We start from the raw sequence: 1,116,944 nt of genomic DNA, 5'->3' as shown, positions 1-1,116,944 counted from the left end.
AGGGCGTAAAATGCAGAAGGATCATGCTTTCTCTCCAGTTCCAAATAAAATCCCCAATACAGACATGCTGAATGGTCCCAAGGAACAAATTCAGCAGTAGCTGGGCCTGAGAGATCGCAGCCATTAGAAAACTAGAGTGCAAACTGAGCTGCAGCAGCACAGGATTTATTTCTCCCTGACATCATGGGCTACCGTAGCTGCACGTGCCCTCAGCATAAGACTGGAAATGATCTTTCCCAAGCGCACTGGTGCTTGTCCTGACCTCAGTTCCCCTGCTAGGGAATGCATATGGCAAGGGGGATGCTCAATGTGCTCCATGTAGAGCCTAGATTTTAAATGCTGGAAAGCTCATAGCAGGGCCATCCCATCTGCCTGAACTTCAGCCCAGGTACTTTCCTCTTGTGTAGACAACTTGAGGACGAGCACATCAATATTTTAATCAGACTCCGCAATACTCAGCTTCACTGAATGTTTAGAATTGGCACAGGGAACAATAAACCAACAACACCCTGCACGATCAACGTTGTCAACTTTTGCAATACCTAATATTTTATTCAAGATGCTGCTCTGGCAGTCATCTTATTTTGCGAGAAAAAACAGTTTAGCAGTTACAGTTCAGGAAGGCCTTGGGAATGGGAACTAACAAGCCCTAAGAGATTTAGAAACAGAAAATATAGAAAAAGGAATTTTGTTTTAATTTTTCAGTCTTTGAGGTTCTGGCTTACAGTTTCTAAAGCACTAGGGACCCACAATACTTACTTAAGACCTTGCCTGATTAGGAAAGTATCAAAGGCAATGTCAAAGTTAAAGTATCAGGAGTCAGTTTTAATTGTTCCTAAGGGGAAACTTCAAGACAAGGAAGAAAAAAATTAGTTCCTTATTAACTGAGGGAATTATCCCATTAAACTTCAATAACTGTGTAGAGCAGATCACGAAGCAGTGAAACCAAGCAGTTTGAATTGGGAATGATACATGATATGCATTACTTAGCACAATTTGGAACGTAGGCAGTTCTCAAAGTCTAGTCAAATACAGACAAGTCCTAAGTGCAATGTTCACTTGCTTGCCTTTGGAAGGAAATACGTATCCACTGCTCTATAAAGAAACAAGATTTCTGCAAAACAAGAGTTCACATTGATGCACTAATACTAAGTTCCATTGTCCTGAGCCACTGGCAAAAGAACTAACCTTCCATGCCCACGTTAACATTTCCCCTACTGTGCACTCTTACATCCAGCACGCAAGTGGGAAAGCCACGGACTCACTGTCAAAACCAGAACCCACAGATTTATCTGTGGAAATTACAGCTCCCGTCACCATGAAATTATCTGGGAACCAATTAGTCTTTGGCATACTTTACTCCTGCAAGGCTCTCTGTCGTACAGAGTGAAGGGAGGATGCACAGCTTTTGCTGCACAAAAGACGGGTCTAAGAAAAGGGAACAGTACCGCTCTCTCCTGAGCCAAAGTTATGAAATATCGAGGCAATCTTCCTTCCTGGTATTCTGGCAAAGCAAGTGCAAGAGCAATCACAGATGTGTCCTGAGCACAGGGCACTCCTGTGACTGGCATTACTCTTAGCCAAAATATTACTAATGCAAGCGTGCTGAGCAACCACAAGCCTTTGTTGGTATTGATTCATGGGTGGGCAGATGCTGAAGGAAACATTCGTCTACATCTACGCAGGGTGGAAAGAGCAACAAAAATGTCATAAGAGCAGGGAAGATCAAACAGGAGTAAAAGTACTTAGATTATTCATTGCTTCTATTTTTTGCCTCCATTTGTAGTTAAGCTGCTAAAGCCAGAAGAAAGATCTTACACAAAAAGAACCTACAGATTTTAGCATCTGTCCTTGTCTTTCCTCCCAACCACTAACAAAAGGTTCTGCTGAATAATAAAGTATTTATGTATAAAATAGAGTTAAAATGCCATTATGACCATTGCTCGAAAAAATACAGCAGATAGATCTAAATGAAGGGTCCTAGGGAATTTGAGGCCAGTTCAGAGACCAGAGAGAGGATGGAGGTAGAGCCCTCCCTTCTCCTCCTCGTGTGATTAGGAAGTCTATGTGACACGGGAGTCCTCTGAGATGCAAACTCCTCCTCAACCTGATATAAAACTAAACTTCAAGTTGGTTCTTGTGTGTCCTAGAAGGGCTGCTCACACATCTGATATTCTGGCCTGGGCCTCTTTCCACAGCTCCTGGTCCTATACAATATAAAAAGCCATAAATAGCTGTCAGAACAACATTTGGAAGCTCCCATACCGCAGGACTATATTTAACCAGTAGGTTAAAAAGAGCTGTGGCACCTTCTTTCATGAATTGTGGGCTTTGTTTTTAGCTGAATATACTCTCAAAATGGCTAAGTGATCCGTTTTAGCTGTTATGGGAAGAATTTAGTTCAGTTACCATACAAAACTTCGCCACCAGTCATTCACACTACCTGCTCCTCATGACCAACAGCTTTGCTCACAGTCACAAGCCAGTTGATGGTTTGTTGGCCCCCCATATGTACACAAATAGGACCATTAAAATAAATCCTTTTGCCCTGCCCTGTTTCCTCTGCTGTTCTTACCCCACAGAAAGGGCTATAAGAAAGCAAGCTTGTCAGTGAAATCATCACAGGATCAGTGAAATTACTAGGAAATGGGCCTAATAAGACTGCCACAGTAACTGGCAATCAACTTTAAGGGCAGAAGGTTTTATCCTTTCTCTTCTGAAGCCACTGGGTAGATGCCTCGCAGTGGACTGGTGTTGCAAGGTTATCAGTTTCTCTTCAAACTGAGGGGTAAGCTTCTCCTGAGCTTCCCACTGCTCCAGAAGCAATGCAAACGGTACACCCAGAGCCAAACAACACACACTAACGAATTTTTCCACATGCTGAAACTCAGTTTGAAGGAGCTGTTAGGGCTCCTAGAAATAGAAAGCTTCATTACCTGCCTTGGAAAAGTTTGCTCTGTGCTCTGCAGTACAGTCCTGCCCATGTTTGTGAGGACACTTGAGGTCATGAATGAAAAACATCAGTGCACATTTCTGTTCAATTCTGTGAGGAGCGAAAAAGCAATGTTTAAAGCAGACTTGTGATAAGAGTACCACACAATCCCTGTGACAATCCTACCAGGGCAGAGTACTTCCCACGGCGTAAGGTGTACAGAATATATTCAGCATATGAACAGCCTGACCAAAGAATTGCCACAACTCAGTGATCGCAAAACTACTCCTCCGTGTGTGTCTCCAAGTTAGAGTGCCTCATGTTGTAAGTGGGTTGAAGGTTTAAGTGGTAGCAGATGTTGGCAGTACGCTCCAGACCTTTGTTTCATGGATTCCCAGATAACTGCTGCTTTTGTGCTAGCCCTTCTCTAGTAATAACAATAATTAAGTGCCATTTATACAAGGTCTTTCATTCAACAATCCCAAAGCGCTCAATAAATTTAACAAACCATTAATACTCAACAGATGTATCACTTTACATTTTTAAAGAGACTGCATACATCTCAAGTAATCCTCCACACTCCCGCAAATGGTAGGTACCATAATTACCTTCAGTTTGCAGACAGAGAAGCAGAATTAGGGAATGCCAAAGGCCACAGTGCACTCTGCTAATAAGAAAGGGATTTAAACAGAGTTCCTGGCTTTTAACTCTGTTCCCATTGCAAGCAGGAAACCACCCTGCCTCCAGAAATTCACACACACTGATAAATTCAGCGTTTTATCCAGAACACTGAACTGAAAAGCAAGGCTGCGTTCCCAGAGCACATGAAAAACACACTGGCTAAAGCCAGTCAAGTCCAATCAAAGCATCAAGAATTTTTTCACTAGCGCAACTTAAGCTAGCTAGAAGCAAATTTAGCGGCCCAAGCAGGACATTGGAGAGAAATCCAATCGTCACCAAGTAACTCTAATCTTGCTTGTACATCCCACTGGAGGGCAGAACAGCAGAACTCCCCCTAAGCACACACATCACAGGAGACGTTGCTTGAAGAATCGTCCTTGCCAAACAGCAATGCCATCCTGACACCACCTAGATTTCATTTCCATTAGCTCACAATATAAGCAAAATGCATGCAGGCAGCTGTTCCTGGTGATGAGAACCAACAGCACAAGATGAAGCAGACACCCGATTGCCACTGATACTTCAGATTCAGACAAGGACGGACTTTGCCATGCCTCCCATCCCTATCATGCGGCTAATACAAGCAGAGTGCAAATGCACAAGGGTAATACCTATCTATGAGCCAGTAGCCAGAGTACAGCACTACCACGCAGGCTGCCCAGATTATCTTCAGCTCTGCTGCTGGGTGCTCTTTTGACTTTCTGCACGGGCCAAGGAGACAGGGTTGTGAAGTGTGCAATTCCTGCACACCCACAAGCTTCATCAGTATTGGCCTAAGCAAAACCAGCATCCTCTGAAGCATGAAAGCCTTCTCTGCAAGTCTGCATCTGTGAAGTTATTCCTGACTTGAAACCTTCTGATAGACAATAGCTGGACTTCAAGTATTCCAGCTAGTTAGCTACTGTATAACGAGGTCCTGCTTCCACCTCATCAAAATGGCATCACTCGGGACATCCTACTATTCAGTGTCCAATCAATCAAGTTACCATGTCTCAACCACTTACCTCCCCACCAGCAAAACCACAGTAACTGAGCATCCACGCCCAGACTGCACAAAACACAAGTAACAGGTTTCAGCTAAGGCACTGGACAACTCACACAATTATCAACTGTTACGGTGTGCACAAGCAGCAGCAATTCCTTCAGCTGCGTCCGTGCCCTAACATAAAGCACAGCATTCCTTATTTGTTCTTGTGAGATTGTCTGTTCACCTTTTACTCTTACTATGCTGCTTCTACTAAAGGCAGTTTGAGCTCTCTGTCACACAATTTGAATTATACTGCATTTGTTCATATTTGAGGCAACATAAAGAGGCATTTGCAGAAGTCTCAGATAGTTTGAGACCATGGCTCATCTATGGTCACAGTAATATAAACTGTAACTTAACTGTGTATCAGTTCATAACTGCAATAATTAGATTCTTTTTTTTTGCCTAATCTTTACCTACTTATGAAGAAAACTGCAGACCTAAAACCACATCGAAATCACTTTGTAACTGACCATAAATAATGGTCAGGACAATAAAACCTAGTACTTCACTAGTGCACCTTATGGTGGACAAAAAGTGAGAATACTCACATCCTCTCCTAAGCTTCCTTGCTTCTAATTATCTGATACTACTTCTCCTGTTGATATGTTACACTCTTGCTCTGCACCTGAAACAGGAACCATGGCTATTAGAAGTGCTTCCTCCTCTAGTTTCTACCAAGCATACCTTGGACAACTGATCAGCGATGCAACCAGCTGACAACACAACCAAATGTAGACACTGCCAAGCTCTCCTCAGCTGAATTAAAATAACAGCAAATAAGTAACATGGATTGCATTTAGAAAGTCACAAGACTAGTGCTTGGCCCTGACTGGGGGTGAGGGAGAAGGCCCATCCAAGGTGACGCCCAATTCTTTTCAGCTGAAATAAATTGAATTTCTACCAAGGGGAGCCAGGTTTCATAACCTATAATAGGGAAAGCGTTCACTGGACAGAGATTGTGTGAGTGCATAAGAGAGGCTAGACAGGGGCCCGTTTTTTATATCATGCAGAAATGTAACAGCTTTTTATTTCGTTTTATGACTCAGTGTTCCCAATGGAAAGAGCACACACATCATGGGTTTGGCACTGCACACCACTCAATTTCCTACCAGCCCCATCCTGTAACGTATCCAACGCAGCCATTTCGTTAACCTCTTCAAGGAGGGGTTTGTGCCAGTGGCGGTCTCCAGGAGCAGGAGGGGTGCAAGGCAGAGATGTGTCAGAGGAAGACTGCTCTCTACTTGCACTCCATACGGCGTAAACCACCACTGTAACAAAAACAAATGAGCCCAAGAGACAGTCAGGGGAAACCAGGGAAAGGTCTCCTCCTGGCGTGAGTCAACACAGCTCCAAAATAGTTGAAAGAGCTATTCTGTTTTGCATTGGGTAAAAATTGTCTACCATAACCTATTACAGCTCTTCTCCCCACTGATTCATTCCCCAACATGCTACTGGGCTACACAGACAAGGATGCCACAGGTAATCGAACAAACTCAGCATGCAGGCTACAGCCAGCCTTCTCTCTACTTGAACATAAGCACGATCTAGAGTTTTAAACAGAAGGTTGCCTTTCATGTTTCTTCGTGTGTTGCAAACATGGCAAAGTATCCCTGAGCTGCTAAACTGCAAGGGTTTCTATTTGGTCCACAACGTGCACCTGGGAGGGTTGCAAAACTGCGAAGATCCTCATGACCTAGTTTAAAAAAAAAAGGAACCAGCTCTAAACCAAATCTCAAACTTAATGCAAGCCTTTGCTGAGTTAATAACCTTGCCAAAGAGTTTTGGGTCCATACTGTCTTACCTTCTTTCCAATTCTAAGCTCCTTTCCCAGGATCTCTTGGCTAAATCCATCTCACCTATCAGCTCAAGTACATCTTTCCATAGGGTCCAGAACAATTAGGCACACAAATAAGTGACATATCACACTAAAAAAGCAAGGGGGGAAATGTGGGGTAAGTGTTCCAAACTATGGGATTTCTTAATATTTCCCTTTCTGCCTCTTCTTCCCCCCAATCACATACTTAATTGTGAATATAGTAAGTATCATAGCTCATCCTCAAGTCCATCTCTTTGCCTTTGTCTGCAACTATTATTACATTTTATGAATTTTTGTTAATTCGGGCTACCTGAATAAGCAATTTCCCAGGCCAAAATACTAAACCTATAACGCTTTAAATGTGGCAATTTGAATTTCCCCAGTTATTCCTCCTACTGACTGATTTTGCTACTACAGAGCTGACCACTCCACACATGGCAACACAAACCCTGCAGTGGCAAGGGCTGATATCAGCTCCACCACCAAACACAGGAGAATACAAACAGCTAAAAAACCATTAGCTTTCAAACATGCATGTTGAAGGATGTCAGAGCAGCACGTCAAATTCTATTACAAATGCTACAGGGACAAGAAGCTAAGAGTTGTTTAGGGTTTGCCAACTGCATCTGTGACATACAAGGAGAGTCCTCCAATAACTCTGAGTAGGAAGACTTTTCTTGGAGTCAAGAGCTTTTTTTTAAGCCACCCCTCCCACTGCATGACTGCTGCCCAAGAAGGCTATTACTGGGAAAAAGATCATTTGCCACTGTGTTGGATACAACAGGGAAGAAAGTGGTCCTGCGGTGTGCTGTTGAATTGATCAGACTCTAGATATGCCAGCATTTCTGGAGTTCAGCCTTCCCTCACTGAATAGTTTTGGTGCCTATATCTGGGAAATTTACTCATTTAGTAGAATAGAAGTTCTGTACTAGGTGCCTAAAGACAGCGTGAAATTCAGAGGCAAGGGGGAAAGCAGCACCGCCTTCTCCCTCATATGAAACATACCGAAAAATAGAGAAATACATTTGAATCAAAGGTGAAACATGCCCATATCCGCTTATTTTTCCTTCCCCCTCTCTGCTGTTTTCTATGCTTTAGGCAGTCTTGTTCTCAGTAGCTTCCAAGCAGAGCCTGCGAAGCTCCTTACCACAGTTCTCCTCTTACCCTCTGGCTAGATGTGTTCTCTAGATGTTGTGCTAGGCTTGAGGTGGGATTCTTGTCCTCTTTGAAGTCAGTGGGAGATTTCCCATGGGCTTCAGTGGGAACAGGACTCCATCTTGTCTCACATGCTCTCAAAGATTCCTATTATCTGGTTGGGTCTCAAAATATAAATGGTGAAGCCAACTCCCAATTCCTATTCTCTTCCCAAAAAGAGGGGCACAATAAAGCACATCTATTACAAACATCATAGCATAAGTAAACATTGGATCATTTTTCTAAAGTGTTGATGCTAGGTATCCAAACAGCTAAATAGATTCCTTAATTCCTGTCTAGTAAGAATAGGATTTGGATTATATCCGTGCATAAATCAGGACACTGCCCCTTACACTTACCTTGGCTGTGTGACTGCTTTTTTTTTTTTTAACAAAAGCTTTGAGCTAAGGTTTCTTGACTTTTGTTTATAGTAGCCTAGATCACTGTAAAAGAGTCTGGAGAAGATCCACACTGCTAGCGGGACACATCTTACAAAAGTCTGGGAACTCTTAACCACAGGAAAAATGACAAGGCTTCAGAATGACTCACTGTCAATATTTGCAAAGATGTTGGAAGAAGCTGGGTAACAAAGACTAATCACCATAATGTACTTTCCCCCTCTTTTGTAGATTCCCATCTGCTCTGCCTCACTTTCTGAAGACCTTAGCATACACATAACTGTTTCTCTGCTTGTAGACACGCTGCATATCTAGCACTGGTGCCACTATCATTCCTTTTCTTTACCAAGGTGGTACTGTGAAATCAAAGCAGCCTTGGGTCACTTGGCAATGCGGGGATGCCCACCCATCTGGTACAGGCATTGCAACCAAGGTACCTCAGTGCCTCCCAGGACAGGCACTAGGGCACACTTGGGGTCACAGCTTATGAGCAGGCCTTCCTCTCTGAATTCTTTTAAACATAACCCCTTGCTAGATGCAGAGCACTCCCACCATAATTCTGTCATTCTGGCCTCAAGACAGAGGCACAGCAACTTGTGGAGCAGCTGAAGAGCAGGACATTGGAGCCAGATGCAGGAGCCATCTACCCAGAGCACGGTGGCTTGAGATCTACATATGATCCAGCTACCCTCTAGTGAATCCACAGCCAATACCAGTGTCTGGCAGTTTTGCCTACTTTGCCACTTAGTGGCATACGAGTTAAAGCTTATAGGTGAATGCTGGAAAAGAGAAAGGATGGTTTTCAGCGGTGATGGATACAGAGAAGCAGGCACAAATGCAGATTCAGATACATACATTATTAACTGGTCTTAGAGACCCTCTCTGGGGATGCTGCTAACAGGGAAACATCTTGCCCTCAGAGTATTTCACCAGACATCCTACAACACTTCCTGAGGCTTTCCTACCTTCTTCAGGTAGATCAGCTACTGCAGTGACCTTCCTACAGTCCGGTATTCTGAGTACTAACTATGGAAGGTGGATAAAGCTAAAATAAACTGGAAATTCTTTCTAAATGGCTTTTTCTTGAGACTATAAGAACATTTTTGCAAATGCTGCAGAGAGTCATGTTCTAGTGAAGAACCAGTTATGGCTTCATTAAAAGCTCTTCAGATACCAACAAATACCTGAAAACTGAATAAGTACAAGTTACAGTAAGAATTTTCTAAAAGGGAAAAAACTTCTCTCAGCTTGACCAGAGTCCCACATCCTTCCTAGCTTGTCAGCTCTGGAGCAGTGCCTCATAGTGGGATCATTCAACTCGCCCTGAAATGTTTTTTCCCAAAGTAAAGCAAAGAAGTGAACTTGCTTATAAAAAAATAGAGCATTGTGGTAAAAATTTATACCCTTCTATGGAAAAAAAAACAGGGAAATTTTAGTTTCCCAGTGGACTAAACCAAGTACTGAGAATCTGATCATCCGTCACTTCTAATGACAATCAAATGCCAACAGTGAAACGAAAAAGTTTCAGAGTCAACATTACTGCTCATGTTCGCAGCAGCTGGAAGAAAAAAATTCCATTTTACTTGCAGCAGCAAAGCCTGCATGGCCCTTGTTTTGAAGGGTTAGTCATTTCTACTAAACTCCTCCACATTGTTAAAATTGCATATCTTGATCCCAATCAACTTGCACTGAAGTCAGAAGACTTGTAACTGACTACAGTGGGAACTGGATGAAACCCTGAAGAGATAAACTGAATGGGAAATGGTTTTTAAAGAGAGACCTCTTGCCCCCAAGGCGCGACAGTCCTAGGAAACTACAGAAACACATTGTTCTTTTTCAGCCTTTTGCTGAAGCCAAAAGATTTAAAACAAACATGGATCTAAGACAGCAATGGAAAAGACTTCCATTCCTCCCCCAGACATTAGCTCAGTTGAAATATCCTACTGACTTTTTGCTATCACTGCAGAGTATTTCCAGCTTCAGCTAATAGTACAGAAGAAATGACAACTTGTATTTTGCAGCATGTCTGGCAATGAAATCCCTAATGCTCTATGTGAATCAGTTATTCACAAAAAGGGTTTCAAACCTCTCAAACATCCACTCAGCACTTGCATTACATTGTGGGGAATTATCAGAAAAATTGAAAGACTTCTAAGCTTATGAGAACAAAAAACGGAGGGTTTCCATCAACACAGTGACAACAAAATCTCCAAGTAAATATTAAGGGATCTCTCAAAATGGAAGTAAAAGCCATGTGAGCATGCAGATCTGAGAATCCAAATCTTTCCCGTTTCTCAAGAAAAACAAGTGTTCAACATGCTAACTCTGAACAAGGCAAGCACGTGAAGCTGCTCTCCAAAGAAGTCCAAAAAGATTGCATATTAACTCTAGTGATCTGAATCTCACAAAGCATATAAGAAATTCTCACAGGACCCTGCCTTCCTATCTGCACCAGAACAGGGAGAATCTGAGCAAATGACATTTCCCTGTGCTAACACAGAGGAGAAAAATCTCTACACAGAACTAGATTGCTCTGAACATAGCCAAGCTAGGCCTTGTTTCTATAAACAAACTGCATTCCCAGAACCACGCTATAATCCATGGATTTGCTGTTCAGTCTTTTTCTACTCAACAAGATGTTTTCACTTCTCATTCGAGGCCAGATCTCCCTCTGTTTCCTCAAGCTGGGCTTGGTTTTCTTTCACATCAACATCTCTTCTTGTGGTGTGAAGGCACAGGCTGCAGGATGGATGAGGACTAAAAGATCTGGCTGCCCCTAAGATTTCTCACTGGGAAGAGTAAGTCAAGTCCTTGCGGTAAACTCTCCCTCATCCAGCTTAGGGTTCAGAACTGACTTCTTGCCTAGACAAGTATCTGGGTACCTCTTCTCCACTGAGCCGAACATAACTACTCCAAAAAGGGCTGCTTGAGGGAACAGGCAGAATTTTGATCAAGACAACAGATTAAATTCAGTCCCTCCATGAGTATACAGAGTCTCATGTCATGTTTTTCCTTTTCAGGTTCACCGACGGTACCACGACTTTTCTCCTTTAGCAGCATCCAGAGGGAAACATTGAACTCTTTACCACCATGAAATTTCTTCTTCTGATTCTAATCTTGCTATCTTGGCTCTTTTACATTGGAGCTGCTCCAGAAAAAGTCTTGTCAGCTTGCAACTCCCACCCGTGCCTTTTCTGCACATCCTTTCCATCCATGTCTGCACATCCAGGAACTAACAAGCTTAGAAAAGGGTCTGCCATGGTGCTTATACTCTCATTATGATCACCCAGCATGTTCTGTCAGGAAAGAAAGAGTCCAAAAAGGGAGAACAACACTCCCTGACAGCTTGCCTTCACAGATATTTAGCAAGAGAAATTTTGGCTGCTGAGAGCAATCCTCTCAGTCTACACAAAATCACTGCTTGTCTGACAGAGCCACCACAGAACCTTCTCCTATGTCCTGCTCGTACATCAAGCAGGAATAAGCACTAGACTTGGTGGCAAAAAATGGAGCCTTAACTATAAAACTACTGACTGCAACAATCAAAAAAACCCCAACTTTGATCATTACCAGGACGGGGAAAATGAGTAGTGAGTGTACATTCTCATTTCTACAAGCACATGGATAAACATCTGCTAAGACTACACTCAGAAACATCCAGTATAAGCCAGTACTTGAGGAAACCAAATTTAGAGCGTGACCTTCTGGACAATAGTTTTAGTGATACAGTGGTGTGACCGCATTATCACCCAAAGATACTTTTCTCGATACTGGAGCAATACTCATTTACAGAGGTGATACCATGGCACTTGCCAGTCAGCTGTGGTTTCTGATTATGCGAGCACCTACACTCACTCAGATCTCAAAGGTAAGAAAAGAGTTATGCTGTATCCTGAGGAGGTGTAAACTGCTTGAGATCCAAAAAAAAAAAAAATCACACAGCCAAGAGCCTAGCTCTTCTTCTGGCACGCACCGTTTTCCACACCAAGTCCAGCAGCACTGGCTGTGTCACAGCACATCCACAGAACAACACGCAGTCACAGCTCTACCACCAAAATAAATTCTCAGACTTCTCTGCCTAAGGCAAAAAAGCCCCATAAACCACATTTGATCTCTAGCCTGCTTCCAGCGATTAGATCTGGTTGTTCCCCTGGCTACTAGGCTAAGCCAAACAAACATTTACTGATCTCATCTTCAGGTAAACACTCAAAACCCATAGTTCTGGTTTTTGTTTTAAAAGCCAACTTACTCATGAATCAACTAACTACACCAAACTTAGTGAGGCTGCAGATCTCACATCTTCAGGTCACCAGATGCCCTCCAACAGAAATAGCCCTGTTGCCCAAGCTCCTCTTCCTTTATTCTGTTGCCTCCCAGGAAGAACATACAACAGCATCTGTATGTAACGCTCAGGGGAGCAGGACCTTCTGTCCCATCATGAGCATCTGCAGTTCATCAACTGCAGAGAACCCAAACTTATTCCACCTCTCCTTTCCCCACCCTTCAGCTCTTATTCCTTTGAAAAGGAAGCGGGTGGTAATAAATAAACTTTGCAAGCCATGGTTTGCATCACTCTGCCACACCACGCTGTGCAAGCCTTGCCTCATCATAGCTTTAAATAACCCATCCCCACCCTGAGATGTCTGCACATGTACTCTGCAAATTCAAGGAAATGCTGCTTAAAGGTGACATTGATTCAAGAGAAAGCCTGAAGTTCCCTTGAAAGAGCAGCAGACTAGCTGATGTTATTTATAGCACTTAGCTGGCACGTCTGCAACGTCCCACAAATCAAGGAAGGGGAGGGAAACCCTCCGCGCAAGGGGTAGCATGCTACAGAAAGACATGGGAGAGCAGTTAAGGCACATAACTCAATGTCCGTTTGCTTCATGCACATAGTCAGACTCTCCTAGGCCATCTGGGAGTGATCCATCAAGGCAGGTGGTTAATCACTCTACAGCTAGCCCTTGTGTGAGGAGGAAATAGCATGTTCTCACCATCTAAAAAAATGGGCAAGGGTGAGAGCCTCAAGAAGGTATACTCAGAAAGCTGTTGGTAACATCACCTGTCACTTCTCTGGGGCCTGTGGATTTATTTGCAGACCATACAGGCTCACAAGCTACTAGAAGAGTGCTAATTTTTTCCTTTCCCCAGGCTTTGCGGTCACAGGCACTGACCCTTCCACAGGGCAATTTGAAAGGATACCATTTAGTGCAACCCTACCAGGTTTACTTGTCAGCCAAAAAGAACTTGAGCTTTTCCAGTCTTTTGCAACAAGCGCTGAAGATCATCCATCTTTCAGATTCACAAATTCAGACTGAAGTTGGCTGAGTTTTGAAAGCCTTGGCTGAATTATGGTACTTGGGCAGGTCATGAAGATAGGAAGAGCTACTTGTTTTGCATTATTTTAACCTCCAGATCAAGCAAAACTTGGCAGTGTTTGGTTTGCAAACTGTCTTCAATCACAAATTCTATTAAGGGGAAAAAGCTCTCAAGGGATTAAAGTTCACTTTAGTGTTACAAAAGCACCCCAAACTGAAATAAGTATGTTGCAAAAACATTAATCCTCCCTCTGGTACAGAGATATCTGACTGGCCAATAAAGTACAGCGCTCTCCCCTTCTTCCCTGGCTGAGAATCGATACTGCTAACAGAAAAAGAAAAGTCATATATATTTTTCTGCACTCCATAACCAAAGCTGTGCAAAACTACAGATGCTGCCTTCAGCTGAATCAAATTCCAGCCTAGGCCTCTCACCTTCCAGAGATGAGCAAAGCTAATCTCCCTCCCCAGGTCAGAGACTTCCTACAAACTGCTCAAGCACTCGCAGTAGCAAGCTATCATGCCTGTCATCCTCTTCCCTGCTGGTTGGCTGATTTCAGTGTCTTTTAAACTCCAAGGTGGGGCCGAGGTGCTAGTTAGGAGATACTACAGTGATGATGCATGCGTCTCAAGGTAGACAAACATCACTGTGACTAAACTTTGGGGAAAATTAAACCATCCAGTAACCACATAAGGTGAATGCATCTCTCCCTTTCTAGGTAGCAAGGATGTATCTCAACTGAAAGACAGATCCAACAGGCTTATCCATGTTAATAACCCTCCAAGATTTCTCCTCCAAATCAGAGACCTAAAACTTTCACTCAGTTCTAGTACTGCTGGTGGTCTTAGCAGCTTTTCTGGCACGTACCTAAAGGCAGTAAGACAAATCCTGTTCTTGTTGAATGAGAAACAAGTTTTCCCTCAAAGTTCTGAAAGAGCACAAAATTACCTCCCCACTTCATCCTACTTCAGGCAACCTCAGACCATCAACTAGTTGACAGTTTAGTTTCAAAATTATGCATCTACCAGCTCTCAGGTCATTCCTACTGCAATCTCCAAGCTAGCCTTTGTACATTAAAAAAGTAAAACTCTTCTCTTTCCTGTTCCCAGAGGTGTGCTCACCTCCAGCATCCAAAGAAATCTCATCACAATCAATTAACAGCTCAGCTGTACTCTGTTAAATCCTCAGAACTAGGTGAGACCTGGACAGGCAGCCAAAAAGCAGGACAGAATGAGTCTAGATAAATGCTAATCATCTGAAGGGGGGGGTTAAGAAGGCTGTCCCATGGAAAGCAACTATTGCAAAATCAAGTAACAACCAGACACACAACACGTGGTTTGGATGAGTCACTGAGCAGCAGGGGAAAAAAAAATTAAAGTTTTCTGGCATATCAGACAATTCTTCCCACTCCCAATTCCACTCCCACATGCTTCCTCACTTTTTATAAAATGTTAATTGGAACCTAAGCAGCCCAGGAGTCAACTACATCATGCTAGACGCTGTACATATAAGATGGCCCATTCCCAGGAGACATATGGTAAAAAAGAGGAGTAGGGGAAAGCAAGAGAAAGGAGGAACTGGTAACTCCTGACAAACAGCCCCAAAACTTGTGTTAAAAGCTTAAATAATTTCCTGTGGTCACAGAGAGTTTTCCCCAATGCTAGGACTTAACAGAGACGCTCCAAACCTTTGGATGGTATCCGAGCAATTATCTTTGACCTAAATTTTCCTCTCCAAATGTCCAAAGTAGCATACAAAAGGTTCTCACACTAACTGTACTTGAAGTTACACAAAAAAGTCTGCAGTAATGAGACTGGGCTGGAAATTTAAACCAAGACAAGACCTTCAGCATGGATCCAAACTGTTAATAGAAGTAGGATCTTCCCTCATAAATAGACATTTTTCTTGTAATCAAATCAGCTAGTATTTTAACATGAAAGCAGAATTTGCTCTTCGGGACCTCATGGGAGCATTTACTAATCCTGAGCTTTACTCACCAGATGTTGAAGGGCCACGAACATGTGAGGGCCGTGGGAGGCAAACAAAATGCTGAGTTAAGATGCACCACGTAAACCGGGGATCATTTGTGTCCTTTGGGTCTGACTGTTCAAAACAAAGCTTTTCATCCACTGACTGCTTGGACATATAGCAAGATGATGCTTTTTGCCTGAAATTTAGAAAATAATTCCCATTCTGCTTAGAAAACAAAGGAGGTTCTCAGATCTGACAGAATGTAAGTGCACACTTCATTATATACAATATCCCCAAGGACATCAGAAATTCACAACTCATATTTCAATACCAGTTCTTTCATAATTATACTGAAAAAAATCACAGGCCCTTACCCATGTCATCCAAGTAAAGTGTCAAACAACACTTGGAGGACAGTAAAAGATGAGAAGATGAACATACTACCTGTGAGAAAGGGACTCAAAGTTAGGAACATATGAAATACTACACTGGATCAGAACAAAGGTCAATGGAGCCCAACAGCCTGCCTAGCATGGTGGCAACTGGAGATGCTATTTAGGCCAGGCTCATCTCAAGAATCCTTTCTTTCCTCAAGACTCCTCCAGCATCCACTAGAACAAGGATGTTAGAAGGCACATCTTCGCCTATTCTTTTTATTATCTATTTACAGACCTGTTACCTGTGAATTTGTAATCCCTTTGAGTATACAGACACACTCTGCCTCTACCTCCTTCTGCAGTAACAAGTTCCAGAAGCTCACTATATGCTATTGTGCTGGTTTTGGCTGGGGTAGAGTTAATTTTCTTCACAGTAGCTGGTATGGGGCTATGTTTTGGATTTGTACTGGAAACAGTGTTGATAACACAGGGATGTTTTCATTACTGCCGAGCAGTGCTTACACAGAGCCAAGGCCTTTGCTGCTCCCCACCCCACCAGCGAGGAGGCTGGGGGTGCACAAGAAGCTGGGAGGGGACACAGCCGGGACAGCTGACCCCAACTGACCAAAGGGATATTCCAGACCATAGGACATCATGCTCAGCACTTTATAAAGCTCGGGGAAGAAGGAGGAAGGGGGGGACATTCAGAGTGATAGCATTTGTCTCCCCAAGTAACCGTTACGCATGATGGAGCCCTGCTTTCCTGGAGATGGCTGAACACCTGCCTGCCGATGGGAAGCGGTGAATGAATTCCTTGTTTTGCTTGCGTGCATGGCTTTTGCTTTACCTATTAAACTGTCTTCATCTCAACCCATGAGTTTTCTCACTTTTACCCTTCTGACTCTCTCCCACATCCCACTGGGGGGAGCGAGTGAGCAGCTGTGTGGTGCTTAGTTGCTGGCTGGGGTTAAACCATGACAGCTATACAGAAGTATGCTCCTTCATCTGCTTTAAACTAATGTCCAAGTGTCAGCTACCTCTAGAATTGTGGGATTTACCGAATAAGCTTTGCATTCAGCTTATCCACTGCCTTCATGATTTCATAAGCCTCAGACATACCTCCCCTATACACTCTCTCTAAACTGGAGGGTCCCAGCATTTTCATTTTCTACCAGAAGGCAGCTGCTCTATCCCTTTCATCATTTTACAGGTCCTCTTCTGCATCTTCTCTAACTCCACTCTCATTCTTAAGAGGTGGAAGTCAGAACTGCAATACTCAAGCAAAATTTTGTGCAAGTGCATCAAAGTTTCATATAACAAGAAAATGACTCCCTCTTGATCTCAGTACCCTCCTTGATGATGCTTAGCACTGTTGGCTTTTTTTTTTTACTCTCACACATTGATAATGATTTTGGACAACTATTGATAAAGACTGTCCAATCTCCTTCCAGAGCTACAAATGCCAGTTTCAAGTTCAGCACCACATAATTTTCCCCTAGATGCACTGTCCTACCTTTACCTGAAACTAACCTGCTACAACATTGTCCACCCAGTCAGTTTTGGGAGATTCTTCCCGTTTTCTTTGCCATCAGTTCTGCAATGACCACGTGAAAGAGCTTCCTACCATCAACAAACTGGGAGATTGTTGCACATGCCCTCCTCCGGGACACCAGTAAAAATACTGAATGCATTGGTCAATAAAAATAATGAATGCATTTAATCCTGGGGCCCCAAAGCTGCTTCATCTTTACTGCAAGAGTAGCCAGTAAGCCCTACCCTTTGCTTTCTACCCTTTAACCAGCTTTCACGCCTTAAAGGAGCTTTCCTCTGATCCTGCAGCAGTATTATTTCCCAGTGTTTGGTGTGGGGCATCCCAAAATCCATTACATTCACTAGATCCCCTTTATCCACATGCCTGAAGATACACTTGATAGAGTTCCAGCCAAGGCAAGACTTTTTTTTTTTACAGAAGCCATAGTGGTTCTTACCAGACTGTTTTATCTATACGTTTAGTAGTTCACCATCTTTACCACTAATATTTTTTTCCTAGCAAGATGTCCACCAGTTTGTAGTTCCCAGGCTCTCCCTAGAGACCTTTATGTGAAAGAGTTACACTGACAACCCACCAGGCCTCTGGTACAGTAACTGTTTGCAATAGAAAATTAGACACCATTTGCCTGCAACTTTCTAGTTTAATATCAGAGTTCTTTCAGGACTCTGATAAATACTGTTGTCTTGGCAGTTTCCTGATACTTACTTGCATATACAGTCTAATGCTTCCTGTGTATTTACTGTAAATTGATCTAGGTACCCTGGGCTATCCATTGCCAAGAACATGTCGGGGTGGGAATCTGCCCAGTGCCTGCAACAGCGAAGACTGATGCAAAAATCATTGTGCATCTGCCATTTTCCCCATTGCCAAGGACAATTCCTACCAATTCTCTTCCTGACTTCCCACTTGCAATACATTTAAGTAACTACGACCCATCAGTTTGAGCACCCTTTGCAAAATACTACTTGATTCTGGTTTTGCCCTTTTCATTTCCTGTTTACATTTGATCTTCCATGTTTTACAGGCTTTTCTATTCTCCTTGTTTACGCATGCTTTCTGCTTTAAGTGCCAATCTTTTCTCCAAAACACCTCCTCAGCTCTCGCATGGAACCAATGCAGGGGTGTTAGGCTTTTACTTGCAGTGAGGCATGTTTCACCCGGCTTCTAAAACAGTAGGTGTAAGTCTCCAGGTGGTACATAGGCATTGTAGGCATCTTGCTTCAATTGTTCCTTTTACAGTTTTTTTGTTTTTAAACTGCTTCATTTTTTTCATGGATCCCTTTCCTAAAATATAATTTCCATATAGAGAATGTATTTGGCCAGCTCTCTCCAACCACACGTGAAACCTAATCATATTATGACAGCCAGAGTAGTTCTCCAGCTAACACCTATCCCAGGCAGCACTGAAAACCAAATCAAGAGCCTTTTCTTGTCTACCACTAGTTGTTCTAGGCAGCAACGACCATTGCATTCAAGTTCTCTCTACATCTCACCCCAGCCAGGCTTTGGGGTCTGTCTACATGAGGTAACTAAAATCTCCCACTATTACTACTGTTCCAATCACAGACCCTTCTGATCTTGAGAAGGATACCATTGTAATGTCATAGTAACAAAAACGCAGTACAGGATTTCCAACTATGAAGATTTCACAGCAAGTCTCACCCCAAAACACACCCAATATTTTTACACTGTTATACTTTGTATCCCATCTGCACATCCCACTTTGTCCTGTAACATTTGCAGCCTGGTAACACTACTATGATTGTTTTGGCATGTTATGTCAGGGTGACTGCTCAGTGTCCAGCAGTTGACTTACCCTGCCTTTCTCAGGTTTTCCACCTGGTGTAAAAGCACTTGCAAGTTTTGCTCCTGGCTCCATCACTCAATATTCATGTGCCAGTCAACTGATACTGTAGGTGGTCCGATTTGCCTTCTGTTTTCATTGTAATAATGCTGTTTGCTTCAACTCTAGCGTCTGCAGAGGCAGTGCAAACATTAACAATGATGTCCTTTGTGTGGACTGTGTTAGTCACAAGCAGGTGCTCTTCCACACAACAGGAGAGAAGTCAATCTCCAGTGTTTTCCACACTCCTGAAGTTTAGTACACGCCAGCCCGGAAGACCGAATACATAAGAAGCTCCATAGGATCTAAGTCAGCTAAGTCCCAAGAACCCAACTCTGAAAGATCAAGCAGTGCTGATGCATCAGATCAAGGCTGAACCCATTTGCCATTGTGATTTACCACAGAAACAGCGTTAAGCATTAAATATCTGGGAGCAGTTAGTATTTATGCAGCTAACCAGTTTGTAAAAACATAAAAAACCCAAAGGTATCCATTATTTCCAAATACTAGCTCTTTCAAGGGCAGGGTAAGCTGAATACTCACTCCATTTAGCTTGTATCAGCTGCACCGTACTGACAGGCTGAAAACTCAACACATGAGTTGGAACTACAGTAAAGTGTTTGAACTAAATACAGTTCCCGTTGTTTGCTGTAGGAGTAAGTTATGCAGCAAGACTTTCACTGTGTATGGTACTTAAGTCCCACATGTTTATTCATAAACTCAGTCTAAAAACAGATTCCAATTAGCACAGGAAAGTACAGTGTGTCATCTTCCTATCCTGAGTTCGTAAAGCTCAGGACTGCTGTCAGAGCTGGTATGCTCTACCTCAGACAGGCTCAAGTCCACATAAAGAGACAATGCAATAAAACGGGTTTCATACCTCAAACATGTCAGTTTTAAACACCTACAAGAGCGTGTCCTACCTTGTGAATCAGAGGCCAAGTCCTGTTCTCAGTGCAGTCAGTGATCTACAAGTCTTGTCACCTCAGATGGATTCTCATCACATACTTTTACACCAATCTCAGCTTTGATGGGCTGTTATAATACACAAAGTAAGATGCTAGTCATGATTCAGCACTGTTAATTCAGCACTGGTTGCTCTGTCACTTATTCTAGCAAAACAGAAGGCTCACATGGAAGAAACAAATTGGGTTCCTACTTCTAAAAAAAAAAATCTTCATTTCTTCCCAGTATCTTACTTTTATTCAGCCTCAGAACACACTCAAGAGAAAGATATCCACATTTGCTGCAATGCTTTGGAACCAACTGTAAGCATCCTGATTACTAATGTTCAGTAACACCTACTCTCACTTTATTTACAGCCCTAGCATTCCACCTGGAGTTCTTTGCTGTGAAAGCACAGAAGAATCTAGCATTTAATAATCAACCCTAAAAAAAGGAAACTAGGAATGCACATTACTTTCCATTGCTCAACACAAATAGATTAAAAAAAGTAGCAAACTTCCCAAGCTAATTGGTATGATCTGAGAATGTAAAATATTTTTAAGTTTGCTTCCCATCATAAACCAGCAAGTTATTTGCCTTTCACTTGTCACAGACCATTGGCAGTGGATTACAAAACCATATTCTGACAGCTGTTCGACACTTGACAGAGGCAAGGGGTTTTTTTGGTTTGTTTTAAAGAAGAGTCTACAGCTAACAGTGTGAAACTACAAAACCTCAGTGCACTCGATTGACAAAGAAGCAAGGTGGCTAATGATAACTGGCATCATTTCCCAGCGACACCAGCTCCAAAATAAGCAAGGCTCATCAGCACTCAGTAGTATTCCTCAGATTTAAGATAGCTGATGTCAAAGTACAGTAGGCTATTACTTCAATATTCAGGTGCTTTGAGGTATCTTGGTAGAATAACCATTTACTCTGTTTCCACTGCATCTGACAGACAAATATAACAAATTATAACAAATAAACCTAGGCTTTGATTTTAGCTTTCATAGTCTGCAGGAAGCTTATCAATCATTTACTACATTACAAAAAACCTCCAAGAGATTACATATTAGATGAGAATTTAAGAAAGGAAATGGGAACAGATTTGTGACATCAGCTGGGACCTGAAGAAGAAAGCTTCACTGTGGACTTTCACAGTGACTTACAAGCCCTAGTCTTCACAAAACTCAGCCTATTCAGAGTAAAATCTTGCGAGCCCTTTCTTTTTACTATTACTTTAGTCACTCTTGGACATTATGGATAAACGCATATTAATAAATACTTTCAGACACCTTATAAAGGCTTCGGGACTGCTTCTCTCAATGCAGGAAGCCAGGCTCTGGGCAGCAGATGCTTTGAATTGCTTGTGGCTCTGGAACTGGAAGGGCCAAGCCAGCCAGCCCAGATAGTCCTTCCTAGAAGTAAGAAAACACCAACATGCTGTCCAGCAAGGCAGGACACAGGCAGAACAAACCACCCACCCAAGATCTTTTTCCAGATTTCCCCTACTGTCTTACACAGGGTTTTATTGTATGTACATCAGGTTGCTGGAATACAGACTTAATGACAATGCTATTAGCTCTCTCCTTGCCTAGGCAGAACTCTTACGACTAACTTGCATAATCAACCCGCAGCATCCATTTTGGAAGCCCTGAAAGACACTGAGGGTGAGAGGAAAGCAGCTAACAAGATGTACAGAGCACAGTGGTTTACATCTTGTGCTTGTTACTACTGTAGTCAGTCACCTGAATAAACTCAGGCCACCAGAGGAATAATTAGCACCACGCTGAGCTCCTTCTCACCCTTAAAAGGAGCTTCTCAAATGCTCAGTAACTGGACTGGCCAGTTTCTGCACATACTTTATAGATCAGCAACGCAGAAAAACCTCCATTGGGTTGCAGAATGAATCCAGATTACTAAAACAAGGAAGAATATTATCTAAGCATGGTATCTGCAGCAGGACTGATCAAAATGCATTACAGCAACATCAGTACCATTCTCCCACAATGCCCAGCGAGACATTTTTCTACGTATGCATTCTGCTTTCATTTTCTTAACTGACTTACTGACAGCTCTGATCAGATACTAGAAAATCGGCTAGGCTTTGTTATGAAAGCCTATGGAAGGTTTCCATAAGGATCTTCAGCAGGGAGGCATACTCTACTGTTCTGCCTCCATACCCAGTTTCTCCTTTTTTAACCACGTTTGAGCTGAAACAGCTTTCTCTACAGAGACTGAAACTGCAGGTAAATGAGCATCACTGACCTATACAGGAGAGGCTAATAAAAGGCAAAGAAACAATGTTCGATTACATGTGGGATGCAGATGAAAATGGAAAATTTTCACTGAACTGAAATGGAATTTCTTCAAATCCTTCATGAACCTCTGCTCCCAACTGAATTCTTAATGGTTTCTTAACGCAAAGGTCCTCCCACTCCAGCACTGTTCCAGCACTGCGGACGGAAAAGCGTTTGGAAGAACTCCAAAACCCACATCAGTTCCTTCAAGTAAAACAGCAAATAAGACCACAAAAATACTTCCTCTTTGTTGAGTTGAAAGCACAGGGTTAAAGCAGCCCAGGTAAGTATTCAAACACTGAAAGATCTCACTTTAGGAAATAATTTACACAATCTGTTTACCGAGACAGAGCTCTGGACAGGGAAGCACAGAGCTATGCTAGGCTTACCAGAGCAGTGAAAGCATAAACTGAAATCCTTTAACACAGATCATGTCTAAAATACACTAACGTTTCCACTCAGCAGAATTTTTGTTATTGACCCCTTTGAGACTGCAATATTTTAGCACAAGATAGGCCCAAGCGAAAAGAAAAACTGTTCTACAGATATGTCTGATTTTGGCTTTTGCAATGCCATGTATCACAAAGTTGCTTACACTTTTCCATAGCATCAAAGTACACTCAACTGAAGACCATAATACGAGTTAGAGCAAGCCTAAAAATAGCTACCGTACTGAGACTACTCACTGCCTTCAGGAGAACTCAACTCTCCTACCTTTTCTATCAAGCTCATCGTATATCTTTGCTTGCTAGGTTAACCACAGCTCTATGGACAGATTTCTCTCTACATTTCAGCAACTGGCTAAGTCTTCTTCATCTAATTAAACAAACTATGCTATACAACAACATCTGTCTTTCTACCTAGTGACCCTCTGCTGATAGGGAAAAGCTGCATTTGTCTTCAGCCATTAAATCCAATTGTGAATTTCATTAGTGACCTACTATAACTCCAAACTTTCTGATCCAATATTTTTAAACAGAGCACATCATTTCATAGTATTTTGAGATGGCTCTCATTCCCATTTTGAGGATCCATGGCACAGTACAGTTCAGGAACCAAATCGATCATGACAATGTATCACACGATCTCCGCAAAGAACTACAATAAACTTGCCACTGGATGTAAGTTTCCTATTTATAGGTACCGTGAACCAGCTGATAGCCCACTGCAGGATAAAATAATTCGCTAATTTTAAGAACATGTTGGAAAAGTAGAAATTTGACTTTATTAGCTCAATACATGCCAAACAAGTCCATTAAAGGTCTCATGACAGTTAACAACAACATCCCTCAAAGCCATTTGTATTAAGCTGTATCATTGGCAGTAGATTAAGATCTATTTCAGTGTCACTTCAAATTAACATCAATAAAGCAACTTGTCCCATTTGCCTTTCCCAGACACGAAGCACAGCATTCCATTTGGCTGTAATACCCCTACTTCTCCAACATTTAATACTCTAGCTCCTTTACCAAGTCTTAAACTCAGCCTGCTCCTCACCTGCCTGTTTAAAACCCCAAAAACCAAGATGAGTGTCTAGACAGGGGAATCAGGCAGCATTTTTGTTAGTAAAATGGACAAATACTAAAAATACAGAGAAGAGTATTTGAGGAAGTGTGGTTTGGTTTTGTAGGCAGCTTCAAATCTACCAACTTTTTCTACAAAGAATCAACAAACGTGGATTAAGTGCTCTACTTCATATACAACAGATTTTTCCAAAACTGCACAAACTAGCAGACTAAAGGGGAAAGGACTGGCTAAGGGTAAGTAGCAGGTAGTCAGTTTTCAGAGTGGAGGAGGCTACCATAAATTACTGTAATACCTGTTATGTTCAACATTGATAAAGTTCTTTAGGTTAGCAAGGCAACAATGCCAAGATTATAAAGTTATTCAAGAAGTCAAAAGCAAGTCTGATTACGAAGACCAGGAGCGGCTTACAATACTGAAATTTCACGTACTGTTTCACTGCCCATTTGTTATCCAAGCATGCACTGCACTAACCAGAGGGGAAAACCCTGAATAAGGACATGCAACAGTACACACCAGCCCTCACTGCTGATAAAAGATACTCAAGTCATTGTCATTACTACACTGAGAACAGGGCAGTGCTCAAGAGATGTTAGAACAGAGCCAACCTTAGAAAGGATCAGGAACAAAGAGAAGATATTCTGCTGTTGTTAGAGTCATGCTATGTCCACTACATGACTAGTAAGAGCGGTAACAAGCAGCCCATCTGAAAAAGGGTATTTATGAACCAGAAACCATGATAGAGGGCAACGAGGATGAAAAAGATCTGAAACAGCTCGGATTCCAAAGAAGCACAAACAAAAAAATATGGCTGGGAGCACAGTACTCAAGGCAAATTATGAGTTAATGCCACACCCAAAGCTCAAAGCCAGCTTAAATTTTACAGCAGACCAGAGATCTCAAAATTATGAACTTGTTAGAACTGGACAGAGAAGAGTCAAACTCACTATATTTGACATAGATTTGATACCAGATTGGAGATAAACACAGATTACCAGTGTCCACATTGCTCCTCTTGATTACCATTTAAGTGCAAGTGGTTAGTAATCCTTCAGTCATGTCTAATTTTCCCTGCTGCAAGCAGGGTTGTCCTCATGTGCTACCAACAACTGCAGAGTTGCACAATACATACCCAGAAGGGGAAATTTTCACTTAGCTCTTCAAGTACTTTACACCTTTGCATATTTTAAGACATCTGAAGGGTACCAATGTTTTTTTAATATAAAACCATACACAGCACACAAAGCTGTTCAAAATACCTGTCTAGGCATAATGTATTGCATTAATCTTTAACTAGCCCTATCCAAATTAGACCAATAAGAATTCATTAAAAAACTAGCCAAACCAGAACTGTACTCTAAGGAAAATTAAAAAAATCAAGTAGGCAGGGTCAGTGTAAACATGTTCTTTAATTTCACTGAAGATAAATTTAGAAATCCAAGTCTCAGGTGGGTTTCAAATAAATAATCATTTTGAGTAAGTGTTTACATATAAAGGGAGCTCTCAAAGCAGCAGTGCACAGTTTATAATTCCTCCCTGCTAACACATCCCCCGGAAGAGAATGTACAGTAGGTAGTGCACACCAGAAAAACAATCACAATGTACAGCACACTTGCCATCTTCAATGAAACCACTGAATACGATGTTGAAAAGGGGGGAGAAGCAAATGAAGGCATGCACTGCCCTTTAAAGCACCACTATTTTCCCACAGCCTTTTTACCAGCATAATACAAATAAGAAGCCTGGGAATACAAGTCATCTTTCTGCTTCTAAAATCCACCCTCAACTCAAAGATTAACACAGCAGTGCTCTAATCTAGAAAATGTATTCCTCAAACTGACATTGCAGCGTAACATATCATCCCCATGCCAATTGGTCTCTACTCAGGGACACCTACTCTAATTTTTAAATTCTTCAACAACTGCAGAGGTAATCCAGAAAGCTTAAACATCGGTCAGAGTTGTTTCTTGTAGATCCTGGCCCAGTGTACTGAAAAGAACCAAGATGTGACAGGTCTCAAGAAGGTGTATGGTTACCCAGCAAAATATCTGGTGTCCTACATCACTCAAAACCTTCCAAAAGTAAAAATTCTTCCTCAAAGTGAAGTTTTGCCTTTCTTAAATGACCTCAATTATTCTGCTGTAAAAATATGCCCGATGTGAAATTTCTCACATCAAAACAAGAAGAGTTAACAATCCAGAAAGACCAACAAGAAAAAAGATCAATTATAAATATGCCACAAATATACTTGCAAAAGAGTCACTGTAAATTGTTTTCTTCTTTAAGTTACTGTTTCATCAAAATATTTTCTCTCTGCAGATACGGGTAGGGCAGTCTTCTGCTCTTTGTACTTTAGGTCAACATGCAATTGATCTGTGATAAGCACTGCAGTACTCACCATAGAAGCACATAACCTACTAGCATAAATTCCTCAACACAGTTAACCTGCTTCATTACTCATTTTTTTTACTTCTTCATTTCTAATACACCTGAAAAAAGTTCAGCCTCTCTCTGCTATGAGTCAATTAAAAAAAACTTACTATGTAATACTGCTGTGTACCTACTGAATAAATATTACAGGAGTTAAAGAATCATTTCAGTTGCTAGCTTGGCTTTGGCAAAACACAAATTGGGCTAACATACACTGTATACTTCACACATTTGAGTAGGGGATGCTGCAACGTTTAACAGATACGAAATAAAATAAATCTTAGATTTCTAAAACTGTCAGTACACAGGATTCCCAAGTTGTTCTGAATACAGGAGCAGGGTAATCAATTTTCAAGGAAAGCCACATAGTCAGTCAATCTGGCCAACTGCTGTTCATTTGGAATTGGTGGAACCGGAGCAGGTTCTACAAAGATAAAACAAATGCATAATTAATGAAATTAAAGCAAATCCATCCGCAATACCATCCACCACAAAAGGAAGGAAAAAATTAAATGCATCAGACTGTTTAACTGTCTTAGGGGGGCACACCTTAACTGTATCTCCTACCTATGCAGCTTTATACTTTTCTGTTATCTGCAACATTAAGTAGTCCAAGAGTTACTAACAGCAAAGATAGCTGTAACAAGTTCCAGTTGTCAGCAGTCTCCAGAATTATTTTTGCATATACTGGAGTCTGAATTACGAAGACCGACAGTACTTTCACTTGACAAAAAGGCTCCTGGAGCTCTTCAGTTGCTCCTTTCCTTACAAGTTGCCTTACTGAAGATACCAAATAAACCTACTGGGTTATCTAACAAAACACAGTAAAGTACTGCATGGGTTCCAGAAGACTGCAGTGCGCATGCAGATCCTTACATAAATGCCAGCTAACCTGAGACTACAGTTTAACAATAGGTTGGAAGACAAGTGACTAAAGCCAGGGAGGTAAGTTAGGAATTAAAAATCAGAAATAAAAAATAGCAGGAAAATTCTCATTTACTCTTCCTGAAGAGTTAACAGACTAGCATTCAGGATATAGTCAAAGTAGACATACTGCTTAGGGCTGCAAGTATGCAATAGGGGAGGTTGACAATCAAAAGAAAGTTTTCAAAAAGCAAGACCCCAGCTCTTGAAATTGGCTTGGAATTAAACTTGTAGATTTAAGACACTTTTGGCAACTGTTAGACACAGCAAGCCACCAATTCAGATCTGCTGTCACTATCTTGTGAACAATAGAGACAACAGCGTTTTGAGAATCAGCACGACATAACATATTACACCTCAATCTATAGTGGAGCTCTGAGGAAAACCAGAAGACTGCTTTCTTCTACAGGGAAGACTTCAGAAGTCCCACATCACACAAAAGCAATGAAACCTACTCAGAGTTGCTTTGTGAAACAATTGCCTCTAAGTCAGAAGTTTTAGCCAAAATGGTTTTGTTTTAGAGGGGCTGTCTAGCCCTGCTTTGGATTCTGCTCCCTACTTCAGCTACAGAAGCGGGAATCTCAGGCACTCCTTAAAATGTGAGGGAAAGAAGACAGAGGGAGAAACATGTTCACATAGCACCTGATTGGGGCAGGTTTTTTTGAGGGGGGAATGACAACATTCACTTCTCTAGGACCCAATTCCCATTCTGTGGTGCTGTTGAAATTGTGTTTATACTAATCATGCAAGTTTACATATAATGCTACTGATATATCAAACAGAAAGTACCTGATGAAGGAATAAATCTGTTAAAGGAAGCTTCCAGCACACCTGAAGAAAAACACATAGAAGTTAGCCCAGTGGACCAATTGTAAACAGTTCTATACAGCAAGCCAAAACTGGATGAAAGGTAAAGTTAAACCTGCTCATTTATTCACGTTTTACTTCATAGCTAAAAAGCAGAATACCCAAGACTTAGCTGGTTAGACATGCAGCTTCAAAACAGATTACAATCTCCTGCCTCTTTCTTTTGCCTCAGTAGTAGTTCTTGCACTCACTTTTGGAAAAGAACCACATGTAACTAGTTCCCAGTACTTGTAAGCACTGCATATTTTGCAACCAGTTCATAAAAAAACTGATCACATACAAAAGCTCAGGGCTCTGGTTGGTTATGTGCCCCGAGGGATAAATTTCAACACCTTGCCTGGCACATGTTTATTATAATATTCTGGGCTCTGAACAGCTAAAAATTCTGCCCATACAAACAGTATATTTTTTTAGCCTAATAGATGTTGCCCTTTTAGATACGCTGTAATTTGGCTCCTTCTGCCAGAGCTGCTCCGTGCAGTTTATAAGCAGTCATTTCATCCTGCCTTCACTGCTTAATGTTTATTTTTGCCTCAGCCAGCCACAGATACAGCTTCAGCAAAGGAAAAAACAGCCAAGTATTTCTGCAGGCTGAGCTTTGCAGGAACAGATATTCTGTTATCAACATCATGACAGTGAAGAAAAGATCCAGTAGAATAAATTTTAAAAAACAAAGGGAACTGTATCAACAACTGGAGCTCCTCAGAACACAAAGATCCACCAGATCCCTGCCCAAAGAAGTTCTACTTCTCCTAGAGAAATTCTCAGGTTCAAAATGGTATATTTTTTTACTCATCTTTATTAGATTAAGACATGTCATTTGAGGTCATCCAACTTATGTTCCACTGAGTCAGAGCTAAGAGCAGAGGAGGAGCAAGAGAAATCACAGCATATCCTGTCTGCTTTTGTTTAAAAAAGTTAATTTGAGGATGTAGTTTAATCCAAACTACTTGTAACCCCAAACCAAACCCACTGCTTTCTACTTCCTACATTTTATAAGCATTCCATGTTTATAAGTGGCATAAGCCCCCATAAAAATATCTAAAAGAATATTGTGCAAAATTTTAATTAAAAACACCTAATTACTAGAAAATGCTAAACTCAGTGTCTAATGAAATAATAGCTCCACCTACCTGGCTTTTTAGGCATTACCATACGCGTTGAAAAGTCTGCTTGCCAGCCCTGTTCTAATACACCTGAAAAGGCATTTGCACATTCGTAAGAACAAATATCTTATACGATTGCTAGAAATGCAAAACAAGGATGCTCATTAAGACCAGTAAAAAAAAGTATCTCAGTTCATTGCCTGTATGCCATAACTCCGAGACATACTTCTTATAAAAATGCTTATATTTAGACATGTAGTTCAACAAATAACATCATGAATGTAATAGCACATGGAACTAGCTTAATCCATTACCTTCACTCTTCCCTCACCACTGAATTGCTTTAACATTTCCACATATAGAAGGGGAGGGTAACCAATGGTAACTAGTGGCAAATAATAAAAAAAAAATCAAACACTTATCCAGAACCAAGACATTTTTCTCTACTCACTGCCCCATCACTTCTCTTTCTAAGAGTCTCTCAATTTGTATACATGTTCCTATTTACCACCACTTACAGCTCCCTGATCTCAATCATCCATAGAAAAACTATTCAGTGAATAAAAGCAAAGTACCTTTCACAGCTTCTTCTACAGGAAGCCCAACAAAGGCTGCAAAATCATCTGCAACTATTGAGGTATATGCCTGAGAAACCAGTCCAAAGGCTCGTCTCCTAGTTGCATCTAAGAAGAGAGAAACACTGTAAGCAGACAGTAGACTAATCTCCATAACTAGGAAATCTGAGAACGCTTTCCAATTCTAACACATTTGGAAAACCACTACCACCCTTAAAGCTAGCACTTTAGAAGTTCCCCCTCCCTTCCCACAATTCACTGCAGTACCACAGTCAGGAGCCAGAGACAACAGCTTGCTCTATGCCAGGACAAAACCCCTCAGAGACCACATTTAACTTCCAAATGCAGTTTGCAGCATCTTGGGTACTACCACCAGTACATAAACCAGTTTAGGAAACTCTGCTTCTGATGGCTTTCTCCATTTGCAATAAGCTTTGTGTCAAATAGTTCAGAATCAGGAAAAAAATGAAAAAACAATTAGTTAAACTATTCATGCCTTCTCCACCACATCTGCTTTGATACCAAGGCATCTAAAAATCAGTTGTTTCTAAAGCTACAGAGAACTTGTCATTGCAAAATACCTTGAAAGACTTTTTGGCAGCCTGTACTGCCCTCTAGTAGCAAGACTTTGCATGCTACCGTTACACCGTCTATAAAACATTTGTCTGAAGCCACGTTTAAAAGAAAAACCTTTTCGTGTCACAAGGTTCTGAAATGCCAAGCCAAGTTCCCTACATTACTGGTTAAAAGTCTGATAAAACTGGATAACTAATGGTCTGTTTTGCTATTACAGAACAAAACATACAGCATATGAAACCCCAATATGAAAGAATATACAATCACATACACAATCCTGATAAAAACAATTTAGTTTGTTTCTACAAGTTTTTGTAGTGAGCTTTTTATTTACACCTGATACCTAAAACCCTTTAAGTAAAACCTGCAAACACTTGGGAACAATCTTCCTGACCACTTCTGATTTTTCAAAATACGTAGTCATTTGTCTACTTGTCTATTTGTGTTTGAGCACACAGAAATAATTTAAGGCAACATACAATTCCATGTTACCTACAGAAGTTTAATTTCTACCTCTAAGTGCTTCCATGATTGGTTGAATAGTCTCGGACCACTGATGCGCACTGATTGTTGTATAGATTCCTGGAAAGTCTCTCTGCCAGATTCTTTGTCCTACTGACCAAACAGCACCAAGTTCAGCATTTGCCTGTTGTGACAAAAAAAAACCCAGTTAATCCAGAACAGTGCATTGTCTACAGTGACCATACTGTATAAATCCATTTCCACTCCCTTCCCTTTCCCATTGCAGGAGTATATCACAACATCTGTAAAGATGAACATACAAGCATTGGGAAACCTTCTTCTAGCAGGTATCACTGCTGCAAGCTCCCTGATCCATCCTCTGCCAAAACTTTATCATCCACATAAGCAGAGTCTGCTCACATGTCAGTTATACCAATCCAGGCTGACATACCAACTAAAACAACCATGGAGGATAATCTGCACCCAGGCTACTGACTGGAGTTGCAAAAAGACAGGCACAGCTTATTTTCTGCTTGGAGAGATGCTTGCCTCTTCAGTAGAAGCTGTTTTAGAAAGTGCAAAGGCTGTTTGCACAGTGAAAGCAATTTTTAACTTGAGTCTGGCAACCCTGACAATAGGTCACGTTTAATATGGTGCTATACTCGCTACAACTGCTCTCCCACTACTGGTTTTAAGGGCTACTTTTACTGTGTTACACATTGTCATTTGGTCAACTAGACTCCAGAACACCCAGTCAGAACAGCAACCAAACACCAAACTGGGTAGTAAAGTAATATTTTCAATTGTAAGGAGAACCAATTTGTTTCTGAAGTTAAGACTCATACTAATTATTACTTGGTTCAATTAGCAGAAGATTCATCAACACATACACGTAAGAAAATCCTATGCTTTGAGGTGTAACCTTCCCAAAATAATTCATGCAATGAGTTTCCCCCACCAAGAATGATCCTTCACATGAAATGCAAGTTACACCAAAAGATTATTCACAGGATATTGCTGTGCAACAGATACAGCAGGTTTCAGAGAAAGGCCAACTAACATTTGGTCCAGATGACTGTTGACCCAACTGATGTAACTACTTTTTTCTCGAAAGAAAATTATTTCAGAACAATCTCAAGTCCCGTCTTGACCGTGAGGTTTCTTAATACAAGACTACAGAACATGTGTTTCCTTGTAAAATGATCTCAAACTAAAAACCTAACGACAGTAAAGTCTGGAAGCATTTCTGGTATTATATTTAGCTGAACCCTCAAAATGCATCTTTGATCCAAATGCAGTGCAAAACAAGTGCCTTCAGAAAGTTAATCAGTTTGAAGATGCATCTTATCTGAAGTCACTTTTCACTGCACAAGGTATTCTGCACCCTCATGTGGGATGCGGCCCCATCCCAGAGTCAGAGCCATTGCTTTCCTCCAGTTGACTACCCTTTATCGTGAGGCTTTCTACTAAAAAGTCTACAGATGTACTGAATTCTATTGCACCAGATTATTTGTGAAGGAAAAGAGCTGAGCAACTGGGAGATCTTAAAGACCAATATGCCATCTGCTGGGCAAGCAGTTCACAGCACAGAACTGAGCCCAGGGCCACTCACCAACAGAATCCTTGGGGGGGTGGGAAAAAGTCATTATTTGCAAGCTTATGTGAAACCCTTCTAGTATCAAATGGCATTTTATGAAGTACTTACAGATTTGATAGCAGGAGGGATTCTTTTCCAAAGATACCGTGCATTATTCCTAAAAAAATTAAGTTAAAAATACTTCAGTAACCAAATGGTTGCTACAAGGAGACACCAAAAGGTTTGTTCAGATGCTATAATTCACAGTGTCAGTGCTTTAAAGTATTCCTTCTATGTCTACTGAAGTAGAAAAACAAGTTACTCTCAAGTAGACAATATGACTGCCATAATACCACAAAAAGTTCATTAACCACCTCACTTAACGCCAGTTTAGAAAAGGTTTTTCATTTACCTACCCTAGGCAGCGTTTCACAGAAGTTAGTTTTGCAGTTTTATTTTTGGAATAGCTGCATCTTTGATGAACACATGTACAAACAGTAACTTTTCATAGTGTCAGCAGTCATTTAGACCAGTGGTCTCCAAACTTTGATTATGCGCTTCTAGCAGAAGAACATTTTTGAGTGTGCACCCCCACTACAGGCATATGTATTTATAAATTATATACATGTACTACTGTATTAATATATCATGTACATTATAAAGCATACAAACACGGAAGTTAAAAAGGATGAAAAACACCATTTAAAGATATTTTTATTTTACTTATTAATAGTACAAAAATACTTCCTTCATGTGCCCACACCCCATTTTGCATACCAAAGATTTAAGACTGTTTTGTGCATGTTCTTCCCAACCCGGCTTTGTCACATACGTTCTGGAGATTTGGACATATTGAAATATTTAGTCATTGATCTTTAGAGCACAGAAGTCAAACTCCAATGGTTACAAATTCTCAGAAAGATTTAAAATGCAGAATAGAGAAAAAGACTCACTGCTTTTCATCAAAGCACAATTCTAAAACTCCAAATTCATTTGAACCAAGGTTACCTGCATTAAACCCAATACTCAGTATCAGCGTTGAGGGAATTTGCCCTGAAAGAATATACATCTACAGCGCAAGAAAACACTCCAATCTTCGAATCCCCACACCAGTGCTTACTTTGGCTTGGTAATCAAACATAGCAATGTCATTTATTCTGCCTGAATAAATAATCAGCAATTTCTCAATAAAACCCTAAACACAGCGAATCAAGTTCACATAGGGACACGGTAATAATCCACCAGACCCAATTCAAAGGATTACTGCTTCATGCAGATTTAGCTCAGTCATGCCAACAGTATCCCTCATTTTTAACATGATGGGGTTTAGAGCTATCCTGCTGTAATTTAAACACAAGGAGCAGCATGCAATCTTACTCAAAACAAATGCAGCCTTGAAAAGCTACAAATCAAAACACCAAAGTGTTCAACGCTTCCCAAAGGAGACAATTTCACTATTTAAGGAACTTTCTTCCTAAAGCCAATCTGTTTCCCTACAATTCAAAAGGGTGGGCAAGAGCAAACATAGGAGAATAATTTTCCTGACAGACCAAGGGGTGACAGACTTAATTCCGTGAATATTTTTTTTTAAAAAACACAGCCCTGCCTACATGCATTTTGTTAGTCACACAACCAGTTACTAATATTCTGGCAACTGCAGCTCAAGCTAATAGTGACAAATTCAGTATCTGAAGTTAAAGATTAAGACAAGCCACTTACATGTCATTATGCAACAGGTATAAAGCTAGAAGTTGGCCATAAACAAGGGGTGTTGCAATTCCTCCAGGGGCCTAAAAAACAAGTACAAATAATTTGGTTACATATTTTAAAAGCGGTATCTAACAAAATACAGCAGGAAGCCAAGTTTAATGAAAACTGAATGCTCCAAGACAATTGATTTTTTTTTTTCATATCACATAATAGGACTGGACAAATTGTCAGAGTTGCTATGTTATATCAATGCAGTTGTCTCTTACAATGAAGAGTTAACTTGCACACGCCAGAAGTTTTACTTAGGAAACTTTGTTTTGCTGCATGAATAAAGGAGGGTTACCTCTTTCATTACTCTAATGTTCTAGCTTGTGCTTACACAAGTGGTAACTATCTCGCTTTACAGTTCCTCACAAACACTTGTTTTTAGGCACTCACAATTTCATTTATCTTGAGCTGAACTTCAGTTCAATTCAGGGCACTCCACCAGAGTAAAGCTTCTTTGCTCACTTTGCTCACAAACCAAACTAAGCTTTGACACTTGCCACACTTCAGCAGACCTCACAAATCATATAAGTAGAAAAAAAAGAATTATAATAAAGTTATAAAATTTTGAAAGTCTATGATCATTTAAAAGCCAAAAAGATTTCCCATAAGGTTTTAGCAATTTACTAAAGGATAGTGCAGCAAGCACTCACAGGAAGCCAATTATGCAGCTATTTGATTTAATTACACATGTGATTTATAGGCTCATCTAAGCCAAAAGCAGGTGACTAGCTGTGCCGTCGAGCAGATACCATCCTCCTCTGCCATTCTTACACTGTTCCCAGGGCTCATCATCTACATAAAAACACAACAGTTTCTGCAACTGTTTCTTGGATTATGACCAGTAAAACAAAGCCAAGTCAATACCACCTGTTTGAACTGTATAAGTTCACCTTCGGTGTGTCTCTGTACTAAAAAGAAAATTCATTAGTTTCTGTGCCAGAAGACTAGTGGAACAGAAGGGAAAGCTAACCACCACCACCAAAACAACTAGATTTACAGTCTACAGTCTTACTGAAGGAAGCTCTGTGGCTGCTTCTATCCTGCAAAAAAAAAATCAGCTTACATATCAACTCATGATCTGAAACTTGAAGGCTGTCAGCATATTGGTGTGTCCACAAGGATCTTGATGTGGATGTAGACACGCACAGCAAATAACTTACCGCCTTTATCAAAGCATTTGGGCACAGTTTGCCAGGGGGCATCTGTTGCCATTTACTCTAGGAGACTCTGCTGACAGACACAGCAGAAACCTTGAGCAGAGCACAGTCTAAGTTCAGTGACTTTGTAACAGCTCCCAGTGACCCACCGAGGTGCAACACCACACGCTCTGCAGCAAGGAAGTGAGCAGGATATGTTAAACTTCCTCAGATGGCTGCAAAAGCAAAGACCAAAGCCTGCTGGGCTCCATCCCTGACACTCAGAACTCAGCCTGACACCACCCTCCCACCACTCCACAGAGGCCAAAAAGGCAGCCAAAGCCACCGCAAGTCAGGTTCAGATGGATTGGCCAGCAGGAAGGGGTAGCCACACTCAACTCTCCCACATGGTACAAGGGCACTCTTCTGCTTCTCTATGCTCACACGCCCATCACTTGAGGCAGCAGGTAGCTCACATTTTCAGCACAATCTCCCTCCAGCTCCATAACACTCTTCTACAGGACTCAGGGCATACCAAGAAACTGCAGCACCATGCTGAGAATGTGAGAGGCACCTGGGCTCAGCACAGAAATACCACACAGAAACATCAACTGAAGCTTGATGATTGTCGTGGTTTAACCCCAGTCAGCAACTCAGCACCACGCAGCCGTTTCCCCCTCCCCCTCCCAACAGGGTGGGGAGGAGGAAAGGGAAAGAAAAGAAAAAAAAAGTAAAACTCATGGGTTGAGATAAGAACAGTTTAATAACTAAAGTAAAATATAATACTAACAATAGTAATAATGAAATATAATAATAATAGTAATGAAAAGGAATGCAACAAAAAAGGAAGGGATGGGAGGAAAGAAAAAAAAACAGTGACGCACAATGCAATTGCTCACCACCCGCTGACCGATGCCCAGTTAGTTCCCGAGCAGCAATCCGCCCCTCCCAGCCAACTCCCCCCTGTTTATATACTGGGCATGACGTTCCATGGTATGGAATACCCCTTTGGCTAGTTCAGGGCAGCTGCCCCGGCTCTGCTCCCTCCCAGCTCCTTGAACACCCGCTTGCTGGCAGAGCATGGGAGACTGAAAAGTCCTTGGCTTAAGGTAAGTGCTACTTAGCAACAACTAAAACATCAGAGTGTTATCAACATCATTCTCACACTAAATCCAAAACCCAGCACTGTACCAGCTACTAAGAAGAGAGTTAACTCTGTCCCAGCTGAAACCAGGACAACGATGCACACCTGTAAGTAAGGACCCCTTCCACTTAAGGGTTATACTTTCCACTACAAAGCTGTGTGGTTTGTCAACACCAAAGTTCTGCTGTTGCAAGCAATCACATACAGGATCAACTCTCTCCCTTCAATGCCTAGGGTAGCAAGATCTAAAAGTCAGAATTACTAAAGAGCGCATGAAACAAAAATTCAAATTTTTCCCTTCTTTCAAATCGCTACAGTGGGATGCATGAGCTTCACATTTAGAAAAGCACTGGAAACTCCACAAGACAAGAAAGGGTCTACAGATATTACCCAGGAAGAGCTTTTAGCATTAACATGGCACCTCTTGAATTTGCCACAGGCTACAGTCTGGTACACTAACAGCACACACAGTCAGACTTGAAAACTCATCAAGCAACAGAATTTAAAAGAGCACAGAGGAAGCTTCCAGTGTGAGCTCCCATAACAGGTGCGCCACTGATTTAAGAGTAATTCAGCGCCCCACTCCCCTTTTCAACACCTTCTTTTCCCAACCACGTGAGACACACGGAGACACACGAGCTTCTCTCTCTCACCCCCCCCCTCCAAAAAGACTCTAACATTCATACTAAAAGACACTCACTTATTTGCCTGCAGCTTCACAAGTTTCTGAAAAGCTTTTTTGGCGGGCTTTTCCACAAGCGGCAAGCTGAAGCACCGAGCCCTCACCCACCTCACAAACACCCACAGAGGCAGACAGCCACGAACGTCCTTCCTTGCAGGATCCGGCGAGACTCTCAAAACAGCGCTTCCACGCAAAAGCCCGCACTTACCGAGACTGGCGTTACCGGTGCCTCTAACCCCCACCGCCAGAAACGCTTGTGCCCACACCCACCCGCGCTGCGGAGCGGCACCCAGCCCCGAAGCCTCGCCACGGCACACGGGGCCTCAGCCAGGCTCCCGGCACCCCCGGGCCCGTCCCAGTAGGGAGCGCGCCCCCCACCCCGCGGTACCTCAAGCTCCTGGGTCTCGCACTGCTCCAGGAGCTTCTTGAAGCTGAAGGAGTTCTCTGCCATCACCGCCACGGGCATCTTCCCCTCACGGCGCCCCGCCGCCGCCAGCCAGAACCGCCTCCCCTCAGGAGGCGGCCGCGCCTTGACTCCACTTCCGTCGCCAGCAGCACGCACTTCCGCCCGCCACTTAATGCGCGCGAGCCTCTCTAGCCCCGCTCTTTTATGTGCTGGAGGACTGCGGGGGCGGGGAGCCAAGGGCGGCCTGATCAGGAGGGGCGTGACCAAGACCTGGGGGCGTGGCCAAGGGGGGCGGGGGCGGGGTTACGAGCGCGGCGCGCCGGGGGGGTTGGGCAGCACGTGTGTGGAACCCGCATTTTTTAAGGAACAGGTAGATTATACCTTCCCCCCCCCCCCCCCCCCCCCCCCCCCCGTTATTTCTGTATGTTTGTGTGCAATAAAGAGATTTATGTTTAATTTTTTATCTGTGTATGTCACATATTCTGTGATGTATAAGATACATACCCTACGTCCTTTATTACGCATTACACACAGAGTATAATATAGCATCTGTGCCTGTACGGTCGTCTCCTATAAAACAGCACATACACCAAAACAGCACACACTACGCTAAAATGGCACGTAACAGCCTATGGGCTATTCTATAGGTAGGACCACCCCTCTGCCGTGGCCTTGCTGTGGCTCCGGTTCCCATCCTCGGCGAGGTTCCCATCTGCGGGGAAGCACTGGGACCCCCCCGGTCCTGCCCGCCTGTCCCCAGCATCGGGCTCAGGAGCCGTGTTTGGGACCCGGGAGGGGTTCGGACACGTTCGCAGCATGGAGCGCAGCCCCGGTTTGAGGCACACCGATTGGCGGAAAATGGCAGGATTCTCACCAGATCTTTGCCATTACCAGGGCCACAGATGGAAACTCTGATTTTTTAGGGTAAAATTAACCTGAGGGCCCAGTTTTCTGCAAACCCTTGCTTTCCGATACACCGAATCTGCTTTCCACCGTCATCCGCAGCCCCGTATCCCTTGAACAAAGCCTGACCCCAGCACTCCCCCGCCACCTTCCATCCCCGGCGCTACCCCAAAACACCATCCCCAAAACCATTTATTCTTCATATTCGGCCAGGGACCCCCTCCAGCCCTTTACAAGAGAATTTCCCCCAGCCGTGCTCAAGAGCTGCACCACCTCGAGGCAAAATTAGGGTGCCCTGGGCAAGCCTGACCCAACGGCGGCAGGGTGCTCCGGAGGTGTTCCCCACGCTTTTGGGTTGAAAAAAGGGAAGAGTAGGGACGCTCGGCCTCTCGATGCTTTGGCATAAGGGAAGGCTTGGCCCCTTTGCTGGGGAGTCTCCACGCTCTGGGAGAGTTCTTGGCTACGGAAAAATAAAAAATAACGTGTGTTTGTGTCCGCTTTGGGATTTGCCCGGAGGAGAGCATCTTGGCGGAGGGCTCCAGGCGATGGCACTGCTGCTCCGCCGGCTCAGGCATCGCTTTTCCCAGCAACCGACCTCGCATCCCGCTCCCGTCCCCGCCGGCCGCATCGATCCCGACGGCTCTTTGTTGCCCCCAGCTCCGTGCCGGCGTCGCTTTGACATACGGACATCTGAGAGGAACATTGTCCTCACCTTTTTGCTCCCATTCCCAATTATCTTGTGCTTTTCGGGAGGCGAGGGGAGGGAGCAGAGCGGATGGCAGCTTGTGGTGGTGCTGGCGGGAGACCTTCCCTTAGCACCGGCGGGTTTGGGGTCAGAGCATCCTGGATTGCCTCCATGGAGCGCGTTGGCTTGGGAAGGCTTCATCTCGTGCTGGGATGTCACGGGCTTGCTATCCTCCATCCCAACGTGGTCCTCCTTCCCGGTGCCGGGTGGGAAGGGACGAGCTGGTCCCCAGCACCGCTGGCCATGCTGGGCCTGGCCAGAACCGCAGCCTCTGCGCGTGCTCCTTCTCTCTGCGGGGCAATCATTTCATTTTTGGGGAAAAAAAAAAAACAAACAGTAAAAACGGAGCAGATGAGAGGTTTCCACGAGAGGGCACTAGCTGCAAGAGAAACTGCCTAAAAATTCCAAGGAAACTGGAGCGGGGCCGTGGCTGCCGCCAAACATCCCACTGTCCCTTTCGTGCGAGAAACTTTCCATTTTGGGGGTGGTTAAGGCTTTTTTTTATATTTTTACTTGCAGGATTTCATTACGCTTTTGGGACAACGAAGGAAGCGTTGCTTTCCAGTTTGGTTAGCTGAGCCTCCCAAAGCCACCAGGACCTCTCTGGAAGCAATGCCTCGGCGTGGGGGCAGCCGGAAAAGCTCTTTCCTCTCTATTTTTTAATTCTTCCCTCCATCCCTCTCCGCTCGCCTTTCTTTAACGCCCCAGGGGCCATCTCCCTGCGAGCCCTGGGGTGCTGTGCTCACCGTGCTCCGCTCACGCTCTGGCTCGGCCAGCGTGATGCACCAAGCCGAGCCGCATGCTTCGGCGGCCGAGGGGGGATGCGCTTCCCCGTGGGGTCTCCTACCAAGCCGAAAAAAATCCCTCCTCTGATGGAAACTTGCTCTGTGCCACCGATTTCAGTGCCCCGCGCTGGCTTGCCATGGTATTTTGTTTCCTCCATGTGCATGAGCTGCAAACCCTGTGACTGCGAGAGCTGGGGAAGCTGCCAGAGCAGCTCGGCAGGGTCTTCAGACCCCTTCCTTGTCCCATAAGCGAAGAGGAAACCAAGCATCATGGCTGGGAGGTCAACCCTTCAAGCAAGATGCTCTAACGGCCTCTCTCGCCTTCCTGTCTTGAGCAAGAGCGATTTCCACACCATCACCAACACAGTTTCGCTCAGCCCCGGGGCAGAGACCGGTTGCAGAGGGCTTTAACCGGTGTCTCGGCGGTGGGTGAGGAGATGCCGTCTGCTGGGGATGTCCAAAGAGCCCAGATAAGAGGTGGCACAGCCGTACCCGGCGAGGTGTCACTGGCGGGTTGGTTTCGGCGTTAGGAGCTAATCTCATTAAGACAAATTTCACCGCAGAGGTTTGCGTTTCGGTCACGGGCCAAGAAGCCTGCGGGTATTTTAACGACGACAAATTAAAAAAGACTCAACTTACAGCAAAACCAGCCCTTTGCAAACAAGGAAAAGTCCCGGGTACCTGGGCGAACCGTGGCTCTTGGCTCCCACAGAGACCAGCTCCCCATCCCGTCCCAAAAACGGCACGGACCTGCTCCGGCCATCCCACCTGCAGACCTCTTTGCGTGGATTTGCAAAGCCCGGAGCACGGCAGGCTTCAGGACCAGAAAGCGTACGTAAAAACACCACACCAGCACCCCGACGTCATTGCATCACCCCCTTCTGAGTAATTTTCCTGCAGATAAGGGTACGGCCCTTCGCAAGCAGAAATCATCGAGCCACGTGGCTCGGGCTGGTGTCCCACTGCCCTGCCGGCACCGTTTTTATCCCGCGGAGAACGGCTTCTGTTCAAAAGTTTCTTGAAAAACGATGAATTCAGCCCAAACCTGCCCTTTTGCATGCACGTGCTGCATCCTCCCTCTCTCTTTTTCCCCTTTTTCCAAAGCTGTTTAAGGCTGCGATAACATTTTCAGGGAGGGAATATGCTAGAAGGGAATACGCTTCTTTTTTTTTTTTGCATCTTTCAGGCTTTTTGCATCACCAAAACCAAATACACCAGATGTGGTGTATTTCCAGGATTACTATAAATCTGGGAGGTTTGGATGCTGTTCCTGGCGTTGTCTGGAGCCTGTGCAGGATGAGCTTGGCCCCTCTATGGTGGCATCATCCAGCACCTCCGGACAGTGACTGAGACTGGCCGAGCTAGCATCCCGGGAAATCACGGGGTCATTTATTTTATTCAGGAGCTTCCCTTCAATTTAAGCACCAAAAGAAGAGGCTAGACTCAGAAAACAGCTGCGCACGTTGGAAAATCTGTCCCACCGGCAAAGCCAACCACGTTAAATTAACGGGAAAACTCCTTGACTTGAAAGGACCCTGATTTTTCTTTGGCCCACGGGATCGAAAAGCCCTTTAAGATGTGGCCGCCAGCTGTTGCAGAAGTGTAAAGTAAATTTAATGTGGTTTTTATTCCGCTCCTGGTGACGATGGCATGAAAATCTCAGCAACTCGCTTGTGCCTTGTACGAATTTTAATGTGGCGACAGAAATGGACGCTGGTTCTGCCGTCCCGGACGGTCCCAATGAGCCACCGGTTGTTTTCAAAGTAATCCCAAAGCATTTCCAAGAAAGATTAGCAGAGATGTTGTGACAGGGCTTCATTTTCCCAGTCGTTTCCATGTGCTGCCTGTGATCTGGAGGTACCCTCTGGAAAGATGATTGCGAGAGGTTTCCCTTTCTCATCTGCTTCAAAAGCTTTGCAGGGGAACAAAAGAATCATGATGGGGAAAATAAGATGTAGCGCGGCGATATGGAACAATAGGAAAGTTAATTTAATGTGAAAGTTAAAGAAAACGGTGCTGAAGGGTCAAGTTGAACCTCTCCACACCCTTCCTGATCCCCTCAGTACCCTGATTTATATTAGCTGTGCCTGATCTGAGCAAAGGCTGTCTCTAAATACATTATTTCCTTCCATGACATCAAAGCTCGTTTTACACCAGCCATCAAAGGGGACAAACGCCTCATTTTTAGGAGCTGCGCCCAGCAGAAAGGAAACGGCGAGCGGCGGATGGGAAATTATCATTTCTTTTTCCCAAACAACTTTTTTTTCTTTTTCTTTTATCGTTTCATTTTGATAGGGGCGTTGGTTTCAACTCCAATAAACAAGAAGCTCTCTGGGATATCACTTCTTTTTTTTTTTTTTTTTTTTGCCTTCCTCATCCTTGTTTTATCGACTCAAACCCGAGGTCTCGGTTATACAGGTTTTTACTGCAGCGTGGTGGTATAATTAAAGGCAAATCCCTAAATCAGGGAGGCTGGGGAGCTTGGAGAACGCGTAGGAGACCACAGAGGCCATGGCAAAGCGACCGGCGTGATACGAGGTGCTGAGGGTTGTCCACCCGGCTGGTCCTTGCCTGTGTGTCCTTCTGCTGCCGCTCCAGAGCAAATCTCGTCCCCCCCTCCGACCCCGAGCTGAGATCTGGGGGTCAGCTGAGCCCCTTTCTGTCCACCCTGCACACCTCCATCCACCTCCTCTTGTTTTCCCCGGGAATAAGCAGGAGCGATGGCTTCCGCCAGCAGCTCTGGAGGCAAAGATTGCCCTTTCTTAACCTGCCGAGGGGAAAAGAGACCCTGTGTGTATTTAACCTAAAGTTTGTTTTTATGACTTTCTAGGCATGTCTGTGCATTTTCCTGTTTTTGCTTTGTTCTACAGGATCCTCAGCCAAGTTTCTGTCCCCTCCCTGGCTCCTGGGCCAGCAGTTCTTGGTCTCCGCATATTTTCATCCACTACGGCGAAGAGCTTCGGTATCTTTGAGCAACGTAACAGCTCTTCTCCTCGCTGTGTCTCCCACCGTGCTGCTCCCTCGCTTGGAAATCCCTGAAATCCCCCAAATTTGGGGGGACAAAGGGAGGAGGGGGGGATCCCCAGTCCAGTGTAGGGTGTTTGGGGGGATCAAGCATCCAGCATGGGACATTTGGGGGGACGGAGTGGAAGGATCCCAGGTCAAGCAGGGGGTGTTTGGGGGATGGAGCGGAGCGTCCCTGGTCCAATACGGGGCATTTGGGGGATGGAGCAGGGAGTCCCTGGTCCAACATGGGGTGTTTGGGGATATGAATTGGGGGGGGGGGGGGGGGTCCCTGCTGCAGTAGGGAGCATTTGGGGGATGGAGTGGGGGTCCCTGGTCCCTCAAACGCCCTAGCTGGACCAGGGACCCCCACTCCATCCCCCAAATGCTCCCTACTGCGTTTGAGGGATGGAGCATCCCTGTGCAGGAGCCCCCGAGTAGGCTGCAGCCCCTCTCCAACCGATGCCCTTAGCAGCAGGATGGGATGCACAGGGCATCCCAGGGGTGCTGCTCGCACTGTGAGCCCAGGGGCTTCCTCGGAGCCCTGTGGCCTCCTTTGGCCTCCCGGCTTGTGCTGGGAGCACGCCTCTGCCCCAAGCTGCCCCATGGCATCGGCCGCCTGCGAGGTGGGATGAACCTCCCGTGCCAGGGAGGGAGACGCTCCTGCAGAAACCTCCCTGCCCGGCTCGGCATCCCCCATCCTAACAGGAGCATGATGCATTGCCGTGTCTCCCGGGGCACGCTTTGAAATCTGTTAATCTCCTGTAATCGCACGCACGTTAAAAAAACACCTGTTCCCCCTGCAAAGCCACCGGGATACCGGGCGAGGGGTTTGGGTGAGGGTAATAAAAGACGCAATTAGAAAGGCGGGCTTTGATCTCCGGGAGGTAAGGAGTTCAGGCAGCTGTGCCGAAACCTCTCCCGCCGTCACTCTTCTACTTCGGTAACATCCTAACAAAGAAGATCTTGTGTCCGCGACGCCTTGTTACGGTCCTTCTTCCCAGCCCGCGGCCACCTGTCCTTCCCCGCCACCAAAGCGCGCTGCCATCGGGGTCCCTTCCCCATCGCTGCTAGCGGAGGGGCGCGAATCGGATTTCACGGCCCCGACGCTTGCTGAGAGCTGCCGGGCTTTGCTCTCGATTACTCAAAGCCCGCGTCTCGCAATGGCCCCTTTGTTCCCGCAGGCCTGCCTCCCAACAGCTGGCTTCTCCGTCCAGCTGTGCCGGGATGCAGGCGAGGGAGCCGGGAGGCAGCCGGGATGCGGGTCGCCGCACAGGACCCCCCTGTGCACATCCCTGGGGACCCTGAGGGAGGGATGCTTCCCATTCTGTGCGGGGAGAAGAGCCCCCGCTCCATCCGATCCGCATCCCGCGCAAGGATGCTGTCAGCTAAAGAGCTGGCCCAAAAGAGATCGGGGATTAAAGCTTCTTCTGATGAGATGCTTTTGTGAGACTGGAAGAGGAAACGTGTTGCTTGTTTGCTCTTTGATTTCCAAGGATCAGCTCAAATCTGCGTCCTGAGAGCAGGACCAAAAAGCCAGAAATGGTACCATGATGTCCAGGGGCCGTAGAAACTGTTCGATCAGACCCTGGGTATCTCTGGGTATGGAAGGAGCAAGAGTGAGATGCTGACGCCTTGCTGCACCCAGCAGTTTGCTGTCCATTTTCAGCGTTAGCTTTTCCCTCTAAACCTTTCCAAGGTGATATAGTTATATCGCAGCCCCCCTGGGCTCTTAGCCCCCCGCAGACACCCCAGGCTGTCACCACAGGGTCCCGAGGCAAACCCTGCCTCGCAGCTGGGCCACCACGGGGCCCGTGCATCACGCCAAAGATTTCTTATTCCCCTATTAACTATACCATCTCTGCATCCAAGGATGCGCTGTCCCGGGCTACAAGCAGCTGCTCTTTCAAAGCCTGTGGCGAGAAAGCAGAGCAGAAACGAAAGTCGTATTTAGCGTGTTTAGCAGCGGAGCTGGGGCGCTGGTGGCCCAACTTCTGTTCTGCAAGCTGAGAGCTGGAGAGGGACACGGCGGGACAAGGTTTTTGATTTTTCATCCGAAGAGACTTGCTCTGGCTTTACGCCAGCGTCGGTAAAGCAGAATTTAGCTTTGGGGGAAGGTCGCGGCTCCTCACGTTGGCTTTGGGCGTGAGCCAGCCCCGTTGGTGGCCACTGTGTTCCCCAAGGAGCAAGAGAACGGCAGCCCAAAGCCAAGCCCAGGCCACCGGGCTGCCTTTAGGAGAAGACACGCTTGTCTCTCCCCGTGCCTGTCCTGGAAAGCCTGAGCTTTCGTCTCTGCATCAGCAATACACCTGGCTCTGTTAAACCTCGACTAACCGAAGCGCTAGAGATTTCATCGCTCTGGAAAGTGTCACCTTGGCAGGAGAACAAAACCCAGCCTCACAGGTCCTTTCCATCCCTAATTTCCACGGCTCTTTGTCAGCAGGATGGCGAGGGGAAGTACTTCTTAAAACAAGGACGGGGGGTGGAAAAAAAAAACCTTCTGGTCTTTTGCCACATATTTTCCATAAAGACTGGAATAAGGCGGGTCTGAAAAGGAAGAGAGATGGATATAAAACAAGAGGGGGGAAAAAAAAACTTGGAAAAGAAATCAAGCATGCCACAGGATAAATATTTCACGGCGCAGGCAGGCGTGCCTCAGGCTTTCGGTCCGAGCCCCTGTGATGGAGAGATTGCTTCCCATCGCTCGGTGGCTTCCTGCGCTGGGAGGAGAGGATGTCCCCAGTGCTCCCCTCCCATCTCGCACGGGACACGTCCCTGCGCTCTGCAGCGGCCAGGTCTTGAAGAGCCCACGTGCCTCGAAGACCATAATTTTGCAGCATCTTTGCTTCGAGCCCAGACGTGCGTGGTGGGAGGTCCTCCTTCTGCTCCCCAGCACCCGCACGGGTCTGGAGAGGGTCCTGCCCCGTTTCCTTGCTGGTGGGGGTCTGTCACCTCCATGGGGACGTGGGGAGGGGGATCAGAGCTGCCACGCTGCATGTCTCCAAAGGGACAGGGGAAGGGTTGTGGCCGCCAGACCCTTGCAGCCCACCACCGCTCTCTCACGTGGCTCATGGTTTCCTCAGATTGTCCCTAAAGTTTGCTTCAGGCAGTGCTTCCCAGGTAAAAAAAACAAAACCCACTCTTTTTTTTTTTTTTTTTTTATTTTCATGGAAAAACCCAGAAGAAAGGGAATCCAAGAAGGAAAGACAAAGACACCTTCCACTCGTGGGAAAAAAACCATGTTTCTTACCATGATCCAACATGATTTTCACTGGGCTCCTGGTGCAGAAGAAGGGTGGGATCTCCTCCCCATGCGTCCCATCCGCCTGCCCTTACCCGGGTGATGCTCCTCGCTGGCTGCAGGAGGAGAGCAAAAGTTTTTCATTAGAGAACTTTGGGACTTATACCAAACTTCATACATTTTTATAAATATTTTATATCTCAAGGAGGGCGAACGCGCTCTGGGAGAGGTTTTGTTTAGCTGAAAAGCAAGTCTTCCATCAACCGCGGGGGATCTTTGCCTATTACAAGGGATGGGGATGCGAGCCGAAAATCTCCCTGAGCCGCCCCGCTCTTCGGGGCTGTGTTTTGTGTGCTGAGCTGGGAATTTTTCCTTGGTCTCTGAAATATCCTCTGCAGTATCTCAGGCAAGTGCAAATCTCCCCCTCAAAGCTGGAAAGGCTGTTGATTTCTGTGGAAGTGCCTTTATCTGCGGCACGATCGGGTTTTATTCTGTATTTATTTCTCCTGGGAAGGACAGGGCAGCCAGTTGGCCCTGGGTGAGATCACGATTTTGTGTAAAATGATGTTTTCTTGGGGAAAAAAAAGACGAAGGAGAGTGAAAAGGTGCAGACACAGAGACCACGAGCTGGGCAGACCCTGCACCAGGGAACGTGCGCCAGGACCAAAGCCACCTCGGCAGGGCTGGAGATGCTGCTCTACAAGTCGCTGCCGATGCCGCGGGAGCATCCCTTGATGCGGGAGCATCCTTGATGCCGGCGATGCAGGACCATCCCTCCACCTCCTCCTGACATTTTCTCAAGTTCTTAGGCTTTTGCAGGATTTTCGTTGTGGCGTTGGATGCGCCCCCCAAAAAAATAATAATCAAGGGAAGCCTGAGCAAGCTGGGCATTTCCAGAGCCCACCCGTTCTGCGCTGCTATGCCAGTAAGCACCAGTCTCTGAGCGAGTTACCCGTGTCCCAGAATAACAGTGTTGCTGCCAAGGTGGCCAACACAGAGGACCTGTGCCGGGTGCGGTGGGATGCGGGAGGGATGTCCCGGGAGTGCAGTGGATCTCGCCCGTGGCCGGTGCGAGCTGGGCGGCAATGGCTACCGTTCGCTGCGGCCGTTCCCCGCTGCTGGCCGTCACGGCGCAGGGCTCCGAAGCGGGTGAAAAACCGTCTCTAAAACAAGTCACTTGAGGAGCGTAAAACCTGAGCCTCAAAGAGGAGGTTGAGCCGGAACAAGCGCAATTCATACATGGACTAAGCGTCGTCAGATGCATCTGTGGACTAAGCATCGTTAGATGCGGATGAGGAGCAAAGGGATTAAAAAGGAGGTTAAATATAGGTCTTTAAGGGCGGGTTTCCCATCGCTAGACAGACGTGAGCCCGCTAGTGCTGCGGGACACCCCGCAGGAGCCGTTTGCAGAGAGCTGGCAAGGGGGGCAGCGAGCCGCAGCCGGCGTAATCCCCCTTGTAAATCTGTGTCGGAAAGGATAAGGCTGGACGTAGCCAGCTGGAAAAAAATCCCCGGAGCGTTGAGGAAAAGCTCGCCAGGCAATCAGCATCGCTCGTACACGTCGTCTGCACTAACGCAGCCCGGGCCGGGCGCACGGCACCGCCTTGGGGCAAATTAGGCTGCTGCCATCACCGCCCTTCGAGAGAGGGGAAACTGAGGCACGGCGCTGGCTCAGCTTGGTCTGAAGTCGGGACTTTGCTTTTCTTAATAATTTCCTAATGGGCCTGATGGGAGGACATATGTACAGGATTTTGGGAATACCAGCCCCGGTCCTGCGCTCTGCTTCTTGCTGGAAACAGCCCTTTTTATATCAGTAACGTGACAGCAGTGTAGGGAGATGGGCTTTTAGCACAGGCTGGGCCATCAAATTTAAAAGGAATATAATAATCAATGGAGGAAAGTCAGTTGTCTAAAAGACTGAAGCAATATCAGTCAGCATTGAAATCATTTTCTAAAAAAAAAAGAGACATGCACACTCCATAAATGAGGAACTGGACGAGCGTACGACAATAACGGTGTCAAGAATATAATTGTTTGATCGATTTTCCTTCGAACGGTTTCCAGACTAATGGCTGGAGCAGGAGACCAATAAACAAGATCCCCAAACTCAGCTTTCAGTTCTGCCTCTGAACTGGCACATAACATCGCAGCAGCCCTCCGGAAACGCCTAACCTCCAGAAAAGCTCAACGCAAAAGTCCGTCTGCGCTTGGAAAAACCAGCCAACTCCATCCGAGCCTCCGCTGTGTCACAGGAGATGTCTCCCAGTCGTCAGCAGGGACAGCTGAGAGAGGAAATCCTTTCTTCACCTGCCAAACGCTGCATGCAGAATTACCTTTCGATGCAAGCGTTTCTGCTGATGCTTTGGGTTTTTTTTTTTTTGGCTTATAAGAGCTTCCGGAGAGCAATGCCAGCAGAAAAATAGCCACTCAAAATGAAACAGAAAGTTGTTCTGTTTCCCCTCCTTTGTATAAGCTTAGCAAATTATTGCTAAATCCCCACATTCCCAGCTTCTTTGAACGTCACTATTGCTGGGAAAGGCTTTCCCTGTGTTAGCCTGCGTTTTGCCACTCTGATGGGGTTTAGCCTAGCAATGTCATCCCCGTCGTACTTTAATTCTGACGAAGCCTATTTGGAGATGGCAATGAAGCCGCCACAGTTAAAGATGCGAGCGCTCCCCGATGGGGATTGCTTTCTGCACCTCCCATCCCGCTCTCCTCCCTCTTCGCACCCTTCCCTTCACAGTTACTGGCACTTAAATGCTCTGAGCGGGGAATTTCTTCATGGAAAAGGTGTCCAAAACTAAGCTGAAACTGCCCTCCGAGCACATCCATCCATTCCAGAGGGCTGGGTTAGGGGACACACGGCAGGGAGGACCAGCCCCACCGCTGCCCAGGATGGGACCCTCCAGGAGCTCTTCTCAGGGGGGATATTTTGGGATGCACCCAGCATCTCCATATTTCGCTTCACCATTTCATTTAAGCCGCGGAGCTATTTATTCTGTAAGAACACTGCGCTTTTATTAGCCATTTATTTACAGTACGTGGCATTCCCCACGCGCATGACCTGCTGGCGAGCACAGGAGGAGGCTATTTATTTTGCAGCCTTGTCCGATTTACACTAACCACGGAGCAGGGAGCCATAAAAAGGCTGGCGAGCGGAGCAGAGCCAGCCCGTGGGCTCTGACAACACGGCCTTTATAAGGTCCTGTGCATCCCTCCCCCATAAACGTGCCCTCCGGATGGCCCAGACGGACGCGGTCTGGGAGCAAAGCTGATTTAGGTGGGTCTTTTTTTAACGTACGTCCCACGGGTGGGAGCTAGCTGGGAGGCATAGAGCCGGCGATGCCACGCCACCGGTCCCCATCCCCTTCTTCCCACAGGGCGTGCAAAGCTGGGGGAGAAGAGATGCAGGAACATCTCAGTGATGGACATCCCTCCGGAGGGATCCGGTCGTAGGCACGTGGAAAGCAATGGCTTGGGGATGGAAAAGAAGGGTCGCTCCCGTGTTCGGGTTCGTTTGGCACTGCGGGATGTCAGGTTTCCTCGGCGTGCCTCAGTTTCCCCCCTCCGCGAAGCAGGACGGTCCTGCTTTGCACAGAGCCCCACAGGCAAAAAGACACGATGCAAATGCTCACCAAACGCTCAGCAGCACCGTCAGCTCCAGCAGAAACTTGCTGCTGTTTCATCCCATTCACAAATACTCATCCTTTTGCTTTGCGAGGACAAAACTAAGGTTTAGGAATTGTTTTACAGGATGCATTTCCCTCTGTGGCACCCCGAAGTGCTCTTAGGGAACCCTGAAACACCAAACATCTGGGCACAGCAATAAATAATAAGAAACAACAGTACGTTCATTGTTCAGCAGCCTTTTATGATCCATCCAATGATTTTTAAATAAACTAGATGGAAAATAATGGAAATTTCAGGCCCTGGAACCCATTATTCCTGCACGCCAAGCCCAATGCCGCTAAGTGCAACAAGGACCCTGAAGTTAATGAAATTCCTGCCTGAACAAACTTTTATCATGCTGTTCAGTAAAATGACTTGGGCATCATAAAAGCAACATCACTCAAGCTGATAAAACGTCTTCTGTGGAAAGTAAGGCAAAGGAGCAGGAGGAATATATTTGTTAAATTACATATAACCAGTAATATATATTTAAAATATATCTTCATTACGTTGCTGGAGGTTGTTGAGTTTAAAGCACGAGGGTGAATTGATCAACCGCTGTGCCAGCAATTGAAGTCTCCCGTTTGAATGGGAGGCTGAAAAATTTTAACTGATTTTCATACAAAATATCCATCCATCCCCCCACCGCGCCTGGAAAGGCTCCATTTCTAGAGCAGTTCTCTGTAAAAAAACGTTTCATTGACAGTCGAGTGAATAAATAACCGAATCACTTCAAAGCCCCCAAAGGAGTACTTTTTTTGAAGAACGCATTTTAGATGACAGCGTCTGCCTCGTTTCTAAAATTCCTAATAATCTTCCCATTCTGCCCAAAGATCTGCTTTGCACGAGAGGAACTTTGCAGAGAAAAAACCTTCCAGCCGGCCCTAATTAAGTGCCGCTTTGTCCTGATGAAGCACATTTCTAGAGCCGGCTTTTCGAAGCCCTCGTATCTGCTCCAGTTTCCCTCCAAACGGCTGCAAAACGCCCTCCGAGGGCTGGTGAGCCCTGATTGCTTTTGGAAGCCTTCGCAGGTGAGATATATTGATTATTGACACCGCGTCCTGCTCTTTCCCAGGGGACACGTGGGACCAATTTATCCTTGTTCTGCTGGCTAGGAGTTGGAAAGTCTGGGAGTGTTAATTTTAAGCTCAGTTTACTCCGCCTCCCCACCCTCCCACCCCCCTTAAAGTTTTTTAAAGAATTTAGCTGGAATTTATTTTCAAGGTCACTTAGCACGGTGCCCGTGAGTAATCTACCCTGGCTGGCTGGATAACTTTGGGTGTCATTTATCATTTTCCCTCTTCTTTTATTTATAGAGCTGATTATAGAAGTGCATCCAGAGCCACGGGCTCCCCTGAAGTCGACGAGGTTGTGCCAGTTTACACCCGCGGAGGAGGCGAGGGAGATGACATAACCCCGACGCGTTTCCAGAAGGACTCGTTGATGCAAGGAGCCTTCTCCTGCTGCGAAAGGGCATGGCGGGAGGTGGACAACGTCCAGCATCGCCTGGCTTTAAGCACCTGCCTAACCCTTAATGACGGGCAGGGGATTTAGACCCGGGCCCGCGTGCTTTTTGAATACAGGTATGCCCGTGCAAGCCTGGATCCAAGCTCGGAAGAGATGTAAAGGCACTTGCTGCGTGGGTAAGATTGAGGTGAGGGCGCCCAGGAGCCTGGAGGTGGTGCAAGAAACTGTCATCTCCCTGGCATCGTTGTCACCAGGGGCCTGGCAAGCTTGAGGGCACCTGGGATAAGTGATGGGAGGCTATTCGGTGTGGGATGAGGTAAAGAGGTTTCTAGATTTCAGGCTGGGATGCCTCTTAGCAAACACCCCCAAAACCTGGCTGTCGCCCACGCCTCTCCCTTCCCGGTGAAACCGCTGCATTTCTTGGGAAGAAAACCATCTCCCCTGGAGAATGCTGGTCTGCCGTTGAGCAACAAAGGCACAGAAAGTATTTTGGACGGGAGGTTTAAGGGAGGTTTCTTGGAAGAAATCACTTTTTCTCCTGCTGCTCCGCTGACGTAAGCCTGGAGGGCTTGCTGCGTTTTCTCCCCCCACTTAACATCATTGGAGTTGTCACTTCCAAGCCCGTGCCTTGGAAGATCCCAGCGCTGCACAGTCCCAGACCCAGCTCCATCCCACCTGCGGGTTATTCGTGTCTCTGGGTGCCCCAGCAATGCCCCGTTACTCTTCACACCCATCCTACAGCTCGAAAAATATGAGCTGTTGAGCGCAGGCAGATGGAAAAACACCAGCAGGAGGGTGGTCAGTTGATGTCTTTAACACCTGCAGAGGCTTCAGCCTGGAGGACGGGTGGAGGGATGAATACCTTGTGCCATTCCCGGGCGGAGGGAAGGATGGAGCGTGCCTGAGATGACGGCACGGCCATCTCCCAACAAGTCCCGCTTCCCGTGCAGGTGTCTCTCCAACACATCGTAATTTTTGCCATGGGCTTAAGCCACCGGCGGGTCTTTTTACAGTCTTCTCCATCACCTCTGAAACTACCTGAGGCTGATATTGAGCAGTCCTCTTTAGAGAACAATCTTAAAAGGCAGAGGAAGGTCTCTCAGAGGATGGGAGATCATCATCTCCAGGATGATGTCTGTCTGAAAAAAAAGAAGAAAAAAAGCTGGGCAGATGCCTCCTCCCGCACTTCTGGAGGAGACTGCTCTCATGGGTGGTGGCAGTCACGGGAGCCCAGGGGCTGCTCCTATGGGACCAGCGACAGCCCTGATGCAAAGCGGCGGGGCAGCTCACCCAGCTCACGTTCCCCACGCACCGAAACCTCGTTTGCCTCAAACAAGCCCTCCAAGGCGCTTGTTTTTCCAGGGGACCAGTTGACTCCTCCATGGGGTTGGCACGGTTGGCCGTTCCTCCACGTTTGCCAGCAAGGTTAAGGGTTTATTAAGTCCTTGGGAGCTCAGCCTGCAGATGAGTGCTGAGTTTGACTTAGTCCAAGCCCGAGGCTGATTTAGACACAGGTCAGAAATCCCCAGGAGGGAAGGCAAGAAGATGGGCATGTGTTTACATATGAATGAAAAAGCATCTTTGATGCTGCCTCTCCCCGTTGCTGTCAGTCCCGGTCCCCTCCGGACTGCATCAGGCGCCAAGCATCGCAGGAATGCCTCGGCTTGCACCGACCGCAAGATGTTTCGACCCTGATGTCAGTCCCCGGTGTAAAGGCAGAGCATGGCCGGGGCGGCTGAGCTCACTCACGTCCCATCAACCGAAGGCGAGGCAGCCAAGTGAAGGAAATAATTGCCTTGTTTTCCAGCTCTGCAGGCGAGGGGACTGCGTGCAAAGGAGGACTGTAAGGGCTGACACCGATGCCTCTGACCAGCTCCCCCCAGGAAAGCTGCCAAGAGCTCGGCTGAAGAAAATATGCGTTCTATCTCAGTTTGAGGGGAAAAAAAAAAAAGATGTAGACGCTGTGTTCAATAGGAGTGAGGAGCCCTCACCTCAGACTTAAATTCAGCCCCTTCTTCATCAGGGAAGAGTCAGAAAAATGTACTGAGTCCTTAACAGGGCTGACACACCAGCTCCTTTTGGGGATGGATGGATGGATGGACAGACAGACCCTAATCACCTGCTGTCCATCCTCCTGCTAGTCTTGGCTCTCTGTGCAAATGTGGGCGCCTCTGCGTGTACCCGTGTAGGTCTTGAGTCCGGCTGAGGCCGTGCCCTTTGGGATGCAACGTCCCGGGCATCCCCTCTTTGCACTGGGGAGGGGTCCTGCTGCCCCAAGACCTGTCCTGCTGCTTACTGGCACCAAGGGACAACGTTTCCCCTCCTCTAGCTAGTTGGTACCACCTGAGTCCACCTTAAACGCTAACCGCACGTAGGTATGAAACCTCACAAAGCAGACGGCTGAGCAGAAAACTGGAAATACAGTTGCAAAAAAACCTCCACAACCCCATGCAAAACCCCCCCAAAACATCAGCGGATACCTGAAACCTTTCTCCACTCCCAGCTGTCTCCTAAGGTTTCTCTGAATCTCATCTCCCTGTCCCTGAGCGCTGCCTACCTGAACCCACCCCATCCGTGGGTTTCTGGTCCCTGCTTCTCCTTGGCACTGATTGAACATAAATAAAGCCTGGAGCCCCCTCCCGCTGTTTCCCTTCTCATCCAGGCCGTGCCTGTCCTGGAAAGGCAAACGGAGCCCCTTTTTGTGTGCCCGGCTCTCCTCAGCTGTGAAGAGCTGACTTTCAGCCCCAGCCATCAGACACGCCGCAGCGAAGGAGCCCACTCCATAGGATTTTGCAAGCCGTTATCTCATGAGGAGTCGTTTATGTCCCTGTTCCCTTTTAAAAACAGAGAGCACACGTGGCATTTAACGAAACAGATGGCTGGCTCGGCGCTCGGACCGCTCCGTCCCCGCCGGCCCCCGGCACACGTGGGCTTGCAGCAGTGTTGGGGGTTCACGACCTTGCAGATGGTCTGGGTAAATGCGGTCCGGGGAAACGGGAGGGATGGATGGATGGACGGGGTAAACGCTCCCAGTCCACCCGCCTCGCACGTGCCGGTGGCCAAGCATTCGGTACTCCATGAATTTGGAGGGAAAAAAGGGCTCCATCTCGCAAGGACTTAGAAAATGAAGCAACCAGCCACCGCGCTGCAGCTTTATTTTAAGTGAAGGCAAGAGTTTCAGCCGGGATGTTTCACACCTGCACTGAAATCCATCAGCGTCCAGACAGTGGAAGAGACTCCAGCAAGGGCAGAGGAGGAGATGAAGGTACTTATGGTGGTCCTGGAGAGCATCAGGTTCAGGGATGGGAGCCTCCTCTGGTTTTCTTCTCCCCTATCCCTTTGCTGTTGAGCTTGTGCTCCCATAGCAAGCACGTTTGATTGCAGCCAGGCAGAGATCCATCCTCAGGCCAGATGTCCAGGGCTTCCCAGCCTGACCCTTGGCTGTGCCGAGCAGCAATCCGTCCTGGCTCCAGGGCAGGTGGCGAAGACAAAAACCGCTCACCCTGCACTCTCCTTGTGGTCCCCCCAGGCCCTGCAGGCAGGACCCGGTGTTACCCGGACAGCATGTTCCCTGGGTCAGGGTCATCCCTGGTTTTTCCCAATCTGGCCCAGATTCGCGAGGCGGGTCCAGAAAGAGGGGCCAGCAGGGGAAGCAGCTGAGCGGGCTTCTTTCCAGACTGGTGCAGCTGGGGAAAGTTTATTTTGCTAAGCTGCTACTGTCCCAAGGTTATTAAAGGCACACTTGGTGCATTAGCCCCTATTTAAGTCACGGTGGTGAAATGCAGGACAGGCCAAGCATCACGGCAAAGCCAGGAGGAAATGCTTTGGTTTTTTTTTTCTTAAATGAGCCTCAAAAAGACGTGCTGCCCCTTTGCCCCGAGGGCTGCTGCGTCTTAGACCCATCACCCACAGCCTTGCCGCCGGCACCGATCCCAGCACCCCGAGCAGCCGATCGCAGGGGCTGCACCCGGCTGCGTGGATGCCTTGGCCCCATATCCCTGGGAAAGGGGCAGCCCCACGAGCCCCACGCTGGGAAATTCGTGGCAGCAGCCTCCCCGGGTGGGATTTCAGTGCCTGGCACGAGCATCCACTGGCCCACGGATTAAAATCATGCATCAGGCTTTAATTAACGTAACTCAATCCCAGCAGGCTCTGGCGCATCGGGAAACGGCATCCCCTCCCTTCCCGCTGAGTGATTTACAGTGGGGCTGAGCAAATGGTCACACGATCCACCCCGGGAAACCCCTTTACCGGTTGCAGCATCCTTCGGGGCTCGCAGGTGACCCCGGGGGCGGCTAAGACCTTGCAGAGGCATTGCACTCAGGGCACCGGCAAGGAGATGGATTTGTTTGCTTGGGGCTTCCTTATCTGCCGCCGGCAGCAGGAAGCTCCCGGTGCCGGGGCCGCCGCAGTGCATGGTCTTGTGGCTGCCGTCAGTGAACCCGCTGAGGTCATTTTTTTAATGTGTTTTTAACGGCTGTGTTGGAATGTGCTGGACTGAGTCACCCTTAGCCCAACCTTTTGCAAAATCTGCCTTTTTGGATCAAGATTTTATTGGTGGCGTATATTTACAAACTCTGTGCATAGGGCTTCATCCAAAGGAAGCCTTGGTCCTCTCCTCAAGTGTGCCTGTACCAAACCCTTGGGTACCTTATTAACTGTGCAGAAGATTAATAAGAAAGAGCAGGTATCAGCCCCAAAGGCGAGCCAGATGCCTTCTCTGATAACCCCTGTATTATTTGTGTTTTAATCAGCCTATTGACCAAGTCAAGCACCTCCTACAGCCTACCCCGGGGTAACGCCAGGAGGGAGTACAACCCCTCATCTCCATGTAGCACATGCTTTTAATCCTTATTTCTCGAGTATCTTCAAGTGCATGTGTTCTCCTGCCCTCCACAGTCCTGCAGCTTTTCTATTAGCTAAGGGCTGGACAAAGCACATCCAAGCAGGTTTAAAATACTACGGCTCAGATCCAGAAGCAAACAACCATACAAGGCCAGACACTGCTGGAGCAGATCCTCAGATGATGGACACCTTTGAACCAGGACGGTGACGCAGGCAGAGCAGCAGATAGATAATATTTACAGAGGCACAAGCTGTTCAGAGGAAGAAAATGAATGCTGGGCCACATAATACATCTTAGGCTGCCCGCATCATGCAAGGAGCGCCAATCCCACCGCAAAAAAAAGTGGCTGTAGCCGTGAGACAGCAGCCATTCACCCCTCATTTCAAAGGATGAGCCTAAGAAAAGCCCCTCAGGTAAATACATCCACTGCCAGAAATGGATAGCTGGATACGTGTAAATACATGTAGGGATTAATGGTAAGTCTCTCTGTCTATGTATAATAGTTCCATAAATCACTTTGTTTTCTTGTTCTTGCTGCCCTCTCCACGTTTCATTCATTGCTGTGTTTTCCTCTCACTTTCTGCCTGCAGTTCCTCCAGCAGGGCTCCAGCGCTGCCTTTACCAGCATAATAATAATTAGGAAGCCTTTTCTTTGGTAAAATTTAGAAATATTAAGTATTTTACCATTGCTGTTTCAGTACATAATATTCTCTTTTTGACTACATTCCTTCGAAAAAAAAAAAAAAAGTCAAAAATCAAGCACTGTGGGTGGGTGGGAGACAGCATCTGTCCCCAGCCTTCGATCCGGCTGTGGCAGCTGGTATAACATCCTGGTCCCGTCCTCGCTGCGGAGAAAAAAGGATTGCAAGAGCTGGCCGGGGCCCAGCTCCAAATGTAACTTCGGAAACGACTTGCGAAACTCCTGTAAATGAAATTCAGGGAAGAGGGCTGTGTCTGAGTCAGTCCTGGCAGAGAGGAATCTACCTCCGAATGGGGCTTTTCCCTTGTGTTTTTCCGTCTGGCATCCTTCTAATATGACAGCAATTAAAAGCCCTGAAAAATGGATGGAAACAATTTGGAAGAGGTCTCTATTAGATTTGCTCTCATTAGCACTGCAGGCTATTTTTTCAGCTGCTAATTGACAGCTGCCTTCCATATGTGTCAAAAATAAAAGCCCCGAGGCATTATACCAGGGTAATTTTAACCGGGGCTGTCTTGTTGGGCATACGAAGAAGCATGCGAAGGGAGACGGCCACACGAGCCCACCACGGCCAAGCTGATGTCCGATTTTGGGGATGCCGTGCCCTGGCAAAGCAGCGAGACAGGGGGTGCACAAGGACTTGGGACATGCCAGGTCCTCCCACCGCCTGTGGGACCACGCTTGGGGGCATCATATGCATCCACAGCAAAGGAATGCCCTCAAGCACCCAGGGGGTTTTGGAGCCTGCATGTTCAACAGCTGCCATGAAAGCACCAAGCATGGCTCCAGGCGTTTGCCTGGCTGCCTTGGGGCCGTCGGAGCAAGTTTCATCGTGGTGACAAGGGCTGCCACCACTCTCTGGACTTGTCCTGCCTTGGGGAAGCCGCGGGGGCCCTCCAAAGCCAAAGGTTTCCACCTACAAAGCGACCCCAGGAGCAATTGCTGCATCCAGGCGAGTCCTTTGGGCTCCTCTGACTCGGAAGCAGCGGTCCCTCACCTGTCCCCACCATCTCGTGGCCACGAAACCTGCCCTTGCTCTGCAGCAGCTTTGCCGAAAGAGCGCCCACCCAGCAGCACTGTACGGTAAGGTAGATAGCATCTCTGACGCAGACCCAGCTTTTTTTGTTCGCCTGGAAAAAGCAGTGAAATTCTTGTGCTGAAAGTCAACCGAGTCAGCTAGAAACATAGTTTTAGCAAGAGAGTGGTGGAAGGAGGCCCACGTTACTAAGCACTGCCACCATTTCTCAGTGAGCTGAAGGAGGAGAGAAGAAGGATCAGCCCTTTCTGGCACGCCTTTTGCCCGCTGTTGTGCTGCCTGTGGGTGTCATGTGTGCTCTTTCCCGTTCTGAGAAAAACATAGGACTACGCTGAATACAGCCAAGGGACGAATTGCCATAAATTTTTGTGTGGGATGCTTACTTTGCACTGAGAACCCATAGAGGTGGGTTAGCCAGCAGAGCTGGACCTGAAAGGGAGACGGAGGCACCTGGACAGATGTCCAGACTCTGGGACGCCACGCAGTGAGCGGTAACGTGAGATGTTTGCTCAGCGGATTTACACAGCAACAGCCTTGGAAATTACTGGAAAGCCAGGAAATGGAAAAATGACGGCATGCCAAGGTGGGCATTTCACTTATTTGTTGTTTAAACTGGTCCTTCATGAACTGTTGGTTTTCCTTGGTCCCAACCCAGACTTCCTGCTTACTGAGAGCATTGATCGCAAAAGATTTTTACAGAAAGGGCTGAAGATGTTCCCAAATTTCGGCATGGGAGCCCACGCTGTCATAACTATCAAAACAGTTATGTTATGTTCTTAGACATAAGAAGCTCCTGGACAGCTGAACTTGGACTTCCTTCCTTGGATAGCCCAGCTATTGGGCATGCCCCACCAGGATGCCCCTGCATCTGGCTGACATCCCCTCAAGCTGGAAACTTTGATTTTTAGCTTTTCTTCTAGCTGAAACTGCAGAGGTCAACAGTGGTAGGAAGAGGGAGGGGAAAGCCATCAGCTGGGGACAGTGATAATCCAGCCCAGCTCTGGTGATGCCCTAGGAGATATGTCAGGTCAGTCTGCCTTTTCTTTGGAAAGAAATGAGATGATTGGTATGGGAAATGCACGCTGAAATACTCTGGCTCCGTGTTAAATAGCTGCTTTCAACTGTGCCTTTGATCTTTGGGAAATTATAGGTCTGACCGTAGCTGCTGGCTCCATTAAGCAAACGCCAGCGTCACCGCGTGTCTCCCATTTCCCCTTTGAGCTTTCTAGGTCACCCCCAAAAGGGGAGGGCTCTGTCCTCAGGCTATGGGGTGACCCCAGGTGTCCGAGCCATAGCACCGTCACTTGTCCTGGTCCCCTCCAGATGAAGGATGACTAAAGGCAGATGAAAAGCTAGAGGAGCAGAGGGGCATGGATGGTGAGCTGGAGACCACCACGCACCTAAGTCATTGCTCCGTCCCCCAGCCAATGCATCCTGGGCAAATTCCCTCCCGGATACGTGATATTTTCAGGTGCTAAGAGAAGAATTTTTTTTTTTCTTTCCCCACCAGAAACTACAGCGCCACCAACACAGAAAATCAGGTCGCTCAACACTTGGGTATCTACAAACAAGCTTTTTTCATCCACTTGGAGTGATGTAGGTTAGTTTTCAGGCTCTGGCTCGCAGGCGCTGAGCACTCACTTCTTTTGGCCCGTCAGCACCGATAACCACGACTTTTGCCAGTGGGTGGGAAGAGCCCATCAGCCCAGCGCACGGAGCCGGCTGTGATTTACGGACAGCCCGCTGAGTGTAGATCTCACGTCACTTCAAGTAGGAATATTTTTTACTGTTGCTCCACGTTGTAAATTTGTCTTCGCGTGACATAATTAACAGCATCGCCTCATGCGGGCAAGGTGATTTACAGGCGTGGAAAGAGCTGCAGGAAGGTCATTGCTGGGGAATTCAAGGAGAGGCGGTGTGGGGGCAGGAGAGCAGCCTGGACCGCATGGGTGGGTGTCCACGTGCTGCCCCACGCTGTGCCCAAACAGCCACGATTTAGGGCCGTGTCCCACAGTACAGTGAGTAGAGCGCTTGCAAGACACGGATGCAGCTTCTGCCACCTCGATACATTATTTTACGGTAGTTATGAGATAGAGAGACTATTACATTAAAGAAATCATTCCTTGGGCAAAAGGGAACAACAAAGGTTTTGCCCAAACAGAGGGCAGGGATTTATCTGAAACATAAGTAACCACTATGTCTGTCGATGGCTCTGTTTCTATTAAAAAGAAATATGTAAGAGATCAAATTCTGCAGTTAACTTAGCTAATAGTTGGCTGCATCGCTGACATCTCTACATAGGCTTGCCCCTAAATAACTGAGTTTCGGTGCTGGCAGGGAGTTCTCCACTGAAATAGCTCTTTCGGGCAGGCAAATGAAATTTCTACAAACTTTGAATTTTCTACAGGAAACCATTTCAGAGAATCCATTTTCCCTTGGGAGCAAAAAACAAAAAAAAACCAACCCTGCAAGCCAAGCAATATTTAATTTCAGTTCAGTTTCCTTGGGATGAAAGCCCCGCAGTTTGTGAAGCTGAACCGAGATGCCAAGTTTCATCCATTCGGCATTAACCAGATATCTGCAAATTTTTGCTGGGGTGCCATTCGTGAGCGGTTATTCAGGCTAGGTTGATTTCCTATGATAATTTCCATAGCCCCGTTTATCTGGGGTGCTTGCGAATTAGGACAAACATAGTATATCCCAGGAATCTGAGGTATAGGGGATACCAGGTTTGCAAGCCCTTCACTGCTACAGCCTGTTAAACCCTGAGCAATGGCCCTGAGGCTCCCAATTTCCTAATTGCTAAATGATACCGAATGACAAGATGTGATGCAAAGAGCCACAAACCATGGGAGTGCTGGAACAGAGACTATTTTATTGTGTTTAACTAGACCCACAGCCTTGAGAAGACTATGTAGATCGGTTGATAGCAACGCTGTAAGAATCATACACTGGTCCCACACGTTGCCAAGTAGGAAATTACTGTTATTTAAAAAGATATAAGCAACCAGTAACAAGAAGAGGAGCCATAAGACACTGTTTTTCAAATACGGGTAGCCTCATTCAATGTACAACAGAGTGCACGGGATGTCATCTCCGTGTACTTGTCTAGATGGATTAGCTAAATGGATCTGGGATGCGAGTTCTCGGTCATCTGCACGTACCAGCGTAACTTCCCACATGGACACTTTTATCCTGGTGTACAAACACCTATTTTTATGCAGATGATCTCAGTTCGGAGGAGTTTAAAATAGATCTCTAATCCTATCCTGGAATGAGCATTCCCCTGTGGGACTCCACTCATATGATTGGTTTGGGTTAGCTACCAGCATAACAGAGAAAAGAGGTCTACTTTTGGTGAGGAAAATATGCTACGCTGACCCATAGCCCAGGGAGCATCCACGGGTGGCCAGCACCAATATAAAATAAGATGCCTATTCTAGTTGCCGCTTGTTTCCCCATCACCCTCTGCAAAACCAAGCTCTGGTCAGCACCTGACCTATCAGTCACTCAGGTTTAACTCTCTAAAACGCAGAAAAAGTGCTCTCCCTTCTAATTTATATCTCTAACGCGAGAGCCAGAAGTTCTGCATGCTCTCTAGAAAAGACCACTCCATTAACAGCATTTGCTGAAGAAGTGATCAGAGAACAGTTTGCATCCAGAGCAGCTTTTTCCATCCATACTAGAAGAAACTCACTGACTACTAGCCCACAGCACAGGCTGCCTGCTCAGTACTAACTAGCAGTAAGCCGTCTGTACATTAAGTAGCCTCCAACCACCCTCAGGAGCCCCGCCACCCTAAGCATGGGTTGTAAGGTCCCTAAAAACTCTGCCAGTAGAAAAGTACCCTCATCTGGTCAAGCCTCGGCTCAGGCTAGCATCCTGCCTAGCATTTTTTGGTAAAGCAAGTGGGAGAAAAATCCAGTAGAAAATTACTGCTCTGAGCTTGCTCTACTCACATCTGTCCGTCCATCCGTTTGTTCATCTGTCCATCAATCCTTGCTTGTTTCCCTGCTCATCCAACCAGCCAGCCTGCCTGCCTGCCCAGCCAGGCTTTCATAGGCAGCTGCTGCTGCCTAATGGGCTCTGCCCAGCCCTGCCTTCATGCAGAGCACCTGGGTGAGGTGCAGCCACCTCTTCCCTCGCTGCTGGAACAGGGTTTGCTGCGTCAGACAGCCACCTAAAAGAGCCCTGCTCACGCCAGAGTTTCTCCAGGACAGCTATCGCCGCTCTCCCAGGGGCTTGTTTGGCAGTCTTATACTCAAGCACATTCACAACTGTCTTCTTGGTGCTTTTGCCACTGCTTTCTGCTCCGTGGAACAAAGTCCCTTCGTGGCCACCAGTCAGCTGGAGAGAAGAAGCAAGGATGTCCCTGTTCACGGGGTCCCATCACGCTCAGAGGCCACGGTCACGCCAGTGTCGCTGACCCACTGGTTTTGTTGCAAGTGCTGTCACTGCAAAATGCACACATTGGAAGAATGATATTTCTTCCTTTAATAAATAATAATTCAACAGCCATGAGGCTGTCCTGGCACTCTGAAAAGCCGGACTTCCCCTTTGGCTCTCTAACCAGCTTCCACCTTTTCCCTCAGTGCCTGTCCTCCCATACAGCTCTCTTGACCCGTCGTCTTTGCATTGGCCACACTCAGTTCTGCAGAGAGGCTGTGAGCTGGTACCACCCTCGTGTTGGGTTAGCGTGATCAAACACGCAGCCGCAACGGGGCTTGATCAGTAACAGGCGGGGCCTATTTGCCACCCCAGCTGCTCATTCCAACACAGCACACCCAAAGCAGCGGCTCAAAAAGCAATCACAGGACTCCTCCGGGAGTCATCTCCCTCCCATCTTCCCTACGAGTCAAGTAGCGCTCACCACCACGTTGCGAGACTTGCATCTTCCACCAGCCAGCAGAGAGAAATCAGTCCTGAATCTCCTGATGGTGATAGATCAGAAAGGGGTTTGGAGCTCTTCGTTTCTCAAGCATGATGATGACGATGTTTTCTTCGTTATCCCTCTGAGACTTTGGGGACTGGGTCCGTGAAGGCTAATGCACCGGACTTCTCAAGCAGGGGAGTTTGAAAGGATGACTTCATCGGGCTTTTTGTAATTCTCAAACCGTGAAGCTTTGCAGGACATGCCATGGCATTTGCAACAACACACGATACTTGGGTGTAGCCTGAAGATTTTACTAGCAGTCCCTTGGCACAGCTAGCATTAGTCCGTGCTGCCAGCGTGCGAATAAGTCTGGTAGCCTTGGCTCATATATTTGCAGAAACCATTTATTATGAAATAGCTGCAGCTGCACGGTTAGCTCTGCTCGTACAGATTTCCTCTCTAACTGGGAAATGTGGGGGAGAGGAGAACCTGAAGGTAACCCCCACTTCCCTGCATTTGCAAACTTCCTTACAGAAAAAGCAGAATTTCCCAAGACAGAAATTTCTGACCAGGAAAGCGAGGGTTTCCCGTGGAAATTTCCATGAGAAAATCCCTAGTTTTCTGGTGCGCGTTAATGGAAAAGCTGTTGTGTAAGAGGATGATGTATTTTATCTGGTTCAAGTAGGTCAACGGGCAGCAGGAGAAGGCCTGGGCTCCGGCCGCGACTCCGCTGTTGGGTGACCTTGGAGAATCGCTACCACGCTGTGTTCCCATCTGCGAGATGGGGATAAGAAAGTGTCATACAAGAGCTCGCCGGGTTATTAATAGAGGCCTCCGGCTGGGATTTCGAAACAGCCCAAGGGGCTGAGAAGCCCATTTATTCTTTACAATTCAAAGCAGGCAAGTGACTCAGATTTCCTTGACACTTTTGAGCATTAAAGTTGGGAAAAAGCACTCTCAAAAGCATTTGTCTTGAGGGAAGCAAGCGTTTGAATATGTGACTTTCTTTTTTCCAAATACAAATGAGAGCAAATTACCAATGAAGCTGAAATGTTTGGTTTGGTTTGACTTTCACACTAAAAAATGTCAGATAGAAATCTGTACATCAATTGCATGTTATAGCCGTGGTAGAAAAACAGCCAATGCAGTGGTCAAAAGGAAATATTTAGACTATATGGGATGGAAATGTTTCCATAATTTCTTGTTGAAACTGTAGGTGAAATTGATACATTTTCCCAAAATGTTTGGATTTCATTAAATTGCCATTTTTGGCCAGATCCAATAGTAGCAGCCGTGTGGGTTTGGTTTGAACATCTAATAGATATAAAGGAATTTCTCCAGCATTGCTAGAAAATACATCCTAGGTCGTCAACTGGTAAAACCCTGGTTAGAAAGAGGGTGACAAACAGGACACGGGAAGGTCGTGGCAGGATCTTGCGTGGGATCAGGACCGGAGCAGGGCAGGAGCCTGGGACAGGGACCAGGGGAAAACCACCGAACGGCATCTCGTGCAAGGGGCTGTCCTCCGGGATGGGATACTCTAACGCACATTTATAATCGTGCTAATTTGGGTCGGCTAAAATCCAGAGGGAGCAGAGGGCATGTAACGTGCAGTAGCAAAGCGATGCGAAAAGGGAGATTGCAGTTTGGGGAAGGGGATGATAGCAAGGCAAAAGCAATGTCAACATTTCTTGGCGCTTCATCCGTATGCTGAAAATATTCGATCCCATGTAGGGTCAGGGGAATGGGCTGCATAATCTCCCTTTCCAGCTCTGTTTTTAATGATGAAATGGATACATCTTGTTTTCATTCTGCCTTTTACAAAATCTGATATGGCTCTATAACTTCATTAAAAAGACATTTGGAAACAAACAAATGAAAGACTCGACCAAAATCTTCGTAAGCTGATTTTTCTCCTGGAAAGTTTTCATTTTGACAAAGGGGAGTTTACCACAGGGCGGGGGAAAAAAAAATCATTCCCTTGGAAAGCATTCAACCACTTCTTGTTTTCCTCAGCTCTGTGTTTACTGCAATCATCTCAGACGCAGCAACACAGTGCTGAGATGCCAGGATTATACTTCCAAGTCACTGTTGTGTTGACCCCTTATCTTACCCGTAGACCTACGTCCCTGCTGCCCTAGCTGTGAAGATGCTCTTTAACCTAGGCTGGGTGCAATAACACTTCACCCACGTTGTCATGCGTGAGTTCAGCAGATGTGCTGCTGCTTCCTAATCGAAACCCCATGACTAAGTGGAATTCAAGGTAAACATTTCCTTCCAGCCAGAACGGGCAGCGGTGATAATTGGTTCTTGCCTGAGATCATTTTTCTTCTGCAGGCCGTTGGGCTGATGTATTGGAAACCCTAAAAAAAAAGACGAGAGAGAAGAGGAGACCAAGAGTTCCATTTGCTAATGTTAGAGAACTGGGATAGATTACTTTCGCTTGGATGCAACATAATTAAAAGGAATTTGTGAAAGAGACACACACGGGGAAATTCCTAACAACATAAAAGGGAGGAAGGGATGACTCATAAAAGAGTGATTCCCTCTGTTTTTTTTGGCAGCCCAGCCAAGCTCCCTAAACGCAAGGTTGTAAAAGGACTCCACGCTGGGCAGAAGACAATAACAAGCAGGTGTTATGGAAAATGACCCTTCCCTGAGCAAACAGATTTGATACTCCTGCCATCTCGCTGCATCCTTCATCTGCTTCTTAAATCTGTTTTCAATGAGCAGATGCAGCCTTAACCTCGAGTCCAACAAACGTCGCGCTCAGCGGCCGTGTTTCGGCAGCAGAGCTTGTGTCTCGGTGTCCGTGCCGCTGGGCACCACACCATGGATGTCTACCCACCACGGCTTGGCCAAGGTGCCCACCGCCTGGGACATCCATCCAGCAGTCCATGCTCCAGGCAAGGGAAGCTTTGCATCTGAGCCTGCACCAAAATCATTAATTTATACCCCAAAAAATGACGGGTCGAGCATGAGTTCCCCGGCTCTCACAAACACCTCAAAGCATACAGGGATTTCCATTATTACATTTAATAGAGGCTGTATCAGCACCAAAAACCACAAATAATGTTTTCCTGCCCCGCGTCAATGTGAAGTGAGTTTAAAAATGCTGGGGTTCCTCCTATGAGGAGGCAGCTGACCTCAGGTAGAGGTTGGTTTTGAACATGCGAAATGTGAAACTAGTCTTAGGCTTAATTTGACTAAACTCAAATTTTGAGGTGTGCAATACTCAGGTTTGATTTTTACTCTTCAATCCAGTATCGCTATGAAACATAATTCAGTATCAGAAAAACGGAAAGGAGGAGGGGGACATCCTGTCCTTGCAGAGCTATGCAAAACTCAGTTATATTCAGTCATGGTAGTGAATGGAAATCTTCATAATCTAATTCAGTTTTTTCTTATTCCTGCGTTTCCATGTTGTTAAGCAAAAACACCAAAAATGTAACAGCAATTGGAATCCAGAAAAAGGAAGACCAGCCAAAATTAGCAAGTTTGGCTTGGAGTCACGCTGCTACTCTCTTTTCCAACAGTTTCTCCTGAAAACCACAAATTAGCACGACACGACTCGAAAACACACTCCGCCGACGGGATCCCGGTGGTAGCGATGTTCCTGCAGCCTGGGGGTGAGCTTTGCAGCAGAAGCTGGAGCGGAGCAGCCCAGCGGGCTGATTTCGAGTGTCTCCAGTCCCAGAGGTCGGGGAGTTTTGCTTCCAGCTTTTCTCCTCCCCTGTGGCGGCTCTGCCCAAGGCAATAACCTAAACCAGAGGGAGAAATCTTCCCTCCTCCTTCACTTGCTCCGGCGCTGTGTGTTGTTCCACTGCTGCATAGACAAGTCAAAAAAAATAAAATCAAGATTTTTGTTATTTTTATGGCATCTGAGGACTTTGAAAAGATCTTCATCCTGTGCCTTTAGGATGTTCTTGCCTGCCACTGAGCTCCTGGGAAAGGAGGACAAAACCTTTGGACCGAATGGGAAGTCCTGGGTTGGAGGCACTGGCACAGCTATTTAAAATGGGAGTTATGTGACATACGGCTGGAATTTGCCTGGAAAAAAACTGGGGTTTAATGGAAAAAAATTGAGGGGTGGGGGAAAGGGCTTGAATAAGCCCTGCATTGGTCTAGGACTGGGTTTCTCAGAAGCTCCCCAGGACTGGCCTAAGCATGCTGCAATCAGTGACAGCCCAGCTATCAGCATCACTGGGCGCAGAGTCAAGCCAAGGCTGAATGCTTCGCTTCTCGTTTTTCTGGGTTGGGTTTCCATCCACTTCCTACTCAGCCCGGGCTGCTTATTGTTTTCTGCAGTCCATGGAGGATTTCTCGTACATGTGCAACATCCCTCGTTCTACAGCTAAGCAGCGGAAATAATAATAATAAAAAAAAACTCCAACCACTAAACCCAACAGTGAAGCACTTCTTGGAGAAATTTGCTGATCTGCTGCAATCAAAACATTCCCCCAAGGTGGGATGATGAAACTTGGACAGAGCCCAGGCAGGTTCCTGCCCAAACGGCCTGGTGGCACCTGCCCAGCAGCCAAGACGGGGAGATGCCAGCTCCCCTCTTGGGGACCCCGCCTGTCACGACCTCTGTGGCTCCCCACCCAAGATCTGGGGACTTGCGCCAGATCGGGGCACTGCGAAGCAATTTGAACTCTTTTTTAACTACTGCGCTTCAAAGGTTGGTTCTGGTTTGGGTTCAGCTGCGAACCGGGTTGTTTGGCTGCGATCCTCTTTGAGTTCGGTTTCCGTTTAGGGGGGGAAAAACCCAGTGGGTTCGGTCTGCATTTGCTTTGACTCGTTGCATCAGCTTTAGTTTCTGCGTAGGCAGGAAATCACGGCGAAGCAGAGTTGAACACGGACGCCTGGGTATTCCCCACCGCGACTGCGCCACCCGCATAACCCCTCCTGCCGCAGGTGCTTTTGCAGGAAACAGCCCTAATCCTGCCTGCATTTATTTGGCAGAGAGGCTTAGATCGCACTGAAGTCAGGTTTAAGCGTGTGCTTAAGTGTACTCGAGCTAAAGCAACAACAACAAAAGATATCGTGCAAGGACCATGCACTCCAGGTCCTGTCATTCCTGGGAGTTTATGTGCTGACAAAGGTTAAATAGATGGAAAATAAACCATTGGGCCATTGAACGTAGAACAAAACAATGAAAGCACCGAGAAATCAGAGCAGGAAAGAATTTGGACAGAAACAGCAATGTTAATTGCAGTCAGCTTGGCTAACGCACCTAGCTGCAATGAATTATTTTTTTTTCTTGTAAAAAGCAACCAGTGTTCTGAATTTGCTTTTACTTGAAATGGGTAAGAATCGTTTACAGGTTTAAAGCAATGAGATGGTTTCACTATGACTAATCTTTTTAAAAAAAACATGGAAAATATTGTTCAAATAAACTAAAAGGCTATAGCGAACCTTCAAAGCTGAAATGAATCTGTCAGAAATGTTCTCTTTGGCTCCGAGAACTCATGGAAATGAGGAAATTTGGAGTTTGGAACAAAAGTTGAGTTATTAGCCCAAGGTAAGTGGTTAATGAGTGCTAAATATACATGTCAGTGAAAGATATACAAACTGCAAGTGGCACTTCTCAGAGATTATGTAGGGCAGGAATAGCCATACATGAAATCTATCAAGCTGCCCTTTGGGACAGATTTGCAACATAAAACCCAGCAAACTGGAGTCGTGGTCCCAACGCTTTTCCTATTCCTACCTCCTCTCCCTCCAGGCAAGTCCTGCCCTACATCCACCCAGGGCTTGAGACCCACTTCTGATGGCTTATCTACTCCCCTTCTGTGTTTTAAGAGGGCTGAGGGATGGGCTGGAAACACACGCCGTCGAACATCCCAGCTGCCGCGACGCCAGCTCCTTTGAACGGCGATTTATTTGCGGAGGAGGATGAGGGACGCCTCGGACGCGGTGTTTGAAAACCAGAGCTGCCAACCGGCCTTTCGTTTCGGCTCGCTTTGCCCATCAGACTAAACAGGTTAGGGCTCGGCTGAAAGACATTGCCCACGCCAGGTGATTTATCATCGTCTATGGAGCCTGGGGAGTACAGGTTCCCCCCCCCCAGCACAAGCACAGCTCCCATTTGAAGCACCGTGCAGGGTAAGGGGTAGAAGGACCTCAGGCGTTGTTGATTTTGGATGTCATGTAATAGTAATAAACAAGGCCAAGAAGCAGCACGTGTTAGCCCTGAGTCAGCTTTGGACGCCAGCAAAACAGATGATCTCAGAGCCGGAGGGGACCTCACGGGGGTGGCTCTGCTGGTTTCTCCGGGGTGGGATGTCATGGCAGCCTCCCAGGACCCTGCCCACCGAAGCCGATCTCTGCCTGTTGCTGCCTTATCCCTAAGCAGCATTTAGGACATCTCTTCTGCATTTGATTTTCTGACGGACATGGTGAAAATCGCTTTGCCTGGGAGCAATTCCCAAGCTAGACAGGATGCCCTCACAGTCCAGGGAAGGGCTTTTCAGCTCTCCAGCCCTTGAGATGTTCACTTCGAGAATGAGAGACTGTTTGTACTCCCAACCCCTTTGAAACAGAAAGGGGTACGGGGCCTAAAAAGGGAAAAACAACATTTACAGGCAGAAAATTACGATAGTGAAAATTTTCCAGCAGCAATCATTTTGATGGGAAGTGCCTGGCTGCTTCCATTTCCAGTTCAGGCTCATGCTGAAACATGGTATCTCAAATCGCCTGAGATTTTAAGATGATCAGGGCTAGCAAAGCGCAGATTATTAACTGTAGTAAGCAAGCTGGAAAACAGATCTGCCCAAAAGGGGGGTTTGCCAGCTCAGTTTTGAAACTGATTTTCGAGCTCTTTCAAAACTTGTGCAAACTTTCAAATAAAAGAATTGAAAAACAGAATGTTTTCCATTAAAAAATTGACAGCAAGCCATCAAATGAGAGGGGCTGGGAGGCTGAGGGCTGGGAGAGGGTCGCATTGCGCATCGCTTGTCCACCTGCACGAGTACGCAGCGTGTCGAGCTTTGCCAGCTCGTCACAGAAACATTATTTTCCTGGAAGGGAAAGTCTCCAAAGAAATGCTTCCTCCCCAAAGCACAAAGCTGTCACTCCTGGGAAATGGTATGGAAAAGCCTCCCCTGTGCATTAGAGGTTTAGGAAAGAGAGGGTGCAAAAAGGATGCTTTACCGCCTGGACTGGGAGAGACCTTTGCCACTAAAAGTCCCGGCTCCCGTAGTACGGATGTAAGCAGGAGCAAGGAGACAAAGCACAGCGATTTGACTTGCTCCTGCTTTATTTAAAGGGCAGGCCTGCCTAGGAGCAGCCTAGGAAGGTTTCTTTTCTTTTTTCCTCATTTTCCTTTTTGGAAAGGTGTGGGTGAGGAGTAGTATTACTCACCCTGGGTAACTCAACACAGACGGGACACACTGGAAAGAGGAGAAGAGCGCATCTGGCTGGGGGAACCACAAAACACCTACCCCTCCACCCTGCCTGCCTCTCCCGCGTGGTAAACCTCCCTCTCTTTTTCAGAAAACCCCGTTTACAAACCTGGTGTGGGATGTCACACGTAATTTATTATGTTTACACAAAGGAAGGGGAGCGGAAGGGAGCCTGCCAGCACATTGTCATTGCAGCGGGTATCGATCCTTCACCGTCCATGCTGTGACATGTCATCTTGCCCATGACCACGGGGCTGGGATGCCCCAGGCTGTGCATGCTGTGCGTGGGGCAGAGCCGGGGGCACGCAGAGCCCCGGGCAGCAAGGAGCGATCCCGCAGCAGCGACAGGGAGCCCAGCGGTGTTGCCTTCCCGCAGCGTGGTTCGACATCACGCGGTGCTGGGTACAGGGCAAGAAATACGATCAAAACCCACCTCATGCTCCCGCCACGTGTTCTCTTTTTTTCCATATTAAATAGGATTTGACATTATTATACATCCCCTACTAGAGCGAGAGTCTTTAGCAGAGAAACCAGATGTGCTCGGAGTTTAAAAACATGAGCTGAGAGCCTGAACTTTTAATTTATGGAAGGGGTTTTACCAATTAAATTAGTCTGTATTTTCCTGCTCTCCCCTCCAGGCTGAGGAGCCCCGGTGTCAGGCTCTGCGTAAACTGCGGCTGAGCAGCTGTAAACTCAGCGAAGGGGGGCAGGCAGCCATCCTAATTGCGCAGGGAAGTAAAGGGTGAGAGAAGGGAAATGTTATCCCGGTTTGGAGCTGGGGGGATTAGCAGCTGGGTAGGATTCAAGAACGAGCTTCGGTGCGCGAGTAGCTACTCGCCTCTCCTGTAAGTGCCCGAGCTGCCTGCGGTCCCACGTCCTCCCGAGGGGATAATGCTGGGGTGCTCTCCAAAGGTTGCAGGGTAGGGAGACAGGTAATTCAGGTAATGCACAGGGCTATTGACTTGAGCTGATACAGGGCTATGCAGGCTCCAAGTGCTCGAGGAGTGTGTCTTAAGCCAGCTGCTGAGAAACAGCATCCCTGCCTGCTTCCCTCCCTCTTCCCCAGAGCTTAAGCTCTTTGGGGACCACGCTGACCTGAAGGGACCACCCCAGCAGAGAGAGACAGAGAGGCAGGGGATGCACCTACCCACTTGGCCAGCAAAAGCGACTGTAACATGCTCGCGTGCTCACCCTGGCTTACGCTTGTTAGCAGAGGGAACAAGAGTTTGCATCACGTACGTCACAGGCTTTTTGGTCGCTAAAGTAGGGGTTCCCCGCGTTGGCTGAATTATGGCACCACGGCTGTGCTGCTGTCACTTTGCTGCATTGAATAAGGCTCAAGGTCTGCAAAGATGCCTGGGCTGCAACGCCGATCCCGAGCCCAGCTCTCCCAAGGCCCACTGCGGTGGCTCCAATTTATCTTCTCATTCTCCATCCATCTGCCCCATGCCCCCCAGCCCGGGAAACCACTCCTTGGAGCAGCCCTGTGGTCACCAGCGCCACCGATCAGCTTCCTCATATCTCTCTGGGCTCACACCTCACTCACCCTTGTCACACCCCGTGTTGGGTCCTCTCCTCGGGAGCGCTCACCCAAACACGCGCCCAGCCTGCATGTCCACTAAAGGACATTTTGCCACTGGTAATGAACAGCTCAGCACTGAACCGCCGACGGTGACCAGCCCTGGAGCCTCTCCTTCCCTTGCAGATGACGTGGCTGCAGCAAGCAGAGCGAGGCACGCATGGGAACCAGCGGAGGCAAGGGAAGAAAGCGTGCAGACCTTTCATCTCTGGAGAGGCTGAATTTCCACCTTAGCCTTGACTTGGCCCCTGAGCCATTTTGGCGGAGACTGCCATCACAAACAATGCGCTCTGTTTTCCTGACCAGTGTCCGAGTGAGAGTTGAAATCCCCTTCGTTAGCAGGCTGGGTTTTCTCCTCCTGTTTTCAGGAAAGAAAAAAGAAAAGGAGCCCAAGGGCAGACCACAACAAACCGAGTCCCCTCCATCTCTCTCCCAAATCCTCCAGAGATATTATTTCATCCTCATCATGATATAGAAATAATATTTATCTCAGCTGCAGCCAATATACAGCATCTGTAGCGTGGTGCGTGTGTGTGTGTGTGTGTCTGCCACACATCTGGATGCCTAGGATGACGGAGAGGAGTTCAAACACAGCCCCGTAACATGAATCTAGCAGGAACTGCTGGCCGTCACCCAAGGTAAATGGCCAGGACTGTCCATACGCGGAGCGAAGGCGGTGGTCAGCTGCTCATCTAACTACGCTCACGCCACGCTTACCAAAGCAAACGGGCTGTGTTGACCCCGACTGAGGTTCCCAGCACAACCCTCTTCAAGCAAGCCACGGCGAATCTTGAATTATCCCAAAATACAAATAAAGTCCATGAGATGGGAAAGCCCCAAGAAAGCATGCTGCGTGCTGAACGTTGGACAGTTGTAGCCTGGTTTGTACCCCCTCCTTCCTGAAGATACTCATATTCTCTGCAGCAGATTTGAGAAGAACCGAATCCTTAAGACGAGAAACGCTACACAACTCTGCAAACGTGGTTTTTTTTCCAGGAAATGAGAGGTACTCGTTGGGTTGGGGGAAGAAATTACATACCGTAGGCTATCGATGCTAGTCAATACTGTTCTCGTCAGAAAGTTTTCTACTGGGAAATGATGTTCTGTGGAGCTACCTTGCTTTTTGAGAGCATTGTGTCAGTACTGCTTGATTTTATCAGAGTTTACGGGCTTGATTTTATCAGAGTATTTTGTCTTTTTCATTTAAGTTTTGCATAAGCTTAGATAATTCAAATTAACATAAAAGAAGTAATTCAGACAATTTTTATCAGTGAATGATTTTTTCTCACTGAAAAAAAGAATCACTTTGTGGGCATATTTCACAGTCCATTTTGACATGGAAGGGAAACAAATTTTCCTTCAAATTCCTTTTCAAATTATGAAAATTTTCGTAGAAGACAACATCTGGTTCCCACATGTATCTGATTTTTACCATGATGAAGCCTTCAGTATGGTGTCTCTTCACATCACACAAGATTAATTCAAATTGGCTTGGATGGGAACAGTCCGTGAAGGCTAAGAGCTAGATGGGAGAAAAAGCAAAAAGGCAACCAACAGAGTATACTGTTGGCAGAGCTGGTGGATTCCATTGGGAGGTCAGTGTTAGGTCTGGTATTTTTTTTACATCTTTATTGACAACATGAAAATGCAACATAACATGCCAATAAACCAAGGAAAAAAGAGGAGGGAGGGGGAAAAAAAAAAGCTAGTGAAGCCGATAGCAAAAAAATAGTATTTCCATGAGGTTACTGGTTAGACGACATCTGAAATAGCACGGTCCTTTCTGGGCACCCAACACTATAATTTGGAGGGAGTTCACAGCAGAGCGACAGAGATGGTGGAGATGGAGGTGTTGAACTTGGCTCAAGGAAAGGTTGGACAGAGTAACAGGCTATGAGCGCTTAAAGAAAATAAACACCCAGGGAGAAATCCTGACCTTGTTGAAGCTGATGTCAAGACTTTCATTGACTTCAGTGGAGCCAGGATTTCACACCGAGGAGGAAGAGGAATTCTTTAGTGGCGGAGAAGGCTAAATGCAGGAACCATGGAATGAAAATAGAGGAGGCAGACTGCAACTTCAATATCAAGGGAAAACAAGGCAAGAAATTTCAGTTTTGTTTAAAGGCAACAAAATCCAGAGTGCCAGCTAACTGATGCAGAAAGAGCCAACTGCAGTTTTGTAACCCTCCAATTAAAGCAAGGTTAAATAAAACTAGTGTTACATATTCAGCTCTGACGAGAGAGGAAAATTGAATGCTAACGAAAGCAACGCGACACCCCCTGCAGCCAAACTCCCAACTGTAGCAAGAGACAGCATCTCCCCAGTTCAAGCACAGATGGTTTTATATGGGAAATGTAAATAAGACGTTACCATCTGGCTAATAAAACGCGCATCTACGCTAGATTTCACTACATGCCCCCAGATGTAAAAATTTAAAAATATATTTTTTTTTAATGCATTTTTTAAGGTTTTCATCCAGAAGGCCCATGGAGGAAGAATTTCCACTGACATCAAAAGTGTTGAACAGAACCACAAAATGTCCTGTCTGTCCTATAAATTATGAATTTACATTAAATCTCACCGCTATCTGTGCAGAAATATAACCAGGCTCTACTGCCAGAATGTATAGTATACTGCGCAATAGCTGATGAAATCTAGAGGCTATTGGAGAAGCTGGCTTCCAAAATGTATAGCATATGTAAAAAATAAGGCATAATGCAAGCTATTTTCAGAAAATGGTAACTTGCCTGGAAAAGTCTGCTTTGGAGATGGAATCTATTCATGCATTTGAGTTGAAACTGTCAACCAATTGTTTGTTATAGAGGGAAACACATTCTTGGGGAAGTGGAAACACTGTTGGTTATTTTTTCAAAAGTCTTCTTTCTTCCCACACTGACATATTATTAAAATAAAACTCAAAAGGACTAACTAACCCTAACATCAAAGGAAAATGCTTTACTCAGGTTGCACAGAAAGTTTTGAGTGACTGACTTAAAGGAAAGGTTTTTGTCTTTCTCCTTTTCTTGCAAAGAAACCACGGAATTTCAAGTTTGGCTTGGCCACCTGCTCAGGTGGCCCACTACATCCATCTCTCCAGTGAATGCTAAGTCCAGCTCCGCCAACACCTCCTACAGTTCTCCCCATCAAGAGGGGTTTTTACTCATGATTAACGTTAGAATAAATGGCTAAAATGAACGATAGGAAACCATTTAGATCAAGGAAAACGGGCATAACGCTCTCTAAAGTCAGAGGAGAGAGTCCAAGTGATTGCAGGGGATTAGACTAAGTCTGAGGCAACCAAACAGAAATGGGAAAACACAGCCCCGAACCCCGACTCTTACCCCACCAGCATACTAGCTGTTGGAGTCTGCTGCCAATTTTTATCTTTATAAAGAGGCTGAGGTAGCAGGAGGACTGCCAGAATGCAAAAGAAGGTAAGATAGCATCGCTCAAAGTCTCTGTGTGCATGCAAAGAGGAAACACACTTCAGCAACAATATTAAGAACCTGCCAGTTTCACATGAGATAAATAAGCAGGGTTACCCTCCTGTATGTGTGTTTTGGAAGTAGCTTTAGCGCTACACATACCAGCATTGTCTGTTATAAAACTTTTCCCATCTTACTCAAGCTTTGTATGACCAGGGTTTTTTAATCATCTTTCCAACCACCGTGAGTGGCAAAGCTGTGGAACAACAGCTTGTCTCCTCTGCGTGTCTCATCGACCCTCGCTGAAATTGAAGCAACAATAATTTGGCTGTCCAGGTGGAGAAAGCAAGAGGAAGGCAGGAGATTTCTCCTGAGGACCGCACTGGAGGTTTTTAGCAGGGCATGATTAGAATCCAGACCTTCTGGTCCACCACCAAGGCCACCGCGATCTGTTTGTCTCCCTGGAGGTGTAAGGTTTATTACTGTGAGACTATGTTACCAGGATAGGACAAAAATCAGACGCTTCCAAAGCCTCTAGTGGAAAGGCACAAGGAATCAACGCTGCATATTTATCATATTTGTAAAAATATCCTCCGGTTTTATTTCCTTTTTAAATAATCTTAATGCTAAGAATAGCACACTGGCATCGTTCTACTGCTTTTAGCTATAAGCTCTCCATGTGTTCGAGAGGCATCAGTGAGGGTCTCAGGCCTCATGATCAAGTCCAACCTCATGGTTGGACTCGATGACTTTTAAAGGTCCCTTCCAACCCAAACCGTTCTATATGATTTTAAGAGGTGTTCAAAGGTTGGACCTGGTCTCTCCAGGCAGACCTTGGAGAGCTCCCAGGAAACCCTGGTACTCGGGTGCCGGAGTCGGCATTTTAATTCTCTCCTTTCAATAAAAATCTCCGTTTAGACATCAGAACTTCAAGAGGAGATATCAATAATCCAACAATGCCGTCGTTCCAGCGGGGCGCACAGTTTGTTGAGAAAAGTGGGAAAGAATCCAACAACACAAGGGTTGACCTGAAGCGTGACTAGCGTCCAGCTGAAGTCCATCAAACATCAGGACCTGCATTTCTGGCTGGGCCTCAAGGAACCACTGCAATGTCACCAGCTCTCCCTGAACCAGGTGAAACACTACTGAGGGCTTGCTGCTTTTGATCACTCAGGATATTTAAAGCTAAATCATGAGGGAAAAACCCCAAAACCTTACTCTTGCTTTGCTGGTAAAGTAGATGAAAACTTTTTTCAAGACCAAACTGCTCTTTGAGTCATTGTACATTTACAGAAAGTTTTTATCTTTTCCTTTAATTTTTACAGCTGTTACACTTTTTTTTTTTTTAAAGGAAGCTGAAAATGTTTACTGACATGAACCGTACTTGCTTTGTGCCTTTTCAAGTACCAGGAATGTTCCATTGCAGGCACCCTTTGAAATGTCTTCCTTTTTCCTGCACGCTCTTTAAGGTTATGTCAAGTTTCCTCATTAAAATTAAGAGGTGATTTCTTATCAGCTGGCTGGCATGGTGTAATATTTGCAGTACGTAGCAAGACGGATATTGCATTTTATTTAAGTCCTCAAAATCGTGAGAGCGGAGAGGAAGGACTGGGGCCAAGGGACTGGCATTACCGCGGGGCAGTCTTCCTGCCTTGGTCACAGCCAAGGACACACACACACAAGAGCTTCTCTAGCCTTCTCCAAAAGAAAGGAATTTTTTTGTTAGTAACTCAGCCGCACAGGAACCATGGCTGGACTGAGTACCCATTTAGCCTGTCCCTTCCCAAGTACCACAAAGAAATCAGCCCGTTCTAATGAGGGGAACTGCATTCCTCTCTCTTTAACAGCTCCCAAGCTCATTTTCCTTTTCATTCCCATATGTCTCCCCAAAACACTTCACCAGCCAGTGCTCCTTTTGCCTCCGAAGCCAGCTCGCTTGAGATGGTGGAACCTGGCTGGCTGCACTGAGTGTGCCACCAGTGGACTGGCTCAACCCCTTTGCTTACCTTCTCACCAAGCTCCACCAGGACCACAGATCTTTGCGGTCCTCCGCAATATCATCCCCTAGAGCCGTTTTTTGCAGCGAGGTGGTGAGGGAGGAGATGACCTGAAGGGTTTTCTGGTTTCTTTCCCATTCCTCCGGCAAATGATCTCCAGACTCCGTCTGGCAGGGCACGAGCAGAAAGTCCTCGTGAAGCAACTCAGACGACACCAGAGCACACACGGAAAGAAAGCCTGGAGCTGTGTGCGGAAGAGGAGAGGCATGGAAAATGTAAGTGAAGACAGCAAAACTGGGAAGGGAGAGGAAGGAGCCCTCCCCTCCTGACTGCTGAATCTCTGTGCATTGGCAAAGACTACGGACACTTGTGCCCAGAAGGAGAGGACATGGACAACCACCTCCAGCTGAGGAGGGAAGGGAGGGTTTGTGGAGCATTTCCCGGTGCAGGGGAACAACAGGAGACCTGCTTTTTTGGCCCGGTGGCCAGTCATGGCACGCCTGGTCCCCTGATGTGCTCACAGGGAGTGATGACAGTCTTCAGTGGCATGGGCTGGGTTTTAAATAGCCTCTTGTGGTGCTGCGAGTCAAGACTATGGGGCCTTCTGCTGAATTTATGGGACTAACATCTCAGGTGCAGACAAGCTGGAGCGGAAACAGTGAATCTGAAAAAACAATTAGGAGGGGAAATGGGCTTGCTCTTTCCTTAATTAAGGGGAGTGCGAGGATCGTTAGCTCCCCTCTCCCATGAAAGCAGTGCTTACTAACACAGGTGCTTTCCAACTCCTCTCCCTGCTCTGCTCTGGGGCTGGGCATGAGCTGGTGGTGCTGGTGTGCACGGAAAAGAGGGATTTTTCGTGTGTTTTCAGGGCATCCCAGCACGTTGCACAGAGCCCTGCCTAAAGGTCCATGCTGGGAGGTACTGGTAGGTTGGGCAGGTTGGGGCGAGCAGCCCACCGGGTGCCCGGGGCACGTTGGGCAGAGCTGGGAGAGGCTGGTCACTCAAGCACCCACCACCACCCAGCATCACACAACCATGGTGGTGCAATGGCAAAAGCTGTAGTTAATATGGACAACGGCTGAACCCTGTTCCTGGAAATGCAGTGCGTCATAAGGATCCCTAGTAGCAACACACGAGGTCCACATGGTGACCGTGCACCGCCTCAATTTCCTGGAGGAGTTCAAACCAGCCCCCAAGTGTTATTTTAGCACAGTTTCTTGTGTATAAATATTTATAAAATGCTTGCTTCGAATACCCCTTTTAAAAAAAATTAAAATGAAATAACCCTCCAAACCCCACTACAGCTTATTGCATCTTTAGCAAAATATTTTCTTAACCTTTCCTATCTTCAGCCCTGGGGCTTTCGCTAGCTGAGCAAACCTCTCTCCTCCCCTTAGCCCAGCCTGCCTGTTCTCCTCCTGCAGGGCAGCAGACTGCTTGCTTGGTGGTTAATGAAGTTACATAGGACCGTAGGAATGTCAAGATTTGGGGGCAAAAGAAGGTGGAGGGAAGAAAAGAAGCTTTTCAAGTTCATACTCCTATCATGAGCGCTCGGTTTTCATCCACAAGGGTCAATGGGAGAAGGAAAAAGTTCACAGATGCTTTACGGACATGCAGCATATTTGACTTGCAAGGCTTGGGACCTTGGGCAGGACTGAAGGGCTGCTCTGGGTGTCCTGGGCACGAGAGACCTCTGTTTTCTGTAATTCTGCCAGTTATCAGCCAGCTCTGTGTTGGGAGTGGACTGGACATCATAGCAGAAGGGCCACGGGGTCATTTCTTTTTTTCCTTGGGTCTGGGCTAGCTATGCAGGTGTCCCGACACGGGAGCAGTACCACATCAACCCCAGAAGCACCCGAATTTCAGCCCCGAAGGCAGCGGAGAAAGCATCCGAAAGGCTCAAGCTCATGGATGAAGGTACCACCTCTAGCTGGAGAGTGCCGCAGTGAGGAGAGACCTTTTGGGAGGCTCTTGGGGTGGGGAAATAGGGTTACCTATGTGATGCCCAGAGGTGGACAAAGCTTCCCTTGGGGACGAGGGAAGGATCTCTTCCCTTTTCCTCCTGGGTGATTACCATCCCTGGCCTGGGACTCTTGTTCTTCCCAAACCGACCACCCTCCTAGCTCATCCAGGGCAGCAGGACTACAGCCTGCGGCCAACGAGACTCGACACCTAAAACTGAATCAGCCCATTTTTTAACTCATCTTGTTACTTGGGATAATATAACTCATTTTATGTCCGTAGCGTTTGCCCCCTTTTGTTCCTAAAATCGTCTGGTTAGCAAATCCCAAGATAGAGCTGTCAGTCTGCCCCCGGCCATCTCTGCCGCTGCACATGAACGGGGACAGACTCATTTTGAAGTGTTCCTGGGGTACGGGTGACCTACTTTCATGGCTGCGGTAGAGTTCATTACGAATTCCTAATGATCTCATTGTTCCATTAAATGAAGGTTGCCACCTGTCCCGAAGACTTTAGATCAAGCTGGGATTAACATATCTGCTGACCCATTTCTCCCTTTTGTAGGACACAACCCCATGATCAATAGCGGGGTTTTGGTTTTTTTTTCAGACCATCCAGGGTTGAACCTCAGCAGCGATGTGGTGCTGGGTCTGATTAGCAGGGGATGCTGAGCAGCGGGGCTCCTGCTGAAAATCCTGCTCAGCTGATTTGGGCATCAGATTCCACCTGCCTAGGTCCCACCAGAAAAAAAGGTCAAACCCTTTGAATAATTTACTACGGGGGCGGAAAAAAAAAAAAAAAAAAGGAGAAGGGAATTGCCGAGGTTGCATTTAAGGCAAATGAAATTCTTCCAATTTAAGAAAGAGTCTATCAGAAACTCTGTTAAGGACCTGGAGGCTGCCTGTGGTTTTGCTCTGGGCAGTCATCCCTACTGCAACGTTATGGTAACAAAAAAGCCCGGGTTAGCACCCAGCGGCCGTTCTGGCTTGCGGACTCTCGCAGGGACGCTCGTTCGGCAGGCTGTCCCGGTGCAGGCAGCCCCGGCTGGGTTGGCAGCGGGGTGCAGGCAGCCTCCCTTGGCCCCCCGCCGAGGAGAGAGCCCAGCGGCCGAGAGGGCTGGAGATGGCAGGTTGGAAGCACAAGCCGTGCAGGACGAGGAATAAAACAAATAAAGAAAGAAAGAGAGAGGAATAAATTCCCATGGACAGGCTCAGTGAGCGCGTTGCAGCCAAATGACCTCAAGTGCACCGCTTTCTTCTCTCGCTTGAGGAAGGCAGAAGTACAGCTGCATTTTTCATAAATAGGAACACCCTAGCTTGATGTTTTTTAAAGCTGTCTAGACAGTAGAGCAAGACCTTATTTCAAGTCACATAATCACTTTCCCATTTTTCTTTGCAGCAGAGGACGTTTTCCAAGATTAGATAGAAGCTGGTGGAGCAACATGTTATTAACCTTGGGTGTGCCTCCCTGCTTTAGGCTCTCCTTGTCCGAGCTGGAGGTGCCTTTCTGTCTGATCACGTCTCCCCTTTATTCCTGCCCTCCCCTTTGACAGAAAAGCTTCTTCTCTCACTAGCTTGCAAAAGTGAGATAAAATTACACATGGGCTGCAGACAACTGGGAGCACAGAGGGTGCTGCGGTAAAATGCCGGCTCCCTTTAGCAGAAGGCAAACATTTTGTGCTTCCCAGCACGGCACTGATGCCTCCACTTGAAAATAGCATTAGAGGAAAAAAAAAATAAAATCAAAAGCTTTGTGCTGACATCCGCCAGGCCAGTGTGCCCCAGGCCGTTGGAAGGAGGTGGTCAAAGCTGCTAAATGTGAGAGGTGGTGGAAAAAAAGCACTGCCAGGGAAGGACGCTCTCAGCAGAGACACATCCCTCCGGCAGACCTTGCATTACGCAGCCTGCGCCTTCCAGGGCGGACCGTCCCTGGGCATTTTTCTGCGCATTTCTCAGTCCTTTTGCTTTTCTACGTTAAGACTGCAGCCCATTCCCAAGGAGCAGAGAAGGCAAATAAAATACCCATGTGCCATTTGACTGCAGCACGTGGCCTGACCCAGCAGCAACTGGCTCGTCTCCATTGCCTGGGGGGATAAGGAGCCGCCGTGGAGATGTTGCGCTGGGCACTTTTGCTGCAGAAGCTGCTCCTCTAGGGCCAAGGACGAGGCTTTCTGAGCGTGAATGGCATGATACGGGCGCGCGATGAGCATCCTGTACCCGACACGGACCATTTTTTTGCTGCGGTGACGTGCGGCGATCTGTGCTCAGGTTATCCGGGGGAAGCAGAGTCCAGCTCCGCTTGTTACATTGAATGAAGTCAGCAAAAGCTGAAGACAAACAGACCATCACAAATGAGATTATTTCAGTTTAGACAGCCGGGATAAGAGGTCTGCTGCCCTGCCGGAGAAGCACTGGGGCAGTAGGATAGAAAGTTTGTGTTTTCGGGGGAGGCGGGTAGGTGTTTATAGCCGAAGCAAAGGGCGCGTTGCTTGCCTGGTGTTACAAGAGCGATGCTGACCCTCTCCTTGAGCACTGTGTACATGGGGTTACCCATCAGGAGTAAAACATGCAGGCTGGGAGAAGAGGACTGCCCTCCTCCCTACCTCTTTGCAGGACTGCCACGTCTCCCCGCGGCTGCTAAAGTGATTAGCCATGCACAGTAGCAAGCCCGGGCACGGATCTCTCTTTTTTGCTTGCTTAGCATTTTGCTTTAGAGGATGCAGAACCTGACTTTGGGAATAATTTCGGCTTGAGAGTATCCGGTATTTCTCTGCTCTCTGAAGTAAGCAGTTAAAATCATCCAGGGGAGCTGCCTTTCCTTAAACAAATTCTCTACTGCTATGCAGAAAGAGAATACATGAGCTGCCTGATATTAATGCTTTACTTCACAATATACATATCAAGTGCTTTAATGAATTGTTTTCAGTATCGTTGTCCCTACCATGAATAAACTTAAAAGTAATAGATTTGTAATTAATTAAAGTTTAATTACAATAGTTTGTCATTTTATTATTTGCAATTATTACCATAAAGGTAATAAAAATTGCAGGATATCACAACTGAATACAAATCCCTAATCAGAAGCAATCAGCTCGCGCCGTAACCTTGAACAAGGGTGATTTTATTAATGCACCAACCCTGGAGCCCGAGCCGCTGCCTTGCAGGTGGCTGCTGCGGTATCCTCAGCCCGGGCTGGGGCCGCACGGTGCTTTGGGCAGTCGGGGTGGGATCCTCTTGCCCCTGCCCTTGGGCAGCCCTGGCCGTTCCTCCCCTTTGAATCTCTTTCTCCACAAGCTAGGCAGTCAACCACAGACTAAAGAAGCTTTCGCCCACCTCCTGTATGTTCCCCTTGAACACACTGATTTACCAAAACAGTTATCCACCATAATTCTTATTAGCTATCGTTTCTTCCAGGTCCCTTGGATGAGTTTTTCATTTCTATCAAGTTTAAAACTCTGCATTAAATCCTAATTTCTGCATCATATTCTTCTAATATTTAATTTTCAAACATTTTTTTTTAGTATTATGAAAGGTCATTCGTAAACCACCCCAGTATTCTGCCTCTGACTTGGTGACCCCTGCGGCAGCAGTTCTTTGCTCTGAAGCACGAAGGATAAAAGGAGAAGGGTTAAATTATATCTGTGTTTGCTGCTGCTGCTGTCCCCATGACTATTTCCAGGACTCACAATACCCGTGTTCACATGCAGTTAACTCTTCCCACTTGAGGGAACCAGATACGCGTTTCCTCATCCCTGCATCTTGATAGGCTCCAATCATACCCGTGACTCCCTGGCATATTTCCTTTGGCTTGGCCCGATATCTTAAAAAAACATGTTTCAGAGCAGTTTTCCACTGGCCAGTCTCAAGACAGCTTCAAAAGGCATGAGAACTGCACCCAGAGCAGCAATTAGGCTGTAATTAAGCAGAGACTTTCCCAGTGAATGCCCCCAAGGGGCTACATTCGTGATGTGGGAGGGGGTCTTCAGGTTGGCTTCTCCCATCCTGCTAAATTTATCCCTTCTCACCATCCTTTGCCAATCTTTTCCACAGCCCGAGCCCTCAGTCCGGTTTGTTCTTTGAAGTCCATTAATTTGTTGGGAAGGAGTAACTCCATTTTGACCTTCATTTCCTAGGGAAAGCGTATGTGCATTTGCCTGTCTTCCCTTAATCATTACTGAATGTATTGGCCAACTTCATGCGAAACCCAACAGAAGGAGAGAGGCCTTGTTGCCACTCTCTGGCTACAAGTCACACGAAAAACAGGCAGCTGGGGAGAGGCAAGAGAAACCCGTTCGATGTCCCCAAATCAGTGGGTGACTTTCACCAGGCTTGAGAAACCCAACACACGTACGGACCCCGGGCAGACCGCATGCCTTCGAGCCGTCATATTTCAAATGCAAAAGGTTTCTGCTGCTTCTGGTTGGGAACTCAGCCACCACTTCATAAATCAACACCCCTGCTATCGCCTTTGCTCTGCCAGCAGATGGTTTGATGTGAAACAATAGAGTACTGGAGGCGTCAGCTTCCTTGGGTTATCTTAGTGGAAGGCTAACATCAGAGACCCGCTTTATTTGCTGGGACGGTGGTATTTTCAAGCTCCTCGCCTCCAGCTGAAATTCCCTTGCACGACACCTTGAGAGCTCTAAACAGCCTCTATTTTTAAGCTGTGATGCAACAGCATTTTCAAAAAGCTTAAGATCTCTTATATCTTAGCACCTCCACCTTAGAGAGGTTTGCAGATACGTTCAGCTTCAGGCACGCAATCTTTCAATTGCCTTAGCAGGAGCTGAGACTTAAACGTGTACATAAAACCTGCAGGATCAGGGGCTCAAGTTAGGCGAAGGGTAGAAACTAAAACCACCGTAGTCCTGGGGTATTTGCATTTCTCGTAAACACGCTTGCAAAACCACTTAGCAAATGAATGTTAATTGTTCTGCAGAAATCCCACCCTGTTCAAAGGAGAGGGGGGGGGGAAAAAAGTCCTAGGTAGATGTTGCCAATTTTTCCTTTGGCCCCCCAAATAAAATTCAGGTGATCTCATCCCACATTGATCAGCAGAGACCAAGTAAGAAAATAAAAAGGAAATTACTTCATCTTAAGTGCCTATTAACTGATGTTAAGCGATTAAAAAAAAAAAAAAGCTCCGTCTGACAGTAAAAATCCATGTGACGAGCCCACGAATGCCAGAACAAGCTGGATATGGCTGGAGCTGTCAAAGGCATGTAACTGCAAACCTTTAAACCAATTTAAGTGCCTTCAGTTGGGTTTGCAAAACAATTATGCCCCGAACAAACATTTACATGAAAAAGGCTGCGGGCCTCCGCTTTTGTTGCTTTTCCAGCCCAAGGCTGGCGGAGCCGGGAGTATTTTACACACACTGCAGCTGCTGGGGTAGCAGAAATAGATAAAACTTGACAAATTAACACAGCATACGCCAAACAAAGAAAGAGACCTTTGAACTTCAGCCTTGCGGCTGCAAGGATGCTGAGCCCAAGCTGAACTCATAGCGGTGCTCTGGCTTTTAGACTTGCCCCCACCATTGCATCTGGTCTCAGCGAGGTGAAATGCAGCAGCGACGCTGGCCGAGAGGCCAGGAGCAGGGATGGATTTGAGTGTTATCCTTACCCGGGGCCAAAAGCAGAACGAGCCTCAAAAACTAAGCGTATCTCTTGGGATTCAGGGATTATCGAGATGATTCAGAAACCTCCACTCCAGAAACGCCTTAACTCCAGCACTTTTGCAGTTGTTTCAGGCGTGTTTCCGCAGAGCAAAGTAATTATGCTGTATAAAAAAAACCCTGAAATCATTATCGTAAGCCAACGTGGACGTAAGAACAAGAAGTCACTTTGGGGAGAGTTCAGGCATTAACTGCTGAACTTGATTTGACCTACTGACTGCACGGACCAGCGACTCCCAAAGCAGCCGAGGCTGAGGACGAGCATCCCTCCGGCTCTTCTTTTCTCTCCTTGAGCCTTCCTACAAGCTCTCCTCGATTTTTTAAAGCCTTCCTTGGCGAAGGTGACTTCTGCCTATCTTTTGCCTTGCCCAGCAGCCCCACATCAGATGTTCTTAAGGTGGGAGGGAAACCTCTTCCTCCCTCATTTTTCCAGGGCTTTCTGCGTCTGTAATATATTAGTTAATCCGTTGTTCAAGCCATAACCTTAGCTCTTGTTGTGGAACAAACAGGAACTGGGGTGGCTTGACAGCTCTGCTCCTTTCTTCTCTTCAGATTTAGACTTTCATAAATGACCCTGTCAAAGCTACGCCTCGCAACGCCACAATGCTCATTGTTTGGGGTACGGATTGATGATACCGTACTAAAGCCACTTGGCAGGGATAAGGTTTGACTTTTTGTGTTCAGATGAACAGCAGCGTGGATGCTGCAGCAGAAAGAGCATCGCTTGGCCTGCCTCCACATCTGGTCACCAGCGCTTCCGCAAGCCAACGTCTCTGTGGTTGAGTGCATAGCATCATCTCAGGGCATCCTGGAAAATGGAAACTGTTCTCCTTCCTGAGATAAACCCTCTCTTTCAGACCTTCTTCTTTATATGGAAATACTCATCAAGTTCCTTAAAATACGAACAAACAGGAAATTCTTTATATGCCACTAAAATAGAGTCAAAATCCCCACTAGATTGACACAAAGGTAAACAAAACATGGACTGTGTAAAAAAAATAAAAATTACTGCAGATCTCACCAAATAACTCAATTTTTTTAAAGTAAAATAGATTCATCTTTCCTTATTTTGCCCTTTATTGCTCCAAGGAAAGCTTTGCCAAACTTTGTGGCAGTTCTTATTTTCAAGAAAGGACCCATATGACAATCTCTTCTTATTTTTTTAAAAAGCAAGTTTTGTGACCGCTCCCTTTCTGTAACATCTTCGATTCATCACCAATGTCATTCAGTTTCCAGGCAGTAAAAGCCAAAAAGAGGAGCCGTAAGCACATAACCCTCTCCTGGCGATTCCTGCCCTGGGAAGGTGCGACCGGGAGGGATTGCACAACGGCAGATGGAGGAGACGGACCGGCCGCAGGGCCGGGAGGGGTCCGGGGAGCATCTAACTCCACGTGTCCCATTACATCTCTCAGCACTAAACACTTCCAACGCATGGTCGTCACGCTGTGAGGTCTGGACAGGTTCATGCAACAAGGAATCTGCTGAGGGCTAGTAAATACAGAGCAACTACCAGACCCAGAGCAGATGTTTTTGTGGGATAATGCTGTAAAAGCAACATCACCCCTTCATGGTCATCCCCACAAGTCCTACCAACCTTGGCAGGGGTAGCACAGACTGGGGCTGGGTGTTTCTGAGAGACCTCGCATCACCATAATCCCACAAAGATCTCTTCTTTCTTTCTTTTCAGTCTCCTCCGCCAAAACTACGTGAGGTTTTCACTTTCTTTCGGCAGGGAAATTCAAAGACCTGTGCAGATTCCCTCGTGCCGTGCCGGGAGAGGGGAGCGATGACTGATTCATCTAGGTTTCTCCCATCAAGAGCACCAAAGGAGGTACCGAAAGTATCCGTCTTCTGGAAGAAGGTTAATTACAGAAGCTCAGCTTGCACACAGGGGTCCCACCAGTCAGCACAAGATAAGCAGCCTTGGGAGTATAAATTATTACAGATGATAAGGCAGAATTTCCCCTTAGACAGCCTTGTACATATGTTCCCAAGATTGACTCCAGAGACGCCTGTCATCGGATGTCAAACAAGAAGCAACAAAAATTTCAGAGAATTAATTTCTTGTCTTTTTTCTTGCAAGCATATGACACTTTCTCCCTTGTTGAGATTAACCGAATGACTTCAGATCCTAACAAGATGTGGCTAGATGACAGGACCTGGGAATCGGGACTGATGCCCGATCACCCATGCTCGATCACAGCAGGCGGCGAGAGCTCCACCACTCCGTCGTGTCTGCAGAAACGGGGGCTGGTTTTAGCTCTAGAAATAAGATAAATTACAGGCCCAATCGCTACAGTTTTTGTTGTGACTCTCTCTTCTGCAAGCGGTGTATAAACAGGAAACCACGGCCACATGGCAGGGAACTGACTCAATACTGGCGAATACTGATAGAAATCAGGTCATATTGACATCCTTTGTTTACGCGCTGCTTTGTTAACACTGTTTATCCTTAGCGTCTTGGCCACATATTTGGAGAAACTCCCACTTCGCCACCCATCTACCGCTCTTTTGTCCCCCAAAAACCGTGCCGCTGCAAACCCCTTGCTTCTAACCATCACCAGTAGCAGCTCCTTCAGACCCGTCCCTAAGGGGACGGACTTTTAGAGTACAAACCGACTTACTCCACTCTTCCAGGAAGATTTCTTTCTGATGCCTAGGAGCTTGCTACTAGCTTTTGCCTGCAAGTGGGAATTTCTCTCCTACCAAGGAGCCAAATCTCTTTTAAGCGACCAACGTGCCGAAACACAGCCCACCGCAGGACAAATCTGCAGCCTAACTGCGCATTGCACAGCAAAGATCAACCTACATTTGGCTGTCGGCTGTTTATCTCTACCTGGTAGTTTATTCCAAGCCTGAATTCATCGTACTGGAATGAGGAGTTTACATGCATTATAAATTTCCTCCAACGTTATTAACATGCCAACATCCGCACCGTTGCAAACATGACTCATTCGCAATGTTCTGTGTTTTACAGCAGCAGTTCATCTGTTCCTAAACACTTTCTCCTCCAGATATGCCAGAAATATCAAGGTAGTGTTCCCACTGTCAGCTCTGAGACATCAGAAATAGATGACATGAGAAGACCCTCGAATTCCTGCACTCATGTTTTAGGGATTTCTTTACCCAGCTGAGTCCACAGCAGGTCACAGGCTTCTGCTAGCGGCTCCTGCTTTCACATACCCTTGGCTTTAGAGGAGGAAGGCTACTGCAAAAGCCAAAACTGGTGAGCTGAGAGGAGAAAAAGATTTCGGGTATAAACTCTTATTATTCCACCCCCATTTTTACCAGCTAAGGAGCTTCTTCTCCACCCCCACATTTCTGCCGTATCGCATTAACTCATGGTCTTTGCAATCTAATCCGATTCATTTTTAAGCACTGCCTCTATCAAGGGAGTTTTTATCAACTACACAGCACGAGGAGTTTAACGTTTACTGTGGGTTAGCTGTACGCTGAATTCCTCCCTGCAAATCAGCCCCTCTCCTCTACATTTACCACGAGTCAACCAGGCTCAGCCCTGGGGATCTGCCCAGCCGGACCCTCCGCAGACGGGCGACGTGTTGCACGTTGGCACCCGAAGCCATCGACTGCGTGAGGAGGACCTACGCCCGGTTAGTGATCGGGGTCACAGAGCCCAGCCCCAAAGCAGGGAGTTTGGGACTAAACAGCTCAAATGCCTCAGGGGTGGTAGGGTGAGGGAGAGGATGAAGGCCGGGAGGCATTTTGCCAGCTAATGACCTACTAAAATTAGTGAGCTGGGTCAGCGAGGACATGCAGAGAAAGGCTTTGTTCAGGGGAATTAGCGCCTGGGGAAGCCTCTATCTCTGTCTCCCCATATATAATACTGGGAGATTAACTGGCCATGGCACGGTACTATGAATACCTTGCAGGGCTTCACGGGGGGCTTTTAAAACATGAAGAAACAAGAAGAACCAGCAAAGTTTGGAAAACGAGTGCTAAGACCTCTGACTTTCAGCATTCAAAAAGAGAGAGGCCATCTCAGGCTTGAGGACTTAACAACACGGGAAATACCCTACTGGTCCCTGCCAGCCCAAGGGCCCACCTAGCCCAGCACTCAGTCTTCCACGGCAACAGGAGATGCTGGTTTTGGAGGTCCACGAGCCCCGCTTCTCTCTGCTGCCCTTCCCCTCGGATGCCTCCAGCAGCCCCAGCTCCTGCCTGCATCCATCGAGGAAGCAATATTCCCCCGTTTGCTTTTCCCGCTACCGTCGCCATTTTGCAGACCTCCATCATCCCCTCCAGCCTGAGCAGCACCCAGCATTTCCAGTCTGTCCTGGAAGGGCTCCGTCCCCTACGTGGTTTCGCCTGCCCTCGCTGGTACCTCCTCTACCTCCACTGCCCTCCTCAAGATAACGAAAAAGAAAAAAAAAAACCAAAACCCCTTATTACAGCTCCGAGCTGACGCAGTTTGGGGCAGGATCTTTCCAGTTCTCATGGATAACCACACACAGTTAAAAATCTTGCAGCTGGTCAGAGCAGCCAGATGTTATTGCCGGAAATTTCCTCAGCCCCGTGCTCCTTCGGTAAAGGGAAAACTCTGGCTTGAGCTGCAGCCCTAAAAGGGTCTGCTAAAGATATAGGGTGGTTTGGTTCCATGCTCCTTCAAGGCCGTGCTGGCAAGAGCAGCTCTGCAGATGCTCAGATATTCCCAGCCGAACCAGTGTGAACTGGGAAGCCGGGCTCAACAGGGCCGTGTCCAGCCTTCGCCCTGAGCATCCTGAAAGGTTAAGAAGGGCCATGCCACCGCGTGGGGCAGGGTTTCATCCTGTCCTCAATTTGCCTGTGGGATCCGAAAGGAATTTTTTCCTATTTCTCTGCCAGGCAGGAAAAAAAAATAAAATAAAATACTTTGTTGTTGTTGTTTATACTGGACAGGATTAAAGGTTTCAATATTTGTTATATTTAGAAGTCTTTCAGACCCAGATTCAGGGAAACATTATGCACGATTCTTGCTGTTTACCCTTCGCTCTGTTCCCTTGCTTTTATTGTTCTTCCAATTTATTCCTCTTCCAATTTAGGTGACGTTTCCCAAGGACCGCGCCATAACCCCAGATTTCCCAGGGAAACCAGCACCTCTCAGCAGCAGCGACCAGTTTTGCGGCTCCAACCAGACCACCTCGGTCCTGCCTAAAGCGAAGCGCGTCCTCGCAGCAGAAGTTTTATTGCCAGCGATCAAGCCAGGCAGAGACCGGGCAAATCACTCTTTCCTGAGTCACAGCCTAAACGACCCCTTAAAGTGGATAATTCACCCCAAGATAAAGACATCTATCCACTTGAGCACGAGGCTTTGTCTAGGATCCCCCAGCCTGCCCTTGCTCCCCCCCAAAAAGGGGTTCCCGACGCCCACGCCGCCGCAGGGCTGGGACCAACGTGCAGCACAGCCCTGGCTTCTCCAGGGACCGAGGAATTGTTGTTTCTCTTTCCCCTTGAAGTTCTTGAGGAGGAAGGGATGCTGATCAGCCCTGCCACGAAAGACTTGCGAGCAAAGCCCAGGCTGCAATATATTCTCATAAAACCTCCCCAAAGATGAGCATGCGAAAGATCACTTTATAGACAGGGCGGACGGGAGAGAAGTTTACATCCAGTGCCCATTTTCCAGCAAATCATTCCTTTCAATGTAGCTGAAAAACGTTGGGGTTTTTTTTTTGGTTTTTTTTTTTTTTTGAACTCCGTGTCCACTACAGTTTTCCAGAGCAGACACACGTTTTGGTGCGCTCTTCCTTCACCCTCCCTCGCAGGCGAGGCAGGACAGCGCGCCTGATACCCGATCTCTCGGCTGTGCCCTGGCTAATGGAAAAAAGCTGCTTGCTTGGAGCTGCTCTGATTTATTCCGTAATAATCTCTCCGACGGGGAGTCTTTGACCTCCCCACAGAGGCTCCGTTAAAACAGAGCCTGGTAGCTGGGTAAGGACAGGTAGTTACTTTCTCCCGATAGCAACGGTTGCGCACAGTAACGTGCCATTCCTGCGCATAGTCTTCACCTTAAATATAAAGGCAGCCATCGGAGCAGAAGCCAATTTATTTGTTTTTCAAGGTCTGGTCCAGCACCCGTTGTTTGCTTTAGCTCACAACCCTGCGCACGGATCCTGGCAGAGCTCCTGCGTGTGTTTAATTTGAAGAGCACAGACTATCCGCCTGCTCAAAGCTGAGCTTGTGCAGAGCTGCGTGGAGGAGCAGGATGCAAAAGGCACTTTGACTCCGGCTAAGCCTGACCTATTCCTTCTGGCCACGGGAAACCCAGGAACAGATGTTTGGCGCTGGGATTTTTCTCCCAGAATATCTCTGATGTTTAATTCACATTTTAGAGATTTGCTATTGCCGCGTATAGCACGAAGGAGAGCACGCTATCGGGTTGCAGGGAGGGGAAGAGAAGTATTTAACAGCTTTCCTCCTCTTTTTAAAGATGACTCAAGAGAAGTTTTTGTAAGCAATGGGTAATTTTTCAAATGCGTTCACACTATGGTCTCCTTGGAAGTCTTCGCTATCTTCCGCATTTAAAGCAGTGTTATTATAGCCTGAATAGCCGAGCGTTGAGCGTTTACAGAGGGGTACACTTTCATTAGCCCAAATTATGTCACTGGGTAAAATAACCAGGTAAGCTTTCACGCGCAAAAGTCCTTCTGCAAGTCTTACGTCTGACTGTTTGCCCAAAGATCACCGGATTATTTGGTTGGGGTTTTTTTTCCCCCCTTCAAGCTTTATGCTGCCTGCAGTGATGAAGTGATTTCGGACAAGATTTTTGCTCGCAGTTGGTTGTCACATTTGAAGGAGTCTCCGCTACGGCGAGTGTGGCAAATTTTAAGACCTCCCCACTCGCTGCATCCCCTGATTTATTTCATTTGTGCAGAAGTCCACATCTAAGCTGACATAGAAATATTAAGGTGCGTGGCTGGTTTTACTCCTTTTTGACCCAGAAGGGAAAACTATCTGTGTGCACTAACAGCTACGGAACGAAGCCAGAGCATTCAATCGGAAGACAAACGATGTGCAGGAAATCTCTTAGGTGACCAAATATTTACTGCGTCAATGAAACTCCCCCAAAAAAGTTCCCACTCAAAAATACTTGAAATTATCAGACTTTTTTCCAATTTTTCGCTACATGAGAAGTCAAAAAGTTTCCCCTGGGAAGACCTCGCAGAGCCGCAGCTGTGTTCCCCTCCCGCCGAACAGCCGGGAGCATCCTCTGGACACGGGGACCCGGAGGCACAAAGAGGTGCAGGACCCCATGCTTCTGCTCCGAACTTGTCCCCCAAGGACAGGGGAATCTCACAGTCCTAGCTGGGTTTTTCATTTTCTTTTTTCTTTTTTTTTCCTAATGTAAATAAATCAGTGTTCAATTACAATCAAGTAACTCGAGGTCGGATGGAGCCTTGCTGCACCTTTCCATCAGGGCTGGAGGGAGTGTAAAGCGGCAGTGCAGAGGAGCGCTGGTGGGGTGACCGGGAGCTCGGCCATCCTGCTCCCTCCGTGCAGAGGGTTTCTTTCCAGCGTGTGAATCAATGAGGGTTGTTTTCCCAAGCATTGCAAAAAGCCGGTTGTTTTTATGCCCCTCAGCTCTCTGATGAGGAGAATAACGCCATCAGAGTGGGGAGTGACCAGCATCCGCAGCTCTTGGCTCCATTCAAAGGTCCCATGGGACTACAGATGTGCTTTAACCTCCACGGCGAAGGCACTGAGCACCCATCCCGGCTGCTCAGCTTTTCAGGCAGCCGGTTACCGTCCCCGGCATCGCTCAGGCTCTTCGCGGCCGTGCCAGCGCACGGCCCGGCACCGAGGCAGCCGCCGGGGCGTGCATCCTTGAGACGCCTTTCCTCTCGTTTGGGGTGGGAGAGGTTGCGGGTGTTTTTCAGACCGTGAATTCCTTGCGGGCTGGGCAGACTGTCTGCAATTATAACATTTTTGCAGGGCATAAAAACCATTTTCCGCCAAACCCTGGGGACCACAGACGCCAGCCCTGCCGCGGGGGGCTGGAGCGGCGATGTTTCCTGTCCTCCCCTGGCTGGAGGGGGGGGGGGGGGAGCGCTGCTTTTTTTGATGGCTGAGCTCCAGAGAGGGCTGACGTGACAGCCTTTACATGCCATATTATCCACACGGAGCTGAGCCGCCGGGGATCGAGCCGGGGGGACCCCGGAGCTACACCCAAGTGCCCACGGGGGTGACGGCGCTGCGGCAGCCGGATGAGTTGCTGCCTGCCAGCCGTCTGCCTGCGTGCCCTCCGCTGCTCCCCGCGAAAGCTTTTGTCAGCCTGACATGCAGCGGGAGGGGGGGGGACGGGACGGGACACGCGAGCGCAGGCAGCTGCCGGCACCCACCGCGGCTCCGCTGAGGCTTGGAAACTTGCTGAAGTGTGTTTGAGCCTCGACAGCCAAAGGCAAGAAAAATAGGAGCTGTTTTTCTTTCCCAGCTGCTCCGGTTGGACAGCCGGTCGTTGCTAGCTCCTTCCCCTGGCTCCATCCCCGTGGACGGCCTCAGGCTGGCAGCTGCCGCAGGGTACGTGGTCCCCTGCCCGCTCCAGGGTGCCCAGGTGGCATTTCCTTCAGGACAAGGTCCTGACTCTTCATCAGCCTTCAAGATCCCAAAGCCACAGCATCTCGCCTCCCGCGAAAAGTGCCCAGACACCCACGACCTGGCTTCTCACCCTACCCTGGACCCTGCAAACAGAGGAGTCCGGCACAGCCAGCCAAAATGCCTAGACCCAAAAGCAACTAAACACCCCTGGGGCCAGAGCAGCTATGCCAGGAATGCTCCGGTGGGCCGCCAGCCAAAAACGTGAACTCCTCCGGCAGTGCGGTGCTAGGTAGTTTGAATTGGATGTTTTGCTCCTTCCATTGCAATTTTTCTTTTTCACGCTGGTTTTGCCTCGGTTCTGCTCCTCAGTAGTTCAAGCGTGCTCATCCCTTCTTTGCAGTTCCTATATGCACGTGATGGACTCATATTTCCAGCGATCAAAGTGAGAATAAAACAGAGTTAAAGAGCTTGTATTGTGCAGGTGAGTAAATGCAAAGCAGAGAGCAAGGGAAAGCTCAGCCCTCCTTTGCTCCTTGGCGTGACTATAGGTATGGGACCTTACAGCCAAAGTCTTTGGAGCTTGGGAAAACAGGGGATTTAGGGACCTAACTGAAATAGAAGATGCCAACAGAAAACCAAACCCTTAGCTCTGAGGATCTGAGCTCAAAGGCGGGACCCTGAGTGCCATCGGAAGCAATTTCCCGAGGGAATTCACATCAGCCGCATCACGGCACTGCACACGACTGAGCCCTTGCTGCACATCTCGCCCCACAGCGAGGGGGGAGATACCGCTTAAGGCCATGTACAGACGTGGGGATTAACACCCTGATCTCCCTCCATCCCGACAGAAAACCTGTCCTGCCAGAGAGCCGCACAGTCCTGCTGCCGTAATGCCGACCTAAGATCATCTGCTAAAAGTTCCACCCCTCCCCACAAAAACGCTGCCTTTCAAAGCAAATCCTCCTGCCAGCATCTCTATTTATACGGTATCAAGCGCTGATGCCATTTAACAACCCCTTCCCTTTTCTTGACATTATCTTAAACTGCACTGCCAAATTAAGCAAAGCCGCTGCCCAGCATGTGTCATGTCTCATGTTTTTCTCCTCTCCCCCCAACCACTGCCACTACCATCCCTCAAAGGGACCAAGTACAAATAATTCAGCCTCTGCCACTTGGACTGGTTTTAATCAAAAGATTTGCTGGGTTTCTACCGCGTGGGACACCTCATTAACAACTTCACACCTTTAAGGAGGAAAAAAAAAAGCGGTGTTATCCATTTCAGCATCGCTGCGCTTAATGCTGGTACCCGGCGTTTTACACCAGGGTTCACCTCCTGGGACAAGCTTTATTTTGGTGGGGAACAAAACAACAACAAGATGAAAAAAAAAGAAGAAAAAAAAAAAAGCATTGCTGGCCTGAAAGGGCTTAGAGATCGGCAGGAGCGTATTCGTCAGAAAGGAGATTAGAGCCTAATGAAATTTGTCTTTGTGCGTGTGTCTGTTTCTCTCTTTTTTTTTTGGGGGGGGGGGGTGTCTTTGTAAAAAGCCAGGCTTATTAAAATGCAGGGAGAACCCCACACAAAAGACATTTCGTAGGGTCCAAAGGCGCACTTATTAATGCAGAGGTTTTTGTACAGAGCACGCCAGTTTTGGGAGATTTTGGGTATTGTTTGGGGAGAAGAAAGACAGACTCACTGATCATTTTCTTTTCCAGTTTTAATCGCAGCAGCTGAAGCAAGCAGGTGCTGCGATTCAGAGCCCGCAGAAAAGGGCAGGAGATGGGGGGGGGGGGGGGAAGGGAAACGTCACGGCAAAAAACTCATCTGCATGAGGGATTTTTACTATTTTGGCTGGTTAAATTGCAGCGCAGCGGTGTTGTGTCCACGCTCCTAGTTTCCTCCGTGAGGACGGCAAGTAGCTGCTGGGGAAGCATTGCACGGGCCCACCGCCAGAAGTCAAAGCCTGCTTCAACCGCAACGGGCTGACGTCAACAGCCACCAATTTTAACCAAAGCATCCATTTTCCCCACGTACCTCTCTGACGATACCAAACCGTTGGCGTGAAAGAAAATAAAGGGTTGTGGCTGCGATACCGGTGTTGGAGCACAACTCTGATTTCTTCCATTCATTTCAAAGCACATCAGCAAGCGCACCTGAACGCCGGCGAGCGGCACCCGCAGCAGCGTGGCTGCATGGGGATGCTTTACCTTAACAGGGTCGTAACGCTGGGAGAATACGGTGATGGCACTGCGCACGTGGAGCTTTTGCACGGCCGTCGAGGACAGAGCGACTACGACAGCGATGGCAGCCCGAGCACACTGGGATGGATTTGGGGAAAAGGAGGAGAGGCAGAGATTTGCCCTTGTCCTAAGGAAGACCTTGGTACTCCTCCAAGAAGAAGTTGGCATAGTTGCTCACGCTTGGAAAAACAAACCCAGGGGTGGGTTGTGCAAGGGGTTGGGACTCCACCAAGTCCTCGCTTGCAAGAGGAGAAAGACTTGAAAATCTCCACGAGGCACTTTCAGTGCTTCCCATGACTCTCAACCCAAAGGGGAAAGCCCACATCTACCTTCTGGTTGGGAAACCTGCCCGAGGCTCTCGCTAACAAGTGTTTCTCGAGCGTGACCTGTTTGCTATTGGCAGCAGAGCCCTTGGGAGTGTTTACTCAAGAAGAGCAACAGTAGGAGTTTCTATTAACTAGCTTTTGATGCTTTGACAACAGAGTTGGGTCCACCCAGCTGGCTTTTTTTCCACCCTGCTTGCATGTTTCCACCTGCTACGCTATGAAAACTATGAGAAAAATCTCATGTGTTTTCTGATGAGATTTTTCTTTTCAGAAAATGTGGGAACCGGTCCCGTGCTGCCTTAGCCGAGAGAAGAGCGTACGGAGGATAAGCACCGAGGAGGACACAAACGGAGGATGGAGCAGCAAGCCCTGGGAACCGACCAGCACAGAGAACCAACGTAAAAGCATCCCAGAGAGGCACGGCTGCAAACTCCCTTGGTACTAATTTTTCTCTTTATGTTTGATGTAAGCTCATTGCAACAAAAAACAGCACTGATGCTGAGGATAAAATACCATGAGCCACCTCTGTCATTGAATAATTCACATGAATTATGATTCTATGAAGTATCTGATAGCTGTGTGGAAACACAACAAGTAATAACAATAAAATTCACTGTAATGTGTTACAGAACATCACCCGACCTGTTCTGCAGAGCCCCAGAGACAGTCACAGCACATGCTCAGCAATGTCATCCCATTAAGATATAACAAATTTGTGGGTTATATCAACTTATGTCTCCGGTCAAACTTCTGCCAACATTTCCTTCACCTCTTGCAGGTGCAGGAGCAGAGCAGACCATAGCAAACACCTTTGTTTATTTTCTAAAAAACCTGCCGTCACCCACTCGTCGCTGCCAGCCCGACAAGGCACTCCACGGGTGAGGGAAGCCGAAAGCTGAGGCTGGGCTAAAATTGCTTAATAAGTCTGACTGTTTTCACCTTTGCTCGGAGGATATTTTAATGGAAATCAGATGGACTGAGTCTGGGGATAGGAGTTCGGCTCAGAGAAGCAAGGGCTTCTGCCCCCGAGGCTGGCGACGGCTCGAGACCTCACAAAATCTTTATTGTTATTGTACTCTTCATATTGCAGCCCTGCTCGAGTGCCCCCCTCAAGCGGAGGCCCCCAATTTGCACCAAATTGCACAAGCACATAGAAAGACATGTTCCCTGACAGCTCACGTATAGGAAACATTTTGATGGATCAAAATGTATATGATAATAAGCATAAAAAAATGCCTGGGGTAGGTCATCCTTCATCATGCTGTAAAGGAGGGAGCTTTCGGTCAGATCCATGGCCAGCAGTGACAGGACAGGTGAAGGAGCTCCAATGCTAAGGAGCATCTTTGACTTGCTTTCATACAGGTAAAAGGAGGATCAGCTGCCTGGCAAAAGCCATATAATGTCTTGGGAGGACGTCTCCCACCCCAAAGCACGCCGAGCTCAGGGGTTATGCTGAAGGATCAATGAAAAGATTGAGGTTTTAAAAACGGTGCATGATTTGCATGGGGTTCATCCGCTTTTTGAAGGTCACCTTTTCTAGGTTTTGTTCAGCACAGCAAATGGAGGATCTTTGTACGAGTTAAGAGGATATCACAGGGCTCCGGACAAAATCACGAGGACCAGCAATGTCGTGGCTGGTCCAGGTAACTCAGGCCCTGCTAAGTCCCTCTCTCAGAGGGAAAGGCTACAGATGGTAACATTGAATATCAGCCAACTTAAAATGGATTTATATTTACATATATATGGAAGAGAAATATATATACAAATATATACATATAAAATCATAGACCTGTGGAACTCATTGCCACAATATAACTGATTTTAAGATTTTATCCATATTCAAAGAAAGGATGGATATTTATGGTAGGAGCTTAGTCATCCCAGCTAGGGATTTCTCCACACTTCAAGGAGCACATCAAGTTCCATCCATCCAAAGGCAGGAAGAAATGCTGCTTGTTAATTGCCGCTGTGGGGATTACTTCCACCTTCTCCTTGAGGCTGCCAGCTGGTGGCTGTGGGAAGCCGGACCAGGTGGACCACGACCACTTGACGGCTCGGACCAGATGCTCTTCTGGGTTGCTTTCAGGCCCCAAGCCCATCCTTGGCTCTGACCGCCCACATTATCCGGCCCGCAGCCCACCAGATGGTGCTCTCGGTATTAGTTAATACCAAGTTAATCCGCACCTTTTCCTTCCGCCAAGGAACTGCAGCACAGGTCGGGTGTGGAGAAACGCCACCAAGAGCAACGGACTTCTGCGTTTTCCTAGAGCACCAGCCAGATCGCGTGGCTTCGTCCCAGGCGTAACGTGGTGCAAAAAACAGAAACGTGTTTTTGAAGCATCTGGAGGCGATGGTGGGTTCTGGGTGCTAGCATGCATCTTCAAGCCCAAATGCAGTGCGTGGCCCTTGGGCTCTACCATAGTGTTGAGCCAAAACACTGGGAGAGATGGGAGAAGCAAAGGCGGCGGGGAATGTGAGCGTGCCCCGGCACTCAGGACGACGTACCACATGCCAACGGACATGTGAGCCCATTGGAAACCCTCTGGTACATCGTTTCTTGAAGGCCTCCTCCACAGGACCAGCTTCTTGAGCTTTTCTGGAGCGATACCCCACGGCAGAGAGAGCAGGCTGGGACGTTGGTGGACTGTGGTATTTCTGCTTGCTAGAGATACGAAACGTTTTCTATTTGAGGGTAAATGTTGTAATAGCAGGGAGAGGTTGCAGAGGGCCGTTGAGGGATCTCCATCGCCCAGTGTGATCAGCTTGCACCGACATCCACCAGCCGCGAGTCTGGATGAACTCTGAAGTCCCTTTCAGCCTTTGTTTCTCCCCAGTTTTCTGCAAGAGGAATGTCTGCAGTTTCCGTGCCCTTTGCAGACTGCGATGCTCATAATTATATCAGGTCTGGAGAATTGGGCTAATGTTGTAGGGTTGATCCTGAGGCTGTTTCTTTGGCCCAGCAGGACGGACTGTTTTCCTTCCGTGTTTCCGGCTTAACAACGCTTTCCTTAATTTCTCCTTAATAAAACTTGGGGCAAAGGGGAACGTTTAATGTGCAGTTAAATAAAAACCAGAAAGCATACCATACTGGCTGACTTCCTAAAAACTAAGTGCATTTTCTACGGTCATCCGTGGGACGTCAGCAACGAAATAAAACCTCAAGCACAGAAGCCTGACCGCTACGCAAACCGGCAGCTAACTCTGCGGCTTTTGTTTTTTACCGGTAATGCATTTTTATCGCTGAGAAGCCGGAAAAGGGAGAGCATTAAAGGTTGCCTGCACGGGTACGCGGGAGCGCTCCGGCCATTTACGCCCGTAATGAGTTTTGCTGCCTCTGAGCCGAGCACAGGTAATAACAGATCATAAAGTGGGTTTACCACCCGAATTGCCAGTCTCTGAAGGTTACTAAAAGCCCGTTCAAATGAGCACGGTCAGATCTGCCTGGCTGTTTCGAAATCACCGCTTTCTTAATGGTTTAGTGGAAACCTCTGTTTCTCCCTTCGTTGAAACGGGTGAAAATCAGGAGTGGAGCAAACAGAGCCAACTTGGTTTTGTCCAGGAGAAGAGTCTGGCCAAAATCACTTAAATTTTTCTGACGGTGCTATTTGTTTGCTTCATCCAGAGCTGTCCCATCAGCTCGTTGACTAGTTATAAAACTTCCCTGTTTTATGAAAACTGCTTATAACGCATCTCCACGTTGGGCAGGGTTAATCCGGCCCTGGGATGTGTTTTTCAAGCATCCTGCCTGGAAAACCCTCCGGGGCTCAGGGCCCCTTGCCGGGTGGAAAGAGCCACCACCGTGTCCCAAGGGCTGAATCTCCCTGGGGCAAACGGGGTGCCCTCCCTGGGAGCGGGGCTGATGCAGGCTCTGGGGATAAACAGCCCCCCATTCCCCTTGCTCCCCCCTGCAGGAAACTGCCCAGAAGAGCCATGGGTTAATTATCTCTAGTGAAAAAAAAAAAAATCCATCCCTCCTTTTCTTCCGTAATGGTGCTGGAGATGTCTCCAACAGCCTTTATTACAGAACCCCTCTGATTATACCGCTTTTCCAACCCAAAAAGGCTCGAGAAGGTGGGCAATGCTCTGTAAAAGAGAAAAAAGCCTCCGACACATTCGCTGCTGTGGTTTCAGTGCCATGTTTTTCTGCCCCTCCACGGGACACGGAGAGCATCGCTTCCCAGCCTACCTTCCCCCATCCCCCTGAGCTGGCATCACTGTCCCCGGTACAAGCATCTCCTTCAAACCTCCACCGAGACCAAAAAGTGCTTTTTCTGCTCAGCCTGGACCAGAGTTTCTCCTCTTTGACCCAGCCGCTGAGAGAGGGGGAAGGATTGCCTGGATTTTGGTGGGCGTCCCGGCATGGCTGTGGATGTTACAGATTGCTTCGCCTCGGGGTTTCTCTGCTCCCTCATAGAGAAGCGGGGCGCATCCTCACCCAAGGGAAAGCAGTACCGCTGCGGCAAAGTTGATGCATCAATGTTTTGCTTCAAAATTTGGCCCCTGAGAACGGAGTGGCAAAGGGCTGGGGATGCAGCTGCTTAGGTGTGAGGCGTATGAAGCTCCTTGAAGGCTCATCTATAATTTTAAGAAACAAAATAAATCTGCTTGGAGCAGTCTGTCTTTGGTCTTGCATTAACAGAGAGGTAGGAAGGCTACATGGTCCTAAGACATAGCCAGAAGGGTGTATGCAGCGTTTAGCCTGAGGGAAGATGTGCAGCTAGTTAAGAACGAGATATTAAAAGCACCAAGAGGTCAGTGAGATTAAGGGCTCGAGCTTGGACTTGCCCCGAAGGATGGTGCCCAGGGCCTTGGAGCACCTCTGCAGCATCCCATAGCGCTCTTGATGCGGGGCAGAGTATGCGCTTCTGCGCGTTTTATTTAAGAACCATTTCACCTTTTGGAGAACCCAACTCCATCTTGTGCACATGCTTTTTCATTTACAGCCAAAAAGAGGAAAAAAAAGCTGCATTTCAATTGTTCATTTAGGGCTTTGATTTCTCGCCATTTTCCTTGCCTTTGTCTGTGTGGGAACGTGCACTTGTGGGAACGCATAATATATTTTAATGTTTTCTGCAGTTGTTTAGTGGGTCCCCTTCTGAAGCCTTATGGACCACCATGGGCTGAGAAACTGGGATGGAAGACCCAGAGAGACAGCCTCGTGCAAATCCAGTGTCATCTCTTTGAAGTCCTTGGGGCTTCCACGGCAGCCAGAAGTAATTAGTGAGAGAAAGGGATTGTGAGAGCCGTGCTGGCTCGTCGTCAGCGCTTCCCGCTGACTTTGAATAAAGCGGAGCTGAGCCAATACCGAGCACTGTTGGAATTACGACACCAAATGTCCAACCTATTTATCGAGCGCGCTGTGGGGCTCGGAGACAGCTCTCCGCAGCAGGACTCACGCCGTCAACCCCGCACCACGTTAGTACCAACATGACTTAGCCAAGATACACCGGGCGTTCAGGTGCCGTGGCTGAACTAGTCACACTGTCCCTCCTACGCCACCGTCCCGTCAAGTCAGGGGCAGCTGTAGGCTCTCATTTCCTTAGCAGACCAAGTTCAAGGAAGACCAGCACAGCTACCAGCACAAGCAGGAATTACCAAGCGACTTTATGCAGCTCCTAGGTTTGCAGAGAAACTCAGTACCAGATAATCAAAATGCTCCTTCTTACCTTACTAAACTCTCGATCCGTCGAGCGCTCCCTCTGCCATGGGGTGCTGAGCTGCAGCGACCAGGACCGCTCCTCCCTCGTGATTCATGCAATGACTCCTGCCGTATGATTTGGCATTTCTGCTTGCCATTTTCTCCCCTCTCTATAAAGCAAAGCGGGTAAAGTTAAAGACACTTGCCTATCACTTAACTAGCCAGCTCTCCTGTGCCTTCCCCATTTAATGGATGCTCCCCGCAGTCGGAGATATCACCTTCCCAAAGATGCTTCACGCGCCTGGGAAAATCCCTCCTCCACCGCTGAACTGAGATCAGGTCTGTAGGGTGGCTGGAGGAGATTACTTTGGGGATATTTTGGAAGAAAAGCAGGGAAGGAATTTTAAATTTGCAGCCTGGAAAGGTACAAGTACTCTTCCTGTTTTTTCCCTTCTAGGCATGGCTTTGAGAAGCATGTTCCTCTGCTTTTTCTTCTGCTGTCTTGCTTTTTTTCTCCCCCCTTCTTCCTCCCCCATTAACTCTTAGCAAAGTTAGTGTTTTCAGTGGCAAAGACTGTGGGCATCACCGAGGTCAGAAGGTCTCTAGTCCAACCTCCTGCTCCAAGCAGGGCCAGCCTCAAAGCTGGATCCCACGTTTTGCATGTGGTTATGAACTCTGCGCTATAAAGATGAGCACGGATGTGACAGCAAGCTGTGTTTGGGGCAAACCACTAAAATTCCCAGAGCAGTTTTTCAACAGTAAATTCTGATTCACCCAAAATCATTTGACTTGCGGGAGAATTTTGATTTTGAAGGAGTCTGACAGCAAAACCTCAGAAACATTTGAGTCTGAAACCAAAAGCTTCATTTCAGCTTTTTCATGTTGGTTATTCTACCCTTTCCTTTCGTTCTGACGCCCGTGTTCTGTATCGCTTTACCTGGCATTTAGACTGAAACTAAATGGTCCACTCCAACAAGGTTGCGCCCATGTTTCTGACGCTGCATTTCACAAGAACTTCCGCTCAGTGAAAAAACTTTGACTTTTCTTCCTGATCTGGAACAAAAGCAAATAGAAAACCATCAGAAAATTTCATTCCATGTGACGGGAATTCAACTTTCTGGACAGCTTTCGTTGCTGTCAAGAAGAAGGGTGGCTGGCTGAGACAGCTCATGAAAGCTTTGAAAGTTGAAATACAAAGGCTCTAAGCTGGCAACGCATCCCCCATTCCTTGCATCGATTGCCAATATCGTGTGGATGGGATTTTTCAGGGTCCCCTCAAAGAACTGAATATACGGCTCCCAAGATGCCTGAGGTCTCTAGTTCTGCTAGGCTGCTTTTGAAGAGTCCTAGTCTTTTTTTCTTTTTTTTCTTTTTTTTTTTTCATTCTGCTTTAGATAACCAGAGTGGGCCTCTCACTCATGGGAAGCATTGTTAAACGTGTCACCTCCCACCAAGAGAAGCAAAGAAGGGGGGGGGGGGAAAAACCACATGAAGATATTAAAACAAGAAACTGGAATGTCTACAAACTGCTCGGAGAGTTCGTTCTTAATTCACATATCCCTGTTTACTATTGAAAACGGCTATTTAGCTATTTATGGCATTGTAAGCAATCGCTCTTGGTTTCCGCTTAGCCTCAGATGGATGCTTGGCCCATATGTCTCATGCTGTACTTAAGTAGGATGGGAAAAAAAAAAAAGAGAGAAGGTATAGAAGTGAACAGACCCTTTCGGACGGCCACATCTGGTCCCCATGTGTAAGCCCAGCCTCGTGGAAAGCCTGCTGACAGAGAAAAGCTGCATGCTGTGGTTCTAGACAAGCTTCTTTTACAGATATATTATATATACACATAGACATCCATTTTCGATAGATGTGTAAATATATATATACAGATAGATATGGAGCAAGAAAGAGCTTTCAATATTTTCTTTCCTGAAGCTTGCAGAGCCCACTTGGCCAGATGCGGACCAGTGGGCAGCACTGATTTATTGTGAAGCAAGGCTGCTATTCCTATCGCGCTGCCGGACGGCGAGAGGCTGGGGAGCAGAGAGGAACTCCGAACACTCGTGAGTTTGGCAGGGAAGGACCTGGGACAGAAAGCAGAAGGACTGATGTGAAGTGTTGGATAGGTTTACGCGAACTTTCTAACCCGCATCCCTCCGCAGAGCACAGGTCCTGCGGATGGGTGAGATAAACACTTGGCCATCCAGCCAGATCCACCAGCCCATGCCCTGACACCCAAAAAAGCAGAGCTGGTGCCACTTTTTGGCCAGCAAAGTCTGCCCTGCTCCGCTCCCGTGGAAAGGGGATGCCTGGAGATGCTTCCACTCGGTTTCAAAAACACCATCAGCATTTATGCACCTCCTTCTTTAACTCAAGACCTCCAATTCACTTATAATTTTCCCCCCATTTGCTTTTCAGCCGTCTTGCTCTCATCTGTTGGGGAAATCCACGCCACCGGCTACGAGTCCATTTTTTTTAAGGCCGCTTTAACGCTGACACCCCTTTTCGTAAGACCAGAAGCCTCTCCTTTCTCCATGGCAGAGTTGCTGTCTTCTTTCCTTAGCACCCCAGGACCCCGATCTCGACTGTGACAGAACAAATAATGCTGCTGGGATGTTATGGCTAATCAGCAGGACATCTTTAACCTATTATTAATTTGGACAGCAAACAAAATAAAGAGGAACAAAACCAACTTGTCTCCCCGCTCCAAACATTCATCTCCCAAGGAACCCATGCTCAATACGATATTAAGAAGGGAGCAAGCCATGAATGTGCGAGCACTGCCGATGACCTGGTGCTTTGCTGAATTAGGGCCAACATTAAATCCTTGTCAGAGGAGAGATCGCTGTTGGGACCAAAATACACTTAGCCAGGATAAACTGGAGCACGAAACGGGCACTTGAAGGGGTATTTCCCCTTGGCGAGACCGTAGATTTGTTCATTGCAAGGCCAAAAGGCATCCATGTATTTCTGTAAATTGGAATTTTTGTGGCAGTCCGGGGAGGAGCGGGATAAAGCACTTATCTCCCTTTTTGCTTTCGTGCTGGAGATAGGTGTCTGATGTCCTGCGTCTTGAACCCCCGTCCTCGGGAGACCTTCTGCATGGCCCCATCCAGTGATTCCTGCAGCAGAGAGAATTAATCCTCCCTGCCACGCAAACGCACACAGCAAAACCCGATAAACCAGCCCTGAGCTAGCAATTACGTTTGGAAGAGCACATCAAGCACCGAGCCAAGTGATCTCAAGTGATGGAGCAGCCTCCAGCCCCCAGGGCAGCTGACTCGGGAGCTATTTACACTCACACTATCAAAACCATTTCGTCTCATCCCCCAGTTCTCCACGCGCCGTGGCTTGGAGGAGGCTCTCAGCCCTCCCTGTGGAGGGAGCAGCTCCTATGGATGCCATGAATCCTCACCCCAGCCTTTGGGGATAGCTAAAAGCATCAGCACGAGCTCCTGTCTCCCCACCCCATGCGACAGAATGCACTGGGTGCCTGCTACCTTGGGAGATATTTTTTGGTGGGATGAGGATGCCACAGCCCAGCTGCTGCCCTTTGCAAGGGTAGGGATCTCACCGGTATCCTGTTTTCCAAACCCAAAACAGGATGGGTGGAAGCATGCGCCAGCTCTTTGCAAGCCCAGGGGACAAACTGGTGTATATCGAGACTCTCACGCGGGAAAGAAGATGGACGGAGAGTAGAATGGGAGCTGGCAGTTGGAAAATAGTGGAAAAATTAAAAAAAAATAGCAGAATTGGTGGAAAATATTACAAAACACCACCCGCTTCCTTCCACAGCCAGTGACTACAAGACTTTCTTCCCCATCTGTCACATTTGCTGGGATTTCTATTCATCGACCTATCCTCAAACTGTGCGGCAATGACTTGGGGCAGGATCCCTGGAGGACCGGGTCTGAACAGGCTAGTGTTGCTTGCTCCGACACGGCGATGCTTGCCTTACGTTCGCATGCACCAGAAGGGCCAGCCTGCCTGCAAGGCGTTTTCTCCATCCCCGGCAGCTCTTTCATGCTCCTGAGCTACGGAAACTGGGTCAGGAATTCACATCAGCGAGGACGCGGGCTTATCCATCATCTGCTTTTTCGGGAGAACCCTGCTCACAGTACCTCTTTGTGTCGTATTGGAGCAAAAGGGCCCAGGACTGATAACTGACCTGCTTTTCTCTGCTGGAAAAAGATTGTCACATCTTCCTGTGAAAAGCTGCCACTTTGAGGCCCCGATTTAAACCAGAAACCGTTTTTTTTCCCTGCTTTTTTAAAGGACCTGAAAACGATCTTTCAATAAGACAGTAATAGATATCAACGAGTCTCGAATACTTGCATTACAAGCTGCCGTTTGTTGTAGAAACAAAGAAAAAAAAAATCCCAATACATGCTCAAAGCCTTTATTTTCCCCCTAGCAAACCCCAGAATGGTTTTCAACATTTTCTTTAAGTTTTACAAGTCAGATCAGTCTGGTCTGAAATACCGTATTTTTGCAGCATCTACCGATATCGAACATGCTGTTTAAATAAGCCTGCTCATCCTCGTAAGTGAGCAACGTGTATTAACTGCTGCTGGCTTTTTCCAGGGACAGGAGCACGGTTCCGCAAGGGCATTAAAGCAAACATTTCCCAAGTGTTTGCTCTTTTTTATACTACAGAACACCAACTAAATGACTGAAAAAACATGTTGTTAGGAAGTTACGGAAGTATTACATTTTCTTTTTCTTTAGATCAGGCCATCTCTTGCAGCAGGGAGAAATTTCTGTGCCTAAAAATGATACTGAGAACCAAGGTTTGAATAAATGGTCCTTACACCCTTGGATGGATGCTGTAGACCCTCTGCTTGGGAGTGGAGGGGTTTTTTAGGAGTTCATAAGAGATAGGCTTTGTTCATATGCAAATTTCTTTGCATTTCCAAAGAACACGTGCAACTTTTTTCCACTTTTCTCTAACAGTAAGTTTGACTCAGCCGAAAGCAGAAGCAATTGGATTATGCAGAACGTACATAGGAGTTGAAAAGATGTCAGGTTTCTGCCCCTGCTCTACGCTATGCACGAATCTGGAAACCGGCGGTTTGCAAGATAGAGAAATTCCTGGGGATCATCCAAAATAAAAGTCGTTTTCCCATTATAAGCGGACTGAAACTAGAGCTGCAAATCCAGCCCTCTTAAAAACTGGGCTGTGGTTTGGATGAGACACCTCGAATCTGGATCAGCTGACTCCCATTTTGATGTGGGAACCCAAATCAGATCAGTTTCGTAATATTGTTTCAGATGCGGCTGAAAAACTCACGGAAGCGACAGATCTTCCCGTGTTTTCCTGCTTGCAAAATGGCTGCAAGTCCTGGGCTGAGCCAAGAAGCATGAGTACCGCTAGCAAAATCTGTCAGCGTCAAGTCTAGGACCGTTTTTCAATGAAGTTACGAGCCTTTCTGAAACCTAATTCCCAACCAAACTACACCGCGGCAGCTTTCCATAGCTTTCTTGGAGGCTAGCTCAAGCACAAAGTTCTGCATCCTTTTGGAAAGATGGTTTTGGAGGCAAGCATTTTCTTCGTTTGCTTGGCTCTCCTTCCAGCGACTGCTGTTAACGTTCCAGTCTGTTTTGCAAGCAGCAAAATGTTTCCCATTTGCAAACTGAGCAAGTTTTAATTACTCCCATAATTTTGCCTGGAAGGGAAGAGCCGACCGTATTAATCAGATAATGAGAGCAATTGCTCTGAATACCATAATCCCAAATACACAAGCCAGGCTACGCTCTCAAAAAATAAACCTAAAGCACTATTTGGATTGAACGAATGTGCTGTCAAACAAAGGAAAATTTACTTTAGAGCCTTCTCTCCAACTTTGGGTCTTACAGACCCTTAGGGCTGCCTGCATATAACCCCATTACTTCTCTGTCCTCCAGCCCCTATCTCTGCAACAAGAACCTCTGCCAAATAATACTTCTAGCTACATCTGAAGGATAAGGCATACAAAGCTACAGTACACTCAAATAAAGATTGGAAATCATTTCCTTACAGGAAGGAGCTATCCCAGTTTGTCTTCCCTTCCTTTTGATTATACAGCTCAGATGAGGGATAGTCAGGAAATTACATCGTCTTCGGAAAAAAAATTAAAAATTAAAAAGAAAAGAGAAGAATATCAAGGAAAAGGAAATTTTTTCATTTCCTGCCAAAAACAATCCCACAACTTTTTTGAGGTTTCAAAGGCTCGGTTGCATTTCTTTCTTTCTTTTTTTTTTTTTTTGTAAAGTTTTACTATAACGAATACCACTTCGCACATGCTCCTTGTTTTTAAACAAAACATGGCTCGACTTAATATTTTAATATTGAAGACGGATAGATACTGACAACAGAGCCACCAAAAGCCAACATCTGCCCCATGATCTAGAGTAGATCCTGAGCACTATTGAGCGGTCTAACTTGGCTCTGTGTATTTATCCCCAGAAGGAAGAATTTTTGGCTTCTGTAGCAAAAGTTTATCCCTGGTGCTTTTTGATAAACAACTGACCTAGCGAAAAGCACATTTGTCACTGCAGTGTGTGACTTTTGTTTTTTCTAACCCGAAAAGCGAGGAAGCTGAGCATCCTCTGAGCAAAGGTAAGCCTTTCTAGGTAATAAAGTAGGAAAAAGAGAAATCGCCGTGAAATATGTTGTGCTTAAACGCAGCACCTATGATTCCGTGATCAATCAATCGTCGGTCAGTCAGCACGGACAAAGCTGTTGTTTTACCTCTGCTCCTGACAAAACTCAGTGGGGAAGAGGGAGGGAGCAGAGCTTTCTGATGGATGGAGATAAAACGCAACTGAATTATTTACTTCCAGTATTAGATTAACCGCGCTATGGGAACGACGGGACCAGGTGGTTAAAATACTTGCATCAAAACTATTTATGTCTGGCTTTTGTAAGAAGATATAATATGACAGGCTATACCATGCTCAGTTTAACTCAAACCTGAAGGGTCTTAGCACTGCCGATTCCCTGCAGTTTACACATATATCTGATTTTTCTTTTGTACCAATGTGGCAAAAAAAAGCAAGTCAGCTGCGTGCTTCTGCAAACAGGATCTCTTGGCTTTCCGTCACCCATCTGTAATCATTTGCAGCCGTCACTCCCACAGACCTGTGAAATCTGCTCAGAGATGGTCACCCAAATCCTTCCTCCTCCTGAGAACAGCACAAATTAAACCTGGCCCCAGTTTTCGGGGCTGAGCCTGCAGAGAGGCAGGACAAGCCCCCTGCAGAAAGTGAAATGAGGGCGAGCCATCAGCACTGAGCTGGCGAAGGAATAAATCTTCCTTACAGAGATAATCAGATCAGTCTCATCTGACAATACGAACTCAAGGGTGGCACGCACGAGGCCAGCCACACATGGCAGAACCAGGAGCAGCAGGGACTGGAAACACAGCAAGGCTCGTACACAGCACCCATTCGTATTTTAGCAGGGGATCGGAGCTCAGTATAATTCCCCGATGGGACTATGCATGGTGTTTGCCTTCAGACCTTTCCCTCCGGGCAGTAACCATTTGTATATCACAGCCTTGTTTACATCCAGCCTTAAATACGTGCACCAACACATCACGGGAATTAATTCCTGATGTGCCGCTGGCGAAGGGGATGCTTTTACCCCTCAAAATTGAAACCTCTTTTATTGAGGCTGGGCACAACACCAGCAAAAAAAAAAAAAAAAAAAAAAAAAAACCATTAAAGTATATCCGAAATTTCTGGCGACAACATCACTTTTCCACGCGTAGGGCAATGAATTTGTCTGACACGAACCGTGACTCCCTTTAAGAGCAAGGTACCGCTTTCATTGCAAGCTGCTGAGGAGGCAGAGCAAGCTCAGCGAGCTCCCGGCTGGGCAGCAGAACAGGAGAGAGCAGCTCCCCAACTTTCTGATCAACTTCCCGGCTTAAGCTTTTGCAGCCGCCTACACTTGAAAAATATACACCCAAAACCTTTGATGTTGCTGCCGCCTCGCCCTTTCTAAGGAGAGGAATGCCATCTGAGCATCCCAGTCCTGTGGAAGAGGGGTGCCTGATCTCACGGCTTATCTAAAATCCGTGGGCAACCCCACTCGCTGTGGCTTTGGTAACGGTTCTTTAGCATTTCCTGGTAAAAGAAACAATCTCAGTTGTGCGTTTATCATTGTATTAAGGCCTGCGCTTTGCAGGGCTCTGTGTGCTGGGACTCTGTGTCCTGGATCGATGGGGGATGCAGCCGCCTGGAGGGGGCTGGCTCCTGGCTGAGGTGTTCTCCCCAGCTGGATTTCTCTCTGCAAAGTGTTCCAGCTCATTCAAGGCTCCGGTGGGATGCTTTGTTGTCACTTGTATTCGGGAGAATGACAGCAGCACAGTGACCACAGCGAGATCCTTCCTTGCCAGGCCAGCAGGTGCCAGCCGTACTGGGGAAGGAAGGAGCACGAGGCAGAGATTTCACATCAGGAGCTGCAGAGAAGACACTAAATCTTCCTATCCCTTTTTTTTTATTATTATTATTATTATTATTTTTGCCCTGCATGAAAAGGACTGAACCGAGAGGGGCCCCTTGAAACAGCAAGGCAGAGGGAGCAATTGCTCTCGAAGTCCCACCTCACGGGGTAAAGTTTTCCCCTACAGCTCATTTTCTTGCCCAAGGGCTGCACCAGCCAGACCCTCCCTGTGGTCCTCAGGCTCTAAGCACGGCAACTTGCGCCCTGTTGGAGAGCAGCCCCAGCCCTCTGATCCCACCCTGGTTTCACACAGCTTTGCGCTAAGCCTCGGTAACCTATAAAACACCCGATTCGGCAGAGGTGGCGATTCCCCAGAGGGGAAAACGCGCTGACGCCAGCACGGTGCTGTGACAGACAGTGGTGGCACGGCGGCTGCTCAGCAGAGACGTGGGATGGCACGGCACGGTGGCTTGCCCTCCCTGAGCAGCTCCCACCTCCTCCATCCCATCCCTCCCTCCCCGTGCTCCTCTCCTAGCCCTGCTGCTGCAACCCACTGCCCAAAACAACCCCTTTCAAGAAGCTCCTGGTTATTTATTTTAAATATCCCCCCCCAGGGAGCACTCATTAGATACGAATCTTAGAGCAACACCCAGCACAGCCTTTGCGAGCTTTGGCACGCGGGCGTTTGAGACAGGCTGGAGAAAATCCGTCTCTCATCCCCAATCTAACAAGCATCTTCAGGCCGGGGTGAACGCGAAGCATCCGTTTGTTTTCTTTTGTTATTACTGAAGATCAAAACAAAGCCAGGAGCACGGCAGAGGGTCCCCAGCGTCAGCAGGAAAATAGGAAGGGGTCAAAGCAGCATCACTAGCAGAGCAAGGCACCACACGCCGGCTCCCACATCCGAAGCAGGGTGACCCAGGCCGGGAAGCCCCTCTCCCTCCATCCATCCCCTCCGAGAGGAGCCCGCGGGGGTCCCAGCTCCACCCCAGAGCTGCAGGACCCTCACCACGCCAGCAGCCCCTACACCACCTGCAACGACCCGATCGCCACTCTGCTGCAACGGAGACAAACCCGCTTTCATGAAACATCCCAACGCAGCAAATATTTTGGGCTAGCTCTTCAGCGGGGTAAATCAGTGCGGCTTCTAAGCGTCAGTGGAACCACAGGGTTACTTCTGATCTGGTGACGCAGCTTGTCCTAACCTCATTTGCCTCTTTGAAACATCAGCATCAGACAGCAAATCATGCTACGTAGCCTATAGAGCAAACCATCGCTTCAGCTCCTGATGGCCAGAAGACGATGACAGGTTTAGAGCAGCAGGCACCCTGCTGCCTTTGACCCCGGGGGGCTATACGCTGCCATGGCTCATTTGCCAGAGCCCTCGGGCACCACCGGGCCGGGGGGGGCAAGTTCTCCCCGGGACCAGCCCCTCAGTGCCCAGCCACCCTTGGTGCTTGCTCCCAAGCCCGGCCAATTCTTTTTTCAACGGGTCATTCACCACATCCTGACACTACCAGGTTGGCATGCAAAACATCTCAGCCATCTTTAAAAAGCTCAGCCTTAGGACAGGCTTAAATCCTAAAAATCTTGCCAAGGAGAGGCTGAATTTCCATATCCATCAGAAACTATTTTGGCTGCCTCGTGGGGGAGGCAGAAGACTATCCCGCAACCCCTCGCGGACCACGGAGAAGTGCTCCTACCAAGTGCACCATCCGTCCTAACGTCATCACTCAAGAACAGCTAGAGCACTGACATATACTCGCAAAACATCTCTTTTTTTTTTTCCCCTACTTTAAACATTTGATTTAATATTATATATTATTTTATATTAATGTAAGTATTACTTAATATTCCACCCCTCCCTTTGAGTAGCATCATGTAAAATATATGAGCTGGTAGATAGCAGTGGTTTCTTGACCTTCTCTGCACCTCTCGCTATTTCATAAATCCCACCCAGTCATCTCTTACTCCGCTCCTCACTAAATTAAACAGCCCTAATCTGTTTAACCCCCTCCTCCTCCTCCACGTGTAGAAGACTTTCCAAGCTCCTCATCATTTCTGCCTCCCTTCACTGGCCCCGCTCCAGTCGCGTTTCCCTCTGGCTTGGGCACAGGAGAGCTCCCCAAGGTGACGGTGCTCCTGTCTAATTTATGGGATGTCATTCAGATACCCTCAGGATTGCTCTCCAGCTCTTAAAGCAGTCAACCACCTCCTGGGATGGGAGCCAGGCACCACCGCTCCCGGCCGTACCACCGCTCGGTGCAGCGTCTGGGAATAACCATTGCCAAGGCTGGTGTCGCAAATTATTTCAGGAAAGCGTATTTCTACTTAGAGGGCGTAAAGCTGGACATTTCTGCTGTGGGAGGAAGAGGCGAAAGAGTTAAATCTGCCTCTGGGACTGACATTTTGGGGTTTGGAGTTAAAGGTTGATGGGGAAATTACCATCTCCCTTAAGTCCTCTGCCATAGATACCGAAGATCCCAATTTCCCCCATTTTGGGTGTCCTTAGGACATGCTAATGGTGCTCATCACAGCCCTACAGCTGGAATTGAAATGGTAGCTCTGGAAGGTCAACACCACAGCACCAATGCACTTGGCAGCCTCCGTGCGGTCCTGGCAGCTCCTGGCACACGGGGACATTCAGGGACTTCGGCTTCACGAAAAGGAAGGGTTTGGCAACCCTTCAGTCCCCGGCGGTGGCTCTGTCAAAAGTATTTTACCATGCAGCATCCCTATAGCTGAGCGAGAAGAGTATTTCCCTCTTCCACGCTAATCATCTCTGGTTTTCCACTAAGAAAACAAACCACTTTTTAAAGAATAAAATGAAAGCAAAAGCTAAATGATTTTGCTTTTCTCACAAATCCCCCTTCCCCTTTTTCTGGTGGGGAGATGGAAAATTATACATGAGGTGGAAGGAAAATAAGGAAAAAAAGTGTTATTTAGAATAATATTTTTTCCGCATGAAAAACTGAAGAAAACCCCAACTTAATCAAAAAGAGCTGAATTGCCATGCCTCTCCTGGGGTAACCTCATCCCTCTCAGCCTCTCGCCCTGCGGTGATCCAGATATTTGCATGCCTGCTCACTCTGCCGCCTTTGGGCTTTCCTGCAGTACGATGATTTAAACCGAAAAGGCAGAGGCTGCGGATGGAGGAAGGGGAGGAAAGAGCGAATTGGATCCCTCCAAAGATAAATACTGCCTTGTGGAAATTCGGATGGCTGTAAGCCTCTCGCAGCTCATTGCTCCAGAGCAAATGAGCTGGTGGTCACCATCCAACGATGGGCAAACATCCAACCTGCAGACTCTCCGTTCCAAAACGATGGCAACTGTTGAACGTCCTAGCAGTGTCTGTTGGACAGGGAAAGCACCCGGAGATGCGACACATGCACAAGACCTCGCCATCCCCGAGGAAGGGCAGAGGAGGCCAGCACTATTTTGGCGGTGCACAGTAGCCCACAGCATGATGAAGACGGTCCCTCGGACGCGTGCCAGCCGTTCCCTTGACAAACTGCTGTTTTTCTTTAAAGGGTAACAGATCTTCCCAAGAGAAGACCATGCGAAAGAAATTAAGGACCGAGTCCAAGACCAGGCAGGATCTAATCAGCCCAGCTTAAATTCTGATGTCACATCCAATTGGCCTTCATCCCAAGATGGGATGTGCAACTCAATCAAGCCAAACCCCGGCACGTCAGCGGGGTGGGCTGTCCCACCTCAGACGAGGCAGCACTCCCAAGAGCACACCACCAGCGGACGGGCTAGCGCTGCCTATGGCTCTTGGGCCAAGCTGGTGATAGCTGCTGCATCCAGCCGTGAGACACCACCGAACAACCGGAGTGATTTTTCCATCCTGTCGCCAATCTATTTCTCAGTGTATGGGGATTTCTGTAACTTTTCACGCATACGGAGATTTTATTTTTCCCTTCTTTTTCAATTACATGTTTCATTAACCGCCTGCACCTCCTGATTTGCCAATGACTAGCTGAGGTTTCCAGACTGAAGAAATGAAGAGGGAAATAAAGCAATGATCTATTACCACTTACAGCTGCCATGGGATGATGCAAAACTTAATCAGTTGTTTGTAAAATGCTTTCACTAACAGGGAAAAAGAGCTGGGAAAAAAGCAATCCCTTGCTGAAGATAATTTCCACCCCATCTCCCTCTCAATTCTCTTTTAAAGAAATGCCTAGGGAAGTGGAAGTCCTCAAAGTGTGTCCCACTGATGACAGCTCTAGGTTTTCTGCTAGAGAAGGCTCTCAAAGTCCTTCCAGCAATGCCATCGCTGCTGGCCCTTCCCCACTGGTCACCAGACCACGGGGTCACTTTTCTTCTGGCCACACACAACCTCACTGCAGGCAAAAGAGCCATCCTTGAGGACCAGAGGCCCAGGAGATCTCCCTCTGGCTTTGCCCAGCAGTGAAGCAAGAGCCGTGGTGGGCTCTCAGCAAGACATGGTGTTATTTGCATCTGAGACAGTGCTCTGAAGTCAATCCCTTCAGCCTTCCCTTGGTTTGCCTCAGGTTCAGAAGTCCTCTCTGGTCACCTCTGCCCATGACAGATGGGTTTAGTCAGCACTCCTCGGATGGGTTTTTCGAGGGCGAAGCCATCAGCCCCATTTCTGACAAGACCAGTCCCAATGAGATTTGCTGACCCGATGCAATCCTGCCGGGACTGACAGCTCCACATGGCTCTTCCTTGAAGAGATGGACAGCAGATAGATACGGACCTCTGAACAAGACAGCCCCTTCCAGTTCACCTCTGCTGAACCGTACGAGGAGCAGCTTCAGCTCACCGTCAGCCATCACCACCATCCCAGCAGCATTAGAGGGATTCGGCTGGTCCCACACTCTCACGTTCCTCCCTGATAATAACCTCTCCGCTCCCCGACTCAGCCCACGTTAATTGTGTATGACGTCTTAAAGACCACCCAGCTTGAGCTGCAGAGCATTCAGCGATGGATAAAAATAACAATTGCATTAAGCGAGGCTACGCTCCTTGCCAAAAAGATTAGCAGTGGGAAAATTCCTCCTTTAGGGAGCTTTGCAGCCAAGGACCGGCCCGTAGGGTTCATGACCGACAGCATGCCCCACGTACGTTTAACAGCTATGGGTAAAACGTGGGAAGAATTATGAGACTGGTGACTTCCCCTAAATCTTGCTTTTGTCCTCATTCCTAAAAGGGAGAGCGTGGTCAGGTCAGTGATCCCGGCAGGACGGTAGGCAACCGGCACCGAGGCTCATTTATCAAAGATGTTATAGGGGGAGCTGGTGACGGGAAGGCTGTACCAACTGGAGCATCATCTTTCCCTCCAGTTCATTTGTTGTTAAAAACAAACCAAACCAAACCGAGGATATTAGAGAAGGAGGAAGAAGCACCTCATTTGTTCGTCACACAGATTTCCACTGAGCATCTCCGAGGACAAGTCCATAGGCAGCCACCCCAATGTGCCGGTGAAGAGTGCGTTGTATAATGAAGAGCCACGAAAAAGCATGAGCCAAACTATGGATTACAGAGAAAAATATTCCCTGAAGTTGAAAGATGAACACTGACACACACACTCGCCTTCAAGTATTTGTCTTTTGCAGAAATGCAAAGAAAGGAAAAATAGGCCTGAGACTTTTTGTTAGATACAAGTGAATTAGCCTGTCACTGCACTGACAGAGATACTGCTGTAGTACCCAGAAAAGTTATCGTGATCTTATCCATTGCCTAAAAAGGTGAATTAGAGACCTAATACCTTTGCTAGCTTTGAATATTTGGAAATCTGTTCAAAATGCTTCTCTTCTCGTGTATCTCAAAGTTAAGGACTGTTGAGTCCAGCCTGTTTAGAGAAGGTATTTTGAAAGAGTCAGTTGTTCTGATGTTTGTAACTTTAACGATCGTGCTGGAGGAAGGATTTGGGGTGGGCACAGAGAAGCTTGTCCTCTACACAACCAATTGTTGACTGTTAAAAATCCCCTGTGAGGCTTAAACGATATATCCATTCTCCAACCCTTTCCAACACTTGCTCTCAAAATAACTCAGGGAAGTCTACTATATGGTCTTATACCTGTTTTTGCTGGGAAGAGCACTTCAACACTGGACCACTGAGGACTTTGTGCTTTATGCACAGAATTGGATTTGTTTGGCTGCCTTTCATCCTTTAAAATCTAACCAGAGGTTACTTAGCTAATTTTACAGTGCAGTGTGGTCACCACCTTTATGTTACGTAAAAAAAAAAAAAAGACTTGTCACATCAGAAACACAGCAAGGTCTTGCAGAACCATTAGCCTAAGATGCAGAAGCCGATGCATGCATGAACTACTTAGCATTTTGTTTGTTTTCTCCTTTTCATAGATAATAGAGTTCTCTTTCCCCATCTCCAGCCAGTTTCTAATTACTGCTAAGAAGCCTTGAGACCTTGTAAAGGAACAGTAAAATGTTGGGACAGGAGAGCAGGCAACAGTAATGTTTAATGATTAAAATAATTTCTCTGAACCTCAGACTATTAGGAACCTGCCAAAAATTCTTCCAAGTGAGTTAAGAATTGCATGGGATGACAACTGTGTATAGATAACCATGACAAAAGAGGCCTCAAAACACCTTCCAAATTAATTAATAAGTTCCTCCACCACCAAGCCTTCTCCTGAGAGCCCCAGGGCCCAGTTTTCCTGCTTTTGATTAATTTTACTTAATCACAGAGCTTGTTAGTCCCTAGCAAGCACCCTGAATTACCGGGACCGCTGCATCGTGCTTGACCTCCTTCGGATTCCACACCTGGGATTCAGTGCTGGTGCCACCCAGCCAGAGGCTTCCAGCACCTTTTGAAAAGAAATGCATCTTCTCTTTTATTGGACACCCTGGCAAGAGAGCCCACATGGAATGTAAACTCTGTGTGCAGAGATATATATTTTCTCTCACTGTTTATAAACATATAGAGTCCAGTTCTTCCCCCACTGGGGTTATATGAGCCCAGAATTTATCAACGTTGGAGAACATACTCCTGATTTACACTAAAGTGAGCGAGCAAATTGTTTGCAGGAGAAAAAAACAGATTAGGCAAGCAATTGCCGCTTTACATATAGATTTGAATGCATATACAACACAATATTTAGATTACTTGCGATAAACAAACTTGCCTCGATACCCACAAGAGCAAACCTCGGATCCAGAGGGAAAGTCAGGGAAAAATTCCCTCATCTTCCCCAGCGGGAAGGGATGCTGCTCAGACATGGAAAACGCCCTTGGCAACACCTTGATTTGGCATCTGCTTTGACATCCCTGAGCCAGCCCTCAGATTTTCTTTGCTAAAAGAGCAGGGACAGGGTGTCACGAACCGCACGCCCACAGGCCTACAGAGGTTTTGCTGGCTTCTCACCGCCTTATTCTTGCTCATCTGCAGCTCCAAGCCCCCTTTCCTTGCTGCTTCTCCTACCTTGCTCCTTGGTCTTGCTCTGCTCCATCCCGTGTTTGCTGCCCCACAGGGACCGCAGGCTGCTGAGGGCAGATTGCTAGGCTGGGTCTATCTTCTCCCACCCAATTGCTGGCCCAGCCTTCAGGACCTGCAAAATCACCCTGCGATTCTAATGGAAGCAGGCGTGTGGTTTCTGTTCACAGGCTAAAAAGCACGAAATCAAAGTACGTTAATTTGATAGCTGGCATGCATATGGATGAGGTAATAAGGATGGTTAGCATCAACTGTCCTTACAAGACATTAGAGAAGCCACTAATGTTTTGACATCAAAATATTTATGATACTTGTAAGGCTGAGTTCTGATAATGATGCTTTTTCTGGCCCCAGTACTGCTGTTATTGTTGAAATAACATGAACATACTGGTAACAGAATAAAGCATTCTATATATACATCTGTTTACACACACTCATATTTCTAGATGTACACACACGCATATAGGAGGGGATAGATAAATATCTGCAGTTCAAAAATGAGAGGTTTTAGGAAACTGCAGGACACTAGGGAGGATTTTGTTTAGAGTACAGTTTCCCCCCTTCCTCCCTCCAAGACGAGATCTCTAACATCTGTCGCCCATCGCCTTCCAGCCAAGCCAAAGGGGTCGCGAGCGCAAACCAGACACGGCACAGAAAGGTCGCGCTTTGGTAGGGTATTCGCTTGATTTCGGATGGATGAGGAGCGCTAACTGCGCTCATCCCCTGCAGCTTCTGCCTGCTGGGGCTGCAAAGGTCTGGCAGGGCGCTGCTCCTTTGCCGCACTAAAGGGTTGGGGACGCCTCTCACAGCACTAAAGGGTTGGGGACGCCTCTCACAGCCAAAACTGGCCAGAGGTAAGCTTAATCACCAACGCTGGATCTCTCTCCCTCCATCCTCACCATTTCATGACTGTATCTGAAAATGGGTGGAGACGCCTCACTCCTTTAACCCGTTTTTTTAATAGTCTTATGGAGGGAATTTGGGATCATCAAGCTTAATAAAGCTCAACATGTTTAGAAAAGCAGAGGAGGGCAGAAAAAGGGTAGATAAATATACGTACATATATACACGCACAAATAAAATCCCAGAGGGGGAGGAAGGGAAAAGCTGTATCACAGCGAAGGAGCCCTGCTAGCACAAGACATGGGTGCACACGTTTGCAGGAGCAGGGGAAGACTGAAAGGTGCAGCTCCCAAGTACAAGTGCAACTGCGTGCTGGGACAGCATCCCTCCAGCGGCAGGCAGAAAAAACCCAACTCCTTTAATGGTCGAACTGGACCAAATTGGTTTCTGAAAGGGCTCTTTGGGGGGAGAACATGGAGAGGGTCTCCATGGCCCAGGGACTCACCTTGAGCTCTGACTCAGGCCCAGAGAAGCCCCAAAGTCAAGTGCTGCGTTGGAGCATCCACCACCACTGTGCTCAAGGGACCTCTCCTGGAGAAGCATGGATGCAAGGCTCCCCCACGTCACTTGTGCCAGGGTCCCTGGCCCGTTCATTTGTTATTTGCCAGGCAGCATTTGAAAAGCACCCAATGGGCAGCACCCAGCAGAGCTTTTTGATGCTTGCAGGGCCTTAACGCTGGAAGGGTTTGGGTGGCTCCTTGTGAACTGACTGCTCCAGACTGCTCGTAGCTGGGGGATGCAGGGCTGAAGCAGTTCAGCATGGAGGGTTGTAGGCAGTAACACCAGTAACCCCAGCTAAGCCTTTCCCCCTGCAAATGGTACGGCCAACGCATCCCCCACTGGACACGTGCGTAGGTACAGGTGATTTGCCCAGGGTGGCAACAGTCTGAGTATCCCAACATCTGGTGGCTTCTGGTGCCGCATGACAGGATAAGTGGATGGCCATCAGCCAGAGGGAGAGGGCTACCACCAGAAGCAGAGATTACATTAGCAAAGGCGGGTACGTGTTGCACCCCAAGAAGAGGAGAGCTGTCACAGCTTGACTTCAAGCCCAGCCACTCCTTCGGGAGATTAGATCCTCACGGCGGCAGGAAAAGATTGATATCAAACATCTTCCCTTGCTCTGGGATATTCCTTCAGGAAGGTGGGGCCAAGCCACGTGGAAGCACACCCTTCCTTCACGTCAAGCCGCAGAGGACAGCCTCCAGCGTGGCTGCTCAGAAATCCCTGCTCGGGCTGAGTGGCGGTCTGAACCACGAATCATACGTGCTTAGCAAATTCCTATCGTACATGTCCGGCAGCTTAACTTCTACTGGGCTTCTGCAGAATGAGAAATGCATGCCATTTTCCTAGGAATAAAATAAAATGAGGCCTCCTTCTTCCTTCCATTATCCCTTTGAGGGGAGTTTGAGCTTTCTCTTTCTGTTCCAGGCTGTCTAGAGGCATATGGTGGGACAAAGATGTGACGATCAAAAAAAAAAAAAAAAAAACCAAACCCAAACAAAAAAACCCAAAACCACACACTATCTCTACTTATGATACTCCTTCTTTGCAGCCGACTCTTGATCCTAGCCCAAGACCCACCTTCCTTTTAGCCCAAGAGGACCATCGCAATGAAGTCGCGTTAGGTGGTCTATTAAGAGCGCAGACCAAAAGATGAGCTGAACAGACATGGTAGCTGCTGCCACAACCATTTTGTCTATAAGGCTGGCTGTTCTCCAGTGCCTTTGGATAGCTCTTCACAAAAGCCCAGAAAGGGCAGATAAATTATCCCACAATACTTTGGGATCTACCACGAGTCCTTGGCATCAAACGTATGCACCAGGGACAGGGTGGATGCTGTAGTCTGAGGGTTATTTTGCAGTATGTTTGCTCTCATAAGCTAGCCAGACTGATGTGAAAGATCAGGGGTGTAGCTCGCTGCAGCAAGCCGTGCTCGGGGGCACTGCCAAGCACCCCCAGGAGAGGTGGCGAGAGCAAACTTGCTGTGAAAGCCAGCTAGAAAGCTTCTGCGGGAGAAGTTTTCCGACTTAAAAAGCATAAAATCAAAATCCTTCCCTGGACAATATCCCTTTTGTTTAAGGGGGAAAGTAGTCCTGAAAAAGCAAAGTTTTTCTGTTGGAAAACTCGAATAGCCAAGCCCCGGGAGACTGTTGAACTCACTTTCCACAGCCATCAGGAGGAAGGTGAAGCTGAAACCCTCCATCTAGGAAAGGCCCTCGGGAACACAAAATCTATTTGTTCATTGCCGATTTTCCTCCTCTTTCTTTATTGGGAGGAAGAGACCCTCTTGACACAATCATCCACATGGGGAGCCGGGTCCTTTTTCCTACTCAAATCCACCTGCCACCAGTTTACACACCCACGCACAAAATCCTTTCCCTGCCAACACGAGCTGCACCCGTCCAGCCCCGTTTCTGTGGCATGCGAAGACCCCTTTCCTCCGGGTCCAGCCGCCCGACGGAGACCACAAGCGCGGCGAGGCAACCTTTCCCCATTTAATTAGCGTAACCCTCCTCGTTCAAACCCTCTGACCCCGCCGCAGCAACAGCGGAGCGGAAAAAAGAGCCAGAACAACGCGATTAGCTCCCTCGTGCTCGAGAAAAGCCCTTGGGGGGAGTCAGGAGCTGCAGAGCATTGCGGTACCCAGCCACCGGAGACATGCCCACGTTTTGAGAACTAGATGCAAGATTCGGGGGATATTTTTTCCATGGGATGAAACAAACAGCACCACCTAAATACACGGTAGTTAAAATAAATAAATAAATAAATAAATAAAATGTCTTTCCAGACCAGCTCAAGGTGGAGCTGGAGATGTTCCTCTTCCAGTTAAAGCAGGGAATGTGGTGGAAGAACCTGGCTTTTGCATGAAGCCGAGCACCACACGGGATGATGTCGACACAAAACTCTTGCCCGCACATCGCAAACACCCCAAGGCCAACCATGCCTCTGGGGCAGACGGGACCTCTCGCCCCCTAATCCCCAAAAACCAGAAACAGAAGAGCAGGCGCCATGGGAGGGAGGGAGCAGAGCAAGGGAAAGGACCAGGAACCACCACGAACCGAGAAGGATTCGCCCCACCAAAGCTCCTACACAGCAAACGGACTAGGACTCAGCCCAAGCATCATTTGCTCAGTGACACCCCAAATTCGGGGCAGCCGAAGGACACGCACCGCAGGTGGTCCTGCCCTGGGTCCACTCCCTTTTGAAGCCAGCAGAACTTTTGCCAGCAACGCAAATAGCAGCGGGCTCCAGAGATGGGCTTCTCATCCAGACACTCAGAGCTGTTTTAACTCACAAACCCAGCAGGAAAAAAAAAAAAAAAAAAAAAAAAGAAAAAAAAAAAGAAAATCATTCGGTGTTTTTGTTGGATCCCTTTTTTGCCAGGTTAGTGAGTTAAATCAGGATCTGACAAGTGCTGAAGCCAGCACTAGATAAACAGCAGGAGTGCAGGACTAGAGCAAGGATGATAAAAAAGGGAAACCTCCACTTTCTTTTTTTTTAAGGCAGTGCATTGTTAGATTGCCTCCAGCTGCCTTCCCAAACCCAAACCCTGGGAGCCAGGATGGCAAGAAACAGCCAGGTGCTACCAAACCCACCAGCCAGTAAATGCAAGGATTAAGAAAGAAAAGAAAGAGAGCAAAATACAACCTGCCCAAGAATCACGTTCTGGGTTGGGCAACCTAAGAGCTTGATAAAGCCAGCCAGAAGAGATAGCCCATACAGACACATTCACAAAAAAAAAAAAGGGCCTGTCTGGAACCCATTGCACTTGGCCTCAAGATCCAAATTCCAGCCCAAAACTCTGCCTGTGGGAGGAAGAAAGCAGCCAGCCAAAAGCAGAAGGTGGAAGGCTCTTTACATTTTGCAGGTTGACCCTCAGAAAAAGAACGTAGGAAACCCTAAAATGCCCCTCTCAAAACATCCCCAGGCACCTACTCACACGTTACAGAGAGCTGATATCTGATGATTATGATGGAGACGGTCTTGCACAGGCTCCCGGACCAAGGAGGGAACGAGGAATCCAAGAGGTACTCCTCTTCCAGGTTCTGGCACCTGCATGTGTGACAGATAAGCATAAAATAAGTCTTCCCGGGCGGGATGCAGACAAGACGCTCTCTTGTAGCGCTTCTTCCCACGAACAAGAATTGCTAAGCTGTATTCAAAGCATCAGCTGTGACATGGGAGTGGGTGAAACAGGAGAGAAGCAAAATAAAAATGACTGAGAAATGGTGAAATAACTTCAAAAACAAGGTAGAAAGAGCAGAAGAAAAGCGTTCTCGGAGCAGATGGAGCAAGGTTGTGTCTCCTCCCTGGCACGCTCTGGTTTCCCCAGGTGCACCCACGTATCACACACAGGGGCCAGCAAAGGACAGGCCCGCATCTGCCTTTCCTGCTTTGTGATTTTGTCAATCCCCCTCCTTCCCTTCTCCAGACTGAGCAAATCCAACCTTTCCAGTCTCCAACTGCCTGCCTTCCACCATTTTACCTGTCCCTACCTCCACCATGCTCTTCCTCAGATGCAGAGGCAAGAAATGCCCTCAAGTGCTCAAGACCCAGGAGCACCAAAGCTTTATTTATTGGCAAAAAGGCACTCTCTCTTGTTCTCATCCTCCTCCTCCTCTGGGAGTCTAAAGGTCTTAAAGCACCTGGTCCCAACACCTGAGGCCCCATTGCATTTGCTACTACTGAGCATCTCTCGGACCAACACCTCCTCACCTAGATCTTGGATACCACCAGGACCCAATCCAGAAAGGCATCTTTTCTTGTGGGTTTTAGGACTGTACAGGTTCTTCTCATTTCTAAAAGATCCCCGGTTCCTAACACAGCAATATCCCTGCTCTCTACACCAAGCTCAGGCTTACCTTGCGTGCGTACGCAGAGCCTTCCTATGCGCAGGTGATCAGACGCACCACGGGCTGGGCGATAAATAGGGTGATCCCCACTGTGTCGGGGTTTTCTGCCTGCCTCCTGAGCCGTGGATGTTTGCTTTCCGTAGCTAATTAGCGTAGCTTCCCCTCTAATGAAGATTACTGCTGTCTTTCCCTACTCTATGCTTATTAACCTAAGCGGGGAAAAAGTGAGGTGTAGCCTAGCTGAGACAGCGTAGACAGAGATGGGCAAAGCAAGCTCAGCTGATATCCCCATTCCCAGACTTGCTGCTGGCTCAGCTCCTGCCATATATCCTCTCCTGAGCCAGCTCCACCCCATCGTTAGGATGAAGTCCCACCTTGCTCAGCCCCATCACTCCCCTTGAAGGGGCAGCCCCAGAGCGAGCACCCAGAGCTGCCCCCCAGCTCACCCAACCCCAAGCCCCGTGCAGCTAGCGTGCAGGCCAGGCAAAACTGCGGGCAAAGTCCCTTCCTTTGGGCCAGCTCTATCAGCCACATGTGGTTTGAGTTAAGATTAAGGTATGTCTCCAGTAAGTAATGCCCACGCAGCCTCCCAAGTAGTACCCCAATCTGAGATTAATTGCAACAAAAAGTCATCCATTTCGTACTGCTGTTAGCAAGATTCAGCGCTTAACTGAATTGCAAGGTCCCTTGAAAGCTCAGAGGCAGAGTATGACTGCAACTCCCAGCCTTTCCTCGGGAGTCCTGCAGTGCCACGCAAGCAACAACGTCATTGCTGCCGTTTCAGCAACTGGGGAAACTGAGGCACGGGAGGTGATGTGACCGTTCCTGCTCATCCAGCTGGCCCACGGCAGAGAATCCATCTCCCCAGAGTTATGGTCCAGTTTGAGACCCACGAGACCAGACGCGGGGTCATCTTCTGCAGCTACCTGTAGCGAACAGCCCATGGGGGAGACTCGCTCCGAGCGGACCACCCCCGATCAAGCCGTGAGGATTCCTCTTTGCCAGATGTTCCTGCGGGGAGGATTGGTCGGATTTTGCAATCTCTACAAAGCTGAGAGGCTCAAAGCTTCCATTCCAGATTTAAGGGAAAAGAGATATACTTCAGTTAAGATTAAGAGGGGAAAAAAAAGAGGTACTTAGAGGGTTCTTTATCAACATTCGACCTACGGGATGTACCAGAACGATTTTGGCTCCCAAAAGCAGAGTGCCTGTTGATGGCTAGGGGAACCGTGTGTGTTCAGCTAGCACCGGGACACATTTTCAGAGGGCAAAACCCTCTCCTCTCGACCCCCACTGGACCCTTATTCCATCCATCTTTGTCTTTGAGAGGAAGATGCTGAGCTTTGCAAGCATGGGCTGTCATCCGGACCAGGCTTGAAGATACCACTGCAGCCCAAACGGCAGCCACCTCATGCTTCCTCGCCCTGGAAATAACCTCTCTGCTGCATCCTTAGGGATTAAAGTTCTAATTCCCTAGGAGATGCCTCTTGCTCGGCTCCTGGTTGGTGCAGTTCGGTTTGCACCGAATAACACACTCGCTTCCCTCCGGAGCGTGCCGAGGTCCGTTGCCACACGTCAACCCCTGAATCGCGTTCCCCTGGGTGCCAGCCAAGCGCAAGGAGTTAATTGATGGGATTTTCCGGGGGGTCCCCGCGAAGGGGACTGGAGTGCCCCCGTGTGAGCCCGGCAGCAGCAGGTACCGCTGCTCTCTGGTCTCCCAGCATCTACGCAGAGAGGTTTAAGGCAGGCGATTCACATTTCATCCGGGAGAAAGGTGAAAAGCTAAACATCTCCCCCCTTGGTAGAGTGATACATAGGCCTAGAATTCCTGTTTATAAAACTGCAATCAGTGCAAGCGCAAATTAGGTAGAATCAGCCAAGAGTAGGAAATTGCCGTCAGAATTTCTTTTTTTTTTTTTTAACCAAAAAAAAAAAAAAGGGCAATTTAAAACCGCTCTAGCTGCTGAGCTTTCATAAAAGCTTTCCAAGACTGCATTTCTATGTTGCATGTCTCCATGGAAGGCACCCGAGATGTAGTGAATTCCCTCAAGTTAATTTGAATTATGCCACAAAACAGATGTGTTCTTTGGTGCACAGAGAACCTTCTCCTTCAATTTCAAAACGACTGCTGCCGCATCCGATCAGCTTTTATTATCCCATCGCATCATCTGACGTGACATAACGAGCCATGACACCCTTGTATATCATCAGGAGAGACGGTAGCAACTCCACTTGCGTTGGGAAGAGCAGTTATAGCACTGTTGTGTTGTAGGAGCAGGTTTGATGGGAAGCTGGGGCTACTTGAAGGTATTTAGGAAAGGAGAGATTCCCCTTTCTGCACCAACTGAGACCTCGCAATCAGGCAGCGTGCAGGAATGAAGGTGGAATTAATTGGTGAATCGTATGGAATTTCACCCTCTGGGCTCAGCTCCCAACTTGTGGGAAATAACACAGATTTAATCAGAAGCTTTGAAAGCAGGAAGAAATCATTAGGAACACCCAGCTTGGCCTCCTGCGTTAGAGCGGGTTGTGCTTTTCACCCAGAAATTCCTCCATCAAGTCCAATAACCCAGGGCTGAGGAGGAATCTGCCACTACATGACAGATACAAGCTTGAGACAAAGCTGAGAAAAAAACACACAAGATCTTTTGGGCACCTCTGCCAATGGTTAAAATCCTCTCATCTTTAAAAAGCGTTTAATCTAATACCCGTTTTCTGACTTCAGCTTGCAGTCGCTGTACCTGGCTGGGTCTTCTCCTGCTCGGTTGAGGACACCTCTACAGCCAAAGCTCGGTGATGTGCAAGTGGCTGATCCAGGCGGCAGATTTGCGGGGCCACGAGTGCAGGGACGCCCAGCGACATTTTCCAAGTGCCCCGTGAAGCTAGAAGCAGCACCGTTCCCTCCTACAACGTCCTCCTCTGAGATCTTTCCACCTCTAAGTGGTAGTTCAAGGACTGCCACCAACCGCGATTTTCTGCTATCATTCCCTGGATGCCTTTAGAGCCCAGGTAACAAACGTTTTGCGTTTGGTGCTTTTGCCTTGTCTGATCACCGCATTTCCAACCTTCTCCATGCCTCCAGATAACCTAATCAATTGTAACATCAAGTTTCTCCTTCCCACTCTTGCCACGCTGAGTATAGATAACCACGACCATGGGAAACGTGCCCTTCGGCATGACCTAATGTTGCTTTAACCAGTTCTCTCCCATTAGAGCCTATAGATCCCCTACATAAGCCCGTATCTCTCCATTTCTGCTGTTACCGTGACTCAAAACAACCCTACGTATACAAAGGTACATTTGCACGCCCACGCTTGCAGGGCAGCAAATGCACAGGGTCACGTCTGATTTTCCCTTTAGGTAAGCTGCTGTAAGAAGAGCTCAGTGCTGAGCTGTAAGGTAAATTTTCCAGATGTGAGTCACTCTCTGCATCACATACAGGGGAAAAAGTCCGATTTTACAGCACGTCTGGTAAAGGAATGCAGAGAATGTGTCGTAAACACTCCCCCCATCAAATAGGTGGTAAATTGAGCCATGAATGTTTGAAACACTGTACTTTGGCGAACCGGTGGGAATGATTTGGAGTTTTGAGGTTCTTTCAGCCAAACTGTTTGTCCTTTCCATTCCTCAATTTCTTTTTATTGTATTTGAGATGATGAGGAAGTTTTTTTTTATGCCTTACTCTCCTGGTATGCCATGCTGGTTGCTTGTAAGAAGGCTCACCATAATCAGTAAGCAAGAAAAAACTTATTTGGCTATATATATCTTTTGTCGTTGGCTCCACGATTGCTCCCCTAGGAAATCACAGCCCAAACCATGCCCAGGGGCTGCACCGGAGAGCACCTTTCTGCCTGTCAGATGGAAGACGGGTGTTTTCCCACCTTGGGAAGATCTTTATCCAGAAACAGGCAAACAAACAAACCACCCAGCAACCTTTCTTCCCCTAGTGAAAATATTTTAACTATCCCAGATAAAAGAGCCAAGCTTGACAAGGCATTACATGTGCTTTTTGTGAATTTTTGCAGGAGGCGGTTTCTGGACTGACTTGAGGAATGCACTTAGCATGCTGTTTCCCCTATATAAAAAACACCGAATTAGCATTTCTCCCTGTGATTCTCAGCATGATATTGCTACGTGCAGAACAATACAGGATAAGTAAAAACCCATAAAAAAAGGCTCTCGTAAAATTGCACAGCGCTCGGTTTTCTTTCGTTAATCCCTCGACTTCATCAGTTGTTCCGCCTGCTGATAGGAACGAGGGTCTCCCCCACAGTGCTCTTATGTTTATCAAAAATCTCTGCTCTCCAAGATACAAGCGGACTAGGTGGCCATCAGCCAGCTGAAAACAACGATCCTGAAGAGTATCTGGAGATACTATCCCTGCTCGGTTTGAGCCATTATCAGGCATGGGGTTGGCAACAGGAAGACGAGACACCCCCTTTGACCCTATGGGCAAGAATGTCAGCTGGGAGCCGGTCTTCGGGGTCCATCTAATTATTCCTTAAGAGCATTTTCATTCACAGCCGGTTCGGTTCCTGTTTAGTACCTGGCGTCTAATTTACGGGGCAATGTTTCTTTAAGACTGGCATTAAAGTGCAGAAGTAACAATCTAGGGTTAAGAAGGTTAGGCATTATGTCCAGATTAGTATTATCAGATGACCTGAAGCAGGAGTTATATTAAAAAAGGCCTTAATTAAAAAATACAGGTCAGAACCAGTTTAAGCTCCAAACCTCCGGTTATATTCACTAATTAGAAGGCTTAGACGCATGCCTCAGAGTGATGGATGAGCCGTATCTGCCTCATGGCATCACATGAAGAGATGGGACACGGCTCCCCAGGCATGGGGCTCGGGCAAGATTGCACCAGTTTTCTTCATTTCAATTCACCTCTCTTTCTTTTTTTTTCCCCCAGAAATTAATAGACCGCAGGCATTCAGGAACCAGAAATCAGCAGGGCACTAACTCCTCTCGGTTGCTTCACTCTAAACTTCAACTTACGCGTTGAAGCCATACCAGCTGTTTTCTCAAGAAAAGCAGAGAGCGGCTATAGTTTAAGACGTTATTAACTTACTGCCGAACCTCCAAAGTGCCTATGCAGGAGTCAGGAGATGTATTTTCCTTCCTTTGCCCAAGCAGAAGAGTTTCATACCCTGGAGGATGCCCTACGCCTCTGCGGGGTGTTCTCAAGGTCTTCAGTCTTGCTCTGGTAGAGGTCTACGTCTTGTGCACAGGAAAGGTTTGCTGGGAGACAGACCACAAGCAACCGCATCTAAAGCGTGAGTTGAGCAACCCTGAGCAAGAGGCAGATGTTAAGTCGCAGTCCCAACAAACATCTCCTGATTTTCCCCAGACAGCAGGAGAAGACACAATGCTGACCACCTCCACCCCGTTCATAGACACGCATGCAGATGCCCCACCTGGTTCAGATGCAGGTAGGAAGTCTGTAGTTAGGACGGAGGTTTTATCCTACTCTCCTTGGGACCACCACGCAACACAAGACCCTCACCAGAACTGCCAAGGACAGTCTTGGGCCCTGTGTAACCCCACACTCCAGATCCAAAAGAGTTCAACCAGGTGGTTTCAGATGAAACCAAACCTCTCCTCGCCAACACCATTGCAATCCCTTGTCAGAGGAGAGCAAACCCTCCCCACGAACCTCACCAGAGCAGTCACGCTTGAAACGTCCGCCTGGCACTTAGACAAAACCGCTTTTTTCACTCGGAGAAAAACCTCAGTCATTTGTACGACAGAATTGGAGAAGGCCATGGGGAAGTGTCAGGAGACAGGGCGAGGAGCTGAGCAAACCCACGCTGGGAAGCAAGACACCTACAACACCGGGAAGGAGAGAAAGCAAGCCCTTCACCAGGCTCTGGGCTAACAGCTGCAGGTTTACCCTTTCACATTAAACGTTCAGACACCAGAAACCAGATCGCGCACTCAGTAAGAAGCCTGTAAAAAAATAAAAAATAATTTAAAAAAACTTCCTTTTTTTTTTTTTTACTACAGCATATTATAATCCATTGAAAATTCAAATAACTTGCATGTTTCATTTGTTTTTCTGCTGCCGTAAGTAGAGACTTTGCTATATAGCTTGTAATTCCGTTGGGAAAGCAAATTAGTAATCTGATAGAGAAAGCCACAAACTGGAGAAGGCCTTCCAATTTAGAGGAAAAAAAGCATTTCCTTGCAAAAAAAGGTTCATTACTCGGTTATTTCAGCATGCAAGCAAATTTAGCGAGTGCTCGGTAGGTATTTCGGATAAAATGGGAAAGGGAATTGTCACAGCGACAATTGATTTGTTTGGTATTAGTTCTGGCGTGCTCTGTCAGTGTGCTTCTCCATTAAAGGACATTATTGCCGTCCTCCTGTTTCATTTACATAATGAAAATAGATGAGTTGTCAAGGCCTGCGTGGCGAGGCACTTCATCCCCTTTCGTGTTGTAGGAGGAGAAGGCGAGGTGGTCTCCATCCCACCACCTTGTCAATCTACCCGGGGCGCACCTCAAGTGACAACAGCATGCCTTTATTAGGCACAGCATCAGGAGGCACCAGGCAATCAACCCTAAATTCATCCTGCCCACCATTTCCATCACCCTCACTCATGCAACGCAAGGAATAACTCAGTAAACATCTGCTGCATTCAACAGCGGTGGCAGAAACGACCCGGAGCCCCCACGGTGAGATTAACAGCCAAGCGCCACGAGATCTGTAGGGCAAAGAACATCTCCATCGGTAGCAATTTGTACGGCCCCTCGTACCGTGTGGCTCTAATCACTGATCAGAGCCACGCGGTCTCCGGCTTGACAGATATTACATTTCTTTGTAATCCCCGTTCCTTTTGTAATCCCCATGGGCTCCAGCCCATGCCTGGGGAGCTCTACATGCAAGTGCTCAGGCGTGACGGAGGGAGAATGGTGTTTGGTGAGAGCTGCTGACAGCTGAATGCGTTAGCAGATCACTGAGTCAACGGCATCTTCCAGCCAACGCGGTCGGTAAGGCTCCAGCATCCCAAAAAGCCGCAGAGGAAAGGAACAAAGAGGCAACGTCTCCTTTTGGAGAGCATCGTCCGGGTGTTCGGTCCTTTCCCGACACACCGGGGCACGCACAGAGGATCAGAGCAGGCTTTTCTCCATCCCAGATTTATCACTGGAGAAGTCATCTCCTAGGAAGCCTGCGGAGTTTCTGGTTCTCATCTCCTCCTCCCTGCAGCTGCCGCATCGCTCAGCGCCGCAAATTGCATAAATCAGCAGTAACGGCCGGGAGGTGAAAGCGTAAATAGACCGTCAGAGAAGTTATTGACTCTACAGGGCAAATCCTGCCCTGAGAGGCACCCTGCAACCTCCCGTTCGTTAGGAGGGAGATGGAAGGGGTGTACGTCAAGGCGAACGTCAGCCCTCGGGACGCGGGTTGCATTGACGGCAGGTCCAACTGATGCGGGCGCCTGCGGCTCAGAGGGGAAGATGCTTCGAGCCCTATCTGCTTCCCACTGCCTGAGATTTGGTTTTAGCAGGTAGCCGCTATTTAATCACCTCGAATCCCATTCCCATCTCATAGAGCCCAGCGATTTATGCGCCAGCAGAGCTCGAGCAGGATGGCGGTTGCTTTGCAGCGAGGCTAAACCACGGAGAGCCTCAGACTTTAGGAAGATGCTGAGAAATCCCAAGTGCCTTCTCTGAGACGTAGCGAGGATGGGGGAGAGAGGGAGAAATGCCGAGCGCAGTGCACCAAGTCCTTTAATTCAAAACTCTGCTTTGATACTTTGATCTTAAAATCTGTTCTTGACTTGCGGGTGAGAAACACGGCTTTCTCTGTAAAAGGGGGGAAAAAAAAAAATTCTTTCTAAACTGCCTCCTTAAAAGCTGTGAACTGAAAAGGAAGAACCCACATGCATTCGTGTTTAAAACTCTGGGATTTTAAACACCGCTCCTGAGCTACGGGTAGGGAGACCAGGAGAGTCCCCAGGGGGAAGCTAACTCCCAGGGCTTCACGGCTCGGCTTTAGCACACTGCAAATTTTGAAAAAACAAGCAAAACTGATTTGAAATAGTTCTGAACCCCAAAGGGAGTTTCCAAGAGCTTCACTAGAGCATTTGCACTCAAATTGCCACCCAAGGGAGCAGCAGGACCCATGTCACCAGATATTGACACCAGAGCACCAGCTTTTCCCTAAGCAGAAGACCTCCAACTTTTCCCCTCTCTCCTATCTGGCTTCTTTTCACATCACACTTAGGCTTTGCTTGGGACTGCTTCTCCACCGTAACAGCAGACAGGAGGAATGTGGCACACCAGGTTTGTTTGAATAAAGCCAGAAGGGGGGATTACCGTTAGCTTTCTAATGGAAAACTGGCACTGCCGTTAGCTCTTAGATTGGCACGAGGTTCTGTAAATAAAAATTGGGCACGGGAGGGGGAAACCTCTGAATTCCCCGAACAGAGCGAATTACTGATACTCCAGGAGGAGCGATTAGGCAGGATGCCAAGCCATAGCTAATGTTTTTCAAAAATCCCTAAGTCAAAAGTCCATAAACGTCAGGAATTTCTAGCACAGCAACTACAGCCCGCATGTTCTCCGATAACCAGCCTAGGAGCAAGCCTAGCAAAGCCTTAAGTGACTGTGGGACTCGTGCCACTGCCTTTGGGGGTCCTGGGAGTCAGCCCAAAGGAGCTGTTTACGTGGCCTGTGTCAGAGCTAAAGCAAGCCACCTTTTGCCCGATGCCCTCCTGCAAATATTTTCCTGCCGGCGAAAAGCAAAACAGGAGAGGGAAGGGTTGAAAGGAGCTAAAGGCTAAGTTCAGCTTGCTGCTGTACGCCCTGACCCTAGAAGCCAGACCTTTAGCATACCAATAGGGAAACCAAGCGGAAAGGGTTAAATCCTCACCCATCAAGCCCACCACAGAGGCGCGTTATGCTGACAACTGCTCTTCCCGCACTTGAACTACTACCGAGCTAGTAGTTGAAGGGTTGCTGAGCTAGCCCCTTGCAGCGACTGCAGTGGGTGAATACTCTTTCTTTCCAGAGATCTCTCTCTCTCCGGCAGCACCGCCTGCTCTGCATAGCAGGGGATTTCGTAGGGAACAAAGATAAAGAAATGCAACTGTAAAACTACTTTTAAAACCCGCCAGAAACAGGCAGAGAGCTGGAAAGCTCTCCCTTTTGGGGTCCCGGTGCTGCTACTGCACGGCGGGGCAGCCGCTGCCCGGAGGGTGGGAGACCACAAAGCTACAGAGGTGGAGAAACACGAGCGGACGCTACAGCTCTTCTTACAGACGTGCATGGCATCAGTCAAGGTGACCACTGCAGAGGTTTTCTTCCTAAAGATGACAACTGCAGAGGTTTTCCTGCTCTGCTTGCAGTCTGTTCCTGCTGCCCCACATCTGGCGGTGCAATTAGATGGCAGCATTTGGGGAAAATCCTAAGGAATGCACATTTTCCATCGTGCAGTAGGCGCAGACTACACAGCCAGATCAACAGGAGATCTGTGACGTGTCGCATGTGAAACACCGGATTTGAAATTCGCACATTTGTTTCTCGCCAAGCCTGACTTTGCTTGGGCCATTGCTTGGCTGGGATGAAACTCAGGACGTAAAGCGGCTCAAGGTTTTTTTGCTTGGAGATGCAGAGTTGTCTATGTAGAAACATTTGCAAGGCTCAGTGCTTTCCCCTAAACAACCTCAGGAGGAGAGTCCAGTGACCATACCGAGGGTTTAGCACAATTGCTATATAAACTGTGTTCTTCCAGTGGTACAGTTTTGTTTTCCAAAGTGATAAACCATAATCTCATTAGCTTGGCTCCTTTAGCAACGCAGAATACCCCCTATCTGATTGGCAAAAGGAGGCGGGGATTCGGAAAGCAAGCTTGCGTTCTCATTAAAGCATGGGCAGTATTTTTTTCAGCCTTCTCCTGTTTCAACAAGACATTAGCATGTACAATGTGCGCTCTGAAACTAGTTTGGTCTAATCCTCTTCTTTGTTTGCCTTTCAGCACTGCAGCTTTTAAACTAGTATGGCATTAGCCCGACGAGGAAAATGCAAGGCTGGCTCACTCCGAGTAAGTCATAAGAGCCACAAGCTCTGGTTACGTGCGACAGCACTTCCAGAAGCAAGTCCTTTACTGAGCAAGGTCCAGGAGAAGAGCCTGGAATGGGTTTCCGTCACCAGGGCGTCAGGGATAAATAAGCCCCTTCCCAGAATCACGATTATTTTTTAACTAAGCATTCTAAAAAAAGTTGGCAGCGTTTCCCAGATTTTTCACAGCTTTCGAAAGTATCAACGTTTCAAATGAAGCTGTCCAGAAGTCTCATTATCGGTAATTTCAACTCTCTGTTAAAAAACATAATTGTAGTTACAACTTAGTTTGACATAAGTACTTATAAGAAACACTCTTAAAATTATACCTATTTCAAACCCTGGGGGAAAAACCCCAAAACTCTAAGTTTTGTTGAATTCAAATTATTCTCCTTTTCATACGCAGAAAATACTGCTGATTGACGCAGGGTTTCAAACACTTGGTAATGAGTCTTTTATGAGGCAAAGCGCAGACAAAGAAAAAGAACAATCTGCTTTTAAAAATCTATTTTTAACAGATAAAAACACCACCATAAAATAGACGTAATGACACGCAACCAGCCAAGTAAGTTTCAAAGGATATAAGATGTTGAGGCAGAGCTTGGAAGAAATAAAGAGAGAACTGGTGTTTAGCTAGAAAATAAGGATATCCGTTACCAAGCACCTGTTTATCTCTGTTTACCTCTTTCTCTTTTGGGGAGAGTTACCCAGCTTCAGTATTGCTCCAGTTTTCCTCGCTACAGGTCACTGCCGTGCTGTGGGACTGCAGACCAGAGCCACCGCTGAATAATTCCCTAAGCTCAGCTGCAGAGAGCTCGAACACGTGAATTACCTCTCTATTTAATAAGGCAATAGCTCTGCTAGGATATTCAGCCTGGAGTGAAGTTGTATGAGTAAAATCTGGAGTTAGAAGAGAATAGGGCATCTGGCAGGTGCCGCAGAGTTTGCTAGCCCATCCTCGCTTGTTCACCCCAGGGAACGCCGGGAGCATTTCCAGAGCACCACAGAATATGCACTGGTTTAGGGTTTTATTAAATGTTTTCCTCTTTAAGCAAAGTTTGCAGATTTTCTGCCTCTTTGCAACCTCCGAAATCTGGCATCCTGGAAAAAAGTCAAACGCGAGGCAGAACCGCTCATTAAGGTGGGCTGGTGTGACCAAAAGAAATGCTAATTAGCCCTAGAGACTGCCAGGAATTGCTCACCAGGCCCTCTGTGTTGGCGTGCACGCTGTGGGAGCCCTCCAGCCCCGCTACGTGGCCAACAATGAGCCGTGGGTTCGGGGAGGGTAATGCAAAGCAGGCAGAGACCCAAGCCCTGCCCTGGCTTCCAGCTGCAGAGACCTGCCGGATGGCCCGGCCGATGGAGCTAATGCGCCGTCTCCCGGGGCTCCGTCACCGCTTTTGCCTGCCAAAAGATGGTAGCAGGGAAGAAGCGAGCCTTCAGATGTCCTTGGACAAAAAGCTAAGACAGGCTCTCAGGGAATTTGCCAAGCAGCGAGATATTTTTCTCTCCAGAGTCCAACTTGCTTGTTGCCAACAAAGGAGAGGCAAATCGTTGAAAGGAATTAAAAATACTTCAAAGACTATCAAAAGCCCCTGAAGTCTTCTGCCTTCAGAAAGACGTCCTGCTCCCACCTACACCATCCCGCTGTCGCTGCGAGCCGTGTGTGATCCCATTTAGCCAGGGTCCATACCAGCTGGTGGGAGCACAGGGCTTTTCAGTCCTCCTCTACCCGGTGACGCCCTAGAGAAGAGGGGTTTCCATCCTTTCTTTTTTCCCCCTCTTCCTTTCAGCCTTTCCCTCAGAACCACAGCAGCTTTACTGAAAGGACAGCAATACCAGAGCGGTGGAAAGGAGGCAAAGCCCCACGTAAAACTCATCTCCCACTTTCACGCCAAGTCAGCCCGACTTTCTTTGGGACGGCTCCCAAAAAGGCACTCGAATCGATTTTTCAACTTCACTTGCAAAGCTAAGGAATTCCAGTCAAAGGAGGGAGACGAGCACCGCTGGCTCGTTGGAGAGCCAGAGGGTTGCTGCACATCTGCAATGCCCTTCATCCACTACTGCCTTCCCAGCGGTTACTGGAGCTGATAGACAAACCCAGGCAAACAGATAAATTCTCAATCCGGGTGCAAATCAGCACACAAATTGCACGGATTCAGCTAAGTGAGGGGGCACAACCTAAACCACGGCAACCTCTGCAGTCGCACATCTTCAGCTACAGCAGCCCCGGCGGCACGATCGCTCGCGGTCCTCTTTCAATACAGAGCATTTTCAGTAAAAACCACAGCCTACCAAAACAAATTACTCCAGTGTAAGCGCAAGCGAAGAATTATTCCACTGACCGACGCACTGGGCACCAGATGGTTCTACATCCATCTCAGACCAGCTTCTGGACAAGTTTTTGCTGGGAGGGGGAAAGAAAATTACTGAGGGTTCCAAGATGACAGGCCTCGTAAAAGGTACAGATCTATAGTCCACGATCACTTTTGTGTTTGACTGTATTTCTTCAGCTTTAGGCTGCCCAGTCCATCCATCAGCTGGGATGGTGGCTCCTCCATCAGCCCAGCACTAAAGTTATTTGTCTTTAACAAAACAACAGCAAAAAAAAAGTCAAAAGCAACTATTGACACCAGATGTCATTTGGACTGAAGGGCCAGACTACACAGAGCTGGTGGAGGGGAACCACACGTGGTATTAAACAGATTGCTGGGTTTTGGACAGCGTCTGCTATGTTTTGAAAGGGAAGCAACATTTCTCAGGATCCCAGCACGATTTCACGGGAGCTACATCCTCAAGCTGACACAGATCAGAGCTCTGCTGAAGTCAGCGGCATTGCACCCACTTTCTCCAGCCACAGGATCCGGCCCCTGAATTTTCCGGCTCAGCATCCTGTGATCCTGACAGCGCTCTACTACTTCCAAGACAATCCAAGTCTTGGCAGGAACTCCCCTCTGTTCAAGTGAAAACATTCCCAATGCTGTGATTTTTCCATCTATAATTACCAGGAGATTAAATTCCTTCATTGTGAACAAGCGTGATTGCTCCCTTAAGACTCACTGATGTGCGTGCCTTCAGAGAAGGGGAGAGGGAAGACCAGGGGAAAGGAGAGGAGGAAAGAGGCTGAAAAGGAAAATCTAAACAAAGCATTGATTTTCTTTTTGGAACTGGGTTGCAGTAACATAGCAGATTGTCCGAATTCGGAACATCCCTTAGCTCAAGAATAACCAGCCCAGTGGTGGAAGGTGAAATCAAAGCCATGTTCACCAGCAAGCAAGACAGCTCCTCTCCATTCAGCCTTCCACAAGCCACGAGCTTTATTTGGAGGCTGTGGAGCCACGTGCTCAGCTAGCACAACGCAGCACCCTTACGCTCAAGGATCCAGCCTGCCCGGCGGGTCAAATAGACCTTTTAGAGGTGGCCCAGATGCTTCTGTTTAAGTAGCCCGGTGGGAAAGGTCACGAGCAAGTTGCTCCTGATCCTCCTGCCCTCCGCTGCCAACAAGTGCATTTGAAGGTGCATGGGCTGAGCTTCCTTCCCATAGTCCTGCCCTGGATGGTTGCCTCTAAGGAGGAGTTTTAAGCTTCCAGTCTGAGCTCCAAGGCAAAGCAAGGCCATTTACCAATGGGGTTTTTTTAATCTTTTTCGCTAATAGCACTGCGTATTGGAGTGTGAATTACAGCCAGCAGTAATAATGAACTCATAAGATAACACCCCTGGGGAGAGAGCAAGGAAATTCGGGGCCAGGATACAGAAGCTCTCATCGGGCAGATGGAAGGCTCGCTAACGAAGGGGTTTGCAGCGGGGGACGGTTTGGATTCAAGCAGACCGACGCATCGAGCCTTTTACATCTCGTACGTGGTTTTTTTTTCCGTGCTTTCTACAGGCAATTCTTGCCAGAATTTTGCGGACTCCACTTGGCGGAGAAGTGTTTAATCAGCATTCAGCCTTTTTACGGGGCTGTCTCTGAGGGAACAGATTCAGGCAAGCGATAGCAAGTGGTAATTTTGGCCGCTTAATCTGGGTTGATTCATTTTAACAGCCTGCTTAACAATAGATACCATGTGGCCGCGACCAAAGAAGTTTCATGGCCTTTACTGAGATTTAAAGTAGGTGTGAAATGCTTTAAAAATGCATCATTACTGCAGGAGCGATAAAAGCTTCATTGCCCTAATGAGGAAAAGGATTGGCCCAAGTTCCAGAGCGATTATTGCTTTTCTCTGTAAGGTCATTCAGTGTTCCCAGATTCCTGAATTTCTTGTATGAAGTTGCAGAGGAAAAGAGGAGAGTCTGAAAGCTCCAGATCCTGGAGTCAAGTGATCACAGGCATCGTGCATACCCTGCTGAACTTCTGCACCAGCTAGGAAGGAGACGTTTAGGTCTCTCAGCCTCAGAGCATGACCTCTGTAAGGCAGTTCAACTAAAGGAATTACCAGTCTCTGTAAGAGAAACACCTCTTAGTCCATCCCATCCAAAGTACATCCTCCTCCCAACCCTTTAGCCAATACTCAGATGTGCAAAATGTTATGCACCTGATTCCAGCTTTGATACCATAATATATTATTCTTGCCTTGCTCTAGATTTTTTTTTTTTTTTTGAGGCAAACAACCACCATAGAACGTTCTGTAATACATTTTGCAATTCAGAATTGCAGACAGTCAAGGAAAAGGCTTTGAGATGAGATAGTAATAAAATAATTTTGCATTCCTAAATCAATGCGCGGGTCGGTTTTAAATTACATTTTAAAAAGCGATCTTTACTCCAATGGTAAAGTGGGCTATTATGAGAGCAACTGAAGGTCCAAGACCAGAGCTGGCTCAGGTATTGAGTTTCCAAGCCACAGTAATGCCAACGTTTCTGGAAAACAATGTCATCTTTACTCCAGCTAAAAAGCAAAGAACTCTAGAACTCCTACACTGTAGCAGTTTGTTTTTGAGACAATACTGCTTTTTTTCCAAACGATGTAGGATCGTCCCCCCTGACATCCTTGGCCATTGCTAACCTAAACCGGCCTGAGAAACAGCTACAAAACTGACACCTCATGTTCTTGTGAACGACCACTGCAGATTTGGGGTCGTTTATGGGAGTTGAGGGTGACGAAGGCATTTGCAGTGAAACACCTGCATGCTAGGAGAGCGTAAGGCTGCAAACAAAGCCACACCGGCTGCGGCTAGTCCATGCATTGCGCTTTGGGAATTACAGTTTAGGGTCCTAAACACCAAGGCAGTCCTACCTTACAGCCTGTCCTACTGGAAGAAGGCTTCAAAGCTTTCAAGGCTAGCCGATTTCCTGGTCCAAAGGGCAGCTGGTTTTCCAAGCTGCGGAGCTCAGCTTGGCTGGGAGACACCTGACTCAGGACACACCACGTCCTAGGGCATTGCCTGTGAAGTTCAGACCTGGAAAGTCCATCAGTGCTCGGTCCCAGGGCGGCCATGCAACGAAGCTGCCCGAGAGCTCAGGACCCTGAGGACCAGCAGTTCTCCTCCTGTTTCTCCTTCACAGAAGTTATAGTCTAAAAACTTTCATCATTACCTTCGTGACACTTAACGGGGACAAAGCCTGGAACATTTACTGGCGCATTTCCAGCTTTTTATTACAGCACCATTTAAGTCTGAACTTCCCAGCCTACTTCGAGGTTAGCAGCAAACACCAAACCCTAGTGACAGAGCTGAACTTGAAATCCCCAGCGCTCATCCACCTACAGCCCATTCAAGTGTTTTACGCATAAAATCAGCGTGGCTCCAAAGGCACAAATTGTAACCAGGTCACTCCCTATCCACCAAGGGGTTTGTTTCAGTACAGCCTAGCCGTTGTGCTTACGTGCACATATTTTCCATCATTTCTTCGAAAACATGGGCAGAGTGCACGCGTGTGTGTCAAGAGAGGAAAAGACGACAAAGGAACGGAGGAAGCTCATCTCCAAGAAATCACTGATTAAAATTGCTCCCAAGTTCCTGTTTCCTCCGCAAACAAAACAGCTTGCGAAAGTCCAAGTTGGGGTGGATAAAATATCAGCCACGTGCCTGACTTACAGCACTGGGATTGAGGTTTGGGCACCACTTCAAGACTTTCCCCTAGGAGTCTATCCAAACCCTCTTTGCTTCTGATGTGGAATAATTTGGAAGTGTTTTTAGGCTGCCGGCTGGGATAACACAAGGGCTATTGTAAACACACATGCAGCCGATCAGCACCAAACCCACACAAATACGGTCTGTACACACATAACTAACCAGTACATATTCCTTTTAAAAAAAAAAAAAAAAAAATCTAATTGAAATGTTGAATTAAAGAAAAAGACTAAATGACTGAGCAGGTCTTAAGAAAAACAGTGATCGTTTACGGAAAGAGTTATGTTTCACCTAATTTTAATAAATGAAACGTACTTAAATGCAGGCCACTAGATTTGAAGAGCTACGGATAAGATAGAGCCATAACCAGCTATCATCCAAGTGTGTGCAGTGAAGCAAGACCATAATTTCTGTGGATGCTGTTTCAAAAATACTGCAGCTAGCCAAGAAAGTTTGGAAATGTAAGAGAGCATAACCAGGGCACGGAGACCGGCGCAGGCTCAGAAATAACCTGCTGGAGATACATGACCCAGCCTGGAGCTCTAATCCTGCGTAACTGCTGTTTGCCTGACCTCTGCTTTGGGTGGAAAAGGAGAGAATTGCTCTTTCGGAGTCATGGCTCTCTGGGATAATTTTGGTTTCTTCCACTACAGTAGTCAGGAAGAAATTCATCTCACCTGTGAGACACATCCCAGCTAGCTTGAATGTAGAACAGCCTTTTGGACCTGCCCAGCTTTCAAGGCAGGCCGATGGGAACCTCAAAATGGGTGTCTTCATAGGTGGCCTCAAGGGAAGCCATAGCCAGATGTTGGCACCATTCAGGCATGGCCATACTATGAGATGGAGGAACCCTTTCCTAGGATTCCCAGGTAGCTCTCGCCGTCTCGTCTGTCTCATGGCATTACATCCATATCCTTTATTATTTCTTCAAAATTCCTCAGTTACCTCTGGTATCATCCTCTATCAGCTGGTCTAGGCAAGCAGATGAACCAACTCGTGCCAGCAGGTAAGCAAAGAAGTCAGAGGCAGGGACCTGCAGCAACTCAACTTCCCTTCCTTCTGAAACACTGAGCATTTTTCCTTTTCCACCTTCTCCGAGAGGTGTGATGTGACAGAGGTCAACACACCTTACATCAAGGCTGCTATCTACCACAGCAACTGCTTTTCCTGCAAGGAACGGAGTCTCTCCATATCTGGCCCCAAAAGGACTAAAGATCTCCAGGTGTTTCTGGGGCTGCACCAGGCATTTCTGTCCACCATGCCAAGCCTAGGCTGGGATTTAAAGAAAACAACAGCAAACCAGTCTGTCGGGTTCATAGATGTTGAGTTTTTACGTCTTGCCACCGGATGGATTTTGAGCAGAACCATTCCACATGTTGGTGGGGAGAGTGAACCTCGGGAGAGGGAAGAAGGGGAACGAGATAGCAGATTTCTCTGCAGTAATAAATCCATCTTGATAATAATGGAGCAGTGTACAACCGCATTGCGACTGCACCATCTGCAAACAATATTTCCCCGAGTAGGAAGTAGCTGGAAATTGAAGTAACATTTCATGTGGAGAGGCACAAGTTCTTTGCTCTTCCACCACCAGCGCTACTTTGACTAACCTTGTACTTGAAGCAATGCTTAAAATAAATAAAAGGAGTTATTCAGCCCTTACATGGGTGTTTGGTATCTGCTGTAATCATAGAGCTTATGGGTTGGATCCCACCTAACAGGCCCAGAAGAGAAGAAGGACTGATTAGATCCCTCTGAATGAGAAATCTTGTGATTCCTGCCCCAAGCTAAGCTGGTTTTGCAGGAAATAGCAGTACGTTGACACTGTCGTCTTAGAACAGCTTTGTTGTAGACTTGATCCAAAGCCTGTTAAGTCTGTGATTAGACTTCCTCCGCTGCAGCAGCCTCTGGGCAAAGCAATGTCATCAGCTTCTCTTGGCCCATTCATGGGGCTGGTCTGATGCATTTCCCAAAGCAGAAGACTGGTGCCAAGATCCCACTGGTCAAAAGCCACCGACAACCATTGTACAAAGGTAAACAAAGTCCCTGATGTAAAGCACATCTAAGACAACATACAGAAAATGGTGTAAAACAATTAAAACACCTAATAAAGCACCGAGGGAAGTTGAGAGCAAGAATTTTACAGGAGTTCATCATGCACAATACTTAGTTTAATTTAGTCAAGATAGCAACCAAAGCGTGATCCTCCACAGCAAAATCCTTCCTCAAATCTTTGTCCTTGACCTTGCCTGAAAGGCTTTGCTTAAGCCCTCAAGACTGTAGGCTGAGACAAAAAAAAGTCCGAATCACTCTTTGTTTGGTGACCAGTCAGGGTCACACATAGAGGGGAGGACTGAGAAGAACCTAAGATACAACCAAGCAGCAGAGAGTCCCAAAGCTTTTCTGGCAGCAGTGGAAAGCGCCTAAGGAGAACGAACCCAGTTTGCAAGGCTTGACTTAAGATCAATTCATTCAGCTTGGAGGAACTTCAGCTTCAGATGTCTGGAGGTTCACCCACCGCAGGGTGACAGGAGGCTTCTACCTGTATCAATAGGGGTTACTCAGTTGATACCACACAGATGCCAGTGAGAAATTGCATGAAATGGGAGGAATTTACCCATCCAGCTCTGCCACAGAGAAGCCCTCCCTGTTTTGACCTGTTCAGACAACCTCATCAAATGATTTCAAGCACTGCTTTTATCCAGGATAAAATTACAGGCTATGTATGAAGCAATCGGGATCTTGCTTTTAGCTCCTCAGATTCACCATTACACACTAAAGCGTCTAACCTGAACCAGGAATTAGTTCAAATCTAAGCCTCCTTTAAACTTAAGCTCCTGTCCCGAGCCAAGGTGCGGGGTGCAGTCTGGGCACTGGCTTATCTCTGGCCAGGTTCCCAGTCGGCAGGAGGTCTTCAGGACAGAGCTGCTTGCCTTGAGTTTTTTCACGCTGTGATCCATAGCACCACCGAGAAGACAACTCCTGCGAGAAAACTAGCTCCTGTTTGGGAGCACCAGAGACGTCAGGGTGGCTACATGGGTCTTGCTTTAAGCAGCAATAAACTAAACCATTTGCAGTGCACAAACATTTTGCAAGGAGAACCTGTGTTGGGCAGAACATAGGATCCGAGGACCTTCAGGGCAGCGTGACAACTGCTCTAGAAAGTGGAAGGAAAGCCAAAGACTGACAAGAAACACAGCACAGGCTGGTGCTGGGAGAAGCAGTAGGAGGTGATCATCTCTGCAGGGCCCAAATTCATTTGGGCTTATAAATAGAAACATTAAGGACACTCTCTCCAGACTTCAGTGACTTTTTTTTTCATGTGAGAAACATTAGCAGTACATGATCTGCAAAGTCATTATCACCATCCACAGAAAGATAAGGAACATTGATTCAACTCAAGGCTCAGGACAGCTGAATATTGTACAAGCATCCTTCAAGCCAGCGTTTAGAGGTGGCGGGGGAAGAGGGTGCATGCACACCCTTTGAAGGGTTGATTAGCAAGACAGCCTAAGAACATTCTCAAGGCTGGAATAAATTAAGACATGCATTTTCTTGAGATGCCTGGGATGCTCTGTAACTTTATGACATCCAAAGTGCTAAGAAAAGCAAGGTGCTGCCAAGATTGCATTGCTATTCATGTGTTAAAGGTCAAAGAGTCGCAAAAAGGTCAGTTTTGTAGGTTATGAACATCTGTAGCAGTTATAATCAAAACGCATGCAACGTCTAAAGCTCTCCTTGTGGTAAGCAACAAGCAAGAACTATAGCAATGATGTAATACACAACTTATAGCACCCACCAGTACCAACTTAGCACACGAATCAGTGTCTGGTGCTATAGATATGTTGCAGCATACAAACAAGGCCTCGCTATTTGCATAGCCCATTAAGCCTTGCCTAGCCTCGGATGAGGGGAGATGGTACAGCGTGTTTGGTAACATGAGCCAGAAACTTAGCTAGAAGTCTAAGAAGCCCTTCAGGCTTCTTAATGTTTTGTTTCTCTTAAGGTCACTAGGGGTGTCACCTGAAGAGGCTACTTCCCACCTCCTCTTCTTCCTGCCTATATGAAGCTGTACTATAACGAAATGCCAGACGAGCAGTGAGATGGCAACCACCTCACCGACAGTCAGGAGTCAGAATGCGGAGGGGGAACTTATATAAGCTCTCACGGCAACAAGACGAAAAAACGTATTTCTAATTTCTCTCAGAGCTGCCTCGTCTTCACAGACAACAGCAGAGATGACAGCCAGGATCCCACTATTCCCAGCAGTCATCCAGTTACTCACAGACAGGAGGCAGAAATGGATGTGGTTTCAGCCTCTTTTTCCTGTAATGATCCCTTTACATGATCTCAGCTCCGTTTTCCCCCCTCCTCCATTTCTGCCGGCGGAAACACTGACGGTGAGGACACACTAACCCTGCTTCGGCAAAGCCGAGCTCTGGCTGAGGTCGCTCCCAGCTGCAACAAGCGATCCCGTAACGCCAGATGCGGGTCCGAGGAAAAGAAAAGCAGCGCTCCTGCTCCTTGCTCTGCCACAGACTTCTTGTGGGACCTTGGTCATGTCACTTAGGGGAGAAGGTGGCAAAGTCAGGTTAGGAGTGTGCTAAAAGGGGTTTTTTTTGGGGGGGGGGGGATTGTTTGGTTGTTTTTTTTAAAAGACATGCTTTGACAAAAACTCTCCACTGTACGTCAACATCGGGAAATTCCTGGTCAGGTCTAATTAACATTATAATTCCAATACGAAGGGGTTTGGCTGCATGGACTTCAGTTTAGACAAAAGCACATGTGCTTCCACATCAGACACTGCTCCCTCTGAAATATACAGAAATTCCTCCTGCCCATTTCCAACTTACTTCACGGTGCTTTGGATCACAAGACCTCAGGCCATCTGTGGATTACAAGTCCTGACCCCACTGCCAAGTCCTTGCACAACACGAAAGGGAGGAAACTCCACCAGCAGGAATTCAGTTAAAAAACTTAGCTTGGGGAGAAGAAATAAAAAAAGATCTGCCTAGGGGAAGAGCATCTGGCTTGGTAGCAGGGTGGAAAGCACAATTCTTCAAACTGCCATTGCATATTTTTCACTGCAAGTCAGTGCAAAGTGAAAACACGTAGCCCAGGAAGCAAGAGGCCAGAACCCCAGTCAGAAACAATTTCACAAGATATCATCAGAAATCCGTAGTCTCGGCATACCAGAGGCACATTCCTTCCCACTTCAGAGTAAGGCATTGCCTGCCGTATAGGAAAGAGTAAGCTGAATAAAGCCAGCTTGACTTGCATATGGGCCAGGATTTCAAGAGCCGGATCAGAAATCAGTAGGAGCTACACAAGAGCTAAACCCCCCATTTTGAGCACATCAGCCTAGGCCAGTCAGAAACATCTACCTGAAGGCGTTCGACTGCTCAGCCAGCCTTTTTTCCGTGTTGTGACGACAGCACGAGCTGTTCCCAGCGCTGGCGTACCTCCACGGTTATCAGCAGCTAATAACCCAAGCATTTCTGGGCTCATCCTGAGAGTATCCGAGGGTCTTTCAAGAGTTCAGAAGCATTTAAGAGTTTGGTTTGCTTTGGCTGTAGAGAGTCCAAGCTGGAAATATGTGTGGCTTGATCCTGGACACTCCTCGTAGGGAGACATGGATGGTGCTGGGCTCTCCAAAGGGGAATCACGACGCAGCGAGCAGCCCCCTTGTAGTGCCTAGGGAGAGGCAAGCGCTCCAGGTGGTGGGAGGAGAAGGTGCTGGTTGCTTTCCTTGCCCGTCAGGCTTGCCACCTTTTTTTGCACGGTAGCCTAGTTTCAGAGGTGGAGTTGCGGTGGGGATCTTTCAGGCTGGGGAACAAAAGGCAAGTGGCCCAGGTTGCCTGTTCCCTTGGGCAAGCATTTCAACACAAGTCCTTACAGGGGGAGAGTGAGGGCGCATCATGTCCTGCAGCTCCACGGCCGATGGACGGAGCCACAGCTGGATTTACAAGGAAGTCTCATCCCATGAGCTTGTACTGGGGAAGCTGAGCCTTCAAACTGAGACATGCAGGTACCTGATCTCTCTGTCCTGATCAGCCCTGGTCAGTAGATAGACTCCGGGTTGTTGAGACCAATGCAGAGGTAGAACCTTAAGCCACCCTAAAGACTCCAAGATCAACCAGGTTGAGAAGAGCTACTCACAGCATCAGCTGGGAGATGAGTAGGGAGGCCTGGGCAGTTTTCAGTTTTGGACTTTGGCCCCTTGTTTCGTGAGGCTGTCTCTAGAGAGGATCTGTGCTGAATCATTGCGTCTTGCAGAGAGTACACTGAAGCCCATTACTTTGGTGACGGTTTCATCTGAAATACTTGCCGGCACTGCTAGAGAAGAAAACAGTTCAATGGTTACCTGCCACCTGGCCCAGCGCCAAAGGGGTGCAGCCACCAACTGTAATTAGATGGAAAACGAGGGTCCTCCGTACTGCATCGAAGCCTCGTCCCTTTTCACGTTCTGGGAGAACTAGGAGCTGAGCACCAAAGCCGCTCATAACACTTGTTTCCATTCCAGTTTTCATCCTAGAGCTCAAACACATCTGGAAAAGCAAAGAAAAACCACCAAGAAACATACCGCACTGAATAAGATGCCTTCGACCTGAGTCACCGAGTGGGATGAAGAGGAAAAAACAATCGTTTGGAGACAAGGTGAAAGGCGTTATGCCAAGGAATTGTGCAATGAACAAAACAACCAAAACCAAAAAAAAAAAAAAAAAAAAAAATCACACCCACCAGGGAAGCTGCCTGCTTCAAGGAACCCCACAAATCAGGACCGCCCACGATAGCTCAGCTATCTCTCAATGTCCCTGTAACCCGCAGAGCCGAGACATACAAGCATGCTGGGATCTCCTGGAAGAAATTTCAAGGCTCAGTGGTGAATATGAATCATGTCTTAATGCACTTAACACTTAAACGTCTCCGAAGCAGTTCACGGTATTACAACACGGTGCTCTCCCGTTAGCTTTCTAGTGGGATACATGAGTATTGGAGGCTTGGAAATGTAACCGCAGTGCATCCCTTAATCGCCACGAGGGTCTTCAAAAGGTAGCCATCAGCCCAGATCGGAAGGTGAAAAGTCAGCTTGCCATCACTTGTAGAGATGGCGTTTCTATAAGCTGCTGTCAGCCTACCACCCCAGGCTGTGCTGAGCAATAGATTACAGTCACACCAAATATAGCTATGGGCTACTTTCCATCTATAAAAAAACCCCTGTTGTGGTTTGGTTTGTTGTTTGGTTTTTTTTTTTTTTTTACATGTTAGTCTTAAAAAACATAGTTCTTCACTTCAGGGCAAATGGAAGATATTGAATCAAAAGCATTTTTAACTTTTCTCCCAAGAGTCCCCCAAAAGCCTTCAATAGGGCCAACTGAAACAGCTTTTGGTTTTTTTTTTTAATTTTATTTTTTATGGGTTTTTTTAAGTTAGCTCAGCCAACCAACAAATATTTCAACTATCTACTTCAGCTTTTCTTTAATCCGCATTTCTTCTTTGGCAAAGCTGCACGGTCCTCAAGCAGGTATCCTTACCAACTAACCGAGGGACATATCGCCACGCTCTCCAGCTCAGTAGACTTTGAATCCTCAATATTAATAAGATTTGTCAGACGCTATCTGCTTTTGTTAGATATTACTCTCATCCCTAGGGGACTCTTCTCTTTCCTTTGAATCTGGCAGAACAAGTCCTACTGCCTGTAGATTTATATGGAGGTACATCAAGTTCTCCTTCCACGGAGGGCTCTAGCACATAGGACTGTATAATCAATTCCGCATGAAGATTCGTGAAAAAAATCTATTCTCTGACAGAGCCATCCACGGCAGGATTTTTAAACTCCTTCCAAGTTGCTATTAAAAAGAAAAAAGAAAAAAATAATTTATGCAAATAATGAAGTGTTAACAGCTTTTGCGATATTTGGTGCTTTTCCCAAAGCCGCAGCTCACAGGGGTTAACATGAGAACCCAAGCAACTGCGTGCGCTCCTGGAGCCTCAATTTGCAAAAAAGAACATTTCAACAGTCCCAGAAACAGGTTAAACAAACATTTACGAAAAGTCACACAGGTATCGCTGAGCTTGCCTTGGAATGAGAGGAATCTGCTGGACGGGGTCTCTGGTGCCTATTCCAGGACTATTTTCTCCGATCCTTTTTAAGTCTGTGTTTCCGAGAGTTAAAACCACACTGGTTTTAGCCAAGCTCTCGTTTTATTTAAGACAAGAAGGGAATGGTATTTATCATTCAAACAAAGGAGACAATTCTCTCTTTCCTCCCTGCTCCTATTTTTGTCATCTGCCTCTAGACAAGAGTATCCTTTCCCTGTGCTAATTAATAGGTGGATGAAGGTTCACCTTGAGGTTGAGTGTTTTATAGAAAAATTAATTACAGATCCTGACTTTACAATTACCAGTCGAGATGCTCACATTATCTGCCACAAGATCCCTCAGGCTTTACCTGGCTAGAAAGAAGCTTGCAACGCCCCGTGAGATGACTTTGAAGGCTGGAGTGAAAGCTAAGCTCTAGAGAAAGTATAAGAGCATGGGAAGGGCCACCAAAGATCTCCATAATGATGACCATAGCTGGGGGACATCAACAGGTCAGGAGGAGTGAGAAACAATAATAGGTCAGATACATCCTGATGTACTTGCCAAAATTTAAGGGAAGGGAGACTAAGACCATAAGAAGGGAATGAATCTACTGCACTGACAACGCGGCATTCAGTATCTGCTGAGGGTGCTGGGTCCGCTGTACGTCTATTAAACAGGCTGAGACTGAGAGCAATTGGAAGAAGATGCAGGATCACAGCAGAGAGAAAGCTCTCCTTAGACAAGACATCTGAAAATGTCAATATGCAAACTGTGTTGCAGGTTCTCAGCTCAGCCTTTGGACCCAGCAACACGGAGTGGCTTAAGAAGATCAAGACCACTTACGTACTTACATCTCCGACCTGCAAACGCTTACATACACGCTTTGGTATTTGCTGAGTTGGTGCCTCACGCTCCCCGTTCCATAAATCCTCTTCCCTTTCAGGCTCCAGTGATGGAAAATGCTCTCTGAGCACACAAAATACTCGCCGAAGTCAAAGGGGAACTTCAGTTGGAGAAGTACGGCAGAAAGTCACAGTCTGGAGAATACAGAGGACTCCTCGTTTATAAAACCAAAATTTTAATAACCAGGAGACCTCGACAGAAACGTCATATTGGCACTGCGCAGCCGGGGTTGCGTGGACCGACCCGCATGGTTTTTACCAGCGCCCCGGGAGCTCGTGCTGCCGGTTGCTGCAGGCTGGGACACCCTTGCACTACGTGTTTGTACAGCCCGTGACATGTCCGGGGCCCATTCTCTATAGGCAACTTTGGGCGCGCACATAACTTCGAAAGCGGTTTAAAGTCAACGCCTGACCTATACAGGTTTATACAGCAGGACAAACATAGCAGTTCATAACCTGGTACTAACTCTCCTCCGTGCGCCCAAGGTGCTCAGAGCAGTTAGGAGCACATCTCCCAGCTTTAAGAGGAACCATTCATTAAGGATGAGCCGGTCCCTTGTAGAAAGAGCTGCATTTCTCAATGTATGCAAGGCTTCGCCAGCCAATTCTATAAATCAACTTGTTGGAAAAATTACCAAAAAGAAAAAAGGCAATTAAGCGTCATGTCAGCAACATATCAATGCAAACGGGAATTCCTCACACCATATACTCCTAAGCCATTTTTACAGTCCTTATTAGAGGCACTGTTTCGCTGTAGATAAATCCTTTAAAATTCTCTTTCAAAAACCCTATGAGATTAAAAAGAAAGAAAAAGTTCCCGAGCGACTGTCACGGGGAAACAAAGCAAGAAAAGAAGAGGAAACAGCGAGTTGTGGACCACCGTTGGTGGGCACTTGAATAGGAGCCCTGTGCTTGACACCACCACGACTTTGAACAAAACCGAAGTCAAACAGCTATTTGTCAAGGGGTACAAATGCAACACAAGCGGTGAGAACCTGGCCCTGCTGTAAAAACGTGTCAGGGACTTTTCTGTAGGGCTGTGCCGAGCCCCGTGATGGATCGTTGTACTCGGAGGACAGCATTGTGAGCAGCAATAATAAGACATCTGGTCCGTTCTCTTTCTGAAAGAATATTTTGGCTCGACTGGAACCACGTGAGCAGCTCCTCGTACAATGCACAGACGCAAGCGCCTCATCGCCACCGAGCCGCAGCGCCGGGTCCGTCCTCCCCCGCACCCGGCAGCATCCCTCCCATCACAGCCCCACCAGCCCCGGCTCCGTGACGTGCAGCCAGCATCCGCCGTGCCCTTCGCCTCTCCCTGTCTAGATGGCTACAAAAGCACCGCCGTTGCATCATCCGCCGCAGCCTCAATCACCCCACTGCATCCCTCCTTGTAGGTCTTGCCCGTTCCTCTTGCACGGCCGCACGACGACGAGCTGGAAGAAGAGCTAGGCATCAGTACCAGCTATTCCCATACGCGGACTTTCCCCAGCAAAGGGGACAACCTCTGAATAAGAAGGGTTTCTCGGCCACGATGCTCAGGACACCACGTCCAAGCTGACACGCACACAAGCTTATACGGCACAGCTCCTCTGCGTTAAATCCGCCTTGCGGCCACGGGACCGCAGCACACAGCGTCACCTTCCCAACCAGAGAGGGAAGGACGTGCAGCAGGACGTGAGGATTTTAGCAAGCTGCCAGTGCAAACAGGCTCCCCAGTGCAAACAGGCTCCCCAGTGCAAACAGGCTCCCCAGTGCAAACAGGCTCCCCAGCCACAGGTAAACCAGCAGCTCCTGGGAAGCCATCCGCTTTCCTTCCCATGCACGGGCAGGACCCAAGGTGGCCGGCTCACAGGGACAGCCCCAGGGAAGCAGGCATAAATGAGAAAGCCTAATTTATGTAAAAAGTACCAAGTTTCTATAGAGAGTTTCAGTTCTGAGCACATTTTACCAAAAAAATCCGGGAAAAAATAGGGACTTAGTGCACTTCAGCAGACCTCTCGTGACACCCTGCACCCTACGAGTGACGAGGGGAGCGGGGAGCTGGCTGGGGACGGACTCGAGACATAAAGAAAATAAGGGAAACAGAAGCAAAGAAAAGAACAGCAAAGCGGAGGAAGCAAAAAGAAGGATGTCTCTGTGCTTCAAATATTTCAAAACAGAGGCCCCACTTTCCAAATAACGTTTCACTGGGGGAGGGAGGGGGAGGAGAGGGTAGGCTGGTTTTCATTTCATTTTCACTTTGAAAAACACCCTTTTTCCACACATCTGCTGAAGCGCAAATTTCCACCGAAACCGTTTGAAAAGAGAGCATGCCTCAAAGCCGAAGTTTTCAAAACCACGTCTGTTCGAATTTATAAAGCCGCGGTTGAGAAAGCCCCCAGCAGCCCCTCGCCGACGGAGCCGTGAGCAGCATTTCCCAGCACAGCATCCGAAAACACCCCAGCACCCAGGCACAGCAAGGGAGGCACCAGCACCCAGCGAGCCGGAGCGCTGCGAGCCGGGCAGAGCAGGACCCGCCGGCTGAGAAGAGGGCTGCAGAGATGACACAGAGACCAATTTCTTCTGCTCCAGCCTTCGGCAGGGACCACACCAGTGCTGGGAAGAGAGATAAGGAGCCGCGGCTGCCGGGTGTGCGGGGGGGGGAAGGTGATAAATGGGGTGCTTGGTCATGCAGCCCCCGCTCTCCCGGTACTGACCACCACCACCACCTCCGCAGCTGCTGCCTCGTCCGGAGAGCGTGAGGCTGTCCATCTTTTCATCCTTTTGTGAGGAGCCGAGCAGCGCAGGCAGCTGCGGGCAGGACGTGGGTTTAATATTAAGGGAAGAGGGATGTCGCCCATTGCCACGTCCTTCCAGCTCCGTGCCGGATCCCAGCTCGGTACCCAGGGCAGGCAGATGGCTTTGTACAAACAGCTCACGGGGGAAGAAGTCTGGAAACCTCTCCAAATTCCCTGCCGGCGTAGCGGCAGCCTCCCCCTGCCCGGCTGGCAGTTGGCACCGACAGCGCTGCATGCCCCGAGATGCTGCATGCAGGGAGACCCTTCGCCTGCAGCTGCAAGGGGCCGGGAGGGGAGGGACACAGCCCTGGGCACGGTCCCCGCACCGGCAGCTGCAGCTGACAGCAGGGATGTCCCGGGGGAAGCAGGTGCCCCCTTCCCAACGGCCGGGCAGGAAGGGAAGGCTGGCACCCAGGGCCGACGGTGCCTTTGCGGAGATGCGACCCGCTGGCTGGGTGCCCGCTGCCAACATCTGATGCCTGGACAAAGGAGCCGTGCTTCCCCAGCGGCACCGGCCGAGGGGGCTCAGCTCCGGTGCACCCCATGAGCTTCCCCATCCTAAAAAGCCCTTCGCACGTTGCTCAAGTTGGCGGCTCCTATGGGATTTCTTCTTTGGGGGTTTCTCATCCCTCAGCCACGCGCACCAGCCCCTTTCACAGCAGCACAGCCGGCACTCAAGGTCTGTTGGCATCCCCGGCTCTGCCTCTTCTCAGCGTGCTCTGGCGATGGAGCCAGCCAGCTCACTGGCACCCCAAATCTGCTCCTAGAGAAGGAGACGTGACAGGCGCCGAGCTGTCCCCTGCCACTGCATGGTCCTCCCCGATGACCTGCGCCCCCCCCCCCGCCTTTCTGAAGACTGTCCCAGTCTGTCTGCAATGGGACGAGGACACGCAGACCCTCCCAATTCGCGTTTCGGGTAACACGGCCACCAGACCCCAATCAGGTGGCATTAGAGCGCAGTAGCTGGTCAACCTGCTGCTCCTTTCCTGGAAATTTTAAGGTCCGTGGGTTTTGCAGTGCAAAGGAGTCCTTTGACATTCAGTTGAACGTATCTAACCTAGCCTACGGAGCAAACGCACCACGGTCTGCAAACGCATCCAGAATGGCTCATAACTTTCTACTGGGAAGATCCAAAGAGGATGGTGATGCATCCCAGTCCATTCTGCTGCGGGTTTCCAAAAGCCCTGTAAGTGCAACACTGTGTTCATTTTTCAGAGTTGAATAAAGGCAATGGGTCTGAGGCACTTCTGGTGAACAGCTACCAAGGAGAGATGTGCCACTGCCCTTCTGCAGAGAGGAGGTCACTGTGGAAACATCTCATTGCCATCCTTTCAGCACCAGCCACCTCCAGCACTGAGCTGCACGTGGAGAAGGGGGACATCACAGGCCTCCCTCCCAAGGGAGGGGAGGCAGAAAGCTACGGGGGAGGCTAGAGCAGGATCCTAACTTCTGGTTAGAGGCACCCCCGAGCTTTGGATGTTATTTAATTCATTACTATTTCGCTTCCAGAAGAAAGAATGGGGGCCGGAGAATGGGCTTACACACTGATTGCCTGCGCCATGCAATTCCTCATGCTCCCCCGTTCAGTTCAGCCCACAAAACCATCTTCTTTACAAGTATACGTGTAACCTATCAATACATTTTGCTGAATTACACGACTCCCACACTGCACTCAGATTTCCCGGTGCACAACCCGTGCACATTCCCGCTGCTTCAAGGAGGAGATCGTGCCCTCTCTTTCCCTCTCACCATCACCCTGTGCCTCCGGTCTCCCCCTTTGCTCTTTGCCAGGTACCAAGAATAGCCCACAAAGCCCTTTTTTCTTTTTTCTTTTTTTTCTTTTTTTGGCACAAAGCTCCCTGCAGCCGCTGCGCAGCAAGCTCAACGTGCCGGGCTGAGCAACCTACGATTTCCCTAACCTGTGCCCTTGAAACCAGATGGCAAGCCAAAGTTTTCCCTGACAAGCAAAGGAATCAGAACTGACATGATTGGAAAAAACAAGCTCAATTCCTCTTGGCAGGATATTAATTTAGAAATCTCTGGTGTCGTCGCCCCAATTCACAATGAATTTGGATCCACGCTTTCCTAGTGCCAGACGACACAGAGGTTTGACAGAGAAGGTAATTGGAGGAAATGGCTTTGTAATCTAGCTATTGTGCTGGCAAGATCCAGCTCTCCTAACGAACAAGGTTCGCTTCCCGGCATGGCTGATTCATCATCCTTCATTCATCCCCAGTGCCTCTTGACTTTCCTCTGCCTAGCAGGGGTAGCACAGACCCTTCAAAGCAGCATCGGAGGTCTGCTGGGCATTCAGGCTTTCTCCCAGCCTGGTGAGCGGCAGCAACAGGGTGATGAGCCTTGCAGGGTCCGACGACTCCAAGCGTTGAAGGGGCAGGGTGAAGAGCACGCTTGAGCAAGCCTCAGGGTCTGCGCACCCCCCTCGGGCAGCACGCACACCCCTCGGGCAGCACGCACACCAAGCAGACGGAGCCGAGCTCCACCGGCGGGGTGAGCTTGCGCCATGCCGGTGGCAGGAACAAGGATGGGGGACGTTCAGGTGGGAGCAATCCCACCCAGAGAGCCCCAGGGCCTCCGTCCGCTCCACATAAATAACCGAGAGGGCGGGAAAATCTGAACTGGAGCAGAGTTCAGACCAAAGCTTGTAATCGCATCCTTAGTGACATCCCACAGTGGCATGCACCCCAGAAAAAAAAAAGAGAGTACCCTCTGTGGGGTTACCTGCCAGATACAGGTCCTAATTGTCGGATCATCCATTCTTATCCTTCTTCTGAAAAAGATACCGTAGACATAGGCTGCACTAGGGGGAAAAAATAAGCATCGAAGGACAAAAGAGTCTGCCCTGGTCCCACCGGGAAAGAGGGAAAAAGGGAGAAACAGGGCAGAGAAGGTCCAAAATACGTTCTGCGCTAAGCTGAGCAGCACTCGCCTAGAAATGTTCACGTACGCAGGTCCTGGATCGTCATACGCAGCATTTTTCCGCTGCTCTAATAACAACAACCACTTTATTGACCTGCGTGTTCATGCCGTTCCACTAATCACTTTGTTTTTCTAACTGCAGTTATCTAGACTGGATGGTGAGCTGCTCTGGATGGATGTCAGATCCACGCCCGAGCTGCACCTCCGAGATCCGATCATTTGGCGGCCGGGGCAGCGTGAAACCCTATACCTGCCAGCTCTGCAGATCCCACCGATGGCCTGAAGTCCCCTTTGGGAGCCCTGTTAAAATGAGCTCTTGCCCTTCAGCAGGCTCCTCTCTCTATTTAAATAAACAACTTGGAGGACGGAGCATAGCAGCAGTCTAACGCACCCTGCTATCTGAATATATCTTTTAGCTCCACGACCCGATTCCCTGATGAAGCCAGCGCCAGCACGCTGAGTGCATACGAAGCCAGTGATTTTGTGGAGGAGGAGGAGGGGAAGTGCTCAATTATTTTTCTTCATCTGCTAGCAAAAAAATATTAGGACAGTAAACAGCTAGCAATCACATAGGAATGCCTGGGAGAGCTCTTACCTACTGGCATGCAGATCTCTCATCTGGAATTCATTTATTCATGTTCACTATTGATGCTATTAAACTACAGAGGTGGCTGGGGAAGGACATATTCAAAGGAGACCTGAAGTTATTGAGGAGGCCAATCTCCACTGCCAATGTCACCTCGGGAAATAATGTAACCGAACCAGCAGACTAGCGTTTCAGATGAAGAAATGCCATTTTCAGCAGCACCAGCACCCCCTAAAAATCCAGCGTTATCAAACAGATATGGCTCCCATCACCCTGAAAGGCAGGATGCTTCCGCCTCCTGTCTGCAAATTCATTAGTGTTATCAGAAACAGAAGGCACCTCTATTACACCGCAAGTCACAAAGGTCCAAATTCATCCATGGGACCAACCAAGATGGGCTAGCGATGCGGTGCCTGGTTCTGCAGCTGGTAACTGCCCATCACACCTGGCACTGCCACTGAGCAGCCCAAGTGGGATGAATCCTGGGGGTCTCTAAACCTCCTGGAGGAAAGACTGCGCAGAAGAACGGCATATTTGCCCCGCGGGTTTTATTCTGCATCCCATTTTTGCTGCTAATTCCCTCAGAAAGCCTTCCTAGTGCAGAGGATCACCTGCATCTTCTTTAATTACAGTCAGTAACTTAAACTGCCGGAGAAAACCCGCTTTAGCTGCAATCATTTTGAGCTCTGAAGAAATCCCATAGCCTGATGGAAAACATAGATCTAATTTGTATACTCCCCTTTAGTGTCGCCTTATAACCCTTGCAACGATGCATACGTAGGCGTGCGTGAGATTCACCTAGCTTACCCTGAACGCGGTTCCTCCAGGGCCTGAAAAGCAGAAGATACGCTGCCTGCCTCCGTTTTTGGGGATGTTAAGTGGAAGGTCCAGCAGGAAAGCGGATGCCTCCCGGGAGCCCCGCACCGCTCTCCACCACGAGGTTCTACAGCCAGCTCCAGGGCTAGGCTTACGCTCAGCACTGCCCTAGGAAGGGACCACACATACTCAGGTTGAAGGGAGAAAAAAAAAAAACGCACACAAAGCTCATGGAAGTCTCAGGGCAAGTAAATTACTGTTAATTGTGAGATATTTGATTGCAAGAAGCACCAGATGGCCAGCCATCTGTTTTTTATTATAAAATTAAGCAAGATTAACCCAAACAGGATTTCCTCAGCATTCTTCTCTGACTGGCTCACAAACACATCTTTAACACCTATGCTACAGATACAGCACAATCAGAAGCTCTTCCTGCCCTTCCCTAATGTACTTGAGCTAAATAGTCTGCTGATTAATGCCCTTGCACATAAAGATTTCCAGCAGGACTGAAAAGAAGCAGGAGATGGATTAATTAAGAGATGAGAGAACTGGGAAATGTTAGCTCAAACAGAAGTAAAGTAACCCCAGCAGAACACCTTCCTTTTACTCTGTTACAACACCAAACTCAGCTTTGAAGGGCACAAGCCTACGGGCAAGAGAGGATGCTGCCAAGGGAAACAGGTTGCCAGAGGCAACGGCAGCTGGAGTACCAATCTCTCCTGCCAGCATCAGCACCCGGTCGGTGCTGTGATGGAAAGAGATAGAATAGCAGAAGCTGGGGAGAGTGGCCAGCCCCCCCCCATCCTCTGTCCATCTCCTCTCAAAGGTAGCAAGACCCTCCCGACCTCCCCTCATCCTCCTCCCCGGCTCGGTCCCCTCCATCACCATCCCTAAGGCAGGAAAGGCCGAACCTCGCACCCGAAGACTAATTCAACCCACCCACGCCGTGAGGCACCGCGGGCAGCTCAGCGCACCCGCTCGTCCCACCGAAGCCACGTGCACGACAAAGCGAGGCGGCAGCAGCACCCTCCTGGCCGGCGAGGGCGCGCACGCGTCCCGGTTTAAGCGCACGGCTCAGGCGCTACGCACACAGCATCACGTCACTGCTCAAAAAACGTCTCTCCCTACAGTGCCTCTACAAGCTCAGGCGTTTTCTTTGCCTTTCTACGCGTATGCCTACAAACTTCAGGAATTTCCTCCCTGCCCCGGCATCCTCTGCATCACCAAAACACTGCTCCTGCCTTTGTCCTGGGACGGGCAGCATTACAGAAGCTCATTTTTACTTTGTCTGATTAGTGATAACGATGTCTTTTGCAGGCTTTGGCGGCTCTTTACATCAAGATATATAAATACAGAGATCAAGCCCTGCAGAAATCAGCTCGGAGAAATTTTGCCTAGCAAGTCGGGCTTGCAGGACCCCCTAATCCAGCAAGTTTTCAGCCCTCAGCTACCAAACCTGCTCTGGGAGTCAGCTGCCTCTCACGCTCTCCCTGGAAGCTGGGCTGCCGCCAAAAAGGCCTTTCCGAGCCCACCCAGTTACCCTATGCACACATACGTTAGTACGTTATCGGATCGGATCTCGCAGCTGAAGCCGGCCGAGCCCCTGCCCTCTGCAAGCTTTTCTCATGCAGATTACGCACGCCTTCGTCGGTTCGAAGCAAATCGGTTGTGAATTGAACATAAAGGGCGTACCAGGGGAGATGTCCCCTGGCATCCTTCCCCAGCGTAACTCCCCAGGGCACGGTGCATCCAGAAACTATCAATAATACCCCACTCGCACCCTCCTATCGTATCACGTACAGGCAGACAACCTGTTGGGAGAGTTTAATTGCCCGTCGGCCGACAGACAACGGGCCAGGGCTCTAGCTCATGTAAATATGATTTGTTTGTTTGTTTAGCTTTGAATATCTTTCACTTTCAGGGCTACCCTGGAGAGAAAAATGCCACGGTCTTCTTTCTGGGATAGCAGCCAGCCAGCTCACTGCACCCCAGGCTGTTTCCCGCCCCCCCCCCCCCCGGCGCTGCTATCGGAGGCTGGGAAACACAGTGCGTGATTCCAGCTTGTGCCCATTCGCAGGGTGGCAGGGTGACACAGCTCCTCGCGGGCCCGTTCCCACGGCCACTGCCCCTTCAGCATCTTCTCCGAATGCAAAAGGAGAGAAGTACCACGGGTTTTTGCCTGGCTGCTCACCCGCAACCCAGAGACAAGCTTACTGCTGGGCAAGCGCGTGGTTTGCATCTGGACTCGGCTCTGGCCAGACGCAGCAGACATGGAAATACAGTCTGACTCCCACCCCGTTCATCTCTGACCTTCCATTTGACTGATTCATGGTTATTTTGCATGCAAAAGCACACGTCTGCTGCAGGATCGCTGCGGTTTGGGGTGGAGTCTCTAATAAACAACAGTTCGACACACACACACACACCCCTTCCTCTACAATACCAAGGAAAATGAACCCAAAAGGCAGATGCTGACAGAGCTGATCTTCCCACCTGCAAACGCTGGATGCCCTGGCTCAGCAGCAACTAGCCAAGGGGACACAGACAGAGGAACCATCCTCCCCTTTCCCAAACTGCAAGTCCCAGGCTGGAGGTGGCCCACCAGACCAAACTGCCCATCGTCTACTACACTTGGATGCTCCTTCCCTGACAGCCACACCAGTTCTTCACCAGTGCTGCTCCTTGCCAGAAATGCAGGCTGCCTCCCAGACCGCTGCAGGTCCTGCTGCCTGAACGAAGCCAGCTCCATCGTTCCAGTGGGCAACTTTGCATCCCCGGTGGTTTTAGGATGATGGACCACCCCAGGCACACCCCAGTGCGATTAGCTCATCCAGGCTTTTACCTGTTACGGAAACCATATAACTTCTTCCATTTTGTGATACGGTCTGCTTTTAAAAAAATAAATCAATAAATTTTTTAAATGGTCTCAAACACAATAAAAGCATGAACTGAAATGGATCACGTTTCCAGCCAGTTCACAGCTTCTTTTCATCTTACTGGAAGCTACCAAATGGAGACCAAGTCCCTCCCAACGACAGGCCATCCATCTCTTTCAAGCCAAAGCCCTCAGGGCTTGCGCAAACATGCGGACAGTTCTGCCCTGTATTCCTGGGTGCAGAGGAAGACATCGGCAAGATAAAACGTGGTCCACGTATAGGCATATTCAGGGAATTAACTGAAAAGCTCTAATACGTCTTTCTCTTCTTTTCCCCTTGCCTTTTCCACGAGAGAGAGCCAGGCTTGCTTCAACGTGGACCAAATTATTTGGTTTTCCACAGTCTTATTCTCAGAAATGACTGTTTCCCTCTGAGCTGGTATTTCCCCAGAAGAACTCAGTCCAAGGCAGACACCTCAGCTGGAAAACTCCAATCCCAACAGGCAAAGGTGTACGCAACTGAGAAGAGCATCCTATCCGAAGAAGGAGCAGGGAATTACTATATAAGCACTGCTATACTACACACTCACAAAGCATAGCTTAAAAAGCCAGTTTTTAAATGAAGGGAACAGATGCTCTGACAAGAGCCCTATGCAAAACGTTTCCTTTGCCAAGAGAGTAAAAGGAAACCCACTTTAGCTGAAGAATCAGCTTTTAAAGGCAATCCCTAGTAAATGAGGTATAAAAACTGAACTCGGAGCATTTCCACTACTTTCTTGTCTTTCCAGCAAAGCATCCGCTGGGCTGGGCTTTCACTGACAATCACTCCTCCACAGCCAGCTGGGGAGATGCCCCAGGAGGTGGAAGCACACAAAAAATAATAAAAAAAAAATATATAAAAGCAGTTAAAAAAATAAAAAAAATTACAAGCTTTTTAAACATGATTTATCCATGCTGGGTACTTCTCTATCTAACCAGATGCTTCCAAATGTCTGGCACTAGAGAAAAACCTGTAACTTTACCCCATGATATATTACTAACCCATATTAGACTTGCACAGAAACAACTGGCTGCTGTTGCCGCTGGGGTGGGGATAAGCGGATTACACGATAAAACAAAAGAGACTTCAAATAGCTACAAGATTATCTCAGAGGAGTTTCATAACAAGCCGGTTCAGTCTGTCAAGCGTGGATTGGAAGGGGGCTGCGTGCAACCCTGGCTCTCATGAGCTGCCTGGGGAACGCGCTTCCAGGGATGCTTTCTACCAAGAGAAGAGACCCTCGCGTCTTTGTAAGCAACTGAATAACGGCGATGGATGGGAAGCCCCCATCCGAGCAGGGATCACCTACCAAGGGGCTTTCACAGACAGAGGCGCGTAAGAATTGGACTCTACCAGATCACAGGTTGCTGCCAATAACAGGCGTATAACTCCTGCAACGTCTCACAGCGTGTGACAGCACGGGGACCACGGTGCGTGTCTTTTAGCAGCCGGCTATACGCGATGCACAGATACCGCTGGAAAAACCAGCGCCGATACAACTGGGGAAAAACAGATGTGCTTTTAGCCTGAAGAATGGCTTGTCTGGTTTTTCCCCAAATCTATCGGCTAATCTAACAAGAGATATTACTTCCTACGAACCTCGCCTCGCTTCTGGGAGCGCCGCAGGCAGCAAGACCATCAGTGCATCAGGGAGGGAGCGGGCTTGAAACGCACGTCGCTCTTGTTCCCGCGGCGGTACGGCTACAAAATGGCTTTTACAAAGCATCATCGCTTGTGCGTGTTCACGAAGGGGCCCAGAGAAATGACCCTCAACAGGAAGGGACCTGCAAGGGTAAGGGAAAAAGACGAGCGGAGAACTTGGTGCTCGCTACCAGCCCTGCTGTTAGGATTTCGGGTGCCGGCTCGTGCGGAGCTGTGCCTGCAGCACCAGAGATAGGACAGAGTCTGCTCCCGGCTGCAAGGCAGAGATAAGGCCCCTGGGACCGATGGAAACGCAGGGCACGAATCGGGCCCAGGTTTGCAGGAGGAGGAGACGATCGCAGGAGGCAGACGAAGAGTAGTCAGGCCAATCCAGCAGAATGCCTCGGATGAGTTTTACCTATCCTGACGAGTACAGTGCTGGTTAGCAAGCAGATGCTGCTGCTAAAAATGGTGCAAACCCTACCGCTTCAAGGTGGGCTCCTTGGCTCTCCCAAACCCACGCTCTCATCTTCACCCCCCTGCAAATGAACAAGAGCAACCAAACAGTGAGGCTGTGCACTACGAAAAAGCTTGAACAACGCCTCAGCTGACTCAAAAATCAGAACCAAACGTGTTTCTGGTGAAGAAGGCAGCTTAACTTAGATCATACAGCAGCAAAGGGGAAAAAACCCTCCTTACTTGTGAACCACAGGTCCTGGAAACAGTCAACGGCTTTGCTCTTCCCCCATCAGTTGTCTCCAGCCTTATTCTCCTATGAGGCATAGGATGATAGGTTACCTCGGAGTCTTGTTTTGAACCCATCTCCCTTGCTGTCTTCCTCTAATGCATAACTTCAGTTGTCAATGGAAGGGGGGGAAGGTGATTAAATGGCTAACGACAACTCCCTGCAGATTTGTGCAACACAAATCTGATGACTTGCAGTTCATTGGAAGTTCCCTTTTCCATCACTGTGCAAGTTGAAACAGTTTTAGCTCCTAAGCGACATGGACGTAATCCAATGCCTTGTAAAGTGGAAGTGGTTGGTCACTCGCCCGAGGAAAGGAAAAGGGATTTGTGAGATCCCAAGCAGTATTTCTGGTGCCGTATGTTGCCATATTCTCCACCCCCAGGACTAGCTTGATATTAGTATAAATATACAGTATAGCATGTGTGTGTATATATATATATATAGTACAAATACTATAAAGAAGCCAATTTCAGTAAGTGCTAGCAGCCTCTTTTATTGATGATCATACAATTCTTCTTATTAACGATGGCTGCTACCCTAGTACGTCAGACCGAGACCTCATTATGCCAACCACGCAACAAGCCTCAAGAGAGCTCGCTGTACCTTTGCCAGATGCTCCAACTTTCTGAACAGCTGAAGATTACAAGAGGCCACAGGGAACCCCTTGAAGGCCCCAGGGTCTGATCTTACAAGTCAGGATTAGCTGAGCAGAGATCAGCTCCCATTTGTCCATGACATCCCATTGGCTTCAGCCAGGCCAAGATTTCTTGCCCTGGATATCAGCCATGAGCAGAGGACCACCACCTGTAACTCAGGAGTGGATATCCCTTGACAGAGACGATGAGCCGCGGATGTACGGGCTGTCCCATTATTCACGGGAGCCATCTCTGCGTTGGAATAACACTCAACGCATGGAAGCGGATCAGAAGATGCATGGCCAAAGAGGAGGACCCTTCAAGCCAGGGCTGCTTTCCAGCCAGTGCGCTAAATCACCACCAAAACTTGACTCATAATCCCAAGCATTTGCTTCCTATTATATTCTGCGTGACAACAATTCATCTTTGGGGCTATACCGTCTCCAAAGGCATCTTTGCCTGCGTAGAGTTTCCTTACACGCAACGCAGATGGTTCAAAGGGGAAACGGCCTCCCCTTCCCCCCAGACACCTCCCAGGTCCAACACACACTGCAGGCAACAAGCTGCTGGTCTTGCAGAGCAGAGGAGAATCAAGAAGCCTCGTACAAAGAAATCCAGGCCAAGAGATGTCTGGGACTTTCTCACTGACATAAAAGAGGTTACCATCAAGAACAACGGCAAATTGCGGGGAGAAGGCTACGCGCACAGAAGCACTTGCCCACCCATGCAAGTAAATCCCATTTACTTCCACCGAACTACCTGGACCAGACTTGCCAGCCACATAAAGGAGTATAACCCACTGATGCTGATGGACACTGGCAGTTTCTACCCGGAGATGCTCTTAACCCTTATACAAACAGCACCCGGGGTTGAATCCAGTTTGAAGAATGGGTTTTCCGCTTTACACGAGCAAATCTACCCGAGTAAAGCGTGAGACTTCCGCAAGCCTACAATTTCAGAGGAGTCATGGAGCTGAACCTGTCTCGGGGTCTGGTTTTTGTTCTTTATTAATCATTTTCACAGGCCTTTGCACTTTCGGATTCCAGTCTGACTGGAAGCAACAAACGCTGGAAACCTCGCAAAGCTTTCCAAAGTGTGAAACTCCCCTCTCTGGAGAAGGTTTAATGCACTTCAGGTTTGCATCCAGACTTCCAGGGGCTGAGCCAAGCAGTCACCCCTCTCAGACGCTCAGGATGTTCACCTGTCAGAGAGTTTCCAACCTGAAACGCAGGCTTTCATCCTGAAGCATCTTTTGCAGGAGCAGGCCCAAGGGATCACCGGGTGCAAAGGAGCGATGGGGCTGAGAGGCAGAGCTGAGATGGTGCCCAGAGAACAGCTCATGATAGCAAGCCATCGGGGCTGCTGATGCTTTTCGCGCTAAGCACCCACTTTTCATCCTTTCCCAGGGATCTCCTAGGCTCCATCCCCCTCATCCCATAATTAGATTGAACAACAATGCCTGGCGTTTGCCTCCATAGAAAGACACAACTCTCAGGCGAGGTTTAGAAAGCCTCAAGTAACGCCAAAATCAAACGTGGCCGAGACGTGCAGAGCAAAGCTGCCTCTACAGCCAGGAGAGCTGGAGTGTGCACGAGTAAAAGCCTCCCTCTCTCTCTCTCTGCTATTTATTCTCCAGACTTACAATGAGGGCTATTCTCTGCCGGAAGGAGGAATCCAAAACGCTCCAGCTTTTTGTTGATTCGCTGCAAAGGGAAGGTATAGATTCTCCTCCGCTGGCCAGCTTCCCATTAAAGCACCCACCTCAGGCCCATGATGAACCGGTCGAGCTGAACCAAGAGGAAGCAGCAGCCGGTGGCTCTCGGGAGCTCGCAGAATCGGCGTTTCCGACTGACTGCCTCCCTCGCTCCTTCGAACCCCTCAACCAAAACCACCCAATTCACCGGGCCAGACGGGACGGGAAATGAGAAGAAAAACTTTCTCTCCATCACCACTCTTCTTTATAAAACTGCCACCCCTGCCTCCCACTAACACAACGGGGCAACCTTGAAATTCAAGCCAGCCATTGGAACAAGTTGGCTAGGTTAGAGACAAGAGCTCCGGACCACGTCTTCAAGGGCTCAGCATCCTTCGCACAGCGCAGGATTCCCATACCCTTCATCCTGCGTTGGTCTGAGAGTGAGGCCGCGTGGAAAAAGAGAGCCAGGAGGGAGCGTGGCCGTGCCACAGAGGGCTCACGGGCTGCTTCATGAAGTCACGTCCTGCGTTCAGGTGGTGTGGTTTCAGCTATTTTATCAGTCCTTGAAGAAAGGAGCCAAAAATGATTAAAATGCCCTCCAGAGGAGGTTCACATGGCTGTCATGGATAATCCCGAGCTGAGCAAACCCCACTTTGCCCCAGTCATTACCCAGGACAGCAAGTGACAACAAGGTTGCAATGGGGTGCCTGGAGGAAGGGAGATGCCAGCTCGCTGGTCCGGAGACGAGAAATCTGACTTTCCTTCCCTCTCACACCTTCTGCTCTCCAGAAACAGCATCCCACAGACCTAAACCGAAGCAGCCTGCAGCAGAGCCTGTTTGGGGACAGCCCAGGGGACGCCTTAGTCCCAGTCTGGGACCCCCCCCACCAACCAGTGCACACCAGGCAAGTGCTGGGACCAGCAGAGCTCTCCTGTCTCGAAGCCCACCTTACCCACCTTCAACAGGGTTGGGATGTGAGCTCCGTGGGTCAGGCACTGCCTCCGGCTGCGTTTGCACAGCCCGGCTCGATGGTTTCACTCTCTCGGGACTCCTGCAACCCAAGCCCTAAAAAATGAGGATATTCAAGTGTCGCGTGCCCATCGGCCTAAGACCCACAGCGTCGCCCCAATCGATGTGGAGCTGACGGGAACAGATCCTGGCGAGCTGGCGGCGATGGGAGCCGTAACCCTGAGATGCAGATAGACCCACCCTGACGCACGACGACCGTGACTTTGGCTTATTGTGCGTCCCGATTCCCTGCCGCAGAAGACATAAATGTGCCTGCAGGTGGCCCAGAAACACTGACTTATTAAAAAGAAAAAGGGGGGGGGGGGGGAAAAGAAAGAATGAATGCAGCGTCTGTCACCCTTTTGCAGAATTGTTATTTTTTGTGCGTGTAGTTGGTGCTTGTTTTCCAAAGATTTACATTTTTGTGTGTGTGTCATTCGCTTTTCATGCATTTTGAGACCTTGGAGCTTAGAAATTCAAAACACTTGTCAGTCACGTCAATCCTTCTGGACAAAACAGAGCTGCCACTTGGATGGATAAAAAAAAAACCCACAACAAACAAAACGCACTTTTCTATCAAGCTGTGACTCGGTCACCCTACTCAATGCAAGCAAGACAAAGTTTAGAGAAAGCAAAAAGAAAGATCTGAGTTTTCATACTCATCGGTGGAACTAAATTGATTAAGGTCATTTCCTAGGTAGGTTTGAAATCTTCTGCAACAATTTTTTGTAAAGAAAAAGAGAAGTGTCCCCCCAAAAAAAGGAAAAGTCACTACTGCAAAAACATTAAATCTGCTTGGGTAACTCAGAATATATGTTGGCAAGGCAACATATCTCAGCTTGAACAGTAAACCTGCTATGTCAGAGGCTCTGCAACATATGAAAGAGACTCGGGTTTCAATATATCATGCTGAATTTACTTCTTTTCAGCCTTTCACAGCAAAGTATTTGATGTCTATCCTTTCACTGTTGCAATCGATAGGGTGACCTTACTTAAAAGTTTCCTGACCTTTGCTGTTGTCGGTATCGTTCTGTTAAAGTGTAATTTAATTCTTTTTCTTTAGTCTGGAAATAGCACTGTACAGACACAGCAAACATGATAGGGGTTTGGTTTTTTCCCCCCTCTTAACCTAGAGGCGAGGGGCAAAAACATCCATCATCAGAGCTGGCTTAAAACCAGATGATGTCAAGAAGCAGCGTACGACGTACAGCGGCCCAGACCCCCTGTTGAAGCAGACCCGTTGAGTCGCACTGATTTCGTACTTCACATGGGAGCTCAGCCCACTGGCATCTGCAGAGGGTCCGGCTGGTTTCCCAGTTACTTTCTTGTAAAGATATATACCTGCTTGGCAAGGTAAATAACCAGAAAGGCTTTATTCTGATGCTCCCACTCCAGCGACGAAGAGCATCCTGCTCAATATTTTAGCCATAGGACTGAGTGGCCTCCCTGGATTCACAGCATCACTGGGATGTTGGTATCTCTTTGGGTACTATGAAGTTATAACATTTCCAGGATAGACACCTTTAGCTAAGGCCTCGCACGTATTCCACATAATCCCAGACACCCAAATAGATCAAGACTTACACAAAAAAGGGAATTGTTTTCAAACAGCGACTACCAAAAGGGAAGGAAACTGATTTTTCTCATGTTAGAAGAGTCAGCCCACATGCTTTAGGGCTACAGCTGGATTATCCATCACAGGATCTTTGTGAGCCTGGTTCGAATCATATTATAACCCTGTAATGCAAGTACTTTTGCAAAAGCAAGCTCACATCATTATTATCTGTTGTGTTGCTATTATTACGTCTTTGTGTTACGGCTGTACATGGGTATTACATTGCATTAGTGATGCAGATGCGCACATCTGCACTCACACCCATACATTTGCACAGGCTTATGGCTAAAATACCTGATCCTACTTATAAAAAGCCCTATAAATCCTGGATAGCTCCCTTTAAATCAGCAGCATTATCCTACTGTAAATCCCGGGTGTAAATCAGAGCAGACTTTGGCTCAGATGCTCTTCAGCCACACACCGTAATGGAGTGGGGAGGCTAAAAGCAAACCCTGGGCTCCGTACACCCTGGTTCCCCCCAAACCCCATCCCCATTGCATCATGCACTGCTCAGCCCCACACCCCATCACAGGGACTGAGCCCCGGCTCCTCAAAGTACCAGCCCAACTTCTTCTCATCGAGAAGCTCTCTCAAACAGATTAAGAGCCGGCTTTGGCAGCGCCGCCGCCGCCGCCACGTGCTTAAATATTGCTCACAGCTGAGTTATTTCTTGCTTCTTAGGAACTTTAAATGGCTTTTACGCTCAGTGAACTCATGAAAGGCTAGTATCTAAAGTCAGCAGCATTGAAACGATGAATTAGCCAAAGGAGAAACAGGCCAGTTAGGCATTTCTTACAATACATTATCTAGATGGTTGCCAGAGGAGCTGATTTAAAGTCACTGCGCTACACCTGAATGTCGTTTATGGCTCATAAAAGGAAATCTGTGTTTAAGTAACAATAAAGCAGGACTGTACTTTCTATATTAAAAAAAAAAAAAAAAATTCCTTTCTCACAGAGCAGATGTATTTTTATTTGCTCAGTGCCTGCCTCCGAGGCACATAGAGTCTGACAGCGCTGGGATGCTTTCAGCCATAAAGCCCAAGAGTTAAGCAGGAGGATCTGCTCCAGCATGGATTATGTCTCGATTTTTACTCATTTTTCCACCGAAGCCTTAACGTAGTGAATTTGACCTCCTTGCAAAGGCAAGACCTGAACCCCCACGTACACCTGTAAGCTGTCAGAGGAACAAAGGAGATCCCTGGGCAGGGGCGGGCAGCCCACCAGTCCTGCCCCAAAGCCACAGCCCCGCAGCAGGGACCCTTCGTAACACCCCCAGCTCCAGGGTCGGGACATTTGGCCAAACAAGGTGACAGCAGCCATCACATCAATCACTAAGTCACATCTACCTGAGAATGAGTATTTTCACTCACCTGTTATCCGCTGATAAATTCCCTCATATCATACTCCGAGGGGTCCAAACCCACTTTTTTGGTCTCAGTGCAAATACCAGCTGGGGTATTCTGTCACCCAAAACCAAGAGGAAAGCCTCCTAGAACATGCACACTTTTTTTTTCTATTATACCTCTGCCAAAGTTTGATTTTTTGAGAATTTTCTGCACAAAACCAAGTCCTAATGAGAAATATGCAACAATGCCAGACAAACTCTATCCTTCTGTCCCTCTGCACTGTTCTGCCCTCCACCGATTTCCCATCATCTGCCCACTACCACCCTTCTCACAGGGTCACGGCCACCTCGGGGCGGCCCACCTCCACACGAGTAGTGCCGATCCCCGGAGAGGATCTCGTGCACCCTTCCCAAGCTCCAGCGCTGCCGGCGAGGGCGGGGGGGTGCTGCCTCCCAGCTCCTCTTGTCCTTTCAGGGGCCAAGGAGACAAGGTGGGTGCTCAGCCCCAGGTCTTCCCATCCGAGGAGCTGGGAAGGACCCGCACGTGCGATGCTACAGCTGTTGACAGCGAGGGTCGCGGTCCCGACCTTTACCTGCTCTCTCAGTCTGACCCCGCTTTTGGAAAAAGGCATCGTCCCACCACGATTCACCTCCCCAGGGAAGAGGCCTGGAGACTTTATCGGTCTGGTCTACGCAGCGGGTCTGCAGGACCTCCCCGACGCTCGGCACCACCCGGGATATTTCCAGGGCTGACGCCGCACTGCGAGTACTGAACTGCAGAGAGAGAGGGGGGAAAAAAAAAATTTGTGAGCTTCTGCCAACTCAAACCTCCAAACCAGCTACAGCATCGCATGAAAACAACATACTGCCCAAGACGGAACCTGAACTGAAATAGTTATGCTGCTATAAACTGAGCAACGCCCTGCCAGGCACACGGGAGGGGGATGCCAGAGCCGTACCCAGCACCTTTGGTGAGGACACACAACTACACGTATGGATGCCGGGGCACGGGAAGCAACGCCCAGCTAAATCAGGAACATTAACTTCTCAGCATTAACACATCACCTCCAGTTTTAACTATCAGCATGAGGGAGCGCTTTTCCTTGCAGGTCAGCAGTACCTTAAGAAAGGCTTACGGGAAGCTCAAAATACCCATCTCTTAAAAGAAGCGTCAGCACAAAAGGCTGTACTTGTGTAGCGACGTTGTGACAGTTACGCCGGCAGCCCTTCTCTGCAACCGGCTCCTCCATTTGGGGATGGACCAGCGCTTTTTTAGAAACACCAAGTACAAGGAGGGGATGGTAGACTTTGCAGCGCTGGCAAACATCTATTTTTATAGGATCACCTTTGAGGAGGCAGCAATGTAACATGTAGAAAGAAACAAAAGACAGTCATTACAAAATTGTTTGGCTGTTGGGATCTGAGAGGGACGAGGGCATGCTTTGATTTAATAGGAATTTAAGCGTAGCCTTCACAGCAAAACAGTTAGCCCTGCGCCAGAGTTGCAAAACACACAAACCAGCAACAGCAAGTCAGCAACGGCTGTGAGACATCGCTGAGTTAACATTAGTTACCTCGTCTTGAGATGCAGAACGACCACGATTCAAGTGCTTTGCTGGCTTAAAGATCTACTTCATACATCCCGCAGCGGCTGAATCTCGCCCCACACTTTGGCAATACTGCATTGCAAATTCAACGCAAACCATAACAAAGAGAAGAAGAGATAAAAAGGGATTTAATGCTATCAGGACTGCTAACCCCCAAATTCCATCACAAGCAAAAACTGCAGAGGACTGAACCCGGATTAGTCCAAATATCCGCTCCATCTGTGTACTTCCATATTGTAGTTCCACGTGTTTAATTTCTAAGCTACAAGCACAGCCTTTCATCACTCCCAACAGCTTTCACCTTATAAATCCATCAGCTTTACCTTCCCGAACAGCACAGCCTTCCGCAGACCCGCTCCTCCCACCCCTTCCCCTCTCGCCACGCACCGGTGCAGTCTCACATTCCTCCATTCAATGGTTTCTGCCCACCCTCAACAAACATCACGAAAACACAGACTGACCTGTTTGCTCCTGCACCAAACAAAGGGGAGAAGGTGGCTTTGAGATTTTGTCTTTTTGGCTTTTTTTCTTTTTTTTTTTTTTCCCCTTAAGGAGGAGGAGGAGGAGGATGGCAAGTCAAACCACTGGTAGGCATAGATTTTTTTTTTTCTTTTTCCCAGATCTTTATTTTACAAAAATAACTTACAAATAGAGACAACTCTCAGAAGTAAGATCATTCATTCTGTGCATAAGGATACAGCTTTGTGAAGTACGGGCGTAGGAGTTAACAACTCTTACAATACTGTTAATTTTAACATGATGGTAACTATATTACACTACATACATTTCATGCTCCAGACATGTGGGTATGACCACCACATAAAGCTACGGTCGATAAAGTGTGCCAGCCAGGGAGGACGCACCTAAGAGATCATTTCCATTCTGCTATTTATCGGCATCCTCTTACCTACGATAGTTGAAACCAAATGGCAACCTAACACTCAGACTACAGCACTCTGGATACACTCATCAGCAATATACTTCAAATACATGATAAAAATATATTTAACTTTCAAATACCATTGTATAAGGTACACCAAGAGCCAGAAAATAAAGTCTCGAGCTTTTAAATACAACACACTATATATATATAACATACACAAGGAGACAAGAGGGAATCTACATGTGGAAGAAAAAGCTTATCCTGGAAATGCATGTTATCTATGGTACACAATGGCTTTCTCTGCTAGAAAGGCATTTCCATTTGCATAGCGTTGTCGAGAAGTCCAGACCGGGTTAGGAGGAGATCAAAACAAAACACACCAACAAAAGGCTTAATTTTGGTACCACTTCCATTTTGCACCTGATTCTACTCTTAAATTACAGTTTGCTAATTTCTCTTTTGTAGGCTGGAATTCATGCCCCGTTCATAACAAGCACAGGGAAAGGAGGGGATTAAAAACAAAACAAAACAAAACAAAAACAACCAACACGCAAAAAACCAAAGGTCAGGGAGTCAAGGAGGTTTCTTTATGGGGTTGCAGTCATTTAGCATTTTGCTCCAGAGCAGAGTATTCTGCTTCCGACACTCTGGAAGCATCAATAAGTTTAGTGAGACCAGTTTTGGCAGAGTACTTGAAAATAAAGGCTTTCATGAGCTCGTATCTATAGTTGCGGTTAATGAAGCTGTACAGGATGGGGTTGACGCAGCAATGGACTAGAGAGAAACACTGAGTGATGTGAAGAGTGGCATATAAGAAGTTCTCCATCTGACAACTGAAAGGTATGAAATGAAGGCTATAGAAGATGTCAAGCAGGACAGCTACATGGTAGGGTAGCCAGCAGACAAGAAACACGACAACGTAGGAGAAAATGATCTTCCCATTGCTCTTCCTCTCTTGGTCACTGGAGGCGGAGATGGTCTTCGCAAGGAGGAAATAAAAGAGAGCAATGATGGGAAAAGGGATAAGAAAGCCCAGCACGACGGAGATGAGCTCCATGCCAATCAACCACTCTTTGAAGCTCTCCTCTGGATAGACGGGACGGCAATAGGTTTCGTTGTTGGAAGAGACCGTCTTGAGATAATAGGTGTCTGGGAGAGATGCGAAGAAGGCAAGAAGCCACACTAAGATGCAGATACAGCGACGGATTATCTTCTTCTTGCGATTGCTGGAATTGGTGAAATAGGCAACTGAGAGGTAGCGGTCCACGCTCATGCAAGCCAGGAAGAAGATGCTGCCGTACAAGTTGATGGAAAATATAAGATGAGTTATCTTGCACGTGATTTCTCCCATGTGCCACTGGTTATGCTGGACGAGGGAGACGACCCACACCGGAAGGGTGATGACGACGCACAGATCGGCGATAGCCAAATTAAAGATGTAGAGGTGGGTTTCGTAGCCAGTCATTTTGGCTTGGAGGTTGACCCACACCACAACCGAGTTGGCCACCAGCCCTATGACAAAGATGAAAATGTAGAAGAAGGACAGAGTGTATAGCAGGGCGCTTTTGTTGAGCGTGCCAGGGCATGTTGTCGCATCAACTGTGATACAGTCACCGTTGTTGCACGTCCAGTTGATCTCCGTCAAGTTGGCTGTTTCCAGAAAATCAAGGATGGAAGTCAAATCGAGCGCGCTCATGTTCGCTCAGTTTGGAGATCGAGCGACCTACAGGCAAAATAGGACCAAAAGAAACAACCTAAGTTAACAGAGATATTTCTGCTGCCATCTTCATACCACAAACCACACGCAGAACACGCCGTTTTAGGCATATCCTACTCTTGTAAGGCAATTTCCATTAGAGAGATCCGTGGAGTAAAACAACCAAAACAGACACATAGCAAAACTCATCTGGTCAACAAAAGAGGAACAGCACTAGCTTTTTGTGTGAATTTTTTTTTTTTTCTTGCAGCTCCCACCTGACATCATCAGGTTGGCTATCGTCCCCGGGTGTGAAATCCGCAAAGTACACCGTGGCCAAATAAATGTCAGGCAACTAAATCTGTCTTCTCCAGCATAAATGATGATACTATCGCTTTCAGCAGGGGAATCTTTAAGCCATTTTATCTGCACTCCCTCAAGTGTAGTAGAATTGATCTGCCTGATACATGGTACTGTAAAACATTTACCACAAGCTCTGGTCAGCATCTTGTCGAGCCCAGCTCTAGCTGCATTAAGCAGAAATGGGGAACTAAGGGGCTTTGTACCCTCATTCAATTTTAAATTTAAATCCTGCTCCGTCCTCCCCCCTTCCCTTGAATTCTATTTTACAAAGCATCCCCTCCGTTTAACGATTATCACGTAGCTTTGAAAAAAGAAAAAAAAAGTCGGAGCTTGACCACTGAGTAGGTCTGCTGGGCTTAAGTTTTCTTTTTAGGAGAGCGCTTTGATTTACAAAACGCTCCGCCATCCCAACTGGCTCCACAACTGCTTCCTCCCCACCCTTTTGCTTTTCTACATCTACTTTTCTTGCCTCTTCAGCGCCTTCTTCCATCGGCAGGCAGCGGACAAAGCCAGGGGCTCCTCGTTAACTTCCTCGCCAGCAGAAGGAAGGGTCCCAGCAGACCCACACAGCTTACGTAAACTCTGAAGCTGGGCTGCTAATTACCGTTGTGCTTTTGGGGTAGCGTAAAAACACTGCCTCTCCTGCTGGGACCCTCCCACCCCACAGGGCCAACAGTACCACCCACGGCAGCAGTCGGCGTGGACCTTCGACCACCACCCTTCAGCCAAGCAAGTTTTGGAGCCCCGTGTCCGTAGGCTCCGGCTTGGGGCACGCCGAAATAAAGATGGAGAGGTGGGTTTCCAAGCGATGGACCCCACCTCATTCCCCCATGGCTTCACTTGAGCCAGAGTATTGGGTCAGCCAGCTCACCCATAGTCCCTACCGTGGACACTTCCAGCATCCTGAACGGTGGCCACCTTGTTCTTCCCCATATCCCCAGCCCCAGCAGTGAGAGGTACCCCCGATGCCGCCCCGGCCTTGGGGGCAACACCAGCATGAGCAAGTAGCCAGAGAGAGCAACGGGGGAAAGAACTCCTGCAGCCACTTGTATCTCTGAACATCCTTGACCCCACCATAGGACCTCTTGGTGGGGCTTACGGGAGCATGGAGGGGACAGCGAGCAGGCAAGAGCTTGGACAGGCTCCTGTGCTGAGCATCCTCTTCTCACCCCTGCTCCCCGAAAAGGGATGTGGGTTGACACAGCACCTCGCGCTCCTCCACCTACATAATTGGCTCTTCCCAAATTTCCCACCCTCCCTGCCTGCCAGGAATACAGGCTACGGAAGAGAAGGGAGATAAGGGGGGAGATTACCGGGGAGGACTCAAGGCACTATTGTCTCAGTGGAGGGGAAGCTGGTGGCACTAACAATGAGGGGGGCCGTGCACGCATCCAGGGGAGATCAAATCTCTCCACAAACAGGGCCTGAATTGGCCCCGCGAGGAGATCTAGCCTATCGCTTCAAATCTACGCAGCCTTCCAGGCTTTCATCCTGCTGGCCTGCTGAAAGACGGAGTTGAGATTCAAACCAAATTAAGTACGGATTTTGCTAAAACGCTGGCTAAAGAGGGAGCCGAGACAGTGGCAGCGTTCTGTCCCGGGATAGACGATCCCCCGTCTCCAGCTCAAGAAAGCAGAGGGCGATTTAACCCATGTCTACGCAGGGCAGAAGGGCTAATCCTGCCCCCCCGGCAGAGACGCAGGCCACCCTCAAGCTGCCTGTACCACCCGGTTGGTGCAGGCAGCAGGGACGCGCGCTGTCCAGGCGCAGCTCCCCAGGACGCTCGCTTCAGCCCAGGGCTGCAAGCGGGAGAGAGGGATGGGTCTCTCCTGCTAGACCTCACCCAGGGTCCCACCACTACCGCTGTGTCCCCACCGCAAATGCTTTTCAAGGCCTACTCAAGCACGGGGAGAAGCAGCACCATCCCCAAGTCCCTGTATTTCAAAACCCCATAGCAACTAAAGCAAACGCCCTAAAAGCCACAAAACTCCCAGTCCTGTGGCACGGGCCACCGTCTCCTGCTGGTATTTGCGGACAGTGAGGTGAGCAGAGCAGGAGGAACACCAGGCTACCCCCGTAACACCCCACAGAAGTAGCACGGGTGGGCCTGGGCATCTTCTGCAAAGGCACGTGGTCCAACAAGGGGAGTGGGCTCATTCCACATCTCGAGACCCCCAACTCAAGCCCAACCTCCAGGACGGGTCTGTGACCACCCACCGCCAAGCCTCCGGCACATCCCCTAACAGAGAATAAACTCAGACCTGGCTGCGGGGTGTCAGATCACCGGTGTCAACAGAGAGGGAGAGCGTGGAGAGAGCAACAGGGCAGCAGAAAGCCCTTGAAGCTGGGGCTCACACCGATGCTGGGGACACCGAGGCCGCCAGCCTAGGACAGCAGCTAGGAGAAGGCACCACCATCCCAGCTGGGCACAACCACCCCGGGCATCTTACTGAACACAAACGATGCTCAGCCCGAATCTCAGCCTGCCTCCACTCCAAAAGCAGGTCTGCTGCACGCACGTGCATCCATCTGTCCGGGGCCGCCCGCACGCCTGCGCGCTTTCGCATCCCCAGCACGGTAATAAAAATCCGAAACTGATACGGCCTCCCAGGCTCAAATCCCTGCTGGGGAGGATGGCTATATTCAGATATTACAGCCTTACGAGGCCGGGCTCTCTATAGTCCGGGATTAGCTGCTGTAACCCGAGCTCCGATTCCCACCCAGATTAGCTGGGAGGTGTGGGGGGAACCCACCGGACAAACTCAATAAAGCCACTCTGTGCTCCTAAAAAAAAAATAGCTTTAGCGCTCTCTGCAGACAGCACGATATCCTAAAAACTTGTGAAGGCAGCTGGAACTGCATTTTGTGTCCGCTGCACTGCAAAGCTCTTGCGGGCCGTCACCCCTTCACCCGGCAGGCACGCGTGCTGTGGCCAGTCCCTGCTAGTTCGCAGGAGTTACGGCACGAAGGAAAGGAGATGCACCCGAAATCCTGCTCCAGACACCCAGAGATGTCCCTGGAGCCGATGCAGCCTGCAGGACTGCACCCTCCCCATCCCACCTCCCGCCCAGGACCCGCTGCAGGCTGTGAAAAAGTAAACAGGCACGAGCATCCCTGCCTAGGAGGGCAGCCTAGCACTGCGCGGCAGCGTTCAAGCCCTCGACGCTTCTGAGAACTTCTCAGTACCCCTTCTTCCACCCAGAGCATCTTGCAGCCCGGTCCTGCCTGTACTCAGACCTGCCTCCAGGCAGCTCAGGGGTGCGGGCAAACTGGGCTTTACCCTTCCCGAGTGGAAAAGGAAATGAGCTACGCCAGGAAAAGCCAGGATGGCTGGTCAGGTTGTCACCTACACACCTTCACCCTTCCCATGTCAAAGGACCAGCCTGGTTCTCCAGCATGGGGAGGTGGGCAGCACAGTCCCTTCCAAGCCGTTTGGCCACCGCAGGAGGACACCCATGCCCTGAAGGGGCTTTGCATGACTGAGCCTGGCACATTTAAATTCTCTTCTACAGTTCTGAGTTGAAAAAAAAGATAATAGTAATTGGGGAAACCAGCGTCCTATGCAGCTCTGTATCGCACCTAGGCACGCAGGGGAAAGGAGCACCCAGAAGCAAGCAGCGCTCGGTGCTGGGACAGTCGTGGGATGCTGCAGGGGCCCGAAGCAGGTGACTCCAAAGTCTCAGACCCTCCCAGCACGCCACCAACCTCTGCCACGGCGAGGTGTGCCAGCCCGCTAACCTGCCCACGGGGAAACCAGGTGGGGTGCGAGAAGAGGAGGCTCCCCCTAAATTGTGATCCCAAGACGGGGCGGGTTGCAGCCGAGGGAGGCTGCGGAGCGACGGGGAGCTCGGGCCGAAGGAGCGAGGCTGCTGCGGCGGTCACGCTACTCCAAGCCTCCTGCGGGGGACCGGGATGACACGGACACCCGCGACGCGCCCCCCCCACCCCCCCGTCCGGGCTGAGGCTCCGCTTCCCCGGCCCTTACCTCTGACGGTCCGGGCGCCGAGCGCTGGCGGAGCGACTGAGCGGTGCCCGCCGCCGCCACCCCCTTATATCCGCGGCGGGGGACCGCCTCTCGGGGGCGGCCCCGGCCCGCCGCCCGCCCCGGCCCGGCCCCCGCCGGGGGAGCTGCGGGGGCAGCCGGCGGCGGCAGCGGCGCGGCCCGGGGAAGGGGCGGCTCGCTGCAAGCCCAGGCAGGGAGAGGGGGGTTAAAGAGGCGAGCGTGGTGGCTCTTCGGGGGTCTCCGTTAACATTAAACGGGAGGAGGGGATCGAGGGTTGCGGGGTCCAGAGCATCGGGCGGGCGGTGGCAGGAGAGAGGGAAAGGGGACTGACACCAGGACGGGAAGAAAAAGGGAAAAAAAGGAAAAAAAAAAAGAAAGAAAGGGAAAAGAGAGCGGAAAGAAAAAGGGAGAAGGGAGCGGGGGGAGAGCGGAAAGGGGAAAAAGGGGGGGACGCGCAAAAAGAGAAAAAGGGGGGGGACGCGCAAAAAGAGAAAAAGGGGGGGACGCGCAAAAAGAGAAAAAGGGGGGGGACGCGCAAAAAGAGAAAAAGGGGGGGACGCGCAAAAAGAGAAAAAGGGGGGGACGCGCAAAAAGAGAAAAAGGGGGGGACGCGCAAAAAGAGAAAAAGGGGGGGGACGCGCAAAAAGAGAAAAAGGGGGGGGACGCGCAAAAAGAGAAAAAGGGGAGGAAGCATGAAGAGCAAAAAGAGAAGGGAAAAAGAGGGGAAAAGAGCAAAAAAAGAAAGGGAAAAATGAGCAAAAAGAGAAAAAAAATAAGAAAAACAGGTTTCTAGTTGTTTTCTGTTTTGATCTGTTTTTCCCCCCACCACTGTAAAATATTGAGAAGACAAGGCAAGGGGAGGCAGCGGATTCTCACCTCTACTCCCTCACCCAGGGCAAGAAAAATTAACAGGAAGCCAGAAACTCGCTAACTAAAACTGAAAATCCACTCCTTCACACTCCTCCTCAGCACAGGAAAGGCAGGTGATTAAAACAGCCCATGGAGAGGAACCGGGTAGGTCTGTATTCAGCTCCAGCAGGGTCAGCCTGTCTGTCTGTCTGTCCCGGGAAAGATGGTAGGATTAGATGATAATCTACCTGCCAACACAACAGCCGCACGATACAACTTGCTGAAGCCTGACAATGCCGCTGACAGCTCCGAGGGATCTGACGCACGTACCACCGGGCTGCTCTGAATAACACCAGATAACCCGGAGCGGGGGCTTGGCTCCCCCCCTGCCCAAACCCTGCTGCTGGAGCACACACCGACACGTACAGCTCCGAGAGCCTAAATCATCTCATCGTTACGGAGCCACTGTCCAGCCAGGAGAAACGGGTTAGCTAACACATTTTAACCAGCACTTTTTGGAAGATACAGGGCATTTTAGCACTTGCAACCTGAGGACTTCAACACCCCCAGAAAGCACGTATTTTGTTTCCCCAGAGATGCTTAATCCTATTTCCACAGGCAATTAAAAAGCTTGCATTAAAACCTGCTGGCGAACGCATGCTTAAAAAGAGAACATGTTTTCCCATGAAAGCGCCTAGCACAAGTTCTCAAGCTTAAAGCAAGTCAGGGATGCGGCAAAACAAGATGTTTTATTCTGTGGCAGAAGGGACCCACCTAAAAAGAGCGAGGGTGCGGGTTAAAAAGAGTCCCATGCGCCAGCAGAGCAATCTTAATTCTTAAAAAGAGAGGTTGCTCATTAAGGAGCAGAGGCAAATGCATCAAATTTATACCCCTGCAAGTGAAGGCACAATTAGTTTCAGCTTTGCTGCCAGCAGAGAGAAGATTAAGCTGCAGATGTTACACCTCCTGCAGCTCCAAGTGCACGCTGAAGCTTGCTCAGGACTCACCCCGCGCATCCCCAGAGACCTCCAACATCTCCCAGCTGACACCGCCCTGGGGTGTCCTGGGGAGCACGTGGCAAAGAAACATGCTGGAGAAAGGCCCGACCTCTTGGTCGGGTGCCTCTGTCCCCACTGAGATCTTGGGCTGCCACCGGCCCGAAGTGCCACCCTGCAGCAAGACCGCAAGAGGCCACCAAGCAGGCCACTTGGACCATCCACCACCATGCTCACGACTCTGCCGCGGGTTTAGGCGCCAGGGAAGGAGGCGGCCAGAGGGAGATGAGCCCCTTGCTGTCCCGCAGACAGAGCGGGTGAGATGTAAGGTACCTCGTGTCTCTCCCTGGATGAGGTCCTCCAAACTTCACAGCTGTCGGTGAGCGAAGCGTTTCGGCATCTGCTTAAATTCTGAGTGCTCGCCGAAGTCCGTGGATGTTGGCGGAATTGAAGCACGATGAGTTCAGACGACGACAGGATTAGGTTTAAAAATAAGCATGTACTGAAGCACTTGGCTAAATCGGGCTCTGAAAATCCTAGGGAAAAAAAAAAAAATAAAGACACTCTAGCAGAACGCCAGAGTCACTTAGCCAAAAAAGCAAGTAGAGTGGTTTTGCCTTACTTGGTGTGCCAGAAAATAACATCAAGTAGTACAATCTCCTCCCCAGCTCTCCAAAAATACCAGCCAGCATCTGCAACCGCAAAGCTGCTGGCTGTCCAGGGGTCGCAGGCAACCTCCCCTCTCCTGCATTCGCCAAGAGCAGAGCCCTCCCTGCCCTTCAGGTTCCTCCCTCCAGCTATCTTTTTATAGCGAGCACGTTCCTCACGCAGGAGAGACAGAGCCCATTCCCTTTCCGTTATGAAAGCCAGATTTTGCTCAGCGTTCAGGGCTGAAACGCTTGGGCGGTAAGCAAAACAACGCAGTCTTTTAAAAAACCTGTGTGATATGAAGCCACCTCCCTAAAACACGGCAAGCAGAGCTGGGGAGAAGCTGGGCACCCCAGATAAGATCAGCAGAAGGTTGAGATGCTACCTGCTTGCCGTGATTAGTTAGCATCTGCTGCCAGTTCAAGCAGGTGTCCCAAGAGATGTGATCTCAGACAGTCCAGTGACCAGAAACTCCTTGTAGATGCAGCTATCCAGGCAAGGCGATCCATCGCTCATTGAAAATGAGTTGTCTCCAGATATTTAGGAAAGGGGGAAAGCAAAGCTCTCTGCAGCTTTTCACCCTACTATGGAGGAGTCTGCGGCAACGTGCCGGGGGAGGGACCGGTCACCTTCACGGGGCACCGGATTCGCCTTGCTGGGTTTGTTCTTGGGGTCCTTCCACGACGAGCCTCTTGCTTTCCCCAGACCATGGGCAGGACCATGGGGGGCCCTGGGCGAGGTCAAGGCTCCACCGTGCTCAGTGCTGCAGATAAACACACCTAAGGGCGAGCTCTGACCCGCGGAGATAGGTACGGCAGGAGGGGCAGGCACAGGGTGTTGGACAAAATGCGTCACTGAAAGCCAGATTGTTATTTTAACTACTTATCCAATTGTTTCGCATTTATATTTTGTTTAACTGCCTGAACTACAGCAATGTACTATTTTTTTTTTTCTCCAAAAGCACAAGTTTTTACTAACGGGGTGGGGGGAAGAGAAAAATGAGGAATTTCTCACAGGCCTCGCAGCCTCTCCCTGCTGGCACTGGGAATGTGTGCTGAAAGCATCCTCATTTTCTCTTAAGGCTTCCCTTTCCAACTGGGAGGCAGATGGAAGCTAACACCCAGCCCTGCCTACTCAAGTCAACAGAGAAATTAAAAAAAAAAAAAAAAATAGCAAGTTGGCAGCTTTAAGTGCTAGAAAGATTTTTTGGGGGTAAGAGAGAAAGCCAATAAGGCAAAGTGCATATACGTGTTGGGTGGGGGAGCATTTCAATAGCACAGCAAATATCAAAAAGGGACAAAGGGAAACATTTCTCCATTGCACAAGAGAGGATTTGCGTGCAGCAAGAGCAAGGCGGGAGCAGCATCACTGAGCGGGTGTCCAAAGGGAGCAGCCTCACGTGCAGGCAGAGAACAACGTGCCGGCCAGGAGTGCAAACACCCACATCGAGACGATAAAGCCAGGGAGAGCCCTGGAGGAAATCAGGCTGTGATCCGTGAAGTGTACGAAGGTAAAAAAGAGCTTCCTGCAGTCCTGGGAGCCAGCGCCAGCAGGCTGCTGGATGAAAACGCAGCGTTCATTTCCTCCCTCTTCCAAGACAGCTAGTTCTCTGTCCTCTCCCGGTCACGTTCCTTGCTGCATCGGTTGGATGATGGATGGAGGAACAAGCCACCGGACTAACAAAAGGAATAAATAGATGACTACATCAGGAGTCACCTCTGAAATCGCAGGCAGAAAGGAAACAAGCAGCAAATTTCCAGCAGGCAACGACTGCGGTACTGCCCAGCTTCACTTCCCTTACCAACAGAAAACAATCAAGTCATTTAATGCCAAGCCATGCCTAAAGCAGCGTCAGCAGCCCCCGGCAGCCGTCAGGAAAGCCACAGGGCTGGTCTCCTGTCCAGCTCCGTCCTGTCCGGTTTGGAAGAGATGCAAGATGAGGAAACCAAGGGGAAGAGAGTAGGGAGAAGTACCCTCCCCGCTGCCGCACTGCGGAAAGGCACTGCTCCTGCTTGCGGCAGTGCGGGAATGGCACTTGTAGGCAGCTCCAAGGAGACCAACGTCCTCCTCTGCGGAAGGATGGAGCATGCCAGAGGCGCCCCAAACTGAAGGAGCTGCTGTAGCTCGGGAGGGTGGGAAAGCCAACACAAGGGGCACGGCAGCGATGCTGGGCGGGATACTGAGCACGCCCCGGGATGCCGTGCTCACGCTTACAAACACGTGGCGTTACCCTATTTTACAGCTAGGGAAACTGCGGCAGAAAGAAGTTGACATCTTAAAACTGGAGAGCAAAGGAAGAGATGTGCAGGCAGAGGCTGCCAGGGTGACCACAACCCATCCTAGGGCAAGGCTCCCGCTTCCCCTATAGCCTAGCCTAAACCACTAGACCAAGCAATAAAAGAGAAATAGCAGTGCAGGACTTCCCTTTCTCCTCCATACCAACTACCTACTAGTTTAAAGGTTTATGAGTCTTTTTTGGGTTTTTTTTTTTTTTTTGCAGAAAGCCCCTCATGGGCTGGTTTCCATCTACGCTGTAGCTCCAAAGCTGTATTTTCAACTTCACCACTACCGCAACAATAAGGACCAAATTTCAGAGGAAAATTTTGGAGCACGAAAGCTGAGCTCCTTGGAACGTCACAGACCTCCAGCATCTGCGGTTTGAAGCACCACACGCTGAAAGCCTTGTGAAAACCTGCCGGTAGAAATCTGTGTTTTCCAGGCAGACTGTCCAGCCCGGGGACGCTGCCATCAGCATTCACCTCTTGACAAGTGATGGTGAACAGCGCTGATTCAGAGAGACAACGCAAAGCACACAGCACTTCACGTGGGTCTCAATCAACTGGGCCACCCAGTATTTTAACCGTTCTTTGTCCTTTCCCCCCCCAAAGACGCAGCAGGAGAGAGGTTAACGCTCCCGTCCAGCCACCCCGGCAGCATGCTTGCCATCAGGCCCAGTGGGACTTGCAGCCATCGTTCCCAGCGAGCTTCCCAAAAGCCAAGCACCGGTACGGCATGCATCCCAGCAGGATCCGCCAAGGAAAGGGCTGGCAGAGCAATCAATTTACCATTTTCAAGGTGATGAAAGCTTTTAAGAGAAATCAGTCGGTGGTATAATTAGGAATATTACCCATGTAGCTAATAATTATCAAAGATGGCTCTCTCCTTCACAGTTCATTTCTATCTTACCCTTCCACTAAATAAAGGTGTTACCTATGGACGTTATTTGCGGCTTCATAATCTACTGTCATAGGTATTATTGCTATTTATTTTAGAGCATGCCGGAGCGTGACCACGAGGAAGATAAAATAGGACCCTGAGCCAGAAATCCTGCCTGGAGCAGCTAAGCAGCCAGCAGCGAAGATTTTTTCAGAGGCATTGATTTTTACATAAACACTATTCATAAACTTCTCCTCTCCGCACAGCGCTGTCTCAAATTAGCAAGGTGACATTAACGTGTCGGGGGTAGGTTTTGACAGAAGCCACGCTACGGAAAGCTGGGCTCTAACTTTGCATCGGCAGCAAGGGTTACAAGTGGCACACGGGGGACAGAGAGGGAAGAAAGGAGTTTGAATTAGGATGATGGGATCCCCCCCCCGCCTTCGCTTGCTTCCATGGGAAAGAGTCCTGCAAGGTGTAAAACGACTAAATACTACATGCCGGTAAGAAATAAAAAATTCATTAAATCATAAATCTTTTGGAAAGGGGATCTACTGGGGAGATTATATTCGCTTTTCATGGACATATTAATTCAACGGTGGCATATCATATTGTTCTCTGTGGGGGAAAAGACATATTGTTTTAAAGTATGATATTCAGAGCAGTCCTTTAGGAAGGAAAGCAAATATAATCTTGGCAAGGAGAACTGACTGCATGAGCACTGAGTAAGGGACATTAAGAGCAGGGCCCAGGTCCCAGCTGCTGAAAGTCAGCATAGCTTGACTGGAGTTGTTGGAGCTAAGCCCATGCATGGGAGCTGAGAATGAAGGTCACCTCCATTTAGCTGCAACTCCTTGAAAATGTTAAGTAAATGAACACAAAGGGTAATTTTTTACTGGGCCTGTTGTGAACAGTCATTGTTTGCCCGCTAACAAACATCGACGGCAGGTGAGAAGACAAAGAAATTACAGCTGCATTCAGTCTGATGTCCGTTGGTTGGGAACTATCTGGCTATCTCCTTCTGGATTGCTTCTAGCTCAGCAGTGGAAATTGCCGAGCTCTCCTGGCTCTCAGTCCAGCCAGGCACTAAGGATTCTGGTAGAACTAGACGAGCAGCTGCAAAACATGGGCTCACCAAAGCCCTCCTTCGGCGGCTGCCCAATCTAGACTCCCTACGTGCCTGGTCTCCGTTCTCCAGGAGGCTCCAGTCCTACTGTGGCACATACCCACAAGTGTCTGCAGCAGACTGACACCTATCTCCTGCCTAAATTGCAATCAGATCGAGGCCAATAAACACCTCCCTCCCCTGAGGGACCATATCTGACAGACGTTTGAGGAGCACCCTGCACGGAGCCAGCATATGGACGAGGTCTCCTCACAACAGGCAGCTTCCACACAATGCTGGGGTGGGACTGGTCTCACAGCCCCCCTTTCACAGCTACAGTCAGACTCCACCTTTGGCTTCCCACCTCTCTCCTGATCCCACAAATCTTGTATTCCTTTGAAATGGGAGCATCCCTCCCTCCTTTCTCCATCCATACCTTTAGCATGGTGGTCAGCGCAGCCCCACGGGTGATGTAGGTTCGAATCTCCTCCAGCTTGGCTCCAGGCATGGAGGACACTGGGACGGGACTCCTGCCCACTGTGCCATGTTCTCCAGACACTCATCCCAGGCGCAAGTCCCCGACGAGCACCGCTGTCTCCTGGAGCGTATCTCCCCTCATAAGAAGGCTATGGATCGTAGACGAAAACACGTGCAGACCTGAGCTCAGATCAACTTCACACAGCACCGTAAGCACAATCCCCATCATCCCACGCAGTGTTGTTCTGCCACACGGCTGCTCTCACAATAGCTACGGGAAGGTCTTCAGCAAACATACAAGCCACTGTACAGTAACTGTTCATGACCATGTCCTTCCTCTGCGATAACTCACCATCCAAAGCAGCTTATTCCAGAGGAACAAGGGGAGAAGATAGCTTACGCTTACCGCACAAGATAACAGTGACCGCTGAGCAGCTCTTGCGCCATAACACAATTCACACCAGTTTGACCGTGTCACTCACTCTCAACCAGCTCAGGCACAGATAACTCAACTTGGCCCATCAGAAAAGATGGGATTTGCTTATCACCTGAATTGCATAGGACGCTCTGCGCAAGACAGTGCACACATGCAAACTCCTGCTGGACTTCTCACTTTTCTCCTTCCTTTTGCCAACCCAGCTATCTCGCTGAAAACTTTCCCGTCCATCCCAATGAGGTGTGAAATTTGAAGCATCATTACTCCCACCGACAGAAATGCACACAGGACTGGTCCTAGGTAATTAAATGACTCGATAAAATAAAAAAGGGCTGATGAAACATTAACCATGAACAGTCAAAACAACAAAGTCAGCGCACACAAACCACAAAGACTCTTAATGCAACATTAAGTCAGTTGTACGCTATTTATGTATTTGCCATAAGTGTATTCAACTACCTGCTCGAGATGAAAAACACTAATAAGGCTGTATTTTTCTCCATACCCGGGCCAGGTTCCCAGTTGAGACAAGCAGTTTACACTAGCCAAACACCTGGACAATTTTAGTTTCTGTAGAAACCCTTGTTGCTGGGGTCCGTAATATTGGCTTTAGGTGCAAGGCACATTGGTGGCAGCTCATGGCCCACTGCCATAGGAAGCCAGAGAGGTCTTAGACTACTCAAATTGTCCAATGCGAGCACAAGAAGGAGGCAGCCTGTGCTTTAGCTTCTGTCCAGGGCCCCTGGAAAGTTAATCCTATCCGATTACACTACCTTTTTTTTCCTCATAGAAGAAATAAACAGTCTTTTGTACTAAACATAAGGCTGCCCTTCTTTTGAAGGGAGATTTATCATCCAGGATAAATTCATGAGTTCATTCCATTTTTGTCTCAAGTCTTCAAACCAGTGTTTTTACTTCATGATGCAGTATCAGTTGGTTCTGCCTCTGTGCCAGGCAGTCCCCAAGAGATCCCACTTTTCCTTTAAAAAAAAGGAAGCAAGCATGAATGCAGATCATCTCATCAGTTGCTTAAAGCCTGCACACCACATTCCACACACGCATGTTAGAGCCATGCAAACACCTACGTAAGGAGCTAGGACCGGCTTCCCTTCAGACCACAAACACCAGGAATGCAATGGGGCTTTGAGCAACCTGGTCTAGCGGAAGAACTAGACAATCTTTAAGGTCCCTTCCAATCCAAACCATTCTATGATTCTACGGTATGAAACTGTTCAACGAAGAGAAGTGACTGGTGGATGACAAAATCTCCTGTGAGCTGCCCCAGGAGAGGACCCAGCTCTGAAATAAGAAGGATGGCTCGGTTGCCTTCCCCTCGCCAACAGGGACTCCGTTGTACTGAGCTGAAACCTTGAACTCATTACAATGTCACTCTGTCTTTGGATGCGATATCCTGGTGGGGGAATCTTCTGGGAATGTATTTTGGTTCAGACTTGGGTCAAGGAGAGTTGACTTGACCTGAAAATAAATCCAGGCGATCTCAAGCTGAAGAGCTATTGACTACTGTTTGCAATACAATAAAGTGAGGAGATCAAACTCAGCTGAAACCCGGGGTTAACATAAATCCAAGGAGAAAGGGGAACAAGAAAATTCATTCAGCACCATGACAAAGGGGACATTTTTTGCATTGGCAGAATTCAGAGCAGGGACTGAAAGCGCTTCCCAGGCAGCATTTTCAGCGTCCCGTATGGTAAGTGCGTGCTGTTTAGCTGTGCTGATATCTTCAACAGACTGACAGTAAGATAAGAGGTACGCGACTGTATGTGTGTGAAAAAGGTTTTGTGGGCTTTTTTTTTTTCCCCTCCTTTTTTAACGTCAGTAGATGGAGTTCCTCCGCTCGCACACAGGGCAGCTTTTGTGAGAGGTATTTTATATGGATCCCCAAGGAAACATCTCAGCGGACAGGCTCTGAGCGCTATTGTGTGCACGTGTACGTAATAACTCTCAGCAACTTTTGGTTTACGGTCCAGGAGATACGCTGGTTGTACTTGCTGCAGCTCCAAGATGAAATCCTGTTCCTGGCTCATACTAAGGGGAGTTGTACCATTAACTTCACTGAAGCTAGCCTTTCTCCTCTTCCAGGAGCTTTTTCTTTTTTTAATGTTTGTTGGATAAAGCAATTTTTCAACCAGCTGATACTTCCCAGGTCTGTACTGCGGGGAGCCTGAGAGATGCTCCCAACCCACGCTGCAGTATATCCTCAGAAAAAAAGTAGAAAATCCCCCCCCGACTCTCCTCCTTCCCAGACCTCAGATCCAGAAGCAGCAGTTTGACTCGCCAGCCCTTTGCCCAGACCCATCACACAGACCCCACTCGATAAATTTTCCAGCTTCTCAACGTGGCTGGAGCTGCTGGCTGTCCAGCAAATGCTCCGGAGGATCCTCTGTCCACCCAGCAGTCAAACCACAGTAATTTGGTAATTTTACCAAAGTTAAAACTTTAAGAGTGCAAAGCTGTCCTGCAAGGATCTAATGCATGCACCCCAGAACAAGCTGCGGATAATAACAAGATCTAGTGATCCTTGGACATCACCTTTTAACGTGCCTGGTAAGCGTCCTCAGAGCTATCTTCAGCTCGAGCTTGCGTGTGTTTCCAACCTAGAACAGCTGGTTCATCTCAGGATAAATACTACATGTAGTTTAGTCATTCTACTGGCATTCATTATCCACCCCATTTAGCAATAAGAATCTGGTCAAATCCCTCTAGTCTTTCCACCATCCCCTTCTCCCAAGCACACAAAGGGACAGACACCTTCCGCGCTTTGCCAGGGAAGAAGCAGAGCAGCTCAGCTCGTTGCAGCACAGAGATGCCCGGGGCTGTGCCCAGGAGCCCTGGCAACACAGACAGGGCAGGAGCTTCACTGAGGACGCATCAACCCAGACAAGGCTGACCTCAACCCAGACAAGACCGACCAGGGTAGCTGCTTTCAGGAGACGAAGGCAGTCTCTGTGGTAAGACGTGAACGCCACATTCCCCATTTGAGTGCAACTATTTCTAAACACAGCCCAGGGACCGCTGCATATTTATTTTTTTATTTCACTAAAACCCATTTTATTAACCAACTTGTGCTCTAATGTAGTGATCCTTTTATTTATAGAATAAATTATGCTGCTTCTTCCCATTTCCCCCTGTGATTGCACGATTCCTGGTCAGATTGTATAATGTTTGATCTAAGAATGTATAAACTCCACTAAACAAAGCTGCAATAGAAAGTTGAATAATAAGTCGAGACTCCAACCTCTCTAGGGAAAAAAAAGGTGAGTTTGACAGAGTAACATGCTGAGAGAGCCTGGGAATCTTTCAGATGAAATAAAAGTATTTTAAGAGGGACTCAATATTCAAACTCAGCATTTCACTTCTGCACCCTTTAAAACTGTCAGGAACTTCACCCCTGACTCAAGTGAAATCTTCGCAAATTGGGATTTCTTTTATCACCGTGTGAAAATTAACACTTTCAATTGCAATTAGCAGTACCCCAGCCCTGCTCACGCTTTTGCTCCAAAAACAAGTCGCACATGAATATTCACAGCCAACCAATGCCATCTAACAGGAACTTTCTAGTAAAGACCTTCCCAGCACACGTCTCTCCTCCAGATGAGGAATGAGAGAAGAAAGGCACGGATCAGCCTCCCTACAGTGGCTTTACGGGTGGGTGCCCAACTGCCGGTCATCTCAGGGAGCTCTGGGGCAATCACTTCTCATCTCACCTGCAGCACAGTGGGGATTGCTCCGCTGAGGACAGGTCTAGGGGTTATACACATGGAAGTGCAAGTATTTTTTAATGGACACATCTTTCCTTCACAAAAAATATCCATCATCACAACAGCTCTGCTTCTCAACCTCTGTCCTCCTGGAGACACACGTTTGCAGGACCAACCTAACCCTCCTTTTTAAAAGGCAGTTCCACCTAGAACAGCAAAAACACAAGGAAAGCCAATCCTGGAGATTTTCCACCCAGCAGCAGAGGTCACAGGGAGGAGGAGACCTGCACAGTCCTTTATCCATTACCTGCCCTTCTCTGCTCAGGTATCAAGTGCATTGCAGTCAAAGTACCTGAGCCCTTTCTGCACAGCATGGCAACTAGCACCAATAAAACTAATTGGAGGAGGGGAAGAATTATCGATTTTAATATCAGAAGCTTGATGGAGAGGGAGTTAAGTGGTTCTTTTAATGCAGCCAACAGTCTTCAAATTAAAGCTGTGGCCATTTCAACTCCATCTCTCCTGACCAGTGTAATTAAGCCTGAAGGAGGACAAGAAATGCAAGGAAGGGAAGTCACTAAGGAGGAGGTAGAAAAAACCCCGGTACTACCTCACAGATAGTCACATTTCAAAGCACACAAAGAAACCCCTAGTGAAGCAGTGAAAGCCAAGTATAACCTCTCAAAAACATAAAAAGTTATGAGCTCAGTTACAAGCCTTCCCAGTGCACGCCAACACGCTACCAACCAGACCTGGACCCGAGACTCTGCCTAGAACTTTAAAAACGCAAGTAAAATATCATCCCTTGGTGGTGTTCCATCCCCAAGCCAGTCTGAAGTCATCCACAGAATCTGATGGGTGGTGTTATATTGTGAGGCCACCCCGCTTCCACCCTTTGCAGGCAGGATGGCCCATCCTCTCCTCCTTCTGCAGGACCTTTCATTTCCAGGGTCTGCTCCATCACCTTTCAGCTGCACCGAGTTCGCGAGGCAGAAAATAAAAAGAAAAGTAATTGTTTTCCAAGCGTGATATTACTGGTACTTGTCAAAGAGACAAAGCAGATTCCCTGAGGCTCCTATCTACTCTCTAAATAGCCAAAAAGTTGTTCTCCACCAGAATAGCTTTCAAATGAAAGGCCAGAAAGAAATTTGGAGCTGATCTCAAGTCTGTCGGTGTAAATCGGTGGAGCCCTTGTTGTCCTCGAGGAAGCCAGGAGAGCGGAAAGCACAGAACCACGCTCCTCCAAGTTTAAAATATTTACTTAGAACTGGACACCAGGAAGGTGAACAAAAAAATAACGTTTGAAAGGAGAGGGTGGCTATTTAAGGCATGGAAAGAAAGATTGTATTTACAGGGTCATAGGATAAATTTAACATGCCTCATCTGAAACAAACTGAGAACCAATTAGGCACCCAAAATGAAACAAACACCTAAGCTGTTTATTAACTCCTGCTTGTGGTATTAGAGGAAATTCAGTTTTAAAGGCAAATTGCAGATAGCTCTGGAAAATGCCTTCTCACTTTGCAGAGAATTTTATAAGGATTAATCAAATATTACAGTTCTGGCCAGCTGTTGTTTTGCTTGGCTGACTTAAAAAAATGAAACAAACAAAAACCCCAACAACGCCTTGCATTGCCTAATGGAAACTTCAGGCTAGCCCTGGAAAATCCCCTGGCCCACCAATGCAGCTGGCGGGGAGCTTTCCAACAGGCAGGCTTTGGATAAAGGGAAAAAAAAAAAGGCAACAAACCACTGAAGTTTTCACGTTGGGTTTCATGGAAATATTTCAGTTTTCCAGCAAGAAAAAAAAAAAAAAAATCAAAGGAACGATGTCTTAATTTTCAGGCAAGGTTAAGTCATCATTTGGTCTAGATCAACTGCTACTCCCCACCCTTTGCGGGTGAAGCTTTCCGCTGGAGTTCCGTTAACATGATTCATCTAACTCTCTCCCAGGAGAGACATTGCTTCACTGGCATCCCTCCTGTATCTTGAGAAACACAGTCCGGCCAGAGGAGAACGGAGGCAGCTGCTCCAAGTGGATTACTTTTTTCTTGCACAGGCCCATCATGTTTCCTGCACAGAAACAGGAGGAGTCAATCACGTTCTTGACACGAAAAAGAAAAGATACATTTGTTGTTTAAGCCAGGCTGCAATGATGAGAGCTAAGATGCTGATGTCAACCACAGCAGTGTAATCAAGCACACACCCACAACTGGCTCCAGAAGCAAGGGAGGGTTATTTATGAATTATTACATGAAGCCAGGAGACAGAGCTGCAAGCAGCAGGATTGCCACCAGGCCAGCTGCAATTTCTGCCGGTCGGTCTAAATCCTCCGGATCCCCAAACAAGCTATTAACGGCCAGATGGATGAAAGCAGGGTCAAAAGGCACTTCCAATAGGTCTGCAAGATCTTCACCGAGCAGTTAATTGTTCAAGGCAAGAGGCCCACACATCAAGGATGATCGGTCTTGCGAAGCAGGCGTTGCATACGCTTTTGGGGCTTTCCTGGTTTTTCGAGGCAGGCGTTTTGTTTTATTCTTCAAGATTTGGGCATGAAGTATTTATTAGCACAGACAGGTGTTTGGTTAGCAGGGACAGCCAGCCACCGTGGGGCAAACATCTGGAGCCCATGACCAGTCGCTTCACAACTACTTCTTGTGCGAGTGAGGACACGCTGGGAGGTCATAAGCAAAACGAGAATGAATTTAGGGCAGTCACGGGGACTCATAATCAGTCTCTCAAGCATGCACAGTATGTTTGCACAGAGCAAAAGGTACGGCTTATTGCGTTTGTGCTGTAACTATCAATAACGCTTTGTGATTGCCCAGGAGTTCAGGGCAGGTCAACATGCCACGAACAATTCCTTTGCTACAGAGATCAATGTTCTGCCGTGACTGGTGTTTACTTCATGCCCTGAGCGATACAACCGCTACTAGTTCTCCGTCAGCTAATATAAGCAGACGGGGGGTACGCTGATGATATCTCAACCCTTCAAGATTTGTTTTGTCAAAGGACCACCATGCCCTGCCTTACCTACAAGAATTTGTTGGCATTCAGTAAGCAAGCCTGGAGGAGCGGTTAGCTAGAAATCCCAATATCAAGCCAGAAATAAAGACTGCTTCTTTATGTTTACTTACTGAACAGCGATCTCTTGGCATTCCCACTCAAGAAAAACATACTCCTGTAAGATTTCAACCAGCATTTACATCCCCGTAACAAATCCACACAGATTTACACAGAACTTTAACAGGGGAACGCAGCCAGATTAAGTGGCTACGAGTGTTTTTTGAGGTCATTATGGTTAAACGCTACATAATACAGATGATAAGGAGCACTGGGAAAGCAAAGTAGCAGTTTAGAGAAACCATTGAAGACAAAACAGCACATCTGATGCTCTCAATTCAAAGCCTCAGATGGTCAATATCTTGGGGGGCTGTTACACAGGGCTGCTGAGCTTCAAGGCTCTTGCACAGTTAAGTCCCTTCAGGTGCCCGTCATTTTATAAGTCAACAGTGCACTCTTCCAGCAAATTTCATGCTGGGCTTCTCTCAAATAATCTAAACCAAAGCCATTTATTTACTCTCAGCACCAAGAGGCAACTGAGGCTTTTCATCCCTTGCATACATTTGGTCATTGAGGTCTTCTCCGAGTTACACTTGAAACTTCACACTTTGGGACAGTTGCTTTTGACATCCTTTAGGACCTGATGCTACCAGCTCAACATGAAACAGCCCATCAAGTACTTAATCAGAAAGAGAGTAAAACAACACTACTAAGAGTCAAAACATGGTTCTGCTGAAGATAACACAAGTTACATTTGTCCAAGCCATCCAAGGTTAGACCTGGACAAACACACTCTTATCACCAACTGTAAAGCTGTATAATTTTAAAATACAACTGATCACATCCACAGAGAATGACACTCTCTGAGAAAAGGAATTGCTTACCGAGCCTTGCACGGTAAAACCTGAGCTGCTCTTTGCTTCCGCGGCTGAGAGTCCCCCTAGCAGCAGTTGTACTTGGCAAAGAGAGTCCTCTCCGCAAAGCCCTCTGCCTCTCAGAGGAGCAGCAGGGCCATTAAAATCTTTCACCTGTACTTCATCACCAGGACACATATTAGCACAAATTGGGGGATGTAAGCACTGATGCTAATTGGTCTTAGCAGTTTGGCTCGCACCTGCCTAGATTTTTTACCAGGTCAGGAGAGCAGCTAACTTCAGAGCATGAGCCACAAACACAGCAAGGAGAGATTCCAGTGGGGACCCCAGGAAGAGGATCCAGGAATAAAAATTACCATGTTTATAACCTTTTCAGGAGCTTCAGTGGTACACGCTTGCCACACAAGTTCAGGAAAATTTTAGACTTATTTCTATCTTCCTTTTCTCCTTCCCGCAGATGATACAAGGGTTTTCATGTGAGCCTGGTGCATGTCAGTGCCATCTGTAAGGGCCCTCATTCCTGGGTATTTACAAATGTTTTAGTGTACAGCTCAAAAACATGAGAAGAAATAAATTACGAAGCATCTTGAGTGATCACGCACTCCCATGAGGCACTTAAGATACTTACAGGAGTAATTTACAACTGCATTATGAAATCCCTTGTCCTTTAAAATGATGCTGATGCTGCAGAAAAATATAAATCAATACTGCAGAGGGCTTTCAAAACTGCTATTACTTAGGGTTTGAGTGGGCTACGGTGTCCAAGTTAAACGTGGGGGTTGCATGCCTACAAACCAGCTATGTTCTTCCCTTCTGTGGGCTTTAGGCTGTCAAATCAAATGCAGAAATAGCTTCAAAAAGGGTTCAGAAGATGTAGGCGCCAGCCCAAGAACCTGAGAAATCGTGCCTGCTCTTACAGACACAAAGCCATCTGAACTACTAAGGAGCAGGAAAGCTTTAACACATGGAGAGTTACAGGCTTATTGGTGACACGGAGCTATTGGCAGCTGCCCAACTCATTATGCCCAGCCATCCTTTGAAGGCTATCGTTTTGTGAAACAGAAATCAATACACCACGTGCTGCTACAAGCTGAGCCAGGGGGTCATGACATTATATCACCGGCAAAGCGAAGAACGAAGGGATACGTCGGCAGCCCTGGTCGCTGCCAGTTCCCCCTCGGCACGGGATAACGCGCAGGTAGGAAGCACAGCGTTGGTTGATCCTGCAACCCGGAGTGACGGAGGGGAGCCAGTGACACAATACCTCCAGGTTACCGCTGCAGATCCGGGTAGCATCAGGGAGCCTGGATTGCGGTCCCTCCAGGCTAGCACAAAGGCAGATGCTGCTGAATGGGTATTTGCAATAGCCCTGCGTGGCCAAGCTGACGACATCAGCCCGGTGTCAGACCGATGACCCTTACAAGCACTGCCTCCACTCAGAAACAACAATAACCTAACACAAGAGCATTCCTTTATCATGAGAGTATCATTACAAGTTGCAAAGGAAACGCACCTTTCAGTGAAGCGCTTTAATATTGATCAACCCAAGGAATCCGTGTTAGCAATGGATGAAAAAAAGCTTTAACCACATCCAACAGGATCACCGTCGTCCAAGTCTTTGGATGTCTTTGTTGCCCTATCAAGACACTACACCGACCCGCTGGGCTCGTACCCCTCGATGCCGGAGGCTGGCTCCAGCTGCTTTTCCTCGCTGTCTCAGAAATTATCACAGGAGACTTCATGCAATTAGGCCTCAAAAAATGGGGATGTCAGTCCTCCAGGGGAACTAAGCCTGCCTCATGAAAGCTACTTCAGCCTTTGCTTTCACTGCACAAGGTGGTTTTTTACCCTGAGGATTTATATCAAAGTAAGACACTAGTCAAGATGCGGCAAACTACTGTAGTTTTTACCTCTTTGTAGCCTGTCAAGCTGAATGTCAGTGGAAAAGAAATCTCAGAGGTGACTGGGCACAGAGATGGCCATCTAAAGTTACACACCTCGGTACAACAAAAATAAAAAACCCACCCCTGTGTTTTTAGTAAAAGCAAACCTGGTGTCTCTCAGCGACAGGACTCCATTTAAAAATCGGCAACGGGAGCGTAATGAGCTGCACAAAGCCAACCATCTCACACCTCGCCATTTCTCCCCGCGGACCAAAACCTCTCTCAGGATCCACTGCCTTTTTACGACCTGACTGAACACAGCCCGTCCCAGGGACGCTGTACCTTTCAGTCACCATTTGCACTTTCCTCTTAGCTGGCCTGGTGAAGGATTTTTTTTTTTTTAAGGCGATTTTTCTCAGGGTAGCTGTAGTATCTTATGGGATTCGAGGTACACGCTGCAAACTGCTGACCCTGCATGCAAGAAGTAACAGGAGGAGGATGTATAGGGATAATATTTGTACTGAATGTATGTTTTTCAAGAGCGTACTTAAAAACCAGCTGTGTAAGCAAAGCGAGTAAGGAGAAGTATCTCTGGTGAAGCCCAGCTCTGCAGCACGTGGGCTGGAGGTCAGCTCAAGAACGAGGTGGATGGTGGACTCAGGAAATTTAAGGCTCTGGATAGCACACTCATTTCTCCCGCTCCTTCCAGTCCTGACCCTCCCCGATCTCTGCAATCTCCCAGCTTGCAGAACAAACATGGGACATCCCCAAAATAAAAAGCTTGCAATGATATGACTGCTTTAAAAAAACCCTACTGAACCCAGGCTGCTGCATCTGGCACGTTCAGCCTGCCTGGATAGGAACTAGTGCCCCAGCGAGACATACCGTCTGAATCGAGATGATGCTTGCATTTAAGCAGCCAGCTTTTACTCGGCCCACATTGAAATCCCAGGGCTGACAAGATTAGGGAGAGGAGACGCCAGTTCTCACTTCACCACTCCCCGTAGCATCTTCCTCTGAAAAGCCTAAGGCTTATTACATGGCCAAAACATATCTTGCATTTGCTCCGGTCATGAAAAGCAGCAACAAATTGAGAGATGGAGTAGAATGGAGGTTTTCTAAAAGAATCAGCCTCGTAAAGCTTTCAAAAGTTGCAGCTGACATACCCACTGGATAGATCCAAGCCATTCCTAAAAAAGCACCCGGAAGGCAAACAGTTCCATCTAGAGAAAAAAACTACATGTTGCATTTTGGATGGGCTGGACTCCTCCAGCCTATATTTTCACAGGCAATTTATGCCTGTGCAACAGCTGTTCACCTAGAGCATCCATCACTCCACCAACTACCCAGGCATCCCAGAAAATGTCGTCCAATCCTTCCTTTTTCCTCCTGGATATGGCAGTTATTCTGAACTGAAAACAAAGAAAAGCTAAATATCTATCAGCTTGAATGACTGCAGGGTTTCACTGCAGAGGTTTTATCCAAAACATTTCCTAAACATCTTCACTCAGCAAAAGAGGGCTGAGGTTTTAACTTCTTTGGTGCTTTAAATTTTTATTGCGTCTCTGAAATGGAGACGCTGTAAAAAAAAAAACACAAACTAGTCTTAATCCATTTCTTCCCTAACTCTGTGTTCAGGGGAAACTACAGAAAGAACTAAAACAAAAATTTACAGATAAAAACCGTATTTAGCTTTATGCAGGGGTAAAGCTTGTCATTGCTGGACAACTATTTTGACCCAGACATTTCCTTACTGCAGCCGATCCAAAAAATATCTGCAAAATTTTCCTTTCATTTTTAGTCTGGATATGAAATGCCAGTGATACAGAGGATATCAACATTTGTAAAATCTCCATCCTTTCTGGCGCTCACCAACAAGCAGAAATTGTCAGAAAACAAGAAAGAAAATGAGAAATTGATTCTTGGCTGAGCTACAATTAAGTTGTAGCATTCCCTTAACTTCCAGAGCTTTATTACACGGATTTTATTTGATGAAATCAATTATACGGTACACTGGAGCTAAGTTAGTGAATTAGCTTTGTTTATGCTAACGCCTATCACTTCGGGGTGGGTTTTGCCTGGCAGAGAAGATGGGGAGAAGGTGTGGTATTTAATGTGATTTGTTTAGGCAGGAACGTGCCTCATTATTCCAGGACGGGAAGGTGGCTGCAGGGAGGCTTCCACAAAGGCAAGCTGAGGGCAGAGCTCCTCACGACCATCACCCGTGGCATCTGGATGCAAGTCCCTGCACAGCCTAACAGCAGCAGTGCTCATTTGCTAATGTGTTTTTCCAAAGCCCACAAGTACACAGAAGTTTTTTGACATTTTGAACACTGGGAGGGGTGGGGAGATGTCAATGTCTTCTGGAGTTTTTGGTTGGGGTTTTTTTTTTTCCTTGCTAGGCTAACTTTTGGCTGATGATTTGGTTTTATTATTACCAGTTCTAGTTAATATAATACCAGCACTAGAATACTGCAAAAGGGTATGGCAGAGTCAGATCTGCTTGTGCAAGTAGACAGCCATTGCTTTCCTCTCTTCTACAAATGGTGCATCCACCCTAATACAGCACCAAGGGCTAGAAAAAAAGAAAGGACAGATTTTCACAGTTGCTATTAACCTATCTCATCTTGAGATCCTTGGGAACTAATCACCTCTGGACAGGAGGGAGAGCCTTAGAGTACTCATTTGACACTGGACAAATCAAAGGCAAGTCCAAAGGCTTCACCTGCTTTCAGAAGGGGACAATTATCTGCTAATGATCCTTGCTGCAAGGCACAGAGTCACACTGAGCTGGACTCAAAGCTTAGAAAGCACAACAGCGCTGGCGCCCAAGATAGGCACCACCTCTCCTTTAAACTTCATTACCCAGAGACTGCTAATAAACTGGAGACCAGGGAGAGCAGCGCGCTTCATACCCCATCCTGCAAAATGCCAAGTACTGTGCTTCTGATCCAGCAAACATACATGTGAAACAGCTTTCTCATGCCACTGGTGCTGGGTAAAGTGATGGCCACCATGCATAAAGTATTGCAGGATGACGTCGTTGGTGACACTAAGTGCCTCAATTGCTAAATCTATAAGAGGGTCCAGCGGTCCGTCCTCAGCTGACTGGATCAGACACACAGAAATCTTTCAAAAAGAGAAGAAATTGCTTGAGTGTCCTATTGTAAACCAAGTTTTTGGAGGCTTCCTGCACCGCTTGCTAAAGCAATACATTTCCAGAAAAAGAAAAACCAAATGAGCAAAGTCAAAACCAAGGTTTTGTTTGCTTTAGAGCAAAGGAACCAACCCCCAGAAGTGAAACCTTATCTTGTGCCTCTAGTGGGCTGGATTCCTGTCTTCACCTCGCTCCTAGACTTTCCTCCACCAAGGCTGGCCTCTGGCTGTCTCTGGAGGGTCCTCCTCTGCCCACATGAAAGGCTTCTCACACCCCTCTATGGCACCAGCCTTTAATACAGCCTAAAAGTCAGACCGATGTTTAGATCCCTTCCTGCTAAATCCGAGCTCAGGCTGCTGAGCTTTAAGTCTCCAACACAGACACGGAGCCTAAATGTACCATGAAGAGATCTCGAAACAGAGGCACTTAGGGTTTTCATAAATGGAGATTTACTTAATTTGAAGCTCAACATCAGATTTCTGCTGTACCTAAAGTAAATACTATCCGTTAATGGAGGAAACACGGGATTTTTTTTTTCCCATAAAAATAAACGCACAAGAAATTTAAAAGCTATAGCCCTTAGCTTTCTAAGCATTGTTTTTAATAAATTGTACATCTACCCATTTTCAGGCATGGAAATGCATTAGACTGAAGAAAAAAAAAAAAAAGAGACAATTCCAGAGCTACGCAGCCTTTTTCTCCAGCTTCATAGAAATGATGCTGAGTTCAGACTGCCCAAAGTGAGACACATCAGGGAAGTTCCTATAGCTTGGCACTGCGTAGGTCCCTGTGCCAAGCAACCTCACACCTACCCACCGTGTGCTGCTGGGGCATGTGTAGATGAACCAGACAGACCAAGCAGGGTGTGGGGAGCAAGCATGAGAAGGTAGTGGAAATTTAAACAACAAAGAAAAATCAAAGCTTCCTGACCGGGTTCCCAGCTGATATCAAATACCAGCACCAGCTGGTTGCTAGCGGATATAGTCCATACGAAAACGAGAGGTCTGGTTTCTGTAATTCACAGCAAGAGTGAATGGACTAAGCCCCACAAACGCAGCAACTGAAGCTGTCTTTGGGAAAAGCATTTGCCAAGCAAGCTGACTCTTCTTCCGACATGCCAGCAAAGGACACCTGCTTATCGCCAGCACTTCTGCGCTGGCCAAGGGCAGCGCGTGATGGTGCACGGTGCCATAGCCTGGTGCCCAAAGACAAGGAGCGGGCGCTCGCATTTCTCTGGCAGCAGAAAGTAATACAAATCCCAACGGATTGCACCTATCTGCAACCCATTTGCAAGTGTTTTAACCTCATTTCACCCACTGCTGCAAGTTATTCTTATGCATTTCACCTTCCCAGACTTCCCCACCATCTACAATAGCGTTTCTCACAGGTCCCATTTCCATGGCCTTTCTGTTGTCCTATTCCCCCACCTGTATATATGAATGTCGCCTGTAAAATAGTCTCAGTCAGATCTCCCTGACCTGTCTGCACCATACAAAAATTCCTCATGCTAACATTAGACATGCTTGAATTAGCAAGGAAATGAAAACAGGCCACAGGAAAGAAGCGGGCTGGGGGAAAAGATGGAGATGTAATGCTAAGCAACCACGTCAAGTCACAGCCAGCCACATCCCGTTAGCCGTGTTTGAGGGTTCCTCGTGTCAAAATAGCACCTCTGTAGCAAAGGAAGAATCCTGCATGCCCTGTCCTGCAGCACTTTGGGCTCTTTTGTTGGGCACAGGGTCCTTTGAGGCATCGGCAGCCGGCGGCTACATGTCCTATAGCTCCACGGCTCCACTGCTTTACACCAGGAGAACCTAGAAACCACCGAAGGCTCAGTCGTGTAAAATCAACGCTTTGAAAGATGCTTTACAAAGTTACTATGCAATTCTGGGAAAGAAGTTCAGATAGGAATTAATGAATTTTGTTTGGTATTAAAAAAATTGGAAAGTTCTGATAAAAGTCATGAAAATTCCTGAAAAAAACCCCAAAACCCCAAAAAAACTGTTTCCAAAACAAGCTTGTTTTCACCATTGCTAGTTCTAACACAAACACCAGGAAAGATTCCAGCACTGATACAAGCAACTCTCTTACCCACCTCATAAAAATGGCTGAAAGTGAGAAAAAAAGTTCATTTTCTTTTCTTCTAATATCTCCTCAGCCTCCTTTTGTGCTTGAGGATCTCAGGAGACAGCGCAGAGGTGAAGAGAACACTGATAACCCCCTTTTAAGGTTGAGTAAATTGAGGCATTGAACAGTTTCTGTGATTTACCCAAGCAGAACCATAATCCCAACTTATTTGCATGTGAAATACTGTCTCCCAAATTAACCTAGCCAGTTGAAAATATGACTCTGCAGGGGGCAGGGGGGAACTGTCATTTAATACATGTGTATTTATATTTCCTAGCTCAAGGGGGTATAGAACTATTTCCAATACTCATTATGCCCAGCTCATTAGTGTATTTTTAATACTGTGATGTAGTTTAGTATTTTTTCATTGTTAATGCTCTTAATAGCCCATCTTTTCCAAGCACCCCTTCAGAAGAACACGAGCTGCAGGGGCGAAAACCACAACTAGAAGAGCTGGGATCCTGAACACGCAGGCTGGGCTGCAACAGCGACTCTGCAGTGGTCCAAAAACAAAAAAAAAAAAAAAAAGAGAAAAATCAGTCTTTGGCTCTTAGTAGGTTAATTAACTGAGAAATGAGGAGGACTTACTTCCCAGGACAGACTATTTGCTCCCCACCACATAAACTAGAAGGGTCTCTTATGTTAGGGGACCTTCTATCAGTTTTTCCTAAGCTCTCCAGATCTGACCACACTGCCATACTGTAGTCTTCAACGTAATATGGAAAGAAATAAAGTGACCGCCTTCAAAATAGCTCCAGAGATTATAACCCTGGGAGAAGACACTCAAGAAACATTAGAGGTCAGACATAAATCCACGAACGTAATGAAATGCGCAGTTACAGATGAAACTCCCTCCTTAACAGACTGGACCAAATTCAGCCCTGCTACAAACCACCTGGCAGATGAACCTGGCCCAGCCATGGCTCAGATCTCCAGTCATAATGAAAGCTTGTCCATGGTTTGAACCCAGCAACAATTAACCTTGACAGGGGGAGATAAGAGTCAGGTTTCAAAGCACAGAGAGTTTACTGGGTTTTTGTGTGCTTTCATGAGGCTTTGATTATTATTTTAATGCAGTTGTTTGTGGTTTAATTTCCTTCCCCCTCTCCCCCCCCCGCCAATGGTAACATTGAAAAGATAAAAGTCTATGCGCTCATGGCAGGAGCCAAAGGATGGCCGAAGTCCAACCTACCTCCACCCCACCGCACTCATCTGATACGCTTCGAGAGAAGGGGGAAATCAGACGAATAGATGCTGTGGGTAGTTTAGGACTGACTTGCCTCAGACTTTTTGGAAAAGGGAGAAGAACTCATTAGGCTAAAAGGAAAGCCAAAAGTAGTTATGAGAGCACTCTTTTAGGGGACTAAAATAAGAAGCCAACAGATCTTTACATACTTCCCAGCAGGAAGCCTACAGTCATCCATAACGCTGCTGATAGCCCTCCATGCTTGGCAAGGTTCCCACTCAACCATCTGGAGCTCATCCATCGAGGTGCAACTTTGAGGAAGGAGACTGAGCGCCTGGCAAAGGTGCGCAGATAGCAGTTGGGTAGAGGGTTTTGGCTCCTAAACTTCAGCGCGGTTTCACTTGACAGCAACCGATGGTACATCTCTTCTGCAGATGGTGCAGCTGCAGATGGCACAGGCAGGCCTACACTAACTTTAAGATAACTAGCAGTCACTGCTGACAGCAGCAGCAGAGTTCAGCATGTGCGCTGAAACCCACCCGAGAGGCTAAGCAAGTAGTTGGGCCGTTCGCCCAAGTGGCTGCTGCACTTTTATCGGTACCAAAGCTAGTGTAAAGCCAGTTCACCTCGTGTCTCCAGGAACCACAAAGCCACCGCAGCTCCTGCATCATAGAGGAATACCCACATCACTTCTATTCTCACCAGCTGACGTTTTGATCTTGCTGATGTCTTCAGCAGAGCTCCATCCAACTGAGGGCCAGGAGTTTGCTCTGCACCTCCATCTCTCCTTTGAAGGCAGCAGCGATATCCACCCTCCTCGAGGGCTGTTAATGAGAGCATGTTCTCTAGTTAGGTGGAAGTACGGCTCTGAAGCCTCTACCAGAGCTTTTCCAGACAATGCAGCCACAGGAGGTCTTTAAGTAAGAGGAAAGAATCAAAGATGGGGAGTGACCTGGTCAAATCAGCTGGGGAAGATGTAGGGGGGAGGTGGGAGAGAGCAAGTGCGCTGGAGGCGTTGCAGTTTTCTTCCCATGTCCATTGGACAGCAAATAGCAGTGGCATAAGAGTTCACAAGTGCTCGCAATATCGGCAAATATCACATAGAAGGGCTCGCCATCTACGCTGCCAGAAAATGTGCCATCAGCGTAAGAGAAAAGCAAACTACAATGTAATATAATGCATATCTGTATGCTATTTATAGCCTCTCCCGACACACATACACACGCTTGTGTCCCCGCAGTATTTTCTTGGCTGCGCTTACAACCCCTGCTTTCCATTCACACAGCATGTACTGAAACCAGCCATTAAGTTAAACACATAGCCTTTCCTTCTCTTACACTAAAGTTAACTTGGAGGACACCTTGCTGGAGGGGAGGGGAGCAGGGGGAAAAGAAAAAGCAGAGGATTGAGAGAGGGACAAGTTTTTTGCCATGAAGCCACCGCTAGAGCATGTAACAGCCACCCGTTGCAGTAATGAAAAGATAGCCTAGGTTGAGCTGTTCCTCCCCAACACACACCACCATGTTAAGATGAAGCTGCCACATCCTCCCTTCCAGCCCACTCCCATACCTCCTCCCCACGGAAGCCCTCAAAGATGCAACTCACCCACCCTCAAAGTAAGGCTCAGTCCTCTCTCGCCCACAGCAGCTCCTCAAGACTTCTTCCTGTACTTTTAGGTATTTTATTCTTTGTTGGCATGCTGTAGGCACACTCAGTTCCCTCCTTAAAGCTCCTGCAGCTCTCCAGCCCCATGCTAGGAGGGACCACTTACTCTTTGATGACCACATTCGGCCAGAACCTGGGAAGCTCTTTTTCCAAGGGCTGTATAGAGCCCAGGACTGCAACATGGCTTTTAAAGCATATTGCTTTCACTGAGACCACTAGCCAAAGTTAAAGCAGAGCCTGTTTTCTAAATAGCAATCCTACACAGATCTGCTCCTACAATTTAAATCACCTGGCAGAGGAGATCAGGGGGATGAGGAGGGCAAGATCCAGGGATGCACCTGGCCAAGCCCTGCAGAAAAGATGCACCTACAGACAGAATTCAGCCGCCCTCCCAGAGTCCAAAATGGCACCAGACCCACAGCTGAATCGTGTCTTATTTCAGATTTTCAGCCACTACATCAAAGCACAAAGGCACAAGGGCACAGTGATAATCTGCAGTCTAACCTGCCCCAGATTTTTTGAACTACCCTGGAAAGCTACTGCAAGGGCTTTAGGAAAAAAAAAACCCTCCCAATAACACAGAAGAGCCAGGTTTTAATATTGTGTGCATCATGGTCTGGCTCGCAGCAGGTCACCAACCTCGGACAAAACCTGGTTAGAGGGGGAAAGTCAGTCTAGTGGCCCAGGAGCCTCTAAAAAGGTAAAAAAAAACCCAGGACATCACACCTCCAGAAAAACAAGACACATTAACAAACTGACTGCATGCAGCTCCCAAGACATAAACGAGCCATGGACAGACTTGATTTTTTTATGAAGAAATCGGTAATGGTTTAGTACAGACCTAAAGAAATAGCTCCTGGGGCCAAACCACCAAGCCAAGACTACTTAAATATACCACAGCTTGTGAAACCTTGCAGAGCAGTGCTCGGACCTGCTGCTGAGCACGGGATGATTCAGCCTCTGCCACATCCTCCCCTTTACAGCTTTAAAGTGCCATCCGAGCATAGCTTTTTTCCTGCTGCTTGATGCTTTCAGATCCTTGACCTGGTAACAATATCACATCTGCTAGCTATTATCAGAGGAAGAGAAAGGCCCTCCCCTCCTCGCTTCCCCCCATAGGCAAGCCGGTGTGAACCCAGCGCGGCACGGTGTTGTGTCTGTGAGAGCTGAAAGCCATCAGGCTACAATTCAAACAAATCAGACCTAATCACCCTTATCAGAAGGGTGATAAAAATCAGCAAAATTGAGAGGCTACAAAAACACAAGCCGGGTTGGGGGGGGGGGGGGAGGTATTTGGCGATGGGCACAGAAAGCCAACACCTCTGAAGAACTGTTTTCCCCGTACCGATCCCACCCCACAGAGGACATCAGATCACAGTGGGGCACTGCTGAAGGTCAGTGTCCGTGCAGGTTCTCTGCCATCTTTTGCAGACCTAAAAAACGTTCTTTCCCAAACTCTGCCGCTGGAAGAGGGCTACGAGACACAGAGGGCTGTGTTCCAGAATCTCCCGTGGCTCCCAAATTTTGGACAAAGCGGTCACAAAACCACTACAGATGGATGGACACCATGCTGGCCAAACGCTTAATAGGTGCGATGATGTCCGAGCAAAATACGGAGACAGATCCAGGTCCTCTGGAGGTGACTACAAGTCTTATTTTGCTCACACACCTCCCCAGCCCAGAGTTGGACCCTGGCACAGGCACACAGCTGGAGAGGAGGGTCTTCTGAGACCGGCACCCCACTTTAGAGAACAATACAGCCCTAGATGTTCAGAGAAGCACAGTGGGGCTGTAAGCGTCAATCCTACACCTGCATATAGCAGTATCCCACAGCTGGTTCTCCTTTGCCTGGTCAGCAAGCCATCACCAGCCCCGGATCCCGAATCGGCCAGCTCAATGGCACTGTACCGTAACGGGAACAGTCCCTGGCAGGTTTCCTGCCTTGGGCTGCCCGTACTTTCTGAACGAGGGTTGCAATGAGATTTTTCTGGTTAAGGTCAGCTCCAGAGGAACCACCTGGAGTCCTTGGCCAGCTAAAGGAGAACCTCTGCCCTCGTATGACTCACCTTCCCATCGCCGAAGAGCCTGAGAAGCATTTAGGGGAAGAGCATTTTGCAGGATGAGGAGTATACGAGCACGCAGACGGACAAGGAACTTCCTGACACACACCCCGTAACTGTCTGTTAGTCACGACGGCCGCCGAGCCCTGACCTCCCTCCAGTGAGCGTGACGCAAAACAAAGCTCCACTTACCGATTTCAACACTAGCAGCGAATGTCACGCAGCGACGGAAAAATAAGGGTTGGAAAAGACCTCGGGAGGTCACCTAGTCCAGCTCTGTGCCCCATGGAAGAGTCAGCACTGTATTATCCCCGTCAGGCACACGTCTAACCTATTCTGAAAGGCCTCTGGTGATAAAAGCAACATATTCTAGGCTTTTGCTATTTATATCATGATTTTGAGCACTACTTGAAGAATGGAGGGCACAGAGGGGAATAGCTGCATAATAGCTGAACACTGCATTACAGAAATGTTGCAGGATCGAGGGGGAAAGCTGCTGAATAGATAAGCATATCTCAGCCATACATGAGTGCAAAATGTAAGGATGGGACCACCAGCAAAGTAACAAGGGCATGAGAACAGAGTGCCCCAACCGATCTGGCCAGGCCACCTGCCAGGGTTGTGACATCTGGCAGAGCCAGCGGGGACCGACCTTCCTTCACCGTGCAACGCGCAGGTACAGACCTCAGCGCGGCCTGGATCCTGCAACCACTGCCTCCCACAGAAGCTGGTCTGACACCCTTCGTGGGGATTAAAAAAAAAAAATCCAGATAAATAAAAAATAAAGCCGTGTTCTCAGCTGCACGGGACAGGGTGTCTCGGCAAGATGAGGGTCTGGGCATTTTTACACAAACACGCAGACTGTTGAAAAGAACAGTGGAAACGCTTTGCACAAAATCCCATTAGCAAATAACGGGATTTCTGGGAGCACCATCTGTGCACCACATTGAACACTCGCCCCAGAGCACGGAGACTAAAGCATGTTGCAGATAGAAACCCAGACAAAAGAATATACAATAATACACAAAGGCAGGGAGAGCACATACAGGATGGGGAAGAAGCCAGAAGAGACATTTTCCTCCCCATCCTCACAATACTCAAATCCCATTCCCTCCACAGACTTCCCACAATGGTTCCTAAGGCATCTCACGTCCCTTCTGTGCCCACTGTGAGGCCCCGCGATGTTGCCACAGAAGGGGGAAAAAAGCTTTGTCATGAATGAGAATTAGCTGACAAACCAAAACCGTTCAGTATGAGGTGACACAGAGGTCTAATATTGGAAATATTTTTTTTTTCCCCTCAGCTGTTTTCCAAGGAGGTCTCCCAGATTTCTAAGCCAAGAGGTTACCTGGAAAAGGCTGTCTCATCTGTGAGCTTCTTCAGCTCCGCCTCAGCAGAAAGGGCCCTGGGAGAAGTCCAGGAGTAGCCACACTGGGGTAACTCTGAAACAAAGCAAGAGAGAATTTGGTGTGAAGTGGGTTTTGGAGAGCTAAACAAACCCAACTTTACAAATCAGCAGCTTGAATGAGCCATCTCCAGTGACTCTCAAGCACCCCTTCTCCTCCGTGCTTCTAAATGTCTCCCTCTCTGTCCGCCCTCCCAAGGGCTCTTCAACAGCATCCTCCAAAACAGCTATTACAGCAATTACTGCAATTAATTGATTTGCATATCCCCAAAGCCCCATCATTAGTGCAACACAGCCAAGCGTGTTAGCGTTTAATAATATCAATCAACAATTATTCATAACATCCCGCCTCGGCAGACCTAAATATAGAGACAAGCATTCATGCGAAAACAAAAAGGAGGAAAAAAAAAACACAGCAGCTAAACAAAAGAATTAATTTAGAGTAGAATTAGGATCATAGAAACAAGATAGCCAAGAGACAAGGTCAGATGTCTCGCTCCTAGCTCATGTGTAACTCTCCTAACCTGCCTACTCTCAGTTACCTAGCTAGCTGCATCTAAATAAAGTGATTTTCTCCTTGTGGTAAATAGCCAGCAAGCCGCAGTGAGCATATATGCAGTGGGGTAGAAACAACAAGAGACAACTTTCACAGCCTGCTGGCCCCAGTTCAGTAAAGCACTTCAGCAAAAACTCGAGAGGGTCTCCATTCAGGACAACACTTAAGCACATGCTGAAATTTAAGTACGTGCTTAAATCCTCCTCCTCAGGCCTGGCGCTAGTAAAAGGGAAAGGCTGCTATACAGTTTTCCAGGCATTTTTAGCAATACAAGCTGCAGCTCTTAGGGACCATATGCTCTTTGCTAACCTCCAGATTTAGAGCCAAAGCCCGTCTGCTTAACGCGTGAGCTCTTCAGGACACAAGCGGTCCTTTCGTGCTGGGACGGGAGAGCACCTCACACCAACACCGGCGCCTGGATGTACCATCCACATGGAAATAGCATACGACGCCACAAGCCACTGGGAAAACTAGCACCATGGCTGCTCTTTATCAGTGCATTTTAAACAGTCCAAAACTAAACTAAGGCTTTAATTAAACCCAGGACCTTGCTCACGAGATGGGCGATTCAGTGAGGGAACCACATCTAACCAAGCCATAGCTCCAAAGAGCCAGAAACCCGTGCTACTGATACAAACCTGCCGCATTTCACACATCAAGAGGGAGACATGACCGCCTCAGCCTGGTTTCCCTTTTCTGCGATGCAGCACCCAAAATTTACGCATTTGCCGTTTCTTGTGGTCCTCTCTCCTCTTGTTATGGGACCTCCTCCCCACCAGTGCAGGAATGAGATGGTCCACAGCCTGTCCACGCACTACACATGCCCAGGACCAAGGTACTCTACTGTGGGAAGGTGAAGACCTGGACAAGGAGCCTTGCCAGAAGCTACATTTCCCGGCTGCATCCATGCAAGGCAATGTGAGGCCAGTATGAGACCATTGCCGCTGACGTGACTCCACACGCGCAGGAGGACATCAGAGAGCTGACAGAGCTTCACCATCCAGTGTTTCACATGGCTTGGATGTGCCCAGATCCCTCCGGCCCCACATACACTGCTTCGTCGCTCACTCCAGCGAGGGTCTCCATCACCACCTTCAACAGCAGGAGGAGGTCTTTGCAAGAGCCCAGCGTCAGATTACATTAACGTAGTTAACGGATACGTTAACGCGCACGCTGATCAAGCAAAGAGAGCGGCATCTCGCTCCGAAACAGCCGCCAAGCAAAACTCTGGCGTTCAGCTCCTCCGCTGGTGTAAACTAATGGAGTACAGCGGGCACCAAAGGCAATGAGTTAGTTTACACCACTGGAGGAGCTGGCATGACCACGGTGATACAAAGCCACAGCCTTGCTGCAAGTCACAGCTTTTCACCAAGCTGGTGGAGTCCCGCTCTGACAACGTATCTTATTTATTAAAGAAATTAGGCCAGGAGGGGCTCAATAGGTGCTTCCTGCTCTCGCAGATGCAGCCAGACAGCTGGTGGGGCAGTGATGTCTTCAGCCTTCGTCACTCACTACATCCCGACCATCCGGCAGCGCCCCAGGCTGTGGCTTCAAAGCCATCTTAGTCTTCCTTCATCCTCACCCAGTGCGTCCCGAGGTCCCACAGACAGCTTCCCCCGCACAACCATGGGGCAGCAAACGGTCCAGATGTCGCAGAGGGCGGCAGGGAGGAAGGACCTGGCTGTCAAGAGAAACGCCCCTGCAAGCGTGGGCATTGGGAAGGAGCAGCTCTGCCCTCGCATCTTGCCCTCTGGCACTGAGACAAGCTCTCCAGCACACGTTTCCCTCTGCTTTAGCTCCGTCGATCTCGTAGCTGTGCTACAGCTATATCCCAACACTGTAAATCACAGCAGCTTGAGAAGGACGACACCCCGCTTCCCAGCTCGGCGCCCAGGGCTCATGCTAAAAGCAACCACCAGCTACCGACTGCAGACTAAACAAAGCTTTTTTTACACTGCCCACAGTCTGGACCCCTAACTGGAGACTCATCCAGCATGAAATCTCCTATTCCCGTTCCTTTCATACCCCTCCCTGCCTCCATCGGTGCTGATGCTGGGGGAGATACTACGCCTTGATGGTAGGAAAGAATAAAATACAATGTCTCGTTAGCAGTATTCTAAATAGAAAAAGAAATAAATAAGGTTTTAAAACCCCCTTGCCTTTTGTCAGCCTTCCAACTTCCCCTACCGCCTGTTTTCACACACAGCATGCCGGGAGGTGTGCCCAAGAAATGAACTGCCGAAAGCATGAGCAGGAAGCAAGGCAAACTACGATTGCAGTAAACCACTTCAAAAAGGCTTCGGTTTTGCTCGGAATCGCTTGAAAGGAAACTTGCTGCTCATGGATGTTGATCCTTCATCTTTCACTCGTTTTAAAAGAAATACTAGTCTGATCGTCTCTGGTTTTTTTCTTGGGCAAAAAGGGTTTCTGGAAAGCAGGGTCTAAAAGCAAAACATAAATAGGAAATATAAATGCTTCCTTAAAACCATATTTAGTTCGTTTGTGAAAATACCCAGCAGCTTTCACTGCCTCCCAAGAGCAGTCGATAGATTTTAAGGGAAAAGTAAGACGTTATAGTGGCCACAATGCTATTTTGCAGAATAACGTGGAAGGGGAAATCCAAAACAAATTACACAACGCTGAAGACCTAGAGAGAGGTTTGCCTGGGGCAAACATCTCCTAACTGCTTAATTACTGTGAAAGGTCATCAAGGACACCTCCCTGTGCAAGCTAGAAAAATTCACGTAAGCATTTCATGCGGTTAGTGCAGCTTTTTTAGTAAATGTAGCAAAGCTCTGACATCACGCCATACGAGATGATATCAGCAGACATTTTTCTCAGAAAGCGTATGCATAAGAAAGCTGAGGACATTAAGCCCGTTCCGACTCCTTGCTATCTTGCTCTTAAACACAGCCATTAAAAAGAAAGTCCAACCAAAACGCCAGGTAAAAAGGGAAGGCTGCACACGCAGGACTTCGCATTGACGGAGCCACGTCCTGAAACGAGTACAAAAGAGTTCAGTCTGCAAATATAATTGGATTTAAGAGCCAAATTCCTCCCGGATGCTGGCTGCTGAGAGGTTATCGTGTCCCACCTCCAGCTCGGGAAGGTCCCTGTGCATCTCGTGCTCCAGCACAGGTCGGCTCGTGCCAGCTCTCCTGCCCGCAGTGCCTATGGGGTGGCACCCTCCTTCAGCCGGATAACAACACGCACGCTACGTACCGCTTGCTCTGCAGTCCAGGGACAGCGTGTGCTCCTCTCGCACGTCGACACACGCCAACACGCTGCTCTGCATTTTTTTTTGGCGTGGGGCTTAATTAAAGGCAGATACAAAAGGCGGTTCGCACGAATGTTTATCCTTAGGTGCTTCCCTCCCTGGGACCCCACTCGCAGGCTGGGGGCCGAGGAGCGAGAGCAGGAGGACGGGCCCCCTCCCCAACAGCTTATGGGTCCCTCCATGGCTTCATCCCACAGGTGGAGAGGTGTCCTCTCTCCTAGGACACCCCTAACAGCCCAGGGAGTGCAGGAGGACACGCGGGATGCTCCGAGCAAGGAGTCCTTCAAACCCTGCCCTCCACTCTGCACAACATCTGGGGCTGCAGAGGGGCTGGCCACATCTGTTCAAGCAGGATGAAGCCACAGCACACGCAGGTCTGGCCACCTGATTTCACCCATCTCAGGCAAAATTATTATTTTGGGGCTGGACTGCTTCCTTTACAGTCCCAGCTCTCATTTTCAGAGGTGGGGGGAGAAAGCCTTTGACCCGTTAAGTGCCTTTGTAAAGGACTCGCTTTTGGCATCTGACTCTCTCGGCAAGATAAATATACAGTAATTCAGGTTGGAAGGGACCTTTGGAGGCCATCTGGTCTGATCCCCTGCTCAAAGCAGCAGTAAATAAATCGCAGCACGTCTCCTCTGCTCGTGCAGCCACAGGCACAGGTGGGGGACGCATGAGGAGCGGGGAAGTATGCAAGAGACCTCAACGCAAGAAAAATCTCTCCTGCTCTGAACCACACCGTGGAAGACAAGTCTCTTATCTGAGAAGAGGCTGCTAAACCCCACGTTACCCTGACTGACCACCTCAACTCTCTGACCTCTCGCTCAGAGCCTAGGAGGGTCTCCTCTCCCCAAAAAGCAGGTTTTAGCCCTCAAGTCCCAACCAAAGAAACACTCAGGTGCATAGAAGGTGCCTAACTGACCTGTACCTGCAGAAACAAGTGTACTTGGTGCCTCTAGTCTAACTTTTATCCCTCTCTTCCAAGGGCTGGTGGCATTATTGTGCACCTTGTAAAGCAGTCCTGTCCCAGCAAGGGTCTACCTGACTTCATTTACCCTATGTGGCCAACCTCGGAAGAGCTGCAACTACAGTCTCAAAGGTGTTACACCATCGTACACTAGTGTCAGATAAAGAAAATGCTGCAAAGCCTCTGTTTAAACTGAGCAAATTCACCTGTTTCATGCTTTGATCTTGATGCAGGAAGCAGAAAAACCCTGTGCTACCCTTCTCCAACTCAGACAAAATTTTTCCCTGTGCTTACTCCCAGCTACAGCCCCGCATCAGTTACAAGCTGTTTCTTCTCTGGCCTTTTTCTTTCATCTCATCATACCAAAAGCAGAGACAGGCCTGGAAAATAAATTGCAGCCAACAGCTTCATTCATAAATTTGGCTGCATCCTTGCACAGTGAACTATTGTTGTTATTTCTCACCGTTTACCACCTCGAAGCCAAGGAGTATTGTTTTAATTGCTATTATGAGAACAAGAGCAGGGGAAAAAATATAATCTTAAGCTTCCCTTCCCCTCCCAATCAAATATAATGGAGAAAAAAAAACCAAACAGGGCGGATGTCAGATCCTCAAGGATTTTTTTTTTTTTTTTTAGCTATCTACAGGAGCTCAGCCTGGTGCTGCAGGTTTCTGAGTCTGAATTTTATCAATGGGCTGCGTTGGGTCCATTTGAAAGGACAGCAGGTGTTCGAACAATGAACCCGGGCTGCCTCTACATCTGGGCTACAAAAGCCGTCGCTGTGTTTACAAGAAACAGGATAATCAAGAAAACATCCTGCCACAGGCACCTAAAAAACTACAGCCCCTTGTTATTCATTTTTCTCTCACACTGCGCTGTTTATTTATAGCGCAAGAAGTTGAATCGGGAGGAGGAAAAAAAAAAAAAAGAAGAAGTTTCACACTCATTTCCACGCAGAAGTGACGCACGTGCAACGTGGAAGGGACAGCCAGCCAGGCGCTTGACTTGTATTGTTGCTTCAGCTCTAGGTGGGACATTATTAACCCTTGAGCTCTTGCTGTAACTAATAAATTAGCTGGGCATAAGTTGTCGGGTTTGCTTCATTCACGCAACCATGTCAGTTGAACCTAACTCATTCTGGGATATTCCAGATGGAAACTGAGTCCCACATACTAGATATAACATCCCTAGAGCCTAAACACAAAGAGATGGGCAATTATGGGGGAGGGATCGTGGAAATTGCTCATCCATCTTAGCCTTCAGCACTTAAGGTCGGATCCTGATAGCCAGCAGAGTAAGAGAGGCTCTTCCAGAGCTTAGAGAAGACACAGAGGGTCCTCTCCCCAGATTCCCTCTGGAGGAACCTCTTCCCCTCCACAGGCAGCACTGGCTGCCCAGCCTTTGGGGTCAGAAAAGTGAATACACATGCATCAAGCACGTTTGCAGAACCGAAGGTTGCCACCAAATTTCAGCTGCTGATGGCTTGCGGCTCCTTACAAAATCACTGTATTTTGGGGTTACTTTCTGCTGACACTTTGTTCTGCTTTGTTTTAACTTTTCAGCACAAATTAAGCAGGATGCATCCAATTTAATAAGAGGCTTTTTTTTTTTTTAATCAAATTAGTTTTCACTGAAGATGCACCAAAATGGAATCTCTAGAACATTTCTCGCCATCCTCAAGAATGACTTGGGAAGCTTGTCCTGGTTTCGGCTAGGACAGAGTTAATTTTCTTCCTAGTAGCTGGTATAGTGCTGTGTTTTGGATTGAGTAGGAAAATAATGTTGATAACACACTGATGTTTTCAGTTGTTGCTAAGTAGTGTTGATACTAAGTCAAGGATTTTTCAGCTTGTCCTGCCCAGCCAGCAAGAAGGCTGGAGGGGCACAAGAAGCTGGGAGGGGACACAGCCAGGACAGCTGACCCAAACTGGCCAAAGAACTATTCCCTACCATATGACATCATGCCCAGTATATAAACTGGGGGAGCGGGCTGGGAGGGGGGGATCGCGGCTCGGGAACTAACTGGGCATTGGTCAACGAGTGGTGAGCAATTGCATTGTGCACCACTTGCTTTGTATAGTTTAATTCTTTTAGTATTACTATTGTCATATTATTATTATCATTGTCATTGCTTTTCATTCCTTTCTGTCCTATTAAACTGCCTTTATCTCAACTCACGAGGTTTTTTTTTCCTGATTCTCTCCCCCATCCCAGGGGTGGGGGGGGAGTGAGCGAGCGGCTGCGTGGTGCTTAGCTGCCGGCTGGGGTTAAACCACGACAAAGCTCCAAGGTATCTCCCCCTTCCAGACTAATGCTTCGTGACTCAGGTCATCCTTATGTCCAGCAAAATTAAGTATTCCCTCCCCTCGTAGCCTTCTTTCCCTGCTTTAATAGTTTTGCTTCTGGAAGCCTCCAAAACACACCAGCTAGAGGCCCTGCACAGAAACCTGGGGAAATGAGAGCTGACCAGCTCAGCCTCTCAAGGAGTTTGACTTCCTTGCTTTTGAGTTGAATCAAAGAGGATTAACTCAACAGGTGCTTTACTGGAGAGTGAGAGGGAAAACAAAACAAAACACAATGAAACAACAGCCTACGTGCACGAATAACAGATGAACTTCTCCTCTTCTGGGCAATGAACTGCTAAAGCAGATGGCTAACATCCCCTTCTCCTTTAGAATCAAGTCACTCTCAGTTACTGGCTTTAAAGACATCAAGTCCCAGAGCTCAAACGCTTCCCTTCAATCAGACAGTGAGTCTGGAAGGAGATCTTCCTGATCCAGACTTGACCCCTGAACCTGCCTCCCCTGCCCCTTACTCATAATATTCTCTACCCTGGTCATCCTCAGAAACACCAGCTCCCCAGCTGAAGAGCAAAAGACCTCTCCATCTTACACGTTTAGTAGGGCAGCCAAAGCCAAGACTGCTGCCCCATAAATTCACGATAACGCCTCACAGCTTTTTTTTTTCCGTGAACAGAAAGACCATCAAACAGCGCACATATAAACTGACCACATCAGAGACCAGCATCTTCATCCCCCTCCTGCCATGGAAAGCAAGCGGCACTTTGCTGTTCTGATTTCTCACCAACCCAGGGCTCTCCGGCAGGCTGGTGCCACCAAACCCCCTGCCCGCTTACCACGGCATCAGACATGGGGGCTCAGGTCAGCTAAAATCCCGCTGCAATCGAAAGAAGCAGATAACGGCTTATGTTGTGTAGCATTTTCTCCTCGTTTGCTTAAAAACGTGAGAATTTTTGAAGTTTTCAGTGATTAATGTGCACACATAGCCAGTATTAACAGTCAAACTTTTTGTCATTTTTCCACCAAAATCGTAAGAGAAAAACATATACATTTTAAATTGCTGACTGGTGAGCCCTTAAAGTGAGTAAATGGTTGGAGGATCTATATATCTTAAAAGAACTGAAATGGGTCTGTCCAGAAGTGCCATTTCACATGCCATACTGAATACATCTTCACATAACACAACCAAAAGAAATGCTGCTTATTTCCAATATTTATTTTGCAGAATAATGTGGAAGTCACCTTTACCCTCTGAAGTGACTAAAGCTTGACATAGTGTTTGCGTTAATTTATTAAAAATTTGCTAGCTGAAGCCAAATATTCAAGCCAACCAGTTTTCTAGAACCTCTAACAAATTACTTGGATAATTACTAGAAGCCCGCGTCCGATCCCTTTTTCTATTTCTTTCTCACTAAAAAAAAAAAAACCTAGTGCGTGTTAATTGTCAATCTGTATCGACTGCAAGATTTATGCTGGTAGGCATCTTTAAGAACAGCAGCCTAGATAATTAAATAGCCAAACGGCGACAAACAATTGTCAACACAGTATAAAATCAATACGTTCCCCGATGTTTCTTAATGATAGAGAGCTGACGCTATTTGAACTGGCTTCTTTTGAAAGCTTTAATTTTATCGAACAACATTATTTCAGGAGAGATGATTTGGGGTTTTACTTTTTAACAAAGAGAGAAGTAGAGTGTGGCATGGCATTTAATATCTGGCTGAGATTTAAAACGCACACTCCTTATGAAGTATGACATTTTATACCTGAAACCACAGGAACATTTCCCACATGTAAGTGATAGAGGGAAAATTCTTCAAATTAGATTTGAACTTTATACCTTCTAATTCTGCTCCAATCCTCCTCCTCCTCCACGTACCACGCTCGGGCCTGATGAACATGCTGGTGCCATATCAAAGTCTAATAGACCTGACTGCCGACAAATCCTCTTCACTTAGCCTCGAAGCAAGCAGCAAACCTCCTGTAGATCCAGTAGTTAACTGGCAAAATAGCTCAGCAACTGATCACAAGGCTAAATGAACTGGTCAGCGCAGCCCAGCTGGCAGAGCCATCCCTCCGGGGTGTCAGCGTCAGCTGGAAGCCAGCACTGAAGCCCCCAAGCTCACAGTGAAGAACCACCCAGAGCTCCTTTACACGCTTCAATTCAAGCCTAAAGGAAAACCAAACACCCATCTGCAAGGAAGCCCTGAGCAACATCTCCCCACGCTTGCCCATCAGAAGTCCTACTTCTCATTTTCCTGGACTCGCAGGTCTGCTGTGCAACTCAATTGCAACCAGGTCCCCATCTGGGGACAGTTGCCCTGCTCTAAGTGCTGTCACAGCCACTGTCCCTTGCAGGAGAGCTCCTCTGTCGAGCCCTCCAGGATGAGCGGGACACCGGCGCTCCAGGGTAGGGCTACGGAGCAAGATGGTTTTTCAGTGTGAGACATCCAGCAAAATCCACCCTCCTGGCACTTCTTCACCACCCCAGCTTCATCCAGCTCATTAGTAGCATGCAAACGGGCCCCTTCAATGACCCCTCGCGTCAGCAAGAGAAGCCTCATAGAGCACATCACATCCTACACCCCAGGGAGGCGCGGCACAGATATCTCACGCCTGTCCCCATGGCCAAACAAGCAACAAGCTCTTTGACTCCCAAGCGGTAGCCCAAAGCCTCAGCTCATCCGTCCCATGTCATGGAGAAAGCCCTGACACACAGCCTCTCCCTTTGCATGCTCTTTGGGCCAGCAACATGCAAAAAAAAAAAAAACCCGCACTCTGCCTGCCATCCTGTGCCTTGAGGGACAATCCAGACCTTTGTAAGTGCTTTGAAATACGAGTTGCAAAGGCAGAACATTTTTCCTATTATGTTCAGTGCTTTACTTAAGCCCCTACTCAATAAGAGACAGGTGCACTAAGCTCTTTGCCAGGGACCTGCGTTTAGAGGAACAAGGTCCTCCAGTTTTATACGTTATCCCCTCGTAAGCTCGCTAGTCGCCTCTTAAGCTCGTCATAAAAGACTTTTTTGAAAAATGATGGCACCTAGTTTCCAAGGCAGCAGAACTTTTAAGCTCGTGTTTGCAAGAGCCTAAGGAATTACAGATGCCAAAAGGAACACACTGTATAAAACCCATCACCTATTCCTGCTGGGTAGATTAAATAACACAGTTTTATTTTTTAATGCAACATGATCTGGACAAAGAAGTCGCTATCAATGCTATACAAAAAACGTACAACACGTGGAATAACAACTACAAATCCCTTTAATCTCTGGTGGTACCTAGAGATCTCAGATGGTTTGCGCCTGTATGGATTATCGGAGACGTGTGATCCCGGACTGGAAAGACCGAGATACTTCATGGCGTTGACTGACCATCAATGGTCTGCCGGACTTCAGCTACAATTCAGGCTGCAGTGCTCCAGGGGAAGAGGCAAGAAGGGAGATAAAGGAAAGAAAAGGGGAAGAAAGCTGGAGATGGGGATGGAGAGCAGCTGTGCCAGACCTGAAGCGGCGATGCAGCCACAGCAGAACATATATCACAGGGCAGTCCTTTGAGGACAGCACTGTCCAAACAGCCCAGGCAGACCTGCGTCCTCTCACTTCAAATTACTTGAAAGCTCAAGGATTCAACTGGAAACCTACAGCAAACCAGAACATCTCACGCTCCCCAGTTTCTCTGTTTATAAATGTCTATTTTCTTAGGCTAAACCAATTACTTATTCTCAGTCGTACGCTACTCCCATTTCAGCTAAAAAGCAGGCTCCTTTCCCATGAAAAAAAAAAATCAACTGCTTATTTCATAACTAATTTTACTGTATGACTTTTCCCAGCAACGCGATTCATTATTTTTCTTCAAGTTCCCCACAAGCTGATGAAAATAAAAAGCCCCTCAGCTCGTGCACAGGCTCCCTGCATGCTCTCACACATATCGCTTTTTTGTAACTTAATTTCCCATTTTTAAAAGGAAGATGTTTGCTTTCCCCCAACTTTTTTTTTGGGGGGGTGGAGAAGGCGGGGGGAAGTGAGCGATGGGCATTACTTCATCTTTAATGCAGCATCCAGCACAATAAAGACCATCCTTTGCACTGTGACACGGAGGTGCTAACAGAGGGCAATAAATTCAGATTAATAACTAACATCCACATCGTACCAAGCAATCTTGTCGGTCTCATTTCAATTGCTTCAGAAAGCTTCCTACTTTTTTGTCTCAAACACTTGCAATAGGTTGCTTAGCTATTAATTTTAGAAGCTATTATTCTGTAATGCATTGCTCAAAAAAAGAACTGAAGTCATTTTCTATTTCAACTCTAGTTCCTGAGTTTACTTATTGAATTGCAAGCATTACTCCCTTTTCTCTTAGAGATTTGGGAATGGTATCTTGAGGTCTATGGGAAAAGGTACATTACTTAGGGGTTACGGCCAAATCAGTCCTTAAAACCACATGCACTGATGGAAACAGCACTGCTGGGACTCTGCGGGTAAAACTCTTGGCTGAAAAAAAAATAGTTTGGCAAAAAAAAGACACACAAATGCCCACATTAATGGAAATAAAAATGTGAGGTTCCCACCTGGGCCACGAAGACTCAGTTAAGGTATTAAATAAGAACAAAATACAAGTTACTTACTGCTTTTGAGACCCCCCTGACCTGCAGATGGATGAGAATCAGGCACTGAAAGGAAGCAGACAAATTTCTGATGTAAATTGCATCAGCGTGAAGAACTGCTTTCAGATTGACACAGCTAGTTACAAGCTGATTTTACACCATTTTCTAACCCCCCTCAAAGAAAAAGCGACAGGTACTCAGCTCGCTTACTCGCATAGCTTAAACCCACTGATCCAATACACCAAAAGAAATCGTGCACCGGCATAGCCATCGTATGGCTCGAGAAATAATCTGCCTGAGATGCTTTTTATTACAGTCTTGATCCTTCAAGGTTCACATTTTCAAGCTTTTTCTCCAAAACCACGGGGGCTAGGAACTTTATTTCAAAAACTCGATAGCCAAGAGTCTCACCTAATTATATGAGCTGGGGCTTCAAGGGGAGAAAAAAAAAAAAAGCAAAGGAACACAGACACCCAGAGATTTATGGCAAAAAATGCGATCGCTGGCAAAACACTCATTGTCCCAAACTTCTTGCTTTTTCCCTTCCCCACCCGCTCTGCAGAGGAGCACATTTTTCCCCCCCCAAAATATGAGATGTGCTGTAACCCTGTCTTGCTAGCTTTGATTTTTCCCCTTTTAAAGAAGGAACCTTTGAGGGTTCTGCAACGGATGCTTCTCGCTCTGCGCACAGGCAATAAATTAAAACACTTATTTTTAAAAACTCCAGCTTCACTACCAGCTAGACATCACTTACAAGGAGGCAAAACAGCTGTATTGCCCTCAAAGTCAGCCTCCCACCAAACCAGGGCTCAGAAATTACGGGTGTGATTTTACAGGCTGCACTGCCACATGCTCCCATTTTCCCCATTACTAATTTTTTTTTTTTTTAAAGCAAAAAAAAAAAGAGCAAATCCTGCTAGGAGTGATGAAGCACCAAGAGGTGGGATGGAGACAGACATCCCCAGCCTCAGCAGTCGCTTCCCAGCCGCCCCAGCATACAGATGTGCTCAGTTTGGGGATGCAACTGGTGGAGGAAATAACAACGCACACGGCGGATTTCCAGCTGTTACGAGGGAAAAAATAATAATAATAATAAACTGGTTTTTAAGTGGTAAGGGAATGGAAAACCACTAGAAGCTTGCCTTGATAGGTACTTGGGGAAAGAAAAAAGAAAAATAAAAAATAGAGAAAAAATGCAAATGCAACTGGGACAACCCCTTAGGAAGAGGAAAATAAAGGAAAATAAAGGAAAATAAAGGAAAATAAAGGAAAATAAAGGAAAATAAAGGAAAATAAAGGAAAATAAAGGAAAATAAAGGAAAATAAAGGAAAATAAAGGAAAATAAAGGAAAATAAAGGAAAATAAAGGAAAATAAAGGAAAATAAAGGAAAATAAAGGAAAATGACTCACTTTCTTCTCAGGACAGGTCCTGAAGGAGCACCGGGGCGGGGATCGCCCCCCTCCCGCCCCGTCTCCGCGGTAACGGCGGGGCCCGCCCAGGGCGCCCAGTTGCCCGGGCCACGGACAAGCCGCCGCCAGCCGGGGCAGGGCGGGCCGGGCCGGGCCGGGCCGGCTCCGCGGCGGCCTCGGGATCGGTGTCGGGGCGGCGTGCCCGGCGGGCCAGCCCTGTGGCGGAGGAGCAGCCCCGCGGCGCCTCAGCATGTCTCAGGCGTGAGTAGCGCGGGTCGCGGGGGGGGTGGCGGCGAGGGGCCGCAGGTGCCCGGGCGAAAACCCCGTTTAAGGGGGTAAAAAAAAATACAGCACCCACCCAGCCTCCACATACCTCCGGAGGAAAACACCTGCCGGTGCAAACGCGGTATAACCGGGTCCGCCGGGCCTTCTCCGCCGGGGCGAGGCCCGGGCGCCCCTTCCCGCCGGGCCGGGCTAGGCCGCGCCGCCAGCCCGCGGTCTCCCCTGAGGGCCGGGGTCAGGCACCCGAAGGGGTGCTGTGAAGAGGGCGGGATTCAGCCCCGCAGAGTAATCAGGTCACCTCAAACAGTGTTTAGGCCAATATTAATATTATTCCTGCTCAGCCGCTAGGCCCTTTTCTGCTTGCAAAAAAATACTTTTTCCTCTCTTGCAGAGCGAAATGTGCACATACTGTTTTTTTCTGTAATGAACTCCTCATGCTTTCAGCACAATAACAAAGCTTTAAAAGTTTATTTGCAATAACCAGACACTGATGATGGCATTGGATCAAAGTGCCTGCAAGGAGCCATGCTCATTTTTCCAGAAATATTACCAAGATACCAAGACCTCATATTAAGAAAGCATTTATTATTGCTGCACTACAAAGTTGGGAACCTAACTGCAAGCATCTTTCATGACATTACCCCTCAGTATTTTGCTGTTTGCTACCTCCAGGTCCAGCAGTACGAAACCCTGGGCAGAGCCAACCCAGTTTGGGGCAGCTCTTGTTCCCACTCCTGAGCTGGATAGGGCTTACTCAAGTTCAATACATAATAGTACATCAGGAAAAAAAAAGGGGGGGGGGGGGAAGGGAGAAAAAACACCCAACCCTCGGGCAGTATTTGCTGCCTTCTGCTGCTGCTCCTCTCCTGCATGTTCAAGCTCTGACCTGGTCAAACCCGACCATATCCAAACTGCTGCCCCAGCAGGCTGTGAGCACAGCCTCTGCTGGCTTCTTACCCCTGGTCTTCTCCTCCTCTGCCATCAGTGGTATGATGCCTCAAAGCCTCCTGTTTCTTTTGCTCAGTATCAGCTTTCCGAACTCCAACTCTTTACCAGGTAAAACCCCTCAAGACTCTAAAACATCCTTCCGGCCTCAGAACTAGAGCAGCTCTCCTTGTCACCTCCACATTGGGTTTCCCCTAGCCCAGCCTCCTGCCTCAACGCGTTTGCAGTCCCAGCCAGGTACCACCGCCAGCTCCACTGCTGTCCAGCCAGGCAGCTTCCTTTTCCTTGCTCCTTGGCTCAGGAGAGAAGGGTGAGCTGAGGAATAAAAAAAAATCACCACCAAGGGCACAGCAGAGACTGTCTGGGGGCTCTGTCCGAGGACACAGACCCAGTACAGCCTCCAGCAGCTCTGAGTTTGAGGAAGGCTTGGTTAGGTCCCTGGCTAATCCGGTGCAGGGCTTGGCTTGTAATAGCACTGATCGTGCCTCACACTGGGCATGGTGATTTAGTTAAGGGAAGTTCACAACGTAATGGATAGTTACCTAAATTGCATTGTTTAAAAGAAAAACAAAACAAAACAAAGCAAACCCCCAAACCCACGAAAGTAGTGTTTGACCTCTTCCCGAGAGAGTTATCTCAGAGAATCTGTCATTCCTACTGAGTATCTGAATCATGGCTGCTGTTATTTAAGCTAGCTTAACACAAAAGGAATTAAGTTGAGTATAGTTGAAAATACTGTTTGGCCTAACTCAGTTTAATTTTAATAGAGACAGGGCTCTTTAGCATTTCCTATAGCATTGCCAGCATTAAACAGCAAATCCGTATAAACGTGATACACATCTCTGCACAACACGACAAAAATATATACAGTTCTGTTTCCAAACGAGGTAGCGGTGCTGGTAAGGGACTCCAACCTGACATCGATGCTACTTGGCTCACTTAACTATAATCACTCTATAGCTGTGCACAGCACGGCATTTATAGCTAGGCTAATCCAGTCATTCGTAAACATAAGTCTGAATATACACCAGTTCATCAGCCTCTGCATCTATAGAGCTTGAGTTATGCAATGGGCTGGATAGTTTCATTCACTGTATTCTACACCTCAGTCCGCGTACCAAGTTTTCTGGCCAGTTTGTGCTTTTCTTTATTGCCCCAGCAACTGGATTCAGGTTATCACCTGAGAATCTCAGCATTCCTTTTAAAAAAATACATAATTTTTAAAAACTTTTAAAAACCCAGAAAAAATGCATATCAAAAATGCTCCTAAACCACGAGGAAAATAAAAAGTACTAAATTCTTACCTAAATATACACAGCCTTAAAGGTTTAATTTCACGATTTTTAAAGGGTTGGGGCTGACGGTGCCAGCAAATCCATAAAAAATTTGTCTTAGTGTTTACTGTTCACAGCCTTGTGTGTTCCTTCCCAGCACAGAGGTGAGTTGTAATCAGTGCCAGTAGTTACAAAATAGGAGCATGCTTTCCTTTTGTCCTAGGCTATCTTGTTTTGCCAGGTACAGCTGAGTAGGTTCTCAAGTAAGTTACCGAGGCTACCGTTACATGGTTGTATGAGATTATCCTGGCTGTGTACCATAAATCGTGCTAAATTAAAAGTAGTTGAAAAGCCACGTGACAAAAATGTCATATAACAGACTGCCTTACTTGAAGGCAACAAAGCAAAGAGCTAATAACACGTGGGGTTTATGAGAAAGAACTTTGGTACTTCAGGCAAAAATATTTTAGGGGACACCACCTTATCTGGCTGGGAATAAGGATGGCTGCCTATCTTGCCATGTCACGTGGAAGGTGGACTCCATCCTGCAAAGAGATAGGCATATCAGTAAGTCACAGCCAAGTCTGTAATACTGATTTTTTTCAATGCTGCACAGTCACATCCTGTGTACTGTATAGAAATGCTACACAGCACATAGCTTTTTTTGAGCTTGAGGTGAACAGCTGCTTTTTAGACATCTGGAAGAACAGCTGCTACACACAGAGAGGGAAACTGCGTGCGTCTCGTGCAGCCAGTTCGACATGCTAGATGTACCAAGTGTGCACGCAGGGCAGTTGTCTCGCGTGCACCGCAAGTCAGAGGGGTCAGGCTGGCAACTTTTGCAGCACGGAGTCACACTGCACACAATTTACGTGGCTGGGATTTCAGTATTTCCAGTCAGTTTATGAGGCCTGTTCGCCATCCTCAAGGCCCTGTGATTTTAACGGAGGTGTGGTCTAAAGCTCACGGAAGCGTTTTATTCCACTGCTTTTAAGTAAGCTTTGTATCAGGATAGAGACAGGACACTCAGAAAGCGCTCAGCTATATTCTCTTAGGGTCAGTAAGCTCCAGCAGCCAGCCAAAAGAAAAATCAGCGTGTCCAGACATGCTTGACATTTTCTAAGGACAGTTGTAGTGCTCACGAGAAAGCATACCCATTACATTTGCTGTAGGGTTAAGACGTGCTGGACGTATCGCACTTCCTAAAGTACTCAAACCCCAGCATTTGCATACAGATGTACATTCTGTTCCAGACATTGAACAGGAGATTTAACATAGATGTTTTTGCATTTATGTTTCCCTGCTGCGTTTCCTCCTCTTTTATGAATTTGTTTACCATTTACTTGACCTGTAGGATTTTGACCAGTAATTTCTTAACTTGCCCTAACACAGTCCTAGTCCAGGCACGTTCAAAGCTGAGTCTTGGCACTGTTACTGTTTGTACCAGGTTTTATTCAGCTGCAAGACATTTGCCACTGCCACCAAGGAGCTTTAAACAATCAAAAAGCTTTAAAATTTAATCTCATGTCACAAATAGAATTTATATTAATTCAGTGGTTAAATATTGATCTAAGGCAAGATCTTTAGCATCTCCCCTTCTGCTCCTGACAGAAACAACCAAAGGAGAACTATATATTTTATGTTACATCCCCAAAGCTCAGTTAAAGAAAATTAAGGTTGCAAAACCAAAATGTAAGAAAACGTCAGCACAACTTTTAATCCCGTCTTCTCTCTCCCACTTTATGTGGCTGCATTACGATGCAGTTTCTTACCTTGTGATCGTATCTTATTTTCTTCCCACGGGGCCCCAGCCTCGTTCAGCGACTGGACTGTTGCTGAATATTTCTTTTTATCCCCTCATTCAGCGTGTGGCCCCAGGCCATATTCTTCAAATTCCATCCAAACGCCACAATTATTAGCTTCCTCCTGGGCATTCCTAGCATGTTCTCTCTCATACATCTCCCAGGCATTCACGGATTCATCTTTGCCCCTCTTTCCACCCCTGGTGAGCATTAGCGTGTCATCCTACTTGTGTTAAAGCAGGAAAACAGAGACAGAATCAAAATGATCGCAACTAAGACTCAAAGCTGCAACTCCCTCCCATGCTCCCCTTCATCCTTAATGAACAGGTAGGGAAAGATCTTGTGCATTACTCGTACATTGTCTCCTTTGGGAAAAAGCATTGTCAGTGGCACTATCCCAGCAGCACTTGTGCTAGAAAACAGTGAAAGAAGAGGCTACAGTTTTCCAAAAAACCCGAGTGGACCGTGGCAACTTTGAGCTTAAAGCCTCCTGATCCTGGCAGAGATAGAGCAGCGCCCAGACAGACACACCATTTGCCCTTTATGCATGCAACTGTAGGCAGCTGGATGGGCGATTGCTCTTTCCCTTTCTAAGGAAGGAAAAAAAATATATATATAAAGTTACGCATATAGGATGGTTAATGCTGAAATAAAACTTCATTGCCACACCCAGCAAAGTGGGGTATAGGCAAATGCTGCTTGGAGCTTGAGTACGTATGGTCTCCTCAGCTCTGGCTATCCATCTCTCAATGGAGAGCTTGCTACGGTATCTGCTGCAGCAATACCACACAGTGACTGGATACAAGTTACCAAAGCTCTCCTTCCCCATCCTTTCATGTTTCCCTGGCCAGGAGGAATACTGCTTGCAAAGGAGAGGAGGCTGCTGTTGTCCTTACCTCACAGGGAAGGGCAGCCTCCAGCCCAGGCAGGAGCTGCAGCCTGATAGACAGAAGGATGGCCCTTGGAGCACGCTACAGGAAAGTTCAGCCTAGAATAACGTCTCCCCCACCTTAATTGCTTCGCAATGTCCTCCTGTAAGAAAACAGCCATTTTTTCCAGTCAGCCTTGTGAGTTTGGCTAGAGCAGGTGCTTGAGACCTGCTGAGGTGCGGCATTGCCACCGCTGCTTAGCGAAGCACGCTTCCTCTCCTTCCCTGCAGTTCCCCATTACGTTTATGACACAAAAATCTTTTATCCCCTCTTCACTTTTTGTCATAGTACCACAAACTGAAATTGGAGATGACAGAAGCATAGAGCTGTTCGCGTTAACAATGCCAGCAGGCTGTGTGTTTTCTTCCCCCGTCACAACCAAAGCCTATTGAGGTTTATCCTTTGTTTCCCCCAAATACTTCAAACTCTGTAAAATATCATGGCTAGAGCAAGCATACTTAAAAGATGTCATCTGGCAGCATTGCATTCACCACCAGCTAAGAAGTCTGGCATAACTGTAAGCCTAATCTTATTTTAGGAGCAAGGCGGGCCTGACCAAGCTCAGAACCATGAGTCTGCACTGCTCCAGACTGCAGGCTAAAGGCTTTTAAAACAGGAATTGATTCAGCCTTTCAGTCAATTTGGTTGCGTCATAAGGCCACGCTGATCTCTGTTTCTGTCTGCACCTCTCCACCCCCAAAAAGGTTTTGTCTATAAAGAAAAAAGAAAGGGTTACTGTAGTATATTTAGCCCAGCGATCTCCGTGCAATACCTGAGCAGGTTGTAGTGGGGGAACAGGTAACTCTGCTGAGCTGAATGAGCTAGCAGTCATTTTAATTCTGGTGATTTTTATAGAGAGAGAAGAGAAGAAGAAAAGCAGCAGCATTTGTGCAAGCCCCTTTTCCTCTTGGGGCCTCACTTTCCCCTCCCAACCTTTGTCTCTTGTTTCTTTATTTTACAGAGGCTGCAGGGCAGGGTTTCCCTCCCCCGTGTTTGCCCAGGGCTTAGCACAATGGCTGACCTGTCAAGCCCCAAGTATCTAGAGGAGACCCCGAGGACTGGCCCCTGCACACACTTCCTTGTCGCTAGACCCGTGTCTCATTCTCCTCTCGTCTGCTCCGTCACTGTTGGCTTGATCTGCGCAGTGGTGAATTGTACCTGCAGGAGCCCTGCTCCAGCACGCAGATCCCTGCTGCAGCCCAGCTCCGCACCCCCTTGGCTCTCACAAGCTCTGCCGGTGCTTTCTCCATTCCCTGTTAGATGGCCCAACACAGCCCAATCTCATCTTCTGAGAAAGAGGAAATGCAGGCAGTTTACAGTGGCAGCATAGATGCTTCGGAAATGTTTTACAGTACACACAATTTAGCGCTCATTTAATCAAACGGGAGTTTCTGTATTTGGTGAAGAGAGCTGGGCCAAGTCAGAGTCAAACATTTTCCCTTCCATTTCTTTACATGTGCCCATCCATCAGAAAAAACAGTAGGGCCCATGCAGTACCACACTCTGCATTTACATGGTTGGCGTGTGAAAGCGTGGGATATTTCTGTCCTCAGAGGACAGCCCAGAAAAACCAGGCATCAAAGAAGCCTGGGTTCAGCCCATATACAAATCCAGAGACAGAGACAGCTTGGAGTGCAAACTGTGCCATGTCCTGAAATAACAGAAATAGTGTTCCCTTTGGCAGCTAAGTAAAAACACCGAGACACTTTGGGGGAAAAAAAGAAAAACCCCACACACAAAGGTAACACTGATGCCAGATTCCATTACTGGCTCAAGAGTGGTCTGAGGGACAGCTTGCATGCTCAGCACAAATCCTTCCAAGAAGGGCATGCTTAAGTCTCAAAACCAGTTCAACACAAGTAAGCAGGCTAACCTCAGCTGTACTCAAAACCAACACATTTTTCTAAGTGTAAAAAGAGATGGGTCAAGGAAACATGCAGAGTTAGAGGGCCCTGGAATATTAAAATGAAGCAATGTATAATTTGGCAGGATTTTAAACATCCCTTTATAACTTGAGCAGAAAAACATATTTCTAAGCTTCACTCTAGATAAGCAGATCAGGCTTTATTTTGAGCAATAAAAGTGAGATTCAAACTAGAAGTCATGCTATGGCAAAAGAGTCTTCTTAAACCCTTGTTTTAAACTCCGTGGGAGTGAAGAGACATCGGTTAGGAGGTAAAGCCTTGACCTTCCCTCCAAGCTGTAAGCTGCCAGAAAGCACTCTGGGGGCTCCGGAGTTAAGTTACTTTATGTGGTTTTTTCCTCATCCCATTACAGCGTTGCTTATTTTCCCCATAACACTCCTATTTTGTAGTTGCTATGACAATTTGCAGCATTACTTATACTGCCATACACATGCAGAGATCAAGAGACAGACTTCTTTCCCAGGATTTAATAATCTTATGCCTCGAGTAGGAAAATTATGCTCAGTCCTGCTGATTACCTGCACTAGTAGTCTAGTTAGATGCTCTAATCCAATCTAACTCTGATGCAACGTCATCCTCAAAGACGCAGCTCACAACCTACCCATTACAGAACGGGAACAAGCCTACGAGTTGAACCAGTGACAGTAAATAAAAAGCCAGCGCACTCAAGGCTGCGTTGTACTCCCCCTTCAGCGCGTGGAAGCGATTTTGAGGGAGTTTACAACTTAATGCAAAGGAAGACTGAGCAAATAGGCAAAAATTCAAATAGGAACTTAGGGGTCGCATGCCGTCTGATTAGCAAGCAAGGAGAGTCCTTTGCTTCTAACGCGTAACCTTGAAGACATGCATTGCTCCTTCTGACTACCCTTGAGCACATTTGTCTCCAAAGCTGAAGGGCTCCTCAGGATTGTAGCAGCTCTGCCAAGTCCCCTAGAAAGGGTTATAAACACCAAGCACATCTGATCCTTCGAACTAGTCCAGACGGGCTCCTATTTGGGCACTAGTAAAACCTGAAATAATTATTTTAATCCTGTTTTGGGGAGGGAAAACAAATGGCTGTACATGTGTCCTCTAGTTTTTAATCAGGGTGAACCAAAGAAACACTCAAATTGCATTTCTGCTTGCACTGTCCAATTATCAAGTATCTGCTGTTCCCCATTACATGCCTAACGAACTGAAGCCCTAGGGCCAGGTCCCCCCAAGGTGTCAGTCACCCTGACTGCAACAGGTACACAGGAGCTATCAGCTTATCACAGCTGAAAATTTAGCAGTTGCACATCAATCTTTTCCTTCAGTACTTCATTTTCCAGTGGGCCTGTCCCTTCTCTTGCCCTCATTTACACAGAATATCACTGCTGCTACAAACATACCATAATATCCATAGTCTTAACATCTGACCCACAGCAACATGCTTGCAATCATCTTAATGCTTATCTGATAAACTAATGCTTTATAGGAGCAATTATGTTCCATCTACATTGCCTTATGTTAACATACTCTGAAGGGCTAGAGCAGTCCGTCCCCCTCCTCCCTCAAAGTCATTCAAAATATAAAAAGAAACTGGATATTAGCTAGCTCAGCAGGAGGAACCACTTGACATTCCTCAGTCAGAGGAGGCAGAAAGGGAGATTATTGTAAATTGGAGTGGACAATCGTGGAGTCGGTTCTCGTTGCGGTACAATCTGTTGTCTCCGTGCAATAACCTGCATTCGAAACGCTCTAGCCCGAGGATACCCGCTGTTCATAAATCAGCGGTATGGTTGTGGGGACAATCTGCAGGGCTAGGCTCCCTCAAAGATTTACAACCTCCCCACTATCAAATGGTCTGTGAGTAGGCACAGCTAAGTAAGTACAATACCGCGTTGTTTCCTTCTGTGCTGGAAAACCCCGTGAACCTCACACCAGTATACGTTCTTCCCTGTCCGGACTTCAGAGGAAGCGTACAAAACTCCCATTGATCAACCGGCAGAGCTGTTAGGCCAAAGCTAACGCTGGTCTTGTTTGTGCCAATCTTCTCCACTCTGCTGGTTTTATTTTGTTTATCTCCTGCACCTGGGTTAATTGCAGCAATTGAGTGATTCGGGTGGTGCAATGGGATGTAAATGAAGTAGGAAAAAAGGAAGGGGAAAGACCTGGGTGGGCTACAGAGGCATTAGGAAAAGCCAGGACCAGCTGCATCCTGCAGAAACCCAGGTCAGCTGAAAAGTATAATACACACTTTAAAAAAGTTAATGGTGCAAATTCAATAGGAGGGTTCGGATTGTTGATGTTTTTGCTGGCTGTTGCAGGGAGTCCCAACAGCCCCGTCAGCATCCTGGATGTGCAGCAGTGCACACCCCACGCTCGGGGCACTTGTGGGCTGGAGTTTGTCCTGTCCACCCCACTGGTCCCTCTTGCAGCACAAGCCTCGGGTCATTCTGTACTCCTGAGATTGGGAGTGATAAAATCAGCTGACAGAGCTCCAACTTAGGCATTTATTATCAAGCATGAGCAATGTTAACAGCTGCCCAGCTTTCTTGTCAGAATTAATGCACAAGCACTCCCTCAATGCTGCTCAGACCAGCAAGAGGTCTGCTCTGAAAGCTCATCTAATGGAGGCAGGGCTTTTTACTGTCTTCATCCTTCTTTGAGAGGCTCTAGGAACAGCAAGCAATAGCTTGGTTAAGCACGCAGATGGGTCTAGATTGCACCATTGAGGCCAATGGCCTTTATTTCTAGGTCTAAGAAACAAAAGTCAGCTTTCCCTGTTACCTTAAGCCCAGTTTTCCCCTCCTCCTGCAAACCTGACAGCGTGAATCAACTGTTTTTCTCCCAGCATAACAGTCTCGGTGCAGAAGAAACTTCTTAGCTCTGCTGGTAGAGAAGCATTTTCAAAGACGTAGGATTTTTTTTGATGCCTGTCACTCCCAAGAGAGAGTCTCCACTTGGCAAAGAGAGGTTACAAAGTAGAACGGGACCTAAAATTGTCTTTCGCTACCACAGACATTAGCACCTTTCAGTGACAAACCTGCTGTTTGAGCTCTTCTCTGAGTAAAAGCCTCATTGCCCAGAGTCCATTTCTTGCTCCTTTAGGATGATTTCCCACAATATTCTGCACTGATCTGCTTTTACCATGAAAAGCCACTGACAGCCAGTCCATGCTCACATCAGAGCTCCACCTACTCCTACCAAAACTACCAAGTAAACACCATTATCGCTTCTGGAAATGTAGCTGGCCTTAGGTGACATCTTCCACGTCTCATAATCCTCTAGCCACTGGACCAGACATTTAGCAATTGCTTGGAGTGCAAGAGTTGCTGCCACAGAAATAAATTATTTTCCTCACTTCACATTCGAAATAGTGCCCACAGCTACGCTCTAGCGTTAGCACCAATACAGCCTTTACCCTACAATTGGCTCTGAGCAACCACTTCAGAAAGGCAGAAAAGCAACACATGCTTTAGAAACATCAATTGGTTCTCATCCGAAACATGGAAAGACCTAAAAGAGACGTTCCCCCATCATAAGGGCTTTCAGGGGGAGACACCTTTTCTATTAAGTCATCATCTCAGTTAACATAACTGAACGAAATGACCTATCAGGGTTGCAGCTTCAAGCGTATGTTAAGGATGAAGTCGAAAACTTTTTAACTTTTAAGCTTTCATTAATAAAACAGCATTTTAAGATTCCTGTTTTTAAAACAATCAAAAAGAGACATTTTTGCTAATAGTTTTTGAAATACATTGTAGTTAAAATCTCTTTATAAATATAATGGCTCACATTGCCAGGCTTGCTTTTTTTGAGAAGTCCACACACATAGAGAGCCCTGGCATCATTGTGTGCTAACTCTTACTTGCATGTGGGGTTAACATAGTCTCCTCTTTTCAATTAGCACTTACAATAAGATGTGGACAGATGCCCAGAAAGACCTCGACATCCAGCTCCAGAGAGAAAGAGAAGAGTTCCTCCAGCCAGAGAAGGACCGCGTGAAAGTATTCAAGATGTTAGCTGCTTCCTACGTCAAATACATGCAAATCTTCCGTAACTTGGAGACGGCCCACGACCAACTCGTTCACCGGCAGAAACGGACAGTGATTCGGCAAGTGCTAGATGGCGTGATCGGCCGGATCCTGGAGATGAAAAAAGAGATGGTGGAGCTGGAGAACTCGGAGTTTCATTACATTGATAATATCCTGGAAGATCTAAAGCTTCTCCCGGTAGGTCTACCTCTGTTATGAGCACATTCATAGGAACTTTGCCTATCCTGTGTTTTAAGGACAGTCACGTTTACTTGCAGTCTGTGAAGTTCCACCAAGTGATTTAGCTTCTTGCACATTCACTAGTGTAATGGGTGATCAGTAATTACAGCATTTTTATTAAAAATCAGAGTATATTTGATCTATGATGAGCATTATATATTGGAGCAAGATTTTAAAAGCTGATCTGCTTGATCAATATATTGCATTTCTGCATCTCCGTAGCAGCACAGGCTCTGTGGAGTTTTCACTTGCACATGTCCTAACATGAAGTCCTATTAGCTTAGACAGCTTCACTGTTAGCAACAGCAGCTTGATTCTGCCTGATTTTAGTATGAGATTAGATAGAAGATGGGCAACTGATAACCAAGGTACAGTCCGCCTCAGTCTGTATTTTGCATTGCTGTGAATCAGCCCGGCCTCAGGCCTCTTCCAGAGATTACAGGTAATGCTAAAAGGGGCATAGTCTGGTCTACTAGTTCGTAGTACAACAAACTACTAAAATGAGAGATCTGAGACAAGTCTTGTGTTGTAAAGGAGGCAGGAGCTGGGAGCATATTCAACGGCCAGGGTTCAGGACTGCCTGATGTAAAAGCAGCCCCTGACACACAGCCCACTAAACCAGATGAATATGACAATAAAGCAAAGTCTTGAAGCTGTGCTCTGAAAGCAGTATGAAAAATTAGGTGCAAAAAGGGGGTTACTTCTCTCGCAGAGAGCTCCACCTATTGTCAAATTCAGGTACCGCTGCTTGTCTAAAGAAAAAGGGTTGGAGCTTAAATTACTGCTTTTTTTTCAGGGTCCCAGTTATAACGTGAGATAAATCGCCTAATGTCATTATAGCATTATTTTGAGACTTGCAAACATGTTTCTGTTTGCAATTGCATGTGTATTTCACTCTGCAAATTTAGGATAATAATTGCCATGAATTTTCACCAGCTCTTTACCTTCTATGTTAATCGCAGCAGAGAACTATTTTAAGCTATGAGAAGGCATACTGGAGAGTATAAACGCATCTCTGGGGAAATTGATCCTTCAAATCATGTTTTAAAATCATTAAGCACTACTATTTTCATGAATTATCGGTAAATCCCCCTGCAGCAAAAAGTTGGGAAGTCTGAAAAGTCATGCTTGACATTATTAAAAAACAAGCATAAATTCAAATTCCTGCACCACGCCTTAATTTTAAGAAGGTGTGGCATACCTACCTACTAAAAAAAAGTCACTGAAGAGATTTCAGGCTTTTTCAAAGGAAACATTATTTTCCATAGTAGATAGGAATACAGATTTATAGTTTTTTTTAATAAAATAATCACATATTCTTGGTTACAAAACAAAATTACTGGCCAGTACTTGACAAATAACTTCTGTTTCTTAAAGAATCTGCCCAGAAAGTATCTCTCTAGTCCTTCCTTTCACTGTGTTATCATAGGCTAAAATCCAGCATGACTGTAGGCAGAGAACGCAACAGAGCAGTCTCATTTTATATCTTATGCAACGATATTGTGTACTTTTTTAACTATGTCACCGTAAGGCCAAGCTTCATCTTTCTTTAGTTCTGTGCCTGATGTTTTTGTGCGGTTGCCTTCCAACACTCAGTCACTCCATTTCCTGGGATAATTGTAAAGGTATTTGGATCCACAAATCCCATGTGGAGCCAGGAGTGGCTAAAAAGCTGCAAATTTGACTTGAGGATAAACATCACAAGCCTAACTTTTCAATGCTGGGCCCCAAAAAGAGATTATGAAGAGAAGCAGGCTCCCTACTCCCCACCCCTTCCAGCTCCAGTATTACGACTTTGATCTCATCTTTACAGTCAGTAAAAGTCACAGTCCAGAATCACTTGTAATTAAAGCCCAAGTTAGGCATCAGAGATACTCATCACCCCACACTGACTGACTCGCACTGCTCCCTAACAACGTAAAAGCCTTCTCATCCTACATGAGGGTGTCCAGACAAACCGCTTGATTTCTTATACCTAAAGACAGACGGATTTGTAATCCATCCTAGAGTGATTTGCACTCTTAAAAGTACAATGTATAATCATTTCCATCAACAACCAAGGATGTTGGAAGGTGCAAACAGGGAGCTTAACAAGACAAATATTTAGAAACTTTAGCAGACCAGACCTCTGCATCGATAAAATCAACAAGGATAAACACAGTCCTACTTGGAAGCTTTCTTATGCTGCCATAATAGGGATGTCCCGGTCTGCACAGTGTGCAGCTGAGGGATTTAGTAATTAAATCTTTAAGTTGGCAGTTCACGGGGGCTGTTTTCATTGGCCACAGCCTTCCCTGCAAATTCTTGCTCTAGGAATTGGAAGGCCTTAGAGCTCACAAGCAGCATGTTTACCATACACCTGTGTCAAGGCAGGAGCAGTGCTGCTTCTTTACAGCCAGCACTTTTCTTCTCCCTATCTGTCCACAGCAAAGCTGGCATTGAGGCTGCAAAGGATCAACTCAAAGGTCTCCCCTGAGCGGGTCAAAGCCCACCAGTTTCCATAGCAGACAGAACAGAGAGCACTGACAGCGCAGCAAGGCAGGTACAAGCCTCGTACCTGTCTCAGGCTCCTTAGGCAAAAGGACCAAGTGTCCCCATATACCTGGGGACAAATTGTCGTGTGACTTGACCGTGCAACTCCTCGTGAGTAGCGCCACAGGGTAACTACTGCCTGTCTCCCCCATCTCTCTTTCTATTCTTCTGGGTAAATCATTTGCTTGAGGAGATATTCTAGATGTTCCTGCAACAGTATATAGGGAACATGGCACCAGTATGAACCAGACCTACGAAGACACATTCCTCCCCCCAAAGAAATATACTTGCCAGTAATTATTCTTGAAGAGTTGTCTCCAGTCTTCCATTCGATACAAAGAACAGGTTATGTCACTCTGCAGCATCTTAACTTTTGGGGAGTTTTGTCTGTGTCTTCTTTCGTTTCTCAACAAGAGTGAAATTCTACAGGCAAAGAATTGGTAGAAGTGTTAATCAGTTACATCTTTTTAACGATGGAAACGAGTAAAGACAGCCACTTCTAATCACGCCTGATTTTGAGAAGTAACTGAGATATCACAGTCACAGACAGTGACAGTTTGTCTACAGATAGAAATACCTGTAGATGAACAGAATTGTGCTTTGGTTCCTTGTAATGGTTAAAAGAAAAATGCAAGAGAACGGATCTGTTTTTCATGTTGATTAAAAAAACAAGTAGGATGATCATACAACGAGAGGTATTCAGTTCGGTGGAAATCATGTTTAAATTTCCGGCAACCCTGCCAAATATTTTAACAGTTTGATAATATAATTGAGCCATTATAAAAAGAAAGATTTCTGGGCTCCCATGGTTCAGAAAGTGGGTCGATTTATTTGTTTTTGTTGAATTAGGCCTTAAGTAATTGCAAAGTAACAGCTCAGCAGCTGTTACAGAGGTCAAATTCCCCAACACTGCAAAACATTCAACAATCTCAGTCCAATTTAATTGCTTTGTAAAGGTGTTCAGTTAATAAGTAATGTGATTTTTAATGCAGTTATAAAAAGCATCTCATGACTATTTCTTCTGCTAGGAAGACATAGAAATACCTATCCCAAGGTATTTCATTAAAGAAAAGCTGGAAGTCCTGCAGCAGAGGGAGAAAATTCTCGATCAGATTTTGCTTAATGCTGGATTGCAAACACAGGTAAGCGTACCACATACCTACATAACAACATGCTTAACTTTTTTAGTTTATAGCCACACGTGTCTGAACACGAGGCCACTGAAGTGAAAAGTACTTTTATAGCAGTTAGCAAGTAAAAGCCTGTTTACAGATAAGACACAAATAGAAAGTAACATTAAATTTTCCTGTCTAACAATGTCCAGTCACTTCTTGAGCCTGGTTAAGACTGAAATGAATCGACTCTGCTTTATGTGTGTGAGAGTGTCAGAGAAAGGGCAGCACTTTGGCCAAGTTCAGTAGGTGCTTTATTTGCCTAGCTAACTCTCATCACGTAATTAGTCCTACTGAAATCAAGTTGGACTTAAGTTTTACTGAACCAGGATTCCTAACTGGAACGGGCAAAACTCAAAGAGTTCAGGTCAGCACAACTGTTAGCATTCAGTTGTTTATAACCTCTGAACAATGACTGCAGTCTCTTCTGTACAGCAACAGAGCTGCAGCTGCTAGGAGGAGCAGACAATTGAGTTTTGGCAGAGCAAAAATCGTTACAGAGAAGTACATGAGCGGTCCAGTGAAGACTGTTCTGGATTTGATATACTTTTGACCTTTTAGAAATGGCGCATTGCCTGCAAGCAGTTGTTGCTAACCCCTTGAAATAAACAACTGTGCCTACGTGTCTAAATGACTTAGATTCATAGATGTTATAGCCATAAGAGACAGTCCTGATCAGACCACTTAGTCAAACTGCTGCACTGCCCCAACTGTTGAATTCTCCACCAGTAATTGTGCTGGTGGGGGAAGTCTGCGTATTGATCCCACAAAGCAACAGAGGGAAGGTTCCCAGGGAAAGAAACAGCACCATGTCGGAGGCAGTCTGCAGAGACAGAGCACAGGCTCTCTACTAGATTACCTTAATGGGCATCTGCAGTCCTCTTGGCCTCCACAGTAAATCTCTGGGTAAATTCTCTGCTCTTCTAGTCATCTGATGTTGGTCTGTGGAGATCCTCTGTTTCGGCACATTACATCTTGAAGCCTTTTTGTTTCCCACAGTTCTGCTCTCGCCCCTTTTCAGCGTGGCATCCATTACGGATGAGACTGTCTGGTATGCAGCCAGCTCACCTGGGAGCACCAGGCTTTTGCACTTCAGGCTCTGGCAGGGTCCAGGTCTCCCTTGCGAGGATGCCACAAGAGAGGCACAGGATTCAATAAACATGAATAAAATAGTCTCACACAGCATGAGTCCAGTGCCCTGTGCTGCACTTGCAGTTCAATCACCGCTGGGATTGCTAGAGGGTTGTCAGCACTTCTGCATGCATCGTAGCAAGCCATGTACACTCAGGAAATCCTAACTGCTGTGTAACAGACCACTGTATTCTTCAGTGTCCGTATCAGCACTGTTACAAGCAGTCTAACATAAGTCAAAAACAGTGGAGTTCAGAGGAGTCTGCTCTGCAAGTCATTTGTCCTTCTATGTAATTCTGTTATAGAAAGCCCTACTGAAAGTGTAGTATAGTGAGCTCCACACAAGATAAATAGAAGCATTAAATGTGAACTGCCTCCAATTGGGGGTTTAATGTCAAGAAAGGACAATAATTCAGCTTTTCCATAGGGAGCATGAGGGGTTAACAAGAGTTCTCAGGAGTGAGAAGGTGGAGTCCCTCTCTCCAGATGCACTCTTCTGAGATATTTTTCCCCAAGCCTCTTCTACTTGGGCTGGGCTGGCTCAGAGCAGCCTGTCCTTCCATTCAGCAAGAGAGCTGGGGTCCCAGCAGCCCATCCAGAAACCCATCCCTTCAGAAAAGTAAAAGGAAGACATTCCATAGCCTAAGAAATTCGCCTTTTAATAGGACAAAGCCCTATAGTTCTTTATGTCTTTTTTTTCCTCAAATGGATAAAGTTCAGCAGGATGAATAAGCCATATAGAGCTGTTCTTGCTTCCCACTATAGCGTCAAGCTTTCCTTGTCACACAAACACGTCAGGTTCACTTTCTCCTAAAGGTCCTCAAGAAAAACACATCTCTCAAGATACCAAACTTCCAAGGTATTGCAAGATAGCACTGAGACAGGAGTCTCTGCTGTTTGGTGACAGGGATTTTTTTTGTCTTCGAAAGTTTCCCTAAGAAGTTCATTCGCTGTTTCATTTGCTAACTGAGGTAGGCAATTAACAAAACGTATAACTAATACTTTGCTTTGTCCATTCCTTTTTGGCTGTGCTGTTGAAGAAACCTGTCAAGGCCATGACATTTGAAGAAGCCATTAAAGTGATCCAGGTTGCAGAACGGGCTCGCCAAGGCCGTTGTCGAGCAGCATTCATGAAGCAAATTTACCTTGAAGAGAAGAGAGAAAGACAGACTAAACTTCAGGTCCAGATGGGTCCAAGTCCAGACGATGCTGCCACTTGCATTCAAAAGGTGAAATCTCTGATTTAACAACAGTGCTGGCAGAACCAAATGACAATGTTTTGTTCGGAAGAACAGCAGACGACAGAAACACAGCTCATAGGATGGGAAGCATTCTGAAATGATAGCTTTCAGGGTGTCTAGCAAGGTGAAATACATCATTTAAACCACTTACCAAAATGAGACAGGACCCTAGATGCGAGATCAATGGAAACAGCCCTGCACTGGCAATGCAGGATGGCTTTATAACCTACATGTTGTTTTTCCATTCTGATTTTTATGACCTCAGCTGCTCTTTCTGGCATCCCTTTGGAATCCAGTGCATTTCAGAGAATTCATGCCTTTTCCTGTGATCTCCAGAGAAAGAGTTCATTCCGTATCTTGAAAAGATGGCAAAGGGAGATCACTGCTAAATTCCAGAAAAAGTCCTTACACATGAATAGTTCAGATAATTCAGCCTGATGAGAACAGGAGCTCAGTCTAAATCTTAAGTCTAAACACTTTTTAAAACCCTGATATTGTTGTGTTTAGAAGCTAGATATACCAGTGTGAGGAGAGAACAAACCTCAGAATTTGTTTAAAAAAAAAAAATAGCAGATGGCAACCTGTTAAAGAGTAATAGTTTCAATTGTATATTGTGCCTTTCCTTCCTCTATTTGTTTTTTCCTGTGTCTGCCACAGTAAAGGAAGCTGTAACAAGGCCCATTTATCTCATTAGAGTTTTGTTTACAATTCAGGTTTGGCGTGGATATATCCAGCGCAAGAAAACAGAGAAAATGAGAGAAGAGGAAACGATATTTCTGGGGATGGTAAGTAGTGCTGCCTAGAGAATATAAAATGCCACAGTCTGTTTGTTCTTCAGACTTTCGTAATTTAACAGAAGATGAGAAATTAATTTCTAAGATTCTTCCTATTTTAAAAGGAGTCTCTAAGGAATACAGAACTAAACTGAAATGATAGATGGCACAGAAGTAGCACAATTTGTCTTATGCCGCATGCTTTTGTGCTATATATACATAGTCCAATGTATATGGCAGATGTGAAAACAGGCGGTGTAGTATTTGCCCCAGGTTCTAGGGAATTTGACCCAGGCATGACGGAGCAAGGAAATGTTATTAATTTTTAATTCATAATTCCAAGACACTTGAGCTGCCTTATTCCTGGAGTAGAATTAAGCAACAAAGTCTTCTTCTCCCACCCCTTTGCAAGCCACTGCATATGTATGTCAAGAGTAGGGAAAAGGGACATTAGAACTGCCATATTAGTACATCAATATTTCCATAAGTCCATATAGAAATAATCAAAATATTCCTCACATCATAGTCAGTTAGAGTGCATGGGGCGAAAGAAAAAATAATGAAAGCACCCTTTCCAGAAGGAACGCCTTCCTCCCACAATTAGAGAAGGTACATCTCCTCCTCCCACCAACATCTTCCTTCCTAGCAAGTACCTGAGAAAAAAAGGATAAACTCTTTACAGTTGACATTTTCTTTGGCCACCACCAATTCTTTGGGTGCCTTCGTTAGGCACTAACGGGTGTCAAGCCTCGCAGCTCTCTCTGACTCCAGCTACAGTAGCACAGCCCTTGTACCAAGTTCTAGCAAAGCTGCTTCACAGCACCACATTACAGGAACATTCGTCACTGCTCTAATGTTTGGTAGGTTTATTTATACTTCCATGTTTTACAGTTCTTAAATGATTAATTTATAAACTAATGACTGAATTTTGAATTAAAACATGCTTTCAGCTTCTCCCAGACAATTTGGATGATTTTCTTGCCCAGCAATGGAATTGCCCTTAGCTACATGATAGGTTTCTGAAAACTAATTGCGCCTATGGCATCTGACAAACACGTATCATCGGTTAAGAATGACCTTAAAATCTTATCTTTAGGAAGTAACATGTACATTTGCCCAAGCTTTGCCATGTTCAATACAGATAACACCTTACGGATTATTACCTTTAATGTCTGCTGGTCGTTAACAGCAAACGCGGCCAGCATAGCTAAACAGAGCTTTGGGTGCCGATTCTGCCTCTGTTTAAGACAAAGAAAATTCCCAGAGATTTTAACTAGTGCAGACCTAAAGTAGTGAGTATTTGGGATGTACTGAAAATGAATTAGAAATTACACCTTTTGCAAAACAAGGGATCGTTTCCTATCAAATCCCATGACGGTTTCTGTTGAGTCTTAAAACTAGAGTCTTAGGAAGGAAATCTAAGTCTGGTATCAGTTATTGGAGAGTTTTGGAGGGTTCACAGCCAAGCACTCTTTTCATGGTGGCCGATGGTAGGAGTAAGTGATAACTAGGATGTAAATAGCCTAGTTTATGGGGAGGACATCTATATGATCATAGGGATGAAGGGAATTAAAACCAAACACATATAAGTGCATTCATTTCCTGACCTCCGTTTAGGAGCAAGAGAATTGATGTTTGCAGCTCTGCACTCAGACTCATTACTCTTTATCAAGTATATAATCAAAGGATGTAGGGAAAAAATTGATACCTCTAAATAAAAAAAAAAAGTCTGTTCATCTTTCTAGTGTTTTTATATTCCCCATTCGTGTTTCCCTTTTACTTTTCATGCTGCATTCCCTTCCGTGGTCTCCAAAGGAAGTGAGTGGCAAGCAGACATTGGTTCACACTGATAGATAGGGAGCAAACTCCAAAGGTCAAGTCCCTTTGATGTATGATCGCGTCAGCCCTCTAAAAAATGACCGCAGATCTTCATGTGTAAATATGTTGAATTTGCTTTTCTAATGCTGCATGACTTAGATAAATTAGAAGACCTAGCCATCCATTACTCCAAGCCCATCCCAAAGGAGACTTGACTTTTACTGCAATAAATATAATTTCGCTTATGATTATAACTGTTTTAAAAATGTCTACGTTACTTTCATATAAAGACTGCTTTGCAAAACAAGCTAGTCCATTTGAAGTTCTGAATAATGATTTTTGGAAAAATTCAATTTTGTTGGCCTCAAAAATATGGAAATATGTGCAAAGACCAAGATTTGTCCAGTCTTTTCCTTAATTCAGTATTATTTTCTTTACTGTCTACTTGCTTCAGAAAAATTTATGTACCTTTTCTGGAATTCGATTCTGTTTCATCTTTTGCTTGATGACAGAGTAGAAGCCTATGTTCCAGAGATTTTTCTTGGCTCAAAAGTAAAGCCTCATTATTATTATTATTATTTATTAAAGCTTAATTGCAGAAACAGCATGATTCTCTCAGCACATGTTTTTCTAAATCTCCGATAAATCACAATTTGCAATACCGGTTTAATTTGTAAAGAGAAGCAAGCCTCACTAAGAGCACATATATCTTGATAACTGTATCCTGACCTGTTTCCTGATCTTCCTCACATTGCTGCCACAATGCTGTTTACTGCCAGCTCCAGCATGACCACCATAACCAATGTTCCAGGCATAGGTCTGTGTTAAAGCCACACCGACCACACTGATGTTGCAAGAAAACAGATTAAATTGTCTCAAAAACATGCATGTACTGTCCAAACAAACCTGTATTTCCTTGCTCTGACTATTTTACCGTTACAGCCCAATTATAACATACCATTTTTTTCAGTTTTTAAACTGGTGCCTGCTTCCACTTGTCTGTTGCTGGCATTTATAAATTCCCTGTCGTTAAACACCCCAGTTAGAGGTTGCTGCGATTGTTTCATTTTGCTGCAGTGCAAACTAGCTGTCAGCCTGGTGTAACGGGATGTGTGAACTGGTTTTTGGCAACCGCTTTGTCTCGGGGTGGTGCAAAACAGCCCAAGCCTAATAATGGATCTACGCTCAGCGCTCTCCCTTACAGACTCTCCTAACAGGGTAGACCCCGCAGGAAGTTATAATCTCAGAACACAGGCTACTGGAAAGAGGAAAAGCTGTTTTTAGCATAAAATGTTAGGATAAACAGTTTGCAGTCAGACTGATTTATGGAAGGGTAGGGGGAGTCTAGGAACAAGGAATACAAAAAGATGAGACAAAATCCATCCCAATTTAGGGGCTCAGCCTACTGTTGCAGCTTTGAAGCAGGAGTACTACAAAGGCCTGGACATCCCCTTGCTCATGTTTTCACTTAACGATCACAAGTAATCAATCCCGTTGGAGCCAAGTGCTCTACATGCTTTGACAATTTATAGGACTGAGCCCTGCACGCTGTGGACATGCACACACGTAAACACCTTCTTGTCTCACAGATACATCTATTGATTTACAGTTACACAGCTCTCACACTGCTCTGTTCCATAGTTTCAGCCCTTACCAAAAAGTTAGTGGCACATTACATGCTGATCTAAGATTTTCTCATATAGTATCTCCACCATTCTTCCTTCCTCTATATCCTTTTGACATGAAAGGATCCATGTGGTCTTCAATAAAAAACTGTTCTCTCCTTCTTACCTCTTTTAAACATACCCTAATTTAGGCATGTTGTCTTGGATAATGCTTTTATTTATATCTGAGAAAACAGTCTGCCCAACATTCCTTGTTCTTTGAATTCCTGATAAATATAATTCATTTCATCCAGTCAGAAAAAAAATTAGCATTTCCCAGAATAGCCTTCTGTGTAAACATTATAGACTATGGCTAAATAAATATTATATGCGATTTAACAAACTGCAAACTCCGTAAGTGAAATTTAAGCTATTTCTTCAGCTCTTGAAAGTGGGCAGTTACAGCAGTGGTACACACCAGGCCTGTTTTTATCAAGCATAAGGTTAAAATGACTTTTGTTTTACTTGCAACCTAGATAGCGTTTAGATGTCAGCACAAAGTTATATGTTATTTCACCAGGCATACATATACATCTAAACAGCGATAACTAATCTGTCCTGTTTTCAATAGAAATTTTAAACCTGCTTATTTTTGAAATAGAAGGACGCTGGGAAGCAAGAAGCCAGCTAAATAATTTGGCTTTCATTGGCTAGAGTCACACTAACAATGAAGTCACTGCCTTTCAGAGTCCAAAACATACTTGCCATTTTTAGAAGTAGTTTGACAGCACGCCCAGGTATAATATCAGAAATAAACATAACCAAACTTATATAAACTTATATGGTCATGAATATAACTGTTTTCTCCACTATAAATTTTCTTTTATCTTATTAAAAAGTGCTGCACGTCAATTTTTTTATATATATTAAATAAATCTATAAAACAGCCATTTTCAATATTTTTCTAACAAGGCCTCTTACTACAAATGCTTTGTTTGAATGCATATGACGATTACTTTAATTGGCAAAGCCATTGAACTGAATCATATAGTAGGGAAGCTTTAATGAATGCAATATATTTTGCTTAGTTGTTCCTTTTTTTGTGCCTAATTTAGGAATTCAGCCATATAATTGATGTGGCTATCACCATTTGCGTACCATGGAACCTACATGAATACAATCTTCATAAGACAAGAGACCTCTTCAAAATACATTCTTCCTGCAGGCAGACAAAATACGTGGAGGAAATGAGAAAACAAGGACATAGCTAACTCCTATATCAAACTGTGATCCAAATTATCTTTAAAAGTTTAAAATTCAGCAGAATAACAGTCATAAGTAAAAAGCAGGACCCCAGTTGCTTAGGTGGTAAACTTTTTTAGTCTACTAGTAAGGAGTTACCTGCCCATGTAGTCCAAATGTAAAAAGATCTCGCTTTCACTACTAGTGAAAATAAAAGAGCATTAAAAAGACCTACTTTGCTTAGGAAATAAAATCACCCAGAGAAGCAAACTCTGCTGCTTCTAAGCAAACTACACTACTACTGAAAATAAGCAGTCCACAGCAAAATGCTACACAACTAGTACATCTATCAAAACATTACAATTACGGACAATACCGTCTGTAGCAGAACGTATACTGAAGAAGTCCCATAAAACCATGCAGCGTGTGTTTCAGCTGTGCTGTTTCAGGTCTAAGAAAAGAAGCTGTCCTAAATCAAGCACCCAGTAATAAAAGCTGCAGTAAATCTACCTTTCAGGCATAATATGAATGTTAGCCTTAGAACGTGAAGTAAAATGAAATGTATTTATTTCATTGAAACGAAGACTATCTTTCCTTGTAAGTGTAGTTGTAATGGAACAATTGAAGAGCAGTTAGTTCCACAGCATGGGGCCTCCTATATGTAGAACTGTAGCCTTAAGCATGTTCAGCCAGCCTGCACACCTCTAAGTGTTTTATAATGAACAATAAAGCAGTCTGTGTTGGAAAGAGCTGTTGAGCTGACTAAGCAGAAAGGCAGGCTTTTCAAGCTAGGAAAGAGTGACCCGTGCAGTTGAGTTCCTAAGTCAAAAAGGGAAAAATGTAAAGACTTTCATCACATTGGCTTACCTGGGAGGTGTAGGGAACTTCTTCCTTCCTTCTACTGGTGGGTCTTCCACTTTCATAAAACCTAAATTCTCTTTGGGGAGGATAGGGGGAGGAGAAGTAAAGAACAGAAGAGTCTTAACAGCGCGCTCATCAGTGTACTTGTGACTGATGAGTTGGAATAAAATTCTCTTTTAGACAAATGTCCATTTTGCCTTATTAATTTAAACAAGGATTTTAAAGACAAAGCCCATCAAACATTAGATAAGCATTTTAAGTTAATGGACCATGTAGTCCTATTTTCCCACAAACTCAGGAATCTTCATATTATGTCCTATTTTTACAGCAACATCAATTATTAATATGTATACTTTTGCTGACAGAGAACCACACTAAAAATGTGAGTTTCGTTATCCAGTTCTGGGTCATTAACTGTGAAAAGCTTGTAAATATAATGGTTTATTCACATGGGAAGCCTTCATTAAGATGCATTATTCTACAACTGATGTGGCAGCATTGCATTATCAAGTTCACTGTCTCCATCTAATATTTGTAATTTGTTTCTAAATGAGTTGCTGTTTGTAGGGCAAGTTAACAAATTTGAATTTCACATGGCCAAAGAAATTTCTTAAAGATGGGAAAATGCTTCTTCCCCCAAGGAAAAGCTATTTATTAGTGTCTTACTGTAGAATGCCTCCCTTTGATTCAGAAGCAGAAACATTAGAGGCGCCGAGAGAAGCGATGTTAGAAATAAATTGGCTTTTGTCTTCCTTAACGTGCACATTAAATAGAGAGGGCTATAAAAGCAGCACTCATCATATTGTCTCAGTATAACTCTTTAGAGCTCCAGAACAAGCACGTAAGCATATGGAAAGTTGATCTGCAATGCTGCAAGGCGCAGGTCAAAGACTGGCCAGCAAGGAGGCATTCCTGCTGGAGCTGTTTGAAACCATCTTCCCATGCTGTCCATCTGTCTTGGCGTTTCAGTACCTATTTTCTCTTGCATCCTCAGATGGCCAAAGCTTTTTCAGACACACTTTCTTCTGAAGTCTGCTCCTTGACAAGAGAACACAAACTCCACCAGGGCTGTCATATAGACTCCGTCTCTGTTTGAAGACCGGGAGTGCTTGAAGATGACTATTAGGTCCCAGGTTTTGCAGTTGTCTCCTCATTACTGAGGCAGGGTTAAGAATGCGGTAAACTCTGAAGCTGGTGAGGTTTAGGATGGCACATACTTTCGTGATTAGGACAAGAGCACTGTGGATAAAAGAAAGCAAGCTTAACATAGCAGCTTTCTTCAATTGCAAAGCAAGAAGGTAGAAGCAGCGTTCTCTATTTCATATCACCTATGCTAGTCACAGCCTTTTTTAATGTGTTGCAATAGTCTAAAACATTTCATTAGGTGCCTGAGGATTCAGTTTTCTTTCACTTGACAAAAGAAAAGCATTTTCTATGAAAACACATCACAAGTGCACAACAAACAGTAGAGAACTGACAGCTAGAACAATGGTACAGTTACATCCTCTAGACATCTTGTTATATCTCTTCAGCAGCTCCTGCCGCTAAAGTGTCTATTTTTAGGTTATGTTGCTAAATTCACTTCCACACTCAACTTTTACGTAGTTCATCTTCTTATTCCCTGCCTGTACTTTACCAACCGAATCCTTTCCTTGATCGTTCACACCCTTAAGTACACTTGGATCAGTTCTTATAGGCCAGGGAAGCAGTTTTTAAGATTGCCTCCGTTTTACTTGTTAGCCCACGTACACGTCAGTTCTTTTGACATTTCCTCATCCTTGTTTTCCTCAAGTCCAATTCATTTTTTGTTGACGTAGCTGCATTGATTTCAAAGAAACAGAATAGAAAGTCAGGCCAGTTGTACATTCACCTGTAATGTTTTACTTACAAATCAAATAACCATGGCATGATTTCCCTGCTGCCATTCACCGCTTGTCTCCTCCTCCTCCCCCATAACAGAAGCCAGCCTTCAGTTCCCGACATGCATCAGCCTCTGGTCTTCACTCATAAACAGGGCGCGCTGCGTATGTTCCACATTAGATGGCCACGAATCCTTCAGGACTCATTTATCACAGCCAGCTCGGCTCTTCATTTCATGCTCTCCCTCACCCATCTGAGCTGGAGCGTGTTATTGCCAAAGCTTTTGCACTGCAGGAGGAGCCCCAGGTTTGGCAACCGTCTGTCCACCGCTAGGCCAACTTCAAAGGATGCCATTTGTTATTAACCTGTCTCCCTGCTACTCATCGCAACAGCTCGCCTGGCAGCGCCGACTCCCGCTCAGATCAAGTGTCTTCTTGTACCTGCCATGTCATCCTATCTTGTTGGCTTCTCTCCAACACCTACCCTCCTCCCCAGCTTATCTGGCCGTCTAGGTCTGAGCCAGCTCCGCTTTCCCAGCGATGGAAGCAATCAAGCAACAGCACATTTCACATCAGCAACGGCCTTTTCCTCCATGTAAATAAACCCTTTTCCACGTACGTTAATTTAGAAAATATTAATAACAAGAAATCAATAGGATTTGGAAAAGAGACAGTCAAATGAGAATACAGTCTTAGCAACTTTCCCTGTTCTCTTTCATTCCTTTCTTTAGTGGGTTCTCAAAGGTGGGTAGCTGGACTCTTGTTGGTAGAAGCAGTTCCCATTTCCTTTGTTTTCTTGTAGTAAAATAGTCTTAGGAAAAGAAAATGAAAAAATATAAAGGGCAAATACAACAGAGCTTCTTTTCATAAGCTGTTCAACAAGGTTATGTCTGTACTTCAGCCTTAGGGCCTTGAGTGCAACTCAAACTAGTATTAGCAGATATATTGATAACTGTATGGTGCTCAGGCAGGTAGCTGCACAAATATTTACTCAGGGCTTGGCTGGATTTTGCCAACCACAGCATGTTCTGTAGCCTTGTTGCTATCAGCATCTGAGCCAGCTGGTTTAGAGCTACCTGGACTGTGTCCACACCAGCTTCATGACTCTGGACTCAAGTGTGGATATGGTCTGTATTAATTCACTCAGAGATAAGAATCTGCTACTTCTGGTCTTGCTCACGTGGGCACGTTCTTGCCAGTTCAAACAGTTCTTACCTCGTCTGGCTTTGGTACTGATGAAAGACATGCTGATAGTAAACATGCTGATAGTAAATTCACAGTGACGAGTAGCTGGTCATCAAAGGCTCCCTCAGGACTCAGTGGAGAGCAGTTCAGAGGAGGAGCTGAGTGGAGGAAGGGTTCAGAGATGGCAAAGAGGAGCTCTCCTGTCTGTGCTGCTGCTGCATGGGCCATCCTGCTCTCCACGTTAGTCTGGTCCCATGCTTACCCACCACTTCCCTTGCCATGGCTCTGGCCCTCAGCTGCCTCCTTGGCTAGCCGATTCACCTCATTATACCAGCAGACAATTAACCTGAGGAGGTGGGGGGGGTGTGGGTGTGAAAAAAGACAAGAGGGATTATTTTCCACTTCTTAGAAAGCTGAACTGGTTCACCACAGGGTCAGGTGAGTGCCAGAGCCTGTGCAGGAGAAGGGAGGGACCGCACATCCAGCAGTTGGGGTGGAGGGGGAACTGCCCCTTCCTAGCACCAATAAGCTGTTCATCTGGCGAGCCATCTCATGACATTTCACCCTTAAACGTTCAGATGCGTGCTGTAGAGGAGCCTGTCTTTCTCCATCAGCTGCAGATCAGCCTCACTCAAGCTGGAGATATCCTTGCACCCCTCACACCGAGTTGCCTAGGCCTGACCATTGATTCTGTCACTTCCCAAAGGAGACGGGGCGGGGGAACCTTCTGCCCACCCAGCAAGACATCATCGGCATTCACTACAACTACCTTTGCTCGTGGAAATACTCGTTCAGTCCCCGCTCTTGTGCTCCCAGGTTTCTTTCCCTTATGCCTTTTCTTCTCTCATATCTTCAGCTAGAAAACATATTTCTAAATGAAACAGCCCTTCCCCAGCTTCCCCTAGTGAGCATCTAGTTAGGAAATCTAGTAGGTTTGTCCTCCGCACGTGATGCGGTGTCTGTTCAGACTGTGCTACGGCAGTATACAAAGACGTGGAAGAGTCGTGTTGGCTCATCTCTTCCGTAGCAGCCCTGCTACCAATACCTCTAGGCAGTAGTACTCTGATGGGAACTTCTCAGAAAAGCAGTCCCTTGAGCATTACTGTAGTGAAGCAAAAGTTGAGTGGGAAACTGCCTGAGGGAAGTGGATCTTGTTTCTAGATCTCAATCTGGGAAGCAGGCCTCGTGGGTCCTCCTCTGGTTTCCAAATGAGCCCTGAGAAAGCATCATCACATCTGGCTATTCTGAGGTTCATGTAATATTAGTAAGGCAGACAATGGTGAAATCCAGGTGAAATACAAATAAATAGTGTTAATATTAGTTGTGCTATGCTTAAAAATAGGTGCTAGAGAAGGTGAAGATTGGAAACGCTTCTGTGGAAACCAAAACGTGAGTGAAGGTAAAACATCTCAGGGTGAAAGGCAACATTTTGAGTCATGTATTCAGGAAGAGAGCACGTGCAGCCGCCTTTCAAAAGCATTGCTGCTCTTCTTGTTTCCTCCTGAATATTTTCTCACTGGTGGCCTTGACCAATTCCTTTTGCATAGTGCGAGTCACGCATTGCAGATGCAGGGAAGGCAGTAAATTGCTTTCCTGAACAGGGCCTCTGCGCTTACTTTGGATAGTGTGCAATCCCACTGTGTTCTTTCTGAAACCAAGCTTGCTTGGCACTAGTTAGTGATTTTTGGAATCTGGTCGAAGCATGGAAAAACACTGAATAACAGATCTTAAATATAAGCTGGCCAAATCTTTGATAGAAGCTTTTTTGTCTTTGCGGGAGATCTCTGGAATTAGGACTTGGAGCACACTAGAAAATACATCACCAGAGCAAGGAGAATGCATTACTAGATTAGTCTGAGATGTGCTGATTAAGGACAGTTTCTATACATTCTGAAGGTAGAAGGCCAGAGCAGATTGTATAGGTTTTTTGTCATGCAAACCAACAGTCCTAGGCTTTTGTTCACATATGCTGCCACCTATATGTCAGACAGTCACTAACTTTGAAGAGTAAAACACACCATATTACAAAAACAGATTATCATATTTTCTCATCTTTTCCATTCTTAAAGTTGATATACGCTATCAGACAATATGATTAGTACTTCCCAAGTGTGTGGAAAATACTTTGTTCTAAGAATTGAAAAAAAAAAAAAAGCTAATTTACAAGTTAATTTTTAAAATATATTTTTCTCTACACTTACAAGGTAGTAATAGCTTGTAAAACACCGAGACCATCTTAACTTTATCAACCATTGCAAACTAAAAAAATGCAAAGTTTCAGACCACCCACACAGACGGTACTTTTCATGCTTCTGTATTTGCATACCAGAAAGACTTTCATTTTTCTCTCTCAAAATACACATGTAAAATCAATCACAAGGCAGACATTATTGTAAGACTTTAAACTGGCTTAGAAGCCCTTCTTGCCAAGGTTATCAAATCATGGGAAACTCAGGGAGCTATAATTTTTATTACAGCATTTGGGGGTTTGTTTATTTTTTTGTTGTTGTTGTTCCTCAAGGGAAGTTGATTTCCTAAAGGAATATGACCAGCTGCAACAAAATACCAGGAAACCACTGACCAAGAAGTGCATATAAAAATTTAAGTGAACAAATTAAAAACAATACTGGCTAATTAAAAAGTACCGATGGGAAGTCCAAACATTTGAAAATTCAATTAAAAAAATCTCTGGCACCCTTCTGACATGAATAAAGTTGGCATTTGCAGAACAGCAGCTTTCTCACCTGTCTCATTGAGATCCCAGGATCCCACGCTGGAAGGGTTGTTTTTGTACATTGCAATGTTGTTAATTAATGCTGAAACACTAACAATAGACCATTGTGTGCATCCAGGCACTTTTTATGAGCAGAGTGTTTTCCTGGCTTCCTGCAAATAAATTAAGGCTTAAGCTCGGATTCACTGTCAACCTGGCATTCCAGTTTATATTAAGTTTCTCTCAATTCATACCTTTTATTTTCTCCTCTTGTCGTTTTCAGAGCCTGCCTCCTCACTTAAAGGCAACGAGTATTTTGCAGATGCGTGCTGGGCAAGGTGATGCCCTGCAAGGTGAGGTCCAGGAGAGACACGAGGAGGCATTCATCAAGGACAAGCTGAGAGAAACGGAGGGGCTCGACATCAAGGAAACTCTCCAGGATCAGATCGGCCAGTGTTTCATCGAGTGCCGGTGAGCGGAGATAAGCACTTGCCCCTTAATAAGTCTGTCTGCCCCAAGGAGCCTGATTTTGCAGTTCTTACAAGTTGCAAAAATCCATCTTAAGGTGGTGATCCCAGTCCCAGCTGCAGAGCTAAGTTCCTGAGTGGCAGGACTCCTAATTGGCGAAACCAGAATAGTGCATCGCTCCTTGCACAGTCCAGCGGGGATCAGAGGTGCACCTTGAAAGACTGACTGCAGAATCAGGTCCACAGACATTAAAGCGGGGACACGTTCAGATTGCATGTTAGCTTGGGCTCCAGCTTTGTAATTATAAGAAGCATACTTAAAGTTTAGGAACACTGACTTTTTTCCCTGTCTGAATACATAAGGTTTAAGGGAGAGAACGCAGTCTTCCGTAAGACAGAAATATAATTATTTGCCATAACAAATCACATCACGTCACTGGTACTGCAGTCCAGGTGCCTGCTGCTGGTAGTATCCAGCAGCCAATATGAATCTGAAGTACTTTCGTACTTGAGGCCTGACCTTCAAGACACTCCTCCAAATGTAACTTTACTAAGTAGTGCTGCTGATCTCAGTGAAACTTCACGTCTCAGTAGAGTTAAGCACATACTTACACATTTTTAAACTGAGTGCTGACACCTATAGTTCTCTCAGGAAGTTTACTTCAGCTGAAGAAGTTTTGAGACTAGCAATTTTAATATGGCAATACTGTAGAGCCACGTACTAAGGAACATAGGCTGGTTTTATGATATAGGTCATTTTTTCCAGGATTTACCCCATCTAGTGGGTTAGTATGTAAAAGTGAATTGGGAAGCAGCACCCAAAAGTTCCAGGATTTAGCAGCAAGGTTTCAGCTGCTCTACATAAAACTGCTCTGGAAAAACACTTCCAGTGTTTTTGTGTCTTGAGCTGCTTGGTGATGTTACGGGGCTCGTATTTGTCTTGTGGACTACCCTCATGTCCATGAATCGTTCAGCATTTTTTCACTGTACTGGACCTGCCTTCAGCATGCAGTTTCCAGTTGGAAACACAAATGCATTCTGATGAAATCCTGCTCTATTTATTCCTTGACTACTTTAATCAGGGTTTTGGTAGCTATACAACAGTGTAGTGTTTGTTAAAAAAACAAAAACAAAAAAGCAATCAAAAATAGCACTCTCACAGGTCTGCCACAATCTACTTCTTTCTTGTACTTTTGCCTCTTACAGACACTCAAGACTCTAGTATATTTTTACCATGTAGCTCTCCTTTAGAAAGGACTGCTGGTTTCACAAACCTCAGCTATTACAAAGCACTGCCCCGTTCCCTACATCAACCCCGTTCCTAGGGACTGGTCTGCACACTTCTTGAGCTGCCATTTCCTGCCGCTCCCCACAACTCCCAGCATGTTCTGAGGTACAAAAAGATCTTATTTCCTTTGCTTAATATTACTCATCTAATAGCAATTCTCTAACATAGGTCAGTCGTGTCCAATTAACTTGACTCTAGAGCTTGAGGAGGACTAACTGAAATACTGTGTGAACCAATAACAATGTTTCTATAGGAGATTAACAGAGAACAGTCAGTGTCCCAGAGAATAAGGCTGAGCCATAAACCTCTTTAAAGACAGTTATGAGACATTATTAAAAGTAAAATCCATTCCATGGAGACACTTAACGCAGAGCCAACCAAGAGCCTAACCAATCCAAAGGATCATTTGGAGGAAGCCGAAGCCATCGTTCGATCAAGGGAGGTGGAGAGGAATGGCTGAATGAGCAGTTCATCAAAACCCTTGCTACCTAATGTATAAGCGACCTCAGTCTCATGTATCTCTGAAATACTCTGAAGATGTAAGGTGGAGTGTAAATGCTGAGCTTTCTTATTCAGGAGCCCTTACAAGTGAAATGGGACCTCGTTGCTACATTTATATCCCAGATGTGCCCAGGGGCCCAACTTTAGGTGAGACTTCAAGGCTATAGGCAGACATAGTCGGTATCCCAGCATATAAATACGTGATTAAACAAGTTCAGGAGTTCTTTAGCTAACCTTTAAGTTGTCTGGTCTAGTCAGGTTCAGTAGTCTTGAATTTCATCTAGACTTAAAAATTAACAAAGATTAAAGCGGATGTTTGAATATAAGCACCACATTAACTGATCTTGGATAGCTTTATAGGTATGTTTTTCCTGAGGAAGTGATTATATTAAATGGGACTAAGATATACTCACACACAGAGTTAATCAATGACACCACTGCTTATAGACAAGCCTTTAGTCAGACATCTTATTCTGCTGCAGCAGAGAGAGACTGAGAAAACAGCTTCCCTCCAACCTTGCAGCATAACCAGAGCAAGCTGCTTCTCAATCCACCTATCTGAAACAACCCGATATTAAAAAAAAAAATTAACCAAAAAGTGGTTTTAAGCTAAATCGGACCATTTTGATAGAGCACAGTTAAAGAGATGCTGTATGTGCAGTTATGTGGTGTGCCTGAGTGCAGGGTCACCTCTGATGGCAGAGGGGCAGTGACAGACTTGGTGCAGGCAGAGCAGTGCATTTGGTTGTGCTCTCTGTTACTCTCTTCTTTTAAATTAACTGTCCATCATGATCTCTAAAAATCAGTAAGGCATGTTTCAGCCAAAACTAGACAGATCTCATTGATAAAAAAAATATTCTGGTGATTTAGTAGTATGGTAGATAAAATTCTGCCCCCAGTGAAGGCAGTGGGAGAGCTGCCATCAGCTTGAGCAAAGGCTGGACATCACCCAATATTTTAGTTCATTTGAATCTGGCTGAGTGATGCAGTGATTTACAGGACTGAGAGGAGTCAGAGTGAGCTGCCTGCTGTCCTGCTCTTCACAGGAGGCCTCTATTCAAGTGACCAAAATGATTTTTCCCCCAGACATATTCACTTGCATCCAAAATAGGTTAAAAAAAAAAAATCAGGAAATTTCTACACATGGGGAGCATGTATCATGCAGAGCCAAGCTTTCCGTGTGGTGCATGCCAGAGATACTGCAGAACTAGCGGGAGTTGTGTCCTGCTCCTGCCTGGCCTACTGAACAGCAGCCAGATCTGAAGTGTCAAGGTTTACATTAATTATTACCTGCCAGGATATATTTTGGCTCTCCCCTAAGCCAGTCTGTGAGATCAACAGCTAAATGTAGCTTATAAATTATTCTTTAACTAGGCTTTTTGACAGACTTTACCATTGGCTATAGTCTATTAAATAAACAGATAGCTAAAGGGGAACAAAGATTCTTTTGAATAAATTTTACTGTATGTACTAAAAATAAAATAAACCCAAACTTCCATATTTTATCCTGCAATTGGAAAAGGACGTGATAGGAAATAAAATTAGCAGGTATTGTCTTTCAGCACAGCTGCTATTAGATTACAAAAGCAATGAGCACATATTAAATTTCTCCACTTGTAAGAACTGCTATAAATGTTTACCACTTTCTTTGCACAAGGGAACAAGGCATAGCTTCAGTCATTTCAAGACCCAAGACAGCTTCTTATGAAGACAGATTCTAAAAAAGCAAAATAAAAGCAAAACCCAAAGGAATAAACGAAAACATTCCAGTTGCTTATAGCAATCCCACTGCAGAGAAGACAAGATATTTTTGGTGTAACGCTGTGCATTTCACAGCCTTACCATCCATCGTTCTGTTTATCTGTATTGACTTCCATAGAGCTATTCTTATTTGGCTGGCAAATTATTCACACAAAGCTTTCTAGATTTCTATTTGGCCTTGTCCCTATGCACCATACTAGAAAAGAAAGATAATTTTTTTTTTAATGCTTTTTTACAAAAGCATTGTGTAGTATACCTACAGGCCTCCCTTTTTTTCCCCCCAAGATAGCTATATGAGTCGTAGAGCAGGAATACAAATGTTCCAAAATTAATAGTTGCTGTGATCATATACATCTGAGTCTGGATTCTAATCACTTGACTCCTACAGATTCCATCCATTACATTAATAACAGACTTTCATATTGAGATACAGCAATTGCGTAGCTGGCGTTTTAGTTTCAATTTCCTGTACTATTCCAGACCAAAAATATTTTTCTCTAATTTCACATTTAGGATTTTGCACTGCATATGCAAAAACTGTCATCGTCATCATCTCCACTCTTTACCCACTGTACATACCAACAGTGCTCAAATTACAAATCTTCCTTGGAGTCATCCCTAAAATAAATTAAAAAAAAAAAGGGTGGGGAGAAGAGGGAAGAAGGATCTCCTTATTATACAGAGAAATATAGTAGCATCTTTGTCTACAAAAAGTCTTCTCTGACAGAAATCAATACAAAGGATAAGAGATCAAGATGAGGTTTTTATTACCAGAGATAGCCTCAAGAATCACAGGGGAGAGCCTGATACACAGGCTTTGCTGTAATGTGTCTTATGCCCTCTAGCTGTAACAAATTATGCTGTGAATTTCTTGGAGGATTTATATATCGCTGCTCAGTGCTCTGGGGAGCATTTCATCAGTGGCATTGCTGACCTAATAACAGGGGATCTAAGTAATAGCAACTTTTATGTACGTTATGTGTTATTCCCACAGATTTGGGGATTGGTTTTCTGGAGGAAGGAGGAGGCGAGGGGTAAATGTGCTTTCATAATAGGTTTACACTTTACTGATTAGCTTTGAATGATCTTCTTGCTCTGCCTGCTGACTTGAGTACTGTCAGAAAAAGAATTGGCCAAGCTTCATGGTGAGTGAATGAGACTCCTTCTGAAGCGGGGGGTTCCTGCGCTTTATTTATTCATTTGAAACATTCCTGACAGCCAGCCCAGGCTTTGATGCGGAGAAAAGGAGAAAGAAATAGGAAGCGATCATGTTATATTTCCCTTTTTCACAAGACCGTTTTGTTGAGCTGAGTTCACTGCCAATACGCCTGTTCACGGGGCTCCCTAGGTAGCAGGGGGCAGGGAAGGAGGAGGCAGGAGGAAGATGAATGGAGAGAGAGGTTTTGCACTGGAACTCCACAGAATAGGGAAAGTATTCATTTGTGTCAGGCACTGCCCGTATCACATTTCACACTCTGTACACACTGCTTTTTATGAAGTTAACGTTAACGTGCGTGAAAGTTGCCAGGCAATCCATCAGCAACTGAAGCCTTGCCAACAGGACAGAGACAGATGACACCTCGGCAGTGCCAAGCAATGGCACCCCCTCCCCGTACCGCCTCAGCTCTGGTTCGGAGGAATTGTTGCTCTAAGACCATCCAGACCCGTGTTGTTTTTCAGTCCCGTCTGGCTCATCATACATGGCCTCAGCCTTGCCAGAAGTGCTTTCCAAGTAACCAAGGAGCATGGATTGCGGTCTCTAGACAATATGGCAGCAGTTCATGAAACAGCTGATAGGAAAATTCCTTAATAACCAGCTTTAGTGCGATGAACCACTATGGCAGGCAGTTCTCTTAAAGAGCAAGCTCCAGTCTGGAAATCCTCAGAACGCAACCAGAGACATCACCAGCCCCTTAATCACAGTCCTCTTTCCATACAATGCCCCGTTACTCTGGAAAATGCATTCCCTTCTTCTCTGCCACCCCTGGAAGGGCATTTCTCCTGTAGGAACCTACCAAAAAATGCCTCTCTGGTATCTGGCACTTTATATTCAGCCCAGACAGGAGTTACTGCCCACAGGAGCCATTTATAGATGGGTGATGAACTGTTCTCTTTCACCTAACCCATACTGTCATTACTTGTTTTCCCTGTCATCATTAAAGGATGGTCACACACTCACAAGCTACTTGTATGTGACGTTCCACTCGGGAGCAAAAATTACCAGCCAGAAGCAGCTGCGAGCTCAACGTACGAGTCAGGATATTCTGCAAATGGGGATAAATAAGTGGTTGTCTGCTAATTCCACCAGATGAGGATGAGCTGAACTAAATTAGAAAGAGGTCTGTATCTGCACCATAGTTTTCTCCTGTCCTTACCTGTTCACTGGAGCTGAATGTATCTTCTCCTACCCTCTTGTACTTTGTACACTGACAGCCTACACAAACCCAATTCTTTAGGGAATGGCAGGAAAGAAGTAGAAGCTCCTTCTGAATCACTCTGCAGCCAGTCTGGGTTGTGTCTCTTCTCCGAGTCTTCTCATTTTCCTCGGGAGAGCGAAGACTAGCCCTGAGTTGTGGAAATGAAGGTCTGAAAGACGATGGCACAGGCTTAGGTGTCCTTCTCTGCCCAAATACTTTGTCTTCCTGCAAAACTACAGAAACATTAATAGAAGAGACAATGTCCATTTTCTCTATCAATAGTTTCACCTCTGTTTTCTGACAGAGCTAACAACTGCAGATTTTGCAAAGGCAGTAATCTCTGTAACAATTAGTGCTGGTACAAAGTGCGCTCTGAATGCCTTTCTCCCATGCCAAAAGGCCATTCTGCAGGAACAGCTTACATTTAACATCAATCTTCCTGAACCCGGCTCAGCCTGCTCCCAGATGTTTGACTGTACCTCGTGTAGACAGTCAAAGCTAGCTTCAAAATCCAACAGGAGCAACACAGCCGTGACAGCACATAGCTCTGGCAGCAAAACCTGTCCAGGACCCTGCATAAATATTCTGGCAGCTAGACCACGCTGAGCTCCTCGCTGCAAGCAGCCACGCCGCTGAGTTAAAGTACATCTGTGGGAACTAAAATCCTGCCTTTGGGCTCCCGGGTGAGACAACCTCTAAGACTGATTAATTAACATAATTAGGAGCTGTAAACATTAATGGGTAATGTTCAAGCCTTTCCTAACACATTCCTAAAGCTTCCACTGAGTAGTTATCTATTGACTAATTTTGGCAGACATCTTTAGGGCTGGAGGGAGCAAGGGAATGGAATGCAAATACATCACTGGCTTACCGGAGGAGTACCAGAGCAAACAGCCCACCGGGTTTCTTTGAACAGAGGGCAAATAAGTTATCATAAACAAGAGGATTGTTTGTGTACGGTGGGAGAGAGTGGAGCTCACAGTTCTGCAACCTGTTTTCCCATTGATTAGAATCAACGGTCTAGCTTTGACAGCCATTTAAAAAAAAAAAAAAAACAAACAAAACACAACAAACCTTCAGTCCTTGTTTCTTGCTTATGGGAACACCACATTGTCCTCTTTCAAAAAGTGTGAACCCCTCTAATTCCAAAGGAGGGACAACTGTTATTAAGTCCATCTGCAGTTAATCTACTTTATTGGGTGTCCGTGGATTTACAGGAGGCCAGGGACACCTCTGGAAGCTTCTGTGCAGTGGCAGAAGTTGCCTACTTCAGTGCATGCTAAAAATTTACGAGTGTGCTGACATTAATGGAGGCGGCTTGATGGCTTTTGGGGGGAATCAGCCGGAAGCCCCTGGATTCCTATATTTCTCATACTTGGTGAAACACAGATAAATCTTAGTGGCGAGTATCTGAAACAGTAAGACCAGTTGAACCCTGGTGTCACGCCTCCAGAGAGGTGCTGATAACATCACTAGTTCTGCTTTCTAAATCACTGCAAACTCTGAAATATGTTGCCTTTCCAGTTTTGTAAGGCTCCTTGAATTTATACTTCAATTTATGACTGCTGCCTCTATACAGCAATTAAAAACATATGCAAAGGGCTCTGCTGATGATCCTTAGTTTTGCTCATTGAACTATCAAAAGTTTGAAATAATTAAGGAACAAAGAGAAGATTCTTAAAGTATCACAGGTGCAAATGAAGCTTCCCAAGGGGTTTTCAACATAACTCATTGTGCTGGTTTGGGCTGGGACAGAGTTAATTTTCTTCACAGTAGCTGGTATGGGGCTATGTTTTGGATTTGTACTGAAAGCAGTGTTGATAACAGGGATATTTTCATTATTGCTGAGCAGCGCTTGCGCAGAGCCAAGGCCTTTGCTGCTCCCCACCCCACCCGCGAGGAGGCTGGGGGTGCACAAGAAGCTGGGAGGGGACACAGCCAGGACAGCTGACCCCAACTGCCCAAAGGGATATTCCAGACCATAGGACATCATGCTCAGCATATAAAGCTGGGGGAAGGAGGAGGAAGGGGGGGACATTCAGAGTGATGGCATTTGTCTCCCCAAGTAACGGCTATGCATGATGGAGCCCTGCTCTCCTGGAGATGGCTGAACACCTGCCTGCCGATGGGAAGCAGTGAATGAATTCCTTGTTTTGCTTGCGCATGCAGCTTTTGCTTTACCTATTAAACTGTCTTCATCTCAACCCACGAATTTTCTCACTTTTACCCTTCTGATTCTCTCCCCCATCCCACCGGGGAGTGGGCAGGTGCATGGTGCTTAGTTGCCAGCTGGGGTTAAACCCCAACAGTCACCCTCATGAACTATGATTTAATCACCAAGTGCCCCAACACCACACATAAGCACATCTTCACCAGCTTTCCAAACACTACTATTCCCTTCCAGATAGACATTCAGATATCTTAAACCACAAAGTCATTAGTGATCTTCCCTGAACGATCTCTCCCTTTCCCTGATAGTTTGCTTACTGACTTCATTACTAAAAATAGGGTCAGGTCCTGATATTAACAGAGCTAAGTCCTCATTCTAAGCAGACTCCCATCAACTTCCAGGGGGATTCATAGAATAAGACACTTGTTTCTGAGCAAGTTCATCAATATCAGGGCTTTTTCAAGGGTGTTATAGACAGGCAAAAGCACATACTCTTGCTCCCCAAGCAGTTCACCACCAGTGCAAGATCAGGGAAAACTATTTCAGTGCCATGGCACTTTGGGCTTTTCAGCAGAAAAGCCCAATCATAGGCTTTCTGCCTGTGATGGGGCTTTTCCTCAGCATCTCGCAGGAATGCTCAGAACTTCAAGCATCTGCAAGCACATATTCATCTCTTCATCAGGCATGATTTGCATTGCACACCTCTTGCCATGCTTGCATATAAATTACGCATTAGCAACATTAAAAGCTCATTCAGGTCTGAACAGTCACACATTAGCAAAGCCATAATGAGCACGGTTCTTCTTCAGAGCAGGCTCTCCTCCTCCACTTTTCTCCTCAACCTGCTTGCTTCTAAATCACTTTTCCCAGAAAGACTTAACCTTTTCCCCACCCCATTTCAGTCCCAGTTTCTGTCTCTGCAGTTTTCAACTGTAAAGCTCTAAACGCTCTGGTGATGGTAGACCAAAGGCAAAATTGTCCAGAGCCTACTAGCTCAGCCTGTGGAGGTGGTATTTTCACAGGGACAACAAAGACATTTCTTTTCCAAAAGGCAAGATGAAACTCCTTGTTCTAAATCTTGGGAGCAAAAGGATGGGTCCAGTTAGACATTTTCATTTATTTAGCATAAGCAAAATTACGTCTTTAACTAGTCTCCATCTTGGAAAAACCTGAATCATGTGAGCCAGAATTTTCAGACCTGTATATTGCAAATAGAACGCTCAACATCTAAACTTCCAGTCCAAATGGTTAATAGACTGACAAATCTGTGATCAGCTGAGAAACAGAGCTTTGTAATGGATAGTGTCAGGCAGTGGCACTGGGGAAGTGCTAAAAGCAGAAGGGGAAAATTAGTACAGCTGTTTTGGTGCTGGAAGTCCCTGCCCAGTGCACTGCAGAGAGTGGACAGCTGTGTACGCAAGACAAGAACCGAGATAAGGTTAATCATCAGAGGTTAGAATGCAAGAGGGACAAGAGTGGTCAGATACTTGAGCACCTGAGAGACACATCCCCCATGAAGCCCCAGATAAGGCACCAACAGATGAGCGGAAGCAGGTCTTGCACCACCTTCCCCCACAATGCTGCCAATAACTGGGCTTTCCGAGTCGCATTTTTGGTGCATAACTTTTCCAGATATTTTCTAGGGATCCATAGCCTCCCCATTACAGGGCCAGCTCCAGCAAGTTAGGCAGTGTGGTGTGGAGACAGCCATAGGTGTCGTTCTGCACGTACAAACAGGACACCTCTTTATTCTCGCTCTCGCATTCCTAAGAGCACAGTATGGGACGTGGGAGTAAAATGGATGCAACGAGTAAGGCCAAAGCAATAAGCCTCAGCACACGTATTTGGTGGTACAGCTGCTGTTCAGCAAGAAGAAATTAGAGGACAAAAAACACCGTCTGAGTGCAAGTTGCTCTGTCCTATCCTGCTAGTCACTTCTAGCCCTGTTCTTACAGACATGTGCCCCTCCTGAGCACTATTCTGTAGGACGAATTCCTGGCTTCATTCATTTCCTACTTTTTGATTTGTAGCACTACAGAAGCAACACTGACTGTTACAACAAATTTAGGCTAGATTCCCTTTTCTACCTTCTTCAAATGGCTGAAAGTCACCCACAGATAACCCACAGTCCGTTGACCTTGAGTCTAAGCCTGCCACTTAGCTTTAAAGCTCCTAAAAATATTCAACTCCTTTGTATGTCTAGAAGTCTGGAATCAGCTAAAGTAAATCGCATTACTCTGAGTTGGTCCCATTTGCAAACAAGAAAAAAAAATCTTGTAACTAATTAGTTCATTTTCCTAAATTACTCATACCCATCTATAGTAATACTTAGGAATTAGAAGTCTGAAAGTGCTAAGTGTTACCGACATAATGCAACAAACCCCCCACTGATATTCTCAAGGACACTTCCCAAACATTAGATTTATTTGTTGTCATAGATACTCACACAGACACAAACGTCGGTTACATTCAGGGACTCACACTTGCCAGCAGCTTATTATAATACAGCTCTACATGTGTTAAAGACCAGATTAGGCTTTTTCTGGAAAAAGCTGCAGCAGTGTGCCCTGTTCAATGGGTATGTTAGGTTGCAGTTCTCCCACACCATGCTTTCTTTATTCCTTTCTCAAGTAGAGTCCTAACGCAGCAGACAGGATTTCTGAAGGCAGAAACAGACAAATGGGGTGTTTAACACTGATAACTGGGGCCTGATTTTCACCTCAGAGCTGGTTTCTGTTCCAGTAATCCAGCCTGATACCTACTATGCTTGGCCCAGAGGGCCCTGCTCTACTATCTGATCTATTCTTGGTTTGACCAGCATAGTATAGTCCTAATCAATGAGAAAGGAAGAAGGGAATGAATCCCAAGGGGAAGAGGAAGAGACCCAGCCCAGCTATTTTTTTTTTTTTTCACTCCACTGTGATAGGGAGAGGTATCTTCTCCAGCAAGTTAATACAGAGCAGGTGGAAGAACCAATTTTCCCACTTCACCATTTCCAACAAGCAAAGTGAATGAAGATCTGCTGGGATACAGGAACAAGAAACAGGCAGAGAAAAAAAGAATCAGGAGTCCCACTGGTGCCTGGTAGAAGGACAGAGAGGCACTGAAGAGCCAGTGGCTGGCAGAGGAGAGGCGTTTGAGGGATATTCTGGGAAGAGAAAGACTAAGGAAAAAGCTTAGAAGTAAGGAGAATAAAAATGAACATGAAGCACAGAGCAGTGGCTCCCAAGCTACAGCCCTTGCTCCAAAGATCTCTTTGGAGAAGCCAGGAGAGGAGGTAGAAAAGACATTTTCAGCCCTGGCTCTGTAGAATGCAAAGAAGAAAGGAGGCGAGTGGGGAAAAAAAGAAATATGGCATGGACTGACACAAGCAGAGCAAAGGGGTAGCAGAAACAGCCACGAGGAGCTGGAGAGGCAGAGTCAGAAGAGGAGGGATGAAAGAGGCATGTAACTGGGGGAAAAAGAAACCCTATAAGTTACCAGTTTAAAAAATAGGGACAGTTAGAACCAAAGACTGGTGGAAAATATTAAGTGTGTCCAAGGCAAATACAAAAGAGCAGTCCCCCAAATGTGTATGCCAGCAAGCAAGCTCAGGTGGATATATATATAAAAAAAGACTTGATTGTCAGGAAATCCGATTTGACTATGGAGAGGATGAAGGCATGCAAGTTATGGCTAGGAATGTGGCTGTGAATGACAGCCTGTTATTTTCTCACAAGAGAAGAAGGATATGTTTATTTCTGAAACACAGTTGTTTCACTGTTTTCACTGGCAGTGGGTTTTTCAGAGTTTACATACTGGGGACCATAGCAGCAGAGCGTCTGATGGAATATAAGGCTGATTCAGGGCATTGCGGCTTCAGTATGCCAACATGTTTATTTAACAAACTGTTGACAAGTTACTGAAGCGCTGAATTTCAAGTGAATTCCGCACCCAGGAGAGTTGCATCATCTAGCATAGAAAATCCAGGCTTACACTGGAAATCAGTGTAACATCTACCATACTGCAGAGAGCGCTTCCCCTCCAGTCTCGTTTCTCCTTGCCCTCCCTCGCCTCTACCTTGGACAAAACAGCTCATCTCTTTTTGAGTCAAACATCAAATATGCAATTAGACTCAAACTCAGCCTCTGTAAGGTACCACTAAGGTTGAGAGCACAACTTCAGTGAAAGCAGGTGGAAGAAGGTGGTTAATAAAACATCCAGAGGCATTGAAATAGAATGAGCTTATGCCCTTCGATTTGGGGCATAAGTCAAATTCCAGTAGGGTTAAGCAGAAATGATGGGCAGTTGAGGGGGGAGGAGGACACAGGCAGCAGAAGCAGGTTATCCCATCAGCCTCTAGATCTCCATAGGGGACTAGCTGGTACAGGCTCCAGGTGACACCAGTACACCAGCTGCAATCCCAGGGTTGGCAAGCATATCAAGGGCATATGAGGCAAGGCATATTTTTTTCTTTGAGCTGATTATTTCCCTCGAGAGCACTAGACTACCCCTTTGTTAGGTGGGCAGCGTGCTGCATCGTTTGGTAAGCATCTAGGTAAACTCTTCCCAATGCAAAGTTAGCATTAAAGTCGGTCCATCCAAATCCTATACTTGGATTGAATCTCAACTTAACACTGAAAAGGTTTGAAGATAGTATTTCTGTAGGCAGAACAAGAACTTGCCTGAAACCTGAGTCTCATCCATTCCTTCCAGAGTCAATGTGTTTCAGTTTTACTGAGAATTTCAGCGCGGGGGAGATTAGTCAGACTCCATCAAGCAGGTTGTTTTTATTATCCAGGTCAGAGTCCAGGATTTTAAGTCATGCTACATTTCAGTCCTGTGCAGATACAACAGAAAAACTAATTACTTGTAGTAATTTACTTTAGACACACCCAGCTATTAGCATCACAAACTAGCTATGTTTTATCTGCTGTCAGGCATCCTTAGGACTTACGTAAGAGCAGTATTAAGAGTTACCATCCTAGGCTGAATAGGAGACATTTAACAGTGCATATAAAGGGGGTTGCTAGTTCTCCTTAGGCTCCACTTGTACGAAATAACTGTATCAACATGGTACCATTCAGTAAGATACCATACCAAACACAACATTTTTTACTTCGGCAAAGAGCGCAGAACCGTGAAAGAGCTGGTTCAGTATTTACACAATACCAGGAAACTGCATTACCCTTAATTAAAATCTGTTCAAATACTCCCCTCCCTCTTCTTAGGGCGTCTGACTGTAATCCTTTGGTGGCTTGGAAAGGAAGTTTACTCTCTTGTTTTGTATTCCCCATCACACAGGGAGACTGGCTCTTTCCTGCCGATTTTTCTGAAAAGTGTCTAATCCAGCAACCAATTTTGAAAATACTGCTTTAAAGCATGGCTATAAGTTAAAGGCTACAGTCTGTGTAGCTGCAGGAGTCCTCAAAGTATTCCAAGTCAAAATACAATTGCTCCGAGGGAGCAAATTCCAGAGCCGGAGCTCTGCCATCTTTCGTATTGCATACATGTGCTTCCCATCATTGGCTCAGCTCTCATAGCTGCTACAGAGGGGGTAACGCTATGCCCGAAATACCATTTCACCTTCATCCTCTTCTGGGAAATCACGTATAACGCATGGTTTTATTCTTTATGTGTTGCAAGGTTTGCAGTTGCGGGAGGCCTGGAAACTAGTGGGAGCAGCTGATTGTAGCCTCTCCCACATATGTGCCTGTATTTCATTCCTGTCCAAACCTAATTTTTTACATTCTTTACCTGGGGGAACTCTGCTATCCTATAATAAAGCCATTCCAGACAACTGATCCTCTATACAGGCCTGTGAAGCAATACATTTAGATCTCCAGTACTGAAGGAAAAAAAAAAAAATTACAAGAGAGCCCTAAGATTTAGCAAGTGAGTAAACCTGCCCTTCAAGTCTCAACCTTCAAATTGCGCTTCCCACATCACCTTACCTGTTACCCCACTTTAGTAGGGGGAAATTACCGATGTTTGGGCACTTTGCTTCTACCAAGAGTGGGCTGCAGGTCCGGCTCCAAATTCCCAGAGGACATCCCCATGCCTGTCCCTGGGTCTCCAGCCAGGTGTCCACCTCTTCTGCCACATTGCCAGCAACTCTCTGCAGCGCTAGCCCCATCTACCAAAGAGATGCTTAAAAAGCACATTAAGCCGTCATGTAAATGAACAACAATTTAAAAAAGCTCCATTTTGTGCTTATAAATGGATTAAATTTGAGCGCATCCCCCTGTGAGTAGCACGTGCAGAAGAATTCAGTCATTTAAAGAGACAATGGCAGAGTCCTACAAAAGGCATTTGATTCTTTATCGGTCTCTAAGATTGTCCACGTTTTCAGCCAATTTAAGGAGACGCACCAAACAGGTACAGAAATGCAGCACTCCAATTTTTCTTTCACGGAACTAAAAGGTGAGGGTTAACAAACTTGGCATCTCAAGGCATTACAGTGTGTTTCTTGGACTGCAGAGATGACTGGGTTTTTCAGTTAACACTGTTGATAAATGGATGCTCTTAATACCAGCCTGACACTGGCTTCTAATTGAGCTCATCTGGAATGTTTCTCCTTGTCTTTTCTCACACTTTTTTAAATTGCCAAAGCAGATATTCTAAATTATTTTTCTTGCTACTGAGCTACTTGGTTATTAGCATTGACCAGGAGTCTGTAAACATTTCTAACTTTATATACGGATTCTCTGCAACATTCTTCAATATCAGTCTCTGTTTTTTCCTGGTTTTACACTCTGTGTACGCTTGATTGTGATTTATTCAAATAAGGCTGCACAAGCCAATTGGTATGAACATTGAAAAATCAAGCACTGTGACTGCTTTCATATGCATGAAATTGCCTCCGATTTATCATTAAATAGTTCATTTAAACGCTCATGCAAACCACAGAGAACTGGATCTCTTGAAGTGGACGAGAACGTTCGCAGCAGTGAAATAGGGAGCAGCGTACTTGGCTTGCCTTCTTTAAAACTTAGGAACATACTATGTGCCATTTTCAGCTTCTCATTCCCCACTGAAGTTTTTCTGCTGCATCACAAGTGCTTTTCAAGGAAGTGCAGTCTTAGCTACAAGTAGTGCCATTAGCACGGCGCTACGGTATCGGTCTGAAATGAAGTAGCAAGCCACTCTCCCAAGCAGTAAATGTGATGCCTTACACATTGTCCTTTACAAACGCTTAAAGTCAAATCACGGGCAGGCAGCAGGTCAGAGGCACAGTGATCCATGAATGGGACAGCCATAACATAGTGGTTGAAGAGGACAGTATGCACATACGGATCATTTTAATCCAGGGAGGCAAAAAACAAGGCAAGTTAGAGTTATGCCAGACTGGACTGTATTTCTGCATTGATGTCCTAGACATAAGGCAGACTTAGAGATCTAGCTACTGAAATGTGTCTGATGCCACCTTCCATATCACCTCAGATTTACCCATCTTCACCACACTGTGAAATGATGCAAGCAGTTACAAACCAGATAAAAAAAAAAAAAAATCACATCGTTCTACTGCACTTGAATCAGGCAGGCTGGGTTGTTTTAACCACCGACACAAAAGGCTACGTATTACTCTTACATGCCATGCTGTATTTATTCCAGTTTTTAAGTAAGGGTAGATCAAAGCATAAAGCTTCTCTGTTCATTTTCAGGCTCTTAGTCCCCAATTTTCTGGGCAGATATAAAGGGTGTGTATGCTGCATAGCACATCCAGGGAGTTTGACACGCCCCAAGTGCGTCGAATTTATTATGCATGCACACAACTATCCATCCAGCATAAGAGCAATAGGTTCGGGGAGAGCGCAGTCATTTCAGAGTTTTTAATCAGCTAATACTGCTAATACCCTTGAAATACTTCAAGTACCTTTCACAGTCAGGTGGTGGCAGAAGAAATACAGCATACGCAAAACCATTTCAGAACAAGGAGGATGGCAAAGTTCCGAGAGAGCTGACAGAGAGCTTGGGTGCAAGTGGCACTTTTCCAGGTGGGCGACCTGTCCAGGGCACCATTTCTCAACGCTCCCCAAAGCATTATCTTCAGGTTAAAGTGATGGGCCATGGCAAAACAATTTCCAGCGGCCACACCCGGTTTACAGCCTTCTTTCCGTTCCATAGGGATGCATTTTGTTTTGCTAACACCTTGACTTCCAAGAAGCAAAAGCGATTGCTCGAATTTCTCATAAACAAAGCCGTTGAGACAAAATGCTCTCTGTACTCCATTTCACTCCAAATCCCAAAGAAACTTGTGATGTTGGAGGGCAAGGTATTTCTTTTGGCTGGCCTTGCTACAAAAGTCGCATGCTTTATTTTCCTCTTTACAGAATTCATATTGTGTTAATAAAGTACTGTTGATTCCCTCTGGCTGACTCTGCAGGAAAGCTATTCTCACAAAGCTTCTAGTCTGAGTTAAAGTAATCTTGCTTAAAACTGGCCATAATTGTTTCAGTCTCTTAAGTTTAATGCTAAGCACAGGAAATATTGCCAATTTGAGTCAGGATTCGGCATTCTGTGAAGGCGGGATAAGCTGACCAAAGGTAAGGAATTCAGTAAATGCAAGGGGAATTTGACCTGGCGTTTCTTTGAGCCAGCTTCTGTATTTTTAACCTCACTCTAAAGAGAATGGAAAGATATAAGAAAATCAAAACAGATGAGAGTTTAATGAGAGTTGTGCGCTCCAGAGCGCTCATTACTCCATCAGCCAAAGTCCCCCAGACGTGGCGCTGGGCCCCAAGGGGAGTTCTTCCTCCGCAGGAAGGATAGCTCAAACCCGCTCTCCTTACAGCCGGGTTGACAGGATCGCATTCCTCGAAAGGCTGTAGACAGTCAACAGGAAGCTGACACTGGAAAGAAGCCTGGGGACAGTCTGACTGTGAAAGAGGGGGCGCAGCCCTTCACCTTTTGAGACAGGAAGATAGCTGGCTTCATGGCTCCGGTGAACATGGGATGATGAACAAGTCCAAGAGAAGGACAGGCACTAAAAGCAGCGTAGACCTAGAACACAAAACATGGGTGCAGCATTGGATGCCGGTATCTGTTCTGTAGCTTTCAGAGAAGCAAAAAGGCAGGATTTCTGGGTCTCTCAAGCCTGTTTCTGATAAGCGAGATTTTACCCCAGCACAAATACGTACAGTCAATTTGATGAATTCCTCACTAAAGGCAGTTAACTGGTAGGCCTGGCAAGGCCAACGGCAGAAATACTGCAGACTAGAGACTGCTGGGTGACACCATGACGTGCCCTGCTCCTAGCTCAGAAGCCGTTCCCTCCAAGGGCAGGGATGGGACAGCCAGGTGTCTTTGGGTCCACCAAGAGATGCTTTCACTGTTACTGCAGAGCGCCTCACACCAGGCTTGCCAGCAGCTCTGCCCAAGACTGTTCTGCATTGCAGGAGTCAAGCCAAAAAAACCCTAAATAACCTTACAGGAATCTGCTTTCCCGTCCCTTTAATCTCATTTCCATTTCCATGCCATAGTGGGTAAATTTAATACTCATCTTCTCTAGGTTTGTCTAAGCTTTCAGTACGGGTTGGATGTTATTAAGCTCTTGCAAAGGAGTTCAGTTACATAGGTCAGGATGTGATTTCTCCCAATCCTGAGTTAATTCAGACTTGAGCTCTGAGAAAACTTTTAGCAATATTTTTTGAGGGTAGGGAGAGACATGCAAAATCAGAGCACCAGAACATTTTGAGGGTGTTGATATTGCCAAATTTTTGTTCTGATTTTTCCAGTTGGTTTGTTTTTTTTTAATTTAAGCTAATATTGGAACTGTAAAATAAGTCTTTTTGTTTCTTCTTGGCATTATTCATGCCCATATTGCCTTTTATTTTCATTCAAAAACTTAGCAGTAATTTGCAGTGCTACCTTCCCATGTCTCTGATTCAATTCAAGGAGAAAAACCTATTGCCATTTTAAACCAGGAATAATTTGTCAGAATTTTGAAGGTACCAATAGCTCAGAAAAATCCTTTTCCCCCCCTTTTCCCCTGTGGTTTACAGCAGGATAACCAGGAGTCCTAGCAGAGAAAGCTCATGCTCAAGTCTGTCTGAAGGCGAACAGAGATTCCCTTTTTTCCAGTGCACTAATTACCTATTGCTATCCTTAAAAGACCGGGAGGATCCTTGAAAAGGTAAAATAAACTTTATGACAAAGCAGAACAGACTGTTTCACTGTAAGAACTCAAGAAGCTTGAGAACAACTGTACTGGGTCAGCCAAAGGTCTACCTTTCCTGGCCAATACTACTACATGTAATGAAACTATCAGAGAGAACTACCACATTCCACATTTAGGTCTGTCCCCTCCAACAACTGTTCCCAACTATTACTTGGCTTTGAAGCTCACTTCTGCCATTTCAGATCTAAGGCAGGTATTGGGTACCCAAAAGACCATCTATTGTTTCTAATTACGATAGTTACTGTAATAAAGGATATCACCTTTCCCCACAAGCCTTTCACACTCATTCCTCCATGGGAACGTTTCTTCTTGCACATTGTTGGCCTCACAACACTTGATGTTAAATTTTTAAAAGCCGAATATTTATCCTGAACAACAAAGTTTCCAACTCTGCAAACACTTCTCCCTGCAAGTCACTCCACTGAATTACTTCCATGCATAACGATCACACGTACAAGCAAACACTTGGAGTATCAGGACCTTAGATAAAACATAAGTTGTAACATGTCATCTTTAATGGGTTTGGACACAGACAAGAAGCCTGTGGAAATTAATCTTGCTTTATAAGCGATTCTATATTTGCGTAGGTTATTTTTTCTGAAAGTGATTTTCAGAGAGCTAAAGAAAGCACACACACAAAAGGAAAGAAGATGCTGCAGCAAAGACACCTAAAATAAACCAACACTGCTATTTAAGTAGTTTGATAACACCCATATCAGGTGGGATTACAGAAATAGGCAAGAACTACAAAACAACGAGGGGTTTATTTCTTTAAAGGGTTCCCCCCGCCCTTTGTTTTTGTTCTTTTTCTGCACAGAACACTCTGCTGTCCCTCCGCCTAGAGTATACAGCCATCATTCATGCCTTTTCTTCTGCACGCAGCCCACATCCTTTCTTACCCTGAAAAGAGTTAAATGCTCTTTTTCCTCCAAAGAACAATTTTTTATTTTTCCCGACAAGGCCTTTTATGCAATTAGCTAGAGAAGCCGTGGCCAAAAAGAAAGAATAACACATGTAAAATCATGCCAGAGAACAGAGTAGGTAGTAACTTGTTGAGTCTATTACCAGACAAAATGTTTAAATCAATGGTGTGTTCTCATAAATCAACAGCCATATTTAGCCTTAACTATAACCATCCCTGAGCAATGTGGAATAGAGAGAAAACACTTAAGAAAAAAAAAAAAAATGGTGATGGCTCCTGAAATGAGGAGGGGAGGAAGCAGCAGATGAGACAAGCACAGCATAGGGTCACCTCCCAAGACAAGGAATTTATTTTATAGGTCAGAATCGAGGTGCCACAGCATTCAGGGCTGAGCAGAGACTTCAGCAGACTGCCAATCACACCGACTCATACCAAATCTGGTGGTGATTTGGAGATGTTAAAGGATCATTCGAACCTAGTTAAAACTTGGACATTTATGTGGCTTGTGCACTAAAACAAAAATTGAGCCCAGAAGAGCCAGAACTCTCTGCTACACGATCGGAGACAAAAGGGTTCGCGTTGCAGACCATAAAAGATCATTCTTTTTCAATTACACTTGACAGACCTCAGTTATTATAAGAGGAATAGGTTTGGAAAGGGCGAGAGCAGTAACAGTGAACCAGAGAACAGAATGTAACTTGAGAAACAGGGCAAAAAATCTCATCAGATCCTTTTCTTTTTTTAGCTGGGAGTTGAAGATCATCTCTTTTCACTCCTCCATCTTTGTTCATCCCCTTACTCTTCCGGTTGAGCTGGTTTGATTCAGATTTAGGGCCCCCATTCATTCCAATTAGACGGCTTTTCTGTAAAGCTGTTTACCAAACCCATGCTACACTCCCGTTGACAGGATTTCATTGCTTTCCAGAAAAGTAATGGATTTCTCACATACCACAGTTTCTAAAGGTCCCTTCTTCAGCAATGTCCTCCGCAGCACAGAAACATTTAGTAGTTCTGTTAAAGCAGTGGCTCTGACCCAAAGAAAGATATTTTGCCTACCGTGAACTCTGGCACTCATCAGTTTGATTTGCAGCTGGCGCAAGCAAAGCTCTCAAACACAAGTTTCTGTTCAGCGGCCTGTGAAAACACACCAGGGAGCAGGTCACCCACAAGAACCATCCTCAGCTCCTTGCCTGCACGCTGGGAAGCAGCAGGCTTTGGGGTCCTTAGTCTATAAGGGCTTCCCTAGGCTACTGCTAAAGTTTATCATCTCACAAGGTGGAGGTTTCTTCCTAGCCCTACCCTTCCATCTCCCCTTCTTTGCAGCCACCGAGTCCAGTCCTACCAAGCAGCCATACTTTTTTTTTTTTTTTTTTTTTTACACAAATTTCATTTGTTCGTTTAGGCAAACGGTTTTACTAGAACCGCAGCCGCCATATGAAATCCAATAGAATTTGCTTCTGCTTTTGCTTGCGGTCCTTAACACATTGTCAGCACTCCCACTGAAGCCATCACATTGAAAGTAAGAGTTGCTTCTTCCAGTTCTGGCATTCGTGCATTTTTATGAGATGCTGGAAAAGCACAACTGGATTTTTTTTTTCCCCGCTGCAAATGCTGAGACAATAATAAGTAACAGATTCATTGAGTTTTGACTTGCCTTGGAACCAGGTGTTTCTGACATGTACCATGTCTCTCAAATATATTACACACTCCAATACTCTTCTTATCAAGAGCTTCAAGCTTTTTACATTCTTCTCTCCGCATCAACATGCAACAAGAGTTTCAGACTTTCCTGACCACCAGTTTAGTTTTTGCATAGTACTTCCTTTCCAGTGACATGCAGAGAAAGCATCAGGGCGTGTGAACTTTGTGGGCAATCTGTCAGCTAGATATGGTGACTGACGTGCAAAGAAAGCATCAAGGTACTACGAATATCAAAAATAAATGCCGGGCAGATTAGAGGAAATGCAGACCGAGTAGTTTTCTTCTTTCACTCAACCAAGAGAGCAATCTAAATAACAAACACCAGTCTGAAATTCACGCTCAGTGATCTCCAATGGGCTAAAGCCTTACGGTGACTGTAGTTGCAGCTCAACTTTTGGAGTCAATGAACAACGCAGGTATAATGCTCTTCTACTCCCCAGTTCAATTTTCAGGCTAGTTGCTGACTACGGGAACCTCTGCAGCTCCACCTTCTGTAAGTCTTGGTTTATAGCATGGTTGTGCCCTTAGTGCCACATAGGCGGAACAAAGAAGGATTTCCACCGTAAAGCTCTCCTCTACACTTCCAGCAAAACAAAACAGCGTGCTAGGCTCGAGTTTGGAGCAAGTTCTAGCATCATCTGGATTAATTTTCTTTCAGTATTATTGCCTTAGAACTGGCTCTGAATACTTCATTGTTTCTAGGAAGTGTCAAAAGGGGAGGCCAGTTTAAAATGAGTCGAACAGTTATTATTGTAAAGCAAGCTCAAAATCATTCTGCACGTTTGGGAGACCCTCCTAATTCAAGAGCTGTTCACTGTTCAACGTGGGACATGCCTGGTGGGACCCTATTGAGCCACAGATGACATGTAGCTTATCTGATGGAACAAAGGTATAGGAATATCCTTGGCTGTTTGTAGAGTGCATGCTGGCTGCTCATTTTATCCTGGTGTTTTTTCCATTATCAACAACTGTAAAACAAGCTTATACAAATATAGTTTAGGTCCAGCTGAATCCAAATTAGCATCTTATGACAAATGCATGAGACAACCCATTGTGATGGTTCTGAGTACAATGCTACCAAAAAGTGAATGGAGAATGAAAATTGAGATTCATTACATTTAAAATGGACTTTTGACCAGGAAGATCAATGCCTGCATTTTTCTGTGCAGATTTACGGGCCAAATGAACCCCTGGTTTAACATCTGAACTCAGAGGGTTTCATAAAGAGAGGAATTTGTCTATAAGGGTCATGCATGTGCACGCTTTCCAGGCATTACGAGATTGAAGTTGTAGTCATTTAAACCTAGAAGAGAAAGAGGAAAACCCACAAGAGGTCGGACAGGGAAACGAGACTTAAGAATACTGCTCCCTGACCATCGGACAGTGAGCGATACGCTAAACAACAGTACGCAGGAAAGGATGAAGTCCAGAAAGAAAAAACAGATGTCCATAAAGAATTAGCATGACTGAAACTTGTGGTAGCTGTCTGCCCTCAGGGTCACTGATGACCATGGGAAGTTACATTCTGCATTGCCCTCAACCAAAGACCCAGTCTCCTTGGGCAGCCGACTAGTTAGTAAATGGTTGACGCTTTTCTTCCACTTCTGTGGAAAGATTGGCATTGCCTTCTCCTCACCTCAAGTTATTTTTCAACATAAGCACTTGCTGTAGCTGCTACAAAAAGATGAGATGAGCTATGTCATCCCAAACAGCTGCACCAGCTGCAAGCAGAAGAATCACACAGAAAATACAGATTATTAAAAAAAAAAAAACAAAAACAAAACAACCAAAAAAACACCCCCACAAACTGGAAGCCACTTCCAAATTCCAGAATTTGATAAAATTTCTACAGCACTCAGGTATACACTCATCATACATGCCCAAAGGGTAAATATTCCCATCTCCAAGAGCTGTAAATGATTTAAAAGTGAAAAAGCTAATACAACTACCAAATCTAACACTAATAAGTATTGAAAGCTGGCACTGATACCAGTGGACTCCAAACTGATTCTTCACCTGCAGTGCATATTTGCCTTTCCTTCCTCCCAGCTGGCATTAGTAAAGTAGCAACAGCCTGAATATCAGATTTTGAAAAATTTGTTACTGTAAGCCAGGCTTGTAGCAGCATTTAAAACAAGACTGCATTTAACATAAAACTGAGCTATTTTCTGGCTGTTTGTAAAAAATGAAACATGATCTAATGTTAAGTAAACTAGATGATGCAGGTTTTTGAGGCCAAAATCCCATTCTTACCAGATTTTTTTTTTTTTTTTTTTAAATACACTAACATTGACACCCCTTTGTTCACGCAGGTTCATCCTAGGTTTCTGGGAATGCAATGACCAAAGTTTTGCATCTGTTTGCATATAGAACTAGTAATTGTTGAACGTGCAAGTCAGAGCTTACAATCACAGATGAATGTGTTTATTCTTTTGTAATTGGTATTACATTAATACTAGCTAGGGACCCAAACCCTACACATGGTACTAGAGAAACATAACAGATGCTCTGTTCCAAGGACCTCACTTTAAAATTGAGTCTACTGCTTAACAGTAGACTAGGAAAGTCCCTTAAGGTACCAGTTGTTTTAAAAAAAATGAAAGCAATTTTTATGAATCACATTGACCTTTCTGAGCTATTTTCTTCTCAAGGGAAATTTCATTTCATTTAGAGGAAACATTACCATTCTATTTGAGAGCAGCACAAGGATTTTTCTGAAGTGTCAGAATTTTCTTTGGAACAGAAGATCCTCCTGATATTACCAAACAAACAGAAAATCTTACTGATACAATCCAAAAAGCTACAAAAGTGAGAGAAGTTAAAGAGTCTTATCAATATAAATGGCCTTTAGACTGTAGTTGTTATTTATATCTTTTAATCTCTTTCTGAAAGGTCTGGAAGCACCCTACGTTATCTGTGCCATCCATGAAACCTTACCACAAAGTCACTTACAGCCCCCTCACCAGCTTCCATCACCACCTAATTGTGCAAGTACATCAGAAATTTTTGAGGGTGGAGATCCTCACACGGAACTACAATCTGGAATTTGTAGATCAAAACCTGATCTAAATAGTTTTTTTTAAAAAAGCTGGACATTGAAAGCAGAGAGCAGAGCTATAAACACAAGCACTTTAAGCTAAGTCTCTCAGCTATGAAGTGATGTGCAGGCCTAAGAAATTCCCTAAGAACTTTCAGTGTTTGATGGGCCATGGGACAAGAGACATAGGTTGGTAACTGTTTGAATTAATTTACTCGACAAAAAACCACTGTCATAAGAAGTGATCCATCTGTTTTTGATTAGGAGGTGAGGGAGGGTATGCTTCCCCACCATCTAACATCTTTGTCAACCAGATGAAAAATTATGGATTTTAATTCCTTTTCCACTTTTGTTTCTCACGCAGGCATATCATAGGCAAGTTTCCTGACTATCCTACTGAAGAGGCAGGAGGTTCAATGGCTATTCTTTCCCAAAAAACTCCAGAGCAGGTACTGTCACTCCTTTAATGAAAAAAGGTTAATGGGATTGGGGAAGGAAGTGCCACAAAACATATCTGTTTAAGTAGCAATTTTTCATAACAATGGCCTCTAGGTACTTCAGGAACCTTATAGTTAAAAAGCTTTTTGCTGCAAGTGGAAAGGATTGTTTTCTTCCAGGGTAAACCACAAGAGTCACGTACCAAAATTTGTTCCCTTTCAGGATGTGCAGCCACTTAGTCATGGCGGCAGGTGCTCAGGCATGCAAGTTACAGACAGATAAATGTCTGAGGGAGCTGAGAGGAAAGGGCTCAGCTAGAAAGAGTTGCTCTCCTGTTGCAAAATCCAGGTAGACTGGTGCTAGCTGCTAGTAGAAGTATATATTAAACAGTTTAAAGAGCATTGGTTTAAAATAGGCCTCCAAAGCTATGCCAGAGGCTGAAATTGGTTCCAGTGTGTTTGCATTCAGTATCAGCACAGTCTAGCAATAACTGGTTTAGTTTAAGCAGGGAAGAGTTTCTTATGCAGGCAGGCCTAAGCTTTGATTTACTGGCAAGGATCATTAAGCAAGCTTGAGCATTCAAGTGAAGGAAGTATCTTAGTTTATCTTATGTATTCTTGTAGCAAACTCAGTTGTTTTTCCTGGTAAAATCCCTCTTCTAACTTCTCTGGCTACTAGAAGTGGCTGATAATCTCTTCCTCTGATCATCTGGGTGTCACACAGAGAAAGTGATTGAGACCGGTTGAGATGGTGAAGGCAGTGGTTGGCACTCGGAGCCATTTCCACCCACCACAATGATCTTAGCAGGATGATGAGTCTGTTGAGGGAAATTATAAACAGGAAGCCCTGCACACAGGAGCAGGATTTGGCCCCTGAGTGAACCAGGCGTGGTGGCTACTAGTGGGCTAGGAAAACTAAAGGGTCAAAAACTGACCCCTGTGGCCCTTAAAGCTCCCCTGTTGAGACAGACTGTTGTGGTCATCATCTGCCTGCAACTGATGATCTAACACGGGTATGGTAAAACAATATTTTGGATTCAGTCCTTCCCGGAATCATAGGGAAAAGCCTGGGCCATACTAGCAGTCTTTGTCTGCGTTTACATCCCCTCAAACCACACTAGCCCAGCCTAAAGCAAAATACTCTAACCATTAGTTACTTTGCATACAAAAGTATGCAAGAAAACTGCTACAAACAGCTCTCCGTACCTTACTAAAACTGAGCTCAGGGCATGCTCCTGGTTTTAGCCAAGTTCAGAGCGTGCTAAGGTCAACTCTGCTGGCCTCTGTATTTAAGCCACTCTGTTGTTCAGTCCCAGACAGAGTGAAGGAGACCAGTCAGTTAAGTTTTCAGCTTCTAAAGTAGAAACACATGGCAGAGTCAAGGCGGCTTTGTTGGCTGCTCTGAGCAGCAGGGGAGCCACCCAGCAAGTATGGCTTATTGCTGGAGGAGGCTTCAGGGAACATGATGCTAATTAGACCCGCTACCAACAAGGATAAACACAACTCAGAAAGAAAAGGTTACAAGAAATTATACTGAGCAAAACTGGACGTGGTAGTAGATTCTAGAGAAATATATTCTTCCTGTCCTACTTCCGGCTTTGAATTCTCTCCTTCAGCTATTTTGCTGTCTTTTCTGGGCATCTGCTTTCTCTTTGCATAAAAAAAAGAAAATAGAGGGAGCCAAAAGTCTAGAGAGATTGTTTTACAGCCTGTTTTTCCCTGCATAGAAGAAAAATACCTGGAAGAAAAAAAAATGCAACTATTTTCCCCACCGATTTTCACTAGCAATTATCTGATTTTCAAAGATTTTTCAGGCCCATTTTTTCTCCCTTTTTAGCCAGCACAACCAAGAGCAGAACGTGTTTTATGTAACCTTAAAGATATTCAGGGTGCAGTTGGCAAAAGAAAGTTCAGTACGTTCGTGATTTTATCTGAATGTCAGACAAGTAAAACATTTTTTGTTCATCTGAGTCAGCCTGCATATTAAAAATCCCTAAGGCAACTGGTTTTGCTCCACACTGGTCTACTGGGCAACATAGCAGATGAAATCCTGGCCCCATTGAAGTTAATGAGAGTTTTGTCCTTGACTTCAGGGGAGACAAGATTTCACCTCTTGTCTGTATTAGCTTCTGTGAATGGGTTGGTTACTCCCAAGTTAAACTCCATGAAAAATCAAGACAGAACTGTATTTAAAAAGCAAGCATTTTATAAGACTTAGGTAAAGACACTTTGGGGAAAATAAAATACAAATTAATCACTTCACGAACCATTGCTGCATTATTATACATTCTATATTTCTTTATCCTTTGACAACTCTGACCTTACTTGACTTTGTAATGTAGCTGGCCTTCTGCACAAACTGCTTTCATGACATTTTACAAATACCTTTCGAAAGGATATGCCAAAGAGATCCCGATGCAAAGTACTTGGTGGTTTAGTCAGAAAAATATGTACTGTCTTTTGACTGAAAAGAAGCTTTTCTCTACATACTCTTCAAGAGAAATTTAAGATTCTGAGACATCAGGGTAATCACCCTGCATCTGTTCCAGATGTCTATCCCTAATGGTTTTTTATGTTTTGCTCTGAAGATAATCATCAGATGTGACAATTTTTAAGCTTTGCCCTTATACTGCTGCCAACAAAATTATGATCTCTTCCTGTAGTTCATTAAGTCTCATCACCATGAAAATAAGCCAAGAGAGTTGCCATTTAGCAGGCACATTCCCCCTCATTTCCAATATTAAATAACTTATCAGAAAAAAAAGATGCTTACTTACCAAGATTTTGGTTGTACGTTCAATTGCTGCATGGAGCACAAAGTCATTTCCACATTACTATAATCGCAGTATCTGATCCAGCAGCATCTAGAGAAACGGTGAGGTGAAAAAAAAGTATGTGTTAGCTGCTGTGCAAACATATACTGCTGATCCTCGCTTGGCACTCTGTGCAATGCTATGCTGCTCATTAGTATTCGTTATTACCAACAGCTAAAAATCCCCATGAATCCCAGTAATCAGTTTGATTGTAAGTGGCAGCGCAAGAGATCCCCAGTAGTTAGTTAATATTTAATTAGTAATCCTGACTATTTCCCAGGTAGGGACAGTAAAACGCTACTATGCGATCGAGTACTGCAATATTCACACACACCCCCCAAATATAATATCTTACTCACTTTTACCAAATGAACGTGTCACAAGCAGCTTTAAAGTGTCAGAGAAGGACTTGAGGCTCTGTGGAGTTGTACTTTTTTTGTATCCAGCGTTTTGCAAATATGCTTTTATCCTGACAGCAAATACACCATGTGTACTTTTCAGTAATAGAAATCGAAGCCTACAGTTATGCTCACCTTTATTTCCCCTGTTCCACACTATTCTGGATGCTCCTTCTAGAGGTTATCAGGCTGGATTTTCGCAAGTGCTAAACACAGTGCCATCAGCTGGAGCTGGGCACCTCAAAGCCTTAAAATATTCTGATTATTTCAAGTTAACCATGAAGGAGGACAGAAGTGGTACTCAGTCTCTCTTAAGCTACACAACAGGCAGATGTATTCACCTCCAGACAACGATTCACTGCAATGAAGCCATTCAGCAGGTAGACTCCTAGTCCAGCAGCTCTCTCCGCTGCCTATGATCATGATCTCTGATGGCTGAAGTCAGTAGTCTAGATTGTATGCCTAAAAGCCAGGCAGTATCAACAACCCCTTTTCACCTCTACCACCCACCTTCCTTAAAAACAAACAAAAAAACCCTACACCAAGCAAAGCTAACAGATTTTCATAAACACATTCAATGGAGACTAGCATTTTGAAGCATTTGCCAGAAAATGAACAGAAGAGTGAGGGAGTTTAACTGGTGAGTTAAACCACATTTGGGCAACATCTGCTAGATGGAAAAAAAAAAAAAAACTAGAGCATGTATCAATCACAGACTGAAATGCACGACTGTCTATAAAAGCCAACCATAAGATTTCGCAAGATCCCATAAAGCTATGAAATCCCACCTAACATTTTGAATTCATTCCTGCAAGAAACAGATCGCTGGGGTTGTTTTTAACAGCTTAAACTTTGCTTGCAGGTGCACACCTGAAAGTAAACACCACTCAGAAATGCCCTGCCAGGAGAACACTACATTATTAAAAGCTACACAAATGGATTTGGCTGTAAGAGGGAATGAATCCAGAACCCTGGCCCTCAACTAGCTAGATGAGACAGAGTCCCAGGCCTACCACGATGAAAATAACCTCTCCTCCAACTGAGAAAAAAAGTAATATCACCTTACGGGAGATAATCAGCCTATAGAAAGAGTTGTAATTAAGTGTCCTCAAGCTAGGGGGGCAGGATGGGGGAAGCACATTTACAGCATGCTGCATGTTATCTACAAGTGATGCAAAAAGGCAATCCCATGTTTGGCACGCTACTCTGGGACATGGGGATGGCATCTCTTCCCATCTCAAACAGTCCTGTTTTCTTGAAAAAGAAACTTTTCTTTTCTTAGATTCCAAAATAGCTTCTTCCTGCAGAGTTAATACTCAAAGGGAGCAAATTTTCTTTCCAGGAATGCTAGGCTATGTGCGTATAAAGTGTTTCTGTTCAAAACAGTTTTAGAGCCAGGCTCCGAGGCTGGCTCTCACCTGCCACCCCTGGAGATCCAGAATTCCCAAACTCGCTCTGTCGCTGCTTTTCATGTATGTCCACAACACTGAAAGGCAAGAAGTTCAAGTAAGGTCTTCTTTCAAGGGATGAGGGAAGGGCTTATTCTTGAGGAAGAACATTTACCTCAGGTATCAGCTTGCCTGAGCCAACACCAAGCTTTCCATAGCTGAGGACAGCAGAACATGAGTCTTACTGGCAGCTAGAGGCTTTCATATACTTGGCTCATATAAACCAACATCAGGCATTTCCATTCATAGGCTGCACTCTGGTTTAGTGCCCCTCTCTTTCCCAAAAAAGGGGATCTGCACTGCAAGAGCTTAGAAACACACTTGAACTCGTGTATGAATGGAAAAGTCAATTCAACTTTTGTGGGATATCAATTTAGGGGAAAATGTCTTTTCAGCCTGGGAAGAAAACGTTACTGCATAAGAGTCATCACTAGCACAACAGGAGTCCTACATCAAGACTGGGGGGGGGGGCAAAAATTCATCTGCTTTTACTAAGCAGATTGTCTTCCTCAACGTTAAAGAGTTTTCTAAGTGCTTTCAGCATCATTTCAAAAAGAGGCAACCTAGCAAAGAAAAGGGCAGTCTAAAATAATTTAGGAAGACATCTGCTTTTATTTCCACTATGAAGTCTTCTTCATGGGGGAAAAAAATGTATTATAATGTGGGTGAATTGCTTAGTATCTCAAACTAACCTTTGCTTGCCCTTCACTTTCTTTCCTCCTCTTTTGTCAGATTCTTCAGGCATCTTCTTGTAGCTGGAGTAGAAATTCTTCTGTACAGAAGAGTACAAGCCATTCAAGGTTAGATAACACAGCCAGCTTCACCCCAGCTCCCAGTCCTCTGCAATTATGGACCTGCTTAGAGCAGAGGTGAAAGCAGAGCTGGAGAAACTGCACCAAAGTAGTATAGAGGAGAAGGTGTATCTGACATTGGAAAAGGAAAAGTTATATTTCCTCTGTCATTCTCTTTTGGGAAGCAGAGAACCACTTCAGAAAAGTCAGGCTCCACGTATACTGGCAGCATTGCCAGCTGCATGGCTTTAGAGCATTTCACCAAAACTACTTGGCATCTCAGACTACATATATGTTGCCAAAGCATCCAAGAGAAGGACTGTACAGGTGTTATTTGGATGCACACAACCTCTGCCCGCAGTCACTGTGCACGTGTCTAGATGTGGCTTCTTGTGTTACTGTACATTTCATTCAGTGCTAACTGCACGCACTGTTTTTCTGTTCCCTATATGAGCAGTTAGTTCAAGACTTAGCGCCATAGCTCGTACTGCAGTTCTGAAAATAGCAACCGCGAACTTTTTTCTTGCCGCCTTACAAAACAGAGGAAGACGAGACAGAAGGATAAGGACAGTTCAACAATTCAGTCCCGTTATAGCAGGTTCATGAGAACAGAAACTCTATATAACCCCTTTCAGTATCATTCATCTGTATAAAAACATGAAAGCAAATCATTCCAATCAGAGTCCAAATATACTTAAAATATCACCAGTAGACCTCAAAACCACTGCTTAAAATTAAAAGCTTTTGTCCATCGCATGTGTGCTTGCAGGTATCCTGCTGGGTAAAGCCACCCCAAGATGCTGGAAACGGTTACGGTTACCCGTTGGTAGGCAGTCAGAGCAGAGGGTGGAGGTGGAGGTGACAAGGTTGGATTTCTGGCAGGGTACTAGCGCTACAGTAAAGGATACACTTTGCGTAGCTCTGTTGGTTTTGGATACAACAGGCCTGCTGGGACACTAAAAAACCTATTTTGAACTCCAGTCAATCTGTTAATCTATCCCAGGGAATGAAATGCTTCGCTGCTTATCTCCGCAAGATATGACTGAATGGTGCTTGGGGTTTAAATTACCATATTTAATTAAATGTAAGATACTGAAATGCTTGGGGAAATCTACTAATGAAATTTCACTGGCTGCAGAGTATAGCCCTTGTCATCATCTCCCTTCCACTGTCCAATCTTCAATGCATTAAAAGGCATTCTTTAGAAAACAAATACTTTTACTGTTACAGGAAACATATCTTGCAATTGAAAATTTTTTATTTTCTACTCTTTCATGGTGCTGCCAATATTAACGGTCCATTAATAAACTTCAGTGGCCACAGATTTTCTGATTTACACTCAGCAGTAGATGATCTTACAAAAGAGCACAATGAAAGGCGCCTAGGAACAAGAGAACAGTAGAAGGAGCAAATTTCACCCTCCACCTTTTTCAGATAATAAGGTACAAATGGCCAGGAACTAAAATTATGGAAAATTATGTAGCCGTACCCAGTTATCAGCTGCTGCTGGCTTGCAGGGATAAAGATGCTGGGCGATCCATGTATATCTGTCAGAGTTTGTCGCAGTATCTCTATCTAGTCTCTCTCACCTACTAGAACAATTTCAGTCTTTAGCCACATATTGAAATTAGACATGCCTCAGGGCGATCTCTCAAAATCCATCTCTATAAAATCAATCTGCCTTAGAAACACTAAGACAAATTCATAATCTGAGTCCAAGTCCAGAGGGAACTTTAAGTTATATGTCATTAGGATATTGTGCTTCTGGGTGGTTTCAGGAATTGGTCTCACTCCATAAAAGCCCTCACGGTTTGGGACAGAAATCACCTCTTTTCCAATGATATATTGGGAGAGTCAGCATCTATGTTAAAGTTTGCAGGTGGGAGTGCCCTCAGCGTAAATTAAAAGGACTTCTCTGTAATGGTCAGCCACTCTGGAGTTCACGGAGAGCTACCAAGCAATGTAATGGTTATCATGTTTCCCCAATATCAGAAAGATGAAAGCAAGGGAGGAAAAATACACACCAGTTCATAACTCCTACAAGCACATGTCTAACACACCTTGCACATGAAAACATTTGACCAGCTCTTCACATTCCTTTCTGTCTCTTTCAGGTCGCTGCAGAACTGGCTGCCAAAAAGGAGATGGCTTTGCAGAAAAAAGCCCAAAAGGGGAAAAAAGAAAAAGAAGAAGGGAAGGAAAAAATGAAAGGAAAAAAACCACAGAAAGCTGGAAAGAAAGTAAGACTTCCTGGAGTAAAAATAGTTAGCAGTTTGTGAAAACGGAGCCAAAGTCCAGCCTGTTAAGCCATGTGTAGGCAGAGGCCGTTAGTTTACATTAGACTGGTCACCAAGGCTTCAGAAGACACAGGAACTGCCCAAGGCCAGTCCCTCTCAGCCTTTTAATTACCTTGACAATTCTAGGGAACTGAATTTTACCTCTCATATTTTAGGAATGACCATTTGCACGGCCGTGACTCACCTCAGTGGGAAGAGCTGATGTAGGTGCAGACTGCCAGCGACATAGATGAAGGGAAAAAATACACGTCATGGCTGTGACGTTGTTGCCAAGACAGTGCGCGTGCACTTTTCAAAGCGCTGTTGCTTTTTTTTTGTGCGGATAACAAAATGGTGCCGAGCTATCTAACCAAGCATTTGCACTTTTAGCCTTGGGTACAGAGAAGTTAGTTACTGCCACCCCTTCCCACAAGAACTAGGAAATGAGAACCTTAGTCTCAGTCAGATACCTACATCAGAACTTGCATGCATTTCAAACTAATTTATAGGTACAGTTCCATATAGGCCAGCTGCGTCTCTTGTACTGCAAGCCAATGTTTTGTAAGCCTGTAAATAGCAGTCATGCATTTTCAGTCCACATTCTTAGGGTATGAACTCTTTTTTGCTTCAAGTCACAGTGGACACCACTTAATGTGATATACTGCCTGAAATCTTTGATATACTAAGGTATGGTTTCACAGAAGGTATGCTTCCAGATTATTTCAGGAGCAACCTCACTGAGGAAAACACCTGTGAAATAGACCAAAGGGCATCTTCAAAAGCTATGCAACAAAAATTGTAGGCTTTTGCTGAAGCAGCACCTTTTGTTTCTCATTTACTTTATAGTATAAACAAAGTTGAAACAATATTTTTTTTTAATAAGGGTCATTAATCTCTCACCAAGTATGTGGAGGAGAAGGGTGAGTTTTCTGGGGCAAAGCTTACTCTTCACTGCAAGTTTTACACAAATTAATTTTAAGTCCTAACCCTAGAACAACCATGTAACAAAAAAAGATGCTTTTCTTGGACAACATCCATTAATCTGGCCAAAGCTCTCATAACAGCTAGCCAGGAACCTAAACTACATAAACTTAGGAAGCATCGGTCTATCTAGTTGGGAGGATAGTGTTTTCAACCAGCAAAGATGCTGTTTGGGTCATACAAAACAAAGTTTGGCGTTTTGGAGGTGGTTTTTTTCCCCTTTGTAAATGAAGATGCACAGCAGGCTGAAGGAGCAGCAACCATAAATGTGTTTTCCAAGCTCTTTAAACCTGATCTCACATTGCCGACTGGGAAGGGTAGTGGCTGCTCCTGTGCAAACAGGAAATTTTTTTAAGTTCGTCACACATGGCTTCAGGCAGTTGTTTGCCATCAGGGTGACGCTATCACAGGGTGCCCTGTCACAGCATTAGTGAAGGCATAATGCTGCAAGCAGCGGAAGGTGATTACTGGCACCACTTCATTGTATCTTAGTGGCAGAGCAGAGCCAACCTGGGGGAGCAACAGAGGAGAAAGTGTAATAGCCTGCAGACCTAAGCCAAATAATACTGATACCAAGTTGGTTGTTGTCCATAAGACTTCTGGTGACTTGTACCAGTGCAGAGGTCAACTCTGTGGGACCACTTCATGGTGTCACCCCTTAAATCAGCACATACGCTGCAGAACTTGATGCGAAAGATCAGCTAAAAGTACACATATGAACGCAATAGCTTAGAAAAGCTTTCAAAATTAGAGGCTTTAAAGACCGTTGTCATTCACAGTTATAGAACCCTGTAGCATCTCAGACAGACCAGTTCCTTTGGGGAGCATTCACGAGGGCGTCTTCTAATGGCTTTGCCCTTGTCCTCGCTCCTTCCCAACTCGGCTGGCCCAGAACAAACCCCTGTGATGCCTCTGGTCTCCCACAGGCAATGGAAAAGGCTGTTCCAGACACTTCAGTCTGAGTCAAAGCGAGACGTTAATGTTCAGGCATGCCGAAAACACCAAACCCACCGCAAACTTCTGAAACTGGATAGCAACTCACTCACCTGCTTAAAAAACTGACTTTCACAGGATAAATTGGATTCCGTGTTGGTTTTGCACATATCACTAGATAAGAACTAACAATACCAAAAATTAATCTCAATCCCCTCACAGCCTCCGCAAGGTTGTTTTGAAGTGGGGTGAAATACCAATACAGAGCTCTGGGGCTTTATAACTTGATGTCGTTCTCATCTCTTCAGCCATCACAAGTCCTGTCAAGTAAAATTCTGAGCCATTATATCAGGTTCTCTATGGTTCATTGAGAAAGAACAAAGGGAACATTCTCTCCAAGGTTATAATACTGACAGGGGAAAAAAAAATAGCATCTAAGACCAGTTGGGAAGTATTTGGAAAAGTTCTAACAGCAGGACTTTTATTAAAATAAGTATAGGCTATAAGTCATAGTGATGCAGGCAGAAAAGCACCCTGCTCCTAACTTCAGTTCTTAAAGAAAACAAGAGTTTAATCCCAGAAGGAAATTTAAATATTTCTGAAAAGCCCGATAGCAATCTTTAAAAAGGCGTATCTGACATCAAAGTAACTTCCTTTTCTTTTCTCTGTAAGGTGCTGATTTGATTTCCCATTGGGCACCTAAGGAAAGGAAAAAAAAAACCACCACCCACAAAAACACACAACACCAACTTCAGCACCGTATGATCCCTCTTTTCAATAGCAGAACGCGTGTTAGACCAGTCTGGACTGCTTCGCCTAGTAACGTGCTGCAACCTGTCTGTCTCACCGAACATGAGAAAGGCTGCACATCCCCGGATTTCATCCAGAGATGTTTAACAGCCAGACACGTTTTTGTCCTTAGCGAAACCCATTAGCAAAATCTCCATAGCAAAAGGTGCACAATGGAGTCAATTCAAAATTTCCCCTGTTGTTGAATGAGAATCACCTAGCGAGGGCTAGGCTTTGGAAAGCTTCAGAAATATATTCAAACTGTTATTTCCATATCTCCGCTTAGATTGAAACGGATATCGTTGGTTCAAAGTGCCTTAGCGCACTTAACGCAGAACGAGCGTGGAATCAATCAACTGAACATAGAAAAATACATCAACTGACTTCAAAGGAAAAGAAGCTCTTTATATTACGTTGACTCTTACGCTGTTAATAGAGGCAAGAGGGAATACAGAACAGCATTCTGCAACTGTCCTTTAGACATGGAGTGGTTTTGATTAAAATCAATGAAACTGACACAACAATATTTTTTACATCAGTGTGTGAAATCATTGAAGCTAGTAATTAAAATGATTTATTGGCTTATTTGTAACAATAGAAGAAACGTTAATGTGTCCTATGCTATTAGGAGGCTAAAAATGAATAACCCATTTTTAGGCTGTTTTGGGGGGAATTTTTTTTTTTTTTAAATAGTTAGCAATTATCAGTATTTCCTCTTAGAACATCACGTGTTAATCATTTTCTGTAAAATATCATGAAAAACCATTAAAAGAATGGATTCTGCCTACTGCAAAAGATCCAAGGATGAATCTCAAAATGCCACACCCTGCAAAAACTGAGAATACATTAGAGTAACCGGGAATTTGAGCTCTGGGTGTCAAATCCTCAAACTCTTGCTTATATTTTACCCAAACGGTTCTTGATGTTTAGTCAGGAAACTCCTGAATCTCTTTCAAATACATCTATAGAGCATAGGGTAGAAGTGATAAATGTATTTAGGTTTGCATGTCCTTCTGGGCCCAAACTTTAATTACTGTAATAACACTTTAATTAAAACCAGATATTTAATAATTCACATGACCTGGCTGCAGCTGTATCTGCTGATAGCAGGTATGCAACAGCACCTAATTACAGAGGCATATATAGGGGTTTTTTTTTCATTTTACTTATTCCAAGAAATACACTTTATATCTTACTGATAATCAGTGGGTTACAGACTACACATTGGTTAGCAAAGTCTAATAAAACTTGTGTTGTCTTGCACAAATCCACATTCACCTCCTCCCCAAACGGTGATCTAATTTCCCACTAATACCTATTACCTTAGAACATTTTGAGGATTTAGGACTGATACAACATGAAGAAACTTTCATCATTTTCTGACAAGTTTTTCCATCAGAAATACTGGTTCAATGAAATTAAACTATTTCAGGACCACGTCAATGTCATTTACTTTAGAGAGGAAAATATGTCAAAGTGTTTTGATAAAGTTGAAACAAAATATTTTGTTTTGCAAGATACACCAAGATCACTATTTTTCTTTCCGATTACAGAGTAAAATGAGGTTTCAACAGTTTTGAATTACCCACGAGCTGGGAATTCCTTTTCAGGGGGAGGGAGCAGGCCTACAATAAGATTAACTGAAAAAATAGCAAGGTAATTTCATTTACATGTTGCAAGTCTCCTGCCTATATTACATGTTCAAACAAGCCTAAATTTAATTCTTGTGACCTCAGTAGGTCAGCTGATGAACAGACACCCCCTCTCTTCTCTCAATGGGATAAAACTTCCTTATAGCCTGCTAGGAGGATTTTTGGTGAGGAGACAACAGCATCTTATTTCTCAAATTAAAACAAATCTTTAAAAATTCCAATGAAAGTTATGACTTTTTTCATACTAGCGAAGTCTCTACATTGTAATATTCTGATTTTTCTTTTCACCCCGATCTAGGAAGAGGAGGAAGGCTGGAAAATGGCTCCCAGTAATTTCCTTTCAATAATGGAGGAAGGAAACAGTCAATACAAAGGTCAGTAGAAAAAGATAACAATTACATCTGGAATGTTCTTCTAATTCAGCTTAATCTGAATGTCATTCCTATAAGGTCAAACAGGGCAGCTGCCCAAACTATGGAACATTATAGACATGAGGATGTTAGATAAAAATGGTATTTAGGAAGGGAGTCTCTCAGTACTTCAAGTCTTCTTAGGAGTCCCTCAAAATCATCAAGCTAATCATACAGGAAGGTACAGTTCTATAGGAGTGAAAGAGGCCAAGCTAGAACCAAAGTGCTTTGATGTTCATATGCAGGAGCTTTCTTGGATTTTCTGAGAGCAACAAAATGACAACTGAATAGCAAATAGTTCAAAAGCACTTTCTGTACATCAGGCTTCAGCATCAATGTTTTCATGCTCCTGTAACTCTTTATCCTGTCTTACTCTCATTCACAGAAAGTGTCCATGGATTCATTCACCTACACAATCTACACCTAGTCCAATCATTTTTGATTACATGTTTTAATAGGAGGATCATCTTTTCAAGGAAAGGCACAAAAATGCTGCTGGACTATGAGTATACTTGCCTCATTCAAAGTGTGTGCAACTTAACAAACATAACTCAGACTTATAGCTAGGAGACTGGCTGGTTTTTCACTTTGAGAAAGCATCCAAAAGGAAGGCTTTTCAAATTTAAAAAGTGGTGTTCACAAAAGGACACCTTGCTCTTTTCCATATCTCTTCTACCCTCTCCTCTACACTTGATGCCTTTATCTCCTAACCACTTGTCTTCAGTGTGCGCCCTAGATACGCAAGCAAGTTAGCAATCACTTCTGCTGGGCCTGGAAGTGAGCATGGAAGTCATGCACTTGTCCGAAATGGAAAGGAGCACCTGTCTCATGAACTATAAGTGAACAGCACGATAGGACTCCAAAGGTCAAGACAAGCCAAGTTGAAGTCCTCTGTCACAAAGTGTGCCTGATCAAAGCTTTTAGGGTTTTGGGGGGTTTGGTTTGGTTTTGTTTGTTTTTGTTGTTTTTTTTTTTTCTTTATTTCATGCAGATTTTATTCTCAATTATTAAAAGTCACTTTTCTTCTCCCCACCCTGCAGTGTTAGGGGCTTGCTAAAATTCCTTACGTTAAAAAGTCTCCATTATTTCCTCCTGCTGACAAACTATTGGCATCAAGTTTTCTGCCTGATATGGGTTGGCTGGAGAGAAAGAATTGTACAACTTACTTTCTAAATATACACCAGCACAGTTTTGCCTGACCTCTGACTTCTAACAATTAGGATTTTCTTACACGTTATAAATCATAAAGCAGTTTTATGGCTAAAGAGGAGTTCTTCATCCCAGACTCTACTCTTGAATGCTACATCAGAACCCCACTGAAGTCAGCAGGAGTTTTAGATAAGGATCGAATTCTTCCGTGCTTCTTTCCTTAACTGGCCAAGAACATTACTTCTGCTTCTCTATCCATTCAGGACGAAATGGCACCTTGCAACTGGAGACCAGTGTTTCCCATCCAGCAAGTCCCAAGAGCAATAAAGGAGCAGTGCAGAGGCTGTATCTGTTGCAGAGTAGCAAAAAGAGGGCAGGAGGGTTTCGCATTGCTACATAGACTTGGCAATATGCTCATCCAGCACTCTGCTAATGAGTAGGTGATAGAGTAGCTGCGCTTTCCAGTGCTCCCACAGTGCTGCTTAGATCCCCTGCTGAGGCTTTACAGTCTAACAGCCTTAAATACAGTGCTGAACTGTGAATTCACAAACTCCTTGTATTTGTGCAAATAACTCTCCTCCAGGTTGTAGAAAACATGTTTGGCTGTAACCTCACCCAGAGGCTTTAAACAGCGCTTCCCAACATGGCAGTGGATGCCAGCATTAGGAATAAAAACACCGCAGAGGTCAATAGGTTAGTTTAATAGGAATAGAGACTCCCAAATTTCACAACTATCTCAACTAATAACAAGTCAGGGGGTTTATGAGAGGATGGGGGACACGTTTATCACCCAAACCGTATCTAAACACCAGTACTGCCGTTCCTAACAAGATACTGCTTTGAGCTCTGCAAGTATATAACATTTTGGGGTTACTCACGCTAACTTTGTGCGTGAAGGTGGGTACTGAATTGGGGGTGTTGTGTTCCTGTATGTCTCACAAGGCCTCCCAGGGGCAACTCAGCAGCCTATTAACTGTCTGTGGAGCCTACGTTCCTATTCAGGCACCTGAATTGGATACCTAAAGCCAGTCAGCATGAGTACTTCTATCTTCCCATTATGTACTGGCAGCACTTGCAGGTACACTGCAATAATGTGCTCGGGTAGGTCAGGCACAGGCAGCATCCTTTTGTGGTAGATAAAGACTCCAGCCTGGCATTCAGAGTTAAACACCGATGCTCATCTCCAGCCCATCCTGCCGGAGCTGACAGCTACTCCCCTAGCTCTAAAGGCACATAAGAAGGAACCATTTTCTGCAGAGAGCACAACCAGAAATCCTCAGAGTGGAAAGAACTCTCTTGCAAGCTTCAAAGAATAGCTGCAGTTCTGTCTCGTGCACAGTAAGAGTCTATAGCTGTTCAGTTAAACTTCAGGTGTTTTTTTTTTTTCCCTCCTAGTGAACCAAGTCTATTTGACACCATATTTATTTTTAGTAAACAGCTGTTAATTCCTCCACACAGCACAGTCCCCTGCCTCATTCACAAGCGCTTAGTGCTTTTTATTGCAGGACACCCTTTATCACAATACTACCTGGTAGTTGTTCAGAATAATTTTACTTTTAATCTGGCCACGCGTAAGGTTCCTTTTTTTCAAGGCTTCCAGAATCAAATCTAGAACAACTTCTGACCAGAACACAGTGTAAACAGTTTCTTGTATTTTTAATTTTAGTCTGCTTTCATTTCAGTAGCAGAATTGTTTAGAAAAAAAAAAAAAAAAAAAAGAAGTTTGAGTTTGGTCTTTCTACACTGGGAACTTTTTTCTATTCTTATGTTGGAATAGCTCAGTTACTATCACAATTTGCACAGAAGTTCAAATTTATTAGTGCATAAATCTTGAAAACATCATTGAAGTAAGGGAGCTTGATTAAGAAAGGTTTTTATCCGATGCCTACAATGGAATCATTTAGAGACCCTTATGAGTGCGCCTAAAGTTTACCTAAATGATAGCTGACCAAACAACAAACGTTTTTGTTTAGTCACACGTCCCCCCCAACACTTACAATTAAGAAAGTCTTCCCATCCCCTGAAACTGGTTGCTTTGTTCTTCAGGTACTTAAATATTTAAAAAGATGTGGATCAGTTTTCACAAAGATCTAAGCATTTCAGTTACAGGCTTTTCCAGCCCAATTTTTTTTCTTCTTCCTCTACCAAGCTAGAGCTACTACCTAAACTTCACTGGAATTCATGAAGACTTTTATTCTTCTAGAACTGTATCTGGCAGTTTTGCTAGTTGCTAAACTACATTTGCCAAGCTCTAAAACACTTATTTTATATACTGTTATTGGAAACAGCCAGTTTCTGTGTAACATCTACTTTTACACTGAAATAGCAAGAGTCTATGTGGAGCAAATGTAAGCAGTCTGAATCATTACCTCCGTCTTCCTGGGTTTTATTTTTGCAGTACCCTGTGCTGCAAGGCAGCAATGTGCTATTTCCCCCATTATACAGACAGCCACTTGATATTTATGACTTGCTTGGTGTTGCAGGGAATATTTTGAGTTCAACCCAAATACTCCATGGCCCAAACTTTAAGGTGGGGCGATAGTATTTATTTTTAACCAGGCATCAAAAGATTCAAATCCTTTTGCCAGGAGGTTGAAAATAGCCATTTTAACAAAAGCTTCATGCTTCAGATAAATATATTTCAATTATTAGTCACAAGCTGTTCTCTGAAATCCAGGGATATCGGAATTACCTACTGGTCTGCAGAGTGAAAACTAATGCCGCTGAGATGGTGATGTTAGCGGTCACGTTAGTGGACTGGACTGTCTTTTGAGTCCCGAGCTAGAGAGGTATGCATATAAAATAATCCAAAGATAAGCGTGCGCTCTTTTAGAAGAGATGATATAAATTGCACTGCATACACACACGTGCAGAAATAGCTCCCGTAGCTGGATGACCCTGTCTGTAACAAAATACCAGACTCTTTTGACCAGCCAGTGAAAACATAACATCCTTAGCCTCCTGACCTTACTTTAAAAATAACTTTGAAACATTTTGTTGATCTATAAAAGAACAACATAGCATCTAACACCTATGAGTTATTCATCTTTTCTAAAATTAGGGACCTCTAACCTAGTGGCTAATATAGCACTCTGAAAGCTCATTGCCAGGTAATATCAGAGGCAGCTGCCTAATCGGTGGGGACTGTCACTGGTTTGCCTGCAGTGGATATTAACCACTAATCAATTTACAAAACGACAATAAACAATTATGAAAAAAACAGAATAAAAATCTGTGGATCCCTCTATGAAAAAATAAATGTCTAAAACCTAGTACTCCTGTGAAAACATAGCACTTGCAACCTGTTGACCCAGTCAGGAAAGTGTTTAAAAATTCACATAACTCCCATGTAACATCCCCTTTCCCCAAGGCTGAAATTCCAGGCTGGTAACCCTGGAGGAGGTACCTTTTAACTAGGGCAAATCAGCTTTCCCCTCTTGAAATATTACGTGACTTCTGTCACGCCATCTGATGACCCGCAAGTAGTTTAAAGAAATTAATGTCTATACCTTTGAGTTCCTTTCCTCATTACCAAAAAATCCACTGTCCTACTCCATCTCTACCATTTTCAGTTATGAAATTAAGACTACTCACCTGCAAAAACTATTCCCTATGTGTAAAGCCACAAATACTCTCCACGTAATTGGACTCTGAAAATTCGTAGGGGATGGAAATAGCAGCCAGTATTATATTAACTGGACTAAAACTTGAATGATCTCCTATGGGCACTGTGAAAACCTTCCTGAATTTATAGTGCCTTAGAAACGGCAGTGGGTACAGGAAAGAGTACCCTGTACAAAACAGATTCATAAAGGAGCCTATGTCTTAAAGTGGAAAGCTGTCATTTTAAATCGCCTGGAAATTGAATTAGCACATACTGCTGGAGATTACCTGTCATTTATAAAGATACTGTTGGGGCTTGAAATGCAAGGAAATGAAAGATATGAATTGTCTTCCTTCAAATTAGCTCAAAAAAAAAATGTAGAAAGAAGAGAGGCGTTTCCATTAAAAAAAGGTACCTTTTGCTAATAGCGGAGAATTCAGATACTCACAGAGCTTGCCAGACTTCATTTAGTTTTCTCTCTAAAAAGCAAATTGCAGTTTGCCTGAACAAAAATAAAGAACTGCACCTTGGGATCATTAGCTACTTTATCATAAACAGGGGGGTTTTTTTTGATCATCAGTTTGCACAAGCTTACTTTGTTCCTGGAGTTAGGTCTCCTTATTACTTATCCTTTGCACGACACTAAGAAACAGAGGTGCGGTATCAGGTGGGCCTTGTCTCTTTTTGGAAGAAGGCTTCGACTGCCTCTCAATTACTGCATCAAGCTTAAGACTCCCCAGACAAAGTTAAAACTCCATGCGGCCATATGTCACTTGTGGGTTGGATACAGGTTATTGCTCTGTCAGACTCACTGTCCCCTCTCACTCCCATTTCCACGTGCTCAGTGCAGGCTTTTATGCCTATTCCAGTGCTCCTGGCCCATATTTCAACCTCATCTGAATTACTACAAAGGCTAACTCGCAAGGTTGCAGCAGCTTTAACTTAGCATTAAATAACTGAGCAGGAGAGAACAAGGAAACTTCCTGGTTCAAATTAAACACCTTCTTCTGGTCCCCAAGCCTACATTACACCAGCCAAGAGACATGCATAGAGAGCACACTCCTCAGGACAGGAGTCATCTTTGTGACTTCTTCACGGTAAAGATTTAAGCACTATGCCATTAAACAGAGAGAAAAAGAATGCCAACATCGGGCACGATATGGTTCGGCCAATACTATTCTGCCTGCTCTTGAAGATGAACAACGCTCCAGGCATTCAGCTTTACAACCAGAAAATGACAACCTCCATATCCCATTATCCTCCTGAAATCTGATACCAATTTACAGCCCAAGGCAAAAAAAAAGTTAACCTCAAGATTTACAGATCCTAACACAACAGGGCTCTGAACTTGGTAAGGGTCCCTAGAGCCCGTTACTTTCATACAGCTAATAATTTAATAAAAGCTGGCTACAACTACCTATTTTTTGCCTCCAGAAGCAGTTGGAGAAACCAATGGCTTCTGTAACTTTTCTCCCCTTTTTTCTTTCTTTTGGATAACAGCCGTTTGGCAGAACAGAGACGAGGGATGGGATTTTCTCCAGGATCATGACCCGGAGCTGATCAAAGAAGAGAAACGGGAAGAAGTGGAGGAAGAGATCAGAGTGCAGGTGTGCTTACAATAGTAAGAGGACACTAATAATGTGCATTGCCTGTGTATATTTCTCTACAGCTGTAAGAACTGGCCCTAGCATAGACCTTACCTCCTTCCAGAGTCCCTACTATCTGTTCTTTGCTTTAACACTTGTTTAGCCGAACATTTGTCTGAGGTGTGGTGGCAGAAGACTTAGATTCAACTGTATTTGTCTGGGTAGGTTGATGAATTGATGCAACAGAAACTGGAGAATCTCAAACTGGCTGTGGATGGAGAGAAGAGTGACAAACAGAAAAAAGGAAGAAAAAGTGAAAAGGTAAGAGCAGCGAGTTGGGAGAATTCAGGGTAGATCTCAATTCTCTGCCCAGATACAGGGGTATCCTAGTCTCACAGATACCAATAGCAAAGTGTCCACCCTAAACATTTACTGAATCTCAAGTCAGAAGCATTTAAAAGTCTGTTCACCCGTGGCTTTTTTCAGAGCCTTTTCTTTTAGCTATTATTATCCTTTAACCTGTATAAATATTGCTTAGGACAAGTTGAACTATTCCAGAGATAAATCATTACAAGATAGACCAGATTTTCAAGAGGGATACACACCCTCTTGAAATCCTCTGATCCAGTCAAACAGGAAAATCCAGGCAATCCCTCTCTTTAAGGTGACGGGCTCAGATTAATACATTCTTCCAAGGAAGGAACCCTGGATGTGGGTGCCAGTAAGTTTTCCAGCTGCTGGCTGTTTTCCTCCTAAATGAGGATTGGTTAACGCGTTTCAAAACTGTACACCAAAAAAATTCATTTTGAATGTTTTGGTGTAACCTTTCATTTATCTGTAACAGCACACAGATCACATACAGCCAGACACGCATTAATTGTGTTGCTACTTACTATTGAAGTGTTTGGGAACTTGCAATTAAGCCAAGTTTATTTAAGCATATAAAATAGGTTAAAGACATACATTATTTTTAATGTGTTACTCACTGAAACACAGCACACATCATGTTCACATCTAGTTTCACAGCATTACCATATGCAGAATTCCACAGCTCGCGGGTTCCCTGAATTCCTTACCCGAGCATTTAAACTATAGATCATGTCAGTGCAAAATAACTCAAAGCTTACAGACCCTACCATTCAATCAGCAGATCCACTTAAAATCCTCAGGGCAAATAGCCAACCCTAATCTCACATTGTATTTCATTTCTATAATCCTTTTAGCATGCAAATACTTGCTGTTGCTGTACTACTTCTCAAATTATCTTTAAAAATGCTCTTTCACCTGACAAAATGTGCAGGGGCAATTTAATTACACAAGTCTGGAGCGACTCTGAAAACTGATACCAATTGGATTGCTAAATCTGTTTCAAAAATAGGGAGGCTTAAGATACACAGACAAAATATTGCAACAATCTTCCCAAAGTTGTCATGGGCAGATGCATTTAGATCAGCTGGTCAAAACTGCTTCAAAATGTCACACTGGAATTATAAAGCTTTATGCTAGGGTTGGTTTTGTTGGTTTTTTTTCCGCTTCAATGTAGCATTGGAATGGTTTTGGGTGGAGGAAGGTTATTTAACTTTTGTTTTCCCAAGTTGTGCCAGTAGCCTGAGAGAATGAGGTGGGGGGAAGAGGGGAAAGTAGTACTAATTAAATAATACAAATTCCCTAAAGATTTTAGCTGAAAAAAAACCCAAAACAGTTCTATTTTAGGGGTGGGGAATAGGAGGAGGTATCCAGTTCTAGTCAAAACACATCTTCCCTGGGCAAAACTATTTGAAATGTCCAATTGGCATTGGCAAAGGCTTTTTCTAATTAGTTATTTGCATAAATATCTCAAGTCCATAAACCAACACAGTGTGTGCATACCTGTGCACACAGACTTCAGGTCTGCTTTACAAAAATCTGGCCTATATAACAAGAATCATATGAGCTGGAAAGTTTTCGAAGCAGATTATTGATTTGTTATTCAGCAAAAGTCCTCTAGTTTTTCAAGGCATGTGTTACCGCATCCTGGCTCCCATATGTCTCTCCCCAGCTATGCAATGTGAAGTAACGGTGGGTTTGGATTCTCATTGTAGCCATGAACACGTCTGGAGCACAATATAAAACGTTCCCCCCCCCCCCCCAAAAAGGGATATTCTGCAAAGAAAAGCATTTTCAGGAGGATTCAACATTCTTCAGAGAAATCAAACCTTTTTCTGTGCTCTGTCAGTGGGGAATGGGCAAGGAAGGGTAATTTCCTTAAGTGAACTCTTACAAGTGGAATTTTCTGTCTAGGGGCAGTTACCCCAAATTCACGATGCCACATTTGGCCATCCCCTCTGTTATAAGGAAGGCTTTCTTCTACTTTCTTTGCAGGAAGACACCACAGTGGAAACTAGGGCTTTTTTTGTTGTCAGGGAGTAGTCACTACCCAGGGGTAGATGTCCCCTCTGCCTTTTCAAGCGCACCTCAGGATAAGTAGTTTACAACTCTAAAAAATTCTGTCAAGTCCATATTAAAAAAAAATCTGCCTGACCCACAGGAAATAATTTGAGTTTGAAATCCTGTTTGAAAGTCCCTTTTGTGGGGAATTCGGTGAGGATGTTTTGGAACTGGACTCTAAAGGGAAAGCATAAAGAAGCTAACTGCTCCCTTCCAGTCGGTGTTTCAGATGGCTCAGGTCTTAGATAAACAAAATTTAACAGCTCCAGGCATACCAGTAGGCCGCTCCTTCATTTCCATGCACCGTACTTTCTAGGCTGAACTTTACCCCTGGCTCCCAAACCTTCAAATACCACTTCATGGTAAAAGCTGACACTTAACCCTACCAAGAATTGCTGTTATTGCCCCTGAAGATAAAAAGCCCATTTGCCACCTTTGTGGAAGAATCATCTTGGGTGGAAAGGCAAATTGCTCTTCTCATTACAAATGGGTCTCCAGACCAGTAGGCTGGTCTGGAAATACCTGAACTAATTAGATTGCACCTAATATGCAACAAGCCACATTGCTATCATCTGAGGCACAGATCCTGTACCTCTGTCCGTGTTGGAAGCATCTCACCGCACAGACTGTCCCACTATTATTTGTCCTTACGGTCCAGCATTGATAGGGTATAGAGCACAAGTGTCCTTGTTAAGAGACACGCTGTGCTGGGCTCTGATTGCTCCAGGTAGCTCCGGATCTGCTGACTGTCACAGGAGAGGGGATGAGGATACAACAGAAACAAAGGAATGTGGTTCAGCTCTGCTGCAAATTGCATTTTTCTTCACTACGCCCGGTGGCAGCTTGTCATCTGCCCAGCCATGGATCAGCAAGCTGGGATTCTAAGTACCTGTGTAAAAACAGGCTGAGGAGAGATTTGAAGGGAGATTGCCTTCTAGGGAGGGATATGGCACTGATGTCTAGGAAGGCTGGCAAAGAAAAGTCAGGAGGTCTAAGTCCCCAACCCAGCCTAGAGGAGCCTGTTATAAACCACCTGAAGTGAAAGGGCTAGCATTTTCCAAAGTATTTGATTTCTAAAATGTTGGTGGCATCCTCGTGCCAGCGCAAACTTTTTAGTGAAACGTTGTTGTTCTGAGTGCACCCCTTTCTGCTGACGGCCCAAGCTTCCGATTTGGGTGGCTCAACACAACCCACTAGCTTTGCACGAGTATTTCTTTCTAGGTGGGTGCCATGTACCCAGAGGGCTTAGCAGCCAAGAGTGTTTCTCTTGGGAATCTGCAGCCAAGTAAACCACCACAGACCTAGCTTCTTTAAACTGGCTTTCCACCCAACATAAGAGCTGACACATCAGTTTTCTGCAGTTACTGACCTGGAAGTTACATTTGAGTGCTTATCAGAGTGCTTTTTATCAAGCCCATTGTGCTGCTTTTCCTGCTCTGCTCCTCCAAGGATTTGTTTCCGATCCAACTGCAGGTAAAGCAACCCATTGCAAGTGAACACACCCACACATACACAAAGGCATGGCCAGGATTCAGAAAAAACAGAAAGAGGGGACATGGGAACCTAAGCGTGTAAAAGTTGCTTCTGAAATAGGCCTTGCTAGCATCTTGGCACAGCTTTGGATATCCCTTGTTGATGCAGCCGGGCAGAAGCAAAGAAAACCACAGGAAGTTAACTATAGCAATGGCTTTGACAAGACTATTGATATCAGTCTAAAGACTTGATAAGGGTAAAGCCATAGTGAATCAGGCCAGAAGACAAGGCTGGGTCAGAATTGAAGAAAGGCTGGGTTTGAGGACAGTGATTCACAACCCCTGTTGGATTTTGTGTAGCTGATGGAGATCAGCACCCAGAGCTCTCAGCCAGCCATGGGGGCTGTAACCTCTTTGGATGCTGTAGTTAAATCCAACAGGGTTTAGAGATCAGAGCCCCTCATTTAGTAAGAGCTTAATAATCAGAACATCTTTATCTAAGGACTTTTTCAGTACAAGTATCAGCAGCTGCTCTCTATATCTTGGCATTACCAGAAAAGACTTCTCAGTCCGGAGCAGATGCACACACGGTGCAAATCTGCACTTGCTCAGCCTCCCATCCAAGCATCACACATGATCCAAGGAATCCACCCAAACGCTTCATAGACTGCTGCTTATACACTTTCATTTCCCTTAAACCACAGGGGTACTTCCCCCTCGTTACTTTTCCACATACTAGGTGGCAGTAGCTGCGGACAGCTGATGGCAGCAGGACTTGCATGATCACAGCCAAAGGGTGACACAGATCCTGCAGTTCCAACATGGGACAGTTTCCTCAATGAGACATTTTGGCTACCCTCTCCCTTCTGGTGCCAGAGACGCTCCGCTCTGGAATCTGGTCTGAAATCTGGTCCGTGTTTGCTCATTATCAACCTCTGAGCTACTCAAAATATTTTCATGAGCCCACACAGTAAGACAAGATACCACACTGAGCACGGAAGAGAGTCTTCTGTCATCTGCCAACTAATAGCTCGTGCAGTTCACTACATGTGACTTATCAAAGCAGAAAATAGCCGAGTAAATGGATGGCTACACAGAAGCTAGACTGACATTTCAGAGATAGAAACAAGGAGATTTCCATTATAAATGATGAGCATGTTCACATTCATTAAACATTATCATTTTCTAAATAAAAGCAGTTCCCAATAAGACATTTTGGAGGAAAGCCATTGTCTACAATTCATATTTCCCCTTATCGCATCTCATTGTTTGCCAAATTTCCCATGAATGCTGATGTTAATTAGGAAAACACATTTTTCCCCTGCATAGTTCATTTTTGTTTTGCTCTTGAGTTACTTTATCGGTGAAGCTGCCTTGAGGACACAATACCAGTTGGCCAATAAATTCAACATATGCTTAGTGTCTTTACATAGGTAGAAATGAGCTTTTCTTCCCAGTCAGAGCCCATGATATGTAATTTCTAGCTTGTTGGAATAAAGGTTAAAGAGACAAAGCTGGAGGAACAGCAGAAATAAACCGTTGACAGTCTCAGTTTCCTCAGTTGTTAAAACAGCATGGCATATGCTTTGTTCTTCCCATTCCTTTTCTTTAAAACAAAACCCTGCTGGCACATTCTAACGAGCATTTGCTGCCAAGCTTATTTATGTAAAGAAACCCAAGGTGTAGTTCTGCAGATACAGAGTTGTTTGCATTATTCTACTTCAAAACTTAAAAACATCACCCTTTTCCCCGTTAGCTTATCCATATAGTTCTGGGTTTAATTTACATTTTCATCTAGATTATCTTTGTTGCATTGTAAACAGTAACGGATGATTGAACTATAGGTTATTTACATTGCGACTGTCCTTGAAGACTTACAGTTGATATATATCTGAACACTACTGATCCATTCTAGAAAAAAAAAACCACCAGCATTTTCCAGATAATTGGATAGGATTTTTTAAACTCAACAACATAGTCTCTAGAGCTCTGCAGAAGTATTCACTATTCAAAAAATAGACTAAATGACTGTATTCCCAGGAAAGTGAACATAAACTTTTGGAAAGAATAAGCTGTCTTGATCAGCTAAGCATTTAAGCATATCCTTAAATTTAAGCTGTTGAAGAAATCGCATGGTGCACAAATGTCACTGCGTAAATAGTTCCACTGAAGTAATCCTAAAGTGCTTTGCAGAACTTAAGTATGGACACCAGTGGTGGGCACTAACATGGATTAATGATGCCCTCTCCACTACTAGTTATCCCTAACCACCTTTATGGCTTGTGAGCTGGAGGAGCTTGACATTACTGATTCACATCTTTCTCATTTATGTTTTTCCATGGGTTTTTCGCAGTATGTAAAGAAACTAGTCACACAAGTCAAAATCTTCCCATAGTGAAAGTGTGGTGAAGATATCAAGGGAAGAGCAGGTCGTGTTTTTCTGACCTCTTCAAGCTTCTTCCCTGAGGCATTAGGAAAAAGAAGGCAGAAAGGATGGTTAGGAGGCTAGCCAGGCACTCAGGAGGGTTGGTTTCAGGTCCTGGTCCAGCTGTAAGCACCCTGCGTGACCCTCAGGGAAGCTGCTTATATATTTTACGCCAATGTAAAAAAAGAAAAAAAAAAAAAAAGCATGAACAGTCTCTGGAGCAGCTACTTGGACCCCACACCCTTTTCCTTCCTGCTTCCCGCTTGGGTAAGGGCCATACCCACTCAGCCACAGAGTCGTGGCCCCAAAAAGGAAGGAGAGAAGAGTTTTCTCTCAGAGCAAATGACCCTGGGATTCTTTTGTATGCAACCTCCACTGGAAGGAGCGGGACTGATCACGTTGGAGTACGGCGCTGTTGGGCGCTCACTGGTGATGGTTGCAGGTCAGGTATACAGGCTCCCTGAGCAGCTGGATTCTAGAAGGAAGCAGCAGCAGCCCCAGGTTACTTCATGCAGAGTCCATTCAAGAGCATCTGCCACAGGATCTGCATGAGACTTGTAGGCTGGACACAGCTTCTCAGCCCAGGGGTGCTTCACCTCTCCCGGGCCTTGGTGAGGCACTTATAAATGGGAACATCTCCTGTGCTTTTGGAAACGGGGACATGACTTCCTTTCCCTCAGGGCATTCAAGGATATGATTTTTCCCTTTGGGTTCCTTCAGTAACAAGGGCCACATTCAAACACTGAAATATTTGCTGTTCCAGCCCTCACTTTGCTTCAGTACATTAAAAAAAATTATATCTATATCTATATATATATCTGTACTGAGGTCACTAATTCCTGCCTGTTTTTGTGGTCCTCAGAAAAAAAAGACTACCATGAGGAAAAAGATACCCGAGATGGAGGAAGATCTAACTCCTGACAGGTAAAGAGAAGACCTGTTTACCTGAGATTCAGACAATGAGACTGCATCCTCTGCATTAGATATGCTATCAACCCTTTTAGCTCTTAATTAACACAAGGAGCATCTCAGCACTGCTACACTTACCAGCATCAGGAGCCCTACAATACATAAAACCTTTTTACTAACAGCTATAAATACCCATTAAAAGCCTAGATGATAAAAAAAAAAATCTTTTACGAACTCAAAGCACATACACTTTAGCTAAAACCTTTTTTGCATTCCCAGTGAACGCTACAACCTTCCCACTGCCCCTCCCTGACCGATGGCTTCGCAGCACCACAAATAACAGGGCAACAAAACACTGCTTTAATGCTACACAGCACAGACCTTGTTTTTCCCCATCTTCAACAACGCATACAAATTAAGATCCCCATTCTGCAACAGCACACCACCAGGGCCAGTCTCCATTAACTTCAGTCAGGTTAATTCCAGTATGCAAAGCTAAGCACATGTGACATTTCGGCAGGATCTTGGCCCCATTTGCCTCTCTCCCATCCTCTCCGCAGGTGCAGAAGCACCTGGCAGTTCTGTTGACTGTCAGATTTTCCATCCCAGATTTTCCATCCCAGCTGAAGCCTGATAAGGGAGGCTGCAGACAGGCCCCTGTACTCTGTAAATCACCCTTCATGTCTGAGGTATAAGGTACATGTCATAAATCAGTCTTATTTATCAATAAGAGTTCTAGCAGACCGGCAATTTCTTGTGTACCCTTGCTCTTTTAAGCACCCTATTTTATTTGGAGGATTTGAGAGGATTTCTTCTTTTGACATTACATTTTCAGTGAGCTCGTGATGCATTCACTGATAATCCGGCCGTTTTTCACCTGTACACATAACACAGACACCTACGCAGAGATATCGCCGCTGGGACCTGCTGACCCAGCAGCAGGCAGGCAGGAGCAGACCCAGCTCCCAAGAGAGCAGGGCTGGAGAACAGCATGAAGACAAACACACTCAATCACCGCAGGAGGAAGCACATAGGATTCACCCCACAAATCCATTTGTACAAGACATGCACAGCAAGACCTGGACTAGATCATTTGGGTGCTAGCGCTACACAATCAGTCAATGATCTCTTTACCTGCTTTGTAATAAAAGAAAAAAAACCCTCTCCAAGCAAATATTTAAAATAAACATGTCATGGATTATAACAGAGCATAACCTCTCTTACAAGAACAGTGCCAAAGTCTAACAAGGATGCATATATTCTGTGCTTTTAAAGTTACTCTTGCACATACCTGCTTCTTCATATATAAACTTAGTACATCATACAGCCATTTAAGAACACAAGCTTTTTAGTAGCTGGCTTTTAATCAGAGTTTAGGTGGCATTTTGGCTCCATGCTTTGCTTTTCCTTGCTGAGCAGGGAAGGAGGAAGCATTTCAGAAATAACCAAGAGAAGCTCAGGTTCATCTCTCTTTTGGCATGGTGGAGGGGACACAGGCGGCTTTAGTCAACAAAGACCGATCACATTGCACTTACTTGGAGGAGACTCAGGGCACGCATCATTAAGCTTGCACAGTAAAAATAATAAGACAGGAAAAGTAGAAGTCATGCTCCCAAAAGAACTGTCAGGTTAGTCCCATTCTACCTTCTGCTTGTTTTATGATGCATACTTGACATAAAAATAACCGAGAATGAAAGCAAGAGTCAGAGTGGCAAAATCTACGTTGTTGAAAGTGCATTCAATTTTGTATTTGCTTATTACTACTCCTATATTAATTGTGCCACTAACTGTATAAACATAAAACTTCCCAGCTGAAATGGAAACAGGCTGCAGACCTCAAATTATGTATGTAGTTTTATTAGCCAGCTGAGAGTCGCTATTAAATATTTTTAGTGTAGCCATACCAGAACATCCCAATTAAGATAGGTGACAAAGACAAAAAAGCTCAGATATTGAAGGAAGAGGATGTGAAAAGCGCACAAACAGTGAAAGACCTAAAAAGATTTAAAGCAGTATTGTTTATACTAACAATACAGCAAGAATTTCCAACAGGCTTATTCATTTTATGTAATCCTTGAAGCAGTATCAGTCTGTCGATCCTAGTGCCAAAAGTGTCATTGACACTAATACTTAGATAGAACTGCAAAAGAGAGAGTGTGGAGAACATCCACACCAATAGAAAACTGGGTACAAATGTAAGTGTATTAAATCCTCAATTACTGGGAGCTGTTTCCAGCCCCTCATGGAGATAGGAAGAAACCATTCCACTGGAGAAGTTTTGCCTGTTTCCACTGTACGTTTTTCCCCTGATCCTCCTTTGGCCAGCATGACCCTAACACTGCAGTGGGTGGACCGCTGGTTGCTCTGATCAAGTCATTCCCAGTATGTTCCTGACGAGATGAGGCTGTCTATTGCAAACAGAATAAATTCCAAGAAGAATTAATGAATTACTACTAATTGGAGAGCTAAGTGAATAGGTATAGTAATGTTAGGATTGCTATTATTGTATAATTTAAAAATAATTTCCCAGTAATTGATATTAATGAATGAGTCTATTACACAAGTCATAACTGATCTTGCATCACCTGGAAATGGGTAATGGAATCGGTGTGAGAGGGAACCACGCAGTGTGTGAGGTACTAAAAGAGATTCCTTGCCATAATGCAGAAAATGGTACTTATTGATTTCATATTGATGGCACTAACTACCTCTGAGCTACAAGATACATTTATAAAGCTGAGGAAACATAAATAACTCTCAAGCTAGTTCAGTTATTGAAGGACTGAGCTTTTACTTACAGTGCCCTAGAATTTCTGAGTGATGTCTCTTGTCCGTAGGACCATCGATTCTCTGTACAGGGAACTAGTGGAAGAAGGATTACTAATAAAAGCCAAGACCGTGAATCTCTCCGATTATGTTGGTAAAGTACACATTTTACAGCTAATACGGTGTTTAATCTAACCACAAACCTCTAGCCATTCAATGTTCACTGACCCCTAGTTCCAGTCAAGAGCGAGTTCAAGAGTAATTACACTTTCAGGACTTTCAGACTTGAATATCTAAAGCCACGTATGCAAATCAAGTCTGATTCTGCAGGGTGCTTAGTACCTTTCACTTCTGCTACTGAAACCAGGACCTGTTTGTAAAGCTGGTGCTTAGCTCCAAGCACTAACACTTGGAAGCCTTGAACGTTTTCGGATGTCACAAGCCACTCTGAGGTGGAACCAGGACATCCTTTAAGGAGCCCTGGCCAGGCATTGGCAAGACAGTGCAAGTCTGTCAGACTAGGGGTCGTAATCCATGCAGACTATTTCCCAGAGAACAGCAAAAGCCATACCTTCAGCATTGGTTCATTCAGCAGAGAAGACTCACCCCCTTACCTCCACCTCCCTGACTGCCCATGAACTTTGAGCAGTGCTTTGAGGCGTATCTGGCCCTTGATTTGAGTAAGATGCAACTCTGCCTAGTTCTGCATTTCACAGTCCTCTTGCCCAGTTTCTGTTACCTGCAGCTGCAGTCAGACATGCTTGCCTGTGCTCTACCCAGAGAAAAAAAAAAAAAAAACCAAAAAGCCCACTTGCAGGCTGCACAGAGGTCTGACACCACCTCCAAAAGCATTTGGTGACATACAGTAAAATCACAGCAACCTTAGCAGCAAAAAAACCCCAAGATTCGGTTGTTTCAAAGGCCACCATTATTTGAATTTGCAGACATCCAGAAGCCACAATGCCACTGGCTGTTCGTACAGTATGTATCTGAGCCAGAAAAAGCTAGATTCTTGTACATCACCTCTAAATGCCATGTTTATATAAACTCTTAGAAGCACCAATTACTGCCTTCAGAGTCTTTGCCCACTCTGTTGAAGGCTGAATTAACAAGCATTCCATCCATTTTATGCTCATTAAAGATCACGAAGTAAAGTAATGGAAGATTTTCATTATTCCTTCGTTCACCCAGCCAGCACCATCAAGGTCGCTTTTGTCCAACAAACATTCCCTACCACAGATGTTTTTAAAGCACATCTTAGCCAGTGGATAATAATTAACAGCTGGTAACATCAAACTTGGAAAAAGGCTGAGATGGCTTTGGGCCATCTTCCCTTGACCCTGAGGTTTGGAAGCCTTGGCTTCTCTACAGCTTCGAGCAACACAAAGGCTGCTCCAAGTTACACTAGGAGCCTTCACTTCCCAGCAGCATACTGGGAAGAAGATACTGGGCATAGAAGCGCAGAGCCTAGCAATATTCACCTGGCTGCCTACACCTCTGCCAGGTCCCCTGTGTGTCCCAGCACAGATGCTCGCCCATGCAGACCAGGCAGCAAGGAGGTGGCCCAGACCGTCAAAGCCGGCTCTTCCCCACTCAAAACTCAGGCATGCTTCTTGAGCTGTCAGAACAAGATACAGAAGGTATTTAAAGCTGGCCTAGGATCTGGACCTAGCTTTTTTTTTTTTTTTTAAATCAAAAACAACCCCTCCCTTTAAGGGTCTGAGGACACAGTCAAAGCCTGCAGAAAAATAAGTCCTCATCTGCTCAGCTCTTACAGGACTGAAGTCTAAGGAAGGTCACTGACTCCCAGTTCCTGGCAAAAGGACAAAGAGTGGAATTGTGCTACACAGCGAGTAAAGGCACTGAAATGTCCCCCTTCTATGACAAACCGACATCACTGAACTAATTTTCTTGGTGACCTTATCTAAATTAGTCAGAGAATATCCACTGTGATTTATGTTCAGTTGCAATTAAACCCTTTGATGCCTTCTAATTAAATCTGTGAAGATTAATTCCTATCCAGTTCTTTTGATTTCTCCTTAAATAAAAGATAAAACCTGAAATGAATTTTATTCTTCAGAGGGGAGGGGGGCAGTTGCACCAGGGCTTGTCTACCTTTTTGCCCCCAAATGACAACTCCACTTTCTCTCTTAACCATTGCTAACATACCTCTGCGCCAGAGAGCTCTAGTGCTCTCCCTTTTTATCGCCAATAAAACATAATATACAATTATTTTTTCAATAATATTCACCATAACAACATGTAATTTATGCTAAAAAATAATCATTGACTACGTCGTCACAACTAGCTTTCCTGCTTGTGGCCCATCCTTCTGGATCTTTGTTCTCTAACATGTCTTGCATATGGACTTTGACAGGGCAAGCAATGTGATTATGGCTCTGTAACAAGAACTGAGGCAAAATTAGATCGTTTCAGTTCATGTCAGGGATTTTTAGTTTTCTTGGGTTGTTTTGTGGGGTTTTTTTTTTTTTGAACAAAGAAGGTGAACTGCAAAGCAAAGAGCCCCACCAAATTAGGTGACACACTTAAACATCTAACATAGTGAGAAGCTGAGATGTGATGCAGCCAGGGGAAAGCTTGTTAAAAAAAGTCTTTCCCCCCTTTTTGAATCCTTTTGATAGAGCATGGTTCACTGGGATTCCAGCCCTGCAAAATCCCAAATCTAGAAATCCTTTGCCAGCAGTGTGATTTATGGCACTACTAATGATTCTTCTCCACAAAGTTTCTTTAAAAGGTTACTCGAGACCGACTGCTCCGCTGAACGCCTTCCACAGTCTGGAAGGGAAAGTCCACAGCGTGTTTAACTTCATTTTCCTTTGCAGTTCACCTTTCAAATTTCTCAGGGCCACATTCCACAACAATATTGCCCTGTTTGAGTCCCTGTCCCTTGACAGTACTGGGTTTGCTGAGAGCACATGATATTGGTATTCTATGGTAGTTTTTCATTACTTGAGTTATGCATTTTATAACAATGCAGTGTCACATTTATTAAGCCCATGCTTCCTCCCTACAGGCGAGTACAGCTATCTGGGGACCACACTTCGTCAGGTAGATATAGAGCCAATGCCCTCTCTCGCAGATGTCAGACAGCTAATAGCGCTGTATGGAATATTGCCATTAGGTAAGAGCACAGCAAAAATTACTAGAGGGCAGAATACAATGGCTTTGCTTCCTGTCACTAACATGCATTTTTACTAGCTTTGACAGGGCTTGATTAATCGTAATCTAAAGCATTTTGCAGTATAATTGTTTTTCAATTAAGCCTTCTGAGTGAAGACCGTATCATTTTAATAGTGCATAAAGGAGCTTGCACATGCTATTGTCAGGTATTGCGTTTCCATACCATCTCTGTTTGCATGTTAACAGTTTGTGAATGGCAGCACATAAAAGGAAATCACTTGGGAAAGATAATAGCTAAAACAAGCTCCAGTGATCAAAATTAATCAAGTTAAGGGAAGGGCTAAGGTTGCAATTTACCTTTTACAAGCTGGCTAATGTTACTCAGTACTAAACAATGCAATCATTTAAGGAATTAGTCTGAATACATTTTGTACATCAGAGAGAACACTTTTAAATGCCCTTGCAGTTTTAGTGCCAGACTTAGCCAATATCTAACAAGGCTTTGCTGGGTCGGGTTGATGTAAAATCTATCCCATATTTTACTTGGAAATGGCATTAAGCCAAACTCTAGTGATTGCAAGAAATGCCTGTCTCAAGGGCCTCTACTCATACTTTGCTTGCAACCTTTTCCATTCCTGATTGGATTTCGGAGGATTTTAACTAGGCATATCCTCCCCCAGGCTGTGTCATTGTCTGCTGATCCCCTTTATAGGGCAAAATAGCTGACGTGTCCCTGCCTCCCATTCCGGCAAATGGAGCAGAGATGACACAGAGCTTCTGCTTTTCCCTCCCCTTTGCACACCTTCCAGAAAGGCCTGTGCTCGGGCTGTTCTGTACATACGTGCTCTGTGGCTCTCCTCAGGCATTTCCTGGCTCCCCCTGCCCCCAAAGCGGGCTCGATGTGTTGTAGAAAGCTTGGTGCAATAGTGCACAAGTCTGCTTCGTTCGGGTTTCGGGAAGAGAAGAGTGCTCCTTCTGCCCTACAGCTCAATCTGAAGGGTCAGGTTAACAAACAGGATGCTAGCAGCATCCCTGCCTGCAACCTGGATGGGGCTCTTCCCATCAGAAACACTCTCAGCTGGTTGTGGGTAAACCCTCAGGGGTTGGCTGCAAGTTTGACCGCAGTCAGCTGAGAGCTCAGCAGTTATCCCTGTCTGCACTGACTGCAATGTGGTCTTTCGCATATCGGATAACTCCTCCAAGGTTATGTTTTAACACCATCTAATCTAGTGAAATCAAGCCCCGAGACACCCCCCGAGGCAGGAGGAAAGAGAATCCATAAATTTTCTGCCATTTATACAATTGGCAAAAATTCTAGGGAGAAGAGACCCTGGACTAGTTAAAAAAAAAAAAAGTATTTGCAATAGCAGTTTGAAAAATGCCTTTGAGTAAAAAAAAAAAGAAATTGCATGAGCCAAAAAAATGCACAGGAATGGTTTCACCTTTGGGGTGATATGTTATGGATGACATTTTACTTAATTGGTCTCAAAACTAATTAATCATTATATAATTGTGTATGTGTAGAAGTGAAGTTTTTCCTCAAAATAGTCACCTGATGGCAAGGAAAGCTCCAGCTTAAATGGCATTGAGAAAATTATAAGCAGCTGAAAGGAGAAGTAATAGTAGAAGATATACTTCATCTTTAACCACAGAGGAGTCTGCTGCTCCCCTCATAATAAATCTATGTGTAATAGTAATAGATTGGTATGGAACGACCAAATATTAATAAAGCCTGGGTGGCTGACAACTTACTACATCCTGCACAGTGCTGAAATAATGGCATTCATCTTAGCACTCAGTCCATTGTCATTTATTTGGGACCTTAAACCATTAGGACACAGATAGGCAGCCTGATTGGATTTGTTTTTAAATACCATTCTTACCTAGCTGTCCCCCTTAACCCGGAGAACTTTTCCAGGTTAAGCCATAGGCTCCCTCCACAGCCCATCACTTTTGGGGCTGGCTTCACCTACAAGACCCCTGGTCTGATAGACACCAGTCTCAAAGACCTGCAGAAGTAGTGGATGCTCCCAGACGTTTTCAAATCTGACTTTAACAACCACCACTACTGACACAGGATGTTTTTAGGCATCGAGACAGTGATGTTACTGGACTACCAGTGCATGTGGATAAAGCATTTGACATTTCTTGCTACTTCCATCTCTGGAGGTTCACCTGTACCTCATTCACACAGTGACAGAGCTGCAGGGAAGACAAATTCTGTCACCATCAACCACGTAAATCTCTCTCTGTAGTTCTGTTTTCACAACACAGGTGTTTTTGCTAGGCTTTCCCAGGTGATGGAGCGTATTTCTTACAGCCTAGAATGAATTTACCTGGAGCGACCATAGAGACAGATTTAGAAATGCTGAGCAGTCGTCACTGCTGGCACAGCAAGTGAAGCATAGCAACCCTGGCATTTGCATTTTCTCACCCAAATAAAATGAAGGGAACAGAAAAGAATCCTCCTTCTCCTAGCAGTTCTGTCGTACCTGCTCTGCAACATGCAACTGCCATGTTCCAGACTGGGGAATAACGTTGGCTCCTCAGCAGATAAGCTAACACTACCCTCAGCAGGCACACGTAGAGGGAATAACAGCAGTGAAGGATTTTGGAGCAGAGCTAGCCTAAAGTGACAAACAGTTAGAGTCTCCAATGCTTACTGAACAGCAATAACATTTCAGAGGAAAAACTACCCAAAAAAGCAAAGTGCATGCAGAAGTTAAAGGAGAGAAAATAAAACACATGGTAACAGCTGGTTTCAAAATCACTGACAAACACAGCTCCAACAGATAGTCCCATTAGTTTTCTCTAAAGATGGGGCAGCTGGAAATTCAGACAGCAGGAGGAAGGAATTCTGCTAGTCCTACGTGCAACATGAGTCTGTGCCCTTGTCCAGTTGCAGAAAGCAAGAACCTGCTCTGACAACAAATGCAAAGCTTAAAGCCACAGGTACATCTCTAACTCTGCCTGACAGCTGAGGGAAGGCAGTTGTCCCGGTGCAGAGCACCAGGCTTGTTGCCTGTACACATAACCACCAGCAGCAGTTCTGTTTCAGTGCTCTTATCTAGCGTCCGTCCTCAAAAATTTACCGATGAATTACCTGCCTTTTAGTTCACACAGATTTAGAGCTGAAGTTTGCCCCTCAGAAGGTACAAATAAGGGTGGTTGAGTTTTGCTGCAAACAGGGACGTTAACTCAACCGTGCTACGGCCACAGCTCTGGTGATATAGAATGGAACTCAAGAGCACTTGTGCCATATTAAGGAAACAATGAATTCACATTATAAATTATTTACAGTGAATAAAAAAAGGAAGAATCATTCTATTACCTTTATGGCAGACTTAAATGAAAGCAATAATAGTGCCATATGACTTTTTACAGGTTCCCAAACAGTCCATGAAAAGGCTCCTTTGGTGAAAGCCTTGTTACTAGCTGGACCCGCTGGTGTTGGAAAGAAAATGTTGGTCCACGCTATCTGCACAGAAACAGGAGCCAACCTCTTCAACTTATCTCCTTCCAACATTGCTGGGAAATATCCAGGCAAGAATGGCCTGCAAATGATGCTTCACATGGTTCTCAAGGTACTGTGTTTTATGTACTTCTCTACGAAGTTGGTTCAGTTCATCACATCTTTTGTGGAACAAACAGGGAACTGAATTGTAGTTCCTCCATACCGAGGAGGATACACACCAGTCATACGAGCGCAAAGCTGCCCAAGGTCCGAAGGACTGCCAACCCGAATCTGAAATTCTCTCCCTGCTTTCCAGTTTTCAAAACCACTTGTTGACAGCCAGTGTGCGCACCACTGTAGAGGATTTAATGCCCCTTGAGAAATCACTCGTAGTAGCCATATTTTTCACATTAACATTTGTGCAAGCTTTTTGTTACCTTGAATATGAAAAGCATCATAAAGAAAATTCTGTTCTCTGTTTATATGCACATCAGTCAGGAATGCTTGCCATGCAGCATTTAATCAAATACTAGACTAGGGGTGGTCAAAAATTTCCTCTCTGGGACTGTTGCTGTAAAACAGCTCTCCCCTATGCTGCTCTCTGTTTACCTATCAGCAAGCTTTTCAAAAGAGGGAATCCTAGTTCAGGATTACATTAACAGAAATGCATGAGAAGTCTGGAAATGAAAGAAGGCATATGAACTGTGAAGAACATATCCCAAATACTCGTCAGAAAAAAAAAAAAAAAGACACTATCCTGGCAGGATTTCTTCCACATTCTAAGTCCTCAGCATTTTTGCTAAGGAAGGAAGCTGGTAAACATTTCCAGACGAAATACTCTTAGAAAGAAAAAACACAGCACTTACACTAGAAAAAGCCAAATACAATATTTTTCCAGTGCCAGAGGCCTACTAAAAGACTGAATTCCAATTGGCTTTCCCTGGGATTTATCAGATGTATTTTATTAAATCCAGTATTATAGCAGGTTTTGTGACAGGTGCCTCCGTCCCCAGAAAAGACAGGTTTCACAGTTAAAAAGCAAAGCAATCCCCAAGGACCCCATTTCGTGCTGGTCAGAGCAGCGCCTAAGGAAAAGCGCCGGCGCTGTGATCATGCACCTTTGATGCCGTAACGCTGACACTGGGTCTAGCGCTCCCTGACACAAGCTAGTGCCATTACACTGAGCTAATACTCCCTCTCCTCCCTCCGCTCTGCAGATTTCACCCTTCTCCACTTAGTTTCTGTGCCCTCATCAATAGCAAAGCACGTGTCTGGCTGCAGGCACAGCACACACACCATCCTTTCCATCATTTGTCCCTTGTGCTCTACAAGGCCTTTAAACACAGGAGAAAGGAGGGCAGCCTTTTTACTGCTATAGAAGGTTCCAGCTGAAGATACTAAGGTTTTTTTGTATACAGGTATATATATATAAAAAAACATATACAATAACTGGAACATACATGAATGTGTGTGTCTATCTATACACATTAGATATGTCAGTATATCTACACACGCATTATATATGTACATAAGCCTAGATACAGGTATATAAAAACCCTTACTTTTTCCATATTACTTAAGAACAAAAGGAAACATTATCCAACACTTCCCCCAAAATTACGGGGAGCGGTCCAAGCTTACTTCTCTGCTGTAGCTCTTACAAAAGAAGCAATGACACTTTGGTGAACCTCCATGAGTTACCAGGATGGAAGTTGCTCGCAGTCAATCACATGGAATAAGGAGTGTCCAGGCACTTGCTTATCAAAAGGTGACTTGTTCCAACTGCAACAGCAGTACTGCTTCAAACTCTGCTCCTTTAACAACAGAGCAAACGGCACAGCACAGAGTATCTCTTGCCAAGGGATACATCGTCTGCATGCTCATTTCTGTGCAAACTCATATTGACATAGCACCGGCCTGCCTTAGCATCATTCAAATCAACTATGTTCAATTTCCATTCCTAATTCCTTTGGTTGTTTCACCTCTCCCTGCCACCTTCTGTCCCCATGGCTGAGTCAATGATTTGTCCAATCTGCTGATAATTTCGACTCAGATTCTGTAGGTTCTCAGAGCCAGGCTGGAACCAATCCTTCATCTACACGGGTTCTCATCTCTGCAGTTACAATCCCTCTTTTTTTGGTCTTCACAATGCCAAATGCGTCTCATTTTCCCTGCCTCGGGAACTCTCAAGCCCCTGCCACAGCCATCCACTCCATTTGTCCTGCCATGGTTGCTGCTTCTTTACAACATCCAATGCTCCCATCCAGTATCCCAGTCCTGCACCTGGGACAGAGTAACTCCATGCAGCAGCACAAAGAAGTCCAGGCTGTAGCCCACCAAATAGTCAGCAGCTTTGCAGGAAAGGACTGTGGGTTCTAAAGGACAGCAAGTTGAACACGAGTCAACAGCATGTCCATGCAGCAAAAAGCCAAATACTGGCCTATATCAACAAGAGTATAGCCAACCTCTTAAAGTAATTAATTATTCCCTGCTATTTGGCACTTATGGAGACCACAACTGGACACTGTGTCCAGTATTGGGCTACCCTGTTACAAGACAGGCATTGACAAGCAAGCAGGTCCAGTGGAGAGCATGAAGATAAGGGGGCTGGAGTGCATGAGATAAGCTGAACAAATCCAGTTGGTTCGGCCTAGGAGAAGGCTGGAGCAAGAGGGAGTCTAACTGCTGTTCCCAGGGCTTCATGGGGTGATACAATGAACAGAGCCAGACTTTTTCCAGAGGTGCACAGCGATAGGACAAGAGGCAACGGACACAAGTTGCAGGAAGGGAAATTGTTTCTATGTTAGGGAAAAAGTTTCACAAGGAATCGAAGGATAAGGTATCTTTTACATCCTGATTTGCAGGACTCTACTGTCACCCAAGCTGAAGCAAACACAAGGGCAAAACACATGGAAAACAAATTCCTTGGCAAGAGGAAGCTGAAGACTGGTATTTGCCCAAAAAAAGTTTATTTTTCACCATGCTAAAAAAAGTCTGGTGTAAACATATTGCAGTCTTACAATAATCCAAATATACAGTGGCACATATAGCAGACAAGCCATGAAAGCAAATGGTATCTTGCAGCTGACATGTAGTATTTAATATTCACAGCTCAGTCTGACACACCATAGTACACCTTGTTAAAGTGCCTTGCATGCAGATGATCATTGAAAGATTCACCACATCATGGTCACGGTTTTTTGCAAACAGCAACTGTGACTGTTGTCAAGCAAGCTTTCTACTCCAGCTTTCCAGAAGTGCCTTTATATAGAGTTAGTCAAGCAGAATACAGACCTTCCGCTTATAGTTGTAAGTGAATGACAGGAAACATGACAGTTCTTTTTCTGTTATCTTATGATCCATGTAACCATCGTTAAACACCAAGATTTAGTAAATAAGAATTAATGGTGCTCTGTGATAAAGGTGAAGTAACCTTGCATTTTCAATTACCTGTCACATCTGCAAACAACGGAGTTTCCGTAATGAAACTCTGGAGAGCATAAAATGACCATTAGGAAACTTTCAGGCCATAACCGAGTGTTGGCTGCTGGCAGTTGTTTCATGGGAGACACCCTAAACAAGTGAATAGCATCGGAAAAAAAATGAAACTTTAATTTGTTTCAGATGCAAGAGCCAAATTCTTTTTCGCCCCCCCCTCCCTTGTTTCAGGGAGGAGACTTGCAAGAGACATACCAGCCCTGATCCGAGAGAGAGGCTTGCGTGTTACTCAAAGCAGGCATTTTAAATGTCATACGGAGGAAATGACTTCTCATACCAGAGCAGGAAAACACCAACATTTCAATCTGCCTATTCAAAGGAAATGTAAGGAAGATTAATATTGAATAGGAAAACTATTGAAAGAAGCTGCAAACACCAAGCCTGAGCACTTGTGTTCTCCATAAAGACACAGCAAAGCCTGCCAGGTCAGCTCTGCTTCAGAGTGAAAAGAGAGGATCTGTCTCTAATATAGAAGCGCCTCCTTCCCAGCAGTCCCCAAAACAAAACTCACCCTTCAAGCATGAACCAGAACATGCTGGAATATTTCAATTAAGCCACAGTTTCCGTGTATTGAGCCAGCCTGAGCTCAGTGGAGCTCTCTGCCAGCTCGTACCAACCGGTGGCTTGGCTCTCCCGTGTTCCCATCAAGGCACAAAACCTTGCTGCAGCGCAACAGCTTATATAAAAGACGCAAAGAAGGGTAGCGAAGGATGCATAGAAACAAAAACAAATCCAGAAAGGATTGAGGAGAGAAGGTAGAATGCACGACTCCGCGACACAGAAGTGTAAAAATGCAGGTAGTTCATAAGGCTTAACTCCAAGGCAATAAAAATGACAAGCACTGGCCTTCCATTAGCAACCATAAGGCAGCCATCAGGTTAATCACTACCAGAGTGAGACAACCCCTCTCGGGTCCTTTACCAGGACCGCAGCAGCACACAGAAAGCACATTGTACGAAAAGCCACACATGGGAAAACGTTATTAGTGCAACACTGACCAGGCTAAAAGGTTGGGGAAGAGGTGGCCAGGAGGAAATACCAGCGGAGAAGTCGTGTATGTGTATCAACAGCTCAGTGTGTGCTGTGCAGCCATCTCTACTGAACAAGGAGTTTTTACAGAGCAGCAAGCTGCAGAAATATTTCAACACCATCACTGTTAGGGGACTCTTATCAGCCTATTTGGTTATGCTATTTAGCAAGTCAGAGGTGACTATAAAAGTGTTATACCAAAAAAGGAATACAGTGGAGTTTAAGATTAAATGATATAATCCCAGCATTTAGAGGCAACATAATTTTGAAGTCTGTCATTAATTTTTTTTTTCCCCACTGTATCAGGTTCATTTATTCGTAACCACTACTGTATTGTCCCTTCAGACAGGTCATTTTTCTGGCAATCTGAAGAACCAGGTACAGTTTACCCTAGTACCTTGACAGAAGTCTCCGTGTATTTAGCATTTCCGTGCCCCACAAGACTCTTCCATTACAGTTGAAATTTGGGAACAGTAGAGTCAGCCTTCCTTCCAGGCATCTCAGAGCAGTTCTTTTCTCTTGGTACAGTTCAGCCTGCTAGAAGCCAGGACCCCTGAAGCGTTAAATGTCACCAGCGCTCAAATATACAGTGTTATTTCTGTGACAAAGCAGCTTTACATTGTGTTACTCTAATGTCAAAAAATGAAATGCATCATGTTGGAAGACAGTATCCGGTAGTTATTTTCTGTCTAACAAGCCAGAATACAGTGGCATCGTCACTGTAGCACTGGAATATTTGCCTGGTGAGGCTCCCACAGATAAGGTCTAATCACAGGTTTCAGCATCTTGCTGCTTTAGCTGCTTTGAAGCATTTCTGTGAATAGAAACTCCAGAGTATTGAGCAGTTTTCAGCGGCAACTAGAGCTTCCAGAAAAATCTTAGTCTTGGGCCTTTTAAAAAAATTCCATCAAAGCCTTCAAGTTTGGAGGAGCCTTGTGCACATGTGCCCTGCAAGAATCAAGTTTCTGTATTTTCAAGTGTAGCAATTTAACTGTTAAACTCGGGCTCTCAAGTTTGAGAAGTTTTAACCCAAGGCTTTCAAAAATGCTCTTTGATGAACGTTGACAGACAACAGGACGAGAAGGCTTTTTTCATACTCAGTTTTCCTGAAGAGCAAATCAAGCCTCCGTGACCCGTCGGAGAGCGGTTTGCAGGGCAGGCGGCTGCTGGCTCGGTGCGGTATTAGAAGGGTTAAGGAGCCATCTGCTGGCAGCTCCGACAAAGTGTGGAATGCAGCAAAGCTAATAAAATTTCAATTACAAATTAATTATGTACAGTGCATTTAATTATCCATGGATTCAAACTGTCCATGGATAATTCAAATGAAGCACTTTCACGGGGGATATACAGTCTGCTACGTAGCTGCCAACAATTTAAATTAGATGCCGATGGATTCTGGGTGTCTGCTCAGTCTTTAAAAAAAAGAAACAGCCGGGCCCAAATGCAGTGTGTCGTATTAATGTGTGTCGACACCAGAAAAATATATGCAGGCCACTTTATACATTTAGATTGTTGCCTCAAAACAGAAAGCACAGGAAAGTATCTCTAAGAAAGAGCCAGAACTAAGGTTATTCATTGTATTTCCACTTACTCAGTGGGGAAATAAAGGGAACAAAAAACGTGACAGGTGTGACAACAGTGAGCATTCTTCCTTAAGAGTTAAAATGAAAATATAGTCCGATTTAAAACTTAAGGCTCCATTTTAGAGGGCTGCTAACCACAGAAGTCTTCTCAGAGCCAAATGGGGAAGGTCTGCACCTCCCTGACTGCAGTGGCCCCACTGAAAGGGCAACGTGGTTCCCTTTGAAGTACACAAGCAGAGTTCAGCCATTGCCAACAGCTTTTATAGCCTCTGTGACCTCCCCCACCCTTATTCCCCCTGTCACATCACACTGCAGCATCAGACACACAGGTATGGAGAATATATGGCAGAACAGCTACGCGGCTCCCCAGACGTCATACAGCTGCATTACCCGCACAAAGCAAAAATACCAGAAGGGGACTGTTCTCCTTAGGAAGCAAATGCACAGCCCCTCTTTGCATTAAGATTAGCACATGCAGTAGCAGAGAAGTAACCCTTGTCAGCAGCTGAGACATTAACAGGGTCATAAACACGAGCAAAGCGGGGAGAAAGCACCACAATAACAGCAGATCCTGGTGACAGAGCCTATTGGGGTGGTAATGCGTGCACACACAGTCTGTAAACTTGAGGAGACAACATGCCACCAGCCCGATCTTCCCTCGGGGGAAAGGCAGGCTTCAAGGGGAACGGTCTCCCACTGCCTCATCTCCCTCCAGACACCCTCTCCAGGCACACAGAGCAGGAGCGAAAAAATGGTTGTTATCTTATGTTTCGGAAGGTAGAAGTCACTATCAGAAAGCCCCAGCTGATAATCCATTCATTAGCAGTGCCGAGTTCAGTAAGGATCTCTGAGTCGAGTTCCCACACATCACAGTAGATTTCATAGTGGGTGCACGAAATGCAAATGCAGTTCTTTATGAAGCTGTAGGTTTCTTTTAGCAACTTAAACTATACCTATAGTTTTCTTCCCAAGTCTTAATTTTCACAAAGAATGTCAGTTATCCCATCTCTGCTACATGATCATGCCACCACATTACACTTCTTTCACCACTTGTCTCCTAGCCTATTTGCAGACATCCAGGAGCTAACTGAATTCACCTGCAAGTGCAAATCAGGAGGACTGACTTGCATTTTCTGCAGGTGTCCGAGCCCTTGACCAGCAGGATACTCAGCAGAAAAACCCTGAGTCTAAGGCTGCTGCACAGCTCAGTTCAATGAAAGCCACAAGCTTGCCCTCTCAAACGTACCTTGCAGAGTGCGTGCAGGCTTAGGAATACGCCAAACATACCTCTGAAAATAGATAACTAGGTGATAGATAAAAAAGCCTCTGGCCTTAAAATGGCAGATATTATTGCCGTACAATTTTAATCTGTCATTTCATTCCAGCTTGTATACTCAATACACTGCTGGACTGAGAAGTTACCCCTTAAGTTGTACATGCAGATAAACATTCACATAACTGCCTAGGTCCACACATCAGTTTCAGCAGGATTTTCACATTACCTTTCATGATATGTTTTTATTTTTTTAATTCTCATTATTAATGCTAAACATTTGAGTTCCTGCCTTCCAACAAAGGAAAAAGCTCAGTTTTCCTCAGTGAAAGCGTTCTGAACTTAGAGGTACCACTTGACATATTCTAGGACTGACGAGTTACCGCAAATAAAGTGTCACATGCCGAAGATGGCATTGTTTCCACTTCACCCCATCAGCAGCACAACAGAGCAAACAAGTTTAACAGCCCTCATCTACTATTCTTTTCCCCTATCTTCAATCCATTTTTACCGTACAGACACACACGCACACACTTGGTGCTTTTGAAATGCATCCATAAAAATGAACTGCGGTGCTTTGAAGGAAGATGTTCTTGACTTAATTCTTCCTGCACTGGCTGTCAATCAGACACCGAGCTTATGATGTATACAACCTATCAATTTTGTGAGCTTCCTTCTTGGAAGCAGCAGTTTCAACCGGGGGGGGGAAGCAGGACAGAAGAATGCTGTCTCTCTCGTTACCCACTGACTCCTCAAGCCATCACTTTTGTTGCCGAGCAAACTAGCACGTCTGAGAGCCACTGGAAAGTGATTAAAATTTGGCAGCAGAATGTCTAAACCACTGGCGTTTCTATAGCAATAGGGAGAGTGCAAGATGTGAAAAAGCCTGTAGCATTGCTGCCATCCTGCTGTGAACCAGAGGTATAGTGCCTCCGACTTTGGAGCTGGAAAGCCCATTTGTGTAGATCCCCCCCTTCAAATTTAACAGGTTCTGTTTTCATTCTTGGGCTAACTGCAAAGTAAATGCTGTTTTGTAAGCCAGAAGATTGCATATCGGCCTGTTTTGCTTAAAGATTAGTACCCTCACTTGTCATGCAACAGCCGTGGCTTGCTTGTCTCCCTATCTGCATTGCCCTCGGAAAACCAGGGAGGGATCCTACGGGCACGGGCAGCCAGTCTAAAGCTGCTGGTGGTCTGTCGGTTGCCACTGAACTCCAAGTCCAGGCTTCCTTTTGCAGAACTGCGACTGAATTTGGGTTGAGAAATGAAAGAGAAGCGTAGCAGGCAAAATGATCCCATTTGGGTTGGGTTCTTAATGTTAGATGCCTAACTAGAAACAGTTCGATTTGCCAAGGCTGCTGAGCAGAGCCAGTGCTATCCATGAGTGCTGAACATTTCTGGAAAAAAATAAATCGGGCTAATTTTAACTGCTGAAATGTCAATTCAAAAGCATAATTATAGGCACCCAGGTATGAAATTGTAGCCATTTTAATCAACTTCTTGCCTTCTCTCCCTCATTTTCTCTTAGGTGGCTAAGCAATTGCAGCCTTCAGTCGTGTGGATTGGAGACACAGATAAAATATTCTCTAAAGCAGTGCCGAAGGCTGAAGGAGAGGTGAGTTGCTCCTTTTTTTACTTTGGTGCAGATAATTTCTCCTGTTGCATTACAACCGACACAAAGGAACAAGTGTATTTCTTAGCTTAGTACATACCAGTATGACCAGACCTGCCAAAGCTTGCTTGATAATAGCTTGTCTCACTAACTTTTTTTCCTTTTAAGAGAGTCTTGTGACTTCTTAAGAGCCCCCAAGAGGTCACATTTCTCTCCTACACCTATACTTGCTTTATTTAAAAATAGTCCAGTCACTGCTCATCAGTGCACTGGAAAGTAGAAGAGAATAATGGAGAATTTCAAAGTATGAGGCAAGAAACTAAAAGTTAAGATAAGCTTAAATTGTTCAGCTCTATTAATTTGAGAAATTGCATGGAGCCAAAGTGAACAATAAAGGAACAAGGATAAATTTCCACTGTGAAAACAAAGAGCCTATGTTAAATAGTTACGTTTACAGATTATTTTCTTTGGGCTCCCAGGAGTCCTATTGCCACTGCTTCCATTCCTTCCTCTCTTGTGTAGCTTCCCCACTAGAAAGAAAATTAAAACACTGCCCAATAGGCACGGCAACTCAACCACCGCAGCAGAGAGCAATTCACCTGAAATCCTGATTAGATTCATGCTGCTTGCAAAATATTTTACTTTTAGAACTCCCTGTGAAAAATTACACCTTTTTTCTTAAGGCGAGTCCTGTACATTTAGACTGTGGGATGGACACAAGCCTGTATTTTGGAAGACCAGTGAAGCATCACCTCGGATGAGGCTGTTACTTCTGTGAGGGCTGTATGAGCTGATGGGTGTGCAGTGGTCAGTGCCCTCCAGTGGTCCCCACACCAAAAGGGAACCTTTCGCTTGGGCTCAAACCTTGACAGCAAGTGCAGATGGGGGATTAAAATCAAGACTAGGGGCCAAAGATTGCCTGGAGTACTCACGATCTTGGTCTGCTTTGATAGCTACCAGTGTGGAAAAATTTCTCATCCTGCCCACCTCAGAGTCAGGGGTGTATCACCTCTGCCCCTGCTATCGCATCCCAAGACCTGCAGGTATTTAACAAAAGGTCTCTGGTGTTCTTGGTGGGAATGGATGGCTCCAGGCTTGAAATCACTCATGTCCAAGATAGTTCACAACATAATCGATATTTGGAGCCAGAGAGCATGAAACAGGAGAGCCAGGCAGTGGTAACTGGCAGTCTGGGGACCCCTCCTTAGGAGCACTAGAATTTCAGAGAAGATCAGCTAAGCTCAGCCCTCAGAAGCCAAAGTGAGTGGAAGTCACCTTGCTCATCCCAGTGTGACGTTTCTGGCACCGTGACCAAGAACCTGGTAAAAAGAAGCCTTAAATTCATCAAATACCCACTAGAATAGTTCTCTCTCTCTCTCCAGTCCTCCCCAAAGGATGCAAAGCAGTCAAATAGCAAATACATTATGGTAAACCCAGTTGCCAAGGATGATGTGCAAGCAGTTCAGCCACTCATAGTTAAACAAATAGGGGTCACCTTCACAATTCACCCCACTTTTGTCCAGCTCAGGTCCACGTGGGATATCATAGCTTGCCTCTTCAACAGCCCCTCTTGCTACTGACACATTTCTTTCAAAGTGGAGGAGGTATTATTAGCTTTCAGGACATATTCCTGAAACGTGTACACTATGGACACACATTGGTTTCACAAGCATAACAGGAGCTGCTGACACATAAATGCCAGTCTGGCTTTAGTAGGCTTAACATGAGTGGAGCGTTTAGCTTCGTCTCTGATACTGGTTCAATCACTTAAAATTAAGATTCCTACCAGCTGAGCAATGAACACTTGATGTAACCAACTCCAGATCAGTGGGAATCCATGAATATCATTTGTCACCCAAAAAAAAGATGGTCTAAATGCAGGGGATAAATTAGGACTTATTTTCACAAGAGGTGAAACGGGAGTCAGACAATTGTTGTAAAAATTCTCTGTATCTCCTGATAGAGTCAGTTCTTCCAGCAGAAGATACACTGCAAGCCCAGAAAACACCATGTCTCACTTGAAACAACTATTTTCTGTCATTCGTTTCAGTGAGATGGGATTCCTCTAACCCCCCCACCTCCAAACCTAAAATAATTTCATAATTGTCACTTTTCTAGCAGTATTGATGTCTCAAAACATCTTAGAGAACATTTGTACTTCCTTCCAATACACACGAAAAGGAGGAAATCTTGAAGCCTATGAGTAGCAACAGATATATAAATCACAGAGAGTAATTTAGCCAGCATAAAATGTGTTAAAAACAAAGTAAATTCACATTTCAGTCATTGCTGTGACCACATCTCCCTGACAGAGCAAAAATGGCAAGGTTGGCTAAAACCTCCAAGGTAGATATGTAACAGCAGCTTGTTTAATCGTCAGAGAAGTCAAGTTCATTACCAAATGCTTCCCAACAAGGGAATGGCAAAGTTTGGATAAGAGCTTGTGATTTGAAGTCGTGCCCTCAGACAGCAAACAGACTGTTTGGGTGTGGACAGAGCGACGTCCTTTCTTTTGGAGCGAGAGAAAAGCCAAGACTTCTCCTTTGCTCCAGGGCAGTCCTACTGTGCTTACAAGGCACCTTCTTTGGGAGTAAGAGCAGGCATCCCACTCTCCCGGGAGCATTGGGTGCATAGGCGCGACGAGGAGGGGATCAAAAGATGACAGCTGGCATTGAGTGATGGCCACAGGAATAGTTCATCCAAGAGCAAAAGCATGAGCCGGTTGCATTGTCCTGGCAAGCCACATGCCCATGCTCCAAAGTGGGACCTAAGCCCGGGTGCTAAGACATGCTCAACTCATTATCATGATTAAGCAATTGGCAAACTTAGGAAGATGCATAGTATGACCATGAGAATAAACAGAATGAGAAAACAGACATATTGTAATTAAGACAAGTTTAGCTAGAAAATAACTGTGTGACTGCCCCAAGATTTTTGGGATTTCTTACCGATTTCCCCTCCTCTGTTGATGATTAAACCTCCTCCCCTCCTCCCCCTTCACTCCAAAGAACAGAGCTTTGTCTCCTTTCTGGCAGCTGTCTGCTACTGCAGACAACAGAAAAATTGGATCACAAAGATTATACATGCAATGTAGATTCACAGATGTTTATTACCGCCTTTCAGCTGAGCAGGTTTGCAGGACATAGTTTCTTCCTTATTGACATTAAGGAAGACTGATCTGAAATTGAAGCTCAAGTTTCTCAGGAAGCTGCCTACTATATAGTAAAAAAAAAAAAAAACCCACCTAAATCACAAGGTGATCTAGAGAGTAAAGTTTTCAAGTGAGTGTTGGTGACTTGGATGTTAAGTCTGAGTCATTTCTGAAAAGAGGCTTCCAAGTCATTAGGACTTCTCTGATACACTATCCTAACTCAGTTATTCACTTACAGCTTTATTAACAGTAGAGTGACACCACAGCAATTTGATTAAGCTTCTCCAACCAATATTCACTTGAACGTTATCAAACATAACTATCCAACAACAGGTTTTGCTCAATACTCATCTGTTCTGTAAATAGTTGTTAAATATTCGTTACAAAGTCAAATAGTAAATTATCGCACAGAAATGAATCCTGAGTTCAAAGAGCTTGCGTTCTCAGGTTAGAGCCTCAGCAAGCTAGAAATCACAGCAAAAATTAGGGAGTGTATTTTTCACATTTAAACCATGGGTAGGAGTTGGTAGACCGTAACCTCCAAGAGCTGGGAGGATTCCAGACTAGGTTACATACCCTGGCAGTTTTTCTATCTGTTAAGGTTCATCAGGTGCACAGGTCCAAGCAATATTCCTCCTTCAACTGGAAATCAGGATTTCCTTCTGTAAATGAGTTGTTTCCTTCCTGCTTTTCAATAACAGGACCAGCAAATTCAATAGTGAAAGGCACTAGCACAAACCCACCGATACGTAAGCAGAAATCAAGCGTTTACCTGACTTTCAGAAGACAGAGGCTGTCTACTTAGGTTGAGCATCTAGTCTGCCTATACTAAATGCAACTAGACCAGTAAGAAAAGCACAAAATCCTGTTGTATATAGCATGTCTACAACTTCACCTCATTAACTCTAAACCGCCACTGTTAGTAACAACTCTTTCCTCCTTGTATTTACATGTACTTGCTGAAGATGAACCCAAAACGACTGGAAAAGATCCTCCCCAAATTCCTTAAGGCTTTGAAAGCACAGGACAGAGTGCTGCTAGTGGGAACCACCAACCGTCCCTTCGATGCTAATCTTAAACCTTTCTGCAAAGTTTACCAAAAAATCATTCTGATTCCTAGACCTGACTACGCTTCAAGATTTGGCAAGTATTTCAAGTCAGCCTGATGATTGATTACGACTGTTTAAAATCCATGCTTATTGTCTGGTTATCCTCAGAACTGACTTTAAACTCAATTCGTACCCCAGGTACATATCAATTCCTGAATATTTAGGTAATACTGATACATTAAGCTTTTGTTTTGTTTTTTACACAGGGATTCTGAATTTCTGTTATTCCTATCCAGTTTCCATACTCTAAACAATACACTTCGGGGCCTCTCCCTAAACAGAACCATGTCTGAACAACTGAGTTTTGTCACTATCAAATTCCATTTTTGTACTTACAGATCGTAAGAGAAATTGTAGAGGCATCCAAGATTTTGCATGTCTAGTCTATCAAATGTTTATAGTGATAGACAGGCCCTCCCAAAGTCTGACAAATTCATTGAGTACCCCATATGCTGAGACTCAAAGCTTGCAAGGAAAACAGTGTCTTTTATTAAACCAGTTCACATGGGTACTTCCAGGAATGCAGGTTTGTTTTCAGATTTGAATCACCTTGAAGTCTGCAATAGCTTAGCATTCACTAGGAAGAAATGCTCCAAATTTAAGCTTAATAATGTGAATCAGTTACTACAAGAAAAACGGTAGTTTGTCCTCATCCTTCAGAAGCAGCTGGTAGAAGGGCTTTTGTTCCCAGAAATATATTTTTTTTTTCCCCTGTGGTTTAGTACACTTTTCTGGGCACTGAGGAGTCTGGATGTGGCGACTCATGAGCAGAAGGGCTGGTTAGGTTCAGTGTAAAGATAATATGGAAAAAAGGTTTTGGGCTATTCAGAATGGCACCAAACACTGCGAGTTGGGACGCTCAGTGGTGCGCTTCCCTACCGGCAGCTCCTAGCATGAATATCCCTATCAAGCACATCAAGGAAAACAGACTCCCTTCATGCCACTGATCTCTGATAGATCATGTCCCAGAAGAATACAGCACTAAAGGAAACCACATTCAGTTCAGGGACCTCGCTACGCAATTGTACTGTGACTACAATATTGCTCCGCGTAGTCACCTTCTTGCAAAAATCACGCAACTGTACGGTGAAGCCCAGTTTCGTCCTGCCTTTCACAGAGGCAGCCAAGGTACTGAGATGATGCACGTTTGGGCAAGCTCAAGACAGGTTTTGACTGCCTAGCACATTGTAAATCTCTCCCACGTTCAATAATTTTCATAGTGTGGATGGGAAATGGTCTCTGAGCAAGCTAACATGTGTTTCATGTTATGTTACAGCTCTGATAAATTGCTAACAGATAAAGGACATGAATAAGACCTAGGGAAAGGAGGTGATAGCAGCTGAATTTAGCTGTGTTCACTTCTGGGGATTGAACTGTCACATTCTGGGATTCTCACCGCTAATTTGGAGTCAAAAAAAGGGCCAGCTAAAGGGATTTCAACTGCAAACTTAAGAATGCCCCAAAAAGTTAACTCTTGACATTTTAAAGCAGATTAAACTTGTAGCTTTACTTTGACATTGTCCCATTCAAGACAGTGCCCGGCTTGTTCTGTAGCTCCAACCTTCCCTGAAGTTCAATGGAAATATGGTCTTTACAGTGCAGATTCCAATCTTGACAATTTTCAGGGCCTGACACCCAATTTGAGAACTAAAGAATCTTGTTTTGACAGAAAAGCCGTGACACAACAAATATTCGTAGCCACAGTGCACAGCTACCTGTCTGCTACAACCCTCCCTTTTGTTACAAACCAGAATATTCCAATCTATGCACGAAGGAAACAGTAAACTTACAATGGAAATCATTAAACTGGAAGATTCACAATCCTATACTGGTTGCTTTCTGTTAATCACCCAGTAAGTCAGTACCTCGTATTATGCGTGATCCTACCTGCAACAGAAGCTGCGGCACACAATATATGGCTGCGCAGCAGTAGCGCTCAATGTTGTGTGCATCAATTCCTCTTTTATGAATTAGCGATGCAGCCAATAATTATTGAGCATAGATATAATTCAAGTGCAAGATCACAATTTGCCCGAGCGAAAAACATAGTACAAATTTGTCAACAGTTATGGGCACAAGCCCATAGTATGGACATCACAGTCGAAGGAAGAATAAAGGCAGGTTTTCTTCACTACATGACTGCCCCAACATCCAGTACCATTAACTTTCCACCCAACATTTTCGTACCACATATGAGCATTCAAACACACGACACTCAAATCACAAATTGTCTGTCTCATTCAAGAACCTTTTTAATCTCTATGCATAATACCTTGCGTTTTTTCCAAATGTTTTCGTATAAGGCTTTAAAGGAAAGCATGGTGAGATGGCATGAAAGTTTTACTAAGTTTCTCCGAGCCAGACTGTTACTTTACATAGGATATAACAAAAGATGTTATTACTCCTATTAATTTATTTGTGGAAGCAAAATCTCAGGCACTTCACAAACATTAAGAAAACCTTCATGTCACAGAGGTTCACAGCTAAAAGATACAAACAGGTTCACCATTTAAACAACAAGCAAAATGCCAAAATTGCAGAAATTTACACCTGGCCTCTGCAACATGTGCCTGCAGAGCTGGAAGCCTTTGGCTTCCAAACCAGATACTGAGTCCGCATAGCAGCCCTCAGTTCAGCAGGAGTAACCTGTGATCAGGGTCATGGAAATAAAAACAGGCTGTTAATATAGATACTTAACTCTGCACACCCAAATGGGAACATTCTGGACGGGTTCTCTTTCTGTGTATACACACAGGCATATTTAAGTAGTTCTTTCCATTTTTACACACATATCCACCTCATGTTATGTGCCCGTAATGACTTTCTGAAAAGTACTGACTGGTAGCCAACAAATGATCACTAATGGTTTAAGAACAGATGTGCCTAAAGGCCTCTGTGCTGCAAATCTGTAGATGAAAGAAACTGCAAACAAGAAAAATTTGAATCTTGGCTTTCCTGACCGATATCCCTTGTTTTCCTGTTTCAATTTCAAAATGCAAAAATACTTCTCCTGCTTTCCTCAATGCATGTCTTTGACATTCTGTCTCTTTCTGGGTCCTGATGAACAGTGTTATGGAAACACATCATCCTGCAGAATGGTGGAGCGATCACCAGCTTGCTGAACATAAGCTGCCTAGCAAAGGTGTCAGATGGTTTCACCCAGGGACACATCGTCCAGGCGGTGCAAACTGTCCTGAGCGAGCTACGCCTCCTGCAGATGACCAGGAAGCCACTGAGGACTATCGAGTTCATGACTTCTCTGGGCAGACTGGACCCGGTGTACAAAGAGGAGGAAGAAACATTTAAGGTGACGCTAAGAGCTATGTTAACTGGCTGTCTTTCATCATCCCCTGCCATCTCCTTGTCCAGGCACATTTGATCTAGGGACCTGGTAATTCTGCTGATGGGTTGGCACATCACTGTTTGAACGATGATGTATGGCTCAACGGCACCAAACACCCATCTCCCCCATTTGGGGAGGTTTGGCAGCCCGGGCTGCTGGACGTGCCAGGCGAACGGTCATTATTACAGGCAGCGACTCCGCACAGGCAACACGCCTGGCACGCTGCTTTGCTGAACTTACTGCCCGCACCCAGCTCGTGTTGAACAGAGTGGCCTTCACATGCATGGATAAATTATGCAGGTGCCATTAGTACAATGCATTGGTCCTTTTTCTTTCAGAGCTGACGTGTTCAGCAAGCCTGGCTGTATTATCTTGAGAAGGCAAAAAACCTGGACGTGCAGGGTCTGCAGGGTGTTCCACATAGGGATCAAGTTCTGAGTCCTTATTTTAAATGATTTCAAACAAGAATTTTCTTATAAGGAGGGTTTTCATTTCAGGGTTTAAAAAAAAAAAATTAGTTTCTGCCCCAAACTCCATCCCTCTCCCCACCCTCAGGGCTATAAAATCCTAAAGGCAAAACCTAGTGCATTACATGTACCTCAAATATACATGGATCACCCTGCAAACAACTACTTTTTCCACATGTAGCTTGGTAATAATTACTCTTTCTTTCCCTAGCCTAGGATTATCTTTATGTAGTGGTTAATTCTACTTTCACTGTATTGCTTTTAGTTTTCCTATTGATGGGAACGGTTTACCAGGCTTAAGTACAGGTCTACAGTCTATTTACTGTAGTGACTTCAGTGTAGCTTAGGGACAGCTGAACTGGACTTGATCTAGCTAGTCGAGTGCAACGCTACAGCTTAGCGGCACTGACACCCCAGAAAAATGGCACAACACTCGACTAAGGCACTTCAAGCCTACTAAACGCTACTAAAAGCCTTGGCCACCGAACAGGAAAACCCTGCTGCGTACCAAGGAGCTGCAGGCAGCCCACACCAGGGGCTCCAAATGGGATAGGACTTCAGTGCTGAAGCCAAGAGACCCCAAAAGAGCTTTCTCAGTCCCATACCCCGTCGTCCCCCCCCCAACTTCTACCCAGACCTGCTTATAAACCATCCACTTCTCCTGGCTGAAAGGTTTCCTTTTCATTTTGCTCTTTGAATCCCCTCTGGTTTTGAATCCCCACAGCGCCTCGTACAATAAACAGGATGCGGTTTCTAACAACTTTGTCCAAGTCTTCTTCCACTGCTGACCTAATGATAGTGCATATTTCTCCCAGCCCTGTTGAATACTTTCCAATTTCCATTTAGAGCCATTTGGCTCACTCAACATAGGCAGCATTTGTGATATTTGGCAAATTACTCATTTTTTCCTCATGCTTCCTATCTAAACCAATATCTTTCCTCAGGGAAAGGCTAATGGTTCAGTGTTGCAGCAAAGAAAAAAAAACCCCTATCATTCCCAGCTCCAAGTAGTAATCCATTTGTACCCTGAAACACAAGAGCTAGTATTTAGTGCGAGTTTAACTTGAAAATATTATTCCACTTACTACAAATGTGCCTGTTTTGTACAGCACAAAGTCTGCAGGCAGCACTTCATTTTGAACACGGCTAAAATGATACTGTCCTCAGCATCCCATGGCAATCATTTCCTTGCATTAATTACAGCCCTTAAGAAAGTATTTCCTTTTATCTGTTTTAAATTTGTTTCCCTTAAATGTCATGGAACCTTGCCCCAGCACCTGTAATACGGCACAGGGGAAGAGGATTGTCAAAATGGCCTCGTGCATTAATTAACTCCAGCATCTCCATCTCTTCTCGCACAGAAGCCCCTCTTCCTGAGCCTCTAATCATTGCCATCGCTGGACCTTTTCTCTTGCTTTGCTTTGTCCTTTCTGAATTGGGGCGGCTAAAACGCAGTATTCAAAGTGAAGATTAGCGCTGTGATGAATCTTTGATTTCTGTTCACTGGAAACATGAATCTCCCTGTTTGACATTTATATTCTGCCAGTGTTCCAAAAATGAATATAAATAATGCAAAATTTGTGATAATGTGATTTCTTCCTTCAATTTACTCAAATTTCTGCCCTAATTATACATCCACATTTTTGAAATTATAAATTATTGCACCAGTGTGATTGATACAAATCCTTACGCAGAAATAACGGTAGTCCTAGAGGAGCAAAGGGCAGTCCAACTAGCATGCTAGTTCTGCCTGGCAGCGACTGGTACAAAATACTTGTAATACGTAAGAAAACGCATACCAAAGACTGCAGGCATCATTCCTCCAACGAGCAAACATCTTAACTGTGGTCAGTCGCTTACTGTCAGTAACTTACATCCCCAGTTCCGATGCTAGTGCGTGAGTGATGAATCTACTTTTATTTTAACCGTATCTGAGGAGCTGGCTTCATTAATCCCACGTAGCAGTTCCACTAGCTAAAGAGTCAAAAGCAGCCGTTATCGCACGCTAACAGGCGGGTTCGTTTTGTGCCTTGAAACACACGCACAAAGAAATGGGAAGAGAACAAGAGAAGACATCACGAGTCACTCGGCCTCTCCTGCCACACGCAGCCAAGTCCTTTATCGGCGACTCGGCCTGGGCAGCGAGATGCCCTCCCCAGTCTGCACCCACCAAACAGCGCTTTCCGCCCTACCAGGCTCCCAGCAAGCTGTTGGCAAAGGTTTGTTATTCTTTCCATCTCCCACTTAAGGTCTGGAGAACATTACACCCAGGACAACAAACCTGGGGCAGGGGCGGAAATAGAATTTCTCTGGCCTCACAGCCTATCACGCATGGAAGGCCAGAGACATTGCGTGATTGCTAGCTGCTGCTGGGGAAGTCCATTCCTCCCTGAGCCAACAGTCACAACCACCTCCTCATCTTTCTCATCCCACTCATGTGAAGGATCAGAAACAGCCATCTCCAGACCTCTCCCTGCCCCATCCTGTCCCAGCTGTGTCTGTTCTCCCTGACACAGGAATAGCTTGGCCTGAGACCATCTTTAGGACAGCAAAATTCAATTGCCCAGGCCACTGCACTGAGAGCCCACGTGTTCCTCCCAAACACCTCCCGTGACACCGTCTAGATGTGGATGCACGAGAAGTGGCATGATGTTTTCATCAGTGGAGTCGGGGTTCTTAGCGAATTCAGGCAATTAGAGCAGAAATCACAGCGTTCGGGCTGCCCAGCAGCCAGCTGGACATTTGACAGCTGTCAGACTGCAGTTACGTGCTGACAGTATTTAATCTGCAAGACAAGAGATCCAAATAGGGTGCCTGTCATCAGCCCCTTCTGGGACCCAGAGGAAGCCTTTAAGCAGCATGACACCAAGAAGGACCGTCTGGGGCCAGGAGAGGAACACCAAGGGTTTTTCTTCCCTATACACTTCCAATACCTCTTCTCCCAATGACTTCTCTTGCTGCTGCCTGTCTGCAACACATACTGGGAAACTGGACAAGGCAAATTCCTAGGCATAGCTTTACCAGGCTCAAGCTGGAGGCAGCATTTTGGATGGATCGTACGGAAAAGGCAGACTTTACAGGATGCCGCATTGGTAGGAAGGTTGAAGACGACAGGGGCCCAAGCGAAGGGCAGAGGGGACACAGTTGTGGCATTAAATAGTGGTCTGCAGTCAGAGGAAAGACATTCATTCCTGGGGCAGCGCATGGATGAATACAGTTAAGAAGGAAGGCATTTTATCAATCATGTCAACACCCAGCGGCATTTTAATCTCTGGTGCAGGCAGGACTTTGTTGGTAAAGGTTCCTGTATGCACGTATGGGGAAAGACTAATTCCTACACACTACTAGCTTTAAAGCATTGCCTTCTCCTTCACTTTACATTATTTTCACATGGCCTAGAACTGCCTTGTTGACATTACAGTCCAGGAGCTTGGCAAGTTTGCCGAGCAGCTATACCAAAATCATTTACAAGTCACAGGACTGAACAGGCATCTGAAAGCAATAAACAGGTTTTTAATGTTCGGGGTTTGTTTTGCTTCTTAAGCTCTCTCATTGAAATAAAAACTGTCTGGATTGATTTGCAGAGCCATGAGAAGTATAGGCTTTGTCTATTGCCAAGTTTCAGACCAGAGGGAGTTTTGACAAGAGCTATATACCTCGGAAATAGGGTTGATCATAGAAGTTCTAACATTTCCATAACTATAGCAACACAAATGGCCCAGCTAAGTATTCCTGTTAATGAGACACAGTTCAAGCAAGCAATTGCTATACTTCTTGTTATAATAATGTTCTCAAGAGATCTGAGGATTTCATTTCTGCTTCTCCACAAGCCAGCCAGGATTTTAAGAGGGGTTTGGGTTGTTTTTTTAAGGAACACTCCATTGTACTAGTAAAAAGTTTAAGTGTTCTTTCTCTTTTTTCTTTTTTTCTTTTTTTTTTTTAAGTTTTAATAAAACATACACATGCTTTTTGATTCTCCAGGCTTGGTATGCCAAGACACCGCTGGGTAGAGCGCGAATCAGAGCACTGGCAGACAGTGAGAAAGCAGGAAAAGGAAAAACAAATAAAAGAAAAGGGAAAAACTAACTTCCTCAAGAATTTTGCATCTGGCAATACCAGCCACAGCTCTGCTTCACTGAAAAGGGGGAGACGTTAGGAAAGCAGACGCATCAGAGTAACGCACCCCAAGTTATAGGTATCCCAGGAAAGAGAATTCCGTTCTGAGTGAATTTTAAAAAGTTTAAAAAAAAAAATCAGATGAGACATCAATGTGACATGTAGCTCTCAGAGGATAAAGAGTTAACGACCGCTGACTTGCTCAAGCATTATTTATTCTAAGAGATTTTAGGGGGCAGAAGGGTTCATTACTCAGCACTGTAACATGCCATCAACTTTTAGGCTATACTCATTTATTTCAGCAAGTAACTCTCCTTAAAAATTGATGTCACATTAATGTCTTTCATTACTTTAATATCCTATATGCTTTATAAAACTAACTGCTTTATATATCTGTAGGTCTAATGTGTTACAGTTCTCAATAAAACTATTACAGCTATAAAGACTGCTTTTTAATTGGGGTGGATTATAAGACACTTAATGCAATCTACCACAAGCTGAATATTTACACAGCCGCATGAGGACCAGCGCTGCTTCACCTTTTGATGCCTTATCATGGACAAATTCACATACGTGGATGTTAGCAGAAAACATTAATAAGCAGAACAAAAGCAAAAGCAAAGCAGTCAGGTGATGTTCATTTTGGTGGATGTCCTGAGAATCTATTTTGCAATAGAAAACAATGCCCAATTACCTTGTTTGCACAAATAGCAATATATCCGTTGCTTAAAAAAACCCCATATGTAGCAGAACAGCAGCGGTAATGGCAATCTGGAATAGGCCTGTTGAGCTTTCTAAAAAGGTTGTTTCATGCTGCGTTAAACCCAATCCACCTAGACCTGCTTCAGCTTCTTCTAAATCCAGTCCCGCAAGCTCGGTTTAAGCAGCCCGCTGGTGAAAGCCTGCCCCATCGCATCCAGCCCCCCACGCACGAAGCCGTGTACAGATGTAGCCTGTGGGATCACGGTGGCTAGTTCTGCATGCTTGAGCAGCAAAACGTGCAGCTCTGCGGCAGGAATGACTTCTGTGCAGAAGGACCCAAGACACTTGGAGGCAGAGATTTCCTGGTCTTGTGGTTTGATGTAGCGTCTCCTACCCAATAGGGTGCATTAGACCTAACGTCCAAGTGTCACAAGTAGCAAGCGCAGGGAACTAAACCTTCTCAGAAACACAGAGCACCGAGTAGCCCATGATAGCATTTGATAGTCTTTCAGTTGATAGGCGATCTTGTCTGCTCACAAATCAGCAATTTTGGGGACAAGGTATTTATAAACAGTGGTTAGAACACGTTACAACTTTGGGACATCCTACGTGACACTGATGGAGCCAGCACCGCCTTTACGTCAAGTACAGGATCTCAATTCACCGGGGTCTTCTACAAATAAGAGTCACAAATACCTGTTTTCACCTCTAACTGCAGCATACCTGCTTTGACTTGACGACAGGTAACTCACAATACCTATTTCACTGGAAACGCCAGGCACACCGTCCCCAGGGAGCCACAGGACCTCCCTACACCTTCACTATAGACAGGCTGGGAGGTAGACAGAGGGCTGCACTGCTGTAGGGAGCTGCTACAGGTTTCCTCCAGCATGGACCAAATGGTCCATGGCCAACCAAATGGTCCAGGCCAACCTGCCTTTGGGGGAGGGCAGGCTGAGGACAGCACATCACAGGTACTCTGCCGGTCACAATTCACTCCGAGTATAGCACTGCTCATTCAGATCTTACTGATACGCCTTCTACATAAAAGGGAATGATCAGGTTTCCAGCATTTCTGCATCTTTGTACTATCCCAACCCCTCACTCCCCCTGCTAGCACAGAGCTACTTCATCGAAAATATGGTGGCAAGCGACTTGCGGAAAATGCGCTTTTACCTGGATGGTCAGTACACAACATGCTTTAGGACAGAAACCCTGCAGAAAGACAAAAGCCCATCCAAAAACTTGCTTGAGAAGCTGCTCTAACAAAGCTTGCTGGGAAGTGGATGGTATTGAGCTTCTCCTGCTCCTAAGAAGAAATCCCATGGAAAAAGATGCTCCTGGAAACTGCAATGTCTGAAGAAAAACCCGGAAAGATTCCTACAGGCACCTAACTGCACAGAAAACGATTCAAGCAATCGTACCGTTGAGCACAGCAGAGGGAACTGGATGACTCCGATTTATAAAGTGAGTTTTGTCCGTGAGGGAAGAATAGGCTGCCGTGCTATCGTAGCACAGAGCATAGAGCCACCCCAGCTCAGGCTTTTTGTGGTCCTCTTTGGCTACGTTTTGCTGCCCGGTACAAGGCTTCCCTGGATTTCAGCCTTCCGACCTCGAGGCTGCATCTCCAGCCCTGCCAAGGGATCCAAACGACAGGAGATGACATGCTTGCTAGATCTTCCCTGTGCAACACCTCAGGACATTTCTGGGGTACACAAGTTCTTCCCCCAGCCACCCCAGCAGTAATCGGGCTGCTGGAGCCTCATCGTGACCCGCACAAGGGACCCCACGAGTAAGAGCTCTCAGCCCCCGGATTTAATCGCTTGCAACAGAGCAGCTAAAAACTTTAGCTTTCCTTTCTTTATTCTTTCTTTGCAGACGCTTGCTTGCGGCAGGCTGCTGGCTTCACAAATTTGGCAGCACATCCCAATTAAACAAAAGGTACTCTTCAACTTCATCCTCGGTGAGGAGAGCCAGACTCTCCAAAGAGGTGGCAGGGTTTGTGTTAAAAACCTCATCTCCGCTCTCGTCTGCAAGAAAACTAATTTGGATAATTCTGTCCTCAATCTTGCCGACAGTGGAATACTCCTCTCCACAACAGGTTTGACAGCAGAACGTGATGTGATGAAAAGACCGCATTTAGGTTGGACGTAAGCAAGCCCATTAACTAATATTTCAGCAGGTTCAATGCAATCTCAATAGCAAAGTAACACGCTGACTGGCAACATCCATCTCCAGGGCACGACTCTGACCCCACGCAGAAGGGACGCGTGAACCTCTCACCGTCCCGGGCGTGCTTGACAGGGCAGAAGCCTGTAGGTTTTTCTCCAGTATTCACCAGTTTATGAGGGGAAAAAAAGCTCTGGGGCAATTTATCCTTTAGATTTAGCTTGCAATGGTGGCTGCTTTCTGTGTAAACTGCATTTTTTTTTTTACCCATGGGGATCTGGAAGCCACAACTGGTGTAGCTACAAACAGCTCTGTGGGTGCAGGGCGGGGGTGACAAAGAGGCAATAAAACAGACAAGCCCTGCCCTGCGTAGCTGCCAAGCCCTCGCTCTCCTTTAGAGAGTCCTCTTGCAGGGGGGTGGGAAGAACGAGGAGCAATTCTAATGCTACTTATAATTATTATTACAGAAAGTGCAGCTACTTGAAAATGAAGCCGTTGCATCAAGCAGAGCCAACACGCAGTAATTTCGGTATCAAGGGCTGAACTATTCAATTAAGCGGCCCTGGCTGCATCTCCAACGCCCATCCCGCTGTGAGGCTAATAGTGCTCTCACAAGGAACGCCGCTAGAGATGCTCCACCAGGCCTGGGCAGAGCACCTCTACCCAGAGACCTTTCACCATAGAGGAAAAAAAAAGAAAAAAATAGAAAAAAAGAGGATTGTGGCTTTGCTAAGCCCAGCCACAGGGCAATTGCACTCTGCTTTCCAGCCACAGCAATCCCAGAAAATCTGATGAGGGAGGAAAATCCCCTTTGCTACGCCCCGTCCCCTACTTAGTTTCCAGCACGAGGTGAGCTTTGGGGGCCGGCGGAGAGGCATGCCAGGCTGCTTTGCCTCCTGGTGCGGCGGTGGGAGGTAATCCAGCAGCACCAGCAAAGTTGAGAAAAGAAGCTGTCATGCTCATTTATATATGTAAGTGATCTAGAGAATTATCGGCTAAATTATTTAAATGTCCCATTACTATTAAATTACTGGGCATTCATTGTAAGAACAGTCATAATACAGTAACTAATTTGGTATTAATGTGAGTGTCAGCGTTTCATTGCAGTTATTTTGTACTTCATCATAAGATAATTTACCAATAAATTAATTGGCTTAATTGCTTCCTCCAAACCCAGGAGAACTACATATGACATGACTTCTTAAAAGTGTTTGTGCTCGCTCCCCATCTTTCTGCTTTAACCACACCAAGCGGGACCCCCCCCCACTTTGAAACACTTGGGGAGGAACAGCTGAGAAAGAGGGAGCAAAAGTGTGACTTCACTCTCCCAGAGGCAACAAAGTCTTGGCATAACCCTGCCCTGCGGATTTTAACGTGCTTTAAATCTCGCCCCGGAGGCCGTGTTCGGAGCAGGAGCCCAGGTTTCGGTGCCAGCGTTGCAGGGTCCTGGGTGGTGGGCAAGGAGCACAGCCCCAGCACTCAGCCTCCATCCAAGGCAGGGGAAGCACCTGGGAGCCATTCTTGCCCACCTCCCTCTTGTACAAATTCCCCCACATCCCCTTCACCTCCCCAAAATACCAATAACCCCCAATCCCCATCAACTGGGCGGCAGCCAAACCAGCCAGAGCAGAGACTCAAGCTGCAGCTGACAGACCTGCTTCAGTTGGAAATAAGCTGCTACCAATTTGCCACAAGGCCAAAAAAAAAAGTGCCATAATCAGGATTTCAGGTGTGTTATGGATACCCTGCCTCAGATGAGATGTCTGCCAACTGATTTAAACCCTATCAATAAGCCTGAGAAACACAAGCAGCTTACCATAGCTTGAAGTGCTCCATACCATCCATTTTCCTTGGTGGCATGGTTTAACCCCAGCCGGCAGCTAAGCACCCCGCAGCCGCTCGCTCGCTGCCCCCCCACCCCTGGGATGGGGGAGAGAATCAGGAAAAAAAAACCTCATGAGTTGAGATAAAGGCAGTTTAATAGGACAGAAAGGAATGAAAAACAATGACAATGATGATAATAATATGACAATAGTAATACTAAAAGAATTAAACTATACAAAGCAAGTGGTGCACAATGCAATTGCTCGCCACTCGTTGACCGATGCCCAGTTAGTTCCCGAGCCATGATCCCCCCCTCCCAGCCAACTCTCCCAGTTTATATACTGGGCATGATGTCATATGGTAGGGAATAGCCCTTTGGCCAGTTTGGGTCAGCTGTCCTGGCTGTGTCCCCTCCCAGCTCCTTGTGCCCCTCCAGCCTTCTTGCTGGCTGGGCACGAGAAGCTGAAAAATCCTTGACTTAGTATCAACACTACTTAGCAACAACTAAAAACATCAGGGTGTTATCAACATTATTCTCATACTAAATCCAAAACACAGCACTATACCAGCTACTAGGAAGGAAATTAACTCTGTCCTAGCTGAAACCAGGACAGCTTGGAAGAGGATGAGTAAGAAACCAAAACCAAGCGGAGCCTTAAGTCACGAGGCATCACCTCCACGCTGCTCTACAGCACCCACCAACCACCCAGGGAAGAGCTCCTTTCCCCCCCCCAGTCTCTTTGCAGACCCCAGGCACCAGCCCTGGTGGCATCCATGCAGGAGATGCATCTGCCTCCTGGCAGCGAGCTCCTGGGGGATGCAGCTGAGCGAAGGCAGCCCCGGTCCCGCGCAGCCAGGCGGGAGGGCTACGTCCTCGCAGCGAGGGAGGGAAGGAAAACGGCCCTCGCGAGGTAAAAGGCAGCAGCCGCCGCCATGAAGTCATGCTTTCGCAATGTGCCTCGGGTATTATTAGGTCCCTGGCTTATGTCAGGCGCTCGGGTTATGCCGCTGTGGCCAAAACCCTTTAATCAGACGCTGTAACTCCTGTTAAAAGCGGTGCCAGCCCTTGTCTCCGATCCCTGCCAATTTTGCATGAGCTATTTTGCCTTGCTAGCCTGTACTGATTTAGAGATAGGGTTATTGGGAGTGCCGCTGCCTTCCTGAAAGCCGACTCCTCCAGCATCGGGATTTTTACAACCAGCGCTGAAGCTCTCTGGCAACCACAGCGAGTCTCCCCGAGCTCCCACCCCCTCCGTTCCCCAGGAGCTTAGGAAAAGTTTACTGCTGTTTTCTTCTCCAGGAGATGGAAAAAAAGCTCCATCGAGAGCACGGTGGGTAAGGACAGCTATTTGCTCCAGTTTCTTGGTTGAAATGTTTTTTAATAAATTTACAGGGCTCTTTCGCAAAGCGCTGGGAACAGATTGCACCGGACTCGGTGCTTTGGCACGTGCTCCTCCACCATCAGGGAGGGATCAGCCCAACTGCAAAATGCTGCTAAATCTTTATTTATGATAATTCACCCCAGTCCTGGGCAGCCTGCATCACGCCACGCTGGCAAACGGTCCGACTCCAGGTGGGAGCGGCCCAAGGGAATACATCTCCTTCCAGCACGCCCTGGCCAGAGACGAATCCCAACCACGCGACGCCTGTTGTCGTAGCTTATTGTTTAAGTTGCCATCAGAATTAAAAAACAACCCGCCATTTCTCAGCAAAAACCTCCCCCCCCCGCCAAAATCCGGTAATACAAAGTGAAGCTGACTGTTCTATTAACTCCCATCCTGCATCAGCAATTTTCTAAAGTGTGGAAACGTTATAATTGACTTTTCTGCTAGTAGCAAAATGTCATTTTTTTCTTAATACTTCCTAAGTCAGTAATGCATTTCAAAAGCCTCCAATGCCACTACCACAACAGGACTTACAAATTAGCACATTTTTAGCTTTTCATTAAACACAATACCCCCCCAAAAAAAAAGTCTCATCATATTAGGGTTTCTCTCCTCATTATTGAAAGTACTGCGACTTTGGAACTTCACGCAGCAAATTATAATGCGCTCAGCCTGGGTCCATTGTAAATCAGGGCTTCAAAAAAGGTGTCACGTAGGCGGGCCCTCTTTAAGCACTGAAAATATTGGAGTCTATTTGAAAACGCCTTATGTAGTCTCTCACTAGCCTTGCAAATCATCACAGCACCGGGTAGAGCTTCCTTTTATTTTTTGCCTCGTGGCATCAAGCCATTTCTATTCCGACCAGAAAAAGAGGATTATTTCTTGCTGGGATTTCAAAAAAAAAAAAAAAAAAAACCACCAAAACCTACACCTAAGATAACAAGCTGCATAAAATCCCCAAATCATTTAGGGCTCTTGTTCAGCTTCGCACGGCATCCGTGGGGCTGTCCTCTTCCAAGGAGAGGAGGTTTCTCCCGCCGGACCCCCGGCTCGCTGCCCTGGGATGCCCCTGGCCGACGATGCTTTTCAGAAGCCGCCGCGGTGCAATCAAAGGCACAGTGCCAATGCAGCCCCGGCTAATTCCCGAGCTCCGTGCTGAAACGCCGCTACCCTGGGAGGATGCTGCGGAAGAGGGGCCATTTCTTTTGCAGAGCAAACAAGCACCAGCCCATTTCTGCGTGCCGTTGCCTCCTGCAAAAGCACCGAACGCAGCCTTGGTTGGCCTTTGGTGTTACAGCCCTCGGCTGGAGTCCCCTTCCTTGGCGGAGGGGGTGGGAAATAATAGGGGATGTGCCAGCATGGGAGCAGGGAGAGGGTCAGCACCCCGCTCCCGGACCCCCCCAAACCAGGTGCCATCCCCAGGGCAGGGCACTGCCAGGCTCTGCTCCCACCTGCCCAGCAGCCGTAAGGCCAAAGGATGGGAAATGCAAACTCCACACCCTTTCCCATTTTCCTACTCCTCTGACAAAAGGCTAAAGGCATCCCTCATCTCCTCTGCGCTACTTTGAACACCACCAACACTGCACAGTTTCCCATAGGTGGGACGCCCCTCTCCTTAAAAGTATCCGTGCTTTATTTTGCTCAGACTAGCAAGAAAGTCATTGTTAACACAACGGGTAAGTGCACCCAGAAGCAAAGGGGAAGAGAAGCATGAAATAAGGCTGGTTGCTTCTCAGGAGGGCAGCTGCAAGCCAGCAGCAAGGTAAAGGGCATTGCCTAATGTCCTCTTCCAGCTCCCTTACTTTAGGCTTCTACCCTCCTCAGTTTCCCCAACAGCAAAAAGGCAACCAGCAGCAAGGCAAGGATTAATGCAAACACTGGGAAGGGGTGAGGGACATCTCACAGCACAGGCAACAGCAGCACCAAAGCCCAAAATAAGCACCAGAGAGCAAGGAACTGGAACAAGGAGGACCTGCAGAGGAGAGCCAGATACCAGCATCACAAAAAAAGCAAACACAAGGAACTCACCTTCTTTCCCTTGAAGGGTCACAGCTTCTGCACGGACACAGCTAGCATGCAGCCACCAGGAAGGAAAAAGGACTTGCAAGTGCTGCTTTGCCCATCATCGCCCAAGAAAGCATCCAAAGCCCACAGCCAGCCACCAAACCCTGAGGAACTGAGGGGCTGAGGCTTTTATCTGGCTCGGTGGATGACCTGCAAATGGGAAACCCAGACCACCTGCTGCCCTCACAGCAGGAGAAACCCCTCCGCAGCTGCAAGGGGCCGTTAGCAAAGCCAACGCGGGGCAAGCAGGGACCTCAGCTGGTCCTCCTCCACCGTTCTCTCTTGCAGGTGTCCAGGGTGAGGTCCCGACGCCCACATCAGGCTGTCACAGCATCTCAGCTGGGCCTGGCATTGGGTAGTGCCTTCTTTTCTAGAGGTTTCCTTCCAAAAGTGCCCTTTGGGAGCAGAAATCATTTTGATGACAGCAGTGAGCATACAGCTCCTGAGTGCATGGGACAAGGGGGTGTGAGGATCTCTGCAAGGTCCTTGCTGCTCCGTTGACCTGCTCATGAAAAGAAGGAAAGGCTCTGTGATGAACGGCCACGCGTGGAGCTGCCACATGGGGCAGGGACCGACATTTTGTGGGGGGGAAGGTACAGGACCTCCTCCACTTGCAGTCCCTCCTCCTCCCCTGTGCCGTGGGTCTCCATCCCTCTCCATCCAGCCGCTGTCCTGCCCTGGAGCCACAGCACGATCCGGTGGGAGAGGGTTGATCTTGGATGGGTTGGGGGTTTTCCCAGTTCTCCCAGATGAAAGCGGTTCAGGTCTGGGATCAAATCAGCCGGCTCCAGCCACCTCCAGCAGCGTTTCCATCCACATTTCAGGGCAATAAACTCATACAGAAGAGGACCAGAGGTGCTGGTTTTCAATTCCAGGCACATCGTTATTTGTCCCAGCTCCTGGTATCCTGAGTCATACAAGGAGAAGCCACCGTCCCTGCCCACCCAAGGGCTCCTTAAGGGAGTGGGACTTTTGCTTTCGGAGTGAAAATAACTCAGGATCAAACTCCAGGAAGAAAAAAAGATGGAGGGGAAAGAGAAGGGGCTGAAACAAGAGGAAAAACACCAAGAAAGGCTATTTGGAGAGCCAGGGAAAAATCTAGGCATCAGCCATTAAGACTGGATACAGCATGATGGGCCAAGCCCTAGTGAAAGCTTGATGAGAGGTTAAGGGTTGGGTGCAATCCTGTCCTCTCGTTAGGCGTAATTGGAGCGGTGAATAGACTGGAGGATTAGCAGGAGGAGATGGAAATCATGCAAATGAGCCCTTTGGCCAGCAAAGCCAACAGCCCCACCTAGCACGAAGTTTGACTAAGTTACACCCATAATTGCTTTAATTAAAGGGCCACTCAGACGGCTCCATCCCAAATGCCGCTGCTCAGACAGCTCCCCAAAAGCCTCTCACAGCAGCGCCCTTTGGGAGGGGGTGATGGGCAGGGAGAAATGCTAAAATGCGTCAGGCCAGCCTGAAATTTGAGGTCTCGGCAGCGTCGTTTCAAAGCCTGATGGAAGCCTGCGCTGGCGTGGTGGCCCCCCATATCCCACCACCCACGTCAGCCTGAAAACACCCAGCGGGGAGCAACCCCTCCTCTCCCGTCGGAGCGAGCTGGAGGGGCCGGGCACACCGTGGTGCCACCTCCCGGCCCAAAAACCTGCCCCATCCTTACGTCGCCTTCTCCAGCCCACCCAGGAGATGCCTCCATCGCTGAGCCCCTTGAGCAGGGTCCTGCCCTGAGCCAGCATTTCATTTTATAGCCTTACAAAGCCATCCCCGCTCCCTCGCCGAGATAAAGCTCCCAATTCTGGGATGCCCCCAACCCACCGGTGACGTGCCACCCCTCCGCGGGCAGGCAACACATCACCCCCCGCCTGCTAACGAAGCTCCTTGCTGGCGGGGGCAGCCCAAATCCCCGGCCCCCCATGTTGCCCGCCCGAGCCACCCTCCACGTTTGGCGGGGAAACTCCTCGGCGTCGCGGCTCGAGGAGGGCAGGGGATGCGGCGGCGGGGGCAACGTGCTGACAGCTCGCCCCGCCGGGTGCTGCCGGCGTGACGGATGGTCCAGGTGCCGCGGCCGGGCCCCGAAAACCGGCTGCCTCATCCCACCGCGGCAGCAACCTGTAATTTCCGAGGCGGCGTTTCCAGCCCGTACCCCGCAAGTGATGGGAAAGGAGGGGGGGAGAGGGCAGGAATGAAGGCAGAGCCGAGCAGGCAAACCAGATGGTTCTCTTGTTAAAGTGCAGCTGCTCCAAGGAGAGAGGTCGTAGCCGTAATGAATCGGGCCGAGTCCCCACTAATTAACGCTGACAAGCGAAGTTCAGATGTGTCCACTGCTAAGGAATAAATCAATCCCCCAGAAATGGATACAGCCAACGAGGGATAGTTGAGTTTGTTCTCCTGCGTCCCAGAGGGCAAGCAATTATCTCCATAACTTTCTAGTTAGGGTGCACTTGGGAAACACATCTTCCGATCCATAAATACCTTTCTTCGACAATTACGTTACACTTGCAGGTGTCAAAAGCTAACTTTGCTCAGGAGTGAACTGGCACGGGACGGCATGAAACCGAGCGAAGGGCTTGTTGAAGCTCGTGGTGCCATCCAGCTCCTCTGTTTCTACCTCCCGTCGCATTTTGGCAAAAAGAAAAGCCCGTTGGACGGCAGGGATGCTCCTGGTGGAGATCCGGCTGGCGAATGGGGTGAATCTGCTTCAGTTTTCATGAGTTTGGGGAAAAGGACTGGGGTTTGAGTCCTGAGGTACCCAGCGCTGGATCCTCACCCTATAATCATTTCTAAGTCCCTTTTTAGGTGGCCAGCCTGCGAGCGGTGGCATTGACACGCGGCACGTCACACGTCTCCCATCCCAGGAGGGCGTCCTGCATTACGGACCCTACAAGGAGCCTCTAATCCCTTCCACCTTCCTCCTTCCCTTTCCTCCTCCTCTTCCTCTGCAATCGCACCCTCTCTCCTCCTCCCCGGGACCACAACACCCACCCCCCCCCCCAGGGATGCCTCGATGGGACCCACTGGCCACAGGGCACCTGGCAAGTGGGGGGGTCACCCACCTTGCACCCCCCTGCCCCGGCAGCCGTGGGAGAGCATCGACTGCAGCGCTGGCTAAACTGAGAGCAAACCCGTGCCGTGGGGATGCTAAACCTTCCCCTGCCTCAGCTCACCGACAAAAACGCCTGCGTGACCTCGGTAGCATTTTTTGGGGTGCGCAGAGCCATTCCCACCTCGTGCTGCCCTACGAGCCGCTTCGGTCAAACAAGATATTTGCTCTGCCCTTCTATCCTACTCCGTTATATAGGATGACATTTTTTCACATGCCTCCTTTCCTCCTCTTTTTGTCACCAGGCCCAGGCAAACTGAAAATGAAAACGATGCTCTGGTGCCATTATACAACCGGTGGAGCCCAATCCCCTGCTGAAACTTTAATCCCAGTTTTGAAACTTTAATCGCAGGAACGAACTTTTTTTCCTGAGCACTGGAGAGATGCCTCTCGGGTTTGTGTTCTGAGAGATGGTGTGAAGGTTGGTGGCATCTCCTGGACGAGTCCCCCAGGACGGCTGCTCTCCTGCCCTTCCCCGTTGCACACAACCTTCACAAAAGAAAACTGTCCCTTGCTTTTCAGAAGAGGGTTTGTTGTGCAGGTTTCTTTTCACCATCTCCTTCATCGCTGGCTGCTGCTCCGCTCCGAAGTCCTCCCAGGGGTAACTAGAGCAGGGCTGGTGGTTTTTATAGCCGCCATATGCAGGGCTGGTGCTTAGATTGCAGCCTTGGGGTATCAAAGTTTGAGGTGGGCATTAAAAAGGAGGTGTTATGCGGCAAAGCCGGCTTTCATACGGGGAGGGACCAGCCCTTGCGCTGCTCCTGTTGAGTTAAACCTTCCTGGGCATAACCCTCGAACCATCACTACCCAGAAGCTACGGCTTTGCCGTATGCGTTCGGCCCTATGCCTTCTAAGAGAAAGGGGTAACAAGAGGAAGAGAAAAAAAAATGCGGAGAGGAACTCAAGCCCCCCACGTCCCCAAATCTAAGGCAAACCGAGCTGAGAGCTTCGTGTCTGCGCCCGCTCGCGCCGCTCACCGAGAGCCTTTTGCAGCCCAGGGCGGCGCAGGCACCGCGTCCGGCAGAGATCCTCGGTGCCGTCCTTTGCCAAAGGGGCTCTCATATTTTAGGGTAAAGGCGGGGTGCGGGGGAAACCCTGCCACCTTTACAGCCCACAAACCAGCAACCTCAAGGGTGATTGCTAAAAATAACCCTGTCTCCTCGCTGCTGGAGATGAGGGGGCGAGCTGCTAATTAGCAAATGGCATCACCGGGCCTCGTACTGTAAGGGAGCCACGTGACGGAGGGTCAGCCTGAGACGGTTTTCCAGGCTGGCACTCCGGGTGACATTTCACAAGTGCATTACTGAGGGGTTAAATAATTGGTAGGGCTCCCCTTCGCCTTTAAAAGAGGATGCACACCGGGATTGAATTCCCAGGGGATAATTACAATTCTTCAGCGGGGAGCGGGGGGAGAAGGGAAGTATTTTTAGTTAAGCTAAGAGCTATAGGTTTTTTATTCCTATAATTGATGGAAAAAAGGGGGGGGGAAAAGGAAAGCACTGCACGGTTATGAGAACTGGAAAGGGTATTTTTTTTTTTATTGAATTGAATTATTTACGTTTGACAAAGAAGGGCCACTATAAACCAGTGTAGCGCAGAATACCTTTCCGTATTATATAGAGCTGTTAAAGGGAAATGTTTCGGCACTATTTAAATATTATCTAATTTCCAATAAAAACCGGACAAAATCAATGCAGCCTTGGGACGAGTTTATATTTCACCGGGTGGCAGTTTTTAAAGGAGAGCTGGTCCAGCAGCAGCAGCAGCTCAGATGGCTCAGCTTATGCGATTGCATCGGCAAAAGTTTGGGGGGGGGGGGGGGTGCAAAGCGTGACCCCCCCCTCCCCACCCCGGCACAGAGATGTGTGTCTTCGTGGGCGTTAATCCTGCAGTCTGATCCCCTCGCTCGGGCACCAGCCACATAACTGGGCAGCGCCGTCACATGGAGCGGGGTGGGGGGGAGCGCTGAAAATATAAACGTGGGGACGTTTCGGTGGCAGGTTGGCTGTTCGCAAGGTGGCACCTGGCTCCGAGAGAGGAGATTAAACCTTCTGCCCCGCGCTGCCCGGCTGGGGGTGGTGCCCCGGGGTGGGGGGACGAGGAAGCATCGCCCGGGAGAGCCACCCTCACGCCGCCGTCCCTCCAAGGTAGGCTTGGGATGGTTTATCTCGCAGCGCGGTGGCCTCGCCATCCCGCCTGCCCACCTCTCGGTCCCCCGGCTGCGGGCACGGCATCCCCTCCCCACCTCCGCGGGGTGCCGGGGATGGGGAGGGGGGGACGACGACGATACAGCCATCACAGGGAGCTCCGCCACTCAGCCAGCTCATTTTAATTATTTTGGAGGGGTAAGAAGGGGTGCGAGCTTTATAAATCAGTCACGCATTGCAATTCGCGCTTGAGAGCAGCTGGAGGAGGCAGTGCCGCGGGCTGCCAGCCCTCGGGCTCCTTCACCGCGCTGGAAATTTCCCTGGGAAAAAAAAAAAAATAAAATAATGCCATTCCCCGCTGCCGGAGGGCAGCTGTAAATCACGGCGGCGATGCCAGGAGCTCTCGGCACGGGCACATCTGGACTCGCTGGATTTTTTAAGGCAGCCTCAGTGGTTTTTTTGAACCAGCAGGGCAAGTTATTGCGGGCCAAAATCTCCCCGGTGTGAGGACTAAGTTGTTATGTGGCAGCTTAACTTGGGGAACAAGCTCACGCTGAAGTCATTTTGCTTCTGCGTATCGTGCTCTCTCATGTGCCAGGAATGAGTTTTCCTCGTAATGCAAAGCCGGCGCAGACAATTTAAGTCATTATTAATAGATACACTTGATCTGAGGAAGTAAAATGCTTAATGTTTTGTTAAATGAGGTGTACTCTGCAAACAGTCGCATGCAGGAAGAAGGTTAAGATGCTACCCCCGTGTTAGAAATTAATGAGTACGCGGCTACTGCTAATGAAGTGCTCATCCTCGCCAGCATTTGGGGCCCGATTCTGTGCAGGAACATCTCTGCTGAAGTAAGGGCACATAAGGATGATCCCAGGCTTAATTGGTTGCAGGATCAGGCCCTCAGATCCTCAGGGTCTCGAGACACAGGGACCGGGATGCTGGGAGGAGAGGTGATGCGCCCAAGGCTGCGCAGCACGGCAGTGGCAGAGGAGAGGGTAGGGCTGCAGAGTCCCAGCCTTCCTCCACCACCCAAAATCGTCGCCCAAAGGCGACAAGTAGTTTATAAGCAGTTGAAACCCCCTATTTTCCTTCAAAACCCAACTGGGGACTTGTCCCCTTCTCCCGGCCAGCCCCAGGGTGCTCCGGAGGTGTCCTGGCTGCCAGCTCCTCTCTGCCGCAAGTCGCTCCTCCTTGTACGGCAGCATTCCCCTTAAAAACACAGAAATATCATTTCATCCCGACATCACTTTCCACCCCTGGGTGGAAAAAGCACTTGACTCGGCTGGCAGGAGCTCAGGCTCGTGCGCTTATACGTGCCGCTCAGCTACGAGAGGACTTTTTCTTTCTGCTCTTGCTGGCCCTGGCTATTTTTAATCCCCTCCGTCAGTGATGCTGTTAATCCTGTCATTACCGTAACCCAAGAAGTGAGTGTTATATGCAAATAGACGCTGATTAAAAGGCTCGCGAGAAGGGGTCACAGAGTATTTCAACACACTCTCAACGGCAGTTTAGTGCCAGACACACACACACACACCCCCCCCTAACAAAATTAGCCCACGTCTGACCGAGAAGGTCTAGGCTCCCTGCTAAACATACCCGGCTGCCAGCGCGGGAGGCAGTCCGTGCCGCGGGAAGGCGATCCCCTTGGCACGTGAAGGCAAGCTTCCTCCACGCCACCGCGAAAATATTACAGGGTTGCTAATGAGCGGAGAGGGAACGCGAGCCAGGGCTGCGGAAACACGACCCAGGACAAGTCCCCGGGGAAAACGATCCCGGTCTGTGCCACTCCCCGGGTCTCCAAACCTTCTCCTGCACCTGCTAAAGGACCCCAGGGTATAACGAGGCTATTTTTCCTACCAAAGCAATGCTTTGAGGAGGTGGTTCGGTTGATACCAGAAGGGTGAAGGGGCACAGAAAGGCTGGAGGTAGCAGAATAGCCACAAGTGGTAAAAGAAGAAAGATAGACAAGGGGATTTGGAGGTTCAAACCAACCAAGCAGTTGCAGACAGCCAGCCAGGTGGGAAGGCCAGCCTTGAGCTCAAGGGGAGAAAGAAAACAGGAAAGACGACGTAGGTTGATCTCAAATTAGCTCCCACTGCTGCTGCAGGTGAACAGGGACCTCAAGGCAGGAGGTTCTTTACACAAGGGATTAATTTACACAAAGACCCCAAGTCAGACCCCCCCCAGCTCCGCGCGACCCCATCCTGGATGGACACACCATGATTTTTTTTTTTTTGTGGCTGCGTGCTCTTCCCATGGTCTCTGGGGCCAGGCGGCTGGATGTCACTGGAGCCGTGCAGAGGAAACCCACAAAGAAGCCTCAGATAACTCTTGCAGTACGGATGTGCCGGCCCGGGGTTGACACAAGGATGCTCATGGTCACCTGCCGGAGCCCAGCAAGGTCCCCACTTGCAGGGGGCTACGGAGAAGGTCCCAAACATTTCTTCCAGCCCCGGGATGACTCCACACGGAGGGAACCACAAAGCGTTTCAGCAGTCCCTCCACGCCTGGTTGCTTCGATGTAGCTTAACGTCTTCCCGAGATCCGCTTTGATCATGTTTATTCCCGGGGGAGGTGGGGCGGGAGGGCTGGCAGGGGGGGAAAGTCATGTCACCCAGCGCCTGGGGCTGGTGGCGAAGCCACCGAGTCACAAGGTGCCGAGGTCTATTCTCGTCCCTGCCGCGGACTTCTCCCGTGACCTTGAGGAAAGGAGCCACGAGCCTCGGGGCAGCGGGAGCCGGGGGACGTTCTGCTGGCGTCCACCCCTGAGCTTAAATGGCAGCAGAGGCTGGGTGCTTTCTCTCTCCTATACAAGGCATCGGCGGGGAGAGCGGCTCCCCCTGCCAAAGCCCCGGGAGGATTTGTACCTCGCTGGCCTTTGCCAAGCGCTTTGCAGCCCTGCAGGGACGCACCGGCGTGCCAGCCCGCGGCGTGTTGGCCGCTAACGCCGTGCCCAGATTCTTCCGTGTAGCAACCGCGGCGCTGGAAACAGGTATGAGTGCCTTAAAGAAAAAAAAAAACACAGTGTTAGGCAGAGAAAAAAAAACAAAACACTTTCTCAGAGCACACGAATAAGGTTATACGGGGTTGGGCAGACAGGAGCTGACTGAATTTCTTTTTTTTTTTTTTTTTTTACCCCCTAAACGCTAGGCACCGTTTTCCTCCCAGCCTAAACACTCGTGTCCCAAGCTGCTGCCTGCAATTAAACCGGCAATTTAATCCAAGAGGTGCTGCCACAACACAGCCCAGTGACTGTTTGACCCTCATTGTATCGGGTGCCCGTTATCATCTGACCCCGCTGGAGTTATAAATACAACAACAATAGAGCCTTAACCGGATTATAATTAGACAATGAGCCCAGGAGGATGGAAACAATGAACTATAAAAGCCCGTCTATCCTCCCAGCTAGGACCTACACACACGGGAAGCACTGGAATGGGCGAGTTACCGGGACCCGTAACAGAAAAGCTACAGATTTCCCCCAAATTGGATTCGGAGCATCCTCTAACGGCTCACGCTCCCACCACCAAGTATTACATGGCCCTGGTCACGGGAGACCTGAGAAACCTCGAGGTCCTGACTGACCGATACTATCAAGATGTCAACCTGGTTTTTGAGATCAGTAAAAATGAGCTGGAGTGGCAGGCGAAAAGCCAAGCGTCTTATGGACTCTCAGGTACTTTTCCTTTAAAGGCCAGTCCGGAAAAATTTTTGAAAAAGCAGGTATTTACTAACCCTAAATAGGAGAGGTGCAGTGCTTTTAAGTGCTTAACGCTGCTTTTATAGAGCCTGTTCCCGAGGTGGCTGGTTTCTGGTTAGCTGACTGTGCCCCGCAGCCCTAGCCGTAAATACTCAGCACTTTCTTTTACTATTTTCTTCTCTTCTGCACATACTAACCCACCGGAGGGGCAGGGAAGTGTAAAAAGCGTGCGTCCACGTGATTTTTCTCAGGTTGGGATGGGGCGCTCTGAGGCTTAGGCATGCTTGCAAGAGGGCTCGCAGCCCAAATTCCCCATGCCGGGGCCCAGAAAGAGCAGCCCGGTCCTATCTGGGAGGAATAGGATGCTCCCAGGGTAGCGGTACCTGGTGCCTCCGAACCCCAGATGCTCCCCACGGTCCCAGATGCTCACCGGGCGCTGTGCATCTACTGACAGTCCCGGAGCTGTCGGGAAATGCAACGCCTTGCTCCAGCTGAGCCCAAACCCAACGCCATCCCATGCCCAGCCCTGCAGCACCCTCCCATCGTGCTCCCACCCGGCTTGGGTGCCTTCAGGCCCAGCCCGGTCCCAGGAAAGGCAGTTTTTTTCCTCCTCTGGGTGCACGTGGGGAATTGGTGAGCTGCCTTTTAGCTCCTGCCAGCAAGGTCTTGCACGCAAGCTGGTTGCGGGCAGGGTATTGGTTTACCCAGCTCGTGGCGTATGAAACCCTGCTCCTGGATGCGCACATGCCGGGGGAGTTTTGCTTCCCCTCTTGCCAACAGCGCTCGGAGCAGCTACAACCACGCTCTTTGAAACCCCTAAAGCTGCCAGGGAGCTGAAGGGGGGGTGAAATGGAAAAAGCCATGCCTTGACGTGGTTTATTCGCAAGGCTGGGTGCGCAGGGGATAGGAAGGAAGCCAGCAGGTCAGCCCCGGGGGGAAAAAAATCAGCCCCACTCCTTCCTCCCCGCAGGGCTGTGGTCGCTGGAGTACAAGCGGGAGCTGACCACCCCGCTCTGCCTGGCCGCCCGCCGGGGTCACACTGCCTGCCTCCGCCATCTCCTCCGCCGACGGGCCGACCCCGACCTGGCGCCGGGGGGGCGCGGGCCCCTGCACGAAGCCTGCCTGGGGGGGCACGCCGACTGCGTCGAGCTGCTGCTGGAGCACAAGGCTGACCCCAACCTGCGGAGCGACGAGGGTCTGGCCCCGCTGCACCTCTGCGCCACCCAAGACTCCCTGGGGTAAGGAGAGGGTCCCCCCCCCCACCAGCAACCTCGCTCCGTGTCCCCTGCACGCAGACCCCAGTGCTTTTGCCCCTGTGGGGTGCATTTAAAAAAAAAAAAAAAAAGCCATGATTCCTGGCAAGGCTTCCCGCATGCTCCCACATCTCCCGGCTGCATCAGCTGCTGTGGCACACTTAGCATAGCCAAAAAAAAAAAAAAAAGGGGACATTTCAGTGCCAGGCACATTGCACTGCCTGGCTCTCCTTCCCATGGGCAGGAGCAGCCCAGCCCTCCTCCACACACTTCTCCTTCCACCTCTGTTCTGAGGATTTATCCTTAAAAGAAAAAAAAGAAAAAACCAAACCACTATGTCCTGTATCCCACATCCAGCACACGTTCCCCAGGAGATGCTCAGGATGGGTCCAGTCACAGGGCATATAGGTCACCCCAACCTCCCGTGCTCCTCAGCCCATCCCAACCCCTTCCGCCATGGAGCTTGGTGCCAATCAGGGTACCTGCTTCTCCTCAAATCCCAGCCCCAGGGCGTAACGAAGGGATGGGAGCAATCCTCCCACCTCCTCGCCCCGCGCAAGCCACGTATGGGTGCACCTTGGTTTATAGTCGGGGTTAAGGCTCGGCCACGTGTGTCTGCTCCCTTCTCGCCCTGGGGCAGCATCAGCATCACAGAGATGGGCATAAACATTGCCTTGAAAAAAAAAATAAGCTTTTTGTGCACGCATGTACGTCTCTGTAGGACTTTAAGTGCCTGAACCATTAGACCCAGAGAATCAGGATTTGATTTTTTTTTTTTTTTTTTTTTTTTTTTTTTAAATAAGGAGCTCAGCCCCTTGATTTCCTGATGAAACTGCTTAGGGCCGTAGCAAGTTTCATTACCTGCCAGCTTCAGTGAAAAGCCATCCCAACTTCAATCCTCTCCCCTTTAAGCAGGCAGCAAGCTTAACTAGAAGTAGGTGGTGAAGGCAAGGTTCCCGCTACGGATCCAATGGATCGTGGGCCAGGTGGCAGGGAAAGAGCTCTGCAAAAGAAGAGCAGACGGAGGAAAAGGTTTGCAGATGTAAATATCTCGAGCCCGGCTTATAAATAAGAGCCTCTGTACGATGGCCAAAAGTCAGATATTAATCAAATTTTGGTTCAGCCAAAAATCCAGGGATTAATCAAACGCATCCTGGGTGTGATGAGGGTTGGAGGGAGTGGGATGGGTAAGGGAGGATGCTACAAGCAGCCCTCATCATTAATAAGGAGCTGGTTTTAATTCCTTCACCCGAGCTCACTTTTGACCTTAAAGTCTTCAGTCTCCAAACTCCAAGCCATCCTAAAAGCCCCACGGGGGTATTTTAGGCTTCACCAACTCGCTCTCCCCCCCATAGAGATGGGGCACAGAAACCAGCTCGGTGCATGGAGAGGACCCCATGGCCCACAGAAGTCCAGGCGTCCCATTTGTGGCCAGGTGCTGCCCAGCTTGGGGGGAGGGGGAAAAAAAAAAATATATATATATTTTAAAAATGAGCTGTTGTCACCAATTTACATGTTATTTCCCCCAGAAGGACGGAGGGGGATGGCAGGTGAGCCAGCAAACAGCGATGCAGGGATCAGACAGACGCAATGTGGAAACAGCCGAGTTATAAGCCCTTGAATATTGGGGCTTTATAATGGAAATGCTGAGAGACCCTTAACTACGCTACCTGGCGCTACGGGGGCTTCTACAATAACTAAGCCAACTCCCTTGAAAGATCAAAAATTAATAGACATTTCAGACAGGTTTTGAGGTTTCGACCACTGCTTTTCAATCGTAAAGACTTTGCTAAAGTTAGAGACTGAGGAGGTCAAGCTTTAGGTAACACAAACATTTCCTCTTTGATTAGGGGGAGACTACTTTACCTTGCCTTTTTTTTTTATTTTATTTTTTTTTTTATTGAGTAGTAGATTTTAGGTCATCCTTAATTTTTTACTGACAATAAAGAGCAGGTCATTGACCTACATAGAGAGCTATTTTATTTTTCTCCCTCTCGATAACAATGGCCAGAACACCTATGTGCCGGGTTCTTCTGTATTCCCATATACTCGGCAATTCACCATGGGGGCAGGACTTAAAACCTTTGAGCCTCTCAGTGACTGGGATAAAAAAAAATTATCTGGGCTTCCTTCCAGCCATTTGAGCTTCAGAATCCATGAGATTTCAACAAAAAGGATATCAGAGCTTTAATCTAGGAGCTTTTTGAAGAGATGGGAAAAAAAAAAGTTCCAGTAAAGTTCAGTCTTACCTTCTTCACTTTAGGAGCTGTTCATGCCAACGTCGGCCTATTTAGTAGAGTTCCTCTCCTTGACCTCTTTTTTACAGCGGAGATAATTAACATGGTGGGGTAAGATGAGTCTCTAAATTCACTGCACTCTCTCCCTGGCGCTCTCCCGTTTCCCTCTTAAAGCTGGGATGATTAAAGGAGTCTGCCTTTATTGGCACCCCGAAAAAAAAAAAAAATTAAAATAATTGAGGGGGAGAGGAAGAGTCTCAACTCTCCCGGCGGTGCCGGGGGGGAAAAGCAGGCACGGGGCGGTGGGAAGGCACGGGCGGCTTCGCAGGGATGCGGGATGTAGCCCCCGCCTCCCATCACGGTACCCGCAGCAGAAGGGATGGCGAACACCACCACATTTGTAGAGTCCTCCTTCAGATCTGCGAGTTGGACAAAGCTCTCTGAAGATCCCAGATTTCCCGTGCAACCAGGGAGAGCCTACCTGGAGAGAAATCCCCCAGGGCTTGCCTTCTCCATAGGGAAGAGGGCTTAGGCAAGCCAAGGGATGAGAAAAAGAAGACGTCACCCCTACCTCCATGCAACTTGGGCGCGTGGCTGAGCGATGCCCTTGCGTTCGCTTCTTCAGGCTTCCTCTCCACCCTGGGAGCTGAAAACCAGAGTTATCTTCTGGCTCCGAGCCTCCAGCTCTGAAGGGTGGGAGATAAACAGTGGGATGAGTCAACACAGGAGGAGAATCAGTGTCCAAGGGGCTCCGTGCAAGAAATGATGGAGTAGGGAGTGAGCGCAAGAGCGGCCAGCTCAGGGAGGCAGCACGGGTTTTGCTTAGGGGATGTTAGATGAGGATAGCTCATCATGGGAGGAATGAGCAGAAAACAGGAGCCAAGCAGGAAGGCAGGTACCTAAAAAGGCAACGCTGTCAAGATAGCAAGGCTCCCAAATGCCAAGGAGATGGGCACTAACCTGCCGTTGGTGGACCTGGCACCACGGCACCCTCCAGCTCTTCCAGCATCAGCCCGGACACGCTGCCCTTTCGGCTGAGGGAAATGAGCGTTACTACAAATAAAAAGAGACCACAGATTTCAAAAGCCAGCATTTAGCATCATCTAGTGCTAAACCTCGTCCTCTGCTCCATTTAGCGTTACTAAAACACAAAACTTGGAGCGTTTGGAGCCATCATTTTGGAAACTTGTGCGTCATCGTCCCCCACCAGGGAAGACCAGCTCCTTAACGGGTCCTGAGCAAGAAATAAAGAGCCCAAGAGCAGACACAGAGCACAACCCAAGGCCTGACCCTGCTCTTTGGAGAAGCTGCTCCCCAAGTCGGTGTGACAAAAGGAGGGCTCATACAGACGAGCGTCCACAGCTCAGAAAAGCTTTGGCAACGAGACGGTGCAGAGAGCGATGCTCCTGGGCTGCCGTTCGCTCCACAGCAGCGGACCAGTCCCTGCGCCGGCACGGCCAGCCCCACCGCAACCGGCCCTCAGCACCGGCATTGCTGTGGTTCACCGGTGGGCTTGCGGTGCCCGAAAAGATTTTCGTCTTTTAAAGAAAAACAGGCTTCCTTTCTCCTTCTTTTAGGGAATTAATAAGAATAATCCTCACATGCAGAGACAGGCTTGGGGAACGCTGTTTTTCCAAGCGGGATCAATCCTGCAATAAATCACAGACAGATGGGGAGATGGTCAGTCGGATGCCATGAAAAACAACCAAGCAAAGGATGGGAAAGCTTCACTCCGGCTCCAGGGAGAAAGGGGGGAAAAAAAAAAAAAAAAACAAACAGGAGATTTTTCCTTAAGAAAACTGAGGGCCTGAGTGGGTTTTGGGGACAGGAATTTTCCTCCAGCCTCCGCTGCCCCAACCTCCTGCTCCTCCTGCTGGTTATTCATCGCATCCCATTTCAAGCTAAATCCCGTTTTCCCAGCCTGGGCATTTTTCATCCCAAAATGATCAGCATCCTGCCGGGATGCTGGGAGCCGCGGCCAGCGGGAGCCACCCAGGCAGCGAGAGGGCAATGGGCACGTCCTGCCTGACGTAGCACCGACGTCTGCCCTGACTTTATTGATGGGTGAAGAAGGAAAACAAAACCCAAATCATTTTATCCCATTTATTTGAGCCAGGACCCCAGTGCAAGGCAAACCTGTAGTACTAACACCAGTTATTGCAAATCAGTGCAACTTTAACCCAACGAGGGACTTGCCCAAGCAAGGAGACATTCCGGTGTGTTACCCATCACCCGCAAAGGAGTTAGGAAGGGTTTGGAAGCGAGTTGAAACTAGTTAAAATGAAACAGAGCTGTGTGCGAGGGTGGCTCTTTGAGGGTACCGCTGCCACCGGCAAGCTGCTCAGCCAGGTCATTGGTACCAGGCTGGATGGAAAACAAACTGGTTTGCTTTGCCACCCCGTGTCTGAATTTCTGCTGAACGGAACGTGTCGCTTCTCGCAATATTCCCTGAAAACTGGAGAGGAGCCCTCAAAAAGCAGCAAGCGATCGCTGCGCCTTATTTAATGCGATTTTAGTCTCATCTGATGGTGAACAACAAGGTGTTAATAAAAAAAAAAAAAAACCACGAGAAGCCAGAAACGCTGGCAAAGTGTTAGAGCGCATGAGTTCATCGGCAGAGATTAGAGGCTAAAATAAGAGCGTTTAGCCAGCAAACATGAACGGCATCTACCCGGCACCTGCTGATGCCCCTATACATCCACCCAGGAGGCACGTGCTCCTCATGGGGGCCCGCCATTTCCATCGACCGGAGGAGATCACCCCTTGTTTATAGCCCCCCACTAACATTCCCTCTTTGCCGAGGCAGGAGCATCCAGGGGGAAAATTCGATATAAGCTGACTTGGGTTTCTTCCAACAAGTTAGCCATCGACTTTGATAACAACGAAGAATAACCGTTCAGCAAAATAGCATCTGGGAAGGATGGCACTTCCACTCTGGTATCTCTAGAAGAATATTTGGGATGGCTAGCAGGAGGCTAAGAGGAATCGAACTCCCTGTATTCAACTCCCACCTCGCTCTCGGTAAGGGAAAAGCCCATGGCAGAGCGAGGATGCTGGGCTGGAGGGGCTGGGTGCAGCTCCTGGCTTTGCCAGGCAACCCATGATATGCCACCCTTCACCTGGAAATTAAGGGCAGGGGAATATTCCCTCTGTTTTGTCTATGCAGATGTAAACCTTCAGCCTGGGCTCTCTGGATACGCAGCACTTGCCGAAACCGGTGCGGTGCTGGTGCTCAGGGTCTCTAGGGACAGCCACCTCCTTGCCTGGGAAGGAGCAGAGATGCTTTAAGCATGAGCTATTAAAAAAAAAAAAAAAAGAGAAAGAACAAAAGGGGATTTTTCTCCTGGACTGGGCTGCTGCATGTTTTGCAACCAAGTCAGAAATATTTTTTTTTCCCCCCACTGTTCCCTGCAGAACCATCCCTTGGTTTCCCCGAATACGTTATTTTAGGGTGCCAGAGCTAACCGTGACATTAGGATTAAGCTAACCCAGAGAGGTTAATCAGTATAATTAGGGCTACAAATTCCCTGCCGTCAAGGATGGACAAGACCAGTGAACACGACCAAGTCACGGTGTGATTTGCTCCAGCAACAGACCCCTCCAACAAAGTTTTACCGACCAGCAGCAGACAAAAAGTGCCAAAAAAAACGCAGTGAGACAAGCCATTGCTTGAGAAAGGGATTCAGCACGTTTTAGAGTAAAAAGGGAATTTTAAAGTAAGGATCTGAGGATTTGGGGGCTGGCACGACCCCACACTCAATCTCCTCACCCACAACTGCATCCGCAGCAGATGCCTCCGGCAAGGTCCCATGTGGGCTGGCAGCATCCAGGAGCGTTGTGCCTGCAAAGGCTGCAGAAACAGCCTGTCCCCACAGGTCCTGCAGGATTTTTTCCTGGCAAACTCAGGCCTGACATGCACGGGAAAAGTAGCCCAAGGAGGTATTTGCAGATCCTGCACCGCCAAGGACAGCACATGTCTCACCAGCTCCCATCAAACCTCGAGGGAGGTGATGCTGCAGGTCCAGAAGGATTCAAGTAGCATTATTATTATTATTTTCCCCACATACGTTAGCATTCATCTGGTCCAGGCAAAACGAGCAATGCCCTGGCACCATCCTTCCTCCCCAGGGCTCCTCTTCCTCCCCATCCCTCCAGCAGGAAGGATGAGGCTAGGGCTCTGCTCCTCCACAGCTCCCCCTCATTTCGCTTCTGTGTATCAGCCCAGAACCCCGCTTAGGGCTCTGGGTGACACCTGAGCTAAAAGAAGAGCATAGCAGAGGAAAATTAAACAAGCAGGGGGGGGTTGGTTTAAAGGCTGATGCACCTCCCCGGACTCCAGCCAACACTGCTGAGGCTTCCCGAAGGACCGCTCTTCCCACCTCCCTGGCAGCATCTCTTGGGAAACACGAGCTGGCCACGTTTTCGAGGTCTCGCTTGGATGGCGCGTGGGCCTGGCCCCCCTCCAAAAAAATAACTCCCCCGTGCCGCAGCGCTGAGCTCAGCCCTGTGCCCTAACCCGGCTGCCGACAGCCCTGCCCGGGCGGTGACATTGAGCCGCGCCGGCCCCGGCGGCTCCCGGCAGGAGACGGAGCAGTCACTTTGATTCACTTAGACTGGCTGATCACATCCATTTACTCACAAACACACACAAAATTAAAAACCCCATTGGGGCGTACCAGCCATCTTTAACCCCCGTCTGTTGTCAGAAGGATGCAGGCAGAAAGCTCTGATGGGAACCGGTGTCCTCACCCTGCGGCAGCCACGAGCCCTCTTTGCAACCACGCACAGCGACGTTAGAGGGAAGGAGAGGTGGGAGCAGCGACTGGGGATGGGGATGATTGCTTACCTTGATTTATTCCTCCTGGGAACTGCAGGTGCTGCTGCTCCATCGTCACCAGGTGCCAAACAAGCCAGCAAAACGCATTCCCGCAGGCTTAAACCACCTGCAAAGGTGTTTCTTTTCAGGATTGGCAGAAAACACAATCCTTTAGTCCTCTCCGGCGCGGGAGCCCAACACAGGCGTTTGGGTCCCTTAACAGGAGAAGGAGAATCCATTTTTATACCCAAGCAAACCCACACCGAGCTCTTCTGCTGCACAGAGGCATTGCCGAGGGTTTCCCTCCATGTCAGCTCGGTCCCAGCACAGATTAAGGTGGAGGCAGCGGTTTAGGATGTTTTCAGCTGAGAAGCTCTGTGGATGTCAGCCAAGGGGTGGGATTGTACAGATCTTCTCCATAACACCCCAGGGCTGCGCCCGCGCCGGGAGATGAAACTCCAACGAACAGGTTGATGGCACAAAGGGACCCATCACCCTGTGTGTCCTCATCATGGCCAGATGCATCCCGCACCCCTCACCGGCCAGGACAGACCCAGCTGGCACGGCTAACTGTGGGCACTGCTCCCGGCACTGCCCAACCACTGGCACAGTCAGCACAAGGATCACCATTCCCTGGTGGGTCAAGGATGGTCAAGGGTGGTCAAGGTAGTCAAGCATGGTCAGGGATGACCACTCATGAATGATGATGGTCAAGGGTGGTCAAGGTAGTCAAGGATGGTCAGTGATGACCATTCATGAATGATGATGGTCAAGGATGGTCAAAGTAGTCAAGGATGGTCAGGGATGACCACTCATGAATGATGATGGTCAAGGGTGGTCAAGGTAGTCAAGGATGGTCAGGGATGACCATTCATGAAAGATGCTGGTCAAGGGCAAGATGGAGACATTGCCCAAACCACCATCACCACCACTGCGGTGGGCACCAGGGCACAGGGTCACCCTCCCCGGCCTCTGGTGCTCCCTCCCAAAATCCTCCAGTGCCACAACCCCTGTAGGAGTCCAGCACCATTCTGACCCCCATCCTCACCTCACGCCGCCTCCCACCCCATCATCCCCCGTGGCTCCCGCTCCAGCCCATGCCCCTCCAAAACCCACCCGGGCGGTGCACCCCCCAGCCTCCCCATCTCTTTGCAGATGCGCCAAGCTCCTGCTGAGACACGGGGCCACCGTCGACCTGCCCAGCGAGGACGGAGGGGAGACGGCGCTGCACGTGGCGGCCAGGCACTGCCTCTGCGACCATGCCCGCCTCTACCTGCGGCACGGGGCGCGCGTCGACGCGCGCAGCGCGCGGGAGGAGACGGCCCTCGGCATCCTCTGCGGGCGGGCGCCGGGCGCCGGCGAGGGCTGCCTGCAGCTTTGCCGGCTGCTGACCGCCCACGGCGCCGACATCGACGCCCGGGATGAGACGCGGAGGAGCCCCTTGCACAGGGCGTGCGGGGCCGCCAACGCCGGCCTGGCGCGCTTCCTCCTGCGGCGCGGGGCCGACGTCAACGCCATCGACTACGACGGCGTCTCCCCGCTGGGCTGCGCGCTGCAGAGCGCCGCCTTCAAGAGGGAGCTGCGGCCCCACCTCGCCGTCCAGCTGCTGCTCAACCACGGCTCCCAGAAGATATGGCCCCCCTCCTTCGTCAAGGTACAGACCCCAAAAACAGCTCCCGGATATCCCCTCGCACCCGGGATTTTGCAATTGGGGTCGGGGTGCTTTGGGAAATAAAAAGTTGGGAGGGTTTGGGAGAGCCTCCCGGTCCAGGCAGGGGACCGTGGCGTCGGGGTTGGCGACGCTGCTGGGAATGATGGAAACGAAAACACCCGTACGGTGTGGCAGCGGGGAAAAGCAGGCAGGGTGAAGGGCAGGATGGAGCCAGCATGGGCGTGGGGGACCGGCAAGGAGGATTTTTTCCTGCCTGGGGATGTCAGAGACAGGCTTGGTACATCAGCCGTCAGTGCAGCCGCGTTACGGCTCTGCGTTTCATTGATTTTACATCAAACAATAAAGAAAATATTATCCTGGCTTATCATGCACAAGCCAAAAATGTAAATAAGAAGCAAGGGCCACATCCGGAGGAAGAAGTGCCACAGCAAGGCAGGTCTTCCCACCACTTCACAGATGGAGAAAGATCTCCAAAGCGTGCCAGGACGAACCCTACGCCTGCCTCATACCGACACGGGACTATCCCAGCCTGGACCGCGGTGGGGTGGGACAAGCCCCCGGTGCAGCACGTGGATGCTCTGCCCCTCTGGGCCGCGCATCTCTGTCTGAACCTCCTCGCATTGCCCATGACTAGGTGCTGAAGTCCTGCGCGGCCGTGCCGGAGATCATCGAAGTCCTCTTCAATTCCTACTCGCAAATCCCCGTCTCCGAGAAGTGGGCTGAGGCCGTGCCGGAGGAGGTGTTTCAGGTGAGACAGCGCTGGCGGTTTGGTAGGGACGGCTGAGCCCCGAGGAGGAGGTTTTACCCACCGAGAGTTTTTTTCCCCCACCCAAACTTCACTCGGGTGGGGGAAAAAAATAAAAGGAATAGTCCTCAGAGCACCGCCGCACACCCGATTCACCTCAGCGGCTTTGCATCCCTTTAGCTCCATCAACACCGCAGCCCTCATTCCTGCCCCTGGCCTGCAGTAAGATACAATCCCAGCATCTGGAAGCGACCCTGGAGCCAGACCGCTGCCCGGCGGGAGCCCACACCGCTAATTTCGGTTTTAAAAAGCTTGTCCCCAGGCCGTGCAACAGGTACGGCCAGCCTGCTCTCGAATGATCTCGGCTGGCTGCCTTGCCCCGGCAGGTCTTTGGTTAGCTTGGCTGCGAGGGGGCCCGGCTGCTGAAACGCACATAAAGCTCTTCAGCACGTTCTAGGAGACGGGAGAAATGCTTTTTATTCCCAGCTAGGGAAAGGCTGAGACTGCACAGACCGATCCCGCTTTGCTTCCCCGTCTTAGAAACAAGCGGGTCTCTTCTACGTCAGCTCTAAGGCTTTCTGCAGGGATGCTGCTGCCGGTGGGCATGAAGGCATCCTCCCCAAGCAGCACCTGCGGTGAGGCTGGGCTTCTTCGCGTGTGCTTCCACAGGAGAATTCCTCTTCCAGCCTCTGCTTGCAGGAGCCGCGTCAGCGCACGGACCCCTAACCCACGGGCAAACATCGCCGATGGGTTTCTTACCTCCTCCCCTTCGATCTTCATCTCGAAAGTATCCCTGGCTTGTTCGGCTTAATCGGGAAAAAAACAAAACCAATTGATGCTCATGTTTTTTCCCCTCCTTCTCTCTTTACAGCAGCACCAGCTATTCTACGAGTCCTTTTTCCGGCTGGTGGGCACAGTCCGGTGCCTGCAACATTTATGCCGCTCCGCCATTCGGAAGAAGTTTGGCAGCAAATGCCATTGCCTGATCCCCTTGCTGCCTGTGCCCAAGCCTTTGCACGACTACCTGCTGCTGGAGCCCGAAGGAGTCGTGCTTTGAGGGGCCGAGAGGAGCCGACCGAGGTCTGCCGTCCAGCCCTCCCTCACCTCGTCGGCCCTCGGTGTAGCGCGGCAGCATCCATTTCTGTCAGCCGAGAGAAGGAGCGCCGGTTTTCATGATAGATGGTTGTTTTCCAGGGATTTATAACGTAACTAAAATGTGCTTTCGGCTGTAACTTTGTATAGATTTTTTTCTAATTGTGCTTTAAATAGATTATAAAGAGTAATAAAATGATTAGTAGCTGTTACGAGCATGCTGCAGATATGAATAATACTCATTATAAAGGATCTCTGCGAAGCAGCGGGGCTCCTCAGGTGTGCAAAGGCGAGCACGCATGGCAGATGACTGAAATCAGCCCACGTGGGCATCAAATCCCCTTGGATAAATGTCCCCTGTGAGTGGCACAAGCAGAACTGGGACCAGAGGTGCAGCGTGGAAGCCGTTAGCAGGATGCAACATCCAGTGGCGTTAATACAGACCGTAAAACAGACCAAAAAATCTATTTTTTTGATGTAGATGCCACCAAGAAAGAGCTGGTTACTCCACGCAGGACCAGAGGCGGGGGGTGACGCAGCCCCCTATTTCTCCGGGCTCCCCATGGCCCAAGGGATGCACCAGCACCTCCCGTACCCATCCTGCCCGTCGCTGCTCCCAAGCTGGCAGGCAGAAGGGCTGGAAAGCCCGGTGGCCACCCAAAGCGGAGGAGTTCGGGCTTTCATTTCACGCGGCGACTTGGCAAAAGGTGCCAGGGAGGAGCGAGGATTTGTTTTCCCCGACCCTCAGGCTCCCCAAATTAATTTCTGTTGAACCGAAGCAAGCGCGCGCACGCGCCCCTTGGAAGAACAGCTGTCCTTATGCTAGCAGCTCTGCCGCAGCGCTCGCCAAATTGTTCCGCTGCTTAATTACGCTCACTATTTAAAAAAAAACCACGTATAAATAAATCAGCCTTTTGGCATGTTTGACTGGACTTTGCACCAGCACCCAGCGCTATCGGGGGTTACGCAGCCGATGTGCGCAGGATGCAGGCGGCATCCCTGGCTCCCAGAGCCGGTGCCCGTGGAGCAGGGAGCGTGGAAACGGGGAGGGAAAGGAAATTCCCCCCTCCCAGCTTCCACCTGCTGCTTCCGCCGCTTCCCTCACCCTTTACGTTGTATACAGACATGCCGGCGCATCGCCAAGCCCCACTGCGCTCCCCCTTCTTCGGTGCCTGAGCCCGGTCCCGCACGGGAATGCCCCACGGCAAATCTCCGCGACACCTTGAGACCTGGCACTTCGTGACTTTAGTGGCCGGTTTACTTCACGGTTTGTTTCAGTGGTGGGAGCAGGGGGGGACGGGAATTGAAGGGGATTTAGGGAAAACACGTCCCGGCTCAGTCACTGTGTGTTCGAACCAGCCGACTCGAAATTTTGGTGCCTCTAACGAGTCTTTCGCCTTTTGTGTGATCCCCGAGTGGGAAGAACGACACACGTTTTACGTCCGTGTCAGGCAAGTTTGCGTGGAGGTAAGAGTCCCCCAGGTGACCGCATCCTCCCCCAAAATCCCTGACCTCGGCTCCCCATCCTGCGGCTGCTGTCACGGGGGGGGGGGGGAAACCCCAAAATCACATTAAAGAGGGGCGGGTGGGGGGGGGAACCCAACCCCAGCGGGTCCGTGCCGGGGAACGTGGCCCGCAGCCTCGCCGCGGGGCTGGGAGGGACAGAGGGGCGGCAGGGGGGTCGGGGGAAGGACGGAAGGGCCGTGGGAAGGGGGGAACCGTCGCGGACACGCGTGGGCTGCCACCCCACGAGCTGGCTGCGCGGCACTCCGCGGCCCGCAGGGGGCGCCCTGGGCACGGCCGCCGCCGCGGGGCCGTCGCGGGGGGGGGGGGGTGCGGGGGGGGAGCGGGCCGGTACCCCGGGGGTGCGGCGGCACCGGCTCCCCACGCAAGGAAAGATGAGGGGGGGGGACGACACGGGGATACACGAGGACAGCAAAAACACCTCGGGGGCGAGGGGGGGGGAAGGAAAAAAAAAAGGAAAAATGTAAAAAAAAAAAATTACTTTTAGGGTTTTTGGGGGTTTGGGGTATTTTTTTTTTTTTTTTTCCTCTGTTTAAGCCATTCTGCCGGTGGCAGTGGGAGAGCAGCGGGCGCGGGTCCCGGGGGGGGTGATGCCCCGGGCGGGGTGATGCTCCGGGCTCGCCTGCTTGGGTTGATAAGTTTGACGGGCGGGCAAAGGAGCGTTTGGGTGTATATATATATATATATTTTCTTCCCCCCCCCCCCCCCCCCCCCCCCCCCCTCCTGCCGGCGCCTTGTTTTGATGCAGATGTTATGGGAAAGGATCATTTTTTTTTTTTTTTTTTTTTTCTCCAGCAGCTAAAGACGGGAGGTCACATTAACTTATAATACGGAGACACATAAAAATGCGATTATGCCTGCTAAACAGAACACAGTAGGCTGCTAGTTAAGACAATGAGATTTCCAGGAAGCGATGCATAAATTCTTCAAAAAATGACACATTTTTCACGTTTCATTCCAATTAAATTACTGAGGCAGCTAACACAGCGCTGCGCACACCATACATTTGGGTGAAATGAAAGCTTTTCTGGGTTGGTGGGGGTTTGGGGTTGGGTTTTTGGGTTTTTTTTTTTTGGTAAGTCTATCTGGATGCGCGTGTTTTCTGAAAGGCGGTTAGTATTAAGCCTCTATTAAGGAAAAAAATGTCAGAGACCTTCGCTCCTCGCCTTTTTCTTGTGGCGGGGCTGGTCCGTCTCGGTTTTCCACCCTGCAGCAATAAACCGCCGATGGTCCTGGCCGGCAGCGGCTGCAAAATAATTTCCAAATAATAGGAATTACCCGCCCTGATGCACACACGTCTCTGTTTGCAAGGAGCTGGTTAAACAGCCGGGGCTGGGGAGGATTAAGGAGGCCCCCCCCCCCCCAAAAAAAAAACGCTTTGCCAACCCGTCGGGTGTTTTCCCACCCGGGGTCCCTCCGGAGCAGGATCGGGCCCGGCCCCCCCGCTCCCCCCCCCATCCCCGGGGCGGCTGCGGGGATGGAGGAGGTGGTGTTGGGGACGGGGGGTGGACGGGGGTCCCGGTGGGAAGCCGGGCTTGCTCCCCACAAGCTGCTCGGTGGCTGAAAAGGGGTTCGTCAGGGTGATAATCAAGCCCCGAAGTAGCCCCGGTAATGAAGTAGCATTTGATTTTTTTTATTATTTATTTAAAAAAAAAAAAAAAAGCAGAGAGAGGCATCGCGCAGGCTGCGCTGAGGCGGGTGATCCGCAAAGCAATACAAATCAGAAATGAGATTTTTGAAGTCCTAATGAACCTGATTGCAGGAACATTTATAATCCCCCATGGCTTTAAATGAAATCAGATATAATCAGGAGCTATGGGGAAAGGGAGTGTTTACAGGCAGAGATTGGGAAGTGCTGCTGTATTAGTAAAGATGCCGTTCCTTCTATTGATGTCTAAAATGATGGATAATGTGAGAATGGCAAATATACTATTTGTCTAATGGCTCTGCAATTAAATTCCCCTGTAAATGACCCATGCCTCATTTCATCCTAATCTATGGAATTTTGATTGAATTCGTCAGCTCTAATTGAAAAATACTGCACTTTAATGTCTGCAGTGCAGTTTCAGGACCGCGCTGGTTTTAATGAGACGGTGCCCCTCTGACCTGGGAATATTTTAGACTTTTATTCGGGATTTTTAAACTGGCGGATTTCTCAACTATATTCCAAGAAAAGCCGTGAATGGGAGTGTGTGTGTGTGCGCGCGTGTGGTTTTCCAGTGCAGGAGAGAATCTCTCCGTACCGATGCGTTTTATTAAGGTCTCCTTTAGTGCTCTTAAAATATTTGGGCTCCGGTTATCTCAATACATATCAATTTAAAAGGGGAAAAAAAAAAAAAAGCCTATTCCCCCTCATCCGAACGAATTTCGGGATATGAACCGGGATTACCCAAACCAAATGTCTTCCTTTTTTTTTTTTTTTTTAACCTGCGCGGCGTTATTTTTACCCTTTCACCCTCCTTTTTCCTAACCTGAAAATCCCGAGCGCCTTCAAATTTGTTAAAAAAAAAAAACAAAACAGAAACGGGGGGGGTAAAAAAAAAAAACAAACCAAAAAAACCAACCAAACCAAAACCCCACAGAAAAAAAGTAAACAAAAAAAAAAAAGCAGCACGTCTCCCGTGGATGGGGTGGAAGTTGTGGGGAGAGGAACCCCCCCTCCCACCTCGGGAGCCGCCACCGAGCCGGAGCCGAGTTCCCAGCCTGAAATGAGTTCAAACGGGAACAGGCGAAGGAGTTAATGGGATTAAGCGACGAATGAAGGGGTTTGTGTTGGTTGGGTTGGTTGTTGTTTTTTTTTTTTCTTTTCCCCTGCTTGGAAACCGAAGGGGGAGGCGGGAGGGGGGTTTCCCGGGGTTGCAGCGGTGCCCGCGGGCACGCGTGGGGCGGCGGGGTGGCATCCCGCGGCGGGCGCCCTCCCGTACGCACCCCTCCGCGCCCAGCCAGCACGCCCCTGCCAAGGGCCAAATCCTGCTCCCCCTGCCCCATCCCTCTTACTCCCAGCTCCTGCAGCCCAAAAAAAGCTGAAATCAACCCACAGCCACGCACAAAACTGCCTCCCCGGCCGAGCCCTTCACTGCAGGGATGAGTGGGGTATAGGATGGAGAGCCCCGGCTGCATCCCGTATTTTGGCGTTCAGTGCTCACACCTAATGCCTCTCCATCATTAAGCACAGACTGATTTTTGGGGGGGTAGTTTTGCTCACGGTCTCCCCTCTTGCCTACCCCCCCTTGCCTAGAAAAAAAAAAATCCCTTTAAAAGCACGGTAGGGCGAGATGCTTTTGGCGACGTTTCCCACGCAATTAAAATGTCCCCAGCGAAGGCAGAGGGTCTTGCAAGAATTAGCTCGCTAGGATCTCCGTAAGTCTCAGTTTTGCTTTTGATAAAGTCATTGGTTTTATCATCTGCCGCAAAACAAAGCTGCCCCCCCCACACACACACCCCTCCTCGATGGCCCAGCAGCCTCGGGGACCAGCAGCGGCACGCACCCTGCTCCAAATAACGCACCTCACCAGCGCAGCCCCCCCCCGATGCCCGGTGGGAGGATGGACATGAGCCCGTGTGCCCCACGGAAACCCACAGCACAGCTCCCTACAAACAGGCTGGAGGTGCCCGAAGGAGCAGCCAGCAGCCCCCCCCGGGCACATGGCCGGTCAAGCGGCCATCCCGGGTGGAGGGATGCTCTGACCTCTGCCACCCTACGGACTGGCACCTGGAAGGGTTTGAGCACTTCCCGGTTTTCCTCTTCTTTCACAGCTCCCCTGTTTCACTTCTTCGCTCCAAAAAGCTGTACCTCCTCCCTACCCTGATTTGGGGGAAAAGCCCACGGTTTAGTTAGCACACACTCTCTCCACCCAGCCAAGAGGCTGTTGAGTCACAGACATCCCCCGCCCCCCAAATCCACCCAGTTCAAAGATACCTCCGTATATCTGATGCTCCTTTCCTGGGAAGGTTTTTTAGGGCAAAACCTGCCAGAAACCACCTGCAGTCCCTACTCCGGGTGACGCGGGAGCCTCCCCGAGCAGCATTTTGGTGCCACGTTTCGAGCTGGGGCCACGTGGGACCGGGTCTGCACCCACGCTACGGCCCAGGGGGAAAAGGGCTTTCGTGCCCCCAGCCAAGCGTGACTCCCTGAAATACCGATTTCTACCATCCGCTCAGATTTAGACCCCCCTGGGAAAGGCTCTTGCCGTGTCCCACCAGTGGTGGGGGTCCCTCCGTGGGGTGTGGGGGTGCCTGGCCGGGCTCCCCTGCCTGCCCCTTGCCTCCCTCCCGCCTGTTACACTTCCCAGGCACAATCACGCTCCGGTTGCTTCTCCGACAATCAGAGATCACCGACGTTTTTCTCCGGGAGAAAAATCAGCTAATTATGTGCCGAACAAAAAGGCTATTCTCGTCTGAAATAATACTCCCGTCTTGCAAAGGCACTTGTTTGTGGGCAAATTTTGAAGAGGGCTGACAATAAAAACAGCTGCAGGAGCTGGGTGTTGGTACACATTTCCATGCCCTGCCAGATTACCATGCCTAATTATCTCCCCTTATCCGCAATCTAACGCGGGTTCCTGAAAAGAGATGATTTTTTCTCCCCCCCCCTCCCCTCGCTTTTCTATTTAAACGAAAGCTTTGCTTCTCCGCAAGGATTTCCAGCCCGCTCTGGTTAGTTTTGGAAGGAGCGGGGATGCTGCTGATTTGGGGGGCCGGAGGGTTTAGCTCGGGTCCATCCGCCACAGTGGGGAGGAGCGGGAGGCAGGAGAGGGGCCGCAATCGGATGATGCCTGCTGGATGATGGGGAGGGAGGAAAGGGGGGAAAAAAAATGGGAGAGAAATAACCACGCGTGCGGCTACGAAGCATCCACGGGGGAGATCAAAACCTTGCCGGCGCTGTGCTGGGAAAAATCCCGAGCGCCGCACTACCGCACATATGGTGGCCTCCGCAAGACAGAGCCGGGACATATGGAAATGAGCTGTATAAGTAAACTTTTCCCAGTCCCTTGAAGTCAGAGACGGGCCCCAAAAGCGTGTGCGCACACACACACATACCCCCCCTCCCCATCCTCGGCAGCAGCTGCTTCGATGGCCATCCACCCTGTCTCGTTTGCCACATCGTGGGGAAAAATTGTTTCTCCAGCAGAAACGCGGCGATGGGGAGGGGGAACCCCAAAAGCCACCCCCACACCCCCCTCCCAGGCGCCCAACGGGGCTCAGCACCCCGAAAGCTGCGGCAAAATGGGGATGGGGAGCCAGATGCAGGACAGGGTGGTGAAACTGCGCCGAGGCCCAAAAGCAATAACCCCCCCCCCAATCGTTTCTGCCAAGAAAAGAACGGTTTCAGATGTTGGCTGGAAATGTGGAGGGATAAACTGACCCAGATATCCGGGCACGGGGCGGGGGGCAGCCCCCAGCCCCCCATTTAGGGAAGCTGCCGAGCTTCAGTGATGGGAATTAGCAGCGAATGGGTTTTTTTTTGAGGGGGGGGGTTGCAAATGCCACTTGCTGAGGGATGGGCGGGAGGTTGTAACCCCCCGGGGACAAACCCCAACAGGCACATTTTGCGGGGGGTAAAAGCCCCCGCTGCTTTGAGAGGGGGGTCCCTGGGGACGTGCAGCTGTGCCGAGGCCGGAGGGACCAGCCTCACCCCTTGCCTTGCCCCCCGCGTGCCCTCTGGGTTTTGGGGGGGGCCCAGAGAGTGGCTGGCTAAGAGGGGTAGGATTTAGGGGACAGAGTGTGGCTGTCCCCATCCTCGGCACCCACCGGCCCGGCTGCCATGGGGGGGTCACCTTCCTCCCGTAGCGCACAGCCTCCCCGGCCTGATATCTTCCCTCCTCTCCCGGAAAATATGAGCATCAATTAGCTAGAAAGGAACGGCGGGTCATTAAGAGCTTCCCAAGCGGGCAGGCCAGGCAGGAGTGGGATCTCCCGCTGACCCTCGGTTTTGGGGACCGCCCCCCCCCCAACCAGAAGCCACTTTTAGTCGGGGTTTGTGCTCAAAAGCCCCCCAAAACCAAGCCCCAGAGCCGCAGCCGGCACCATTGTCCCAGGAAGGCTTCAACTTCCCAAAGGCAGGAGGGATCCCACCCCCAGCCAACTCCCCTCCTTTTTTTCCCTCCCTTTTTTTTTTTTTTGCGTTTAATTTTATTTTCCAAACCACTTGATCTTTGCTTGGGAACCTCCATTAATTGCCTGGGTTTGCCTCTTCGCCTGGTCCCTTTATCATTATTTATGGCCTTTGAAATTGTGTAAAGTTCCCTTGACGTTCAATTTACAAGTTTGGGGGCTTTTTTTTTTTTTTTCCTTTCCCCTCCCTTTTTCCCTTCTTTTTTTTTTTCTTTTTTTTTTTTTTTTTTTTTGTTCCAGCTTTTGTCCTCGCCAAAGACGTCGTGTTGGAAAAGGCTTTGAGCCGGCCAACATGAGAGGCTCGCCGGAGAAAAGGGAGCAGCCCTCCATCGCTTTTAATTCCGCCGTGTTGCTGAATGGCTCTTTTACATAATTGCAGAAGCAATTTCAAAGCCAAGCCAGGGGCTGACTTTACCCAGAACCACATGGAGCCTATTTGGGGGCTTTTCAAAAAAAAAAAAGGGGGGAAAAAAAAAGGGGGGGAGAGAGGGAGAGAAAAGCGTGAATAAAATAAAGGTGGTGGGTTTTTTTTTTTTAAAAAAAAAAGGGGGTTTCAATGCATTGGAGGCCCCAAATTGGTGTGCCTGCTGGGGAATGTCACACGCCCTGGGGGAGCGGGGGACCCCACGCAGGTCCCCGACGGCACCGTGGGGCGTGAGTCGCCGGCAGGGCGTCCCACGCGTGACCCGCGGGGAGGGGAGTGGGCGCTCACGCGTGGGCCGCCCCGTCCGGCGGCCGGGAGGTGGTGGCGGCGGCGGCGGCGGCGAACGGGGAGGGGGAGCCGGGGGCGGGAAGAGGAGGTGCTAGGGGCGTGGTCTCACCCCTCGTCCCCGCCTCTCCGCCTTCCCGCCCAATGGCAGGCGGCGGCGGCGGCCACGTGGGGCGGGCCGGGTTCCCAGCCGGGCAAAATGTGAATGGGCGCGGGGGAGCGCGGGCGGGCAGAGCGGCGCGGCGGCGGCGGCGGCGGGCGGGCTCCGCGGGGGCGCACGGCGGCGGCGGCGGCGGCGGCGGCGGCGGGCGGGGGGCCAGCCCCGATGTGCGGGCGGCGGCGGCGGGCCGCGGCCCCGCTCCGCCCCGGCTCTGCCCCACGCGTGGGCGCTGCGCGGCTCTGAGGAGGAAGAGGAGGAGGAGGAGGAGGAAGGTGGTCGCTGCCGCCGCCGCTCCGGCATGAGCGCGGCTTTCCAGCCCTCGCTGATGATGATGCAGCGCCCGCTGGGAAGCAGCACGGCCTTCAGCATCGACTCGCTCATCGGCAGCCCCCCGCCGCCCGCCCCCGGCCACTTCGTCTACACCGGCTACCCCATGTTCATGCCCTACCGACCCGTCGTACTCCCGCCGCCCCCCCCGCCGCCCCCGGCGCTCCCGCAGGGCGCCCTGCAACCGGCGCTGCCCCCGCGCATCCCCACCACCACCAGCTCCCCAGCCTGCCCACCGGTTTCTGCTCCAGCCTGGCTCAGGGCATGGCCCTCACCTCCACCCTCATGGCCACGCTGCCCGGTACCTTCCCCGCCTCCCCCCAGCACCAGGAGGCCGCCAGGAAGTTCGCACCCCCGGGTAACTTCGATAAAGCCGAGGGGATACCCCCGGACGGCGGCGGCGACGATGGCAAAGCCTTCCTGGGGAAGGACGGAGCCCTCCTGCCCTTCCCCGCCGCCGACGCCGTCCAGGCCTCCCTCGGTGAGTGAGCACCGGCGGGGGGGGGGGGGGGGGGGGGGGGAGGCGGGGGGAGCGGGGTCCCGCTGCCCGCTCCGCGCATCACCCCCCGGCGGGGCGGGCTGGGGAGGGGGTCGGGGGAAGGGGCTGGCCCCGGGGACGGGGGAACCCCCGGGAGGAGCAGGGCTGGCCCCCGGGGGTCCGGTGGCCGCAAGGCCGAGGAGAGGGGAGGAGGAGAAGAAGGGAGGTTTCGAGCCCCCGGTGCTTGAAAAAATTATGATAAAATAAATCCGACCGAAAGACAGGCGGGGAAAAAAAAAAACCCCAAAGGCAAAATCCAACAATTTTCGGGTGACGGACCTGTGGGCCGGGGGGGGGACGACGGTGGCCACGGGACGGAGGGTACCAAACGCTAACGAAAGGCCCCTGCTTCGCTTCCAGCCGGGGCTCTGCGAGGCCAGGGGAAGGAGGACCCCAAAGCAGAAGAGGACGCGAAAGGCAAGGAGGAAAGTTTCTCCATGGACAGCGATCTAGACTATAGCTCGGACGACAACATCCCCGGCCAGGCGGCTCACAAGGAAGAGGACTCTGGCAACCCGCTGGAGGAAAACCCCCAAAACCCCCCCAATTCCACCAACACCACATCCACGGGCAAAAACCGGCGGAGGCGAACAGCCTTCACCAGCGAGCAGCTGCTGGAGCTGGAGAAGGAATTTCACTGCAAAAAGTACCTGTCCCTGACGGAGAGGTCCCAGATCGCTCACGCCCTCAAACTCAGCGAGGTGCAGGTGAAAATCTGGTTCCAGAACAGACGGGCTAAATGGAAACGGGTCAAGGCGGGCAACGCCAACTCCAAGACAGGGGAGCCCTCCCGAAACCCTAAGATCGTGGTACCCATCCCGGTGCACGTCAGCAGGTTTGCGATCAGGAGTCAGCATCAGCAGCTGGAGCAAGCCCGACCCTGATCTCTCCCTACGCTCAGAACCACAAGTTTTTGAGGGGAAAAGTTTCCAAATCGGGGTTTAAAAGCAACCCACCCGGGGGAAGGGAAAAGAAAAAAAGAAAAAAAAAAAAAAAAGAAGCAAAAAAGAACCCGAAAGCAAACAACAGCCAACAAGAAAAAAATCCCACGCGAGCGCACGGCAAATCCCCGCCACGAGCGAACTTTAAAGCGAAACTTTCCGCTTACCGAGTGAAGCGAGAGTCTGCGAAGGAAAGAGGCTTGGAAACTGTTTTGGTTCGGAGCAGGAATATCAAACCCTGGAAGAGACACACAGATATTTATTATTACGCTGCCCCGCTTTGTACATACTCGTGCTGTCTTGGCTGCGATGGGGACCACAGATGCGGTATGGTGTCGGCGCCGGGTCCAGCAGCGATTTGCCCCTTGTCCCCGTCCCCCCCCCTTCACCGGCAGAGACATCCCCAGCGAAACCCGCAGCGCGCCTTTAGCCATCTTTTGGGTTTTGTTTCTGATCGGGGGCGAAAGGTAAAAAGACGAGAGAACAAAAAACGAAAGAAAACTAAGAGTTGCATTTCTTGCCTTTTTTTTATTGTTTGATTTTATTTCCGATGGCTGAGTGGCAGGCACTGGGGGACGATTTTTTTAAATATATTTTTTGCCTGGCTTTCTGTCGATTTGGTTTGCCTATTCTACCAAGCCATGTTTGAGAGAGAGAGAGGCGGGGGGGGAAGGAGAGAAAAAAAAAAAAGTACGATCTTCTCTATTGTGTTTAATTTATTTCAATGTAGCTTATTTCCTTATAAGTTATGAAATTTAAAAGCAAACTAAGTCTTGTGAATAAAAACCGACAAAGAAACAAAAAAGACAAAAAAAAAAAAAAAAAAAAAAGCCCTCCATCCCCCGGCTGTTCTGTCCAGAATTTGGCGTTGAGCTGATTTTCTTTTCCCCTCCTGCGCTGCCAGAGCGGAGCGATGCTGCTCTCGCCTTTTTTGCGGAGCCACATTTATTGTCGGGGAGGGGGAAGACGCGGGCAAAAAGTTTCCTCCTTTTTTGGGGGTTGGTTTTTTTTTTTGGGGGGGGGGGGGAAGCTGGAAAAAGGCTTTTTGTGCCAATAAACGTGGATGGCCTCGACGGCGGGGGGGGGAACCCCTACACCCCCCCCCCCACACACACCCCCGGCAGCCGGCGGGCTCCCAGCCCCGTGTTTTGGGGGGCACAGCCACTCTCCCCCCAGCCCCGCGGCCGCTCTCGTTGCACCGCGGCCGGCCCCCCCACTCCCCCCCAGCGCAGCCGGGGCAGGGGTGCTGCGGCGAGGGGGGGGGGTGTCGGGGCCGGAGGGTCCCGCGTTTCCCCCCCCCATCCTTTTTTTCCCTTTTTTATCCCCATTTTACGCATCCCGGCTGCATCCGTGCCGCTGAAACCGTATCATTGGCGGCGGCTATTTGGAATTAAAAAGCATTAATTTCCCGAGGAAAACGGGGTGCGGGGGGGGTGGGGGGGTGTTGTCTGTTAAAATTAAACTAGGGGGTCATTCAAGGGAGCGATTCGCTCCCGAGGTAACGGCGAGGCTCCCGGAGCAGGCTCCGGTGAGTAAATCACGGCTTGGCGGTGGTCACGGCGTTCGTTGCCCTTGCACTTCATCATTTATTTATGATTATTAGTAGTATTAGTAGTAGCATTTTGTAACGCCGGGTTCGGAGCGGGGCTGGCGGCGGCTCGGGGGGGGGGGGTGGGTGGGTAGTTGGGGGGGGGGAGCGGGGGGTGTCCCTGCTCCCCTCTCCCGCCAGCCGCTCACCGAAAGGAACCGGCCCCGGGCAGCATCGCTGCCTGCCGGCCCCACGGGCAGCCGCGGACGCGCGGGGACTAGCGGGAACCCACGGGTAATTCCAGCCTTTTCGGTAGCCGCCGCCACTGCCCGCTCCTTTAGCTCGTTAAAAAAAAAAAAATTATTGTTATTATTATTAATAGTAATTTTTTGGTTTCGTTTCTGCGCGGGAGGGAGCGGGGAGCCGGGACACGCGTGGGGCGGCCCCGCCCGCCTGCCCCCCCCCCCCCGGGCTTCTCCAGCGCTGCTTCTCTTCGGAGCGCTTTTTTTTTTTTTTTTCTTTTAAATTAATGTATTTTGGTTTGCTTTTTGGTGCAAAGGGGATGCTGCTCAGAAAGCACAGCAAGCCGTGAGCCGGCTCGGGCGAGCGGCAGCCCGGCTGTACCCCCCCACGGAGGGGGGGTGTATGTGTGTGGGGGTGTTGTATTTTAGGGAGGAGCAGCTGGTCCTCACCCCTGTCCCCCCCCGTGTCCGTGTGTCCCCCCCGGGGCAGCCTTCCCTCTACAAGCCGGCATCTGCCCCAGGCGCAGGAAAGTTATTTGCTCCGCGGGTTGGGGTCCCCCATCGTGTATCCCCCCCCTCTGTGCCCAGGAGAGGGGCTTTGGGGCTGGAGGGGGGAGCCCCGGGCCGGGGGCCGGAGGAGAAGGAGATAAACAAGCGAGGGGGTTGATAGCTGTCATCATCACCATCATCATGGCTTTCATTTGGCTGCCTAATGAGTCAGATCACAGGCAGAGAGAAAAATTGTCAATCGCCCAGGCTCTAATGAATTTTTTTGCAAATTGTAATCAAGCCAGGCCGTCTCAGCTCGCTGATTAATGAGACCCAGGAGGCCCGGCCAGCACCTCAGCTTTTTATTCCATCCCGTCCTCCCTGCACTAAATTAACAGCAACTTGTCTGAGCTTCAAATTAACTCCCAATGATTAATTCTGATGGGGGGGTCTGAAGAATAGCTCGTCCTAATAGGCACTGGCCTCTGATGCTGTTTGAAATTAATACACTTCCCCTTTGGCTGCCGGCTTTAATCCAAGGTTGGGTTTTGACATCACTATATTTGTTGTTACAATAAATTCCTCTTACATCTGCAGATCAAATAATTGCGCTGCTCGGGGAGCGCAGCAGAAATGCCGGCCCGCTTCGCAGCAGCCCAAAGTCGGAGGGGAAGGAAAGCTGCCCGCTCCTCTCTGCCTCGCCTCCAGCCTGCCTTAGGAAAACCCCTTTTTTGTGTATATATAAATACGTATATTTATATATTTTTAAGCCACCGCTGTTCAGCAGCACCAGGATGCGGTGGCCGGAGGAGGCGACCCCTCTCTGGCGGGGCGAGGAGCGCGCTGCCTCGCTCTTAAATAAGACATCACAGCTTTGAAATCCGCGCCCCCCCCTTATCCCCTCACCGCAGCGACCCGGCAAACTCACCGCATGCCAGGGCTGCCGCAGAGACCGGACAAACTCAGCGCGTGCCAGGGCTGCCGCAGAGACCGGACAAACTCGACGCGTGCCAGGGCGGGTCGGGCAGGGGGTGGGTGGGGGGGACTCCAGCTGCGGCCCCCGCTTCCTCGGAGGGGGCAGCTCTGCCTTCCGCCTTCTTTCTGTTTGTATTGACTGAATTGGTTTAATTATTTCAGCTGGGACTGGCCAGGCTCAGCTTTACGCCTTTTACCTGCCCCTCCTGGCCCCGGGGATGCGGCTGCCCCGCCGACAAGGACCCCTTTGTGCCCGGGGTGGGGGATACCGGACACCCCCTCCATTGGGGTTATCCCCCGTGATGGCGGGGGCCTCCCCACCGAGCATCCCCCCCCCCCAGAGCGGGGCTGACCCCAATATCTGGAGAGATGGGTGAAGGGGTGCATACCCCTGCTGGGAATAACCCCCCCAAGGACCGAGCATCTCCCCCATTCCCCAATGGGTGCAAGTTACCCTCTGCAAGAGACACCCCCCCACCCCCCCCCGGACTCGCTGTCCTACAGGATCGCCCCCGCCCCCCCCCCCCAAGCTTCCACGGGGCCGTATCAATCTTCATCCGCGAGGAGGAGAGCGATGAGACCGGTAAGCGGCCGCCAATGCGAATTCCCGCCGTCACCGTCATAAAGCACCCGGCACCCTGACACACAAAAGCAACACCATATGTACGAAGACAACCTGTATGAATTATAAATTGCATCATAAAAATTGATTGCCTATCCCAACCCTTCAGAAACACACGCGGGGGGGGGGGAGAAACCCCTGCCCCGTGCCCCGAACCGGCCGCCCCACGGCGGGAGGGGATGCTCTGCCGAGCCACCCCGCATCCCTCGTGGGTGCGAGGTCCCTTCCCGTCCCCCTCCCCGCCGCCGCCGCCGCGGGATGCTCTCGCCCGCCCCTTGCTTGCTCTTTTCCCCCTCCCGCTACGCCTGGCCCATAGAGAGCCTTAATCTATTTATTTCAAGCCACTTCATCCTCTCTCCCGCTTTTGTCCCAGCCCCAGCCTCTGGCTTTGTGGCAGGACCGCTGAGGTTTTAAAAGCCCCTTCCCCTATAGTTTGAGGTCTCCTTGGCTGCCTGAATTACAATGGCTAAAACAGGATTACACTGACCTGATCCTATTAAACTCGCCAATCGATCTGTGCCGCCCTCCCTCCGGCTCGGCAAACTTACTCGCCCAACTTTCCCCGGGGCTCGGCCTAAGAGGAGAAGCGAAAGGCCGCCTTTCCAAGCAGGCCTGATGGAGGAAGGAGGGATGGAGGCGATTTCCTTTTTTTTCAGAGCCACGTGGATTTTAAACCTCTGCTTTAGCTCCCAGCATCTCAGCCCCAATGAAAAACGTGGCGTTTTCTTGGTCTCGCAGGTGCTTGGACTCCCAGCCCTGGTGGGAGATTAAGTCATATAGATAAATCACATAGAAAGGGGTATTTTAGCTATAGGCGAAAGGATTCTCCCTCCCTTTGGTAAGGGCAACCCTGAAGCTGCCTGCTGCGGGGCACGCAGGCTCCTGGTCCTCCTTCTACAAACAACCTGACGCAGAGAAAAACCCTGGGCAATCAACAGCCTCAGCCCCTTGCCGCGATGCCGAGCGTGCCGGAGCGAAGCCTGAGCGAGGGCTGCCCACGCTGGAGGTGCCCACGAGCCCCTCGGGTACCCGCCGGGGCTGGGACCCCCCGAAGCAGCCACGCGAGCATCTCCCCGCCGATGCCCGATATCCCCCTGCGCCCAGAGGACCGCGTCGCCGGCGCAGGCAGGGCTGACCCGGCAGCGAGTCCTTCCTCCCTTTTATTTATAAAAGGAGCGGAGGAAGAGGAGCGCAGACCCGGCTTAACGACGTTTTCCTCGTCAGCGGGTTAAACGGACCTCGAATCGGCGGCGTTATCTGCTGCCAGGGGATGCTCTGCATCGCCTCGGTGCCGGGGCACGCCACCATCTGCGGAGGAACGGGCGCCTGGAATTAATCCCCTGCCGTCCCCCGGGAAAATAATTACAAGGCAGGGGAATAATCTAAAAATGGCAGTAAAATACGGGGTGTTTACGCTGACCTGCCAGGATGACTGAATTAGTGGCAAGGGGCCTGAATTAGTGGCAAAGGGCCTATCGCCGACTCCGGGGGAGTAGTTTTAATGCTCAAATCCTATTAATTAACAGAGCAAAAGACAAACCGGGGACTCCCATTTATAATTTTCTAGGAGCGTGTTATCAACAGCGAGGAGCTGGAGCTCACAGGGTGAATGTGTGTTGCCAAGTGCCTGGAGCTCTTCCCTCTTCATGCCCCCAGGCTACTCTAAAGGGTACCAATACCCCAAAAATGGCCTCCCAAAAAGGGGCATTAGCAGTGATTCTTTTTTTTTTTTTTAAAGGTAACGTATCCTGATACTATCTGGGGTGACAAAACCTGCATCTGCCCGAGCCTGAATAGAAATCTTCGCTGTTTTCCTTCCGCTTGCGGTCCCGTTCAAGATGTCTATTTTTGCTGCAAAAGCATCCGAACTCAGACAGGACGGGGGGAAAATGTGGGTATGGCCCCAAAACCCCTTCGAGAGACGTCTGCCTCCCTTACTGGTTTTCCCAGAAAAGCCAAAAGAAGCCGGGGGCACGGTTATACAAATTAAGTAATTGCTTTTTTTTTTGCCGGCAACCTCAACTCAAAGCGAACCAGCTGGCTTCTTTGGGCAATGACAACATCTCTTTACCCAAAGCCCTCTCGCGCACATCCCTGGAGTATCCTCGGGGCATGTCCCATCACCCCAAATTTGGCAGTCGGGGGTAACGCACCCTGTGAAATATGCAGGGCCCCCCCCGCCAACCTCCTACATTAAAATCACCAGGTCACCCTCCCGCCAAATTTCAAAGCCCTGCACCAAAGCTGGAAGGCACCTAAGAGATTTTAAGTAGCAATAACTGTTCGGGTTTTTTCCCCACTGCTTGAAAAAAAAAAAAAAAGCATCTTTTTCTCAGTGTTTTTCACCCAAAACATCAAGAGGATGTGGGCTGAAATTCTCTCCCCCCCAAAAAAACACCAAGACAGACCTCCCGTATGCGGCAACATACCCCAAATAACTAAAACACTGCGCAGCCCCAACGGCAAGGACTGGTGCAAAGAGTTACCCAGTCCAACTGGCACCAGTAAAGGCAGCTTTCCGGCCACCCCCCCGCCCCAACCAACACTCATCTTTTTGCAGGGAGAGGACGGATGGTAGCAGAGACCTTCTGCAAACCATCGCCGCTTGTAGATACGCCGTCGAGCGCCGAACATTTACAAATAGCCTGTTCATTGCTAAGAAGCCACTTGGGCTTTTATGAACGTCGTTATGGCCGTGGTCTAATAGTATCTATCAAAAACATTGCCTTTCTGAATTAGGGTAATGGTCATTTTTAAGACACACATCTGTATTTTTTTTTAAACAGATGCTCGGCTCCTAAGCCCACGACTGCTATTTCTCCCCCTCCCCAATTATTTTCATATTTCCCCATTTCCAAAGCAGCAATAAGTTCCTGCGAAAGAAGGGTAATAGGAAGTCTCTCTCTAAGAGAAATTGTTAATTTGGGATTTATAAAGGACTTTCCTTAATGAATAATAGTTGAGATCGATCTGTCTTCCTGCCTCATTCTGCAAAGTAACATTTGTAAAGTAAGGTGATCCCAATTACTCCCTCTAATAACCCTCTCCAGCGAGAGATTTCAGAGCCGCAGCCATGAAACCCGCCTGCCTGCCTCTGCTCCCCCGGTGCCACGAGCGTAGCCTGGCGTCGGGGCTTCCTGGCTTCGTCCAGCTCGCCATCCCCCATCTCCCTGCCTGGCGTGGACTGGCTCCATCACCCCAAAACCCCAGGGTGGGATACCCCGGCAGCCCCCCGAGAAGGATGCTCCATCCGGCCCCACCGGTGGTCGGCACTTGGGAGGTCCCGTGCTGGGATCGTCACCCCTCGTCACCAGGGTGCCAGGGTCCGGAGGGGGTCTGCAGCCCCTCAAAACGCCCGATGCTCTGACACCCACCCACCTCCTGGCTTATCCGAGAGAGGAGACTGAAAAATGACTTGATTATTGTCCCTAAGTGCCTTCACGGGGAGAAAATACTGGCACTAAAGGGCTCTTGAATCAACAGGAGGACGGCAGCGTGAGAATCGATGCTGGCAGCTCAAGCCAGACAGACTCAAATTACAAGCAAGGCTTTTTTTCCCCCCCCTTTTTTTTTTTTTGCTTAAAATATGGAGGACCATTAAAGATCAGAGCCAACTAAGAAGGTGTGGTGGGGTCTCTCCAGCCCTCGGGGTCTTCAGCTCGGGGCTGGATGCCTTCGGGGAAGAGATGCTTTAGCCAAGTGCGGGTTTTTGCCGTAGCAAGTGCCTTCTCCAGCTGTTTTGCCATATCTCCCCTTTCATCCTGGTTCCCTTCCCTCTGGTTCCTCTCTACGGCAGGGAACAAAGGCATGGAAATCCCATTCCCTTCTTTCCTTTCCTTGGTGCCATCCCACATGCACGTCCCTGTCTCACATCCAGACACTGGCGGGACTTCTGGAGGGACAGGAGCCAAGGGAAGGGACCTTTTCACCATGCTTTAATTAACAAGCCCCGCTTCCCCTGCTCCCCAACACTCGGGAGAGAGGCAGGCTCTGCCACAGCACCAGCGCTCCCCTTTCTCCTTGCCTCTGCTCAAGAGACATCCCACATCAGCCCAGAGATGCTCCAGCAAACCCAGGGAACGCTAAGACTTGTTTCCTGGTAATTCCAGGAGAAAAGAAAAATCCAGAAAAATTCTCCTTCGGTTTTTTGTTTTTTTTTTTTTTTAAAGCAAAATAGAATTCTCTTTTCTATCGCCTTTGCGCCGCTGGAGGGAACTAAGAAGCGCAAGTTGTGAGCGGCCTGCTCTGGGTCACCTTCAAAAGAGGTGACCCAGGGACGACGCTGCCTTTGGACGCCTCGTCCCTGCCGCAAGGCCTATTTTGGGTGGTTTGAGCTCTGTTACGCTGCCGGCGTGCGAAGGCGCAGCGCGTCCCCCTTTTCTATCCTTGCCTGCAAGCGTCATCCTCCTGGTGAGCCAGAGCTGGTCCGAGCTGGGCACGGTGCTCGGGCCCTCCCTCACCCCGCGGGGAGGGGATGCTGCGGGTACCACCCTGCCCGCATCCGAGCTCAGGCACTCGCCGGGCAAATTTTGCCGGCTCCGAGTGCTAGAAACGGTGAAATCCTGACGTTATTTGTTCACCTGGCGCAAACCTCAGCGCTGCCAGTCTTAACTGGCCAGGCCGATTAGTGGCAGCCATCAGCCAATAAATAAATTGGAACCATCTCCAGACCTGATTAGCCTGCTAATTAAGCTCAGTTACGGGGAAATCTGCAGTCAATCAGCCCGGCCATTACCAGTTGGATCTGCGGAGCGGGAACTGTAGATGCAGCATCTCTGGTGGGGAGGAAGAGGGGAGCGTGCTGGGGGTGGGAAGGAAGGTGGTACCGAAATCCGCTTTCCTCAGCGGCAATCGGAGATGCTCATCCATCTGGGACGATTCCCGGCAGCCTTCCGTGCCCCCACGCTCGCCTGGGCTCCTGCCCCGATGTTTTTGGGGGGATTGCCCCTCTTTGCTTCAGTCGCCAAGCTGCTTGGCAGCACAATCCCTTTCCAGTCCACAAACTCCCAGAAACTGCAGACTGCCTCCAAAGACAGCCCATTCGGAAGGGTAAACACAGGGCTGGGGGGGGGTGGGTGTATTTTTTTTTTTGGCTGGGCCAGGCTGCTTCCCCCGCTTTCCCACGGCAACGTGCAGCTCTGACACCTCGCTCCGGCTCCCAGCTCTTCCCTCCCACACCCCGCCGGCATTTTGGGGACTCGCACCAAAATGCCGATGGACATCTTCATCCCAGCGCAGATGCCAAGGGCTCTCAGTGGTTTCTTCTTGTGGGCAAAGTAGATGCAACATCCCCCGTACGGCCAAAGCAGAGGTAGAATTTCAAGACACGTACCCATCCGTTGCTGTCAGCGTCGCAGGACAGGGTGTTTTGGCGTTGGGGGACCCCCTTGCTCCCTCCGGCTGTAGCCTCCCCGTCTCGGCAGCTGCCGGTGGCATCAGGCATTTGCTTTTCCCTCTACCTCATCCTTCCTCCGGCTCTGGCAACTCGAGGCCGCTTGGGATCCCAGCCCTTGCTTCATTAGATGAAAATACCTGGCCTTTGATTTCCGCTAATCCTCCAAAATGATGTGAACTGTTTGCTCCCGCACCAAAATGACAATAAATGGTTATTTTCTGCTGCAAAAGGTGATCAGGAGATTCTCTTCAACCGAGCAACAAGCAGCCCTCGGTTTTGGCAGCACCGATGCCGAGCCATTTCTTAAAAGGCTTGAGCAAACCCCAGGCACGTTACGTTCCCTAGGAGCCCAATGTTAATCCCCTGAGCAACGGGAAAGCCCTGCAGCTGGTTTTGCAGCTCCGCATCCCTCCATCACTCCTGTCCCACAGCACAGCATCGCCTTTTTTTCTTCCACCGCTTTAGCTCTTCTCATTCTCCCTTTGGCAAAGGCAAGGCGTCTCCCCGGCTTAAAAACAAACAGGTCTGGAAGTCGGGGAGCGGAGATCGGTGGGGGCAGAACGCAAATAAATAAGTGCTAATTGCTGGCAGCGGCGCTGCGCGTCGAGCGCGGTGATTGTGACCGCATTTATTGGCCAATTAAGGGCTTTACTGGACGTTGGGCGAGATAAACGACTGCCTGGTGGGTTTCCCAGTCCTGGCGTCGGTTTGTGGTTTTCCTACGGCACATTTAGTGGTTTCCACCAAGAGTAACCGCGTTTCCCTAATGCGCCCTCCCGGTAACTCCTGCAGTCTGTGCTCTCTCTTTACGGTTGGACTCGATGATCTTAAAGGGCTTTTCCAACCTAAATGATTCTATGATTCTATGATTCTCTGAAGTCATGTTCTGGGCATCGCTCGGGTGGGAATTGCAATGCTATAGGAACACTTCACCGGGGAAAAAAACACATTACCTGCTTCTCCCTGCAAGCATCACCTGCCTCAGATCCATCATAGAAACAGAGAAAAAAGGGCAAAAGGATGAGCTCGAAGGCAGGTGATGCTGGGCTCAGAAGAGCTCTGTGTGGGACACGCTGCTCCCCAGCCCGGATTTCTGCTGGGTTTTTACACAATCAGGGTGATGTCAAGTTTCCGAGCAGCATCTCTGGACACCAATTCCACCTCCTGCCACCAAGTCATTGAGCAACTCCGGGCACGAGCGACACGTGCTGCCCCTGGGAAGGGCCCTCAGGAAGATAAACTGGGCCCAGTCACTCCGAACCAGGGGGTCCCACCGCCCCCTCTCCTCCCCAGGGTACTGCAAAGGGAGGAGGGGAGGTGGGGGGGGAGGAAGATGGTGGTGGTTCTTCACCACCATTGCGGCTCAGCTGAGGAACTCCTCGCTGCGGGATGCTGCGGATGCTCGAAGCTTTCAAGAGATTCAGGGGATCAGCCAAATTGATGGAAGAGAAATCCACTAAACTCACCAAAACCAGGTGGCTCGGAAGTCCCTGAAGGTTAAACAGTTACAGGCTAGGGAAATACATAGCGAAAGCCCCACGTAATCTGATTTTACACCCTCCTCCAGCATTGGCTTTTGGCCACAGGTGGAGAAAAAGTGTCGGTGTGGGTGGATCTTTGACCTGGCTCTTTCAGGCTACTCTTACCTGATATTCAGGAAGCATAAAATGTTTTCTTTTGTTTATGAAAACAGCTGAATTTGGGTGAGCTTGGCTCTCTTCTGGAAAACAAAGCTGTTTACCAGGGAGGGGCAGCCCCATCCTACCATCGCATTGCATGCGATCGCCGTGTGCGCTCTCCTCAGTCGTCTCATCCCATCGCTCCCTTCATACCAGTTCGGATTTGTGTTAAAGAACAAATAAAGAAACAGCAAGAGTGCCAAGGGAAGGATTTTGAACGAGGGCTAAAAGCATGCGGTACCTACGGAGCAGGCGTCTTCTGGGCTCTGGAGCAGGTTTCTTCAGCTGGTGCTCCCAGCATCTGTCAAAGCTAATCCTTCGTAGGCAAGGGTGGGAACGCACAGCAAGGCCTTATGGCAGAGCAACAGTCTGGTCTTTACAGTAATTGCTTTTTTCTTTAAAAAAAAGGGTTAAAAAAAATATATATATAGAAAGGGGGGGTTCCCCCTACTCTAATTATGGGAATCAATAGTTTTCCTTCAAAATCTCTTTCTGACCCCTGTTGCTTTGCAGTAGGGTACTTTCTTTTCTTCCTAGGCATCTGTGAATGCCACCAGCTGAGAGCGTTTCAGGGGTACACGGGGGTGGGCTTGGGGTAGGTGAGAAACGTGGGCATGAAAGACATCCTGAAACCTGCTCCACCATCCCTGGCACCAGGATCTTCCAGGAGAGGCCAGATCTTAGAAGGGTTTGTTAGAGAGAGCGAGCAGCCAGCCACGCTCATCACAAAATCAAACCCCGTACCCCTTCAGGAGGGCGAAGGAGGGGAGGGACGGATGATTCCTAAAAAAAGCACTACTATAGCTTTACACTCAGGGGGAATCCAAAGCAAGCTCTCCCACGTTCGAAGTTCACATTTCACAATCCAGAAGGGGAGAACACAAAGCACCCACCTCCCGCTTCGGTGCTGGTCGGACGCGTGATGGGGTTAAACAGGGTGGGAAAACCTTGCAAGAACAAAGGCATACAGCTGCTGCACGACAAAACAGTGATGTAGACCCCCCCAAAAAAAGAAAAAAAAAAAATCCACAAGCAGCCCTGTAGTTTTCCATCCCCCACAGGCTGCTACAGCCTCCCTGGAGCACTTGGAGAATTGAAGAGCAGAAAAGGAAACAGAAAACCTCCCCAAACCCAAACCAATCCCCATCAGACAGGACAGAACCGACAGCTCCCTGCAGGTGGGAGACCTGATGGGATGGGCAATAACCCGAAGAATGAACAAATTTAGGCCCAAGAACAAGCAGATGTAGAAGATAAAACCAAAAAACCCCAATCCCACACTGTGGGCAGTCCCGCTCAGTCCGTGAAGATGCAAGCTCACCTTTCCAATCTTGGCCAGGTCTCCTCTTCAGCAAAATCCCGCTGCAGCGAGGTCTCCAGTCCCGTGACACATGGGAGAGCCTGTCCATCTTGGCGTTGGTTTTGACCGTGCTGCCCTTTGGTATCAGCCCGTGCACCGTGTTGGGTGCAAGACCAGGAAAAGAGACATCCCCAATCTGCTTCTTCCCCACTGCTTATCTATGGCTACCATATCACCCCCTCTTTGTTTTTGAGGGAAATTCCCCACTTTTTCCACCTCTTCATAGCTCTACTCATTTCTGAACATCCCCAATTTCTCTGAGTCTTTTATAAGGCGGGACAAGCATAGATGGCCAAACCGCAGCATTGGTTGTCTCGCTCCACGGTGCCCTTCTGGATCTTAAAATCTTACATTTCTTTCTTCACCCCAGGGCACGTTATTTAAGTCATCTCCCTTTTTTCCCCCCATTAATGCACATTTACTGATTTTTACCTGCTCTTCTCTATGTACCCGCCTTGATACCGCACAGCTCTCTTGGCCTTACGTAGTTTTTCCGCGGCCATCGGCATCACGAGCCGTATCGCCAACCCATCGAGACACACTGGTCCTGGCAGGGACCCTTCTGGCACGTGGCTAGTGGCCAGTCTGCTCGGGTGAAAAACCCATCACCTCTTGCTTCCCTCTCCATCCCGTCTCTCAACCTTCTGCACCAGGGCAATATTTTGTCTTCTCCTCGGGCCGACTTAGATTCCCCATTTCTTCTCGTGATGTACTCGGGCCAAGACCTTTAAAAATGTAAATGTCAATCAGTTGCCCATTGTTCAGGGCTTTAAATGACTTGTTCAGAGAAGCCTAATAGAGAGCCATGATTTTCCTTCAAAGAAGTGATTAGACCATACCATATCATGACCTTAAAGATGTTTTATTATTCTTATTTTAAATGATCATTTCAACCAATTTAGCAGATACAGATGTAACCGTTACTGGCCTAATTCCTTGGATCTCCTCCAGAGACTCTTAAAGCCTAGGTGCAACATTTACTACTCTCTCTTCCTCGGGGAGAATAACTGTTTTTAATGAAAGCTCGCATATTTTTGCTGGGAGATCTGTCATTCAGTTCATAAGCACTTTCAGAACTCTTAGATATACACCATTACGGTCCGGTTGACTTATTGCTTTTTAATTTATCAATTTGCACCATTACCGGCTCTTCTGACATCCCAGGTCTCGGATAATACTTCATCTTTATTACTGGCAAAGAGTGACAGTATCTCATCATTAATACGAGAAGAAAGCGGGGCCAGGGCAGGTGTATCTCAATAACACGGCAATGAAGACTCAAGCAAAGAAGCAAGCTGTGACGAACAAGTTTTCTTGTCTTTATTAGAAAGAGACCTATACAATATAGCAGCCTCTCTCTGCGGTACTTTACAACTTTTTTTCCTTTTTTATTTATTTTATTTTTTTTTTAATTATTCAGAATACTGTACAGCTGACACAAAAATCTCAACGCGGAGAGAGAGGAAAGGGAAACGTAACACAAACTGGCATACTTAATCAAACCAAAATCATATGAAACAACAAGCAAAGTGAAATGTTTGTCAATCGGTTTAATTACAGTACAAACAATATAAATAAAGCATCGAGTCATTGTAAAACAAACTTGCTGAATGAGGTAATATAAAAACAACAACAAAATATGTATTTTTTTTTAATAATTTCCACACTGTCTTGTCATCATTTATACATTACTATTTACAGAAACAGAAAAAAAAACAAACCAACACCCCAAAACTTGCTATAAAGCCTGCCACGTGCTAGGTATCTTCTGCCTCCACCCCAAGCAGAGGTCTCAGGCGTCCCTACTCACCTGGGCTCCCTTCCTCCCCATCCCAACCAGAAAGACAAACATCACAAAGCAGAAAAACCGAAAGGCTTGGGGGCTGAACGCGGCCAAACGTAAAATCTAGCCTTTGCAGGCAGTCACAGGGTATTAAGGAATAAAGAAAAAAAAACCCCAGCGTACACATCCGCTTCCCAAAAGAAAGGTGCCGGCTAGATTGAACCTCAAAATCACCACCTCGCTGAAAACGGGGGCCAAACTCCGACTTCAGAGAGGTCAGGATACAGCCCATCCGCGCCCAAGTCTGCCGCCTTCAAGCTGTTTTGCCCCCGCCTTGGGCAAAGCATTTGGGATACGCTCAAACCCTGCTGAAGTCGAGAGGTTTAAGGCAGCAGGAGCTGCAGAATCAGGCCCCCGGCAATGCCAAACCAGAGTCCGAAGGCAACAGTTACACGAAACAAGGCCCTGGCGTTTGAAAAGACACTCCTCTCCCGAACAGCCCTTCAGTTTGCGCACCCACCTATGCAAGCTGCCTACAAGTGAAAGATGCTCTTGACACTAAAACAGTAAAAGAGAGCTGGACCGAACGCGTGCCGTCCCCTGGAAACTTCGTATTCCCACAGAGCGAAGGGCTGTGCTTTCAGAGGACAGGTACGTCCTATTGTAACCGCGGACTGGCAAAACGAGCTCAGTAGATTCAACGGAGAATCCAGCTGAATCCCCGGATAGATCGGAAAAAAATGCTTGGAGGGGTTTTCCAACAGCATTTCAAAGTAATTCTTTTGTCACAGGCGCAAGAAGGGGAAATGAAAGATCCTCCCATCATTTCTGCGCACCCAGCCATGTTTCCTACCATACCTTGCCTAGCTCCAGCAAACATCCTTCTCTCGCCCTGCCGGATTTGCTCTCTTCCCTGTTGCTTTCCCCTGACAGGACTATAAACTGACAGCAAGGTAGAAATGGCCTGAGCAACGCTTGGTCAAGTTTTCCTGGACTACTCGGTACACGCAAAGCCTCAGCGCTTTGGCTGAGGTTTGTGGCTCCCTCACGGCAAAATTTTGGGGCCAGAGCAAGTGGCCATCCCAAGGGAGGGATGAGGAGCTGCTCCCGGGGAAGGACCCACCTGGAGAATGCTCTTCAGAAACGTCTCGCCACTGTCGCCCCCACAAACAGCAGCAGGACCCGCAGCATCGCTGAATCAGCTACAGGAGGGCAGCCCGCTGGTCCCACGCTTAAATTCAGCCAGTAAGCTGAGTTTCAAGCAAATTTATATAAAAAAGGGCCTCTGAGCAGCAAGTCCTCTGTCCTTTTCACCTTCGGAATCTCCTTCCCTGGTGCTTCCCACGATAACACCCCCAGGGCTGGCGGGCTGGGATTTCTTCTCTCAAGCAAGGGGGCTACTTCAGTCCCAGTGGCCAAGCTAAAGGTTTTCCAAGTTGAGTGTTGCTGCCTGAAGGAGCTGGGTTTTTCTGGAATACCTCTGAGGCAGGTATCTGCGCGCATCCCGAGCGTCCGATGGCTCGCACGAGCCACAGCAAGCCTGTACCCCGTATTCCTGCATCTCGCCATCCCTCGAGCAGGCGTCCCCCGTCCTGCTCCTGCCTCCTGCGCTCTTGGAAATGGCTGGTCTTACTCAAGCTGGGAAACTTGCCCGTTCAGAAACACCTAACTGCAAACCTGGCTCTGGCTATAGGTTTTGATTAACGCATAAATGTGCGCACGTACATTTCCACAATTGCTAATGGCAGTATGCAGAGCATATATAAGCACACATACGCACACCAAATGCAAAGCACGTGTAGTTGGTGACCTCCATGTGATACACCGCCTTTACCTTAGGACTCAAACCACCTTGACGGCACTTCATCCACCAACTCAACTCAACTCAGTCTCCAGATCTGGGAACTAGTTGCCAAATAAAAACCCACCTTCAGCACCAAAACCCTTCCTCGGTCCTGCATGAGCTTGGGGTTTGCCTTCAGCACCGATCAGATACTACCAAGTTGTCTGCTGTGAGGGGTTTTACTCCCTGTACCTTGTAATTCAAGAGGACCAGGGAAGTGTTTTGAGCTACTTCGGTTCTCAGAAACAGAAAAACACCGATCGGTTCTGGAAAACGGGGCATACACAAAAGAGCTGGTGGTGCATTCACTGCCAGCAAGCAACATGGTCATCCCAAACGCATGCCATTAGACCTCCGTAAGCATCCCCCCCACCCCCCCCCACCCCCCTTCACGTTTTGTACATAACACACAGGTAAAAATTACTAGCTCTGAAGCACTGCAAAAGAGTCAACCCTTAGCACTGGAAGCTAAACGCACATCCAGAAAGTTCATGGCCAAGAGCAAGCTGAAACTCTGCCCGTCAACAGAACTGACCGCTACCGCTCAAACATGCCACAGGGATTTGGGAGATAGGCAGACATACAGAGATGAAGAGGCTAAAACTGCTGAAATGCACAAAGACATTTTTATTTCACCTGCCCACAAGCAAAAGTCCCCCCGAACATTCAGGGAACGGTAGTAAACGATGGGAGTTAATTCACCTACATATTGCTGTCACCTGAAATGAAACACAGCAGCCAAGCTGACCAGAAGCACGCCTAGTGATTCGGGGCTTAAGACGGCTCTAAAAAAAAAAAAACCCAAACAATCTTTTATTTTCAGAAATCATGCAATCCTCCTCTCAAAACACGAACTATTCACAGCTCCTGAAAATCTTGGCCAAACCCCTTCGAACCTCCCTTTAAAACGTGAGTCGGATTCAGTCAACTCAAGGTAAACTGTCAAGAGATGAGATCACCCAATATTTACTTTAAAAACTGGCCCACGCTAAACAACAAAACCAAACCTAGAATATCGTAATACAACAAATCTACCTACCTACAGCGTTGGGTATTTTGCTCTATTACCTCTATATTTTTTCAAACAGGAGATTATTTTCTAGTAAAACCATTCAAACCAACCTTCTTTTTGTAGCTTAGAATTTAAGAAGTCAAAACTCATTGCAGAACCTTTTAATTTGGGGTAGAGTATTTCTGCCTTGAAAGGAACTTTAAATCCGGAGCGGGGTTTTTTTTCTGCTATGCAGCAAACACAAGAACATCCAAAAACGGTTTTCTACACAATAAATTTTACCCACAAATCACCAAGAACGGAAGGAGATGTTGAACCGAGGATCCAAGACTAATAGCTGGAGATCCCCCGGACGAATCGCTGTAGCAGCCACCGGAGGGGAAACGAAGACGCTTGACGATGAGATGCGGATGGGCAAGTTGTCTCCTATCCAGCCAAGCTGCCCCAGGTTTGGTCCCCAACGCTGTCCTCCTTGCGTCCCTCCAGCCACAGTGACCATTTGTTCCCTGTTAAGGTGCAAACGCGGCTCCCCGAGACATTTAGTAAGGGCCCCTTCGGAACCCCCTTGTGAAATCTGTGCTTGTCTCCACTATTACTACTTTATACTAGAAACTAAAATTACTTCATTTTTCCCGATCTCCATACAAATATAAAAAGATGAAGCTACCCAAACCCCCATATAATCTAATTATACTACATCGCAGTGCCGGGCATCATTTCTAAGCCCGTATCTGCATTCCCACCTCTATTCCTCTCCCTACGTTACCCAGCTGCTTCTGGCCGGGGGAAATCTCCAAGTGCGGCTAAAGCTTTTTTTGCACTAACACACATAATTTAAGGAAACGGGGAAAAGACAGCAAATTAAACAATATTAATGTTTACACAGTTATTATACACTATGCCCAAATGCTTAAAAAAATCCTCTCTACCTCCCAGGACCTCACCTGGCTTTCTGAGCAGCACCTAGCTGAGAATATACTAAGGTTCTCCAAAAACAGCTTTTCTTCTGCCCCCCTTCAGCAACAAAATTGGAAATCTGGTAATGGGAGCCCTTGGCCAAATCTCTGCACTGGCAGGACCCTGAATTTTCCCAAGGTTAGACCTTATTTCTTCATAAATAGCGAGGAGAAGTAAACCCTCCTCAACTCCGGGAATATCAAGGTTCAGATGCTGGATACGACGCAGCCAACTCATCTCCACTGTTCAACAGCAATTAGCTTAAAATAAATAGAAGGAAAGTGCTGATGTTAATAGCAACGGCTGACTCGCTTCTAGTGTTTTAAGTTGTCGTGGATAAAGTGCAGAGGAAGGGGAATTCAAAGGTATCTGGGATGAAGAAAAGGGTTAAATGGGGGACGCAACGAAAACCACAGCCGTGGACTCCATTTTAGGAGAAAACATCTTTAGCTAACAAGTTTCTGCTGGGATTTCTTATTGACTGGATCTCAATTTGTTTTTAATTTGCTCATAACATGCTCAAAGGGCGTAAACAGCCTGGCAAGTGGGTTCCATAAAAGCAACGAGAGGGGCTAAACGCAAGACGAAGAGCAGAAAACGGACGGGTTAACAGAGTGAAAGCAAGGGGAACGATTCCTGCAGGTTCTCCAAGTGCCAGTATATACCGCCCGTTTCCGCACCTGGACGGCTTCAAGAACATCCTTTGCGAAGTGCAAACGCATCCCCTGAAAAGCACGCAGAGCCCGGAGACCTCAGCTCACAAAGCCAAGCCCCGCCGGGCTCCAGCCACGGAGAACCTCCTCCATCCTCGCTCTCAGCTGTGGTGGGAAGGGGTTTCCTCTCCTCTCCTCCACCATGGAAGAAGGGGATGGAGTCTACACTGGCTCGACTTCCTTGCCAGGTGGCCTGTCCCACTAGCTCAGGAGGTGCCACACAACCTCTCACAGCCATCCAACCAAACCCATTTGAACAGGGGATGCTGTAGCCAACAGCCCATGAGGCACGGACCCTCGGGGTCTGTCCTCCCGGGGCTGGAGCATCACCAGCTGTCAATGCCAGCGAAGGTCTCTCCTGACTTGGGAGAGACGGCGCTGGGTGATCTCCTGTCTTTCGGAGGGATCGCCGCTGCATGCACGACTGAGTATCCTCCCGCAGACCCCCAAACGTTTGGGGGAAGTCATCACATAGTCTACGCCACTTCAACATAGGTACCGCCAACGCTTACACCTCCAACAGAAAAAAACCTCCATTTAGGTTAAAAGCAACCGTGTTACTGCTTAATTAAAGTATGAGGTTATTAGTTGGCTAGCCTGGATATATAATTTTTCCTACAATACAGTGGAATTTCCTCTCCTAAAAATATGCTGTTTTTTATCGATGTTCGCCTTCAGAACATTTTTAGGAAAGCAGTGCGTAATTCTTCTACCCGAAATCTGCACGACAGCCCAGTTGCCCTTGTTTCTCTAACATCACTCTCAGCTTTATAAGAGGAAGGTGGCCCAAAGAGAGCATTAAATTACATACAGAAAATATTTTCAATTAGGAAAAAACCAGCTCGGAAATGGAACATGCACTGAGAACTTAACGGCGGCTAAATCTGCCTACCACGTATTTGAAACATTGGAGTTGGTTTTCAGATACAGATGCCCTTGATGCTCCCAGGGGAACAGCAGGCAGCTATAGCACCTCTGGGACCATGAGCCGCGATTCCTGAATCCCCGCTGCGCCCCCCGCAGAGGTATAAAGCTCGTGAGCACCAAGACACAGCGGGCTTCACAGCATCCCCTTCAGCTGCACGTTAGGTGGGCTGTCCCGTCGCTGAAGGACCGCCCGTAAGTACCAAAGATCAGGGAGCTGCATGGGAATGATGGAGAAATAGCAATTATAACAGACACCCTTCCTCAATTAAAAAAAAAAAATAAAAAATTAAAATTATCCCAATACGAAGAGAATCAGCTGTAGCCTTACTCTGATGCAGCCAGCCTAGGCTGGTTGAAGAAAGATTTCCCTCCCAAATAGTCAAAGGTCTATACAGTAACAAAGTACAAAATGAGAACACCACCGAATAGGAAAAGCTGGTCAATATTCTCATGCTTCCACCCTGAGGCTCGCTTTTCTTCCGCAATTTGATGATTTTACATCAAATCTGTAATTTTCTCTTGTTTTTTTTCCCCTCGAGATACCCAGATTACATTTTTTCCTTCACATTTTGCCCACATATAGTTTATTTAGCAATTGCTACGCTCCTCCCATTTGTATGCCAAATGAAATCCAGAGCCCCAAGGAAGAGCACCACTGAAGGCTTGGGAAATACATACGAGCAGGTAGATTTGCAAATTACTATGCTGTGTGCACCTCACTGCCTTCACATAATTGCTCCTTTGCCATCGAATTCAGTTGAGTTTTCAACTTTCTCCGTGATATACCCTTCCCCCATCTTCACATTGCCATATGCCACTTAAAAAAAAATAAAAAACAATCACTTTTCTGCCTGCCAAAAACTGTACAGCCTGCTTCCCCGCGCCAGAATCCTGCTTCATTGAAAACAAGAGAAGCTGGGATCTGCCCGGTAATACCAAAATAATCAAATCAAGTATTAAAACTTGGAATTCAAATGAACTGTCCAGGCTACTTTCACAAGCCATTTTTCTTTCAGAAAGCAGGCAAGTTGGGAGTCAAGTGCAGCCATGCCCTGCCCGCCGCGGTGAAGGCTATCAATTCTGAACTTAATCAAATCTGATCTTCCCACAGCCAGGCTAGGGCTTTTTGTCTTGGCTTGTGAAAGCTTCGTGACTTCTGGAGTAAAATATATTTACAGCGCTGAGAAACAGCCGCTTTTTCCTTTCTAAAAGGTCTCGTACACTTTTTTTTTCCCCCCCATGCCAAACATGCCATAATCTCCTTCTGATATGTTCCTCAAAGGCTCGCGATGGAAACAGGAGTTCACTGCTGGGAATGTTTTCAATGTACAATGATCTGTAACCCACAGATCCTAACTAGTTGCACATTATTTAGTTCACATCCATTACAGTTTATAAATTAACAGAGATGTCATTTTCTGTACAAAAAAAAAAAATCAATGCATATTTATGGTTTTTTTTATTCAAATAGATTTTACATACATATAATCTAGAGACACAATACAAAAATCTGTATAAGTTAGGCAATGCATCACAGGAGTGACCAAAAACTCAACACATTTACCTTGGCAAAATGACAGAACCTATTTCTGCTGGCTGAAAAAATATTAGCCTTTAATGCGTTTATTAATTTCACTAAACGTACTTGAAATGTTTTTCCTTAGCGGTATTCATTATTCCTTTTGTGTTTCATAGTTACTCTTATTTATTTTTTCCATTTTGTTTTTACACCAAGGAGACTGCAGTCAAATAACACTCAGCAACTCATTTCCTCTCTTTGGACTGAAAAATTAAACAGATACTAAATTATGACAGTGAATTTAGAAAGGAGGGCTCCAAGGGCTTGAAAGAACATGTCTGAGATAATATGATGCTTCTAAGAATATTGCAATCACATCCAAGCAATCACCGAAGCGTGCCATGTAACTACCTCCTCAGCTAATATGCTTTTTTCTCCGTGATGACTAATCATGTTCTATTAAACAGCGGTAATGCTGGAAGAACTCAACTATACAAGTGTAATGAAGCCAGTATTCTCCCCGGACAGATTAGCTACAACTGATTTGACACATACCATCATAGGAGCTTCAAACCTGACAAACTCTGTGCTTGCTTCTGATTTATGCCGTCAAGCTCTTCAGAGAAGAGAATGAAATCCAGGCGTCGCGTTTGGTAGAGGTGAAATGTACTGATGTGCTTAACTGTCAGTTACGGAAAGTCACCATCTCTCCTTCCTTCTCCTCTCGCTCGCCTCTCCCTCCGCCCCTTCCCTCCACGCTCGGGGAGCCTGTGTCCCCCCCCTCCCCGGGGACGACCGCTCTCCCATGGTCCCGGTGCCACGCACGGCGTGTCCCGCTCAACCCACGCGCTCTCGCCCGCTTGTTTCCATCGTTCGAGAGCTGTCACTGAAACAACTGCTTTCTCTGCAGCCCCTTTCGCTCCTTCTCATCCCCTCGCGCTCTCCAGACGCGCCGTTTCCGGATGGGACAGGGATGTACCGAAGGGAAAAGGGAAAAGGAGAGTTACCAGACTCACAGAGCAGAGCTGTGATGGGGATGGAGGAATATGAGGCTGCGGATGTAATTCAGGTCAGCGAATATACGAGTGAGCTCCTCAGATGATGGTGGGCATCCTTCCGCTGCTGTTGTTCCGGTTATTGTTCTTCCTGGACAAGTTTGGAGTGGCCATGAGGACGAAGCGCTCGTCGGGGCAGCCGTACTGGAGGAGAACGTCAATGCACTCCTGGCTGGAGGCCTGCCGGGCGTAGGCAAACGCCGTGTTTCCATGGGCATCGCGTGCCATCACGTTGACGCCATACTACAGAAAGAAGAGACGCGTTGTTGGAAGCTGTGGTGCCAACAGAGCGTTAAAATAGAGAGGGCGGATTCGGGACAGATAGGTTTGAATTTAAGTGAGGATGGGAAGAGGGAGAAGAGGGAGTGGGCAGGCTACCAGCCTGACAACGGCAGCAACACTGAGCCACATATGTAAAGGTTTCTACGGGGAGAGGCTCACGTGTGGAACAGAATTTGCCATGGTGGCGTTTCAAACAGGTCCTAGGGAAACCTCTCCTTCCTCATTTCCTACGCTCTCCTTTACTTTCCATCAAGTAGCAGCAGACAGGCAGAAATATACATTTTTATCACATTGCTGTCTTTTGAGAGCATGCAGTGAGGAACATCCAGACTCGGGACACCAGCGAAGGCTTTGTGGAACCCGCAGGTCGGAGGTTTGGGACATCCTGCCGAAGGACACAGCCAAGCGAAAGCCAACCCAGCCAGCCCCCTTGCCCAGACACCGAGTACTTACCCAAATCAAGAGCTGCACCAACACCACGTTTCCCTTCCTGCACGCCAAGTGGAGGGCAGTGCGCCCATCACCGTCTCCGCAGGTCTCGTTCACCTCTTCCCGAGTCCCGTGGGCAAGGAGCAGGATGACCGTCCGCAAATCCTCCTCGGCTGTAGCCCTCAGGAGATGCTGGCCCAGAGAAAGCTCCAGGCACTGCAGCGGGGCAAGGAAGAGCTTCTGCTCGTATTTCGCACGTATCCAGCGCTCTTTTTCTTCCCTAGAGAAGCCAAAGGAGATAGGTCACTCTAACCTGGCTTCACTGCCTCTAAACGGTGGCAGTTCAGCTACCAGTAGGCTAGCAAACAGCGGTTAACCACCAAGAAAATTATTCGCCCTTCAAGTTTTTTGGCAAGAAAGCCCTCATAGAAACAGTTCATCCAACCCTTAATATTTGCAGTAACGTTTCCGTCACCCATCTCATCATCACTGAGCCATATTACTGCAATGCCCGAGATCCCCCTCGGTGGATGCTGTGCCGACGGAGTCGTAAGATCACAAGAGCCAGCAGGTCTTAAAAAAACCCTGGGCTGCCCTGAGGGCTGGCAAGAGGTCAGTGCAAGAGCCCTCACCGTCATGAAGACCACAGACAAAACAGGCAGCCTGGTTCCACGTTAAGGTTGTGCTGCAAAACGCATCACAGAAAATGCACCAGATTTCTGGATCTAAGACCAGAAGCAACCAAGCTCCTGGGCTCACATTTCAGACAGGAAAGCAAGCCCTGAGAGACACAGCCTTGCTTGCAGGCCTGCTTTTTGCTTCTACAAGTTGAGTAATGTTTCCAATGCAAAAGGCATATGGATGGTTCCTCTGTTTGTTTTTTCCAAAATGCAAACCACCAAAACAATCCTTTGAAGCACCAGTTCCTCCTGATATGTCAAAGAACTATCAAAAGCTTTCTGGACGCTATTAGGTTACAGGAGAACAAGCACTACAAACAAGTCCCTCAACTCTCCATTAAAAAAATTACCATACAATTATACGATCTAAGAGATCTAGCCCTAGACAAAGTCCCATTTAGAGGTACCTCAGGTAATCTGTTCAGCCTGTGAAAACCATATACATCACCTAAGCCAGGCAACTTGTTACTGGTGACAGATTTTCTCCTCTGGAGTACAAAAGGCAAAGCTCTGTTTACGCCTTTCAGCTGTGTTTACACTACTCCCAGTAATCTAGTGTCAGGTTAGCCCTAATCTGTTTTTAAATACTTATGTAAACAGATCCTTCCAACAGCAAATCTGGATTAGTTTTGCATCATTTCCTGGTACATGCGGAGTGACCTTGCTTTGACCTCCCTGGATGCTTTCAGGCACAGCTTCCCAAAGCATCCGCTTCTCTACCCCACCACAATCTACCTTACAAACGGGCCCAGGGCTTTTTTTTTTTTTTCCCAGAGAAAAAGTGCAAACAGAAAATTAACACAAAGAGTGCTTCCTTTAAGTCAAACCTTTGAATGACTCCTGCAAGCTAAAAGACACACCAAAAAAAACCCCACCACATTTGGGGAGCTGCAAATTAACCTTTGATGGCAGGATCTGATAAACAGAGTACCATATCAGGTATTCCAGATGGAGAGGAGGAAGAAAAGGACTTCTGTTACTATTGCGTCTTTAATTCATGTTTTTAGTATTTGTATTTTTTTAAGGTAAAAAAACCAAACCAGAACCAGTGCCATGAGGAAGATAAAGTAACACGCAATCACTTATAATAAAAAGGGCATTCTTGCAACACTGCAACAGTTCTACTTCCAGTATCCATCTAGAGTATCTTCAGGAATGTTTAGCAAACATCTCATATGTTTTTTAAACATGTATTGAGGTATTGAGAGTATAACCGATATATCCGCTACCCGTTTAAAACGTGCCAGACTGAAAAATGAAGTGATTCAACCTGTGCTGTTCTACAACAGTGGCACACATCAGGGCTTAGGGAATTTATTTCTCATACGCCCATACGTCCTAAAGGCAAAATATACCTCAGACACGCAACTAATAAAATTTTTTTCAGCCTAGTCAAGAGTCTGCAAACGAATCCCCCCTCTCCCACAGATCATCTTTTGAGTGATAGTAACTTTTGGCTCCCATCAGAGCATCGGTTGCTGCGATCACCATGGCTTGAACAGAAGTCCCTTTCTGTTTAGAAATCAAGCTGGTTTACACAAGTGTCCCACTTCTAATCACAATTCACCTTAAACCGTAATACTGACGCTATGATATGTATCGAAATAGAGACAATAAATGCCAAGTTCAGGCAGAGGCTTTCAGAGCTTTAGGCTGCTGGTTTACAAATTCATTGGCACGAATTTCACATTTGCCACGCGTCGCAGGGGAGCAGCGCAAAGGCGATCCTGCTGCTTTTGGAAGGCTGCGAGAGAGCAGGACAGACACCAATGACCCAGTCCCGCTCAGGTTTATCCTACTGTCTTAAAAGGCTAGGAAAAAAAACAGAAAACCCCTTTAAAAGCAAACCTAACAGGAAGGGGAACATGCTGCCACCTGCATTAGTGATGGAGAGGATGCAAATGGTCCTTCCTTAAGGCACTCTCCTGCAGCATGATCAAGCAACCAGTTCATTAAGGCCCCGTTCTACCTCTGGAGTCACATTAAGGGTTGTGGTGGGAACACAGCAAACACTACAAACAAAAAATAAAGGTGTTTTAAAAGCCTCAGACATTTGGGGGCAGCACATCACTGACATTGGCTATTGAGTGAGATTTAGGTCTTATTCAACAGTACAAACCGGGCACAAGAAAGATACCTCGTTTGGATTCTCTGGTAGAAAACGAAAGTTTATCACAGAGGTAGGAGGAAAAGCACGCTTGCCCACGCCTCATGGACAGCCAAAACGGAGAGGGACTGTTTTTCAATGAGCATCTAGAAAGCCAACGTCCACGGACAACCTCCCTACATCCTCTGGCACAAATCATTTCATTTTGAACGGGAAGTCCTGGGGACATTCCTGGAAGACAGCTTCATCTCCGCCGCTCGCATTCATCTCAGAAATCCCGACAACAAGACATAAATACTGTAATTGTTGCTCCAATGCCCCAATTTTACTTCTGGGATCCACAGCTTGTCTTGGTCAGGGTTTCATTTCCCCCAAGGAAGGCCAGTCCAAGAGCAGAGTTGTCAGCAGTAGATCACTTAACCTCACTGCAGTTCCCTGGAGGACCACTGTTCACATCCCCTGTTAGCTAATGAGCTAAAAAATGAATTATTGGAGCGGTCAGCAATAAGCAGGAAGAGGAGGCACAGTGTTTCATTTCAGCCAGCGCTGACATACCTTTAAATAAATCAACTGAGTAAGAGTATGAGGAAATGTGAGGAAGAGCAACTAATCAGGAGAAAGACACTGAACCAATCCCTAAAAATAAAGGAAGCGTACACCGGCTAGTAAATATTTCCCTCGTTTTCTTCCCTTAGCTGTAATCCTGGTAACCTCCACTCTAAACAACCCCCTCAACACCAGAGACTTTCAGTTGTAGTTGTCAAAGCCAAAACAAGACTCTTTTACTGAACTTTTAAAATCCAGGGGAGTCCTCTTCTCAGGACCAGATTAAAGCCAGCATGCTGGAGGGGCAACATCATCATGCGCTCAGATGGTCCCGATGATACCTAATGCTGGAGAACATGTGAGCTGCCTCTTCCTTATATGTGCTAAAATGACTTCTCTTTTTTTCAGTGGTCATGCTAGCTGCTATTTTTTCAATGCATATCCACAAAGGAATTAACAGATTATAAACTTCTAGATAAACTTAGAGAAAGAAAAAAAATACAGTTATAAGATCAGACTTTCTTTGAGCCTTTTCTCTCTGCAGCTATGCATTCAAACGCAGACTGCTGATACAAACTTCAAACCTCACCTGTTATACAAGGGCCAAATACAACAGAGTGAGACTGCAAAATACTCTGCGGTACCAGGAGATGAATGAGGCACTAAGCCTTGGCCAAAAATTACCACCAAGCTCTTTGCTCTTGCAGGAGTCTCCATCACTAGTGAACTCAAAGTACACACAGTGGTGTGAATAATGAAATCTCTGCCATGGCAGCGATACTGTACATAGGTAAAGTGTTATTAGATGAAAATTTCAGTTCTCAGTTTATTTTGATCTAATTAGGTGCTTGCTTCTCAAGATAATGTCCAATTATTTAAATTACTCTGCCAGCCACATCACATCATTATTATCTGGAAACATAAATACCGGGCACTGTAAGGGGGGAGGGCTAACTAGGTAGCATGAGAGAATATAAAAAGCAGATTTGCTTGGAGCACAGCTTTGCTCCAGGAGCTCCACTGCACTCCCCGCTTGTGGGTCCGCACCAGAGATGCTCATTTAGGAGCCCACATCCTACACAGCTCAGCCCCGTGGAGCGCATCGTGTGGCTCTCCCACCTCGGTTAACGCGGGAGGTTTTACATCCGACAAATCCGAGCAGGAGCCTCGTACTGCTGGTATCGCTCTCCATCCTACTCCTCCTCGCTCCCGTTCACCTCTGCCTTCAACTTCATTTGTCCCTCTCATATACTTGGTGGAGAGGCATGAAAGGTAAACAAGAAAAGGATGTGCAGGGTGGAAATAAAAGCCGCGTTCATACGGAGACTTAGAATGGATTGTGTAAACAGCACGCGGATGGAGAGCCTGAGAACTTGTCATCAAAATTCAACAGCTCCAGCGCAAGAGCAGCCCTGCTCTTACCAAAGCGATAACAAGGATGACAAAGATGTTGTGTCACTTGCTCGTTATCTAAAATTACTCACCGTTTGTTAAAAGGCTCAATGAAATTTTGAAAGGTAGCATTAAAAACGTAATGGACAGCAGGTATTTACCACGGCAGAGCATTGATTTCCCACCATCAGAAATACCGAGCAGGCTTGATGCAGGCATTTTGAAGGGAAGTTTTATCCTCCACACCTCTGACAACACTAAAAAGCTCTTGAAACTTTTTTTCTTCTCTCTTGCTAAAGAAAGTAATTCTGTAACTGAGGAGGCCTCTAAATGGTCTCTCTAGCATCGCCGTGCAGGTGCCATGCCATTTCTGGATGCTCACTGAAGTACAACCGTTTAACGCAGTAGTAACCTGGCCAGCTCAGCAAGAGCCCTGCCAAATTTTCTCTCCTGTTGGCCGGCTGACAAGGTTAATGTGTCTCTTCCAAGAAAATGAAGTAAATCTAACCCCCGTACCTCCCAAACTCCTGGAGAGTCCCAGAATGCGTCATTAGCTTCGTGGTCCAGCGTGCAAGAAGCATGCATCACCTAATGACCAGTGCTGGGCAGCCGATTGTGCCGGGGCTTGGCGTTCAAACAAATCCCTTCGCGATGACCCCGCACGCATCCGATAAACCGCATCGCTTTGGATAGAGGCGGCGATGCAACGTTGGGATGGGTAAAAGAGAAACATCGGGGTGGGGGGCAGACGGGATTGAAATGTTGAGAAAGGTTCATGATGTTTTTAATTGCAACTAGCAAAGGGGGGAGAAGAAGAGAAGGCGAGAAGAAAGGGCTAGCAGCAAGGAATTTCCAAAGTGCCTTCCTGCCCCAAGCAAAGCAGGAACTGGGAGGAGAGGCATGGAAGAGGAGCTGGGAACAATATGCTGAGAAAACACAGGGGCTTCCTCTCTCTGCAGGAGAAGACCCCACTCTATTGCAAAGTAAGTGCTTAGCAGTTGACTGCTTCCTAGCATGCATGCCTTCTCTCCCCGGCTGCGTTGCTAAGGGGGAAGGCGCACAAGCCCACCAGGGATATATAGGTCCCCGGCAAACAAGAGGGCTCCAGACAGCAAACAAAGACCGATGGGTATTTATTCCTTAATTACGAAAAGCTTTTAAGAAACAGGCCACTGTAAATCCCGCCTGCCGAGGAAAAGGACCAAGATTTATGTGCGCTAGGGCAAAGAGGAAATAAATATCTCTCTGGCTCCTGATCAATATTATGAGTGTTTTGCCAACCTACAGGGTGTTTTATGAGCTGTAAGGACAGAAAGGGATCATTAATAATTAAATAAAGTCAACCTATTAAGCTTATTACTTCTTACAAGTTAAACATCCCCGACGGACGAAGACCAGCCCTATAGGAAAGCCGCAGATAAGCCAACCCATGTCTTGTCTTGGACTCTGGACCAGGGCTCTCCATGCGAGCAGCGTAGTAACCCAGCTTGGAAATGATTTAATCACTGTCTTTGCCGGGGAAGTTATCTGGCTGAGGACTGCGTTCAACCCGCAGTTAAACCTGCAAATTTTTGTCCACCAGAGAGGAGAGACAGAGACAATTCAGTGCCATAAAAATATGCCAAATTCAAGTTAGTTCTCCTACCATCAGACCTATTCAAGCAACCAAACCAAAACACCAGCCCCAAGAGACACAAATAAAGGTGGCTTCCCATCAGAAGCATGCCCAAAGCCCCTTGCACTGTCAGGGAGCTGTTTTCTGAAGCCCACAGGTCAGGATCTCCTCCACCATTAGCTCTACTACTACATTTTCCAGTTTTCCTTTTATAGCTGTGTGTTTAAGGCAAAAAAAAAGCCCTACTGTGCATGACGGACAGAGATCGCTCATACGTGCAAAGCTGAACGTGCTTCTCAAATTAATCATGTCTTGCATGACACTTACCAGTATAATCGTAATTTGGATTCAGCGGAGCTTCTCTACTTTCTTTGCCCTCTCTTCTGACGCCATCCCCCTACATAGGGCTCCAAAATAGCTGCTATTTCTGCACTTCTAGGTTAGCCTTCCAGTGATGCCACGGAGTAACCAGCAGCTCTCCCTTAGGTGTTAAGACACCTGCAGGATTTATTACTGTACAACATTAATTACTAGCCTGGCCGAGACATCAAGGTTTACTGACTTCAGGCTTTTTAGATAAATATCCTGCAATTGTGGGCTCTGATATATCACATAAAATTGCAGCAAACTTATGTTTTCATTGCACGACACTCAATCTAATAATTTTTAAGGTATACTCGATAAAATATATCACACCTGAGGCTTACTCCGTATAAAAGTTAAGCAAAAGCTATGTGACATACAATGGTAGGGAATAGTGCAGATACTAAGAAAAGGCTTATCACGTTGGGAATAAAGATTCTAAGTGTGACAACTGTAAGCCCTGCAAGCTGGTTAAGTCTCTTCTCAATACAAATCCAAGCTTTTTTTGTTCCGTGCAACTATGTGAAATGAAAACAGTCCCTAGAGGTTTAACAAAAAGCTTGAAGAATGCCACAAATGGTACTTCTCCACTAACCCCGAATGCCCCAGAAGTTTTTTAAACAGCATTGCCAGCAACATTTAGGAGGAAAGAAAAACCTAACAATGGTGAACTCTAAGGATTTTAAACACTTAGCCTGGTGAAAACAATTAAAACAGCACTGTGAACAGCGGAGGAAGATGAGTTTCTGCTAAGACGTGCAAGGAGAGACCTTATGAGAATCTGGAATACAACAGCCATGAATGATCACTCCCACCCACCCACCCTCCGCTGACCAACAGAAAAACCATTGAGTTCATGATCTGATTCCTTTTATCTACATGTTGACGTACAAGCATATAAACACCCATGTAAAATTTAAACCAAAACATATCACTGTGCTGGCTACCGAAAAAAAAAAAAAAGGCTAATAAGTGAGTTATCACTGTGTGGTTCTAGATACATACATGGACTGCTTCCACTTCTTGGATGGTCAGCCTCAACACTTGGGCATACTACAAATATTACCTAAAAAAAGCCCAAAGCTGCTCTACAACAGTTGCATGGAAATGCTAAAACCAAGGAGTATATTTGCTTCTTGCTTGTTTGCAGTAATAAATATATATATATATATATGCAGAGAATAGTAACTGCAAACATGTATCTAATGCATTCCATTATTCATGTGTAACCATACTTAACCTGGTGTCCTAAGTGTATAAATCAAATTGCATTGTGCCAGTACCTAAACACAGAGTGGAAATTTCAATTTACAATTTGATACACAGTCACTCAGGTTAGAAGATTCTATTAATTTGCAATTTGTTAACACTAATTTTCTCCTATAGGAAGGCTATACTTAATGCAATAGTATTTTAAATATAGCTCAAGAAATCATTACGTATTTTTTTCTTTTTTTTTTAGGACAAAATATGAAAATTCCATTTGAAATCAATTTTCACTCAAAACGTGGCAGTAGTTTTGAACAGATAACGGAACTAAAAATGAACTATTAGGACATGTTTTGTGGAAATGAAGGTAGTCTGTTATCCTAGTTTTTAATGTCTAAAAATCTGGCTATTTTCACCCCAAACCAGGCTTCTGCTTTCATATTCATATTAGAGGAAGCTCCTGTACCGTATTCAAGGCAGGGGGAGAGGAGTGACATACAAATATTTCAATGCATAAATCTCAATAATCTGTGCCAGGTGAGAGACGGAGCGAGGTAGCCAAGTGAGGTTCCCACAGACCCTGAGTAATGTGGCATGTAACAGGGACGTACATCAGCGATGTGCTTTCCAGCGGCTCCTCCCGTGATGCGACTATCACAGCGCATTAAGGATACCATAACAGTCGCTGATGTGATCTGCTTTGGAACGTATCACATCATAAACAGATGAGAGAAGAGAAATGGAGCTTTTCCTCTGCTCATAACGCTGTAAAGTGGAGAAGTAGCGTAACTATGAGTGCACCAATGCCTTATAAATAATGAGAAGGGTGTTGGGGGGGGGGGGGGGAACCCTCCAAGGTCTACCCAAAGGGCTGACAAACTTGCAGCGTAGGCATTGAAGAGATCTCCAATGAGAGCTTGCTTAGCACACAAAGGTGGCTTCAGTGATCCAAAATGGAAAAAATATGTTGTGGGCTGCAGAATGGGAACGCAACCTTTACCTGAGGATCAGGAACTGGAAGAGGACAGTCTAATTACAACACTTCACAAAGACCTTCAAAAATTTTCTTGACAATTTTGATTCTTTGTTACCAATAACCCTATAGTTTGGTTTACAAGGAAAAACAAAAGTCCTTTCAGGGGGCTTTAATATTATCTTAATTCCAGCAGAAGCAGTAAGATGATACTCTTTGGAGTATTTGGAAAAAAAAAAAAAACCAACATCACACAGAATTTATATAAGACATAAAAGAGAAAATACAAGTAATAAACGTTGTATTTGAGCATAGATTGTGAAGAAAAACACATTTGGAGCAGCAAGCAAATAAAAACAAATGCTTGCTCTGCACAAGTCCGTAGTGGAAGGCAGGCACGTTTGCAGCTGAAGGTCTAGAGGGCTGGGAAGCAGCCGGACCATCCCCGTGGGCAGCATTTCTGTGACCCATGTTCTTCAGATGCTACAGGGACCTCCCGGCTGTCCAACTCTCCCCTCACCTTCCAACGTCTCCTCATGGGCAATTCCAATATGTCCCATACCTCCTCTTCCTCTCCAACACATCTTCCCTTCTCCACCAACACACCTTTGTCTGTTCCACTACACCACCTCCAATGGTTACTTCTTCAGCTGCTTTGGCCGCCTCTTACGTCTCACCCATGCTAAGGACTCTACAGAAATCGTTAATCTCATCAGACTCTTCCATTAGTTGTGTTTTTTAAACGACTATTTTTATTTAGTAAAAATGATTCCTGTCACGGCAAGTTAGAACTCCTAAGGTATTCTCTCCGTTCGGCAAGCAACGGGACTTCCCTCTACCTCAGTTTTACTGGGCTGCAGGTGTTTGATGCCTTTGTAAAACCACAAACGATAATTAGTTTAAAAAAGGCGGTCGGTAGGTCAGCTCACATCTCTGAAAAAGCGAACGAGATGAAGAATTAACTTGAGTAACTAAGACTAAAAAAAGAAAAAGACTTGAGAAATCCTCAGCAGTTAACATCCACAGAAATCCATGAGGTTTCCTCTGTACCTAAGAAATGAAACCCAGTGCTGGTTTTTTTGTTTGCGTATTTTCAACAACGGGACACGCAACACTGGGGTTGCCCAAATGTGCCCCAAAAGGCGAGATTAGAAATGGACTCGGCTTTCAAAAGACACTCGAGTGCTCAAGTACTGCTGAGGCATTTCTAATTGCGCACCTCTGCCTATTAATCACTTGCAAACCTTTAGGCTTTTATGATTTACAAGCCATACGGTCGGTGCTTAACAGTGGGAAACCCACATAAAACCTGACAGCAAAGAAAATCCGCACCAGAGACGCCTGCCAAAAGTGACAGCAAGTTCCACTTCGAGAGCATCTCCAGAGAGAGGTGTGCAGGGATTTAAGAAGTGTGTGCCAGAACTAAAGCCAGAATTAAAGAATTAAAGCCTCTTGCCCAAGCGCTCTCAGTGCATAAGTGCCCTCTCTCTTTCAGCTGCTTCCCTGCAAATCCCTCTTCGGGACACATTTGGAAATTATTTAAAAAAGATAAAATATCCCTAATCTGTTACCAATTAGAAGAAACATGTGAATATTATTTTCTAATTTGTGACTCAATCTTAAAAGCAAAGTCACTGAAATAATTACATCGGCTCCTGAATATTTCTATTGTGCTCCCGAAAAAAAATAAATAGTGGGTATGTCCTCTTCTGCCCGATACGCCCCAGGGCTGAATGTATCAATAAGTACATCAAAGCCCTGAACGTGAACTGCCAAAAAATTGTAATTTCTGGTTGGTGGCAGCTGCAGCCCAAGGGCTGCCAAACTGATTAGTTACCTCCTAATGGTCTTTGTGGAACTTGGGTTTGCGGCAAGGAGGTGGGAAGGAGGAACAAGCCAAGGAGCAGAGAAGTTGAATAGTAAACGCATGGCGCTCAAGTTGTCCACTACAGAAGTGACCAATTTCCAGCCCGCCGTTGACGTACAAGCTCTAAGCCAGGATTTATAAGAGCGGCGATGTAGACTTCTTTTTAAAACCCAGACACAGTGCGACTTGAGTGACTAACTCCTGAAAATTGGTAATTTCCTGGTGGTTAGCAGGCGAAGGTCCGCCAATGGGAAAGCAGAAGCTGCTAATAAATTTATAGTGCGTTATATGCCAATTAGACCCCTTCAGCCCTTCAAGAGGCAGCGCCACCAATCAGGTTATCATTCCACAAATGTACTCTTTAGAGCTGATCTCATCACAAATCAATCCTGCATTTAAAGTGCAATTCTCATTAGTATTACCCGGGAACGCACTTGTGAAACAATGCAAGCGGGTATTTTTCTTCTCCCCTCTAAGTGCCCTTCCCCAATGCCTTGTGCACACCTATTTACTTCTCGTACACAGTCACGTCTGAACTTCAAATGGTAAATAATCATTTTGAATACCACATTAATTCTGCATCGAACCAGATTTATTACACACGTCATACTTGGGAGTTTCACTGTCATTCACAAGCCAGCCGTGAACCTCTTGGTTAAATTACATCCTTGTATCTGACCATGCACCATGCAATATTCTATCAATACCGTGACTCAGAGCAGATCCCTCAGCTTCCCACCCCACGACATCCACAAGTGCTAAGACACCCAATGCTGCTTATTTGGGCATTCAGAAAAAGGAAAAATACAGAAGCAGAGAGAAAGAAATAGTCTACATGGTTTAGCATCTTCAGCATACATACAGATCTACATTAAATCTCTGGTCACAGCTTAAACCACGTCTTGGTGCTTAGAGTCTATGCAAGCAACATTGTGTTTTGGATGCTTTGCAAAGCAAGTTTGCCTTCATTTTCTGCTGAACAAGGCTAGAAACAGGCTTCAGTTTCAGCTTTGTAACCTATGGCAGTACAAAGATGCCTCCTGGTCAGGAACACAAGGCAACCCGAGTCACTGGTAACGCATTTTCCTTTTCTTTTCCTTCTCAAGCTAGGTTTAGACCTCGGAGAAGCGCACCCAGAAACCTGACCCAACCCTAGGTGGCCTCTGCATATTTTGATTCAAAATTACTTCAGATTTGTTCTGATTGAGCTAAAAGCTTTGTGATTTGCTCTCGTCAGCTGCCACAGCACGAGCAGCAGAGAAACATCGTATGATTGTAGTTGTTTTGGCTCTGAGTGCTACGACACGTTCTTGTGGGGGCTCAGGAAAAGGGTCACAGGATCGTCTGAGCTTCTGACAAGAAGAAGAAACCACTAGTCTTTCACGGCGCTTTGTCCTCCTCCTCCTACATTGAGGTGCCCAAGAGCATCAGGACAAGGTAGCCAGTGCTGGAAGCTCACCTCGCTGCACCTCCTCGACAGACGTAACATCCACGTTACGTGGATGTAAGGAACAGGAACTCTCCAATGCCAGAATTACCAAAGCAATCTTCATTTCCCTGCTCCCTCTCATGTGCAGCCAGGTAAGCTCATCGTTAGTCGCGGTAGGACCAAATTTTACTTGCCAAACTGCCCCTGCCCTCACTCATTTTAAATTTTGTGGAGGCTCTTCACAAAAAAAACCCCAACCCCTTAGGAAGAGCAGTGCACGATGCCTCAGCCTTGGGCTGTCACCTGCATCTTATTTCTACTTAACCTCTTAAATAACATTGGAATTCACTTTGTCCCCTGATGGGCGCCGTAATGAGAACCACCTGTCAATCACGGCTCCATTAGCCTGGACAGACTTTCACTTCCTGAAACAATTTATTGGATTCCCAGAAGCGAATGGACCTTCTTCCTTTTGAGCCGGGTTTTCTGGGGGGGAGCTATTCAGCGGGAGCGGGTCTCCCTTCTGTTCCTGCTGAGCGGTCATTGTTTCCCCCGTTTGCTCATGAAAACGGTTTCCTGAGTTGACCCACCTCTTCTTGTCCCGGGCAGGCCGAGTGTTTGCCAAAAACTTCTTTCGACTGCTCAGTTCACCGGCGCTATACAAAACCCACCAGCTGTTTCCAGCCACTGGGGCAGGGGAAAAAGCCAATCGTACTGTTAACCCCTTCCCAACAAAAACCCTCTGCAGAAGGAGGTCTGCTTGGGTTGGGTGGGTGGGTGGTTGCATGCGGAGAGCTAGAGGGGCGCGAGCCCGTCGTCGTCCTTACAGCAGACGAGCGGGACGCCGAGGTAGCTGCTTCTTACTTAGGAGAGAAATATCTGCTCTCATTTAGTGTGAAAACTAAATATAATTTTGTTTTCCTCTTCCTTTCTCTTGGTTACGCTCAAATTGCAGCTCAAAGAAAAAAATCTTACTAATAGAGGCTAAAACCACTTTCATTGAAACATTATCTTTAAAGGAGTATTTTCATTTCCTTGAATGTGTGCAGTCCTTATGAGGTTCATTTGCAATGCGCCTATCTGTTTTGATGAGATAATAAAATGTATTTTATTTAAAAATATTTCCATTTTCCCCCGAAGGAATTTAAATGGTCAGTTAATCTTTCTGCTTCAGAACAACCCACTGAGTAAATAAAAGAGGGCTCAAGATTATATAAACCAATATTTTTTTCATTCTAACACCGGTCTCAAAGACCAAAATACAACTGTACCTGAGCATTGGCTGTATGCCCTTTTAGTATAAATCAGTTTAACTTTTAGCCTGGGAAAGGAAAAAAAAATGGAAACAAGACGATAGTTATCTCTAGCCTTCTGTGATTCTCAAGTCAATAGTAAATGGGGAGGACTCGTTAGTGCCATAGTGATCCAATCAGGATGAAATTATGCAGTCATGTAAGAAATAATATCTATTAGGCTAATTTAATCAACGAATACTTTACAGATGAATTAGAATGCAGAATCCAATTATTTCAAACATTTGGACTGTCAGCCGCTGTGTTTTTGAAGCGGTGGAAGGGGAGAAAAGGAAGGTTTAAGGATCCTTTTAAGACGAGGGTGGCTGGGCTGTATTTATAGCAGGAGAGCTTATAGCAGCAGCAAACTGACAACTACAATCAGCACCTTCCGCGGCTCAGAGGGCTCGCACCCAGGCGCCTCTAATCTAACCCCTCTCCACGGCTCCTGGGGCACCTTCCTCCGGGATATTGGTAGGGACAGCTTGATTTGCTATTTTCAGTGGCTGATAATTACTGTCTCAAGTCTTTATAATTTCCCCTTGCCAGTCACCCTTTCAAAAGAAGGCTTACTCTCTAATTACAATAGGTCTTTTTTTATTTTGAAGATAAGATGTGTCCCTGCACTGGTGCAAAATACCCTGGCACTGCAGAACTCCATCGGCTGCCCGTAGTATTTATTCCCCTTGAAAATGAAGAGCTTGCTTTACAACGCCAAGCAAAGGGAAACAGTATACACATAATTACTACTAGAAGGGGAAGTTAGTTTAAAATGCAACTTGACTTAAATAGGAGAGGACAGAAGAACTGAGGGCTGCAAGTACACACAAATCATATCCTTGATCCAGCGCGACTCAACGTTTACTTTGCTGACGCTTTGCCAAATCACAAGAGAATCACAATACTCACCAGAAGACCATCATTCCTCCGCCAAGGAGACTTTTGGATTGGGTCCTTGCCACAGAATAAAGGCACAAGAAATCCCACATCCATGGCCTCTCCGTGGAGAATTTTCTCCTGAATCCACTGGAATGGGCATTTCATAGAGAAATACAGCAGCCACCCTCAAGCTGAGAAGTGACTGTGAGAAGTCTCCTCGTCACCCTTCATAGTTTAAGGTGGACTCAAGTCCCCCAGCACTTCTCGAGAACTAGTGAAACATCTTACACACACGTCTACACCGGCCAGCCTCATCACGTGGGGTCTGCCCATTGCATTTACTATCAGAGCAGTTATTTCAAGAACTGAAGATGGCAAATGAGTATGTTTTGCTCAAGTCTACAGGATAAAAATGACTTTTTTCCCCTCTCTCATCCCTAATAGACAAGCTACCCCGGAAAGCTATTACTAGCTTGTACAGAAGAAAACAAGGCTACAAGAAAGTGATGAAGTCTTTAACTATCTCCTGGACTATCTTCCACAGAGAGCTGAATGAGCTTCATACTGCAGCTTAAGCTAAAAAAAAACCAAAAAAACCACTCATGCCATTCTGTTGGCTTACGTATTTCTTTCGAATATTTGAGCAGTATCATGAAGAACACAGCAAACCTTGTGCCTGTTGCAGAATGTAGATGCCCCATTGCTCTGTAAGGTCTGCGCTGCGATTCCCAGCGTACCTGTGATCCAAACATTTTTCTGCCCTGTCATCTGGAGCGGTTAATGGACTCTCTCATTGACTGGCTCTTGCTTATTTAAACATTTAATGCTCTTCTGATGCCCAAATTATGCCTGTTTCATGTGATGGATTAGCACAGAATACAGCAGTGACAATTTTCTGCAATCTGTGGAATATCAAATTTTGATTACTTCAGGAGGAAAAAGTAAAGTTATAAGTAAACTGTTTTGATTGATAAGGAGCAGAGGAATACTTAATGCGGTGGCTCACTGGAAGCCTTGATGAATGCCTGGCAGGACTATGATGAGTCTCCACAGAAGACATGCAATAGCTCTGGGAAGATTTAAGATATTTATTGCTCAAATAAAACAAAACCAAGCGAGATGAGTAGGTGAAGTAGCACAGGGTGATTGCAATCCGCTGATCAAGACCAAGTGCAATTCTAATTTTTGCAGAGCAAAAACAAACTAATTTTCCAGCTTGCCTATAGAACACTGCTGGTTATTTTAGGAATTTCAGGTGCTGCTTTTCTTCAACGAGGAACTGAGGACCATTCCAGATTCAGGTCTTCATAGCAGATTACCTTCTAGTTAATGCTGGCAGTTGTTCTACTTTTGGGCTGTAAATTATTTAGCAGTACCTTTTTAAGATTGAGATATAAGATCCCCATGGGCCCCACTCCTTCCAGCAGCAGCATTTCCAGCTATAAGACTGTTGACTTCAAGCTGAGCAAGGTTTTCCAAAAGCAGTGTTCCTAGCGTGGTGATCCGGCTGCTACTTGCTGAAGTTTGTACGTGTTGATGTCTAGTAGAAGTACTAACTTTCGCTCCAAAGCAAGGTGTAGAGCTTCTCTGAAGAGACAGGCTGCTTTCTTATCAATTACAAATCTCTCTTATTCAGGGCTTCGATAGCGATAACATGTCAACAATCTTCCTTGTCTTCTTGTGATGGTAAAAGCAGACGTGACCCCTCCACTCTGAATCAGTTGCTGAACTGCGTCTTTGTGAAAATCCCTAAAGCTCTCCCTGACTGCGAGCAAGGAAAGGACTTTGTATCGAAAGCATCTTCCCAAAACAGGTCAGACTAAGGGAATCTTCTGAGAGATACAAGCAAGAAAAAAAGCCACCTGTGAAGAGTATGATGCATTTGAAGGGAGGGTTGCATCAGAAGCACCTTCTCCTCCTTCAGAAAAGGGAGCTCGCCTGCGACCACAGCGCTGTTTGGCTGTTACAAAAGACACAGTTACAGTTACACGGTGAAGAGAACCGAGTTTTGATTTTCAGTTTACTATTACTGGGTGGAGTTGATGGATGTTTTGGACAGAAGAGTCTGAAAGGAGGCTTTGCGACCCAAGATGATTAAAACAGTTGTCTTGAGTGGAGTTTGTCTATTCTGAAAAGAAGTGGGGGAGACTCCAACTAATCCATCAGCAATCTACCGCTGGCAGACAGATGCACTGATTGGAAATGGCAGCTTTGCAACAGGTTCAAAATCAAAGTGCAGTAAAACTAGCTAGCTGTCGTACGTTGTTGACAAAGCTGCCCGAGCGCTCCAACTACCCTGGCGATTTTCAGCTTTTCTAGCTTACCTAATCCAAGAACCAATATGTGGTATGATGGGAACACCAGGGGCTTTGCTGGCACTCCAAGAACGATAAAGAAGATCCTGGTAATAAAACGAAGGATGCTTACAACTGTATTTGCAGGCTGAGGACACGGTGGCTTTGGAGGGTGCTTTGATATTTCAGATGCAGAGTAGAACCCAACAGCAGGGTCTGTTATCGCTGACTATCAGGACAGACCATGCATGAGTGGAGAGTACGGATCCGTTGTCTTCCCTGGAAAATGCCTGGACTTTCCAGGGCTGTTAGGCTGGGCTACCATATAGCCCAAATTACATGTCTTCTGCTAAAAATGTTCAGGATGAGATTCTTAAGCTGGATGTAATCAAGCTATTTGTCTACTGTAAAAGGTTCTTCTACCCTCAAAAAAATAATAATTACTGATTATTCTGAGATCCAAACAATGCGACAGACCTAGCTGGTTATTTTGTACAGCTTTTACAGTGAAAAAAAAAAAGTTCCTATTATTGATGTAATCTGACAATTAAAAAGCACGTTTTAATTCTTGTCTGCGTTAGGGAATTTTCTATTTTCCATCTGACAAAAGCCAGGCAGCTCCCACAAACAGTCAGAAGGAGGTCTATCAAGTTTCTGAGCATTTTTTTTAAGCTCCTGGATCAGGCCAGAAAGGATGGACTGCCACGTCAGACCCTACATCGCATCTCGGTGGGGAACTGCTCCCAGTCCTGCCTGCGAACGTGCTGGTGAGCTGAGTGCCGGCAGTCCCAGCAATCCCGCTGTTTGCTTGCGGTCCATCTTTTGGGAATCGCTTCTGCTTCGGAGGAATACAATAACCTGGCAGCTACCTCGAATCCTGCCTGGATGCTTCGAAAAAAGCTCTCACTCCCTTAGAGATCAAGTGGGCAGCAGCCCCTTAACAGGAACTGGTCTATGAGCTACCACCACATGTCTAATTAATGACCCTGCCGGTCGCAGCTGGAAGAGCTGAGCTGGGGGTGATTAATTAAATTAGCTGGCAGAGGAAATTACAGTGGAAAAGCCAAAGTTTGATTGCTCCATAATTAACCGCAGTGCAAATAATATCTGCATCTATAACTTCCAGCGATGAGATCAGAAGCCAATTGAATTTGGCACTGATTGAAGCTGTAAATATCCTGTGGTGAAAAATGATAGGTTTGTTCTGAAGGGAAAACTTACAGAAATGGACATCCAGCGGATGCAAGAGGGGAGCAGGGGACACGGGAGGAAAGAGCACTGGAATTAGATCTTGATTTCAGCTGATTTCTGTAGTCTTCTGGAGTGATGGAGGACTCAACATGAAACAGGAAGAAATATTCTAAAAATCTGCTGCAGCTGCTGAATGCGGTGAGATTCCTTATCAGAGATTCAGTGAATCGAGAAAGTAAAGGCCACCTAGACCACTTGGTCCCTTGCCTTGCTCTCCATCATGTGTTTACTAGCAGTGAGATTCATTGCCTTCCCTGGGAGATGACTGCACAGCTTAAGGTAACCAGTCCAAACACTTCCTCTCAATTTCATCCCCTACTCCTAGGAGCACTTTCTTGAACTACAAGAACCCATCTTTCCAAGGAGCGTATCACCTCCAAATGCCTGCAAACCCCTCCATCCCCCCACGATTATTATCATTTCATTAACCCCCTTAAAATCTCCTCCTGAAGATACTTCCTGAAGACTTGAAATCTTTCTTCTCGCTCTTGTCCAAAATTCCCTTTCCATTTTGGCAAGTTATGGTCATGACATGCACCCACCTTGATCCCTGTATCAAGCTCAGTTACTGTGAGTCTTATCCCACTTTTCACCGCTGATGTAGCTCTGGCTTAAATGAAGCTCAGATTTTTAACTGAGGCCTGTGATGCCCCTCCGCCCCCGCCAAAAACGAGCCAAGTTTTATTTACGTGCTTTGCAAACTGCTACCCAATGTTCTCTTGGACAAAACCTGCATATTCCAGAAAATACCTAATTTTTCTTTTTTAAAGCATTGAAACTAGTTTTCCTGAATGTTGAACTAATAGCAAAAGGGCACTATATACATATATAAAATAATATTTCATACTTTATATATTTTGGATATTATTTTGCTCTGCTTGATAAATATATGTTTGGTAAATATACACACCTCAGACAAAACTGTACTTATTAAGATTCCATTAAAATCCCAGAATCAAATACTCTGAGGCCAGCAAGAACTGGACGTTAGCAAAAGGCCCCCAAATTATACCACAAACCCTGAGGAAACCTGGAAGCAAGCTCTCAATTGAGAGCTGATTCCTGGGTTTGGGCCAGGCGGCTTAATTCCACCTACTGCTTTCTGTGGAAAACTCAGGCTCTGCCTACACTGGCAAATAAAGAGGTGCAATAGGAACAGACGTGTAGATTGGAGGAGCTGGTGCCAAGGACCCTATATATTAACGATCCCGGGGCATTACCTTTAATCGATCGAGCCTCATCCTTTGACTCAAACATTCCCAACTATACAAGAGGTTCAAAGCACCATGGGTTGGCCCGTTATGTTCAGAGTAGAGTCTGGAGCACATTGGGTGCACACGGAGGTTCCAGATGGGTTTCTCCAAAGGGAATCCAGTTTGTGTGGACCGAGACCATCCCGTGAACCAAACTAGCGCCTTCTCCTGCTCCAGACCAAAACACTCGTGTAGATATTGGCACCGACTGCGCGATCCAACCCTCCTCACCAAGTCTGCTGCCTTGCACTGAGTGGTACAAACGGGCCCATGCAAAAGCATATTACAATTCCTCTATTTGCATGAAAACAAAAGCGCGATATTGATTGTAAACACAGAAGTCCTGCTCTGCTTTGTCATTTCTTTTTGACTGATCTGAGAGAGCCAGACCGATCATAAAAAGTCTGAGAAGACCTCTCAAAGTGCATTAATAAACAGCACAGTTATTGATTGCTGTCAAAGAAAATAGGCACATTCAAATTTACAAGCTACCCTGCCCACATACACACTCATAAGCTGTCCATTAAATACTGCTTGACAAATCGTTCTCATGATTAACTGGAGACTCAACCAGTTTCCCTGCAGAGGAGCCAGGCACTGCATCCCACTCCCCTCCTCAGAACCACATAGTCCTGTTCTTGCTCAGTGAGCCGCAGCTCCGGTGCAGTATATACCTTTCTGTAATACAAGAGCTCTGTCTGTTAGCCCAAGTTCCTTGTCTCTAATCTGAGGAATAATAAAACCAGCTTCTTTTTTCTATTACTTTATTACTCTTAGGTTGTCAACACTATTTTTTCCTTTATCCTGAAAGCCTTCCCTATACTGGGTTGATTCCTGTATGTCCCACTGCAGCAGTGAGATGGTCCGCCACATCTCAACTGTTAAAAATACAAACCCAACCTCTCTCCCCCAGGATGTCACATGCACTTGCCTCTTAATACAGTATCACATTTGATGTTGGTCATTTTTTGAAGAGTATTTTCCTTGCACTACTGAAACATCCTTTCTGAAGCTTACAGTAAAATTTACACCGTGACATCTCATGTTCTCCTCTCTCTCTTATTCCACATTTTAACACATACATTGGTATCCAACGAGCTGTCTGGCTCCACAAAAATGCAAATGTGACAACAAACGCCAGCTAAAACATCAGATTTGGACATATATTAATTTCACAAGTCCCGAAACTTTATCAGAAGAGTCACTTTCTGGACACTCTTCTCTCATTTCATTTTGAGCGCTGCCGTCACAGATTCTGCGCATCCCTAAGTCTCATCTGCTCCTCCACGCCTCCCCTCCAAACACCCCGAGACCCCTTGTAAACCACACTATGTCCTTAAAAAAAATTCAAAATGTTGGTGGCTTATTTGTAACAGAACTGCCATCAGTCATACAAAACGGATACTCTGCATTTCAAAGGGACCTTCGGCAGCTGAGTTTATCTAGCCTCCAAATATGTTTCACGGAGGCACCAGCAAACCTGTGTGCCAGCTACACGCTGCCGTACCGGTCTCGGGGCTGATCTTCACAAAGACTGGGTTTTGAAAGGACATGAATTAGAAAGAAATTCCACAACATAATTAAGAAATGTTCCCCTTCCCCAATTTTAAATTCTCTGTTGGCTTTAATTAACTTGCCCTTGAGCAATAAGCCAAGCAATGAGGTTGGCAAACTCCTAAAAGTATAAAGCAAGTTGTCTCTGCACAGCTCCTACCCCACTCACATTTCAAGCTATGGGATGTTCTTTTTTTCCCTTTTTTTTTTAAATGTGGTTCTTCAACATGTAAACTCAGCAGTATTTTACAACCTATATCCTGCCTGCAAAATGCTAGTGCCAGTGGATTTCTATTTAAATAAGAAAGCGAACAAGGAAAGATCCAACCAAATTATAATCCAACATAAGACTTACATTACACCATAGGAGGGAACAGCTATTATTTCCAGAAGTGACCCGATAAGATGAATGATTTCACTGTGCACCTGAAAGGGGCCCGATCCTTAGCTAGAACATGGGCAGCTCTTCTGACCACCACAGCCCATTAGCAGGTTGCAGATCATGGTCTACATCTCTCCACAGTCAGGAAACCTGTCCTCTTTTATGAGCTCAACCTTTCTAGGCTCACAAATACCTGATTATTTGAACAGCAAGGAAAGGCTGCATGCAATAAACCTGTGCTGCACATAGTCACCCCACGCAAAGGCAGAGGGTTGGCCATTTCCCAGAGACCGTGGGTTATCTGCATGTATGTGGATCACTTGCAGTGTGCACGCGGCGCGGGCACACCAGTAAATCCTTGTCTTCCCCCAAGGGATGCCAGACAAAGCAAGCACTGACCTACATCAATACTCTCCCACTGGTGATGGTGTCCACAGCAGCCAGCTGAAACCACAGCTGGGTGCACCTATACCAACCAAAACTGCAGTTCGGACTACTTCTCAAAATTGCAACTGCAGTAATATTTTAAATCCATTAAAACTTCTATTTCTCCTTGACTGGAGGTCTGAACAAGCAACCTTAATTTCTGTAGGTGTTTTTTTTCCCTCTTTTTTGCCTTAATGCAACAGGCCAATCCAAGCAATCTCAGGTATCTATTTATGACTGGTCTGAGCTGCAGGAGTTGCACAAGTGGCCAAAGCAGATCTGGTCTGGATCTGCTCAGACAGGAGCACACGCATGTAATTAGCAAAGGATTAGAGCTACAAATTTTTGCTTCTTGAGAGAAGAAAGGAAAAAAGTCAACTTCTGGATATTATCTCAAGCTGGAGGCTGCAGATATCCTTCAGTTTTAGTACACAGTGACACAATCCTATTCTTTCCACTTGCGGAGGAGTCTTAAAAGTGTTAATTGAGGTCGTGCTTTAATTGTGCACGCACCTCGGTTTTCCAAGTCTGGCTGGTGCTGTAGAGAAATGAAAATACAACAAAAACATCACTTAGAAATTCTGACCTGGATGAAACCAGGAAAATTTAAATCTTTTGGGGAAAAAGAAAAGTTAGCTGGGAGATTTCTAGGCCATGACATAATCATCTGTTCAGCATGAAGACTTTTTGAAGCTTATCCCATCCGTACCTTTTGAGGCTTACCAATTATTAAGAGATGGCTTCTTCTCACTACCGTACGTCTCTGCAGACTCGCACAAAAAATGCTTCAGCAACAGGACTTTGCACTGTCTGCACAATCTAGTTAATAGGCACAGTAAGGCATTTCATCTCACTCTAATTCCTACCCTCTAAAGGCTCTGATTCGTCACCTGTGTTCACCTCAACACATTTTAGCCTGCTATTTAATTACTTTAAAGCTGGAGTGATGGTGGTCTTATTTCTTCCGGTCACTCTTCTCTTTCAGGGGTTCGCTGCTGGCTCCCCCACCAGCACCCGCACATCTAAAAATCCAGCAGTAAGCGCATTGCCTCTGACAAACGGATAATATTTGAGAGCCGTGGGGAAACTGCATTTGGGCTGATGTGTATATCAAGTTTCAGTCCAGTCAAAAGCCAGCACCATCTTTTCACTGCTGCCCTTTTCATTTAGTTATCTTACTGAAGTCTTATCTCCCCAGTCCCTTGCCATAGGCTACCAGCTTCCTGCAGAGCCAGAAACAAAGCTCAGTCTTAAACAAAGGGAAAAAAAAGGAAAAAAATCACAAAAGAGAGAAAGTTGGTCACAGTTACTGTTATGGAGCCCTGCAGGTTCTGTAGCCACGACCAAAGCAAAGGCATGCTGCTGCTTCTGTGCCTAGTGTCACCGGCCAGCAAAGCCACCAGTAGCACGGCAAGGCACTGCCTTTTTTTTTTTTAAAGTACTGTTAAGCATCGCCACCGCTGGTTTTAGGCATGCTCTTTTCTCCGCTGGACCACAAGCTCAAACAAAGCGATCCGCCATCCAAACAACCTCCGAAGGCTGAAATGGTCAAAAACAATGCGGGAGGCTGAAGGGAACACAACTACCACCATCGCTAGTGACCACTACCGAAAGCTTGTTGCCCACGCAACACAACCTTCCCGTGACATCCCATCTGAGTTAAGCCCAGAAAAAGGTAACATGAGGACCACTTTCCCACCCTCTCAGCCTAACCAGTGACAGCCTGCCCTCATATTTAACCACAATTAGTTTATGTATCTCTTAACAGCAGAAAATGCGTGTAGAAATGTTAAAAATAATTTATATAATAAAGCTTCAGCAGCACAAACCAGGAATAAACTGGCATTAGAGTAAATGCTCTCATGTCACGTATAGCAACCAATTTGAATTATATGTTTAGTTAAACCGCTTCATGTTTGGTGAGACCTGACATACAGAGAGACAGCCATGACCTTAGGGCAGGAGAAGTGAAAAGAACAGGTTAAACACCAAGTCCACAGAAAAGCTTCAAATAAAATGTTTTACATAAGAATTCTTTCTAACAAAATACCTATTTTTTTAATATGCTGGATATTTCCCTTGCCAGCTAAGCAGCTCTGTTGAGCTCCTCAGCAGCAGCAAGCGCTCGACTTACAGTACTTTCCGAAGTTGAACGCATCTCATAGATGAGCCTTTGGATCTGACCCGAGGGACCGCGTAATAGCTGATGCTTGGCATTTGGCATTTTTTTCCTCAATTGCTTTTTTTTGGCCTTTTTATTATTACAAGTTTCAGCCTTGCAAACATCTGAATTTCGATAGCAACACAAGTGTTAAATGCTTTTGCTTTCGGAAATAACTGATAAAATAGCTACTATTAAAGACAGTAAGGGCAAAGGTCGCTTTGGTAAGGCTGCCCAATTTTTTATACAGTAAATTTCATTTTTCAGTCGCTTTCAGCTTGCCATATTTAAGATGAAACTCTCCATATTTACTCCTCAGGTGTTGTGGAGTGGCAGATATGTGCACGCACACATACATTGAGCAGCGTGGAACTTAATTTCAGTGTAAATGATAAAAAATGGGTTCAAGTAAGCCTAGCTAATGTAAGTATACTCCCCTGCAAACGTTCTGTTGCAAAGTTCAATCATTTCTGTGTTTTTGAACAAGGAGCTGCTCCTGGAGTCACAGAAGTATCTGTTGTCCTCCCAGGAAAAACCCATCCGATTTGATAGATGCTAACTCCTGAAAATAAGGAGCACATGAGCTTAATCAAGTTTGTGGTGGTGGTGTTTTGGGTTTAATACTCATCTACACCATGCTTGCCCCATCTCAAGAGTTCCGACTGTAAAGCTGCACTACACTGTTCTCCTAATTCAGGTAACTCATCTTAGACAGCTAAAATAAGCACCATAAATGACATCTCACAATTAGCTCCGTTTCAATCTCTAGTCCATGCAGCCAAGTCCAAGCTTGGCAAGGCAGCAATTTTTTATTTATTTTTTTTTTAATATATCAAGGAGAAAATGTACTCTAGAGTCCACCTGTTACCTATTTCAAAACTATTCACCACCAATCCATATTTTGATCCAAATGAGCATTAGCAGGGCACCGTTTCACCTTACGCCTGATGGGCTCCAGCTGCAGGCTGCTGCTGGAAGGGCTGATCTGCCTCCATCCGCCCCCTCGCCCCTGGCCATGAACTCCCACTGCTTCCTTTACATTGATATAGCGCTCATGCAGGCTGCAGGGTGGAAGGGACTGGTGGATGGAAGGGCAGCACACTATCTAAGTTGTGGAAGGGACTGGCGGGTGGAAGGGCAGCACGCTACCTAAGCCTCATGCTTCTTTCTCAGTAAAAGCCTTCCAGATCTCTTCAAGACTCTAGAGAAAACTAACTTACCTGGTCGTCTTTGCACTTCTGCAGAAGAGCTAACCATCGTCCTGGTCTGGCTTCTGGACTGAAACACGGCATTTGCTTATGGACTTGTCCCTTTGCAAGTCTGCAACAATTCTGGGTTGCAGTTAGATGGATGGGAGGCTACAGTCACCAAGGGATGGGAAATGTCACTGCCATATAGGTACCGTTGTCCATCTTTTGTTATGGCTGAATTTGCTGTGGCATGCGACCGAGTCTCAGTTCTACTTTCTTTCTAAATGCTTATAAAGGTATCAAGGAATTTTCTGGGGAAAGACTAACCCACAGTGGCTGGCATCTGACTCATTTTAAGTGGTACTGGCGTTTGGCCACTAGTTTGATGTAAGCCATATTTCCCCTCAATTTACAAGTACAATATCCAATTTTTTCTCATTTGAAATTCATCTCTTTGTTCTAATTAGCTCTTCCATTCCTCTGTTGTAGTACCAGAGTTAAACATTGGCCCAAGTAGTTTCTAATAAACACAGCGATGGTTATCTCTCTATTGGTAAGTTCTGTGTTGACCTTTTCAAGTAGCTCATGGCCAAGCAGATGTGAAGTCACAATGAAGACACTTTGGTCTTCAAATCTGAGATGCTCTCTAGCTCTGCAAGGCGTTTGGGAGAGAACGAATACAAACCAAGAAATAATCAGTCCACATCTAAACCCAAAATTAAGTTTGAAGCCAAGATCCTACACTGTTTTGAGACCTTTAGAACAGGCACTCAACCAACAGACTGGTTCTTATTCTAGCAAACAAAACCCCCACTTTTTCTGACAGCTGATCGTTGACTTATGAATACTGTTTTCCCAAGAAATCTCCCCACTGTCTCACTCATCGTTGTTCATACAATAGAAATAAATCCTCCTTGCTCGAGTCCTGAACTCGAATCCTAGATTTCCCAAAGTGTAACAGCTCATCAACTTTTTTTTTTTTTAGGGAATTTTAGCTTAACTTGGTGCTTTTCAGTGTGGCAGCCAAATACACACAAAAATAGAACCAAAAATTGTTGAGAATCTCAGCAGAATAAAGGTACCTTGGGTTGACTGTACCTCCAAGGTAAAACATTTCAGTCTCTACCACCTGTCCTACTGCAGAAACCTCAAGAGGCAAGATGTCCTCAAGCAGCTCTGATTTGTAAGCTTAATATATTCAAGGATGTCTTTCTTCAAGTCTTCTGGGTGTATTCAGAGTGGGTTTCTAATTTTTTTCATCAACACTGAAAACTACCTTGAAAAACAAGGGGTGTCTTCCACAATTCCTGGGGATGACGTTACAGAAGAAACCCACCAAATGCCACAAGACTTGTAAGAAAATGGCAAAAAGCTGCTAAAATATGGACTGTTGCCTTCCTCTTCCTCTACTGTATGAAAGCAAAGGTACTTGTCTTCTCTTTCAAGGCCCCTTGAAGGCCCTTCCCTTCTTTTTATCTTTAGTTGAGTATTCAAAGCTTGACCATTGCCTCTGGCCCACTACTCTGATCTTCATTTTTGTATTGTCACCATACCCACAAAATCTGGGTTCGAGGAAGGATCTTAGCGTCTTAGCTAGGAGGTATCTTAGCTAGCAGGTATTGAAACAAGGCCAAAACATATTGCTCTCCTCTTCAAAAACATTTTTCAAAGGACAAACAACAAATGGATGTATGGATAATCTAACACGTGAGACACATCAGGGAAAATGAGAAAAAGACAAATGCAACGACTATTTCTTTGGCTCTTCTCTCCAAAAACTCCAGACTACGCCAGCAATACTCGGGCAAACTCTCCAGAAGGTAGTTGGTAAGCAAGATGAACAGGACATACTATAAACCCAGTGTAATTGGAAACCTCTGCTGACCATGGGCCATATGGGTCCACAACATACTACATCACAGCGCCCACATAGCATGTATGTTCCATTCAAGGTACGAATGCAGAGAGCAATGTGCCAGGTCCATACACACATATAAATTAAAGATTCAGAGAATTTAATAAAAGTGGCATCTATGCTATTTACTTTAAAAAAAAAAAAAAAAGTATTGTGGTTTTTACACATTTGCTTTTTAACAAATGCTCTAAGGCACCGCAGAAGGAGACAGAAATACTTCCTTTGCAGGCTTCTCTCTCACAGGCAACGAGGAGAATAAAGATTATAATAATAATAATTGCAAACTAGGCTTCTGTTTACAAAGTGTTTGAGTTTTTATCAAAGACAGATTTGCTCATCAGAAACATGCAACTGAACTAGGAAGCATTTTATCTAAAGCGCTCATTAACTTGGACAACTGGGGTTGAGGGGGGTTGTTTGTTGTTGTTTTGTTTTTATTTTTAATCATCCAGGCATCTCCCACGCTGCTATGCAGGCACCAGTGTTCTACCAGATCAGCTCCTGGCTGACAAGGTTTGCCAAGCAGCTACAAGGACAATAAAACACATCGTACTACTCCTAACCTTCATCTTTGGAGTATTGCATTTGAGCTTCTGAGGCCTCCAAACGGTGAAATCCAACCAGCCGCCACCCAAGCTGACATTTCATTTGCCTCACTTAGTTATTCTTATTAGATACATTTCCTGGAAGCTACTGGTAAGTGACAATTTTTTTTTTTTTTTTAAATTTAATTTTAAAACAATTACAATTACTCTAATCTGAAAGCATGCAATCTAGCATGTCAGAATCAGTTCATTTCTACAGTCATATGGGGAAAGGTTTTAGTTTACTGGCAGAAATGAATCAGTCTTTTTATTTATGGGTGCGTTTGAAAACGTAATACTCTTATAACTAATAATTTATACATTTTCCTCATTATCTTTATGAAATATCTGCTGTCCAAAACAGAGCTAATATAACTCCAGCTCACTGGGAGATGTGCTGTTCAGCGTAGTTCAGCCACCAGAAAGACCAGGAGTGAGTTACGACTCTCAGGGTTTGTTGGTGGGTTTGGTTTTTTTTTTTTCCCTTTTTATTAATTCCTTCCCAAAGTCTGCCCTGTTCATAGGACTTGCTGAAATATCTTAAGTCAAACCTTAAGTCCCCTAGCAGCTGTTGGGTCGGCAGAAGCCCAGCTGTCTAAACTTTATTGGCAGTAAATGTCATTCTTGCACACAATCTGCATGCCTGGAAAACCCAAAGGCACATCTTGGGCTATCACATCCCATCACGTTCCCCGACGAGATGTGAAAACCGAAATGGAAAACGTCAACAAACTCCGGCCGCGGCGAGGAGCGGGGCATGCCCGCTGACAAGCGTGCTGCAATGACAGAAATGGACTTGGAGTTGCAATTAGTGGCACTGTCATTTTCGGGCGCTCCTGCCAATTAATTAAGCCTGTCAAATGGAAAAACAGCGGCATTCACATGATAATTTATATCGGGAGAGACTAGCCCAGCAAAGCTGCCGCTGCAGCCAACAAAATTCCCTCCGAGCGCTTAAAAAAAAAAATAATAAAATAAAAATATAAAGAAGTAGAAGGGGGTGGGGGGAGAGAAAGAAAGTTAAACTGTCCTTGTTATAATTGTTAACTCTGATCGCTCAAGTAGAAGACAGGCTGATTAAAACTCCAAACGAGCCCCTAGCTCGCTTAAATCTCAGAGTCCGGAATGATAGAATCAGAGGAGTTTATTCATACCATTAAGCCCCAGAGAACTTAATTGAAAGAAGAGCATAGCCTGGACCTTGACAAGCGGGAGGTCACAGTAATTGCTGCCGGACATATTTAACATTAAGATAATCAGGCCATTAATTACCCTTTGGATCATTAAATCAGCCAGTTGCAAAATGAAATTTCTGCCTCTATTACTCACTTGAGAGACCACAGGGGTGGCTTTTAATTTATCAGTGAGCTTGAGATACAAAGGACCAGGCTTGGGGAGGAAGGAAAGGGGGAGAAAGGGGGGGGTTTGCTTCAGCAGAGGCAGGAATATCAATCCGCCATGCTTGGTGATCGTGGCAAATTAACTAGGTAAGATAACCTCAGCTTCTAAAGGCAGAAGCTGGGGGTATGTAAATAGATGAGGGCAGACAGGGAGATCAGAGCCTGCACACCACTTAGCAGGATAATAAAGGAAATCATCCTTGATTATCAGTGCTAATTTGGACACTGCCGGTAGCTTGTTATGCGTGTTCTGAGTAGCATTTAATTAATTCAATTGCTTGTTAATGAGGGAAGTGACATGTGGGGAGCAGATGCCACCCAACTGCAGATGGGTTCTGGTCAGCCCTTCACAATAAAATCTTTTTTTTTTTTTTTTTTTTTTTTTTTTTTAATTTTTAAAAACACCCTTCCCCCATCCCTGAAATGGGAAAGGTGTCAGGCATGGAGGAGCATTCAAAAGGCACAAAACACTGACCTCATCAGGCCAAGAACCGCTAAGAAACGAGACCTGACAATCGCAGATAGAGAGGTACCGATGTTCCCCCAGGCCCCATTTGTAACGCTGCGGCCTTATGCCAGGAATCGGAGACCAACAGGACTGTAACAGCAATCTGATGGCCAAAAGGAACAAGAAATGAGAGACAGAGGAAACGGAGAATCCTTACAAGATTCAGGATACGATATTGGGATCTTAACTACTCAGTTTCCCTGGGCTTGCCCTTTATCTGTACTGTCCATAACGAAGGAATAATTATTCTTACAAAAAAAAAGAAGGCATGTGTGCTGGTTTTGGCTGGGATAGAGTTAATATTCTTCACAGTAGCTGGTATGGGGCTATGTTTTGGATTTGTGCTGGAAACAGTGTTGATAATTCAGAGATGTTTTCATTACTGCTGAGCAGCGCTTACACAGAGCCAAGGCCTTTGCTGCTCCTCACCCCACCCCACCAGCGAGGAGGCTGGGGGGCACAAGGAGTTGGGAGGGGACACAGCCGGGACAGCTGACCCCAACTGACCCAAGGGATATTCCAGACCATAGGACGTCATGCTCAGCATATAAAGCTGGGGGAAGAAGGAGGAAGGGGGGGGACACACATTCAAAGTGATAACGTTTGTCTCCCCAAGTAACAGTTATGCATGATGGAGCCCTGCTTTCCTGGATATGGCTGAACACCTGCCTGCCGATGGGAAGCGGTGAATGAATTCCTTGTTTTGCTTTGCTTGCGTGCGTGGCTTTTGCTTTACCTATTAAACTGTCTTCATCTCAACCCACGAGTTTTCTCACTTTTACCCTTCTGACTCTCTCCCACATCCCACTGGGGGGAGCGAGCAAGCGGCTGTGTGGTGCTCAGTTGCCGGCTGGGGTTAAACCACGACAACATGGTTTAATATTTTTCATAGAAGTCGCTCCCCAGTTATTCCCCAGAAACCAGTGCACACTCAGTACAGCGGATGCAAGCCTTGAAACGGCAAGCCAGGCTTCAGCTTAGGATTGTAAAACTCTGCTAAATACAGTCGAGCTGCATAATGTTTTTTCTGACATCATTAAATTCAGTTCATTAGCGAGCGAGGGATCAAACTGGATCTTACGTCGTAAGGTGAAAGTCAATTCCCAACACTGCCGGCTCCTAAGTCCAGACTTCTCAGACAGCGTTAAGAACCTCTCTATTTTCTTATAACCTTTGGTAACCAGAATAAACAGGGTGACTGCTATGCAAACAGACTACCTGAGCAAAATTGCAGCAATTCTGCTGCTTGGCTCCAACTTCCAAGCTCCATTTAAAGAGCCGCTGCTTGGGGCTGCCTCAGCAGAGCTTAAAACTACGCCTGAGCTTCTACTAACCACTCATCCCTCACTTTAAAAATACATTTTTCATGGAGTTGGAGGTTCTTCCTATTTATGAATATTCTCAAAAAGACGCCAAAATGGTGGAGCCCTTTAACTTTAAGGTTTGCACACAGCTAATGCAAACATTCAGCATCGCTTGAGCAGGAGAACAAAAAGCATGGCTGGGACGGTGCCTGGATATCACGCTGCCCTCCCTCCTCTTGGCCAGCAGCTTCCAGCTGGTGGAGGTGGCCTCTTTGCTGACACATCCCAGTACTCCCAGCGAGACAGAGATGGAGACCTTGGGAGCTCAGAGAAAGAGGGTGAGAGCCAGGGAGCAGATAATCACCTCCTGGAGCAGGCAGAGGGATGGTGGCAGCTCATCTCATTTGGAAAAGGCCAACAATATCTTAGGAAGTCGATGGTGGCAAGCAAGTCTGCACACCAGAAGCCACATGGTCAAGAATAGCATGTGGAGAAAGCAAAATATGTGAGGTGTGTCCAGAAGAAAGCTAAATATCTGGTAGGAGATCTACGTACCAGTGCAAAAGGCCCAGGCAAAACACGGCGCAGACTCCCCAAGCTGGTTTCACCACATCTCCAACATTCCTCCATGGACCGGTTCTGTCCCTGCCCCACCAGGCTACTCCTGTGTCGCACCACTCCAAATCAATGTTTTAAGAGTGTGCTTAAATAGTATCAATAGCAATTAGAGGGGAAAATCCTGATCTCATCCCCAGACTCGGTTAATTGTCGCAACATTGATTTACTCTAATTTGACTTCTCATTCCAAATTAAACCCACATTACCGAAGGAGGGACCGCAGGCAAACTCTCCCCGCTCACCCCCTCCCCTCCAAGACAATAAATTTAATATTGAATACACTTGGAAAAAAAACGGCAGTTGTTGCAGGATCCATACTGAAAGATCTTTTTCCTTTTTTCCCCTCCTTTTTTTTTTTTCTTCCTGCGAGTAATTAAAAGATGCTTTTCTTGACTAATGATCCCCCTGTTTAGAAATGGGAAGTCGATACTCCTTCACCAGCAGTCAGCTTCAATTTGTCACAGGGCTCCCGAAGTTTGAGCGGCGGTTCTCAGGGCTGCTGGTAATTGCTGGAACCAATTACCAGCCTTCCAAAGCTGACCTAATCAGGGACCCACGGACACCACTGCTCGGAGGCCAGCTGGTCCCATTTTCCCTTTCGCATTCACGTATTCACCTGCGCTTGGGTTTTCTGCCTCTTCGCCAACTTTTCGTGCTCACCGGGAGCTCGTGTTTATTCCTCTTTCCTCCCCGCAATCACGCCAAGACCCTCAGTCTGAACTTTGCCTCCTGCTACTGCTTTACTCTACGCTGCTTCCTTGGGGATCCCATTGCACCTGTGCTCCCATAACCCGCGCTGCCTTCCAGTTTAATGCTAGAGGCCATCTGAGGTGTTGCTTTTGATCCAGAGGCACCAAATGACCCGGAGATCTGCTTATTTTATAAGCTGCCTCTCAAGACTTGATGAGACCTGGCACGTGTTAACATTAGAGGACATACCTGGGCAGTGTACCCTTGATGAAAATAACAGGAGTAATGACTTTTGCTACAAAACTCTCAGGCTTTGAGTTCACACCTTCCAATCTGAGAGCCTTTCTGACCTTCAAAATATGTTTCCAGGTTTATCTTTCCCCATGAATTTCTCAGAGAAAGAGTTTTAAGTGAATTTGAGTGGACTAGGAAAGGACAGCAGTATGGTATATTTGATGTGGTTTAAGTTTGATAATGTTTATCTTATTTTTGAGTGTGCAAAATTAAAAATGTAAGCTGTACTCACAGCCTGGCATAGCTCTGTTTTTACAAATATTGGTGGCATTTTTCTGAGTAAGACTCCTTAATTATGCCGTGACCTAGAGCACCCATTTGGCAATCCCTCCTGCAAAACATCGGTCTCCCTGGGTCTCTCCACCCTTCCCTCTACTCAACAGAAACGCATGGGATGCCATTGCAATGATTCAGTGATCAGTGCCAGCTTCTCCCAAGCTGAAGGGACTGCTTTTGAAGCCATGTCAAGACTTCCAGGTTCCTTTTAGTCCAGCATGTGAACGCTCCTCAAGCCTCCCAGCCCAACAGATTCAGTATCTGTCGAGCAGTCAACCCTTTTTTTTGCCCCTAGAAAGCCTGTGGGTTTCCACCGATGGTTTCACCTCCAACAGAAAGACACAACATGAAATGGTGAAACCCATGTATGTCTGACCCCCTCTACAAGTAGTGTCCATTCACAGAGCTGTGAATCATTGTGCTGACCACTTTTGGTGCTTTGGGGGTGGCACAGTGGAGACAGAAGAGTTAAGAGACATGCCTATCATAAAGAAACACGTGAGAAGATTGTATTTATCTAAGGTCTGTTACTGATGCTTTATGCTAAGCCTTCGATCAGGTGGGGGAACGGTTAAGAAATCTTCTGTTCTTGTGTTTCCAGCACTTTGTTTGCAGGCACAGCCTGAAGGTCTGAGCAAACATGTGGAAAGCCATGGAGGGTGGATTAATGAGTATATGAAGCGGAACTGAAAATGGGAGTACGACGCAGGACAGATGTAGTAAGCGGGGCTGCAGAAGGGAATGGGGATATGAACAAGTTCAGAAGAAACTTGGAGGAAAACATGGGAATACTTCCCTCTCCCATCTGATGGGGCTTCGGTGAGAAGAGAACTCATTAAAGCAGGAGCATGTTGAGTGCGTGAACCTCTGCATATAGCAGCTCTCAGACTCCAGCTGATCCCAGAGCTCACCAGCATGGGCAGGCACAGCGCCCCGACACTACCTATCAGCTCTCTTCCCCTTCAGAAGCAGTTCTGCTGAATGCTGCTTTCTTCACCGATCTCCAAAGATCCTTGGACTCCCTCCATCCCTCCTCCACCAGAACTCCAAATCTCAGCTCCCCAACGTATTTCCATTTGCTTACTTTCTTGCCTCTTCCCCCAGTCCCTCAACTTCAGTTGCTTCTTCCCCCTGCAATCCTTAACAACAAAAAATGGGGGGGTTTTGTTTAACCCCACTTCAGGTCCATTGTAGCTGCTTCTGATAGGATTCCTCATGCAAAACTGCAAACAGCAGTGAGAAACTGGAATGCACAACTTAGATCTAAACAACTTGAACTTATTTTCTTGCCACACCTTGGACAGAAGGATTATGATGCTAGTAGAGACCAAAGTCAAGTACAAAAGGAGGCACACACTTTGAAAAAGCAGACCTTTCAGATATTTATGTGAAAAATATCACTTCAGTCCCTGCTGCAAACAGCGGAAAAAAATGGGAGTAGCAAAGCAAGATTACCATTGCTTTTTGGGAAAATTTTCACATAATCTTAATTCTATCTTTTCTAACAGCTCTTCCATCAAGTAAGTGTGCACTTGGACACACAGATGGCAATGCGTATTTATAAAATGAATCCTTGTACCTTTTGTTCAAAAATATTATAGTCCAGGGAAAAAAGTGCAATTATGTCACTGACAAACATAAACAGCTGAATATAAACACGAAGATGTACGGAAACAAAGAATAATTAAAATAAGCTCTGAGCATGAAATACAAAGAGAACAAAGTTGATTTTTTATAAGTAAAACTCACTTCCAAACCTAAAAACCTGAATAATTTAATTCAAATGGATGGCTCTCTTTTCATCACAGTCACATGTATTTTAGATTTTTCATGATAAGATCTTTATTATACCTATACTAATTTTTTTTTTTTTAAATAAAAATCCAATTGCGCATACGCCTTTTCCTTTTAAAAGTATTTAGAATTGAGGTATCTCTCCAGCTCACCTTAATACTAAGGAGCAACATATATTTGTTAGGTGCAACAACATAAGATCTCTGGATTAAAGTAATACTAATGACTGAAAGGCAGCAGTAAGTTGATTTCAATCTACCTGATGAAATCATTATATTAGCTGTCTAATAATATACACGTATACAGCAGACATACAGTTTATGTACGAACAAAACCTCTGTGTAGGTCTCCCTGAACATTTTTATATGCATAGTCATTCATCTAAGTAGCCTGATTAATGTACTGGCTTCATTCTCGAAGATGAACCAAAGGTGGCACCACAAATTCATTTTTCAGTGCTAACGAAATAATGCAATAAGAAACAGTTGACTTTATTACAGACAACAGTAGAAACCTACTCCTACAGCGTAGGAGGTGGCCCAGGTATATACTCCCGGGTTGTAATTTCACTTGATCCGACACTGGAAAAAGCAGGATCCAGAGATATACATAAACAAAATCAGTATATAATTCCCTCTGTTTGATTTCTCTCATATGCAGGAGGCAAACACTGAGAGCTAAACCTCCATCGTATCGTGTGCTACCTGGGGACCGACCAGTGCTCGGATGCCCCCCTGGAGCTCCCCCTAAAACAATTGTAACGCACTTCTGAAGACAACTTCAAAGGTTGGCCCAGCTGTGCAAGGTAGTCCAGAAGGTCTTTCTCCTGCCTGAACCCCCCCTGCTGAAACGCAGTCTGCCAGAGGTCACTCTGCTTCCCCCAAGCCAATATGTTAGTTACAACTAGCAGCACTTATGTCTCAAATCTACTAAAATCAGCAAAGTATTCTCAAAACATCTTTCTTTGACACTGATCAGATAAATTAAGCATAAAAATCCTTTAGCTTTTGGTAGGATAACATATCGCAGAAAGAAGATTTTCACTGTGTTGAGCTATGAGAGGTAGGTAAAATACTGTTCTTATAGGAAACACACCCCCCCACCAACTTATGGTTTCACACATATCCCATAAAAAAATGTAAGCAAGTCTACAGTAAGCAGGACTTTCAACATCCGTGATGAGAACCCAAAGACCTGATGGCCAGGTAGAAATTCCTGGGTGAGCATTAACTACTGAAGGCAGATTATTAATCACAAACTGATAGTCCAAGAGCCAGGAACTCCGTGGCCGACCAAAACAAAGAAACGCATTACAGTATAATTTAGACTGAGGAACAACCAGGCGGGAGGCTTCAATCTCCCACTGTTTCATCAGTCAGTCAACTGAACAAAAAAATTGTAGAGCTGCTGAGGAAACCTTCACAAGAGTGAAGAAGTAACGGGGTCGCTCAACTTTTGACACTCCCCCACCCTTTGACACACGTTCTTCCTGGGCATGCAGTGAAGATACATATAACGTAATGATTTTTACAAGGTGTACTCCAAGGGAGAATTTTAAAAGTCCACGTTGTAATACGTAACACCCTACCACCTCTGACTGCAATGCCAAAATGAGGATTTATGTGCTCACAGCTTACAGCCTCGGCCACGTGCAGTATCACATACTACCTGCCCGCTGTGTGCCACGGTGAGATGGAGTAAGCAAGCCTACCTTGTGGAGTCTGACGAAGGTTTCATATGGCCCTGGCTGTTCTCCTCCCAGACGCTGTTGGCCAGCTCGTTCCCGATAGAAGACATCACCTTGATGAGCTCTATAGGCCAGTCGTCCAGGTCGAGAGAGCGGACCCGGGAGAGGTGCGTGCCGAGGTTTCGGTGTATACCTGAGCATTCGATACATATGAGGGCTCCCAGATTCAAGCTGGCCCAGTCAGGGTCTACGAGAAAAGGGACACAAGCAGTTAGTACAACGAAACACCTAACAAAACTTTCTAGTTAATGTTTGTGGATAAAGATTTTGGCTCCCGAGGGAAAAAAAACGCAGGTGTCCTGGCCAAAAGCACAGTTGGAAGGTCTTCCAGAAGGGTCAGCTTTGCCCCGTGGAGATACTAACCCTTCTGAGAAAACCTCAAGGAGTAAAAAAAATTGCGGAGGGGGTCTCAAAAGATGTGTCATTCCACCTTCAGTCAAAAGAAAAATATGAACTAGAGAGAAACGAAGAAACAAAGAAAATATAAACGCAGTGGCAGGCAGCTGATGATGAAGTAGTGGAGAAAGCCTCTCCTTGGGAATCTAGAGCCACTCGTAGCCAATTACAAGGGAAAAAGGAGGGAAAAAAAAGAGCGACTAGATACAATGTCTCTGTTGCTAACTATATCAACTCCCTTAATAACCATCTATATCATCACCTACATATGGCTTTTACATCTAACACACTATGGGGTATGTTTTCATCTCTAAGATCAGGGAGATAAGTACTAAGATGAAAATGTGATACTTTGAACAGTTCCAGTTTTAGTGTACGAGCCAGAAGGATTCCACCGACACACACACACAAAAAAATAACCTCGCAAACGATAAGGCTGTGACAAACCTGACAGAAGCCGGGAAATTCAAAGTCATTTCCCAAGACGGTTCACTTTTTTGTCACTGTCCTGTGTTATTTAAATCTAGATTTGTATGAATCTCCCTCTCTCCAACAAACACTCATTTTAACAAATGCAATGAAAGACGTCTGGGAGGAATTTTTGGTGGCTTTTTTTCCCTCCCCCCTGCTGTCAGATCTTTTCTTCTCGCCTTACCCTGGGCCTCCCGAAGAACTAGTAGGCTATCACGAATGCCAAGTAGGAAAATGGTGATTAATTGAGAGGGCAGGCAATTTTTATTCAAATCTAAATAAAATTCAGAGCTAGTAGAAAATGAATTTCCAGTGTCCCCTTCCATTTGGGGAAATTTCATCCAAAGACTCGTTTTGACTTTGTGTAACCCAAAATTGAAAAGTTATTTTTGGCAGCCAGAGTACGTGGAAACAAAACTTTTCCTAGTTCTTTGCCATGTCACATTTGGACAAAAAATATGAAAGGAAAGCAGGTAATTTTAATTGCAAAGTCCCACATTTCATTGAAGGCTTTGATTGACATTTTTCAGTCAGTCCTTAGAAATCTAAAAATATCCCCAACAAGAAAAATCCCCCATCTTATTTCACTTGAGCAGAAAAACACTTCTTTTGTTTAAAAAGTTCCTGACCATACCAAGTCTTATACTAGGAATATACAGCATTTCAGATCTCCAAAAAATAAGGTGAGGTAAAACTCCTGCCATGCTTTCCAAGTCCTTGGTAAGACAACCATGACAAACTCCTTTCCTGAATATTTCTTCAGGTCCCCTCCACCGGTTTCGGTGTCTTACCAGTGGGTGAACCAGCAGTATATTTGAAACACACTAAAAAATCTGAAATACTAATTTGTCAGTAAAAGCTTAAACACAGCAGATAATAATTTAAAATTTGCAAACTGTGACTCGGAATGAAATCTCTGTCCCTGACCTGCAAAGGCCAGCGTTATCTTCACAAAAATAAAAAGCGCAATGAGCTCAAAGAGGCACGGAACTCAGAATGAAGCAAGAGAAAAAATACTGATTAATATTTTTCCAATTATCCTAACAGAACTGATGTTAAGGAGCTCCCAAATACCTCTGTGTACTTGAAAGCACACCTAGTCTATCTTTTACTGAATAAGTTTTTAAAGTAGTTACCTACTTCCAATTGACAGTGCTGGTAAGATTGAAGTAGTCCACCACAGCGATAACCAAGAAGTTAAATTCACTGCTCCTATCTGCATCTTCCTCTTCCCATATGTAGTTGAGCCCTTTTTTAATCTCATGCTTGAAATTTGTTATCACTGATTTATACTGAAAAGAACCACACGTGGTTAGTAAGTCGTAACTATTCAAGCTGGTTTTTTTCCTTTTTTTTTTTTTTAGATGATCAAAAATCAGCTCACTTTTCCTGCTGATACTAAGAGTAATTCTGAATTGGAGGATGCTCAGAATACTTACAACCATGTGGCAGGCTTTTCTCCAGTATGCATACATCCAGATTTGATGGCAAAAGAAGGAAAAAGCCCATTCAATGCAGCCAGAGGTGCTATAAAGCTAATTTCCCTTTGTTTTACTTACAATTTGTCAAACAAAATATGAGCTTTTTTACATCACTGAATATTCCCAGATTACAATTTTCAGCCGTCCATATTCTTAAAGGTATTTAGTTCTCTCCTTCTCTAAAAACCTCCTCCCCACTTTGACTTGCACCTCAATCAGATTGATCATTTGAAGGCAAAAGCTCTCGGAACAGCTCTTGTAGGAGAATAACTCCTCCCCACCGTCTCCTTCATCCCTTTGGACCCAAGGCGGCTGATGAAAGGCTTTGCCGTGCTAAATCCTCCTGAGTTCAGCATGTGTAAGATAGCTCTGGGTTGAGCAGAGGGAATCTCTAAAGGGAGGAGCAGAAGAGCCAGGGAAAGAAGCAGCAGAGGTGAAGGCCTCTTGCAGAGTCGCAGCAGAAGAGAGAGAAAAGTTTCCATCTTTTCTATTCTTTGAGAGTTTTTTTTCTATTCTGCATATAAAATTGAATCTTGTAATGGGTACGCTAGGCTTGCCAGGACCACCCAAATTATTATGTCAGTCTTTGGCTCTCAAATACAAAATACAACACAGTAAGTTATTAGACTCCTGGACTGGAAAACTCATGATGAGACTCTCCCTCTTTAAGCCCTCCCCGTTTTCTTCTACAACAGAAAAGACCTGATATTCCACGCTCTCCAGATATCTTGAAAGAGTGACTCATATTTATCCTCGCATCTGCTCTTTAAGCAGTAAGACTGGAAGAGCTAAAATCCTTTGGGGGCAGAAATTTAGCTGGGTTTGCCTAAGCAATTTGATCATCTTCAGTGCCTTCTCCAGACAGGAGTCAGCACTGGGACTCCAATGCTCTGGGAAAAGGCAACATCAGTTTCCTTCTGAAACATGAAATGAGATCTTGTTGGGCAAAAATTCCAGCACCTAAAGACCACTTTGCCTCATCTATTGCTCTGGGATGGGAACGTTAAAAAAAGGACTTTGAAAAACTTGAGTCTGAGACTGCCGAAGGGCCAGAAGGCTGGCGGCACACAGATGCTGCTGGTACTACTGCTGCTGATTAACATACAACAAGGCAGAAATCCCCTGGTGAAACAAAGTGCTGTGATGAAGTGCTAAAAAGGCAAAGAGCTCTAGAAAGAGGAAGAATGAGACTTCTGAAGTGGAAGATTGATGGCTCTTGAATAGAGCTGAGGGACAGCAACATCTCATATTCCTTTGCTCCCAAACATCTGGCTTTGTGAAGATGCAAACTACGTAAGCTTTCCACAGGAGCGCTGGCGTTTGTGATGCTAAATGCTCGGGGGGTAAGGACTCGCCTAGGCAAGGCAGAAAGGGAGAGAAGGAAATAAAGCAAAGCCTGGCAGAAAAAGAAGCAGGCTGAGGTTCACCTCATGTGAGTGTTTACATTTTAAGATACATCGCTTTGGAAATAGCTCAAATCTTTCAAAAGGAACGACGGTGGCCTTAAAATTAGGAAGGCCAAATGGCAAGAAGAGTCAAAGAGGGTATAAATCATCTCCAAGAATACAAACAATTACGAGGTTCCAGTTGAGATTCCAAAATCACCCCCCACCCCCCCAAGCCACACAACAGAGCACTGAGTGCTGCCAAAAAGGGCAGTCCCACCCTGCCCTCTCCCAGCAACATGTTCTTGGCACATCCCTCCTGCTGGCACCATGCACGCCTGGCCAGCTTGACCCATGAAGCAATCTGGATGAAAACCAACCTGGCTGAAATGGGGAAGAAAAAAAAAAAAAAAGAAAAGAAAGCACGCTGCTTTCTTGCATAATCATTTTCCTGATTAAACATCTAGCTCGGCTGCATAAATACTGGGGTACGTGCACAACCGGGGACAGAAACACACACCTTGGGGATAGTGTGGACTCTGGGTAGAGCTGAAACGGATCACGGATACATCAGAAGGACACGCGTGGGTGTGGGAAGTCGTCTGCAGTGAAGGGATCGCACGTTCCCCCTCCGCCTGGGTGACCAGTTAGCAGGGTCTAGGAAAATGCCACCCACAGCAGTACAGACAGACTGGAGCAGAAATCAGTAACGCTCCCATCGTGGTCTGCTCACAGACAGCAGTGAGTACTTCAAATGAGCTAAATATACATCTAGGTCACTTGAAGACCCTGTCCTTCTCATATACAGCGCAGCATCTTGCATGCCTTTTACTTGAACTATATCAAAGCTTTGGTGTAAATCTGAATGACTACCAGGTCAATATGAAAGCACACTAATAAGGAAAAGTCACTTTGGGCTGTGTATATTAAAATACCAGCGAAAGCAACATTTTCCCTTGTTTATCGCACGCTGGATTACTAGCCAGTGGAACATAAAGACCTTAATTTATCAATGTTGCTATTATTTCTCTCTGTCTGTGAAAAGTCCCTGTGAAATTTCTCTTTGGGATCTCCCTCCAGCAGGTCAACACGCTGTTTTGACAGCATCCCAGTCCCGGTGCTCAAAGCCTGGTCCAGGCAGGGCTCACAGCCCTGCGTGCTGACCGGCCGGGGACAGGGCAGCCGCCTTTGTTCTTGATCCATCTCCTGTGGACGGCTTACGAATATCTGACAGTTTACAAAAGAAGCAACTAAAACCAGTCTGTATGTGAAGCAAACTTTGATGGTATGGAAGAATCTTTTTTATTTTAAATGGCTGTTAACGTGCTAACCACCTTCCCTTCAAGCCTTCTAAGGATGAGGTGGGGGATAAGAGGTTTGTTTGGTGGATGACCGAATTAGCTAAATTGCTAACTATACAGATAGCAAATTAGTTGTGCAGCAGCACCGGCACTTCCATATGAATGTTCATTTTAAAGTTAACTGGGATGTTAGAACGGCTCAGACCAGTAGTCCAAATCCTAAACAGCAAGTCTTAAAAAAAAATTATACCCTAAGAAAAATAAATGAATATTTTTCCATTTTAAGCACATGTAAAAATCACAAGAAAAGTTCTGACTTTCAAATATCAAAGAAATAAAACCGCACAAGTTCTCAATCCTTCTGCTTCTACAACTAACTGCTTTAGAGCAAGAGTACTTCCTTTTTGTGGCTTTGTTGCAAACCCCTGGAACTAAAGAGCACCAGAATAATGACCTCAGCTGGGGTTAGTGAGGTGAACCACAGCTCAAAGTATTCTCGAGAGCACTTTTCTGAACACTAAGTATATGTTTTAAAAAATAAAAAAAAAGGACAGAAACACAAAGGGGAGAATATCCAGATATAATGAGCAATGACTTTGGTTTCTTCTGACAATTAACCCCAAAAAAACCAAACCAAAAAGACACCAATCGAGTGAAAATATTACCATGGCACATGTGCCCTCTCCATGCAAAATAAGAGGAAAATGGAAATAACTGATGTCAAACAGCAAACTTCTTTTTCCTTTTCTTCAAAGGAAAGTCAAGAAATGCTGACGTTTAAAGTGGCACGTGAAACAACAAGGGGAAAAAATTAGGACGCATCTGACACAGCATATATTAAGTATAAGTTAACATAAAATAAGTCTGATTAAGCAAACTCCATAATGAAGAAGAAACGTGCAAACAACATATGGAACGTAATACCAAAAAAGAGAAAGCCTGTGGCGGGCGTTCACCTAAATCTCAGCCAAGGAGAAGTCTTGGCCACGGAGAAGAGGTCAATTTTCTGAAGTCATGTGGCCGTACTTACTCTGTGCTTCACAGTCCACGCAGTGGGAATTGCCTCGGATGTTCTTATGGACTGAAGGGCCATGGCCTCATTCTGACTCGTCAGGCGGGACTGTGTAAATTTAAAGAAAAGCATAAGCAACAAATAAGAACCCAATAAAATTAGATGACACAACCATCAGCTGAACAAATGGCAAAACCCAAAGCTTAGACCAAGGTTGAATGAACGTGATCAAGGAACCTCAAGTCCTTGGTTTGCCACTCAAGAACTGGCGATCCTTTGGCATCTCCAAGCACTGCAAGTCCACACCTGTCAAGCAGGGACTCCTTTCCCTCCCATGTTTCTTGACAGCTCGGGATTTCTCCCAGGGCTCTCTCCACCCTGTGCAGGAGCTCCCAGTGTTTTGGGGTCTCCAGCCTGGATTCTAAGAAGCGGGGAGACCACACAGAGGAAAATCGAGCTTGAAAATGAACCCTGCTATTCACAAGAACAGTAGTCACAGTGTAGGTTTGCTTGTTGAGATAAATTAGATAAGAATATTATTTTATAAAATCAATTTATTTTATTGATGTGTATGCTTTTGCTAATGAAGACGAAGGGATGGTTCGCAAAAGCAGCTGAAACCTTTTTATCATCAAAAGGTCAGATTTAATCAGATGGCTCCCATTTAAATTCTCTCCACGATGACCTGCCACGTTGTACAAGTAGTTCAGCTCTATCCAACCAAACTGTCTTGTGGGCTCTCTGAGAAGAAAACTGTTAGCTGTAGCAAGTGATGGACTCTTTGCAATGAATCGATTAAAGCAGGATGAGGACCAGGTCTTAAGTACGACCATATGGAGATATGTCCTCCTAATCTATCAACGGGACACCTACTAAACCTGTCCAACTAACTGCACTTTGCTATTCCAGCTAGCTCTTCTGACGTGTTTGGAGACCTCAGTAATACTTTACAGAAAAAAACCCTCTCTGAGCCACTTACCAGCCGCTCTTTGTCCTCTACTGTATTTTTATATAGGTGTTAGTGTACAAATTTCCTCTTTTGTGCTCCTTTAACATACATACTGGAATGCGTAAATCCATGAAAGGCAAGAAAACATGTAAGCAGTTTCTCTATCTCAGAAATACATATTGGAAATAAATATTTTTTTTTAAACAAAAGGGGAAGTACATTATATTATGATGATGATAATTACTGGTGTCTGATCTACTCTGCGAGATCAGGGCAATGAAAGCAGGCATTCATTTCAAAATATGAGTCTCCTCCTTGCATATAAAATCATTCAAGACAACTGTTAGGTGGATAATGTTAAAGGATCTACAGGTCTGAACAATTATTGCCCACTCCTCTCCCTTGACTACCACTCAACACCTTGCTCTCCAGTTGTGAAGAGTTGGCAGACACAGAGACTCAAGAAGCAGAAGTCCTCCAGCTCTTCCAAAAATGAGCAATGGCAGAAGTCATCTCAGATTTTAAACATTTATGTGGACAGGAAAGGAGAACAAATTACTTCTGTCATCATATGAAAGCATTGCAAGGTAGAAGGCCTGTTCCTCTTACGCCATGTTGTTCTTCCCCCAAAAAGCTCTGATGAACTGTTTCTGGATTTGCTTTGTGTTATATTAGTTAAGGCAGAAAACCATAAAAAATTAGTTCAGTGTAATTAAAGAAAAGCAAAAAATTGCACATATGCTTTGATTTCTGTGATTTGTATTACTTCATCATGGCACAATCCTGCGGCTGAACATTACTGCATGTTTATGGTTAGGCCAACCAGAATGTTTAGTTAAATTTTGCCATGCGGGAGCTTAGTAGATTTAACTAGAGATTTGACTAGCAAATACACTGGTTTTGGGGTCCGCCTCCACTCTTCTCCAAGACAGGCTTTTCCTAAAGGGCCTTCTGCAGATCTCTAACCTGAACAAACCTGAATCTGCAGCAGTGACTACACTATACAACCTCTCCGTAGGGAGAGTCCGTGACCCAGCCCCAAGTTTCAGTCAAAATTTTAAGAGCAGTAACGAAGGCAAAAAAGATAATCCAGGAGCTCCATTAATTCAATTGCTGTAAAAAATAAACTGTAAAACAGGCTACAGCACCAGCTGTCTTGAAATATCTGAGCTATGCCTGCAGAAATAATGCTGCTCTGTTGTGTGTGTAACACATGCACGTCTCTAGGAGTACAGGTTTAAAATCCGGAGTTGTTGATTTTGCTTTCATCTTAATAATCACCCACCCGTTCCTTATTTTCAGTATTACTCTGTGTACCATACCTTGTTCTTGCTGCTCTCACATGACTGTAAACTGGCCAAGATCTGACTCTCTATGGCTTGTACCCAGGCATCTCTTTCTTCATATGTGGTAGCTTCAAAGTGCCAAGTCTGGCCGGTGAGAGAGACAATGATAAACTCAAAGTTTTCTTCTTGTTCTGAAAAAAAAAAAACATGCAACAGGAAGAAAAGATTAAGTTTAAGGATATCGATAACTAAGCCTAAACAATCTTGGTTGATGAGCATTTCTGCAAGGTAACAAGCAAACGCAGGTCTGGACATTTGAGGTTTGAGGCTAGATATATCCAGCTACCCTGCAGTTACACAGCGTATCAGAAAACGACCTGTGGATCCACTGCTTTTTCTCTCCAAATGTTATGCAGATAAAGTACTGTTTTGGGTAAATATTCAGTTCCTGTGTGCGTTTGTGAGTTCCGTATCGAGGCTACGCTTTTGTCAAACACCAAGTGGCTAACAAGCATTATTTAAATTTAAACCTGAGGTGCTAAGAGCTACATAATGTAAAAATCAAAGTGTGTCACAAAATAACCTAAAAGATGAACGGACTATAAAGGGCTGACAATACAGAAAATTTGACAATTTACCCTCTTCCTTCAAGCAGTTTTTACATGCACAGATATCTTAAAAGCAGATGCGCACATTTTCTTGTCTACAGCATAAATACACTGGGTTATAATACAGGATTAAAATCAGTTCAACCTATTCAACATTCACGTTCGACACGGGAGATGAGAAAATGATCTGAGAAGCTAGCAGAAAGGGTCAATGAAATATCCTTAGGGCTATTAGAGTATAAGGACAAGTATTCAGGCCAGAGGACCGCAGCATATGAAAATACCAGCAGAACTGAACTAAATGGACACACACTCTAACTACACATGGGACACCAAAGTCAAATTAAAAAAAATCAAGGAAGCTGAAACAGAGCGAGCGGAATTGGGAAGGGCAGGCATGAAGCATGAAAGGAAAAGAATAATAGAGCACAAAGTTCTGGTGAACATCAGCCATAATGGGCTTTAGAAAGAACATTTACATTTGCTTGTCTGCTAATGACTTATTATATATTCAGAGCCATGAAACTCCTGCATTACCTTGTCATCCATAAGCATGCAAAGATAAGTGACAAATCTAGCACCAGCTTTAAAGACAGTACTGCTGCTCACTGGCAGTCATTTTCTCAACCTGTGGGACAACTGGTTTTCTTTGATAAGCTCCACGCTAGCAAGGCCAGTGCTTACACTGCTTTAATGATGCCTCGAAAAATAGCAGAAGGTTACTTTGCACCTTGAGGTGAGAATAAACACGGAGGTGAAGGTTATTTCCAGGTGCATGAGGGTACCTGAAGCAGAAGTTTTACTAAAAAAATAGCGCGTGGGATAAGCGGGAAAAGAAAGATAAAAGAAACGATGCAACTGTACAGCTACAACTACTTTGCCATTTTAGCAACACGGTGTTAGAAACAAACAGGTAGACTCATTATCCAAAATGCTATGAATAAATCATGGAAAAAGCCACATTTATCAAACAGAGCTTTCAAGAGTTCACGAGGAAGATGTAAGAGGAACTACTCAACAATAAAGGAAATTACGTTCAGTCCTGTGCGCTGTCTCCTGTAGGACAACACAGCTATGGTCTTCTACTTACGTAGAAGTGGTATGGCATACCGTCAGTGGGAAGAGGTACAGGCATATGCAGGGTTATGCATATTTTGATGAAAACAGGGAATGATGGTGAAGGAAGAGAACATGAAAAACTGAATCCCACTTGAAGCAGTCCCCTGCAGAGTCCCATTTAGGAAATTCATCACTTTTAGGCCTTTCAATGGCTTTTAAGCGATAAAACTTTGTACTCCTGAAGTCTTACTAAAGGAGCATTTCCAAATACTGGTCACTAAATGTTCAGAAACGCCTTCTATATAAATTACTCTGTGCAGGTGGTACCAAGACGTGCATCGTTACAGCAGGGATCCCGCAATAGGCAGTAACACAAAGGCCCTTTTCAGCCTCACTCCATTTTCTGCACCTCATGCCCTTCTCCCTCGGCCCTTCCCTTCTCCACTCGCAGCTCTGCTCCACGCTGCATCATATCTTCCCCACACCTCTCTCCACTGACCATACGTCATACCGCTCCTACGTAAGCCAAAGGTTTGGTATAAGCTGAAGGAGCTGCCTACTAGAGAAAACAGTCATTTTGTCACCTCAAGTTAAAAATTCCCCACACCTCCTTTTTAAGCAAGGAGGAGGCCCCGTAGGGATGCAAAGACACAGAAGAGGATGACGAGAGAGGAGACTTCTCCAGCGCACTGGCAGGGCTGACTTCTCAGTGCATAACAACAAGAATATACGGTATATAACTAATACTCAACAAGTATACATGGTATATCTTCAGAGAGTCTCTCTGCAGTACTCCTGTACCAGTTCATCCCAGCATTAAGTACTAGGTGACTTTCCAGCATTACAATTCCAGACCTTAAAAGAAGTATATACAATCAAGCTGCAGCATCATTGAATCCTCCTATCTCCTATTTGTCAACAGTCCTGATCATATACACGAAGCTGGTTTGCCCAAGAAGGGCTTATGAGAAATAAACTCTGCAATTCAGCCAGCGTAGCGTTTAAAAGAGAGGTTGAAATACCGTCCTCGCGGCAATACCTCTGCAAGCTTTGCTTTCCAGAAACGCTACACAAAGTTATTCCCCTGCTTACGGGAGACCTACGGTAGAGGACACAAACCTGGCTATTCAGGTGACTGGAGAGCAATTCAGGAAACACCTCCAGCCATTTCCCGTGGTCGCTCTTTTATACGCCAGGTCTCCTTTTCCCAAAGGAGAGGCTCCCTTGTTTCATCTCCTGACCTTTTCTGCTGTGACCAGCTGACACCGTGACAAAAGCTGTAAAGACTTTGCACAGCCTTTGTGGCTCGGGATCGCGAAGTCCACGTAACATGCCGGTGAGTTTGCCCCGGTACGGCCCCACCATGGGTTACGAGGGCTGCAGCGTGTTTTAAGGCTAGGCTGGAAGGACATTTTCAGTTCATCAGTAAGTTAGCAGAAAACTTGGTCATCGCTGATGATACGTTAAGAACTTACAAGTTTTCACTCTCTGATATCCACTGAAGCTTCAGGTTTACTCCCTAAAAAGCTCAGGTGAAAAGCAACTGTGCCAGTTGAAGATACGTTCAGTAATACATTTTCTGCTTAAATACACCAGATTTTTTTTTTGTAAGTGCAATTGTGAAACAAAGCAGCAGTGCCTGCTCCACGTCACCCACAGGGCAATGCCTACAAAAGACGAGTAGCAAACGCGTACGTCCTTAACCACTGCATACGCGAACAGGAAAATCCAGGCAGTAGAATGAAATTGTTCAGTTTTACTCTTCAGTAAAATTATAGGTTGTGCTATTTAAATCCCTGTGAGCCCAATCACAAAGTTTTATTAAACAGTTTTCCATGTTTAACAGTTATTCATAGAAAGGTCCACTATAATAGTATTTTAGCACCATCAACCTGTCGAAATCAACCTGCCCAATTACTCCAAACTACATTAATAACACCGGATATTACACTAATTGTGTCCAGTTTCTATGCAGACGAGGTCCCGCGGGGCTAATTTTGCATCCTCAGGGGCAAGCAACTCAGCCATCAACCTGATTTCACTAGGAATCCCTCCTCATTACACAAGTCCAGGCTGTCAAACTTTTTTTTTTTTTAAAAAGGTTAATGGGCCAATCAGTCATCAATTATTTCCTGGAAGGCCAGCAGACAAAGGGTTAAAGTGCGAAGAACCAGCTGCAACTGATTTCCATTTGGAAGTTATTATCAACAGGAGATGTCTACAATTTTGTTGTTGTTTGCTTTGCCCTTTTTTTTTTTTTTAAGTGGGAAGGGGTGGCTAGGATGGGAAATGAGCTGAAACTGTAAGATTATGATGATATGGAATCTAAAGCATAAGAGATTCCCCCCCCCCAGTGGAAGTGGGCACGTAATCCATGAATTTTAGGAAAACCACCACACAATCATAACCACCGCACCACTTCCAAGAAGCTACGTGGTACCACCACTTATGCTGCACATACTGTTTTTGCCATTATCTTTTCATAGTAAAGTTACTGCATTCAACCCAAGTTAACATTTATTTTGCTCTGCCAAAAGACAGACATCGCTACAGCCCACCCACTTACGGAAAACAAGATATGCAATTTCTTAGAAGCGAAGGATTGTGCAAGGGAAAACAAACGTTTAGGCATGGTCTCACTGCATTCCCGTACCAATGCCTGTGTTTATTGTATGTAACAGAGATCAGATTTAGAAAACTACATTGAAAATAACTACAGGATACAATTAGTCTATAACTTGTTCCAGAGAACTCAATTGAGTCTACTAAAACGTAGGGAAAACACATGTCCAGAAACAGGTACGCCTCCTGGTATCCCCTAAGAGCGGTTCTAAATGGTGTGCATATATCAGTTTGTTCACAATTTCCACTCCCCACATCTTTTACTTGCAATATTAAGAACTGCATAAATAGCCACCGACACCTTGCCCCAGTGGTGGGTAACCACAAGCACAGTTTGAAGTCAACAGAAGACAAGGGCCCCTTTCCGCCAGGCACTCTACGGTCAGCAATCGCACCCATCCCAAAAGTTTGCTTCTAAACAAAAAATATTTCTATTTTTCCATGGGTATAAAACAGAGACTTGCCAGGCTTAAGGCATTTCTCGCAGGCATACATGAATATTTTGCCAGAATCAGAAATAAAACTGGATCTTCTGGCTTCCAAGCCAACCAGCCTCTTTCACTAGGTGTCAGATTGTGCATCTGCATCTTTGCCCAACGTAGTTGTCATCAGAGGATCCTGGTGCTGCTGCTAATTAATAGTAACTCACCGTGCACGTCTGGTGGATGATGCCACTCACACAGGAAACACTTGCCAGAAACAAGAAGTCAAGTGCAGAACCAAAAGATTCTCAATGGCGTATTTCAAACACCCGTGAAGCATCTTCAAGAGCTGAGGTTACAGCTTGAAACCTAGTCAAGCCTGCCTCAAGTAACACCGAGACCCATTTAAACTCCCTTTTTATCATGCCCTCCTCCCTCTCTCAAAAATCGCTTCCACTCAAGCACCCTTCCTTAATAACCCTTCATCTTGTCAAAAGGATGAGAATGAAAAACTGCTGAGGTGCCCTAGCAATCAACATTAGATGTTTACAATATACAATTTGTTTACAACAAAGGCATGTGTTATTTACGTACTACATAATGTTAACTATTGTTACCTTTTGCCACTTTGTGTAAATTATCCCTGTAACTCGGAAGATAAGTATGTTTATTAGCAGCCTCAATTAAGGAAATATTTGTGCCATGTCCCACTGGGCATGACTATGCTAATACTTCTCTCCCCTTTCCAAACCCAGTGTCTAAATCTAATTAGTTTTGAAAATCAACCCTATCAGGACAATATAGCTCTGCTATCAGTTGCCCACAGCTCTTGATAAAGGTTGTGTTCCACTGGAAGAATTTTTCAGCGGTACTGTTTTATATTGCTACCCGTGAGTGACAAACTGGCGATGAAAGGCTGGTTTCTACCTCAAGGGACTAAGCCCCCCCTGCCATATGTACTTGTTGTTTTATTTGGATGCCGAGACAACACGGTTTGAAGAAATCCATGAAGTAATTTGAAAATTCAGTTCATACAGTATGTGAGCCTACACTTGCATTAGGTGTTTCCTAACACGTTTCAAGCCTGCGGTTTACTTTTTAAATTATATGTGTTTCAAAGCTGAAGAGCTTGCTTAACTGAGAGGTGTTGTGAAGCCGAGTCTATCGGGCAGAGCTTATCACGGGTGCTCTGAGCAGCCTCCCCCTCCATCTGCCATAGTTAGCAAAAGCGAACTTTCTGCACAGGCACAGCACCACGGCAGCAACGGCACCACTAACTTTTAACTTTAGTTTGGGAGTTAATGAATGTGCAGAAGAATTGTTTTCTATGAGAGCCTGGCAAGTCCGACACAGCACTGTTTAACACGTCACATATATAACCGTGAAGAGTGGAAAAATGAGGATTTAATATCTTTATGCATGTTAAACCATAGCATGCAGAGCACAGTCGTCTAATTTTGTAAAGATACTCCTTTCTGCTGTGCTGCAAAATCTGTTGCTATAGGAAAAATAATTCTGTATTTTAATAATACTGCTATGATAGCAGGTACAAGCGACTCCAGCTTGTCTTAAAACCAGAGCAGGGTTTGTTTGAAGTATAACACACTGATACTACATACTTTCCCCATAGAGAATCAAAGGATTTCTTAAAGCCTGGCCGCCTGCAATAAGGAGCAGGTGGGACTTTTTCATTTGTCAGTGGCTCCCTATAGAAAAAAACCCCAAATCTGAAAACTAAGAGTTTTAGGCAAACTCTAAAATTAAAGAAAGTAAAATTTCTTGCAGTCATACAAAACTGATGAAGGAACAGCGGAAGACATAGCTGTACAATGCCCTGCTTCTCTCTGCCCTCAGAGGTTAAGAGTCCTTCAGCTGTGATCCTATACCCAGCCACCTCTGTGAAGATCCTGCCCTTCCTCACTGCTCTGTAACCAGGACAGACACAGCAGTAACGCAGAATTTTTGCTATCAAATAGCCGAGAGAGAGGAGCCACATTCAGGGAGGACTCTCAGCTTGGCATGGCGTGCAGCAAAAGGTGACCCTGCGTAAGCACAAGAGACCCGCCACGCCGAGGACCATCCACCTGCTTCTGCCAAGCATCTACAAAACAGTTGCAGCACCTGAGCTGCAGATTTCTCCATCTTAATCCGAGATTTTGCTACCTGGAAGCATACAGAATACCTAAAAATAATACAACCGGCGTTAAAAATTATTGGAGAGGCTGCTTTCTAGATCAAGCTTTCAAAAATGGGACTGTACACGATGGAAATATTTTTGGTCTGTAAAAAGGTGTAAGTGCAATTGAGCAAGCACGCGCTAAAGACCAAAGCAGATTTGTTATTCTGGACTGTCATTTCCTATCATCATTCTCTTTTTTGAAGGCATAATTATCTAAACATGTGGCTTTTAATACTTACAATGCTCATTAACTCGACATTTGCATGTCTCACCATTCCAGCTTTCACACAAAGGCTTAAGGTACCAGCTGAAAGATGCAAAGCTACGGAGAACATTGAACGTTCAGTTTTTAGTGGGGATAATACTTCCAAAAAAAGATACATTTGCCTAATTTCAGCATTTCGTTTTGATGGTACGTCTCAAAACCCTTTGGACCACGGCCATGAGGAACATGTTCCCATACGCTTATCCAAGGTGCCTTTGATACTTAGTTTGATCAGTAAGATAAAAGATTCCTCAAACTAGACAGGCCCTAAAAAAAATTAAATCTTTATCTGTAAAACACAAGGGAATTCTTTATACTTGTTTCCCTGTTGCACTTTAATAACAGGTAGATATAAAATCACAAGCTTCTCAAGCAGTAAACCTGTAACAACAAACATGCCCGCACACTGATTAGAGGAAAAATCTGTCTGGGAGATAAAAAAAACCCCAGCAAATACATAGAAAATTACAAATCATTAAGAAGTATCTAGTTAGTTTCCTATTAAGTGCGGAAAAAAACCCCAAACTTATTAATATCTGACAATCATTTTCTCTCATTTCATATTTTGCACTTCATACTTGAAAAGATAACAAAAGGATCAAAATAGACAGTTTTGCAACTGTTGCTCTGGAAGGTAATAATTTTACATTTACACCGAGAAATAAAACAAAATTATAATTAAAAAAAAGCTTCCTTAACAAGCTGCAGTAAAAATCACACTTTTGTTTCCTACGTACACTTTGTTTGGCAGCGAGAGCAAGGCATCCGACAGCAATACAGCAGTAATTGTGCAAAAAAAGGACGGTGATATAAATCACCAAAGGTTAATGATCAGGATGTGAACAGAGGGACTTGTTTACAGAAATAGCATGCAATTTAAAATTTACAAGAGATTTAATGCCACCGCTTGGCAATCACTAAAATCAACAGCCCAGAAAACAGTGACATTAAGAAAAATATTACAGTTATAATCATTCCAAAATAAGTCAATTAGTGTTAGGGCATGCGCTTGCGATTACTTGACCCATTTGGTTCGCACTTAAGTGAACAACAAAAAAAAAAATCCCCCTCCCTTATACCGAGATTACTGAGTTGTGACCTATTTTGCATTCCCTATTTCTTACACCATCCCTCTTACACGCTGTTGGAGATGGTGGCGGAGGTTGGTTTTTTTTTTTCTCTCCTTGCCTGGCTTCCAAGTAATTCTGACCTTTGACATTTGTAATAATAAAAAAAAAAAAAAAAAGAGAGAGAGAGAAGGAAGTTTATAATTGTGTTGTTCAAATGAAGTTGGAGGGAGGAAAAAAAAATATATATAAAATTCAATGTGCTATTATACAAAAGCCATGACGGCTGTCTTCGGTGGAAAAAAAGCAATGTAAGTCAATTTGTGAACTTTGGCACCAGGTGACCTTTAGAAATACAACAATATACAGAATTTACAAGCAAGAGTAGCACATGCAAATGACCCGGCACTGTCTCGCCTTTGGATTAGAGCTGCAAAGAGCATTATGGAGAAGGCTTGCACAAAACAAATTAAGACTGTTACTTAAATGTCACGGCACACTATTGTATTTGGCTACAGATCATTACACCTGATACTAACACTTTTAAAAACTGTAATAACTTGGGAAATATTACATTGAGTGCCCACATGTAGAAAGGGAAAATATATATATATAAAAAAAATAAATAAAAGAAGAAAATGGGTTCCTGAAGTAATTTAAACATCACCACTCCACGACTAGAGGGAAAGGTCAAAATTTAAGTAAGCTGAAAGGAACATGAATGGCAAAATAAAACGCACAAACAAAAAGATGAAAAGACCAACTGGAATGACTCTGCAAACACGAGATGAAAGCACGCATGCTTTGGGCAAATTTGATTTCCATGCCCACATTGGGTAAGGGAGAGACGCAAGGAGGACAATTTTTGTAAAAGCGGGTTAAAAAAAGGGATAAGAGAGGAGGTGTTCATCTAAAACGGGTGGGTTTGTTACCTTCGGTGTTGGTGCTGCTGCTGCTGTATATATTTCGCAGGCTACCAACACGGTTTAGTTTCCAAGCTTTGCGTTTGGCTGCGTCCAGAGAGCAGAAGGGGAAGAGAAAAAAAGAGAATAAAAATAAAGAAAAAGGAGGAAAAAAAATAAATGAAAAAGGGGAGAAAAGAAACATCAAAATAGCATGTGAGGTAAAATACAAGCACAAGCCCGTTAACATGTGAAGAGCTACACACAGAAAATGCACACAGGACTATACAGCCTCTCCAATCCACAGACAATACGGAAAGCCTCTTATTGAGAGTGATTTTTTAAGTCTCTACAATATGACACGATTTGACAAGATTAAATGGATCTGCTATTGGAACAGACAAAAACAGACCAGTTGAAGTAAAAAAAAAAATGCAGTAAGTATTCGTACAGAGGATACACAACTAGATAGAACAGCTACTGTAAAATGCGATTTAATTAATAACAAAACACAGCCAGAGAAGAGCTCCTTTTCCGCCAAAAGCCTATATTGATCCCTTGGTGCCTCTAGTTCACCTTTAAAACACCTTTAAACCACCTTTTTACATCATCACCTTTAACAGCTGAGGTGATGATGTAATGGCCTTAAATCCTCGTAACAACAAAGCATGTTATTTGTAGCGTTGAGCTTAGAGGCATTACTTAATTATTCTGAAGAGTGTCAAGCAGACATTGATGCAATTGATGTTTGTGGTCCTCCCTTCCTCCCCCAGGCAAATCACTGCAAAATCAAAGTGTTTATTTGGAAAGTAAAAGAAATGTATATTCTTTATATACAACACCCTTGCTTTCTTAGAATTGCCCCAAACTTTGAGATTCTCCGAGTTCCCAGCTGCCGTTGTACAATTAGCAGAAAATATTGCTCAAAAGCACTCCATTCCTGTGCTCATTAGGAGGGAGCACATTTTCACGTTCTTTAAAATCGACATGTTTTGCCTCAAGAGTGAATTCACAGCGTGAGAAGCACGTTCAATCAACAATATGTTTAGCCTGAGTTTCATCAGACAGGAACCGTATGAAGCATCCGAGTACACCATGACACTGCTGGCACCTAACAGCGACTGAAATAACAGAGATGTCCCCTCTTCTTCACCCATGGACATCCCCACATCTGAGGAGGGAACCACGTATCTGCTAAAAGTGGTATCTCTATAGGCTTTCCAGCCACCGCATCAGCTTACCTAGCTAAGAAATAATGATGCAGCACTGCTTGGCCTGCAACTATTTGGTAAAATCTGTTTTATAGGAGCAGGGAAGAGATCACTGGGGTCAGCGAGAAGTGGAAGAGCATCCAGACTTCCTTCTGAGCTGCCCTTCTCAGCAGGTCACCCAGCCCTCCTGCCCACAGACAGTGGAGAGCTTTGAGTTTGGGTGTGAGACTTCTAAAAAGGACAGCATCAGTTCCATTAATTATGATTACTTTCTAAGATGTGTTTGAAAATGGAACAGTCTTCCACTCCCATTCAGCTCAGAGTCTGTTATGAAGAAACTCATATGGTAAATCTGGAGTAAGACCATTCTCCCCCTCACCACAGATGCTCCTCACCCTTTAGGGTGACATGAATATCGCACGACGTAGCGAGTACTGTGACACAGTAATTTCAAAATTTTCTTTATATATTTACGAGAGAACTTTCTTAATGCCCCACGAAATTCAGACCAAACAGTCTGCTTCCACAGAAAAGGAACAGTGATGTGAAGTCATTCCAATCTTTAACAAAAAGCTCCATTTTCAGCTGAAGAGCTAAGGCTGGAAGAGAAATGCCTGAACACCCTAGACTGTTAAGCTATATACTGTTTTAATAAAGCCACCTGCAGGGTTTAATGCTATATATTCAAAAGGAGGACTGGATGTCTGAGTGACATCCTTTAGAATGCATCGCGCTGAAATGAAAATAGATAGCGTTATCTGGAAGGCTAAGTTAGATCTATCTAAAAATTAAAGTTCATCAAATCTTGAAATCTCTTCATTGGGTGCATCCTTCAATATGAAAAAAGCCTTCAGTTTTAAGACCTGTTTAACAAGTCCCAGCACCTAGAGAGGCACAATTTCCCAGCAGAAAACTTGTTTTTCCTGAAAAACATTTACATATAAATAGGCAAAATCGAGGTTTGGCACCCCTCAGAAAGGGAAGACGGTCTCCAGTACACAAAGACCCTTTCCCAGTCCCTCTTCATTTTTCACACTTTAATGGCACGTTAGAGTACGGCCGTATGAGCAGGAAGTGAACTCGCAGCCTGGTTTTCTATTAACCTATTGATGAAATAATCCATTTTAATGTGTTAAGTGTCATGCCTTTTTCTTCTCTTTAAACAAATGGACTTTTTCACAGTGATGCTGAGGTCCTGATACATCCGAGTGTGTCTGTTAGCATCGATTAGGCTCCAGCCTGCTTCCTCGTGGTGCTCTGCTGTCTTTGAGGATTCAATAATATTATCAGCAGCAGGGTTTGGACACTGCCAAGCGCAGCCTCCGTGGGGTGATTGATGTGCGTGCGAACACCAGGGCCCAGCTTAGCCATCCTACCCTGCCTGCCTTCAAAATTACATACTGTCTACACATTTTTGTTACCTACCAAGAAGGCCTTAACAGGCACCGGAGATCATTATTTGCCTGGTTTGTCTTTGACTTATATCCCAGGATATTCAGTCCGTCTGCTCTGGCTTCACTTGCTGGTTCAAAAGTTAATTCAAGAAAAGCTCTTGTTTCCAACTCTGGATCTCTCTCTCTCTCTCGATAGTATATATACACTTAAACAAACAAACAAACCCCAACTGGTTTCCAATAAAAAACTATAAGAAATACTTACTTCATTATTTAACAGCAAACAAATCTCCCTACCTAGAAAGATCTTTGAGGTAGATTGATTTGAAGTATTTTCTGGAAGCCTGTTTTCTTCAAAAAAGCCACCAAGAAGTGTCTCTAATAGAGATACTGGAAAAACCCAGACAAACACCCCTCTCAAACTTCAGATATCTGGAATGAAGTTAAAACTATTTCCCAGGAGACACTGGGTATTTAATTTAGCTTGTACTGAAGTGGCAACTAGTATTCTGCCTAGTATGTTGCGCTACCACAATCTGAATGACTAATGTATTTTAATAACATTTCAAGAAAATCTTTTATTAACTTTGACACTTGCCCTGATCTCTGGCTTCACTGCTGACAGAAAAACAACACCTCGCAGCAATCAAAGCAGTCCCCCCCATCCCGATCAGCGTGTAGACACGGCGTAGCAGCACAGTTCTGCTCTTAGCCAAGCTCATTAACTCCAGAAATTCAGATCGCCAAGATTAAACTCCTATCTTCGCCGGGCAAATTAATTTGTGCATCCCAACACTCGATCTGGACCAGCACAAGAAGTCATTATCTGTCACCCAACAGCACAGAGCTCGGCTTTTAACAATGCTGCAAAACAACACCAGGATGGTTGCAACCTTTGCCTCGACACTAGCCATCGCCCAGCCATTCCTCCCGGTAGCGACCACAGGAAGAAACCACAATGCACCCAACCATGAAAGCTTTGACTCTTGGAGCCCGAGATGGGTTTTTTTAAGATGAAGGGTTAAAGTGATTTCTTGAGTTCTTGCGAGGAAGCTGCTTTCAACTGTGTCATCTATGATGGGATGCATCACTCGTGCGGCGCATACATACTGGGGTATCTTGTTCAGATGTACCAGTTAAGGACCTGGAATCCACCAGACTGATTTGCAGGGAGCAAAGAATGATGCGCTTCAGCATAACTGTGCCAAATGTTACAACAGGCCGTATCTATACTAATTTTTTAATAGCAGGAGCTACTCCTCAGGTAAGACAGAGATCAGCAATTGTTCAATCCTACCGGAAAAATATTTAGCAGCTAGCTGAAAATCTCCATGTGCTGTAAAACACACACTATCTAAACAGACACGTCAGCTCAGCCCTAGAAAGTCACACACCAACCTGGGGAGTGCATTTTCCCCTCTCAGTAATGTAGAAATTATAAAAACCGTTCCCTTCTTCCACCAAAACATCACCTGCAGTGCCTGGCAATGCTGCTATGCATTTGGAAACACCTAATTCCTGGGTTTGCATATGCCTGACAAACAAGCAGTTGCTTGCTTGTTTAATCAAACCGCCTGGGTTTTGTTGGTTTTTTGGGGGTTGGTTTTTTTTTTTTTTAATGTCAACCTAAATTTCATCATAATTTTTATGGCAAATGAATGATGTGAGCAATTGCAAACTTTTGCTGTGGTAAAACTCCGCAGTTCCTGCATCCAGGAGGGAGGACTGGATGAGCCTGTTTCCTTCCCCATCAAAGGGATTATCATGGGCATATAACCACAGCCTCTCCAGAAGCCCTCCCGTTTCCCTCCTTCACGCCTCCTACTTTACCCATCCAAGACGCTCTTGCAACGTTTTTATTTTCAATCCCAGCTTTGTGTTTCAGGGATATTTGAAATGTGGTAGCTCAGATTTTTAGAGAGTACCTTGCTACCTCTCCACCTGAACACTAAAAAAAACCGTCCAGCTCAGTCAAACAGTGTAAGCCAAAACACTTCCTACTGTTCATTCAGGCCTCATCTATGACTACTTATAAGCAAAAAAAAAAAAACCCCAACCCAATCCAAAACCCAAGAATAAAGATTTCCCAGGTGTTGTCCATGACCTGCATTTTGCCTCAAGAACTCACAGAAGCCCTGGCTAGGACAGACTTGTCCTGGTGTCAGGAGTTGAGCCTGGCCTTCAGCACCCACAGGCCCTGCACTGAATTAAGACCCAGGAGATGAAATATTCCAGGCCGAACACTTGCTCGAGCCACTCGGAAAAGTGTCCTTTTGCATAATTTCTATCAGCAAACACTTTTTCTTTGGTTGCACGCTCCTTGTGCACAGCTGGGAAGCGGACACAGCCCTGCAAAGCAGTATGGCGAAATGCACAGCTACTTGGCACTTCACGAGGGCTGATAAATATTTTTCAATGGATGTGCTCTCTATAAAACCGGGCTATCGTACCTGTCGCTTCAGAGGGGGTTGCGTTACCTACGACAGCTGTCAAGTTTTCTTCAGCTCTGCACACAGCATTATATGAAAGTCAATTCAAACCATTTGCACATAACCCTTGTTCTGGCCTCAAAACCATCGTGCCGATTCACCGAGTCCTGCTGAACAAAGCCCTGCCATTTCAGGGAAGCGGCAAGGCAAACTTCTCACACCTATCCCTCTGCAGACGTAACTCAGCCTGAAGAGTTTTGAAATGGGACAGGCTGTGTTTCCAGGAACCATAAATCCCTTTTTTCTGCCCTCACTCTGCTGCATTTGCCAACAGCGCCAGACAAACGCCCTGCCACAGAAGGGTGCTGAGATGCACCCGCCTCATGCGATACAGGCACCAGAAAACAGCCTGTACAGAGGGTGATTTCTAAGACCATTGGGCAAAAGTGAATAATTACAGACAAACTGCAGGCAAAGGAGCATTGCAGCTCACCAAGCAATGTCCTGGGCATCTAGCTACCCAAAAATTGCTAACGGTGCAGGCCTTCAGGAGTTCCCTTGATTCAATAAACTCATCTTTCCAGAAAAGAGGCTTTGACCTCCTCTGGAGTTAAGGTAAACAATGCTCCCACTCTTTTTTTGTTCCGAAAAACCTTTTACTGCTTGTCTATTTTTAAAATGTATTACTCCCACCAATCTGTCCTTCTGTTTCTACCAACCACATCAGAACCATACGGCTTCCAGATCTACACTTTGGACCTTTAAAACCCCATACAAATCTGGAAGGATCAGAAGTGTTTACTACTGTGGCTTTCCTATGAAGAGCCTTAGCAACTGCTTAAATCAAACACGACTTAGGACACTTGTGGTTTGACGTGAAGAAATGCTACAGACTGGCCCTTGCAAACGGAGAAAGGATCTGTGGCTGTATATCACACAGAGCATGGGAATCGTGAAGGTCCTTGCCACGACTCTGTGGGTACTGACTGGACTCACTGTGCTTGACCGGAGGCAATTCCACTCTTTTATTTCAGTTTTCTACATCCTTACCTGCCATTTTTCAGTCGGAAGGCAGGGACTGTAATGCACACACTCTGAAGTGGAAGCTATGCAGGTTATTTAATGGCTGCACAAGTCTTTGAACATCCAAACACCGTTGAAAGAGAGCGCTAAAGTGTGAATCCAAACAGAAGATACTTAAATCTAGGAGATGATTACATGTTAGGTCTCTGTCCATTACAATAAAATGGTGGCAAGAGCTTGCCATTTCAGCTGAAGGAGGACATCCAGCTCTATCTGGAGACAGAGGCAAGCCTCCGTTTGCTGATGCTTTTGAGTACTCCGTTTCATGAGCTGAACTATACTCATTTAACATACATGCTGTATGTAAAATAAGCTTGCTTATGTGTTTTAAATGTGTATATCTTAAAGTGAAAATAGGTGTGCCAGTATACGAAGAAGAAAACTAGGCTTCGGTATAGCCTTTTGTTAAGATATGGAATAACTGGGAATCAATCAAACTTAATCACTCCCAATTACCACATATCTTTGTATTTGTTCAGGCAATAACTTTACATCTGTGACCAACCCCTTCCAGACAGAACTTCTGTGTTTGCTTTCTTTAACAGGGATGCTATTTATTCTGTGTTAATGAATCTACTTTTCCTGTCCAGTTTTGATTAGTTAGGTTTTGTAGTAAATATGTTTACCGCCACTACAATCACATACCATTATTTCTAAAAGCAATAGATGTTTTTAGAAAGCACGCTTACCCATGTGTGATCTGAGGATACATGTTTGATACCTGTGAAGTTCTCTAAGGATGCTTAAGATACTACACTCAACAAAACATCAGATTAACCCCCTTCAACTTGCTCAAATTCAGTTCTTTATATACTTTGATAAGCAGAGATATGCTTTTATTCTTAGGAGAGCCTTCATATCTACAGTCTCACCCTAAAAATCTTCCTCCACTGCTGTACTGAGAAACTACAGACGTGTTAATGTCACCTCTGGTCTCCATGTGACAGAGTTCTTTGTTGATTAGATAAATAGTCCTCAGAAAGCTGATTAAAAAATGATGTAGCCGTTAGGTTGTGTGTCCAAGCCTTGTCAGCCATGTTGGATGTTAAAGTGTGCATGAATTACATCCCTGGAGTGTGCTGAACAGTGCTGATTAAATGAGGCACGCCACAGCCCTCAGCATCAATTATCAGAAATAATAGGATCTTTTCACCTACGCTGGAGGAAGGGGGCTGGGGATGGAGCCGGCATGCCACTCGTTTCGCAGAACAGCTCATCATCATCTGCGCAAAATAAATAACACTGTCCATTCACCTAAGGACATTTGTTTATTTATTCTTATTGTGCAACAATTAAAGACCGAGAAGATATATGAGGAAAAACCTGCTCCCATAGCACAGGCCAGGGGAATGTTTTTCATAGAATACCTGTGTAACATCTATCTCGAAAAATACAAGATCTGGATGAGAGGCAAACTTGAGCATCAGAGGGGTATTTCAGGATAAACTCCAGTACCCCCTAGTTGCCACCCCACTAGGGAAAGGATTCTGCCCTTCAGCCCTCCTCCTGCTCTTTTTCAACTCACTCTGCATCACACGTGGTTTCATCAGGGGCTGTAAAATGGCAGATCGGGGATTTTTCTTTCTTCCTGGTCAGCAGAACAGCGATTTGCTCAACAGGATCATGCTCTTCTGTAAGAGGCTTGAAATTATTTCATTAAGACGCAAGCCAGGAGATTCTTACACCACGTAAACTTGTTTCTGTGACTGTGAGGGGGCTTGACACTGTCTGTTTTACCCTACGTGGAAGCAGCAATGACAAAGATTCCTCAAAAAGGGTTAAAAAAAAAAAAAAAGACCAGGCATATCTAATACATGACCATTTAGAAAGTAGAAGAATCTGGATACATTGTGTTTCTAGATCTGATCAACACTAAATTTTAAAATAAAAAAAAAAAACCCCAAAGTGCAAGAGTCTCATAAATATGTACACTACTTTTCTATAATTCCTAACAAATGCATACAGCATATCTATTAAACCAGATTTCCAAAGTAAAACATCTTTAAACACTTGCATGCGACCCTACAGTTTCCAGATTTTTCCGTTTAGTGCATTGGTGTTAATAGGACGTATATCCCAACAGACCAAAAAAATGGAGCCGAAATACAAAAGATTTAACTGCTACCAGTTATTGCGTATAGTAACAGCCCCCTTAATACTCTGGACACCAGAATACTCAGAAAAACAAGCTGCTGGGCATCAAAGGAAATTACTGAAAGTGCTGAGTTACAAAAGTTGCCCAGCCCAAACACAAATAAAACTGTATGCTTGGTACAAAAAAAACGCCCCTCCTCTCCAAAACTGAAATCCTTTCCAGTGCTCTATTTTAAACCCGCAAAACACTCTAAAAGTAATACTTCAAATCACATTAATAGTTAATTACGTTTGGCTTAGATTCAGCTTTGAACATTTCAAATGAAGGAATAAAAATGAAAACACATTCATACTTCTACTCGTGACAGGGAAAAAAGTTACTTTAATAAGACATTTCTAAAAAATGTTTTTAATTCTTTTTTTTTTCCCCCTGTAAGATTTCTCCATCGAAACTTTTGCAGTAGGTAAAGGACCCACTAAACTATTTCAGTGCATTGCCAATACACTATAAACATACAAGACTCAAATCGACAAAAGTAAATGTTAATTGGAAACATTTTTCTCAGTTTTTCATTATCTGAAGCAGAAAATTATGGGTCTTTTATACACACACAAAAATCCTTTTCAACCACCTAGAAAAATTGTCTTTTAATAAAAGCTTTAAATTATACTATCATATTTCAAAGGCAACGAACAGTTAAAGCAGCTAATCAAAGGTATAATTATTTAATGACTACTACTCATGCTATCTAACAGGGCCGTAATTGCTTGGCTGTGATCACTAGACCACCAGCTTCAATACTGGAAAACAAGTACTTTGCTTGTAGCGTTTGATCGACCAATTTCTAAGGTTAGTTTCTCCAATTGGGTTGACTTCACAAGGCTAGCTGAGTTATTATGGAATTAGAGAATCAGTTTGTCACCCTGCCTCCACTTTTTTGTACACGTCTACTAAAAAAAAAAAAAAAAACCAAACCAAAACCCCCACAACTGCAGAGGAAAACAAAATATTTTCCTGACAAAATGCGATTTGTCAAAATCATCATTGATTTTTTTTCCACTTTTAATGCCACATCACAGTTTTCTCTAAACTCCAGCTGACCCCACTCTAGTAATTGAAATGCAGAAAACAGCCAAAATGTGCTTATTGAAAATTATATTTTTATCTTAATTGCATTTTAATATTTATTGTCCATATTAATCTACTCCAGATAGGTGCAGCAGCACATAAGTGGACCTTCTGACTCCGTTCCATTGTTTATATCATGTCTTTTACAACTGGAAATATGAGAAAAACAACCTAGCAGCATCATGTATTAATTACCAGAGCTATCCAGAAGCTAAGCAAGTGTACAGTGCATGTTGGCTTATTTTTGGTTTAGTAACAAAGCACTTACAGAAAAGCGGCCTGTGTCATTATATCTTAGCATCAAATGCTAAATACGAACTACTGCTATTATATTTCTTTTGTGGTACTAAATTTTTTTTTTTTTGCTACACAATTAGATTTGATACAAGATATTGGGCCCTCTGGAATTTCAAAGATATTTGAATTCCTATCCAATTATCTAGTCAACATCTTGATTTCAAGATCAGTCTCATGCTTGTAATTAGTATCATCGGAGCTCAAGTGACACCACCACCTGGGATGCCGCTCTCAAAACCAGACACGGCGAGGAAGCCATCCTCAGCTCTGCACCTTGCAGCCAAATACGACTCCAGGATGAAAAGGGACACCGACCGAGACTTGCTCACACCGCTACACCTGACCGGAATTACCTTTGTGACAACAAACCCTGTTTGATGGGACATCAAAACCGCCTGGCTTTGGAGATCTTTATTAGCAAGGCTACCATTATATAATGTAAAATGCACCACCATTAAAAACAACCCAATGTATTTCGAAGGAGAGCTGGAAAAAGCATCGCATAGCATGGCCGAAGAGGAAACGGAGCGTGGGGGAAGCCTCTGGGACCAAAGGAGAGGAAGATTAGAGGAGCAAGAGCGGGACGTATGGGGGACGCATATTATTCGCCACTGTCCTACCTTCTTTCTGCTGTTTAGCCACAGTATTGACTCAGTGAAAAGAGACAATGCTTCCTTGCTTACCCCACAGAGAACCACTACTTTTGTGGCATGATGGATTTATTCTTGTTTCGGACCATCAGTTTCATCTATGGGTAGGGAGACGACAGTCTTGCCCGTTATAGGCTGATAAACAAGGAGCATTTAAATCCATTAACCAAAGACGCATTGTTCTGCGCCCTTCTCCCTCTGAACAAAAAGCAGCCACATTTTGTTGATAGTGTGAGCAATTACTGTCAAGAAAACAGTTACAAAACAACAGAAAGAGCTGTTTCTGCTCAAAGGAGTTATATTCTCACTGCTCGCTTTTAAAAGATATACTCAGTGCAGGCATCTTGAAATTTCCCAAGTATCTGGCCATTGCTTTCTCACAAAATTTCTTTTCCAAGGTATATTAGGTGTCAGAGTGGAAATACTGCAAACTAAAAATAAAATATACTACAACAAAGTAATATCGTTGGGCTGAATTAAAGCCAAAAAGAGCATGTTTGTTTTCTCATGTGGTAGAAAAACCATAACTTGTTTGAAGACAAAAAATATTTATGTATGAAGCAGGACGTGAAGGTGCTCTCTGCACGATGAATGTGCTTCACAGCAACTTCTGTCAAGGGATCTTGCAAGAAACAAACCTAAGCTGAGCCAGTACGCAGGCAGCAGAGAACACCAATATTTATGTAATTCTTACAGTTCTCATTTCCTTGAGATTTTTTGTAGATATAGATGATGAAGAGTTAGATTTTTCCCAAAGACCTGGGTATACTGCTTATCTTGGATTTATTTTGTTCGACATTAAATAAAATTATCTTCAAATGATAAAGGGGACTTCCCACTACCCTCATTGTTATCAAAGAAGGCATATAAGTTGTCTATAGAAGTCTTTTAAGATAGCATAAAGCTAAATTAGGCATTAGAGTCACTTTGTTAGTTCCAGCTTTTACTTATTCTGAAATTTAAAGCAATTATAAAATGGGATAGAAATCAGAATTTCCATTACTACCACCTCCCATTTTTCTCACATATTTAATCCGTACCATCCACAGTACTGTAAAAGGTAAGCTCACACCATGCAAATAAAAACTTGAATAAAAAGCACAGCTGCCTACGATTCACAAGCAGTTTCCTCTTCTGAAAAAGCAGTTGTTGTCCACATCAGCTCCTAAGGATCATTAGACAGCAAAACCGTGAAGCATAGGCAAGATAACTTCACTAGAGGATCCAAACCTTGCTCAGCAACGCAAGCCAGTTCAATTCATGCAAAAGAACACCTTGTGCTACACCATTTTAGAAAAGGCTATCCATAAGGCATCTTAGAAACGGGCTCATTTGAAGTGTTTCCATCCTTTGCAAAAATCCACCCCATGATCCAGGCTCATTAGCAGTTTGCCCTCCAGCATGGTAAGCAGTGACAGGCACGTCTGAGGAGCGTACACGCACAAATCTCTTTTGTTTGTTCTTGGGGAATCATGTCCATATGTGAGCAGACACAGCACTACTTTCCACTGGAGCTATATATAACATGAATTCTTCGTTAATTTTCATCACTTGTAAAAATAAGCACGAGCCAATCTGCCAGGATTAGGGGTTTAATAGTTTAGCATGTTACTCTGCTTGTGGTGCAACTTCCCATGTTAGTACAGGGATTCCTCATCAGAGAAATTCTAGTTGGAGAGATTTATTGTGTCAAGGTCTTTTCCTACAAACTACTAAGCCATCTGTAATGATTACTTCTCTATAAACCTGAACACTCGTGCTAAAACAGGAAGGTCACCATCTCCCCTTTTGCCTGAGCTTCTACATCAGCCTGCACCGACAGAGAAGACAACTTTCCGTTCCTTCCCTTCATCAGAAAACAACAGACCCGCAGACGTTGGGTCCTACATTGCAAGGAGGACAACCTGAGGCCCAGAGGGTTCGTTGGAGCTATGAATTAGGTAGAAGTTCCTATCTAGTAGCACACCCACACCACCTGCACTTAGGTGTGCTAGCAGTAAATCTATTAATTTGCATTTTAGGATTCCCCAAAGTCTGCAAAATTAAATAGCTAGCTCAAAGCAGGCAATGGGACAAAGAAGCACGGACCTTTCACAAGTAGTGTACGGATTAGCCAGCTTAACTACCCAAACTCACTGCTCAACCAATGGTTACTACAATGACCTACACCGTAGCCTGAAGGTCTCCGTCTCTTTGGGGCAGGTAGTCTTAACCCAGGTCTCTTCCTAGGGAGAAAGTATTAAGACTCTTCCACTTTAAACTTATGGTGGGAATAGAAAAATTCTTTCCAATGGCAGATTCAAGATTTTGTCTCTTCTCCATAGATTGCATCTGGATTTCAAAGGGCTCCACATGCAGGAAGCTACCATCACCTATGTTTGTATTGGATGGGGCTCCTCAGATGTACCGAAAGTTGTTCATTTGCACTTAACCAGTGAAAAAAATGTAAAAATCATAAGTTGAAGACATTCTTGATGTGCTATCACCCAACATCCGCCCAGACACTGTTCTGAACAAATCCAACAAGATCAGGGTTAACTTCTGACTCTCCGCAGCTGCTCTTACATGAAGGTTATCACTCCTGTAATTTGACTTTTTTCAAAAGCTGCGGTTGCAGAAAATCCCCAGGGAGATGCTGTGATTAGCTTTAGAATGAAGAAGTTGGAAAAAGGAGGATGCAATTTTATATTTGCATATTTTAAATACTGCGCGTTTTGTCAGGGCATGCACAAACACCACATGGCTGTGTGATAAAGCAAAACCGGGAGGCTCAACAAATTAAGAGACTCATGTCTAAGTTGGACTGCCTTTCATCTGCCAGTAAAACACTGCGTAACAACTGCATTTTGCCTGGAAAGATAAATATTAAATCTTCCATTTACATCAGACGCTAGTGTCAAAGGCTTCCTTACTAGCCAAAGCTCTGAGTTGTTAACTACTAAATGGCTAAATGACAATGGCTGTTACTAATCGCTTATTGAATAATGAAAGTGACACAACTGATAAAAGGTTTCAATCCTGGAAAAAAATGATTTATAGTATTTCACTCTACTGGCACTGTTATTTGTATGACAAATGGTTGGACAGACACCAGTTAATCTCTGCACACCTCCAACTCTGATGTGGCAGCTTCTGCCGGAGCATCCAAATAATCAAGAACCGCTAACAATACAGCCACGCTGTCGCGAGGGACTGAATGCCGGTATTTTATCAAGGCTGATCCCCAAATCAATTTACGCAATGGATTTTTTGGGGGGGGGGTGGGGGTGGGGAGGAGAGCATGGCGAGAAAGAGGACTATCATAAAAACGGGAAGCTGCAGCTTGCAGCTAGGTAGATCGTCCATGCTCCTCTAGCGCAGAAATGAAATCATCAATACAACTAAGGCATTAACGATTCCAGAAAGCTCAGTATAGTTTATAGATTTTTCTTGATGGTGAAATCCGAACTGCAGCATCATACAGAGCTGTCAAGACTGTTATGTTGTAGCGCAGTATCACATTGCCTGCTGTGTACCGCAAATCCCATTTTCCCCTCAGATGGGAGAGAGGGACGTGGCTGCTTTTGAGGCAGTATGAGGCAGGATTTCTGCCCCCTCCCCCTGCCTTGAGAAATGAATGAAGCTTTATATTGATAAGCAGTCCGTCAACAGTAGCTTTATCTCATTGGTTGTATCGGTATCGTCCTACTTCCTGCAGAAGTCAAACCTATTTTATCAAGCCAGTCTTTCAAAAGCAGCAAACCCCTCAGAGGGCTGAGCTTCCCGGCGTTCGCCTTCTCTTGCGTTATTTTTCAACTTTGCGCCCAAAATTTGTAATTTTTCGTATTAAAAAAAATCATGCCCGCTTCCATTTAGTGAAGAAAAACAGCCGAAGGAAAGAAAAAAAAAATGCAGTGGCAGAATAAAAGCATTCTAATTTTGCCAATTGAACAAAATGATAGACTAAAGATTTTTATATTCACGCGACGCAGTTGGACTAGTATGTACCTCACTATAGCCCACACCTTGCAAATGATTAACTAAAACCCCAACACAATCCCATTAGATTTAAAAGCAGGTTCACATACAGTAGCGGTAGTAAGACAACTTACTCCTCAACTCATTTTGCTGTTAAAATGTTAAATTTAAAATAAACAGCATATTACAATCCAACTAAACCACAATAAAAAACAGCTTTTACATAAATGCCAAAGGGTCAAGCAGTCCCATCATATTTAAAGGCTACACAACACTTGAAGTGCCCATTTAGATTACAGCCTACACAGACAAGTTTTCACTCGGTTCTCCACTATTTGCATATATAGGCCTTAATGTAGTGCAGCACTTGGCAAAGTTGCAAGTATTTTTAGGCTGTAGGAGGCCGATGGTAATGTATTTTGATCACCTGCGCTCAAGCCATGAAAGAAGAACATTTGAACAAACAGATGTTGAGGTTCACGCGAGGCAGACGCCAGCGTGGCAAAAGGGAATCGGAAAGAGCGGATGCTGCGATGGGTCTTCAAAGCGAAGAGCAGGAGCTCGTCGTTGATGCAGTATAGCAGAGGCGGCCGTTGGGAAGGACGCCAAGTGAAGGGTGACACAGGAAAAGCGACGGGCCGAGGGAGCGATCGTTGTAGCAGCATCTGGATGGAGCTGAATGGGTACTACACTCATCAAGGCCAGGAAACAAGATGCTGCAGCAACTGAGATATGAGGTGGTGAAAGAAGTCTGAGTCAAAAGGTGAAGCCCAGATCACGTACTTCAGTGACGCTCGAAGAGCTAAAGATGGCATTTTTCTCGGTCACAGTGACATGGAAGGGACATAGCATTGGGGGCTTTAAGGTAGTTGGCTAGCTGCACGAGAAGATGTGCACCCAGTGGTGAGTTTGGCTAGAGAATACAAAGCCCCACACAGATGAATCTCTCTGAGTTGGCCACCGAAAGATGAAAGCTCACTTTGCACGCATGAGATTGTTCAGAGAAGAAGAGAAGGGGACCTGACGAAGCAGAAGTAGCAAGAAGAATTTTCTTCAGAAGGCCTAAAAGATCCCTGGAGAGGTAAAAATCTTACAGGCTGCACTCCCACTAACAGGAGAAATGAGGATGGAGTATGAAGATGAGTAACATCATGGGAAGCAAAGAAAAAATCACCCATAATACCAAACAGCATGTGGCTGAAAACAAAACCCACGGCAACCCTTCCCTATGTTTGGATGATGGATACCCATTTACAACTGCTTCTTGTGATCTACTGGTTAGTCATTTCAATCCTTTTAATTTAAAGGAGATTGATTATTTTTCTAGTGCTTGTACAACTTTTTTTTTTCTTCTTTTAAAGTTCACATTATCAGGCAGTACTAACTCAATGTATTTGCTCTTGAAAGATACTTGTGATCATGTAGCATTAAAAATTGCTTAGCTTTTTATCACTTGACAATCTCCTGTAAGAGATTTAGACAACTCTGTTACTCTGCCATTGGAAATTATTTTCTGATCATATCACATATCAGCCTTCCCATTATTTTGCACAGGATCAATATGAGGTTAAATAATACACAGATTCTTCAGGATCCCTTCCCTCTTTTCAGCTACAAGCATAATACCCATTTTTTTCCAGTTCTCTGAAACATTCCCACTTCTACAAGATCCCTTCAAAATTATATGACAGTTGATTAGAAAGCTCTTAAGTCAACTTTGTAATACTGCTGACCACAGCCAATCTGGTTGTGCAGATATAAATAATAATAATAATAATAATAATAAGTAAACACACACCGTAGATGATATGTAGCTGCTGCATAACTGTTCAGAAGTACAAATTTAAGGCACGGTGAATTCTTATTTTTTCCAAAGATAGAAAATGTCTTGCTTTTCCTTTTTGAAATCAGGATTCATTATTATAGTCTCTTGTCAAGCATTAGATCCCTAACATGGCTAGAATGTATTTGTTGCTGATGAATTTAAGAAATTCCTCTTTTCATCAACCTGATAGACCTCACATTCTACAGACCATCAATTCTTTCTAATATCTTTAATTTCCTTTATCAACAATTTACATTTTCTATCTACAGATTCATATTCATTGCCATCACCTTCACTATCCTTCCCATTGACACTTTCTTAAATTGTTTCCTCCACTTCCACTCTTAATCATAATGCTTTTTAAAATACAAGCATCCTTTTGAGTGGAGAACTGCAGGTCTTTTGCACTTAATCTTTCCTAAACGTTTCCAGATTATTCACATAATTATGTTTAACCTCTCCTCCCACACAAACTCTCTCATTATTGTTCACGGTTATAGAAAGTAAGCCGGTTAAAAGCTTTGAGTTTGTGTACATACATACTTATGTATTAACGAAGAGAACTACGCTGTGTTTGTTCAAGGCAGAGGAATTAGGCTTGTCTTGTACAATCTCAACTTCGAGCACACGACTTATTGCCCAGGTGGAGTGGGACTAACGACATTTAATTATTTACTCTGCATCTCCCAAGCATCGTAAGGTATTAGCATGACCCTGCTGTATTCTTCTAACCCATCAATCAGCTCTCTAAAAGAAAGCAGAGGCTCTCACCCTTCCACGTGGAGTTAACGTGCAGGTAGTCGCACAGAAAAACCATGACACATAATAGTACAAGATTACTGTCAAAACACTGCGCAATCAAATATAATAAAGGTTGATGGACTGGCAGATTCTTTCTTTTATTGGGCATATCTGCATGTGCACACAAGTTAAGGACTGCTTGCTTGGTAGGCAAGATCAAATGGGTTTGGTAAAGAAACTAAGCATGAAAACCCAAGCAAAAGCAAGGTGCTATCATAGGTAATACAAAGCCTGCTGACAGGAAAATCAGAGCTATCAACCAGAGAGTGATCTGCTGGGTTCCCTCCAGAGTGATAAAACACACTTCCCTCAGGTAAACCGTAACGTCACCGAGAGGATACAAAATCCTTAAAAACGCTGTAACCAATACAGTCAGCTTTTCCTGCTTGAAATGGGAATACATTAATGTACTGAAAAATCATGAGTAATTGATTTAAGCTCTCAGGTTAGTGAAACCGGTAAACAGAAGAACCTCACCCTATTGATTGATCTAGTGCAGACCTGTCTGGAAGGCAGTTTCACCCAAAAAGTGGAGGGGAAATAATGAAACCTGTCCCCAGAGACATGCAGCTGAGATATAAACAGGGATTTAAAGGGAAATTTTCCTAGTAAATCTCTCGGCATTTCCACAGTTCTCATTTCAACCTAGTCCATTCCTCCCATCCCCTTGCAAAAGTGGCTGGACTTGTATTACCATTACGGAGGCTGCACGGCATTTGGCAGTACCTTTTACTTGCAGATAAAAATCTCCATCTCCTCTTTCCCCAAAGCTTTTTAAGAGGGAAAAAAGGGGATAAAAAAAAAATATTCATTTTGGATTTGTCAATCAAAATCTCAGGCTTCAGCATACTGCGTTGGCTGATGCGTTAGGACAGACCTACAAGGCTCTGAAAAAAGAGTACCTGGTAGGGACTAAGAGCTAGGGGGTGACAATTCCTAGATGCTGAACGTGGCATTGCCCTTGAAATGACAAAACCCCTCTGTACCTCGCAGGGTCTCCGCGACCTACTTCGCTCCGGAAGGATAACTGGAATGAACAAGAATCCTCTCCTCTTAACGCGCCGCAGAGTTAAGTTTCTTGTATATTCAACGTCCTCCTACAAGCAGGACCAAAGCACAGAACAATTTTCACAAGCAGAGCCTCAAAGAGGCCAACGTGCTGGCTCCTGCGTTGCTCAGAAAATCATTTTGGATTTTATTCCGGCTCTGTTCGGGCTCTGGGGGACAGTTTATGTCAATCTTTTCTTCTTTTTTCAAAAGTATTGTAGGTTAAACTTTGGGCCTAACAACCTTGACAGCGTCCCTTTACATTTTTTAGACGAGCCATTGAGTAGCATTATGACAAATTATGGGACCTGATGATATGTAACAAGAACATCTCCTCCAGTCAAAGGCTGTGGAGGAAATAAAAAGCCTGAAAGAAATATTTCTGGCAAAAAAAGAAACTTTCTCCTCTTCATTAGTATAAGGAATTGCAGATGGTGAAATACTTCAATTAACCATGAAGTAGGGCTTCCTTGTACAACGACCGTATTCACTTAAGACAGCACGTAGAAGACACAAACTCTTCTTTTGCTTGCGGAGCTATACAGACAACATGTGAAAATCTTTGAAAATCATCTTATTTAGAAGCACAGTTGCCTTTACATAGTATTTTCTGTACTTCTTCGCTAGCATTCTTCATTACAGAAATAATCTGTATTAAATCAACGTTTCTATCGGAGTCAACCTGCTTCTGCCTTTATCAGCTGAAAGCAACAGTCTGCTGGCTGTGATGTCAACTAGCTGTTGGGATATTTTGCAGGCAGAGAAGCAGCAGAGTTCATTATTAATAGATTATTTATTATTAAAGAGTTCATTTTTAATAGATTGTTTACAAATATTTTCTAAGTGTCATCAGCTGTTCGCCTGGGAATAGCTTTTTAATAACATTCATAAAATAAAGAAAAAAAGATGAACTGTATTGATATCTTTATTACTAAAGGCAGCAGATAATTATCGATATGGTTAAGAAAAAAGCAAAACCCTACTTCCAATCTCCTATCCTTTTTTCATGTCACAATAGCTCTGAACATATCTTGTACTCCTTAGTTGGTAATAAACCAGAGTACTGCACTTAAAACCTTTCGTATATATCATTTTGCAGAAGCAGATCCTGATGTAGACCTGCTCTTAGGAGTTTCAGCCATAGCTGACAATCATGCCTCTAGAAAACAGTGGAAGTCAGTAATTATGAAGCTAATTCTTACCCAAACTTTAGTCATCTTCACAGTTAAAACACCATCTCCCATAACAGTTCTAATGTTGTTTAAGATGACTGGGTAAACAATACAACTTTACAGGTAAACGTCAACTTTATAGGTAAACACTCTACTAGTCCACCATTAGACACTTTTTTTTTTTTTTTAATCGCAGCCTAAGTTGAAGCCCGAGTCTTCTCTTCCATAGCAAAAAACCTCCCCATCATTCTAGAACTTCCCATTCCTCCATGGGGCACTAATAGTCTGTTACCAAAGTTTACCTTCTCACTTTGCGTCAGGGATCAAAAGGTTATTTATAAGCAATGGTGACCTAATTATTAATACGAGTTTTGCCTAGGCAAAGTGGTATCTAACTGTATACAGAGAGTCTGAGAGATAAAGAATATAGTTGACAAATGACTAAAAATTAATCGATTTTCACATTCTCCTTATAATCACTGTGGATCCTCACACCAGATTCTTTAAGTAATCTGGCGAGTATCAACTTACATTTTACCTTATCATTAAATATGTTAAGCACATATTAATCTATGATTTATTACAATTAGGTTTGTTCTAATTTAATTAAACACCGAGGCCTCTTAAGTATTCTATGAAACTCAGGTATGTTGTCTGGCAAGTGGGGATTTTCTGAAAACAATTCTTCAGGAATCCTTGGTGGTATTTTACAGATCTTGATTGTGGACTATCTACCATTGACGAGCGCTTAGTTTTAGGATGAAAATGTAAACGTTTGTTATTTACAGTATTTCAGTGGAACCTCTCTCATTCAAGGCTCCAACTACAGAAATATTCTGTATTTAAACAGACTTGAACTCTCACAGCTTTGTTCCTAAAAATTATATTCCCTTCAAACTATTATCTTCAATCTCCGTTATTACCTCTACTATTTTATATATGGTTCTACAGGTGCCTATTTAATAAGTCAGTATGTAATTAACTGTATAGCCTGTTGCAAAACCCCAAGAGCACAGCTAAACAAGGAACAGGAGAAAATGTAAGTATCTTTGAGCTGAGCCACATTGTACACGGAACTCTCCAGCAACCCCTTCTTGCAAAGAAGTTTGAAAGGATACAGATGGGGGTCAAAGAGAAAACGGTAGTGGAAACAGAAGTGATGGAAATGGCCAAAAGAGCAAAGTTTCATGAATTTTCCTGCAGTATGCTGAGGCTCAGAATCACAGAATGGTTTGGGTTGGAAGGGACCTTCAAAGTTCATCTGGTTGAACCCCCCTGCCATGGGCAGGGACGCCTTCCACTAGACCAGGGTGCTCAAAGCCCCATCCAGCCTGGCCTTGAACACTGCCAGTAATGGGGCATCCACACCTTCTCTGGGCATCCCGTTCCAGTGCCTCACAACCCTCATGGTAAAGAATTTCTTCCTTGTATCCAATCTAAATCTGCCCTCTTTCAGTTTAAAACTGTTGTCCCTTGTCCTGTCACTACAGGCTCTGGTAAAAAGTCTTTCTCCATCTTTCTTATAAGCCCCCTTCATATATTGTTCATTTAGAGGAAAAAGGAATACTAAATGAGCACCAGCACAAGGAAAATGAAACTTCTGCAGACACTGTTCTGGTCCAAATGGCGGATGTACGTCCATGCTGCACTAAGTTTCAACTGGTAAAACATGTTTAGTACCTGCACGGAGGAGCAAGCGGAGGTTATCGCTACAGAGATCTATCAGGATGGCATTTCACGATGGGCAGACCGTACTGCACCCCAAGCTATAGGCCACAGGCTGTACCCCTTACGTGGCTGAATTACATCACACACGACGCTGAAGTGTCAACTCCACACGCAGAATATTTCCCCTTGATATACTGAAGTCAATAACTTGCAGCTGAAGTTGGAATATGAAAATCAGCACGTAAAATTTCCCAGCCCATCTTACAGGTGATGGCTGATTCTTCCAGTTGTGTAAAATTTGATTAGAAATACCCACCCACATTCCTCTGGCACTGCAGACAACACATGGCAAGAATGCACTGTGAGCCTAGGGTAACGAGTTACTGGAAATGGAAAATATGTTTGGTAACTTCGTATTCAAAATACTTTTTTTAATAATTTGAAACTCAGTGTACCCCTTAATCAAATAAGATCCAAATAAAGAGTACCAAGAAAAAAAAAAGTTATCCCTCAATTAACACTACTGACTGTGAGACACCTCCAGAGACTGCAGAAATATTTTTAAAAATCAGTAACGAGCAGAAAGACATGTATTAGTCAGTGGGTAAGTATTGTATGATTTCCTTCACTATATCCACCTTTCTAAGCTCAGACTGCTGCGACATTCATGTGATAAACAGCATGTCTCACCATAAAACTTCAATTGGTTTAAAAAAAAAAAGTTATTTATAACTGACCATTCACAGCCCACTGACTGGCAGCCATCCAACCAAAAAGTAATTATGTGTGCGACAATGATGATATTAAGCCCAATGTAATAGGACTGCTTCCAATTTTAAGGTTAAGTAAATCATGAACTGTACTTTTATGTATAAACATGTTGGTCAAAGCATTCAAGTTGTCTGGAAATAGGCTCGATCGCTTCGGTGTTTTGTTTACCACTACAAAGTATCACCTTGGCTGAAAAGCACTGGCATTTATGATGCCAATCACAAACCAGTCACCATCACTAACAATTTCCAAATGATGATTTAAAAACTAAAATGTCCTTTTCTTTTTTTCCCCCTTGAAATACTAGCTTGCATGACAATTGCACACCGTGCACACAGCCACTGAAGTCCCAAAAGGAGGAGCTTGGGAAAGGAGAAATAAAAGGGAGTCTTTGAAACAGTCTTCGAGGGAGCTGCCAATTCCTTGTCAAATGAAGCAGAGTCAGAAATACTCCAGCCTAGCTTTGTAATCCATCACCACAAACTGCAGCACTTCCTCCTCAGATTAAAAAGACAGATTCAAAGCGCTGAGGAAGGAGGCGCAAAAGAAGTCAAAGTCAAGTCAATGCCATATCAGTTTGAAAACCCCAACAAAGAAGACGCCTGTGTGGCAGTAGAAGCTGACAAGTGCCAAACAACCTCTTCTCGGATGTACCCTGGAAACTGGAGCCTACCAGGTAAGAATCATATTCTATCCAACATTATTTTTTTTAAGAAACACACAGATATTTCCCACTTTTCAGCATCCCATTCAAATGGGAAATTTGCCATGGTATGTCCGAGCCTCACAGGAGTTGTTGATGTCACTGCATACAACATGCTGTTAAATATGTTATGAGATGCTTGCAAGATATCTTCTGGTACTAAGGAATCTGTTCCATCATTGTCTCCTCCCAGCCCTTAGAGAAATAATCCTTCAGGGAAAGCATGTACTCCCATAGGTGGAGTTGGTAGCAGGCTCAAACAACTGATTCCACCACTCAAAGAAAGTCAACAGAACCAAAGATGTAGAATTTCTCCCCCTTAAACGTTTACCTTTCTACGGCCTTTACCTTCTTGATGGAGACAAATATGGAAAATTAGGAGCTGACCATGGCCCTTCTGGTTTACTACAACTTGAGCACTAAAGGCTTGGTTCAAAACCTCTCCAAGCAACAAGCATCAAGGCTCCCCAGCCTGAAAAACTCGTCTCAGTGTGGGCGGCAGAAGACTGAAGAGCACGCGGCAATCCTGGCTGCTGGTACAGGGATCAAGCACATGCAGGTCAGCAAATACATAGACTTAGGGAAGTTTCTCTTCCAAAGGAGAGGGGGAAAAAAGATTCTCATAGCTCTTGTGGGCTGCCTAGAAGTAGTAAAACGTTACTACAAAATAAAACACATAAATCTCCCCAAACTAGGATATGGAATTTCAGACAATAGCTGAACTCGAAATCATGGGAAGAAAACCCAACAGCTCTGTTTCAAAGAGCAAAAATCCACCAAGACTGACTATTTTTTTTGCTCTTAATTCTGGTTTAGCCCCTATATGGGAAGTCAGAACTGATCTTAAAGAACAGAAGAAATTAAACAAAAATTAAAGCTGCTTTTTAAGGGGTAGGACTGGCCAGCACAGGATTAGTTTTAGGGAAAAAAACCCCACAATCCAATTAAAAGGGAAGCAGTAGAAAAGGGGCAGGGTCCATAAGGAAGGTTTCTCTTGCAAGTTTAAGGAGCAACTGAGCTTTTGTTCAGATTTCACCTGTTTAAGCAACCCTGTAAATTCTGTTGGGCCTCAGAAGGAAGCAGTCCCACAAGGGAGACATTTAGTGGCAGAAAACGCCTTCAGAAAAGGCTGAGCGCCTGCCATGTCTTTTTGCGGGACTGCTTTATTATTCCAGCCAGCAGCAGGCAGGTAAAGCAGAATTATACTGACAAGCAGAAATAAAAATTTGGGGTGCTACCAGAGTATTTTGATTGCATCTTTTCACTGCCAGTCACAGCATATTCCAAGCAGGGGAAACATAAGCTTTTCATTTGATGCATGACTAATACAACGTTGTACTTCAGCCTACTATAAAGTCCTACTCCCATCTCTCCAAACTACACATTCATCCAAAAATTAGATATCGTAGTATATTCAAATGTGAGAAACAAGATTGGTGGTACTGGAACAAGAAGCATCGCTTATGATTAAATATTTTCTTATATGGTGCTTCCAGTTCGATATGCATGCCTTTAATGATTTTCTTTTCATTTTAGGAGGAATCTGAATTAAGAACGATGTGACATTTTTATAGGCAAGAAATTAACAGCAGCCTAATCAGCCTCTGAGACAAGAGAATCTAAACTAAGGACCCAGCTACCGACCCTTTGCTTCTTTTAAAGCACGCAGATTTGTCCTCATTACGGGATGAAAACAGCACTCGCTCTGCTTGGTAACGTTGCCTTCGTACCACTTGCAGATAAACCGAACGCTCGCTGGAAGAGGTGCCAAAAAAGACATGTTCTCGCAGCCTGAAGGTTAAACTGGATTAATTTCAAAAACCTGAAAATTGATACGCTGTAATTTAACATGTGCTCAACATGTGTGCTCAGCAGCAACTGAGAATGAAATATCTTAAATATTATCAAACGTTACATCATTAAATATAAATTAGATGGAAACAGGGGAAAGCTAAAAATTGACTAGGAGTTCAGCTACTCTAAATGGCTAATACGTCCATTTTTCACCTGAAGCCCTCTCCAATACAGTTTTGCCATTAAGCAAAAACCTAAAGAAAGGTAATCAATTCCAACTAAAAAGCACTTCTCCCGGAATGACTGCACTTCAAACCCCTGGCTGGCTGCCAGCCCCCCCAGACAACAGCTATCAATGTTTCTGACTATCACAGGAGCACGAGGGGCCATGCATAATTGACTAGAAGATGGGCTAAAACTGTGCCCAATCAGTGTGTGATCAAAAACGCGTGGAATATTCAGCGCCACTTGATTACATGGAGGCACGTCCTTTCGCTCTCCTCATGAAATCTCTTCAAGGTCCAGAGTACTGTAATAAGATCATTACTGTCAAGCGGTACGAATCGCAGGCAATGAGTCTTGGGATAGGAAGTCATACTTCACAAGCTCCTCTGGTCTTTTTTTTTTTTTTTTTCCCTTCTCTCCCTCTTTTTTTTTTTTTTTTTTTTGTATTTTACTGCGTGTTGAGGCAGCAAGGCGACGAGGTGACAGATAATGATCACATCACTGTGTGGCAACTAGAAAGGCACTTTTAAGAAAGAGCACAGAGAAATCAGCTTAAGAGAAACTCAAACATTTTTTTTTTTTGGCTTTTTTTTCCCCTCAAAAATTAAATAGAATTAAACTGTGCAGTATTCTCCTTTCATGAATTGTGATTTAATGTCATTGAATTTAATCATTTGATAGATTTTCATATTATACCAAAGCCTATTACCTCACAGACAAATGGCCAATTTTCTCCATCTCACACTTACAAAAGAAACCTTTATTAATTTTTTTTTTTTTTTTTTTGGAGGGGGGGAAGTGGTGGAAAATGTCAATGATGAGGCCTGTTCAAGTTTTCTTTTTACCTACTCCTTTCACTGGAGTTGCACGCTACGTAATGCATAACATCTATCTCAAGTAACCTATCTGTAAATAGAAAGGTGGAGGGATTGAAAACAGGAGATTAAAGCACAGGGTATAAAACAAACATGCAGCAAGCTCAGCACTGAAATCTCATGCACAGCACGTGTATCTGCAGTAGAGATTTCAGATGGAAAGATACCAAGTACCTGCTCACTGAATTTGACAGCTAATTTAAGGCAACTACGTGATTAAAACTTGACAAAACAACACAGGTTTTAAATGACTGGTCAGGAGTTGGAAACAAAAAGAGGTCTACATTACTGTTACGGGGTTCTCTTGTAAATGCCCGACATCAATACCACAGAGCATCAAAACTGGAAAGCTCTAGAGTTGCATTTTTCAAATGGAGAAGGCTGCTATGATCGGACAAGAGCCTACTGCTTAAGGGGAAGGAAAAGTCATCCTAGTTAAGAACACCCACCTACATCTACGGCACCTACATCTACGGCACCTACATCTACGGCACCTACATCTACGGCACCTACATCTACGGCACCTACATCTACGGCACCTACATCTACGGCACCTACATCTACGGCACCTACATCTACGGCACCTACATCTACGGCACCTACATCTACGGCACCTACATCTACGGCACCTACATCTACGGCACCTACATCTACGGCACCTACATCTACGGCACCTACATCTACGGCACCTACATCTACGGCACCTACATCTACGGCACCTACATCTACGGCACCTACATCTACGGCACCTACATCTACGGCACCTACATCTACAGAAGATTAAATCCTGACTATGGTGCTCTCCACCTGGCATTTCGCTATCAAGAACCCCACACTCTCATGTTAGTTGGTCACCCTTTCAAACACATACCATTCAGAGACTCCTCCTCAGGGCAAGATGAGGACGTCCAGCTCTTCACAGGCTCTCACAGGCTCTATCACCATGCAAGAATCAGAGGTGCACAGCACTTGCCACGCACATGTTGCTGATATTGCAACTTGTAGTCCAAGAAAGGTTGAAACATCATGCCCAGTTGACCCCAACCTACCCTTTGAAAATCATCACGTGAACAGACTAATGCCCATTAACATACAGAAATGAGACAAAAAAAATGCTTAAAAACATCAATCTCAGGATTAATAGGTAACTTTTGAAGAACCAAAATCACAAAGGGAAATTGAGAGAAGAATCACCATCTCTTCAAGGGAAACAACTTTAAATTGCTCAGGCTTTTGCACTTTGCCCAGTTTTCTTAAAGAAAAATTCCTGGGAGAAATATACGCATATTCAACAACTTATTTAGTAAAATTGTTCATATACACCGTCACCTTCCTCAGTTTTGGTTTGGACCTGCTTCTTAAAAGGTGTCACAAACATTTTGACAAAGAACCAAAACGAAAAGGGCAAAAATATTTCTTGATCTGTAGGTTATTATTAACTCCTAAAGTCTAAGAGAGCTGCTAAAAAATCCCCCCAGCATTAAAAGGGAACGGAGGAAGCATTTGGCTGCAACTGGCAAAATACAGAGTTTATCTGCGTGCAGTAAAACTAGCAAATTCCCCAAACCTGTAATGCCTACAAGGTACAAAAGAGAGTGTCAGACTCATGATGCTGGGCAAATCCTGTGTGTGCAGACTCCTGAACTGGAATCAGCTGGAAACGTCTTCTTCACTCTCACTTCCCTGTAAGCAGATGGCATTAGGTACACCTAAATTCACAAACTTTATCAAATGAGACTTTCTACATCTCTCTTGCTAGATGCCATGCCTGGAATACCTTTATTTAGAGCACAGAGGGGAGACGACCAGCAAAGCTGTGCATTTGGGAAAGATCATCACTTGTTTCACCTGGATTTAAAGGCAGACGTGGTTTCACTGCCCACTGAGGTTCTTCAGACCTGGAGCAAGGAGGCTGATTACGCAAGGAGTATTTTCTGACACTATGCTCAGATCAGTTCTTAGCCCTAGGAATGCATTGAGTAGCAGCATATATTCTTCAGGGCTTACCCATAATTGACTAAAAACGTAGGGTTCTGCAATAAAAAAAGAATTACTAACTTGTTATTTCTACATTCTGTTCTGTGTATACCTCTTGATTATGAGTTCTTTTTAGCATAACGCCAAGAGTATGTTTTGTAACCCTAGGGTAGATCAGACCTATTGACACATTCCCCCTTGAATTCCAGGTTTGAGCTATACATGGCAAACCTCCACAACCAAGCCACTGTCATTAATCTCACGTTACATATTATGAATAGAAAAAGCATGCCTGTAATCAACTGGCATCCCATCAACCTTCCCCTCAAAGCTGCCCTGTGCCTCCTAAGGCAAACAACAATTTAACAAGGCATGCCGTAGAGAAGCGGAGCATATGAACAGCCACGACAAGTTGGGGCATGAGGTCCACCTAGCCTGCTATGCTTTCATCAGCAACCAGTGGGAGATGCCTACAAAAAGCACAACAGCAACAGATGAAGGAACACGTACCCTGCTATACCTGCCAGAACAGTCCATGGTTGGGGGACTGCCTGGGAGAGGTTGTCATCTTTATTTTAAGAAACCTTCATGGATTTTTCTTCTTCGTATTTGTCTAATCTAGGGCTTCCGTTTTAGCTGCTTAAGGTCTTCTGAAGGGAATTACTTAGGACTTCCACTCTTTAAAAGCAGCTTCTTCCCAATGTACCTCTGTAGCTCAGTTCCCAATGTACCTCTGTAGCTCAGTTCCAGTAAGTCGATGAGTCCAAGTACACAGAAAGCTGAGGACAAGGCATCCTTCAAAGACTAAGTCTTCCTTCTACACCAAAATAGCCTGTTCATTTAAGTTGTGACAACTTGACTCAAGAGTTCAGTTATGTGGGGAACAGAACTGAGTTATACTTAACACAGTGATTTTATTTTAGTCTTTTCATTTACTATAGCTTTATAATGCATAATTATCTCATTTTATTTTTAAGATATTTTAATTTAGGTATATAGTTTCATAATGAAATTACACAGTCTTAGGCTCTGGAAAAACTGGCAAGGAACTTTTAAAGTAGACATTCTTATTTAAGTAACAAACTAGAACTAAATTCTCTAGCAGGATTAATATCTTACAAGTACTTCTTGCTATCTTGTAAACATCATCTTGTGAACATCAGGAAGCTTTTTCATAATCAAGGTCTCTGTCTCAGGCTGACAGCATAGTTCTAAGGACACTAATTACCTGAAGCCAGTAAAACGCTAAGGTGTCACTTGTTTTCATTCAATTATAAAGCTACTTAAAGCCTCTTCCTTTTCCAAAAAAATCAGGCCAAATCACAGCGCAGCACTTGTACTAAGGATACACAGCGTACCCTTCTGCAGTCACAACACGGAGCACTTAATGTACTAAGAGTGGGACCACTTTTCAGAGAAATGTAGGGGAAAAAAAAAGTGTTCTCTCTCTCTAGCTATCCAGATGTGCCGGTGTGTACAACCACCTGGGACTCATCCTTTCCAGAATCCCCTTTCCTGCTGACCACCACTGCGACACTTTTCCTTTCAACCAGGCAGGCGGAACCAGCAGCCTCTTCCGACCCTGAGCTAACAGTGGTTTTAAAGAGAAGAAGGAATCTTTCAACTTGTTTAGCCTGCAATGAAGTAGGTTAAAACAATAGATGAGCTTCACCTCCCTTGTCTTTCACTCCTCAGCATCAACATAAATGTCTTTCAGCAGCAAACCTTTCATGTCAGATAGGCTGTGACGACTGAGGCTGAAGGTTTCCCAACAAGTGACCTTTATGCCTTGGTTGAAAGCAAGTCTCTGAAGATTTGGTCTAGATTTTATTAATTTCTGCCCTCTTGTTTCTCAGGTGTACAGCAATCGGCCAGTACTGTATCTCCTACGAAGCAGTGAATGAAGTTACTGATGATCAGTGGAATTACAACCAAAGAGTGTTTTGACACTGAATAGGTGATAACCTCCAAGACACTTGCAGTATGCTTAAATGAAAACAAGCATTTGGCATTACAGACAACAAATATGGTCACATACAGTTGGGGTTTTTTTGTTTTTATTTTTTTTAAGTTCTCATGCAGACAGAAGAAAACACAGCTAGATATTTTGCTCATTTTTGTTTCATTTTTAATGCCAGCTAAGACCTGGGTTTTTTTCGTGTGGTGGTTTTTTTGTGGGTTTTTTTTTTTTTTTTTTTTAAAGAAATTTTTACCTACAAAGCAGCTAGAGCAGAGAATAGCTGGATCGGGCAAGGCCTACAACTCTTCCGAGATAATCCACAAAATAAGGATGCATCTACTTATCAAATCACACTCCTAAAATCTTACTAAAAGCAAGCTTGTTAAACTCCAGATTTAGTGACGATTAGCAAAACAGAACTGGGTTTTTTTGTCTGCAGTATGAAATTCAGCAAAATGCTATTTGCTGAAATTACTGAAATGTTTCATGCACAGGAGGAATACACAAATGACATTACGATCAACAAATTGTATATGAAGATAATTCAGCAGTAACCCTAAATGAATTACAAACCTATTTAAAAAAACCCCAACCTTCCTAGCTATCTGCTTATACTGCAAACCCTTCCGGTTCCAAATAAATGCTTCTTTTCCTCATTCAACATTGCAGTCAAAATGCCACTTTTGTATCAATCTCACTTCAAATACTGCTGAACATTTTTAAAGACTATGAAACATTTACTTTCTAAAACTTCAGGCACTTAAGAGACCAGAAATAGAAACAAAACCTGCTCTCGCTAAACCGTCCATCACAAGATACATAGAAATACTGCATGACAGGATGGAAACATACTCCTCTTCTGCATGACACGCATCTGCATTTGGGTTTTTAAATTTTTCATAATTTTTTTTTAGAGGGGAAAAAGCTTAAGGTCTCTCTTATCACTTCAAGGAGAGTATAACTGCAAAAAAAATTGGGCATGGAAAAAATTAAGGAACAACTGGTTTCCCCTACTGATTTATCCCCAGACTTTGTGTTATTGCTTTACCGCACGTGGGGAACCCCCCGTCCCACGCTAGCGTGCTCGGCCCCCACGTGCATCGCGGCAGCAGCAACGTGCCAGCGCAGGCTACGCACGCAGGTAGGCTGCTGAGATGGGCTCTGCAGCTGGCATGGGGCTAGATGTATGAACAGCTTCGAAATGAGTTAGCTTAAATTAACTCTGATATGTCCACACGTAGGCCGCAGGAATATGATGAAAACTCTTCCCTAATGCCAGCGCTAATGCTTTATTTCATTTTCACATGTTCACCCATCTCACAGTATCAAAAACCTGCCTTCTTACTGAAATAAAACACACTTTTCCAAGAACGCCCCCATATCTGCTCCTACTACACAGTAGGTTATAAATATTGACAGTTGATTTATAGGGACTAGGTAAAATAACTAGGATGACAAGATTACCAGGAATAACTTCTGTGGAGTTCCTACATGGACAACATCTGTTTGCCTGTACAACCGCAGTAGCATACTTAATTATCCTGTAACGGACTGGGAAGAGCTTTTACTTAAAGAAGTTTTGGTGGCAGCTTAATTCTGTGCATTACTTCAAGCAACACAATCCATACAGAGACCTTGACATCTAATAGATTTGATTCCAAAGGTTACAGACTCTTCAATAGGTGAGTAGTTTTGCCCTTGCTGCAGCTGCAGGTCAAGATATTAGATTTCACATCTTCCTTGCAGAGAAAAGGGAGTGACGATGCTGTGACTTTTTGTGCTGGAAAGGTTTCTGAACATGCTGTCCTCTCACAATGTCAGAAGGTTTCTTCCAGACCATAAAAAGCCAAAAAAAAAAAAAACCCCACCAAAAAAAAAAAAAAGAGCACCAAGTAAAAATAAATTCCTTCAGTATGGTGCTTAATTCAATGTATTATAAATAAGTATTAGCATTAGCAATGTCAAGTCCGTCTGTCAAATGAAGAATCTACTCTCCCACAAACACTATAGCTCATTGTTTGCATCTGTTTCATTGAACAGGCCTCAGAGGTGTTTCCATTAAATTTCCAAAATTCCCAATTAACTTCTTTTTTTTAAATAGATGGTTAGAGAAATTTCATTTTTTTAGTTCAGTCTGGCCACAGCGCACTTACTAGAACTATGCACCTAAGGAAATGTATGTTAAAATTCTCTGGAGAAGACTATGCACAGAGTCGTGTACAGAGCCAAGCACGTTTAAATCATTTCAGCATATAATGCCAGCAGGTAAATCACCGGGACGCTTGAGGGATTAGATTGAGGAAAGCTTCGGGTGAGAAGCTGCAGGTAAAATGCACACAGTTTTTTTTCATGCGTCATATACTGCATTTCAGTTAACAGCTGTATTGCTTCCAATTTACACAAAATATCAAATTTTCAGGTGTTATACAGATTCCAGAGACCGATGCCAAGAACTGCACTTCCCTAATTCGCTTTGTCATTCCGGATGGCTGCAAGGGGCCAAGAAGTCTTGGGAATAAACTGGCACCTCCCTTGGCTTTTTGCACCTCGTCCCACCCTCCTGGCCTCAAGTCCCCGCAGAGCTGAGAAACCAGATGAAAGCAGTGACATTTTTGCTTACTGTTAAAAGAACAAATGAGAAGTCTGACTAAACCCTGTTCTTCCATCCACAGAAAACAAATGAACGTATTTTCATTTCAAACTTAACTATAGCTCATCTTCAACGCTCCCTGAGATTTGGAACAGAAGAATGACTTCAGCGTTTTAAAGCATGCATGTGAAGAACACAAGCTTTTGAAAGATCTTTACCAGTTCACCCCAAGAAAATAAAAAAAACCCAGAATTTCTCAGTAAACTGGGGTTCATCCTTAGCTACAGGCCAGAAAGCGTACACCTAGAGTTGGGGGCTAGACTGCACAGATCAGAAAAGCACAGGGAAAAGCAATTACTTTACAAGGGGCAGAGAACAAGTATCTTTGCGTTAAGAAAACAGTTCTAAAAAGAAACATAAAAGGTCCTTCCTCGTCCATTAAAAGTTCTTTAGAAACCAGCAATGAAGAAGAACGTGGAACACGGATTCACAGAGAAAACACAAGAGTGTGGAAAGTCTACCGAGTCACTGATCGCATTTACTACTCTATCGCCAAGTCCCGTTTCTCAGCTCCATCTGCGTGAATGGGAACGCAGAGCTATGCTTGTTTTGCCTACGCTGCCGAGAGAGAAGATAAATTAACAGCGCTCTGCCTGCAGCGGCCTCGCATCTCCCTGACCAAAGGAGCAGATTCACCCATCTACCTGGACGCAGTCGGACCGGCCCTACAGCAGACGGCAACGTTGGCCCTGTTGGCCAGAGCTCTTAGTCAATAAAACACTTGCAGAGCACGAATGATCCAGATCTGATGCTGAAAGACGGCCATACATCGGGCTTTCTATAGCTTCTAAAATCTCAGAGATGGATTGAGGGCAGGCAGGTTCAAGCTGGCATAGCCATGAAGTTTTAAAACTGTCTAACAAGAGGAAGAAAAACAAACACTGGGAAAGGTCTTTCTGTGAAGCATATTTCCAAGAAAGCTTTTTAATTTTTCTACTTGTTTTCAAGCTGAAAAGCCTTCCTATTATCACTAGCTGTTCCACTAACTGCAGCAGCACAAGGGTACCAAAACAGACCGGGCTCTGAGCAGCTATTCCTCTTTGAAACACAGCACCGTATAATCCTGCTCTGAGCAAGTTTAGACCGCATGGTGGGAAAAACACTGCTGGTTGCTGGCACCTCGCCTAATGTAAGCATTCCTGCTGTTACCCTCAAAAACACTGAGAAATTTTTTCAGTGACAAGTTCTGTACAGAGAACTAAAAACCTTCTCTCTGGGTTTCATTGCACTGGGAAAATTTCACAAGAATCTGGTTTTCCAAAATAGGAATTGAATTTTAATTTTCATCCAACTGCAGCGCAGTTGCTTTAGTATTTTTGTTGCTGTCACCATTGTCTCAGAAAACCCGTAGAAAGATAAACCAAGATGAAAGAATCAATCCCAGAAAGAGAGGGCTGTGCATGTGCAGATAGTGTGGAGAAAGAAGAATCAGCATGACCTTTATGGAAGGGCATAAAAGAGATGAGCATCAGTCCTTGGAATTAGTGAATCACCCTGGGCTCACTAGTGTCCGTCATCGTGATATCTGAATACTTGGGCAGAGGTCAATGATCAAAGCAGGCACGTTCAAGGAGAAAAAAAGACCGCAAAGTGCAGTAAAAACGCTAGAGTTTGCTGAAGACCAGATTTAAACCTCATTGAACACCTAAGCTTTGCCACAGACAAAAATGAAGGAACCCAGAATTTCTGTTTGAAAGCTGACACTTGAAATGGGCCCAGACCCCAAGGAAGGCAACATAAACCCCAGAATTATCCAAATCATTTAACTGTGATCCAGTGTAACTGTCTGAGAACAGCTACTGCAGGAGGATCCTCCTCCTCCTTTTCACAGTGAGCTCAGGATTTCCAGAAGGAAGGAAGATATGGGTCTCCCATGACTATCACCACGGTCTTCTGTACCCCATTTTCAATAAGTCACCTGCCGTATCTCAAACGCTTGATCACAGTTGCCAAGGCAAAGCATGCATCTCTCAGAACATCTTCCTTTCACTGTTTAATTTGGATTTGTGGTCTTCAAAACTGCAGTAATCCTCCGAGGGTTTAAATCTACGCTTACAGCAAGTGTGGAGGAAGAAAAATCAAAAAGGAAATCTTTTAGGTCATTGGACCGATTTGTAGCCAAGTGCTGGAGAACAAGGAAATAAGCCTTTTCCTGAGGAAAGGCTGAATTATTGAACAGAAGACTGCTTTGAATTGCAAGACAGATGTGAAAATGCTACATTCAACTACTGAGAAAAATCCGTAACAGCCTGAAGCATCTCAGACACACATCCCACTAGCAGCAGACTGGCTTGTGACATAGATTGTCCCAGGACTGGAGTTATTCCCATCATTCAGCATCACAGCAAGCTCAGAGAGATGAACACTACCTGTCTGGTCAACCATAAAGCATATCAAACGTAACTTCTGGCTTGCACCAACGCCAAGTACCAGAAAATACAGACCACGTGCCAGGATTTGGAAAAAGCAACCCCCAGCCTTTGTTAGTCTTGCTAGAAAGTACTTCATGGGAATCTAATATCGTTATTACTTTTTCTGAGATGCCCTTCTTCTAAAAGGACAGGGAACTCGAGCATGCTTGATTGCCTTCTCCTTCAGCTACCGCTGACAGACGAGGCTGACTGCCCTAACTGTCAGGCACCTCCTCCCAACCTTGCTAAGGATTCAAGGGCCAGTAAGATTAGTTATCTGCTGAAGGATGCCCAGAGTTCCTCTCACACGTGGCGAGAACACTGCGTAGAAAGTTGCGATTCTGTTCTTGTGGCCAATCGCTGTTTTTCACTGGGTTGTGCTTTAAAAGAGGTGTTATAAAGAATTTAACAATCACTGTGGCCCACCCAAGACACAACCGTGAGCGCCAAGCCAGAAAAGAGTGCCCATCTCAGAAGACATGTAAGAAGAGGCAGGTCAAAGAAAGCTGACGGGCTAATGTAGAGATATAAAGATTGTAAAAGCAAGTGTTGGCACTCACTACTACTTTTAATGCTCCCTGTGTATTACTTAGTTGCTGCTTGCCAGCCAGTTCTTGCCCTTCTGGAAGCATATTTATCCCATTTATATGAGAGGTGACAATTTTGTTGAGTTATCACAAAAGGATTTCAGACTAGCATGTTACGATGCTGGAAGACAAGGAGAAGAGCAAGAGAAAACAGAGGAGGATGAAGGAGCACAGACTCCCCACTTCAATCAGAACCGGGACTTCAGGGGCAAGATGCACAACAACTTCAGATCCCCCATTGCTCGCTGCAGGTCAGAAGTCCGCGCCTGCAGACCAGGACCACACAGGCTCCAGCTCCAGTGACTTGTGAAAATAATCTCCCCAGGAGAAAGAAAACATACACATATTAACTACTTAGAAAGAGATTATCAAAGGCTCTTGATATCCAGCTGGTCTTGATTCATATTGACTTCAACAAAATAGTCTTGGACCAACGGTGAGCGCTCTGAAAAATCCCCTCTATAACTTGCCATTGAGCTATGAAAATAAGTGGTGTAAAAGGGATTGTTAAAAAAACAAAGATGACAAATTAAAAACGAAAGGTTAAAATAAAATTTGGCTTCAGGCCATAAACTAGGGGGAAACTAACAGTAAAGACAGTTAAATGACTGGAAAGAGAGCGCAACAGGAGCTATTATGAAAAAAAGCTGATGGCTTTTAAAAAAGGATTTGTATAGATAGCTGGGGAAATAAATTCCGTATGTGAAAGAAGTGCAATTGAGAAATTAAATAAATGGAAAATAAGGATGACTAAGTAGTAGTTAACATGCCCTTTCTCAGTTGTATACTATTATCACATCTATTTTTAATGTCTCTTCAGCTATCCGCAATTGTCATCCTTTTTTCAGAACTTGTTCCAACGCTCTTTGATACTGAATTAGCTGTTTTTCACTCTCCAATGCTTACAACCGCATCTTTTTCTTACTCAACACTCCCCTTTTCCGACAATGTTATTCCATTGTCTCCGTTTTTCATCTCTCCTTGTATGTTGACTCCCCAGTTTCTGAGCTTTCCAACTACCCTTGTTCATCTTTTTTTCTGGAGCTCTTTTGGTTGAATCCTAGCATGTTTCTTTTCTTCTTTTCTAAAGATACAAGCATGTTTTGTATCATATCTGGCTACTGTACACATTGTTACCCCTTCAGAAGGGCATTGAACAGCTATAGCAGTGTTCGCGTTGGAAATAGTAAGCTAAAATAAGGGAAAAAAGAAGTTCTTTTTGGCTTTTCCTTTCTGGTTCTTAAAAAAGAACCCAAACATTTAAACTCTCCCCTTTTCCTTTTTACCCTCAAATAACACAATCTTTCCACGAGCAACTGAATATTCAAACAATAACAGGCATCAGAAGTGTTCGCGATTCTAGAGCTCAGGATGTGTCTAAGCAGAAGAGATAACACGAGATTTAATAATACTGAAAAAATACACAAGTTCTAACGTGATGTATGGGCTACTGAGTGCACCTGACTTTTTCCTTCTTTTTAACTTCACAAGTATGCCTGTATCTTACCTTTACGGCTAATGATGCTCCATATTAACTTGGGGACATTTTTTTATTTATTAAAAAAATCGGTCCCAAATGTGTTTCAGACTGTTGAATTCACCATCGTGATGCCTCAGATTATCCAGCTTCATCATTAAAAGATCAGTCTTTAATTTCTCTACTTCAGTACAATTCTCTTTACCTTCTGTATGCAAAGCCAACGGTGTACTTGAGTTGTACTTAACAATGCTCTTTGGAACAATATTTTCAAAATTCAGACTTCCACCACAGAGTAAGCTTACCTTCAGCTGTGCCCGAGATACCATCAGCTTTGAAATTGCTCGTGCTTTTCTTCCTGCGGTGTTTCTTTCTGTTGGCGTGAGGTGAAGGAGGTGGATCGAGTTTGGGACTCGTCGTACTGGATATACTTGGGCTTGAACACACAGAGTCTCCTAACCCGGTATCTGCAGGTTGGGGGGGTGGGGGGGGCGAAGGAAAAATAAAAATAATGTATAATTTAAATTAATGATTGCTATAATCCAAGATATATATAACCCCTTGCTGTCTGTTAGCAGCTAACTTCTTCAGCTCATTGACTTCCAAAGGCTACAGGAGAGTCTCCTAACAATATTCATTACTTTTTCAAAAAGCTACAAAAAAGCAAGTTGGCTGAAGTTCTGATTCAAGTCCTATTAAATCAACAGGACTCTGCATCAATTTTAGAAGCAGGCCAGCTGGAACTGACAAAAAACAATGGGAAATCACTTTATTATTTCCAATTGCTCTTTCTTACGAAGATCTTACTGATCCTCAAATTAACTCATGTAACGCTAGGTCATTTTAATACATAATGGAACAGAGATATCTCAATATCCTCTGAATGCTATCTGCTTTCATTAATACTAAAGACAACACACATAGAATGGTGGTAATGGCAATAAAGGTGGGAAAACACGGTGTGTAACTCATGTATGCCTGGTACAATTAATATTGTGTGATAAAGGGTCACTTACTACCTGCTCCCAATGAAGAAAAAATAATCCCATGTTCAGTGTGTTTGGTTTCCCACTGTATTAGCTATGGTAGCATAACATGCAACAATTTTAAGAACTAATGACAGAGTCATTTTCTCCTCTCCCCCACCAATTAGCTCGCTCAGCCAAATCAAAATTAAAGGTTGATGACACCCCCCTCTCGTAAGCAGAGACCCACAGTCTCGTCCCTGGTCCATGTAATGGCTGGTAATACATGAATGCCTTCTCTTTGAGTAGTTCTTCTCGTTTTCAGTCAAGAAACATCTAACAGCCATATTTAACACGAGTTTAGCAAATGAAGACATACTTGAAATTTCACTCTCCATCTGGGTCCTTTCACATAGCAAATACTCAAGTAACGTTAATCCAGTATTTTTCCCCAAGGTTGGTAATATGGTTTTAGTTTAACTGCGGCCAATCTTTTGGCTATGATTAGTGCTAAATGCATTTCTATTTTGTTGGTTTGGTTTTGTTTTTAATTACAAAATTTAACATAACGTCCTACGTTTTAAGTAAAGTGCTTGCTATCATGTAAAGCGAAGCTGTTTCCAGAACCTTGGTTAGATACCATATTGCGCTTAAGCGCAATACCAGGATTGCACTTAAGATGAATTAATATGTCAGAACAGTATCAAGCCAAAGACTATTTAAAAAGTAGCTTTTGATTTTTTGAGTAGTTAAATCCCCATACAACCGCCTACTTGACAAAGAAACACTTATTTGGTTTTTTTCTAATAAAGTTTACTTACTAATTACCCACTAAGCACAGTTGTGCTGCAAGTTATTAGTGGGGGATAAATTATGTAGCTAATTGCCTGGCAATAGAGATAAAATAAAACATAAGCTTTATATCAAGGATTTTTGTTCTTTTCCCTGTGTCCACTATTTTGAAACCAATCATCAAGTATTTAACCACAAAAGGGAATCATGGGAACGTATTTACTGTATAACTGTATAGGAGAGTTTCAGTATTTGACCCAGAAATGCTCAAAGTGGCTATCCTGCAAAGGTTTGCTGTCTCTCCAGGTGAAGAGGAAGGCAAACCCTGATGAGAATCCACACCAGTGCTCAGCATGCTCTTGGCAAAGGGGACATGGATACCGTCGGCTCCTTGACACTGAAAGAAGAGAAGATGCAAAAGAGGATGCCAGCAATACAAAGGCACGACCATGGATGCAAGCTGGTTACTGCTAGTCCTAAATATTGACCTCCAGTTTGAAACTTGAGAAGGTTTCATACATTGGGTACTTAAAAAGAAGAAAAAAAACCACACAAAAAAACCCTCCTTTGCAGCAATGACATGAAAATTGCCATGTTGAGACAGGCCAGCCGCAGAGCCAGGCACTGGCAAGGAAAGGGCCTAGCTGTAGTGGCAAGGTCTGCCACGAGGCACCAAAAATGCATCTCATTGATTTCAATTTGCTTGCGAAAATCCAGAAAATTCATAAATATCATGGAAAAATCCCAGAGAGCACACTAGCCGAGAAGGCTTGCTCACATCTAACACAATTTCTCAAAATGCTTCACTTTTTCCCCTCAGAAAACACGAGGCAAGAGGCACACGGACAGGCCTCATTCTCAGCCTTCACTTGAAAAAGAATTATCCCATTTTACTCAAGGGGAGGAAAAAAAAAAAAAATCCAGGAAAAACGAGCTCCACCACCCTCCCATGCCTTTCACAAAGCTTGTTTCCAAATATTCACGATGCCGAGACGCGTGCCGAAAGGCTCCCTCCAGTCCCCGAGGCAGGCGTACCAGTGCCACCTGCGACTCCAGCATCAACCACGATGCCCTGGAGCCGTAAAATGGTGAAGAAACCACACCCTGACACAAAACTGCTGAATATCTTTTTCAGCAGGATCCTTGTTAAAAAACGTTAAGGTAGATCTGTACGCTCGCTGCGGCTTAGTCTAATTTCTAGGCTATAAATCGCACCAACAAAACCTGCTCGTGAGCTCTGAAAAATGAGGACGCTTATACACGTACGGTCCGACTACTCGCGTCGGAGAGCTGAAGAATTAACCTCCTATGGTAAATCCTCATGATCTGCAGCCCTTTCCAGGTAATAACCTGCTGTCCTTGGGTCAAACGGCTCTGAAGTGAAGAGCCCGAAGCTTTCCCTCCCCCTCAACCAGAAAAGAAACGCAAATCGCTCGTAAACGGGTGCCGAGCTGATATTGTTGGTGTATTAATGCCCCGTATTCCGCGTTTCGGAGACCACCCTTTGAAGATGGAAGTTATTTAACATTCTCCCGGTTTAAAATATGAGCAATCAAAAGGCGCTAGGCTTACACGCTGTGCTTTCCCATTTCCCACTACTTCTCTTGCCTGACAAGGTATTCTTCAAATTGAAAAGAGGGCTCCTGAAAGCCCGGCTTCGGAAAACTGTAAATGAGTTCAGGCTTCAGCCCGCTGAATGCAATTTCATACTCCTGACTGAATACAAATAATGCATTTTATTTTGTATCAATTACCATGCCTGAGAACAGACGACCACTGCCGGCACTATTAAATATATTAAAAAAAAAAAAAAAAAAAAAAAGGCAAGGAAAAAGGCATGCCAAATTAAAAAAGCAAGCGCCTCATTACTCCACATCTAAACCAGCTTTGACAGAGGCACTGGAACTCATAAGACGCGTTTCACTGGGTTGGGATGGGCTGTTTTGCAGCCATCCCGCGCATTCAATGTCAGCCATTAGTTCTTCCCAATCGGGCATCAATGTTCAACGCACACCCGAAAAAATATATAATACTAGTAATAATAATAACAATCTGCAGCCTCTCCGAGCTTCAATACTTGAAGTATGAGTCAAAGAAGCAGTTTCACTTTTCACTCGGGAAGCTGACAAGCATGACTAGAGGGGGAATAAAATAACATTCAGTTCGCATAAATATCAAGCGGGCTGCTTGAGACTGATGGGCCAGGAATGTATTCTTAGCCATCATTCTGGCAGACAGGCCCAAGGACACTCATAACTTATTTTACAATCATTTAGTTTCAGCTCAAGTGGAAAACGTGACAACTTATCTCTGCTGACAAGATGCCATATCGAACCTTACAATTAACTCTCCCACGATTATCTGCCCAGCCCATCATTAGCTTTGCAGTTTTTCACGGACTGTACGGGCAGCTTTCCTTGACGATGGTCATCATTTGCAGGGTGTCTATCTATATTATACAACATTAAGGACAAAACTCTCCCCTTGCCACGTAGCTTGGGGTTGTCCTGACCAGCACATCCTCGGTTCTGCAACTGCTGGTCCACATTTCTAAGTGGTGTGCAGCGACACGCTGCTGAAAAATGCCTTCTCCTCCAAAACGGAGCATCGCCGTGCTCCAGCCTACGCCTGCTGCCAACTGCAACGTACAGAAGCGAGCTAGAGATGCCCGTGCCCTCTCCCAGCAAACAGCCAGCCTTCCTCCCTGCCCTCTCTCCCCAGTGCAATTATTAACTCCTCTCAGCTGTAAGTGAGAGCTGACACGAGCCGTGTCCTTGCAGTTTACCTCTGCACGCTCACGACACGATAAGGAGGACGCTGTGAATTTCACGTGTGTGTTCGGCGACTTTCCATACTGACAAAAAATTACCATGTTTCTCATTGAAAGGTGAGTTTCTAGCTTTGCAGGGTCATGAAATAATGCCAAGCTTACACCAAGAGATAGGAGAGCTTCTGCATAATCCAGTATGAAAAGATACAGGCGCTCATTCCAGAAAAAGCAGTAAAATAGTCAATTCAGAGTATATTGAGGGTAAGTTTACATCTATGCAAGTTATTTGAGGCCATTTTAAAATGTGCAGTAGCTCTCTCCATGCCCGGGAGCAACAAGTGACACTTGGTAACCAAACCCCTTAAGTTACCAAAAGGTGGGATATTAAAAATCCCGACCACTCTGTTGTTAGTGTGGTGATTTTTCTCTATAGGTGCACGACACATGGGATAAGACAAAGATTCTGCTTGTTCAAGTCCAACCTTCATTTGCCAGAAGTCGCAAAACAAAAAAAAAAAAGCCAATGCAGCTTTTATTCCAGAAAGCAAGTTCCATCCCTGCGTCTCCCCTAGATGCATTTTGTAATTACAGTCATAAGAGAAATTCCTTTCAATTATGACAAATTCTGGTAGGAGAAATGAGAGGCAGAAGGGAAGAAGTATGTTGTCTACGACTACAATCCAGAATTATGAGACAGAACATTAAATGAAAAAAGAAACCAACCAATCCTTCTCAGAAGAGTGTCAAGGGCTGTGCTGTTGTACTGCACTTTATTTGCCATTTGAAACACATTTGATATCCTCTCGCAGTATTATACGATGTTTGTAAAAGGTAACATTCCACACAAGTCCCACTTCTTATCTTTTTATAGTTGTATTATTTGGAAGCCGCATGCGCTCCACAAACGGATCTCAAAGATAACTCCGTTTGTGCCCTCTAAGGACATCGCAAGAGTCCTCCTAGATTTGAAAGGGGTAAGAAATCCAATTCAAACCCAGCCCGTGCTTCCTTGGTGCCCCTAGCACAGTACAACAACTGACTTGCATCCCAAACTCCCAAGCATCTGCACTGAGCATGTCTGAGATTCGAACTGAAGCCATTTCTCCTTCACCACTTGCAGGGCCTGCACAGCAGAGCTGCAGAAGATACCAGCACAGGAACCAAGAAGGCAAAGAAAATTAGGGACAATAGGCAGGTATGAGTGCCCCAGGCCAGGGTAAAGGAGCTGGGGGTGCAAAAAAGGCATGAGGAAAAGAGGCAACCTAGAAGGTATAGGAATAGCACAGCACAAAGGCTGAGATACAAAAATCCAAGAGCGGAGCTTCGTTTTTGGCCCACGGTTCCTATTCTCTCTCATACACACACAACCCTTTCTCCTGTGTAACCATCTGCAGCGGAAACAAGGATATTCTGACCTCTTCTATCTTCGTGTCTTTTGATTTATTTCATATTTTTGTCAAATCACCTATTTACAAAAACTTGAAACAAACTCAACAGGTGACGCTATTCTCCACAGACCAAAGTCGAGCTTGATCTGGTTTACATTTTTCTTGCATCTTCTTGTTAAAATTTTCCAACAGGCTTTCAAAGTAAAATTAGACTTTTTTGTCAAGCCTAGCTCCCCAACGCGGCCTTATTCTCAAGTGGCTGGAGATTGATTAATTTGGGTTTTTGATTTGCTGAAGTGACAAGAAGTCAGATGTTACAAAAGCGGGCCCGGTGAATGGGATCAATTAAAGAGCAGAAGCAGCAACACAATTAATAGCACCAGGTTCAAGGGGAAAAAGAAAGCGCTGATGACGAAAACAACAGCAACAGCTCTGACTGCAGCAGGAATCTTTGCCGCGACCCAAGGAAGGCTGAATCCAAAGAGGGTGTTTCAGAACTTTTACTATGCCATTAGTGTTGAAACGAAATAAGGCAAAGATGTCGGTAGCTGGTGGACTGAATAATAAAAAAATAGCTGGACACTTTCATCTTCTACACATGTGTTTTAAATAGAGGCGAAAAAAGCAATCCTTTTATTTAAACAGGGGAAGCAATAGACTAAAACCATCTGTAGTTGTATTTCAGACCCATTTCCCCGAGCTGAGATTTTTCTGGCTGTGAAATCCAATGCTCTACAGCTTCCCTTTACAGCTATTACCATAAATGTTCTATCAAGTTCTTTATATTCCTCCTCTGCCTCAAACCGAAGTTAAAGGGATGCTGCAATTGCACAATGACTGCAGAAGGCTGGAGTCAGGCACGGATGTACAAGACTGACATTAAAATCCTGTCAAAACCGCAGCTTGGCAGAAGTCTGCAGATGATAATAAACACTCGTGAGTGGGGGAGAAGGGGTGGCACGAGATTACAGCCTACAGAAAAAAAAAAAGGCAAATATTATTAAAGTACACAGAACTCATACCTTCGGTAGGAATTAGGCGCATCCAGTCGTCGTTTAGCTGAATTCAGCTTGGACACTCAAGCTATCGAGGGCTTAAATTAACCTGCTGCACTGAATGAAATTAAAAGGAAGCTCTGAGCAGAACTGGGGGATGGAGATGAAAGAGCCTCAGGAGTATTCTCTTTCCACAGCGTCTGCCATTTTTCCAGCCTTGTGCCTAGAGCCTGTAAATCACAAAGCTATCCTGTCATGTACAGAGAGCCCCACTGAATGCCCAAGTTACTGCCCCCTTCCCTCTAATAGCAATTTCAATTAAATAAGGAAAACAAAGCTTCCTTCTTGACAAAAAAAGATCTCCCTGCTTTTGGAGGGTCTGGCTTTTGATACGTGGTAGCACGCCTCAAGCAAAGCAGACCTGAAGGCATGTTTGGCGTGACAGGATCGTTTCCACTCGGCAGCCTAATAAGTCACTTTGTGACAAGCGAGGGACATCATCCACCGACTTGTGAGACAAAGTCAGCCTCACGACAGTAAGGCAAAGGTATAGGAAGGACTGGCTTCAATAATTTTGGAGATAGTAAGACCCTTGTTACAATCCCTCTTATCTAAAGGAAAGACAAAGTTACCTCTAGCTCATTTCCTACTAAGATGCAATGTCTGGCCATTGTAAAGGAAGCATGAAAGTAAAAATGCAATATAGTGTTTAAAAAAACCCCACAAAAGTACATTACTCACTACGTTTTCCCTCCTAAGGAGGACCATATTACAGTGCTAGGAAAACACCATCCTGCTCCCTAGAAATCAAAGTATTCCTAGCAAGAAAAGAAGCAACAGTACCCTGTTAACTCCCTTTCAAAGCCATCTTATGAAGTAAGCTCCTTGTATCACGGAAGGAATTTACCATCTGACACAAGGAGAGGAAACATCTATTCCTAAGCGACCCTCCTGTGTTGCCAATACAGTGACAAGCAAAGTAAAGACTAACTGTATTTCAGAGGACCTGCAAGCCTCAGAGCATGAACTGGGAAGGAGATGCTAATCTCTCCTCCGCACATCTTGCCTAAAGCAGGTTTAGGTCAGGGGCAGAGATATTATAAACGACTCCCTGAGTTAACACAGTTTGCTAATTTATCTTATCCCCCATTACACAGATGCATCTTTGCATGTACCTCCTTTGTGCTGTATGCTGAATGTGCCCTGTGGAAAGCTCAAGCATGGCAAGTTGTTTGAATATATAAGGACAACAAACTAGAAAGAGATGCAAGTCTCAGATGTTGTAGGATGCCACTACATCCCAAGGCAAACTAACTTCATGGCTCCTGCTGAATAGATCTACAGTTTAGATGTATAAGGGATGTCTCTAACTTTTCTAGCATAACGTTTTCACTGGGCAGCATCAGATCTGTTCAGAAGATGTGATTCTTACACGGTGTCACCCTGAATTGCAACAAACTGGGTGTATGATGCCATGGGCATTGCTTCTCCCGGCCATCAACTGCACACAAAACAGAGAGGTGAGGAATATTACAAAAGGCAGCTAGTTATGGGGATTCCTTTCAGGTAACTAGTTCTTAGCCAACCTGTGAGGAAGAAAGAATATGGATGGTCCTTTTGAAGACAAACCATATGGCTGTGGAATGGTTTCAGGGCAGTATCTCCTGGTTCGATTCCAGGTCATGTGTTGGTTAGTCTATCTCCCACTTTTGAAGCCAGGTAGATAATCAGATGCCTCAAGAATAGTTACCAACTGCGGCATGCTGGACCTAGCGAACCCATCGAGACCGTCTCAAGTAACGGTGATTTGCAGAAAAATAAACACTTGGAGCACCACTAAAAGAATACATCTTGGAGGAACAAGCTACACCGTGATCAAGTACATGCAACATTGTGTGACAAATACTATTTTATATCCTTGGTCAAACTGATATGCATAATAAATTCACCTTAATTACACAGAGAGGGTGAGAGCTGCACCCTGATCTAACGATCAGCAATTGCAAAAAACCCTCATTTAACAGTATTTTGCTTTGAAATAGAGCCTTGAGGTCTCAAGGCACTCGGAAAATAACGAACCCATGCCTTATTGAATCACTTCCTACTGAAATATTTACCTTGCGTTTCAACATAGGCAAAATAAGACAGAAAGTAAGAACTTTGACTCTCTTCAAAGAAATGCTCAGAGCCAGAAAGACATCTCCTGTCTCTACTCTTATACTTTAACCTTCAGTCTGTATAACCTGTGGATAACTTCAAGCATCAAACCCACTCACTGGTAATTGAGAAGAGGTTAGGAAACTCTTCACCGTCAGTCCACAAGACTTCAGCGACAAGCCCTAATATCAGTGTTTTGGAAAAAATCAAGAGACCTTCACTATTAACATTTTCCAATTAAAGCTGAGTAACTGCTGTATCGCAAATAGGCAGTTAATTGCATCGTGCTAGGTAGGAAAAGGCTAAGGCTTTCCTGGTAACGTATGCCACGAGCACCAGCGTCAGAAAGGAAAAGAAATAACGGAAGCAACGCCAAGGATACTCTTAATCAAAGACAAAATCAAAAGTTTTCCTATTGCAGAAACCTATAGATGAAAAGTAAAGCTCTTAACATAAAGCTATGTCTTTGCTACCTTTTATAGGTGTCAGATGACACAACTGTCATTGACAATCATTTTTTTTTTATTTTTAAATTTAATCAAGCGCTCTTGCTAGCTCTTACCAGCTCTTCTGAGGGTTTAGATAACCAAAGCCAGGGCCCTTCTTTTGCTCTCACAGAATCCATGCATCAGAAAAGCACTTGTAAACTGGATACTCCTCACCAACCTGGACCGTGGGTGGCACACACGATGGCTGAATTAAGGGATGATATCAACTGTAACAAATGAAGGGCCCAGAGACTTGAAAGGAGATGCTCTTCCACCTGCAGGAAGGCCAGGTCTCTGCGCTTCAGCTGTCCCCCAACAATCAGCAGGTTGTGAAGGAGTCGCGTATCGGACTTAACACAGAGGCTTCTTTCACTCCTTGAACTGTATATGCTGTGAAGAAGCTTTGAAGTGTTGGATTCCATAGGTAACGTATACACAACGTCCCTGTACCCTGTGCTCTGTGATCTGGACTGGAAAGAAACCGAGCCTGCAAACAGACATGCTTGATGAGACAACCGCTCTCATGTGAATTGGAACAGGAACTTCATTAAGCTGGGGAAGAAATAAAAGCATCGTCTGTGTTTCTTGCACACACTTCATCCAGATCCTGGCAAAACAAAGCAGTGTGCTTCTGGATACACATTAAACAAGAAAACTAATTATTACAAGCATCTATTTGAACTTCCAAAGTATGGACATAAAAAGAAGAAATTCTGAAATTGGGAATTACTCCAGTGGTAGCTATACATTAACTTTTTACTTTCTCAACTTTGTGTTTAGACATTACTAAACTTTATCTAAATTTAGAATTTATATTATTATTATTTTTATACAAATTTAGATTATTAAAATTTAGATAAAAAGATTAAGAAAAATAAAAGCGTACTGATCTGGGAAGTTTACTCATTTCCCTCCTTAAGTCTTACTTATAAAGTCCTTAAATATGGAATGCATTGGGCTTATGAAATTTTTAAGCCACATTATTTGAATCAGAAGAGTTTATAAAGTGTCACACTTTGCTCTTGCAGTATTATGTCTTTCCTGTATGTTTACTTGAGAATGTGTCTCTCAAATTATATTATTCTCTGTAAACACGATTTTATCTTTCAAAGTTCATAAAGCCCTGTAGGATAGATATGGTGTGAATCCGGCTTGTGTACTTATTTCCTTGCAATTATCATTTATCAAGATACTTCACTCCTGAATGCATACAGGCATCCTCACATCAAATGCAGCTCTTCACCTTTTAACAGCTAGTGCCAGAAGATCCGTCCTGCTGCTGCTGCTGAATGCGGTCGATGTGCCGATGTCTCGGCCACTATTTAAGCAGTCTAAGACCACAGGTCACATTTATTTCTGAGATACCGGGGAAAAACAATCACAGCTCATCCTCTATCTCAAACTACGTGGTGACTGACCTGCCAAGAAACATCACAGCAAAACTCATTCCAAACTGCAAACATTTAAGATTAAAGCAATCTTCAACTACACACACACACACACGCACACAAAATCTTCGAAAGATTAAACCATCCTTTTATACAAATGAGATTACAGGACGGCCTCCCTGATGAAGAATTCACTTTGCACAGGGGTCCAATCACCGTCAATATTAACCCTTCCATTCTGACAGATACTAATATAGAAACAGAGAACAGAATATATTTTACAGACTTCTAAGCGCTGTATCTGTCAAATGTCAAGCATCTGAGCTACAGAGAACCAGCTTGCAGCTGAAGTTAGGCAAGGAGACAGCTATGGAGATAGATTTTTTTTTTTTTTTTTTTTTTTTTTAAAAACCACAACCTGAAGTTAAAAGTACCCCCTGTTTCTAGGGATATCAGTGCCAGGTATCCACTTTCCTTACGTGAGAAGTACTGACTTTTGGCGGTGGTTAAATACCCCAAGCGGCGTACTGCAACACACTAGCCCTGCACCTGAAAGGTCAGGAATGGGGAGCATCTCTCAGACACAAGCTTGAAGACCTGATAAAGACAACATTCACTATTCGCACTATCCTATCAGGCTGAAGTTCATGCTCCATGATAAAAATAAAGTGCTTTGGTTTGAGGTTTCTTTTTTTCCTTTTCTCGTGAATGGGGACAAACGGAGAAGGTGTGACAACCAAACCCAGCTATAGGCAGAAAAAGCACTGATTTATTGAACATTGCTAGACAATCAAGTCAGATTAATCAACATCAGTAACCAGAAAAAACAAAATCTCTTTTTCCCTATTATAAGGAATATGCTATACGCTTTCCCATTTCAGTTTAAATTTTAAGCGAAACTAAAAGCAAAATATGCATTTAAGCATCCATAAGTAAACGTCGGGAAAAAACAAAGCTTTATAGTTCCACTCAAAAAGTTAATTTAGTCACATAAACAATTTACTGACAGACATTTGGCACTTCAGGCTGTGAACAAGATTAAGATGAGCATGAGGTTGCCAATGTCAAATTATCTGAAGATGAAAACTCACATGTCTTGCCATTTTGGAAGCAAGCGTAGGATTTAATTGCTGAATGCAATAATTCTTTATATTTTAATCGAGGGGAGGGGGAGAGCAGAAAGAAGAGGATCTTAAACAAGAAAAGCAGATGGGTTTCTGGAGAACTGCAGAACTGTAAAAATCCACATAATATAGCTCAGGATTTAAACAGCAGGACTAGGTAAATACAGAAATACTTAGTTGAAACCCAGCAAAGTTGTGCAGAAATGCCCACGTACCCAATATCCTCCTTAAACTAATATCACGACACAGCTCAGTTTAAGTCTCAAAGGTTTACTGGTGCCATCTCCCCCCTCCACCACGGACACAGAAACTGAAGAACCGCTTTCACGTCTTTCTTTCTTTTAACTCATCAGGAAGCAACGTGTTCTCTGCCGGATGCAAAGTCTGGCGGGAGCAAATGGCAACGGCTCATCTACGCTTCGGCGTTCACTGAGCTGCAACCCACAGCCCGGACGACCTGGTGAAAGGCATACTAAGAGCAGTAAGCAAGCCAGCCGTATTTGAACCCATACTGCACAGAGGTAGCAGACTGCAGAGGTTTTGCCCCTCGATTACTTTTTTTCAGGGTGGCACGTTGGGCAGAATTTCAGGAACACCTCACAGTGTTCCTCACCTGTATGACAGGACAGGTTTTTCCCATCATTTTGGCAACACACACAGACCCAGAGAACACAAGGTAAGTGCCTGTATTTTGTCAACCTGGCAGGAGCCTCCCCAAGAAAGGTAATCTTAAAGTTTCCCATTCAGTTGAGATTTTTACGGTCTACAAAACGGAATGGGCAAGCATTGGGTCCTACTGCTTCTGGATGCTAACACATTCCTAAAAAACCACAGGCAGAAAGCATCGTTTAGTTTCGTGCTCTGAAACCCTTTTCAGAGAACTTATCCTTACGCTGACACCATTTTGGAGAAGAAAGCTCAGTGAAAAGACAAATGGGACATCTGCCCACATCTCAGAAACATCACATTTCCTTTCTGCCTTCAAGCTCAGGCAGGGCGCAGGCAACATGATGCTTTCCTGACTAATGCTCAAGCTGTCAGACAACGATCAGATTTCCTTGCTGACCTCCTCCTTCTAGCCGAGCACTGAAATGATATGGCTTCCTCCCGCTTTAAAAAGTTCTAGAAACCAGTATGAAACACCACCACTTCTAGGGTCTTATTTAAACATCAGACAGCCTTTGGTACCCTCCTCTTCATTACGCTGCAATGGAAAAATGATGAATGACACAACTATGAGAATAATATAGCAGAACATCTAGCTGCCAATGTCTTGTTTCCACGAGAGCAACAAGATCTCTACCTCACGTACTTCATGGTGAGGATCCAGAAGGAGATATGGAATGCTCAGGCACAATGAAATTTGCCGAAGTGAAAACTGCTGAAATTATAGTCTAAATGAGGTGGTGCTGGCAGATTGCTTGGGCAATTTGGCGAATTTCTTCAATTGTGAAAATACGATAAGGATATTCCTGTCTTCTTTCTCAAGAAAGAGGAGCAGCAACTCATAATTTGCTTTGAAACCAAGGATGAAGTTCGAGACCAATTTATTATTATAAGGAACTTATTTGTCACCCCACGCACATCAACTGCTCTGCCCTGCATGCCTGACATTATTTTTGGGAACCACAGGTTGCAAAACTGCATCTCCACCGGTATAAATTAAAATCAATCTGAAATTTCAAGTCCTGCAGGATAGTTCTTGCCATGCATTATTAGCCACAAGGAAGGCACTACAGCAATTCTGAGAAAATACCAGTTTCCTATTCCCTTTCTTGACTGAGTAAAGGCGTAGACACTACACTGGTGGGAGTCCAGCTACCTAGGACATTGTTGCATAGGATTTTTTTAGTATTTCTGGTTGACTGGGCTACTTCAAGTAAGAGCTTGTCAAAGACGTCAACTGAATTTTAATACTGGAAGTTTTTCAGTATGCAACCTCATGCTGAAAGGGGATCATTTTCCAGAAATTGCTAAAAAGTAGTACTTTATAACCCGAGTTTCCTCAAGGTATGTTAGGCTGTTTAGAAAGCACAGGCAATAGTAAGTTGTTGTTAGCAGAGTTTACCCTGCTGAACTGACAAAGTTTCCCTCTGGAAGTATTTGCCAGAAGCAATTTGTCTGTTGATCACAAAAGGGTATGAAAAGGACATGACTGTTCCCTTTTCCTTCCTATCCTTAAAGACAATGTAAACTACTTGCACATATACTGTCTTATACATGGCGAATTTTACCATATTAAATGTTAGGAAGTGCAGGAAACCCCAGAGTAGCTCTAGAGCAGCTAGAAAAAAGGAGAAAGTGACTTTATATTTGGTTTTCAGTAATGATTTCCTCCTTTAAAAAGGAGGAACAAGCTCTTCCAACCTAAAGCATCTATACACGCTTAAGACAAACAATTCTGAAATTCTGTAAATCTATTTGAAATTATGTAATTTATCCTAGTCAAGAACTTACCTGTTGAATTCCACCAACTCTAAATGATGTTTTCTGGTTCACTTTTGAAATGAAAGTGTTACGACTGTCAAAAGCAAGTTGAGCCATTTTCTTTTTCAACGTATAGCAGAAGACTCCATCATTTAATCATTCCAAGTGCTTACGATCAGAAAAGTAAGGCAAGTTGTAAGGTCTGCATTAATATAAACACTCCAGTGACCTCTCATACCCCATGGCACAGTGAGAACTCAATTTTACATCAATAAACCCTAACACCAAACTGTTAGAAACTCAAAAGACACCAGGTATTACAACTTACATAAATTACAGCCGAGATCAAATGGCCCGTACAAGCAATTGTACAGTGATAAAGCCTAAGTGGATGATATTTAAACAGATATTTGATTTACTGCAGAATTTTATATCATGCTAGAATTCAAATGACAATTTACCAGTCCAGAGCCAAGAAATTCCTATCCCATGCAAACTACTGTTTGCAGCACTGTTTCAGAAGAGCTTAATATTCTAACCTCAAGGAAGAAATTCTTCCCTCTGATAGTCTCAGGACGCAGTCTTAGAAGCTGAACTATAAAACTTGACATTTAAAAAGAGAATGAACAAGCTACTTCTTCATCCCCAGGTAGGAAATAACACCCTCAGTCTTCCGTGAGTTAAGTCTCATGAACCTAATTTTTGCAATACAGCTGGCTGTGGTTTCTTCCATCAAAAAAAAGCTCCGATGCTAAGTTTGAGGATCTGTCTCTCAAGTTCTTTAGAGAGGTTCAAATTGTGAAGACTGTAGAACAGACAGCACCATCTCTTATTAGTGGCAGCAACACCACTAGTTAGCATTAATCTGTCTTCCATCGGAAAAAATTGCATTTTATACTCAAGTTTGAGATGCCTCACAACAGTACTCCTGGCTAGCTTTTCCTCAATTCCTCAAAACAGTCCTGCTCTTCCTAGCTACGAAAATCTGCAGAAGAAAAAGAATGTATGAAATAAAATAAGAGCTGAATTTGCAGAGGAGGAAACGTGCAGATGCACATTCTTGAACCAAACTTCAACACCCGAACAGGTTACGAATGGCTTCCCCGAGACCAGACAACCCTCTTATTCCCCAGCAGCGAGCAACTATAGATAATTCTGGGTGAAAAAAAATGATCCATCAAGGAAAAGATTTATCAAAGAAAAAAAATCGCAGGCTTCCAATGCGATCCAGGAAAACCTCTCGGCCAATAGTTGCAGCAGCAGTAATTGTTCTAAATCTATCAATAAAGCTAAGCTGCTCCTTCATTGACTGCAAACACCGATTTCTTTCATGGAGGATTATAAGTTGATGTTCATGGTCTCTCTATCGCCATTAGGGTGATAAACAGTTTAAACTACATCAGGATCTGACATGTAGATCAATTCTGGGTCCATAAAGAATCTACACAAGAGGTTCCCGGACAGGGATTTACTGCCCCCAGTTTTTATTCTCTCTTGCTGCTAAAATTACTTCTGTCAAGTACTTACAAGAGTAAGAAAAAAAATGTAAAAAGAATTAATTTTTCATGGGCTGCTGGAACAGTCTTTTTAAATTTCTGAGTTTTTAAGGCAAATATGTTACTGCATTTAAAATTAGGCCGAACAGCAGGTGGTATTTAGCTAAATAGTGAGCCGGTCGCACGATCCACTCACTATCAAGCAGACAGCAATTTGAAACACTGAACTAAGCTGTCTCGATTTTCTCTGAGGGCAGTCACAGGCTTCATGTTACCACTGCCAAATTATATTAGACATTTAATTTTAAACCTCAGGTACTTAAATGTAAAACCTTACAACAGTAATAGTCATAAAGCAGTGGGGCATTCCATTTCAGAGAATGGATTTTTCTATTTTTCCCCTTTAATTTAACCAGCACCTCCTGTTTTGTGGCTCTGCCCACTACAAAGTAATTTATCTAATTAGGAGATGTTCACAGCTGCTTGAAAGACAGAAGCCCCAGGAAACCAAAGGTCTGGTTCGGAAGACTTTGAAAAGTTCTCCGGAGCCACACAAAGTATTAATTTAATGTGAAAAAAAGGTGCAGAGAAAAATTGAATCCCAATATGTTATTTTGTCTACAATAAAACCATGTGACAATAAGCAGGCATATTCTCCAGTACATTGGCATTTGAATTCCAAAAGATGCTTAGCTTCTCACCATACCTGCTGCTTTCACAGTATTATCTTTTTATGACTAAAATTCAAAAATCTTTTAATGGAGAAAAAAACCCTCTGAAATTAAAAAGGGTTTTTCATGCGTCAACTTGCCAACATAAAGGACACATCTATGAGCTTACCAAAAGATGATACAGTGATAGCAGTGAATTATTCTTGAGGTTTTGTAGCAGTTTTATCGCAATACTTCTGTTTCTGCTGACCCTTAGTTGCCTAAAACTCACCCTTAGTCCAATTTTTCCCACATATTTATTAAAAAACCCAACTTTTCTTTTTTTCTTTTTTTTTTTTTTTTAATTTAGAACCTCTGCAAGAAATTATTCAAGTCAGGCTTATTCAGAAGTACCCACCAGTCATGTGCATTTTTTTGAATAAATATTTCATAGATAATTCTAGCTGTCGTCTCTTTTGATCCAGAAGTAATCACATATGAACGGCAAGTCAGAAAAAGGTACTGCACATACTTGGGAGTACAGAGCTCGTGTAGGAGAAAAGGTTCCCTTCACCAGGAACTGAAAACTAGCTGAAGCGCAGCATCAGGAGCAAAAGACAAGTCCAGTAAATATCTCAAAAATAGAAACAGCATTACGAAGTAAAGGGGAACGGAAAAGGCAGGAATTCAGGTTATATTTCTACTTTTAACATATTAATTACATGCCACTTTTAGGAACTCACTGAATTCTGCATGTTGAAGATTTTCCTCTACTGCAGCCTCAGTTGTCACATCTGGCACTAAGGAGCAGAGGGACAGCATATCTGCTCATCTGTCTGTAGGTACGTCAAGGTGTAAAGGACCAGAGACTACATCTTGTCTTTCACTTGCCTTCCTTCTAATGCAAACATACAATATTCTTCAACTTTTCTTTGAAGAGCTACAGCATAAAAGAAGGGTGCAAAAAGCCGCAACTTGGGTATAGCCTTTTAAAAGGAAAGTAGAATTGGGGTGGATTAAAACGATGAAGCAGCTCAGGAAAAAGAGAGAGAAATAGATGGCCTTAACTGTAAAGCCAGTTCAATCTAAAGGAATCTGTGTAGGGCAATGCTGATTGCCCTAAAAGACTAACCAGTTTCCAAAGGAGTGGGTGAGTTGGGTGGACACGGAGGAGAACAGCACTGAAGCATTTAATCATGCTGCTTAGCAGGATCTCTGGCTGTCACCGAGGCTGAAATAAAGAGCGCTTGCTTTAGAAAATTCTTGGTCAAAATCTGTACCGTTTTCGTGCAAATACCACACTCCTGAAGATGTTGCCCACAAGTGTAGAGCTCCAGAAATGTACGTGCTTCAGCAACTACGAACTTGAGAGCTAAAGCCACTCAGAGCCAAGGTGACCGTGATTTTAAACCTTCCGTTCTCATAAGGTGGCACTGAAAAGCTGTCCAAAGCTGCTTAAAAACCCAGAGGCAGTATCAGGGCTATACTCAGATTCAAACCTTATACAGATATATACACACACACACACACATATATATGGGACATGTGAAATAGTTTTCATACTCCTGTAATTCTTACTATTTTAGGGATAGCCATCAGAAACAGCTTTTTCTCCCCCTTCTCCTGTCCTATTTACAATTTTTTTTTCCGTTATCCATATTCTCAATTTCTTCTCAGTTCTTTCTTCTTCCGCACACATCTCCTTTTCCCCTCTGTTCCGTGAACTTTCCATGGTTTCTCCAACTGCCTATGAAACCCCATGCTCCTGGACACGTGTGCTTCACCGCTATGAACCATCTCCGCAGCACGCCGCAACAGAAACACCCGTGGCCCAGCCCACCCGCCACGGCTGCTCCAAGGATGCTCCCATTTGCGTAGGCAGCAGGTCAGCTATAGGTGAACAGCATTAAATCTCTGTCCTTCCCCGGCACTCCGTTGAGGCCTGATGCACCATTTTGTTACCAAATATCATGCATACCCTTTAAAAACAACAATCCCTGTCTCACTGTTACAATCTAATCATTGCAAAACACCATCTGGAATAGTGTTTGCTCCTTTTAATACTGTTAAACACTCCACAGAGAAAACACGACGACTATGCCAGTAGTGTGCATACATTAAAGCAAGAGCACAGCCGAGAAAGGACATGCCGACGAAAAGATCTGGAGGATAATTTACTGCTAAAACCTACCACACAGAGTAAGGAAATAAGAATATCCAGTGAACAACCTACATTACGTACCTGAAATTAAAATTAAGCAGTATTATAATTACACAAGCTCTTCCTGCTGAAACAGTATTGTATTGATCTGTTCTCTTTTACCTAATTTCTCCTTTTTCTCTCAGATGCTAGAAGTCTGGCTTCCAACAGAGCATCTGGGTGAACAACATCAGGCTGTACTTCTTTTTTTCTTTTTAAAAAAGCAAACCACCAAATTCCCCCTTCACCCCAAAGCAGATAACCCCCCCCAGCTCCAGGTTTCTTACCACTGCTAATGCCAGAGTTTGCAATGACTGTTGCCTCACTCCACTGATCTGCACTGGAGACCGAGTAAGAGCGCTGATGCATACCATCCGGACGACTGTTGAAGGAGACTAGACTGATGCCACTTGCCATCTGAGACACAGATGTGCTAGTAGTCACGTTCCCTAGACATAAATGGAAAACAAATTGTGTCAATAGAGAAGACAAAATTGATTTGCATGAAGATGGATGGGTGCATCTTAACAGAGCAGCAAAAGAGATTACTTAACCAACACAAAAACCAATGCAGCCCTCTCTGAAACTCTGAAGACAACGGTCCTGTGACCAGCTTGGGGCACCGCAGATTTCAGCAGCCCACTTAAATCCAGCTAGGAACTTCTGACAAAAGAGCCTAAATTTTTTAAGATTTCACCTCATTCTGTTCATTCATCTTCTGGAAAACACAATCTTCCACAACCCTGCTACCAGTCACATTTTGTAGAAGTTCTCCACTTGTTACAGGTAGAGCACAAAAGACAGACTGTGCACAGAAAATGAAATTTATTCCTGAAAACCACTATTTACACGAGCAACCGAGATGAGACAACTAAGCCAACTCAAAAAGAGTTTAAACCAATCTACCTCTAAATAGTATTTCACCTAAGTACGTCCCCCAAGTGAAGCCAAGAACACAGCGATGGGGAGCAAACAACTACTAGCATTGCGAGACCAAGCAAAACCAACTTATTCGGATCTTTAATCTTAAAACAATACCGTGACACAAAGCACACAACAGGGGCTTGTTCCACTGACTGCAAATATCGTTCCTGTGTCTCGTCCCGCAGCAAGACACCCATCACAACTCTAACTGAAGGCCTACTACACGAAAGGCGAGATACAAAGAAGAATAGTCTTTACCCAGTAAACACTAGAAACAATTTTGTATTTTCATAATCATTGAGGTCTAGGACAATAAAATGCTAGGAGGTGTGCACGAGGGGGAGCAACAGGGACAGGTTTCTCGCCATAAAACAGGAGAAGCGTGATCTGGTTGAATAAATTTTAGAGTCGAAACAATTAAAACCTTTCCAGAAACTCAGGTTTCTGATGGTCTTACTCACAACTTGATATGGGCCAAAGTCTGCTCTACAGTTTTGGTTTCTGAGCACATTTTACTCTATTCCTAGCACAGGACTTGCATATTACAAAGATACAAAGATTTTACAATGCTAGTTTCACTCCTCGTGGCAGGCTCTCAAAAGGTACCCCACAGGTCTTTTACGGATTTAAGAATACTCTTTACAAACACATATAAAGGGAAAGAAACAGACACAGTTTTATAAAATACCCTAACACTTCGCATTTCCATTGCACCTTCTACTGATGAGTTCAGAAAAATTAATGAATTAATTTTCAATGCTCCTGTGAGGTTGTTAATTATCTGCTATCATTTCCCCCATTTTTCAGAGGTTAAATGACCCAGGGCCACAAAGGAAGATTGTGGCAGACTTGAAAATAAAACCCAGATCTCCTGACTCCCAGTTCTATCATTATGTCTTTTCCCAGAGCAGCCTTTGGGAAGACAGCAGAGCTTAGTGAACTACTTTGTGTTTATTAGAGTTGGCATAATTGTCCCTTTCTCTCCTCCCCTTTCCCAAGACTAAATCTCATCTTTAGTCCTTAACACAGATCCATCACTACACTATCTCTCCACCTGAGTCTTGAATGTACTTACTCAGTCTCAAGAACTTCTGCGTGGCAATCTCTACTTTGTAGACATGAAATACATACAGAAAAACTAATTTGCTCAATTATACAAAGTCTAAGGTGGATTTTGGAACCATGTTGGAACCTCCCAAGGCAGTGCTTTAGCTACTGGCATGTTAATTCCTCTCTCATCACCTTTCCTGGACAACCCTTTTGTCCAAAAGAATTCCATAATCAGAAATCAGAGCATCATCTGCCAAACTGTTGAAAAAATTTATGTCTCCAACAACTGCTCCTCTTCAGGACATTGTGTGCTTGACCCCATCAACTGAGAGCAATTTGCTAGTGCTGGTATTTTAGCACCTTCTAAAGACATCTTCCAAAGAAATGTTCAGCAAAGAAATCAGGCCTACAGAAATAAAGGTACAAAGCAGAGGATCAAATTATAGTTCGGTATCTTGAAGTCGCAATAGAAAACGGAAACACTAGCTGACAGTACATATATTTTGAGGTCTCCTAAAAGAAATACCTCCTTCCAAATGAACTTCTGTGATGCTGCTGACGCTTACTTTGAAATACCCTTTTCCTCTGGTTTTCACAATCCAGAAAAACTATGAACATTAATAAATTATTTTGATGATACACCAAATTAAAGGGAGTGGCTGACATGAATGACAGAGCTTGAGACCAAATGGACTCTAGAAACTTGAGATTTAGGCCAACATAAACACCATGTGGTTCAACAAGGAGAAGTCCTAAGCAGCCCTGGGGCAGAACAACCTGGTATAGCAGCAGAGGCTGGGGACCAGTTGGTTGAGTAGCAGCACTGCTGTGAAGGACTCAAGAGTCAACAATGGATGCCAGAACGTGTGTTAACACTGGACTCAACACAAACCACAAGCTGGGCACACCATGACGGGCATCTGAAACACTGTACTCAGTTCTGGGTCCCCCACTTCAAAAGGATTGTTGGGAAATGGGGAAAAGAGCCAGTAAAGAACCGCCAAGACAGTCAAAGGTCTTTTGTTTTTGCTGTAGCACCTTTTGGGGCATCTTTAGATTATTCTGGTAAATGGCTTTGGAAACAACTTAGTTTTTCACAAGCATCTACCCTGCCAGACTCAAGAGCAATGCCACAAAAGCGCGCTTTTAGCCTGTAGCCATCTTCCACGCTGCACCTAGTAAAATGGGAAGCTACACGTGATGAATTCCTGCAAGAGCATCTTCGTAACAAAGGCCATGAAGGAGAAAACTGGTATGTGAAAGCTGAGATGCAGTGTTTCCTAGGTATCATGGGAAAATGGAAACAATTACTGGACATCTTGGCCTGGATGACACATCCCCATTACTCTGTGCTGGGTGGCTGAGATGCAGAGAGCAGCAATATTTGTATGTTGACACCTTCCGCCTAGTTCACAAATTTTTGAACAGAAGTGTCCAGTCACTTTCTAACCATGATACAAAAGCAAAACCTTAAAAAGCTAATATCAAGACTCCTACATCATCATGTCAGCACCAAAAGCTTTACTTTCACCTTAATGCCATCTTATGAAACTCCACACCCCACGTTATAACATTAACCTGTTGAGGAAGTGACTTATTCTGCAAACCAAATACGATTTTTTTCTTTCACTTCACATTTCTGAAAGGTATGGGCTGCTAGCAAGAAATAGGTGCCAAGTCCCATCACGTAATACTTTACTGATCAACGATGCAACCCAACTCAGCTCCGTCTTTTCTATTGCCATAGTCTGACAACCCTGCTACCTGCAACCCTTGCGATAACATTTATTCAAGGTTAAATTCCACTTTGTTCACCTGCTGTAAGGTTTTCATGATATATCAGACCATGCAAGCCAGAATCCATGGGTAGATATCAGAAGGGCTGGACTACAGAAAACAGAGTGTGCCCTTTCCTCTCCCCCTCCTGAATGTGTTCAGCTCTAGCACAAACTTGTTACTTACAACCTTATTTAAAAATCATTATTTCCCAATCCATTGCTAATTTTCCCACTTCTCAGTCTAATCGCAGCATGCCCTGGACATGTATTCCACCACCCCAGTAGGCACTACTGCTGGCACACCAAAACAAGGACTACTGGAAGTCAACTGCTGTTCTTGCGCACTTTGTATGCTGCACAAAGCTTCTACAAAACAGTCCTACGGTTTTTCCCGTCTGTAACAGGCAAACCCCAATCTAGACCTCCACAAAGCGATCGTCCTTTATTTTTGCTCAAGGATAAAGCCCCAACAGCAGAAATCATCTCAGTCTTTTAGCAGACAAGTGAGAGATGGTTAAAAAGAGGAGGCCAGCAATACCCATTGAAAAGTAAACCCTGTATATATTGGGTTAGGCACATGAAGCCGTTCCGTCAAGATCTTACAAGCAATGCCTTGACGCATTCTGCATCTGTTGTCTTCCCCATCTGTACACGTATACACACACATATGTGTATCTACCTATACGCAGACAGATAGATGCCGATCTCGACATTAACATGAAATCCTTGGTCAGCTACCTGGCCCATTCTGGAGTTGTGAAAGAGTGCCTCTTCAAATACATCATATATGCATCAGCTGGTTGCTTAAGTTGATTAGCAGGGGGCAGTTAAATTACTATGCTAATCCATGTATTCTCAGCACTGTTTCCTTGATATGGATATGTGTATATGCTTACTGGGAAGCCTTGATTAGTTCAAGCTTCAATGTGTCAAAGGCTCCAGATTCTTTCCAAAGAATAATTTTAGCTGTACTCACATCCGTAAAGTGTGGGAGCTGATTTGAAAAGGTACTTACCTCTACCATATGCTATTTTTCTTTAAACAATTTGCATTTCAAAGTGAATATGGCATTTATATTTGAATGAATATCAGTATGTTGCCAGAACCGGTCTCAAATGAGCAAAAAAAGATGCTGGTCTCCTATTGAACAAAAATGTTTTCATCTACCAAAGGAGCATCAAAGGAAGAGTTCCTCTTTCTAGCTCTAGACAGCTTTATTAAAACTATCTTTTCTGATATTATAAAATATCCCATTATGATCGCGCTTACAAAACGTTCAAACAATTAAGCTCTACAAAAACCATCCAAATTAAGATGCAAGGTAATTTCCAGGTTTGGTCAATGCTCAGCAGAAGAGCCTCTGAGAAAAGTGAGCGTGCTCACACAAAGTCCAATTTATATATCCATCTATTCAGTGTAAGTAGCCGCCAACAGCAAAGATGAAGTAAAGACGGGAGACTCGGCACAAGAGGAATTAAGCAGAGGAGAGCATGCCTATGTGTACGTATGTACATATTAAGAGGCTGATGGAAACACACCCACTGGGGGCACAAAGTGTCTCCGTTTCCTATGCACAGAGGGACTCGGGCTGGCTCTTCACACACAGTTGTTTCAGATTTACAAAACAACAGACCACAAATGCAACGTCAGATTACAATACTTAGAAACATTATGAAAATAGCAAAGATCTATACAAACACAGGACCATACAAGATGCTAAGTGTGCATCTAGGCAGTAAAAACCAAAAGATAAACACCCTGTGCATTATAAAAATTTTAATAAAATATACAATAAAGTTTAACATAAATGTTATCTTACACATATGCAGTAACCTGCCCAACCAAAAAATAAACCATTCAGGGTTTTGTCATGTTGCTCTTGTAACGGAACAGTAGGGCGGACAGCATTTTAGCAATTCCTCTTTTGCTGTATTTTAACAAAAATTATACAGTGAATCATCACTGGGTAGCACAGGTTATTTTAACAGACACATCACTTTAACCTAAGCCTTCACCAACGATGCCACCCACTAATTACAAATGCAAAATGAACATAATTCACAACCGTACCCTAAAAAGTGAGATACCAGTGACTTAAATACATGGAGGTGGTCTCCATTTCCTGCTGCAGACACATTTGTGATCTCTCCCAAACAAATCAGTTACAAGAAGTTACATTCAGGAGTGCAACTAATATACTCTTGAATTTATGAGACGAGCAGACATTGCAAGAGTCGTGAAGCAGAACTATATTTTTCCATGAAGCAGCAGCCTATGAGACCTGCAGAGAGCAGCTGCACAGAAGCACAGAAAGACTGAATCAGATGAACTACAGCCTACTGCTACGCTTTCACCACGGTCTTGTTTTATTTGTGTTACGCTCTTCATGTTCACGACAAGTTTCTCTTCCAAAAAAAGAAATAAACCTCTTAAGGCCAGAGGGCTGCGCTCACCAGCTGTTAGAACTAATGAAAAATACATTAGAGTTGTGGGTCAGGAAATCCTGACTCTTGGTATCAGAGGGTTAATTGTTTCAAATCATGTTGGGTCAATTTATGTTGCAGGAATACTGCCTATTCTTGAAATGCCCTCTAATTCAGTAAAAGGCACCGTCAAGTAGATTAGATTGGCTGTTGGTCGCCCGTTCAAAACCCGTACCCAACACTGCTCCCTGAACTTTCTTCAGGCATTAGGGTGCAAAAGGAAAGTGAGAGAGGCCACTTTGCTAGCTGCAAAAAGATGAAAAGCATTCCCTTCCCGTTTCCTCAATTCTGCATTACGTTCATGAATTAATTCCCAGAGTCGTGCAAAAATCTTTCCAGTGGACAAACCTTTCCTAAGAAGTGGCTGACCATCCAAGCCGTGCCACTTTCTGCCTTCTGCTTTGCCTATAAATATGAATGTTAGGACAACTCCTGCTTTAGCTGAGGAAAATTTGGGGATGGCTCTTCTGGGTTCCATCAGTTTGCTGCCTCAGACCCCAGCATCCATCTATTTACAGATGCATCCTCCTTCCCTTGCCAACTCTGGAGATCATGCCCCGCACTGAAATCTGGGAAAACTACTATTTACAGCTCCTTGACTTTCCAACTGAGTGGAGTAAATCCGCCTTGGAAAGGAAGGTATTGCCCAGGTGTCAGAGCGCTGTCTGGCCACGTTCTCATCAGGAAGATCAGCTGTGGGACTAGGGCCGGAGAGCTCCAACTTCCATAACCATGTTCTTGAGTGGGGTTATTAATGGGGGAAAATCCACTAAAGTATTGCTACAGATTCTGTTTTGATCTGACGGCAGTGTGCAAACAGCACATCGTTTCCGCCTTGGGCTTATCAGGGACCTAAAATAACTTGAGGTTACTCTTACATGGAACAAGAAAGAGTGAGACGACAGTATCTTTTCCAGTATTGAAACTCTCCTTCAGTACACTGACAATCATTTTCAATACTGTAGCAGACAACTTGCTTGTGGGTTTTCCTTCTTTTTAAGATTTTTTTCAGAAGCATTTATTTACTGAACAAATTCCCTGAGGATAAGCAGCTATTAATAGAGGAAGGCCTTCCATCTCGCAGCCTGGCAGGGCAGCCTCTGCAAACCGGGCTTGATTAGTAGTGTACAAACCGAGAAGGGTCAATACTAATGAACAAACAAGGCAATGCCAAGAAATATCCTGGCAGTGAAGGACATGGTGCTGGGAGTATAACGAGAAAAGCTATTATTCTCAGAGCATGCCAAACCAACACAGCAAGTGTGGAGGAAAATTAAGTCATCAGAGGAGACATCTCTTCTAAAAGAAAGTTAAACCCAAGATCTTCACCAAGGGCTTCTGCTCAAGATCCCAGACCATTTATTCTGCCGGGATCAAAGTGTGCTTTCCTTTCCCAGTAGGCATATTAGTATTTTTTCAGTAGTTTTAACAAATAACAGCAATAAATAAGGTATGCTTCGCTTTCTGGACAAGTTACCTGCTTGTTAAGAAACTGTATCTGGACCCAGAGGCGACCGTTTTACACCGGCAAATGCTCTACTTTGTATTGCTGTTATTTGGTTGTAAATCCTGTTAACAACTGTGAATTTAACTTTGCAAAAAATAACAGTGCGAAATCAACCAATTCAGGGGTATTGTGCTGCTCGTGTGTAAAGCGAGGCATGGGTAGGGGCCTGAGGTAAAAGATACAAAATGCTTCCTGATCCCTTTGACTGTCTGTGGAAGTTATTAATAATGAAATTGGAGAGGGGGTGGGAGGGGAGGGTCTTACCTGCACGCTGGATCTACATCAAAACCCGGTAAGATTAACTGAACTAACTTTGGGAGCTTTCCACGAGCCTACAAACCTCCCCAAACCCTGCGAGCTGCAACCGGAGCCTCTTCAGGATGCGGAGGGATGACTGCTGGTATTCAAATATCCTCCAGACTTAAGAAAATGGAACAAAGAAACTTTATTTTCGAAAAAGAGACAATAGATACGAATGCGAGATGACTTTTTTTTTTTTATAGCTATTGCCACTGTAACAGCAGCTAAGTGAATGCATGTCTGCAGTGTGAGCAGTTTTGATAAACAGCCTCTGCGGGCCACACAACGGGGATAATGTATCCTTAAGTACTGCCAATGAGCTGCCATTCTGCACAGCCAATTACTTCTGTGCGTCTGTCACTCAAAGGAAAAATGACTGAGCCCATTAGATCAAACCTTTGTCACTGTTCCTAATGCACTCTTAGGCCTCATTAATCTGAGGGAGCAGCAACACAGCCGCCGGTGCCTCATTGCCTCCCCCACAACAGGCCCACGTGAATCTTCTCATCTCTCCCCCAAGTGCACCACGTTAATCAAGCTCTCCTTATTACCCCGGTCCCTGTCACGGCGGAGAGCGCTCTCTCTCTTAAATGCTCTCATTATGGTCCATCTTTAGAGCCGGCTGAGTGGAGGGGGAAAAAAAAAAAGGAAAAAAAAAGAAAAAAAAAAAAAGAGCCAGAGAGAAAGAGAAGAGGAAAAAGCAAGTCCGATCACATTAATATTCATGACAATAATTAGTATTCTAGGTCACTGAATATTCATGCTATTAGTTTGGTTTTTTATGGGTTTGCTGGATGTCCTGATTGCTGGAGTGTGGAGGAAAACAGCATGGTTGGGACTTTAGATGTCAACGGCAGTTCAATACTCAAAACACATTTGTGAATTTTTTTTCCCTTTTGGTAAATCAGCTTCAACCCTCTTGATGGCTTTAATATTTTAAAATCACTGGGGGAAAAAGAACGAGCAATTCTGCAGAGGTCTTAACATCCAACCGGTTAGTATTACAACGTGTAACCGTCAAAAATCGGCGAGATTGCATCGGGTGGACAGGACAGATCTGTGATTTTATTCAGGATACGGTGCAACGGAGGCATGAAAAATCAACCAGAGTGAAACAGGCACAGGCTGAGCAGCACCGACTGCATCTTGGCAGGCATCTACAGTCATCCGCCTGAAGCTTTACGACACATTTCTACCCTTTATCTACCTAATCATCATTAGGGATGGGCACCATTTGCCCACCTCAAGAAAGAATCTTGAGACAGTTTGTTGTTTCCTTCTTTCTCTAAAGAGAAAAATCGAAGCAAACTTTTTTTTTCCCCAGCATTTAACAAATGCAGTGTTTTTATCAAATATTTATTTCATTAACACTAATATTTGCCCTACTCCATTTTCCCCAATATTAAGGAACATAGGGTACTAACAGTGAAAGTTTATTTCTCTCTAGTTCTGGAAAGGGCAAATCCTAGTTCAACGGAACGGGAGAAGACGACCTTGAGGGATCCCCCTCTAGTGGGATGAAAGGGAAATCTCAGATGCCCTTAAAATTGGGCTTTTTTTTCCGTTGAAACGAGCAAACTGACAACTTCTCCTTTCATTCGCTACCGCTGTATATCACTGAACTAACAGCAAACCCAACCAAATGGAAAATTGACTTGAGTGATTAATGACAAAAGTCAGTCACAAACTTGCATTTGTGACATGTGGCAAAACCGTAAAACTCACGCTCAAGTTGAAGCGCGGAAAACGTTTCACGTTAAGTCAAGTCATCTCACGTACCACATTAGACTAGAAAATTAGTAGCAAATAACTACCAACTACCAACCTCTGGCCTCGTGGGAACTCCACCAGATAAAATCTGGCACTGTCAAGTCACACACTGCTCCAGCACACAACCTCAGTCACCTACGAGTAAGGGAGTTCAGAGCAGATTCAACAATTTAGGACTCAGTTCTACATTTATTTGCCAAGGCACCCAAGATCTACAGGCTTTGGAGCGATTGCCTACACTAGCAAGCTCTTGGCTTGATATGCATTTTTACTCATCGTCAGCCTGATCACAACATCTGAATCCTTACAGTACCCTCCAATTAAAAAAACATTATTACATGATCTGCAAAAATACCAATAAATTCAGTATACTTCGGATTGAGACTTGAATTCCCAACGCATCACAACAGAGGGGTGATCCTACCCACCGTTTTCCATCATGCTTCCCCTCCTGCATTATGGCACGCCACACTTCAGAGGGTACTGGCTCTCAGTACCGGACTTAGCAGCTATTAATTCAGATATTGTGGAAAATGGCTACCCAACGTGACAGGCAGGGCTGTAGATATAAGTTAGGCTTAAAAGGTTAAAAAAAAAAAAAAAATGCAGTGGTTAAAGAACAGAATTATTAGACAGGTACTAGAATCTGAAGATACCATGTCAGAAATCTTACTTTGAAGGTATACCGGTCTAATTGAAACACCAATTCTCTACCTTTTTAAAAGAAAAATCTGGAAGGCAGTCCATTCCAACTCAGCCTGATTCCGAGCACTTCAGTGTAAAATAAGATTACTTAATGACCACTGCATTGATTTGATAGATGATCACAATTAATAACAGATAGAAAACTCACATTTATAAAAATGTGAAGATGCCGTTCTTATAACATGTCTGAAATGTCACATACAGTTAGCAGATAACAACCTTTAGCATACTTAACGATGGCTATGTAGCTAACACATTTTAGGATAGTTCGCATACTGTACAGTCACTATTGTAAGTAAATTTAATAGCACCAAATTATTTAAATGAAGTGTTAATCAGGAAACAATTTATCGCTACACCATAAGCTATTTTTAGATGTGAACTTTCTACATCAGTGGTTCTTGCTGCAGTGCAGGCTTTGGGTTGTTTGTAGAGGAGAAGAAATAAATGACTCCTGGGAGACATTTCAGGAATAAGTTCACCTTCAGGTCAACCAGTTCAAGTCCAACTCAACTTGGGAGTAATTGAAACCCGGACCCACTCCCGCTCCAAAGTCAGCAAGAACCGAGTCAGCTTCTACAAGGCACAGAGACTTGGCCAGTGGCTGATTTACAGGACTGCTGGCCCTTAGGACATCGCCGCAATATGCTACCAACTAGTAGATAAAGTTGGAACTGAGCAAGTCCACAAGTTACCCTTTTCTGAAGTACTTCCAATGGAGACACATCAACAGAATGATGTCCGCTGCCATGTAAATTTAGTTTATATTTAAGTTACTTAAGCATCATTCAGCAACTTTAAGATACCACAAAAGTAACAGAACTTTAGATTAAAGGGAACGAACTTGCATTTCCCCCAACTCAGAGATTCCTACCAAGTTAGCATACAAGTACGAGCACCTTTCATAAAGCCACAGTTAAAAATCTGTTATTTAAAGCCTATATATAACAAAACTAAAACAACCTCCTACCCCCTCTGTATTGCCTGGGAGAAGCGGCCACACAGAATCCCAATTCTTACAGGATAAACCCCGAATTGCACCTCCAAGAACCCAAGAAAGCCCAGAGACCAGCTTTCAACTTTTAAGGTGTCATGGCAAAACTTCTAGGAGGGAAAAGTCAACCTTTTTCCAGGTAAGGTGTCTGGCTTTGCAACAGCAGAATCAGCCTTACCTTCTACTCATTTGTCTGTTTTCTGACAGAGTACAGAAAATACTCCTGTTTCCCCACTGCTGTTTCACTTCCAGTTTGGTTACTGTCCTACCATGACCATACACATCAAGGGAAAAGTATTTTTCCCAGCTCTTGTATCAGTGTGGAAACCCAGCAGGAAAGAGTCATCTTGAGGGTTTTTCTACATATATTCTCATATAGGTCTTTATTTTTTTTTTTACATCTCTGAAATGGAAACTCTCAAGAAGGACTGGAACTTGGCTTTTGTTGTTAAGGTGATTATTTCCCAGAGATATCTGCTTCCAGATGTTTGGGATGTAAACACATTTACAGATCAGGATAGCTGTCACTGAGAGATGGTTATTGTATGTCTGTTTATCAAACAGTCTTTAAAACCAGAAAAACAATCTTGTTCAGACAAGAAGTGCCACAAAGCACGACTAAATTCACTGTGCTAGGAATGACATGCTTTTAAACTTTTCCTTCTGCACGTGACACCTATGTCAATTAGACTGAACAGAAAAAACTTTCACTTACTGCTTGGCTGTTATAAATCGTATTACCAAATAACTGAATATACCCCTCTTGAATTCACAACATCATCACCCTGATTAGCCTAATTCCTTCTATTCTCCTCATAGCAACGCTACGGGAAGCAGCTTGGGAAAGATCTTCACCACGCTTAAGCATGAGGGAGAAAAAGAGTGAACGTGTTTGATGCAAACGATCACTTAGGTCCAAGAAGGCTTTAGAAAGGGAAGGTGATGAGAAGAAGGAAGAGCTCAAGAATCAATAGCTCAAGAGCTATTGAATCACAGACCATGTTGGGGATTAGAAGAGAAGCTGAATGAAGTTTTGAGCTCTCTTATGGATGGAGTGTTATGTCTTCTAGCAGCAAGCACTGCCTCGCAGAGACACAAGGTACCAGCGATCATCCCTGCAGACATCAAGCGGGAGCTAGGAGATAAAAGCTATCCCCCAAGCCTCTCTTGTGAGATGACTGCTCCTACTCCCTGACCCAAGCTATCCCAAGTCTGCCCACGTGCTCTCCCTGACACCTATGCCAAAGGGTACCAGTCTCTGAGACAGCATCCCCATGGCACGTATTCTACAACCCACCAGTTGACAGGCAAGAGGCTTTGCCTTTGCCTCCCTATCAGACCAGCTGAGGTGCTGGCAGCTGCCCAAAACACAAGAAATTCCACTAAGAGACAGAGAAAACTATCTGTTGGGCACTCGTGAAAGAATGAATTTTAAACACGTCAGTTACAGGCATTCAAATAGACATCCTAATACCTATATTTATCAGCAAAGTTGGCACTGAAATCCATATTTAAGGGGCAGCTTCTGAACAGTGTTTAATCACAGACCATTGTTGTCTTCAAATGAAGACATCATTTAAGATAAGCGTTATTTGACTGTTTCAACAATAAAAATGCATTGAATTTTTCGGTTTTGATGTTTGAATGAAAGTAAGTTCAGACATTTCTAGGAACATAAGTTAGTGGAAAACAGGTAATCTCAGCCAAGAAACGCTTTTAGTGGGCCTGGGCTATCACCATGTATAAGCAAAGACTATGAATTCTATTTCTAGGGGCAATGTTAAACGTGACATTTTAATTGAGCAGTGGTATTCTTTTAATATCTTAGCTTTTTCAGTAACCTGTACACAGTTACCTAACAGTAGAAGGAAAATTAGTCTGTTCCCGACCACATCAAACAATTAAATGAAATATTGTCCTCACTTCTAACCGTGGTGAATATTACTCCACTTCAGGTATCAAGTCTGCACTGGCAAAAGCACAGAACAACAGAAAACTTCGCTGTTTTGGGGAAGAGATAACACGTGAAGCAGTGAGAATGTAGTGTATTTGCAGGCCTAAAAATAAAAATAGCAAATGCTGATTCTTTCTGCGTTTGGTCCAAACCTCCTCTGTACAGCAGATCCGTGTACAGAAACCTCCCAACGAAAAAATAGTAACAATTTCAGCCCTGCGATCAATTTTAAAGCATCACGCAAGATGAAGACAGCATTTTGCCAGCACTAACAACTGAGAAAAAGCTCTGAGGCAGCAGCACAGACTGCAAGGGATAATTTGCAAATGTTTTTAGCTGCACGACAGATAACCGCAGAGATATCAGAAGTCCTCCCAGCACTCCAGAAGCTGAGCACCAAGTACCGACAGGTCTCCCACCCAACAGAAGCTGTGACCCTCTGCATAAAAACCACTGTCAATATACTTGACCACATGAAAGTTCACACTAACAAGCCAGGCACAGACTGTGACAGTGTCTTTTTTACACTGCTAATACTCACGTAATATTTTGAAATCACTCTCTGCAATGCAGCTCTTCAGTCTTACCTAAACACAAGAGTACTGAGTGACATATAGACTGACGCACAGGTGAGCTGCTGACAGTTATTTCTCAGCTTCAGTCTGTCCTGCTACTTTTTAAAAAATTTTTATTTCTTTTTTTTTTTTTTTAAATAATACTTTACTGATTAGCAGTTCCTTTTTTTGTTTGTTTTTAACCCAGCAATGACTGCTTGGATCAATCAGCTTTCTTAAAAAAAGCTCCTCTGTCTTGCTGCTGCTGGTCCTTCTGTCCAGTAACGCAATAACCAGACAGACCTCAAACGTGGCCTTTAAGAAAGAAAGATTCAACGAAGGCAGCTTCTTCAGAAGAAACAAATTCTGTGAAGAAAAACCCCAAAGAAGAGATACCATGGCTGATAATGCACTCAATGTACCAATCTGAATTTCAGAAGCAACGGCTGCAAGGAAAAATACTACAGTGAGTCTGGAACTACTCGCTGCGTATGCGAGTAATGAAATACAACCTTACAGAGATGCTTGCATCTTCACTGACCCTCCTCTCACACCAAAACCTTAGCCATCACCCTTCTATATCCTCCGACACCCAAAGTGGGCACGAGACAGCAGGGCGTGAGGTATGAACAGGCTGGCCGGCTGCCATGTAGAGCATAAAGCTGTTCAGTCCAGCTTGTCTTCACCTGCTCCCCCCCCCAGCAAGTTACAAAGATGCTTCAAAACTGTTATGCTTCGAGCCAGCTATAGGGGTAAGGTAATTAAGACATCAATGCTTGCTTTATCTATGGGAAGAGCGCCATGCCAAGATAAGCAGGTCAAGAACTTGCTTAAAATTAAAGAAGGATCAGTGTAGCGTCCCAGCTGCGTGAGAGGGGAAACGAAGGTATTCAAGTGGGTAATGACAGGGAAATCAGGTTCAACTTCCCTTGGATCCAACTCTTTCATACATTAGGAGGGCATTAATTATTTCAAGACTTAACCGCAGCAGATCTCTTGAGCTCTGCTAACCAGACATCAACAACGGAAAAGTCTTCCAGTATTTCTAAGCAACATCATAAAGATGCCAAGAGAGAGGACAGAAGCTCCAACTCTTCCTACCACATTATTTGAAAAACACTATCTAAAAGCAGAGCAGTTTTCCATCATTTGCACTTTCTAGCATAATTAACTTTTCTCTTTTAAAACAATTGCTGTGCGATAAAACCTCAGGCTAGCCAGGATGCATACACAGTGGCTACCACCGCTGCCAGAGCGAGCTGTCTACTGTACAGTTTCATGTAAAGAAAGCATTACATGTGCAGAGAGTCCTGAAACAAAATGAAATGTGCATTATTCATTTAAGTCACACACAAGCTGTTTCCCTCTGACCTGGCAAGCTAAGCATATGCCAAAACACGTAAATTCCATGCTATAAACTTTATATTAGTATGTATCTCTGAGTATGTTTTCAGAAATGTACTTCTCTGGAGCAATCAAGTAATTTTTGCCTGTGTTCAAATGTCTTAAAAGCAGAAATCTCTTATTTAAATGTCTTACCGCCAGTTTATTGACTCAGTCCAGCACTTTTCTTCCCTAAATCATGGAATAGGTTGAAAAACAAAAACACTCCCCACACCCAATCATCTAAATTAAATAGCAAAATGGAAAAAACAAACCAACCATGAATAATTTTCTCCCATGAACTCTTCCAGTGACAATGCCAGCTCTATGCCTCTCGAGGGGTAGGTTACAACTTGAAAAAGAGTCTGAGGAAATCATGGCTTCAGACATTTCAGGTCCCAGGCCAAACTAATATAACATGCCACACAAGACCTCCAGGGATGTCTGCTCCGTGGCACCACTGTAAAGCCACAAGGCCTTTTTTTCTTTTCCTTTTTTAAACATTCATCTCAACATGCAGCAACCGCAGTTGGAAGGAAAATCCTCCTCCCTCTTTCCCTAATATAGAGGAACGCGCATCGCAAAAACGCAGGCAATTACATCTTGACTTGAAGCGTAAGATAACTATTACTATCCACGAGAAGTCTCTTGGATAGCAGGGTGACCGAGTTCCTTCCTGCGGTTGCTCATCCCACCTGGGTAGCGTGTATTGCACAGGGACAAAAGTGTGTTTGGATGGTTTTGTCGGCACATGCTGGAGGTGCCTACGTTAAATCATAAATGCAAAAGGCACTCGGCACTTTATGGACGTCATCCCAAACATGCTGACAAAACTTCCATACCAACACTATTAAGCTGTGCGTTTTACAAGATAAATTGTCTTAAATGTTTTTCCTTAATGCAATTTTTTAAATCCACTTAGCTGTATGGACAAGTACTTCAGCGAACAATAAACTTTTTTGTTTAGAGCTCACAAGGAGCTATAAACTACTTCCATAAACGAACTAAAATAGCTTTCTAAAGAAGAATCATGCTGTTGGAAAGTCCAAAACTATGCATCCTTCTAAAGGTGGAAAGAAGTGCTGTGGATCCCACCAGGAAGCCACAAAAAGCCCTTTCAAAGGATACATCTCCTGTTTTTCCCAAGTATTAGACCTAACAGATCAGTCATAAGGCGGCATCAATTCTTCACATATGTTAATTTCTCCGAAATTATGTAGGGTTTTGGCAAGTATAAGGTAACAAATATAAAAAGATGGACGGTGAAGGTTACTCAGAAACTTAGAATCTCTTGTGGAGGACAGATCAGCAGTCAGGGCTTAAAAAGTTACACATCAGTGGTTATTTGGATTTGTAAATTATTAATAGATACCATCCCCATCCCAGTAGTACATGACAATTGCCTACAGACACTGGAAATGCAGTCTTGCCCTTTTTTTTCCCCTAGCATGGTATTCTCTTACCTGAATTTGGTGAGATGTGTAAACTGCTCATGTCCTTGGAGAGGCCGTTTGTTTTGGGACTGGAAATGGGCGCACAGGCTGACGTAGCTCGGGGTGGCCTCTTCCCGGGGACTTTCACAGTGGTTCTCAGCAAGTCGATTTCTTTCCCGTGAACGTTCTGCATATAGTCCTGGTAAGAGTGGAAAAAAAAAAAAAACCCAAAAGCTAATATCAAACAGGTAGTTCTAGAAGCAGTAGAACTAATGAAACGGGGTTTCGTAAGACTTTTGCCCTACATCACCTGCCAGCACCCACCATATGGTTTTCCCCTTCCTTCCATTTTCTTGATAATCCCTTCCACACTTCTCACTACAAATACTCCCAAAAGTCTGGAGCTTTCTAATACATCCTCCAACTACCAGCTGGATAAGAGGCAATTCACAACGTGGCTGGTTCTGAGCCGCACGTCGGAGTTCACCAGCTAGCAGGTCCCAAACAGAAGGAGAAGACAAGGCTGACTGTCCCTCATGAGCACGCTTACTTGTGTCTCCTCTCTGCCAATGTTTTATGCGCTTATCTCTTTTTCCCTCAAATTTGGCTGAAACTGGTCAGCAGGCACAAAAGTTATGAAAGGGCACTGACTGGTACAGTTTCTGCCATTACAACATTGTTGCCTTAGAATATGATCTTTCCTCCACACACAAAAAAAATCACAGAAGGGAAAAAATTATGCAAATTGTGTCTGATTAAAGTAAACACACTAAAAGCTGGAAACCAGAAGTGGAAAAGGCTTTTCCTAATTCTTGTTTGGAAAGCCCACAAAGAGGAAATAAGCATATAAACCCAATCAGCTATGGAAAGACAGCGGTCAACTGACTGGAGCCAAGCCACCGCTTCCCGAGAAATCCATGAGAAAGTTCTTCAAACTGTAAATAGCCTCTGGAAAAACAGGCTCTTGAGATTCTACTTCCCAGCTTCAAAGGCATTCCCTAGATTGTCTGTGGGCTTCTTCAGATGAAACCAGGAAAGCAAATGGACACGGGTGTCTTTATCAGAGGGCAAATGACAATTCATTAAGGTGAGAAAGCCACTGAGGCTGCAATCCTGGGATACATCAGGAGAGATATTTTCAGTAGAGATGGTGAATGTTAAAGCCAATACACAAGGCACCAAAGTTTTCATTGCCTGGTACACATGGATGTGGTTACTTGCGTTCTAGAAAAAAAAAAATTGAAACTGAAACAACTATGAGGACACTAAAAGAAACAAAGAGACTGTATTTTATGAGAAGACATGCAAGGCGGGTAGCACAGGACAGCAAAATAAAGAATGAAAAGGGGTAAGAGCATTGCACGAAAACATATCTGGGTATATGTAGCCCAAGAGGAAAACAGCAGTTTGAACTAAAGATTGGGAAAAGATCTGGGCTTAAGCTCTTGAGTTAAGTTGGAAACCAAGGGAATGGTATTCTTGAGTAATCTTCTATGCGGAGCAGCTGGGGCAAAAAATCTAATTCCTTTTCAGATAGAACTTGATCCACTTAGAGAGGCCTGGGTGATGCTGTGGGCATCTGCATGAGCAAAGACTTGCCAGCAAAGACATAACTCCCAGTTGTCCAAGTGTCCAGGGCAAGATTTAGCCAGATTACAAGGTGTTACATGAAAGACTACCATTATTTAACTAGGTTGTTTCCAAACTTGCAGCATACAGACCTGTACACCACCAGAGCATCAACTTTACAAGTAAATACCCAAATGGACTAAAAGTATACGCGAGGTCTACATCACTGCTGCCACGGTACGGGGAGCAATCAGCTCCCTCATAAAAATCCTTCCACCGTTGACAGTTTACAATACAAATTATATATTCCGCTCAAAACACATTAAAAAAAATATCTACTACCGGACCAGCATTCATTTCTTCACAGCTAACGTTAATCTGTGATAAAACCCCAAAACTAAGCCATCACACCAGCTTTCTTTTTTCCCCTAGCTGTTTGAGAATTATTAACGGTAAAAAGGAGGGGTTCGAACAATTTGTGGGGTGAGGACACAGAGCTCTGCTGCCAAAAGAAACAAAGGCAATCCATTACTAAAAATTCATTCACTAGGTGTTAGATAGAAATGAACAAAACTGTTTCATCCATAAATTATCAAGTTGGCGTAACTTTCTTGTTCAGTGTCAGTTCTTCACAAATTAAAATACAATAAGCAGAACATAATTGAGCATTTATTGCTTATGGGCTCTAAAATGAGGCTTAATCAGATAGTGACTAAACCTCAGCATGTACTCTTTTTAATAGACACATTTTATTTAACATACAACAGCCAGTGTACACCATTTAAATTTGAGAAGGAGGTGTTTATTCCAAATTCTTCAGATGAATAGCGTGTGTGATTTCCCTGCTACCCTGCCAACTTGTGAGATGTGACAGGGCATTATGAAAGCCCTTTTAATTGAGAGCAAACCAGGCTTAGGTGAGCTATAAACCATTTGAGAGAGTAAGTGAATGTTGGCAAACAGGAAATAAATGCGCTGTAGCCATACCGTTATTATATGAAAGTGCCCAAACACAACAGATGCCACATAGGTATTAATGTCAGCTTAAATATTTATAGGGATATATCAAATGTAAATAATAAAGCCTCTTTCATTGTGTGCAAGATGCATAGCGATAATCTCTGCATTTCCCCGAGGAGGAGAGAGGCAAGCACCAAGTTTCCAGTCGGCGGAGCATCCGCCCCCACGCGCGCTCCTTCAGATCTGCACTTGGGGAATAAAAGTTGAAGCTACAAAATAATGTCGCAGCTTCAGAAGCGCAATGGAGGGTTTGATCAGATTAGAACAGATGAGGGTCTTGCTGTCATCTGGAATATGCTGCGTTAAAGAGAAGACAGCAAGCCTGATTTTGATATGCAAATGTTACAGATATAACTCCCCTAGATGTTAGTTGTAGAAAATGCTGATCCGAGAAAAAAGGGGAAAAAACCCTTTAACAAGGCATGAGGGTAATTCAAAGCCAAGTACTTTTAAACAGCACTTAACAAGTCCCTAGAGCCCACTCAACAGTGGGCCACCCCAGAAGTGCCATCTTCTGCCCCTCAACAGCTTGAAAAAGTAGTAATTGCAAACCCATTTGCATTTTTCTTCTCAACTTGTCCATGTTCATCATTCAGCAACGCAGGGGGAAAAAAAAAAAAAAAAGAAAAGCAAGCAGCAAAGGAAAGGGAACCCTCCCCAAACGTGCGGATAACAGGAGAAGCCAGCGCCCCAGTCCCCCGCACCCCTGCGCTTGCACCTTCGCCATCGCTTGTTTTTTACATTTCGCTCCTAATTATGTTGCATCTATTGCCATACACTTAATTAGCTGCATTAATGTGATTTCTTTTCACATAGTCAAGCAATTAAGAGCTATGATTGAGTTTCATTCAATTAGCCTCAACAAACATGCTAATTGATGTCCCAGATGCAAATGAGGTGCAATGAGAGAAACCTGCTAGCAATTGAGAGTTGTGGCGGGGAGACCCACAGCTCTCAGCTTGCTGACAGCAGCACAGCTTAACATGGCTCCCACCTTCTGCGGAGCTGCCTTCCGAGGCGGCGGGGGAGACAAGCCATTAGTGCCTCAGTTGTCCCAAATAGATCCCTACAGGAATAACGGGCAGCGCTGAATCAAATCGACGTCGTCTCCAATTCTCACGGCAACGGCTGGTATGAGCCGGAGAAGAGCGTAGCGTTTTCCTGCAGCCGGGTAGGCATTACAGACTCTGCGAACGCCACGGTTTCGTCAGCTAAGGACTATAAAAGGTCTCCATCTAATCTCCGAGCTCGTGAAATACTACACAGGTAATGGCCTGCAGTTATCAGTAACTGGCAACTTAATCTTAGTCAGCTGTGGGGCAATGCTGCCTTTTCAAGTTAAGGCCAGAATGCATCAATCAATCAATAATCCCTAAAAATATGCTCGCTATATTGATTCTCATTGCTTTTCATCCTGAGGTTACCGTTAGCGGTTTGCTCAAATATAGTGCTGCTGAGGTGTTAATTTGACTACTCAAGGCCATTGACCATTATCTAGAGGACTAAATAAACTGTTAAAATATCAGCGAAAATCGTAAAAGCTGCATTGACTGAAGATGACACAAAATATTATTTGACAGCACCACGAAATGAATTGCCTTGAGTAAGAAAGAAACGATGTGCCATGACACAGAATAATGTAAAGTAAAATTACTTTAGTTCTGCTCTTAATACAGCTCTCCGTTTACAACAGCAGAAATTAATTTAACCAATTAACTGAACAGAAGCCTTTCAGACATGCAAATTGAGCAAACGGGTATGATGATGTTTTCTAAACAGACCTACCAAAAAGAAACACTGCTATTTTGGGGGGCCCCCTTTTGTTTTCAAATGCCTGAGGTTGTTAAATTTGCTGCCGTACATCGCAACGACTTCTGATTGCCCTCAAAGCCAGAGAAGACACTCCACCACCAAGGGCCACAAGCTGAACCCAGGCTACGTGACGCTTCCAGCTAGCTGCCTAGTTTCTCCCAGCTGAGAAGACTGAAGCCAACAGGCAAACTTCTCTTCTTCCACAGCCATGCTTTCGTGCTGCTGCTGCCTCCTTGGCCCCTTTTTCAGGGGAGGAAGGACATATGGATCAGACTGAGGGAAAGGCAGAAGAAAGTGCTGGCTGCTGCTTCCATGAAGCTGGGACTCAAACTCACATCATCCAAGTCTGCCACAGTTATCTCAAATACTTCACTAAAGGCCCACTGAGCATGCGGCAGCGTGGTTCCTCCCTAGAACTATCCTTAAATTAAAGACGTGGCTCATGTTAGGTATGTAACACTGTGGATATCAAAAATATTATGGAGCTTGAGGATTTTCAAATGTCTCTAATACAAGAGATGGTCATCCTTGTCACACACACACACACAAAAATGCCTTTCTACTACCTAGGTTGTATTTAAAAAACATAGTGTTTCATTACCAGTGTATTAAGCAACAAAATATGTATGAATGCTGAGTTACTGAAGATAATATTTATCAGTTAGCACCTTGAGAGCTAAATCCCCCATGCTTTTTTGTATAGCTGCCTGCATGCAAAGTGGGAGTACAAATCCCCGTCCTTAAAGCAGGTGTTTTCCTCTTGATTTGCACAATTGCAAAATATTTTCCAAGGTAATGGAAAACAAGCCCACGAAGAACGAGAGCCGAACCATTTTACTCAGCCAGGTTTACGCCGCACCGAAGCACCCGAGCGGGCAGGTTCTGGCAGCCTGCCCACACAGGCAAGTTCACTTCTGCTCCGGCAGCAACAGAAGACTGAGTTGGACTCTTTCTGACTGAACTTGCTTTGGACTGTACTTCTGTCCTGGGATTGCAGTGAAATGGCTAATGCTGCAACCTAGTCTTCTTGGCCAAGAAACCTCACCAAGAAGACGGAAGGATCAAGCTGCAGAAGACATCAATTAGGGCCGCCTGCGCCTGGGCTCAGCTGGACTGTGGACAGAGAGAAACCCCTTCTTACATCATGGCACTAGGTGAACGGGACTCAAAACTCACATCAAAACCACTCATCTCAGGATTGCCATGTGTCGTAACACTAACATTTTAAAAAAGATTAGCTTCCTCCTAGAGCATCCTCACGTTTCTTCCGCCATGTACCTGGCCCGCTGCCACCCTTTTCCAATGCACAACATACCAAACTCTCCGACAGCAGTGCCTTTCCATGTCTACAGTGGTACACAAGTAAGAATATCACGCTTTTTCTCATTTTGAGCTATTAAAATCTCTCAGAAGCAGCCTGTTTTTCCAACCCTAAGAACTGGTCCAGGCCCAGGATCCTTCCCAGATCTGTCCCTGATTCACACTGAGCTTCCGAGAAAAATGCCTTCATTTTGTGGCAGTTTTCCCCCACCGTTCAATCAGACAAAACACTCCTACGGCTCAGCTTACTGAGGTTGAGATAGCGTTTCCTGATCTGAGGCGAAATAAAAATTATTATGGAAAAGAAAGTTTATGGTTGCACCTCTGGATGACGTTTTAAAGACTGTGGGTGGCAAATTTTTTGAAACACAATTCCAATTTCGCGAGCTGACCTATTGGACCCGCAAAACCTATTGTTCACCCTCAGCAACAACTGCTTCCAAAAAAACAAAACCCAATCCCCTTCCCCCCAAACCAGACCAAAACCCTCAAACCCCCGGCAGACCGGTAAATGGATGGAGCCTTGACTTTTGTGCCTCTACGTGGCAGTCAGACATTTTTATTGCAAAACGCCGTCTGGAAAAGATGCAAAACAAAATTGCTAAACTGCAAAAAGAAGAAAGGGGGGGGGGGAGAGAAAAAAAACAAAAGGCCCCCTTCCCTTTGCTTATTGAGTTCAAAGGCATAACATGCAGCACCCTGCAGCAAATGGGAAGCCACACTAATTTTAAAGCCATAAAACGCTATAAAGTGCCCTGCGGGGCAGGACTACACTGAAGCTAGTTGCACCTAAATAAGACATGGTTCATTTACTTCGCAGCTTAGCCTAATGTAATCATCAGTGGATTTCTAGCCTAGAGTTGTAACAGGCAAATAGCCGATACTGCGGAGGCGACACTCCCAGCCATTGAGGGGCCTCAGCTAGATTGCTGTTGATTAGAAAATTTTTCAGTTTTGACAAGCACTTAATGAACATAAATCGCTCCTTGATTGGTTTCCATTTGGGGCCACAGGCACACCTAAGAAGAAACAAAAGTCTCCAACTCCTCTCCCCCCACTTCCCGGGAAGGACCTCAGCAACAAACCTACCATCAGGTTATGAGCCACAGTGGAATATATTCATCAAATGTTCCTGTTAAATTAGCCATCCTCCCCTCTCGCATATAAATACGGGCATAATATCATTCGGCTTCATAATATATAGTTAATCTTAAGAAAAGCAATGAAATGTTATTTTCTGAGGCGAACACAGGGATGAAAATGCATTCTGGAAAACACTGATCACCCTAAAGCACTCTGTCCTGACAAAAAGAAGGTCATCTCCAATCTGGTTTATTCACATCGGGAATCAAGAACATTAAATTTCAGTAATAAAAAGCATTGACTATATCTCTACTATGGCGTTAATCAGTTCGATCAGTGTCGCAGGGGCAGGGGAGGAAGTCAGGGCAACACTTTCAATACAAAAGCAGTTTCACAAAATGTTGGTTTTTTTAAATGGATCACTCATTTTCATAAAATTTTCAGAAAATTCTTCTGTCTGCACCTCACTTCTCATTCAGACTTTGTAACAAGAACCGCTGTAAAAGACAAATCAGAGTTTTACCATCCTGAGTAATTTATGAAGCATTTATATACACAGCAGTTAGCTCTGCTGGACAGGAAGCTCTAATTTTATAAAACCCCATGATTAATTAATAGCTTGGCTTTTGCCATTTAAATTGCAACTCATTCCAATACCAAAAATTTTCCCTGCCTTTTTGAAGGGGGAGTAGACACAACACTGAAATGTATGTTTGCTGCTCCTTACTACACACTGCAAGTTTGCACAGCTCTGCAACAGCAGTATTGTGTTTGCTACAATATCCTACGCTAATGACGTGATAAATCTTGTCATGCCCTCCGAAATGAATGGACTTGAAACTAAAAACGCTTCACGTTCGCCTTGTTTGTGCATTTGGTGACCTGTGAGTATCTGTAACAAGTCACGGAAGTGATTGTAAGAAGTTACTGTGAATAATCAGTCTTCCTCTCCTTCCCCATCGACTGGGATTACATATTTGGAGTATTTCACAGGGTAGCTTGCTGATCGTCAGTAACTACAATCTGATTTTTCACCGAGCAGAGCAGGTGCAGTGGCACTTTCAAGCAGGACTATTTCTAGTTTGAAAAGCCACAAAGCCAAGGGGGTGGAAAACAATTTGCCTTGACAGCTATCCCAAATGATAGGTCTCACTTAAGGACTGCGAACACATTTTAGCTTCTATTTTCCCCATCCGTTTTCAAGTTTTTCTCCTAAATCGATCTCCACTCCATTACATCTTTAAGATAATAAAGAAGTTTTCCAGGAAGCTAGAAAGTGAGTCATCTCTACAGCCATACCGCTTTATAAAAGCCTCTTTTGCTTTTAAAACATCGTAGGTTGTACGTTTTATGTTTGGTACCTTTACCAAAAAAAGTTACAGCAGCATGATTAACACTTATTTTTTCCATAAAGGTCAGTTATCCTCTAGCTATCACTAGAAGTAATGTAAATTCACAGTGAAACGTGCTATAATTAAGAAAGGAAAGCTCTGGGAAATTGAAGTCAATAACGTTAGACAGGAGAATGCTGCTCTGAACATGGCTTTGATGAAAAGGCTTCCAGAAAGAGTGCCAGTTGTGGTGACCAGAAAAAATACGGCGTCAACTCATCAACTGTAATAAGCAATTACTATACACATATTTTGTAACTGTTCCTATTATTCATTTTTTCTATCTTAACCAATGTTTTAGGCATATCAATGGATACAATAACTGTACTAAAAACTTACACATGCTTCAGACAGATTTATCTTCATCACCACTCAAACTATATCCTCATTTTTGCTCTGTAGGATTTGCTTTGATCACTACTCTTTCAGGAGGTAGAGCTACATCCTATGTGAAAAACAACATATGCATATCCTTTTGTCAGTTCAAATACGTATTTACCAAAGCCTGATTTGAGGATTAGTTGTTCATAGGAAAGGCCAGCTAGAAGGGCTCTCAGAGCCAGCCAATATCGAGCTTCACATTCCTTTGAAGCAAAAACAGGCAAAAAAAAAAAAAATGGGCATACACGATGGTGTTTTAGAAATATATAAGAGCATGAATATTTCTATTAAAGCAACACAAACAACACACTTCGGAGCTATTAAACAGCCGGAGGTAACGCAACCCTGAAAATCAGGCTGAACCGAAACGATGTCTGTAGGCGGTTATTCATAACCATGAAGGCGAGCGCTGCTCCCTTGGCTTAGAGCAACACGCAGCTCCGCTGCCAGACAACCCCGCCGCCGACAGGCCACGCACAAAGACGCCACGCAGCCCAGCTAGCATGGTGTTCTCTTAAAAATGAGGAGAGACGGAATACTTTATTTGCAAGCACGCTTTCCATTTTCAAATTATTCAGGAAAATCGTAAGAACTGATAATGGTCAAAAATTTCAACTGCAGCTCTAAGAAAAAGGCGGCGTATTATGGGACCTGCGAAAAGTGCATGGATCTACAACGCTGCCAGATACCAACACAGAGGACGTTTGCAATAGCCTCCTATTTCTCACCAAGTCTGCTCTTCCCGGAGGAAATGGCTGAGCAAAGAAAGCTCAACTGAAAGCCCAGTCCCCCACCGCAAGTCTCAAAGAATTTTACAGGCCCATGAATTGGGTCAGTTTTGTATTATCTTCCGAGAAGATGTGTCTGTATAATATATTGTTGAAGCTCTTGCACAAAGTTTAGCCTAGTGTTGGATACGGCTCCTTACTAGGCTGAAATTTTGCTTTTTTTAAAAAATACTTTCACTTTATTTGAGGATAGAACAACATTGCTAATGCACCCTTTGAGCTAGCTCACGTAGGCTGCTCAGCCAGTCAGCACTATTTTTAAGGAAGAGTTTTGAAACTGTGGCTACTGTCAGATGAATTGAGCAGACCAGGCGAATCCGCACACTTCTCAAGGAGATAAAGATGGGTTTTCCCCCTTCAATCACTACTACAATCCGACACACCTCAACGCAGGTTATCAAACCAGATCAGTAAGGATGGGAGCGAGGTTGAAGAGCGGCATTACTGCAATACAGGCCTCAGCAAGCAAAAATCAACCTTGCTCTGTACGTACATGGGATTTACATACCATGCGTGTTCTAGATGGGCATCAGACCTTCCCTTCCTTCTCATGTATTTAAGAAGCTACTCTTCGCCCATAAGGTGCCACAGCACTGTGCTTTTATTTGAAATAAAATCTAGAACAGATCACATAAAAGGGGAAAAAAGTGCCCTTCCTTCCCTAAAAAAGTTGTTTTCAGCTTTTTTTTTTTTCTTCTTTTCATAAATGAGGGGCAGTGATGATGATGGGGATACAAGAACAGAAAATGGACATCCACAGCTAAAGCTTTGTCATCTACTGACCTGTGGCATGATGGCAACCCTCTGGCAGACAGACAGTGGTGAAACATCATCAGCTATTCACCGGGATAAGGCTTAGATAAAGAAGCGGCATGTAATGCTGCCCAGCAGGTATCCTGGTGAATACATTTCGGGAGCCCTCGCACATGGCATTCCGCCATTAAAAGCCAAGAGATGCCTAGACAAATCCCCCCGGGTCCCTTTGGGGAGGCTGACACTGAATTTGTCAGCCAGAATTTTAGTCATCCACTCAACGGCTATACTCCAGAAGCGTAAGATGAATAGGTAGCTACGGTGAACTTTGAAGCCTGCAGGTCAAAGTTCTCTCTCATTATCCCCACCATTTTCTATCGGCATAGCTCCTCAGCATCCCAAGGGACGGGATGGTTTGAGGCTCTTGAAAAAAACTGACATGACCAAGTCAGAAAGCAGTAGGGTGCTTATGTACATATATTTTTCTTTCCCCATTTTTCTCTCCCCCCACTTTCTTGAAAAGAAAGAATATGAATTTAGCTATTGTGTCAAGCGTCAGGCTGGTGGCACCAGTAGTTACTCATTTAGCTGGCACAATACAGCAGTCATTTCAACACGCTGCCCTGCCAAACAGGCCTGACCCTTCCAGGGACACCTCCTCTGTCAGAAAGGTACTAATTTGAGTTTTCACTCCCCACCCCAAAACCTTTCATTTTGTAGCCAATCCTTTCAAGGAGCATGACAGTCCTGATTTCTGCAATACGGACACATTCGCTATATTAAAAACACTGCCTTCACGCCTGAGCTGCCACTGAACGCATCTGACAGAGACAACTGATCCACTTCTGGCCACATCTCAGGCAATATTTAATACAGTGCTCACTATCAGCCATTAAATATTACAATAGGTTCTTCCAATGCAGGTGTTATATTCTGACTCAAACCACAGACTGGGAAGACCAAATTATCTTCTAAATTTACTTCTTCTGCCACCACTAGAGGCCAGCCCACCTTTCACTTCACAGAATTACAACTGCAAAATTTTCTATAACCAAAATGACCTGCATACTTGAGATAACCCAAATCTATCTAACAGGTCAGATAAGAGCCAGGCTTTTTACAAGTTTAGGAAACTGACTTTAGATGGTTAACAAGAGTTCTTTTCTTCAATGCTATTTAATGGGAAGGTCGGTAGGAATAAGGTCCTTATTTTTCAAAACAACGTAAGAAATTATCCCAAACAGCAATGCAAGCACAGTACTAAAAATTCATCGGTTTCTTTGGCTTGCTGTGAAAAAAGCAACAAGCAGTTACAGATAAACAAAAACTAGCGAAACCAAACCAGAAACACATTATCAGAGTCCTCTTTGGGGGAAAACCCATTCACTTGGCAATACCCAAGAGGAAATTCGGACTTTCCTGCCTACAATGTTTTGTACAAACTGCACTGGGAGTGCAATTGACTTCAAGTAGCTGCTCCTGCCTCTTCCTCCCACTGTGGTTGGCACAGGGCAGAGAAGATGCTACTCACATACTACTGCCTGATGGATGATGAATGCTCTGCAGGGTATATTTAGTTAATTGACAACAAGTAGTTCATTGACAGTATGGAAACATACTGCAGAAGTAGTGCAGTGACTCTTTGAATGCTAAAGACAATAGAAATAAGGCATTAACCCAGCATCATTTATAATACAAGTCATGTCATAGAAAGATTTTAACATGAATTAGCAGAACCCTAGATACTCCTAGAGAGTGGATTCAGTAAAGGTGTCTCAAGAAGCCTCTGAACGAGTACGGCATTTTCCCCAGTAGCTTCTTGTCAGGTAGGAGCTGAGCATGGTCCCTCACCACTACCTACCCACATACAGCCAAGGGAAAAGTAGTACGTCACAAACCTCTCCGATCTACGCACGGAGGTCTGAGCAAATGGAAATACGGAGCCGTGTACCTTTTTCTTGGGGTGGGGGGCACGGTGGGGGACAGAGGGAAACAATTACAGGCTAGTAATTACTTCTTCTTTAAATGGATTCTCTCTAATCTCCAATGGATTTACCTCTAATCTCAAAGTAATTACCTCTAATCTCAATGGATTCTCACTCTGGGGGGAACTAAGCAGCTCCAGGGAAGCCTACAGAGAAGTACTCCTCTATTGTCTGCAAGAGGCAATGAAAAACTAACACATGCACAGCAACCGCCAGGAACAATAGAGCACTTCTACAAAGCGAGGAAGGGACTTGGGCGCAGACAATGGCAGCTTGCCTCCTCCTTGCTTGATGACCCAGAGTTGGCCAACACAATCTAAGGGAAACTCACGTGGGAGCTCCATGGGGGCTGCCTCAAAGGCACGCGGTATCCGTGCTTCCCTTCTGTAACCAGCACCAATATACAATTCAGGTATTTCGGGATCACTTCACAGCAGAATTCCCCAAATTTAAAGGCACTAAGAGTGGCCAAAGAGGGCAGACTTGTATAGTTTCACAAAAAGGAACAGTGAAAACCTTGCTCCAGAACACAGGGGCTGAGGGACAAGATTTCTGATGGAAAGTAGCAATGCCTTGAAGCTAGTTGTCATCTAACTTATTAAATAATTTTTAAGAGACGTGGACGTAACATCAGAAACTACAGCAAAGCATTATTATGGCAGGATCTGAGACTACGAAATCTTGTGTCAAGCCAGAGAAGGTGCTAATATTCAGCAGACAGGAACAGCAAGTTGGTGCAAGCACAGCATCAGCGTGGCCACGCTCCTCAGACACCACCCATCTAAAGCAGAAGTCTCCTGCCAGTTCCATGTGCAGGTCTATAAGCCCCAGAGCATATCTACAGAAATGCATCTGATCAAAACCTTGATTTTCACTCTTTAATGAAAAATTGCCCAGGAGCTCAAAATGACACCAATAGCTTTAGAAACAACTGGCCTTAAAAATGTTACAACTGGTCACTCTCCGGTTTTCATATGTGGTATGACGATAAAATACAAGGCCAGATACGATTCTAAAGATCTTGGTGAGGGTCACACCATGTTTTTTGTATTTTATCATTGCCTGTACTACAGAGCAAGCGAAGGAGCTGGGAATCCCCTGGGAGTTTTCAAGATCTGGAGTCTCTACATTGGCTCTGTCTTTTGAACTGCTCTGGCACGGAACGAGCTCTGACAAATCTCACCCTCTCTCCTGCTGACATGGCCGAGGCAGATGGGGTGGGCTAGTTCTGTCCTCCTTCCACCCCCAAAGCCGTACCTAGCGATTGCACTAAACACACTGAGAGGGACAGATAGGATCCTTGGGCAGAGACAACGACAGACGCCTGAACATGAAAAAGTTTTATGGCACATATTGTAATAGCTGTGCCATTTTCAAAAGGCTGCTCAGAATTACTTCTGAATAAACCATAACCACTGCACACTGACAAATACCAGAACCTTTCCTCACTCTTTACTACATCTAGGACACTATTTCTTATAAAATGCTTCTGTTTTTTAATCCTGGGATCGACAACAAGTCCATAAAAGCATCAGCACAAAACAAAGGCTTAAACAGTTTCAGCTGCCTCTTGGGACGCAAGGGAACCCCAGTTCCAGGGGATTCAAAGGAACTTCACTGTACTCAGACTTGCAACAGGGAATTTTATTTCAGATTATGCCTTTTTGAGAGGGAGGGGAATGAAGAGAGAGAAAGAAGTTCCTCCACCAAAGAGTGCATGAACTCGCTAACACTGCTTTATCAGGGTCTGATGTTGCTGAACATGCAGAGAGCACGGTGTACTTACATGTAAACTAGGATGGTAGGTCAGCACACCGTTGTCGCACAACGTCACGTATTTCTTCTTCCACTCTTTATTCAATGACTTGCCACTTCGCTTTAGCAGCATACCCTATTAGAGGAAAAAAGAAAAAAGATTAAACGCTCTTTTGCCAACGCACAACTAATTAAGACACAGAAAGAGATAAATATAATTGCCAACATTTTTAGACACGCTTTCTCCTGCAAGTTACTCATTTGCCGCTGCTTCTCCCATGATGCACGTTTCCTCCATCGGCAGCTTCAGCGTTTGCAATTTAGGAGGAAAAGCTCTAAGTGTGGCTTTCATAAAGCAAATCACGTAAACAGAAAAGACTGTGTCAGTGCTGCCTTTGTCCAACGGGTAGAGAAAACCCTTTTGCGTTGAATTCCACACCTCAGGACAACAACATTTTAATGTGACGCAGAGTAAGGTTACCCATATGCCCTCCTAGTTGATAAAGACACCACGCTCAGTGCATTTCCTAGCCCTCTAAAATAAACGATGAACCCCAGGCTGAGTGAGGATCCTACTGTGTGGCTTGTGCTCCCTTCAGCGTGTTTCTGGGGATTCCTTGTTGTCCAGGCTCAGCCTCGCCACAAGCAGGGAAGAGCACACGTTGACGTTCTCGTTCCCTTTGCAGTAAGGCAACACCACAATGGAAATCCTCCTAGCTAGTCGTTCCAGCAAAAGAGACACCAATTCCAGGCAAGAGCAGCAAATTGGAAACAGGGCAAATACAAAGTTTTTCCAATAAATTCTGGATAATTTAATGAAAGAGGTGTGATCAGAGAGGAAAGGAGGTGGGAAAGGTGATTCACCTTTCCACAAATCGTATTCAACCTAAACATCAGTGATGAATGCTAACAATCAACAGTTGAGATAAAAAGTCATCATCGTGTTCAAATGGACAAGGACTACTACTGCATATTAACCTGTTCTCAGCTTAAAAATAGAAAGTCACTAAGAAAAGCAAAATATAACATGCCGTAGCACACTGAAGGTGGTAAATCAAGCCATGCTTTAGCAAGGCACTTCCCTAGGAAATTTTAATTTCCAAAAGCAAGTCAGAAGGCAATTCCTAATGAATTCATACAGTACTTTCGTTATTCAAAATCTTACTGAAATGTCCCAGTGGAGACACTACGTACAGTACCTACCACAGGCACTCACTAGGTTCCACAGATCAAGTTCCGATAAAAGCGGACACTTATATTCATTTTATTAAATCATAACCAGGAATCTATACCAATACAAACTTCAGTTCTCTAATCCCCATGAAATGAGTTTTTCCATTCTCATTTTCCATGGAACTTAAAAAAATGGGAAAACAGAACACAGAAAGATGCACTGTCAAGCATGGTGCTTCCAACTCCCATGCAGTTGTTTTTGTTAAAGCAGGTTAAAACCTTGAAAGCAAGTTACGCTATCTGTTTTCCCATTAAATCTGCAGCTTTATAAAGCAATCCCTCCGCGGACCCAATCCCAAAGCCATGAGGGGACAAGGGGCAGTTCTGCGCAAGTAGAAGTCCTGCAGAGCTAGGCAAATTCCAGATGTTATAACTTGCAGCTGAAGTCCCTCGCCACAATCTATACGGACTAACAACTTTCCTTTTGCAACCACGGAGATGATGCCAGCACAAAAGCCAAGTTCACAACTGCCTGTTCCTGGACATGCACTTGGAATAAAACTTCAGAGAACAACCTTTCACAACTCAAAACAATTTGTGGATGGGACCATAAAGAAAAGCTTGTCTTGGATGACTGAATTACACAGCGGTACAAACTCCGAACTTTCTGACTGTCTGGGGGTCAGATTTCTTTTTTTTTTTTTTGTGATGTTCCTTGCTACAACTCAAACTTTTACAACAGAGAATGGGGTTTCTGAAACGCTTTCTTACAAAAGCTTCTGTGAGCGCGAGTCGCACATCCCAATTACCGTCTTCCAGTGGTTAGAGACGTTGTTTTCTTCTATTAAAAAATGAAAGCTTATTTCTGCCTTTGACTTGTATGTTTGTCTATAGTAGGTGATCTGTCTCTTCACCTTTCCAATCTTTCATACCTCACCTGCAGCACGTTCGCTTGCATTTAGGGGGACCCAATTCTAGTTATCGCTGTGCTGTGGGGATCAAAAATTACTGTTTCCCTGCACTGGTTTGTTCTTCAGACCTTTTAATGGGGAAAGAGCTGTAAGGATCACAACGGTGATTTCCCCCCCCCTTGCCTTTTTTTGAAGTTTTGAAGTAAAATATATATATATTTTTCACACCTTTTTAACTGTCCCTTTGCTATACAGAAAATGTGTCATTACTTATGTAATTTTCAATTCATGCCAATTATAAACTCAATAAATAGTAAAAACCTACCACCTTCCTGATTTTTACTACATAGAAGTTTTGCTACTATCTAGGTGTAAATTATGAAATTCTATTATTGGATCTAAATGAAGAAAATTATTCAAAATGAGGTTTCACCTTGCTTTTAAAGTGGAATTCTGTGCTTTCAGGTGAAAAAAACAAACCACACCTCAGCATTAAATACGGATGATGTACTCATTTGTGCCTAACAAACCAGACTTCCCAATCCATTTTCTTTAGGCACTACCTTGGCAAAAAGAATAGATTTTTCGTATTATGTGAGAATTAAAAATATCTTCCAGTACCTGCAGAGGAAACTGCTCTGGATACAAGGAGCTAACTTAAATCGTTATGAAGCAGAGAAGCCCATATAAACCACACTTTTTTCTCCCCAAGCCCAGAGACCACCACTTTGTCTGTGGTAATTTTATAGAACGGTCTGGAGAAATACTCTTAGTATTGGAGTTTAGACCGGTTATAAATGCACTTTAACATTATCTAAACTTAAAAAAAAAAAAAATAATGGCCCAGATATGACAAGAAACGTTACTTAAAAAAAAAGACAAAGCCCTTCACTTCAGTCACATTATGTCTACATTTAAGTCACATCAGCTACTCTGCCTAGGAAATGAGATACCTGGGTTCCCACTGACCTTTGGTACCTCCCAGGCAATTTAGAGGTAGTTTGGGCACGTCTCCAGTCACGGCCAAACAGGTCCCCACGTACACACAGCACATCGGAAAAATCACATTTAGTCTCCAAGCTACGCAGTAAGGGACTAAGTAAATCAACTCCTACTTCAAATACCCATCTGTTTTGTCGAAATCATTTCTGCCTCAAATTATTATTAATCGGGTAACATTATTTCTCCCGATTTGTATGAAATCTTTCATTTGTTACAGTCTTCCATCTGCAACTTCAGCCCTGCAGTTCGGTGTAGCTGACCCAAAGCCTCCAGATTCAACACCAAGAATTTAACACCTCCAATTTCCCCACAAACTGAGAAGAATTTCACACTTCAAATTAAATTTTTTGCCACCTTCCCTCCAAAATTGCAATTCTGTGTCTAAGGGAGGCACGCTTCTCCTACCAGACTGTGCTAGCTTGTACTTTTAATGAGCCACAGGAAAAAGACTTCAACCGGAGTGCACGAACTTCACTTCTCGGGTTTTGCTCGAGGAACTGCATCAGCGTACAAAGCAAACGGAGGAACCGTCTGTACGTACTGCGAGCTCTTTATTAGTAATGTGTATGCTACGTCTAGTCCCAGGAGGTCATTGCAAGCCAAAAGCAATGTTAAGTGTACAAGCTTTAAATAACTTACAAAGTTAATGTAATGAATGTAAGTGTTATCTGAAATCCATCACTCAGTGGCTTGCTGTAGCCTCAAGCTGTGATAAAACACCACTCATAAATTTATATTAAAACTCTGTTCAATAGCAATTATTTACCAACAAAGATTTATTGATTGCATTTGCTGTTAGAGACTGGGGCCCTAACTGAGTCAATCAGCTTACGTTGTTGAGCTTCAGGGCACCAGGAGAAGTTACAGACTGCCATCAGGCTCTGCATCCCGATCATTACTGCGAGAGCAGGAGCAGCTAATGAAAAGCCACCAGTGTAGGACTGATTGGACTTGAGGTAGAAAAAAAAACACCCAACACCAGTGGTCAAGGGACCACTACGCATAATATATGCAGTTCATCGGAATATGCAGTAATCGGCCAAATCTCGCCGCTCCAGACACCTTCCCGTGAGCTACAAACCTTGCTTGCATAAACAACAAATGAAGACAAATGGTGAAACAATTATGAATTTGTTTTACGGAAATATTTCAGGTTTTAAGCAGCAAATCATCAGCATTTTAAAAAGTGACCTCTTGAAGTTGCTTAATACTGCATCAAAGATGCTGGCAGGTGAGCCGCCTTAATTTTTCCGACAGGCCGGACAGATGGTAGCAGAATAGACTTACATACTTCCCACAAATAAATGTCATCAAAATGCACGTGCTGATCATCAAGAGATGTCTACAGCCACTACTTGGCCCACAGAATTAATACCGTGTGTGGAGCAACATACTTTTCATGCCCTGTTGTACTCTATTTTAATTTTCCCACTTTCCCATGTATTTTGGATTTTCCAGGGGCCACAAGATGCAAAGGGTTTCACAAACAGGATAATACCAGTGATCACAGCTTAACTGACTGCACTTTTTTTTGCATTTGCTCCAGCTATAGCACTTGACTTGAGGTTTTTGGGGTTTTTTTTTTGTTTGTTTGTTGTAATAGGATTTGGTACATTTGACTTTTCTTGGTGTGCCAAGTAAAAACAGTAGAGCCCTCGAAGTCAGCAGGGCCAAGACTGGACCTTCTGGAAAAGGAAATACAGTACTTTGGTTTCTATTTTCTTTGAGAAGTTTACACCACCGCCATGGCTGAGGTACTGGCATCATGCAACCTTTTTTTTTCCTCCCCTCCCTAATTTTTAGCCAGCCCCATACTGTTAACCCTGATGCTGTTTTGACAGAATGAAATATGTAATCTCGCACTTAATCATTAACAGCATAAATTCTTAATTTTCCACTCAGGTCTTTAGTTCTCGTAACTATGATTAGCAGCTGGCAGTGCTATGAATTTTCTACAGCTCTACCATTTGCATCCTGTTCACAAAAGAAAAACTCATGCTTGTCAGAAACACCTTCCCTCAAATAACTGCAAAGACAACCATTCATAGTCAGGATCACAAACTAACTGTTACTGTGAACTCTGGTCAATAAAACATCCTCTTCCTTTAAATCTATTAACATGGTGAACAAATGCTGGTAAATCCTCCAGGTCTGCGTGACTAGCCAACTCTAGATAGTCTGGCCAGCAGCACTGGGACTAGTCTAGCTTGTCCTAATAACAAACAAGACATTAATTCTTAATCGATATTTTTTGCTTCCAGAATATTTAACTGCAACAGTTTTCTAGTCCTAAAGTCCATTCTTCCAGCATATGGCAGACACCAGCTCAAACTATTTCACCTACAAACAATACTTGCATGCTATAGGAAGCCTATGGTCACTGCTCCCTCTTCAACAATTAATTTGAGCAGACACCGGAGTATGCAACTAATCCCCTAGGGAATAAACTGCTGAAGATGCCCAATGTATTTGGAATCCTTCCATACAAACATAACTTGTTTTCTTGATTTCCCAAACTTAAGTCTTTTTTCCTAGGAATTTAAGGGAATGCTGCTTGTCTTTTGGTCAATTCGCTATGAAGCTGTTTAAGTTTTTACAGTTAGAAACCTGTAGTAAACATCTCTTACAGTAACAGGACACAATCGGGGACCAACTGAACCACAAAACAAAGGCTACAAGAAAGTGGAGTGCCTCTAAAGAGATCTGAAAATAAGAGACCTCAGATGTTCTCAAACTTCAGTATCTAACAATAACTTTGCAAAAAACCCCCTAAAAGACCCCATATATTCTTACTGCAGCCAGGCACACAGGAAAACCTCCCACATCTTCCTTAAAAACTGGCGCTACAGCAGTAGCAGAGTTTTGCTACAGATTCAAAGACGCTTCCCCATTGAAGAAACTATTCAAATTTATCTTATACACCAGCTTTACGAGAAAATGAAATCAGAACATTGAACCCAATTCTCTTCTAACATTCCCTAAACACAAGGCAATAAGTCAGCGCAGCGGGTAATTACGCCATGAATGGTTACCTAATGCTGAGGCTGATCAGCCACTATTTCCATCTGGAGGACAAAGAAAAGAGAGGATCTAAGATCTGACTTGGAGCAAAAGATAATAGCTTTGCTAAAACTTGAAGGACAATCAACCTGCAACCCATTATTTTCCAAGCTCTCTGCACACAAGCTACTAAAAAAAATTAGAAAGATTTACTAAAATAAATCCCAGCGCTGATTAAGCAAGTCTTACAGTTCATTGTAGCACCGGCAATGAAGACTGCCACCTCCAACGAAGAACGGCTATCGAATACCTGCAAGGAACCTCAGCACTGAAGACATGGTAAATGGGAAGAACAAACTTAGCGTTACTTATTGTTACTGACCTTACCTGCCACCTGCAGGTAATGCACAAGTGCCTCTGATATGCAGCAAGTAGTTTTAAGGAAAGTTTTCACAACTCGCCAGCTTGCAGCTGCAGTTTTTTTTAAAAGGCAGGCTATGTACTTCCAACATGGCATGGACAAGGATTCCTCTAGGATGTTGCTGAGCACAGGAACCTGCTAACCTTACTTATAAGCACGATGTGGTTGAGAAGAGACAACTGCACCGCAATTTGGGGACGAGAGAACAGGAAGCCATCATCTAGCACATCACATTCACCCACCTAACGAGCAACTTACTTAAGAGGCAAAAAGATGATCATGCAAGAGCAGTCACCCTGGTGTCCACGGAATTTGAATGGAAAGCTAAAGACCCAGCCCTGCCGCAGTATCCAGATGGAGCAATAAACACACTGCTCTGGCAGAGCATTGCAAGTCCAAAGCTGCACCCGTCTGCACAACAGCCAGGATAATACTCCAGACCCCCAAACAGGCACGTCAAAAGACAATGCGGTACACACAGCTGAAGGACAGAGATGCTCAGCAAAGTAGGAGACTTCTTGAGTTCTCCTTCCATTGAAGCTTTGTGAAAGGGGCACTCTTTTGTCAGCCCTAGTTTATGATTATTTCTAAAATTAGACTTTATAAAATCAATAGCACATTGCATACTCTACAGTTATCTATGCGTCCTTTCTACAGAGCTTAATATTCAAGTGTGTTACAAAATGCAATGACGTATTTAAAGGAATGGCACATCTCTCGCTCTAAACCCAGTTTACTGCTCTGAACAAGGCACAGCACCTAGCAAGTCACAATATTTTCCTGCCTTACAGTAGTTTCTGCCTCTGTTGCCTTCCGAGGTTTGTTCCACTCACCCTGGACTGTTAAAAAGAAAAAAAAAAAAAAAAAATCACAGCCCTTAATAATCTCAAGTAGTTGGTTTATTAACCCCTTGGCATTGGCAGTTGTGGTTTCCCTGACACCATCGTCAGTGCTAATGTGAAATGCACTGCGATGCAAATCATTATCTTAGTGTCAGAGAAACCAGACGGCTGATGCCAAGGGGTCTAAGTCAGCAGTAGAGGAGCCAGAAGCGATCGGCTCCATTTGAACTCTTACCTCTTGCCGTGGCTCCAGCATCACGCACTGCACTCTAACTACGCTGGCCACAAATGAAGTTAACATCCATGCCAATCAGCTTGGTGAAATGCTGCTACTTAAGACTAAAATTAAAAGGAAAAACAATGTTGGGAAACTGATTCGGTGCAAGCAAACATGACTGCGTGGCACGGTTAATTTGGAAAAGGCTCTAAGAGCGGAAACATTTGTGGCGGTAGAAACGGCAGCAGGGTCAGGCATGAAACAGAAGTAACAAAACATTTATTTCCCTTAAGAAACAAACTGTGCGTTGGGGGGAATGATATAAAAAAAAGAACCATTGTGCAGACACTACTACTTCTAGATAGACGATACGGCTCTCGTCGTAGTAGCGCTCTGCTCCCTGAACCCTGAAATTCTCTTTATCATGTTTTATATAAAGTAGGGATTTGGGGGGAAAGGGGGGTTCATGGGAGAAAAGCCATGAAAAGCTTAAAACCCAATTTTAACTTTCTATCCTGATACTATAGTGTTTCCATAGAAACATCAGGAAGACCACTTAAGAGCAGCTTTTTTTTTGTAGCCATGTTTGGCACCATACCCCTCCCCCGGACAACCTATTATTTCACAAATGGATGCTTTTTGCAGCTTGTTCTGTGCAGGCTCCGATGAAGGGGGGAAAAGAAAAAGAATACTGGATCTTTAACCAGTTCCCTTGTGGCCCCCTCCCTTTTTTGTTGGTAATATTTCTGTCATTCTGCCAGGGTATATGGTACAAAGGGTTACACTTTAATTGAGCTGTCAGCATCTCCAACAATCCTATAAAACTCCGATTATGCACGGCGGGGTTAGTGACACACTTGTTATTGTGGATGCCCTATTTGCTAAACCCGAGCCCCCCCCCACAGGTCACATAACCCACGCGACCTTCCTGTCATTAGCCGCGTCTATTCCTACCTCACTGCTGTGAAAATCACACAAGCGAAGGCTTCAAAGCCCTTGCCAGGACTGAATTCGACCAGGAGCTAATCACCCACAAATCCAGCTCAAATGGCAATAATTGGCTAAACTGCTCACCTCTCCAGAGCTCAGCAGTAATTTGGGATAATAAAGAAAAGAATTATTCAGCTAACTGCCCTGAAATGTATGCTTTGTGACCGACACACTTCACATTTTAATAATGATGGACACAAAATCCAATTTAATACAGCATCTACTGAATAACAAAACCAAGAACACTGGCAGGAAAAAAAAAGTGTGTGTGGGTTTTTTTTTTTTTTTTTAAAAACTGTGTTCCATATTATTGTGCAGAAAGGATTCACGCTTCATGTTGTGAAATTTTGGGACCAAAAAGGTCTTCGTGAACAACCCTCAGAAACTGCACTATAATGGGATTTTTTAGAATTTTTTTTTTATTTTTTAATCAAAAGGAGTGTCCTGCATTAAAAAATAATTTCGCCGAACAGTTATACCTCTGGTCCTTAATCCTTTGTGGGGGTAAGTTAAGAAAAATCTTTTTTTTTCTTCTACAGTAGAAGGGTACCTTCTTCGTTATTCTAGTTAACAGTATTTCCTGATTGCCTCATTTTTCTTTACTTTTACACCTTGTCCTCTGGTCACAGGATTGTTGGCATCAAGGACCGCACTATATATACGCTTGCTGGATAGGTAGCGACACTCCCTGGACTGCTTCATGATGTGACCAGCCTCCCAGGACGCACTGAACTGGCTCAACACTGCAAAGATGTTCCATCACTCTTCCTTCCACCCACCCCATTCTCCTTCCTCAAACCTCTCCTAAGAACAAGGGAAAAAAAAAAAAGAAAATAAATATATATGTGTGTCTCACACATACAGAAACAATAATTGCATGCCCTGACTTGTCCTACTGTTTATATACCTGAGATGTCCAATTCACTCAGAGGAACAGAAATGAAGATGACAATCCTTCAGAGATGCAGTTAATGTATGTTGGGCGACTAGTATCCTCTCATCGTTATAGCAGAAAACAGAGTAAGGAACCTAATGAGAAAACATTCCTTCAACCCCTTTAACCAGCTCACCTTACCTGCTAAGGGAAATCGTACATATTGAATTAGCATCTTCCAGACTTATTGCTGCTTCAGGGTTATTGAAGCATTACAAAACGTACCCATAACTCCAAAACTCAGCGAGTGAAATGTCTCTCCACACCAGGCACATTTTCTTGCTGGCCTAGCACCAAGTCGTACGTACAGATGGATTTTGAGGGAAGATGTGTCAATGGCCCTGCATGCCAACTGCCAAAAAGATCCAAAATCAAGAGGCAGCAATTATGCTTAGTTCAGAGAGGGATCACAGGTGCTACACCTGTCTCAAGGAATTAGTTTAGAAATGCTTTATACCTCATTTATTTAAGGCATTCACATATCTGCAGTTTTATAAGTTAACAGAAGGTGAGTCAGAAAGAGCAGTCACACAAGCAGATACGTTAACAGGCTAAAAGGGGTTACCCATTAAAATGGTTGTGTCAAACATGACATAACTGGGTTTAAGCCAGATCCTGTTTCCTAAAGATCACAAAATCATGTTTCAAGTTCTTAAAAGAGCTGCAGAAAATGGGAAAACTCATTTAGTCATAACCATATTTCTTGTATTACTTGATCATTACAACAAGGATCACTTTGGAAAGGATATTTTAATATAGTTGTAACAGTACAGTTACAGTACAGTTTTTTATGTGAAGAGAGGAGAAAATGTAGACACTACCCTACTCCATGCTGAGATGGCATCTGAACTGGTTACACGGAGGGCACCATGCTGTTCCAAGAGGACACAGGGAAGAGCAAAGCCCCCATCTTGTGACACCTGGGTTGTAATACATACTCTGAAGACCGCAGCCCATTCTGGACACGATGAACTGCCAACTATAGCCCACATTCAAGCGAATGCATTGAAGCGCTTGTGCTCTCAACAACTTCTTAAACATGAGGAAAATATTTCGATAAATGTAGAAGATGCCCGGACATACTGTATAAAGAGGCAGCTACGACGACATCCCTTTGCTATGTGTTTGACATCTGAGTAGACATTGAGCTAAACAAACTGTTTATAAAAAATGATGGTATATTTACTAGGGGCAGCAGAGACACATCTTTTTAAATAATCCTTATCAGAACATACACCATTGTCTTTTTTTTTTTCTTGCAGTCAAATGACTTCCGACTGTGCTGATAAATCAATCTGTAGTTTATCATCTGAAAACAAAATCATTCTGTCTTCAGCTTGAAATATATAAAAATGTGTAGCTATTCACCCAAAAACCTACTAGCACTGGTCAAGGGCCATGGCTTGAGTCACACTGTTTGGTCCTTTGAGAGAAGAAATTTACTGGGTGTAAAATCTCCCTGAAAAAACCCAACACGCAACACCTCAGATGGCTTCTGCCATCCTGTCAGAAGACAGGAAACAAGGGTCTGCGGGTTTCCGCCTTTCGTCGAAGACCAACTCAACGTCTAGTGGAGAAGAAAGGAACTTCCCCAGGTCCCAGAAGCAATCCACGGCACCAGCAGGGTCAGCGAAGGAGACTGGCACCTCTCTAACACAAACTTGTAACCAACGTTTCTGAAGCCTCCTCATTGCCTACGCTATACTATATATTTGATGATTCTTCTATATCAATGTATCTCCACATGTACAACGTCTCCCTGAACCCCAGTGAAAACCTATCCAAGGCCATTTCCAGGGATTTAAGGGTACAATCTAAAGACAACTTTCAAATACAGGTTTATTACACTGTGTTCTTAAATTGTTACTATAGAAAGGCAAAGCTACTTCTACCATTAACAGCAGTAATCCATTTTTGCTATGATAGGTGTTACAGAAATTACAGTTAACAAAATATGAGACATTGCACCAGTGTCAGTCATTTGAAAGCACTTTTCTGAGAAATTATAAATCAATGCTTTTGACAAGGTTATTATTAGGATTCCTGAAGTAATAACCTGAGACAACCCAAAATTTATTTAATGTGCCTCAAACCAGTACTTCTGAGAAAAAAAGGCTAGTTTTGTCTGGGCCTGCTTTGCCTTATATACAGCATACACTCCTCCTCTCCCCCACTTACCAAGCTTAGCATTAATCAGTGCAATTTCAAAATAAAGGATTTTGCATATTATGTCAGCAAGTTAAAAATTGTAATACTGTTTTAATGTTAAAATCACTCCAGATACAATACTTCCTATGTAGTATATTTCATGGCTCATTTGCTTCAACAGATATTAAGCTTCAGTCAACAATTAACTACTGACACCTTTTTTTATTTATTTTTTAAACCAAGAAGATTTAGCAGAAAAGCTGAGGCGCAACTTGAATATATTAGATGGATGCTAATTCAATGTCACCAGTTTATTTTCTTTCTGAAAAGTATCCATTCTTGAGAACGATTGGGTCACTTAATCTACATTTCAGCGGAATTGAAATTCAGATTTGAACCACACAGCACATATTTTAGTCCAAAAATTGCTGTAACTGCATCAGTTTAAGAGACCATTTAAAGCATTAATTGTTTTTTCACTTACCATATAAGAGCATTCCCAAACATAACCATTTAAGTGAACGTTTAAATGGTGTTTCGTATACAGGCCTCGCTCTATTTATACGAATAGGAAAATAGTGCGTCAGAAGATAATAGTTTTCTGCAACGAAGCCATTGGCACTCCCTTACGCTTCAGCCTGGGTTTACCTGCAGTTTCACGGTGCTACTGCTTCAAAGCCTGGACACAAGACAAACCACCTCACTTCCTACTGTCTGAATCAAAGGACATTTTTATTGTCGTAACAGCAAAACCAAGGTGTCGACGGCAGACTCGGTCCTACCTCTCTGCCCGCTCAGAAGCACGTTACAGCGCACTTGGGATGTAAACCCCAAGCCGCATTTTGCATTTCACAAGGCACTTCCATCTATCAGAAGCCTTCAGAATCAGGAAGCAGATGATGCATTTTTGGATCGCTGGCTCATACCCAAATGATGTCAGAAAAGGCACGTTATGTGACGCTAGCTAGGGTGGTCTGGCCCACAAGCCCAGAGGAGGAAAATTAACACAAGACGTTGTAACGAAGGTGGCAGTGACTAAATTCTCTTGGAAATGTCCACCCCTAGAAATGGCTGGTATACAAGGCCGCAGCAGTGTGATGCTCCAGAAAGAGTATCCCATTAGTAAAAGCACACAGCTAGACCACGGTCCGCTTTAGGCATTTCTGGCGGCACGTCTGAGAGACATTTCTGGTAGCATCAGATTTTTCCACGTGAAGCCTTAAAGTTAGGGTCATCTCTTTACGTGTGATCTGTAATACAGAATATGGATTGCTTTGACATACCTCAGGTAATTTAATGCACTGGTCACTCAGCATTTTAATGTTTTAGAGTACTCAGTAGCGACAGCAGGTATAGCAAAGGCTATATCTTATCCAGCACTATGCGTTTCTATGAATGAAGACTTAACATCTGAAGGAGTCAATCCAGGACTTTTTAAAGCAGAAAACCAAAAGATGTTTCCAGAAACAAAGATGTTCGCTCCTTCCAAAAATCATGTAAAGATACACACAGCGTATTCGCCCTATAAGAGCAGTCTTTCACACATGTTGATCACTCGATTTTAAGCATATATGCAACATCATTAATATTTTAGTAGAACAGGCAACAGAAGAATATCGTACGAATGAGCTGCTCTCCTCCAGGGGCTATTACTGTTTTATGAGAGAGTATCTGAGAACCAACTAGCTTGCAGGCGATACAGAAGAACACTATGTTCACAAAAGGTAATTTATAAAGATCATTTATGGACTTCTCTGTGCAGTTACTTGGCCGTAGACTAGGCATGTTATAACATGTTGGAGACAATCTCCCTCCAAAAAATATAATCCATTATTTAGTTAAGTAATCAGCCACGGACAAGACTAAAGACTAATTTTTAACCACCTTTTCCAACTTTCTATAGATAAAGAACGTGTTTGTAAAGACACCAAAAAAAAAAAAAAAAAAAGAAAAAAAAGGCAAGGTACCCAGAGTGCAGCTAATGGGATTTGACGCTGGCTTTAATTTTAATGAAGAAAGTTGCCAGTAGCAACAAAACTGTCAGCAGCAGCCAAGCACCATTAATAAAGACCCAGACAACATTAGTGGCACGGCAACAGTACAAAAGGTTCCCCCCGGTTCATGCTGTGCTAAATTGGCTGCCCAATTTTTCTTAAGTGTCCATACTATTTAGAAGACAATTTATTAATTTTTGTCATCCATTGTCAGTTGACAGGCCATCATTTTGCATCCCGAATTTGAGATGAAAACTAATTGAAAAGACTGGCAGTATTTATGAGGGGTATTATTTGTCAATTATGGCTGATGATGGTACTTGGTACTACCAACTTTAATACCCTGTGCTCGGGTGTGTCAATCGGACTTTTTTTTGTCATTTCCATGTTAGTTCTACAAAAGCGGAAAAAAAGCAATGATCAAATCAATTTAGAAAACTTGTTAAGGAAGAGGGACCCATCAATCCCTGCTCTGAAATCACCAGAGTGGGGAAAAAAGCACCGGTGTCACCCAGGAAATCACAGCTTTCTCTCAATGACACCTTCCAGGAAAAAAGCCCGCTCTCTTTGTTTCCTACAAACAGAACAGATTTGCAAATATGTCATGATATAAATTATCCCTGCAACTTTACCCAGGCTGCCTAAAACAGAAGGTTTTGCTATCTTATCACTGCCCTTAAACAAATTCCTAACTGCAAAGTGGCACGTCTTAAGTCCAGGCACCCCAACTTTCCTCTTACTACATCGAGTTTGTTATTTAAAAAAAAAAAAAATTTAAAAAAGCTTTCACCATTTGAAAGCTTACATCACTGTCCCTAGTATCTCTCAGGAGAACAGCCTGTAAAACAGTACCATAATTTGAGTGTTTAAAAAGCAAAACAAAACAGTATGTATCTCATGCTGTATCCTAGAGATTTAAAAACAAACAATTAATACCCTGGAAGAGCAGAAATCTGACTGCTACAGGCGATACATCCTACCCTTCTAGGACGACAGGATCGCTCGCACGCTGAACTGCCTGTAGTATCACGGTATTAGCTGCTATCTGTATCAGTGTTGCCTTATAATCTCCAAAGGATGTTTATTTGCATTCATGACTCTTGCCCAGTCTTTCAGAAACGGTCTCCTATCTTGTAAACTCACAGACACTTAAAACAACGGCGATACTGTTATCAGCAATTAGCAAAAAAGAATCCAGGAAAATCCCAGCTTTGAAAACAGCAAAGAAAATTAGGTTACACCATCCATCTCCATCATACAACATCTTCTGTGTTTTCAATGCAACATTTTTCTTTTGAATCACCAAAGTATTTTGAGGCTTCACTTAAGTGTATCACCCCAACGCTCCTGGGACATAACGACACGAGACACCGATGCAAAGCAGATGTCAGGATTGTGGACGTACGCAGGACCAGACCGCATCTAACTGCAGCTTCAGTTTTGCAGCAAGTGTATTAGTGAAGTGCCACAGCACCAGGATGAGACAACTGTGGGTACTCGCATCATGAAAAATTTAACTGGTATTTCCCATAACTCCAGCAAAATAACGAAGTTGTTATACTGTTGACAGCAGAACCAAGAATTTTATTCATTTGACCAAAGGCTATGTGTATTGGGTTTGCGTGGCAAGGTTTTGGTAGTGGGGAGGCTACAGGGGTGGCTTCTGTGAGAAGCTGCCAGAAGCTTCCGCTATGTCCAACAGAGCCAATGCCAGCCGGCTCCAAGATGGACCCACCACTGGCCAAGGCCGAGCCCACCAGCAACAGTGGCAGCGCCTCTGGGATGACATATTTAAGAAAGGGAAAAAAACCCTAGGCAATTGCAGCCGGAGAGAGGAGCGACAATATGAGAGAGGAACAACTCTGCAGACACCAAGGTCACTGAAGAAGGAGGGGGAGGAGGTGCTCCAGGTGCTGGAGCAGAGATTCCCCTGCAGCCCGTGGGGAAGCCCATGGTGAGGCAGGCTGTCCCCCTGCAGCCCACGGAGGTCCACGGTGGAGCAGATATCCACCTGCAGCCCGTGGAGGACTGCAGGACTGGAGAACTGTCTCCCGTGGGAGGGACCCCACGCTGGAGCAGGGGCAGAGTGTGAGGAGTCCTCCCCCTGAGGAGGAAGGAGCAGCAGAGACAACGCGTGATGAACTGACCGCAACCCCCATTCCCCGTCCCCCTGTGCCGCTCGGGGGGAGGAGGTAGAGAAAATTCGGGAGTGAAGTTAAGCGTGGGAAGAAGGGAGGGGTGGGAGGATGGTGTTTTTAAGATTTGGTTTTATTTCTCATTACCCTACTCTGATTTGATTGGTAATAAATTACACTAATTTCCCCAAGTCGAGTCTGTTTTGCCCGTGACGGTAATTGCTGAGTGATCTCCCTGTCCTTATCTCGCCCCACGAGCCTTTTGTTGTATTTTCTCTCCCCTGTCCAGCTGAGGAGGGGAGCGATAGAGCAGCTCTGGTGGGCACCTGGCCTCCAGCCAGGGTCAGCCCACCACACTGTGCTCGGTGGCCGAGTCTGTAAGAGTGAGGTACCTCTCAGCTGCAGTCCACTGCTTTAAATATCCCCCCTGTGATCTTCCTGTAGATGTTACTATTTTCTCAGTTTTGAAAGGCTACGAAATTTTATTTATCTCTTTCCTCCATACTTCTCTATTTAGTATAAGTAAGCTCAGTATTGATTTAAAACATGGACATTCTTTACCATGTCCTATAACATACTCCACTTGTTTCTGAAGATCTGAATATTTGAAGATGACAGCTAAAACCTCATTTAAACATTCCTTTAGGAACAAAGCATGTCATTTTCCTTTACGAACAGCAACTAAAAAGCCTGAAACTGAGTTCACCTACTATACACACAGTTTTCTCCAATACCTATAGTAAAATGGGTATTAGAGAAGAAAATATGTCCTGTTCAAAAGAAAAAACTTGAAACCACAGCTACATTAGCTACATTAATATGTAGTTTATTAGTTCTATATATGTATGATTTATTAGCTTTTATATATGTAATATATATTTACAATAATATATATTATTGTATATATAATATATATACACACTGTCGATTAAAAAAAATCCAGTGAAAACTAAACAAGAAGAATATTCTTCTATCATAAAATCCACCATGCAATCATTAGTTCAATCCAGACCAAATCCATCCTATTAATCTACGCCCATTTTCCAGAAGACACTGTCAGCTTTGCTTTAAAAAAAATTGTTCAGGGATAGTATTTCCCAATATCTTACATTTCAGACTCAAATTTAAAGCAAATGCTTTTTCCCTCCACTGTTTCCTAGAATTAAAAGTAACGCACACTTAGTTATCCTTCTGCATGAAGTAACATAATACAAGGTTGATATTAATTTGAACTACAAATTCTCAACCTGGAAAAAATTTTGGCGCAGTTCTTACATTATAGAAGTGATCGTTACCTCCTTTTCTTCCACTGTATTCATGTTTGGTCTCCCTCATATCAAACACAACTAAGTGCCTCTGGGGGACAACAAGGCTGTTTGCTCCCTTTGATTCACTTGCAGTTGCAAGATGCAAAACCAGCCGTTCTGACCCACAACTAGGAGCTGCGTGTAGGAAAATCCATGCATGCTACGAGAGGCTCCCCTAGCCGCATTAAAAGAGGGCAGAAAGATTGCTGATCACCAGCAGAAAGATTTTCAGCTTTTCATCACAGAATTAGTGAAATGGGGCTGGAGACATTGGTCAAGGTACTCCAATATTCCAATGGCAACTCTGTCTCCATACACTACTTACAGTCTAAGAATTGAATACATAGGTTTTGGGGTGTGTGGGGGGGTTAGTCTCTGTACGTGAGTCTTGTTTTGTGTTCAGGCTTCCTTGGGTGTTTGTATTTTTCTCTCATCTGTGTATTAGTGAAAAGTGCCAGCAAGTTGCTGCCACGAAGCCCTTCACAGTGGCAGCAGTATTCCCTTCAGAGATGGGCAGAACCTGCAATGCAGCAGGACTCTGCCGCTGCAGAGGACCTTATTTTTACTCTTCTCGGAAGTGGTCCTCCAGCAATCTTCCTATTTTAACTGACCAAAGAGAAGCTGAATTCACTGAAATACAAACATGTGTCACTAGTGTTCCAGAAGTGTCAATGTCAGCAACGTATAAAACATGACTTTGCCCCTAGATTACCTGGCCACCACCTAGATTTATAGAATCAGAACAAAGCAAGTTGGAAAGACCTCTGGAGGTCATCCATTGTAGCCCTCTGCTCAGACACAGGCCAACGTGGATCAGGTTTAGGGCCTTGTCCAGTTGACTCTTGAGAAGCCATCTCCAAGGATGGAGATTTGACAGCCCCTTTAGATACCTGCTCCAATACTTGAATGCCCTCTTGGGGCGGGGGGGGGGGGGGGGAAGGTTTCTGCGTCTCTAATTGGAATTTCCCGTCTCAACTCATGCCAAAACAGAAGTCACAGAATTGCTTCTTGTACTCCTCCATTAGATCAATCAGTTAGCAGCAAGGTCCACGAAAATTTGCTTTCCCGTGCGTGGATAAAGTACACATCTTGCAAAACTGAAGAGCTTCACAAACGGCAAGCATCACAGCACAGCAGCTGCAGGGTTGTAAGACCCACTAGGACAATTGCTAAGCTATTATTCCAAAATGGAACAGGTTTGTTCTGCCATCAGTAATACCTTTTATGCAGTTACACTGTCATCTTAAATGGAGGTTAACTAATATATTACTGATTTAACTTTCAGTAAGATCCTAGAAAGGCACACGTGTGCCCAGGGAAGCTTCTGCTGCTTGAGTCCAAAAAGAATTGAAGTCAAACTAAAAACGCATATTGCCACTGAAATGACAAGGAAAAAGGAAAGCTTTACCAGTCTACTTGGAAATTAAGGAGACCACAGAAGAATAATGCTTTATATATTTTCAAAAAGAATCAAGCCTTTCTTGCATCAAGAGACTTAGTTACATTTTCTAGTGCTGCCACTCACATTAAGGAGAAACGGTGCTCATCTGAAGCCTGAAGTCAACATTGTAAGACACGGGAGTCTTCATCTCTAATTCAAAAACCCCAAATGAAGAGAAAACCCACAGACTTGTTTCTGAACATTTTTCTCCTCCAGCAGGTAAACCTGTCTATAAAAACAGCTCAATGCCACAAGCCTCCTGTAAACACAGCAAGCAAGCTCCTTTTCTCCAATGCATCCGTAAAAGGACAGTGTTTTGATAGAGGATAAATTCGATGTCCGAATCCCCTTAATCTAGCTCAACGGGCAGAGAGACTAGACACCTTTTACAATCTTGATGCTTTTAAGTTACGTGTCTAAAGTTTCTACCCTTACTGCAAGCAAATTAGTTCAACCCACAATATAAGGGAGATAAGGTCACCAAAAGAAACAGTGTAAAATCTAATTTATTTTCTCGGTATTGTGGCGGTGAATTGCACAGCAGAAGAAATTAAGGGTTCTTTGTAAGCACCCTAACTTTCTGGAGAAATGCACCATTTCTTTTACGAAATCTACCTTTTTAACCTCTTTGTTGCAAAGTGTCAGCGGCGTATCAGCGCCGGAGAGAGTGACTAACACACAGAAGCCGCTCTGCGAGCTATCGGGAGTCCAATCTGGAGTTCACCTACACGTTAACTCCTACTGCTAATTCATCATCCCAGCACCCGACAGCTAGGCTGATTGTGAGCCTTACAGGACAATAAGGGTCTCGGCTGACCACCAAAAATCAGCCCAAGGGAGGAGGGGTTGATGGGCACGGACCTGGAGAAGGCCTAAGATAAGTGCTGGCTGTCAGTGCAAGGACAAAGAAGGGCAGGCCCTGGGGAGAGAAAGGAGATAAAAAAAAATCTCGACAACTGCTTTATCTGATGAGGGTTATGGCTAATTAATTATAAACTCAATTACCTAACCCTTACTTCAGCAGTCTCTATTCATTAAGAGATAAAACCTGACTGACTGCTAACTTTCTCTTGCACACATGCACGCACAGCACGCTTACTTCGGATTTGCACACCTTAGCACACAATTTCTTAAAAAAGATCTCCAGAAGCCTTCGTACCTGTCAACTTTGTGCTCACAGGATGGAAGATTTCTCCTTTTTTTCCCCCTACCACCCAAAGCACCCTCTGTTGCACAATGGGAGGGCCAGGCCTCCATGCTGTGCAATGGCATTTAAAAGCAAAAACCAGACATTAAACAATAGACATTACGGACATCAAAGCCCCTTTTCACAGCCTAGTTTCTGCCTTCGTGGGCTTCTGATCTAGTCCACATTTTAAATTGAGCTTTTAATTTTGGGTGCTAAAAGTTTGGCGGTGTAGCTCACCGGTATCAACTAAACATTATTCTTCCAAAGTTCGAAGGTAGCCAGCAAAAACGAATTGCATTAAGGAATGAACTCTAAAAACCCTTAGCCAAGCTAACGCTTGTTAATAATCCAAACTGAATTTTGCATGTAATGTATTAAAAATGTCTGTTTTATCGCTATTCAGATTCCACCCGCATTCCTGTGGTGCTTGGCCTCTCCTCCAGCTTAAGTTCTTGCCCCCTCGCGTCGCGCTTGACACGAGCTCAAACAGCCTCGCAGAATCAATCCTGGCCATTAAAAGAAGGCTCCTCTTAATCTCTTTCCAAAGACTGCAGACCTGTCTCGCTCTCACCTTTTGAATACACAGATATTCTCAAATCCCTGTTTCACTCTGGTTGCCCTCTGCTCTAGCTTTTCCATTTCTACAGGATAATGTTTTTTACATATATTTTTTTATATGGGGTTTTCATATATATATATGTGTGCGCGTGTATATCTGTATCTATATGAAACAATAAGATGATCACACTGACATGGTATTTCACATCATCTGAGAACTTTTTCAAAGCATAATTTCTTCCAATACGTAGAATGAAGGAACCCAGCTTTGTGCCTGTTTCTCACACTAAGTCCTATTTCAAATTACTGTAAAGTACGTTTATGATATGACATTTTGGTTCATTCAAGATGTACGGCCTTTTAGGTCATTTTTTCATAGTTTGTATATACCAAATGAAATAAGAACAACACAGTAAAATAATCAGGCCAGCCGATACACATTATGCAAGCTCTTCACTGAAAAGACATGATTATATGACAGTATTTAAAACCAATATTTTGGTCTTGGTTATTATTATTTGGTCTTGGTTATTACCTTATTAAAAAGGATTTATTTTACTAATACTTATGTTTTTGGACGTGAATGATGTAGTCCAATGGTTCATTTCACTCCTATGATGCTTACACGCGGCAATGCTTTTCTGAAACTTGTTCCAGCATCTGGTTCCCTTCCTCGCTTGTCTGGCTGATACCTGACCGAGACCTTCAGTGTATACTAGCTTGCTCAGTTCAATCTCTGGAGACTTTCCTAAGAACTATAACTAAACGCTGTCTGCTTTGATAGAGCCTTTAAAAATTTGAAAAGAAAAATTCCTGAACACCATAATCACATTTAGTAGCCAAGTCAGCTTTGGCTATCTTGTCGATAAAACGTCAAACAATAATATAGCCTTCTTTCTATCCTGAGCTTCTATGTCTATTATGAATATCAATTCCATACTTTCCCTCACCATAACCAATTTTAAATCCAATTATTATTTTAGTATTTCATATTACTTCCTTGCTCCCCTTCTGCATTAAGTTGAAAAGCTTATGCCATGCTTTTATGGTCGAGTACTTGCCCCTGAAATACGTACGTCTTTCTTTTCAGGCAATAGTTTCAAAGCATGTCATATCAATACTACAGTTGATCAGCTCCTTGTGGTTCTTTTTATCTTCCAGTCTTTTTTACCTGATGGCATACACCACATTTCAAGAACATGCATGTCTGAATACTCTGTATTGTCTCTACTCACTTTGACCAACAATTCTGAGGATATTCCAAAATGTTCCATTAACGAGTTTTTTAAAGCCATGCCATTCTCTTCAGCTCTCGCCTTATTCTTCACCCATAAATGCAACTACAGGTGATTACTATATATTGAATAAAAATACAGTTTTCTGTTTGTATTCTGAAAGATAAAAAAAGGTCTGCAGTAGGTTTATTGCAAGTTATGTACCTGAAGTTGCCTAGGTAGCTGACATCTCTGGTCAAATCCAAAACTCAAGCTGTTACGAAAGGCAGATACACCCATTATCTTGCTTTTCTTTCCCATAATTGTAACAAATTCGTGAAATCCCTATTCAGCAGAAAGCGAAGGAACAAGCATATGCTAAGCAAGAAAAACGAGAACATCTCATTTGCTTTTGAGTTCCGTTCCACCACATTTCTTCCTCTTTTCTAGGGCCCTAAACTCTTCCCCATTTTGATACGAGCGTCTCCAGCACCCGAATCCAGTTGTGTTCTGACCTCCCTTTTCACTAACATGGATGGAGAAGTTCATGGCTCCCTCTTTATTCAGCTTTGCAAGTTGTTGCCAATACTGACCATTTTAAGTCTCTTTCCCCATACATAATCACTTTTATATAGTCCTATAACTTTTTATCTGAAGGAAGATGATTGTACTTTGAACAAATTACAGCTTAAAAAAAAAAAGAAACAGGAACAGAAACAGTAAAAAAATCCAATGCCATCTTCCATCAGCAATTTCACACAGCTATTTAACTTAAAAATATAAACTATGCCTGAAACAACCACGCACTCTGTGATAGTGTTCTCTCAATTGCCTTCCCATCACGCTAACAGTATTAGGTAAAAAGGAAGACTTCTCCCATTCATCAATAGAGGAGTTATTCATCCGAAGTTTATTATCTCAGGTAATTCGATCAATACACTTCACCTTTATAGTACAGTTGTCCTTGTGAGCAAAGCATTTTGCGTTTTATAGTGAGATGGTTATTATGAAGGCTATTCATAGGGAAATTCTCTGCCGTTAAAAGTTTTTCCAATTAACTACATTTAACATCATTTAAGTCATAAAATGGCGGTTACATTTCACATCATGTTGTCTAAGTGTGGCAGTGCTTAGAAAGCAGTTAGCGCACATTTGGCAAATACATCAACCAATACTTTGGAATGGAAATCAAGAAAACCCTGCCAGCAAACAGGGAAAGACCTTTTCAATACGAAGTCACGAATACGCACCAAAAAAAAAGCATGCATCAGAAGAAACCCTTTACAAAATTGCAAAGAACGGCCTCAGAGTTTCCACAGCCCAAGCAATGCTCCTCAGTATGAATTCTTCTTTTCCCTTCGTGCAATGTCAGCACTCTTTCATTATGTTTCTCTGTGAGTTTTCCTATTTCTTTTCAATTGTGGTGTTGGTAATTGAGCTATGAACTTCCAATGAATTATGGCATATGAGAACAAATTGTCTAATGTCCTTTGGGGTGAAGACCTCCAAAACCCACTATCCTCACTCCATATCTGAAGCACGCAGCATCTGAGCTGCCTCCTCAGTTGCTAGCATTCAGCATAAGGCACCACAAAAGACGGGGAAAAATTCCTCGAAACAGAAGCAAAATAACAAATTCTCATAGATCAGCTATTCTAAGGAGAGAAACCTCTAAAAACTTGCTCAAAAATAAAAAATTATTATTCCTTGTGAGACATACTCAGAACAAACTAGTTCATTAAAGTCGTATCAGCACTTGTAATTGGCCCTTGTTGGCCAATAGAAAGAGACATTTGCAACTTTTCCCAGGAAATTATATTCTAAATCCTTCACGAGGTGGACCTTGTCCTTTTCTGAGGAAACTTGATAGCAGTCTTTAGTATTCACTGGCATAATTAGGACTGCAGTTAATTTCATTAAATTCTCTTGCTGCTAAATGAAGCAGATTATGAGACATCTTTTATTGCAAGGCATGAAATTACAGCCTGTCAGCTGCCAATGGTAGAGTAAAACTAATGAATTACAGGGTAAATAACACCAGAATTAACCAGCCAATTTAACATAGCAGAGAACAAAGTCATTTTTACTTAGAGCTCTGGCGAACACCACCACCGCCGGGATACCTTTCAGCTGAAAGGGAACCAACTCAAGGAGCCTCAAAACTAAATAACCAGGGAAAAGCCACATTTACTGCGCAGCAAGGTTAGAAAGCCAACACTGCCAGTAAGTTATGAGAAATCGGTCAGATAAGTGGTAGATACCGCATCGCTAAAATATTTAAATCGTAGTCTCTCCAAGTAGTTTGTGCTAATATATTATTCTTTACACAGCCCAAGAAAAAGGGCAGATGCGCATTAATTTGTTACTATTATAACTAGTTTAATGGTGACAGCTCTTCACCGACAGTACGAGACACAATCCCCGTTAATGAGGGACAGATACACTACGGATAGATAATTAAAGAAAACGGAAAGCAAGTGTAACTAAGCAGTTCCATTTCCTACGCCTGTCCTTCCAAACCTCTAACACGAGGTACAGAGGGTGCCTTCTCTCTGCACAGCACCCCAGGCCACCCTTCCCTGCTAGGAGAGCAGGATGGATGCTCTTCTGAGCTCTGACCATGAGCTTCCACAAGGTCTGAGGGCAGGACTCTTCCCAACAGACTCATGAAGCCTGTAGGGCTGTTAGACATGCACACAGGTTTTTTTTTTTTTAGACTAAGAAAAGAGATCTGCTCTGTGTGGGCAGGTGTCCCACACCCCTCTTTTTTTTTTTTTTTTTAAATTATTTTTAGTTTTAAATTTTATTTAACAATACCTGTACAGGGCAAAAACCCCTTCAATGCACTTGTATGGAAATCGTGTTATCAGGAAACTTCCACAGGCCCCACATGTTTGCACAGGGAAAGAACAGCAAGGTACTTATCACCACTCATACAAAGAAGAGCAGATTACCTTAGTGCCTGGATAGCAGAAAGACTCGCTCTTAACAAAATCCTGACTGTGCTGGTGAAAGCAAACAATAAAACCAAGGTAGACCACGCAGCTGGTCCAAACAGAAATGTAAATACACACTTAATTTCAAATGAATGCTCTCACTTTTCTGTGTGTAACCCAAGGGTTATTTTTCCTGCTAACATAAAGTGAGAGCGTGAAGGCTGCGTTAGCTGGAAAGCAGGTTGGCCTGAGTACAGAACGGCACGGGTCAGCACCGGCGTCTCCATCTCTAGGGACAGAGTTCAGGTTGCAATAATACCTGTGACATTAGCAAGGAAAAGGTCCAGGGAGAGAGAAAGCCCATGTTATTAAAAGGGCTGATTTATTTCCTCATTTTGGCAAGCATGCCGTAATGGTTATCAGTTGTACGCAAACCAAAAGCATTTTAAAATGGTGTTTCAAGTTGCATTTTCAGCAGGTTTCTAAGAGACAACACCTGAAGTCTCCTTTCCAGTCCTTTACAACTTTTAAGTTCAGTGTCAACCAAGTTTGATGGAGGGCAGGGATACCAAAGCTATGTTCTGACAAGTTTTGTGACATTTCTTATTTGCCTATAAGACTGAAAGTCCCTAACTTAGAAAGCAGACTGCAGTTAGAGCTTGGTCTATTCTGCTAGGAGGATGGATCGTGAGCCTGCCTGCAGCTTGGTACCAGCCATAGCACATGTTGTTTCTTACCCCTCAAACAAGGCAAGGTGAAAACAATTATGTAATTTGTGCCCTTTTGTTTTTTTTAAACAGGAATTTCAGACCAGTGACAGCCGGTTTAGGGAACATTGTTGGTGGGAAGACTGGAGATGCTGTGTAGAGGGTTGAGCTCACAGGAGCTGAGATCAACATGTTAGAGAGAAACATCACACAGAAAAAAAACCCTTGTCTTCTGCAGTTTCACTGTTCATGGAGAATCTTGTTTATTCTCTCATTTGGGGATGCAAGGATCGCAACTTGTTCGACTTCTATTTTTAACAGAAAACCTAAGAGACACTCATTCATGTTCCAAAAAAATTTAAATTTAAAATTCCAAATGTAAAAGGCATATCCATAAAACCTAGAACACCTAAAAGCAAACAACAAAAGAAAAACTACACAGCAGAATTCACTGGCCAGCAAAATTACCTACTGACTGATGACACATTGTCAGAAAAACCAAGAATTTCTACATCAAACAGATCCTATTTCTAATAAAATTATGCACTCACTGCTACTTCTTCTGTAATACAAAGCATATAAACACCTGTGGCACCAAACTATTCAAAACCAGGAAACAGCAGCTGCAGGATCTTACAAAATAGCTTTGCTAAGGAGAGCAGCGTACTTTGCTTCATGTAGCATTTACTGAAATTTGTTTTTAAAATGAGTGAAGAAGGACACCTTATCCGGGAGCAAGAGTTTTCCACTACCTGGGTCAGCATAATCTTCTTTGGGATTTCAGATTTAAAAAAACTATCCTTACACATGTCTCAGTGTTAGAGCAGGAGAGGGCGAGAGCAACAGCCAAGGACAGCAAACCAAGCACCCAAACACTGCTGTGTTACAGAAGAGTAGAACTTCTGTGCCATCACTGCCAATGCCACACAAGAGCTCTTTGGGACCAGGACACCAGCACCATTCAGAAAGTCCGGAGAAGAAATTACCTACGCAAAAAAGCATTCCTGCAAAAGAGTAAAACTTAAAACAAACCTGATTTTAGAAGTTACAATCCCTGAATTAAGATAGGCCTGTATCTGCCATAAATTCAGAAATGAGATTTCTCTTGCAGACAGATTCTTCAAGCACACATACGTATTACACAGGAAAGACCTACTGCTCTCTGAAGCTTCTGTCTAGCATAACCGAACTCACTGAACTCCTTTGCTCAATCCAGTATATTAGAATTTCTGTGAACTGGTCTTGCACTGGAAATTAACCCTAGCCCATGTAGGTGTTCTATACTCCACACAGAGAGATGCTGACTCTCTTAAGTCCCTGTTTGCTCTCCACAGTTTCAAATTCCCATCATATGTATTTTGGGCAATTATTTTAACACCACCAGAACTATTCTGGACTAACGTTTATATTTCGCCTTCAGATTTCAACAGTGGAAAAAAAAAATCAGTGCTCTGACAGCACGCATGCATGCATCAATTCCAATGCGTTTGTTACCGAAATCCACAGACTGAAAGCTCTTAAGACTGTTCAATTGGCAACAGCTCAGAGGCATCGACAAGGTGCCGAAGCAGCAGAGCACCAGAGGCACCGATGCATTGCTTCAAGCTAGCAATCGATCACCATGCTTTCTGCTTAAAGACATCAGCACCTTAAGAACCAGATGCCTCCAGGCACTGGTGTGCCACTCTCTGAAAAACGCTCAAGATTTTTAACGTTATTGAAAACGTCACCTGGTTTTTATTCTCACTTCCCATCTCCTCCTTTGTTCAATATTTGCCCTCCTTCCTCTTACCTGTTTAATACAGATTTTGCTTCTCCTTGGTCCTCACCTGGCCTCTCACAGCAGCATAATTTTCCATTTGAGTTCTGTCCCTCTAATTCTGTTATCCATCGTATTGGCATTCTGTCCCCTCTTCTCTTACCTTTAAAGCCCCTTGCTTTTGTCTGCCTCCTCACCTCCTGCAGAAGCAGAGAGCTTGCAATCTTCGTGCTCCATAAACATGCGAGAAACCTCTTGCTTCACTACATCACATCGACAATAAGAAGTGTCACTTAATTTGAATTAAGTGTGACTTAATCTGTGTCAGGAATTACTTACAGAAATCACCATGCTGCAAGATTAAAGCACTAACAACAGCGATCATGCATGTATTATTTCTCAGCTACAAATACAGTATTGCCATGAATTACAAATTGACAGCAACATTTGCTGTACAAAGGACCAATTCATAAAGTACTCTGAAGAAGTTCTTAGCCATGCCATTAGCTTAAACAAAACTGACAAGTCAATCTTCAAAATGTTGAGTACACTTCAGCAACGGATGGATGCACATGTTCTCTTACGGCAGCAGGAAGGGTTTGCGCAGCTCATCCGCCAGACATGGCGCTGGAAATCTGAAAATCTAGGTACTTCAGGAGACTTAGCTCACACAAAAAAATAATATACATACACATTTTAAGAATCAGACTTGAGCATTTATTTTACATGAAGCACACCAACCATACATATTTCTATACTACTCAGTCTGCATCCTGAGAACAATTTGTTTTCACCCAGTTTGCTCAAAGCTCACTACTCTGCTTTTAGCCCAGGATTTACAGCGCCTCTTGCTCCCCACAAAAAGTTTTTTTGTTTTTCGTTTGGCCATGAAACAGCTTGTAAAATTTTGATTCCTAAAGTGATGATACCTGCCTTCTTAAACAGTCCCTATTCTCCTCCGTTCCGACGTATTGCTCACTTTCAGACAGTAGAATTTCTTAACAATTCAACCACTTTCTTTGCTATTTTAATTGATTTTTCTTTCCAATACCTCCTGCACTCAAAGATTTCTTAATTTTTCCCCCCTGAAATATTCACACGAGAAGAGAACATTAGATGTTAATCTAGCCACTTGATTTGTAGCAGTTCTCCAGTTCTCTACCCAACCATTTAAATACTGTCATTCATAATAGGGTGATATACTGTACTATAAACCCTTTTGCAAATGGTATGTCTTGGTATTTTTCTTTTGTGACAAAGAATCATATTAGTTATAAAGAGGAAAGAAACGTACTCGGTGCTCAGACTTACCTACAGAATCTCACTGTCTCAACAGTTTCCCCCCCTTTTTAAAAAAGAGGCCACCCCCCCTTTTTAAAAGAAAATCCAAGTCACTAAGCTTATATTGTTTCCTTATAGAGAACATTATATAGTCTGATAGCCCGCAAAGTCCAGAAGCTTTCTCTTAGTATCAAGCCTGAAACCATCTCCTCCTTATCGCCCCATACCTGTGCACATGCGTCTCAGAGCATAGCAGCAACACTTCTTTTTCCTGGCAAACACACTGTAGACTTCTATGTATAATTACAACTGCTCTGTCATAGCTTAGCTAAACCGTCTGTAATTAGCCCTCTCATCTTATAAGCACTGATCTGATATGGGAACCCGCATCACTACTGCTAACATGCCCTGATTACCATGATGGCCAGTGGAAAACCCCTTTAGCCAGAGACTGATCTGGCTTTACAGCCGCAGAGGTGGGATTCTCTCCCCAGCACTGCCTTGAACCCTTCGCCTAATCAGCGTGTGCCTTTAATGAGCCTGTGTGCATCTCGCAGCGTATGACTGTCAAATGGCCCACGTGTCATTCCCAGCGCTCGAGTTGGATCTCCTTTCCACTGCGATGCAACGGCTTTTTATCCTCAAAGCACATCCACCATTTGCATTCGCTTCTCAAATAGAAATGCAACTCGAACTCGCAGGCGCTTGTCATCTCCAGGTCTATCTCAGCAAGAGTACAAGACAGAAACCAGACACGGGTTTCAGAAGGAAAGCCGCCCAGTGTCCCCATCCAGCAGCCTACCACAAGCATGGCTGCAATGCCGAGTGCCTGTTCTAAACTCATGTCGCTGGGGGTTGTTGGAGAAGCGTCTTGGTGAGATATCATAAGCATATAAGGGCAGAATACCTTCCAAACTTGGGTTAAACCAGCAAAAGTTTGGGCAACTGGGTTTTAACTCAGGTTAGCCTGAGTTCACCTCCCGTTCTAGTTTATCCTACCACATTGCCCTTGTTTTCATGGTTATTTTAAACAAGGATTAAAAGACACTTTTTAAAACAGACACATAGCACTGGTAAGAGACAGCACCCAGTGCGTCGCCAAGAATTTGCTATCAATAGCGAACATAAAGGAACAAGGGAAGTCTGGCACGTGCAAGTAGTTAGGACACACCGGGATGATTTGGCTTCCATTAAGTGACTTGCGTCTTTAGAAGTCAAACCTCATTTCATTTAGTCAGCAGCTCCAGTCCTTGGCCCCTTCCTGATGTGCCCCTCTCTACTGGTGTTTCAGCTTTATCCTAGGGATGACTAACACGATTGCTATGTGTTTGCTTGTGCTTCCAACGCTATCGTTAATGGCATTGCTGAACGGCACCAGCCCTAGAGCTGAACAAAGCTCGGTCCTCCTTAGAGCCAGCTCAGACCAGGGTCTGGCTTTAGCTTTTGTTTACAATCTTACAGACCATTTTCAATCCACATCACAGTTTTTAGCCAAACGCATTTGGATAAACTCTCAATTAAGATGTAGCGAGGCGGTATCAAAATGCTTTACTAAAATCAAAATATTTTACATCTGTTGTGTTTGCTTCATGCACTTATTTTGACATTCTATCAAAAAAGCAGTCGAGTTTTCCTGGCAAGTTTTGGTCTACATAAACCACTCTGTGTATTCTCACAGTTATATTAAGCTCCTCAGGAAAACTAAATCCTGCAGCTGTGTGTTTGCATTACTTTTGTCTTCTCCTTAATACTAGTTACAAGGCTCATTTCAAGCTTTACAGCTCTAGGACAACTCTAAGTGAAACATATCCATGTCATCTAATCATATCACTCATCTCCAAGTTATCGTAACACGAAGGATCCGTTATAATAAACACAACATTCAGTTATATGATTTTTCTCCTTATTCTAACTCATGCAAAATAAACTAAGATTTTATTTATTTTTAAGAATTGCACTACCGAATTATTCCCTTTAAATTCAAAATATTTAAGTGCCAACATCTGGCCTGTCTGCTGAGACTGCTCTAAAGATGTGTTGATAATTACTGCGGTCAGAAGGTTTTTGAAGAATAAAAGCAGGATTAGAGAAAACAGTATTTTAACGAGAGTGCAAGGACTTCCACGGTGGGTATTTCAAAGATCAATAACAAAGCAGTTATAGTCAGAGTACCTACATTTCAAAGATCCCCTGCTCCCCCGCAAGCAATATTCCTTCTTCATGCCACTTACTATTTTTCATTTGCCATTGCTACTTACGCTCTGGATAAATGTGTTAAATACTAACAGTGCCAATGCTTTTTTTAAGAAAACCAAACAAAAATAAAACAAGAAACAAGGGATGTTGGACCAACACCCCTGATTCAGACTCACATGCAATTACCACACAATTAAAAGGTAGCAAAAGAATTATGAAAACATTTAGAATGCCCAAAGTTTGCCTTGTGCAAAAAATTAGGCTAAAGGGCTCTAAATGCTTGCTGTTCAGTTTACTCTTTTGATTGCTTTACCACTATGTAAATCAATTTGTTAATGTTCCTTACAAAATGCATGAGCCAGTTATACTGACAAACACACAACGCTCATTCGTAATTAGCAGTTAATTAGTAAGAAGGAACAGATGCTGTTAGAGTTTCAGCAGGCGAACAGGTTCTGTAAACAATGCTTATAAATCTAAATGAATTTATTAACCACAATGCAACTGTCAACATTTTTCTGGCAACCATACAAATATGGTGGAATCCCCAAAACATCTTTACAACATATTAATAATCATTGCGTCAACCGAAGTCTAGCAGGCAGTCTCACTTGCTAACTGTCATAAGCTTTCTACTTAATCTTCTTATGTCACTTCTCCAGCCTAATTCCTCATGCCCTCAGAGGAAGAGCTCCAGTCACGAAAGTTAGCCCAGATGCACACAGACTCACCTCCAATATGCAGCGGCCCCTCGAAACAAAGGCATTTTTGCAAGAGGAATGTCTGGTTTGCACCGATACCTTGAACAAGCTTCCATCAACTGAAAACCAACGAGCAGCACGTCCAGCTCTGAAAGCGCATCTCGGTCCTGAAGGGTTTGCAGTCATTTTCTTTACAATCATTATCACTCGATGAGAGATCACTACCATGAAGGCATCTCCAGATTACATCCACTAAAAATAACTAAAGGTCAATCATTTCCATTCTCCATTTACAAAATCATGCACTCAATAAGCTACCGAGTGATGCCGTAGGTTTTTTTTTTTTTTTTTAATTATCAGGGTAGATGTAGATGGCTCAGATAAAAAGAATGCCTCTTGTAAGCGTTTTGTAGATGCAACTACGAAAGCAGTATCTAGACACAACTACCTTGAGTCAAAGGCTTTTGGCCAGGGGCCAGTTCTTAGCCTAAGGGCAACAGTGAAGATACCTTAGTGACCTCATTGCTGTCAATCTCTGCATGTCACATTGAGATGCGACCTTGATATATTACACCATTTCAGCACTGGAAAATTCTAATAAATTTTTTAAAGTCATATTATAGCTTTCTTTATTGATGTTCTCTTTTACACCTACATTGCTTTCGATCATTCCCTCCTCCTCTCCCCCAAAGTATGCTGACACCTCTTCACCATGTTCTATACTCGCTTTCAACATGCACTCCAGGATTTGCAATACGCTGGCACACAGAACAGGATGAGAACACCCTACGCGTATTAAATTCTCCAAAGCTTCACTGGAGAGACTGCTTGGCTTGCTTTCTGCAGGCTCCAGTCCTACTCGCTGCACCGTTACAGGGACCAAAAGCATGGAGGTTGGGGGAACCCATTCTCTGCTGGCATCAAGCGCTGGGCAAAAGAAGATGAGGATGTTCACGGCACAGCCTCAGAAAAAACAAATACTCTCTCCCTTCTCTTATGAACACAACACTGGAAAACAGATCCTTGACGGGTTTATCCTAAAGAGCAGCATCTGCTCCTTTTATACAGACATAGTCAGGGGAATTTTTTTTTGCCTTTTTTTTAAATTAATTTTTTATATAAGAGAACCTCCTGCCTTATATTTCTGTAGAGGTTGATAGGTCTTCTGGCACTCTCCTCCTCCCTATTTCCATTCTCTTTCCACAGTCTCTCAAAGGATGCTTAACCTGATCAACACTATTTTCCAAACAAAAGCTGGAATATCTCCTTTTGAATCTTAATGATGTGCAAGAGCTATAATCACACCTGATGTGTCAGCTAGGAAATCATTAGCTACTAGTCAAACCCAGCAGTTTTTCCTTATCTCTTTTAAGAAACAAGTAAGAGCATTGCATTTGGGTAGGATTTAAAAAAAAAAAAAAAAAAAAAAAAAAAAAAAAGGACGAAGTTGAACACCTCTTACTGGCAATCATAGGCAATCTATGAGCTCTTACAGCGTTAACATGGATATCAAAACATTAAGCAAACAGAAAGTTTCCATATTTTTTTCCTGAAGTTGTTTTATACTATTACCTTCCACTGTTGCTCTAAAAGGCAGTGTTCTCCTTTTGCTCACTTTGGAGGTTGTGTCATACAGACAAATGGAATACTATTTTTGAAATTGTGTGCCCCTTGCCAAAATCAACACTAATAAACATTTAAATACGTTTCTTTCTTAAGCAAAATTCAGTAAAAAATAGAATACTATGTTTACTATCACATACATTGTACCACAAAGACAAATTTTTGAGCTGTGAAGAGTTATGAAGCAAGTCTCCCTGAAATGAAACAGGTTAATTCATTCACAAACCACCAGCTTCTTTCTGTTACGAGGACCAGAGGCTCCCACTAGCTTCAGGTCACAGTCATAGGCAGTCAAAAAAATGATAGAAAGTTAATTTCTCTGAAAATTTTATGAATAATATCTCATTTATAGGTCTTTAAATACACCTGTGGAGCAGCTCTAGGCTGCTCACCTTGGTCTCAGCACGCTTGGGACTATCACTGCACGATTTTTGCAGGTATTTAGAGATAAAATAAGGATGATTTATAGGATGGGAGACAGAAAACTCATTTTAGGGACTCTCAAATACTAGGAGACCAACTAAAAGAAACGTAGTAGAAATTCAATCCTTATAAGCCAAAGACCCAAATTCCAGCTTTCTCCTGCAACCCTCAGACATCTCAGGAAGGGAAACCAGTAGAAACCAGAAAGCAGGAGGAGCAGGAAGACTCGGTGGGACAGACTGACAGAGAGGGAAGAAAAAGGCATTGTCTCAGTCGGAGAGGTGCTGAGGTTCTTGCCCAGGCCTGCCTGCTGTGGCTAAGGGCCAGAAGGGGCCATTCCCTGGGACTGGCAGGCAGAAACCTTCACCTCGGGCAGGGGAGGGTTTAACGCCCGGAGCTCGCAGGGTTGTGCCAGCTGTCCAACGGAGCAGCCCACCGAGCCGAACCACATGGCATCCTCATCTCCTTCCACTGTTCGCTATCAGAGAGGTATAAATTAAAGCAAGCTTTCTCAAACTGCAAAAAAAGTCCATTAAATCTAGGAACTTTCTCATGCTATTTTATTCCAAATACTTAGGACTACTGCTTTTCTTGGGACGGTATCTGAAAATCATCAACAGTAAAACACACAAAACCAGCTTTTGCAGTCAAATGAAACATTATTCCAGGCAGGTACATGTAGCTGTAGCCGTTCCTCTGATGTAAGGGCACATTTGATCTAATTGGAAAAAATATTTCAAGTGCACTGGGAATAGTCACTGTTAACTGAATGCAACAACGAAAAAGGAAAAAAGAGCATGCAGACCCGAGGGAATTACCAAATCAATTAACAACTAATTCAGGAACTAATTTCTGTATTGCCTCTTAGCACAAAACTGTATCTTTAATTTCTCCTGCAATAAGCATCACCATGATAGTCCTAACACACTCTGACGCTTTAAATGAGTTTACAAGTATCTCTTTTTGATTGGCTATATAACATTATTTCTTCACAGTTCAATGCAACCACAGCCAAGTGCTCTGAAATATTTAATTATACTGGTAGCTACCAGTTAACAATTTACAGAACCACAGTGAGTACAAAACATTTTATAACTAGTAATCAGCTAATTAAAAACACAGCAAAATGTGTATGTTCTGATTATAAACAATTGCGGAGGAATTACACAGAAGATTTCAGCACTAAGAGTATTTGGCTAAAAACCATACCCTCGTGTTTGTACAAGCAGATCTGGATACTGATTACTGTGATTAGACAGAAGTGTGACAGAGGAAATTACACCTCACGCTAGATATAAATAAATAAAGCTATGTCATCTGCCAGTTCCTTGTAAATCACATAATTTCTGAGTTTGGAAAGCCACTCTCCGGAGACACCCATACTGGCTTGCAAACAGCTATCTAGAAGCCTACATGAACAGCAATAAATAAAAACCAAAGCAGTAGTAGTTTTGGTGAATGCTTTGAAGGTGTAGAAGACTGAGCAGAAGCAGCACCACAGTGGTTTGGGTCTCTGTGTCAGTGAAACAGGGGTTTCGGTGCAGGAGCTCTGCAGGCAGCACCTGCGCAGAAAGGCACATTACAGAAGACACATGTATAACGAAGGCAAGCAAAGCCTACAGTTGTGTGTACCCTCCAGATGTTTGCTGCCACCCTTCTTTCGAAACGTTTTTGGTCATTACAGGCATTAGCCGTTTTTATTTCAAAATGTAACCTGATTTTGAAGGCAGACAGAAGAGAGGAGCCATAGGATAAGCCTTGGCGCTCAGCAATGGGTCGCAGGGCCTGCTAAAGCACCAGCCGTAGCAGCGTGTGTCCGTCCTGCTCGTGCTATACCATTTTCTTTCGCCCCATCAAATCGTATGAATTAAGCAAGAACAGATGCTAAGATGGTTGCTTATTTGTTCTCTCTTTTGGTAGACTCAAAGTAAACATTTACAGTCAGGAAACCTGCTGCAAAAAGCATTTGTTGTTTATGAGGGTGGCGGGTCTCGGGTCTGACACTTGCCTGAAGCATTACAGTGCTCTTCTGCTAGCGAGGACGACTAAGGACATCAGTTTGACTGACTAGATGTGGCAGACGATCTCTTTTCAAAACCTATTTCCAAGCCACTGCCATACTTGTTGAAATGCTCTAACAGCCGTACCGACAGCCCTGGGTATTTTAGGGGAAAATAGATTTCAGGTACTATGTTCTTTCTGGTTCAATGGGAAGGACCAAGATAACCCAGCATTGTGTGGTATTCCACACAAGAATCGTGTAACTGTTAGCGTACACATAAACGCCCCAGCTAGAGCTAAAAATTATCAAAAGGAAAAGGAGGTTAGGAAGAGGAAAAGCACTAGTCAAGCAGAGGCAGGACTGACCTGCGCCTGTATGGAACTGAAGAGAAGAAGGCGGCTGAGCAGCATAGAGCAATAGGCACACAGGAGGTCAGAAAGATAACATGGGGCAAAGTCCATTAAAATCCAAATTAAGCTTTAAAAACCTCTTTTTTGAAGTTGAGCACTGCAGACTGATAGGGAATAAATGTGTTACAGTCCCACCTATTTGGGCTAAAAGGTTACAAAAAAGACAACTCTGGAAATTTAGTGATCAGAAAATAAGGGAAGAAATGCATATGGACAGCCTAAGCTTGGACATCCTGAAGGACGGAAGGAAAACAGTTGGTACCAGAAGATCCTGCCTCACCTTGCAGCTCTCCTCCTCGCCCTCCGCAGCACAGACGGCCACTGCAAAGCATTCGTTTGGTCGGGCTGGAAGAGGCACGTTGCTCGAATTTACTAGCAAAGCTTCTCCCCAGACACATCTCAAGAGTGAATGCTAAAACTAAGTCTAATAAAAAACTAAGTTTGAGATACACTACATTGAAATCCTCCTCTTTCAGTTGAAAGGCACTTCCTAAAGTCCTCAGGCCAGGGGCTGCCCTGCGGGCGTTGGCAATCTAAGCGAGGAGGGCCCAGGTGAGACTGGGCTGGGAAAAAAAAATGATCATTGAGAAATAAAGCAATTCCCAGTTTCCCAGAGATTCTTTCCACAGAGCAGCACACAGACAACACATTAAAAGGGTTCACTAGCAAAAAACCTTAATTAAATAAAAATTCCGTATTTTGGCTTTAAGTACATCTTAAAAAATAGCACAGATTTTTCCCTAACAGGAAAGTTTTTGACAAATTGCTTCAGTTATGTTCTTCTAAGGCTAGGACACTTGGGAAAGCGTTGAAAATTGACAATGCAACGGCCAGGCTTGAAACAAAAAAAGTTATCAGGAAACTCTTGGGAACGCACAACTCGATTTAAAAGTTACTTAAAAAAATTACTGATAAGGGATCATAAGTCGCAACACAACTTCTCAAATATATCAGAAGCTATTTAAGCCAAGTGACATTTTTTTAATGCAAAGTTTGACATTTGTTGAAAGCATTTTCAAATAGTTATCTTTGCCAAGCTTAACGCTATTTCTTATAAAATTCAGATGTACGTTGTGAAGTTCCAGTTTTGTTTACGCCCATCTTAAAGAAAAATTGCAACTTGTGCACCCAGGAACCAAACTCTTCTTCATGAAAAGCAAACCAGTGATGCCACCCCCATTTGCTGACAAAGCCCCTATCTTAGCCCCGGCCTAAAAAATATTTGCCATTTTTAGTTCAGAGTAGAAGAAAGAAAGAAAAGAAAAGAAAAAAAGACAAAATACCTGATTTCATTAAGATTATTTTAATGGACTTAAATACACCAAGCTGGTAGGCAGAGAAGGTCATTTGAAATATCACCTAAAAGTAAAGCCCGAATAAGATATTCAACTTTCTCCATTAATACAGCCATTTGCAAACTGAGAGAAGCGAATGGATTCTGAAGTTCACCTTTGCAAGTCATGGATGGCAAATTTTTCACTATGTCATCAGCGTAACATTAACCATTAGAACGTTTATTTTTAATCCAGACTTCAAGTTTGCTGTTCCTAAATGATGCGGGAATTTGGGGGGCACAAGAGGTGCAGCACCTCCCACGGTAAGCCAAGGGTTGAAGCAACCTGTCAAAATCTATTTTGATCGGTTTTTGGTAAAAGAACAGTCAAGGTTATATAGTTGGACTATATAATAATATGAGCATCTGTGATTAAGTGCAAATGGCAAATAGAAGGAGGTCTGAAAGCAGAAAGTCAAGGCCAGCTCTTACGTATTTATTTACACTCTAATCTGGGGGGGATGGGGGCAGGAGAGAAAAAAAAAATAAAAAAGAAAGAGCACACAGCTGCCATCCCAAAAACAGACCTCCCATCTGCCACCCACGATTTGCATGTCACCTTCTCCAGGCTCATTTGTACTTCATTAACTGCCATTGACTTAACAAGATTTATGCAAATGACACCATAGGAGCTTGCTAACTCCCACTGCAATCAAGTGATTATGTATGTACAATTCTCCACAGCAATGAAAAATTAATACATGACAAGCCCCCTCACCGCTGAGCTAAGCTTCTTGCTTTTATTTTTCTTGTTGTGCTTTTTTTTATTTGAATATGCCCTACTGATAAAGATTTAGCAAGGCCGCAGAAAACAAAGTAATCTTCCCAAAACACTGCAAAACCTCCTCCACCCTAGAAAGTACGTCACCCTAAACTGTACAGCCTAATACGTGCCTCAAATTATTCGCTCAGGCTACCAGGAACAAGTCCTCGTTTTCAGAATAAATGGGTTTGAACAGAGGGTACTCCAAACAGAGTAAGCCATTCACCCTAAGTTTGCCGTAAGGGTAGTATTAGCAATGCTACAGAAGATAGCTCAAATATTTTTAGTTTAAGCGCCTCTTTCTCAGAAGTACAGAACTTTCTATGGATTTTAACTTTGGGCTAATACTGTTCCAGACATTTTCTGACTCCATTTGATTAGAAGAAGATATTTAAATAGCAGACAAGTGAGACTTTTCTTTCTTTTTGGAAAATCATGGCATTTGCAGTTCTCAAAGGATGCTAAAAGCACAGGATTTAAGGCATGCTCATACTGCTACGCATGCAGAAGGTGTTTGTACCTCCCCAGGAAATTTGCCTTCCCAAAATTTCATTCACCTTAGAGTATTCTGGCAGAAGTTAACAGCCACATTTTAAAAACACGCCTGCTTTTCATTGCCTACGTTTTGGGTTTCTGCTGGGAGCAAGAAGGTTCGTCAGAACAGTTTTATATGGCTTAGCCCAATAAAACCATATTTAGCACTGCAGTGAAAAGTGATTTTTAACATTTAGAAAGGACAGAAAGAATAAGAACATTAACTCTTTTCAACCAGATTGCTTTGAGGTAAGGATAAAGCCCTGAAGGAGCGAGGTGTTTCCTTGGAAGGAAATACGCCACTTACAATTTTACCCATTTCCCCCAAACTCTCAGGGATTCAGGGACCGAGAACAGGAATTCAGGAGCAGGTTGCAGCCCTTTTGGCCAAAACCAGCACCAAACTAGTAGCTGTGCGGGTCGGTATCTGCGTCCCAGAAAGGCTGTAATACAGAATTATAAGCAACTCTTTATGCCAGCATAGCTCACTTCACAAGATGTGTATGTGAATTTAGAGAGAAACCAGGAGAGAAGTGAAATGCCCCTACAAAACCCCCACTCCTCTAACAGTTTAAACTGTCTCCAAATATACAAAAGCATCACTTTGACGACAGACATCAACCAGAGCTATGTTGGTTCAACAGCTGCAATACAGACCTGATCTATGACAAAAATTGTAGTTGAGATGAATGACAAACTCCTCGTCATCGCATTTTCTACGCTTCCCAGAGAGCTGATTTTTTCATACATTTATTCTGTGCTTTCCCCACCAAAGACAAACATACTTGACTAATATCAGCTCTTCCTCCTCCCTTTCATGTGCTCCTGTAGTACTGGAAGAGATTTCATTTGTTCTCAAAACCAGAACATTTCCAGTCTCCAATCAACTTGTTTTGGTTTTGTTTGGGTTTTTTTTGTTGTTGTTTTGTGGGTTTGGGGTTTTTTTGTTTTGGTTTTTTAAGTTGGGAAATAGCATTTCTGATTTTTGGGAGACCCTGGGTAGATAAGAACAACCCACAGGCACCACAAAATACACTGGATAACCAAGCCATTGATTTCAACATCTGAATGGTAAGACTTGTCTTTTTTGTATTCGTTTTTTTGTAATTAAATTTTTTTCAAGTAGCAACGAACTGAGAACACAAAATCCACGGCATGAGTTTCAGTCATAACTTACTTTTTTTTGGGGGGGTGGTAAATCTGCTAATAAGCTCAACCAACACAACTGAAGCACTGATCTGCAAGTATGAGCTTGGACTTCTGCCTTGCACCAAAAGCACAGCCTTGCCAGCAGCCCTTATAAAGTATTGCTGGCATGCACAACGAGTAAGAACCCACAGAGAATAAAACAAAGTACTGATATTAAGAAGGCCTGGTCATTACATGCTTTTGAAGATGTCCCAAAGACATAATAGAAGAGTATGTGCATGAAGCTGGCAAAGGCATTTTGCTCAACAGCAGCTTAAAAAAGTCAGAGGACGTTTAACACAACTGGAGGTTACTCACGATACTAGCACGGGGTAGTGCAGCAAAGTGACTTTCAGGCTAAGAGGAGGACAAACGTTGGAAAACATGGTGACAAAAAGATTAAGAGTCTTTTAATGATATAACAAGATAGCTCTCCCACAGCAATACTGTGAATACTACAATCCGCATTCAACTTCCTGAAAACAGATTTCTCTTTCTATTCCCTGACCATTTGTCACAGAAACGTATCATGATGGAAGGGGCTTCTCATTGTAAGCAGCACAGTAGCATGACATACTAAAATTTTTAGGTCAAAAAGTGCCTTTTCACATCCCTCTGCCTTACTCACAGTTAATGCATAAAATAAAAGAGACACCATCTTTTCTAGCAGGAATTTCTACTGCCTCAGAGAAACGTCCAAGTATCTGGCACCTGTAGAGCCCACCAAGAACACAGTCATATCAGCAATTTAACTTGGTGCCACCTCTACTGATAGGAGCTCTCCATCTAAATAGTGAACAGACACAAAGCTGTCCCCTGGTCAAACTTCAGGAGCCATTTCTACTTGAAATAGTGTCATTTGTAATCAAAGACCACTTCAAACTAACGTATGTTTTTAAACTGTCATGAAACATTGTCAGTATGAATATATACTGTTTTTCAATTTTTAATCAAGTGTTTCCACATCACAAAAGTGTTTTTTTCCTACTCCATCTTCTTTTGCTTCAATGGCTAGGTGGCGCTGGTCTCCTACACTTTACTGAAGACTGTCTGTCTATAACGTAGAAAACCTATGAACTCCAAAATCCATTCTCTTGACGTATAAATATGATGTGAAATACCACTGACCGCAGCCATCCTACAGCACTGCATGCCTTTCAACCTCCCTTCTTCTAGCACCCTTCCAAACCCCTGAAGAATAGGATGTATCTGCTGACTACAGACCTGCTTCAAATATTTGCTGATAATTGCTTGTACGTGACAAAATGAAATTACCGTAATTGCGATTAATAACAAAAAGTACACATTCCAAAAGATTGGTCATACTCAGTATATAAGTAGGAGTTGCAGGGAGAATTTTTCAATATAGAAATTCAAGAGATTGTAGGGGATATTTCATTACAACATGGTATAGTGCAATCACACTTAAAATGCTTATCTTACAATACTCTTCTTACAAGTGCATTTTTAATCTAATTAATTTCATACAACAGCATTTTAGAAAAGAACAGTATGTATGCCTTGAATAAACATGGAAAAGTATATTCCTCAGTTTTTCATTCTCAGCTGCATTCACAGACACTTTTGTTTAATTAGCATTACCCAAAAGAATTCCAGCCGGTCTAACCCATCTCGTACCATACAAAAGCTGTAGAAAAAAAATTGTAGCTTGTTTTAAATGCCTGGAATCTCCTCCCCTGAACACAGAGCCAAATACTGAGCTTATCTGGTTTCAAACTGCTCTTCTGAATTGCAGTCTGTTTGATTAAAATTTGTCTACTAGAGATTCACAGATACGACAGCACTTTTGCTGCCTGATAGTCCCAAAAGGTCTTTTTAACTGCCTTTAAGAAAGAAAATCACTGCAAATAGTTCAGGGTACAAAATCATCTCCCCCTTACTTCCAAAAAGAAAAAAAAAAAACCAAACACAAAACAAACCAACAAACCCATGAACCCCCCAAAGCACATAAACCTACCCCCAAACAGGAGACCCAGGGCTACCTGGCAAGATGAAGCATGGACTGAGGAAAGATTAGAAGAGGCAAGCGACCCTCTGGAGGGTAGGGAAGCCACCAAAAGAAACTGGAAGCAACCGTGTGGGAAGAAAATAAGCTCCCTTCCCTCAGCACTTTTGCTATCTCCAGCAAAGTAACTCGCACGAAAGTAAATACGTGCAAACACTACTGCAGAAACTATTTGTAAAGCATCCCGTACAAACGCTTAGCGTGCTGTTCTTAACCGCGTGAATTCAGTGTAATTTAATTTGAGAAAGTAAATTATCTCATTCGCCCAAATACTTCACATCAGATGCCGGCATTGCTTTTGCCTTTCAAAGGAGTGTTCACAGCTACAATTTAGCATTGAGTTTCCAGGCTAATGAAAGTGCATCCAGGCTAGTAAAACAGACCAAAACAAATCCTTGAATTCAAGTCCTGTTGTGTAATGAGGAAGTTTAATTAAGGCCACACATTACAGCTGTAAACGTTCTCTTATATAATAAGGTCTAAATGAAACTGAACCTAATCAAAGTTACAATTCCTTCATTAGCAAATTACAAACAAGAACGCGCAGCTGACACACCGGCTATGATTATCACAACTAATTGCCTCGTTGTTACAAACCAGCCTGAAACTGTGTTCAGATGTCCGTCTGCAGTAGCAAATTAGGGCCACATCAGGCTATTTCTGCGATCACAAGGGGCTCTTGTAGAGCGATCTGATTTACCCTGCCGACTGGCAGCACACAGCCCAATCAAAGCCCCCTCTACAAAGGCAGCTTTGAAGCCAGCACAGCCTAGAAACCCGCTCCATATGCAGGCCGGCAGACTGCACTTCATTAGGCCTGTTGTCACATTTTCCCTCTTCTTATTCTAATGATCCTATTTTAATACACATAGGAACCTCTCCTAATTGATGTCAAGTGAGTGACTTCCACATTCATCACCGGAGCACATCAAACGCGTCTTGGCACACGGGCCCGCCATCAGAGTGCTTAAGACCCGAGGTGTGTCTCCAACTATGGAAAGCAAAAAAAAAAAAAAAACCCCAAAAAACCCCCATCACCAAAAAAAAAAAAAAAGTATTTCGGCATACCTGTTTAATTGGGATTGCGCGACCGCTTCCAATGCTATCCGTTCTGCTCTCCAGGACCTTCTTCTCTTTGTCTGGGTCACTCCCTTTCCGAGACTGCAGAGCGAAAAGAAAGTTTGTGCTCCATTAAATGCAGCGGTTCACACAGAGGATGCTTTTTTTTTATTTTTCTTTTTAAAGCAATTAAAAAAAAGTATTTCGACCCATAAATACAGACTCAAAGGACGTGAGTTAGAATCTACAAAAGTACACAACCATCCCAAAATCTGAATAGTAAAATACCGCCTGTAATTTTCAACCATCCACTTGTTTGAAATGGCGTTTGGGTTTAAAGAGTTACAGTTTCACTGCCTGAAGACCCAGCAGATCAGAGGACACCTTTCTGAAGTTTCCAACAGTAGCTCCAAAGGGGAATGAAGGTTCCAGCTTCTCATTAAAAAAATCTGATATATACTTGCATACATTTAACTTACATCTGTGTGGTTTTTAGAAATGTTATCACCTACTTAGAAATGCGATTTTATGATGCTGGTTTTTGATCATATTGACTTTAACTTTTTATTTTTTTTCTACTTTTGGATGGTTAGAAAGTTGGAATTGCACAAAAAGGTAGCGATTGATGCTGAAAAAAGTTATCTGAACAAAATGAAGAAAAATCAGCATGAGGAAAATTTAACCAATGTTTAAAACCTGAATTGCCTGATCTTGGCTTTCTATAACGCTAGAACTGCCCTAGGAGTAAGCTCACAGTGCTCACTTCATGACTTTATAAAGTTATATAGGAATTTTTAAAAAGTTATTCAGATTCCAGTCCATTATTGTGAAAGAACGCACGAGCATAATGATTGTGACAGATTTATTTTATTACAAAAAGAAGACCTGAGAGTCATCCTCCTTAATAACTGAACTGACAAGTGACAACTTCACTCCATTACTTTTCAATAGGAACATTACTCACACAATATCGAAAATGGGGAAACATTTTCATGTGCTTTTCAAATCAGAGATGATATATGAAACGAATACATTTGCGATGTCCAGTACCACAATGGGAAGTTAATGAAAACCAGAGTGACACAAGATCCCGCTTTTCATTTTCAGCGGAAAGAGATGTTTGAAAGACACTGAAATTAGGAGAACAATTAGGATCGTGGATAGCTAATACTCATTTTCCATATTATATGAAGGGGTGGAAGGAAGAAAAAAAAAAATGCCCAAAGCAGTTGCCTTCGGGCGTGAGAGGAGGGAAGAGGAGGGAGAAAACCCACGGCGGAGGACTTCAAGTAACACCATTCTAAGCAACACATTTACCCAGCAGGGATCCCGTGCTGCTTTCCCCGCTCCGTCGGGAACAGGCTCCTATCACTAGTTACTATGGTTCGGGGCAATGGAATGACGTGCCGGGGAATTAAACAAAGAATAAATGAAAGAAAGCAAAACAAGTGGGAGGGATGAAATCCAATGTTCAGGATAACTATTGTTCCTCGTCCTTCAAGACAGATTTCTGAATCTGAAAGTGCCACTTCCCAATAATACAAGGCAAAACAATGCTTCAATGGCGCAAAGCGCCCGTAAGTGACATTTTAAAGAAACTCAGTGAAGGTAGCCAAATCCTTGGGAGGGAAGTTGTCAACTTGAATGTTTCTTTTTTATTTGACTTTTTTAAAGAAAGGATCCTCCCCCTCTGAAAAGCAAGCTAAATATCTACGCGCTATTTTTCATTTTTAAATCATCACATCTTCCCTTCCGTAAAAGTAACTGCATCTGGAAATAATACATTGCACATCGAAGGGAAATATCTATATGCAAAGTATTGTCAAATGCCAGAAGTATAGAAACGTAGGAATTTCTGTTAGGCAAATTCTATTCTAGCTGCTTGTAATCACAGAATACATAAAATTTTCAAGGGGAGAATCTTAGCAGGCTCCGCTATTTATAAAGACAAATCATGCAGTGAAATAGAGATATATTCTGATCTTTTATACTTTTGTACCTATGACACACACAATGCATCTTACATCCTATAGTGTAAAAAAATAGACCCTAAACCATACTGGATCAGCATTTGCTAGGACTTTTTCTGATGTCACATCTACACATTAAGTCGTTCTATTTAAAACTTCATTCAAGCGAACCAGAAAAAGTCCAAAAAAATTAAAACACCTGCACGAATATCATTTGACTCATTTCCCCTTTGCATTCAAGTCATACGCAGACTTACATCAACATAAAACCTTACCCAAGTTAAGTCTGTGAAATAAGATTTAGCCCCAGAGGGATACAGCACCTGAGTTTGGGCACAACCAGAATCCAGTTTCAGCAGCCCAGAGAGCCCCAGAAGTAAGAATACTGATCTCTAATAGTAGATACTGAGACAGAGAGTTCATTTTAACTTTTAAAAAAGTCTTGCTCGCAATTCTGCAAAGATGTAAGATAGGTGATACTGAATACGGGAAAGGAGATGCATCTTACGGCACCAGAAGTTCATTCACCCCATATGGGATTAGACACATAGTTAGAATCCGTTCTTTGCTGCAGTGGACATCATATGCATCTTAAATCCCCACCTGCGCGACACACTATTATTTAGTTGTCCCTGTTAATACACTGCACAAAATAAAGGACATTTACCCTTCTGCTAATATTTGATCTATTTTATCACTTAAGTAGAAAGTCAGCTATTGCAACAATAGCTTTACAGCAAATATTAATATTCAAAGTCAAAAAGATCAGATACTGCATTTAATGCACTTAAAGACGAACATGCTTAAAATTCTCAACCCTATTCCAACTCAAAAGCTGTAATCAATTTAAGAAAAATCATACCTGTTTTCTACTTAACCCAATTTTCTTCCAACACTAAAAGATCTTCATGTAGGAAACTAAACATATTACCTACGCTAGATAACAAGGGAAAATTTGCAATTAAACAGAAATATATTTGATTCTGTATATGATAAAGGCATAAGCAAGTAACAGGCGAGGAGAGAAGCACAGCAAGAAACCCAGAGCTAAACAGTAAAATATTTTGATTACGCACTCTGTTCATAACTAGACCGAAAATACTGGTCATCTTTTTATTCAATTAAATAATTCCACGTTATAACTTGGCTGATATGGCATGAAACCTGGGTTACAGCAGGGTCAGTAAATACTTCAGGACACGGATTACAGGGCAACTCATTACACAACATTCAATATGCCCAGATCTTAAAAGACAGAAGTAATTCTGAAAAGTCAAATTATTGGTTTTTTTCCATAGGGCTTGTTTTCCCCCCAGTCTTCCCCCAGTTATTAGATATTAAGACAACTATCAACATCCTCTCATACTAGTAAATTTGGTTCTCACTATGCTATTAATTATCACAAACCAGAGCTTTACTCTATTTGTTTATAGCAAATGCAGCTGACTTAACGTTCCTCTCAAACCTTTTCTGCAATTGTAGATGGGTATATTTTTCTCTGCTCACTTTGTCAAATTTACACTTACTCCAATTTAAAACATCCCTACTTTCCCAAATGTCAACAACATCTATGCAGCCCTTACAGCATTTTATGCATCCTTCAGACCAGAAATGGTCGGCGAACGCTTTTGAGGGATGCTGTAGCGTCTCGGCTCTATTTCCAGAGGTATTAATCTGCCGGCAGTTTCTGGGCTGACACTGACATCTAGCGGGGTTGGTAACTGCCGAGGATGCCCAAGCAGCAGCGAGTATTCCCACCAACAGGAGGAAACCCTCACAATTGCTATAATCGGCGTCAAAACTGGACGCTTTTTCACATGCCACTCATTTTTGCACATTTTATTGTTTTGCGCCTAGACATTTGCACCTAAACACAAACACACCGTTTTCATTCCTTTGTAGCAGTTTGAAGATCTCATTTTAAATCAAAATATCGCTGTCGGGATGGACACGTGAAATACAATCCCTGGGACTCCGCGCTGTCACTCAGCGCTCCAAAACGATGACAAAACTTTCCACTTGCTAAAGGCCAAGAGGTCAGATTTTGTTTAGAGTACAAGGAAATGGTTTTACCATTTTTGCATGCGGTTCCCTGGATACAACCAAGGGGCGAGCTAGCTTTGGGAAGTGAACATGACATCACCTTTGGAATAAAAAAAAATGTAAACTCTTTATGATGACAGGGAAGTTGTGGCTTTCTAAACGCAACTAACATGTAGCTACAATCACCAAGGGACTTACATGCGAGCCCACAGGGATCCTATGTTTGCTATAAAGCACGTTAAGTGTCAAAAAACTGCTTACGAAACCACAATTACGCACGCGATACAATCCCAAAGCTTTCAGCAAGACTGCTAAACTAAGGAAATCATCACTCAAGGCTTCATTATCATCTCCCAAACTACTTACGCATAACAAAGACCTATCATATTGGACCAGTCAAGCTTTCTATTTAGTACTTTTTTTTTTACCTCTCAACGAAGCAAAAAACAGATGGTTTCAGAAGAAAAAAAGTCATTTTAATCTCCATCATCTCTCTTAACCCAGGAAAAGAAAAGTGAGTTGAGACTGTAGAGTAATAAAGGTAGCATAGGGTAGTTATTTTGCAGTACCGCATGGTATTCCCATGGTAAACCCTGAGACCTCCCTACAAACACAGGAGACCTCACAAGGGGCCCCGAATCAGCACCATTATTCAGTGTAAGGGCAGGACTGGGGAGAGCAGAGGCCCAGCTTTCTCTTCGATTACTGCAAACCAGGGAATTTAAACAGATCTGAGAATTAAAGTTGGACAAAGGCTCCAGAATTCAACTGTGGATTCACTTGTTTCACTGCAATTCCCAACAGGATAACTTCACTGTATTTAGTTTCTGTTTAAGTCCTCAAACAGAACCACCCCATAGTAATCCTAAGATGTTTTTGTTTTCAAGCCTACAGATCCATCTCAACACTCCTGTCTGGATTAGACCAGCTCAACTCAACAGGGTTGAAGTTCAGGCCGTCACCACAGAGCACTACGTAAAATATAGCAACAGTCTCTTCCTTGGCTCACTCACCGTGAAGAGGTTGGATCGGCGCTTGGACTGTTTACGGACAGGAGTTGGTGTGTTGGCAGTGGGAGGAACATCAATCCGTAGCTCCTTCTGGCTGGTGCTTGGAGTTGATGGGACAGAGGAGGAATAATCACTTAAACTCCCTCCTCCATTACTGGTCTGCAAGGATTAAAGTTAGTTTTAAACAGTGATACACTGCTTTCAAGAAATTACAATCCACAGCTGTATCTTACTTAGTCCTGATACACAAGAACAGCAGCCTAGCCTCAGGAACACAGCGGGACTGCCCTACTGCCACTTTTCCACACATTTCTATTCCAAGCCCTTAAATATTTTCCCTGCCATTATTTTTTGAAAACTTACGAGAGTTCTGTTGATATGGCAGGCACATTTCCATTCTACACAATATAACCTTAACTGGATATAAACAGTTTCATTTGTTTTACTAGTGTACGAGCAAGCAAAACATTGGGGAAAGTCTGTAAATTCTGTTTTTCTACTTCAAAATTGCTAAACCAAGTTCTGCCTCAAACTTAAAAAATGCCATAGATCTGCATAGCTGGACTTAATCCTAGTCTGGAGACATCAGTTCACTGAGAGCTAATCAAGAAAATTAAAATAATTCAATGTTGTAAAATGGCTACTACAGTAATAAATAGTTCCCAACACATTTGCTGAAGCCATTGGTACAGAGATACAAAACTTTAAAAGGAAGACATTCTAATGTATTCAAAGTAGCTGAAAATGTAAAGTTACATCATAGTCTTGAAAGAAATAAAGCAGTCACTTAGCCTATAAAATAATTAATGAATTGAGGTAACAAGTTACTAATAGCAGGAAGGTGAGGAAACAGGACAGAATGGAAAGGACCAAAAGGTAATTTAGAACAAAGTCTTGATTTTTTTTTTTATTACACGTAACATAAATGAGTACTAAAAACATCATTAAAAAGGAGGTGGAAGTAGTCTGGAAAGACAAAAAGGACAGATTTTTTTCCTATCGGATACAAGTATGCCCTTTGAGGATATACTGTATGTGCCGATGGGGGACTGCGGCAGGGCAAAGGTGGAAAATTCTGCACGCTGTTGACGAAAAGCTCACCAGAAGAGCAGCAGTGGGTGAAGGGTCTGGACAACAAGTCACATGTAACTTATGAGGGGGGAAATAATGGTCTGTGATGCACACAAAAGTGTGAAAGAACATCTTTAAAGCAGCCAAGTTTCCTAAAAGAAGTAAGGAAATAAAGTAAGAGGGTATTTCCAGGATGCCTGAGGAGAAGGATTCTCCCATGACACTTAACCCGTTACTTGGTCTCATCTTAACTGCTGTAGGTAGGAATTCACCAGGTAAAGCTGCTCAAAAGGAAAAGCAGGCACTCCAATGTCTACTCTTCGGTGTTGCTCCTACGCTACTGATGGGTCTTACAGGTGCACACAGCTGCCGTACAGGGGAGGCACTCCTCTGGGGAGGCACCAGCAGCATGGCAGAACTTCTCACACACTCCTTGGAGGTCAGCGTACGGACCAGGATCTCAAGTGGCAAGCAGTCAAGATGAAACCTCTGAAGGAGAACCAAGTAGGAGACAATCCTTTCTATCATCCAGTTGAAGTCTCTTTTAATGATTTCAAGTCCTCTTCATTCTTCCAGCTCTTCCAAATTGCCCCTTTTTTTTTTTTTTTTTTTTTTTTTTTTTTTTAAATTCAAGAAGCAAAGGATCAAAAGGAAGAGGCATGAGACAAGCAGCTCATGTTTGGGCTGAAGGGCCAATCAATGCAGACAGAAATCCAGGAACACCTTCTGAAAGTCACTGTTTCCTCTGTAAATAACTACATGTTCCTCAGCTCATTTCTGTGTGACAAAATAGGACTGACAATACAGCAAATGAGCTTTTTGATGGAGAAAGTTCTCCTCTTCCAATATATATAGGACATTAAATTTCATCTTCCCTTCATTCTGACTGGAGAAGCGTGGCTGTCAGGAAGCTAGAGGTAAGGGTACTGAAAGTAACATAGGATATTGAGAGAGTTTTTCTACAACATTTTCAAGTGCACAGAGGAAGTAGTAAGCAGAATTTGGAGATGGCCCCAGTGTATAAAACAAAGGAGATGAAAGAACAAGAGCTGAAATGATCATTTTTAGTGTCCTAACAGAGAATGGTAACACTAGGAGAGATGAGCAGGACAACCTGGGAAGAAGTGACCTTAATTTACCCCGCATTCGCTTTCCCTCTCTCTCTGGCATCTTGCCGAGACACTAAGTAACACACCAAACACACAGGAGAATAAATGGCCTGCGTGAAGACAGACTGAGCCTGTGGAAGTCAGAGATTACCTCTCCAAAGAAACACGGGAATGACTCTTGCATGAAAAACACTCATGAAAAAACATGTACCTAGGGCACTCAAAGTCATCGCCAAAAGTTTGCCTAAGTTCAAACAGCCAAAGACTTTGAAAATGAGTACTCAAACCATGGGACATCTCAGTGTCATCAGAGATGAGGAGGGTGGTATGGAAGCCTTAAAACGTGGCTGACAAAAGAAGGTATAGGAGGAGAACATCTGGAAACTTAACAACCGTAAAACAGCATTAGGGAAGGAGACCAAAGACGCTGGTGTCAAGGAACGGCTTTCGGACTAGAGCGGTGGGGACCTACTGTCCACTCTGCCATGACTGAACCAAACTGGGGTGGGGAAAATGAGGGAGAAGGAAATCTAAGGAAGGATCCATTAATGGGAAAAGGCACTGAACACATTTAAGATTAAAACTACGCAGCTGCAAGGCTCACCCGAGGAGAGAGAAAAAAAGATGACAATAAGTGATGAAGATGGTGGAGAAAAGAAAGATCGCAACAGGGTTATGCCTCAAAACACTTTGAAGCAGCCTCTTCTACAGAAAGGAGAGGAAAAAGGCAAGAAGGAAAGATTCAGATGTTGTACACTGATGACAAGATGTGAACCACAAGCTGTCGAAAATAAAAGGATGCAGCTATGTTCTGTTTCATAATATTGATCAACTTGGTAACTATGCACCACCACCTGGGTTTTGTTGTTTTGGTTTTTTTTTTAAACTAAAATTAACAGCTTTCTAGCCTCAGTGCCTATTTCCCAGTCAGAGCACATAAAAGATTCCCTAAAATTTTACCTTTTTAATCTTCCGTCATTTTATACTTATATTTTATACTTTTTGCAGTGAGGCACTGTCTCCTGGATTTTTAAGTGATTTATTTTCCAGGAGTGAGTAACTCCTAAAGGAAAACACATACATGTTGGGCATTCTAGTCCCCAAAGACAAATGTTCCTATACAAGACAGCTTCTATAAAAGAAGTCCTGCAGGCAATGTTTCTTCCCACACATACTAACCCCACTGGATTTCCAACTTTGTAAATAAAATTCTGAGGTGGTTTCAAAATAAGCCATGTCAAATCCACTGGCTGGAAAAAAAATTATCTATTTCAATAAAAGACTTAGAAGTGGAAAACTTCAAGGTTTCCACAGAATAAAAGCATGGCTACCAATATCAAACAAGCTCCAGCTCCTACTGAGGGTGCCAATAATTAGCAAACATATAAAACTATATGGCTGCTCTGAAACACCTCAACAGAGAGAATCGGTTTGACAAGAAAGAGCTCAGACATGACTTCCAAGTTACAGCCTGCACAGACAGGAGCAATGAAAAACACAACCAGACAAGCACTTGGAAACCATATTCTTGGTAACATCTGAACCTAATGCACTGCTGAAGGAAACAAAAGGTGGCGAGTGGTCTCTGTTGGGTTGTTTGCTTGCACGAAATAGAAGTCTAAGGGCTTTGCCATATTAAGATTGCAGAGAGCAGTTTCCTGCCATCGGTATGCAAGCATTTAATAACAAGTTCACTGGAGTGAAGTACAGAATTTAGGACACGTGGCAATAACCGTAATTCACAGAACTTAACATTTGTCCCAAGCCATAAAAATCAAGTCAGTGAATCTGAAGAACAGTCTTCCTTACAGCACATGTAACCCAACACATATCAAATATAAACCCATTTGCTGACTGTAGACAAACTGGTCGAATTTGTGGCAGTCAAAACCAATCAAATAAGTACTCTAATACCCATTGGGACATGACACAGCTTAACATTACCTTTTCAATCAAGTTTTTCCACTAAGCTGCTCTCAAGACCTGGACATACCTGAAACGCCAGCGTAAAGGGCCATTTCCAAGTCACCGCTCTAACCAGAGTCATGGCAATAGGGACAGAGGTCAATCAAATGAGTCTAGATAGGGAAACTATTAGCCCCAGTAGAACCATTTACACGGATACATCCCTCTTTGGCTTTCTCAGGTGACAGATTTTTCCATCCTCATTAAGGCAGCATGCCCATTCTCAAACATGCTCGGCTTCTGGACATACACAGTACAATCTTGTCTTTCCCTCCTGCTAGGAAGATACACAGCCTGATGGCAGTCAATGAACTTCAGCACACCGTTAGAGAAAACCCTGAAAGTCCTTCATTTCGGGGATATGTTATTTCTAGAACGCACCTTGTGTGAATGGCCAATACTCCATTTAAAAAAATGTATACCTTTAGTATCTACTCAGGCTTCTAGCTTTGATGCCACATAGACTGATGCTGTAAAAAACTCAGGGTCATGGCAGCAAGCACAGATTTAGCAGAATATTGTCGCTACACAGTTACCAGACAAGAACAACTCAGATGAAGCTATCAGCCTGGCATACCTTGACCAAGCAGGTCCACTCAATGCAGTTACCCCAAAGGCAGACACTGCCAATGAAAGTGTTAAAGCCTCTAACAAGACTCCTGGCAGTACTTCATAAAAAAAACCAAAACAGAACAACTTTGTATACAATTTCCACAGTTCTGTGCAGAAAAATGATTGAATCAAGTCAAATCCCACGCTTTCAAAGCTTTTACATGTTTCAGGTTTCCTTAGTAAACAAACTGGTGAGTCATTTACCTGGCGTGACAGGAGCTCAGCAGTGACCTGCATTAAGAAAAGGCTGGACTTACCCTCTTATTTGCAAGGGGCATGTTCCTGACTGGCCCATCATACAAAGGCGGCAAAATATTCACCTTATTTCTTATATAAATTATCTGGTATTGCCAAATGATTCATAAAGCTTACATAGTACAAGTGTCAGGCCAAACCACTAAATGAGAACATAGGAAGAATAAAGCTGAAATTCTTCTTGACAAGTAACCTGATACAACCAGAATCAATGTTTTTTTCTGCTCTCTAGATATACCAGGATGCCCTCCAGAAAAATCATCTCGAACCACTGCTTGCGGAGAAAATGAAGGCAGCAGGTCCTACTTCTCAAACAGGCAAGAGATTACCAGAGCTTCAGGGAGCCTGGGAACAGGCGGAATAAAGCAAGCCTTGATCAAAAGCACAGATTACATACCCTGTGACAAACGCATTTGGTGTCTGCACCTTCTGTTCTTGGGGAAAGCAGGGAAAAAGGTATTTCTGTAGAAACACAGAAGCCTCATGGAAAATTCTTTAGTCAGCACACATTTTTCTTTGCCTACTTGTGTACAATTTTTCTCTTGAAAATCACATTATCTCAGTCTTTCATCTGAAAACACTATAGGTGGGAGTCCAATTTATTCAAGGGATTTTGGTGATATACAGCCACACATCCAAAGACAGATCAAGGAGGAAACTGTTTAGTCGTTGCCTCAGCAAAAGCCAGAAAGCTTTGAGCATGCTGCTGCGGAATACAAATTTGACAGCAGATTTCAAACCTAGGTCCAGATAAACGACTCCAGAGATTTCAGTAAGTCTAGCCCTCCACAGTAAGACCAAATTGTCTTGTAATAATTGTATTATTTTCACCTATTTAGCAGTTTAACCTCATCCTTTGGGACACATTAGAACTTGTCCATCTCAGGAGCTTTTGCCTTTTCTCACTGTAACAGCAAGGTAGAGGAAAGAGCAGATCTGTCCTAAGAGACAGGCCGAAGAGCACCAAGAGAATCTGAAGACAAACTAAGCTGGCACATTCAAAAGTAGTCATCTCATTGAAATCACTAATAACATTTAATTAACCAAATGTGACAATAGGCTTCAATAATACAGTGGCATCAACTGTATTCTGAACTGGAAAATCTAAGAGAAGATCAAGTCCGAGTCTGAAGTTTAAGAGATCTTAGAAAGGAAAAGGTAACAACGGGCATGACAAAAACTAACGCAGGAATGTAACTGCGGTCCTGTGAAGATAAAGAAAGGAAGAAAAAGTACACCGACCGATGCACTGAGTTTTAACATTTGAATCCTGGACAATGCACTTCCATATACATGCGTACGGTGTGTGAAACTATGCACATGAATGAAGGGGAATATATACACATACACACATACATAAAATGCTTATTTTAAACAAATGTTAGAGATCACTTAGAAATAACCCTGTAAATACAAAAGGATTATGATGTATGTTGCAATGCTATTAAATAGTTTTCACTTCTCTTTCAGTTTTCGTTTTGCAATTACATGAAAAAGCAGAAGGAAAAGCTAGTTAAGCAATGTAGTCTCTTCTTTATTCAAGTGCCCAAAATATTGCAACAGAATATTTCAACCCAAATGACCCCCACTATAAATAAGATAATTGTACCCTACTATTTAGTGCTTATCCATAATCAGATCTCATATACAGTAAAATAAGGGATGATTAAGCTGACTGCACTTTGCTTTTAATAGTTTAATTTACATATTTAGATAATCATGTTGGAGTAAAAACTTTATGGAGGCATAGTGCAAGCATAAATAATGCATCTTTACAGATTTGCAGCAGGCAGTAGGGAGCAAGCTTGTGTGCTAGCCATACCTGAGCTGCAGTTCAGTAAAACATGCATTAAGCTCTATACATTTCTCGGGTATAATACAAATCTCCTAGGAAAGTGACACTGCTGACCAGTAAACACATTTCTTTGCACTGCAGTCCACATGTATAATGATTTTTTGGGTGACTTTACATGGTAGCACTCGCTACTCACGTAGTATTTTTAAACTCAGAGCATGGAAGGTGTGGTGTCTAAAGTCCCTCTGTCACAGCAGAATACATGTAGTACAGGCAGACAGGGAAACATGGTGCCATTTCAATCCCCTCTCACAGCAGAACATAAACAGCTGAATTCCAGGAAAGACAGCAACTGTGAAAATACATGCAGACTACAGATTTCAAGGAATTACAGTCACTGGTAAATAATCTTTTCATTTTCACCTTAAAAAACTGTAGTCCACCAGTAAGCTCACACTGCTGGGGACTCCTAGCTGGAATCTCCACATCATCAACTTGTCTGAAGAGGGGCCCAAAGTCCTTCACACAAACAGCAACTACAGGTGTCGTGCCACGGGATTTTCAGATGTTTTTACAACAGTGTAAACTTAAAAACAGGCACAGCTCCAGGTAACTACTCAACAGGTTATGCAGTACAGGGCTACTTCACACAGATTTCTGATGCATCTTGAGTTGAGGTGGAATGCGCTGAGGCCCAAAGGTGGTGCCCACCCGAGCAGCTCATGGTTTTTGGAACAAGATGATCGCTGCTTTCAGGGTCTGGGCAGAGAAAAGAGCCCTTTGGAACTGTCGGATATTGGCACTATTCTTTTAAGTTAATATCTTAAAAATGCCTTCCTGATATGTCAGGTGTAAAGGACAAACAACTCCTTCAGTACAGGAATGAGTTTAGGGAAAAGGAACGCCTACATAGTTTTGTGATGTAAGGGGAACTCATGCTATTTTGATGTAAGATTTAGCATGGTCTACAAGCATATCATGCCTAGAAAGACTGGCAAGGGGCAGCGGGGTGGGGGGGAATGAAAGGTGGGATAGAGATGGGGAGGACACTAGACAGAGAAGCAACTGGTCTGTACTCCCCCGGTGTGCATTTCTTGTTGATGGCCAAAGTAAAAAGACCTACCCCGAGATGCCCTGTGGCCGATAAGAGGCCTTCAATACACTAAACACTTCTTCCTCTCAAAACAACTCAGTCTACCTCTTGAAGAGTTCAGAAAAAACAGGTGGTGAGCTGCTGACTGAAGTACTTCTCAATGCATCAGACAGACTAATTGTTTCCTAGCAGAATATAAGCAATATTGCACCATCCTTCTTGTTGACAGAGTATACAATAGTTCTGTCCATCACGAATCATGAATGATATCCTTGGATTTGCGAATCAAATTCTTTGCATGCATTCTGTGCTGCCCTGAAAGCCAACATATGTATGTGAAGTACTTGCACCAAGGGTTACTGACTCTGGCTATCAAAGGTTTCCAAGTAAAACCCTCACCTTGACTGACATACATGCATTATAAACAAAAAGTCAGAGAAGGAAAACAGAACCAGCACCTACTGCAAACACAAGTGGGTTTTGTCATTCAAACAGGAAGCATCTCATTCTGTGAAACAGCTCTCTGGAAATACTTAAGTGCATGAGCGCAGACGTATCTGAGAGCATTTTCTGCAAGGGAACGTGACTTAGGTGTTCACCACCTAGGACTACTGGACTTAAGTCTAGATATGCATCCAAACACACAAACAAGTCTTTCACATGTTGAAAACTGAAACTACTGGGTGGAGAAGCCCTTGTTGGTATTAAGCCTTAGAATTTCCCCCAAGGTATGCTAAGGACTAGACTGGGTAAGGTGACACTTTTTTTCCTCCTTTTTACCCTCTCTAAAGCCTAAGCTCTTGACTGCAGAGTTATCTGTAGAGTTTGCAGGAGTTAGATCACCAGAGTGATCCAACCAGAGAAGGAACAACACTCTCACTTTATCTGAAGTGATCTGTGTAACCACTACTTCTGAAGGCTTCAATCCTGTGGAGAATGCAAGTGGCAGGGCACTGTAACGATAATATTTTTGATTCATGGAGGAAATCTTCAGAGAAACATCATTACGTCAAAAGAGATGTTCTAAAGGGCAAGACACCAGCCAGTCTTCCAGCCAAGATCAGAGATGGTAAATCTTCCCCCAGATCACCTTAAACTTGGAATTGCAGTTGCAAAGCTCTTTTAAGTCTAGGATAAGGATTCAGCTTCCTTTCCTTAAACAAGGTTGTACTGCCTTTAAGTGTAGCACAAAGGTGATAAGACATGAAACAAATTTATGGCCTATACTTTTAGGCATGACATCACTCTCAGAAGACAGACATCTTTGACTGGTGTTGCAGTTGCCCCGTTAGATAATTATGCCAGTTGGCAAAGGCAGTAAAGAACATTGTTTCATTTTTATTGAAACAGATTGTAGGGACCCTTATCACAAAAGCTACCTTGTCTTGATTTTCCCGAACAGTCCTTATCACTGGCTAGAAGTTTGCTGCGTAGGTGAAGTACTTGTCTAGAATTTGGTTATTTGCTGTTGGCTTCCAAACCAGACTCGGGTAGGAAACTGGTGAGAACCTAGATATTTAATGTTCTCCATCAAACAAGCTTCATTAACGAGAAGGGTGACTGCAACTGCTTTAAGACAATGCAGAACATAGAGATACAGCTGGCTAAGACTGGGTTGTACAAAGCATCCTCTACCCTCCTTAGAAAGTCTTGAAAAGCTATATAGTCATCAGCAGACTGAGTAAACTAGGTCATTCTTGATCCAAGAGTAAGGTCAGTACTGGAAAAGGTGCCATTCGTTCTCCACGTTTCTGTGACAGCACATTTCCTCTTTCACCACTGAACAGAACAGGTCTCAGATAGCGCCTACAGGCAGCATAACTCCTCTCAGTCTAAAAGTATGAACATACACAACTGCCTGGAGGGAACTGTTTGGAAGAAAAGCATTTCACATAGAGGGTTAGTTCCTAGCACTTGTGGCAATGAACTGGTCAGAGAGAGAGTGGCTGAGGAAACTCTGTCAGTGTCACATACGACAAGAAAGGGGAGAACCTCTTCCATACAAGGAACTTGTACTTCACCAGAAGGTGCCAGGGTTCTCCAGAAGAGTCATGCACCTTAGGACCTGCTTTAGAAAGAGGGGGTCTGAACTTCAGCATTTTCTTCTGGCGTAATCAGCAGAAGCGAGAGTCACAGTCTGAGGTCGGTATCTGGACTCAGCTCAAGGCAGAACATCTCACAGGAAAGAACTCTAAGATCAAACTGGCATCGGCATCTTTAGAGTTAACCAAATGGTGGAAGTTTTCACTAGGACACAGAAGGAGACCAGTCACTATGACCACAGAAGAACCAGAGCCTTCATCCTGTGGGATAAATCTAAACAGAGTGCTTTCAGAAGACAGTAACATGTTAAATTAAAGAAAGGGGCAGGGGAAGACAACAAAACCTTTTCCTCAAAGATAGAACACTTCTTCACTATAATGCTTTTTGCCAAAAAACAGACACTGTCAGCATGGGCGAAAGGTCCATAGATAAAACCTCACATGAGTGGCTCAAGACTGCAACATAACCTTAGAAGACATTATTGGCATATTAATGAGTTTAGATTGAAACACGGGCCAGGAGAGCTGGTGGGTATCAGACATTTCAGACTGCTATGGTGGCAATCAGGAAACCAGGCCACAGCTCTGGCCACACACTATAAGGGTCAAAATGATGGCCCCTATACATCCATCTGCCAAGAGTGAGAGCGCACAGCGGGAACACAATCTGCCTGGCTGCAAAGGTCTTGGATCTGAATGACAGAGCTCATATACATCCTAACTGTGAATGTACACAGAGATTATCACTTGACACCAGAAAACAAAGATACTGAGGAAGGGTATCACAAGGGAAATACAGGAGAGTGTATTAACGTATGCGGGTAAAAATTGTGGAAGTTAGAAAATTTTGGTATTAACCATATGTTTCCAAAAATACCACCAAGGCCACCAGACTTTCCTGCCATACATTAAGGTAGCATTTTGTTTTGTTTTTACACATAGTATCTACAAGTCAATAGCAACATAAATCACTTTGTCATTAAAGAGGAATCATTTCAATTGAGCATAACAGAGACAGGCAATTACAGCTGCGCACAGTGCTCACAAATGTAAAATTCTAGCATGCTAACCACTGAGATACACCAGCTATTATCGCTCAGCACACAACTGAATGAGAACAATAACCAAAAACATAGTGAAGTAATTTTAAAACACAGTACAGCAAATCCTGCTATCGTAATAATTGGTCTACTCAGAACAGCAGGCTGCTGGGCATAAATCAGTATGATCAAAGATGGCTTTAAAGCCAAACTATTTTACTGCAGCGGTTTCTTGAAACAAAGTCAAGCCAATTAAAGAAAAAAAATATTGCTTCAAACTACAGATCACTGATACCTTTCAAAAAAATGCCAACTACCTATCAGGCAGCAAAAAGAGCACTGGCATTAAATACATTAGATGAAATGCAACCTATCAGTTCCTTTTTCAAGCAAGCAGTCATTATAGTCTGTACCTGGCTGATATGTACGGCAGAAACCTGGGCAGAACACACGGATGAGTGGCTTGGAGAGTTTGGTAGAGATTTGCAGGGTCCAATTGAGAGTTGCTGTTTCTTCCTTGTTGCAACAATCTTCTGAGCAACTAAAGAAAAACAAAACATTCAGGCAGGTAAGCTACAGTACACACTGGAAAATATGGTATATCAAGAAATACACAGAACACACAATCCACAAAACAGGGGTTTCCATTGCCAAAGCGTGCTCCAAAAATGGATTGTAATAATCCAGTTGAGATGACAGATGCTGGTTTTCCACAATATACTCCATGTGAGACTCCAGCTCTGTTCTCCACATGGATGAAATTGCCCCAGAACTCTCACTCCACCAGGTGAGCACCAGAGAACCAGTAACATCCAAGCAGAAGGGGAAAAGGCAGGTGTACAAGTTACAAAAAGCAATACCAGGAATGCTATAACAAGTCCGCTATATGCTTGTAATACCACACTAAGAAAGCTTATGGTAGTACACATTTTCCATTCTTCTTTGGGATGTTCTCCTTGCAGATAGAAAATAAGTGTGAGCAACACTTGCCTGACAATCTAGTTCAAGTGCATCTCAGTGCTATTTACTAGTACGATCCTGGAAGGTGTCCTATATCACAGAATGACGGTTCATCAGGAAAGCTATCACTCCCAATCCAAGCATTAATTTACAAGAAGGCATGTAGTCTCTGCTGCTGAGGAATAAGGTGGACTTTTCTTAGTTACCGGCCACTGCATCAGGACAATCCGTTTTGGAAACCACAAGTTCAAAGCGTTTGAAACAAACGCTAATCGGAATAATAAAACTGATAAAGGGTCCCTGACATAGAATACCTGGATTAGTGCTGCCACACATCACATCCCATTCAAATTCATTATGGAAAGAAGCTATATCATGATTTCTAGTTTTAGCTTTTATTACTTAGCAGCACTAGCACAGCTGGAAAAATGTCAAATTTATTTTGCAATTTAGTAAGAAATTTTCATCAACATGTAAAGAAAAGCAGCATTTATCAAACGGATACAGGGATCAGAGTCATTAACATCTCTATATACAGCTTAGCAGACTCATAAAAAAAATGGAAACAGCTGATCTGAAATGCAGCAGCTTCCGTACCTCTGCTATAATTTTTCAATTTAAAAATGTCAAATTATTTTAGAAATTTGTTCTGTGATACACTGGAATTTCAGTTCATTCCGCTATTCAGCTAAGGCCTTTGGAAAGAGCTCTTTTTAGGTCATAAATACTTAAAAATAAAATCCTTTACACTACATTTGTTGCCTACCTTTTGGGTCACAAATTAAAAAGTAATCAAAATTTCAGTCTTCAGAAACAGACACTAGTGTAGTGGCTAATCAAAAATACTACTAACTAAATTTAGCTTCCTTGCATGCAGTAATCTTCATTAAGTGAAGCACTTTATGAAACTTGTGCAAAGGAGTCTGTAGTCACTTGGCACAACCTCCACCAAAATCAGTCAGTGAGGCAGAACAGCAACAATTACTGGCATCTGCTTAAAAAGTCACACAGAAACTTGTTGTAATTAAACTAACAGCATTCAACCTGTCTTGTTCAGAAAATATAAAAAGATATTTAAGTAAATTCCAAGATTATTTTTCCTCAATACGCTATAACACAGGCAGAGATATTGTTTAGCAGTGTAAGCATACAATTTCTTCTCAAATGAATGCAATTTTAATAGCAAACTGGTCCATGGCGTATGTTTTTCATGTAAATGAATGATGGCATAACCATGATTTAGTGAGAATACATTGTATAAAAAATGGCTCATATATATGAAGAAGCAGCTTCATTAGTTACATCCCACCTCCAACAGGCCTCTTATCATCCTGAAAGGATGATATCAATTAATTTATCTTCCCCTGGTATATTGATCATAACCTTCATCAGCTAATCATGTTTAAATTACAGAGGAATATCGTAGTACTCTGTCATTTCAGACCCATTGGTTTATTGATCTGGAGACTGGGAAGCCATACATTAAAATATTTTAACACACATTAGTGAATGCAGAGAGCAAACCGAAGGTCAGATTTTAACATATGCACGTGGATTTGTCTTCATCATATGCGGTAAAGACCTAAATTAAGACCAAAACTGAATTAAAACCACACATGAATGAAAACTACCTTCTCAGCAAAAGCTTCCACTCTCACATGGGAGAGGTAATTAGTCAAGGAAAATTATTTACCTCTTTCCTTCAATCTGAATATAGGTGTGTCTGTAGCATCACATTAACATACATAATGCAGTCTTGCCAAATTATCACTCTAGGAAAGCACAAGGAAAAAAAAACCAAGACAGTCTGAACTCACCTACTCAAACGCACGACCTGAACGCTAGCTAAGTACTACAAAAGCAGATATTAAAAAAATAAATAAATTTTTAAAAGCGAAAAAAGCACAAACTGTTACTCTAGAAATGTGAAGAGTAATCCACAAAGCAACTGGAAACTAAACCTTACACAGAGCAGCACAAAGGGTAATTTATCCTGTGCACTGTATAAATGGTAAAATTGCAGTGGAAGATCTAATGTTACCTACTCAAAATTGTACTACAAATTCTAGAATAGGCCATTCTTCGCCTCAAATTCCTTAGCTCTTCCCTCCATTAGAAAAACGATGTGCCCCCTAACGGAAATCCCCTTCTGAGCTGCCAAACCTTCCCAATTCCCCCTCCATTTCGGCAACAAGTCTAATATCCCCCGCCAGAGCACGATTCCTCCTGCCTCTCCCCTCTCTTCATTAGGCAACCTGTTCTCCTTTGAGACACCAAACAGTTTTTGCTTCTTTCATTGCAGTCATGTAGCCATCACTCCATAATTAGATTGCATTCAATATTCAAGTGCTCAGGGCTACTTGCCCTTGGATATGATGGTGATACGAGCTTCAGAAGTACCTAAAGGAGTACCCTGACCCTTCAAAGTTTGCAACATATGAAAGACGTGACTGATCATCTGTGGGGCAATCGCTGGACTGTCAAAAGACCTACTGTGCTCTTTCTAAAGCTACCTTGAGAGAAGAGATGAAACCTAAATCTTGCCCATCAGAAGTCAATAAAAGGGGTTCAGCACATATCTCCTCAGCAGTGCTGCTGCAAATTCACATTTCCTATATCTTCTATTCCAGAGAAGAAAGCCCTGAAACACACAAAACTTAAAATGGCTGGCACTGAAAACCTCACAGATCTGCTAACTCCTGCTGCTGACATCTTCAGACACAGTACTTAGGGAGGAAAAAAAAAACCCATAGTTAAATGGTTGTGTAGCAAGAGAGAAGCACACCATAATTATAAGAACTAACACCAGATCCAGAGAACAGCCATGCTATGTTGCTTGTTCAGCCCCAAACCCACTTCTGTTATTACATCTTTGTTAGGACTCAAAGTGATCGCTCATTAGCTGCTTAGTTGTGAAAAAATCCTGAAACCAACATATTTTGTTTCCACAACTACCACTATATACGAGTTCACACTGGATTTATGAGCAACTTTGTCAGAGTATATCAAAATATATCCAAAAGCACGAATTTTTTTTTCGAAAAGGCTGTACCACCACCACAACAGTTTAGGCAGCTGAGTGGCTGGGCGGGACCTCTGCTGAAAAACATACAGCAATAAATATTGCTCTTCAGGAACGCCCCACGTAAGCTGTGGCCGTACGTAAACATCTTTTTGCTGTTAATGAAAGCCAACTAGTGTACTTCATTAACCAATTTAAGGCTACTCAGAGTCAAAATCTTCAGATTAATATTGAAGTGCCTGTAATTGAAATGTCAGTCCAGAGGAAGCTATACAATTAAAACAAACGTTGTTCTATAAAGTGAGTAGAGAATGCAAGAAAGCAGAAATATTTTTGCCCCAGAGCTTTCAGGTTCCATCTCATGCCAAAGACGATTCAGTGCTTCTGAATTTAATGTAAATATACTTGTTAAGATCTGTTGCTAAAACAGATGAATACTGACTTGATCTATGTGGCAGATATCAAAAATAATCAAGATAGTGACAAGCATTTCAACTATTTTTAAAAACCATTTTCATTCTCTCTACTTTTATATACTCAATTAAGCTATCAGTTTCAGAGAGATTTTTATTGTAAGCCATCTATCTGTAGTACGAAAAGCTAAACAAAATTTATTTGCAAAGTCAAGAACTCTTCTGCAAATAAACAGGGATATGCCAAGGATATTCAGAGTTATAAACCAGGAGAACTGATGTTTAGCAAATGCTTGGTCTTTCGGGAAGACTGATGCTTATTTCTTATACATCTAAACTTAATTTCACAAGCCAGAATGACTAGAAGCCATGTTTTGCTTTAAGGCCTTGTTAATTAAAAGCATGTGAAATTCCTGGTCTGCAAGATGAATAAAATGTCCAAGTTTGGAGAGAAAGCTCTTGACTTGAATGCCTCTTCTTCCATGCCTGACCTAGCTCACCAAAACAAAATTAACCTTCCCACCCCCCGCCACTTTCATCTCAAACGCTACTTTTTGTTAGTCAAACCACTCATTCGTAAGCAGCCCCTACTAACTTCTTGCCGGATCGTTTATTGGAAGGACCGTACCACTAAGCAGGAAAGCTCGGTGGTCTAGCAGTCTCCGAGCTGTAAAGCAAGGTTTCCGCACTCCAGCTCAGCAGACCTGCATGCAAACCACCACCGTTTCCATTTGCGCATAGGAAAAAAGTTACCCATACACTAATTTTCGCCAAACAAAGCTCTCCTATGCCGCTCTCAACAGCGTGGGGCTGACTATCAGAGGACTAAATTCACTCGCAGGAGGAATAGCAGGTCATCTCCTCTCCCCGAAACCCAGAGCTGCGCCTCCATAATGAACCGACTCCTCTTTGTGCTCCGTTTTGGAGCTAATCACCATTAGAAATACTGTTGCCAGAGTAACTGCTCTGACAGAGTTGTCTTTCCTTGGTTCAAAGGGCTGTTCACATGTCAACTTCTTGTGCAGTGTGAGGCTGCTTTGGCGGGGGCAGCCGGGTCTCTAAAATCTCATTAGCACAGCTTCATTCAAGTATAAGGACAAGAAAGGCAGAGACCTGGGGGGAAAATACTCCTTACAAGAAGTTCAAGACACAAGGTAAGACTGTCTCATCTAGCTCCACACCTCTTAAAACTGAAAACACAAAGGTACCTCTGCATCGCACAATAGATGCGTTCAAGGAAAACTCGTCTAGCCCGAGACCTGATCTCTCCCCGGTTTTAAGACAGGTCCTGGAAAACGTCCAGAGATATCAACAATCTGATCACTGCTCTCTTTCCTAAAAGGCAGCGAACAGAGTTACTGCTGCGCCCTTTACGTTGTTTTTTACTAAGGAACGCTTGAAATAATAAAAGGGAAGACTCCAGGCATACAATACCTGTAACATCTGGCGATATTTCTCTTCTCAGTTATCACCAGTATAAGAGTATTGCCTATTTAGGAGATGCAAACAGTCTTCTTGAATTACCACTAATTTAAACCAAAATTGGTTTCTCATAAAAACATGTATAAGACCATTTATCTCCTCCACTGTGTGCCTGAGTATGAGTAAACAACAGGTTCAGTTAAAACCTGCCACCTTGTGCAAAAGATGGGAATGCAAGAATCACGCAGTAAATTTTCTTCCACTTACTGACAGACAGAAAATAGCTTTCAGTTGAAGTCAGAATGCTCATGGCTGACTGGAAAACAACAGAAGGGACAAACATTCATGAATACCTATTTTAACTGCTGTGAGGGGAGAAAAAAAAAAAAAAAAGACCCTGAAAGTTTACACAAAGATTACCTTTCATCTTAAAACAACGCTCCCTCCATACTCACAGATCACTTTGAATGACAAACAACATTGTATCTTTAAGGAAAGTCTCTGTTCAATTCACATCACCCATTAGCGAACCGTAAAAGGTGAAGAATTAGTTTTAAATGAAACCCAAATGCTCTTGCTAACACGAAGAGCCAGATCTCTGAAAATGCATGTTGTTTTTTTTGACATTCTACAGCAAATTTTAATTCTTTTTGCAAACTTGTGGGTTGGAGTAACATTCACGACAGTTACTGATTTGATGCTTTTACAGGCCACCAAGAGATCTCTGCCTACAAAAAGCATAGAATATTAACCTTACTGCAACTGGTGTTAAACAAGATGCTTGATAAGATGACGATTGATAAGGAAGGCTAAGCAATATATGCACTGTACTGCATCTTTGAAAAGGGCATGCTCTCACTGTAAAATCAAAGGCCACAGTGGTATTTTTAAGTATGAGAAAATTAACGTTTCATCATGAGGCTTACTTAAGAAATCCGATTCTCTGTTTAAATGATAAAAATAGTGAAAAGTGAATTTGACACAAGCACAAGGTCAAAATATTTGCTTAGTGCTTAAAATTGCAAGGAAGGGAAACAGCTTCAGAAACATCACAAAATTTGTCACCCTCCATTTTCAGACACCGAGCGTGAGGACAACCGGGAACTCCACCATCCAGCTTGACCCTGCGCTGCTAGCGTCCCTTCTGGGGCCGACGTGCTCGACGCTTGCTCCCCTCTGGTTTCGTCAGAAGACGCATCACACCGAGGTTGCAGTTATTCGGGCACATCCCAGTGCTCAGCGTCTGCGCATACAGCAGCTGAAGGGCCTCTGCAAGCTGGTCTGAACAACGTGCTGGAGAGAACACACTCTTTCCATGTTCGACACTTCAAACTTTTCTCGTCGCTGCCTCATTCTTGTTGACAAACTAACACTCCCGTGGACTAATCCTTGCTTTTAAAAAGTATTTCATAGTATCAGTAGTGGTCACCGTGCTTTATTGCTGTAATTCCTACAGAACAGAGAAACTGATACAGCAGAAAGTATCCCAGCTAGCATCTCCAGCCAACAATCTGAACATCAGGGCACAAATACCATTAGGTATACCTTAACCAATTCCTGCATAAGTCCTGGTTCCTAAAAAAATCCCAGTAACCTCAACAGAACTTGGTAGGGAGCAGGAGGGGGAAAGTGGAAGAAGCATAACTAGTATAACCGATAGATCAACAAAATCATGGTTCATCAAATGAACAAAAATAATTTGCTTCTGCCCATAAGCCCTGCTGATGACCATGTATTTGTTTCATGTGAAAGGCCCTGCCTAAGGAAAACACACTGTGGGAAGTTAAGATATAGAGCAGCTTACATTTTTACGGCAGCTGCATTTTAGCTTAATGTTCCACGTTTGCAGTAAGTGTTCAATAAAAATAAACTTATTCCACAACTACATATTACAGGCGAATATGTAGTAATAACTACAAGAGCAAACACTAACCACAAATGCTTTTGAATGGGAAACATTAATGTAAGCATCCACTATTAAGGCCATTGTGCCTGTTATTTTAAATTCAACCAATTTTTTAGACTAAACAACTTTTATACTTCTCCCTTTAAAAAGGAGAGGTGGCATACCATGTGCCAGCTGTAATACTGAAACAAGTCCTGGACTCCTATAGTATTTGGGCTCGGATGTAGCAATTTCTCAAGCTACTTTCTCAGGGGGAAAAAAAGCCAGTATGTATTTGCATGTGTCCTAAATATACTGCCAATACAAAATCAACATTTTCAACAACTACAGACTTAAAAAACAAAACAAAACAAAAACCCCAAAAACCCCACAAATGCGTTAAGGGGAACTTCTTGCTGGATTTGTAGACTGACTCACTGTTCCAGGGCAAGAGAAGATTCAGGTGTCCGCACGCAGCACAGCAGTGTGATCACAGTACTGCTCTGTACCGCGACAAACATACACCGCCCTGTCCTGCTGAGGGGGACACCTCTGCCAAGGGACCTCTCCTTTAATGTCAGTATATAAAAAAACCGCTAAGTCTCATCCTCAGAATTCTTACCTGTTTCAGTTCTTTCCAACAATGATTGATCTGTTCCATGTAACATTATTAGCAGTCAATTTAACACGGTATTTTTGTGTGCGAGCATGTCATATATAAAGCCGAGGCAAGCAAATGTACAAAACCAGTACACAACGTAGTATGTAGTCGCATGAGACGCCACTTCTAGCAGGAAAATCAGCTTAAGAACTTTTTGACCCAGGCCTTTTCAGTGATCCAGTTTAACGGTGCTCATACTGGCCGATTGTTGGACCATGGCTTAAAGCACAACATACAGCCAGAAATTTCTTAAGCTTTTTTTCCCCGTAGAAACAGTGTGCTGAAAAGCCATACGCATAGAGATGAGTTACTATTCTGACTGAACACAAATCCACTTAATGTTCTGACAGACTATGGTGGTACTTGCCAGGAGAACCTCTATTTCTCTTTACAGCACGACCAACAAGGGTGGGAAAATGAAGTGTGCAGGTACTTACCTCTGACCCTGCACAGCAAGAAAAGCATCAAACTATCTGACACAAGAAAAAAAAAAATCTATAGCGCAAGGCACCAAAAGCATTAGGAAGTTTTACAGGACAAAGTGCTTGGTTAACCAATCTTTACTTCTTAAAACAATGATTACATACATTCATGATACCTGCATTTTTACTACTTGACTAAAACATGCTTTACTTTGAAGTGCTGGGTAGTCATATTAACCAGAAAGCTTTCACTCCTGTATGATTTCCCTGTACTTCTCAAGCACCTATGCCCAATCTAGAAAGAAAAGCATCTCAACACAGCCTTCTGGTTACCAAGGAAGCAAGGTATTTCACATGAGACGTGCCTCTTCCCCCGTGAGAACAAGGTAAGCAGGTAGATGTTTAAACCACTCTATACATTTTAAGTGCTATTATTCTATTTCTGCTGTGTGAAACTACCTGCTTTTGCAGGTTCGAAAGAGTCAAAAAATTAAACCAGGGATTTCAATAAAGACAAACTGCAGGAGACATGGTATTAAACAATGCCAAAGCAAATGCAACAATTTCAGCTGGCAAGTCAAAAGGTAACGTGCTATTAAAAGAGTTAGCTAAGAACAAAGGCATCTCCACCACAATTTCACACCACGGAAAGACAAGCAGCAAATATTCCTGCCTTCCTTTCCCAAACATGTACCGCTGCCAACGACAGCATAATTTCTCCCTGCAGCCTGTACCTATATTCTCAGGACATGGAAGAAACATCAAAGGCTCTGAGCTTCCGGAGCTTTATTTCTGGAGACTCAGTAACTCTCTGCTTCCCTCACTTCTCTCATTGTTAAATACTGAATTTCTGCATCGCTTTTGAAATCACTCTAACACTGGATACTGCTTTCCAAAACCTTTAAAAAGATGTGATAACTTGGTAATGCTAAATAAACCCACTTAGTTTTCTAATTTGGAGAGAAGCTATCACTCCTACACTAGGCAGGTAAAATTATGCAAATAAATTAATCTTTTGTAAGTGTTGATATATGTCTGTTGTCACAAGTAAGTTTCTAATAAGAAGCGAAATCCTTCACTAGCTGTGAATGAATACTACACACTGATAGAGAAGACTGTCTTTCCGATTAACACATTGTCTTCCTTGTGGTATCTATTTTAATACAAAGCTATAATGTAGACAAAAACTTATTTAAGATTAATCCAGTGAGAGCTTCAAAGTTGCTCCCAAAATAGGAAGACAAATTTTAATATAGGATCCAATTCTTACCTGAATTCCCTTTATCTCATGATATTAAAACAAATTTATCTTCATTTATGTCTCCATTACCTTGTAGGGCTGTTAATTTGCTGGAAATGAAGCTATTTTGTGATTGCTCCTATTACTTGAGGGATTTAAATGCCAACCGTAATAAACAGTTACCTTCAGAATGGAACAAAGTCAAGGCTACTCATGTTAATTTGGGAATGAAAAAAATTGCCAGGACAGGCAAGTATACAGCTATGAAACTAGAAATATAGCTTCTGCGAAACATGAACAAAGCAGGGTAAGTAATACTATGTACTTTGCTTATCTGTATTAGTCTTTACCTTCTCTAACATGGGATGGTTAAAACTTCAAGTCATACACAATTGTTTGATATACCCATTTATATTTTTCTGGGAATGACGGGCTAATACACTGCCCAGCAGCAGGTCTACTTGTAGCAGAGCAGGCTCTTCAAAGCAAGCTCAAGCTCACCCCGGCTGTAGTTAACCAACAGAAGAAACGTATACACTGAACATAACATACATTACAAAGAAAAGCTGGTAGTTTTATTACATTATTACACTCCTCAAAAGAGCTTGAAGTTGCATCTTATTACTAAAATGCACAATTCTTCCACCCTACTAAAACAATTTTATAACTCCTCAGATACAGATAGTTTCCAAGAACTATTAGGCTATTTCATAATACAAGTAAATAGGAAATGTATATATGAACACACGGATTTTATACTGAAAAATACTGTTTCACAATCACCACAGTTAATAATCAAGTTCAGCTACAATGGGCTAGTTCAGTGTTAATGTTTCTAAAAGATTTTAATACCATTCTCCTTAAAATAAATTTAAAACCACGCCTTACTGGTACCTTTGGTTTTTGTGACGCTTTCATTGAAATACACATTTCAGCTCTGGCTCTCAGAAATAACAACTTTTACCAGATATGAAAATACAGTTATAAATAAGTTATAAATGAGACTCAGTATTAAATATCTCTAATCAATGCCAATATATATTTTTTCCTCCACAGGTAACGATGACTAACACTGCATATCACTTATTCCCAACTTTGATGCAAATCACTGTCTCCCAAGATTAGGTAAGCAAATATGTCAATAAATGCGCTAGACAATCTGGAAAGCATCTGGCATCTAAAGAAATTTAAAAAATAAACCTATGTTTTCTTCGCTACTCGAACTGTGTTGCAAACAGAAGCATATGGCTTGAGGATTTATAAGGCAAACACTGTGTCAGACATACAGGTAATGGCTTTTGCACATGGATTTACCTAACCCGTAAATCATGAAGCTCTGTTGATCTTTCCATTACGACGGAATCAAGTCATAAATCCTGTTATTTCCCACACAAAGGTACAATTTTAAATACGAAGTTTAAAAAATGTTGAAACAAGAAAAAAAAAAACAAACAGAAAACAGCACATTCAAATACAATGATGTCAAATTGATGTTTTTCATACAATGCCCATAAATAAAATAATTGGGTTTTAACGAGCCTTTAAGAATAAAATTCTTAAGCATAGTATCATTGTATGTTATTTAATTCTATGTTTTACATCATTAATATGATTAATAATAATTCTATGTTTTGACACAGAATTAAATAACATACAACGATACTATGCTTAAGAATTTTACCAGCTCGCAAGCAACTTCATACTCACATTTTGAAGTAGCTTCACGGAAAGCCTGTTTTGTAGGGCATGCCATCAAATTATATCAAATTACTGTTTTCACAGACAACATTTCTACTTTCTAAAGCTTTAGGCACATCCAATAAGCTCACTAATAGCACACAGACAAGGACACAAAATGATAGAAAGCTTCTGGTTACATTAGTGCGACTCGGATGTATCCATCCTTACAGAAAGAAATAGACTTATTAACATTTACTAAATCTAATTCAACTTCACTTGTGCCTCATTCAGACAGTTCTATTAATTCACCTGTGAAGAAAAAGTTTACATTGTTACCAAAAAACAAGCCTTTCATTAGAATAATCAATGATTTTTTTTTTAAACTGCCAAAATGACTTAAAATTGTTTCCTAACAACCCAAAGTCTCTGAACCCAGACGTGCAACCGCACCTTGAGATCACAGAACTACATTCATACACGGCACACCTGGCCCCAAAACAAGGGTCGTGTGCCCAGTGTGGCAGAGCGAAAAATGTAACTTGGGAAGAGAAATTATGTATGTTCAAATTCTGAAGTATTGCGGCAGCCCTAAAAAGAGCTTGTTTGTAAGCAAGACAAGTTGGGACGCTGTAAGGGCAGGGTTTAGCACCCCCTTCACAGAGGATGAAAAGCACGGTGTAGAGTCAACGATCGCTGCAAGCACGGGTGACCCAATCTACGGTTTTGCTCCATCTCAAGATGGCCCACGAACTTTTGACAAACTCCCTTTCCAGCCTGAATTGGTAGAAAGCAGACAGATGCTAATCTCTGAAGTTGCAAGACAAGTACGATGTGGCTGGAAGATAGGATAAAAACCAGAATGCGCTTTAAGGGCACTCCAAGCACAAGCTACACTGGCTGTGTTTCTGATGCTCTGCTAATGGTTAATTGTGGAAAACTACCTAAATTTATTTAGCATCTAAATATCCAGCCTCACTTACGCTCTGTTACATCTAGGTATTAACTACTTCACCAGTGAATACTCAAGACTTTGCACTGTTACTCTGTGGCAATTTCGTATCATGCTTTAAAATTCATTTTCAGCCAGTATCCATTTGAAATAATCCACAGAGGTGGCTCCGCCGTCAAGAAGTTGGTTCTCTTTTGTTTCCATGTTTTTAATACCAAACTTCACATAGGCAGAGCAGTTGTAATGCATATGTTTAATCAAACCCAGCATTTTGTCTCCTAAACTGTTATTTTTATCCTGTTTTCCAACCATTGCACTTTCCCTGCCACTGTGTGATGCAAGCACGATGAGATTGCTCCATACTGCAGCTTGATTAATAAAACCCTGTAACTGAAGGCACACCTCAGTTCTGTAGTGATGGATTAAAATTAATGGCAAGCTATTTCTGTCTTCCCCTGTCCTCCTGGCACATCTGATAGACACGGTCATATGGCAGGCCAAATACTACAAAGCAGATGATTTACACATAGAGGAGTCATCCATGCTTTGGTTAGAAGTATCTGGGCATATCAGAGGTCCAGAGGACCAGCAAAACTCCCAACAGCTCTGTCCTTTTTAACCTGACTCCTGGGATACGTCAAAACCGTTATGTTCACTATATAATTTGAACAGATATTACTTCCCTCACTTTAAATATGGATATTATTCCTCAAGATGTGAATATTCTCCTCAGAAAAAAAAACAAAAAGAAATCAGGTATCGTGTCTCATGGAGAATATTTCCAGCCTCCTGACTGTCTGCCTCAAACATCAGCAGCCCTGTCTTCAAAGTGTGCTGCATCTGTAGACAAAATCAGCTTGATGGCTTTAGAGCACTAGATATACACCGCATAGCTGTTACCCCTCCTTAGCAGAATTTTTCAAAATAAAAGAATTCGAGGTACTTTTAAGACACTCAAACTTCACTACTACAATACTGATGCAGCTGCACCCAAAGGTGACAATCTCCTGTATAAAACTGAGTTACAATGTAAGAACACACACATTGCACAAAGCAAAACCAACAGTAGTACTACAGCAACATCCAAAAGATGCGCAAACACATCACCGCTTCTGAAGCCTAAGTTATGCACGTTGCACACCATCAAAATCAAGGAATACAACAATGTCCTTGCACTTTAAAGAAAAACCTTCCCCAAAACAAACCCCCGAGGATCTAAATAAGATTAAACAAACCACCTCAGCTGATGAGCTCATCGTCCACTGAGCCATCAAAATCCACCTCTCGGACACACTAATTTCCATTAGAAAAACAGTTACGCTCACTGTTACCAAGACTGCTGCTTCACTCGCAGGTGAAATAAACCACCTTCCAAAAAACGATCCCCACAAATCCAATAGCAGATATAAAGTCATCTACTCTATTACTAAAGGCTAAATTCTTTATTTGTTTTTGTGGGTTTTATGCACATTCAGCTGTCATAAAAGCAGTTACCCGCCAGAGCAGAAGCATCATATACCATTTAACATAAATCTCACAAAACATATAAGCCCCCCCTTTGCACTTTAATCATTTGCTAACAGTTACAATAAGATTGTATTAAAAATTTAAACTGCCCTACTTAATGCAATTTACCTTCAAAGGTCCATTTCCAGAGAATGAATTCGAATGATATAAATGTCGAACACTTGATCAGATTTATTGCACTGAAGAATATTTCTCTTGATACAGATCTGACGAGTGAAGGCTAATGGCTTTAGTTTTATTACTTTTTAAGCACTTAATGGGAAAATTTAGACATTTTCACAAGACTAAGCTTCAGCAAGAATGGTACATTTATAGAATGACAGCACAGAAGAAAGCTGTGCAATCTCTTTAGAGATGACCGGTTCAACGGCGTTATTAATGGAGAGATTAATGTAAAGTATTTATCCAGATAATTTGTCACACAACAGTTAGGCCTGAGTGCCTCTCTGCTAAACAGGGACAGGGAAGATAAGCAGAAACTACTGACGACAGCCGAGTTTCTGTACTGAATTGGGGCCGAAATGCACAATCCTAGGGGAAGACAACTGAAGTCACACCGAGGTTGTAAAATAAGGAGCTAAGTGATATTGCTACAGGTACAAATTAATCAGTTCCTGCAGGTGATTAGGGGATACGCACTAGTTACCCAAGCACTGGCAAATTACAAAAAACCATACCAGCTTCCCACCTTGCCATTCCAACCATGTTTTCCATACCAAAATACCACGAAGTAACAGTTTTGCTTGTCCAAAAAGACTTTTTTTTTTTTTTTTTTTTAAACTGAAAGACAGCTGGGAGTCCTCAGATTGCAATTAATGTCTAGGTACTTATCCAATCAATCATCAAGTGCTATAAATTTCCTATATTTCTCATTAGTTACACTATTGCACAGCTTAAATCTAAACATACCTTTCCACGAGACTGTAAATTATGATGCCTAAGACACAAGCAACTGTATCAGCCATCAGAAGAGGCATAAATGATGAGAGCAAGTCAATTGTATATATGCTAAACTGAAGCTGATTTACTCCTCACAATTTTTTTTTATACAAAAGTATCACCAACAGAAGCGCCACTAGCACACTACATCTCTTGGAGTTTGCATATATGACTTGAAACCAGTAATGACCTGTCTTCATTAACATTAACAAGTTTTATGCACAAAATCCAATTTTCTATGGAAAAAATATTTCTTCAGCATCTGCCAATAACGTTCCTTCATTAAGTGCAGACAGGCAAAGGTTTGTTTTTATTCAAGCTCTAAATTTAGAATTGTTTTTGTGACTCTGAAAACCATCTTCAGCCTTTTCAAAGGGCATGCATGTGGTGAGACACTCCAGAAGGTACCTAACACAGCAGTATCTTGTGTGCTTAGAATGCTTGGAGTTTATTATACTGAAACCAAAAAGAATATGCATTCATACATTCATTAACAAAACTATTAGCTTTTTAGTCTTGCACCAGCTTTATAATAACTCTTCTTCTGAATTAAAGCTCCCCCAAGTGATTAACCAGCACTCATGCTCCAAGTGAGGCATTGCTTTCTCTACAGTTGATACCAACCCCGCAAAGCCTGGCTGACAGCAGCACGCTGCTTTACTTTCTTCCAAGGAAAGCAGAAGATCCCTTGACTGAGAACAAGTCCTAGATACTACTTTTAAAATCCAAAATAAACAACATTTGTTTCACAAACAAAGCACAAACAATTCACAAACAAATCGCAAGTGTGTCACCATCACACGAAACCAAATTCCCATTTTCCTACCACATCTGCTCCATGGCTAGTTACATCAATTGTTGATTTTAATTCCACTGCGAAGGGACCACACCGGCTTCCCCACAAGGCAGGACGACAACTGCCCACGTAAGAGTGCTATGGCAGCGGGTGCTGCCAGCTCTACCCTGTGCCCATGGCCACAGCGGCACCCTCCCTTCGTCAGGCATTGCTTCATCTCACCCCGACATCGTAAGGACAAAGACCACCGTCTTCCTCAGAAGAAGCTCTACTGGAAAGTAAGGCTTCAATCATGCACGTACACGTAAGGCACAAAAGAAATTAATCCCAGTGAGAAGACTGTAAATAATTTGGACAATGCAAGGACTTTTGGTTAAGCAGTGATGCCAGCTGAGTAACAACTGCAAAACATGCATGTACTGGCACTGGCGCCAAGTGGCTGGTAAAGAGCCTCCATTTCTCCGCACAAGTTCCTGAGTGAACGCAGCATTTGCTACCAACTAGGACAGAGCGCTTGACACGGATGACTGAAATATGCTCCAAAAACCTGCCTTCTGTTTCTATCTGTGTAAGATTTCTTAAAAAGTTAATTCAAAGTTTTGGAAGTTACAGGAAACTTTCATTCAAGCCAAGGAAAAAAAAAAAAAAAGGAGAAGTCAAAGAAAACCAAGCAACAGCAAACTGAGGGCCAAAGCGCACAGCTTGGCTACATCACATTAGTTACCAATTATCAGCAGATAACGAAGTGAAGTCAGATGTGCTGACTGTCAGGGTACCCATCAAGAAACCACTTCTTGCCCCACCCCAGCCTCCCAACCAAATCTCAGATGCTAGGCAGTTCAAATGAGCAAGAAAAAGCTCTTCACGGCAAAATTTTTCTACCACACTTGAAATTTTAATCGTCTCTTCCTTACATATCCTCCACATTTTTAAATCTCATACTGGTGAAAGCCAGCTTATTGACATGACATTTGCAGTACTACAACCACAGGCATCGGCAAGAAAAGGACAAGCACGTTACATGAACCAGTTGTCAGCATCAAGGCAGGCAGTAACAGCCAAGAAAACACTGCACGGGTATTTTAACCCAAAAACTCTCAAAATGCTTTATTAACTGAGGGTGCGCACAGGGAGCAACCAGTTGACACCAAACAAGTTTGCCGGAGTCCCCAATTTCCATAATCCCTTAATAAAACTAGTTGAGCCTCCGTGCCCAACAGTCACACTTAATAGTTGAGATAATTTTTGTAACACAGAGGCAGCCCACACGGTCCCATCCATCTGCCAACTAACTTTCCAGCTTACTTCTTAAAACAAGATGGAGCGTGCATTGCTAATCAAGTCTACGTGGATCTCAGGCAGATTGTTACCTCTGGAAAGACAAAATGGATAAAATACCAAAATATATAAAGCGAGGCTATTCAAAAAGTAGTTCTACATTCTACAGACTTATCTCTGAGTTGTACAATACAATACTATACTGTATTTTCCGTTTTCCACAAAATACTAACTAGGTCCTACGATGGACAGAGTCTGGCCTTGCTGCTTTGGGCATGTGCGCGTACACAAATAACTAAGGAAAAGAAACGAAAGAGCTTGATATGAGTGAACAACGCTGATTTACAAAATATACATTAAAGATTGCACTACCCCAAGAATCTAGGCATCATTAAAGTAACGATATGAACAGGGCAACAAGCTTCCGTATGTTCAGGGGATATTTTTATCCTTAGCAAAGGATCTGGGATGCCCAGATGCTAACAGCTATCCTAGCCCAATGCTGTATCCAGCTAAGGTTTATATCCCTTAACAAGCATCTCAAAATACCCCGACTTGGTAGGCCTGACCATCTACCAGCAGTCTTAATGACTGGCAGTAAAGTTACCTGTTAAGCAACTCACTATTTAAGACTGGTCAAACAGGCCAATCCCATCTTCTCTAAAAAGTGAAATAAGATGAGTAGCTTACTGATAAAACTCACTGTGCATTTACTGTTGACGACAGTCCCCTTACAAGATTGGTGCAAATGCTTTTTTTCTAAGTGGGAAGAAGCAAAAGTTCCACCTTTAATGGTGACAAGTTTCCTTCTGCAACACCAGGGACTTACCACTGCAAGCAACCTCATCAGATCAAACTTCCATTTCAAACTCAAATTATATGCAATTAGTTTAAGGATTCTCTACTTTATAGAGAATGAGGAAAAAACACGTATTTTAAACTCGTAGCAGTGCTGGATGTTTTCTGGCATAGGAATTCAGAAGACTCACGCCAACACTTATTCTGGCTTACTACACACACCACCCCCACACATTCATGCAGGCTTTTAAACTCTGAATACACAAGTGCTAATCCCAGAGAAGCAAACAGTTTCAACAGGATTTGCATATGCATACGGATTAGTTGAAAGGGAACGATTTGCAATGCATTTCAGAAATCGCTTTTGAAGAACAATCTATGCTAATAATAAACTTTGATGTTTAAAATGTGTTTGTTACACAACAGAGAACATTACAAAAGGATTATGTTTATTACACCAGTTTTAAATGTTTGATAGCTCAGACAAAAGCATCCCTTTATTGTAAGGGGGAAAAGCGAGCTATTCTTTTTAATCAGTGTTACTAAATACACTGCAACACACCCAAGAACCGACAAAAGTTATAGAAATGAAGAGATATAAATGTAATATCAGCATTTTGACAGAGTTTTTTGTTTGACAACTCAGATGAAAGAGCTCCAGTATGCTGTATGCCAGAAATAACAAATACATAAAAGCAACAAACCTTCTCTGGAACCTCAAGGGATGGCTAGAAATACCACGGCACGATGCACCAACGGAACAGCGCACGCCACGGCTGCTTCTCAAGGGGAAGTCAGATTTTTCTCACAAGACTCCCCAGGCTTGGTATTGCCTCCTGCCTTTGTTCTGACAGCCTCTACCTCCTACCCTGAGCACAGGTTTTGTTTCCAGGTGTTCAAAAACACTCTGGTGACGCTCTGAGCAGGCTGGTGGTGTTCTCACAGCCAGTTTTCTAGCAAGGGGCAGGGGGCATTTTCCCTCACGTCTGCCTTGAGACAAGACACCTTGCATGTTAGCTCTTATTCTTTCATTCAACAATACTAAGCCAGCAAAGTCATTTTGTGCTAACAAATTTAAAGTTAAATCCGCAAAGGACAGTTAAAACCAATGACCAAGGGACAACATATTGAGAATAATTAAAGAAATCAAGCTTTAGACATTTCATGCTGCCCTCTGTATTTGAGAACTTGTTGGACAAGCTGTACAGAACACATGCTGCAGGGCAGTAGATGAGGTGTTAACATGTTTTAAGATTTGTCAATAAAATTTAAGGAAAAAAAATCAAATTAAGTGATCATACCATAAAGAGCACCGCAGTAGAAAGAGCAACAAAGACCTGCTAAAAAGGCAGACTATCCCCCAAAACGCAGCAAATGAGCCACAGTTTAGATAGGCCTCTTAGAAATGAAACAGTTGCAAGTAAGAAAAAGGTTGTCGCTGCAATAAAGAACGTGTAAACTGGCACTTTAAGGAGCTCATGCTCTGCTGAAGCCCTTTTTGGCCCTTATCTAACCTTGTGGTCAGCTCCCTCACCCTCCATTACAGCATCATTAGCAACTGCAAAAGCAGGGCTAAAGAATCATCTAGCTAACAGTATAGTACTTTTTCTTTTTTTTTAATCCTCATATATGGATACATCCCCCACAATTGAGCCCTGTTAGCAGGCGGGCTGTTACTGTGTTACTCGCTATGCAATCACGTTGCTGTTCAGGTCACTTGGCTCGAAAAGAATCACAGAAATTGTCACTGCTCTTTTCAGCTTCTGTCACCTGCTCCACCAGGAACTGCAGCACGACAAAATTTAGCAGAGAGATGTTTTTCCATAATTCAACCTCTGTCAAGCTGACAGGACATCTGACTTATTTCTATTCTGGTTTTCCTTTTTTTCCCCTCTATTGAGAATAAGGCTCTGCAAGATGCAAGACAATTTAGCAGCAGTGATATTTTCCCAAGGTACTAAACACAACAGCAACACAAACGTGCAACACAGACTGTAAAACGACAAAGCAGGAATAGATTAGAAATTAAAATCTAGGCACAAAAAATTGAAAGCATGTTTCTGCATGACATTAAAAAATGCCATATATTCAGAGAGGCTTATATCTACAATATCCTGCATTTTAAAAGAGCAGTAGTTGATTGCTATAGATTGGAAATGATACTTGATGCTTAACAAAAAAAATGAGAGCAGATACTATCATTTTTTTTCAGATATGCTTACAAAACCGAACACAACCTCCGTCTCTGGAGAAAGAACAATCACAGTCCTCAGGTTAGTGCCTATGTCCACATCAGCACACAGAACTAAGATTTAATCTATGGGTGCAATACAGACATTACAGACACATACACGTTCATTAGTAATTTTTAACATTTGGAGGAGGACAAATTAATATGGTGGGACAATAACAAAAATCACATTTTATTCATGGTACTGAGTGCATAAGCAGATGAGGCAGAACACATCCAGAAACAAAATCTCCAAGTTTACAATACTAGCTGTAGAAAAGGCAGAGGTTTTAAAAAATAAGGAATTTTCAAACTTTCTCCCTCTTCCAGAATCTGTTTTCACTTCAGTTTTTGGTGTTAATGGAAAACAACTCCTAATTGCTTACAAGACACTCCAACAAATGTGCTTATAACATTTTATCTCTCAAACACAACCTACACGATCCTATAAAATGGAATGCTTAATGCCTCTCGCCCTCAGGTCTACCACTGATAAAAAGCAATTGACCACCAAACAACTATCATGCTTCCCGCCCCAGGATTTCTCTTCAAGTTAGCATTAAAGGATATAAACCTACTGGACCAATTCTGAATCTTCAGTACTGGAAATCTTATTCTTTCATATTTTAATGAAATATATCAACATTCTTGTTTCTATTTAGTGAAGAATTTGCACTTGATGAACTAGGTCTTTCATTTATTGTACTCTTCAGAAACTGTAACAGCTGTCACCTACTCCATAGCATCAGTAGCTCTGCATCACCGTCGTCTTCTAGGTTTCATGTAACGTGCCTTACTGCATACGCTTCAAATTAAGACTTAAAGAAAGTGCCATAAAACTAACCCTATAAAATTTGTAAGTCACATGAAAAGTTCTGCAGAGATTACTGTTTCCTACAAGTAACCCAGTGAATGACACGCTCACCACAGCTAAAAACTAAACCCCCCTGCAACTTTTATTAGCACTACATGATTTGACTCCTCTGTACAAATTACAGCACTTCTTAAATGCCACAGCCTGGACTACACCTCCTCATCCCATCATTTAATTCCAAGAATGAGAAAAACAGATGCAGACATGTCATCGGAAGATCTCTTTTTCTTTCCTCCACTCGCTTTTGAATCTGAGTGCTGATTTGAAGAAATCTGACAGCAGTACAAGTCTCAAAGTCCCCAAAGCCTGCAAAGTCCCTGCAATTTTCATGAAAAGTGGCAAGCAGGCAAAGGACATGCGAGAGTCCCAACAAACAGCATTGCTGTAACATCAAACTACTGCCAAGCCTGAGAGAAACCACACACAAAAGAGACTTTCTAAGTTCCCAGGGACAACAGGAAAAAAAAAAAAAAACAAACTTGAACTGTAATGTATAGAGTGTAAATTTCAGTTAATCAATCAGAAAATATAAATCCAAGGAAAAGGGGGCTCTGGTATAGTTTGTTACATTGTTTGCACAAATACCTGACATTTTCCAGTCCAGTCCTGCTGATGCTAACTGCTCCCCAGGATGAAGACTTCTTCACACTCTTGCTGTTTCTCCAGGCAGTACTCAATTCGTAGAGCTCATTTCAAGCCTTTCTATATGATATTGATTTCAGATATTGAATAATTTCCTCCTACCAACTAACAAGGGACGCTCCCATAACCATGTGAAGTCTGATTTATGATACCAGAACTGGTGGAGAACACATCATCTAAGGGTATGGGTCCGAGAGGTTAAATGGAAATCAGCACGTCTGGGGAAATAGTCTGTGTAAACAAAAGCAGCCACTACAAAACCACCAATGAAATTAAATTCTTGTATCCAGAACTGCACATACTAAATCTTCTCATTTATTAATGGCACATAAGAGTTCAGGGCAGGCAGGAGTAAGGGCAGAGTTTCATACCAAAATAACATCAAGTTCAGAATGAAATGTATGCAGAAACAGGCTTTGCAAGACAAGTCGTATCAGATTTGTGTATTTATATCTTTTTTCTACTGACTTTCATTACTAAATTCTTTGAATTTTCTGATTCATTTATACAAACCTCAGAAGAAAATTCTCTAAAGACAGTTTATAAGATACATTAACACCTATTAAAAATTTGCTATATCTTCCCCAAGCAATACAAAATAGGAAAAGAAAGAATACCACATGGTGGCATTCAAGTAAAGAATTTATTCAAGCAGAGAATTACTGCTTCTGTGCTCAGCTATGGCATGTTCCTGGAAAGACACAGAGCAAACCAGAGGCACATCCTCCAGCAAGCAAAAGGTCTTGGAAAGGCCTGTTCCACCGCATTTGGAGCTAAAGTCCTACTGCCATGAAAGCGTATGTGTTATTCTGCTTAATTTTTTTTTTTTTTTAATCAAGGAGCACATGAGGCATCTAAAAAAAAATACTTCTCCCACATGGAATGAAGAAAAATTGAAATTTAGAACTTTCGAACACTAACAGCTTAAATATCACTGATGTTCCAATTTAAGAGCAATAACCAAACCTAGAAATACAGCCCATCGGTGTCAGGAAGGAAGCTGGTGACACAGCAAGGCCTCAGCTGACAAGGTCAAGCTTCCTCACACAGGGTGGTAAACCCCAAGTCTTTTAACTGCTTCAGATAACCTCGGTGCCCATAAAATCCAGGGCACCGAGTCAGCGCACGCAGCCAGGCTGTTGGCGAGTCCCCCCGGCCACCTCACAAGAGCCTACACGAAGCTAACTGCCCCAAGTTCTCAGCCTGGAAGACGCCGGCCGCCACACCCGGGCCTGTCGCGGGAGGAAAGGGGCTGGCGGCGAGGAGAAAGCCTTCGCTTCCCTCGGGGAAAGCCTTCGCTTCGTCTCCGGTGAGGCGGGAGGCTGTCACGGCCCGAGGGCGGGCGCGGGGGCTGCGGGCCGCCGCCGCCGCCGGGATCGCTCTGTCAACGCCGGGGGTTGTTCCCGCCCCCGCCGCCGCGGCTGCGGCGCCCCCTGGCGGCCGCCGGGGAAGGCGGGGGCGCAGGCACCGCCCCCGGCCCCCAGCTCCAGCCGCCCGTTCCTGCCGCGCTGTGCTTACACATCGAGGTGTTACCTCAAAGCGTTAATTTCGTGTTCATTTATACGCCAGTGGGGTCTTAAAATGAACGGGGTCTGAAGGTTTGTTGCTTCAGGCTAAGCCGTAGCACTAAGGACAAAAATTACATCCCTTCTATTTTTCCTTCTTTAAAAAAAAAAAAAAAGTAAAATACAAATATCTGGACCTAACCACCAAAAAGATTTGTTTCCCAGCATTGTTACAGCACGAAGGAGTGTGTCAATGTTTTACCGGGCCGATCCAGTCCGTCTTTGACTACCCTAACTAATGAGTAATCAGAGCGGCACGTCGCTTCGGATGCTGTGCCGCAGCCGTGAGCGCTCTCCGAAAGGTCACAGCTGCGCTTTACCAAAGCCAAAGGAATTGGGGGAGCAAGAGGACCTGCTCCCCGGCTCTGCACCGCGCTCGGGTCCCCACTGCTCCAGCCTCACACTCCCAAACTGAAGAAGCCTTCAAGCCTTATCTAGTGCAAGAGTGAATACTGCCTCTTCCTAAAAGAGCTGTCAGTAGAACAGGACTGAGACTTTATTTACTTCCCATTAAGACTGATTAACATTGCCTAATGAAAATACATCTATAAAAGCTGACTTGATAATACTGATTGCAAGTGACAGCCTTCCCCACAATCCAGCTGTACGAGGATTAGTTTGTCATCTTCCATCCCTGAACGGAGAATTTGTACTTCAAGGTACCCCTTTTAGACACAGTTGTTCAACACAACATTAGAAATATTATTTGGATTTGGAAATAAAATATTTCTGGTAAATGTTTACACACAACAGACACACTCCATACTAAAAAACTAGTTTAAATTGCAAATAAAGCATCCAAAAACAACGGCAACAGCACAGCAGAGCTAAAGGTCCAAACTGGGAGGCAGCAACAGCCTCTGCCATTATATACCTGTAACTCCTGCCTCAGTATTCACAGGTTTATTGCTATTTTGGGCATTTTTGTTTCAAAATTTGTGTGTTACAGCCATCCATACAAGGTAAAACCTCCCAAATCTGTGTTTGATGACTCATGTAACAGATACACATAGCCTACCGCATGCACAACAGAATGGGGTATTTGAGTTTTCACCTTCTCCCTTGTTTAGGGCACATGCCAAAGTACTAAAAACCAAACCCCAACCCTAACCAATGCCTTTTTCCTGCGACAGACATGGCAGAAGCAATGCCATCCAGGGTATGATAGACAAGTAAGCTGCGTCAAAAATCTTCCACCAAGTGCATCTTCACAGGATGCGATGTGTCCAACAGTACCTTAACAGGGAGGCTCTAAACTTTGACACTGCAGAAATCCCTTCCCAACAAGGTTCATCGGTAACGTGTACATTTTTATGTGTGTGTGTATATATATACACACACACAGAAGAAATACAATTCTATGTATTCCTACTAACTACACAAGTGGGTCAGACTGCAAGCCCTTAAGATTGGCTTAATCTCCCCAAAACTAAGACCTTTTAAAGTTACAATACTAACATGACTAAACCAGTAGGTTTTCAGCTTTTTGCCTTACACGTACAGTTACAGTAGTAACCACAGCAATATAAAGCATCTCCACACTGAAGGTTTATGCTGAAAGATGTAAATACCTTCTACGCTGATCACTAGCAAGCGTACAACCAAAGTGAACTGCTAAGCTACAGTAACAGACTCAACTCTGAATTGAAATTAAATTCAAACCCATTTGTTTCACACCCAGTGATGCAAGCTACATTGATGGTAAAATTTTACCCTCTAAATATCTGAACATTTGCTTTTCCTCTGCGACGTCAGAGAATTGCATGGCACGCAGTTAAATGGGTCAAAGAAAATCTGAACATAAAAGCAGGGAAAGATGTGCAATTATGAATACATCATGAACAAAAATAAAAGCAATTCTTATGCATTAATGGTACATCAAGCTAATTCAAGAAGGCTAAAATCATTAAAAAGGCATCCTGGGGCAGTACACAGTCACTACAATACTGTGCTGACAAGAAATATTAAAATAATCATTTCCAATGTCATTGATAAAATCCGTTCTGATAAGCAGGAAAAAAAACGCTAATTCTTAACTGGGAAATCTGAAGTAAAATGGATCTTATTATCATTTGATCTTATTTTTAAAACATGATCCCCCTGTCTGACAATTCCAAATATCAAAAGCTAAAAAATAATTTATTATCCTCCATCATTGGGCACGTTATTCAAGCTAATCCCCTGGAGCCTGGAAGTTTTCTTTTTTATTTCAGACTGAAATTCAGGGCCTGCTCGTGCAGCTCCGACTTCAAACAGCATGAGAGATTAGACCCAAGTGGGACAATGCTGAAGGTTAAAAACAGCCCTCCAAACTGTTCAAAATCCTGCTTCGCTTTAGAGTACAAACTTTTACACAGAACAGCCGATCGTCACGTCACAGGATGCCTGAATAGTTATCGCACTTAGGAAATTACAAGCTCTATCACACAACTGAAACAGTTTAATTTGTAAATTATTAGGGTATCGGGAAAACGAGTGATTCATCATATGCACATTCCAAAGGACTAAGAATAACCATCCTGACAACTGCTGTTTACAAATTACAGCTTTCAGCTTCTTAAAGCATTAAAAAACAGTTATCTAAAAATACACAGATATACAATAACTACACATCAGCCTTCATAAAAAGTTTCTGCAGACAAGAGTGAATTATTATTGTAAAGCAGTGTTCATATTACAAAATATGAACCTATGGACTCAATGATCTTTAAGGTCTTTTCCAACCTGAATGAGTCTATGATTCTATACTCTCTTACAATCAATAGTGAGCTTATCAACTGTAATGAAGCATTGTAAACACTGTCTTTGAATTTAACCAAAGAATAAAGTAGCATTCTCATAATAATAATCATTCAAGTTAAATTATTCTACCATTTAATTGTGGGGAAAACAGGAAATGAGTTATAATAGACAAAAGTCATAACAGATGACCAGTAACAGAGTTCAGTGGATGCTCGCAGGGGAAAAAATTAGAAATTTAATTTCTAATGTGTGTGCAATGAAGGAGCAAAAGACCCCTCAATGCCATTTCCAGTTTCTTCCTCCGAAAGGTAGGTCTACATCACATCAAAGCAGAAAACAGAAACAAGAAACTAGATTTTAGAAGCAGCTTGTAAAACAGCGCCTTTTGTAACAAAACTAGTAATTGGTATGTTAAAGAAAAGTCTGCTGTAACTTGGACTGGTAACAGGGGTTTGGACAATGGAAGTCTACAGACAGTTTCAGATTTACCAACTCACTGGCAATTCAAAGTTCCTGAAAAACCGAAGGGGGAGAGGAAGAACAGGGTGCATTTGGACCATAAATTATGTATGTAAATCACAGCTGATGCAAACCATTGCATACTGTTTGACTTGATTAAAAAAAAATATCAAATAGGAGTCGTCGTGTGCAAAATGAGAGCGCTAAAGCTAACATGACTAAAACAAACCCAGTCTAGCCTATTGCATCCACTGCTATGTCCACATAAAAACAAAAACAAAACAAAAAAACCCAAAAAACCACCATCCACCCATAGCAATCAACATTATTCTAAAAATTTAAAAGAAGTGAAGCATTCATCAACGTTACAAGCCAGCAAAAGCTGTGGGGCCTTGGTCGACATACTGAAATACCCTCACAGACCTACCAAAGCAAACACTTGGAGCATCTAACCAGCACGCATTACCTACCGTGGAATATAATAAATAGTGATTAAATCCTATGCCTAGGTCCCAAGAATGGATAGCCATGCAGCTGGGAGCAAAGTCTAAAACCAATTTCAATACATAAGCAGTCTTAATAGGTATAGTAGCTCCATGTCTTGCATACAGCTACTAACTGGTCAACAACTATTTTTCCTCAGCTACACACAATAAAAAACCCTGTCTTACCCATTCATCTATTAATAAAATGCAATAATTGGTCTGTACCCCCTTCAAGTTCGCTGAAAAACGCAGTTAATTCACGAAGGCTGCTGGCACTGACTCCGACTTTCCTCAAAATAATAAGAAATGCTTAAGAGCGTACAACGTGAAGACCTCTACTTAGCCTGTCCCTCCTCCCTTCATCCCTTCTTTTCCTTGTTCATTGACAACATTTACATCAAGAAATGTTTGGTTTTTTTTTCAAGTCAGACTAGGCTTTCTGATGTTGGATAAATCGGCTCCATTTATTCTGGAGAGGATGTGAACACAAAGAGAAGTTATTAACCAATGCTGCGTGCTGCTTGCTTTTGAGCAAACAGGGCTCAAAAAGTCCCTCGAGGGGGACCAAAGAGGCAGTCCCTCAAAAGGTTGTATTGCAGAAATCACTTGCATTAAAAAAAAAAAAAAAAAAAAAAAAAAAAAAAAAAAAATTTAAACCATGGGTATGGGGTCTCATTCATGCAACCAGGCAGACGTTTGGCTCCCTTGTTGAAGAGGGGGTCTGATTCCTTTAGTATAAGATGAGGAAGAGCCACGCCGGTTTAACAGCAGCTTCAGAGAAGATGCGAGACTAAGCAGAAGCCAGCAAGGTAACAGACTGGCTGCACACAGACTCACTCACAAAGCACTAAAATGTTCTGCAGTTGATCTGCCAGCGATGTCAAGTCACAAGCCATTCGGGGCAATTTTATTACATTACATCAGGTGTGGTTATATACATTTTATATTCCATGCCTATCAACACACAAAGGAGTTGGAAGAAAATTGGAGTGTGTGTGTAAAATTAGCATACGTTTCACCATACTAGCTTTTATTTCCTATTGAATACAATTTCACAAAAGATGTAACCTGGTCTTTGCTGAAAAAGTAAAAAAGCAAAGTTATTTCTCATTAGGCAAAGGCTTTCACAGCATTAATGGTCATTAAAGCAACAGTGATACAGCCAGCACCTACAGCGCTGGCTGGTGCCAAGCGACAGCCTTCCCCCACATACCGCCTGTCTCCCAGTAAGTCAGCCTCCTGATGTACGGTCCAATGATACGTCACATCCTTTTTCTAAAGGAAAGATAATTTAGAAGTTTTCTTCAAATTTCTGGACTTCTACCCCTTGCCTTTCAAAGGTCTGCATATAGACTATATGAACCTTCTGAAGAAGCCACTGAAAAACATTGTTAAGCTTACATTGAACCTGAACGTCCTGGAGTTGCACAAACCAAGCATCATTTAATCAAGTGCTCCCTATTAACAACTTGCACTGTTCATTCACACCCCCTCATTTAATGAGGTTAAGAAGTTGCTTTGTTTCCTGCTGAAATAAACAGCAAAAATTATCAGGAATTGGATCTGGTCCCAGACACGTTTGGCAACTGTAACACATTTATACAGAAGCATTCCTAATCCTAGTAGTTGGCAAATATTAAATAGTTGGTTGACTGCCATGTAGGTAGAACAAAACCTTGATATTTCTTAAAAACACAGTGTTTGTCAATTCTTTCTACTTACTACTGAAATTTAGCAGAGAGAGAAATAAGCTTCCTGGAAGCTTACAAGTTTATCACACTAGCTTTGTGCAAAGAGACTTCTCTCTCAAAAGGTCCCCAAGAAAGAAAGAAAGAAAGAAAGAAAAAAAAACGCAACCCAATAGACTGTACAAAGATCCACAAACACCACGACTCGGAATATATAATTAAAAATCTAACTATAGCTAGCACTCAAAAATAAATGTACTAACAAAAAACCCTAATGGTTCTTTGAAACTCTTATTCAATATAGAAAATCTAGGCAGCAAAAACAGTAATTTCTGCAACTAGTTCAAGAGAAAACAGTGAGCAAAGCACAAAGATACAGCTTTAAATGCTCTTCTCTGCAATCCTACCAACAGGAGAGGTAAACACACCCTTATTTGGAATTAAACCTAGTGCAGTGCACGTCACTATTTTCCTTTTAAAAATGTGAATGTTTTGCTTTCTTTTTTCCATTTAAAAAACAGAATGTGTTGCTTGCTTTCTTTAATTTTAGCTGTCTTTGTACACATCTCTGATAGGCACTGATGTGACGCTGTCTCACATAACCACAGCCGGCGCAGGTCTTTGCAATGAAAAGCTGGCAACAAAAAAAACCCCCACAACTAAGGAGCTCTGAGAAATATTTCGACATAATTAAGAAGGTTTTTACACGCAGAAGAACTGCTGCGATGAAGAGCTGACGAGCTCGGCCGCTAGCCAACCATGGTTAGAAGAGAAGACAGCAAAGCCCCAGGACACCTGGCTGAATTTCCACTAGAGGGTGCACAAAGCCCACCTCAAACAGCAAAGACCAAGTTCAGCATCGCTTCTCCAGCCACCCAAGTTCTTCCCAGGGGTAACTGCTCCAAAATAGTTACGGATGGTCAGAAAGAACTTTTGTTATTCCTTTTTTTGAGACGGTACACAATGATCCCAAGTACCTCCTACAAGGCAAACTAGAACATTGCCACTAACGATGTTTTCAATCACCGTGAAGCAGCCAACTTTACTTCTAAACCCCTACACAAAACTGTCAACTTCTAACACTCCATGAATGCCGTGAGTTACTTCTCATGATTACCCTATTCCTAGCAATCTTCTCAATTTATTCTCACCTTCTCAAATGTGCAAGACAATTTTCAACTACTTTGCACGAACAGCCTCTCAACATCGCCACAAGCACTAAATCATGACAAAGAAAACTTTGCTAAAATAAAGCAGGCACCAAAGAAAACTGAAAAATAAATAAAGACTAAAAATAGCTGAAGATGCTTAAGACTAAAGGTGCTGGTGGAGAACATAACAGTGTGCACGTGCTGTGTTCAGCATAAGGAGCCCTCTACTTCACTTAAGATAATGTAACAAAACAAATCCCTAAAAAGGAGTGTTTTCTTTAACTAAACGTTAATGAATACTTGCAAAACAGGCAAGTACCTGAGCTATCAGACATCGGTGGTTATTTAAAAAGACAGCTACAGTATTGTGTGATATGCTGGATGAAAAAAGTAATCTTTACCGTCTTGGAAGACTCTCTCCACATTGAGTCCATAAGTAGCACAGGTTTCGTAGTAAGTGCATCTCTTGAGATCATTCGATAACTTCCTCGCTCTGGCATCGTCTATGACACGTGGATTACTGGAACTTATAGCATCTACAGCAACAACAGGGAAAAAATACGTATTTAAATATAATTTGAAAACGTCATCTTATAATTACCAATACCCAAGCAGTGAATTTAAGTACAAACCACGAGACGTTTAGAATTTTTAGGAAACAACAGGGGTACGCATCACTCCAATTTTATACTTTGTTGCTAATATCACCAGCACACAGATTGATTTTGAAAACCAGGAAAAAACAAGATGCTTTTTGGTTACTTTAAAATATATTTAGGTCACTAGCTGCAAAAAATACAGAATCACATGAACGAACATGAGCTCTGATGTAAAACACACTTAGAAAAACACGTGGCTGATGTTTCTAAACATGTCAAATGATTTTTAGGCCTCCTATAAATATCAGCACTGGCTTACAAGTAACCTTCACCTGTAGCATGTGAAGCACAAAACATGACATGTTTGTAAGGACAAGAACATTTTCAGTAGAGAAACAATGGGATGGGGGGAGAAATGGTACCAGGTATTACTGCAGCACTCGGCGAAAGTGTTAGATTTGCACATAAGACATGCTTTTCTTCAAAAAAAACCTAGCCAACGCTAAGACAACCGGGGAAAAAAATCATGGTGGTAGGTAAGAAATAACAAAGCTGTATATTTACAGCCAAAAATCTAGACTCCAGTTCTTCCCTCAGTTCCTCACGTAACTCTGCCCTATGTGCTATTTTTGGTCCTTCCCATTTTTTAGGCTAGTTCTCTCTGCGTTTTGCTCAGGCACAGAGAACCAGCAGCGTGCTAGCGAGGCCAGGCTGGAAGCAAAGCACTCTGCTAAACCCCAACCCTGAACCCGTGGCTCACACTACGCCTCGATCGAGGCAGGCACTCGCCAGTTTAACACGAGACTGAGATTTTTCATATAGTCACAGGTTGCATTGTTGACCTGCCTTCCAAGTCACAGCCAAGACTGAATCCAGAAGTGACTTTGAGTCTCAAATCTTCATGTAAAGGCACCCATGAGACATTGTGTGAACATACTGCAAAGCCAATTAAAATGGTATTTTTCTAAACAAATAATAATACTTTGTACCTTTCTGCAAGAGCTACTTTGCACGCATGTTTTTTAACTCCAACTTCTAGAGCTTAGCCATAGGAGCTGAAAAAAAAAACCTTACACCAGAAAAAAAACCAACAACCCTGCTAACAGATGAAGGAGAAGTTTCTTCATTGCTACTCCATCATAGCAAAGAACTCTACAAAGGTTATACTGCTTGACTACTTAATAAAGTGATAATGCTACGAACAAATCTTAAAAAGCAACTTTTTTTCCATTAATATCATGGTAATTCTTAGCTCTGGCAAAAATAGTCTTAAGGCGAGACAGCAGTACTACCTGTTCTACAAAACTCTGCAGCTGCCATCTCGCCACCACGACAGGCACCAATTTCAGCAGTTACAGCTGCTCAGAAAGTCTTCCCAAAAATCTGCTACTTTCCGTGGCAGGAAAACTACAGTTGTTCTTTGGAAAAAAAGCATCACTTCAACGTGAGCATGAAGTCAGTGACTACTGCAGTACTGTATTTGAGGCTCGGCTCTGGGCATAACATGACCATATCTCAACCGATGTTATCGCTACCTTCTCATGAGATCTAATTAATAAAAACAGAGCAGTTATTTGGAAAGCTAACAGAAGATTTTTCTTCTTTTAATCAGCAGAGGGCGCCGAAAACATTTAACCAGAAAGGAATTGCTAAGCAACACCATGGCTTCGGAAAGTTTGACTTCTGAAGCAAATTCAGTGCTACAGCCTGGCCCACCACAGAACAACGGGGCAGAGGAGAATGTCTGGAAGCATCAGGCGAGTGCTAACGTTTTGGGAGAGATTTCATTTCACAGCTCATTTCAAGAACAGCAGTCAAAACCAACAAGCTGGATGTCAAACAGGTGTATTTTGAATATATTTTTAATAGGTATATTTATATATTTCATATATTTCATTTCACTGCACTGTTTGACAGTCAATGTAGCCAAAAAGCTGTATTTTTTTTCTGATGCTCACCCCTAGAATTAGCAGTATTTCCATCTTTAGCCACGTTTTTTTAAAAATCCCCTTTGTATCAGTGCTGCAACAGAAAACGAACTTTGAAAAATCAAATTCCTTTCTGGTAATCACAGGAATGAGATGGAAAACCATATCCCAAAGTGTCAGAAGTGCAGAAAGAAAAACACTTCACGGAAACGTTTCCCCCCTCTCAACTCCAGCTTGAAGCTGACAGCGTGGCCCTTCAAAGCAGTTCATTTCTGCTTTTTGGCTGTAGTTTCTGCTATCCTACGGCTTTTTGTGTACCTACTTCCCTTTCCATTTTTTATCATCTGTTTCCGCCCTACAGCCCGGTTGCGATTCCTCCTTCCGTGCTGCCCACGCTTCCCCCCCTGCCTTCACGTGGCAGCGCTGGCGGCACAGCTCTGCAGGCAGGCAGGGGAAAGCAAACTGCTCTCCGACCACAAAGCTGACAAAAGAATAAGCTGAGAAAGCAGCGAAAAGCTTCAACGTCACCAAAACCAGTGGCATACATTAACAAGGAAGATGCCCAAAATCGAACCTAGAAGAGCAACTCATGACACTTGTGTTCTCCCTCTAACACAGCACAGTAACCTGGTGATATACTTGGAAAGAAATGTTTCAGTGGGCTCACAAAAACATCTATACTATGCTTCCAAAACAGCAGCTCTGTAAGGTAAGAAGTCTGATGTCCGGCACCTATGCAAGAACTCCTCATTTTTGGTAAGAATTATCACAGAAGGAACATCTACATAGCCAGGTACAGAACAGCCTCAACTCTTGTGTATCTACTCCATGCAGCAAAACAACTGCAATATGGGAAACTGGTGAAATATTGATGTGATGCACTGGCAAAACAAGGCAGGGAATATCCAAAAGACAGCTCAGATGCAAAAGAAACTGAAATAACACTGGTACCTTTCCCTTGTTCCATTTCCCCATAGGATAGCTGCAGCTAGCTGCTGCTCCACAAGAGGTTTTGGAAAAACAGAATTGGGGGGTGTGGGGTGTGTGTCAGGCGGCTAAAAGCTGCATTTCTATTTGATTTTAGAAGTGGCCAACCTGAGAGACTGCACAAGGGCATGGTTCAGTTCTGCTTCTTAACACAGTGTCGGAGGTTTTCGATCTCTGATCCATCTGCCTCTTGGGAATGCCAGGGTATTGATCACTTCTAGACTTGCAAGCTAATAGAAACCAGTCTGACTTCAGAACTTAGTTACACAACTGATTCACCTGCCCAAATTCAACATTAGCATCTCCCTGCTGATCAAGAAAACTACCGTGACGAGCAAGCACTGAAAATATTTTTTAAATATTCTTGTAAGTCATCATTGCTAAAGTCCTACGCTCCCTCTCCCAAGAGTGCTGCAAGGACATTTGTCTCCCATCTCAAACCAGTCCTCGCAACGCCACGGCCCTGCAGCAAGCCAGCCGAGGAAGCCCAAACGGCAGACCACAACGCTGCTGATTAACCGCCAGTTTATCCACAAGCTCTCATCCTCAGGTGAGTGGCAGTGCTGATTACAAGAGAGGGGAAAGGACAGGACATGGCTTTGCCAGCTTGGAACAGTCTATGCGGTCACAGAAATACACTCGTAAATCAAGACTGCACTTACCCTGGGTTCCCACTAGTACCATTGGAATTTCACTAGTGTTACGATAGTTAGCCATACGGCTGTAGTAGTGGTAAACGGTCTGGAAGCTAATTTCATCTTCCAAGCTGAAGACAAATATAACAGCATCCACCCACATGGCAAACTGCAGAATAAAAATGGAAAAGGCATACTATGAGAAAAGCAGTGAAGAGGAAAAAAAGAAAGAGAGAAACATTCTTACCTTCCTTGGAGGAAAATACACATCAGAGAAACTCAGTGACAATAACCAAGACCTTAAAAGTGGCATACGTTTCTAAAATGATGAATCTCATCACTCTGCAAGCGATGGGGATCTGGGATACACAAAGGTTTTTCCCCACGCTCACAACTGCATCTCTTCTTCACCGGTATGTGACATTACAAGCCCAACTACTATCAGTGCGCATTGGTTTTGATTCACAGAAAAAGAAAACATTGCAGCCTCAGATTTCTGCATTTGTGAATTTTAAGTGACTAACACTTATCTCTAGGCACTTGAGTGCCCCATTTAGGGTGTTATTTCCCCACCCTGTGATTTACATGCATGCATGCATGCTGATGTTTCTGTTAATGCCAGGACAAGTTATTACGGTTGTGGTTTTACAAGCATTGCTAGTAATTCTCACATCTTGATCAATGTCCAAAAACATTAATTTCAGATTTCCAATTCGTCACTATACAGACACTCTTAATTGAGTAAACAGTACCGAATGTCTTCTTCAGCTTTCAGTGTGAAAGCAAACTATTCTCTCTTGGCATCAGTAATCTGCTAAAAGACATGCATGTACACAGGCCAAGGCAAGGTGCTGCTTAAGTGACCATGCAGGTGAAAAAGTTTTAGCTTACAAGTGAAATAAGATTGTTTAAACACGTTTAGCATAACAGTAAACATATACAGGACATCAAAAAAAAGACTGAAGTTAAGCTTACCTCACTGCCTTTATTTTTCCCTAAGTGACTCCATTCCTACCCAAATTTAGATCAATGGAAACAAGCTTCAGCCATCAGTATTCATGCTTTTCATTATATTATTACTACAATATGCCAGGTAGATTGGGGACACACTGAACAGACACAGAACTGCGAGGAGGTTCATTTGGGAAACTTTTTGCTGAGTTTTACACCACTAGCCTAGCTTTGTAAGCACTTACTTCAGCCCTACCAACTCCTGCAGTTTTGTTTCTGCTCTTGCAGTATTTAAACTGCTTCACTCACTAGTTTGCAGATTCACACAATCTCAGCTTTTAGTAAGGCATCCCAAGCTGGCATATGCAAAGGAAAGAAAAAAAAAGAGCCGACAGTATGAATCTGGAAAGCTCTTTACATTCGCTGAAGTTGCCAGGCTCATTAAATTTTCCTTTTTCAGAATCAGGAGCTAGTAGTAGTTCTTGCCTGTTTTTCATGTGGCAAATTAGCTGATAATTTAAGTTAATGTGCATATTCATGACTGTATTGTACTTGAAACCAAACACTACCTCACCTCTTACCGTTATGGTGTAAAAAGAGCCAAAAACATTTTGAGGTTTTCAAGCTAGTCAGGAGCACAGTCTTCTAGATGGTTAACAACAGGACTGTTTACACACAGCATAGTTACTGCCAGAATAAGGTCAATTACCCTGCTATTAAATTTGAACTATTCAAACCACATCATCTAAGCAAAGGAACCGGAGGCAGCGTCATAACTGTGGACTTGGGTTTGGGTCTTATGATACAATGGTTCTCGCTGACTGGACTCAGCAGCATCGTGCCAAGAACTCTTCCTTACAGCTACAATGTCCTTAAAGCATCAGTTTGGAAGCTAACAGTCTCTCTAAATTTTCTTAATGTTTCATCAGTGTGTAGCAACAGCCTCCTAATGAAGATTATTAAAGAATCCAGAGGGTGGTTATTCAACGCAGTTCCTCCAGACACAAAGTATTTCCAGTAATTTCTTATTTCTCTTTTTATATTAAAATAAATTTAAGCTTTGTGGATATCAGATCTGTAATATTAAAAACCAAAGGAATTTTAGAAAACACGCACAAGGTCTGGAAACCCAGGATGTCTTATCCACACCACTGTGCAGGGAATGGCTTGAAATAAGAAGGATAGGTCAGCTGCTGATACACAAATCCATCTTCAGCCTTTCTACTGTGATTGAGCCGGTCTGTTCGTTCAAGATAAGCCCAAACAAAACCAAATTATAAAAAAAGTTCTAAACGTCAAAAAAAATAGCACGTGACAGCTCATTATAGCTCCGTTGCTATGTTAATCAGGTTTTACAATAGGAGGCCACTACAGAGTAAAATCAAACCTAGTGAGCAAAAGAAATGGTCAATATTCACAAACTGAAGCAGCATCAGCTAGTGCACCTCACCATCTTCTCATTCTATGAAATGAGCTTTTTTTTAAATAAATAAATAAAAAATAAATTATTTTCATCTTTGAACAATCTTATGTTAGAGAAGAAAGAGAGAGATCATAGATCCAGCAAGTGAGTCTTCAGGTGAGTTTGTTTTCCCTCTCTTCCTGCCAAAAAGAAGGGGACAGTGAACTGAGACCTGAGCTGCAGCCTTTGCGCGGAAGCAAAGCAGCCATCACCCGGGGAACTCTCCCCACCCCGTGCCGCTGAGTGCCAAGAAAGACCGCAGTTCAGCTCGTCACTTATTGAAGTCTTAATTCTACCCTAACTATCCACAAAAATATACCGTACTGTTGCAAAAAGCAGAACCTTAAGGCTAAAATTACCAACCTTTTCTATATCGTAAGTAAATAGTGGGAGGTAAACATTTTTCTCCCGATAATGTTCTATTTTCATTATATAGATACAAATATTCATGAACCCAGAAGTCAACTTTTTATTCCAGGAATTAATAAACACATTAAAGATTTTTAATATACATGCAACTTGAAATTATACCAAAAAACCCAAAGATAATTTACATGTGAAACACGTCTTCTGAGAGGTGAAATAACACTAACATCTTAAACCTTTCCATACTCGTTATTTGCTGAAGAACAAACCTCATCCACAATAGCAATTAAAATCCCCAAATTTACCTAGCATAGATCAAAAGCAAAACACTGTGTCTGTTTATTTGTTTGCAGTTAGTGCAAATGAACTCTGCAAAACCAATTCTTCAGGTACAAAAATATTTAGATTGCTGTGTGTACCTTTACAACTCCAGTATTTATATTTTTATATGAGGGAATGTTCTCTAAGCATCAAGGCCTGGAAACTGTTGTGTACTTCAGCCAAATTAGTCACAGCCTCAAACAGAGCACTCCTTTTAGGCTCCTGCCTCACACGGCTGCAGATGTGTCAGCGACACTAATTTTTTTGTTTTTCTTTTAACTTCCTTCCAGGATGTCTCTCTTGGTCTCCATTTCCTCCACCTCCTTTCTCTTCTCCTTTGTCCGGGCACCTTCCCCCATGCTCTAATCCTCCTGCAGCTAATGAGCAATAGCAGAGCATTGAAACACAAGCTGCTGCTGCTGGCATGGCTCCCCTTCAGCTGTTTGGCGATAGCACAGTTCCTGCTGCTGGATTTTTTTTTTTCTTTTTTTTCTTTTTTTTTTTTGTTTTTTTGAAGCTGATCCACCACTGAACAGCCGAGCAAAGCAAGGCCAGCGGCAGCCAACACACTTGAGAAACCCTGCTAGTGCCCAGGTAAGAAGAGGTAGAGGGGAGACAAGGAGGATGCCTGCAGACAAGGGCGCTGCCTGCAGCGATTTAAGCATCACATAAGCAAACACTTCGCTTCACATCACTCAAAACAGAGTAGCAGAGTTAAGCACACAAAATTGCAAGTGTCTTCTCAAAGGCAAATCCCGGTGAGTCACCTTCTGCGAGACAAGGAGTTAACACACCGTGTACAGACACCAAGTCAGAAATCCGAGAACTCAGGGGTGCTGAACTGGAACTCTGCAAAGCTGAGTCTCAAACAGTACAGGCAGCAAAACGTGGAAGCAATAGGGAATGCAAAGATTTGTACACAAGTATGTGCGTCACTGTGCATACATCTAGTTGGTATTTTAACAATTTAGAGATTCCAACTCAGAAGAAAACTTATGACTATAACATGAAACTCTGTCACCAGTGGAAGCATATTGATTTGGCATTCAATATAAGTTAACCGCCTATCTTTACTACAAGGTTTCACGTTGTAATTGAAATCCCAAATAATTTCTAAACTGAATATTTTTCACCTGAGGGCGACATACACTTTTTCCCAGTAGAAAGATGAGCAGGACCCAGGAAAGAACAAAACAAAGCCAGTTCTCTTAAAGGAAGGTTTTTTAGAAGAAAGGAAACGGTGGTGTTAGGCTGATAAAGCTCTATATGCAATGCTCACCTGTGCCTCTGGAGGGCCCCCTTCATCTCTAATCAGCAGCAGATAGCTTTGTCCATCAACTACTATCTCTTTCTTGAATCTCCCACCTGTCACACAAAGTAACTCATTACAGAACAGAAAAGGTAAAACAATACAAAATAGAAAAAGGCTTCGCTTGTGGAAAAAAGGTGTCCTTAAGATCTTTTGCAAATTAATGAACTACTGCGAATATAAGTTCATATGCATAGAAATTACTTTAAAAAGTTAAGTCACACGCTTTAAGAACAAGGCTAATGTGGAAAAAAGCCAACAACTGCATTACAAACACTAACTCCCATGTCAGTTGTACTTGGTTTTGATACATATAGTTAAAAGACAGTCACCTTTGTTTTATGTAATGGTGAGAAACGTACCTCTAAGAAAGGCAAACATGGGACAGCTGCATACAAACAGTATTGTGTATTATAACTAAAATAAATTTCTTGTGTGAATTAGCATTTCCTCAAGAGAAGCCCAGTTCTTACAGCACACATGTAATGTTATGAAAATGATACTTCTATATTCACAAACCACAGTTAGGGGAAAATACTAGACACATGTTAGACAAAAAAAAACTACAATGGTGGTACCTCTGTAGAGATGTACTAAACTAACAGAGAATGTTGTGCCACTTACTAGCAGGATGAATTCAAGATCTATTTTGGAGATCTAGATAAAAAGAATGGAGTCGCAGCCTTCAGCCAAATTCTATTCCTGATCCTATTATTTCAGGGAGATGTAGAATACCGAGTGCTTGTGAAGACCAAAGAGCTGGCACCGAACCCAAGACACCAAACCGGGGCGTGCAGCTGCACCATTGCCTTCTTTCTTCACTGGCCTCATGGGGACTTCAGGCATGACCCAAGGGCAGAATCGGGATTGCTTTCCTTTGGGGTTAAGCATATTTCGGGCATCCTGCTGTGTCTCATGACAGACTTCAGATAACGACAAATCACATTTAGGGTTTCTGGTGTGACCGAGCCTAAGCCAGGATTAGCAAACTTGGCCTGCCCGAGTAGTTGGGTTGCATTTAGGCTCCTCTCCGGAAGCAAAAACACTCGTCTCTCCCCACCTAAGCCACAAAGGCCCCAAGGCCTCCGTGCTTTGCATCATCCAACCACCTCACATCTGAACTTATCGGACTAAGATAAAGCATATTAACACACCCTCAACTTCTTTCTTCACCCCTATTTTTTTTTAACTGGAATTATTTTCAATTTGAACCCTACTTCCCAGCTACACTTACTTGAAAACTTGTCATACTATCAAAACCAATGCATTTAAACACGTGATAGGTGAGCAAACAACTCCGACTTGCTCTCCAAACAAGCTCTCTAAGCAAATAAGTCAGCACATACAGGCTAACGCTGATCCTCAAAACATTTGCACAAAAATTGCTAGCCTTAGGGAAACAACAAACTGGCTTAGACCCACCATTCCCCCAGCCCAACCATTACAGCAGCTTTCAAATCAAGATCACTCAACAGTTCAGCTATGTACAATATTTAAACATGTTTAAACACATTTTGTGTTTAATAAGAGACATAAGAACAGGGGGTTTTGTTCGGGGTTTTGTTGCTGGGGTTTTTTGTGCCGTTTTTTGTTCTTTTTTTTTTTTTTTTTTACTTTTCTTTATAAACCTACCCTATTATGAACAGCTTAGCAGTACCAAACACGCAACAATTAAGACTGCCACATTTCTGATTGTTTAATTGCACAGAAGGAGTAGAAGAGCTATGCATAGATTTTCATTATCTTGCTCACAAACTGGATTTCAATTTTGCCTTCGAAGATCAAGTGGCAAATAAATACATATCATTAGTGAACTTGAAAAGAATCATCAAAACCAAGCATAAAATTTTTAAAAGAAACTAGTCTCAGCTCTCAGGAACTGAATTTCTATTAACCAGATCATTATTTCTATATGTCATCAATTAATTCTATATGCTTCATAACAAAGTGTTAAATAAGATTAATTACTTAATATACAGCCCTCCAGAGAAGCTCTTTAAAGCTGTAAGTAACAATGGAAATGCAGTATATATGTGATTGAGGAGTGAAAGTTCTGCGTAATTGCCATTTCCTATTTCCTTTTTTTAAACACTGAAAGTTCACACAGCTAATTATAAAATACCATGAACTGAACACATTTAAGAGCCAACTCATTATTCCCTCTTGTCAAGAGGACGGCTTTCAAGTCTCACTGTATCTTCAAACAGCCCTCAGAGGCATAAAGAAGGTACAGACAAGGTGAAATAAAAGGCTTAAGTAAAGCATTGGGGGGGAAAAAAAATTGAATACTGCATGCATGGATTTTTTTAAATGTATATACCCAGATCACAAACGTGAGCACTACAAGATTTATTCTTGAGAGCCACTTTGTGGTCACTAATGATTTTGTTTGCAGGAGCAGCTTTGAGAAGTGTACCATATTTAACAAATGCAGCATAAAGTTATCCAACAGATCTCTTCCTATATGAATCCACACTAAGTGACCGGCTTGTATACCTGCTCCTTACCTTCCCCAAAAATACTGTGTGGAGCTCAGTACAACGATAACGTATTTTTATTTCCAGTATTAAATTCAAGTCTTGACATGCTGTACCATTTCACTGCAGTCTGTCATACTGGAAGAGCAGTGCTGCAGTCAACCAGCATACAGTCAATTCAAATCTTTTCAAGTGGCTTCCTTACCCTTAAAAGCCGAGCGTGCTCGTTACCGAGAATATGCACTAGTTCCTTGCACATCCTCACGCATTCATTTATTTTTTTTTGGGTTTAGGTATTTCACGATAAATAGTTTAAATCTAATAACTCCCCAACCAAAACGTTTAAAAGAATGCCCTGCCTTTCCAATCTGTACTAAGCATTTCAAATCAAATCTGAAGATCCAGAAATGTTAACAGCAGACTCACGCTTATACCCCCAAATCAGAATTACTTTATGCAAATTTGAGATCAAAGCGGGATGCATCCCTATTAACTTATGTTTCTACACCATTAAAGAGCCCTTGTCATGAGCACATCATAAAATTAGGTACTACACAGGACAGAGATTGAGAAAACCTACCTCGGTATCAAGAATTTACACAAACAAAAGTATAAACAGTGAAGGACATACAGACTTCTGCCAGCATACGGAACCCAGGCTATGTGGTTGTCCTGCAGATATCTGTGGTCATATGAGCAAGGCAGACAATAGACTGATTCTGCCTTTGACTTGATGAGCCCTGACGTGACACATCTCCAGGTCAGGCACGTAAAAGGAGTCCAAGGGCAGTGATTTTGGGATGGTTTGGCTTGGACAGCACTGCATTAGTTATTTTTTTTAAAATTACCTCTTTGACATTTGTGAAGTATCACAGAGCCATCGGGAATGAGGAATCAGAGACATCAGCCAGTTCGAATATTGAACTAATGCAACCTGCCAAAGAAGTCAAGAAGTCTCCCGTGCCTACAAAATACCACTATATTTTTCTAAATATCTGTATATACGATGGAGCCACAAGGCACCATCTATGCTGATGACACTGAAAACAAAGAAATGACCTTCTTAAAGAATGAGCTCAAAAAACCACAGCACTAGTCCCAAGGGAGGCAGCTAGCTTTGTTCCGCTCCCATCAGTATTATGACACACGCAGCTTTTTAATGAGGGAATTTCTCAACTCCCATATGTACCTGCCAAAGGAGGTCACTGAAAGAGAAAGCCTGGCAGCCTGGACCACAGCTCTGAAGGACAGAGTGATCGCTCCTGCTATGTCCTAACAGGCACGTCAAAGCACAAAGACGCTCGAGTGCAAGGCGTGCAGTCAACAGCCGAACTACATTTACTTGCAGCCCCACTCCCATCTCTGAAGCCATATAAAAGACATGCCAGTGAATACCTAAATAACTCTCTACAGCCAGACAGATGGAGCTGGAAACTGTTTTCATGCAATGTCACAGCAATTTTATAAAAACAAATCATTGAAACTGTGTGGAAGCTTTAATTTGGGAGGATTTTAGTATGTGGTGTATTTATTTTCTCCAAAACTCTGTATTTATAAATCACTGCATTATTCCCTGTCTTCCAGGGTGAGATCGTTATCAATTCACACAGACTCACTTTCAGACATGCACAAAATTTCGCATAAGAAGGCAAATATTACTCCTGTGTACGAACCACACACAATACCCACCAGAAGATACAGAGCAGTGCTTCTGATGCAACCCATAAAACCACCTGGCTTCTCACGTGCATTAGGCCAGATTCCCACTATAAAAAGCTCCAGATAAAAATGCAGCTTTGATCAATATAAAGCTAAATAAATTCTGTGCATCAGCTATTTACAACCACGGCTAAAGACCTACCACAAGTCAGAATACCAGGCTGAGGGAACCAACAAAAGCTTCCTAATCTCATTTCTATGCACGTCATTCTACAAAGGTTAGTGCTTTGAATCAGCAGTAGTAAGAAACGGCCCTTCAGTAAAAATTGATACTAATTTTAAATACCGCCTACATTTGTAATCAAAGGTGCTCTATATTGTGAAAGCTTTGTATTACATAGGGAATTCCACGGATGAAGGTTTTCATCCGGCTATGAAAGCCTGGCTGCCTCTTCCTCTAGCTGATAGCTGTTTCACTGCGTAATTGCTCACCGAAGCAACCGCTGATTTTCATACTATATCCCCAGGCTCGACTGCATTCGCCAGGCTCTTTATTCAAGCAAATTGCCACGGGGATGAAGTTATTTGGCCATATGAGAAAGATAAATTCGGGGGGCTGGCCACATGACAAACCCATGCAGCAGCTGAACATCTACCACAACCACGGGGGCAGGGCAGGCAGAGGCAGGCAGGAAAGGAGAGACGGAAGATAAGACGGAAACAGCCGTAAAAGCCTCTATTTTGTATTTCCAACGACATATGAATTTTGACAGCAGTGGTCAGTTGTCTTACACACACAGATTCTCTCTCCTTTTTTTTCTTAAGATGGAAAAGACAGTGCCAAGAATCTGGCTCCTCTTCAGGGAAACACGTTAACAAGTCATTTATTCCCTCTGTTCATACATACATCATTTCAGGACCAAATACATGAAAATTGTTGGTTAAGGTCAGAAAAAAAGAAATGCTCGCAAAATCTTCTGCAACTAAGCAGAAGCACTAAAGAATGACGACTGCAACAGCCCAGTAAACCAATGCCAGTGTTGCAGTTCATCGTCACCCCAAATTTTTATTTAAATAAACTACTTGAAAAATGTTTTTCTCAGCATTTCCCAAGAAAGCATATTATTACACAAGAAGAATTACAACTAAATTTTCACCAAATCAAGTTGTGCTCAGTGCTTGATGTCAATTCATATTGGTATTAGCAGCAGAGAAGCTATCACAAACTATCATTCAGCCACATTTAAAGTCAGCTTTTGGGTATTTCCTTAATGCAAACATTGTGCTAGACAACACTTCAGAAACCAAACGTGGTTGAGCTGGGTTGGGCGTATAACCACAGAAGTACAAAGATTGGGGAACCATCGCTCTCGCACGAGGCTATAGCTGCAAGCAGGTAACTGCATCAGCTTCCGAACAAAGTACCTGCGTTAAAAACAAAACAAAACAAAACAAACAAACACCAACACAAAAACCAACAACACAACCTAGACTGAGCTTTTTAAAACCCACCATCTGCTTCTCTCAACAGCTAGGTTTATAATATATTCTAGGAAATACATGGATCAAATCATGGACTAGTGCCAGTCTCTTCTCCCAACTAACAAGCGATAGGACGAGAGGAACGACTTCAAGTTGTGCCAGGGGAGGTTTAGATTGGATATTAGGAAAAATTTCTTCACCAAAAGGGTTGTCAAGCACTAGAACACGCTGCCCAGGGAAGTGGTGGAGTCACCATCCCTGGAAGTATTTAAAAGACGTGTAGATGTGGTGCTTAGGGACACGGTTTAGTGGCGGACTTGGCAGTGTTAGATTTACACTTGGACTCGATGATCTTAAGGGTCTTTTCCAACCTAAATGATTCTATGGTTCTATGACTAGACTCTTCGAGTTCTCCCTGAATTATCAAGCGATAAGGCAAGGTACACCCACAGGCACAAAACATGTATGATATAATAATATTACATCATCTAGATAATCTTATCATTACATAAAAACTGCCAAAGAAGCACTAATACATCATCTTATAATTCCATGAAAAGAAGGTTTAGAGGCCTTTACTGTTGGAATTTTAGTAGCAGCCGCAATGACATTTAAGAACTTAATTTTGAGATACATTCATTGACATATTTGCAGTGCTTCTACAGAAGGCCAGATCTGACGGGTCCACAAAACCTGGTGGTGATCTGAATGGAGATCAACTGAATTTTAGGTTTTTAAGCTTTCAGGAAAATACAGCTTACACTTCAAAAAAGTATTAATTACTCAAGTTGCATAGAATCAGAGACCATAATCAATGTTTAGATAGAAAATGGGGGGGGGGGGGGGGGGGGGGGGGTAGTGTTACATCTTGAGGACATACCAAGGCAGTGATGCTGAACGACATTTCTGCAAAGGTATTGGTCTCATTTCCAAGTGGTATAAAATCATTAACGGATAGAGTAGTGCAGTCCTGAACTGCCTGACCGGGACTGCAAATTAAGCAGATAAGGAGGAGCCATCTGAGAGGGTGACATCCTGCTGCAACCCACTCGTGGCTCAACACCAGCCAACTAGAATGAAATACACAGCAATTGCTTCCATTAACTTTAAAGAGTTGCCAGTGTCTAAAGAAAGGAAAAAAAATTGTGGTGCTTTACAGACCAGTCTGGAAAGAGCATTTATTTGAGCCAACCACACGTTACTACACACAAATGCAGTTATTAGACATTTGGGTGCAGGGAATAGTTCCACTGAAGATTCTCTGTTAGAAGAACTTGGCAAAAGGAAAAGGAGAAGCCAGAAGCACAGTAAACAGGATGGGATTCCCATCCAATGTTATATTTCAGACAGAAGAGAAGAAAATGATGGATTAACCACCAAGATAAACAAGTAAAAAAAGAGCCAGCCTCTGAGCAATGACGTTTCCTTCGCTACATGGAGACAAGACTTAGAGAGGAGCAGTGCATGCTGTATTTTCACTATAAAGCTTCTGACAGTGGCATACTGCTTGTAAGCCAACTAGAGAAGCCTCGTCTTAATAAAATTATTGTAATGTGAGTGCAGAAGTAGAGGTAAGCCACACTTGGTACTCATCAAATGACTCATCTTAAAAAAAGTATGATACCAATGCAAGTTTCTGCAGGAGTTTCAAGCCTCATGCAAGTATTTTATTAATAAAACCTGGAAGATGGAAGTAACAGGCTATTTAATTTCTAGATAATGAAGCAGGAGGGACTGCAATTATATTAGAAAACTGGATTGTACTTCAACATGATCATAACAAGTTAGAAAAACAGAGTGGAAAAAACAAAAGCAGCATCACAGGGACAAACGGAGAGTCCTCCACCTAAGCAGGACCAACCAGCTGCAGAAAGACGGGGTAGGATGGCAAACCGCTGGCACTGCGGACAAGCAGCTGAGAATTCCTGTGGAGTGCAGACAAGCAGATGGCTTGTCCTAGCCCTCATGTCACCAGCAGCTTACAAAGCCTCGGCAAGAACTCCCTGTATCGCTCTGGGCAGTGCATTACAGGGAAGATAAGGACCAAATGAAAAGAGCTCATAAGCACTTGCAAAAAAAAAATCTGCCTAGAAAAATATTACACAGTAAGAAAGATAAGCATATGCATCGTGGTTATTTAAGAGAACAGACTAGGAAGAGACAAGAGGTGAGGGTTCTTACTAAGAAATAATCTGCTGATCCCATTTTAGGGCAACGGAAAGACCTTTACCATTTTTTCAGTTCCTATTTTATTACGATCCCAGGTAAACAGGCAAAAGTATCAAGTGGAAGTAGACATACAAAGCTCTACTCAAGAGTCACCACAATTCTAGGTTTAAACCTTGGGATCTACAGTCCAGCAGCAAAGCTGATAAGCAGAACGGGATTCTGGAAAGCACACACTGCCAATGTGCATTTTAAAACAGTTTGCCCCCAGAGCATTTAAAATCTTGTATGATTTCACTCTCCTGGCTGGACGCATCCCTGTACCTCAGGGTACCCAGTTTATCACATAATCAGTATCTGATTAGCTGTGTGACAAACTAGAGAATCTACTCTATTAAACTTGTCTAGTTTAGGGACTAGTACTTGATGTCCCTTTTCTGCAGAAGCCATAGAGGTAGCACCTCTCTCTCAAAGACAGCTTAAAAAATGTGGTTAGGTAACACTGAAGTATATGACACAGCAGAAATAGTACCATAGTACCATACAGACCTTAACATTTAGCATTACAGACAAAATTATTCATATTTAAAGCAACACACTAATTTTTAAACACATACACCAGAATTACACCTGTCACTTCACACTTGTCTGGAAAGAATCTATAGTTGTCTTTCCTCCTAAGAAAGGCACAACACCAACCTATACATGATTTTTAAATACAACAAATAGGTTTGATATTTTAATACCATTCAAGGTTCTAGTGCGAATTTGCAAAACTCTGAAACATTTTCTGCAAAGTGATAAAGCACCCGTGCCCCACATGTAAGCGCTCACATCTCCGAAACTACTCCACAAACAATATTAGACACCCGTCAACTCAACGGGATGAAGTAACACATTTTCATCTGACATCTACTGCACATAAATACACAAAAATTTTGGCACTGAGCAAATAAAAGCTGAATACATCACATGTTGTGAGTATGCCCTTTTTCATAGTTCATTCATGTGAAAAAATATTTCTGACAGTTTAAAGGGGAGTAAAAATAACCAGCAGGAACCTGCGAGGAACCCCCTCCTCCCAGTTGCCTAGATCCCTTGTATTCACTCCAGCCTCCCGAGTGCCAGGAGCCTCTTGCAGCCACACTTACCATTGCATCACCTGCAGGACTTTCTCTGTACACCGAATCCTGTGATTACAGGCTGAAAGTATTTTAAGATTCCTGCACTGCCGCTTTTATTCCTTGTATTTAGCATTCTCGCCAGCACCATAACCTCGTCGCTTGGCGCAGCTTTGTTTAAATTTCATCAGGGCACAACTATGAATGTCAGATGTTCGAGCTTAATCAGACAGTAAAACTCTTCAGATGAACATGCTCAAGTATTTTAAAAGCTATGCCTTATTAAATATTAAAATGGAAAAGAAAAAAGCTATTTGTACATTTATAGAGGTGTGACCAGTACCCCCTGCTCCTGACCCCTGGTAATATGGTCAGCGTAACTAACGCCATTTTATAAGACAAACAGCCACATATAGCGCCGTCATCATCCTGCCAAGGATCCCTAAAAGAACCTGTCTGTCTCCATAGTGTCAGGTGATAAATGGTTTAATTTCTACTAATAAGATAAGAAATCAGGCATATCCAATAGCTTTTTTCCACTTGTTTTTTACTTTATTGATTTTATTGACAGCAGGTGCAGACAGTTGCTTACACGTCACACCCACTAATTGTATATACACTACAAGTCTAATTTTAAAAGCTTATTTTTATCAAGCCAGCTGGAGACAAACAAAAACTGAACAGCAGCAGTCAACTTCTTTGGGCAGGATGTGATACTACTTTAGTACACTCCTGTTTCCATCACCAGTCTTTTCAAGTTTAAAAAGTTTACACCCCAAACCACCACTTTCCAAACAAAGTTCCTTACAAAGTTAGCCCCATGACTTAAAATACCATAGCTCTTTTTTTACTGCAGTTCCTTAAAAATTGGTTTATCACACATTTCATCTTCCAGACACTAACTCATTCAGCCAAATATTCACACAGCTTCTACCTTTTAATCAAACATATAAATCATCTCCTGCCAACATCTGCTCAAAATTTCTGTAAGCTGAACTTCGCAAGCTTCCAACATAACTTCAAAGATCTTAACATACCTGCTAACAAACCCTAAAGAGCACAACCAAGATAAGCCAAAAACTTAACTCCTATAAGCACAGAAGCATAGATTTCAGGCTTTCTTTTTTCTTTTTTTTTAAATATCCCTTCGCTTTTTATACTTAGTTTATAGCTGGCTTCTATAATATCTGTCCTTTCATTACAGTATTACATTACAAATAGTAACCCTGAAGTTAAAATTGGACTTAGCTAGCTGTGATTATACTATAATCTGTCTGAATACACAAAAAAAAAAATCATACTGAGATCTGCTAAGGAAACCCAGACAAAGCAACTATCATAATCTCTTTTTTGGTTTGTTGGGGTTTTTCGTTTTGGTGGGGTTTTTTGGGTTTTTTTTTTTTTTTTTTTTGTTTTTTTTTTTTAATTACCTCCCAAAACATGCCAATTCAAATACAAGAACGGAAGGGTCACTACACAATAACATACTGTATCTTAAGGGGTAGGAAAATCTATTTTCCATCTGTATTCTGTATTTCACTGAACACCTTTCATATTAGTATCACTCAGAACCAAGGGGGAGCGGGAGGGAGAAAAGAGAATGACAATACTAAAGTAAATTACAAGTTTTTTCAGATGGATGTTACCTAATACCACATGGCAGCCCTACGAATATACATGGAAAGTTTTAAGATCAGCAGCACTGAGGAAAACAGGTTGCTTGTTTAAAAGTGTCACTCAGAAGGAAAGCCAGACCATGAGAGTCAGGAGCTAAGCTGATCCACTCTCCCTCCATCCCTTTTTCCTCCTTTTCTCCCAACACATAACGTTGGTGGAGCAGGGGCAGCCCCGCACCTCCTGCGGAATAACCCGCCTTTCCTGCGGAATAACCTGCCTTGCCAGCAGGGTGGTGAAGATGGAGTGCAGTCAATCACTTCGTCAAGATCTAATCTTGCCATCCTGCGAGGTGGAAGGCCCTTGTCATTTCTAAAACATGTAGAAAACCTAGTGACAGCCTGCTATAGCAACAAATTAAAAAAATCTGCTGAGAATTAAACATATTGTGAAAAAAATCAGCTAACTACTATGCCCCACTTTCTGATATAACCCTCCAAAACAACATAAGATTAAATGGAAGGAAAAAAACACCAATAAGAAATCAAATACAAGCTGAAAAAGAAACATGTTCAAAGATGACATTTAAATTCTGCTTTAAGATAGAGCGCTAAACACTGGGCTATGATTTAGAAATACAACCAGAAGTAATATTTGAAAAAGAAAGTGGAAGGCAGGCCCTTCTTCCAGCAACAGAAACTCCAAACTGGCTTCTGACTCAACAGCAGCAGAAAGCAAAGAGCACTGGAGACCTAAGAGTCACTTTTATTGCTATTAAGAACCTAAAGTTGTTATAGCAGCTATAAATCCAAATTAGTTTTTACCTGGGACGCAGCCTTCAGAGGAGCTGGTTACGAGAAGGGCACAAATCCTACAGACATTAGTCACCAAAACCTTTGAGTATTCAAGGTGCAACGCATTAAAGACATCATCAGTCGATGCTCAAGGCACACAACCGAAAAGGGAAGTCCCTTCTAGGAAACTGCTTCTTCAGCACCTTCTCCCCAGGAAGAGAGCAAATACTTAACTTCTTCCTTCAATTAACATAGTTCCTTATTTGTGCAACACTTGAAACAGTAGCCAACTTGACGGCTAGAACAGAGAGGTTTTCAAAGAATTCGCTAACCCACACAGGCAGTCTCAGGGGGATGAGGAGAGGGAAGGGCTGGAGAGGGGAGATTGCAGAATACATAAACACACTCTTTTATGCTAAGCCTGAAAGGCTCCAAAAGCCCAAGAGAGCCAACTGCAGCAATACTTTAAAATGATCAAAAAGGACAAGTATTATCTTCTATCTCGATGTCAACATGAAATGCCAAATAAAAATAATCAGCTGATAGTATTATAACAAAATAGAAGACAAAGAACTGAAAGGACATAATTTTGGAACACATGTCTGAAGTCGTCATTGTCTCCTGCACACAACACAGCATTTGTCTGCGTTTTTCCAGACAAAAAAAAAAAAAAAAAAAAAAAAAAAAAAAAAAAAAAAGTACTCTGATAGCTTCTGCTGCCCCAAAAAGTGCTGCGTAAAGCTTGTGAACCACTGCACTGAGGATTTGAATTTGACATGGAAAATTTCAGCTTCCCTATGTTTTGTGGCCCAAGCGCTGTAACGGATGCAATATCCAGCTCCTTGAAAGGAACTGGACTCTAAGGTTCACGTTGCTTTTTTTGAACTCACGTGCACTTGGAATTCTTCTAAAATCTCCCCATATAAGCTATGTGTAGATTTTTACATGTATGATGATGATTTTACGGAATTCCAGGAAACCATGAGTGAAGAAGCATGAAAGCCTATCTTTAAAGAAAAGCGTGTAAGTACAACGGACCAATTTCTCTGCTATTCATTTACATTTCAGCTGGCTTGCTCACCAAGAACAGAACACACAGATTAGTCTGGGACAGAGCCTCTCCTTTTACTCACGAAAGATAAAATTTAGTTGTTTAGTAAATATGGCCTCCAGATTCCTACGTATTTGAAAAAAGTTAACTAGATAAAAACGCTAATGGCTTCTGTGAAGAGATTTGCAACCTTAGGAACCTAGTTGTTCACAGAAGGAAAAACTACATTTTCAGCCTGCACATGGATCACGGGAAGGAGGGGGACAAGGATCACTATCTCCCAGAAGGCAAAGGTCGTCCAATTCTGCTGCCGCTCCCATGTTCCAGTTAACCTGAAACACCAAACTGTGATCCCCATCTCACTGTTAAATCTCCCAGCACATCCAGGTATAAAGAATGTCAAAACATGGTATTCCTTTCCTGCCTTGCTTGTCTAAAGATTTAATTTAACATAATGCAAGCAAAGAAGAATTCCCCCCCCCCCCCCCCCCGAACAACCACCTCCATTCTTGGTTTCATCTCAGAGCCCAGCAACTGAAGCATTAGACCTTTTCCATGAATGAAGCCAACTGGAAGGTTATCTAGGTTAATAGATTATCCTTGAACTTTTGGTATATGTATTTTGTAAGAGTCTATGGCCAGACAAAAAGCTCGTGAGCGGATGCTGAACAAAAGCAGCTGAAATTTTGAAGTAGTCTTTCTCAATCCTCCTTGCATAATTACACTCTGCTGAAGCAGCATGATATGGAAATAGTTACTAGATCGAAATTGAAAGACATGGACATGCATCCCCCAATATGAAATTTCTACATGTTTTGGTAATAGGCTAGCAACTTACTCTCATAGTAATGTCATTACATTCCTTCTTCTTTAAAGGGAAGGCTGAAGGTGACACTCTGTTAGTATTTAAATAGTAAACATTAAGTTTTAGGAGCATGCCTGTTACTCAAGTGATACACTGTTCATTGTAGGTACTGAAAAAGTTAATCAGTGGTGTTGCTATAGTATAAAATTATTTTTAGGTCAAGTTTGGAAAGAAAGTAAATGATCACAGCTTTCTGGAAAGCACATTAAGGCTTTACTCTATAGTGCTTACTGGGGGAACATATTTATTGTGGCCCTTAACATGTAAGAGACCTCTAACTGAAATGAAGTGGCACTTGAAATTTGATGCATCTTATCCCTCAGGGACAGACTAAGGGTCCCAGTGCGGTGGTCCTCGGCTGGGCTTGTAGCTCACCTGGGATGCACCGGAGGCAGCGCTACAAAACCTCAGCGCCAGACAAACCGCTGCGCCTCACTCGCACTACAGCGTGGTGACGGTCACAAGACACCAACCGGAATAAAACACCCAATGCAATGGCTTTCAACCCATTCTACCAATGAGAAAAAGAACTAAACCAGGCTACAATTACAAAGAGGAAATGGGAAAGGAAAGGGGGGGGGGGGGGAAAACAAACCAAAAAACCAACCAAACCAACCCCCAAAAAAACCACCAAAGGCAACTGAATAACTTTATATAAGGAATAAAAAAATCCATAGATAAAAAAATAACATGGAGGTAAAAAAAAAAATACCTATTACTGCCTAAAATAACCCTCTGTAAGAGCTTTCAATCCCTTTCTTTTGTACTGTGTACTACAAGGGAAGCCTAAGGATTATCAACCTAGAAGGTGGGTATTGCAAAGATTCACATCCTACGTTTTCATTTATATTATATTCCTAAGTTCCTCCACACACCGATACGTGAAATCTCCACTGACTGCAACAGCTATTTGCTCCCCCAAGTCAGGGTGCTGGACTACCTTTATGCTTTTGAGAGCAAAAAAACGTTTTACTTCACCCAGGAAAAAGAAAAACAGAAAACAAAAATCTTAAATAAACCCAAATGTTTAGTTATTAACCTACTTAAAACATTTGTCCCCCATTTGAATACCAAAGTAGAGCAGATTGCCACTAGATAATCATCAATTATCCAAAAACTAGCAGCAAAAGAGGTAATTACCAATTTCAGGAAGGAAGTGAATGCTTTAAGTTACTTTAAAGCCAGTCTCCTAAACGTACATTACACTGGAGACCAGCACCCTTAGAACTTTTTCAAAAGTCACCCAAGAAGCAGCCAAAGCAGTTGCTACACCTCTTGCACCGGCCTTCTCCCTTCAGTTGTACCGTATAGCCACAGGTGCCACTACTGTAATTCCGTTTCCTCAGCAGGGAACCTGCTTTCCTTCTTAACTCTCACTTCAACTATTCTGCCTCTTCAAATTTAAGGGGATTGTGTTAACGTGATCTCAAGTTCCCCTTCGTGGTTTTCTTAAACAGAAGATATACTGGACAGATTTAGCAGGTCACGTTCACATCAGTTGGCTGTTCTAGCATCTCACTTGACTGTGGCAGTGCGGTGGGAGAGGAAAAAGCCCTCCTTTTTCCTCATCTCAGCTGAGACACCTTGGATCACAACTTACCTGCCCTTTTTTTTTTTATTTTTAAATTAGGCTCACTGGGAAAAAAAATATTGACATAATCATGACATGAATTAGGGTATTCACAGACGTACCAGAGATGTGCAAAAGCCTTTAAGTCACATTTTACACCTCCGTTGCTTTTTGGAAACAAAAACCCAAACAGTAACAGAATACTCCTGACACCCACTATTCCTGTAAACTTCAATTCACCTTGGTCTGCAAAGTACTTGGTCTCAAATTCCATGCACACCACGTTTCATTTTGTCCCTACAGGTAGAATTAAATTTTAGACAGGTGAAAAAAGATACCAGGCTGCATGCATGTTACTCGTTGTTTCAGCTACGTAAAAAACCCAGCACGCTGTTTAGTAGCAGTTTTTCTTCCAATCGCTTGGAAGGTTCTTGGAAGATCACAAATCACTAAAATACTCTATTTCCCATCACTTCCTTGTTGTATCATTACAGGAAAAAATTGCAAGTCCCAGACTACTGAAATTCCCACTTGTTACAGGGCAATGTATCATTCCTTTTCTTACATCAAAATACGTTTGCTTTAAAAGTGTGTCACACAGGAATATAGCTATATGCACGTAAAATATGCAAAGGAAGAGTCTAAAAAGCCTCTTATCTCCACAAGAAAGACTTCACGAGAAAACAAAGTTTTTCATGTTACAATCACACTAGAGACTAAAATTAATTCTGAACAGAAATAAAAGTTGGGCCAGACAACAAGAGGAAACTTCTTTACACTTTAATGTCATATTATTCCTCCTCTTGGTGGGAAGGCAGTGTCAGGCAGCAAGAGAAATGCCTTGTCTTACAGAAAGGAGCTGAAGGAAACATGAAACCATCTTTATATACTTAAGATTCATTTACTGGAATGCTGAAGCTACCTTAAAGGCCTACAGGAGATCTGGCACTTGTCTAATTCAGGGCAGGTTTCATGGTAATTGTAGCAATTTAGAAGGCAAAGGATAGCAGAAATAGCAGTCCCTGGTCATAATCACCATTTTCACATGAAGTATGTGTCCATCATTTTACCAATTAGGTACTTATTATATGATGCCTGATAAATTTTGCTGTTAGCCATTCGAAGTCAGTAAATTTTGTTTTTTCTTAAATAGTCAAGCAGCTGACACCTTAACGCCTGATATACTTACTATTCTTTATTCAATCTAACAATCCGGCACATTTAAAAGACCTCAGAAAAAGAAAAGAGGAAGATCCGCACTGGTCTCCAACATAAAGGCTTACACCTAGCCTCCATTTATCAAAAACTATGTTCCCATGCAGAATGTAAAAATCCAAAGTCCTGCACCGCAATGCAACAGAACCATCTGCACTGCTGCTCTCTTTTCTATAGAACGGCAGCGTATGGACTTACGCTTGGATGAGAAAGAAATAAACCACTAATAAAACATTAGTACAGATGTTTACTAAGGATAGGTTATATGGGTTGAATTTCCTTTAATACTAACTTGATTAGAGATCTTGACCCTATCCCTTACAAGGTGAATTAGAGCTCTTAATTATTCTGGTTTTTCTACTGTTAATGAAATGGAATGGTGTCGTTAGCGAGGCTTGTCAGCTACACTTACATGCAAAGAAATGATTTGACACTGCTTTTGTAATCTAATCCTTTCAGGAAAAACAGTCAGGACATCACTCAAGCACTGTAAATAAAAATCCTTGAAGACAAAGAGGACAGATGGCAACACTCTCAAGGAACACCATCTAAAATATTCATAGTTTACGAGGAGAGGACTGTTAACCCTGTGAATAATCAATCCATTTGAATCTTGCAAGAAAAAAAACCCAAAATATTTTCTGGTCATAAAATGAGGAGAGAGATCTGTAGTGATACTCATTTTTGCTGAAGATGTCTTGTATTCAGCGGATCTACACGCTACATAACCACTTCTCGCTATCAGCATCCAGAAGCAGCAGGCATGAATGTGATCTACATGCGGTTTTGTCGCAAGGCTCAGTTATCACCCCCTCAGTCCTAGCTACAGAGCAGCAAAAACATTTAGGGCAAGCTTATAAACTGGAAGACTTCACGGTTACTGCAATTACACCAGAAGAAGCCTTGTCCATCCCTCCCTTTCCCTCTCCTCCCATTTTAACTACAATTCAAGACTGTTAAAGTGTCAAATACTATGCTTAATAGCTTCCTTTGGTAAGAGTTAATTTGAAACAAATGTTATCATAGATGCATGAAGCTACAAACTATTGCTGAAAAGACAACTACAGCAAGAGACAAAAACAGTGAGATGTACTAAAGACTTGAAATCAAAAGGAAACAAATCAAAATGATACACAAAACAAGGGGGAAACGCTATAGTACAGAAACTGCCGTCTGTCTCTTCAAAACGAGAGCTGCCATGAAGACAATGTATAGTTACCTGCATCCATATCTGCAAAGAATGGAACAGCCAGTAAGGAAAAGAAGGAACCAGAAATTCAGTGTCTCAGAGTTGGATTTAAAAGTTCATAAGGAGAATAGATAAAAAAAAAAAAAAAAAATCAAAAAAGTATTTAGTGTAAGATACACCTCTATAAGGTACTATGATATTTTTGATTTCAAGCTATAAACTTGGATTAATGTTAAATACTACAACGTTTTCACGTATAAATTAATTTTCTATGGCATAAGAACACTTAAAAAAAAAAAAACAACCAACCAAAAAAACTTCAAGACCAAAGATTTAATATATTAAACAAGAAACAAGTTACATCTTTAGTTTAGGCTTGTGAAGTTTTTTTTAACTCTTCCAACATCACAGACCAAAGGGCCCGATTCTGCAGAAATCCAGTACTAGATACAGTAATTGTGGCTTTCAACAGCCAAATTGAAAGCAGCAGCACTACTGAGAGCACTCAGCTCTTCTCATACAGGACCAGAAGTTTCCCATATGGACACATACTGGATGCCAAAGTGTTTAACGATGCTAAGTAGTTATGAAAAAGCTACAATCATGCTCATCGTATATACTTATCTCAGTCTGGAGAACGTTAAAGGAAAAATCTCCATGAACATTGAAATAGCAAATAGGATTCTTTACTGATTCATTTCTGCATGATTAAAAATGAATAACGATGTAGTTTGTGAAAAAAATAAATGAGTAAAATTTGCATATCCACATACCTTCAGGTGATTCCTCTTGGACATAGGTGCCAGTCAGATACCGGTGTACAAGTGCAGACTTGCCACTTGCTAGGTTACCCACAATCCCCTGGAAAAAAAGGAAAAAGTTCAACTGCAATTAATCCCCATACAAAACAGTATAGTCAAGCAAAATCTTAACGCAGAAAGAACTTCTCTGCACTTGAGGAGAAAGCCCACACAATAGAAACATTCCAAAACATGCCAACGGATAAAGTATCTGCCAAAAAGCTAAGGCTACAGCAGAGTATACACGTGACAAAACATATAAAACAAAATCAGTTTATTGGTAGCATTCCTTTATTCAGCTTGCCACTAATGCTAAGTGTGAACATGAGGCAATATATAGACTTCAGGGAAGAAGCCTGAAGCTCAGAGCAAGCTTGTCATCTCTTTATTGAAAAATACAAACACCTCACTAAATTCTCATACTGGAAAAATCTCTCTGTAGGCTATCCACCAAGCGATTCACATTGTCTTGCTACTGAAGCACACACATGATATATATGGCTATAGATAGATCTTGGCATGTCCACGATGACTTGAAGTCCCTTACTTTAGCAACAAGTTTACAACTCAAGCCGTCCATGCCCAAACAACTGCAGCATTGGGAACACCTGACAATCAAACAGAAGTACTCAACCTTCAGCACATGTGATTTTTCTGTTAAGCTGGTTTGCTAGCATTTGTTTTTAAAAACCCAGGCAGAAGAAGTAGAATGTCGCCCAACACCAAAACAGTTTTCTTCCCAGAGGTGCTCAAATGCCAAAGACTTGGAGATTTGCTTTTTTGGTTGCTTTAAAAGGGGTATGAGGGAGTCATGAAGCCTGCATTACTTCCACCATACGAAACAAGCCATCCCTTTCAAGCCACAGCCTTGCATTGCTGGCCTATACAAGTCCTGCCGATTTGCCCCCGGGCCTGACCATCGAACCAGAAGTGGACTGACAGATGCAGCAAGCAAGGTCCAAGCCTGGGCGCCTGCCCTGCTCTGCACAGTCCAGGGGACAGGAGGGTTTGGAGAACATCCCTTCCCTACGTTGCAAATAAATGTCTTTTTTTCTTGCTCAGCTGTCATCTCTGAAGACATTGTACTTACTCAGTTTTGGGGGGAGGAGATGGGAACTTACTTCATCCTGTAAACAAACCTAAGCCTACTCTGTTCTTACATGTTTATATTGACCCTAACCAAAAGGTTCAGAACGTAGATCCCTGGAGAGAGGATGAACTATGCTGATCTGCTGGAGTTTGCCAAATAGAGGCAGCATGAACAAGTTACACATTAATACACATTCTCTACTCCATTTTCTTAATCATAATTGGTAAGAAACTATCCTCCTTATCGAAAATTGCTTAAACCAACAGAGCGGTGCCACCTTAAACTAACCCAATGACAGTTGGGGCGGCGGGGGGGACAATTACTTATTCTTTACAACCCAGAACAACCTTCAATTAAGACAAGGATAACAGTGCTGCAAAGGATGCCCGCTTCATCTCTACAGCTGATGTCCAAGAACAGCTCAGATAAAGCAGCAACTTAGGCAGAGAAAAAAAATGGAAGGCAGTCTCACATTACCCTCCAGCCCCTACAACAGCAGAGGCTTTAAGCGTGACGAATAGTGTGGGCTACAGTGGAGGAAAAAAGAAAAACCAGGAACCCCAAAACAGATTTCAAAAGCAAACAAGAAAAAAACATGACCTAACTTGGAGGTATGCAGGACAGAAGAGGCAGGGAAAAGAAGAGACACCAGATCCCATGCTGGCCTAACGCTACAAGAAGCTTCACCCTCTCTTTGTTCAAGTTAGCAGGAAAGAACTTGAACAGACAGAAAACAGTTTGTAAACAAAAAAAGACAAAAAGACATGTAAACCAAGAAACCCACTGTAGGTATAGCTGCTATCGAAGAGCAGTCCCACAAAAATAAAAAGGAAGCCACAGCCCAAGTGGCTAGACAACACACATCTGTTTATTGGGCTTTGCACTGACTTTGAAGAGTGTTTAAACCAGTGTACCATACTGGAAGCTTTTAATCTAACTTACACCTAAGAGAAATTACAGGCCATGCTAGCATGTACAGAGATGTCTGCATCTAAAAGTGAGTGCAAGATACACAACAGAGGCAAATGCCACTTGCTCTCTCAGACCCCGTTTCCACGGGACAACGCTCTCTGCAAACACACTGCAGAGCTTCGTTCAGGTCTGGCTGAGACAAAACTGTTAATCGGATCTGTTTTCCCCTTCAAGACTAACTAGCTTCACTTTGAACCCAGAAAAAAAAAAAAGAAGTTACAGAAGATGCCTTCTTAACAAGACGTACTTTGGAATTTCACAGAAAAGAAAAAGCGACCGATAACCTTTTTAGGGAGAAGGGTAAATTCTACAGGTGCCTGACTTGATCTACCCGATAAACCTCATCGCAGAGGATGCTAAACACCAACAGGACAAGGATATAGCTGACGCCTCAGACCTCCTAAATCATTAGTATGCTCTGCACACTCTGCTTTGCAAGCAGGTCAGACCTGCAACGCAACCAAGGCTGTTGCCTGCAAGATGCCCACAGGTACTGGCTGAAAGCAAAGGTTTTGAAAGAGTCTAGAGAGACGGACGCCTTGGTTTGAGCAACTAAACATTTTGAGTACACAGATTTTCTAAGTCCTCTGGGCAATTTACTCAGAAAAACTACCACATGAGCTCACTAACCATGACTTCCCTGTTTTGCCAACAAGAGAGAGATAAAAGTTGCGAGCGAGTGGTGTGGGCACACGCGCGGTGGGACTGCCGTGGCTTTAGTTTCCTGCACGTTCTGGCTCGACATCTTTCACCTTGAGCACAAGCTATTAGGAGAAATGAAACTGCTCTCTCTCTCCAGCACCCACATTTTCAAAATTTTTCTTTCATCTCACAGATGCATTGGGAAAGTATATGGTGTGTCACCGAAAATTAAGTGACAAGACCTAAAGAAAACTTAATACAGAAATTAGTTGCTGTACTCAAAAGAGAACGTGAAGAGCAGAGAGTAAGCAAAGCCCTAAGATTCTGTATGGCACAAGAAAAACACACTATATTGATTAGCTAATTTTTTTATTACACTGATCCCCAATTCCCCCATTCAATGTATAGGGAAGATAGTCAGAAGCGGGGAAAAACAGCTTGGGACTTCCACCTGCACATACAAAGAACAAAAACTAAAGCAATATTGCACTGACATCCAAATCCTGTATTTCCGTTCTGAATGCTGGACTTAACCACAACTTCATTTCAGCTTTCTCCAATGTTCAACTAGGTATCAAGTGAGAGGTAAGAGGAAGAAAATACTTTCTCTAACATATGTCCTTTAACCCCAAAACATCAAGCAACCTCTTAAGTGAATGACTTTTCCCTCCATTATATGCCAGTAAGCTTGCCTACGTTTCCCTAAATAAGCAAAATGTTCAAATAACCCTCCATATTTCTCAGACGAAAAAAAACATGATGCCCGAGGAAATCCTGTAACAGCTTGGGCTCTGCACCCCTCCTCTTCTCACCACAAAGCTGATATCCTCTCCCTTTCCACACAAAGCCTCCCAGTGAGAGGTTACTTCCCGCCTTTTTCCCTTTGCCTAGAACTATGCAATTTCTCACTGTTCAGGATTCATGACCACTCAAATAGTTAAGATTTAGTGTGAGAAAACTTATTTAACTTTTTTTTTAAATTAAATCGAAGTGGTCAAGACAGTTTTCCAGATTTTAACAAATTTCCAATTAAAAAAAAAAAAGATTAACTACAGTTAATCTTTGCTTGCTAGTCGCCTGTTTTCTTCAGCACATAGCTCATCAGCAGGCTGTATTCCCTACACCAGCAGCTTCACCCTGGAGCAGAAGCTGAACACCACATTCCTAAGGCAAGTGTCCCCCTCTCCTTCTTCCCCACCAGCTCTGTATTATGACAGTCTGGGCCAAAAAGGCAAGCAAACCAAAAATCCCATCTATAAATCAGTAGATTAGATGTACCTCTGCAGATAAATACCCAGGCTAAGGCCCTTTCTGAGCACCACAATTTCTGAAGAATTGGAAAGCAAGCAAGCTTCACGTGGGCTTGCTAGGAAAACACTGACAGAGAAGAGTGTTTTATGTCTTCACTTTAGAAGCAGTAGCTCTAGACCTTGGGAAACAACACACCGAAGCTGTTTCTGACCTACCTTGTAGCAAACTAGTGTAGCACCAACACATCCACAAAAAAACCTCCATTAGATCAGGAGATACGATCAGTCACGCAAACACCTTCGCAGTAGATACTGAAACCTTCACTGACAAGGGACTAGTCCCGCATGTATGCAAATTAATGCTATTTTATTTTATATCTGTGCCAAAACCGTAACCAGTCTGTGGGCAAAACTGCCAGGAACAACAGAAAAGCATCAACTTGCGCTCCAGTGAGAGCGAACATGCTACGTCCTTTGCCCATGGCTGGGATGTGTTACTGTATTAGTTAGAGACCCCAAATATTTGAAAGACATCCAGTGATCTGAGAATACAATTTTAGATTTTTTTTTTTCCCCCAAGTATCCCAAAGACCATATCAGCATATGTAATTTTACAGCACTTCGGGTTCTCCAGTGTGTTCCTCCTCATAGGCACCAAGAAAGACAAAGGTGCCTGGCAGGAGGGCATTATTAAACGTGATACTACAAACTGATGCAGAAAGCACTGATCAGGAGGAGCAAGATGTGTATTTCAATTAAGAAACCACTAACTCATATAGTAAAACCAGAGCCTTCTTCCCTTAAGATATATTATTAAAAGCCATGCACAATCCTCAGAGAAAAGCAGTGTATTTCCTCCTCCTTTCTCCTTTTATTCACTTCTATACATTGTCTCAAGATTGAGAACAAAAAGTGTTGGTGTTTTAAAGATAATGCAGGACTGATTTTCTTGATAGAATATTTCATTGTTTCTTAATAGAGAAGTTGCTAGATTTATATTTTAAATCAGTTTCAAACTACCCACCAAACTGACAAAAGTTCTTTAGGAGCTTAAATGGTGAAAAAAGCAAATGTGAAAAAAGCATTAACACCATTAGTTTTGTGTCGGAGTACTAATGTCAACTTCTCAAAAATGACACAAACCCAAAGCAAGTTTCCTCAAACCTGACTACAAAATCTACGTTTGCAGCACAGCTTTATTTTTTCCCTAGACAACTACTTCAGAAAGCATTCAGAAGACATCTACCTCCTCCTCCTCTTCTCATCTGGTAAGAGAGAGGATTCCTTAAGATCTCACCTCAGTGCCTGCATTCGAAGAGACAAAGCAGCCATCTCTTTTCTATCAGATAGCAAAACCGTACATGAAATAAGACTCTAGCAGAATCAGCCTTCTGTTGTTCAGTGCAGTGCTTGGCATTACTGCTCCGGGTCTCTGCCCACTATTAAATCTCTGAAAACGAGGAGCAATAAACTTTATACTGGAAAAATCTGACTTCTAATACAATTTCTCTCTTAATCAGGATTAATACTTGTTTTAAGGATGATCTCCCACAGTATGACAAACATGCCAGCATGTTTTTACAGTAGTCATATTCCTGTCTCCCATATTTTATATGCAAACAATCTGACTCACTTCTATTTATTTATGGATACATATGAAATGCACAAAGTTATGATAAGCATGTTACGGAACAAAAATACCACCCTAACCCAGTCCAGAAACGAAAAAATTCAGCTAACAAGGCCACAACGGAATGCTCTGTCAGTTATGACTTGTGCAACACTGAATCATTTATTTGCATGTGCCAGACATGCTGTAAAATAAATCCAAACCACTATGCCCACATCCTACTAAAGTCTGTTTGTAAAAATGCATAAATGTATTGATGGCATTTGGCATTTTAAAGCTATCCAGCACAGAAGCCTGACTGCGCTTTGCATATTTTTTTGGAACAAATTAAATGATTTTGTCCAAAAAGATGTCATATTTATTCTGCCTAACAGATCCTTATTTTACATTTGGATAAAAGGGATCCAGGAATTCCACCACTGCTCGGGAAAGGGACTGGTCTGACCCAGCTGGCCTAGCATGCTCTTGGCCATAATAGAAGCATCAACATCCATAAGTAAAACTCTGTGGTAGTATTTGATCTGCAGAAATATCCTTCTGAAAGCTGGAAAGAAATCAAGCCCAATGTGTATTGCTAAAAAAGGAGGCAGAGGGAAAGGCTGGTATTCTTTCCTCAAAAGTATTTCGAAAAATACGTCCATCAGCTTTTCTTTATTGCAACCCTGTGTGCTTCCTCTGCTCTTCCAGAGTCCATTTCTATTCCTGTTAAACTCCTGTAGAGCCTAAGGGTATAACAACAGCTGCTATTTAAAAAAAAAAAAAATAAATAAAATTTAAAAAATCAAACTACCACCTCCACTTAAGGACCTCCCAGCCTCTATAGAGAGAGCAATCTCTCCTAGTGCGCCACTATCTATCTTCTCCTGCCGAGTACAGCCCGCTCAAGCAGCTAAAGCTGGGGCTCCTTCATAACCTTGCAACATTATGCCTCATCTCCCCGTCTGCACTGCTGCACTGTACAGTGACAGGAGCAAATACTCCACACTTCTCCTACCTCTGACATCCCCAACACAGCCACAAGCTAAAGCAACGCACCCACAGTTATCCTTAGTGGTGAACGTAATGATAGCGCTGTGGCAGAACGGGCAGGTTTGGCTTTTAACATGGCCTTTTCCTTCCTCAGCCATAAGCGAGAGCTGACGATGAGGCTGGAAGCAGGGGAATGACACGGAGATGACTCACAGCACCAACTCCTTCCCAAGGGCAGATGTATAGGAAAGGTGCAGCAGATTTCAGATGGAGTTCCTAATTTGCCCTTCCTGCTGGAGCACAAATTCACAGCCACAGCTGGTGTTGCTAGCTTCAACAATTTGCAGTGGTATAATCAAATTATTATTTTTGTAACGGTAAGAGTTTTGCTTTTATCCAGGATTATACCAACTGAAGCCTTGGACGGTAATCTTGAGGCTCATGCATGCTGACCACTTAAAATCAATTCTCTACAGCAGCCGCACAGCCGAAGTTTTGTTTTCCTACCACTGGTTCAGACAACATGAGGGCAAGATATCCACGACAAGTATTCGCATAATGCAGCCATGGTATCACAAGAAACAACTGTACGCCGAGACCATTACCTAATGCTCGGCAATTGTTTGTGTTCTGTATTACAACACATAATAATCGCAGCTTTGGTCTTACCTGAAAGCCTCAAGTTTATTGGTGGGTGTTGGGAATTAGCCGGGCTAAGAGAAGGGGAAGGGATAACAAGGAAACCCTCTGTAGATCCTTCCCAGCATAAGCTAGCTAATACCACAGTGGACTGGACTCATATCCAACCAACACCTCCCAGTCCTAAATTCTTAGTATTTTCTTCTTGTGCGAGGTATTTTGAGAGATATTTGTCTTCCAAATTGCACCATCAGTTAAAATGAACCTGGTGACCCTCTGCAGGCCCTTCCCGTATTATATAGTTACATCCATTGACTACCATATTTTTCTTCTACTTACCTTGTGCACTGCTGAAATCAAAACAGAAACATAACTGTAGTCGTGAGGAAGCTGCTTCAATTAAAATGCCATCCTGCGTAAATGCATTTGTCCTGCTGAGTTTGACCTATGCTTTCTCTCACCTCTGTAAACACTATTATCAACCCAGACTTGGAAAAAGACATTTACCACTTGAGAAGTGGGCTAGTGAAGCATGGCCCCAACCGCCCATTCTAAAATTCAGATGCTTTTGCCCGATTCACTTTGCCACTCGGCAAACGGGTGCTTGGATCAGAGCAGCTGTCCAGTTACAGCTGGACAACAGGAGCGGAGCACAGACGCCTACCAAAGGCATTATCAAATTCTGTATCTTGGGTACCACAGTCATTTTGTAGGGTATGAGAAATTGATTGTGTTTAATTAAGTCTGGACTTCCACGTGGTAAACATCACAGCAATGATCTGGCCTCAGCAATTCTGTGCTGCTGGCTTGATATTCACTACAAGGAGGTTTCAGCCCTCATCGCCAGCCTCCATGTTCATAATGCTTAAAAGTGCCAATCTGGGAAATTCCCCCAATCTGTCTCTGTGTTATTTTTGCCTTTTCTTCCACCTATATTGAAAATAGCTCAGCCAAGGGAGAAGTTACTGTAAGCAGCTATTAAATCACTGTTCATTCTTATAGTAAAATGTAGGTTTTGATTTCACTATATGAACCTTCAAAATATTCTTTCTTGTATTCAGTATCAATTCAGTTAAATTTTTTTAAGAGAGAGAAAAAAAGACATTTGGTCCTTGAAGAAATTGTGAAAAATTATTACAGTGAGATAAAAGGAGCTTTACATATCACCTGCTAACTTCCACTTCCCCCTCGTACAGAAGGGCAAGACTTCCCTACTGAGACGACCACCCTAGGGAGCTGCTTCTTGTAGCCAAACAAGTCAAAACAGCAATAAAATACAAACAGATCTTTGAAGCATGATTATAAAAACAGAAGATACATAAACTTCATCAAGATAGTTCTGTTGAAGAAAAATGCTTTACTTTTTAAAATTGCTTTCTGTATTTTTTTTTCCCAACAGCAGATTTAATGAAGCTTAGAAGATTTTTCACTTGTGCGTAACATTTTCAGGATGTTTTTCAGAGATGGAAGTAAATATAAACTCACCACTTTCAGTTCTGGTACAGATCGGCTTAGCGTCCATTCCTGGCTATTTACAAAGGCATCTGTAAAAGTGGACAACATTCACAAAATCAGTACAACGACATTTAATGGTCTGCTGCACAAAATTTCATGCTTAGGCTTTGGGTACATGAGAGCAAAAGTTACACTCAATCTTACGAGGCTCAGAGTCCAACATGAAAAATACTAGGGGTTTGGATAAGTTATACAAAAACCCAAGAATACCAGAAACTACCATTCTGCAGAATGGATGTACTCTCTGCAGCAAGTCTAGCTCTGTCATCTCCACTGGCATTCAAACTAATTATTCAAGCTCAAACTAACTCCAGTCCTTCGAGGCTGTGAAAAGACTCTTCCAGTCTGTACGCGGTTAAACTGCTTCCCATCCACCATGACGCATTTCTTCTCTACAAGAAAAGCCTTGGACTGCTCACCACACTAAACGTCAACAACTGCGGTTGCCACCATCAGTAGGAACTTCTCCACCCAGGTAAATGAGAATATTTGCCTGTTCTAAAAACATGCTGTTTTTTACTGCACATCATACTTAATGTCAACACTGCAACTACCAGCGTCAGTGGTAACACCCCTGCCCAGGTAAGGGAGAACATCTGTTTATTCTAGAAACATGCTATTTTCCAGTAGCACAATCTAGACAGAAATAAACCACAGAGCCATTTACTATAAAATTAAATAAAAACTACTGGGGGCAGGAGGGGGTTGATTTTTGGAAAACTGGTGAGTTAAGTTCATCACTGCTCCCAACAGAAATGAAGCCCTTGGGGCTGCACCCGGGTCCAACCTCATTGACAATGCCACAAAAAAAAAAAAAAAAAAAAAAAAAAAAAAAAAAAAAAAAAAAAAAAAAAAAAAAAAAAAGAGAGAGAGAGAAATAAGGCTTCATTTTTCTACCTCCAAAAACATTTATCATTTTGTTCCTTCTGTAAAGGTCTAGTCAACTGAAAGCGAACAGATAATGATGTTTCCATTACAAATCCAAGCAGCATTACTCCGAATCCTGATTTAACCCTCTCCAAAACCACGCAAACCAGATGAATGACTGCGTGTCGCATGCGCAGAATGCTCCTACCGAGCAGGTCAGATGCAACTCCACAGTAATTAAACAGCACTGAAGTAGTCCTGGAGTTACAGAGTCAATTCCCAGTGCTATAGGAAATAACAGGTGAAAAGTTACGCCTGACCATGCTGTCCGTAAGCAACCAAAGTTTTGCAAGCCATTACTTCCCCTCTGAAACACCGATCAGGAGAGGAAGAAGGCTGTTTCCTTTGATCCAGAGAATAAAAAAGTTGGAAGCAATTTACCACCCCAGATGGTATCCTCACTAACTTAAGAAACTGTCACCTATAAGCAAGCTTTCCCACTGCCTAACTGAAAACAATCTCAAAGCAAACTTGTATTTTCCATTGTATTTCTATTCCCCACTAAATATATTACTTTTGCGCAATATTACAAAGACATATTAGCCACGAATTTGGAAGCCTTCTCCATCCTTATTTATCACATCGCTTTACATTTCAGCTACGAATAGAAGCTTGTGTGTACTAGCAGGACATGTGTATTTACATGAAAACAGTTTGAAAAAATAAGTATCTTGGTATATTACAACCTTGAGCTGCTTCCCACTCACTGGAAGGAGAAGGAAAACCAAAGGCTTAGTTTAAGATGCTCTGAAGACTTGGGTTAACCTTTTGGTATTCCAGCTGCAAGAGAAGACATTATGGTCGTTAGGCTCCTGCTGCATGATTTGAAGTAATCTGAGATGATCAAGAACTGAAGTCCCAGGTTGTCCTGGTTTCGGCTGGGACAGAGTTAGCTCTCTTCTTAGTAGCTGGTACAGTGCTGGGTTTTGGATTTAGTGTGAGAATGATGTTGATAACACCTGATGTTTTAGTTGTTGCTAAGTAGCTCTTGTCTTAAGCCAAGGACTTTTCAGTCTCCCATGCTCTGCCAGCAAGCGGGTGTGCAAGGAGCTGGGAGGGAGCAGAGCCGGGGCAGCTGACCCGAACTAGCCAAAGGGGTATTCCATACCATGGAATGTCATGCCCAGTATATAAACAGAGGGGAGTTGGCTGGGAGGGGCGGATTGTGGCTCTGGCATCGGTCAGCGGGTGGTGAGCAATTGCATTGTGCATCACTGGGTTTTTTCCTCCCCCCCCCCCCCCCCCCCTTTTTTGTTATATTCCTTTTCATTACTATTATTAGTATTAGTATTATTATATTTCATTATTACTATTGTTAATTTTATATTTTACTTTAGTTATTAAACTGTTCTTATCTCAACCCACGAGTTCTGCCTTCTTTCCCAATTCTCCTCCCCATCCCACCGGGAGCAGGGGGAGGGGGACGGGGAGCAAGGGAGCGGCTGTGTGGTGCTTGGCTGCTGGCTGGGGTTAAACCACGACAACATCTATACTGGATGGGGCTGTACACCAGTTAAAACAAGTGTTAGTGAGGTCTGACCGGGAAGCAGCACACAAATCATTTTCCTGCAACCCACTGCTTGTCAATCCTGGTTTACCTAGTAAAGGTTTAAGAAAGCAAATACTGCTTGTAAGTATTTTTCTTTTGTCCTCCATGATCGTATCAGCATTTCTTACCATAGAAGGAAACCCAAGGATTACTAAATATGCTTGGGATAAGCTGTCCTGGTTTCAGCTAGGACAGAGTTAATTTTCTTCCTAGTAGCTGGTATAGTGCTGTGTTTTGGATTGAGTAGGAAAATAATGTTGATAACACACTGATGTTTTTAGTTGTTGCTAAGTAGTGTTGACACTAAGTCAAGGATTTTTCAGCTTCTCATGCCCAACCAGCAAGAAGGCTGGAGGGGCACAAGAAGCTGGGAGGGGACACAGCCAGGACAGCTGACCCAAACTGGTCAAAGAGCTATTCCATACCATATGACATCATGCCCAGTATATAAACTGGGGGAGCTGGCTGGGAGGGGGGGATCGCGGCTCGGGAACTAACTGGGCATCGGTCAACGAGTGGTGAGCAATTGCATTGTGCACCACTTGCTTTGTATAGTTTAATTCTTTTAGTATTACTAGTGTCACATTATTATTATCATTATCATTGTTTTTCATTCCTTTCTGTCCTATTAAACTGTCTTTATCTCAACCCACGAGGTTTTTTTCCTGATTCTCTCCCCGATCCCAGGGGTGGAGGGGCAGTGAGCGAGCGGCTGCATGGTGCTTAGCTGCCAGCTGGGGTTAAACCACGACATAAGCAAACTAAGCATTTTAGAGCTAAACACTACAATTTCAATTAACAGGTAACAATGACCTGAAGCACTATGAAATGGTGAAAATGAACAGCACCTTCTAGTTACCACCTCACCCTGAGCTCAGAAAGCTGTTTATGCTGAAGTAGCAGAAAAGCGTTTGTCAAACATCATCACGGTCTCAGACCAAACAAAGGCTCCAAGCCAAGAAAGGGAAAGATGAGGACAGAGAGGATGGCAAGGGATGAACTGTGCTTTGAGAGTTGGGGTGGAGGGGGAGCATGTCTCAAGAGCTGTCACAGTCCTCCAAAAACATTCCTCCTTTTTAAGTAATTCAGTGCAGCTGGAATACATATTATTTACTGCATTGCTTAGAAACTACCACATCAGCATATAAAAAGGTCAGGCCAAAGATTCAGCTATGGCAGTATCCTTTTACTACAGCAAAGACCAGTAGATGACACTTAGTAAAGAACAGGAGACACTTGCAGAAGAGTGTTTTTTTCCTGCAGACCAACAGCAATTTAGTTCAGAGACTGCCGAGTCAACGGTGTCCCTCTATTTAAACAGGCAGGGACAGAGGATTCACCGAGGGTAGAGATACCTGACCTGAGCAGCCACTGCCCTGTTTTCTTGTCTCCAGCCAGAAGACAATCTAGAAACCAAGAACACGTGAAAACTTGATCAAGTCTCAAACCAGGAAAGTCAGGGAGAACTTTCCACGGCATGCCAAGCCAAAAATAAACTTAAGAGATGCAGACAAACCAGCAGCAATATTTCCATCAAGAACATAGCATAACAGACCTGCTCTAGGAGCCTTATGATAAAGTCACTCAAAAAGGACTGCAACTTGGTCTAGATGTTTTCCTTCCTACCTTCCTGTGGGAAGGAAGATTTTGCCTTTACAGCGAGCAACGCAACATATCAGATCACACCAGCGTGGGTACGAGTGCCCGAACTGAGCTGACAAGCAGTGCCTTGGCCTCAGGCTCTTCTCCTGCTGTCCGAGGGCAGAGCCAAACATACAACTACCCTTGTGACAGCCTCAGTCCAGGTCCCAGAGCTTCTCCAACAGCCCCCGGAAAGTCTGTAGAGCACCAAAACTGCAGGAATCAAAACGCCACCTCCAGAAAGTGCTATAGCCTTTCACAGAAGGGGAATCCTTCCCTAACTTGCCCTGACGGTAAACTACCAGTTTTCATGGGTTTGCTTTAAAGTATTGCTGACTCGGGAAGTAGTGGAAAAGGAGAAGAAACTGCCATCCAACCCAACTATGATATGAAAGAGCTGATCATAATGAGAAGCCAACAAACTAAACAGTTCCTTTCCACACAAACCTACTTCTTCAGGGAGCGCAGAGTACAGATTTCCCAAGCGATGCTTCTGTAACTTTACATACTTACTATTTTGGTCATCACTTGTGGAACAGTAATAAAGATTCAGTTATTTCAAATGCATGAAAACATGCAAGTGCTGATTTAAATTATATAATTGTATGTTTAACCACTACTCCCTCCCCAGTAAAGATATTGACTAATTTGCACTTACAAATCTGATGCTTTGGATTACCACTTTTTTTTTTTCCTCCTTTAAACAGAACTCATTAGTCAGCCTATAATTACACCGTTAGCCTCCATATCACAGCAACATTACAGCACAGCTAACAAGTAAAATCCACGTCTTGCCATGCAAAAACTTGAATATCAGATCAAGAAAGACTACTCCAATTAAACCCGATTCCATGAAACAGTTTTGACTAAGTATTAATTATATGTAACTGCATGACAGACCTAAGTTACCCTCCATTCCTCTTCATAACCCCAAGAACCATTTATATTCCACAGCTCTGTTCCAAAACACTTTTTCCTGACACAATTAATTCCAGAACTACACATTCATATAGTTTGATGATATGTTTGTATAGTATGATTTGAACATGCCTGCTTCTCCTTTCCCCATACCTGGGCATGCATTATTCCTTTTTTCATTACTACCTGTAAAAGATGGATAAACGGATAAAAATTAAACTTGCCATTTTATCTGCAAGACTCAGCAGCAGGAAGAACGAGCCAAGGCCGTACAGCACAAGGAGGTTTCAGCTGATCTCCAGATTCTCAGGGGTCAAGGAAAACCACCAGTCTCAGGCAAGTATTATGCCTGACTGGCGGGGGGTGAAACAAAATGTGAGAACTCTCTATTAATGTCAACAAGCTTCAATAAAAAAAAGCAGCATTAGATTTTACCACCACAGAAGATTAAAAAAAAAAAAAAAAAAAAAAAAAGAGATGAGTGAGCAGTTCACTGCTACTGCTACCGACTTGGAGAACTGCAAAAAATCTACCAATTAAGCCAAAGGGTAGACTCACAAGGGTAACAAGAGTATCAGAAGCCCTGTCACTTAAAAAAAAAACAAAAACAAAACAAAAAAACCCCACCCAACCAAAAACAACCTTTAAATATTATTTTGTGAGATCTGTACATTCCAAAAGCATAAATCAGGTAAGAGAGGCAATGAAAGGTAAATTTCCAAAAGCCAAGAAGCCAAAAGCAGAAAGATAGCAGTTGCAGAGAGGAAGAGTGATCCAGCCCGCGGGCATGGATTTATTCATCCTGCTTGGTCCTTCCTTCATTGAAATGCACCAAGAACCCACACAATGACCTTCCAAAGCAAACTCAGACATCAAGTACCCTCAATACGGGAAATACATGTATTTTAATTCTGATCAGCTATAGGATAAAAGAACTATAATAAAACTAACTTGACAAGGTGCTGGACTTCTTGACAAAGCTACCTTCTCCTTTTTGTTAAGTACCTCGTTATTGCTATGTACACAGGTTTTGAGTGTCCAAAATACTTGAGAATATTCGAAATACCACTTTATTGCAAAAATATGCCTGTTAAAAAAAAAAAAAACCTTGACCTCAACCCAACTAATTTAAACTAAAATTTCACAATACTATTATCTTCAATTTGCAATTAAATTACAGAAGGTCTTCCCACTGCCCTTTTAAAAAAAAAAAAAAAACAGAAAGCCAACAAACTTTTATTAGGAGATCTATGAGGTAATCTTCCTTCCCCAGTATAATTTACACTGGCATGTTTACAAGGAATAATGACAGTTAAAAACAGAACATGTCATGAAACAGCATCTGGTCTCTTTAGCAAAATGAGGTTCATGTACCATCATTTGTATGGACGTTGAAGTATCCAGCTAACCAATTTAGTTCTAGTCCAAATGCCTCAGAAAGGAGTGATTTATTCAGAGTTAATCCCAAGACCCATGGAAGTTAAGGTGAAAAGGTCAAATACTTGCAGATAGAACACGACAAACAAGCTTGAGGATTTGCCTTTTTTTTAATAAAGAAAACTAACTTATAGCTACAGCATAACTGTGAAACATTGGATGCATCAAACTGCAGCATGCAAAGCACAAATTGGGTAGTCCACAAACATTCGGCTGAAGAAACAAAAACCCCACTACTGCATGTTGATTTAAACATATTGGAAGAGATCTGCATAATAAATAGAACCACATGTATGAAGTTGATCAACTGGAGTCTTGTTTGCATTACTTTCCGACTTTGGAATTCAAGTGAACTCAACCTTCACATCTAACTACAGACTATACATATGAAAGGAATGACTCTTGTCAATAATTAATCACAGTTGTATGTCCTGTTCATTTAACTTCTGCATCAATGATCAAAAGCTTCAAATATCCATGGTGTCAATCATTTATTTTTAAAACATGCACCAAGAAGATAGTTTAAGCTGCATTTGCTTCGCCAAGTTTACTTTTCCACAAACTAGCCTTCATTTTTTTCATATTTTTCTTTTTTTCTTTTTTTTTTTTTTTTAATTTCCACCACTACATTTAGTGTTTCTCAGTTCCACTTACACATCACTACACCAAAGCACAAACTACAACAAGATGCTTGGCTATTTTAAAACCTCACTTCAGTAACTCAGCTCCAGCCAGAGGAACCTTCTCCATTAGTTGCAATATTAAGAATCAGGTGTACACGCTATTTTGTTTCCCCATGAACACAATGTTGTGGTGAACTCCTGGGATTTGATGGCTATTCTTGGCAAGATCTATGTACTCCACAGCACAGCAGACGACTTCCAAAAAGGTCTGACTGTTTCAACACTGTATATAAAAGCCTTGCTTAGAATAACTTTTCCAATATAAAAACAAATTTCCTTCTTCAAACCCAGGAACAATCACTAAAAACTAAATAAATATTAGCAAAACGATGGCATTAAGAGGCAACAGGATCAAGGTCCATTCGACCATCCACGATTCAGAAGAGGGGAGGGAAGTCACATATGAAAACTGGAGAATTTTCATAGCAATTATAGAAGTAACCACAGGAAAAGCCTGTGTTAGGTGTTCATCAGTCTGTTTCATCCCATACTTGATTTTTAATGCTGGAGGCCCTCCGCTAACCTAAATGAGCTCCATTTACTGCCATGGGCAACAGCAGCAAGGCAGCTAATCAGACCACAGAGTAAATACTTTTAACTGGAGCCGATTAGATTTACACCACTCTCGCCGTCCTTCGGGTCCCTCCTGCTTAAAAAAATCCCCGGAAGCCAATGAAGTCTGTCTGTTCATTAATACTTTGGGAGAACCTAAGCTGCCCCAACACTATCACGGCAGTCCACAGCCCACCACAGGACCCTCTGCTTCGTTCCTTGTACTGCACCGGCCCTGGCTCCGCTAACCTTGTTTTGTCCTTTATTGTCACCGAAATATCTCACCCTTGACTAGCAATTCAATCCAAAGCCTGAGAAGCTCACAGATTTCTTTTTGTCTGATTGAGATGAAAACCTAATGGCAAACCTGTCTAAAAGGAGAGATGAGCGAAGAGAAGGCAGATGTCTCCGCAGTACGACATGAAAAGACTTAAATCTTCCATGATTCTTGGAAAGCTTCTTAGTAAGAGCTTCCCTCAGGCCATCCCGAAGTCCCTTTGCTGTCCTTTTAAATGAGGAAGAGCTATTGAAAAAAAAAAAAAAAGCCAAGGGATTTATCTGGAAACCCTCAGCAAAAGATCCTTTTCTTTTTGATAAGAACAGGAGCCCTCAAAAACACGTGAATGAAGTTCAAGTACCAACAACCGCATCACACCCTGATCCCCCTCACTAATTTCTGCATTACAAGCAATATTTAGAGTTACTTCCTACTTTGAAATAAAAACCTGCGAGTGAACAGGTACAGAAAATATTCCTACAGGTTCCCACTTGCCCACAAAGATGCAGATAAAATCACACATCTCTCTTTTGGAGTCATATCAAAGGAGCACTTTCAGAACGTATTTCCCAAAGCTTGTGTGCTAATTTTCTCAGCAAAGAGGGAAACATGCAACTTTTGGGTTGAGACTTGCGATACTAATAAAACATGCATTTTTCAGAGGAGGGGTAATCTCTCAGCACAGGTTCTCTCCAACTCAGCCCCCAGCATTTCAGGTCAAAGCATCAACTCAATTCCAACACAGCATAGCAGAAAAAAATTCTGACATGCTTATCTTTAAGCTTTGCATAAAATATTATTTGGAAGAGTGTGTCATATTCCAAAAAGGCCCCTTTTATATATTAATTTTCTCATACCTGTTTTTAAAAAAATCAGTCAGCTTTTGATATGGATCCTCTCTGCTCATACATTCTATTCTGCATACAATTACAAACAATAACTACAGAGTAATAACAAATAAAATTTTTAGAAAACCATCCATATCAGTATTGGGAAAAGTTAAGTTTTTTCCTCCCTACTCACTCAGTTTGACAGAATTACAGATTAGACAGCTTTCCTCTATATGCCAATTAGAAATTACTGCTGCAACTACATAACTCCAAACAGTCCCCTTTTTCTTTCCCGAGTTGCAGAAGTGTCATTTATTCTTCTTACGCAGTTTAACCCAAAAGCAGAATGACAGCGTGGCCCTGTCCCCTCCCAGCCCTCCCCTTCAGCTGGGAACCCCAGCCAAGCTCTGGTGAGAGTGCTGGGAAGTCACGTCCCACCATGCACGACACCGTATTTATACTTCGTTAATTCGATTAATACACACATTGCAGAAGGAGTCATGAAAATTGCCACATCGCGATTCAATTATAATCCTAAAACAAGAGGGATTTTTGTGAGCTGTCAGTTTAAAAGACTCGCCCACCCCTCCCAGTGTTGTCAGAAAGGATAAAATCCCAAGAGCTCTTACAGTTCCAACATAAATGTTTGATATTGGTCAGATTTATCGCTGGCAATACCTACTTGCTAATTATAAGACGGAAAACTGCTCTAAGCTCAGCTTCTTTAAGGCATCAGGCACCTCAGCCAAAACTCATTAGAGCCCTACATACATCTGACATCTGAAAAACCATGCCCTGTAACTGAGAACTGTATTAAATAGATATTTAGGTCAAACCCATAATCTATCTTCCAATAGCAACTGGCAGCTGCAACGGCATTACCCTTTGCGCTGCCATGGAAACAAAAGGAGGACCGGTGATGGAAAGAGCTATACAACCTTAACAGTCAACGAGTCAGCCTTTCCTAAAATACGCTTTGGGGCTTGGGAATTCAAGAGCACTTCTCTGTCACCACGGCACCTGGGTTTGGTCTTGAATTTTTAAATTGTTGAAATTGAAAAGTATTTTGTTGCTGCTAATATTTCCACTATCCCCCTCATCTGTCTTACATCTACAGCTATACTTAACCTCGTTGAACACAGAGCTTTTGGGTGATTTCAAAGACATTATCTCCTTAGCTCCCACAGCTGGAAAAAGTCCCATGCTTCCTACAACAGGACTGGATGGTGTATAATGTTTCCGAGTATATTCCCAAAACCAGTTTCATGCTTGAAGTTTTACATCTGACACCACCAAAATATTTGTTTTGTCCTTAAATATAATGTAGCTCCAACTGAGACTAGTCATCTTAACACTCCTCCCCCCCCCCCCCCCAATCCCAAAACAAACAGAGAAGATATTTTGGCTGTAAGCTGTTTATAAGGAAAAATAAATTACATACTTAACAAGAAAAATTTCACATTCCCTGTATTTTTCACAGTGGGCTGGGTTCCGGAGCTGACGCACAGTTAGTTGAAGACAAAATAAAATCCCACAGATAAAACCACTGTTTTCTCTTGAGACAACTCTGCCATCAGAGAAGCGCAGCGCACTTCAAAAAGAGGGATGTTCTGAGCAAGGACGATCGGGATTACAACTTAATTCCAATAAAATGCATGTTCCTTAATACTCAGCACCATCCCTCAGAGAAACGTGACACTGAAAAATACTGGTCCCGGCTGGCCCCTTTTACAACAGGGCGATGATGACCACAACAAAAAGTTGAAAAGAATATAAAAAGCAGACAAAGAGAAAATGAAAGCATCATTGTAGTAAAGCTGTTCCCTGCCTCAGTAAAACTGGGAAAGTAAATGAAATAAAGGATATCTTAACAGCTGCTTTTTTTTTTTAAAGTCTTATTAGTCTTTTTTTTAAGACTTCATCTTTTTTTTTTTTCTTTTTTTAAATGAAATGTGCTACCAAAGAGATCCTCACCGAGCACAACAGAAAAACCATCCCTGCCAAAGTGGATTCATACGAACCAGCCAACCTCCACCAAGCTGGCTGTGCCACCCCCTCCATCCCCCCCCTCCCCGCCACACACACCCTGTGCCACCCTCTCCATCCCACCGCCCCCCCTTCCCTCTCCCAGGCACCCTGAAGATAGCCTCTTCTTTTCCCAAGCGTGTGCACTGGGCAAACACAGAGATATCGCTCCTCTCACATTCAGCAGAGGAGGGGAATAAAACATATCCTTGGCTTAAATTGTTTCTACGGTTATGTCAGCTGGAGCAATCCTATCAAATACACATGGCTAAAATCTACCGCACTGCTTCGTATTCTTGCAACAGGAGAAGCACCTGAAAGCAGCACTGCTCCCGTACCAGGGCTCTGGGCTGTCCTGATATCTCAAGTTACATCTGCGCCCTGCAATGAAATATCACCTTTTTTTTTTTCCAGGCAATACACAATATTTCTGTAAGCACCAATGCCTCAGAGAGCGCAGCTAAACAAGTAACCACAGTAGTATTGGACTCCAGGAAGAAAAAGAAGCCACTGGAGATTAAATGGTTGGTAAATGTCTCCTGCTGGGTCTCGCTAGAAAGCAGGTCAGTGTCAAAGGTGAGGTCTGTTTTATACCATCTCCTGTCTCAAGTGAAGGGTAGTGCCAGCGCAGGAAAGATTAACCCAAATGTAACTAAGTGAAAATCTGGTGATAAGTTTTTGAGCTGTAACAAGCCATGCTCAGGACATCAAGGGAGTGATGTGCTTCTTACAAACTGCTGAATACCAGTGGTGAAAATACAGGACTAAACCCATGTCCGAGCAAAGATGTCCAAAGTACCCCAAACGAGACACTTCAAAAATCATAGCCTATGTTGCCCTCCTTCACTACAGACACAAACAAGGAATTAGCCTTTCTTATTCAAATCTGAATGTTAATGAGAAACCTTCCTACAATGCACCAAAGATGGACAGCTAATACAGTTGGCAAAAGAAGAATCAATGTCAAAGTATAAATTAAAAAAGATGAAGTGGGGAAAATGAGAAGAACATTCCAAATGAATATAGGAAAAGATTTTATTTGGCAAGCCATAAAGAAGAAAGTCACAATAGAGATGCAAAAAAATGACCGAGATGCATTGCTTGGCAGGCTGAAAATACTTTTAGCTTTTCAGATAGATAAGAATAGCTGTAACAACAAAAAAGCAACAAATAAACAAGAAGAACTTGGTGACCACTTGGTAGAGTAAAAAATAGTTATTTTATAGGTAAAACAGCAACAACATTCAATGAAAACCAAGCATGTAGTGAAAAGTCAGGCTAGCCAAAGGATTTCCACCACTGGGATTCCACAGAAGAGGTTTTAGTGGGGCAACATCTAAGCATCACCAAAACCTAAGCAGCAGAACGTGAAATAAATAGCTGTAAATGAGCAAAACCACAGTGACCTGGGGCGGGGGGGAACGCGAAGGCACAGGATGAAGGAGATAAAGGGACTATCAAGTCATGCTTACTAAAACAGTGACAAAAGCACAAACTCTTAAGAGTGGCAAACACCAAAACCCAGACTAATAATTCATCTGCCTTCCTACTCTGGCACAGGTCGGCAGCAGACGAGAACAGACAAGGCGGCATCACACCCACCTTGCCCCTGCTCTCCCCCAACTTAGCTCAACATGCAGTTCAGACAGAAGCAGCCTCTTCATATAAATACAGCCCTTCACGTATTTTATCCATCAGCTAATAGCTGTGCATCTCTGCTAAGGACTGACACTCCCAAGGTCCTACAGGGACTCACAGCTCAATTACCTTTTGGATTATAACAAAAGAAAAAAATATTGAGCTGGTTTTTAATCTGCCTCTTACTAGTTTCACAAGATGCTTCTTAATCCTTGTGTAAGAAGGGATAATCAAGAGTGACTCCATCTTTACTCCCCTCCTCTGTCACAATGATCCCTCTTACCTTCCCCCGCCAGGCTGCACCGCCCCACTTAGCTGGATTGGCTCTTGCCTGGACCAAACTTACCACCTTTCTAATGCACCTTTTTGTTCTCCTCCACTTATTTCCAGATGCGAGGACCACAATCACCCGCCCAAAGCCTCCAGAGATGCGCACGCTACGCCCTTTTAACGGAGGCCTGACAACTTGCTCTGTTTTCTGTCCTTAACACTCTTTGCTTTGAGCCCTGCAGAGCACTTCGTTTGCCATTTCCACAAAGCTCTTACAGATGCCAAGATCTTTACTGAGACTTACAGCTCATTCAGAGCTGCGATACACACGAGTTAGGACTGCCCTCTCCCCACGCGACTCTGCACTCATCCACATTAAGTTTAATCTGCCAGTATGTCCACCGCTAACCATCGCAGGATTTTTTCTGTAACTCTGCACAACCAGCTCCTGTTTTTTACTACTCCAAACGAACCGTAAATTGTCACCCTCTTTCATCCCCTTTCCCAGGGCATTTATCAATATCTTAACCAGAAGAGGCTGCAGCACAGATTCCTCCAAGGCTTGCTGCTGGGTTTTTTCAAAGGGAAAAAATCAACTATTTATTCCTAGACACGATTTCCTACTTTTTAAAAAGTTATATACACAAGAGGACCCTCCCTCTCATCTGATGGCAGCTCAGCTCAAGTGTCTAGTGAGAGTAATTCTTTCAGTCATCAAAATAAACAGATTTCTCTTGTCCTCCCCTAAAGAACTCCAGTAAATGTGAGGCATGATTTCCCCCATAAAAGCCAAGTCCACCCTTCCCCAATACATCATTTATCCATCCATCTATAGAGTTTATTCTCAATTTCTCAGCTCGGTGGTTGCATGCTGTAAGCATGATGAATGCAGAGAGGCAAACTCTACTCCCCATCACACCCATGCATCCATGATGAAGCCAATACGGTTAAATAGGTGTGATCCAGTAATTCAGCTCGCAAACCAACACTCTTCTACATGCCTAAATGCTCTTCCCTCTCAAGTAACCTGCAAGCAAGCAGTGCTAGACAAGACTGTAAAATGAGCAATGGTGCGATCGAGGATACTTTATTCTTCTGCTGCCTTGTACCATCTGCTGCAGTCACAGCACCCAGACGCACAAATATGCAGTACCAAAGTTCAATTACTTTACAAATTGACTTATGGCCCGACTTCCTTGCTTGTCAACCAAAATCTGCGCTCTGGCATCATACAATCATTCAGATTTACTTTTTCAGTTCTTTAAATTGTGGCTACAGAAAATGGGTCCAGCGTTTTTGTACAGAAGTACATCTAGAAAAACAGTTCCCCTCTCCACAAGGGAAATTATGACTTGTTTATGCAACACATTTCTGAAAACATTTTTTAGAACTCGAGTCATGTCTCCGAGATTGCTATGCTGGTTGTCAAAACAGAGCCTTTTTTTCCCTGACTATACCATATGTAATACTAAGTCAACTTTCCCTAACTTGATATCGCCCATGCAAGATTTGGAGATGATTAGTGGAAAATACACAAATGAGACACTGTTCTCCAGAGAACAGCACAGCAGGAATAATCTGATGGTTTTTATATTTATTAGCCTGATGCACATCTAACTTGTTTAAACAAGGCTTTTGTCAAACGTCAAAAAAAATGTTAATGCAATCCAAGGCATGCTCTCAAAGGGAATTAATGCTGAGCTGGAACCAATGCGAAAGCCTTAGTTACAGCAACAAGGAAACAGTGAAAAGGGGCCCCTTTTTATTTCAATGGCAAAGAGATCCGCTAAGATAGAAAGGTTTATTTCCTAATAGCTGAGATGGAGAACCTAGAGCAGGAAATCGGGGTGGGGGCAGGTATTGGAAACACCCGGTTTGTCTCTGTTTGGCAGACTCCGTCTCCCTAACCTCATGGGGCAAGGAGAAGGCCTCCCCTGAAGGCAGCCCACCGACAGGCAGGAGCCCTGGATGCTCTCCCGTGCCCTCCGTCTCCTTCCCTGCGACTGCACGGGGACACCCAGACTCAGCTTCAGCAGCGCACGTAAGCAGTGCGGATAACTCACCTCAGATGCCCAATTAGTTTTTATTTTCCTGTAATAAGGATAATGCCCACTTACTCAATTTCATTACCATTTTGCCTAAGAGACTGTTAAACCACCAAAACATTAAACCATCACAGAACCATCAAAGCATCACTAAAAACCTGTGTCTTAACATGCTGCACAGCTGAGCAAGAGACAGCATCCTGAAGCAGAGAGAAAGAAAAGAGGGAAGGACTCAGGGCTGCCATTAACTTCTGCCTTAAAACTGTTTATAATGTAACAGTTAAAAATGGTAACATGTGACTAAATGCTCCATTAGAAAAGCAGCTTCCTTCCCCAGCTTCCTATTTAAAAAGCACCTGCTATTACAAGGCACTTCAGAAAACAGCAGACCTATACAAGTAGGAATTATTTATTTTGGAAACTCAAAACATTTGTCAGATGAACTTTAGACTCAGTGACTAACTATAACACAAAGCCTCTTTCAAGTTCCATTCACAGGTAAAGCTGCAAATTTGCAGGGAGCTGAAGGCAAGCAAATCAATAGCCGTAATCCCAAGATCTGCAATCATTCGCTATCACTCCTTCGCCTTCCCCTCCCTGTCCCACCTCACCCTTGACTCGTTCAGCGCTCTGCAGCAGCAGCAAGAGAGTCGGGCAAAAAAGATGCTGCAAACCACACGCGAGCTCACGTTAAATTCAACTTTTTCCAAACCTCAACAGTTACTGCAACGTTTGAAAGGTCTGACGCGGGGAGAGGGAGAGAATGATTATTGTCATTACTACAGTTATTGTCACCATTACACAAGCCATGCTCACAACCCATCTTCCCACATCACGTGAAGAATTAGTGCAGTACCTTGAATCGCTGGGACCTAAATCAAGGCAGAACCAGACGTGCCTTTGAGGCTACCATGACATTTTATTGGAAGAAAAAAAAATCCAGGCTATACACAAATATCAATTTACTAATACTTCTCCATTTGAGGTTTATGAGGCTGAATTTTTAGCTTTGCTAAAACTGGTAATATTATTTTTTTTAAAAACATTCACCCAGGAATAAAACTGTCCTCGGTCTTTGCAAAAATCCTGCCCTCTGGCTATATTCTCATTTGTGTTTCCTGGGTGAAGCCAAGAAACTCAAGTACGTTTTCAGAGCTTCATCAGGTTCCCATCACCTCAGGCACATAGTTTAAACTCAAATGATTGTACTAGAAATGATATCTTTAAAGAAGCCCATGCAGAGTTCAGGAATCAGAAAACAATTTAGCTACACCTGAGAGACCTGCACCACCTTCCTTACAAACCTGCTCTAATGCTTTTCGTACCCACTATTTTACAACACACAAGTGAGCCCTATTAAAAGGAGAATTTGGACAAAGAACCTATTTTTGCAAAAGTCCTCTTGCTGCATCTTCACGCTGTTCTAGCTTGACCTGTGACACACTGTAGCAAGCCACATTGCAAAATGACTCCTTGCTAAACCCCTCTATCCAAACACTTAAAAAATGACTCCCTCTTCATATTCTGTTCCCTATTAATGCCATAACCTCCTATTGCCTTTTCACGAGCTGAGAAAAGAAAGCTGGAGGCCAGTTATCCCATCACGGCTTTTATTCTTTTTCACCTTTGTACCACTTCCTAAGGTAAACTCAACCACATTAGCGACTGAAATTCATTATGAGAAATTTTTTTATGTTTGGAAATAAACTGAAAGTCAAAAACACATGAAGTTCTAAAACGTACTTCAAAGCTAACAAGAAGGGTGTCAGCCTCTACTCTAGCAACAACACTAGCACACGCTCTTAAAAAAATAATTAACACAATCAAGTGCAGCCTTAAACTTGTAATAAAACACAGCCATTTGGAAGCAGTACAATGGAAAAACAGAAAGCAAACAGCTACAGTCTACGTATCTCAACAAAACCACCCAAAAAGCAGCAGCAGAACACGCTACACTAAAGGCACCCTTCCAGCATCCTGGAAACCATCAGAGGGACCAGCTCTGCCCTCTGCGTAAAGCTGTTCTGTTGGAGCCTTGCGACGGCTGCAGTGCTACCTCAAACGCTGCCGCTCCAACCAGACACAGTGCAAGCTTCATCTTCAGGGTGCAAAAATGACAATTTCTCCATTTTTTCCACTTGAGTGCTGCCCCTCTGATTCTGCAAAACACAACTGTGCTATCGAAATCCTCTGGCCTCTCCACATCACCCTCTGTTAGACCAGACCACGGTACCAGGAGAGGACAAACCAAAGGACAACACACACCAGCCAGCCAGATCTCAAATATTTGGACAATCCTGTTCCCAGGGACAGCAGTGATGAGACTGGGTTTGGCATATTTACCTGCCTGATGTGTGCTGATTTTTTGCAGTTCAAACAAGTTTGACAATTTCTGTTCAACCTTCCACGGCGCTACCAAAAGCTGCACTTGCATGAAGAAAGGGGAACTCGAACTGTCTTTAGGACAGCATATACAGAGACCACATGTGGTCAGCACATCAAGTCAGCTACTGGTGCAGATCAAAACATTTTTTGGCTCCTCCTCCCCATTTAAACGGATTTATTTTTTTCCCAGGCAAAGGGATGAGCGCACTGCACGCTGCAGCTGCTGCTAACAGCTGTAGCAGGCCCCGTCACAGCTACAGGTTTTTTGGATTTTTTTAAGCTACAGTGCATAAGAGTTCACATCCCAAATTGAAAACAAAGCAAACCCCAAAATAAACTTCACTGTCTTACTAATTAAAGGGATTCGTTCCTTCAGGAAGGCTGACATAAACCACCGCTGTGGGGTTAAGAACATATTTTTAGTGCTCAGTCCTTCCAACATTTTTACTGAGACTGCACGAGCAAGCCAGAGCCTGACTGCCCATGCAGCATCATCAAGAGCTCTATCTAGGAAGTGGGTTTTCACATAACTTCATTTGAAATGCCACAGGACATTCGCATAAACTAAATCTCAACAATACAGGAATTTCTTCTCCAGCAGCAAGGTTTTCATTCCCTGTACAGCAGCTAGTAAGCGTTTGCAGTTGTTTTCAACCACATTGCCTCGCCACGCTGTGTCGGGCACGGACACCCGATGTGACAAGAACTTAACAAGCACAACCGGGTATTACTGATAACCTAAAAAAGTTTTCTGCCTAATAATTTTTCAGCTGGGGGTTTAGCTCTCCAACAGTGAGCATGCCCTGCATTGTCTGCCACATAGCCGTAGTGGGATGCATCTGAAATACAAGTTACACAAACTCCAGCTTTCTCCCACGATGGCCTGTGCAGAACATATCACTTACCACACAGAGCATCACAAGAGCAATAGTTTTCTTTAGCACTTATAAGGGAAATATGCCAGCAGAATTAAATTCCAATTTTAATAGAGATATACCTATTGTTATTTTAAGAAATCTGACACGGTATTAAAACCACACTTTTTTAATCGCCATTGCTGACCTTTCCACTTAATTCATAGAAGTGAGGGGTTTTTACCATCCTGCAGGTTACATTGTCAATTAATGATACTATTTATAAGATAACAAAAGCCTAAACTGAACAGTGAAAGGCATGGGGAGAAAGGAGGGGTTTTGAAACCAAAGGAAAACCAAGTATTTCCAAGTTAACTGTCTTCACTTTGCTCTAGGAAATTCTGTTCCCAAAGGTACAGCGTATGAAAACTTCACCTCCCCAGTGAGAGTTAACTGCCGCAGCATTAACTGCAACCCAACACACTACGAAAGGCTCGAAGGCATTGCCACCAACCAGCGACTGGACTTCGAGGAAGCCAGGCCAGGCCGCTTTATGAAGCACTTTCCTGCCACAGGGCTAAATACACAACTGATCTGTGGTACAGCGTTTTTTCAGTCTGCTTGTAAAGCTTCCAATATTTCAAGAACCAAGAAAAAAAAAAAACCAGCTGAATTTGAAATCTAGTGCACAAATTACACTTGAGCATGTGTTTCACAACTGCCTTAGCCAGTGCACTTAAATGGCAATCAGTGTCATGTACTGCCACTGCCATCTTAGAGCTCGGCTCTTCTAAGAAGGCAACAAGTTCCCACTTGAAACTTGGTCCCAAACGATGCTTGTAAGGTTGTTCCAACCACATTCCAGATTTCTTTCTCCTCAGGAGCTCGAGTCACCTAACCCCAAGATTAGTAAAGTAGCATCAAGTTAAACCTCACGGAGAACAGAGCTGGAAAAGCGACATGTCTCCTGGTCGGTATATTCTGTTTAGGGAAATCCAAAGCTAGTTTAATACAGAAGTCTTCAGCAGATGTGCTTATTATCCATACATGCAGGAGAATAAGGGGACAGGCCTTCGTCTCCAGTTGTACTCTAAAAATGAGATATTCCCAGCAGTGAAATCTCTCCATTCCACACAATTGTAATGTTCTTCCACGTTTATGAATAAATAAAACATTTTATATCCTAAACACCAACAAGAGCCAGCCAAGAAAACCCGCCTCATTTTATAATAGGTGGTTTGGGTGATTCACAGCACCTGAAATACAAGGCTCCAGCCCATTTAAGATAAGGCCAAGGTAACACAGTATGTATCAGCTGGCTCCAACTAACACTGCACCTTTATCACTTGCAAAAGTATTTCCTTACAGGCTGAGAACCACCCATTATTCATGTCTCTGCTGACTCACAGAAATATTAATCAGCCTTTAAAAGGTGGTGTTCCACCATGTTATGCAAATTACTGCCAACTCACGGAGAAAGGGAGACAGCAGTTAACATTAACGACTTGACAAGATGTATCTGGGTATATAACAGAATATCCACTATAAAATAAAATTAGAATGAACAGTTCCAGGAGCTCGCACTTATTTATGTTAAAACACAGTTCTTCCAGTTAGTAAAATGAGCAGTAAAAATGGCAAAAGAATATGGCTTTCAGATAATCCATATTGTCCACCTCATTTTCCTCTTATTCAGACAATAAGATGAATATCTCATGACAATTTGCTCACCTTATCTGCCTCGGTGCCAGCCTCCAGTGCAAGTGTGTAATATTTACATATCATTTGGCACTGGCCAGTTCACTGGGGCTGCAGGTTATCAGGAAACCTAATGGAATAAGAATATCAAATCATGCTGCCCGTTCCTCTGGGCAGAAGCTGTAGAACCAATAAAACGCTAACAAAAAGGTGAAAAGGCACGTAGCAATTTTATGCAGGCTCATCTCACTAGGCTGCATTACAAAATTAAACGCTGAACACAAGCCTACTGTTTCTATAAAAGAACAGGACAGCAGACATTTACAAACATGAAACATTACCTTCCACTCGGGTCAAACTGCCCTCCTCCATCAAGCCCTCGCATCACTACTGCCTCCAAGATGTCTCCAGGCCCCATAAATGCTGCCTCCATGCTGGCCAGATGCTTCTCGTAAGATAATTTTAATTAACCCTGCTCATCATTACAGCTGACGTGCATGCTTAACATGCCCTGTTCTATCCCATACACAATGTATACGTAATCAGTAATTGTTTGCATCCCAGCTTCTAAATAGCTCAGCAAGGTGTGTATATACAATCAGATACATTTGTCATCTAACAGTCTAAAGCGATTATCATCACTGGAAATTATGCCGAGGCTACATTGGAAAAAAAAAAAAAAAAACAACCTCGTAAACTACGTTACCTATTAAATGGCTTTGGGCATCATAATACGCAACAAGAAAGAACAAAACTACCTAGCAAAGAGTTAGATTAACAATGCACAGCCAGCACTGCAGCAGCAATCAGCATCATCTGAAAAAAACATGCCACACAGGCTGCCTTTCACATGAGAGAGTTTTTTTGGAAAGCTCATGCACTGCCTGCTGAAACTAAAAAAGCAAACTCAATCCTGTCCAGCTGACAAATGGCAGGATGGTCTTGGGGGGATGTCTCACAACATGTTTTTATAATCATTCCAATATACATGTATTCATGCCAATCAGTAGCACATGTGATTACTGAATTATTCACCCAATCTACTTTTAAATAATTCAAATAGTTTCTGCTTTTTCCCCATTAAAAAAAAAAAAAAACCAAAAACAAACAAAAAAAACAGGAGGCAGTCACAGAGGGGTCTCAAAGAATAACTGCATGAAGAAGTCTCTGTCCAGACAAGTCTCTATGAAGGAAAAGTCTGAGACAAATGCAATGAATAAAGAAACCCACTATGGATTTTAGGCTGAAAACTGTGCTTCTGAATTAAACATCTACTCAAGATCACGTCTAACACCTCGAGAACTGAAAATCTCTGATCACTCTATAAGTACTGTACCATTGCACCTTAAAGTATCTATTACTCACCTGTTTGCAAGGTTTTCATCTACTATTCAAGTAATCCCAAGCTTTACCACCTGTGTAGACCTTTACCTGTTTCACAAAGCCTGTCCCTCCATCCTTCCTAAGTATTCATCATCTGCTGTGCTAATTCACACCAGCAAAGCTTATTTTCCTACAACTATAGTTTACTAGAAGACTCACCTGAGCATGTTAGTAGTCGATAAATTTGTAAATACAAAGTCGCTCTACTTCCCTATTCTCTTTCAGACTTCATCATCACCTGCTGCTCATGAGCCCAAAACCTGCTGCACTGAGGAAGGCAAGCCGAGGTTCTAATTCTTTTTCTTGTTAAAGACACACACACACCCCCACGCACCAGCTTGCATTTGATCTAAAAGTTATTGCCAAGGGGAGAAGGAAAAGTACCACCACTCCGAGTCCACTTGTCACATCAAACAGACAACACCTTCAAAATTCATGTAGCCGTCTCCTCAAAGTCTAAAATATTGTCTAAATCTCACTACTCATGAAGCTAAGAGAAATATGAGTGGAAGTTATCACAAAATACAATGAGAAAAACCAACAAAACAATGTACAATGACCAGTTCTGCTGCTTATCCAACTGGATGGCTATCTTCCCACACATCCCAAAGGATGCTACGAGAAAAATTTGCCTCCAGAATCACAGGGGACCTGGACAGCTGCAGCCCAAGAGGGTTAATACAACTAAAGGAGGGGGCATTTTCATACAGAGAAAAAGCAAGCTTATGAAAGTCAAAAGGTGAATTCAGATAGCGAAACAGTCCGTCTGCAGAGTCATGCACTGCATCTTTCATATTAAATAGAAAAGTCACTGCGATCCTTATTGATCATTTTTACAAAAAAAAAAAAGGAATTACACTGAATTTCAAAAGGAACTGTTGGAAGTCACACTTTTAAAAATGGAAAGCTGACATCATCCAATTTAAATTTGGGGAATAAAATGTCAAAGATTAATCAGATTAGGAATTAGAAGATTTTCTGCATAAGCGAAAAAAATAACCAATATAAGTTTCTAATACTTTGATGCAGACGTTGTATTTGAAAGCTAGTATCTTAGCCTGTTACACAATACAAACATACAGTAAGCATTAAGTATTTTGAAGTTACCATGAAAGCATTTGCCAATTAGATCCTCAGAAAGTCAGTCATCTATTCCAGAATATGAACAAGACATCTACTGGCATTATGGACAAACATTCACATTAAACATGCCATAACACTGCCGTAAAAAAGCCTGAGTACCCATGCCAAAAATCCGGGTGAGACTGAGCCCCTCAAGCTATGTTAAAGGAGATTCTTTATCAAAAGAGCAATACCTAAACCTGAGCCCGAGCTACTCCAAACCACAAAAATCCCCCACCTCCCCCTAAACATAAAATCAACAATAAAGGAGAAATACGATGCCATTCTTTCAAAGCTCCTTCAGCACAGGATGTTTTCTCCTTGCAGCAATTCGAAGGCTGTTGAAGTTCTTTTCAGTAATTTCCAAATTATTTCCAGAAGTGATTTATAACATGCCCAGGGACAAAAGCTACAAACAGCACAAGAATCTACCGAAAACTTGAACTTTGTGTTTCATTTTTTCACATATGCTGTCCTAATAGCAGGACTAGAACATGCTGAACACATCTGTACAACTCCAGTCAGATGCCCGAGATGTCAATAAGACCTCAACCGAGCTGCTAACCTCCTGCAGGTTCAGAAACACGGAATTACAGTGCAACCACTGCAGTTCTCAGAGAATATCCTACACTTAACTAATCTCTCACTTCATATGAAGTCAAACAACCTTAGTTTCTAGCTCAAAATAGAAATTAAATGACACACTCATTCCTGAAGATTCAGGTGACCAGAAAGTCATAGACTTCAAAAGCTATGCTGTAATTCAAACTGCATTTACACGAATTGTCTCCACTTCAGGTACTAGTTACAGTGTCCCAGAGACACTCCTCAAAAGTGCTCCCAACATCTCTGACAGAAGTGGTAAAAAAACCCAAAACCCTAAAAGCCCCAGCAAAACAAACAAAATACCCTTACAACCACTTTGAGGCTCACGGTTTTAAGCTCAAGTCATCTGCTGGAAAAAACAAGACGTCAAAATGAAAAAAATGAGTGCGCTAAAAAGACTGCTTATTTCAACACCCGTGAATCTTCAGCTGATTTTATTGGTTCCACAATCATATTTTCCTAGGTTTGGCCTGTTGGGTGCATATTCTACTAAGCAAACATGACAAAGAAATGAAGGTGGTAAAACTGACTTTAAGTGATTTCATGATCTGGAGTGTAACACAAGCGCTTTTATAACTCAAAACTTCCCTGCCTCCCAAGCCCAGAAAGAGAGCGCAGAGGAATGGAGAGAAACAGAGTGCACCGACTCCAAAATCATACCACAGAGCTCACTAGCCTAGACACAACCATAAGATTATTAAATATGCACAGGAATGTGGCTGAAATAAAGACACTGCAACCAGACTTTTAATTTTTTAAATATATGTATTTATATATTATAGAAAAATTAGTGTATAAAATACATGTAAATAAGTTATACATAACATCCCCAAAATATGCTAAGCCATGGAAAAAGGCAATTTAAAAAAAAAAAAAACAAAACTCTTCTCAGATTGCCAGAAAAGGATACAAGAGCTGACAGATAAGCTAAATTCTAGGGGCCTGAGCACAAGCATAGCCTTGGTATACCAGGGAAGCCCTTTGTGGAAGTTAAATGAAGCTCCTTGAGCTCTCATTCAACACTCACAGCTTGTTAGTCAAGTATTTATTAGAGGTAGCCCTGTGAATGACTGAAAGAATATACAGAATTCCATTTTTATTAACCTTAACGGGGGGGGGGGGGAATCTATGTATTTTATGGTTTTGCTGTGATTTCCGTTCAGTTTTTACTGCACAATTCTGCAAGGAACACTTCCAGCATCCTCCCCCGAGGACTGGTGGTGTTGCCAGAGCTGTTTGTCACGCTGGTAAAACGGTGGAGGACAAGGGACAGCGCATGTAAACAGAAAAGGCCAGCAGTGTTTGTGATGACTGCAGTGACACATTCCTAGGATTATTCTGCAAGAAAGGAACTCAGATCGGGTCCAAAAAGAAATGAACTTTTTACTTTGAGTTTGAACCACGTAACCCTGCTGTAACGGAGCGCATGCACTACGCAAAAACAGTGATACTGGGAATTTTACGTACTGAATGATTTTGCAAAACTCACTCAAGTTCTGCTAGGTAACACAGCTCTCTCCTACAGATGGAGTGAAGGAACGGTTAAATTCCTCTTCCCCCCCCCCCCCCCCCCCCCCCCCCCCCCCCCCCAACTGCACCAGTGGCAGCTGTGTGAGTGGGCTGGTGAAGGAGACAGTATGCAGACATGAGAGCAGATAGGGCTGGAAAAGCCAATACGGAGTAAGAGACAGTCCTACACACACACACACACACTTCAGAAGCCACACCAGCAAAACACTTGCAGCACAACCACGCAAGCAGCAGAGTATTTTGGGACAGGATACTGACTTTGAAGAAAACTAGAACTAAAGGAAGACTGTATTAAAATCTTGTGCTTGTGGAAACAGGATTACACACATTTTTGTAAGTCAGTAGCATGTAGTAACCAGCTCCACCACCCACTACTAAACGCTGTCAAGCCCCCAACATCAAACTGGATTCATGAGCAGTACTTTCACACGACATAGGTATTGTGTCTCCTTCATATTTTCTCCACGCTATATATGGGCAACATCACATCAACTACAGTTGATGTCTCAACCTGGGGGCCCTAAAAATACAAACTAGCGTGCATGCTCGGATCACACTCGATTTCTTCTTTATTTGGGGATGGAAAGGGATTTGTTATCAGTCAATTCCTTACATACTTTGCAAGGGTAGAGGTTAAGGCAAGCTGTGACAGGAACATACTCTGTAAGTATAAAGAAGAGGAGCTTCATCCCAACACCTCTTCTTAAAGGAAAGAAGGGATAGGGGATTAGTGCAGAAAACCTTGATGCACATTGCCTATGCTTCTGCCAAAATAACTTCCAGGAGTGACACTAAGAACAATTTCCTTCAGCGCGCTCATTTCTTTTCTAAGTCACCTGAATAGAAGGATTCCTACGTGAAAGCCCACAATGTGCCCCCAAGCACATTAAGGACCTGCAGGGATTTCATAGTTAAGTTTGAATGATATAGTGTGCTTACATTAAATACTCACACGTATGATTGGAAGTTCATAATCCACCAGCACAATGGAACCTCCGTTTTCATGGGAAAAGGCATATAATCGTAGGAGGGAGTTAACGTAGTATCACTTAACAGTTACCTAGAGCAAAACTGCAATTAGCACAGCAACTAAATCCCACTTCATTCTGGAGTCTCTTATTTTAAATGCAGGTTTCTGTTTCCCCTATGAAACTAATTCCAGAAAAGTCCTACGTCCCAGATGCTCCCACGTACCACCTGGAGCCCTCAAGACAGTCAGTAACAATCATATTCGTTCTGCAGATGCTCCAGTGGTTGCGTGAAGCAGAGACAGATGCTGGAAGACAGGCAGTCGCATCACCTGGCTCAGCAGCAGTGTCACCTTCTTCCTGCCACCGACAGGGATGAACAGCCAAGTTAAGGAATTGGGCTGGGAACGAATTTCTGCAGCACACAAGTGGAAGAAAAGGGCTAATGAACAGAACTAATAGGCTTTCCAGTCTCCACATAAACATCATCAACAGTTCCTCATTCCTTGCAGACCTTCAGACTTGCTTCAGAAGGGACAAAAAGGTCCCTCCAAATCAAGCATTGGTATTTCACTGCACCCAAATCAGGACGGGTTTCAAATGCATCAGATGAAAGCTGCCCATAGACAGCTCTGGTAAAATCCACGCAACAGAAAGTTTCTCTTCCTCAAAGCAAGCATTTAGTGTGGATAATAAAAATACCGGTGTTACTCTGGCTGAGACATAGGCGGAAGATTCTGGAAAAAATCATGAGTGGTACTGGCATCCTGCTCATCTCTCCAGGAGGACCCGGACTGGGAATGCTTCAAGTGAAGCATCTATGCACATCAAGAAGCATCTATTTGAAAGATGACCACTTCTGAAAGACACACCTACAGCTGAATGACAAAACCAGACACATACTTTAATCCTCACTGTCCTTAAAGGTAAGATGATTTGTTTCTGCTGGTAAGCTGCAAGAACGAGTAGGGCATTTTGGGTTATAAACTGTTCTTACACAGACTAAGATAATAAAAAGATCTCTTCATTTTAATTTAGGCTCGGTTATAGTCTAGGCTCCCCAAAGTCCTTTTCAGAAACTGCTTTAGGTAGAAAGCCACAGCAGGGCTCTGGCTGTTCCTTGCCACCCGGCCCCACCGCTCCTGACCTTTGAGCGCAGGGCTGGCATTGGGAATTCCAGGGGTCTCCTCGCAGAGCCAGCCTGCGGGACCCGTAACACGGGGTGCCAGCTGCACACCTCGCCTGCCCGGCTTCGGCATCGGTTCCTTCACTTTGTATTTGCAAATAATTTAAGAGGGAGAAGAAATTCAGCGCCACACGAAGCTTAACCACTACAGTGCAACTTAGCAATCACGGCAGAAATACATAGAACCGAGGACAGGGAAACACAGCACAACCACCTTATGACAGAAAACAGCATGTCTGTCCAGGACCTCTGATATCTAAACCAGTTAAATTGAATGACACTGCTTGTCAAACTAGAAACTCTACAGCCTTACAATATCATTGTACAACAGCAGCCAATCTACTTTTATCTTACAGGCACGACTGAACTGAAAAACATTCAGATTCCATGACAGTAATTTTTTTTATTTTTGTTTTTTGATATTTTGAATTTGGGATTTTCTCAAAATGCTTTTCAGAAAAATTTCTTCCATTGTATGAGTTCTCTTCACTGGAGGAAGATGGCAGTTACAGTAACAACAAGTCTTAAGATGACTGCAATGCCCTGTGATCAGCCTCTACTTATCATGAAGTCTCCTCCCTGCTTCAGGTTAAAAACAGAGTCAGTTCAAAGGGCTGGAGGTCAACTGCACGAGCAGGTAATTCACTCGCACGCAGAAATCAGAAGGCCAAGCAAGTCTCTGCTGCTGCAGAGCTTCCACAAACCCAAGGTGCCTGACTGGAGAGGTAAAGCAGGTGGTAATATTAAAAGGTGGTAATAACCTCAGGAACACTTCAGTCTGAACATAAAGCAAACCAACTACATGATTTTGCTTTTCACTCCCCACCCATTATGTTCACAAGACCAGGAGATAAGAAGGGGCAAGAAAAGGGAAGGATTCCCACAACCACGTTTTCAACACAGCTAAACATACCCACAGTATTTCCATGCCTCTGGTACATACATACAGGAATAATCAAGCCTGCTTACACATCTCTCTACACAGTCAAGGCTCCAAACAGATCTTGCTTATCTGATCTCAACCTACTCTTTTTATAGTCTGTCAAACAACTTCATAACAACTTTACCTTGAGTCACCCAGGAAAGTCTGCAGATATCTAAACTGAAAATCAAGAATTTCTTCAGAGAACTTCAGGTCCCCTCCCAGAGAGGGCCCCATCCCCACCTAACCCAGCACCCAAAGTTCATCTGTATTACCTTCACTCTTCATTCACAGCAACACTATAATCTCAAATACAATCACATCTGCACTAAGCACTGACTCTTCAGCTGACTTAAAAATATCTAAGAACTTCTCAGATATTTTTAAGAGATTAAAAGTGAACACAAGAATAAAGGGTTTTTTTATGTGGAACCGCTCGCATTCAATGGCATTTAGCTAACGGCTCCGCCTTGAGAACTACAGGCCAACAGCAAGACTGACTACCCCAGAGCCATGCCTGCCATCAACAAGAAAGCCCCGAGGGTCAAGCGCTGAGAAGAGCCAGCACCATCCTTCTTGAAAGACAGTTCCCACCTTGCACTGTTTTCTTGCATTAACATAGACCACGTGAACAGCACAGAAAACTAACCACTTCTCACGTGCCCAAGCTTCTGCTTTCTCACCGATACCCAAAATGACGAGATACGTTATTGATTTGGTTTCTGGAAGATGGGTGTGAATAGCCGAGGCCACCTTTGACAGCCGCCTGGCACAGTTACGCCTGAACAGAGACAGCACTCTCTGCAGCAACACCGTAAAAGAGAGCTGAAAGAGGCCGTTCACGCCCATGGACTTTTAACCGCTGCTTTCAAAACGTCTTTTATACAGAAAAAGTCCTTTAGTGTTGTCTTCCTCCTTTGACACTTGGGAAACAATCCTGCCATGCACAACTCTACATGGAAATGAAAACTTCTCTACCGCTGCGCCACTCGCGTTAACTCTTGAATATCACAAGCCTGCCCAATATAATGCTGTAAATCTGAGGAACTTCATCGCCAACAGGACAAAAATAAAAAATAACACCTTCTCCTGAGGATAGAAACTAGCTGCTTCTTATTAAAACAAACTTTTCATTGGTAAATTTAACAAGCAAGGACATCTTTTGTACTAGGAGACTGGCAGTCAACATGCAAGGCATACTGAGAACGCTGAACCGAGCACCCTTTGTAATAATAATAAAAAAAAAATTTATGGATATTACTTCTGTGAAGTAACCACATGAAGTAATAGTTGAAAAAAATTGCACGTGAAAACACACTTGACTGAGTTACCTCAGCAGAAAAATGGGACTGCTGGGTCAAACTATGAATCAAATTCATAGTTTCTTAAAGCATATTGGTGTGAGAACGTAACACCATAGCACCAGGCTCTTTTCTCACCTGAGGAAATGACAAGAAACCATCAGCACTTTGCCCATAGCACAAAGCTACCATCAGAAGGCGGAGAGGCATTATCCTGGCTAGCTATCATACGGGGGGGGGGGGGGGGGGGGGGGGGGGGGGGGGGGGGGGAAGAAAAAAAAAAAAAAAAAAAAGGGAAAAAAAACCCCAGAACAGCAGAGCAGTTGCACTTCTCCAAACAATTGCAGCAAAGCTGGGCAACCTGAACATATTTCTAGCTACACTGTAACTTGGAGATCAAAAGTAGGCAGAGGGAAGCTTTCAAGTGCTTTTGACCCAGTATTTCAAATACCTCCTGAACTCCTAAATAAAATAAGGCCTGCCTTTCTCTTCAGCAAAAGCTTTCCACAGCAAAGAGCAATCCCCATTTACAAAGCAGTAGCAGACATTCAACAGCCGAGGTTCAGTTTTAAGAACAAGCACTAGTCACTGGGGGTTACAAAACCGACAGCCCATCTGTATGACTTTTTAAAGATAGGAAATGCAAAGATTAAGGACTAGCAAAGCCACATGAATAGTTCAAGGAAGGTTTACCTATGGAAGAAGACACACTCATACTTCTACTCAATCTACACAGCACCACCATATGTTTGGTTACCATATGTGTTATGAAGCATATTACACACACCTAGTGGGTTCCCCGACAATACACAAAATCATACCTGTTCTAAAGTAAATGTAGTTGCTTAGTTTAGCTTCAAATTGACTCTCATCAAAAGGTTAAAGCAGAATAACTTTTTCAGCAGGGAAAGCATTCGTATTGAGGTTTTCGTTGTTCAGCATCCAGAGTCACAAAAGTCTGAAGCCAGCTCCAGAAACAGGCAGAATAACCTGCTGCCCCTTCACAGGAAAATTAAAGACAGACACAGATGGATTTGTCTCCCACCTGAGCATTGTCGCTAGACAACAAGACTTTGGTTCTTTTAGCTATTTAGTGAAAAACACCACCTTCATCTTCAAGGAATGAAGATGGGAGTTAGTGTGTAAAATCACAGACTGGTTGGAAAAAGTTACTTGTATGTATTTATTTTCTACTATGACAATACTTGGGGCAACAAGGTTCTCTCTATAGAGGATGAGAAAGGGAACTAAAGTTTATTTCTTAGTTTACTTCTAAGACAGGAATTATAACCAAGTACTTTAACGGAGATACAGGACAGCCAAAGAGGAGGGGACAAGAGGATATACACAGTGAAAGGAATACCAGTGACAGCCAGTAATGATCTGCCATACTGGACTGTGAGGAAGAGCAGCCTGAGCAAGGAAACCAACAATCTGCAGCCGAGGATGTGGCAAAATGGGTGATTTTCAACTCATGTCAGGTTAGGGAAAAAAAAAAAAAATCAAATTTCTTTCCAAGTCCTGAGCACGATCCCCTGAAAGTTGTGAAGAGCAATGCACATTCAATTTTAACAGCTTTAATAATTAAAACTACAGCAAAGTTAAACCTTGTATCCTCCATGAGCACAAAATAAGATTTATCCCTGCAGGACACAGAGATCGAGACAGAAAAGCTGTTGCCTTGCCAACATAAATATTTCTGTATCACTGAACAGAAGAGCTTCTGAATTAGGATGTTGCATAAGGAACAGTTAGGTCAACATCTCAGTTTCCCAGGCAGTCTAGCCTGATACAAACACAGTAACAGCCCTGGAAGAGCAGGAGATGTTTCAGGCGGTATGTCATTCTGACGCTCATCCCAAAGAAGGCTTTGGTTTACGGGGAGACCATCATCTCCGCAAGAATGCTCCAGAATAGCAAACACCAGAGGTGCTGAGGGCCACCGATTTTTCAGGGTTCAATCCAAAAAAAGAAGTGACACTTAATAGTGAGAGCAAGCAGTAACTCATTAGTTTCACGTCATGACAAAGATGAAACATCATGCTCTTAAGACCCAAATAACTTATGCACCCACAGAAAGCAGCAGAGAAACTAAGGAGCGAATGCATCTTGATAGATGCGTTACATATCCTTACAAATACAATCACAAATACAACTGCACTAAGTGGTTTAGCACCCACTTTTAAAAATAGTTTTCCCTTACGTTTAATACATACGTGCTGCCATTAAACAACTGTTTGCATGGGAATAAGACGAAAAAAATTGCACCAGTGTTACAGAATCCTCTTCTCACAAACCACACATGTATATATATATACATGTATATGTATATACACACTAAGCCCAACACAAGTAAAGCAGTATTTTTAGGAATCCAGATTCTCTATCAAAACCAGCCAGACAAGCCGACTGACAAATACATGCAAACGAATGAAGGGGTATTATAAATAACTTGCAAGTGCCAGGAGTTGGCAGCAGTCAGCACAGTATTTGAGCTCCCCTTCATATCTAAGTTGCAAAACACCAGCATCAAACACTTCCAAGAAGGAAAGATCTGCTATGGGGCTTCATTCACAAAATGGAAGTGTAGCTCACAGGCACTCGAACTGCACTGCATTTTGGGCACTGCGAAAAACAAGAACCCTTTGCTAACACTAGGAGCTTTCCAAGAAACTTCCACGCTATTTCTTAATAAGTATCTCCAAGGCTGAAATTAACTTCACCAAGCTCAGGAGTTGAGACACATCATCAATTCATCTAAAAATAAAAGTTGATTGATGTAACTGGAACTGACATTGCTGAATTTTTATATTTAATTTAATAGTTCTCTCTATCTATAAACTAGTGAAAATAAAGTTACAAATAATGGGTCTCAGGCAATTTACAAATCACGTCTCCCACATCGATCAGATCTAACTTTGTATACCACCCAAGTGGAATATTTACAACCAGGAAATACAGATGTGCCTACCTCATAAATCACAATTACTGTATCTGACATTATGGCCAGACCCTATGGGGGTTCCTCATAAAGACCTTTCTGTAATGTCTCAATACACTTAGATATTTACTCTGTGTTATAACTTCAGACAAGTGACCTTTACATCTTCGTCTGTGCAACCTCAAAGTAAGGAAGCCAAAACTTATGAAAACAAGTACTATCCATTAAGTTAAATGTTAACTTAAGTGAACCCATGCCACAGATATTCCTTCCAAGTAGACTGATCAAGATTTTCAAGACTATTAACCAATGCAGAAAACTAACCCTCATGACAAACATGCTACCCCGAGTCCCTGCCCGTTCCAAACCGATTACAGCTGTTACCGAAGACCTGTATGCTTATTATCTTGATGGTATTTTTTGCCTGTTTTGTTGTAACAAAACATTTGGTACTATTTTGTCAATAAAGCAGAAGTATTTGTCAAACATTGTCATTATATGCCAGTCTGAAACATCAAAATCATCAAACGCCCTATTTTAAACTCCCAGCAAGATAATAGCTTTATGTTGGATGCTTTTCGTGAACAAAATAGATGATAGTTTCTCAAGTTCAATATACTGACATTTCTTTTTCCTCACACATGAAAAAACCCATTCTGTATTTTTTGGCAGAAACCGCCTTTCACTGTGTGTTTACTGCAGTTGCCTAGGGGAAATCCTAACACCAATTATCAAAAGCAACAGTATTACATTAATAGTCTGCATTAATGACTTTCTTTTAACCCTACGCAGCTCAAAGTGAAAACGAATATGCAGGCATTTGAAAGACATTTGCACTCGCTCTCCGCTTTCCAAATATCTATTTCTAAGGTTATAACCATGCCAAAGAAAACCAGAGTTACATGTTATTTCAGCTATCATCTTACACAAATCATTTGGTAACCGGATAGTTGTACTTCGGCAATCAGTACTAAACTACTGGTGGTCATCAGCACAGCAGAATCAAAATTAGCTCTGCTCTGCAGAAAAGAGCCAAACTGTTCATTCAAAATACACCCAAGTGATTCTTCAGTGGTGATCTAAGAATCCAAGATCTGAAGGCAACGCTTACGCTGCGTAGCACACGACATACTGCTCTGAAATTATATTCTGTCAAATGAAGCAATTGAAAGTTCTGGCTGCTTAACTACTAAACAGAGTAAGGGTTCAGCATCTGGTACAAGTGATTCCATTTTCCAGGGCAAAATGACCATTACGGCCAGTAAAGAATTGCCAATGGCTGAAGCAGCAAAGTTTGAAGTTCTGCTCCACATGCAGCAACTACGAGCAACTTAAACCCTTCCTTTGGTCTCAGAAAAGAGCTCACATGCTACCCCACATACAGACTCCACTTCTGAAAAACCAAATCCTCCATCATTAGCTCTAGACTCCCTAGGATTAGGAAGCAGTTCTAGAGTAACCTTATCCTTCTTGTCACACTGAGCACCCTCAAATTCAAGGCAAGTAATTAGGAGGAAAGGAACAAGAATATCATGTTTTAAATGCTTCTTTTCCTTGTGCAAATTGTGTTTTGGTCATCTACATGAGCTTCATTAGATCAACACAGCATCGTTAGCCACAGTGGTAAACCAAGCAACAGGCAGGTCTCTGGCAAAACAAGAAGTATGCTAATTTAATTTACAGAGCTTGGTTTGTGCGGGACTGGAGATGAATGCCTGCACAATGCTTTTACAGAAGTATTCAGTGCTCTGTCCCAAGAAAGTTACCCATTACTGCCATTAGGCATTTAACTGTCAAGTTAATATAGAGCAACATGAAAATTCTACTTTTCTTTTCAATTTTAACAGAAAAACAAAGACCGTGACTGCTGGCATCTGGCATACACTTCAATATTGTGCAAACATTAATCCATCTCATTCTCTAATTCAGCCAGTGACCTTAATACCAGTTCAGTTCTTAATCATCAGGCTGTATCAGTGCAGCTGGCATTCATTTTGCTTGACACAAGGCCCACCCAATAAATAATAATTAAAAAACCCTCTTAGCAATGCTGACAATGCTTAACCCCAAATGCAATCTATTTATCAGCTAGATTTTATTTTCTTAACAATGTCTAGACAACGCTCACTCACAATAACTGAAACAGCTAGAAGAAGACTCCTAGAAGACTTTTACACCATTAAAGAAAGGGACTCTCCACTGCTGAAAAAGAATATGCTTACACCAGCACAGCACCAAAAACCTGCAGCTACAAAATGGGGAACTACATGGGACCAGTTCCAATACATTCACAACATATTGCCCAAATTTCATGTGCTCCAAAGCTTTGCCTGCTCCCCCGTATGAGCGCACAGAAAGTTTACGGGCCTAGAAGAGTAGCTACCATACCAGGGCAGCAAGCAAGAGATGACACAGAACTAACAAGAATTATCCCAAGTGAAGCTTTGCAAGAAAAGACTGGAGGCCTCCAACAGAGATTACTCGTCAGCTACCCTCTACTTCCCATGACCATAAACTGCAGAGAATTTGAGATAAGAGCTTAAAACTAACTCCTCTAAAACATCAGGGGGAAAAAACCTCAAAAGAGCAGTTTATCATATTATAATGATACTCCTTTTGATAGTCTACAATTTTGATTCACAAATCTGCTTAATATATCCTAAAGAGGGGTTATTCAAACAAAGTTATCTCAAAATAAAAGCAATGAGTGAGAACCACTGAAAAAGAAACTGCTGTTTTAAAAACCCACTGCCCCGGAGCCATCCTCCTCCTCCAGAGCAGCAAGAGTTCCTCTCATTACGAAAGAATCATGAAGACTTCAAGGGGAAAAAAGTTTAGATGAGGAACAACATCTCCCTTGACAAGTTCCCCCAAACAGTTTTAAGACAAAACCAGCTTCTCTTGCTTCTCCGACTTGAAGTTTACAGAAGTTTCTCTTTTTTTTTTTTCTTCTGGGGTAGCGGTGGTAGATATGTAAGAACTTTTCTTGCTCCAAATAAATGAATTTACAGGTTGAATACCATGCCATAAGTCTATTAAAATCAGGGACAAGTGAACTTCAAAACTAATCATTTAATATTTAGATGGAAAAATACTCCAATATTAGAACAGCAGCATCGGTACAGGATTAGCCTACTGTGTAACGATTATTTATGAATGGACAAAAAACACTTACATATTCTTAACACAAAGCTAGCCGTGAAGAAAAAGGCTTGCTAACATCACCGCCATAGTCTAGAAGACGTTACATTAACATGTTGCAATCCTCACAAAAGTGGAGACCATGAACAATATCCAAAAGACAGGCACCAGTCCAGCTGGCAGATAGGCCACTTCGTCTTCCCCACTGCACCTTCAGCTCTTCTTCTTTTAAAAGTTAACTCGTAGGAAAGAAATTTGATCAACACTTAAGTGACCTGGAACTGTACTTCACCTTATCTGGGAATTAGGTGTTTGAATCCCCTGCCTGCCCATTGAAAAGGTTTTGGGAATTGTTGCTTGCATGGGACGTGAGGCCAACAATGCCATGGCAAGCGGGGTTTGCAAGTAGAAAAGGAAAATGCTTGATGCCCAAAGACGGTTTACTGACATGATGAGGAATAGCTCCCTCCAAAAATCAACCTTCACCCACTTGACAGCATAAGTCAAACTCAGTAACATCAAAAATATGTAGATTTAAAAATTCTTTACTCTTTTGCTTTAAAAATTCTGTAACTTCAGCTTGTTCAAAAGTATATTACCTGACTAATGTAGTTAGGAAGAGATTTTCAAGAAGTATCGTACAAGCAGATATTGCAATATCTGGGTGATTATTTCAAGTTGAAAATCCCAACAAGGTACACTGTTTAAAACTTCTACTTTCTCTACAGACCTTAGGCAGGCCTTGTATAGAAAGTACAAAGTCAAAACTCGTGCACAGCACCAAACGTGTAGAATACCAACGGCACAAGGGAAACAAGTTTCAAGTAACAAAACTTCTTTTTGCAACTGGTTACACCGGGGAAAAACCCACATTAATATCAAGATTCCATCTGTGTCTCCCTGATTACTCCAAAATCTAGGCACAGGACCGTCAAGAGCATACCAATTTCACATCAACTAAAAGAAGCAAAAGACAAGTCTTGGCTGAAGAGCAGCTCCTTCCAATCCTAAAATACTAAAAATCTATTTGGCACGCTAATTGTAGTATCTCACTAAACTTTTCTTCCTAGGAAACCACAGGAGAAATTAAAGACAAATTAGTTTAAACTTAACTTTCTGAAGGACACCAATAAGCAACAGCTGAAACCGTGCAGAGACTTTTTTCTGATAGCAAAAGCCTAAATTGCACTTCTCTGGAAAAGAGGAGAAAGTGGCAGAGCACACTGGACCTGCTAACCCGTAACAAAAGCCTGCAACACCGCTACCAACCTGTAGCCACATCGCTGGTCCCAGGACGCATTTTCTGGAAAACAAGCCTCAAAGCTTACTTTCACCAGATAAATTTGATACTAGCACGTACAGGAAAAACCTCTCTGGAACATCTTAACGCTGTGTATTAATGGTTACTGATTAACTGAAATCTTCAACTTATCCAGGGCTGAAAGGACTGTGCTCCGAGTATATGACTGTACGCTGTTAAAACAGAGTAACAGTTTAAGCATATTGGCACAGGACAGGCATAAATAGCTGTATGAAGTAACTCTCTGTTGTGGTTACCTCAAACTTTAACCAAGGTCAGACCACAATTTCCGTCAAGATTATTATAAGCCCACATGAATGCCTCTACATCAATAAAATATTACAGTCCTCAGTTACTAGGTCTAAATATTTGGCTTTACTCCTTGTGCCTCAAACTCTGGGCATAATCCACTCACAGCAGGACTTCTGGATCTGTAATGGGCTGGTAGCACCGCGAAGCATCTCCTGCTATTGCTTCCCCACAATAAACCACCCCGGCCCAATTCTACAACATCCTCTGCCGTACCTGTGCCTTACAGAAAGCTTAATCTTTCTAATCGAGAAATGTATTTTTAGAAAAGCAACAACTTACAGATCATTTGCCACTCTGATAAGCACTTAGTGCTCAAAGGCTACTGTAATTACTAGTTAAATGTTTCATCCCAGATACCTATTAAAGATTTGAAAAGCACAGCTAGGAAGAAAGCACTCCGTCTTACAACGAAGCTCCACAACCAGCATTTCTGGTTTAACATGTCCCAGCCAATGATACCGTGATCCTTTCAGATCCTTACAGAAAGCAGCTAGTCAGCTCTTGACTTCCATCCCACAGTAAGGTTAATTTTCGAGTTTTTCTTGTATCCTAGGGATTCACGAAGCCCAGAATTCCCAATCGGATTTCCATCTGGCATTAGCAACGCTTTGGCTAGTTAAAGATTCGTACACAGCTATATAAAATAATTCAAAGAGCATGGCTTCTGAGTTTGTGCTGTGTTTTTAGAAAAATATCAAACTTGGTTTAAGTTCTTTGGTGACAGAAGAGGCTTAGGATTTACAATACGTTTACACTAGTATTCACCTACTCCTCCAAAGCAAGCAGGCATATTTCTGACCACCGTAACCCATCTTTAGGATTACAAAAGTCTTTCCAAAAGGGGAAAGTCCCAGTGCTGCGCAGCACTGGGCCACCCAGTGACCTATATACAGCAGCACTGGAATTCAGCTTCCACTCCATAATTAAATGAGCTACACTTGCCTCACTCAGCTGTCCTAGAATGCACAATCCATCAACCCAGAGAGTGCTTTTTGGTTCAGGAGGCACACAGCCCAACCTGCCCGCATCAGAGCTGCTAGGCGGTGCACCTGAGAAGCAAGCACTATCACACACTTAAAAACACGCCATATCCACTACTGCATACGACCGTCACGTATCCCAGCGCAGCACCTCCCTCTCCTCGCACATAAAGGCCCTTTTACCCCACCATCCCTTACCACCGATGCAGAGCTTCGCAGCAAATACCCCCCCCGCCCCAGATGAGACAAGGAAGGGCACCTTTGTGGGGGGACCCATTGATGCTCTCGGAGCTAGACTGCATGTCCACGGTGGCTCTCCTGAGGCTGCTAAAATAAGCCCTGGACCTGGAGAAGCTGCTGCGGGGGGACCGCCCGTGGGGACTGCCGAAGAGGGCAGAGGTGCCGTCCTTGCGGGCGAAGATGCCGCTGAAGAAGCGCAGCAGCCGGTGCTCGTGGGCAGCGGCGGCAGCGGCGGGGCCCTCCCGCCCCAGCCGCTCGGAGAGCCGCTGCAGGTCGCTGTTATCCAGAGTCCGGTTCTTGCTCTTGCTCCGCTCCCAGCGCTCCAGCTGGGAGAGCGGGTCCGCCTGGCTCAGCACCTCGCCCACGTCCAGCGTGTTGCGCTTCTCGGGGGGGGGGACGGGGACGACGACGGCGGCGGCGGTGGTGGTGGCGGCGGGCGGCGAGCCCCGCGCCCCGGCCCCCTGGCTCGGCGGCGGCCCGGGGAGGCAGCCGGAGCTGCTGTGCCGCCGCACCCGGCCCAGCGCCCGCATCCGCGGCGGCTCTCCCCCGCCGCTCCAGTGCCTGAAGCTGAAGCTCCGCCGCAGCAGGCCCGGCTGCCGCCAGGGGCTCTGCCCCCGCTCCCCCGCCTGCGGGGCCTCGCCCGAGCGGCCTGACGGCGGGCTGCGGGCCCCCGGCCCCCCATCCTCTTCCTCCTCCTCCTCCTCGGGGGAGGCTGCGGCTTCAGCCCCGCCACAGGTGGCCGCCGGCTCCCCGCCGCTCCCCTCCGGGGAAGGGCTACGCCGCGGCCCCCCGAGGACGAGCTCGGCGGGGAAGGGCTGCCCCGCTCTCCGCGGCACCTTGAGGCGGCCCAGCTCCAGCTGCCCGGTGCTGAGGGTCCTGAAGTTGCGGAAGCCGCAAGGGCTGGGGATTCTCTCCCGCTCCTCGCCTTCCTCCTCGCCCTCCTCCTCCTCCACCAGCAGCAGCCCGGCCCTGGTGAGGCTGGAGGAGCCCGGTGCCCGGCTCCCCCCGCGCCGCCCGTGGCGGGGCAGCTCCGGGCCGGGATGGCCGCTCGCCGGCCCCAGCAGCTCCTTCTTCACCATGGTCACGGAGATGCGGTAGACGGTTTTCCTCTGGGGGGTCCCTCGCTGCATCCTCTCCGGAGAGGAGGCGGCGGCCGGCGGCTCGCTGCTCTCCAGAAGATACATGTCTCTCTCCGCTGCTCTCCTCCCTTCAGGCAGCAGCATCCAGCCCGGGCATCGCAGCGTGCTCGCCGCCGGAGATGGAGGTGCCGGAGAGACGTAGGGTTGCTGGAACCGCGAATCGAAATGCAGAAGCACAAACCACTGCAACCCAATTAAAAAAAAAAAAAAAAAGCAAAACAAAACAACAAACAAAAAAAAACACCAAATAAAAAAATCCTCCCCTGCTGGGGGAGTCACCCCGCGGCTGCGGCGGGGTTAGGCAGCCCCCGCTTCAGCGGCGGCAGCAGCTCCGCTCCGGCATCGCTCCCCGCCGGCGGACGGCGTCCATGTAAGCGCCATCCAGCCCTCCCGGCCCCTTCCAACGAGACATCGAGGGACGAGTTAAATCCATGCAGCAACCGTATGCATCCTCCTGCGGATCCCAAAATGCATTGCTGGGGAGAAGCACGGTCCGGTATTCAAGGGATTAGAGCAGCAGCAGCCTTCAATTTCATTGTTTACAGCAAGGCTGCACGTTTGCGGATCTTGCGTCCTTTTTTTTTTTTTTTTCTTCCCCCCCCTGCGCCGGGTAAATCCGATTAATATCCGTCCTCAGGCTAGAAGAGAGGCGGGCAGCGTCAGCCCGCTGCCCCGGCTGGGCTGCAAAGGGGCCCGTTTGGAAATGAAAACGCCGCCGTTCCCAACCGCAGCGGGTGCAGGAGCGCCCGGCCCCGAGGCGCACGCCCCTGGGCGGGCAGCGCGGCGCAGCGCCGGCGAGGGCGGGCAGGCAGACGGGCGGGCAGGCAGGCAGGCAGGCAGCGCTCGGCCGCGGCAGCCGGGGCTCTCCCAAGCGCCGGACTGGAGTCCGGCCCGCCGAGGAGCGGGAGGAAAGCAGCGAGGCACGATGCACAGGCGAGGGGAGGCGTTGGAAGCCGCTGGAGTGACCTGGGAGGAAGAGCAGACTCTCTTTTTCCCTCTTCCAAGTCTACCCTCTGAAGGGGAGCGATGCAGCTACGCCTCACGCTTCCCAGCCAACAGTCCCAGGATTTATCCAGGCCCACGCAAGGGCAAGGCATGCATTGCTCACGAGCTCGGACCAAGATTTAGACCCCACCTGAGCTCGGTCTGCTGTGCCTCCAGAGATCGTGGATGCGGGGTGAACAGAGGGCAACACCGCCTTCTTAACAACGAAGAGTCAAAATTACCCACAATTGATTTATTTTTCATCTGTGACAACTGTGATTGCCTTTAATAAATGTTTGTTAACCATAACATTACGCACAATTAAAAAGCCACATTACTATATGGTTAGTCATGTAAACCACTGACCTACCATACCCTTCACAACCACGGATTTCAACAGAACCTGGCTCTTCCACAGAGCTGGAAGACAGTGCGATATGCACGCCTTTCACACCCAGCTTGCCAATTCTCTCTCTAGCAGTCCAGCTCAGGGATACTGAAGGAATTAACAACCAACAGATGCCTGCATTGAAAAAAGTCATTGGTAAGCCAAGATGACAGACTCCAGAAATTAAACAATATTGGGAATAAGGTTTCTAGGTCCCATGCATAATATGCTTTTAGAAGTCAAGCTTCCAAAACTACCTTCAACTGCCTTGTACATCCCTTCCAAGTCTACAATCAAACAGCTTTTACCAATGCCAGTAAGGTTCAAAACCAGTAAACATGTAAAAATGAAGCAAAGTGAAAATATAACTCAAACAGAAGAGAACCCCAAAGCTGTCACAGCAATTCACTCCCAGGATGGCTTCAAAAATCAGACAGAAGAGAGCACTCAAGATTAAAGGATGCTCTGGGTTCCAGTTACTATACACATTAGTTTATTGATGACACTGGGATCCTGCAACAACACATGCTGCAGATCGATTACCAGTTGGAACACAGTGAATTGCTGATTTAACTCACTTTGCCAGATATGACAGATGCTGTTGTCTTTAACACTGAATAATTAACATTTATTATTCATCTTTGCTCTGTTCATCACAGAATAGATTTGTACACATATCTTCAGCAGACACCTGATCAAGACCAGGGGCAAACACAGCCCTAAAGAAAAAGTCTTAAGAATAACCCAACATGAGCTCACACTTGACCAGCCTGAAAACAGCTTCCAGCTCCTTCTAAACGCTTGTTTACTACCATAGGATGATGGTAGATTTTTCCATTTCTCTGACATCCAAAAGGCCATTTCCAATATGTATTGGGGGGGGGGGGGGGGGGGGGAGCAGAACCTGTTATGAAAAATAGGTCTAATGAGAAATAACAACTAAAAAAAAGACACACACCTTACTACACGCCAAATATTAGAAGCACTAGACTTCAGCCGCTATAACGCAGTGCAGTGGCTGACACCTACGACTTGCCGATCGCATCCTCCAGCCAAATCCGGGCCGCACTTTCCAGCGCGCCGCTCCAGGAAAGCGGGCTTCTCACCCGGAGTGGAATCAACCATTTTTCATCCTCCCGGGATGACAGACCCCTTCAGAGGAACCACTTTTAAGCGTAGACAAATAGCCGGCACATTCCTTCAACCCTCTCCGGAGCATCCCCCCCCCACATCCCTCCCCGGCGGCGGGGCGGGCCGCACCGCACCGCACCCACCCGCGTCTCTCCCCACGGGGCAGCTGCCCGGGAGCTTGCCCGTGGTCGGGGCCGACCCTCGGAGGCTGTGCTCCGGTCCCTGTGTTACAGTCACACCGGCGGTGGAAATATTTACGTCGATCATCGCGGTTTGAGATGCTGCAACAGCTCTTCTACAGGTAGTAAAACATACTCGGAGGTTGCTCTGCTGCTCGAGCTGACTACTCATCACAACTTACCACCCTGCAACTTCTTGTAAGACTTCTTGTAACGCAACCGGTTTTTGCTGGCAGTCCAAAGACCATCATCTGCAGCTCCTGTCACCTCTCCACCACCGGACAGAGAAACTACACCAGCTTTAAGAAATCTGTCATTAGCTGGCCATACAACATTGGGCTATCTCAGAGCAGGGACATAATTCACAGAAGAAGGGATTTCATGTTTAACATTCTGCAAGAGCTCCAAAATTACCACGGAGGCCTATGCAACACCTTCAACTCAAGGGATTCTGCCCGGAGCCCAGGCGCAGCATCGCTTCACTGTGCCCACCCCAATCGGGCTGAGATCCAAGCAGCTTGAGCAGCAACAGCGCATTCCCTCCTGCCCGACTACTCCTCCCGCCGTGCAATTAGCACAGATCCGGTCCCAGAACAGGAGAAGTCCCTCAGGCCCCGGGACAAGAGCAGCCAGAAGCCACGGCAGCCAACCCAAACAAGTCATTTGGCTTAAAGCCTACGCCATGTGTCCTGAAGGGCCCTCAGCAGCAGCTCCCGGTTACCTTTCATTCTGCAGGCAGCTGGAAGCACAGAGCGTGACACACACGCACAATAAATACGGGGCTTCCGAAAGGTCTCAGGTCCACCGACAGGATCTGATGACACAAGAGAGTATGACCCTTCATTTATCCCACCCAACTCAAAAACTGCAAATTGCTATACTACCTTCTGCCAAGTACACGAAATACCTCTGAAGTATTGTGCTTGACAAAGTCTTATTGTCCCTCCAAGATATGCACGCTGAAAAGCAGTACCATGTCAATCCTCCATTCAATGTAGCCGTTAAAGGGTCATATTCTCCACTTTGCATTCTACTGCCAAGGTCAAGCCTACCCACACTACACTGAAGATCTTCATCAGCAACAAAACCAAACCCCAGTGCATCTCTAGAAGCAACATAAAGCCCTTTGAATATATGGAATATTATATTTTGATTTTTCACATAGGAAGTTGGCTCATCTCACAACACTGTCAGCAAACTAGCAAAACCCAGCCCAATGACTTAAAATGCATAAACATGTTCCACGCAAGAGAAGCACTCTACTAGAATTTAGAGTCTCACAATCTTCAGCAACAAAACCCAATCATTTATTTTTATCAACACAGTGAAACCCGGGTAACACGGGTGTCTCAAATACATCTTTAAAATGCTTCAAGCAATCTTCACGTGGACTTCTGCCTTGCACAGCCTGCTTTACTATAAAACCGCAGTGCTGCAGTACCAGCTGCATCTGTAGTGAGAAACTGTGCACCGCTAAAAGGAAGCCACAAATTAAATACTGCAGATTAAAAAAAAGACGAGAGCTAAGATGATCACAAAAAGTGCAGGGGGAGCCCTGTGAATACAGCATTCATTGCTTCCCATTCTGAATGATATTCCTGCGTTGAGTTTCACACCATTGCTGACTGGGTCACCAGCACACAGCACTGACCGCTGAACGTGAACAACTGTGGAGACAACCATGCTGGGAGGAGAAGCTTTATTACTCTCCAACAACTATAAAGCAAGTTCACTGTAAGCAACTAATGTTACTGGTACTGACATTATAAAGCAAAGAATTCTGAAATCGTTAAAAGTGATGTAAAATAGGCTTTGCATTTTCTTTTTTCCCCCCAAGAACTCTTTGCAAAAACACTCTTGAATAATTCTTTATAATTCCTTATTCTTAATTCCTTACAAGGATTTAACAGCCCACCAGCAGATTCAACACAATCACCACTCAAATGTAAAAGCCCAGACAAGGAGAAACATATGCCTCATATACATCGGTAGTATCTGAGCATTCCAGTTTCAATCCTGAGACAGCCTTGACAGGTTAGCCTGTTTTGCTGAAACCTTTAGGGGTGCACAGTTCTTGTGATGCTGCTTGTTTATATGCCTATGTTTTGCTTTTTATTGGACAACTTGTAGTCATTCAAATCTTCACTGCTCCCATTGTCATTTCTTTAAGAAAAGCAGACCTAAATTTTACGTTTTTGCACACTGCACGTTAAACTCTAGACATACAGTATCATTCCAAGTAGTTGTTTCTTTAACAAATTGATTGTGGAAAATGAAATTAGGTCACCTGAACAATTCTTCTAGTAATTCAGATGCAATTTCACTTTTCTCTTCCAGAGATACAGTGCTCCATCCGCTGTTTGTCATTATAGATCAGCGCTCAACGAGGAAACAAGAGAAGGCATCTGGACGAGAACAACATTGTGCTGGAGGGTACCAGCAACACAGAGACCAAACTCAAGGTCTCTCTCAAGCCACAGGGTTTGCATTAAGCCACTGATCTGTGTTCTTCTGTCACCATGCACTTGCCCATTAAAACAGGCCTGAATTCACTGTAGGCAATTCTTTAAGACAGAGTGCATCTCAATACAGAGAATAGGAGCTACCAGCGAGAAGTCAGCATTTGCTATCAATAATGATCTTACTGTCAGCACAATGAAATCACATTCCTGACCTAAAAACACTGGATGCTGAGCAGGAAAGGGAATAAGGGTGATGGGATGTGTACTAAAAATGCAACTCAGTCATGTGTCTTGCTCTCACCAGGAGTGCTTTTTAACTCACACTGTCATACATTTTCTTTAATCCCCCTCTCGTGCACAGTAAAATATTCTGACGGGCAGCATCAATACACAGTTCCAGTCCCTCAAACTCAGGATTGCAACTTTTGCCTTTTTACACATGGTGTTTCAGTATCTCACAACGCAGGAAGATTTCCAGATGCCTGCTAGCTACCCGGTGTTACTCATTTTTAGGCAGGCCCTTTTCACCTCACATCATTTACACACTTAAAGAGACTGCACTGCAGTGAGTAAAAAAACCTATCAGAACTCAAGAAACCACTTTTGGCTGAACTTTCCTATCACAAATATTGGAAGCATGTGAATTTGTCATTAACAACAATCTAGTTGAGTACTTCAAGTCACATTACTATCTGCATGAAGCCTAGACAGGCTTCTTAAGTGCCACGAATTCAGAGGCTTCAGTTTTTATGAAAGTGTACTACTCTAAAAGCATGAACTTTAAACCATCAATGTAAGAAAGAGGGATATGCTATGACACCTGTTATTGACACAGCCATCTATTAACTGAGCAGCGTAAGAGCTAGTGGCTACACTTCTGACTAGTGACAAAAATGGTAACGTTTTAATCATGTATGCAACGTTTCTCCACAATATTAAGTGTCATAACATGTAGCATACATTTGACTCCTGATTTTTTAACTGTAGGCAACAAAATGAAGCAAGCAAAGAACAGGAATATAATGGGGAGTATAGTCTGGTCTCATCTATAGGTAGGTAACAGATGAACTCTCAGCTGTGGTGTTTGTACTACAGGTATCATTCTGGATACAGCTATTCCATATTCTCAAATTGAATGTATCTCAGGGAAGAGAGGCTTGTGGTGCCTTTAGAACTTCACACTCCCTTTTACAACTTTAGAAAGGCAGTGCTGTTTTTCACTCAAACATAAGCCTACTCCAGAACTATATATCTCTACAGTTATATATACGATATATATTGTGTATTTTGTATGTATATATCAAGTGCATCTGCATGCTAAGCCTATGACTTTGTATGGAATTACACAAGCATGCCTTCTGATTCAGTACAAAAGCAGATGGATGGAAACTGCTCAGAGCTCTAACCCTCCAGTTACTGTATTCAATAAGCCACCTATGTATTACAGAAGACTTGCATTAAAAGTCTGCTTAATGCCATGCTGCAACTAAACAAATCATGACATCTGTAAAAGCTTTTAACATTTGCTGAAACTTTTTAAAGCTTCTGTTTTCAAAAATGTAGGACAGTAGTAAAGATAATGTAACATGAAATCAACTTGAGTAGTAGTGTTTTCAAGCCATGCTGGAGCTAAGCAGCCAAAACCGTTTAGCAAATACAAAGATCATGGTTTTGGGTAGGTACTTTTCTGAAAACTACATACTGACCCAAGGGGCACTGAAGTACATAAAACAGGGTGGTAAAACGAACTATGCAAATCAGCAAACCTAAACAGGTTCAATTCATATGCAGCTTGCTAAAGTCTTTATTTACCCAGCAGCTACATCTGCACACCTTTAGCTTTACAGCTCTGCCACTTTTGCAGCTCTAGCCTGGTTCTGCCCTTCATAAATTGTACTGAACAAGCCTTTCTCTTGTCCACCACTGCGCCCTTTTCTTTGGCTTCAGCAAGTTACACGATGTAGTATGAATATTTGTGTCAAGTACAGGATTACTTACATTTCTGTCTGTAGCATGTGTATCTCAGTGTGCTCCATGCACAGCCACCAAAGAGAATGGAACTACTACCATGCATTTGGAAAAAGGGAAGAGAAGGGAAGGTTAGAATTAGACCAGAAAATAATTCTTAAGAAATCCACCCAGTGATGGGTAATAGTTGCTTATATGTACAAGGTAGCTAATAACAGGCCTGAGAGTCTGTCAGAGTTGACTTGTCAAAAATAATGCAGGACACAGGAAGTTTAAAGCCAAGGGGGGGGAAGAATAAAAAAAAAAGAAAAACCTCTGGCTAGCTTTGGCTCGTACAGGGCCATCTTCCAAGCATGCTAGGAGAGCACAGGCACACCACGACCATGCTTTTCCTGGCCCCACTCTATGAAGGGGCTGCTGCCAGACAGGGAGCTGACAGTGCTTACTACTACACCAACGGCAGCAGTCGTCAGCTTTTTGCCACCTTCTCAGCATATACAGCACCCGGGCCTCTATCTCGGTGCGCATCGGGTGTGAGAACACAGTCCACGGCTCTCCTGTATCGGTCTTCTCAACAGTGAAGCAAGGTTAGAGGTGAGAAACAAATCAAGTTACAAGCATCTGCATGCGCTGCAGTAATCTCCTCCGACACAACAGACCACATATCTTGCACCACTGAGACACAGATTTTTCCATAAGTCTTAAAGAGGCTGCGGGACCGATTCTGCACACCTTTTTAGGCGTTTAAATATCACAATGCAGCGGAAAATTTCCAAGTTCCTATTACACTGAAGGTGCAACAACATGAGACAGCAGTCAAGGAAGCTGAAAGGGCTCAACTGTTTCCTTCCAGATCTGCAGGACTTAAGCAGGTGATGGGTGGCAGGAGGCAGAGATCTGAAACACAAGTCTAAAATCAGCTGGGAAATGCTATTAAATACCAGCACCCCAGTACTTTCAACAGATTTCTGTATGTTCAGTCTGTCTCTAAGTAATAGACAAAGATACTACTTGAACACAAGATTAAAACCTGAAGAACAGTATTTTCCATTGATGAAAGACATTTCTTACAGTACCTTTTAAAAATATATATATTTTTGTCTCAATGCAGTAAGACAGTACACAAATTCACCCTTACAGATGTACCATTCCTCATACTTTTTTTTACATCATGTCGCTGGTAAGAAGCATTATGACAGATGACCTGGCTATTATCTGAAGACCTACCAAATAGGTTTAATGTAGAAGACTCATCTTTTACCACTTCAGAAGATCTGCCTGAAACAGAAGCACTTCTTAACTCAGAGACCATCAGGAAATGCAGCTCTATATGAATTTTGATTAGACTAGTTCTGAAAGGATAAGCTAATTCCCGAAGCCAGCCCTTTCACCATACACAAGACTATAAAAACGTGCCATTTTCCTCCCTGTCCTCCAGTTCTGCTCCTGCCCTCCCCCATTATTCAAATGGTTTCCATGTCATTTCATTAACAGGAGAAAAAAATTAACATAATTTTCTAACACGCAAAAAAAGGGGGGGGGAGGGGGGCTGGAAATTCACTTCCTTGCTTTTGCTGTCGTAGCTCCAAAGCTAAGCAAGCCCAGCTGCTCAGGAAATACCATTGTAATGAACACATTATTGAACATGGAAGAATCAATCGAGATTTCTGTCAAAAATTTCACATGCTGCAAACAGGCCAGCAATCAAACGGCTCTTACGAAATACTTCTCAGCCATGTTTAACAACCTGATCTTTCAAAATTCAGGCACATGATCAAAATTACTTAAAAAAAAAATTCACACATAAAAACTGAATTAGAGTAATTTCAGTAGGAAGCCAGGAGCTACACTTCATTACTAACACCTGACATAACACTACTGTTTTCTAGATATTGCATTTACTCCAGACCAAATGAGGGGGGAAAAAAAAAGTTGTAGCTAAAAATTACTTCCTTTCAAATAGCAAAACTATTCATTTTGTGACTGGTTTCACCTTGGATTCTTTTTACTGACACATTTGTTGACAACAGACAAAAGGCATTAACTATTTTAAAGGGCAACTTCAGACTATTTTGTTATAAATACTTTAATACTATGGAAGTTTCTCTTATTCAGCTGACAGCGATGAACAATTTTATGATGCCAAAGTTCCTACAGCTGCTAGGGGCTCTCCACTACAGCTATGATGAAGAAATTTCCCAGAACACTTACTCTTTTCATCTGGAAATTTTGTAATTCAACATGACAAATACTTCCATCAGTCTTACGAGGAGAAAGCTAAGGGTATATATAGCATCTGCAGCTCTCTAATGGCAAGGTGGAAGACAGAACAGGACTTTGCTTGGAGGTGCACATTGAAAGCACATGGCACAAAGCAATGCAGCTGGCAGCAAGCATAATACCAATTAGATACCAGGAAAAAAGAAAAAATATAAAACAAACACCAAAATAACACCACATTTCACCATTATGGTAGCCATATGTTGTGGTTTAACCCCAGCCAGCAACTAAGCACCACGCAGCCCCTCCCTCACTCCCCCCACCCAGTGGGATGGGGGAGAGAATTGGGAAAAAAAAAATTAAAACTCATGGGTTGAGATAAAGACAGTTTAATAGGACAGAAAGGAAATAATGATGATAATAATAAAATGACAATAATACTACTAAAAGAATTAGAATATACAAAACCAGTGACGCACAATGCAATTGCTCACCACTCGCAAACGATGCCCAGTTAGTTCCCGAGCAGCGATCCGCCCCTCCCAGCCAGCTCCCCCAGTTTATATACTGGACATGACATCATATGGTATGGAATATGCCTTTGGCCAGTTTGGGTCAGCTGTCCTGGCAGTGTCCCCTCCCAGCTTCTTGTGCCCCTCCAGCCTTCTTGCTGGCTGGCCATGAGAAGCTGAAAAATCCTTGACTTAGTATAAACACTACTTAGCATCAACTAAAAACATCAGGGTGTTATCAACATTATTTTCCTACTAAATCCAAAACACGGCACCGTACCAGCTACTAGGAAGAACATTAACTCTACCCCAGCCAAAACCAGGACACTGTAGATCAGAACAGATTGCAGGGACAAGTTGCGAAGCCTCCATGCTCCAAGGTGGCCCTGCTTTTCATGAGAGCTAGACCCAGGAACTCCAGAAGTCCCTTCCAACTGCTCCCATTCCGTGACTAAAATACCAGCTTTCACATGTCCCGATGCAACAGATTGACTTACTTATGGTTTCGCTTGTGATTTTCATAATGCTGTGCCACTCTGAAGTAAACATCTCTAGCAAGTCTGTTCTTCCTTGCATGAGCAGATGGAACATAACTGCCTATTCAGCTCCTTTTCCAAGCAAATCATTGGGATTCTTACTAATTTCCCCAAAAGAGCCTTTTGGTGGCCTTGAAAATCCTACAGTTCAGATCTTGCAACACAAAGGAGGATACTGTGAAACTGAAGTTGTTCTTGCAAATTATATATTCCTCCATTACTAAGCTGAAATAACAAAATTTTGCTGGGTTTTCTATTTTTCTCTCAACTGTGTTGACGATATTGCATTATCATCTCATGGAATTTAGTTCTAGGATGTTTCATTTGACAGTATCTGAAGTTTTTAATTTGTTTAGTATCTGCTGTCTTGTGTGGTTAGTTACTCAACTGTTCCTAGCAAAGGTGCCACCTCCTTCAAAAACTATATACCTCCACAGGAAAAACTAGTGCATCATGAAAAATGAACAACCAACCCGCAGGGCACAGTATATTGAACAGAAAAGTGCCCTCAAGCCCTATCCTTTTCTCTCCTCACCCCAGCATCAAGAAGATAGAGAGTTCTCCATGAGAACAGAGGAATACCAGAGAGCTTTTCCTGCCCTCTATTCCTCCATTGATCCCCAAAACCTTTCGCTCATACAGTGTTTTCTACAAGCTATCACACTAACTTCATATTGATACAGGCATAGCCAGGCCTTAAACTGCACTACACATTGATGTCTCCTCCAGTTGCTCATGAGATGTTAAACTCATCTAAATTCACAGAAACACCTAAGTTAGCAGTCGGTGATTTTTTTTTCTGTCATGGAACACGTGTGTTTAAAAGCACATATCCATTTGCTCATCACAGAAGCCTGATGACCCAACAGGTACTTTAAGAACAGCTTATGAAACATTTCTATACATATTCTAAGATACTTGAATCCCTTAAAATTTAATAAAAGTAAGTGTTTACACATGGACTATTGAAAAGCCTCATGAGAAGCAGAGTATCTGCCACACCTGGACAAGGAAGTCAAATAATCCTGTCAACACGGGCATTGCTTAATTATTCCACAGCTTGAGAAGCTGAGAAAACACTTTTTCTGTTATTATTAGTGCTTTGATGTTTAGGAATCAAATGTGAATTTCAAGTGAGATCCAGAACACTACAATAATGAGAAGCACTACTGAAAACACCGGCACACATACGTTAATCCACAGAAAATCTGACATACTGAATCGCTGTCATGTCCGAAAGCCACCCTGGGCTACGACAAGCACACATGCCAATAAGAGATAACAAATGCCAATTAAGCAATAGAGTCTTCAGTAGTTGTTACGACCAGGTAGGGTATGACAACTCAGAAGTTATTTATTTCTTAAAAGGGTAACACAGAAGCATTATTCAGAGAAATCCTCTTCTACGCTTTCACTCAAACAGAGACCGTGTCTAATACAGTGCAACAGAGAGCATCGTCACCTTCACCCACAACTGCTTGTTTTATCAATGGTACCACAAGGAACACCTAATGGATGCACAGACAGCTCTGCGTTATCACCTTTGGGTATTTCAGCACCAACTTCATCAGCTATGCGTTTTCAGACTTTTATTCAGGACAACAGATCTCAGGGGTTTTTGTTGCCAAATAATTTATGTAATCCACTTGACTATATCGAGGATAGCTCAGGCTATACTTTTGCTACATTCTGCTCTACAACAGTTTCGTTCCGATAAGTACACAGAGGAACAAAGCCATTCCATCACATAATTCTCTTGACGCAAACGTGAGTTTTCAAATTCATCCAGCAAGGTCAAGCATTCGGAAGAGTTCAAGTTGTGCAGCACATTCCTCATCAGGTCAAGGAGAAGACATCCCACCTCCTGGTTTGCAACTTCTGCACAAACACAGCATGCCACAGGCTTAAAGTCAGTTGCTCACCTTGAGTTACACCTCCATTCCAACACCAGTCACCCGAACTTACTCCAGTGTCACATTAAGTATTGGTAATAAAACTGCTATTTTTGGCTGCCTTGGTTATTCTGCTAAACTGACTTCTCTGTAAAAGAAATAATTACCTTTAACACCATTTTTTCAAGTTAGGAATACTTAATTCATCACTACTTTTCTGAAAAGTAAATTTGATTTATAGAATTCCTAAATTCTGCCACATAAACTGAAATATACCTGTAACGGTTCTCACACTGCTGCCCGTAACTCTTGACGCAGACCAGAGAGAGGTAAAGCTGATGACACAAACCCTTCAGTGAAAAAACAGTGCCATATCCACACTCTGTCTTCTTGTCTTTGAACTACAATCTTCAGGCTTACTTCCTTCATCACAACTGTCACCTGTAATAGCCAGGCAGCATTTTCCTAAATGAATCTTCTAAAGGTACAGGGACACTAGCTGAAACAAGGAAACAACAGCTTCTAGCTGTCAACGATACAAGAAAGAGGATGAAAGCTCATTTTAGCCAAGAATTTATTTTGCAGACTGCTAGAGCATTTCCATCCTCAGGGTATTTTCTTTGTCCTTACTCTGAAAACTTTGTAGAAGCTTCACATACGGATCTAGCCAACAAGGTTAAGATCAGTTGGGCACAACTCGAAATGAAGGGCCAACCTTATACAGATACTTGCCCTTCCTATACCTGTCACTGATCAGATATGATGCCCTTTTCTCCTTTATCCCTGAATGTGCAGCCAGGAAAGGTACAACTCCATCTGAAAAGAAGAGGAAAAATTCCAGCAAACGCTCCAGAAACAGAGGTATGTTCATTCTGATTCAGTGAGCATGTAACTATCGAATGATGCTTCAACTCCCAGTGAATGCCAGTTTATTCTGTCTTACCTGTTGGTTGCCCCAGCGTTTTTGCCAAGCTTGTTCCTACCTTCCAAAAGACAGAGTTGCACAGAACCAACTTTCAACCGTGAATGGAAAAATCACGTTAGTGACCGAGGTCTACAAATGCTTGGCTTTTCACTTGCACAACTGTATCGTATCTTCCTACAACAAGTAAAAGTTTAACAGATTTACCACACGTCCGGAAGATAGAGACAATGCTACTTCAGCCTCGGTGCTCTTTCAGGCCAGGACCTTATTAGTGATACTCACAGGTCATCTGGGAACATTCAGAACTTTGACATCTGCTGCACAATATAGTGCAGCAATTAAGTAACAGATGCTGCAATGCAGACAACGCAAAGAAGCCACACTATGCACTACAACATCTCCACACCAGAAATCTAACGGGGCACATCTCAATACCTCATATTCTGAGCTCTTACAGACAGCTTAATCAACTCAAGAGAGATCCCAGGATTCAAAAGCAAGACTCCTTAAACAAATAAGGTTCACATGCAGCTGAAAAAAGGAAATATTGCAAAAACCAGAATTCAATGCTGGACAGCCAGTCCAAGGAGAACCCTTTAATTATCGCTAGCATTAAAACAAGCTTACTGCATATGCACTAGCCAGACTTCCATGTTTCGTTTTATATTGATTTTTAGCCACTTTGAAGTCAAACTATTCCTAGCGTTAGCAACTTCCATATCTAACTTTGGCAATAGGGGGAAGTGCATCTTTTTTCTCCAATTCCAAAACAGGCATGTTTCATCCCACATCAACCTAAGCTAACATTTATATTAGTGATGCTAGTAAGCATTCTGACCTCTAGTAAAAGGCTAGCCATCTAGCCAACTATTATTCAGTAGTACCTCAAAACACTGCCCCCAATGTATATTTGAAGACTGGGTCATACAAATTGTTGCATGAGGATGATGCTACCTGTGCATCATCCTCCCATTTAACTGGCATTTATATCCCAGGCAGGGGTTTGAGTAAATTTCTTGCAAAAGCACAGAATTCCAGAAAACAGAGTACTCTGCTGCTCCTATTTTGAACTATTCTTTTAACCTGAAGTCAGAGCATCTTCTAATGGTCCAGATTACTTAGCAGAAATTAACTTCTGTCTTAACAGTCTGCAGGTTATGACCTTGGTGTGGAACAAGCTTTGTGAACCAGAGTCCTGAAGATCCTGAGAAATACAAGAAAATAAAGTGAACACAGGTTTTGAAGCTGAAGATTAAAAGGCTGCTTTTAAATTCAGATTACTCGTAACAGATGAAAGCTGAAAGATAATGCGTCTGCCTTCCTGAGTAGAGACAATGTGGTATGTCAAAACTTCATTCAAAAATTCAAGTCTTGTCCACCTTGAAAAACAATGAATGGCTGTATTTTTCCTTCTCTCCTTATCGAGAAAGGATTTTCAAGTGTGCTCCTTCAACTTATACTATGCTTTTATGTCCAAGTTAATAGTTTGCTCTTGGCATTTGTGAAACCAAATACCAACAGCTAATGACTGTAAGGAAACTCTTAATTGGATGATTTACACCCTCTTCATTCTAATGACAATTTTGTAGAAATGTTAAATCATACACACTTGCTTGCACTATGATTCCCATTTTTTATTATACTGCAAAAGTTCCACAGTAATACCTTACAATAACATAACTAGGTAGTCAGAATACTAGCAGATATGCATTAAATATTCTTTCACCAGGGAATGCCACAAGACGCAGTCCCAGTAAACACTCGGTATCTACTTCTGAACCAAGTACGCAGCATGCTAATCTCCGTGTCTTATATAATCACTCACATATTAATCTCAAAATGCACAGCCCATCTCCATTACTACTAAATAGGATATGCAGTTTTATTAATATGCTTACTATATAAACCAATTTTAATAGTAGATACTGTAAAATGCTTTACAGGTAATTCCATTACAAACAACTTGAGATACAACTCAACCAAGACTGCCTGCGCGCTTCTTACCGAATGCATATGAACTAAGATAGAGTCACTTAAATCACCACAGGAGGTGAATAAAGCAAACTGGTACTGCTTTGCATTGGAGTCGACCAAGTGCATGCATCAGGCAAAGGTATATTTAAAGCACATTTACCTGTGAAAAACTCTTCTTTATTCAAACTATGAAGTGATCTGAAATTCAGTGAATTTGGGGAACTACTTAATAAAGCAGTAGACGACACAGATCTTCTGAAGAAATACTGACTTCCAGAACATACATGGTTTGCTGAACAATTAGCATACATAATTTTGACCTCACCAGTACAAAATTAAAAAAAGCCCGCACAAATCTGATAGCCTTTAGTCAGCCATGATCCATGCAAGTAATTTTCACAACAGCCAAGGCACAGCAAATATATCCCAATCAAACTAAGTGAGCTGAGTCCATTTTGTCTGCTACCCTCTTTGTAAAGGATCATCAGATTGACGGTGGCTGTTTTTCTAAGATGTGTACACTCAAAGTTGAAAGCTGGAAAAGGATGACTTAAAGATATCTTGTCAAAGAAAGCTATACACAAAGGTGATTATTGCTTTACTTGCACCCTTGTGTCTCAGTAATACAAAGCAATATATTAAACATCTGAAACATTCACTGCAAATCAGTGATCCTAGACCTCTAGTCCGGACTATCTGTCCTTATGGCAACACAGTCCATCTTGCCAGTGACTGTAAGCACTGAAGAAACCGTGGGGTTTGTGGCTTTTTGGTGGGTTTGCGGTTTTGCGGTTGCGGTTTTGGCTTTCGGTTTGGTTGGGGGTTGTTTGGTTTTTTTAATATTGCAGGTAGGAAAGAAGAACTAATTCAATTCAAAACTACCTGACAACAATAAAAGAGCACGTGTTCCTGTCTTGAAAAACCTGTCCCTTTTCATTGTTCACTGAAATTGGGAAGCTAACAGCACAAGGAATTTACTTAGGAGAGAAAGACTGCAATTGCTGTCCCACTAAACTAGCACATCAAGAAGAAAGTTGCCAGGTGAAGAGTTCCAACTGTTTTTAGGATTTTTTAGAAGTTATGACAATTCTGGGTTTATGTATTCATCTTCAGCAATATAGCAGTAAGAAAACCAACTGAATTATGTCATTCTGTCCAAAAAGAAGTAGTGAGAATACAAAAGGCTACCAACTGCACCTTGGTAAGATGTACTTAAGTGCAAAACTCATTTACCCACATTACAGTTTCTCTGGTAGTTTCTTCAACAGCCACGGTGTGCTTATACAATGCGAAGAACCTGAAGTCAACCTATCTTCTCAATTAATATCAAAGAATATCATTACGTGATCACAAGAGGGTGAGAACGCCAAGAGGAACTGGCTTATCTAAAATTTGGATTTTCCACCCAGGAGGACTGCAGTTCCTCTGACTGGAGACCACCTGAACCTGCTGAAGGGCACAAACCCCACGACTGATTCATCAGAATTCAAAAAGCTACCAGCGAGGTTACCCAACCTACACAATGCATCTGCCATCTTAACATGAATTTGGTTGGAATTAGAGGGTGGAAATCACATTGAAGGCAGCTAGTCACCTGCAATAGTTCCGGAGACAAGGACATTTCGTGTAGGGTCTAGAATGACTAGGGCCAGCCAGCTAGTTCACTTTCACAACATCAGCAGAATCAAAGCAACTCTGTGCAGCAAGACAGATACTCAGCTCAGCAGTAGATGTAGAGACTAATCTATCAGGTAGAGGCCAATATACCAGGTGGGCAAAAACTGGCCCTCACAAATTAAGGAACAGTAACAAATCAGTGGACCTTCAGCCATGGTGAAAAGCCAACTACTATTAGGAAATATTGGGAAAACAGGCTACAGCTTCTGCAAAACATTTTACTGAATTTGGAAGGTCTCGGTTTCAAAACAACCTAAATAGATGTGTGGGGTTAGTAACACGCAGAGCATTAAGACTTTGGTTTCACCATGTAGCTGTCACCTTTTACACTTAGTTGACAGCCATGGCTTTTCCTGGAGCAACTGGGAAGAACGCACCTGATCGCTGTAGCAGAAAAGGCTGTGCAATCACCAGGCAATCTTTCTTTCCTTGCCTCCAGCTACTCTCACAGGAGATTAAGATCACATTCAAAGAAGTCAGGAAAACAGACACATCTACCTTAGCAATCCTTTAGCATCAACGCCTGCAGCTCAGACCAAGTCCCCAGTAACTTACACAAAAGCATTACTGACTGCTTACCTGGGCCAGCTGGACCTAATGCGGGTTTCATTCCTCTTCAAATCTCAGTTTGCGTGTATATTCCTGTTTATGCATGGGAGGTAAAACAATAGGACAGAAAACCTACCTGAAGAAGCTGTCTGCTTTGCAGACTTGCAAAACACCAGGGGTGAGGGGAAAGGAGAGGAGGACTAAAGAATGGAGAATACTTCCAGAAAGTTATGTCGAACATGAGTAATGTTTTTTTCCAGCTGCAGGTCACAAACAAGATATGTTTTACACAAGTTTTAAAACACTTGGTCGGACCTTGCTTTGTGCAGGAGGCTAGACTAGATGACCTCCTGCGGTCTCTTCTAACCTGAATTTTTCTGTGATGCTATGATGTACAGGTGAAGGTTTTAACACTGGTCAAATACAGTTTTGCTATTTTAAGTTTCATATCAAATGAAAACCCCTCCAAAAATCGGAATATTTATATAATGAAAGGCAGACTCCTATCTGCCCCCTTCTTAACATTCTGCATGGTATGACAAATGGTACGATGCTCCACTGGAGGGGAGAAGGGAAAAGAAGAAAAAAAAAAAAGTCAGCCACTCAGCAGATGCTTTCAAAGTACCTGCAAACCCAGAAAGATCACCTCACAAACTCAGAATCCATACCGCCTATATACATTTGCTTATCTTATACTGGCAAAGGGAATATCTGACTACTTCAATGTTCATGTTATGTAGAAGCAGCAGTAATTTACTGGTTTACTATCTTATTTTGCTCCCCTTGCTTCATCCCCTTCATGTTCGAAGACAAAATACATTTCATGTTTTTCCCACTAGCTGGTCTGCAACAAAAGATTCTTAGACATAAGCTACTCAAAAATGTTTTCTTTCCTGCTTCTGGATCATCATGTTAAATTGCAGTATATTGAACTTAAGTTCATTGCCTCTTAAGGCAAAGAGACTGCTGCACTATGAAATGTCTTCTCAACCAACTTCGTGGTTACCACACTAGTGCTTGTGAAGCATTAGCGGAAAGAAATGGCTCCCAAAGTACAAGGGATGCTCTGTTACTAAGAGTAACACTAAGGCTAAATACAGTTCCCTTGCATCTACAACGGATGCCTTTTAAAAAAAAAAAAGCCACACAAAAAACCCAAAACAAACCTCGGCCACCCTTTTCTTCAGTAAATTCAAGAATATCTGCATTACAACAGATGACCAAATCCTACAGAATAAAGCAATTCAAGAGAGATTTGCACCCCTCCTAACAAGCACACACATCTGATGAACATTCAAGCTTAAGAAATAAAAAAAAAGGACTATTCGTAACATATTAATGTTACACAAAAAAAAAAATCTCTTTGAAGCCATGGTGACATTGCAACGCCGCCTCCTGATGTAAGTAATCAAAAGTGAATAAGCCTAAACCATATTTTATTTTGGAATATCATTTACAGAAGAGAAGAACCACATCCAGAATAACATTCTTAACAGAAGACACTGAACCGGCTTCTTTAAATATTTGGAAGCGAAAACAAACAACTGCTCAGTACCAGAACTAAAGAGGCTTTACATCAAACACTAGATATTACTGTGTGGAATTAGAGGTCATTCAATCATATGCTCACCATGTGAAAGGCTGCTAGGTTGAGTTCCCATTACCTCCCAGTGAGAAAAGTGCTGAGAAAGGAAGAACTTACATACCCTTACCTTTGGAAAAGTAATATCAAGTTGTTTTGGCTATAGGTAATGGTTTTACCTCAAAACCTTTCCAATTTTCATGGAGGTACTTCTCTCTTCCTCTCGCTTCCCCCTTCGTGCCTGATCTCACTCCATTTTTCCCCAGAAAACAGAAGTGTTAAACCAGCAGCTCTAGAGCAGGGACACCATGCTTGGTTTTGATTTAACATGTAACATGAAGTATCCCTTCATGCTTGAAAGCAGTCTACCTCTTTTAGTCCTTACTTTTTATTTGCCTATTAAAAAAACCCCTAATTACTTAGCTACACCATTTTCTGCAAAGAAAACCAGTACCTATTGCTAAAAGCTGTGGGCACTCCCATATGATGTACTAGCTTGTTTAATCACTAGGCTAATATAACTATGTAAAAGATTAATCCTACCATAAAAAGCAGTTTCAGTTGTATTACACAATTGCAAGACACAACTCTTGCTGCCACTGACAAAATTAGTAAACCTAATCTATAGATCACCAATACTCTTACTTCAGGGACTGTCAAGCCTGCCTGCATCTCTGCAACAAGTTGTATGACAGCTTTCCTTAACTAGTTTTTCAAGTACTTTCCAAGTAAAACACAAATTGTGATTGTGAATCGGTAGCACTGCCTTTTTGTTTTTCTTCTTGTTTTTTTAATTGTGAACATGGTCAGCAGCTCTGAATACAAAGCAAGGTCTTTGGCACTCCACGTAAGATTCAAATTCATGTGACATATTGTGCTCTTCTACGCAGTTCAATCATAATCATACAACAAAAATCATGTTCATACAACTACTAGCACTTTCAAATCACTCCTCTTGTACAGCATTATTTTGTAAGCATACCACAAAACCTTTCCATTTCAAAAAACAGATGTACATGAAGTTAGGATTTGCTAACACTCCTTCCAATCATAACAAGATCCAAAAGACAACTTCTGAAAGCAACTCACACACTTATTCCTACAAATTTAACTAATCAGACCTAAAAGCGTTGAACCAATTTTACCATCAAATCCCTATCCCTCAAGTTTTTACATAGCTGGGTTGGCAAAAGGTCAGCTTCTTAATTCCAATTAAACTTTTGTACACATTCTCAGATTATTTAGGGTAGGGTGCTCATGCACCATGTCAAGTAAAAGCTAATGAACAATTGCTGTAGAGGAGTGACGGACACTTAAAATACACCAAGTAGGTATTTAGACAGGCAACTTCAGAAATTTTTTTCTTAAAGCTGGAGCTAACAATAAGCTTTAAGATAATTTCAGAATATTCTGAAGTTAACAACAAGATACCCAAGAGCTCAAAGTCATGCTAAAAGTTTGCACTTCTGTGAGTCACCCCACCACTCAACATGAACATCAGCTGTCAGATGTAACACAGCAGCCAATACTGCTTTTCTGTTGGGGGGATGTTGAAAGTTTAATGCAACTGGAATTTGCTACTCAGACCAAGAAACATGCAACTTCAACTCCTCCTACAAACACTCTGACACTGATTAAGCAGACTCTAAAAGCAGAAATATATCTAAATTTCTTGGCTGGTTTCTGCTGTGTGCAAGACATTTCTCCTCTTAGTGTTAAAGAGGAGTTGAGCTATGAGTCATGCTAGCTTGCTACCCAAAATATTAAAGACACCTGGCAGAATACATCACAATCCAACTAGCTTAAGAACAAGCTGTGTAGATCTTGTCCCTTCTGCTCTCCCAGTCGTATAGTCAAGAGAAAACTTGAGGTTGGACAAGACCTCTGAAGATCACCTACTCTAATTCACTACTCAAAGCAGGTCCAATTACAGCAGGTTGCTCAGGGCCACATTCCCTCAAGTTTTAAATATCTCAAAGGATGGAGATTCCACAACTTCTCTCGCCAACTTGTTCCAATATTTGACCATCCTCCTGGTCACAAAGTTTCTCCTTATATCTAATCAGAATCTCCCATTTCCCAACTTGTCTGTTACTTCTTGTCCTATTGCTGTGCACCTCTGAGTAGAGTATGGCTCCTTCTTCTCCATATGCTCCCAAAAAGCTGCAGACAGCAGTAAGATTACCCTTATTACTCTTACTCTTAGAAGTATCACACTTCTCTTTGCTAGGCTGAACGTACCAGTCCACTCCACATCTCACCATAAGTCAGGGGCATCAACTCTGTCTGGGCAGCTCTTCAATAACTCCAATATGTCAGTGGGCTTCTTGTGCAGGGGAGCCCAAAACTGGACACAGTTACCTAGATGTCATCTCAGAAGTACTAAATAGAGGCAAGGATGACTTCCCTTGACCTTCTGGCTACGCTCTTGCTAATAAGCCCAGAGTGCATTTGGCCTTCTCTGCAAGGGCACACTGCTGACTCCCATTTGGCTTGCTGTCCATTCCATCTCTCACCAACTTGGCTCTAGTTGGCTGCTCATGACTTGGACGGGTGTACGCTTCGCTGCGTAAAAAACTGGCTGGATGACCGGGCCCAAAGTTGTGGTGAATGGAGTTAAATCCAGTTGGCAGCCAGTCACAACTGGTGTTCCCCAGGGCGCAGTACTGGGGCCAGTTCTGTTCAGTATCTTCATCAATGATGTGGACAAGGGGGTCAAGTGCACCCTCAGTAAGTTTGCAGAGGACACCAAGCTGGGTGGGAGTGTTGATCTGCTTGAGGCTAAGAAGGCTCTGCAGAGGGATCTGGACAGGCTGGATTGATGGGCTGAGGCCAACTGTATGAGGTTCAACAAGGCTAAGTGCCAGGTCCTGAACTTGGGTCACAACCACCCCACGCTACGCTACAGGCTTGGGGAAGAGTGGCTGGAAAGCTGCCCAGAGGAAAAGGACCTGGGAGTGTTGGTCAACAGCCAGCTGAATAGCAGCCAGCAGTGTGCCCAGGTGGCCAAGAAGGCCAAGAGCACCCTGGCTTGTATCAGAAATAGTGTGGCCAGCAGGACTAGGGAAGTGATCGTCCCCCTGTACTCGGCATGGTGAGGCCGCACCTCAAGCACTGCGTTCAGTTCTGGGCCCCTCACTACAAGAAAGACATTGAGGTGCTGGAGCGCGTCCAAAGAAGGGCAACAAAGCTGGTGAAGGGTCTAGAGCACAGTCCTATGAGGAGCAGCTCAGGGAACTGGGGTTGTTTAGCGTGGAGAAAAGGAGGCTCAGGGGAGACCTTATTGCTCTCCACAACTACCTGAAAGGAGGTTGTAGCGAGGTGGGGGTCAGTCTCTTCTCCCAAGTAACAAGCGATAGGACAAGAGGAAATGGCCTCAAGTTGTGCCAGGGGAAGTTTAGATTGGATATTAGGAAAAACTTCTTCACCGAAAGGGTTGTCAAGCACTGGAACAGGCCGCCCAGGGAAGTGGTGGAGTCATTATCCCTGAAGGTATTTAAAAGATGTGTAGACGTGACGCTTAGGGACATGGTTTAGCGGTGGACTTGGCAGTGTTAGATTAACAGTTGGACTCATGATCTCAAGGGTCTTTTCCAGCCTAAATGATTCTACGATCCTATGATTCTACGATCTTTTTTGCCAGATGTAGGCTGGTGGAGCACGTTCATAGTAGTTTTGAATTCAAGTTTGCTTTTGCCAAGTAAACAAGTATTCTTGGTTTCGGTAGTAGAATTTCAGGAACTGAAACTGCTCTCAAACTCAATACATGTACATTTTACAGAGCTTACAGAACTAGAGGCAAAATAAGAAGTGACTGATCTAAATATTTACATTCTCTCAATTGTTTAACACTGTATTGGGTTTGCGTGGTAAAGTTTTGGTAGCAGGGGGGATACAGGGGTGGCTTCTGTGAGAAGCTGCCAGAAGTTTCCCCTATGTCCAACAGAGCCAATGCCAGCCGGCTCCAAGATGGACCCGCCGCTGGCCAAGGCCGAGCCAATCAATCAGCGACGGTGGTAGCGCCTCTGGGATAACACATTTAAGAAAGGGAAAAAAAGTTACTGGGCAGTAGCAATTGCAGCCAGAGAGAGGAGTGAGAACGTGTGAGAGGAACAACTCTGCGGACACCAAGGTCAGTGAAGAAGGAGGGGGAGAAGGTGCTCCAGGCACCGGAGCAGAGATTCCCCTGCAGCCCGTGGGGAAGACCATGGAGAGGCAGGCTGTCCCCCGGCAGCCCATGGAGGTCCACGGTGGAGCAGATATCCACCTGCAGCCCGTGGAGGACCCCACGCCAGAGCAGGTGGATGCCCCCAAAGGAGGCTGTGGCCCGTGGGAAGCCCACACTGGAGCAAGCTCCTGGCAGGACCTGTGGAGAGGGAACCCCACGCTGGAGCAGGGGAAGAGTGTGAGGAGTCCTTCCCTGAGGAGGAAGGAGTAGCAGAAACAACATGTGATGAACTGACCACAAACTCCATTCCCCGTCCCCCTGTGCCATTGGCAGGGAGGAGGTAGAAATTCAGGAGTGAAGTTAAGCCCAGGAAGAAGGGAAGGGTGCAGGGAAGGTGTGTTTAAGATTTGGTTTTATTTCTCATTATCCTACTCTGATTGGACCGGTAATAAATTAAATCAATTTTTTCCCCAAGTCGAGTCTGTTTTGCCCGTGATGGTAATTGCTGAGTGATCTCCCTGCCCCACGAGCCTTTCGCTAGATTTTCTCCCCCCATCCAGTTGAGGAGGGGGAGTGATAGAGCAGCTTTGGTGGGCACCTGGCCTCCAGCCAGGGTCAACCCACCACAAACACATACAAAGAGTTTGTTCTTCACACAGGCCTCAGACTGACCCACTGATAGAGTAAAAGCTGATGCTCACATCCGGCATTTTCATGTATTGAAAATGTATAGTCACGTAGATGAAACCCTTAATTCATGAAGGGTTTTATGCGGTGTTTAGAGACACCTAATGAAATGTTCATTGCTCATTTCAGTAACTCATACCTTTTCCAATACATACAGTCCTAGCTTAAAATATTATTCAATATGTATATTCCTACTTTAGAGCAAATTATAGTCTTGCTCATCTATTGCTTTAAGTATTTATATTCACAATGGAAAGAAAAAAACTCTAGCAGTTTCGCATGTATTCATGATTTAACTGTTCGGCAAATATAATGCTAAAGGTTAATCTTGAAACAGGGAAACAGATGTTCAGTCAAAAGGAATTTTTTCTCAAGAGGAGATACCCAGGAAGTTTGTCTTTCCAATCTGCTCCAGCCCACAAAATTTCCCACCACACTTATCCAACTGGGAAAAATGATGAATCAGCCTCCAATTTAACTGTGTATATAGCAGAAATACCAACTTTGAGGACTTTAGCACATAACATTATAAAGTACTTAAAGCATTATAAAGCATTCATAACTTATAAAAGTTATGTGAGAATCATACTAAGCATACACACTTTCTATTAACAACATAATTCTTGCTACAAGCTTCAAAATAAACTTTCATTAGTCTAAAATCTGAGCCATTGAGTTGTTTAAGCTTAAAGAATAAACAGAGCACTCATTCTGGCTTCTAAACAGCGTAGCATTTCACAGGTAAGTTAAACACCATTGGATAAGCTTGCTAAGTGTGGAAAAAGGCCTTCACAAAAGGAAGGGGCGATATTTTTCTTCTTAGCTAGTTACATGTTTACAGCTAGAGTACCTGAGCAAACAAAACCAGCCAGCAGTTCCAAAGACATTTATAACTCATAGGAATCCTTTTTACACCGTTCACAGAACGGCTGAGGTTGGAAGGACCCTTTCCACATCTAGTCCAAACCTCCTGCTGAAGCAGGGTCACAGAGCAGGTTGTCCAGGACTGTGTCCAGCTGGGGTTTGAATATCCCCACAGGTTGAGAGTCCACAACCTCTCTGGGCAGCCTGTTCCAGTATTTGACCTCTCTTGTGGTCAAAAAGCATTTTCGTGTGTTCAGATGGAATTTCATGTGTTTCGGTTTGTGCCCATTGCCTCTTGTCCCACCAGTGCGCACTAGTGAGCCTGCCTCCTCCTCCTTCATTCTTTCCCATCAGGTACTTAGACACATTGATACGATCATCCCTGAGCCTTCTCTTCTCCAGGCTGAGCAGTCCCAGCTCTCTCAGCCTCCATCATACAAAAGATGCTCCAGTGCCTTAATCATCTTTTGGTCCTGCATTGGATTTGCTCCAGTAAACCCATATCTTACTTGTATAGGGGAGCCCACAATTAATAGTAGTACTCCAGATGCAGCCTCACTGGTACTGGATAGAGAGGAAGGATCACCTCCCTCCGCCTCCTTCAGTCTTTCTTCAGAAAAGGAACGAAATTGTGCCTTTCACTTCTTACAACCACGGCAATCATCAGCAATAAGTAATCTAAGGCTGAGACTAAGTTAAGGACTGCCATATCATGGTCTACTACATATGTTTCCTATATCTAGGAAAATTTTTGTTTATGCTGAATTTAACCTCTTGTACTTGCCAGACTTTGTTTCATTCAGCATGAGAAATAAAAAAAATACTTAGGTAAACCCACGATAGCATAGCATTATCATAGCACACATTGTGAGCTCGCAAACACTGCGAAGTTACCTCTGGCTCGAGTTTAGTGTTTTCCAATTGCCAGAATGAAATATATTTCAATCTATCTTGTTTGGCAAGCATCCAACTGCAGTTGCCAACAGATGTTTCAGTTACTTGCGACAGTGGAAGGCTGTGTTTCAAAATGAGGATTAAACATCTATCCCCAAAAATGAGAGGATTAGATATTCATTTAGGGTTTCTCATATTAAAGCCAGATCCTACTAATGATGGGATGCTTTTAGAACTAAAACAGTTCTAAATCCCTTTGTGGATCTAACATGTCCTGTATTTAAGATATCTTTAAGATATTTTACAACCCAGCAGAACAGAAGAGCTCTTCACCAAGCCACCGTGCTTAAAAAGAGGAGCTGAAGAGGGCAATACACAAGCAGGAAAAATAACAGAGTTTGTGGCTAATTACGCAATATGTACTCAACTCCTGATGTTCAGCTAGTCAGTATCCAACTGCACAGAGTTCCTTAAAAAGGAAAATTTTTTGCAGAGTAATTTAAAAAGAAGTAGGATCTAATAAGCTCAAAAGTTCTTTTGTATTTAACTTATATACTGTAAAATAAAATCAAGAAGTAGCCTATAAAACAAATAAAGCTTAAAAAAAAGGCATGAGTATTCAGGTATATACATTGGAGGTACTGGCAAGGACAAAGCAAATAAACCTAAATAGGAAGAGGAGCTTGTCCTGTCCTCTTCATGCCAGCAACATTTGGCTTATACAATGGATTACAGTTCCTCCACGTAACGAGAAAATGTGAGCGATTCGAGGCTGATATATTAGCGTATGAACAATAATCAACAGCCAGAGAGTTAAGATTCAATGGCCAGCCTACCAGTATTTGTAAATCAACCCATCATGCTCACATTTCTAAGGGTGAGGATCATCAAATTACTAAAAAGCTACAAAGACTATTATTTAGGGTATGAACATGAATGTCATAACCTGTTAGTTGTCAAAAAAAAAAAGAATTTGAGAAAAGAACATAGGTTTTGCATTCTTTATACACAGTAAAAGAAGGTAAGGTGTTATAAAACAATTGATGCCATTTGTCAAAAAGGTACTGACATCGGATATTCAAGAATTCATAACTAAGGCCGCAGCATTAAACACAAAAAATGACAGGTCAAGACAACAGAAAATAAAAAACATCTCCTAAGAAGAAAGTATAATTTTATTGGCTAAAACATACAACCCTGGGTCCCACACTACTCCTGCTAGAGTTTTATTTGGTCAAATTTTGCTTTCATGCCAATCTATTAATGGATTTTGGTTGTCCCAAAATTAAATGAGTGATCTGTATCGAACGTGATCTGTGTCAATGATATTAATATGATATTAATATCATTGACAGGGGGAAAAAACCCAAAACACCACAAACACACCTTTTTTCCAGCCTGAGCTGGAAAGACTAAGTTATTCAAGTTCTCAGTAGAAGTAGTATTATTAAATGAAGAGGAATACAAGTGTTTAGGCAAAAGCATGACAGAAACATAAACCACTGCTATCATATTTTACTAACACCTGTAGCTTTATGGTTTTTAGGGGAAAAAGGGAAGCCTGTGGCATTGGACAGCTTCTAGATAGGACTTCTCTGCTAACGCAGTACATTTTGGGGACAAACACCACCAGCCTTGTGCAGGCTTTGGACGTATGTTGTTAACGGCATTATCATTGTCAGGAAAAATCTACCCAAAAGCTTCGGTTGCATTGTGTTTTTTTCTAGACTGTTTTCAGTCAAAGCATGGCAATTTCACACTATATAAATCCATCGGTGGCAGGACATGACTTGTCTCAAACATTCAGACAGACACCTAATCGATACGATATTTGGAAGCAGTATTATCATACTAAGGAAAGATGACCTTACTCACCTGGAAGAGAACTATGTTTCAATAGCCTAGTGAGTAGCTTAAGGTTGCTGATAACAATAAAATGATTAACTAAGATAGCAAAACATACCAACTGAACCACAATTCAGAGTGTAAATCTTATACCTTAACCTTTCTGAAATGTTCCAACCACAGTTAAATAAAACTGACCAATATTTAGTTTGGAAAAGCACAGGAACACATTTTACATTTCTCTGAAAAAGATGTCACTTCAAAATTCATAGCCCTTCCAGAGCTTTACGCAAGGAGATACTTCCATATCTACAAATATTACAGATATTTTCAGTTTGCTCTCTTTCCAGACAAAGATTGAACTGTAAAGAACATATCCATGCTGCAAGCATAGCAACATCAAACCATGCTCATCTACCATCGAATTCATTGTGGAAAATATTTGTTTCCAATACTTGATACACACAGAAAAGCCTCTTAGCAAGTAGCTGCTTCAACCGAAGCATCCATTTTCTTCAAATTGGTAGTATACCTGCCAAGACAAAAAAATCCTCATTTTTATATTTTCCAACTTATGTGTCAGAAACTCTATAACAGCAAGAAGATTGCTATCACTGATAGCAATTGATATCATTGATACAATGATTGCTTGTTTGCTTTCCCAGCCAAACTGTAAGACAGACATGACCATTTAGTTAAAGCTGTAAAAGTCTATTTCCCAATCGACTCACAAACTACCTCATCATGACAACACCTATATGTATATTTTCTCGTGTCCATCATGGTAATACCCATTAAGCCATCTTCCCTAAGTTTCTCACAGCCATGCACTATCATCTGACCTTCATTTCTTTTGCAATATTACATGATATTACCTAGCATCCTAAGGACTTTTTTCAAGTGCATACACTTAGTCTCACGTACAACGGAGTATTTCGAGTCTTACATGATTTTTTCAAATAAGGCAGGAAAAGTATTTCTTTTTGCATGATCAGCCCTTCAAGGCAGGTTTTTGCAATACCAGAACACTGCAGATAATTGAGATTCTCCTTCAGTTCAAAGGTTGCTACAGCGAGCACGAGGGACAGGAAAGATACACTGATGTGCCTGCTAGAATACGAAAGAGCAGTGTGACCTTCCCATCTAATGATATTTTGTATGTGTATTTCGTAATGGTATTCCACATCTGAGTATCCACAGCTACGAAGTTCAGATTAATATATCACTACCTAAAATTACTTTCTCAGTTCCTTGTCCATCATTCAAACAGAAACCAATTCTTCACTTCCTTATCCACTTTGAAGTCCAGGAGTATTCATTTCATTTTCAGGTATTTTAACTATTTTCAGCTAAACTAACTATTTTTTTCTGTCCTTCCTGCCAGCCCTTCAGAAGCCTGTTCTTCTGCAGTGAATTTCTGCAGGGAGCATTTGTAGGTTCCCCCTCTCCATAACTAAATTCTTTTAATTATCTTAGTGAAGCTTAATGGAATGGCTTCCCATTTTGTTCATAACACCCAGACAGAAGAGAAATGGTGACCTAGCACGACAGGGTTTTTTTTCCTCCCCCAAGACCTACAACCCCACTGTACGAAACTTTCTAAAGTATCTGCAGAGGAAGAAAACAAACTGCAGGAAAAGCATTTTTTACCATCATTCTTTCTTCAAGATATAAAAGCCTCAACATGTTCAAGCACAAAAAAAAAAAAAAAAAGTTGTGTGTTTGGTTTTTTTTAATTCACTCCAGTACCCCAAACAAAGGCTCTTTTTGCCAGCCGCAAGGGACAAAAGTAACACTCTTTCATTGTCTACAGGAAAGACAGTTGAATTTGATGTATGTTGATCAACACTGAACAGGAATAAAAAGCTTGCAGAAAGCCATACACTTGCTGGAAGGCAAGTGTGAGGATCTGTCGGCCAAAATAAATATTAACGTGCCCATGGACACACGCAGATGCCAAGATCAGGTGCTGAACAATGGATAAGATCCTCAGATACTCCTACATCAATTTGAGAGAACAATTTCTTAGGTACAAGTTAAATTCCAGGATTTGGAATGTGCTGCATAGCAAAGGCCATCTAAGTGTTAAAATTAAGTGACAAAACACAAGCCCAATAAATTCAAAGTACAGTTGTTTTAGCCAACATGACACAGCTAGCATTGTTAAACCAGAAGCTTGAAAAATGGATTTTCTTACTGTTTACTGCAGAAAAGTACCACCTCGGTGAGGAATAAGAGGAGGATGGTATCTGGAGCAATTGCAAACCATAGTTCTGCTTCAAACATTTAATGACAAAAGCACCAGTCTGGAAAAACAAGCAGGAGACCTGCCTGTTGGAAGACCTTGGGTCAGCCTGCACTGGCAGGGAGGCTGGGTGGGAGGGAGGGCCGAGAAGGGAAGGAAACAAAACAGGCGACTGATAAGATCGGACTCCTGCGCCCAAGAATCTGAAGCAACTCCAGCTTTCAGCCTAATAAAGACCATCTTTAAAAGCGATACTGAACATCTACGGAGAGAGAGCAAGCGCAGAGGTTCAGCCCAGAGGTCACACTACAAAACTGGCCTTAAACTCTGCTCCTGAAAAGAACGTAAATTAATGTTCTTATTCCTCTACCTACTGCTAAGACTGAAGATGCCTTCTGAGGCTTCACTGGCAATGTGACAAGGTATGATTAGGATTCATTTTTCAGAAGCAATCCGAGTGAGCAGTAAATAGACCCACTTCATCTTTTGAAACCCATTTAAGATATCGATAAGTACAGAAACGTACAATTCCAAAAATCAAAGGCATCACCATAATCCAGTGAGCTTCCCTGTCTCGAAGGATTTCATCTTTCTGGAGGACGTAGTAAGAGGATATGACTCTTCAATGAGGAGAGCTGGTACTGCTTTTCTAACAAGCTTGGGAAAGAGCCAGTCCCTCTCTTGCCAGCATGCAGGCTCCCGAAGCAGCAGCATGACACAGGTCTGTGCAAAACAGCAATACCAATGGTCCCAGAAAACCAAGCAGATGGCAGTAATGGTTGCACCAAAATAAAAATAAGTGCCTTCACTTTCCTAACCACATCAGCAGCTCTTCTGAGAGGTGTGAACAAAGGCATCAAGTCCCATTACCTTTTCGAAGTAAATGTTTTCTAATGCCCAACAGTTTAGAAAAATCATTCTAACTAGAAACAAGTCAGAAGACTTACTCCCAATTTAGCGGTTTTGATAACAAAGCCAAGTCTCTTTACCTTGTCTTCCGCTTTAATTTTATTGTTTGAGGTTTAGTTAGGCATTTTTCAGCAATCCATAAGTAAAAACAATTATCCCTTTGAGACTTGTTTAGGGGAACTTTACAATTTCAGTTATGTACCTCAGTACTCTCAGGTCTACTGAACATTTTCCATTTCCTTACTATGTAATTAGACCTCTAGTATGCTATGAATTTTTACCTCATCCCCATTGTTTTACATTAGACAATACACTTCATTTTGTCCTCATTCCATACCTTACACTAGTTTAACTTGGTAAATGACATGCTTTGCAAAAAATGTCCTTGCTTAAAACACAAGCTTCTCAAACTCAACGAACACCCACAATGCCAGACAAAAAAGTTGTGGAAGGGAAGGGTGGCTCCCCCAGGAATTTGTTATGCCCTTAAATCCACGAGGAACAGTACACTGAAATTCAAATAAAAATATGAAATAGCAAAATATTCCCAGAAATGATGGCACAAACTCAGGAACAAGTGCCAATAAGCAAGGAAGAACTAATGGGGGGAGAGGAGCAGAGTTAGGGCAGAACTGGGAATCACATGTCACCTCTAGCTAAAAGTCTGTATTTTACCGTAACCCAGCCTCGGTAAGTCATAAGCCTGTGTCATGAAATCCAGGGTTGGTAAAGTTATCATCAAATAAGCAAGAAACAGAAACTCACTGTTGTTAAACAGAAGTAGTAGTGACCTAAAACAGCAGTAAAGAAAATCTTAATATACAAAGATTTTGCTTGTAATTATTCCCTGTACTCAAGAAAGTAATTCACACAGTTTACGCAGTTGTTATTCATGCCACACTTGCTTCTGTGCTGAACACATTTTAGGGAGTAGAATAACAACTGTACAAACAAGCAGTATTTCAGTTGCATAATGCTTAAAATTACACTTCTTTCTACTTTTGTATAGCATTAAAACTGAATGAAGATTACCTTTACATGTAAGGGATCTAGGAATCCACAGAACCCGCAAAACAGCTAGAAGGCAAATGCTTCTGAGAAGTAGGTCACTCCTGCTGCTTCAAAATTATTTACAATCCCCAAACAACACATTATAAACACAGCTAGCATTAACACTGTAGGCATTATGGTCAAACCAAGCACATACACTTAAAGATAGGAAACAAAACGTTGCATTTCAGAAAACACTCTCAAATAATATAGGTGCCTGTTTGAAGTCAGTATTTCTCAAAACCACACTGCGCTAACATAATAGCAGTTAACGTTACATTTAGGCAAAACCTTAGTTAAATGAGGTACAACTGTCAAAAGCGTGTTATACAAAACATCTAGGCGTGTTCCGCAAGAATTTGGACTCGTGCTTTGGAAAGTACACATTTGGTCTCATGGAAAGGTTGTATTTGACTACTTTTCACTGTTTTCTAGACAGGAAAAAAACCAATTACTTCCAAACTTCTGATTCACAGTAGCCCAGACATTTTGCCAGCTCCCCATTAGCTTCAGCTGATCTGCACTAGCTCTTCTGGGATATCAACAACAGCATTTGAAAGACCAAGCCTTCACCACAACACATTGCTCTCAATTCTCTCACAGCACTGTGGCAAATCACTGTTTACAGACAACCATCATACACAGAAGAGCTTAAAAAAAATTATAAAAGCCTGTCCTTCACAAACCTGACATTTAGACTACTACACCTGAAATAACACTGTAGTGCAACATTCAGCTTTACTTGGAGTCCAACTCCTCCCTCCCTAGTCTTCACATCAGAGTACACTTTGAGCAGATACACTCTCTAAACCAACAAACTGAGGTCAACTCAAAAGAAACACGACTTCCTAATATTTCATTCAGCTGGCAAACTAAAATGCTTCTGCAGCTGTAATAGCCTTTGGACCTCAGTCATATATATGCTTTCACTTCCCACCTAAAAACTAGTATCATCTTTCCAGGATACAGTACCATCAACAAGGAAAAAACACGTCACCAGGACCATTTATCCTAAACAGGATGTGTACGTTGGTTTACCTAGAATGACCTTTCTTACCACACTCAGCTAGGCACCAGATGGGATTTAAGTACGATGTTCCCCCCATCCTAATACTACTTAAGCATTTCCCGCTGTGGTATAATGGATTAATGAGTACCTGCTACAGAACAAAGGAAATGCGGTTCAGACCAATTCCTTCCCGAAATGATTTTAGGTGTAAAAAACCCCTAGAACAGAACACCAACAGAAAACAACATACAATAGAGTAAGTCCACAAAAACAGTTAAAAGCAAGATCCCTCATTACTTCAAATAGCGATATTAAATGCAGAGTTAAAACTGTATGGGTAGCACCAACACGGTTTTCATTTTACGTATACATTTTCTTACAGGCATGCCAAGGCATCTGAATAATTAGTAACTTTTCTAACCTGGCTTGGTCCAAGTAGTTGGCTATAATCAACTGCAAAATAGTGAGACTTCAGGGTCCCTACAAAATGCCAGTCCTATCTGTTCAGTTGAACAAAAATCACCACAAACTTGCAAAGGCCAAAAGCTTACTCTCAGTGCCAAGAACTCCAAACTTGTTGGCTACAGCTCTTACTACTTGCCACAGAAAAGAAATTAAAAGCTACCTTGTGGTTTGGAAGGTCAGCAAGGCAAACTAGAGGTACCTCAGAAATAAAAGATGAGACCCGAATCACCACAGAATGATTTTTTTTTTTTTTTTAAATTACCACTGCGTACGACCTTATCAAAAGGAAAAAGACTTTAAAGGGACATAAAGATCAACTAAAAGGCCAGACCTGGAAAATCCAGGCCCTTTTACTATAGAGGCAGAGTAGAAGATTCATTGACAGGACGCATCTTATCAGAAAGGACGTGTTCTGGCACCAGCATCCACCCAGCATGAAGTCACGATGGAATAATGTATGCCTCCTAAATGAATCCTGAAGATTCAGGTCAGGAGGAAGACAATGATGACTTCCAGTCAATTGCACCAGTAGATAATGCAAAGACTGGATCAGCTTCTTATCAAGCCAACCATTACCTTCGCCATATCCTCATCTTCTTTAAGCTCGGGAGAAGCTGAACTCCACCAGGTGCTCAGGAACATGTTCAAGAAGACATATTGCCCAGAGGGGCTGTCCATGGAGCAAAAGTGGTGTTTCTTTTCCCATCTGAAAGAAAGGGGTTGACCTGCACCACTTCTAATCCTAGAGATGACCTAAGGAAGTTCTGGAAGTGGATCCTCTAGCTTAAAGTAACTGAGCTCTTCACCAGTTTATTCAGGGTTCCCAAAAAGAGGCCATTGCTATGTAAATCCAACAGGAGATAAGAGTTTTTGGAGGATCAACAGTTTTCTGACAAAGAGGGACTGTCTCACAGCAACTCTTCTGTTGGAGAGTTTTGTGGTAGTGTCATCTTGTTGCTCGGCCACATGAGCCTTTGAGGACTGAAGCAGCAGTGTTTGATAAAACTGAGAGCTTCAGCTTACAGAGAAAAATTCATTTCTTAAGAGCACCAACTTCACATGCTGGCCTGTGATTGAAGTCAAAAGGAATGCCCTACAGACACTGACTGGGTCTGTCAACTTAATAAGGAATATAGACCATCACCACAGCTTAGGAAGTCCCTACTAACCTAGCAAAAAAGGCTGTTTCAGGCACTTAAGTACCAATACCTTCCTGGAGAAGGCAGGACCTGGCCAGACAAGTGCCGAGTACTTATGCACAACATCAGCGCATGCATTCAAATCACACTGCCTATTTTCACTTTCACCTGCGTCCGTCCTGAGCCCCTAAGCTGCGTACAAGGCAGTCAAATTGCAACACAGAAACCAACATGCTGAACATCAAGAAGTGGAAACCACACAATGCTATCACAGCCAGCGATAGCACTGACAGCACCCTGAACTTGAATGAGCAAATACCCACAGTTTCCCTGAACCCAAAGAAAGTTTCCCTTTCTAATAGAACTCAAAAATTACTCCAAAAGCCTCTTTCCCTTTGCTTCCCTTCATTAAACACAATTCTGTGACTGTTTAGAGCTGTAACAATAGCCATCTCCTTCCAAAGTAGACTTGACAAGGTCCCTGAAAAAAGAATGAGGAAATGGATTAAGAGGCAAAGTAGTAACTATACTATGTACCCATGACACTCAGCACTTGTGTACAGGTAATTGAGCACACCACCATCCATCCTCCAAGAGGACAAACAAATAAAGTACGGTCCACACCTTGAGGAGGTACTACTGTAGAAAGAAGCCGCCAGCAATCTTTGTGAGCAAACGTCTTCATTCGTAAAGAAGGAAGCCTTCAAAAGGTTAGAGCCAGTCAAACAAAGCTTTTGTGTTATGTAAAACTTGCAGTCTAGGCAAGTTTTGCCTATGCTATGAACAGAATTTCTTCAGAAAATTGCTCAGGTATTCAAACTCTGTGATGTCAGAGCCATGGGGCTTGTTAACTCTGTCGAGTCACTGCTACAAGAGACCGAGGTACTCGGGAAAAGAAAAAGAAAACCTACCTGAAGAGAAAGGACCTGTTGTCTTCAACACTGCTTCTCACAACAGCACAACAAGAAGCAGGGGCCAATATTAGACCATGCTAGACCACGACCAGCTAGACATGATCTTACAGACTACCCACCCATAAGCTGATTCAAAAGACAGGCATTAATCATTTTGTTGGTACATATTTTGGTGAAGTCTCCGATTCAACTCAGAACTTCCATGATGCTTGAAGTTTCAAAACTGAGTGCAAATATCCCAAATCTAGGTTGTCTTCTACAGATAAAAGCAAACTTTTTACTGAAAGAAGCCTTGAAAAAATAATTTCAAAAAGAAACAACACGCAAAATAAAACATACCCACAGTATCTTGGAGAACATACATTTGGAGGCAGCAAGGAACACGGTATAGCTTGGATTTTAAACCAGTTATTTCAGATGAATATTATTGCAAATTAGCAGATGATCTGCTGAAGTCGACAGCTTTTAAAGATAATATAAATGCTTTTATCACAATTACATCTTAGTGTTTTTCATAGCAAAAGAAGTACAAAAGACTCTGAAAATTACACAACTATTCCACATTAATTTTACAAGTTAAGAATAATACACCAGTACTGTTTATATATGCCTCCCACATTACTTTCACTCTCCATGTATTTCTATGTTTTCTAAAAACAAATCTATCTAAACAACCCATAACATTGGAAAAAGGGGTATTCCATCCAAAAGAACATACTTGGACAGCGTATCTTCCACATACTTCACTAACACTAAATGTGGCAACTTGGCCCCAAGTGCTTTACCAAGAGGAAATGCACGCTGGAGTTCTGGATAGGGAAGCAACAAATTTAAGGCACTTCTGTCTATCTATCCATACAGGACACACAGGAACTGTTCTGATTCTTAGTTCATACTTCTTCAGCCTTGTTCACAAGAGCAAGCGGGTAGCAGAAAGGGAGGCTATTCGATTCCCTTGCCCCAGAGAGCTGCAATGAGAGCAACTCAGGAGGTGAATATTATACTTCAAACAAGTCAATGTAAGTGATGGCAGAAGCTTGTACGTAGCAGGGAAGGTTCAAGAAATGACAAAGCAGGGATCATACAGCAGCAATTATGTCATTTCATCCAACAGGCTTGAGTTATTTAAAAAATTAACACCTAGTTGCTTTCTACTGAAATTTACCTCTAAAGTATAATATGCTATTGTTATCATATTTCCCCATGAAAACAACAGGTCCTACTTCTCCACTATACATGGTTTTAAAAATAAGCATGAATTCTTCTGCTTTGTTAACATCACAAATCTCTTGTACTCATGCAGCACTAGTCGTTTGAGGCAAGGGACAAGGAAGCAGGGGAAGAAGAGTAAAGGAGCCCGGGGCACTCAAGTTAGTACTGAAAATAATTTTAAAGCTCAGTCAAGCACCTTGCCTTACTGAAAACATACTAGCAAACCACAGATGAGTAGTGGCACTATATTTACTCAAAACAACACCTTAAAAGTACTGTTTCACCCTTAACTCTCCATATTGCTGCAGCACATGAACTATGTAACCATGAAAGCTTTGAGATCGTTCCAAAAGCAGAGGGAAACAGAATAAAACAAGAATCTGGTAGATGTTCATCATACATGCTTGGTATCTTACTTCTAATTTCCTTCTGAAGCGCTGTTATCCCTCATCCCCTTTCCAAACAACAGTTGACCACAGTGGTAATGAGTTTGGTTTCAATCAGTTTGGACGGCCAGAAGTCAAGTGTCTTGTGCTATATTTGAAGTTACTTTAACAAAATTCAAGTCAGCTTCTATCACAGTTTTTACATTATTTTGCTTAGGTTCTCCTAGTTCTGCTCCAAGGTATACTCCATAGGGCACCTGCTCTATAAGCACAGCTGTATGTTCAATTTAAAGACCACTTTCAAGTCCCTAGAATGTTTGTTTTAGCCTTAGCTAAAATACCAACGTATTGAATTAGCACTTATCTCTTAGGAGTAAAATTTATTTTCATCATTAACTGAACCAGAAACCAGTTTCTTAAAGTGTGCCCATCAATTAAGTTTTTCTAAGAGTGAGAGCATGAGCTGAAAGGGCTTGTATTTTTTTTGTGGTGAAGTCACGTTAAAATAGACATAAAACGCCTAGCACAGTAGAAAGCCAGGTGTCCAATTTTTCCCTTAATGGCTGGAGGCAAAGAGGAAAAATAGCTTTGACCCACTTCTGCAGAAACCCATATGACCACTCCATGTTAAGCTCACATGAAAACAGAATGTGTTCCTATTTTGTTAATTCATTCTCTGCAGAAAACAGCTGAACCTAAGGGATTTTTAATTCTCTTCACTTGCCATATAGACTCACAAGAGTAATCTCTGGTAAAAAAAAATTAAAATAAATATTATTTTCAGACAAAAAGTACCATAGCACAGGCCTTACTGGAAGAGCTTGGAAGGAAGAGAAAAAAATTAATCACAAATCTCTTTCAAGCAAGAATCATAGGCAAAATCCTCGCTCTAACAGCAGCATCTATATCATTCCCACCAGGGTTACTTTGCTGCAAAAGCAACACTTACAGTGAATAATCAGCAGCATACATATGGAATACTGATAAATGCTTTTGAGAATATGGAAGCTCATCAGGATAACAGAATTACGAGAATAAAGGTGAGTTAATTATGTATATTGAGTTATCCCTTCACATCCAGCTTTATCTTTATTCTTAAAGCAACCCACCCTCCAGCACATTTTTTTCTATTACAATAGCAAAACCAAGAAGCTACCTGCATACAAGGAATGTATTAGCTCATAGGATATTTCCACATTCAAGAAAAACATTAAATCTTTTTATAGCACAGGGGAATCTGACATGTCAAGCATATATTCAATTTTTCTCTTTCAAGTTGCAGATGCTGAGAAGAGTCCCCTCAAATACCTTGCATTTGTAGCAAATCCATTCTTCTTCTCTCCATCTTAGAGACTTAAGAGCCTTACCCTTTCTTTCAAGGTCAAATACCACAGTTGGTTTCTCCACACTGACCTCAGCTGAGTTGAAGCCTCAGCAGTTACAGATAACTGATCAAAAACTCCACACCTTGATCTAAAATGATGACCAAACCACCTTCCCTGGGTCCACCTCCTCTTCTATATGTCTTTACATATATTGCACTATGTACTTACAAACACCACTGTCCTGGAAGTACATTGCCATAAATTAGACTTGTAAGGAGAGTCTAGAGCAAGGGAAAGGACAGGAGAGAAAAGAGCAACCAGAAAAATCACTGTAACCACTGTAACAACCTGTAAGGAAGAGTTATTGTGAATCGCACTTCCACATGCACTCAAATTTACTGTTCCAAACAGATATGTATATGACTGCATTAAACAAAAAGCTGACAGACATGAACATGACTAACAGCAGAGGAGAAGCACAGAATCACAAAGCTCCTAGCAGATCACTTTTGATCTTTCCATTCTCAAGGAAGCACACTGAAGTGCACAAAGCAGGTGATAATTATTTAACAAAAGTTCAAAAAAAATCTCTTCCTTGCCCACTTACATGGTGTACATTTTAAACATCCTGGAAGGGAAAAAAAAACCCACAGAACTCATCTTTAACACCCTCAACAGATCCATGCACAGAAGTCTGACAAGCCAAGCATCACGAGCAGCAGATGGGATAAGGTTCAGCAGAAGCCACAGTCATATGCTAATTTGCTATTAATTACAGAAGCTGTCAGGATTACTGCAGTACCATGCACTAAGGAAGGGCACCAGTTAAACACATCCATTAAGGAAGATTTTTGACTAATAACAGCTTTTGATAAAAACATAAATTTTTTAGTGACCAAAACAATAGGGTGTGGAACCTACAGTGATTATGTTTGCTATTATACACACAGAATCTGACATTCAAAATTGGAGAAAGACATGCAAGGCATGAGGACAAGTGCTAAACCCAGTCCTTATCGGTTTAGGGTAAGAACACTTACCATGATGTGCTCCCAAATAATCCTTCCTTGTATCAGCCTCCTTTATGAAAGTTTTGGACTGCTGACTTGAAAGCTCAAGAGCATCAACAGATTTTGAGCAAATGTTGTTACTCATCGCTTCTCTTGCACACAAGTCGGTAAGAAAAAACATGCCAACAGGTGGAAACAAAAGCTTACTTCACAACTTCTTACCTCAACATCCTACCAGTTGTGGAACGTAACACAAAGTACTTAATTTGTCCTGCCAAAGTTTGCCTCAAGGGAGGAACAAAGCTAACCAAATCTCCATATTCCTAAGAAGTTTAATGGGTATGTAAATAGATGCAGGTTTTTTCCATCAACATTTTAATGACCCTCTCAAAGTACAGAAAGACCAACACCTCTCCACATATCTATCAACTTTCCTCCCCTTCAAAGAGAATTTCCATATGGATTTTGGAAGGAGCAGGTTGTCAATAAAGCATAATTTAGATTTATATCCCTACCTATGTCAGTTCCTAGAGATTTTAACCCAGAGGTGGTAATCATTTGTCCTTCCAAGTCTTATCAGCTAGAGCTGCTCAAGCTGAGGCAGAGAGGGAAAAGAGACATCAAGAAAGTATAGAAGCAACTAGAAAACTTAAGGAATTTCCTTCCCCTCAACACACAAGTCCTATTAGCTGCTAACTAAGTACTTGTCAGTGTGAATGACTAACAGCAAAGAATATTTCATACATCATCTGGAAAGAGCCAAGCTCCTGAGATCTCATTATCAGAACCAAGTGCCCCAGCTGACATGAATTATTTACTGCAAACCAGTGCTTTTGATTATGCACATGCATTATATGCTGAAGGTGCATCTGTGCCCCAGTTTTAAAACAACCATGTGGAAACAAAGCCAGAAAGTGAGCTAAAATATAACATTCATTCCACAAAGCAAGATGATGCTCCTGGCTGATAAGCTGAAGTCTACCTATCACATGTGATAGTACACAGATGTTTTCAATACAACCTGAAGGTAAATGGTAATCGGCTGGAGAATACATGCATTTTGCTTCCTTTTCACACACTGACAGAAAATAAAATTCTTGGTCTAATCCCACGTACCCAAAGCACAAGGTAATCTATTTCATTTATCTGAGTGACAGTACACAGGGAGACACAGAGACATCAAACTACAGTCGTTCTCATTACACTCATCTGTTTTAGGCCTGTTTCTATCCTCTACAGTGTGATTTCAAAAGCAAATCTATTACCCATCTGAGACACGCACGGACAGCTTATGGACTGCAGCACTGAAACTCCAACAGTGGGATTTCCCCCATCTCTTCTCCTTCTTCCCCCATCAGAAAGCAGTCGGAAGTGGGTTACCTGACCACAGTTTCATTAAAACAGAGTGAAACCTCACTTGTTTCTCTAGGACCATACCATACACTCAGGTTCATGTACTACTTCCATTTCATTAACATCACCGAAGTCAACAGATGTCTTCATACAGCATCTTCAGGCCTATGACAGCCATCAAGGTGACTGCCAAACAGGAACATGGTATCCTTCCATTTTAGCATTAAACCCAGTCTTAAGCTTATACAGAATCATTAATTTAATGTATTAAATTTAGAATATTTGTAACACTAGTCTGAAAAACAATCCAAGTATGTATGAATACAACAGTCATTCCTGAATGGAAAATGGTCAACATTATCACATCAATATTGGGGTGCTCATTCCCATCACTTTGCTAGGCTGATTTAAGATACAAGAAGTTAATTTTCACACATCTGAATTAACTGAAGAAAATTTCTGCAGTTACAGCAGCAAGTAAAAGAAACAAGAACCAGTCCCCAGCCACAGGACAGTATTTCTTGCATCAAAACCTAGGACTTGGAGGTAAATACTCTTCTGGACAATTTGTAATCTGTTTACTTTGTTTTTTCAAAAGCTTTCATATATACAACGTAAAACTTTTGCTCCTATACAGGGAACTCTTCCTCATTGTACTGCAAGTCCTTATTCCCTTGTTTAGTAAACACCACACTGACCTGAAGGTAGAAATCATGTAATGTATACAAAAAGCAGCTCAGCTCCCAACACCTATTTTAAAGCACAACTCCACACCATGAAGACTTCAGATGCATTCAGTGCGTACATTGAAATTTGTTCCCTTTGTTCTCTACAGCAAATACTCAGATTTTTCTCGGGGGAACCACAGGGAGGGAGGAGGAAGGAGAAGCATGCGTTGGTCATGCCACGGTTTAACCAAGTGGACCGGGAAGAACATCTGTTTACAGTACCTCTTCAGAACTCCGTATCAACTTGGAGATATTTACAACCATAACACAGCATGGAGCAATTATCAAGCCAACAAGGAATAGAAACATGTCCTCTAGGGATCTGTAAGCATCCGACATTGTTAATTTTAACCACCAAACTAGACATGTCAGAGGGGATCTTTTAAAAGCAATGGGATTTAATGTCCACAAGCCCTTCTGAAAACCTACCTACAGGCTGAAAACATCAGCCGAAGACAAACAGTATATACCCAGAGAATAAAACCTCAGGTTACCTCCTGTATGCAGTGAGCGCAGGACAATAAAGTTAGCACCTGAAAACAAACCAGTACTGACCTCTGCTATCTCACTTTCTAGGTTTACGGTGTTAAGATTTATTTTCCCCTAAATTACATAAAACTACATTCCTATGTCAGACACAAAGAACATTAGTTTGTAAACATAAGCAAAATAACATTTTTAAAACTGTTGGTGCAAACACAAAATATGACTAGGTCCCTGCTCTGCTACCAAATACATCTAAAATTAGTAGTGGACTTGAGACAAATGCAGGTGACCCAACTCTTTCCTATTTTTGCCTTCCCTAAAGCCTGCCATCTTCCAAACCTTCTAATTCCCACCATTTACATCCTCGAGCCCCTCCCCAAAACACCAGCTTTCCTCTAAAAGCACTGTGCCAAAGACCCTTCCCTTCAGATTTTTATATTACACCCTCTCTCGCAACAGTCACCAGTTGTTTTCTACAAGCTTTCTCCCCCAAAACAAAGGAGAAAGGACCCTGCACATTTGGTTAACAATCCTCGCATACACAAGGTTTTCAAATCTGCGGATTTGGAAGGTACATTGCCACAATTGTTCTCATGTAATGCACTGCTTGTAGCTCTCCCAGCTATGCAGGCAAGAGAAGGGAACTATTGAGCTCAGCTCTTGCATCTGTACACGGCTGTATCTTTACACTTAACTACTAGCCTTGTTTGAATCAAAGAGTATGGTTTTAAAATTCAAGTGACCATTTCAATGAGCTTCTCAGCATTATTTAGCAGTACTGAGAAATACAACTTGTTACCAAGCTTAGATGGCCTCAGATTAATGGCCAACACACCTCACATTTCTAATCTATTACAGTAAATTGACAAACAGATTTAACAAGTATTATGAAAACAGAATTCTTGTAGGAAAAAAAAAAATCACTGTTCATAGAAAGTTTGAAAAGCTGGGACAAGCACAAAACATAAAAGTTGAGGTTATTTTGACTACTTCAAAACCCACAGCCAAAATAGATTTAGAATGAGGCGAGTCGGACACAAGCCCTCCCTTTAGCTGAGCAGGCAGCACGAGCTCAGAAACAGGTATAGTCACCAAGCATGCACCGAGATGTCAATTACTGGAGCATCAGCCCAAAGCTACACCAAATTCAAGGTCTCCCTTTGACATAATTGAGGACCATTTTTTTTCCTAGCAGCATTAAACCTACCTACCCTAAACGTAAGACCTGAATTGACAAAACACAGAAAAAGATGACCTAATAAAATAAAGCAATCTGTTAGTTTGCAATCAGAATTTCTATGCCACGCCTTGCTTACTAACACTTCAAGTCTGAATTACGTGATTTAGGAAATTTCCATGGTTTAAGCTCTGTGTGCACAAGCCAATACAACACTAAAGAGGAAAGACTTGGCATGGAAGACTTGAGAATGCATTATGTTTTTTACAGCAATAGCTTTCTTTTATTTCTGACATTTAGGCTTATTTTACTGAGCTTCTTCAATGCCAACTCACAAACCTCTAGCTTGAGAAGCTACTTGGGACATCCAGGCTCTAAGTGACTTCCACATACCCATTCCTTAATTCCTTCCTTCAGAAGTTCTCTCTCCACTATCACTAGGTGTGAACCCTGGACATTTTAACATTACTTTCACCATTAACCAAGCCATAGAAGACATTCTCAACTATCAATACATTTACTTGTTCTAGACAGTTTTGGTACAGCAACTCAAGATGCCCACAGAACACGAGCGTTACTGACACCCTGACATCCACAGAAGTATGCCAAAAGAAGCATCCTTAAGTCAGAATTACATCTTTTCCTGCTGGGTGAAAGTTACTTGCACAAACTAGTGACTCCAGATGCTATTTCCATATCAGCAAGCACTCCTTTCAAGGCATTGTCTTCCACATGGCCTTGCACAAACAAGCTTTAGAAAGCCTGCAATTGTTTTCACTGCTGTGAAACAGGAGGATAGGAGAAATACAGATGCATATCCATTTTTTTCCTAGGCATAAGCTGCTTATATTAAGTTCATTTATTCCACAGCCAGTGCATAATTGCCATAAAACAGTTCATCTTCAGTGGCAGCTTTCCACAAGGCCATATGACAGTCAATTTATGGCAAGTTCTACTTTTGCATGTAAGGAAAAAAAGAGTTAGGGCCAATGCCTATGAAATTTGTGACAGTTTTAGGGAAATGACATTTCCTTAGACATGCACTTTTTCTTTCAAAAAAAAAAAAGTATCTCTGAACTCATGCTGATACATATCTCACCAAGTAAAAATGGCCTGGGAATGTTCAAACATATTGCTCTCTTGCTGTCTGAAATCTTTAAACTCTGTTTGGTTTTTTGTTTTGTTTTTTTAACCTTGGCCTGTAAGCTGTAAGTGTCAGTCATACGTTCCATAACTCTTCTCATGGAAACAGTTTTAAAAGTTGGAGAGCAGGGATCTGAGCGCTCTCTCCAACGCATTAACTGAGCACAAGGCTGAAGTCCTGCAACAGATACTTACTTAATACCATTACCTCTGACACCTCTTGGTAATTTTCTACTTCGAACGAGTGGCTGAGACATTCAGGGGCTCAAGCCTCATCCTGCGCAGTAGCAAGATACAGGGAGCGCGGAATAATCTCAGTTTCAAATCAAAAGCCATCAGTGCAGCACATGAAAGAGTTACTATGCACCAAGTTGTCTTAATGCCCTTTGAAAGCCTTTACAAAACTATGCAATTTAAAATTGTTCACTTACAGAACTGATTGCAAGTAATTCTTTAGATATAAAGCAGCTATGGGAACTGCAACATGCAAACTTAATTTATAGGGACATCCTCAAAACCAACTTAAAAAGACTGCCCTAACACTCTTTAGGAAAATGGCAGCACCATGCTGCTGCAATTGCTATCATCTGCTAGATTAATAATGTCTAACTGTCGAAGAAAGGGGGTTATAATTGGCAGGTTCTGAAGTTAACAAGAGGATTGTACACTGTAAACTAGTCTCAGAGTCTTGTCCTACAAGATCGACCTTCACACAACTCAGACATGCACCCTAAGAGCCTGGATTCAGATAAACCAGTTTCCTTCCTTGATCTAATTTAAAAAAAAAACAAAACAGGATGAAATCTTATAAACCAAAAGGCAAACTAGAAAACTGCTGTAAGAGAATCAATTCTCATCACGACTCATAGTGTTAGAAGAGCCCCAAAACACTCTTACAGAATACTAATTACTTGGATAAACCATGAAGAAAGGAGAAAACCTCGGAAAATCCACATGATGCAGGAACACTTACACAGTAGCTTTTTGAGTTCGAGTCCTATTAAAAACAGGCCTTCTTAATTTCTTCTGCAAGTTCCATGAAATGCAAAAACAAACTACCAGTTCTCATTTCTCCTACATATCACTTAGCTTTTATTCCATCTTCAAAGGACTAGAGAATCTAGTTTGACTTACATATCTCATTACCTCCATCTACTGGTAAGAGTTGCTGCTTTTAAAAAAAAAAAAAAACTACTTCTATTTCACATACTTTTGCATTTTTTAAAAATTTTTATTTCAGTAATACCGATAATGAAAGAAGTGAGAGGGGAGAATACAAACATTTCAACTCAAAAAACCTGAAGGTACAGACTAGCTGATACACCTCACACCACCATTTTCTGATGTCTAGAATTTATTCACCCCTACCAATATATGAAATTTACCTTTGGATTGAAACTTAACAGCAGGAGTCAGAGGTATGTCCTCTTTTTTGTTTCCAGTCTAAGAATCAATTTAAGAGATCAATGTGATTTAACACTAAGCTGCACAGCCTTTACTGGTAACACATCAGACATGCTTCTCCCCATATAGTATCACTTATATCTCAGTTCCTTTTTAAACAGGAAAGCACCATTAGCCTTCAAAGTTCTTACAACTTGTCTTCCATGGTAATCCACATATCGTTTACGCTACTGAAATTACTCAGAGCTTAATTTTTTTAATTCCGGATGTTACATCGATGCTACATTTCCCAAACTGATGAACAAAACACACAGTAAATGAAACAAAGTATGCTAACCTGCTAATACTTCAGTAGTATCATACTAGAAATAACTAGTCAACGTAGCTGCTTGTCAGCACTGCTAGTTACACTTGCCAGTTCTGTCACTGGGCGTCGAAGTGACAGACAATTTCACAACCGTGACATAAGAATAAGCCATTGCTTTTTTTTTTTTTTTAAATAATTTGCAAGCAAGTATCATCATATTTATTTATTCTGCTTAATTCAAAAGCCAGGTTAGGTTGTAAACTGCTTTCACAGTGCCTTCCTTACTATATTGAATGTTTCCACTCGTTCTTAAATGTGTGTATGACAGACAGCTAAGCAAAGCTTTACATTTTCATCAATGAGCAGCACTGGCTATGAATATGCTTACTACCAAGTGCGACTTCTAAGAAACAATAATAGCTTCTATTTCAAAAAAATTCCTAGCGTCTTTCTTAGACTAGCACAAACATACAAGCTCTCCAGGGGCCGAGCGCACCTTGCAGCCGTACTTCAGCACGTGGCCTCTATTCCTTCACGCAGCTACAAGGCACTCAGCCACACTTCTCCTGCAAATCAGTTCTTTAAGAGTCAAAAAGAAGTTAACAAGAAACTAAATAACCCACTACAAGTCAGTCACATAAAAAATATTTTTAATACTACATGTGACTGGTAGTCTCCAAAATCTTACTTCCTCTACGTTAATTCTTATTAGATGTGATCTTCATATGTGCCTGGAAACTTTCCTTATATTCAGCTGTTCTTTTTAAAGTATTAGCTTATTTTAAGACATCAAAACTATTTGTTCTAATGCAAAAAAATGCATGCTTTCTTTTTTTCCAGATACTGCAGGTAATTTATTGTACTCCTCCCCACACCCAACTCTCATAGTTGCCAGTAACCAGAAGGTGGCAACATTTTAAATAGTATGTAAAAACAATACCAATTTTATCAATTGTCAAGCTATTTGACATGCTCATTCTTACAAGTAAAAAATCACCATGTTGTCTTAAAGCTCCTCACTTGTAATATTAGAAGGAAAATTTCCATTTCGTCTTTCTACTTACAGATCCAAGAATTTCAATGAGTGACTTGATTGGAAAACTTCTTGTAAGCAGTGAATTCAGTATTTCACCACCAGCACCGCAGTGCACTGCTACTCTGCTTCAGCCCAAGCACAGCAACTGTTCTGTAGAAACACTACTGTCAACTTGAAGGAAACGACTGCATTCATTATTTCATGCACTGAATTTAAGTTCAAAAAGGAGACCTTTTCTGAAGCATTTCAGATTATTTACCATACTGAGTTCCTAAATTAGACTCGGTTAGCATAGCTGCCCCAGAATGAGATTATTTTTTCATGCAAGATGCTTAACTTTCACACTAAAGTCAAAATGACGCTCCACTTAAGACAAGGGAAACACAAAACCTTTTCATCTCATGATAAATGAAGTTGAATTAGTTGTTCTTTGAAATTCAGCAAGCAAAACATGCTCCGATGCATCCGTTTCAAGATGGCACTGTTCACTGATCCACAAGCAGAGCCACAAAATTCTCTAAGAGACTGCTGCTATGGTGATGCCTCTTCAAGAACGAACAATGTCCAAAAAAACACGGTGGAGAACCACGGCAAACAGCTCCTCTGGCTTTTAAATAGTCTATTTCAATTTGGAGAGCAGGAGAGAAATGCTACCATAACGGAAAAAGAGTTTCAAAATCTACACAAGAGAAAATCCGAATGCTATCCAATAGAGTTCAACGTGGGATTCACCTGAGAGGTTTATTTTTCCTAACATGGATGCTAACAGGCTGCATTACTTGCCTTCCCCCCCCCCCCCCCCCAAAATAGGTTTTGCCTTTTTAAGCAAATCCATTAGTGGGATTCACTCACTGAATATTTTACTTATAATTCCAAAAAACATGATAAATGATAACACTGCACTCAAAATGGACCATACGTGCTGGACACATTTGAAGGAAAGAATACTGTTGTTAAAAGTCTGATTATTATTTTTAGCTGCTCCTCAACGCCTGGCACCGCTCACACCTGAGAATTAACTTGTGCCTATGAGCTTGTTCACACGGTGCTATGTTTGATCAAATCAACTACTAACTTTGACCTATTAAAAAAAAAAAAAGCCTTGCTTCAGGTTTCAAGCTGACACACCTGCGCAGCACCATTGAGGTTGGTCCTAGCTATGACAAAGCACACAGCAAAGCAGGGGGTGAAGCAAAATACACATTGCTCAAGGCTCACGGGAAACCTGCAGGGCAAGAGGAAAAAAAAAAAAAAAAAAACAAAAAACCCACTGTTTCATCATCTGGAATTGGCACCTTTCCTAACCAAGTATCTGAAGGCATTCAGTATGACTAATGCTTGCCTGACGATAGCATAAGAAATACTTTGAACTTGGATTGATCTGGGTGTGAGGATGCGAGGACATGATGCTTGGCATTCTGATACAGTATCAGAATCTTTCAAGATTTTAGCCCAGTTTTCATGAGAACTAAGCGCTTACTACATAAGTCAGGCTTATTTCCTTAAATTCTCCACAGTTTAACAGATGCACTGAGTTTTAAAACCCAGTAAAATATTTTTAAGGTATGCCATAACAAAAAGCAAATTTCACTTCGTAACTGGGGAGATTTGCTCAGGAAAAACAAAGTCAAAATTTCAGAACAGAAAAGCAGGCCAAAAAAAGGAGTCAAAAATCAAGTCACTGAAGATGAAGTGGAGAGGCCACATTGATTTCCTAATGCTGGTTTAGATGTTTAGTCCCAGTCACATCTATCCCCACTAATCCAGTAGGAAACTCCAAATACAAACTGTCCTTTTATGGCTTGGCATTATGCCAACTTATCAATACCAAGAGCTGGTGACATGAAGTTTCACATTTTTTCCCGTATGTCTGGATAAGCTGCCCCTTAAGGCCGATTAATTAGGCAGCCCTTTTAGGGAATGAAAGATCACGAACCAAAAAGATCATGAACCGAGATCAAACAGCTCAGTTTTGTACTTGTACGATCCCCCTCAGATGTTTTGCCAGAATTGCACTTCCTGTGCAGAAGCTGCTATAAGCAACACATTCACACAGACTTAAAATTTAGAAGGCAGGACAAGTGCTTATTAATAAAAAAGCTTTTAATTTATCTTATTCTAAAAAAAGTAAATATGCAATTATTTCTACAATCACACATTAATTGACTGCTGAACTGTAACTATTTATTTTTAGCACAAGTAGCATCTCAGACATCGGTACAAGGAGTATCTGCCTCACTTCAAACACTACTCAACAGCTTCATTATTGAGGTGCCTCACTCCCCAGCACATGAACAAAAACAGGTAATACGCCATCCTTATTTACTTCCTCCTTTGGGCTTCTCCTGCAACCACCACTCTTTCAATAATCAAATCAGTAGTTCTATAAATCCTGTGTCAGATATCAATCTTGATAAATAGAAGCTTTTATTAATTTGAAAATCAGTTCGTATTCTTGACTCCTCTACCAGGATGGTATGTTGTTCTTCATTTATTAAACTGAAGTACTGACACCGCTATCATCTTCCGGTACTTTTGACAAAGAGGCAGTCGTCATTAATTTAAAATAAAGGTCCACTAATAGTTAGCAATTGTTTTGATCATCAATACAAGGTATAAAACAACTACTAAGGAATTAATTTCTCTGGTCAAGTTCACCATAAGAAGATTAATTAGTTTATCACAAAACTCAGCATCTACGGTTTAGGTCAGCTGTCACAATACCACCCTCACTGGTTCTACAAGCTCCCAGCTGGGTCAACAAACACATTGCAGACTCGAGCTTGAAAAGGTCAACAGGAACAGCTTGTTCAAGCACTATTCCTTTAAGTTTCTGACTAAATCCTGACTTCACTACTAAAAATTCTCAGGGTAACCTAAAGTGCTATTCTATAGTATTTTAAGCATGGACTTACTTACAGGTTCTTTAATATAGATTGTCCCTATAGCACATACTTTTTTCCCCAAAAAGCATACTCTTAACATATTCAGAGTTCATGATCAGAACCTTATTTATAAATGTCTTTGCCTGCTATATAGTATACCCGCTCTCCCAACTAGACAAAAAACTAACTACATTGAAAACAGACTATTGTACTTTCCATCAAGCTGTGTTCTCAGATGACATGCCCAAAAATAAGACCTTCAAGGCCCAGAGCCAATATAAAGGGTTATGAGATTCCCATCCCCTGGATATCCATTAGCAAATTACGTTCTTCAATACCATGTTCCTGGAAGACTTTAACCCCGCTTGCCAGTTACCTTTGGAGTTTCACTACACCGATATCACAGGAAACTCTCACCTGAACATTCTTCTGCTTCCAAACGTCACCAGAATTATTGGTATTATAGTTCCTCGTGTACAAACCAATTCTGCATTTACTAACATACCAATGATTAATGCTAATTAACTTGCCATATACCTATTTATAGGTGGCCATACTTGAGGATACCAGAATGATAAGACTCCACAAAACTGAACCGAAAATAGATGCATAAGCCCTTGTCTTCACTTTCTTAATCACATAATTAGTACAGGTCCTGATAGTGGCAGTGGTAAAAACTGTTTAGGCAAAGATTCTCAAACTAGCATAATTCTTCCCCATAGAAGAGATGATTCACAGCAGGAATCAATATTTCACCTTCAGAGATCATAAACATCATCTGTCTTCTCTTCTGCACAGCTACAACCTACTAATCAAGAATGATCTGCCCTCAGCACAATATTTATCTTCCTACTCTGTTCGACCCATAGACACGACTCACATAAATATTTTCCAGATAAAGAAAAAAAAAAATCCAGCATGACCATTCACTTGCCAATCTCCTTATAACAAGAATATTATGAATATCGCTAATCACAGTAGAAACAATCCTGCTCCACCCGTAAGTGCAAAGTTTCATCTATACTCACACAAGCAATAAGAATTTTTTTCTTTTTTTTTTTTAAACATTAAGCATGCATATTGAAAACACTGACAAACTGGAATGTTCTTTCTCTCATTAAAGAGCTCCTTCTTTCTTTAGTTTACTGCACAGTTCCCAGCACACAAGCACTTTAATTAATCACTGAAGTACCTGCAAAAATGAAATGTTCCAATTATTGTGAAGAGCCTGAGCATTCAGAGGTTTATCAAAATTTCTCTTTTCCATTCCCAGAGCCAGGATGCTTTTAATAGCTTGACAATATTACTTTGATGCAGAAGACTTCATAAAAACCTCAGTTCATTTGTAACTCTACTACTTATGTTTGAGACCAAATGTTAGGGCTGCCTCTGTTAAATCCTTTTCTAGCAAGCATCCATCACCTACATAAGAGAAAACAAATGAAAAAACCCACCCTATAAAACTGATATTTCAGTTCCTAGCACCTAAACCTCTGCAAGTTAAAAAATTCCTTAGAAGTTGCTATCCATCTCCTAAACCATGTTGTTGAACTTATTCATCATCAAGATCTCGAGGCTGCAAGATACAAGCAGACACCAGTGCTGCCGAGAGCTATATGGACAAGAAGCTGATGAACATCAAGAAACTCTTACAGCCCCGTATCTCAGGGACTTTTATAAAAGCTCATATTGGATCGCATTATCTAGCCGCACTACCAAGCACGGTAAGTAGTACCAGCATGTATTTATATTTACCAAGAGCCCAGCAAAGAACTGTTAACAGCATTAGAGTGTCAATGGGTTTAGTTCTATTTTTTTTTCTTGTGTTATTAATCATACACAACTAACATGTTGTTTTGACTGGTACCAAGCACAGCTGAGTTAATATTGTGCAGAAGTTAATTAGTGCTTACTGCCAATGGCAGAAAAACAGTTCAAGGTTTAGATTTAGTTAGGGTTTTTGTTGTTGTTGTTGCTGCTGCTGTTTTCAAAAAATGTTTCCGTATTTTTGTCTGCACGAAAAGAAAAGATGACTTGAAGCAAAAGCACGAAGTGTTGTGTATTATCAGATCCCTCAGCAGACAGCAAGCACTGTTCATGATCACTACCCTAGCATTTATTTCCTCTAGTTGCTGCTGCGATAACAATATGCATGAGACTTACAACTCATGTGAACTCCCAGAAAATGGAATTTCTTAATGTGGATACTCCTTAAAAGAAAAAAAAATTAAGATCCTCAAAAGCAAAGAGCTCAATTTTTTTTTGACATACAGATGGTGTTTATTCATCATTAATGACAAACTTTGTATTACATCACATCATCATCATTATTCACTGATTTAAGCAAACATTCAGCAAACATTCAGAAAAATCTTCAGACATTACTGAGTCTTAACTATTGCCATTATATTTACAACTGCAGATATTTCCATATCAAAGATTTCTAAGGAAGCTCAAACTTTACCATCACTGCAAGATTGCCTCTGCTGCATAAGGAATAGTGAAATCATAGCATGCAGCAGAGTTCTGCCAGCCGAGTGTTTTGTGGTGTTGTTTTCTAACTAGCTAATGACAAAGTATAAGGACATTAAACTAACTCAGAGTTGCTTAGACCACACAAGTAACATCAGGGACTTAACTCTTCATTGCAAATACTAAGACTCTGCTATTAACAGTTATTTCACCTGCTAAACCTCATTTTAAAAAATATTCCTTTGTGACAGAACCACTGGAATATGCAGAATTGAACCGGGTGGGGGGGGCATACCAAAATGAGTATTTCACTTTTTTTCCTTCAAGTACTTCAGAAAAAGTATCTTCATCTGCACATTAACACACTTTTCTCCTAACACGCTACCCTTAAAGCATACAATTTTTAGCATTCAAAGTTAAAGAGTTTCAAATTCTTCTCCATCTAGTCCCACAAGTGATCCAACTGCCAGAATGTACACTTAAATGAACAAGGAGTATTCCCCTCCCTCCCCCCCCAACAGATCAGAATTTGACTGCTCTTTTCCTTTGAAAGCAATCATTTACATGAGTAACTTCTGTCAAGTACCAACAGACTACTTGGGGGAAAAAAACCACACACACACACACAAAAAGGATCTTTAACAGATTCTGATATACACCGTGTGTTCATTTTTGCTCTACTAGGGGAAGAAGTTGCTACCATTACAGCTACGCCATGAAAGCTCACAAAAATTAATTACAGAATACCTTTACCTGAACCACTCTAATAATGCTCAGCTGACATTACCAAAGCCCGGCCTGATGAGTAACAACCTATTTTCATTACTCTCCATAACTGACTATGGTTATCAGCACTGGAGAACTGACATCATCAGCTACAGAATTAAGACTAACACGATTTTGGGTAAAGTTGGGAAATACAGCACCACATACTTAGCTACTATAGATCATGGTCATGTGAAGTGCCAAAAATCCACTTTCCCTACAATAAAACTCTACTGCATCTTGTGGCTACAGTATACACAAGATACCCCTAAATAGGGTACCAAAAAAAAAAGTAAACCGCTTTGAGAAGTGGGGATTTTACCATGGAAATTTAGTATTTTTTTCACTCACTCAAAAAGAAATGTCTATGAACAAAACAGCTCTTTTGAAACATTTCAGCAGATAGTGTATTTTCTCCTTTTACCAAACTTTATCACAAAAAATGTCTTCAGTACGCTTCTACAGCTCTTTACTATCACAGAACTCTGATTATTTTCTAAGTAGTTTTTGCAATGTGAGGAGGAGAAATCAACTGTCAATAAACTTCCCTTTGCGGGAGAATAAGGAAAGCAGAGGTAAGCGTGTCAACCAGGAAGCTTACGGGATCCACAGACTGAAGACAAATTCATGTTTTCATGATTTTCTCAAACTGAAAGCATCATGTTTGGAAGCCTGTTACAGATTCAGTATTCAATTTTGCTTGTGTCCACTTGCATTGAAAGTCTTTTTGTATATCCAAGTCATGCTGAGGTAGTACTCAGAGATTTTTGCTAAAGCTTTAAAAATAACTTCTTTGGCCATAAGAATCCTAACAGCGTCAGATAGTGAATCTCTACCTTACCAACGCATTTTTTCCAAACATAAGCAAAGCAAGCATCCTGGGAGAACGCGATTCAGTTTCGGATCCCCCAAAATCATCTATTGATACAGAGCTAATAAGAAGAAAACACTTTAAGTAAATCTATAACAGAAGATTTAGTCTCTCAATAGCTATATTGTAATAGGAAGATAAGGAATCCATCTAATCTCTTTTACTCATGCCCTCTCCAAATCAGACTCACAGGAGCAGGTCATGAATTTTCTGTAAGGAGAATTGTACAAGCCCATCAAATATTAAAAAGCACTGCAGATGTCTGCAGTCCTTTCTAAAAGCCTTTTTCAGACAAGCAAAGAGGACACATGAATTAATTAACTGTTTCCAAACATTCCACTTCTACAAACCATTACCTTTCTTCAGATGTTTTTAACTGAAAATGAGTCTGTTCCTCCAGGGTTTTCAGTCCAGAGCTCCTTTATAACTATTAGCAGAGTGTTTGCTTATCCAGGCTTTCAAAAGACTTCATAGAAACCTATTGCTCTATGCACAACCGTAAGCAATAGTTGCGTCCCACTGAAGCTTTTCTGAAAGCCTCTTAACTCCAGACTGCATGTCAGCCACATATTCAGGTCATCGCTTCCACAAGCAAAAACTTAAATACAAACATAAAATTACATGCACTGCGTAACGAGCCTCTTAAAAATTATCAGGAATGCATATGAATGACTTCAACTTACTGAATTACTGTATCTACCCCACAATACACTTAATGGGTTTTCTTCTATTAAATCTCTTTCTGCCAAACACATCTCCATTTTACAGTGGCACCAGCTGAATACCAACAGAGAGGACTGAAATTTATTCAGGTATAGCTGCAAGGTACTCTGAATAATTCTGAAAAGATGAACTTATTGTGTTCTAAGCAATCCTTCATTAGTGCATTACTTCAGAAACAGGCATCTTATGACTGATTTTTAATAGGAAACGTGCTCAAAGACATTATTTTCGGAACAGAAACTGTACCGCAAGCTAGAAAATATCATACCTGTATTTGACGTGTTATCTTCTTCAAGTTTCTTTGCAACGAATAACATCCTTCCCAAGGAAAGGAGGGTGCAGAAATCAGCTTGTACATTACCTATATGCACATATGCTGGTTCAAACACATCGTCAAGACTTTAAATGAACTTGTCAGAGAAGTACGGAGCTCTTCAAGGTCGCAACTTCAGCCATCCAAAGATATGCAGCTCCTTTTACATTATACCAGGCAGTATTTTTTTTTCCTCTTGCATAAGAGGAAGAATTCCCAGTTACCACTGTTGCCACCGACAGCCTTGACCGTGAAGAAACAACCTGCAGTTGCCCTGCAGCCTCGCTGCGTGCCCACGCTCGACTCTCCGATGAGCTGACCTAAGAGGCTAGCAGATCAACACTTTCAGATCACAGCTCCTCAGAGGCTTCTGAAAATAGAACACCAGCTGCTATTGGAATCCATACACTCAATGTCCAGTACCGCTGATCAAGTCCCACGTATAAGACCTCCTATTCACTTAATGTGACAGCCAGGCAGATTTATATTGCACTCGATATCTGCTGGTGAAAGGCTGCCCGATATCAATTTAGTTCTTAGCCTGATAACCAGGGTAGAAAAAACAAACCTCTTTTTAGTATAACATTGCATGTCAGTTGTCACTACTTCAGACTTTAGAAGTAAGGGGGCTGTTTCAGGCTTCAAGAAGCAGCCAAGCATGCTAAAAAAAGCGCAGACCCCATTCAAATTTTACCAGCCCTACTGCAAAAGGCCATTATGAATGCACAGTCCTCACACTGACTTTACACATAACTGTCACTGAAAATCGACATTGACATTTTTGCATCTAACAACACGAATTTGTTATGAATTGAATCGGTTTTCAATTAATCAGCTTATCACCACAGCTGTGAATATATATTCTTAGGAACCTTACTCTTGAACTGTGACCTACTGTTACCTTGCACTATCATAGAAATTTCATCTGTCAAACAATCCAGTACAAAGTCCATGTAATTATATCTGCTTAAGTACAAATCCACACTTGGCAATAAGCCCTCAACAGGTACTTTTTATTCATATGTCAGTCAAGTTTCATTCAAGTAATTATAGCCTCTTTCTCACTGGAACAGCTACTGATATTTGCAAAGTCTCAAATTTCTGAAGCCCTAACAGGCAAGCCTAGCCTGGTACTTCCAATTTTATGGACAGCAAATTCAAGCAGGTACATAAAGTCAGCATCACTGAGGCTTGCTATGGATTAGCCAGCCTATACTAACTGTAATAGGCATGTTTCATTAACATTCACCACTAATTGATTCGGCTACAAAATGTAGATCAAGCTAACTCATTTTATGATTTCCAAGTTTTTCAACTTCTTCCTGTACTTTGTCTTTCCTAGATGGAGAGAACTTTATCACTACTTCCATCTTTCTAGTTTTAGTCCTGACTCCTATACATGCCTCAGATGATTTAAAGTCGAACAGAGAGGATCAGAAACAGACTGCTCACTGGGAAGCGTTAGAGAGGCACAATATAACCTAAAGCAGAAGCCATATTCTGATTATTTCTTACAAAAATCCCTAATCTAGGTCCCTTCTTCTACTCCTTGCTCCCTCTAATTCTTAGCACTACTCTCATGCAAATTTCAGCTCAATTTAAAAAGCGTATGCATCATACTTTAAGAACTAGTTCTGTAGTACACAGCAAGAAAGTAAAATTTTACCTCAGTTATAGCCTACGTGCTATTACAAATAGTAAGTGATCTACCTGTTTAAGTCAGAAAAATGAATACAGAGATCCCACAGAATTTAGCCTTCTGTTTATTCACTCCTCAGATTACAAACACCCCACAGATTCTTTTCCAACATAACCAACATTACTCAATAGCACACGTCTGACTTGCAATCTCCATTTACAATATTTTTTAAGATATACTAACCAAGAAATACACTCATCACTTTCCATCAATTTCTGAAGCTTTAAGTACAAAACACCTATCATAGTTTTACATTTGTTAGATAAATTAGATGAAACTGAATCAGCCAACTTATACAAGAAAATAAGCTCGATACAGTTCTTCAGTCTTTTTCCTCTCATTCAGTTTCTACTTATCCAGGTGTTAACGGTTCAAGTTTGGCTTTTTAGTTTCTGTAGTATAAGAGTCATGTCAGGAGGTTTATTCACTCAGCTGCTATTTATTTCCAGCTGAAAATGTGTTCAAAATGCTGTGTTTTCACCCATTTCAGGATTTTCATTTTACTCCTAACTTATGACCATTTGCTTAATTTTCAACCCTCTAGCAAGTTTTACATAATGAGTGTATTGCTTAATAGATTTTAAGCAGTCATGACCAACCACCTAAGATTTTATTTATTTTTATAATTATCTGAAGTCTAGATCTACCCAGGTCTAAACACTCTCTATATTTTTTTCAGTTATATACGTTGCTTAAGTAAACTACTTGTGCCTTTCCAAGTATGAGATAGTGATTTCTTAGCCTTAGTTATCAGTTAAGGAAGTTAATTCCTACTTGCTGGAATCGTTTTATAGCCGGTTGTTAGAGCACTACATTATTAGCCAACTCAATGGAATTAAGTCCTCATCATTGCTTAAAAGGCTTTTCCGTTATTATTATTATCTGATCAATGTAATTCAACTATTACTCAGCATTGTATACTAACTGCTTTGGTTATTTGCTAGTTTTTGTTGATGCAGCAGGGGGTTGGTTTGTTTAAGCTACAGGAAAAAACCTGCAGGGCTAATCCTTTAGCAACAGCTTCAGTTCTTCCACATATTCCCCAACCTTACAGCAAAGCTTTCTTCTCAATTTTTCATACCCAAGATATGACAAAATTTTGGACCAACTTTTTCAAGTTTTAAATTATCTCACTTTCACACATCAGCTGTGTTCCTGCTACTCAAATGGCACATAGCTCATAGCTCAAGCAAACAGGCAGCTGCACTTCCCTGTTTTAGGCCCAAAAGTAACTCTGAATTGAGCCATGGGCTTGTTTGGAGATATGCTTTTGAAGTGTATTTCCAGCCACCATCTGCAGTCCTCACTTCACACAGATGCCCTGAATATGAGGTAAACCACAAAATGCACAGTCATGAACTGAGCAGCTTACCCTCAAAATACTTCAGGTTTTAAGAGTGACCTAAATCAACTACACTGGCAAAACTGAGCAAACTTCAGAATCACCACCCCATCAGTATTGCGTCTTAGGCAAATGGTTATTACAATGCTTTCTGTATATTTTTCTTTTTACTACCAAAGCTGCAATCTCACCTTTTAAAAGCTTCTGATACTTTCTTAACAGGAGTAGTAGATAGACAGATATCTCCTTGTGTTTTACCCCAAAATTGTATGATTTTGCTTTATTTTTCCCAAAAATAAACATTCTTATTGATGTATGGTCAGCTCCCAAACTTAGTGATGGTGCTAACACTTGCAAGCAAGCTTTCACAAGCACACTCCAGTACAGTATTTACCAGGGAAAGTCTATGGCAGCTACAAATCAGCTTTTCCTATAGACCCTTTCCTCACCATCCTGGCTTATGCTTCAAGTCAATATTTCAACACAATTTTCATCTATCAACAATTGTTATGCTAAAACCTAGGTGCTAGCATAGCTCTGTTTTTCCAAGTTGCCTGCCAGAGCATGCCTCACTCAAAGCAGCCTGTCAAAGAAATTCACCCCCAACATTAACAAAGAGATATTGAAGAAGTAGTTGATGTCATTTTGGTCTTTTAATACAAGAACAAGCCCAGCGAGACAGATCTAGATTATTACAAACTGTAACATATACTGCTATTTCCAAAGCCCACCGAAATTCAAAATTCACGAATGTGCCAGAGAAAGAGTTTTGAAATCAATGAAATTATTGTATTTGGTTATTTGGTCCATATTACGTTTGGCACAGCCAACTACAGCTGCCACAGCCCATGCCTCAAAGAGCTTACCCCATTCTAACATGGGGAATTCCCCTGTAACAAAGTTCATTTATGGAGAAGATATTGGACTAATTTCCTGGTGTCTTTAGTTTGGAATGAAGAGTTCACCAATAAAAGCAAAAGACAGCAAAGACATGAGAAGACAAGCAAAGCCTGAATTCAACTGGGTTGTTCAATTTAAGGTAAGTTGAGCTGTTGAACTGAATCTTCCCCTCACTGGAACCTACTCTTAACAGCAACAGCTCCTAGTAGTTCAAGACGTTTTCTGCATTTCTGCATTTCCTCCCTACCCATCAACCAACTCATGCTGATCACCACCTTTCCACTAGCATAGAGCTACATAATGGACTAAGAAAATTTGCCTTCAATAATTCATCTCTCACACTGAACTCCTGTGCAGATGCACCTCACTTTTCTCCTTCCACACAAAACCAAAAGTATCTTTCTGAATGTGTTTATTAGCTTGGACATCCACCCACCTCCTGTTTCAGTTTTCTGCTTATCATCTGCTCTTCCATGCAAGCATAAGCACTCATAAAAGCCTGAAACATCCTAAAGATCTTTTTGGAGAACCTCTGTCCATCTCCATCATTAGCTATTAGTGTAAAGGAGGCATCTTACAAGGGAACTCATTAGAAGTTCTTAGAAGGAGAGCGTAATCAATAAGGTAGTGGCAATCAGTTACTTCAACACTTAGGAATCACAGGCAGGAAAGTAAAAGAGAGTATTGTAGGGACAGCAAGCCAGAGTCCCTTTCCATTTTTTCATTCAGGCCACTGCCCGAGCTTCACATCAGAAGTCAGACACAACTGATCTGTAAACAAATAAGCAAATTCATCTTAAAGCAACCACCTTCAACATCACCAACTTAGTATTTGTAACAAAGCAAAAGGCAACAAGCTCTTGTAGCTAAGTCTTAAAAAAAGCAAAGACATCAAATTCTTACTGACAACCTTTTCCTCTATTAGTGTACTCCCCTTAATACTAAGCGTAAGCTGAAAACATTAATTCAGAGTTGAGTATCAGCCCGTTGGCTTTTTTCTTAAATTGTATTTACCGGTGCTTAAAAACAAGCATCTGACATTCTTCCATAAGAATTCTTATTAGTCTTAGGCAAAGGTTTAATCATTATTAGCCTGATTCTATCACTCTTGAAAAACAAACAAACAAAAAAAAACCCCAGTCAAGTCCCAATTAGTTCTAGTAGTACAGGACTCTCCTGGTATCTTGACTTTTTACATTGCACTTAGGTTGCTCAAAGTCAATATAAATTCTTTCCACTGCACAGTTACTAGGCCAAAGTCAAAATGTTTTTTTTCTTCCTGCTCAGCCACAAGAGCTTGCTCTTTATCCCTTTCCCAGTAATTAAATAATTCTCATAACAACTGCTCAGAGAATGCAAGAAGATCCACTTTCTTTGCAATATTTATTATTGCAGTTATTATCTTGCAACAGTTACAGCCAAGTAAGCATCTGACAAAGGCCTAAAAAGTATCATTGTTTTGCTTAAAACCTTCTCGAAGCTACTCAGTCACAACTGATCTTAGACATGACTCAACAGTGAAGGAATTCCGCAGATCCACAAAACCTGATGAAATAAAAATTAGCTCCAAGTAGCAGCCAGCAGCAAAGTAAGATTGATCACCGCCTCTGATCTGCATACAGATCATGGTTCATAGGCACCTCCATTTTCTAAACAAGGTTCTGAAGGTGTCCAACTTAGTTATGGCTTCGAAGGGTAAAGCCTACTGAACTTGCATAGTGTTATAGTTCAGCCAATAAATAAATGACTCTTACTGTTCAATACTATGTCCTATCCATCCTGCTAAGTCCACAAACAAATCAAGCGGAGGCAGAGTTCCAGTTCTGAATTAAATACTTCCACCAGAAAACATTTCTTTTTTTGTTTACAGACAAGCATCAGACCTACTAGCTTGCTAAATATTTCTAGGAAATAATGTAGTATTTTGCAGATTTGTTTGTAAAGATAATCACTGCAAGTGATTACAGGATCAAGCATTTGATTGGGCTTAAGCGTTCAATACGCACCATCTCAAATACTCACTGTCTATTTACAAACACCTGGTGATAATCACCCGTTCTCCTAGACAGAGAGGAATAAAAAAAAAGATTCTGAACAGCTAGTATTTCTTTCTAGGTAACCTGAGAAAAAGGTTACCTTAAATTATTTGACAAATAATGAATATTATCAGAGGCAGTCACCCACAGCTGCAGGCCTGGCTCAGAGGAGCAGCACCCTGCCATACCTACCCTCTCCTCACATAGCTTTGGCTGCCACTCAGATCCCATTTAAACCAGGAGAAACATTTACGCTTCAGCTCATGCCATTAGCAAAATGATCCTATTTCTGAGGCTTCCGGATGGTAGCCCAACTACCCCGTTTCTAGTTCCTACGCAGGCAGCAAGTTCTTCTTTCAAGCAGGTACTTTTCTGTCACATAAGATAAAGATTAGGAGCATTTTTCCCACTTCAAGAATAACCTTTGAAAACCAGCTGAAAGTTTGTGGTTTGGGTTTGTTTTTTTTTTTTAATAAAGGCTTTAATGCTCAGTCTACAGAGAGAGGTGAGGACTTCTGGTCATTACCCCCACAGCAAACAGCACGGGTGTAACAAAAGCACAGCACAGAGAGCCCAGTTAAGGTGGTTGCAAACAGAAGGCGGCACAATTATCAGGACGATCAAAAGTTAGAAGCCGTCCACCAAGGAGCAGTAGAGACAAACTCTTGATTGCTTTAAATATCAAGATCAATCAGCTTATACAAGAAACTAACTCCAGTATCTGTGGCGATCAGAGACCTGAATCACCAGAGCACTTCAAGCAAAGGCTTTAGACGAGCTGAGTACTCCGGGGGTGACTATTTATGTGTCCGATCCACATTGCTTCCCATTATCAACGGCACACAGATACACACGCCAAAGGAGACTGTCACCTGTTTTTCTGTCACTGAGCTGTTCTTGACCTTTGATTGCAAGATCAAACCTTGAATGCACAGCTGTTCATCCACTGTAGGATAGCAGTATACAGGTTCGTTCTGGCAACATCTCCACCTAGCAGATTTAACAGGACTAAAAGAAACCCAAACACGCTCAAACCCACTGTTTTAGTCCTTCGCCTAACACCCCGTCTTGTTCTCACCCTTTCAAATCGCCCAGTTGTGTATCAGTGGCTCTGTTCTTTACATCAATCCTTTCCCGTTCACTGTCAGTCTGAAATAAGCCTCCATCAAAACAAAAAGGAAAGTTGTACTCTAAATGTCACATAAAACCTGGGCTGCTATCAAGAAAATTAAACAACCTGCCTGCAAAGCTGCGAAGTTCTGTAACTGCAGTCATACAGGCAATAGTTGTTCTAGCCAGGTTACATAAAAAGCTAACATTGCCATAACCCAAGCAGGAATCGCTCAAAATTATTTTCAAACGTACACCGGTAGCAACCTCCCACCATAATTTGTCACTGTTGTTCATGACAAATGAAAGTCCAAAGTTTTTTTGGGCAAACGGAGCAAGTTATTGTGAAGTGAAATAAGCTTTCAGTAAGGTGGTTCAACTTTCAGGACATACACACTGTACTAAGTCCTACTACATTTTCATCTGGATGCCAACACAAGAGTTCACTTTTGACATGCTGAACCTTTGTCCCACAGGATTAGTACTTGTAATTAATATACATTCAGGCATAGCTACATTGCTTGAAGTTTGCACAGCCTGTGCAGTTACTTGAAACAGAACAGAAACCTGAGCGCAAGTCAGTCAAGAATTCCTGAGCCTCAACCATGACAGAATTAAACACAGAACTTCTGCATAATACAGTATTTTTTACACATCTTCCAGGGAGTGAAAAGTCCCTTTATTTTCAATTTTAGTAAGTATGTAGCCACTACTGGCATTTCAAGAACATATGTTCTAAAATTAGCAGAAGCAGTTAAAAGCATGCATTTTAAAAAGGCCAACACTCCCTAGCAATAAGACGGAATGGGTTTTCATTAAGCCTCACCTAGAACTTAAGATCCAAGTCATCTGGAAGATGCTTTAATTTAATAGAGAAGAGCATTCTTTACTGAACTGCTTAGGCGTGATACTAGTCTCTAACAATGCATCTAAAGATGCACACAAACTGACAAAGTTACTTCTTCAGTCAGACTTTCATAATATTGTTTGTCAAAGCAGCAGACATGGTGTTCTACTCATACCTCCACGCCATTTTCCCATTTCCAGAAGGAACTAGGCAAAAAGTATCAATAAGAACTAGAAAATCTAAATTAACAACTACTGCAAATCTTGGGCTCGTCTTCAGATCTGTTTTTTAAAACCAGTACAGCCACACCAGCTATCAAAAAAAAAATTTCACAGCTTAACTAATAGGTACCTGGAAAAAAGTCAATAATGTCATATAAACAGATTTGTCTCAGATGTCCATTACATTCTGAATGACACAAACTCTGTAAGAGAAAACTTCCTTCTGCCTGCGTACTCTGAATATCCAGCAGTAACATATTAGTTAGAAATCAGATTAACTTGTATTTGGCAATACAGAGAACTTTGTTCAAAATTTACAACTCTTCCACCATCACAATGCTTCTGTGCTATGCTGCTTTTAGAGTTTACTTAGAGTTTTAGAATATCAACATGATAACCACAAGTTTCAGGAAGGCCACAGCCAGAACAACTAGACGGGAAAACACTTCACAGAAATGCAGCACAGGAATAGAGAACTTGTAGCAGACATACCACAGTTAGCTATATCATTTATCTCCACTGAGCACTTTTACAATAAAAAAAAAACCTCAATACATGATCTGAACTCTGAATATTTGGAAAACAAGGTAAATAAAACTTCCAAGCTTTCCTAGCTTTATTGCAAGTAGAACACCAAAGAAAACTCACTGATCTATCCTACCATCCTATGGACTGTGCATGCTGCTCGCATGCACTTAACACTTAAAGCTGCTAAGCCCCATACATTTCAGCAGAAGTCAGCACAAAACCAGCCAATTCCATGCTCTAGATGATGATTATCTTTTACTTATTGCCTGCGGCTATAGTTACCTTTAAGCGATGTCCACTTTTACTGTAACAGCCACTTAAGGAAATTCACACCAACTGGAATTGTTTCCCTCCAACATTCCTCCTAGCACATAGAGCGATTCGGCCGTCTTCTGCAGTGCCACTGCTTTGATAACTGGGTGTTTATTTCCCAGGCAATATCATTCCACATTTTCCTTCCTTTCAGGAGTTGATATTTGCAACAAATTCAAGATATACAGACAGCTTAATTACTAACAAAAGAAAGGTTCCTATTACCCTAAAAATAAAGGTAAAAACACATGGGCGATTGTTCAGCAGTGTTGAGAATCTTTCACTAAAGCTTAGTAACTTGTGATACAAATTTAACTTTTATTGAAAACCTGAAAACATAAATCCTGCGTTATTCACTGAAATACAAGATCACATTTCTTAAAAGCTTAAGATATATGTTTTGAACAGTCTTACTGCTCTAACTAGAATATATCTACAGTCGTCAGTTATCAGACTGCCGAAACACTTCAGTATCAGGTTAGCTAGGGAAGACGAAGTATTACGACAACACGAGAAGGTTGACCTATGCTGGCCCGTTAGCTTATTTTTTCATTCAATGAGATTTCCTGACAAATGTTTCCATGGAAAGTGTATGTCAGCAGAATTCTCATCTCTACAGCACTGCACGGTCTTCCACACTCACTGACAGAAGGCAGCAGTTACAGAGCACTCTGATTTTGTAGTACAAACAGACGAGGGGAAGAGGGATCGAGTGCAAGGAGACGTAGTCACATGTACTTGGTACTCAGGCACTCAGATACTTTGCCAATTGTCCAACGCAAAACTTAATTGAACGTTTTGGCCAACAGTTGTTCCTGTAAGTGCTGCAATTACCTCAACATTAACAAATTACCACAGTTACCCATTAATTTAAAGATTACTTACACTATACCATACAAAGTAGTCAACACAGAGCAGGATTAGCATAAGACAACAGTTTGACTTCAGGAATGTGCTTCTCATTTCATTCAAGCCTAGGACACAGCACATATTTACCAAGTTTCAGAAATGCTTCATTCTTCACTATAGCGGTGTCAAGTTTGCAACAACTGCCCCTTTCTTTTAAAGGTGCCTGTTCCCAACTCACAAGTCCCTAACAAATAACTTGATCATCCTCCAAAAAAGAAACAACTGCAGATAGTCAAGGTCCGTGAAAAGATTAGAGTGATTATGGCTTAGAAGTACTGAAGACAAGCCTTCCTTAATATCTGCAGACACTCAAGTTAGCAATAACTGCAACTGTGCCTCACTACGTTCAGCTCAAAATCCTAAACATCTAGCCAGCATAAATAGACTGTGCTGTATCATCTTTCAGCGCTTCTTTGTATGATAAATTTCTTCTTGCTGAAACAAAAACTGTGTTTAGCTGCATGACTTGCATGCAATACAACTCTGATGGTATTTTAATTTGCACATAGCAAATGAAAAACAAATCATAAGGACAATGCATAATAGCCTTTTGGCAAGATTAATTAAAACCTTAGACTGTTGATTATACAAGCAACTCAGGTTCAACATGTTTATGATCAGTTGCAGATAAAGGGAACATGCATATACCTCCCAGAGAAACAGGTTCAAGTTCGTTAGAGCCCGCAAGTTATTTTACAGCCTACCGATCAGTTCAGTTGCAATAGCTTCTGTGCAGCACTCTGCTACCTTGCCCCTGTTGCTTAAGGAAAACAAGGTTTAGGTGCAGGCCAGCAACCCACTGAACAGAGCCAACAGCCCTCTGACACCCTAACAAGCTGTCCCAGACCTTGCAGCACAATCCCACACCCATTCCTGTAACAGCTCTGAAGCTCATCTGCGTCTTAAGCAAGCTTATTCAGCTTGCTATCCTAGTAAAAGAATTACTTATTTTTACACTGAGTTGGTTTCTGAAGGGCTAGAACCTGTGAAAGCGAGCTGGTGGGGTGGAAGGATCCTCCTCTTTCAGCAACAGCAAACTAATCATTACAGGCTCACCCACTCTTAAGCTATACTCTCAGAAGACAGTGAAGACCTACATCCATTTTTAGCAAGTTTATACTTTGTTGCTCTGCTTTACCAAAAGCCTTTCACATTCCTAGTATTATTTTCAGCTAAATCTGAACTTGCAATCAAGAAGCACATCACCTCATTTTGAATTCAAGTTGAATGGAAGTTGTAATAATTCTAAGGCACAAAGGAGCACAGAAATATAACCCTCAGATTACAAACTCAGCTTGCCTGACTAACCTGAAGAGGCTTTACCCTGTGGGGTTTTTTTAAAAGAATTGAAGATTCTTGAAGAATCTGTTCTGAAGAACAGATTCCCCACGTGCACGGCTCCCCTCAGCCTGCCGCTCGTCACTCCGCACGCACACTTTTATATCAGCACGCACGTACTTGCCGACACACAGGTAGCCTGGACGCAGCAGCAGCGTATGCTGCCTCTTGTTCCGCTAGCCGTTTGGCTTACAGAAGGAAGCGTGCAAGACTGGACGAAAAAGCACGGGTTTGCTGGAGTCTTTACAGTGAAGCTCTCTAGGAGGAGGACAGAACCACAGGAAACCAGACGCCGTCAGTTCTGCCATTCAACAAATCGAAAAACATGAACTTACTACTTGACTCCTGCTGAAACCATCTGGTTTAGGCTAATTTGTGTCACTAAATAGGATCAGAAGTAGATTTGATTTTGAATCTCAATTATTTCAATCTTACATCACGACTTGTCATTAGCAAGGTACTTTACATATTCCTTCTTACAAATACTCCCCTGCCACATTTCACTTAAATGCAACATAAATAAAAGCAACTTGATTTACTGTCACTGTTCTCTTCAGGAAATTAATACAGTACTTTTTGTTTTTAAACACTTAAAGTTAACTGCAAATTCATACATTTCCTGACAAGTAGATGGAAGACACAAATTAAACAACTGCCATAGCCTACTTGTAGTTAAAAATCTTTGCTTTTAAATCAGATGCTCATTATGATACAGTGTTTATAAATGTCTAAATACAGAAGTCAGTCTTAAAGTTGGCAGTCACAGAGACCAGAAGCAGAACCAGGTCCAGGGTCAAAGCCCTTCACAACATCCAAGCAGATGAAAGCAGTAATCCAGAAGTCTTCGTAATTCTCTCAAGTTTTGTCATTTTAGTTTATACCTCAAAGTCTCCCAGGAACAGCTGCTGGTCTTTGAGCATTATGAGAATTTTGCTTCGTTTTATTTCCAAAAGCCAACAGCCTGCAACCACCCAAAAAGTCTGCTAGAGTAAAACCAACATACACTGTAGCCTCTATATTCCAGCCATCACCTACATTTCAATGGCCTGTTTGTCCTGCTTGGAGGCAAACACTAAGAAAAAAATGATTCTTTCAAGTTAGGAAACCACTAACTATCCCATACCTCAAGGTATATAGCTATCTTGACCATTAAATCAATTTTTACAGCTTCATAGGAATGAATTACTTTCAAGCTGTTATGGTTAAAAAATAAATCCCACACTCTCTTTCCAAGTGATGATTTCGCATGTCACATTTTTCATCAGCATCAAAGTTTCTATTTGTCCACCTTCCCAAGGAGAAGATTAAACCTATAGTTTTCTCATACACAACCCCCATGTATTCAAATTCCATTCGTTTTCCCTTATTTTTTTTGTGCTCAAGACAACCCCATCTGTATAGAAACTGTTTTAGCAACTCATTCTAGCTCCAGAGCCAGTAGCACCCACAGAATGGGCTTTCCGATCACTCTGGTGTGATGTAGAAGTGCTTATGCAATAGCTCGGCCACAGCATCCAACACACAAAACCCACTTAGGATGCCAACAAATGAGCCACTATCACTATTACAGAGTCAACATTATCAAGACGCTTACTGGACTGTCTTCTAAGACTCAGATTTGATGTTCTGCTTTAAAAGACTGGACTATAATTAGACAAAAGATTTAACTACCACTGTTTTTTATTTGAGTCTGTACAGGATGGTACTACTTCAATAATTTGGCAATACAAAATCTGAAGGACAGTTCATAATCAGTGTTATCATCTGGCCATCCCTGCTGCTTTTGCAGAGCTTTATGGAAATTTAAATCATGTATCTTCAAGTTTCAGCCCACTGCGCTCATTCTTGATTTTACCTTTTTGTACTTTAATGTTTCAACAAGTGCCTGTTATGCACACAGATAACAGTTTTTCTCAGTCCAGACGTGATCCTCGCAGAAGACCCAAACACCCTAAGAACACAAGTGTGGCTAACAGAAATCAACCCGACTAGACAAAGAGTCACGAGACAGTATAGGGTTTTTCTGGCATCCTGTAGTTTTCTCCACACACTGTCCCCAGTGAAACCTGTATCTTAATCACTGTCTGGGGAATATGTTCCCTTGAGATCAATAAATATCCTCTCTCTCTGCTGACATACCTAGCTATGAACAGCCTTTTTACTGACTTGATTAACAAGAGGCAAACAAGAGACCGATACTGAGGGAACAGACACAGTTCATATTCATGTTACTTACTGTTTTTTCAAAACAAAACTGTTCCAGAATTTGCAGGAAAACACATCTCAAAATTCATCACATTTAAAACTACAGTACTTTACATATTGGAGCCAGCTTCAGTCTAGTTAGCTTAGGTGCTAGCAACGCTGACAGCATGCAACATCAACACGGACTAACCGTCCTGCACACAGTCCCCTAACGAGTCCCACAGTCTGCACTGAGACTTCTGCATTAGCATTAACATTTGCATCCAAGCTAAACAGTTGCGTGCCAGCTCCAATATTCATACACACACATAGTCATATTTACAACCGACATGTAGACAATGGGAAAGAAGTGGCTTTTCAAAGGCATTGCTTTCTCTAGCACATTACAACAGACACACAAATAGTGCTGCTTTCTTTTTTTTTTTTAAGCTGTCTCCAAATCTTTTAAAGTGACTTGGGGAGTAAGCTAGATTGAGTACTTCTGATTTTTCACAGCAAGTACAATAGCATCTGGAGCCACCTACTGAGTATTATTAAATATAACTAAACAAAAATATACAAGTCAGGAAGAACATAGATTTATACAGTTATGTTCATACCTGTTTGTAGCAGGTTGGGTTGGTTTTTTCTACATTACAGCCTCACTGATCTTGTTTTAAAATGATCTAATCCCATTTGTAATCGGATCTATCTATCCATATTTGATTTACCTAATTGGTCATCACTGAACAGCTTTTATCAAATACCACACAAAAACAGCTGCAGAATGTCAGATAATCCAGGAGAAATGTATCAGCGTTGCACAGAACAGGGAGGTTCCTCTGATAGCACCTTTCACTGAAATTAAGGAATACGAGACAACTTCTAAAATTCCTCGCTTTAGTGTTGCTTTCTTCCAAGATGATGATATTTGTACTCAGGTTTCTAGCAGGTAGCTGGCTCAGCCTGAGTAAGCCACCTTATTTACATACTAATTTTTAAAAAAATCTGAAGCACCACCAGTAGGCTACCTTGCTCTTAACAAATTCTGGCAAAATTTATGTTCCTCATTTATCTACTGAGTTTTTAAAAAGCTACTGGACTGGCCTAGTTAGCAAATCAAGGGATATATATGTGAGCTTTAATTTTAACAGCATGTCATTACCTAACATCAAGTAATCCCTAAAGGGACATACTTGTCCTTTTTAGGTCACTGAGGTATTTTGCCTCTTGCTGTTGACAGCCTACATTCAAGTTACAGCCAAACACCAGTATTTAAAAGCATTTTTTCTTCCAAATTCACTAATTTCTTTCAGCTGTCTGTAGTCGCCTTTCAGTGCTGACTGGATTGCTCCCTCAGCAAGTCTCAAATTAGAAAACTTCATATTCATTAAAGTGTCTAAATCACCTTGAAATATTAAGTTCAAGATAGATTAATGTTCATTTTGTCAAGCCCTCACTTTAATCTACCATGTTACAGAAGCAAAGAGATCCTGCCCAGCTACCCCATTCACAGACAGCAGCCTGTACAACTCTCAAAACTGAAGAACCAGCTATTACTCACCTCTCCTCAAACAGGTCGTTCCTTATTTAAGAAAAGGTAAAAGCAATCTCTTTAGACTATTGCATGCCATAATCTAACATTAAGGTTTCCCCTATCAGCCCAGAAATACAAAAGCTTTCCAGCCTACATTACAGTTGATTTCTTTGCACAGTACGTAAAATACTTAATGCACATTTCCTTTAACAGAATCACAGTCAGTCAACATACCCTTATTACCTCAATACCACTGTATGAATTATCCCTAATTCTTTTTCTTACGTTTTACCCGCTGCAGTTTCTGCTGCACTGACTGGCACGTATACATCAACACAAATTCAAACGGCACATCATGTCTTCCGTTACCTAAAACTGAACAGTCAAGTATCATACATATTCTACCTTTACCATATAGATAATGGTAATGTTCCAGCTTAAGGGGGAAAAAAAAAAGCAGCATGCTCTGGAAAAACATTTTTCCAAAGGTTGTTTAAACACCACGAAGAACAACAATGAGACTACATTAAAGCCACTGAAGTTTCCCTCTAACATTACAGGGACTAAAATAGACCAGTACTCAGATTAGGCACTAACAAGCAAAACAAGGGCCCCCAATTGTTTACATTTGTATGCTGACCAGTTTTAAAAAACATGTAATGCTCCATTTTAAAAGCTTTTGTCAGATAATTTGGAGAGGATTAGCAAGCAAGCAATTAGTACATGCAGTTCACATCAACTACCACATCAATTAGCATCATAAATCAAACCAGCAACCCTCTAACTGAATTCACTCTATTATGCAGGAAGCAAGATGTTCCAGTAAGCAAAATATTCCCAGAGAAGTACTGTCTTTTAAGTCACGTAGGTCTCCTGACTTCAGCTAAAATACTAGCTTTAAAATGCATTAAGGAGTTATCAAGGCAGATGTCCGCTGTAAATATTTGTGCGTCTAACCTGGCTAGCATTGTTACCCAGATGATTAACACACATCACTTACTTCCCTCTCAGAGGTTATGCACCTATGTATTCAGTGCATCTTTTGCCTCAAGCAAGCTGTGCCCTTTTGGTCAGCCCCACCCTACTCAAATTTAATTTTTCAAGGTAAGTCAATAGCAAGATCCTTCCATCCATAAACTAATGTATTGTTATACATCTAGATGCTATTAAATGCCGCAATCTCATAGCGGTGAAGTATTTTTGAAGCTTAATTAATGCAGGTTAAAACTAGAATCTTATTTTGCATGAGAAAAGTAATGAAATGGGACTAAATAGATGAGTTGCCACAGGGTACAGGAATAGTTTTCCACAGCTTGTTTCTATTCCTTCCTGCTTGCATTTACTCAGCTCCAAGGGTGAACCTACAGATTCATGTTCAAGTAACAGAATTGCCATAGAAAAGCAATAAACAACTATAGGAAAGTCCCACATGCACTAAGGCTGCAGCTATAGATTTTCTTCATCTTCAAAGCATACCAGTAGCATTGTCAATTTTTCCAATTTCATACAATGCAAAGCAGCTACCTGTCACTGTCACCATCCTGTGCAGAGGGGTCAGAAGCTTGCCCAGAGACCCACAGAAATCTTTCAACCCAAGCTCGAACAGCAATCTAAAACAAATTTTCTAGGAGCAATGCACTTTGAAGGAAAATACTCACTTTATTCACGGTACCAAAAAAGAAAATAATCCTATAAAGACTTTAGCATGTATTGAAAATACTAACAAAGCTTTACTATAAAAGCTTTTTAAAACTCTACTACATCATCGATTTTATGTTCATGAAAGAAAAGGAACATTATTTTCCTTTGCTGTCATTATTTATTAGTTTTGATAGCTGACACTTGTACCCTTGGCAATACAACTACTAAGACCTTCTAGCCAGAAACAGAGATAGTGCAATTAATAACAAAATGATTTGCAACTGCTTTATCAGAATTCTCACTATCAAATGCCCATATCTATTAAGATTTTCCAAGCTGTCTTTCTAGTTTTAGTGCTAAACAGTGAATTTATCCAAGTAAGAGATATAAAGCCCATCTTTCTCTCAAGAACCTGATACTTGTTTTATAATATGCCTCCAACAGTAGCTAGAACAGCAGATACGAAGCTGTATGCCAATTTAGTGACCATGCACAGCTCCTACATCTGACTTTTGCCTATTTCTTATCAGGCCCAATTTGTCACGTTCTTCCAAGAGCATGCCATCTTTGCCTGAACATAAATGTCTACCAAGTCTACAGGTGATCGTGAACAGTACAACAACCATGACAGTATACTATGGCAGAAGTATCAGTTATTATTTAACCTTTATATATCATGAAGCACTTAGTCACTAAAGCCTAACTCATTCCTTTACATCAGGCTTACAAAAGAGACAACAATACTCAAATACAAGAATCCAATGTCAGCTCAATTACTCCTTCATACTATTTCAACATTACTAAAGGCTTAGTTTTCAACAGACTTTTTGTATCCTGCACAGTCAGCTCGACATTTTGAACACAATACAGGTAATTTAGTAGGCCAAGTTCACGACAAGAAGTGCTGTAGGTTCCTACTGCTATAGTTGGCTTCCTGCTTCTCTTCACTGCATTAGTGTGTTACAACAGTGTGTTCAAGAACTTTACTAAGCCAGCCTAGAGCCAGTGCAGTTTTGATCAGAGATGCCTGCTAACTATTCCAGGCCTTAACACTTGCACTCCACCTAACACTGACTCCATGGAGAGGAACAGGCTCTGACAGCGCAGAATATGGAAGCATATTGATGACTTTATTCCTGCACTAGACGGCCATTTCCATATCCTAAGATCACTGCGTTCATTCGTATCATACTCCAATGAGAACACAGGTGACCCTACACTCAAATGCAGCTACTTTCACATGTCATCAGTGGGAAATGTCATCTGCTGTCCAGTACCATGCTGCAGTCACCCTAACTGCTATTCTGTGTACAAGTTGTCTTTCAATAATGAAGCGTTCCATAAGAAATATAAAAATGCAAAGCAAGTGTATTGCTTCAGATAGGCAGCTGAAGTCTAACATCTAATATGTCTTCCTGCTATGCTCGCTTTGCATGTTCATACAAATTCATATGCCAGCCACCTCCTTATTCAAGGTCCTGGGACATCTGTCTTGGGTTATTGACCAAGTGATGCAACAAGCCTTGCTTGTGGTTCACAACTAGTTAACTCAGATACACAAGCATTTGCAAAGTTAAGTGGTATACATTTAAAGGACTGCTGTCTGGGCACCCAGAGTGCCATGCTTTTAGCATATTTCCTCTAGAGAACACAGTTGCTGTGATACCTAAAAGACAGGCTTCCTGGCTGCTCTCCTGAGCCTGGGAAGTTGAAAGAGTAAGATAATGGAAATCACACATTGGGAAGTTGAAAGAGTAAGATAATGGAAATCACACATTCGTACACTACTGTATCTGTTTAACGAAGCAGTGAGAGTAAGTTACAGGATGCTACAAAATCCTGCAACAGTGACTATCTTGCTGTGTTCTCCTTCTGGTTATGTTACTGAAAAATACAGCTGCAAAGTATAGATGCAGTGGTATAAATTAATAGAAAATTTACTAACAGGAAGAACTTCGTCTGCAACTTTAGTTTAATAGAAAATGTAAGCACTACCGAGTTCAAGTCAAAGTGGATCTTCCTACAGGTTTCAAGTTAAATTGTGTCGAGCATTGATTTGGTTTAGGCTATGAACAGTCCTTCAATCCCTTCAAAATGATAAAAAAAAAAAGATTGATTTACATCTGAAGCTTCTCATAAATAAATACAAATACAAAGCAATACAGCTAAAGCTGTAGATTCAATTCCAGTATACTTAACAGTCACTTTGCTTGCCTGTATTTTTCTTTAGTACAGAAGGGGAAATTACCCAACAAAATAGCTGTCTAATCATTAAGTTTACATTCATTATCCAACTATGTAAACAAATAAAGCTACTAAACAAGACACTGAAATTACACATTTCACAGACATCAACCCTGTGGCTTTAGTACTTGCTTCCTTAAGTGGTTAACTGAAGCTTACTTAAGCAACAGGAAAAGAAAAATGAGAAAAAAAAAAAGTCATTCACTGGGTTAGAAACGCACTGCCATCTTAACACACTTTCATTTCTACCATTATACAGACTCCAAATATGATATTAGTCAGAATGCTGAAGTGGCATTAATGAGGTTGAATGTGCACATACTGATTAAGTCACACATCTGCTTCCATCCACTTTAAAAAGACAGACATTATATACTTCCAGAGGGCTTTGGAATTGCCAGCTGCCCACAACAGACTCGCTACTAACAAGGGACCTGACAACCTCTTTGTTTCCACCTTGGAATTAGAAATTTGAAACAAACTTTCTAAGAAGCCAGAGATCCCTGGTAGCCCAAATACATCTAAGTGAGATGGCACTGTTACGTTATTTCTAACATTAATCACAAGATTCATGCAGCATTTCTAACCTTATCACAATTACAACAGAAATACAAATTAACTGCAAACAACTTCGGATCAAAAGCTCTGTCCAGAAGACTAAGTAGTAGTGGAGAAGTCTTTCCATATAGACAGAAGAGAATTGAAGTGTTCCTGATTTTATAAAATCCTTTTAAAAGTTTAACCTCATCACTCCAAAAGCTATTCACTGCCCTGTACCCACAGGCTCCAGAGTTTATGACTGCAGTTGAACTGTACCTTCTCACTGCATTGAAACACTAAATTTTCTAGGACAGCAACAAGGTTCAATACCAACGACTTAAAACCCCAAAACATATGAACGTGAGCATTGCTAGCAGAGCGCTAAGTATAACATGACGAACAAATAAGTGAAATGCCCGATAACCAGCACAATAGATAATCACAAGTTAGCTCTTTCATTTTGACTTTTTCCATTGGACTCTCTCCAGTATGCCCATGCCTCTCTTGTCCTGGGGAGCCCAGAAATGGACAGAGTACTCCAGGTGGCCTCACCAGTGCTGAGTAGGAATTTATATTTAAAAAAAAAAAAAAAAACACACACACTAAACCTGAAACACACAAAAAAATAGAACAGCCCCCAAGACACACCCCACCAAGGCCAGGCACAGGAGGAGGGACCCAGGCGCCCGGGCCAAGCTGCTGTCCTGCACAGGAACAGGCACAACTCATCACACCAGTGTTCTCAGCCTGTGGGGTGGTGCTCCCAGTACCATTCCCAAACCAAACTGGTCTGAGCCTCCTGCTCCAAGTCAGAGACTCACTATTTGGGATCTTTGCCCTTCACCTTCTGTTCTTCCAGCTCGTGCCCGGGCAGTGGCCCCTGCGGGGCACCCACTCACCCTCACCACGGGGCTCCATGCGTACATCTCTCTCCGTATAGAGATGACATCCATGAAACTGTATTTAAGTCCTGATGGTACAGAATTCCCAGAAGTCTTTAAATCAAAAATTAGCAGCATCTCACAACTTGTCCACATCTGGCACTGTCTTTGCTCAATTATTTCACGCCACGAGGACAAGTGAGACTACAAAAGAGAAGTTTAGCCACAGTTCTCCCTCCATATAGGTGACATGAAGTACAAACAGCGCTTAAAGGTAGCCAAGGACAAAAACTAATATTACAGAAGACAAATCTCTTATTCCCACAGATGTTAGGATTATCAAAACTATTTAATACAATACCTTCTCTCTCAGTCTAGGGGAACTTTATCCACTGTAGATTACTAAGTAATCATTTTCGATTTCTTCCACAAATGATGTAAAGCTATGTGTACGAAGGTCACAAAGAATACCCTTAACATAAAAACTATCAATTGCAGAAATGGATGTTTGAAATGCACTGTCAGCAGAAGGTCACACTGTTGAGATGCAACCAAGTTCTCCATTTCAGCTACTAAGATTTTTGGAGCTTACATTACCTTTTCTTCAAAGATTTGCCAGAAATATCAACACTGCCATTTACCTTGCTTATTGGTAAGGACAAAACCAATTCCCAGTTGTGATGCAGTAGAGAACAGAGTGTTCCTGAGGTCTGACGTGAAGTTCTTCATCTGCCTGACACTATTTCCAATCTTGATCATTCTCCCCAAAAAAGTGGGGTTTTCAATTTCACTTACAACAGTCAGACTACAGTATGTTTGTACGTGCAACCCTTAATATTTGCAATTAATGAAATACATCATATTCCCACATCAGTTTTCACCATGTGATCCAAGATTCAAACCACTTTCTTCAGGTGGTAAAGACTAAGACTATGGATACCTCAAGTGTCAGATAATATACCTTATTAGAAAATAAATCTTGTGAAGATACTTAGCTTGAGCACCTACGTCACCTTCAGGAAACTGCAATTGCCATTTTGGCCTTGGCAAAGTACAATGCAAAACATAAACACAGCAACCAATGTTACAAGGTGTGTTTCCTTTTCCCAAGCGCCTGAGATCAGCCAAAGCGAATCAAATGTCCAATCTGCTGCATTGCTGAGTGCCCCCTCTTCTTAGGGAGTAAGACTCGTTTGCCAATTTAAATAGAAATAAAAACCGTGATCTGTATACACAGCAGCGTGAACTTTTGTTTCAGCATTATTGCATGCTGCTTTAAACTAATCCCCCAAAGCAAACGGTGGGAGAAGCCCGGCACACTCTCTGAAAAACCTAAAGCCTCACAACACATTTGTTCCAACAACATCAGTTGATCCACAGCATGTCTCCTTCTTTGCCTCAGGAAAAAAGTTATCCTCAAAAGTTAATGGTTTAAGGCTGTCCTCTTGACTTGTAACTTCTATGCACTCACTCAAACACATCTGATATTTAATCATGCAGCTTTTGCTGAGAACAGCAACGAAGCATGTAACAAAGTCAGAAAGCACAGTCACTTCGACTCGGAATAAGACATTCCGGTAACTTAAGACACAACTATCAAACCTAACTTTTAATTCACCATGCAAGCAAAGCAAAGCATTTGAATTTTCTTCATTATTCATATGCTGAAGTCTTCTACTTTCCATGTTAAAAAGAAATGTCTTTCCATTTTGATACTACCCACCAAAACTACAAAATATGTACTGTGTTTCATCAGTTTGTCCTCACTGAAGGTCTACAGACAGCAAGACAGAATCACAGCAGAAAAATGCTACCTTTTAGCTAGGTTAACGCACAACTCGGGACACAAAGTCGCACATGCACAACCAGCAGAAAAAGGCAGTAAGAGACTTGCTCCAAACATATTGCACTGGCTCTTAAAAGCAACCATCACTACCCAAGTCAATGCTTATCGTGTATATGCAAGCTCAGAATTCACCTAGATGCACTTACGCACTAGGTATAGATAATGTGTTCAGATTCCCTACATCCAAATCACACAAATTTAATCCCCCAGCAAACAAACAAAAAAAGCACATTCCCAACATGCTCTATTGTTGCCCTCTCTCCCAGAAATCTGAAATGAGATGGCCGCTTGGAGAATCAGTTTTATCAGTTCAAATCATATAGTTTGATCCACAGTTCAAAAAGGCACAACGGTAACAAAAGCTTGAATAGGATGATTGCCATTAACGTTTCAAGATGCAATTGTCTCATGCAATACTTGGGTTTTTTCAGCTTCGGTCATTTATGCCTAAATATCTGAACTATACTATCATTCTTTTGATGTATTGAAATAATACAACATACACCCAAACTCCCCTCCTCAAGAGCCTGACTTAATTATTTTCTTGCATGGGAGTCCCCAGATGCTGGATCTCCTAAGTCTGTTTCAACAAAATAGCTAAGTAAAAGGAGTGACTGGTATTCAGACAGTTTTCAGAGTGACTATCATCGTTTCCAAGTTGCAGCTTGATATAACTCTTTGCCAAGTCTTGTGCTACAGTCAGCTTTTGCTCCTTGTCATGAGCTATTTGTACACCTGCAGGAAGGCTCACATTATTAAGAAGAGGCTAGTATACAGCAGTGATTCACCCTCATCTTATCACTAAGCTGGCAAGTTAAAAGTCAACTAATAATGATACTCCTTCCATAATAGGGAGCCAAAGAAGGTTGATCATTGATGGGCCTGTCATTTTTCTATCATCAAGTAGGAGAGAACAAGTACGTTAAGCAGGAAAAACAGCTGTAGTCTTATATTTCACAACAGAAAACAATGCTTTTACAGTACATCCATTTTTCAACTCATGTGTCTCAGACTTCAGTAGCAACAGAAGCGTTAAAATGCTATTGTTACCTTAGCTCCAAAATTGAGTATAACTTCTCCTATAAGATGTAGTCCTACGATACCATTGCCCCCCCCAACATACTTGATACCGGCATTTAAGGAGTTGCAAAGTTAGAATGCTCCCAGAAAAGAATGGCCATGACAGGGAATACCACCAAGTGGAGTCCCACATCAGTTAATGACAGATGCCCCTAATGCATATGCAATTCAAGAGTTTTAGCTCCACTCTAAATTACTTTATTTTCATGAAACCGTACTTATAAAAGTGACTGAAAAAAAAATAAAGCAAGGTTTATACCTTCTACCATTTCTTCCCACCCACTCCCCCAAGTGCATCAGGATCTCTGCACTGCCCTAAACAAGTAATTTCCAAGTGTGAGGATCTCATACTTTCTCTAAGACTTAGATTATTTCTGAAGTCCCAGGAAATACTTAATAAACATAATTTCAAAACTCAAACTAGCATTCACAACACACTTTTCAACTATTTTTTTTTAACAGAAAAATCAGAATAGAAATCACAAAATGTGCTGGAACACAGCGATTCATAACTGAATAATGTCTGGTATGGCACCCATAAGAATTAAAGCAACAACTTCCCCTTAGATCAAAACAAACAAACAAAAAAAAAAAATCAGATTTCCTATTCATTTAGAGAGGGGAAATAAAAAAAAAAAAATGCACAGGCCACAGGGAAGATCTTCAAAATACTCGCAAGGCACACTGAAGCCGGTATCTTAAGCCTCATCATTAAGGCTTTGTTTTACTAGTAGAGGATTAAAGATATTTCCCAGTTCAGAAAATCTGCTCGAACCCGCTTGTGAAGCAGAATCTGTTTTGATGGGCTTGCCACTGTGTAAAAGGATAGGAAACTATTTCAGATGCTGAACACTTGCTGCATTAGTATCTGTTAGTAATATTAGCAAAAGTGTTTTTATAGACTATTAGCCAAGATGACATTGACATTGTTAAATTGTTCTAAAATCCCTTCATGAAGGATTAGAAATTAACTTTTTCACAGTCTTTACTTGGTTTTGCATCATTCTTAAAATTTTATAACAATGTAAAGCTACTCTCAGCCTGGATGATAGAAACTGGAACTGACATATTCAGCTATTACCTACCCTTACATATCTACATGCACACTTTAAGACCATCATACCTTGAAACCCCAAGACGCTTCCAGCAATTTAAAGACTGCTGAAGTCAATCCATGTTTTCTTCTCTCCATTTCTAAGCACACAACATACCGGACATATTGATCAAATACTGATGCATCTACTGGTGGAACTAAGCTCGTGAACTACAGAACATGTGAAGACAGTTTTTACTACAGTTAACAGCCTAAATGGCAGCATCTAAAATTGTGTGGCTACTTAGTAAGAATTTCATACAAAGAAAATAAAATAGGAGCATATGCATTTAAATTGCTGACTTTGCAACTCCATGAAATGCAAGAACCTGAAAAGAACCAATTTTTAGCATTTTTATCCAATGAGGAAAAACTGTTTAACTAATATCACACAGAACTGTTTTACCCAGTATCACATCTAACTTAGAATAATACAAGGAAAGAAATCTGTGCAAAAAAGTATTGACGTGTCAATTTAGGACCCTATTTAGGAATGTTTAGTAGTTGCTCTCTTAGGATTAGATACAACTCATGTACTTGAATATAAAGAATTGCCGCTGCTGAAAGGCCAGTTTTAATTCCACATTATTTCAACAGTCATTGGTCCAGCCAAATGTGTCCAGACACTCCTATAGTAGAGCTCAAAATCTAAAAAGAGAGCTTACATTGCCAATAAAATCCAAAGTGTTGGGAAGACAGTGCCACTCTATATTGAAAAGAAAATTCTGAGAATAAGTAATAGTGTCTCCACTTCACTGAAATAAGTCTCAAATTGCTTTAGATTCCAACTATGTTCTCCTCCAGATCTGTCAAACCTCTCTTGAGCAGGAAAGGTACTATTTGAGCTGTTCAAGGAGCACATGTTGGTTGGGGTTACAGTTTAAAGCAGCCCCAACTAATGAGACTATATTCTTTTCTTTAAAGGGTACATGTCTCCTTCCGCTGGAAGGAACTATTTCAGCAAAAAGTCACTTAATATTTTCTCATGCCAACCACACCACGATTCCTCGCTATCAGTGAAAAAGCTGAGTACCCCTAACTCAAAAGGTTTTGTGATGTGGGGAGTATCATTATAACACTCAACTCTTTGCAGCAAAATTGGACTGCAACAGCTGCAAAACAAATGACTATTTCTAAGTTCTTCCTACATGCAACATGGCACTACCACGTAGGTTTAAAAGCTGGCATCAGTGAGAAATAGTTAGATAAAGGAGGTTTACCAAAAATACAACCTGGTGGAGTTGCAATCTAAAGGAATGAGTTGTTATTTTTTTTAAATATATGCAACTTTTAATGTTTAAGAGTCAGTTGAAGAGCCCTCAGAACAGAAGAGATTTAAAATATACACTTTTTCTGGATAAATCTTTCCCATGAATCAGATTTACTGGTTTCATGACTCAGTGTCCAACGTAAGTTAGACAGCAAATTGTCTATGAAAATTTTACTCATCGGCTCTGCTTTTGAAACACATTTGCAGGCTGCTATTTTGGTTTTAAAGTCTTTGTGATTGACACATGAACTGAGCTACAGTTAGGTAACACAAATCATTAATACGTGAAAAGACTAACATAAGTCACATGCTGTGAAGATAACTATACACAGTGCTTCACATCCTTCTCCCACTTCAACACAAACTTGGCTGCATCGCTATATCCCAAGCATCTTATTCAAGAAACATATTTATACCACATAAACATGTATTAATTGCCACTTTTTTTTTTAAAGTTCTGCTGAAGGCATCATCTATCCCGCAGAAATCCAAACACCAGTAGCACCGAGAAAGGAACAGTGGTGCCTGTGCCGTATCCTTCCCACTATATATAAGTTTCCACCTCTTCAGCAGAAGAGGAGAGCAAAGGGGAAGGACTCCCAGGAGGGGACAACCCAGACTCCGAGAAGCCAACAACCACACACCACAATTTCAATAAAGCAACTAATGCAACAGAGAACATGCACAAAACTCTACCACATACTTAGTCGGATGCAGAGACTTAGCTGGGGACTGTGTTCTTTAATAAGTGACAGGCACTGCCAGGCTCAGTGACTCGCTCTACAAGACACTAAAGGGGGGGGGTTGCCCCCTCCCCCCTAAAATGTTTAAAGCTTTAAACATTATGTCTGTCTGGTCAAGCTGCACTGCTTAAGAGTCAGACGAATAACACAGTCTTTCAAGTAACAACCCCAATAGCAGCTTTTCCATCAGGACTTTTTTATTACATATAATTTAAGGACGAGATAGGCCAACACAACACAAGATGGTTTTAAGCAGCTCTCTATTTCAGCTGCTGTACATCACACTCTGCTCGCCTGAATCCCTTCCAGAAGAAGGGCAGACTATTTCAATTGCAAAAGTATACAACGTAAAGCTTAGGAAGTTATCATGCAAAATAACCCAAAAATTTCTTCTTAAAATACATGTTCTTGGTCAATACTGTTTGCTCGTTTTAACTCCAGTGACAGTTAAGAAACAGATCTGCAGACTTCCCAGTTTTTTTTCTTATTTTGGACATCCTAAGCCGTTCAAGAGTCTCTGTACGGCTCCTTCGGGGATAGATGCGTATAAATCTAATCTTAGAAGACTGTTATCTCCATCTTGCCTCCAAACCTGTTTTTACACTGCCGCACAGACAGACTACCGCTGTGTAATCCAGTTGTACATCTCGTTTACCCACTTAACGCCACTAAACCAGAACCCGTACTTTAAATGTCTCCATCAGAAACCGCACGGAGCGCCGAAGAAAAATCGCATTTTCTGCAACCCTTCCGCAGGCAAAGCGAGCATCACCACCTTAACCCCGTCCTAACGAGACTGCTGCTCCGCCTGCACATCGGCAGCAGGCAAGTAGCACAACAACTTCTCCCCGCAGCGCCGAGTGCCCTTTCCCAGCCGCGCTCTCAACAAATTCCCCTCCCGCTTTGGCTCCAAAGGAAACCCACGCCGAGGGGGCTACCCCGGGCATTCAGCGCAGAGGAATGGATGGGGACCAGGCCAAGATATGCCCCCCCCCCCCCCCGACACACACCCCCCCCAAACCCCGAAAAAGCCTGCCAGGGGGAGATGGAGGAAAGGAAGGCAGCCAGGAGGGCGCAGGCAGCTGCTCCCCACTGAACCCGCGAGTGCCCTGCATGCAGGGCCATGGGCTTGGCGGGGGGGGGGGGGGACGGGGGGGGGGGGACACGGGATGTGGGAACGGGACCGGGCGCACCCCCCGCCGCCTGCCCCTCTCCCCGCCGCGCCGGAGCCGCCGGCTCACCTTCGATGGCGATGACATGCTCGCGGATCTGGTTCTGCAGCACCGGCTCCTCCACCCGCTCCAGCAGCTCGTAGATGGAGTAGATGTTGGGGTGCACCGACTCGAAGCGCTGGATCTCGGCCCGGATGGCTGCCGAGTTGGCCAGCTGCTGCTGGTAGTTCATGGCGCGGCCGCTCCCCTCCGCCGCCGTCGCCCGCTCCGGCCCGGTGCCTTTCCCCTTCCCTCCCCGCACCGAGAGACCCCCGCGCAGGCCGGCGGGCGGCGGCGGGGGGGGGGAGGCGGGACGCGCAGGGGGCGAGCCCCGGCCGCCGCCGCCGCCGCCTCACTCACCGGACCCCCCGCCGCGCACCCCGGGCCGGGCCGGCAGCAGCCCTTCGCCTCGCAGCCCGCAAGGGGCGCCGCCGCCGCCGCCGCCGTTCTCCGCCCGCTGTCACTTCATCGTGGCGGCGGGGCAGGGCAAGCCGGCCGCCCCCGGCCCCATGGAGGGCGGCAGCGCGGCGGGTGCCGCTGAGCTCCCGGCCGGCCCCCGCTGCCGCCGCCGCCGCCGCCTCAACTCCGCAGCAGCGGCCGGTCCCGCCGCCCCCCGCGCGCTCCGACAGCCAATGGCCGGCCCCTCCTCAGCCTCGCGCCCCCGGCCCAGCCTCGCTCTCGTGCCCGGCGCCCCGCGCGCGGTGGCGGGTGGCGGCGGCGGCGGCGCACGCGGCCCCGCTCCCACCGGGACGACCCCGGGCCCCCTCCCGCCCCGCAACTACCTTCGCGCGCGCGCGCGCCCCGCTACACCCCCCCTACGTCCTTCTCCTCTGCCCGCTTCACGCTCACGCAGGCCGCGCCCCCGCGTTACGTCACCGCGCAGGCCTCTGGCCACGCCCCGCACACCTCCCCCCGCCCGCGCCGTGCCCGCCGCGTGGCACGCTGGGAAATGTAGTCGGGCGGGAAGGGGCGCGCTGAGGTAGCGCGAGGGTCGCGCTCCTCCGCGGCGCGATGGGGGCCAGCCCGGTCGCTCCCCCGCCTCCCCTCAGGGCGACTGTCCCCTCAGCCGCCTCCGCGGGAGGCCCGGAACGCGGCGCTTGCCCCGCGGGTGGCCCCCTGCGGCCAGCAGCCGCTCGCCCCGCAGGCAAAGCGGAGGAAGACCCCCGGTGCGGGGGAGCAGGCCGCGGCGAGGGCCGGCCGGCGCCCTCAGGGCCTGGCGGCAGGCGGGCCGGTGGGGCTGCTGGCGAAGCCCCTCACGGTGAGCCCGGGCATGGCCCGGTGGCCCCCCCGCAGCGCTGCCGAGCTCCGCACAGCCACTGGAGTCCGGGAAAGGATCGAATGAGGAGGTTTGTGCATAAAGTGCTCTATCCAGATTGCTTACAGCTGTAATGGTTGCAATAGCTGTGTCGGTGCTCACAAGGCACTAACCTGTGCGAGTCTTACAGCTGCGTTTTGTCATATATCATTGAGCGTGTAAAATACTGCGTTGCCCTGCAAGCTTTGTCACGACCCCAGCCAAAGACACAGCAGTGTTGCAAGCGACAGCGTTCTCAGTCAAAAAGCCTGGAACAGTCAGAAATATCTCATGTACTCTAGATAAATTATGGTCTAACGAAGCATTGCTGTCATTAGCATAAACAAGTGTTATTAAGAATATCATTTGCAAGCCAGCTATACACGGAGTTAGGCATTCACCTCAATGAATCCATTTTTAGGATCAATATTTTATGGATTTAAACTCCAAAGCTGTAAAACATGGAGCCAACTTTAATCTAGAAAACAGTTCAGCATAAGGACACCTTGGTCTCAGGAAAGCTGTATCCACCTATTCCACTGACATATACCACAGCAATGAATAGAATAATTTCAATAATTTTTTTTTGCCACAAAAAAATACTTAAATTAAATGTCATTATTTGGATATACAGCTCTGGCCTGGCATGGCTGAGAAGCAGCTACGCTCCTTTCTTGGTGCAGTTGTTTATGTTACCTGCAACTACCTTTTCGCATTTTTAAAATAGTGTATCTTTTTGAGTAATCTTTGTCTTAAGTGTTGGCTACTTGGTAATGATAGGTCTTAAGGACAGAAGACATAAAGGTTTTTGAAAACTTAATGCATTTATCAAATTCATTGATCTATATTAAAAAAATCAAACTGCTTTGTTTTGTTTTGTTTCTATTTAAGAAGGTCTGGGAATGTAAGTGATGCATATCATGTGATCTCCAGGGTGGACATAGCTGTTCTGCTACTGTAACTGAATCCTTAACCTAAACAGCTTAAGAGAAAAAAGCCTGGTAAGCTTGGCAGCAAGAGGAAGAAAGGGCGTATCATAAAAAACAGTGCTTAATTGTATCATAAGCAATAGCACTTAGTGTCATAGCAGGCATTTGTCCACTGGCTTATCTACTGATGCTCTGTTGCAGGTCTTGCTTGTAAACCCATGGTGACCTGACAGAGCTGAGTGAAGGCTACAGGGAGATCCTTCAGTTAATGGCTGTGGTGCTGCTTCTATCAGTCACCTCTAAGTGAATTCTGTCACATAATACATGAGCTATGATGCCTGAGGTAAGCACTTGCTACCGATTTATGCCATACACTTAGTAACTAGTATCTGATATTTAAATAGTCCCAGTTACACTTGGGCATTAAGCTTCTTGATGTGATGGCTCACACCAAAAAACAAACTATAGCCGTGACAAAGGAAGCTGTGATATGAGATTGAGTTTTGGATACTCCTGAACGTGTTACTTGAAGAACAGACATACCTAGTTAACAGCAAATAGCCTTCACCCTCACATGAGTATGAAATGAACTGTCTTTATGTCAGCAACGAGTACAGGGGACAGGGATGGGGCTGAGGGACCACTGGAGCCCGACCTCCCTGCCTGGGTCAGTGCCTGTGAATTCTCCCAGAAATACTTTGGAAGATGTTATCTGCAGATGGGAACACGGTGGGGACACGGTAGAGGGAAGGGAGGACATGACACGGTAGCTTGTCACCACATCCCCAGGGTGTCAGCAGTGTGGAGTGGTCTCAGTGGTGACTTCCCCTGTCCCCTTGCAGGTGGGGAAGCTGCAACCAGTAAAAGTGAGCTGATTGTTTCAGTTACCAAAGGGAGCTTATTTTTCCCTAGATAATCACTTACTGCAAATTTTCCCATTCTGATCATCAGAAAGGGAAGTCTTGAACTGAAGCTGAGGGACTAAAGCTTTCTCAGCGCTGGTTGCTGTCTACTGCAAGAGTTGTCTTCTGCTCATTTGAACAGTTGAGGGGGAGAGGGCAAATATGGTCATACATACCTGTGTCGTCTTCCCTCTTCCTTCTCAACAGAAATTGGTATAATTTTTATTAGCTTTCTTGTTTTTATTTTCTAATCCTAGTAGGAAACACTTGAGTGGACAAAAAAAAAAAACAGGAAGACTATAGTCTCTGCTTCCACTAGTGACTGCCACTCAGGGTATTAATGACGATAAAAACTTGTGAAACGTAAGAGGATTTTTGCTTTCATTTACCTGAAATTGTTTGAATAAGCTAACCGTATGTAGAAAGCTAGTAGATGAAAGCTATAATTCTCCCTTTTTCCTCCCTCTATCCTGATCTGGAGCAGAAGCTTTACCTCACATTACTTATCTTTCCAGAAAATGCCAAAGTGAGCATCAGAGCAAAGAGTTAGGCAATAGCCTCTGTTGTATGTGGTGCTGATTGTTTCCACTGCTGCCATACACTTTGTATTCTTCCAGCTCTAAAATTCATGGCAGGCCAAGATGTGGAAAACAACTCCCAGAGTAGTCTCAACTGTAAGTGAATGCAACTGCTACACACAAATATTTGGAGCATTAAAACCCTGTGTTAATATGAAGCATTTTTGTAATACTCTGATCCATAGACTTTCTGTGAAGCTTTTGCAACCCGGATTTTTTACTGCATAATAGCTTTTGTGTAAGCTTTGTAAAATCAAAGTAAAATAAAAGCTACTGTTGCAGTTTACTTAGATTTCTCATGTAAGAAGGCCCTAACAATAAGTAGTATTTTCCTGTGCTTGCAGCTGAGATTAGCCTGAAATGCTGCTTGTGATGCACAGAGCAATGCTGGATACATCTCTTCGCTATTAAACTCTGTTCTAGAGAGTCTGGCATCTGAAGTGCTCCATCAACCTTTAATGTGAACTGGCAAAGAAAATGACTTTGGCACCACTGCTGTGAGCATTAACGAATTTAGATTTGTTTTTCTTTGGTCTGGGACATGGCTAGCTGGGGCACTTTACAGCTTTTCTGGGTCTGCTTTTGTCAAAGGCGAGATGATCACTGAAATTGGTGCTCGTCTCCGAGTCTGGGGAGGTCATGAAACTCAATTTTCATGACAATTTTTACAAGTATAGAAGGGCTGATGGGCTTTGAGTAAAGAATACAGAGTGGTCCCAGCCTCAGTGTAGGTTAGCCTTCTGTCACTGGTTTTCCTTTCTGAGGGTGAAAGCTTTCCAAGGGTGAAGCTTCGCACTGCACCACGCTCCCATGCAGTTGGTTCTGTGCTTAGGTCTATAACAAAGTTCCATCTGTGCCGGCCTCCTACTCCTCCTCCCCATCTGGCAAATCCACTCATTGCCGTGACTACAGAAATCTAAATCGGATGGTTTCATTCTGATTTCGGTACCTTATTCCTTGAAAGTATTCAGTAACTGGAAAGCAGCATTGAATCAACATCTCAAACAGCTCTAGCTCCTATCAGGTGAATATGCTTATCCACTTCATGCTATTCCCAGTCTGTCCACCATGGCCTAACTCTACAGAAAGTGTAGGAAAGAATTTTGAAGATATGCAATTGATGAACTTGGACTTAAGGCATATGGACAATTAAATTTTGCTTTTGGAACTGAGCCTAAATGTGTCAGTAAAAGCAAGCAGCAGAGTTTGACCTTAATGGAAGTATGATTGTAGAAAAGTTCCACAGAGAAGTTCCAGGCAAGGTTCACAATCCATTAAGCTGACGTTTAAGTACAGATCTTGGAAATGGAGAACACTCGTGGAATTTCATTTAAATACTCACTGTTATCTTCCTCTGATGCTTTGTTACGGCATGGTGGAGCATGCTTTCCTGACTGCTGAAATGGGAATTAGGCAGGACTAGCTTTTAGTTACTAAACTAGTAGCTGAAATGTTGATTGGGAAAAAAAGAAAAAAAAAAAAAGAGTTGAAGCATCCTATCCTGATCTGTGTCAGGATTTAATATAAATACAGTCAGATATCACAGACAGCTAGACACAGAGGCTCATTTGCAGACCTAGCAGAAAGGGGATTAACTGAGAAAACCAAGAATATAAGGACTCCTGGCCCATCCAAGAGAAGTTATAAGAGAAGTCTAGCTGATAGCTGTAAGCAACATTTCACTTGACTTGGACTGTTTCAGTGTCTGCTCATGATCTTAAACCCTGGCTGTTCATGTGATTACTGTTGGTATGAACAGTGTTTTGTTTAATATGGAGGGTGTGTCTGGAAAAATACAGGAGATAGAGTGTTAGAGATGCATCTTTGTGCCTACTAATACTGACATTGCCATAAAGACTGAAATCAAACCCATATGGAAAACAGATATGGAAACATCAAGTTTTCCTGAATTATCTTTGTCATGCTCTGCAGTGAAATGTCAGTATAAAAACTTAAATAGGTTAAGCTTCCTATGGTAACAAATTGGGATGAAATTCTATTATTTTACTGGGTAAAGATTTGGGTCAGTCAGTTACTATTACAGAGTGATTAGATTGCTCAAGAGGCTTTGAAACAAATGTAACTAATGAATTAACCTCATTCACAGAGTGTGAAATCTGTTCTAGGAGAAATGCCAACTAGTTCAAACAATACTAATTATGGAGTAGCAACAACAAGCGGTTGTCGAAGCTGTAGCTCATTCCTCAGTGTTCCTGTCAAAACTGGGAAAATGCTGTTCTGTACCAAATCTGCTTGAAAAAAGGTGGGATGGCAAAAGCAACCTGTGTTTCTGAAGGGGGGAGCACAGATCAAATCCCTTGCAAGGTCAAATTATCCTACTTTAAGGGTATTCTACTCAGAAGTGAACGACATACCAGCATTCTGGTGCAGAGCAATGAACTAGCAATAACTGTGTGTGTTCACCATATGGGGAAAGGCGTCCTAGAGTCACCTCTTGATTCTAGCCCCAGGGACTTGGATTTTCACTAACCTGAAATTTTCTGAAATGTTAAAATGAACCATCACTTAAACTGCTCAAGTTTTGACTCCTTGTTAATCTAAGTTTCACTGTAAAACCATTTACAATATTTACAGATTTGCAGAACTATTATCTTCATTAAACCAAAGACATTTTTCAGATCTGGAGTTGTACTGTAGCTTTGCTCAGGCTGATAATGGTCTGTGTTCTAGTTTTAAAGGAGGGACTTAAAATGTTTACAGTGAACATAAATGGCTTCTTCAGATGATTAAAGAAAGATGGTTTTAAGTCCTAAGTTCTACCCATGCTATCCAAAGCTTAAACAGCTTCATTTCAGCAAAGACTTGAATCATATGCAGTGAAAAAACTTGTTCAATTGCAGGTTATGTGATATGGGTATCCCTAAGTCAGGGCTCAGCTAACATCCTGAATTTTATACCAGGGCAAATCCAGTGACAGCTTCATATGCCAGTTCCGAGATACTCAGCACTTTGTTGACCTCTTATCATGGCTAAATATGATTACACTGAAAGTGTCTCTAAGCTTGTTGCTGTTGTCACTTTCTTGACGGAGAATCAATATTTGATTCACCACATAATTCCATGTTAAGCTCGGATCTCACTTCAGCTGTGGTATCCTGACAGGGCCTTAAAAGTTATGGAAAATTGTAGGCGCAATTGTTACCTTTGAACTTTCAGACGCGTGCTATTGATTTAGTGCAGAAAAACCACAGGAGAGGTCACTCGAGATTAGTTCAAGCTAATCCTTTAGAACAATTACCTTAATTTTTAGTAACATATTATATGCATAATGCTATAACATTCAGTGATAAGGAATGAAGAAACAGGATAAGAAATTGATATAGTAAAGTCAAAACAACTAGATCTGGCAAAACTGTGACCCGGACGTTATGCTACAAGGAGCTGTAGGTAACCATCATGGAAGATCGTGATCCCAGGACTGTCATAGTGAGATGTACCTGTTGCTGAGATACTAAGCATGCTCCATTACTGCAGGTCTAAAGAGCAGTATGGATCTTCCTGGTGTGAGAGCTAGTGATCTGCGCTTGTTCTTCCCTGTCCCCCTCCAGAAAAGGAAGGTAGCACAGGAGTCTTCACAGACTTTGTGCTGCCACAAATGTTCCCTTCGGTCTGAAGGCAAGACAGAAATCAGAACCATGAGCTCCCTTGCTGGTAAAGATCCCACGTTACTTTTAAAAGCATGACATTGTGCAAGCGGCTAACCCAACATCCCCTAATGTGGATCCTAGGTGACAGATTGCACAGTTTAAATAGCAACTTGAAATATACAGCTGCAGAACATAGCTATGTATCTCAACATTTGTCTGGTAAGAAAGCAAAACATTTTCTTTGGTCTTATGGGGAGGAGTGTGAGCCATTACAATCAGTGAAGGGATGCAAAAGAGCATGAAAACAAAGCTGAGGATGGTGGTGGCGGCTGGTCATGGTACTTCCCTACATTTCAGATGAGAAATCTTGTTCTTTTTGCCCTTGACACTTGTGTGTGCCATGGCAGGGAAAGTGCTGCTTGTGAATACTAACATCAGAAAAACAGCCAGCAGTAGACTGTAGCTTGAGAAGGCAGTAGCAGGCACTCAACTGTAGCTGTGCAACAGGCTGCCTGGCCAAGAAGAAGAGTGTTGTCAGGCAACATCGAATTCTGTGGGAAGACGTGGTGGGTGTGTAGAATTGCTCACTTTAATGGTTATGCTCTCAGGAAGGTTATGGACTCCCAGCAGCAACATCTGGAGTACAGCCCTGCTGCTTATTACAAACAGGTCTGGCCGTGTACCAAAGACAGTAGTTCTACTGATGGTGTTTATTCGTGTATGTATTTGACATCAGCGTAACTTGAAATTGCCTTTCTTTGGAACTTGCCCTTCAAAATCAGTGATATTTACCTGGCATAGCAACTCCAGCCCTTCAGCTTTCCCAAGTGAGAAATTCCCCCATGGGATGATTTGCATGCTGTAGGAGCACAGTCGGCCCCTTGTCCCCAGTGAACAGTACTCTTGAACACTGCACTGTGTCAGAAAGGGGTCCCCAAAGGGCTGTCATCTAGGACTTGGTCGCCACAGAAGCTGGCGGGATTTACTCTGTGTCTGTGTTAGTTCTTTGAGCTGCTTTTCAGCTCACTGATAACAACTCATATTTTTGTGGCTTAAGGAATGTCATGGCAGAGACAGGGCTCCCATGGCCTGCTTGCATGGCAGTGCTGTCTGTGGAAGGATCCCAGGAAGAATTCCCTGGAAAGGGTCTGGTACTCACTGCTTGTATGCATCACCTTGTATGCCCCCTTCCCGTAGCTGTAGCTTCCTCATAAAGATGTAATAAAATCCCATGGGCTATTTGTCTAGAGACAAGGAAGGGTGGACATTTCCACCGTCACATTTTGCTTATGGTTTGACCAGGTTTGTCTGACCTAGTTCTGTTCATAAACTCGGCTTAATGGTGGAGTCCTGGAAATGTTCCCAGCTGCTAAAGCCAGGCTATTCCCTCTGCAGTAATTAATTGAAGTTCCAAAGCCCTTCACCAGCTCTGTATCATAACATTAACATCAAAAAACATGTTCTCTGGGATTCTAAGCTTTGAACAAGCTTCTTATGGTGGTGAGACTTCTATTCAATATCACAAGGGCACCATGGGACCCTGCTCATCAGTTGCTTGCTGCTAAGTACATACCGAACTGGAAAATCTCTTTCCTGTGTACCCATTACAGAACTGTTATCACAGAATAAAATGAAGCTTTGGATTGTTTTTACGAAGCTGGGTGTGATTTTTCATTCCAGTGTAACTTTCCATCATTTGCAAAAAAGAAGTTGGGAACAAGTATAATGAATTGAAACTTGATACCCAATAATAATTTGAATACCATGAGGCTCCTGGACAGTGCTCAACAATTATTATGGACAGGGAGAATTGTTAGCACTAACTGTCTAGCAAAGAGGCAACTTTTGCTTGAACTAAGGGTACTTAAATCATACTCATTAGATCTAAATCATGTAAAGGACATAGTAAAGACATGTCCTGTTTTTTGGTGTAGGGTTAGCTTCATCCAGAAATACTTTGGACTTGTCCAAATCTCAGGTCACCTTCCATGAACATGTACATGAATTTACTGGGTCAGTAAGTTAAAACTACACAAGGGACCTCAGGTCCTAAACTTTCAAAGTTTCCTTAGCTTGCTGTTAGGAATATACAACCTGCAACTCAAAATGTTGTGTCTGATCCCCCTTAATAGTTGAACTCCGTCTCAGTATGCCATTTAGTACACACATCTTTAACAGAGAGAGCAGGAGACTACTGTAAAACCTATTGATTCTACTGCTTTATAAAAAGCAAGAGGTTTGAATTCCCCTGGAACAAATATTCATGTGCTTAAATTAGCTACTGACTATGTGAATTGTAGAGGAACCTCCTTCTGGCATTGAAGTTCCTGTGATGGTTCCTTTGAGATTTCCTGGACCTGAAGTGTGTCAGCTGCGCTTACTTCCAGCTTACTGAGAAGCGTGGAGCTAACGCCATGAGGTGGTACAGAGTTTAAACTGGGAGCTGCTGGGTACCTGCCCTGGTGAGGAAGGGTTTTCTGAAATGTTGCAGTTTGGGAAGGGTAGGCTGCTCCTAGTCAAGGTGCATAACCTGAGGTATACGTTTGATATCACTGAAGACCAACTCAATCAACATAGTTTCTAGCAAAGGCCAGAAATCCTGTGTAAAGAGCGCTTCTTCACATGGATGGAAGCGACTAGGATGGAAGTGACTACTTTAGAGGTTACCGTGAATCCTCCCCTGCATAATATATATCCCCTTCTTCAACACAAATTCCATAATTTCTTTTATGTCCAGTTCTAGCCTCTCAGCAGCATTACTTGTTGCTCATTAGCTCATGTGCAACCATTGAAGCAAGCTGGAGGATGAGATTTTAAAGTCTAATGTTACCAAAGATTAATACAGCTTTTTTGTTGAGAAGGTCTGAGCCCTGACCCTACAGCCTTCCATTGCAGAGTGCTCAGAAGCACCAGAAATGGATCCTTCAGCAAAGAAGCCCTGTGTAAAATGGACTTGTCTTACTGTCTGCTAGTAGGAAGGTAAATAATACAGATGACCTTGCTAGTGTGCTTAGGAAGGGAAGGAATATATTGTGCTTGGGTTGTATTGCATGTTAAAGCGAGACAAACTCACTGGAAGTGAAGAGGAATGGAAGAGTTTGAAAAATAAGTAGGATCAGGGCCTTCAGGAACTGTTAGCAATCGAAAACACTGCCATCAGCTGTACACTGAAAAGGGAAGCTTCCAAAAGCTGGACATTGCTCATAGCCACTGTTTCTGTAACTTCCACAATAATCAGCTGAAGACTGATGTCAGGACTCAGATGTATGGGCTCAGATGTATTTTGTCTGATGGAAAACATTTCCTCTACTTTGTAAAGGCTGCTTAGATCCCTTCTGCTGCCCTTGAGTTATTTGCAAAGTTTGCCTTAGCTTTCCTGACTCCTGGAGAGGGAAGGGCTGGTCCCCTTGGCCAACATCTGAAGGTGGACAGTGTGTTAAAAAGAGAGGTCAAGTGTGGTTCAGTAGCTTTCCAAAGAGGTCTTGGGTATTTTAAGCACACCATTTAAAGTCAAAAGACTGAATTGTGACACCCTTCAAAAAAAGCGAAGTTGTTACTTTTAGGATGGCTCCTGTGGCGCTATCATGTCCCTGGAAGCGTTCCTAAGGCAGCAAAACTACCACGTATCGGCAGTGGGGAATGGGTTGCTTTCAAAGCATACGAAGCTGAAACACCTCAAAGCTTAGCCTCATCTTTGTCTACAGTTTCAACTTGTGTCACTACTTTGAAATGCAAGATAAAATGTAGACTTAGGTCTCCCTGAACTCAACTGACTTGAGGAAACTACAGACATGATGGACCTGCATTTTGCAGGCAGGGGGCTAGGATGCGGGCATGTCTCTGCCCTTTGTCCTTAGTTCAATACAGAATGCAACAGACTGCTATTGACCCAGATCTCAAGGGTCAAAAACCAGGGGAGTTTTGGCACTAGTTTTCCGAATAGTAGGCTGGATGAAGTAAGATGAAAGCATGTCATGGATTCTTACTTGCTCCTTTTCAATCATCTGAGCTGTCACAAGTACGACTGCCTCATTATCCTCGGGCCCTTAGCTGAATTTTGATGACCTGCGTGGGAAGTGTTTAAAGCTACCACTACAGAATCCTCAGTGCTCCAGATAAGGCTGCAAAGTCTTGGTTGCATTACAAAAATGTAAAGTCAAATCAGCCATCATAAAATTTAATAAAGCAAGTGAAAAAATTCTGCTGTGATCTCCAGTAGCAGCACTTCAGGTGTATTGTCTTGAGAATTGTAAATGCTTATTTGTGGTTTTATCTATTCACTACTTGATTTGAAAAAGGTGTAGTAGACCTTTAAATATTCCCTGAGCAATTTTGGGGGGCCCCTTAGTGTTAAGCTATATGTAACCTGGGGTAGAGTACTCTCAAAGTTGAGATAAACTATTGCAGCAGTGGTTCTGTTTCTTAGCCTGGAAAATGGGATAGAAAACTCATTCCTCGTACAGCTGACAAACACCTGTGCACATCTGCTGGAGCTATGCATGCTAAATAGACGTGGAATTGCCGTTGCCTTGCAGAACACGAAATCTGGATGGTGAATGGTTATCTAATATGAAATACTTGGCAGAAGTCTCAAAAGCTAATTTCAGCTCTATACTTTGTTCTGTAAGGGAAATAGATTTAATTGGAAGCTAATACTTTTGTTAGAAGTATCATGCTCAAAAGGACAAAAATATTGCTGTTTTTTAGGAATAGTATAACTCCTATAGGTGCAAGTCATGGTCTGTTGGAATTAACAGAGGTAAAATCTCAAGCAAGGACTTCAGGATGCTGGTTATCAATGCCAAGCTAAATTGCGTATATCAAGAACTTTGCTTCATGGCGCTCACGTCTAAATAAACTTGTGAGTTCAGTTAAGAATGTATTCCAAGGATGTAGCAGTCCTGCCCATAAACTTGGTTGTCTGATGCCAATCTGAATAAGTTATCTGGATGGAAACAATTGATTTCATGGCCTGAGACCCCACCTTTGGGGGACAGGGATCAAAGTTCTAGCTGGGGCGGGTGCACGGTAAGGATCAGTGGCCTCTTGGGTTGTAAAGCTTAGGGGGCACACTGTTCTGCAAATACTCATACTGGGTTTTGGGTTACTGCTCTAGGAGCCAGGTTAGTCACTGAGGATCGCTGTAAGGTATCAAGGTCTGCTAGTGGACAGAGAAACAGTAAAGAGCACAGCTTCAGTAGTGATTACAATTGCATGCTAGTTCTGCAGTCTTTGAGTAAATCGACTGTTCCTGGCAGAGTGAAAGACCTAGTCTTTTCTCTAGGGTTATGGCTGGGATCCATCGAATGTTACGGTCCTCATGGCAGCCTGTTCTTTCTTGGGTGCCTAATCTCAAGCAGAAAGCATGATGCAGTACCTCTGCCTCTTAAATCTTGTGAAAACAATACCAAGAGGAAGTGTGCCTCTAAGTGAAAACGGGGAAACAACTGGGAAGGACAGAGTAAAGTGAAGCAACTTCATAACCAAAACAGCATTACAGCATTGCAAAGAAATATAGGGAAGTGAAGAGTCACTTCCCAGAAAAATTTCCCTCTGTAACAGTCAATTCATTTACTATGGCAAGAGTGAGCAGTCTTAGAGTGACTTGGAGCTTCCTCTCTCACTGGAACCAAAACAAAGATGTAATAGAGTTGTTCGTTCCTCTAAACAGTCTGCATAGAAAACTTTCAAAGGGATTTTTGGTTGCGTAGCAGTAGGGGCGATCGCCACTGCCTCTGATGTTAGAAGCAAAACCAGAATCAACTCGGAAGTGTAGTATTTAGTGGGAAATCGGGCAGTTAAATACAAGAATTGATCACATTTGTCTAATGGCTATCTTTGTAACAGGACCGATAAAAGGCAGTCAATAACACTCTCTTCCTGCAGGAGACTCCAGAGGCGGTGTATGACCACCTTCTGGTCGAGACCCTGTACCTGCTCTGGAGACATTTAAAACTTGATCCAACATTCTGGTTCAGTGTTTAGATGTTTCTGGGAAGTGTTCAGAGCAAAACAGATGTGAAAGCTATGTAACAGATGGGTCAGTTTGGGGCCTGCAAGGACAAAACATGGCACACATGAACTCGCAGCATTCCAATGGTTATGAACCTTCAGCTGCATTGCACACCTTATGGGTCACCTGGCACACGAATGCACCGGGAAAGGAGTCTGGCCTGTTGTGGCCACTGGCACAGAGCACTGGGCTAGCATGTGCCTTTGGAAGGTGAGTTGTCTTCTTTTCCTAGACAGCTGGGTGACAGCAGGTTTTTTTCTGTGTAAAAATGGAATACTGAAACCACTTGTAAAGTGTTTAAAAATGTAACGAGAGCCAAATTTGAGATGTCTATCAGATAGAGGTCTTGTTGCTGAACTGTATATGTTGCAGGGATAGTCAGGTTAAATACCATTAATCATATCTGATCTACATTGAAACATGTAGCAAGGGTGTGGGCAAGGTAAGGAATGAAATAAACTTGGGGTCTTTTCCAAGTGGGGGATATCAACAGACTTGCATCCTGCTTTCACCTCAGTCTTCTGGGACAGATTATCTGGAAATAGTTACTCAAATGCTTGCTTGCATATGTACAAAGGGCTCAACATTCAAATTGTATGGCACATGGGTGCTGTAAATTCAGCGTAACCTGAAAGAAGAAAATGAACTGTAAACTTGCTGAAAGGGCTCTAAGCTTCTCTGAGCTGCTTCAAAGCACCTGTGTAACAGCGATAGAAACAGGGCCTTGTTGCAAAGAAGGTGGCCCCTAGGCTGCGTCTGATGCTGGTTGCTTTCATTGGGCCCCACCCTGGCCCATGGCTTGACTTCCCAGCTTGACCTTGGACCTGCCTCATTGCCACAAACGTATCTGGCCATTTGGACTGGGTGGTGCCCCCTGGTAAGAGCCTGGCAGGACAACACTGGCAAAAACCCATTCCATTGCAAGGATTATTCCGTTTTTCAAATCTGGCTTGATGCTCTTTCCTGTTAAAGCTTTATGGCACACGTAAACCAAGAAGCTAGTGTGGTTAATTTGCAGTGTTTTCGGTGAAGAGCTTACTGATGTCAGTGAAGTTTGTCACCATATTTTTTTTTAGCTTGTTCCAAATCACTTGTTTGAGGCCAGGGAAGTGAGGACTGAGGCTGAACAGTTGAACCACTAAGGTTGCAGCCACGCTGCCTAGACAGGAAAACAGCAGAAGCAATTCAGTGTGGTCACCTCCTGTGTTTACCTGCTCTTAATTTCCATGTGTAATGAGCTCTCTTCAGACGATTTAGCATTCTGAAATGAGCTTTTGGTTCGTTCTATGGAAACATGAGCTCTGTGGCAACCAAGCACAAAAAGGGAATTGAACAGAACATTATGCTACTTTGCATAAATCCATAGTATATGTGCATTTGAATACTGCATGTGGTATCTAATGGCAGGAATGGAAAGAGCTCAGAAGGATAAGTGAAGCTATAGATCTGCTTCTATTTTTTTTTTTAAGTTGGGACTTCTTAGGTAAGTAATACAGAAAACCATATCTGGGCTGAAGCTGGTTGTGGCTGGGGGAGTCATGATGTGATTCTTTTTATGTTCTTAGCTAGGCAACTTCTTTTGGCGTACCGAAATAGGCTATTAGACTGAACTAACCTTTTCTGTGATCTAGCAAGGTGGTTAGTGTTGCAGTGAAATACTGCTGAGCACTTCTAAGGGGTTATAAGACAATGACTATTTCTTAGTCTTAGTGTTAGGTTGGATGCTGATTAACTTGGGTTGGTCAAGGGAATGGACAGCCATGCCTGTTTAAAACTTGGCAACATGCAGCTTGCCGTCACTAGTTAGGAGGACGTATTAATCTTCTGAAAACAGAACTCTAACCGGATCCAAAGAGAAAAGTATTCACTGTATAAAAAATATACCCTTAGTCTCTAGCACTCTGATAAACTCATTCTGTCTGATTAAGCATACAGTGACATTTGACTGACCTTGTCAGCTGGAGGGGTGAATGGATAAAATAAATGAGCTTTCAGTCTCTGACTGAACATATTTAATATGCTGGGTAGGAGGTCAGTATGACTCATCCTTTCCATTTGCTGGATGGCCTGGTATTTGTAGAGAAAAATCTGTCCTTCTGTTGAATGCTTCCAGAGATGTAATGCTTCTTGGTACTTGAATCCACTACAGGTGCCTTTCCAAACTGATATCCAGTTTCTGTAAAGCTGCCACACCTTACCATGGCACTCTAAATGTGATTTAGTGTGAGTACTGCGGTTTGGTCCTAAAGAGCACGGATTCCCCCGTACCACAAGGCCAGGAGCTGACTGCATTCCTTAACGTGCCATGGGCCACTGCAGCTTCAGAGTGCACCTGTCTGGAACCTACTATCCAGATTATGGAGTTGCTTCTAGAAGGTACCCTAACTTGCTCCTTATCTAAGGAACACTGCCCTGAATGTGGAAAGTGGTGTGTGGCTTTTGTGCTTAACCAAACACGGCACATCATTTAATGAGACTGCCTGATACCAGACTTGAAGAAGGCAGCAGGCTCAGCACAGGTCTAATGCTGTCCAGGTAACAGCAAACTTCTGAGAAGAAACAGTAATCAGCTCTTACTGCCTCACTGAGAGCGTGCCTCAGTTTAATAACCTTCTTCTAGAAAAAGGTCCCTGAGGAAACAGTACGCTGTACATGAAGATCTCTATAGGAGTTTAATTAGGTGGTGTCCTTCAAGAAACATACTTGCTTTTTCTCAACTCTCTTTAAGAACTGGGCCTCTAGCTCCTAATTATCTTGTTCTTTTTGACTGGGACAGCTAAATAATTATGATCTGAGCTGGGTGAATGAATGCAGTAAAGTGATGTTCTTAAATGCAATCAGCCACCCATTGCTATGACAAAAAGTGTGATAATGTAATAGCACAGCCTTGCAAGAGATCCACATGAACGTAAGAATGCTGCAAAATGTTTGCAGAAGTTTGCCTAGGAATTAACCAAGTTAGCTTTACCTTGTAAGATGATATAGGTCCTCCATGCTCCAGCTGAAGCTTTAAGTGATTTCTAAATGAGCATGACGTTAAGTGAGCAGAAACCTAATCAGTAATTGATAGATCTAGTTGCATGTCCCTGTCACCACAGTGTCTCCGATACGCAGACCAGATTGAGCCGCTGAGCCCTTAGTGCAGCTTCTAAGTAGCTTTAACTGTACTACAGTGATGTTAGAGGCCTCATTATGCTAACAGTTATGAAAGCTGAACCCCCAAAGTGAGAAAGTAGTGCAATAATAAAGTAAAATTTATGTAGCACCTTGGCCATTATTAGCTTGCATAGGAAGGCTAACTGCAAAAAGGAGACGGAGGATTACTGTATGCAAATGGCTAATCTTTTCTTTTTTTTTTTTTTTTTTGGTCCCAGCTGTCTAGACAGCTAGACAAATGCCAGGTTAATTTTTCAAGACACTGACTGCAAGATGTTTTAACCCTTCATTCTTTATCATGGGTGCAATCTGCCCAGATTGTCTGGTAGTTATTATCCTGTATCTAACAGACTTGAAGGTTTTTCGAGGTTATATCACTTGATAAAGTAAAAAGTATCCCTGTCCAAGATTGTAGTCAGTTTGGTATGTTTCTAAGTTGGTGAAATATAAAGGCGGCTGAGGTTGTGAAGATAGTGTAGGAGCAATGAAACGCTTGAACAGATTGGTCTGAATGACAGCTGTGAGTCCAGATGCTCCTTGTACTAATATGAGTGTTCTTGGACTTAAAACTTAGAAGTGAAACAGAAGGAGAGTTCAGAAAAATTGTAATACTCAAGATTAAGGTACACACATACTACATTTGAAATGAGAGTATAGAGAAACATGGTATATGCTCATAGCTGTGCAACTCACTGTCTCACCCTTCTCCCTCCCAATTCTGCTGTTGATGTCAATCTTCTCCAATCTGGTGCATGAAGAAGTGTTTTCTAGGTGTGAGAGCAAACACCAGACTTCACCAATATGTTTCTCTGTGCCTTGTGTCTGTTGCTTTGATGCGCTGCTGCAGCTAGTGAAGGCAGCAGTCCTATTCAGGTCTTAGTTTCTGCCTCTGACAGACTCCACCAAGCCCTGACTGGAGTCGTAGTACGTGAAATTCAAAAGGTGGTTGCTGGGGAAAACCTTTCCAGGACAAAAACCCAGTGTAGTCCATGCTGCTTTGCATGACAGTGTTGTGTTTGGACTGAGCAATGGCATTTGGCACAATATGACGGAGCAGGAGGCAGTGGCACTGTAGACATATGATGGATAACAAGCTTGTGGCCCAGAGCAGTTGCTCGCATCAGAGCTACGGAAATTCATACATTTGTGTGTGATTAACACTTGCTATCAAGCAGAATCTTAAAAAGCTGTTCACAAAGAGGGAAGGAAAGCTTGTAATGGTTCATAATGATAGCTGTTACAGAGAACTTGCTATCCAGCACTTCATAAGAAGCCATCTGCCACACTGAGAGAGCACAATGGAGCTGCATCGTAATTCCTGATGTGGGGCATGACCTGCAATGTAGCAGATAGAAACCTGGGTATGACATTCCTTTGATGTTGCCGGGATTGTCACCCCCCCAGAGTCCATAAGCAAAATTTAAATGTGCTCTGTCAGTGGTTTGTTGCCCAACCTTGGGATGTAACAGCTGAAACTGCTTCATGGCCTACTGCAGACGCAGCAAAGATGCTCCCATGAGTCCCAGACTATTCTGTGCCCATGCCATTTGCAGAATTCATGAGGAAAACTTAGATGTGCTGCATTATTGCATCTTAAACCTTAGAGATTTGACTGGCACCAGAAGATTTCCCGTTGGATAGATCATCTATGTAGGGAAGCAGTAAAGCACAAACTTCTACACATTTAGTAGCATAAATAATGACAGCACCCAGGTCTGGTACAAGAGGGAGCACCAGTTACGGTTTGTTGAAGCATCAAATTGGAAGACGGAACTGGATACTGTGTGCTGGAAATAATTAGCTGATCAGCTTTTATGCTATACTCGAAATCTGTTTTCACTGTTCAAGCGAAACCACTCCACTATCCTTACGCAAAAAGAAAACTAGTACTTTAGTGCAGAGAAAGTAACCCTGAATACAACTTTATTTATTAGCATAGTGCAGTACAAGCATAGGAACATACTAGCGTGACCTGAATGAAATGATATGGTGAGCTGAAAAGCTTGTCATGTAATCTTTTCTGCAGCCAACACTCATTAGTGCTCCAGCGTAGTCTAGTCTGTATATGTTTCCATTTAAATTTTCTATCAATTTCCTTACATAAGCTAAACACTAAGTATCTTTTATGTGAGATGCCAGCTGACTTCACTAGTGAATGATCACATCTCTATTACTTTATGTTCAGCCTCACATTCCTTTGGCCTCTGACCCTGTTGCTTGCTTCCATTCTCTTTAGGGTGCCTAGTTTGCATTTTAGCTTGAGTTTTGACTGCTGTTGTGTTCCCCGAACTGTTAATAACAACTATGTGCTGGAAGAGCTGACTTGTATTGCAGCTGTGCTTTTTCGGCAGGAGAGACTTTCTTGGTTGGGGGCACCCCAGAAGTTCATTTCTAAATAATCAATGAATAGAGAATATCCCAAGTAGAAGTCTGCCCTGGCTTCAATGAGAGCCAGGTATTTACTCATATTAAGTGAAGTGATGTTTATTCTCGGGAGTCAGGAAACAGCTTTATCGTCCATAAAGATACTTGAGAGATGTGAGCAGGGAGTCTAATCTACTGTATGGGAATGCTATGGTGGTAGTCAACATAGCTTAAATCTGGCTGGCAGGCCTGTCTCGTAACCACATGACTAGTTTCCTTGCCTTTTTAAGATGGATTAGCAAGTGAAACTACTAAGGGTGTATTCAAGCACTTGAAACTTTCTGAGAAATGACTGTGTTTCAAGAGCACATCTGTTATCCACATTGGTGGGCCAGTCTGTCCAACTGCAATTGCCTTTTTCTTCTGGATTTTGGCAATACCCATTTCTAACAAACTTTGTTGGCAATGGACATGCCAGCTTCAGTCTAACTGTACACCAAAACAGCGATTCGTGGCAATCAGTGATTCAGTCTCAATTTCACTCAGACATTTTTGATTGCAGTAAAAAGACACTTTTTGAATGAAATGGACTGAGTTTTGGTGGACTTTGGAATCGAAGCACAAAATTCTGTCTTTTCCAGCTGTTTTCCCCTGAAATCCTGAGTATTGTCTTTTTAATTGTCTCAGAATCAGTGACTCCTCTCTGAATGGGACCGTCACAGCTGACAACCCTGCCTGTGAAATCCCTTCACCGCTCTTCAAATACTTCTAATTCATTTCCCACAACCATATGGTTGTCATGAGGATTTAACCTCTATTCTCAGTGGGGCTTTCATTTCCACAGGCAGATGAGAAGCTTGCCATATACTATCCCGGCAAATACAACCGCCACAGACTTGTTACATCATCAGAAAAGATGCAAGCTGCTTTCTGAGAAATTAAATGACTAAAAGGCTAGAACATGTGGAAAATGCACAAAAAAAAAAAAAAAAAGCTTCAGAAGAAAACTGAAATGAGCTTCTGGCAAAACCAGTAAGATTCTTGTCTTCGATAAATGATGGAAACTACTACATAATATTGGTAATGATGGTTCAAATGTAGGAAGTCAAATGCATCCTATTGCTGTCTAGTTTCTTATGGCTGCATCTCATTTTTAAAAGGCAGTATCATAATACTGCTCTGAGCACTGTGGCAATAGCTAAGCTTTAGCCATCATATCAGAGGCTTGAGGCACAGATAAGTCACTTAATATTTTTATTTCATCAGGCATATGTTTGTTATGTGACTCCCACATTGGGAGAGCCCTGCTTCCAAATTTGCATTATCCCACCCTGACTGATGAGTTTGTAGCTGATGTGGGGAAGGGAAATGCCATTATGCCAAAGCGCAATTAATTTTATAAGTCAACTCCGCCCATATTTTCTTTTACTCTTTCACACCAACTCCCCTTAATATTCAGCTTCATATGCTGGTTTTCAGGTCAGGCTAAGTCAAACTGTCGGTGTTAAGTGCTGCATGTACATGAAAGGAATATTCTCATAGTGGTAGTTGTGGTGGCAGCAGCAGGTTTCCAAGAATATATTACATAGTAGGCATGTTGTACCATTGATGTCTTCTCTGAGCTCTGTAAATAGTGGACTGAACTATTACAGACAGCTACTCCCCCACAAAGCTAGTATTGGTTAGGGAAAAGAAACACTGATTTAGTCTCTATATAATAAAGTTTCTTTACTGTTTGAAGTCAATGAGCTTTACAAAGTTCTGGGCATGGTATTTTGCAGCTAGATTCAAATACATAGGGCAAAATAATATAAATGTGTTAATGAAACTTAAATGTAAGCATAACCAAATCACAGAGATTAGACTGAAAAAGGAATTCTCTCCAAAGGCATAGGGCATTTTGTGCTGATTCCATTAAGGATTTTATGACTTTAAATATGGCTGAGCATAATGCTTTTACATGGAGGAACAGCATGATGGATGATGATTTTTATAGCGAAATAGCAGTGCTGCTCCTCAGCTGCGCTTGGAGTTGCTTACCAGCTTTTCTCTTGAGACTTAATTAAAAAGAATATACTGTCCATCTTCATACGGAAATACTAGCATACCAGAAACATTGGTTTGCTTTGATGTTACTGATTGGTGCTTAAAAAGCAGATCTATCCAGGTGTCATACTTTTATTTAATATAACTGATTATCATAAATACTGCTGCTTTCTTATATATCATGTATCTCAGCTTTATGGCCCTGGGAAGCTGCAGGAGATGCAGCCTCAGTTTGCGGATTTGGAAAGACAGCATACCTGAAACAACAAGTTGTTCAGTGTTGTCTGTCATCGCAAGGAAATTCCTCTGCCCACTCCTTCCTGTTGCTTTCTGGATGGGAGATGATCCTGTGAGCTTGTGGGATGTTGCTGTTAGCTCCTCATGACAGCGCTGAGTTTTCCAACTCCCCTAATGCTACTGCTACGATACAATCATATACACATATATCCCGGCACCAAGCAAAATAATGAAGTTGTGGCCGAGGTGGCAATTTCCCTCCAAGGTGAAGATGCTGATGGCTTTGCAAAGCATGTTTTAGCAAGCAGGATGTGAGCTTTGCCACCCCTGTTCCCTTGATCCTCAGGGCTACCTGAGCGTTGAAGTGATGTCAGGATGCAGCATGCTGTCTGCACACAGATTCTTCTTGAGTAAAACTTGGGACTTCAAGAAGGCCCAGGTGTGAGTCTGGAAGGTGCAAGGATTATGTGCATTAACATTAAGGGAGCAACAAGCAAGAGAAGTAGGTGAGGGAGAAAATACAATTTAATATAGAGTAAAGCAGCCAGAGCAGAACACGCGAGGACTGTGGAAGCGAGGCAGGCAGCTTGTAACCTGGTATGTCCACGTGCTGGATCCGAACTGCGTCTGCAGGCATGGTGCGCTAGCAGTGCGTGAATTCACCTGGCATCAGGCTGGGTCTCAGTCCTGGCTGTGACACTGGCAGGATACTTCTCTCTTTCCTGGCGTCCTCCTGTGCCTGTGCAGACTACAAACTTTTTATGGCAATGTCTGACAAGTCTGTTGCACTACTCCAGGAGTTTGAACTTCATACTCCAGGAGTTTGAACTCTATTTGGCCTTAGAGTAATTAAGGTAAATAAGCTGATAAAGCTAAGGATAGATGTGATGGCATTGCAATGAAAAAAAAAAGAGGCTTTAACTTTTAACTTTGATTGAAATGTATTTGTAGGACAAGTTATTTGCAGATTAGCTTCAGTATAAGTGTTGCATTTCTTTAGTGAGTAAAGCCTTCGCTTGACTGCAACAACGGCGTAGCTTTTTGTATCTCTTCTATAGTAACTATTAAATACATAGCTGGAACGTATGCATTAGTGAAGCATGAAAGCCAGCTCAGCAGCAAATTAGTGACTATTTCTGTTGCTGAAAAGGGTGGAAGGCTGCTCATTCTTATAAGATGTCTGTTGTTATATTTCTGCTAAGTCAGTATAAACAACATATTTTCTAATTGTCTGCTGTTTGGGATGATTCTGCTTCTGAAAGTTTAGTCTTAAAAAGTGACTATTTCTGGAATACATGTATGTTTGTCTGAAATAAATGTCAGGTAAGATCAGGAAAGACTTAGTCCATCAGACACAGAATTATGAGTAGTGGTTCAGATGTTCGTGCTTTGAGTTGGTCATACCAGAAAGTCTTCAACTAGTTAAATTCTTTGGACAAAAGTTGTAAGAAACTGCCATTTCAGTTGTGTTAGTACCCCTGTTAATACTATACAGATCATGAAAACGTTTAATAACTCCCCTTGTAGGTGTATCTGCAGAAAAACACAGCTAAAACATAGATCATTAATGATGAATTTCTGGCAGTTGTGCATAATACATTTATTTTTATATCTTATGTTGTAACCACTTCAAAACCAGACTTTTCATGTCCTCTTTCCCAGGAAACAGCTTCAATCAGCTCTGCTAACAGAAGTCTGTATACAGAAGAGTATTTCCCATAATAAACCCTAGGTCGTTGCCAACATTTGCTGTATACTACTGGCATTTAGGACAGATGAGGGGGTTTTGCCATTATAGTAAACAAGATTCAGAATGTCTTGGGAATAACAGAGGGACAGCCTCACAGCTTGGTAATTGCTAATAGTGGATTACGTTCCCTTCTCTAAGCTCTAGGAGGGGATTCCCACTCAAAGCTGTCGCAGCCAGATAATTTGTACATCTTCCAATCTACTGCTTATCCTTTGTCTAAGAAATTATTTAAAAGAAGATACACTGTCTCTGCCCCAGTTTTCCCTGCTGCATGTTAAGTGCTACTAGCAAACAGGGACATGGTAAAGTGTTTACTTGAACTTCATATTACAGTTTCAGGTCCATGGAGCTGGACTAGGTTTGCCTTGGGAGCAGAACCAGTATTTTTCAGTCCTGAGCATTCACTGAAGACTTCCTCTGTACTCCTGACTGACTGTGACATTTGGAGTGGAAAAGCACAATCATATCTGCTCAAATCTTTTCGGCTGCATCTAGTGTAATTGCCAAATTGAATCTTGTGATAACTTAAGTGCTTGATTTATTGTAGCCAGCCTGTGAGATTTCTAATAAAGTTGCATAATGCTAGGCTGCTGTACAAAGCCTGGAATCTGCAATTACATGAAGACCATCTCTTTTCCTGTAGGAAAGGTGGTTGTAGCGACATTAGAAATGTGGCCTGAGGGAACACTACTGGCTAAAAAGGAGCAGCTGATTTTTTGCTATTCTGGGAGGCTGAGCATATGGTGTAGCACAAGGCCAAGCAAGTTTCTCCCTGCGCTTTGCCAACCTGTCTCAGTGTTCCCTGCAGTCTTCTCGCCCTCCTTGGCAGGCAAAAGTTTTGCATGCCTCTTTTCCAACTTACTAGATATAGTGGTAAGACATTGCCTTTCCCTATAAACCTGACTTCATCAAACATGCTAGGAAGTCATGGCCCACTAACCATGCGGACAGTCTAGTGCCTGTAGTACAAATGGGCAGATGCCTTTCATTTCACTCCTTGCACTGCACTTGGTCGAACCTATGACTGTATATTTCCACAATATTATCAACTGTGGTGTCCAAATTTTCTTCACAAAGTACTAAAACTGGCCTCTGTTCCACTGTTTCCTCTCTGTCGTATGGTTGTTTGAGCTCAAAGATGAAGAAAGCATTTGTTCTAGAATAAAATTAATTGGCTCTTAAAAAACAAGGAGAACTGATTTGAGCCTTGATTAGAGCCAAGACCCTTCAACAGAAACTGTTTGCTAAAGAAACCTTTATATTTCCTTGGCATTAACTTTATCTGGAAGGTTGGCTCTGGCTGACAATGAATTATTCTGTTGCAATTCTGTGAGACTGAAGCATGACACGAGCTTATTAGACAAATCCTATGAAATCAAGAACACGGGAAAGTCTAAAAAAGAGGAAATACAGTGGTGTAGCAGTGGATTGGTAATTCATTTGATCAGATTTTCAGGCACTGAGTTAATACTTTGTGGTGGAGAGTTGATACTTCCAGTGGAGAACTCAATCGCTTGACTGTGTTTAGGTGGATTACGCTGATGCTGGGTGCTCTGCACAAGGCAGAATCTCAAATCTCCAGGCAAATATGCATTTTTGGATGCTTGTCTCCACAGCTGCAATGTCTTTAATCTCCAGTGCAAATGGCTTGCTCAGTTTTGCAATAGTACAGCTCAAACATACTAGTAATTTGGGTTTGGGACAGCATGGCTACTGCCCTTATCCTTTTAATTACAGTACCACAGATGCTTTGGTAGACAAACTATTTGTCACTCTGAAAAATGAATCCAAATGCTTGCTTGTGCAGAAAGAGTCAAGGTCTGTGGTCCACGTCTGGTGTTGCATACACTGTGTGGATAAGAAGCAGCTCTCTCTAGAGTTGAGCTGGATGCCTGTTGGATTAGCACAGGAAGCTCAGTATTGCAAGTGGCTTCTCAGAAGCAGAGACACTGTCAACTCAGCTCATCCTGATGAAGTGTGTACCTAGCTGAAGGCAACAAAAAATTGTGCAGCTTCTTTAAGATCAGTGTGCTTCCGATCGATTAAAAAACAGAAAAAGACCCAAGAGCAGATCAAGCAAGAGGGGGCTATCTGACAGTAATAGCACCACCGGTTCCACTGTGATGAGCCTGATTTTACTTAAACTTAGGTATCAGTTGTGATAATGCAATGGATTTGGGCAATAGCTTGCCATGACTTCCATGTTTCATCCTTCTAACTGGAATATAGTGCACTGTGTATCTGAGTCTAGCAACATCCTATTAGAAATGCATTCAGGATATTAATTATTCAAGCTTGTTATGGTGAGCCTTAAATTTGTTGCACAAGTATTGTAAAAGAAAAGCTTTATAATTCCTTGGTGGAAAGTAGATGTTTTAGTATCTGCAGATTGTACAAAATGTTACTGCAGGAATAATGCCTCACTTGTCTTGCATTGTGCTACTGGCATTCTGCTTTTGTCCTTGACATGAGCAGCACGGCACAGTCTTGTTAAATAACACCTCCATCCTGAACAAAAGATTATGGGATCCTGATGCTATAAAAATGGTAAGGAATTCAACCTCTCTCAGCATGCTGTTGCCATCTAAAACTGTGATCAAATACTTCTCTCAAATGATTTTCTTGCATTCCAACTGTGTAATTCTGGGCTCAGAAGGAACTTAAAAATATATCTAACCAAATAGCATTGTTCATTTTCCTTCTTATCTCTTTCAACAGGACAGTCTGATTAGTTTTCTGTAGTGGCTATGCTTCTTTCACACTTTAAAATATAACACATTGCAAAGTTTCCTTCCCTCTCTCACTGGACAAGCTAAATGGGCACTTCTCTTCTGCAGAATGTGCCAGCCTGTGAACCCATCAGGTTGTGCATGGGACAGACTCAGTCACTAGCACAACATTACATGTAATGTACCGGTCTAAGTTCTCAACAGAAATGAGGCATAATCCTTTTTAGTAGCTATACTGTGTACCAAAAGTACTTTAGTTTCAGCAAGGTTAAACCTGAAATGGGTTTGGTCCCTCTTAGAATCAGAGCGGGCTCTTAAAAATACCTAAATCAGTCCATTTGCAGAGCTGAGAAATGGCCTCTTGGGTACTCTCCCCTCTGACCCAGAGTTGTAGATTGAAAAGCCATAGCTTTTGTAGCTATAGCTGATATTTTGGAGGTTGTGATAATGCCCCAAGCAATGGGGTAGCGATTCCAGCAGCTGACTCGAGAGAGAAATTGTGAGTTTGCACTGAACTTCTGGTGGAGACAGACTCTGCTGTTAGCTTGGAGTCACAATGTCTATAAGAGGACTAATTAACATTCAAGGCGAAAAATCATTACTTCTAAAACATAGCTTTTATTCTCTAATACTTTATGGTACCAGCTATCATGTAATGTGAACCTTGAGAGAAATGCTTTTATAAGTAAGAATTCCACTTCAGCTTGTCAGGCTAACTTGCACCACCTAACTTATTGAGCAGATGTAAACAGTCAAAAGCCTCTTGTTTCACTGATTCCTACAGCAAGTATTCGGAATACTTTGCCAGTATACACAGGGCATTAAAAGAGTCCAGCATGAAAACTTCTGGCATTATTACTTAAGTCAAATATGAATTAACTACAGCCTATATTATCTCCTTCCGGGGAGGAAACAGAGGTGCCTCACTAAAATGGTGCAGTACGTTAGAAATTCCTATAGTTAAGAACATAGGGATGGCCCACTGGTTAAATCAAGAGTCGTACAGCTCAATATGACATTGGCCAGCTGGAGATTATACAGAATAGTATAAGAATAGGAAAAAGAAACAAGTTCTTCATAGAGAGAGTGGTCAAAGCCTCAAACAGGTTTCTGAGAGAGGCTGTGAAATTTCCATCCTTGGAGATACTCAGAATTCAAACTAGATGAAGTCCTGAGCAGTCTGATCTGACTTTGAAATTAGCCTGGTCTTGGGCAAGGAGTGAGGGGCCTTGGACCAGGTGGCCTCCCTTCTGCCCTGAATTAACCTATGATTGTCATATTCCTAACCTCCAGTTATCTGTGGAGCTTCCTGAACCAGATGTACGGGTCTGTATTTAGTAGCCCTTCGTGTTTGAATTCTCTTCTATGAATTTGTCCACAGTCTTTTTTGAACATCCATAAACTTCCGTTACCCACAACATTTTGGAGCAAAGTGTTCTACAGCTTGTCTGTGCTGCTAGCTGCAGCCTTCAGTTTTCATTGAAACTGCTTGTTTCATGTGATGCCTTCTACCTCCTGTGTTGTAAAATACAATAAATGTCACATGTGATTTTATTGATGACTAGCATGTTCCCTATCCTTCCTACTTCATAGGAGGAGAAAGCTGGTCCTCGGGCAGAGATGTATGATCCTACTTAGTGCCCTCAGAGGCCTGGTGCACTACAAATAGTTGTGGAGGCAGACTACATGCTTGGGTTGTGCAGCCCAAAAGAAACTTTGTGTTCTTGGCTATCTGAATAGCACGGCTTGTCCTTGCTTGTACTGAATGGTTTAAAACATGCCATGGATGACGATAGCTCTCTTCAGTTGGCCAGACCCTCAGGTAAAATGTCCAAAGCTTGTTTATCTTGCATCTTAATTATCCTGTGAGACATATTGTGCAGTTGTTTCCCTGATTCTGTCTGGTCTTCTAAAGAGTTTAAAGCTGTGTGACAAAGGTTATGTCATGGACCAAAATGTATTCCTTGGGTCAATGCCCAGGAAGCCAAGTCTGGCACATCCCGCCCTTTATTTGCATGAAGAAATTGAGAAGTTAATATGAGGAATTGTCTTTTATGCAAGAGACCCAGGAATATTCATCCAATGTCCATAAAAACTAAGAGATAATATTCTGATTCATCCTCTGTGTGTGAAAGAAGAAAATCAAAAGACAAAAGGATGGCTTGTGATGGCTTTGTATTCCTCATGCAGTCAGTGCTGGAGCTGGGCATTGCATTAACAGACCTGTTAATAAAATATTCCGTAACAGCCAGAGCAGCTCATGCTTAATGGAAAAACATGAAATGTTCCATTGGGAAACAATTGCCCTTTATGCAAGATGCATTTCTTCTCTCTCCCTTTTGTTCAAGGAATCTTACTTGGAACAAAAAAAAGCTTGTCCCTTCAGACATCCTCTGTTCATGCTGCTTACTCCCCAAACCAGAATCATAATCCGTTGTTTGGACGACATAATGAGTTAGACAAATATCAGTTGAGATAGCACAGACAGATTATAGCTTACAGCAGGACAAGGGAAGACGGGTCAAGCTTTAAATACCTCTGCCTTTATGCAACTGTTTTTCCTAAGGATAAAGCAAGAGGAACATAAACAAGAATTCTTTAGGCAGATGGCCTTTAGTAACCTCTCCACGAGGCATTGGCAGTTTGTAAATAATAAGTGGTCCAGAGAGCAAGCCCTGACTGAAAGGGTTTTCCAGACCTGGGTGCGGAAAGCCTTGTTGCACAGCTGAGGGGGAAGATGCTATTGGAAAACTTAATGCTACTGGGGGGGGGGGGGGGGGGAAGGCAGGTAATTAACAGTAAAGAGTGAAAGCCACTGTAGATGATAAAATTCTTGCTCAGTTTTAAACCATAGTTGACAGCTGACTCTTGCAGCTATTTAGTGCAATGGTTGTTAACTTGGGAAGATGGAGGATACTTTTAGGAGCCATAAACTGTAGATTGCTTCATTTTCTCATTTGATGTGACACAGAGGTATCCTGCCCTTGGCATAGGTCATGCTTCTGTTTCCTTAGGAGTGTTGCTAAACTTGTAAGGAAAAAGGGAAGTTTGACCTGTTGTGATTTAAGTATCGGGTGCAATGTAATGTGTGACAAGCACCCGTTTCTAATCCAGATCCATAAACAGATCCTTGAGAGTCCCTACAAATCCAGCCTATTTTCCTCACAAATTTCTCCATATATAGGCTTCAGACTTTGCATGACTGAGCTCAAAAATTGAAAGATTGAAATCCTTCCCTGATACATATTTTCAAGAATTGTCATTTTCCAAACTAAGTTAAGGGATGTTCAAGCTGTACAAATTGGAATCACTATTTCTGTGATGCAACAGTATGAATAAAATCTCCAGAGATATCTTTAAAGATTTCTCTTAGAGCATACGGGAACTGGTACATCTCAAAACTGGCTCACCTCAATTACTATCTGTTCATTTAACAATCCAGTTGGCTGCTATCCATGTGTATTTATATAAGGCACACAGAAAGACTTTTTCTAGGCTGAGAGGAGCCTGCAGGTAGAGGAGATAGTATGGAGAGAAGGGTTTTGGTTAAGATGAAGACTATCGCATTGAATTAGTGTGGATGGAGCTCTGGAAATGCTTACTCAGCCATCAGTAGATGCGAATGCAAAGCAGGTAACTTGCCCAAATGTCTGCTTTGGGTGGGATCGCCATACATTAATTTTTTTTGTATCCTCAGATTCCTAGCTGGAAAAGGATGTTGTTCGAGACTTCCCAATGAGTTCACTTCTGTCTTGGTTATCTAGGAGTTGTTTAAGCCAGCAGTTTTGGTTACTTGTACAGCAGATAAAATTCATTCTTAACATCTTAGAGACCTTCATCTCCTAAGTGTAGCACATTAGGCATTGATGGATTTTAGTCAGACGCCAGAAATAAATAACATAAGCCGCTTGATTTTACTTGTGCCATCAGATGATAACTGTTTTTGTAGGATGTTGGAGGGCCTTTTGTTACATAGGATTTGGAGACAACTATTGCCTCTTTAATCTTGGATCTGAGATAGTGTGTGCAGAGCTGTGAATCACAGCTAACCATTTCAGGTACTCAAATTGGGTAGGAAAACTGCATCTAAGTAATCATTGCCCTATTGGAATGATTGTCACTGGAGGAGAATTAAATGTATAAATGCATGCAGAGTTAGATGACCATTTTTGCAAAGTGTTTCCATACTTGGTTGAAAAACTGTAGTGGGTAAAGATGCTAATTTTCCCAGAAAAACATAATAATAATAAAAAAGCCAGGTGTGACTGCATTAACCTGAGTCTTTGTGAGATGTAATACTAAACTAGCCTTTACCGTTAGCATGCCACCGTAAAAACTGAATGCTTGGGGAAGAGGTTATGAGAAATGAATTAGGAAACTTGTCTGGCAAAGCTTTTTTCACCTTTTACCAACACACATGTAAATTGTGTAGGCCGCATGCCCAGTGTGGGTGTAAGGCTTAGTTATGATTCAGCTAAAGGGAATGTAAATGAAGTCTCCTATAATGAAATGAGTGGGAACATTTTGGACTTTCATTAGCTTCATCCTGTAAAAAAAGATAATTCAAAGAGCTGTTTCTAACTCCTGAAAGATAGTTTTCAAAAACCTGATTAGAGATGGATAGAATTGGGGCTTCTGTTGAACTTAAACCTTCGATGAGAAATGTCTGTAAAATCCCCTTATCCTTGGTGCCAAGCATGATTTGAGAAGTGAAATCCTGAGTGTCTGAAAGGCATAGACAAATTGAATTTAACACGGAAAGGTTGCCAATGGCTGGAGTTAGGCACTGCCTCTGAGCTGAAGAGCTATTGGAAATAGTAGTAATTTTTAGTAAAACCAGTATTCAAGTAATGACACTTTAATAACTTCAGCCAAGGGCCAAAAAGAGTAGAGAACAAAGATGGTGTAAGTTAAGTACAAGTCAGCTGGGCTAACTCACCACCTTCGTAGTTCTGAACCAGTGAGTAGGAATTTAACCACGAGCTTTACCCAAAGCCAACAGCAGGACATTTGTTAGATGTATGCTTTGACATGCTTCTAAAAATGACCTGATGCTGCAGGTGGTCTTGCAAGTGCCCATAACTGCACTTGATCAGATTTTAGAAAAAAACCCAACTTTAGAAGCTGAGACAATCAACTCTCTACTGTCCCCCACTGTTTTTTGAACTGCACTTTGTGTGCTGAGCAGGTAGAATAATGCAAACAAAACAGTACATCATGTGAGGAGTGATTGTGTAGTCCAAATTAAATTGTACCGCCTCCAAACTTGGAGTATTTACTTAAGATACATTTGCTGAAAGAATCGCCAGAAGACATCAGGTTCATCGTGTGTGTTATACCACCAATTGGATGCTGATGAGGAGAGGATATAAAATGAATATAAATATAATTGTAGGTGACATGAAGAGACACATGAGCCTAAGGTAATTTTGTAGAGCTGATCCAGAGTAGCAACCAGTGTTGAAAATTAGCTGTTCCGATAGCAGATTGTTTGCACAGACCATTTTTTTTCCTGGAGGCTAGGAACAGCTGATTGTATTCGAAGATGACAGGGCAGGTTAGGGGCTGGAGGACAAGCTGTGGCCAATTTCAGGAACATAGCTGCCAAGGTACCTGCCCCGTGCACAAGCACTACAAGCCTGGACAACAGCAGGAGAGTACAAACCACGGCAGGGTGTGCAAGGTGAAGGAGCTGTCGCACCGGAGCCCCAACCAACAGCGAAGCAGCCGTGGGGCTGTAACAGCTACTGGAGCAGAGCAACATGCCACGTGCAACCCCCTTGGGGGCAACGAGGAAAACTGTGACAGCAGCAGGAAGGCATTTTGAAATTATATGAGTAGATAGTCCTCCGCAAAGCAAAGTTAGAGTACAGGGTAAATGCTACCTTGTGAGTTCTCTGTTGTGCTCACATACACGATATGGAAACATGAGCAGTACTCGACACCTACGATCCTGAAATAATTTACATATATGAAAGGTAGAGGCCTTACAGGGAACAGAGGTCTGGTAGTCTCTGTATTTGTGTTACATTACAGGCATGAGCCATTAGATAAGGCTGAAGAATCTGGCCTTTGCTTCATGAAAGCCTGGAAAAATAATTATGCTCTTTCCTTGGTGGGTAATAGCTCAACAAAGCAGTAGCTTACAGCATGCTGCTGACTCTCCTAGCTGTGATTTACTCTTCTGCAGCATTTCAGTATGCTCCTGGTTGTCAGCCTTGGGACTGGCTAATGCATTTACACTCTGAGTATTCATGTCTTAAAGCTCATGTTACTGCACATGTCCTATTTAATAGGAGTGAAGATGCCTGAGAATTAGCCTGATATCTGGAAGTTTGTCCTTATGTTTAGGTGCTAGTAGACTGTACTAAAGTGCTGCCTAATCAAACTGAAGTGATCAAATTAAAATTCTGTGGCGCTAACATTCCTGTACTAAAATTCAGAAGTCACAACTGGAGCTGGCTGGAAAAAGCCCAACTGACTAGAAACAGAGTCTGGGACAAGACAGAGTCGAGGTTGTTTCCTTGAGCTGAGAAAATGGCCAAGCCACAGCTGCTAGTCTTGTCTGGAGCAGACAGCTGTAGAAAACATTTTGCTGTGCAGCAAAAGGGCAAATATTAGGATGCCGTAAGACTCACTTGTAGTTTGGCTTGCATAGCTGAACTCCGTGTTCCGCTCTTGCCATGATAATACCAGCATTATTCTTAGGGGTGAAGCAAGAGCAGAATTTGCCCTCCTGGAAAGCAACCGTGAAGCTCCCGATTTTAAAGTTGAATGATAAAATGCTCATTAATATCATACCACAATCCCTGTGCGGAGGCTGTCGGCTAACACCTACATGGCAACAGGAGCAACAGGACTGGGTCTTAGGGCCAACCTTCAGTAAGTTAAGTGAATTAAAGAAATAAGCGTGAACAAAACATACTGCTAGGTGTAGCTCTCCAGCAGGAGATGTGACTTTGAACAGTGGTTAGACAGCTAGGTGAAAAGCTGGCCATCTTCAGCAGTGGCCTGCTCTGCTTTTTGCGTGCAACATAAGAAAATAAATCTTAGGCTCTTGTGGTGCTTATGTAAAAAAATTAAAAGGATTTAAGATGGCCTAGCATAAGCTAAACTCTTGCTCAAGGGAGCATCACTGTGTGGATGCAAGAGAACACCTTCAAGTGAGAGATTATTTTGATGCAAATAATGCTGTGATTCAAAAGTGCCTTTTAAAAAGTAAAATGTTGATGTGCAGCTCTGATGCTGGGTAACCACATGGAAGCAAAAATATCTCAGTGTAGGATCTGCCACTCCAGTGATCCCCACCGGTCAGCATTCATACACTTCAGGAGAGCAGTGCTGGGAAACGGATCTGGGCAGGCAGTAGATACAGGAATTGAGTATAAATCTGCAATTCTCATTACCTCAGTACCCATAGAATAAAATCATAGGTCCTTAAAATATATTCATTTTCCTTCAAAACCAGTGGTAGATTAGCAAAATGTTAAAACTTACAAAGAGTATGAAACTTTAGACATGCTATGACATAGTATATGTTCCTTGTGGTATTTTTCTTTTTTTTTTTTTGGCACTAGAATAAGGTCTTAATATTCAAAACTGCCCCAATGTTTTCTTCCTGTGGATTTCTGAGAGCAGCCGGATCTGGAGGTTAAACAATTGCAGCTTTTGAAAAGAGAATGGGTTGGGAGCACCAGTGTCATGATGCACAGCCGGAAAAGAATTTTTCCAACAAAAAGATCTGTTAATGAATTCTGAGTATTTATAGCTCTGTGAGCTTTCCTGCAGAGTTTATCTCCATGGGAAGTTATTAGCTCAAAAGTGAGCTTAGTCACAAGCCGCTTATGGGGAATATTTCTATTTATAATATTCTCATTTCAGTAGCTGGTGCTTCTATGACATGATATTTACTAGTTGAGGTGTCCAGTACTGCTCAGGTCAAAATTTATTCCTTTAGATATAACTGTCTTAATGGGGAAAGAGCTATGCAACCATGACAGGTAGAGGAACACATGCTATGTGAGGGTGGGATGGAAGAGGAGAGAGATGTTGAAGCCCTATTGCTTGCCCAGTAACCCTGTATTTACACTGAGCAGCAAACCAGGGGTTCCCATGGCAAAGGGAGTCGAATAATGGGAAATGTATCAGTGCTAATGTTGTGCATATTATTTTTTCATCCATTTACTGCTTTATCTGATCAGTGGTTTCTGAAGCAAATATGCCTTTTGCAGTGCAGGGTGAACGGGGTGTACATATGTCAGCATAGTAGAACAGCTTGGAGCGTGAACTGATATTAAGGCCATTCATGCATGAGGTAATTTGTTTTATAATAGCAGCAGAAAGCCTGCTTATGCATCGGTGAGATGCAGCAGCCTGCTGGCCATCAGGGAATTAAAATACGATTGTTGACTGGGTATGCTAATAAATATGAACTTACGCCCAGATGGATTTTATTGGGTTTATGGCCATGCAGAGCCTCCCTGTTTGTTGCCACTGCCACGGTGCTGGGACATGAATCTTTCAGCTGTTTTTGCAAGCATCTTTCTGCAGAAAGTTGTGTCTGAAGAAGCTGTACCCCTTTCCCGCAGTTGATGCTCTTGATGTGGATCTGGCTACATTGCTACTGCTGGAATGCACACACACTAGCCTGCAAGTGGCAGCTGCAGCTCAGTTGATATGACAGTTTACGCTATTTGGAGCTCTTCGGAGTCTGATAGTGCCCTTCAGGGATCGGCAAAGGGGGAGGGAGGAGAGAAAGTGAGAAATGAGGAAAATGAAGGATCGAGCCTGGGTAGCATTTGTGAATAAGCAAAACTTGATTCTTCCGTCTTAATTCTGGTTTTAGCACCCTGCTTGTCTGTGCCTTCTGGAGGCTTTTTTTAGCTTTCTCCGTGAGGTTTGACTTAGAGGAAGGCCTTAAGACCAAGCATTGCCTCACTGACATGCTGCCCTTCTAGAGCAGCTTTCAGTACCAGCATATCAAGAAAGTTGAGGTTTATTTTGAGCACCAGTAATATTCATTGCTGTTTTACTGAATGGAAGAAGTTACTTGTTCTTTCACAAGGTGCAATGTCACTGTTTGTGACTTCCTAGTCACTGAAGGTCATGCCCAAGAGGGTTTCAAACTAGATTGACTTTAATTATAGCAAAAGACTAGAAGTGAAATTGAAGTGTTGAAGCCCATTATGGAAAATGGGGAATGTAGGCATAGGTTTGTGTAGGGTTGCTCTGAGGTCAAATGATGCCAGTGTGCAAGTGTGCTGTCAGTGGCAATGTGCCAGAGTTCCCTTGCCAGCAAAAAACCTGGGCTATAGCCAGGACAAGCTGGGAACCCAGGTGAACCCCAGCACAAGCAGTGCTCTTAACCAACAGGGAGCAGTCCCACAGGGACTAAACACTGCGGCAGTGCGTCCTGGTTTTGGCTGGGACAGAGTTAATTTTCTTTGTAGTAGCTGGTACAGTGTGGTTTGGATTTAGTGTGAGAATAAGGTGCCAGGAACAGGCTTCGGCAAAAGCCCAAGGCAAGGGGCGGTGATGGAGTCCAACCAGGGGGTCAGGAGCAGATGGGGCCAGAGACAGTGCTGGAGACAAGCTACCTGCATGCTGGAGAGAGGTGCACCTACCATGTAGCTCAGGCCAGGACTGGGCACCCAAGGATGAGCTAAAGTGGAGCCCCTGGGCCACGGGCAGGGGTGCAGGTAGATACCCCCTGCACAGGGCAATTAGGGCCCTCTGGTACCCTCAGGGCACTAACAAATTATCAACAGAAACCCTTCTACCTGAAGCTGAAGTCAAGAAACACGTTGGACTTTTATGAGGTTTAGGATGTTACTGCATCATTCATTATTGTCAAAATGAGGACCATTTACTGTGTGTCCTTTTTTCCTGTTATACAGGGAGCTACAAACACTGACTCAGCTGTCCACATTCAGAGAGTTTATCACTCAGTGCTTAGGCTGCCTTAGCAATTGCAGAATCAAAGAAGATTGCAATATCAGGCTCCCCTCAAATCCAGCTCCTAGCAGCCTCTATCTGCTGTGGTTAAAGCCATTAGTTGAGCTCCTTTACCAAAAACTCCATAATGCCACTCATTTACTGTCACTGGGTGTTATTAACTGTTGCTCAGGACCCCTGAGGGTGTATTTTTCTTTTATTAAATATGCTAAATGGCATTCTAGACAACCCTTCGGGAAGCTGAGGTTGACTTGAGTTCTTGGTTGGTGAGGCAGCACTGTGATTCATAAAACCGCAGGAGTTCAGCTAAAGCCTGCAGTGCCTGAGTTTTATGCCATCAAATCTCTCAAGATGTGGTTTGTGAACCTGAGATACTCCAGTGCTAACATGTCCATTTGTAATGGGTTTCACTGAAATGTTCACAAAAGTCTGCAAACCCCACTGCCAGATTGCTGGGCTCTAAAGCATCAATTTTTGACAGATTTATTTTGGTTTTGACATAGACTGAAGACTATGTGCTACCTTAAATGTTTGTTAGAATGAAGAGAGAATCAGTCTTATTTTACCAAGACGGAGAACTGGAGCTGCAGATGTCTTTACAGCTAAAAGGTCAGCCCGAAGCACGGACTGCCACTAATAAGCCTTGTCACAGGCAGACCTTTTATGTGATGTCTGTACTGATGGGTCCTTGACTCCAGACAAAACATGATCTGCTAAGCCATTGCTCTGATGGTCAGCCTGAGAAATAAGACTCTTAACCTTCATTTATCTCCTTGATGTTACTCCTCATGATGTTTCTTTCTTTCAAGACCAGAAGAAACTTGCTACCAGGCGAATGTGTGTTCCCAAACATCTCCATCTCCGTATCCTAAATGCAGGGGGATGTCTGTCAATCCACAAAAAGCATGTTGTGTCAACCCTGATAATGAAGAGCTCCAAACAAAGCAGTGAAAAATTTTTAATGCTGCTATAAATCACTTTGAAATGAAGCATGTCAATGCCTTATGTGGAAAACTAAAATGATGCAAACAGGACTCAGGAACTGGCAGTATTTCATAGTTTTTTACACTCATCCCACATGGAACTGGCTTTATTTCTAGTTGCACATGCAGGTTTTTACCCCTCAGCCTTGCTGGTGTCTCATGTTGACATCAGCAGGAGCCTTCATCAAATACATTTGTCTTTATACTGATACTTTTTATAGAATTGGGCTGCTTGCCACTCAAGGAAATTGTAGTTTCAGAGGAGTTCAAGTGGTTCCTCAGTATAATTCATTCCCTGAGAAGATTAAGAAAAGCTTAAATTTGGCAGCATGACTACTTTGCCTATAAGAAGCAATGAGTATTTCTTACCCAATCTGACAGAAGAAAGCTAAGACTTATTTGGGTTTTAATGAAAAACAGAATGTCACTAAGTATAAATCCAAACTTCAGCTGTCTTCTGCAGAGGAGAAACATCTCAGTGTAACCTTTACATAGCTACCATTATTTGTCCCGTTTAACCCTCAGCTAAACAGAGCGGGACTGTGTAAGTACGCAGAAGAACGGCAGCAATGTTTATTTCCTCTGATGAGGAAACTATGAAATGTTCCCTTGCTGAATCACAGTTAAGATGTGTGTGGAGGAGCCTGGGGCAGGAAACATCAGACAATTCATACTTTTGTTTTGCAAGAGATGTTAAAGCTTTAAGTGAAAGCGGATATACAGGAGGTTCCGAGATCTGTCCTGTCAAAGCTTCCGGAGACTGCTGACCCTTTCATTTGTGCAGTGCACAAACTGTGCAAAGCTGTTTGTGCAAAGCAGGAGAGGTTGTGCAAAGCAGGAGGAGTTAGGGCACAAATGTCAAGTGCTCCTCTCTTGCATGCTGTTACTTGTCAACAGAGGAATATCTATATAGCTAAAGGGCAACTGCTTGGTTATCAGTCAATCTAAAGGAGCAGGCTTGTACTAACAGCTGATGTTTTGTAACTGTTACCAAGTCTGAATTAAAAATCTGGTTATAAATGCCTGAGAGCTTAAGTAACGTGTTAGCTTTGTGATACTGAATGTTTGATATTACAGACAATCAGATGCCTCCAGAAATCGATAGCGATATTGAACTTCTACTTGTCCAAATCTTATCAGATGCATTGAAAGGAAAAAGTATTTTTCTGTACTATTCCACGCTTTTATGTGCTTTTGCTCCTTTTTTGGTTGGAACTGGAAATTTAGTCAGAGGTTTGCCCCTTTTTTTCCTGAAGAAGTTGTTCAGCTTTTAAGTGCTATGGAAGAAAATGGTGTACGCTGCAACAGAGCACTGCCTGAACAGTTCCCCAATATTTTGAGGAAGCGAGGTAATTCTTTGCTTAGCTGACAATGGAGCTGGGCTCTCCAAAAGCCAAAGTAGGACTTCAGGTGGTAATGGCAACCTAATAAAATTGGATCTGAACTATCTGTAGGCTGGAAGAAAACAGTATGGAAAGAATATTTTCTACTAGAAGGGGACTGAGTTGGTGTTTCAATCTGAGCTTTTGTCTAAGCATGCACAGAAGTTAAACTGGACAAAGAATATGAATAAAAACTGTTTAGTGGGTGCCAATAAAACTAGTCACTGACTGAAGACTACTTGCTGCTTCCAGCCAAATCATCCAACAGAGTCAAGACCCTTCCTCCACCTCTGTGGCAGAGGTTGCTGGTTGAAGTCAGTGTGTGTTTTACCCCGATGGCAGCACTTTTCCTGGAACACATGAGCTGGTATAATAAGTTTACCCTACTTGGACTTAGCAGTGTAAACCTTTAGTACCCTTTTGTAATCCTGGCTGTGCAGCTTCGCCCTATATGGCTAACCTGGCGGGGTTACTTGAAAAAATGGGAAACTTGTGCCTAGATGTAATGCGAACCCCTGAAATGTGTGCATAGTTCCTCAAGGGTTAACGTTTGAGTCCCTTGCAGTACTTTGTTTGAATAGTTTTCTTGGCAGAAGTGACTATCTGTACACCAGGCTTGGAAGTATTGATTTAACCGCAGGACTGTTATCTCAAAGTTTTTAAAGACCTAGCCTCCTGTCTCACACTCTCTGATCCTCACATAAAGGCACGCTTTCCTGTGAGCCAACTGAGAACTAAGCCCCAGAACTGCTTTGTAGAGGCGCTTCTCCTTGCTCTGAGCAGGACTTGCCTTGTGTTCGTGGCTAAGGATTTGCACTTGCTCCGCTCTCAGTCTCTGAGGATCTCAACTCAACTTTTTGACTCTTAGTTGCAGATTTGTAGTCTGAGGGAAGGTCAGTGTGGAAAACTTCATTCTCAGAAGGGAAACCTGACATGAAAATGTCACTTTGGTGAACAGAAGAAAAGTTTTAAGTAAGTATTTCTCAATTATCAGTAATAATCTTTGAAGTGCAAAGCTGAATGGCTAAGGCTTCTATACTCAAAGGTCTCAAAATGATCTGCAGCTGGGAAAATGTATTGAGCCATCTTAAGCGTATCAGTTTTCTCACAATCACAGTTTATTGACAGCAAGACAGAGCCATACTCTGTTCTGCTTACATGATGATCCATTACCACCACCTCTTTGCGTGGGCTTGTACTTGCCAGTATTCTTCCACAGCAGCTTCCTTTTCTTTTGCTTGCAAAGACCTCTTTCTGCGCTGGTGTGTATATACCACTGGTGGATAGTGTTTAAACATCTGCAGTTGGAGGCTGAGACACAGCTCCAAGTGCCATATCACAGAACAGAGCCAAATTCATGCTTGACCTAAGAGTGAAGTTAAATAGTTCTGCTCTGGGAATCAGTTCAGCGTGGGACCAGGCCTTATTCAAGTCTTGATTGCTTCACTGTTTTAAAAAAAAAAAAAAAGTGCACTAAACTGGGCTGAAGTGTAACTGTGAACAGTTGAGCTATTTAGCTGGAGTGCTTAGTACGGAGGACTACAAACTTCATAATAACTTTCATAACTCATGTTTTGTCCCTTCCCTCCGCAGAGGGGAAATGTACTGATGTACATTTTCTCTTTTTTTGGCATTAAGATAACAGAATCAAGCAGTTTGTAGACTGTGCAGGAAAATAAGTAACTTGGTTATTGTACCTTATTTTCAAATACTCCAATAGCTAAGTACTCCTGGTTACTGTGAGTTGATGAATACTTAATATGTAAATGTGATCAATTCTGCATAAGCTTTTGCATAATTCTGCATAAGCTCCAGCATTCGCACTAGTCAAGTGACACTAATGCCATATAGGACAAAGCTGCGCCAAAGGTTAGGACATTGTGTGCAATTTGACTGCTTGCAGCTGGCGAGCTTCCAGTCTCACAGGCATCAGTGGCTTCAACCAGTGTGATAGTAAGTATAAGCAAACAAAAATGGTTGTCCTGAGTTTGAAGTAGTTTGAGCTTGTGGCCTGGGAAGAGGAAAAAGCCTTTTATTGTCAATTCAGATTGCGTAAGGGAACCTATAAAAACTGAAGGGAGTTAAAGTAACATACCAAACTGTCATGATCTGCATTGCAGGAAGGCACTCGCTGAACATGCAGTACTGCTGACTGCTGCTGTATCATAGAAGGCTTTTTGTTGTAGCCCAGGCTCTCTGGATGGGGTTCAAAGAAGCTGCTGAGCCATGAACAATTCAGGTTAAGGTGATCCTAGTGTTACAGTTCATAGTCCCAATGTTTAGGCTATTTTTATCTCGTTACCCGTCTGTGCAAAGTACATGGCTTTCTAGGTGTACTTGTGTAACGTGCTCTGGCGATGCAGTTTATCAGTCAAGTATATTAACTGCATGAGTCTGTACGGCCTACGCTGGCTGACATAAATAACAGTCCAGAAGCTGTTCATGTGTTTGACCTGACTGGCAGTGAGGCAGGTGGAGGCGTTGAGGGCCTGTTGGCAGTTGAATAACTGGTTCGCTGCAGAAATTTGATAAATTGGTGAAAATACAGATCTTGAGCAGTCACTTAGGCTCATTGTAACTGTTGATAGCTTGCTAGCTTGAAGTTGATATATGTGATTTCAAAAAATGTTAAATAAGTATTTCCCTATTTGTGTGGTGCAAAAATTTTGCTTTTACTCAGAGGGAAAGAATATGCACAAAAGCTAGCAAAAGCTGAAGCCTGCTTTCCAATACTTAGTACCTGCCGCAGGAGGATGAAGTATAAAGAAGACAACACTTCCGTGTGTACCTTCTTGGTACAGTTTGAGAATCCCTTGGTACTGTTCACCTCATGGCAAAACTAGCGCAGAAGTGTTTGCTGGGAAGCTCTCTGCGTGCATGGTGGGAGAGGAGATGCTGTTTGCTACTACCTAAATTTATCTGCTTGCAGTATCCCCAGCTTTGACTTTTCCAGGCTGATGTGGGTATTACCCTTTAAAAAGGGAAATATGTAAGACAGGGAAGGAGGAGTGTGGTGGAGGATGATGACAGCAGATAGGGGAAGGAATATATTACATCACTACTGTCCTCTAAAAAGGAGGATAGCTAGGCTACATGGCTTCCATAAGGTAATATGGGACCAACGGTGTGCATTGCAGCTGGGAGAACATGAAAGGCTGCGGCAATCAAGTATAAAGGTCATTCTGGGAGCAAATGACTTAGCCATGCTCTAAGCTGAGACGGTTTTGTCTCTAGAACTTTTGCTTTTACAATTCAGCACTTCAAAGTGTGAGAAATGTGAAGTACAACTTTCCAATGCAAGTCTGTGCATCCCGGGAATGTGTATAAAGGATTGCCTTTGTGGATTTCCAGTGAAAATACTTCTAGGGACTTGAACCATCCAAGCAAATCTTTCGAGTCAGCTGAGGGGCTAAAGTCCCATAGTACTGTATGGCACAGCATGCAAAGCGAAAGGGTTTTGCCAAGAATAAAATGGGGAACAGAAGAATAAAAGTATTGTCCTTGCTTTCAAGACAGGCTAGCCAGGATCTCAAACATGAACCAGGAATGGGAGGTGCAAAAGTGAAGCTACCATCCCACTAACAAAGTGGAATGGATGGTAAATGGAGGGAAGATCCCAAAATGAGACTAAACTGAGTGCTCAGGTTGGACTGCAGTCTCATCAGCAAGTTTTTGCTTCTGTCTCTTCAGGAAGGACTTGAATTAGGAGGTATTAATGACTCGGAAAACAGCTAGAAAGGGCATGCTGTGATTTTGGTGTCTGGGAGGGGGGAGGAAAGAATAGGTAGTTGCTAGTAGTGAGGTAGGATAACTAGCATTGCAGTGAGCAGATCAGGTTTGAAGGGTAGACTTTCCTTTTTGAACAAGAATTGATTATTTTCACTGCATACCAGTTACTTACTGGAAAAACAGAATTCAGTTTCAATGAGGAGGGACTGGAACTCTTGTCCCCTTACTGCTTGCCCTACACGGCTCCAGGTTGGTAAGAGCGCACTAATAAGCCACTTGACTGACAGAAGAAGTATCTAGAAAAATCAGTTTAGGCTTCCATGGAAAAGATGTTGATGGTATGGAAGGCAGCAGAAAGACGAGGTGTAGCTGGAGGAGAAGTGCAGGCAGAAACTAATCTGTGTAAGGATGGCCGACAGGGCCCCAAGCAGCACAGACAGATTTCCTGTAACGTGGACTTCTGTTCCTGCTATTTAATTTGTTAAATGCAAATTTGTATGCTTCACTGCCAAGAGATCTGAGTTTTTTTGAACAGGAGGACATGACTATAAAGCAGTTTGAGAGACAGAGGTTAGAAGGCAGGTCAGACCAGGTCATGGGTAAAATCTGAAGACGCACTGAGATTCAGCAGAGGAGAGATGGAGAAGGAAGAATGACCAACAGGAAATGAAGCTACAACAATAAACCTTATCCTGAAAAACGCCAGATTGTTTTTCATTCCAGTAGGAATATCTCTCTTGGTTCTCAGGGTAGGACTCCATTTGGTGGGATAGTAAAGAAAACTAGTTCTCTGGGGAAAATGTGACGTGCCAGATGTCCAGACGCTGGGTGAAGTGCTGTGCTCTTCCTGCTGAAGTCAGATTTAAAACACATGAAATTTAGATTTCTTGGTCTAAAGATATGGAATGATAAATGACTCCTATGGACCAGAGAAAAATATATGCACTGTCCTGTGTCCATGAAGTCAGCTAGGGCTAGAGCCTAGCCCTGTTGCACCAACACTTCTGCAGCTCCCTCGGCTGGGTTACAGCGTGTGTTGTTCACTGTGGTCCAGTTTCTGCAACTTTCTCCACTGAATGAGAGGTGTGATGGAGGGAACAGAGTCTGCTTCACGCAAAGGTGAATCGTACACCAGCTAGGAACTATCCGTATCTGCACTGAGAAAGAAAATACTTGCTAGAGAAGAGGAGTCATGAAACTGAAGAAGAAAAGGGAGAGAGCTGCTTGTAGTTCCCAGTGCTCCCTTGAGACCAAGGTTTACTTGCTTCATCTCTTGATGTAGCAGGCCTCGCAGCCTGTGGTTTCCTTGGACTGATATTGGTGTAACATGTGCTTTTTTGAAGAATAATAGTTATGTGTTAGCTTGTGTATAATAGTTATGGCTCACTGAATTTTAACAGTCTCGTCAGCTGGAGCACGAAGCCCTTTAAACCGCACATTCCCCTTGTAAAAACTTTGTTCAGAAATGACCTTGTTGCCTCAATTAGAGCAGAAAAACACAAGATTCAGCAGTAATGGTTTATAGCACAACAGTGGTTTTGGATGCTGCCTGGCTCAGTAATAAGTGTATTCAAAGGTACTAAGACAAAAACTATCTTATCATAGACATTGATGGCCAGCCATTGATGCTCTTTCCATGTGTTTTGAGGATTAGGTTTTGATCACTAAGTGTTGGATTAAGGACCAAGGTCAGCATGTGAAGATGTTTGAGTGAATTTAATAATAATTAGGAATGATAATACGTACTATGGTAGGAGATCTAACTTGCAGTTCTTTTGAAAGAATGGAAGAAATTGTTCTCTTTTTCAAATCCTGGTCAAGAGTTAAAGGTTCTGGCAGTTAGCTTTGATTTGAGAAGGTCACCTACCTGGTCAGTACCAGGTACTTCCTGGTAGGTGACAATCTTTTTGTCTCAAAAAGATTATCTGGAAGAGAAGGGGAGACGGAACAAGCCTCCATTGCCCATTTGGTTGTTGTCGGCAATGTAACATGAGGAAATCTGAGCTTTCAGGCCGACAAATGACTGAACTATCTAGGCTTTAGAAGGAAGGCTGCTTGGTTTGTTTTGCCAGCTATCTATATATTAGAAAGATAAAACATCATGTGACAGTACTCTTACAGAAATTTGAGTAATTTCTTTTTGCTTGCCAGTCTTCTCTGGTGACTTTATAGCCTTTGCAGTTGCAGAGTGCCATTGGGAGGATTAAGTCATGATTTGCCAATCTTTGACACAAACTAAAATGTATGCAAAGGCTTTTGGGTCTGAGACTTACAGGATATCATGCCAGGACATGCCAAAGAAGCTCTAGGAAGATGGAAATGCTTGTGGTTTTATTAAGAAATGTAAGGAATGTGGAGTATTTCACTTCAATAAATGTCAATCTTTAGCTTCCAGCTCACTACTGCTGAGACAATTTCCTCTTACTTGAGCAGAAGTCTGGAAGGATAACAACCAAGCTAGAAAATGTTGGCTATCAGCCTCTGTCATGAAATGGAGGAAAATAACATATCGACGTTTTTTTCTTTCCAGTAATTCCATCATCTTCGAGATGTTGTCACAGGAGTAGAAATCCTGGTTAGTAGTAGAAAATAAAGGCGCTTTAGCCTTTCAGAGGCTAAAGTTCACCCTGAATAACAAGGTAGCACGTGTTGCCACAGGGTGCTTACTACACAGAAGGTCAACAGCAAAATATACAGAAAAGGGTCAAAACTCTGCAAATGCAATTCATAAGCAACTTCAGGAGAAGAGCTGGGGCCAAAATGGTTGGAGGTGAGGGGAACGGTATAGAGGGAAGAAGGAAAGAGGCAGAGGGATGGCACTGAAGTATCAGATAAGCTGAACTCCTTCCCCATTGATATTTGCAGGCACAACGATGAGTACTTTGTCCTGAAAGAGTTGTGTCAACCCAATAGATATTTCCCTAGGTCAGAGTGTCCTTCCCCAGCTACTCACTGGAAAGTTTTCTGTATTTGTCATCCATGGCCAGCATGAAGTCCTCTCATCTGTTCTCACTGCTTACCTATTGCTGGCTCTTGCTGGCAGAGCCGAGTATGTACCGTATGCCTACCTGACTGGTGAATGGGGACATGCCTCCGCAGTCACCACGTGTTGCAGACGTAGCAGGCCAGCGTGAATGCTTGGGGTTTTGGCCTCCATTGCAGTCAACTGGAATTTGCACCTCTGTGGCCAAACAGTACCCAGACAGTGAAGGACATTTTAATACCAAATCCATGAACAAATCAATTTACTTCAGTAAGCTACTTAAGGGGCCCATCTGGTAGCTGCTAATTTACAGACTGGGCCATCTGCCACTATCACAAGCTGGGAAGACTAGAAAAGTTACCCAACATAGCCAACAGTTTAGCTTTGTTTTCATTTTTTTTCTCAATGCTGTGTTTTGTTTCACTGCTATCTGACAGCAACGGCAGTGGTTTCTGTTCTGAAATCCAGATTTCTCAAACCTTGGATAATCTTGTGTGGCTGGGAGACGCTGCTGCTGTGACTCAGCAGTTGTCCCTGGGTATGTTTATGCAGCATTCAAGCTGCTGACAGCAAGATGGTTTGGGAAGCTGTGTTTCTACCCAGCGCCTGCATATTTTAGGTTGGTGTAACAGGATATGTGGAAAATGTATTTTAAATGTATGTTATTAAAGCCTTATTCCTCTTGAGTTGCAGAATGCCTTCTGCTCCAATGGAAACAAATTGATAAGGCTGTGTGATATGGAGGGCAAATCTGTTAAGAGCTGCAGATTTGTTCTCTGTTTGAGTTGTTTTTGAACATGTGTGGGGAGTGAGAGATGAAGGTAGCTTGCAAATTCTTCAGTAAAGGTCAGCTCCAAAGAGTGAAGTTTCTAGAGTCCTGGCAAAATGTGCCGTGTCAGTGTGGGGTCAGTCAAGTACTGCTGGTGCTCAGGAGGCCGTGACAACCTTAGAGCACAGATACTCGTGTCTGGAATAGGATGTGTCCCCTGGCTCCGTGGCATGCTGCCATTGTGTTCCTCAAGGTGGGCAGCACTTGCCAGTGTCTTCCTTCAAATGAGAATGCAAACAGCCACCAGCTTCAGCTGTAAGAGTGTTAGCACTTCTCTGATGTTGTGCCTGTGCAATCTGAATGCTTAGTTAAGGTCAGTTTAATTTCTTCTCTTACTGTGTGGCATCCGGCTCCATGAATGCTCATCTGCTCTAGTTGGGCACTCTCCCCTGAATGAGTGAGCTAATGGTTGTTTTTGTTCAAGGTCTACGTGACTAGGTCTCGTCATCTGCTCTTGGTGGATGCCAGCTCTCACAGTGCTTGTAACTTGGATACAATTTTCTGTTTGAAGATGATGTGGTGAAGCTGAGCTAAATGTCTTACTACAGTAGAAAATTCCGACTAGGAAAAGCCTTAGTCTGAACACAGTTTTCCTTTGAGAATATATTTATGTGCCCTTCAAAAAGGGTTGGAATTTAATCCGTGCTTGTTTTGTGCTAACTGGATAATGTTTTAGGCTCTGGCAACCTGAGCAGTAGAAGTGGTGGCATATAGGATTTACATATTCTTCAACTGTTAGCTGTACAGATGGTGAAAACCGAATCAGCGCAATAGACCCAACACTGATCTTCTGAAGGTTTGACCCTGAGAACTCCTTTGGGCTTCCCTGGATTAAGATGGCAGGTCATCCTAAGAGGGGGAAAACTCAGCAACAACAAAGCCCTGCAAAACCAGCTTTTTTGTTCACAAGGCAAAGACCCAAAGCCTTTCCTTACTTCATGAGGTATTCTACATACCGGGGCAAAGGCTTTCTACTGGAAGTTTGGGGCTGCAATTTCTTTTTCATCTGAGCATGCTTTTCCTCACTTACTGTGATTGAATGTGTTATCCTTAGGGGGCACATTAATTGAATTCTCTATCAGACTCTGCTTTAAGAACTGGGAGGGCCCAGAGGAAAGATTACCAATAGGGGTCCTGTGGCTAATGCGATTAAAAATTATTTGGCTGCAGAAGAGAGAATGTTGTTGTTCTCCATTGTATTTCTCTGCAAAGAGATAACACTGATGCTGACTACAGAAGCGACAGGTCATACATGTTTAATTTGAACAGCTATAAAAAGAAACTTGCAGTAGGGCTGCTCATTGGGAATTTAATAAATAAAAGTTATTACCATAGCTCAGTATAATCCCAAGGATATCTCTTCATGTACTCTTCCTGGAACCCAAGCTATCAAAAAATTAAGCTAAGAAGTTGATGTGTTAAGAGCAGATTAGATCTGAAAGGCAGAATTATCTTTTTTTAGGATGGAATTTGGGTGCTGAGCACTGATCTGTTTTGTCCTCACAAAGCTCGTACGTCAATGCTGCTAGGCTATTTTACAGCTGGGGACTAGAGGCTCAAATGAAATAACCAGCCCAAGGTTACCCTAGGTCTCCTTGCAATGGTTGTGGTGGGTGCTATGCTCATTAAGCTCTCATTATCTTTTGGTACTTCCCCGTTGGAGCCATAATGAACACGATGGCTATTTGTGCGATTGGAAAGATCCTTCAGGTGCAGCTATTTGGGTTAACACAGCTGTGAAGACACAGGCTCTGCCCCAGCTGTGTCTTGTTTCTCACAAGACTATAAATGAGGCTGAAATGTTGCATGCTGCTGTATTAGGGGTAGGAGAGAGGAGGGGGGAATGCTGCTGGCTCTGAAGTCTAGACCTGACTTTCTGCTGTCCTGGTCTACCTCCTGTGCTCCACAGGAGTCTGAGGAGGGGTTTCATGTGCCTGCTCTCCTAGGATGCTCCTGGAGGGTCCCCCTGGCCAGATGCTGGGCTCCATGGGTCTCTGTGCTGTTGGGAGAGCTGAAGGGCTCCAGGGTTTTGCGATGATCCACTGACCCTGCTTGAAGATGCTTTAATATTTCTAATTTAGACCTGAATGTGAAGACAGGAAGGCAGGCACACATACCACTGTAAGCCTGAGTGCTGTAAGATTACAAAATGCCTTTTAGGGGTTTAGTCTATTTTATTGAAGTTTGTGGTTTGTTTTTGCCTGCTTTGGTTAGGAATGCACTCCTGGGAGAGGCACTACATCTCCTGCAGCGTTTGAACCTGAGGAAATTGGCCACGGCACCAGGAGCTGTGACTTCCTTCTCCTGTCATTCTGCAGCTTTTCCACCTCTCTGATTGTATGCTGTGAGTATGGCATTGTTGAAATGATAAAATACCTGCTGCAAATAAGTCTCAGCTATTTAATCAGTGCACTAAGGCAAAGAGTTGGCTGTAGATAACATAGTGGACTTTCCATCTCTGAAAGTAAGTTGAAAAGCTACCCAGGGCTTATAGCTTTGCAATGTGTATAATTTGGAAATGATGGTGAGAGGGGCTTTGGCCTCATTTCTGTGAGTTCTGCTGGCATGCTGCAATGAGAACGGATCAACGTAAGTTCCTTACATTTCTTGCCCTGGAAGATAGTCCACAGGCAAACAAAGTTCCTTTGTGTCTTGAATAAGTTAATCACTGACTTACTTTGTGGTTATTGCTTTCCTTATTGTAAGTTTCTTTGCTCAGTAAAAGTTCAGGTGTGTCTTTAACCTATGTTTTTTCACTGACAATTTCAAAGCTTTGTTTCCTTTTTTATGGAAGGAGTAAAATCTTGCCATCTGTAAAGTATCCTGAAAAGTCTTGAGCAAGGATGTATGCAAGCTATGCAAGTGCGACTTCAGCTTCTGAACTGCAGGGAGTTTTACACAGTGAGGGGAAAGATCCTTGCAAAAGGTGAAATGTACCTTTAAAAACTGCTTGAGAAAACAAGTCATTTCCTCATGCTGAGTCTAGGCCCCTCTGTTTGTTTTTTTTGAGAATTATTGCTGCCTGTCTGTCACTACCCCTTGTGTGTTTCAGCTTGTAAAATAATCATGTGAAACCCAAGGGGCTGGCAGTGCAATAATCTAACAAGTTCTAATAACATGTTGTCTGTTGTGTTTGAATTGGCCATCAGTTTCTTACTTTGCAGGTTCCTTTGATGCAGAGAAGAGCAAAGTGCCAGCTGGCAACGCTTGGCTTTTGGGTACCTGGAATGTCCCGTTAGAGCTTTCCTTTTTCTTGCCTTGGGAAATAGGTTTAAGTTAGTCTAATGAAGAATTCCAGAATCTTCCTGAGGCCAAAAACTTGGTTGCATTTGGACTGCTGTGAATAGAAATGGACATCTTGGAGGCATGAATATGTACAGTGAATAATGGATAATCTCTTTGGTAAACAAATGGATAAGATTGAAGTACTAGACAGACCCAGGTGAGAAGTGCTTTGTCTGTTCAAAGGTGGGATTAGTGGTGAAATGCTGTGCTTCACTTAAGACGAAGCAAGGGGAAATCCAGGAGTCAACTGGGCAGGAAAGAGGAAGCTGGTGTGAGACTTGAGGTGGTACATAAGATGGGAAAATCTGCAGTAATTTTGTATCTTCCTCTGTTTGCACTGGTTTCAAGTGCCAGTATGGGAGGTAGGGCATTAAGCATTGGCAATTCCTTGTTTTCTCTGAACTGGACACTTTGAGACATTTGGTGTGCTTATCTAGAGGCTGTGGTATTGTTATGCTATTACTGCTGCCTGTAGTAGAGCTGGGCAGGAATGAGTAGGGAACAGGGCTTAGTTGAAGAGAGCCAAGTTGGGAAGCTGTCACTGCATTTGTCAGATAAACTTTTTAGAAATAAATATGTTATGACATGGCTTTTCCAGACTCCTAAGTACAGCCATGTCTTGGGGGTGCCAAGCCTTTGTTTTTCAGAGGCTATGAGCAATGGGCTCTTAACTGCAGTTATGTTTAGAGATGGAGAATATTTCCCCCCAGCTTAGTAGAAAAATGACACAAGTACCAAAATGACTTTAGGGTTGGTGTAAATCTTGAAATGAAATAGTTCAACCTAATGAAACAATGTGATGTATTAATAAAGCTGCCAAGAAGGAAGTAAGGACTGTAGTTGTGTTCATTATAGCATAGAATAAATCTTCCAAGCTCTGTGCAGAAACAGGGGCAGAACAGAAGGCAAGCTGGCTTTCCTATTTCTATGCTCAGTAACATATCAAGGCTCTAAGATTGGCTACTGCTTGCAGTGTGAGAAAAGGTGGTCTTTCCATCCTTTCCCAGCAAAATACATTGTCATACCCCTAAAGGAACAGTTTTAGCTCTAGTGTATTTGAGCTCAACTGGTATGAATTTTAGTGGGAGTCTGTGTATAGAGGTTTAACTTGGTCCTTGCTGAATAATACATCCTTGTTGGGGGCATTCATTTGACACTTAACCCATTTTCTGTGATATAATTCCCCTTGGTCTCCCTCTTGCTAGGGCTTCATGCAGAAGTTTTATGTAAAGGTAAGCCTCTGGCTGGTGTTGCTCTGAGACTACTCATCACCGCCCTACCTGAAAAGGGATATGGTTTTATACTACAACATCAAGAGCTTTGAGCCCAAAGATGTCTGTGCTTGTGGTCTCTTGATAGATGAATGAGATTGTGGCTGATGGCGTTTATCCCTTTCACATGGTTTGCTTATCCAGGTGCCTTGTATCAGTGGAGGTGTTTGTGCTGTGCATAATGGTATATAAGAAAAGGTAAATCCCTGCTCCAGAAATGAGGAATAGTGTGAAAGGACTTGCATTGAGTGAAGGAGGAGGTGGAGGAGAGCTGGCTCCAGAACCAGCTCTGGGAGAAGAGGCTGCTTCAGAGCAGATGGGGAGTTTAGCCCAAATGGGAAAGGACATGGGCTGCAAAACTGTCTGGCTGGTTCCCAGGCCATCAGCTGTTAAGGGATGCATGGGTCTGTGCAGTTGTGATCTGAATATCTGCTTGCACTGGCTCAAGCAGCCTGTGGAAGTGCCACGGAAGAGCCCTGGAGTGTGGGGCCCAGATGCATCTAGCACTTCAGTGTGAAAAGAGCTGCCTCTCGGCACGGGCAGCAAAGTGCAGCCTGTGTCTGGACTTGCACCCAGATGTGAGCAACTGCAGTCAGTGCAGTGGGATGGAGTATGCTTGGGCTCAGTAAGACTGGAGTGAGTTGTTTCAGGTACTTAGACGCTGCATTTTGCATGATCTGTGCTTTTCAGATAGCATAAGTGCCTCTCTGCAGGTTCCTCTGTTCTGCTGCTCATGTGATGGCCCTGATAACATCACTGTTAGTTTCTGGATGCAATTAATAATTTGGATTTATGATGCTTATATAAGAGTTGTGAAGAGGAGTCATCTTTGATGGCAATTGGTGTTGTCAGGCTTTGGCTTGGTCACACACTAGGAGGGGAGGCATCTGGCAGTAGGAAAGAAGATCACTTTTTTCTGTATAATCAATATGATTATTTCTTCATAATTAAACTTTTGTTTAGCTTGGGGTTTTCTGATGTAATGTTAGTCCAATTTTTGTGTTCTTAAACTTTTCCTGGGGAACTTTGAAGTGTGGTTTAAAACCAAAACTGATTTTTTTTTTTTCCACTCAACTTTCAGTCAGTTGACTGCATTTTGTTGACTACATGATGAATGCCTTTAATTTCAACTCCCAATAAAAAGTGATATTTTTGGTGCTGTCTCTGTTCAGCTTTAAAAAAGGAGCTTAGTGAGCTCTACTGTCTCAAGGTATGCAATGACTTCTGTGAGAAAGGAGCACTTTACTTGCCTGGCTATGGTCAAGTCTACTGGTCAGGACTTGTAAGCTAAGACTCATGAAATAAAACCAAAACCTCTGGAAGTATCAGATGGTGTCCCCTGCATTAGGCAATTAAGGAAGCTGCAATTAAGTCAAATGATGAGCTTACTTGCTGTGACACCTGGCATATATCCATTACTGCTTAACTGAAGAACTGTGAACCAGCCACAGGTAGCATTTGGAAACAAATAGAGGTGAAAAATGATCTGTTCTTCAGATACATCAAATTTTTGTTCTTCAAACAAGGGTGTATTAGTGGCCAGCATCTTTTCTGAACCATAGCCATTTCATCAGAATTTTTTTACAAGTGGAGCCAGTGTGGAACATCACCTCTGCTGTTGCCCACACACAAGTGTCCAAAGCTGAACCAGATGCTGCTCAAGGCAAGCTGACTTATCTGTTTTCCACCAGCTCTTCAGGGAGGTATGTATTTGAGCTCTGAGAAATGCACATCAAAAGCTGCAGATAATCAGCATTCCTGTCCAGTGAGGAGGAGAAGATAAACTCAATGTTATTGGTATTTCCAGTCAGAGAGGACTGGGTGAGGGTTTGGGTGAGATTTGCCAGCTGTTCCCTGGTCAGTGAATGAAGGAGGCATGGGCTGCAGAAGTGTTTCCTACATGAACTAGAATCCAGCCCTGGTCCTAGCTCGGAGCCTTTGTGATAACTGGTGGGGCAGTATCACTATATAGGTTTTGCCTAATGTCACAGACATCCTCACTCTGAATTACAGTATTGTTTAGGTTGAAAGGGATAATCTAGACCAAACCTCCTGCTGAAGCAGGGTCACAGAGCAGGTTGTCCAGGACTGTGTCCAGCTGGGGTTTGAATATCCCCACAAGCGGAGACTCCACAACCTCTCTGGGCAGCCTGTTCCAGTATTGGACCACTTGTGCAGTCAAAAAGTGTTTTCCTGTGTTCAGATGGAATTTCATGTGTTTCAGTTTGTGCCCATTGCCTCTTGTCCCACCAGTGTGCACTAGTGAGCCTGCCTCTTCCTCTTTCATTCCTTCCCATCAGGTACTTAGACATGTGATATGACCATCCCCAAGCCTTTTCTTCTCCAGGCTGAGCAGTCCCAGCTCTCTCAGCCTCTCATCATACAAAAGATGCTGCAGTCCTTTAGTCATCTTTGTGGCCTTGTCCTGGACTTGCTCCAGTAAACCCATATCTTACTTGTACAGGGAAGCCCAGACCTGAACACAGTACTCTAGGTGTGGTCTCACTAGGGCTGAGTAGATGGAAAGGAAATGCATCAGCCTGGATCCTGGCTTAACAGGTGGTGGATTTAATAATGCTAAAGGGATGTGAAACCCTGACATTCCCCAAGTTGTCTTCATGAGGGATGGACAGCCAGAGTGCAGAGCTTGTTTAAAAACAGAGTCTGAGACTATATTAAAAGCCTGATGGGTGAAGGAATGCGTATTCTCAAGTGAGCAACACCTGTAAATGTGATGAAAAAAAAAGTAGTGAGTTAGACTAGCAGTAAACCATCTTGAAAAAAGCTACAGTGAGTTATGAGCAGTAGCTGGTTAAAGATCTGCTGCAGAGGGGGGGGGAGGATGGGACACAAAAAAAACCCAAACCCAGTTGTGTAAAAAGCATTATTTCAAATGCAGCTTGGATATGGTTTTAAGACTATTTATTGCATACATAAAGATAGACTTGTTGTATCAGAAAAGTACATGTAATGGGAAGAGGAGAGAAGAAACTACTGAACAGAGGTTTTGAGTGATGGGCGTTCCAGTGATGGGCTGTAGGGGGGCAAAATGCATTTGTTTTACAAAGGAATAGCTAGGTAAAGGACAGTAGGGAAGATGAGTGCTGGATGAATAAATAGCCACAAGGAATTGTAAATTCAGATACTGGAAAGGGTGATAACTTGTTCTGGCTAAATAAATGGGTGGAAAATACTATTTGTCCAAAACTGTAAACTCAAAGATTGCTTTTTTAGATTTCTATTCCTATTTTTTTTCTCAGTGGGTTATTTTGACTCTAGTGATTTGGAAGTGTGAGTTGCTGTAGATGTCTAAGACCTGGCAGCCAGCCTTTCTTTGCAGTGCAGAGATGCAGTTCATGAGACTGGCAGCCAGATCTTTAGGGAGAGAAGGACTTTACCTGACAGTTTACCACAACTTGAGCCTGTGACCAAACTCCAGTATATAGCACCTGAGAGCTCACAAACTTGGGAAAAACAGAGATCAGGTTTTAAAAAAACTTGGGGGTATGTGAGTACCTCTGTGTTTTCCCCATCAAAACTGTATCTATGATGGCATTCACAAAACTGTACTGCTATAGAAGTTGTTTCTCTACCAGCTCGTGTCTTCACTAACTCAAACTTTTAGGTAATCCTATGTTCTGGGAGGCCACACTCTGAAACTTTCTCTGAAGAGGCTGAGTACCAGCAGCTCCTGCTCATGTTAAACACACATTTGGTAATGAAACGTGGTCATGTTTCAGGAAGACATAGCAGCAAGGGTGAGCAGCAAAGGTATTCCTTTGCTGATAACAGTCAGCTTCATGAGTGGTCACCGAACAGAGTGGTTGCGCTGATCCTGTGAAGAGAAGCCAAATGACCCTTGATGTGCCTTCTTAGTATCTAGCATTGCAAAATAGCCAACCTTCCCTGTTTTATCTCCATGTTCCCCAAACTACAGGTGCAAAAATCACCCCAGGTGAGGTTGCTTTGAGGTTTCTGTTGGTAAATGTATTATCTTCCAGTAACCTGTAAGTCTGGTCATTGCAATGACAGTAGCACTGCTATGGTTTTCGGCTTGTGCCACTCATACTATTTCTTCCTAACAGCTTTCTTACCAGTGCCTTTCAAGCTTTCCTACAGGAAAGTGTTATGCACCCAAACAAACTATCAAGATCAACTGATGATCAGCAACATTTTTTTTATGCACAGAATGGAAGCTTTACTTGCCAAGGCTCTTCATTCCTGCTTCCTTCTCCCATGAGTTTTACCTGTGGTCTCGGGAGCATTGATGTAAATTGGCATTCCTCAAGGCCTTAATTTCTGTTTAGCTACTATGTTGTGACATTGCTGTCCAGTGACAAGTGGTGTGCTTTCCTGTGAAATAAGTGGCTTCTGATGAAATCTTTAGTCACACATTGACAAGTGGGTTTGGATTTTTTATTTCCCTTCGTTGACTACCAAATGGCACTAAAAACACAGAGGAAAAGCATGATAAAACATTAAATGATCTGCAGTGCTACATGATAAAACATTAAATGATCTGCAGTGCTACTGAAAGAATACCAGAGAATGACAGTACTACAGCGCTGCCTCCATGACCACAACATTTGTGTTGAGATTATGAACTTTAAATCCAATAATATCAATAGAGGTTACTATGAATGCAGTGTAAATCATGCTTGGAGGATTGGAGCTGAAATCACACCATGTTAGCCTTCAGGAGGGTGTATGTGCACTGCAGAAGATTCAGCAAGCTTTTGTGAGCAAAGCTGTCAGTGCTGCCTGACATGCCTGTCTCCCTGCTGCAGACCTGTGTACCATCTGCAAGCAAGTAGTTGCGTGTGGGGTGGCAGGTCTGAGCAGGAGCACCTTGCATATGGCTTGGAGTACAACAGGGGAAGGGTGGGGTGAGACCTTGTGGGCTGAGGACTGTAGCTTGAATTCCCCTTGCTAATATGTGTCCTAGCAAGCGCTTATTAGCTATTACATAGAAGTTGGCGCCGTTTGTGTATTTACGGATTCTGATCGTGTTTCAGATGAAGAGCTTTAACGGTAAAGTCCCCTATCTCAAAACTGCCATTTGAAAGCAGTGTTATATTTAGCTGTTTTTTATTACTAGCAGCTTTGGCAGTTGAAATTGGACCTTGGGGCTTCAAAGCAGCTGCTTGGTTAAGGAAGCATTGCTGAATAAAAGCTCCCTGCTCTGCTACCCTCCCCCTGCTTTTCTATGCTACCAGCTGTGTCAGTCCAGCAGCAAGGAAGGGAAGTTGGCCTTGAAGTGAATCTAAAGAGGAAAGAGAGTGAGAAGAGGAGAGGTGGAGTTAGCCGGCTAAATGCAATAGCAGCCCGCAGCGTGGGAAGATGAGAAAGCAGAAGCAAAGAGACTGATGCTTGAATCTCTGTGTGGGTGAGCTCTGCGGAGCAAGGTCTGAATAGAGGGGAGGACCAAGGAGTTTAAAGACTGAACACACTCAGTGAAAAGGCAGGGATTACACTCCTTTTTCTTTCTGGAATAACAATCAAAGGAAAAAGGTAAGGGGGACAAAGAGGAAGTGAGTGAAATCAGTGCCAAATTCCACTTAAAATGTGAGCCTTTAACAAACAAGGGACTGTGAAACGGGAAGACACCCTGAAATCTTTTTGGTGTAATGCAGGAAGCGAAGAACAATAAACAGGCATGTGAGAATATTGTAGGCATGATACTCCGATTTCACTATATTCTTATTTTGGTTCTGTAACTGTGCTCTAAGCTGTCATTGGCAATGCTTGTTTTAATCCTTAGTGCAGCGCAAGTGTTATGGTATTTCAGAGTGTGAAAGTAACTGGCAAATAAAATTTCATTTTTCTTTGTTAATTCTTTTTTTGTAAGAGATTAGCAGAAACCTGGAGACAATAGGATGACATTTACTTTCTATAGCACTCCTGGCTTCAGTAGAGAACAGTGTGGCTTTTAGCCAAGTCTAACACATTCAAGTTGAACTCCACATATTTTAGGCAGCTTGAGGTAAATAAATCAGAATCTTAAATGGACTGAGTAAAAGTACTCAGTCTCAGAAGGTCACTTTGAACTGCTGCAAGTGACTTAACTGCAGCTTTGAAGGCTTGGAGGGAGTTGAAAGTATGTACAGAAGTAAACAAAATCAGGGGAAAGCCTTGTTTATACCTTCTAGGGTAATGCAATAGCTAGTCTGCAGTCCCATTTTGTCAGAAGTGCTGCTGCTATGTATGCAATCAGTCCCCTGCAATTGCTAATGGCTCTTACCTTTCAGTGAGGGACTATTTCCCCCCACTTTGAACTATAAGAAGGTGGAGCACAAAAGTGGCTTGCTCAGCTTTTCCACGGTGGTTGAAGTAGGTACTTAATGTGGGGTCCTGTGCCCCAGCCAGCATCTTACCACAAAGACATTGCTTTTATCTGAGATCTGTGAGGCTGGTAATAGGGTTGGGGTTGAGTGGTGGTTCGAAGAGGGTGGTCAGTGGGACAGGGCTTTTTTCTTGCTGTGCTGCAGAGCAGCTGTGAGCGCAGCCCCTCCAGTCCAGCCATATCTAGTCTTGGTTACCAAACCCACAACTGTTTTGGTAGTCCTGGGTAACCGCAGTGCTTTGCTTACCCCTTCTTTCCTTTGGCAATAGTAACAGACCAGTGACTCACTAGAAAAAACACAAAACTTTCTTCTAAGGATTTTCAGAATTTAGTGTGCCTCTGAATTATTTTGTTCTGCCAGCCAAGTACTGCTAAGCTGTTAATAGGAAAGGGCTAAACCTCACTGTCTGTTCCTGTTTTGCTCATTTTTACTGAGGACTGGAGAAAGATAAGGCTGGTGTTTAGAAGTCAAAGGTACTGGGCTCTTAAGCTATGCCATGTTTGTGAAGCTGCTGAGTGTCACCTCATTTTGGAAGAAGGGTCCTGGCTTTTCAGCTGTCCCCCAGTCTGCTAATGACCAGCTGGTAAGACCTGAGAAGGGTGTAAGAGCGGGTCCTGGGAGCTTGACTCCAGACCTGCAAAGCTGCCAGCTGGAGAACAGTGAGGAGCGCATATGTGGGGCTTTGCAGGATCGAAATGAGACAATGCTGTTCCTTAGTCTAGCTGCAGCTTTATATTTTTCCCTTTTTGATCATCAGCTCTATTTTCAGAGAAAGTTGCTATTTATCATGATTTCTCTGTTTGGGTGGGCGATAGACACAATGAGCCCACACATACTACTCTTTTCTTGCCTCTTGGAGTCTGTGTATAGTAGGTCTCTAAGAGTATAGCAACTCAGCTATAAGAGCAGCTTTCAACATGCTGGAATTGTAGGCTTAATTTCAATGTGGCTGGCTTAAAAGCAGAACAGCTTGCTTTCTGATTTGTCTTCTGGCAGAATGCCAGGCTCCCCCAGCTTCCTGCTGTGGTTGTGGTGGCTTTCTGAATGATAGAATAAATCCACTTTTTTTTTCCTTCCTAGCTCTCCCTTGAGGGACTCATGAAAGCCGTGCTCTCTGAAAGGCACGTTAGGAGCCTTAAAATGCATAAGAGTATCAAAGTGTGACGTGAGAGAATAATCTACATAATCAGATTTTTGGTTTTAGCTGGGCTTTTTATACAGAAAAGGCTGTGTATGACATGTTCTGTGCTGAAATCTGGACTGTGACCTCCTCTTTCACCCCTTTTTCTGTTTATTTAGCATGCAACAAATGTCTCTTTTTGGCCTTGCTGGCATGCAAAAACTTTTGGAGGCCAGATGAGAATTCAAAGTGACTCTTCATGTTGCAAAGGCCTGAAATAAATGGGATTTATTGATTTTTTTTTTTAAGACCATAGAGTATCCTTGCTAGCAAAGAGGTACCAAATGAGAAATGGGGAATAAATCAGCTTGCCTGATGAGGTTTTGGGAGTCAGTGGATCGGATGAGTCTGGATTGGATGTTCGTGATGGCTCTTGTGGCTTTGTATTTCTATGATGCTATAAAAAGCAAACAAGAGTAGGCTGGGTGGAGCATGCAGGTGATAATGGGCATTAGCAGGCTTGGCTGATTTAAAAAAAAAAAATAGTGATGGATGAGGCTTTATGGTAGATGCACCAAGGCCAAGGATACAGGCCTCCAAAACATGTTCTCTTTGCAGTGGTCCTTATAATGCTGTATAGGACAGAGCAAAGTGCTGCCTCTTCTAGAGGTATCAATAGCAAGGAGGTACATTTTGCGCTGGAGGACTTGAAATTTTATGCAATCCAGTGAGTTGCAGCCAAGACAGGGACTTGCATTTACTTGTCCGTGAGATATCAAAAAGCAGATGGTGAGAAGGTGAAAAGGTGATTCTGAGCAAGGCAGGGTTTTGCAGTCTTTGCGATTAATTTTTTTTAAATCAGTGGTGTGAATGAGCGCAATTTAGGATGCAATAATGTTTTGTGCCATCTGTGACCTACTAGGTGATAATAGTGATGAGAACAACTAGCATTTGATAGCTTATTGCCACAGACAGCCTGGGGAAGGGTAAATCCAGGTTCATACATCTGTGCTTTGCTGTAGCTTTTCTTAGGGAGGATCCTAGAAGCTGTATCCTTTGAGGGAGCAAAGAATGAATATACAATGATTCCTCTAGCTGAACTTGTTTGTGAAAATATGGCTTTTTCCAGGAACACATAAAAATAGCAGCCAACCCTCTCTAGCCATAACAGCATATGGCTATAAGCTCAGCTTTGAAGCTCACCAGTTGCTGCAGCTTCTCCAAAGAGGTTAAAATGCTTCTGTAATAGAAGTGACCTGAGAAATTGGGTTCATTACTGCATTCCCCCACCTCTAGGCTGGTGCTTGGAGTCTGAGGCATTTAAATGAGTGGTCCGAAATGGACTCCTTAAATTCTTCAGTGCCTCTGATGCCAATGTGGGAGAGCTCAGCTGTGGTTCCCAGGCTGGTTTTGTGTCTCCAGCTAACAGACCCTCGCAGCTTAGGCTGTGTGTGTAAATCCCACCTGTGGCTCCAGGGGCTACTGAGTGGCAGGGAGCACTACACACCCTTTCCTATGCCTTCCCCTCTTGTCCAACTACGGGTGGGTTAGGTATGTTATTGGTAGCTGTTCACCTTGTCTGTGGTTTACTTTTCAGGCCCTTTTATTTGGCAAAGCTCTACCAAGATGTACAGAAATGTAGCTAGCTACAGCTCACCTTTGCAAGCTTTTGCTTCAGTTGAAAAATTGCATTTACTGTTCAGCTCTCCCAAGCTGAATGTTTTCTTCAGAGATGTGGAACGAGTCCTACTTTTGGCTGAGGTCTGTGTTAGTCTATTATAGAAATTCGGCAGCTGCCCAAAAGTCTGCCAAGGGGCAAAACCTACTTCTTGCCATTAAAGCTTTTAACAAATGAGATTGGTACGTAAGTCCATGACCACCTGGGCCCCCACTGCTACAAACACTGTGTAGCAGGATTCACATGCATATCAAAATCCTGAACGAGTTCAGCTTCCCCTCACTAGTCTGATGTTTTAGAAGTGACCTACTTGAAAGTACAGCCAGTAATGTAATTATCATCAGGAAACAACTCACCTTCTGTTGCTTAATTATATTTTCCATGTATACTTAGTTCATTTCAAAGAAGCTGTGTTGGATGGCATACTGGGTTTCCCCTTAATTAGTGTTGCATGGTAATTGCCATGTAATTACACTGTTATGAATATAATGTGCCTGTATGATTGTGGGGCAGTGATTTATGGAATGTAAGCATATTTTAAGTGTTGTAGATGTTCTTCACACAGGATGCTAAGCCCTTTAATGACAGTGGTCTTTAACAGCTATCCAGTGTTTTAATTTTCCTGTGTTTAAGGTCTCCTGTAATAATGCTACTTCATCATCCAGTCAGTATTCTGGAAGTTACACTGGCTGGTTGTGGTGAGGCATCTAATGATCCTCATCATGCTTGCAAAATAAAAAATTTGCTAGTGCAGAAATAAATCAGGCATACTAATAAACAGGTTGAAGGACTTCTAGTAGGAGTATTTTGGTACTGATGTGTGCTTCAAGGTGCTTAGTGTATGTTGGTTAAAAAAAGGACTGGTTAGTAATCCCATTGCTGAAAGGATATAGGTTCAATTAAGTTAGTGCCTCACCTGTGCACACAGGAGTAGTGACTCTTTATGTAATCCTTTCCTTTTGTTAGCTTACATGACAGCTTTGCCAGGGCACTTCTGAAAATTAAATTTACCCTAAAAGGACAAAGTATCTCTGGAGATTACTTTTGTATGAATTACTTTCATAAACAGGTTGTGACCCCAAAGGGGCAACAGAAAAGGTCTTGAATCCTCTACTGTAAAAAAAAAAAATAAAAATAAAAAAAATACATGTGGCTTTGTAGCACTAGAAGCTGTTACGTACAGAGATGATGTGGATTAAAAGCTAGTAATGGTTGAGTGTGCGAGTAGCGTAGCATCCAGTTGCTTGCAGGTGACAATTTGGAAGCATAATTTGTGCACTGCTAACTCTAACCTTGGTTCAAGAGTTAAAGAAGGTGTTTGTGGTGGGTTTTTTTTGCTCCAGGACGTTTACTCATAACTTACTGTGTGACTCCCCTGCTGTTAACATGCTTTGCACATCTGCCCTGTCTTACTGTGTTTCTGGTGACAAGATCACCTGTTTTCCTGTGTACTTTCTTTTTCAGCATCTCCTTGGCAGGATGTCACTTGGTGCAGATGTGGAGCCAGGTGTGATCCTTATTTCCGCTTATGCAGTTACATATTGTCATCTCCTGTTTGCTTATACATTAATATAGTCCCATGCTGCAATCCTGTGCCTCCCTGTACCTGGGAGAAGGAAGAACATGAGCAGTCCAGCAGTGGCAATAAGACAAGCGAGGTTCTGCAGAGGACAGGGTATCAGACAGTTGTATTCAGTGCAACACAAAAGGAAAGGTATTACAGAAAATAGGAAAGACAGAATCTCTAGTTCATCACAGGATTTGCATTTCTTTTTAAGGTGCTTTTAGAAGTGTTGGGCCACTGCGTTGTAGGGACAACTAAAAACTGTAGGCTGTGTCTAAATGCTAGCTGTTGAAACAGCAGTGCTTCCCCTTGCTGCTGTGGTGATTGCAGAGGAAATTACAGTCCCAGGGATTTATGGCTGATGAAATAAGTTGCAAAGAGGAGAGGCACCCACTTGGCAAGACCTTTTGCAGCAAGTACCATATGATGGCTGATTGTAAGTTGCCCGGGAAAGGCCTTCTGAGCAGCGTAGTTCCTGGAATTAAGATTATTTTCATCCTTCTGGATTTCTGTGGCACATCTTGTGCAAATGGAAGTTGTACCGGGAAAAATAAATCTCCAGTTTCGTGCTTGTGCTAATGCACAAATGCTACTCTTGCCGTATATTCCCAAATTTAGCAAAACTGAAGTGACTGGACAAAACTCAACTCCATCTGTCTGTTTCCAATGGAACCAAACATGATGAAATTAAGTATGACTAAACCGTGCAGGCAAACACATTTTTATCCTGAATTAAATTTGTATGTGGGCTTTGGTTCACTGCTATGCACAAAGAGTGAAACTGGCTGTGAAGAGGACAAAGAGCTCATCACAAACACATGCAATTGCTTTGACATGCTGCACAGCGAGGGCAATGGCTTTGCTGAAACTTGGCCAGACAGCTGTATCGCTTGCTTTTCTGCAAACATGCAACTAATATAATTCTTTATAAGCCTTCATGTAGTTGTACCGCTATGTTTACAGCTTTTTATTCACAGCTCAGGTACCAGGCAGATAATGACATGCAAGTCCCATGCTCATTGTCCTGGTGGCTGCACACAGCTGTGTTTGGAGCAGGTAGATGATAGCAAGGGATCCTTGCCAGTATGGTGACTATTTTTCTGCCTCTTACCCTTGTCAGGCCATCTACTCACTGCTCTGCATCTTCCCTGTACTCTGATTTTGTCTCTTGTTGGAAATCAGACAAGGCTTGATTAAGTAATTTTACACTTTCCTTTTAGTCTGTTTTTTTCCTTCAGGCTTGTTTCCTGGTCTCTGGGATTCTGCCCCAGGATACACATGCACAGCTTGTCTGTTGTCGTTGGCACAGAGCAGCCTCCGTAGTTTGCTAAGCCAGCATCTCTTGTACAAGTTTTGCAGAAGAGATGAACTGAGCCTTGTAGGATGCTGAGCCGCCAACATAGCCAAGTACTTCCCCCAAGGCTGGGGAAGTAGCTGCTTTTTTATGTTTAGCCAAACTATTCCCTTGTGCAATGTGCTCCCCTTTGAGGCCAAGAGCAGGTAATCCCTTACAGATGTAGGAGCAATGCCCGTTTCACTGATAAGCCAAGGTACCAGCTACCTTTTGTGCTCAGTTGTATGTATGCAGCATCACTGCTCCTCTCCTGGGCGGAGTCCAGAATAAAACCCCAAACTGGCAGTTGCTTCTGGCATGTGTTACTTTTTAAGGCCTTTAGCAAGCCTTCTTCCCTGGGGAGGACAGCTTTCTTCCAAGCTGTTCATCGAGCAAAATATCTGCTTTCTCCATTTCTGGCTAGAACATCATTTTCACCTGGGGTGGATTAACCTTGGCTGGCCACCCGGTGCCCACCAAGCTGCTCTCCCCCTCCTCAGCAGGACAGGGGAGGAAACAAGATGGAAAAAAGCCTGTGGGTTGAGACAGGACAGGGAGATCACTTGCCTTTTACAGTCATGGCTAAAACAAACTTGACTTGGGGAAGATTAATTTATTGCCAATTAAAAATAGAGTAGCATAGTAAGAAACAAAAAACTAAAACCATCTTCTCCCCACTCCCCCTTCAGAAGCTATGGGGAAACAATTTCTCCTTTTTCATCTCCCCCCCCAACCATCAGAAAACATGAGGCTTTCCCCTAAGACCTGAATAAACCACTAATCTCCACATCAAGTATTTTACTCCTCTTCTACCACTGATGCTAAGCCAGTAGTAGTCTGAAGAGTGCGAACTGCTGCTAAGGAGGCTCATTTATACTCACTGGCATCTGTACTGGCCACAATTAACTATGGCTGGATACCAAAAGTGACCTTAAAATGACATCTTTGAGGTGAAGAGCACTTTGAGCTTCTACTGGCACAAGCACCTTGCACCTGTATTTCTATGTACTTCTGAGAGGTGATCGTCTCTTCTATAGTCATCTCTGTATCTTTGTGGACTGGATGTTTTGCCGGTGGTGGGACAGTTGTAGATTCTCCAATGACTGCTTTCTGTGCTGTGATTATGTCAGTTTGTGTAGGAGTGGCAGAAAATAGCAGCTATTTTACATGAGACGATCCATTCAGCTGCAGTGTCAAGAAGTCTTAGTGGTGGGCTCAAGTTGATGAAAAAGGAGGTTTTCACACACAGATGAAACTGGTGGGAAGAGGGGGTAGATAGCATTTTCCAAATAATCATTTGTCTGTTCCCTGTAGAAACTGAAGACTTCATTTAAATAGCATGCCTCCCACAACATATTTGCTGTAGTAAATACTATGCTATGAAAAGTAAAGCCTTCAGAGATGAGTGTGATGGCAGGGACTTGACTGTTCTGGTCAGCTGTCTTTAAACAAGACTCCAGCCTGCGGTGCTCCTTGCTAGTGGTCTTAATCTTCCGTTTACACTATGATCTCAATCTTCTGTCATGGAAATAAAAATAAAGATGAGAGGAGCAAGAAACAAACAGCTGTTGGCTTTACACTTGTGCTTATTTTGATCCTTGCATCCTGCTGTTCATCATGATTCAACCCCCCACCTCCAATATGAGTATCAAGGTTTCTCAGTTCACTTACACAGATTATTTCAATCAACTTCCCACATAGTTTGCAAATATTTGTTAATGTTGGAGTGAACCTATTAAGCTGGGGTTTTTTTACCTGTAGTCCTCTGAATTGCAAGTTGCAGTTTCTGATTCTTGTAGTTTATATCAGTGTAATAGTATGCAACTGTAGAATTGCACCTTTCCGACCCTGTGAAATTATTCTTAGAAGTCTTCTATATGGTAAGTGATGCAGTCGCAAGGTTGCCTGTCTGGCTTGATTGCTTTCTTAGTATCTAAAAGTTCCTACAATATCCTTTTAGGAAGATGATGGTGGTCCAACATGGCATGCCTTAGATATCTAACCCTTGGAACCTGTGTGGTTGCTTCACAGTGAAATAACTGGGGAAGATAAGGCTCCATGTGGACTTTTACCAGCAGGGAGAGAATGTGGGTAGCCTGATTCTTATGGGTGTCCCAGACCTATCCTTACCTGCTGTATTTGGAGTGGAGATGTTGCTTCTACAAGTCCTCCCCAGTTGTTGCCTAGACAGATGTTTCGCTGTGGTCTGGAATGACTCTTCCACGTCCTTGTTTGCACATAGTTATCTACCTGCAAGCTGAAGAGCACCTTTCAGAGTCAGGTCTCTGTCTCTCTGTGTGTCTCTCTATTTCCTGGTGTGTGCTCTGTGCTGCTCACAACAAATTTGTCTGTCTGCACCTCTGCAGCAAGGAGGCTGTGCTTCAAAGCCTAACTTTCATGATACTTTGTGCTATGAAATTTTTTACTGCATGGTCATTTTTCCAGGAAGTGCAGAGGGCATTGGTTTGGCCCAGAGCTCCTTTGGCAGCTAGGGAATATCCTTGTGTTAGCTCATCCTATGGGAGATACAGCCAGAGAGAACAACTTGACCTTGCTTCTATGGTAATTGCTGCTTTTGCTTGATATAAAATACAGAAAATAAACTTTGTTTTGAGCATCTCAGAGAGCCCCCTTCATATTTGGGATAAAAGTGTCTCTATTGGCTGTGATGCCATCTCCTTTCTGGTCCCAAATATTAAAATTAGGTATGCCAAATAGATCGTGTGCAGCTGAATCAAACAATTTTTATGAGCCTTCAGTGTGAACTGAAGCTGTACACCTTTGAAACAGTCAGCTAGGCTTGATATTGCTCCCCCTCTCACTGTCCTCCAGTCATTTGCAATTCATATGGTACCCAGCTGATGAGTCTGCAAGTGTTATTCAGAAATCATTGAAATACTAAAAGAACTTGGGTATCTATTTTGCCCCCAAACCGTTTCTGTTTTATGAGCTCAGAACAGAAGCTGCTGATTGAGTGAATTTGAAAACTAGGTCTTGCTACATTCACAGGGATTTGCTCCCTGGAGGTGAGTTGGTTTTGAAGCAGGAGGTGTGTGTATTTGACACTAAAGTATGGTAGTTGTGTTGTTTTGTTTCCCCTTGCCTTTGAAAATAATTAGTTTAAACCTTCTTGGGAAGCATTGACAGTCTAATTCAACTGAGTAGGGCTTTTTTCAGGCTGGCAGAAAACAAAAATCTTGACAATAACTCTTTGTTGACGACATGCCTGTGGAAAAATAGTGATCTGAAGCAGCTCAAAATTTGAAGTTAATGCAGCTCAATTAGGCTTCTGGAAATATTTTTTGCTTTACCCGAGAATGAGAAAGATGAGCTCAAAATGGATCCTTTAACGAAAAGCATTGTCCTTAAGCTATATATCTAGACAAGTGATTTATAAAAATAAAAAATACACAGAATTTATAAGTTGATGTATAGGATTTGTCAGCAAAAGTAGCTGCCCTTTAACTGAATTGCACAGGATGCAGTTACTGTACTTCTCAGTTGGACCAGGTACTGAACCAGGGATTTGAAGCAGGACCATCTCACTGGTATGGTTCAGTAGGCTCTGAGCAGGCTTTTACGCCATTAGTGATACATAGCCATCACTGTGCAATGAGCAGTGTAAACCCAACAAGAGAAGCTGCTCCATTGTACTACACCCCAAATGACTGCCAACTATTAGATTTTTTTTTAAATACCAATGTAACTTAGCTTAGCTGACAGTGTGATAACAGGCATATTAATGAATTGGCTCAAACAAGCTGTTTGTATAACTGGATAGGAGCTTTTTATTCAAATACAAGTTACAAGTATTGACCAAACCTCATACAGTCTGCTTGGTAGTCTCATTAGATTTGTATTAATTTAAGTGGATTTTAAATTGGAATCATCAGCTCAACAGGAAACGCTGAGGTTTTAATTGTTCAACAGCACAAACAGTATTAAACTATATCAGCTTTCTCTGTTGGGATGTAATTATTTGATTATTTTGTGCTTTACTTTAAGTCCGTATGGGTTGTTCACTTAAACTTGTGGCCGCAAGTTCGTGAACCCTTATGGTCTGTTGCGAGTGCATGGTCTTTGGGGATTTTGCTTACGTTTTCTTGTAACAGAAAACCTAGCTTAGTGAACAGCTAAAACGAGAAACTGCAGTGGGAGTGCTGTGTGTTGAAGAAGGAAGCCAGCTATGAGGAGGTCTGAATATTCTCATCTCAATGTATATGTGCTGAGTTTGAGGCCAGAATGCTTATTGTAAAGCAAAGGGAAGTGGACAGGGGAGCTCACCCCCAAGGTTGTAGAGGTAAGGGCACTGACTAGCTCTCATCTTCTGGCACAGTGTTGCTTGAGGATTTAAACATGTGTCTGATATTGGACCAGATCTTGTTTTAATGATGTCTGGGCCAAGTTAGACAAAGGTTCTTCTGTGGCCCAGTGTATCTGAAATTCCTTACTGGGTCAACTTTTTGTCCCTGTGCTAAACCTAGAGACTGACTTTACTAAGGGCCAACTGGCTTAGGAGGATTTTGACAACACTGGCACAGCTCGGATTTGGAGTTCAGTACTAAGAAATGTTTTAAGCCCTGTGTCAGATGTGTTTTGAGTAGGGATCAGCACTATATCACTTAACCTCTGTACCCAGGCAAGCATAAATCCTCTTCTTCATCTTTTATGGGCCTGAATTCTTATAAATAATGGTGACCAAGCTGAGCATTTTTTCTTTTACAGGCACTAATAGGTAATAAAGGAGGCAGGGGGAGTAAGCTCTGAGTAGTGCTATGCCCAAGTCAGAGGGAAGAGGCGGCTTTTAATCTGCTTTTAGACATGAAAAGCAGATGCTAGTTTGGCTCTTATATGTTAGAGTTTCAGGGCACAACTGGAGAAAAAAAAACCACACCACAGTTGTGTACCTTCTTTCCCTGGTATACATTGGACACAATCCTTTAGCCTGCAGAGAGGGAGTATTCAGTGTGACTCTAATATGCAGCTATAGGGGGGAAAAAAAGCTCCATTTAGCACTGCGCAGCCATCCTGTGCTCAGCACTGATCATACCTAATGGAGTTTGTTGTACTTCAGCTCAGGCAATAGCTTAGCTGGATCTATTGTAGCCTCTGTCAATTAACTCAGTTCCTAGGATTTAAGGTGGATCTTTTTTCTGTAAATGTGAATGAACTGTCAGTCTTAATGTCCTATAGGAGGAGAGACTTGAGTTTAACGCCTCACTTCAGCCAGAGCATGTCGATATGACAAGTATAGCAAACGTTTTAGTCTGCTTTGGCATGCTCCAGTAGTGTGGCGAAGCACAAGTAACTGCTTTTGATGTAACAACTCCGAGTAATCACTGTGCAAGCTGGACTCACAGTTGATAGGTTTGATGTCTGTATTACAGTCAAAGGCAACAGAGGGCCTGGCTGTAAGGAAGAATGCTAGCGGCTAAAACATGGTGGGATGCACTGCTTGTCCCATCGCCTGGTACTGCTTTCTTCTGGGGCGGCTCTGGTTTGTAAGACGGTGGTAAATGCCTTTCCTCATTAGTTTCCTATCCTTTTTTTAGGTGGAGAGATAGGTAGGTCAGGAATTTTTTTTTTACTTGCACTGTGCAGATGTGTATAAGTCAGTGGCATTCTAGGGGAGCTGGGGCACTGGTCTGCTGTGTTGTCTTCCATCAGTTTTAGTTTTTTGTGACTATCTGAGAGTGATAAAATGTGACAACTCGCCTCCAGCTTGCTGGGTTCTCTGCCTCTTGGTTTTGCTCTTTCATGTGAGCTACTTCTTGAGCTCATAGCTGAAATGCTTAGGAACTTGCTGTTCTGCATTTGTGCATGATTCCCATCACTTAACAAGTGTAAATGCTTAGTAGTTAAAGCAGAAAGCTTAAACATGCTGAAGTGGAAGGGACTTGAAATGTTTGTACTCTTGCCTACAGAGGCAATTTAAATAGGACCAGGATCTAGTAATGTGCTTCACTTAGAGCTGTACATGTGCAGCGGTAAGGAGTATGACTCCTGTGGCTTACTACGGACTGTCCAAAAAAATCTGGACTGTCTATAAGGGAACTCCTCTCAGCCAATGTCTCAGTGAGTGCTTTTCTTGGAGTGTGTATCCTAAGCAGCTGGAAGGCTACACCATCAAGAAAGCATACAGTAATAAAGCATAGATATTTCAGTCTTGGGGAACTGTGAGAAGGGAGACCTTACTGCCAACTAGATAAGCTGAGCTGTTTGGCCAGAGTGGTGTGCATCTGGTGAAACATCTAGCAGTCTCTTGAGCATGTCCTCCAAAACACTAAGAATTAAAATAGAGGATTACAAAGAAATTCAAGTGGTTTATCATATAGATTTGTTGTGACTTTCATTTGGTGTTCCTGGCATTTACAAAGAAAAACGTAACTGGATTTCCAAGGAAGGCAGAGGATAAGCAGAGGAAGCCTATCTGGGAGAATCTATTCCAGTGTTATATTGCAAGGGGATACTGGAGGCAGTGCAGGTGAAGACACAAAGGGGTTAGTTCTCTTTCAGGACTAGTTAAACAGCCTTGACTCAGGATTTGGGATCTAGAAGGTAAGCGTCTTTGTAGGTGGGAATTATTGTTCTGGACCAGAAAGCTTAGACTGATCTCAGCGGAGAAGAGAGCATAAGAACTTTCTGAAGAGGCTTCTGGCGGTGCTTCATTGGCAAGTTCTTAATTCAAGTGGTAGGCATGTTGGCATAGGTGATGATGACTCGTTCCTGCTCAAGGCAGACATGTGACACAGTTTACCAAAAGCATTGGAAAGACTGGCTAAAATAGCAGGGACTCAGTGAAGGAAAACAAAGATAATGGCAACTGTGTGAAGCAAACAAGGTAAGAACAAGCACAGACTGATCCACATGAGTAATTCAGGCTGCCTTGGTGGCTGCCTGCCACCCAGGTGTGATGGTATGTGAGCAAACAGCTGCCCAGAATGTGCTGGGCTCTGTTACTGCCTCAGAGCAGAGGCAGGCTCTGAAGATGTGATCCACTGACAGAGATGGCAATGTTGAATAGCTCTGAGCCTAAAAGCCCTCCTTTCCAGACTGAAAGACCGTCTTCTGCTGGGAACGTCCTCTGCCTCTTAACTTCCGAGGGGTAAATGGCATAGGAAGCCTCATGATCCCAGGAAAGTGCAAGTATTCTCTTAGGTTGAGTCTAAGCTACTGAGTATGTTAAGAAGATACCAATGACTTGCAAGGTAGTAGAAAATGAGGGTAAAAATCAAAGAGTGGATCTGATGGCCCTGGAGAGGCCTGGGCCTCTGAGGTGCCATTGCAGTGTGCTGTGTGGAGGAAGCTCTCTGGAAGGACAGCAGAACAGATTTAAAATTCCCATTTTTACAGACATACAGCTGTTACCAAATCTGGGCTTAAAAGCATCTTTTTTGCAAGCTGCATTTATTCTTGGAATGTGTTAAAACAGGAGGTCTCAACTCTCTGTTTCCAAAGTAGACACACAATCATCCATGCAAATACAACATCTTTGGGACAGAGCTGTGGTTTTGCGATGGAGCATCCCAGGAAGTACCAGACTGCGCTCTAGCTGGAGTAGCAGTTTCCCTTAAGCTGCAATCCTCTCTTTATCTTTCCTCAGTCCTTGCTGAATCCTGTGTGTAGTATGTTGCTGTAGTCTACAAAAATAGACTTCTTCCTCACTCTTAAGTATGATGAGTCTGCTGACAGCAGCGTTGTCAGCTGGTTTTAGGCCAGCTTTATTAAACCAAGGCGCTAATACCCTTTGATTCATCTGTTTGACTACAGTGAAAGGCTTAAAACAGCAGGCTCCAAAGCTCTGCACTGGATTTGTTTGTAAATGTAGACACTTAATGGTGAAAAAAGGTATGCCATCACTTCAGAGCCTGAAGAGGGTTATCTCAGCCTGTGCCCTCAGCACTTTCAAACCATAATTAAGAGTTCAGGCATGTTTGGCTGAGGAAGGTTGTTAGCTTGGCAGGGGAGGGGGATTGTTTTCCCTGTAATGTGAAAGATTGAGTCCTAATTACCTAGTTGAACATTTGGTGTCATGCATGCTGAGTGACTGAATGCAGTGGCTGAAGATATAATTTCACTTCAGGGATCACTGTAATTGCTTGGCCAGCAAAGTACCTGATCTTGTCACGTTTTGCTGCAGGGAGACATTCAAGTCCTGGAGATCCTGATGACTCTTCTGCAGCGTGGGAAGGAAATGAAAAGCAAAACAGCAAAACTGCTTGTTTCATGCATTCCTGGGCTGTGCTTGCTGCTGCAGTATCCCAGCGCCATCCCAGCAACGTGTTAGGTGACGTGAGTAACATTTGTCACATGCTGTTTGTTCTTTCATCCTCTTCCCAGGGGTGAGTGCTGTGCAGTGGCCTTGTTTCAAATGCGCACGCCTTTATACATTTATTAAAAGACAGGAGGGTTACAGAAGTGCATGTTCATCCATAGACAAAGCTGCTCTCAGAACTGCGATGGACATATTGAATGGTGATGCTGTTTGCTGGAGGAGGCTAGTTTTGTGGCTACTTTTACTCTAACAGAATTTAATTTTGCTTAGATTTGGTCTGTGGTGCAGAGGAGAATTCAGCCTGCCAGAAAAGGAAGGGTGTATAGTTGGGTTTACAGTTAAAGAGCTATTATAATAAGATTTGGGGTGGCTGAAGAAATCACATTGAAGTGGGCTCTATTTCACTCTAGTGATTGAAAGGCCTTCTTTTGTTGCTTGCTGTCAGATGTACTTTAACAAGCTTTGCACTGAATCTGTTGGAGCCATCCCTGGCACATCCCCTCTTGCTTCGCAACCGTTACATTAGTGGGATGGGAAGATATTAAGGCAAATCCGTGCTAGGCTGGCAGGTTGCCTGACAGCTGACCCTAGCCAGAAGGAGCACTGCCCTGGGGATTTAATTGGCTTGTTGCACCACAGTGGCTGTCAGGCGAGATCGATCACTGTGAGCTAGAGTTCAGCAGTTCATCCTGTAAGATGGTCCCATGAAGGTGTGCTAATGCAGCCTCGCTCTGTGCTCCCCTCAGTAGCTAAAGCACTTCCTGGGAAGAGTTTCTTAAGAAGCAATCCTGAGCTTTTGGCCCCATCAGCCTATGAACAACATGTGTGGAGATGGTGGCAGCAGGGACCAGGGTTTCTCAGATGGAGATGATGCTTTAGTCATGCTTTAGTCCAAGCACGGCTGCCTTTGGCAAATAGAAGGGTTTAATTTAGGGATGGTCTGAGGCAATTCCTCTATACTAAACTGCAGCTTTAAACCTAAAGAAACTAACTGAAGCATGGTGAGGTTGAAAAACTTGTGTCAGTGAGTAGTGAGAGCAGGGGACAAGCCAGGAGCCAAGGGGGACCCCCAGTGAGGCAGTGCCCTCACCCCCAGGCTGTGGTCCTGCAGCCTCTGAACATAGCAGGGTACTACCTGCTAAAACAGGGTCTATTGACAGCCTCAGACAAGGTGAGGGGATGAACTGGGTCAAGCCATGAGCAGCAGGAGTTGGGGTCAGAGACAAGGCTGGAGACAAAGAGACAATGTGGGTCCAAGAGGTTCATCCAGGAGATGTGCTGGAGAGAGGCACATCCCTTTGCTGTAACTCAGGCCAGGACTATGTGCCTGGGTTTGAGTGGAGATCCTGGGCTGTGGGCAGGGGGGCTGTGGGTGGAGGTCCCAGGTGGGGCTGCTCAGGGCCATCAAGGACTGACACTGAACTAAATGCTCATCCTTTTGAGGTTAATGGACCTCCACCAAGTGAGGAAAGTGGCTATTGCTGGTACTTACTGCTGTGTTAATTCTTCAGGAACAGGCTAATTGCCAAAGGTGCAGCACAAAAGCACTGACATGCAGGGGAATCCCTGTTGCAACTGCAGTGATCTTGACAAATCAGTGCTAAAGATATTTAGTGATTATTTTTAATTTTTTTTCTGGGCTGGAATTTTTTCAGAGCCTGTGGTACCAATAATCATTTGGAAAGCTCAGGGATTAAATATAAAAGTAATGGCGAGACCAGACTGTCTTTATTTTTAAAAAAGTGTAAAGGATATAAAAGGAAGGTAATGATTCCTGTCTTGCTGTACTGGGTCTGGATGGGATGGAGTTAATTTTCTTCACAGCAGCCTGTATGGTGGTGTGTTTTGGATTTGTGGCTAATGCAGTGTTGATAAGACAGCAGTGTTTTGGCTATGGCTGAGCTGTGCTTGTGCAGTGATGAAGATCTCTTTTTCTCACTCTGCCCCAGCCAGCAAGTAGGCTGGGGTTGGGTGAGAAATTGGGAGAGGGCACAGCCAGGACATCTGACCTGAACCAACCGAAGGGATATTCCATGCTGTATGATGTTATGCTTAGCAATAAAAGCTAAAGAAAAGTAGGAGGAAGGGGGGATGTTCATGGTTATGGCGTTTGCCTTACCAACTAAGTTACATGTGCTGAGGCCTTGCTTCCCAGGAAGTGGCTAAACATCTGCCTGCTGACAGGGAGTAGTGAATAAATTCCTAATTTTGCTTTCCTGAGCATGTGGTGTTTGCTTCACCTATTAAAGTGTCTTTATCTCCATCCATGAGCCATCACAGACTGGCTGAGGTTGGAAGGGACCTCTGGAGGTCATCTTGTCCAACCCCCCAGGAGTTCCTCTGTTGGTGAACTCTGGGTTTCCATCTCAGGACAGGAGCTGCTTGTCAGGCTGCTGTGCAAGGCCATGAGAGCTGGGTTTTCCCAGAACAGATGTGCTCATTAGATGACGGGTGCCAGGTTTCTTGCATTTCTTGGAAGATCTGTTTCCTTGGTAAAACAAATGAAGCTGGAAGCATTTGAGCAGTCATTTTGCTTAATTTTTTACAGATAAAACTCACTTTCAAAGGGAACAACATAAAACCTTGCATCTAAGAATCTATATAGTTCTGTATTGCTTGCTTCATACCAGAGGAAAACAGAGCTAAAATTACCTGCTGTACATCCCTTCAGCTGTTTTTAGTTGTGCTAATAAACATCTACCAGAGTCTGACCTCAGAGGCAAGCTAAATTCTTCTGTGCAAATGTTGGCTGTAAACAATGTACTTCTTATCAGGGAAGTTAAAAAGAGGCATGCTTGATACTGAAGGGAATGAACATTTGCCAAAAGATAAACACACAGCAGTAGCTGTTTTCCATTCCTAGACTAAGAGAAAATCTCACTGCTGCATCAAAACATCAACTATATTAGCTAGTACATGTGAATTATTTGAGGCAGTGTGTATATAGGGTCTGTGTGCGTGGTTCTGAATTTATAGTATTGTCAGCCTCCTGCTTCTAGCTTTTTTAAGGCTTGGGTTTGTATGCTGTCCACAGCAACCCAGAGCATCTTGCAGAATTCAAAATCCTTAGTTAAATGCAGCTGCACTAGTGAAGCCTTAACTCTAGGTGAAAACCTTTTTCTGACAGTAAAAAAGAGGGGAAGGGAGAAGAGGTGGACAAAAAAAGTGAAGAAAGATAGAGAGGAAGGATTCTCATAGAAGGGAATGGCTTATTAAAGAGGTTCAAGCAGGAACGAGAGTGAGAAGAGATTGTCTCACAGGAGAATTTGTATGAGTGGAGTACTTGAGTGGGGGGGACGACTGGGAAAGGAAAGAGCAGCCTTGGGACTGGGAGGCTGAATCTGTGTGTTTTTTCTTTAATTTGGGGAAGCAGGAATTGCTACAGTGGCTGGAGCAGCATTAGACCCTGGCCAGTGCCAGGGAGACCTTTGTGGGGCAAAAGGGGACAGAGGGGACATCTGTCTGTAGCTCACTTCGTTGTAAATGGTACCTTTCTGTGTCCCAGTCTCAAAACTGAAGGCTAGACCACACTCATGGTCTCTTACCATAGGAGGATGGACTCATCTTTCAGTGCAAAGAAATCCTTTGATTTAAGCAAACTTCACCAAAAATACATATAGAGAAAATATATACTTTCCTGTGCATGGTTTTTCTGAGCTTGATGGATCGGTTGGTTCTTGCTTCATAGACTATTTTGGTGGAGAGGAGGGTGTGTATGTTGAACCAGCTAGTTGGTCTTTTCTTGATACTGCACTGGAAATGTATAGGACACAAAGTGTAATTTGAGTTGAGATTACTGAAGATACTTCACAGCTGAACAGTGAAGCAGTTTGCTAATCACTTCAGGCCTTTGCTCAAAGCAGAAACTAAAGATTGCTAGCACCAGCAGTGTGTGTGGTGTTCTGCCTCTTGCTTGCTAATGTCTGGTTACATTTTTCCCCCCTTGCATTAAAAAGCAGCCTAGCAAATTAGACATGCTCAGTAGGCATTATGCTGCTCTTAATTATGTAGGGGCACAGATGCTATTCACAACAATAATAGGAAAACTACTAAAGCAAATGCAGCAGACTTAAATGCCAAATTAAGGTCTCAGCTCTTGAACGTAACTAAATTTGCACGTTGATACTGTACACTGTAAGTGTGGGGGTCCGTGCTTCCCTGAATAGTCCCCTAGCTTTATCTAGTGCATGCAATCCTAGGATGAAAACTGTATTTGCAAGTGGGTTCATACATGAGCTACAAGCCAGGGGAATAATTAGATTCTGCACTGAGATTTGGTGGCATGCTTCTGGAGTTCTCGTCTCCCCCAAGGAGAATGTGAATTGCTTCTGTTGCAGCAGACCTGCGCAGAAGTGGATGCACACGTTGCTGTCACAGCGCGACTCTGGCTTTGTAAATTATACATCTTGTGGCTTTAAATTGGTCCAGGCTCCTGGAGTTGCTCTTTGTCAGCCTGTTCATGCGGCTTACCAAGGTTCAGGGGGGCGTGCCAACAGACTGCTGAATTTTGGTGGTGTGAGACCCAAGAGTTAATGAGAAAGCAATCACTACACAATACCTTTGCGTAAGCCATTTGGACCACATCAACTCCGATTTGTGCATGTTTGTTCTTCCTGTAACACCTGGGTTATTACGTACTACGTGTTACTTAAAGCCTAGCAGGTGTCGGAGCTTTTCATGAGGTCTCAGTGTGTGCTTGCTATTGTCTGTTGAGGGTTATTTGATTTATGGCATTAAAGTAGCCACTTTTACAATTCTCACTGTACAATCATGCACTGGTCAATTTTCTCATTCGCTGATGTAGGCTCCGTTTTCATTTTGTGGCTGAGGTCCACAGCAGAGAGTATTGTCTGGACGTAGTCCTGGAGTAAATCTATTTTCATTACAGCGGTGCCTGCCAGGATTTCTTAACATGAGGGCTCCGCAGTGGAATGTACTTTCTGCATTACGTATCTGTAATGAGACTTAAAGTATGAATGAAATAGGACTTTAATTGCTAAAATGTCTCAGGGCAAGTTAATGGGAGAACATGTGTTAGAACTGAGGTGCATTATGTCTCTAGCATGCAGCTGGGCACAGGCACCAAGACTTTTTGAAAGGGAAAACATGAAGCAACTTGTTCTGATTTGAAGACATGAACTCTGACAATCCTGAATGCCCAGATTGCTTTTCTGTAGGTGCCAGGGTACACATATCATTAAGACCCCTGTGGGCTTTGGATGCGGTGGATCTAATCCAGGTAAATGGCAGCTGGCATGAGGTGGTAGTTCAAATCCTGAAAAATGAGATTTGTCTTGGATGCAAGTGAAAAGGCAAACATAGCCTGTTCATGTTTAAGTTAGAATATGCATCCATATATTTCTGGGTTATCTATGGAAAAAGAATAAAAAAGCAGTGGAAAGAATGCAATAAAGCGGGCTAGCAACGACAGCTAATTTTACTGCCTGTCTTGTCCTTATAGTTCCAGGAGATATTTGCAACTTCACTATGGGCTACTGTCAGCAAACCTGTGTACAGGTTCATATAATTGAGATGAAATTTTTTGCTGGGTTCAGTCCTGAACGGCATGCACTTTGTGTGCAGTTCCTAGCTCAGCTGATTGGGGCTCTGGATTATTTTGTGCTGATTGTGCAAGGCTTCCTTTGTCAGAGAGAGGAGCTCTGTGCCCAGGTATGTGTGAGAGGATTCCCTCTGGAAAGAAAGCCTTATATTTAGAATTGGAAACACTATATTGCTTGAGTACGGTCCGTCTTTGAGATTGAGATGCCTGAAGTCTCTCAGAAGGTAACCGTATGCCTGCTTAATTCCTCCCGAGCTGGCCAGGAAATGCTGCTTCAGAGACACCCAATTCAATGGTATCTCACAATGGGTGGATGAAAGTGGCTTTGCCTCTGATTACGTAGGGTCAGTTTACCCTATTCCATGTGACTGAAGCAGCCCCTAATGTTGGCTGTAGGCTTCTGGCTCTGAGGTCTGGTTTCATTTTTATCTCAGACCTAATGTGAGTAGCTGTAACATCGGTTTCAAAGAAAGTAGGTGCGACTGGCATGTGGTTTCTATTTTGTCCTCTGATAACATCATATTACTATTGGATTTCTAAAATACTCGTAAGAAAATAATATGGCTGTGTATACTTAAATTTTCTTCCTCCTTCTGGGCAGAAGGAATAAAAAATTAAAAAGCTGAAAATCCCTCACCATGTGGAACAAGAAAGCTCTGCAGAAATCCGTTTTGCCCTTCAGAAGTGGAAGTGGACCGGAAAGTGTCTAGTTTTAGATTTGAAGGGAGAGCACTGAACAGAAAAACATGATTGTTATTATAAGCTTCTTTCCATGTGTTTTTTCCTTGCTTGGTTATTGCTATCACTGCTCTACATGCATGGAAATTCCCCCATATTAAAGAAATGCAGATGGGAGGCAGTGGTCAAACTGCTTTTTGTGCTTTGGAAAAGCATCTCTATTGGGGCACTTGTTAGACTAGCTCAGAAAGGACCTCGTTGTGTTTTCAAAGCCTTATATATGGCCATAAGGCCTGGTATTTCAAGAAGCACTTTCTTGTGGGGTAAACTGGGAGAATTAAAGGGACTGAATAATAGTTCTGTAGGGACACTGTTTATTGCTCAAGCCACAGCTGCCTGTGGGACAAAGCTAAACCTTGCTTCAGCCTGAGTTTCCTACAGGAAAAAAACCCCATGCTTTTTTGGCACCTGTATGTCTCTTATGTTGCCTTTTTTTTTTTGCCGTTTGGAGGGTGTGTTTGTCAATGCCCCTCCCAGTTCAGCATGAATGGTTTTGTGCTGCCCTTGAGGAAGACCACATAGCGTTAAGAAATATGAATCTCCCAGGCCCTTTTAAGTGGGTGAGCTGCCAATATCTAGGAGGTGAAGCAAGTTGTGAAACCTAACTGCCTTCCTTATCTGACCCACTGGGCAGGCTTCCCGAAACATCTCTGGAATAGCTTCTGACCTGAAAGAGATGGCCGCCTAGCAGTTGCTGCAAGCTTTGTTTCCCTTGGTGGATAACAGGTTCAGGAGGGAGGAGGCTGAAGTGGCTATAAAGTTTTTGTGGCTGCTGGGGGAGATCCAGTGGGATATCTCCCCTCACAAAATGGTATGTGATGTCGAGCTTTCTGAATGGATGTCTCCTGCAGTTTGTGCGGAGCTACTTGGGCAAAGCTGTGGACTTCCTGATTTTAGTGCAAATGAATTGCTCTGCATTTAGCTTGTTTCCTTCTCTTCTGCTTTGCTTACCCTCAGACAGCTTCCTGGGGAACGCTTCTAGGTGGGGCAGCTGAGTGTATGGCTGTGAAATACGGGCATGCCACTGTGCTCGACATAATGTAGCATGGTAGGGCTGGTGATTGCCTGGGACTGAACATGGGAGCTCTCAGCTGGAGGGGCTCACTGTAATTGGTTTCATATGAAGCTCTTATATTCCCCTGGTGGCTCTTCAGCTGGGAGGAAAAGACTGTTTTTCTGCTGACATAATGTCTATGTGGTGTCATGCTTGTCAGCTGTTAGCTCCACTGCTGGTTCATATATTTAAGCTCATGTTTTGGTTTCTTAAAAGCAAGTGGAGCAGTTGAGACTGATGGTGTAGTACTGCTTAATATATGCTTGCTGTAGCTGGCTTTACAGAAAACCCCGTTGCTTAGTTGTCTGTGATTGAGGAAATGCTTTCCTTGTTTACCACGGGTGAGACCTGCTAGTGTTTCTGCTGGCAACCTGGTTTGAAGTTGTAACTTCAGCCAGCAATGCCACCTAGCCACAGGATCTCATTTTAGTCCAGTTAGTTTAGGTAACCATGCAAGTGTCAAAGTTAGAGCAAATTCAAGCAGGTCCCGACTGAGTTGTTTCTGATTCTTGTGCAGGACAGAGACCCCCCAGACAGGATCAGTCATATATGTACATGCTGTACCTGGCTCCAGTCAGATATCCCCAAAGAAAACTTGTTACTGTATGAACTTTTTGCTTTGACCATTTTTTTCTGTAACTTCTGAGCTTGCAAAACATACATTCTAATAGTGTTGGCCTTAGATATCCTGTTATGAATGTATGTTACCTCTGTATAGATAACTATATGTTTATAAAAGTTGTGCAAGAAACATGTACCTGGACGGGGGGGAACACCACTCGTCTTTCTATTTTGGTCAAACTCACTGAATCTTTCCCTTAGCTTACAGCACTTTTTATGAGCAGATTTTCAATAACTAGGGGAAGATTGACACTATTCTTCTAGGACTGAATGTTCCACAGGACAAAAATAGCTATCCTTAATACTGCAAATGCATTTTTTGCCAGAGGGTGGCAGCGTGAAAGGGTTTGCATTTACTGTTCTGGGAAGGGGAATGCCTTTTTGTCTCAGCTGGGGAAGAAAAATGCCATCTGCTTCACGGGCGAGTTAGCGCGTGTACCCAAACAGCTCCAACTTCAGCCAAATCAGATGTTGAACAAAGCAGAAAAATAAGGTTTGGGGCTTGTGGGTTAAATTGAATTAAGCTTAAGGGCTGCCAAACCAGTGACCTTCCCGGACACACAGTGCTATTTTTGAAGGGAAAATAATCCATTAAAGAAATCAGTTATTTGTTAAAATACAAAGTGTATGCTTATGGGGGGAGAGCCAAATGTATGTAAAACCATCAACCTTTTGGAACTGTAAGTAAAGGACTTAAATAAAGCACTTAATTTGAATAACACTATTCAAAAGAGTTAGACTAGCAAATCTGTGATCCTCTTATTGTGTCCTAATTCATAAGGAAGCAATAATGCAAAGTACATATTTTTTTCCTACTTAGATGTGTTCCATCAGGCTGTGTTGCTACAACTTTTAGAACGTTTATCAAAATATTCATTGCCTGCTTCTCCATTCAGCTTGTAGAGGTGGCATATATCTAGGCAAGAGACTGAAATATGTATTCAGTCTCTTATTACCAAAAACAGTGGCTTTATTCTGTCTGTAAGGCATTGATCTAGTACTTATGCTACCATGTGCAGTGCAAACAAACCCAGCCACTTTACGCATGGCGAATAAGGAACTGTACTGCAGCACGGCGTTGGAGCTCCGGGCTGTTGGCCAGTCTTATTGCTCTTACGTGGGCACAGGGGGAATTTGGATCAGCAGGCTGCTGGGGTTGGGTTTGTCTGGCTGTCACAGATGCATTGGCTTTGGAACAGCAAGCACAAAGTGACCTTCCCTGTCCTGCTGTGCCTTTCTCCTGTGGGCTGTGATAGTCTGTGAGCAGGCTCACCCCACTGGGCTTCCACACCCCACTTGACGCAGTACTGCTCATGTAGTCGCTCCGCACCAAACTGCTTTCTTCCCTTCCTGCGCCCTGGGAGGGAGGACTGGAGGGGTTTAGTGTTAGAGGTGACAGAAGTGCACTTGGAAGTCACGTCAGGCATGGGTTGTGCAAATGCAGTAGATTGTGGATGTAATAAATGGCTGCCTACCAGGCAAGAAAAAGCATGTGTATGGCAAAATTAAACAGTCCTGTCTGAACCATGAGCAAAGGTGTTTCCAGAGGCAGTGGTTCGTCATGCCTGTGCAGACCCTCAGGAGGGACGTTTCAGTAATGGTGAGTGAACAGGCTTGCATGTCAGTGGGAAGCTGCTGCAATCACCTGGGTAGTGCCTGCAGCAGACAGAGTTGTGGGAGCTGCGAGGGTGAAATGTGGCCAAATCCTGCATCTAGCTGAGTCCCAGCAAGAGGATTGCTGTGGCTCTCCAAAGAGCAGGAGTATCAGGAAGAGGAGGCAGTGGGATACCAAAAGCTATTAGAGGGAACGTACAAGAAATTAATGCTTGAGGGGCTTCTGTTAGTGCTGCTAGGAAGTGGAACCTCTTTCCTGTGGAAGCTGAGCTTCCTTGAAGGCTGTCTCTACAGGTGGTGTGCCTGTGAACCATGTCTGTGAAACATCTGTGCAGTCAAGACAGCCTTAGCCTGTTAAATAGAGCTGCCAATGTGTCATGCAATCCAGCCACTGGGACAACCACAACCATGCCTTAAACACCGCCATGACCATAGCCAGCACTGGCTGTGAACAAAGTGGAAATGGTGTTTCTTTAGGGCTTTTGGCATTTGGAAGACTTTTCCTTTCCAAATGGATTCGTTTCTGTTCTTTGTAGGTGATTGGTGTCGGCAAGAGCAGGGCTCCTCTGTGTGATGGGATGAGCTGGGAGGGACCCTAGCACAGGCACTGCCTGCATGAGTGGGGCACAGGCCCATGGGGACGCAGCTGCGGAGCTGGGTGCGGGTAAAAGGGGTCTATGGAAAGCCCCGGACAAAGTGAGGGGGTGGACCAGGGGCAGGATCCATCCAGGGGTCTAGACAGGCGCAGCAGGAGTTGGGGCTGTAGGCAAGGTTGCAGCATGGGTCCAAGGGGTCACTTGAGAGATGGGTCCAGAGGCAGGGCTGGAGACAGGCCCACCTCCTGTATAGCTCAGGCTGAGACTGGGTGCCCAGCACTGAGCTGAAAGGGAGCCCCTGGGCAGGACTGCAGGTAGAGGCCTCTGGTGAGGCTGCTCAGGGCAATTAAGGTCTATTGGTACCTTCTGGTCCTGCTAGTATGTAGTGTGCTGACTTTGGTGGTTCTGCACTCAGCCATCCTCTTCCTTCCAGCGGCATCTTCATTGATTTTTTTTTTTTTTTGCCATATGCTGATGCTACCTGGAAAGCTTGCTGCTCCCCAAGCTTGTAAGAATGGGAAATGTTTTCACAGATAAATATTGATTAGGCAATGAAGTCCTGGTTTCTGACTTCCACATTCGAGCAATGGTCTCAGTATCACTTGGAAAAGCAAGGACAAAATATACCAGGCAGCCTTTTCTGTTGCTTACATAGGTGAGCACCCCAATTTAATGAAGTCTGAGACTTCTGTGAGCTTAACTGTTTTGGCAGTAGATAGTCTTTTGAGGGCAAAGCTCCTCAGTTGAAGATGCTTTTGAGTTGTTTACCTACTATGGCTAGGACTTTCAGCCGAAGAGAATTGTTGCAGAAATAAACCAGGTTTACCAAATGAATTTTACTATGTAATTTGGCATCTGTCACCTGAGTCCTGGCCCAAAGCTCACTTCCTTGGCTACCTTCTCATCTAATCCTTAGCTGGTTATCTCTTATAATTGGATCAAACAGCTAGAATACACAAAATAGAGCTGAGACAAAATTCCAGCCTGACAATAGATGACAGAAGCCTCTTGTCAAACACTGGTGTATCTTCTGCCAAGTTTATTACGCTCGGGACTTCTGACACTTTCCATGTGATGTACTGCACAGCTCGATGCCTTGAGATGAGACACCTTAAAAGCAACAGTAAGCTTTTTCAGAACTCAGCTGGGCTTTGTGCTCATGAATAAAATATTTCCTTCCTTCTTTTATTTATGCATTTTGTGTGCTGAGACATGAGTGGTGACAGAAGCAAAATCAGGAGACTGTTCTGTGTAATAAAAATAGGTTTTATTTCTCTGGCTGTCAGATGTTTGGTGTCCACACTGGACTGAAATTATGCACCCCTTGTAGCAGAAAATCTCGGTTGCATGCAGGGCTGTGCAAGTGGTGGGACGTAATGCTGTTGCCTTATGACAACAGTTCAAGTCGAGCTTCAGCGGTTTCTAGTCTTTTGTGGATTGAGTTGGGGTTGAGCTTTCTGCTGTCACTTGGGCTGTCTTTCCTGTCCTTTCTCTTGCATGTGGCCCCTAGGGTCCACTGAAAGACACACAGAGGCCCCCGGCATGCTAGCCAGGCAGTGGTGACAAGCTTCTTGCCTGGATGGGGGCACTGCCATTCCCCAGCAAGGAAAACACCCTCACTGGAGTAGCATTGGGTTAGGGAGCACTTAAACTGGACTTAAGATAAATCCATGGGTCTTGATGGGATGCACCCATGAGTGCTGGGGGAGCTGGCTGATGTCATTGTGAGGCCACTCTTGCTTGCCTTTGGAAGGTCATGGTGACTGGGAGAGGTTCCTGAGGACTGGAAGAGAGTAATCATCACTCCCATCTTCAGGAAGGAGGATCTGGAGAACTGCAGGCTGATCTGCTTCACCTCAGTCCCTGGGAAGGTTGTGGAACTAATTCTGGAAACATTTCTAGGCACATGAAGGACAAGAAGGTGATTGAGGGGAGTAGTATACTAGTCGTTAATTGTCTAGATGATGGGACACAGGGTTTCCTCAGCACATTCGCAGACAATAAAAAAACCTGGGAGGAATGACTGGTACACTAGATGGGTTTGCTGCCATTCAGAGGGAGCTTGACAGGCTAGAGAACTGGGCAGAGAGGAATCTTGGAAGTTCAACAAAGGGAAATGCAAAGTCCTGCCCCTGGGGAGGAATAATGCAATGCAGCAGTACTCACTGGGGGCTGGCTGGTTGGAGAGCAGCTTTGCAGAGAAGGACCGAGGGGTCCTGCAGGACAACAAGCTGACCGGGAGCCAGCAGTGTGCCCTTGTAGCAAAGAAAGTCAACAGCCCTCCAGGGCTGTATTAGGAGTGTTGCCAGCAGGTCAAGGAAGGTGATCCTTCTCTTCTAGGGGTCTGCAGTGAAAGCAGGATCTGGCCGGCTGCTCCTGCTGTTGCTGAGCACCATCCCTGGGCTCAGCTGGGAGGGGCAAGGCCATGCAGGGCAGAATGGGAGGGTTCCAAGGGGTTGCAAAGAGAGGGCTGGATGCAGGGCAGATACTGTGAGCTGCCCTTGCCCCACAAGAAGGCAGTACTGATGATGGAGCTGCAGGTGCTGCCAGCCTGAAAGTGAGGGAGAGGGCTCGGGTGGGGCAGAACAGGGGTTCCCTCTCCTGCCTGTGACTGCAAAGCCCTTAGAGCAACCCCAAACCTCTATGCTTTACGCTGAAACTGGGGAGGTACTGAGGGAGCCTGGGGGCAAAAGGATTGCCACAGAGGGACTTGGGGCATGTGAGAAAGGAACCAGTCACCGTGGCTAAGGCTGGTGGGTAAAACAGGGACTCTGAGGGGTAACAAAATGAATATGAAGGACTGTGTGGACCATTTGTGTCTCTCGGCAAACCTTCTGCTAACCCTGGATGTTGGCCTTACTAAGCCACAACCAATAGTCCCAGCAATGGGACAGGACAAAGCTACCAGCAGTGGAGGCGCCGTTTCTTGCCATTGGAGCAAACTGGCAGTTCCCCAGCAGCAGTGTGGACACGTCTTACTGATCTTTACCAGTGCCCAGAGCACTGGGCCTACTCTGCAGCTGCAGATCTGCAGGTAGGGTGGGAACCTCTTGCCAGAAGTCACGAGCTTCCAGCTTGCTCCATTAGGACAGCCCAGTCTGCGGTCCTAGGCCTGGACGGCATCGTCCTCTTTCCCAGGAGCTCTGCCTGGGCCCAGACCTCAGCTGTGCCAAGGGTACTTGTAGACATCTGTGCCAGAGACTCCGTCCCCATTCCTCTATCCCTTTTTTATTTTTTTAATTTACAGTACAGCTTGACTGAAAATCCAACTTACAATTAGCTTACTGCTCAGCCATTCTGATGTTCCTGTAGAATAGCTCCTTAAATGTATATATGCATTACATTCAGTACAGATACAAGGCTTTAAAAAACCCCACAAACCCCTCCAAAACCCAAACAAACAAAAAACTAAACAAACAAACCTTGCAACAGGCTATGTTTTTAAGCAGTGCTGCTCGTTGGAGTTTACTACATGTTTGGGAAGATCAGTTTGACAATCTCCAACAGTATGTACGCGAGGATTTCCACAGCAAGAATTTCACATCGTGTATTCTCTATCTATACCGTTACTGCAGTGTCGAGCCACTAATTATTCAGGTAATGTAAACACAGCAGCATGTTTCTCTGCGTGGTTATTATTGCTGTAGATAGCGTTTGCCGAGTATCCACACTCACAGTGCTCCCCATCTGGGTTCTCCTCTTACTTGTGGGACATCTAGTGGCAGAAAGGAGACTGGATCTTGGAAGCCAAAATGGTATTTAGAAAAGTGATTCCTATTTAAAAAAAGGGCACTGAAACCTTATTTTTTTCTGCATGTTGGCTAGTAAGGTTGAAAGAATTGTGTGGGTTTTAAATATTGATGTTTGAAAACAGTTTTGGCTCGTAGTCACCAAAGTAGTTTGTGTGGAAGCAGCAAGGACAAACTGCAACTCGCTTTTGTTAGCGCTGCTCTATTGAGAAATAGCTTCAAGACTTGCTGAAACAGTTTTACCCGAATAAGATTGCTCTTTGTTCCAGCTCAGCTCTGTCTCATTTATGACACCCAAATGCTCCTTCCAGAAGCTGTTTATACCTTGTATTTTACATTGGTGGTGTTTCTCTCTCCGGTATGTCCTACTGTTGGCAATAAGGTTCCAAGAGCAGATGTGGGGCTCCTCAGCAGCTGGAGCAGACTTCAGCCTGGCTGTAAGCATTGTGGGAATGCAGGTGAGTAGCGAGGCAGGGGGGCAGGAAAAGATGTTTTGTTCACAAGTCTTACTATACCTGCAGGATATTCGGTGTATTGCTGGATAGCCTCTGCTGGAAATACTTTGCAGAAAGAAGCTCAGGCTTTTAACGGGTATGACATGGGATGGGACAGGTCCCTTTTGCGTTCTGTTTTCTTTTCTCCAGGCCTGGGAGAGGTATAGCGCAGTCCAAATAATGGATACAAGAGGTGTCTTCTAAAAGACAGCAGCCCTGGGTTCTGCATGGCAGTGAGCTTGCACAGCAAGAAGTTTCCTGGGAAAAGTTCCACTTCTTTCCTATGGCTCTGTAAGAATAATTGTGGAAACAGTGGAATGTTCTTCCTTCCTTTTTTCTTTTTTTTTAAACTCTTTACTCTTCTTGGCAAAGCCCGCGCAAACCATCTTCTTTGACGGAGTTGGAAGGGCTAATCTGAACTTCCGTAACGGCCTTGGATATTTCATGGCAGAATCAGATCTGCAGAATAATGTAACTGTCTTTAAATCTCTGCTTTAATGGTGTGGTTTTTATCACCTTTCTAGTACATGACCTGTTTGAGGGTTTTTTCTTTTTTTTTTTCCATTATGTTCTGTAGCCTTAAGGGCACAGAATCCATTTAGAAAGCAAATTGATATTCCTCTGACCCTAAGTTTTGGGGGCTTATGTAACAGGGCCCTAATGGAAAGATTAGCTGAAAAATCTCTGAGCATTTCTGAGCTCTATCAGCAGATCTCTGCACTTCAAATTCTGAAGAAGGTCATGGCTCTTCCCCTTGCAACCAGCACATGCCACATAACACCACTGAGTGTGGGCTGGTGTGTACTTAGATGCTAGGTAGCATCTTCAGAGAGGATGGCAGACCTGGGAGCCCAATGAGGCTCTCTTGTGGCTTAACCCCAGTAGGCATCTGTCCTGGTTTCAGCTGGGACAGAGATAACTCTCTTCTTAGTAGCTGGTACAGTGCTGTGTTTTGGATTTAGTGTGAGAATGATGTTGATAACACTGATGGTTTAGTTGTTGCTAAGTAGCGCTTATCTTAAGCCAAGGACTTTTCAGTCTCCCATGCTCTGCCAGCAAGCGGGTGTGCAAGGAGCTGGGAGGGAGCACAGCTGGGGCAGCTGACCCGAACTAGCCAAAGGGGTATTCCATACCATGGAATGTCATGCCCAGTATATAAACAGAGGGGAGTTGGCCGGGAGGGGCGGATCGCGGCTCGGGAACTAACTGGGCATTGGTCAGCAGGTGGTGAGCAATTGCATTGTGCATCACTGGTTTTTTCCTTCCCCTCCCCCCTTCCTTTTTTTTGTTATATTCCTTTTCATTACTATTATTATTATATTTCATTATTACTGTTGTTAGTATTATATTTTACTTTAGTTATTAAACTGTTCTTATCTCAACCCACGAGTTTTATTATTTTTTTTCCCTTTCCTCCTCCTCACGCCACTGGGAGGAGGGAGGGGGAAACGGCTGCGTGGTGCTGAGTTGCTGACTGGGGTTAAACCATGACAGCATCTAAGCACCACACAGGCGCACAGTCACTCCCTCTCCCCCGGTGGGCAACACTACCTCCTTAGGTGTCTTCCCGGTACTTGCGCAGTTTGGTGCTCCATGCTGAGCTGGGAAAGTACATAGGGATTGGCAGCTTTTTTCATCCTGATGGTAAAATGTTGGCTTGTAGTTGGTGTAACTGGTGGTGGTGGAAAGGCCTGTGTGCAGCATGCTGCCTCTGGGTGGCCCGGACCTTGTGCAGCGCAGCTATTCTGCTCCAGGCCTGTCTGGCAAGCTTGGGTGCCCTCTGTTGTGAGATGTGAGCTCCAAACTGCATGGCTGTGGTGCACCATATGAATCATCTGCTGGTACTTCCAGATGGTGTGAAGTCCTACTGACCATACTTGGGAGCCCAAGGAGCAGAGGATTTTTCTGTGTGTTGTTCTGAACCTTTACGGTCCTGTACCAGGACAGCTGGACTTGAATTCAGATTTGTCACATGAAAGCAGAGCCAAGATAGCTTTCCTACTGACAGGAATCTTCTGATTTAGCAGCTCTGGGCTTTGATGGTATCCTGCATTTTTGGGTGGTACACTGAAAGAGCCAGGCAACACTCTCCTTGATGCAGTTGCTGCACATAGCTTATGTGTGTCTGGGAGAAGGCGTTTCTCTTCCCAGCCCATCTTCTGCTGCACTTACACAGGCCCCCAAGGTGTATTCCCATCTCTCAGTCTGTGTGATGGAGACACCGAGTCTGTTAGCATGTTTTCTGGCTCTCTGTTGTATCGTTTACTGTTTTAGTTTGGACACCAGGGAGGAAGGCTGTCCTGTCTCAGCCCCCTGGAGAGGTGGCATGGCTCTCCGGGATGGACCCATGGAGCACATGTAGGAGAGGAGCTCCCAGAGCGCAGAGGGGGCGGACATGGGACTTCCTTCCCATGGGGTGGGAAGGCTTCAGGAGGGAAGGCCAGGGGCTTCAAAGGCATCCACCCAGACCTCCAACACCGCAAGACATTTTGGAGAGACTCAGAAGGCTGTGGAATTTGTTCTTACTCAGAATGCTGGGGTTGGTGAGGTGGTAACCCCCCTGCGAGTCAGAAGAGACACTTCTCTGCAAATCCTCTTTCTATTCCAACTCACCCTGTCTCCTCTAGTTGATCAGGTAAAAGTTCTAGATCATACTTTGATAATACCTCATTTTTCTAGTTTAAAATCTCTTTGGATTATTTAGATGAATTCAGTATTTAAACCAAAGAATAATCTAGGCAGTCCCACCATGGATCTCTAGCTCAATTCTTTTGCATCCAAAGTTATGGCACCTGACCTGTCCCAGGTTCAGCCATGTTGTCACAGGTTTTACATGGCTGAGGTTCCTTGGGCTCCAGTCTTTAGGGTTACTCCTGTATTACCAGCAAAGGGGGAAAGTAAGCAGATGGGAGGAACTCTTGGCCCTTCAAATGAATCTCTAGTCCTGTGGGATTCATGGCAGTGCTGCTGTTACCAGCATGATGGTCAGCAGGCACCTTTCTCTCTGGAGTAAGGGAGATTGAGGCACTTAGGATATGAGGTTTTGTAATTAGCACTGTGAATGTATGTCCTTTCTCATTCTAGGAAGCTTAAGATTTGTTGACATGAACAGCAAATTACTGTAGACTAGCTTCAGGCATTGTTCAAGTCTGTAATTTCATTTTCTCATGCTCAGAGAGATGCTTGGCTTTGGATGGGTACTGGGTAGTCTTCCCTATAGCCAGTCTAGCTTCTTCTCCATGTTTCCCTCCTTGTACCCCTCCACCTTGTACCTGGTTGTGCACATGCAAATGTAAACTGTATGGTACTGTGGCGGCATCTGATGAAAGGAGGGAACGCTTTTCATGGAGACCCCTTTGGAGCAAGTATTTCTTCCCTTTATAAGCCTGTAGTGGACTGTTGCCTCTGTGTCATCCATAGCAAAACTAGGAAAAAGACAGCTTTCTGCCTACCTGAAGCAGTTGGGTTGTCTTCTGCTTCTGAGGTTTCAGAGGCAATCTTGTCACACAATTGCCTGGATGAAGCAGCATTCCTCCTCTACAGACCTCCATGGACTTCTCTGCAGAAGTGTCTGCTAGAAGCCTCCTGTAGATCTCTATAATTGCCAGGTTGTCTGTCTTTCAGTAGCCATCTTTCTATAGAAGAAATCCCTTGCAGTCTGGCAGATGGCACTTTTTTCCCCTGTTTTCAGGCCTGCTCCTTACACTTTCCCTAGGCTGTCCTTTGTTTTTGAAAAGTCCGTCAAAAGGCTTCATTAAACTGCTTCTTGGTGCCTTTCAGATCCTTCTTATAGTTGTCGTTTGCTGTTTGCTTGTGAGACCATGACCGTTCAAGGTGACTGAATGTGGAAACAGATGTCATGAGGAAACTGTTATTATCTTTCTCTCTCTTTCTCTCTTTTTTTGGTGCTTGGATAATCCTTTCCATCCAATAGTTAGTCAGTCTGAATGGATAATAGCCCATGACTGCACCTCCCCATTAAGATGTTGCACCATAAATGGTGGCAGTGGATGGCAGGTTCAGGTTCTGCATCTGATTCTGGTATGGCACATTTCTGGTAGTTGAAACACTAAAGGCTTGAATGAGTTTAAGATGTGTTGTGCCCCTCTGAACATCCTCCTGTTGTCTAATGTGCCGATATCCAGCAACATCTGTAAGTCTGCGAGTTGTATTTTAAGATCATCCAAACTATAGTTGTGAAGTCTTGTTTGAAAATGAGGTCTAGTTGCAAGGAAAAAAGACAGTGATGCACAATGCAGTTGCTCACCACCCGCTGACGGATGCCAGAGCCACGATCCGCCCCTCCCGGCCAACCCCCCCTGTTTATATACTGGGCATGACGTTCCATGGTATGGAATACCCCTTTGGCTAGTTCCAGGGCAGCTGCCCCGGCTCTGCTCCCTCCCAGCTCCTTGCACACCCGCTTGCTGGCAGAGCATGGGAAACTGAAAAGTCCTTGGCTTAGGATAAGCGCTACTTAGCAACAACTAAAACATCAGAGTGTTATCAACATCATTCTCACACTAAATCCAAAACCCAGCACTGTACCAGCTACTAAAAAGAAAGTTAATTCTGTCCCAGCCGAAACCAGGACAATATGTATTGGGGAAAGCCTATATGAGTGATACAATAGCTTGAACACTGGTTTTTGAGAGGGGAACCTTGAAATTTCGATACTTTATCTGTACTAGTCATGCATGTTTCTGCTAGCAGCATCTCCTCCTTGCCATCTGACAGCATTCAGACAGAAGTTCTATTTGAAGTGTGGTTCTGACTAGCAACTCTTCTTTCATCTACTGAATCTTCTTTAGAAGTGGAGTCTAGTCCTGTGAAACCTTAAGCGTTCTCCTAATGTTGCTAATGTGTCACTGTCATTTATACAGCTCCTTTGCTTGTACCTCAGGTTTGTACAAGACCGTAAAGGTACAGAGAGGAGAAAGCACTGAGATAGAGGCTGCAGTGTACTCAGTGGGTGTTTTGTTACTTGATTAGAGAGGAATAGTTAATAACTGAAGTGACTTCCTAGGGTAGCTGAGCTGACACGAATGGTTTTTATTGATATGTTTGATGTTGTTGCAAAACTTAGGAAAATGTTTCTGAACTAGCACTTCAAAGTTGGGTTCTTCAATTTTGTCATACTAACTGGACTGGTTTTGCCAGTTATCCACATCACACAAAAATATCTAGAATCCAGGATAAGTAAGGTAACTTGTCCTTACACAACTCTGGCAACTGGTGGAGACAAGTGTCTGTCTACTGTGAGGCTAATGCATACACAAGCCTGCTGAGCTCAAGAAATCTCTGGGCTAGAGAAGGGCAAGATTTAATGCAATAGCATACGTTTATTTTGGCTGTAACAATGGTGCTGTTGGGAATCTGGTCAGCCTTACAGTTCTGATGACTGGGACAAGTCTGTAGAGCAGCTTATGGGCTCTGTGAGAGGAGGAACTGGTCTTTCTGGCCCTGGAAATCCAAACTGCTATGAAGAGAAATGCCTGCCTCTCCCATTTCTCTTCTGCCAGGATGTCTCTTTTCCTGCACTCATGCTGATTCAGCCCCGTATATACGGACACTTGCTACTGCTTTTCCTCCATTGCCCCTAAAACTGTGACAATTGGACACATTAGAAAGGGAATTTCCATGACTGACAGCGGGAGAGGCAGTACAGCAAGAGGGACATTGGAGCTGACTGCTGGGAAGGGAGCGGAGTAGCATGTATGGAGTGGATTTGGATGCCAAAAAAGGTTAGCACAGCTGCTGCTGTGCTGAAAACTTGCTTTAGAGATGGACTTGATTTTCAGATACCAAGTGTTAAGCTCACCTTCCATGTGATGGAAAATTACTGCCCTCATGTTCTTTCTTTGTCCTGTTGTAATACTAAATACTCTCAGAGAGATGCTTATCCATGCTGTTAATGTGTAGTAATGGGATTGCTATTTTACAAATCGATACAAATATCACACTAAAAAAGAAGGGCTTATAGATTAGTCTGTCAAGAGCTGTTTTAATAGATCTGTCTGACATTTGAGACACTTTCCCCAAAAGTACTCTTTCAGTTTCAAATTACTTTTTAAATGTTGCTGGTTGCAGATTCCAGGCCAGCTAATACAAGTTGTTAGAGTGAAAACCTTTCTCTGCAGTTTCAGAGAAGCTGGAAATCAAAAATGTTTTCATTATTTTTTCAATTGATCAAGAATGTATTCTCTCACAAATTAGGGAGCGGCAGCTCCAAACACATGCTTTATTTTTGTGGTTTGAGCCATCTGGTAGACTGGAGAAGCTGGAGAGTTGAAGATGATGTGCAAGTTTAGAATGAATCTTTCTAATACTGCCACTTGCAGTGTGAAAAGCTGAATGATGCTGACTTGACTGAGGCTCTTTTTGAGATGCGAAAAATTGGTAGCAGATGGTATATGCATTTATAATCTAGGTATTTGAAGTCGTCTTCAATATTCTTTTTATATTTTAACATATTTCTTACCCTTCTCATTTCCTTCCACAGCTCTGTGTGGAATGTCTCAATGGTCCTTGTCTGACAGTGTACTTGCAGCCTTTCTTTTTCTATGATTCCTAAAGGCCTATTAATTACCAATAATTGCAGTTGTTCATGGCATTCAGGGCCACGTCTTTGGGGTGTGTATGTTCTGCTGGGAGTCTGAGACCAAAAAATGTTGCTAGTGCCAATAGGTTGAAGACTTGTGAATCTTTGAAAAATTACTGCTATTATTGCTCACTCCAAGACTTAGCCCTTCTCAGAGAAGTACAAGAGTTCGTATGTGCAAGAGTTTGATTCAGGGGTATGTTTGACTTGACTCCATCTTAACATCTGCTGCAGTTTCCACTTTGCAAACAAGGAGGAACAAGGAACTAGCACAAGTACTCCCTTCCCCTTGGAGCCTGCAGCATCAGTGGCAAGTAGATAAATGGAGGGAAGGAGGAAAAAAAGGCGATAGACATTCACTGCTGCAGCAGGGTGGTTCTTCACTCCTTTGGAGATTCTCTATTATGAGACTGGACAGAAGGTTTTGCTTGTTTGTGATCGGTTTTGTCCTGTAGCAGATATAAATAAGTTTCACCAGGGACTGCTAGGCTTGTTGGTGCCTTGGTGGATCAGGACACTCCAGTGAAAGACTGGGTGGTTGCTGCACTTTGATACAGCTAGCAGATTTTGTGACACTCTAAGTTAACCTTTGGAGGTTGAATGAATGGAGCTATCCTGCTGTTGTATGTGCTCGGTTTATTTTGATCTGCGCAACATATCAGGATGTTTTGTCCTTAATATTCAGCATTTTGTGGAGGGTTGCTATAAAGCTCTGTTTGCCATAGGATCTGTGTGGAATGGCTACCTGATCTAGGCTTTCCCAAATAATCTATAATGCTCAATTATATGCTTTAGCTTCAAAAAGTCTTCACAGCACACAGCTATCAGCATGAACCAGACAAAGACTCCACAACCACTTTGAGGGGCTCAGACTTAAATCAATGTAGAACCGGATGTTCGAACTTTGTGTAGTGGTGGTGAGAATCACAAAGCTGGGGTATTTCGTGGTAACTGCAGTGAAACAGCCAAAGAACAGATTTGGCCTTAAGTGTCTGCAGGGCAATGGGAGGGTGAGACACCTGGGTGTAATGGCAGGAATCCATTGAGCCCTGGAAAATTCCGCAATCTTTGAAAGATTTGCAATTGTAAAAAGGGTCCATTTTAATACCCTTACTCTTACTCAGAAATAGTTGTCTAACATTAGTCCAGAACCCATATTATATAATTTCACAGTTCTTGATATTTGCTATGCATTAGGAAGCACAGCGATTTCTGCAGAATTTGGTAAACACCCATTTAAAATATCTCTCTGGCTTAAAGAGCCCAGGGAACTTCAGCCTTGTCCGATCTACATTTTAAAGTATTTTTTAGTTCACAGACTTACTGTAGGGTTTAACGGCCTGGAAGGTAACTAAATCAAATGGCTTATTTGCCTACAGGCCAAGTCTGCCCTCAGGCAGGGCAAGGACAGGCCTAAAGGTCTTAATGGTATAGTAAGCAGGGAGGTTAATCCCAGCAACCTTCTTTCCCCCATGTTTTGTTTTTGTTCACAGCCTGATCCTCTCCACCAGTTTTCTGACTCTCCTCGCGCACATTGGTCCCCCCCAGTAGCTGGTTTTTGGGACACATGTCATTCCTGCCTCGTGCTGATCTTGCTGGAAGGTGGTGCCTGTGGTTTCTGGCCAACCCATCAATTAGTTGGGACTAGTGAGGTTTGTTTCTTGTCACTGACTCCACAGTGGTTTTGTCGTGTCTGTATATTTTGTTTCAGGTTTCCCCCTTTTTCCCTTGGTTTCTCAGTTGACAGGGTCCCCAATCAGATAATGTCGCTGGAGTAAACATTCCCACACTCTCACATGCCCTCATCAATTGGTGTGACTGACCAGGTTTGCTCATTTTAAAATTTTTTTTCTTTTTTTTGCCTTTGTTCATCAACCCTGTCTGTCAGTCCCTCACAGGGCTGCTGGTAATTCTCTCCCTCCCTGGTCATTCCTAGTTCGAAGCCCCCTCTACCAATTCCCCCACCCTACTAGCAAAAATACTATTGCCCCACTTAGTGGTGGATCCCATCTCTCCCATGCAGAAGCTGATCCGCAGATAGTGTTCTGTGGTCACAGAAATCAAAACCAAGACCAGCCAACACTATCTCTGCAACCAACTGTTGACCTGCATATCGGTGCCTTCCTCCTTGCACCCTTTCTCCTCACCAGCAGGACCGAGGAGAACACTACCTGGGTCCCCATGCCTGCGACTGCTGCCCCCAGAGCTCTGTAGTCAGTCACGTGGCCCAGATCCTTGCCTTGAAGGCACATTTGGCTCCTCTTCAACTTTGAGGGTGGTGAACCTTTTCTGTTAAAGTCTGTTCTAGTTGTGGAAGTAATTACAATGATAAGAAACATCAGGAGAGCATTGAAGGGAACTGCATTGCCCCTGAGAACATAGCTGACCTTCTTCAGTACTGTGGCTGTATTGTGAAACTTCTTTCTTCAGGGAACGCTTCCAGCTGGGACCAAGGTTGATGGGAGCACAGAAGCCAGAGAGCTGTTCCTAGCTTCACTGCAGGTTACTGATGGACCAGGATAGATATAGCACTGAATAAATACAGCACCAGACTATAGCATGCTTAAACGTACTTGCTGTCCTTAATAGGAAACTTCCAGTCCTGGCACTCTGAGTCATCTTTAAGCTTGTGCATGTAACGTATTGGAGAAAGAATGAGTGAATGCTTTCTACTGCTGACTTGCTAAAGATGTACTGGAAGAAAGGCAAGTGTGACCAAACTTGGAGAAATTACAAACCCTAGCAGAAATGTGTACTCTGTATGCAATACCAGTGCATTCTAGAGTCATTTATTGTCAGAATCGGTGGTGTCTGTTGAGACTAGGGAGAGCAAGAGGGGTGTTTCTGGTCCTCTTTTTGCTGCTGGTTGTGACTGCAGCTAGAGACTCTGGTTTTGGTGGAAGTGATGCTTTGTATTCTTCTCCACTCCTGCATGTGAAGTCCAGGGGATGTCTCAGAAGCAGCCATGTCTATAGAAGCAGCTCTCTGGAAGTGTAACCACAGACAGGTCGTGCACTTCACCTTTATGCCTGACCTTCGACTTATGCTGTTCTTCCCCTTTAAAGTCTGTCAAAGCCACCAAGCTCCTTATGGTCTTGGGAAAACAATGAAATGTATAAGTGAGTGGATCAAATTCATGGTTTGCTCTAAAACACTTATCTTTCATTATAATGCTGCATGATGGACATAAAATCAAATTTATAAACTACCTCTATAAAGAACAGACTGCTTAGTGTTTTTAAGCACATAGGCTTGACAGCTGCAGCTGATTAATAATTAAAATAATGGTCAAAGAAAGAAAGAAATATACCTTTGCTAATCTATAATTACTTGGAAGCTTCTTCATACATTTTCCATGAGAGTCTTTTCCTTGTAAGACTCAAAGTATATTTAGTGTTTGTTTGCTTTCAACTATGGTTTTCAGCGGATATTGACTGAAACAGTGTCTTAATCAGTCTGACCTCAGCCTTCAGGGGATTTTTTTCCATTGACTGTATCTCTTCCTCCTCGCCTCTCCCTGTGTGCTGAAATTCTTGTCAGAGCTGCTAGCTCTGTCTATTAATGTTACCTTTAATGCTTCTTGTTTTAAGACTCTTTTTAGCTCAAAACTTTTCTGAACATTCCCGTCTCGGTGGGCAGTTCTTGCTGACTTTGACCTGAGCTAAATTTCTTGGAAGCGGTTTCTTCCCATCCTCCTGCTTTTCTCAAACTGACTTTCCAGCAGCAGCTGTGCTGAGAACAAAATACTAAGTAATGCAAAGCATTTTAGAGGGCTTGAGAAGTCAGGTCTTCTGTGTGAAGACCACTCAAACTGGATAATTCAGTCGTGTTTTCCCACCTCAAGCCTGGAGTGTGGCTAATATATTTTTTTTTTCTGTGGACTTGGCAAGGATTCTTGTATTCTCTTTGTCTTCTCTGCATTCCCTGCCACCTACTTTTTCATTACTTCCTATTTCAGCGAGATTGAATCCAGCTTTTCGATTGCAAAACATATGAAGGTGTCCTTGGCTTCTCATCACTACATTGTTTTTAGAAAACAGGTTGTTCAGAGTGATCTGGGGTGAATGACACAGCTGATTTGAGATGCTTGTAGCTCTGAAGTCCAATTCCTTAAGCAAAAGGCCACTGTAGGTACAAGGTATGGGACTTGCTAAAACAGGAGTTCAGTAACCCAAAGGAAGCGAGAAGGGTGGTCTGTCAAGTCATCCCTTTGCTGGTTTTGCTTGTGAAAGATGCAGGGCTCAGCAGGCTGATGAGCAAGGGGATTCATCTGATTTTTTTTTTCATTCGTCAGGTCTGCTCAGGAGTCACAACGTTGTAAACGGAGCCACTGGCAAGTGAGGTGTCAACACACCATGCGCTCTTGTCACTATAGAGTACCTTAAAAGACATGTGTTCACTGTATGTACTTGGACTACATACTGGGAAGTGTCATGGGGAGCCTGTAAGGAAACGGGACAGGCGGAGTGTGTGATGCTGTGGTCGGGCTGTTGCAATGCAGAGGCGGCTGCTGTCTGTGGTTACGTGGACAGCCTTAACAGGTGTCTGCCAGCATCTAAGACATCAGTTTCTCTGCCTCAGAGAGCCTAACGCTGTTTCTCTTATGCGTATAAGCCTCAGGTTAACTATAAATCCAGCTTCTTGATCGTGTTGTCTCTCCGATTATTGGAATCCTAGAGCATCTTGGGGCAGGTTACAGCTTCCCACAAAATGTACCATGGAAATGTATTATTGTACAGAAGGGCTTGAGAAGGATCCATGTTAGGGTTCCTCCAGACAGTGGCTAAACTCAGGAAAAATGAATAAGAAATATCAGTGTCTTTGACAGTCCCACTGTTTTACAACAGCTGCATTTGTACCTGGGCTATTTCCAACAGGCACTGCAGACTGGTCAGTGAATTTAGCTCATGTCCACATCTGTTCTGTGCTTGTTGGAGCAATAGTCCAGTGTCTGCTGCCAGAAATGCAGTTTTCACAAAGTTGGGGCACCCTAAATTTATCGCTCTGGATGACCTGTATTTCCAACCACCCTTTCCAGCTGAACAATTCTCCTGGCACTCTTTTTCATATTACCTCCATGGGATTGATGATTGCTGTCCCTTTTCATTCTGTGGCAGCAGGAAAACAGAAACAGAAGGGAACAGAACGTGGACAAGTTATCTCTGGTTGACCTGTCACCTGGTCAGGGATTGGTAATAGGCAGTGTGTTTCCTAAAAGCTGCCAAGTTTGTGCATAGGTTAGCTAGGGGTATGTAATTGTCTGACTGCATGCTTCGGGTCCCCTCCCTGGTAAATCCTGTCCTAGGTTAATAAAGACATCCTTAGCTGCGTCTGGGGGTGAAAGGATCTGTGGGCAAAAAAGTTGAATGTGCGTCAGCAGTGTTCCCTGGCAGCAAAAGGGACCAATGGCATCCTGGGCTGTTTTGGCAAGTGTATGACCAGCAGGTCCAGCAAAGTGCTCCTTCCTCTCTGTTCAGCATTTTTGAGATCACATCTGGAGTGCTGTGTCCAGTTTGAGGCTCATCAGTACAAAAAAAGACCTGGATGTACTCAAGTGAGTCAAAGCAGAGGCTGCCAAGGTGGCTGGGGCTGGAGCACATAAAGCATGAGGAGAGGTTGAGATGAGAAGGTGCTGAGGGATCTTAATGGTACCTGCAACTGCCTAACACGGGAGGGTGTAGAGGAAATGGATCCAGACTTCTCAGAGATGTGCAGGAATAGGGCAATGGACACAAGTTGGAACAAAGGAAATTGCAAGTAGATAGTAGAAAAAAATAAAATCAGCCTGAGAGTGGTCAAACACTAGAAAAAGGGTCCTGAGAGGTGAGTGGGATTTATGTTCTTAGAGATATTGAGCCATGGGTAGTTCAGTTCTGATTTACCTGGACCTCTAGAGGTGCCTTCCCACTTACATGACTCTGATTCTATGATTTCCATGGATTAAAGGCATTTTACCTAAGATACTGTATTTGGATATTTGATTAAGTGTACCTTTTATTGGACGGGGGGGGGAATATAATCAAAAGCCTGCTGATGCAAACTATTATCCACATAGTGGTGTGAAATTTTGAATAGTTGTACAAGGTTTGCATGTTACATCCAGTTTCCAGAGAATGGAGAGTGAAATAGTCACAAGCATATGTTCATATCGACTGAATATGATCAGATGAATTTGACAGCATATTTTAGTAATATGTCTCTGTAAAAACAGATGTACTTCTTCACTGGAGCACTTTCTTTTGATTAAATTAAAATTTGTGAAAGCTTTTTCTTCAGTATTAGCACTTGTCTTTGTGCCGTATAGCTTTGATTTATGTATATGTCTCAGTGCATGCAAAATAGGCATATGAATATTATGCATTTAAAAACCTTCAAAACAGAAAACTATATTGTTTAGCGTGTCTCAGTTATGAACTTTACAACAGTGAGTGATACCAGTTATTACTAAGGATAAGTTTCTGAATCTTGCAACGTTACAATGAGTCTTAAAAAAATGAATGAACTTGGTATTTTTCTTAAATATTCTGGGTCTATTCAAATATACTTTATTATTGAAGTGTATGTGTGCTTCCTTTTAAAGAAGGTGGTTTTGATTAGTTTTGATGCAAATGTGAAGAGAGTTTATTACTACGTTCAATTTTTTGGTTTTTTTTATAGTTTTGAAAGCTTTCGTTACTGAGTCCATTATCTTAAAGAACTGCTGTGTAAATGCAGTAGACTTCCCTGTGATAGTCATCAACTGGATTATCCTGGGTTAATGCACATTTTCATTTTGATCCTATTTAAATTCAAAGAAATCCATGAAGCTGTAGCAAAGCTAGGCTTGTGAGCCTACTGCATTGAAACTGGTGGGAGTGAGTCTTCAATTGACTAGTGTGTTTGAGGCTAGGGGCTTGCTTGTTCATTTTTTTTGTTTGTTTGGGGTTTTTTTTAGCTGATCTAAAGTGTCCTAAGCTTTTCATCTCTGCTTCTCTCTCCTCTCCTCTCTCCTCATTTTTGAAGCTTGATGAACGCTTTCTCAGAACATTTCCATCAAATTAAGTGCATAAAAGCCTGAGGTGCACAATTGCCAGTCACTCTGAACATTCATAAGCTGAAAATTACATAATTATTTTTGGTGGATTTCTTTTATTTTTAAGGCTTTTACAGAAAGAATCTGACAGTGTTCTGTTCATAGCTATTAATATTTCACACCAAAATGCACTTTTAAAGCTTTCTGGGCTAACATGCATCTCAGAATGATTTCACCCATTGTTCTCCAAATGCAATGCACTCTCACACTTAAAGTAAATACAGGTGTCTGCATTTAGGAAACTAAGTTGTTAAAAAGGATTTCAAATGCTTATGAAACAGCAGGATAGATAATAAGAGAGGGTAGGACCACAGCTTTCTGCTCTGTCATAACCCAGCTTTCAAGGCCCCATAACGCTAGGTCACTGTATCTGTGCGAGGTCACACTTACATTTGTCTAGGAGACTGTCCTCTTTAAGTGAAACTAGCTGGACACTCAGACTAATAAGAGGTGCTTCTAATAGATTTGAACTCTGTCAAGAATCCCTTTTTGAATAGTTCAAATATCTGTCATTGCCAAAATACTGCCATTTTGTACTAGGTTATGTTCGCTTTAGTGTGCCATTTAGTGTGTTATTGTAGACTTGATAAAATATTCTGTTACATACCTTGGGAAGGCAAATGGCTAAAAATAACAAAATAGTTTTTAGTAATTAATATTAAATCCTTGTGACTTGAGCAGCCAGAAGGAAATATGCCATTCTACAAGGTTTTCCATTCAAGATGAGTAAGAATCACTGGAGCTGGGTATCTTTTATGAAACTTCGTTTATCTCCAGCAATGCACCTGCCTTCCTGAATGCAGGAAGAAACGAGTAACCAGAAGGTGTTGCCTGGGCACAGAACCGTGTCTCTTGAGCAGTTGTCTCTACAGAGAAGCGCTCTTCAGGCTTCTCCAAGATTCTTAAAGACCCAAACACCAAAGAAGCTCTGCTATCTGTGTTTTTATTGCCAAAGTTGTACTGTAACGGGACTTATCACACCTATGCTTCAGGTAGGACTCTGGTATAGTTTGCATAGTTTTGTTGACCTTTCTTGCAATGAAGAATGCCTTCTGCAGCTCCTCATTTTACTGAGCTTTAATATAACCCAGAAGTTAAGCCAACAAATTGCCTGTATTATCTAAAAGGAAAGAGACTTAATTGTAGTGGCTAATAGATGCATTCCAGTGGTCCACACAGAAATAGGAGTCAGATCTCTCTCTCTTTGCTAAAAAAAGAGAGGGGCAGTCTATCCTTGTCCTTTTGCTTGATTTGAAGAGTTTCCTCTGCTTTATCTCAATGCTTTTGTGGCGTGCCTGTTGCTGGAGTATTGACCTGCCACCCATGTAGCAGCTTCAGATGTTCTCCTTAGCCAGAGCTGGGAAATGGTAAAAGACACAAACAGGGAACTTCTCACCTTTGCTGACAACAGCTGGGCATTTAAGGAGCCAGGTGAGGTAGAGAGACAAAGGGCATGGAGTTGAAATGGCAGATAATTATCTTTATTTCTCCCCAGGTTGTTGTGCTTATGCTAATTATGTTCAAGCTGCTTTTGAGGACGAGAAGAGCTAAAGTATTATCTCATAGTTCACATTTAATAATTTTCATTGCTTTCTCCCCCTCCTCTTGTAATGCTGTTGAGAAATGCAGTGTCTAAGCAGGAAACATGATGAAACGGTTTTGTTCTCCCCAGCGGTTATGAATCCAAAATCGCAACATAAAAAGGGTAAGGAGCCACACAAGCTGTTACCCCTGCTCAAGGTGAGTTTCTGCAGTTTGGATAAAAAGGGGAAAAGTGGGTTGTTATAGCAAGCAACAAAAGGGGGTACAGAAGGCAGGTCAGACACAGTAAATGAACTTCTATGTGCAACTGCATCAGTACCTGTTTCCTGCTCAGAAACAGGAGCAGCGTTAACAGCTTGCAGCCACAGCAAAATAAATCCAAAGGGATTTCTGTGGTAGAGATGTTCTTTGTGAATCTCCATGTAACACTTTGTTTTAGCTTCTGTAATTAGTAAGTACCCTGGCTGTTCTACGACAGTATTTTGCATTTTGTTCTCTCTGATGATCCATGGGGAGAGTTTAGACTGGGGAAGGATGGTGATTAGCACTCAACAGAATAAGTATTTCACCTTTTTTGCCCATTTGATCCATCATGCTTCGATAGTGCTGCAAAACCCATCTGTATTTTTGCTTGGGCTCTTCTCTGAGTTTCAGGTGGGAACGGATGACCCAAGAATGCTTTTAGCCATTGAATCTGTGGTGACTATGCTGTGAAACCCCATATACAAATCTCCAGTAAGACACTGTCTTTAAACAGTGTGCTAATAATGTGTGGCTCAAAGCTTAGCCAAAACAACCTTGTTCCTAAAGAAGGATTTGATGGCCAGTAGTGGTGAATTTAATGCTGTCAGCCTGTGACAGTCTCCTTGGCATAAAAAATTTCGCTTGGTGTGGTGAAGTGAGACTACCTTAGTTAAAAAAACAAACTTTGCAAGAGAATTAATATATTGGTTATCTTCACAGGTGCACTGTCAATTCTGCCTTCACCAACAAAAAGTCCCTCTTAAGCTCTCATAGGTCCAGGGGTAGAAAGTGATTTGCTGCCAACCGCTGAAATGAATCCCATAGTACCTGGCTTTCTGCACAGTGGAGGCTGCAGGGTTCAGAAATCCCTGTAGCTCTCCAGGCACCATTTGCCTTAAATCTGCTCTCTTGCTTTATACCTTTTTTTTTAAAGGATCATAAGGTTTATTCGTGTGCAGAAGCATCTTTCTTCCTTACGGTCTCTTCTCTGCTCTCAGTACAATGGAAAATGTTTTCATATCTATGTGAATTTCCATTTCTTAGTAATACCAGTGCTTGCTGTATTTTGATTCCTGCATAGATAACGACACTGGTGGTCTGAATGCTGATCCTGAGGATGAGGGCTCTTACTTCATTGATCATAGAAACATAGCTCTTTGGCCAGGATCCATAGTAACGTCTTCTCTATTGTTCACAAATATTCACCTCTATTTATTCCAGAACTGGAGTTATGTACTTTCTGTAAATTAGGAAAGACGGCAAATTCTGTGCAGTTTGGCAGATTCTCACTGAAATCTCTCTGGTGGAGACAGACCGGATTTTGCTGGAATACAGTAAAAGTGTATTTGCTATCACTTGGTATAATTACTGTAGGTTTGGAATACTTGCATGTGTATTCTCAGACTGAGAATGCAGGAATGCTGGCAAGTGTGAATTACTGCCAATGGAGGAGCTCTTGTCTTTGGAAAATATTAATCATCTTTGCCCAGGTAGACTAACAATTTCCTGACACATTTAGAGAGCATCTCTGACTTATGCTTGGGATGCCCAATTTCTTACTTGAGGTATGGGGGGGATTTGCTACACTTGAGAACCATAAAGTGGCCCCAAATATCTGTCTGCTCTCCAGGTTTGCTGTGCATAATAGGACCAGGCAGAAAGGTTTGTTCCCCAACTCTGCAGCTACTTTTTTAAAGGGATGATTGAGCTCCCCATTTATGTTCTCATTAGTTTCTCTTCTTGAGAGTTATCAGCCAGACTGGTTTCACAGGGCAGTGACTAAGGGACTTACTGCAGGTATAAACCACAATAAAGATTCATGTTCAGTACTTCAGTAAGGTTGATGCATGACCATATTGCTACTGTCTGCCCCTGAAAACTGTTCTTGTGAAATACGATGACAGAAGATGTACAGAAGCGATTTAGCTCCCTCTCAGGATTAGCTGCAAGTCTTTGATGTGTATCTTAGGAGTAGTAGATAACTTGGATGAGTTATGTCTTTGGGCTGAACACACATGTGGTGGAGGTGGGCAGGATGGTGGTCCCTCCTGACTTAAATAAAAGGTCCCTGGCGTATGCTGTTCTAGGAGAAGTTTCTCTCGTGGATGGTGAACCTGCATCCTACACTGCTGGGTCTGGGTTGAGTGAGGAAATGAAATAAAACTTTCTGTGTCAGTTTGGCAGCACACAGCAAATAAAATGCAAACTGCAATAGCCTGCAATAGTTTAAACTCTTAACTGCTTTTTACTATCAGCTTAAGGTAGGCTTCGTGTGATAATAGCTCTGACGTGACGGGGGAGTGGAGAGACATTGTATGAAATTACAGGTGTTAGGGCTTTAGTTAAGACTTAGTTTTGTGTGGTTATAATTTTGTGATCCTAGTAATATTTAACGTCTAAGCTTCTTCAGTCCATTTGCTACTTATTTCATGGTTGAACCAATTGGATAACCAAGCCAAGAAGGAAAGAAAATGGAGCAGTCAAGTGCATGGCAGCTGCCTGTTTGTAAGTCATTAATTGCTGGTGTGCAGTCTGTATTGTAGGGCAGACAGAGCTGTTAGATGCTGCAGTGTAAAGTTAAGCCCCTAAGTGAAAACTCATGCCAATGCAGACGTGTATATGCCAAGGTAATGTGAGATTTAAGCTAAATAAAGGTATCTCTATCACAGAAAGAAAGATTGCTCTGAGGCCAGCATGCAGGCTGGAAAAATCCAGCTTGTTCCCTCTTCTGCCAATGCCTATTGGCAGAATAACTTGTCCAAATTGATTAGCCTCTTCATGCTGCAGGTCCTTGCAGAGTAGCAGTACCTGCCTCACCGTGACTGGAGAGAAACGTGCATCTGAGACTTCTCGCTCCTGCTCTTGCAAAAGCTACAGAAGTACTTTTGCTGAGCTTTTTTGGTGGTTATCCACTTACATGTCCTTGCCCACTCACTGCATGCTGGGAACAGATTCCTATGCGCATCGTTCCTTCCCCTTGGTTTCCAAGGGGAGAAAAGCCTGGAGCTGGGTGAGGGAAGGGAGCCCGGTGCATGGCACCAGGTCCTTCAGTCTGGATGCTCTGGGATCACACTTCAGAATGCACTTGAAGGGTTTAGAGACACCCCTGATTACCAGGAAATAGCACTGTGAGCTGTTGAACATCAACAGAAACTCAAAACCCCTCAACTTGTTTTTAATGGTTGTGTTTTCAACAGCAGATCTTTAATTACAACACATACTTGTTTTGTCTTGGGCCTTTTGAACAGTATGGCCTTTGTTCTTTCCCTCTGCTGCTCTGGGATTGCTTATGGATTAGAAGCTTCTGCCCTCCAGAGCTGGATGTTTTTTCTCCTTGCATGCTCATCGGCTGCAGTGCAGAGTAAAACAGGATTGTGGGGGAGTGCTTGAGCTGGTGGGGTGGTAACATCTGTCCAAAGTGGGTGATTAAAAAGATGTAGGAGGTTCTCCAGCAGCACACAGGAGAGCTCTGCTTTCCGCAAGGAGAGCAGACTGGGAACACTCCGGCTCTCCAAGGAGTCACTGTGAATATCACAGTAACAGAAATTACTCTTACCAAAGTGAATACCTTTAAGTTAAAGGCAGAAGAAAACCAGATTACTGATGAGTGTCAAACAAAAAATTAAGGAACTGAGACCAAGATTTTTGTTGGGCCAAAATATCAGTTGTTAAATCCTCTGTTGTACTCACCAGTGTTTCAGCAACCTTGTAGTAAATTAGATTAATAGGTGTTGATTTTAGAACTGTTTTGTTATCTTCTGATACATGAAAATCTAATTATTTATTCCCACATGCATTTTCTTATACTTCTGTCTTTTTAATAGTGCTGTTTATTGCATAAATTAGCTGCAGTATTGTTATCAGTTTCTGCAGTACATTGGCAGCAGGTGGGACAGAAGCATTGCTGCTCTCTTACAAATAACCTGCAACTGTTGTTTCCTGTGCCCTGCTGCAATTATGCCTGCCTTCATTATTAATTGGTGACTAATCCTGCCGTTGCTTGCTCCTGTGCATTCTCTCTTCCTCTGTGCCCTCCCTTAAAAGGAAAGCATGACACAGATGAAAAAGGTGGGGCTTTGCAAGCCGAAGTATATCAAAACCTTCCTCTTTGAGTAATGATTTCAGTAGGATTGCTGGGGCATATTCTGGAGACTTTGGTAAGTGCTCCACAGTGGTATGTGATTAGGCGTTGATTTTTCTGTACTTAGGAGTATGTACTTTTAATATGCTGAAATTGAAGTAGCTGTGCATCTGAAGTTTGGCAACATCGTTTTCTTTTTGAGAGCTTTCACATAAAGCCAGTTGCTAGAATTATGTTAATGCAAATAGTGGTTAGATTTATCTGAAAGCTTTCTGAGAATGGAAGCTGGTCTTGCTTTTTCAGTTGCAGACAAGTTGTTAAAAGCCTGTTTATTAAAGTCTCTTTAGAACTAGTTATTTTTTGTCACTTTTTTTCAGTCACCTCCAAGCTGAAGATTTCCTTGGAATATGCTCCTTCAAGTGCTGTGGAAGTCACAGTATTAGTCTTATACTTTAGAGGATTATTCTGGTGTTTATCTAATGGTTATTACTCTCAAAATGTGTTAGTTTAAGAAAGTTGTGCTTTAATGCACTAGTCTGTGCTTTAAAAATGTGTTCCTATGTATTTAATGGATTGAAAATGCGATAGAAAATGAACTGTGTTTGCCTGTTATGTAGACTGCAGCTGCATCACATCTTTTAAAGTACGTACAATTGCTGTGTTATTTCTAACACTCATGGAGTTAATGAGCTTCGCTTACAAATACCAGCTAAACACTGTGGTATCAATGCAGCTCTTCAGAACTTAAATTTAAAAATAAGTCCAAGATTTTCAGGGTTCCTTTGCACTCTCACTAACTTTTTTCAGTTTGTTTGCAGCATGTTCATTCTTATCAATTATTTACAAAAGCAGTGAGGCAAACCTAAAATCCTTTAGTGTTTTGAATGAATAATTTAATGCCCTTGTTTCCTTTTAATCTTCTCTCTGTACAGTTATGTCCATAGTCACTTTTCTGGTGTTAACTTATTAAAATCAACAAGTAAAGTAAAACTCTGTCAATAAATAAGTTGCATAGATCCAGACCGAAATGTATTTCTGCCCCCCCCCCGGAACTTTTATCTTGCATTACAGCTTTAAAAACATCTTTACACCAAACATCAATCATATGAAATGGTAAGAATTGCTTTCTGGGTTATTAGGAGATATGTCTCCCAATGCACAGTTGCCAGTCTTAGTTAAATAAGTGATATGGTGGAGGGGGTGTGTGTTTGCTTTGTTTTAAACAATCTGGTGTTTTTAAGGACAATACTCACTCAGCCACCGTCTTGATTGTGACCAAAGTTAGCACTTCACAAGGGCAGGATGATTGCTTTGTGGCTGTAGCCATCTAAATTCCTCTGGCAGCTGTCTTTGTAGAAGAGGAGCTGCTAGAGCTTTGATAATTGCTTCTCTGCTTCTAGCTCATGCCTGGAAACCGTCCTTGCACTAGGTAAAACGTGCAAAGCTCGTGTCCTGCCTGGGGAGGGAAGGAGGGATCCTAAAATGTTTGGGGTGCTGAGTGAAACCTGTCATAACCCCAACACCAAGGTCAGCTGTTGTCTTATAGCTTGCTTGCCCTCTTTGGAAATGCAGTGTGAGAGCTACCAGTCTTTTGATGGAGGACTTCTTGTTTACCAGGGCCTTCTCGGGCTGCTCTGAAGTCAGGGTCATGCAGGGAAGGGGACCATTACCTGCAGGACCCTGGACTCGTTTGGCATTTGGAGGGTTTATGAAAAGCCAGGCAGGCTTATTAGACGGGCAACAGATGGTCCCATACTTAGGGAGGGTAAAGCCAGATGTGACCGGACTGTATAGCCAGAACCACTGCGTTTGGTCTTGCATCTGTCAGTGAATGAGTGATGTTAGCCGAGTTCCTAAATGATTCACAGGTGGTTCCTTGGACCTCACTTCATGGGTGCCCAGCATGAGGCTCCACTGGCCCTGAAATGGTCTTGGGAAAGTAATAAGCAGAAATGGTAGTTTGGCTGCTCTTGGCAAGCTTCTAGTGCTTCGTATTCCTTTAACGGGGCCCTTCCTGTTGGGCCTGTGGAGACAGGAGGTCACTAGTGCAGGCACACAGACGACACTCTCAGGGTTCACAAGCGCACACTTATTCGCAGATCCCTCGAGCACCGGCACAGCCCCTCTGTCTGCCCAGCACCCCTGCCCGAACAGTTAAGAAATAACTTGTTAAGAAGATAGGAGAGACTGCAGTGGTCAGGCAGACAAGCGCACTGCCCCTGTTTCACATGCAAAGGGCCCCTTTTATGCCCCTTTCTGCCTATTCTTCCTTTGTTCCTCCCTGTCTGCCTGCTCAGCTGGCAAGGTTCCACCGGCCCCCCTCCAACATCCTGGAACCTCAGGTTTGCATCCTTATCAGCTGCAGAGTCCCAGTTTGCGTGAAGTTTCTTGCTAACCCATCAATTAGTGTGACTGACAAGGTGTTTTTTCTTGTCTTTGTCTCCATGATGCTTGCTTGCCAGGTTTGAGCCTCTGTATATTTTGTGTATGGCTTCCCTCTTTTCCTTACTATCCCATTTGACGAGCCCTCCCCATCAGATAACCTCACTGGAATAAACATTCTCACATTCCACATACCCTTATCAATTAGTGTCCTTGACTAGGTTTGGGTCTCATCACTCCCTCTCTTATTGTCTGTCAGTCAGGTTTTCCTCTCTGCATGTTCTTGCTTATGGCTTCCTCCTTTTCTTATCCCTTTTTGCATTGAAAAGGCCCTTGAGCAGATACCCTTAAAGGAACAGATGCTCTCTCCTTCCACAGACCTTTGCAGTTCCTGGGCAAATAAAGGCATGCTTCCCTTGTGGAGAGCTGAAGCAGGGCATGACCACACTGGTGGCCTCTTTTTGGAGGTCTCTTTGTTCTAGTGTGTTGTTGTTATGAGCTGTTTTAGTAACTTTGCTACAAAGTCTCTTCCTGAATCTGGTGCAAAGCTTGCCAGACTTCTATCCTTGCTCTGAAGATGGGAAGTGCTAGAGTTATTAATGCAAAGGAGATTACGAACTTCAGAGCAGGAGTGTGCTCTATTTTCTTCTGCAGCTTCTACTTGAGAAACAGCTTAACGCCTTTCTGCAGTGCTGAAAGAGGAAATAAATTGGTCTGAGGCAGATCCACTGTCTGAAACCTTGAGCAAGTGTGTATAGCCTGACATTTACCTGCAGCTGAAAAGAGTTGCCACGTGGAAGGCTTAGGCCAGCACAACTGTAGCTCTCAGTGGCATGTTTTGAAAAGTCACTTTTGGATCAGTATTTCGAAGTTGAAATTTGAGGGAGAGATCGTGATGGGACATGAAGAGACGTGAAGAGATTATACACCATTGGGTTTCAAAGGAAAGGGGGTTTTTTGTTGTTGTTCCTCTGGGCTGAGAATCCCAAACACCCGTGGTGGGGGGCTGTGGAAGGTGCTATGGTGCTTAGAAGCTCAGGTGCCTGTGGAGTCCACATGAAATGTAGCCAAATGGCCAGAGCATGTACCAGGTTTTCAGGTTTGTGCCTGAATTGCAGCATTACGTGATTCTCACATGGCATGCAAGCTAGCTCAGTGTTGTCTTGGGAGGCCTGAGATGACATTTTAACCGTTTGTTCTGTGTTTGTGTTTTGCAGAGGGTGTATAGCCTTCCTTTCTTTTTTTTTTCTGCAGGGAGCCATGCCTTTGCAATAGGCTCTTCTCTCTGTGAAACAATAATGCCAGCTCCGTTTGAGACGCTGTGCTCTTGGCCATTGTTTGAGAGACAGCATTGCTGTGCCCTTGTAACACCCACTTGTTCTTCCAAGCTTTTGGTGAACTCTGGCTTTCTGTAGGTGCTGGTTCTAAGTAGTCAAATTAAAACCTGTGCCTGAATTGAGTGCAGGTACCTTTTTAGGCATCCTACTTTCATACAACACCAAATCAGTGCAGAATAAATGAGACTTAAACAACTTCAAAAGTTGGGGACAACAGCACTGTGCCAATTGCTTGAGTTGCAATATGATCATAGAATCATTTAGGTTGGAAAAGACCTTTAAGATCATCGAGTCCAACCGTTAACCTGACACTGCCAAGTCCCACTAAACCAAGTCCCTAAGTGCCATGTCTTCTAAATACCTCCAGGGATGGTGACTCCACCACTTCCCTGGGCAGCCTGTTCCAGTGCTTGACAAACTTTTCGGTGAAAAAATTTTTCCTAATATTCAATCTAAACCTTCCCTGGCGCAACTTGAGGCCATTTCCTCTTGTCCTATTGCTTGTTATTTGGGAGAAGAGACCGACCCCCACCTCGCTACAACCTCCTTTCAGGTAGTTGTAGAGAGCGATAAGGTCTCCCCGAGCCTCCTTTTCTCCAGGCTAAACAACCCCAGTTCCCTCAGCCGCTCCTCATAGGACCTGTGCTCTAGACCCTTCCCCAGCTTCGTTGCCCTTCTTTGGACACGCTCCAGCACCTCAATGTCTGTCTTGTAGTGAGGGGCCCAGAACTGAACACAGTACTTGAGGTGTGGCCTCACCAGTGCCGAGTACAGGGGGACGATCACTCTCCTAGTCCTGCTGGCCACGCTATTTCTGATACAAGCCAGGGTGCTCTTGGCCTTCTTGGCCACCCGGGCACACTGCTGGCTCCTATTCAGCTGGCTGTTGACCAACACTCCCAGGTCCTTTTCTGCCAGGCGCTTTCCAGCCACTCTTCCCTAAGCCTGTAGCGTAGCGTGGGGTGGTTGTGACCCAAGCCTCAGCCCATCGATCCAGCCTGTCCAGATCCCTCTGCGGAGCCTTCTTAGCCTCAAGCAGATCAACACTCCCACCCAGCTTGGTCTCCTCTGCAAACTTACTGAGGGTACACTTGACCCCCTTGTCCAGATCATTGATAAAGATACTAAACAGAACTGGCCCCAATACTGCACCCTGGGGAACACCAGTTGTGACTGGCCGCCAACTGGATTTAACTCCATTCACCACAACTCTGGGCCTGGCCAGCCAGCCATGATGAAATGCCCTTTCCAGCCTTTTGCCTTTTCTTGGGTTTAAATCATTCCTATTGTATGCAGAAAGTCAGAAGGAGGAAGAGGGCTTTTTCCCTGCTCTTCCATCACTTAACAGTTAAATAGAGAGTGATTGAGATCCCAGGCATGTTGAAGAATTTGGGGGAAGTAGCTGTGGACTTCTACTGTGCACAGTAAACAACACTGAGTCAATCATGCTCCCCCTCAACATGAAATGTTTTTCAAAGTATTTTTAAAATAACTGCGAAGTATAAATATAAATGTTTTTGTGGAAACTTGCCTTTTCTTTCCTGCTTTGGGGGTTGCTCACATCACGCTGCATCATTGTATTTACGACTACAGCTTCCAGCTGCCTGTGCCATTCCTACTTTGTCGAATGCCCCAAGTAAATTGTTTCACGCTTGCTAGTTTTTGGGTCTCAGAAACGATATATTTACACAGGGATGCTTCATCAGAGCTGGAGAACGTGTGTTTCCATGTCTGGGAGGGATGCTTTTTGCCGTACAGTGGCAGTATCACCTGAGAGGCAAGTCCAGTGTACACAGCGAAAGGAAAAGACAGGAGAGAAAACAGTGTTGGAAGGAGAAGTAGCATTTGAGCTCACCACATTAGCTGGCTGCCAGCCTTCCTTTCAGGAAAAGACCTTTTCCAGTATTATTTTTCAAAGTAACGTAAAGGGAATTGAAGTATTTGCTGTTAGCATAAATAAAATTTTGTTCTGTGCTTTGGTGCAAATGAAGTGATGCTCCTTCAAGGACAGTGAGGTCAATACAGGTATCTGCTCTAGAGGGCAAGTGAAGTGTGTTTGCTTCCAAGGGTGACTTGTTAACTTTTTGGCTCCAATAAACTTTAAATCCACTTACTCTTCATATCGCACATGTTGACTATCCTTGTTACAGGAGTGGACAGAGACCTGAGGGATTGGTGTTCAGGTGCTGCATCTATCTACTCTCAGCTTCTGGTGTACTGCCAGACCAACTTCTTCTAACACTGCAGTTTTTCTCTGTGATTGAAATGTTTCTTCTTAATATCCCCTTTAATTTGTAAAAGTTACAAATTAAATTAGGGATTAGGGACTGCTTGTATATAAACGCTGAATAGCACAAGTCCTGAGCATGCCCATCAGAGATGCGAAGGGAAAGAGAGTTAAGATATGGCAATGAATTGAATGGGATGGCGTAAAAGGTATGTTCCTTTCTCAAAGCATGTTGACTTGGAGTTCTTTTTGGAGTGGGGAAAGAAAGAGGAAAGTCTCTTTGTGGTATGAAATAAGAGAAAAGACTTTCTCTGAATGTTAGTTTCACATTTTAGGAATCAATACACTTCCTAATTCTTTATGCTGGATTTGAATAACCTCTCCCTTGCCTTCCTGGGGCACTAAGTGTCCTTGCTGGTTTTTATCTAGTGAAAGAAATGACCATTGCTCCTTCATCTCCCCCTCCGCCATGCTCTTTCAGGTTTCTATGGGCACCATGCGACACCGAAGAAATGGCAATTTTGAGAGTTCTAGACTCCTCCATTCCAGCATGTCTCGCAGCATAGATGTGTCCTGCAGTGATGCTGTAAGTATCTGGTACATCCTTGATAAGCTTGGGTGTTGTCTTGGGAGTGGGCCACATTATGAATTAGGTCCTGTCAGGAGAAGGGCGATTGATTTGTCAGTTTTCCCTTTACGGAGAAGTTTTCCTAGCCAGTGACCCTTCAAGCAGTAGCGGTGCTTTGTTGACATGGTGAAAGTCTAAGGATGTATTGCATTCCTTTTGAACCCTGTAACTCTTTATTGTACATTCTTAGTCACTTCTGTTTTTAAATCCTTTTTCACATTTCGGTTAGAGAGAATTCCTCTGTCTCTATAAAGAACCCCCGCCTCTTCACGCAACTTGATGGCAAAGGCAGACAACATATAATTATGTTAAACATCCCTTTCAAGCCTCAATGATTTGCTGATCACAGCGATTGTCTGGTAGATTTCTTGCTTCTGATGGGCTTGCAAGAGGCCTAATGACTAGCTCTTAGGTCTTTAGCAAGTGCTTCCCCCTCCCTTTTATTTTTTTGGTCTTGCATCATTATGGCTTTTACTGGCTAATTATGTTCTCTTCCATTTTCTTTGTTTTGGATATTATACTTTTTATGCTTTTCTACTTGGAATAACGTCCTCTAACTGCTGTTCAACTACAATTGTTCTGTCAAAATGGTAAACTAAACTGTAGCTGTATGTCTTCCTTTTTCATCCCAAGCAAAATCTTGGCTTGCAGATCGAAGCTGTGCTTGAAAACAAACAAAACCCCCAAACCTTTATCAGCAAGTGAGAATTTTTTTTTTGCTTTCCTAGCTTGCAGAGGCAGGTTAGGAATGAATTTGCATTTCCCAAGTTTGAAAGCTTGTGGAGTTTCAAGGTTAATATGAGAGTTAATGGTTAAACAAGCTGGAGAGACTTTGCATTCCACTGAGCTCACATAAAGCATGACTTTTAAGTTGTTCAGGTCTCCTGCTGGGGTCTTTTTGTGTTGAATTAAAATAGCCCCTACCCAAGAGGATGTTAATGTCTTTTTTTTCTTTTCTTTCCCCCTTGGGAAAGAAACAGTGTTTGCCATAGTCTTTTAAGCACTATGGCACATCTAGACCACTTAACCACTGTTTGAAAAATATTTTCAGTGCTGTAAGTTATTTGGAAACACAGCAATGCATGCAAATGGAAATGCTCTATAGTCTACAGCTACCTGTATTGTGCCACTGAATTCAAGTAAGACACTTTCTATGTCGGTCTTTTGGATTAAAAGCAGAAATTAAAATAGGCTCTCCAGCAACTCTGGAGGTGGTTTTATGAGTTATCAGAAGTAAACTTTTTTAAAAATTATTTTCAAGGATTTGGTCAACTTCATCCAAGAAAACTTTAAGAAGAGAGAATGCGTCTTTTTTACAAAAGACACCAAGTCAATGTAAGCAGACGTTTTTCTCTTGTTTTACGGGCGTGGGGGGCTGAGAGCTGAGGATGTTTCTGTCTGCTAAGCCATATGGCAGGTTGGCAGGGAGCAAACTTTTTGTTTGGTGGTTGGGTTTTTTTTTTGTTAAGAGTCTGAATCTAGCAGTGCAACCTCACCTCAGTCTCACTTGTACAACTCCTTTTGTTGTCACTGCTTGTTTGCATGTGCCTGGGGTATTCTGCAGTCGTGGTCAAAAAAGCTGCAAGTCTGATGGTCGGACAGGCGGTCTGGAGTGCTTCTCCTGGCTCTAGACCAGTGCTCTCCAAACTATTTTGATTGCGCACCCCATCAGTAAAAAATTTTCGAGCGTACGCCCCAATATATGTTTGTTTATAAATTATATACATCTACTATTATGTACATTATAAAACATACACAAAAATAGCAATTAAAAAAGGATGAGATAAAGATGAAATAAACACTGTTTTTAGTTTTTAAAAAGTTTCTTTAATGTGCCCCCACTTTGGAGACCACTGCTCTAGGCTGTCTGGAGTTCATGTAAAAACTGGAAATATATCAGTTTGAGTTACTCCACAAGTAACTTGATGCAAAACTTCATGCTAACTCTGTCAGCATGCCTTCCAGCAGCTCTGTTAAAGGGCTTTAATACCAGATTCCCTGTTTGAAGCATAATTGTGGCAATATATAGGTGCTTTTAGGGATGCAGTACCAGCACTGGTATTGGTGTATTACAATGTATGTATGTATCAGAGGTTTGCATCATTTAAATTTTCCTTTTAAACCCAAATCACAAATTCCATGCACAAGCCTTTACAGCAGAGACAGACAGTTGCTAGGTTTTGCTCAGGCTGATGTTCTCTTAAGATAAGGATATTATACATGTTCTGTTTTCAGGTATAAGTACCTATGCAATGCAAGTTTGAGGACCATAACATTGCTTTTGGGTTGGTTTGTTTGTTTGGGGTTTTTTTGTTATCTCAGGACAAAAGTGGTCAAACTAATGTAGCTGCAGAAGTCCTAATATAGAGCTCCGAGGGCTCTCAGTAACCCCATTCTCCTCTGAAGCTGGGAGGAAAAATGCCTTGGAGAGAGGGAGGGAGGGAAATTAGCCTCATTTCGGAAAGTTTTACTTAGGGTCCTCCTCTGCCATCTAAAATGAGATTTCTAGCAAAGGACCGACGAAGGATGGGAGAGCTGGTTCTTCTCAGCTTCTCTTCCTACAAGCCCACTGGGAAAGAATTGCACTTGCTGGTTTTTTTTGTCTGTCCATTTTTAAGGTAAGCTGGTTTTATTTGCAAGTTGCAGTGGAGTAGAAGAAACCATATAAGTCGTCTCTCTTCAGAGAGGCATGCTGTGACTTACCTTTACAGCAGTCTTCACAGGAGGGCATTCATTACTCAATTTCATGTTTGCAGTCTGCAAGCTAACTGTAAAGGTCACTGTAAGCACACAAATTATTGTTCTCATCTTAATCCTTTTGGGCTGGTGCATTTTTTATATATTTTTTTTTCACCCACATATTGCCAAATTGCACAGTGCTCTTAATAGCATTGTTCCTCTTGCTTTGTCTCCCCATCTACTTTTTTGTGCTGTTAGCAAAATTAACACTGGGTAAGTGTTTACCTGATGTTGCTTGTTAACTTAGAGCGTAGGGGCCACACTTGCTCCCTCCTGTTGCTGTTGCCATTGCTTACTGCACTTGGCTGACTGCAGTTGTCAGTCAATCCTCTCTTTCATAAGCAGTGACTCCTTCTCCATGCCCTCTGAGAAAGCAGGGGTATAGGCTATGCAGAAGATTTCACGGATTGTGCTGCAGCTTTTCCTAGGAAGAGTTCTCCTCGCTTTCCCATCTAGTCCTGCACAACCAAAGTGCAGATTCTTCCTCCCCTTGATGCAATTTCAGTGTTGGTGAGGAGGGCGTTGGTAGTGACGGCACACCATGCTGTGCAGCGGACGGGGTGGTGGTGGGGGAAATGTGCTAGGAACATGGCAAACTGCCTGCGAAATCTGCTCAGAGACCAGACGTTCATTCCCTCTTGATGTGAATATGTCTGGGGCATGCTTAGACACCAGTCAGGCCCTGTGTTTGCGTGTAAAATGATTACACTTAGTAATCATCTTGGTGAACTCTTCATATCTGATTGAGAGCACAAAAAGGGAAAGAAACCATTTGTACACATCAGGTTAGCAGCAGATGAGGTCGTGTCTGGTGGTGTCTGATGCCGAGTTCTGGTTCATTTTCTTAATTTCTGTGCACAGTTGTAGGGTTTCAAATTAAGCTGCTGGTGACCTAACTTGGTTTGCGATAATGAAAGAGGGCCCATAGGTAAGGCCCATCCAGAAGTGTCAGCTCACCTCTCGGCACAGACTTGTTCCTCAGATGGACTCCACTGCATTGCCTAGTGCTAGACCGAAGCAGATTATATGGGGAGGAAGCGTGATTAGGTGCTGGTCTCAGCTGAGAGTTGGTTCCTTTTAGCTGTTAATGTGTCACGTAGCAAATCCAAGTAGAGTCCCATGGACAACTGGTTCCGTAGCTCCACCTGCTGCTTGGCTTGTTGAGTTGTATTGGAACAACCCTGCTCCCAGACGTTGTGCTTGATGTGACTGCTCCTGTAAGCACCCTGTATTCTACAAGCTCCAGGTTTGTTGCAGAATAACACTTCTTGGAAATGTCCTGACTGAGCAGAAGTTTTGAAAGTGGTGTCAGCTGTGAAAAATTTCTGTCTGTTGTTAATAAATGTATCAGAGCTTACTTTTCTGTGCTCGGGATGATAACTGTGGGGTTTCATGTCCATTCTTCTTTCAGGGGTAACTTATGTAAATGTGGATACCCTGAAAATCAACACATAGAGGGCACTCAGATTAATACCAACGAAAAATGGAACTACAAGAAGCACACTAAGGAACTTCCTACTGATGCCTTTGGGGACATTCACTTTGAAAACATGGGAAAAAGAGGAAAGGTAAGTGATTGTATTAAGGGTATACGTCAGGCCCCTGTCGGGTGCACTGTATTCAGAGTCCTGAACACCATGCCAGTGGAAGCCCCTGAAAAGCAGGGAAGGTGACGCTAAAGTCAATTTTATTCTAATGGGAATGGAAGGAGTTAGGCTACAAAGGAGACAAGCTGGTGTCTCAAGCCCTGAAAATAGGTAACAAAGAATAATTTCTTCTGTGTTATTTGTTTCATAGGCTGATGATGGGAGTGAAAAGAGGTTATCTGTTTCCAGGTATGGCAGAAGAATGGGTGAATGAGGCTGATGCTCCATTCCCCCCCCAAGTCCCCCCATAGCTAGTTTTATTGTAATTGGCCTGTAATACAATTCTGAACGTCTTGGGCTAGGAGGAAATAATTTTAAACTAGATCTGTGATGTCTCTCGCTGGGACTCTGTACCCTGACTACGTCAGTGTGCAGTTACAGTGGCCATTTTGTGGTCCCCATCTATACAGAAATGTGATGGTATTGAGGAGCAACTTAGTACCCTTTTACACATCTTTAGTGGTGAACCCAACATGGTACCCTGAAGTGCCTGAATGATCAAGCTCCTGATAAAGATGCTTTGTTCCTGACTGTCTGACTTTAATGCCAAGACAAGGCTGGTTTTTGGAACATTGCACCTTTCCAGTGTGGACTAACTTATGCTTTAGAAAATGGTGTGAGGGTGCGCACCAGTGCAACTCTTGGGACAGGAGCATGTGTAACATGCTTTGCCTTTGAAGGTGCAGCAGAATCCATGAGGTGATGACCATAGGGATTTCATATCTGTAGGGATGTAAGACCTTTCTTCGTAGGATCTGTACTCTTCAGTGCAGAAGCTGCACATACCTGCTTGCTACTCCATAAAATCATCACTCATGCTTTGTAATGGCTTTAACATTGCACAGCATGTCATCCAACGCCTGCCTACAGAGCTTGCTGACCTATATTCCCTTCCTCCCTAGCTGTTTTATGTGCAGATCTTTGCAGTCTGCGGATGTACGGTGCTCCTTTCCATGCGGTCATATCTTAGGCCTTGGACCGGACACTCTGAAGGATGTTGTGGGATTTTGGAATGGGGCTTGTGTGTCCTACATCCTCAGAGTAATTTTGTTTGGAAGGGCTCTCCGGAGTTTTCTAGCCAAAACTCTTGCTCAAAGCATATCCACATAGACCAGCTTGCTCAGGCCCATAATCAATTGAATGTTGAGTATTTCCTAGGGTGGAGATCCTACAATGACAGTAAATTCAATGGGGATGTAAGATATCAGTGGAACTTCAGAGGTTTTATTCTGTTTGTTTTGTTTTGTTTTGTTTTTTTCCTTGGTGTGGGGACAGTGGAGGGGTGGAAAGAAGAAAATGGCTGGTGTTGCTGTTTCTGATGATTTATGCTGATACTGTGTGAAGAGTCACATGTGGCTGAGCTCATCTGAGTCTTCTAAATGACTGATATTTACCACCAGTGCAGCTTGCCTGAGACAATCAAAATAAATGAGGAAAATCAGAGCTTGCTATGTAAATTAATTGGGTTTGTTTTATGCAAAGTAGGAGAAATGAGGCATTTTGGTGGGAAATAAGACTGAAGGTTTTGAATCACGCTTACACAGATCCAAGTACTTCACATATTTCTTGATATGCGTATTTTAGCTTCAAACTACTGTGTTGTAAACTGCTGTGTACCTTTACTGAAAGAAGAAATGGTTCACTCTGTTGCAACATTTCTGAGTTCTCAAAGCTTAAATGATCTTTCCTTAGGCTGTGTCCTCATTCCCACCCTGCAAATCAGTTTGTGTGCCCATAGTTGTTTCATGAGGACTCTCAAGGCCACTGTGCGTATTTCAGAGCATACTTTGTTCAAATACTGCGTATAAGTTTCCTAATCCATCCCATCAGCATGTTGGCTGGATTACATCTCTATTCCATGTTCTCATTCCCTGTACTGCAAGGCACCTGCTGGTCTTAAACATTGCAAAATATTTTCTCTTGATCTCATGCACGGTGGGGAGGAGTTCAAACCCGAGGTAACCTAAGAATTGCTGACGATTATCAGTGAGGGATGGAAAGTTTTATACCCTGCATCGCACTTTTTAGGACAGCTGAATCCTAAAAAGTTCTGAGCAGAAATATTAGATGTGAACAGACCAGTTAGATCCCTGCATTTCCTAAGTCCTGCTTGCGCACCTTTTTTTTTTTTTTTTTTTTCCCCCTGCAGTGTTGCTCAGATCCTGTAACATCCAAGAACACTGCAATTGCTGTACTTTATGTTCTGGTAGCCATCAATCTGCAAAATTCTTCTCTGAATACCTTTCTGAGTTCAGCAACTGAAAACACTTGGCATCGCCTGTGTTTGAGGGTTGGATCGGTCATGGTTGGGGTGCACCAGCCGGCTGTACCAGGAGATGGCACCGTTGTACCTCGGAGAAAGAAAGTGGCTGAACCGAGGGGTTCACCCGCTTGAGTAGAGCCTTGCCAAGGACTCGAGGTGGCAAGTGCCAGATGTATAGTTGCTGGTACATTGAATGAAACTTAGGTGTAACGGAAATGTGTTTGCAATTATACACCGTGATGAGGTATGAGAGAACGAGAGAGAAGCTGTACGAGCAATTCGGCTTCAGCATCTTTTGTTTGGTACTTGCTTTATATAGATGAAAACAACTTGTACAGATGAAAACAACAAGTCATTCAACTGGAAACCTTAATTGTTGATGGAACAAAGGTAGTCATACAGATATACGGTACTTTGGGTATCAGTAGGGTTTAAGAGAAATGCCTTCTAACTGCAGAGCTAGCAAGATTTGCTGTGGGGATGGCTTACCGGATCTGTGGAGCAGTTAATTTTTCTGGCAGGCTCCCTCTCCTCCTGTGGGGGACCCTCTCCTGAAAAACACCCAAGGCTTCATGTGGCTGATTGTTGTTTGAGCAGAAGCTGTGAGAGTCCTTTAGCTGTCCTGTCTAGCTGCTGGAGCCTGCTAGACTTCCTCTGTGATGTGGTGTTCTGAGCCAGGTGCAATAGCTACTCCTGGGAACCTGTCCTGGAACAGATGAATATGTTCTTTCATTCAAGTTAAATGCCTCTCAGGATACGGACACTTCTTCCTCAAACTAATCCCTTGGTTTTGCTCTCCTGCAAATACTGGGCAATCTGTACAAAATCCCCTATGATTCAGGTCCAAGTTACTCCTTTTCATCCCCTGGTATGGGCTGTATAGCCATGACTGTCTTCTAAAAGTCCATCACACTAAACTACTAATAGTGATGAAATTGCAAAGGGGCTGTTGAATAGCATAGCAAGGAAAAGCCAGAGAGCCTTTTACATAAATAGAGACATAGTACGTCCATCTGAAGCCAGATAATCTATCTAGTGTGCTTTTTGGCATCCTCATACAGTGTTCAAGCTTTACTATGTATTTGATAAAGTTGTTATATGTTATACTTAAAATGCTGTTACGGGTGTATGTTGTGATAGGGACACCATGCACATGGAGCCTGGAATTTATAGTTCATTAGGGCTTTAACAGTGTAATCAAAATACAACTGTAATTATTGTTAGTTCACTTACAACAACGCTACCACTAATCTATAATCTAAGCTCTAAACAACATTGTTACAGTTAAAATCATTATACCGTAAACTTCCTCGGTGTTGTGTTCATCCTTCCAATGTTCCTCTGAATCCCAAGGTCAGTGCTCTTGCCTTCCTCTAATGGAAGGTGGGTTGGGTGCCTGGTTGTAGGGGGGAGGGTAAAGATGCTTTAGAGGAAGAAACAAAGACTTCATCACCACTTCATCTTTTGTCTGCTGGCTGTTGGAATAAGACTGTACATTAGAGAAGAAAATGCAATTCTTGGTCTGTTCCCAGCTATTGCTACTTATCTCTTGCTATATTTGTTCTCTTATTTTCTCTCACCCAAGTACATCCGTTTGTCATGCGACACAGACTCTGAAACACTCTATGATCTCATGACCCAGCATTGGCACCTGAAAACCCCTAACCTTGTCATCTCTGTCACTGGGGGCGCAAAGAACTTTGCGCTCAAGCCCCGGATGCGCAAGATATTCAGCAGGCTGATCTACATTGCCCAGTCCAAAGGTAAAGACCTGCATACGTGTCTGTATTATTTTATTGCTGTGTAATACTGTTGGAGAAGTAGCAGCTCAAAGGGTCAGCAGGGAAGCAGAGTATTCGGTTTGTTTCTGCTTGGCTGGTGCGCTTGGGGCAAATGTGACCTAACAGTTTGGAAGTAACAGGGTTGAGAGGTAGTCATCAGGTGCCCATGATAACGTAAGGTAAGTTGTGTAGCATATCTTTTGTGTTTAATTGAAGAATAAATGCTTCTTCTGAGGTAAGGTCTTGAGAGGGGATTGTGTTGTTTTATTTTAAAGGTAATGCATTAGGAGGGTGGGTATTCCGCTACATTCCCCCAGGTTATTGGATGTTGTCCCCAGGGGCCTGGATTTTCACAGGAGGCACGCATTATGGGCTGATGAAGTACATCGGGGAAGTGGTCAGAGACAACACCATCAGTCGGAGCTCGGAGGAGAACGTGGTGGCTATTGGCATAGCAGCCTGGGGCATGATTTCCAACCGAGAAAGTCTGATTCGCAGTGGTGATAATGACGTAAGAAACACGTACGGGTTGGTGGGGAAACGAAGAGGAGGCTTGGCTGTCGATTGTACAGATTGTGTCCCTGACTGACCGCTGCTGTCAGCGATAACGGTATCTGTGCTAGGCCGATGCTATCAGCCATGTGATGACTGACTTGACTGACCACTCAAGCTCTGCTTGTATGTCTGGCAAAGCAGACCTCAGCAGAATGCTTTCCAGTGCAATGTTTGCGTAGAAGCACATCTGTCTACTTAGCCTGAGATACTGGGTCTTAAACAATTGAACCTGGGGCCAGCTTTTCTTCGACGTACGTAGCAGCGAGAGGAAACATCAGGTGCTCTTCCCAGAACAGGAGGAAACTGAAGTGTTCTTGTGTTCAAGGTGGTCGCACACATCAGGCCTGGTGGGGCGGATTTCAGCTGTTGGCTTAGCATGTCTGTGTGGAAGTTCAGCTGCTCTAATTTCACATCTGGCAGAGCATTAGGGAATAACCTCTTCCATGGTTATTCTAGCTGCTGCGAAATCCCTACACAGTAGCCTGTAGTGGGGATTCCCATGAGCTAAGACACGTACCTGCTGCTGCTGTTACAGATCTCGCTCGTTGATGCTATTGTCCTGCCTGTCAGATACCCTTGTCTTTTGTCCACTAGATGTTATAGAAAATGTCTAAAAAACATCCTGCTAGATAAATAAAAGCAGTTTAGTTTACTGAGGGCTCTAAGAAGGTTTGAGGGTTGAACTAGATGATCTCAAGAGGTCCCTTCCAACCTAAAAAAATTCTGTGATTCTGTGAGGTGTTGAAAGTAAGTTTGCCACAGATTTAATGTTTCTGGTGGCTGAAGGAAGCATGCATTGCCTAACAGGATCTCTGAAAGGACTAAACTGTTGCAGATAACATCTATTGTTCCATTGGCTGAGGTGAAGTTATAAGAGGATCATCGCAAATCGGGCCGCTCTTGTAAAGAAAAAATATCTCTGCAAGTGTTTATGCTGTGCTTTTATATGGGGTCTCTCTCGCTGCTGCTGTTGGGACTGCCAATGAGCAGTGTCTTGAGTCAGGAAATTCAGACTCCTAACTAATGAGGAATAGTTGGTAGCTAGGGGTTCAGCTGTCACTGGCTTGTCCTTGAAGGTGTGTGCATGCTCTGCCCTTGGATCTCTGTTAAACGCTGTGCTTGTGCTTCTAGGGGTACTACTTGGCCCACTACATAATGGATGATCTCAGGAGAGACCCCCTCTATTGCCTGGATAATAACCACACCCATCTCTTACTGGTTGATAATGGCACCCATGGGCACCCGACGATAGAGGCAAAAGTACGAACCCAGTTAGAAAAGTACATTTCGGAGCGGGTTATCCCAGGTAGGTGTGGGCTTTAGGTTGCAGACCTCCTCCTCCTTAGTCCTTGCATGCTTTGGGGCTGAGGCACCGTGATTTTTCTGGGAACAAAAGAGTAGTGTGGATGCTGAGCTGGAAGGGATGTGTTAACTGCGTTGCATCTTGAGCACTTTCAGTAACAACCAACCCTCTTCAGAGCAATGGCCCTCCCCTCATCTTCCTTTCTTGATGTGACAATAGTCCTTTGTGGGACACAGCAAATGATCCGTTTCAGCCATAGGGCCCTTCCCTTCCTGCTGGGCTGTCTGTTGGAAGCTGAGCCTTCTACATACTTCCCACCTGGCACTGAATTCCAGGTAGCTGAAGTACAACTATACGGGAGCTGAAATTAGGCTTTTCCCAAAACATTCATTTGTGAGGGTGATTGATCTATTTGCAACCTGCTCCTAAATAATTTCTCTTTCAGCCCCTTCTTTGCCAAAATGAAAAAAAAATCAAAAGCCTTGACAGGAAATGCTTAGTTAAAGAGGGGGGTTTTGGTTGTTTTTTGTTTGTTTGTTTTGCTTTTAGTTTTGTGTGTGTGTATTTTTTCGTTTGTTTTTTTTTTTTTTGTTCCTAGAGTTATGGGATTCTTAGCTTTCCTTTACAATTGAAAATGTGAAGTCAGAGGTTCTGAATCTTCAACTTGTGATAAGAACCTTGTACCTAGACTCAAAATGGTCAAACCAGTAGGTAAATACAATAAGATCACATTTTGGGGACTTTGGAGCTAGTAAAAATTATGATTGTTAGGAGGAAAAAAAGCATCTGTTGGAGAAGGGTGTGTGAAGCCAGCTATGCAGAATGTTAGGCAAAACTGAGTTTTCATTAAAAACAGGAAAAGCTGTTAATAGATTTGGCAAAATCGACAGTAAACTAGTATCGGAGTGTTTGCATGAACTGCTTGGAAATTCTTTCATTGTACTCAGGAAAAATAAGTTGTTCAAACTGCATTAATGGGTTGAATCTTTTTCCTTTTTTTTTTTCCTTTTGGCATGTTTCACAGAATCTAATTATGGTGGGAAGATTCCAATTGTGTGTTTTGCCCAAGGTGGAGGGAAAGAGACTTTGAAAGTAAGTTTATTTCTTTTACTTATTTCCAGGAGCGACAGTAGGGACATTGTTCTAATATTTCAGACAGATTACTCCACAAGCAACTTGATAAAGTAGACAGTCCTATTATTTACTGAAGCTTGCCTAGCACTTGCTGTAGAAAGACCTTGCTTGCAATTTCATTTAAGCTTATGAAGTTTGTATCAGTTAAAATTTTCTGTGCAAAGTTTCTACCTCAGGCTGACATCCTGGAAAACTGTTGGCTGTGACAGTTCAGTTGTCTCAGTTCTTCCATAACAAATCCAGCATAAAAACATTTGTTTCTTGTGTTTATTTGAGCAGCCATCAGAAGAATCTTTGTCAACCATGTAGCTCTTGATCTTTTTTTATATAAATATGCCCTAAACTTTGGTTTGGGAAAACTTGGCTTGCCCATGCTCAGTGGAGATTAGTGCTTTCTTGTAATATACAGGGAAGATCAGGTGTGCTGGAGATATTCCAGCTTAGAGCTTGCTTGAACTGACTTGTGGTTGCTGCTCCTAAGAACTGTCGCTGTGCCTAGTTTAAATCTGCTGAGCAAGGCAGGAGGGCTCTGCTGACTCTGACCCTCCTAAGCCTAGAAGGGGAGGGAGCAGGCATCACCTTCAAATAGACGACAGGTAGGAAGAGGATGAACAGAACGGAGAAGGCAGAATTTTCTTGAAAAAGGATGTCTAAGTGAAGCTTAGGGAAGAGGGGAAAAAGAGGTGACTTCAGATCTGTCTCAGTGTTAAAAAACAGGATTGTTACTTCCCCCTCCACCTTGCAAGAGTGAAGATGAGTGACCTGAACGACGAGGGTGTGACTTGAGGGAGCCAAGGAACCTGGCACCAGGGAATTCCAAGTGAAGGGATGTGCGATCCGGCTGCGTGGGAAGGGAACAGTAGCAGTGAGGATGAGATGGCTCTGACTAACAGCAAGAAGAAGAGTTGACGTAGCCTGGGCTGAAGGACCTTGAGAAAGAGCTGGGAAAGGGGCTGGATTTTGCAAGAGGGTAGGATACAATGAAGAGAGCATGTCAGTGTTTGAGTCAGTAAAATTGAAGCAGGGTGGTAATTATAATTATTTCTTTTGAAGAGGTGATCTTGGTACTACCTGTTCTGACCAGAGCTATGCTGTTAATATTGAGGCTAATCGAACTATTTTGCTTGTCAGGATGACAATGTGAATTCCAAGCACGGTCTCTGTTACCACTTCATTGCTAACATTAATCAATTAGTCTGAACTGCTCTGTGAAATTTCAGATCACTTTCCCAGTCTCCCTGTATGTTTCCTGGGTGTTTCGGTTCCATTCACATGATTCATTTTAGCTTTGCCCACAGGGAGATTGTAGGTGAATACAGATGCAGAGTTCAGTGTGTTAATCAGAGGTCCTAAGATCAAGTGAAGCATCCATTCAGGTTTTAGAGCAAAGCTTTGCTGAAAATGTCATGTTGAATATACACATCTCCTTTTAGCTCCAAATTGCCAACATTTAAGAGAGGATTTTGCCATCACTGAAGGAGCTGTTTGTGTATGCCATGCAGTGTAGTTAGTTGGGCAGCCTTGTGGTTACACATATATTATGGAGAGATCTCAAACCCACTGTTAAGAAATGATACATAACACAGACTTACTAGCTATCTAATCAGAATGAATAAAACCCTTGTTAAATCAAATGCATAATTCCTAGCAAGAGGTTCCCCTGAAAAGTAGCTGGATGATAGTTCAGTTAAGGGTCCATGCCAGTCTCTTGGCTATTTATTGGTGTTACTAGTACACGGAGACATTCGTGTCTGCCTTCTTGCTCATTTGTAGGTGAAGCCATTTTTTCAAGGAGTAAATTGAGTCTCTGATCAGCCCAGAGTGACACAGCAGGTTCCATGCTGTCGATGTCTGTCCTTGCCATGCCTTGGTCTTAGCGGTGTTGGCCAGGAAAGACTCCCTCTTTCTCAGCTTCTGTTACTGGTGCATGATGACAGGAATCGGCTTTAGCAGGGGAGAAGTAAAACTGTTTCAAGGTTCTGTTTTAAACTCTCTGTGATGTAAAATATGCACTTTAGCTGGACCCTTCTTAAGAAAACCACTTTGATCTAGTTGGTAAGAAAAACATCTTGCTTTTGTCACAGACCCGCTATCCGATTGACAGGAGTAACGTGCTCACAGTTTTGATGACTCCAAGTTGATTTTCTTGTTCTCACGAAACTGTCTCTTCAGATAGCTAGTAGATGTTCTGCCTTTCCAGTGGTTGATGATAACTTGCATTGACTCCTTTTGTACAATTTGCTGGCAGACAGCTTATATACTGGTGACTGTATTCTCAATGGTAGGGATGCAAATGAAATAAATGTCTCCTGTTGCGGTCTTGGCAACAGGAGGGCTAATGGTCCTTCCATCATTATTTCAACACTTTTTTTTTTTTCCCTTGCTGATAAGCCGTGTACAACACTGCTGTGTGAGAAATCGCATAAGCAGCTACTTGGAGACATTCAGTAACATTGGAGTTCGATGTTCTCATGATGCTACAGAAGTGATCTCTACATAAAAGACTGCTGCACGCGTCTCCAGCAAATAAAGCCAGAGCCCTTGTACTCAGCTGTGGTGTTGCTTGAGCAATGCTGCGCCATAAAACAGCAGTGACTGTAGCTAGGCAGTGTTGTAATGTGTCCTGAAAGCCATTTCCACTTGGCAATTTTCCTGATCTGCTAATCAACTCTAAGATTTGGCAGATCTGTGTGATTTGGTGATTTCTGTCCCTCAGTTTCTGTGGGGCTCTTCACAGCCCTCTGTCGTTACATGAATGCTGTTTTAAAGAGTTGTCATTGGTATAAGGTATCAGTGGGTAGTAATAAAAATACTGCTCTGGACTATGGGTTTCTGTTTTTCTTGCCCAAGTCAAACCTACAACCTCTAGACTTTCTTACTGAATAGTAGGCTCTAATAACACAGTCATGCTTCAGGTGATCACCTCTCCCTCTCTGGCTCCCTAGTCTATCAACGTGGCCATCAAGAGTAAGATTCCCTGTGTTGTGGTGGAAGGCTCTGGCCGGATTGCTGATGTTATTGCTAGCTTGATGGAGGCAGAAGGCACTCTTGCTTCTTCATGTGTCAAGGAGAGCTTGCTCAGGTATCTGCCTCGCACCATTTCAAGGCTCTCGGAAGAGGAGACTGAAAGCTGGATCAAATGGGTAAGTGTGTGCTACTGCAGGGAGCTAGCAAGGCTGAAAGTGAGAGACAGGTAGAGGAAACAGGAGGTCAGGAGCAGCTAGTGACTTCCAAATCGGGGATGTTGCTGTCTGGTGATACCTATAGGGTGTGTGGGGCTCCTTGCCATGATATATCCATGGGGATTTAAAAAAGAAAAATTTCAAACTCTTATGACTTACAGGGATTGGAACAAAAGGAGTGGGGGATTGCAATCTTTTGGAAAGGCAGCACATGTCTAGGCACAGGAGAGCTAAGACCAGCTGTTTTGCAACTGTCTGTTCCCTGGATGCTTGCAATTCTTCTGGAGCACTGGCTGCTGGATGGGTCTCTTGGCTGATGCGCTGGCTGGTGTTGCAATTCCTTTGCGTGCTTTGTGAAGGTGGAGAAATTGGATGTTTCTTGAATCAGGCCTCGCACTGCTAAATCCTGCTGAATTGCTGAGAGACAAAGGGTTATCTCTGCTACCCCATGGGCTTACAAATTGTAGCGATTCTAAAAGTTCCAAAAGTTCTTGTCTGTCTTCCTGCATCCCTTAAAATATTGGGCAGGACAGATTTCCCTTACAGACCAGGAGTGGGACGTTTAGGACTAGAGGCTTACTTGGTCAGTATTTCGCCACAGCAGCATCCCTATACCATCTCTATTGGGACTCTGTTAGGATTGACTTACTAGTACTGTGTACATGGGATGACCAGCAAATTCTTCTTTTGCTCTTCTTTGCCTCTTTGACTGGAGGTAGAGCCTTCCGGATGTAGTCGCTGTTGTGATCCCATATGTAACTATTTATTACAAGAGTGTTTTCTGGAGACTGGGAAAACTGGAGAAGTAAGGAGAGCATCTGCTATCTTGGGTTGCTTGGGTCAGTCTCAGGAAACTGTTGTAACTCTGTGGTTACCTGACTTTCAGGTGGAGCTGTTTTTAGGTATACTTCTGCTCTCCTTAATAGGGACAGAAAAAAAATGGAGCTCCATTAAAAATCTTAGCGTTCTGTTATTTTTCAGAAGTCTTAGTTCCAAGAACACTTCAGCTCAGTGAACAATCCATTAACTTGAGCTAATTGACTTTCTCAATTAACTGCCCAATGCTTTATCCTGGGGTCTGATTCTGTTTTCCTCTCTTGCTTAATTATCTCCTACCCACGCTCGGAGTGGGGAGTGATTGCATATTCAAACCTCAGTTAAAGTTCATAATGGGGGATGGAAAATGTTATATTGTTTCCTGTACACTTAAGGGCCCTTCTCTCAGCTTTCTGCCCCTGCCCTCGACTTTTTTTTTTGAATGTACTATTGCAAGTTGTTTGCAGGCCCCAGAGAGGAATTCAGACACTCAAACTTGTGTATGTATTTTCTTTGATATAAACCAAGCAAAGCTTGTGGTATTGAAGTTTAAGCAGCTATTGTTTCTGGCAAGGCCTGAGTGAAATCTCTTGGCCAGAGCTTGGCAGAGTGAATCCATGGGGGACAACCTGCAAGTTCCACTGGGCAACCTTGGACTAGATCTCCAGAGCTATCTTCCAACCTCAACAATTTTCTGCTTCTGTAATAAGAAGCTTACAGGAAAAAGAGCAGGAATAGGGCATGGCCCTTTGCAGAGACAGTCCTGCAGAAACCACGTCTGAACTTGCGCTTTGAGCCTGGGGGCTGTGGTGTCCAAACCTGAAGAGAAAGAACTGCTCTCTGAGCAGACCATGAGTCTCTGGTTTCCAGAAGGAGCTCTGCGCTGGGGAGTGTGGAGCTGCTGAAGGCAGTTTTCCCTCTTTGGTCACCTGGCAACACTCCTCACAGCTTCTGCTGAGCTGCCTTGGAGTGTACCTCCTCCTGCAGTCAAGAATGGCTAAGATTATTTGTTTTCTGTGTGCTAGAATGAAAGTAACTTTATAAGGCTTGGTTATGTGAGAAATGATCTCTGTTTTTGACAAAGCACAAGGAGGTGGAAACTGTTCTATAGTAAACTGCTAGACATTTGTTGAAACTTACGCTATCACAGTCTGTTTTTTCTTTATGAGTAGTTTCTCATTACCGACATTATATCTTTTTGGTTATGATGATGTGCATAGGGGAATCGCAGTTATTTGCTGTATGTTCAGAGGATAATTAATCTTGTACTTTGGTGACTTTAAAATAAATCTCATTATCTACTTCTATCTGGACTTGATTAAATTTTAACTGTACGTGGAAATAGGACTAATGAGAAGCAGCTTTGCTACGATGTGATGGGAAATTTCTTTTAAAGATGCTCTGGGAGATCAACTACTAAACAGCCTAGATTGCTTTGAAATTGAACTTTTCCTTTTTGTAGATCAAAGAAGTGCTTGAGAACCCTAATTTACTGACAGTTATCAAAATAGAAGAAGCTGGAGATGAAATTGTGAGCAATGCCATTTCTTTTGCTCTGTACAAAGGCAAGTAATTGTTTTTCTGTTTTGGTGGTTTTTTGGTGGTGTGGTTTTTTGTTTGTGGGTTGGGTTTTTTTTTTTAAATAGATGGAGAAAAGATGGCTATTTATTTTCTAGAACAGCCTTCCTTAGAACAGTGCCATCTCTCTAGAGTTAAGCTCCTGCCACAGCGTGGAGCTTGTCTTCATCTGAAGTGGTGTGGACAGGCTACAGCAGCATTATGGGATCTGTTAGTATGGGTGAGATCGAAACCCAGTCCAGATAATTGGGAAGGCATTTAGCAGAGCTTTGGGGATGCTGGGATAGCATCTCTGAGAGTAGCACACAAGTGTGCAACTCAGCAGGGAGTGAGGAAGGCCAAGCAAAGGATTTTTTCTGGTTATGCTGTGGAAGTGGGTTATTCGGTATCCTGCAATGTAAAATCAAGTATCTTTTGGTATATATGTGGACTGAAGAGTTTTGACCGGCATTCAGCAGGGAGAGAAGTATCCAGTTAATTAACAATCAATGTGCAGGGCTGTTTCCTCACTCTTTCAAATCCCAGTGACTTGCTACCATGAGTAATTCAGACCTGGGCTCTCTACTGCTCCAGCAGAGCAGAACTGGTACTCAGTGAAGGTTGCTGGGCTGACCTCATTTTCCTGTCTGTGCATAGAGAAAGCCTATGAACGTTACAGCTTCTCATGACGGTTCTTGTGTAGGCCCCCATTGGGAATCCTGCAGGATTTCTTTTGTGTAGAGGATGCAGGACACTGAGGAGCCTGAAGGAAATGTTGTGCTGATTTTGGTTGATGTGGTGCTCCTAGCAGCTCATTTGTGGCCTATGTTGGACCATAAACATGTCTCTAAGCCTCCAGCATCCTCTAAAACCCAATCAGGAAGATGCGCATGAGTCTGGGGAAAGACACTTGGTAGGACTCTTGTCAGGTAGAGTGTGAAAAGCAGAGACGAATTAAGTACACCAAGAAGCTCTTCTGTCTCTGGTCTTTTACCTAGACGATTGTTCCTCCTCTGCAGCTTTCAGCACCAATGAACATGACAGAGATAACTGGAACGGGCAGCTGAAGCTGCTGCTGGAGTGGAACCAGTTGGATCTGGCCAGTGATGAGATCTTCACCAATGACCGAAACTGGGAGGTACAGACCACTTCTGTCTGAGTACAGTGACATGGGACGGGGGAGCGGTGGGAAGAGAGACATCGTAACAGCAGCTGCTATCTCAGCACCCCAGCCCCTGTGATGATAAGTAAGAGTGTCTGTTCCTCCTTGCTCTGACATCACTGATTGCAAAGGTTATCTGCCTGTGCCAGAAGTACTCTAGGCCATCCAACAAAGGCAATTGCATACAGAAAAAAACGATTCTGATGAAAATGTGGCAGCATGAAGGGAAATGTGGCAGTTAGCCACGTGTCAGGCCCTTAGGTAAGCTTTACATGTCTCACGTGCTCCCTAATATTTGCTTTTCCGTTTCTCCCTAGTCCGCTGACCTACAGGATGTCATGTTCACAGCCCTAGTGAAAGACAGGCCCAAATTTGTCCGTCTCTTCCTGGAAAATGGCTTGAATCTGAGGAAGTTCCTTACCACAGAGGTCCTTAGAGAGCTGTACACGAACAACTTCAGCAGCCTGGTGTTCAAGAACCTGCAGATCGCAAAGAACTCCTATAACGATGCACTCCTCACATTTGTGTGGAAAATGGTTGAAGACTTCCGAAGAGGTCTCAAAAGAGATGACAAAAATGGCAAGGATGAGATGGAGATACATTTTTCAGTAAGTGGTGAACGGTTTGATTCCACTGTGTGTCCCCTGAAAGGAAAAAACAAAAATTATGTTTTGTTTCTGGTATAGCGGGATTTGCTTTAACAGTCTCAGCCTTGTTTTACATTTAACATACTGCTTCATTTTACAAACGCATGTAAGGGTTGTTTAACTACAAGAAAAATGGGTGAGTTGGTTTGGGTCTTGAAATATTATCTATTAGAGCAACCAGTGCTCTAGTTATGCTTGTAATTTATACCAATATAAATTCAGAGTCTGGTACGGAGGTGCCAGCTGGGCATGAGGAATTTGGACTCTTATACTTTGGTATGGACTCTTGTGTCTTAAACCTTGCTTGTTGCAAGGGTGTCAAGCACTTTCTGGACTTTATTTCATTGTCAGGTAGAACCAGACTTCTTAGTTATCACAGTACAGTAGGTCCAGACATCAGATCCAGATCTGAGTTTCAAAACTGGAGCTCGGGCATCAGATAGGAAACTTTTGAAATCAGTTGTTGACTTCAGAGATGCAATGCAACACGTATGACATTTGCGGGAAGCTTAGCTTGAAAATGCTGGTTAGCTTTGAGAGTTTCCACCAAAGCTTGTGGTTCTTAAAAGTTTTGTTGCTCAGGAGTCATTTTGTGATGGCTTTGCCATCCCCGGGTGCTAATTGCTCTAATGCAAAGAAGATGGCAGTAAAGAAGATGGCAGTAAAGAAATTCCTCTCTGTTTTAAGTTTTTGTGAAGTTCAGGGTCTTGTGTAAACACAAAAGGCATATTGGTGTAAAGTTAGTATTCCTTTTAGAGGATGTTAATCTGTGTTCTCTAAACACAAAGTCAAGCGGTGAATGAGGCTATCTGAACTGCATGGGTTAGAGCAGAAAGTGACTTTGACCCAAATGTCCTTTAATGCCAACTTTAGGAAAAACAGGGAGGCTGATTCTTCCACATCAAATAAGAAAATATAACGCTTTAATACAAATATAAAATATAACCTAACTTACATTAGTGTGTGACAAGTGCCAGATAGCTGAGAGAGAGATCGATGGGCTGGCTGTAAAAGGAAGAAAATATGAAAACAGGAGAGTGGCAGGCTAGGATTTGTTCCAGTTAAAACAGTTTGGTGAACTTAGGTCTGAGGAGTTGTTACTCTTTCTTTCAGGACGAGTGTCCTATCACAAGGCACCCGTTGCAAGCTCTGTTTATTTGGTCAGTTCTTCAGAACAAGAAAGAGTTGTCTAAAGTCATTTGGGAGCAAGTGAGTTGAATTCTTCTTTATTCCTCTTTGCAAACAGTACAGTGGTGTTCCTTGTCTTTGGTTTGTAGGCCTTTGAAGGCTCTGGATCTATCTTCAAACACAAAACCACAAGAGATAATTGCTAGATGACCCTCTAAGTAGGTTTAATATTACCCATTTTGTGTTTGGGTATGGATTTCATACTTTCCTGTCCTAATGTCATGTGCGAGTCAGCAGTCCAAGTACCATTTACCTATAGTTGTATGTTCTCATCGGTGTTCAAGCTTGGATGCTAAGTTCCCACCCATTCCACAATATGGATGTGTTCTGGTCCCAGGTACTTGATTGAAATCCATTTCTATTTTTTTATTAGACAGTACATTTAGTGATGATTGTATCAAATATGTAATTCGCAGGCTGTAAATGTGAGGCTAATGCAAGCAAAGCTAATGGATGCTCTTGCTCACGTTGGTCTGCGTGTCCAAAACAGAGTGCTTCTTCCCTGCATGTGTAAATGTTTTGAATGGAACAGACTAACGTAGTCTGGGCAGTTCTGGGTACACCCAACTGGTCCAGACTGGTAGACAGTGAAAATGGTAGTGTAGCTCATGACAGAGCAGACCCTCTTTTGTGAATCTTCAGCCAGAGATGCAAAGCTGATATGTAACTATTAAACACAAGCTCTTTTCAGACTGGTCACAAAGTTGTTATCAAACCAGTACACTGATGGTTACCATTTGTTTTGTGAACTGGATCTTCATTTGCCAGTCTTGACTGGGAACTGAGCAGCTGCAAAAAAAGGGGGACAATTTTTAGAGAATATATGACATTCCCTTTGCAGAGGGCTTTGAATGACTTAACTCTCTCCATAGACCAGAGGTTGCACTTTGGCCGCCCTCGGGGCCAGTAAGCTCCTGAAAAGCATGGCGAAGGTGAAGAACGATATAAATGCTGCTGGTGAGTCTGAGGAACTCGCTAATGAGTATGAGACAAGAGCAGTAGGTAAGTGCTGCCTTTAAATCCTTTAGAAATTTAATAGGAGGGGTCAGAGATCAGGAAATTGTTTCCTTTCTTGGAACATTGTTTTAATGATCTCCAGGTCTGATGTGTACCAATGATTGCATAATGATGTTTTTATTTTGTGCAAAGCAGAACTGATAACCCTGCTGATTTTGTTCAGCAAAATGCAAGGCAAGATAATTCATTCAATTTGCCTGAAATGCTGAATTTTAAAGAAGAGAAATGACATCTCAAAAGGAAGTAGAAAGAAAGCTTTCTTTAGAAAACTAGATATCCAACATTAAATGCTTCCCTTTAATGTCAAAATGTGTTTTTACTGCTTGGAAATCTCTTCCACACCATCTGTTCCCAGTAGAAACTGTGTGTCCTGTCTGAACAGCTTGCCTTCAAAAGTGGATGTTGTGGGGTTTTTTGGGGGTAGGGAATTTCTTCCGAAGGGAAGAAAAGCTACCTAGCTCTAATGGCAAGGCTGAAGAAAGGGTGCCCAGAAATACGAAGGAGAATATCGAATAAGAGAAGCTTTCTGCATGAGTGCTGGTAATATTCAGGTTGAGAAAAGCTACTCTTCAAATTTGCAGGAGTACTTTTGGGGAGTCAGAATAAATTGCAGGTAAAAAGTGGATTGAATTCCTAAATTCTGAACTGCAAAAGCATGCACCTTCCTTATTCTGAGATGACAAGCCATACTGTCGCTCATTGAGAATGCAGATCTAGCTCAGTTTTTTTTCCTTTTTCTTTTGTATGACCTTCAGTGTCTCCATTTGCAAGGATTGTCAGTGATTCCGAATTGAGCTCTGCCTCTCATGGGCTGGAGTGACCAATAGTTTCTTATTTAATGAGGGTAATGGGTGACAAGAGAGCCGGGGGATGTTCTTTTTTTTTTTTTTAGGACTTACATTTCCTAGAGCAATAATGCTGATGTTTCCTCAGCGTCTGGTTATTCTGCAAATTATTCAGAGAAACATGCAAATGAAAGCCAGCACAGTTGGCAGATGCCAGAACAGGGATTAATTTGTAGCACCCACAACTTAGAAAGTCAAGCTTGTCTGTGGTGCGCCCTGTGGTGCAGGACCTTGGTTCCTAAACTTGGAGGGAGATACAACACAGTGTTGCCTCTGGGGCTTTGTTACAGGTTATGGCCTTGTTCTCTTGCCTAGGGCAGAAAATGATGGATCTCTAACTGCATTGCTGCCCGGCAATTTGCTGTCACCACCATAAGTCAGATTAGATGACAGGTAAAGTGCAATAGCCCTGCAAGTTGAATAGGAAACCATAGAAATGTTGCTGGAAAGGGCTTCTGGAGGCCTCTAGTCCCGTCTTCTCGTTGAGGTGGTGTTACCACCAGGACTAAATCAGCTCAGTCATGGCTTCTGATTTAGCCAAATCTTGAAAATCTTCACAGGTGGATATTGGTTTATTGCTCCTAAAAGCAGACCGTGTTTGTTCCTTTTCTGGGGCTAATGGAGACTAGATTGACCTGTTGAACTTGAGCCTTATTTTTATTTGTGTGTATATCAGCAAAGCTATTTCACTATCCACTAAGGAGTGGCACAAGGCCACACTGAAAATATCTTTCTTGTTACCAGAAAGTATCTCCTACTTCACAAGGCGAAAACTGCTTAAATAGACTTTCTTAAAGGTATCTACATCCCTCAGGCCTGATTAGTTAGCAAGAGACTGAGAAGTGAACAGGTCCCATTGAAGTCTGTCTGTCAAGATCTAGCTGCACGTTGCAGCGTATGTGGTAACACCAGCCGAGAGTATTGCTGTATGTGTGCATCCTCGCAGTTATGGTAACGCAGCTGTTTGTGAAATGCCTGGGGAAAGGCGCTGTTGGAGAGAAGAGCTTCTAGTGAAGGCTGGTGTGTTTTATAAGAGGCTGGATCACTCTTCAGGGCAGTTGTGCTCTGTCACAGATACACCAACAGAACTGCCTTCGAGTGGGAAACATCCAGAGCTGGAAAGAGAAATAATTTTTCATTCTGTGTGCATTGTTAGTGGCAAAAACCTATGGACAGAATAAGATGCTCATGGCTGTTCTAAAACAACTGTGCTTGCAATGCATTTCCTAGTGAAAAAGCATCAGATTCTGACCTTGTTGTTCAACCCTACCATTAATATGGGACTACTGAGACTGACTATAAGTCATTAGATCAGTGCTAAATGAATGAAAAGAAGATGAAACAAGCAGATATACTGAGTCATTTGTGTAGGAGAAGTTCATATTTTTTACTCATATTTTTAGTGCAGAACTCAACTTAATGCTATCTGTGTGAGCTGATTTAGTATTACAGTTTTCCATCCAGACATGAATTCTGTATGAAAGCTTAATACATGCAAGTGGGGTTGTAAAGCAACGCACATGTTGTTTTACCATGCTGAAAATGTGGAAAGAGTTCTTGTGTCTGCATGCTTTAATATTATACTTTGGAAGTCACTGAAGACAATTGCACCCAGGTGGGTGGGAAATTGAGCCTGAAGTTGGAACTCAGTGTGGGGCTGCCTCTTTCCTCCAGAGCTGTTCACCGAGTGCTACAGCAATGACGAAGATCTAGCTGAGCAGCTGCTGACTTATTCCTGTGAAGCCTGGGGAGAGAGCAATTGTCTGGAACTAGCAGTGGAAGCTAAAGACCAGCAGTTCATTGCGCAGCCAGGGGTGCAGGTAACGTCAGTGAAAAGAAGGCGCACAGATTACTGTAACTCTTGTGATCTGGGTAGCTTAAAAAAAAGTTAATATTCTTGCTGTGAAAATGCTACATCCACGTGAACAGGCTGTGAAAGGCCAACGCTCAGACGCTGTCCTCGTGGAAGTGAGAGCCTCTAGGTGAGGTTCCCCAGCCCTGTGAACACTGAGGTTTGCACGGTGGCAGCGTAGCTGTGTTCTGCAGCATGCTCACAGAACCGGTGTCTGCAGTGCTGTGAAATGCATCCCAGAGAGCACTGACTGTGGCTGGTGGGGGACAGGGTGCGTGGCTGCTCCTCTTGAAATAGGAGGTGGCTGATTTGCCCACAAATGCGAAGTCAGGAGGGGAAGACTTGACTTAGAGCTGTAAATCATAATGAGCCGGATGATAAAGACTGCCTGAAGTGACTTCTCCCTTGGCACAACTCCTGTGTATGCACAGCGTGGATGTACTGCCCAGCGTAAAGTGCCTTATAAATCAGGTCAAGTCCTGCTCAGCCTCATTTTGAACTCCTCATCATGTAGACTAGAGGATGGCTGGACTAAGGAACCAGCACGCTGTTCCTAATGCAGAAAGATTTCTGTATTTTTGAAACAGGAATCCCAGTTATTTTGATTGAAATCTCAGTTTGGGGTTTTTTTACTAAATCAAATGTCCTCTAATAGCATTCCTAGGTTATTTTATTGCTGTTAGAATAAATGAAGGTATTTTCTTCTTCCCTGCAGAATTTCCTTTCCAAGCAGTGGTATGGAGAGATTTCGAGGGATACTAAGAACTGGAAGATTATACTGTGTCTGTTCTTTTTCCCTTTAATAGGCTGTGGTTTCATCTCATTCAGGTAATCAACTGGCTTTTCATTAGCAGAAGCAAAGTCAGTCAATTAATCACGGAATCATAGGGCAATTCAGGCTGGAAGGGACCTCTGGAGATCATCCAGTCCAACCCCCTGCTCAAAGCAGGGTCAGCTAGAGCAGGTTGCCCAGGACTGTGTCCCGTTGAGTTTTGAATATCTCCAAGGATGGAGACTCCACAACCTCCCTGGGCAACCTGTTCCAGTGTTCAATCACTCTCAAATAAAGATATTTAATGGCTGAATAAGCTTTTGACAGATTGCGTCCTCACTCTGATCTGCAGTTAAGATGTGCCAAATTACTTGCGTGCCTGAAGTCAGTGGTCAGTGGATGCAGTTACCTTTAAAGTAATGTCCTGTGCTAGACTTTGCACCTTTCTCATTTTCACTTTGATGAAGAGCACAAATGTTTCCAGGCATAAAAGCTATGCTTTGAGACCTTTTCCCTCTTTTAATTCCTCAGGAAAAAGCCTGTGGAGAAGAGTAAGAAACTCTTATTGTATTATGTGTCTTTCTTCACCTCCCCCTTTGTGGTCTTCTCCTGGAATGTCATCTTCTACATCGCTTTCCTGTTGCTCTTCGCCTACGTGTTGCTTATGGATTTCCAGAAGGAACCTACCGTCCTGGAGATAATCCTTTACGTGCTGGTCTTCATTCTGCTTTGTGATGAAGTGAGACAAGTAGGCAGCGCTTGCAAACCAAAAATGTTTAGTGCTAGATTAAAAGCCTTGTGGTTTTTCCCCTCCTAGTTAGCGTAAGGCAGTGCAGGCTGCTTCTAAGTTACAGGGGAACCACTTCTTGGGAGATATGTTCAGGCAACTCAAGGCACAATGAGTATTTCTTCTTTTGCCCCCCCCCGCAATGTTTAATTCCTACTCGTGCCCCAATAGCTGCAGTGTCCATGCCGAAGAGAAACGTGTATTGACTTTGAGGCTGTGTGGATAAGCTGATGTCAGTGGAGATATTTCTCAGGAATGCTTGGCTTGGATTGCCAAAGCAGTTGAGAATAGGAGGTTAGATTTAACACATTTATCTGGGTGCATACCTCTAGATCAAGTGATTCCTGCCTCTCTTCTCCATACTGCACACCATTTTGGGGTTTTGGGTTTTTTTGACCAATGAGCAACATATCATTATGTATTTCTGTTTATCTTTTAATCATAAATACAGCTTTTGCTAGTTTCACGTAGTCCCAAGGACCAGCTTTGGACTGCCTGCATTGTTTGTGCTGGTGTGGTGTGGGAACAGCATGCAGGACTGCCTTTATAGCCAGCCGCATAGTTGATATTCTTCTCACTTCATATGTAAGGGGACATATGAAATATGTTGGTTTTCAGGCAAGCCGGTCTCTACCAGTCAGTGTTCAGAATAGTGGGAAGATGCTGGGGAAATCAGAAGAGAAATGGGTGTGTGGTTTCAGTGCAGTGCAGCTTTCTGATTGTCCTGTAAGGCATTAGTCTCCACATGAGTGTTTGTGGGTGATCTGCTGGATCAGACCACCCTGCAATAACGTTTCTTATGTGAGCTCAAATGACATTGCTGAGTGTTGATGTTACTGTGCTTAACTTACTGTGTGGTCTTTTTCCTTGTTAACAGTCAAGGTGGTACCCTGTTTAAGGCAACTTTACTTGCTAAGGAAAATGGGGGAAAAGTAAAAGACTCTGTTGCAACAAAAACACTAATGGAGCGTTTGTTTCTGCTGATTTAGGTTCTGGTGTCTCTGGACCTGTCCTTGCACTTCCCGTGTGTAGCCAGCAAAAGTCCTGGGGAAAACCTTAGGGATAGAAACCTTTCTTCCTACCAATGTCACTATTTCTCACTACCCTGAGCAGGTAGAACAGCTGCAGATCCCAGTAATCCCATTAATAGCTGGTGGCCAGACTGTACGAATTTGATTGTGGGAGCGGAGGCAGCTAAAACAGAGACTTTATTGAAGATTTAAAGTTATCTTAAGCCAGTGTCCTGGCTTCAAACCTGTTTTGCTAAGGAGCAGAACGCAGAGCAGTGTCCCAGTCCTCTAAGCTTCTCAGGAAACTTTATCCCTGGCTTCCTCTGAGATGGATTGTGTGTGCATTGGTCTAACTCTGCAGTCAAAATGGTATCTGTGTCCTTAATATTTAAAAAAAAAAAAAACAAAACAAAACAGATGTCTCAGATTTTGTTTTCACATCAAAGGAAAAGTAAGAGTAACGTTGCCTGGGGTCCCACTGTAGCTGCTGCAGTCAGATAACTAGTTTTGGGGAGAAATCAGCCCTCTGATTAGAGAGTGGTGTGTCTGTGGAAGTGACAGCTACTAGACATTGTTCCAAATTTAAAGCAGATTGTTTCACTGTTCGGGAGTGAACGGTGAACTGTAGCTGAACCGTAAGCTACTGGCTCAGCCCTTTTTTCACTTCTGATGGTCCTAGGGATTTTTAACTAGCCGGAGCTACTTTCTCCTATCCCGTTTAGAGCTGTCATGGCAATAGTGAAATCGGAGATGCCTTTTTCCTGCTATCTTCTTAGCCACATGGATGTAGCCTCCAGCCAGGTGAGTGGGTAGACTTGTGGGGTGTGCAGGAAAGCCCTGTTTTCTCAAATGGAGAAGGAATCTGGACAGAACCTCTGTGCACATTAACTGTTAGCAGTGGGAACTGCTTGATATTTGAAGGACTGAACTGTACTGCAGTCTCGGTTGTTCTCACTTGTTTACATGCATCTGCCCCTGTTTCTCTCTGTTTCTGCTTTAGACCAAAACCTGTTTCCTTTCCTCCATCCACGATTGTGCCCTTAATAGAAGAGGCATCAGGCTTAAACGTGCTGCATTTAATACAGCTGTAGTGCAGTGATATGCTTTTTGCTTTGTGAAAGACATTTGGACCATATGCATCTAGCTGTTCAACTAAAACACCGCTTTGCTGTCACGTATAGCAAGACAAGTGATGTTTGATTTAGGGAGTTGCTAGACAGAGACAACCCAGTGTCGTGGGTGTCAGACATGCTGTCCCCACTCTGCTCAACCTTTGGTACCTTAAGTAGTAAGAAAGGCGTGTGTGGGTCCCAAGATGCTGAAATAGTGTCTGGTAATATCTTGAGCCTGACACCCTGGTAGCTGCCACAACTGTCCATCTTTAGCAGTGCATCCCATCATGTGGAAAAAATGCAACAATTGTGCAACTGGAATAGCAAAGTGGGGCGTTCTACTTACAGCTGCTTCTGCATTTTGAAGAAAACTTCCCTCGATCTCTGTTTCCCATAAAAGTACTGAGAGCAGAATTGCCTTCTTGGATATGCCAGTTAGAGAGAGATTCACTGATCAGTACTCTACTAAGCTTTGATTATTTCAATGAAAATTAAAAAGAATTAGGATGAGGGACTCAGTCTATTTCTTCAGGCCTGGTGGAGGTTTCTCCTGGTTAAGCTACTTGTCCTAATGAGTCACCTCTGAATTGGATCCAGAAGCCGGTTCTTGCACAAACTTTGGATGCAGGGTTGTAGTACCAGTCAGTCTGGGAATGGGCAGAGATTCTCACTAGACTTGCAATTCAGAAATAGAGAGCCAGGTAATTATAAAAGAATAAATTAACTCTGCATCTTTGATCAAAAGCATGTGTGTGTAGCCAGGGACAGATTACTGAATGAGCTCTGTGAAGAATGAGAAGCCAGAATACTTCAACTGCCCCGAAACAGTGACCGTCCTGCCTCCCCACAGTGTTTCATCTGCTCTTAGTGGGTCACACCAAGACTCCTTTGACCCATTTGGCAGCAGTTCTGCTGCAGCATACCATGATCTACCCTGGCAGCATGTGTATACGCATGTGAGCACTAAGTACATCAGTCTCAGCTCTTGTCAGGACTGTTCCTCCCTCTCCTCGTGCACAAGCGCCCATGTGGTTGGGTTATGTCCTTTGAGCACAGTAACCCATGCTGTGGTGCAATGTTTGTGTCACTGATGTGCTTAACTGGGTCCCAGTGCAAGAGCGTTAGCTTAGGACATCTGGACTGCCGGAGAAGATGTGTTAAGGAGCTCTAAATATAGAAATCTTGACCCATAGTCCTATTAGAAGTTAACAGTAAAAACATGTTGCCAGTAATTTCTGGATATATTAAAAACCCTCTTTTTGAGGAACTTAAAAGCAATCTGAACTCTGGTGTACCTATTATGTGTGACAAAAAATTAATTGGGCAAGGAAACAATCCTTACTGTTGCAGTGGGTGGAATATTTGCCCATGAGGCCATCCAGCGGGGAGAGATGAGGGGAAGATGGGTGAGCTCCCCGTGTCACTGGCCAGTGCTGTGTGGTGGTTACTTTCTGCTCTTTTTCCTTCCCAGTGGTACATGAACGGCAGTAAGTATTTCTCAGATCCGTGGAATGTTATGGATACGCTAGCAATCTTCTACTTCATAGCAGGGATTGTGTTCAGGTGAGTAGTAACTTTTCTTGTGGCCATGTTATGGCTTTGTTTTCCTTTCTGGGTTTTGACTACAACCTGTAATAAGATTTTGGGAAACGATGTGTTCATGAAACTCCCTGGTTTTTATGAAGGCCCCAAATACTGCCAAGTCTTGACTCTAAATCTGTAAAAGCAAATAAAGAAATAAAGTGATTAGGGGACATCTACATGCAATATTTTCTCCTTTTTGTTTAATGGAAGTTGAGTCTGTCCCTGGAGTCAAAGGTGGCTTTCCTAAACTCAGATCTCTTTGGGCCAGCAGGACAGCCCTTCTTAATGCTTAGGTTTGAATGAGCATGTTTAGAAGATGATTGAAATAGGCTTAGGTTTCATGACAATGCCTTCAAGACTGGCTATATAGAGCATATCAGACAAAGTTGCAGGGTAAGATGGTTAGTATCTCAGAGTCAGAAGTTCTCTGGGATTTTCCCTGCCTCCTATTATTGACTATTTAGTATGGTAATCTGGACTCTTTGAGCTTTAGTGTGTTCTATTTAAGGGGACTGTAATTGTATCTACAATAGTCTTACAGAACGCCATTAGCTCACATAAGCTGTTTTACATGAATGGGTGAGTTAACAACCATGACCAAGAAATGATGGAAACGCATTTTACAGTGTAATTGTTCAGTCAGCTGTAACTTAGTTCTTGTTGCCTCAGTGCAGCAGAGTGGTCATTTCACTGTCATGTTTTTGGAGGGCTATGGGAGTAGTTAAAGGCACAAGATTTCTTTGCTGTTAGTTTTAGAGGGGAAGAGGAGACACAGCGATGATGTAGCTAAGATAGGAAGGGTGTAAATAAGGTGTGCATTAACCAGTTCTACCACCTGTCATCAGGTGGGAGTGGGTGGGAGAAGGCATGAGGCTCTGGATAGCTGTGCTCTGTTTTCCAGTTACTCACTTTCCACTCCCCATTTCAGTGTATTTTTACCTGACTTCTGCATGCTTTACCCAACGCTTCTCTTCATTTTCTTTTACTGTCTCCATCAGGCTTCACTCATCTGATGAAAGCTCTTGGTATTCTGGGAGAGTCATTTTCTGTTTGGACTACATAGTTTTTACTCTGAGGCTGATCCATATTTTCACAGTTAGCAGGAATCTAGGACCCAAAATTATTATGCTGCAGAGGATGGTAAGATTCTGGCAGCTATTCAAGAGAGTCTAAATAAATGATGTGACACCTTTTTTTTTTTTTTTTTTCCTCTTCCCCTCAAGAGTGAAAATCACCACCGTTCTGATGATGGCAGCAAGTTCTCTCCTTCTCTTAAATCTGCTAAACAGGATTAATTAAGATTTAAATAGGACCTAATTAAGAGCAGAGCCTTTTTCTCTCCCTCTGCACAGGGAGAGAATAAAGATCAGGCTGAAGAACAGAAGAGGAAATTTGTTTCCTGGTAGCCTTTGTCTTACATGTCTCCAATGTTTCAGTGGTATAGTCCATCACTCCTGTTGCTCACATGAGCGTTCCCCAAACAAGACAGTGAGGATAAATGGTACAGGAGGAGGATTTCTCTCTTCCACTGCATCCATCTCACAAGTAACTGGAGAAGTGTGGGTGGTGAGTGGCCTGGCTGATTCTGTCCTTTGCAGCTGGAGGGGATGTTTGCTAGCAGACTGGGAAAGGTAATAGGAAGAGAGTGGGGTTCCATATAATACAGATATGGCTTGCTGTAGGTATGGGAATGAGGCGCGTTGGAGAGCTGGAGTATGTCTGCTTGAATCTTCCTTCGAGTGATACCTCTGCACACAGGCACATATACTCCAAAGGAAAGAGATTTGAAGTGCACTCAACACGGGGAGCATTTGGGGAGTGGCACTCAAAGGGCACGTGAAGTGAGTATTGCTAGATGTCCTTAGGGAGAGGTTTTCCCTGTCTTTCTGCATTTCTACAGTGATTGGGTTGTCTTGTGCCATAGCAAAGGACTGGCATATATGGAATTTAAAAACTAGCTGTGTGGTGACAATAAGAGTAGTAGCGTGGTCTGCAGCTTACCCAGAAAGCCTTTGTCTTGCCATGTTCCACTGCTGCAAAGCTGAAATCTAGAGATTACCTGGTCTAGAGTGCCTTATGATATGGAAGCAACAACACAGGATTGTTTCCTGTATATCTTTCTCTTGTTCAGCCTTCTTCAGAAGGGATGAGTTTTTGAGCAAGTCTGATAATAAAGATGCTTGGGGCTAGTGGAAGGGCAGATCTTGGTGGAGGTGGGTCTGCAACAAATGGCGAAGCTCAGCTGGGATATTACCAGTCTTCAGTTATCTGTATAGTGTTAAGAGCTAGAAATTCATGAAACCGTTAGCCAGAGTGTCTGGACTATAAATGCTGGTTTGAAGCCATCCAGGGTGGCATTTTCAGAAGTGGTGGCTGCTTTCACCTGACGCTCGGCTGCAGGGTCTGCAGCTACAGTTGTTGTGTAAACAGTCTTTGTATGTGGATCTGGCTTCTGTGGGTGGAGCCCGTCTGATGGCAGGGGGATATCCTATATTCTGAAACATGCCTTGGTTTTATGGTTGCGGAAACATTTTTGAAGTTCCCTCAGTGGGAATGGTCAATTATTTGAGTGTGTGTGTGTTGGTGACTCTAAATTTATGGAGCGGTGATCTGAAAACTTGCTTTAAAATAGTGCTAACTTGTGTAGGCTTTTCTGATATTTGTTCTCCACCCTCATATCAAATCAAGGAGGAAAAAAAGGCATGTGTGGCTTGCAACAGGCACGCAGCGGGGCACTGATGCGTTTGCTTGTTGTCCTTTTTCAGATGATAGATGTCTTCTTCTTCCTCTTCCTCTTTGCTGTGTGGATGGTGGCCTTTGGTGTGGCCAGACAAGGCATCCTGAGGAAGAATGAGCACCGCTGGGAGTGGATATTTCGATCAGTCATCTACGAGCCGTACCTGGCTATGTTTGGCCAGTACCCTGATGATGTTGACGGTAGCTATCTTCTGTGGGAATCTCTTCTGGGTGGGTGGAAGGCTCTGTCCTTTCAGTGGTTGTCCAGTCCTGTATTGAACCCTTTCCTCCAAGCAGCAACAAGGCAAGGTTTTATGTCTGATGGGGAGGTGGGGAAGGAGGAGGCCACGTGTATTGTGGTCAGTGGCAGTACCTGGGGCTGGACCCAACAGAAAGAGGGGGAGAGGGCTCACTCTTTGCTTTCCGCTCTCGCCCTCTGAGGTACCACGTACAACTTTGACCGCTGCACCTTTTCTGGGAATGAGTCCAAGCCCTTGTGCGTGGAGCTGGATGCCAACAACCAACCCCGCTTCCCAGAGTGGATTACCATTCCCCTTGTCTGCATTTACATGCTCTCAACTAACATCCTCCTTGTGAACCTGCTCGTGGCCATGTTTGGGTACGTAATAAAGGAGCTATCACTTGCTTGTGATCTCTCTATTGGTATTCCTCTGAGAAAGGGAATGAAGTCCTGGAAAACAGCAGGAAGCCAAGCCTTGGACTCTGCCTGTGTCTTTTGCAGAGGAATTGCTGGGAGTAATCTGGACAGGATTCCCAGCTTGAAAAAGACCTCGCAAGTGAAGGGTGGTGTGGGAAGGTGAACAAAGGCAAGGTTATTCAGCATTTCTCGCGGCAGTCTGATCAAAACTAGTACAATGTCGTGGGAATGGATTGCTGCCTGTCCTTTTACTACTTCTCTAAGCATCCTTTGCACACTGGGCTTAGTACAAACGCCTGTGGTTCACACAAAGGGTGATAGCTGGGTCAGTGCTTTACCAAGTGTGAGTTGCTGCACAACTGACCTTGCTAGACTGAATAAATGAGTTGATATCACAGTCTTTTCATGACACTCTGGTTTTATTAACCAGAACTGCTGTGTGGTGATGATGAGTGTGTTACTGCTCTGGTGGGCCTGCTGTTTATTGTTCTGACTTATACCACAGGCAATGGGCCGCATCTCCTTGGGACATATGAAAGGACTTTGTCTTGAAAAATGCCATCACCTCTGTTTTTATACGGTAATTTATCTGTCTGTGGGTCTACCAGTCAGGAGGCCTATTCTGGCATCTTGTGAGGATGCAGATGGATCAGACACCTGAAATGTGGTGCTGGTAACTGCTGACTGTATCACATAACCAGCACTGAATTGCCAAATAAAAATGGTTGCTGTTGTGCACATTATCAAATATATATTGACTGCATTGGGACCAGCAAGAGCAAACCGTAACTGGTCCTCAGGGAAAAGTTTCCTCATCTTCCAGAAATCATTGGTGTTTACACTGCAAGCTTTGATACAGAGTTTAGTTAGTAATGGGATGTCCTTCATATCAGGCTTCTGGAGCATGTTGCCCTCCTGTCTCGCTTCTGACTTGTGAATACAGTTGGATCGGTGCTGTGGCTCTGTTCTTCCCAGTCCTGCTTCTTTTCTGCTTTACCACTCCCTTGCAGCCTAACAAAAATACTTACAACCCCTGGGCATCATTCTTGATGTTTGCTGTGTTTATTTTTGCGTGTTTTGATGGTACTTTGGCGGTGACAGACTCGGCAGGAATTTGCTTTGGCAACAAGAGTATTTACAGGAACTGCTAAGGACTCTTGGTTTGCCTCAAGAGGATCTCCCTTCTGAACGCCAGTGCCAATTTTTACCGGCCTGAGATGAGATGTATTAGTGTGATGAGTTGAGAACACTTCAGCTTTGGGAATCTGCTTTCTCCTCTGCTCTGAACCTTTCTTCCCATGCTGAGCTGGACTCCAAAGACAGTCAGAACTGTGATTTTTGGCAAGGCAACTAGGACTGGTGCAGCATATCTATTTATTGTACCTACGTTTTCCTAACCTGCACAAGACCTGGGGACAGAAGACAATGCCTGTACTCACTAGAAAGGGTGAAAGCAATTCACATTAATAAAGGAAAGTATAGCAGTAAGCCAGCTCTACCCTAGAAGCCTTCGATATTTGTTGGAACACTTATTTTAACAGTACCTCATGGTAAATGCTCTGTCTTATACAGTTATGCCAGTAAAAACCTAGCTTTTGCCAGTTCAGCTTACTTTGTGGAAGGACCCAGCATGAGTTCTGTAATGACGCTCGCAGAGCTTTGCATAGTTCATTTTAACAATAGACTGCACAACTTAAGCAGGAGCACTGGATTGTACTGAAGTCAGGAAGCCCAGTGGGCAAACAGCAATCCCAAATGGTTTTTTCTTGATGCAGTTAGAAACGTGTGAAATCTGTGATGGCTCCTCCCGTGACCAGTGTGTACATAGTATTTGTCAATCTTTAATAATGCTGGTGTCTATTAGACACCAGTCCAATCAGTGTCTCTATATGTTGTAATTACAATTATATATGAATTTTAACAACAGAGAACCCAATTTTTTCTTTGCATCCCGTATGCATTAGCTGAAAAGAGTGAATATTACATTTTAGATACTTCTGAAATTCAGGATTGTATTTATCTTCTAAAACAATAGGTAATTTCCACCAGGTGAAGGTTTTGGCTTGTCTCGTAAGGGTCCATCAGGTTCTCAACACAGGCATTTTGGAAGCATCCATCTGCCGTTTAATGTCAGCAATGAAAGGTCAGGCAGTCTGTGAGCTGTTTGCTCTTGTGGTTGTTGCTTTGCTGGGTTCGTATGGTGCTTAGTACAGTAGGTTTGATCCATGCCTGGAGCATTCTTAATGCCTCCACTAAAAATCCCAGGAGCTTTTCATTTTTTGTAAATGTTCTATTTTTAGGGTTGGGTTTTTTTTTTTTTGCTTAGAAAGAAGGTAGCTGATGAATTAATGAGACACAGTATCTTGCAAAGAAGCATCCTGCTCTCATGTGTCTAGGCTGGAAGAAAATTGCCTAGAGCTAAGGTAGTGAAAGTATGTGGAGTATTTTCTCCCCGTTCCTCATTTTTCCAGTTTATTTCTAACTTCAGGGTGTTTTGTTTCTACTGTCTTAGTTCCTCCCATTTTCAAATCTCTCTCTAAAAAGGAGGACAAACTCAATAACCTCCTAATCAGTAAAAATTAAGCTCCAGGATGACTTTACAAAAACATGCCCTGGTATAATAAAAAGAAACACTGTGCTACTTGGTTCTGATGGAAGTCTTTGGTGAATAACTAATGCTGTATGTATTTTCTCTTTCTTCACCTGTTAGTTACACGGTTGGATCAGTACAAGAGAACAACGACCAGGTGTGGAAGTTCCAGCGTTACTTCTTGGTCCAAGAATACTGCAGTCGCTTGACTATCCCCTTCCCTTTCGTCATCTTTGCCTACATATTCATGGTGATGAGGAAATGTTTCAAATGCTGCTGTAAGAAAGAAAGTAAAGAGCCATCTATTTGTTGTGAGTTGGATTATTCCTTACTGCCTAGAAGTCAGCTCTGTGGCAGGTGCATTGCAACTCTTCCATGGCATGGTGTGCTTAAACCAGGCAGTTAGTGTTTTGGTGGGAAATTTTCAAGGGCAATGTAGACCTTGGAAGGAGGTGGTTGTACTGGAAATGAGGAGCAGCTCATGCATGTTCTCTATCAAATGCAAATCCACCATGTTGCTGGAAATCTCTTTGGTAAGATTCAAATGAAAGCCCCTGGCTGCTTCTCAGCCATAATCTTCCTTCAGTACTCAAGGTGCGCTCTCTCTGGAATATGGGGAATTATACTCCTAGTCCTTATGCTAAAACTCTAATTGAGCATTGTTGTTATCCCCGCCCCCCAGTAGCTTTGGTTTTGATCTGGTGAGAGAGCTTTTGTGTTCTACTGTGAGACCTGCTCTACTTGAGTACTGTGCAGAGTTATCCAGTGCTTTCTTGTCCAAGCCATTTTGAGGCAGAATTACCTCCATGTATGTAAATCAATTAAGTCTTCAAATTAATCCTATCAGTTTAAGGCTGCCTGTGCTGCTTCCTAGCTTTGAAAGGGTTTTTTTTTTTGTATTAGAGCACTGTAGAAATTCATCCAGAGCCTGGAGCAGCTGAAAGTCATCTTCACGGTCTGCATGGAAAATGTAAACCGTCCCATTTGTCGTTAACATCTGGTGGTGCATCCCTCCTGTACTGTTACCTAGTGGGAGAGATCCCTGATCTTGCATGCTCTGAATGTTTAGGTAACTAGCACAAGAGATGGTCTTAGTCTCTGCTTGCCACTCTACATTCTGGAGTTGCATATTTTTTTTTTTTTTTTGTCCTTCCATTACAATCTCCCAGCTAATATAGCTAGTAGCTGCTAGGGCAGCCTGGTAGAGAACAACCGTCTTCAGAGACTCTTCTGCCTGCTAGTGAGCGACTGAAAGGGAATAGAGAATCTCCTGGCCCTCTGGGCATGGCCAAATGGGCAAACCGCCTCACAAATGCAGGAGTGGCTGAGTCAGTCCTCTAGCTATTTCCCCCTCATTTACTCTGTCAGAGAGCACAGACATGAATTGTTTTAACAAGCTTTTCCCCCTAACAAATGGAGTGTTTTCTCTTTTTTAAGCGACTTTCAAAAGCAGATGAGAGAGGATAAGTTGAGTTAATTGACAGACTTATTCCTGTCCATCAGCAACCTGACTGTTGCCCTGCAGCACAAGCTGGTTTTGTTATTAGTTTAGGAGAAAGATGCCTGCTTTGGAGTATAAAATACCTTAGCGCTGACTAAATCGTTTTGGCGGTCCAAATCACTGTTTGGTTTCCTTGCTGGGGAGGTGGTTTAATGGCAGATATTTCTCTCCAAGTGATGTACAGTTGATGTTGCAGTTCTAAAAGCAAATGGAAGAATTAATTAGAGCCAGAATATCATTGTGGTTGAGCTGGTGACAGGAACAGAGAACCGCATGGAGAAAGCACACTAATATATTGACTATTGCAAAATCCTGCCTTCCCCACTTGATTCTTATGGAAATAGTTGGGATTTGGGTGCTTAAATGCTTGTCGGTATCTGGGAGAACAACTGAGGCTGTGTGAGGGCAAAGGAGCACTGGGTGGAGGAAATGGGACTTCAGTCATTTGCCAGCTGTGGGCTTCTTTTGTCTCAGCTAACGTTTTTTTTGTTAAAACCCTTGTGGTTTGTGCTGTCCTTTTGGAACAGGATAAAATGCAGAAGTATTATCCTGGAGGGCTTTGATGCCTCGAAGTGGTTTGCTCTGTGTCACTCTAATTTACAGCATCAACAGGAGGAGCTTTTTAGAGAAGACAATGCTTCATCATTTTAAATTTTTTTAGTTCAATGATAAGTCATACAACATGGTTCTTCACACGCATTACTCTTAATGATCCAATATGGGATAATGTAGAAACAAATGGAAAGCTCAAACCCAGACAGGAACTTTCTGGAATGTCCTATGACTGTTGAAGCAGCTGCCGTTTCACAAAGCACTCGTGTTGACCAAGACTCAAAAAATTCCAGAAAGACTTTTGGAGCTTGTTAGGTTTTTTTGTTCATATTTTCTTTTTTTAACCAAGTCTGGTTGCCAGGAGCACACAGTAAAATGCATTAATGTCATGTTTGTCAGAGCTGTGTCACAGGTGGGAAGCGGGGCTGCTAGTGCTCTGGATGCAGAGAAGGGAATCATTAGCCTCTGAATGCAAGCACTAACCCAGCCTTTTTGCATCTTAGCATTGGAAAGACAAATTAACTGAATCTGGTGGTGTTGTTTTTCTTCACATACATTTTCCAGGCTCAAGAAATGAGGACAATGAAATTCTGGCATGGGAAGCTGTTATGAAGGAAAATTACCTTGTCAAAATCAATACCAAAGCAAATGATTCATCAGAAGAGTACGTCTGCCCTTCTTTGTCTTCACTCTCTTAACTTTCTGTTGAATATTTTTAGCGAGGGCAAGTTTTCAGCAGCTCTAAGTGTTTACAAACTAATGAGTAGATAAATAAACTCCGCATAACTGTGCCTTTTCTTTTTAAGTAAAATGATGGCTTTTTTGTCAGCTGCTGCAGACTGTCTTCAGAAATAATTGATTGGGCTGGTAAAATGCTAATGGCAATATTGCAAGGGTTATAATGGCATATTACACACACAGTAGCTGGGTAGATGTATTAAACACACTTGTTCCAGATGTCTGTCACAGTATTTCTCAAATGATTTCACCTTTCTGTACTCGAGTCTTTCTATTTTACCACCAGAGGAGAAAATGTTGTCTCCCTATAGTGTTTTGAGGTCTCACCGTGGAAAGAAGTGCTATAGCTGACTAGTTTTGTAACATTATGCAGTTAGCAGAGAATATTTAGTGTTAGACCTGGAATATCAAGCATTCCCAAGGCATCAATCTATACAGAGGTCTGTACTTAATAGCATGAGTAGGAAAGATCTCTGGAGAGAGGAAGATGCTATTTGGAATGATGGTATTTGAAGGTTGGTGACTTGGACTACTCTTCTTTGACTGCCAGATCATGACACTTTATCTTTGTGATCTGTCTCAGTGTTTTCAGAGTAATAGTAAAAGCGGAAAGAGAAAGATAAAGAAAGCTAGAAAACAGCAACAGTAACCTGCTGTGTATGACGGTGTAATTTGTAGCTAGCTTCCAGCAGCTTCAGTATTTCCCTAAATCAAATGTAAGGGAAGAGCTGATAAGAATGGATAGGAAAGACCGGAGTCTTCCATGCCCCTCTGCCCCTGCTGTGGACATTGCTGTCCACAAGGAAGTGTATGTTAAGACTACCCAGAGGCACTCAGCATTGGATAAGACGACAAACAAATAAAAAAAAAAAAAAAAGCTTTTATACTGGCAGCAGAATTGTCTTGACAAGGAAAATGGAATAGCGCAGCACTAACAGTAATTCATGTGTTAGTTAATATACTTGTAATAAAAGCAATACCAAACTACCTGCAGCCCTGCCGTCTTGGAAGGATGAAAGACTGGCGTTCCCAGGCAGGGGTGTCTGCAGACAATCTGTTCTGTGACTGACCTCTGACTACGTGCAAAGAGGGCAGTCTTCTGACAACTTCAAACTCTAATTGCCTTAGCTCCACTGTGGCCAAAGATGAGGACCGGATCTCTTAGCTCCAGATAGACTTCTGCAAAGCAGTTCTGCACAGTTTTGCAAAGGGGGGAGGGAGGTTAGCCAAGGCTTCTCTAATACCTGGACTCAGCCCTCTCTTCTGTGTCCTCTTTCTGTTTTCAGGATGGTACATCGATTTAGACAACTGGATGCAAAGGTACTTGTGTTTCAGACTGCCCTAGGGGATGTGCTTCTATTTGGTAAAGCTGGTAGGGGTCCACAAGGAAAATGAGCATCACTGAGAGTCATATGCAGTCTTTGTTGCTGTCACCAGAACCCCATTTTAAATGGGCTTTTTTAATGTGCTCCTTTGCACCTTTGATTCCATATGTAGCTTTATATTGTGTTGGAAAACTAAGTAGAAAGATACTTGCTTAGCATTAAAGAAGTGTTTCTCAGTATTCCTTATTGGATGGAATAAAAATAAAAATAATTTCTATCTTATAAAATTGCAGTATTCTGCTGTGTAACAGGCCTGTGAAACACTGATGGGAAGAAGGAGCATTACACGCTTAGAGTATACACTTCTCAAACACATGTTCTGTCAAGTTTAGCTTCTAGTGCTGAAGGCATGTGGTAATTAATCCTACTTTGTTGTTGTTGTTTAACCTCTGCTTATAAAATGAAGCGGCAGTTCAGATATATTGTGGCAAGCCTGGTGGTGCTTCAGATAGCACAGGCAACACCTGCTAGGTAAACAAAGGATGCGCCATCCATATTGCAGAGTAGGAAGACCTTTAATTACGATTGAAATGACCAATTCTCATCTGATTCACAGAAACATCCTGTGTTGAAGCAATATAAGTCTACTAGAGAGCACATGATTATCAGAATTGTCATACAAGTATACTTTTTATGACTGTGATACTGAAAAGACCTTCACAATGCCTGTTTTTTGAGACTTGATTGAATTGTGTATTCTGCCTCTGAAGAGGGGAGTTGCTTTGGTGTGAAGAACAGACTTTTTAAAAGTCCAAGGGTGAAAAGGCCCGCATATACTTTAAAATGCTTCTGTTGATTGCTGTCAAATAATTTAGATTGCAAAATAATAGCTTGCTTTCAAGACTGAAATGGAAATCGTGAGTGACCAAGTATGTGTCTAGTGATGTTCCTCTTGAAACTGAAAGGAAATAAGATAACCGTAATTCTCTACTGAAAAGTAATACCCAAATTGTGCCTCTTATTCTGTGAGGGAATACCTTACAGCAAGCTGTTTTGTCTACTCATGCCTTCAGCTTTAGTGACAGAAATGTACTGAGGCCAGTGCTTAGGAGTAGTGCCCTTGAGAGCAAGGCACTCCAGGGATATCTCACTGGCTCTCACTTGCGATGATGTCCTAAAAACAAGCCTGAGGATGTAACCGAGCCCTAGGCATGATCATGGGGTAAACTTTTCTTTAAACTTGATGTGGATGTCCCGAGGAATAATGGACTTCAGTTATGGCACGGGGAGGGTTTGAAGGCAGCTCCATATGTCAGAATGAATGGTCCATAAAACACCACTGATCTGCAATCTCTGCTTTGACGGAGCATGAGGAGATGGAGTATAGATGGGAGCTTGTAGCTGTCATGATGCCTGCTTGTTAACTAGGTGAAATACATATGCATTAGGACTCACTGCATTAATTGCATTGCTGAAAACTGTAATTGGGAGTGTCCTTTCAAGCACTGTTGCATTTGGTATAATATTTGGAGAGGCAATTACTTGTTATTCATATTACTTATTAGCATTGCTTTCCTGTGAAAAGCAATATTAACACTGCTTCATTTGCCACCACAGTGTGACTACTGAATAGAAAAAGCAGTCAGTTATTGCTTCCAAAGTAGTGGCTGCCATCCACAGGGTAGCCAGGGAGGTAGGAGTTCAGATAAGGGGTTTTATGCCTGTTGTTGCTGGTGTTGTACGATATTTTCTAGGGTATGTATGTTCTAGGGCATTTTAAGGTACTTACTACTGCTTGCTTGTTTTGTTCTTTTCCTTTCCCTTCATCCCAAGCTGCAATCATCTGTTGGAATGAGTTAGATTGACTTTACATAAATAAAGCTGCTTTTTTTTTTTCTAAGCTCTCCGATTTGAAAGGCCTTCTGAAAGAGATTTCCAGCAAAATCAAATGAATGCAGCTGAAATCCAAGAGCAGCTACCTGAGCAGGGTAAGCCCTCTTTAAATCCATTGTCTGACTTGAATAAGTGATCAGTATTTGTGATTTTAATTCGATATGTCTCTGGAAGAAGAGTTAGTATTAATTATTGATGCTTGTATTGATGTTGTCTAATATTGGAAAAGAAATAAGAGCTAAATTCTCTTCCTCATTTGTTTTTTCTGAAAAATATGATTTTCCATCTGGTGTTTTTAACAATTTTTGTCATGGTTTAAAATATCTTGTTTTGCTCCCTTGCCTTTGAAAAACTGTGAATAACCCAAGGTTATTTTAGTTGTCTTTGTGCTGGAGGCCCTCTGGAAAATTAGGAGCTGCTGTGCTGGATCCTTTACAGTTTGTTCATTTTAACTCTGAAGAACATAAAAACCAAATAGAAAAGACAGAATTGTGGGTTGGAATAAGGTTTATTTTCCCACTGTCAAAGTGGGGCATTATGGCAGATCACTATAGCCTTCCTGTGTCCTATACAATAAACTGCAGAGTGAAGAGTTGACCCAGAGTCTCCAGAGCTGCAGTTCCATGTCTGGTCATGAGCTTTGTGTCCTTGTTCATCAAGTTCTGCAGAAGAACTGGATTGGAGCCACAGGTTCCACTGGGATGTGAAAGCCAGACAGAATATTGATGGATGCAGAGAACGCTGTCTTCTTTAAAGACAGCAGGTTAAGAAGTGTAGCTGTTGACAAGGATAATCTAGAATGACTTGATCAGTGTGAACATTAGAGCCTGGCTCCTTCTCCCATAGAGAGTTTTTCTGCAAGATAGCTTATACTTGTGCCAAATGTTCCTGAATCTGTTGTCTCACCATTTTTCAGGGATAACTTCATATTCGCTTGACCTGAAGTTCAGTTTAGGTGGTTGCAAGTCATTCATAACTAATAAAATCTACAAGGATTGCCAGTTACTGGGCTTTTTCTCGGATGCAGCAAACTCCAAGTCACCTAGAGAATAGGCTGTAGAATAATGGAACTCTGGAGGTCGTCTAGTCAAACCCTGCTCAAAACAGCGCCAGCTCAGATCAAAGGTAGCTGCAATTTGGCTGAAAAATAGGTTGCAATTCAGTAAGAACCAATGCAAATTTTATAGTTACCTGGGAATTACTGGCTACACAGGCACAAAATGGGGGGAAATCTGATGAGACAGCAGTTCTGCAGAAAAGTGTCTGAAATGGAATATTAAATAGCTGCTGTTTTGTTGTCTGTGTGAAATAATCCTCCTGGTGCTTATAGTGCAGTGAATCCTCTGTTGGGTACAGCATCCAGTGTTAGCATTAACCTTCAAGGAAGATGATGGAGTGGCTGGAGAGTGTTCAGAACAGTGACAGGAGGAACTGGAAGTCTTAACAAATAATCTGTAGAAAGGAGTGAATGAATTACCGTTAGCCAGCCTGGGAAAGATGATACCTGTTTATGATGGAGCTTGTGGAAACGACCTCTCATTATAGATAAGAAGTGCCTTGAAAAGATGGAGTCCCTTTCCAGTTTATGCCTGGTAAACTATCTAGATGGCATACCGGTCGTGATCAAACTGTTTTGCATGTGAGCTGTCCTGACTCTGAAGCTGAGCCTTTGGCAGTCCACAGTACTAACGTCAGGGCGTTGAACAGAGAGGTTAGTGTCTCGCAGGAAGCAGGTGTGTGTATTATGTTATCTCATCTGAAAGGGAGGACTTGTATCTGCGCTGACCGTCTTCAATATGAGATGCTGGATTGGCCATTCCAGGTACTTTACATGCAGGTGGTTCTTTTGCTTTCACTTCCTGACAACTAGTATCTCTGCTACTTCGCTAAGACACCACGTTCTGGATGGGTGCTGCAAAGAGCTCCTTGATCCCAAGTGTTGCACAAGACATCCAGTTTTCCCAGCTAATGTCACGAGGATGAAAGCAAAACGTTGAGGTAGGCTAGGAGCTCTACTCTAAAATTTTTTCTTTTGCTCACACAGGTACCGATTCATCAAGAATAATTTCTATGAGCTGGCAGTAATCACCAAGCAAATAGTAACTGATCCACCAGAGTGTCAATGTCTCAGCAGGAGTTACTAGGATTTTTTTTGGTTTTTATTTTTTGATAAAGCAGCCCTTTCTGCTTGTTGCAAAATGATGGTAAAACATTAAGACGACTGTTTATCTCCTGGCAGGGCTCCCATGTTACCCAGGCTCTCTTTTTTCCTCATCTCCCCGATGTTCAATGGCAGCAATTAGTCCTTGTCAGCTGCTGTTAAAAAGCACTCCTAATTCCAAGAGTTCTGCTGCTGCTGCCAAAATCACTTTGCTTTTCAATTTCACTCAAAGGGGTCTGTTCATGGGTTTCCTTTAGCCACTAATTGCTTGTCTTGATGAATCAATCTCCCTTCCCTTTCCTTTGTGTAGTAGCCAGATCTAGCTTGTTACTTGCATGGTCTGTCAGACCTGCTGAGGTCTGTAATGCTGGCATGCCAGAATACAATGTATTTCAGCATCATCCCCTGGAGGAAAGACAGCCTTTGGTCCAACCCTGCACCCACATCTCGGACTCTACATGAACAGTGTGGACTTCTTCCCTCTCTACCTGGAACTGTGTAGCAATGCAGAAGCTCAGCTATTACAACCCTGTGTGGGAGAGACTTAATTCGTCTAGAAAGTGTTTCCAAAGGCCTTGTGTGCAATCCTTGCTTCTTTCTTTAGTGATAATTTGTGTACTGGGAGCATTGCAATTCACTTAACTTTTTCAAACATCTGTTTGCAGATGTTTGCATTTTGAAATGGAGAAGAGATTGTTGGCCAGCTTTAAATATTGCAATGCTTGCTATGGTGAGGTTGCTCTTTCTGCTTTCTGTCTAAAATAGCAGCTGAATGTTGTGGCGTTTTGTGTGGTATAACTGGGTGCACTGCCAACTGAAGGGAAACCACTACAAATGGCATTTATTTACCTTGCAAAGCATTGTATCTGTCTTAATCCCCAGTGTCTAGGAACGATCTCCCAAGATGTTTGATTGTGAAGGTTTAGGTATTTTCCTTTTGCCTGGCAATGGCTATCATAGTCCATACGCTTTACCATGACTTGCAGCCTGTCTGAGGGCTGTCAGGTGGAATATACGGGTGCTTACATGGGTGCCACATGAAGTCTCCAGATGAGTAGTTAGGTAGGTGGAGAGGGAATTTCTGCTGAAGCAGAACATTCCCCAGGTGAGTCACCTTAACCAGTGCAAATACAGCCATCTGCTGCCTGGCTAGAAACCAAAGCCTGTGTGCAGGCCTGCCTCTGTGCACAAGAGCATGCTCCAGTCCATGTCTGCTGTGAAAACATGTTGGTCCAAGATGGTGAAAGACAAGACCAGACCGTTTTCGTTTGTTTTGGTGTTTGCTTCAGTACAGGGATATGAAGCGCTGTTGTACGTGGGGAATGTTTCTACTTTAGGGTGCAGCTGATTGAGGTGCAGCTTACTGACTGAGGAGGCCAGCACATGCATGCGTGGTTTACTGGAGCTGCTGCTCTGCTTGTCTTTGTAGCTGAAAATGGAATAGTTTTACAGGGAAAACTGTGATGACACGTTATCAGAAAGGTTATCTTTTCTTCCTGCTTCACATGACCTAACTTTACTGTATGCTGTGCATTACAAGATCCTGGGGGATATAGCACTACCAATAGCAGTGTTACTTGTTTACATGTGGAAATATTTGTGTTTTTCTGTTAAGTTTATAAAGGACTCAGGCTTTCATTGACTTCTGTGGCAGTTAGCTTGCATCATAAATCATTGACATAAGTTTCCTTTCTAGAAATTATTTTTTCCGATGTCATTTGTATGCCTTGAATGTGAAAATTGTGCCTTTCGTTCATTCCTTTCATATATAAAACCTGCAGTGTACTTGCCAGTAGCTCTAGTGATCTGTTCTCTTGTAAAATGGTGAATGTAACTTTGAACCATGTTCTGAAAACTCAAAACCTCATAGTCTGTCCTTGCCCGCTGCTGCAGCCCGTCGCCGCCAGCCTGCACCCCGCACATGCTCCCTTCCCTCGGGCGTGGGGCTCTTCTCTGGGCTCCTCTCCCTCCCCGAGCTCTGGGCTGCCGACGGAGCCCTGGCCCAGCTGGTCTTTGGCAGCAGGGTGGCACCGCAGCTCCCCGGGCAGCAGCCAGCCCTCTGCTCCCTCCAAACCCCGGCACCAGCCGGCTGCTGGCTGGGCGTCGTGGGTGTCCTGGCAGGGAAGGCCAGTCCTGGGTGCAGGGACTGCCTGGCCAAGGGGGAGAGTCTGCACCAACCCTTCCCTCCGTTCCCTCGCGCTCTCTCCAGCTGGCAGAGTACAGCAGCAGAGCGGACGAGTACCTGCAGCAGTCCGTGCTGTACCTGCGGAGCCCACAGGAGTCCATGCGAGAGGCGGCCATCGGGTTCCTTGGTGAGCCACAACCCCCCGGGGGTCCCTCCCTGCCCCACTGCGGCTTGGCCTCAGCCCTGGCTGCTGCACCGGCAGCAGGAATCGGCCCCATGGCTGTGGAGCCCCGACTACCCGATGCGGGGCCAGGGCGCCCATGGGGCTCCCTGCCACCCTCTCCCACCCCTGCCCTTGGGCGTCACGCTGGGGGAAGACCCTGGGCTCAGCCCTGCCAAGGGAAGGAGTGCTGCTGGGGCCAGCAGGATTTGTGATGGGCTGTGTACGTGCCTGGGGCTCGCTGGGCGGCATGTGAGGGGACAGCAGGAGAAGCTCCAGGTCATCTACAAGGGTGAGCGAGGGCAGCGGGGTGTCAGCGGGGGCTGGCGGGGAGGAGGAAAGACCCCGGGCAGGGAGCTGCGATCCCTGCCCCAGCTGGGGAGGGCTCCGCTCCCTTCATGGATGAGGGGCAGCATGGGCAGAGCAGAGAGAGATTTCAGGGGCACGTGGGGTGTTCGTGGCCACGGGTGTCTGGCGGATCCTGTTGGCCCCTGCTCCCTCCTGGCTGTGGGAAGAGCTGGGTGGGGTGGCCCTGGCAGGAGGGGTTCCTGGGGTCCCTGCAGATCTGGGTTCTGACCTTGGCTCTGTTCTTCTCTGTCCCAGCCCTTAAAGGCATGAAGGACAAAACCAGCTGCTCCAAACTCTGTTCGTCCGAAGAGCTGCAGAGAGAAAGTCTTCTTCTGGATTCGGACTAGCAGTGCTCCAAGAACAGCTCTGGAGGACATGGAGGAGGAAAAGACCTTTCCTGCGCACCAACTTTCTGTGCTGCTGGATCTCTGCGCAGAGCTGATGGCGGGCACAGCTGAGCCTGCATGGAAGGCTGAGTGGCTCCTGGCCTCTCCCTGCCGTGGGACAGCTCCAGCTCTCAGGCCCTGCCCATCCCCTTCGCTGCTCCCAGCTCATCCCTCTGCTTGGCCACCTGCGAATAAACAGTCCGGCTTCTTCACCTTATCTGCATGTCTTTTCTTTGTGGAAATGAAATGGCACAAAACTTGGGCACTGAAGCACACAGGCCCTGGTCCTGCCTTTCTCTTTCCCCATGTGCTGTGTGCAGAGACAGAGAGGAACAAGGGCAGTTCACAGTGGAAAGGCCCTCCAGTAGGGTCAGTCCCTGTTCTGAAGGTCCCGTCACCTTCACAGATGCAAGAGGATCTTTCTCCATCTGGCCTGGGTCTCAACACTGCAGAGTCACAGAGAGACTGCCACAACTGGTAAAAAAGCACAGGCTACTGTCCCCTACTTCTTTTTCCATGTGGGCCAACAGAATGTGGTCTTCACAGGTGACTTCAGTTACTCGGATGTTTGGGAAAACAGTACAGCTGTGTACAAGCCATCCATCAGGTTCCTGGAATGCATTGAGGACTCTGTCCTGCTACAGATGCTGGATATGCTGACTAGGAACAGTGCATTGCTAGATTTACTGCTCACAAACCAAGACGACTTACTTGACAACGTAACTAACCAATGTTATCCTTGGATACAGCAACCACAACCTTGTGGAGTTTAAGAACTTGCTGAGCACACTGAAGACCAGTAGTAGGACAAAGACTCTGGATTTTAGAAGAGCCAACTTCAATATGCTCAGAGCCTAGCTGCAAAGGATCCCACGGGAAACATCCACAGAGGGCAAAGGAGCTTGTGAATGCTGGGAGTTATTCAGGAATGGTCTCCTGAAAGCACAGGAACAGTCCATCCCCTACAAAGGGAAAGGAAGGAAGGCAGAACAAGAGACCACCCTGGCTTAACAATGAGTTTTGAGTGTGCGTAAAGCAAAAAAAAAAAAAAAAAAGCAGCATACTGGCTGTGAAAAGGCAGCCAGATAGCCACTGAGGACTACGCAAACCTTGCTGGGGCATGCAGAGATGCAGTCAGGAAGGCTAAGGCTCAGCTAGAAAATTGGCCAAAAATGTCAAGTACAAGAGAGAGGGTTCTTCAGATACACGAGCAGTATGCAGAAACACAGAGAAGACCCATTACTAAACACGGCAAGGAAGCTAGTCACTAATAATGCTGACAAGGCAGACATTCCCAATACGTTCTTTGCCTCTGTCTTTACTGGCATAGCTGGACCCCAGATCACAAGATCAAGTAGCATGTGTTGACCCACCGGTAGTGGAGGAAGGGCCGGTCTGCAGGCTCTTGCAAGGGCTCAACCCACATAAATCTATGGGCCTGGACGGAATCCACCCCAGGGTGTTAAGAGAAGTGGCTGACATTTTTGCAAGGCCAGTGTCTACAATACTTGAAAAGTTGTGGAGATCAGGGGAATGTCCCTGATGACTGGAAGAGAGCAAATGTCATACCTATCTACAAGAAGGGCCCAAAAAAAGGACCCAGGGAGCTACAGGTCCATTAGTCTTACTCCAGTCCCTGGGAAAGTAATGGAACAAGTTCTCCTAGAAGCTGTAACTAACCAAATGAAGCAGGTGACTGGGAAAAGCCAGCACGGATTTACCAAGGGCAAATCACACCAGACTAACCTGATCACATTCTACAACGAGATAACACCTGTTCATGTGGAGAGAGCAGTGGATGTTGTTTACCTGGACTTCAGCAAAGTGTTTGATGCTGTTTCCCACAGCCAGAAGGCTGTGGAAAAACTGGACAAACTGGCAAGAAACAGATTGGATGGGTGGTCTGCGAGATGGGGTAGGAAACTGGCTAACAGGTCATGCTCAGAGGCTGGTAATAGTTTTTACTCAGGCTGGCAGCCTGTCACAAGTGGGGTCCCCAGGGATAAATACTGGGCCCCGTGCTGTTCAACATCACAGATGATGGGATTGAAAGCACCCTCACCGAGTCTGCTGATGCCACCAAAATGAGTGGTGAGGTGAATGTGCCAGAAGGGAGAGCCATCTTACAGAGAGACCTGGGCAGGCTGGAAGAGTGGGCTAGCGAGAACAGTATCGAGTTGAACCAAGTCCGGTACCTGGGACAGAATAACCAAAGAGCCCGGTACAGGCTAGGATCTGTGTGGTGGGAGAGCAGCCTTGCTGGAAGGGGTTTGGGGGTCCTGGTGGACAACAAGCTGAACACGCCGCTGCAGCAACAGGCAAATTAGATCCTGGGCTGCATCCGCAGGGGCATTGCTAGCAGAGACAGATGCGTGACCATCCTACTCTGCTTAGCGCTTGTCAGGCAGCACCTGGAGTACTGTGTCCAGTTCTGGTTCCCACAATTCAAGAATCCCAGCCCCTGCATAAGCCACAGTCAGAAATCAAACAAAATGAGACCGGAGGTAGGGGACCCTTCTAGTCTGGCTTGGACATCAGTGCAAAACAGCTGCTGCTTCTTCCTCTGCCAGCGTTTGGGGTTTGCTGACACCGGATCTGAGCCAGGTTGTGTTCCGTTGTCCAAAGACTGTTCAGAGCAAGCACAAAAAATGCTATATGCACAGCGGAGCGTCCTGGATGTTGCTTAAAAGAGCATCCTGTGGGAACAGGGATCTGGTCTGTCACTGAGAACGGACTGTTTTTGCTCTCATGACTGGAGGCAGGCGTTCGGAGATGTGACGAAGACAGCAGCCAGCTTGTGTTTGCAGAGGGCCTGGGGCTTTAAGTCTCAACCTACACCTGGAAACACGCTCGGAGAAGTAAGAGCTAGAATGCCTGTTCTGAAAGGACCGTAAGTAATTCAGTCTTGCCAGGGTTTCTTAACTTTGTGTTTGTTTTCCCCAAGAAAACTACTAATTTGGGTAAATCCCTTTGGAGGAAAGGGGGTTGCTTCCCGAGGAAAGTGCTTCACAAAAAGTTCCCAGTGAGTTAGATACAAATGTCTCTTTGGATCTCTCTGTGGTCCTTCCGCTCCTCCTGGCCCATTGCACTTCAGTGAGGGGCAGGGGAAGGGAGAAGGTTTTTCAGAGCTACTGCTGTGAAAAGCAGGCTTGGATTCTCCCTGTAGCTGCAGAGACCAACTCTAAACATGGTCCATCCCAGGCACCTGCCAGCAGGGTCTGTTACCCACCTTTCAGCTGAGGTCTGAGCTGGATCTCTGTCCGGCTGAGAGCCCTAAAGCAAGGGGGGCACACAACCTGTGTCACAACAAGAGAAATCCTGCCAAGTGAAATGACTGCTTTCTTGTCACTGAGTTATTCAATGTTAAATACACTGTCACGGTGGTTGGCTAGCTCCTGGGACGTGGTCAGTTCAGTACAGCAGTGAGAGCTGTGAGTTAAAAGCTCTTTTAACCCACACACTTACGCACATCTTAACTATTTAGGCTTTTTAAATCCATGGCAATATGCATTTGCCTGGCTTTTGCTGCTGTGCCCCAAGAGGTGATGGATCTATCCTGCTTTTTACTTCCTTTACGCACTAATCTGAGCTGGGGATGCATAAATTTAGTGTCATGATATTCTAGCGCCTGATCTCTCTAGGCCTGTGCCGCCTCTTCTGTGCAGATGGAGATGGTTGCAGACAGATGGAGAGTTAGTCACAGCCTCTTCCTTGGTGGAAGCTGCTCTGGCCCAGAGCCAGCACGGAGCTGAGCTGCATGGGCCGTGCACCTTGGAGAGTCCTTCTCTGTATGGCACCAGCTGATCTTGATGTGTCCCTGGCCTCAGGAAAGGGTTGGAAGGTTTGGCTCCCAAAGCTTCCTGCTAATTGGGCCTTTCTGTGCATCTTGGAGAGAATGAGGTAGGTATTTTTGGCAGCTATTACTGCTGGGTATTAGCAGACCTTAAAATCAGGGCATGTTCTTGCACAAGCACAGCTTAGACATCCTGAAAGGAGCTCAATGCTGTTTGCTCTTCTCTGTTGACATGTGAGGGTTTGTCTGGTTTCAGGATGACACTAGACTGTTGTGAGTCTGTGAGGGGGTACTATGTGTACACAAGTCGGCCTTTAGATAGCCAGTCCTGTCACCCTGGGTCCCAGCAAAACCTCCTACCAGTCCTGCATCCACATGTGGGTGCTGATCAAGACTGGGCTGTCCTGGAAATTGAGGCAGCTGATTTTAAGCTTGCATAAGTTACCTGCATGTCAAGCACAATGACGTTCCTTCAGATAGCCTTCAGGATATACCTGGCCTGCCGGGTTTCCCCTAACCTGACGGATGCCTTCCACATCTTGTAGTACAAGTTGCTTTCCTGTGGAAACGTCCTACATCTGTCTCCAGGGTTGGGGGCCCTGGCATGGGATGGAGAACCGCAGGGACGGGAGGATGCACCGTGGCCCACTGCTGATATTCGAGGCTCCTGGAGGAGCGGTGACGCCTGAGGCTGTGCCCCTTGGTCAGGAGGGTCACGTGCGCTGCTGGAGCCTGCCGTAGGAATCTGGGCACGAAAGCAGTGCCTGGGTGTTGTAAATAAACCAATCTGTGTTTCCTCACAGAGGAGGTGGCTTACATGTTTTTGCCTCTGGCTGTCTCCTGCTTTTCCATTATTAATTTGATTTAAAACATTGATATGATACTGTCTCAAGGCAACTTTTGAGTTATTTTCCTGCATCCCCAGTATGAGTGGGTAGTAACTCTTGCTTTATGCCATTCCTATTATTTTTTTTGTGTAGGACGTTGATGTATTTCCAATAACAACATTGTAAAACTGTCATCTAAGAAACATGTAAATCTAATAATCTCCCCGTTAATTTACGATATGAGTTTTCTGCTATCAGGAAATCTTTCTTGTGAAAAGGAATATTAATGAGATCATATAAAATCCTTTTTTTTTTTAAGAGGTATTTGTTTAAAAGATGAAGATTTGCTCTTCATGGTAAATAGCTGAAAAACATTTGTGTTTTATCTGCAATGTGGGCTTGGTCTGGGAGACAGTAAAATGACATACAGTTAAAAATATTGGCTTAAGCAAGGATATATGAGTAAGTGAAGGTTGAAGGCGTTCTGCTTGCCTAGGCTGGTGGCTGGTATGCAGGTATTGTGAAAAAGGATTTATGTAATACAGAAATTAATCATGGGCTGTAATTAAACCTTGATTGCAATAAATTTGCTTTCTGTGAATGCTTGGATTCATAAATACAGGATGGTTTCAGCAGGAGCAAAAATGCAGAATGAGGTTGTAACCACGTGGCTGTATTGACTGCAGCAGAACTGCTAGAGGTGAAGTGTTTCTTGGTTTCTATAGCATGCCCCATTTTGGGAGTGCACCCAGTTGCTGAAAGACAGGGTTAATTTGTAATGAATAATTTATTCACGAACTTCATCTTTCTTTCCTTCTCTGCTCACAAAATAGTGAGCAAATAGACATTATTTCGAAGAGGTTTTGTTTGGATATTAGAAATGTTTTTTGTTTTATGACTGGTATCAGTGTCGAATTTGAGCTACGAAGTATTCAGGATGTTTGTGCAGTGTTTTGTACTTGGCTTGTATACGTGTGCTGATGGGGTCCTGGTGCTTACACTGGAGTGTAGCTGTAAAACTTTATCTTTGCAAATACTTGCTGATGGGCTTAGACTGGGAACACTTGATAGCTGACTCCCACAAATGTCGTCTTTAGGGAAACTTGGACACACGAAATGTTCCTACCTTGCTGGAGCTGTACTTGTATAGAATCAGTTGCTTTGGATAACTTTTGCTCTAAGACCTGTGACAGCATATTCCCCTAAGGCCTTGCCTCTTGCAGTTTGGGAATCTCCACTTAAAAGCAGGAAAAAACCCAAAAGCTTGCTGCAAGCCCTTAAAATGGTCAGTGAGACACAAACTTGAACTATAAAATCCACAAATCTGAAGACAACAGTCTTTACCCATTCTATAATTTTCTACAATCTTTTGGCTTTCTGGGCTTTGACGCACAAATACTTGAATGCTGAGAATCACTGGTGTCGGTGATGACTTTGCTGCTGTTCCAGGCACCGAACCCTCAAGAGGCAGAGGAACTCCAATGCTGCTAGCCTGTTGACTCAGGGAATACTTAATGCTGCAGAAAATGCTTCAGGAGCACCACTCGTGTCACTGTTGGAGTTGGCTTGTCCATGTTAATGTATATCTTTGCGCTTTCTGCCAGCTCCGTATGATTGCATTTTGCTAGCGTGAATGCCCTTAGGATATTTGTTCGTGTGCTCAGTACATCAGGAAAAGTAATTGTTTGGGTTGTTTTTTTTTTTTCTTGGAGCTGGCCATTGCAATCAGGTTTGTCTGCTAAATGCAGCCACTCAGGGAACAGAGGCAGTATCACACAGTTGGTGATGGATTGCAATGAATGCGACTGTGGCAGGTTGATGACCCCAGCTTGGCAGGTAAGCCCCCACCCAGTCACTTGCTCACTCCGCCCCTGGTGGGATGAGGGAGAGAATGGGAAGGGCAAAAGCAAGAGGGGAAGAGGAAAAAAAAAAAAAGCTTCCAGGCTGAGATAAAGACAATTTAATAAGTGAAGGGTGGAAAAAAAAAAAAAAAAGAAAAATAGTGATGCAAAAGCAATCACTCGTCACCAGCCTGGCCAGTCCCTGAGCAATGGCTACTTTGGAAAAACTCCCCCAGTTTTATTGCTGAGCGTGGTATCATATGGCATGGAACATCCCTTTGGTCGGTTTGGGTCAGCTGTCCTGGCTGCGTCCCTTCCCAGTCTCTTGCCCACCCCCAGCCCACTTGCTGGGGGGAGCAGCATAAGAAGCAGAGAAGTCCTTGACGTTGTGCAAGCACTGCTCAGCGATAGCTGAAACACCCGTGTGTTACCAACACTCTTTTGGTCGCTCATCTGAAACACAGCACTATGCTGGCTGCTATGAAGAAGACTTAACTCCATCCCAGCCAAACCCAGTGCAGCAAGTTATGATTTGGAACAGCAAGCTGCACGTTTAAACAAACCTGACAAAATAATTACATACCTAGGAAGAGACTGCAAGTGGTAAACCAGAGAATTCACTTGGAAATGGTTGCTCAGTTCAGCTGGAAGCAGAGTTGAAGAGGCTGGTGAATGATGCTTGAAGATGCTGATAGGTGCTTGCACATCAACTTTTGCGAGTTTATTGTGAAATCAAACCAAGGATTTCAAGGGTTTCTTCCAAGCGTAAATGGAGGAAGAAGTGTTGCAGTAACTCTGTGAACCAGGGAGGATCAGTTAGCTTTTGCAGACTGGGTGCAAAAGCTGTGTTGCATGATAGGGAACCGAGATTCAACTCCTGTTCCTGTCGTGCTGCCACAGGAGGTGGGGTTTTAAGCTTTGTGTAAATACACGTACGGGGGTGTGTGTGTGACGAAAACAGTAGAACTACAAGAAGTTAAGATAGTGCTGCCAAGTCTCTGCCTCAGAAGAGAGGCGATTGAGCAAAGTGCCTACTGACTATGATCAACCAGGATCTACTCTGGGTCCCCGGGTGGGCCGCAGGGTACAGGTGGTTATCAGGAGTGGTCCCCGTTGCTGTGAACATGCTGCCCGGGCTCACCGAGAGCCTGATCTGTCCCCGTTCCCCAGGACATCAGGCTGTGTCTAGTTTGGACGCTCTTGCTTGAGTGATACTGACAGAAGTAGGGCAGACTGATAGCGTAGAGGGTACGCCCCATGGCTTTCCTGCTCAGGCCTTTTCTGCTGTGGTCCTGGAGCTGATTTGCTTTATAAATCTATAATGAGAGACACGTAAGAGGTTCAGCAGCTCTTCTTTGAAGCGTTTCTTTCTTCTGTGTGGGTGTAGGTAATCACTACTGGTTGTTTGGACTCTAGAATATCTTGTCTTGCTTTCCTTTGCTGTACTTGCTGAGTAGCTGAAGCTCCTCCTGTAGCTGTAACCGAGAAGCACCATTATCCTTGTTGCAGAAAGGACCAACACCCGCTGGGGCCAGGCGGTCCAGGGAGTCTATCAAAAAGGAGGACATGAGATGTGGGGAGCAGCTGGCCAGCACTGTGGTCTGTCTGCATCATACAGTGCTCTCTGTCTTGTCGCTTTTGCACAGGCAGTGCGCAGATTAGTGCTCTATGCTCCAGCTGCCAGCGGGCCAGCAGCCAGGACGCTTGCTGCCCACTGTGGCTAACAATCTCAGTAATGGGTGGGCAGGAGGAAGGAGGCTGTAGCACAGGTAGAAGACGGCAGCTGGGACTGGAGTGTATTGATGCTGATAGGGAATCCCTTAATGAACAAGACTTCCCAGAGCTGAGGCGTGCTCCTGGTGAAGAAAATGTAATGTAAAAAAGAAAAGTACATTTTAGACTGCTTGGGATTCAGCTTTGTAAGGAGAACGTGACCGGCCATGGACTGTCTCCTGAGGAGTCTGGGTTTGGGGTGTGTCTGAGAGAGGAGAGGCCTTATCCCTAGCTTTAGGCTTTAATTCTGTTGGTTGTAAAATGTGAGCTTAGGTAGCCTGGCTTGAATAATAAGATTGGGCTGATAATACCTTTTCTGAGAGCAGTGTGCTTGGAGTCAGAGTTGATTCACCTGCGTGGCCCTCAGCAATTCATAGGGACCAGTGTCAGCAGATGTGCAAGACAAGTCCCTTTTAAGCTGTTGCATTTAAGCATTTGTCAGATGCCCAAGCACAGCCCTTGAATTAATTCATAAAACTAATTGCTCCAAGTAATTAAATGAGTCTTACTTAAAAAAAAAAAAATACACCACTTTGCTGTATCTTTTTGACAGAGAGGACGTAGGTACTCGTGCCATGTCTAATCTGGGAGAGCAGGGTCTGTGTTGTTCTCAGTGCTGGGGGAAAGGGGTGATTAGGACAAGGCTTGGTGGTGGGATCCAGGGTAGGTCAGATAGGGTAGAAGGAGCTACCAAGCTGTTCCTGAGTTTCGTGTCCACTCCTAACTGTGCTTGTGCTCAGTGGTTGCCGGGAGGTATGTGCGTATGTGGAGGGAGGAGGGTTGGGTACCTGATTTTTATGTTTGAGGGCTTCCCCTCAAGAGGTGGGTTTGCAGAGGGCCTCCATCGTGTGGTGTGCACACACCAAGGGACTGGCATGCTGTGGTGCTCTGTCCTTGCGCGTTTTTCTCCAATCCTCTTACTATTTGCACTTATTTGTTCTCTGCGGTCTCAGGTAAACAACTTCTGCAGTCAGTGCCTCTGCCTCAGTTGTGTGATCACAACCGAGCTGTTTCTAGGAGTGTCTCTAAAGAGCATAAGGGCTGCCTGCATCCCTGGTTTTGGTGGTGGTTTTTTTACAGAAACTGTGGCTATGCACCATCTGTTGAACCAGGACCAGAAGCGATTTCTTGGGTTTTTCTTTGCTTCATTATATTGAGCTCACCGCTGTACAGTCCAACCTCAGGCACCAGACTGGTCCCTTTCAGCATCTGAACGTCTTTGTGGTTTCACGTGTACCCTGAGACTTCTGAATCCCTTGCTAAATGCCTGGCTGCTGCTGTGCAGGACATGAGACAAAACAGTGCCTGGAGTAGCCTGGTTTGGCTAATTCTTGGTTTTGCTGCTCGTGAGTGAAGTAATCATCTAAAGTATATGCTGATTTGAAGCTTGAGCTCACCGCTGGTGACTTTTTATCTAATGTCTAAAACCTTATGTAACTGCTCAGGGACTCTAAAAACCAGGGATGAAAATGACAGCTTTGGTATTTAAGAATCCTTGAAATTTGGACTTCTGTTTTTTCTGGTTATGGATCTTAATGCCTGTGGGAAATTACAAAAATACTCTAAATTTTTTTATGGAGAGAAAGATTGTAACTTGAAGAAATAACTTTTTTTAAAAAGTTAATTCATACTGAAAATTGTTACTCGTGTTCCTCTGCATACGCACCTTCTCATGACTTGCAGCCAGAAACAATCCTTTGTGTGTTGAATTACACCAATGCCGAGGGCTAAGGTTGAAACAGCATTAAAAGGAAATGCTGATAATGTGGCTGAATAGCAGAAAGGCTGAACCTACTTCAGCGGTGCAAGCCACTTCCAATAAATGGGTGCATGAGGCTCACAAGGGAATAGGGTACGACGCTGGTGGCTGCGCTTGGCAGTCGATGGCTTCAGAAGTGGGAGGTGAATGTTTTGCCTGGTTTCTCCTAGGATTTCAAGTTTTACCAGGGCTTGGTTTGACCAGTGGTTGCAAGTAGCGTTCACTAAGAATGCAAAAGGTTGTAACAGCTGAACTATCTGAGAACGTGCCCTAGGGATAGGGAGAAAACCTTGAAAATTATCAGTACGGTCAGCAAACCTTAAAAAAAAAAAAAAAAAGACATAGCTCTTTGGCTTTTCAGGTAACAATCTTTGGGTCTGGAGGTAATGTTTGCCTTGCATCAGCTACAAAATTGTGCCACTGACCCTGTAAAAGCTATTACTGCTGACCTGGCAGGCACAGGAAATATAAATATTTAAAGTTTCAAAGGCTCCAAGTAAGGAAGTGAGACCTCTGAGATTCTGCTGCAGCCTGTGATGTTTCAGAACAGTCATCCAGTGTGTGTTATTGGGGTTTTGTTTGCTGTAATGTGTGCTTTCTGTTGCTTCACTCTCAAAGTCCACTTCCAGCAACAGCGGTAGAAACTGTGCAGGTTTAGGGTGCCTTCATTAGAGCAGCATGTATGGTGCACCCCAGAAGTGCAGTGCAAAAGGGGTTAGGCACTGCCTCTACTCGCTTACTGAAGTGTTTCCTTTAATCTTTGTAAAATAACTGTTAAGACATCAGTTCCAATGGTTTTCAGTCTTGACATAGAACAACTCAGTGAGTTCTCCTGGAGCATCAGCAAACCTCGCAGAGTATGAAACTGCCACGGTATAACCTCCAGACTTAGGAAATGCATCTGGTTTCATCCTTAATACTGTAGGTGTGGGAAGCTGAGGTGTCACTATATTCGCTTGTCTTCACTTTACTCTCCTTTTGACCACCGAATCTTCAAGTGCTTTACAGTGGAAAGCTCTATGCGGGGTTGAGAAATGCGGCTAGCGTGGCAGAGGGTACCATCTTATGAGAGCAATTAGAGAAATTGGAAGAACAAAGGCTTATTCTCCTTCCCAGGTGGTCAAGGGCTGGAGAACGTTCAGCAGCCCACGGGCAGTGTCTGCACTGGCTGTATGATCATCTGCTAGTTTCTCAAGGGACATGCAGACAAGATCTGAAGGGAATCAAAGCTTGAGTCTTTGTTGGTGTCTACAAACTATGGATCAGGTCTCAAAGCCTCTGTTTGTCTGAGCAAAATCTAGAAGCCTTTCTCCTACCTCTATTAGCTGATGTCAATACAACAGTCTTTTGCATGTGTGGTGAAGAAGTTACACATGGAGAAGAACTTTTAGGGAGCCTTTTGGTTTTGCCAATGCTGTGCTGTGAGAGCTAGGGAGGGGAAAAAAAAAAAGAACATGCTGCTTTGAATTTAGTTGGGTTTTCTTTTATCTGAAGGGACATCATTAACTTTCATCTGTCGTCTGAATGTCCAGGAAACAAGGGATCAGGAATAGCTCCTCAGTGCCTGGGATGCCGTTTAGACTGTTTTCAGCATACAGGCATGTGATGATGCGGGACAATTTACATTTTAAATGAAAATGTATCTTGTAATTATCAAAATTTCACTCACAAAGAGAAATTATTGTTCTCCCAGTTGTCTGGGAACAGAGCTGACTTGATTGCTGGGAGTGAAAGCGGTCTGAAAATAGTCATCTAACAGAAGCTCTTTAATTTCCTCTTTTCTTAAATAGTGCGTATCTGTTTGCTGTGTAGATTCAATTGGATACAACGCCCTCCCTCTGCCCCAAGGTGCTTGGCATCTGGAACTCACTGGTAGTAGAGTCAAAGTTTAGTCCTTAAATTGTGAAGAGTCTTTCTCCATCTCGCCCCCTCTCAAGTTTCAAGAGGTTTTGTATTCTTGGGGGTTTAACTATAACGTTTGTCCTTTCTAAAAAGATGTATATGCCCATATGCTTTTTCTGTCTGCTCTGCAAGCCCTCTCTAAAAGTCTTCTCAAACTTCTTCAGTCTGCTTAATCGGGGGGAAAAAAATGTTATCTTTGATCAGAGACATTGTGAGCTCTGTTGCTGCCGCTGCAACCAGAAGCCTTCATAAAGCTGCAGACTAAATCTGTGGCTTCTCCCCGGTGCTGCATGGTGTCTGGGTCATCTTCCCGTGGAAGCCTGTATAATTTCTGGGGATGTGGAAGGCAGCAGGCAACATGTCAGAAACACTTATTGTCTCATTTTTCACACCACCTCCATTCTGTTCTGCCCTGGTTTTGGTTTGAGGCAAAGGCTTCACCTTTCGTCACTTCTCCACGTGCCACGGCACCGCTCATCACAATGGCTTGTGGTACGTAGTAATTTGTGGCAGGGTCCTTATCGGCAAATGCGAGCAGCTGGTCTCTAGAGGAAGGGAAGGATGCTTTGCTCTTTCAAGAGCATGTTGTCCTTGGTATGCGTGGCCATGCCTGTTATTTCCTTAGTGCAGATGAAACAACAACTTTCTGTTTTGAATATGCCAATAACTGAAGAGTCTCTTGGGTTCGGGAATCAGACCTCGGAGGCCTTCTGCAAAGTATTGAATTTCAGGCTGAATCCCAGTCGCTCTTCACAAATTTAGTGGCGTTTCCTAACCTGGCGCTTCAGTTATTGTCTCCAGTCCAAAGAATGTGGTGGAAACCTCAGACCTCCTCAGAAACCCAGAACTCAGGACACTTCAAGTCTGAAAACATAGAATTGGTTCCACTGCTTAAATCTACTGAAAGCAGAGGTTTCCCGAGAATGCTTTTTTCAACCCCCTGCCCCAAAGAGAAATAAACTGTCCTTCTCTTGGTTGCACCTGGCCCGCTAGCACTAGGCAGGTGGTACCAGTGGAGATGCATTACCTGTGAGTGGGGACAATGCTGCACCCTACTCAGACTTGCCTTTCCTCCCGCCAGCACGTGTCCGAGCCTGTTGTCTCCACAGGCTCTCCCTGCTCCCCGTTCCCATCCTGCCCACCCCCTGTTTCTACCTCTCCCCCAGCTCCTCTCTCTGTTTGGGTTGAGCACCCTCAACCCAAATGCGGCTCTGACACGGACAGTGGGTGAAACCAATTTTGCTGTAACATGAATCTGCTAGAGTGTATAATGTATCTGTGGAGAGACAGGAGAAATATTTACCAAGTTCATTACAGACTTAATGAGCCAGGATTCAGAGGGGTGGAATAGCAAACATCTCTGTTCTCTGGATGCCGCAAAGCAAAGCTAGAGCTCTGCAGAGGAACTTTCATTTCGTTAAACAATTTTATTTTCAAGCCCCACTCAGCATTACTACAGTCCTGCTGGCAGCATTTCCTAGTAGCTAGTCTAAGAGGAAAATCTTTAAACCCCGCAGTTGGTTCAATAGTTAAAATTACTGTCAGACTGGCAACAATGCTGTGGCTTGGCGGTTAGGAAGCAGTTTTACATATTCAGGTTTTGGTGGAATATTAACCAGTCCCGGCATACAAGAGGCGGATGGTTCCTTTTCTAGGGATGGAGTTGAAAGCTAAACGTTATCCAAACTACCGCAGCAAGTTGGTGGTGAAGTGTGCTGGAAAACAATAAGGACCCTGGGGCTCCAAATGCCAAGTTCTTTCCATTCAAGCGGTTAGAGCGGTCTTGTTTCTTGTGTTTCGTTACCGCAGCAGTAGCACGATTGATTGCAGAGAAACCACTGCAGAAGCAGGTCAAACAGTGTTTCGGAAGGTTTCCTCCTTGATCTGAGGCAGCATGGTCTTGGCTTGTAGTTGCATAAAAGTTGGGCATAGCACAACAGACTCTGTTCTTGAGAATCTCCAGCTCAGTTTAAATCCTCCACATTGTGGTGTTCTGGCATGGCTGTAGCCACAGAAGAATATTACCGGCCTCCCCGTGGCACAGACAGCAGTTCAGGAGAACTGGGAAGCAGGAAGGGCAGACCCTGGTACGGATGAGTGTGTCCAAGAGCCAGGAGAGAATGTCTTCAGCTGCAGCGAACAAGGAGAATGGATGTACGGAAGAAGCTCTGGCTTGTGACTGGGCAAAGTTTCAATCAGCGTTTTTGATCATGTTCCCAATGCTGAAATCCAAACTGGCTTGCAAAAAACGCCCACCCCTTTTCGGAACATGCACCCGCATCCACCTCTCTCAAAGCAGTGCTTGGGTGGGATGGGGCACACGTGGTGTGGCACTAGCCAGTCACGTGGCCCCAGCGAGGTTCCTGTTTGGTGCTGTGTCTGCTTGTCCCCCCCCAGGCGTGGCTTGTTCCTAGCGCAGTCTCTGTGCTCACGTGCAGCTCTGCCAACTGGCACACGAACTCTTTCCTGGGGTGTACCATGGCTCAACAGATTCCTTTTCTAGGATCTCGCAGCAACAACAGGGCATGAATCCGGTGACCATCAAGGCCCACGCCTGGGCAGTTGTTTCTGTTGTGTCTTAGAAGTGCATCGCCTGTACAGGTCTTTGCCTTAAAGTACTTGTAGTGTGAGTGATGCTTACCCGACTCCATCTGTCACCCGAGGAGTCAGATCCCCCCAGTGTGCAACCTTGTGATCGGCTGCCATCCTGCAATCTGACAACCTAACAACCAGAAGCAACTTTATCCTCTGCCTTATTGAATCTGAGCCCTGGTACTTTGCATGCTCCCATGTCTTCCCTTGAGTGCTTGTCATTTGGGAAGTTCTTAAAATGACCCTGCGCCACATAATTCAAGTGGAACTGCGATTTGAAGGTTAACGGAGGAATTTCACACACGGGATCCTCAAAATGAACATGGTTAGACACACCTCTACCTTGTGAACAGTCAGCAATGGGTGAACTTGTTTGAAGGCAGCTGTTCCCCTCCCAACCCCCACGGACAGCCTTTAAGCGCTTAAAACCCAGGTGCATCTCTGAACCTTACTAGAAGTGTTTCAGTGACTCTGTTATGGGGTAGTTGTGGTAGAGTGATAAGATACGTTGCCTGTATCTGGAAACCAAGACTAGCAAGTGGCTCCAGTTAGCTAAGTGCTGAGGTGTCGTGTCTAGCTCGTCCCTGTAATTCCTTATGGTGCTTTCAGTACCGAAGTCAGGCCCTAATTTTTCAAAAAGCCCATTAATTTCTGTGCTGAAACTGAAGCCTGAGCATCAGGGGGATCTGACAGAGGAAACCAAATGTCTACAGCCACTCGCTTGTTTGGTTAGCTGGGCTCAGACTTGGCAAGAGTCAAAGCAATGTGGGAGCTCTTCTGGCACGTACCAAATAGCAGAGCTCCCAGGAGCTTGCACAGCAAACAGCCCTGGGGTGTCCCAAGGGTCTGCCGTGTGCCTGGGAGGCTTCTGTTGGATGCTTTGGCCTGCAGGGTGGTGGTGTTGGACGGGTCCACGTGGGTGGATTCCCATTCCGTGCTGGAGGATCGTCCCCTCCTCGGGGAACGCCAGCTGTAAGTGCTGTCAGTTGCTGCCGAGACACAAAGGTGCTGGGTCCGGTGCTAAGGAAAGTGTTGACTCACCAGCTTTACATGGATAACTAATGGCTAAAAGTGAACGAAATAACTAGATTCTGCCTTTGGCTATGGAGATATCAGGAATTCAGTGCTCCCTTTTAGTTGCGGTCCTGGGAAAAGGACAGTGCAGCCCGTCTCTTATCAGAGAACTGCTGCTAAATGGAGAAAAGCTGACAGCAAATATTTACTCTCGGATCAATTCTGTTTAAAGTGCAACGTTTGTAGCAGAGCTTGGACACAGGAAGGTCAGGTGTAGGATCAAGGCTGCATTTATATAAAGACAGAGGTATATACACTGGAAATGCTTGCTTAGAAAGGGAAAAGACCAGAGGATTCTGCAAGGCACGCTATGAGGATCTTAATTTTTGTCCTCACACTGAGTGTTTTCTCGTGTTCAGGTAAGTTGCTCAGAATGGAGCCATGTCCTCTTTCTTACGGTGGTTTAGGGAGGAAAAGTACCAGACCACAATGAACTCCTAATGGAACTGTGCCTCCATCTCAGGGTTTCCAGTGTACGACTATGAACTCCCTGTCACAGAAGAGGCTCTCAATGCTTCCATTGCGAGGATCAATTCTCAGTCATGGGGGACAAACCTGTATGGTGTTGTCAGGAGCCACGTCACAAGAGTAAGTGCGCAGACAACGGAGATCCTTTACCTGAAATATGCTTTGCTGTGATGAAAAACTCTTTTTCACCCAACCCTGGAAACCCAGATTTAGTTGGAGTTTTCTGATGCTGCTTGGAAGAGCGTGGGTTTGAGGCATTATCTGAAGTTATGGCTTTAGGAACCTAAATATTCTTTGTATATTGGTTTGTAATTAAAAATACTTTAGGAGTTCAAATTTTCCACCCGTAGAATGGAAATCTTTGAGGGATGTCTTGTAAGATTTTTTTTTCAAAACTGGTGTTTTTAAATACCTCCAGCTAACTGCTTTGCTTTGGGCATAAAATAACCTCCTTCATCTGAAGGTCTCAGCTGAATGTCCGCACTGCTAATTAAATGCCACCACAAACATATTCAGGATTCTTTCTCCAATCTGTATTTGTCATTTGTGTCTACACACTAATTCTGGTTTAAATCTGCTAGTGTCTAAATGCAGGCAGGAAATCCATATCTGTTTTAATTTGCATTGCTAAGAATTATATTGGATACCCAGAGTTAAGGAGTTAAAGCTTCCTAATTTAAAGTTAGCGTGTCCGTGTTCCTGAACATCCTCAGAACCATTCTGTTTCTATCAAAGCTGTGTATCGAGTCTTCTGCAAGAATGAATGACAAGATGACTTTTGGATTGATCTAGTTTGCGGGGGGGGAAGTACTTGAAAGCAGTGGGGATTTGTTATTTGGGGGGTTTTTTTGGGTTTGGTTTTTTTTTGAGTCTCCCATCTTGAGCTAGAACATTGATTAGACTGTGAGAAGGAGAAAAGAAAATCCTAATGTGTCAACAAAAGCAACCAAAGTCTCTCAAGCTTGCAGTGTTGCATGCACGCTGCCCATGGAAGCACCCGAGCTGACAAGGAGCGACGCTCTAAACTGCGTTAAACTGCATTAATTCAGTTGCTTGCAGTCGTGTGATTTACTTTCCCAGTCAGGTATTTGCAGTAGACTTCCCAGCAGTCTAGATATCCAAAGCAGAGCTGTTAGGACCCTGATTCCCACAGAAGAGGGGGTAGCATGCCAGGGGTAATGCTATGCTTATCTCCCTTTGACAGCTATAGTCCCTCCAGTTGACTCTGAGCAGGAGGAGGATCCTGCAATGGCTGTGGGATTTCAAGTGAAACCCCCGTGGAAAGCTGTTCTGTGTTGCTGTTACCAAATCTGCCTAAGACAATAACTCCTGAGCAAAAGAAAATAGCCTTTCTCACACACACTAATCTGCTCTAAATTGGGCACTGACCCATAATGCCCTTACGTCTTGCTTCTGCTTGACAAAGAAGTGATGTTGCTATGTAGTGGGCATAGAAGAGTGGCAGGCACTAATTATATATTGTGCTGACCTTTCTTTTACCAGGTTGACATGTGGAACAGCGATGCCTATAGACTAGAGCTGCAGTTCAGCATTCGTGAAACTGTGTGCACGAAAGCTTCAGGGAGAGACCCCTTCACATGTGACTTCAAAATGGGGCCTTTCGTGGTAAGCGCCTCTGGTGTGAATGTGAACGCCCGCCCTCCGTGCAGGATGTTCTTAGGACATGTTGAAACACTACCGGTGCTGAAGAATGACTGGCTTTCTGACAAACAAAAACAAACCCAAAGAAATACAACCTGCAGCATGGAGTGGGTGTTAGGTGGGGAAGGGTCAGTGCTGGGAAACTCTTCTGCCTGGTCAGCGGGGAATACAGGAACTGCTGTGAGCTGAAAAGAGGATGTGTGTCTTGGAGCAGCATGTAGTGAAAGCGTCTGTGTGCTTTGGGACAAAATCCTGGAAGGGAAGTATGGCTTCTTTTCGAAGATAGGAGGGTAGAAAAACTGATGTTTGACCTGCTTTGTCTGTCATGTATCTAGGCACCATATAAAGGCTTATCATCCTCTGTGGTGCAGATTCCCACTCTGTGCTGACAGTGCTAATCTTTTTCAGATTTTTCAATTCTCTTTTCAGCCTGAAATAAACACGGATCAGGCTCTTGATATAGCTCTTGCTCTGCTCTGATTCTTAGATGACCAGCTTTGGTGTAAATACATCATCTTCGAATCTCGACTTCTCTGTGCACAGAATTTTTGCTAAAATATGGCTCCTATTGCAAGCTTCTGAGTGGTTGTGTCCTAACGGCTTGCACAAATCTTACAAAGCATGTGGAGTAGCTCTTGAGTCCCTGTGTGCAACGATGCCATACTGCTTGTCAGACTTCCACAGAGATTATCTCTGCTGCTTTGTGCTGCTCCAAGCTGAGCTCTTCTCGCCTCTTGTTCCTCTGTGAATGGCTGCCAGACTTATCTGTCCTTCCTGGGCACAGTCTTTAGGGAAGAGGAGGGGTTCTGGGAAGGCGCTGAACAGATGGCACAAAGGCTTTCCTCATAGCCTAGGAGTCGTGCTACTACCTCAGGAGGTCGTTTACCCCATGAAGAGGGAGGTAAACGTCGCTTCGAGTATTGCTGCTCTGGAGCGAAGCAGCTTGTGTGTGCATGTAGATGGGACAACATGGAACTGATGGTTGTTGCTAGGTTTTCTTTAGACGCAAGGGTTAGCTGCTGCAAAGTTATCACTGTATCCTAAACAGACACTGTCCCTCTTCATTTCTTCTTGAGGCCATACAGTATGAAAGATAGTGTGAGGATCTCTTGTTTTCCAGACTTGGGTGGGAGGTTTTGCTGGAGCTTCTGTCAAATTGTAGAGACAACTTCTTTAAAGGTAGTTTAACTTCCAGAGCTGGAGCTGCCATCAGCATAGCCCTGCACAGCTCTTCTGTTTGTGATTGGTGATGCCAGAGCCATGAAAAGGATTTGGAGATTTTCTTCTGCCTCTAGCAGGCTCAAGACTTCCTACAGCTAATACACAATAACTTGCATATTAGCAAGTGGAGCAATAACTTGTGCGTAGTCATATGCTGCCAGAATATATTGGTCTGGCCACAGTGTGCTCCAATAATTTGTTAGGTGTATAGTCTTGCTTGAGTGTCTTTCTTTCGGAATTTGATTTTAAAATCCCCGTACAGGTTCCCTCCCCGCAGTGAAACTCCCATGAGAGGGTTTGCACAGTAGCTCGCTCTATGAGATTTGCTCTGTTTTCATCTGTTACAGCCAACCGCTTTCTGCAGAAGTGTTGTGGAAGTCTCTGCTGAGGTGATCTCAAACATTATCGTGCAGTGCAATCGTGGCACATCCAGCTCTGAATCGATGAGCAGCGAGGAGGTAAGGAAGGGGAAAACTGATTTTTGCTGCCTGGGGGAGTGAAAATTCTGCTCATCCTCTTTGAAGGAGAAGTCAGGTGTATATGTGTGAACTGCAACTCTTGTTGCAGTTGGAGGTTTTGATCAGAAAATGGAATGTGGTTTGAAATCCAGCTGTCTCCTGTAATGCTTCACTTTTCATCAGCTGAGAGGTTTGACCTTGCTTGATGGATGCCTGGGGAGAGTGTGAATCTCTGCGGCAGTCTGGCACATCCACCAATCCGACACTCTTTCTTTGTTGACGTATAGAGTATGTGCCTGGAGAACGGTGATTGGCACATCTTATGGACGGAAACAAATACTGATGGCTCTGGCTCTGTTACCAAACCCAGCTCTCAGCTGAGCATGTAATCACAGTGTAGCTGAAGAACATTTGCTCTCCTGAGGTTTGTGTGCCCTTTTTGAGCTCTTATTTGGTTTTTAAGGTGTGATTAAATGCTGACCCAACCTGTGAATTCCTGCTAGCTCTTTTCAAATCATGCCAGTGTCCACTTTTCCCATGAACTGACACTTGAACCTGGGTGCCTGCACTTACAACACAGATCTACAGTGGGTGTTGTGCTTGAGGATTATATGCAGGGAACAAAGATAGTTTCACAAGCAAGGTCCTAGAGGATATGGACTGCTTTTATTTTTGGAAAGTGCAAGTGACTAAACGAATAACTTGAAGGAAATAGCATTCTGTGTCACCTTCTCTTCATTTGAATTGTCAAATCAGCTTGTAATTTTTTTTTTTTGGTTCAGAATCTCTATTCAGAGCCAGCTAGTGAATGCACCACAGGAAGTCTTGATTTGCAGAGCAGAAAGACTGCATGTGAAGTACTGAAATATGTAACATAGTCTTGGATGTTCAGTCTATCCTCTGTGGGTTAAGCATAACTCTTGTTTAATAGGGCACTCGGTATAAACACTTGCTTTTACAAGCAGACATCTTCCTGCAAGTCGTCTTTAACCATCACTTAAAATTCAGTACTGCTGCCAATATTCCTGCTGGGGAATATATTTCCTGCAATGTTAATAAGGAATAAATGCCAAAGGGAATTATTGCACATGAAAAGGAAAGTATTTCTTTCTGCAGAGGGCTGCAGCAAGTGCACCATAGCTCTTGCTCTGGAGCTGTAACTCGGTTCAAGGGATCTCAGCCTGGCTGAGATGGTGTGGTGTAGCGGTGGTGGATGGTGTCAGTGCTGGTGGCATTTGGATAGGAGAAGGAATTGTGAGTGGCTGAGGCTGGCATCATATTACTTGGATAGAGACCAACAAAAGAAGAGTATAGAGAGCTTTTAAAAGAGTAATTTGGGATAAATGAGTCAAAGACACATGCCCTGTGTGACTGCAACAGACTAGCTCTGCTCTCTGGGCTCTGTTCTCCTGGCTGTCTCTGCACTACAGGAAGGTCAGGTAAGGTGTGAAGTACGAAAGGTATTGACCTGAGAGCCTACCTGCAACTGCAGACTTCCTTAGCAACATCACTGCTTTGCAACAGTATCAGCAGTAATCTTGTTTTCAGAGAAATTAGTAAGGAGGTTTGGAAACTACTTCAGTGATCACATAGTACTTGAGGAAATGAAGGAGAAGCGGACTTTTTGACAGATGAGCTTTTTAAAGAAACGTCTTTAATTTACAGATGATGCACATGCCGATAATGAACCCCTACAGGCGAGGCAGCAGTCGCAGAGAAGGTAAGCCATTTCTGCCATGCTGGACTGTCCTGCCACATGTTTGCCTTTTGGATCATCTGTTTGGACCATCTGAAGGTCATCTGTCTGAGAGAGAAGTAAATATGGAAGACCAGCAGTTTGCTCAGGCCATGGCCAGCTGCTTTTTCCTTTGCAGAGGGGTGTCTCATTGAGAAACGGTGAGGGCATTAGGCTGCAAAGTAGGGCAGTGCTGAGGTTTTTATACTCTGTGTACGCATCTTCTGGATTGCCAGATTTGTGGTCTCATAACCAGTAGTTGCGTGCATCCTTGAGGTTGTCTTGATGTTGTGCAGAATGCTGAATGAACGCGTGTGAGAAAGCATGTAACACTCGTGTGTGTCTCTGTGTTCTTTTTTTAAAACATGTATTTGTCCTGAAGCCTTCCCTTCAAGGGGAAGAGGCCGCAGCCATGGAGACTGGCATAAACCCAGCTATTTCAGCTCTGACAAGATTGAATAATACGGTTTGGGTGAGTACAATTCAAAGTGTAGCTTTTATGCACCCTAGGTCTGCAGGGTTTGCGGCAGGGTGGGAAAGCGACTGCTCAGGATGAAGGACCTCTTTGGGAATGTGGTTCTTGGCTGTGAGCATGTTAAAAGCCATTTTACTCTAGGCATTTGTAGGACTTGCTTACGGGGAAATTCAGTGACACAAACAGCACTGTCAGCACCATCGACAAATGTTGATGGGGTGGCGATCTCTGGTGCCTACAGAAGGGCTCACAGAACAGGGGTCGGGCCAGTTAGTTGTCAAGGCAGCAGAAGACATTTTTGATTTTCCTCTTGTTGCCTCACTCCTAGGAAGACATCCCAACTACAGAGCTCACAGCTTTTCCTCGCTCTTGAGCAGTCCATCCCATATACTCACGCAAACATCAGCGTCCTGGTGTGCTGGGAGTGTGAACGGTGTGCAAGAAAATCAATCTGCTGGCCTGAGTTTAGCATAGGGCTTAAGCCTTGAGCTCAAGCTCAGTTCTGCCTTTTTGCCTCCATCTCTCTTGGTTAGCAGAGACATGTTTGTGTCTAAAGTTTCGTGGAAACTTTGGACCTTGTCCAAACTGGTTGCCCTTAGCAGGGGTGTATCACTTGGCTATGGGGTCTGGCACGTGCCGTGGCTGTGTATTGGCAAAGACACAGATGAGTTGTTGGGTGCCCCAGTCCTTCAGCAAGTCACCTGCCATCTTTGCGCTGGTGCTCTCCTCCCACCCATGGCTGGTTGTGTCTATTTGTACCCTGCAAACTCTTGGAGGAATGGCCACGTCTTTGTGCCGAATCTAATGCAACGGAGCCCCGAGGCCACACAGTTCAGCAACCAAAAAACGAGTGTGGTAGTAAGGTAGCTGGGAGAACCAAGATGCAGTTTACCCAGGGCAAGTGTTTGTTGCAGAGAAGCTGTGAAGGAGATGTTTGGAGCCCAATTAATGGGAATGATAATGAAAGGCACTCATGATTCATTGGAGCTGGCAAGGCCTATCCTACACAAATTACCTTTGCTGACCTACTTCTGAGGCTCTATGTGGGAGCGGCTCTAATTGCTGCTGATATTTTACCTGCTGTCTTATGGAGTTAATCTAAAGGGAAGTGGTTTTGAAAGAGTTTTAGCAACACAGAAATAGAGATCATTCTTTGGCATGCTAAACAGTTTTAAAGTAGTTGGGAAAGGAAGAGGAAATTACTTAGCACTATGTCTTTGTGATGAAAAAGGTTTTGCACGCTCGCTTGGGTACATATCATTAGCAGGTCTCTGTCCCTGTAGAGAGTGCCAGAACTGAATGCTGCATGTGTGTGGAGCTCAATTCAGGCCTGCTGCATTGGAAACAAGACAGTTTTAGATGTAATTTAGCACCGATGACTCACCAAAAACTAACACATGTTACTCATAAGCATATCTGTGGTAAACCTATATGTGCTGAAAGAGACATACCCCCTACTCTCCTAGAAACTAGATATGAAAGGAAAACTCTGTCATTCTGCTAGGTCAGGTCTTTGTTTGTAAAAATGATTTCATTAAATCCATATGCTATTTTAGTTTATCTATGAGCTAGTAAAGGTGATAGACTGTTTTCATCACTGCCTTTCCTCTTATAGGAATCTCTAACTTTTCTAAATGTCTTTGAACTTCCTTGAGCATATTGCAGTGGCATTCTGGTGTGCATTCTGTGTCCTTCTGGGTACCTTTAATCCGAGGAGATGGTGTGGAAAGACTGAGGCTTACTGAAGAGTAGCATAAGGCTGACTTTCTGCTCCAGAGACGAGAGGGACAAATTTTGTAAATGCCTGACCATTGTAGGCTTCTGAGAACCAAACTGTCTCAGTCTGGCTGGGTGAATTTGGGTTGAACTTTCTTCAACCGATCTTCCAGAAAAGTTGCAGGGAAGGAGATCTATGTGCTTGAAACGGGGAGACATCCTTTTCTTTGTGTTTGGAAAATGCCAGGTATCTTAAATTAATTCTTTGGCTCTAAGAGGAGCTATCCCCCATTAAGCAGTAATCACAAATGTTTTGTGTTCCTGTATCTAATGTCTAACAGATCTCTAAACCAGAAGCAAGCTGTAAAATCTTCTTGAAAGAGAACGTGAAACAAATGGGGAGAAATATATGGTTCTTGAAATCCTGTGCAGTTTGAGTTTTAATACTTTCTGCTTGCTCTTGAAGATAGGTTGCAAGTGTCATTTATGGAGCTGTGTTTCATGCCAGTGTCCTAGGTTTTGGACATCTCAGAGGCAGATACCTCAGGAGATGAAGGGAGAATTTCAAAACTCCTTGTTTCTCTTGTTTTTATCAGTTAGACTTATTATTAGCTGTAAAGTCTGGAGAGAAGTCTTACTTCTCAATTTCACTTGTATCCAGAATTAGAGGGTTTCATCCGTGGGTTTAATTTGGAGCCATGCTTATCCAAATTATTTCATGTGTTTGAGGCCAGGGGAAGTTATTCATGGCTTTTTTCCCTGTGTTTTGGCACCTGTGTGATCATGGCTGGCATTATTACAAGCTGTGCTGTGATGGCAGTGTTTGTTGGGGCATGGGAGATATATGCTGTGTTTTGAGATGGCAGTAGCTCAACTGGCTTAGTTTAGCTGAGAATATTTTGGGGGAGGCTGGGGAAACAGCAATTTAATAACATAAGACTTTCATCTCTTACTCAAAGAACCTGTTGTTGGCAGGCAAAGCTAGACAAGTTCAGGTAAGAAATGAAATATGATTTTTTTTTTTTAACACAACAGTATGGGTAACTGACTGCTGCAAAAATTACTAAGGCAAGTGGCTGACAGAGTTTTTCATGCTGGATTTTACATTTTCTGAACTAGATCTTCGTATCTTTTTGGCTACAGGAATTATTTCAGGGGAATCGTGTGCCTGACTCTGTGCAAGAAGCTAGGCTAAATGATCTCACTGGTGCTTTGTGGCTCTTTTTATTTATTAGAATGTGCTAAATATTCAAGGGGAAAAAATCAGTGCAATTGTTTTATATAAAGAAGAACTCTTTCAAGTCTGCAGTCTTTAGACCCACCGGTCTGCTGGTGCCTGCAGGAGTTGGCAAACTGTGTATGAAAGAACCACATCAATGATTAATGAGCTTACTTCGGTGACAAGTCCTAATCAGATTTTTCTGGATTTATCTGCTAGTGCATCTCCGGAACTGAGGAGATTGTAAAATTCACATGTCATGCTGTGGACCAGTCTTTTCTACAAATAGCTCAGGCACGTGAGCGAGTGACAGCAGGAGAGCCAGCTGCTGTACAACAGCTGATCGCTGGTTAACAGCCTTAGCCCGCAACAAGCGTTCAGGTCATTAGTTAGCTTGGCCTGCCAGGTATGTGCAGAGCTTGTCAGAGCTGTATCAGTTGCCACAGTGTCAAGCAAAGGGCATGTTAGCGATGCAGTCGAGCCCCTGTTGAAACTCTTGGGGAGGAGGGGCTCCTGCTCTGAAAGGATGCTGTTTAGCGTGCACACACACAATACGAAAGGCTTTTTGAGTGTGCACGGGTATAAGGAATTAGGGGTTCCATTAAGCTGGAATCTGCTTAATGGTGTTTGTGGCTCTGAATTGCAAAGAGGAGCCTAAAAAATGGCTCAAACTCGCCTAAGACCTTGAACCCCAGAAAGCAAAAGAAAAGGGCCCCAACGCTCTGCTCTTCCAAAATCAGCTGCCTAAGGCAGGTTTTTTTTGTGCAGGGTGGAGTCCGACCTATGACTTTATGTCTGGAGTCTCACCAGCAATGCTTCATTTCCTTGAACAGGAAAATTAGGGAGAAAGTTCCTGCCTTTGCTTGCAATGTACACGTAGATTATGAGTGCTGATTTTCTCTTACTGTCATTAATCACACAAGGAAAGTGTTTTTTAACAATCACATTCTTTCTGCATCAAGCCAAGGGGCTGTGATTTCCTCCTCAAGTTTTCTACACTTTTCTTAAAATGACTCTCTGGCTGAGTTCTCACCTGGCACAGCTCACTGCTGGCGGGAATGTGGCGATGGCAGTTGTTACAAGCTGATTAGCGCCTTGCAGAGCAGAAGTGAATAGAATGGCATCCTTGAATATTAGGGTTTTTTTTTCAATGGAAGAATAACTGGCAACATTGGGCCTCTTCTCATACCCAAGAAATCCAGGATCCAACCTACAGAGTGAAATGGATGCTTATTTGCCTGTCTTCTATAAAAATAATAATGGAGCAGGGTGCATAACCCTCCTGGGGCATGGAAAGAAGAGCTTTTATCCCCAGTGTCCTCATTAAGAAGCTGCTTGATTTTAGTTCCAGTTTTGTATTCTCATGGCTTCATATATTCTGTCTTTTGTTTTTTCTTCTCCATTCACCCACCCCACTTTCTACAGTTCTCAGAAAGCAGCTTATTGCTTTCTGGGGAAAAAAGTGAAGCATCGGAGAGAAGGAAAATCCCTGCAGAATGGGCTCTGTTGCATAGCGCATGAGCTCCGTATCGGATCAGCTTTGAGAGTGGGAGCTAGAGCAATTTATCGCTTAGGTGACGTGGAGGAAATGACAGGCTACCGTCGTATTCCTCCTGCCTTGGAGCTGCCTGTGATCGCTAAGTCCTTGGTGTCACCTGGCATCTGTGATATGCTGTAGCAGAGGGGACAGCATACTTTCGTCTGTTCAGAGGTGAAGGACTGAAATTGAAACAGACCCAGGCAGGACCTTTCCTGATGCTCAGGTCAGATCGTGGTGCGGGGATGAAGCAGAGGTGTTACAGCAGAGAGGAGAATCGCCGTGACAATCTCTTGTTGCTATTCTGAATGGCAGCGATTTTCGCCTTGCCCTTTTTCCACCTCTTCTGGATCTGTTTCGAAGGATTAGATCCACTGCTGCGCTGAGGGAATTGTTCCTGCTTCTGGAGGATGCAGAGCTTGGATGATTCCTTAGACTTTGCTGTGTCTTTAAGGCCTGATTGCAAGCCCCTTAGTCTAATTCCTGGAGAAAACCAACAGGACTTCGCTGGAGGAACAGAAAGGGCTCTCGGCTGTCTTCCAGCCTACTGCTCAATGTTGCATTTTGCAAGCACTAGAAATGAGCTCGTCAAAGAATCACGCAGGTTGGGAGGGACCTCTGGAAGCCCAACCCCAGCTCAAAGCAGGGCTACGTTCATGAAGCTGTGTAGCTGAGGTTTGAATATCCTGGGATATAGATCCCTCATCCTCTCTAGGCTCCAGGTTCAGTGTCGGAGCACTCTTGGGGGGAGATTTTTCCTTAAACTGAGCTGGAATTTCCCATGATCCCACTTGTTCCTGTTTCTTCTCTTGTCACTTGGTCCCCAGTGATGAGTGTAGCAGCCGGTCCTGGTTCTTTGGCCTGCATCCCCTGTCTCCAGGGCTGGGCAGGACTCAGGAGCTCCTGGACAAGCTGCTCTCAGAGGGTCACTATATCTTTCACTACCACATGTGTGGACACTCCTTTCTGGCACAAATCTATCCCTAAAATTTTACTAACAAAATTGTCTTACAGAAAAATTTCAGGTTGCCATGGTGACAAACTTGCTGAAGATAACAGCGTAGGCTACAGTCTGCTGTAGAAGCAGTCACATGTTCCCTTAGAAAAACATATCTCAAATTTCTTCTGCATATTGTAGAGCCAGAAGACCATACAGCAGCTTATAGCCTCAACCATCTCTGCTTCTGAGACTTTACAATATGTGTTGATTTGTGTCCCGTGTTGCTTATTTCACTGTTCTAGCAGTCTGGTTCTCTTTTTTCTTTTTTTTTTTACACTAATTAGCAATTGACATGACATTTGTGCACATGTGAAGCGTTTTGCATATGCAGGTTTCTTTTTACAGATTCCTCGTGGTGTGATTCTGATGCTAAACAAATTAATAAGCAACTCAGTGAAGCTGAATACATTTTTTCTGAGGCCATGGATGTTTGGTTAGTACTGTGAAGTATGAGACAAATTTTGAGCTATGACATTTCTCCCCCCCCCCCCCTTTTTTAAAAGTAGATTGGAGAATGAGAAGAGTCAAGATTCAAAGATCCAGCATGGGAAGAAACAACCTGATGCCATTTCCTTTCCTTTCTCGTGAAAACCTATTCTGTAATGAAGTGACAGTCTTTCCCTACACTCACTTTGTGCTGTAATGTCAGATGACCATTGGATGAGCTCCTGAGACGCTAAATGCGTGCTCTTGTCACTCGATAGCCGCCTTCTGATGTGCTAGAGCTCACTGGGAGGACTGTCTCAGACACCTGGCGAACTGTGTCCAGTATGTGTTGTGCCATCTCATAATGATGCTATTAAAGGATCATTATTCCATCTGTTTGTTCTGCGTTGCTCTCCGGTTGCTTGTAATTTTCTGGAATGCTTGTAGCTAATTATTGATTCATTCAAACTAATAAAGGCACTTAATTCTTTTTTCTCTGGGGTGCAACAGCTGTGGAAAAGGTGTCTTGCTACAAATCCAAAGGCTTGAGTTTTAGCCCACCAGCAATCTAGCTTTAATGGGTACTTGACCGCTGATGTGGTGAGCTGAGAGAAGATAATGATAGTGATTGTCAGGTCCTAATGGCTTTCGGAACAAGGCCAGGTTAGAACAGACCTTTGATGTGTTCCTCTCCTGGGAAACAGGTCTTTTCAGTCTTGTCCCTTTCCACTCCACTCCATGCGACAGAGCCACCCTGCAGCCCTTTGGGAAGGGAAAGGTTACTGTGCAGTTTTGGGGTTTTCTTGGGGTTTTTTTAAGGCTTTACCACCAAGTTTGCTCTTTGGTTATGGTGTAGGCTGGTATTAGGGCTGTGCTTCTATGCACACCTAATTCATCTAGTGCAGATGTGACCCCACTGGACGTACGCAAGTCATCTGTAAATAGGCAACAGAAGCTGTTCCTACAGAAGCTGTCATGTATGCAGTGAAGGTACTGAAGAGGTGTTTTGTATGTAGTTGGGATAACGCAACGGTTCACCTACATGCTGGGTTGGTTGTGCAGGCACCTGGATCAACAGGAATATAAGGACTGAGCAGCCCTGCGGTGCAGGGAGTCTCTCCTGACTGGGCTGGAGATCCTGTTTCAGACTGCGCACTGGAGACTCTTGTTGCAGCCAACCTGCTTGGGCAATTTGATTCCCTGTGTGTTACCTGACGCCAAGATCCCGATGTGAAATGGTTTTCCTCTTACCAAGCACTCTGTGAAGCATGGCTTTCCACTGCTCCTGGCTGCAACGGAAAGAAACCAGGTGAGGAGTTTGCAGTTCTGGGACCGAATGTGTTTTTCTCCCTGTCTTTCTCTATGTCTTTCCTTCCCTGTTCCCAGCTCTGTTTTTCTGGTACGGGGCGGGGGAAGAGGCTCCTGGGGTGGTGCCCGTTGCCTGAGCACTAGGGATCCGGATAGGTGTTTTCTGTCATGCTCATGATGGATTTGTGCCAAACTGGATCAAAATAACAGGTGAATTTTCTGAGACAGAAACAGTCAAATTAGTTGGATATCTGGTGGAATACAACAGTGCCATTTAGTGCCGAAGAAATCTTTATAATGTGCTGACATAACGAAGCTGTCTTCTTTAGGAAGAAGTATCAGCTGGGTTTTAAGATCTATTTGCATCCCCATTCACTCCCACCGCAGAGCGCACTGGCTTGGTTTGCAGTTTTGCTGCTGTACTCCCTAGTACTCAGCTGTCTTTCTCAGTAAGTGGCGGTCATGGGAGCTGCGGAATTGATCGTTGGCTCTTTATCAGTTATATGCCTGTCCCTCCTTTCCAAATCAACTGATTTTTCTCTCTAAAGTGATTCACCCATCCAGTTTGACTCTCAGTTAATTTTCCCTACTGATGGCAGCAAGGTAACCTGATTTGTAGGGATTTCTATCTCATAAACGTGACAACGCGTAGTCACAGGAGCCCTCGATGATTACCTGTAGCAGCAGCAGGGAGTAGAAGGGGGCGAAAGGTGCTGATAAGGTGTAGAGCAGAGGTCCAGCAGAGGAAGGGCTGTTTTCCTTTCTCATGGTGGTTTTGCTTTGCCTGTGTCAACAGGAGTGGGAACATCACCCCTTCCTTCGTTGTGAATGCACAGCTCCAGAGTCCTTGCATAATCTGTTTCTCTGCTGCAGTTGAGTAATTTTTGCTGAGCATCTTCTTCCTAATAGGGGTGACTTCACACCTTTGTGCTGATTTCAGGTAGAATGATGACTCTTCATTTAAAAGCTGGTGGAAAGAAACAGCGTAGCTGCTTTCTGAAATTCCTGAGCTCAAGCGATTGTGGCCTTTGTCTTCTCACGTAGACATATTTGTCTTCCTGTCCTAGGCAAAGGCATGGGTGAGCAGAAGAACTTCCTGGGCTGTTCCTCTAAGACCTGGCTTTGTCTCCTGGAAGGGATGAGGTGGATTGACACATGAGCCAGCTTCAGCTGTGCTTGTACTCTCCCCTATTTCACTCTTGCTTTTCTCCGTTCCCAACAGACAGTTCTCTTGGCCTAAAAGCAGTCGTATTTTGCTGATTGAGAGTAGTGGCAGGCCTCTGCATCAGCGGAATAGGAGGGGAGCATGTTTGTTAGAAAATCCTTATACTGTGGCTCTGTATGTCAGGGAAAAGAGACAAAAGAGACTACTGAGTTTGATAGTAGGCTTTTCAAGATCTGGAGTAGAGAACTTGTCTTTGAGCTAAGGGCTGGCTAGCTGATGCTGGAATGATGAACAGAGCCTGTCCCTTGCTCTTTCAGGTGCCGTGTGTTTGGGGAAATAACCATCTGTAAGCAAACAAGAGTGGAGCACTGCTTCCCTTCAGGAAGCTACTTTCAGCATCATTAATTTACCTTACCTGCCCTCTGCGGACAGAAGTTGAGTGGTGGGGAACTGTCCCCGCGCGATTTCCATCACTCGTGGGATACACTGCCAGTACATTGTCAAAGGCAATGAGTGGACATTTAGATTATTATACATTCACAGTTATTGTCTGAGCTAAAAAATCTTACTACTGTTAAAGAATGAAAACTGAGGTTGCCTCTGACCTCCAGATGTGGCCGTTGTATAGAAAAGGTCTTCTGATCTCTTAGCATTGCTGACACAGGTGTCCCACAAGGAAAAACTTCTCAGAAGGCAGGACTTTGCAGTCGTGTCCCTTGGGAACGAGGGCAGGAGCTTGTCTGCAGGCACCGTTGTAGCACATGCATGGGCTGTAACATCTTTTGATAGACGTAATGAATCATAGAATGATTTGGGTTGGAAGGGACCTTAAAGATCCTCTAGTTCCAACCCCCCTGCCATGGGCAGGGACACCTTCCACTAGACCAGGTTCCTCAAAGCCCCATCCAACCCGGCCTTGAACACTTCCAGGGAGGGGGCATCCACCACCTCTCTGGGCAACCTGTTCCAGTGCCTCACCACCCTCACAGTGAAGAACTTCTTCCCTACATCTCATCTAAATCTGCCCCCTTTCAGTTTAAAGCCATTACCCCTTGTCCTATCGCTACATGCCCTTGTAAAAAGTCCCTCTCTGGCTTTCTTGTAGGCCCCCTTTAGGTACTGGAAGGTTGCTAGAAGGTCTCCCCGGAGCCTTCTCTTCTCCAGGCTGAACAACCCCAACTCTCTCAGCCTGTCTTCATAGGAGAGGTGCTCCAGCCCTCGGATCATCTTCGTGGCCCTCCTCTGGACTCACTCCAACAGGTCCATGTCCTTCTGATGTTGGGGGCCCCAGAACTGAACACAGTACTCGAGGTGGGGTCTCACCAGAGCGGAGTAGAAGGGGAGAATCACTTCCCTCAACCTGCTGGTCACACTTCTTTGATGCAGCCCAGGATACAGTTGGCTTTCTGGGCTGCAAGCGCACGTTGCTGGGTCATGTTGAGCTTCTCGTCAACCAACACCCCCAAGTCCTTCTCCGCAGGGCTGCTCTCAATCCACTCATTGCCCAGCCTGTATTTGTGCTTGGCATTGCCCCGACCCATGTGCAGGACCTTGCACTTGGCCTCGTTGAACTTCCTGAGGTTTGCACCCTTGAGGGTGCACAGGCCCACCTCTCCTCTCAAGCCTGTCAAGGTCCCTCTGGATGGCACCCCTTCCCTCCAGTGTGTCGACTGCACCACACAGCTTGGTGTCGTTGGCAAATGTGCTGAGGGTGCACTCCATCCCACTGTCCATGTCGCCGACAAAGATGTTAAACAGCGCCGGTCCCAATCCCGACCCCTGAGGAAGGCCGCTCGTCGCTGCTCTCTACTCGGACATCGAGCCGTTGACCGCAACTCTTTGAGTGCGACCATCCAGCCAATTCCTTGTTCACAGAGTGCTCCATCCGTCAAATCTCTCCAATTTAGAGACAAGGATGTCGTGCAGGACAGTGTCAAATGCTTTGCACAAGTCCAGGGAGGTGATGTCAGTTGCTCTTCCCTTATCTACCAATGCTGTAACCCTGTCATAGAAGGCCACCAAATTTGTCGGGCACAATTTGCCCTTAGTGAAGCCATGTTGGCTGTCACCAGTCACCTCCTTATTTTCCATGTGCCTTAGCATAGTTTCCAGGAGGATCCGCTCCATGATCTTGCTGGGCACAGAGGTGAGACTGACTGGCCTGTAGTTCCCTGGCTCTTCCTTTTTTCCCTTTTTAAAAATGGGGGTTAGGTTTCCCCTTTTCCAGTCAGTGGGAGCTTCCCCAGACTGCCATGACTTCTCAAATATGATGGATAGTGGCTTAGCCACTTCATTTGCCAGTTCCCTCAGGACCCACGGATGCATCTCATCAGGTCCCATGGACTTGTGCACCTTCAGGTTCCTTAGATGGTCTCGAACCTGATCTTCTCCTATGGTGGGCAGTTCTTCATTCTCCCAGTCCCTGCCTTTGCCTTCTGTGACTTGGGTGGTGTGGCTGGAGCACTTGCTGGTGAAGACTGAGGCCAAAAAGTCATTGAGTAGCTCAGCCTTCTCCATGTCTCGGGTAACTAGGTCTCCCATTTCCTTCTGGACAGGGCCCACATTTTCCCTTTTATCACCGACGTACCTATAGAAGCTTTTCTTGTTGCTCTTGACATCCCTGGCCAGATTTAATTCTGTCAGGGCCTTGACTTTCCTAACCCGATCCCTGGCTGCTCGGACAATTTCTCTGTATTCCTCCCAGGCTACCTGTCCTCGCTTCCACCCTCTGTAGGCTTTCTTTTTGTGTTTGAGTTTGTCCAGGAGCTCCTTGATTATCCATGCAGGCCTCCTGGTGTTTTTGCCTGACTTCCTCTTTGGTGGGATGCATCGCTCCTGAGCTTGGAGGAGGTGATCCTTGAATATTAACCAGCTTTCTTGGGCCCCTCTTCCCTCTAGGGCTGTATCCCATGGTACTCTACCAAGCAGATTCCCGAAGAGACCAAAGTCTGCCCTCCTGAAGTCCGGGGTGGTGAGCTTGCTGTGCGCCCTCCTTGCTGCCCTAAGGATCTTGAGCTCCCCATTTCATGGTCACTGCAGCCAAGGCTGTGCTTGAGCTTCACATTCCCCACCAGCCCCTCCTTGTTGGTGAGAACAAGGTCCAGCATAGCACCTCTCCTCATTGGCTCCTTCATCACTTGGAGAAGGAATTTATCATCAACGCATTCCAGGAACCTCCTGGATTGCTTATGCCCTGCTGTTTTGTCCCTCCAACAGATACTGGGGTGGTTGAAGTCCCCCATGAGGACCAGGGCTTGTGAACATGAGGCTGCTCCTATCTGTCTATAGAGGGCCTCATCTGCTCAGTCTTCCTGGTCAGGTGGGCTGTAGCAGACCTCTGCTATAATGTCACCCGTCCCTGCCCTCTAATCCTGACCCATAAGCTCTTGGTCAGCTCCTGATCCATCCCCAGGCAGAGCTCCACGCACTCCAGCTGGTCACTGACACAGAGGGCAACACCCCCTCCTCATCTCCGCTGCCTGTCCTTCCTAACGAGCCTGTACCCTTCCATTCCAACACTCCAGTCATAGAAGCCATCCCACCAGGTCTCCATGATGCCGATAAGATCGTAGCCCTGCAGGCGTGTGCACGTCTTTGTTTATTGCCCGTGCTACGTGCATTTGCATAGAGGCATTTAAGTTGGGCCCCCGATGAAGCTGACTTGCTGGAATTCTTTTGTGCTGCTCTTCAGGTGCTCTCTTGCTGACCTGTGATCCCTCACCAGGCTCTAGGCATCTATTGATGGCATGGCATCGAACTGGTAGAAGTGGGACGGATTGAGGTTCCCCTCCCCTGGCATGACAGCAATGAAAGGCCAGCCCTCTCCAGTATACATGGGACACCTATATGCTAATCATATGTGCACTTCTCTACAAAAAAGCAAAGAAAACACTTTTTTTTTTTTTTCTAGCAAAATGGATTGCAGGTACTTTAAGCTCCTTGCTGCGTGTATGCAAATACCTTCACACCCAGAAGCTGATGTGGCATCTGCTGTGCAGATGTTTATCTGGCACTAGGGAGTAATATTTTCTTTGTCCGCATTACTCAAGTCTTTCGTGGTCTCAAATAGCTGACTCAAGCACTTGTTGCTCCAACATACCACTGGTAGTTGCTACGGATGTTCCCTTCCAACTCCCATGTCTGAGAGTTTGGTCTGAAATACCACAACCGCGTCCAAGAGCAAATCTCTCCTCGCTCTGACTGAAGCCTGAAATCCTACCAGGGTCCTGGTTCTGTTGTATTCAGCCACGTCCTCACACTTGTGGACTCCCAGTCTCCAAGTACACTGGTAGGCTCCAAAACTGCCTCCCTCGGAGGGAGCAAGCTCAAATGGAGAACTTTATCATCAAGCCCTTTTTGCGTTCCAGCACCAAGAAATATTTTTACTCGTCCATTGGCGTGCTATGTTACCCATGGCCACCCTCCACAAGCCATTACTTAGAGTAGCTTTGCTAAGTGAGAGCTGGGGTGTTACACTGGAGTTCATTAGATAACATATCACCTTTCTTCTATGTTGTACGAGGGATGTTGGCATTCTGCGTTTAGCCTAGAAAGGAGAATGCTGCAAAGAGCAAGATGCAGAGCGTAGTACACCGAGGAGGAGGCAGGCTCTATGTAAGCGGACCACTAGTTTTGTTGTTGGATTTTGCTTGGAGAGTCAAGATTTATGTAGCAGCAGGGACAGGGAGGGAGCTTTCTCCACACCGCTTAGGGACGCTACTTGCAGCGGAAGGAATGTGCAGAGTAGAAGTTCTTCTCTTGTAGACTTTGAGGTTGTTCAGAAACTCTGAGACAGCAAAAAAGGGAGCTGTGTCTGAAGGGAGACAGCAAAACCATGGGGTGTTAGACTGGGGTTTGCTCCATACAGGGACTTTGTGGCGGTTCATTTGAGCCTTGCCTCCCCAGAAGATAAAAACATAGTCACTCTTTCAACGCAGAGCATCTGCAGTAGCTGTAGGATGAGGAAAGAAGTGAGGACTTACATTGATTTGGACTGGTGCAATAATTTGGGGAATGAGTAGGAGCAACCACAGCTACCTGCTGCAGATGGGGAAGTGTCAGGAGATCCGTCCCTGCACACAGTGAGCATGTGCTACGCAGACCTCCGGCACCTCAGTTTGTCCCTGTGGAAGGAGGGAAACTGCTGACTTTTTACTCTATGAAAAGGTTGTAAAACCTGTGTTCATGGCCGAATCAGTCCTTTTATATGCATTTTCTCTCTTTTCTTTTTTTTCTTTTTTTTTTTTTTTTTTGGTACACCCCAACGCTTTTTATGCTGATAGTGCCTGAGCAGGAATTCCCACGGCATGGTATAGATGAAGGACAACGCCATACAGTGGTGTTGCAGAAAAAATAGGCTCGGTTCCCTTCTTGCCCTTCAGTCAACACTTGGGGAAACACGGCGGTATTTGGGCTCCAGGGTGCCGCAGCGTTTCATTTCCCAGACCCTCTCTTTGCCGTTGTGCCATCGTAGATGCTCAGTGATAATTGCCGCATGTAGTGCTTGACGCTGGTATGGTTTGTGCCACCATGGGAAGCGTGCTGGTGCGTTGGTAGCCCCAGAGCACTTCTGTTCACTTGGGCTAGCTGGGAATGGGTAGAACTACCAGCAGCTAAGAGGTGTACGGTGCTACGTGAAACTCATCTAAGAAATTTCTCAAAGGGCAGAGATCATCTCGAGTGAAAGCTGGATGGAGCCTAGCCCATGTTAGAAAGAAGGTTGTTGCTCATCCTGAAGGAATGTGGAGATTTCCTGGCATACGCTCTACTGTCAGCAACCTAATCTCAGGTGGGTGACAAACCGGACTGACCCCTGGATGATCTCTCTGAAATGAAGGATAGGCCTTAATTGCCAAGCCCGTGTCCTGATTCAGAGTAGTGAGATGCTGGGATCAGGACCTGAGCATTTTCCAGTCTTGACTTTACCGTGGAGTGTGCAGTTGTCAGTATGTCTGCAAGTGCGAATTCAACGTGGAGGCTTGGGAGGATTTAAGGAGACCCGGCTGTGCTATGGCTGGAGCACATCCCTCGGTAGAATTCGTCGGTAGCTAATGCTGAGCATCAGCGTTACTGCTAAGGCTGCTTGTGAGCGTGGCTGGCCGCTTCTGCTCCTGCTTCCCACTGGTGGCGATGCCCACTAGGTGTCAGAATTGAATAAATGCAAGGCTGGCACAGGGGAGACGGGATCCTGGTTTTCAAATAATTCTGATTCTGTCTCCCCCCCCTTCTGATTTCTGGCCTGCTGTGCAATAAAATGACTCCTGGAGAAGGAGGATCTGTTTGTTTAAATGGTAAAGAGAACAGGGGAGGAGGAGAAATGACTGAGACAAAAAAATCCTGGCCAGGTTACAGTGCTTGTTTTGCATGTCAGAGCCCAGAGCTTAAATTCTGCTCCGGGCACAAAGATGGTTTTGCTTTTTACTCCTAGGGACAGTAGAGTTTTCTCTCTCCTGCATGACAAACTTATCCTTTTTGATAAAATAGGTTTTAATCAAATTTCCTAGCCGTCTCTCGCCTTGGACTACAGGCTGTAAGGTGCCTTTGGTAAGAGGAAAGCTAGAGAAATGCTGGTTGCGGAGAGGGTTTGATTTTATAGTTGAAATTTTCTACTTGTTCCCCTCACCCCTGCTCCTAGCTCCCATCTCTTCTCTCATTCAAGAGCTTAGCTCATTCACTGCAGCTGGTGAATGTTAGTAAGGGCATCATAATGGCTCTAAAGATTAGGTGCACTAATTAATGCTTGCACAACCAGGAAGAAATTTGCTGCTGTCTGACACTTCACGGGTGCTGCTGCGTTTTCTCCTTTCAGACCTTCTGCTGGCTTTAAAATCCTCTTTTTTTTTTTTCTTTTCTCCCTCTTTCCAGGACAAATTGTTGCCTCAGTCTCACGGTGCAGTGGGGGCTCTCTGCAGGAAACAGAGCACCAGCGAATCACTGGCACCTCAGACCGGTTTTCTTGAATGAGCGTCTGCGCATATTGCTGGTGGGCTTTGGTGGTTCAGCGGTCAGAGCTGCCGTGTGATGTCCCGAGAAGGTCTCCCAGCTGATCTTGGCCAAGGTGACGTGTTCTTGTAGTTTTCTTCCTGCGGCATCGGCGGGGAAAGCTCGTTCTCCTTTATGATGTTCTTACATGCCTTGCTGGCTGATGGTCTCAGCCAAGGGCGGCTCAAAACATCTCTCAGGGAAGGAAGCACTATGTTGAGTGACTTGTTGAATGTGCTTGTCCTGGCCTTAGCTGGTTCTTCTCTTCCCAGAATGTGATGTGCCTTTCCCACCTACTTTGGGTTTTCTTCATACTGTCTCTGTGTCACTTTCTTGGTGCAACAAGAACTTACTAACAGTGATCTTTGCGGCACTTAAAAGTCCAGTCCTGACTTTGTTGCTACTTCCCGACTGAGCTGGAAGTCTGAATCTTTAGCAGCAGCAGCCAAACGAAACACTTTTCCTAGCATGAGGAAGCAGCAAAAGAGAAGTCAATCCTTTACCGAGAGGCTGTGATGCTAATAGGAGAACACCTTCTACATCTTTTTTTCTCAGTTTGTTGCTCTAGTCCTGTTTGATTCCTCAAGCACTAAAAGGCTTGGGGCCCTATCCGATTCACTGGTCACGGAGTACCTGGGCACGTGCCCCTCCCCGTCTTCCAGATACTGTTTGTTTTTCAGACTGATACTGAAGCCAGGTCTATCTGTGCATTATCTGCCTTGACTGTCAACACGTGTGGCACTTGTTGCAAAGACCAGCAGCAGATTTCTCCCACAGCTTCAATCCAGGGAACCATCGGATGGCCGATAGTGCCACTTGGCGCTTGGCAATCCTCCGTGTGGTGAAGGCTTCTGAAAAGGTGGTGGTGATGTGTCTGTGGGCCTTGCTTGTTCTCTGTGACAAGCAGGGAGTCTCTGCTAGAAAACCAGTGTTAGACCAGGGCTAGAAAGGGAAGCTTAAAACTATGGGGCTTAACTCTTTCAAGGAAGTCAGGCTCCTGGAAGTGGTCTAGATGTTCATTGCAGATTAAGTCGGGGGAGGTTAAGCTGGAAGAAACGGACCCCAAGAAGGAAATTGGGATTTCTTGCTGGCCTCCAGAGACCAAACTGGTTTAGGGCATTAGCTATCTGTGAGACTTGGAGTTGAAGGAGGAGACCACCAGGAAAACCGCAGAGCCTGGCAGGATCCCAGGGATTACAGGCCGTGATTAATGAGAACTTAAAAAGAATCTTATGTGCTTTTGGAGACTGAATCTTTTTCCGAGCAGTGGGGAGGTGCTGCTGCTGGCTGAGCCTCCTGATCTGGAATGAATAATGGAGAAAAAAAATAACAGCCTCCCAAATTGAAGGCTGTTGATTTAAATAAGGAAAAAAAAAAAAAGCCCATAATCTCATCACAAAGAGGTACTATGCAGAAGAATGAGGGCCAGGAATGTTTAAACCTGGTAGTTAAAGCAGTCAGCCTTGTGTCCACACCAAGCAGATAAATGGAAATTATCTTGAAAGTATACCTGGAGTATAGCAATGTAGTAAAGTCTTGCCAGTGCTGTTCTCCAGAGGAAAGCTCTGTTTGGGTGTTTCTGGTTGAAAGTGTTTGGGGTGGATCAGGAAAGTAGAGGCCTGATCTAGACTTCCCAAAAGCCTTCTGACAGGCCTTCCTAAAGAGAATATTAGAGAAGTGAAGTAGGCGTGATACAAGGTGAAGAAGTGTCCCAGCTCAAAGCTGGCACGGACAAAATTACGAAGTGAGTGGGCGGCACTTGACAAGTGCAGCTGGTGCAGAGCTGGTTGTTGCAGACAACCTCTGAGACGGCGGTGAATAGTTTTCGTGATGCCCTGACAAGCATCATGCTTCCAGAAAAGGGCTACACGACACCTGCGGGTTACTGGGATGGGGCAGCGAAGGCCCCATAATTTTTTCTGTGCGTGTTTTAAAGGTCTTTAATTTTCTTTTGTATTTGAATACTGAAGGCAGTCTTGTTCAACAGTGAGAAATCTCCATTAAGCAGGTTTGTCAGGTACTTCGTAAGATCTAGAGGGGGGGAAAAACCAGAAAACCCTGGGACGGTTTCTGATGCGGGGGTGACTAAGGAATATTTTTATACCTTTCCTGCTTAGTGGAATGGTCTTGCAGAGTATTTTGAGGGGATGAAGCACTGACTGTAGGAAATGCTAGAACTGATTGCAAGAGCCTTTGACTTGTTTGGTTTTCTAAGCTGGTTAAAAACTGTTGTTTTATTAATTGCAAACTTTTTATCACCTTGGAAGGAACTGAAATAAACACTTGTCCATGGAATCGTTTTCAGCTTCTTGAGCTCCTGAATGCTTTTAAAGGATTCACGGGTCCTGATGGTGAATTTTCTGGAACAGGCAGTATGAAAAGATAACCCAGGCCCCACGCCGTCTTTCCTAGCAGAAAGAAAATGATTCAAATAGATGAGGTTATCGCATGGAGAAAGACTGTCACGAGAACAGGAGCAGTGTTTGAAGCCTGCCTCTTTCAGAGGGTCAGAGCAGCGGATCCGTGCATCTGCAATGTGTCCAGTGAACCAGAACACAGCCTTTTGTCCAAAACGCTTACGTGCCAAAGCCTGCAAATATACCTGCTGAAGTGGGGGTGTCTGGGGAAAGACCAGAAGTGAATGACTGAGTGCTGTTGCTGTTTGCCCGTGGTTTAAAGAGTGTCACAGGTTTCGTTCTTTCACTGAGAGAGGATGGAACAGAAGCCTGAAGCTGAAATATTAGGCCTTGGTTTTCTGCCCCAATTACATGACTGAATCTTCTTTAAAATGACTATTCGTTCTGACTATTTCATAATGAAATTACTATTTCGTTGCTATCTGCCGTTGCACAACAGGCTATGTCAGTTCTGACACTTCTGAATTTCTCGTCCCTCTCTGGCTGAAACAACTCTGCAAAAAGTTGCCGATAATCCAGTTTCCCTAAAAATCCTATTTTTAGGAGAACTTACTATTTATTGAAAATGTTGCATGGTCCCCCTGTGAACAAAAGCACAGATACTCAGCGTGGTGCTCATGCCTGTCATCGATTGACATTTGCGGTGTTGGCTCTGCTGGAGAAGAGCAACTCGGAGCAGAGGGCTGGAGTTCCACAGGGACATGCTGGTAGGCTGGAGTCTGCCACGGTTTGAAGGCGGATGCTGCTGGCGATGCAGGAGACTCCATCTGTTTCGTATTCGCACTCATGCTCTGATGAGACTGCAGGGCTCTGGGCTTGGCCTTGCAGGGGCTTCAAAAGCCGATGTGCCCAAGAGCCTGGCTTGTAGGGGTGGAGTGTGATCTCTGCAGTGTGCACCTCTGAGCAACCAGAGAAATCGCAAGCCTCGGGTCTGGGTTTTAAAACTGTCTCTTTGTCTAGGGTACTTGATGCTAGGGCTGTTAATTTAAGGATAAGGCATTTGCGAGACCTGGTGTCAGTGTTTTTCTTTCCAGCCCTGAGCACTCTCAGATCTGCCACCCTTTATATAGCCCCGGTATGTGCAGCGGTGGAAGGAAGTGGGCTTGTTTCATCTAGGAGCTGTCAGAGCCAAGGGGCGATTTGGGAAAAGAGGGGGTTTCTCGTGCTTGTGCCTCCTCTTTCCTTCTAGAGAGGAGGAGAAAGAGGAGAGATCTGTGTTTTCATGGAAGAGTTGCTTTTCGGTTCCCAACTAAAGGGAGGCATGAAGGCTTTCTTTGCCCATACGCGTGATTTGCCAAGAGTGGGAAATTTACTCTTTAGCAGCCCATGACGTATGGCAGAGTTCAGTAAAGGCTAAGCTGAAAATCTTGTAAGCACTTTCTCTTGTCCTTCTCCGAATGTCTTCTCTCTTACCTGCTGTCCCTGTGAGTGCAGAGTACGATGTGACTGCTGTGCTGCTGGTGTCCTGAAAATACACCTCCCCAGCCACTAATGTGTTAAAAAAATACTGCAACTGCTCCTTACAGAGTTGGTAAATGATGTTCTGAATGGCTGAGCCTAGCGCGGGCCAATACTCTGGGCCAGTTTCCCTCGCACTTATCCCAATTAACGTAACCACAGGACATGCTGTTGCATGAAGATACAGCGAACAAACGCTTCGCGATTGTGAGGGACCCGTAGATACTTGCTAGCGTGGAGCGCTGCCCAGTTTGAAGTTACTTGCTCTTTTGAGTCCACTTTTAGAGTAGAATTAAACAAGTCAGCCACCATCTGGTTCCAAGACACTGAGTTTAGCAAAAACAATAATAAAAGCCTGGCTCCCCTCTTTTCTCCCCCCTCATCCTGCTCTTCACTGATCAGGGACAGCCAGTTCAAACGTGCAAGTAAAATGCTAGCTGAAAACATGAAAGGCAGGGAGACAAGGCCGCTCTGAAACTAGGTTGGAGATGAAACGAGCCTGAAATTTGGCAGCTGTAGGCAAGGCTGGGTGGCCCTAGGGAAATGGCTCGAAATGATTGATGAAATAAATGATTAATGAAATGGCGTGATTAGCCTATCGTGGGATTGCATTACTGTTTGGATCCCAAAGACAGAAACTGAGAGGAGCCATGTGGGTGTGAATGATGTAGAGGAAAGACAGTGCAAGAGCTGCATCTCCCAGAAGGCAAGTAGATCCCTCAAGTCAACCTCATGTTGGCTTCATTGCACCCCGCGGGGTCTAAAATATGCCCCTCACTAGTACCCTGTTCAGAGTATTGACTCATCATTTGGTATCGGGATTTACCATCTGCACAGCTATCCTTTCTCTGTTTAGGCAGCTCAAAAAGAAGGCATTTAATTTTACGCCTTGGTATTTGCTCTTACCTTTGCTGCCATCCGCTGAACACCTGGGCAGGACAGGTTTTTTGGTGTATCAGGGATATTGGGTCTCCTGGGCTTCCAGTGGCTTTCTGTATAGGGGCAGTAGCAACCTTGGGGGTTCAGATCTCATTCTGCTTTTTCCTGGCAGATACTTATTTCAGGAAAGCAGAATGTTGGTGTGAGTTGTTCAAATAACAGCTAATCTGTCGTGCTGATAGTTGTGTCAGTGTAGTCTAAATAAGAGATCGATCTATGTTTACACCCCCCGCCAACTCTTGGAGAGGGAAGATTTCAGAACTTGGAGAGTGGCTTGTGGGAACTCATTGTATCTGCTGTTAGATTAATAGATTTAGGCTTTGGAATGACATAACTATGCCCTCAAGGGGGTTTTTTTTGCCAGTTAAAAACAGAAATACTTCACTCTTGCTCAGGTCCAAATGTTTACAGTGCAAAATCCTGCCAATCAAACTCTTGTTCATTAGGAGTTAGCTTGAAGAACCGGTCTCTTCGGGCCCATCAGATGACTTCTTTATTTCCAGAATTGCAGACACATGCGTTGGCTTTCCATGGCTAGCGTGTCCTAACAAGTGGCTACCTCCTACTGTACGAGCTTATAGCAAAAGCCGCACCGGGAAGATGCCGTTTCTCCCAGAAATTGCAGCACCTTCTGGTTATTTAATGCCGACTGGCTGGGATGGCTGGACGCTAAATATGTACGTGCATGTACACACATACACATATATGTATATATAGATATAAATGTGGCTGTCTTTAATATCGAGAAGATTTTCTTCTCCCCCTTTGCTCTGCAGTTCTTCAGCTGTTGTTGATTAGGACACTGTTGTATAGAAACCATACAGTATAGTAATGCCAGATTTCTTCACCTTTTCCTTTCTGACATGAGTGACTTCTTCGGCATGGCCTGGTAGCTGAGGTGGTATTCTGAGCAATACCAGTCTGGGCTCTGTTCCTGCTTCTGCTGCTAAATAGAGAGGCAGCTAGCTTTGCAGCTCCGTATGGCCTCCAAGAGCTGCACAGGGAAAAACAGCTCGGTATGAAGGTCGTTTTTACATGGAATGGATTGTCAAAGGACTAAAAGTTGGATTTTTAAGCAGTCCTGAATTTAGTCCTGGGTAGCTGTGCTGTGGAAAGGGGGTATGCTCGGTCTTTCGTAACTGTGCGGGTGGAGAGCTCGTAGTGTTGGTTACTCGCTAGGCTAGATGTAAGCTCTGGTTTGACTTGGAGAAAGGTTAAGAGAAAAAAAAAACCCACGTATTTCTGTGTGTCTGTCCTTTGCTCATTCTTTTCTTCTTCTTAACAGCAAGACTGCGTTTTGAGGAGTGCATGCTCTTTCAAAGGCTTGGATGGGACTCTTGGGCTGGGTGACGTCACTGTTTAAATGCTGAGGTGGATTTCAGGTACTTGTTAATTTGGTGAGCACAAAGTAACGAGCCAGTGAATTTGGCTGACCTTCTGCAAGGCATTGACAACAGGAGATAAGGACCTCTTATGAAACCATTGAGGTGTTACACAAGAGCCGTTCCCTTCTCTCGCTCCTGCTGACAACAAGGCTGTTTGGGTGGCTCCTTTACAAAACTTCATGGGACTTTTGTGAACAATTACGCATAATGGTTTGCCTCTGAGGAAACTTGCTCCGATTCCTGCCACGCGCTTGGGCTATGTTATGGTTAAATGCCAGTGGGGCACTGCGGCTATGCCTCTTTTTGGCTGAACATCAAGAGGCATGCATCCAAATGTCAAGTTTTTTTCCGTGTACACAATCTAAATCTTTTTTAAAAGAAGGGATTAAAACACGGAGGCAGAAAGGAGATCTCTGTGTGATCACTCCATGTAATCTGTGTTGTCCTTGATGCTGCAGAGGAGTTGTGTGACTTCCTTTGGTCCTTAGGAAAGCCAGACCTTGCAACCTTTCCTTTGCTGCAAAGGTGTCCCTTGCTGAACTAACCAGGTAATTGCCTTCAACTGAAACCTCCAGGGCATGGAAAGCTACCAAGTGTCGTGTCATCAAGACCAGCCGTCTAATGTTGGATTGCTGCTGAGTAGGCTGGAAAGCCCTCGAGACCAAAGATCTCTAGGATGTGTCATTGTCATGAGACAGAGAGAGAAAAAGAGCTGTACAGAAGCCAAGTGCGCTGGTCTCTTCTTGGATGGTACCAGTAGAGATTTTTGTGACACAAGGAAGCCGTCTTTCTTGTTTTCCTACAGGACTGCTTTCCTGTAAGGTCTTAGGAGCTGAGAAGCCTTAGGACAAATGTCATAGCCTAATTTCTTGCTCTCAGACTCCTCTGCAACCATTCCCTGGCTTCTGCAAGGGCGCATCTTGCAGGCTCACTGGGATGCTGGGAATACCGAGGGTAACGCTCAGCTGCTCTTCATGCTCTTTTCCCTGCCTGTCCTTTCGTTCTGCTGGATACAAAATGCACATCTCAGTGCATCAGGAATCCTGACAGTTGCTGAATTTGGTTTCAGAAGCCAGACTGTACTTGCGATTTGAGGTTTCTTTGAGTAAAGTGAAGGATGGAAAAAAATCATTTTTTTAAAAAGACATAAGAAGAAAATGGTGCAGAGCGAACTAAAACGGCACACTGAAAAGAGATTGACAGGGTGGTTGCATCAGCTGCTTGCTCTCACAATAAGCATATACTTTTTTAATCAAAAAGAAAAAAACTTTTCCAAGTGAAAGGTATCTTCAGTGCAGCATGCTGCACCTTGTCTTCTCTTGGTTTGTGAAAGGCAGGGATGACTGCTCCCCTGAAAGTGGCAGTGAACAAGCCCTTCTGCTGCCTTGCAGATTCCCAGGTAAAAGGCATTGTGCAAATGTCAGAAGGGTATCTAGCTCAAGACTTGAAAAATCAGCTGTTGTTGCTTTCACCTTAATGTGAAATAATATGCAGGGGGTGGGGAGAGGACAGGACAGACAAAAACTGAACTCCAAGCCAAAAGTAGATTTACCTCCGAAAGCAGTTTTCTGATCAAGAGATCCCTTTCTCTCCACATGTGGTGGGTTGACCTTGTCCAGCTGCCAGACGCCCTCCCGGATGCTCTCTCGCTGCTCCTCCTCGGCAGCACAGAGGGAGAAAATAAGATGGAAAAGCTCATGGGTCAAGATAAAGATGGGGACATCATTTACCAGTTACTGTCATGGGCAAAACAGACTTGCCTTGGGGGAAATTAATTTAATTTATTGCCAATTAAAATAGATTTGGATAGTGAGAAACAAAGGCAAAAATTAAAACAACGCCTTCTCCCCATCCCGCTTTTCCCAAGCTGAGATTCACTCCTTCATTCCGACTCCTCTACCTCCCCTGTCCCCGAGGGTTTGGGAATGGTTGCGGTCAGCCCGTAACAGCTCCTCTCTGCCGCTCCTTCCTCCTCACACTTTTCCCTGCTCCAGCGTCGGTCCTTCCCACAGGCTACTGTCCTTCAGGACAAACTTGCCTCTACGTGGGCTCTCCATGGGCTTCAGTTCCTTCAGGAAATATCCAGCTGCTCTGGCATGGGGTCCTCTGTGGGCTGCAGTGGTGGACATCTGCTCCACCGTGGTCCTCTCCACAGTCTGCAGGGAAATACCCGCTCCCCTGTGGTCTCTCCATGGGCTGCACCTCTTCCCTCTCGTATTCTCTGGCCCTGGTGTTCACATGCTTTTTCTTCCTCACTCCTCACTGCTCTCTGACATTTTTTGCCCGTTCTTAAATATGTTATTCCAGGGGTGCCACCAGCTTTGCCGATGGGCTCAGCCGTGTCCGGCGGTGGGACACTCACACCCAATACACCATATCTGCAATAATCGTTTCAAGGCAAGATTCCCCATTGCACCTACGTCACCGGTGGCCTCTCAGCCTTGCCAAAATGTTTTTGCACATCAGCCTCTGTTGCTTTGTTGATCCAGGCAACGTGCTTTTACAATTGCACTCTCTGCACCCAGCATCTCCTTGGTACTGGGCAGAGGCAACAGAGCAGCTACAACAGTGGAGAACGTGGTCTGAGACATCAGAAATCTGGACAAATGAATTTGTCCTTAGGGCTTTACTTTCTAAGTCCAATGTAGGAAACAACGTTGACCTTCTCTTGTGAAATATTTGGGGTTCAATTGATAACTGTCCTAATTGAAGGGGTAGTGAGATTGCCAAGTTATTTAAAATTCCTATTTCCCTGTTCGTTCTGGCCTTGCAATGTAGTGTTTAAGAAATGCTTTACAACACTGAGAATTAAAGACAGTTTAATAGATTGTCACTTCAAGTTTATGTTATTTTAGCATTTGCATAACTGCATTCATGATTTTGGCACTTAACCTGAAGCCGCCGCAGAAGTTCTAGCTTCTTGGCTCACCCAGCAACCGAAAGCAGGGTTTGGGGGTAGATTTGCAAGGGTTGATTTTTCCTGTGGGGTGGGCAGGAATGTTCTCCATGCTGGTAAAAATAGGCTGCTTCTAGTTCAGCCAGGCTAGCGTATCTGAAGCAAACGCAAGTCTGTGGTCCTCCCACTTCTCTTCTTTCCTGGCAGCTACTACAGCAGTAACAGCTGCTTGTGGGCCTTAGCTGTAAGAGCTGCTTCTTCAGTCCAGGCAGCTGAGATCTTGTTCCAGAACAGAAAAATCTGGGCCCAATTCACCATCTGTGTTAAATGGCCCCCAGTCACATCATACCGAGCTGCGCTGGATGGCTCATTGAGCAAAACCTCCAAGGCTCTGGAACTTTCCAGTACTTCAGCTGGGTATCTGGAGTAAAGAACCTTTTTACCCTCCTCCTGGTTTTGTTTTCCCTGATGAGCCATCAGCCACGTTTTCTCAGGAAAATGTGTTTTAAGAACACAGTCTGCAGTATCTTGGATGTAAACCTAGCTTTTTTTTTTGTTGTTGGAAGGAGGTTATTGGATATGCCAGTCAGAACTGGCTGAGGTTCCTTTTCCAAAAGATTTGTAAACATCTAGAGTAACCGCAGTGCCATGATTTAAAATCAGAAGATGTATAGAGCAAAAACCAGATGTGTGCAATATGAGATGCACGCTCCAAGCATCTCATATTGCACAAAGGCTTCGAAAGCATATTAGATAGCAGAAAACCCGTATTTGTAATTACTTCTTGATGGTGTCTGGATGAGACAGAGTGCTCAGTTTGACAGTAGTACTGCTGAAATAACGGGGAGCAGAATACCAGGAAAACGCTGGAGGCAAAAGTAACTGGGAGTTTTCATAGCCAGAGTCCAAAAGAAGCTGAACTCCAAACAGCGATGCAGGTCTGTCTCCCAGAGCTTGAGATGCTTTCTGCCTGCCAGGAGATGATGAAAAGGGACCTGTGTTATGGAATGGATGTGGAGCTCCTGTTTATGCAGATTTTCTCATCTGTAATTGTCCTGAGATCACCTTTGTAAGCTAGCTTCTAAATCTTGGAGAAGAACGTCTTCCCCAAACCCCTGGCTACCTGGCCATGAGCTTTAAAGTATATGGCGCTGTTTCCCCTTGTCCCTGTTATCTCTTATTATGCTGCATTGCTATTGATGTATCTAGCCTTATCTAGGTTGTTCTAAAATCCACAGTAAACGTTTTTATTTGGTCTATCGATGTGAATGTATAGGTACTTTTCTTACTGTAAGGCAGATTCCTTAAACTCTTCTAGTTCCTAGCTTATTTCTAGGAAACAGCAGGTGTCCAGTCAGAAAAACACCACTGAGAAGGGCCCATTTGCAATCTTGTTTTCTGACAATTTTCCCACCTTTGAAAAAATCTTTCAGGGAGCTTTTAAAACCAGTCCTTCTCTTTTTGGAGACACTTTAGCTTAATCTTGGCCTCAAAATATCTGACTGAGTCAATATCAGATTCGATACTCTTCAAGTTTTGGGTTTTTTTTTTTTTTTTTGTCATGTGGAAACTTGACACTTCCGCTTTGCACCAGCTGTGATGGAGATTTCTTAGGATTTCTGTAGGAAAATGCTCCCTGCTAATGTGTTAGGAGGATGGTGAGAGCTGCTGTGAATTGGCAGTGCCCCGGAGGCTCCTGGAGTTCAGACGGGAAGGGCAGAGCGAGACAAGAGAAGGTGAAGCCAGCAGTTGGAGGAGTATGGAGAATGAAAACAAACGAAGAATACCAGTTAGTCGTGCCAAATGTAAATGTGAGCGCTCCGTATCGCTGGCCTCCAACTAAAAAGCGGAAACAAATGAGCTAATGAGATGCTGAAATTAATGTGGCACGCAAGAATGCCGCTGATCCGGAGTGGCTCGCTGAGCAGGGATGGGAAGCAGGTGAAAGTGGAAGTGAGGTGATAGTTTCAGAAACAGCTCCCACCTTATCTTTTGAGCACGCTTGCAAAGCCTTTGCTGAATTGGAGAGGCTTGAAGTGTGTATCTTATCTTGCATGCGCGTTGTTTGCTGCTGTTTGTGTTCTCTGATTTTAAATTATTCAGGCTGAATGGAATAGCAGCTTGTTAAACAAGGAGCCTGTTAGAGAGCGAGACCTGTGCTTGGAAGGAGGCAGGGGGAGAGGACTGGTGGAGCTGGGTTGGCTCCTTAAAATGGCTTTGGTCCTAGCCTTGATGCAAGGACATGGGATGGAAATGTGAAGGTCCAGGCTGCTCCCCTGGAGCAACCAATGCCCTTTCCACAGCAGGAACAACTGCTGCTGCAGCGTTGCCATTCCTGCGCGTCCAGAAAGAGTTCCTGTTTCGTTACCCTGAGAATGACTTAAGCAGACACTAAAATTTGACCCGCAGCTCAGAAACTTGAGAAGTAGATGAGCTGAAATGTGTGGTTTTTAACTTTCTCTGCATTCATCAGAGTTAAAAGCTGAACATTCTCCGCATGAAAGCGGACATTTTGTTGACTGCTTGAGTCAGAAGTAGAGAAAAAGAACCTCTCTTCCGCTCATCCTTCCTTAGCTGTCCGTGACAGACTGTAATTGTAACAGTGTGAACGTTGGCATCTACTACTGCATTGCCAACCAGAGCTGCTAGGAGTCACTTTCTCCAATATTTAGTTCTTACCGGGCTGTGACACGAGAAAGGGTTTGCTGTGCTCACAGGAGGAGCTGGGCTGTGCGTAGGGTGTCTCTACCCTTCAGCAGGAGTGGCTGACCTTGGTTGCGGGAGGTGGCTTTGGGGACGCTGTGGAAGCCCTGTGCTTGGAAAACTGCCACTTGCCATCTCGGCGAGAGTCAGTGGCAGATGGCAGTAAGCATCAGTTGCTGGTCTCCAACTGCACGGTAACAGCTTCTCTTACTTCTAGCCTTTTCACACCAAGCGTGTGCCGCAATGGATGGTCTTGGGTCTGACCTAGTACAGCCCCCAGAAGTTTCCCGCAGTAGTTAAATTTCTCCAAATTCTTCGTAGCATTAACAGTCCATTTAAATAGCGGTCACGTCTCAGGCTTTTGGGGGTGGACGATAGAGGCTGCTGTAAATGGTGTGACTTCAGTAAATAGCTGGGACAGAGTTGGGCTCAATGCAAAAATACCACTAGAGCTATCAAGTATACAGGTTGTCTGTCTTCAGCAACCTTCAGGATTTTTCTACCCCAAGATAAATTTTTATCTTGTAGTATGAATCAGTTGTGTCCTCAAAAAAGCAAGCAAACCCACAAAAACTGAGTCATCGCTCCTTGCTTTCAGTCATCTCCTGATAAGGCCAATACGAGTGGCTGTCAAATGGGGCAAAACATCACTTGCACCTACCAGTCCCTCAATACGTGTCAGTTATGTTGGGAAGGAGGGGAAACTACCCCCAGCCAGGGCTCGCTATCCTCCTGGCAGGAGCCTTTCTGTAAAATGTCGAGATCACGTGGAGAGTGACCACGCATACATAAGTTTCTGGTAATTCCCTTTTCACTCTTTAATCAGCTTGGTTTCCAGTAGTGTTTTTACCACCCAGTTATGTACCAGTGAAAACTTACCTCTGCAAAACCAAACTTGTTTCCCTGTATATAAACCAAGAAATGCTAGGACTTTTGAATGCAAGTCAGTAATGCTGTTGTGGTGGTAGAGACGCTGAGTCCCATGGACAAACACAACGCCGTCCTGCGCTGACATTCCTGGCTCATGTCTGACTGTGAAGAATGAGTCAAGCCAAGCTCTAACAAGCTGTTATGCCTATCATTACTCTTATCTGGAAATGGTGTTGAGGAGCGACTGTCAAATATCCTTTACAGTCCTAATTCCACTTCAGCTTTATGAAAGCAAACCACTTTGTGTCACATGTAAACTCTCATTTTGGGTTACGTGACTGAATACTGATTTTCTACTAAGTCACAGAAAAGTGGGGAAAAAAGCTACCCTGAAGTTTTACGCTTCAAACTCGACTAGTAGTTCCAAAACCAGGGTCAGCTTTGCTGCCTGTCACTTTTCAGCCAAGGTGCTAACCTGTGCTTGGACAGGGATTTCGAAAGCTTTCTTTGCAGCAGGAATTGTGGGAACTTGGATTCTGCAGTACCTGAATGCCGAGCAGCCTGCAAGGCGTCTTGAAATCGCCTGTGATATGCTAGGGCTCCTTCAACCTGAAAGGTTGTAAAGTCTGCCTGAGACATCAGCAGTTTTTCCAAGAGGAACTTGGTAAGCAGGCAGGATGCTGTATGCCCTTGTCACCTTGTGTAGGCTGTAATAAATGCCAGCGGGAGTTGCGTGCTTAAGGTACAGATCCCCAAAGAGCATTGAACAAAGTCAACTCATGGTCCACAATCCTTTCCTATCTAGGAAAAGCGCTCGCTGAGTAGAAACCTCTGGATGACATGCCTAACTCCAGTCTTCCCCACAGTTTTCAGCAAGATTTTTGGACGCCCTTGTTCTTTCCTTCATTTCATTCGATATTGAGACCTTTGCCTCCTACAGTTGTCTTCTAGTGTGGTACCTTGCAAATGGTGGGAAGATGTTTCGTGTGTCTTGTAGGTGTTTTGGCAGACAGTAACCAGGGTTTTGATACGGTTTGCAGCAGGTTTCTGAGAGACATCGCTAAGGAAGGAGCAAAACTCAGCACCCCTGGCATTCTTTGTGTCCTTTCAAATTAATTTAGCACCGAAATGATACTGTCTCCTGAGGACCTAGGTGGGATGAGACTAACCTGGCCACCCGCCTGCGTACCTGGAGAATGACCCCTCTGTAATGCACGTAGCTAGAGATGCTTTTCTGCTTGCCAAATTATTGTTTAATGCTCTGACTTGCTGCTCAAATTAGAGCTTTATATTAAGCACACTACTTATTAATTAACAGCAATAACCAATTGCACTGTAAGATAATTTTGTTGCCCAAGAACAAAATACTTTCCAGGAACTCTCAACTTTTACATCAGCTCTAGCTTGCCCCTGGCTTTCCTGCTGCTTTCTTTCAAACTTGACAGCTATCAGTGGCTTTGTAGAGGCTTTTTCATATGAATGTCTGTTGTCACGTTTCTGCAATGATTGCTCCTCTGAGCTAATACAACTGAGTGTGTTCCCTGAAGGTCTTACCGAGACCTCTTCACGCAGCTTAGACCCTCTAGCTGTCGGGTATTTCAAATATGTATAAGCTATCGCCGTACTTCTGGACTATTTATTTCCTACTCAACTGTCTGTTTTGTGGTGGATGTTTTTTCTTTGTTCTCTTTTTTATTTATCTGGGGGCTTGTGAAATTCTCACTGGAAAAGTGCAAGTGGAGAGCATAGCTGAATCTTAATTCTGCCCATCACTGGCTTGATATAATGGGTTTGAACAAGGCGTCTAACCTGGCTGGGCTTGAAGCTGTGTCAACAAATGCAGTGCTGTGTCAACAAAGTGAAAAGCACTAATTGAAAGCACTGTAATTAGAAAAACGTATCCTGGGAGATTTTCAGGATGCTTCCTATATTTTGACAGCAAGGAGGAGAATGCCAATGGGATGTACGGTACCTTATAGGAATAACTGCAAGAAATCCTAGATGGAAAATCAGAGGCACAACCTTTGTAATCTTTCCAAAATAGCAGGAGGGAGCATTGCCGAAAGCTGTCTGTGAGGGAGGATCCAACGCATGTCAGATCCTTGCTTCAAGTTGACAGCTCAGCTCTAGCCGTGCCTGCCTTTCTGTGCTGCTTTCTTCAGTGTCCCACCTGGTGGTAACTCTGCTGAGGTTTCCTCCGGTGTAGAGAAGCTGCCAAGTGGACATTTTTAGCTTATTTATTAAAACCCTAGGAAGAGGATTTATAATTATTCTTTTTTTTTTAAATGCACCTTTCCCATATCTTTCAGTGATACAGCTTACACCGTAGAAATTGAAATGCAAACTCGGAGCTTCATGCAAGCTTTTGAACTTCTAGGGACATCTGTTAGTGCCATGGGCAGCTCTGGAACAGACAGCACTGCTGACAGCAGACAGGAGAAGATCTGTCCGGACAGCGTTAATCACAGTCTTTGGCAGGCTGGGTATTCGAAGCCAAGCACAGATGGCTGCCCATTCTGCGGTTGCTTCCTTCAAGTAGGAACTTGCCATTATTTGTAGCTTGGTGGTATTTTGTGAATCTATCTCATTTTAGCACTTTTTATGCCTTTTATGCTCTTACCAGGCAAGGACTGCCATAGTTGTCCTCTGCAGTGACAATGAGCTGGCAGCTCAAATTTGATTCCCCACTGCACTTCTCTCCCATGTTGGGGCAGGATGAGTGTCCTTGTGGCCGGCATCTCATGCCATTTAAGTGTCTTTTATTTGAAGGGGCTCCGCTTAACAAGAGAAATAGATCTCTTTCAGCTTGAGGAATACTTCTGTATCTCCTTTCATCCCAATCAAAATATCACTGGGAACTTGATTAGGAGGAAATGTAATGCAGATCGTCGATGAAAATATTCTTTAACAGCTTTGCATCTGGAAGTGATCCTAGAAATATCATTGTTCGTTGACAGCAGATTAACAGAAACTCTTTACATAGTCATTAACACACCTGACTGAGGCCTCTCTAATAATCAGCTGTGTCAATGCTTTCATCAGGCTAACAAAGGAGGCAAGTCAAATCTCACAGCACATTTTCAGCGTCTCTGTCGAACAGAAACGTAACTGTGAAGGTCATCATCTCGGTTGCCTAATCTGAATGGTGCTACCGCATCAGCTAGGCACTTAGGAGCTTTCCTGGTGTTAAGACCCTAAGTGGACAATGCAGATCTCAGCCAGCTCCTCCAGGACTCCCCCATCATTGTTACCCAGGCCAGTTTTAAGTCACTGGCACCTGTTGGGATAACGCTTTATATCCTTTATTACTTCCGAGGAAGGTGTTTGTTTTAGCCCAACAGCTGCTCTTTGCATACAGACGAGCCATTTATCGGTCCCTTTGTGATAAGCGGTTTGTACCGGGTGCAGGTGTGCTATTGTCCAGGAGCTGGCGGAGGGGCTGCAGGGGGGGGGAGCCCTCTGTGGAGGTCCCAGTTGCTCTCCAGTGGACCCACTGGAGGGCCACAGAGTGGGGCACCTCTGGGAAAATGGTGTTTAAGCAAGGGCAAACGCATCAGAGAGCGGTAAGGAGCGGAGGGAAAAAGGTGAAGAGTAACTGGCCTGAAAAGCTAGTGGTAGCAGTCTGTGTAAGGAACAAGCTATCGGTGAAATAGCTTTAGTGCAGAATTTCTAGGTGCTGGTTAAACTGGCGGGTAACTTGTTCAAATAAAACTACCCGAAGAGCAGGTATGTTTGTAAGCTCTGTACTTGCATGTTTACAAAGTACCTAATGTAAAGATGCTGTTCTGTTGAGGACGATCCTCTTCATCGCTATCAAAACGCTGATCTCCTTTTGTAAAGGTAAGTCTGCGTGTGTGTATATATATGCCTCTGTGCATGTAAGGTGAAATTAAGCGGAGAGGGTTTGCTTGCTGATTAAAATCAGTGTCTATAAATAATTCTAATGTTAAATGCTGCCTGTGCCCTGCAGGGTTGTCGGTTCATGTTTTCTCTTAGTTCAGCACTTCAACAGGAGTCTTAAGAGTGAGTGTAATGTTATGTTTGAGTGGTGGCTAACTCACTGTCCAGAGCTCCGGGAATACAGGGTGGTGTTGCGTATAGTCCTTGTATCAAAGTCCAGCTGTGGCAGAATAGCAGAAAATATCCCTCCTGCTTCAAATCTGGGAAGGCTCAGTGGCAAGTTTCTCGGTGGAGCGCTCTGTTTGAGTGGGACTGCATTACCATGCCAAGCAGCCCGCTGGGACCCCGGCTCTCCGCACCGTCTGTGTGCGGTGCATCTGTGCAGCAGTCGCCGTGCAACCGGGAAAGCTCGTTCCAGTGCTCCGCATCTGCGTTTTGCCAAATTATGCCCTTCAGTACTTCTTGTTGCAAAGATTACTCCGATAAGATGCTCAAAGAACCTCAAGGATTCTCCCAGCATTGTAATTGTTCCGGAACAAATACGGGATATCTACTGGAAAAGGAAGGATGTGGGTTATCTTGTAGCATATTTCTTCATGCAAAAGCATCATTTTTGCAGGCAATTACACTGTGCTAGCAGAACAAATTTCAGTGAGCAGTTGATAAAATTCATAATTAATGAGCTTTGGCTACCACAATGCTGATTCTGTTCAAAATAAGCTCAATTCCACACTTGCTTTTCTAAATACTAATGAGTCTGCCATTAGTATAATCAAATGTCATTTAGACATATATAGCCTAGGGGGAAAGTACATTCTTCAGCTGTTTAGTACCTGTCCCAGTCTGTTTTCAGGGATATGTTGATTTTGGCCTTCTGGGCGCAAAGTAATACGAAGAAAAACTTTCTCCTCTATTCTATCTAAAAGGCTGTCTGTAGGGCAAGACAAATTTATATCGGGTGAATACCTAAAGCATGAAATGGACGGCGGTACCTATGTGAGCTGGCTGTCGTCTTTTGATATCAGTGTCCCCCTCCCATTGCTCTCCTTTCTCCTGGAGGAAATATCTACAGACTTTTGCTGTGGCTTGCCTGGAGACATCTCTTTCCCAGCCAGACAGCAGTGCAAGAGGTGGGCTAGGAGGATTAGAGAGGCTTTGAGCTCCCCGTGGAATGGGGGAGAGTAGTTTTGAAGAACCTTCACCGTAAGAGCCTTGGGCGAGATACCCACAGAAATACCAGGCTATTGACCTAAAGAAGGAAAGCCGAGCGGTGCAGCAGACAGCATAGAGAAGGGAATACCACTTTCTGTGCCGGAGTCCGCAGCGGAGGACATCACCCCTCCTCTTTCTGCTGTGTCTTGCAATAAGTGCCTTGGTAACTGAAGCTGATAACTGCAGAACAAAATCTTCCCTGGCCTTATGGGCTTTCTTTGGCATTTCTTGCTCAGGAACTTCTCCTATTTGAGGTTGACCAAATAATCAGGCCATAATACAGGAAAACTGACAAGCTTCGGACAGTGGTAGCAAAGAGTCCTGTCTTGTTTTGTCAGCGACAACAGTTGAAGAAGTGGCTAAAGGTGGTGGTTGTGTTGCTTTTAAGCAGTACTAGCTGGTCCTGCAAAGCACCTGGGAAATATTCTAGATATTTGTATAGGTATTCATGTACCTTGCCTGTTGCTATGATGCTGCATTGCCTCATTCTCCCCAAAGCAACCTTATTTTGTCCCCAAAAATAAGAAAACTGTTGGGCTGGGAAAGAGGGATTTTGAAATGAATCTGCAAATATTCTGGCGTTCAAGTCTTTTTACAGGCAGCTTGCTATTCCGGAATGGCACTCTCTAAGCTAGCAGATACTTGCCAGAAACTTTGTTAAACTCCTTGTACTGTGTCTTCTGAGGAGAGTCCCGTGCAGCATCTTGCAAAAGGCAAACTCAGACGCTGGTGCAAAGCTCATGAGCCCACAGAGAGCTCCGTGTTACTGCTTCACCCTGTAAAAGTTGGGATTTCCCTTGTTTGGCTCACACTTCATAGAGCAAATAAAATAACGTCTGGGCTTTGAAATGGCAACAAGGAAGGCTTGGGCTGTATGTCGGCAGAGCAGATAGGACCGTGTGAGATTGCACTGAGATCAGGCAGATATGGGCGAACTTGGAGGGTGAGACTAGTGGTAACTGAACCAGAGCCGTTAAGGTGATTAACATAAAATAAATTTTTATAGGACTTTTCTTCCTCTTGTCTTCCCCTTGAAGGTTAGGGGTGAGCCCTGTCTACAGCTGCTTACTCTTCACCAGTCAAGAGGTATCTGCAGGGTGAAGTCGCCTGCCCTGTTTCTCACGGTACAGAAGCAGTGCCATTTTTGCCAGTGGGAGAAAGGGAGGCTGCGTTCACGAAGGGGGTGTTGGGACATTGGGGGAAGAAGAAAGAGATGCTTGTGAGTCTAGCGTCTGTTGTTTTGGGGTTTTTTTTGTTTGGTTTGGGTTTGGTTTTTTTTTTCTGCTTCTGCTAGCACTAGTGCAGGTGGCCCAGCTCACTGAAATGGCTGGGCTAGCAAGGAAAACCTTGAGCTTTATCAAACTTCAGGCTGCCAGAAGAACTGATGCGTCGAGGGAGATCCCCTTGCAGAGAGCGCTTTGGTAGAGGGTTGTTTCCTTGCTGGCAGGTTCAGTGATCTGCGTGAGCGAGTGTGTTTGGAGGATGAGTAGTGGAGCCAGTGATTTTACTGCAGGGAACTGGCTGAGTCTGTAACACAGGGCTGGCCAGGCTTTGGCTCTCTTGATTGTTCAGGCCAGCCTCAAGGGATTAATTGCTTGTAGAAATCTGCAGAATGTTATAAATTAGCCCTGGCTGCTCAGGTAACCAGGAGAATATTCATGAAACAGTCAAAGCTGAGAAAAGGTGAGCTGGGAAAGTTTAATTGGTGAAAATGAAGGAAACCTCAGCAGCCAGCTCAAGTAGGGTTAGGAATCACAGTGTGATTAGATGCTCACATCTGTCAAGCCAGAGCAGGGGTTTTAATCTTCAAACCAGGCTTCAGATTAGCTCTGCCCTGGCAGAGATGCTATAATTTATTATTTTTCATCTAATTGAGTGAGATGGTGGCCTTAAGTGTGGGGGGAACATACACCCAGGGACCTATTGGGGAGGGCAGAGCATTTTCCCCGCTTTCAGATCTTGGAGACTGTGTCTTGTAGGAAATTAATGTATGTCTAAGGAGGCTCAATTTTTCGAATAAAAACTACTTCACTTCTTCCCTACTGCATCTACTGCAAATGTTTATCTTTGGCCTGCTGCCGGTCCTGTTGATAAGAGAAGCTGGCTATGCAATTTTGTGTCGCTGCGTTAGGAGCCAAATAAATTCAGGTGCCGGGACATGTCCTGCGTGGGTGCACATGCCAACCGATGCCATGAAGACGTACATGGTCACTTAAAGACTGTAACTTCCATTTACCAGTGAGCCAAGGTGGGGTCAGGCCAGGACAGAGACCTTCCAGGAGCTGCCTTCTCATGGGTGGGAGGTCCTGGGGGCATCTGAGGTGGCATAAGAAAGGGGTGATGGACTAGAAGCTGCCCGTTGAAAATCAGAAACCCAGCTCTGGACAGGAGCAGAAGTGGAAGAGTAACACTGATTCAGGACTCGGTGAGCTTTCGGAGATTTTTTTTAAGACTTTCCCATGCTGTTTGGGACAAGCAAAACCCATGGGTCTGAAGCTCTTGAGAAGCAATATCCATATTCACCTGCCTTTTTTTGAATCCCTGTTCACCTGCTTTTTTAGCTTTAAGAGCTTTAAACAATCTTTCAGGTGGAGCAGAGCGTGCAGCGTGGGTATAAGCACCTGGTGCCTCCCACGGATTTTCGCACGTTGGCAAAGGGTTTAATATTCCTTTAGCATCCCAGGCTCTTTATAGTCTAATGCAGTTTGCAGGGCATGAAAGAAAACCCAGCTTCATAGCAGGATTCAAAGGGAAAATAATGAATCGTGGTCTCTTTCAAATAATTAAAATACGCAGATATTCAGTGATCTATCAAGGGGTATGAGAGAGTAATACAACCCTACGTCCAATTTGTTTTAGAGCTAGAGTTTGAGCACTCTAGTATAAAATTATAACCTACGAATTAATCACAAGAAAGTTAACTGTATCTAGGTCAAATCCACGTGTGAACCTCCACAAAACTTTTGCTTCATTCAGCTTTTTCACGATTATCTTTACTTTCTGGTGCCTCAAGGGAGGAAAAAACCCTTTGAATTTAAAAAAAAAAAAAAAGGCATTTTTTCCAATTTCTCTTTAACTTCTCCTCCCTGTCTCATTTTTAAAGTAGAAAGCTTTTTCCTTTAAAAAGGGGGGGAAAAAAAAGGTTTGTTTTATGTATGTTTTTCACTGAAGGTTGCTCAAATTCGACCAGTCCTATTGTGGCTGTAAAGGAGCCATAAAATTTCATTACTGCTTTTCCACAGAAACCAGTTCAGGTGTCCAAGGCTTAGTCTTGTGGCTTAAAGATCTCTCTCTAGAATTGCTGTGTGCCTCTCTTCTATCCCTGTGCGGCTGCCAGGTTCAGTTCACGTTTACTGAAGTATTTCTTTTGGGACTGAAACCAATTAAAACTGTGACGAATTAGAGGTTCTGCTTTTGGGTTAGCTCTAAATCTTGGCTTCGTGTTCATGAGCATCCCACTTTGCAGGTTACCCTGAGGTTGGATGTACTCTTTCTCGTTCTGATTTATACAGAGACTGAAGAAGAGGGAGCTCTATTGCCATCTAATATTCTGTTTCTAGCTGAAGATGTGAAGGGTTGTTGTTTTTTGGGTGATGTGTTTTGGTTTTATCCCTTTTTTTTCCCCTGTGGTAGACACTGCTAAAGCATCCTCTTTTGCTGGTGCTTCCATGGTAAGGTCCAGCCTCTGGGCTCTGTTCAAGAGACTTGAAATAGTGGGCTGCAATTAGTCTTATATTTTCTCCAGGGAGATTTTTTTTGACTGGATTCCTGCGTCAGCGAATGGAGCTATTCTTTGCATGAAATAACGTAGTTTGTTTTTGTTTTAAGTATTTGCATTTGTTTCCCCTCTGAACTCCTTTCCTCTTTCTCTGACATCTGCAGTTGGTTTCTAGTCAGCCCTTGACAACTGTGGGCATGTTGAGAAAATGGAGCTGTACCTGCACGGGTTGCTGCAACGCTCGTGTTTCCGCATGACCTCGGATGTGCTGGTTGTGCATCTGCAGGGCTGTCCTGGAGATGCAGTCCTGCAAACCTGTGTGCGGCTACAGAAGTCTCCAGCCTGTCCCTGTTAGCCTAGGAGATCTTTGTGAATGTGCGTTGCCTCTTCGGTGTAACTTGTTCTGGCTGTGGAAACAGAGAGGGTTTAACACGTGTCTGTAATAGTATATCGCTAAACAGAGAATGTCAAAGCTCATATGGATAGCATATGCCCAGCATTGCCTGTTTTGGGGTCTACTCCTGCATTAAAGTCAGTCCCTACTTGATCTCCAGTGGAGTCTGAGGGCAGCAGCAGATGCCTCCATAGTGCTGGAACAAGATAATTTCCTTCTCGCTAGGAATACTGTGTAGGAAGGCATTTATTCATTTATTTTTGAGGGTGGTGGTAAGGCATTGTAGTCCTTGCCTTCCCTTCCCCAACTATAATGCAGGCACAGCAATTCCCCAAGGCTGTCTGCACTAGGGAATGGTGGGATGAACTATACGGGACATGGTAAATGGTACAAAGGGATCGTATTCCACTCATATACCAGTGATTGCTCTTCGTTAATAGCCCTTCAAAGAGCTTTAAAGATAAAGTGGCCATAAAAATAAGAAACAAAACATTCAGTTTTAGCTCCTCTTTTTCCCTTTTATGTTAAAGCTCTTAACGTCAGATTCTTTTGAAAATGTAACATCTCTTCAGATTTGAGGCACTAGGAATAGTTCCCATCAATCTTCCACCTTTAGAGGACACACATACAGAAAACTGGAGTTTGAGAGTGTGCCTGGAATATTTTAAGGCATTCTCTTAGCAAATGATGACTGGGACGTGCCAAGGCGGGGGGGGTGAACTCCTGAACCCATGAAACTGGGGCAAGATCCAACGCACACCACTGCTTTGGTGTATTCATTGCTGTGAGAAGAAAACCAGGGCGCCTCGGTTTTGGCAGCGCTACACCAGCGTGCGTTGCAATGCAACTTACACATTGCTACCCAAAAATTGCGGAAGGGCACGCACTCCTGGGCTGAAGCCGGTTTATGGCAGCTTTTTTACTGAACCATATACAAAGCCGAGTGCTGCAGCTTACATTTCTGCCACATACCAATCCAATGTCTTTGGTAGCTGTACAGCTCAGGCGGCATCATCTCAGAGCATGCATCTGCTTTCCAAAGCTATTCCAGCTTGCACAAGCAACGCGTGAGAGCTTAGGGCGGCGTTGGCTTGGTTCTGTCAAACTCCAGCTACTTCTGCAGCTACTTTCAGCCTGGTCCGAGCCTGCATCTTTCAAACTCCTGCTTGTAGCTGGGCAGGAGAAGAGAATGAAGCGCAACCCCAGCATCCTCTGGAAAGCTTTCATCAATGTTGCAGGAGTTACTAGCAGCGGATTGACTGATCCTCCTCTTCCTCCCCTGTAGTCCTGAGATTTGCCTTTTGACTCGAATGCGCAGCAGAGCTTGAAAAGATGACATCGATTTTTCCCTTTATAAGGCTGCTACAGCCTTGCAGAAAAGAAACACTTCTGCTCCATTGGCCTCCATTGGCCGCATATTCATCGCCTGCATGCTGCTGCAGTGAGCTGAAACGCACGGTATAGACTGTTCTGTGCCTTCGCTCTGGCTCTTTGCATTTGCCGGGAACAATTAAGCTTCTGCTTTCCTCCTCTCTCTTATGGGTTGCTGTTTTCTCTCCATTTTGGTAAGTTCAGGTTCTATTTTTCTTAGTAATAATGCTAAGAAAAAGAAAAAAAAAAAGAACCAACTCCAAAACCAAACCTTGGGCAGGGGAGTGGGATATACTCGTGTCCTGACTCTAATCATATGACTCTTATCCATACAACTGGTCACGCTAAAACACTGGCCTAAAATACCTCTTTACTGTTGCCAGAGATTGCAATTTGAGTCGGCCTATGAATTCGTCTGACCGTTCTGCCTTGTCTTAAACTTGATCTCTCTGCACCAGGGATTGCTTCAGTTCCTGACCAGTGCGATGAGGCCTGATCCTTTCCCTCTCAAAACATCCTCCTCTCGTGTCCCGGAGCGATTAGCCGTCTCCTCCATAGTGCTTCCCCCGCAGCAGCAATGTGAGAGCAGTGGCACCGCGGCAGGGAGATCGCGACCACTTCATTTATCTACTGAAGGCTTGATTAAACTCGAGAGGACTCCGGTGAAATTGCTGCTTGTTCTCTCATGTCATTACCCACCAAACTGCTCATTGGGAGCCCAGGCGCAGCCCTTGCCCTTTGCTGAGTCCGCTGCTTCGCGTTGCTGAATCGCGCAAGCGGTGACGGAGGCTCATGCCTGGGTATCCCGCGTGTGCTAAAAGCGAGCTGTGACTGCGTGGCGACTTCGCCTGACCCACGGTGAGGAGCATCTGCGCTTTTTTCAAGTGTCCCTGCCAGCTGCAGGCAAGGCTACTCGCGTTTCTGAGGTGGCCTGTGGGCAGTAGTGCAGCCCTTAATTGGAACAGACCCTTCTGACAGCCATAGTCTGAATAAATATCTCTTCCTCGCCAGCTTTCCATTCTGATTTTGCTTTCCCCGGTGACTTGCACTCTCTCACCACCACCATGAAAACGGATTTATTTTTGAATGTGTAGTGAAGCTGGCAGCAATGTAACACCTTTTCAGCTCTCACTTGGTGTAGCTGCAGGAATAAATAACTGCTTTCTTTTTCCAGTCCCAGAAGTATTTGAGCTTCCCATGACTTTTCAGCAGAATTTGATTTATAGGTAGCTGTAGCCATGCGTTGTTTGCATCTGACCCGAGGAGTTTTTCACTGCCCTGGAGTGATAACTACAAAGGGAAACTGAAACCCCCAGCGTACAAGTCCCGGTTGATCCCTTGTCTCGGGCACAAGGGCAAGGCAGAGAGGTTTGCTTCTGCAGAGAAACCAAGGACGAAGGAGACCTTGGTGGGTACAAGGGGGCTAGTGGCTTCCCGGAGTCCAAGATGTGAGCGGGGCAGCTCGGAGGTATGTGATGTGCAGCAGGCAAGGAAGGAACAGCAGTGTCAGCTGCTGCACCCAGAGCTGCTGCTCTGGCTGGGCTTTGCCATGCTGGAGAAGCTGGGCCAAATAGAGGTGCTCGTGGTGGTCGTTCGTTAACGGAAGAAAAACTGGAGCTTGGACGTGCTATCTGGGAACTACCTGAGACAGGGACTTAGCCAGGCGGTGGTAGCTGAAACATTACGTAGCAATGGTTAATGGGGTGAAAACCGTGCAATTTGGGTTGAAAGAGAGATGCAAAGGTGTTACCTGCTTACAGGAAGATAGCTCTGAGTTAAAAGGTAAATATTGAAGTAGTGGGGGGATCTAGCAGTCGCCCCTCTGCGTGGAATGAAGGGCTTGCAGCTAGAACTTTCAGTCTCTGCAGCCCCGACCCTCGCCCTGAAGGTACCTAATCTTGAAACGTGCTTTTCAAGGACAGAACAGATGAGTGTTTGCTGGTTTAGATACACGTGTTTTCTCTGCCCGTGGGAGGTGCAAGGCAACCTGTGCTTGAACTCCTTGTGCCCCCCCTGCCGCTGCCTAAAACGCCCTAAAAACCCTCACGTGCTTCCAGTTTGGGCACTTCTAAGTCTGTAAGTCTTGCTGTTTCCTTTGGGGTGACTGTAGGAGAACACGATCTCTGCTGAGAGGCTCTGCCTTCTGTTTGGTAGCGCTCGTTGCTTTTCAGACCAGTTGCCGCAGGTTTATGGCCCCCTGTACAAGGGTTTGGTGCGTGCTTGACCAAGGGCAGGAACCTGTGCTTTAGAGTGTGGGTAAATCTGAGCCGGAGGCACACCGTCCCCTTTCTTACTGAGTCACACAGTGCATGAGGATGCTGTCAAGAAGTCAGTGGGGTGTGCGGAGGGGGCTGGGAGCAAGAGTCTGGCGATGGCTGTCTGGAATGGAGAGGGGGAAAGCTGTACTCCTACTTGGCCCCTTGCAGTACACTGGATGGGGAATTAATGGTATAAGGCTGGAAAGCCAGCGATTCCCTCTGTCAGACCCCTCTGCCAGAGCCGTTCCATGTGGACCACCTCTGCTTGCTGAAACAGGAGACAACCTGCCCTTTTGACTGCATTTGCTAGCAGGTTTCTGGGATGTTTTTCTTTCTCTGGCCTCCCACGTGGAAAATAATCCTTTCAACATGCAGATGGCAGCTCCCTTCGCAGAGGGGCAGGCGTGTGCCGAAGGCTGTATTTTTACTTTATTCATGGAACACGTGTGCGTGTCACTTGCAGGGTGTTACTCTCAGTATTATATTAAAAATAGCTACTGTGTTAAGCTTCTAATTCTCACCTTTTTGCTTGCGCTCCTGATCTCAGAGCCATTTGTGATTTACAGCGTAAAACTTCTCTGTGGCTGAAAGCGCTAGGCTAGCTTTCTATGAAATGTCTACAGCTTTCTTCTAAAACCAGGTTCAGTGTTTCCAGGAGCTGATCATTAAAAACAGGAAAAGATTTGACTTATTCTAAAACTGCCGGAGTGGACACTGGACATCTATGTCCTGGGTTGAACGCTGGTGCCTAAAAGCACAGAGTTAGGCTGGAGTGAATGGCAGCGCTGCTGCATAATTGGACGCTCGGGTCATGAGTGGGAGAAGTAGCAAAATCTCCCGGTAGACTGTCAAATTGCTGAAAGCTGGCATTAGGGAAAAAAAAAAGTGTATTTTTTTTGATCTTTTAGCATTTTTCCCCTTATTTGTGCAACACGAGTGGCCTTCTGCCCAGAATGCTGCGGCGTTTGGATGTGCTGCACTTCTGGGCTGCTGCTCTGTAGGGAGAAGGGATGAAGCGGGAGGAAGAACAGAAAGAAAAGTGAGGGTTTTTTTTTTTTTTTTTTAACTCCCCCCTTCCTCCTGCATTTTGTCCCACTTCATCTCATGATTATTAGGAGCCTCCTGCCCCTGCTTTCCTTTCAGCAGAAACTTGACTTATTCCCATGAAAAAAAAAAAATGAACCCCAAAAAGCAAACGCCTCGGAGTGAACTCATCACATGGGGGATGCTGCTTCTACACTGGACCAGCAGCAAGGTACTAATCCCTTAGCCCGGCAGACTGCAGACCAGTCTGCACATCCGTGGAGCTAAGTGTGAGCGGCAACCATGTGAGCAATGAGCAAGCTGCCGGTACTTGGTCCGTGGCTGTCCTCGGCAGGTAGCTTGGCATCTGCAGCAAGAGCCCATGGTAACAGCGCCTTGTGTGTCCTGATTCACCGGTTAGCTGGGGCAGTGACTTCTGGATACAAGAGCTAACAAGACGCTCTGGAGCTGTCTCTGTGGCTATCGTGTCAATGTATGTGTAAATACTAGCATCATCTTTACCATGAAGTTATTAATGGAAATCATCACCCTCATTTAGTAGCTGCCATCACTTAGTAGATTAACCTTTATCAAGCAACTTTGCTATGCCAGCTGCACAGCAAAGTAATTACTTTTAATAGAATCTGCCCTTGATTTAAAGCCACAGGGGAAGCAATTAAATTTAACAAAGGCAGAAGCCATGACTTATAAATGAAGATGGATGGCCTTTGTTATCTGTTTCATAAATTTTATTGTGTACAACTATTAGAAAATATTCAGTCGTCTCATGTTTTGGGGGTTTTAAAATGTGATATTAGACTCTCTTACTCTATGGATGAATTAAATGTCATCAGTACTAGCTCTGGGACTTGGCTCAGAAATGGAGCTTAGTATCATTTACACTCGAGTCACAAATGACTTGCAGGGGGCTTCGAACTTGAGCTGCTACTTGCTTCTCAAACCTTTGACACTTGTGTTCAGCATGAAGAGTATACTTAATGATTTCTTGGATCACCCGATCTCTTTCTTATGTCTAGCTAATTAGGTAGCATTTTGCTTTAAACCAAGATGCACCCTATACTGCTCTACGTGTCTATAGACTTTTTCAGTTGAGATCGCACCAGTGAAAAAGAGTTGGTCAGTGTATATCATACGTACCTGTACGATGGCCCCCGAGTATGTTAGTTTGGAAACAGTTCATGAGCAACAGCTGCTATATGCACCTCTGCTCTGAAGTTATGGTGATGTCCGAGCTCTTTGGGAGAACAATCTGTCCTAGTTGTTCCTTTAAACAACTTGGAAAGCTTGGCATGCGTATGGATTGGCATTGGGCCTGTTGAGAGGCGGGCAAGAGAAGATTTTTTTTGTTTTTTTTAAATTGAAGCGGAATCATATACACTTGTGTGCTGCGCAATAATTTCTTCTGTGTGGGAGATGGAGATCATAGCTGCGAGAGTCTTTGTGGACTTGTATAGCAAGATGGATCTCTAGCATCAGTCATGTTAACAAACTTGGCCAAAAGGAACTTCATACAATACTGGGTTGTTTTAGGGGGATCTTAGAGGTTTTTTTGAGCTTTTCATGAGTGAGATGAATACCATGAAATGCATAGTCATCCAGACTACAGTGACTGGACAATGGAAATCTGCTTGTGAGTAGGTGTGGACAGTCCCTGCATGTGCAGTGAGTGTGGCAGTGGTATCTTGTCATGGCACTCATCATGCTGCAGCATCCACAGCTAGCTGAGCCTTTAGCTAAGCTTGATTGACTGCAAGAGAATCCAAAAGGTTCAAGAACGTAGATCAGGCTGCCAAAACCAGTTCAAACCTGGGCTGTAATAGTACGGTAAGGACAGTGTGGTGCTGGAAGAACTCCTGGGGATATCATGCCAATGTTGCAGTGGGAGGTTTTGTAAGAACCTTTAGGAGAACTGTTTTAGGAGAAACGCTTACCAGCAATCTTTGAAGTGGAAGGCATCCTGCTGTGGGGCAGGTAGGTGCTGGGTAGCATCGTGTGGTCCCTTCCAGACCTTGATGTGAGGAACCAAAATAACAAATGTCCTTTTCTTCTTCCGTTTAACCCTGCCAGATTTGGCTTGGTTTAGGTGTAGATAGGGCCGCATCTCCTGCCCAGGCCTCCAGCCAGACTTTTCTCCTTTCTCCACCACCCTGCTGAGAAATAGGTGCGTAGCAGCTGCCTGTACGAGCACTTAGCCTCAGCCTAATGTAAATGGTGTCCCCTAGATGTCTTATTTGCTGACAGCGGTTTCCAGAGGACTGGGGCTAAAAAAAAAAGGTTTCTGAGAAGCCTTCGGTTGAGCAACTGTCTGCTAGGATCCTTCAGGAGACCTACGGAGCCATAGAGTTGCTTATGCAGAATAGGGAGATATCTCCTAAGCTGCAGTCCTAGCAGCACAGTATCTGCTGTGGGTAATGCAGCCAAGTGATAGTCTTTTTGCTCAAACAGTCCATTTCCAGGTGACAGACTGAGTCTTCCTTCTGATTTGAGTACAAACCACACAGCCAGCCTTCCATTATTCGCCCGGGGTGTATTCCCTGTTTATTTTGTTTCTTGTACCCATCTTGGGGAGTAGCCGAGTCCCTTGTTTGCTGTCTGTCTCCGAGCAGCACTCTAGTTGCTCCGCTCTCTACTGCGGAGTCCCTAGCCTGTGGTGCCGTCCCCTTGCTCGCCACCTCCGTGATGGATGCTCAGTTACCAGGAATGCTGACTCTCCAAAGCATTACTGGAAATGCTTTGGCTGGACGAACGGTGGGATGTGCTTAGTAAACGGAGACAGAAAAACAGTGGACTGCAGCCCAGGCTTTCTCATAGCTGTCATCTGTGAAGAGAAATCCTCTTTGTTCTGGTTTGTCTGTCAGAGCAGCTTCTCTTCACTTTGCAATCCGTTGTAGCAGGCCTACTTGGGCTCCGAGCCCTGACTTGGCTTTCTTCCTTCAGTTCGGCTAATATCTGCTTTGCAGTCAAATATCTTTGCCTGAGACTTTGAAGCTCCTATTTCTTTTGAAAAGCGGAAGAAGCCAGTGGTTTCTGACAGGCGGAGATTAGCGTGAAGCGTCCCTGCTCTGCCCTAAGTCTCTCTGCTGACGTAAGTCTTGTACTTCTCGGGGCGCTCGAGGTCACTCCCTCAGCGCTTTTATCCTTTTGTGAAGCTCTGGGGTGATTTCTGCATCCCAAACACTGCCCTTAACTGGCTGGCGTGCAGAAGTGCACATGCAGCATCGCAGCCTCTGCATCAACACGTGGCCCTCTGTGAACTGTCAGCACAAAATTCAGGATATCGGTCCTGAAAGAGGCAAATCCTTCATTGCTGCAAACTTGAGTTCCCGGGGGTGATCGGCTCGATGAGAGGAAAGGGGGTCTAGGGCTGAAGTGGTGTGCTGGGAGAGACCCTCTCTGCCACTGAGTTTCCAGAAAGATTTGTGGAAGTGTTTAACGTACCACTGTTTTTTGTCTAGTCTGTAAAGAAGTAGGAGGAAACATCTCCCATGATGGCTTCTTTCTATAGTTTTATAGAGCTGAGCCTTGGCCTTTCCCTTCAGTGTTGGGAACAAGGGAAGAGGCTGGGATGCAAGAGCTGGGAGCTTCCTCGGGGGCTGCTTCTGCTCTGGAAAGCAAACCGCACATCTCTTGGAAAAACTCGGGAGCTCCAAGTCCTTCCTATGAGATGGCTAGTGTCCTGAGCAGCCTGTCCCACACCTCTGCAGCCACGCTGAGGAAAGCACGGGCACCCCTGCGTGAACCACAGAGCAGGACAAAGCCTTTGGCAATCGGTCATTGCTCTCTGAATTTCCAGTGTCGCGGTGGTGGTGTACATCGCTGCTGCGGTAGAAGTAGCCCTAGCTGTCCTAGGAAATCCGGAGTGCGAAGGCTGAGCTGGGGGATGGAGGCAAGGTGATCCTTGCAGGGTGCGATGCAGGTGTGGTGGCCTGTCCAAGCTCCTCTGCCGTGTCTGTACTCCGGAAAGACCTTGGTTTCCTCTGGGAGCTGATTTTTAGTTAGTGCAGCTAATGCCGGGGGGGGGGGAAGTGTGACAGCTCTTGGGAATGGAGCAGCTCATTAAAGAGGAAATAGGTTTCATCCTGTGCTAGGCAGCTTTGATTACTCTCCCGGGAGCTTTGCACCACCTCTCCGCTGCCGGCAGACCAAAACCAGGGTCTGCACTGACTGCATTTTCCTCACTTCACACTGACCCTCACCTGGGTGACGCAGTCTCGCTGTTCCTCGGACTGGGTACAGGACATATGGCTATAACATTTCTGCTAAGACTGGTAAAGGTATCCAGTTGGTTATGACTCTCCTGGAGGGAGGGAACAGGACCGAGCGTTGTATTACTTTGTTTTTGTCTCTGTCACAAAGCTGCTTGGCTTTTCTCTGCCAGTGGTTTAGCGCCTGTCCTTATTTTTGATCCAGTGGTTTTATTCTCCGTTCGGGAGATTGATTGCAGTGGAGAGGATGTTCTTTGACTGGTGGAGTCAGTTGTTTCAAATGCAAAAGAAAGCATTTAAGGCTGCTTTAACTACCTTTTGTAGAGAAGGGTATAGACCCATTTCTGAGCAGCTCCCAAAAGCAGCTATAGTCTGGCAGTGAGCAGCTGCCTGTGCACGTGCGAGGCCGATTAAGATTCAGTGCTGCTTCAAAGCTTTCGTTTAGTCTCAAAACAGACTGCTAAAAAGCAGGAGAAAAAAGAACTGTATTAATTAGAATTGTTTGTCCCTCTCGGAAGAATCGGGAGCTGACTTTGTTTTTCTGCAGCCCTGTGGAGCATTGCTAATCCTGCTGCGAGTCTGTCCTGCACCGGAGCCAGCCTCATAGATGGCTGCAAGGCGGCTTGCTCTGCTGCTAAACTTCTGTTCGATGTTGGGTCGAATAGATATTTTTCTTACATTTCTACTTGGGATTGGAGGTGAACTTCACACCATCTGCTCTGCTAGCCTGAAGGCAGGCAAGCCTGCTCATTTCAGAGTGTGTACGTGGGGTTTTTTTTTTTTTTAAAAGCAAAACAAACAGCCCCCTGCAAGAGATGGGTAGGCGAGAGAGAGGTGGCGGCTGGAACACCAGGTGATTTTACAGGATTTGAAAATAAACAGTAGGTGGTTATGCAGAGGAAGGGCCCGGTGCCTCTATAAGTTGGATGGATGGGGTTGGAGTCCAGTTACAGCCTGTCTGCAAGTTCCCGACACCCAGGAAAGGCTTAAGCGGTTATGTAGATGCGAGAAAAGAATGAGCTTTACCATGAATATGTTCATAAAGATCTTTTTACTAGCTGGGGCAATATATTGACATAAGAATACTGTATCTTATGTATGCAGTGGAAATTAACCTGGATTAATTTGAGAAACTAAACATGGTTAAAGTCATTCTTTTGGAATCAGAGTAGCTTTTTATTTGGTTTAGTTTAATTGGCTCACAGAGTTAAGTGGCTGTTCTCAAAAGAATGTTCATATCCATGCTGTCTGTGGAAGCATATAGTCTGAACAAACTCTTCTCTATCTGTCCTTTGGACTTGCCTGTGAACAGAGGAGTTATATGAACAATATTATACCATGTAAGTAAAGAGAACTGCCCTCCAGGCTTGCTCGCACCTGGGATGCCGTAAGAGGTAAACACTGCAGATGACACCTTCCTCTGCAGCAGGTATTGGGAACGCGGGAGTTGTTCTCAGCACCCCAACACGGAGAGGTCATCTCCTTTACACCTTCAGAGTGGGGAAAAAGGCTACGACACTGTCAATGGCATAGGGAGAAGGGAAAGAGAATCCCGTGTTTGTATTCCCTTCTGCCGGGAGAACAAAGAGGCAAAACCCACACACTGGCACCTGCCCCGTGATCAGAAGCACTTCTGTGTTTATAACCAGCCCCAGGGATTTATTGACAAGCCAGGGCTTCAGGATTCCCAAGGGGATTATGTGCGCAAATGACAATATCCCCTGGAGTAAATATGAAAGTGAACTGGGGTTTTGAAAAGGATATTGGCCTTCACGTCTGGGGCTCTGCCACCTTTAACTACTCGTGCTTAAGCAGATCGATGGGAATTCTCCACCCACAGACACCGGCCTCTCCAAACGAGAAGGGGCTGCTGGTGGGGCTGGGGACCACATGGGCTGCTTCTCTCAAGCCTGGATGGCAGCGTCCATGAGGCAGCACAGCCTGCGCTGCATCTCACCCTAAACAGTCATTTCCAGCCTGAAGGGACGGGGAGCCCTGCGGGTCAGAAGGAAATCAAGGGTGCTGTTGGCTTTGCAGCATATCAGCCATGGGGTGGTCTCTCTTCTGCGTCTGAAATGTGAGACGCGTCCTTCAGCATCAGCACATCAGAGCTGGCTTTTCAGCAGTCTTAGCAACACTGAATTTTGCTGCTCTAAGGCTGGATGACCAGGCTAGCTCTGTCCCAGAAGGGGAGGACAAGGCTCTGGAAACCCAAATTTGTGGTTCTTGCAGCTACCCAAGGAGAGAAAGGTGTTTGCTGTGCGTGGAAGGGGCTGTTCTGTGTTGCACATCTTCAGTCTTTCTGAACATGTGGCAAGGCCCTTGGCTATGCCACAGCTCTGAAAAAGCACAGTAGTTCAGAGCAGGGACTGAGGCTTTCCGGCAATGTTTGCTGATCTCCTTCCTAACTTTCCTGCCAGCAGCCTGCTGTCCTTTCCCTGTAACAACTGCTTACAAGGGCAGTCCACAAGATTTATGCTCCTGCTGACTTCAGTTGCAACAGGTAGGCACCCAGCCCTTGGGAACTGCTGTGGTGCAGAGATCTCGGCAGGGAGTGCATAAAGCCAGGAAAGTTGTTTTGGTCAAGGTGTTAGTCACAAGCACTTAATGTGCTAGTTATCTGCAGAGCACCTAACAAAGGCAGGTTCTCTCCTGGGGAGGGATTTGACAGGCGTCTCCCGGAACAGGGTGGAGGAATTGCTGATGGTGTTGCAACACCAGATGCAGCAGAGCATCGGAGATGTAGCTCTCCGCTGAAAATCTTCTCCCCAAGGAGTGCATGCGTGCAGGTGCAAAGGCTTGCTTTTAAAAATCACCTTGATAGAGTCTGTCTGTGCTGCTGTGGCTCTGTCTTCGTGCCATTCCTCATCCTAAGTTACTTTGGGTTCCCCCTGCCCCCCCTTTTTTTTTTCCTAGAAAAGCTTTAAATGGATCTATATTTAGAACAGGCTGCACACTGCCTGAAGACTTTCTGACAGCAAATAATGATCTTAATAGGGCCCCCTGATACATATCAGGATTCTTCCATTTCTAATGCTCTGTAGTTTGAAGCTTGACGAAGGCTTGTGGTTTTTTTTCCTTCCCCCAAGTGATGACCACCTCTTGGTGTAGGGTAATTGAATCTGAGTCAGACAGGGCCTTCCTGAAGATGAGCTTGCTGCAAAAATAGAGGCAACACTGAAAGCTGCGCAGCGATGGGGGAGTTTAACCCTTCATTCTCCCTAAGTCTTTACCAGGTAGAAACCATGTTATTTCTCAGTGGGTGGAAATGGCTTTTTGCCGTGAGCATCAAGCATCGCTTAGATTGCTGACCTGGCTGTGGCAGAAAGCAAGTGTTGTATGAAACGTTATGGAGGAGCTAATTTCCTTCCCGTGGGATGAAGCTCCTGTCCTTAACCAGCAGCCCACAAGGTGCTGCATCCTAGAGCTGTGGGCTGCTGTCCCTCGGCGCTTGCTGTACGTGAGGGGGTAAGGAGCTCGCGGAGCAGTGGTCCTGTGCCTGGGAGCCTGCAGCCCCACGGGACGCTGCTTGAAAGGGCTCTTCCCTCCTTAGTTTCTCTCCTGCTGCCTCAGGGAGTTCAAAGGAAAGGCTGAAGGGCCGCTTCTGGCTGATTCCCGTTTCATGTCAAATTTAAGGGTTGACCCCTGGCGCTCTGGGTTGACCTTTTTTCTTCGCAGCCACTGTCAGGGATGAGTATTGCTGCCACGAATGGCTGTTCTGATGTCTCCTGTCAGCTCTCAGGGGACCCTGGAGGGGTCTGGTCTCCCCGGATGCACGAAGTGTGGTTATGCTCTTCTGCCTGCCACGTCTGCTCTGCTCGGTCTGTGTGGAAAGCTGCCTCCTTCCCCAGTTTTGACCTACAGCCAGTGAAAGCAGAGTCAACGTTTCTGGTTCTCAACAGCTCCCAAATGAGCTGGTTCACCGCCGAAACTCCTCCCGTGGCAACGTAACTTCTTTTTCTGTCTTTTGTGGTCAGCACGCCATGGCCAGAAAGCTGCCAGTGCTCCCCGAGGACAGCTGGTTTGACGGATCATGCCAGCTCCGTATTTCCGGGGATGATGCGGCTTCGGTTCAGCAACGGAGCCTCGCAAGCTGAATCTTTTCAGAGCTCTTTTCAGTGGCCTATTAGCCGTTTGCTTTGCAAAGCACTGACTTAAATAGTTGTTGAGTTAGGCTGACAGCAGGCACTTCTTGCAAATGAGGGGAAGACAAAATTGATGCTTTAAAGAAGCGTCGTTGCATGCGGGAAGCTTTCCCGTGTCGTAATGTTGATCTGCTTGAGCGCGTTATTACAGCTGTTGTTGCTTTTTCAGCACATGTGAAAGGTTGCAAAAATATATCTGTTCTCTGCTGTGTGCTGTAGTTTGCATCTGGAAGAGGGAGATGCCACGGTGGGTAGAATTAACAGCGTCAATTGTTGAATACTGCAGTTTTAACATTGCACAGATTATTGCATTTGAGTAGGCAGGATAAATATTAATTAAAATACTTGGTCTGAAAGACTTGTAGAAGGACTGGAAAATCAATTGCGTTCCTCAAAGGAGCTTTCTTGTTGAGATTTTTTTTTTTAATTCTTTCTAAATCTCGATGTCTTGCTGTGCTTGCTAAACTTCTGTTTCTTCTACACTGCTGTATCTCAAAGCAATTGCCCCATAAAACACCACAGCGGTGGGGATGGAGAGCAGTGAATTTCAGTGAGAAACTTTAGCATGCATTACATATAAAATGAAATAGTGAGGTTTTAAGATGCCTTGATGGAGAAATGAATATACAGCCAAAAACCATCTTGGGAGGGGGAAAGGCGCAGATCTTTCAGCTGCTGACGCATGGATGAATTTGACTTACTGTGTAAGGACCGTAATAAAAGAACTCGCTTCGTCCTTGCGCCCTTTCTGCATTAGTGGCAAAAGGCATCAGAGTAACTGTGTATTTACTTGTCAGGATCTGAGAAGCCATGACGCTGATGACAAACTGCAAGGCTTAGGGATCTGTCTGTAGGGATTGTAAAGTATTCCCAGGACAGGCAGGGTAACGGGGAAAGTAATTCAGGTTTCATTCTCTTTGCTGTCCTCTTGGAAAGGTCTCCACAAAAAGCTGCTGCTGCTGCCGCCTCTGAACTGCTGTTCTCTGCTGTCTCAGGGGAACTGCCACCACCAAGGATGGAGTTGCGTGCCTACCAGCAGTGCCTGTGAGCAGGAGTCATAAGAGTCGGTGCAGCGAGTGGGGAGACAGTCAGCTCCCCAACAAAACGCCGAGGAGGTGTGTATGCCTGGGAAGCCTCATTCTTGCATCCTTCTCTCTGTGCTGCAGCTCTCGTTGGGCTTGGCCAAGGCTCTGCCCTTCCCACTGGGGACCTTTCCAACCTCTGCCTCTTCCCCAAGGACCTGCCTTGCCCACCCCCACGTCGCAGCCGTTCAAAAGGCGGGTGGGCTTGCGATGTCCGAGGGCTTGAATGGAAGCGCCCTGTCTCACAGGGCTTCTGTGTTGTTATTGAAGTCATTGGGGGGATATTCTACAATTAGCTGGAAGCTGATTGCGTTGCATGGTTGCATGTCGCTGTGATGAGATAATTATAGAGCAAGCACCTCAAACTCATCAACAGGATCCTTCCTGACAGGTGCCCCATCCGAGGCGTGTCGGCTGTGCCCCTCAGTTTCAGGATATCTGTAACCTGCCTCCAGATATGCGATTAGACTGCTGGCTCTGCGCGATGGTCAAAGAAAAGCCTGTTCTGTGCTTTCTTTGCATCTGAACTTGTGCGTCCAAAATAAAAATGGAGCTTGGGTGAGCATGTTTGTGTTCCTCCTGCTAGGGGTGCTTGCTTCTTCCCTGACCTTTCTCTTTGCAAAACACTATTGAAAATAGGGTTTTTTTAGGGAATGGGTCAGGCCTTTCCCTGGGGAGATTGGAAGGGGATATAGCTGTGCAGCTCTGTGGTCTTCATTTCGTGTCTGGCAGACCAGCGTTAGAAAATACTCTAGAAGTTTCCTTAACAGCTGGTCTGGCAGAGCAGCACCCGAGTAGGGTTTTCTCTCTGTCTTCCACCTGAAGCCACCCTGTGTCTTGAGTATTTTTGTTTTCCTATTCCCTCCCACCCTCTCCCTGGCCTTTTTTTTTTTTTTTTTTTTTTTAACCTGCTTCTGCATGTTGTTAGTAAGCAGATATCCCGAATTAGACATCGTGACAAGTACATATTTATCTTTTTCTCCTGGCTGCCCTGCTGTTGGTGCTCATGATGCAGACCTTGTTGTTGCCTTGCTGACATCTTTAATCATAGTTATTATGTACTTGTGCACCAAATAAGTTGCCTTGGGCTTTTGGGATTGCACGCCACAAGTCAGCTACTAGTGACTGTGTGTTTCCACTTGAAATAGCGCGTCATCGTCTTGCTGTCCTACAGCCTTCTGCCTAGGGGTGATGGGGTACTGTTTTCCTGAAAGGAGGCACAGCACGCGGATCTGCTGTGAAGTTTGCCTAGCACGGTCTCTAGCCTTGGTGTAACGTGACCTTTTGCATCTGGGAGAAGTCCAACCTGCAAGGAAAGACATTTTTGGAGTAACAGAGGATGCGAGTGCAGAGTCTGAGAGCAACAGGTGATTGCAAGTAAATTTGCTGAAGCCAAAAGAGAAGTTGTTGCCCTCGCCCAGAAGTCCCCGCTCCTCTCTGACACGCAGTGGCCAACGTGTGACCATCGTTGTTTGCATGCAAAGAAAAAGGTGTAATTTGCTGAGGTGTTTAAGTGAATCCCATTTCTTTTGCATTGCAACAAATTTATGGAAATTATACATATAATTATCTGGGACAAATATTTTAAGGTGCGCTGTCCTTCTTTAATAGAGAAGCTCAGTCTTTGTACATAACAATATTATAGGCCATGTCCAGGAATAACCGCACCCCCGTTTCTTCTTCAAATGAATGAACGTGATTAAGAGCCTGAACACCACATGGCTCTGTAGAAAAAACACTTGCTAGGCTTTCTGTGAGTAGACATCTCTGGCAGTGTTACTGAAATAGAATTGAAAAAAAACAACTGGAGTGGAAGAGATAAGAGCACTTTAAACAAGCTTATAAATGAAAGAAATGATCAAGCTGATGGACAACTTGTATAATACAAATTGAGTAGTCAAGGGCATGTGCAGTAACTTTTTTCTGCAAGTCATTAAAATAATAGACCTCCTCCACGTCATCGGCTCTTTATGTGAAGAGACAGTAGGTAGTCTTTCTGGAGATGAACAATGAAGCACCGAACATGTAGCTGCATTAACGGGATAATGAGAGAGAGCTGAAGTAAAAAGAAAAGTGTCTTTGCTGTATTCTCTTCACTCTTTTTTCTTGACTCTAAAGTGAATATTTTCAGGCTAGGAGGATATTTAAGTTGCAGTTCTGAAGATGGTAAGGAATCTAGTCTGATCCTCTGGATGGTATAAGGTGCAGAGCTCCTGTCACCAAGTAATGTTTGCAGCGAGACAGGACATGATTGCAGCGCGGGTTGCTCATGAGTGTAGAGGCTGTGAGTGATTTAGACTCTAGCATCTGCTGTTCTTGGGAGATGGGCAAATAAATTTTCCTCTGCTTGTGACAAACTCTGTCCTAGGATGATGTGGACGATACGGTCGTGCCTGCTGGAAGTGCTTAAACGTGAGACAGGATATTTTGGCATGAATAATGTTTAATGTAACTTTCTGCTATGTGGAAGGTTTTGAGTTCATATTTTTGCAACAAGCCTGTGACTGGGCAGCATTTCAGTACTCTTCCAAGACAAAAGAGACCAGAGTGACCACCTCAGTGCATACCTTAAACCTAGTTGCATTTTAGGAACGGTCTCCATGCCCCTGCCGCATAGTCCACAAGAACACGGGCAAGCTTTCGAAACCAGTGTCTTCCAGAGACACGGCAGATATGCGCAAATTACCTGTGGAGGTTATCCTGGTTATCAGTTGGACATTTCATTCTAGTTTGCTGCATGCTTCATGTCAGTTGTGCTAAGTCCAGCATGTGGGGCTGAATATGTTTTTAAGCTTTCCTTTGTCATTCCTGGTGCTTCTCCAGAGCATGTCTTCAATTCCTTCTTTACAGCTTCGGGACCCTTGTGGCCCGCTACCGACACCTGGACTCGGTTTTCATGGGGATGCTCTTTTACAGTTGATTCTTTTGGGAACCTGTGGCAACCTGGTCTTCAAAAGTCATCTGCAAGACAGGGACTATGCATCCTGGGAGATCCAGACTCAGACACCACTCTAAAACCTTAACCCACGCTTCTCTGCTGCAGTATATGAGCTTGGTGCATTTATTGGGCTTAGATAATTTTTTTTTTTTCCCCCTCTGACAGCCAGGGCTTTTGCTTTCTTCTTAAAATGTTGATTCTTTGAGCTGATGTAGTATTCTTTCGTTCCTGCAGCTAGTTCTGCTTGTGTTTGCTTCTGCATCTTTAAATCAGCTGGCAAGAGTCTTTTTATAAAGTTGGAGTCTCTCTTCAGATCAGCATTATTTAGAGATAAGATACTATCTGTGGATCAGTTGACTATTAGTATATTGGGTGGGCTCCTTTTTTAGCTAAAGCCAGCATTTTTGTAAGAATATTCCTACTTGAATGTAAGCATCAAAGGATTTCTGATCGATGGGGGATTATTTAACTATGGCACAGTGTTACCTTGCTTGGATTGGTCTTAAACGTCAGAGGAGGCAAAGCAGACTCGCAGTGGAATCAGTTAGTTAAAAAGACAGTATTGCACATGACAAGCTCACAAGCTGCAGTCCCATGAACATGATGGGGTTCCCTGATCTGTCACCCTGGCTCTAATGAAAGGCTGGAAAGCAGGAGAGGAGGCAGCTGCACCAATTTAAGTGCCTTGCAGTTGTGCAGCTTAGTCGGGCTTGCAGGAGAAGCTTTACTGTGCAGAGCTTGTCCCTGTATAGACATATTTTAAGGCAGATAGATTATGCTCTAGGTAGTTTATGTGATGAATATACAAGTCCTTCCTTTAGTGAATTAGTTTTTTTGGTGGGTTTTCCCCCCCGCTAAAGGGTGGCTGAAACTTAAAATTATTTTCTATCTGATGGAGGCTAGCTGCACGCAGGAATCAGCTGTTGCGGCATGGAGTCCAGCCCAGGGTTTATGTCTAAGTTCTTTTTACGATTCACACCCTGTATTCTGGGAATATCTGTAATTACTATTTTCCACCACAGGCACCTCTTTTACATAGCCTGGACAGCTCAGGCTGTTGTCAAACTTGTGTCTTGAGGTTATGCTAGAGCATGTTGTAGACGCCAAGCAATGGAAAATAAAGCATAGCTTTGAGATGACTTGGTGTGGTGTGGGTTTTCTTATCTCTGTTGAGACGTCATCAATACATATTTTCCCTAGTCTTGCATTTTTCTCCGTCGAGCTTCCATCTGATGGCTTTGGCTGCTGCTTTGTATTGAGAGGATCCTCTGTATAATATTTCTGTCTCTTGTTCCCATCGATGTGTGTTCCGATCAGCAATGCCCTTTGACATCAGTACTCTCCAGCACGTTTTCCAGGTCTCCCAATAATTCATAGAGTTCTTCTCCAAACCTTGCCAGCCTTATGCATGGCTGCCTTGGGACATTTATGCCTCAGGAATGAAAAAAAAGAGGGCTGTCTCTTCATTGTCCTGAGGTTATGCATGAAATGACTGAAAACTTTTTTAGCTAGGGAGTTTTATGGAGAACTTGATTTTGGCGGACAATTTACACCTGCTTGTTGTTTTTTTTTTATGGTGGCTAGGACAGTCTCACTTTGTGAGAACGGTCTGCTTTTCTAGTTCCTCGATATGACCTTATTTGGCTGTATTTGAACATGCCTCTGTCTAGCAGTCTGATCTCTTTGAAATTGTTTTCGCTATTTAGCCTTCTCCCGTGGTTTCCGTTATCTGCAAACTCAATCGTACCTTGGTTTTAGTTATCATAACACAGGTTAATCCCACAAGATTCCCTGGATGTATCCCCTCCAAATGCTGATTCCCTATTGATAATTAAACTTTGAGACCTTTTGATTAACCAATTTAAGTTTGTCCTATGGCTTATGTTTGCATTAGTATTGTAACATAGTAGGAACTGAAATGGTGATACCTGACTCTGTGTCGTGCTTCCCAGACCTTTGGTGCTCAGAACAACATGAGATCTCTCAATCGAACTTATAAATAAAAACTTAGAAAAATCACGTTATCCTAATAAACCCCACATAATTAATGTCAATAAATATTACCATCCTTTAAATATTTCTTAATTTGGCTTCATCCAGACTACCGCAGTACATCCAGGATTGATTCTGAGAGTCTATAGAATGTTGAACTAAAGACTAGATGAAAAATGTAAGGTGTCTTCCAGTTATCTTGGGACTACATTTGTTCAAAGGTTTTTCAAGAGCCAATCTGAACAGTCCAGACGATTCTTTTTGAAAAGATTCCTAACTTATCTGATATTAGTAGTTTCCATTTAACATTACTGCTTGGAATGGAAAGGATTTCAACGTGACTTGAATGCTTCCTTTAGCCTGGTTTTCTAAGGAAAGAAAATATGTGGTTAAGCTGTCTCTTTTTGTTATACCCCAATGGCTTTCAAAACCATTATCAAATCAAGTCAAAATCAGCTAGAAAAGTTGTTTTGTCTAAGACATGAATGTCTTTTCGGTCTTGTGGCTATAGGCTTCTGTGTAGAGGAGAGAAACCTTATCAGGTAATTCCGTAGAGGGGAACCGTGGTATGGGCTCACTATCGACATGCACTTTTCCTACACGGAAAGTAACTGGCTTTGGGTACGCTCCGAGCATGAGAGACATTAGGCAGACCCTCTTCAGATCTCTGGAGAATTCAACCATGAGACTGAAATCCATCGCTACTAGTTTCTTAATAAGCCAAGAAGGAAGCAGAGGGAGATTTCTATCAGCGGATAAGAGATCACTGAAGAGCTGCAAGAGTTTTAGGGGAATGTGGAGCTGGAGCAGACTTGCCTGTTGACCTTTCTGAGACAGTGGAGGGGAAATTAGCAGTAGAGATGGCTTGCTGATTACTAAGCCGCAACAAAGGCTAAGATAGGAGATTGCTGGGAGAACCTACCTGCTGTTTTTTCTCCGGGAAACAGATTGGCGAAAAGAATGTGGTGGAGACCTTTAGGAGTTTCTGATGGAGATAGCAAGGAACTGCTGGGAGATGGGGTTTTGACACAAGGGATTACACGAGGCTTGAGACATGCCTGCCACTGTTGGGGGGGTGTTTCTCTGTGGACTTTCTTGAAATGGCTGCTGGGGTGCAAGAACGGGGAGCGTTCGTGTGTGCTCTGCCAGGTTTGGGACAGTGAGGCTGCGGTGCTGAAAGTGAGTTTGGTTCCTACCGAGATAGGGCATGTTGTTTGAAACAAATGGCCCCAAAGTAAGCAGAAAACCTGTGACTGTTCTTTGGAGGGTGCAAAAGAAATAGAGCACAGTGGCTGTTGCCAGGGATGTCAGCCACAAGGAGGTAAGGTAGAAGGCAATGTCTGTGCATCTGCTCCTAAACGAAGAACAAATAATTAATCTCTGCATTATTCTTGGCATACCAGAAATAGCATTGCTATTGCAGGGATTCTTAAAGCTCTTGTGAAGTCGTCTGGATGTTGAATTATTTGAGTTCCCCTCCCTTCTCAATGAATATAAACTAGGAATTAAATAACTGATTTGCATCAAATCTCTCCTTACTTTTCCTTCCCATCATGAAAATTACACGTCTCACATCACTTATATTGGTCTTTCATGCCCAGGCTTTTCAAAACAGCAGTCTTCCTTGAATCATGATGTTTGTTGTTGTCTAGCACTTTTTTTTTTTTTTTTTTTTTTTGGAAAACTACCCTCTTTTGTTGACTTCTCGCAACTTTTTTCCCTTGACTATGTTCGGTCTGAAATTTCCTCCTTTGAACACATAAGCCGGTATTTCATTAGTTTGGCATTTGCTTTGTCTGTGCATTAAAAGATTAGTGTGATTGCTTGCACTGAAGCAAAGGCTGACTTCCAGTTCAGCTGTCTTAACCATATTTCTCTGCCCAGACAAAGGTCTGTGTCGGCACGGCTCTGCAGGGGGGCCAGCTTTAGAGACACTTTTGGTAAATTCTGAAAAATTTTTAGATAAGACTTATAGTCCTGGGGGGGAGACTTTGGAAATGTCAGGATGAGTCACTCGGACTGCTCCTCTGGTAAGAGTTTACTTTGCGTTTTGCGGAGAAGGAGCTTAATGACCCTCCCATCCGTTCAGGAGCAGCCGGCGCTCTCCCTGCGCGCTGGCAGAGTTACGCGCTGGAGGTAACATCGCTCCAGCCACCCGCGACTTGTACGGATAATGCCATCGCAGAGCACCTCTCCCCTTCCCAAACAGGTTGTGAGCGCTGACTTCTTTTATGTATCCCAATCGTGCAAATTCCTCCCAGAAGGTTTCAGTGATACCAACTAGGTCAAATTTTATGCTCTGTAAATGAGCAATTCCCATTTCTCTTGTTTATTACCCAGGCTTCTCGCATCGGTGTAGAGGCGATTAGAGAATTTTGTCTCATTCCTTAGTGACTTGATTAATGTTGTTCTTGACATCTTGGTTTCTTTGTGCTAAATGAATAGTCACTTGTTGTCTCTTCTCTTCCTTCTTCCCCTCCCCACTTTCTCCTTTCATCCCTTGCTTCTCACCATTTAAAGTCTTCCTTCCTCCCTCAAGCAGCTTGACAGTCTCCTAGAGGAGCCCACAAACCCAGCCTGTCCTCCACAGCCCCATCCCTGCATGCTTTTGGGCAGGAGCAGTTATCAGCAGGTTGCCTGAACCTTCCTCCTGTTTCCTCCTCTTCAAATTACTTTGCAGGGCGCTGTCACGTGGGATGTGGTACCCCATGCTGATTGCAGGATCTTAAACCGCTCTGATGAGAACTCCAACCAGATTTTGGTATGCGCTTATCATAGAATCATAGAAAGGTTTGGGTTGGAAGGGACCTTTAAAGGTCATCTAGTCCAACCCCTCTGGCATGAACAGGGACATCTTCAACTTGACCAATACTAGCAGTTTTTCAGTTGTTCTTTACAACTTTCTCCTATTTTTTTATTTTGCTGTTTTGTAACTTAGTGGTTGTGATTTTAGTTTTTTAAATACCTGAACTGGCTTCTGACCAAAGCAAACTGCTGCTTTTAAAAGCTTCTTCTGAAGAAATCCTCTCTCTAAATGCATACAGGTAGTCAGAGCAGCCTTGCTCTTAATGCACCACTGAATTATGACCAGAAACTAGGGCAAGCATAGAAATAGGAGCTCTTGCTTCAGCCAGGGAATGCAGAACCCAGCTGGAGGCTGCCTTGCTTTGAATGCTGTGCAGGTCTGAGTGCAGAGCTGAGTGACACGCTGACTGATGCTTGAAGGACGTTTTTGGCCCCCCACTGTGACTACGGTTCAGTGATGGGCAGGGAGATGCAGATAGCTTGGTCTTGCAGCTGGTTTCCATTTCAGGATGACATCCTGAAGCACGGCCCGGGCTGTTCAGGGAAGGAGGTGGAAGCATTTGTGAATCCAAGGTGAAAGAGCCCAAAATAGCTGCTTTTAATGAGTGGGCTTGTCTGGACACTGCCTGGAAGAGAAGAGAAACACTGATAGATGAGGAGGTCCTGGGTCCAGAGCCCTCAGAAAGGGGAGAATATCTCAGGATCCATGTGGGACAGCTCGGTTTTGCTGTTTTTCTTGTGTCAGGAATGCTTGTCAGGCGAGAAGGACCGTTTTTGCTGCTGCCTGACCTTTTTGTCCGCTTGCTTTCCTCTCTGGGCCCACATTGCCTAGAGCCATCTGTGTTGGAAGATTCTAGGGTTCAGTTATCTTTGGTAGAAAACCGACTGAGGTGGGACATGAGGATGGTTATGTAGGTCCTATGGACTGAAAACCTTCTAGGCATCCCTCTTGCTCCATAAGGACACAAGATCTTCATCTGTGTCTTGAGTTTTTCATGCTAGTCCTCCACTTTAGTGGGGAGAGCTGTTTTTCTACACCATAGAAAAGCCTGGTACGGCTGCTCCGGTTCCTTCCAAGAACTTGAAGTCAGGAGTCTGTAAGCACTGCTCTGTGTCGGGGTGTCTGCTCAAGGGGATCGCTCCTCTGTTCCTTCCTTTCAAAGTAGCCATATGTAGTAAGAGATGAAGCCTTTGAAGGCCTCTCAAAGAATGGATTGGCTTCTTCACTGTAGGTATCGGGAATACTTATGGATTCAAGACCATGGCTTTCTTCAACAAAGAGCATGATTTTCACTTCTGCAGACCAATTCAGCCACACCAGCGGTAAGGCAATCCAACCCGAAAGGAGAAAAGTCGCTGTTTTCCTCTCTGACTTTGACAGATGGTGCGCATTAGTCCTAAGCTAATACAAGGCTTGTCAGCTGCCCTGGGGTCTCAACATCTGGGTGTAAATTTCAGACGCACATTTCCAGTGAATAAATATAGACACCTCCTGAACTGATTTCTTCTGAGCTGGGAACACAAATCTTAAGATGTCCCTCTCCAGATGGTCCGCCACCACCCTTCTCACCGGTGGGAAAGAGTAAATGTCTGCAATTCCTGTCCCAGAGCCCTTATGGTCTTGTGTCCATCATGTAGCTAGAGTCAACATCCTGCTGCATTGCTGCTTCCCTAGAGATCTCCCGAGCCTTTCCAAATCTTATTGCCAGTGCTGTCACAGCCTGAAAAGGATGGATCTGGGGAAGAACCAACCGGTCAAACACAACCCCTTCTGTATCTTTAAAATCTGTTTTTCCCAGCTTGTGCTCTGGCAGACGATTGCTCAGAGCCTTTCTGGTGCAGAGGTCTGGGGACATAAATTCTAGGTGGGCACATTTACTTCCCTCAGACCATGATAATGGAGAAATGATTCACATTTATAGCTTCAGGAAGAGACGTGCTCAGCATTGATCCCACGGCACTCCTGCCTTTCTCCCGCGCAGTCCTTGGGAAAACAAGGCTCCTTCCATGTGCTGTTGGAGGACTGCGGCAGCTCGTGCTGCCTGGAAGTCCTGGGAGAGTGATCAGCCCGCGGAGGCTAAGGAAGGCGAGTGCAGTACCTCTCCTTTCCCCGGTTGAATTCTGGTTCGCTGCTTGGAGGAAGTCACCTTTTTTTCAAGCCTGGCAAATATTTGCTGAGCTGTGTTTTAGATGTGAGGTAGCTGCTTTGCTTGCTCCGTGCTCGTTATCGCTGCCGTGCACGCGCATTTGGTGTACGTGCAGTTCACCATGCAGCGTGGGGGGAGCGGAGCAGAGCATCGGCGGCTCCAGATGTGTTCCAGGAGTGTCGGGAGATGGGAAGAGCAGCAGTCCTTTGGGGCAGGCAGGCAGGCAGGTAGCTGTTGAATACCATCTTGTTTGTGCCCACCCTGGTGCTTAGCTGCAGGGGAGGATGGAGAAGATCCTATCCATGGCAGGGAGCTGCTCCAGGAACAGCACCGGGCTGCGGGACTGAAAAGGCTGTGGGTCTCATCCCAGCTGTGTCTATTCTGCCTGCTGAAAACCAGTACCATCCACAGAGCACTTCATAGCTAAAAGAGTCTGAATAAACAAGCTCAGTATAAACGTGCTGCTTGTCTTAGCCACGCTTGAATAAATCCTTCCCTGACTTCCTACTGACTCCACTTTTCCTTCATGCCTGCAAGTCCATACAGAGAAGAGGCCAGAAGCACCCCATCCACATGAAGCTGTCAGCTGTAACCAGCTGTGAAAAACCATCTATCAGAGCCCAAGTCTCATTAGCTCTCGGCTTACAAAACTTTTATGTGCCCTTACCTTGCCTGTGTTGCAGGTCTGTTCCCAGCAGAACTGAAGGACACGGGGCCCTGAAACTGGCTGCTGTGCTATCATTCTAAAGGAGAGACTAGAAATAACTTGGTGGATTTGTAGAAAATCCTGTGTTGCTTAAGCATCTTTTGGGGTTTTTTTCTTTCTCTCTCTTGTTTTTTGTTTTTGGTTTTGTTTTTTTTCTTGTGGAGAATTGTTTCTGCTGAGACCTTGAGAGATGTTATGGCAGTGACCCTCAGGGGCAGGAAATTAAGCATCCCACGGAACAGCCATTTCCAGGGCTAGAGCTTCAGTGTGTGTAGGCACGTACATCCCTCCTAGCTAGGGAGGCACAGGAGATGGGATACCCCTGATATCTTGGGCTCCAGCTTTGCATGGTTAGGGAACCTGGACCTTGGACCTGAACTCTCTAGCCCTTTTCCCAGGTTACGGGGATATTGTACAGTGTTTTGACAGCTGAAACAGCCCGGAAATAATGAGCTCGAAGCCACTTTTTCTCTCACGTTCTCTTTCCATTTGGTGAACAAGATGTATCATTTAGCAACGGAGGCCAGGTCTGTTTGCTCGGGGCCGTTGTTTGATCAGGGAGTGTGAGTGGAGCTCTTCTCACGGGGTCTCTTCCCAGGTTTTTCATAGTGTTGACAGCTGAATATTATTTTCCCACATGGATTCAGATCAGCAGAGAGGACAAGCATCCAGCAAATGCGGCTCAGGTTTGACTGGTGTAATCATTTGGATCACAACACTTTTTCATTTGTATATGTTTCCAGGGTTGTGTTTCCAGAGTTATTTCTTATGTTTCTAGAGCTTTCTAGAAGATTATAAAATATGCAGGTTTTCCGGCTTCACAATTGCAGTTCTGCCATCTTTTATTTTTATTGTACGTAGTAGTGATTCAGCAGTATTTTCCATTTGAATGCCTGCGATTTTAAACTCATTTATTCTTTTTGTGGAAGTTCAGAGGTACCTTGTGGAAATCACTGCAAGAGAGAGCAGTGAGTTTCACTTACTTAGGTTACAGCCATTCACACATGGATTTGCCTCAAGTCAATAACAAGAGTTGACAAGAACTGGAGTACAAAACCTTGTTGGCCATGGATGTATAGTAAATGCCTGGGGAATTACAATAATGGTAGGAAAAGATACAGGGCCTGTGATTGTTGTGGATCTTCCTGAGACCTTAACCTTCTGATAGCACATCTGCCCGTCTTTTCATCGTAACCCCCGTGACGTAAGATACAAGCCGAAGATTATGAATTATTGCTGAGGTGGAGGGAGATGCACAACCAGCTGTAGCACAGGCAGTTTAGCTCCAGCCTGCATGGCCTCACGGTATCCAGCAGAGGAAACGAGGTCAAAAACCAGGAGAGCATCATCTATGTGGGAGCAAGGAAGCCTACAATGGAGCTGCTGGAGCAGCATGCCTTGGGCCAGGGTTGTATACGTGCTCCCCAGCCCGTGGGCACTGCGTCAGGCCTCAGCAGATGCCTGTGCTTTTTGTCAGCAAAGAAGTGTGTGAGGTGAGGAGGATGGAGACCTTCTCTGCCTTCCGAAGGATAGAGGTGACGATGCTTATGGCTGAGGAAATCGAAGCTGCATTTAGCCGCCTTGGTCTTAGCTGTGCTCGGCACTACATGCAGATCACAAGGGAATGGGCACAGCAGACTGTACCCCACAAAGGCATACTTCCAGGAAAAAAACCCATGCATGAAGAGGAATGGAGTCTCAGGACATGTGAGGCAGACACAGGATGTTCCCCAAAGGCTGATGGAAAGAAGCCTCTGATGTGTAACCTCGCGGTGCAAGGACCACGCTGCTGAGAAGGCAAGGACAAGCCTCTGACGAGCCTCTCTGACGTGCCCGCTGCAAAGTCAATTAGAACTTCCAAGTCCCAATAGTAATTTCTCTCTCTTTGGCTGCGCTGGCTATTAATGTGGGGAGGAGATGGTTATCGATGCTTTCTCAGGTGTCTCCGTGTCCTCATATTGCTCCCCCATGGCAGCAGAAGCCTCACTGGTTGAACAGTCCACTGGAAAGCCGGTGATGCTTGGCTTGTTCATAAGCAGTCCCCAAGGTGGTAATCTTGCAGGCTGCAGGTCTCTCTTCTCCTCTTCTGACAACAACCTTACGTGGGTGTATAAAAGGAAGAGGCTGGGGTTAAGCGTAGTGGGTGCAGGGAACGCTGAACACAAAGGGCAGCAATCAGCCAGGCACATTCAGAAAGTCATTTGAAAAAAAACCCCGTTGTGCGAATTGCAGTCCTGAAATATCCTAATTAGGAGTTCTGAATTATCTCGGTAGGATCACAATTAAAATATTCAAGATAACCAGGAAAGGAAGCATGTCTCCCCTTCCTCCTTCAGCATGTCTGACTTCTCTGTCTTTCACTGTAACATTTCAAAGGTGTTTTGTTCCTGAAACACAGGGCACTTGTTTCCAAAGAGAATATGCTTATATTTTGGTGTTCTCCTAGGCTGTTTTGGTTAATTACAGAGAATAGATTCCCCAGCATTTCTGTCTGGTTCGGAGGCCCATATGTAATCATGCAGAGGGGTCTTTATGTGCACTGTGTTCTTAATTCTGAGTGTCTCTCTCAAAGAAAATACAAATAAATGCAGCTATATTCGGCGGAAAGCAGCAGTAGCTTTGGCTGTAACAGGGAAGTGCCGGGTTGTGGTTTGACTCCGGCTGTTGTGCAGAACAGCGTATCGATGATTCTGCTCCGCTGCCGGGCTGCTTCTGGCTAAGCACAGGGGGTTTTTGCATCACAGGGATAGCCTTTGCTCCTGCAACCATCCAGCAGCCAAGGCAGGCAGCACAGCTTCCTTGCAGAAGCTTGGTACGAGCCTGTCCTCCGAGGGCGGCATGGGAGAGGGGCTCCAGGGAGGGAACAGACTCACGCCTTCCAAAGCAGCAAGGTATATCCTGCTACTCTTCTTTTTTCAAATTAATGATGGGCCGATTTTCAAATTAATGAAACCGGTGTCATACAGAGCCTGGGGAACAAGTTGAGCCAAAGTCACAGGGACTTGGGATGTCTACATGGGATTTTTTTTAATCCGCTAGGATTCCCCTGCGGCCCTGCTCCCATCTGCTTTTGTCGCTGCTGTCGGATGCTCCGCACCGTGAGGCTGTCCTTAACCCATGGGCTTTTGCAGAGACCTTAGCTCCTGGCTCTGGGACTGTAGAGTCTGGACGTCTGGGCTGGTTCTGTGCAGATCCACAGCCTCAACTCTACTGGAAAGCAGCAGATCAGCTGCTTTTGGAGTCGACTGGCCTGTGACGTACTGGAGTTGTGCTACACTGTGCTGTGCCAGGGCTGCTGCTTATGGCGTGAGTTATCCTCAGCCCAAATCACCCGGCCTTGGGTGACAGCCGCCGGGGTCTGTGAAAAGCTAGCTCCTGGAGAAAATGCCAGCAGATGGTGCTCAAGAACATGCACCGGCCAGGATGTGGAGGTTGTGGAGAAGCAGCAAACCCGCTTGTCCTGTCCCTCCAGCAGCGCCTGTTTTCCTGGAAAGCTTTCCCTTCCCATGACTGTGTTTCCATGGGACTGTGCAGAGAGCGGTGGACTCTGTTGCAATTCTGTCTTTGCTAAATTGCCTGCAGGCCAGACCGCGCTGGCCTCGCAATGACGGGATTGGAGTTGTGTTCCATCTGTTTTGGGGGACGGTCCTCTGCGCATCCTTCCAGGTGCAGGAGCTCTCTTGCAGAGCCACAAGCATCACGCTGCCCGGCTCCTGGCAACTCTTTCTGTGTCCTAAGAACTTTTGCCTGGTGGGAAAATCACCTGAAGCTTGCTTGTTTTGGGTTGTTTTGGTTTTTCGGGGTTGTTTTTCTTTTGGTTTGGTTTGGGTTGGGTTTTTTTAGAGGAGTGAAAAATAAACTGTGCTTAGAGAAGTGTGAGTCAGACTGGCATTGCAAACAAAACAGAGTTTGCAGGATTGCTTGCCTATCAGCAACCAGAATCTGCCCCAGTGCTGGGCTGTTTCCTGTTCTTACAAGTCTTTGAAGTCAGATCTTTGTCTTTGTCCTGCTGCAGACTTTGCACAAAAGACAGAAACTTGTAAGAGAGAAGAGAAGCAACTGTGAAAACAGCAGAGCTTTTCTTCAAAGAGAGAAGTATGTAGAGTAGCTCTGGTGTTAACTGTGTCTATGCATATACTGCTTGAGAATGTCAGGATATTTGTGTAATCAATAATTCCCATGCAGTAATTTTTGGCTTATGATCACTTATTTCATAATACCATCCTCGCAGGGAATGATTTCACAGCAGATATTCTTCTGGATTTTCTTGTGCGGAATATTAAGGCTTTTTTTTCCCTAAGGGCTCTTTGCCCATGACAGACACTGAAAGAGTGGGATCTGCTGGCGGGTTACCCCGTGCCGAGTCAGGACTCCGATCAAGGAGCAATGGCAACCTTACTGGAGCCATTTAAAGGCTGGCAAGTCACGACGACTAGAGCTAGTCTGCAGCGTGCTCTGAACACAACTGAAGCGGCTCCAGCTGCTCCCTAGCAGGGTTTCAAAATGATGCTGATGTAAGATGATCCATGTAACCACATTCATTTCTGGGACAAATCTGGCGTACCTTTCTCTTACAAGTCCTTGTGTTAATGTTTTTATTCCTGTGGGAAAGGGGCCACCGGGATCGGGGCTTAGTCCTTTTCTGAGCAGCTTGCACAGAAGCAGGCACCCACGTTTGCGTGAACGAATGGGTACGTGCTAGATCTTAACTGTTGTCTCTGGAGCCTGCAGATTGCTGGTGGCTCTTCCAGGTTCAAACTGCAGGCCAGCAGTGGGTAACCGGGCAGCCTGCCCGGCTGTCTGCCCACAGCCTGCTGCAGTGAAGCTTTGTGCTGGAACACAGAGGAGGAGGTTTCTGTTGCGATCTCATCGGCTGTTCGTTGGGGGATGTCGAGGGCTACCCCCGCTTTGCTGAGACTGGTGATGGTTTTGTTGATGATTATCTGTTCAGTGTCATCTCTGGCACTTTACAGTGAAACCGTGTTTCTAGATTAGACCTGCTGTCACATGTTTGTCATTTATCTGGGTTTAAGGAAAAGTTACCAAAGTGTTTTGAAATGCTTAGCTTCTTGCAAACAAGCTCTCCGTCCCCAAAGTAAGTAGGGGAGACCTTCTATCCTTACTCCAAGGCTTTCCTCCTGCCCCGATGGGCAGTGTGACTCTTGCCTAAGGGCGTGCGGCACCCCTTCTCTGCAGCCTTGCCCCTCTTCTGGTGGAACAACTTTTCCAGCTGCACAAATGATAAGTAGTATCTGTTTCCAAAGCGATCCGCAGCCCTTGGAGGGACTGTAAAGTCGTCATTGGGGAAGTTATTGTAATTTCCCCTTTTGAGATGTTGCAGTTGTCTCTGTGGGGCAGGGAGAGACGTGTAAATGGCGGGGCAGAGCCTGTGCATCAGCAATTTTGAAAGGCTAAAACGCAACGAATCCTTCACGGGACACTGCTGGATGGTAGCTTGATTTGCATTAACTGCACACAGCTAAGGGAGTTCATATTACACCATATTCTCCTGCATCAGTACTATTGTCAGCTTTTGTTGCGTCAACTATATTGTCTGCGTTTCACACTTGGCTTTGCAGGGCCAGGCTAATGCCTCAACTCATATCTCCTTTCCTATCTATGGCTGATTTCTCCAGGTCAACTTCCCTGTCCTCACATACAGGGCGTGGTTAACTTGACCACCACAATGGCTGATGGAACATGTCCAGTTCTTTCACAGTCTGGAGTAGATTTGCCCTAGAGAGGGCCCTCTTCATTAGCCATGAAGTGTGGATGGGTAATGCCAAACCCTTTGGGAGCCCCTTGAAGAGGGAATTATTCTTTCCTTGGCACCAGTGGGATGGGTGGGAGCTGCATGACTCACCAGGTGAATTCCAGAGGCTGAAGTTAATTCCCACTATGAAATCTCCCCTCTTGCTTGGAAACCTTTGGTTCTCATGGAGTGTTTTGCTTGCAAAGGGCTGAATGCATCATATCAACTTGAATGTACTTGATTCCACAAATCAGCACCTGCTCAACAAAGTCCCAGAATGAGCCTCTACATGTGTTTTATTTTTGGGTGCAGAATAAGGGAGCCATTTAATTCAAGCTGATTTGCAAGGATAAACTGAAGTGGGAGAATAACACTGACTCAGCTCAGCACTCCTCAGATGAATTCAGCACTAACCTCTATTAATGATTTAGCACAACCATTGAAAACATGGTAAATCAGATGCTGAAGAAAATTCAGATGTCCTGGTTGACTTAATCTCCAGGCATGAAGTGTCACTTTTGCTTTTGAACAGTTTGTCTTTTTATCGGTGGCAGGACATAGTAATGATAGCGGCTGGTGGATTGGCAAATTGAACGCATGAAGATTGATGAGCTAGTGCATGTTTTTTCTTCTTAAGAAGAACCCCATTCAAGATACGGCAGATCTGGTTCCATTTTTTCCATCTCAGTGATACGCCACTGCTGGGAATTGTATGCTCACAGAATACTTGAGATCGGAAAGGACCTCCAGAGGTCATCTGGTCCAACCCCTCCTGCTCAAGCAGGGTCACCTACAGCCAGTTGCCCAGGACCGCGTCCTGACAGCTTTTAAATATCTCCAAGGATGGAGACTCCGCAACCTCCCTGGGCAACCTGTGCCAGTGCTCAGTCACCCTTACAGGAAAAAAGTGTTTCCCAATATTCGGAGGGAACGTCCTGTGTTGCAGTTTGCACCCACTGTCCTGCTGGCAATACATTCTCTAATGCAGCCCAGGATACCATTAGCCATCTTTGCCACAATGGCGCATTGCTGGCTCGTGTTCAACTTGGTGTCCACCAGAACCCCCAGGTCTTTTTCTGCAGAGCTGCTTTCTGGATGGTCAGCCCCCAGCATGCCTTATGGGAGTCAACATCAAAAGCCTTACTGAAGTCCAGGTAGACAATATCCACTGCTCTGCCCTCACCTACCAGGCCAATCATTTCATTGTAGAACTTTATCATGCTGGTCAAGCATGACTTCCCTTTGGTGAAGCCGTGCTGCCTACTCCTGATGATTTTCTTGCCCTTGTGTGCTTGGAAATGGTTTCCAGGATTAGCTGCTCCATCACCTTTCCAGGGATTGAGGTGAGGCTGTCTGACCTGTAGATCCCTAGGTCCTCCTTCTGGCCCTTCTTGAAAAAAGGAGTGACATTTGCTTTTCTCCAGTCCGTAGGCACTTCTCCCAATCACCATGATGGATCAATGATTATCAAGTGGCCTTGCAATGACATCTGCCAGCTCCCTCAGCCTTCATGGGTGCATCCCATCGGGGCCCATGGACAAATGTATGTCTGGTTTGCTTAAGTATTCCTTGATCTGATCCTCTTCCGCCAAGGGTACATCTTCCTTGCTCCAACCTTTCCCCCTGGTCTCTGGGACCCTTATCAGACAAGCTGGAAGGACAAATCCTAGTATGGGTCCGGCATGGCTGGTTTTGTTTCTGGCAGGCATGGATGCGTCCAGAAACGTGGGTACTTGTCTTACACCACTGGGAATTGGGGGAATTGCCCCATTTTATAGACTGGTTTAAGTTGTGTCCGATTTGCTTGTCCTCAAGTGCATTGTTGAGGAGAGTGCAGGTGGCCTCAGGGAGGAAGGCTGGGTGCTGGCCTTGGCCTGGAGAGTGGCATCTATTCCTGGGGAGAGGAGGGAGAGGGAGACTGCTTCTGCCTGGGCACGAGAGGGAATCTCAGCTACAGGGGCTTTTCAGGAATGCATGGTGGTGCAGGGAGGAGGATGGCTGGCAGGGTATCTGAGCAATCTAGAGAAGAGCAGGGGGCTTGCATCCACCAAGGCATGGATCTACAGCCAGGTCCTCAAGAGCCAGAAGGTTCCTTCCCCAGGAGAAGCTAGTCTGTGTTCCCCTCAGGGTAACAGATTTACATATATCCATATTTTAGATCCCCAGTGGGTTGCAGCACTCTGGATGGCTGCACACTGCAGTGTGCGTTCCGGTAGCCAGTCACGAGTAGGGTGATGTTTTATTTTCTGAATTTCAAAAGGGACTTATGCACTTGAGTATTCAAAATGAGTAATTCTGGCTGCTTTAAAGCAATTATCTTCTTTCAGCGAGCAATCTTCAAAGAAAATGTTATTGTAGACAAGCCATTAGGGAAGCAAATGAAATGCTCTGGGGCTTAGAAAGTTACGAAGAGACCAGTCCTTCAATTGCTGGTCCCTGCTCCCCTCCCACGTAGCCCCTTCCACAAGGAAATCCAGTTTTCCTATGAAATCAGCTGTGAGGTGTCGGAAACTGGTATCTGTGCCTTTCTGGAGATTTGAAGTGGCTGGGATACATCAGAGGCTCTCCTTGAAGCGGGGCTCCAAGGTTTGTTGATACAAATGCCCCCGGGGTACCATTACATCCAAACTGAACTGGGCAATTGGAGCTGCTGAGTGGTTTCTCTCTTGCAGATTTCTAATGGTAGCTAATACAAGGGGTGCCCAGCCTAGTCAAAGCGATGGAGTCCTAAAAGCTAATGCCAAGTAGCATCAGCATCTCTGAAAACACCTCTGTGAGCTTATATGCCTGCTGTTAGGTGTTGAGGTGTCGCTCTGCTGACGTATGGATACCATAGCTGGAATATCTGCTCCTTTGGGGAAGCAACACCAAGTGAAGAGTTGCCTCTCTGTTTTGCGTGAGCAGTCATGATGCTCCAATTTCCTGCCCCACACCCCAAATTTTGGCCTGACCTTAAAAGGAACAGCATGTCGCCTCCTGATTGTGCATACAAGTATGGCGAGCAGCCAGGCTGTGGGATGGAGAGGCTTGTGCCTGCTGGCTCTTGGGTGATGGACTTCACTGTCCATGCCTCAGAAGGGATGCTGCGGCATTAGGCAGCTGACTGGGTTTGCAAAAAAAGCTGTTTCAACCTTTGATGTGCCTTGCCTGTCCTTGCACCAAGCTTCGTACATCTGTTTCGCTGCAGGGCCCAGATCTGATCCACCGTAGATGTTCAGGATTTAGTTTCTTTAGATCCTGGCTCTAGCTGTGCTGACAGATCTGACTGTATTTGGCCCGTCCGGGCTGACATGATCTATTAGAGTCAGGGTTGCCGCTATTGCGATGCCTCCAGCCTGGGTGTTGGGGCAGTGGTGTCCATGCCTGCCCACTGCTCTGGTGGCTCAGGTGGCAGACGCAGCTCTCCAGATACAGGGTCAGAGCCGGGAGCACTGTGCATCAGCATGAATTATTCCCTGTGTACATGTGTTTTACATAGGCAACATCCCACCCGGGCAAAATGAGTTTGCTTTTAATTCTGCGTGAGACGCAACTAACAGAGCTGGTTGCCCGCATCGTGCAGAGCAGCGGTGCCACCTCTGCCAAAATAGTGCACAAGGAGCTGGAAAACCTCGGCGTCTCACTCAGGGTCGCAACAGCTGTTGGTGGCACAGGGTATGGTGCATTTGGAGACGGTTTGCATGCTGTTAGCAGCCACAAAGGAGGGTCCAGAGGGACACTGTCCGGTCCCTCCACCCCCGGACACTTGTCTCTCACGCTGTCTGCTCTAGCTAATTTTACAGTCGTCCTTCTGCAGCCATGACTCCCTGTATGGACACAGTGGGGATGAAATGACATGGAGGTCACCCGTCTTGTCTGAGCCATGGAAAGGTGTTGCCAAGCCAGGAGTGACTGGAGTTTTACTTCAGGGTCCTTCAGCACAAGGCTGTTTTCTTTCCCTGAGAAACTCTTAAGCCAGCTCAAAAAGCAAGGATAAGCTCCCCAAAATGGAGAGGCAAACAGAAGCCTGTCAGATAAATATTTCTTCTTTTGATCAATGTTTCTTTTTTTTAATTCTTTTGAATTACTGGTTGGAGCAAAATCTAAGTAGAAAAGGCAACAGGAGAGCCCCATGGGTGTGTTTCCGTGCATGGAACAGCTTGTTTAGCACTTCCCCAGGTGCTGGGAGAGCCCACAGAGTGGTTGCTTTAATGTTTTTTGGATGCTGGAGTGACATGTTCCATGAGACCTCATGGTTCTTGCATTGCCTGTTGAAATATGATTTTATGGCTGTGTCCTGGAGCAGACAGGGGAAATGAGGAGCTGCTGATCACCCCTGCTCTCCTCTCCTGGGATGCTGGCAGACTTCTACTGCCGTTACCTGCTTGTTGGTGGCTTTTTCAACACACCTGTACTTACCTGAAATGATGCCTGCCAAAATAGTGGCCCTCTATGAACAAGTGCAGCACAGCTGACACCAGGACCCTATACCACTGGTCCCAAGCCCACTCTGATCCCTGCCCAGTGCTGCGCTCAGCAATGCTGCACGCAAGAGAGGAGAGCGAATGCAACATGACCTGGCGTGAGGATCGTGTCTGTTGCGACTTAGGAAGGACTATGGCAAGTATTTCTATGCTAGCTATGTTTTATGATCACGTAGATTCAAAATAAGTCATGCCTGGTACTTGGAGAGGAAATACGGCTCAAAACTTCTCATTAACTTTCAACCTGACAGGTGAGGTCCTCGGTCATGCAGTAAAATGGAAGGTTGGTTGATAGCAGTGCCTGCTCCAGCAGAGAGTGGCAGGGCCAAGATGCTGCGCTCGTTGCGGCTTCACAGCAGCTTGTTAAGGTAAGAGAAGATGCTCCAGTCATGCAGGGTAATGTGTTGTGGAAGGAGGCTGCATGGACATTGAAGCCTTGCTTTCTGAGAGGCGAGGTGCCTGGAATGCTAGTGTCCGTGTGCTCTGGGCTGCGTTGCAGTCAGGTGAGTTGGAGAGACTTTAACCGTGGCTATATTCACTGCGATGGGTCACTTGGACCTTATGAGATGCGATGGGAGTCTGCTCACCGTTAGCTGAACATCGTGATCTACCGACACTGAACTGTCTGTACTTCCCCCAGAAAGCCTCCAAGTGTGCTGTTTCTGTCCCTAGTCTTACACTCTTTAACGGGTTAGGAAGTTTTTCCATATGGAAGTTTTTTCTGTGTGCATACTGAGATGGGGCGGAATCTCAGTTGCAGCAGGTGCTTGAAAACATTGCTGCCTGCAGCAAATGGCAAAAGCAAAACTAGCCAGGAGGCAGACTGAAGAGGAGAGAGATCAGCAGGAAGAGACCTGCAGCCCACTTCGCAGATATGCCTAAATGATACGTTTGCATTGGCAATTACGAGTCGCAGGATGTAATATAGCTACGTTTCCTGATAGCCCTTTCCTTTGGGCTCAGTCAATACCTCAAGCAAGGCTTCAGGGAGCAGGGATTTCTAGCGAAGAGCTATTTGGCACTCACGCAGCAGCTCTCTTCAAGCGCCCCTGTGCCAAACCCCGCACAAAACAGGCAGTTCACATGCCAAGGGCCTGCACTGGGGTTGCGTATGGCAGTGCATCCCCATGTTCTTGCATTTGTTTGAGAGAAAAACATCTCTGCCCCGAGAAAATGAGTCCCAGCCTTCCCATGGGGTCTCCTTGGGTACTTCTGCATGTGTCCTGTTACTTGGAACATTTTATCCTCTGTAACAGAGACAGGCCTTTCTAAGTTCAGCCTGTGTGTTAGCAGCTGGGGTGGGAGGAACCCATCTTGTTTCTTTGCAAAACGCTTGTACGTGCACACTCTGAGACCTATCAAGTCTTGATGATTGCTCTCTAATTCTGGATAACAAGCTTCTTTCCCCACAACCTCTATGTGTGTAAGCATAAGCCAGGACTATCTGTCAGGGAAAAAAAAAAAACTGCTCTGGGTTGCCAGAGCTTCTCTTCTTCACACAAGGACATCTTGTATGCATTATACTTCTGAGTTTCTGAGCTGATGTAGGTGAAAATAGCCTAGTTGAGTGTGGGCATGACTACATTTTTGGGGACATCTCGAAAGCACTCCAGTGCTTCTGATATTCAACCTCTTCTATGCCCTCGGTCTCTTTGTCACTGCGATGTGGCACCCAGAAAGCCATATATATACACACACTGTGTCTTCCTTCATAAAAGGAAGCCAGAAGCAGAGGAGAGTTGAGTTTCTTAGGACATAGGCTCTGGGATGCAGTAGGTGACTTTGCCACAGGCTCCCTGTTGGCAGGCAGAAGGTGCTGAGGCAGTGATCTGCCCATCAGGACCTTCAGGGGAGTAAACCAAGGTGCTCTACAGCAGGCGTGAAGACATCTTCACCAAGGGCCACCCAACTGTGTGCTTCCCTTACCTGGTTCATGAGGTATAACCTGGCTTGCAAAACCCTACTGACAACAGGTAGGAGCATCCATTATGTGGGGTTTAATCCCTGTGCAGCTCAAATCCTCTCTGGGAGGAGGAGCTGTCGGTTGTAGTTTGACAGCCTGGCTTCATTAATGTGACACAGCATAGAGGAAACACTGCGTTCAGGTTCTGGCTCAGCTACGTAGTGCACATTTGGAAAATGAATTGTGATTTATGACGAAGCCTGTACAGCCCAGCGTGACTGCACCATTTGGCTGCCTGCGTACGTACTCATCTCCTAGGGTTTCTTTATAACTTCTCAATCTTTTATTTCACACTCCGCGTTCCCCTGCTGAGCCTGTCAACCTGGAAATTAGACTCTAAGGGGGCTTAGCCAACCAGAGTCAACTGATGCCATTCCCAGCCCATTTCAAACAGTCTGCTGGTCACCACACACTTTTACTACAGCCCTCATAAACTAGGTCTGAGCTTGCAGCAGCCTGCGAGGAAGGGATGTCTCATCTGGCGTATGGAGAATCCCTTCCTTGGGCTTGGAGTTAAGTGAATGAGCCCATCTCTAAGCATCTGACCTAGCTGTGACCAACGTGAAGGCTAAGCTCCTGGGCTCCTTCGACTCACATGCTTCTGCCTCACTCTGTGCCATGTCCTTGTTGTGGCAGGCTTGCTGTCTTGTTATCCAACCTGAAATACTCATGGGCCAACTTCTCCTAACCAGAGACCAGAAATCTGGGTCACCGCTTACGGGCTGAAGTGTGGAATTAAGTAGCGCTTGTTTGATAAGCTTGCTCCCTGTAATGAGAAAACATCCTGGTGTGATGTGAAAGGTGCCTTTGAAGCCTCAAGAGATTCTGGAGAGAGGAAAAATAGTGGGGGGAAATCTAATCCTAAATTTAATTGGCATTAAGAACTTGCCTTTTGTGTATTAAAATTCTGCGCCAGCGTGGTAGCTGTGCTGTGATTATTGCGGGAATGAGCGAGAATTCCTGTGTGTTCAATTTGCCATCAGCCATGGACGCGTGTGTCAGTTCCCTCTAATTACACAGATCAGTAGTTTTCCTTAGGGATTGATCATATTTCAACACAAAGGCACTCAAAGTGCATTTATGACGATTCGCCCATAAAGTGACGTGGCCTCCTTTTACAGCAGAAGCACCCTCGGTTGAACTAAATTTCTGCATGTCCTTGGGTCTCGGAGCACCCTCCGAGGGGACAGCCACGGCTCCGGGAGAGCGTGGAGGCAGCTTTCTTCCAGAGAAAACCTGGCTGTTACCTTTCATGGGAAGTCAAGCCTACAGCCATAGCTTTTTGAACCTCTCCAATACTGTCCTTGCCCAAGGTCCAGGTTTGGCCAGCAGGCTTTTGACTGTTGACTGCTAGAGTCAATATCCTCCAGACTGAGCCCGAGAAGTTTTCCCTTCCTCTTGAAATCGGCCCCATTTTTGTTTCTTTGTAAGTGTTTAGAGTTTCAGGTAAGTTAAATGTACCTTTTCAGGAGTTTCAGGCAGTACTTTGTAGAGAGGCATGGATAAGGAGTGTACAGTGTGAGTTCACCAGAGTTCATAAACCGTTTGCAATTCCCCAGTCGTCACTGGAGCTAACGCTAATTCAGGATCCTAAACTAGAGGCCAGGTTTTAAAAGCTTGTGTGCGCAAAAAATAGGACTCGTCTTTGATCATCGTATCCACCATCTGACAGCTGAATTGTTTATCCAGTGGGGAAAAAAAGCTGTCATTTTTATAGCCAGCTAAAGCAAATGTGAACTCTGACTATAGACGGGGCAGCCTTAAGGTATCAGAAGTTTTATTTCTGTGCTGTAAGTCCAGAGGAATTATGGAGATGAGCGGGTTTTAAGACTGCGCAGTGTAGAAGCAGAATGCATGGGGACAGAAGAATATCTACAAATTGCAGTGATCTAGTATCTCAAAATAAAGCTAGCGCTTCCTTTACTCACACACAGGGGTTTTATTGCAAGTTGCTCTGATTTTCCTGCAAGACCTCTACCACTATTTTCTTCTTGACTCTCGCTGTGACATTCCCAGCTCCTGAAACGCTTCAGAAATTAATTCACTATGATTTGGCATCCTTACCTTCAGAAGGGTGCAGTGAGTCAGGATGTCCTATTTAATATGACCACATTAACAATCTGTTAACAGTGGAAGTGTTACCGTTGTTTTTCAGGGGTAATTGGTTTTCCAGCTAGAAAAGCACTCATCCAGCAAAAATTTGGCTCTTCCAGAAAATCGTCTTGGTGTGAGTTTAGGTGGGAAGTATGAGACCCTCAGTCCTTGTTATTGCAGAACTCTCATTTCTTTTTTCTGGAATTTTGTTTTGAACGGTGATCTTTATGCTATGTTTCTCCAAGTGTAGATGTCTATACAACTCCACTGTACGACTGGGATTGTATGTGTGCTTTAATATTTCATCGAGGACCAGGAGATGCGTCAAGGTAGAGCTGAGTAGGCTTACACAGATTTGAATCTTGGCATCTGAAAGGCAAGGCAGTATGCCTGGGTGGCTCTTCTTCAGAGAAAAGGTAGATGAATGCAAGTGGCAGAGCTGATATGGGAAACTGGGAGGAAGAAGTGAAGACCTGTGTGTGCAACTCCTGACCTTGCTGGTAGAAGGGAGAGCTGGGCACAGCATCTGCTGCCCAGCGAGGACCTCCACCAGCATCCCTCACTGCCACCATCACGTGGCCATGGAAGCGATGGGGCTGCAGCTCCTGCCTAGGTTTTGGGTTGCCCTGGGTGTTTTATGTGTGTGCTAGGCTGGAAGGAGAGGTTATGGATGGTCAGTTTGCTGGTTCTTCCCTTGCCCTGTTTCCTGAAGAAGGTCAGTGTCCAGAGGCTTCCACTCCCTTTGTGCAGCCTCGCATGTCTTTTTGAGGACTAAAGTGGTGTTTTGAGACTCTGTTTAAGACTACTGGCCTCAAAACCCTCTGAGATCTGAAACCATCAGTGTTGTTCCCCAGAAAGGCAGATGGAGATGATTTGGGCAAAAGGTCCTTGCACCGTTCTGCTGCGTGGCAGCACCCTTCTGACTTTACAGGCTTGTCCTGAGTAGGGGTGTCTGCAGGCACTAATATAGGAAGCTCTGCAGCTTAGGGCTTCACGGGCTTTTCCTTTTACCAGACACAACAATGATGTATCTGCCTCAAAGTACTGAGAGGACCCCGCATCACCTGCCTTGAGCACTCTTTGAACCATGGCGCTGTGTTTTCCTGCATGTGGCCATGCTGCAGAAGATGATATGCTTTGGAGTTGTGCAAATGTGTTTAACCGGCTATCTTTGCCTTCCTTCTGCTATAGAGTCTATAGCTTTGAACCCCACCCCCGGCTTACTTTCTGTGCAGGAGGAGTACAGCTTCAATGAGTGGGATTACTCCAAGTCTTGTTAATTTAGGTACAATTCTAGTGAGCGATACTCCTTGCATCACTTTTACTGCATGTTTTATCACGAAACACTGCAGGCTGCGCACGTTAAGCGGCACGCTCTAAAATACAGTATTTGAAGGCAGAGAAGGATATGCACATCTTAATTGAACATCTGTCCTAGAAGGAGCTGAAAAAGCAGTTGTCTGCCAGTAGCTCTCATGCTGTCAGCTGGTCTGGTGTACTGCACCTTACCTAATTACACAGCCTAGCTACATCAGGTCCTGTGAAGGGCCCCTGCGTTACACTCTGCACTTGCTCCCAGTGTAATACCCTGTATCACTTTGTGCCAGCCTTGGGTCTGCTAGACCCAAATCTAGAGCACACTGCGCTGTCGTGAGGTCCCTGAGATACCACTGCCCTGCTCTACAGCATCTCCTCTTGTCCCTCACTTCAAAGTACCCCGCTCGCTCATCCATCGCTGCTGACTGACTCCCCATGGGAGTAGAGCAGGCTGACTCTGCCTCCTGGGTATGCCTTGGCCAAGCATAAATCCCTCTTCGCTCCTGCTGTGAAAGGAGCCGTCAACAGCAAGGACCTCTGCAGGGTCTTGCTGCTGCCTGCCCCAGTGTTGCTGCCCAGCATGAAACACTGAGGGACCTCTATTGCGTTTCTGCTCCAGCGGGTTCAAACAAAAAGAGCTTTGTGTTTGCGTCTCGTGTCTTAATTTTAATGAAAGCGTGTTTTTGCCCATGCTGCAGTCAGGAGACTAGCGAAGAGCAAGCACAATAAGAGCAAATGGGCCAGGTCCTCCCTCCCGGATCGCGTTTAAGTGCAATAAATAAACGGAGGCTGTTAAATGCTTAACGCGCCAGAGAGCATCTTGCCAGCTTGGCTCCAGAGGAGGCCTTCCCTCCTGCAGGTCCGGGGAGTCAGCTAAAGGGACGGGGAAGTTTCACAGCAGTGCGCGCAAGCCTTAAATGCTAACAGCAGCGTCACTGCTGTGCTTAAATGCGGCTCTTGCTAATGAGACGGAGCCGTGCTTCCCCCAGACAGGTCTTTTTCTCTGTGCCACAAATCCATGATGCTGTCTGAGATTAATGACAAGGTCGGATCGGGGGGACTCGTGTCCTCACTGGGATGATGCGTGGTCTAATCAAGCCTGTTCCTACTGAGAGTGACCCTGGTAAGCAAACTCCTACCCGGGCACCGGCAAGTGTTTCGAGGAAGCTGGAGCAAAACCTGAACTGACTCCGGCATGTCGTGACTTCCGAGTCACTCGAGGCACGCTGAGACAACGAAACCCTTGGCTGAAGAGTAACAGGGTCATATTTTTCACTAAAAGACATGTTTGCTTTTGTGAGACTCTTTGGCTGGCTTAAAACCAATTTAGCTAAGCTGATTTTTAGAACCAGGTAGAGTTGCAATGCAGGCTGCCTTTTGGGAGGCTTTAAGGTAGACCAGCCTTTCCGCATAGACCTGCCTTCGAAACATCTGAAACCAGCCTGGACCAGAGGATGTTTTCGCCTTTTCCTTGTGGGTTTTGATCTCTTATCGGTGCTTCAGCAGGATTAGCTAGTTTACTACTAGGTGTTTACTGGTGTAAACTTCTCAAGTAAGATGAAACGTAAGATGGTCTGATGTTACAGCAGATCACTTAAATTTTTCTATCAAGTATTGAGCTGTGAAGAAGTGCTGCTCCCTGTTACATCCCATATTTGTGAGCTCTGGCATGAATGAGGGATGATGGAACAGAGGGGAAAAGGTCAGGAATAGAGGAGGGGGGGGGAACGCACATCAAGTAAAGAAAGTGGTTGTCAGCCTTATCTAACAGAAAGAGAGGAAGATGTCTGTGGACTTCAGCAGGATCAGCAATGGGCAAGTAATGTTGGAAAAAGTTCTGCAGGTGAAATACTTTGTGGCTGGAGGCATGGCCTGGCTGGAAGCTTTCTGTCAGCACTTGCAAGAATTGGGCATGTTGACAAAACTAAACTACTTCTGGGAACAGCTGAGGAGCGTGCTCCAAAGCACTTGCTCCTCACCAGAAAGAGGAGAAAACTCATCCAGCACAGTGATGGCACCATGGAGGGGCTGATGGACACTGAGAGCAACCTTCAGGTCTGCTTCCAGCCAAAAGAGGTGCTTTGAAAAAGTGTCATTGTGGGGGAACACTAAAACTGTTTAAGCTTGTCTCCTTAAGAAGATTTGTTTTCTGACCAGCCTGAGCGGCCACCACATCTTCAAGTGGGAGAAACTAAAAGGTAGCAAAGCGCTTAGCTAGCCCTGCCATCCTGCTGAAAGGTGAGGGGTGATTTATCATGAAAGTTAAAGCCCCGCAGTCCTGTATTTTGACTTGGCATCTCTCAGTGCTTGCTTTGTGCTGCCAATGGCTTAATTAATCCCTTTTATTTCTCCTATGCCGTACAATGCAGCCTGTTCAGTAATTGCGTAGCTGCTCGGCTTCTTTCAGATGGATGGATACCTGCCAGCAACGGTGCATAATCCTTCCCCAACACCAAGCGCATTGTCCCAGGCCATCCCCATCGGCACTAGGGAGCTGCTGTGTGAAGAGGAGACACATGGCTCCTGCTTGAGAAAAGCAGAAGACACAGTTGCATCCTGGAGGTATTGCTGGAACCTGAAAGGGCTGCCTGGAGATGTGGCAAGGGTCTCTGATCTGCTGCAGGTTGGTTTGTCTTGGGGATACAGCCTGAAATCCAGGCTCGTTCTGGGAAACCACGTGTGGGCTCCTCAGCCTCCACATCTTCCTGCTTGGGAACCCAGGGACACAATATGGGGGGCAAAAAGAGCACTTTGTGGCTGGGGAAATCCCTGCTCTGGTGCTTCCTAGCTCTCCCTGAGGAACCAGTCTCACGTTATGGATAGGGTGTGCTGCTGGAAACGGGAAGGGTGGGACAGAGCTTGAGAAACTCTGCTTGGCCCTTCACATCCTCTGTAAAATAAGGATGCCCTGAGAGCTACTTCTGTATTGAACTACACGTAGGTGGTTCACGTTCAGCAGCACCCGGGAACCTATAGGTGACTGGGCTCTGAAGCGGTAAAGCTTTCTGGGCAGCTCTCTTGTGGTAAGGCATGTACAGGTGTAGCATGGATGCTCCTGCGCGTGTACGGTTAGTTAGAGTAGGTGTGAATTCTAGGTGGTCCAAGGAGAGCTCAGACCTAGACATTTCTTTTTCTTCTTGAGATAGCAAGTGAGCCGCTATCCTCACAGGCTGGAACAGTAGCCTGAAGGCAGCTTCTCAGGGACACATCAAAGCCAAAAAATCTTGTATTGGAGAAAAGAGTGGGCTATGTTTGGTGTGGGCTTTTTAAGTAAACCCACTTCAAATGTATCCATGGGTTTTGGTGCTAAAAAAAGAAAGACAGATTAGCATCTCCTTGCCAGTTTGAAATTATGGACTTTGCACCGGGGACCAGACTGCCAGGCCACCTTTTTCTATTTATCGCTCATAGCAATTTCCTTGGCCTTTAGGAAGCAACATGGGTAAGCTGAACATTGTAATTACTCTGGAGGTTACCAAGACACTTTCTCCGCCCCAGCGAAAACTGTTATGAAGCTTGTGCTGTAACTAAAGCTTCTTGCAAAAGCCAGGCCAAATAATACTTTTAGAGGTGTCCACCATGCTGATGCGCGAAGGTCAGCCATGAATTTTGTGCTTCAAAGAGAGCCAGGCTGCAGTTAAAGTCATATGCAGCTCCATATCTTTTTTTTTTTGCCTTCCTCCCAGCCCTTTATTCCCAGAGCTGTTAGGCAGCTACTATTCCCGTGTGACGGGAGCAGTCGTGCCAAAAACATTTCTGTGCAATTAGAGCTGTAATCTCTTCCTCACCCAAGCATGCCATCCTGCATTTACCATTCACGCCAGGCCAGATCTGGGAGCATCCCACCTTCTACATGTCATAGAAGAAACCACCCCCTTTCTCATGCAGCTCTGCAAGAGCTCTTCCCTGCTTTCATTGCTGCCTGAGTGTCGAAGGCTACAGGCTCTTGTTCAGGAAGAAAGGCAGGGGTGGGGGAAATGGGCCACAGAGAAGCTCTGCTGTAACCCACTTTTCTGTGCAAGCCCTTGAGTATGTTTGTTTGCACGACGGGCCAGCCTTGCCCAAGTCTTTGACCTAAGCAACTCAGCTGCGTGGAGACAAATCTCACTTTCACCCAAGCGGGATCATCTTCCTCGCTGGCCAACATCACCCGTGTGCTGCGCCCATCGTGCTGGCGAATGCGCAAGCGCTGACCATCCGTCCTCTGGATGCGGGAGTCACAGTTTGCTGCCGTGACTGGGCTCTGAAGAATCCCTGTGTGTGCGTGGCCTCTGGTTGCGCGGCCTCATCTAATTTGTTTAGTTGGCACTAGTCAAATAGGAGGCAGCAGGAACTTCCCATGTCGTTCTCCAGTAATCTTTGGTTCTCTCGCTATTTGGCTCTTCCACTGTCCCCCAAACTGCTGCATATGTAAATTCAGGAGATGATGGTTGTACTCATGGGCTGCTGTTCTTGATGCCTTCTGCACTATAAAATGATGGGTGTTTTCCACTGTCTTCAGAGTTGAAAAGGTCTCATTGTTATGCCTTCAGAGCTGTAAATTTTTGGTGCTGTATGTGAAAAATCATGCCAGCTGCCCTATAAATAAAAAAAGCCAGTGACGCCTGGGGTTAAACCCGAGAAGGCGAACTGGCTGGAGCTGTAAGTGTGGTCAGCGGCACATACCAAATGCATCCAAGGTCAGGCCATGAGTTGAAAAGGGTACGGGACATATTACAGAGTGCGTGCTTGACCTCTGCGCATAAATAGGAGAATCTCTTATCAAGGGTGGGAGCGTTGCACTGGTTCTGAAACGCACCCACAAATACATCTCAGTATTTGCAGCCTGCTCCGAGCTGCAATCGAATGTGCTGAACGTGCTCCCTCGGTAAAAAGGAGTTCCTCTAGTGCTATGCAGTGAGGACTAAAGGGCTGAGCCAGCCTCAAGGTACCTGGAGCTCTTCTTCCATAGACACTCTGCTTCCTTCACCCCCTCATCCGGCACATCTTCCCAGCACTTCAGTCTCTTATTCATTTATTATCCCAGTCCCCTTGAAGGCAGAGTGTGTATTTCCTCATACATATCTTGGGGAAACTGAATGCATGGTGCATACCATGGTTCTGCAAGAAAATTGCAGACTCCGACCTGCCCCCCTCTTCCCCCCCCCTCGCCAGCTTTGCTGGAGTTGCTGTGGGGCAACGAGTTAACCTGAACCTCGCATAGGCTTTGGAAATCTAGTGCTGTTATTGTTTATTTTTGTAGTATTAGCGTTCTTGCTGACTTGTAGCATCCCTTCAGGGCTCCTTGTTGGCAGCAAGACTTTGCAGCCTTTCCCAGGGGCAGCGAACGGGTGTCGATGGAGCACAGCACTTCTGCAGGTCCACGGGGCTCCTCGGGATAAGGAGAGGTAGAGTTGAATTTAGAGGCTTCTCAGGTCTAGCTAGGGCTTGGCACATGCCTGAAGGGCCAAAATACAGAGAGGACAAAGGTGGCCTGCTGCCACCTTCACTTCAGTCCTCTTTTGGTGTTGAAAGCGTGCATGAAACACTGGACGCCTTCGTTCTCTGACAGGAAAGCCACAGCTGCGCGCTTGGTGCCCCATGGTCTGCAAGCAGACTGCACAGAGAGGATGGAGCCCCTGCTGTCTCTGCTCCTCTGCTGAGGTACAGACACGTGCTTTTTCTCTCCAGAGATCCACTGCAGGTAAGGTCAGGTGGGCTCCAGGTCTTGAGCTTGCAGTTGTTCTGGTGCCTGAGCCGCGAGAGCTTCGCACCACTCTGCGTGCAGCTCCCTGCCCCCTGAACATCTCTTCTTGCCTCTGCTTGGCGCTGCGAGAAGCTCTCCTCCTTCGCTGTAGTGACAGAGCTCTGCGAGGCCAGGAGGGCTGCCACAGCATTGCAGTTGGAGCAGTGCACATCTGGGTGCTGAGGAGGGGATGTCCTGGCTGGAGGGTCCCACAGCTTGATCTAGTGTTGGAGGTCTCAGGTAGGCTGGCTTGGAGAACTGGCAGGCTAACTGTTACAGGGGGAAGGTGGACTACAACCTACTGATGGGGAAACTCGGGTGGACCGCTTATCAGAAATACTCTTGCAGAGCCAACTCCTGCTTCTCTTGAATCAATCCCCCTGGGCAGAGGCTCTCACGGTGAGCTGGGTAGCCAGGAGACGGGGAACGGGCTATACTCGGGTGATGTGATGGGCAAAAGGAACCCTGCACAGTTCTTCGTGAGGCTTTTTTCTTCACTTCTTCTCATGCGCCTGCAGCTGAGTCTGTCCACTTCTGTTCATCCACGTCTACAGTCTTGTGTGTATGAAATCAAGGGAGGTTAACAGTAGCAGGGAAATTGTGTGCACTTGAGACCTTGTGCTAGAGTTAACTGAATCTTCTCCCAGCGCAAAATGCCTTTTTAAGCAAAACAGAAAGTTTGGGAAATTAAGTTTTCATTGATTTCTGTCCCCCCTCCAGAGAGACTGAAATGTTGTCTTAATAGTGGGGGGAGAGGAATATCCCTTCTTGCAAAACTTAATATAGTTCTCTCCCCTCTGACAGGTGATGGGAAGGAGCAGAGTTTGCCTTAGCTCCGAGCCACACAGTGAAGGCATTTCTTTCATCCTCCAACAAGGTGTAGAGAAGCCGTGGCTGTGACGCTGTGTCGACGGCCAGAATGTGCGTTCTGCTCTCTGTAGGTAATGCTGCGTGCACAGTCGCCTGTGGCAGGCAACGGGCTTGTGAACGTACCGAAGGCCCTCCTGAGAAGGGACCGAGTGTCCCAGGTGGAGCTGTGTACGGAGGTACTGCCCCCGAAACCCAAATTTACATCCCCTGGCCGCTGGGGAGTCAATATGGGAGTCTCCTTTCGGTGACCGGGAAGGAGGAGCCGCTGTCGCTGCTGAAATACAGGTCAGACTCTGCTGCGTCTAGAGAGGAGAGGACTGAAAGACCGGGGCGGTTGCAGGGAACGTGAGCTGGGTCCAGCTGTCGTTGTCCAAAGCGAAAAGGTGCCTTCATCCTCAGCCAAAGGCAACTCGCTTCCCTGCCTGTGGGCCTCGTGGTGTTGATAACTTCCCGATGCTGGCTGCAGAACACGCGGGGCACATCTGCTCCGCTTCCTTGGGCGGGTGCATCAAAGGACGGGCTGCGCTGGGTCTGCACTTGTGTGCACGTGGGATAAATTAGCGGTGAGCGTGTGCATGCAATTAAATGCCCAGCAGTTCCTACAGCAAAGGGTTCAGCTTTCTCCCCGCCGTGCGAGGCCGGCTCTCTCTGCTGTGGTGGTGCTCTGCGTGCGGCTGCCGTGGATGTGGAGGGGAACGCGTGTTTTTCTAGGATGCCTTGCCTTTGCTGCCACAAAGCAGCAGCTTCTGAGATGTGTTTTGTGTGGGGATTCAATCCGTCCGGCAGAGAACAAAGTTAACCTAGAGGGGAGCTTGGCGGGGAGGGAGACCACATCTCATTAAAAGTCAGCTGGAAAAAACTGTCCAGGATTAGACACATATTTTGCAGATCAGCTTATTGTGTCATTAAGCTTGCTTGAAGCCAAAGTGCAGGCGAACATCTGTCTCGGCCGTGGAGGGGAGGGATGATGCTATAAAATACCCAGAGCTGGGGTCCACACCTCTGTTAACACCTCCAGCAACAGACAGAGCTACTTGGAGGCTGCATCAACTCTGCCTTCCCTGGTACTTGACCCTCACTAGAAAACTATTTGTGATGGTGGAGAGGGCAGGAGCCAGCGTGAAGCCTGATTTAACAGCTTCCCTAAAAAAGCTTCCGGGGAAGGGGCGAGACCTGTGCTCCTCGGGCACGAGGGAGGCAGGGAGGGCAGAGTGCTTCTCAGTCCCGCCGTGTCACGTCCCTGCGGAGCCACGGTGGGAGCCAGCAGGACAAAGCTTCAGACGGCAGCTTGAATGCAAAGGCAGCCGATCACGCAGTGCAGGCTTCAAACAGAGAAGGGAATTTATTTTTTTTTTCTTTTTTCCTCGTTGTTTCAAACCCCTCTCTCCCGCCTCCCCGCTGGGGCTGTACGCATGCAGCAGCGTGGGAGATCTAAGAGAGCTCTTCAGTGACACTCGCTGACAGGAAAACTCGCCGACCGGTTCCCCCTGCCTTTCTAGGGTCCTCTTTAGTAACAGGCCCCCACCTTTTGTCACAGTCCACAGCTGCGCCCCAGCTCCGGCAGCACGGGTTGAGAGCAGAGGTGGCATCCTGCAAACAGCTTGTGCCGTGCTTCCCTTTCACAAGCGTGAGACAGGCCGCCCGGTCGCAGGGACTCCGCTGACACGTAACCGAGCTCTGCATCCATCACTGGGTCTTGGAGAGATTTGCTCTCAACAGTAAATGTGATTTCTCCGGCAAGAATGTAATATTCAAGTTGTTGTGGGGTTTTTTTGTTGTTGTTGGTTTGGTTTTTGTTTGGGTTTTTTTTTTTTTTTTTTAAGAGTACAGCAGGCCAGAAAGGAGGGGAAAAACACTCAAAACCCTAGGACTTCACAGCTCTGCACTGAGGGTAGCTTGCTCGCAGTCTCACTGGAGGCTGGTGTGGGATTAGGGTTCTTTGGTGCTTACTACGCTTCTGGTGTCTGTGCTGGCTGGTGACCTCCAGGCGTGGTGTCCCCACACCCAGGAAAGGAGCAACGCTCCACTCAAGCCCTTGAGCTTGGTTGGAAAGAGCCTTATGGTTGGAAAGAGCCTCCTAGGTTACTGGGTTGGAAGCAAGGATGTTTGATGATTAGATGGGACATCTTTTAGCTAGACCTTGGGTTACAAGGCCAACATCAGCAAGATGAAGTCGATGAGAATTGCTGGGGTGTTAAACCATTGCCTCTGGCAAATTGCAGGGGCATTTTCTTCCTGCCATCCTCTGTATGAGCCCACCCCCTAAAAGGCCTTAGATGAAAGTTGCTCCAGCCTCAGCAGGGAAGTTTTAAGAGTTGCCAGTCCTGGACAGTCGAATGCAGGTGGTTTTTTGAGTCCTCACGTAGGACTTGGGACCCGGATCTGTCATGGGTCTCCTAACTGACCTTGGTCTTGTGCTGCTGCTGCTGTGGCTCAGCTCACTTTCCTGGCTGATCTCTTTTCTAGGGTCTAGGCTCACTTTGATATCTTCAGGTAAAAAGTGTATTTCTGTTATTCGTTTCTTGAAAACGTGAAGTCGTGGGCAAGGACTAACTTGCGCTTATATACAGACAGCACTTTCATGGAGAGCTGGAGCCATCTGCTCTGCAGACCAGATTCAAGGGGTCCTCCCGCATTCCTCCCATTCTTGGCTGAGCCAGGCAAAGTAGCAGAGAAGACCCCCCCCTCAGTGCCCCTCCGCTGCCAGCCCCAGACACAGGAGAAAAATGCCGTAGGAAGGACCTGACTGGGGAACCAACAACCCTTTCCCTGTATTAAAAACCTGTCTTTTGACAGTACCTGCCACTTCGTCTTCCAGCTATGCAGAGAAAGGGAAACTACGTTAGAAGGTAAAGTCACTAAAGAATGACATTTATACTAAGAGAGAGAAAGAAAATGACTCATTCACTAAAGCCTAAGGGCAAATTCAGTAGCTTCTGCATCTTAAACGGCTCTGTTGGTTGACTTTAAAAGAATCCTCTTAAACTCCCATTCCCTTTTTCAATACAGTGTTTCTCCTATGCTGATTGACTCGTTTCCTGGAAATCTGTGAGCAAATCCCACCTTCCTGGTGTTGCGTATCCAGGACAATTGTGTGGTGAAAGCGTGGTTTACTTGCACTTGGTGGGGTGGGATAGGTTCTTCATCACCAGCTTTGAATGAGGCTGGAATAACGGGTGAAAACGCTGACCACTCAAACCTGTCTGTGTCACAGGAGCAGTAGGTGTTGTTTGTGGCTCTCACTTCAGGTTTTGGGGTGGGTTGGTTGTTTTTTTTGTTGTTGTTTTTTTATTAAAGCTCTCCTACAAACTTTGAGGTTTGCTTAGGAGAGTGGGCTAGCGGTGGGATTCCCCCACGCCCGCTGCCTTGTTCTTGAGCTGCACAGCGAGTTGTGCTGACACTTCATGCACAGACTGGCTTTGGGTGAAGAGCTGGAATGACTCGCACGGGTTTGAGATGCTGCCAATATCTCAGTGGCCGGTGGGTTGGGACCTTCCAATTAGTGTTCTTTGTAATGAGGCTGGATGGCATAGTTTTATCCTGGATGCAAGGAAACACATTTAGTTCAATGTAAGGAAAGGGTTGGGGGCAAGCTCATCCTCTCTCAAGATGACTTGAGCCTCTATAGCCATGGAGCTCCTGCCTCATTTTTCCATCGAAGCTCATTTGCTCGATGGCCAGGCCTGCAGGGGATGTGGCAGTAGCTAAGCCCCATAAGTGTGTTGAAAAATTAAGTTTATTACATTGGAAGGTCTCAGTTGTGTCTGAGTTTGGTGGTGGATTCACGTTTTGGGGGAAAAGAACAGCAGCTTGGGATGCCTTCCATTGTGCAGAGGAGATGAAGGCTGCTTCATCCCATGGAGAGAGGAGGCCTGTGGGAGCTCAAGAAGAAACAGTCTGAAAAAAACCAAACTTTTTTTATGTTGAAAATGGACTCCTTGGAGGAGTAATTCTGTATAATGGTGTGTGTGGGATTATGTAGAGAAACAGAGGCAGGGCTGAACTGGGAGTTTGGGCTGACATATCACATCTGCATGGTATCCTATTGACGGTTACTCCTTGCAGAACACAGCCGTCCCCCTTCTTGTACCGCCCTGGTTACAGATTGGCAGGAGGCAAGCGAGCGCTATATCACAGGGTCTGAAAGCTCATCGCAAAAAGCAATTGATTTCTGATGCAGAGAATAATACAGGATGTTTGGATTTGGGATACAGATGATCCCTTGTGGCGCAAGATTGCATTTTTAACTGTCACAGTAGCCACGTGGTGATGAAATATCTCCAGTTCGGAGATGCCTGCTCTCAGCTGGCGTAAATCAGCGTGGATTCTTCCAAGGCTGCGATGACTGATAACAGCTTAGGGTCCTGGCTTACGGTTTGTGTGCTGCTTGCCTGCGTACAGGAAAAAATGGGTAACGCTTTTTTTAGAAAACATGTTCTGCAGCCGTGCAGAAACCCCTCTGCCAGGGGTTCTCGTGCTGCTGAAGAAGAGTAGGCGAGCTGTCTGGGCGAGGTGTGTTCCCCACCCAACCCATAGGACGCTGGTGGCTGTGGGCTCCGCGCAGTCCAGCTCGGTGTCTGTTACCATTGCATCTTGGTCCCTCACCCTCCTCTGAGCTGCAGGCTGGAGGACTCCAGCCAAGTGGGTTGCTCTCGGGGCGGTGCTAAGCAAATGTGAATTGAAGACCAGTGGGAAGTGGTGCCTCTTTGTATTGAAAAACCTTCATTTCATTGCCTGCTTGCAGGAAACCCAAACCTCCCAGCCTGTGCTCCGCTCCAAGCCCCCTCCTGCCTCTCCCCATCCCTGCCCTCATCTCCCTCCCTCTGCTGAGGTGAAGTGACCACACAATAAATCTATTAAAATATTAATACGGCAGACTGAAGCCCTCCACTAAAAAGCGTGGCCCAGAGAGAGGTCATTTGTCTGCAGATAGTTAAATCAATACGTTGCTGATTCACTCTGCCAATTGAATCGGTTGCTGGGGAGAGGGAGCCCTGCGCAGCGTTAGCTGTTGGGCTCTCTCAAGCCTTGCTGATGCTAATGGCTTGGAGCAGGCAGCGCCGACCTGCAGCCGGCCAGCTGCTTCGGGGGACACCAAAGGAGGAGGAGAAGCCAGGAGAGCCCCAAACTCATCGTCTGTCCCAGAGCTGCATGACAGCTGATGCCCTGCTCCTCGCTCTCCTGTGGGAAAGGCAACCTTTCCCTCCTTGATGGTTTCACACAGCTATGCAGCCCTTCTGGGACGGTAGAAGGGGTCTTCCCCATCTTGGCCATATTGCTTTGCCCGTGCCCGGTCATGCTCTGTCCCGTGAGAGCTGCTGCTGCTGCATGCGTGTTCGGTCCTTAGCGGGGCCGAGCCTGGTGCAGGCTCCCCCTGATACACGGCATGTTTCATTATCTCCAGGCTTTCAGGTTAACCTCTGGGCAGCCCCACAATGATGGGTCATCAGATTTTTAGCCCGCAGGTATTTCCAGGCTGTTATCTCCTTTAATCATAACTTGGCTGAGCAAGCCTTATTGAACTCTGTGAATCCCTCCACATAAATCAATCCCTCCAGACCCCGGTTGCGTGTTGTTAATCAGCTTTGAGCTTGCTCTGGTTTGTCAGCCTTTCTGGGAATGGCCTGCCACAAGCTCAATGAAATCCAGATGCAATTACCAGGGTCCTATAGAGAGGAAGGATTACTTCCCCGCTCCACGGGCCGGGGTCTGTGTCTGCACAACTGCATTGGCCTTTTGTTTTTCTGCCGTATTGCCTTGCTGTGTGACAGATCCGGGCTAATCCATCAATGAGTCATGCTTCGCGTGGAGCAGAAGTAATGTTCAGAGGTGGTTCCGAGGGAAGGAGCGCTCTGCCTTGTACAGCTGAGCGGCAGAAGGCAGGCAGCAAGGGTGGCCCTGGTTGACGTCGCTGCTTGAAGGTCCCGACGTGCAAGATTTGGGGCTGCATTTCTGCACCTGGTTCATGTGGATGCTGGCTATGGATCATCTGAAGGCTAAATTTCCTTTTGGATAAGTGCATTGTAGGCGTATGCTTTGGGGTGAGGTGTCAGCAACAGGAATTTGGAATAATGACTGGTGTGATACACGCGATCTAGCAATCTAAGGGTTGATGTTGTCAAAGACTAGACTGAGACCTAAGCCTGTCTGTAGGGACCTGCCATGAATGCAAGGCAGACGCAACCCTCCTAGCAAGGGATGGGTGTAGGAATATGCCTGTACACTGCACGCACTTCTTTTTTTTTAATACTATTTGCAGTCCAGAGGAGCTGCAGAGCCAACAAGAGCCCAAACAGGGTTCATTGCTGCTCCTCATGGTGGGGTGGTGCTGGCATGCCGTCTGCCTGTGAATCCCCAGCGCTGCTGCGTGTCTGCGTGTGTGCGGGAGATGCTCTCGGCTCTGCTCCTTCCCTCGTGGCCTCCCTGTGCACCCGAGCAGAAGCATCTCCGTGGAGATGTAGAGGAAGATGAGATGTGGAGACGGTGGAGGAAGAGAAGGAGCAATTCCCCCCACCAAGGCAGGAGAAGGAGGGAGCGCCTGGGTAAATAAATACCTTCCAGGGAGACCATAAAGGACAGATCAAAGTGGCTGGTGCTGGATAAGCGAGGGACCTTGATGAGAGAAGGATGAGGCATGCCAGATACCAGCTGAGAAGGGCAGAGGGAGGAAAGGAGTTTGACAGGAGCAAAGATATGGTGTTTAGGTAGCCTCTGAGGCATAAAAGGGGAAGCAGCCAAGTCGCTTCCAGCATCTCAAACGAGTGCTGCCTGCACACGGGCAGTGTGATCTGCTCTTGAGAGGCAGCCAGCACCCTGATACACCTGGGTCCACGATAAGTCTGTTGTCTCGCTAAAACAACAGCTCTGATGTGTCCTGTGTATAGCCAAGCCCAACAGCGTTCTGCCATGCCCTTGGGTGAGGGTACCCAGGAAAAGGGTGAGTCTGCTGGAGACACAGCAGCCTCTCCAAAACCTCTGCATCGGCGGAGATGTCTGAGACAAAATGCCAAAAAAAGCAGGTAATGCAGCTATTGAGATGATGAAGGAATACGGATATTGAAGAAATACAATAGTCCAAGTCAGAAGTCCTCAGAAATGACTGCTTGGAGTGGTTATTAGGGAAGCAGGTGGAGTGTAACAGCCTCTGTGACTCTGCTGTCGGTTAGCCGTGGAGACTATGCTGGTTGAGCTTTAGGACGGCACTGTGCATGCGAACTAGGGGCAAAAGTGTCAGCAGTTGGAAAATAGCTCTGTCCTGACGGATTTAACGTATGTGCTGGGTGGGAGGGGGCACACTTGTGGAGTGAAGTAGAGCTCCAGGTTATGGCATAACTTGTGCCTTGAACTCAGCTAAACTGGACTGGTGGCAACGAAGGACGCGGGAGTCCCAAACTAGGCAGATGCTTTTCTTCTCTCTTGGAGAAAGGCAACATAACTAAAGCTTCCTAGCATCTAATTAATTTTCATTGGCTCCCCACAAACAGTTATCAGCGGTGCAGAGGGCTGTTAACTTAATCTCTGATCCGAGGCTTGTGGAAGGGAATACGAGCCTCTTTGTTCCCTTCAGCAGGTTGTGGGTCTGGCCATCGAGATCGGAGCGTGAATTTAGCATCTGGAGCCATGGATCTTCTCACCACGCAACTAGATTTTGTAAATATAACCATTCATCTCACTCTGCCGTGTTTTACCCAACTGTTTATACTCTGGCTGCCTAAGCTCCTCCATTCCTGTTTCCTGAGATACTTTAAAAAGGGACAGATTAACTCCACTGTTTTGTTGCATCAGGAGTTTTATTTCTCTAACTAGTGAGTTTGCTTTCATCTGCCCCTTGTAACAAGACTCACCGCAGATCTGAAATCCCTCTCTCGTGTCCCCGCACTAAAACCTTCCCTGCAGCCCGGCTGCATTTACTTTACAGCTTAGTTCAGGCAGCAAGCCAAAAACCTCAATGAATTGTTTTTCAGAAAAAGTTCAGTGGTTTTGTTGTCCAGCTCCTGAAAATTCAAGTAAATCCTGTTCCTGAGGAAGCTGGGCTTGCACAGGGGGTAGCAGGGAGGCATCTTGCACCCTCCTGCTTGTGCGGACACACCGGAGGTGAGCAAAGGACAGGGATCTGGGGGCAGTTCACAGTGCAGAGCTTGATCCAGAGCGAGGAGCCTGCTAGGTCCCTCCCAAGCCATGGCTTCTTCGCTGTTGACTCTGTATCAGGATTTCTCCCCCTCGCTCTACAAAACTGGAGTGGATATCTCCGAGAAAAGGCTTTTTCTGGGCTATTAATCTTTCCTAACAGGTGAAAGCTTTTGAACTGCCTTCTGCAGCCTGGCTTCATGTCTGTCCAGAGCCTGGAAGAGCAAAGCCAGATGAAGTTTTTAAAGGCTAATTTGTGCGTGGATTAAAGACCTGGAGTTCTGTGAATCCCCACTGCCGGGCTGGGGAGGCACAGGGGATCTGAGGCCCTGATTTGTACACTTCGTACAGAATCCCTTTAAACTGGACCTAAAAATGCGTGTGCATGCAGAGTGGGGCAGGGTTGGGGGTGATAGTGGTTTTAAAGAAGAGAGTAACTTGCGTCGCTATGTGTTTCTAAGCACAAGATAATCCTTTTCCAGCTACGCTGATCTTTTGAATGAACCTGAGGCCTTTCTGGGCTGAGCTAATCTCAACGAGGAAATCACTTGCCTGCTGCAGGAGGTCACCCCTGGAAAGACGGCGTGGCACAGGCATAAGCCAGCTGCCTCCTCACCTGCCTGGGCATCGCCTGCCTTCCCCCAGCTCGGGAAGCGTTCAGCCGACACATCGCCCGCTGCGGAGACGCTTCCCTTGCAGGCACGGCCACGCTCTCAAGAGGACGCCTGTCAGCGTGAGTCTCTTTGCTGTCTCCTCTGATTAGGCAGGTAAGGAGAGGAGCTGGACGAAGACAGCCCGCTCGTGGGAGGTGCAGAGGAGAGGCAAGCTGAGCTTGCTCGCGCCTGCTTTCAGGGCTGCAGCTCCCTGGGACGGTCCTGAGCTCTGCATATTTTGCAGCCCTGTCCCATATGGGTCTCAGCAACCTATAGCCTGTGAACAAGCAAACCCATCCTCACCGTAGGGTACCAAGGCAGTATAGGGGGCTATAGGTCTCTACCGTGGGCCTGCTGCCTGGCAGGCTGGACCCGTGTGGGTTAGGGGAAGAGGTGGCTGATACCAACAGGGAAAAGCCCCTTTGCCAGAACCTCACACCTCCCTCGTTGCCCTAACAAAGCCTGTGCTCGGGGGAGCACAAACCCACCCTTTCCTGGGGTTGCTTGTAGTTGCTTTTCCTCAATTCGTTCTTTGTTTTTCCATTCCTGAGCTGTAACACAGGCAAGAAAGGAGCCCACACTAGGATCCCTGGAGGCAAGCAAGCTATTGTCCTTAAAACAAAGGAACTTTTCCTCAAATGTACCAGCAACAATGCGAAGTGCCAGAGAGCCTTTACTTCATCCTGGACCAGGCTTCCTGATGTTTTCCAGGATGCTTGTCTGGTCTGACAGCTCTGAAATTTAGGCTTCTGACTCTTGTTGATTCCCCCTGGCAAGGCTCCGAGTGGTTATCTGAGAAAGCCCTCAGGACCAGAAAATGTTTAGCCAGAAACGACAAGCTATGTGTCCCCTGTCCCCACTCCTCAAAAAAAGGGGTGCTGCTGCATTTGTCAGGGCTGAGGACCAGGATGGAGCAGGAAACCAGAGCTGGCGCAGCGCTTCTGCTCCGTTCAACAGGCGAGAAGCAGTCACGTCTAGAGCGCAGAGTGAACAGCACATATCGAGCTGGAAGGGGGATCTCTGCTCACGTACTGCCTGATTTAGGAACAGAAACGCCAAACGGATTACGGAGAAATATTGCAGGACTTCCCCCTACCTTCATCAGCATCTTTAGAAGTTTCTATATTTCATTTTTTGGGGAGAAGAGCAGAAGGAAAGGAATGCCTCAAGTCAGCAAACTAGTTAAAATCTCAGCAGAATCGTTTTTCCATACACTGTCACCTACTCAGCTTCTACCTCTGCTGTAGATATCAGCCCCCCCGTACCTCAGACTGGCCCACGGGGAAAATGGAGATGCTCAGACACAACATGCAGTTGTCTCATCCACGCTGCACTGCCATGGAGACCACCTTCGCTGGGCAGTAGAAAGAGCTCAGCCTCAGAGCTGCTCGAAGCCTCCTGGGACGGTCCAGAATCGGAACTGGAAATGAATGCAGATGCTACCGCTGCCTGCTCACGTTATCCTGACAATCCCGAACTGAGGAGAGCTTTTTTTTTTTCCTAAGAGGTACTGGCATTCCTCCAAGCACAGGGCGACCAGATGGAGCAGTAACACAGCTAAAATTGGAGGGGAGGAGGGGAGGGGAGTATCTGTTAAGGAGCTGGCTTGAAAATAAGATCATGCAAAACAGCTGTTGCTTCGAGAAACAGTTTTGTTGCTGATTCTAGAAAAGGACAGTATGGAGGCTGATGTACAAAATCAGCCCTGAAGACCAGATGTGTTTAGACTGTATTTTGAAAGGTTAGCAGGTCAAATCTAGAGACACTGAGAAGCGGATGGGGCAGGGAGGTCTGTCTGCTGAACAGCACAACAGCTCGCTGCCTGGCTTTCTCACGGACCCTCCTTTGGGCCAGTTTGTGGGGGCTCAGAGAGGCAGCGCCTGCACCTCCGAAGCCTTCAGCATTCAGGGCCTGCGAATTTCTCCCGACACGTCTTCCACAACGCGTTACTAGAGCCGACCCTTCTGCACATCAGTTCCCTGTGATGCAGGCACGGGAAGACGCATCATTAGGTAACCATTTATATAAGTGACCTGACATGGGCTTGCCTTGTGTTGAGATTTCACAGCTGTGAAAGCCCTGATGGCATCTTTGCCAACGACCGACCCGTGGCCATTGACCCAGTTATCTACTGCATCGCCCCAGCCTAGTTGAACAGCCCGCAGTGGACGTTGCCTTGCCCGATCCGTATCATTGTCCCGCTGAGATGAGCAGGAGCTCTGCCTCACGTTTTCCAGCCAGGTGTTTGCTTCTGTGGATAGCTATGGAGATGGAGGCCAGCGTGACGGGCATCGCACAAACAACATGAGACAGTCTGTGTCCCGGGGCACTCACTATAAACTCGGCGAGTGAGCGCTCCGAAAGGCGTCCCGGGCGCAGAATTCCCATTAACACCATCAAATGGTGCTGCTGTTTAGTGCTTTGAAAACTGATCTCACTCTTAGGACCGGTTTTGAGAGGGGGGAGGGGAAAAAAGTCAGGGGGAGAGCAGGATTAGTGCGTACAGAGAGCCATTGCCGCTCATTGAGGACAGGAACACAAGTGGCCTGGTTACAGCAGTATTTTCTGAATTTGTGCCTCAGCCGCCATTGCAAAAGCACACCAGAATTCATTTTCCTTTCTGTAATGCGCTGGTGTGTTTTATGCAGGACTTTCTACACGGGTATGAAGAACATGTGGCAAGAAACTTCAGATTCAAGGCAACTCCTAGCCACGACGCTAGGAGGGACTTGGGCTTAGAGCAGATCTGAAGGACCTTGTTTTCCCCTTTGGGTGGACATAACAACCCAGCAGATCATGCATACAGTGAGCAAAGCTATAGCTCACAAGCCCAACGCGTACCTTATGTAATTATGCTGTGATGGCCATTGGCACAGAACCATGGATTTATGTTCTGGCGAATGTCTAAAACAGCGAGTGTAGGAATTCGGTCTCCTTGGTGACAAAACCAACCAATGGAAAATACACAAAAAAAAGAAGCTAAAACCGTCCACAGACCTTGCTTTTACTTCCAGAGTGGAGGACAGTGAATTAGCCTGTCTCTTATCAGCTTTCGTATCCCTGGCTGGATAGCAGAGGATGCCTGGCTTAATTGTTTGGCTGTTCATGATGGACAAGTATCCTTAAAAAAAAGAGGACTCCAGTTTGCCGTAGACAAAGATGAGCAAGAAATCTAGGCTAGGGCGACAAGGATCAAGATAATCCTTCAGCTTTTAGTCACCTGGTTTGCATCTGACAATATCGGTGGGAAGCCGCTCGATGCCCTCAGTGGAACGAGTTGCCTTTTTCCTTGCAAACACATAACTGGTTTCATTGGAGATTGCGCTATGAGTTGACATTAATGGGTAAACCCTCAGAAGTTTTCAGAGCAGATGTCAGACTCAGTGGAAGGGCTGACCCCCCAGCTTGGGCTTGGAAAGGTGGCACCCTCTGGAACAGCTCCTTGCAGCTCCCCAAGGTCTCACCACCATCACAAGGGGCATCCTCTGGCTACGGGCAGGAGGTAAGCATGCCTGGTACAGCTCCTGCCTTCTCTTGTCTTTCTAGCCTGTGTAGAAGCAACCCAAGTCATCCCAAAACAGGATCACCTATCACAGGAGCATCCCTGGAGAGGAGAATTAAAACAGGATCAAACCGCCAGCTAGCTGTAATGATAGACCTTCCTTCCCATGAGGGGAAAAGATGCCAGCACAGCCCCTGTGCAAGCAAGGAGAACAAACTGTGAAATGTTCTGGATGCTCAGCTCCTATCGGCAGCTCTCTGAGTGATCTTGGGCACCATCCTTACCGTACAGTCTCCATCTCTGACCTCACAAAAACGATGCTGAATTTTGGTATGAAGTATCTTTTGATACTAGATTAAAACCAGCATTAACAAAAATGTAGGCTGCCCATGTTGACACGCCAGGCAGGGGAGAATGGCCGCAACTTGTGTAGGAGCATCCCCCTCCAGAGACACGTGAGCTGTTATAGCTCATGCTGATCCACAGAGAAGAGGGAGCTGCTCTCCTATAAAGACATCTAAGCCGCTCAGAGAAGAGACAGATCTTAAGATAGCAGAAGACATCACCTCCCCAGCATGGTGCAGCCATGTAGGGTCAAGCCAGACCTGGCTTTGGGCAGTTGCAGCAGAAGGTGGATGGCAAAACCGTGATTTTACTGAGTGGTGGTGGTCCCTTACCAGCACAGGCTTTCACAAATGGCAGCGAGGGGTCTTTGACATTTGCACGCTGGTTGGGAGCATCTTACGGTGAGTGTTTGACTCATGGCGCTGCTGGTTGGAGGTACAGGGTTTGAGAGCAAGGGGCAGCTTTTACTACCTGCTAGGAGCGAAGCACTCCAACAATGGTGTTTCTTACATCAAAGATAGGGGATTTGCTTGGATCTGGTGCTCTTAGTTTAGAGGCTGTGAGAGCCAGGACCGCTCGGCTCAGTGCTTTCTCGAGGTGGCCACAGCTTCAGACCACTCCTGGGCTGAAAGCCACCTGCGTGCCTGGAGTCCAGCACCACGTCCTCAGCAAGCTCTCCGGCGAAACAAATGCCTTGACAACGCCAAATCAAAACATTTTTTGCTTCAGCTCAACAGGCTGGAAAGAAAGATTAGGTTTCCCAGGTGGAAAATTTCCCGCAGAAAATATTGGAGCCCTGTTTTCTTTCCGATTAATGAATGTTGTGACCCTCTCTCCCCAGGTTATTCTAGTAATGCCCCAGGATCCTAATTAAGACTGAGCCCAGCGGCTCTTGGCATTGTGCAAGTACATGGGAAGACTCCAGCCCTTCTCTAGAAAGCTTCTCATCTAGTTTGGTTTAGGCAAATGCATCCATTGAAACTTTTTTCTTTTTTTTTTTACTTTTTCAACAGTGCTACAATGGAGGCTTTCATCTCTACCTCTTGTGTGTATTCCAATGTCATGCCCTCTGCTTTCAAAGGCTTAGGTTTGCCTTTAATTGTGTTGAGAGCCTTTGTCTCTAAGCCTTTAATAATGGGTTTTTTTCTCCTCTGCCAAAAGAAGAATTTTGTTTCTTTGCTGGCTTTTCTTCTAAAGCTAAAGTGACAGTTCCCTCTTCTCCCTGAGATTTACAAAGCTTATCTTTTAATTTTCAAGAGCCAAACAGCAAGGGGGGGGGGGGGGGGGGGGGATGAAACGTCATCGTGCCTTTTAAACGCTGTCGCTAGGAGAAGGCTTAATGATCTAGAAATACATAAACTGCACACTCTCAGGGTTGCTTCAATTTAGTTACGCTAACCTGCTGCTCTTGACGGAGACCTGCCAAAGGGTGGAGTTGAGGGGGCCAAAGTCAGCACTTTTCTTACAAGCCTGGCCCCGCTGGAGCCCCAGCTTTGCCATTCGGAGGGCGGGGGGATGCCTGAGCAGTGCGTCCGTCCACCGCCCTGCCGCACCCCTGAACACCCACGGCAGGTCCCTGGCTGCTGCACGGTGCTGAGACCATCTCTCCCTGTCTGAGACTCTGGATGCGGCCGGAGATGGAGCACAAAGTCACGCACTGGTGTTTTTGGGGGAGGGATTTGAAAGTGCTCGGTGCTGGCTGTAGGTCACAGTCCCCTCAGACAGGGTGCCATTCCCAGCGGAGGCTCCTAGCTGAGGTGGCTGTGCTGGGGTTGATTGAGCATGTTCATTAGCGGCGTAAAACCCTTCCAGGGCTCAGGGCTGTGCTCCGCTTGAGGAGCTGCTCTTCAGCAGGGCACAGAGAGCCTCTCTGTGCGTTTTGTACAAGGGATAGTGGCAGGTGACTGAGGCAAGAGGCTGTCGGGGACTTTGCTTCCACGGAAGAAAATAGACTGGGGTCAGCTTGAGAGATGACTGTGATGTGTGACTTGAGCCCGTCTTCAAGTATGAGAAACCAGAAAGCAAAGGCAGATCCTGTGTTCCTTCTGCTCTAAACTCATTGTTGTCACATTGCGTCTCATGGCTCGGAGGATTTGCCTCAGCGCTGGGGAGGACAGTCCTGGGAGCACAACCAAGGTGTTCCCCAGGCTCTGCGGGATGAGGTGGAACGAGGTGCTCTTCCAAGCTGTAAGCGTTTCTGCCCGTGCCAGTGCATGCCTGTTGCGCAGGAAACTCAGGTCTGGAGAGGGGGTGTCTTTCCACTCAAGAATGCAATGAATGGATTAAACAGTTTCATATCGATTGAACTCTGCTGACTTACCCTGGCTGAGGAGCTGGTGCTAGAGCAGGTCTTCCTTTTGTGCTGGCTGGTAGTATAATTTTGCTTGATGAGGTTTGCTCAGAATACGACAACTCAGAGCAGGAGGGAGTCATTTTGCAGCTAGTTGGTGGTCACTGCAATGGGAGAGCTAGCCTTGAAATGAGTTACAGCAGAGAAGAGCTGAAAAAGAGTGTTTTCCAGGTGGTAGGAAGCAATGCTGCTCTGAAAGTCGGGTTTGGGGCTGTCTCTGACATAAGCAAAGTGTCTGACGAGCAGGAAGGTCCTCGGCTGCCGACTGCACGGTGTTCCTAGAGACGCTGCAGGATGTCCTTCCCTGCCTTGGCAGAAGCCCATCAAACCTCAGCCACCACGCGTGAAATGTCTCAACCTTAACCGTGCAGCATTTTGTAGTGAAACTGTTTAATCCGACACTGTGACTGTGTCCAGAGTGTGCTGTGGGGCTGTGTTCAGCGCAGCGCACATCTTCATGCAGGGTGCAGCAAGTGCCATGTTTAACGGGAGCCCACCCGGCACTGCCGGCACTACACACCCAGAAATCACGTGGGAGGCTGAATCTTCAAAACCACCATGTTCCCAGTCCCTCTCCCTGCTTCTAATTTGAAAGAGGCACATGAGCGCTTTCCCCTTAAGCTTCCTTCTGCAATGAAAATGAAAGCATTAAGGCGGTTCACGGCAGGAGCCATGGGTCGTGCTGCCAGGGGTCGCGTGCTTCATTCCTCCAGATTGCCGGTCCTCAGCCCCGGCGATGAAGGATCGGTGGAGCAGAGCACCCCAACTCCCTCTCGAGGGTATTAACCCAGGAAGGGAGTCCTGGGCTGAACGCAGGATCACGGAGGCTTCATGCCATGCGCTGCTACGCGCAGCAGAAGGGAAATAAATGGCTGCCTTCCTACAGGCAGTTGTTTTAACATCGTGCGTAGATGGTGAATATATGTCTTGTTGCCTTCAGCAAGACCTTGCATCCACTCCCAACTCCATCTAGGCTCTGATACTGCGGTGAGCAGCATGGCGTAAATCTTTAGGCAAACAGCTGAATATTGTAACCTCATTTGGTAAATGAGAAAAATAGGCTTCCCAGAAGACGCCTTTCACTTTAATTATTAAACAAATAGGAAAACAGCCTTCTGTCTAGCTGAGCTGGCAGCTTATGAAGAGACCCAAGCAAAGCCAACGCGATCAGCTAGCTGTCAGGTTTCCAGCCTGTTTGCTCCTCCGCTGGAGCACCCCGGTGTGAGTCTGGGAGCTCTGCTCTGTGTGGGGGGCAGCAGGAACCAGAGGGACAGACACTGCTGCTCAGTGCCTTGCTTGTCCTTGGATGGGCAAAATGTGGTCCAGACCCCGCCGAGTGGGGATCTGCTGCCCGCCATCAGGAGCTGGGGCTTCCTGCTGTCCAGGAGACGGCTGCAGGCAGAAGTCACTTCAACTCAGGCAGAGCTCATGGAAAATGAACAAAAGACTCACCTCCACATCCTCCGGCGAGAGGCTCTTCATGTCGGGAGCAAACAGGAGGAGAGCTGTCTGCAGGCAGAGGAGGCCGGAGCTGGGACGTTCAAGGCACAAGCTGTTGCCTTGGCAGGAGTCAGCGTGTCCCTGGGAGTTGGCTTTGGGTTGGAAGGGGAGCCAGTGATGACAGACCAGATGGGGGTGCTAGCAAGCCACAGGACGCCCGATACTCCTGCCAAATCCTTAATAGCTTTATTTGGGTGAGTTCAACTCTTTATTCCACTTCTTCCCTTTCCAAGTTAGAAGCATGGAGGAGCTACGTGTCAAACCCCGTGCTGTCTCTCTGGCTCGGTGGCACTGTAGCCACAGGGGTGTTCTTGCTGAGCTTGGTGTGTTCACGCTTACTGGGGTAGCAAACTACGCCCGTGCCTCCAGGGGAGCAGAGATGAGAGCCAGGGTGTCTCATCCTCCCAACCAGCGCCTTGTGCAGTACAATATCCCCTCTGTCCTGAAAAGGCTTCAGATTTTAATCCCAAAATAGACATTTCAACAAAATTCCATTTTTTGAAAACATCTGAAAGATGCTGCTTTCATTTCAGGCAGAGGGAACTCATTTTGAAACCTCGAGAGCTGCCATGAAATGGGATCGTCATCCGCCAGGGAGCTCCAGTGCCTACGTGCCTTACAGCAATCGTGACGAATTCTCATGCCAGCCTGGCACGTGAGTTATGCAGTGCTACTCGTGAATATCGGGAAGTTCGCTGAAATCCTCATTTAGCAGCGCAGGCTGGGTTTGCAACTCGGTGATGACTCCGTGGCGGTTTTAGTGCTCAGGCTTGTGACTCTAAAATCAGACAGCAATGTCTAGCAAATAACGCACACTCCCACCAAGGCTTGGTTTATTTTTTCTCATCTTGCTGTGCACAAGTACTTTTTTTTTTTTTTAATTTCCTTCTCCTCACACCCTGTCTCATTTTGTGTTTTGCTCCGATTCCCATGCATATAAAGGCCAGTACAATACCAGCCAAACCTCCAGTCTTCTCTAGCAGCCGTTGCAGACCCAGACATCAAGGCTACCTGAGCAAATTGGTAAGGATTGTTTCTCTCCACAATCATCTTTTCGTACTTTCGGTGGACTCCGGTAAGCTTGAAGCATCCCCTTTCCACTTGCCTGCCCTCCAGACCCCCCTTCTAGGTCAAGTGAGGAGGAGAAGCAAGCTCTCATCAATAGCTGGGGCAGGCGTTTGCTGCAGGGCTGGGGCAGGCAGGCAGCGTGGTGCCTCCCCAAACCAGCACCCTCCTTCCTCCTGCCAAGCAGCTGACCAGACAAAACGTTGCGCCCGAGCCAAGCAGCTTGTACTTATGCAGGCTTCCAGCTTTGGAAACTATAAAAATCTCACAGAGAATGAAAGGATCAGAAACCTACAGCTGCTGTAATTCATATGCTCTTTGATACGCTCAGCTTCCCAGTGTATTTGCTCTCTGGGCTCCCAGAGGAGGCGGCAGAGACCAAAGCAGCCTGACAGGCCAATTCCCAGGTAGGGAACTAGGTAATTTCAGAGTGACTGAAGGCTACCGGTCCTTTCCCCCTTGCTCTTCCCTGGTTGCTGGCAGTAGGCAGCAGAGGAGAGCCTGGAGGAAGACTAGTCAGTCTTCAGGCACGTAGCACGTGTGTTTTTTGCAGGAGGGCACAGGCTCAGATGAATGCATAAGGAGTTAGGTGGCACTTTTTGGAGCAAGCGTCCTGAAATGCTAGTCTTTGCAGGAGGTGCATTTACCTACTGCTGAGCTGTTCGGCATCCCCTGTCTCCGGGAGCAGCACAGCCTGTTCAAAGAGGGAGGTGTGTGACCGCTAGAAAATGCTTGTCATGCTGGGAATTGACATAATGCCACAGATTTAATGAAGCAGCATCAGTTGGTCAAAGGAAAAAAGAAATGGAATTAGAGGGGGGTTACTTTTTTTTTTTTTAAGGGGGGAAGAATTATTTTGGCATTCTAATAGTTATTGATAGTCAGCTTGGTAGAAAAGCAACTTCTTGGCAAAAGGCTATAAGTTATTCTGCCAAATAGGACTCTTTTTCCTGCTGTCTCCCTTTTTTCCACCTTTGCGGAGCAGCAAGCTATTCTCACTCCTAGCCCTGCTGTTTTGTCACTGTGTGTGCAGCTGATGTGGGCAAGGACACCACAATTTCATCAGCCGGCGGAACCCCGCGTGGAGCAGCGGCTGGCCATCATTCAGGGACAGAGCGTGACGCTCCCTGTCTTGGGCGTCGAGGCAGACCCTCATCTGCCAGTGTTGCCGTAGCCTTTTCACCCCAAAACGCAAGGTAGGTAATCACCTTTTAGATAGGACTCAGAGATCTGAAGCTGGGATCCGCAATCTTGTTTGAATGTCAGCCTGTATCGCATCAAGACAGATCAGAAAGCATCAGGCTGGCTTATGAGGGCAGCAACCCCCCTTGGCATAATCCATCCCCCTAGCCGTGCATACGAATGCAAAGAGGAAATGTTATTTCTATGGTGACACATCCTTGAGAACACCTAATCTGGATTTATTGAGGTCGTAAAACTGACTTAGCACTGCGGTACCTAGACTGTAGGATAAATAGAAGTCTTCTATTTATAATGCTGCCAATCTGGCACCACTCACAAGCACTAAAAATAAAACTTTTTGCAAAGCAAGTCGAATTAATAGGTGCTCTTTTTGCATTGTCTCGGAACCAGCCCCTGCTCCTGTGGCATGCTGCATGCTGTCGGTGTTTGGCAGAAATTCTGCACGCCGTTGCTGAAACGCCACCTCTTCGGAGGGCTGGGCGCTAGCATCCCTGCGGCGGTGGCTCCTCCTTTCCCTTCGGGTGGTCCGACTGCGTGCCCACTTGTGGCCCCTCTGCAAGCCTGGGGCAGGAATTTTTAGCCCTGATAATCAACCTGTACAAGCGAAGCCCAGGAAAAAGGGGGTTTGCTGTGCTGGACCTGCCTAAACACATGCTTTTGGTCTGCCTGCGTGGGGCTGGATCGATTCAAGCTAGCACAAGTCGCGCCCTCCTCTCCTGCTAAGCTCGCGTGAGCTTGCAGCCGGAGTATTTTGCAGGGTGAGTGCCGCTGGAGGCAATTTGTTAACAGCTGAGCTGGTGTTCAAGCTGCTGTTCTCCTCTCCCCTCTCTGCCAGGTCCAGCCTGGACCGCCTGTGTTACCAACACGGGCACCAGGTCCTCTTGCTCTGCTTTCAGCTGCCGGCACCGAGGCAGAGGGGATGCGTCAGGCACCGAGGTAGAGCCTGGACTGACGCGGCTGCTCATCAGAGCCAAGCAACCCTGGTCTCATCAGGCTTGTGCAGTCCACCGTGTAGTAATCGGTGGCTGGGTACTCTAGGAGAGTGGACCTGAATTAACTTTTGAAGTGATTTGTTTAAGCCACTGATAAACCCACCATGGGTCTTCTTTCCCGGGACAGAAGTGAGCTTCACCTTCCAACTAGATTGAGTTTGATACCAAACATATTTTTTTTATATAAAACCTTAGTACTGTTTTAACTCATCCAGGTGAAATCTGTATTTGTAGTAGATACAGCATTCCCCCGCCAGCCCACCCGGCACAGCAGAAGGGTCCCAGACCTTGTTCCCCACTTGGGTTGTAATGTTGAATAGCCTCCCAGCTTTCTTCTCTCTGAGAGGAAAGCAGAGACCTGCATTTTATCGTTAACACTGTTGTGGACAAGATGATAAGGCAGATACCTGCTGTTGTGATTTAACACCTGCCTGGCTTCCCTTACAATGTTTTCTGGTTTTCGCATTTACTTTCAAAGCAGATCGGGCTCTCCTGTCCTCTGGTTTCCAACTAGTGAGGTCTACGGACATCACCCCGTTGGACCTAGCTGCTCGTGGCTCCGCTGGAGAGGCAGGAAGGGGGACAGGTGCCAAAGCCGGTCCTCCACCAGCTCTCCTCTCAACACGCCTGACTTCAAGAAGTGACCTAAACGAGAAGAGCAGCTTCTCGCTGACCAGCTGCTAACCAGGGCTGCCAGGAACCCTGTGGTCACTTTGATGTCCTCCCGGTGCAGACGAGAGCGCGGCGTTCAGCCCACACCAAAGGGCCGCGTTGCAAATGGGGCTGGTGGGGCCGTGTGGGAACGTCACCGTCACGCTGGGATGGGGAGGGGGGAGCACTCGGTGGGGAGCTCTGCCAGGGTCCTGGCACACAGGACGAGCCCCGAGCACCAAAACCTCGCATCTAGCGCTGACTTGTGTTCAAAGGAGCTTTTCTTGCTCCAAGGAGGGATGTTTTCTCAAGTCATGATTTCTTCCCACAGGAAACCTTTGTGGCAGAGCTGGCACGGTTTGACTTAGGGTGTGGGCATCAGGCATGACGCAACGCGGTGTGGAAGCAACAGACGTTGATGTTCCCCTAAACTCGTGATCAGGTTTGTTGGCTTTTTGTTTTGTCTTTTTCTACCTGTGGCTTCACTCTGTTTGCAGAGAGTAGATGCCAGACAGACATAGGGGTAAAATAATTCCCAAGCCTCCTGTCCCGAGAGTAACGTTAAGCGTGATGGGGTCTGAGAAGGACGAGAAGCAGCTGGCCCAAAATGCTTTACAGAACAGCTTATGGGGGAGACTGGGGGCTTGGAGATTACCAGCAGCAACAGGCTTGCCTACCTGATGGCCCTGCAGAAGGTCACACAAAGCTAGGCCACCCTAAATGCGAGGCGTAGCAGGCTGTAAAGGAGCAGCAGCCCTGTAAAATATTCCTAAGCTTTCCGGTGATCGTCACTGCCCGCCTGTGGCACGGTGTGGCTTCTGCCCTAGGAGCTACCCTCGCCTCCAGCCCTCAGCCTGGCCCGTTAGCAATGAGGTACCGAGCCCTGGTTCACCCCGAGCAGCGCTTCAGCACACGCGTGCAGGATGTTTTGCTGACAGAGCAGCCCAAATTGCCTTGCCCGGCACCTGTGTCTTCATATCTTCAAGCAATCAGAAAACAAGCATCGCAAAACTCGCAAGCTGCACAGCAGCAAGTGCAGGCAAAGGAGATTTTAAGAGTTTTTGTAGGGTACCGTGGCCAAATTTGTTTGGTTCTGGGTCTAGGATCCTCAGGGACACTAGATGAGCCTAAATATTGATGGGGTTAATCCAGACAGGGGTGAGATCAGTAAAACCTGAGGTGAAACGAAGGCAGTGCTCTCAGGGGTTGCAGCCGCCCGGGAGTGGAGCTGCCTGCAGAAATTTCGAGCCCAGGGAGTGGGGCAGCCCTTGCCAGGCAGGCAGGTGGCAGCTTGGTGGCAATTGCACAGTTGGGCAGTCTTGGAGAAGCAAACCAGAAGGCCAAGTCATTCCAGCAGAGTAAGTGCGGTTAAGTACTGCCATATGGCTTCTTTTGCAGAGGAAGAAGCACACAGGGAGTGAGCCATCCCACCGCTTTTCCTTTAAAATGAACTTTCCAATTCTTCTCCTGCAAGTACTGGAAAAACTTGATGGGCTGTGGGAGTCACACAAGTTGGCAAGGTCATCTCAGAGAGTCTTGGGAAAAGGAGCCACAGGGAATGCAAGAATTCCCCACGGATATTATCTGGTCTTTTGCTCTGCCCCAGCTATATCTGGGAGGAGGCTGGTGGCAAGAGGGCAAGGCATTTCTAATGGTGGAGAACCTGAGGTGGATCAGAGAAGAGGGAGCAAAAAACTTTATCAAGGATGGGTGGTAAAACCCTGCCATGCCAAATGCAGAGGGGGGGACGAAGGAGTGGCTGCTGCTGGCCAAAGAGTGTTTTGACCTGTTAGAAACTATTGCAGCCAGAAAAAATAGATCTGAAGAGTTTTATTTCCTGCCAGGTTTTTGATACAAGTCGAGAGGAGAGTAGGCCAATATTTTCCAGCAAGGGCAGGAAAGAAAAGAGTAGAATTTTCTGCTTCATTTAATAAATCCATTGCTTTTGTCCCCAGTGTTAGCCTGTCTTAACCCTTGCACCTCCACTAACCTCTCTGGCATGGGGTTACCAATGCAGGCAGAAACCTGACTTGCTGACAAAAGTCCGCTTGAGTACATCTCTCTCTGCAGATGGAGAACAAAAGGCAGCCCGCTCAGGGACTGAGCGAAAATAAGAGCCTGGATAAGAAGAGGTCAGGGAAACAGCGGCTTTCATAAAGTGATCGATCCTCAGAAACCATTCCTTAGCAGAGAGGAGGAGAGTGTTTGGGGGAAGCTCTTTTGGAGGAAGAGCATCCTTTGCTGAAGCAGGCTCAGAAGACAGGATGGGAGATGTACCAGAGAGAGACAGCCGGTGGGTGGGAGGAGGGAATATGCGGAGCTTCGCAGCGGGGCAGTAAGTAACGCATATGTTTGCAGGCTTGGAATTTTTGGGGCTGAATGATGGAATTTGCTTATTTGTAGCAACTGAGATTTCACTGGCAGAGGAAGATTTCTTCTCCCCCATACGAGGCCCCTTCCAGAACCAAACCCCAGCATCGCTAACAGTCCATAGCAATAGCTCATTGTCTGTTTGTTTTTTCTTAAAACCTCAGTTCTGAAATTGTATAATTGCATGAGAATATCTGCTTTAGTCTTTCCAAAAGGGTCTTTTTCAAAAAGGTTTGTGACTAGCCCTGCTGGTCAAGAAGGAAGCTCTAAACCCATGAAAGCCCAGAAGACAGAAGGAACCAAACAACTGCGAACAATTAAAAAAACCCCTCCAACAAGCCACCCATCTTTTTAGGGACACGCACGATGCTTGAACGCACGTGGCTGGCAGGATCGCAACTCCAAACCACAGCTGCTAGAGCTGTTGAAAGAAACGTTGCCATCTCAATTGCTGCACACGAGCTGCGATAGTTAAAAGCTTGCCTCCCGGTCCCCTTCCCCCTTCTCACTCCAAAATCTGCCATTCGTGGTGCCTATAAAAATCGCCTTGTTTTATGCGAGCACTGGAAGCTGCCGGCAGGCGCAGCCTGGCTTTGACGGCCCGTTTGCTGGGGGACAGCCCTGCTGCTGACAAGGTGGTGAAAACCACCGGCAGCTCCTACACAGCTCCCACCGCAGCCTCTTCCCCTATACTAGCATGATTCAGTGGGGTTGGGGGATCTCGTAGATCCCTCCCCTCATGGAGGAATGTATTCATTACCCACCTTATAAAAGCCCTGCTAATATCTTTTTCTCCCTCTGGGCTTTGCTTTTCTCCTGGCCCGCTATCGCACCCGTGGCAGCGCATCGCTGCTTGGTTCCTCGTGCCTGCCCCGCTCCGTGGCTTGGGCTCTGGGCTGTGCACAGGAGCCACGCAAATGCCGGTCCCTCCTGCTTCCCGTCCCCAAGACTCACTCAGCAAATGCACCTTGCTGCTTGGGGTCCCTTCAAGCAGACCACGGTGCCCGGGCTGTGCTTTTCCTGCTGTAGGTTCAGCTGTCCTGCACACCTTTCCTAGCCTGGCCGGGGTCTCACCGCTGGCATCGCCGCCTCCCAGCATCTCCGCTGTCGGCACTGTCCCCTGCCAGGTACCTTTGCACTGCTGCGGCTCTCAAGGCAGGATTGGCACCTGCACGGGTTTTCCCATGCAACCATCTCCGCATCAAGCTCTCCCGCAGCATCGCTTTGCCTCGCGCTCACGTGCCGTTTCCAAAACGTGTAGCTCCTCTGCCACCGAGTCTGTCTTTTCCCTCTGATATGATCATTTCTGCACGCCTCTGAGGTGGAGCATCCCCTCTTGCAGCACGGGCCGGCGAGCAGGAGAGGGCTTTGTGAAGGAGCTGCAGCATGGGAACAGGGGAAGCACGGCCTCTCGCCGCTGGCTGCCGGCAGAAAAGCAGAGACTGCAGCCAGGCAGCTAACAGGGGCACAGGCTGAGAGTGACAAGAACGATGATTAATACGTGGGCAAAGGCTGTGTGAGATCTCAGCTTCAGGCCCAGAAGAAAGACTTTTAAGAAATGACTTATGATGGATGGGGAAAAAAAACCCCAAAACCTAGCAGGCTTCAAACCAATATTTGTGCTGCTAATTGTTTTTAAATTCCCACAGCATAATGAACACGTACGTTTCCCTCACCCAGCGCTCAGCTGAGGATGGCTTACTCAAACACGCACACGCACGGGTTGAATACAAACAGCGTGGCTCGCCTGCACGCCCATCCGTGCAAACTCCGGCGTGGCGCTGGCTGCCCGACGCCGCTGGGCATGTCCACCTCTGCCTGCACCGCAGCCCACCTCTGACCCCCGCCTGCCTCTCTCCGATGCTCAGCGATGCTCCAGCAGCTGTTCTGTTGCCTGCTAACACACTTATCCCGGGCTGGGAGCGTGCCAGGGAATGGTTTCCCTTCTGCCTTCCTGCTCGTGCTGCAGATAGGGCATTGCTCAGCCCTGTCTGGATGTGCTTTTTATTGTAGGTTATTTCCACTGGAAATAGATGCTCTTCTCTTTAACCTGGTGCCTGGCCTCTGCAGCTGCTGTTGCAGTTTGGTAGTGCCTTGGGCTTGCTGGGGATGTTTCCTACGCACCGCTGACCACTTGAGCTGATTTCTCCTTTCCTCAGCGGCCCCAGTCTCTTCATGGCCAGCGTTTCCTTTGGCACGTTTTCCTGGGTTTGCTGGCTCTCGACTCAATCTGAGCTGGTGCAGAGACTCTGAAACCGTACCCTGCGTACGTGGACTGTTATGGTGCTTGCCAAAGGACTCGGTGGCTTTCTGTGCTGCTGACCGAGTCATTAGTGGCTACAATAATTATAGCGGAGCACTTGAACTTCAGGGGAGGCCTAACTGGATCTAAATTTGTGGGATTGGGCAGGTTTCTTCCTCTTTTAAATTGTCCTTAATGGCGTTTGGTTAAAGTGGTGGGAGAGCTGCAAGGAGTGGTTTGGTAGCTAGAGCAGGAGGTATCATGATGTCTGTGTGTTTGTGTCCTTCTCTGCTATGGATTGACCACCTCTGGTAGGACTCTTGGCAGGCCCCAACGAGTGTAAATGGTGCTCTCGGTAGATTGTCCGTCTGCTGGTATACGGTGGAAAAAAGAGCAGATGATGGAAGATCCCTGCGAGTTTCCTGGAAGCGTGTATAACCTGCGTGTGTTGGCTTGGTCACGTCAGGCTGGGGTGAAGTGCAGAGCTGTTGAGCCAAGCCAGAGAGGAGCTGGGTGGCTATGGGGACTGGACTGCTCTAGTGAAGGCAGAAAGGCTACTTTTGGTTTTAGCACAGTAATTTGACGGGTGCCAGGGGCTGTTTATTTATCCTCACACCCTGGCTCCAGGTGGTTTTAATGCAGACAGCCACAATACTACCCACTAAGCAAACACAAGTGAGGAGGAAGGGGTGTCAAACCAGTCCGGCACGCAGGGATGTAGTGGCTCAGCCATGCTGTTGGCATGCAGCGAAGGTGAGGGCTTCTCCCCAGAGTCAAGTCTCTGTTATGGGGGCAGCAAGGAGGCTCTTGGCTTGGTTGTGTCCCCCATCAGATCCCTGTGAGCTCGGCACGTAAAAGCAGTGTCAGGTTCTGGGATGATGGTCCCAGAGGGACTGCAGCAACCGTCCAAGCAACGCCTAAGGGAGTCCTTCCTTGCAAGGGAAGAGGCGCTTAAGTGCAGTATTTCTCTGAGCTACAAGTAGAACACTGAGCCCCAGCTCTTGCCTACACAAAGTTGGGGGGTTCGGTACCTCTCTGAGCTCCCTGTCCCACCGGAGCATGCATTTCATAGAGCCGAGTCCTCTGGTAACCTGTGTTCCCTTGCCCTTTCTGTCTTTTGCTTAGGGAGAGCTTTGCTGCCATCTCTGTCTTGCAAAGACTCCGGAGTGAGTTTTGTTTTTCAGGAGGGGAGCTCGGGTTGCAGTCATCCCAAACACAGCCCTTTCTCCCCAAAACAGCTGGCGAGGTGGAGGGACCCACCCTGAGAGTGCTCCCTCCTGCCCCTGGCCCTGCTCTGCCATCCGTCATTAAGAACCTGTAATGCAATTGCTACACGGCTCCTTTGGAGGGGAACAGATGACGCCAAGCCAAAGGTTAGGCAGGCAATTTCACTCCGCGTTGTAACAAGGGCACACCGGTGCCTGTGCTTTGCAGGCATGTTATTAATATTCACAGCCTTCAAAAAAATCGCTGCTCTGCCCCAGCTGCTCTTTGCTGGTAGGAGCCGTTTGAAATCCATGTTGCCTTTCTTTATAGCCTCTAGCCACGCATCTTCCGTGAACTGGATCCTCCCCTACTCCAGGTACAGAGCCAGCAAAACCTCCTTGAAAACTCAAACACTGGAAGCCCACGGCAAAGGTTTCTTTTTCTGTCCTGCTGGGTAGAGGGTAGCGGGGTCTGCTCCTGAAAAAAAAAACCCTCCCAGGCCATTTCAGGTGTCCCCAGGTGACTTTGTTCCCCTTTCACTGGGAGGTTTCCACCTGCCCTTGCGTGCGTGCTGCTCTCGTCCTGCAGGCAGGACGTGGAAACTGAGGCAGAGGTGGGGACAGGGAGCAAGTGGCTCCTCCAGGTCACCCTCCAACCAGCAGCTCAGATGAGTCCTTTCCCAGCAGACGACATGCTGGACTTAGGAGCTCTCCCTTGTCTGGTGGTGGCCGGGCATCCAAACACATGCTTGAGTGGCTGTCTTGTGAGTAACCCTGTAATGAGCTGTGCAATCATGAGACTAGATCTCGCAGATAATCTTCTTCCATGGCGGAAATATTCCACTTATTTTTATCCTCGTTTCCTGTTTGTTAGCCAGTTAATTATCCCTCAGAGGACTTTCTCTAAGTCTCTTTTGGGAAGGAAACTTGGCGAATGCTGCCTGAATGTCCTTGTCCATTTAAATGAGAACAGAGGATTCAATTTTAGTATCTTCTGGAGAAAAAGTCCTTTTTTTTTTTTTGTGAGACTGTGTGGTTGTTTTTTCCCCTGACTGTGACAAGCTGCCAGTAAGAGAGCTTTCCTCTATGGATCTTCTCTGCCACGATGCACGTGCAAGCAGCCGTCTCTGCAGAGGGAGCGTGAAGAGGAGGCACTTGTACTCCAGCATGTCCATGCATTAAAGGACACCTGGGCTTGCTCCAAAGCTGCTCGTCCCACGCTGGGGCCATCATGCTGCGTCGCATCCCTCTGTTCTCCTGATCATCAGCCTCTTTAATGGATGTCCTTGAGGAAGCATTTAAAAATGCAAACCATTTTCATTGCCATAGCAACCGCTCTTCTGGAAATGGGAAAAAAAAAAAAAAAAAGGCGCTTCCCCGCGAGGTCAGAGCCGCTTTGTGAGATGCTGTGGGTTTGCGGTGGGTGCCAGTAGCAGGAGCGCACGTCACAGCCACCTGCCCCAGGTTCCTCGCTGCTGCTGTAGGGCTGCGTGGGAGTCCCACTGCCGGGTCTCAGTGCCTCCCAAGGGGAACAGCTCGGGCTTAATTTGCAGATACCTCTGGTATCCACCATCCCTCAGGCTCCTGCAAGCCCAAGCTATGGTTTCATGTAAGCCCAAGCTGCAGCCAAAGGAGCTCTCCAGATGAGCAAACATGACTTTGGAGTTTCCCAACAGGCTCAGAGTGAGCGCAGGGCTGCCACGTGAAAACACAGAGCAGGGTGGCTGCATCCTCCCCGCTGTCACCTGTCTCTTTGCCATTGACTTGCAGGGACCGGGTCCCGTGGTGCCCGGTTCGCCGCTTGCAGATTGACCCTATTAACTTAGACAGGGGACTCACACAGTACTCCCCGTGCCATGCTTGGGATGACACATGGCATATCTCTTGTTTAGCGTTCCCATCATGGCAGGGGAACACGTCCAGCCTCCTAAAGCTGTAGAGTCAAGTGGGAACACAGGAAAGTGCTGGCAGCAAACTCACTGCAACCCTCACCTGCTTCCAAAACCACAGCTGGCAGATGGTAGAGATCAGCCGGATTAATCCCAAGCAGTTTGTGGATACTCTTTTCATGCAAATATATAGGGAAAGTTGGGTTATCCTTTTAGGTTGCTGGCACCGCAATGGAAAAGGGCACTTCCAGAGCACGGCCACTCACTGTGTTCCCCAGCAGGATGGTTCCGAGCTGCCAGACTCGCTGCCGTGCTTTCCCTGAGTTCATACGTGTGCTGCAGCCAAAGGCCTTTGGCAGCCAAAGACGACGAGCCTGTGGATTTCCTTCCATGCTGGAGTTGCGTGCTAGAAGGGATCGGGGAGGGAGCGCATGTTTCAACACTTGTGAAAGTCCATGCCAGACAAGACGGCTGCTTTGTAACCCATAACCTCTGCAGTCTCCATGTACTGAACTCAAATGGCCTCTTTGGATCAAGCCCCAGGGAAAAGCTGCCAAGGCTGGCTACTGGAATTGCCCTCCTGGATCTTACTGCTACCTGTATGAAATGCACTGAGGGGTGGAGGAAAACCTCCTGGTCTGGGCATTGCTTTAGTGCTTGAATGATAGCTGTTCATCTTCGAAACCCTTGTACAAAGCAGAGGAAGTTGCTTTGTCTCTGAAGCACCTCAAATATTGACTTTTGGGGTTCTCTCCTCCATCCTGACTCTTCTGTACTGCTTCCTGAGAAGAGATGGTCTTTTCCTAGTGCAGGTTGGTGGAACTTCCCGTAAAGCTAAGAAGGACATCAACCCTTGACTTCTAATTGATTTGGCTTCTGACTCTCACATGGCTCCACCAGACATTTAACGCACCAAATTTGCCTCGGACAACTCCTTCTCTGTCTCCAGAAATGATTTCCAGTGTTGTCTGACACCGAGGCACAGTTAGGCAGAGCTTGGAAGCCAACCAAGTTATTGCACCTTCACAGGTTACTGAGTGTAACTGAATCACAGCAGTAGGATGTGCATGTGCTGTTAGTCTGTGGGATGTGTGAGGCAGAAAGTGCTCTTGATCCTTCATCTGCATTGCCTTATGTGGAGCACAGCAGCCATATATGTCCCAGAAAGCTCATGCAAAGCGGTGTGTGGATTTTTAAAGGGTCATCATCTCTCTTTTCCCTCCAATAGCCTGAGTTAGCATCTCTCCGTCTAGCAGGAGTTCCTGCTGAGAGCTGTGAGTGATCAGTAAAGAGCAGTAAGTGATGCCCGAGGAAGGACCCAGCAGTGACCCTTTTGCGATACAGAGATGCTGTTGGGGTGACAGTGGTGTGACAGCATCCCTTTCCCGTGATGCATTCCTGGGAAATTCTCTCTTAGCAAGAAGGCAGAAGGTCTTGCATTTGCTTGCTCTTGTGTGAAACCTCCAGTCCTGCAATGTCCAGTCGTGCTTCTCTCCCTCCCCCCTTTCCAAGGGATGTCTGCGGCGGGGTGGGGGGGAGGACTTGCACCCAGCAAGTCTAGCAGCTGTATGCTCTCAACGGGAGGATGGTGTGAACTCTCAAGCTGAACAGCTTACTTAGCCGTGTTCTGTATTGTGCCTGTGGGCTTTACGTACCTGTGGTTAAATACGCCTCTATTCGATGTCAGTATTTCAGTCTTGGGGACTTTGGGGTGAGGAATTCTGGTTCTGCGGAAATCAGTGGTGCTGTTGACTTCCAAGTGGTCAAGATCCTGCTTTTTTCTCCCTGAAACACATGACTTTCCTGTCCTTGCAAGATAGGGCTAGTTTTCCTGGAAACAGTAATCCATGTTATTGCTCATCACTGATATCGCTAGCCTGAGCCAGATTTGGTTTGATTTTTAGCTGAGTCTTGGACCTGTTCTAATTTGGACTAGGTGACATTGGCTCTGCCAGAGATGTTCTTCACACAAGAATGCGTCACTGGGCATTTGTGCCAAAGGAATGGGACCATTAATTTCCTTTCCATTTATAGACCCAGCTGCATGTTCATCTTTTAAAAGCAAAGAGCTCATTAATGTAGAATTTTTTTCCCTAAATGCAGAAGCATCGCTGACACGTCCATGTACGCAGAGATGCTTCCACCCACCTCCACAGTCTAAGCCACGGACAGATGTCCCGTTCAAGACCCAACCCCTTGTATCTAGCTCCTCTGACCTACTGGCAGGACTCCTTAGATGGAAGGACTCATTTTAGTCAAGGTAAGCTATGACAATGTTTTGAGCGAGCGCCCATGTGAACTGCTCAGCTGAACATATAAGTGATATTGCAAGCTTAAATAGATGAAACCGAAATAACTTATCACCTTTTATTGATAAGTGATTTTTTCTTTCAAAGGAAGTGAGCAAGCCTGAGCATTACTACAGAAATTTCAAGTGGGTGGGAAATAGGATGAAAGAGAGTCAGCAGGATGTGTTCAGAAGTGAACAGCACTGCTGAGGGATTCATCTTGGAACCTGTCTTCATTAATATCTTTCTTATTGAGGTGGGCACACATGGAGGAGTGTATGGATCACTTCTGCAGATGAGACAGTTGAGAGCATTGCCAATGTGGAAGAGGACCTGAATGTCACACAGGAAGGATGGAGCGACCTTGGGGACTGTTAGAAGAAGCAGTGTGAGATACCGTAACTCAGGTAGTGTGTTTGGATCTATTAATAAAACTTCTCCCATTCGCTAGCCTCTCATCCATGTGAATTACCAGAGGAAGCGGAAATGGGGTAGTAACTAATTGCAGGACGACTATAGGCACAGGCGGATATTGCTAGTGCAATCCGAAGAGATGTATTTAGCAGAGAGGGAAGTACTGCTGCCTCTGTACGCGGCTTTGATTAGACCTTGTCCAGCACGTTGCTTATAGCTCGGGAAGAGCAAACTGCCAGTAGAAGTGGTGTGGAGGAGCAGGCGGTGGAGAGCCTGTCCTACAAGGGGATGCTAAACAGTGGGCTTGTGGAAATAGAAAACTGAATGTGGGTACAGTTCTGCCCCTCGTCTGCCCCCCTTGCAAAGGTCACTGTACCTTAGGACGCTGTACCGCAGGACAGGTGAACGTGGGCTGGGTACGAAGCAGGCATGGGCTGGGAATTCAGCAGTCTCTTTCCCATCCTCCTAGTGAGGACATCAGTGATGCCATGAAAGCACTGTACCTGTGTACAGCTATTCCCACCCAGAAAAACTACTGTCTTAGTGTAAAGGCATGCCTAAGGCAGACTGAAGATTAGCAAGAAAGAGAAGATTGCATCCTGATGGTTTCACTTTACTGGTGCGACAACTATGCCTGTGTGTGTGCGCTTGTCTGCATGCACGTATATCTCTAACAATCTTCGCTGGCTCCATTTCCAGCCTCTCTAAACCTGTAAACTCTCTGTTAGCTGCCTTCCCAGCTTGCCACACAGGAGCATCATTAAGGTTAGCTACGCAAGGAAATGATCCCATGTGGCTTTTGTGGAGTAGTGTAATACTGGAGTAATTAACTCGCATAACTTAATGTGAGTGCTCCCAGTGCCAGAAGTAAGCGCCTTTGTGGTCTAATGTCCTGCCATCACTGCACTGGTTGAATTGCTCTCCGTAGGAGGTTTAGGCTTGGGGCTGCTCAGCAGCAGTACTCTTTGCCTTTGGGAGGGAGCGGATCGGAACAGGGTAAGAAGTGCACTCTCAGCAGGCTGCCTGCTTGGGAACGGTGCACTCGCAGCTTCGCAAGTCCCTCTGCCCTGTGGGGTTTCCTGAATCCAGCCCGGGACGTGCCCTGGCACAGGGCTCGCTCTTGATGCCAAGCTCTGAGTGCAGACGACTTTCTGTAGCGAAGGATTAAGCTCTTTGGACCTAACAGAACATACAGAACACATCTTGGCTTTCCAGGGAGGCTCATCTGCCCTGGAACAAGACATGCTAACCGGCATTACTCCTTGGTACATCTTCAGAGCTCCTTGTGTTTAGCCTCCATACCTCACCTGCAGCAACCAAGGTTAATACTGGCAAGGAAAGGCATCCTTGATGTGTTTGTGAAAGCCCTATAGGCAGGCACTAGCTAATGAATCTATAAAGAAAGGTTTTTCTTGGTAAAACTAAACCAACCCTTGCTGAGGGCCCACAAAGTGGAATCATGGTTCCTGTTGCTTCTGAGCGGCTGGAGGGAGGATCTATTTTTTGCAACATGCAGGCACCAGATATTGTAATTAGTTCAAAGGCGGTAACATAAATCTCTTTTTTCCACCAGGGTTATTAACATAATCAAATATTCATTTACAGCACACGTTGGCAAATATAGGCTTGACATAAAGTAATTCACCTCTGGTGTGTAGTGTTTAACGCGATTATTCTTCAGAGTAATTGAGCCTCCTTTGCCCAAACTGAATTGAGGTTTCAGGAGCGCACCAAGCAGGCGGTTGGTTTGGGTGGCCGATGGATGGTGGGAGCACCACAGCCTCGAGTGGAGAAGTGAGGTGTCTCGGAGCAGTGACCCTGGCTGGCTGCGTGGTGACCGTGCCTGAGCAGTGCAGGGGGAGCATCTCTCCCAAAGCCCGGCTGTCCTGCACCGCTCAGCCCCGACTCAGAAAGCGGGATGTAGCTGGGTCTATGTGGCCGACGAACACGTCCGAGTAGGGTAGACAATTTAATGGTGAGCTCCTGGTGGCCTCCAAGCACTAGGAGAGGTGAAAGCAGCAGGAGGCTCTTTCACAAAAAGCCCGTGGGATTCCTGGCTGCCAGCTGGTGCCGACACCAAACACTCGGCGTGAGGCTGAATGAGAGGTGATGCCCGCACAGGCAACAGAGCTGGGAGCTTTGCGCTCCTACGGCTCCGGAGGGATTAGGGAGAGGAGCAACTTTGTACGTCAGAACCTGGCTCCCCGCTCTGCTGCAGATTTTAGGAAGAGGTTGACTAGCAGCTTCTTCTGGAAGCAAGTGGGCGATCGCTGTCCTTCAGGATACGTGCCTAAATGGTGCGCTGCTCCAAGACACGTGTTGATTGCTCTGTTCCTCTGTTAAGGCAAGGCATGGAAAACAGTGGTGTAATCTGCCGAGGATGGATAGAGTGCTCGTACAGCCAACAGGTCATGAGTTTTGTGAGATCTCATGTTTATTCCTTCAGGTCCCGGCATCCAGAGACATAGGAGTAGAAAGAAACCTCCTGGAAATGGAAGTGTCTGGATTCTATGCTTGGGATGACACAGCTGTACAGATGTGGTCGGACTGCACCCCAAGGTGCAGGCATTAGGGGAAAGCCGTGTTTCCTGAGGTCTTCCTTGAACGTACTTGCTTTTAAGCCCATCTTCCAGCTATGGGTACTTTTCTCCTTGCCACGGGATCGTGGGGAGATAACATCACTGCTTCTTCTCTGCATAACTGTGTCCTCGAGTTCAGGCTCTCACACCCTACGAACTGCCATCAGTGGCTTTTGTAGGCAGTTTTGGGATGAGCATGTGGGCCCTCGCTCTCCTCCAGCTGCATGTGCTGGCATGGGTGGTGCTTTCCTTCAGCAGCTCCACTTTGGGTGACTTGATTATTCCGAAATAAAATGGGTTTTATTGTAAAGTGACATCCCCCTGCAGAGAAGCTGACCGGCATCCCTGTGCATCCCTGGCTCAGGTGGGCGGGTGTTTCGTGGCTTCCCTGTGCTCAGGAGTTTTGCCAGTCTCCCCCAGTTTCTGTGCCGAAGATGGTCTCCATCCGCTTTCCTGCCCACCGCCTGCCTCATCCTTTCACGTGAGGACTCCTCTCCCTGGTACTGTGAGCAACAGCAAGCATGTCCCGCGTGCTGCGCTGCCCTGAGCCTTCGATAAGCTGCTGCCCTCTCTCAGCAAGACACCGACGGGTCCAGCACGTGGCAGAGCTGTGGGCAGCACCGGGGTCTGGAGGAGACCGCAAGGTCACGGCGGAATAAAGCTGCTGTTTCCAGGCAGGCATCTCTTCCCCCACCATGACCCAGGCTGGCTCTGCCCTTCTCCTGTGCCACGTTGACGCTGCTTCTCTCCCATTTCCCCGCCGAAGGGGAAGTGCCACAGCGGTGATGGATGCAAGGAAAGCAGGCTTGTGACGGTGACACATTTCTTGTTAGTCAGCAGCGATCCTCTCGGGTTTCAAACTGGCCAAGGCGATGAGCCCATGCCTCTAAATATTTGCTGGGAAGGCAGGAAAGGAAGGCAGATCGAACGGAATGGGCAGGCTGAAGCTGACCCTGCTCCCGGGGAGGGGGGGGTTAGGTTTTCAGGGAGATTTTAGAGATGGGCAGGGAGAGCTGGGAGCTAGACGGCATCTGTGGGAGAGCAGCGATTAGGAGGGGGAGGCACGACCCCACGCCGAGCGCTGGCTGCTGGCTGTACGTACTCTGCACAGGGGTGACTAGTGCGTTGCAAAGGACCCAGCAAGAGTCCTGCCCCCAGCGTGCGCTTCTCCGTGGCCTCCCAGGCTTGCGGGCACAACCAAGCACGGAGGGGTAAGCAATGCCCTCGATGTCCCAGGGACTTGGTAATTACATTTGCAGTCTTGGTTTCTTGGTCTCCTCGGTGAAGACACTGGACCGTATCCCTACCTGAGGTTCCTCAGCAGCTGCAGGATCAACGCCGTAGGCGTTTTTGAGACCTATACCTCGTTTCTGGCTTCCCACAGTGCAAAAATCCTCTGGCAGGCAGTGCTCTCCGGTGACACCATCCCAAGTCAAACGGTTGTGGCAGGCGCTGGAGTGGGTGAGCCAAGCTGCAAGTGGAGGACGGAGAGAGCAAAATAAGTCACTGCAGATCTGTGCTCTGATGCACCCAAGGAACCATGCGGTGCTTTGGGAGGGCCCATTGCTGGTGCCCTACGTGTCATTCTCACCAGGTGAAGGTGGTTCATTTGTGCCTTTCCAGACAAAGATAACGCATCCACGCTGAGCTACGAGGTGGAATGTTTGGTGAGCTTAGTGGGGGTGGGTGGAGGGTGAATCATCTGTGTATGTCCTCTGGTCTCCACGCCACTTCTCTCCTGGGGCTTTCAGCACTGACCAATGAACTCTAACGAATCTTCCCTCATCATCATTTTCTTCAGTGGGATCTCAGACTGTTTGAAGCCACTTCAACCTCAGTTAAGCTTTTGAGGGCGATGGGGGAGAGGAGACAGTAGCAGATTTCAAGTCAACTTGTACTGGCCCATGGCTCAGTCGTGCTCATGCCTCTCGCCCAAGAGCATGCCTGTAGGAAACCGAGCCTCCAAAGAGGAGCGTGCAGGGCTTGTGCCTTGTGGGATGGGAGAGAAGTGTCTATCCCTCGTGGTGATGTGAGGTTGCAGGCCTATAATGGAGAGGACTTGACTGAGCTCTGTGAACAAGGCTGACTCCAACCTCAGATGACTGCTGAAAATGCAGTACCTGAGACACAAGAACATGGCCAACACCACAGTCACACCTTGTCTGTTGTAAGATGTTCATCCTGCAACCCCTGCTAAGCTGCAAAGCAGGAAAAGCCTGTGCCAGGCGCTTACAGCTCTCTGTTGCACTAGCCCTTGGGATTGCTGTCTCAGGTTTTGGCTTCCAGTACAGCTTGGATTTTCTCCTGAGCAGACCTTGTGTCTCTGCCTTGAGTTTATCCAGCTGTTATCAACATATATGCCTCCTTGGTGACTCATGCCCTGTTCCCTAACCACATCCCCTTCTCTCTTGTAGCCCCCACCCACCACAACTGAGTCACTTGGCCTCCTGTCACAAGCCAGGAGCCTCTTCCTTCAGTCATGCATGTAGACACTTCTAGCAGAGTCTGATGTAAGCTCCTCCTCACTTCCTTTTTCAAAGGAGGCTACCGAGTAGGAGCTTGTTGGCTATGAACGGGCTGGTCCTGACCTGCCCACATTCGGTATTAACGGGCTGGTCCTGACCTGCCCGCATTCGGTGCACGCTGCCCAGACCAGATATACCCAGACTCTTTTGCTCCTTGTGCATGCAAAGGGAATGCTTTAGTGCAGTGTCGTCCTCTCTACCCCTCTCCAGTTCCCCAGAGGGACCAGTCCGGCCCTAAGTGGTAAGTGGAGGTTACTCAACAGCCGTGGGCAGCACTCCCCAGTCTTGGCTGGCTTGGCAGAAGTAAGACATGGATCATGGAGGTGGGAGCTGAGAAAACCTGGTGCTCAAAAGCCCTTCCCATCTTCTGACCTTCCAGTAGCCCACGGGAAGTGACTTTATGGTTTTATCCCAGGCCCTGGTAGCTGAAGAGCAGCTCAGCCTAATCGCCACCGAGCCCAATCTTTTACAAGCTTCACTTCCCAAGTGTCATGTTTATGTATGGTATGAAATGCAGCCACCGCCGTCTTGCTTTGAAGGTCTGCCACACAGCCAGAAGGGTTTGGGTCTGTGGTAAACACATCAGACCAAGCTGGTATTCAAGCTGGGTGTATATTGGTAGCTATTTTCCTTAATGCTTCCTGTCTATGTTCAGTGGCTGAATCAATCATGCTGAGCTTTTGCTAGATGTTTTCTTGGTCAATGGACAAACACACAGGGTTTTATTTACTATCTTCTTTGTATGCCGAAGCTGGTTCGTTTCTAACTTAAAGTAACTTGCCCAGGACTGTCATTTTTATGAAGTGCAGATTCAGTGGGGGAGGAGCTGAATTATCCAAATTGTCCCTGCAGATCTGAAACATTGCCTGCTCTCTTTCCCAGTGTCAGCATCGTCAATTAAAGAGCATTTTCAGCTGCTCGAAGAGGTCATTTTAGCACGAGGGGAACATTGAAAATCAAGGTGCCTATCTCCTTGCACCCGCTGATGAGAGAGCTGCTGCTGGGCACCTTAATTTAGGGCTATCTCTGTCCCTCTCTACCCCATTACATGAGATGTTGATGTAATGTTTCGTCTTCCCAGTATCTTTGTGAAGAAATGCAGTGTAACTTCCCAGGGTGGGATGGCCACACTCAAGATAAAAACATAAACTTGTCTGCATAGGAATGTTGTACTGGTATAACACAGGGTGAATTTTTACATGCAGTGACTGCCCTTGATTTGGGGTAACATGCATTGGCAAAAACCAACGGCCAGACCCTTTTCTTGGAGAAGGAGCGTGGTGTGGGTGCAATCCTGGGCTGGGAAAAGCTGGATCAAACCCTGGGCCGTCTGCTTTATTCATCCTGAGTGAGCAGACACAGCCACTGCCTATCCTGAGGTCAGACACAGTGGAGGAGGAAGATGGATATCTGGTTGGCCATGCTACCGAAGACTAAAATGTAATAATATCCCCACACACCCCCACACCAAAATCTTTCAGGCAAGCCTGGAAACCTTTGGATGTTTCTTGTAAAAACAGGATTGTTGTTTTTCTGCCTGGCACCTGATGAGGTGGGCTGGCTGACTGCCCTTGTCCCCTCCCTTGGCAGGGATAAAGCTTCCTGCACCCTCCTCACTGGCCCATCTTGTCCCTGTGTGCTGGGAGCGCTGGTTAGGAGCACTGGACCTGGATGAACGCTTTGTCCTGTCCCTGATTTATGCCAGGAGAAAATCCTCCTGATGTAAACACCTTTCCACTGGGAAAGCCAGGCTAATTACCATGTCGCTGCCTGATTCACTTGGTTCTGACATGCTCCCTTCACTGCCTCCATTTTTCTCCTGCGGCACTCACGTTTTGCTGGTCCATCTGTAGCTGCAACTTCTCCTCTCTCCCTCCTTGCCCTCCTTTGATGTCTCATTTTATCTTTTCGGTTCCCCTGCTGCATCTCACAGGCTTATGCATTCCCTTCCTGGCAGGCATCCCTGCCAGCCTGCGGGTCTGGCTTCTCCCTTGGACTGGAAGGGCTTTGCAGATGTGTGCACGAGTTGGTGTAAATACCTGCTCATTGCTGCCAGAAACCGCTAGACTGTCCCTCCTGCAGAAAAGGAAAGAATAAATCCAGTGTTTTGGTTTCCTGCTGGAGGACGATAGTGCTGTATCCCTCCCAAAAGCAGTTATTTAGCTCCAGAAACTATATAAGATGTCATAGGAGTGGGATTGTTCCAAAATTTTTGGAGACTTGATGGAAATGCAGTTGTGGTAAACCAATCATTGCTCAGAAACATCTTTTGTTTTACTGGGGGGCGGGGGGGTCCCTCTTTCTCCTCAGCTTCCCTTATAATTAGGTGCTGCAGGCTCAAAAGGCATGGCTTGCTCACAGCAATTGCCCTCCCCAGGCACGGATGCTGAAATGACCATGAGCTCAGGTCCATCTCACGCCTGCTGCAGGCTACTGGAGTGATTGCTGGCCCTTGGGAGTGAACCTCACTGCCCACCCTGGCAGTGCTACATCCCCGTTGCCATCAGGGGACAGTACTCAGAAGTGAACATCAAGGTCCACTAAGTGCTAAAGTCACCTCAGCCCTTTATGCTGTTTAGAGACCCAGATCCCCTTGATTTCAAAGCAACTGAGTCACTCGTGATTCATGCAAGGCCTGAAGCAGAGCAGGGTAATAAATCTCAGTTTCTTGTGTCCCCAACTGGTGCCGTAACCTCTTCTGAACTCTCTCCTCACCTCACAGCATATTACGTCTCTGGAGAGCAGAATGTGTGCAGAGGAACGTGCTGGGTCAAGATGTCTCTGGAAGAACGACAACTCCAGCACCATTAGACTGGTAGCCCAGCGCTTCTCAGCCAGGCTGGCACACTGAGTGTGCGTGAGGAAGGGACCTGAGTGCCGGGCATCTGGACAGGCAAGAGCTGGGAATCCTGCGCCCCTCACTTCTGCTGCTTGCTTCACGGCAGGAAGAACGATGCGGAGAGTAATTACAGCCTCGTGCCGCATGGCTCAGCGAGAAGGTGGACAAAGTCAAGCCTAGCTAGGGTATGCAGAGGGCTTTCTTTTCAGTTCAAAGGAAGGAGCAACGAAGTCAGTCTGTGTCACGTCGGAGCTGGGAGTAGCGGAGGCTACAGCTGAAGGCAGCCAGTTGTGTGGCAACGCCTACGACGTGCAGCAGTGGTGGAGGGGTTTGCAGATGGGTTTGGGTGGAGCGGGTCTTCTAGGAAAGCTGGAAATGCTGCAGCACAGGTGATGCTGGAGGAAGCAGAGAGAAGGCGTTCATGGGAACAAAACATGCTTGCAGGGCGAATGTGGGGATTTTGGAGCAGGCAACTTCCTGCTGATGTGCTTCTGCTGGGTGTAACTGCACCCGCAAGTTCTCTGTAAAAAAGGAAACTGGTGGGAAGAACCCTGCCTGGTGCTTTGCAGACCGACTCAGTGAGGTCTGGGTTTGGCTCGAGCAACCGGCCATCGTTAGAGTCTCTTCTTACCCAGGAGTCCCTCGAGTACTGGCAGCGGGAGCGTAAACATATTGAGGTGGTTTCCTACAGATGTACTGGGCAGGCCAGGCTTGCTTAGCTTCTGAGATCAGGGCACTGAATTCATCGTGGTTGAGAGCCTCAGCTAAATCAGGGCACTTTTCTTCTCGCTGGGTTATGAAGCACCATGCTTCAGCCTTTGCCTAAATATTTTGAAAGGGGAGGTAGGGCAGTCCTTTCGGGAAGGCAGGAGCAAGTGCGCTATAAACGATCGTGGTCCTTCAGGAGGACCCAGCAAGTTAGGGAGATGGCGTGACAGTAACTCTTTTCCAGGCTTTGTCCTGCAGTAGCAGAGGCTGGCTGTGCCCGGGGCTGATTTTCTCCTGCCTGGGGTGGTAGGGACAGGCTGGGGCAGGGCTGGGTTGCGGGAGGCAGGACGGTTCACGTCCAGCCAAAGAGCATCACCATGCCTGAGCCAAATGAGTGCGGTGCCTTGCAGCCAGGAGAGCGGTGCTGGGCCCCGATTTATGAACCTTTATTCTTGTTTCTGTTTGCAAACCAGGAGCGGTTCTTAAAGCCGAGTTTTTCCAACTCCCTCCGGCCTTCAGCTTCTGTTCCTGCCTGTTGTCTGCCTCCTCCATCGAACGCTGGAGCTGCTCCGATCCCTCCCCCAGCTGCAGGTCTGTTTGTGAGCGAAAACGGTGGGCTCTGTAGCAGGGAAATCCCTGTTTAACCACAGACAGGCGGTGTTGTGTGTGTGAGATTCCCCAAGGAGGCACAAAGAAATGCTCCCTCCAGGCTGGGCCTCAGCTGCTCTCATCATGCAACAGGCTCAGAAAAAAGTTGGGGGACCGGCAACAAAATACGAGGTCCTTGGTCTTGGTGCAGCTTTCGAGCAGCCTTCAGCTTATGAGAAGAGGTAGGAAATTCCCCAGCGCTGGGGATTTCCTTCAGCTGAAGCTGCTGTAGGAAGCTGCCTGCAGAGGACTTTCCTCAGAGCTGGGATGCTCACCAGCTGGGGCAGGCAGGGGACCTCCAGCAGCAGGACCACAGAGCCGCAGCTCTGGGCGGTGCTGTATCACTGATGTTCTGGGAGGCTCTTTCCTTGCCAGGGTAGCAGGATGGTTCATTGCACCTGCATTTATTGCAGCCAGCAGTCCCTTCCCCCAGTTTGGTGGTATCACTGGGCTAGTGACCTCTCGTGGGGGCATTTCTATGGGGTGTGTCCTGTGTAAGCACCCAGCAGTGTATGGCCAGGGACACCGGCCAGGACACTTAGTGAGATGCCAGAACTGCTTTCTCCCCCTTCTCCCTTGGGGTTGGGAGTTCTTGCTGAGGCTTTGAGGAGCAGAATGGGATTGCCCCAGCCCTGCCTTTCTCCCAGCGTCAGGACTTTGTGCAGGAGCAACTGCTTGCCAGCTTGCTGCATCCCAGGCTCGCCCGGGGCTCCTGTACAAAGCTCCCTTTCACCTTGGAGTATCCGGAAAACATAATGGGGCAGCAATTAACTGGGGCGGGTGCAAGCTCGGGCCTGGGAGATACGTGGCGAGGAGCCAATTATTGTTAATTAGGCATGTTGCTGTTGGCTAGCCTGGGCTTTTGCTGCTGTGCAGGAATTTGTTTGCACCAGGGGAGCTTTGTGGCTGGCTGAGCCCTGAGAGGCTGCTGGGAGCCATAGACCAGGCATGCTCGGGTCAGGGTCAAGCCAGAAAGGCTCGGACCAAAACCTCATGCTGAGCTGATCCCACTCAGATTTTAGGCTAGGCTTAGCCTGCATGCTTTCCCTGAGACAGAGATAAGGCATCAGCCCGGGCTGCTCTCCTCTCTGGAGGGATGGGGTTATGCATCCCTGCCCTTACAGGCTGGTCCCTCACGCTGCTGGTCCCTCAACCTCAGCTTCTTTTGTTCCATCATGGACATGCACGGGCCACAAAGAGGAAGCCGAGCACCGCGGCCAGTTGGGAGAGGGACCGATTGTGCTCCAAAGCGATGCCCACCCCACGCCATCCCAGCAGTGTATATGGGAGTGCATATGGGGGCTACTCCATTTCATAATCGAGGGGGCTGTTCAGCGCTCCCCATGCAGCTGGGGAGATCCTGAAAACCTGGAGGGAGACCCGTGCTCGCGGGATGGTGTGAGAGCAGGGTGCCAGGACCTCTTTGTCAGCGCAGGATGGGACCTGACCACCCGCAGCACACTCCTTCAGCGGATCCTTGTCTTGTCTCGGTCAACGTTTTTGCTCGGTTGCAAAATGGAAGGAGACCTGGAACTTGCCCCACGTGGAAGGAGACCTGGAGCTTAGGTTTTCACTGCCACCTCCTGCCTCTGCAGGATAAAACCAGAGCTCCTGCCCTTCCCCTCCCCACCAGACAGCAGCAGGTAGCTCTTTGTTCACAAATATGAGTGTATACAGCGGGGGGAGTCCCAGCCCATGCTCCTTTGGCTAAAACCCATGAGAAGGAACAATAAGACAGAGCAGGGGTGCAAAAGCACTGCACTGCCTTTCTGTGGCAGAGCAGGAGCAAGAGGGTCCAGGCTGCCAGCCCGGAGGGAGCAGCCAGACGCCCAGTGCCGCAGCCTGCTCAGGAAATGGTCTTTTCGTTAGGCAGCTCTACGCAGCTCTAATTAAATTACGGGATTAGAGCCATCTCATTCCTCACTCATCTGGTGCCAAATAGTTGTTCCAAGGGAGTGCCCTCCATTAAAGGGAAAACTGCCCGCGCAGCGCTCTGCACCAGCTCATCAAGAGAGTTCAGGCTGCCACAGAGTCACTCCTTGATTGCACTGCATTGCAGACGGGCTGTCTGGAGCGCTGTCGTTCAGATGTGGCCTCTATCTTCCTCTGGTCCTCGTCTGTGGGCCTTTCAGAAAGCTTTTGGGATGGATAATCCTCTGCTTGCTGCTCTTAGCTCTGTGCAAGTCTGCTCAGGGCCTGAGCAAAGTGCAAAGGGTCAGTTAGTACAGAGCAGAAAATTCACAGTATGTTCTCACCCAAGGGTCTGAAGAAGACCAAGACCTTGCTGTGCAAGATCCTATATAAATATCACAAGGTCTGCAACTGATAGGAAAGGAGAGGAAGAGTGCACAGGGATCTGACCGGCCAGTGGAGCTGGGAACAAGACTTTACCCTCTAGGAAGCACAGCCAACCTTAAAAAAATGAAAAAAAAAAAAATCACAGCAGCCAGCGTAAGAGGAAGCTGCGAGATGCAAAACGGAGTTCCCTTGAATTTGCTTTTGTTGCGTGTAGTTCTTGTTGACAGATGATATAAATTTCCCGTCCCAGGGCAGACCTAGGCTGTGCTTGGCGATTAGAGATTTGGGCGGTTTCTCAGCTTACACTTTGGCACTGTTTTTTCTCCTGTTGCTTCACGGAGAAGTTGCCAGGGAGACCTGGCACTGAAGGAAAGGCTCCTCTCCTTCCACCCAGCTCCTCGCACCGTGAGTTATCACCACGCTTTGGGGAGCTGGGTAACCTGCAGCTTGGTGATGCAACGTCCCTTTAGGCATGGCCCATGTGCAGAAAAGCATGGGCTCTCCTGCACAGTGGTGCCTGGGCTCTCCTACTTATTAAAGCATACACACAGCAGTAATTAAAGCTTGCTCCTTTCACCAGGAGGAGAAGTGTAGGTGATCAGATCATGAAAGCACCTCCTGTGCTGCAAAGCATGGTCCTGGTGAGGACTAATCGGAGGAATACAGCTCTTTCTTTGAAACATTCCTGCTATGTTATTTGCAAATTCCCACTTCCCAGTGGGCTGCTTCTTGCAGGCTGCAATGGGAAGTCCCGTCGCTGCTGCACTGCGCACGCAACCCAGCTGGAGGGAAGGGCTGCAGGCATCCTCCAGCGTGAGCAACTGGCTCTTTCTTTGCAAGGCAGGCGCCAAATTTCTCATGCCCTTTGCAATGTGGCATTTTCCCCTACTGCTGACTGAACACGGCCGTTTTGGCTGGGTCCTTGGAGTAGCTAAAACTCAAGTTTCCCTTGCTCGTTGTGCAGCGTGAAAGCCCATAAAAGGTCTTCTTGGTACTGCTGCTGCCACAGGGTCCATGGCATGGATTTAACCTCAGCTGTCTCCCCTATTCACTCACTGAGCTGCATAATTACTCTTGGAGAAGTCGTTTTTTTCCCATCTTCTGCCTTCTTGGCTGGAGGCGCAGCATGTCTTACTTTTAATATACTGCCTTCTCTCCTGGACAAGCTCTCAATCTCTCTTGCTTTTGTAGAGTTAAGTAAAACGGAGAAAATCCTGCCTGAAAAGAAGCATCTTCCCACAACTTGAGTTCATCCTTGGAGACAGTCAAACCGCCGTTGGACACAGCCGTGAGCAACTGGATCTGGCTGGACCAGTGGCCTCCGGAGGTCCTTTCAAACTAAATTACTCTGGTTCTGTGATTCCTGTCTCCTGCAGAGCCACGTTGCTCCCCTTTCTCCCCCCTCCCCTGCTCTGTTGGTCCTCAGCAATGACCCGATTCATGAGTGAACCTCCTAACCGCCGCGTGGGAAAGGGCATCCCCTAACGCTGCCGAGATCCCGATCCGCACGCAGAGAGCGGGAGGGGAGCCTTCAAGCTTCATAGCCAAGACCAAATATTTACCCTGCGCATGGTACGTCACGGGCAATTAAGGTAGCTGAGCCAAAAGCGGAGTGGTGAGAGAAGCTGTTTGCTTTTCAAACCGGACCAGCAAGTGCATATTGAATTACCTGTATGCCAGATAATATTTAGCCATAAATCTTATTAACAGCACTCTGCAGTAATGCAGATGTGAAGGAAGGGAAATGAAAGGAAACAAAATGAGGAGGGGACAGGTTTGGAATGATAAAGAAGAAAGGAGGCGAACCCTGGCTGATCGCTCGGTTTGCAGCTGAAGGTTTTTATAGGAAGGGCTTCAGCTCCGTGAGGAAATCAGCTGGAACAGGTCTGGCAGGATAGCTCTCCAAGTGAGAGCTCTTCTTGCAGAATACCAATGATTTGCATCCAAAATAAAGTGGCTAGAAGCAGCTATTTCAGGAGCTCTCCCTGCACTAGGGCAGGAGCGGGGAGGTGGAGGGAGCAGAATATAAAACAACACCTGCCTTGGAGAAGAGGAGCGATCCAAAAGGTTTGAGGACAGATCTTCATGCTAGCTTGCCTTTGTGTCGGAATAGCTGGGGTTTGTTTTTCATTTGCTGCTTTGCTTGCTTGATTGCCCTGCCTCTGAGATGGGGACAGACTGCTCTCCCCATATCCCAAACCCAGATGCGTTTGTGACCCCCTTGGAAAGTGCGCTGAGCAAGGCTCTGGGAAGGGCTGGGAGCGATGAGAAAGAGAAAAACCACTGTTTGCAGAGGGCTGCCCGTTTTGCAAGCTGTCTGTGCCCGCGCTGGGGCTCTCCCAGCCGCACGGCCCTGTGCCGATGCTTCACGCTCTTACTGCTGCTCGCCAGAAGCAATTAACTAGCAAATGGAGTGAGGACAAAAGGCTAGCATGAATTACAGCCTCACAGGAGCATGCCCTCAGCCCTTCCCTTCCCCAGCCTGAAGGACTTGGCGCTGGGTTTATCTGGTGCCCGGGCCACCCACCAGCCCCCTGCAACACTGCGGCACCGGGAGATGCCACGCTGTGGGCTGCGCAGCATCGGTACCCGTTCCTGCGGCTGGCCGGCGGGTATCAGCATTACAGGCATGCCCTGGTTTGCCATAGCCCAGTTTGGCAGCAGGCTCCAGCCTTCGTTGTTAATCTTGGCCAGAGATTCGCCTGGCTCGTTTGAGGAGGAGCCGCGCTGGACGGTTTCTCTTCTCTGAGATGGGCACGGTGCCACGCGCCGAGCCGTCTCGCTGCCAGGAGCAGCAGGTCCCGGCAGGGGCTGGGACAGTGCCGCTCGCCCAGCAAGGAGCTTCCCATCAGCCAGGCACCGTGGCGGCCTCCAACCACCCCTCCTCAAACATCGGCTGCCGTATGTGCCTTTTCCCTCCCCGGGCGCGGGCTGGCGACATGAGAAATCGCGCCTCGGGCATGCTGTTTCCCTAGGAGCGTGGGAGAAGGTTTTGCAGACAGCAAGGCAGTGCCCTGAGGCACGTTTCCAGCTCCCCGCAATCGGCTTCCCAGAGATGCTGATCCCCAGGCTCCAGCCCTGCCGTTGCACCAGCAGCACCAGCTTGGTCAGGGCCCACGTATACTTGTTGCACGGGGGGGGTCAGCAAATGCAAACCACAGCTCCATCTCTCCTCTCCCCTCGCTTACACGGGAAAGAGGGGCCACAGAAAGCTGCTGCAAAGTTCCTGCTTTGCAGGAGAACTGTCAGGACACGTCTATTCATGCCAGGAGAGGACTCGGACACGGCAGCCAGGAGTGCTTTAAACAAACCGAGGTGATGCCCAGATCCACACTGGCCATCTGTTTCCTGCAGGACAGGGTATCAGTCCAGGGCGCTGGAAAACAGTGCCGTATCAAGCCCTTTGGTTCTGGTTATCAGCTGGTGACAAGGGCTGGCGGCAGGAGGAAAGCCAGGATTTAAAAGCTGTGATCCGAACCCTGCTCTGCTGTTTGTTTCTGGGTCACGTACGAGGCCATACAGAGCTTATTTTCAGAGACTGGCTTAGAAGTGGCTGAAACCTGATGAATTTATACCTGCGAGAGCCAGAGATCACGGCAGGCACTGCTCCTCCTCTGAAGGAATTTGGGGGGGGGGGCAGCAGAGGAGAGAAGACAGTCTATTTTGCTCTTGATTTTTCTTTCCAGATGTAGTGACATTTCACTGAAACATCAGCCTTTTTTTTATTAGTGAGTGCTAGAAAATATTTCAGAAAGCCTTCCTTGCCGGCGTGCTGTTCCCTTCCAAACCTTGCTCCTGCATCAGCCAGGTGTGTGCCCTGCCCGCGATGAAGCAAAGCCAAAGTGAAGCCTTCCAGGTCTCCCAAAATAAACCTGCGTGGCCACAGTCAGCTCTGGCGTTGGTAGCGCAAGCTGCCCGCGTGGCTGCCATGGATGAAAACACGCTGGACCGTTAGCCAGGCTGCATTGCTGATCCTGGCTAACAAAAAGCCCTTGGGACTGGCAGCATCCAATATTTCTGTTTTCTGCCGTGTGACACCGTGCACAGGCTGGTGCAAGGCACTGGCTTGGAAAATCAGTGTGGCACCATGCTTGTTCCTTATGCAGAGGGTGAATGTGCTCCCCTTTCTCTGACTGATGCTGGAGTGGCCCGTTGACCGGACCAACGCCGAGTGATGCTCCCGTGCCGCTCCTGCTGGTTACATCTTTGCCTGTGATGTGCTCTCTGCACAGATCCCGTATCCATGGGGGAAGCAGCCGACTCAGATGGCTGGAGAGAGATGCTTCTTTGCAGTGCCCTGCGGGAGCCTGCTATTAAATCCTACTGTAACAGCGCGCCGGTCACAGCACGTTGAATACCAAGGTCACCTGGGCATCTCTTGCCGAGGACCTTGCCAGAGCACAACCATCATTGCGGCGTACGTATGCCTTGAAGCTCTTTACTAGCTCAGCTTCGGTGCACCGATAAATCTCTGTCTCATCTCTCCTCCCAGGGACAGCAGTGGCCATAGACATTGCTCCACCAGCTGCATTGCTCCGTGGTGAGGAGCTGTGGGGACCCACGGGCTGGGGATGTGCCCATGCGGGGACACCCTCCTCTACCCATCACGCTCCTGACAAACGGGCCAGGCTCCTCCTGTACTAGCTGCTTCTTCCTTGGGTAGGATTTTTTCCGACCTTGCGGGCTTGGAAGTTGACAGTGCTGAAAGCCTGGGTAAAGAGCAAGTTAGGAAAGCATCTTTTAAAGTGTTTTGTTGACGTGTTTACCCTATTTTTGTCAAGCCTGAGGGAGCTGATACGCAACTGAAAACAGTTTCAGTTGTTTTTAAGTTCCTCGAGGGCTGCTCTAGGCAGGCATCTTCAGGAAAGCCGATCTGAATTGACTTCCAAATTAGAGTAATTAAACCAAATGAAGTCTTTGCAGGGAAGAGCCCCTGGATGGATGATGCACTCAGCTCAGGGTAATTGTCCCAGGGCAGCTCTCACGCTGCGGTGGGGATGAGATGATTTGCCTCTGTCACCAAAAACTTCTCCCTCCTTTCCCTTTGCCATGAGGCAGCAGCATGCGCCTGGGACGTCCCCTGTCATCGTGACACGCTTTCAGTGTACGCTCTAGTTTGTGACTTCTGCCTGTGCCTGCCTGGTCTCACTCAGAATCACCGGTGCCGATTTGACCCAGCTTACCTCGCTTTGAATCACAGCTACGTTAATCCTTCTTAAGCGTAGCCACACAGCGGTTTAATGCAATTTCACTGGGAAACTGCGCATTTAATAGAGGCTAACGTTTCTGGGGGTCCCGGTGCGAGGCACCTCGCTGTCCGATGGCCACGGCCAGCAGCCGCACTTCTACAGCACTTGTTTGCGTGGGTTGAAATCTTGGTTCAGAGTCAAAGCTTGCTCTCTGAGCAAGCCCGCTATTGCATGTCTCTGGACTCGGGGAGAATTCGTGGGCTCACATCCCAAGGGTCGGGGAAAGACAACAAAGAAAGAATACCAATCTGTGCAAGTTATGCTGCAATCGTATAGCCAGGTCCCTTCAGAAGAGGTCTGTGTGTCCTGTGCAAAACTTCTAAGGGGTCTGCAGGCAGGTAAAAAGCAGGCTTGCAGAGAGGACAAGGCATTTGGAGGCAGTACCTAGCTTTCCCCCAGCCCCAGCCAGCAGTTCATCCCATCCCAGTGTCCGCAGTGCCTGAGTAAGCTCCTTTACCCTCAAGACCAGAGCTTGCAGGACGTTCAGAAGATCACTTCAGTGTCAGAAATTGTGGGGATTTGCTGACTGTTACAGGGGATTTAAATGGGAAGTGGCTGAGCTAGAACCAGATTGGTATTGTTGTCACTCTGTTGTGGTCTGACTTCTAGATGGAGATAAGCGTTGCGTTGCATTTGGCTCGCAAGGTGTTAGGGAGATTCAGTGTTCCCCTGCACCCCTGAGGCAAGGGGTACGTGGTTGAGAGCCAGGTGAAATCTGGAGTCCTTCTGACAGTGAAAATTTTGAAGTGTTCATTTCTTTACTCATCAAAAGCAGAAGCCCCCTTTGCAACCGCAGAGCTTCGTGCAGGACAGATCTGCAAGCTGACCCAGAGCAAAGCAAGGAGAAGTACTAAGTGGGGCAAGAACTGCCAATTTCACAACAATTATCAAGAAATACTGAATTGAAATATTCCCGAAGGATGGGGGAAAAGTCAAACTAAAGGAGTTGTCACTGCTCTTTGACCTGGAAGTCAGATGTTGCATCTCTCTTTGGGGATGTTTCTGTTCCTCTGACCAGTTCCTGACCTTTCTCGGAGAGATCTTCAACCCCAGAGAAGAGAGAAAGGGGCCTTCCTATGCCTCACTACTTCTTCTTGCCTTTGCCACTGTTGCTTTCCCTCACAAACTGTCACGGTCACCATATGTAGTAGAGGCGTTTGCTTGTGTTTCAGTGCCATACACTGGCACCCCAGGCCACCAGGAGCTGTGACGCACCGCGTTTTATCAGTCCTCTGCACATTTGATGTTCTTGGCCAAGTTGGCCAGAGCAATGCCTTGGGGAAGGACAGTGTGTAGAAGCTGAAAGCTCACTGCCTGCTAAGCATTGGCCATCAAAGTGGGCTCTTGCTCCTAGATTAACTGCTGCCTTCTCGTAAAGCCTGGAATTGACTTCTTTTAACAAAAGCAACGGCTGCAGTGGGTCAGATCCCCAGTGGGGGGGAGCTGATCCTGTTGAACTGCTTTCCAGGGGCTTCAGCCCAGATCCTCTGACCTCATGAGTGTCTAGTAGCAAATGGCCAAAATTATCTGCAATTCTGCTGCAGATAATCCACCTCTGGGAGTCAGGAGCAAGGCTGGTGGGCAAATGTCCTGTTTGCAGCCTGGCTACAGGAATGGACTTAAAGGAGGGCGTGTTTCTCCTCAGTGGAAAAAGACCAAGCCAAGCACAAAACCCCTGGGGGCTCTCGATCAGCCTCCAAGTATCCAATGGGAGCAGCTATGAGTGGGGTCTGAGGGGAGGTGAAAGCGATGCCTGGTTCCCGCATGGCAGCCACGGACACCCTGCATCATCTCAGGGTCCTTTCAGAGCCAGCATCATTCCCATGGATCTGAAAGGAAAGCCTTCAACGTGCTCCGCTTGCAAGAGAGGTCAAAGAGGGGCAGGAGAAATAGTTTGGTGCATGGTTGCACTGGCTTTGAAGTCTCTGGCTTTGCTGGAGGACTCTCAGTAGACCTTGTGGAGTGGTTTTGCAGAATGGAAAATGGACGCAGGCTGGAGGCAAAGCATTCTTCTTTCCTTTTCAGCTCTCTCTCTTTTTTTAACCAGGCTCTGAAGCCCTCTCCTGAGTACTTGGATTGCTGTTTTCTTGGGTTTGTTTTGTGGTACTTTCACTGCTGCTATTTTGGGGGGAAATGTGATAAAAGAGAAGAGGAAGGAAAGGTTTCTTTTTCTGTTCTTTTTTCTTAAAGCCAGGAATGAGAAAATGGAAAATATAAAGGAACATGAAAATGCCCCAATTCTTTCAAAATAGCTCCTCGCCGATTTCCGCTCTCAATTACAGATTTTGTGCCTCAGCAAAAATAAAAAGGTAAACTGTGTATCTCCTGTAGAAATACAGGGGCATTTTTCTGTGTCCACGCTGGCTTGGGTAGTGACCTAGAGACATGGGGAGACTTTCCTTTGACTTCGGCGGCTTTGAAAGACCCGTTGTTCCTTAACGGCGATCCTTTATGCTGACGTGCACATTTTGTGTGCATCTGTTAGCAGGGGAGGGGAAATTATTGAAATGGGTAATAAAGGAGATGAAAACAATCCGTGCTGGTCTCTGGATAATAACCAGCTGACATTAAGCCTAAGCCCAGATGATAACAGTTAATAATAAATGGGCATTAATTAAAGCTCAATTACAGGGGAAGGTGCAGGCTTGGCTCTCAATCCAATTAGAGCCCTGTAATTCATAACGGAGAGGATCTGTCCAGCCTGTGAATAAATGATCAAAGGCTAGCAAAGTCAACAGCAGGGCTGTGTAATAGTTTAGATGATGCCTCGATAAGGAAGAGGCCAGAGGAGGATTAATAGATAACTGCGGCCAGACGGTTCATCGGGTTTGCCATGCAGCGTGCCAGTGAGATACGTGGTGGTGCACGTGTGAGAGCCCAGAGCTGAACCACGGTGTGGCTCCAGAAGGTTTTGGGACGAGCCCAAAGGGAGGGTATGGACCTGATGGGAGGAAGATATTCATCGTGAGCCCCTCATGGTGACAACATGAAGGGAAGAGCCCTAGGGATGCTGGTCAGGTCTCTGGATGGTGGGCACCAAGGGGGTTTAGACAACCGTGGGTGACATGCCATTAAAAGACAACAAAGAGCAAGCAAGGTGCTGATGGCTGTGGTCAAAAGCCTCCACTGCATCTCAGAAACAGTGTCATGCCCACACTGACATTTACTTTGGCATTTAAACAGGGTTGTCCCTGGAGGTGATTTCCACCTAGACTTGTCCTTCAGCTCCCAAGCCAGGAGCAGCTCCGGTCCAAGCAGCCCCACAAAGGCTCCCCAGCACAGAGCCAGGAGGAGTAGCCAAGCCAGCAAGATTTGAGGGCCTGGGAATTATGATTGTAAAAATGTGGCTTTACCAGGGCTGAAGGGAAGCACCTACAGCCACCTCCGCTCCCTGGCCATGCCTGGGGCCAAACTGGCTCCCAGCCCTTCTTGCAGCACAGCCACCCCAGGGAGTTTTGCACCACGGTGTTGTGAAGGATGCTGCGCTGCGCGTGAAGCAGAGGGAGATGACAGCTGCTTGCTTCACCGCCAGACGGAAAACTGAGGCTGGTACCAGTTCAGACCTGCCTGTGGTGTGCCATGCGTGTGAGGAGGGAGAGTCAGAGGAGACACTGGTGCCCTCAAAGTTGACGAGACCACTGACAAGGGAGCAGCTGCTGACTGGGAACCGAGGACGTGATCCAAGAAGAAGCTGCAGGTGGAGCACAGCACGCCACCATCTCTGGCAGCATCAGCAGCACTGACAAACTGAGAACAGGCCACGTGGTGGCTGAGGGTCCTTGACCAGTGAATGCTGGAAGTATTCATCTGAACCAACAGCCTCAGAGCGTTCACACGCTTGGGGACTCAAGTTTTAAACCTCATGGTGTTTAAAGAAGCTTTAGAATATGCCATCTTCCAAAGGCCCCAGAACCACCAACTATGAGGAAAAATACAACATTTTGAAAGCTTGGGGTGTTTAAGGCACACTCAGACCTTCAGATGCGTCCCACAAACGGTCTTCAAATGCTACATAGCATCAATGATACTCTGAAAACGCTGTTCTGGTCCAAAGCAACTCCACATGTTTTCTGCCTGTTTCTCCCACGTCTTGTCTGCAGAGCAGCTGATCCAGATGTGCTATTCGAGATTAAAGGGAATGTTCTCACTCAGGAACAAATGTGGGGGGGGTTTTTTGTTTCATGTAATGAAGAGAATGCGTTTTTGCATTTTGGCTCAATGCAGCTTCGCATTACAAGTATCCACAGAGGTAATTCAGAAGGATGCTCTAGTTTAGACTTGCTCCCTGTGTAATTACCCACCAGGTGTAGGCTGATCCTTGTGGCACCCATGTGAAGCGTAAGCTGGAGGATGGCTGACACAGCTGAGGCGTCGGGGCTTGCTGGGACCAGATGAGTGCCAGCTTGCACCGACCCTGGTGGTAGGAGCCAGGGTAAAGAAGCTGGCAAAGTTTAGTCTCCTTTGCACAGCTTTGTCAGAAGCAGCCAGTTACTGACTTGGAGCAGTATTTCCTAAACGGCACGGCCCATGCTTTCCAGGCCAGCGTCTGCGTGTGCCTGCACGCAGAGCAGCCGTGTACAAAGGACGCTCCACGCATACCGTGCTGGTGGGCAAGGCTGGGTTTGCTACAGCACGGCCATGCTGTCTTCAAGAAGCAGCAAGAGGAAACCTGACTCCCCAGATACTAATGCAGTCACGAAGAATGAGCCGAGCCCAGAAATATTTTGATTATCCTTTTACAAACAAATCCATATTTGCAGAGGCTTGATCTTTCCATGTTTCTAGGTGCCAGACCTGGGCGTGCTGACAGCAAGAGCAATTTTGGGGGGATGCTCAGTTGAGGCTTAACAGCCCCGGAAAGAAACCAAAAGCCTTTAGTCCTCAGTAGACTGAGCTCCTCCACAATTCCCCCAACAGACTGGCACCTTTGGCACCCAGACCTGATGCAAACATCTGATGTGATGCTGAAGGCACTGCTTAAAGAGCATGCCTCTGATTTGAATTTCCTTCTAACTGAAGTATCAACATTAAAGACTTCAGCATGATTACGGGGTCCTGTTGTGTAGGAAATTGCCTTCAATCCATTCGACTGCATCTGAGATGATTTCTTTCCCTTCCTGACCTCCAGAGATTATTCTGGAAAAACAATTCTCAAGATGCTATGGCAGGAGGAATAAAAATAGCCGAACAGATGAGCTGGTCTCTCTGACAGTACAAATACTTCCAAGTGCTTATAGTGCAGAGAAAATGAAGCCTGTAGCAGGAAACAGAGGGAATCTCTATACAAAAGAAGGAAATTTGGGAAGAATGACTAATCTAGGAGAGGAAACTAGGTGCTGTGGCCTGCTGTTAGCAAGGCAAGTGTCTCTCAAAGCATGAAGCCAACGTGCATGTCGTGCAGGTCACCATGGCACAACGCCCCAGTACAGCTGATCGTTCCTGGTGGAGCAGGGCTGCTGGGATCTCCCAGGGGTTTCAGAGACAGGGGCTCTGAGGACTCGAGTACTCCATCTGAAGAATGGTGGGGGATGAAGTTCGAAAATGCCTCGAAAATGCCAACCTGGGAACTGCTTACACCTGAATGTCACCAAGGTGATTTAGGAGGGAAGCCCAATTTAAGCTTCCAGTGCTGGAAACTGTTGCTTTTGGGAGGAGTGATGACTGAGACAGAGCTTGCTGGCTCCTGCAGCCTCCTGTGGGTGCCTGCTGTGTGATGTGATCCTCTGGTTGCAAGAAATGCCTCTCAGAGACAACAAAGAGCCCACGATAAGCAAATACACTTCTGATCCATTTTGCCCTTTCCATCCATCTCCCCTATCAGGTTAGCAGAGCTGCCCTCCATTCCTAGGGCTCCCCGCCCTCGGGAATTCCTGGGGAGGGGAGATGTGGGCCTTCGGCTTTGGCTTTAACCGTTAGCTACCGAGATTATGCTGGGGAATAGTTTGACCTGTTGGTGAACGAGGGCTCATACTTTAGAGATGACTTGGCTACAGCACTCACAGGACTTTGGGGAAGTGAGAGAACAGATAAGAAAATAAGGAGGAGCCGAAAAACAGGCGAGACTCGGAAAAGCCCTCACTATCGCTTCTACCTTGAGCACAAGACTGGGCATCGTTGCTTGAGGCATGGATGGGGAGAGACTGAAAAATAAACCACTAAGCTTCCTGTCATCTGCAGGTTTGCTCTGCCAAGATGTGAGCTCACCAGGCGGAACAAATTCATCAAGGCCCCCCCCCTCTCCACAGCCTATGCCTGACCTCGTACCTTTTAGAGAGCAGCGTCCCGCAGGCTCAGTGGGTGTCACTCTCTTGAGCGTAGACACTGGAGAATTTGCAATGCTACAGGCACTGCCCCGTGGCCTTGCACAGCGCTGGTGACCCACTATCAACCTGGTCACTGCCAACCCTTCCTCTGGGCACCCCTGCCTGCGTGCAATGCCGGTCTGAATCCATTTCAACCCTACCCACCAAAAGCTTGCTGTCACTGCCTTCAGGGTGGACTTGGTTGCTTCAGCAGAGCCCTCCAGCACAAGTCAGAGTCAACAGTCTCAGACCCCATCGCCCTCCCGTACGTTGCCCTGTGGCAGATTCAAAGACCTTGACCATGCATTGAGCAACCCTGGGATCTGTAATGCAGAGTCGCTGCTACGATATGTGAAGACTTGAGTCAGGTCATAGCAGGCTCCATGGCTCCAGTTCGGTGATGGATGGAATGCCATACCCCAGACTAGGGTTTATCTAGGCTATTTAGGTTATTCTAGGCATCTAGGTTATCTCGGTATTCAGTATCCAGCCCTCTCCATGATCCTGGATAGGGGAGAAGTTGTTTCATCCCCACAGCCTTCAAACTTTAACTTTTAGTTGCTCCTTTTCTCCTGACCGTCACATGCTGCTTCTGCTCCAATGCATCTCACTCGATTTCACTGTCTTTACTGAAAAGTGGTGTAAGAGCTTCCTTTAGCCTGCTAAATTATCACAAAACCAGAGCACAGCGTTCAGAGCGTTTTGTTTAACAGCTTACAAAAGCTGGGAGGCAGCCTGGTCTGTGGGAATGGGCTTTGAACAGAGAGCTGCAGTTGTCCTTGCAGCCACTGGCCCAGCTGGGACTTGCAGTTCTTATCCTTACCCGCAGGTCCCAGTCCCTAGCTTGCTTGAATCTAGCCAAGGGGAAAAAGAAGATGAGACACAGTGGGAGCCCATGGAGGAAGGGACTTGGGCTTGCGATGCTGATTCCTCTCTTTTCTATTTTAAGCATCCTAAAAATCATTTCCCCTGATCTTTTAGGGAGTGCATTAGAGGCTGTGGATGGCAGACAGGCTCGGGTAGTTGCTACCCTTCAGTCTTTTAGAGGTAGAAGCCCTTTGTGGGCAGCATCTTCAAAGGGAGATGTTATCTCTTTTCAAACAGATGGCCCTCTGCCCCCAGGAGATCCTTCCCAAAGGGACAGGGTGCCCCGCCGCATGGTCACAGGCCAGGCAACGAGCATGAATAAGTGGTCTGGAGCAGGGGCACCAAGGATGTCTGGGTCCATTTGGATTTCGCCCCTGTGGTTGGATTCTTTGATATCTCATAAGGAGTGATTCATGCTTGGGCCTTTCTTTGTGGCCTTTCCTTCTTTATAACAGCTTTCTGTGATGTATAATAAGAGCTGAGTGAGTGATGAATTCTTCCCTCACTCAGGGTATTTATAGCGTTTTTCTTTCTTCTCCAGCGAGTCACCTATTTTCGCAAGGCTCGTAGGCGCTTCGTGTCAGCGAGACTTCAGCTCCTCTGCCAAATCTGGGGGAGACTGGCCAAAGGGTTCAAAAGTTTCTCAGGACCGGGATGGTGGACTGGCTGCGGGCATGTGAGGTCCCCATTGCACAAGCCTCGCATCTTAAGAAATCAAGCGAAAAGCCACGAGACTACACAGTTCACCCTTTATTTTTGCGAGGGTCACATTTCCCATCTGCTTCTCCACAGACGAGCAGGCTAACATTTTGTTTCTCAGTTTGCACTGGAGCTGGGTTCTCACTATTTTGCTGTGGAATTTAGGATTATATTGGTATCATCTTTTCCAGGGTGCATCAGCTCTGACCGTACCAGGTGGGATGAGATCCAGAGCATCTGATGTGGGTTTATTATAGCTCTCCTGCTTACACAGAATGGATGTGGACCAGCACGGATTTTCACCTGGGGCTTGTTCTGCACTCTGGGTAAGCAAGTATAGCTACCTGACTATTTCTGTGTCCCAAAAACATGTGTCTGGATACCTGTTTTCACCTGGAGGGCTCAAGAAAGGGGAGCAGGTCACCAGCTAAGTCGCCAAGATGTCCATCCGTCTCCCCTAAGCCACTGTTTTGTAGTCTCACGTACAGAGCTGGAGCCGCAGGAATGCATGCTTGCACAATGGAAGTTCGAGCCTAAGGGGGGTCTCCTGTCTAAGCAGAAAAAAATGACAGGTTTTAAAATACTTCATAGCCATTTGTAACTTCTTCCAAGGAGAGTGTTGTGTCTTCCGCTTCACCAGTGAATACAGACTGCCATCTCCCATTATGGGAATAATATAAAATAAAATACAATAAAACAGAGCAAGACAGTATTCTGAGGGCTTTTTCCACCTGTCCCTAATCCACTGCTTCTGTTTTTTTCCCCGTGTTTTCCTTTTTTTGGTTTTTTTTTGTTGTTTGTTTTTTTTTTTTTTTTTAATACTACCAGAGGAAAAACAGGAGACTTCTCCCCCTTCCCCGTGGATGCTTTTTGCTCCCTTTACCCTGGCCAGGCTCACAGGTCTCCCCAGCATCTCTCCCTCTGCAGATGCTGCCCCTGTGACCGTCCTGCCTGTGCTCTGCAGCCCCCATCTCCGGGCTGGTCTGTGGCCCAGGTTAGCCCCCACATCCCCTCCTCCCTCTGCCAGGAGGGGCGGAGGGGCTGCCTTGTACCATCCTCCGGCAGCTCTGTGCACTTGTGCCCTCCTCCTCTTCCCACAGCCTGATTTATTGGGTTTATCTTTCCCTTTTACAGCCGCCCTTCACTGCGCCTGATTGCGGTGACCTCTGGTCCCTGCATAGCTCGCATTCCTCTGAGGGGGCTGCGGGCCACCGGGAAGAGCTTTCTCCTTCCCTGGGCCACTCCATATGAGATCAACGGAGTCCCTCGGCCGTATCCATCCATGCTGGCATCCAGCCCTACGCTTTCTCTGCCCCAAGTGCTTGCCCTGGGCAAAGGCCAGGTGGCTGGGGGATGATGTGGGTCTCCAGGGAGGATGGTCTCTCTTTGAGCTAGTGCTCCACAGGGTAGAGAAAGCAACAGCGGGGTCTGCCCCTACCCTGGGGACATGCCACTCCTCCTGTCCAGCCGACCTCAAAAACCTGTCTCCCTCCCTCCCTGAAGCTGGGGAGATGTGGTGCTGGACCTCCCTGGGGCTGGCATGTATGATGGGGTTAGGGAGAGGCCATCCCCCTGACATCGAGACAGTAATCTTCGTTTTATCGGTCTCATCAGTTCTTCTCTTTTCCTTTCCAGCCCCTGTGCAGGATCTAAGCAGGTACAGCAATGCTGAACATGGGGATCACACCATATCAAGTGTTACGCCTGGCAGAGCCAGGGCTACTCAGACAACAGAGAACTGGAGAATATCCCAAACTGCTGAGAGCGGTCCTGCTCATCAACGCGTGTTGGCAGCTCTCGCCTGGGCAGGACCCTTCTCCCACCCTACCCAACAGGGCATGGTGAACGAGCCACACTTCTGACATGCTCCCTTCAGCCACTGCTCACCCCCCGTGTTACGAAAAGGAACCGTTTCGGAGGTGGACCAGACCCAGCTCCCTCGGGGTTGAGGCTACATCCAGCTGGCTGCCTCCTCTCCTCCCCTGGGGATGCTCCGGCCACCCCTGCACGGAGCTGCCATGCAACCCCTGCACCGCTGATTCCCGCATCCCGTGCGGCAGCGGGGATTATCCCTCCCTGGCGTCTTGCTGTCCGGCTCCGTGAGCTGAGGCACATCCCCGGGGAGGGATCGGCAGGGGCTCAGGCTGAAGCTGGGCCAGAGATGAATCAGCTCTTCCGTCCCTGCTTCCCCTTCCCTCCAATGATCCCGGCGCGGAGGCCAGAGGCGATGGCTGATGGGCTGAGGGTGAGCAAGGAGGGAAGCTCACCTCTTTGCGTCGTCTCTGGGAATTGCACTTCACTGGGAGTTAAGTCTCCCAGATGAGAGAGCAAAATGGTCACTGGAGGTTTAATTAAGGTCTGCAGGCGGAGGCACAGCGGGGTGGCAGAGCGCCCACCGCTCCCCAACGCCCCGCTGCAACGCTTGCAACCAGTGAGATGATAAACTGATGAGCTGCTGGGGGCACAGGGGCCCAAAGCTTTTGCTGTATTGCATCTTGGCTTTGTTACCGCACACTTTTACACAAGGTGAAGCTTTAGGGCCAAACCTGTGTCTGATGTCTCTGATGCCAAGAAGGAGCAGTCCAAATTTGTAGGTTGGCTGGGATGGGTCTTACCAGATCCTCTTCTAACATGGGTTTCCAACCAGCCTCCCGCACTCAGTGTTGTTTAAGAGCTTGGACTCCTTTTTTCCTTTGAAAAGGAGAAGGAGAGCCTGTGATGTGATGTTTGACTCTGCAGTATTAACTTGGCACTTTGGGACTTTTGTGGCTCTCCATCCCATCCTCAGGAGAGGATTATAGTTACTTATTACAGACACAGCCTCGGGGTGCATCTCTTCACATTCGAAAGTGGGGTGCTTGAGGATAGGGACAAGATCAAACCTTTGGGAGAGTGGAATTTTATCTCCAGCTCTGCCAGTGGCTTGTTGTTTGACTTGTGGGTGGAAAACTCCAGCCTTCTGGGGTTTGGTCACTGCAGTCATCCTCTGTTTTCTCCAGATGACTTCCCTAGCCTTACTCGTAAAGGAAGGCTTTGCATGCAACTTCTGCATAAATGACTGTTAAAAGGAACAAAACCACTTCCAGCAGGCAGAGTTAAACAAGTTAAAGTCTCCCCGAGAGAGTTAAAATCTCCCGTGTCATCTAGCAGGACAGCCAAATCCACAAGGACACGTTGTGCCAGGGACCAGAAGGAACTTGCCGCATCCGATGAGAGAGAGCGGCTTGCTGTGCAGCCGGACGCGGGCGAAGCGCTGAGCCCCTGCATCTCTGCTCAGCACGTGGGTGCAGACCGAGGGCCATGCCGTGGCTTGCAGGAAAGCTAGGAAGTTCGTTTTTCTGGAAAACAGGGCTGTGACTGCACCAAGAATATGCGGGTAGAAGAGGCTCCTTTAAATCCTCAGATTTAAAAAAAAAAAAAAAAAATCATGAGTCAGGCCGTTGCAAAATCCTGAAACTGGCATAAAACTCATGAGTTGTTATTTTTTAGGGTTGTTTTTGTTTAATGCTAAGCACTGGCTTCTTTTCATCTCCGTCTCACCCGGGAGGCTGCAAGTTCCCCTTTCCTTCTGAGGTCCGAGAGGGAAGGTGGGGCTCCTCAGTGTGAAAAGTTACCCCCAGGACGTGGAGCTTTTGCTAAACCACTAAATACCACAAAGCTCCTGATAGAATTACCAGGAGTGGCAATCATGTGGATGAGCTGGCGTCGCTAGTAAGGGAAGGTATAAGCGGCAGAGTCCTGCAAAAGCACTGACTGCTGCACAGCGTGGGACGGATTCTGCAAAGCCGTGTAAAATCCTCCTGGACAAGGATATGTGTGCCAGAAAATGTCTCCGCAGCCTGGAGAGCAAACACCCCCCTGCCTCTGCCCATAAAGACATCGCAGTTTACCAAGCGCGATGCTGGAAATCTTCGCTCCGTGAATCAATCTCCTGTGCAGCTGGGCAGGAGAGGATCTTGCTGGAGGTGTTTAGGACAGGAATGTGACATGAAACACTTGAAATGCTGGAAATTAAATCTGAGCGTTTAGATTTTACCTTAAACATCAGCATTTGAAATAACTGGCAGCCAGGTTATGAGAGGACCCAGCCTATGTGACTGATACAGAGTGATGATTGATAGCAAACTGTATTGCCAGACCTTTCACTGCACGTAATTACATATCAGCAAATACCCTGAAGTGATTAATTACTGCCTGACATGCTCTTGGAGCCGATGTAGGCTCAGGGAAACCCCCCCTGAGGAAGGAGTCTTTCGCTAGCTTTGTTTATAATTGGGGATGACTGAGGCACTGTTACAAGAACACCAGCAATTGAGAGTTGTGAAACGGGGGTGATATACACACACGCGTGTGCACTCGCACCCCTGCCCACCCCCTGCCAGATCCACTCCTCCCTGCCCGCACCCTGCGCTGCGCCAGAGCTGGCGATACGAGAGAGGAGCTCCTGAGAAGGGCTGGCTCTAAAGCTGTCGGGTTGCCCAGACTGTGAGGCATTTATGCCTTTGTTTTCTTTGAACAGAGCTATTTTTGGGGGTGGGGGGAACATGAGAATCATCAGGCTGATTCAAACATGCCTCTGTTTTGGATGCTGATGCAATGACCCTTGTGATGGGGATGAAACACCTCCCAGCTTCTGCTGGCTGTCCTGTTGTTGGTCAGGGAGGTGGGAAGGGGAGTGAAGGTGGATGATGGAGGGGCTAGAGGCTTCTCAGTGATGGGAAGTGGTGTGTTTTCCAGTCCCCTGGCACAGTTAGCCTCCAGCAGCAGGGAGACCAGCTGAGGGGGTGTAAACACACCTACAGCGGGGTGGCACGGGCATTTTGGCAAAGCCAAAAAAGCTCTATTGGAATAAAGTCCCATGGTGACTGGACCAAGAAGCTTGACCGAGCCCTGATGCTCTCGCTGTATCTTCCTCCTGTCTCGTCTCGGGAATGGTTGCCATGTGGCTTTCCTAGGTTTTGGCTGATGCGGTTTTTGATGCTGTAACCGTGGATTTTCTTGGTTTCACCCATACGAATTTAAGTTCGTATTTTTTCCTCCTCCTCCCACCCTGTGCTAAGATCGTGTCTGACGACCAGCATGGCCTGGAAAATATGATTGTGATTGATTTTGTTGCCTGGAGCCCATGTTGATTTGAGATTCTGCCAGTGTTTTTTTTCGTAAGTCAATTTCTTTTTAATTCTTCCACAGTTAGGACTTGCTGCTTTCCCTCAAAGACGTTAGGCCTAGCCTGAGCACTCTAGGCTTAAAACTGAATTTTTAACTCTGTCCCACACCGTTCTTGTCTCGCAGAACTTGCTGCATCCAGCCCGGCTCAGGGACTTCACTGCAGCCTGGCCAAGGCTCTGCAAGGATCCTGGGGTTTCATTCCCTCTTCTTGCTTCCCATTTCTCCTGATGACTACGAGAGCCACGTCTCAGCTGAGCTGAAAGAGAAGCACCGGGGCAGGGAAGGGACTCCACTGTCCTTCCTGGCCTCGAAAGCCAGAGCTTGAGATGTCCCCCTCGAGCTGCTGGAAATGATCTTCCATGCCTTGACAGTCCCCAAGGAGGTGAGAGCACCCTGAAGCAAGACCTTGGGCTGTCAGGTCAACCTGAAAATCATCCGGAAAACTAACACGGAAACCCTGAAGCAAATCACCAGAAACTGTGTCTTCTGTGGCAGGTCGAAAGAAGGATGACAAGGGGCCAGACCTGCAGGGGACGGGATTTAAATGACTTGCTGTCTCCGTTACAGCTTGTACGTGTCCAGAGCTTGTTTGTCTGCAATTAACGCGGTTGTCTTAAGCAGAGCTGCGGAGAGCACGATTAAATAATTAATAGTAATTAAAGGCACGTTATCCGCAGGGGTGTTGTCCGTGCCCATCCTGCACAGCCCTGTGCTGCCCGACGCCAGCTTGTCCGAGCAAGGGCTGAAGCTGAGGGGAGGGAGCCTGGGTGGGCTGTAAGCCATGCGTAGGCCCGGCACGTCCCTGGGGAAGCCTCCCCGCTCTCACCAGCCACCCAGAATGGACGAGCCACAGCAGGACTCGACTCCCGTCTGCGCCGGCCCCAGCAGCGCCCAGGGAAGGAGGGAAGGGGCGTCCACCTGTACACGCGTGAGGCTGACCCTGTTTTGACAAAGTGGCGTCTTTTTTAATCAGAATGCGACTTTCCGCTCGTTTTAGCTCATAACTGCACCAAGCAACTTGATCAGCTTAGCTAGGCGCCGTCTTTGCAAAGCTCCCTCTCTGTCCCATTTCGCTCAGTCAAGACATAACCCTTAGACCTTTTTGCCATCGATGTGGGGTCTGGCTAAAGGGGAGGTTTCAAGCAGGGACAGTAAACCAACCTCCCTCCCATCCTACCCCCGGCTCTGCTAACGGTAGGTGTTGAGGATGGGGAGGAGAGAAAATCTCCGTGCGGGTCGGTTTGTTTTTCTGAGTGACCCGATCAACAGCTAAGTCAAGACAGGACAAGAAAAAAAGCAACGTGGGGATGGAGTGAGGAATTCAGGTTTCGGCTTAACCTCTCTTTGCTTTGAAAAGAAACAGTTCAGTCCTTTTTGAGATGGAGAGAGGAAAAAAAAGTCTGAGCTTTTTAGAAATTTCCCTGCATTATTTTCTGAATCAGACTTGAAGCTGCTAATATTCCTCTCACCAAAAAGGGCACCTTTTTAAGTGGATTTACCTTTTCAGCTCTAACCACCGCTGGTCCCCCTTGCCTTCAGCTATGTTTTGCCAGCAGGACTAGGCTTTTCATGATCTGCCCTTAGCAATGTCCTGGGAGCTCACATCAAGAGGCGAGATGCACTGGAGTCTCTGTTTCGTACTTCTAAACACCTTCCCCTTCCTTTTCAACATTTCCCCCCGCTGCAAAGAGTAGCTGAGCTGGAGATCTTCAATTATTTTTGTGCCTTCGCCCCATTTAAGCATTGCAGGATGTTATACAGAACCAAGCACTGAATCTGCCTCTCAAAATCGCACCACACAGTGTAAGGCTCCCAGGCATTTTCCTGCAGTCAAAAATGTCCTGACATTTTCATATATTAAATCTGTTTATTGAAGCTGTTCTTCTGCCATGGTACTTTTTCACAAGCTATATATTTGCCCTTGCTAGGGCTTCTCAAAAAAAATAAGCGTCAGGACTTCTGGCTTATGCCAGCACAATGAGGTTTCTTGAGAGTGAGTCATTGCGTTTGCAAGGCTGGAGCTGGAACGGGAAGCTGGATTTCTGCGCTGTTCCCGGGGACCTGCCTACAGAGCAAAGCTAGTCCAGGATATGCAAGGATGCAAAAGAATACAGGTTTAGGGTGAATTTGGGGAGACAAGTCTTTTTTTTTTTTGCCCCCACCCCCTATTTAGCAATTGCATCCACAGTGGATTGCACTAAAGCAAAAAGGAAGGTTCGGCTTACAGAGTCGGAGGAAGGTCCCCATGTAAATCAGTCCACCTGGGATCATCAGGAATAGCTGTTCTGGGTAGGGCAAAGCCTCGGGAGCAGCACCGAGGGGAACGAAAGACAACCTCCTTTTTCCTCGTGCTCTCCCTCTCATTATTATCTACACATAAATTATTCACATTCTTTGCAAGCCAAGTCTTGTCTTGACTGAAGGAGTGCAGATCATTAGAAACCCAACAATTTTCTGCATATTTCGTGATAAAAGAAGCTCCAACGGGGCAGGAGGTTGGGAGCAGGGGGAAAAGGGATAGGATTTCTTCTGCAATTTCTGCTCCCGAGAGTTTCCTGAGATTTCTGGACTGCTGATACCAGAGACTCCTGGATACCCAGCTAGAAAAAAGCCACCTCATGGAGAAGATGGAAGGACCTCCCGGTGAGGCCAGAGGACCCATACGTGTTGGGGTGGGATGCTCTCGGGGAGCATCACCCCCCTGGGAGGAGGCCAGAGATGCTGTGCAGGGGGAGAAGCAGCGCTGTGGAGCACAGGCTCCCCTTGTGCCCTGCTCAGATTTCAAGGTAGATTTCGTTATATACATTTAATAACAGAACATGCCTTAAATTTCCAGTAAAGAGCCATCTCAAAGCAAACATGATCCATTCCAGAACTGTTGTTTCAGCATTATCCAAACGATCAAGGTCACTGCGGCTTGCTGCTTTTTCACCCCCGTAGTGGCATTTTGCCATCAGCGTTTCCATGAAATGGCTCATTTTTGATGAATTCTCATTTTTAGATGGCAAGGGAGGAGGAGCACTGGATGGTTTCCAAGCAGCTCCATTCCCGATGCCAACATTTTGCACGGGGCCTCTCTCACCCTGGTTTATTGATCACCAAGACATGACCTCGCAGGGCTGAGTCTGCCTGGGAGCAGGCAATGACAGGGTCTGGATGGCCATCCCCGTGCTGCCTCTGCGGGCAGCTCCACCGCAGCACTCCCAGTTCAGGGCTTAATGGGAATTTGGGTCTGTCCCTGTCTGCCCAGGCAAACAGCCTCCAAAAGACACCTCGCTCTGCCCAGCCCATCAAAAGCATCCCTGCCACCTCCAGCTTTCTGATGTACCCTCAGCCCAAGTCTGAAGGATACTCTGGGTTTCTTATCTCGTTGAATTTCCCCCTACCACCCTCCCTGGTTTCAGAGCAGAAACAGGACCCAGTTTAGTGGGGACATGACAAGGTTCTTCCCTGTCCCACAGGACGGTGGCTCAGAGAGCTGTGATTGCCTCTATAACACCTCGGCGCCCAGCGGGGAGGAGAGCTGCTTGAGCTAAGGGATAACTCTGGCCCAGGGGCCAATGGGCACAAAGTGGTTGGGAAAAGTTGTGGGCTGGAAATTAAAACGCTCCCAATCACCGGAAGAAATATCCTCTTTAAAAGGGGCAGGCAGAGCCATGGCTCGGCCAGTAGGCAAGAAGGCTTCTTGAAGGGATTGGAGTTGGTGAGCCCCACGCCAGACCTCGGTCCCACGAGCTGGCAGAGAACAAGTCAGCTCAGTGCTGGGATGAGGCTCCCACCTCATCCCAGTGCCCAGTGCCATCGGTGCTGGACCACGATGGGGGAAAGCAGCTTTCATAAGCTGTGACGCAGGTCCTTCAGCCATTGGTGAAGACAAGGCTCTTCCAACTCCAGCTCGTGTTTGAAGTCAGCCCAGCGTTCCTCTCTCCTAACATGCGCTTGGGCTGCCATGCCAGCCCTGCTGGGACACTGGTACACGGTTGCCTGCCGGGGCTGAAGCCCTGGGGAAAACGAGGTCCTGGTGACACAAGAGCTAACGAAATATTTGCAGTATACTCTCCCTGTGTGCAATTATATATATATATATGTAAAAAACAGAATATGGATTGGATATAAACATATATATATATACATACACATATTAAAAAAAACATACCCAGGACTTATTTGCAAGTAATTATAGATAAGGAACTTGAACATTGCCGCAGTCTCAGCAGACACAGCCCCCCCCTTCTCCCTCCCATCTTTCTGCGTCACTCTCTCTGTTATCTAGCTAAAAATAAAGGAGCATTGGGCACCCGAGTCTCCCATGGGCAACCGCATGACAAACATCAAGCCTTGGTGTTAGCAACCCATGAACAGGGGTGGGGAGCGGCAGCCTGCCTCTGTCTGTGCGGTTGCTGGCTCAAGAGGCACCTGGGCTCCAGCCCTGCGGTGAGGCTGGTGTGGGGAGGAGGTGGGGGGACGAGGACGTTGCTCGTGGACCCCGAGCCCTCTTCTCCTAGGCTGTCCCTCATCCAGAGCTAAGCCAATTTTTAGCTTAAAATGAGCCAGTACAGGCTCTGCTCAGCTCAGAGCGTCCTCAGAGGTTATAAACCCTCAGGCCACAGTGATAAAACTCCAGCAGGGCTCGCTTTTCCCAAACCAGCCCCTTCAGTGACCTCCCGACGGGTTTATGGCCTCCTCGTGCTCCACCGCTCTCTTCAAACACATTGTCACACCAGGACTTCCTCACCTGCGATCACGCTTCGGTTTTCACCCATTACGCCCCGGCAGTTACCAGGGATACAGAGCAGCCAGGCTGAAAAGAAATGCTGACGCTGAGGTTTAAGAAACGGTTTTTAAGAAACGGTTTTACCCGGCCCCCCCACCCCTACCTGCTTTGCTCTAATTGAGTTTTACGGAGGGTGGGCAGGGGAAGGAGGACGGGGCCCCAGATGAGTTATTTGTCCTGCATGAGGTTTTGCAGCTGATGAGGGACAAATCATCATGGGACTCTTTGCATCACACCCTTGTGATGAAAAGATGAAGATGGGCAGCACCTTAGGAGAGGCTGGGCAAGGTGGGAGGCCGGCTGGCTTTGGTGCCAGAAGCTGCAGGCAAAACTGGCAGGGGATGATTTTAAACCATCCTTGCCCCATTCCCAGTCTGAGATGCTCCAGGGCTGCTGGAAGTCCCAGAAGAAACGCAGCAGGTCCCAGGGCTGGGCTGAGGTTTGTGGCGAGACATCAGCAGGGTCTCCCCACCTCTCTGGGACCACCAGATGCTACCTGTTGGCCATGCCCGGGAGACAAAGACCTGTGCAGTTGCATGGGGAAGCCTAAAGGCCATTTCTTCTGGAGACGTGGCTGTCACTGCCTAGGTTGGGTGGCAAACAACTGAGCACACACTCCAAGAACAGTGTATGGGTGGTGGCTTGTTATTTTGGTGTTTTGGTTTTTTTTTCCCCACAACCCATTGTCATCTTGGCACCAACCAGCTCTAACAGATCCCTCCTTCTCAGTCATCAGGTGGTTTCTAAGGCTGGCTGGGAAAGAGCGTGGCCCATCCTGGGAGGATGTGGTGGGCAAGAAGACATTGCAAAGCTGCAGCAATTGCCATTCCCCCTCCTGCCTTTGGACATTTTAAACAGGCAGCAGAAGCCAAAGGATGGGGAAGGTGCCAAAGAGTTGAAAGGGCCCCCTTGTTAGAGAGTGCAAGCGGCAAGGGAGGGGGCTTTCCAAGAGCTATTTAAACATTAACCAGCACAACAATTGCCCTGTGTTCCCGTTTCCCATTGCCACGCTGGTCTTTCATCTCTGCGTGGGTGGATCTGCAGGGTCCTGAGCTGCCTCCAGCCCTGGAGACATGGCCTGTCCACTGCTGGCACGGTGCTGCGGCGGTGACAGGAGCCTCCGTGCCACCTCCTCTGCCTGCAGGACTTCATTACCATGCCTGTAGCTGCAGGGAGCCCACAGGTATGGGGTCGAGGGTTTAAAATGGGTTATTAACTTCCCTCTTGCAGCCATAACTTGGAGGATACGGCTGGAGGGTTTCAGAGAGCCACAGCTCATAAAATAAAATCAGCGTGGCATGGAGCTGCTGGATGCTGAACCGAGGCACTCAGCCCTGATGTAGCTCTTCTGCCCACACTGCAAGCAGGAGTACCTGAACCTGCAGCACTCTCCCCCCACCCAAGCACCATTCAACCCCTTTCCCCACCATGTAAGGGACAATCCTGCAGGTTTAGCATCTTTAGTGTGGGGATTTGAGTATCACACCACCACCACCAATTTCTTTTTTTTTTTTTTTTTAGCCTTGGGAGTGAGAAAAATGCTGGCAACCTTCTTTTACACCCGTGGAAAAGAAGCCTGGGGGCATCTGAAGTGATGTGACCAGGGTTAGGCAAGAGCCAGTGGCAGAGACTGAAAAACTGTGTTGAGACCCAGCTTCGTGTCCTGCTCTCTTTCCGGCAGCGAAATACAGACTTGAAAGCAATGCCGGGTGGGATCAGGAGCTTCGGGTGCGCCTATCTCCCGGGACACCACCTTTTGGGAACGCTCCAGCCCCAGCACCGAGGGATCACAAGAAACTTCATAAGCTGACAGTAGCCCGCTCCAGCTGCACAATTTGGGTACCATTGGGCTGAAGTAATAAATAATAAATAATAAATAATAATAATAATAATAATAATAATAATAATATCTGTGGGTTGATGAAGAGCTGGGTGAGATGATCTCTGCCTCCCATTCCCCAGTGTCTGCAAGCAGGCTGTCGTCCCTCTCCCCCAGCGCCCCATGGGCTCAGCAGCACCTCTCACAAACTCCCCTCGTGCTGCAGCATTTTTGCAAGCCGTAAGATGTCATTAGTCAAGGCTGTCAGGGAGGGAGGACGAGGGGGTCATTAGGCACGCGGGATTATTTCTGGTCACCTCTCGGCTGGGTATAGCTCCAGCGCAAACACCTGGGGGATTTATAGGCTTCATAACTTACCTTCCACCAGTATTTTAATGTAGTTGCTGGAGAGTTGCTCTTTTTCGTAAGCTTTCCTCCCTTAAATCTCACTCAAATATCTGAGGGAAGCAAACACAAGCTAAGCCGAAATAAACAGAATGGTTTATTAGAGCAAATATTCCCAGGCTGGGCTCTCCATATTCCCTAGTCATCATGAACTATCCTCAATAAGAATATGCACGTGCTGAAATGTCTCAATTTTGCTCTACCAGGCAAGCACTACCTTTTTTTTTTGCATGATGTGTGTGTAAAGTGCCTAGTGTCTTGCAGACCCGACTCACAGCAGTGGCCTTTTGCTGCTCAGACAAAAAGTACGTGTGATTTGGGGTAATTCACGTGGAAGAAGCTCTAGGATGGAGCTGACTGAATGAATGAAAACAAAGCAAAGGGGGCCCAAGTTTGAATCAGCGTGGGATTTTTCTTTTTTCTTCTTGCAATGGTTTATAGTCCATTTTAAAGAGACGGTCATCCTCACTCTACCCAAACTTTGACCAGAAGTACCTTGTGCAAAGAAATAGCTCTCTTCGCATTACACCATGCTGCAAGGATTCAGCGCCCTACGAATTACATTAACCAAGACGATCCTTTCGAAGATACTTGCTTGGGAGGCAAATCCCATTTGAAATAGAGCAGAGGGATTTAGCTTAACAAGGCAAACCACGGAAAGAGAGGGAGAAGGATCTGTGTAGCTGAGACACCAAGAGGCAAGGCAGAGGGGAGAACCTGCAGAAAAGGGGCCGCAGAGCTCTTGGGGTGCAGGAGACGTCATGAAGCTACGTGCATGAAAACATGGGACACGCCGAGCCGTCGGAGGGGTGTTTGAAGCACCCTTGTCCATGAGAGCAAGTGGAGATCGCTCAGCAGCCCTCCCTTGGTGGCCTTCAGGGAGGGTATGTCAGGGACCTGCAGAGAAGTGGCGGGGGACACGCTGGTAGCTCGTCTCTGCTTATTTTTGTCCTGACCCCATCTCCTGCTGCTGCCGGCTGGACCCCAGCCCTGGTCCCTTTCTCTTCTTGCCTTTTCTGCCATTTGAAAAGTTGCAGGTCCTTCTCACCTGCTCCTAGCCCATGCTTGCAGAGATCTGATGCAGCTGACAGCCCAACTGCTTCCTCACTGCTTTTTCTCCCGCCTGGTCCCATGCAGGGGCAGCATCCTTGGGCACTGCCTGGGGGCCTGGGCTCCCCATGCCACGAGGGTCCCCAGACATCAGGCTGGGGACCACAGCTCCAGCATCACTCGCTGTTTCGCTGAACTGCCTGCTCGGGGAGATGGTACGGCAGCATAAATCACGGCCAGCGTGCCGCTCCAGGGCACCGCAAGGTCAGCAAGCTCCTTGTGCAATGTTTTCATGACAACTGGCCCAAACACGCAAAAACCCCTGCTGACAAAAGCACTCTCCGGCCAGGAGGAGAGGCTGTGTGGCTTGAAGGAGGATGTCCGTCCTTGCAGCTCGAGGCGCAAGGAGCTTTGCTTGCAAGAAGACACAACCCCTCCCGCCCCTTCCCGCAAGCCAGTGGCTTTGGCAGTAAAATAAACTGAGACATCCCAGCTCAGCCCCCCCTGCTCACAGGGCTGCGGGGTAGATCCAGTCGCACAGTCGCGCACACACGAAGTCACAGCCGCTCGAAACCTACAGCCCTAAACCCTTCTGGCTGTTTCTCTTCCTCCATCACAGGGACAGGGATGGTTCCCCCCGTTAAACCAGGAGGAGGAAAGCCCCCCCTCCCCAGCTCCATGCGGGACACAGCACATCCATCGCCCTGTGTGCCCAAGCCCTGTCTGGGCTCCTTGGGGCACAGATAAGCCCATCCAGGGACACGAACGCCGGTGTGCAGTGCTCCATGCCAGCAGGAAAACCTCCACAAATCGTCTCCCGCCAGGTGGGATCGGTGAGGACGAGTTCCCTTCACGCTCAGGAGGGTACAGGCACCGCAGCATCTGCTCCTGGGCTTTCAGATCCATGAAACGCAGGCCAGGAGAAACATACGGTGCCCGGCACGCTGCCTGGGAAACGAGGCCGGAGGCGCAAAGGGAAGCGATGGGTCAGAACCATCTTCAGGAGCGCTGGACCGGACCACGCTGCCCACCGTGCCACCCGTGCGGCGGAGAGACAGGCACCCGTCGGTGATGGTGTGAGGGAGGAGCCCGCGGGGAACTGCGCCTTTCAGAGGCTCTCCGTGCGGTCACGAGGCAGCTGAGCACTCAGCAACTCAATCCTTGAATGCCACAGGTCACCATCCGACTCAGCTCCAAGTGATTTCTGGGCGTGCACCAACAGCCTTGATAGGAGCTCACTAACTGCATCACCGGCTAAGCCTTTAGGTTCATTTCGAGGTCCTGCAACCCTTTCGAGCCCCACGGCCCTGATCCTGCAAAGCAGACAGCATGTCCTCTCGCCCGGGGAACTGTGCACCACCTGGGAAGCAGAGAGGAGCCGAGCGCAAACCTCGAGCAGGGTAAGCGCTCACGAGCCCTGCCAAACGGCGCTGGGACGAATGGGGGCTCATCCGTTTCCTCTCTGGCTCCCGTCTCACCATTTTAACAAGAAAGAAAAAGTCATTTACCACCCGGCTCCGGCTCTCCTCTCCGAAATGTCACCCTGTGTTTCCTGTGTCAGCAGCCACCCAGGAGGAGAAGCAGCCTCCAGCTCCCGCAGCATCCTGTTCTCAACTGCCCGCCTGGTGCTTTAACCCCTGCAGACCTGGCTCTCCGCCACCCCAACGCCTCGCCCGAGGCCGCGCGTTTAGAAAAGCCACGCCGCGCGAGCAAAACCAAAACTTTCTCGCTCCCTCCTCTTAAGCGCTGTGCACAGGGCGATCGCCACCTTCACACGGATTTAAAAGAGGTGAGGGAAGGAAATACCCACACCAAACAATATTCTCCCCTTTCACGGACAGCAGCAGAGAGGCAGAGAAATTAAGCGGCCTGCAAAAGAGCTCAGATTTCATTAACTGCACAATCATCGATGTTCCCCACGTCCTAGAGGGAGACGCTGCAGAGGGCTGCCATGCGACAGACCCGTGCCAGCATGCCGCTGGGTGCAGAGTGATCCTGAGCAGGTCACTTCTCCAGCCCCATGCCCTCATCTCCTCTCCCTGGGGAGGCAGGAGCAACCTCCTTCGTAACATGCAACGAGAAGCAACTGTAAAATGCAGCATCGATATTCAGAAATAAGCAGAAGAACACTTCTTTTTTTTTTTTTTTTTTAATCAGGCCCTTTCATTGTATAAATAATTTATTTCGGTTCACAGCATTATGTCTGCATCTTTTAAAAAAAGAAGAAAAGACAGGAGGAACAGAGACTGACAGACAATGGCAAGGGTAGGACACGGGCAGCAGGATATCCAACACTGATGGGAACGCTGCGAAGGTACCTGGGGAAATGAGACCAGTACCTCGTGACAGCTGCTTAAAAAAAAAAAAAAAAGGTCATTCAAACATATTTAGAGAAGACGCACAACTTGCAAAAAGCCCAGCTCGTTTTCAGAGCAACAACCCAGGCAGTTTCCCTTAACCGCCGTTTTGCTGAGGCACCTCTTCTTCTAGCCCACCGTAGGCGACGCACATCTTCACACAGGAAAAAATCAGCGTACGGTTGTGAAATGTTACAGAAATACCACGGAAGCCGTTAGCTACTAATTGGAAAAGGTCTTTTTAATTATTGCAGAAAGCAGAGCTGGCGGGAACGGCACCGCCGCAGCGTCCCACCCGGCTCAGCTGAACCTGCAAGCGCGCGCGCGCTGCCGGTTCAGCGCACGCTTAAGCGCTCCGCCGAAAACCAGCCGTTTCTCCAAGGGGATGCTCAGCGGAGCCGGGTGTAACAAACTCCCAGGAAGGCCCGGGCTCCGTAAATGCATGCCGCCAGGCTTTCCATGCCAGCATTCGCTAAACCAAGACCTACGTCTCGACAGCAAGGAGGCAAAACCCACAACTAATAGCCCGCACGTGTCATTTTTAAAACCTGATCGCTTTTGAGCTGGTGGGGGAAAACGTAGCTTTGTGTTTCGCCCCTAAAATGGGTCGCTCTCCAAAAAAGGGTTAATGCGTGTGGCTTCTGTGGCATCAAAAATAAATAATTTTTAATTTTTTTTTTTTCTCTCTCTCGACAGCAAGTACCAAAGTGTTGGAGGTGAAGACAAAGCAAAGAAAACCCAAGGAAGCGGGAACAGAGCCACCTGAACTGATGGGACCAGCCCACTCACTCAGCGCACAAGTCGGGACTCGCGTTGGGAACTCAAACCCCGCAAGAACAGAACTACAACTTGGCTGCAACATTTGTTTCCTAACAAAAAAAACCCGCTATTTTGGAAGGTGCCGCGCTCATCGCTGCAAGTGGAGAATCAACTCCCTGAAACCCGAAGGGCATTTTTCTTTTGTCTGCTTGGTGGTTTCTCCTTGGCTGCTCTGGGAAGGGGTTTTCAAACGGGAAGGCTGGTGTAAAATCACCAGAAAATCCTGCCAGACTGCATGGCTCAAAACTCAGGATATTTGGCCCCCCAAGGGCTGCCTGCTTCTGCTCCGTGGGTGGCGTGGAAAGCCGGGACCCTGGTTTTCTCCTCCAGAGAGCTGGGTCCCAGGCCAAAACACAGACAGCAAACGGCTTTTGGTCCCCAGTCCCATCCAGGTCCCAAAATATTCACCTGCAGAAGGACACGGCGGGGCCTGACCCTGCCCCGGGTGCTCAGCAGGCAGAAGCAGCCCACACAGCTACTGCTGGCAGCAAGGGGCTCTCTCCTTTGAATCGGGTTTAAATCTTTATAAAAAACTAACCCACCCACCCACCCCCCCCCACGTTACCCCCCGCCATGACTCTTCACACCCTGCCATTCCCGGCGCTGCCGAGTCCCTTTCCAGCAGAGATTTTGCAAGCTCTTGGCCATCTCAGCGGGCAGTGCCGGCAGCCGTCCGTCCGTCTGTCCTGCCCTGCCCTGCCGTGACCCCCCCCCCCCCCCTTAAAACCTGCATTTAGCAAGCGCTGCCCTGACCTCCTGCACCGACTGCAGAGCAGCACGGTGACCAGTACCATGAAGCCTGCTTTTTTGTTTGGTTGGTTGGTTGGTTGGGTTTGTTTTATTTTTTTAAGATAACCCCTAGTTTGGGTCACCCCAGCTGGAGCATGCCTCTGCCCGGGCACAATAAAGACCTGCTCGGGGCTTTGCTTCAGAAGATGACACAATGAAGCCTTTGAGGAGGGGGACTCCTGGACAACCCCCCCAACACTTCCAGCAGCATTCACCCAAAACCTTTGCCTTTTTTTTTTTGTTCTTCCCGCCCCCCCCCCCCTTTTTTTTTTAAGCAAACAGCTTAAAGCTCAGCACCAGTCAGCAGCTGCTAAGCACCCCTGGCGCCGCAGCCTTACACCCAGCCCCGGGCTGAAGGCTGCCTGTCCTTGCTCTGCACCCATCCGCACCCTAAAACACCAGCGGGGGGGTGGGGGGTACAACGGGACAGGACATGTCCCCTTACCCATCACCCATACTCCCCCCCCCGACATTTTGTGCTGGTCTACACCCCCCCCCCCGGCTTTCGACACCCCTTCCCACCCACAAACGCGGGGGAGGGATGCGGGCAGATATCGGGGCGCAGCTGAAAGCCCCCTCACCGCTGACCTTGCCGAGCCCCCCCCCCCCATATAACATCCATCCCTCCCCACCGCATCCCTGCTACACCCCACCCCAAAATGCACACGTTAAAGATCCAGAAGCACGCTGGGCTTCTCTCAAATGCACTTCAACAGGGTCCTGCCCTGTTCGCCCCGGCACACAAAAGCTCGGTGGTCCCGAAGGACGGAGGGGGGGGGGGGGGGGTCTCGCCCCGTTAACACGTCTCCAGCCCGGCCCGGGGGCCCCAGGAGGTCCGGATCCGGCCCTTGGGAGCACGGTGATCCATGGAAAGGGGCGGTGGGAGAGGGGAGATCCCGGCTCTCACCCGCAGCCGGGATCTGGGCTTGGCTGGCAGGAGCGGCTTTGTTATCATCACCACTATTGTCTTTTCATTTGGAAAGGAAGGAAGAAAAACAAAAAAAAAAAAAAGGAGGAAAAAAAATAATAATAATAACAATTAAACCAAAAAGAATCGCTTTGGTTCTCTCTCCCCCTCGGTTCCTTTGTCTGCTTCCCCATCCCTCCCCGTGTCTGCGGGGCTTCTACCGCTTCTTCTTCTGCTTGAGGGACTTCCTCCGCTTCAGGATCATCTCGTAGAGCTTGTCCATGCCCTCCGTGAGCCCCTCGCCGATGATGGCGCAGGCGGGCTGGATGTGGTAGGTGGTGGAAGGGGTCAGCTCGTGGAGGGCCAGCTGCTTCTCGATCTCGGCCACCGGCAGGGACTTGGGCAGGTCCTGCTTGTTGGCGATGACCAGCAGCGGGGTGCCCTGGTTCTCGGCGAACTTGGTCACCTTGTGCAGCTCTGTTTTGGCCTCCTCCAGCCGGTCCACGTCCACTGAGTCCACCACGTAGATGATGCCATCGGTGCAGCGGCTGTAGGACTTCCAGAGCGGGCGCAGCTTCTCCTGACCACCCACGTCCCAAAAGTGGCAGCTGATGCCCTTGGCCGTCCCGTTGCTCAGCCGGATCTTCTCCGTGTTGAAGCCGATGGTGGGCACGGTGTTGACGAACTCGTTGAACTTCAACCGGTAGAGCACCGTGGTCTTCCCCGCCGAGTCCAGGCCCAGCATGACGATGTGCAGGGACTGGAAGGCGGAGATGTTGGAGGAGATGTTCCCCATGGCCACGGCCCTCGCAGCCGCCCTCACAGCCCCGCGCCCATCCCCGCGCCGCCGGCCCGCAGGGGCACGGCTCGGGGTGAGCTGGGCTGGGCGCGGAGCGGGCAGGCAGGCAGCAGGCAGGCAGCAGGCAGGCAGCAGGCAGCGCGGCTCCACGCGGCGGCAGCGCTCGGGGACTGCCGGCCACCGCCCCGCCCGGGAGGAGGGGCCGCGCCGCCGCCTTCCGCAGGCTCCGCCCTCGCCCTGCCTGCACCCCCCCCACCTGCCCGTCCCTCCTCCTGCCTGCACACACCCCCACCTGCCCCTCCCTCCTCCTGCCTGCACCCCCCCCACCTGCCCGTCCCTCCTCCTGCCTGCACCCCCCACCTGCCCGTCCCTCCTCCTGCCTGCACACCCCCCCCCCACCTGCCCGTCCCTTCTCCTAGGCCTGCGGGGTCTTTTGACTTGCTGCACCCCATTGCCCCGGGGACGGCCCCAGCACGGGAGTTGGGGGGGGGGGTCCCCTGGGAGCGAGTTCCCCCTGTGGTTAAAGCTCGCTTCTCCCTACGCTTTTTCGTCCTCACTGACCGCAGAAATCATAAAAAAAAAAAACCCAAAACCTAAAAATGGTACCAAGCCAAGGCAATATTCATTGCACGTGAGACACAAGGAGGGGCCTTCTGCTGCACCATGTATAATCCCCGGCCGAGGGAATCGGAGGGGGTTGCAAAAGTGGTTCAGGCACAGCTCTGCAGGGGACGACCGGCACCAGTGAGGAGCTGAGCCCGGAAAGCAGGAGAGCGATGCTCTCCTCCTGCAAAGGCAGAGCCTGCGCTGGCGCTGGGAGCTCGGGAGTCACCGTCGCCCAGCGTGGTGCCGGGACACGGAGCGTCTGCATCCCCCTGGGGCTGTCGCAGTCTCCCAAAGCGGAGAGATGCAGGGAAAGGAAAACGTCACCTGCGCTGAATCCAGGGCTGGGGGGGACACACACACGACACACTACCGTTCATCACTGCTGTTACTGCTTTTTGCATCTCACGCTTCCTAAATGCTGTGAATGCCCTCAACCCGTGTTTAAAGCCCCTGAGGTCTCTGCGGCCAGCCAGCCCCCCAGGGCCCAGCACGGCCCAGCGCCCCAAGCCATGTAGCTGCTGGCCCAGCTGCTCCTCCTGGAAGCCCCTTCCAGGCCAGCGTGGGGACAGAGAAGCCACCTTCGCTGCATGCTCTGGGGAAGGTCTGCCCCGCTCTTTGCTGTTGCATTTATTTCTGAGATTGCTCCTGAGCCAAAAAGCAGCGGCAGGGTTGTTCCTACGATATTACCCATCCCCTCTTTTACAGCATTTGTAAAATAAATATCAACTGTATCTGACAGCTTAACTAGAAAGCCCCGGAGAAAGAAGTGTACTGCAGAAGACAGATACTGCTTTTAATTTAAGATGCTGTTACCACGCAGCGTGCAGTGAGGATTGTCAGGCTGGAGTGGGATCGTTTCTCTATTCGTATTTCATCCCAAGGATGCGTATTGCGGCTTTGCACGGAGATAAGACTACCTGCTAACACATGCCGTCATTAAAAATATAGGCAGCTCGCTGTGACCATCTCTGGAGGTGACACTGGGTGCAGTTTTGATGGAAATCACCATGTGGTGACAGCGTGAAAAGTGCAGGGAGCTCCGTCCCCGCCAGCGTGCAGCTGGGAGAAACGTTCCTTGGCACGTGTGAGGCGGCATCGCCTCCGCGCTCTGCACAGCCGTTCAAAAAGCAAGGCACAGGCGTTGTACGGGCTGGAAAATGAAAAGGTTTCGTGCATCGGGGTTGTCCTGATCAGCTGGCCTTTGAGCTGGCGTGAGTTCAGGCTTTTCTCCGCGACCACATAAAGGTAACGAGAGCAAGTAGAGAAAGCTGGGAGTGATCACCTGACTCCAGGAGCTGGAGCATTAAAGAAAGAAATAGAAAGAAGAGGGTCATATCTGTGAGCAGTGTCACCAGCAGATCCGGCACCACTCTCATCTCTTCTGCCTGACTTGCTCCAGCAAAAGCTTTCTTAAATGCTGCTGTGAAGGATAATCCCAAGGCAAGTGCAACCCTGGGCTGCCCCCAGAATTAGGGGCTAATCCGCGTGCAAGAGGTTTGTGTTTTAGGAATTTTTACCTTCGGGCTCCGAGCTCACGCTCAGATCCAGGAGTGCCGGGTCCAGCGCACGAGATGCTGTTTCAGCTCTGGGTGTCATGGCCAGGCAGCGCTCCCCGGGGGAATTCCCCCTCTCCCCTCCCTCACTTCTAACCCTCTCCCTCCCTCCTCCTTCACCCCCGCTGCTGAAGACAGCTTTGAGCCTCAAGTCGAAAGGCTTCCTTTTCTAAACAGGCCACCAAAATTTCTTTCCCCCCAACAGCCAAAGTCCAAAGGAGAGACTTCCCTCCTCCGTGCCCCTCCTTTTTTCTACCCCAGCGTTGATTGTGAGTTATAAATAAAGGCGAGATTAGATAGACAGGCTGATCAAACCTAGGGGATGTTCTAAAAAAACGGCCTTATATCAGATGATCCCAAGGGGATGGAGATAAACAGGAGCGTTGCAGTGGTGAATTATGCTGCGGCTAATGCCAGCTATCCATAAATAAGCTGTTAAGACCTCCGCTGAATATTAAGCGCAGAAATAACAGTGTTAATCGCAGCTGAGAGGAGTCTGCCAAGTCCATTCAGTGGCAAATTTAGGGAGAGGAAAGCCATCTTTTCCATAAGCCCCCACGTCTCCTCTGCTTTTTCTTCCCCCCCCCCCTCGCCCCTTTCCATCATATCAAGGTTAAACAGCCAAGGTTAAAGCCAGCATTAGCATCTAAATGCGTGTCTGCGAGTATCTGACAAAGGGACCGCTCGCTGGTCCCCAACATTTCGCTCCAGCAGCAAGAAGACTGTTGCTGCCATAGTAACTGTTTTCAGACACGGCAATTATTTCTTCCCAGCTCCCCCCCCAATCCCATCTCCCTTCCCCCAGCTCATCTTGCGCTTCCAAGTATCTTTTTTCATTTTTCGGGGGGGGGGGGGGGGGTGGTGTCAAACACAAAGGGCCAGAGCCCGCGCACATCCACCAGCGCCGTGTCCGGAGACAACGGGAGGGATGCTTCCCGCGCTTCCACGGCCCACTCACGGATTATCCGTAATAGTGACTTGTAATCCGCATCCAATTAGCCCTTTATCACCCAGGCAAAGCGAAACCTTGGAGCAGCAGCTTTTGCCAGCGGTTTCTGGCCAAGCCGGTGACTTGGAGGCGGGGGGGAATGGGTTTGCAGAGAGCATCCCAACTCCTGGAGCATGCAGGATCCTCTCTCCCTCCCCTGCCCCTTCCTTCTTAATAGCATTGCTTGTCTTAGTCTCCTCCCTTTTGTTTCTGCATTAAAAGCAGAGACACCAGCCCAAACAGAGTTAAAACAGGCGAGGGCTGTAATTAGGGCTGCCCCCGTTCTTGGGGATCGCTGAGGCTAATTAATAGTATCCCCGTGACTAACGCCTGGGATGCGGGAAGAGCCCAAAGGCTGCGCTGAGAGCCAGAACTGTGGCAGCCACCTCTGATGGTGGGACAAGGCACGGGACCGGTGTCTCTAGCCGGCTTAGGGGGGGCTGCTCCCCTCTTCTGCCAGGGTTCCGTGGGTGAGCTCTGCCCGAGCGGCGGCATTCCTGGGGCCCGCGTGAGCTGGGTAGCACGGTGTAGGGAAGTCTCATCCCTGTTTGCGAGCCCTGACGGTGGGGGAAAGCCCCTGGGGAGGTTTTTTGGGGTCAGTACCCCCGCGCCTGTTGTGGTCAGCATCCTTTTATTGTGCCACTCTCCTTCCCGCCTTCATCCACTCTCTTCCTTTCCAAGGACCTTCCAGCCCACTCACTGGATAAGGAGGCCAGGTAATGCAGGATCATTAAGGGCTGAATAGCCTGTGAGTCCCAGAGGAGCCTTTTGGATATTAACTCTGAGGGAAAAGAGCATCGCGGATTTAATGGGACTCCTTCTTCCCGGGAAAGGCAGCGTTTTATTCTGCGGGGCTGCAGAAGCAGGGTGATACAGCTAGGTACCCCCACTGAAAGGGTTAAGGGGGGCAGACCAAAGGGGCACAGGGGAATAACGAGAGAGAGAGAGAGAGACAGATACTGAATATTTCACGCTAGGTTATCCTTCTAAGCGCACAATTCACACCTCTGCTACCAGTTTCTTGAGTGGTTTCTGGAGACAGCCTCACGTGGGTGTTTTTCTGTGCTTTGCCTCACCCGCTGGCGTTCAACCCTGCGCTGGGAGGGTCTGTGTCCGCTGGGAGGGTCCGTGTCCCCTGGGAGGGTCCGTGTCCCTTGGAGCGGGGCCCTCCATCCCTGCCTGCTCCTGCCCATTTGAGCATGCAGGCTCTTGGGGCAAGGGCCAAGGAGGTCTTGTGGCTCAGAGATGCCTCCAGGAGCTCCTGGGTGGACGGGTGGATGGAGGATGGAAGGATGTGCGGAGGGAGGGATGGAGGGATGTGCGGAGGGAGGGATGGAGGAAGGGATGGAGGGAGGGATAAAAGCAGCATCATAGTGGAGAAACAACTGAATCCACAGAGCTCCTAATGCAGGAGTGAGAAATAATCCCTTCATCTGCAGCACAGCAGCTCAGCTCCATTTCATGACCTCAGATGCCTCCTCAGGCCAAGCAAAGTCCTATAAGGACCAGCTTAGAGCCGACTTTACAGCCTCATCCCCAGGAAACACTAAAACAGCCACAAACTGAGGAAGAAGAACAAAATCTTCCTCTAAAGGAGCTGATGTGAAAACAGCTTTACCAAGGCAGCACAAAATCCATCTAGCCCAGCATCGTGTCCGTAAGCAGCCAGGAGTGGAGGCAGTTGGAGGAGCACAAGACCAGGGCAGATGTGTATTAGAATTTTTGGTGGGTTTTTTTCCTCCATGAATTCGTACGAACCTTAAAAAGCTTTCCAGGCTTTTAGCCTTCTCAGCATCCTGGGGCAGAATGCCACAGCTTACCGATTTTTGCCGGATAAAGAGGAATCTCCTCGGTGTGAAACTGCCTGGAAATGTCCTCTGCAAACTCACACAGGCCAAGTACAGCCTTGCAGGTTAAAGCAAGGCGAGCACAAAGGTTTTCTGGCGGGTTAGGCTGGGATTTTCACCAAAAATCACTCTTTTTGTGCTATGCTTGCATTGCAGCCCTAACTCTGCCTGTCACTTTCCCCCCCGCCCCAGTCCATGAAATTCGGCAGGAGGAACAAAACATCTGCCTGACTTGAGCAGGCAGAGACAAAAGCGAGCTCTCTGCCTTTGTTCCCGCGGTTTTGCTGAGATGACAGACGTCATTTTTGCACGGCGAGTGCTGCGTCCCACTGCTGCAGCTGAGGGCACCGGGAGGGGACACGGGGCTGTCTCACACCGGATCAAGCAAAACAGCACTTACATTTCTCCCTTACCACCTACGCTTTGGTTTGGATGTCCTAACTGACTGCTGGGATGCTTGGAATAAAATCCTGTGTGCGGAGAGTGAGGAAAGTAGGATGTCCTCCTTTTTGATCATTTTAGGGGCTGAGGTTTCAGCAGCCTTAGGGTTTAGCTGC

At 44.9% G+C, this 1,116,944-nt stretch overlaps 9 protein-coding genes and 2 long non-coding RNA genes across 13 annotated transcripts; 6 read left to right on the top strand and 5 right to left on the bottom strand.

The window, feature by feature from the left end:
* Nucleotides 1–25,272: 25,272 nt before the first annotated feature.
* On the bottom strand, nt 25,273–37,661 carry COPS8 (COP9 signalosome subunit 8). Its single transcript, XM_050899920.1, has 8 exons — nt 37,507–37,661; nt 34,118–34,188; nt 32,528–32,576; nt 30,874–31,006; nt 29,785–29,892; nt 29,237–29,299; nt 28,026–28,067; nt 25,273–26,736 (listed from the first exon to the last, which is right to left on the bottom strand). The coding sequence occupies exons 1-8, from the start codon at nt 37,582–37,584 to the stop codon at nt 26,657–26,659; spliced, it is 624 nt and encodes a 207-aa protein (XP_050755877.1). The 5' UTR covers nt 37,585–37,661; the 3' UTR covers nt 25,273–26,656.
* A 131,577-nt stretch (nt 37,662–169,238) lies between these two features.
* ACKR3 (atypical chemokine receptor 3) lies at nt 169,239–177,784 on the bottom strand. The gene is made up of 2 exons (XM_050900040.1): nt 177,750–177,784; nt 169,239–171,233 (listed from the first exon to the last, which is right to left on the bottom strand). Exon 2 carries the CDS (start codon nt 171,204–171,206, stop codon nt 170,112–170,114), a length of 1,095 nt encoding a protein of 364 aa, XP_050755997.1. The 5' UTR covers nt 171,207–171,233; nt 177,750–177,784; the 3' UTR covers nt 169,239–170,111.
* A 39,922-nt stretch (nt 177,785–217,706) lies between these two features.
* IQCA1 (IQ motif containing with AAA domain 1) lies at nt 217,707–328,892 on the top strand. The gene is made up of 19 exons (XM_050900057.1): nt 217,707–217,755; nt 228,523–228,847; nt 232,450–232,563; nt 234,765–234,953; nt 235,679–235,750; nt 247,304–247,491; nt 271,808–271,892; nt 279,445–279,570; nt 284,260–284,335; nt 290,625–290,731; nt 290,936–291,031; nt 297,897–297,958; nt 300,781–300,863; nt 303,744–303,851; nt 307,235–307,434; nt 316,216–316,302; nt 320,416–320,593; nt 323,628–323,866; nt 328,351–328,892. Exons 1-19 carry the CDS (start codon nt 217,745–217,747, stop codon nt 328,453–328,455), a joined length of 2,451 nt encoding a protein of 816 aa, XP_050756014.1. The 5' UTR covers nt 217,707–217,744; the 3' UTR covers nt 328,456–328,892.
* On the bottom strand, nt 260,294–336,682 carry LOC127018447 (uncharacterized). 3 transcript variants are annotated; one of them, XR_007766744.1, is made up of 6 exons: nt 336,594–336,682; nt 277,232–277,311; nt 276,510–276,577; nt 274,658–274,744; nt 261,558–261,753; nt 260,294–260,443 (listed from the first exon to the last, which is right to left on the bottom strand). It is a non-coding gene; the product is annotated as an uncharacterized LOC127018447 (long non-coding RNA). The 3 variants fall into 3 exon arrangements; XR_007766743.1 differs by having other exon boundaries at nt 261,558–261,739; XR_007766745.1 differs by lacking the exons at nt 260,294–260,443; nt 261,558–261,753 and adding an exon at nt 264,270–264,606.
* Nucleotides 336,683–344,660: 7,978 nt separating this feature from the next.
* On the top strand, nt 344,661–357,606 carry ASB18 (ankyrin repeat and SOCS box containing 18). Its single transcript, XM_050899963.1, has 6 exons — nt 344,661–344,877; nt 345,295–345,561; nt 346,556–346,823; nt 355,047–355,545; nt 356,198–356,311; nt 357,180–357,606. The coding sequence occupies exons 1-6, from the start codon at nt 344,661–344,663 to the stop codon at nt 357,363–357,365; spliced, it is 1,551 nt and encodes a 516-aa protein (XP_050755920.1). The 3' UTR covers nt 357,366–357,606.
* An 8,599-nt stretch (nt 357,607–366,205) lies between these two features.
* Nucleotides 366,206–368,313, top strand: GBX2 (gastrulation brain homeobox 2). The gene is given in 3 exon segments (XM_050900259.1): nt 366,206–366,431; nt 366,434–366,715; nt 367,133–368,313. Coding segments are annotated over 3 exon segments (1,032 nt in total). The 3' UTR covers nt 367,657–368,313.
* A 20,145-nt stretch (nt 368,314–388,458) lies between these two features.
* On the bottom strand, nt 388,459–774,427 carry AGAP1 (ArfGAP with GTPase domain, ankyrin repeat and PH domain 1). Its single transcript, XM_050900363.1, is given in 19 exon segments — nt 388,459–390,055; nt 390,548–390,803; nt 426,481–426,703; nt 432,581–432,625; nt 432,628–432,670; nt 434,834–434,988; nt 480,414–480,575; nt 499,236–499,397; nt 515,814–515,982; nt 529,672–529,776; nt 572,067–572,159; nt 577,084–577,239; nt 588,476–588,603; nt 618,292–618,426; nt 622,067–622,208; nt 626,419–626,504; nt 644,425–644,512; nt 653,129–653,187; nt 774,265–774,427. Coding segments are annotated over 19 exon segments (2,574 nt in total). The 3' UTR covers nt 388,459–389,851.
* A 2,348-nt stretch (nt 774,428–776,775) lies between these two features.
* On the top strand, nt 776,776–928,201 carry TRPM8 (transient receptor potential cation channel subfamily M member 8). The gene is made up of 28 exons (XM_050900362.1): nt 776,776–776,800; nt 821,915–822,044; nt 844,436–844,587; nt 884,963–885,067; nt 886,371–886,444; nt 889,260–889,416; nt 893,343–893,520; nt 893,877–894,049; nt 895,225–895,399; nt 896,421–896,488; nt 899,476–899,673; nt 901,991–902,093; nt 903,105–903,223; nt 903,565–903,855; nt 905,008–905,103; nt 905,955–906,084; nt 908,619–908,764; nt 909,512–909,624; nt 910,100–910,316; nt 913,949–914,040; nt 915,060–915,201; nt 916,827–916,998; nt 917,239–917,416; nt 920,166–920,356; nt 922,663–922,762; nt 924,123–924,156; nt 926,063–926,149; nt 928,099–928,201. Exons 1-27 carry the CDS (start codon nt 776,789–776,791, stop codon nt 926,111–926,113), a joined length of 3,597 nt encoding a protein of 1,198 aa, XP_050756319.1. The 5' UTR covers nt 776,776–776,788; the 3' UTR covers nt 926,114–926,149; nt 928,099–928,201.
* Nucleotides 928,202–947,138: 18,937 nt separating this feature from the next.
* SPP2 (secreted phosphoprotein 2) lies at nt 947,139–1,004,190 on the top strand. The gene is made up of 7 exons (XM_050900365.1): nt 947,139–947,214; nt 947,319–947,443; nt 948,827–948,949; nt 950,554–950,664; nt 952,330–952,384; nt 952,782–952,871; nt 1,004,137–1,004,190. The coding sequence occupies exons 1-6, from the start codon at nt 947,166–947,168 to the stop codon at nt 952,859–952,861; spliced, it is 543 nt and encodes a 180-aa protein (XP_050756322.1). The 5' UTR covers nt 947,139–947,165; the 3' UTR covers nt 952,862–952,871; nt 1,004,137–1,004,190.
* A 72,754-nt stretch (nt 1,004,191–1,076,944) lies between these two features.
* LOC127018647 (uncharacterized) lies at nt 1,076,945–1,094,844 on the top strand. The gene is made up of 3 exons (XR_007766798.1): nt 1,076,945–1,077,033; nt 1,092,697–1,092,831; nt 1,094,141–1,094,844. It is a non-coding gene; the product is annotated as an uncharacterized LOC127018647 (long non-coding RNA).
* A 15,675-nt stretch (nt 1,094,845–1,110,519) lies between these two features.
* On the bottom strand, nt 1,110,520–1,111,390 carry ARL4C (ADP ribosylation factor like GTPase 4C). Its single transcript, XM_050900179.1, has one exon. The coding sequence runs from the start codon at nt 1,111,388–1,111,390 to the stop codon at nt 1,110,812–1,110,814; it is 579 nt and encodes a 192-aa protein (XP_050756136.1). The 3' UTR covers nt 1,110,520–1,110,811.
* Nucleotides 1,111,391–1,116,944: the final 5,554 nt, after the last annotated feature.

The sequence above is a fragment of the Gymnogyps californianus genome, chromosome 7, assembly GCF_018139145.2.
Source record: "Gymnogyps californianus isolate 813 chromosome 7, ASM1813914v2, whole genome shotgun sequence".
NCBI lineage: Eukaryota > Metazoa > Chordata > Aves > Accipitriformes > Cathartidae > Gymnogyps > Gymnogyps californianus.
Note: the sequence above shows the minus strand (reverse complement) of the source record. Positions and strands in the feature narration are given on the sequence as shown.

Bases quoted from the DNA above. Each gene is read 5' to 3' on its own strand.
- COPS8 (XM_050899920.1), bottom strand. From the start codon at position 37,584: ATGCCCGTGGCGGTGATGGCAGAGAACTCCTTCAGCTTCAAGAAGCTC. The intron at 32,577-34,117 runs GTAAGTGGCTTG...TAATTTTTTTAG, and splicing joins TACCTGTTGCATAATGACAT to GAATAATGCACGGTATCTTT. The intron at 29,893-30,873 runs GTAGAAATTAAA...CTCTCTTCTTAG, and splicing joins AATCATGGAAGCACTTAGAG to ATGCAACTAGGAGACGAGCC.
- ACKR3 (XM_050900040.1), bottom strand. From the start codon at position 171,206: ATGAGCGCGCTCGATTTGACTTCCATCCTTGATTTTCTGGAAACAGCC.
- IQCA1 (XM_050900057.1), top strand. The intron at 228,848-232,449 runs GTAGGTCTACCT...TTCTTCTGCTAG, and splicing joins AAGATCTAAAGCTTCTCCCG to GAAGACATAGAAATACCTAT. The intron at 307,435-316,215 runs GTACTGTGTTTT...ATTTTCTCTTAG, and splicing joins TGCTTCACATGGTTCTCAAG to GTGGCTAAGCAATTGCAGCC.
- ASB18 (XM_050899963.1), top strand. From the start codon at position 344,661: ATGGCAGCAGAGGCTGGGTGCTTTCTCTCTCCTATACAAGGCATCGGC. The intron at 345,562-346,555 runs GTACTTTTCCTT...TCCTCCCCGCAG, and splicing joins AGCGTCTTATGGACTCTCAG to GGCTGTGGTCGCTGGAGTAC. The intron at 356,312-357,179 runs GTGAGACAGCGC...CTCTCTTTACAG, and splicing joins TGCCGGAGGAGGTGTTTCAG to CAGCACCAGCTATTCTACGA.
- TRPM8 (XM_050900362.1), top strand. The intron at 844,588-884,962 runs GTGAGTAACATT...ATGCTCTTTCAG, and splicing joins CCAGCAACGTGTTAGGTGAC to GTTTCTATGGGCACCATGCG. The intron at 910,317-913,948 runs GTAGGCAGCGCT...TTTCCTTCCCAG, and splicing joins TTTGTGATGAAGTGAGACAA to TGGTACATGAACGGCAGTAA.
- SPP2 (XM_050900365.1), top strand. From the start codon at position 947,166: ATGAGGATCTTAATTTTTGTCCTCACACTGAGTGTTTTCTCGTGTTCA. The intron at 948,950-950,553 runs GTAAGCGCCTCT...CATCTGTTACAG, and splicing joins TCAAAATGGGGCCTTTCGTG to CCAACCGCTTTCTGCAGAAG. The intron at 952,385-952,781 runs GTAAGCCATTTC...TTTGTCCTGAAG, and splicing joins AGGCAGCAGTCGCAGAGAAG to CCTTCCCTTCAAGGGGAAGA.
- ARL4C (XM_050900179.1), bottom strand. From the start codon at position 1,111,390: ATGGGGAACATCTCCTCCAACATCTCCGCCTTCCAGTCCCTGCACATC.